Source organism: Mastigoproctus giganteus, chromosome 7 (genome assembly GCF_048544385.1).
Source record: "Mastigoproctus giganteus isolate SK-2022 chromosome 7, ASM4854438v1, whole genome shotgun sequence".
Lineage (NCBI taxonomy): Eukaryota > Metazoa > Arthropoda > Arachnida > Uropygi > Thelyphonidae > Mastigoproctus > Mastigoproctus giganteus.
The window spans coordinates 142,910,735-143,850,909 of record NC_143581.1 but is presented as its reverse complement, the minus strand read 5'-3'; the positions used below and the strand labels follow the sequence as shown (position 1 = coordinate 143,850,909).

The 940,175-nt window shown below is 38.1% G+C and overlaps 2 protein-coding genes across 2 annotated transcripts; one reads left to right on the top strand and one right to left on the bottom strand.

Annotated features, from left to right (window-relative positions):
• Positions 1–319,653: 319,653 nt before the first annotated feature.
• On the bottom strand, positions 319,654–418,556 carry ksh (transmembrane protein 167A-like protein ksh). Its single transcript, XM_090377129.1, has 4 exons — positions 418,371–418,556; positions 391,276–391,385; positions 355,783–355,817; positions 319,654–319,802 (listed from the first exon to the last, which is right to left on the bottom strand). Exons 1-4 carry the CDS (start codon positions 418,371–418,373, stop codon positions 319,732–319,734), a joined length of 219 nt encoding a protein of 72 aa, XP_090233255.1. The 5' UTR covers positions 418,374–418,556; the 3' UTR covers positions 319,654–319,731.
• A 21,273-nt stretch (positions 418,557–439,829) lies between these two features.
• LOC150083240 (leucine-rich repeat-containing protein 49-like) lies at positions 439,830–934,771 on the top strand. The gene is made up of 18 exons (XM_090377128.1): positions 439,830–439,928; positions 497,143–497,211; positions 524,980–525,061; positions 568,026–568,259; positions 583,119–583,224; positions 617,263–617,466; positions 632,323–632,389; positions 669,098–669,241; positions 684,967–685,028; positions 712,728–712,875; positions 764,659–764,742; positions 773,046–773,248; positions 806,421–806,561; positions 830,125–830,371; positions 864,862–865,044; positions 884,195–884,304; positions 890,223–890,349; positions 934,390–934,771. Exons 1-18 carry the CDS (start codon positions 439,881–439,883, stop codon positions 934,618–934,620), a joined length of 2,490 nt encoding a protein of 829 aa, XP_090233254.1. The 5' UTR covers positions 439,830–439,880; the 3' UTR covers positions 934,621–934,771.
• The last annotated feature ends 5,404 nt before the right edge of the window (positions 934,772–940,175 follow it).

Here is a 940,175-nt window from a genome sequence, read left to right as displayed (position 1 = left end):
AAATGCTTTAAAGCAAGAGGGTAGAAAACGTTGGAATTTGCTATTGAGGGATTCTGGTAGTAAATCGAGTATCCTTTTGGTAAATCTGTGGTTCAACGCAATTGATCGTGTTGGACCACAGATTTAGCATGCTCGATTTACGACCAGAATCCCTCAATATCCCTATAATTATTTCGTTCGCAATCTGTGTTGTTGGTCAGTGTTCAGTAACACGGCCAAGATCCTTCTAATGATATAGACACGTCCTTGTAGATGGAAATCTCTAGGTAAGATCGTGGACGAACACATATTCAAGAATGGTTTTAGTAATATACTCGTATATACATGTAATTTCGAATGAAAAGAATATAGGTCCCTTTATTGGAATTAATCATTAAACCATACGATTTAGTAAACTTAAGGCATTGCTTTCCAAAGTCAGACCACGATTTTGTTACTGCTCAGACCATGATAATGTTATTATAATACAGTCTGTACAAAATGCGATAGTCAGAATTCCAGCGAAGTTTGTGACTTTAATGTTTAAATTGACATCAGCATAATGAATGTTAAAGTTATTCTGACCGGGAAGATTTTATAGAAATTTATTGCTTGAAGACAAATGATTCCAACGAATTCAAAAGACCAGAAAGACTTTCTTGACAGATTTTCCATTTTAAATCTTGACTTGTGTTTCTTGTACACTATTTGTACAGTATTAATAAATTTATTACGAAAGTCTACCAGAAGGATAGGAGAAGGAAGGCCATTTGGCCTGGGTCTCATAATTTTTTGAATAGATTTTCTTAATGATTAATGCATTTGTTAAATAAAAAGTACATTCACACGGTGTCTCATATTTTGCGCCCTATTTTGTTTTCATATATTTTTATTTTAGCTCGGGGCTTCAAGATACAGCGATATGCTTCATGATCTTAGTTGCCTTGTCGAACTGTCTGTTTATCCAGTGACTGGATATAATGCAGAAACGTTTGCATCATCTTTTGGAGTTAATGTTGAGACGAAGTGTTGCTTTTCTTCGGCAAATGAAGATTCTACAGAACACTGCACAAAGGTGCTGTTCGTGATGCAATTTGCATTGAGTTTAATTGTTCTGAGGGGTTATTTTCATTTGGCAAAATTGTCGAGATGAGCTGTTGACAACGGTATTTCAAACTCACTTATGCAGCATGTTGAAGCTTTGCAAGATAAGATAATCGAAAAGGCATTATTTGAATGAAATGTGCATTTCAAATGAAAAGATAAAAAAATGAAGGGGGAATAATTGATACTCAAGAGTGTTCAACGCTTTATAAGGAACGGAAAAAAACAAAGTCTGACAGCTACTGGTCTCAAATGCGATCCGTTAACTTGTTTTATGCAGTTGTCCTTTTCGATTGAATTAATGTATTAAATCCGGTCTTTGCCTTCTCTTTCCTCTTAACAGTTCTATTGTCGATTCCCAAGGTCGCTGCATAATCGTATCGCAGTTAGGTCATTCACAAGAACTCCATTAAAGAAGTAATGTCAAATTCTTTCTTGTAAAGATAACGAGTCGTGCTGTTAAAAAAAAAAGTAATAAAAATAAAATATGCTAAAGGATTTTGACTGGTTTTTGTTTTTTCGAAGAAGAAAGTTTAAAAAGCAATTGAATTAAAAAAAAGGAGAAGATATTTCGGATGGAAACCAATTACATTTCTGCGATTGCATGAAGTAAATTGCCCAATATTTACAGATGGCAAATAATATCGTACACGAAAGAGCTTTTACCGTATATTAATGTATGATTATTTGCGTACTTTGAATCGAGACGGACTAATACAGTTTCTGTGGCCTCCTGCTCTTTTCAAAATGAAAGAAGAAAACACAAAAATGGTGATCAAATCAGGTTGGCAGTTTGTACTTAAAATGTATATTTGTCATTTTCAGTAGGAAAAACAGCTTCAAGGTTCCGCTGAGCTTCTACAGAACACTCCAACGGATGCTCTGTTTCATGTCACGTGTTTTCATGTACAGCTGTAATCGCGCACTTAATCATGATTCACTGATCAGTCCATGCGTATTGAAATATTCAAAATTTCTGCCAATGTCCCGTGGTAATTGAAATATTCAAAATTTCTGCCAATGTCCCTCACCTCATATTGAAGCAATTATTTGAAGGTTTCCGAGCTGAAGTCGTTATTTCATTGCCCCTTTCTTTGGTCAAGTCTTACATATTGTGACCTAAATTAGTAAGCTTTTATGTATGAATATTAGGCAATTCAGAAATGATAATAATGTGTTTTATATAATAAATAGATAACTGGAATGTAATCTTTCGCAAACTGCAAGGATTAGCCAGTACGTAAGAGAATGCTGTTCATGAAACTGCAAAAGTAAAGAATGGTGCTGGTATCCAAATCCACATTCCGCGTGTTCGAGTCTATATGACGCTACTAAATACGCTTGCAATGTGAACAATAATAGATGTACTGTATTTGTAAGCTTTTCTGATCTTATTATCATTCGGGAGCAGAGCCTGCCATACAGCAACAACTGAGCGTCTTCGTGATTCATTTAGTCCGAAAAAAAAAAAAAAACCAACAAAACTACGTATTGCGACAGTTGTGAAGTGAATGGCTTTTCAACAATTGACTAGATAGTTCAGAGGAAACGGTTGCAACATCGCAGTGGATGACAAGAGTTCAAAGTTATCTTGCACAGCATTATCTTGCTGCAAGATAATGATGCGCTTGCCGATGGTGACATCCTTCTGGCTGAATTTGTTTTAGTGGTGATGCAACATTCCATCTTTCCGGAGAGGTTAATAGACACAATATTCTATTATGGGAAAGCAAAAGTCCGCATACCTACGAAGAATACATTAGGGATAGTGCTTAAGTGAATGCCTTTTGTTTCTCATCAGGGCTGAAAAGTTGTACTGTCTGTCGAAAGGACAGTCACCAGTATTAATTATCTTGACAAATTACAGTCGGGATGAGGGAGGGAAATCAAAGGAACGATTGATTTGGCATATTGTTTGAACAAGAGGAGTGCAAACGATTTTGTTTTTGTGCCAAAACAACTAAAGCTATGAGACTGAAGTGCATTATGTCTGTAAACTGTATTCAATGTCGGTTTTCGTGTTTTGCTAGATGAAAACCCTGAGTTTTCATTTGGGGGTGGATAGGAAAGATTCAAATTTTGTAGAGACCAACTAACTCTAGCACGTAGTGAAAAAAGCCGGGGTTCGAGCCCGTGACCACCAGATGCGGAAAGGTCAGGGAATGACCACCGCATATCCCAGGAGCAATATAGCCTTAGTTGCTAATGCTCCTAAAAAAAAACCAAACAACGGAGTGAAAAAAGCCAAAAAAAATTCCTCTCATCTTGACAGGATTCTAACCAGGCTTTTTCCATACTATGTGGAAGGACAAAGATTGTATTACTTATTGTATTACCCGCATTGACCAAAACGTGGTTATAACTTTCCTAATCCTAATTGCTGGATCTGTCGAGGGTCTGTCACTTCTCCAACTTGATCACTCTATTGGAGATAAATGAAAAACGAAGTTACTCTTTCACCACTGCCAGCAACTATGGATATTTTAAATGAAAGGTTGGATACGTGAGGCGATTGTATTTAGAATTCAGCGCAGAATTCACTTTCCAAATTGTATGGCAAGAAAGTGAATACCATTTTGATGTCTGCAGAGCCACAAATGGAACCTGCAAAATATCGTTTTTTGACTACAGTCTGCTTGCGAAACTTTAGCTGTACAGTAAATAAAACAGAGGGTGACCAGTCTCGTAAGTCTAGGTGTGTGTACGACATGCTTTACTTTTGCTGAAGGTAAAAATCTGTTCATGGCCCCGCAACAAGAATATCCAGCTGTCTTCACTAAGTTGCAATGGAAGATTCAGACCACGCGTCACTTGAGTGGGTCAGGTAAGAGAGATCAGTTTTTTGTGTTTTTTTTCCAACCTTTGCCACTCTTTGTTGCAGGTGTTTGTAGTGATAGTTCGGCCGATATATCGCACTCATCGTATTTTGTTTCTGGTATTTGTAATTAAAAGGGTTATTAACAGAGTTGTACTTTTAATTATTCCATTAAGATATCTAAAAACGAGGACCTACGAAAGTTATATTTAATTTTCAAAATCTCAAAATTGATATTGGATTTGGTAACCTCGAAAGGGTGTACAAACAAAAATTTGTTTGGGTTTCTTTATTTGTTGCTATTCATTGTTTCATCCAAATTGATGGCAAACCCCTGTCTGGAAACGTTTACTGTAATTTTAGATCCCTTTGGATCAGTTCTTTTTTCGTTGAGTACAAGAATTTATTTATTTGTCAGGCATGGCTCGATTGGTTCCAAGTATTGACTAATGTCTTCCGGTTTGTCCAGAGTAATACAAAACTTGAAGTGAAGTGGCCGGGGTAACTGCTAACTTAAAATGCCTAAATCTTTTACTGTTTAATTTACAGTTTCTGACAAAAAAAAAAAAAAAAAAGCTAGCGGTTTCGATAAGCACATTTTGAGTTTAGTGATAAATCTTCAACTGCACAGTGGACAATCATTAATAAAGACTCGACCCTGCGGCGCTCTGAGCACACGTAAAACCTTATACCACACCACAGCTGGACTTCTTGTTCTAATTCTGGGCGCATGATTTTCGACATTCATTTTAGATTTGCCACGTGTTACAATTTTTTTTAAATGAAACGTTTTGTCCATATTCAGACATGCGAGACACGTTTGAGTATTTATTCTCTGCAAGGGTGTATTTAAAAGAAGGTATACAGTATTATGTATTTCGAAAGGCTGTGTTATGTAAATTTGCCATTGAAATAATCAGAGGTCGAGGTGTCCTACTGGAAGATGGCGCCACCTACCATATAATTGGTGCTGTAAGTGTTTGGAATATGTAACTCAGTCAACTCCTGAAGTGCTGAGGGTTTCGGAGAGCAATTACTAGCTAAAGTTGTTTTTCTCCTGCTTTTATTGCATATCGTGTGTCGAATTTCGTCCGTGTGAATGGGATTAATCCTTCCCTGCCCCTCCCATCCCGATCATTTCCAGCGCATCATTCAACCTGCGGTCGTTCGGGAGAACTCTCAAAAACCTGTTACGTCACTGTTAATGTCAAAAGTCTCCCCGCGAGTTACTTCTTTATTTTTGTATGGTCATTATGGTTTGTTACTGCTTTTCCGTGCGTTTTATTCGTTTGACGATCTCCCAGCAATCGGCAAAGTGCTCTCCACATGCATTGTACTTTAGTGCCGTGTCATCCAACAGTAAACGGCCTCGGGGAACGGGTAACCTCCCTTGAGTTGCAGGCTTTCATCCAGTGACCTCGTCCTGCGCTTGCATCGGTGCGGTGTGGTATTGTTGACGTACTTTTGAAACATCTTAACAGTCGCTGGACAACCGCTGACAACTTGCATGTAAGGTGGGAACGAAGTGAGGTTGTAAATGTCCGTGTGTGTGTGTCCCTCCGTAGCCCGAAGGGTTTCCTTCTTGGTCCTCACGTAATGGATGCGTTGCGCATTGGTTTATGGAGCTCATTGAAAGAGTCTCATTTTACGCGAATACTTCTGCTGGCGCATATAAAGCTGTTCCGATAGTGATTTAGTTCCTCTTTTATTCTAACTCCCCTTCTCCCAATTCATCCTTTGTCTGCTAGTTTTTTTTCTTGCTTCCCCCCACTCTTTTCTCGTAGGTAGGTGACGCAACCTCCGGACATAGTAAGACGCGTTACGTCATCTCTTACGAGCAGCGCTGAATGAGGCTATCAAACAAGTTGATAGCCAAGGACAAAGAACAGATTTCCAAGTCGCTGAACTAATTAATTTTCCAGTTAATGACCGTACGAAAAAGAATCCTCTTGATAAATTACTGTCATTTCAACGTCATTACCTATTCTACCAATCTGTATCGCACGTGTATCTTGGAAAAGATACTCTTCTACATGCATACTATGAATGTTGTGTCTGTTTATCTTCGAAAGCGACAAGACCTTTTTCTTTTTATTTTAACATATAATCTCGCTTAGCCACTTGTCCGTTTACCGAATGTTTCTCATTCTGAAATCTTACAGACATCGTACAGAGTCCTAACAACGTCTGATTAATCACCCTATTCACATGTCTCGTATAACCTTCCTTCAATTTATGGGGAAGCTTATGTTAACAGTTATCAACAGAACGACCATTATAGGAAGTACCGGCTCAGTTTAGTTGGTCACTGGTACCACGGGGTTCCTACAAATTTTCGTCTGGTTTATTTTTTTCCTCTTTCTTTCAGTAGACAACTCGGCCTTGGAACACTTATATTCCAAACAATACACTGTTTCATGGCCCAGTTGCGTTGATATCAGAGGGGACTTTAACTTGCGCGTGGCTTCCTTGAATTTTGAAGCACGATAGCAGAATTGTGTCTATTATGTTTATTTATGATGTACACGTGCCTTGAATGACCAGGGTTGAAGCCCATATGACCGCTAAATACGGTGCTGTTTCTTGTATTCTCTCGATCTTGTGAACTCCTCTGACCGTGTGGTCGTCCCGGAGATAAACGGAAAATTTATTTATTATTATTATTGTTTATTATTATTTTTTTCGGTTCAGCGTTAGTGTTTCAGTGCTTTTTTTGCTTATTACGAAACATTTCATTAATATGAAATCAGTTACTTTGTACGTTAAGTTTTAAACAGCTCGAGGACTAAAGCGAAAGCTTGCTTTGCTTATGCTCAACCATTTCGGTCCATATAATCGATTATATGCAGATTAGGTGATTATGAAATCGACAAGAATAAAACGAAAAAAAAAATGTCAATCAATTAATGTACATTATTATTGGAGCTTTCATAATCGACTAATTTGCATATAATCGATTATTGAAATAATCGATTATATGCAAATTAGTTTTTGCTTTCCTTTTGAGGTTTTAAATTTATCTTGCCGAATAACCAAGTGTTTCACCCAATACAACGTTACTTCTGGAAAAATTAACACAATACGAAAAGGTAACCTTTGTTTTTCTTCCCCCCCCTCTCTTAAGGCTTAGTAGTCATTTAGCTGCTAACGTCTTTTACTTCATTTTTTATTTTAGCCTTCGGAGCTCATTATTGAAACACTACATTTCATTCGAAGTGATGGTTTATTTTTCAATAAGATAGAAAATATTATGCAGCTTGTATCGCACAGTGCAATTGTGACTTACATAAAATAAATGATAGTTTTACAAGTAATAACTACAAGGATGATTTTTGATCTTTTTAAGTACTGACCTTAATTACAAGCTTAAATTAATAAGCCAAAACTCCTCTTACTCAATCACTAATTAGAGGTACCTTGTACTAATAGCATATTCACATTAAATGGCATTCTGATAATCTGCTTTTTAAACTGTCAAAAAATCTTGTCACTGGATGTCTTAATTGCGTTACCACACAGCATCATCCAGGTATCTTATACAGCAAGTGAAAACGCGAATAGTTATGTTTAATTTGCTCTGTAATTCGCAGTTGCTTCCTTTTAGGCCTAAATATAATTTTAGTACGGCTAAATATCAAACTTATCAAATTTGTTAAGCATATTTTTGTATAAATTTCATAATTACCAATCATCAAATTTATTTCGCATAACTGGTTGTGACGTCATGTAACGCGATGCGCGTGAAGAGTGAAATTTTTTTGAACAAGTACATCTTTTGTTATTTTCTCTGCACACAGCTTTATGTATTTATTGTTCTTTTAACGCATTACAGGTTACAAGAAATAGATTGTTATTAAATATTACTTTTTAATCGTTTATACAGTTTTATATCACCGTAGCTACATAATTTTCCACCTGTGAGCGAATGAATGCTCTGCGCATGTCTGTAAGACGTCCTGTATCCATTTTTTATGGAACAGGCAGAAAAATGTCACGAAGTTTAATTAAAAGTCATTGATCTCTCAAATTGTAAGGGGGATGGTGTAGCATGGGACAATTCGTTGTGGTAGCATCACAATTTAAAAGCCTACTGTCACTTAAAATCCCTTTCATTAGACTTTCTTTCTTTCTGGCTTTTTCTATAAAAAAATCAGACACAAATTTTTTTATAGACGCATTACAGTAGACGACAGATAGGAGAAAATCATGAATGCTTTTGTTTTTCAATTTAGAGTTTTCTTCTTTTTTTTCTTTTTATATAACTAAATGTGTTTGTCAGTTTACATACGCCGTCATAGCATCTGCCTATTTTCAAAGAATCATCCTTAGAACTCCTTGCTCTTGGTAATGAATTAAAAAATTATTTGATTGCACATTACTGATATGTCAGGTCGACAGTTATGTCGTGATATAATACTGTCGAAAGCAGTATTTATGTTACGACAGTTAGGTAATTGATATATGTTAATTTTCTGATTTTAGACATGCTTTACAGTCTGACAAACTTTATATACTTATATAATACGCCTCTTAAATAGAATTCATATAACTTTTACATACAAATTTGAAAATAATTCTAAATATCTGTTCTGTTACGTACATAATAATGATCAGAAAAAACAATCGTACTAAACAGGAACATACAACAGGTTGACAAAATAATGGAAACACTTTATATGAAAGTGGCAGTTTTTGTAATGGCTCTATGACGTATTCATGAAAATGAACCTTCTGTTACTTCGAAAGGATCATTGTTTTTGTTTTCAAAAACAATGATTCTTTCGAAGTAACACCACATCATACCAAACTGAACGGGGCACATTTGTTGCTGATGAAGTATTCCTTGGTTAGTGATTCTGTAGATTTGCTTATTTGCGAAACCATTTAAATTAAAATGAACCTCATTGCTTTTTATCAGTTTGTGAATGAATTTGTCATTTTCTCTAGCCAATTCTTGAAAAGCAACTGCATATCGTAAACGCTGAACTCGATCTGTTGGCTCCACTTCATACAAAATGCAACTCAGTGGTGTTCTCGGTAATCCCAAATGATACGCTCGTTTCCTGGTGGATTCTTGCTGATCTTCGACTCTCTCCCGTACTCGCTCAACGTTGTCATCAGCTCGGTTCCTTCGTGATCTTCCGTTTCGCGGAAAATCAGCTACAGACCCCTGTTTTTTGAATCGTGCAACGAGACAACAAATCAAGGATGATTCTGATAGCGATGATCTGACTTTAATGTCCTTGATAAGCTCTCTGCATTTGAATATTTGAGCGTTGGTTTCTAAAATAAAATTCGGTGATTTTGGTAGGTTGCTCAACCGTGTGTCTATTATTGAATTCCAAGGACTTCTTTATTTGCAACAGTAAAAAAAAATAATAATAAATAAAAATAAATATTATAGAAAAAAAAAGTTACAATTTTTAAAACCTCTTCGATTTTGGGCCACCCTGTATCTGTCCCAGCGACTAAGTATCCGAATCAGAGGTACAGGCTGCACACCTGGAGCGACGTATTCTAGTTTAGGGTTGGATACAGATTTTTACACCTGTATCCAACCTAAACTAGAATTAAGATGGATTCCTAGAAGTCGAATTTTTCCACAGCAGATTTAGTTCTGTTAATAGACTCTGTATCTGAAGTGAAGTATTGTCGGATCCTTTTCGATCAATTTAATATAATCATTCTGGAAATTTCTTTAGCAGAAGTTGGATTTTCTTTACTAAATCTGTTTGTGTAGTCAGAATGGCGAATTTCATTGAAATTCATTAGGAATTGTCTTTCCAAGATTTGAACTAGTGAGTGAAGGAAACGGGCCTCTAATCAGTTGCTCTTGGATTTTTCTCTTCGATTCTTGTTTGAGATAGCTGGAGTAAATGCTCTCATTGAAGGACTCATTCATAGCTGAGTGAGGCAAATTTATAGTTATTTTGATTATATATTTTTTTCTTATATAATAATTTGAGTTCCCGGGTATTCTGCTTCTGTGCAACCTGAGATTGTAGTGGGCACAGATCATACCTGAGACACGTCTTGAGTATTATTTCAGGTCTCTAAAGGGGTATCGTGCTATTGTTTTGTAAAACTTGTGATATATCTATTATAGTACTGTATTTAACTATTTTTAACTGCTTTGCTGAATCTAGCATAAATCACAGTAGGCGTTTGAATCTTTTGTACCTTATTTATGATGTTTATTTTACCTTCTTATAAGTTTATGTAGATCGAGAATGTTTGGTTGTTGTTTTTTTTGATAATCTAGTTACATATTATTCCATTTATTACCTTAAATTTAAAGGATAATTCTCCAGGATTAGGATCTTCATAGCCGAATGGCCACACACGTGTGAGTTGACCATGTTTTAACAGCCGCGTGACTGCTAAATACTGTGATGTCCATGTATTCTCTCTATCTGAAGAACTTATCGTGCTTTATGTGGTAGGCCAGGAGTATAAACAGAAACTTTATATATATTAATTACCCTTTGGGTGTGATTCGAAATGATCATTTTGCTCGTTAAATTGGTAGGCGACTTTGACAGTTTGGTCTATTTTAAAATCTGCTTAATTTGCGGTGGTAAACACCATGGGTATGTGATCCGGGATGAAAAGAGGGGATATCACAGTATTTACATCAGGATCAGTAAATATAAAATAATGGTAATCATTACTTCCGGTAGAAATGGGTATCTTTCTTTCAAGTGAGTGGATGCAAAGCAATACCCATTAATATCCCTTTTACTGATCAATGTCAATTTCAGTTCAAGCGCAGCATATTTTAAAGTGCGGCTTCTGTGGAGTTTAGAATTTGGTAGGAAAATTGAGATGTTTTGGTTCTAATTATGTCGATGTCTGGATTTCCATCAGTATTGGGTTTGTCAACCTAAGCCAAACCAACCTTCAGAACCCACGTGATTTCCACATTAAAATAACGTATCACGAAAATAAACAGCACAAGATATGAACTTTCCGATATCATACGGCTAGCAGGATGCGATGCTTTAAGTCCTTAATGTGGAGGCGTTTAAAGTCCTTCACGGCTGCATTTTTTGCGTGTTTGGTTTTGTAACGCACTGGTGTTGCAGTTTCCTCATAGCTTTAAGCACCGAATGTTTTTTTTTTTTTTTCCCGCTCAGCTCTTCCCCCTCCATCCTTTGTAGGGGCAGTGTGGGGGTGCAGTTCCGTTAATAACGGATTTCCATTCTTGTGCGCAAACCGACGCAGTTTTTATTGTTCTACAGAAACGTATAGGGTCATTTGTTCATACTAGATGGGGTGTGGTGTGGTGTTGGGGGTTATACGGCAGCAGCTGTCTAGTAACGTGCCCGAAGCCAGGCAGCTGCAATAAGCCTGCCTGATGAGTGAGACACGCGCTAACAAGCAGGTGGGAGAGCACGCGCTTGGGGAAGACTAAAAAAATTTGTCGGTTACGTTGGCAAATAGCTGAGCAAGAAACCGGTACAGATACGCATTGCATTCAGTGTCCACTGGAACTACCGACAGGTGGTCCATGGAATGGCACTTCCTCAAATCTGACCCCGGTGAGTGTGTGCGTTTTAAAACATTTGAACCGTCTCAAATTATTTATTTTGATAATCGCCATTCTCACGATTTAGAGGTATTCGTTAATTACCGGGCAGATATCTGAACTATTCATTTAAGAAAACAACGCAGAATTTAGCAGCTGTTGTGGTTAAGAAGCTAAGGAGATTGTACAGAAAGCAGGGTCGAATTTAAGGTTTTGACCCCCTCCCCTTTATGGTACTAAAATTAAGATATCATACTATTTCCCACAGAAATGGTATCATAACTTAAATCTTTTATTGAAATAAAATTATTTACCATTAGTTACGGTCGCAGGATGAAAAGTGTGACAAATTTACCTTCCTGTTTCAGCATCTTTTCTCTCGACTTGTCTTGGCATGTCTTTGGTCAAGTTGCCTATATTGCCATTTCGTAAATTCGTCCCTGCAGAGGAGAATATTTTGTTATGTTAAATATGAAATCGCAGAAGACAAACCAGACAGAATATACTGTATATCCGTTTATCTTTAATCATTAGAAGGGAAGAAAAAAAAAAAAAAACTTTTTAGGCGCGTTAGCATATATGCATAATGCGCTGATTCTCTTCACACGTCCGTCCGTGCGTCCGCATGTAACAACTCCACTTACAGTGGACGGATTTTCATTGAATTTTATATTTGTGCCTTTTAAAGAGATTTGTCGAACCTTCCCAAATTTCATTAAAATCGGACCGAAATAAATCCGAGAATTATTATTTCTTTGTCCGTCCGCCCGTCCGCATGTAATAACTCGACTCCCACTGAATGGATTTCCATGGCATTTTATATTTCGCTCTGGTATAATGATTTGTCTAGCCTTCCCAAATTTTATTAACATCAAATATAAATCTGGCAATTATTATTTATTATTATTTTATCATAACATTATAGGCTATTCATATACCGTATATTGTAGTCGAAGCACTAATATTATGTTTGCTGCCGTGTGCTGGTCGAAGGAATGACTGGGTAATGTGGCTGATACGCAAAAACAAAATGTTCTCGGCTCGCATATAAAACTATTCGCTTCTTGCTCTTTGTTTTTTGCTATAAATCGGGAATTATTACTATTAGCTAACATTCCTGAAATGTAAAGCACTGCCTACATCAATTAACTTGTTTAATCTGCAGTTCACTCATTAGAAGAACTATCGCCATCATGATCCTACTTCAGAGGTTCTGGCATATTACTGTATTGTTCATTTAAAGTAGTGCAATGTTCAGACAACTCTTTGCTGAATGATGCTCCTTATAGGAGATAAATGCCGTTGCACAATATAAACCGTACGTTTTTCAGTTTATCATAACAAAAATGTATTTCGTGCAATCATTATTACATTAATGTCTATAGTCATGACACTTTTTAAGTTTTTATATTTGCTTCGTATTTCAGACTTTAGTAATTCTTAATAGGCGAATTGGACATATTTTCAGAGCACTGTATTGTAAACTAACTAAATAGGAAGTGAAATCGGTCTGTAATCCCATCGCTAAGGCTGAATTACACTCTGAATTCATTTTATCCTTGAAATTGGAATATTCCGCCATCGTAAATTAATCAGAATGGTAAAAATATAATCATGTCGTCTTACACACTCGTTTCTGTAATGTGTAGGTACTTTTATTTTGATCTCTGCTGTCTTAAGCAGTCTTTAAATGATTTTGCCTTAATAATTAACATAAAAGGTGAAGCACCCCTTAAGTAAATAATTAATGAAATGTTATGCGATCTCTCGATAGTTAAATGCAAGTCAATGAACCATTTGACGTTAAACAATCTGAAGGTGCGTTTCTAGCAGACAAATTCCAAGTGAAAAATAGACTCCATCCCAAATAAGCATCCACTGCAAGGTGAACAGTAAATACAATGCAGGCTATGACCTCCGGTATTCGACCTGAGTTTCTGACCGATTGCATCTCGTAGTCTGGAGATGCACTGTCAACCGTAGCAATTCTTTTGTTTGCTTTATTAAATCTCACGCGACTGTTTAAGTGGTACGTGTTGTGAGGGGGTAATGCGATCTACGTTTGTAAACTTCGTGCCTCTTTCTTACCTAACAGAACCATTAAACAAAGGTCAAAATCCGTCTCCTTGCCGCTTGGAGGAGAGAGAGAGAGTCGTGGGGTTTTTATTACATAATTTCTTCGTTTAGGGGGTGTAGAACTTAGAATGGATTTGTCAAGTATGCGCTGGATGCAGGAGGACAAAGTCCAGTGCACTGCTCAGACTTTCCGTGAGGTCAACAACCGAAGTTTTCAACTGAACGAAACACATTTCTGACAGACAGACCCTTGGGTTCGATAGAGGATAAAGAGAGGATTTAAATTTCGATGGAAATTAACGTTTTAAAGACAGTTATTATCAGAACTACCACCAAATGACCTTAATGAGTTTGACTGTCGAGTCCTACTCACCGTCTGGTTCATATGTTTCCATTTATTTATTATTTTTTTTTTATCAGCTTTAAAATCGTGCATGTAAATCGATAACAGGGATCCACTTGACTTCGCTTTCTGAAATAACGAACAGTTTTCCTTATAATCATGAACAATGCTCATAATGTACTCAATATAAAATCTATCCAGTCTTCAAAAACAGACTGTGAGACTGTACAGATTATTGATTCGATAGCTGGATGCGGTGTCGGTAGTGAAGAAATTGCTCCACTCGAAATAATCGAAACGGATATATGATAATCTCTTGTCTCTTATGTGGGGCAATCTCTGGAACGTGCGTTCAACGACGCAGTGGTATTCTGTGATGAAACAGAACTCTGTAAAATGACCAGAAATGAGCGTAGTGCAGTGTGTGTTGTTTCCAGCACTTTGCTACCACGATTACCAGGAAAGCTGCTACCTAGTACCCGTACACGCCACGAGGAGGCGGGCCATAGCTATACACATACTGTCCTATCAGATAGCTAGGATGAATGCGATTCTACACTTACAGGAGGGCTTGAGGCTAAACATGTGAGTGTCAGTAATAATGCCCCGAAGGAATAGTCGCTATTGAAACTGAAAATGTCACTAATATATAAGTCAAATTTTTGTATTCTAAAAGTATTTGAGAAATGCGCTCTCCAACATTCATCTAAGCAGATGAATCGAACACATCGAGTGTTAAGAGTCACACGCTTCGGAAATCAAGATCTCGTTGCACTCTTTTCTCTTTGTGGCCAGAATGAGAAGGAAGAGTGCAAGAAGGAATAATCGCGCGGGATTTAGATATGTATAACGGTGCATGGTCCGTACATCACGTACATTATGATATCCATCGCCTTCAGCTGATGGAACTTGTTTGAAGGTTACAAGATGAAGCAGTGATTAGAGTCAAAAGACGTTAAAATAAAAAAAAATAATAATAATAATAAGTACTCAATAGGTCAACATCTTATCCTCTTTGGATAAGCGAAGGAAGAGAAACATGTGACATGTAATTAAATTTGCATGTAGCTTTGGAAGGCATATTCCTTCAACGCAGCAGTAGCGAAATCCGTTTACCAGCCGTAAATTTCCTCCTGCTGCATTGCATTTCACGGCGACGTCCATTTACGGATAAAGCTAAGTAGATGTACTAAAGTTATTTCTCTCACTTTGCATCATCCGGATAATTATCTAATCCCGAAATCGCATTATCATCCGGGCATTTTGAAGTTCCATTTCTGCACGAGAGCTGTCCGGAAGACAAGGATTTCTCGGACTAGCCATTGAGTTCGACAATTTCATTACAACAACTAAGTAGATGACCGTGAAATAATGGCCGGCCCTACAGAGGTATACGAGGTGGCCGCGTTCTTCGCTCGATACATTTCGCATAGATATGAACTGAGAGGAAAAACGCTGCTTAGAGTTCAGATCTGGTATTAATAGAGCAGTATCTCTGGTAGTATCAGATAACGGGGATCGGGCACGCACTGTGGGTGGGCATGTGTCCATTATATGAAATATAATGGACACATGTAGTGGCAAAATGCAAGGAAACAAGTTTATACGGAATGGACAATGAAGTTTGTTTTTGGCTGATGCTCTATAAGCTTGTTTCCTGGTGCCATTTTATTACTACCGGTACTAAAGCTTAAAAATTTATTTAAGAGACTACCTTCTGATGCACACGTTAAGTCCTGAACTGGGTTGTCATAGCAGTGTCTCATCTTTTAAATAAATGCCAGCTTAACCTTTTGGCGATTTCAATTTGTTTGAAAGTAATGCAATACCAGGTCACCTTTATTGAAGGCAATAAAGTGCAAATATTGTTTTCTACATACTGCATATATTTTACGTAACTAATCATATTTGCTTATAAAGGATTATTATCTTTCTTCTCCTTATGGGTTTCTCCCATCCCCGCCACGAGTACCAGATTCGTGAGGTGATTTTGTTCGGCTATTATGATTATTGATCGAGGAACTCTGACTCTGGCCTACAGGTGTTTAGTTATAATAGTAAGCATAAACTATTATTGTGCATTTCAATAAGGCCGAATAGTAAAATCGATTTTATAATGGATATATACATTTTTATATATCCATTTCGAAACTAACTTTATATATTTAATTTAAAAATAAAGTGACTCTGTACTAGACGAAATATAAAATAAACAGAATACAGAAAAGCACAGCCAAACAGATTTTTTTTTCTCGCTTTGATGCCGGGTCATATATTTGCATATTTTTATAAACTACGTGTATACAGTGAGTATAATTCTTGTGCCATAATGGATTCCTCTTACTCGACAATTCCTGGCAAGTTGCCAGCTGGACTATAAAAACATGTCATTTTAAATTAGCCTCACGTATTGGTGGCAATTAAATAGGGAAGGCTCTATGTTGTACGAACGTACATCACGAAATGATATAACACGCATATAGTATACGTTATAACATTTCAATCATGGATGTTTCCGGACAATTTTATACGAAATGACAAAAGACAAATGTCAGTATTTTGGTCTGATTGGTTAATTCTTGAAATCGAAATGGAAAGAAAAATTCTTTTTTTATACCTCTGCTCCAACTTTCATAACTTCTACAAGAATCAATATTCATTGACTACAGCCATACCATATATAATACAGAGTATGTAAGAGGGTAAAATATGTCCACTTAAATCGTAGTTATACAACAAGTTAATGCTGCCATTCTAAATTTTATTATTGATCCAACTGTGGCTGTTGAATTTTTAGAAAAGTAATTTTTACTCTCAGAATATTGCTTTGGAAATTGGTAATATATGTAACTTTTAGTAGAAATATTTTCAAACTTTAATGTGCTTTTTAAACGTTGAAATACCTTTTGATTAATCTTTCAAATTATGTGCGTTCGGAAGAAGCAATTTGCCAATTTTTGTCCATTGGGCTGTTAAATCGCACTAAAAAGTAAACAGAGGCTCAGATGGGTGGAGCTTTCAGCGTTATAATTGTAAAACCAAAGGGATTCCACAGATCATGTGGCGAATACGGAGCGTTCTACTGGCCTTGATTTCTGTTCTGCCATTCTGAAGTGAGTACATAATTAGTTCCTCCCTCGCCATTCACTCAGAGGGGCTGTTAAACAGTACTTATTAGGCTACAGCGACATATGTTTAGATAACTCGTAGAGTGGTGATTACAACACCGTATTGAAGCCAAGGTCTGGCGCAACATGCGATCCCGCTGTGAACAACATAAGTACTAGGCGATCAAAACGTACCAGTAATTATGACACCCTGATTTCTCCATCCCCTCCCCAAAATACGAATGCGTTTCCTGCGTAAGACTTTAAAATTCTACTTTCTCGCATTTCTTTGTCCAGCAATCAGACAAATGCATTGGACAAGTTCCAAGAAGTTTCGTTTAGTTCGACTGGAAGACCATTAATGTCTTTTCGCTTCTACATTCGTTTCCGAAATAACAGACATACGGGCGTCTTGGATGGCGTTTTCTTATAGTAGTCTGGGACAGTGAATAAAGTCTGTCAAACATGGTGAATAATGAATTCACCACTTCTTTTCTCGTACTGATAAATACAGAGAATCAGTAAAGCTTAACCTGGATCGAGTTCGTGTTAAATGATTGTTAGATGTTTAAATTGTAAACACGAATAAGGTGACTGATTGTCTAAATCAGGGGTCGGCAACCTGCGGCTCTTTGAGTATGTTACGGCTCTTTAACTTTTAACCCACATGAAGCAAAGTTTGAAATGGAGTAAGATGACTTAAAAATCAAGGACATTTGGAGTGCAAAACTAAAGTGTCTTAAAACTAAAATTGAGGATTTGGAGAGGCAAAAGGCAGCCCTTACAATTCTACATAAATGGATGCCGATGGGATGAGTTGAAAAAGCAAGACCAAATTGTTTCGATGCGTGATGTATCTTACCGGACACACATAAATTTGAAAATATTTGCCTTTCGACTTCTCTCAGTTTTGGTTCGACGAATTTATGCGGGCAAATGTTTTCGAACATGAACTATTTTAAAAATAAATCAGTAACCGTCTGAACAATGCCAGTCTCTCAGCATGCCTAAAGATCAAAAATCAAAATTACGGCATACTTCCCTGATGTTGATAGACTCGCTCAAGAAGTTCAGCAGCAAAAGTCACATTAATTAGCAATATTATTAATAAATAATATTTCAAAATATATATTTTTTTGATAAAACACCTTCCCACTCTATTCCATTTCTTAAAAACTCACCACTCCCCTCCCTCCCCCCAGCTTGAGCTGAAGTGCGGCTCTTCGGATTCTCTCTTTTCTTAATAAGATCAAAAATGGCCCTTCACTCAAAAAAGGTTGCCGACCCCTGGTCTAGATCCAAATTAAAATATGTTTATATTAATTTAAAATAAAAATAAAACGACAAATTGATTTTAGTTTAGATTCTGTTTGCCTTCTTACCTGTAGAGCATCGCATGCAGATCCGGGTTATAGTCTCGGATCTGCATCCATAATTTTGAACAACCGGTCAGAAGGAACACAGCCCAATGGTGGCATCCGTTGGCTACCAGTTGTACCTTTCTGAACCAGTTTTCGTTAATCTTTTGAGAACAGAAAATTTCCTTTTCTCCCCCCCCCACTGCGAATGCTTCAGGAGTCTTGAAGAAATAAATTCGAAAAATATGTATTCCAAATGGCAGAAACAAAATGGATGAGATCAGATGTTTGCAGGCATGCAAGAAACTAACAGTAATGGTGTACAATAATTGCTCCTGTCTGCATGCATACCGAGAAGAAACAAGTTAAATTTCTTTAATAATAATAAACTGTAATCTTTAAATTTATAATCCTTCTCGAACAACTAAACGATTTTGGACATGGTTAACCATGAAAGTTGAAGTCGATGATACACCTTGTAGCCTTAGGGGGAAGCTGGGAGTATGAAGTCACAATTGCGATGTCTGTCCTTTGAATATCAAGAAATATTAAAGTTAAATACCTTTGTCTTCTAATTTCCGTCCTTGGTTGCGCAGCACTGAAATGCCACAAAACCATGATGGAGCTACCACTGAAGGGGTAAAGATAAGCGCGTAATGTGTTCCCAGCCACTTTCCTTAGAATCTCCATCCGGCCATTCATCTCTCATTGTATCGCAGAGCGTATCTTGATTCGCTGGGACAAAGTGCGTGTTCCAGCAGCAGTTATCTGAGCTAGACGAGATGAAGCCGATTAACTGCAAGCCAGAGATGGGAGTAGCGGATATAATCCATGCCCGTACAAAAGTTGCCTTAGGATTTCCGCCTACACACCTACCCTAATGCATCAAACCGATCTCGACAATGTGCATGCGCAATCATGTTTGCTGAGGACAAGATAACGGTACTGTCGAGTAGTTTTTAATCAGCCCTTGCATTCCTTCGACTGCCAGAAGTATTTCTAACACAACATATGTATCCCCTCATATATATATATAAATAATAAAGTCAATCTGAACAAAAACGTTGGCAGTATTTATAAATGAAAACAACGTTGCAATCTATAAGCAGACTGCTACAGATATCAATGTATTATCCAATTAATACAAGCACTGTTTAGAAATAACACTAATATTATCTCTGTCGAGGACCGATTTCAGAGTTTCCATGGTTATTCAATTTTAAGGAAGTGGAGACGCAACCTGAGTTTTTGATTCTTTGACATCGTTGCGAAATGAGTAAAATACACGAAGGATGGTTCCAATTTTGAGTGAGTGTCGTTGATTTTCGTATTGCTTTGTGATATTGATGGTCACAAAGCTTTCTGCATTTACCCTCCTCGCTCTGTAATGGGAATCCATGTTATATTAACTTTGGCTTTGCATGGTGAGAGAAAGATTATTCCGGACACAAAATTCCCAGCTTCCAATCAGGTACATGATATGTGGACATAAAGAGTTATATTATTAGTCCGTCAATTGCTAAAAGTTAAAAACAAGAGAATAAATTACTGTAAATATAATAATAAAGAATTTCAGGTTACTAGTTAATAAGCTTGTACCTTTCCTGTGTCCATTTTCGGAGGGGGAGTAGGCAGGCAGAATGCATACACTTTTATCATTAATATCATTTTATTTCCATATCAGTTTGTTTGTTATTTGGTTTTTAGGAGCATTAGCAACTAAGGCCATATTGCTCCGGGGATATGCGGTGGTCATTCCCTGACCTTTCCACACCCTCCATATTTGGTGGGCATGGGCTCGAACCCCAGTCTAATCAAGAAGCGTGCGTTACGCACTGCTGCTCCTTCCCACCTGGCTACGGAGGCGCCTTCCAAATCAGTGGGCACCTCTGGAACAACCTTGTTCGGCTAGAAGGGTGTACATGATTCAAGTTCCAGTTGATTACATTCACTTGGAATTGCAAGAGATCAAAACAGATTGAAAATATACAACAAAGTAAAAATCAGTACATAAAATAATAAACAATAAAAACACACTGGTGAATCCAGGAAAGCTTTGCAGGGAAGTCTTTTCAAATAGCGCTTATTGTTCGTGTTTATAGAGTTCTTTCACTATATCTTGTCTATAGCTTCGAGCTGCAGAAAGATGAGGCATCAATTCCCAGGAAGTTATACATTTCGAATGTATTTGCCGGGAACACTGACCTAAGGTATTGCACATTTTGCAGACAAGATTGTAGGCAAGGTGTTGAACTGCACCGGGTTCGTTGTGAAGTCCTAGGGTTTGCAGAAACATCCCAGATGTGAGGCGAATCCATCTGGCCGCATAGAAGTTGTGCCAAGGTGTGTAGATTCCTCTCTTTGATTATGGTTTCCCAGTGTTTCATGCCCAGGTTTGCATAGAGACGCTTACTAGAGATGGTGAAAGGGTAGCCAATCTCCCCATTTAGCCATCTCGGGAGTCAATATTCACCCCAGAAATCTCTTTAGTTGAGTAGAGGAAACTCTACTTTAATAAAGTTTACTATTAGTTCAAGTAATTTCTATTACATGGGAGTGGGGTCTAAAATACTCGTTAAAAATGGTAATTTTTGATTTTTTGTATACAGTTTTAATACAGCATTAATAACTGAGTGCAAAGTTGATCATCAGCATTTTCCATCAGCTCAATGTCAATTCGGTGTACGCGATAATTCATTGCATACAGTATCAAAGATAAATGCTTTTAGCATGCATTGCTGACAACAGAACTTTTCTTTACATTGTTTCGTTATTAATATAATTTCTGGAAGGGACCATTTTATTTCGTTTTGCAGTGTGGACTGAACAAGTGGGATAGGATGATTGATGGATGCTGATGAAGGGAGAACGGGGTTTCCGACTTCTGTGTATTGATGCCCAAGCCATAATTCTTGAGGTATGTGAACATTGATGAGAGGAAAAGCATTGAGTAATTGTAATACTTGTTAGGAGTCTTGCTTGGCTTGGACTGGTGTGAGAATTTTTAAAGATCGGCGTGTGCAAGGTATCTAAGGTACCCTGAATAACTAGTGGTGTGTGCAACGAGGGTCCTGAAGATGAGTGCAGATCGTTGCGGAACTCCAGCCGAGTTCACATTGAAGTACCGGCTTTTATCAGTGCAGAGTTTAACTGTAAGATAATGGAGTAGGGTTGATAGGTAGCGGTAGTGGTTCTCAAGGAGTTTGGGTAGGGAAGGAACATTTTACAGCATCGAATGCAGATTCAATGTCGAGGGAGGTGACTGCCAGTTCTTCAGTTTTCAAAAGCTGTTAGGATTTTGTTAGTGTCAGTCAGAAGGTTGGTTACTGCTAATATATTTGGGGAGGGTTATGTGGCACCATCTGTCTAGTAAGGATGGGGCAGTATTTTTTGAGCAGCTTAAGCAGTTTATGAGTTAATTCCTTATATATCGTAATTAAATACGAAAATCCAACAATTATTAAATAACACTAAAAACATTCTTATTATATGATTATGATAATAATAGGATTGAATACTGAGGAAGACACATAAATACATCACAAGAAAGCAATAGAGAAACATTGAATATTACTAAAAATGGGTATTTTTAAAAGATAATGTGATTCTATAATTTTTAATATGCCAGTTTTAAACTGGTGGAAGCGCATAACCCTTAGGGATGACTATATTTCCGCGGGCCACTCAAGTCAATAATGGACCGCGGGTTGGACACTGATGCCTTAGCAGGCAAGGTGTTCGATCGTTCCTTGAAAGTGACCCGATAGGTTAGGTTCTTATTTTGCCATTAGCGCAAACAAATGATTGGAAATCGGTGAAGAAGATTATATATACTCGCATATTTTTATTGTTTGAATGATTATTTTTCTGTTTATCAAATTAAATATCGTTGTATTGTACACTGTAATACACTTAATTTATGTTCTGATATTTGATTCATGGACCACCATCCCACACAAAGTTGGTTCCCTAATAACTGGATACACATACTGCGTAACAAATCACAGAGCCAATTACGAGCATTTTTTTAAAACAAAATATTCTTAAACAACATTCAGAAAAGATTAAGGCGAAAATTATTATATAAAATCATTAAAAAATGTGTGAACAACTTGCTGTTGGAATACGTCTCCTTCTATCCTCCAGTGTTATATACAAATTTTTTAAAAACAATTATTTATTGAACCGACTATGGAAAATATAATCGAATTTTCTACTTATTGAATATTTTTAATATAAATAGTTAAGATCCTTTTTTATTTCATTTTTTTCAATCCATTTCCATCATAACGACAATAATTTCATTTATTTTATATTAATATTTTCCATTTGTAAATACCTTGAGCTTTATAATTTTAAAAGAAGTAGTTTTTTTAAACCAGTTCTTGATTTTAAACCTCAGATTTCATCATTGAGTTTCAAACATATAACATTTGTCAATATATTCTTGTGAATTTTATCTCGCTTCTTAACCGTTTTACAGTTTGTATTTGCATATTTATACTTCTGTATTATATTATATAACAGTTCTTTCACACATTGTTAGAAAGTAAAACTGTGATGTGTGACGTTAACATAAACAAACACAGTAGTCATCTTATATCTATGATTACTGTGATAATACGTAAAATGATTCATTAATTTAAATACATTCATTCACTGATTTTATTTTCATTGATTTCAAAGCATATGCTGAAAAGGTGGTAAATCTCACAATACCATGATGACTTAATAATAAAAAAGAGATCCACCTACGAATATCTAAGGTCTACAATCAGATGAGCTTCTTTATTTCTATTCTGTGTACTCCTGACGAAATTAGTCCGGTAAAACTTACAAAATTCATTAAGTCCTAAATATTTTATACAGAAAACCTTGAGAGGCTACTGTTCGTGGACATCTTCAGAAGTAACTACCGTGAACTGGGATTTTCATCGCAATTGCTAAAACTACTCATTTCGATATTACTTCTGGTTCCAGTTATTGGACGTCACATACTTCTGTTTGGAAAGATCCGATCTCATTGATGATACGAAGAACGGACTGAAATTTTTAACTGCGGCTGAGCAGTCTTTTCTATTCGCTGGAATAGGGATCGTTGTTCGGGTTATTCATCGCGCAAACAGACAGTTGACCTTAGAACACAAATTTATGGACACGGCAGAACACAACACCTCATCGTCTGGCTGAGTTGTCTTTCCGCTAATCCGAACAACCCCAACCTCTACGTCTTGTGTGTTCCTGGCCTTTTTTCTTTGATATTCTTTCACCCCATTACTGCACACAAATTGTGTAATAATTCTTCAAGTTGCCGCTCTGTCGATAAATTCCAAAGCAACCCACCAATCAAATCCTCTAAATGCCTGCTTGTTCAAAAGCCATCGTTTTTTATTTTGTCATTTTGACTTGCTCAGCATGTTTATTGTAAATAGACGTCGTACATCTGCTTTGTGGAGTAGCCTGGTACTTCATGGCTCGGCTGTGCTAATTTCCATATGTAGGCTTTCAGCTAACTATGCGAATCGAATTTGCCTCTTTCATCAACCGTGTTTATAAATAACTAATGAAACTTTTTCATTTGGACCACTGGTAAGTTACGATGCCATGTTTAGACGCGCTTAAAGAGGGCAAATACATTATAGCGAAAAGATGGGGGTTAAAAATATAACACACTTGTAGAGGGAAGGTTGGCGTGGACAGTGCGACGAGGCGATGACTGAGATATCACCTGTAAGCGGAGATTGCGCGTGTTTCACGAGGGACAGTCTCTAAGGAGTTATCAAGCAGGCCTACCCAGAGTAAACAAGATTAACGGCTGTTAACTCGAATCAGGACGCGGAAGACGAAAAGCAGAGTAAGAAGGCCCTCTACGCATTTGAGTTATACAGATTTCAGTTACACGGAAGCACTCTGCATCTGCACTAATTGTCCGCATTGAATTCAGAGGCTAAACTTCTGCTCTTTCAGCAATTAATTCTTAAACTAACTTTATAAAGTCATCGACATTTATGCTATATCATGAATACGAGTATTGTGCTTTGATTCGGTAGTTGGTTCGTATTGGGGTTTAGTAGCGCATGGATTACGTGGGTCATAATGCGCCAGTGATTCGGCAGTATCCTCGCAGTTAGTGGTTATAATCACCATCCTCCCCACACCCAGTGGAAAAACGTAAACTGTTTATAGATTTCGAATCCCTCCGATGACGCTAGGAATTTTTATGAAATTTTTCCTAACGCGGCTAAACTAATCGTTCTCAGGCTTGGGTGGCATGTTTTTTTCTCCCGTAAATTCGGGTTTTTCGTCCAGTAAACAGCCAAATCGATCAAAGAATACAAACGATTTAATACGATATATACTGTCGCCTCATGTCTTTATTGCATTGGCGCTTAATTCCCACAATAAAATAATTTAGGATCACAGCCAGTTGGCGATTCTTGATTTCCTGAAGAGTTTAATTTCCTGTCCGTAGCTGTTGCCACTGATGGAAGTCCTCTGCCACGGCTAATGAACAAACACAACCCTTTCGCATCCCAGAAAATGACTGCCATGAATTTTTATCCACCCAAGAAGAGCTATAGCAAATTTCTAGCGAATGGAAATAAAAGCCTCAAGTAACGCTGTGTGTGATTTGGTCTTAGGTTATAAATGAAGAACCCCATGTTTGACTCTAAGGTAACTGCCAACTGGTGTTCATCCGTCAATATTTCTGACGGTTATCGCTTTCCAATGGGTCAATAACCTACTCAATATCAACATAATCCAGCAGATCTTTGGATTATGTTGATATTGATATAGCACAGTGGTTATGATCGCTGTCCTTCGCACCGTGCGGAAAAGGCATCGGTTCGAGTCGCTAGACGGGAGAACTTTTATGAACTCCCCCCCCCCCATACAGTGATCTGGTTAATTGGTTTCGAGCGTCGGTGACATGTTTTTTCCATCCCGGAAATTTTTTCGCTAACAGTAGAACCGACCATAGGATACATACACGCACACCTGTTATCGGCGAGATATCAAACGAAAGCAGCATCTGGTGCTCAGTCGACTATGGTTCATGATAAGATTTCGCACCTTTCTTATGACTTGCTCAGAGAAAGGTAGGGATATTCCAGTTGGTCTGAATATTCACTTGCGAAGCTATTCAGTTAAGTACCGCTTGAATACCGTTAAATGTGTTGAAGAAGAGTTCCTCTGTTGGTTGCCTGTCGTCCACTGGAAGTGCTTTAAACTGGCATGCGCTTAGATTTTTCCGATTTCGGTTTTTTGTTCATATGATTCATAGATTTTGTTCATAGATTTTGCTCGAAGCAGTTAAGGTATAAATCCAAATGTGCAAAATTCCAAGCTACAGTATTAAATGTACTCTTCCAAAATTAATGCAGTAGCTCTTTTCTCAATCTCCAAAGAGACAGACATCCAGTATATAAGTGGGTGGGCGGGCGTATAAACTGCGGGTTACGTGCTTTTCCCATGACACTGTTTGGTAGCTTGAACATTTAGAAAAAAGTCGAAATAAGATACTTTCAGTTCTGTGAATTTGCAAATATCAATGTTGCGATAACCGAGAAGTTAAAAACTGAAAGATGTCTTAGATTACCATGTAGAGAGTCATTTCAATTAATGCCGAAAAACTGCATTTTTTTCATCGGAAATTGGCCATGAAATATTTAGAAATCAAAAGAAAAATGTCCACGATTTATCAAAGGCGATGGTATAAAGGCAAAAGCCTGACCAATCCTTTGCCTTCAAAACAAGAAAGTATGGACCATTTCTAGAGTTTTGGAGTTTGAACGAAATGCATAAAGGAGAAAATGAAGAAAGATAAGAGAAGGATATATCTCCTTATTGATAGCATATCAGGCTATTCACAAACCAGTCAGTAATGCTAAGATTAGTTGTTTGGCTCCTAATCTGTGGCATGACCTCTTGTTCAAGGTTCGTAACCATAACCATATATTCATGCTAACAGACTTGTAAATAGATGACTGCAGTTTTTTATAAACAGGTACCATCACGTACTGCTTAAGATATCTCATCTTTCATCTTCAGTAGAATCTTTTGTTTGTTTATTTGTTTTATCATTATGTGGAATAAAGTTTGGAACTGTACATTGAGTTTTAGACAGTGAACGAAGGTAAGGCTAAAGACTATGGACAAATAGCGAATATCGCTTTTGAAATTAATCGTCTTCTGCCCACATACAAAACTAGTGGAGAGGCCTTGCATTACCTACCCTTTCTCTAACTGCACAAGGCACGGAATGTCTCATGTCAGGACAAGGTACCGCTTGAATACCTAGCTGTATCAGCAGCACGTGGTTCATTATGAATGCTGGGAAACACCGCAGGTGAATGAATGTGGGATAACGCTAATGTTCTTAACCTGACGATGGCTAGAGTGTACTCGCAATGAAGATAAAAGAAATGCGGCTGCGGAACTTAACTACTGAAACAGATCCCGCAAATTGCCCATCACCTCACTATGCCTAGCATTAAAGCTGCAGTGATTGTCTTTAATGAAGAGAAAATAATTTTCCGATTAATTTTTTCGAGGTATTCGCTTATTTAGGAAAGAAAAAACATCCTGGAGTGTTCCTTAACACTACTGGAAAAACACCTTAGAATATGAAGAATTTCTGTAGACATTCCAAGTAAATCCAGAATTAGTCACCAGTCGTAATTAAGAGAAGTTCCGTTTTTTTTCTCTCAAATTTAAACGGTCTTATTTATGGAAGAAAGGAAGTGGTTTCGAAGATGCAGGAAAGGTCGCGGTTTCCTGAAATGACGAGGAAACAGATTTCCAGAAAATTTTTATTTATTTATTATTCGCATGTTTAGCCTTTCGATTTGACAAGATCAAGCAACTTTATTTTCAAAGATTTTGGATCATCGATTACATTTCTAAGAACTAAATTATATAATGCATGCTGTGGAAAACTTCTGTTTGAATTTTGTGCGCACGCTGAGCAACTTTCGAATACTGACTTTGCATTCATCGCTATTCACTGCAGCAGATTCGGGTGAATGGAACCCAGAAAATATTGGTCCATTGCTTCAGAATGATAACTTTGTTTTTTTGAGACGGATAATTATAATCAAAAGAAACACATCTGAAGGCATGGATCTGTACAATTTAAAACAAGCGAAGGACCTTTTAAGTTTACCTATGTAATATCGTCTGACCACCCGAGGTCTCTTCCTCGTTTCACTGGAAATTAGTGCTTTTTCTTCTTTTTTTTTTCTCAATCTACGCAGTTCCATCCTGCCTCCTCCGGTCCAGCTACAGCAATCTTAACTACAATTTACACCCCACGTGCGCTTAAATGTCTTTGCTGAAATCCAGTGGAAAAACATGGCTTTGGCTGAAGAATAGTTCACATAGAGGACGAGTAGTTTAGCATTTAATGAGATACGCGCGGTGGCATCATCTCAGGAGGAAGGAAGGGTGAGCTGTTTAATAATGTTCCATAAGAAGCTTAAAAGAGAGATTTATATGAGTTATCTCAAAGTGGTTTCTGATGTGTGTGTTATTAGAAGTAGTAAGCGTGATGGACACTGCTTCTCTTTTCTGGTAATGGTGTGACGTCATTGAAATACCAGTTGATTTTTGCATATGGCAAGTAATTGACAAGCCAACCTGATTTTATAAATATTCGCCAAAGTTGACATATTTTCAGTAGAGAGAAACTAACAAACGTGAGCGCACAACTCAAATGATTTCCTCTCTTGACAACCGCTGAGCTTCTGTGATATGTAGTGAGAGTTGAACATTCTCTACCCCAAGTTCACAATTTTTTTTTTTTTCTAAGAAAAACGCACCTTTCTGCTTGGCGAGTTAATAAGTGTGCGAGTTCTAATTGCGTTGGCGATAACAAGGACTTTATCCGTAAATTTTCGCCGATTGTGAAGGGTGTGCGATCCCATATCTGCAGAACAAACAGATTTGTAGAAAATTGCACTTTGCGCAGTAAATTCAAACTTTTAGTAAAATGATGCATTAGAACTAAATTTGTTCACAAAGGCCAAACAACCAAATACAAACAAAAAAAAAAAAAAAAACACAATACCGCGCCCAAATGGATTATTTAGGTCCATCATCTCTTCTGCTCTTCGTGGATTAGTGTTATTAGCCGAGTCCGCACCTTGGGTTCAGTGCTAGGCCCATTATTATTTTCTATATTGGTTAATGATATTGACGTTAGTATATCAGGCGTAATATCTAAGTTTTCAGATGATACAAAGGTTGGCAGGGTGACAGTAATCTATGTATCCTACTGCAACAAGATCTACAAAAATTAGGCAGTTGGCTGTGAAATGGCATTTGAAGTTTAACATTGATAAACATAAAAGTACAGCATATGATAGAAGTAATCTCAGAGTAACCTACCATCTGTGTAGTACTATTCTCAGGGTAGTGGAAAATGAAAAAGACCTGGGAATAATTGTGCAGTCGGATATGAAATTATCTGAGTATTGCACCCAGGCTGCCATGACAGCTCATCGGGTTTTGTCGATGATATACAGGAACTTTGCTAGCAGGGATTAGAAGGATGATTATCCCATTGTATAAGGCAATGCTTAGGCCGTAGCTTGAGTACTGCATACAGATCTGGAGGCCTCATTTTAGAAAGGACGTGGAGCTGCTGGAATGGGTGCAGAGAAAGAAAAAAATTTTTGAGAGGAACAAAAGGATGCTCTTGCCAAGAAAGTTATTAGTTCTACAAATTGCAGCGCCTGGAGACTAAATATATGTGATTGAGGTGTTTAAGGCTCTGAACGGATTGAGTAAACTTAGTACTGATGTAATCCTTCTTACTCAGACTACAAACATGACTATTATTGTTGTTGTGCTGGGTGTTTTTTGGCACAAGGGCCTCTTGGGCCATATTGTGCCTGTTCATGATTAACTTATGGCTGAAACTTTTATAATATACTTATCAGAGACGATTGTATATATTTATGCTTATCAAAATATTGAAACAGAGCTTCAAAATCTGCATTATTGCCAGGTATGTGTTGTAAAGTCCAATGTTCCTGAAAGTTGGATAGAGAGCAAAACCTGGATTTCCGGATACTTGAATATTGAGATCACTCTATGAGAATATGTGTGATTGATTGTTAGTTGGGATTGACAGAAGGAACATTGAGGAGGGTTCTCTCCCATAAGCAGGAACGGATGAATTATATAGGAGTGACTGATTCGGAGTTTTGCCAAAATGACTTCTTCTCGCCTGCTTCTCATGAAACTAGAAGTCCACAGTTGAGGTTCTTTTTTTAATTCGGAATAGTTTGTTATTGACTGAGTTTGCCAAAGTTCAGCCCATTGATTCATTCTGTTTTAATAATGGATCTATAATCAGTTTACGGCACTTTTAGATGGCAGAAAGATCCATTATCAGGATGTTTAGCAGCACTATCTGCACATTCATTACATGGAATGCCGACATGATCATGGATCCAACAGAATGTGACCATCCGGTTGGATGTTTGATATTAATATAATTGAGACCGGATCTGTTTCAGAATGGGATGGTGGGAAGAAGTAATAGATTGAAAGGCAGTGACTGCACTTAAGGACGCGCTTGCTTGAATTGCGGCTTAGTTATATTATCTAGGGCTAGTTTTATTGCATACAATTTTGCTGTATAGATACTGCATTCTGTAGGAAGCGGCACGGCTATTGAGAAGGTAGAGAAAATTGCTGCAGTACCTACAGCTTCATCTGTTTTTGAGCCATCAGTATAAATAAGTAGTTTCTCTGAGTTTTCTGAAGTGTGGGCTTCATGTAGTTGCTGTTTGGCAGGGAGTCTTTTCCCCATCTCAGAAAGAAATTATCACGAGGAGGTGTGGATTAATCCAGGGATGTTCAGGAGTATCATCTTCGAGGATAGGCTGAAAGTTAATATTCCAACTAGGCATCAGTTCTTGCAATATAAGACCTGCTGGACGGTTTTCATTAGATTTATTACGGTATAGCATTATATAATGAGGGTCAAACAGGTATTCCCAGCTGGGATGAGATGGATTACTTTTAATTTTTGTAACATAGCTACATAGTAAGGATTTTCGTCTGAGGCGCAGTGGGGGTTCATTTGCCTCAATATACAGGCTGTGGACTGGAGATGTTCTGAAGGCTCCCGTGGCTATCCTTAGGGCACTATGTTGAATGGTATTCAGACGTAGCAAGGAACTGTTTCTTGCAGAGTCGTAAATAGGTGATCCGTAATCTAAGCGGGACCGAATTAAAGTTTTATAAAGTTATAAGAGGGAGCGTCTATCAGCACTCCAGGAGTTAGCGGAGACAGCTATTAAGATGTTTAGTTTCTTTAGACAGGTTGTTCTAAGGTAGGCTATGTGATTGGAAAAATTAAGTTTATTGTCTAGATATAAACCCAATAAACGAAAATTCAAGAGGGAAAAGTATCGAAAAACGATACTTTTCCCTCTTGCTTCTCTCTTCCCCTTCAGTTGGTAAGAGGAATCGGGTTGTTTTTTAAATATATTTCAGGACCCGGATGTAATTTGCGTATTTTACAGAAATGAACTGCAGTCGATTTATTTTCTGCTAAGGAATATCCATTTCGTTGTAACCACGATTCTATTCTGACTATGGATAGTTGAAGTTGCCTTTCAATGGTATTTATAGTTTGTGACTGACAGGAGATAATGAGGTCATCAGCAAACGTGTATGATTCAACTGTTTTTGGTATGTCTTGTGTCATATTTGCGATTCTTATTGTGAATAATGTTGCGCTTAGGTTGGATCCTTGCGGTACACCCTCTTCTTGTTCAAATGATTTAGATAAGCTGTTCATATATATGACCTGAAACGTTCTGTGGCGCAAGGGGTTTCTACAAATATGAGGGAACGTAACTTCAAACTGAGGAGGGATGGTTGCAGGATAGATGAAAGCGAACTTTCGCTTTCAGGCAGCGGTAGTTAATTGTTGGAACAAACCCCCATCGGATGGTGTGGAAGTGGATAGTCTGAATAAATTCAAGACAGAACTAGACAACTTATTAGAGGGGATGTACAGCTGATGTTGGAAGGATTTCTTTCTTTCTTTTTTTTTTTTTTTGCTGATGTAAGAAAGCAATAATATTAAAATTAAATCTTAATTTAATATGAAAAATAATTTCAGTAGGCCCTGTATCGTTATTCACGACAAGTTTTTACGATTTTCGTCTTTAATAGAATGTGGATTAAGCATCAAGGGATCATTCCTGAGTAGGCGACTGAGTAAGGTACCCTATCACAAAGATCTTAGTATCATAAATGTCTACAGAATTTTATAATTTTGTTATGTAAAAGGCAATGTCTAAAATCCAAGGGAACATACTTTACCCTCTTGCTTCTCTCTTCCCCTTCAGTGCTTGCTATGGAAAATCGTAATTTTTATGGGAAATTTGGTTACCTGAAAGTTCAAGCCTAGAAGCAGTAGCTGATCGAGTTTTCGCGTGTTTGGCCTATATAGGAAACAAATGGAAGTTGAGCTGCGTCCATCTACTGTTGGAATTTACATGGGACTGCCGAAAACAAAATACTTCACTTCCCATAAGTAATGAAGATGCCGTTAGTGTTCGTGGTCATTTATGAACTGTCAGTGTTCAAGAACCTCTCTGCCTAGTCCTTTCAAGTTGGATTTCCATTCGGACCTATTTATATTCTTAACGCTGTCATAGCATCAGTTTTCCAGAGCCATTAGAAACGGCTGTCTGCACTATTTATAGCCGGACAATGCAGAGTGCAGCGCTATGTTAATTAGCTGTAGTGACTTCACTTGTTGAGATTAAACTTTTGCCTGTCCATGTTCCATGATGATCAATAGATGTCACTGTAATCACAGACTACCATCCGTTGCGGAGTTATGGTCGCTTCTAATATTCGGCATTTAATGACCTTTCGTACACGTAACCACCCTGTAGCACACCTAATTACAGTGTTTCGCTGATGAACAGTAAGTGTGGTTGGTCCTTTGGAACTTCTCGGCCGCGCAATAAATATCTGATCCACGCAAATGACTCCTCGTAGGATGGTCCATTTTCGGAAGGCTTGTCTGATGCTCGTGCATTCGGGATCAAGCTTGCGTTAAAGTTCAGTTCCAAGCAATATCTAGCATTTCCTCAAAAACAACTGTCGCTTCACCTGCAGTCCTTTTAAACAGACCGGTGTGCTTACAGATGCAGTTTTTAGATGAAAAGAGGAGGTTGCGGAAAGAAAGCAGTCTCCTTGAAAATCACTCCCAAATTTTTCCATTAGTTCAGCCATAAACAACGCGGTGTACCGAACGCCCATAAACTTCAAGGGTAGAATTCGAAGTTTGTCGCCTTACCTTTGTTTACTGACAGTTCGCATGCAAATAGACTTGTTTGTCCCTGTGAGAAGGAAACGAATAGTCCATTTAAATGTAGCTGCTAAGCGAGGAGTAATATTCCTAGGGCGAGTGGTTGTAAATAATGATTAGCGTCCTGGGTGATTAGATGCCCCGCGGTTTGCGATATTAAATACAGAGCAGTCTCTCTCTCTCTCCCCCTCCCTCTGTGTGGGCGAGTGCATTTTCATTTTCTCCCTAAACAGTTCACCTTCAGCGGGAATGCCTTTGTCTTAGTATCCCCGTTAACTTCAAAACGTCTCTTCCTGTGTACCTACTCGAACCATAAAAAGGATTTCGTCACTTCCGGTACTTTACAGCTCTTTATAATTAGCTCGAAACACGAAAGTGCCTACAAGACAGGAAAACGGGTTTAAGGGCAAATCCGGGAAAATCGATCTGCGGGAAACGGCGAACATCTGGCGCATCTAATTTTCTAGAGCGCTGTTTCCGGGTAGTAATAGCACACGGATATATTTTTTCTTTCTTTCTCTATTTCTTTTTAGTGTGTGTGAGGGATCAAATAATATAATTTCGTAAACTGCCTTGGGATAGCGCACAAAGTAGTTATTATTGGCCCAGCTACAGAGGGTGGAGTATGAGAGATCTTTTGGTGGTTACATACACAGAACGCTTGAAGGAGAGGTCGAAGGGCTGAGCGAATCCAGCCACTTTAGTATAACGATTTGGAAAATATAAAGAGTGAAACGTATAGTTTACTCCTTCACTTTTTTAAAGACGAACGTAGGAGTAAGCTTTTACACACTGCACATTAAATGAACGTAACTTAATCTAATTTAGCTAATGAGTGGTGTGCGTGCACATGCTCGCGCGACTAAAATTTCTTAGTCGATATGACCCGTGTACTGTTTATCGTAGTTTGTTTCCGATCTAGTATTTTAGATCTGTTTTAAATTTCGAAGATTTTTGTCTTGATTAATAAGGACTTCTCAATCCTTCGAGCTGCTCAAGGAAAACTTCAAACTTCAAATTTAGATGCTTGGGTTTCTTCTGAGTAAAACTTTATCGTTCGTGACATTTGAAGTTCACACTAACCTTGATGGATTCATTTTAAGCAAATACCTGCAACCTGATACATTTCGAAGACCTTCAGAGTCGAGCAATAGAAATTCTCCCTCCCACACGCACCCCTTTTACTGCTGCATTTAGTGAATAGTTAAAAAACCAGACTAAAGTTCTTAAAACACGAAAGCAGCATTTATTCTTTCTTTGTCGCATTTGAGTAAAATTCCCTTTGTTGACAGCCGAGAACGATGGTTTTGAAGAACACGTCTTTATTGGAAATTGTTAAGCTCTTGATGTCAACAGCGCTGTGCGACATAACGCCATCCCTGCTGGAATCACATAATATGAAATTTCTCCTGAACTGCTTTATCAGCCGATCCACAAAACTTATTCATTGAGGAATGAATAAGTTTCATGAATCGTTACTAAGTTTCAAGTTAGTATTGGTTGAAGTTAGAGAAAACGAGATGTTTGTTGATATTAGACTCGAATTTCTGCAGATTTTAATTTTTGGGAAATACGTGTAAAGAAAGGTTGTCTCAGAAAACAGAAAGGACAAAGAAGGAAGAGAAAAAGTTGGCTCAGTAAGTTTGGAGTTGTACAGTGAACGGATGCTGACTGATTGCAGCACGTGTTTGGACTGGTTTGGAAAAGAGTGGGGGAATTGCAGATCTCAATTCAGAGGAACAGTGCCCAATGGGTAGCGATATCTATAGAAAAGCCATGCAGCTGATATTGAACGCCCAGAGAGTGGAGAGAAATTGAGATTGACACAAAGTGGAGAGACTTTGTAAGAGATGCATCGTTAACCTGACTTCCATCTTTTAGATAACGTCTGGAACAGTGATGACCAACCTTTTCTTGCAACGTGCCGAATATTATATTGTAAATGTTTCACGTATTACCTGGGAGATGGAACTAAAATCCGCCCGAAGGCAAATCGTTAAAAAAACGCCTCGCCCCTTTAAGGATTCGGTTACCACTTCTCTATAAAAAAAGCTAAAAAATCCCATACAATCTTTTTTAAGGTCGGACTGTTAGAGGGGATTAATCAATTTCTCCCCTCCCCCAACTTATCCACGCATAGTGCCACCTAATGTTTTTACAATGTGAGGGATTTTATGCTAAGCGATTGAAATAAAAATAAAAAAAACACACATACACAATTAAAATGTTTGTTCATTCTTAAAGAGGAACATTTGTCGTGAGGAATCGACCATTGCTCCTGGCTACCTGCACTAAACGGCAAATTGAACTTTTATTGTCAAAAATTATAACCAAATTTTAACGCTGGTTCGTAATTTCTGACAATAAAAGTGTAATTTAAACGGTGTGTTTATCTTTATTTATTTTTCTAATCAGCTGAATGATTATGTTATTTTTCTAAATCAAAAAGCATGCCACGCATACTTAAGAGAAGTGTTGGGAGCACCATTCCAGGTGCGGGAACAATATTCCATGGTTGGGCAGATTTTAAAAAAGAGAATAAGGCCAAGAGGGAAAGAGAAAACTAGATTTGCATCATCCTTATTTTTTAAAACTGTTGATTTTTGTGTAAAATCCGAAAATATCAACACAACCACCGTACAGGTGGATGAATTTTTTTTTTTTTTTTAGTGACACAAGAGCACAGTCGATACTTTTTAAAAAGTAATCTGTTTTGAATAATTATTATTTATTTTTTGGTGCCATTAATTTGATTGATATTTGAACATTTACCTTTTCTTTGATGATCTCCTTATTGTTAATTCTGGACTTATAAAGTCCCAGTATTGCTCTTGGGCTGTACGTAGGTAAATCGCGCTGATTTAATTATTTTCACTTCTGTTATGGATTTGTTTTCTGATTAAATAAATTTACATTTTTAATTTTTTATTCTTTCAGTTTTGGAAAAAAAAAAAAAAAAACCACGTAATTTAATAAGCACTAGCGTTTAAAGTCGAAAGCAGAAACTAATTATATCAGTGAGATATTAAAGCTAGAATTGTTTTGTATCAAAGAACCCTTTTTCAAGTATTCCGTTGAAATTTCAGCGCGACAATATAACTAATGAATGCCAAGATTTCGTTAAAGTAGTGAATCTCGAGCCTTCTTCGCGCATGGAAAACAAAATGCGCATTCGAATTCACGAGACACCATCAAAGTACGCGCCCAATGACGTGTGTAACCTCAATAAAAACGAAACTGCTAATACGTTTCTATATGGCTCTCCAGAAGTTCAAACGTTATAAAAAATTCTCACTTTCTTACTCAGTTTGGTTGTCAGTAGCTGCGAAACTTTGTATACCTTTAGGGCAAACCGGCTCTTTTTTTACATTTATTTCCCTGGTTTCATTGACGCCACGGTTGCATAATTTTAATGACACTGAAAAAAGTTCTTGATGCAAGACAATACAGCACTTATTTCACTTTGATGTACTATTGCTGACTAAAATTACAGGGAAAATTGGGCAGCATTTCCTTTTACAATCTGTGAGTTCGTAGATGTTTTTTTTTTTATTTTGTTCTTTCGATCTTGAAAACCAGCGTGTAAGACTGGATGTTAGGACAGTGCTCTAGACTGTACAGCTGCTCCTGTTTATGGAGAATGATTAGAATGGCAATTTCGAGGGATCATATTCTGTATAGTTATTTTAGTCGGAGCATTTTGCAATTTGCTGACAGATGTTTTCGCCCTCGCTGATGCTCGTTAGAAAAGGTGAATATTATGGTATTGACGTAGTTTGTTTCGGTTGTTAAAAGAGCGCGCGGGGGCAATTTCGAAAATCTCTCTGATCTCTGGGTTTTGCTGGAAAGGCTTCAAATTTTCCATTACGTCACTGCTCGGTATGTCTTAAACGGGCCAAGTAATCATGGGTTTCAGGAATATCGGTGGTAGGTAGGAAGAAAAGTGAGGGGTAGGAAGGAAGGTATGGTTTCGCTGCTTAACTAATATCGTGTTTTAGTGAATTTAGTCCAGTGTGGAGATTAAATTTTAGAAATTGTCTTAACCTTTAAGACAATTTCTGTTGTTGGGTGGAACCGAAATGGGCGCAAGTGTAAGGGATTTGATATGGTATCTATCGTTAGTTAGGGTGGAGCCCGCTTCTGATCCGCCGTCTCGACTCTGGTCATATAATATTAACATTGTAGAGAGTTGGGAAATTGCTGTTATGGTAGGCGTTATGCTCGATCTGCTGGAACAGGAGATTGCGATAGTCTTCGGTTGGTTGATTGGATTTTCTTAAAGGCAACTCAGGTCACGAAGTACCATCAATAACAATAAAAAAGATTCTAAGTGATCACTTTTGTGTTATTGCTATTTAGTGTCAGCAGAAGAAAACTATTTTCTTCTTTCATTTATTTATTTATTATTTTTTTTTTTGGCACACATTGCCGATTTAGACCATATTGTGCCATTGTGTTATGTCTGTTCATAGTGGGAAAAAGTCTACTCCCTTCGCCTGAAATCGGTTAACTACAGCCACGATTGAAGAGGCTTTTAGAAATTCCTACAGTCATCGACGGGACTTGAATTTCTCCAAACGAACGACAAGTGGCGAAACCACCATACTGTCACAGAGGACAATTTTGGTACACATGTATGCCACGTAATAGTTGGTAAGGTTCATATTTTTCTTTACCATATATTCATTAGGACAAAAATAAAACAATCCAAAACAAATAATGTAAACCTGAACTTTCATTATCTAAAATAGCAAATGTACCATAAATGTGTTTGAAACATCAATTACCCTTGCGCTACTGTGATTATTTATTTATCTTATTAATTTTTTCGAAATTAACTCTATTTTCGTTTCATATCAATTAACTCTTTGCGTGCTTTGGTTCGTATTGAAGTAATTTTTACAGCTTGATTCTGGCCATTGAAGGTCTGGATTTCTTTAATATCTCGTTTGCGAAATGTGAACTCATTAGTATTCTGGAACAGCCTTTCTGAGTTACTCGCTCTTTATCAACGGAAAAATTATTGCAAATATTAACGAAAAACAGCAGATCGATGGCTTTTCCGAAGAACTTCAGAATAAAATCTCTTTCTGGCAAGACGGAAAGAGCCTGTTACGACTTGGGGAGTCTTAGGGAAACAATAAATCGTAAGCAGTTTATCAGCAGAATTATTCAGACGAAGATATTACTTGGTCCCAAGGCCTTTATTAACCCCCGGAGCGTTACTCGAAGGGAGGAAGTGGCGACCTTATTTCTAGCGATAACTATAAATTAAACGAAGAAGTGAATGGAACATTTCTTGCACCGAGACACCAACCGTTTTGTCACGGATGCCAGTTTAAGCTGCGATCTCCGGATCGTGTAACAAATTATGATTAAATGCGAAGGAAAAAGGTGGGGAAATCGACATTATGAAAGTCAAGCCTGTCTTGGTACCCACTTCTCAGTTTGATTGAGATAAGTGGTGCGCGATCTGCAGTCTGCTGACAGGGGACTTCTTTTGTGTTGTGTCAAGAGCTTTGTCATGTTCACCCATCCAGGACACGGCTCAGGTGAATTTTAGATTAATTTTTATTAACGTTGGCACCGCAGAATTCGAGGAGACACAAAGGGAATGTGGTAGTAAGTAGAAGAAATGCTTCTTGACGCGTTCTAAATTTGTAGACGGTAACCGGCAACTCCCATACTCGCCGTCCACTGAAGTGAAGCATATTCCAAAGATCTTGGGAACTGCATTCAGAATTTATTTTTAACAAGCAGGGAATGTACACTGCTGCATACTTACAAACTGCAACGAAGGGGGAAGAGGAGGAGTAAGGAAATATGAAGACTAAGGTACACCAAAGCACTATCGGTAAGCAGCATTGCTTTGAAAGCCATAAAACTGTGGGAGGCAAGTGTGTTTACACATTTTTTTGCGCTGTACTACCCGAAACTTCAACGGCACCATCACTGTGACTGTGAGGCAGACGCTCCTACCATTACGTGACAGATGTTTTGGTTTTTTTTTTTTTTTCCTTTTTTCATTCTTTAACTATTTTTTTCACGTGTCTGTGCGTATGTGTAATTTTAGGAACATCACCCCGTATCGTGGCACACCCAGACTAGATCACTACTTCCAAGGTCTACGAACTTGTTTTTCCCAGTTTCACTCGTGCTCTCGAGACCTTGAAACTGAAGATGGCACGTGTGGAAGCTGCACAAGGGAACAACTCGTGAAGCTTGTTTCCATTGTTACCTACATAGCTGTGGCAACGAAAATACGAACAGCTTTGGGCCGGGAGGAGGGAAAACATCCTCCCCCCCCAACCACATAAAGAATTTTCTAATAAGAAATTGCTCATAATCGGCAAAGGTAATTTGTTTGCAATTAGGTCAGTTAACTTATCAACTTAACTGAGTCCCCGACTCGTCTTTGACAAAAGTTCCCATCGTTTGACAAAAAATATGTCTTTACATATTTTTTTTGTTTTACCATTCTCTTTTCTGAACTGAGAAATATTCAAAAGCAATTCTCTACTAGTTCAGTACAATGTCGATCTATAATTAATCGAAAACGCATGCGTATTGCATTCTTTTCGGTATTGTCTAACTCTCATTTGTGCGATCTCCAGTTTCGCTAATGACCGAATACGATTTTTAAAATATTGTGTAGGCCTTCGCGGATTTTCTTAACCCTTTTCCCACTTAACGTTGGTGTTTCCAGAAACAATTCTTACGACACCACCGAATGTAGACCTCCCTAGGCAAGTTTAATGGACTCTGCCACTTACGTCCTGTTTGTTAGAACACCAGTCATAAGCTGCAGTTATCCAAACGTCAATACCCGTCTAACACGGGCCTGCTCTGTCCTCACTGTGCGGGTGTCTTGATCTCACAGATGTTTCTGGCTTCGGATCACTTACCAGCATCGGTCGGTTACATTCCGACAAACCTGGAAGGGTGTAGGATACGCGCAGACACATTATGGACCTCCTGCGAGTAGAAATTTGTACTTGCGGGATGGTACTCAATCTGCTGAGCGGTTCTTGACGGGTTCCTTCCGTCTCCCCTTGGGTTTGGTGAAAGTAAATTAGATGGAATGTTTAAGTATAATTCCCGTGATAGTAACAGCTTTCTCAAATTAATTAATGCGAATGAACCAATAATTTACATATCAGTGATGTAATAAACTTAGAATTTATGTTATTGAAGTATTTTACAACCAACAAAACGTCGTATCTTTTCCAGAGACTATTTAAGACCATGTGTTGTATCTAGACTCTGTACATTTGTTTGTCATTTCACGTAACTCGTGTCCACTAGCTGGATAGCTGTAAAGGGACATTTCTTTGGAAATAAACTGATATTAATAATAATAATAATTCAGCTTTACTGACATGCTCGTCTAACACACAAGACCGCTACATCACACACAGGCCACATCCATCATGTATGCGGTGGGAGAAGCAGAGGCCTCTACATTGTTTTAATGTGGTAGAGGTACGGGAAGCTCTCTTTGGAATTCATCTCTAACAGAGGCACGAAACAGAGGACAAATCAGGACATTTATCACGTACGAAAGAGGACCTTAGACAAACGTGGTCTGTCTAGATATTTTTGTGATTGACTTTGAGCTACCCAAACAAGGCATTGGGTTTGACACTTTCTGATATATTGTCCATATCCTAACGATCGAGTCATCCTCAATTAGCAATTCCCAGGGCGACTGTTTTATCATTCCGTGGTTGAGTACATCATTATGTTAGGCATAAAAAAAGGCCCAGGGCTCATCTCTTTTGTCGTCTAATGTTAATGCGTTATTCGCTTCTCATTGCAGCTTTCGTTCCCATCATGCTTTGCTGTTAGTTTCCTTCCACTACTTCGAAAGCCACAATTTTCTTAGTCTGTTGTATGCCCTTTCAAGGTCTACGAAGGCACAGGCTTAGAACCGATTTACGACTTATTATGGAGTGCGTGGGAAGAGTGCTTTAAAGGTTGGTTTTGCGAACAAGTTCAAGGATGCGATATTAGGGGTTATATTCGGAACTATCTGCAATTTTCAGCCTGAAAATTTGTAAATCAGTAATCGAAATAATCGATTATTGGCCATAATCAACTATATATAGTTCTGTTCTGTCATTATTGTTTACGATTTTAATTCTTAATCAAGTAATTTGCATATATCTATTATGAAAACACGATAATCGTTTATGGCAGATTTTATAATCGACTAATTTGCATATAATCGATTATTTAGAGAGATAACCAATGAGTAATCATTCGATTATGTTTACCATTACCGAAAATTATCCAAAGAGAAAATTACGTATTTGAATTCGATACAAAAAAGTGTAATTATTTAAATTGTTTTTATAAACGAATTTGCTCGAGTATCACATGAAACAACTGGATTGTTGTCAGATGAAAGCGATTATTTCAGGTTGCGAACTCATTCCCATTTAATTAATTCGGCGCTGTCTGTCTAGAAAAGGAAAATCCTGTCCATCAGCGATTCTTAACCAGTGTGTATCCGAAGTTTATATGTAAACTCTGAAGTTTTTTTCTAAGCAAACTTAGAAGATTGGGGTGTTTATGTCGCTCAAGTGAGAATAGAATATTGTGTGTCATGGTGGGCGAAAAAAAAGAGGGAGATAACACTCTTTATTAATCCGTGTTTTAGGATTAAAGGCTTGATTGATAAATGTGATCTAAGATGTTATTTAGCTCTAAATTCTGTCCGGTTCTTTCTGATTTTAACTTTGCACCACGCCATTATTTACTTTCTCTGTATCTTTGGGGAAAGGAACCTTAATCTAAATGACGACTTGAATTATGTGGAGGCGCCGACAAAAGACCTAATACAATTTAAAATGTTACCCGACAGATATTGAGCCTGCGCAGAAATGGTACTAGTCTTGTCACGAAGTCACGTGCCGAGTCATTAGAATCTCTTCTTACAGCTTAATGCAAATGCTGTATTTTAATTCTTACTTTCCCAGTGTTTTTTGCTTAACCTCAACCACTCCAAGACTCTACGTTCCAATTACTTTATTTTATAAAAAGAGAAGAATTTTAACGATTCGAACGGTGTTTGTTTTTAGAAAATTTGACCGAAGTTGTGTAGGGCCGGGTTAGGAATTGACGAGACCGTGGGTTAGTGCACCGTTTAATTCGCCACTCGGCGTTACTGAGGTCAGCACCAGCTGTGTTTCATGTGCCATTTTCAGTCACCAATAGGAATGGTGACTTGACTGTGGCGACAAGCTACGTGTGCCTGTTAGATTGTCTGGACATCCCAACTTCAAATTGTAAAAGTTTAACAAAGGTCTGGACGAAGAGATTGTTTTCTGTGTCGAGGCTCGGGGTGTTTCATATTCGTGGCTTCCCTCTTCATCTTTTGCAGTGCATTGATCACGCTGAGGACCACTGCTATATAATACACAAATAACAGCTATAATTTTAGAAAGTGATGGGTTTTTATTAACTGGGAGAGGGATCTATGTGATTGTTCATCATTGTGAAATAATTAATTAATTGAGACTACACGATTATATCACAAGTAGATTTAAGTAATTTATTATTGAAATGCTATAATTTGACTGATTGAAACAATGCCAACCACTTAATTCTGTCTTTTTCCCCTCCTTAGAATTGTTTGTGTTTGGCATTGAGGCGTTTCACTCTTCAAATTGTAGCATTTCAATAAAAAATTAATGAAATCAATCACGTGATATAATAGTGGAGTCTCATAATGAGCTTCTTCCTCAACTCCCTTGGGGTCGTGGCTGCCGATGCACCATAAAAAAATCAAATATCCAACCAACCTCAACTCCCTCTGGGACTCTTCGTGGACGCATTAAATAAAACCAACCATTCTAACTATCCTTTTCTTGGATCCAATAAGAGGGAGGCGAGAATGCGTTGTTTAGAGTTAGGCGGCTGTAGTCGAGTGGCCAAACGCGAGGGTATATTAGTACACATCCGCCTGTTTTTTAAAACTCGCATCACTGCTAAATACGGTGATGTTCTTGTATTCTCTCTCTCTCTCTCTCTCTCTCTCTCTCTCTCTCTCTTTTGTGAAATCTTCTGACCTTATATGTTCGTCCTGGCATATAAACAGAAATTTTAATTTTTTTTATTTTCAGGTCTAGGGATGCAGAATATTCCCTTCTAGATCCACAAAGCCCTGTTTTAGCCATAAGAAAACTGTCCGTTGTAAACCCTTGACTTATCTCTTCAGTCAGTGTTAATTACCCGATTTTTTACATGGTTTTGAAGAAGTCTCCTGTCTATTAAACTGTTAAGGAATTAGACTAGACGAACAGAGCAGCCTTGATACGACTAAAGATGTGTGCCTTTGTGTACGCACATGTGTTATCGAATGTGTTGCGGTGTCTTACACGAAACGACAATTAATGGACAGCAGCATTCGTTTCAAGGGATCTGGAGTGTTAATTTTTTATAGCTCGTGTGTGTAAGGAAAATAAATTGTCACCGAAGGCCTGTTACTACTGTGGTAGCGCCATCGGCAGCTCCTCTGGAGAGGTTGGGTTCAATTCTTGTCAACGACTGGAGGAATTTGAAATCCGAGGGTAATCATTGGAGTGATCATAATTACTCCAGTGATTAACATATTTTTCCACAAGATATTCTCCTACACCGTGTGGAAAATGCCTGGGTTCAAATCCTATCAATGGCGCGGCAAGAGGAGGCGTCTGTCAAAAAAAAAAAAAAAAAAAAAAGCTTTATACTAATTCCATAGACAAAAGTGGCTATTTTTTTTAATTTAATTAAATTTTTTTTTTTGTTGGTATCCCAGTTTGGGTACCTGTGGGTAAGAAACAGCAGTGAATCTTCAGGACATTAGTATTAGTAATGGCCGCATGGTGCAAGAAAGCCTATGGCTTATGCTGCACCAGCCAAAAAAAAAAAAAAAAAAAAAAAAATCCGAACAAAACAATGATAAAAACAAAAAAAAATAAATAAATAACTAAATAATAATAATTAATAAATAAAAAAAATAAAATAAAAAACAAAAAAAAGGAAATTAAACCTATCATCCTATGCGCTTTCCTTACCCGAAAGTACTATCCAGATGACCTTTGAATTTCCCCAAACTGTCGGCCTCTACCACCCATGAAGGCAACTTATTCCAGTAATTTATAACTCGCTGGCTAAAATAAAACTTCCTGCAGTCCAATCTAAACATTTCCCCCTCCCCCGTAACTTGAATTTATGTCCCCTAGTTCTAGCATCATTTATAATCTTGAAAATTTTGTCCTCATTCATTTTACTGATGCCTCTCAGAGCCTTAAACACCTCAATCAAATCTCCTCTAAGGTGTCTAGTTTCCAAACTCTGCAACCCACATATTCGAAGTCTTTCTTCATAAGGACGCCCTTTTGCCGATCTCACCAGGCGAGTTACCCTTCTTTGCACCCTTTCAAGAAGCTCGATGTCTTTCTTTAGGTGCGGTCTCCATACTTGAACACAGTATTCCAAGTGTGGTCTAACATAAGCCTTATATAATGGGATTATCACGTCCCTATCTCTACTTGCAAAAGTTCGATAGATCATCGATAGGACACCATGGGCCTTCCTTGCAACCTGTTTACAATGCTCAGAGAATTTCATGTCTGACCGTATCGTAACACCCAAGTCCCTTTCCACCAGTACTGGGTTTAGCTGAACTCCACCAAGTGAATAAGTTATTTTGGGATTACTGTTTCCCAGGTGTAATACCTTACACTTTGTTGGATTAAAGCATAGCTGCCATTTTTCTGACCATTCCTGAAGTCTATCTAGGTCTCTCTGAAGAAGCTCAGCTTGTCAGTGATCATTTACTACTCTACCAATTTTAACATCATCTGCAAATTTAGACATCACGCCCTCTATCCCTTCATCAATGTCGTTTATGAAAATTAAAAACAACAGTGGTCCTAATACTGATCCTTGGGGAACCCCACTTCTTACATCAACCCAATCTGAAGAATAGCCATTTATCACAACCCTCTGCCTCCTGCCCTGAAGCCATCCTTCTATCCATCTAAGGATTTTCCCAGTGATTCCAACCTGTTCCAGCTTATAAAGCAACCGCCCATGTGGGACTGAGTCAAAATCTTTGCTGAAATCTAAATAAACAATGTTGAAATGAAATTATTCCCTAAATCCAGCTCGTGAGTGGCCCTTTCGAAATAGCGAACCAGATTTGTTAAACATGATTTTCCCTTTACAAAACCATGCTGAGTATCCTTGAGAATTTCAATTCGATCCAAATGATCCTGAATTCCACCCTTGATCATTGCCTCCATGATTTTTCCTACTACTGAAGTTAGACTGACAGGTCGATAATTTCCAACTTCACTTTTAGAGCCACCCTTATGTATGGGAGATACATTTGCACTTTTCCAATCCAAGGGAATCTCCCCAGAGTCTAGTGATGCTCGCATAATTAGCCCCAATGGTTCAATGCACACGCTTGCCGCCTCCCTTAAGATTATAGGGTATATTCCATCAGCCCCAGGAGCCTTACTGGCCTGTAGGCTCGAAAGTTTTTTCATTAAATAATCTTGCGGAATTTCAATATCATTAATTACATATTTTTTAACTTCGCTTCCACAATTTCCCGTTGCCACAAAATGTTTTTCATTTGACATGGTTCAAGTAACACTGGATAAACTGGAGTATCGACTAAAATTATTAGTTGAGGCATATGATGAAGTTGTTGAGGCAAGAAGGGATGAACCCCACCTCTTCGTGGTGCAGACGGACACTAGGCAGGCTTCTCGGGTGATCCCCGTCATGGTGACTAAGTGACCAGCCAAAAAAGAAAAAAAAAAAAAACCTTTCCATTTCGCCCATCCGTTCACTCCAAAAATTTGTCTAGTTCAGCCTTAAATTTATTTTCAGCTATCAACTTCCACAACAACAGATGAAAGTCTGTTCCAGCAATCAACTGCCCGCTGGCTAAAGGCAAACTTCCACATTTCTATTTCCTGCAACGGTCCTTCCTCAATTTGAATCTATGCCCCCTGAAGTTCTTAGTCTGAGCAAGCGGAATTATGTTTAGACAGCGAGGGAGATCACCACCGATTTAATGAAACTGGGATCAGGTTCTCATACTGTCATAGCACTATTTCCCAGTGGGTGCGGGTTTCGTCCTTTTTAGGACAAAGATTGTAGTGGGTCAACTCCTGGTGGTTAGCGATACACTTAGTTGTGGCCCACCTCCCTGTGGTGCAGACGGACACTGCGCAGGCTATCCGGGTGATCCCCTTCTTGGTGACTAAGTGACCAGTAACAACAAACATGGCACAAACAATATATTATACACATTTCTGGCCGCTTTACAAAGTTTCTGTGTCATTGCAAAGTACTGGACGGAGACTAACGTTCCGGAGCCGCCGTACATGAGATACTATATCTATATGTCTTAGTCTTCCTTGAATTTTGTCAAGTTTTCTGCCTCGGCCAGCCTTGCAGACAACTTATTCCAACGTCCCACACCATCCTACCCGAAGATTAATTTCATAAGATCAAGCTTACTGTTACTCCCTAAAATTTTATGTTCTAGTTCTTATACCAGTCACCAATGATAATATTCCTCCCTGATTCATAATTTAGTAATAAACCATCAGGGCCTTATACGCCCCCCCCCCGAGAAACTGTCTACTTGCCTCTATATCCATACCACATCTTCTAAGCTGTTCTTTATGTGAATAATGTTTGGCGCCAAAAATTCCAATAAATCATAGAACACCACGTGCCCTTCTTGCTACCTGCTTACAGTGCATGTTGCACTTTATTTTTGTCATTCTCTATCGTAATCCTCATGTCTTTCTCATCCTAAACATCCTTTAATTCCTCTCCGCTTCACCTATAAACTATTCCTGGGTTTCTCTTTCTCCTAATTGTTTGCATTTGGTAGCATTAAACTTCACCTGCCGTTTTTCAGCCATACTTGAAGTCAGCCCAAATCCCTTTTGAAGCAATATAACCAGGTTCTGATCGTTAATCAGCTTCCCAACCGTCAGTGGAAGTCGACAGCTCCCTCTGTATTCCCTTATCAGTATCATTTAGGAGGATAAAAACGGAGGTCCCAGCTGATCCCCGAGGGACACCGCTTGCTACTCCACTCCACTCTGAAGGATATAGGATACCCATTTTGTCTCCTCTCCTTCAACCAACTGCTAATACACTGATGGATCTTCCCCGTTATCTCGATTTGTTCTTATACAATAACCTGACACGAGGAACCGTAAAAGAAACCTTACTAAAATCCAGATATATAACATCTGAGTTTTTATTATTTTCTTCTTTTTCCCTGTAACCAACTGCTTTATAATCTCGTCTTAGTAATTTATCAGATTCGTCAAGCAAGATCTTCCCTTCACGAAACCATGCTGAGAGATCCATTTGGGTAATTTTATCGCGTATCTAGCAGATATGCGATAAAATGACCCAAAAATGATCTTACCACCCTCGGATATCATACTCCTGGTCTATAATTGCCCATCACTTCTTTAGCCCCCTCCATTATTGATTTTGGAGATATTTCCACTTTTTCAGTCCAATTGAATAATCTCAGAATCTAATGATGATCACATTAACGGGATGTATGCCATCGGTTCCTGGAGCGTTACACATTCTTTTAGCCTCATTAATTTTCCAGATAGAGCTTTCCTGATACCCTTAGTTAGTTGGTCTTGGGCGAGGGTTTCGTGGTTTTTTTTTCGAAAACCCGTGTTTTTCGTCAATAAAGAAAACAGAGAAACTATCCCCAAAATACACTTATGTGTATGAGCTGCCGCTTGTGAACTTAACTTGTTTTTTCATTGACATTGTATGCAGTGTTGGTGGTAGATTTAAACTCACTTAAATGCTCGCGTGCACCTGAAGTTAAAACCATTCACGTCTCGGACTAGTATGTAACGGAATCACGAATTAAATTTAGTCAAAACGATTTAGTTTGAAGCTGCAGAACTTCTTTGCGTAACGGGGAGTGAGTAGATTGTGACCAGGGTTAAGCCAGTCACGCAAGACAGGAGCCTTCGTGATCCACTGTGAGATTTATTGAGAGTCTGCCTCGAAACAAATCTAGATTCCCTCTACAGCATGATATGAGAAAAATACGTCTCAAATCCCAGATGCAGCTAAGTCGATCGACAGAAATTATTAAATTTAAGCCACTTTTCAGATATTGCCAACCTTTATTGTAGTTATTGGGATATTTTTGTTGAAAGAATGGCCAACATTTAAACTCCTCGTTAAATGGGTAATCGCGAAGCTGTTCTTAGTGAAGGAAGATCAAGTTATTCCTCAGATTATTATTTCGAAGGAATCAGTTTGGGATTCTTCTAAATAGTTTCTTCTCTGGTTGAAATGATAAAGATTTCGACATTAACAGTGAATTTTAAAATATGAAATGTAAGAGCCACATAACAAATTAAATCCATTTTCCAAGAGAAGGGGAGATTGGAGATTCCCTCCTGAATCCTCTTTGTGATCTAAATGGGACTTTCAACCTCCTGATTTTCGTTTGTTCGCAGATTTAGAGAAAACATTCGTTGCCAGTAGTTTCCTCTGACGATGAAGTGAAGGCTGCTATGAAGCACGTGCTCAGTGAACGAGACGTGCAGTTTTATCTTGATGGCGTCATTTTCCACTATTGCTGATTAGTAAAGTGGACACATCGATCTGAAGAAGCACGAATTCCGATGAGCCAAATAACTACCAAGCAATGATGGGCAACAATTTGCTTGTCACTACCCAGGTGGACTGACGGTCTTGGGCGAGTGTGAAGTTTCCTTCTTCATTTCCTGCTCTCTTCTTTACAAATAGACCGCCCGTAGAGACTGTGTGCACATACATTGCACTCTAATGGAAATCCTCACGAGTTCAATTATATGAATCGATTACTCAAAGTGAGGATCCTTAAAATACCGAAGAATATCTCTCGTGTGTTTTAGAAGCCTTTTCTGTAAATTTGTATTGGTTTTCACTGTTAAATCATCATAATTTGTCTACAAAAACTAAGTGGAACTAGTTAAATAAGAAACATGATTGAAATATTTCTGAACCAAAATATCGATCGATTATTTATTAATGTCGGATTACTCACATAAAAATATTGTCATCTCATTTACTACTGTATAAATTAAAATGCAACATATCATTAAGTAAATGCGTTGTGTATGCAATAAAACATCTGTTAGGTGTGTGCAAAGCGTTAAAGGAAATAAGGCTGTGAGGCGTCTGTATATTGTGTTTGTAAATGCATGTGTCCTTCGGTCTGTTTGCTGTATGCTGGACGATTTTCATTTTAGGGGGAGAAAAATACACGAAATCCAAGCTTGGACCCTGCCTGTTAATATTTTGCGCCTTCTTGGTCTTTTTCTGGGCTCAGTGTCACCTTTGGACTTCGTTTCTTCAGTAGTTCGTGGACTGCCGACTTGAGAACGTTTGTTTAGTTTCTAAACAGTAGTCACTCAGACGTTTTCCCACATGACCTCCAACTCTCATTTTCCTCTGAAACTCTTTCCATCTATTCATCGTTTGGGATACCTATTTGGAGAAAAATTAGAGAATTAAATGTTTCACTGATATGTACTGTGGTTCGTGTTATTTTTTCTGCATTTTCCCAATAATGGTTTACCCGACAAGATGGTACATCGTTGTGAAAGAACCTGTATGGAATGATATTAAATGTTAACGCTAATTAACTCATAGAGTTATCGTAACTAATACACTTCAGTTGTAACACTGAATTAGCAAGCGAAGTTAATTTTGTTGTTTTACAAATTGGTATGGGAATTTCGGACATGTTCTTGTATTTAACTGTTTTTATTAGAGGCGTTGTTGTTGTTGTTGTTGCAGTAGTAAAGTTGTACGAGCATTAGCGACTAAGGCCATATTGCTCCTGTATACTGTCTGTAAATTTCGGGGATTCTGTGATCGATTTTCTGTTTTCTGGACGAAAAACCCGAGTTTCCGGGAGGAGAAACCACGCTACCCTCACCTGAGACCGACTAACTCAGCCACGTTGTGGAAAAGACCCATAAAAATCCCTCACGTCAATGACGGGACTCGAACTTAGTTCTTTTCCACCCGATGTGGGGAGGATGCTACCCACGAGGGCTATTGTTAGCTTTGCACAGTCCGTGCATGCTTCGTGTGTATTGGTATGTCAGACTAGTGATCGTAGTGACGAGGTACATATTTGGGGAGGGATTTTAAAAAAAGGACTACAGTGTACAGTAGCGGACAAAAAAACTGCATCTCTTGTGAACTTTGCAAATTATGTGTTTTGCGCTGCATTGTGGGTTGCAGAAATGTTCGAAATGCATTTGTTAGATGGGATGTATATCTCTGTGATTGAAATCCAATAAAAAAGACTCCACCTGATATACTTAATTGCCATAAATATCTTCCCAAAGGGTAAAATGCGTAATAAATGTAAAATCATGACAATGATTGCAATCTCCCATATGCAATGACAATGTATATGGGAGAAGAGTAATAAATATTATACAATTTAAATTAAACTGAATAGCTAAGTTTAAACAACGTAAAGTGTGTGTGTGTGTACTGTTATTGAGTAAAAATTCTACTACTTTGTTCACTTATACGCCCCCCCCTGAGAAACTGTCTACTTGCCACTATATCCATACCACATCTTCTAAGCTGTTACACCAATTTGTTACACCGTTTGTTACACCAATATATAAATATGCAGCCCATTTCGTGCTTACCAAAGCAGCGTGAAAGAGTACAATTCTCTCTCTCTCTCTCTCTCTCTCTCTCTCTCTCTCTCTCTTTTAATGTTATGCTGTTCCCACTGTGTTCTCCATAGCAACAAAGGAATGGCGCAATTTATTAACGGATCTCCTCTGGACACTCCGGAAGGTAATTGCTTAGCCAATGTGGAAACAGAAAAAAAAATCACTTCTCGCTTCTTTCTAGGACCTTGAAAAGTCTTGAGGATGACATGCGAGGGCCCCCAATCTCCTCCTCCTTCTAAATTGACGTGTCCTTCACACACGTGAGCTTGAACCAGTGTAACAAACAAGAATTTCCGTTTTCCCCTTTTCCGTCTTTCTAGGTTGTCTCCCGAGGCTGTAGCCTGAAAGATGGAAGAAGGGACAGAAACTGAGGAAGGGGAGGGGGGATCTAAAAAAAAAAAAAAAAAACTGACTCCAAACTAAGTGTAGACAAAAGAAGGAGCGAAGCATGAAATGCGTCTTAAGTAGAAAGAGAGAGATAGAGAGAGACAGAAAGAGGCGGAAGGACTCGCAAATGAAGTGATGGTAACTAGAGGCGATCTTTTATAAAGGAAGCGAGAAACTAGGATACAAGTCTGGGTGGGGAGGGGGTATATCAAAAGAAACTTCATAGCAGGCAATCTGGAAAAATACTTTAACGGGCATTTATTGAAACGTGAGACGCATCGGGATTCTGCATGACTGAACTCATATGCCAGGGTCGGTCTGTCGATAGCAATCTGAAGGAGATATAACTGCTTGTTTGATGGCTTGATTGACCCTCAAACTTCATACGGAATATCATGGTCTTCGTGCAATCCAAATAATATTTTTGTCGCACTTTCAGCTGGCACGTCTCTGGACACCTTCGCATTATTTTCAATTATTTCTTCCATGTTTTGCACCAAGTTCGCCCAGTTTTCGTTTTGTTTCGTTTCGTAATTTATATATAAATTGTTATAACAGTTGTGGTCATCGTTGACTTCCGACGAGCGTTTTTTCTATGTCCACTAACGATTTTTTTACATGTTCAAGCAATCGATTTCTTCTTTAATGTCCCGAGGGATGATGATTTTGTGAAGAAGTCCGAGCTGTAAAGAGAGTCAAATAGAATTGTCGCAGCAGCTTCTTTTATGGCGATCCAAGAAGTGTGAAAGGTTATTGAAATAGTTCACTGGAATAGTGGATGTGGCGAGTCTTTGGGACGCAAAAGAAACTTTTCACACTGAAGTTGAATTTCTACGTTCAGGATTCTCCATCTGTATTTCCTGAAATACAGATGGAGAATTATGACCAAATTGGAATAGAGAGGGGAAAAAATAAAGAAGATAACTGTTTGAATTTAGAGTGGATGGTCAGAATGGCGGGCATTTATAAATCAAAGCAATGAAATTAATGCGATTAATAAAAATTCAAATGAGAAAATAAGCTTTTATCTTAAAAATACAAATCGCCTCACGGCTGTCAACCAAGAAAGTTAATGTTAATGGAAAGCGTTAATGGAAATATTTGAGGTTGAAGCTGTTCCAGAGCCTCCATGCTAAGCATAGTGACAGTTTGTCTGTAAAGATAGTGTTTCATACGAAACCTTGGTTTGTAAACAGAAAATACCAAGCTCCTTGTTGTGTATTGTATCCCGTGTTCTGTAGCTATGGTTCAACCAATGATAGGGTAACTCTAGGGCATTCTGAGATATCGGAATTAGATAATCCAAAGAGATTAGATTATCCTCAACTGCCTAGGTTCAACTATGTCCAATTATCGGATCGAATCCTTCTATAATCTAGGATCATTGGTGGTTTGAGATTTTTTCTTTTTGTTTTATTGAAACTTATTGAATGTATGATTTTAATGTCAAACATTAAAATCATAAGTTTCAGTAAGTTTTTATAAATGAAAATAAACCACAAAGGTTAAATGAGAACTAATCACGTTGCAGTCGAAGAGGATATAATCATGAGAGAAAGTCTTGAATGTATTACCTCCGTCACACAGTTTAAGCGAGACGATCGGATCCCTGCATAGGTTGGCCTACATTTTAAACTCTTTCTTTCAGTGCTGAATTGAGATCAAGTTCACATGACATCAAGTGTAGAAGCTTTCACTTCATATTCTGGCCCAGTTTCCTTACGTCATCAATCAGCTGCATGACCCAGCTGGCTATCCTCCTGCCTTGGTTCCTTTCCTAATCTACTTCGGTAAAACAACATGCTTTTAGTGTACCACCTTATCAGCCTTATGTATTTCAGGGACGGGCCCTCTGCTATATTTATTACTACCCAGGTTGCGTGCGGTGCTCTGTCCTTTGCTGATTGCCCACCATGTCGCCCACCATTACGCAGTTGGACTTGGAAAAGGATTTATCTAAGCAGGTTTTTGGATTTGCCATTATTCAAACGAACGTGGTGTCGCCTCTGATACTGTGACCGCATCTTCGTTAATGTCTTTTTCATTTCTGTTGAGCCAGCAGTTCTTTGTCATTTTCACCCTCCTCCCCTTCAATTAAATAAAATTAGACTTGAAGGCGTTATTTCACCTTTTGTGCTGGGGAAATGCAATATGGTTGCCATTTGGGTGAAACGGTTTAGTATGGTTACTGTTTCATGTGGGGAACTTCTTACCTGAATGTTGCTGTCAGTTTTGTTGTGTTTGAATTCTCACAACTTATATTTGAGTACTCTATTTTCACATGATAGCATCTCCACTTCTAAAGTTAAAGGAAACCATTATTTGGATGTAATCTCATTACTTACATCCTCTGACCAAACTTTGCATTCCCATAAGTACTTGAAAACAGTGCGCTTATTGATGGTTAATGAAAAATTAATGGTATAGTAAGGATACAGATTGTACAGAATATACACAAAAAGTAAAGAAACGCAAGTAGATGCCGCTACGGTTCTTTTTCTGTTCGGATATCGAAAATAAGCAAACAGAAGCAGGGGTGATGGTCTTAAGTGTGTGAAGCCCATGATTAGCAATTACTGAAGAAGCCTATAATCATTTTTCTTTCACTACTGCTAACAACTTGATCGTGGTGAAAACATAATTAGGAAACCTTAAGCGACACATCACCAACGATGAGTTACGTTCTTAATTATAGGAGGATCCAAGCCCGAACGATTTTACACGGTTTGACAATTAAGTTCCAGTACTGAGTCAATTTAAAATAAACCAGATGAAAGAATGAAAAAAGTGTTTGCCGTTTTCCAAAGTAGTCGCTTTAAACAGCTATGAGGTACATTTCAACTGCAACATTTTTACCATTCACCTGACCACCACCAATTCCTTTGTTGCATTTCTTCTAGTTGTCTCCTACACCATCAAACCATCTTGCTTTCAGTGTGAATTTGATTTTGGGAAACAAGAAGCAGTGAGGGGAATAAATTTGGGATATAAGGGTTATATCCCTAAAATATATGGTTTAGCTCCATCCCATGTTTTAACAAAAGCTGTTAAGGTCTTCGCGAATTCGTTTAATCAAATGATCCAGAGTTTATGCATGGTACTCCTTATTCATTGTCTTAGCTGGTGGAACAAATTCCCTCTGAAGAATTCACTTGAGATTGAAGAAAGTGGCCAGTTTGGTTTTTAATTTTTCATATTTTTTTCTTGGAGAGCATGTGATCACCATTTCATAGTTTATCCATTTGTTTATGAATCTGTTGGAAATATCCCGACTTATCATCTGTTACGATCCAGTGTTACGCTTGAATGAGCCCTTTATACGTTTCGAGTCTCAGCAACGTTTGTTCTCAGTCTAGAAGTGCGAAACTGTCCTAGCGTAGATCTTCTGTTTGCCCAAATCTGGGCAAAGGGAACGCGAAGTTTTTCTTCCATCCTTCGAAGATTTGATCCTCGCTCCGTGTTTTTATTACTTAACAAAGTGACAGCGACTCGAACGGCCCAACTGTTTTAACGTGACTGCCCGAGAAAGACTTACGATACGCAAATGATCTTTGGGAAGCAGTCGCGTAGGACATCATTCCACGGTACATTGCGTTATGGTCTTGCTTGTTTTAATAAGTGTACAACGGACTCAGTCCTAGAACTCAATTTTCAAACCTTATATATGTACAAGTTAGAAAATCCAGACACGTCTGTGAAATGTATATGCTGTAAAGACGTTGGAGAACCCACAACTTGCCAAAGAAGAAAGGCTTTTTTTACTTAATTTCGCAAGTAATTTCTTTCGTTTAGTTTTTTTCTGTTCTGCATTTCTCTCTTTTCTTCTTTTAAAGAAAAGAAGATTACAGAATGAGATACCGAGTAAGATGCTACCAGCGTTCTTTTAAACGTAGAATATTAAATTTGATTCTCGAGTTCGAACTGTTTTTCTAATTTCTGGTTAAGGAGACCTCAAGACCAGACCGAGTGATCGTGGTTCAAGATTGCGAGACTACTAAACACGACGATGTTTTTGTATTCCCTCTATCTTGTGAACTTCTTTGACTATGTAGAGAAAATTAATTTATGTATTTATTGCGAAGGACAACTGAGCTATAGTTCCTTTCTGTTTAAGGGCTTGTGAAAATGCCTGTTGCAGTGAGAATTGCAAGTATTGGACTCGGAAAACCAATATCTGAAATCCAAAAACATAAATTTACTTTCTTTGATACGCCTGCGAAATTTCTCTTTGTCTTGGATTGGTGCTCATTTTCTTATGGAACAAATTCTACTGAAACTCGTACCATCGCTGAAAGAACCTCATTTACGGAGCATGTGCATAAAGTGGGGTTTTTATGTGTTTTAACATCGCATAATTCGCAGAACTTGGTCAGTAAAGTTTTTTTTTTTAAAAGTGACGAATGTGAGTACTTTTTTTAGCGAAGACGACAGGAAAACAGTTAATGCTTTGATTCATTGGCCATTTCAAGAACAACTGGGTTACTGTTTTTCGTTTAGCAAAGCTCCTTCTAGAAACCGCAAATACACCAGTTAACGCGCTTTCAGGACTAAAGAAAATAATATATTCACTACCTTTTTGTACGCGTCACGTGAATCAGACGCGTCTTGCTACGACTTTATACATATGACTCTTTTGGTGCGCATCTATTTAAAATAGAAACGGGGTGGGGTGGAGTTAGGGTTGGAAAGCGGATGACGATCACGTTACCGATGTTAAATATGACATACTTGCGTTTTACAGGATGATACGGAGGGAGAAGCTTCCCGTGTTCGTCATTCGATGCCTTTACCAACTATTTCCAACGAACTCTTTGTTATCTGTCAGAGAAGCGGACGTGCCATCGTACGCTGTCAGACAGCCTGTTCTCCACGTGCAGAGAAGGGGCAAAAGAATCACCTTGAAAGGCGACCCCTGTAAGGGGCCCTCACAGGGAGTTACGAGAGTGCCTCAACTGCTAAAACAGGCGATTAACCACTTCTGTGGTAGTCGTAATGAACACGAAGGTGGGAGTGAGGAGGGGATATTTTGTCCGTGTTCGTGAAAGCGATGACTTTACACTCTTTTTTGGGGGTTCCTGTAATCATGAGCACAAAGAGGGGAAAATGGGGAGGTCAGGATGTATTTGTATTCATCTGTTAGCTGCTCGTAGGTAGAAACAAATGCGGTCTTCCGAACCTGTAGACCATCTTTGGTAAGTGGGTGTCGCCTTGGACTTGATTTAATTTGTAGCGGATGGCTGGAAACACGAAAGGATTCTTTTCGGTGGCCAAAATTAGAAAGTTAATGGCCCACTGACTCATCTGGATTGCCATGTCCCAACTCTGATAAGGAAGAATTTTTTTTTTAAAACTTTGATACCTCCCCAGATGCATTCACTCAGCCTCATCCTAAGACGCTTTCAAATGACACTGATGAAAATCAGTATTAATAATAAAAACGCTATTGTATAGACTCTATAAAGTCTAAAGCAAAACCGCGCAAATGGATTCAGCCCATATATCTGCTGTACAATGAGATAATGGTCTGAGAATATGTGGTACCACTTCAGGATCGCTTACCGTATAATCGCGTTCTGGTGGGAGCATCATTTCTCGATTCCGGGGTTAAAAATGCTGATAAATAAAGACGTAATCCTTTCTCTTCAATTTCAGAACTTCAAAAAATAAAGATTGTTTTCAAGTCAAATAAGAAGTATATTTAACATGTTTGTCCGCAGAAAATCTTACATCAATAGCTTTGGGAAACAAAAATAAAAATCCCAGTAACGGCAAATTGCGTCTACTAAAGAAAAATTTTAATGTACAACAGTCATAAATACATACAACATATTTGGAGCTTTTCTTCCGAAGTTAAGTTACAAATAACTACACAATTTCACTCCATAAATTTGGTAGAAAAAGTGTGCATTTTCTCTCACCCCCTTAAACGAGCTTCCAAGTCTCCAGATGCTCACATGTTGATTGGTCTGAAAAACCCTCGAAATGATCGGTCACGGCCATGCACTTCTTTTTGCTGACGCGACACAAAACGTACTGGAGAAGCAGAAGAACTGAACTCGATTACCAAACAGATACGATTCAAAAACTTCATTAGTAGACACAAAGAAGAAATGCAATGGGTTTTTCATTCCACTCCTGCTATTGTTATCCCGCTGCCACTTATGGGAAGGAGAAGTATGGAGAGACGTAGAGAGATTCATTATTCATAATAACCTTTTTCTGCGTGGTATTTATTTTGAAATGCTGCAATTTCGATATTCGCATTGCGTGTATTTTGTCGTTCTGCTGCACACGTAGCTCTGGGGAAGAATAAGTGAGACCAAACAGCATTTATTTGCGATGTAATGATGAATACAGTTACGTTCTCTCTTTTCAGCCAGTAACTGCTGCTGCTCAGAGAAAAAAAAAGTTCGTTATACTCTTCACCAAGAGGCTTCTTTGACGAAATTATTGTTTACTGGTCTTGTTTGTTGAATGGAAAACGTAAACTTCTTATCGTGTTTTCCCCGTCTATCACAATCGAAGCCGAAACCCCCTTTTTCCTTTAGGCTTCGTACACCTCGCAGCGCTGGAAACACACTCTATCAGCAAATTGGTATTTTCGAGCATTCCAACTTTCTGTTGTGCCAGTGAAGGCTTTCGGAAGGTCCCCCTCCCCTTTTCCCTGCTTTCTGCAATCATATTCGTACATAAACGAAAGTTCGAAAACAATTGTTTTAAAGATACAGATTTCCGTTATGTGCGTTTGCACGGAACTGAATTAGCCCGAACGAATACTATTTCACACCGTTATCACTTTGATGCTGTTTATTCACTAAAATATTTTAAATATTTCGATCGATGTATTAGCTCTGATGGCGTTTCCTTGAAAATAGCGCAGGTCTGAACTCTGCCTTATAGTACAAGAGACCGCAATCCCATCTGTCAATGTCCACAAAGACTTGGCATTTCTTTTTGACCCCAACCCACGGTTCACGGTCATGTTGCAGCCATGCATATTAACACGTGAAAGGCTCTTTGGCGTGCAGAGCATTATCTCCAGCATATCACAATCAAAACATGCTTCAAATAATGTACTGCAACGTTCAAACTTACTACGATTGCGGCTGAAATTTAGGCTTCAGCTGCACCTTAAACATTTAGTCATTATTACTGACGAATGTTTCATTCTTCGCTTTTTTTTTCCTTTAGCTTTAGCCCTCGCGAGTAGCAAAGCTGTTACGAGCGCTGTTAATTTTTTAAGTTTGGAAAAGGCTTGGGTTTGATTCTAGTAAGACGAGAAGATTTTATTTTATTTCATTTTTTTTAACACCGTGGCCAAGTTCAGCGAGGTTTCCAGGGTACTCCCTCCCCAGAAACTCAGATTTTGAATAAAGCAAAGCACACACCGACCATAAAATCATGCAGTTTACGAACAAAATTTACATTGTGGCTTTAGTAGCTTTGGTGAAAAACGAAACACGCAAACAACTTTGGCTTTAACTGTCATTGCACGTTACGCGCATGATCAACCAACTCGAAACAGGACAAGCTTGGTTAAAAAAATATCGTCCTCCGTCGGACAGCGATAGTCCATGATTATGCTGGACATCACTACTCTGATTAGAGGGTACATGGCAGTTGGTTGACCGCTTCATTAAAATGAGACCATTTTAATGAAGCGGTCAACCAACTGTTAACTCATTAAAGTGGTTTAGGAGACCCTCTGGGACTGCTATAAGGCTGTCCCAGGGTATCTCCTAACCACTTATTAACCAATCAGGTGACGGGTGGCTGAGTTAGGTTGTCTCAGGTGAGGTGAGCATGGTTTTTTCTCCTGGAAACTGGGGTTTTTCGTCCAGCAAACCGAAAATCGACCTCAGAACACACGTAATTTACAGACAATATACACGGAGCAACATAGCCTTAGTCACCGATGCACCTAAAACCCAACAACCTAACAATTTCTAAATTTGACGAAAAATAAGACGAATAACGGTTTCAACAAGTTGTCTTGGCTACCATTTCTCCGGGTCATTGAAAGATCTCTCCATTGGCCTAGACTCCAACAAGTGGAGGGGTTTCTATCCATGAATACGCCAAGCAACACCATGCTTTTGAATGAAAGCCCTTCTGGGTTGGGAATGAGCTTTTTTATTATTTTTATATTTATTTTACTTTTTTATATTTCATTGGTTGGAAATATTAAAGAATATCTGACGTCTATTCTTTAGATTTCGAATTAACGGAAGTTCATGATTGGAGGAGTTTACACAATCATAAGTGCCTCTGCTGCTTGAAATACTTACATTTCACCGTGCTTACTACGAAAACGACTGCTAGTCTAGCATCTTCCTATAAGGTGTGATATAGTTTTTATTTTATGTATTTATTATTATATGTATTTTTTTTGTTTAATTGCAGTTTTGTTTTAAATCTGTGGCTCTGTTTTCGCAATAGGCATTGCAGTAAGTCTCCGTATTTACATAATACCTTCACAATACTATTTTGAACTGGGAAAAAAAATCCTAGAGCGCCATTGAAATATAGCAAAATTGCAATAAATATCAAATATACAAGATGATAACCCAGCGTAAAAGAGTTTATTCAAGCTAAATCAATTTCCAAAGGTCGATTATCGAAAACTAGAATTTCGGAATAATTAATGATTTTAACACCATCTACTTCCTACGTTAATGATGTTGGCTTATGCCCGAAACAGTAATTGCTGCCCTTCCTTGAAGTGCGGTAATTAATTACACTATCATTACTTCTTTTGATTTCGAATTCGTAAACAACCACGTACTCATTTTAGGAAAGATGTAGAGTTGCTGGAACGAGTAAAGAGAAGGGCAACAAGATTGGTGAGTGGAACAAAGGGTTGGTGTTACCAAGAAAGGCTTAAGTTGTGCAATAAGGTGATCTAATTGCGGTGTATAAGGCCTTGAATGGATTGAGCAGACTCAATGCTGATGGGATTCTTCCTCTTGCCCAGATTACAAACCTGAGGGGACATAGATTCAAATTGAGGAAAGGCAGATGTAGAATAGATGTGCGGAAATTCGCCTTTAGCCAGCGGGTGGTTAATTGCTGGAACAAACTTCCATCTGTTGTAGTGGAAGTTGATAGCTTAAATAAATTTAAGGCTGAATTAGAGAAACATTTGGAGTGGCCGGATGGGTGAAATGGGAAGGGTGTCTTTTTTTTTTTTTTTTTTTTTTTTTTGCTGCTGCTATATAAGCTTGCTTTCTTGCACATATGCCCTGCTAATGCTAATATTACACATCCTCCTCAGTGATGCATATAGCCTTCTTTCTGTTTCTGTTTTCATAAATAGCGCTGGGCAGCACGTCTCGTTTAGTTTCTTCCCGAAGAGTTCCACGGTCATTGATGATCCTCCGATCGCACTTTCTAAAAACCCTTCAACTGGACAATCGAGTCGCCCTGCGAGGTGCTGCATTGTTAAGTTGAATAAGAAAAGTCATACGTCCTCAAAGGGAGTACTTTTTGTGCATGCACAGTGAGGTATAAGTTCTCGAAGATAGTGAAACTTTTTGTGCATGAGCACTTAGTCCATTCTAATGAAAGGCAATGAAACGAGGATCAGGCGCACCTTCGTGCACGGGTTAGTGCAGTGCTCTCACACTCAGCTCAGGCATAGCGCTGTTGGTAAGGAAACTGGATTACCTAGGAGAATCAGTCAGCACTGGAAACCGTAAAAAGAGTAATTTACTTCCCTGGTGGTATTTTGTTCAGTTTACGATCGAAGTGAACATCTGTTATTGAAATTTAAAGTGCTCATTTTTCTTGCGATGTCGTCTGAAGAAAGTCGAGAGCGGAGTGGCTGTGTTGGTTGCTCTACAGTCAATCGACATTTGTCCAATCTAAAAACAAAGCTCGAATGTCACGGGAATGAACTTCATTCCTGCGATTCAGGAATTGCTTGTTTTCCTCTGTATTGGCAATTGCAGACCGTTACAGGCTGTGCTTTACTTTGACATCGTGAAAGAGCACAGGAGCTGACAATCCTTTCTGATGTGAAAGATCGGTTTTGCTTTTAAACTGATTCCTCCCGTGTATTCCAAGGGAACTCTCACCTACTTCTTCATCGCGTGACATTTTCAGTTCATCGTTTTTGGTTTTGGGCATATCGAAAATTTAGGCCATATAGCGCCATTGCGCATTATCTCTGTACAAAAGTGTATTCGCGGTCGACTTGAATATTGTTCAGATTGAAGATCCCCGCTTGAAGACGTCTTTAGAAATACAACAGTCTATGATGGGACTCGAACCAAGACCTTTCGAAACGAGTGCTAAGTGGTGAAACCACACCATCACGGAGGACACCAATAGGCGATGCGTCCTTCAATAAATTTGTACTCTTTTTCTGTTGGGTAGAAATTAATCCCCACTTCCTTCGTATAATTCTTTCAATTTCATTCATATTTTGCGCTTCATCTTCCATAAGAATGAACTTCTAATCTGGAAATTACAGAAGTTCCATCCTATCGAATATTGTCATATCTTTAAACAGTCGTTGATCTGCTCGTGTTAATTGTTCATTTCCCAAACACACACACTGAAGTTATCGACTTACACATGCAAGTCTCCAACCTTAACATGTCTTGCACAACAGAGCGAAATTCTTATATCGAAAATAAGAGTTTTCAGGCGTGCATTTTGAATTCCAAAAAACAGTTCCCCAAATTGCATCGATACAAACTTAGTTTTCTTCGGTTTTCATCACTATCCAGAGAACTGTAACTTCTGCTCGAGCCTTTTTTTCTAGTATTTATTAACTACGAACTCATAAATATCGTTGCCTACTGATATTACGAATATCGACTAATACTACGGTTAAATTCGAACCTTTTATTGAATTCTGGACAAACACACCACACTCGGCTTCATTTATGGGCAGTTCGGAAGGCTTCATTAGATAAATTAGATAGGCTAAATTAGATAAATTGAGTATCTAAATTTCATCAAATCAAAATTTAATCTTGAACAACCATCGAAGGAGAGAAGGAGGAAACTGTGCTACTTGATTTGAAATTTGAATGACCATCACAAAATGGGAAACAAATAAAACAACAATACAAAATATTTGGGCATTTGTTTTATTGAATAACTGTCGAATTCGTTCAATTATAAGTGATCATTAAATTTGTTTAATTTCTGCATTCTGTTTTTGTGTATTGCAGAGATTGTTCTTTCGATAGCGGACGCACACACGACATCAAACTCATCGGGGAAATTATTTTATACGATTGAAATGTGTAGAATAGAAGTAATGCAGTTGTCTGTCTTTCTGTGACGATCTGCAAAATATTTTTTAAAAAATAGCGAAATCGGCTGAGCGTAGTGTTCTCAATTAGCACCTCACGGGACACAAACAACGTATTTGTATTTGAATTAGTTGGCCTGTCTTATGATGTGGAACAATATAGAGCATTTTATACATGTATGTAGGCCCATCACTTTAAAATAAGGTACACGTTCTCAAGAACTTTGGGTCCGTTAATAGAACCTCTTTTCTATTGGAAAATGAAGTCGGCAGTGCGGTTTATTATTCTCTTTCGTGCCCTGCTGCGATGTTGGGTACGTTCGATCAATGATTCAAATCATGGATGCCAGAATCGGAATTCGTAAATACAGCAAGAAAAATGACACAAGTACCAGAGTTATCGATTTACGTGAATGCAAAGGTCGTTCTCTATCTTCTGATGGGCCGCGCGTTCTTGATCAAAGACATGACCAGTCGCCATTGTTCAATGAAGAAGAAATGATGAGGAGGAGACATAAAAAATCAATCATGGCTTCTCTTCAATATATCACCCACGTGGAATAGCTTCGAACTTGTTCTGTTTTGAATCTATTAAATAACTTTTTGTCTTTAAGGTTTTCAATCACTTTTAACAGTGAGCACTTCAGGATGTGCGTCTTTTTATATAAGAAAAATATTGAAAAAAGATGTAGTCCGGTTGATCTTCTCCACAAGATTACTTGAAAATAAACTCTATATCTTCAGCAAAATTTATATAGTTTTTCTTTAGTGTTAAGTTTACTCAATGACAGCAGTTCATGGAGAAATACATCTTGCTTCTCAATATCAGTAGGTTCAATTTTTTTCAAACGGATATTTGAAATTAGGAGCAGGTTATGAACCCAGATCTATGACCAATCCGTGTCTCTGAACCACTAATGCATTTAATCTCATCCTGAGGTGTGGCAGTCACGTGGTCATTTTGAATCACTCGATGAGTTCCGAACATATTTTAGTTTAAATGTTTGCCGTTAGGTGTCAAAGGACGATTTTAAGGTGAGTATTGTGTTTGAACTCGTGGGGATAATATGAACACGTTTGACAACAGGTGCTGTCTGTGTGACGTAATCTGGGTTAGCTCGGCTGTAGGTGGGTTTTGAACGCATCTTGCTTATTAGATGGAGGGTATGCAAACATCTCTGGTTTGTTTGCATACCGGCGGGAGTGCTGAGGTGTTTACCACATGAATAACAGTTTCTCTTTCAGATGGCAGAGTCACCTTAGCATTTATTTCTGTTCGTTTTCTAGCGAATTTATTTAATAACGGCATGTACACAGTTTTTAAACCATTATTAATCCTATTGCAGTTAATTTGACTCTTAATATCCATTGGATAAAAAAAAAAAAATCCTGAACATGCATTGTTTTCCATTAAAATATAATTCTGATTTTGGATATTCTATAGGACGTAAGTGAAAAGCAGTTAACTTTAATAAACTTTAATAAACTTTATGTTAATCAAATGTATATTTTTGCAGCTGAACATCTGCAGTCCTATCGGTAAGCAAACATACGAAAAGGTACTTATTTACTCTGTCTGATAGAAGAGATGAATTTAAACGCCATCCAGTCCCAGGAATGATGGGAGCCAGGTACTGATTGTTGTTAAATGTTCATGTTATTGTCCACATATTATCAAATACTCGACTTAAAATCCTTTCACTGCTACTTGACAAAAACAAAAATGTGATTAGAATCCATTGTCACTTCAAAATGACCAAAACTGCTCCAATCCGAGAAGTTCCGAGAAACATGGATCACTATCAGAATTGGTTCATAGCAATCCTTAAAATGCCCAAGCACCCCCCCACCAAAATGGAAAGCATTAGAATTATTATCGTATTTAAAATTCTAGCAAGGCTCATCTCATCTTCAAAATATCTGGGAGCATTGCGGTTGACGGATCCCACCTTCCTCTCTTTGTGATGGTTCATTAATCTTACAGTGAGAACCAGACTGCACCGGGCAGATAGATTTTTTTTCCATACCAACTCCTTCAAAGAATTCACGACCTTGGTGTTGATTATGTAAAGTTTATTTCGTCTATACGTAGACGAAAATTTCTTAATTGGGCACTGACTGCTTAATAAGAGCACAGAACACAAATACGTTATATACTGTAGTTGTTATGTGTATTTGTGTTATATATAAATATGCGTTTAGTTGTTTCTTTGTGTTTCTACTCATAAATTTATTTCTATAGTCACTGGCCTAAAAATTAGAAACCTTTATTGAATATCTATTAGGGCCACCTTTTGCCCGAATTATAGCCCTTACACATCGGGGCATGGATTCCACCAGGAGAGGGAGATCTAGCGTTCTTCCATCAGGATATTTGTCAGCAGCTGTACTGTGGTCGGTAAAGAATTGCGAAGCCGAACTACCCTTTCCAGCATATCCAAGACATTCTCAATTAGATTCAGATCTGGAGAATTAGGCGGCGAGGAATGTTCCTCGAACCATTCAGATACAATTTTTGCACGATGGATGGTTGCGTTGTTGTCTTGAAAGAATCCATCACAATCTGGATAATATGAATGAAGTATTGCAGGGCGAAGTTTGTCCGATATGACGGAAAGATATTCGTTGGATGTAACATGACTTTCTAACAATATGAGCGGACCCCAGTTCATACTAACAGAATATACCCCATGCCATGACACACGACAGTCTGGATGCATTTCTTAATGAGGTTCACGACGCACTTTCACCCTACTGTTGGTGCACAAACGTGTTAATCGAGACTCGTCAGACCACATAACCTTTTCCCTCTGTTCCGCAGTCCAGTGTTGGCGTTGTCTGCACCACTACAGTCGAACCTTTCGCTTTTTTACAGAAAGTAGTAGTTCTTTATAGAGACGTGACTACCAAATCCTAGATTCTTCAACACCCATCATAGTTTGGTTAGAATCTTTCTTTGTTTAAATTGAAAAATTTCAGTAATTTTTTGCACACTGGATCTTCTATTCTGACGCACAAGTCGCTTTAAATTCCTGTGGTCTCGTCCTTTTCGGCTTTCTACAGCATTCTTTTCTGTTAGAAGTGCGTTATCTTTTCGCCTTCCACTCATTGTATGGTTATTTTCGACACACCAGCAATTTCCTCTTTTCTCAGTTGTGGCTCCTGTTAAATAGGCTTCAGCAATAACACACCTTTCTGAAAATCGGGAAGATCACCTGTCTGCCACAGGAGAGCGTACAGTATTTATTTGATACCATGTGACAACTTAAATTTGCATCCGTACGTTTAATTATCTGTTGATGCTAGCTACAAAAGGTTTCTAATTTTTTTGGGTGTATAAGTCATTGTACTTAAATAGCCCGAAGAGCCTGGATGTTTGGGTGTGAGCTGCACCTCACATTTTCTCTCCACCAAGTGGGCCATTATTTCTGTTGTAAATCCCTAGCATCGTTTACCGTTAATCTTTATCTCTTCAGACAATAAAAGAGTTATTCTAACCAATATGTAAATTCCAACCTTTAAATAGCTTCATATGAAATCTTTATGGCACGAAAAAATCCTTATATAACACATGTTGTGACCTCGGAATTCCTTTTCGTTTGAAACTACAGAGATATTTGCCAGTTTCTCTACGATCACTATAAATTTAATGATAGTTAAGGAGCTATTTCAATATCCGTTTATTTCTTTTGAAGTAATGAGAAGGGATTTTATGGGGGAAGACACCAGTCACGATCACTCTGAGATTAGGGATATCTAGAGACACTAGCACTGCAGTTCAGCAGTAGAGACGGCGATTTTCTCTTTTGAGAAATGTCTATGATGTTGATATGAGTGGAAATAGCAACTGGATGACCAATTGTCTTTCCCTGTTCGTAAAGCATATTTAAAAATTTCATTACTTCATGTTTAAAGTCATTCCACTTAAAGAATCGTGAAAAGCCGAACTGTTGATGGCTTCAACATTACATTATTTGATTTTGGAGCAGAATCAAATCTAACGTTGAGGACTCCCTCTCCCTCCTTCTCTTTCTCTCCTCTCACGCACACGCTTCGGTCCATCCTTATCATACTTATTGTTTTTTCTTCGCGTCTTTTCTTCTGGGATTTCCACGAACACCGTTCATCTGAAATAGCGGCCATAAATCATCCACTTTCTTCTGAGCTAACGGGCAACAACCAGTTACGATTTATTCTCATTTCACTTCTAAACTTACCCAACTAACTTTCCTTCTTCATTCGCACGCCTCCTCTTGCATTCATTGGGACAGACTTCCTTCGCCTCTATTTCTTTAAAATGTGTCAGTTTCTTCTCACCTCCGTCCATTCACGTTCAGGTCTCAACGCCGGATCAAGGCTGTGTTGGGGTGTTCTTATGCTGGCAGTTCTCCCATAGTCCAAACAGCGATAGAACAATTTTCCGTGTGACTTCTCCACGTTCATCTTACTGCAGAAATATTTCATAAAAAGTAACATCAGCCATACACTCGACGGTTAGAAGTCACCTTCTCTAACAAAACATAAATGAAATCAATAAAAGGCTAAATTAAGCCGAGGTTTATTAGCTTTTCTTGATGTAGTGTGGCTACCGTTTTTGTTCTCTGCCTTAGGCTGCCTAATTCAGGGTCGCTTGCGATAAAATGAGTTAAAATTGCTTCGTAGTTAGTAGATATCTTCTGCTTTATATTAACGAAAAATCACTCTAAAATTTTAAGATGCTTTAATATATAAAAAATCTATGAAAAAGTGGAATGTTCTGCAAATAAGCCCTGTATATGTATTTTGTGTGATTGTAAGGAGTTTGGCTGACTTCAGTTGCTGCGAAATGTTTATTCCATTTCGTATAAAATGAAATAATTTGTTTTGCTGCGTAATTCATTTTCAGTTCCACAATATTTAAGATTATTCTCATCTTAAGGGCTCCACATTATGAAAGGATTTTTGACCTTTCAATGTGAAATAACCAAAAGAGATTGCAAGGATAAATAAGAGATTTCTACTTGAGCTGATTGGATCCGATTTTTGTTTAATTGGCTTTGCTAGTACGTGAACCTCCGTGAAAAAAATATAAAGAATTAAGTATTTTCAAAATTAATTTAAAAAAATGAAAAAAAAATTAAAAGTTAATTTCACTCAATCGCTTTCAATTTTAATGAAAGAAGTTAATAGAAACCTGCATTTCTTATTTTTTTCCCCCTTTTTTTGCTTGGTTAACCTATTCTTGTTCAAATATTCAAGATGAATAGATCCCACTTAAAATGAATATCTTACTTTTATTTTTTTCATTAAAAGATTTATGTTCCATCTTGGTTAACCTGGACCCCGAGAAATGCATATCATATTTTTTGATTATTTTATTTATTTGTACATTAAAGTCATGGTTTTTCTGTGGGCAGAGAAAACAGTTCTCTTTGTGGATGACGGAGTAATAATGTTTTGATATTGGTCAACTGAATACTAGGAGAAAATCTTAACACTCCCAATTGAATTCGAACACTTGATCTTTTCTCCACGTCAGCCCAGAGATCACCTGCTCCTCTGCTTCCGTTGTTTATTAAACGCAATCGCTTTCAACTCTATGAAAACACAGAAGACTACACAGAATTATTTGGTGCCGAAAAGGGAACACGAGCCAGAAAATAATTGCCGTATCATTTGGAAGGAGAGGATGATTGGCTTGGATTTTGGCGCTGGTGACGTCACATAAGGAAAGGGAGAGCAGGATGTAACCCTAATTCCTATAAGAAAACTATCCTTATACTGACAACTTTCGGCTTGCCCGCATCTTAAACGTGCAACTTCGATTTCCTCTGTAGCAAACAGGTTAAAGGAAGTGGTTCCTGCTTCGCTTTATTATAAAGAGTTGCGTTGCTGGTTTGTATCTGAAATTAATTATTTGTATCTCAAACCCTGCGTGACATGAAGGGTATTAAAGTGCCATATTCTCGTAGCCAGAACTTGATGAAGTTTCAAGGCGCAGTAGAGAATTTTCCTCAGTCTTACTGCACGATTAATTTGTTTTATGTAAACGTGCACGTATATTGGATATCTGTTATGTTTTCAGCATGTTAATGGAGTTCTCTTATGAGTTCATCTCTTTTCAGATCAGTGGGCAGGGAAAAACAGACAACAGCTGTGAGAGAACTTTTGTTAACGAGATGCTTCACGAGACACGGGGTTCATTCGAAGTCCGTGATTGGAACAGAGCCTTTTTCTCCTTTTTGCCGACAGAGTCTTTTAATGGTATTTTGTCTTGGACCTAAACCGCTCCAAACTAACCTGGAAAAGACAGATGGTTTCGACCGAAGTCATTCACTATAAAATGTATTGAATTAGGCCTTTTATTTCAGAGGTATCTGTACAGACATTCGCTCTCTGAAGAGCGAATATCTATCCAGTAATAGTGCGAGACTTTTATCGATGCTAACCCTATCGGAATTCGATGGAACAGGCTAATTACAGCCTTCCCTAGCCGACTGTTGAAAAATCGTTTACTGACCTGCCCGCTGTCATCATCAGTAAATAAAGATAAAATAAACTCCCTGGATAGCTTTGTAATCGTTAGAGGGCGCTGAATTGAAACTGTATTGGTTCTTAATGCTGAAACAGTTCAATGGATTCAACAGACGACATCTCTTGATCTTCTTGTACCAGAAAATTATACGAAAATTGGTGGTAGAAATGGATGAACCTCACTAGTTGTAACCCCTGTTTTTTCTAGTTCTTATGCCAAAAGTTCAGGAAACTGCTTTAGTTGACGTGCTTCAAAAATTTGTTTATGATCTAACTGAACGGAATGTTTTCTTTTTGAATGAAATGAGTTTAGAAAGTAAAGTTGCGACCAGATTATCTCTCCTGGGATAAAAAAAAAAGTTAGTTAAGGTACGCAGTGTGTTGCATTTCAGACGCGTTAGATTTTTTTCTTAAATAAAACGATTTTCTTCATTTTCTGTGGTTCATAGAAATGAAAAGTAAATATAGTTATCTCCTTATCAATTAATTACTAAGATTATAACTTTATAGAACGTTTAATAAAACTCAGTAAGTTTAAATTCTATAATCTTAGCCATTTAGTTTAATTACAATTGTATAGTGTTTATTACGCTATATGCACCTTTTCACAAGCGACATCACGTTCAACCTTGCATAACAATACACGCGAAGCGTGCACGGACTGTCTGAAGCTAATAAACTGCATTAAAAACTTCATTTAATTAATCAATGAATTTATTTTTTCCATATAATTTGTATGGAATGAATTCTCGCAGTGGATCGCGTGGTAAAGGCTTGGGTTCAATTCCCATCGCCGGCCAAAATTGAGAAATACTTCCGGTAGACACAGAAGGAACATTGATAAATAAAAAAAAATAAATTTTCTGTTTATACTTTGGGACGACCAGAAAATCAGAGGTCACAAGTAGAGAAAGAGAAATAATTAAAAAAAAAAAAAAAAAAAAAGAAGAAGCCATATTTGATCAACAGACGCCGATCAAGGAACGATACTGGCGCTGTTAGCAATACGCATTCTTAAATGCACTTGTTACATAGCAGTTTGTGAATTCCATGCTTTTTTTTTTCTTTTTCAGTAAGTTTTTCCTGTATCTTTAACTGTGCAGACCCCTGAAGCATTTTAAGGATTCCAAGTGGGTAAGATAAAGGACCATACTACCTTTCTTCACAATAAGTGATTGGCACTTCACTGAAAAGCATGCTGCAGTAGACCTTGGCCTCCCTTGAAAGGGCGGGAGAGTTACGGACCAAAATAACATCTAGAACAATTTGACGCAGCATCCTTGAAGCCTGGTGGCCTTTTTATCGCAATCGGTACGGAATAAACGCTATTTAAAATTATGAAACCTTCAATATGTCTTCGACACCCTTCGACCTACCCGGAGTTCCGTAACTTCAGTAAATTCTCACGAAAAAAAGCGAAAAAGTAACGGTATCACCTCCCCCCTCTCTCCAAACCAGCATGCGGATGCTCATGTATCATCTCAAGGCCACGTGACTCATTCAACTTGAGAGGTATCGCAGAGCAGACACTATTTGGGCACCTTAACTCAATGTTTACAAAATCTTACTCCACCTACACTTTACGTTCATTCAGTACTGTCTGTTAATCTTATTCACATGAGAGAGAGAGAGAGATTATCATCAAGGGAGTCGGCTACACTTATAAGCCAAAAAACCATCAATCTCTCCAGAAGACTCGAGATAATTCCCTGAGCACTAAGAAATTCAGTTAGACGCTTTTCAAGAGTAAGGCGAAGTGCGCGTGCAAATATGAAACAAGGATAGTAAAATAATGATCATTCAGAAACTTGGCCACGAAGGACTCCCTTCCCCCAATTTACTGAAGGGAAATCTTGTGGGCGGTGCCATTGCTAACAGCAGACATGCACAGTCTGCGATTCAGTTTGAATAAATGAATGCCCTGAATTTCAATAAGGTTTTTCTCCACGGTATTTAGCCAGGAGAGCATCTTAATCAGGAAACAAAATTGTGGGAATACTAGAGTAGTTCCAAGAAAGCCGTAAGATGGAATACGTACAAAAGGGTTACGCTTATTGCTTGGACTAAATCAGAACGATTTTGGTTGTCTTTTCATCAGGACTTATTATTATTAAAATCTGAACCAATAAATATGGTCTGCACCTTTTAAACGGATATTTAGCCAGGAGGGCGATCCGTCATACAGTTAATTATTTAAACTATATACAATCTTCTGAAACATATAAATCAATTTTTTTTCAAACAGTAGACGTAACAGGGTTAACTCAAGTAATTGATTGATATCGATAACAAATATTTACAGATTTAGGTAGCAGATTTAGCAGCAATTTTAGAACTTTGGTTACAAATTTAGCAGCATGAGTCGGGGAGAACCTTAACACTTTCATATCTGGGTTTCTTGTTTTTTTCCGCTTGAAGAGGAAGCCGGGTCTCAGCCTGGACAGCGTCCTGCTGTCTTGGGTGTGTCCTGACGATATTAGGTAGCAATCTGTTGTTTCCAAGGCATCACGTCTAAATTCGAGTACAATACCGATCTAGAAATGGTATTTTGCCTCCCAGTTATTCTATTTAGCCATTTAAGGATCATTACTCTAATCAATACTATAACCCGAGAAATTTGTTGAAGTGTGTTTTGGGGGGGGGGGTGATGGAGGAATATAATGGTATGGGATAAAGGCAGCATTGTACATATCGGATAATAAGCTGAGGGGTCGTGTATTGCTGCGAGCTCTTCATGTAGTAGCCACATTGCTGCATAGGCTTTTGTTCTGGTAACGTTTAGATGTTGCTGAAGTGCGAGGCCCTCATCCCACGTTAAGCCTAAGTCCTAATGCATAATCACTTTTCCCACAAGTTCCCCTGCTTTGTAGATTTCTGTGTTGTTCCTTAACCTGTTCCTGTTGTTTGTAAAGGTTATTTAAGCTGATTTAGCATGATTAAGTTCTAAATTCATTGATTCTAGTTACCTTCTAGTTGTTGTGTTTTATGATTGGCCAGTTGATTGATGGTAGCTGCTTGATTATAATTAGATGACGTTACGCATACCGTAAATATATGGCTTCGAAAAAATGGCGCCACTTCAAAGGTAAAATGCTTTTTATTGAAGAAACTGTATACAAGCATCACCTGATTATTGAAAGTAGTCGCCATCATACATACATATACACTGAGTAGACAGTAATCATGTGATACTTACCTACCTAGTAATGGGTAGGCAAGTATTCCACCATTCGCCCGGATAGTAAAGTGTAAAGTGTATTTAGGGTCATACGGCACCAGGGGTTTCCCCCATCTCCGCGTTGTTTACATTGTGATGGGTGTGCCAGTTTGCTGGAAATGCCAGAGATTTAAAAGTGTATGGATATTGTTCATATGTAGTGTCGTGTACCGTTGTTCATCTGGTCATTTAGCCGCTGGACCCCTACTGAGGCCCAACGTTGCCCCACTTTCGCCCCGTGGAGGCAGACCAGGTACACCAGTATTATAATTAATATACTCTGGCAGGTCCTGCCACCTAATTTCCTGAGATTTCAGTGGCTAGGACCTTAAAATAAAAAAAAAATAAAAAAAAATTTCCCACGTTGTATGTTGATCACATACATGTTTCCCGGTTTGAAGGGGTTGCATTTGAAAATTTAATGGCCGAGGAGAGGGCGAAATAATTTAGAGAAGTTAGAATTTTGGTGTGGGTCTTGCGCTGGCATAGAGATAGAGAGGGGAGGAGACTGAAGGCTAGGGGGGGGAATAGCTAGGAAAGACTGGGATCAATAGAGTAGACGACCCCAGCATGTGCCAGTGGGGCATGCCCATGCTCCACCAGAGAGAAAGATGTGGGATGGCAGGGGGGGAGGCAACAAGAAGGCTGTCGCCTCCCCCTCTGCCAGGGAAGGGAGGAAAGTGTGCCCGGCAAGGGAGCCGGCACAGGTCGCCATATGGCCTGGCGGCTGCATGTCTGCTTGAGTCAGGTCCTTGTTGTCCCATCCGTGTGTAGGTTCCTGTCTGTGGTTGTCACTTGGCAGCAGGACAGGTGCCTTAGTCAGGTCCGTAGTTGTGAGTATTTAGTCCAGTCTGTACTTATGTCTCTATCTGGAGTCATGGTCATTAGTTATTGGATCCTGGGTCCATTTGTTGGATCCGAGTTTGTCGAGTCCGGCTGTTTTTTTTTTTTTTTTTTTTTTTTATGCTGTTTCTTCCTGGGATGCAATCCCTTTGTGGATTGTCTTGATGGTGACTGTCCGTGCACCTTATATGGTTGTTTGCAAAGTCATATATTGTGGGCCTGAGAAACGCTATTGTGGCTGTGGGGGCGGAAGAGTATGCCTTCTGTGAAAAAGATCTTGTGCAAAGTTTGCCAGTGCTTTGTAGCTGTGCTCCTCCTCCAATAAGCGTTCCTCTTGATTCTCTGGTACATAATGTAATTCTGTAATTAGTCGGCATCGGAGGTCTTCATAAAGCTTGCAGTGGTACATTAAATGCTCCCACGTTTCCACTAAGCCACAATGACAGAGGGCAGTGTTGCTCAGTCCAAAGGTCATTAGTTTGAATCTGATGGCGCCGTTGTCAGTTAGGAGGTACGTGGCCAGCAATCCTGGGGAGAGCCAGCTTGGGTATTTTGGGTATACGGCCGAGACAGTTGGGAGGAATTTTCGCGTTATTTGCCCTTTTGTTGAGTTTTGCCACCGTGTTTGCCAGGTTTGCTGAAGATGTACAGTTAGTCTTCTTTTCTCTATTTTCGGTTCGCTGGCTACATTTAATGTGAAATTTAGGCAGGTATCCGGTATGCCTCTGGAAAGGCTGTAGAGGAGTCCACTGCGTATCACTTCCAGGTCCAAGGGGAGGGCACCCGTGAGCACCTGAAGCGCGTGTGTACTCACTGTTTTGCAAGCTCGTGAGATAGTCAGTAAGATGTACCTCTGTATGGTTTCTAGTTTTCTTTTATTAGTTGCAGTGGTTGCTTTCTTGTACCAGACACCGGAGGCATAGAGGATGACTGGCAGGAACACAGTTTTGTGAAAAAGAGCAAGGGTTTTCTTCTTTATGCCCCAGTCCTTGCGGGTGATTCTTGCAAATAGTGACGAGTAATTTCTGATTTTATTTCTGAGATAGTTAAGATGGGGAGTGAAGGATAGGTTTCTATCAAGGACAACCCCAAGAAATTTCATTTCTGTGGTCAGCTTGACGGTGGTTCCTTGTACTTTTATTTGGGGGGGGGTCTCCTGGTGTCCAGGGTTCCCCGAAGTAGGATGGAGCTTGTCTTAGTGGATGATATCTTCAGGTTATTTTCGTCAGCCCATTGTTGTAGAGTGGCGAGCGCCCGGTTTGCTGTGTTTTCCAGCTGTGCCCTGGAGTTTTCTGCCAGTGTCAGGACAAGGTCATCCGCATATGCATGGGAGGTTGCATTTCCGAGGTTGAGGTTGAGGAATCCGTCCAGGATCACGTTCCAGAGCAGTGGGCCCAGGACAGAGCCCTGTGGGCATCCTCTGTAGATGCGTCTGGTTATTGTACAGTAAGGAGCAGTGACTTTTACTGACCTGTCGCATAGGTAACTGCTGATGCAATTGTATAGATTACTTGGGAGTTTGGCCTCCCGGAGCCTGCTGAGGACGCTTGGCCACCAGAGGGTGTCAAACGCCCCGGCAAAATCAACCGCGATGGCAAGAAAGTATTTGCGGTCTGTTTCTGTTGCAGCGTTGATGATGCTGCGTAGGGCATCGGTGGTGGAGTATCCTTTTCGAAATCCAAATTGTTTGGGTGACTCTAGGCCTGCGTTTCTATAGTGCTTCTCTATCCTGTTTCGCAGGAGATGTTCAAGAAGCTTGCTGAGAACTGTCAGGAGCGCTATCGGGCGATAGGACCCTGGGAGGTCCTGCCTCTTCGTGGGATTCTTCAAGATTAGCCGGAGCGTCGCCACCCTCCAACTGCACGGGAAGTAGCCTTCTTTGAGGCATTTATTGTATAGTTTCAGTATTTCCTCCGGGATAGTGTCCACTGCTTTCTTGATGATCTCTGGCTCTAGGAGATCTTCCCCTGGGGACGTTTTGTTTCTCAGCTTGGCCGCCGCGATCTCCAACTCAATCTTGGTGAAAGGTTCCTCAATTTGCTGGGTTGTGTATATCCTGTTCTGTTGGCAGAGCAGTACTTGTTCTGGCGTAGCGGGATCAGTGTGCTCCAGAAACATAGCATCCAAAATATTGTTGACAGTTTCGTGCCACGTCTTTGTGAACCCCCCTTGCGGTTTCCTCATTGCTGGGAGTACCTCGCCTCTGGGAAGCCTATTTGTAGTCACCCGATAGACCACTCCCCAGGGGTTGTCATTTCCTGTCGTGAAAACTAGGTGCTCCCATGTACGCTGTTTTCTTTCTCTGATTTTTGCTGTGTATTGATTCCTTGCAGTACGGTATCGTTCCCGGAGCGCCTCTACTTCTGCAGTAGGCCAATCACGTCTAGCCCGCTGGAATTTTTTCCGACAGGTGTTGGCTACCTGCCTTAGTTGCTGAAGCTCAGGGTTCCACCAGGGTACCGCCCCCGGAGATGGTTTCTTTCTTTTGATAGATTTGTCCGCCGCTTCTGTGATAAGTCTCACCAGTTTTGCCTGGTGTTGGTCTGGGGTTGTCTCTTCTGTATTGAATGTGTGGGCGGCCACCCGTATGGTTTGTTGGAATTTGGGCCAGTCTGCTTTTCCTATGGCGTATCTGTGCTGTATTTGTCTGGGTGTTGTGCTTCTGGCTATTGTTCGGTTTAGTTGGAAGGTTATTGCTCTGTGGTCCGATGTTGTCCAGTTTTCCGTTACTGTCCAGGCTGTGATGTGATCAGTGACGGATCTTGTGGCAAGGGTGATATCAATTGTTGTCTCCCACATAGTACTGGAGAATGTTGGGAGGTTGTTTGGCTGGTTAAGTATATTATAGCAACTGTTTGTGAGGTACTCTTCCAGATGCTGCCCGTTCACAACGCCTCTCTGTCCTGGGGTTTCGCTATACCATGCCAGTGAGCGGCAGTTTACGTCTGCGCCTACAATTATTTTGGCGTTCGGAAATTCTGTGTGCATGGTCTGTAGGTAGTTAATTGTTGGGAGGATATCTTCCCCCGGTCGACTGTATATTGAGACAGCATAAAATTCCCCTAGTGCGGTGACTATGTGGGCACACGCAGCCCAGGGGAGGCAGTAGTTTGATAGTTTAGTCACTGTGTAATCCGGATTTCTAACTAGGATGGCTGCCCACGGGGTTTCAGCATCAGTATGCACAATCTTGTATTTCATGGGGTATCCCCTGACCTTTTTGCTGTGTGTATACGGCTCTTGCACGAGCATAATGTCGACATTTTCTTCGTTGGCCTTCGCCCGGATAAGGGCAGTCACTCACACGGCGAGGCATTGAGTCCACTAGTTCACAAAAGCGTTCCACAGGTATTTCCATCCATACTTGCTGCACCGCTGTCCAAAATTTCGTCGCATTCTTCGGTGGAGGATCCAAAGCTCGAACGGACCTTTCCACAGTATCCCAAAGATGCCCCAGAGGTTCATGTCCGGTGAATGAGGAGGCCATTCCATGGTGATAAAATTTTCGAACCGTGTTTTAGACACCACGGTTCTGTGTAGAGTCGCATTGTCCTGCTAGAAGAGTCCATTACCCTGTGGGTGCATGATGACCACGAAGAGATCCAGATGGTCTGCAAGGATGGACACGTAACCTGGACCGTTCAGAGATGCGTCTGGACGTACCAGAAGTCCCAACGTGTGCCAGTATAACAGGCCCTAGACCATTACCGACCGGTCCAATTGCCCTGAACAGTTCCTTGTTAACATGATGGGTGCATAGCTTCGTGCGGTTTCCGCCAGATACACACCCTCCCGCCCGCTCGAAATATCTGAAAACGGGACTCATCGGACCAGAAGACCCGTTTCCAATCATCCAAGGTCCAGTGCCGATGTTTTTTCGCCCGGTTGAGGCGTAGAGTCCTGTGTCGTGGTGTTAACAATGGGAATGTGGTAGGTTGGCGGCTCCATAACCTATTGCGGCCAATTATCACCTGATGGTCTCGGTGGAGACGTTTCTGGCACCTCGCTCGTCGAAGTCGGCGGTGATTTGTGCCACTGTCGATTTCTGGTTGGCTGAAACAATGCGTGACCGACGTCGACAGCCACTTTCATCCATCATCTTTCTCCGTCCACAGTGCTGTCCACGATGAGATGTTATTCCGAAAATGGAGCATTCCCGATACACTCTTGATACTGTCGAACGGGGACAGTGAAATTTCTCTGCCACCTGCGCGATAGAGTAGCCCATGCGTCGGGCACCCGCTATCAACCCGCTTTCAAAGCCGGGTAACTCACGACGTTTATTTATACTTACATCGAATTACCGTCTACGTGGATGCAGTGTACCCATATACCTGCCAAGCTGTGGGTTCTCCACTAGCGAGAGGGATGATAGCGTCGCGTTTCCCAGGAACCAGGTATCCCATGAATTCTGTCCTTTCAGTGTATAGGCCATGTATATCTGATGTATGTGTATTAAAAAGTGTAATTCGTATTTTACATTTAATTTTATGCGGTATATTTAAACACAGATACCTGATGTACACGTTTTACGAGTTAATGAGCAAATCTACTAGGAAAAAAAAAAAAAATCTTCCGCTTGCAGAAAAAAGCAAGCGGAAGATATTTTTACAGCTAACCTTCGCCCTCGCATTATTCCCATTGCCATTTTAATCCAAGATGGCGAGCGGAACGTAATGCATCCGTCTGTGGCTTTCCAGTTAGTTATTAATTGCTTCCTAAGGAAGTTCTCCATCGGATATTCATTGCTCACTCAACAATCCGTCCTTTTAACATTTGCTTTAGGAAAATTAATAGTGGTACGTTACATCAGTGCTGTTCCACCATGCTGCGTGAAACCGCAGAATCCCGCATGATTATTTGGAACACACTTCATTGGACAGATATTTATTTCGTTCTTTTTATGTTATACTGTATATATATATATGTGTATATATATATACATGCACACGCAGAGGAATTTTGTTCATTCAGATTTTTTTTTTTAGGTGCCAACAAACAAACAAAAAAAATTCGGGACCATATGTAAGTGACGAAACTATGGAAACGTGAGGACAGCTTTTGTTCGAATTGTTCGAATTGTTCGAATTGTTATAAAATGGACTTGCCAATGCGCAGTACTCGAACTAACCACCGGTGAACATTGAGAAAATATTCAAAGCTAAAACCGTAAAAGAAAATGCTATAGGTCATTACAGATGACGATAAAGAAAACTTCACGCCCTCCCGTCGACATTTTGGCGAAGGAAGGGCGTGACGATGGTTGCCCTTTTAATTAATAATGGCACGTAACATTTTGAATAAACAAAATGTTAGAATCTAGGAAAGTGAAAAACCCCATACCTGTGGGGGGGGGGGAGCTTAAACGTGACAGTCCCAAAATGAACGTGTTTTGTTTACTCGTTCCTACACGATGGTTTATGCATCTTTCTTTGTAGATAAAACGCCTACCGTGTTGGGCATTCGAACATGGAAAATTTCGTCCTCCGTTTATGATTAAAGCAAACCCAGATCATTAATAAATCTATATACCAATAAGATGCCTCCCTCCCATCCCCACCTCACATGTCTCTTCAAGTTCGTGAATTTCTGGATAACAATTTTCAAAACTGATGGATGGGACGAGGTGGTGCGATTCTGTTGACAGTTCCACCCTCGGAACATTGAATACTTTTCCGCCTCTGGAGTTTCGTTAAGGATCAAGTGTGCCAGTCGCGGTTACAGCAATTTTCACAAGCTGAAAACGGAATTGAAATTGTTGATCGTATAACACCCGATACGTTAGAGCGGTTGTTGTTTTTCACCAAAGGAAGTTGACACATCACAGCTATCCCTGTGATGTGTCAACTCCTTTGTTTATGTAAAACGTGTGTTTTCTTTGGCTTGGGGAAACAAAAAAAGACATTTTTTGGGGTTAAGAAACCATGCAGTCTTCGTCCCAGACCAACTGATGCGGTCAGGGTTTGAAAATTCCCATGAAATTCCACCCGGATAGATGAGATTCGAATCGAATCCAGGCATTTTCCGCCCTTTGTAGAAGAACAGCGATCGTAACTACTGGGTTACCCACAAAGGATATGTTAGAGTAGGTGTGGTAGAACATTGATTTTCATTAGGGCGTAGGCCATGAGGCTAATGATAATCTCTGGCGATCACACCGAGATGTCGTAGCTACCCGTAGAAACTACAAGATGGCGGCTTTCCTTCGGCGTCTGGTACGTTTTACCAAATTGAAAATACACGAAGTTACGGGCTTATGAAGTTGCACTTTTGAATACGGTCCCTCCCTGGGGGGGGCCCGTTGGTGAAAATCCGTGGTCTCTGTACTGCACTGCACTATTTATGTGCAATATCCGTTGTTTGCGTGCCTCCGGGCCCGTTGAAAAGAACGTGTTCAACGTTGCATTTAATCATGTAACACACCATTATTACGCTTAGTAGTTCGCCGTGAGCAATGAATGAGTGGAGCGTGACCGACAACTGGCACTACGTTTGTCGGAAATACACTGCTTGCGTTCGTAAACAGCGAATACACGATGGAACAATGCAGCCTCCATTGCGTTGTCATAAATGATCCGTTATTGGGTAAATTGTGAATGGAACACCAATAACGTATGGTATCGAAATGCATGACGGGAACGTGACTGCTCGACAAACAACTGCAAATTATATTTTTAATTTTACCACGCACAACCTGAGAATTTTCTTCCATCCGAGTCTAACACATTGTTGAAGCTTGTCAGATCCTCTCATTATTTTTTGGTTATTTTTATTATGCATTGGACTGCGACGAGTTCTCTTTTTCGCAACCTCTGTTTAATCTGGCTCTAAATGTTTGAATCGTATTTTATTGTACTGTTTCACGTTAAACCCCCCGCCCCCAAAATCCAAAATTACAGAAATTTTTTGAGATTGAAATGTTAATAATAGAAATTCCACACGTGAGAGATATCTAATCTCGTTAATAATAGATATCTCGCATCTCCCACGGTGTACATAACGGCAGTGTCATTGGTTTGGCAATGCAATGTGTTGTAAGTTGTCGGCGTTTTGATCGTTTTTCCTCGTTCCCAAGGGAATACAAATCTTATTTTCCTCTTTCCCCATCCCACCCCACGGCGAAGTTCCAGTAATACACTTTGAACGTCTGACACAGAGGTGTTCAACCTTTAAGTTCAGGGGCTCACATCTGGTGAGCATGGGCTTGGCACACCCAGGGTCCTGAGCTGGATATCATCATTCTTCTCTTCCGTGGTGATTTCCTTCTACTTCTCTCTTTTTCTCTCTCTCTCTCTTAGGGTAAATTAGAATTTTTTTTTTTTTTTTTATTTCTGGCTGGTGCAGCAAAAGCCTCAGGCTTCCTTGCACCATATGGCTAATGATAATAATAATAATAATAATAATAATAATAATAATAATAAGTTCGCAACACATAAATCCAATTTAAGGTGTTCCTCGATTTACGAATGGGACGCGTTTTGGAAAACGTTTCGTAAAGCGAAAATTCGTAAATCGAAAAGAGCTCTCCGAACTACTTTTAAAGTAATATATAATGGATAATTTTTTGATGCTTTGATGTAGCACTCGTTTCTTTCACTGTGATGCGTGAAAAATACAAGCAGTACTAACAAAACCATGACATTAACCAAAAAAATTAATAAATTTATTAACTTTATTGGAGCGACCACGTTATCTTGGACTATTTTGTCGAACCTGGATTGACTGGTCTACACTCGCACTCTGACCATAACTTTCAACACATTAGTTATTTATTTATTTTTTGATTTTGTTCTGCGATGCATTGATGTCATCGATGGATTTTTCAAAATGTTAATGTTTCCATATTTTCTATAATGGATCTGTCTGTGTCATCCCAGTCACTGATAATAAATCTCGTCAGGGAAAGATGTGATACGATACGGTAAAGGAAAATGAATCTTAGAGTCCAAGCTTTACAGTTGGGAAGCCACACTAGTGGAAGCTTGTTTTTCAACCTTTTAGAGCTCTCTGGTCCTAACGGTATTACCAAGGTAACACTTTCATACCTCTTGGAATGAGAGTGTTACCTTGCGTTTAACCAACCATACCAAAAGGCTTGATCGTTAAATCTCGTGCTGCGTTGCCTGCAAAGAGAAGAGTAAGACCATCTTTAACTGTCTCCAGAAACTGTGGCAGCCTTTCCTTTTAAGATAAAAGTGCACGATGGCGTTGCTTCTGATGGAGTACAATTTTGTTCATGTTGAAAACTGGATTGTTAGAGCATTAACCTTCTTCGATTATCTTCTTTAAATCTATTAAGAAGGATTTTTTTGCCGACATATTTTGCACTCAACTGTTCCTTCCTCCCATTAGCGTGACGTTATGAGCAAAGTTAAAAATACCTTCCATCTAGCCATGGTTAGTCTTGAAGGTATCGCCAGAATCTTCATTCAGTGATTGACCCTCACGTTTTTTGAAATTCTCCAGTACAGCCTCGGCTTTCACAGCGATCAACAAAAAGAAGATAAAATATCATCGATTACGGTACTGTACAAAGTTCAGGAAATCCTCCAATATGTTCCATCAAACGCTTCTTTCTTTTGTCATACGAAATGAACCAGATGTCACAATTCTTGCCACCTTCTTAATCGTGGCAAGAACCTTGAGTGGCAAGGTTCTTGCCACTTTAATTACATTGTAATATGTCCAGCGTTATTGACTTGGTGAAAAATTTCTCTAAATTAAGAACACTGAAAAAACGACCACAACATGGCGGAACAAAGCAGAGAGAAGTGCACTTCTGCGCAGAGAGAGATACGCAATCGTATAGTTTGCATTGTAGCGTGAATTTGTTTCATAATTATCATAACAGTGCAATATTATGAAATGAGTTATGACAATATAGTGTAAAATTGTTTAGTTGCGCGAAAAATTTAAATTGAAACAGTCATTTCTCTTTAAGAGTGTGTCAGGTATGTGTTAAGCGCCAAAGCAGCTAAGGCTATGAGGCACCACTATATCGTGTCTGTAACTTCGTATTACTTTTGGTCGGTTTACCTGTTTTCTGAATGAAAAACTATCACTCGGTCACGTCGTTAGAAAAGTCCATAAGAAAAAAAATTCGAAACCGGCATTTTCTACTCGATGTGGGCGAATTGTGATTATAGCTACTGCGCCAACCGCAAGGGCTTCTGTCAGTTTCATAGATGAAGAGATTAGATTTTCTGGATGTATGAGATGCGTGGAAAAATTCAATAGAGAAAAATTTAATTGTGCGAGACTTAAGATCTCGCGAAACAGAATGTGTTTAAACCTCCAAGTTTCAGAACCTATTCGCTTTGAGAGGACCACCCCAATAAGTTCCATCATTCGCCAATAGGCCTAGTAGAATGCGGTTTTTTCAACCCCAATTGGTAAAGGCTTAAATTCAAGTCCCGCGGCACAGTCTTGTGTTGCTATCCTTGCTTACCGATGTCCATTTCTGCCACGAGGGTTCGCGATCCGATTGCAAAGCGCAATCAGAATTACTAAGGCGATTAAGACAGGCTTATGTACAGATTTAATGCGCCGCTTTCCCATTGCTGTTCTCTTTGTATCCTCACTGGCTGATCTGCCTGTTATGCCTTGTGGAATTCACTGAATATAAAACTTACTCCCTGCACTTGATCTGCTGACTGCAGCCACGAATGAAGGAGCCTTTAAGAATTTCTTGTCCCCGAAACCATATCTCTCCAAATTATGATGACAGCGAACCGACCATATTAGCACGAAGGACTGTGTTACTATAACTCTGTTTTAATCTTTGCAGATTTAAGAAGCAACGATATATTGTTCTAACAAATATGAAAATTTATAGTGACAGTTATGTTCGATAAGGCTACCCTTTCTATAATATTTAGTGTCGTACTCACCCATACCATTAAAATTCTGGGTGTCATGGGAAGCAATGTACGTCTCCAATACCAATTTAAACTTGCAATTCAAATTTTAAGTACAGTATGGTCCAGAATAAAGTAGCCGAGAGAGAACAGGGCCTATCTCAGTGTACATGCATCTAGTATTGTGTGTGGATTAAAGGTTGAGAAGACAGATGCTGTTTTTTTGAAGGTGGTCGTGTAATTTCCAGGAGTACATGCGAAGGAAGGTGGTTCCCAAGAACAAAAGTAGAATGGATAAATGAGGAAGAAGAAAAGTTGGTTCTGGGAATTTAGAGATCTCTGAATAGATGTTGCCTGGTTCAGGCACATCTTCGGACTGGTTTGGAAGAAAGAGGAGGATTTACAGAAGATAATTCAGAAGAATATCCGTGGAAATATCTATAGAAATGATGTGTAACAGAAACCGATAGTCTGCGTGACAGAGGGGAATCATTAATTAAGTGAGGATCCATTAATTAACCTGATCGCTTGATTTGTATAAAGTTTAGAAGATTAAGAGAGGTTCTCAGGGAGGTGAACCACGCCAGGTGTAGAAGCAATATTCTATTATAAAGCAGATTCGAGATTTATAGAGTTAGCAGCTGTTTCGGAGGAAAGCGACTGCGAAAGAGAACTTAGCTCTTTCGATGCAGATGAAGCAATATTTGTGATATTATTATTATTCATTCATTTATATGGGGACCCATATTGGATAGGGATTGTCCAATTGCATGCCAATACTATTAGAATACGATAAATAAATGAAAGTGAATGATATATGTATGTCAAGAAAGGTTAGAAGTTATGGTTACCCGTAAGATATGTCATCTCCTCTTGTCTATAGATATGAAACGTTTCATAGTTATTTTCATAACAATGCAATTGTCGAAGAGAATTTTGCGAGAAACAAGACAGAGCTGAGTTTCAGAAGGATCGAAGTTAGCTAAGTTTTCTTTTTCTCACTGGAGATTACCTGTAGTTGAACATTTAATGAACTGGTGGTGGATATTGGAGAAGTTGTAGTTGTCTGTGCAGAGCAGGATTTGCCAAACTGAGAGGTAGAATTTTGTAAGCAAGTCTGTTATTTTGTTATGCATACTGTGTGTTAAGTGCATGAAAGTGCAATAAATATCTGGAAAGGAGATTTATATTCGTCTATCCAGCATTAAAGCTGTTAAGCAAATGTATGAAAATGAGTATCGATCAAAGCGCACCAAACAGATGATGGCCACTAGGTTCTATTAAACTGATTAGCGGATTGAAGACAGTGTTATCGACATCGAATCTGTGGGAGTGGTTTTAACAAAGTTTTGCAGTTTCCAAAGAAAGCTATTTTCCTTAAGAAAGGAACGAGAAAAGAACTTCACTCAAGATAATGGCTGGTATGCTAAATGCTTTTTTTTTATATCGGATTCAAGCGACTTATGGATTGAGATCCTGACAAAAAACAAAGGGACCTTTAAGACGAAGGGACTGCTCATGGATCCCAGCGATGCAGTGCGCAAATGAGAATTTTTCTTTAAAACATTTGGTTTTCTGATGAATGGCACGTGCAGCTGTCAGTATAGATTAACAAACAAAATTTAATTAATTAAAATTAGTAAACAATATGTTTCCTATGATTCCACAGTCCAAATAAACTTACCAAGAGGCCCTTGCACAGACTGTGCCACAATATGGCGTGTTATTTATAGCCACGGAGCCATTGATTCTCAAAGGATTTTGATCAAGCTCATTGAAGAAATGAGACGACTTTGTTCTAGGAACCCAAGTTTTAAATGACGATCTTAACAGGATCATGCAATGATATTCCATATAGGGATGTCGACCCTGAACCTAGTGAAGCAGCACTAAAGTTCTGACTACACGTACCCAACTCGGTGACATGATTAGACGTCATTAGATGCCTACTTGGTGGGAAGGGGTGTGATATCAAGGGGACGGTGTGTCGTGATCCCGTACCGAGGTCTATAGGAAGACATAATGTATGATTGTTCTATTCCAACAAGGACCATTCGAAAGATTCAAACTTAGAAGGGAAAAAAATGATTACAACCAGGCTTTGAACTTGATGGGTCTCGCCTTGGCTATATCCTAAGTTAAAAGTGAAGTGTATTGTAATCATATTAAGCTATTTCAGGCTACTTTATTCCGGGCATATGCAAAACAAATGAGCGGAGATTTTACTGTGACTGATGAGTTGGGTGAAACAAAAATCCGAGAGCGATTAATATTTAAATGAAATCAATTAGCAAATAAGTAGGGGTCTTGACGAAGAGTTTGCATGGAATGAACAGATCTCGGAGCTATGAATATTTTTAGGATGTCCTCTGTTCGAGCAGATAAAATATCTCAATGGAAGATGCATTGCCATTTAGTCTGACAAAGGAAAAAATTGTAGAGAAGTTGAGAAATATTTCTGCATTTTGATATTTCTTCTTCGAAGGTAGGTAAACATTCTCGCACCGTTCCAGGCAAAGACTTAAGTAATTTTATTGAAATTCAAAGCACGTCAGGGATGGACTGCACCAGAGAAACTGGCATAATAGTGGGTGTTTGTCACTCTGTCGTTACCTGTTAAGAGTCGTGCTCATAACTACTGCTGGCCGACTGCAATTAATCAAATTAACGCTACACACGATACAGATTCTGTGTGGCTAAGGCGAAAGGTGGGTCGTGGTGTTAATGTCTTCTGTGTTTCTAAGTGATCAAGTCTCCCTCGTGTCTTGCTCGTGAATAATTAATTACAGAAGCTGTTAATGTACGCCCCGCACTCTGCTTGTCACCTACGGGAAAGGCTTTAATTATTCGCGATGCTAGCCAGTCAACAAGGAAAATGAGTAGCACTTTGGACTGCCCATTGTCAGAGTTCCTCGTTAGAAGGTTGAAAAGCGAGCTGCTGTGCAACATTTTTTGCTTTTGTTTTCCCTTCTTGAGTTTACCCGAGGAGTATGCCGTGTACTGAATTATGATTAGTGTGACAAAATATGAATTCTTAACCAGAAAATGCATTTAGTGAGACATTTTTTGAATAGAATAACACCAATTTGCATCCTTGGAAATTCCCCAGTATTTAATAACAGGGGAGAAGTAGAAAACTAGAATATTCTGTTATGGTTCAGGATCAAATTCTGCTTTCATTCTTGAGCAAAAATTCCAATAGATTGGTGCAGGAAGTATGTGGTAAAAGAATGTTTATGTTAATTTTGAATAATCTGTATTTTTTCGCTTTTTGGGGAAACAGTGATTGATCAATTATTTTTGTGCAGCAATGTTTATGGCACTGTAAATCGTGTGCATGAGTTTTTTTTCTTTTAAGACTTATTTTTACCAGTATTTCCTCAGAAGAGTTGTCTTTTGTTATCATTCTCTTTCAGTCAGTCAATTAGTTTTTGCATCATCATTAAACTATAGTCATTCATGATAATTACAGTTTATTTATTCCTTGATGTCTTTATTTAACCTTTCATTAAATCAGTAATCTTCGTGCGTTTCACCACTAGCGTTTTCTTCTAATATATGTAGCAGTACACATAAAACACTTGGTTTTTCTTCTTAATACTTTTAATTTTCCTTCAAAAACAATACTGTTGTCGGGTTTACCTTTTGACTAGTCACCACGAGTCCTAAATATGCTCTGTTAACTGAAACTTCCAGATCCTGCTAGTTTTTAAATCCTTATAATGTCTGTAAATTATGTAAATTCTGTTGTCGGCTTGCCTAGTCTTGGGGATTGAAAGATTTGAGTTCCTGAGAAGGGAAAAGATGTAACCCTTTGCCTGAAACGGAATAAAAAGGTTATTTACGAAACAATTTCACCTCTGAATAGCCCTGTGTTTAGTTTTCTTTGCTAATGATTTCTCGTACACAGCTTTCGTTTATTTCGCTCCATCAGTGAGTGTTTTTTTTTTTTTTTAAGTATATTCTTATAAATTACATATAAAAGTCGGTGTCGCGCAATATTCTGTAAGATTCCCACGCTTTTCTTTAGTAATCTTGTCAGCTTTCTTGTCATCTATTTTTGCACCCTTTAATGACACTTTCCCATTGAAATTAATGTGTTTGTGTCATCCATGATATCTCTCTTAATCGTGTCTTACAACGCAGCTTGAATCCAACAAAGTACCTGTTGTCCTCGTGGGTAGCACAATTCGTATAGTCATCATCCTTACCACACCGGGTGGCAAAGATCTGAGTTCGAATCCTGTTAATGACGTCAGGAATGTTTACTGGCATTTTTCATAACGTAGCTGAGTTAGTCTCTGGCGAGGATAGCATTGTTTTTCGTTCAGCAAACGGAAAATCGACTATAAAACACACGCAGTTTACAGAAATACTATGGTCCAAGTTGTTAATGCTTCTAAGATCCTACAACAACCAACCAAAATACTGCTGTGGCTCCAGACTTCAAGAAATAACTTCATCCTTCCTTGAAATTGAAGCCCATACCTTTTACTTCGACCACAGAAATTTCTTTGAACAATGCTCATTTTATGGCATTGTGATCATTACTTGCTATTGCCTCTTGCGCTGTCACACACATACACACACACTCAACCCTCTTTGGTGAATTCTCGGTTTGCGATTTTCAGTGTACAACAGAAGGTATTCCAAAATCACACCCGTATGATATTCCTACAGTCATTTACCACTAGTTATCACACACCACACAGAGAGGCTTAATGTCTCTCCGATTCCGGGGACGATGTGGTCGCTTTCAGGCAGCTTTTGATAAGAAGCATAATGCTCCGCTCCTCTTCGTTCCCCCTCTTTTTCCTGGACACACTACATTTATCGTAATGAACATTTTCGTCTTCAGGCTCGTGGTAGTACCATGTCTTAGTTAGACCATGAATATGAATGTTAGTTGATCTGATAAAATTTGTTTGTTTTATTTACAAAAATCAGTGTTTTTTTTCTATGTATAGAGACAGGTTAACTTGTGTGTGCGCGCTTTTACGTTTTATTGCCCTAATACATTTCTACTGGCTACTTAAATAAGTCTTTTCGGAAGCTTATAACTGCTACCATACATTGTACCTATTTCATTGTTTTTGTCCACGCTTATGGGGTCCACGTCAGTTCGTTGAAAGACAGTTCGGCGCATGATAGTTCGCTGTATGTGACAATTTGGTTAAAGACAATTGATGACTACGTGCAACGTATGAACGAGTCGGTGTTATTACACAGAGATTAGAAATTAACAAAATCAGTGAAGTAAAAGATTTAGGGAACAAGAGAAATTTTGGCGAGTTAGAAAGGAGAAATGCAGAAATTTTAATTAAAAAACCACATTGTTTTGTCCATTTATTTCGTATAAAAGAATTCACGCCTATTCTTCTCCTAGGCAGGTTGGAAAGTGAGTCCATGCCTATTTCAGTGTGACTCCATTCGTATTGTAACACCTTCAATCTACATACGATTATTAATTTTTTTAAAATACCTTTTCGCTGAATCCTATGCTTTTCCAGAAGCATGAATTGGTTGAGAGTGAGGAAGCTTACCACCTAACCTTAATCTATCCATCGTACTAGCTACTACTAACGTCTTTCAATAAAAACTATAGCGCGGTTACTAACCCAACATCAGAACATGCGCATTATCCAGCTTCCATCCATTAATGATCTCTACTTTTGGTCTCTTGGACTCTTGGACAACTCCCCCGCCCCATGTATATTTCCTAAAAAATTCAACTTACAGAAGTGAAATTAAAGTGTGAATAAGGTTCTCGTGTATCCAAATCTTTTACGTGTTCGTGGCACTTTTTTAATAGGATCTCCTAAAAAAACATAGCATGTGTTAAAAAACGAAGGTGAGTAGTAGTACGCTCCATGAAAAATATGAAATATTAAGAACGTATCGTGATTACTAAATTCGCCATTTACATATGGCATGTTAAAAGTTTGCATTTTCCGTCTTGCTTTGCTATACACTCAATTCTCCCAAATTGTCTCGTACACCAAATTATCGGATACAGCGAATTGTCATGCAACGAATTGACGTGATCCCATGCTTATGGTATTTTGGGGTTGCATACAAGTTCACTTCGAGAGGATGCAAGAATGCTTGGAGGATGCTGAGTTTAAACCACTATTTGTATCTTTCCAATGGCTCCTCTGACTAATGCCGAATTTATGGGGGGGGGAAGCATTTGTTACAGGGCCCAAGATTCTCAAGAATCCTTTAACCAACACAGTTACTGTAAGGAGTAAAGTGTGCATGTGTTCTTTTCTTTTCAGTTTATAATATTTATGCCCACTAGGGTCCCAGCTACTTAATCCGGCATTGTGCCCAACCCTCTACAACTAGCATTTTCCCTGAATCCTCGAAGTTTCTCCTCGTCCCCCTTAACAACAGCAAAATTTTTTTACGAAATTTCTCCCTCTGATATCGACAAAGGTCCTGGCACCTCTTTTGCTCAGATGAATTCCATTTCTTTATTAAGCAAATTCGTTCCACCAATAAGGCCAGGCTCTGCGAAAAAGCAAAATTCACATCCATAAGTTTTGTAGAATTCAGTCTCGAGTTAATCGACAAGGCTCTCATCACTTAACGCCTTCTGTTGTGTCTGGACAAACTTCCAGACACGGTGGCATTGCGGCCTATCTCGCCGAGTTATTCTAGAATGACCTTATGTATTCTTTCGTTTTTGTTTTAGTTCCCACATGGATAACCATACATCATCAATTTTAGTACCATGCAGATATAGTGTATTTCTGTTCCATCCATCAAATTAATATTTCTTGGAGTTACGCGTTTAATGCGAATTGAAGACCTTTACTATATTATTGTCATACCGAATCTACAGATGATTGAGCTCTATAATTTGTAAATTAAATTTCTTTTATTAATTCGAGAAGCTTCAGGCAAGATTATGATAGCATTAAAGAGCTTAGCATTATTATCGTAGCTAAGCTCTTTGACTCAGGAAAGAGCATCATGAAGGATGGCAGTTTGATCATAAATATGAATAGAATAGTGCAATTAATGAAATCTTAAAGACTGCCAGTGTGTCTAAGAATTTAAACCTATACTGGACTAGTTGGCATCTACGCACTTCCATTGAAACAGCTATTAACACCTGTTAAGAATAAAGAAATATTTTTCTTTAGAGAACTGTCTTGTGCGTAATACAACCGGAGACAACTTGTCATGTTTGCTTTGCATTTATGCATTTGAAAAAACAGCAATCCATTTATCAAGTAAAAGAAACGTTTTTCTTCACTCAACCTCTGTTTCCTTGGATGGACGGGTTTGTTTGGTGTCTCCAAATCCATTCATTAATGTCTTAGTTAAGATGAATATTACTGTTTTGTGTCGTTCTTAAAGAGCGTTCTTAACAGGACATATTTTCTCATTTTAGTAATAATAATAATCGCAATAATCCATTTACTATTTACTATTCCTAACTTAAATTTTAGGGATGGCTAATTGGCAATTTCAAGATTGGCACGGACATATCAGATGCGGTTATACTCGTAGGATTAAATTATTCACGGAAGTTTGATTTTTAATGCTGGGTTTGCTTACTTGTTTATTCATTTTTGTGTGCCGAAGTGCGTGCAGCCTTAAATATGTTATGTTATCGTGTGCCCCACGTCCATGATTGCTGATAACTTTACTCCGTGCTCTAAGTTCCTGAAATGTAAATTTATGTGACTTCCTATCGTTTGTTAGTTGCAGCCAAAGCCTGACCTTTGGATTTAGTACGCTGCGCAAGTGTCTGCCAAATAGACTAATGAAACTGTTTATTCAAAATTTAAGTTTAATTTTTAATGTAGCTCGGGCCTGTATTTAATGAAACTTTTAAACTAAAGTATTCCAAAGCTTAAAGCTGGGCGTATTGCGGTGTTATTTGCTACCAGTTCATTTTCTAATAATGTTCAATTCGAGGTAGGAACTTACAGAGATTAATATAACAAATAAGCATTTAAATATTTCTCTTATCGTTTAGGTTTCGATTAGTTATCCCCAAGAAGGCTTACTCAGTAATTAAAAGTTTCACGCCCTAGACGTGTGCTCATCCAGTGAAATTAATATTTTATGTGAGTTTTCAGCTTATTTTGCTTTGGCTGCGATGCACTGCCATCTGTTAATATCGCGTTCTGTTGACCATAAAGGAAATTGCGATCTCTGAAACTTCAAGTTTATTTATGCTGAATTAGCCAAGCACGCAAGATAAAGTAAGACATTTGGTGGGGATTAAATTCAAGTCATAAGAGGTATTGTTAAGAAAGTGAAACAAGAGATCTTAAGAATCAATTAGTAGGGTAGCTCGAGACGTGTTACTCGTGATATAGATACAATGGCGCGTTATTTCTCTCTTTATGTTTTCGAATGTTATTCTTTGCATTCTGTATATCTGTGAGAAATGCCAATACTGTAAGTATTGACATATCTTCGGTTTTTGAAGATAGGTTCGTATTTTACAACGAGCTAATAAATCCAACCAACAGTAAATCGTTACAGTGGTTTTGAAAGAATCTTCTGAATGCAGAATATAAAAAAGCCCATTCTGTACGATAAGATAACTTTTTATGGCATATACAGATCCTCAAGTATGATGTGCTCGGCATTGGTGTCACTTGCCGCATCCGTCCTTTTTACGATTCCGAAGGTTTGGTCAAACCCTAGGGATGTTTGTCCCTGGGCGATTTTAGGTGACCTAATCCGTTAACCTCCCTAAAGACGATCAACTTACTGCTTATCAACTACTTACTGTAGCTAAGATTTCAGTCCCGCGGTATCTGCAAGAATCCGAAAGTCCCCTTGGATTGCGCGATTCCAGTTGGACAGCGAAGACGAGTTTTCTTGTCGACGCTCAGTCAATTACTTAGACTTCCCCGAAGGCTGAAGTTGATTCCGGTCACCGTCCTTCCATATTCTCCTTTCATTGTTTGCAGTGCTGCGCGATTAAAGCCATTAAAACGTTCGGGGTTAGACCCTAAGTACATAATAACTGGGCGCCGTGATGGATTTATGTCCTCTTTGTATCCATCCAGTCAGCCAGTTCATGTGTAGCGCAAAATATGCAGCGGGCGAAGTTTGTGTATTGAAAGTAGGCGTACAATTAATCACTGCACATTTCGTTACTCATACAGTCATACCACGCATTGCTTCTGGCGTTTGTATTCGATCGGGGAAACACAGAAATTGCCGTGTAATGTATTGATTGCTGGAATGAAAACAAAATCAGATGATCTCGCTGAACGGCAACTGCTGCTGCCGGTGATAATTAGCAGCGACATTAAAACTGCACCGGCCCTGATGGAGGAAATGGACCGTGACCAAGCTGTGGAGTTTCGAAATAGAAGGAAAAGCGCTCTCCTCATCTATATCATCAATATAAGTATATCAACGTATATTTATTTGCGAAGCCTCGTGTGAAATCCTACAGGGGTGGGTTTAATTATATCAGCACTTCGGGGCTTTTATACCAAAAACATATTTCTGATTTAGATCCGGTGTTAATATGCGGGGTTCTATCAACGTAGGCGATGAAGCGTCCCCACCCCGGATGCATTACCGCTAGGGGTGGAACTGAAGAGTTGCGAATTACTTTTGAACTTCATCCATAGCCATCTCAAGAAATTAAAATACTACGCACACATTTTCTACTTACCTGAGGACTTTCATCCGAAGGATTTATGGGGGTAACTTAGTCGGCACGATATATCGCCGTCTGCTACTCATTTGGGGAGGTCTACATTCGATTCTCGTCGACGAGGTTTTTCTAGTCTTCTTCAGTTGAGACCACAGTTATCCGATCCCCGAAGGGAGTAGGATATTCCTTTCCCCACGAGTTATTTCGGGATTTTTAGCCCACACAACATGGATATCGGCCTGTGAACACATATATACGCTTCTGTACACAAAATGCATGTATATATATATATATATACACGCGAGTATAAATGCGTATATATACGCTCGTACTAATGAGCGATAAACCTCAATGCCATTAGGATAATTTTAATTTTTTTTTGGGTTGTGAAAATTTAAATAAATTTACACTCTAGGGTCACAGTGTGAACTGTTCGCTTAATTAGCTACGATGGTTCCGCTAATATATCATAACAGCCTTATTAATACAATGCAACGTTGATACGTTGTATGAAAACATTTTCCGTCTTTTCTAACGAGTTTCGCCTCGAAAATGCAAGCTTACGTTGTAAATTTTTATTCCTTTTCAGTTTAAAGGTCGCAATTCACGTAACTTGAGTTTTTCAAACTCTAACGACCCGCTAAAATTAAACTGTTGTATTTGTGCGAAGAACAGCGTTTGAATTAAGTTATTCACGCACGTGATTTCTGTACACTAGAGAATTCTGTCGTTCAACTTTGTCTGAAATGGTAAAAATAAACGAAACGTTGATCACATTTAATACAATTTCCTTCTCTTGGGTTGCTCTCTGTTTTGTAACTAAATTCCTGTAACCCTTCTACCACATTCTTGGCACATGCGTCTCTCTGTTACTTCCTTCCGTAGGTGTTTACTTCTTATTATTAAAAGCGCGATTCGCGACTTACCATGTTGACGACTGTTCCCTGGCGCTATGCCACATTGCATCTCGCACTTGCAAGTGTGCTTTGCTTATGTAACACCCAGTGCAGCTCCGGGAGTATCGTCAGTTTCAACTCTTTGTACTTTCCTAGTGCAGACACCTCTATTTTTCTTTTCACTTCCGTGTTCGAGATAGGGTTGCGAAGAGTAAGAAGCATCGCATCTCCTCTCCGCACAAAGCTCGGATTGACTACTTGTATAGCAGCCACGAGGTGAATGAAAACACGGCGTTGTCGTCATTCTCAGTTCGTGGCGCCTGCAGAGAGAAAGCAATCAGCTAGCCGACACACATACACGCAGTGAGACAACAAATCGCTTGGCAAGAAGCCACGTGTGAAGTTATCTCTGCATCTTACCTGTTCGAGTACGTAAAAAGGAATGGAAGAAGCGGTTAAGAAGGCATTAAACTCCATTTCCGAAATTCAGTTCACTAAATATCGGTGGAAGATCGTCTCGCGTATTGTTAAATATACAGGTGCAATCTTGGCCATTCTTGATGATGAAGCTAGATAAAAGTCATCACCCTGAATTAAGGTCACTGGATACGTAAAAATATCTCCTTTCGAGCCCTGAATTCATTTACTTCTGAATTCTTAATTCATTTCTCTTTCTTATCAGTGCACGTCGAATTTATTTTATAAGAATTTCGTTATTGCTGAGTAATAACGAATTTTGATTTTAATTAGTAGACTTGTAATTAATGAAGGGGTTACTGTGTTTAGAATTCCTAACTTCGGTGGAGGGAGTGGGGTTTCGTCCCGCACAACACGAAAATCAGCACATAAACACACACACACACCCTTAAACGGACATGATTAACAAGGGTCCCAGAAAATACAAGTCGCGCGATATGATCCAAATAGTTGGCGAGGCACGAAAATTTCCCCACTCCCAGTTTTCGATAATGTTACAAAGAATTGCGTTATTTAATTTCAAATTACGAAGTAAATTTGCCCTCGCAGTAAAATTGTCAATCCGCTGAGTACAAAAACTTTTCATTTACGGTTAGCCGAATGATGTCTATCCTAGCCCACCCTGCTGTTCATGCTCACCTCCTCCTTAGCGATGTACTTTGTTGAGGTGTGTCCTTACGGCCTGTCGTCTCGTAGATTCTTATCTTCCATTAGTTTCAAAGTCTGAATAACCCACGCCTTTTCCGTATATCATTTATTCATTACTGCGCTGATGTTAGGTCGATGTTCAAGTTAATTGCACGTCGTACGTACGGATGAAAATAGTAGACAAGGCACCATGGGGCGCAAATTCAAGTTTGAGTTTGGAGTGGCCAAAATCTCAAAAAATAAAAAATAATAATATAAAATAAAAATAAATTAACTGTAATTTATTAACCGTAATTTATTTCCATGCCTCCACCCCATTTGCATTACTAATGTCTTTGTGTTTAGAGTTTTCATTAAAAATATTAAATATTAAAGTTAACGAATAATTATTATATTCCTATAAAAATATTATTGAACAATTTTACATTGTATTACTGATAATACAAATAATACTTATAATACGAAAATTTATATAAAACAAATGTTTAAACCCAAATAAAATTACATAACGATACTTGGTTTCGTTGCTTTGGTTGAGGTCCGGAAAACAAAAATAGGCATCGCAAATGTGGCTTTCAACATTTTCATAAATCTTATTTTTTATATATACGTATATAATGGCTGTGACCGTCTCAATATAGGCCTTCAGTTGTTTTTGATGTCATTGGTCAGTTTGTAATGTCATTAATGAATAAACAAGTATATATCATTATAGTGCGGCCCGCAATAATTTTTTATCTCCTGAATTGGCCCTCGTGCCAAAAAAGTTGCTCACCATTATGCTACAGTGGTTTCGCCATTGTCATCCTTTTGGAGTGGTCTGGATTCGAATGCGGTCGGAGATTGGAAGAATTCTTAATGGTCTCTCTTCAGTTGAAGCTGTAGTTAGCCATCTCAGGAGGAGGGAACAGAGTTATCTCTAAGTTATTCTGGGTTTTTAAACCCGTAAAACATTCACGTTGGTTCGTGAACACGCACTTGTGCAAATGTAATGCCCAAAAAACCGTATGACTTAGTTTACCAAAAAACCTTGAGTAGCCGATGTGCCAAAAATTCCTAAGAACAAGTTACCATTCTTGTTTAGCGTATGTGATAGCTGAGGCTACCTTAATGTCTGTGCAATGGTAAGCTACTAAAGTGGTAGTGTGTAAAAGTAAGGCTGCTAGTTCCTTATGTGGACTAGCAGCCTTACTGCTACCTTGTGTATTCTCCTGATTATCCTTGTTCTCTCTTCCTTTGTTCGTTATTGCCAACGCTGTACTGGCACTTCCCCTTAATTCTCTAGTGCGCTCTGAATGGAATCCTCTTACTTTACTCGCTGAGATTGGTAGTGCACTTGAAAAATTCTTCCATGTTTATTTATGAACTGTTTGCTGTTTCTATCGCGACCAAAATTGTATTATTTACAGTGAGAGAGATGGCTTGATTCCAAATCGCATATTGCTTTCTGACGTTATCTATATGCCAGTGTAAATCAGTTTATTTTTTTCTCTTTAGCTGAACTTCTGCAATTAGTGTCATTACTCAGTATTATTCGCGTAGTAATGCGCTTCTTTTAATTACTCTATTTGCCCTGGAGTCTGTCCCTCCCTTTTCTTGATTAATTCATGGGCAACACGCTTAATTTCTTTCTGTCAGACATGGGTGAAGCTTTTTACTCACCTCACAGAATTCAAGTGCAATTTGGACAATCGGGTGATGCGCCATTACGGAAATAGTCTTACCAACCTCGTTTGCCGAGTGGAAAGCCCTCGGGATGAATCCCGTAGTGGCTGGAGGAACTTTTTCGAGGGCTGCTGAGTTTGTCGATTTATCGTGTAGGCCGTAGATTTCACCCTCTGGGGAACTCTGCTTTCCTTCCCTGAAAACAGAGTGACCTTTAGGACAAATGAAATTTACAGACAATACACTGATGTGTTACGGCCTGCGCTGCAGTTGAGCTAATCTAAACCAAATAACCCAAACGGCAATTTGTGCCACATTCTTTTATAATGTCCTCTAGAGTTTCATAGTAGGGGAAGATTGCTTGAATTGGATCACCTAACTTTACAAGCAAATTACTTCCAAATCGTTGGTAGAAGACTTTGAAAATGTATCAAGTGAATCAGCATAAATAATTTTACCAAATAATAATCAATCATATGCGTAATAACCTTAGAACAACTTTAAATAAATGCATTCTAAAATTGTAGAAGTGGTCCAATGTAGGAACCTGGCTCTTTGATTGGACCAGAGGTTGAACTGTCCTAGAATCGTAAAATGCTGCTTTTTATACACAATGGAATATATAATATAGATATACATTCAACTCTTAGAAAATAGAACGCACTTTATTGTTTAATGGGCTTGCACACAAAGCAAGATTACATTTTTTTGCTCTTTCTAACTCCAGCGCATTCTTTGCGTAGCCATTTATGACATGACTTGCGTTGAATCATATTGTGTCCCTCTCTTGCTTTTCACAAATAAAGCAATAACAACTTTCATTATCATGCTGTTTTCAGTAGGCCCTCGAAGTTCTAGGACCCTGTTGGTATTTAAGTTTTTTTCCTATAGGCTTTCTCTGTTCAGCTACAAACCTGCTAAGAGCAGGGTCTTATAAAGGAGCAGAGAAACGATTCGGTTCGAAGGTATCTAGGGCAAGAGAAGCCTCACTGGTCAGTTGATTCTAGGTTAAAGGTGATATGGATTCTGGGTTGAGGTTATTTTTAATAACGTTATCAATTGACAAATTTCAAACATCAATAAATTTCCCGATTCATAATATATTAGTTTAACGTAACATATTTTCCTGGATTATGTATTTTTACGAAGTGCCAATAGTTAATTGAGTGATAACAGTTAAAGAGTATCTTTGAAAATACGTTTCCTTCTAGGCAACAAAGCACTATCTTGTATTCAGAATTCTGATGTAGACTAGTAGTACTAGTAATGGTAGTAGTAAAGTAATAGAGGCATGTGATGCAAGAAAGCAAGCGTATGAGCTTATGTAGAATCAGCAAAAAAAAAAAAAGAAAATAAATAAATAAATAAAATAAAATTACACATCCATTCCCTCTAAACGTTTGTCCAGTTCCTCCTTGAATTCATTTAAGCGATCAACTTCCACAACGACAGATAGAAGTTTGTTCCACCGATTAACCACCCTCTGGCTAAAAGCAAATTTCCGCACATCTATCATACAGCTGTCTTTCCTCAATTTGAATTTGTGTCCCCTCAGGTTCGTAATCTGAGCAAGAGGAAGAATCCCATCAGAATTCAGCGTGCTCAACCCATTCAAGGCCTTATACACCTCAATCAGATCACCTCGCAGGTGCCTACTCTCCAGCCGCTGCAATTTGCAGAACTAAAGCCACCAATCTACTTTGTACTCGTTCTAGCAACTCTACATCCTTCCTAAAATGAGGCCTCCAGACCTGTACGCAGTACTCAAGGCGTGGCCTGGCCATTGCCTTATACAAAGGCATAATCACCTTCTTTTCCCTACTACAAAAATTCCTGTATATCATTGACGATACCTCATGATCTGTTCTGGCAGCCTGTCTGCATTGCTCAGAAAACTTCATATCTGACTGCACAATCACTCCCAGGTCTTTGTTATCTTTTGATTAAAAGATAACAAGGCAATTGGCAGTAATTCGAGGAAATTCGAATTAAATTTCAAATTCGCACTACTTGCTCGATAAACACGAAACTATTATGGCAGACTACTGGTAAAAAATGCATAAAAATTTGCCATTAGATGCCAGTAAAAACATCAAAACGTTATGTTTAACTCGGTGGTCCATCCTAGACACTGGTCCAGTTCAGGCAACCTTCCCCTATATACAACGTTACTTTACATTGCCAAAGTCCTATATAATATCCGTGTAGATACACCACAGTTTATCCATAAATGTATCTACACCGATATTAGTTAATTTAAACCCGTATCATATTATGCCTTGTGCATTTAACCTTTAAATACAGTATCATTATATTTTTTATATAAAAATGAAATCCGAGTTTCTGGTAGGATTTTTCATCCAGTAAACAGGCAAATTGACCATGGAATAGAGAGTATACTGGCGCCTCATAGTTGCTTTGTCCCTTAACACACGCACAAATCTAACCTAGTAGCAGACGATTGTGGTTTATTAAATAACATTAGTAAAAACGTTTTGCCAGAAGCGAATTAAATAGATAAACAATCATCATGAAGTAGCTCGTTTTGTTACTAATATGGTTAAGAGAATTATATTATTCATCGATACTTTTATGTTTTATAAGTAATGTGCGTACTACTGAAGAATCTTGTGTAGGAAAGTGGCTTCCGTTTGAAGCGCGCATTGCGTCCCAGTAAGAGCCAGTCTTATCTGAGGGTTGAGAACGATAATACAGACTCATTTATAGTTCAATGCCGCTGAGTGGCTGTTCAGTGACCTACTTGATTCATGCATTAATGTATCTCTTACGCGGCAATAGTAGATCGATATAATGTGCGTGCATCGACTCGTTGTGCCTTCTCAGCGTGAGCTGCTACTTGTCTTTATACCGGCTGATGTCCCCACGGATGTGAAACTTAATCTTAGGAAGTCAATATTTCAAAGATCGATGCGGATCTGTTTGCTAGGACTGAACAGGGATGGGGAAAGGCTGATTTCTTCTTAGATTTTCTTTAAATCATTAACCACTTGAACATTTGTGCTGGATGTGCTCCAAGCAAAAGGGAGAGAAAAAAAAAAAAAGCACATTCGATGCAGTTGAAAGAACTACAGATTGCAGAAATATTCTGGTAAAATTACAAATTTTACTTCTCATATCTTGAGAACTTGAATTTTAGACCGCGCCTATTCACTTTTTAGCTAAGTTATAATTTTTTACCTAAAAAAAAATGGAAAATCTCTCTCTCTCATCGTACATATATATGTATAGTTCGAAAATAAACGGAAGTGGTATGTTGTAGTTCAAACTTCCTCCAACAGATGGTAGTACAGATTGTTTAGTAGGCTGACAGGTTGCAAATAACAGCCACTTTCGTTTATTAGCGTTAACATTCTGTGTCACGATTTTGCAATGGAGCAACGAACAAATATCAAATTTTGTTTTAAACTGGAAAAACGTATGAAATGTTAACTGTTTATGGTGATGAAATGCTAAGCCGTACCAGTCTGTTTGATTGGTATCGGCGGTTCAAAGACGAACGAGAGGATGTTCGCGATGACCTAAGAAGTGTGCGTCTGTCAACCTCACGAAATGAGGACAAAGTCGCAAAAGGTCGGGGAAATTGTGGCAAGCGATCGTTGTTTGATCCTCAGAATGATGGTAGATGAGTTGGCTGTGAGTAAGAAGACGTTTCGTCAAATTCTGCACGAAGATTTAGAGAAAAGGAAGATGTGTGCAAAATCGTGTGCTGTACAGACTCATAGACGAGCAGAAGTTTGTCATCATGCGAAGACTTTCTCCAAACTTATCAAGACAGTCCTAATTTTCTGACCTGTATTGCCACTGGAGATGGGTGTTGGGTATTTCAGTACGATCTAGAGACAAAGCATCAGAGTGGACGCTTCATCTCTGTTTATGCAAGTGGACTTCAAAAGGATCAAGGCGATGCTGATTATGTTTTCCTTCACACAGGATGTGATTCACAAGGAATTTGTACCTGTAGGAGAGGGAGTCAGTGCTCAGTTCTACATACTGGTGCTTCAAAAACTATAGAAACACATTTCCTGGGTGAGTCCGCAATTTCGAAAAGGCAGCTGTTTCTTGTTTCACGACAATATCTCCACCCATTCCCCACTTGTTGCGAAGACTTTTCTGACAAAACATGGAATTGTACAGATCAAGCATCCACCGTACTCTTCCGATCTAGCACCAGCGGGCTTCTTCCTATTTTTCAAGGTGAAAACTGCCCTCAAAGGAAAGATATTTCAGGACCCTGAGGGCATAAAGAACAACGCAACCGCCGAACTGAATGTCATCGCTTTGGATGCCTTCGCTGATTCTTTTCAGAAACTTTTAGAAACGTATAATATGTAAAACACAAAGTTTTCTACAAAGAAAAAACTCACAAATAATAGATGAAAATTTTACTTATTTCTAAGTAAATTTATTTATTTTTTTCTGATGACAAAGTAATGCTCCCATTCAGAGAAAAGAGTGTTCATTCCAGTGCTGACCTTTTCACGCTACTCGGGATGCATTACTTCAGGGAATTTCTTGAATAGGGATGTTGAAGTATTCCAAAAAATTTGTACTATATTTTAAATTATTTATTTAACATACAATACAGGTTATAAACCCGGTTACAATGTTTAAAATAATATAAACATAAGATACAAATCTCTTATAAAGATTGTAGAATAAAAGGAAGTACGAATTAAAATGACATTAGCGCGATATAGAGATTATAAACAACCACAAGAAACGCATCCATGCTAGAAATCGTGTTTAATTAGCAGTGCAGTTGCAAACGCAACGTATTTAATCCAGTTAGAACTCAAAAAAGGAGTACCGAGTTTGGTGCACCAAATTGAGATCTCTAAGACTGGAGTGCAATAAGATGCTTCTGTTAATTTACAAGTCTTTTATTCGACCTTCGGCGCGTAAATAGCTCAGAACTTTGCTTTCTTCATTTAGCGCAATAACCGAGGAAGGCACCTACTTCAGTGGGTTGATTGATGGAACTGCGCTGAGCTGTCGACCCTTCTGTGGCGCAATATTAAACATCACACTCAGGATCACCGGATGAAGCCAAGAAGGATGCCAAACGAGGATAAATAGACCTCCCCCGTTTAATGTAGTGTCAAAGACAACCTGAAAGCCGGTTTTCGAACAAAAAGATTCGTATTTAATACTGCGACGTGAGATGTGTGCACCAAATGATGGAATTTCTTTATTTATTAGCTAAGAGTAAGTTCTCTTGCCAGATCGTAACCGCTTTCATGACACTGACCGCAGCATGCAGCAGCCTGTTGAGGAAGTGTATTATTGGTGTCACAGCTTGCAAATAAATCTGTGCGGACGGACCCTGGGTCGTAATTAATCCTTAACTCCCTGCCCAGTGATCCGTCACTCCCCACATCCCTTTCCTTCCGCGGAAAGTGAGTACTTAGGCTATCCCCACTCCCGCAGAGGATGCATTATTACACCTCTCGTGTTCTTGCATTGATTCATTGGGTCCTTCCGAACACGATATGGTTGTTTAATTGCCTATGGCAAGCCGCATATAACAGGGCAAGAAACACAGAGTGGGGAGAAGGGATCGGGGTTAAAATCATGAGGGTGGCTATCGTGGACACCACCCGGTCTGCGTTGTCTTAATGGGCAGTAGTAAAGTAGTGATTCTTCACATGTTGCTTTCGCTGCCTGCGGTCTCTGATTGCTGCCTAATGTGTAGGCGCTGCCTTAATTCAAATAAATGCTTGCGATCCCCAAATGGATATCAACGTTAGGATTCTTGCTCCCTTAAGATGATTACGCACCCGTTATTCTTCTTTCAATCGGACATTACGCGAACTCTGCCTATTTCCTTACGAACGCAATTCTTCTTCTACTGAGAAAAGTGACAGCGTCACAATCAGAGGACTATCACGTGCCTAATCACAGCTCTGCCAATTACCACATTTACATTCAGCGGACAATTCATTAGGAACACCCCCACGCTGTAAGGAAATCGAAGTGATAGAGGCATGTACTGTAGCACGTGCTTGTCACTCGTTTACTGCTATGTATATAGACTGACGGCAAACATTTCTGGCGATCGTTTAGGATACGCTTTTGCAACAGTAAAATGGACACAGATCTGACGGACTTCGACCCCGGAGTGCTAATTGTCTTCGCTTGTAATCTCCCCCTTCCTTTGTAGCGCCAACAAGCAAATCGTTGTTAAAACGTATTCAAGAAGTTAAAACTAAATGTCCCACATCACAAAAATCAGTTACGTTTTAATTATTCCAGGAATCCAATTAGAAAATTATTTATACAAGTTTGAAAGTCCAAAAGCATCTATAAAATATTGTATATACATGTCTATATATGTTTTAAGTTAGCTTAAGGCCCTTGGAATTACGAGCTTCTAGACAGTCATATGTTTCTAAATCATTCATTCGACCCGGGCTGTAGTAGCAGAAGAGTCCATTTCAGGCCATTATTTTCTACTCCTAATCGAAGGACATGCTTTCAAAATGCTTGGAATTGGGTTCTGTGTCACACCACCATTTTCTCTATTGGAAAAAAGTCATCCGGTATGATGAATCAGTTGTAATTGTAGCATGCAGATATCAGAGCCAGAATATAGAAAAGTACTGTACGCAGCCATGGGTCTCCTTTGTTTTCAGTGTCGTGGGCAGTACCACATTTTGACATTTGACACTTGTGGACCACTTGGACGAAAGAGCCTACTTAAATATCGTAACAGAAGAGATGCATTTCATTGTGGTAACACATCTCCTTGTACTCAATTCCTCTCTCTCTCTCCATCAGCCCATTTCTGACGAGGGATTCCAGCAGGATAACGTCATATGGTCTGCATTGTTCAGATCCTCTTGAATAGGATAGTATTCGTGGCTGCTGTCCTTTCCCATCGCATGTTTTTCGATTAGAGTTCATTTTATGCCAAGATTTCTTTTGGCGAGTCGGTCTCGGTAGACGTTTGCAGGGTTTCTTACCCAGGAAAACTGAAAAACTGACCATAGAGATGCCCAGAATTCACAGACACGATAAATTTACGTCTCATGACCTTTAGCGGCTTCGGTGCCAATTCTAAATTAATCCAATTAAATCTAATGAAGTCACTTTTGTCGAAAATTCATTTTTATGAAAGCATCTGCCTCGAAAGTCATAACCCCCCCCCCCCCACACACACACACATATCCTTCCCTTAAAAAACTACATTTATGAAACCGTTGTGCAGTTGGTGCTTTTAACAAATATTTCTCTTTCTATGTGTTGACATCTTTGTATTTTTCTTTATCACCTGCTGCAAATAAGGAAATTCGTTAATTTCTCAGACGACATCGATGATTCGAATACCAACAACGACTGACCATACCACACTACTTCGCCACCAGCAGCAGCAAGCGATCCCTGCAGCACTCCTTTTTTGCTAAGTGTTTTCTTGGTATTGCTCTCCATCCACTGCCCTTGCAGCAAGCGCAGTGATTTTAATCGATGTCCGTTCACGTTATCTGGAAAAGGGTCAAAGGGAGCTGTTTTCACCCAGGGCCAAAGTTACTCGGTCTCGGGTGAGGGGGTGCCCTCTTTTATAACGTAAAGCATATTGTTCTGTCCATATATTTTTCATTGCATCTTTATACCATTAGCCAAAAAATCATCCATTAAAGAACTTTTTAACGCATCAACATTTTTTTGTCCGTAGTCCAGTTTATTGTATTAGTGTAGGAACTGAAATTAGAATCGATTATGGCATGAAGTGGTGGAAAAACACGGGAGATGGTGTGACGTCAGGACAGTAGAATAATTCGAATTTGAGGGGATTGGAAGAAATAGTAACATGGAAAGATGCCTCTACGAAAGCATTTCAAATTGGACTAATAAATAAGAAAAACTAAAATTCATTTCAAGAAGTAAATCACTATTTCTCCTAATGATTAGTTTTTCGAAAGTTTTAATTGCATTAAAACTATTAAAGAGCATGGAAAGTCAGAAACTATTATCATTTATCTTGGAAGTGAGAAGTACACTAAAATATTAACAAATTTTTAGAGATTACTTGGAGATTAATGAAAGATGAAATATATCTGCATAATGAAGGGCGAATGCAATCAGCCTAAATTCTTCAACCTATTTAATTCAAATTCTTTGCACAGCGGTTTCCAGAAAGCGTAGAAGAACAGTGAACCATTGTTCAAATTCTTTGAACGGTGGTTCACCGTTCTTCTACACTTTCTGGAAAAGGTCTAGGCCCTTGACAGGAGAAATTTTTATTTTTGGAGGCATTTTTCACAAGGTAGCCGATTACTCGGTCTCGGGTGAGTTTTTCACGCTTTTAACTCCCAGAAACTCAGATCGAAGAGTGCACGCTTTACAGACACGATATTTGATACCGCACAGCTTTAGTTGCTCTGGCTCTTAACACACACCACCACACTTTTTTTTCTAACATTCTTAAACAGTCACTATATACAATATGATAATATTGTGCCGTATATTATTTATTTGGTCTGCCTCCACAATGTATATTGTCCATTGTTTTCTCAGTGCTGTATTGGCTGCACTTGCAATGGAATTGTGAATTCCTCTTAACGACTGGGTATCTGTCTTGGAGAATAAAAATAATTTTATTACATTAAGAGAGGGTAGTTCCTCGCTTTCTTACGATATATTTAAATCTCTATATTTAAACAGCTTTTATTTAATATTTAATCTCTATATCATCATCTCCATATTTAAACAGGTCGTGTTACAGTGTCACGAACGTCTACAGTCTGGTTGTTTGGACTCTTACTTTATGTATTCTGGTTGTCCAACTAACTTATATCCGTTTTAGGTGGAGTGTTCTTCCTCATTTCATTGGATAGCATTTGATTTAAGTGAGAAAACGTAACCTTGAGAACCTAAGCAATTGCTTATGACACAAATATCCATCTATTAAGGCAATATCTCTTTGCAAACAACCCGTTTCGAAACATTAACTGTTGGAACAGATGCTTTAGAACCACCACCATTAGGAAAGCTACTCAATCATTTTCTATAGTGGGTGGTTAGAATACTAACTTTCAGAAATGAAAGCGTCCGATGGTACGTTGCCAGGAAACACCGGTGTACTATGATTCATTGCGAAGATTATTGACTAAGTAGCTGCTGGATGCTTTTAGGTCAAAAGCACCTTAGCTGGAGAAAGCATTAGTTTTAAAGCAAATTTTTTCCATGGAAAGATAGGGACTGTTATCTATTCAGTCAGTGCTGCTTATAATGCCTAAGGTAGCATTGCAGATTACGGAAACACAGGACTGTGGATTGACTCCAGTAGATTAGGAAGAGAATCACATAGTGCACTGATCTTTCACTCGAATTTACTGTTTATTAATATTAGGTTAGGGTTTATGAGTTAAATAGCAGTTTAAAACTCGAATCGGATGTCTGTTGGCCATGCCTTTTGCACAGAAATAAAAATTTTCGCACAGGTGGTAATTATTAAAGGTGGTGTTTGTCTCTGGCTGCTATTACTCTCTGTCGTATATTACTGCATGTAATTTTTAACAGTATCTGTTTGTAATTATTTCTTCATTTATGATGTTCATTAATAAGATTTTTTTTTAATTTCACGTTCATTTTAACGATTTCCCCCAATAAGCCTACAGAATACTTCTCTCTCTTTCTGCTTGTTGCCAAGTGCCCCATTGACTTATGATAATCAGCGCCATGTTAGCATAAGAAGCCTTTATGAAACAGTTTATGGTGTTGTGGCTGTCCACGCTGCCCACAGTCAGGGTCATCATCTCCATAACAGCCATCCCTTAGGCTTTCCCTACTGTCAAATTGCTGCCACGATAGCACCATCTTCCTTTTCTAAGTTCCTCTTAAAATTCATCGCCGTTTTGAGATTTAGCGTGTTTTTCAATGATTGAGTAAATTTGTCAAACACGGTGATATTCTTTTACATTAATTTGTGTCCTGATGGCCACTCCTTTTCCAAGTTACGGTAGTTATTGTGTATGTATGTTAACCTGCGAAGTTTACCATATTATGTTAATTTGTATTCATTTTCCACTGTTGCTATTATGCTCTGCAAACCACACTGGAATGCATCCCGGGGTACAGCATTTAATAACCTGTATGTGCCCGCAGGATTACAGACTGGAGCCATTTATGTAAATGCATTTGAAATTACCCGCAGACTGTTGATGTTGAAAGAGGAAATGTAATTCCACTTATTTTCCATTAAGATCCTTGTCTCTGCATTTTAATAACTGTTTTTTTGAAGTTTTAAATGTTAAGTTTCCAAATCAAATGGATTAGTTGTTACAAACAGTTCATTTTAGATATGCAACCGAGTGCGAATAAAACTTAATAAGATTTCATGAACGTACAACGCGCCTTATTATTATTATTATTATTATTATTATTATTATACGCATTATTCTGAATTTCATGTGATGTAGCAAATTTTAAAATAGTAGAGTTGTATTTCATTAACCCCCCCACTCTTAAAGAAAAAAACACGTCGTATTACTAAATCGATCATATCCAAAATTAAACAGTCATCTCTGTATCCTTTGCAAAGCGCACTAGTGTATGTTTATTAGAATTTAATCGCTTATAAAAAAAGCTAATTTCGTAAAATAATTCGTTAAGGAACAAATTGCAGGAAATCTTAATGTTTGTATTATAATAATTAAACCTTTTAAAACGTTATTTTTTCCCACATCTACTCTTGTTCTTATTTAAACAAAAAAAAATTGTTTGCTACTTTTCTAAGCAACATTTAAGATTTATTTTGGGCCCTGATTGTGGACATGCAAAAAAAAGTAAACAAATAATATATGAGGAATAAAACTGGCGGGTTCGTCTTTCAGATAACACTCACGACCAAATTATACCAGCAGTTGGCTTGAGGACATTTCATAGTCCAAATTTTATAGTCCACATTTCTATATTTTAATACTACAGCAAAAGCTCTATTAGCCACCAGGAATAAGTTATAAAATTGAGAACTAACGTGTTTTTCTGAATATTTTCTGTGGCCAACAAGATTTCATGGCAGTAGAAATCCTGCTGCCACGAAATATACACAGAAGGCCAAAGCGACCCATTCACTTATTTGTTTCTCTATGTTCTTAGTTATTTGACCAGATTGGCTTGAATGTTATTATTGCAACTCCAAAATTCATAAATTAGAAAGAGAGCTCATGAGATCACCGCTTGTGTTTTAACTGACTTCTGTATTTATAATAAATTAAAATTTATAATAAATGTGGGTGTATTGTGGTATCTTGACGTGGGTATTTTTCTTTCGAACTGTTGTGAAATAAGCTGAAAGAAGTAGAAATCAAGCCCCATTAATTCCAACTTACGAATTCTTGTTTCAATTTTTTCCAGTTTCCTTATAAAGAATTTTCATAAAATATTCTAAATTTAGTCTAAAGTAGAATCGTTTAAGTGGAAACTATTCTTTCAGTAGCGAGAATGTTTGCGATCCTCTGAGGACTATGTTTAAGTGCATTTAATTGAACATCTTACGCAGAAGTAATAATATACAAGATTTATTTATTTTCATAACCACACTTGTTAATTTCGCATTTGTATCCTATTGATTTGATCTCCAGCCTTCATGTAATGTGAAGAGATGTCTTCTTGCAGCATCACTCTCCATTGGAAACTTTGTGTTGTGCTCTCCCCATCACGTTTTGAAACCAAACAAGAATTTTTATTTAGTGTTTAAGATAGTTGAAAATACTTGGAGCTCGTACCCATTCCTTAAAGTTGTACTGCATCGCTACAAATCCTTTTGTTCGTCCCTTATGAATCCCTAGTACAACATGAAGTTTCACCAGACCCAATTGAAATCTTTGGTTATCTTTCTCTGCTGTCTGAGAATTCTGCTATCAGTTATCACAATTTGAATCAACTTGTGCTGTGTCTTGTTCAGTGGAATCTGCGGGGATGACAGTGTTAAGTGGGAGGTCAGTAGCATTATATGCAGCAGTAAATAATTTTCTTTCTCTTCTATGATTCAAACAAAATCTGTACATCTGTTTCATTCAGATCTGTTCCATACTGAACGAAATATATTCTATATATTTTCCCCTTCTGTTACTGCGAAATTTGTAGATTAATGCAATATTTTATTTCTGTCCTAAAGTCAGCTTCAAATAACACTGTAGAGAGAGAGAATTTGGGTAAACTTAGACACATATTGGGCCCGTGTTGTTTCTGTAGAAGAGTCCCCACTAAATACGGTATATTTAGCTCTTCCTTCAAACAGTGACATAATTTCAGTGCAATAGATTTTTCACGTCTGAGCATTCAGAAAGATTTTTCCCTTATTTAATTAGTAGCAGCTTAATCATTAAAACGTACACTAAAAAACTACCGAACTTGCTTTCAATGTCTCGGGATTAATTGATTACTTTTAAGGACGAAATATCCACGGGAAATAACGAACTGGTCCCCAAAAGAAGGCTCATTTGGATTGAAAAGGTCTGATTATTCGACAAAAGAGATTTAATTCTCGCATCGTATTTGTGGATCCATTTCATTTGTGGATCCATTTTTTTGAGAACTGAATATTGTGGGGATTTACGAAACCAAACACTTCTAGGTAGAATCATTGAAAGCAGATTACAGTTCCTCTCAACAACGTTGCAGATGGACATTAAACGAGAAAGTTAAAATGCATATAACATTTTTAATATAGTTCTGTAAACAAACGGTTTTAAGGGTCATTCTGGAACTTTTGGAGCACTATTCAAGGTTTTTTTGTGAATATCACAGAATCTAGATCTGAAATGCACCAGTAAGATTCAAAAACGAAAGTATATTACAAACATGGTGTTATTAGAAAATGCAAGAAAAAAAGCACACCAAGTTTCCTTTAAATATTTTGTAAATATTTCAAAATATTTCACAATTTTAATGAACTGCGATTCAATCAGTTAGTCTTCTAATGAACGCTGAACGATGTTTAGCTGAAGAACAAAATGATTGTTCTTCAGCTAAACATCGAAGTCTCTATTGTAGGCCTATAAGAAGTATTGCAATGAGCAGCAAATGTTCATGAGCCGTATTTTAGTGATACTAACTCCAAAAATCGTTAAAATCGATTGGTAACAGATTGTCAAATATTGGAGTGAACGAGCGAGTAAAAAACATGCCATTTCCCCGTTTAACGAGCTTTTGTTAATTGTTAATTCAACACTTAAGAAACCATCGACATTACCTGGGATTTCCTAATAATAATTATAATAATAATAAAAAAACGCCATCAGTTTCATCTACCAAACCATCAGTCTGGTAGATGACAGTTTTCTGCGAGAAAGAGTTTATTGAGCAAAGAGTTGTCGTGAAAAGAGAATTCCCCTCAAAATGGGAGTGTATTCTGGTAAATTTTTAGCTTCCCAGCATTCCTCGAACTATTTCCTTCACCAACGTTTATTATATTAACGGCTAATAACAGTTTCGTGGTTTACGTGTGCATTTCCAATGTTCTGACGTGCAAGCGCAATGCGGTTTCAACTTATTCGCAACGGTTTTCTAGAAAAAAATGATACAAATCGAATCTCCTCGCAGTCGCAAATTCCTGCCCACTCGACTTCTGCAGCTAACGTAGGGTATACCTTGAATTCTGTCGCTAAGATAGCAGACAGCGTTTCAATCGATCGTCGACAGTTTCCGCCATCCTTCCGCTCAAAGTTCATTGCATCCTTGTAAGAGAACGCTACTTCCTACTGACAAATGCGTGCTTCAAAACAGCCTGCTCGAAGAGTGGAAGAAGTCTGCGCTGAGTACGCTACCAGCCATTCTACTGCTGCTCGCAGATTTTAATGAAGGAAAAAAACATCGCTTCTGCCAAAAACATGAAAGGAGAAAATTACATCTTGCTCTTTTTTTCCTTGTTTTTTTCCCAGGGGAGGGATGCAGTTCTCTAATTCATATAAAGGCAGCAAAATGCGCACACAAAACAGGAAGTTTTTCTCGCAAAAAGTGAACTCACACGCGTCTAACTTTAAAGATGGAGTTGACATTCAGCGTTCAGTAATACTTGGCGCAAAAGTAATCGGCGCGCTGTTTCACGAGAAAAATATGCAGAAAGTGACAGCAACATGCATAATCATATTTATCAAGCAATTTTGTCTATTTGGTAGCAGTGAAGATCGAGAGAAGTCGCTTCGGTTCGCAGTGGCAGTCCATAGTGCATGTCGTCGAGCAATGATGGGAATAGTGGCGAATCCAGGAGGGATAAGGGGCGATAAGAGAGATCGCTCCCCCAGAGTCGAAATAAATGCTGTGTTTTATGATATTAAGTTTGGTGGTAACCGTTCGTGTATCCTGTACTCTTATATAAAACGTGGTTAAAAATTCGAGATAAAATTCAACCTACATGAGTTTAATTTTCGATTAGCTCCTCCTGGAACAAAAGGCAGGGTCTGTACCTGTATCGGAATATCATTGCACCAAAGGGTATTATGGATAATATAACCTAAGCCAATGAAGAATCGTGCGTCCCAAGTGGTTGATGTTAGGGTTGGCAAAATATGAATTGCAGGGGATTTAATTTCTAATTCACAAGGACAGTTACATTTATGAAATTATCTAAGTTCAATATACAAAGAAATTAACAATATTGCATACACGAATATCAGTAACACACAAACAGTCGAACATCCACATGTTTATTTAGGAAGAACCTTTCTTTTGCTCAATGCCAACCTGGTATTTGTACCCCTTCCCTGCTAGTTTCCAGATGATAATTGCCGAATTCTTGACCTTCTATGATACTAAATATTAAATTGTTTAGAGAGAGAGATTTTTTCCGGAGGGCTGGGGGAAGATCAAGCATATTACACTGCTCGACAAAATTAACAGAACAAAATGTTTTTCATGAATATTTAATTGTGAACAGTATTGCCGAATGCATGGTGTTTAATATAATAGGCATCCTGGCATGAAAATTCCGAGTACCCAAAATAAACCGATTTACCGCACTTTATGCAAATTTTTCTTGCCTATAAAAACATGGGTTGCAACCACATCATTTCAAACCCGGTTTTTGGCTTGCTCAGTGGGATAACCACACTTTCAGTACTCACGATGGCAAGTCACCGTCGTTCAGATGATTCTTTGAGATGATTCGGCCGGGCAGTCGCAGGCTGAGGTGGCACGTTGGCTTAATGTGTCACGCAGTGTCGCCTTGGCATTATGGAAGTTTTAGGAGACAGAATCGTTGCAAGAAGAGCTCGTCAAGGTCGCATGAGGGTTACGTCAACCAGAACAGACCGCTATCTGGCTCTAACAGCAAGATGGAACCCTACGATGTCCTGTCATTAACTGTTTCTTGAGGTTGCTGTGACCACAGGTGAAAACATTTCCAACCGGAATGTGTTAAGAAGGCTCAATTCAAGTGGACTCTACGCAAAGAAGCCAGTGGTTTGTATCCCATTAATCCCAAACCATGGCAGAGCTCGTCGAAACTGGAAACGAACATGTGTATGGGTGTTTAATGGCGCATAAGCTACACTGACTATAGTGCGCCTAACGAACATGTGACTGATTCAAGAACGTATGATTGGAGCCCTGATAAATGGGACACAGTTCTATTCCCAGAGTCCCGTTTTAGCCTACAAACAGATTCTAGCCGTCATTTCATCTGGAGACAACGACGAATGTGGTACCATCCCTCCAGCATCAGAGAAAGGGACACTTACGGTGGAGGCGGTGTTCTAGTGTGGAAATAATGATCAACAGGGCGGCAACCCTCTTCACGTTTTTGATAGGGGTATCATAACTGCGCAGAGGTACTGAGAACAGATCCTCGAACATTATATGCAACTTTTTAGGGGTGCAGTTGACCCAAATTTTCTTTTCATGCACGACAACCACCGCACATACAGCTGAAGTGGTGGAGCAATATCTTGAAACTGAAGATATCCAACGACTGCTGTGGCCAGCACAATCACCAGACTTAAATCCGATCGAGCATGTGTCGGACGCCCTTGGGCGTCGTATTGCAATGCCGACGGCTGTCTTCGATCACTTAATGAGCGAAGGTCTTCGCTCGTGGAAGAATGAGATTTGTTGCCTTGCCACAGAATATTAAAGACACCTTTATATCGAGCATGGTTCACAGCTGTCAAGGTCTGCTTAGCTGTTGGAAGGGATCATACGCCGTACTGATCTCATGTGACCATATTTTTGAGCATTTTGTATCGACATCTGTAATGTGACCTTTTTTGGTAATTCCATGTACAACCATTATAAATGTTCATTATACCTTACCGAAGTTTCTCGCTGTCTCCTCATTTCATCGTTCTTCTATGGTACACCGCCATACCAAATTTTGTTCTCCTTATCGCAAGGTGCACGAGTTACACCACGTTTTCTGCGTGTTCTGTTAATTTTGCCGAGTAGTGTATTTTCTGTAAAGACGCTGCGATGCCTTTTAAGATTATCTAGCAGTATTTTATTTCGCCAGAGTTTTCAGAAAGAAAGAATCTAATAATATAAATGCCTAGCAACAGTCAGTCATTTGTTTCCTAAGTTTTATCCTCATCGTCGCTCTAAGAGGAATTACTATTTTTGATTATTCTCACTACGGCATTTATTCATTTCATTTATATATAGCCAACAGGGGTAAAGTGTACAACAACAATTATCCATGCCTAATGTAATCCAGCCCTTAGGTACAGAGTGAGGGAACAAAAAGTAAAGAAGTACAGCAAAAATAACGTAATAAGAGTATATGTATAAAACATTAAATAGAAAGGAGGCCGAGTGATGCTTGTTTTTCATTGAAAAATAAAGCAGCTTTATTTCTGAATGAAAAACAACAGTAAACAGCTTTTCTTTTAGGTAATAATCTTTGAGAAACGGCACTCACGTTTCCACTGTACAAATGGGAAAGAAATAATTGAAGAAAAGCAGCTTTGTTAGAGAGTATCTGACTGGCAGAATTAGCTAATTTTCGGCCGCATTGATCGCATTAAAAACGCTGCTCTTGAGCGTAGGTGTTCCGAGGGTTGTAACAAAAATTAGCTCCGACCGATCGCTATCTACTGGTGCAGTCACGACTTTCTCCGAGCAACGCATCGTGCTAACGGAACGGCGCGGTTAAATCCTATTAAATTAATCGAGTGTTTTCCCTGTGGGGTCGCCCCAGTGTCCCAGAAGGCACGAAGAACACCCCCATCTAATTCATATCGCCATAAAGATTGTTTGGCAACGGAATGGGGGAATCGTATCGAGATTGGTGCCCCGATGGTGGTCTCGATAAACATTCTGCTACAGTTAAGACAAACGTCGCGGGATGCCAGGTGATTAAACAGTCGGACTAGTAGCGTGACCTATTGTCATTTCGTGCCTAGCTACAAAGGTCACAGCGAGTGTCGCTGTAGGTAACTAGGTACTAATGCCCTCGGGGAGTGGCAATCAATGGTTGCTTTCCGGAGTCACTAGGAGGCCATGATGGCAAGCAATGATCGTAGGAACACGTGCAGAAAATGCACCGTCATATTGCATTACTCCTAACTGGTTGGTCACCTTTCAAGTTATTTCGATTCTGTTGGTTCATTTGTGCCACTTCCAATGTACTTTTAATGACTTCTCCTAGTTTCGGGTGCTGTCCTTTTGCGGTACAAAATGGCCGAAATCTTGAGAAAAAGTCAGAGAGCCAAGTTATGAAAAGATCCAGTCTATGATGACAAAATGATGAAAACATTGTAAAGTTGCATTGAAAAGACTCGATGTAACTACGTTCAGGAGATTTCAATGCAACAACCAGCAATATTATTCTTCTCTTTGTCTTATTGATATTTGAACATTGGGTGGCATCTCCATCAGTTGTCTCATCGCCTTACGTAGGCCTTTCCTACACTGTTCAGGATGTGCAGCCACGTGTACCGCAGGTGCTGTCGAAAGGGCAGATAAACGAGATGTTGAGCGTAATTCAGTTATAGAACTCCCCCACTTCGCAGGAATTACTGCAAGTGTACGAGTGTTGCCAAACCATCTTAAATTGGATAGAAATATTTGCACGAAATTCTCACGTTTGTGGTTTTGAAATGCCGAACGTTCAGGTGCACGATATCACAAACAAATGTAAACACTGAGACATAAAAGACAGTTTAAGTCTTTCATTTAAAAAAAATAATTATTCTCATTTAAGGCTTCGTTTCAACAAAGGGCTTAATGTATTCTGGTCACGACACACAACTGAGTCAGTATTACCGTTCTTCAGAATTCAGTTGTTGAGAATGGCTTTAAGGGTGGGAAGGAACGAATCTAAGAGAAAATACGAAAAGCAGCATCGATTAGTTATGGAAATAGATACGAACAAAGTGACCAATTTTAAAACGAATATTTTTGCTGTAATATTAATTTAAGTAACTCGGGACGTGATCCTCAAAACGAACACACACACACCTACGACAGAATGCACACAGTTTACAGACACGATATACCAACGCCTCATAGTCTCCGTTACCTCAGTGCAAATTTAAAAACAAACTCAAACAGATCAAGAGTATAGCATAAGAATAACATAACGAGGCGGCACGTAGTCTTTACCATCCCTTTAGACGACAAAGACAGACACTACTGTCTCATAGATTTAAGATGGCACCTGTCCTAAACGATGTGCAGAAACTTAGAGGAAGGAGATTTCTGTGCTAGACGACAGACTTCGTTTCCTTGACCTCTCTCATCCCCACCAAAGAAGGTTATATTTAAGTTGGTACAGAGAGACCCCCTCTCAGAGCAGGGGAGAACCGTTACATATGAATCCGCAATTAATTTTTAGTACGAAGTTCCCTAATTTGGAGGACACAGGATCACCAGCCTTGATCCTTAAGAGGCCAGATCCGTTTGGAATGGGAAAATTTTTTCGTCTTACTGAGCGATAATGTTGGCCTACTTAGGGCGGTAGTCTATTATCTGCAAGGCTAAGGTGTCACCCATTTGGGTTGTGTAATGTATTTCTCACGAACAAAGGTTATGAATTGTTAGGATGCCTTACAAGAACAGTATTACCTATCGTTGCAGGAAAGTTCAAACACGGAGTTTTGTAATTTAATTAATAATCTGTAAATTTTTCTTTCTGACCGTACTGTTTTTCGCACTTTGGGGTCACGATTAGTGTCAAGTATTTTTTCAAAACAGTTTTTTATCTTTAAGGAAAACTCAGTGTAATTTCCAATATAATATTCCAAGTTCAAACTTCCATTTTAGTTGTTCATTGTTATTAACATCATTATACTGGTTATAAATCCACGCTTCGTGGTTCATTGTGAAACTATAATGCAATTGAAATGCACACAACGTTGACCCCCATTGGCTTCAATTACAACAAAAGATAACCACAGTAAAAGTCACAGTACGATTATTCATCTTCAAATTTACATCAGTAAATTATTAGAGCTCGGAAAGGTCCACGTTTAAAGAACCGGCTTCATTACTACACGCAGCAAAACTGACAAAACTCACAATAACAAGTATGATAGATATATTTAGTACACCTCCAATTACTATGGCCACGCGTCTGCATGCCTTGTTCACATGCAGCAGTAACGCGGAGTGTATTTGTGATCAATGATAATCGATTCTACACCAGCATGTAGAATTGATTATCCTAACAGTACTTGATTCAATAGTTGTCTGTTAAGTCTATACAAACTTAATATAATATTAATAATAATGCACGACCTTTTAATGCACGACTCGTGTGTTCAATTCCTGCTACTGCATCTCCTCTTATAGACTATTAGTGGAGTGTTTCGTGACGACTCGATTCTGTGCATTGGTCCAATACTGAATCTTTGCGTTCAAGCTGGTGGACGAGTTATAAAAGTGGTCACGTCAGGATCACGCTGTTTGGGCCACACAAGAGTGGCCTGTGTTGATTAGTGACTGGCGTCACAGACCAGCTCTCTATTCGTCAACGAAACTCGGGTTCTCTTTTGGTAAAACAAAATTAGGACACAGACAATTTTAAAGACAATGCGCCGACGCCTCACAGCCTTATTAGCTTTGATGCGTTAAAAAACAACAACAAGGAATATCAGTTCCTCCTACTGCTCCTATATGACAATCTGCTGTTGGATACGTTCGATTCAGAGATTCAGAGATTATAAATTTATCTCTGCTGGTCTTCTTCACACATCCTAGAATTATGTGGTCATCTGACTGATTATTGTTTTTATGCCAAACCAACTAAGGCTGTGAGGCGTAATGTATTGCGTGTATTATATGGTCTGTTTGCTTTCTTCGAAGGAAAAATCCTTGTCGAGACTGTATAGAAATTAATTGCCATAAAGATGATTTATCGTTATTAAGATTTGGGCTTCGAATCTTCAATTAGATCGTTCCCGGCTTTTTCATTCCATAGTGGGTTAAATATTGAATAGGAAGATAATCGCTTTATTTAAAGGTCCAATCTTTGGTTTGTGACTTTAATTAATGGCGATTAACTTTAAAGGAATCTCAAAATATTCATTCAGGTAGAACATGCGAGGAATGAAAAAAATTAAGTTTATTATAAAAATAAACTTAATTTTTTTATAGGTTGCTCAACATTCATTAGCAGAACAACCTAGAATAGGTTCTAACACGTGACTCTCAGTTATTTGCAATCTATTAGTTCTCTTAAATATATTTAACGGGTTATCCACGTGTACCACTCATATTTCTGCGCTAAATGAATTTTCTGTGTAGTGTTAACTCTCTCTACTAGAGGGCACGACGATCGCTGCAATTTTTTTCCCATCCCATCTCTGGATATTGGCGGGATACGTGCCACAGCTTATCCACACACGTCAAATATTGTCCTAACCCTTAATGACTGTATTGATTTCACTTCCTAACCGGGATTTCTTCTCCAAGTCCAGGGCTAATTTTCCCGGCAGTACACCATGTACTCAACCACTAGCATCCTACTGGTGCCTAAATGGCTCTTGCGCACGAGTTACCTACCAGTACTTACCGTACGTTATAAGTTCTGTGGCAGTAGGGCGTGTCACGTTTTCCTCCCCGATATATACCCTAGTATGACCTTCAGAGCGTGACGAAATGATAAATATGTCTTGCCATTCCTCAAGAGTGACAAACTATCCACTCTGGATATCGATAGGGACACATTCCAACCCCGTGTAGTGCCTCCCACTCTAATCGATAAACTTCTAAGAGATGATGACGACCCAATATGGGGTGTGTGTGTAAGCCAGTGCCTATTAAGTACACCAAGCTCGGCTATTCACGTGGCTATATTTGTGTGCATTGAAACTGTGCATCGTTGTCACTTTTCAAATAACATTACCTGAAATTCCGAAGTTATGTTTGTCACAAATCGTTTCATGGCTGTTTTTACAGCACTAGAACCTTACTGCGTATATTCAAGAACGGTTTTGTTGATGTATAATAGATTGAATAGCATTTTTCTGGAATCCGTGAAAGTAATAGCGTTGTATTTGTTTATAATTATAATAAAATTCTTCTCATCTTCCCAATTACTAAATTGCATGAGGGAACATTGGCGCTTTATATGATATCTCGCAAATTGCAGGAATTAAATTTTATATCAGCATAAAGTAATATCTTTCCCATTAGCGAAAGGAATATATGCTAAATCATTTACAAAATGTATAAATAAGGAACCCAATGAAGAGCCTTGTAGAATACTGGTGAAAAATGGAAACTTATTTTATTTGTCCCCAATGAAGAGTATTTTATGTCTTTGAGTCAGAATAATCAAGTAAATTACTTATTAAATGTTGTGGTCAAAAATCAAGACAATGTCTTGGTTAGTTCTCTCCTATCATGTAATGAATTGACATTCATTTATCATCTTATATTCCTTGAAAGGGTGGAATTATATGATGGATAGTAAAGATGGAATTAATTTGAACAGAGGAAGCGGAAGCGGTTTTACTTGTGTCATTGAAGTATTCAAGAGAACTGCTGATCCGGGAAGATTAGGGGAGTCATTGTAATAACGCAGGTTAGTGACATGGGGCCAAAATCATACTTGTACACCCCCGTGCGTTCATGGGTCCGACACATTATTATTTATACATAGAAAGAAACATTGAAATAAATTCGAAAACCACCAGCAGTCATACCACCGGGAAAATCGTGTTTAATCGTGTGTTAAGGTTGTAAAAAATCAAAATATACAAATTTAATTGTTCTATATATAATATAATGCCAGGATTTATTGTAAATAAATGAAATGAAATTGAACCTGTGATTAGGTCAATCAATACTGGCAATAACAGGACTAACAGAGACATCGTGCTGTCAACAGATAGGGGATTAATAATTTTATTATGGTGAGCATAGCATGCTCAGGAGGGATGGGGTGAACCTAAGGGGAGGGGAATCACGAGGAGCATGACAAATATCTCTATAGGCAACTTGAATGGGCAGCAAAGTGTGATTGCTTCATTATGGGTGGCTTCATCCTATAACTTACACTTTTTATCACCTGGAAATGGTGGACGTGGAAAGATTTATTTTTATTTTTCCATTATAGAGGATTATTATTCATTCCATGTCCGAGAAAGTATAAGGAGTTCTAATATTCTAGACATGACTCTCACCAAGGATCTAAACCGTATTCAAAATTTGATTGTGCAGAAACTACTAGAGAGTTGTGGCCACAATTTCATAAAATAGGTAGTGTCCAAAGAGACTTTTGTGATTGGGATAAAAGGGGAGGGCTTTGGTTTCAAGGGAGGTGACTGTAATATGTTGAGGTATTTCTTGGACTCAGTTAACTGGTGAGACTTCTGTTTGTTATTGGATACGAATTCATTATTACAAGTATTAAAGAAATTTATTCCAGAAACTACCAATGTATTTATTCCAGTCGAGAAGTTTTCCAAGTGGATGACCAGAGAAGTCAGGATTTAATTGAGCTAAAGGGGGAAAAAGCATGGAATAACTGCAGCTCTCGCAAGATACTTATTTATATGAGTAAAAATAAATTTTCTGTTTATACTCCGGCACGACAACCAAGTCAGTAGAGTTTACAATAAATCGTCAATACAAATATTTATCGTATTTAGTCGTCACCGGCTTGAACCCCGGTCTACTCAAGGAACGCGTGCTATGCACTCTCGCTCCTGACCACTGGGCTACGTCAGGCCTTATATGTAATACTGCTAATGGGGTAAGACAGCGAAAGTTGAGTACGAGAAATCACTAGCAACGAGAGGTAAAAATGAGGACAGAGTTCTTTTCGTTCATGAACACAAAAAGGAAGAGAAAGTGAATCAGATCCCTTGCTTGATCGAACTAGAGTCATAGAGAGTCCACCAGAAGTAGCAGACGAGTTGAATAGATACTTTGCAACTATCTTTACAGATGAAAGGCCATTCGAACCACGAGGAATCAGTGATAAGGAGTGAGACTGTTGTGAATTAAGTGATGTATCAATCTTGAAGAAGAGTGAATGGAGGAAAACTGCTGAAGTGGATGTGGATGGTTTACATCCTATTATACTGAAAAAGGCTGCGTGTGAGTGCATCATTCGGGTGAGGGTGCTAACGAGATCATCATTAGACTCCTGGACAATATCCCTGAAGTGGGGAAGCACTAACGTGTCCAATCCACAAAGGAGTTGCGAAAGACGTGATGGGCAACTATAGACCAATGAGTTTGACTTGAGTGTTGGGTAAGATCATGGCATCTCTTATTAAGGATACAGTACTAGGCCATCTCGGTATCCATAATGAATCACAGTATGGGTTCATGAAGGGGTAATCTTTTGACCAACCTAGCTAATTATTAAGACAAAGTCATAAAACATTGGGATGCAATTTTTTGATATGGTTTCCCATGAAAGGCTATTATATAAACTGGAACAAATTGGGATTAATAGCAAGGTCCTTCGTTGGGCCTGCTAAAAGATAGAAGACAGTGAAAAGTTATAAATAGACATACCTCACGGTGGACAAATGATAGCAAGTGGAGTCCTTGAGAGATCAGTTTTGGGGCCGTTTCAGTTTGTTATCTGCTTTAATGATATTGATGAAGGCATGCAGGGGAAGTTGTTAAAGTGTTTTGATTATTTAAAGGTAGGAATGGTGGCTAACGACCAGAAGCATGTCATTTGTAGCAAAATAACTTAGATCGGTTACACAAATGATCTGAAAAAAATAGCAACTGAAATTTAATGCTTCTGAATGTAGGGTTTGCACTCAGGGAACAGAAATCCAAAAGTTACTTACAGCTGGGGGGGGGGATTTTAAACCTTTCCATACTTAGTGGTTACGATTCAGTCAGGTCACACATAAAATTTTCTATGCAAGGTAAATAAGCGGCTAGGAAGGCACGGTGTTCCATCTATGATATGTAGTGCCTTCGCAAGGTGAATGTTATTGTCTGTTTGTATAAGACGATGGTGAAACTGCATTTAGAATATTCTGTTCAGGTCTGGAGGCTACACTTTGAGAAAGACAAAGAACTTCCAAAAAGGGTTCAGAGAAGGGCAACCAGATTGGTAAGGGGTACTAATCCATGTGCATATGAAGAATGGCTTAGAAATTACGCACTGCAAAGCTTGGAAACTGGACTTCTTGGTGGGGGGGGGGATCTGATATAGGTATATATCAGGTAGGAAGAAAATAACCCCCTTACATAGATCTTCAATTAATGTTTTGAAATATTGTATTCACTGTAACGCTGTTGTACTTGAAATCTGTGTTACACATTTTTGCAAAAACATCAGTCCGCTAGAATTACTGTAAAAAGGAGCCATTTTTTGGCAAACACCACAATTCGTTAATGGTCTTGAAATACTACAAGTGATCAAGATTAGCGATGGATATTTTCCTGTTTGAGATAATTGTTATTTATGAATTAATTTACGAGCTAACTTATTATTATTAATATCAGTTTATTTCAAAGAAATGTCCTTTTACAGCTATCCAGATAGAGGTCACGGGTTACATGATAATATTGAATAAATGTTACCATACTATTTGCAACTTATGTATAGAGTACTCAAATGAGTTAATAGAATACATCGCCTAGAACAGCATTTGATTACATAAATATATAATCGTAGAAACAAAAACAACAATACGTGGATAAATAATGTAGCATCACTGAAATTATATCTGCTAGAGAGGAGGAGCTGTAGGTTTTGTCCTTTCACAGCTTCTGAAAGACAATGGATAACCTATAAATATTTCGATCCTGGTAATTATTAAATTTCTGATCAAAGAAACGTGTGCAGCGAAGAGGTGATTGAGAAATCTAATTGCACTGGGGTAGAAAGAATATCGGTTTATGAATATAAACCGATATTCTTTCTCTTTTTAGGAAGGCGATCAAACTTTGTAATTCTGTGGAAAATTGTGTAGCTTGAAAACGACATTGATTGAGAAACTTTTACAAATATGTAACTGTCATCAATTAACAGTATTGTATTTCATTGCATTATAAAGCTGTGATACGATAAACATCCTTTCTTATTATAATTAACTGTATTTTATCCAATATTACTATTGGATATACTTCTACTTGAACAAGTTTTGATCTGATCGTTAAATAAAATATGGCTTATTTGATATATGCAAGCTCAATTTGCCCATCCTAATTATTCCTTTTCCTTTCTTCTGAGTTTTCATACTTCTAACTTGGCAAGTCGAGTTACAGTTTTAGATTTTAATTGCTATTGGCATTTCCTCCTCACACTTGTGCTCAATTTACTCGGTCTAGTCTTTACTCTCTCTGTCACGCGTAGTCGCACTTGGCATCAATCTCTTTTTCTCTGTAATGCTCTATTTAAGTATTCTAAAAATGTTCCATTGCTTTTATCTCTCTCTCTCTCCCCTTACCCCCTTCTTTCCCTCTTTGCATCTGTCTTTTGAATCCATTATTTCCTGTTCTTTCCAACTTATAGGCCATTCGTTTTGTTTTTTTAAAGATGTACTATCAATTGGAAAACGCTCCTTTCGTCACATCTCTACTGAGCAGATCAATGATGATAATAAATAAAACGGGCTCCGTAAGTACTGTATTGATTCTAAAATTATTCCTACACACCACTGAAAGTAAACGATTGAAGTATTCTTCACCAAATTCATCTGGTTCTTTCATCTCGTAATGTTAATGTGGTTTACGACTCCCTTTCCTTCGGTGATCTCGAATTGAATAGTATCAAAATTTCTTATCTAAAATTTAATCCATTAGATTCACACATCCCTTTCTGTTTGCATTTCAGAATATCGCTTTCTGTGTACTGTTTGTTTCAGAAGAAGCCATTTCTAAGAAATGGCTTCTTCTGGAACACGCTCATTTTTGTATTTCAGACTTGTGCAGGCATTCGGGTACGATAACTTCGTTGATGAAATTTCATGAATCTTGTCATTTCACAAGTGCCAATTGTTTTCGTTTGGATGGGCAGTCGTTTATTTTCCGTTCATTCGAGTGCAAGATGTCAAAAAAGCAAAATTCTCTCTTATTATAATTAACTTAATTAACTTACTTATAATTATAATTAACTTATATTTAACTGGATCAAAAGCAGACCTCTGCGGACCATTAAAGAGCTAAATGAAAATATATGAGCGAGACTGTTGATGAAAAAAAAAAAAAGACAGAAAACTGTTGACGTAGAGTGAAAATGGAAAACTTTAATGATGTAGATTCATAGGCTTTTCCAACCAAATGTTGCTTGAAATACCACAGTTGGTATTACTCATTTAATTTTTGCAGTGTTTCCATTAAACAGATTTCAAGAGTGTTGTGTTGAAGAATTATTTTTGCGATCAAGAGAGAGTTTAAAAATAGCTTCCCCTTATAAATGAAAAAGAGTTAAGTATTTTAAAAAAAATTAAAAGTTTTGTATTGCCTTTTGGTTGTTCTATAGGCTGTTTTTTTCTCCCTCTGTTTTCTCCTGCTACTGGCAAAGTGAGATGCAACTGAGCTGAATAGGCAAATAGAGAATTGTCAATTGATGATTTTAACCTAACAGGATTATTGGAAGCTTCTGTAACTTTCAAATGTGGCTTACTTATCCTCCCCAGTTTCAATTCTGGGAAGAAATCTTCAGAATACGCCATCTACATGAAGGGCATCGAGGAAATACCGTTAAAGATTTTCCTCCTCAAAGACTTTCCATGTCTGTAGTAAGGGGAGAGCGGATTATCAATACATAGTCCTGTTTTTTTTTGGTTAAAATGTTACCAACGCATTGGTTAAAAATGAACATTCGAAATAATACAATTCGACAAAATCATAAATTAGAATAGAGAACAAAAGCTTGAGGAAGGTTACACCACAACTAGCACATTTTTTACGTAAAAGGCATAAGCCAGCGATTAACAGAAACAAGAGTAAAATTTAATTTTCATACAATATTTAAATAAATAAACAAAATAGAAACCAATTCGACTCCCATCGTTCACTGGAGGAATTCTTAAAGGCCTCTTCAGTTGAGACTGTAGTTAGCCAATCTGAGATGGAGAGAGTAAGCTTTCCCCTGTGAATTATACTGAGTTTTTCAGTATAACTCACAGGCCAATTTGCACAATATGCAAATCTGCCGGTGAATGCACTTTTGAATAGATGCGATTAAAACCAACAACCAATGAATCGGATGAATCTAAAGGATTTGAATATAATCTAGAGAATTCTTGCAAGTTGGTAATTTGGAGCAAGGGCTTCGTCTTAAAGCTGGAGATGGAGGTAATACGAGGATGACCATTGAGATGGAGTTGCGACTTATGATGAGATGGATGATGCCAACGCGAGTTCTGTAATTGGGCTTTGAAGAACTTGAGTTTTTAAACCTAAAGTCGACAAAATTTGTAGATATTTATCAGTTTTTATTTATAGATATTTTCTTATTTATTAATTTTCTTTATTTATGGATATTTTATTATTGGATTTTTTTATGGTTACTTTATCCTATCTTATCTTTTTAAAAGATAAGACGGAATGCGAAAGATTTTTAAAAAAGTAGTACGCTGTTGTTTGCTTTCGTACTAAAGCTATGAGGCGTCACTGTATTGAGTCTGTAAATTCATTGTGTGTGTTCTTTGGTTGGTTCACATGTTTGCTGGATGAAAAACCGAAGTTTCTTAGAGGCAAAAATCGTGATCCTCCAATACAGACTAATTCGGCAACGGTGGGGGGGGGGGAGAGGAAAGCCATAAAATTCCTGCCCTTAGAGAAAGAATTTGAACAGGATTGTCTGAGTTAGAATTCAAACTTAATTTGGTTTGGAGAAAATTAGTCGTCAGATCCTCCGGTTTTGAAATAATGCTGTCATTATCTTCGATTCGTGGGGGCTGTTTATTTTCAGTTGATATTCAGTTTATGCACTTTCCTGTATTCTAATAATGAACTATTTAGTACACAAGACAATGGTTTTCTTCTTTTGTTAGGCTGTTTTTTACCTCTTGCCAAACTGAAAAGAAAGCACGCAAACTCAGTCGAACTTCTTTATGTACGAAGTACACTTAAAGCGGTCTCTTATTCGAAATAAATTTAGGAATTAACCACTATTTTGCATCAGCCGCTAGTGTCGATAATCGAGTTCTGACTGCCTGTAGAATTTTAGCCCCGTTTATTGGTGAAAGGCGGTGTTTGATATCTGCATCATAACGGTAGTAAATGTCAGCAATTCTTGTCAAGTAGATGCTGTTAAAGTGGAAGAATATACGACAAGATGTCTCGCTCATTTGCTGCATGCCTTACAAGACTCTTAATATACGGCTGTGTTTTCGGAAAGCGGCTTGTTGTTCGGAGATAACTTATATCGTCCCTTGCAGACTTCAAATTTATATATTTATAAATCAAGTCGAAGAATAATTTAGATCGCAAGTTTTTGAAGGCAAGAAAGTTCTTACTCTTAATTTATTCGCTGCTTTCGTTTAGTTTCCAAGCAAGCGCAAAAATGCTTAACCTTCTCGCATTTTATTTCTTCTTGATGTTTCTTGACTTCCAGTTGACTAACATTTGAACTCTAGTTACGAAATTCCCAATTACTTTTATAACGAGGCCTCTTTGTTTTTTTAATAATCAACGACAGATGGAAGTTTGTTCCAGCTGTCCACCACCCGCTGGCTAAAGGCAAATTTCTATTCTATAATTTTCTTTCCTCAATTTGAATTTATGCCCATTCAGTTGAGTAATCTGAGCAAGAGGAAGAATCCCATCAGCTCAATCCATTCTAGGTCTTATTCACTTCAATCAGATTACTCGCAGGTGCCTAGTCTCCAGCCGCTGCAATTTTCAGAACTTAAGCCTTTCTTCGTAAGAGGACCCCTTCGTTCCCCTCACCAATCTTATTGCCCTTCTCTGTACAAGCTCAAGCAACTCTACATCCTTCCTAAAATGAAGCCTCCAGACCTGTACGCAGTACTCAAGGCATGGCCTGACCATTGCCTTATACAAAGGGATAACACCTCCTTGTCTCTGCTGGCAAAATTCCTGTATATCATTGACAGTACTCCGCAACCTGCTCTGGCAGCCTGTCTGCATTGCTCAGAAAACTTCATATTTGACTGCAGATATGTTTATTGGGCATTCTCTGTGGATTAGTCATTCACGTTTGATCCACAGAGAAAAAGTATGCTTCTGTTTCGGACTGAGATAGTAGCTCGTTTTTCGTCCCAAAGAACATACAAATCGACCTTCAGAACACACCAATCTTCCATAATAATGTATGGAAGCAAGATGGCAACTTGTGTACTAAAAAAAGAAAACATAAAAAAATGCATCAGTTCGTGTAGCGTGTCTGTAAAGGTTCGGCGTTCTTTCTGTAACTTTTACTTCCACCTTAGAAGTGCACAGCTTTCCTTTAACACCTCTAAGGATTCCATTAACAGTAGCTGCTTTAGAATGGATTTATTGCTTTGTCCGCAATAATTCTGTTCGTTTCCACCATTTTACTTTAAGAAATCTGGCCATCATTCAGCATAATATTCCATCTCTGTCACAAGAGCTGGATTATTGCTTCGAGGCTATCAATGACATACAAGTAACGTTCCACACCACCACGCGAGACTGACGTAACAATTTACACAAGCCGAGTAACCGGAGAAATTGACTCCGTGTGAACCCTTGCGTCGTCATGGAAACAGGACGTTGGCATTATTACATGCCGCTGCTGTCGGATAAGGCGGAAAGAAACTGGTTTCCAGATATTTAGTCGATAATGTCAATTAGCCCGAGTGGCTGTGCCCACATGACTGTGATTGAATCCGGGTCTTCCTTGCAGATTTCTTTTCCAGTTGTCGCTTAATCTACCCGGTGGTATCGTTTGATTTTTATAATCTGCGAGCAGAAGCTTTGGATGATAACAAAGACATTTGAGAAGCGCTCCAAAGTGCTAACATAGCGAACGATAAGAAATGTGTTGGAATTAAAGTTACGCTATAAGTAATTCTGAAGCAGAATGAAGCGGAGGGTTGTGTAAGATGGGTTTATACGACCGCCGGCAATATTAGGCCATTAGTGGTGCTATAAGCACGTTGGTGCACTCATTATTGCGTCAGTCAAATGGTATGTTCTTAATAGATGGAATGATGTGCTAAGTATTAACGGAATTCTGGGATACCTCAAGGGGAAAAAGCCCAATTCGCAACAGATGTAATGCAGAAATATTTACAATGAATATACATAAAGACCATTTAAAATAAAAATAAAAATTGTTTATACTCCTGCACGACAACCAAGTCAGTAGAGTTTACAATAATACAAATATTTATCGTATTTAGCAGTCACGGGCTTGAACCTCGGTCCACTCTCGCTCCTGACCACTGGGCTACGTCAGGCCCATACTTCGACTTGTCTTGGGATTTCTTAATTTGGAGTAGCGGTCCTCTCAAATAATGAGAGGACCGCTCAGTAAGGGTTAAAAGTTTAAGGGACAATCGTTTAAATTCGCTTCACTTTCCGTAGACACGCACGCACCAGACAGTGGAGTGTCTCGTTTGACGTGAAAGGGTCGGGGAGGGAGGAAGCTGTATCTCTTCGGTGCTCATCACTCTCTCCTTATACTTTCTGCGTTTGCTGCACTGCCCAGAAAAGCACGTGGAGTTCGCACCTGGTTTTAATTTTCGAAATTGATTATTTCACGCTGGAATGTCACACGGGCTGGTAAAGATCGGCACAGCGACCTTCGAAGTCCTTCGTGTACAGCCAATTGTTTAATGGCGTCCAGTGACCCTGTCGTTCAATCTCAACGTTAACTGTTGAGAGTGTATAACCCTAATACTGACAATTAAAGACGAATATTTCATCAGTTATTCCTCCAGAAAGCATGCCACTTTCTTACTGTCTCAATGAAACAAAACAGCTCGAAACTTTTTCATGGATTTCAGTTGAATTACATTACATTTGATTCTCACTTAGTAGTCGGTCAGTACTAAAACGCAGCCCCTTATTTACAGTGGGAGGAAGAGGTTAATTACACCGTACGTAGTTTTATTTTTGTTTTACTCCCACAAACTTCTCTGCTAACATGGAAAAACCATTCTTCGGCGCTTGCCTCTCTCAGCATTAGGATTCTTGCTGCGTTTCCATCTATTTGCTTGTCGCATTTAATCCACTAATCCTTACAGATACCGTCCATGTATGTGAGCGGGTACTGAGGCGGCACGCTGCACCGTAACTGCCTATCGATCACCTACTCCATACCGTAGCCTCTTCATCATCCTCTCCGTTCCCTTTTCCCCGTACCTTGAGGTAAGCTTGCGGATAGTGCCGCACCCCAATCCCCCTCTAAGTTATTTGTCCCACTTGGGTCTGAAATAATTTTAGGGCCGCTCCTGCGGGAAAATCGAACCGAAATTGGAGGCTTCCATTTGGAGGAAAACGGCAGCTTCCACGGTAGGTTAGCTGTCAGGGTGGCTTACCCTTGAACTGAATAAGTTACGCATTCACTCGTACTTCATTCTCGGCCTGCCTTTTCTCATGAAACTTGCATCCACGCTAGCACTACAGAGGAGCCGTGTGCGTTCGAGCAGTGAGGTTGGGTGGGTGGTTTCTGTGAATTTACGTTCGTTCTGTCACTACGTGTCAGTAAGAGTATCCAAAGTCGTGTGAAGGTCATCGCATAATGGATATTTACACTGCCCGCGGTTATGGCAATTTACGGCAGTTCGTGTCACCTTCATTATAATCACAGCATCGTCTTTTAAGTAACTCGCTGTAGACACTCAGGGGCTCTGTCATCAAGGAAACTGAAAATCGTACCCCCACAGGTGTGCGGCGTAATGACCCCATTCTGAATACTGGGAATCAAGAAAGTGTCTTTGAAGTGCGATTCGCTCATTTTGCATCGCAGCTGCTTAATAGTGAAGACCACAGCTCCCCTCCAATCTTGATGACCTTGCAAATTTCATTAGAGGCAGTTTACACGTTCATAATTAGGCAGGTAAGAATTAACTTTCAAGGTCTGGTACTTGCAAATTGATACAACGGACTCGTTCACAGTATTAGCATGTGTACAAACGCAAAGTGCAATTCTAAAGTAAGTCCTGCCCACTTGTAGAAAATAAGAGAATATTAGGCGCTCAGCACTCTGGTCCAGTTTCGTTATGCTATGTAAATAATATACTGCGCAAGTGTTGTTTGCATCGCCGTCATTAAAATCTTAGTTGCTTCTTAACAGTGAGTTGGAAAAGTTGATTTTAAGACTGCTGAAGCAGCGATATGAGCTGTGCCATTGGAGAACAAATTTTATTAATCAAATTTCTTTTCGTGAAAGGCGAAAATACCGTTGGCATCCATCGTGATTTGGTGGTAATTTATTGTGGATGTATACGTCCAATAGCGCTGGTTAGGAAATGAATTCGCCAGTGGACAGTAAACTGAAAAGGTGACAAAATCTTGAGGACCTCACACGTCACAACAGGAAACGCAGCAGAGTGGAATTAGAATCATGAGACTAGATAAATGGGCATTGAGGATATATATGGAAGTTTGGGGTTATCATTGGTTGTTTAACCATTGAAGGTTATTTAACCATTGAAGGTTATTTAACCATACATGCCAAAAGGAATGGGGTTATCATTGGTTGTTTAACCATTGAAGGTTATTTAACCATTGAAGGTTATTTAACCATACATGCCAAAAGGAATTCATTGTGGGCTTCACGAATGCTGAATAACTTGAGAAAAGTATTTCTGAATTACATTATTGCTGTTGATGAGATTTTTAGTCCTCTACAACAAAAAGATCAAAACACTGTAAGCTATCTCATCCACTCTGGCCAAAAAATTTCAGGTCAACAGGGAAATAATTGCAGTGCACAGAATTCTAAAAGGTCACAGAGTCCCTGGACTGCACTTTCCAAACTTCACGGCCTTCCTGTCATCTTGAATCAAGTCAAAGTTTCCCCTCATAATGTCCGAGTTATGATTAATTTTTTTGATCGAAAGGGAGTGAACTTGCTTGTTCACCCACCGCTTTCCTCAGACCCGAATTCCATTCAAACTGCTATAGTTATTTTCAAGCATTAAAGTTACTCTTCTAGTAATGTAATATCCATTAAGATTAGCTTTAGGAATTGCAGTTTTCCAGTTGCTCCAAAACATATTCCAGGGACAGGTCACCCAGTGCTCTCAGCGTTTGGTCCAGCGATGTCTAAAGATGGAGGTGGGGGATACATTGAACAGAGATAGAAAGTTGCGTTCTGCTATAAGTAACAATTGCTTCAAAACAACAGAACTTAACTTGCATATCCGGTATATGTTGCGAGATTTAATCCAAAAATAAACTTGTATGTATTTTTGGATTAAATCTCGCACATGTATACCGCAAATGCACATTGCGTTTGTTTTCATTATGCAACTGATTACTGAGTCCAGTATTTGGAGAGAGAAGCAAGCTTATACAACATCAGCCAAAAATAAAAAAACTAATAATAAATTACCCACTTAACTTCCCCGCCCCTTCTGATAATTTGTTCTTCAATCGTTAATAAAAATTGTATGGGTTTAGCTTCAAATAATTCAGATCACACAGGCCCAACGTATATCATCTAAACTGCAATTCTAATTTTTGTTTGAAGGATGAAAAACTCTGGTAAAAAATCCTACCTGATTGAGACTCGATTATTTCATTCCTGTTGAAAAAGACTTCATTAAACTTTTCCTGTCATCGATAAGATTTGAACAAATTGTAGTGGCTTGTAAGACACCAACTCAACGATGAAGTAACACTTCTGAGTTCACAAAATAAGGAAAAAGTCGGAATATTCTTCTTAACAATTTAAACATCTTTAAGGTATCACCTCTACCTTGAAGCACTCTTTCTTACTTACTGTTTTATTATGAGCATTTTTATTTTCTCAAAAGTCTTCTCGTCGCCCATCTACTAGCTGTTTCATCTGTGTTTATAACCATTTCTGTTCACCAGAAGTTGATAGATTCATCCTCAAATCTCTGAAATTCCGGCCTGAAACGAAACCTGCACATTTATTATTTTTTATGGGAAAGAAATGTTCGCTTAACCCTTTTTTTTCCCCTCGTACGCGATGTTTTTTCAGAAATGCGGCCATCAAGAGCTTTCAGGTATTGTTCAAACTCTTTCTTTTTTTACTCTTTTTTTACTCTTTTTTATTCAACTTGGTCGAAAAGTAGAGGCAAGAATTGTTCGGTAACATTTATAAATAAAAGAACAAGAACTTGATTATAACACCCTTCGGCACCGGATTCCCCAACTCCGCGATATTTTCTCTGTGAGGTATACAGTACTCTCTAAAGGCCAGATTTTGTACGTTGTGTGTGTAGGGTAGGGTTATATCAGTAAGTTGTTCATCTAGTCACTTAGCCTGGGAGGGGGGTCTGTGGCACATCACCGACCCTGGTTACCGTCCATCGGGGCGGAGAGAGAGGCAGGCCAGGTAAGTAGGGAGGTTCTCTGGCGGAATTGTATATAGAGCCCCCATTGAAGTAGATTTCAAAGGGAATAGGCTTAGGATTGGAAGGTAAATGAGTAGAATATAGAGATAGATGTAGGAAGAGGTACCTACTAGGCGAAATAGCAATAAGTGATATGGGGTTTCTAGGGGTTTCCTAGGATAGGATTAAAAGAGCAAATTCATAGGGGCACAGTGCCGTGTGTATAAAAAAAAATATTAAAAGGGAGCACAAAGGCGAGAGTTTAAGGGTTGGAAGTCATAGGGACAGGGCGCCCTATATGATCGCTGCTCGGCACGTTGTCCTGTATTGGGCCCAGCACGATGCGTGAATAACACTGCAGACAACTATCTATGACAAGTGTCTCAGTGTTATTCCACGCCATTACATTATGGCGTCCGATATCTGCTGAGCCAACAAACAACTGAGTCCGGGGAAGGAAAACATCTTGTGGCAGAGACAGGCGTGGCATCAGCGGCTAATCCCACACTTGCTCAAAATCAGAGATGTTTGAGTCAGGTTCAGAAATTTATAGACTTCCTGCATCAGTACATCCTGGCTTTTGCAGATCTTGAGTTCTACGCCTGCCAATTTAGGACTCAAGACCTGCTTTCCACACTTTCCAACAGTCAAACGCTAGCACGGTTTAATTCCATGTCATGTATTCTGGCAGGACGTCAACTATGTGGATGTCTGGGTCACATGTTTAGTCACCTCCAGTGCCAGAGGGCTGGCACCAGGAGGTCACGGTTCCAACACTTACCTAAAAACAAGTGTCAGCTGGGTTCTTAGGTCAGATGTCTTGTTTAGGGGTTTAATCTCAGGAGTTTGACTTTCTGGGAAGATCCATATCGCACATTTAATAAAGTTTCAGCTAAATCCCACGTCACAAATGTAACGTCCTTCAATGTGGTGTTATTTGTAATGCGGCTCCTGGAGTTTCACCGAACTCCGCTACCCATCTATGTAGTGAAACATAATACGGTATATAAATGTAAGATTTAAATGATGGTTAATGATTATGCACTTCTTTTTTGTAAGGTAATGTGAAAAATTGAATGAATTTTGATTGAAGTGGATAGATCATACAGAAAGTGTGGAAACCAGTAAGGAAAGCTATTGAAATTAAATTGGGAAAGAGCCAACATAAAGGATAAAATACAACAGAAAATATATGCAGAAGCTTGGGGCTGAAACTTGCCTGTTTAAATTAAAAAATATATAATAAAATGAAACAAAATAAATAAAAAAGTAAAGCACTATTCATCTCTAAAGGTTCAAACAAGGTCATGGACTTTATAGTGGGTCTGCTGTTTTGTAACGTTGTACGAAGTAAGAAACTCATTCTAAGTTACTACAATACTGGAATATCTTCGAATTCGTCGGGCTTAAAATGCCGAGAAATTGGGAGAACGAGGGGTGGGAATGTAAATGAAACAAAGAATACTTCAAGACGTTGTTGTTCTTGAAAGTTTTTTTTTTTTTTTTTTTTTTTTAAGCAACGACTGCTCAAGTCATAGTGCGGCTGTTCTTTTGATGTTCCACGCTGTGTGGTTTGGTCGCGTATTATGTGTATACAAAGTGGGTACTTCACGGGAGGGTCTCCTCTTCTCTTCTCTGCCCAAGATCGGCTAATTACACCCTCGGCTGAAGAGGCCTTAAGAATTCCCCCAATCTCCTACAAAATTTGAACCTAGACGTCTCCGAACGAGACTAGTGGCAAGGCCTTTTACTGAAGATTGATACTGTATTTTGTTCAGTTTGTTCCTTGGACAAAATGTATGAACACCAAAGCCACAGTAAAATTGTTCATACACCGACCAATATAGGGAATGCTGATAGATTTAATGGAAACATATGTAGATATAAAGAAAGAGCAGATTTTCATTTCTGATAAAAACTTTTAAGTAAAGTATTGTTTTATCTTTTTCGGCTGTGAGGAATTCTGTAAAGCCAAATTTTTTTGAAAGTCCTCTAACCTGATTGGATCATTCATATATATATATATATATATATATGTGTGTGAGCCTTCAGATGAACAAATGTCATTTAGCAGGCCTGTTCAACAATTCCTTCCTTTAGATTCGTGTTACAAGATGAAGCTATTAAAGAGCGAGACTGTGCACGCGGCTACCACACACACCAAGCGCCATCCGTAACACAAAGGAACAGCAATTGACCTTGAACCTTTCCCTTGTTGTTTCCAAGTTCCAACATGCTCATTCGCTTTGTAGTCAGACAGGTTTTCATTACCTTGAGTTTTTGAAAATGTGTACCGGGTAAGGACGCTAATTAGAAGATCGTCGTTTAAGCATTAAAATGGTTGAATCAGAACTCAAAATATGGAAAAAGAAAATAGTTAGACAACTTTTAAGTGAAAATTTAGGCACGACCAAAGTGTGTGCCAAGATGGCGCCAAACATTTTGAACGAAGATCAAAGCATGAGAAGACCCCAAGTTTGTGAAGATGTTTTTAAAAATAATTAATTTGTGAGTACTGTAATTACTTGCAATGAAAGTTGACTATATCTGTGCGACCCAGAAACTAAAAGACAATCAGTGCAATGGAAGAAAAACAATTCCTCAGACCCAAAAAGCAAGAGTGTCAAAATCAAAAATGAAAACCATGCTTCTTGTTTTCTTCGATATTAAAAGAATTATTATGGCTGAATATGTCCCACCAAATCAGACTGTCAATCAAACATATTACACTGTAGTTCTGACAAGGCTGCGTGAAGAATTTGAAGGAAGAGACCTAAATTGTCGCAGGATGGTTGGATCTCCAACCATCCTTCCACAGAAGATGAAAGCTTCTGCAGGTTTGAGCAGAGCACTGGTTGACTTCTGAGAACCTTGCCTGGGATCTTCCATCCCACGGTCTCCCAGGTGTTGAAAAAGTCAAAAACTTCGGAGCATAGATTAAGGCCCTTGTGATTTTCCGCCCCATGTGCTAAGTTCTGGACAGTAGTGTAGAGAAGGTTGATGCAGAGCTGTGATTTGGAGGTGGTATAAGAGATAGACGAGCCCAATTGTTGACCCACTTTAGAAAACAGAATTCTAGGCTTGGAAGCGGCAGACCAGATTTCCTGGGATAGAGCTGAAATAATAGAGGAGGAACTTTCTAATGGTCAAGTTTCATTCCCCAAAACGTCCGCAGCGCTTTTGAGCATAGTTTCTGGATCTGTTCTTTGTGGATTAGATTTTTGTCCATTACCACACCTAAGAATTTGACTGAATGAGCGGAGGTAAGAACGTTCCCCAAAGAGAGAGAGGACTGTAGGGAGGATGCTGGATTGAGCTTTAGGATCTACTTGTGCTTTAGGAGAGAAAATTACTTATTTCGATTTTTCAGGATTCAGCTGGAGCTCAAAGAAGTTGGCGTATTTGCAGAAAGAGGACGGATACTTAGTGAGGACAGCGGAGTGCGATAGGACACCTGCAGTGGCTAGTAAGGTGATAGCGGGGTTCAGGAGGAAACAGACAATATCGTCGGCATACGCTAAAAATGCAAGTAACAGTGATTACATTTTGGAAGGTGAGGAATCTCTTGGAGAGCAACTTTCTGAAGAGCTTGAACACGTTACCGGAAAAACCGTAGTAGTCTCAAGAAGACACGTGAGAGGAGGATTAATCTGTACTGAGTCGAAGGCTATCTGCGCGACTAGCACAGTGGTATCGTCACCGTCCTCCCCCACACCGGGTAGAAAAGGCCCGGGTTCGAATCCCATCGATGACGCGAGGAACTTTAATGGGCTTTTTTCACTCCGTGGCTGAGTTAGTCGGTCTCAGACGTAGATAGCAAGGTTTTTCACCCAGAAACTGGGGTTTTTCGTCCAGCAAACAGACAAATCGACCATAGAACACACGCAGTTAACAGACATAAGACACAGCACGGCAGATGAATTTAATTATTCGGGTGGCCTAAATATAATAGTTTGAGTCGAAGGCTGCTTTGAGATCCAAGAAAACAGCATGAAGGACTAAGCTTTGTTCCCAGGCTCGAAGGGTTTGTGAGAGAAAGTTTTTGTTGTAGTAGGGTTTTAGGAGCATCAGGCCGACCGGACTAGCCAGGTGGGTAAAGTGCCTGCCTGGCAACCCAAAGGTCTCGGGTTCGAATCCTGCCTCGGGCTTGGATCAGAGCAAAATGCAAAAACTTTTGGAGGTGCATTATGGCCACAGAAGCCGATGCGCCAACAAATAACAAAAAAAAAAAAAAAAAGGAGCATCAGCGGTCAAGGCTGGCTATATTGCTCCATATATGTTATCTGTAAATTGCGTGTGTTCTGTGGTCGATTTTCTGTTTGCTGGACGAAAAACCCGAGTTTCCGGAAGAAAAAAACTTGCTACCCTCACATGAGACCGACTAACTCAGCCACGTTGTGAAAAATTCCCATAGAAGTTCTTTACGATATCGACGGGACTTGAACTCGGGTATTTTCTACCCGAAATTGGGAGGACAGCGATTCTACCAACTGTGCTACCTACGATGGCTTCGGAGTCAGTGTCTGTAGACAAGTGATTGGTGATCTTCGCGATAGTGCATAATGTCGAGGTCGCTGCGAAAGGATCTGATAGGCAAGGACCTCGAAGATGTACTTTTCTAAGCATTTGAGAAATGGGGAAGAAATTGAAATTGGCCTGGATCGGCAGTTGATTTAGGAGCTCTGCACCTTTAGAACTGGTACGACTTTGTAATTCAGCCAAACATCTAGATTTACTCTTTTTTGAAGGATTCCATTGTATAATTTTGTTAATTCTTCGCTGATGAAGTAGGAGGCGATCTTTAAACAATATGTGAGAATATAGTCGATTCCCAATGTTTCATTTCGGACATGGCACTGATGCCCTTAATTAGCTGCTCTTTGGAGATTCTGACATCAGTTTGGATGGTAGTGTCATGGCGGCTTTTGTTCCAGGGGAAGGATACCTTACACTCTCAGATTTGGTGAATCGGATAACGTGGTAGTCTTCACACCATTCGGCCACTTCCAAGAGCTGGGTTGTCTGAATGTGAAAAGCTGACCAGAAGTGCTGTTATAAATCATGAATTATTACTATTTTCTAATCCAACTGAATTGTAACTCATTGCATTGCATTTCATTTGGATTAGTTCACAGTCGACTGAACTAATTCATTTTGTTTTCTTGTAAGCATAAAATGCAATTGAATTAACACATTCAATTAGCGCTTCAAAAAAGTGCACTTTTAATTGTAATGAGGGTTATTTTCAAAGGTCTCAGATAATCATCTCAGATAAAGTTCTGTAATTCGAGAAACGAGTTTTCGCATTTGCATTAGTAAATGTTTCAAGAAAGAAAGCTTATAGAACGTCAGCAAAAAAAAAAAAAAAAAAAAAAAAGCTGGCTCTCAGCAAACTTCCGCATATCTAACCTGCAACCATCCTTCCTCAACTTGAATTTATGTGTATAGTCTCACTAATAAAAAGAATGCCATCAACATTGAGCTTACTCAATCCATTCAAGGCCTTAAAAACTTTAATCAGATCCCGTCGCAAGTGCCTAGTTTCCAGATGCTGCAATTTGCAGAATTTATGCTTTTCTTGTAAGAGCATCCTTTTGTTCCCTTCAAAAATCTGATTGTCCTTCTCTTCTCTTCACCCCCTTCCAGAAGATCTACATCTTTCCTAAAGTGAGACCTCCAGATCTGTACAATACTCAAGATGCGACCTAACCTTGGCCTTGTACAATGGGATAATCACCTCCTTATCCTTGCTAGAAAAGTTACTGTATATCATTTGACAAAACCCCCATGAGCTGTTCTGGTACCTGTCTGCGCTGCTCCGAAAACTTCATATCTGTTTTGCCCAATTACCCCCAGGTCTTTTTCATTTTCCACCACCCCGAGTGTATTCCCATACGTTTGATACATTAATCTGGAATTAATACCATCCATATGCAGTAATCTTGTATTTGTCAATGTTAAACTATTTCAACTGCCATTTCTCAGCACATCTCCCTAAATTTTTTTAGATCTTTTTGCAGTCACTCTTATTACTGCCATTAACCACCCTGCCAACCTTTTTATCAATTACAAACTAAGCCATTAAGCATGATACACATTCATCAGTATCGTTGATAAATATAGAAAACAACATTGGGCCTAGCACTGAACCCTGGAGACTCCACTAATAACATTAATCTACGAAGAGCGGTGCCCATTGATAACCACTGTCTGTCTTCTCCCATTCAACTATCCTTTTATTAATAGCAGCGACTTGCCCTTAATATCACGTTGCTCCAGTTTGTACAGCAATGTTTTATGTGAAACGGTATCAAGACTCTTTCTGAAATCCAAGTACCTTTCTATACATTACTATAATTTTCCTCCTAGTGATATTTATTCAGCCAATGGGAGAAGAGGGATGCGGGTTACATGGTAATAATACTAATGCTAGCAGTATAGTAAATAAAATGTAGTTAAGTCATCAGATGCTGAGTTTATGGGAATATCAGAATGATGAGAGGCGGGGCTTTTGATTAAGTAGCATGTAGATTCTAAACAAGCAAATATGGGTTACAGTGTAATACTGAATCGATCTGTGGTGGCAAAAACATTGGAAAAAGAAAGATGAGAGGAGTATATTACAGGACAACTGGCTGTGATGAGTTTGGAGTTTATTGGCGCATCAGCAACTGAGGCTATAATGAGGCTGTGATGAGTATAATGAACAACTATAGAGACAAACAGTGGAAATCAGAATATCTTATCATGGGGGATTTCATCTTCCCGAAAACTGGAAGAATCATCACGGAGAATGTATCTGGATTTGCTACATGACTGCTTTCTATTCCAACATGTTAGAGGATACAAAAGAAACCAATATTCATGATTTTATTATCATTTGCGATATTCGAATCTGCTGTCAAGGATAAAAGGAAGAGAAAAGGATTTTGTTTTTGCAAAAGAGTGATTATACTGGATTCATGCATTTTTTGGTCTTTTCGGTGAGATCAACTAAAATGTAAATGCTAAATGAAGTCTAAAATATATTAATGCCATATAGCAGGTAGTCGGGGAGATAAAAAAAAACATAGAGGCTGTTTTTACAAACTAAGTTATTTCAGTGATGTTCAAGGATCAAAATGAATGTCAGATGAACTGATGAGTTTAGTGACGGAGAAGAAAATTGCATGGGATAATTATAAATTGTGAGGAGATACAGAATCTTAAACTAAATATAAATTAGTCTGTAATCAAGTTACTCAGGGGGCAGGCATGCTAATGCAGATAAGGTGATGTCTTTGTCTAGAGATATCAAGAAAAATAGCAAAGAATTCTTTGCTTATGTGAATAGTGACTACAAATGAACGTGGTTCAATTCCTCCCCCACTGCAGAACTGGATCACGATCCTGTTCTAATCTGTAGGAAAAAACTGCCATGCCACTACAAACATACACAAGAAACGCCAGGGGGAAAAACTGAGAATTATCTGTCATGGTTAAAACTATGCATGTGTGGGCAAAAACTATGGATTTATCTGTGGATTTGATTTGGTGCATGGACTTTTGGAAATCTGAAAAGTCCAGGCAGAACCAGCACATTTGTATGATATTAACAATAATAATAAGTGTTTTATCATGATTGAGTTGATCTCGTGGGAGATTGCATGGTTTTTCTCTCAGAAACCGAGTTTGCATTCCCCAGAACAGGCGAACCCAACACCGAATACATGCAATTTGCAGAAATAGTATACTGACGCCTCAGTATATAACAGATACTTCAACGCGTATCCTCTAATAAGTCAACCTAATCTAGGTGCAAGATTACTTGCAAGAACAGTGTTTAATCTATAAAATGTCTGCTTTTAGTTCTGTTGCAGACATACTCTTATGATGGGGGAAAATTTGAGCAGAAATGAGAACTGAATATGTACGTGTATGGGACCATAAATTGGGTCTCTCTTACGTTAAAGGTTTGATTTCCAGAGAAATGTGCAGTTCTAGAAGCAAGTTGCTGTTGCCCCAAGTACTAATATTTATTTTTTATTCAAAATATAATATACTATTTGTTTGAACACCGCGATTTCTGTTTACTTTTAATGTCAGCTGATAATTTTGTTTTTTCGCTATAGCCCAGTTAGAGATTGGTAACTCTAATTACTTTAATAAAAAAACAAGTGACATTAATTTATAAAAATCTCGTATATAATAAATGATTTTTCTAATATACTGTATTTAATGCATTACTGTTTTGACGTCCTGTTACAACAATTGGTGTTGTAACTTTAGCAGTAGCTGAAAATTTTATCCACTGCTATTTAAGATTTGTTGAAAATATTCACACTGCATTAATTTTGGTCTTGTTCATTTTGAATACGTGTTAAAATTTCAGTATCTACTCCTTATGTGAATTTTCCCAAAGTGATTTTGCAATGATACTAAACATTATCACCCTGAATGATGAATCATAACAAAAAGAGTGTAATATTCTTTGCGGCGGACAAAACAATAGCTGTAGGTGTGTATTTAGAGGAAACTTGAACTTTCTTTTGTCATTTGTGTCCTTGAACGGAGTCAGTATCACCAACTACAATTCCACCTTCAGTTCCTTGTCGACGGCAGTCAGGTCACAGTGTGCAACTGAAAATTCTACACAAGGAGAAGAAAAAACTTCCCCTTCAGACCGACTGATTTCTTAATCCAATTATAAGAGTTCATTTTTCCTCCGTGGCGCCAATCTTATGACCTCCATACGAATTCTTTGTCCTTTGTCCGCAACTGCTTTCTTTTCTTTTCATTCCACAGCGTTTTTTTGTCTCTAAAAATATTTTATTTCGGTGGTCGAATCATCTTAAAATTAGCCTCAAGTTGTTCGGCAGGGGGACAGATTTCGGATCCATCCTTATCACTTAATTACATGGAGACAGATAGTAAGGAAATGTTTAGAAACTATCGCTACTGAAACAGAACTCCCTCACTCTACGTGAAGGTAGACTCACGTTGCAAATATCTGTGCTAAGTGCAACCTGGAATTAGTTGTTCAACAGTATGGTTGTACAAAGAAATGAGAGGATCACAGTGTAAAAATAACTGCACATTTGATATACGGATTTTAGTCATTCTTTTGAGCCAACTTACGAAATCTGACATTTTGCCCTGAAACAAATATCATGTGGGACTGAAAATACAGCAGTAAGATCCAGCTGTGTGTTGTGCAATGCAGCTTCCATTGCGGTGGTGCTGCAAAAGAGATTAATGGAGATCATTAGAGGATAAAAGATCCTTCTACTTTTCGCATATTTTATGTACAAGACATCGCACACCACATTCACAGCGGATTCGATAAAGAAATTTCTTTAGATTCAAAACGAATACAGGTTTTAGAATCTTGGATTTGACTGTCTCGGTTTAGTTAAGTAGTTGATCATGCTTCAACCGCGTAATTCATTAGAAAAGTACGTGGAATATTTTAGTAGTGGAGTTAACGTGGCTATGCTGACTGTACGTACGAGCGTTATATATAATTTAGGGGCGTAACAGGAGTGGGTTACGAAGCCACTACACATTTACAGACCAAATATGTATGATTTGTTCGGATCCGGGACACTGCTGCAATCTATAAATTAAAAAGTTGCTCTGTTCGATTATATAATTTAAGCTTTAATTTCAGCTCTAGAAAAACACGAGTAACAAAATATAATGGTCGTGAATCCTGACAGTCAGGATATTGATTAATAACCAAAAAAGACCTGCAATAACATTCGTCGTGTAAAGTTCAAGGGATGCAAGTGTAGCACTTCTGCTTAGTCATCCATTCGTGCCCCATTTCTGTATGGCGAGCACGTTCATAAGGATCGCCGATGTAAAGAACCGTGGTTACTTCATGAACTGCATTAACAGGGATAGATCGTCACCCCTTTTGCATTCTGCGATGAGTTAAAGTGTGTAAATGACTTCGCTGCTTTACAAATACTCTGGACTTCGTGGGATACATGGAGAGTATTAAGAATAATACCGGCGGTCTTGCTGTTTAAGTAGATCGTAGAACTTATTCAACTTGCTAAAGCAATTAAGAGAGATGGCCTATGATACACAGGAGGCCTTTAAGGCTCTAGCCTGTGTGACAGCGCGTCATAGTATTATGTTATTGTAATTCTGCATAGCATATCCGAAGACCTACTCAATCACTCTGCACTTGTGTGTATGTGTTGAGGGAAATGAACATAAAAACAACCTTCTCACTCACTCTGCACTGTGTGTGTGTTGCTTGATCTCTGAGAAACAGTGAGGGAAACTCTGATGTAGGAAATATTTCTCACATTTGTGAATGTCAATATGATAAAATAAACCACATTAATACTGAAATCTATATTGAAAGCGCACATTATCTATCTATGTTTTGTCCTTTCTCTCCAAAGGCTTTAAGACACGTTAATTTATAAAATCTATGAGGCGAATTACCAACGAATTATCGAATCCATATTGGTTTATCCATCACAAAAAGGAAAAGAAAAGTTCATAGTTCTGCTTAGTGTCTCCCCTCCTTATAATAAAGTAAAAAAAGTGACTTCCGCGAAAGAATTTTACATTTAAGTAAGAGATAAATAGCGATTTAATCAGTTAAAAAAACAAGGTCCTAATTTCGTAATCCATTATGAAAACAAAAATATTTAAATCATATGCAGAATCGGATTTTTATTAGACTGAAGCAAAGTTTATAAAACGTTCATAAATATTCATGAAACCGTGTTTGCCAGTATTAACACGAACTTCTTTGGCGTCACGTATCATTTTGACAATAAAGAGTTTCGCTCAATTTAATGAATGGTTTCTGTGGAAAGCAAGACGGGCTTAAAAGGTAACTGCATTTTTCGTTTATAGTCAGTCATAAAAATCAATTATTACATATATTTTCGTTAAAACTCGACAGACCAATTAATTCGGATTTATCATGTTTATTCGCGAAGTAATTCCGAGATGAATATTTTAACATGAACTATTCATCTGGAACTGCAATAAGCACCATAGAGTGGTAAATGCATTTAAATATAATTAATATCACCCAAACTAAAATAAAAAAATAACCTTGAAGTTTCAGAGTGTCCTGTAAATATATGACAAATTAAATAATTTAAAAAAATAATGGGGAAAAAATTCTAATTGTAAATAAAATGAAATTCAATCTTTAGAAAACTGCAGAGAGAATGTAGCGTTTTCTGCGGACCTTTTCACTTCAGGGGAACAGAAGAGATGACATGGGAAACGCCCTTGTATTAAAATAACTCCGCCTTGTTTCTCTGAGAATCTGCTGAGATAACAACCAGATATATATTTAGTGATTCGTGCTTCAGGAAATGGTTCTTTTTTTGCTCGGATACTGGCTAAACGTGAATACAGAGCTACTTTTTTTTCATATGAAATTAATAGAAATGAAAGAAGAAGAAGAGCATAATTTTGCGATTATTTCTTTTCAAGGGGAATCGGAATTAGTTTTTTTTCAACATTGCGAATCATTTTAAAGAGAATTGAGGGAGGCCAATCACGAAAAATGAAGGTATTAAAATGCTTAGCTTTAACAATAGATATTTCTGATCCCTTTGAGTTTCTTTTTTTTAGCAAAAAATTGTAGCCAATATTCATATACCGCACTAAAAGAAAAATAATATTTCAGCAAACTGTCTGAGCAAATGAGCTCATTTGTATCGTTCTACAATCTATCAAAAGAAAGCAAATTAATCTTGATTGGGTACGTTTTTAGGTATAGGAAGTATGCAGTAATTTTAATATGAATGCGTTGTTATTTTCTGTTATTTAAAACAAAATTTAACGAGCTGTTTTCGACTCATTTTTGTAATTCTATTTAAAGTTTCGTTTCTATTTTATCCTCTAGAGGGCACTGTGATCGGCAGTATTGCTAATAACAATGCAGCCCAACTCTGGTTTCCCCCTGTAAATGTAGCTATACCGGAAGCTTAGTTGTTATGCAGTGCAGCCACCTAAATGTTAACTGAAAGTGCTGTTGTTTTCAAGGCATTCTTGATTTCATCGGATATTTACTATAGTTAAGAGAATCCTTGTGTACGATACTCATAACTAATTTCAAATCCAAATCCATCATGTAATTTTAAGTACAAATGACTGCTTAAAATACCTGTAAAAGTTGAAAATATATGCCTTGCGTGCTGAATATATTTTTCCCATTTTAATTTGCTACTGGTTAAATTTAATTAAGGTTTTAACTTATTAGAACAATAACGCTTAGATAAACTCGGTAAACCATTACCAATACAATATACACGCAGTAACCCGAATGCTCTAAATACAGTAACGCCCTTGACATTATTGGTTAACCGTATTTGAACTGATGCGGCGAAGATTTGACTACATGCTAGTAGCATCACTGAATTTAATGGATAAACACGGACTGCCGAAACTAACAGCGAAAATGTTATGTGCAAATTTGTCGGAGGAAATTTTCTCTAGTTTAAACTGTTTGCGATATATCGTGCGTGTAAATGCATCTTATTCTGTGATTTAACTTGGTACTCATTATTTTGACAGTTTTTAACTCTAATAATAATGATTGATCCCAAATTATGTAAATTTCTTATTCTCTGAAGGTTTAATTATCATCGTGCCAGCTCTCTCTCTCTCTCTCTCTCTCTCTCTCTCTCTCTCGTTGTCCGCCATTTTTCTTTTTTTGGCATGTGCATACGAGTATGACCTTTTGAAAGATGCTCAGGACGTGGAATCAGAATAATAACACGAAAAGTAAACTGTTCTATTGAAAATGCTTTTCAAACATTCTTGGGAGAATTTTAAATTTGCTAGTTTCCCCAGCAAAGCTGCGCAAAACATTCTGCTGAAGAATATGCATTGAAAGAAGTATTCTATTTATAGCTACTGGTTTCCTCGGTGTCACACGTAGCCTTCGCCGAGTTCGTTAACTGCAAAAGAACCGACCAATAAGATCGAGCAGCGGAGGGAAGACCTTGGGAAAGCGGTAGATAGCAGTACTCTGAACTCTAGAGAAATCGTTAGGACGTCCTATATAATAGCACTCAACCTGTAGTACGCTTAACCCTGGTAGTACGAGGCGCTATTTGAGGTGATACTCAAAACAATTTACAGAGCTCGAAATAGATCCGATTATTTCCTCTCACGAGAAAGTATGTCATTAAAGGAATAAGCTGACTGCTGTTTTAGCATAATATTGATTTTTTTTTTTTTTCTAGTAAGTGATCACGTTTTTTCGTGCAAGGGAAAGTCGCATTGAATACACAAACTAAAACAGGCAGAAAAAAAATATATATATACATTGCAATTCGGTCTAGATTATAATTATGAAAATATCATTAAAAGTTGGAGGGGAACGCAAGGGTTCCTAGTCTCTCTGTTCTTGCGATTTTTTTTTTTTTTTTTTTTTGCAAAATTTTGATCGGGGGAGCCTATAAATGAATAAGAAGAATTACAAAAATGACAATTTCGAATTAATTTCTCATGACAGGTGCAGGAAACGTGCTATAAAACGTTTGTAAATAGAACTTGTAGTTCATTCATACATGTTTGCTTACATCCGGTTTGTGCTAGTGTTGTATGACAGATTATTTGGGATAATTTCTCATTAGCTTCAGTGGATAGATAGAGCTCTGGATAGTTGGCTCTGGATAGATAGAGCTTGCTCATAACGTGTGTGTGTGTGTGTGTGTGTGTGTGTGTGTGTGTGTGTGTGTGTGTGTGTGTGTGTGTGTGTGTGTGTGTGTGTGTGTGTGTGTGTGTGTGTGTGTGTAAATGGGAACGAACTAGACCTATGTTATGATAAATGATAAATTAAATGCATTGATTCCACTTAACAACGAATTTAATCCGGACCATTTGTACGTGAGAAAGATTCTCTCCATACACATGATACGCCGTATTACTTAATACGAGGGGTTTCTGAAAAGTAAGGTAACACATTTTTTCTCTCGATGATGTTTAATAACAAGAAGATGAAATTACACACCAAGAAATAAGTGAAGATGCACTACTTCTCCACAAAGTCTCCAGTTTTATTGATGCACTTGTCCCAACGATGGATCGGTTTATCAATACCAGTGCTGAAGAAGTCCGCGCCCACACGTAGTAACCAACATCGCACCACCTCATGAACTTCCTCATCCGTGGTGAAATGCTTTCCTGAAAGGTGTTTTTTCAGAGGGCCAAATAAATGAAAGTTTGAAGGCGCTAAGTCTGGGCTGTAGGGGGGGATGTGATAGAGTTTCCCAACGATTACGGCGCAACCACTCACGAGTGGTGTGGGCAGTGTGTGGAGTTGCGTTATCGTGCAATAAAATCACGCCGTTTGTCAGGAGTCCTGGTCGTTTGTGTCGAATGTTGCCTTTCAGTTTTTCCAACGTTGCACAGTAAAGCTGTGCATTGATTGTTCCTTCCTTCGGCAAGGAATCCACCAACAGAACGCTGTGGACATGACTTTTCGGACACTGGGAACTGGATTGAATTTTTTGCGCACAGGAGATTGTGGATGTTTCCAGGTCATGGAGTCTTGTTTGCTCTCCGGGGTAAAGTGATGAACCCACGTTTTGTCTGCTGTGACTATGCGAGCGAGAAAATCCTCTCCTTCGTCGCTGTATCGCAACAGGTTCTCCAGACACATCCCCATGCGTTTTGCTTTGTCCTTCTCCGACAATTGTCGGGGCACCCAGCGGCATCAAACCTTTCGAAAGCCAAGGACATCGTGAACAGTCGACTTACTCCGTTAACTATTTGTGCAATTTCACGCAGTTTCACTCGCCTGTTTTCAAGAACGATGCCCTTAATGCCCGAAATGTTGTCTTCTGTCTTGCTCGATGAAGGCCCGCCCGCCCGCCCGCCCGATGTCGATCTTCAATGTCAACATGGCCCGCTTTAAACTCATTGCACAAAAAACACACCTGCTTCTTTGTCATCACCCTTTTCACCATACACAGCAACCAGTTCACGGTGAATGCCACTTGATGAAGAAGACCTTTGCTTACAAAAAGCGAATAACTTCACGAACACCTATTTTGGACCACACTCGCACGGTAGCCGCCATTTTGCAACTGGAATCTGCCTTGAGGCGACAGTACCGCCACAATGCACTGGCGGTATTTTTGAACGTTATTCACGGGTCTATCTGTCCACCGCGTTTCATCTCATTCCCTTTCATCATTATTAAGAAAAAAAATGTGTGTACCTTACTTCAAAGGAGGGAAAGGGAAAGAAGAAGAACAAGAGGGAAAGAAAAGACTAATACCAAGGGGCATAACACTGAACAACATACCCAGTGCCCATGCTTAAGACTTCATAGTATACTCACCCTACAAGCAATTAAGAGTCATTGGGAACAAAGCAGGTAGACTACAGTGCAGTTATCACAGATAATCATACCAAAGGCCATAAATTTTGCATGTGCCATAAATTAACAGCCTTGGGCACAATAAGACCAACTAACCCTGACATTGCCTAAGCCTAAGGCACAACAAGTGAGTACAGGTAATGGTGTGTACCTATTAGATCACAACAGTAAAACATGAACCAGAAATATTGATCGTGATATGGAAGACAACAAAAATAAAATCAAGGGGCATGGTATTGAACCACACTCCCAGTGTACGTGTTCCAGGCAACACAGTGCTTTTACTATAAGTAGTTAAGTAATATAAAGACACACAAAGGCCAGTTAACCCGGTCTTTACTAAGCCTAAGGCACAACAAGAAAGTATAGGTAATGGTGAGTACCTATCCTAGATCATAATAATATTGCTTAAACAAAAGGAATGATAGTAACATCAAAAATAATAAAAATGAAGTCAAGGGGCATGGTACTGAGCTAAACTCTCAGTGCCCATGTTACAGACATCACAGTACTCTCACCATACAAGAATTTAAGTGTCATTAAAGAACTACATGTTGACCTCAGCCTAATCCTCTCAGAGTACCACTCCAATGGGCATAAACCATGGATGTACTATTATTTAACAGTGCCGGGCCCACCAAGAACAAGTACCCTGTCATTGCCTAAGCCCAAGACACATCTAGTAGATATAGGTAGTGGTAAGTAACTATCCTGGACCATAGTAGTTATGAATGAACAAAAGGAATGATGTGACAATGAAACAACAAAGATAATACTGAGGGACAAGATACAGACCCAAACTCTCAATGACCAGATCCCAGACATCACAGTATGCATACCTTGCAAACAATATGAGCCATAAGAAGAAGATGAAGAAGGAGAGGAAAAGAAAGCGAAGTGAGCAGAAGAAGGAAGAAAGAGAAAAAGGAAAGAAAGAGGAGGAAAACCACCGATGAACGTGGCCAAACTACTGCACCTGTGCCAGCACACTACGGCAAAACAATGGGTGTTGGGTCACACAAGATTATGCCCAAGAGGAAGGAAGAGAAGAGAAAGAAGATGGAACATGGAAGAGTGGGGAGAAGGAAGTAAAGAAGAAATGGACAATGCCGTATCCTGATAGAACAATACCGTCCAGACTCCAGCCTTCCCACTCTTGGAAAGGATTAAGCCCTGTGAGAGTTTTTTTTTTTTTTTTTTTTTTTTTAGGAAAGAAAACAATGCTAATGTGTGGCCTGGAGATTCCCGGGGGGGATCTTCCCCGGGGAATTGCCCGGCAACACAGAGTCTACCAATAGGACTGACAGGCCCAGTCCGCGTCCTCATAAGTTTATAAATAGAAAGTAGATCCTGGCTGCCTCCACGTGGCTAGGGATGGGAGTGGGGGGCTGGGACACAACTCTGCCCGCAGCCCCTTACTGCTAAATGCCAGGTGCCGGCTAACACACAACTCAAACACAACACTACTGCACACCTAACTCAAAATTTCATCTATTAGATGCAAAATTTTTCTTTTTTTTTTTTTTTTTTTTTTCTTCAAAATTCAAAAATTTTAAATTTAAAATTTTTTTTTTTTTTTTTTTTTTTTTTTTTTCCAAAATTCAAATTTGAACCGACTTTTTTTTTTTTTTTTTTTTTTTTCAGCCGGCAATTGGCGAAAAAGCCTAACAAACAGCGGATATAGGGGACACCCTGGAAGCCGCCATTAACTTACAAATACACTTTGTACCTTACTTCTCGGAGACCCCTCGTACATTTAAAAGAACACGCAATACGCAATTTTACGTGAGGAAATACGAATCTATATGAAATTCAAATTTTAGTTTTGCTTAAGTAAAATATTACAGATCCCACTGCCAGGCACAAAATTCTAAATTGGCTTGATGGTCACGTTTCTTGAAATCCATGTCTTAATTTCATTAACTTTAGAATTAAACTTACTCCCTGTCCTGAAGAGAGAGGATTCAGGACAAATCCAGAAATGCAGCCAGAGAACCAGTTTTAGAATTTTGTTTCTTTGTAATGGAATTTATGAAACCATAAAGTGAAATTTTACTGTCACGTGGCCTAATGGTATTTCTTCAGGTCAGTTATTAGTTATATTTCACGTAATGTCCTTAGCACAATACATTAACGTAGAATACGTTATAAAAGAACTAAATTAGTTTTCAAATAGGCCTATATAGAACGAAAATTAACTGTCATAGAACTTCAAAGTTTCTTAAAAGTTTCAATATTTCTTAAAAGATTTGGAAATTGCGTAAAGTTTCACTAATTCGCACGAATCTTTCACCAATTTGCACAGTTGTGAAATTGTTCCTCCTGTTGATGTCAAATCGTGATTAGTGCTTCCATCCATTTGTCCGTTTCTCATGCATGGGTGCTTCAGCAGGTTTGTTAAATAAGATGTCCTATGGCCTCATGGAATTACAGCTAACTCCACGATTAACTGAGCACCATCATTTCTGTCGGACTCTTAGGTGTGATCTGAACTGGTTGCACATTAAAATAGCTAGCTTTATGCTTTCTCTTGCCACGGATAGGGATGATCAAATCAGTGCACTGTGCACCTTATATATCATCGGGCTATAAGACGCAGGAGAACGTCTTATTTTTAGGAAACATTTCCCGGAAATTTTCCACGATTTCTTACCAGACTGTGTTCAAGTACCACGTGGTGCAGATCCACTACCTGCTTTCAGATAACCTCTTGCATCACTGCTTTGGTGAAACAACCAACAATTATATTTCAAATAACACATTCTAGTAGAGAGGAGAGAACACTTTGCATAATTTACGCAAGGCTGCTGGTTGACGTATCAAATCTATCTTTCATTAAATAACTATTTTAGGATGTTTTTTTATCGATACCCAATCGGGTCGAAAGGAAGGTGCGTTGTAAAGATGACCATTTGCATCACTGTTCCGCCTAACCTCCATTATTGCGGTCCTTTTGAAAATTCAAAGCTCTCACCGTATGAAAAGTATATTCAACGCAATGTACGTGGAACACCAGCTGGCTCCTTTGTCTTCTCCTTCTCTCCAATTACAGTGTGCTCTTGAGAGAAGGAGGCATGCAAATAAGGTGAAAACGGCAATTCTTTTATCCTCTGAGAGCTGAATATTTTGCTTTTTCATTTAAACAGTGCTCTTCAGTGACTTAATTTTAGTTGCATCAGAAAAGTTCGTTCACATTATGAATTTCTTTCTGTTACTGAAAAATATCCGTCAACAAGATGTCTTAGCTTCATAGACCATTTTTCTTATGTTTTCGCGTAGTTAAGAAATTCAAATATTAAAGATGTTAGAAATTAAAACACCTTAGGAAGTTAGATATCAGCGGGCAAAGGCGTTTTAGCTGTTCCCGCTTGAAATTTAAATTATCTTCTGACTCTTCATAATGGAACACGGCGAGAAAGAAAAGATTGTTTTAAATTATTCCGTAGACGTTGTCTGTCACTGTGAACACCGCACTATTACTGCTGTTTGGAAGAATGTCACGATGCTTTTTAAAAATTTTTGAAGCCACTTAAAACGTTGGGAGGAAAGAGTTCATAAGAACACGAACATTCTGAGCCTCTGAAGTAGCGAATAAGATTGTGAAAAACACATTAAAAACACGAAATCTTTTTCCAGCCGATGTAGTTAGAGCTAAATGCATATATACTCCAGAGGAGTGAAAGTTTAGCAGAAATGTGGACATATGAGTAATTAAGAGTTCTTGCCCATCGCTGAGAAAACAACTGATCTGACAGTCCATAAAAATCTACGATGAGGGTGGTCAGTGCTGAATTGGTAATGCCAAAGCCCACAATGCGGGAAAAGCTTTTGAAAACATTTAGAGCAACCAGAATCGCGGAAGAGGACAAAAATATATAAAAAAAAGCTCATTTGTGGTGAAGTCACTTTCCATAAATCCGGACGCGAACCATTGTAGTGTCAGGAACTTGACTAAAAATTATTAAATTTTTGAAGAATTTGTAAGTCTACTGAAATAAGATCCAACAGCCAGCATTCTTCCTCGCCAAGAAGCTACAAACATCTCTAACATTCAATAGTTTTGAATGGAAATATGAAAGCGTTCGAATATGAATGCTGAATTTGAGTGCTGTACATCATAATAGCAAGATGGCAATGATTCCTCAGCCTTTATAAAAATCGGCGTGTTAGATGGTTTTAATTTTATTTTCCTGTAGCTTTCGCTTGTTTCAATTTTTTCTAAGATGCTGGTGAAGCATTTTAGGAAAGTTAGCATTAGTAGAGGCATATGATGCAAGAAAGCAAGCTTATACAGCAACAGCCAAAAAAAAAAAAAAAACCCTTTTCCATATCACCTGTCCATCACCTCCAATAATTTGTTTAATTCTTCCTTGCATTTATTTAGGCTATGAACTTCCACAACAAAGGATGGAAGTCTGTTCCACCAATCAACTACCCGCTGGCTAAAGGCAAACTTCCGCACATCTATTCTACAACTGTCTTTTCTCAATTTGAATTTATGCCCCCTTAGGTTCGTAATCTAAGCAAGAGAAAGAATCCCAACAGCATTGAGCCTGCCCAAACCATTCAGGGCCTTATACACCCCAATCAGATCACCTCGCAGGTGCCTAGTCTCCAGACGCTGCAATTTGCCGAACTTAAGCCTTTCTTGGTAAGAAGACCCTTCGTTCACCTCACCAATCTTGTTGCCATTCTCTGTACTCGTTCTTTCGCTCGTACTTGCGCTGCACTTTCGAACCAATAGGCGCAATAAAAATCAAACCTCTGCACATCTGTCCTACGACCATCCTTCCTCAATTTGAATTTATGCTCCTCATGTCTCAGCGAGAGGAAGAATACCATCAATATTGAGCTTTCTCAAAACAATTCAAGGTCCGCTACGCTGCTCTACTTTTTACAGCAGTTTTTATGTGCTGAAATCCAAGTACGAATATATGATATCGTTTTTTTTCATACGGTTTCTTTGTTACTGTGTCATGATATTCAATCAGATTGGTCAGACAAGATTGCTCATTAACAAATTCATGTTATGATTGCAGTATAATTGCATTCCTGTCTAGATTGTCCTGTATTACTTCTTTAACCCGTGACTACATTATTTTCCATGGAACTGAATTTAATCCAACAGGTTTGTAATTCCTCATATCATCTTGTGATCCCCTTTGTGAATTGGGGATACGTTTGCACATCTGCAGTCCATAGAGATCTCCCCTGAATCCAAAGATGGTCTCTTAATTATGGGTAGGGTTTTTGCTTGCCTCTTTTGCTGCCTCCTTTAATATAATTGGATGGATCCCATTCACCCCAGGCGCCTTTTTATATTAAGAATCAACAATTTCTCTTCAGCTGCAAAAAAATCGTTTAGCTCCCTGTTAGATTTTGAACTTCTGGCAACTTCCTCTCTAGTGTAAGTAAGTGTAAGTGTGTGTTGTTGTCATACGGCACCAGGGGTTCCCCCCATCTCCGCGTTGCTTTCATCGTGGTGAACCAGTTCACTGGGAAATGCCAGAGATTTAAAAGTGTGTGGGAATTGTTCATGTGTTGTGTTCTGTACCGTTGTTCATCTGGTCATTTAGCCGTTGGACCCCTATTGAGGCCCAACGTTGTCCCACTTACGCCCCGTGGAGGCAGACCAGGAACCCAGTAGCTGTAGATTCACTCTGGCAGGTCTTGCCGCTTAATTTCTGGGATTTCGGCGGCTAGGACCTAAAAAATAAAAATAAAAATAAATAAATTTAATTTAAAAAAATAATAAAATAAATAAATTAATTAAAAAATAAAAAATATGTATAAAACTAAAATAAATAAATAAATAAATAAAAAATCTGCGCTATTATAGGGTTTGGTTTGCTAGGCGGAGTTTTGGGCATAAGGTAATTTTATCATATTAAGTTTTTGACGTGTGGGGCTTTCGCTATGATGAAGGTAGAGAGGGGAGGAAGACCGGAGATTGGGAGAAAAGAAATATGGGGCCAATAGAGTAGATAGCCCCAGTTTTCAGTGGGGCATGCCCATGCCCCATTAGAGTAGAAGTTTGGGGGGTGGAGGAGAGGGAACATAAAACGTTCTCCCCCCCCAAGGAAGTGGGAATAATAGGTGAAGAGGGCTAGGGTGTTCTCTTCAGATCGCCATCAGGCTGTTTGCAGCTGTGCTGCGTTTAGTCTGTTTTCTACTCTCTGTGCTGCGTTCTATTCTGTTCTGTTTTGACACACATGGGACGAGCCCCATCCTTGCTCTTCTTTTCCCTGTGATCAGCACTCTTCTTGTCCAAGTACTGGTCCCCTGTGGGTTTCAGTTTTCTGTCACATTTGGCGGCGATTTTTGTCACTCTCTATGTACGTTGCTGTAGATAGCTCTTAGTGTTTTTCTCCTGGTGAATAGGTCTTGCGCATACTGGGAGAGCGACCTATATTCATCCTCAGTGTCTAGGAAGTGGTGCTCCAGTCCTTTTGGGAGGTATCTCAACCTTGTTATTAGTAGCCCTCTGAGGTCTTCATAGTGTTGACAATCATAGACTATGTGGCTCCAGCTTTCGCTTTCCTCACATATGCAGTTGGGGTCCTCAACGAGTCCGAAGCCAAACAGCTTCTCCTTGTAGGGTCCGTGTCCGGTTAATAGTGTTGTCATATGGTACCATGGGAAGTACGAACGGTGGCTGCTTTGGGTATATTTTGCGGAGGTCTGGTAGAAATCTTTTTGTTACCTCGCCTTTTGTAGTCTCTGTCCACCTTCTCTGCCAAAGATCTAGGAGATGGGTCTGTAGCCTATCCAATTTTTTTCGTTTTTTAGGTTGCCTGCCGGGTCAGTCGTGTATCCTTGGTGGGTAGCGGCCACTCCCCTGGCCAGCAAAAACAGTAGCCCCGCCTGAACAGCCTCCAGGTCCAGAGGGAGCGCTCCAGCAAGTACCTGCAATGCTGGGGTACTTACCGTGCTGCAAGGGCGCGTTGTTGATAGCAGTATGGTCCTTTGGATCATTTCTAGTGTTCTTTTGTTGATTATCAGTGTCGGTTTTGGATACCACACCTCTGCTGCATAGGTGATTGCTGGCAGGAAGGTTGTTTTATAGTAAAGCATCAGTATTTTTTTCTTGAGTCCCCAATCTTTCCTTATGATTCTGGTTACCAGTCCGGAGTATCCTCTGATTTTTCTTCTGATGTATTTCAGATGCGGCTGGAACGTCAAGTTTTTATCTGGGATAACGCCCAGATACTTCAGTTGGCTCACAAATTTGATGGTTACATTTTTGATTTTAATTTGCGGGGTCGTCGTAGTTGTAGAGTCCCCTTTAGAAGGATCGATGAGGTCTTGTCTGACGATATTTTCAGCTGGTTCTTTGATGCCCATTGCTGCAGCCGCTGCAGTGCCTGATTTGCCAGCGTCTCCAATTGGGCCCTGGAGTCCGCCTCTACCGTCAATGTCAAGTCGTCCGCGAAGGTGTGCGCTGCCACAGAACCCAGGTCCGTCGTCAGGAATTACTTCCTCTCTAATGAACTCCTCATCTTTCTTTTACTAAGATACCAATATGAGTGTGGAGTGTAAACGATTCCAAGAAACTTAATTCCCAAAACTGCGCCAAGGCCTTTATCAAGATTTGGCAAAAGAGAAGGTTTCAAAGCTAGGGAGAAGTTAATTATTGAGTTTTAGATAAATTCAATTTCAGGATAAAGAAGGGCAGAAGAAATTTTTAATGGCTTCTCCGCTAGTGCTGATAGGATTTCCGGTTTAAGGGCATAAATGAATTAAGAAGACATCATCAGTTTTTTTTTTTTTTTTTTAAGTGGTATACGAAGAGCAGGGCTGAGAGGGAAGCATCTGTTTAGGGATTCCCCGTCTTGAAATATTTGGATAATATTGTAATTGATTTTGAAATGAAGGATAAACACAGGATCTTTGATTAAAAAGAATTGAGAAAGTTGGGAATGGAAACGAAATCAACTGATACCTAGGGAAACAGCATTAAGATCTGTCTCTTCTGATTTTAACGGTTTGGGGGAATCTTAGCATGTTATAGTAGACTTTGCACCGATATACGGTCATTGTATGTGTAGCACAGTGGGTAGAATCGCCGTTCTCCCCCCACACCAGCTGGAAAAGACCTTAGTTCAAGTCCCGTCGATGACGTAAGGAATTTTTATGAGTCTTTTCACAACGTGGCTGAGTTAGTCGATCTCAGGCGACGGTAGCATGGTTTTTCGTCCAGAAAACAGAAAGTCGACCAAAGAAAACATGCAATTTACAGAGAGTATGTGCGGAGCATATGGCCTAAGTTGCCGCAACTCCTAAAACCCCACAACAACACCCATATATGAGAATAATTCCTTTTCCCAGTCCTTAGCTCTCTTTGCCAACGATTTATTATACTCATCTTTTGCAAGTCTTACTCTGTCAGTGGTTCTTATTACATATCTGCTTAGTAATCGTATGGCACAGTGTCACGCGATAGTTTAAAAGCCTCATATTTTTTATTTTTCTCAATGAAGTCTTTCAGCTCTGTTGTCATCCATTTTGACATCTTTCTTTTGCCGTTCTTTTGAAGTGAAACGAATATGTAAATTCCTTAAACATTTCCCTTAATGCAGTAGTATCAAATCACATATTGTAATAACCCCAATTAATAGAGCCGTTCATAGTTCCTTCCTGTAATTAAAGCGCTGATCTTTCCCTTTTACTACAGAAATTTTCTTGAGTAATAGCCATTTTGTAACATGATCAGTCCACGCGGTCGGTTCCCTCGAGTGTGTATGTGCGCGCTTTCCTCCACCCATTATATTGAACATCGGTGAACTGTAGACAACTCTCCTCTAACTCGTTCAGCAGTATGGTGGAATGTTATTGTTGTTGAAGTAGGGTTTTAAGAGCATTTGCGACTAAGGCCATATTGCTCAGTGTATATTGTCTATAAATTGTGGGTGTGTGTTCTGTGGTCGATTTTCTGTTTTCTGGACGAAAAACCAGAGTTTCCGAGAGAAAAAAACCATGCTACCCATGCCAGAAACCGACTAACTCAGCCACGTTGTGAAAAAGTCTGTAAAAATTCCTGACGTCATCGACAGGATTTGAACTCAGGTCATCGTTGAATGACATTCCGCTCTCTTGTAGGATGATTATCTGTCCTCCCTCGGTCTGCCATTGGAGTATTGTCCGAAATTGGACATTTTTTATATTATTCTAGGACTTCAATAAATATTAATCAAAATCCTCTGAAAATTTAATAGTTCTTTATGCTTGTGTTGACAATTTGAGCTCTAGAATTTTTCTTAAACAATCGTTGCTAATAGTGGCAAATGATAAAAGATACATCAGCCAAAAGAGGAAATTAAAAAAAACAAATCCTACCCACATCACATTTCTTTTAATACTGAATCAAATTCCCTTAATCATTTATTCCTATAATCCCTCTTAACTTTATCAGGTCAAAATCGGAATCTCTTTTTCGTGATGTTCCGTTTCCTTCTTAAAGAGAAATTCTACCCACAGTGCAACTGGTTTACAAAATTCGCGATTAACTGTTTTGATTGCTTATTGGATTACATAGCCAACTACAGGAAGTCCTCTGTCTCACGTAATTTCCGGCCATATTGATCGACGGGTTCTTTCGAAAGAAAGCAATGTAGATTCTTTAAGCTTCTGGCATGATTTTGGGTCTCCATCACCTTTTTTGTCACTTTCTGGTATAAATCCTCAATAAAGGGGCAATTTATCCACTCTCCTGCCCCTTGCAGAGCAGCTTCTGAAGCGAAGAATAACTTCCATTTTACAGACTTCCCACGCGGAAGTTTCTCAGATTGCATTCAGTTAGGATTTCACGAGATGACTTTTTGTTCTCCTCCCAGACTTCCTACCCAAGACTCAGATCATTCCTCTCATTAACGGTGCAGCGACCCCCTTCCCCCGATTGTTATAACTCTCTCTCTCTCTCTCTGCGTGCTGCTACGCTCGCGCGCGCCTAGCAGCGAGAGGACAACACCACTAAGCCAGCGTTCGTTTACTCCAGACACGTGACAGAGAAAAGCAAACAGCGCCGAGGACTGTTAGATGTCTCGCTCGCCTAATGCCGAGCAGTTCCCTGCTCGCCGCAGCCTTACGGGTCCGAATCGATAGAACAGGTGTAATTGCGTCTGCGATCGCGTCGCGCTCGGCCCAAGAAAAACGACACTTCAGACAGCGGCGACGATCACGTAGACGCGAGAGTTGTAATTTAATCCGAGCGTATTTATGATTTCCGTGAGCTTGGAGCTCATCTCGTAGAAACGTTGGGAAGAGCCGGATGAGGAAAAGCGCTTTAAATTGCTCGGTAGGGCTGGTTACGAGAGTATTAGCGAAGAAAAAGACTTTTCTCTATTGATATTTTATAAACAAAACCACGCCAGCGAATTGCTGGGGAATAGAGAGTTCAGTTGGGCTACCGAATATGATCTCAGAGAGAGAGAGAGAGAGAGAGAGAGGCACGTGACATTATTTCTTGTCAGTTCCTTGCAGTTGGAGAATGCTGCCTTCATTCGAAAACTCCAAGGAAGTGCTGAGCACCGCGCAACGACACTTTAACCTATAAAAACCGGAAATTGAAATTCCCATTTCCTGTTATACTATTTATGACTACATCGAAAACAGCACGAAGATATATCGAATTTACTAAGTGTATAGCACTTAGTAAATGTTCGAAGCTTTTCTGTCTGTCATCTTTAGACAAATCTAATTGGATTTTTTTCTTTATGTGTATTGGTCAACTCCTTGTCTGTGGCCTCCCGGTTTTTCTGAACACATTTTCAGTAAGGATAAAATTCGATATAAAATTATAGGCTGCTGTTGTTCAGAAGTAAAGCGCATGCCTCTTTATAAATTTTCTCTCTCTCTTATCATGCCACATTTCGCATCACTGAAACAAATCTGATTTATACGTTCATACGTTAAATTTTTACTATCACATTGTGGTGGACCTTTAAGCTTAGCATTTCGGTGCGGGAGTTTTAATTTCTACGGATTCATGCATTTCTGCGGTTATATTGAGGGCTGCGCAAACTCGTTGATCAATTAACCATTCTGAAGACGGCCGAAATCATTGATTAGGGATATACAGTATTTCTCTAGGGATTTTACTCTCTTAAATAATTTCGATCTTATGCTATTGATGTAGTAGCGGGGCAGTTGGGTAGCATAAAACACGGAATTTTCAGTGATGGCCCATAGTGGAATTAAACCACAGTATTTCGTCTTTAGTCATGATGAATCCTTCAATTCGTCAACCCTTTTATTAATTACAATAATTACATTTCGATGCGAAACATGTAGGGGAGTGGTTTCGGAATGAGATAGGACTAGATTGCACGTTATCATCCTGAATATTATATTACTTCACTCAGCATTCTTGCAGGTGGCACACTGGTTATAATCGCCATCCTCCCACACCGGATAGAAAAAGCCTGAATTCGAATCTTGTCAATGACGGGAGGAATTTTTATGGGCTTTATTTTCACGACATGGCATAGTTAGTCGGTTTCAGACGAGGGTTCCGTGATTTTCTCTCCGAAACTGGCTTCTTCTTCAGCAAGCAAGCTGATCAAAAAATATACGCAATTACAGACACAATATAGTGACTCCTCATAGCCTTCAGTGCTTAGCACGCACTTCACAGCTTCATCCAGAACAGAATTCTTATATATAAGCACCTTATGTTTTCTGTCTTCGATTATCGTGATTAGTTAGTCCCCACAACAGGAATACCTTTCTCATTGACTTGAGTGAATTCATTAAATTCTCATCCTTTCGAAATCGTCTTGCCTTTCACCATCAAAATAATGAAGCACTTTGCATCGTTTCAGAATCGTCCCTGTTGATGACAGTTCCACGTTCTCTTTTTGTTTACAATTGTCATAAACTCCTTTATTGATTCTCCACTCTTCTCAAACAAATACATTTCACTGATCCCCCGTTTGAATTCTCGTGATAAATCTTATATATCACTGCCTATCCCTAATCCTCAACATTATTTGGTAGTCCTCTGTTTCGCTTCCTTCAGGTATTAAATAATCACCTCTCTGATTACACTTAACCCATCCATCTATAAGAAATTGCTTTTGATTTTGATTCTCTGAAATTTCTGATACAATGTTCGCTTTTAATTATTCCAACTTGTGTTGAGTTGCTGGCGTATATCATCCATTTTCAGCAACTGCAAAGATAAAAATCTGGAGATCGCGAGGACCACAAATTTTCGGTAATAGGGCTCTCTGGGGAAACAGGTTGCATTCGTTGTAAACAAAACACTACTGGTGCGTGAGTGAAGCCCTGACATAAAAACGACAGCTGTCAGACATCTGGGGATGACAATGGCGCCAGTGTTGCACTCTGAATCGAATTCTATCAGGTTGTATATGATAAATTTTAACACTTACAGTTTGAATTGCGTGAATTCTAATCAACTTGTACTGAAAGTGAAAGTAGGTTATCCTTTCTTTGTTGAAGAGAAGGTCGCTGGAGAACAAGAAACCAGAATGAATAGGGGCTGAATCTCTCCATAAGAACAGTAATTCCGATGTCTATATGACTGAAAAAAGTTGCGTGGACCAGACAAATGCTCCTTTTAGTTTTCACAGTTCATCAGTGAACTTTGACTTCTACTCTACAAATAGAATCAAAATTATGTAAACATTTAGATTTGTCGAATCTCAGAAAGCTTATTGAATACATGGAAATGTGTTGTATCTTATGTAAGGCGACACTTAAATGTTAGTTTACCTCTGCCGTGGTACTATGATGATAACTGTAAAATGGTCAGAAGTGAGTATAGTGCTATATTTGTGTGCTGTATAATGTGTTATTTAAAAAGCACATTCAGTAAATATCAACCAAAAAGTTTAAATAGGTAGAAATGGGATGCATGATAGAATTTACTTAGGATGTTCAAAATGTCCGCAACCAGCAAGCATACAAGAATAGAAGCATGACATAACAGTGCACATCGTAACTTGAGAATTTTGATGGTGCACTTGAATTTTTGGCCCATCGTCTGTTGAGGCCATAATGCGCCAGTTCTAATGCTAATCTAGTTTATACGTTGTTGTTGTTTTTTTTGTATTATGTTTGCACAAGTTCCTGTTAACAAATCGATATGCATGTTGCGTGGGCTGAAAAACTTGGAAAAAAGCACATGGAAAACCGCGCTCCAGTCCTCCTGAGAGTGGAACTATACGTCAGTGTGATAGAGCTCAACTCAGATGGTCTGCTCTCCCCCACATAGTGTGGTACATTCTCGAAATACAGCGTGGCAATATAATGCTCTGGTTCTGTTTGACCCTGTTTGTCCTGGGCCCATTAGTCTTGCATGGATCATGAAATTGATGACTGCAGTGGTATCCTGGAATCGCTTCTCGGCCTCATGGAAAAGATCGTATTGTAGTGGTATCCTGGAGATGATTTTGTGTATATCTTCATTGTGGGGATTATGTGAAGAAAGGCGCTTCTTTTATTATTATTAACACCAAGTGGTACACAGCTGGGCCAATAACGTTAATAGTTTGAGAGCAATATTCTGTAAAAATGCCTTGCTGAATCTCACATGTAGATGCCAGATGTAAGACGAAAATCTAAGATGTTTTTGAAAAACAACTAAAAGCTAGAAGAGATGCTACACGTCTGTGCACGATGTAGTGACTGAATTTAAAGAATAAGTAGAAAAAATTCTGGATTCCACGTATATATTTTTAAATTAGAACTAACGAGCTCTGTAGCAATTTTTTAAATTGCAGAACTAACAAACATACACTAATTCTAAAAATTAAACAATTTTAATTTTGATAATATTCATTTTTAGAAAGTTTAAAGGTCAAATTTCCATTATTGCAGGCATCACGATGGGCCCGTCAAGATGTCTGCAATAATAAATTATGACCTTATCCCGTACGATAGTCTTATGTGGCGATAATATAGCGAAAAATATAGCAGAAAGGGAAATATGTAACAGCTTTACCGTTTTACATTTCTTCCAACATGTCTAAGGATTTCGATTGTGTCTGGCATAAAGCCCTTCTATTTATACTTCCATCGTAAAGTTTGAGTTCTGATTTCTGCAATTCGGAGTTCTGTTTCCTTTTTAATCGCTCCTTACACTTGATGGTTGATGGCCCTCTGTCCTCTGATTTCTCAGGTAAATGGTGGAATTCCCTATTGTCCTGCTGTTTAACTTGTTCTTTTTTTCTCCTGTATATTAATAACTCTCTTTCACTCTTATATCCGTTAGCACAACCGATATAATCGCCATATTCCCTAAATCGGGTGGAAAAGGCATCGTGGTGCGAGGGATTTTTTATGGGCTTTTTCAGAACTTCGCTGAGTTAGGCACGGGTCTCAGGCAAGGGTTGAATGGTTTTATCTCCCAAAAGTTTGGGTTCTTCGCACGGCAAAGAGGCAAATCGACCATAGAATATACGCAGTTTACGGTCACAATATATTGACGTATCATAGTGTTAATCGCTTTCACACTTAAAAAAACACACACCTTTATATTAGGGTAATCCGAGAACAACTTCATCCACCCATGTATATTATATTATGTCAGTAAACTGTGCATGTTCTGTGGTCAGTTTTCCTATTTTATTGGTCGAAAAACCGAAGTTAACCTAGAAAATCCTATTCTGTGCTGTCCTCTTCTGAGCCCGACTAACTCAGTGGAGTGAGGAAAAAACTTCCTTTATTTCACTTTCCAGTTTCACATATCCTGCAGAACCTATGTTTGCTTTCGCAAGTAACACAATGAATAGAGTTACTTCTCTCTCATGCCCAGTCGTTAGCACAGTTGGTATAAACCTCGTTTTCCCCACACCGGGTGAAAAAGCACCCGAGTTCGAATCTCGTCAATGACGCGAAGAATTTTTATGGGCCTGTTTTGCAACGTGGCTGAGTTAGTTCATTTCAGGAGGGTAATGGCGCACTATGGCCATAGTTGTCGATGCGCCTAATAAATCCCTAAACAAACAGGAGGGTAACATAGTTTTTTCTCCCAGAAGCTCGGGTTTTTCGTTCAGCTTATAGCAAATCGACCACAGCCCACACGCAAGTTAAACACATGGTAATATGGACACATTATATATGGCACGATATGGCCTAAGTTGCTGATGCGTATAAAATTCTACAACAACCAACACCTTCATAAATAACGTTTGGATTCGAATCTTTTCAGGATGAGGAAAACTATGTGCTTTTTTTCACATTTGTACGAGTCACTCGGTCTCTGACAAAATTGTACAAACGTTACAACAAATATAGCAATTAAAACAGGTATATCACAAATTCAAAAGTTCAAGATAAATTACAAGTCAATTACAAATAATTATAACCATTACTGGATTGATAAATCTTTTATGAAACCAAAATTAAACAGATTTTTTAAAATTAAAAGGTTGAGCATGTACATAATCAACAAAATCGGTACAATACATCCGAAACAAGTATTCAAGTTCAAACAAATATTGAAGTTTAGATCACTTATTCCAGTTCGGGTTTAAAAAATCATAAAAGTAAGAACACAGACAAATTCAGGTTGTAACAAAGTATAAATACAAATGCAGCAGTTATAATAATAATAATAATAATAATAATAATAATAATGCTTCATAACACCAAAAATGAAACTCTAAGTTATTCCAGTTTGTGTAAGAGTTTTTCTTAAGGTGAACACTTTTGAGGCGAAATCCTGTAGTGCGTGGAAGTTAGTTATGTTATTTACAAGAAGATCTTCATGATCAGGCGTTAAATGTCCAGTAGTATTGAACTAAAGACTTCATAAAGAGAATAGTCGAAAATAATATGTGAAGAGTCCTCCCGAACACCACATAGGCAAAGATAGTAAAATAACTTTGAATTAAGAGATTTGTGTCCATTCAAAATGAAACTTGTAAATAGAGTAGGAACTAGCTACTTTAAAGTGGATTTACTAAAAATAGTAGCTATTGGAAAAAATCTAAACGTGTTTCTACGCTTCAAAGAAGTTGTCCGGCGAGACTGCTGTCTGTCAGTCAAGATCCGCAAGTAGCGTGTGTTTTCCAATTTTGGAGGGACAGCAGGATCAGTAGAGATACCTTCAAATTCAACAGCATGACCTCCCTTAATGAAAAAGAATAGTCCTCTAAAGACCAAAATAAATCCAATGGAAGGTAACTAGAAATAATTTGAAGTACAGGAGTGGAGACCGCGCGACAAGAACGAGTAGTGAAAAGTAAAAAAGATTTTTGGATGGAATTGGGTTTGTCTTGAACTGTGAAGAGCTGGCACAATGAAACTATGCCCCCAGCACCGTAGGTAGTAATAGGTAACGCAACAACTTCATATATTAGTCTGAGAGTTTTAGCACCAAGTCTCCACTCCTGATGACAAATCCGAATGATTGTGGAAGAGGATATGGGAAAAAAAGGAAAGTTTGCTGTCTATAATTAGTCATAAATATTTTATGGAAATTAGCAGAAGGGACAGACTTATTGTTCAGTTTTTAAGAGGAGGTCTGAAAGAGGAAAAATATCCTTTGAAGACCATTGCACACGTCTTGGATGGACCGATTTTTAATTTATTTGTTGAAGCCCAATTACGAAGTCCGGAAAGAATGCTAACAGCATTCTTTCCGAAGCATTGTTTTCAAGTTGAATGCGTAAATTGACATAAAAAATAACGCTAGATCATCAGCAAAGGCAAAAGACGAGTAACAGTCAAAATTTTGCCATTGACTGATAATCAAATTCCAAAGAAAAGATTCTAAAACCGACCCCTGGATACAACCATGGTGATCTTGTCTAGTAATGGAGTGAAGATGGATGAAACCGTAAAAATTCTGTTATGAAAGTAATCCCGAAGTGTATGAAAGAGTTTTCGGGCACTTAAGGAGTCTTAAGTGCCCTCAAACACATTGGTGCGAGGACTCTCTCTCTTACCAACGGGAATCGAAAGCTCCTTCGAAATCAACAAAAACAACTAAAGTACAGATATGGGTAGTACGCTGGACCAACCGTAGAAATTCGACCAAAGCATCCTCAGTACTGAGACCTGGATTAAAATCATATTGAGTAGAGCTATGCAATTAGTTTTGAATAAGTGAAGAGAGCTGAAAGGAAAACAAGCTTTCAAAGACCTCCAAAAAAAACAAAAAAAAAAAAAACAGAAAGTATGCGATTGGTCTATTGGAAAGGAGCCTTGAGAAAATGCATTTGTTGGGCAGGGAATTTTATCTCTTCCAGAAATATTCATGGCCTGGTTACGTGAAGGTCATTATTGCAATATTTCGAATCGTATTATTATTATTGCAATTGAGATTTCTATATAGATTTCTAGAGACTTCGTCTGCAGGCCACGAGCCCCTGCGATGCTGAAAGGTCCATGAAGCATGATGAAACTTCACGATGTGCAAAAGTAAGTTGAGTCCACCAACTGTTGACAACGGAACGAACAGTTTTCAATTTAGCAGTGGCCTTTGCTGCTTTTATAAAGGCTGTTTTTTTTTTTGTTTTTTTTTTTTGCCCTTTTTAAACACATTTCATTGGAACAGTTCTAAATTGGCATCTGTAATTCCGGTTAGATCAATTAGCTAAAAGCCATTCGCGCTTCAACAACAATTTTATTTTCCATTTTTGACTTGTATTTCTGTTTCTTGGAACACCCTTCTTCCTTTTGTATTTCCTGACGATTACAACTTTTAAAAAAAAAATAAGTCCAATGTGAAAATTTTTTTTTGGATTCTCAACCAGCTCGGTGCTCTTAAGCACTGTAGGTTGTAGGTTTTATAACCATTTCTATCTATAAAAGTGATGAACTTCTCTTAAGGGTTTGGAAGAAAGGCAACAATAACCTACTTTCTACAGTATAAAACAGATTCTGCTTTATGCTTTACAAAATTTGGTTGTGCAGTGCCTGGAACATAACCATTTTGCTTATTGATTGTGTTTTAAGGAAAAGGTTTTAATGATTGGATTTAGCAACAATGCTAGAGATTGCAGAAAATGACTTGACTAGGTTCTCCGTACATAATAAGAACGTTTCACCATTCTGTTGAATCCCAAATATATTTACAAATTATGATACAGTATTCTGTTTTCCACGAACGATTTCCGAAAATCGCTTCTGTTATCTGCGAAGGACTTGGGAGGAGAGCATCCCAAGTAATCTTCAATAAAAGCGAAGCGTACAGAAAATAGTCACGAAATGTCTCCTCTATTCACACGATTGCTGTGTAGTTGGCCAAGATAAAGCGTTTCTTTCTCACATACCGAAAACGCCCAGACCATTATTGAGCAGCTGAAAGATCCCAAAGTACTCCAGCTCCCCATGTTTACGGAAGTATAAACCAACGCGCTACCTGTTCTTCCGTTTGCGTTGCTTCACTTAAAGGCTCCGGGGAAATCATACAAGTTCAGCGACTAGACAAGAATCTCAGGAGTAGCTGCCAGGGAGATACTCGAACCAGACATCACACAAGCAAAGAAAACGTTATGTCATCTTACCGACTCGCCTTTCTTCCTTCTGGTCGATTGTCTATTGCTGTACGTCTAGTGTTTCACAAACCGTGGTATGCGTACGTTTAGAGGTGCGCGAATTGCTTCTAAAGATAAAACAAAATCAGTGCGCAAGAGCGGATTGTTTTCAACTTATATATTCCTAAATTTTAAAGCTTAATATTCGTCATTTGCCAGTTCAGAGATTACTCTAAAGTAAAGGCAGAACATACTTATATGAAGTTTATCACTTCGTTGGAATCAGCTATTTATTTTCTGTGGTGATTATTAAATAAACATTAAAACAACCGGAATTTTACCTTAGTATTTATCGTTGTATTTAAGTGTTTTACACTTTATTAATGAAATTTAATTGTAAGTTGAATCTGAAGACCAAAGAATGCAAGGAAAGCGTCAAGAAATGCTAACGTTGCAGCTCACAGAATTAATAACAACCAAGGACAGGTCAGAAGCTTTTACTCATTTAGAGAATTCATCTTTGCTGAGAAAGATGAAGACACTCAAAGGTGCAGTAGAATTAACAGGAAGATAAAAGAGCGTACGATTATTACCGACTATCGTACGAAGGGAAAAAGAAGAGTACGCAGATGTGAATAGACATATTTGAAGAAATTTTGTTCATATAAAAAAGAGGTGTGTTACTTACTGAGGGTAAAAAACAAAAAGTGTTCATATTATTTATTCTACAGCTTTCCTTTCTTCCACGTTATAGGCCTATTGGGGATGTTTCCACGTTAAATAAACCAACAGTGCACTAAGATTCAACCTTCTCTTATTAATATGCTGTTATTTAACTAGGCAGTTGTTGTCAAATACCTCGTTTATCAAAAATAATTGGTCTACTTATTTACGCTCTAATACTTGTTATATTTTTCTTTTTTTTTTTTTTTTCTTCAAGGAACGCATCTGTACTTTTAACATGGAAGTATATGGGAAATGTGCATTCACTTAAACTCATTTCGGTTAACGACTCGTTTTCGATAAACTTAACCCTGTCGCTAAGCTTCACATGTCTGTATTACTACCGTAAGAATTGGCATTTTGACTATTGTAATCGATAGACCAAGAAAGTCCCCCCACCTCTCCCTCACCATAATATGTACTGGGACGGACAAGTAGCCGGTAGAAACTCTTGTTGCTTAGATTTCGCGCTGTGGCGTGAGTATATCGTGTCTGTAAAGTGCATGCATTCCATGGCTAGTTTTCATGTTTTGCTGAAGGGAAAAAACCATACAACTGACCCTTTCCCGAGGCTTACTAACTCAGCCACAATGTGAAAAATAACTTTTGCATCTATTATTTAAAAAAAGTTTTGGTTCATCCTTTGTTAGTGTCCAGATGCTAAAAAAAAAGTTGTATGCAGTTTGTATAGCAAGGTCTTGTTAATTCCATGCTGTTGAGTGTTAAGGAGTATTACCTAATGTTTTGTATGTGCAGTGTATTTAAGTATACAGATCTTCCATTACTAAACTTCCCCTCACATCGAGTGTAACCTCTGATTCATTTATTTCAACAGCATAAGTCAAAACCGTGCATCAGCAAAAATGACATTTCAAACGCATCCCAGATAAGAGGGATCCCTTCCAATGCCCGTATCTGAGGGAACGTGTGCACGCGATGAAGAACGTTACACTGATGAGACTGCAAAGAATGAACACACACACACACTCTCTCTCTTGGAACACGAGGGTTTTCTGCGAATTCCAGCAGTCAGGAAATGGCCACGGTAGTCAATAATGCAACCAAACGCAGGAGCCAAAACACTATCCGAAAATGCGCATTTCGGGATGATGTTTTGGCTCGTGACGTCGCAGTGAACAGTCAGAAAAGGGAGACGAAATGCGTATCTTTAGTCACATCTCTTTATAAAATAATTTCCTAGCTTTTCGGGTCCCACGGATTAAAACGAAACGAGTGGATCCTTACGTCTTGGGAGGTCGCATGCCGTGATAAAGAAGGTATCGTGGCATTAAAGGTGCGAGCAACGATCTCATTAAGGCGAAAATGTCAAACGCTGTTGTGTTTATGGCTGCGGTGAAGTATTTCAGAAAAGACAATCAATTTGTTCCGTTGTTTTCATTCGGAGTCGAACAACTGTTTAGATTTGAATATCCGCATTCGTAATGGAGCACATGCTGCGAAAGCGTGTCGTGTTTACCTCCGCGTTCGATCATTCAACTAAGGTTGGCTTCGGTTATGATGCGCACGACACGCAACTCGTAATGCATTCATTTTATGGGGCGCATGTACTACCAATGCACGCACTGCGTAATTTGGAGTTGCAAAAGAATTGTACATTTCAGAGGAGAAAATAATTCCTCCGACATTCTTTTTAATGGATTTCACGAGATCCTCTGTCTCTGTCGGCGATAAATTTAATTTCTTAGGCTTTCAGAGGTGTTCCTGCGTCATCCTTGTTTGCTAGATCCACGGCCTTGACTGATTCAGATGATGGATAGCACGATTAGTATTGGGAACCGTGCAAAATTACAAAGTTGCGATCTGGGGGAAAATAACTAAAATTATTAATTTTTTTTTTACAGAATTTAAAAACATCTCTAAAGGAAGTTGCTGAAATAAGAAACTCTTATTTCAGCACCTTGCTTTTTAAAAAAAAAGTGAATTAAGTATGGTCTGTAGCACTAAAATATTGATTAACTCATTCATCACTTTCATATACTTGCTGTTCTTTGAAATCTGTTTACATCATCTTACACAACGGTGGGCAATTTTCGAGGAAATCTGTCGGAGACTATTCTTTTCTCCCAGAATATTCTCTACCCAGAATTTCACCAGTTTTAAACATGATTTTCTTCTGTGCGAATTCTCTCGTAAATTCACATCTACGAATGTAAGAAGGTTGAAATATTTATCAAAAGGAAACGATTTTTATTTATTTATTTTTTTACTGAATAGACAGTGTTACAATTATGGAATTTTATTTATTAAAAAAAACATCTTACAGGATGAGATCCTAGAAGATGGGGTGTTATAGTTTTTCCGAAATTAAAATAATTGAAATTGGACAATTAGATATTACCTCGATGTACAAAGGCCATTTTCAGTGGTAAATAAAATTAGCTCTAAAATCGTATACTGGAAGCATCCGCGACAAGGAATGCGGATTGCCTTCTTAAAATCGAGTGGTTAAAAAAATGGCAAGGTTTTGCCATCAATACTAATATTAAGTGGCTATTGCAGTCTCTCCTATGCCTTCGATCCTGCTAGAGCTCCTTAAGTTCTTGGAAGATATTTCCAAATTGTCTGCTTCTCTAGCGATCTTTCTCATATTGTCACTTTCCCTACTCGTAACCAGGCATATATCTCGATCTAGTATTTGCAACGTCCCCCTTTGAGTTTTCTGTCTTCTTTGAACAACCTGTTTTTAAATTTGGATCATGCCTGAGTCATTCTGGATTTCTCCCTCCACCACACTGAGGTCGAACCACGGCGTAATTTCTTCAGTTTCAGCCGCGCTGACTGTAAGTCCATGGTTAATTACCTATCCTGTGCCAAATGGCCTGGTTTATCTGCTGCTGTTGATTCTAATAATTACTTAGCTTACATGTATGATATAATATTAATTGCTGTGCGATTCTATGTTCCATTTATTAGCTCGCATACCGATGGTTTTAGGTAACTTGATTTCGAGTGTTAAACGCAAGACTGGGTTATATAACCGATTTATCTCGTCCAAATTTCTTGACCTCTACTCCGTTTCCTGAAGTCAGACGTTTTAAGAGGGTGTAAACAAAGCAGGATATTCCCGATCCGTTCAGGAGAATGAAAACGAACTCTTCAGAAAAGCAAATTTGAAACCCTTTCTGGCGACATGTAAGGAAGTTATATCAATCCTAGTTTTAGAAGGCACTGTTTCCTGTATCATTCCGATGACAAAGCTAATACACTAGCCACTACTTTTGAAAAGATATTTCATCCTTATTCTATTAACCTTTTTTTTTTATCTGACAGTATTGAGCTTTCATGACACGACTGCATCGTTTTTCTTCACCACTGAAGAGGTCAATAAAGCAGTCGGTCAGTTAAAAGATCGCATTACTCCAGGACCTGACTTTTATCTATCATTTTATTCAAAAATGTATTGGTCTCTTGGCTCCAGATATCACTAAGCTTTTAAAATTCTGTCTTAAAAGGGAAAAAGGGATGGTATATATATTCTTACAACGAAGGCGTCTTCGTTCACAATATTTAAAGTGGGAAAAAATGCAATCCGACCAATTGTAGACCATTCACTATTATTAATATACTTGCTAAAGTGTTTTTTTTTAATTCTCCTTCTCTACAATAACTTGAGTTCATTCATTCTGCTCTCCATAAACCTCAGTCAGCATGGTTTCAGACCTAAAAGTACCACAGAAATTCTCATACTTCGTTAAATCCAACTTCGAACGTGGCCTGCAAACTAACGTACTTTATCTAGGTCTATTTCATGCATTTGACAGGTTCAGGCTCAGATTTTGTTACATCGGCTACAACTTTATGGCGTACCCCCCCCCCCCCCCCGCTAACATTTATCGCTGATTTCTTTACTGGTTGGTTCTCCAGTGTTAATATTTATGGATGTTTCTCCTCTCCTTTCCGCGTCTTCTCTGATGCCACTCAAGGATTGCCTTCGCATTCACTTGCTCCTTTATTTTTTATAATATTCATCAATGACCTCAACCCTTTTGGTTGCATGGTTTTATCTTCCGGAAATTCGGTCCACTAAACAGGCAATTAAAGATACAGTATGTCCTTGCGTCATAACCTTAGTTTCTTTGATCCTTAACACGCACACACACCTCACTTTTCATCTCGTGGGTGTGGCACTTTTTGTGTTATTGCAGCATTATTCACTATTCTTACCTGGGTTTGAATCTCTTCAATGACGTGAGGAATTTTTATGGGCGTTTTTCACAACGTGGCTGACTTAATCGGTCTTAGGAGAGGGTAGCATGGTTATTTTCTCCCAGAAAGTCGGTTTTTCGTCCAGCAAACATCAATTCGACCACAGAACACACGCAGTTTACAGATCTAACATGTACGGTCCAATATGGTCTAAGTCGCTGATGCGCCTAAACCCTTCAACAACCAACCATTATCATTAATATATTCTGTATTATTGTGCTATACTGTACTGTTTATTTTTAGTTTTCTTCTTCACTATGTATCCTCCTTGCGCACATTGTAATTTAGGTTATTTAATAAATAAATAATGAACAACTTTTCTATCTCACGCTATATCATACATATTATGAACTAAATATCCAAGCTTAAAGGCCAACTATAGCGTCAGAAATTCTAAAAATAACGTTACATGTAATGGATTTTACATATATATATATATACAGAGAGAGATAGTATAGTAATAAAATGTTATTTAAGACGATGTAGTTATCTGTTCTGTAATTCTGACTGCTCACCAATTTCCTAAGCCTAGAATTAGGTGTTAAAATTCCCCACATCATGGAACTTCACTTACCTGACAAGGTCTTAAAATTAAGCTACCAGAGTTCATGAAGTTCAAGGAGTGAAAATAACAACGGGTGTGCATGTTTAATCAACTGCCCGAGGAACTTAATGCAATTAAGAACATTAGTTTACATTTTTCCTAGAAAACGTGCTTCAGAAAGTCATTAATGATAAATAGCAGGAGTATTTAAGAAAAAGGCACCTGACCGTGATCGATTGCTTATTACTAAGGACCTGCGTGACGAATTAACGTAGTGAATAGGTTATTTCGTCACGCAGGTCGCAATCTTTTTCGCCTTTTGCCATATAAATATTCTGGACTTATTAATTGCGTAAAACATTTCATGCAGAAATAGTTCTTTAATAAAATGAAGGTGGGCAGTATTTTATCCTGGGTATACCTAAGTGCCATACTGCTAAATAAAATAGGTACAGTGTGAATATCTCGCTCAACGACAGGGTTAGGTTCTTCGAAAACTAGTGGTTAAGCGAATTTCGCTAAAAGAATGGAAATTTCCCATATATTCTCATGTTATAATGATAGATGAGCTCCTTGAAAATGTTTAGTAAATTTTAAATATAATAGTTCTTAGAATATAATAGAGAAAGAAGTAGATTTGCCTGTTTTGCATAAAAGACATAATAATAACTGCTCAGCTACGTAACGTAATAATGGTGTTAACGTTTTTTTTTATTTTATTTTAGTAGGTCGCAGGCAATGAAGCTTCTTTGGTTGTAGGTGTAAGTGGTTGAGGTCTAAAATACGAGTCTAATATCTACGTACGTACTCTTCATCTTCTTCTGTTTGTGCCATAGCTGGTAGCATGCGTATGCTCTCTTGAATGTCTTCTTCTTTCTCAGCAAAGATAACCAGTGTAACTCCAAAATGGGTAAAATCTTCTGGCATGCCCTTGGTTGCTATTAATTTGGCACTACAATTAGCATTTCTTCGATCTTGTTTTGGATTCAATTTTATTCTTTGATTTCCAGGTTTTTCGGTAGTAAAATTTTCCAAATGTGATTTCAAGTTAGTAAATCAGCCCCTTCACCATTATCTAAGAGAGATTATTTGCAGTCGTCACTGTTTCTTTATATATCACGTGCTGGCTCTCTCCAAATCCAAGGTAATTTTGAATACAACTACATCACAATTTTCGCCAAATTCCAATGGTACTCGTATTAGATGTCTTAACTTCCTTCCACGATGCTTCGTCTTTTCACGAGCCATTTCAAAGGGACAATTGAAGAAAAACCAATAAATGAATCAAATAATCACAAAAAAAGTGAAATAGTACATAGCGCTTCTTTTATTAAATGACCCTTTGGATTGGCCAAAAACGTCGCAACGATGATTAATTTTCAAGTGTTCTTATAGCGAAATGTCATTAAGTGAACTGTCGTTATGCGAGGTATGCCGATCCTGAGAATTGTATAATTTAAATAAAATTTCTAATTTAATTTTTAAAACTTGACATTTTATCGTTTTAATTTCGATATCTTCTAAATTACAATACTTGAATATAAGGAGCAGGCACCAAGCCTGATATGTGTTTAATTATTTTATAATACTTCTCTTAAGTACTGCTACAGATTCATTCCTTGGTTTAGCTAACCTCCAAAGACTTTATCTTCTTCCCCAAAAAAGAGACAGGTCACCATGAATGGGTCATGTCCGCCATTGGAGCTTTTGTTTTAATTACGGTATCTTTACATACTCTGCAGATATTACAAATATAAAGAGCCGGCGTATATCTTGAATGTAAACTCTCATGGGAGTGGCGCAGGAGATATTGTGCCTCACATCGTGTGTAAAAAAGCTTTGGTTCAGTTTCGCTGGCTGAAATTAAAAAAAAAAACATTGCCTATTAAGAGCGAAAGACATTTTATGTGCCTTTTCACATCGTGGGCGAGTTGTTTGGCCTTGAGAAAGTGGGAAATTGCGTGGTTTATCCTCCCGAAAACACGGTTTTTCTGTTTTTCTATTCTGGTTTCTCTTCCAGAAAAACCGACGTAATTTTGTAAAGTATTACGTTTATAAATGCACTGCCGACTGTACTCAGCTCTATACACTGGAAGTGTTCATTCTCCACTAGTATGGAAAGGTCATACAGAATTTCAGTTTTTTTTCCTTTCGTTTTTGACTCAAAGCAACTATAGCTATGAGACATCAGTGAATTGTGTGCTCAGTTTGTCCGTTTTGCTGGATAAAAATCCGTGTATCTGAGGAGGATCGTCAAGCCCTTGCTTGACGGCTGATTAACTTGGTTAGTGGGAAAAATGGCCCAAAAATGCCTCCTATTTTAACGGATTCAAAACCAGGGGTTTTTTTTTCAAACCATTTCGACCATTTTTCTGTATAGTGCGGAAAGATAGCGATCGCAATCACTGTGCTGCCCACAAGGGGTTATATTTCAATGACCACTTGGTGAATTTTACCTTGACTATTGGTTTTATCAGTTATTACTGCATAAAAACAAGCATCCCAAGGATTCGCGTCATTTACCAAATATGTATAAAAAGAATCAGGGAAGATTCAGTCGCTATATATTTGTGTTCCTTTTTGTAGAAATTAACATCAATATTGATAGAACTTATTGAAAGTAACAGTTTGTTTTGTTATCCAGCAATTAATAAGTTTAGGCAAAAAAGTGTATATATTGATATATTTTCTGCTGTTTACGAATATTATCAACCGGTTCATTGTAAACAGGTCAGCTTGATGTCATATGCAGATGACATCAAGCTCCTAGGAACAATCCATCAGCGTGAGAATGGCCTCAAAGTAACCATTAACCTTAATAAAGCTCAGTTGTTGCTTGCAACATATATTTCCCAGTTTTACCAGCCCTAGATGAGAAACCAATTCCATTTATTACTTCTTATCAGAATTGGGGCATTTTTGGTTCTTAATTCAATTTTTGACAACGCATACAAGCTTGATACCTCGAGCAGTAGATAGATTTCAAAACATCTCCTCCATAACAGTGACCTCCAAAACATGTATTACATGCCATACTATCCATTAGTCAGCACTTCATAAGGCTGAGATTGGAGCTGGCGTTTCCCTTACTGAAATCAGACGAATCTTTGCTGGCTGCACGGCTGAATATCATTTAAATAACGACGCTCAAGAGTGTTACATACCTGCTACCTGGGACCTGTCACTGATGTTCTTTTTTCGACGCTCGATTTAAACCCACCACAAAAGACTCTTAGCAATCATAAAAATGCCAACTGGTATCATTAGTATCCATTATTTTTGAAAACGGTCGTTAGTTAAAGGATCTCTTTCTCCCTTTTCTGAGGACCAGCTCTGCCCTCGCCTTAAGAAACCTACGATATCAACATTTTAGGGGTACTGATAAAATATTCTCAGGAGTTTGTCAATACCATACGATTTGAACAAGACCATCAATAAGAAAAACAGATATTAAAATTGACATTGCCAGCTCTCTTCTCGTGGGACCTAAATTGACAGTACTAGATCTTCATTCAGACTCGAGACAAAAGTGCTGCGACTGAGGCATCTGTCTCAGTCTCAAGGTTGAAAGCAGTGCAAGAGTTAAGGCGTTTTATATCGTGTGATACAGTTAGATAGGGGAGGAGCGGAGTGCACTTTTGAGCACTTCAGATTAACTTGCTAGTGCGCAGAAATACCTCTTCCAGACTCTGTGTACATGAAAGTTAACAACAGCGAGCACATGCCTCATCTAATGCATCTTTTAGAACCACAGTGGCACTCGTAATTATGTCAAAGATAATTGCTCCAGAGAATAACGAGGACTGAAATCGCTCCCTCTCATCTACAACACCTGCCTAGCTTTTTAGCTATGTACTTAGCTTGGTTCATAAACATTTAATTGTCTTAGTTAATATTGTACTGATCATAGTATTGCACTGAACATCTTATCAATTTCTCATGTATTCTAGTACAGTATTTCTCTGGGGAATACAAAAACAGGTCCCCGGTCTCGTGGCTGTGAATTTTGTTGCACAATTTCTAATTCGACTTTGTATGTTGGTGTTTGCTGTTTGAGTTGTACAAATCGTTTTGTTCCGATCAATATTTTAGGTGTTTTATACTTTTGATGGAGTCAATACTGGCTGTAATGCAGGAATTTGACTAAATTCAGTTAAAATTATTTATGGCTGTTCCAGTAGATGTAACAGGATAATGAAACATTTTTAATTTAAAACTCACTCATCTTGCAAAATAACGGGACCCAAAAGAAAAAGTCCTTGACCTAGAAGAAAAAAAAAATAATAAACTATGCAGTATGCACTGAAAAGAGGAAAGCATGGAGTTATGCTAATTTATTGCCCTCACGGATGTCAATACTACTGTTTAAAAAAAAAAAAAAAAAAAAACCTCTTCCCTACTCCCATGCAACGCAAGGACATGGCCTCCTTTCAGCGCAGCTCGCGCATACAATATCACGTACAATCAATATGTCTACCTGTCTCTGCCCGTTGCACCATGACACGTGCTGAAAGTGTGCGCGCTTGGAGGGTGGAATAAGTAGGGGAACAGTTGCTCTTAGCAACCACAGATGAGCCTTTGCTCAAAGTGGAAGCCATTTTGGAAATATGTGTCTGTTACTCCCCGGGGTTTTGGAAACGGGTAGGTGTAACGAAACATTGCCAGTAACGCCCTCTGCTCGTAAATATCAAGGACAAATATTTGAAAATGCTCGCTATTAATGATCACTTTTTAATCGCATTAATGGAAAATAACGGAGGCCAGTAACACACAATCGAAGAAATATAACGCAGGTCGAGAGTAATTGAGGACTTCACAAAGTGAAGGAGTTCGATTTTAATATTAGAAATGCTATAAACATGCAGTAATAACTTCCAGTAATTTCTTGCATTATTGATCACTCTCAGCAGAGCGTAACCTTTGACTGAAGGATGCAGAGTTGACTGAAGTGCCCAACGAACTAATATTGACAACTGAAAGAGGCCAACTGTTTTGAGCAGTACAAGCATATTTTACCACAGTAATTTCAGTATAGATTCTATTAAGGAGTTATGCCATGTGCGACAAACGAAGATTATGCAAACCCTCTGAAATCAGCCAGTCTTTCCATGAATTACTAAAGAGAAAACTCAGCACCATGAAACCTAGCATTAGCAAAGTTAGTTTTTACAGTCCAATCCTATTCCGTTTATTTATCAGCAGCATGGGAATTGCTACATATCTTGCGCAGACTGCCAAAGTTTTCTCACAGTTTGTTAAATAACATCGAAGGACAAATTTTATTTCTTAGAAGAATTTGAAAATCAACCAGTTCAGAGAGCACAAATCCTCGACATAAAAATTTACAGAATAATAAAGAATCGTAAATTCAGTAGTTGATATTTACATCCTAGAAAAATTAATGTTATTCTTGGGAAAATACTGGGGGGGGGGGTATCTCGAGATTTAATTGAGGATCAGCAACTTGGGCTACAGTGAATCTGTTTTTGTTAATTTTCTATAAGGCGGATTCGAGCATGCAAGACAAGGTATAGTCATATAACTAGGTGTTACAGAGGAGGTGGTGTAAATTATTAGCTACTTTTAGGAAAAGAACAATGTATGCATTGTTTCTTCTGTTGCTTAAGGGGTCCCGGCATTCTACGTTGCTGTATATACCACATATTCTGTGAGTATACTCGAACTGTTAGGACTGTATAACAAGCCTCTTACATCCTCCATGGAGGTAAGAGTGTGTTGCGTGCGTGTCGACCTCGTAATCTGGCCGGCATAGCTACTCGTTCAGATCCTCGTATACTTGTAGTCAATGCTTTATCTTAGGTATGTCTAGGAATCTGTTGTTTGTCCATGTAAAGATTGCTGCAATATCTCTGTCTTTCTCAGTCTCACATGTGATATATTTTATAGAAGTTCGAAGTTGAATTTCCGAAAAGAATCTTTGAAGGTAATCCTATTTTTGCTGTTAGTTAGTTTCCTATTATTCTTGCATGGTTTAGTATTCAACAAAATTTGGTAAGGAAGATTATTCTTCTTAATTGGGTGGTGTATTAGGCGCTGAGATGCTTCGGGATTTTCTAAGGTTCTCGGTGATTCTGTTTAAATTATTCTTTTCTAATGAATCACAGGATGGACACCATCAAGAACCGCCTATATTGCAACCGGTTCAGCAGAGTTCCATATATATCAACGTTTTCTCCTTTTTACAGTATTTTCAGTACATTCTTTGCGTATACAACTTATTTCACCTTTCAAAGAAAGGAAACCGTGTTGATATCGAATATTTTTCTCTGATACATATATAGTGTCGACTTATCTGTACGATACAATATTGCTCTAACATACAAACTTTTTTTCCACTGCATTGAGACAAGTACTCTTATTGAAGCTTGCAATTCTTGCTATCCACTTATTTTCTCACTCTTACAAGATTCAAAACATTCAAATTAAAATAATAAAATATTCATTGAAATTAGGCGGCCCCCCCGTCCCAATCTTCACAGAATAAATTAACTCCTACTTTCAAAACATTGCATTCAACCTGTATTAATAAGATTACAGCAAATTGGCTTGAAATTTATCAGCCTAAATTTCTTGAAAAAAATTGACTTGAAATTTATCAACCAGCCTAAAAACATTGCTCCATGTTTTTGGGCTGGTTTGAAAAAGTTATTGATTCAAAGACCTCGATATTGACAGCCAAGAGTTCCAACAGGACCAAGCTTTAACATTTTCAATCCCTGCTAATTCAAGATTGTTTGAAGAAGTATTTCCTGGCCATCTTTTTACGGCTGGAGTTACATATAAATAAATCAATTTTCTGTTTATATTTCGGGACGACCATGCATAATGTCAAAGAAGTTCACAAGATATGACGAGAGAGAGAGAAACATCACCATATTTAACAGTCATGTGAACTTAAACGACAGCCAAATCGCGTGTACTTCTGTACCTCGCGAATGTCATGGAATTCATTTACGTGTAAAATTATTTCAAAAATATTAGTTTGTTTTTTAATTTTGAGATTTTAATCAATGTGTTGCTGATTTTTTAAAGTACTCTAATTTCTTCTAAAACTGCAACTTTCTAAGTTCTTGCTATTTTTTTTAACAGGAAAACTATCTTAAATGTGACGAAAACGACAAAATAAATAGGAAATGTTACTAAAGTTACGCCTCGTCACAGGGATTTTATTGACCGTCCAGCCTTTGAGCACTTAAAGTTGTAAGTACCTTATATTAAACGCGATAATGCGTATTTTTGTTTCTTCTAGTGGGGGGGGGGGTAGACAAACTGGTGTTCAGCTCGCACTGATATGTGAGAATTGGATATTTAAATTGAATGTCTTTTTTTTATTATTGAAGAAGGATTCATTTTTAATGTGCATGAGATAAAAAAAATCAGCGTTAATGGTACAACCTAGAAATTCGAAGATGGAATGGAATATGGACTTGAATATAATGGACATTGCCACATAAAAATATCTTTAAAAAAAGTGTTGCGGAAATTTTTTATCCGAGATCACGTGCAGACCAATGATGAAAGTTATTTTTCCTGCTCCTCTTTTCGCAAATATTAATTTGAAGAATAATTGATTTTAATTAATCAGAATACACAAAAAAGGTTTTGAAATATTGAAATGTAGATATCAAGCACTGAGTGAATTAAAAAATCCGTTGACTATACGTACAATAAGCAAAGAATATAATATCATGCTCAGTCCAGTATACAGTTATAGGGTGTGACAAAGTAAGGACATATTTAGTTTTTAAACTGCGCTCACTAGGCATAATGTGGTCATATCTTAAGGTGAGACATTGAAAAAGTTTTGTCTGCGGCCACAATGGAACTTCAGCCTGTTCAGATGCGCATTACAAAGTACATAGTATGTTGAGGGTCAAACGGCACCAGGAATTTCTCCCATCTCCGCGAGTGTTCGCTGTATCGAGGGACAGTACTCTGTCAAGGCCAGAGATTTAAAAGTGTGTGGATCATGTGTTATGTAGTACGTTGTGCCCATTGTTCTTCTGGCCTATTGGCCGTCGCGCCCCTGATGGGACCCGACGTTGTCCGTACTATGCCAACGAGGAGGCTGGCCAGGTGTACCTTGAAATTTATTATACTCTGGCAGGTCCCGCCGCCTAATTTCCTGGGATTTCAGTGGCTGGGTCCTATAGAAAAAAAAAAAAAAAAATGATCGCGGTGGTATAGTTGCAAAATCGCTATTACGAGATAGTATGTGGGGTTTGTTCCCCGAAATTACCATGGGGTTGTACGCTAAAATGACAAGTTCTAGAGGCCTAATGGGGCGGGCAGTAATTTTGGTGCTAATTTAAATTTGGATGCTTGGGGCTTTCGCGGTGTATAGTCAAAGAGAAGGGTAGGGAGACTGAAGGCTGGTGGGAAGAAAGAGAAGTAAGGGGCCGATAGGGTAGATGGCCCCTGCAGTCAGTGGGGCATGCCCATGCCCCACCAGAGGGAAAGGGGGATGGCAGGAGGAGGAGAAGACAGCGAGCCATCTCCCCCCCCCCACCAAGGAACAGGAGTGAAAGCAGGCTGGTCAAGGCTACCAGCCCAGATCGCCATATGGCTAGGTGGCAGCAATGTGCTGCAGTCATTTCTCTGAGCCCTTGCATGGTAGTCTTGTTGTCTTGATCAGGTTGTCAAATGCCTGTGCTGGATGAGGTTGTCTAATCGGATTGTCACGTCAGGTGGATACATCTGTCGGTAGTCATAGAGATTGTGACTTCAGTTAGACTCAGTTGTGAGGTTTAATTCCTTGGTTGTTTCACCATGGTGTCAGTTCATCATCTGGGAAGGTTTCCGTGGTTGTGTAGACTTTCTGCTGGTCTGCACGGCATGGTTGTTTACTGCAGTGGTTGAGACTGTGGGAGCGTCCTTCTCCTTGTGAAGAGGTCCTGGGCCAGCTGCGCGAATGCCTTGTATGTGTCAACTTCAGTTATGGCGAGGTCTTCTTGATTACGGAGGTTAAGCTGTGTTCTAGTAATGAACCTGCAATAGAGGTCCTCATATAGTAGGCAACTGTACATTAGGTGCTCCCACGTTTCACGTTCACCACAGAGGCAAAACAGTATATCACTCAGTCCAAATCCTTGTAGTTTGTCTCTACAATCCCGTGTCCCGTCAGCAGGTAGGTTGTGTAGAGTCCTGGTGAGAGCCACGCTGGATAATCCGGGTATACCAGCTGTATGTTGGGTAGAAATTTTCTAGTTATTGCACCTTTGCTGGAGGTCTCCCAGCGGGCCTGCCAAGTTTGTTGGAGGTAAGCGGAGAGACGGTTCCTTTCTACTTTGGGATCATTTGACAGATCTATGGTGTAGTCGAGGCATGTTGCCGTTCTGCCTTTGGTCAGTTGATAGAGTAGCCCATGCTTAACAATCTCCAGGTCCAGAGGGAGGGATCCCGTTAGGGCCTGGAGTGCGTGGGTACTTACAGTGTTACATGCTCTCGAGATGGTTATGAGTATGTGTCGCTGCGTAGTCTCCAATTTTTTCCGGTTCACTGCAGTGGTCGCCTTGCGATACCATATTCCAGCAGCATATGTAATCGCTGGCAGGAAAATAGCTTTATAGTAGAGGCTGAGGGTTTTCCTCCTCAAACCCCATTCCTTGCATGCGATTCGCGCAAAAAGTGCGGAGTATCCTCTAATTTTCTTCCGTAAGTGCACTATATGTGGTGTAAAGCTCAGTTTCTTGTCTAGTACGACTCCAAGGTGCTTTAATTCGGTGGTAAGCTTAATTGTGTTACCTTGTATCTTGATTTGAGGGGGTCGTCTGGTGTCTAGGGCTCCTTTTAATAATATAGATCTTGCCTTCGAGGATGAGATCTTCAAGTTATTGTTGTTAGCCCAGTCCTCTAGAGTTTCTGTTGCTCTGTTGGCAGTGTTCTCCAGTTGCGTCCTAGATCCCCCAGGCAGCATCAGAACCACATCATCCGCATAGGCTAGGGGAACTACGTCGCCGAGTTCCAGGTTCAAAAAGCCGTCTAGAACCAAGTTCTATAGGAGTGGACCCAGGATTGAGCCCTGTGGACATCCTATGAGTACTTCTCTTGTTACTGAACAGTATGGTGCTCTGACTGTCACGAACCTATTCGACAGGTAGGATTTGATGACTTGATACAGATTTGATGGTAGGTTGGCCTTCCGGAGTCGGGCCAGGACGCTTGGCAACCATAAAGTGTCAAAAGCCCCAGAAAAGTCTATTGTTATGACCAAAAAGTATTTCTGATCTGAGGTAGTTGCAGCATTAGTAATATTTTCCAGGACATCCAAGGTTGAGCATCCCTTCCTAAATCCATATTGTCGGGGTGACTGCAGGCCAGATGCAGTGTAGTGAATCCCTATTCTGTTTCTTAATAAGTGCTCAAAGGGCTTGCTCAGGACTGATAACAGTGCTATGGGTCTGTATGACCCCGGAAGGTCCAGTTGTTTGTTGGGACTTTTGGGAATGAGGCACAAGTTTGCAGTTTTCCAGGCCTGGGGGAACAGGCCTTCTTTGAGGCAGTGGTTGTATAAATTAAGAAGCACCTCTGGAATGGTTTCGACGGCTTTCTTGACAATCTCTGGCTCCAAAAGATCAGAACCAGGAGACTTCTTGTTTTTAATCCTCATGGCAGCTGTTTCCAGTTCAAGTTTGGTGAAAGGGTCTTCTGTTGCAGTCGTGCAGTAGGTTTCATTGTCCGCACAGAGGGTTATCTGCTCTGGGGTAGAGGGGGCAAGATGGTCTTGAAACATGGTATCCATGATGTTAATAATTGTTTCCTGCCAGGTCCGGATATAAGTACCCTGCCGTGTCTTCGTCGCTGGTATGGTCTCACCCCTGGGGAGTTTGTTTGTGGTTACTCTGTATACCACACCCCAGGGGTTATCATTTCCAGTGGTAGAAACAAGGTGTTCCCAACTGGCATCTTACGCTGGCGTATGGTTGCCGTGTACAGGTTCCTTGCATCTCGGAAGTTCTGTCTTAATGCCTCCACTTCTGCTACCGGCTGGAAGCGCCTTGCCCGCTGGAAGAGTTTCCTTCTCTTGTGCACCTCCTGCCTAAGCCTCTGTAGCTCTGGAGACCACCAGGGTACAGCCCCCGGGGTTGGGTTTTTCTTTTTAATAGAGGTGTTGGCAGCTTCAGTGATGAGACCAGCGACCGTCATCTGGTGCTGATCCGGGCTGAGTCCAATGATGTTCAGCGATTGGGCTGCTGTGGTCAGTATGGCTTGGAAGAGTGGCCAATCCGCCTTCTCTATGGCATATCTTGGCTGTGCCTGCCTCACTGCTTGGTGTCGACTAAGGGAGCGCTGGAGCTCAAACGTGATGGCCCTGTGGTCCGACGTGGTCCAGCTTTCTTGGACAGTCCACGATGTTAGGTGGCCAGCGAGAGATCTGGTAGCCAGAGAGACATCGATTGTGGCCTCCCCCAACGAACTAGAGAACGTTGCCAGATTGTTTGGCCGGTTGAGGACTGTGTACGGACTATTCGCTAAGTAGTCTTCAAGTTGTTGCCCGTTCTGTACTCCACGTCTATCCGTGGTCTCGCTGAACCACGCTGGGGACCTGCAATTCACATCCGCTCCCACGACAATTTTACTGTTTGGGAAGTCTGTCTGGAGGCTCCTCAGATATCTGGTTACTGGTAGTATATCTTCACCTGGGTGACAGTATAGCGATACCGCATAAAATTCACCCAGGGGCGTGATAATATGGCACATGCAGCCCAGGATGTGCAGTAGTCGGTTAGTTTTGTTGCTGTTATATTTGGATTCCGAATCAATATGCAGGCCCAGGGTGTTTCTCTGTTATCCTGCACTATCTTATAGGCCAGGGGGTAACCCCTGACCTCCTTGCGATATGCATATGGCTCCTGGATGAGGAATATGTCGAGATTTGCCTCGTTCGCCTTCTTTGTGAGCTGCGCCGCTACTATTTTGGACCGTTGTGCATTCAGTTGTATGAATTTTACCCTGTTGATGTTATAGGATTTAGGGCGTGTGGCCATAATCTAGTCGCATTTGGAAAGTGCTCTTTGCTTTACAGTGTGGGGGGTGGAAAACATGAATGATTATGATATTTTTATTTCTTTAATTTTATATTTTTATTTTGTTTTTATTTATTTGTTCCCTTATATGAGTTGTTGTCCACCTTATTTTAATTTCCCCACTTACACATCTGACTTTACTTTACAGGAGAATTCCAAATTCGAGGGAACTTCTTAATTATTTATAATTCCCTTCGGACAGGCTGAGTGTTCAAGAATGACAAACAACACACACACATTAATATAAACATAACATTTTATTTACACTTATATACACAATATAAAAATTATCAACTCTCAAGCACATATTATTATTATTACTCAAATGTGCCTATGTATTATCAGTTATATATGGCAATTAAATACATTAGTTTTACACTAGAAAGGTTATTTCTTTATACACAACAAACTTAATATCTTTACAAAAACTGCTATAGCTTCTTGTTCACACATGAACAATAATTACTTAAGAGGATTAGATACACCCTTTCTCCACTTTAAATCAAATTCTTACCTTATGTATTGATTTAGGAATTTCACTCTTAACTTCCGTTTTAATTAGTACCCCATTTTGTTTTGGGGAATATAATTTCACAACTTTCTTTAATCAAGACAGATAGTACATTTGACATCAATTTCTGGACTAATGCTGGTCCTAAGTGTTAGCTACATTCATAAGGCTATTTCTTTCTCTGTATTCTCTACCCTTCCCTTCCAAAATATATCATACTTATGTGTTAAACAATAACTAATAACAAATATCAAATTTCTTTCCTTTACTTTTTTACATATGTCTAATTATACATTAATCAAAACCTAAAACTATCATCTGACTTATCTCTATATTTATGTATATATTTATATCTTTGTATATCCTTCCCTTAACATCTTTCTAAACATTATACTAATCTGATATTAGAGTTGCAACAGTCCTTTATTTGTGAGGGAGAATACTATATAACTAGTCACTTACTTAATTTTACGAATCGGATTTCTCCGTTTTGGGGCCTTCAGCTCCTTGTCTGGGAATGGCATCATCGTTTACCAACTGCATTCATCTCAGAACTTCAAGTTTCTCCATGGGCTGTAGTCTACGTCTAGATAGGGCATCATTGTGTCTTTTAGGAAATTATGGGCTCGTCTTCGATACTGCTACTTAACCTTCGGTTCAGCTATTCTGGCGGACTAGGAATTACAACTTTATCTTCTCAGCTCACTTATCTGCGCCTTGCCTTTATCACTGCTTTCAGATGATGGACTAGGGTTATTTCTTTCCTTGGCCTTTATCACTACCTTCTTATGATGGGCTAGGGTTATTTTTCTCCTTACACTACTTATTCTCACGCTGGCCACTTTCACTACCTTCCTATAACGGACAGGTTTATCTCTCCATACACTTCAGTCGTTTGCATACGGGCTACTACCCTTGCCTTTAGACGACGGACAGGCTTATTCTCCTTACACTTCATTCATCTGCATACGGGCCACTACCCTTGCCTTCCGACGACGGACTGACTTATTTGCATACGGCCACTACCCTTGCCTTCCGATAACGGACTACTCGACTGTTCTCTTGTATTATGAAACTCCACTGACGTTTCTTAACTTACTGACTGCACTTACTTATCTAACCCTTCACTACTCCATCTTACCTTGTCAGATCTTTCCTAACTGGCTGACAGGACAGGACAGGACTTATCTAACCCCACACAACTTATTACTCGATTTTCACACTAACACTGTCAAAAAAACTCACGTCTGTCTTTCCTAATTCATCTCCACAAACCGCCAACAAAAGCCCAACTCTGTGTTCTTTTTAACCCATTTTCACAAAACACTAACAAAAACTCAACTCAGTAACTTTTAACTCATTCTTTCCCTAACACCGTCAAAAACTCAACTCTATGTTTTTACTAACCCATTTCCACAAACACCAACGAAATCTCAACTGTGTGTGTCTCTTGTCTCTCCCCATTCACCAACTTTTGTCATCTCAATTCAGCAACGCCCCTCATAATTCCTGGTCGCCTTTTTTCTGAGTTTACCCAATCTTCTCATTTTTGTCAACTTTCATCATTTCCTATTCGTCCTTTAAAATTTCTCAAGCTGTATATTCAGAGCTCATTTTAATAAATTTCCAAATTTTTCCCAGGCAATCCGCTACTTTGAAGTTCGCCGTCACCTTCGCCACCCCTCGTTAAACTTAGCAGATTTATTTTACATGCTCTAACAACCATGCCATCGCCGACAGTCAGACGCAAAATGTGATTGCTAGCCGGAGTAATTTGACCCGTATTTACTACCTGGCCGATATTTTAGGTGTCACCGGACAAAGGGATGTCCGACAATGTTCAGTCTACAGCCCTTTTGTTCTTTCTGGCCATAGTTATTCGCACCTGCTCGCCAGTAGTCCCTGCCACCATTCCCGTTATTATTGTTTGTTCTTTGCCACGGTGGGAACTGAAATGTGTCCCTAATTGCTAATAGCTTACCGCTCCCTTCTCTAATTCAACCTTGCCTAATTTTTAATTCTTTGTGAGTGACCTAAAATAATATTAGTGACTGATAGTGTTTACTGTCTTATTTTGCTATTTCCTAAGCTTTATTTTAAATAAATCTCACTCTTTTCTAAAATATTAACATGTAAGATTTTACATCTTACAACAGTACACTGGACATTCGCTGTCCCTAACTGAGTGCTCTGCTGGTAGTTTATGGAATTTTCAATTTACACAGGTCGGCGGCTTTTCTTTATTCGGACACGTGTTGAAGTCGTGGCCACGTTCTGCACAGTGGCCACAAGTGGGTTTGCTTGCGTTGGATTATTTGTTAAGGAGGATTCCATAAAGAAAACTTGAAGGTTTCGTCATCAGTTCCAAAACCACAATACTCCTCGCCATTCCATATAATATTGGGTTACCAATGGCGTATGATTGGCCAAGTGCGAGATATATATCGTGTTCGAAAAGGGTGTGATATCTCCAGAAAAACCTTTGTCAGAAATGCTAAGTGCTGCAGCGTTCTGTGATATCTCCAGAAAACTCCAAGTATCGATGGAATAGTTCGTAGTCCAGATCAGTTATACAGCACGTTGCAGCACTTAGCATTTCTGACAAAGTGTTAGAATAGTAGACGAGATTAAATTTTACCTATATGAGATTTGTTTTGTGAAAGAATTGTCAAAATATGAAAGATTGGAACGCATACAGTTCTATAGACAATTTTCGGAGTTAAAAAGCCAATAACCAAACATCGTAAGGAAAAGATAGTGTCCATCGATGCTCATTTTTACCTTTCAGGTAAAAACCAGGTAAGTAAACAGAACTGTCCTTATTGGACAAAAGGAGAAGGCGGAGAATGCGTTGTCCGTGAAATGTGTCCTCTTCATTCAACTAAGATAACCTTTTGGTGTTATAGTTCATGAAAGAAATCATCTTAATGGCATTGTTTAAGTTAGGCTAGCTTAAAATATTTTCTATTATTATAGTATATATTACGTTAAAAGAATATATGGTTTTTTGTCAATATGGCACACAAATATTAATATAAAATTTGTCCGTACTTTTTTTCTGCACCCTGTACATAAAAACTTTTCAATGAACAAAGATAAATAAATCATTAGTATTAATAATTGCAAATGATGTAAGGAAGCAAACAAGCTTATGCAGCATCAGCAAAAAAAAAAAAAAAAAAAAACACCACCACAAACTACATACCTCATCTATCCATCCCCTTTAATAATTCGTCTAATTCTTCCTTAAATTTATTTAAACTACCCAATTCCCACAACACCAGATGGAAGTTTGTTTCAACAATCAATCACTCGCTGTCTGAAAGCAAATTTTCGCGCATCTCTCTCTCTCCCTCTCCCTCCCTCCTCATCCATCCATTTTCAATTTAAGTTTTATGTCCCCTCCTGAGTGCTGTCCGAGAAGAGTAAGGACGCCATCAGCATCTATTAAACCATATAAATATATTTATTCAAATATTAAGTTCATCGCGTAATAATCAAGAATCCAAACGAAATAGAGTGAGGACAGGAATATGAGAATTTGCAATAAATGAAACAAGTAATGTACGTAGTGCTTTACATTTTAACTGTTTTCGATTTTTTCTTAAATTAATTGAATTGTTTTTCTTTTTTCTATGATTAGTAGAAGTAAAAAGTAAATATAGTTATCTCTTATCAATTAATTACGAAGATTATAACTTTATAGGACTAATAAATATTACAGATGGGTAATATTTATTATTCTTCTCCCATAAACTCTTTTCTCGAGAACACGTTCACGAGTCTTACGTAACAACATACGCGAAGCGAGCACGGACTGTCTAAAACTAATAACGCTGCATTAAAACTACATTTAATCTATGAATTTCTTTTTTCCATACAATTTGTACAGAAAGAAGAAGAAATAATTGCTGGATTTCGGTTTAACCGTCTGATTTTAATGAAATTTGGTTTGGCTCGACAAATATTTTAAACATGCCTAAATAAAACAACATACAGTATTATGAAAATCCTTCCACTGGGAAACCCGTGTTGCATGCTGATAGACAGACATATTATAGACAATAGGCACTTAGCATACATAATGCGAACGCATCTAAAACCCTACAAATATAATTAAAATGTAATTATCGCTAAAGCGATACAATACACAAAAGGTTAAAGAAGTAATATCGTATACCTACTTAAAACTTGCATACGTGCATCCTTCAGGTTCCATAATTTTTCACTCGACATAATACATACGTAATTCTAATTTTAAGGGATGTCAATAGAATTCGTTAGTAAATTATTAGAAATTACTGATCTTCACCGAATTTTTCGGGAAGCTAAAAGAATGCTAGTTATGCATTAATAAATATTATTTAAATCCATTTTTCGTCATTAGTATGAAAACGTTAATTTAAAATAAACGCACCTTTATTTATTGTATAATGAAATAAACAATAAAATTTATTTTAACAAAAAAAATTAAAAAATTCTAATGAAGGACGGAAGTACAGGAGAGTGTCAATGATCTAAGTGTTCTTTAAACAGTTTTCGTTAATACGAGGTGACTCCTAGCAAAAACGGAAGCTGTAATTACCTTTTAAGCGTATAGTTTCCCAAGATCTTAATCCTCAAATAACTTACAAGACGAGATTGTTGTGGAATTTACTGGCATCAGATAGCAGGTGGTTTCTAGAGACCACCTGCCATTTGTTTGAGAGTAATATATAGTATAAATTTAATTTGTGGTAAGTTGAACAAACTTATATTATAATTATGTATAACCAGAGTTGGCTCTAGTTCCGTTATCTCGGATTATCGAGCCTCTTCTGTAATATAACTAAAAAAAAAATTAGGTAGCTTTAATTAATATAACGTCTTAGAGAAAGTAACATGAAACCTTTCCCCTTTTCTAACTAAATTCTAACAAAAACATTTCTCCTTCATGAAAGGAGAAAATGCAGTATCACGGCCATTTTAACCACAAGTTAGGATAATTATTTGAAAAATATGCTTTAATATTTTTTAAATTCATTTTAATTCAGGTGATAAGATGATTCTTAAAATTCAGATGATTTTAAGCCATCCTTGAATTAGTTTATTACATTGTATTGAAGATTAACGGCCTTTCAGAAATGCGAGATTTTGCAGTTTTCAACGAATGCTTCTAAATAAACAGGAACATGGATTAGAAGAGTTTTAGCGTACAACGAGAGATTGTATGAAAGCGTTTAATTTTCTTTTGTTTCATTTATTCACGCTAAAAGAAATAGAGTGAAAACCCCTCGACTCATTATAGCTGAAAAAATTTCAGAGTTCGACATAAAGATTAGTGAAAATATCTCTTACATCAATTTGTTTGTACGTGCGATTTAAGAATGGATGTCCGCTGAATATCTTTTTGTTACCGAATGTTCAATTTAAAACAAAAATTCAATGTTGTTGCAATAAGAACAATTGTGTCTTTTGAGTTGTCACTATCGGCTAAAATAATGGCGAAAAACCTTCCTCTCACAATGTTAATGAACAGGAATGGCCTTTGTCCTCTATCTAAAACTAAACAGAGCCATCAGTCAAAATTAAAAGCTGCTCATTACTCCTATCCCGTTTCCTTTACTATTCTATTTTACAAAATGAATAATAGCGCTGTTAACGGTTGTTTGTTTCGAGCGCCCTCATGTGAGAGAAAGAAGAAACTTCGCTCGCTGCGATGGGTATGGAGGATTGTACTAGCAAAAGGCAATGGCTGCGCTACTAGGGAGGGTAGGGGGAAAGGAGAGAGAGAGAGAGACGCTGGCTGCCGCTGCGTCTAGGGTGTGTCTGGCCGGAGCAGCGAGATCGATCGAACCGCGAGGGCGAGCAACGGCTGCATGGAAAATATATATTTAGATACGGAACTTAAAAGAGAATTGCGGAAAAGGCAAGGGTAATGCCGGTAGTATAATCGTGACTTTAAAAGCTCGAGGATTGTCGAAGAGCTCTCTGAGTTCGGTGGCTCCGTAAATTTTCTTGTAAGTAGTTTTTGAAAGCGCATCAAATGGCTCTTCAAAGATGCCAAGGGACGTTCTATATGCACACGCGGTACAATTGATGCTGACACATTAAATATTTCATTGCGGGGATAGATCTTCGGACAAACGCTTTTTAGGTTGCCACATATTGATAAATGCGGCATCGGAAACTCGCAAATGCGCGCGATTAAAATTAATGGATACAAAAATCGATGGCTTGCGAACCGTTGCGTTTGAACTCTGATTGAAAATTAATTGAGAAATTCTACTGGGAAGCCGCGTGAATTATTAGCAATGTCGTCCACTGCAGATGCCGTTAAAGCGCCGCAAACACAGTTCGCACTTGTGTAGTTCTCAAAAAAAAAAAAAAGTTATCAAAGGGGTAAGGAAAGAGAAGAGGAGGTCCAAGTCGAAATGGCACTTCTCAAGCCTGATGTAGCCGAATGGTCAATGCACGTAGACGCGATTGAGTTGACTGTGGTTCTAGCTAACGTGGCTGTTAAATATGGTTAATAATTGTATTCATTGTCAAAATGATTATGCGTAAACTTATTTGACTCATATTGTAGGTGATCGAGCATAAACAGAACGTTTTTAATAAAGAAGAATGGGACGAACTTTCATTTAAAAAGAGAGCCAAGATGATAGAAATGCAGGCCTTAAATTATGAACTTTTTTTTCTCAATATATGGACGATGTTGCTGTTCATCGGGAAGAGCTCGTTAGAGATCGGAGCGGCAGGCGAAATGCACAATGTGTGATCAATGTTTTAATTAATGTTATAGTTTTTTTGAGTTTAGTACAAAACATAATTCGAAATTCAGATACACTGCCCTGTTCTGCGGGAATGTTTAATTTCTACACTTTTCAGTTAGCACTCCAGCAGTGCTCTACACCAATAATGTACAAAAAAAAAAAAAAAGAGATATTAAGAAAAGCTTAAAAATATTATATAATTTCAGTTTTTCTTTGGAAATCAATAAAGACACCTTTAATTCCGCATTCCAAAATCCCATATTTTAGTCTGTTCTCGGAGTTGTCTTTTTCTTCGCTCATCATTGAGTGGGCGAAGTCACGGAAATCTGAAGAGAGCGAGAGGTTGAGATTTCACTCTTCTGAAAAAGCATTGGAGAATATTACTTTAAAGAAGCTGAGGGATTCATCGAGAACTTTGTATTTCAGCTAATCTAATTCTATTATAATTTCCTTTAAAAATTACTGTCTTTTCAGGCACCGTATCTCAACGGAGCTGTAATTTCACGCGACTTTATTAAACATGACCAGAACGAATTATTCATAATAAAAACCCATGGCGCATTTTACCGAATAGCGTCATGAAAGAGGAAAACGGAGCAGACAATCTCTCTCTCTCGCTAGGTTGCCATCCTTAAGCTTTATCAAACAGAAGGATCATGCGTAAAACGAGGTCAAGTTCCCCCTTAAATGCGATGCATGAAGAAGAAGAGGAGGAGGAGGACAGTCTTTCTGACGCTGCCGATAAACGTTAACAATGGATGCGGGCCATATGGTCAGCGGCACGTTAGTAAAGGTTATTCATGCCGCCTAGCAGTCAGGCGTTTAACTGTCACCCTGAGACTAAGATCTCGCACATAAGAGAGAGTGAGCAAACATCCATTTGTTTTATTTCGACACTCCCGTTTCCGTTGTAACGGACGCGGACAACAAAAGCTGTTAGTTTACTCTGCACGTTCCCCTGAGCCAAATAAGGAGAGTAAATCATTGGATCTGGATAACAGCACTGATAATCTCCAGTCAAGTGGTATTCAATCGGGCGTACCAAGTGTACGATATTGTTGATTTTGATGCATCGATGCCCATTTTCGTATTGGTACGTCACCTACGATGGCAGCATCGTTCACACGAAGTTCTGTTGAGTGAAAACGAGTTTCTTCATTATCATCCTATTGCCCATTTGAACGGAGGGCCAGCCCCATGTTCAGGGTTTCTCTAACTAATTGTCTTTAAATGCTACTCAAATTTTAAAATACGTTGGTCAAAACGAAGTTCACGTCTTGAGTGAAATCGGTGAACGTTTTTATTTTCTTTTTTTTTTTTTTTTTGATAATATTACGAGCGAGTGAGTAAAGGTGACACATGTGTTTGTGCATGTAGCTTTTAGAATACCTAATTAATACAGAAATGTTAGGAGAAAATTTTTCTCAGTGAAAACAAACAGATAAGACACGCGCACATTCTATAATCATTTTGCTTTGTAACTTAAACAAACGTATTTATTTTTAAAGCTCTTAAAACAAGTATCCCATTATTCATTAATACGTAAATAGAAGGCATATTTAAATCCCTTAACTTTGTGTTTACAAATTCCCAAAGTACTTGGACTTCGGCTATAAAAATATCATCTCAAGTTTAGCATTTTTAGTTGAGGAGAAAGAGAAACAGACTTCAAAAAGAAGAACCACCATTCACATTTCCAAGACCCACAAACGTTATGTAGCAATAGTCATTAATACATTGGAGTACAACAGTAAAATTAATCCTAGTGGTCAGGCGCGCGGGTGCATAAGTACATGTGCCTTGAGTGACCGGGGTTCAAGCCCGTGACTGCTGATTACGGTGCTGTTTCTTGTATTCTGTCATCTTGTGAACTCCCCTGACCGTTTGGTCGTCCCGGAGTATAAACAGAAAATTTAATTTCTTTTTTAATCAGATTAATCCTCGACAAAGCTGAGTTAGTCGGTCGCAGGCGAAGGAAGAATATTTTTTAACCGGAAACTGGTTTTTTTTGTCCAGTAAACAGGCAAATCAACCGCAGAACATATATATTACGGACATAATATATATGGCGCAGTATGGTATAAGTCGCCGATGCGCTTAAAACCCTATTAAAACAACAAGAACAGCCTTGAAAAAAAAAAAAACATTTTTTGAAAAAAAGAGTAAAACCACATAAGAGTAACACATAAGAATAAGAGTAAAACTACTCAAGCATCTTCTGTACAAGAAGAAGAAGAAAGGCGACGGTCGTTTATAAACGGTTCAACTGGAATAACTCAGAAGTAGTTCATATATTCGCCAACATGAAAGCGTACAAACCTTGTTTTTGGGCCTTTACGTTGGCGATCATCTAGCAAGATTATCCAACAGAGCTAGTTTTTAATGATAAGTCCACCCGGGGCAGAAGGTTCAAGATGATTCACCAAGTTACTTTCAAAAATTAGTATTAGAACAGCTAAGCGATGTAAGGAAGCGAAATTTTTTTTCGTCTGTGTTAAAAAAAAAGAGAAGATTATCCAGTTCTGCTTTGATCTTGCCAAGCTCTCCATTTAGACCACCACCTTGGCAGTAAGTTATCCATTAAGATAATCTTACTGCCAAGATTATATACTCGTAATGTATAAACTAGACAGTAAGTAGATTATATAAAGACTGTTATCTTTAACATTGCTCCGAAGGAAAACTTCAATTTGGAGTTAACCTAAAATAAATAAATTAATTAATTAAACTTCATGAGATCTTCTGTTCTCCCTAAGCTTTTAAATTTGTACTCGCGGACCCCTGTCTCTCTCTCCCTTACCAGTGAGAATATAATAAAATATAATAAAATTTCTGTGTATACTCTGAAATGACCACATAAGATCATAGGAGTTCGCAAGGCAGAGGCAGATGAAAAGACAATACCGTATTCAGTAGTCACGCGAGCTTGAACCACGGTCACTCAAAGCTGGAAACTCGGACTTTTCGCGCAACAAAAAGCAAGCACACCGAAGAATATACGCAGTTAGAGGCACAATATACTGACGGCTCATAGCATTAATTGCTTTTACGGTTAACATATACACCTCACTATTGTCTTATACGCTTTGATGTTAGCCAAAAGGCCGAGATTCGATACAGACAGACCACAACCTTCTCCCTACTTGCAAAGATGCTGTAAATCATAGACAGGACATCATATGCTTTCCTCTTCACATCATTACGCCGTATCGTAAATTTCATATCTGGTTGCATCATAATCCCCAAGCCGTTTACATCCTGAACATTATTTTTAAATTCCTCTCTGCCTAGTTTATAAATAACTCCTGGATTTTGTATCCCAGATGAAAACCTTACATTTAGAAGAATTAAATTTTAGTCGCCATTTTTCAGATCTTATCTGCAACCGATTCAAACCATTTTGAAACAATGTGAACCGGTTCAGGTCGATAACTACCCTTTCTATCTTCAGATCATCAGAAAACTTTGACAGTTTCCCCTCTACACTCTTGTTAATGTTATTAAAAAAGATTAGGACAGGACGGCGCTCCAGCACTGATCCTTAAGGAACCCCACCTGCCGCACTGGTTCACCCTCAAGAATATCCATTTATGGCTCTCTTCTATCTTTTAGTCAGCCTCTGATTGAATGGGAGGACTTTTCCAGTAATCCCAACTTGTTCCAGTTAATAGCAGCCTTTCGTGCAGAGCGATATCCAAGGCTTTACTGAATTTTGAGACAAATAACATCAAAGTCGTTTTATGCGCCCAACCGTTTTATGCCTTAATCATAGTAAGTTACTAGACTGGTCAAGCAACACTTCTCATTCAGGAACCAATGCCGTAATTTATTCCTATCGAGACGTATCCTCTGTGTATCCTTAACTACAGAATTATTAATTAACAGAATTAATAATCTTACTCGCCACTGGAGTTAAACTCGTCGGCTTATAGTTGCCCTTCTCTTTTATATGTCCTCTGTGAACTAGAGAGACATTAGCACATCTCCAGACCGGGGGAGGGGTCGCGAGTCTAATGATGATCTCATTCCCAATAGGCTGATGCACTCTCATACAGCATATTTTTAGTATAAAAGGATGACTTTATCTTCAGCTTCAGGAAATTTTCTCCGATATCAGAGAAAAATCATTTTATCGCTTACATTTTCATCACTTTACTGTTTCATAAATGGTCTTCTGTTATATATATTGTCGCGAAGTATCGTTTCAGTTCGTTGGGCGTTCTATGATTCTTCTCTTTCGATAAAGTAAATGGGCTTATCTGGTTCATGCTTTCCTTTTTTTTGTTCACGTACATGTAGAACCTATTCCCATTCTTAGTTCTCTTTGCAAGCGATTTCTCGTATTCATTTTTCTCTCTTTTTTACTCACCTTTGCTTTTATTACATATATGTTAATAATACTCATTTAAATCGCTTTCTCGTGATACTCTTAATCGTGCGCCTTTGTGAACCTAACCACAAGGAATATTCAATTAAATTATTGTATCATTTCATACTGTGCAGTATTTTGCTTATTTTATTTCCCTGAAATTTCAACTGAGACTACTGACTTCCATGTATAAATGAATACTCAGATAAATCGAAAAGAACCTTAGATCAATGAGGCGGTTGCTAACCTCATATTTCCCAGTATCCCCGTGAGAATTCCATGCTTCCGAATTAACCCAACACTTTAAATTAGATTTCGTGCACTTCAATAAAAAAATGTAAATTATTTCTATACTGAACTCGGTCTCCGAAACTTGGTTCAACAATAAAAATTGTGATTTAGTAGATACTCTTTTACTTCTTATTTATCTTAGGACATTTCCTTTAAATGTCAGAGAACACTGCTGACTTATAACCTTTCAAACTGCACTTTTTATTGCTATTAATGTTTTAGTAAACAAAACATTAGCTTCGTGTGGTATAAATTTATTAGAACTATATTTATCCTGGAAACTTCTTTATTCTGAACGCACATGCACTTTGATGATTTCGCCATTTTCCTTTTACGGTGCTTAAAAAATAACGTTCCTTAAGTTATCCTTTAAAATATATTCTTTCTGCGATAAATCTACATAACCATTGTGCGTTGTAATTGTTCAGTTATTCTTAATAAAATTTGCATCGCAGATCGTAGCATTCCTCTCTAGTCTGATTTTCATTTTTGATTGTGGTTAGTCAGTTTCAGACGGTGCTGTGAGATTTTATTTCACACCACCGAAAAAATATATCATGCAGCACTTTCCCCTAGACAGGTTAACTCAGCTACAGGGTGAAAAATGCCCGTAAGTGTCTTGTCTTCTATCGAGACCGAATCCGAACTCAGGTCAGGCCTTTCTGTACGATGTGCAAGGATAGCGATTTTAACCGCACTGTTAGCCTTTGGATCCAAACAGATTTATTTAATAATATAAACGTGATATAAATAGTTATTTATTGAACAACTATAAATAGCTGATAATAACCAGATATGGATCAAAATACTTAGAAAAAGTTCCTGTAATCATCAAGAGGGTTTGAACATGGACCATCATAAGAGGTAGAAGCGCTTAGTGTTACAGTAAGCTATTTCTAATATATTTCCCAATTTTGTGTTATCTGTACCTCTCCTCAGTCGATAAAAAGAAATGTAGAAGCTAAAGAATATTAAAAACAGTTAAAATTAATGAAACGTAACACCAAACCAAATAAATATCTGAGATATAAAAAAGCGTAATAAAATAAAAACAGAATCAAAACATCTCTCGCGGCACTCACAATTTGGAAGCTTCTCCGAAGGAATTATTTACTCGCTGCTCTCGACAAATTTCCTTAAACCCTTTTAAAGCGAAAGTAAACGTTTTGCTTTCCAAGTTACATCCCTATTTTTTATCCTCCTTTTCCCACCTCTTAATCCCATTCCGCAAATCGCGAGAGAGCGCAATCATTCTGCCTCTTTGCATGGATTAAAGACACCCCTAATGCCAGTAATACAAATGCACGAAACGCACGCACGGGTACGTGTGGCTCAGAACCTCTCGCTGGTGAATCACCCCTCTGAACATCTGTCAAGGGAACGTGAACCGTGTAAATAATAACAACTCGCATATGCTACTTTAGTAAATGTGTGTTTTTGTAATTTCCGGTCTTTTCCGGAATAGAAATCTTACAACAGCGCCAGGAATTGGATTTCACACAAAACTTTATGGAATTACTGTTGGGAATATATTTTTTCCCCAATAAATTACTAAGTATTTTTGCTATTCCAACGTAATATATGTAAGGCTTCTCTAAAAGGTGCTTTATGGTTCAAATCATTGACTCTATCTCATGGGGGGGGAGAAACTCACGCGAAAAGCCACGCTATCTTCGACAAATGACACTAAGTCTGATTAATAAATCAGATTACGGCGTTTATTGTGGACACGTGCAGCTCTCCTCCTCCTTCATCTGTTTCTGTGTGAACGAATATCCAATGAAGACTCAAACTGCATAGCATTATCACATTCTGTTTATAATATGCTGTATTATGAAGGCATATTCCAAAAGCATTAGCCCGTTTACAAGGTGGTATTGAGAGAGAGAGAGCGTGCGGAAACTTTCTTGGAAGTATTACCATTAAAATGACAATGATGCAAACTTATTCTGCATCTTCCAAAAATCTTTTTACTATTTCTCTTTGTTACTTTAAAGAAGGGCATTTGAGTGTCTCTTGTAGTTATGATAAGGTGCAGAACTGACGAATACTGCACGTGTTTCCAAATGTGCATACAAAAGTTCACGCTTGCCTAGCAGGACTACTTTGAAGACGATTTATTTATTTCATAATTTCATGAAACAACACCGGGTTCGTAGTAAGAATTAATTAACCGTTTTATGTAGTATTAGCCTCACGTACACTGAGGAGTAAGGCCTCAATTTTTCCTTTAAACTTTTTGTTCCTTTAACGTGTCTTTAGTAAATTTCAAAATATGATTTGGCAAAAATAGCCTGCTTTTAAGCTCATTAACTATCGTAAATAAATTAAACTTAAACATGTTTCCTGACCCTGTGGGTTTTATTAGAGATGTGAATCTATGGCTTTAGAATTTTAATATAATTATAATTCTTAAATTATGTGAAATAATTGGATCCATTTTATTTATTATAATGTCAGTTATGGATTGCTTTGAAGTAATACTGTGCTGTACTCATTGCTAAATAAAGTAATAAGAAAGTAAGGAAGGGAGAGGAGGAAGATAAAAAGAAGAGTATAAGTGGTTTATAGATAGAAGAGATAAAAAATATACACAGAATTAGAAGAATCAGGAAAGAATATTGCCGTATAACCCACAACTCTGGTGTCTTCGTCAGGTGTCAACCACCGCCAGGATTGCAAGTAGAAACGGCAATAACTTGTCTCTATTTCTCATGCTATTAAAGGCACAGACAAGGCATTAGAAGAAAATGATATTTAGGAAAACGTTTAAATTTAGTTGAAATTTTTGGTTAAAATTAATGTAAACTGAAATAAGCAGGTATAGAAAAAAACAGGAGGGATAATTTATGTAGATGGTATGTAGTTGACACAACAGAGACCTCTAATTCATGCGGAAGGAGCACAAGAACAAGTAAAGGAATTACCATAATCAGAAAGCACGAAAATATTAAATAATTCCTCATTGTTAAATAAATATACTAAACATATTCCTTTTTTTAGATTCCTTGCCGCATGCTTTGGGTGAGCATTCACGAAGATCAAGGCATATCATTAAGAATTATATTAGTAACATCTTCAGAATTTTTTTTCTTAAAACTTGTGCTCCTGAGCTTACTCCTGTTCTGTCTCGCCTTTTTAAACTTTCTTATTCCACAGAAAATTTGAGCTTGGAAATTTGCTCATGTCCAGCCAGTTCCTAAAATAAGGGTAACGAATCCCTCCGTCTAATTATCGTCGCATTGCACTTCTACTCTTTTTAAAGTAATGGAGAAATCCACTAACCGTAAACTCCTAAATTATGTAGAAATCTTCCATTTAATGAATGGTCGCCAGTATGGATTCTGTCAGTGTCGATCCACTAGTGATATACTGGGTTATGTTACTCATCTATGGACAAATTCAATGGAAAAGTTTGGTGAAACTTAAGCAGTTGTTCTTGACATTTCAAATGCTTTTGATCGTGTTTGGCATAAAAGTCTTTTAAATAAGCTTCCATCTGGATACCCAATTACAAAAAACGATTTGCAACCGTTTTTTGTAATTGGGTATCCAGTTTTATCTCTGATCGGATCACTGCGGGTAATGGTACAAATTAGAAGACTACCTGTCTTCTAATTTCTCAACTAATTCTGGTGTCTGCAAGGTTTCTCAGACTGGAAGGTGAAATATTGCATTTCACCTTCCAGTCTGAGAAACCTTGCTCTGCACAAACAGCTTCAACTTCTAGAATATCCACTACCAATTCCTTAAATGCTGATCTCCAGGTAATTTTACAGTGAGGTAAAGATAACTTAGTTGATTTCAGTCCTAAAACTCAATCCTGTTTTTTTCACATAAAAATCTCACAAAAAAGATTCTTTTGCTCCTGTGCATGATGACACAGGATTTCAATGTCATCATGAACCTCGATGACAGGCAGATTTCTAGACAAGATCACATATCTTTATTAGGGATTACCCTGACTTTTAATCTCTCATAGCATAAGCACATCACAAATATTGCTGCCTCTTCATCTCAAAAACTGAGTTTTTATTTTCATTCTCTGCGTTACTTTCTTCCAAACAGCTGCTCACTTTGTACAAATCTCAGATCCGCCCTATCATTGAATATTGCTCCCACATATTTGAGGGTGTCCTCAAAATATCTTTCAGGAATCAAAAGATGGCAGTTAGGTTGATTAATGACCAATTTCTAACAGAGTCTCTCCAATCTCTGTCTCATAGATGTTCTGTTGCATGCGCTTTCTGTAGATACTTCCATGGGCACTGTTCTCTGAATCGGTTTCTGTGATTCCTGCTCTCTATTCCAAAGCAGTCCGAACACGCTCTGCAACCAGTCAACATCCTTTTACTGTCCAACTTCAAACTCACAGAACCAACTTTTCATCTTCTTCGTTTATTCATTCAACTGCTGTTTTCTGGAACATATTTCCTGAAAATTACAATCTACAGAAGTTCAAGTCTAAATCAGTGACTAGTTTTACATGGATGCCTGATGCAATACACGTAACGTCAACTGTGCTAGGGTTTAACACGAAAGCGAAAAGAACTAAAAATTACATAAAACAAATTATTAACACGGGAAATGGAAAACATTTTTTTTTCTTTTCATGCTACACATAGCACGAAGACAAACAATGGGTGCCACACAGCTGAAGACGAAAGCTGTTTCCTAATGATGCGTCTTCTGTAGGATTTGTCCTTTGTAAACGTACTGTAGTCGACATTCATCTCCTGTACGTTGTGGAGCATCTCCATGGGCAGGAGCCTCCACCCCACAGAGAGGGGGGGCTCTTAAGGGTTTTGAGGGAATCCTCCAATTACTCATCTCCCAAAAACTTGGAGTATTAATATCTTCTTTCATCTTCGCAACCTCCAATCCATGCATAGCACTAAGTACTGTAAGTTCTAATACCTCTCATGCTTCCGTTGTTTATAAAAAGAAAAGAAAATAAAGAGCGATGGAATTTAGCACAAACAGGTTCGATTCCATACTATGCCCACAATTTGCGGTCCTGATTTCAGTCTTCGGCTTGTGTGCTGCTTTCCGGACAAAAACTCGAGTTGCTCAGCCACGTTGGGAAAAATACTATTAAAAATGGCTCGACATTGACGGGATTCAAACCTTGGTATTTCGCCATCTACGAAATGATTACTTAATCCATGGTGGGCTAAGGCGCTGTTAGGGTAATCACAGTCGTCAAAGATAGTTTAAATTCGTCAAATATACACATAATCCAATGCCATGCCATGCCTACCATTCCTGGTCACTACTCTTCAAAGATTTTGAGAAATACATTTCGGAGTGAAGAAATTCTGTGAAACTCTTGTCACACAAATTGCTCAACTTTCGGTGTTCATAGAGTCATAAATACGACTCATCGTGTCTCTTTTACTGCCTATTTAATTTTTTTTTTTCTTTTTGCTTACCTATTAGCTAAGTATTAATTTAAGATGATTACAAACGTTGATGACATCTTCGAAATCAGAACCGAACTCCAGATGAAAAGTTTTATAATTAATATAAAAGATGAACTATTGACACAGACATCACATCCGAAACGAGTTGAAGAGTCATTCTGCGGGGAACGAGTATTATTGACACCAACCCGTGTTGTCATCTTTCATAATGATCGAATATCGTCTGTCAAGTGTGTGAGAAAGACTCGTAGTAGAGCAGCTGCGAAGTAATAAAGGAAATCTCTCACCTTCATAAAGAGAAAATAGAGTGCAATAATCCCTCAATATTCATATAAAACTTAGCTGTAGTGTCAGTTTAAACTGCACTTTCTTTTAATTAAAGTTAGTTGAAATTTGAAGCACATTTAAGTTAAGCCTGAAGGTTACTATTACATATACTGTAGAGCTCAAAGTTTAAAATACCTCGTTTACTGAGAAAAAAAAAAAAAAAAAGAAGAGAAATATTAAGCGCAGTGAAAGGCAATGAGACGAGCCATATTTCGGTGATGGTCAGCAAGTCTCAGCAGGAGAATTTCGTCTTTTTTGTTTTTATATAAGAATATAAAATTGATACAAAGTTTTGCTCATCTGCTTTGTATTTGGTGAGCAATGTTGGGAGGACAACCTTGTAGAAATTTTCGTATTGAGATGAGATAATTTTAATTCTTAACGAGACTGAATGTATTTACAATTTGTGTGTCTCTCAGTGTATCTTATGCTACTGCATAATTGTCCCAGAAGTTTGTTATCCTGAAACATTCATACGATTAAAAGCTTCTAAAAAAAGACCACGGTTCAGTGCACAGGTTTCATGCCAGAGTATTCGATAAACATTAGTTCTAGCATGAGTTATGTCTTACTGTTCTTATATCAAGAGACTAAGAAGACTAGTAAATACTGTATGTCCACAGCAACACTCTCCTCAGCTTCTTTCTGTACGGGGACCACGATGTACAGACGTAAGAACTTCGTGCATTAACAGAAAAATATTTTGTAGTTGGGGAAGAACGCAGGAGAACAGAAATCTTGCGTTATTATTCCAGTGTGATATATGAAAAGTCGTTATTTAATAAGATGACTTAGTTACGTGCTGATTATTAATACCGAATATGCTTTGCACAGAAACCTCTATGTATTTTCCGAATACTTCTTTGCTTTGACTCTTTTCTTTTAAAACGGTTATATGTCATTCAAATAGTGAGTTTTCAAACGTTTTTGATTAAAAATTTTCTAAAATGCGCATTATCTTTACTTAAATATTACAGCTACGTTGCTCAGAAATGTTTTGCAGTAATCTCAACACAAAGAACTATCTAAAATGGTGCTTTGTGTTCATATTTAAATTTTTATCAACATATCTTATAGTTAAATTTAACCGAAGATTTCATATCTCACATGTTTGTTGCTTTCAAATTTTTCTTAGCCCAACATACGAAAACGTTTTGGCAACCTCTCTGAAAGCTACATTAAATCCTTTAAAATATAGAAATCACAACCTGTTTTTATTATATTTTTAATGCCGAAAACTGGAAACGTTAATACAACGAGATATAGATATTGATATAATTTAAGATTAAAAATAAAAGCAGTGAGCATATACAGTATATGAAAAGTAAATAGAATACAAGACTTGATAAAACTATCTAGTTAAAGCAAAGTATTATTAATCACTTAAAACTTTTATCAAATGGTTATTGAACATTTTAAAATTGGCAGAAGCTTACAGGTCCAATTGATTTTCAAGCCTCGTTGCTCTGTTAAATGAACTGTAGTATAATTTATTTGTTTGGGTTTATATAACTTAAATAATTTGATATCTCTACTTATTCTTAAAGGACGGTAAAAATTTATCAGTTACAATAAGGCACACTATTTGAAGTAATCTCTGTAGATTTAATACTTTCCTTCTTAAACATTCTGTCATCCTAAATCTATAGATTTTTTTTTTTTGGTTAAACATTAACTGGTTAATGTTGTGTGTCTAAGCTTAAGTTATAACAATTGTATTATAACAAAAGCTGTTGAATTTTCTCGATGAGTTTTGTTTTCTGCTATGTTCTTACGAGTTCAAATGGCGAATTATATTTTGTTGTAGGTAACATGTCATTTTATAGATCTTGGTTAAGAAATCTGAGTTATTAAAATTCCAACAAATTCTTTGTATTAATCCTAGCTGCCTCCTAGCCTGCTTGCAGTTTTTTTAAAATGATTATTTAGGTGTCTGGTGTTCGACAGTTCGCTACCCAGAGTTGAAAGTCACGAGATCTAGCCTTCCGTTATTCTTCGAGATTTTATATATACACCTTGGCTCTTTTCTCACCTATGAGAGAGAACAGACCTTCCTTATTCATTTTTCCTAACCTCTTCCCTACCGCTATACACACTTCATTCAGATCCCTCCTTAGGCGTCTACTTGTCAAACTTTGCATTCCATATTTTCTAAGTCGTTCTTCATATGTGCGTCGGCGCCTCCGTAGCCAGGTGGGCAGGAGCAGCAGTGCGTAGCACACGCTTCTTGATTAGACCGGGGTTCGAGCTCGTCACCACCAAATACGGAGGATGCGGAAAGGTCATTCAGGGAATGACCACCGCATATCCCCGGAGCAATATGGCCTTAGTTGCTAATGCTCCTAAAAACCAAATAACAACAACATATGTGCGTCGATTTGCACTCATCACTAATGCGGTTCCCTTCTTTGCCCTCCCCCCTCAAAAGACCTATCTTTTATTGAGTGCAGTCTTCAGACCTGAATACAATATTTCAAATTCGTTCTAACCATCTCCTTGTAAAGAGGGTTCTCCTTACTGGTAAAGGTCCTATAAGTCATTGACTATGTACCTTCCTAGCCGCCTGTTTATAGTTCATAGAAAATTTCACATCAAATTGAATCATAATACCTGCCTTTTTCGTTTTGAATACTTTTAGATCTTCTTCTAGCTTATACGTTAATCCAGGATTTCTGTTCCCCATAACTTTAGCCGCCATTTTTCGGATCATATGTGCAACCGATCCAAGTCATTTTGAAGAATTATAGCCTGGCTCGAACTGTTAACCAATTCCCACCTTAAAATTATCAGCAAACGTTGAAAGCTTTTCATGAATGCTCTTGTGGGGGGAGGGGGATTTTAATGTTATTTTATTATCTTTTTTTATTTACCTTATATCTCACACAAGATTACTACCCTTATTTATATTTATTTAGATTTTTCTTAGGTGCCCTCACACCTACCAAGGCCCCACCTTTTGCCATCTGACTGCTATACTCTGTATATATCACAGAAGATTCTCAAGATCTTGAGGGTAATTTCTTGTTTTCCCTTAATCAGTTTCCAGAATTCTCTCGCAAAATTGTGGGGGAGCAAATTCTTAACTAGACAAGCAAGGCGTGTGTGTGTTACTTAGAATAACAGGACTCAAAGTGAAAACAAAACATGAAATTTATTACATACATATATACAACATAATATACAATTGAATAGTAACGAATGGGCCTGGTGTACTGGGGTCCATAGTCCAGTATTTAAATTCAGTTGTCACTATACTTATTTCATTTACTCCCGATACAATTCCGTTTCATATATTAACAATCAAATATGCTATATTCATCATTCAGCTGTGACCACACTGTTACAATATACTTGTTAACCAATCTTAAGTATCCTAAAGTCCCTACTTGTTATTAGTCGTTCAGATAAACAAACAAATCTTCATCAATTAAAACGCTATATTCAGAGTTGCTCATATAACTCAATTATCTATCATTAAAACATATTCAGAATCCTTCTTTATAAACTTTACTACCCTTCTGACACGTTATAGCTATTTGTACATCAATTTCATCTATTACTCATTCCTTCGTTTCCCTTGCATTATACATTAACCCTTTTTAACATAATAAACTCTGTTAGTATATCTACCTCAGAGACAGTTTATCTTTCACTATTCTTTCTAGTGCTATTCCCTTTTCATTAATTACCCTACTATTTCACTAACAGTCCTTCTTGTTAACTTAGTGTACTTAATATATCGCTCACCTACTTCTATCTATTTCTCTTCTTCTCCAGGGAGGTTTCAAGCTTCCATCTTAGACTCTCCAGGCTATCTTCTGAGGCTTTCCTTCATCTGCTTTCTCCTGAATCTGTTTCAGATAATTTTCCGGAACTCTTGGCTGCTTAGGTCTGGCATCCTTTCTCCTGCTTTAAATACACAACTCCTCCTTGATCACGGATCATTCAGATGTATCTTTTTCCAAGAGGTCGTTACCTTTCCTGGTTCACTTTACCGTCTTTCATAACTTTTTTGTTTATCATCCTTAGCCTTCCCGTTACCTTTCTGCTTTTAACTATTTTTCCCCTTTCTGTCTAGGGCCCTTTTTGCACTCCCTACATTTCTGCACTGCCCGACTTACTTTTTTTTCGCTCCTTCTCCACGATCACCCCTTTAGCCACACTCTCCCTCTTACTCTGACCACTTCTCTCTTCTTCTTGCCACCCTTCCCCTCACACTCACTACCAATCCCAGGAACTCACCTAAACGTCCCCTCTTTTCTATTCATCAAAAAAATTATCATAACTATTTGCGCCGTGCGCAAACCAAGCCTTGTTCTGTAATTTTCTTGTTTAATTCACAGGGTAGCACAATCCTTTCATGTCTGCCGTCGTCTCCCAGGATAGCCAATTTCTTCTATTCACATTTGCGAAAATGTTGACAACTTACCAAAAAGCTGCCACAGTGACCTGGTCTTTTTCGACCCAAACGCTAGCCCATCGGGACTTATGTCCAGATGCCGCATAGATCAGACGTTTCTTAATCACCTGCATTTTACCGGTTCATTGTTCTGTTTTCAGTAACCCTTTTCCGCTCGTTCACTAATGATCACTCCTTCCCTAGTATGGGGCGGCTGTTTTTGTTTACTGTCAGTTCACCCCTTTTTCTCTCACGGATCTACATTTATGTTAATTTCTCTTCCATTTGACTGCTATTCAGTTTGCACATCTGTAATCGCATATTTTCTAAATCTAGTATTTCTTCCATATATGCTTCTCTTAAATGTCAAAATTCCTTTCCATATCAAAGATTAAATTATTCCCAAATTACAAAATTTCCCATAACTTCTAAATATCCATTTTTGTAAGATTGCATCTTACACTGTCTCCAGTATATTTATGAAAATTAAAAATAGAAGGCTACCGAAATTCGAGCCATGGGGACTCCACTTATTGCACTGGTAAACTCTGAAGGCTGGCTATTTATGACAATCCTCCGGCCTTCGTGGGGTGCACAGTGCGTATAAGCGCCGTCCTTCCCACACCGAGTGGAAAAGGACCGAATTCGAATCTTGTCAATGACGCCCACCAATTTTTATGGGCTTTTTTTCACAATGTGGTTGAGTTAGTTAGTCGATCTTAGGCGAGGGTTGCATGGTTTTTATCCAGGAAACTCTGCTTTTGTCCAGAAAACAGGAATGAATTCATCCCCAACTGATTTAAAAGGTCCTTGTTCGAAATCCGTCGGGGAGGGAGAGAGAGAGAAGGCACGTTAAAGGTCTCTTCAGCCTAGGCTGTACTTAGCTGTGTAACAACCGTCAACATGTAAATCGTCCCCTAAATACAGCTGTATAAACACAATACACGATGAATGTTATTAACTGAAATTGCATAAGAACTGGCACACTGTGGCCTGAGTAGCTGATGTGTCAGAAATACCCATGAACAGGCGTCTCATCAAAGGTTTTACTGAGGCGTTTTAGAAGGGCCTAAGCTAGCCCATCTCAAGTGGAACTGTGCAGATTTTCCCCAAAATTCTCTCGCTCAGTGTTTTATATTTTGCAAACAGATAAACCGAGTTTAGAATACACGCAATTTACAGAGCCAGTCCACAACCCAGCATTCACCGCAGATCGCGCGCAGTATTTCTTACTACTGGTGGTGAATGAAACGCATCCATCACTGGCATGGCCTGTGATATATGCCAGGTGTAACAATTTCAGCGGTAACTCCCGAATCCAACAACAGCTTCCGTTACCAAGCCGACAAGTGGGAAAATAGCATGGCCTTAGCATTTTCCTCGCAGGTGAATATTTTATAAATGCCCCTGAGCGTGTAGAGCTTTGAAATGTTAATGGTGAACTTGTGCGACCCCACACACCAGTAAGACAGGAACAGAGGATTACACGCGACAACGCACAAATGAAATTCAATCAATAAGTCAGTAGGCACGTGCTTGCGGAGAGAAAACAATAACAGTCGAAATTCCAGGTTAGCAGAACTTCTTATAAAAAGTGTCCTTAAAATCTTCAAAAAAAAAAAAAAAAACACCTTTAATCAGTTGTTTTTCTGATTTTAGAGCAATAACATCGTCGCCATGTTTTTGGTCTTAACATTCTGTATTTAAAATGCCAAATGATATGCATTCATTTGACTCTTACTTCCGTGGCAAGGCCAGATTTACGGCCCCCAGTTGCTTTGGGGACCAAGAGCGTGGAGACCCCGTCCCAATGTGATTTTGTGCTCCGTAGGTTCTATTACTTAAATGGAATTGTAGCTGGATCGAGTACGGGTAAACTGTGTTTGACACCACATGCTGTTGTATGCAGATAATTTTTAGGTATGATTTATTCCCACGAGCAGCTACCATTCGTGAGCGTTATAGATTCCAAAGAGTAAAGATTAATTTTTCATGCTCTCTAAGATAATATCATGCTAACATAAACATCTCGAGAGAACTATCTTGACTATCATCAGCCGTATTGTTGAACTTTTTCAAACCCGATGAACTCTGTCTCCTTGGGGATTTACAAGGTGTTTGTGTGTTCGGCAATAGCTGAGCTAAAATCCCCGTTGCCTGTGATGTCCATGCGGTTTACCAAGTAGTCCTTTAGGCATCTCTTTGCCTTGCCGATGTAACTCTTATCCCATTCGTTACAGTCACTCTTGTGTCATTCCACAATTGGATATAAATAAAATAAATTTTCTCTTTTTACACTGGAACGACCACACGAGCCGAGGAGTTCCCAAGATAGGGAGAATACAAGAAACAGTACCGTATTTAGTAGTCATGCAGGCTTGAACCACGGTAACTCAAAGCACGTGTACTTATGTACACTTGTGCCTGAACACTCGGCAACGGCGAGTGTTCAGGCACAAGTACATCAAACACTCGGCTACGGTGGCCACAATATCTCCAAGCTAAGGGTATTTAACCGGCGGAAATATAGCTTCGTTTTTTTGCCTTATACCAAGACATATTTGTGCACAGTGTCTGCATTATATATCTTACTGATTTAATATTGTGGCTGTTTTCTTTTATGTTCTGGGAAAGATTTACTGTAAGAAATGTGATGCGAGATAACATCGACAAGGCAAAGAGGCCTCAACGATGGCCTAAGAGACCACGTGGACGTCATGCACAATGGGCATTTCTAGTTCAGCTATTGCTGAACACGTAGAAAGGAGACTACGTAAATCCCTGGAGGGAGGGGGTAGAAGTGTTAATCGGATACGAAAAAGACAACAATAGGCAGTGGTTGAAGGCGATGCACAGTTCGGTGCAAGAATGCATGAAGAACAGAGATCACCTATTTAATCTAATTTTGGGTTACTCGCACCGCCATTTGATAAGATATGATGGAAAGTCGCGATCGATAAGTTAGGGGAAGGGTGAGTGGTGTGTTGGTTTATGATAATATTATACATAACAATAATATGTTTATGTGTAGCGCGGGCCATATCGCATGACACTGCAAGATCGCATGATTCAATAGGCTACCACATTTAAGAAAGTTATGATTAAGAACACTGTTCATTATCGAAAGCATCCATAGTATAATTATATTTTAAGAACTTTGGTTGCGTACCGTTTTTATGTCATTTATACAGGTGTTATTTTTAGAGTTTTATTTGTACATAATTTATGCAGTCTTACTTTTAATAGGGTAAAAGTTCAGAATATTAAAAGATATCGTTAATTGCAGTTTGGTTGAGGATTACAGAAGTAATATGTACCATGCGGTCCTCTGAGGGTTTTGTGGTTTCTCCACTTATCACTCGTTGTGGGTCTGGGTTCGACTCCCGTCGATGATTAGAGAAATTTCAAAAGTACTCCAGGCTATAGTTAGCCGATCTCAGGCAAAGAGAGTAGAGTTTTCCTGATGAATTATTCCGGGTTTTCAGCGCGCGCAACAAGAAATAAGCCCGTGAGCACACACACTTGTTGAGGTATAATACATAATATGCAATATGGTCTAAGTCGCTGATGCGCCTAAACGATCAAGGAATCCCAGCAACATCCGTACCGTGTATCTTACCTTACAGTGTTTCTTTCAATAGTAATTGTTCTTATTTTGAAAAGATCATGACGAAACAGTTCTCCGAGTTAATTTTGAGACTAATTTATAAAAGTGGTATTATTAGATCAGTTTGTATGTGTGTGTCTCAATAAGAATTGAGCTCACGGCTCTATCCGAATCAGATATACTGCGTATATGAGGGGATGTTTTTATTTCGATTCATCTTATTGAAACAAGATGACCGCTACTAAAATTGTATGCACTACGGGACTCTTGTTTTTACAGTCTGATCTAAACCAGAATTATAGCAGATCGTAGACATTGTATTTAGAATATTTTGATTAGAAACTTGAGTCAGATGTTTCCCTTGACATTATTCCCCTGGATTCAGATGTTTCTCCTGGAAATGTAGCCTCCGTACACGTAAATAAGATGATCAAAATATTCTAAATTGATTTATTGAATGAAAACCACCCTTCTGTTGAATGATACACAAAGTTTATGTTTTGATATAATATGAATGAAATTAAGTCTTGAAACGAATATGGTGGGAAAACTTTCCGTTTCGGATTATACTTTTTCTCAAAAAAACCCCGTTTTATCTACTTAATGGATTTTTACCAAAAGTAGCATTTTTTTTTTTTTTTAAATTATGCGAGGGAAGAGTCATGATGTTTCACAATACTAGGGACTTTACTTCAGCCATGCCCCATTATGAAACGATCAATGAGATTCCATCCTGTGAGATTACGAATTTGTCCACCAAATTCAGATCATTATGACATTGCATTTTACTCGTGTAATATTTCGTAACGATCACATGGGAATGGCTTCCTGAAATGAGAAGGAATGTTTTATTTTATTCTCTTAGTAATAAATAAAAGTACCTTAAGTCTTTCTTCAGTAAGAAAGACATATGCCGAATTATGTGACAGTCACATGTCATGGTTTCAGTTCCAAAGTGCCATTGCAGTGTCGGAACAAACATTAGGACAACTCTGGTTAATGACGTTCTCGGGGAAAGGGAGGACGAGGTTCTGGAAATTTTAACCCTCTGTTGGCAATGTCAGTGCATGTAAAACCATTATGTGATGATCCTAGCTGTGTTATCCCAATGAAATTTCTTTGAGCTGTTCTTAACTGAGGATTAGATCAATAAAAAGCTATAAAATTAATTTTTCTCTACCCTGCACAAATGGATAGTTAGCTAGCGACATATGTTATATTTGGACTAGTAGTAGCGTTATATTGGGAATGTTTTCGTAGTTACAAGAACTAAAATGAAATGACCTCGATCATCTAGCAATGAAACTGCTTTTTTTTCTTTCTTTTGCCAAAAGTGCGGCAATAGTTACCTCACACTCAATTGCTTTTGAGTTTTTTTATTCTTCTCCGGGCATCTCAAGAAGGGTATAACAAGGACACTTGTCGCACAATCGCAAGGTCCAAGGATCTAAAAATCAAGTCAACAGATTTTTTCGTCTTTATTAAGGAAATATTTTGCTACGTGGGAAGTGAGCCTGGTGGTTAAATATTGTCCTGGGCTTAGTGGAGGCGTGCTGCACCCCTTTTGAACGTAATGCAATCCATATGTAAACAAAACATACGGATATGATCAGCTATGACGTCAATTCACTTTACTCTCTTCACTTTGCTTATTCCAAAACAGGATAACAACGAACTCATTTATACAGCATTAATAAATTAATTTAATATTAATTAAAATACATTTTTATTAATAAAGGTGTGGAACTGACTACTAAGATGTGCAATTAAAGTAGTTATATTGGGATATGTAGTACTTTCTGATTGGGTGGGAAGAGATTTTCTGCCTTGATAGAAAATGAAGGTTGCAGAACATAACAGTAATCACTTTTCTATTATTTTTTTCCCAACCAGATAATTTCTTCTGGAAGGATTTCAGTTATGTTTCGAAAGAATTATGGCTTTTTAAAAGAAATATGATGTATTCAACAACGACGGTTCTTCAAAAGTGGATAACTGCGAAATCTTCTCCCTTCCATATTTATTACAACGAAGGAACTCGAAAAAAAATATATTTTTCGATTTCCGAGAAAATAGCTAAACTCTCTTACTGATCTTCTATTTCGTAGCTGTAAACGAAATGAAAATATATTGGAAACCACGGACCTCGATTGTCAGACTTTAAATACGAATTTTTGAAGCAGATTGCAGAGAGAGAGAGATAAATTTAATAACTGTACACGTAAGGGACTTATGAAATGAACAAACCAATATCCATATTTAAGAAAATATTTTTCCATTTTTTTTCTGAACGGTATATGATTGTTACAAACAAAACTCAGTCGGCAAATGAGAGATTGTAATCGTATAGCCCTTAACCTAGACACAAGATACATGAATAATTAATAAATATATTTTATTCTTAGGTGTATCTTGAAACGTTTTCTTCCTTACTCATTTTCTTACTTCGATAATAAAATACCATAAAAATAGGATAAATGCACATACGTTTCGCATATCACGCACTTTAATAATCATTTGACAGTCAGTTATTAGTAATGATGAGAAAAAAATCATTCGCTTTCTTTTTCTGTTCCCCCAGGTAAGGAGGAAGAGAAAAACGTTTTCAGTTTATTACTCACATACCCTATTGTCCTATTAGAATCTGCTTCTCACTCACTGCAAAAGACGCCTTTCTTGATAAAAGGATTCCACTGCCATACATTTATTTTGTCGGTCGAGGGAAGTGGTCATATTTTACTCTCCTTGTCCCAGAAAATGTAAACCATATCATCTAGTGGTAAATGCTGTGGCATTTATGGTCAGATGATGGAGTTCAGTGAGAATCCTGAAACGTTAACGTCACCTGCTAATAATTTTGTGTATAAATTGAGTTTCTATTCTGTATGAGTTTAATAAAAATCTATTTTGTCTGTTCATTACTGGCAAGATGAAATTCTGTTCATTACTGGCAAGATGAAATTCTGTTCATTACTGGCAAGATGAAATTCTGTTCATTACTGATAAGAGATGCTGTTCATTACTGGTAAGATGAAAGCCAAAATTTCTGCCCATTTTATATTATTCTGCATACTGACTGATTTTTGCTCTTCGAAGAAGTAGAAAGCTGTCTCAGGTGGTAGATTGCAGTACTGCAAGCTTGAGCAGGAAGTTCATCCTAATCGTTAGACAGGTTTAAAGTACGTGCCAAGTCTGGTATGTCTTTGTTGAGAGAGGCGGGTTGTTTTCTTATTTAATTTAGGGTGGTAAATGATATATACTTAATGTTTTTACTCGGAGCAAAGTCGGCTACTTTGGATAGGTTCAGTATTTTGAGGGACGACATTATTTTTAAATTTCTTATGGAAAGTTAAGGGCGCACATTTCTGAGGTTAAGATGCAGATCTTACCAACAGCAGGAAGTTGTTAATGCCACTTTTAATGATATTATTTTCGAAAATTTTACAGTTTTCATGTCACCAATGTAAGTAAAGATATTTTGCCATTGCAGAAGAAGAGGCTGTAGCTTGCTAAAACAATGGACTAGACAGAGTTCTATCTTGGACAATGGTAATGGAGACTTGCTTTTAAAATGTTTATTATTATGAATGGTTAGTATCCTAGGATATTCTGAATTTTTCTCTCGCCTACTAATTTCGATTGTTTTACATTCAAAACATTAATTTTTCATTTTCGTATTTAACTTGTTCATCACCTGAACAATAAAGCTTTGTTAAACGGCAAAAAAAAAAACAGTTTGGTTAGTGTTAAAGATGTGCTTAATTTGGCTTTGTACTGAGGCTGTGTACTAATTTCATTATTGAAGGTTACTGAGAAGATGCATTATTTATTTATTTATTCAAATGACTTCAGTGAGTTTCACAGCTCGTAAAGGGTTGAGTTTTGTGACTTCTAAAGGTCTCGAAGGCATTGCTTTAGTATTTATAGAAGCCAAAGAAATGTAAGCCATTCTTATTTTCAGCAAAATGTTTTCGAGTACTTTGGATGCCTAAGGATACTTTAAATAATCATTTGATTATTTTGGATTTTTGCTTCATCTTGCGCAAGGTTATGAAATGTCAAATGTTATGTCTGTAGATGAACGTGTTCTGTGGTTCGACTGGCTATTTTGCTTGTGGAAAAACCATACAACCCTCACCCGCGACTAACTAAATCAGTAACAGTATTAAAAAAGCAAATAACAGTTTCTCCCGTATGGACTGCATCCGAACGCAAGCCTTTTCTACATAGTTTGGAAGAACAGCAATCATAGTCACTGTACGAGCAATGAGGATTAGTACAGAGAATTATTTTGTAAACTTAGGCCCTGAAGACTTTTCTAATATGGTTGGTTAACTATTTCTACTGTTATATTTTGTACTGCTTAGAGGACTAAATAATCAGGTCATGTACACCAAATGAAACCACCTAACATCAAATAGACTGTTTTTGTACCTCGAACAGCTGAGTCGATCGAACACTCGCAATGAGTTATTCGCATCCAAAAGTGCGAACCATATATTTGATATAATGGACATCCACAATTTGTGGAACTCCATATCTGTATATTACCACAAGGACTTCACTTTCAGCCCTCTTAATATAGAAATATTTTGTGTGAATGCGTTAAACGTGCATGTTGTCGGGTGAAAATTAGAAAAACTCAGATGTTCCACCGAAACTAATGCATGCTAACCGAAGCCTAAGAATAACGGAATTCAACACTGTTCACACAACTTATCGTGTGATATAACTTATGTTACTTTCAGTGCTCTGAACGTAACATAATAGATTACTGCATAAAAGAGGAAGAACTGCGTTGTTACACTCGTTTGAAGCTACTTTGCAGAGTAGTTTCCCAAATATCAAAAAATAGGAAAAAAATTATAATGGCCGCGAAGTAATTTGCCAAACTTGTTAGCCACTGCATGTTATCGTGATTCCATGTGACCCTGGTTCACGTTATGTTTTCCTACCACACCCTGTTTTCTCATTACATTTCACTTTTAACCTTTCTGCACGATCGGAAATCTGCGATTATTTCAGATATACTTTACGTTTTTTTTGTCAAGTCATATTCTATATTTTTTTTACCTCACATCCAATTTTATTTTCTATTCCAACAAACAAGGAGATACTGGGAAGATGTCGATTCCCAGTGTCTTCCCATTAGTGATCTCTAATGTAAATTATTCTGTTACTTTTGAAAAATTAAATTAAAAATTTCAGGCAATTTTCAAGCAACCAACGGAGAAAGAAATAAAGGACTCTAATTAATTATATTATTCTTCTCTATAACTATAGAAAAGGGAGAATACCTTAAAATATCAACAACTGTAGAGCAGCGATTAGCTACAAATAAAAAGTGTTAAGTCTTGGTCACTTTCTGTTACTATTAGTATTGACAAATTAAAGCATGAAGGAAGAGCAAAAAAATTGATATATTACACATACAAAAGGTATACTAAAAGTAACCCGTGTTGCCTTCATTCACTTCATCTACTCATTTCTTCTAAGTATTTGTCTAGTCTCCTTAAATTTAGATGACTTTCCATCTCTTTTAGATTTTGTGTGAATTTATTATTAATTACTATTACAGTTTGTTCAGTTGCTCGTTGGCTAAAGGGCATATTTCTGTATATCTTGTTCTGTATATCAAATTTTGAAATTGTCCTTTGTCGATTCGAGTTTTGCATTCTCAACTTTGGAGAATGAAAATTCCTTCAACGTTTCGTTTCCCGAACCCTATATTTAAAACTTAAATTTAAAACATAAATTCGTTCTGGGGTGTTAGTTTCTTTCTGAATGGCAAGTTACAAATCAAAAATCGTATTGAAAACTCTCTTCAACTCTATACAAAAGATTGCAGACAAGTTAATGTCCCTCACGTACAGACTCTCTACTATCAAACAGATGTCTAGTTTTCGCTGTATGCCTTTGCTATAAAGATTTCCATGGGCATTCTTCTTCAGAATGTGTCTGTAATTCCATCCCTTTCTTCTAAACCAGTCCGAATACGTGCCTCATCTCGTCGACATTATTATTATCAGTTTATTAACCACATACATTCGCAGTTCATCACCAGACTGACTTTACACTTTATTTATCCCTTCTATCCTTTGGAATAACTTTCCTTCGTACGCATTTCCTTCCTGAAAATTACAATCTTCATAAATTCAGGTCCAATGTCAACAAGTATCTTCTGTCTTTCTCAGTCTTCAGCTTATACACAGTGCTATAGTATGATAAGTTCTAATACTTTTCGCGTTTGTGGTCATCTTAGAAAAAGGAGCATACCCGTCTACGTATCGTCGGCGCACTTGAGATAACATTTTAAATAGTTGCATCATTGTCATTAATAAGCAGAAGAAACAGTAAAGTAATTAGCAATGAACTTTGAGATCCCGCTCATGACACTGCTCTTCGTGAAGAGCAATGGCCATTTATAGTTACTCTGTCTTCTGTCACTTAGCAATCCTTTAATTCACAGTAGTTATGATGTCAAAAGGTTTAATAAAGTTATAAATTTTAAATTACTTGAAAGAGTGGTGCAAAAAGTTTGCTATCAAGAATAGCAACCGTCTATGTGAGCGAGTTATTAATTTATTTCTGCATTGCAGCTTCAAAATATTGTAAAATGTTAAAGTTATATTTATTATAATAATTCAATATTATTATAATAAATATAACTTTAGAGTTTTACATTCCTGCCGTTGAACTACTGTATCGTAGTGTAACGGTAGGAATCATTAGTCTTTCTTTATATTCCAGGTACAAAGCACTTCTACACTTTTAATATATGTACGCCACATCTCTTTGATTTGATTGCAGTGCACGGCCTAAATCTATCCACTACCGTCATGCAAATATAACTCGCAAATCAATTCGTGTCTGTTCACTAACTGTGAGTCATACTTTGACAAGCAGTGCAGTCATTAAAAATGCCAGATGACGTCACAGGGGCCATACATACAAAGAAAGAGTAGACACGATCAATCGATATATATATTATTTATAATATCGGCGGTTCTGAAGGGAGGTATCGCTTATGTAGGTCATGGTAACGCGCGGTTAGCCCAGCTGTGGACGAAATTGACTAGCAAGTGCATCACCCCCACCCCATACGCACAAGTGCGCTCACTCAGCGGGCCCCAAAATAACTAGGTCGCAGACATTTATAAATACAAGGACGACATTCAGAAACAGTGGCTCACTAGAAGTGTCTGTTGTTTCTGAATGGCGTTCTCTCATGACCAGCTATGTGGGTTCGCTCGTCGATTAGGCAGGGAATCCTAAGATTTGATTATCAATAAATTCTAATCAGTTTCCAATACCTGCAGATTCTCAGATCTCGGAGAGAGAGAGAGAGAGCGTATTCTACTTAGTTTTCAGGACTTCTTAGAACCTTCCTTTGATCATATTTTGATTGTAAAATAAAATGAAATATCATAAAGGGGGAACAGAGTTGAGTAGGTTATTCCTCTCAGTTGGATATTTATTTAATTATGAAGCTGAGATAGATAATCATGTATATTCAAAGCGGAATTGGATAACCACTTTTTGGCATCATTTAGACGTTATAACTCGTAATATTATTTGAGAATGAAGATCTGCCCGTGTACTCCGTATATATAATTCCATTTGAGAGTTTCCAGTTATTGAACTATATTGCTGTAGTTAGCACACCGTCGTACATATTAAATTTAGGGTGCCACATTATAGTTTTAAAGCGTCGTGTTGAAGTAAATGCAGTTGTGCCAGTATATTGCAGTATGATAAGATATCATTTTCATATTATTAAATCATCATCTTTATAAATTGAATGCCAAAGTATGTGATGATATATTCCTAGGCCTGAAGATCAGAATCGTTCTTCAACTTTGTCATGTTTCAGAATTCGGTTTTTTCCATCTCTTTTCTTAACTGTGTTCCTTAATGTAGTCCTCCGTGATATTGTAACGAATATCATCTTTCCAATAGTTTTGAAATCATCGCGGTTCGGTTTCTTTTAGACCATTGATTCTTCTCTACGAAGACTTTCACTCGGATATTTAGTTTGGCTAAAGAGAATATGCAGAGTATCTTCTCTTATGTCCCCAAAAATAGTCTCGTATGTAATTTATGATAACACCGATACCTCAGTACATCCATGATAAATATATTGGATGGAGATGTGGATGCGCGTGCTTCTCTTATTTATTTCAGCTTTACCTTGAATAATTATGTCAACTCTTAATGTATAATTCTTCCTAATTTTTAGTAATAATAGTTTTATTGTCATTGTTTTTCTCCTCCTTAAAAGCTCAGCATATCTGCCGACTTTCCGCGAGTACAGGATTTTCCGTCTTATTATTCAGCAACTATACCTATCTGACATGATATAACCAATTTGATTTAATATGGTAATTTCTTATTTCCAGACGAATTTTGTTAGCAGACCTAATCTTTCCACTTAAAGAAAAGTGATTTTAAAAACACCGAAAATTATACGTAATTCAATATCCCCCAATGTGTTTATTGGCATTGGATTGTATTTAATTTGTGTATTTTTTGGATTGTGTAAGCGTAAATGTATGTTGAAGCATAAATGAACAATAAACCCCCCCCCCACACCATATGTGTTTTACAGTGTATGCTTGGTTGTAGCTCTCGGTTGCCGGATGCGATTGAGAGCTTGTAACAGTGGGAATGCCTGATGATTTACTGAACTTTTCCCTATTGTGTATCTCCATTCCAGAGTGTGGGTGAATGTATAAATGTATGAAAATAAAGTATCGAGCAGTGATCAAGTTCTTGCATTTGCAGGGCAAGAAAGCTGAGGAAATTGACGAAGAAATGAAAGCTGCGTACTGGCAGGATTGTCCATTCTATGACACTGTAAAAAAGTGGAAACGGGAGTTCCAGTGTGGTCGTACAAGTGTTTTTGACGAGCCAAGAGAAGGAAGGCGATCAACATCCTCAGACAGTGAGACGGTTGCAAAGGTTGAGCAGCTGGTGCTGAGTGACAGACGTGTGGCAATTCATTTAATCGCAAATGCAGTGGGAATTAGTTATGGTCTGCCCATAGAATTTTACATGACCATCGGCACATGTCTAAGGTCTCTGCACGATGGGTTCCAATATTGCTGACGCCTTTGTAGAAGCAATGTCGAATGCAATGTTCTCGCCAACTGTTGGATTTGTGCAATGCGGATGTTGAGAACTTTTTTGATCGGTTGGTGACAAATGACGAATGCTGGGAGTACCAGTATGATCCAGAGATTAAAGATATGTCAAATCAGTGGAAGCACACCTCCTCCCCACCTCATCAATGAAGTGGAATCGTGGTTTCAGGCACAAAATGCGGACTTCTATGATCAAGGCATTAAACAATTGATTCATAGATGGGAGAAATGTGTTACTATACATGGAGAGTACACAGAAAAAGATTAAAGTTGCTGTGAAGTTTCACCTTTCTAGGGCTATTATTTCTTTGTACGAACTTTTTGATACCCCCTCTTAATTATATATAATCATCGAAAATCAGAAAATGAATTAGTTATAAAAATGTGAAGAAACTAAATTACCCGAAAAAGCTAAATCTTATAGCATATTAAGCGAAAGTGATATATGTGAAGAAGATTACATTCACGCACAAAAAGTTTTCAATAAATTTAACATAAAAACATGGATAAATATTCTTATTTGTATTTAAAAACTGATGTGTTGTTATTAGCTGATATATTTGAAAATTTAAGAGATGTTTGTTTAGACGCCTATAAATTAGATCCTGCTTGGTATTATACAACTCATAGTTTATCCTGGAATGCAATATTAAAATGACAAATATTAAATTAAAGTTACTGTGATTTTACTCCCCTTCACCTTATTGTTATCCTCTGATATCGATATGTACTTAATGGTAGAAAAAGGAATTACAAGTGGAATTAATCAATGTTTCACGAGATATGCAAACGCAAGTAATAAATACCTAAAAATGATTTTAATAAAAATGAATTATCAACATTCTTAATGTACTTAGATGGATAGGCGATTATGGCGGATTTAAATAGTTAGATACAAATATAAATGTAACTCAAATACCAGACGATTATGAAATTGGATATGTTTTAGAGGTATTTTTTTCAATATCCTAAAGAATTACACGATTTACTTTTAACGCCTAAACAAATATGTAAGTATAAATAAAAAATATCCAACATTAATGATTACGTTATATAATAAAGAGAAGTACGTATTGCATTATAGAAACTTGAAATATTTAGAATTAGGACTAAAACTAACAAAAATGCATAAACTATTAGAATTCAAGCAATCTCACTGATTAACGTCATACATAGATTTTAATACAGATAAAAGAACTAAAGCTAACTTTAAGAAAAGATATATATATATATATATCTTAGTCGATAAAATTCGTACATTAGCATGGGGTCATTATCGATTTAAAATTAGATCTTTTTTATCTATCCATGAATTAAACGAATCTGAATAACCATTTAACGAGATATTTCTTTTTTTTCTAATATTGTTTTCTATTTGATAAACGTCATCTTGCTTATTATATTTTACTAACTCTTGTTCATAAAATGACATTGTATCTCTTCATTATTTAAGTCTCTTATCTTATATGTAATAGTCTCAGTCTTCAAAACTTCAGAAATAAATACTTCCTCAGTAAAGTTAGATAGATAAATATATATCAACGCGCCTTTGTATTTACTGATAACCTTATCACCAATATGAAACTTGGATTTAGATTCTGATAATTCCTTTTTGTAAAGATTATTAAATCTGTTTTTTCTTTTTCCATTTTCAGCTTTACTTGCTTCTCTAGGTTTCATTTTAATAGATCTGTGATAAGAATTATAATTTGCAACTAGTTTGTCTAATACATCTGTCTACTTCTTAGTAATATTAGCTGTAAAGTATTTCTACAATTTTGTTTTCAGAGTTCTATTAAATCGTTCCACTGGTTGGGCTTTTGTTTCTATATTCTCAGTAGTAACAATGAACGTTATATTTTTCAAAAAGCTGTCGCATTTGTTTATTTATAAATTCGTACCTCCGTCTGAATTTTTTCAGCAATTCGTTCTGCAGATACAATCTGAAAATCTTTTGATATCCTGTCACCTGTTTTCTTCTTAATAGATATAGCCCATGCGTACTAAAAAAACACATCTATGACTATTAATATATACAGTGTCGGACAAATAAACTGCATCACTTGTGAACTTTGCAAATAATGTGTTTTGCGCTGCATTGTGGGTTGCAGAAATCTTCGAAACGCATTTGTTTTGTTAGATGGGATGTATATCTCTGTGAATGAAATCCAGTAAAAAGACTCCACCTGATATACCTAATTGCCATAAATATCTTCCCAAAGGGTAAAATGCGTAATTAATGGAAATATGAGAAATCGTGCAAATGGCAATCATGACAACCAAACACATTTTATTGCATTTACGTGTGCAAACTGAAATGACAAGTTAACGTAATAGTATTATGTACTGTAAATCAGCAAAATAAATCCTCAATATTTTGGTGTTCCTCCTCGAGCTGCAATTACAGCCTTGCAATGATATGGCATCGATTTAATCAACTTCTGGATATACAGCTGCCCAATTTCGTGGTACCACACCTTTACAATGCTCTCCTACCGCTGAATCTTACTTGTTGGCTTCTTCTGAGAAATTTTAGACGACATTATGTACCAGCAATTTTTTTTTTCAAATCTAGACTGTTGCCGAGCCAGTCCACCACTGTAATGCCAGAATTTTTGAGGTATGACTGCACCTTAAGGGAGAAAAACAAGGGAAAACATTGATGTAAATATGTTTTAAGCCTTGTGGGATAAGAAAACAAACTCATCAATAAATCTAAATAACATAAAACTTACCAATTTTGCTGTGTGGCAAGGTGTTGAGTTCTGTTGAAAAATGCGGATCACCACCCAGACGTCTGTGTAGTGATCCCTAATAACGGGTTTCAGACACTCTGCCAAGATAGCAGTGTAGGTTTCTGCATTCACCGTTCCGTTAATAAACTTAATTCGTCCCACCCCTTTGTTTGTTACGCATCCCCAGACCATCTGACCGGCGGGGAACTTTACGGTCGGTGTTATGCAGTCAGGATGGTATGCCTCCGATTTTCGTCTTCTGACATATCGCTTGCCATCCGAGCCATGCAGGTTGATTTCGATTCGTCAGAAAGGATGACGGTGTCTCATTGCTCTTAGTTCCATGAAACACGTGCTTTAGCCCAAGCAAGTCGCTTCTTCCTCATTTGTGGAGTCAACAGAGGCTTCTTCTTGGGCCGATAGGCATGCATACCACATTCCGAAAGCCGTCTTTGGATAGTTGTTTCAACACCAAAGGTCATCTCAAAGTCCAGTTTTAGATCAGGAGCACTAGCATGGCGATTACGAATCGATATTTGAAACGGCATAGCCGTTTCAAATATCGATCTTGGGAAGGTGTATTCACTCTCTTGCAGGCTGATCCAGGTCTTCTCTTTATATCACCCGTTTCACGTTTTAATTTCAGCACCCGGGATACTGTTGGTTGGTGGCAGCCTATTTTATCAGCGATAGCACGTGTAGAAAGTCCTTCCTGGGACAGAGCAACAGCAATTTTTTTTTCTTGGTGTCAACTGAACACATGGAGCCATGCTTACGCCTCCGCAAAATAGGATACTGATGAGCGTGTATAACTTTCCAACGCCGTATTTATGGAAACGGCTGATGCAATACCCTGCAATTACTGTCTGATGCAATAGAAGCGTTATCTAACGCAATATCTTTGCTTTGTGACAAACACAATGACTGTAATTAAACAATATCTTATACGTTTCACTACGTTTCAAATGTTACTTTTTTTTAAGGTGATGCAGTTATTTTGTCCGCCATTGTAGTTGGTGTTATTGATAAACGATTTGTATTCTTGAATATCAACTAAGTCTGCTTGAAACTGATCATCTATATGAGTAACATACACTCTCCTTATCTTAAATTTTTTTTCACAGGTTTATGTTTTGTATATTCATCTTGCTGATGTAAAAATTCTTTTATTTCTTTTACAGGTAGATTTGTTTTTCTTTGTAATTCTAAAATACCTATATATTTTACCTACGTACTGTAATTCTAAAATTCTACATTCCTGTTACCCTTTCATTGCATTTATTCCAGTCTTTGTTTTTGTTTGCATTCAATTTTATTAGTTTTAAATATTCATTGTATTTATTACAGAAGAAATTTTATCAACTCCTAAATTGAATCGTTTGTAGCATTAATTATAGTCTTAATCATCATCTACCCAAGATACTCTTCAACAGTTGGGTTTGCATAGCATCTAAATCATTTAACAATTCTTGATCTGCTATATGATGTTGAGATGTATCTTTATTTTTACTACATTTAATATTTTTCTCGCAGCTTTCGTGAACTCCATTAATTCCTTTATCTCCTCTAGCTAATCTCTCTTTTAATTTTGTAAAACATCCTCAGTAGTTTATTTTTTATCTGTTAGAGTTCTTAAATGCATTTCTGGTGGATTAATCTTATCTTTCAACCAGCTAACTATATCACCTCCTACTAATTTTTCATTAAAATCACCAGGTGTTTGAATAAATGAATACAATACATCATAAGGTGATTTAATTCTTATTTCAAAGTTTAATATATTTCATACAGAAATAACCGCATAAAACTGAATCTGATTTGTAATTGACTTGAGTTATATATTATTTATTTATTTGAAGTTTTTAAATATTTTAAATTACTTATGGTGGAGGAAATCCAAACGAATCAAAAAATTCTACATATTTTGAGTCTTTATTGTAATAACATACCCAGTGAGTACCATTTCCTGTAATTGTATCTAGATTAACAATACCGCTTTCAATTTTATTTGTTTTGTTAAGTAAAGTAACTCTAGAGAATATACACTAACTCTATTTTTAGAGAATGTACTTCGAAAACCTTTTACGTTTTTCATGTAATTTGCTATATCAAATTGCTTAAGTTTTTTTTTTTACATCCTTCACCACGGTTGATCTCCAATAAGCGTTCCATTACCACTTAATTTATCTACAACTTGAGCAAGCCCTATACTGCCTAATACACCTAGAGTTCTCTAGCTATATCAGGTAATAGAGGCAATAAAAACTGAAGAAAGCCTCCAGTTTGTTGTAACTGAAATTTACTTAAAATAATATTACATCCTTTCGTGATTTATTAATATGATTAATTTGAGTCTGAGTTAATTGTAAATTAGCATTAGCGGGTTTAGTTTTTATCTATTCTTATTCCAACACTTTGTTTATTTTTGTATGCGCTAGCAATATTTTTTCTGTTGATAATCAGATTAATATACTTTATAAGATTGATATGTCATTTATTTAAATTAAAGTTATTTAAGATATAATTCATACAATAGTTTATGTTCGTCTTGAGTAAGTTCATTATTTTTAAAAAATATATCTAGAATTTCTACAATTTTTGATCTCTTAAATTAAGTGCTATTGCTTCCAGCTATCTTTGATGCAGTACGTATTTCTAATTTTTCGTCGAGTTCATCCATGTTTCAGTATACTAATCCTGATCCTTTATGTTCTAATGCTGTTGGTATTAAGTTAATAACCTTCTTATATTTTCTTAAATGTTCAATGTCTTGATCTATGAGATTCTTATCATCAGCAGACTTAGTCTGTCTTTTCTTTCCACCTAAGGATTTTAGTTTACCAATTAATCTTTTATTTAGTTCTTCTATTTAAGATGTTGTTACTGTTAGTATCAATTTATAGGCATCTTTATTATTTCATTAGAAGCTAATTCATTAGTTTCTAAATATTCTCTATCAATCATTTATGAGGATCGAGCTTGAGAAACTCAATGTATTCCATCGCTTTAGATTTTTATCTTCTAATCTCCTCTTTTCGACCTTCTTTGGCTTAAAATCTCTTACCACATTCTGTCAGATTCATCTGTTACCTCTATCATTCTCCCAGCTCCACTAATCACTTGGAACTCTTTGACTTCTCTCCCTTTGAAACTTGACTTCATTCCCTTTGAAACTTGACTTCTTTCCCTTTGAAACTTGACTTCTTTCCCTTTGAAACTTGACTTTCTCCAGTCCAACTTTCCTGATTGTGAGATAATTCTCCTTTGTGATTTTAATGTTCACAACTCCAGTTGGCTCCTGTTTTTTAATCACACGGACTCACCACACAGCCAACAGGCTTGATCGTTTTCTCATAAACAATCCTTCTAATTACACTGTCCAGGTGAGTTGTCCTGTAGGCACCTCAGATCACAACTTGGTGATGGTCTCTTCTCCAATGGAGCCTTCTCTCGTGGCCATTCTCAACCTCTCATTGTTTGGCATTATAAGAATGCCAAATGGGATGATCTGCTAGATATATTTTCTTTTTTTCTGTAATTATTTTGTGTTTGTACAAGTGGAAAAGTGCACTAGAATCCCCATTATCTATACTACTGAAACCTTCCTATCATCCACCTTCTTTATCTTCACCTTTTTTCCAGTACTTCACCCATCATCCCCAAGCTCCTTTTCTAATAAAAAACTTCCAAATTTTTTTAGGGACCTTATCAGGCAAGTTCAGCCAGAGACTTTATCTACGCTCTATGCCCTACCTACCACCTCCACATGGTGATGGGCGAGCAACGGTGGTTCCCACCAGGGCCCCCGCTGCTAAATGGCCGGAGGAATAACAGATCAGCACAACTCAAAACTACATTACACACTATGTGTACATTGGATTAACAACGTTTAAAAAATCAGGGTGGGGACTAGACAGTTTTTACTTCATAAAAAAAGAAAAGATAAATAATAAATACGGAAAGTCTATTCAACAGTCCAATTGAACTTTTAACCTCAGTTTGTTTTAATACTCCAGGATAAATTTTAAGTGCACTTCGCAATCTGATTTTTCAGATTTTTTTAAGACATTAACAGTCCGAATGTGTATAATTTCATATAGTTCCCGTATTATTACAAAATATTTTTCTCTAAACAGCGCTATATTTCCTGGTTAGTTCAAATAATTAAATCGATTATATAATTTTTAACAGCACTGCTTCCCACACTTTTACTTTTGGCGATCTCTTTTTGAACAAACTAAAAGCTTTGTGACTGTTCTGTTATCCTTTTTAGTGATCAGAATGAATTTAATTCCTGTTTCCTTTTACTAATTTTGTATGTTTTTAATTCATTATGTTTTGTGGTATCCCCCCCCCCCATGGCATCCTTCAGCAATTCTTCTAGTCCTTTTGTCCTTTTGTCTGAACATCCCGTTCGGATGTAGCATTAACAGAATTCCAGAAATGCATGATTCTTGAGTTTGTAAATGACCACCAAGAGTCCATTTATTCTTTTGATGTTTCTTTGATTATTTGGAAATATCCGAAGACTACTGATATGACACGTTTGTTTTTATTTTGTTTTTATTCTAAATCGAATAACGATATATTACCCAATCCGAGAGCTACATTCTCTAGTGCATCATTACTTCTAGAATTTTATATCCTACAAATCAGTGACAAAATTATTGTAAATTCCTTTCCCTGCTTTATCGTAATGTCACCAAAGATGACTGTCCACTAACCTTCTACTGTCATAATTCAGGTCTGTTGACACGTTTTATTTGCTTGTTCTGTGGGTGTCAGGTTAACATAACACGAATGAGGAAGCTCTCCCCACCGTTTAGGGGGAATAGTATCCCTCTACTTAGTCCGGAACTCAATGTGCATGCATCCGTTCTCCCCCATTTCCGCAGGAAACCAGAAACCCCAAGCATGTAATACGCTGTTCTAGAAAGTCAGGTCGGATCGGAGAATGCGATTAGGCCACTCAATGCAATTATTCTGGATGTATGTGCTGACCGAATAACCTATCAACGACAAGTCTACTTACCGGTTGAGTTATGTCCTTGAACTGCAACTGCAAATGAATATTTCGTGAAGTATTCTGTGAGTAAATCCTTTTTATCCTATTAAAAATTAAACGGAATTGAGAAGTTTAAATTAATAAAAATTCGGTGTGGTAATTACACGAAGAAAAAAAGAAGTTATTTGCATGGGTTGAACAAAGTTAACCGATTAATAATCTGGACTTTTGCTATTACCATTATGTACATGGCTGTAAAAAGTAATCCAATTTGTTGCTTCAATCTCAGCTAATCGGTGGTATATTACATTGACCGCAGGGATTATGGTTCTATAAAAAATCAGTTGAATGAATTCGAAGATTTATTAACTATCACTTTATGAGTGATCGTGTTTAAGATCGCAGTTAACACATTTAAGAAGTTACTTTGTATTAAGGATTTATTGAATGCCTGAATGAGAATATTCGATGATTTAAATCAAAGCGATAATTAGCATCCACATTGAAATTTTCTGTTCATGTGAACGACCCGACCACATTGGGTCAGGATTTACAAGAAATATGAATATTTTTGCAATTTCTCAACGAGATAATCCTGCTATCATTTTTGAAATTTCAGAACAGACACGATTGTAATCAAAATTACCACTTTTAATCTTATTTTCTTTCAGTGGCAGGCTGGAATATAAATCGATCAAAATATAGGCGAATTATTCGTTCTCTTTCTTGTTGGCTTAATAGTTAAAATTCTACTGTTTCATTTAACCGGTCATTTATGGCTCAGTCAAGCTGTTCTAGTGTTTCTTGTTAGCATTAGCATAAGTTTATGGGGTGGTTCCCCAGTTCGGTACAGAAATGCATTTAGAGCTGACCTCAGGTCTTCACTTACGGATTCTGAGCTTCTTTTCCTGAGAATTTATACATAATTACATAACACACGCATTCACATCGATCATATTATGAACCTTATATGCTCTCCTCTGTGAGAGTATAGGGCTTTGATACTTGTTACTCCCTTGGAGAGATTTGGGTTCATATCCCGTTAAGAGACTGGAAAAAATTCTTAAAGGTCTGTTCAGTCCAGGCGGCAGTTAACTGATTTCAGGTGGAGAGAGACTGTCTTTCTCCCTTGGGTAATTCTGAATAAACTATATGAAGTGACATACGATATGAATTAGCGCACTAACCAAAGTAGTCGATGCACCAAGGACACCTCCCAGCCTTAAACAACCACATCATATTGTTATGACATATGCAGGAACTTTGTATGGTTACACTAGTTTGAAAAAGTTACATCAGGTAAGTCATTGAGTTTAAAGGGCGCATTTAGATTCGCGTGCACTTAATGGTGATAATGTATTGCCTTTGTTGGACAGAAAGCAGTCTTAAGCTGTCTTCGAAATGCCCCTTTCAAAATCTAAGTCCGCCTAAAACAATTCACGAAGAGCATATCGGAAAATATAGGATTTATCAACAGAACAGCAAGATGGGAAAGTAAACAATAGTTAAAAATTAATAAAAGATGGTTAGAAATTTTAAGATCTTCGCTCAAATTATGAACAAAAACTAGAAACCAATGAAAAAACAAATATGGACGTAAGAAAATGTGAATGTCACACACACTAGGTATTCTCTAATTGCTCTACTCCACTCTAAATTCTTGATGACGGAATAAATAAAACTGTAACAATAAGGTGGGTAGGGGGGGGGGAGAGAAAGAGAGAGAGAGAGAGATTTTTAATAAGAGACAAATGAATGGAACGGAATTTGGGGAAATGATGGAGAAGAAATGTAATTAGAAATGAAAACTGCAGGGGAGAATTGGTGTGTGGAAAGTCTCAGAAGTTGCACGAAGAAAGCAAGGTGGTGTGATATGGAAGTGGCTACGAATCACCAAAAAAATGAAGGAAAGAGTAAGTGAGAAAACAGAGCTGCAGATTAACATCATGCTGTTTGAAAGGACTCGAACTTGTTCTTTCTAATATTAACAAAACGGTGTTCGTTGAAACAACCCATATTGGTTTTAACGATCATTCTTAAGTTGTATGCAACCGCCATTGATGAACTTGCTGCTTCCGACTGATGCTCGAAGCATCAATATCTCATGAGCATCTCCTTCCTTTAAAGGATCTTGACCTTTCTTTAATGACGACTCTCGTGGCCAAAGTCTTCAAAACTTTCTTTTTCTTCTTAGTGCGAGAGCCAGAACAAAAGTTCGTGTGCGAGACTTTCAATTTGAAAGCTCGAGATCAATGCAAGTATATCGAACAGGCTGCAGAAATTCTCCTCTCTTTCGGTTATTGACCTGGCGTACTGTTGGTGGAACGCCACGAAAACTGCTGCCAGCTCCCGCGCAGAACAACGAGATTCAAGGCTGCTGATGTGCAGGAAAGTCCGCGGTGGATCGATCGAGCCGAATAAGGAGCAAGGACCGCAGCATCCAGGGATGTACTGGGTCAACGACCGACGGCATCATCGACTGGCAGCTTGACTGCAGACCTCTCGGTCACGAGCTTGCAAGCGACGGCACGTGCGGCATTCTCTGGCCCATGAAATACTGTCTGTGCAAGCATTTGGATAGTTTTAGTTAATTGGTTAATGAAGCAGCATGCAGTTTCCTACTTTGTATAAGTTCCCATGGTTACACGAACTATCCGTTGTTCGTAGAAACTGCAGCATCTCTTCCACAATTTATTTTTATGCCTGCAAAACAGAGGAGGAGCGGGATGCTAATATAATTTCTCAGTTTTCGGTTCGCAAGAATGCAACAAAAATGATACACCTGTGTCGTAACAGCTCCAGCTCTCTCTCTCTCTCTCTCTCTCTCTCTCTCTCTCTCTCTCTCTCTCTCTCTCTCTCTCTCTCTTGCAACTATTATGTCACCGCATCTCTCTCTCTCTCTCTCTCTTGCACGCATTCAGCACATATAAGAAGAAACAATTTTACGTTTCTCAGAAGTAGCATTCTGCCAACCGATGGAAATGAATACAACTTTACTTAAGATTTATCCTTGCAAAAATGTACATTTAACAATGCATTTTTCTATCTTTTCACAATGTGTCTTATAGAGAAAGGTGTGAACGAGGTCAACCTCTTCCTCCTTAACAAAACAGCTGAGAATCTAGTGTTGTATGGTTTCTCGTAGTCCGGTCCTCTTCCTGTAATGTAGAACGTATCAATCCAGCTGCTCTGCGTTATGGGCTGCAGCTTTCTATATATATAACAAAGTATGCTGTTAATTATTAACCGACAGGGGCATGGTTACGCACGCAATAATCGCGTGTAATTATTAGCATCCGCCTAAGTAATTGTTATTCTCGCGAGGCGGTCAACACGCAATGCAAACATGTAACAATGCATAACAGCACAACACTGTAAAGATAACCGAAGGTATTTTTAAAAAGCGCCGGGATGATATATATCGCTTATTACGTTTGCATGCTGCAATCCTTAGAGCAACCAAGGTAGATGGAGATAATTGATGAGTTTGTTGGAGTACAGTGACCGTTAGAGAGCGCTCGTTGACAGAGCTGCTGAAATCTTGGCAATGAACCAAATCTGGTGTTCGTGTCATTGGCCTCGATGCTCGCGCTTGCTCAGGAATTCGCGATGCGGTAATTGTGGTGCATAGAGGCCGTTGCTGCTTCTCGTGACCATTTCTTTCTTTTGATTTTTCCTGCAAGAGTTTTGCACAAATCAAACATTTCTAAAATCATAAACATGTCTCAGATGCAAGATTTTATTTATGCTGTTTATTGTCAGATATTAACAGATTGCATATCAAAATATTAAATATATTGCACTTCATTCAGTTGGGCGATTTGGCTTGCATTTATTGGGGAAAGGAGTTTGGATAGATGGGGATTAGCTGGCAACGACTGAAGAAACAGACATAAGGACGGTACATGCTTTTTATGAAGAACAGCAAAAGCTTCTTTTGATGAGCGAGCAGGTTTTTTGCGTAGTTCAATACGAAAGTGACTCGAGATGCTTTGAAGCTTAAGTACTTTAAAGTCAGCCAAATACTGGAAGCTTTTTAATAGCGTGAATATTGGTTTACCTATAGCTTCGGGATAAGACAAAGTGCTCGCTTTTAATTTCGCATGTTGAATCCATTTAAAAGATTTCTTGCTACGTTACCAACGTTTGGCTTTTCACATATTTTTCGGCTACGATTTCAAAAATAGTTAATTACTTTTGATAATATGATGGTAATATTTTACCATTGTTTCGAAGCCCTAATTGCAAAAAAATGTATTCTTCTTCTGTAGTTTCGAAGCTCTAATTGCAAAAAATATATATATTCTTCTTCTGTAAGCATTTCACAAAAAAATTACGCAAAATAATGTTGAATACTATGCACAGATAAATAAAATCTAATGCAAAATTCCCTAAAGTAATAACAGATGGCGCTCGCCGATATTCCACGAAAGTGAAGTTCAGCCGCAAAGGCAAGCCATGACCCACTTCTTTATCCAATACCGTAAATTACAATGGTGTGTGTTGTCACGTTCGCTTTTGCCGTATGACTTTTATGTATAGCAGGGTAGTAACCTTTACAGGGGTTACATTCTAAACAGTCGAGAGCAAATTTCAAGACTTGTTAACGACAACGTACAAATGGAGAATATTTACGATATTAATAAAATATATCATAGAAAAGAAAGCACCGGAAATAGCAGATAAGAAACACTAGACATCGAATTCTCCTTGAAGATATTTATGGAGAATCTGAGATCTAGTATTAGTTAAGTGATTTTCTGAAGCGAAAAATTTAAGTGCACTTTCCAGTCTGCTTTTTAAGCTTTTTTTTTTTTTTAGACATTAACAGTCCGAATGTGTTCATTCGTAGTACACATTTAGAAACAAAAGTAAATACATTTTTTTAAACTGAAAGGTCCTCCTGTCTAACTTAGATGGTAACTGATAAAGAAAGCCCATTAGCTAAATAAAAATGTTTCTACAAATGATTTACAGAGAAAAGTTAGGACTAATAAACTGGTTCCCCCCCTCCCCTGTATACGCAAAGCTGTGCATCCTTTAAATCTCACCATTCAGTACGGAAAAGAGGCAGTCTCCAGTCGCCAGTTCGACATTAAGTGGGAATCCTTTCTTCTATTAGTCTCTGGGTGGTGTCGCGAAGTGGACACCTGGGAGTTACTCCCCTTACGACATCGGGGCTAGAGGGAGAGATAAAAGCGATAGAAACGCGGAGTTGGCCATTTCTTCCTCCTATCGTACCGATAACATTCATATTAGTACGTAACGTTTCCCCCAGACAGCACTCACAGACCCCAAGTTATTAATTTAAATAACACTGCTCACTTCAATTTCCTCCTCGGTTTTATTTCTTAACTGGGATGTAAAATCTGATTAAAATGATCAAATAATTTTAACTAAAATTATTGAAATAAAATTTTTTATTAAAATAATTTTGGTAGCTTAGAAAGTAGACTCCATGCAGGAGAGTTCATTGAGGTATATTAGGCTCAGAGGTGAAAGTAAAATGAACGAGGGTGAAATTTTCACTATTATAAATTATTCCAGAACTATAGACCATGAATTGGATTGCAGAAAGTTTTCTTTTAGCTAGTTGACTATTGAGTTGTCAACTATTGGAATAAGTTGCCTTCATGGTTGGTTAAGGCAGACAGCTTTGGGCAATTCGAAGCTCATTTATAAACAATACCAACATAAAGAGGAAGGAAGTAAATAGGTGTTTCTTTTTTTTACTGGTGCAGAAAAAGAAAGCTCAGCGCTTTCTTACACCATGCGGCTTAACACTAAGCTAATTTTAATGTTTGATGAAAGGCACAAAAGAGAAAAGGACTGCTTTATTGGCGCGCTACTTTAATAAAAATAAATGATTTAAACATATGTTTCCTATTCCCTGTAAAGAACTTTAAGTTCTTTACAGGAAGTAGGTTAGACGCGGAAGGCCACATTATATCTCGCAAATGGCAAAGCGGCTATAAACACCGTCTTCTCCACGCTGGGTGGTAAAGGCCCTGTTTCGAGTACTTGTCCTCAATAGTGGCCCTAGCATTGGGAACATGTTACTACTAAGTTTAAGTGGCAGAAGACAGAGGGTGGTTGTTAATGACTACTGCTTCATGGACTAATATAAGTGGGATCTATAGCGGTTCTGTGTTGGGTTCCTTACTGTTATTTTATTATTTATTAATAATATATTGATATCGGCATATCAAGTTTAAGGTCTAATTTTGGTGATGATATGAAGGTGGATGGAGCGATTAATGACCGTGATCAGGGTATGCCACTCAAACAAGAGACCCAGATGAAGTATGGCAGATAGACTGGAAAATGGCAGTAGAGGTTTAAGACATTGATAAATTCAATGTCGTACATATAGGTGGAGGTAATCCCAGAACAACGTACCAATTGCGTGGTACCACACCTAAGGTAGTGGAGTAAGAAAAAGACCTGGTGGTAATTGTACAGTCAGACGTGAAGTTGTCTGAGCAGTGCAGAGAGGTTTTACGACATGTACGTATGTATGGAGTTTCTAATGTAGGGCAGCTCGTGAACAGAGTTCAACTCCGTCTCGTTTGCGTTGAGAAGAACCAACTGTTTAAAATCAGATGTGTATAAGATGAATGTCTCTGGGCTTACCTTCGTTGTACCTGGTCATGTAAAGTACCAAAAATGGATGCTTATCGTATCGTTCATGCCACGAGGAGGTGGAGGCCATAAAGTTCACGAGGTTTTGTCAGTAATATACAAATTTCTTCCAGCAGCAGTGACAAGGAAGTGATTATTCTGTTGTATAAGGCGGTGGTTAAGCTGCATCTTGACTTCTGCATACAAATCTGGAAACCTAATTTTAGGAAGAATGTTGAAATGTGTCTCTTATCATGAAAGATCTGATTTCTGTAAATTTCAGTGTCTAGAAAACTGGACATTTGGGAGTAGGCCTAATTGAAATATCTCAGGCTTTAAATAAGTTTTGTAAACTAAATGCTGGGGGCATCTTTATTCTTTCTTGAATGATACGTACGAGGGAAGAGATTTAAATTGGAAAAAGATGGTTGCAAGACAGATTTCAGACAATTTGCTTTCAGCTAGAGAGTAACTGATTGTTGGAATAAACGTCTACCAGTGTTGGAATAAATCTGAAGTATGATTAGAAAATTATTAGAATGAATGGCATGATAAATGATTAATTTTTTATGCTGAATAAGCTTGCTTCCTTGCACCAATTTATCATTGCTAATTCGAATGCAATACTAATTTAAGATATGAATTCCTTTTCTTAAGACTCTGCGGCTTTCTTTACCTGTGGTATAAAACCTGGATGCAAATTCTACTGTAAGTGTAAAACATTTATTTATTCTACAGACTACCAACCTTTCCTCATTAATCTACGTGTTGATGGTTGGTTGGTCGATTTTTGTGCCAAGGAAAGTAAATCAATTAGGCTTAAATGTATTGTAAATTGTGCTGTAAATTGCATCCATTCTCTTGTCCTCATGATTAGAATAATTGAAAATCTAGGTTAGAATCATGTGTGGCACTGCCCAAATGATATCTTATTCTAGAATTACCGCTACCCATATGCAGCACCTTGCATTTTTCAATGTTTAAGTTCAGTTTTCACTTTTCAACCCACCTGCCTAATTTTTCTTGGTCTTGTTTCAGTAGTATGCCTCTGATTTCTTTCGTTAACTACTCTGCGAAACGCTGTATCACTTAGCTTTTGGGTCTCTCCTTTAGTTTAGTTTCGGGTGGGATGCATCGGTTCGTTACGTGTACACCACTCTAGCATTCTACGTTTGCAAAGTAGGAGGGCGCCACAGATGCAAATTGCATCACAGTCGTCCTCTGTTCGTCGATATAAAGGAATTCTAGGGCGAGCCCTATATTACAAACGAGAATGGCTGCACGAGCAGACGTCGGTGACATCAAGCGGGGAGTAATCGCGAGACACTGCTTAACAGGGGCATATGTAACAAAGACGGTGGAACTCACTAAATGTATCACAATAAACTATGTCGAAAGTTATGTCAGCGTGGGTGGAAGACATTATCGAAATGTATCAGCAGCTGACAAAGCACACTCGGTTATAGAGATGTCCAATAATTAGTCCAGATTGCTTTTTTTTGTTAGTTGTTGCGCATCGGCTTCTGTGGCCATAATGCACCTCACAAAGTTTTTCCATTTTACTCTGATCCAAGCCCAAGGCGGGATCCGAACCCGCGACCTTTGGGTTGCGTTCAGATTGCGAAGCGCAGCAGATGACCTTTGATGGATCAAGTGTATGCGTATATGTGCAACTAAATGAGGGTTATGGAAATCTCTCTTCATGAAACCGCTCAGAAGAGAGCTGCACGAAGTTGGGTGCCATGGTCGGATTGTTGTGCACAAACCGCTCATAGTACCTGTCTGCCAATACACATATGCGTTGCCAGTGGGCTCTTGCGGTTAGCACAGTGGCTACCATCACCGTCTTTCCACACATTGAGGAAAAGGCCTGGAATAGAAACCCTCAATGACTCTAGGAACTTCGCAAGGGTTTTTTTCAGGAATTAGAGGAGGGTAGCAATGTTTTTACTCTCTGAAATGTGGGCATTTTTTGTCCAGGAAAACCGAGCAGAGGCGTATAATTTACAGACAAAATTCACCACTTGGGTGTATGGGCTACTACTCGGGTAACCGTAACTTGACAATGTTTATGTTGTCCCTTCCGTAGTGTCGACATCCAGCAGGTTCTGTATAGTGGTAGTAAGTTCATTTATCTGATATGGTTTGGGATCCCTTCATTCCTATTATTAGGCAATCATCTCACTGACGCGTTGTAGCATTTCTGCCTTCTAGGATGGGTGTTTCCCAGGACGGCACCCCTTTTTAGGATGTCACCACACTTCTCAGTGCCTACATACTTTTAGAAAATCTGTTTCTACTTACACTGGCTCCACTGTGGGTGGAAAGGTATTTAGACTGGCTCCAGAATATCAGGTAGTATTCTTCTGGATTTTTCAGTATGTTAAATTTATAAGTGGTGATTCTAACAAAGCGTATTTTCAAAATCACCTCAGAGAAAAATGTCTAAGTGTGAAGCGCAGAGAACAAGGCTGCAACCTCTCGGTTCACTACAGTCGATGTACCAGCTTGGAGAGTCAAATTTGCACTCAACAAGTGTCGCTCACTTTGCTGTAAATGAGGAGGCGTTTCTTATTGTTGTAGTAGGGTTTTAGGAGCATCAGAGACTAAAGCCATATTTCTCCGTGTATATTGCCGTGTTCTGAGGTCGATTTTCTGTTTTGTTGGACGAACATCCCGATTTTCCGGAAGAAAAAACCATGCTACCCTCGCATGAGACCGACTAACTTAGCCATTTTGTGAAAAAGACCCATAAAAATTCCTCGTCATCGACGTGACAAAATCTCAGGTCTTTTCCACTCGGTGTGGGGAGGATGGTTTCATCAACTAGGGCGGCGTTTATTGGACGTTTTTCTTGAACTCGGTATTTCTCTCTGAATAGTTCGTGAACTTTGGGACTAAGTTCTACCGAACGTGGAGTACACCTACCCATAAAGTGTTTTCGATTAAAAAGAACGAACCACAAAGTTATATACTGTATATATATTTTCTGCTCGGAATGTGACAATGTGTTGCCTTTAAGACTCAAATATGCTTCTCCCCCCATATTTGGATTATCCCACGATCTCATAATATTTAAATCCAGTATTACATATGTATACACTGAGTGATCACTGAATTATGACCACCTACCTAATACTTCGTAGTTCCTCCTTTTCCCCTCAGTACAGCAGCTATCTGACGTGGCATTGATTCAACAAGATGTCGGAAGCGTTCGGGAGGTATGGCCAACCAAGCTGTGTGTAATGCGGTCGTTTGTTTGTTTGTTGTTTGTTATTTGGTTTTTAGGAGCATTAGCAACTAAGGCCATATTGCTCCGGGATATGCGGTGGTCATTCCCTTGACCTTTCCGCATCTTCCGCATTTGGTGGTGACGGGTTCGAACCGTAATGCGGTCAGCAATGCAGGTATGGAGGTTATTGGTGCATCCAGACGCCTAATATGCCTTTCCATAGTGTCCCAAAAGTGGTCTATGGGATTGATATCGGTGGGAGTTCGGAGGCCAATCGATGTGCTGGAAGTCAGAACTGTGTTCCTCAAACCATTCCTGCACATCAAGTGCCCGATGGCTCGGCGCATTGTCATCTTGGAAGACACCATCGCCATTCGGCGATGGTGTCTTCCAAGATGACAGTGTGTAACAAAAAGTGTAACGTAGCGGGGTGTACACAGTCAGCAAGCGGTTGACGATAGCAGAGACCAGTGATACGTTGCTCCACATGCACCAGGGGTCCAGGCGCCTCCGTAGCCAGGTGGGCAGGAGCGGCAGTGCGTAGCGCACGCTCCTTGATTAGACCAGGGTTCAAGCCTGTGACCACCAAATACGGAGGATGCGGAAAGGTCAGGGAATGACCACCGCATATCCCAGGAGCAATATGGCCTTAGTTGCTAATGCTCCTAAAAACCAAATAACAACAACAACCAGGGTCCAATTTCCTGCTAGTGAACCATGCCCCACACCATACAACCGCCTCCACCGGCTTACGCTTTTGATACCATGCATGATGGATCAAAAGTCTCATGTTGTTGACGCCAAATCCGTACACGACCATCCACGGTAGTAAATAACGATCATCCATGGAGTAAATAACGTGACGCATTCGACCAGCACACCTTTTTCCAGTCTTCTAACGTCCAACTTGCATGCTCTTTGCACCAGGCGAGTCTTTTACGCTGATGAACCTTGGTTAGGAGAGAATGCCATGGGGGTCGTCTGCTGGTATAGCCCATACGTGCGACACATGGTCATGGCAGATATTGTTCTGGGTTGGCCCGTGTTGTATTGGGTAGTCAACTCTTCAACAGTGCTGCGCATGTACGAGTCGTCGGACCCAGCGGTCACCTTTAACATCAACCTTTCGCTGACCTTTGCCGTCCGTCGGGTCGTTGTTTGACCATTTTGACGCCGGTCCTGGTACACTTTAACAACGGCGGCTCTCGAACACCCCACCAGTTCAGCCGTTTGGGAAATCAAGGCACCAGCTCGTCGAGCTCCCACAATCTGTCCGTTATCAAAGTTCGATAAATCCTTCCTTTTACCCATCACGCTCGGAATTTTACTACCTACTGAACCATTGACACCTTATCTATGCTACGTAGGTCGACTAACTGTGCACTCTCGTACCTCACGTGGTCAACGGGTCGCATTCAATTTTCATAGGGGTGGTCATATATATATATATGCCATGATTGCAAGGAGGAGAAAACTCCGCTGTTCTAGGGCCCTTTTTAATATGGGCTCTTCCCCCCCCCCACGCGATCAGTGGATATCAACTCAAATCTTCAGCATAACGCCCTGTGGTCCCAAATCATCGCAGCTTTTTGCGGCGACCACCAAATATCATAATTTTCACTGCTCTACAAGGATAAATCAAACAAGTCCCGATAATCCGGAACCTCGTTCTTCCGAACTTTATGAAAATGCCTTCACAAGACTCAAACCGCTCAGAAGCAAGCATGGAAAATGCCTCTGGAACTGTTCAGACGGTAGACATAACAGGCGATGTGGAAAGCCAAAAGCCCGCTCCAGTTCCAAAAAAGCACAACAAGAAGGTAGAAATCCCAAAACCTGAGCGAGAAACTAGATCTTAATCTGAATCCAAGGAACAAACTGAACAAAGGAGCCAGCAGTGCGACTGCGTGGACGCGGAGCATTCTCTGGATCCCCGCACTGCGAGTGGGCCTCGTCCTGCAACAGGTGCTCACCCTTAGGACGGCATTAGAGACCTTGTTCAAAGAGCAAACGAACAGGGTTACAACAAATCTCCGCGCCGAAATCGTCTCCTTATGGAGCAAATTGGAGACTATCCTCCTCTCTACACAATCGGAATATGACAAAGCAACTGCCTAGTTGGAGGCCTACTTGGAGGGAAGGGCAAATCAAATGCCACAGCGTGCCCCTTCCTACGCACAAGCGCTGAGGACCACACCTTACCAGACGCCGACTGCAGACTCTAGTGCACAGCCTGCCAAACGAAAAACACTCCTAAAGCAACCACATCTGGTCGTTCTACGCCCTGCGACACCGAACGAAACGCAATCCAGCGAAGAGCTCAAGACCCACCCAATCTAAGCAATGACCTCAAGACAACGAGGATAAAAGCAGTTACAAAGACTAGAAACACCGGCATACTAATAGAAACGGAGACAAAGGAAGAAGCAGAAAAGATCATCAATAACTCAAAAATTCCAGAACTAGGCCTTACCGCGACCTTGCCCAAGCGAAAAGGACCGTCCATAACAATATATGACCTGACACCAAACCAGTTGGCAGACGAGATCTACCAGAGAAATTTCTCCAACTCCCTACCTAACTCTGACGCCCAAAACCTACTCACCCCAAAGTACTCCTACAAATCTAAAGACGCTATAGTCACCAACTGGATTGTGAAACTTACCCCTGTCGCCTGGCAGGCCCTAAAAGGACAGACAAGGATCTTTGTAAACTGGAGCAGCCACCGCTTCCGCGAGCACGTGGGTGTGCTCAAATGCTTCCGTTGTTGCAGATATGGCCACACTACACATACTTGCACACAAACGGCACCAACGTGTGGTCACTGTTCTGAAAAAGGCCATTATTATAACAACTGCCCAAATAAAAGCACACAACCAGTTTGTACAAATTATAAAGGCCTAAAAATGGATTCTGTGCACTCCATAAGAGACAGCAAATGCCCAGTGTACCTTAAGGCTAAGAGTTTATACCAGGCAAAACTCGATTATGGGGACACGCCTTAAGGAGTACAACACCACTGAGGTTAAGTTCATACAAATAAACGCACAGAGGGCCAGGGCAGTGGCCGATCAGTTACGACTTAAAGCTGAAGAGGAGAACATTGACGTCTTAATTTTGAAGAACTATATACCCACATGAAAATGGTCCGGAGGTATCCTCTGAAATACAAGATCATTCAGGCGGAGGATGAGACTCCCTGGACAGCCATTGTCATCCGGAATCCAGCCATCACAGCTACTAGAATTACACACCTCTGCACTGCTTGGGCCACATGTGCCCACATTGTTACCGCCATGGGAGCCCTTTATGTTGTAGCCCTGTACTGCCATCCAGGTGAGGACATCACCTTCGCCATAAATTACCTTCACACGGTAATCAACGCCTTTCCAAACTAGAGAATAACCATTGGCGCAGACGCCAACTGCAGGTCCCCGGTGTGGCACAGTCACACACCTGATCGATCGGGCACAAGGAACGGTCAAAAACTAGAGGAGTTCCTGGCAAACGCACCAGTAACGGTATAAGGTATAAGGTATGTTCGTGTCAAACGGCATCTGGGATTTCTCCCAACTCCGCGTCTGTTTCGCTGTATCGAGGACAGTACACTGTCAAGCCAGAGACTTGAAAGTGTGTGAGCCGTGTCTGTGCAGTGTGATATGTTGTGCCCATTGTTTATCCGGCTTATTGGCCACCAGGCCCCTAGTGGGGCCTGACGTTGCCCATACCCTGCCACGTGGAGGCTAGCCGGGTGTATCCAGTATCACAACAAATTGCTCTGGTAGGTCCTGCCACCTAGTTTCCTGGGATTTCAGTGGCTAGGACCTATTTAAAAAAAAAAAAAAAAATACGCTTTTGACATTAGTGCTTAATGGGATTGCTGTTTGGAAGTCGCTGGTTGGGGTTGAACGCTAAAGAGATGTGTTAAAGGCCTAATAGGTCGGGAAAAATTTTGATGTTATTAAATTTAGACGTGAGGTTATACGCTAGATAAAAGCTAATAGTGTTTGTTGTCTTAGAGATTTACACGAACCCGGTGAAATTTAGACGTTGATTAGAATTTGGCGGCATTGTTAAGGGTGTACTCGGTCGATTTAGTGAGAGAGTGGGGACTGAAGACTGGGGGAAAACAGATAGAAGAATAGGAATGATAAAGTAGGCATCCCCAAAGAGGTCAGTGGAGACGAGCCCCACCAGGCGAAGTATGGGGGTTAGGCATAGACATGTATAGTATCTTATGTAGGACGGCATCTGAAGGCAGGGAGGAGAGGAGACAGAGACCTGTCTCCTCCCTCCCCTGCCTGGGGATGGGGTTTTAAAGGGAACCAGGTTAGAGTACCCAGTTCAGATCGCCAATGGCGTGTTGGCAGCAAAGCCGCAGAATGTCTTCGTCAGTGTGATGTCCAAGCAGTGTCGAATCCGGTATGAAGGTCAAGCTGCCCATTCCGCTCCGGAATGGGCAGCTTGACCCATTTATTTATTTCACACATTTATTTCATTCATAATCTGCATTCTCACTCTACTTGCATTTTTTTTTTTTTTTTTTTTTTTTTTTTCAGGCCAGGCGAGAATGCAGTGATAGTGTTTATGTTGTTAGTACAGTATATGTAAAGTAATGTAAGTTATTTTTAACTTTGTATTCTTTCGGCCAATTACATTTGCTCTTCCACTCATTCCCATTCACTCTCTCTCTTTCCCTCATGCTAGGTCACTCTTTCTTTCACCAAAACTGCCATTTATTCCCTTTTATCATAATTCCTAGTTCATTCAGTGCCCAGCCTATTCATTCTATCTTTCATTTTCATTCATTCATTCTTCTTTCATTCTACATTGGATCCCCTTGCTCCAGCTTACTGATATTTTTCAGCTAATGTGCTTCCCTGGCTGCCTGTACATCTCCCTCCCCTGCATGGTTACTTATTTGGTGTGGGCCCCCAGGTTCCTACACATGGCAGGGTAGTCCAAGTCATCGTCTGGGCGTGGTGGGAAACTTGAGCAATTTTACTATTGATTATTGTCTAATTGCTGGGGGGGGGGGCTGAATTGCCATTCTTTGGATTGCTCTGCGCATTTCGAATACTTTCTGTGTGAAAGATGTAAAAGCTTTATAATTTTGCTCTTCTATGATGAACAAATGTTCTTCTCCCCTGGGAAGGGGCCAATCTGTGCTATTAGCTCGTTATTAAACCTCCCACACAACCTGCGACCTTCTGCAATACGTTGTGGGAGTCAACTATAGATGTCACCATGGCATCCAGAAACATAGCCAGCAATATTACTGGGTGGTCGGTCCAAGATGCCTGGACCACCTCCGATCACCGTGCCATAACCTTTCAGCTTACCTGCTCACTAACTAGGAACCCAGTACCAAGACAAATACAACACAGATACGCTATTCAGAAAGAAAATTGGGACACCTGCCAGACTGAAATGTCAGTTGCCTTACAGGAATATAATGCCGAACTCCAGACCACTAGCAACCCGGAACTCCTTCAGCGGAAGACAACAGCCCTCATCACTCAGGACTGTGAAGCTGAAATACCTAAGAAACATCCAGCCCCGGGTGCAGTGCCATGGTGGAACCGGAACCTGCAGCACCATAGAAAGGAAACTCAGATCGGACGCAAGGGTTTTCAAAGGGTCCGAAGATCTTGGCCAGCTGCAGAAGTGGAGCGCTTACGGCAGAAGAGGCTCTACGCTCACCTGCTGCAGGTGTGGCAAGAGAGATGGACAAACTCCCATACAGGGTAGATAACCAGAAAGTTTATACCTGACGTCGGCAGGGTCTACCCTAAGTTCCCAACGTAGTTCTCACCTGGACTCCATGCGGCATACCTTCTCACCGGACATGGCGCCATCAATGCCAAACTTTTCCTTTTGGGAATTGAAGAGGACCCTACCTGTGTTTGCGGCGGTCTGGAGAGCTGGCAACATCTAATGTATGATTGCCAGCTTTATGACGACCTCCGCAACATCCTAATAACAAAGGTCCTATATTATCCTAGAGGACTGGAGCACAACATACTGGATACAAAACAAGAGTACCTGGCTTTCTCCTGCTACGCCCAAGAGCTCTTCACAAGAAGACGAGTGCTCGCTGCAGTGGAGCACAACTGAACCCTATACACGACAACCAGGAATAACAACTGAACCTACTTAATAAAGGACAAGAACTGACTTGACTAAACTGGACGGGACCTGGTCCCATGAGTGATATCCCAAATGGGAGCACCAATACCACTGAAGACCAACTGCAGCTTGCTGCTGGCCATCTTAGCTCTCAAACCATGCTCCCTTGCATGGTCCTATCTTTTCCCCTCTCCACCGACAGGCGGAGGGGACGGTATTTTCCGTCCCCTCACCACCTTGCCACTTCTCTCTTCGCTTGGTGGGGCTTGAGCCTGTCCCACTGATTATCTGGGGTCGCCTTCTCTATCGTCCCCATATTTCTGTCTTTCCCCCCAGCCTTCTGTCTCCCCCCACTCTACCTAATACGCTAGTGTACACCCCACATAACTTAAAATTTAATAATGACTAAATTTAATTGCGTTCACACTAAACTCATTTGGCCTTTCTACTCAATTTTCTTAATCCCCACGAGCGAAAATTTTTTTATTTTATTATATATATATATATATATATATATATATTTTTTTTTTTTTTTTTTTTTAGGTCCTAGCCACTGAAATCTCAGGAAATTAGGTGGCAGGACTTGCCAGAGTAAATATTTCAATACTTGTGTACCTGGTCTGCCTCCACGAGGCATAGTGTGGACAACGTTGGGCCCCAGCAGGGGTCTAGCGGCTAAATGGCCAGAAGAACAACGATACAGAACACTACACTCATACAAGATCCATACACTTTTAAATCTCTGGCCTTTACAGTGAACTGTTACACCCACAATGAAAGCAACGCGGAGATGGGGGAAACCCCTGGTGCCGTGAGACACGAACACACTATACACTATATATGCCATGAAACATCCTTTGGGAAACAAAGCTTGTGTCCATTTTAATCGGACTGGGAATCCCCCAAACTGCAGGATTTGGGGCGCAGGACCACCCCATGCAATACTGGAAACTCTCTCACATGCACCTACGATCACTGGATGGTGTGATTTCACCGTTATCTTCATTATTGGCTCATCGAAAGGACAACATCAGTACTGATGCATCTCTTTCCTCTTTCTCAGACTGCACGCTTGAGGCGGACTTAATTCAAACTGATTGATGGTCGCGGAAATTCCTTCAGCCAACGGGTAGATGATTGTTGAAACAAACTTCCATCATTATTTTTTCCTTTCCTCAGGTTCTCACACCCCACGTTTGGACGATCTGAGAGCGGGATTGCAGGCACTCACCGGTATTGCATTACTTAATTTGTGCTATATGCACATACACTGATAGTAGACACTGATAGAAATAAATTCAAGGTCGAACTAGGCAAATTATTGGAGGGAATGGACAAGTGATGGCGGAAAGTTTTGGTTTTATTTTATTATTTTCTGCTGATGCTATATAAGCTTGTTTCTTGCATCATTTTCACTATTAATACTAATTTGTTTTTGAAGAAAGCTCTCCTGCTGGACCTGTAACGTGTTCAGTTACTATAAAACAGTAAATTCCGAAACACAGCTGATAAGACATGTTCGCGACTCTTGCCATTCCACAACCGCTACAGCGAAGATGCCTGGAAACAACGGTAGGAGCAAAGAATGTTTCTTCATCCCCCACCCTGAATTTTGTAGTCCCATCAGTAAATTACCGACTGAGAAGGAAAGAAATCTAAGCTAAAGCTCGCCATTCTTGTAATTGAATCGCCATAATTGTATCAGTTAATTGTACTGCACTATCTATCCACTTTATTAGTATCATGAGCTTATAGCCTGTTGGACTGACGTTGGTCCAAATCACTGCTCCTCCGATATGCCGTCGCACGGAGTGAACATGGTATTGAAAAGTGACACAAGGTATATTAGAGGACCATAACTCCATCAACCTGTCAGTATACACAGTCTGTACACAATGGGATGATTCTGGATGTTAGGATAAGGTTTACTGGATGTCACATTTAGCCTAATTTGTTTATAAGGTTTGTACCTGCTTATGGGCTAAAATGCATTTGTCAAGTTATATGTATGTCGATTAAATGGTACTGGTTTAGGTCTTTTTTTTTTTTTATTGAGGATTGTTATCCTTGATTTATTTTCTTTGATTTTGTATATAATCTTTAATATTTGATATTTATGTTAATTTTTAAAATTTAATGAGATTACTTGCTTTGTTTACTTTGAAAACCTCAAAGTATTGTTTGATTACCTCGTGGTACAAGAGGTTAATCTTGCGTACAGTGTTAAGATACTCTCTCTCTTTTTTAACAATTTTTGGCAAGAGTCATTGGCTCGAACTTTGTTCTGCTCTTGGCGTCCTTTTCTTCTTCTGCTGCTGCTGGTTGGTTGCCCCTGGTCTACTTTCCTGTAGTGGGGGTGGACGTGTTTCTGGCTTCCTGATTCCGGGTAATCAAACGGTCAGTTCAAAACAAACATACTACACATATAATCACACAAGCAACACTCAACACACATATCTGGCCATTTCTACGGAGTCCTATATCTTCACAGTAAAACAAAGAGTTGAACGAACGTTCCAGGTGCCGCCATGCACAAATACATACATACAATAGGATGATTCTGATTCCCTCCATATGTTCACTTTTATATCAGTAGTAAGGAAAAGCGTAAATCGGGACTCATTGGGCCACCTGACTTCGCACCAATCCTGCTTAAGCATACTTCGGTTACTAACCGACGAGTCACCTTCTCCATTAAAAATTGGGGTAAGTCCATAACTCCATCTTCTGTCTGTCTACCAACAACCAACTCTACGCTGCCCACCGAGCCGAATATTCCGACTTCTTGCCTGTATTCACTGACGCTCGAAGTCGGAGTTGTCTGTTGGATCTGCTGCTATCTTTCCAGATCTTTCTATATCTGGAATGATTCCCCAAGAATGCAGCATATATACAGCTGAGTTGTATGCTATAGAGTTAGCCTTGAACCACATTAAAACCCATAGGTATCAAAGGTGCATGGTGTACACTGCAGGCTTTAACGGGGTTGAGGTATAATCCTCATCCATTTGTGACCCGGATTCAACAGACGCTACACTCTCTGTCTGAGTATTCTTTCGACATTCGTTTCTGTTGGATTTCAAACCACATTGGGATGGGAGGAAATGAACTGGCAGATGCTGCTACCAGATCATGCATTTCTGCTGAGGGCAGATGACTGTCCTATGTGTGAGAACTGTGGCACCATTTTAAGTATTCGTCGCATTTTACAGAGTGTCCACGTTTTAGACACGAACGTGATTTATATTTTACTGCCTTTAATCATCTGGCTGAGCCTTATACACTCAGTCAGATTTTATCCGACAATGACCATGTGTCTGCTGTTTTAACTATTTAAAATCGGTAAGCGTTTTCACTCGTATTTAAAATTTACCTTTTATTGTTATTTCTTTGTTGATATATGTTTTATACCTTTTATACCTATATTATTATACACGTATATCTTGACATGGTGACCTAACTAATTAGGTCACTGAATGCTTAATTTTTTATATATAACCTGGTTTTGGCGCATTATGGCCTTAGTTGCTAATACGCCAATAAAATTATTATTGTTTTTTTTTATATTATTTCTCCCTGATTGGGGATTCCACCTCGTGACTGGTATTGATACCAAGTACACAGGGTGGTTGTTGTTATGTCTAGTATTACCGTTGGTCGAGGAACTCTCTGACTATCCTACAGGTGTTCAGGATTGTGACTTTCTGGTGTTCCTTGTAGGTGTTCGCTGGAAGACCTATTGTTGCTAGGCTGCTATATAGGGTCTTTGGCATCATACCTGTGGTTGATCTGGACGATCGTTACTTGTTGCATATGCCACATCTCTTTGATCTCTTTGTACTTCCTGATTGCCCCGGTACCATTTTGGCGGTCTGGGTGCACAGTGTTCTTATTGCTTTGATCTAGCGTTTATTATAGTGATCTTAGTGCTTTCCACAAGAGACTTCTTGTTATACTGTGCAGTGACTACTGCTAACTGGTAGGCCTTACTTCCACGCAGTCCGGGGTGGGCGGCCAGGATCAGTGTAGTGTGGGACTCTCTTGGAATCGAACATTGTGTTCCAAACCATACATTACCATATAATTATATATACTTGTATTAAGTACTGTTGCAAAAGTGTCTGTATTATCATTGACCATGTCTGTGCCATCTAGAGCCAAGCTAGGCCCGAAGATATCGGACTCAGAGACGACTGCGGTCGTTGATCTTGCTGCTTCTATCACTGCGGACGGCAGCGCTGGAGGTGCAGATCCAGTAACGGCGCAAGTAGTGCTTGAACAATTGCCTGGAGATCTCCTTGAGGTATACATGGATGATGACTCCAACGATTCGGCGGCTGTTGAATCGAACCAGCGGACTGCTGTAAAACGACTCAGACCGGATTCCTCCGATGATGAGGAAAGCCCGATGGATAACTTCAAGGACTTGAAGGCGGTGCGTCATGGTCTTCATGACTTTTTGTTCAATGATTCGAACAAGGTCAATAGATCAGCCATGTGCACTATTCTAGGAATGTGGGACAAACTGGAACTTCGGGCTATCGAAGTATACGCCGAAAACCAGTCTTTAAAGGCAGCACTGAAGAGGAGTCAGCCCTCCGTCAGCGTTGCGCCTGCATCGTACGCCAGTGTCGTACAGAGCCAGACGCGCTCAACTCCTAAGAAACCCGAAGTACATGCTGTTCTTATAAAATCTGACTCTGAGACTCTTAAAACCAGTGAGGCTGTAAAGCAAGTGGTGTTACAGTCTGTAAAGCCTGCGTTAAAGAGTGTTAATGTTCGAAGAATGCGAACCATAAAGGATACTGGAGTGGTGCTGGAGGTGGACAGCACGGAAGACGCACAACGCATTCTTAACTGCGAGACGATAAGAGCCAAGGGTCTAAGGACGGAGGTCCCCAAGAAACCTGGGAAACGTCTCATTATCTACGATGTGGATGCAGAAGTCGGAAAGGAAGATTTTCTGTCAGAATTATATGAGCGTAACTTCAGTTCAAGCGGTATAACAAGAGCTCAATTCCAGAAGGATACCTTGATCAGGTCAGTGGCGAAAGTTGCCAATAAGGATACCAAAAACTAGATCATCGAGGTCTCTGCCGAGTTGCGGAACTTCCTCGTCGAGAAAGGAAGAGTATTCATGCATTGGTTGTCCTATAAAGTCCGTGACATATATTTCACGGTTAAGTGTTTTAAATGTCTTGCCTTCGGGCATATAGCAAAGAACTGTAAGTCGAAGACTGTGTGTGGTCACTGTGCGGGAGATGGCCACCTTTACAAAGAGTGCCCTAAAAAGGCTGAGAAGCCAAAATGTGTTAACTGTGCTAGGCGAGGGAAGACCTCGGACCATTCTGTTAGAAATAGAGATTGCCCTATCTACAAGAGTTACTTAGAACAAATCAAGAGTAAAGTCGTGTATGGATAGTACATCCAATACGGCTTCCAACGATGTGTTTCGAGTTATACAGATCAACGGTCAGAGATCGTACCCGGTCGCTCTACAGTTGGCAGAGCGCTCTAGGAGAGAAAAGTGTGACTGTATCCTCTTGCAGGAGCCGTACATAGCGAACGATAAAGTTCGTGGCTATCCCCTAGATTATAGGGTTGTTCAGTCTGGTCAGGGTTGTCAGGCTGCGATAATTGTCTGTAACAAAGATTTGGTGGTTACCCAGTTGCAGAACCTGTGCTCCACGCACTTTGTTTGTGCCGAGATTATTGGTTCATTTGGCAGAGTGTACTTGGTTAGTATTTACGCCCAGTATCGGGAAGAACCACACGCCTATCTCCGATATGTCGATGAGCTTTGTACTGAGTTAATGGGTAAGAAATTACTCATAGGTATCGATGCCAATGCCAAGTCGGTGAGTTGGGGTAGTACAACCTCGGACTATAGAGGGGTACTTTTTGAAGACTGTATCTTGGCTAATAGGCTCGAAATCCTAAATGTCCCTAACCAACCTTGCGCCTTCTCTACACAGCAAGGAGAGTCCAACATCGACATAACTCTTTGCACTGGTACTTTAGTTAATGAAATCACTAAGTGGTCCGTGGAGACCGATTGGTCGACTAGCGATCACAGGGTCTTACGATGCGAGATCCGTCCTTTTGAACACAGAACTGAAAATTGTAACGTGGATAGGTTTGTGGCGAGTACTGCTAACTGTAGAAGGTTTAAGTAAGTCTTAGACAGCGTAACTGCCAATGAATCATGGAGACAGCAGAGGAGTCGTAGCCTGGCGGCCCAAAGAGTTTCTTTAGTGAATAAATTGCTTCAAAGGGCTTGCAATGCATCTATGAGGAGAGGTAGGAATAGGACAACGTCTGTTCCCTGCTGATGCGGGGAGTTGAGCAGACTTAGACGCTTTGTCAACCAGACTCGCAGAAAGTTTCAGAGAGCCAGACGTTCGGGTTACTTAAACCTTGCCAGCTACCGAGAGCGTTATGCCACAGCAAAACGAAACTTTGTCAAGGAGATTCGAGACTGCAAGCGCAAGGCTTGGCAGGACTTTGTCTCCGAGAGAGGCAACTCGAACCCTTGGGGTTTGTCATACCGGTTAGTGATGGAAAAGGTTCGACTTGAACAGGTCCAGCACACAGTTCTGGGAGGGCTGAGCGAGACTCAGACCTGGAATGACACGATGCTTACGGTTCTCAGCACGCTTTTTCCCATCGACGATGTTGATGAGGAGACGGCAGACCAGATTGCTCTACGTTTAGCTAACTAGAACTACTGTAGTTCTGGTGCATCCACTGAGATGTTTTCCATGGCTGAACTCGAGCAGGCCGTGAGAAGTATGCGAAATCGTAGGCCCCTGGCACTGATAACTTTTCTGCTGAGATTCTGAAGGAATTCTTCAGACACTTTCCTGACTTATTATTGTCGCTATACAACCAGTGCCTCGAAGAGTGCACCTTTCCACAGAGTTGGAAAGAAGCCAGACTTGTCGTACTCCTGAAAGGAGACGATCGTGAGAGGACGGACCCGTCTTCTTATAGGCCGATTGCCTTGCTATTGATTGATTGTCTTGGAAAAAACGTTTGAGAGACTCATAATGAGTCGATTGAATGCAGCGTATAGAGACAAGCACCAGGAGTCCGATCGGCAGTTTGGCTTCAGACAGGGCCGTTTTGCTGAGGATGCCGTAGTGAGACTGCTCTCTCTGGTTCGTAGCTCTGAGAGCAAATACGTCCTGGCCATTTTCCTTGATTTTAAGGGAGCTTTTGACCGCCTCTGGTGGGAAAGCATCTTATGCCGATTGAGACTTGTGGACTGTCCGAGTGATATCTATCGTCTCATGCGTAGCTACTTTCAAGATCGGAGAGTGGTGGTCTATAACCGCTTCGAGAAAGTTTGTCACACGGTCTCCAGGGGAGTTCCGCAGGGCTCCATTATAGGCCCTTTTATGTGGAACTTCGTCTTGGACGAGTTATTGAACCAAGACTGGAATGGTGTGGAGATTGTAGCTTACGCGGATGATGTTGCCGTACTCGTGTGCGGTGACGCCCGATTAGAACTGGAGCAAAAAGCCAGTTGGGTGTTGGATCGGATACAGACTTGGGCCTCAGTTCACAAGTTAATGATATCGCCGACGAAGTCGCAGTGCATGATGCTGAAAGGATTTTTTAGTCCTAATAGACATCCCACAGTAGGCCTTGGTGGGCTTTCCTTGGGTTTGTGCCAGTGATAAAATATCTGGGAGTCAATCTGGATCAGAGACTGAGCTTTATTCCTCATGCGAAGTTCATAAGGGATAAAATTAAGAAGCTGTATGGGAAGCTTAGGAGAATCACCCGAGCTGACTGGGGTATCAAAGGAAGGAACTTGGACATGCTTTACAAGTGCCTCTTTGTCCCTATAATTACCTATGCCTGTGGAGCCTGGGGACTGGCTATAGACAGATGCTTAGTGAGGCGCCACTTGATGGCTGCTCAGCGGTTTGCATTGTTAAGTGTGACCAGAGCTTGCCGCACTGTCTCCACAGAAGCCCTACAGATTCTTGCAAGTGCAGAGCCAGTCGACTTGCTGATTTTGGAGAAACTCCTACGATATCGAACCAAGAACAACTTACCTTTGGAGTTGATGGGTGTCCGTTGTTGCCCCGATGCGGGAAGAGTTTACGGTAGACCCGACTTGAAGGTTGAGGGCAAGAGAATTTCGCTGGAAGTTCACCGCCTCTGGCAGGAGCGTTGGACGACGTCCTCTAAGGGCAGAGTGACGTATCAGATGATGCCTGACATCTCACGCTTAAAACAGATACGCAAGTGGCCTAAGCTTGGAGTTTTCCAGGCTATGGTGGTCACTGGACATGGACTTCGGTTGCGGCTTCATCAACTGGGCCTTGCGGACAGTGATCGCTGTCGCTGCGGGCAGATTGAGGATAGCCAGCATGTAATTTTTCAATGTCAATTATATGACGTGCCAAGGCAGAGGCTGCTTGGCCATTTAGGTGTATCCTCTCCTCATGAGATGCAGAAGCTCTTTGAAAATGAAAGTATATATAAAGTTTTTATAATGTATCTTAAAAATGTAAATATCATACGTAGTGCTCAGGGCACTACTTGAACTATTAGGTTCATTTATTCCCGCATGCTTGCGGATGTTAGTTTTATATTGCAACTGCTTGTCGTTGCTGAATTGTATATTATGTACATGGTACTTTTGATCTCAAAATTGAAATATAAACTTTTGATTTAAATTATATAGATTTTGATTGTGGTTTTGATCAAAGCAATCAGAATTCTACTCACTTAGAGTGTTGTAAAAATGGTGTAAATAAGGGTAGTAGCGACCTGCCTCCACGGGGCTAGGGATGGTAAACTTCCTGGCAGTAAGGCGAATCCTTGCGGATTGGAAGGCCAAATAGGTCGATGTAAATAGTTAAATTGCGTTGTTGAGCTTTTGCTCGGGGAACGCTTCAATGAGTGTAAATATGATGATGATGTACTTCCTGATTTTTCCCCATGGGTTTTCTGGAGGTTGCCATTGTTGGGCACCGCTATGTCAATCAGATAGGTAGCCTTTTCCTTCATGTCCACAAGGGTTATGTCCGGTCTGTTGTGCGGGATTGTCCTATCCGTTATTATGGCGCGGTCCCAGTACAGCTTGTGGGTTGGGGTCTCTCGTACTTGTAGTACGGTACACTTTCTTCGATCAACTGGTATTTCCTTGCTAGCTTCTGATGTATCATCCTGGCTGCCTGGTCGTGTCTATGAGTGTACTCAGTCTGGGTGATCACCTTGCACCCCGCGGTGATGTGTTGGATCGTTTCTGAGGCCAGGTGGCATCGTTGACATGTGTCATCGAACACTCCGGGCTCCTTGGCGATGTATTTTCTATAGTTCCTGGTGTTGATTACCTGGTCTTGGATGGCGAGCTTGGATCCTTCAGTCTCTGGGAAGAGCGCCCAGCTCGTGAGCCATGCATTGGAAGCAATTTCTAGTTTTATTATTATTATTATTATCATCATCATCTGTTGATTACAGTAAAGGAAGCCACCCCGGGACGGCAAAGTGCCAGGAGGGTGCTAAGTACATATCAGGGTACGAGATATTACGTGCAGTGGGTTACATATACTGAACACGTAGCCTCGTCCCGTAATATCATATACACATTTTATATTTAATACAGTATATACAGTATTTACACATTAATGATTTTGTACATACATTATACAAATCATGTATTTACAATTCAGTAATTCCATATATAACTTATATATTTATACAACTGTTAGGGAAGGTATATTTTACAAGTCAATAGCTTACCAAATGATTACAGTTCTTAAAGCAGAAAATTTCACTTTTACTCACAATCCTTTGGTACGTTGTCACTTTGCCGATTCATATTCGGTAAATCTATAAGAATCCTGGAAGATCTCTTTCCGGTATGTTGCATTCCCACACCAAACCAAATAAAACCGACGAGTCATCTATTTCCGAAACTAAAACTAATCCTCTGTGGACGACTGTGCTTATGCCTGCTCCCATTTATAATTCTAAGATAACTAAAATTATAAAATATAATTAATACAGTACAGTACTAATTACAATACAATGGTATACTTTTAAAATATCCTATATTTCAATTTAAAATTTAAAATTTACCAAAACACCTTAAGTACAGATTCATTCAAACTGATTTTTGATTCAGGAGGATACGTCTACAACTTTCAGAAGGGAAGATCCCTCCCCCATTTTTTTTTTAATATTTAAAAACTTCAGTCAGTTCGACTATCGGTTCCCATACACCCATATCTTCACACGGTATAACAGCTAAGCTAAACAGAGGAGTACCCTTCACAGGGGAATTCTACAATACAGCAATTTAAACGACTTTTTCATTTCATGAATAACAGGCAATCCAGATAGCACATGTGCGAAAATAAATACAGGATAATTCAGAAGCAGTCGAAGGCTAAGTTTATTAACTTTTTACTTTACGTTCAAAAGAAAATGTAGTGCTTTGCGTTGTGCCCGAATAATTCCAATTTAGTGGCCAACATGTTTTAGTTGCGGGTTTACCTAGGGTCACTTAAGTAGGGCAAATTAAAATGCGAACGTACAGGTGCGGAAAGAGCAAAATGTGTGTTTTGGTTTAAAAAAAAAAACCAGTGTATAGCATCAATGCAATATAAATTTAGGGCACATTACAGTAAAAATGCTCCCACCACGTTCTCTATATACTCGACAGTATGAAATATTCAGCCATCCCGCTTCCGCCCAAGTGCACTATTTCAATCTTTGGTGTCAATTCCGGTACACCACTGTCCACGACTGCAGTAGCAATATCCCCACCTCGCTGTTGGTTTAGGAGTTTGCGCTCCGGCTTCGCTTTCAGACTTTTGTTTCTTCGAGCTTTCTAATCATTTCATTGCCACCACGTGTGTATCATCGGACCTCTTCGCTGATTCTTGCAACCCTGGTACTTTCGAATCGCTGCTGCTGCATTGTTCCATTATGGAATTCAAACTGCATAATCAAAGCATTCTCTGGTAAGGTGAGAGGCATTGTGCTCTTAATACTACGGTATCCTTATCTGCAATATCTTATACCTGCCATATTCCATATCATTCCATCTTATGCCTTTTACCCTGGTGATAATTTTTGGAACAAATTTTTGCTTTTCTCTCACGCATCCTCCGAAGAACGTACTTGTGCAGTCTGGTTGCATCTCTTCCATTAGATCGCACTCTAGACAGTTAGGGATGCTTTAATTGTGGTCACCCGGTGTATTTTTCTGAATGAGTAAAAAAATCAGTCAGTTTTGCATGTTTCCGTAATGTAGTCCAAAAGTAAAGATGAAATATGTGATTGGTAAAAGTACATGCTTCCGACTACGTTACTATTTAATTCTGATGTGCAGTCAAAATTATGAGTGCCTACTCAAGAACATATCATATAAACAGTAGGATGCATGGCGTTTCTTTCATAGTATTTTCATCTTAAAAATGATTGCTAGCAAGTTTTCGCTGTATTCCACATCGATTTTTCTCTGCTCTAGCTTTTCTTCAGAGAATAAGCAAAGGTTACTCTGTTTATTATTCTTGCTAATATTCCGCGAAAATGAATATAAAAGAGAGTGCAGGAACCCCCCCCCCCATATACCATTGTTATGTTGAGTTAAAATAAAGAGATTTTTTCTTGGTATTTTCACACGGATTGTATCATGACGATTTTTAAACTTTAAGCGTCTGAGACAGCTTGAACACAATAGACTCCTGAGGTCATGACTAATTTCAGAAGCGTTTTAAAAACGCATACGATATATTTTCTGTCCATCTCTTCACTTTCAACTACTCTAAAAAGCACTTCACTCTTTCTCCCAGCTCTGTAGTATGGTGTTTCTTGATTTCTACCTGTTCTTATCCTTCCCATACCTTATCTTCCTTATACACTTACTTTTTGCGCCTTTTTATCATTTCACAAACTTGCTCAGTGCATGCACTCAAAATACACGTGTTTCATTACTTCAAAAGACCAAAAGATGCGTTACTCTTGGAATTTGATTTTTTATGACTGAAGCTTTCCCGGCTGTCAACGCGTGAGCAATGCGTTCTAGTGATGCTGCAGTAGGTTCTGCAAGATACGGCAGTAATGATGGCGAGTTCAACGTTCTCTGGCTTCCATTGATCGCAACGACCTGCCTGGAGACGATATGGGCTTTACGGGATTTATCAGGAGCTGCGGGAGGAGAAACGCTTCTGCTACGTTCTCCGCCGCTTCTCTCTTTCACTAGCTGAGGACTGTAAGGAGGTGTAAATGGCCTTAGATGGGGAAAATGTCACCATTCATCACGCCTTATCATGAACAATTCTTAACTGTTCAATTAACACTGCTTAAAAATCAATAAACTAGAATGCATCACGAACTACGGCAGCATTTCCAGGAAATAGAAGAATATACGTCATATTCACGTTGAGTTCTTGCTGTTTTTACCTGAGAAAATAAGCTTTTGAAGATTGGTTTCGTGTAAATTATTTAAATGTTTTCCAACAAGTTCATTTTGCGTTCGCTTGCTTTTGGTAGCGTGAGCTGTACGCCTTAGATTATGAACAAAGTAAAATGTGAATACTTGCTTGTGGGAATTTGCTCCTTCAGTCAATGGCCTCTTGAACCACGCACCGTTATGATTATAATTATTGTCCCATATAGATAAAAAGCATTGGGGAAACTAATATTTGGACATCTTAAAATATCTTTGTTCAGCACGTTGCCCACTACTGGAATAAACTGATTTCCTGGTTTGATTTTACTTAAATCTAACGATGATACCAATTGTGGTATCATCCTTAACGGGATATAGGTTGTACATGCATTTCTTTTGATGTTGCAGCAAAAGTCCAGCCTCCTTGCGTCTTTTTGTCCTTACTGATAATTAGACGCAAGGACGTTAAACAGCGAGCTTAAATATGGAATTAATAAGCTCGCTAGTTAAGAAACACCGTTGGCTACTACAATGTGGAATGACCTACATTTGAAAAACAAAAGTAAAATGTGTATTCAGAATTTTACCCGAATATCAACACCTGACAAAATTCTGTTATCACACGAACTGACGAAAAAAAGAGTTTCCAAAGGGGTTTTCTAAGTTAACCCCTTAGAAATATTTTTCTAAGAGGTTAATTAATAAAAATCGCAAGGTGACAAGTCCCAGTGTACGAAAGATACTAAGACATTTACCAATGTATTTCTGGGTGATTTGTGTAGTGTCCAGGCGTGTGTGCGATCGCATTGTCGTGTAGTAAAAATGACACCGTCCGTAAAATATCCGGTGTTCTTGTTTTTGATGGCACGTCGCAAATCAGCTTTGAGGATTCGCGCCTAATTTTTGAGCTGACTGTTTCATCTCCATACATGATATGGCTCAGCAGGAGCCCTTGTGAGTCGAAGAACCATAAGAAAATAATCTTTCTAGTTGTCTTTCGAAGTCTTAAACTTTTCCATAGTGATGAGTGATTTTTCGTTTGCTCTTGGGTTCAAAGTACGTGCATCATGTCTTATTCACAGACTCTATGCGATCCAAGTGGTCATTTCCTTCCTCTTCATACGCGTTAAGTGCTGAAGACACAACACAGACTTTTCTGTTTATCGTAGAAGCACTTTGGAACGACTTTGCTCAGCCCTTCCGGTATTCCAGTCTGTCATAGATTACGTCTAAACCAGGGGTGTTAAACACAGAAGCGCTTGTGGTGCCCACCACTAGTTTACGAAAGCTCGCAAGCTGCACGTGGAGCATCACTGAAAGGAATATATTAAATATTTTTGTATACCTCTCCTTATACAAAAATATACGATCTTATAACCAACAACATTCATGAAGGTTTTGAATTTAATTTATAACTTATATTAAGAATATCTTTGTTAAGTCTCACCGTATATTATTATTTTCATATAAGACTAATACTATTTACCTAAATGTCGACAACATTTGGAACCACACAACAAGTGTTTGATAGGAGGCCACTTTGACATGCCTGATATAAGCAGACCCATGATTGATCTTCAACTCCCTGGCCACATCAACTGTCGTACACCAATCCGCCTTGATGACGCCATCTGTCAAGGCAATGTATCCTTCTGTGACAACTGTATTAGCTTGTCTTTGGTGAAAATCATCCTCTAGGGTTTTCTTCTTTCACGGTTAATGATTCCGCATTCATATACTCGTGGGTGTAACTTACAGTTGTCGATGTACTTGTCTATATGCTGGTGAATTTATGCCGAAGAAGGATACCCTCTTACTTCTCTGTGAAATAATTAATAACACTGCACTACCTTTGACGTAGCCATCACTGTGAGCCCCATATTTTCTCTGTTGCTGCGGATTGCTATGCATGCGTGCGTGCAAGGCAAGACAACTAATGTGCTCTGTGTTATTCAATACAAGCGTTAATATGAATCCCTAAAGTTGGACCCAACTTTAGGGATTTTTTCATTACATACATAATGAATAATGTGCAGATGCCAGTGCAGGGTTCAACTGCATTTATGGGGATTGAGAATGACACATAACAAGGTGCTAAGAGAAAGAAACAAAGATGTTGGATTGAGTTGGTAAACAAATGGCAGGACAGATGGGATACCTCCGAAGCTGGATTAGTGACTAAAAAATTTATTCCTCTGGTTTCTTATTTGATGGACATAAGGACAAGTAAGTGGTTCTCTATGAGCATTTTCAGCTCTTATATTCTTAAAGGACATGGGTTTGGCTTGAGCAATACAACTTTGTTTTTGTGGAGAGGCCGAGAGTCAGAGCCATGTTTTGTTTGACTATCCACTTTATTTGGGCATCTGGACAGAACTTGAAACTACTTTGGGAATAAATTCTCCTTGTCAAGAGACCAAACTTATTGGAATTCCCTTTAATCTAAATGCGCTTCGTGTGTTCGCCAGTCAGGTGTTTGAAAGGCGAAAATTTCTGCTGACACGAATGGCTTTGGATTGGTTTAGTGCGTTGTAATAATTTCTATAAATAATAAGAATATGTATAAATATAAATGTATAGTATAAATGCTTTATGAAGATAGTGCAAAAGAGTTTAATGAAGGGAAGTGTTAAGAATTTTAAGTTCTACTTTCTTTTCTTTTTTGTAATCTCCCCCTTTTTTATTTGTTTTGCGTTGTCTCAAACTGAGACACTAAGTGTCCTACCCACTGGAACCGGCCCACCTTCCCGTGGTGTGGACGAGTACTCAGAAGCAGCTTTTCAAATGATCGCTGCGTTTGAGTAGCCAAGCGGCCAAGTGTTTTTTTTTTTCTTAATGTAATGTGTATTAGTTGTCTGACGGCACCAGGGATTTCCCTCAATTGAGCAAGTGTAAAGTGTATTTGGTGTCAAGTGGCACCAGGGGTTTCTCCCCATGTCCACGTTGCTTGCATTGTGATGGGTGTGCAAGTTTGCTGGAATGTCAGAGATTTAAAAGTGTATGGACATTGTACATGCGAGTGTTGTGCACGGTTGTTCATCTGGTCATTTAGCCGCTGGACCCCTGCTGAAGTTCAACGTTGACCCCACTTTCGCCCCGTAGAAAGTAAAGTGTGTTTAGTGTCAAACGGCACCAGGGGTTCCCCCCATCTCCGCGTAGTTTCCATTGTCATGTGATACAGCACGCTGTAAAGGCCAGAGATTTAAAACTGTGTGGATCTTGTGGTGTGTAATGTCGTGTACCGTTGTTCTGGTCTATTAGCCGCTGCGCCCCTGATGGGGCCCAACGTTGCCCACACTTAACCTTGGAGAGGTTGACCAGGTACACCAATTTTAGATTTTTACTCTGGCAGGTCCTGCCACCTAATTTCCTGAAATTTCAGTGGCTAGGATCTAAAACAAAAAAAAACTATCGTGGGAGTGAGCGCTAAAATTGGATAGGCCAAATGTTTATAAACGCGATTCAGTTTAGACGTGATTAAGTTTTAACTTTGTGTGGGGCATACGCTAGTTGTAGGTAGAGTAAAAGGGGGAGGCTGAAGATTGGGGGGTGAAAGGTAGAAATATGGGGACGATAAAGAAGGCGACCCCAATATGGTCAGTTAGGCCGGCCCAGGCCTTACCAGGAGAGAAGGGGGAAGCAAGGGAAGGGAGACGGGAGACTGTCTCCCCCTCCCCTGCCAGGGAAGGGAGTAAAAGAAAATCAGGCAAGAGTGCCCGGTTTAGATCGCCAAGGTGGCACAGGGGTAACGAAGCTAAATGGCACTTCAATATCCAGTGTAGTCACACATGGGGCAATATCCCCGTCCATGAGTGGTTGTCCAATAATGCAGTCACTGACAATGATCAAGTGTCCTGTGGGTTTATCAGGTGTCATGTCTAGTATAGCTCGATTTAGAGCATTGAATGTGCCAGGTATTGTCCATGAGGATGGTTCCTATGTTAAGGATACAGTGGCTCTGTTTCAGTTGGTTGCTTCTTGCAGAGGCTATGCCCTGCGACGGATCGTTGACGTGCACAATGTGGTTGGAAACTCATCAGTTGGAGAAGTATCTCCATCTTTGTTAGCACTATTCCAGCTGATCATAGGGACTTGGAATAGAGTTATAGTTTGGTGGCGATTCCAGGCATGTGTTCTGTCGGGTATGACGTTGGAAAGACAGTCTATTATGGTGGTAGCAGTGGTGGCGGTGGTGGATGGGTCCTGCGTCTCACAAAGAGATCCTGAGCAAATTTGGAGAAGGCACGGTATGTTTCTTCTGATTCCAGTAGGAGATATTCTTGGTTCCTCGGGATGAAGTGGATCTTGGAAATTAGTAAGTAGTGGAGATCTTCAAAGAGCGGGCAGTGGTACATGATATGCTCCCAAGATTCCTGGAGGCCGCAGGAGCAAAGTGGGTTATTTTATTATTATTATTATCTTTATTTTCTCCTAAGAGACACTCGCTTACAGCTATTAACCAGGGGGTGCACATTCATATATACAAATATTCTGTTAGGCCAAACGTGATTAGCTTCCCTCTGATGGCTCCGTGTCCCATAAGAAGGTAGGTGGTTAGTAGCCCCGGAAAGAGCCAGACTGGTGATCTCGGGAACATCTTCTGGATGTCTGGGAGAAATTTATTTGTGATGGCCCCTTTTGTCGAGGCATTCCATCGCTGTTGCTAGGCCTGCTGCAGGTGAGCAATGAGTCTGTTTTTCTGCCTAGCGATTGTTCAGTGGGTTTAGAGTGAAGTTGTGGAAGGTGATGGCTCTTCCTTTGGCCAGGTTATACAACAGGCCGCAGCGTACAGCCTCCAGGTCAAGAGGTAAAGCTCCTGCCAGGGCTTGGAGGGCGTGTGTGCTAACTGTGCCCGTAGCAAGTTTGAGACTTAGTGGAAAAGTACGTTCGATGCTGCAACCAACCACCTGGAAATGTGCGGGCGTTACTGGAACGTGCTAGCAATTCCACCATCAATCACATCATGGTTTTGCACATTATCAGTGAGTTTTCCAGGCGAATCCACAGAGCCGTAAATATGGGAGGTGCGTTGGATGCGGCGCATCAGTCACGAGGTACAAATGAAAAAAAAAACTTACTTATTGGCCATGAGGTACGAAGGTCATGTTTCCTATGCTTGTCTCGCACCGCATGTTTACATTTTAAGCCATTTATTTTTCCAGTTGATATGCATATGTGAAGTTGCGTGATGTTACATAAGGAGTAAATATGTTTGCTTATTGAAAAAAATTCAATGTACGTGCAGTGCAAAATAAAATAATATAAAATTAGCTCACCAAGCCGCCTACTTGAATGTCCTGATACAACGGCCTGCGAGAGCCGTAAGTCAGGTCTCAGAGCTCAAAACTACAAAAGAGCGAAATGTTTTGTCTGATGGGCTTCTGTGATAAAAATAAATAAAAAAAAAGTAGCTATGTGTTGGACAGAGGCTTTTTCAAGAACTTCGAGTGTTTTTCACCGTTATTATTTAAAAAAGTTTTCATTGTAAGTTCACATGAATATAAGAATAATATGAGTAGTTAGGAGTATAAAGTTTTTATAAATTAAAAAAAATCTCTTTGTTAACCGAGTTATTTTTACTTATCGAGTCGAAGTATTATGCTTTATTATACTTGCACTACTGTATTTTTCAGAGCTATCGTATATAGTCCTCTAGAAATATAATAACGGAAATCCAAAAATGGGTAAGACAGTATTCAGTAAATCGGCCTTATTATCTAAATAAATAAATAAATTATCATAATTGCACATAAAGATACGCTACAATATACCCATCGCTACGAATTGCCAGAAGTTTTACATGCATATAGTTTCTAACAATTTATTTTCTGTTATAGATAGTTTAACGTAACTTCAGGGTAAAATCATATTCCGATTTATTTCACAAATTCTAGTGTGGAAACAGAAGCATAAAATTAGAAACATGAACCATACATAGATATGATTGAATAATTTATTTGGAATATAGTGAATATAGTCCACTGTGCGGGATTGGAGGTATATTCCCTTAATGCCCTTATTTAAAAATCGGAAAAATGAACGAAGCAGAAATCATCATTGCTCCCCTTTTCGCACTGTTCGATCATCTCTTTTCCGATTTTTAAACAAGGACATACAGGGGGACAAATCTGCTATCCTTGCAAGACTGTCGAGTAACATATTCACTACATTCCGAATATAACGAATATCTCTCCCTGTGCTTTTGTTTAAAAATCGGCAAAGGGAAGCAGTGGTAATTTCCTACTTAATTCACTTTCCGATTTTTAAACGAAGTTATAGGGGAGATACTCCTATACCTCCTAATCCCCGCAAGGTTGCCTGGATACCGTATTCACTGTATTCAGAGTGCCTGATATACAGTACTTCACTCATGATGGAAAAGAATTCGTAAATGCTATTATCAAACGGGCTTTGATCAACGCAAAACCGTTAAATTATAGGATTTCGTGTATCCGCGCGGTAATAGTGCTAAATAAGTGAAAACTGTTCAGAATTCGAACACACACGCACACACACTGAGGACCTCCGGTGTCTATTCATCACCGAGCTACAGTTTATCCCTGAAGACATTTTGTACACAAAATTATTACATTTATATACAAAAGTTACAAAATATATATACAATTTTATATACATTAACATTCTCGTTATACATATATAAAATACTATATTATATATTACCCCCTGGTGCATTGCAAAAGTGTATCCCAGAATCAAGGGTGGCTCTTAGGCAAAAGCCCTTCTCCACCTAGTTGATCTGTACAGCCGTAGAACCTCTATGAAGTTTGCTTAAAAACATATGTGCTGTATTATAACACCGCCGATACAAGGCAGCTGCTTCCTGGTGCCCTTCTCTAGGCATGGGTTTACATTGTCTGTTTGTGCCGAATGCACAAGTCCCGCACCAACCATTTATTTGAAGAACTTTTACGGAGGTAGTGCAATATCGGTGGGTGCCTATCTCGCTTCCTGAACTTGGAGCGAGCGAATAATTAATAAATAAAATGAAAAGTGAATCACTAGCGGAGAAAATGCCACAAATTATCCTCAGTACCACCAAGAAACAGTAATTATTATATAAACAGATATATACAACACTTGTTTTAAATGTGCTCAGTCTCAGAATTCCTGAGAATCCGGAAAACAATATATAATTAGTTTACATACAATAGACTATGTTTAACTACAGAAATACTCTTCAAAGAAAGACCACCTCCACATTCAATTAACAGCACTATCTAGTCTTTCTGCAAGAACTTCCAAACCTGCTGATATCTTGTCAATAGCAATTGACCTAAATCACCATTGATTAACATAAATCAACACAACAACAATTGACAAAAATCAACACAATAACAATTCACGTAAATCTTCCGTTTCCACATTAATCATTTGTCTTTTTGTGAAGTCTGCACATTAAATCCACTGTAGGTTGAGAGTACAATGGACAGTTCAAAAGTACAAGAATCCGATAGAGACTGAATTGTATGTCCTCAGTTGGCGGACAGTAAACAGACGCAATATAAAAACTTATGAAAGGTGTGGAGATCATTAAACAGGTCACAGTGTCCGTACACAGACCTGTAATGTTGGTAACCACCAGACCATTATTTAAAACAACTATTGCACGTTTTGGAGGTTTTTCAAGGGAATGTATAATTCTTGCCGAGGCTGGAAAACCCATAACTTTATGGGCCCCACCTCCTACCTGCAAAGAATGGAAGGGTTCCTGTTTGCAAATAATCTCAAAAGTTATTTTAAAATGCCGATATTCTAATCTCACCCATTGCCACTCTTGAGTGCTGACCATTTATCTGAAGAACTTTTACACCCTCATATATAACATCACCCAAATTGGATTCTTATCAGCCGCTCTCTCACTGAATTTGAACCATTAACCATTATCACTCATGTTTTGTTCTACTGTACGTAAGCATTCAAGTATTCTGGACACTTAACATCCCTTACAGAATGATTATAATATCTTACAGTTGATACATTTTGGAGAATCTTCTTTATGGGACACTCTCCATAGACATGACCACCCTCCGCACAGTGTCCACAAGAAACTGCCTTATCGAAACAAGATTGGGCCAAGTGGCCATACCCAAAACAACGGAAACATTTGCTTACAATCGTGAACCTACGAAACCTGTGTGATGTGAATCCAAGATAAATTCTATCACTCTCCAGAATATACTTCATCATACGAGGAATAAATCCGATCACCCAATTAACCACTTTTGTGCCTGATCCAGAACTAAATATGAAAGTCACCTCGTCTTTAACTTCTTCCTGCGAGAATCCAAAATCTTTTAAGTTTTTAAAGAATGGATCTTCAAGTATATCTTCCTTAACATAATCACGAGGGACACCATATATTAACACTGTTGGATCTGATAACCGAGGTTTCTCCATTGTAAGTCCTATCTCTTTCAAGGCAGGAGCAGAAGAGATCCTATTAGCATCCACCGAATTTATGGTCTCCACAAGGACCCCCTTATTCCTAAGGAAACGAATACCTTTTACTTTCATCTCCTTGTGGTCACGCCTAATGACTTCAGTCACTGTCTGCTTTATGTCCTCACTCGAACTGAAGGAAGAATCCTCAGTGGGCCTGAGAATAAATAGATTCTGAGGATTAGGCGCACCTCCAGGAACTGATAAGGATCTATCCCTACTAGCACTGCCAGTCCCCTCTTTGGATCTTGATTTATTCCTGATGTCCACAGGATCAATTAACTTTAGATCCTGCCGCACTATCTCTGCATAAAACTTCTTATGAAGTTCAATCTGGCAATATAAAATTTGATATATCTGACAAGCACTCTCCTCCAGATCCCTAGCTCGTACCTTGAGGCGCTCATTGTCCACGACCAAAGCTGTTGTCAACGCCTCCAAGTCAGCCCAGAGACAAAAAATTCTATTGGACGCTGGTTTTGTTATTTTACTTGACTCTTTAGACATTATTTCTCCTAAAGCCTTTCTTATCTTAGCCAATGACACATACACTTCAGAGGCATTTCATGATTCTCCCAAGTTTAAACCATCTATAAAAGAAATCCTATGGTCCTCCCTACTACAAACAGTAATTATATTATCTCCTAAACCACTTGGGGAATCAAAACCTCCATAACTCTCACCGTTCTCGGCTGTACTTGCTTGAACTACTTTAACGAGAGACGGGTGGTTCATAGTTTCTTCATCATTCAAGGTAATAATTTTTTCCATATTTGTTTTATCAAGTTTCGGTTTGTCTTTTTCCCTTATTCTAATAGTTTTAGGGGTTTTTGATTTCCTTTTACATTTATTCCTTAATGGTGTCCGAGAAGATTCTTACTCGATAAACACTTGTCTTGTTGCAAAACCCAGAGAGGAAGAATATGCTTCAGAAGAAGATGAATATGCTTCAAATTCCTGGGACCAAGTAATATCTCTGTCTTCTTCTGACATTATGTTATTTAGAAAAGTAATATAAACAACAAAATCCAATTAATTTCCACAGTCTATTAATATATGTCTATATAGACACTTTTCCCCACCCGGGATGAAATATGCATTAGAGTTGAAGATTTCCCTAAAGCGGGTTTTCAGATCTTAGCCCCTAAAGGATGGGGGGGGGGGCACAAAATTATGCACCAAGTAAGTAATTTCACAAAGTTTCCTTTCTTCAAATATAAGATCCTCAACCCCAAAATTAAGAGAGCTATAACGACTTCAAGTTTCTTTAAAAGTAGCCCAAAACTAGCCCCATGTTAGCTTATGGGACTTTGCCAAAATGTAAATGTGAATTCTAAGTAATAAAACACTAATATGTCCACAGTATATGATCACATGTAAATATTTAATGGCTTCTCCCTAAAAATGACTAACCCAAGCCAGTAAATATCCAAGGCAACAAGGTATCGTCTACATTTTGTGTAATGTTATTTCAACGGGACAATGTAAAGTCTATGGGAATTTTCACAAGGGAAAATCCACTATGATAAGCCTATGAGACTATGGTCCAGATATGTTTCGCTATTAGAAACATTTTCAAACATCAATATCTTGTATGTCTCTTCAGCACCTGCAATAAAATTTTATCCTATGACTCACCAATGTTATCTCTATCCATGTGATATATTTAATAAACGTAACAACTCTTTAAACCACATTTATACATCAGAAAAGAGGAGCACAGTTCCATAAGCACTTCACACAACCATCACTACGCCACCTATATCCTTAAAGACAGAGAGCACCACATCCTAGAGAGTGACATCATCTACAAAGCATTCTCCAAATATGTCCAAAGTCTCTTCACAAGGAGACTGACCCTGCCGCAACCACCAAACCCACCTGAATAGACAGAAACCCGCTACCATGAAAACTACAGTGCAACAAACCCAAGAAGCAAGGGCTTGTTGCCTGGACGGAGGCATCTAACCACAGTAGGATAGGATGATGCTCTCACGAAAATCAGAGCAAACCAGATTAAGACATACCCATCCCCGGATGTGATTCAAAATCGGAGGCGACTGACCACAGAACGAAACGAAGCCCAGAGTGAACTCCACTTCCGCGACAAGTCATCATGAAATGTGACTAACTGAAACACGACTACTGAATGACCAACAGACCCGGCCAGTAAATACCACTTCCCGGACAAGAGTGATAAAAACGCGACAAACACTGGACCTGACTACCACTTGCAAGGACTTCACTCAAGACAGCGCGGACGGGTCCTGAGTCTCATGAACGACAACTGCCTGATCGGACCTCTGCGGAGGCTAGACGGTCACCATCGGACTTGACAGTGCAACTCTGCTGCAAAGCGCCTTATTGGCGTTCTAAATCGAGCTCCCTGTCTCGACCTACTTTATACCCTCCTCCCTGCCCTTCCCCCCTGCTGCCCCTCCTTTCCTTCGGTGGGGCCTGGGCAGGCCACACTGACCACCGGGGTCGTCTTCTCTGTCGTCCCCATTCTTGTCTTTTCCCCCCAGTCTTCAGTCTTCTTCCCCTACTCTATCTATACACCAGAGTATGCCCCACACGTCAAAATTGAATCTCGTAAAACGACTTTTGGTTACCAAATTCTAGCGTTTTCCCCTTTTTTATTTTATTTAATTTTTATTTTTTTAAGGTCCTAGCCATTGAAATCTCAGAAAACTAGGTGGCAGGACCTGCTAGAGTAAATAATGTCTAAACTACTGGGTACCTGGTCTGCCTCCACGGGGATGAGTGCGGGCAACTTGGGCCTCAGCAGGGGTCCAGCGGCTAAATGGCCAGAGGAACAACGATACACAACACTATACTTACAAGAACCTACCACACTTTTAAATCTCTAGCCTCCCCAGTGAACTGGTACACCCACAATGAAAGCAACGCGGAGATGGGGAAACCCAGGTGCCGTTTGACACACACACACACACTCGCGCGCGCCAGTACGAATTTTCACCCTAAAATTGATACTGAAAGTAATCTGGCAAAAACTGCTTACTCCGCTTTTTAATATAGAATCAATGTTTAAGAAAATTGTTTTGCAAGGTCTCATTTTTTTTTCGAATTACAAAAATATCATTAATATTTTATTATTAATAATGATTATAATATAATTATTATTAATAATATGGTGCAGTTATACCAGTCAAGGCTCTTTTTCTTGCTATATTATTTCAATACTCAGTCGATATCATCTTATCTTTCACTACAATGTGTTCTTATTGCCTCCTAGAAGTGGTAAATCTCGCACCTTCTGGACTTTAGAGGACATTAACCGACTACCTAGGTCAAAGACCAGACACCAAACAATTATGTGCAGTGGTGGCGCCATCTAGTTTTACAAATCGAATGTATAACGATAGCACACGATGAAATTTGAATTTCACATGAGTAAATCACACTCTTTCCTGGTAATTTGAAACCAAAGAAATAATTTACATTGTGAAGTATTATGTAAATACTGTACATGTAGGGAGCAAGAATATTTAGAAAATATTTTACGACTTATCACTTATTGATGAAAATACCATCCATTACAATCCTTTAAGCCAGTGGTTCTCAAAACTGAGTGCGAAATTCCTCTTCGGTTTTGAAACTTTTTCCCGGACTTGAAAGCGTAACCGAATTGTTTCCACGCTGTAAATTTTCTGAATTTTTAAAGATAATAATTTTCAGGGAACTGGCCATTATTCGCCAATCTCCAGATGTTGTGAAAACGGCATATCCAGACACGTGATAATTCATTTATATGAATAAGTGATGGCAGAGCCTTAACCACCAATTCTTCATCCTGGGGAAAATAAGTTTTGCGTCCCTGAGAGCTCACCCTCATGAACAAATCACTAATGAAATACAATATAAATATTGTATTTAAAAGACAATATAAATATTATTTTATTTTTCAAAACGTAATAATGTTTTCTACTGAACGCCTTAGGCGATTTTTAATTCATTTCGGTAATGTGAATTTTTTCAGTATTTGTGTTAGATGTAAAGCAACTATACGCCGATATAAAACACCAATTATCTTTATTTGTTTATATTAACCATGGCTTTTTCACTTTTAAAATATTTAGGTTAAATCAGTATATGAAGATCTCAAGATTTTGTGATCCCTTGTAAGGGATTATATTTACTAATATTAGGATATACGTAAAATACACCACATATAATATAACCAGAATCACGAAACGTTAACCATTCTCCTTTTCATTTATTTCAAAAAGTGTTTTTTAATATACATCTAAATTACTTTCTAGTGAAATCTTACTGTTACTATTTTGAAATGAAAATACAACTGTGTTCATATTTTTTTTGGAAATTTCAACTGTTAAGTTTATATGACATTAAATATAAAGTTTCTTTTATTTTTTAATAATAATGTTTTTTTTTTTTTTACTTTAAGAATATCATAAGAACTAAACGATCTTTAAAATTTAAGAATACAGGTTTTCTTAAATCTTTCTTCAGCTGGTTCTATTTCTTGAATTTAATTAAATTTTATGGCGTTTTTATGTGTATAACTTTCGTTATGTTTATTAACATTATTAAGATTATATTGTTTTACAAATTTCAAATCTATAACCTTTACAATTTTTTCTATTTTATATATATATTTTTAATTATTCACAATTTCATTATTTTTCTATTTTATATATATTTTTTTAATTATTCATAATTTCATTATTTTTCTATTTTAATATTTTTATCATTCATTTTAAATTCAATTAAAGTGAAAAACCTGTTATTCTTTTACAAACGTGATATCCACTTTCCTTAAAATATATACAGTATTTCATTTCACGAATGCTTTTATTTTGAAAACTATATTGAACTCTATTTTCTGTAAGTCTATTTTATGCAATATAAAATTAATGAACTTTTCTTTAAGTTAGCATATCCTTCAAAATTTTAGGCGTACAAATATATTTTAATTCTATAACGATTAAAATTAAATAAGCACCAATTTATTATCAATAAAACGATTCAAAAACTGATTAATTTACAGGTGATTGTATCATACTTTATCAACGAAACGATCAAAAATTTTACTAATTACTCACATTTTTTAAATAATAAAGGTGATTGTAAAATTTCAGTAATTAATCATATTTTTCTCGTATTATTGTTGACGATTTGTTGAAGAAAATTTTCAGTTTAACAACGTGTAGAAATTAAATAATTTAAAACAATTTTGTTAAAATTTTCTTTATAAATGGAATTAATAAAAAAATTAAAAGCAATTGTTCAATTTCAATCTACCCCATCTACAGTACAGTACAAATTAGAACTTAATACTCCTTATCTAATTTTAAAAAAATGAAAAATAAAAAGGGACAAAATAATTATTACTAGCTGGTAAATAATTTTGCCAGCTAGTAATCATGAAAAAAGAACATGAAAATATTAAAAATTATAATGAACAAAAATTATCATATTTATAATGACACGAAAAAGATGGAACAAAATATGATCATATAATTTTTTTTTATAAAACCCCCAAACATCTAAAGTTTTAGAACTAATGGTACTTACAGTACTACTGTGCATGGATTAAACGCTGGAAAGACCAGAAGATACTTGTTGATATTAGGCTTGAATTTCTATAGATTGTAAATTTCGGGTAATATATGTGAAGGAAGTTTATTCCACAAGACAGAAATAAGTTCGTTCAGTAAGTTTGGATATGGATAGTGAATGGATGCTGACTGGTTGTGGCACTTGTTTTCGAAACTAGTTTGGAAGAGAGTGGGAGATAAGCAGATGCTAATTCAAAAGAAAAAGAGGAGCGCCTATGGAAGTATCTATAGAAAAGGTATGCAGTAGAAACAGAACGTCTATAAGATAGAGAGTGGAAAGACTTTGTAAGAGATGGGTCATTAATTAACTTGACTGTCGTGTTTTTAATACAGTCTAGAAGCCTGACAGAGGTTTTTGGTGCATCACCCCCACATATGGGAATATTATTCCTTGGTATGTATTATGTTTGTATTTGTGTAGGGCGGCACCTGGAATGTTAGTTCATCTCCCCCAATACTTTGGGACTTTCAAAGTAAACAACGCAAGTAATCTCATTAAATTTTAAAAATTAACATAAATATCAAAAATTAAAAGTTACATACAAGATCAAAGAAATCAAAGAAAAGAAATATCAAGGATAATAATCCCCAAACTTGAAAACACTAGGCCAGTACCATTTAACCGACAAAACTCTACAAAAGCATTTTAGCCAAGAAGCAGGTACAAACCTTATAAACAGCTTAGGTTAAATGTGACATCCAGTTAGTCCTGCAGTCACAGTTAGTCAATCACCAATAAAATATTCCTTGGTAAGGCGGATTTTACTTTAGAAGAAAAGTAATGCCGAGAGCTAAAAAGAAAGCCGAGTTTTTTTTTTTTTTTTTTTTTTTTTAATGCAGAAGAAGCAATATTTGTTATGTATTTATGCCAAGAGAGATCAGAATCAGGGTGATTCCTAACAGAGAGATTCCGTTTGGAAGTCCGAGTGTCATTATATAAATGCTGATCACCTGAAAATCGGTATTTAAGGAATCGGTGGTGGATATTCGAGAAGATGAAGTTGGTTGTGCTGGGCAAGGGTTGGTAAAATTTAAGCATGTCCCATCTAAAGCTAATCTCTCTCAGCGAACTACTAATTGATACGAACCTCCCATTAATTACTCAGGCAAGAAGACTGGCGGACATATACCATATAGCAGCTGTTCGCACCAGAGAAAGGATCTTCGTATCCAGACTGGGCCCTGAGACAAGAACAGAGAGTATTAAAAGTCTCTTTTTGATGGAATATGGGTTTGAAGTGGACGTAAGGAAATTAAGAACAAAACACCCATGCTATGCCTCCTTCCTAGTGATATGCACATCTAACGCGACTAATACTGTCATGAACCATAAGAACTGGCCTCCAGGAACACTGGTTAAGCCTTTTAAAGAAAGACGCCCCTTGAGGGCGCACAGACAAAACTCACAATCTAATCCAACGTAGCAACTAATGGCTAGTTTGGAGACTGAATCAAAAACTATGCAATTGCGATATTTCCTACAAAATGTCAGAAGTTTATCTAATAAGCTCCACTCCCTCCAAACGCTTTTATCTCTCAGAGAAACTGATCTCATCTGTTTAACGGAGACCTGGCTGACAAATGAGCGACAAATTGATATACTTCTTAAAACTACCCCTTACAAAAGTATCGGAAACAGTAGAAGTATGGGAAGAGGAGGGGGCGTCCAAATATTCTTTCTAATCCAGTGGCAGGCGACTAGAGTTAAACTAAGCCAATCTAACAACTTTGAAGCTTTGTGTGTAACACTGGTGAATCGAAAAATGAAAATACAACTCTGTTTGGTTTACCTCCCTCCTCACCATTCCGAAGTTACACGGATTGAACTTCAGACCTGGTTAGTAACAAGCCTAGCCCCTGCTCAACAAACTGTTGTAGGTGGAGACTTCAATATGCCAGTCCCAAGACATGTAAAAGCTCTACAAGACTTAACGTTAACCTTGAATTCTTTAGACCTCAGGAGACATATCACACCGCCAACGAGAAAAGGTCAAGCTTTAGACCTAGTATTCCACAACTTCCCCAACTGTAATAACATACCCAACCCTTTCACATTCTCATCAGATCACTCACCTATCACCTGTACCTTCTTCATACCAACGTTATCGGGAGAGAAAATTAGAAATTACTATTCGGATACTCACTCTGATCTGATTTTTTCTCTAAAATTCCTGAAACCCGAAATAGTTATCAACCATCTCTCCACCATTAATTGGAATAATTTATATTCACTATCTGTTGAAGAGGCAATCCAGACACTAGCTGAGCAATTGAGACATGTCGCCACGATCGGAGCGTCTAAACAAGTCAGAATTACTGAGAGAACCCACCGGTGGTTCCATTCGGATATGAAAATGGCCTTTAGAAGTAAGCAGAGGGCATATAGAAAATGGTTAAAATCGAGAAGCAGTATAGACCACGAAACCTTTAAAAGAGAGAGAGCTCGTTTCCTTCGCTTCAAGAGAGGAGCACATCAACAGTATATATTATCCCAAATTACAAAAACCAGGAGAATTTTCCCAAAGCGCAACAACCATCACAAACTGGATGAAAAGCTATTTGAGGAGTGGACGCGCATATCTTTCGATCATCAAGATGCGACCACTGAAGTTTCAAACCTACCTAGTGTAAACCAGAACACTCTTTCTGCCATGGACGATATTATTAACACTAAGCAGCAGCTGATTGACGTGATAAATGGCCTGCCCAACAAAGCTACTAAGGGCCCTGACGGTATACCACTATTTATAGTTATGGTATGCTCTGTATACATTGTGGATCTTCTCTTAAACATCTTCCAGAAGATTCTAAAGACAGGCACCATACCGGAAATCTGGAAATCTTATTATGTCAAACCAGTCCCTAAAATTGGAAATTCCAAGATGCCTAAGGACTTCCGTCCAATCTCCATAGGATGCACGCTATTAAAGATATTTGAAAAACTCATACACCCAGTGATTATTCAACATTGTTTTGCTCACCGACCACCCTACCTTCACACAGTCCTGCACCATAGGTCCACGACCTCTAATCTCCTCGATACTCTCTTCAGAGCACAAAAAGCCTTGAATGACAGAGCCCAACTGGACATAATCTTCTTCGATATCAAATCTGCCTTTGATACTGTCTCCATTCCTACTCTTATAGGCATCTTAATAGAATATTTCAAAGTATCTAACCAAATTGTCAGCATTCTGAAGTCCTTACTACAGCGGAGACAATTAATTATAACGAACGGAACTCACCAGAAAACAACCTATGCAACGAGGGGTGTACCTCAAGGTGGGGTGATGTCGACAACCCTCTTTTCAATCCTACTTGAACCATTCCTCGCAAAAAATACAAATTTTAGTTCCTTCGCTGATGATCTAAAATTCTTTATCAATTCAAAAGACCCCAAACAGATACAGAAAATTAATAATGAAACCTCCAAGCAGATTCAACAGTTAATTGACTTTTTACAGCGAGCTGTACTCCGACTCAACAATCACGAAGAGGAAGGTCAAGAATGACATTCGAGTTACGGTTATTGGTGAGTCAGTCCCCAAAGTCTCATCTCATACTGACCTGGGACTAACGTGGGATGAAAACTTAAATTTCAAGGAACACTTCCTAAAGGCAAAGAAGAAGACCTATGCTGCTTTCTGGGCTATCCTCCAGGAGCTCTCAGGCTGTCACAACACCAGACTGATTGGACAATACATTAATAGATGTCTCACACCCATACCACTATATGCCTCAGAAATCTGGTCCTCTGCATCTACCTCTCGATGTAATAAATTTATATCAATGGAATATTGGATTCTGCGGTGGCTGAACCGTCTGGGAGGGAACCGCTTCACCATCTCGAAATCCATTCTCCTAGTCAACCTAGGCATGACCTGCTGGAAGCTCATTGTCCTCAAAAAAAAATCTGTCAACGCTTACCAAGCTGCTAACTCGCCATATTGATGCCCCATCAATAGGAGATATCGTTGCACTGAAAAGAGGAAGAAATAGAAGCCATCACCCACTTACGATGAAGCTATCAAACTTGGACTCCCTAAAAGGAATGTTCCCATGTAACACCATTGAGCACTTCAACACCTTCTCCATTTATCCGGTAAAGTTTGAAGTCAATAAAACCTACAGGTCAAATTATAGACAAAATCTGGACTAAATCACCAGGACTGCTGTGAAAATGGAGTAGTTTTTATTAGAAATTTGATGATATGAACAATTAAATGCAATAATGTAATGAATATAAAGAAATCTGTATGTTAGCTGCTGATTAAGAAGTCAACCTATGCATTTAACTCTTCAATTATCAAGATCCATGTTATTTCAAAGTGAATACAATTAAGCAAATGTATATATCTATTTAATAGTTATTATTATACAATAATTATACTGTAAAGATATGAAAATTTGTACAAAAGTGTATAATGAATATTTTAAAATTTCTGTACACCCTCCTAGCCCACTTGCTGTACAGGGGGTGAACCTTGTGTTAATAAACTGATAGTAAGTAAGTAAGTAAGCAAAGTTCTCAAACTGAAAAGTAGAATGCAGTGTGCTATAATCAGCAAAATTATGGATAGGATTTCCAGTCAGTGGAAGTTAAAGAAAAAAAAAACCTTGAGGAACACTAGCATTATTGGAGAAGTTAGGAGACACAGAGCCATCACCCGCAGCTAGCGGTCAGAGAGAGAAAATTAGATATCCAATTCCAAAAAAAGTACGACAATCCATAAGATCGGAGTTTGTTTAGAAGACTTTTACTTCAAGCACAGTTATTTTAGTTTTTGATGATGTGGGATTTCAGGCGCATTCAGCGACTTAGAACATATTTCACCGTACATATAATCTATTAATTGCGTGTGTTCTGAGGTTAATTTGCCTGTTTTCTAGATCAGAGGATTCGAATTCAGGTCTGTTTTCCACTCATTGTGGGAAGATGGTTATTATATTAAATATTCTGCCCTCGAGGGCGCTAAACACCATCAGAAGCCTTAGAAATGTTAAGAGCAACTCATAGAGATTCGCCAGACTTTGGATAATATTAGCAAACATATCACTAGTGGATTGACTCTGACGTAGTCCATATTAGTGATTATTCGATTAGATGGAAAGTTCGTAATTGAAGGTCATACAGAATAGATTTCTATAATGAGCACTCTCATACCATATGAATATTAAGATAGTTTATTTAGCTATTAATTAAATCACTATACATTAAGGTAACGTTTCGGGATCCTTGCCGGAACCCATCCTCAGACCATACAAAGGCTGTTGCCAGTCTCTAGCTTTCCAAATGTTTCAATTCCGACTGTGCGTCAACGTGCAATCGACATTGAGACAACAAAAATAAGGAAAAAGCAATAAAGATATTTAATTTTAATGGGAGAGAAGGTTCTTTCACTTGTTTAAATATAATATTTTTAATAAAAATGTAGAAAATTTACATATTTGAATATAATTTTAAATATATGGTTTTGAGTAGCTTAATACAGGAAAATGCTATTTATATGTAAAAAATTCGGAAGTTTTATTTTGAGTGGGGGGGATTTTTTCAAAATACATAATTTTGGATGCCGATTTGGAACCTACAATTTATATACTTTTCAATAACCTTTGCAAAAGTAAAATTACCTACCCTTGAGAATAATTTTATATATTTAAGTTAATCCGACATCAGTATATTACGATCACTGCCACTTAATGGTTCCTTTACTAAATAGTCTGCGGATAATGAAATCAAGAGCATTGGTTTCTCTTATCTACCTAATTATATAACTAACTTGCTAATGTTTAGGAAACAGTCATCCAGTAAATCTAGAAATGACCTATTACTGGGTAAGCGACCATTCATCTGGAAAGTGAAAACCCCTCCATGATAAGACATTCTCAGTTACTGGCACCCTTTATTTGTCATAATTGTTCATTATATTCATCAATCATTCGGCCTGTAGAATTCGTGTGCTTCTTAACCAAGAGCATAACTTCTCCGTCTCTATGCCCTTAGTTCTTTCTGTACGTTCACTCAGAAAATATCTTTTCTGTACATTTTCTGAGTGAATGCGTGTTTTCAGTTAATTTTTCTAAATGGAAAAAAAAAAAAATGGTGGCAATACAAGTTTGATTACATATAATGGATTGCACATAATCTTTAAAGGTGATTCGCGGTAGAAATTTCCAGTTGTAGATTTAGGATACTGTACTTGGAAAGATATATTTTATTTTGTGTTTTGACTTCAATCAATTAGAGAATGCACTAGCTCTAACAGCTGGACTGTACCAGAGAAAAATTCAAAGTCGAATTCAATGCATTTCGTGAAGCTGGCTGTCATGTACAACTTAAGTTTAAGAATTCAAGTGTGGCTGAGGTGTTATTGGCGTTATAATTTGGAGCGAAACTCCCAAACTACTTTTGGTTTCAGTTTAGTTCAATTTTCAAGGTTAGCTCTTTAGGCTAAAAGTTATCATTTCCCCTTCTTCCTTCTCTATAAGGTGATTCATCGGTTGCAACTGCCAATTTTGTTTTACAGTGTGAACTATAAAATTAGAGAACCTAATTTAATTATATACACTGAGTGATCACTACCTACCTAATACTATGTTGAGCCACCGCTCGTAGGGATAACAGCTACCATTCGCTTAGGCATTGACTCCACTAGATGCCTGGAGTCGTCCGCAGGGATCTGCAACCATGCTGCTTGCAAGGCTTTCCACGGTGTCAGAATAGATGATGGTTGCGTATTCATACGCCTCATTTCAAAACATCCCACAGGTTTTCAATTGGATTCAGTTCAGGCAAATTTGGAGACCAATCAAGATGGTGATATTTTCACTGTATTTCTCGAACGAGTTGTCCACAGTGCAGGCCCGATGACACGTCTTGGAAGTTCCCATTTCTGTCCGAAAAAAAAAAAAAAATGCAACAGGGCAGGGTGCACATGGTCTCCTAAGCGCTGCTGGCAGAAAAGTAGGGGAAGGAAGAAAGAAAGAGACATTCCCTAGAAAAGTATGTTATAATTTTAGTAAAGAGAGTAAAAGCAAAGAAAGTCTGGACAGTGGGGTTCCTTTTTTAATCCTACCCCAAAAATGGGGTCAGCAGGAACTCATACCAGGAGCACAGTTTGAACAAGATGTTGTTGTTTTAATGAGCATTAGCAACTAAGGCCACATTGCTCCGAGGATATGTGGTGGTCATTCCCTGACCTTTCCACATCCTCCGTATTTGGTGGTGACGGGCTCGAACCCCGGTCTAATCAAGAAGCGTGTGCTACGCACTGCTGCTCCTTCCCACTTGGCTACGGAGGCGCCCTGAACAAGATGTGCCTGAGTTTCAGTTCCTATAGGAAACACAGACTTATGGAGCTGTACTCCTGATATGAGTTTCTGCTGACTCCATTTTTAGGGATGGGATTAAAAATTGGACGCCACTGCCCAGACTTTCTTTGCTTTTACTTTCTGCATTGAAATTGTAACTTCTACTTTTCTAGGGGATGCTCTTTCTTTCTTTCTTCGCACCAGACTTACCAGAATTTTCTGGAAAGCCTGGGGTGAGACTCGTCCTGGACTTTAGTTCCTGGCGCGCCTCCACGTGGCTGGGGTTGGGAGGCAGGGAGAAACCGATCAGGTGTCTACTGCCCCCTGGCTGCGAAGTCGCAAGGAGCTCACTACACCTAACACAACAAACATCACACTTACAGACCTACACTTCACTTAGACGGCCAGGTTGTTAATAAGTTGTTTGGTTTTTAGGAGCATTAGCAACTAAGGCCATATTGCTCCGGGATATGCGGTGGTCATTCCCTGACCTTTCCGCATCCTCCGTATTTGGTGGTGACGAGCTCGAACCTCGGTCTAATCAAGAAGCGCGTGCTACGCACTGTTGCTCCTTCCCACCTGGCTACGGAGGCGCCTTAGACGGCCAGGTTTGGCATATGCTAAGTACAGACGATACAGCGGAATATGGAAGAACCCTGGAGACCGCAAACAAAAACCACTAACACACACGAAAAAAAAAAAGCCCTCACCAGTGAAAGGTTGTCCATATGCACCATACGGGTCCTAGTTATTGCCAGCAAAACGTGTCCCATATTAAGCAACTACCGCCACCTACCTGGATAGTGAGCACCATCACGATGGATTCGTGTTGCTTACGCCACACACGAAGACGTCCGTCAGCGTGTTGCACCAGGTATTTGGACTCATCCGATTAGGACACTCGTTTCCAGTCCTTCGGTGCCCAACCGGCGTGCTGTTGATACTGCAGCATTCGTCGTCAGCAATATATGAGTTAATTACTAAGCTTAAAAAACTATTAATTATACAACAAGTGAGAGTAACAAGGTAACAAAGGCAGTTTCAGATTTTGTGTTGGATAAGTGGATAAGTAATTACCACAGCATTACTAATAGATAATGAAAGACTAAAAGCAAAGGTAGAGGAATTGCAGACAAGAGCTGCTTTATTTGATGATTTAGTTAGAGGTCAATCATTTCTGCCTGGGATCCTGGAGAATCAACAGCAACATCATCAAACTTATGCAGATATGGTGAAACATTAAGGTTCACAGGCTTGACCCCAACATGAGGGTAATACTAAGGTATTAAAAATACTCTCAAATTGAAGAAAGGGGTTTGAAAAGTAAGAAACCACATCAAAATAACATTGTTATATTGAGAGCTCAGGATGATACTACACTGGTGTGCAAAACTTAAGGACGAACACTATTTCTAAAGAGAGTTTGCATAACTGTGGCCGTTTAGTAGAAAGCTGGTGCATATGCAAAAATTTGAATCGTGATGAGAGGTCTCACATAAACAGATAAAAGTAGCAGTTAGGTGTAAATTACCGAATCGTGAGCACGATTGTTACAGACGTTCGATTGGTTTCATACAGTGATATAGACAACGAAATGGCCAGTAGGCAACATCTGGATGGCTTTACCCGGGGTCGAAAGGAGTATTGTTTCATAATGGAAATACTTTCCCATCAATTTCTCTTGTTCATGCTGTTGGCCTGAAAGAAACTTACGATAGTATGTCCCAGATTCTTGCTGCTATACGTTACAATGACTATGGATGGAATATCTGTGGTGATTTCAAAGTGATTGGACTGCTTTGTTGGGTTGCAAGGTGGTTTCAATAAATACCGTTTCCTGTGTTTGTGGGATAGTCATGCAACAGCCAAACACTACGTTGTACAACACTGGGACAAGAGAGATGAATATATTCCCAGCAAAAGTAATGTAAAGTATGTTCCATTGGTTGATCTACAAAAGGTTTTTCTTCCCTCTTTACACATCAAGCTTGGACTAATTAAGAATTTCACTAAGGCACTGGATGAAGAAAGCAGAAGATTCGCATATTTACTGAAAATGTTTCCAAATTTATCTCATGCAAAGCTGAAGGAAGGAATTTTCATAGGTCCTCAAATAAGAAAGCTCCTAAAAGATGAAGAATTTCAAAGAAACAAGAATGATATTGAACTGGCTGCATGAAGATCTTTCAAGGCTGTGGTACACGGATTCCTCTTAAAGAGAACTGTGAGCAACTGGTGACAAACTTGCTGCAATGTTACAAGAACATGGGGTGCCGAATGTCATTTAAAATGCATTTCCTTCATTCCCATCTGGATTTCTTTACTGAAAACTTAGCAGATGTCAGTGATGAACAAGATGAGCGCTTCCACCAGGATATATCTGCAATGGAAAAATGATACCAAGATTGCTGGGACTCTACCATGATGGGAGATTACTGTTGGTTCCTTAAACAGGAAAGCAATCTGGAGTATAAAAGGAAATAATTGAGTGGGAAACATGGCTAAGTAACATATATTGTATGTAATAAATGCAACAATTTATGCTGATATCGTATAAAAACAAGGAATTTTAAAAATGCGTATATCTTTTGATGTAGACGGGCAAAAGTAAAAGATTGATATTTTCATAATCAGGACATTAATTTTGTTCAGAATAACCAACTTTCGTTCCAGATGTACGGCGAAAAAAAAATTTGTCGGGTAGTGTAATAATAATAAAAATTGAGAGCTTTAAATTTAAAGCTCAGAATTTGAGGTTATTTTCGTATTTTAATGACAAATCAGTCAGTTAACGTTTCAGTTCGTGTTTCTTTAATTCAGAAACTTCCAGTTCAGGAATGGCTGATCTATTTAAGAAAGAAAAAAAATTGCCAGCCATTTCATTTAAAGGACTATATCTACACTGTGCTGCCACTTTATTAGGTACACCTACCTAGTAGCATGTTGAGCCTCCTTTAGCCTTCAAAACAGCCTAAATTCGCCTAGGCATGGATTGAACAACATGCTGAAAACGTTGTGCAGGAATGGAGTACGATGCAGACATCAGTGTATCACGCAGTTCTTTGAGATTCAACGGAGGTGGAGGCCTGCAGCGAACAGCCCTTTCCAGCTCATCCCAAAGATGTTTAGTAACTGAGAGGGCCACTGCAGCAAAGAAAAGTCATTGTCATGTTTCTGGAACCATTCCATAGTGATTCGGGCTTTGTGCTAACGTTTTTTTTTTTTTTTTTGGTAGTTGTTGTCGCATCGGCTTCTGTGTCCATAATGCACCTCCCAAGGTTTTTGCAGTACTTTGATCCAAGCCCGAGGCGGGATTCGAACCCACGACCTTTGGGTTGCCGGGTAGGCACTTTACCCACCCGGCTAGCCCGGTCGGCGTGCTGCCGGTGCATTATCCCGCTGGAAGTAACCATCTGACTGAGGATAAACTGTCAACATGAACGGATGCACTTGGTCAGCAACGATGTTTAGGTACGATGTGGCATTTAGACATGAATATATGGGTATCAATGGACCCAACGTGTGCCAAGAAAACATTCCCCACACCATAACACTGCCCCCAACACCTTGCACAGTAGTCGTCAGACATGACGGGTCCATAGATTCATGTTGCTTTCACCAAATTCTGAGCCTTCCATCAACATGATGCACCAGGAACTTCGACTCGCCAGACCAAGCAACTGTTTTCCAATCCTTGATAGTCCAGTGCTGGTGTTGCTGTGCCTACAGGAGGTGTGCTCTCTTGTTCTTCATTGATAACAAAGGTACGCGATGTGGAAGTCGGATGTTGTAGCCCATTCACGACAAAGTGCGACTAGTGGTCCGTTGCGATATTTTGTTTTGCGCACCAAGGTTGTATTCTGACTTGATGTGCGAAATTGTGGCCTGTCTATTTGCTTGCACAATTCTAGCCATCCTCTTCTGATCTCTCTCATCAACAAGCGATTTTATTTCACAGGAGTGCCGTTGAGAGGATGTTTACTGTTCGTTGCACCATTCTCGATACACCCTTGAAACTGTGGTGCTGGAAAAGTTCAGGAGAACTGCCGTTTCAGAGATGCTTTGTCCAGCACGTCTTACACCTATTACCATGCCCCGTTCGAAGTCCGTTAGATCACTCCTTTTCCCCATTCTTGCTACGGTTTGTACGCTTAACTGATACTAGAAAGGTTGTTCTGCTGAATTTATATCCACAACTGTGGTCATGTGACTTGCAACGTTGTGGGACAAACCATTTGTGTGCCTAGCAGGGATGTACCTAATAAAGTGGCAGCACAGTGTATATCTATAATGTAAGTGGCTTAGTAGGGTGTCAATATTGTCAATTCCACTACAATATATAATTTATTTGCTATTTAAGGTGCTTCTATGTCTAATATTTCGTCAATTTTATAATGTCCAATTTCCTGTATGCTGTTTCTCAAACCTCCAAGGAACTTTACATATGGTCATTTCTTTCTTCTGTAGTGCTAAATTAACGATCTCTACAAAATTTTATGCCAAACACATAAATAAATAAATTTGTAATCAATACTTTTTATTAAACTCTTAGCTGTAGAAATTATTTCATGATCTATGGATTTTTCAGAAATATTTTTCAAAGTTTATTTTATATTTGAAAGTTCGTCATGCATAACTTTTACGGTTTTAGACCTTGATGACCAACGAGTATCTGAATGTCGCTTTAATGTCACTTGCATACAGTTTGTTAAATTTCCCACCTGGACGTGGTGGGACGTGGTGGGTCCCAACTTGGAAAAAAAATACACAATATTAGCCATAGCATTAGTTGAGGCATATGATGCAAGAAAGCAAGCTTATAGAGCAAGAGCCAAAAAAAAAAAAAAAAACCCTTCCCATTTCACCCATCCGGTCATTCCAAATGTTAGTCTAGTTCAGCCTTAAATTTATTTAAGCTATCAACTTCCAGAATAACAAATGAAAGTCTGTTCCAGCAATCAACTACCGCACATCTGTTCTACAACTGTCTTTCCTCAATTTGAATCTATGCCCCTTCAGGTTCTTAATCTGGTAATTGGAAGTATCCCATCAGCATTGAGCCTGCTCAAACCATTCAAGGCCTGGTCCACCTCAATAGGCTCACCTCGCAGGTGCCTATTCTCCAGATGCTGCAACTTAAAGAACTTACGCCTTTCTTGGTAAGAGCACCCCTTTCTTCCCCTCACCAATCTTGTTGCCCTTTGTACTCGTTCTAGCAACTCTACATCCTTCCTAAAATGGGGCTTACAGACCTGTACACAGTATGCTAGGTGTGGCCTGACCATTGCCTTGTATAACGGGATAATTACCTCCTGTCCCTTCTAGCAAAATTCCTATATATCATTGACAAGACTCCATGACCTGCCCTGGCAGCCCCTCTACACTGCTCAGCGGACTTCATATTTGACTGCACAATTACCCCCAGGTCTTTTTCACTTTCCACTACCCTGAGCGTAGTACCACACAGTTGGTACGTTTCTCTTCGGTTACTGCTACCTATATGCAATATTTGCATCTGTTAATGTTAAACTTCAGTTGCCACTTCTCAGCCCATTTTCCCAACGTATCTAGATCCTGTTGCAGTAGCATACTGTCTTCACTATCATTAACAACTCTTCCAACCTTTGTATCATCTGCAAACTTAAACATTAAGCCTGATGTACCTTTATCGATATCATTAATAAATACACAAAACAACAATGGCCCCATCACTGAGCCTTGGGGAACTCTACTAATAACATTAGTTCACATAGAGCAGTGTCCATTTATTACCACTCTCTGCTGTCTCCCACTCAATCATCCCTTTATCCATTGTAGCAACTTGCTCTTAATGCTCCAATTTGTACAGCAGTCTTCCATGTGCAACAGTATCAAGAGCTTTCCTGAAATCCAAGTATATGATATCAAAATTATTTTTTTGCATCCAATTCCTTTGTGACTACATCGTAGTATCCATTCAAATTGGTCAGACAGGACTTCCCTTCAACAAACCCATGCTGTGTCTGAATTATTACTGCAGTCTTGTCTAGGTGATCCTGCATCGCTTCTTTCACCAGTGACTACATTATTTTCCCCGGAACAGACGTTAAACTAAGAGGTCTATAATTATTTGCGTCACCCTTTGATCCCCTTAGTGCAGTGGTTTTCAACTGGGGTGCTGCAACAACATTTTTGGGGTGCCGTGTAATTTGCATTTACGGTAAGTTACTTAAAGTTATTATTATTATTTTTTTTAATTTATATATTTATTTCATTATAAAAAGGGTACAATATCCGTTGTACCGTATCTTTTTAATTTTGCGGTGATCTGTAATTGATCTTTATATAGTACCTCAATATAAAGAATAAAATTATTATATAGGTATATATTAAAAGGTCGAAAACAACTGTGTTTGCCTTAGTGATTTTGGGATACATCTGCACATCTCCAGTCCATGGGGAGCTCTCCTGAATCTAAGGATGCTCTCATAATGATGGCTAAGGGTTTGCCTACCTCCGTCGCTGCCTCCTTCAAGATAACTGGATAGATTCCATCTGCCCCAGGTGCCTTTTTTGTTTAACTTCAACAATTTCTCCTCCACTTTGCTCTCCATTATTACGAAATCATTTAGCTCCCTGTTAGAGTTTAATAAACTTCTGTCCTCACCTTCCTTACAGAATTCCTCATGTGTGAATGTAGATGCAAAAATAGTCATTCAGTTTGTCAGCTATCTGAGCAGAATCATCAACAGTCGAACTACAAACATCAAGTGGACCACTCAAGTGGACCACTCCGATTCATCCCCTTCCTTCTAGAGTTTACATAAGTAAATTCATGTCCACCCATGTCAACTGGATGCACTTCCTTCGATTTTATGTGTTTCTTAATTAACAGCATAATCCCTCCTTCCTTCCTGCCTGTCTATCCTTTCTGTACACATTGTACTCCTCAAATTCCAATTCTGCAGTGCTTATATCTGTGAGACACACTGTCTCTGATATCCCAGCAATATCTACCTTTGATGCCTTAATCAGCACTTCAAAGTCATCAAATTTATTTCCTATACTTCTAGCACTGGTGGTGCATGCACGTATACATGCACCTGTTCTTACTCTTAACGTAAACGAATTTGCATAATGGGTAATCGTGGTGATATCAAACGCTCAGTTACAACATCCAATGGAGGCAAATGAGTAGGATATGGTCGATATATAAATCCATTTGACGTGGCCATAGTTGGTATCCGTCCTTCTTTTAATGAAATATGACATGTATTACACATCATGAAAGTACTCACTTCTTGTAAATGAAATTCATATGAAGTTGTTGGAAATGGTTTTAAATCTAATTGAAACCATCAATGATCACAAACATTACAACTAAATCCAAATGGGCTTTTGTACACTAGTTTTTCAAACTCACTGTCAGCTCGTGTGGTCTGCGCAGTAGCACAGTGGTATCGTCACTGTCCTCCCCATACTGCATGGTAAAGGCCTTGGTTTGAATCCCATCTATCACGTGAGGAACTTTAGTGAGCTTTTTTCACTCCGTTGCGAGTTAGTCAGTCTCAGGCGTAGATAGCAAGGTTTTTTCCACAGAAACTGGGTTTTTTTCATCCAGCAAACAGGCAAATCGACCAGAGAACACACGCAATTTACAGACAAAATAAATATATGGGTAGATGTTATCATTTACATAATTTGTCAGCTCGTGTAGACACTATAGGGATGGAATCAGGAATCTCATTATTAGCCATTTCTAATTTCGCTTTTTTTCATGCACGATATTCCTTCATTCGTTCTGCTGGAATTTTAGTTTCCTGATAAGCATCAGGCATAGTAGAACTCTGTGGTTGAATTTCATTATGATTCGGAATAGTTTGAATTTCTAATTTCCTTTTCTTCCTTTCATGATATTCCTTCATTATTTCAGCTCGAGTTTTTTTGGGTGCAGTTTGAGAACTCCCAGCATAACAAAACACTCTTGTTGAATTTTATCTAGATTCACATTTCTGTCCAACTTCCCTTTCTTTCTTTCACGATATTCTTTCGAACGCTGGACTGTAGATTTTGGCACAGTCACTGCTCAATTGTACTTGTAGTGTCACTGCAGTTGAGTTTTATTGGGAACGTGCGTTGTACTTATTGGGTCACTACGCACAACAAGTACAACACATGCGCATCGGGTTCGTGACAATTCTAGGTAACGCTTTTTTCCAAATAACGTCAGTAAAAACGTTTTTAACGTCAAAAGGTCATTGACTCCCTAACACCCGAGTTTAAGACAGCCAGAATCCGATCCATACGGAAGACAAGAAATACCGGCGTGATAATTGAGACAGAAAATAAGGAAGACGCCAACTTGATCATAAACAATACCAAGATCCCAACACTCGGACTCACCACCGAACCTCCTAAAGAAAAAGCCCCTCTATCTTCATATTTGGCGTGGACCCGAAGCTGACTTTCTCTACCATATGTAAAGAAATCTACACGCGTAATCTACAAGACCTCCTCCACAGAGACTACACCAGTTTATTAACACCCAAGAATCAAACCAAGACTAGGAATGGCAGCTCGACCAACTGGGTGATTGGATTGGCCCCTGATGCATGGAGAATTATAACAAGGCAAGATAAGATATATTAGCTGGAGTTCCCATCACTTCAGGGAGCACATCACGGTGTCTAAGTGTTTACGGTGTTCCTGTTGGACACACGTGTGGGTGGTGTGGCCACACTACCCACACGTGTGTCCAACAGGAACCAACCTGCGGACATTGTGCCGAGAAGTGAGCACAACTACTCAAATTGCCCGAATAAAGCAAAAGAACCAGCCTTTGCAAGTGGCAAAAGCTCCCCCACACGTACTCTCTTAGAGACAAAAAAAATAATAATAAAATAAATAAATAAATTAGAGACAATAAATGCCCGGTTTGTGTTAAAGCAGGAACGCATAACAAATAAAAATAAATTATGGGAACTCTCCCTAAAAGGTACAATAACAGCTGTGCCAAATTTCCCCAATTAAATGTGCAGCAAGCAATCACTGTAGCTGGTCAAATTATAAAAAAGGCTGAAGATGCGAACCTGGACATCCTCCTGCTGCAGGAACCCTACACCTGTCTTGGCACTGTCTGGGGTTATCCACTCAAATGCAAAATTTGCATTGGTGCTGTCTGCGGTTATCCACTCAAATACAGATAGAGGGCGCGAGCCCCCCCCCCCCCCCCCCGGGCTGCAATAGTGGTCAGAAATCCTGACATAACTGTTACAAGAATATCAAATCTGTGCTCTGAATGGGCCTCCTTTGCACACATTGTCACTCCATTGGGAGAGCTATGCATAATCTGACTGTACTGCCGTCTGGGAGCAGATATTCACCCAGCCATCCAGTCCTTATACCAGATAAAAACAGAACTTGCAGAGGCCAGGATCCTCGTATCTGCAGACTTAAACTGTCGCTCGCCACTGTGGCACAGTGAGACTTTTGAACACAGAGATACCAGGAATGGGCAAAACGTGGAGGAATTCCTGGCTAACAGCAGCTTCATCGTCATAAATCGACCTAACAATCCTCCCACATTCAGTTCTACCCTCTGGGAGGCTACTTTGAATGTAACAATGGCTACCAGATCCCTTGCTGGGCATCTAAACGACTGGATGGTACAGGAAGACTGGACCTCCTCAGACCACAGGGCCATCACATCAACTTAGGCCATGATGCACCAAGTCCAAGGGTATGTAAGATCATTGAGTGATAGTGTGTATGACAGTCTATAGTTGTTTGCAGCTCTCTATCACATCCACATTGTCAGACATGATGGAGATCTGCTTGGGTGTTTGCACTTTAGTGTATGTGAGAACTACAAATGACAGATGAATGGCAGTCTGTGTTGGTTTTGTGGCTCTAAATTGCATCTGCATTGTTGGATGTGATTGAGAGCTTGAATCAGTATGATTTTTAACCTTTTTTCTTCTGTAACACTTTCCAGATATAAATATATAAGTTATATGTATCTATAATCGTTTTTTTATATATCTAACCATAAATATATACACGTTATCTGTCTATTATTACTGACCTCAGTATAAAAATTATAAATGGACGCGAGTGTGAATATATGTGCATTAAATGTGATAATTTAATGTCTGTAATCAGGTCACAAAGGAGGTTAGGCAGGCGAAGGCAGATTACGAGAAATCTTTGGCAAAAGATGCTATGAAAAACAGCAAGGATTTCTTTACTTATATAAACTCTAAAAGGAAGGGGTGGAATCTGATTGGTCCACTTGATATCGATGGTTCGACTGTTGATGATTCTGTTCAGATAGCAAAACAAACTGAATGAGTATTTTGAATCCTACATTCACACATGAGGAGTTATTAAGGTTTGAAAATGGCAGAAGGTTATCAAATTGCAGCAGGGTGCTTAATGACTTTGTAATAACTGAGAGCAAAGTGGAGGAGAAATTGTTGAAGTTAAACATAAGAAAGGCATCTGGGGTGGATGGGATCTATCTAGTTATATTAAAGGAGGTGGCAAAGCAACTAAGCAAACCCTTAGCCATAATTATGAGAGCATTCTTGGACTCAGGGGAGGTCTCCACGGACTGGAGATGTGCAAATGTATCCCCAATTCACAAAGGGGGGGGGGGGGTTGAAGGGTGACACGAGTAATTACAGACCAGTTAGTTTAACTTCTGTTCCGGGTAAAATAATGGAGTCACTGGTTAAAGACGCATTGCAGGATCATCTAGACAAGACTGCAGCAATAATTCAGACACAGCATGGGTTTGTTAAGGGAAAGTCTTGTCTGACAAATTTGATGGATATTATGGTGTAGTTACAAAGGAACTGGATGCAAAAAATAATTTTGTTATCATATATTTAGATTTCAGGAAAGTTTTTGACACTGTTGCGCATGGAAGACTATTGTACAAATTGAAGCAGAATGGTATTAAGAGTAAGTTGCTAAAATGGATAAAAGGATGGTGGAGTGGGAGAAGACAGAGGGTGGTAATTAATGGGTGCTGCTCTTCGTGGACTAATATTATTAGTGGAGTCCCACAGGGTTCGGTGTTGGGTCCTCTGTTGTTTTGTATATTTATCAATGATATTGATGAAGGTATATCAGGCTTAGTGTCAAAGTTTGCAGATGATACAAAGGTTGGCAGGGTTGTTAATGACAGTGTGCTACCGAAACAGGATCTAGATAATTTGGGCAGATGGGCTAAGAAGTGGCAACTGAAGTTTAACCTTGACAAATGCAAAGTACTGCATATGGGTAGAAGTAACCCCAGAGAAACGTACCAACTGTGTGGTGCTACACTTAAGGTGGTAGAAAATGAAATAGACCTGGGAGTAATTGTGCAGTCAGATATGAAGTTTTCTGAGCAATGCAGACAGGCAGCTAGGGCAGGTCATGGGGTTTTGTCAATGATATATAGGAATTTTGCTAGCAGCGAAAAGGAGGTGATTGTCCCTCTGTATAAGGCAATGGCCAGGCCACGCCTTGAGTACTGCGTACAGGTCTGGAGGCCTCATTTTAGGAAGGATGTAGATTTGCTTGAGCGTGTACAGAGAAGGGCAACAAGATCGGTGAGGGGAATGAAGGGATCCTTTTACCAAGAGAGGCTTAAGTTCTGCAAATTGCAGTGGCTGGGGACTAGACATCTGCGCGGTGATCTGATTGAGGTGTATAAGGCCTTGAATGGGTTGAGCACGCTGAATTCTGATGGGATCCTTCCACTTGTTCAGATTACAACCTAAGGGGGCATAAATTCAAATTAAGAAAGGACAGATGTAGAATAGATGTGCGGAAATTTGCCATTTGCCAGCGGCTGGTTAATTGCTGGAACAATCTGTCGTGGAAGTTGATAGGTTAAATAAATTTAAGGATTAACTGGACAGGCATTTGGAGGGAATGGTGTGATTTTTTTTTTTTTGTTTTTCGCTTATGCTGCATAAGCTCATACACTTTCTTTCTTGCATCACATGCTACTACTACTACTACTGTTTGTATATGTTTTTGTATACACGAGTGTCTACTGTGCTATACTGAGTTGTTGTTATTTGGTTTTTAGGAGCATTAGCAACTAAGGCCATATTGCTCCACGGATATGCGGTGGTCATTCCCTGACCTTTCCGCATCCTCCGTATTTGGTGGTCACGGGCTCGAACCCCGGTCTAATCAAGAAGCGTGTGCTACGCACTGCTGCTCCTGCCCACTTGGCTACGGAGGGGCTGCTATACCGAGACTGCATATGCGTATTTGTATGTATGTAAATGTAATTGCTTCCTATTTCGTCAGCAGAGAGCTCACCCACCTCTACAACAAAATACTCAAACAGGGACAGGCGCCTGCAAGCTGGTTGACTTATAGAGTCGTGTCAGTTCCAAACAAGGCCTCATGCAAAAACACCTGGGGACATAAGGCTAATATCAATCACCTCTCCCTTCCTGAAATACCTCGAGAAGTGCATCTATAATGACATTGCACTTGCAGTCTTTGCGCGTAGGCCAGATCATACCCATTATGCCATGCCAAATAGATCTACTATAACCGTCTACAGTCTTTATCCCAGAAAATACTTCACGCTTGCAATAACAATGAGGACCTACACACCATTTTTCTGGACATGAAATCTGCATTCGATTCAGTCCAAATCACGCTCCTCCTTTCATTACTTAATATTTTCTACGGGATATCCGGCAATACACTCAAGATTCTCAAAAGTCTTTTACTTAGGACATTGCTTCACTTCACATTTAATAACAGCAGTCAGAATCCCACAAGGTGTTTCTCTCACAGCTCTGCTATTCGCTGCAATATTCATTCTACTTATGGATCAAGTTCCAACGGTCTTGTCATATGCTGATGATACTGTGTGTTACTTGCCATGTATACACCAGGTTGTTGATCCACAAGAAAGACAAACCTTCTCAGAAACTTTAAACAACTACCTTAATACTTTCTGCCAATATGCCAATTTTTTTGGTCTTTCAGTTAATTCTCAGAAGTCAAGCTATCTCATCTTTTCTCCAAGTCGCATGACATCCGCTGATACCTTACTTCCGGAATTAACAGGAAAGGTTCTGACTCCCGCAGACAGTGTCAAGTTCCTAGGGGTAGTCCTAGACGCGAATCTCACTTTTAAACAACAAATCCAAGCCCAGCGTTCCAAAGCCTTGCTAGCCTTCTGGGGAATGAAAATAGATTTATGCAGAACTCACAATAAACAAATAATCAGGAAATACCTCGAAACGTACTTCAGTAGAGTGATCTCCTATGTCGTGGAAGTTTGGTTGGCAGCACTTCCAACCAACCTCAAGAAACTATGGGGTCTAGAATTCTGGATGCTGAAGTGGGCCAACGAGTGGTCTCATCAGATATACATGACATCCAAATCTGTACTATGCTCCAACCTGCAATACACGCCCGCAGTCCACAAAGCCCACGTGCAGAAAATAAAGGGATTCCTTCATCTGTGTTCATAAAAGCATGATCATATGAACATCTGGAACATGGTTGGTTGGCGTTTGCCAGGAAGACACCTTCGCAGTACCCCCTCTTTGTGCTGAAGGCTCCAGAGTTTCAATAGACACTTTACAAATGTGACTTTGGACAATCTCAACCACATGGTTGGGTAGGCTCCAGTGGTCTTGAGCACTCCACCACAAAATATGTCACACTCAGCACTCTCGCTGAGTGGCTTTCTACCCTTCTGGAGTTATCCCCTCCCCCTTTTCTCCTGGTGGAGCATATGCTCCACTGTCAATTTAGGGGATGCCCTCACCTACATCCCCTTACCCTTACTTTCATCCCCCATCTTCTTCCTTACACCCTGTACTGCCGCACTCTACCTTATTTTTTATTTATTTTTATTATTTTTATTATTTATTTATTTTTATTATCATTTTTATTATTTAATATATTTTTCTTTTTATTTTAATTTTATTATTTAATTTATTTCTATTTTAAATTTTTTAAATTTCATTATATTTTTTATTATTATTTTATTATTAATCAATAAATTTTAATTTTAATTTTATTATTTAATTTATTTCTATTTTAATTTTTTATTTAATTATATTTATTATTATTATTATTATTTTTATATATATATATATATGTATTTTTTTTATTTTTTTATTTTTTATTTTTTTAATTGGTCTCCGCCAGAGAATAATGGGCAGCCTGGCTACCTCCTAGTGGTGTGTGCGGGCAACGTGGGGTCCCATCAGGGATCCCGCGGCCAAATGCCAGAACACACAACAGAACCCAACACAGTGCTACACATTCAACACACTACACTTTTTCTGGCATTTACAGTGTTCTGTATTTTTTCACTGTGTACATATGGCGCAGATGTGGGAAACCACAGGTGGCGCGACCCTAACACTATGCACACTATGGACAATCTCAACTCGCTTGTCGATTGACAAGTCATATCGAGATGACATCTTGGGCTAACCCCAGAGGCTCACATCTGGGGAGTATGGGCTTGGTACACCCAGTGTCCTGAGCTGGATATCATCATTCTTCTCTTTCTTGGTGATTCCTTTCTACTTCTGATTCTCTCTCTCTCTCTCTCTCTCAGGGTAACTCGGGAATTTTTTTTGGCTGGTGCAGCATAAGCCTCAGGCTTCCTTGCACCATATGGCCAATAATAATAATAATAATATTAACTTACTGTATGTAAAGGACAAGTTTTTAAGTGCCGGTCCTAGTATGCCGATGTCATTTTATATTATGCTTAATTTGTGTTTTTTATTAAGATTAATTCCCTGTTCAGATATTTTGTCTTTAATGCTTACTTTGTAGCTGAACTTTGTTTTTTGTGATTGGTCACGTGTATAGTGATGTTTTGTAAGATTCCTCTGGTTATTTGTGCAGGGAATCACAAATGTATACCAGTTAATTTATTAAAGAATTTTATTATTATTATTATTATTATTATTATATGTGAATGAATATAGGTATGTTTGTATATGTCAAAATGTGTGTTTTGTGCTGGGTTGGGAAATGAGTCCACTTAACCTGCAAAACAAAAATTCTGTGTGCTGCTATCCAATTCAGGATACTGTTTTTGAGTGGGATAAGTGTGTGAAAATGGGGAATAACTGATAAAATTGTATAAATGTGAGTGAATATTAGATCACCTGTGTAAACCATGTGGTGACTGAACGAATGTGATTAATATGTAAAAAAAAAATGTAGTGTCTTGGTAGTTATATTTGGGTGGCACTTGTGTCCTGCTATCTGTGTGATGATAAAGTAAAAGATGATAAATATATGAGAGTGTTGTTTGTGCTATTATTCAGGCTGCCTCTAAATACATATAAAAAAAAGTGTAATTGTGTAAATGTAAGTATGACAGGTATGTAATCGAGCTGAGTGGATGTAGAACGTGTGTTGCCCTAACAGACCTCCAAATTAGACTAAAATGGGGCAATCTACAAGGAAGCCCCCTACCCTACAGACATCATATCCCTTCTTCTGAGGCATGATGTAGGATTTGCTGATACCGGCTTCAGCTGGCCAGGCCAGTGTGAGATTACTAACAGAAGCACTGCATGTCCACAGTATGAATCCCCCCCCCACATAGGGCATTCTGGCAGTATGACTGTACTCTTCTACAATCCCTGTTTACCTTCCCTGCTTCCATCACAACCATTTTGCCTGCTCGACTCACCACCACAAACCTTTTCCTGTTCTAAACAGTACCCCCTCCCACAGAGAATGAGCTCCTACCACAGGGGTGCACTTCTATCCCTTTTTCTTATTTTCAGGTGGAACATCGTCCTATCATCCACCTTTATCTTCATCAGTACCTCTTGTCCTCGTCTGTCTCCCATGCTCCCTTTTTCACTTTCAGAGGTTTTTTTTTTTTTTTTCTGGAGCCCTCCTAGGCAAGCAAGCTCAGGCATCTTCCAGGATTTGCCCCTTCCAGAGACCTTTCTATTCTCTACTATACCCAGCCTGTTTCCCCAGTGCAGTGGATGAGCCAGGAGCCCTGTGGCTAAATAGCTGGAGGAATAACAGACCAACCCAACCCAACACTACACAGACCAACATTAAAACTCACACTATCTCTGGTCTTTACAAAGTTTGTACTGCGACAAAGAGTATACAAACGTGGAGTTGGAGTGGGGACCCCAGTAACACTTGACAATCAACCAAGGCCACTGCAAGTGGGTAGGCGAGGTAAGCGTCGCTTATGGGCGGCAGTTCAAGAGGGCACCAAAAAAAGTTTTGACATGTACAAGTCAGACCACTGTTTAACGAACTTCTTTACAGTGAAATTTTCTATTTAGCGATATTTTTTGAATTCCCCTTGGTAATTACGTACATTTAAAATAGTTTTTGTAGAAGGAAGAATATTTTCATATAACGAACGGATTACGAGTGACTTAACTGGGAATGCATTGTTCACACCTCTGGCCTTCAGGCAATTAGTGCTGCTACTAAGCACGAATTAAGAGCCAAAGGGATTACGATTCTGCAACTTAATGAATCAGAAGTGAATTTGAAAACAATCAGAAAGGCAAAATTAGGTAAATTACGCATTCCCAATAATCAGCCAATCACAGAACTCGACCGGACAATCACTCCGCTCCTTGGCAGCCCGCAATGGAGATACCCATATTCTGGATGAAGCCAGAATAATATTTATGATACTAATTTTAACAAGCCAATGTATAGCAGTTAGGGGATCTTCAAAATAATCTTCATAATAATTTCACAAAATATTACTGATAAAATACTAGAAATTATTATTATATTTTTATTTTATTATTATTAGCCATATGGTGCAAGGAAGCCTGTGGCTTATGCTGCACCAGCCAAAAAAAATTCCGAGTTACCCCCAGAGAGACAGTTGTTATTTGGTTTTTAGGAGCATTAGCAACTAAGGCCATATTGCTCCAGGATATGCGGTGGTCATTCTCTGACCTTTCCGCATCCTCCGTATTTAGTGGTTACGGGCTCAAACGTCGGTCTAATCAAGAGGCGTCTGCTACGCACTGCTGCTCCTGCCCACCTGGCTACGGAAGCGCCACAAAGAAAGAAAGAAAAAAAAAAAAGTAGGAGTGAATCTCCAAGAAAGAGAAGAATGATGATATCCAGCTCGGGATCCCTGGGTGTGCCAAGCTCATACTCACCAAATGTGAGCCCCTGGGGTTAATGACTACAGAAGCTAAATATTTTGCTGTAATCACTTAAGACGAAAATAAAGATATGCATACAAGGAAACATGCTAAATCAATAGCCTTAAAAATAACATCTAATAAGTTTCTTTGTTCGATTATAATTTGGCATGATATTTTAAATAAAATTAATTCGGTAAGTAAAATGCGCCAAAAAAAAAAAAAAAAAAAAGAAAAGAAAAGATTCTGATATACACGAAGCTCTTTAATGTCTACAAAATACTGCAGAATTTTTAAAGAAAATAGAACAGAGGAAGCAGTCCCAAAAAATATGGTTATTATCATCGGCATTGAAACTTCGTTTCCAGAAGTAAGCACTGTAAGGAAAAGATTGAAAAAGGTCATTTAGGTTATGAAAGTTGAGATGATATTCAAGATCGGCAACAAAATTTCAAAATTAATTTTTTCTTTCAAATTATGGCACAACAATTTTCTCCTTAACTGAAAAGTTTATAAATGTGAAAGAACATGTAGAAACATTTAAAACTAGATGTACCCAGCATAAATATACGCCATCTTTCTGATTATGCCATAAATGGTTTAATCTAGATCCTTCAGTCTTCACCATTCTTGTTTAGCGGTGACATAATTCTACAGCAGTCACCTGTGGGATATATGCATATGCCTCTATTTGCAGGTGGTTCCCCATCTTCTCCAACAAATATTGCAGAACCTTCATTTTGGATGTAGGTGCATTATATCATCTCTTAACCATCTCACCCAATTGTTGCATTACTTCGGCTACACACCCTTGATTTGATTGTTTTTCAAGCCGTTTTGTTGTTGCTTCAGCAGAATCGAAAATATATAGTTATCCATATCCTGAGCTTATTTGGATATGGCGGTGAGACCAAATGGTAAATCTGGCCATGTATTCTAAAACAGTATGGACCATTTCCAGGTGGTGATTTAATCTCTGCACCCATTTATGCGAACGCTGAGTTGTATTGTCGTATATGTTCTCTGTAGTTATTTGCTTCACGTGTATTCCCTGTAAGCAGTTCTCATAATAGAGTAGGTGTCTCGGTCAAGTGAAACCTTTCCATCATGACAGCATTTAGTGTATTTATTCGATGTGTTTAACTCATGTCCCCAATATCTCGTATTGCAATACTTGCAGTTGTAACACATATTTCTTATGTCATGCTCTTCCACATTAATTACAGCTTGTTGAGTATTCGCATCCGGTACTTCTATTTGATTAGTCCTATGGCATTTTCTCATTTCCAATCTTGCTTCTCTTTCTTTAATATTTTCTGTCCGTTTTCATAGTCATAGAGTCCCATTTCGGTCTCTTAGTCTATTAGATCTCTCCTGTAATGTTTCATTAGCATTTCTTCTACATTTTCTCAAAATTCTTGCACACTGTTCAGCCATTTTTACACTTCTTAAAACTTAGAATGGTTTATTAAAATTGAATATAGATAAAATAAAGTTAAAATAAGCATACATCCATAGCTTTCATGCATAGGTTGCCTTTCTTCAGTCGAAAAACGTTAGTACAAAAATTAATAAAGAATGCCCAGTATGGTGGTCACGCGAGGTGAATCGTCGCCACCGTAATTAAATATTACTATAATAAAATACTCCTATATAGGCCAATACAGTTTAAACATATAAGTTCCCCCATGTTTGCATCATTTCCCGGAATATGAGTTAAATCATGAGACCTTCAGCCTAGAGACCGACTTAAAAAGTGTTTGACCGTTTGGTTGAATAAAAAGGACAATCAAACATAAAATGCCTAACCGTAAGTTGACTGTCACAGGATGAACACTGGGGGGGGGGATCTTCTCCCTGTAGCAGGAACAGATGGGTATGATGAGTGTGTCCAATTTTGAGTCTTGCCAATACCACTTCCTCTCGTCCGTTTCGTCGAAAGCCTGAGATCCACAGCTTTGGTTCTTGTTTTATCTAGTAAATTTTGCTTTTAATATTCCTTTTCCAGATCTGTGACCGGTTGATGTAACTTGCTTTGCGAATAACAAACTTATAATCAGTGTGAGAAACCTGAGGATGTTGTGGGAGAGCGGGTTGAGGATGTTTAGCATTAGCATTAGCATTAGTAGAGGCATATGATGCAAGAAAGCAAGCTTATTCAGCATCAGCCAAAAAAAAAAAAAAAAAGGAAAAAAGAAAAAACACACACCACTCCCATTTCACCCCTCCGTTCGTTCGAAATACCTGTCCAGTTGAGCCTTAAATTTGTTTAGGCTATCAGCTTCAACAACAAGTGACTGAAGTCGGTTCCACCAACCAACCACCCGCTGGCCAAAGGCAAATTTCCGCACATCTATCCGACATCCGTCCTTCCTCAATTTGAATTTATGCCCTCTGAGGTGATTATTTTTAGCAAGATGAAGAATCCCATTGGCATTGAGCATGCTCAAACCATTCAAAGCCTTATACACCTCTATCAGATCACCTCGCCGGTGCCTAGTCTCCAAACTCTGTAATTTGCAAAACTTAAGCCTTTCTTCGTAAGAGCAACCCTTTGTTCCATTCACTAATCTTGTTGCCTTCTCTGTACCCGTTCCAGCAGCTCTACATCCTTCTTGAAATGAGGCCTCCAGACCTGTATACAGTACTCAAGGTTTGGGCTGACCATTGCCTTATACAAGGGAATAATCATCTCCTTATCCCTGCTAGAAAAATTCCTGTATATCATTAACAAGACACCATGAGCTACTCTTGCAGCTCGTCTGCACTGCTCAGAGAACTTCATGTCTGCCTGCACAATTGCCCCCAGGTCCTTTTCATTCTCCACCACTGTCAGTGTAGTACCGCAGAGTTGATATGTTGCTCTGGGGTTACTGTTTCCCATATGTAGTACTTTACATTTGTCAATGTTAAACTTCATTTGCCACCTCTCAGCCCATCTGTTCAACCTTTCCAGATCCTGTTGCAGCAGCATAGCGTCAGTAGTGTCCTTAACAACCCTGCCAACCTTTGTATCATCTGCAAACTTGGACATTAAACTTGATATCCCATCATCAATATCATTCATAAACACCGAAAACAACAACGGACCCAACAATGAACCCTGAGGAACTCCACTAATAACATTAGTCCACGTTGAGCAGTGTCCATTGATTACCACTCTCTGTCTTCTGCCACTCAACCATCCCCTTATCCATATCAGCAATTTGCCTCCAATGCCACACTGCTCCAATTTGTGCAGCAGTCTTCCATGTGCAACAGTATCAAAAGCCTTTCTAAGATCCAAATATATAATATCAAAGTTATTGCCTGCATCCAGTTCTTTTGTGACTACATCATAGTATCCAATCAAATTGGTCAGGCAAGACCTGCCCTTAACAAAACCATGCTGCGTCTGAGCTATAACTGAATTCTTGTCTAGATGATCCTGCAGTGCTTCTTTAACCAGTGCCTCCATTAATTTACCTGGAACAGATGTTAAACTAACAGGTCTATAATTACTTGTGTCAGCCTTTGATCCTCCTTTGTGAATTGGGGTTACATTTGCACATCTCCAGTGTATGGGTACCTCCCCTGAGTCCAAAGAATCACTCATAATTGTGGCTAGGGGTTTGCTTACTTCCTTTGCTGCCTCCTTTAATATAACTGGATAGATCCCATCCACCCCAGGTGCCTTTTTTATGTTTATCCTCAACAATCTCTCCTCCACTTTCCTCTCAGTTATTACAAAATCATCCAGCTCACTGCCAATGTTTACTTTACCTACATCATTCTCCTTCCTGAATAACTCCTCATGCGTGAATGTAGATGCAAAATACTCGTTTAAATTGTTAGCCACCTGAGCAGGATCCTCAACTGTTGAACCATCAATATCCAGTGGACCAATCTGATTCATCCCTTTCCTTCTTGAGTTTAAATAAGTAAAGAACTCTTTTCTGTTTTTCTTTGCATCCTTTGACAAGGATTTTTCGTAGTCTGCCTTTGCCTGCCTAATCTCCTTTGTGACTTGGTTACAGACCAACTTATATCTATCATAGGCTTCCATGTCGCCCATTAATTTGTATGTATTCCATGCATTTTTCGTCTCTGCCACATGTCTCATTAGTTCATCTGACAACCATTTAGGCCTAAACCTTGAACAATATTTCTTAGTTGGTATGTAAAGCCTGGTAGCCTCCAAGATTAGTTCCTTGAATGCTTCCCATTTTGAGTTTGCTGTTGGTAACATCATCAGTTGGTCCCACTGGATAGAATTTAAATACTGTCTCAGACCATCATAGTCGACTTTACGAAAACAAAAACCCTTCCCTTTACCTCTGATGGTAGTTACCTCCTTGAGTAAATCCCACTTCAACACACTGTGATCACTGCCACCTAGTGGTTCATTTATCTGCAGATTCTTAATGCATGAAGAATCACTGCTGATAATGAGATCAAGAGTATTGCTCCCTCTTGTTGCCTCACGAACATGCTGATGTAGAAAGCAATCATCCAATAAATCCACAAAAGCCTCGCTAGTGTGTGAGTGACCAACCCACATATTCCAGTCAATATCTGGGAAAATGAAAATCCCCCATTATAAGACTCTCTGATTTACTGGCCCACTCCACTTCCCTGTACAATATCTTATTATACTCATCAGAGTCATTAGGCCTATAGCACACTCCTACTCTCAATTTTGATTTCCCTATGCTTATGTCACACCAAACTGACTCGACACTGCCCTGTCTATCGATGTCGACTGGCTTCACTTCCTTGGACTTTATGTTTCTTAACTAATAGCATAACCCCTCCTCCCCTCCTGTCCTGTCTATCCTTTCTATACACATTGTATTCCCCAAATTCCAGTTCTTCATTCCTTATATCTGTGTGACACCACGTCTCTGATATCCCAACAATATCTGCCTTTGATGTTTTGAGCAATACCTCAAATTCATTAAATATATTTACCAAACTCCTAGCATTGGTGTACACGCAAGTATACATGCACCTGTTTCTATTCTTAGCTACCCTAACACAACCCATGTGTTTACTTGTACCGCAATGACTCCCAGCAGTCTCTGAAATATCCTGCATCTTGTTTTTCAGGCTTCTGCTCATTTCAATAGAAGCAGTGCAAGAATCACTTCCACCTCTGCCAGTGGCTACTGTTAATCTATTAGTCCTTGTATCCCCCCCCAACTAGCAGTTTTCCGACCCACCTAACACTGTCTCGACAGCATCAGCAAAAATTCTTGCACCCTTTCTATTTAAGTGTATCCCATCCCTGTAGAAGCAATCTCTCCTGTTAACAAGTACAGACCAGGCTGAAAAAAATTTTACCCCTTGAGCCTTGCACAATCTTTCCAGGGCCGAATTGATCGACAAGGCTCTCATCATATATATTTCCCCAGGGGCTCACATCTGGTGAGTATAGGCTTGGCACACTCAGGGTCCTAAGCTGGATATCATCAGTCTTTTCTTTCTTGGTGATCCCCTTCTATTTCTCTCTCTGTCTGGGGTAACTGAAATTTTTTTTTAGCTAGTGCAGAAAAAGCCTCAGGCTTCCTTGCACCATAAGGCTAATAATAATAATAATAATAATACTCCCTCCTATCGTGTCTGGGCAGAATTGCAGACACTTTCAAATTCAACCCTAATTCACGGCTTTTTTTCAACAGTGACCTGTACTTGCTAAGTAATTCCGCTGGTCTCCTACTCTTAATATCATTAGTGCCAACGTGTACAACTATATCACCTTTTGTGCCCTTAAAAGATGATATCCGCTCTACAACGTCATCAACCTTTGCCCCTGGCAGACATACCCTGGTCCTATTCCACCTATCCTTTTTACAAAGCAAGTTCCCCGTTTCCCTGACAATAGAGTCACGAACAACTACTAGTTCCTGTGGGACCAGCGCATTCTGCCTAGGGGGCTGCCTCTGTGTTGCCTGATGACCAAGTGCAAGCTCTGGCGTTGATGTGGGCAGCTGAGAGCTTGATGGGCCCCTCATTTTATTTCCTTCTAGGGCATCCACCCTGTCCTTCAAGCTCTCATAAAGGCCCATAACAACGCTGAGTTGTCGCCTGATTTCCTTGCACTCCTTACATCGTGCACACACAAAGACATCCCCCTTGGCAGTATCATGTCCCTTACCCGACTGCTCCGCAAACATCAAGCAAACAGTGCATTTTAAAAGACTGTGATTCAGAGGGCAACTGCCCCCCTCAGTTCCCCCCTGAACCACAGCACTCCCATTGGCTTGAGCCTTTTGCTTTGCTGCTCTGGTCTGAGTCATGATTCCGATTTATTCAATAAAATTTCAAAACAAAATTAGTTCCTTAAGTTATATCCCAAAACAGTTATAACGCTATATTTATTATTTCGGTATCTAGTGTTTTCTACGAGTTCCCTTTATACAACTTCCGTATCACGTGTACCACTATAGTTATGTATTAATTATTTGTTACGACCAAGTCGTTATATATATATATATATATATATATATAGTTAAAAGTACAATTTAATTGACAATAAAGTTTATCAAGATTAATAGATTTACTGATTAATTGATTGACAATATTATATTATGCACTATACTACACTAAGCTTATGCTATCGTGTAAAAATGGCGGGAAATCATGAACGGTACTTCTATGGACTCGTAAGTATTGATTAGCTTCCAAATCTCGCTATCTCAATTTAGAATAAACTAAGGATCCTGACTAGGTCTATAATCTACCTATAGAAGATAATTTGATATAATAATTGGTTAATAAATCGACTAAATTTGGTTAAAAAAAAAAGACCTCTCGTTCAATTTGTAACACGTGGATTTGATACCGTTACCGATACCTACAAAATCTCTGTCTAAGTTAAACTTTAAACTAAGTATCGTAACTAGGAATATAAAGCTACTCTAGAAAATAAGTTAATATGACAATTTAAGCTAATAAATCAGAAAATAAATCAGGAAAAACTTCTCTGTTCCAAGAGCGTCGAAGAGCTCTTGGAACAGAGAGACCGCACAGACTAACCTCGTACCCAGACTCGTGGGGGGATCTTCTCCCTGTAGCAGGAACAGATGAGTATGATGAGTGTGTCCAATTTTGAGTCTTGCCAATACCACTTCCTCTCGTCCGTTTCGTCGAAAGCCTGAGATCCACAGCTTTGGTTCTTGTTTTATCTGGTAAAATTTGCTTTTAATATTCCTTTTCCAGATCTGTGACTGGTTGATGTAACTTGCTTTGCGAATAACAAACTTATAATCAGTGTGAGAAACCTGAGGATGTTGTGGGAGAGCGGGTTGAGGATGTTTAGCTGCGAGGTCTGCACTTTCATTTTCCTGAATGCCAGATTGGCCAGGGACCCAGCAAAAAACTGACTGGCCGATTGGATACACTGCAGGAAAATAGCTGAGAATGATGAATGTATTTCGATGTACGATGAGAAATTCTTCCTTACGGTAGAAACAGCACTGAGGGAGTCGGTAAAAATTATGGCAGGTGAGATAGAAAGTTCAATAATTTCGCTATACTCCAAAACATGGTGCACCTTCAGCCTGCCATGGTCTTGGGGTGTTTATTCCCCCTCTTCCAGCTGTTTTAAAATAGGAAAACGAGTTCCCGATTTTAAAACAGTGGCAAGGGTGGGATAAACATCCTAACTAACGCTAACCAAAGCAGGTTAGGCACGTGATTTTCAACGGGGCCCGTGTTCTGGAGTTTTACCAATAATTTTACTAAGCGCTAATTTGATGGCATATAATTTAGCTGTGAAGACGCTGCAGGTTAATGGTAGTGAAGCTGTAACCATAAGAGAATGAAAAACTGCAGCCGCACCAACTGTGCTGGCTGTTTTGGGTGCGTCTGTATAGAATTTACAGGCATGAGAGTTCAGAGCAGTGTGAGCTAAATGCAACTGCCTGATATTAAAAGGAGGTAAAGTATTCTTCCCCTACTCCAGAAAATGTGTATCATGAGAAGCAGAAACGTATGTCCAAGGTGGAACGGGTGCAGTTGCATCCTGAAAAACGTCGCTTAAATTAATATTCCAACTCTTAGAAAGCTCTTTAATCCTGAGTGAAGCAGGTCTATTTTTATTTGGCTTGCTCTCATAGAACAAATCCCACCGAGTATTATAAGGGTACTCCCAATTGGAGTGCAATGGAAGACTCTGGATCTTAACAGCGTAGCGGAGCAATAATGATTTCTTACGAAGATGTAATGGAGGATCATGTGCTTCGATATAAAGATTTTGGATCGGAGAAGTCCTGAAAGCCCCCAACACAGTCCTGAGAGCACTGTGTTGGATAACATTTAGACGTAAAGTAGTGGTTCTAGCAGTCATAGACTGGACAACAATAATCTAGCTGTGAACGGATTAAAGTTCTATACAGGTGCAGTAGAGTATACGATCAGCACTCAGTGACATAGCTGAGACTGATCGCAGTATATTCAGATGCTTTAGACACGTATTTCTTAAACGAGATATGTGAGGTTGGAAGTTCAGCTTGCTGTCCAAGAAATTTAACAGTACTAACAAGCAGGATTGGAATATTGTTTGTTTGTAGTTCAGGATGGGGATGGAGAGCTCGTTTCTTGCAAAAGTGAGTAACAGTGCATTTCTTTTCTGATAGTCGGTAGCCATTCCGTGAAATCCAGGACTGTATTTTGGTAATGGCAAGTTGGAGCTGCCATTTTATGGTATTCATAGTTTGAGACTGACAGGAAATGGTAAGGTCATCCGCATACATGTAAGTGTCAACAGTTTTTGGGAAGTCTCGTGTTATGCTGCTAACACGGATTGAAAATAGTGTTGGACTAAGTATCGATCCCTGCGGGACTCTTCCTTCTTGAATGTGAGATGCAGAGAGTACGTTTTTATATCGGACCTGAAAAGAATGCAATTGCAGAAAATTTTGAATTATTTTCGCCAAATGGCCTCTAAGCCCCAGATGGTAAAGGTCCATAATAATCCCATTACACCATGTAGTGTCAAATGCTTTTTCAAGATCTAGGTTGACCATGACAAAGGCATTGCGGATATGAGATTCAACTTTAATAAGCACGTACAGCATTGATCTATTCTTCCGAAAGCCATACTGATGGGAAGGAGATTCTGTGACTCCAGGATGTAAGTGAGCCTAGTATGAACCATCCTTTCAAAAATTTTACCCATGCAGCTCGTAAGAGATATTGGCCTGTAATTTTCAACACAGGAATGATCTTTTTCTGGTTTTGGTAAGGCAATAATGAAAAAAAGAAAATGATGCTAGAAAGGATATTTTTGGAGAATAACAGATTATAAAAGATTTACATAGTACTCAAATCCTCTTCAAGTAAATGCTTCTGCATCACGTAATGAACTGCATCTGGGCCTGCGGCACTATTTGAAGATCTGTTTAACGATTCTTGAAGTTTTATTAATGTGAATGGTTGGTAGTATGGGAATGAGTGGTACGTGAAAAAGTTGATTTTATATCGTTCTGCACCAGCTTTGATGTTCTGAAATGTGGACGCATAGGAGGCAGAAGCAGAGATTGTAGCAAATGATTCTGCAAGTGCATTAGAATGTAGGTATTAGTGGCAGTCAGAATCTGATTGGTGATGTAAGTATTTACATCATCAATAGGTTCTTTTTGAACATAGTCTGTCTAGAAGTATTTGAGCAGAATAGCCATCCCAGTTCGCCTTTTTAAATTTCCAAATGGATTGTTGATCAGGATTTGGAGTTATCCCTGTTTGTAGGGAACAAATAATCGGGAAGTGATCACTGTTAAAAGGATCGGTTAATAATACAGACCATGTCATGATTGGAAAGATGGATGGTGAGCAAATTGACAAGTCAATTTCAGAAGTAGATTCTGTAGGTAGGAGATCCAGAGGTTAATAAATTCAGATCATTATTATTTATAAATTCCTCAATCAACTTGCCTCTTCTGTCCATTGTAGCTGATCCCCACAATGGATGGTGTCCATTAGTCACCAAAAAGACAAATTAGAGTTTGGGGTTGGGTAATGAGGTTGTCAAGTTCTGAATGGGGAAGTGGTAGAGATGGTGGAATATAAATGGAAACAATGGTAACTGAAATATCAACTGCAATCCGAGCTACCACAGCTTCTAGGATGGTTCTTAATTGGATTGGTCTGGATGGTAATTTACAATGGCTACTCCTCCAATGGCAGGAGACTCTGAGCTCCTATCTTGTCTGTATATCATATAATTTGAGAACTTCAGCGAAACTTGAGGTGACAAGAATGTTTCCTGTAGAAAATCTATGGGATTGAATTGAGCGATTAAATCCCTTCAGAATGGCTGCTTAGTCCTCTGCAGTTCCACTGTATGACGTTAGGCATTATTTTGGTTTGGCTGAGAATAATTTATCTGACTGTTTTTTGTATGCAGGGCATTTTTTCTGGTCTTTTTTTGGGAATAAGGAGTGTCCAATATCCATAGTGTCATTGGCACGGAGTTCTAGGATAGGTTCTTCATAATTTGGTTGTATATCCACTTCCATAGTGTTGGTGGGTGATTCAGTTTTCGTACACTCTTTAGTAGGTTTAAATTTTTGTGTCATTTGAGAACGTCAGAGTAACAGTTGGGACACTAATTTGAGTGTTGGTGGCATTGCTGGTTTTAGTTTTGGAATTATCTTTTCCAGTGGTTGATAAAGTTGCTTTAACCAAATTAGCTAGTGAGACGTTGGATGGTATTGACACATCTGTTTGAATTGTAGTTGTATGAAAACTTCGGGTACGAGAAGCATAAGATGGACTAGGCATGGTCAACATTGTCTGCGTGCCTCAGGATATGACTTTGTGTTCTACTTTGAATTTTTGGATTTTTCAACCTGTCTTTCACATGATTTAGAAATAACAGGATGATTGCCTTTACGGTTGGGGCAAATGGGAACTGTGGCTGAACAATATGCTTGTGTATGATCTTTTGAACCACAAATAGGACAAATGGGGTCACCTCTGCATGCCTGCTGTGAGTGGCCATATTTCTGGCATTTAAAACAGCAAAGAGGATTCGGGATGTATGGGTGAATTCGGAAATTTAAATATCCAGCTTTTACCGAGGATGGCAAATCAGGAGTGCTAAAACTTAAAATAATGGAATGAGATTTCCATCATTTTTTGTCATTATTCTTTTAGCGCTGATTACCTTTTGATGGCTAAGTTCTTGAAATAATTCCTGCTCAGACACTGTAATTAAGTCCCATTCCATGATGATAATGCCTTTTGAAGAATTTAACGTATTGTGGGGAGTAACAGATACTGGCAACCCACTAAATATCGTTCTTTAATAGCCACTCAGAATGTTTGGAGGTGGCTGTTTCAATCAGGTGATCTTCTGATTGTGGTAATTTCACCATTTTTGGTGATCCTGCAATAGATTCCAGATGTCTTTGAATCATAAATGGTGATAACTTGCCCACAGGCTGGGAGGGCAGAGAGTATATCACCAGAAAATTAGGAATGTCTGGACACTGTGCTTCTGTTCAAAGCCTTTTTGGTTGACTAGTGTTGTTATCATGACAGGATTCTTGTCATGGGCTTGAAGACTCTAAGGGTGGAAAATTTTTAGAATCCATGATGGCTCCTTTTGGCCCTCGGGGGGGGTATATTTACCACCCAGGTTACCAGCTCCACCACGGGGAGGCAGGAACAGTGCCACGAGGTGACCAAGTGGCTGAGTTAGTAAATTAATATTTATAGAAAAAAGAAACAGAAAGGTAGTTTCTGGGCCCCTGCCTCTTCTTGCAGAGAGAAAGTGCTACTCTGATATACAAATCAAATCAAGAAAACGGTTTTTGAAATAAAAAATAGAATCTGTTTGCTTAAATGCACTTTGTAGAAATCGCTTGGCACCCGGGGCCCATTAGTCAGGCCTAATTCCTTGAGTTGGGCATTTATGAATCCATGGCTGGTGATAAGGTATGTAGTTTTAAGGGTGAGTGTGAACCAGGTCAGTGTGCCTTTAGAAAGGTGTCTTATGTCTGGAAAGAATTGCTTGGCAATCATTCCTTTGGATTCCTGGGTCCATCTGGTTTTCTAAAGTTTGTGTAGGTCCTCCCAGGGCCTCTTGTCTCCACCTTGATGCTGTGGTCTATTCTTGCGGCAATTCTTATTTGTTTCTTTTTCCTGATATAATGGGAATGGCCTTGAAAGATGTTGTATAAATCAAGTTGGATGCATCCCAATATTAACTGCAGTGCTGGAGTGCGATTTGCTCTGATAAGTTGAAGGAGGAAGAGATGCTGGATCTGATTCAGTTTTTTGAATCAGTTTCTTGAGCAGTGTAGCTAAAGAGCAGGGAAAGTTCAGTTAGAAATTTCAACTATCCCTGGAGATATAAGAGAGATAATAAGAAATAAATGACTTCTTTGAGGACTTTTTTTCGTGTAGAGGTTTTGATAGTTCACATTTTTAAATTTAGCCCAGTCACTTCTTTCAGACTGGGGAATTCTGTCCTTGTGGAAAGATCATTCTCTGCCTTTAGAATGATTATGGACAATAAATGGCAGCAATTTACAATAACATATATATATATATATATATAAATGTATTGTCATTTATTGTATTCTACATGCTAGTTGTAAAATGATCCTTATTTTAAAACCATAGCAGCTAACTTTTGACTTTCAAAAAGCTGGTGATTAGGTATTTGTAGATAGTAGGAAAACAGGTTTTTTTTTCAAAACAGTCGATACATTTTTTTAGAAATTACAGTTCAATGAGAAATACACATTTTATATTAAAATACAACCGTGCAATAGATTAACAGTACAGTATGCTTTTAAACATTATCTTATCTAATATTTTTCTATCTGTGGATTTCTGTTTTGACTCTGTTTGACATCAGCTGATGACAGCTTCAAGAAAGATACTACAACAGACTTTGCGCACCTTCAGAAATTTTTGTTGAGTCAAAGTTTTATAACAATGGCACTGCTGTTCCAGACTTGGCTGTCAAGGTCATTTTACAAACTGCATCAGAAAGAGAAGATCTAAATTCATCTTCTTTCCCCCATCAGGTTGAATATTCTCTGACACTCAACACTGCTGTGGAGAATTATTAAAATATCAAGAATAACTTGGGATAACTTGTTATATTCCATTGTTCCTTCTGCAATTGTCAGTTCCCCAATCAAGAATCACTGTTATGTCAAATTTCTCCTTTCATAACAGCATCCGATAGATTCACAAACTGACACTGATCCGTAAAATATATCTACTTCTTTACCTTCAATGATATTAAATACTGTAAACTTTTTTTTCCTTTGTGTGAAATATTCCTTTTAATTTGGTTCAAAAGCCTGTTCATTGGATGGAAAACTAGTTGTCCAAATATGGTTATATTTAAATTAAAGTTAGCATTAGCATTAGTAGAGGCATATATGATGCAAGAAAGCAAGCCTATGCAGCATCAGCCAAAAAAAAAAAAAAAAACCTCCCATTTCATCCCTTCATTCATTCCTAAATTTATTTAGGCTATTAGCTTCCACAACAAAAGATGGAAGCCTGTTCCACCAATCAACCACCCGCTGGCTAAAGGAAATTTCCGCATTTCTATTCTACAACTATCTTTCCTCAATTTGAAACTGTGCCCCCTCAGGTTCTTAGTCTGAGCAAGACGAAGAATCCCATCAGCATTCAGCTTGCTCAACCCATTCAAGGCCTTATACACCTCAATTAAGTTAAATAATATTTAACTTAATGCTTCTGATAATGCAGTTGAGCAACTTGTCTATGAATTCATGAGAGAAAACTGCTGCCCACAAAACTAAGTCCATGCTTCTTTTTTTACCAAATATATAAAACACCTTACTGTAAAGTTTTATGCTTCAACCTGTTTTGACATTCAGTATGTAACATCGAAACACTTTTCATCTCATTGGCGATTGGCAAGGCGGCCTTTACAAATTTATTAACAGGCAGTATTTTGGCTCATATTTTAAATTATCAGCAATGCCAACTAGGAGTTAAAAATTCAGAATAAAAGTTTTCATTTTTCCTTTTTTTTATATTTATTTTTTTTCTCCATGGATAACTGAACAATTACGAACAATTATTCTCAGGTGTTTATCACAGCTACATTACGAAAAGATTCACAGAACTTTTTTTTTAATTCCAGTTTTAATCCATATCAATTTTTCTTTCCCAGAAACTAGTAAAACTATTTTTTGAGAAGGGGAAAAAAAAAAAAAAAAAAATGGAGGAAAACAGTGGTTTTGCAGAAAAGACAAAGAAATTCTATGGTACTAATCCTAATATGAAGGTGAGATAGCAAAGAGAACAAATCAAGTCAAAAAGATGGATTCTCCATCATAAATCTGAAGAGTTTGAGCTATTTAAAACTTTACTTAACAAAATTTACCATTAGTAATCTAATTTAACTTAGTGCAACCTGAATATACATTTTCAACTGCACTTTTAGTTGAATGGTACTAATACAAGAAACAAAGATAAATATTAAAAACTGGAAGTTAATTGATGTATGCAGTGTAAAAAAAATTTATTCATGTGCTGGTTAGAGGAATAAATGTATTGTAACTGAAGCAATATCCATTGCTTCAGTTACAATACAGGGAATATGGATAACCAATGTGATATATATTAAAAAAATAAATAACAGTTATTTGTTATTCTATTGATTTCTATTGTTCTGATTTTAATAAAATTTGGAAAGGCTCAACAAATCATTCTAACAGAGCAAAATAGAAAATTTCTTAAAAATCCACTGGGCATCAAGTTATTATATGTAGCTATAGAGAGACAGAGAAATAATAATTGCCAGATAGTGTAGGTTATTAAAATTTTATATACGACAGCATTTTTTTTTATGTGTACAAGTATAATATGCTCTCAAAATGATCTCTGAACAAATAGTTTTATTTTGTCTATTTATTATTATCATTAGCCATATGGCACAAGGAAGCCTGAGGCTTTTGCTTCACCAGCCAAAAAAAAAAAAAAAAAAAAAAATTGTGAGTTTTCCAGAGAGAGAGAGAGAAGCAGAAGAGAAAGAGAAGGAAGAATGATGATATCTAGCTCAGGACACTGGCTGTGCCAAGCCCATACTCAGATGTGAGTCCCCTGGGGTTATTTAATTTTAAAGTCATTGTTTAGTAAAAAAAAAAAAAAAACAAAAAAAAACATAGCAGAATTTATTTGAACAAATAATGATTATTTTGAAATAACTGTTGGTGATATTCATTATAACCAAATTCCGGTACAATGAAGTGATTCACAAATTCCCATCACCCCTACAAGTTCATTTTAATGGGATTGGATTTTTAAAAGAAGCGATGCAGAAGAGGTAGTTAAACCTTTAACCACAATAATGAGCATTCTTAAATACAGGAAAAGTCCCTACAGATTGGAGATGTATTTGAGAAAAGCAGGGTTAAGTAGGTAGCTGGACATGTAAGTTAGGCCACTGTGCCAGGGGAAAATAGGAAGTTAATAGTTAACATAGTAATAAGTGCACAGTCATCTTGACAGCAGTGGAGCCATGAGGCAATTGCAGGATTTGTTAAAAAGGTAGATCATGCCTGATCAGTCTGATTAACTACTATGAAGTCTAAGGAACTGGATGCAAAGGTGATTTTGACATTATATACCATGATTTCAGTAAAGCCTTTCTTTCACACAATTGTATAAATTTGGAGTAATGAGCCATCAGAGAAAGTTACCACTATAGATAAAAGAATGGTTAAATGGCAGGAGACAGTGATTATAAATGGGCACTGCTCTTTATTCATTAATGTGATCAATGGGGTACCACAGGGGCCAGTGCCGAGCCCCTGCATTTAATATTTATTAATGATATTGATATAGGCATTTCAAGTTTGACATCAAAGTTCACTGATGACACAAAGGTGGGTACAATGGTCAATGACTATATGCTACTATAAGGTAGGTTGGTTTAATGGGGGTTTATTGGCACAAGGGCAACTAAGGCCAAATTGTACCTGTCGCATGCTATTATAAGATCTAGATAAACTAATTGGATGGGCTGAGAAGAGTAGCGATTGTGGTTTAAAATTGATACATGTAGGGGTACTGCATACAGACAGCAGTAATTCCAAAATAGCGTACCAATTACGTGGCACCACACTGATGGTGGTGGTGAACAAAAAAAGAGATCTAGGGGCAATTTTAGAATCTGACATAAAATTATATACAGGAATTTTGCCAGCAAGGACAAATAGAGGTTATTATCCCATTGCATAAAGCAGTGGTTAAACCACATCTGGAAGTGACAAGTTTTGAAACCTTCAGGAAGGGTACAGATCTGTTGGAAGTGGGTGCAGAAAACAGCAATGGATATGAGGACACAAAAGGATATTCTTATTAAGAAGACTGGGGAGGGTCTGTAAATTGTAATCCCTGGCTAGGCATCTGCATGTTGACTTAACTCAGTATATAATGCTTTAAAAAGGTTAAGTAAATGCTGATTGCTTTATTACTTTCTCAGATTACTTTATTACTTTCACTTAATCACTTTCTTTATAAGTAATTTTTAATTACTTAGTTACTTTATTACTTTCACTTAAGGGGACAAATTTAAATCAAAAAAAGGTTCGTTGCATAACAGATACAGTCAGTTCTGCTATAACGCGAATTTGCTCCAATGCAATTAATATATTAGGGAACAATGCAACTATAATACGATTTTCGCGTTGGCTCATGCGTAATTTCATCTGCGAGTAACACCCAGCACCAAGCTGAACATAGCGACCTGTGCAGCAATACATACAAGTTTACGAAGCTTAAAAAATGTCAAACATCAAATGTATGAGAGCTATAGTTCCCATTTACTGTAACTGTATTGGTTGAAGTTGTTGTCATTTTGACTGTTGAAGACTGTTGTCATTTTGTCGTCAAAACATGAAGACTGTTGTCATTTTTTGTATTCACAAAATTTTTTGTTCAAACAGAAATTTCGCGAGACGGGATAGTGTGAGTGAAGGAGCACATTTCTGGAGGTCACTACCATAAAACAATAAAAACAATTTGCAGTTCCCAGTTTATTGGACTTTTCTGTTAGTGTAGTCTAATTATAAATTGGTCTTACTGCATTTGAAATAATAGCAATAGCCGGAATTGCGTGGATTTCATGATATGGTGAGATGTGTTTCCCCTTCATAAATTTTCGGAATCTTCTCTTTTGTGCGTGCTGTGTTCGTTGTTATTGATCGCTTATCTTTTTTTTTTTTTCACTGTTTTAAATTTTACAATCCAAAAAAAAAAAAAAGTCTGTGAACAGAAATATCAATTAGTATGTATATATTACAGTAATAATTAAGCTATGTACGTAAACGTACTTAGTCTCTGACCAACACAACTAAATGGGAAATATAGCTCTCGCACATTTGAAGTTTAATGTGTTTAAATGTGAGCTCAATGTATGAGGTGATAATAGTGTGTTTCTGCTTTAAAGCAGAAACACACTACATATTCTTACCTCAGTTTATCCACTTGTGTTATACTACAAGTGTGTGTCTTGGACTGATCTCCTGCATTTCTTAACTTTTTTTATAAAAAGTATATTCGTACAGCATCCCAGACATGGGTAAGCTTCCTGGTTCCAAGAAGCCAAGCAGTGAGGGCAAAAGGAAAGCATTAAGTATAGAAGAGTAACTTGAAACAATAAAACATTTTGAAAGAAATCGGAGAACATGTGATATCTCTAGAGCAACAGGCTTAAGTGAATCCACATTGTGAGCTATCAGAGACAATGCTGCAAAAATCATAGGTACATGCATTGGTGGAACACCTTCAAGTGCCGCAAAGTCAATTAAAACAAGACCTGAAGAAATGGAAAGACTGTTAACCATATGGATTGAAGACCAAACCAAAAAAAAAAAAAAAATTGGGAGTAAGCTTTCTCACAGTGAAAGAGAAATGACTAACTATATATGAAGACCTTAGAAAGAAATCACCAAATCTTGCAGAAGTGGCTCATTTTAATGCTAGTAGTGGCTGGTTTAGTGGTTTAAACATCGCTACTCTTTTCAAAAAGTTAAGCTGTCTGTGCAAGATGAAGCTGCAAGTACAGATGAGGAAGCCGCAAAGGCATTTCCACCTGTGGTACAGAAAGTAACTGAAGGCAGCAGCTACACATTGGATCAGATTTTCAGCCTGGATGAAACAGGCCTCTACTGGAAACGTATGCTTTCAAGGACCTACATCTCTAAGGCAGAACCACATGCCTCAGATTTAAGGCTGCAAAAGACTGCTTAACTGTGATGTTCGCTGCCAACACCAGCAGAGACTTGAAATTAAACCAGTAAGTTTATCACTCTGCCAATCTGTGAGCTTTAAAAGGAATTGTGAAATCCAGGTTCGGTGTTTGCTATAGGTCTAGCAAGAAAGGTCGGATGACTGGGCAAATATTCACTGATATTTTAGTTGAAGCTTACCATGATGCTTTCAAGAATTATTGCAAGAAGAAGAACTTAGATTTTAAAATTCTAATAATTCTTGATAATGCACCAAGCCATCCTCCGACAGTTACTGAACTCTCTCTGAATATCAAATTCATCTTTTTACCTTGTGACAAGGCACAAACTGTTATAGAATTTTGGAAGAGATTTAACATCAAAGTTGCCACTGATATGATTGTAGGAAGTCTGGAATGATGATACAAAAGACTGCTTGAATCGTGTATGGTGAAAACTTATCCCTCATTTAATTTGCGATTTTGAAGGCTTTGAACCTTCAGAGCAACTAAAAGAAATCAAAGCAGAAGTTGGTTTTGAGGAAGTAGAAAATGAAGATGAAAAAGAGCTTCTAGAGTCTCACAATGAGGATCTATCTACTGAAGACTTGCAACAACTTGTTGCAGCCAGTCAAGTGGAAAGTCAAGATCAGGATGATGACGAAGTTCAGCAGGCTGCCCCACGAGAACTTAAAACAGCAGAGTTATCAGCTGCTTTAAGTGGAATTGAAAAGCACTTGCAGAGGATTGAAGATAATGATTGTAATGCTGAACATTGTAGGATAGTGCTTGGTAGCGTTTGGAACCATACAGGCAGCTTCATTTTCTACTTCGGATATGAAAGGAGGCAGGAAAAGCAACAAAAGCTAGATAGCTATTTTAAACAGGCACAAAAGAAAGAAAATCAGGACAGTGAATCACACCCTTCCACATCGGGTATAACAACATTTCGTCCTAAGAATGATAACCCTCATTCTACCTCTTTGCTATAACTCACCAGCTACAGCCTTTCACCACACCCACTTCAAACAAGCAAACTTCATATCTTGTCAAGGTAAAGTGTTATATTTACTGTAATATTTATTTATTTATTAGGAATTTAAGATGTTTAAACCCGTGTTAGCAATTTTATTTGATTTCTATCTTTTTTTAGTTTTTTTCTTACCGGACTGAACATTTTTTTTGAGTGCTCTGCCCCTATCTCTATTTTTCCCATAAGCCCTGTTGTTTTTAATGCATAAATGCGAAGATTTTTAGGAACACATGTTCCATGTTATAGCAGAACTCACTGTATATGGAAACAGAAAAATGCACTCATATTCACTGTTGGAATAAACTAAATTTCAATAAATTTAAAGAGGGTTTGGATAGATTATTGGCAGAAAGGGATAAATAAGTTAGTAATAGTGCAAGAATGCTTAGCTTTCTTGCACCATATTACAAATACTATTCATAAACTATTTCTTAATTGGTACATAAGCTGGTTGGCTGGTTGGTTTGGATATTTTACTGATGCATCAGCTTCTATGGCTATGGTGCGTTAAAACTTATGATTTATGGTTTATTTCACTGATGTCTTTTGTTATGGTTTTTATATCAAATTATAGTAGTTTATACGTTTCAGAAACTGGAAGACTTCGGATATATTAGATTTATCTGATAATATTGTTCGTAATGAAAATGTGTCCATTCCTTTTAAGGATTTAAAGGTAATCTGATGTTCTTGTGTAAAGTTAAGGCAGTCAAGTAGAATATGTTGGACTGTTTGCACTATGTGACAGTCAGCGCACTCAGATGGGGATTTGGCTCGGAGTGGGTAACATTGGTGTGTCCTATTCTTAATCTGCTCAGTATAACTTCTTGTCTGTTGGTTCTTTTACTGGTTTTCCACTGTTGTAGTAACAGTTTTATCTGTAATAATTTGCTACCAGCCTGTTCCTGTCATTTTTGTTGCCACTGTTTTTCATCACTATTTCGAATTGTAATTTTATAGTCTAGGTATGGTATTTTTATGGTATTGTTGATTGGGCTTTCTGCTTGTTTCGCTGCTTGCTCTGCCCGTTCATTGCCATCTATTCTTACATGTCCAGGAACCCAGCAGAAACTTATGTTTTGCTTTCACTTTCACTTTGCTAGTTTTGATAGAGTGTTTTGTATTTTACATACAGTCGGATGGGTATTTATGGTGTTATTGTTTAAGGCTTGCAGAGCATTGAACGAATCTGTAAATATTATACTGTTGCCGATGTTGGTTAGCCATATATGGTTCATGGCTAGTTGTATAGCCTCCAGTTCTCCCATATAAATACTGCACTCAGCTGGAAGTAGTTTGGAAATGATGGTATTCAGAAATTTAGCTACTATTCCTGCTTTGGTTTCTGTTTTTGGAACCATCTGTGTATATCAGGGTAGAATTACAATGTTGGTCCCTGTAGGCTGCGTGTAATTGTTGGAAATTTTGTGTAGGTAGGGAATCCTTGTTCCATATATGCATATGTAGATCGCATATCGTTTGAATGGTATCCCAAGGTGGATATGGAATTTTAGGAGAAATTGCTATCTGATTGAGATTTAAATTACATTGCTGGATTATGTCTCTTAAATATTTGCCTGCTGGTTTGTTAGCATTTGGATGTGCTCTATGTAAGTTTTCCAAACTTTGTTCGTGTAGGATTGTCCATGTCAGGTGGTCAGGTATTGATTTTATCTTTGCAGCGTAGTATAACAGCAAGTTTTGTCTCTGGAGTTGTAGTGATGGTTCACGAGCCTCTGCATATAGGCTCTGGACAGGTGATGTGTGCTATGCTCCTAATGCTGTTTGTAAAGTGCTGTGGTGTACTGGTTCAGGCCACCTCGGGGTACTCGGGTTGGCTGAGTTATACACGGGGGGTCCATAATCTAGTTGAGATCTTGTGAGGGCTCTGTATAATCGCAACAGAGTAACTCTATCTGCACCCCAGGTCGTTGCGGACAAGACTCTCAAAATGTTTAGTTTCTTGAGGCAGTTTGTTCTTAGTTGTTTTATATGTTCCAAAAAAGTTAGTTTTTTTTTTTATCAAGAATAAGTCCAAGAAATTTTATGGTTGACTTGATTGGGATTAACTGTCCATTAAGTTTTAATTCCAGATCTAAATGAAGGTTTCTTTTCCTACAGAAGTGCATGCCTATAGATTTTTGTGTGGAGATCGTGAAACCATTTTCCTGAGCCCAGTCACTGACCTTGTTTATTGCACCTTGTAACTGGTGTTCTATTGCTCTCATGTTTTGGGATTGGAAATAGATACTGAAATCATCTACATAAAGAGCTGTATTTATGGAGGATGGTATCTATTGGGTTATAGAGTTTATTTTTATTGCAAACAAGGTGGCACTGAGGACTGATCCCTGTGGTACTCCTTCTTCTTGTAGGAAAAACCTTTGAATGTGTAGTTTGTATTCGTACTTGGAAAGTTCGGTGCTGTAAAAAGTTCTGGATGAAAACAGGGAGATGTCCTCTTAGCTTTAAGTTATATATGTCCTGGAGAATGCCATAGTACCAAGCTGTATCGTATGCCTTTTCGATATCGAAGCATATCATGACTAAATGTTGTTTTCTAATGAAAGCATTTTGTATGTTGTTTTCTATTTTAATTAGGAGGTCCAAGGTTGATCTATGTTTCCTGAAGCTGCACTGCACTGGGTACAAAAGGTTATGGTTTTCTAGGTACCACATAAGTCTTGCATTTATAATCTTTTCCATTAACTTTCCTAGGCAGCTGGTGAGTGCTATTGGATGGTAGCTGTTCAGATTAGTAGGATCTTTGCCAGGTTTTGGGAAAGCAAGGACAATTGCATGATACCACATGTTAGGAAACTCTTGCTCCATATAAATTCCATTGTATAAAAGAAGTAGAGATTGTAATGATAGTAGTAGTAGTGGCATGTGATGCAAGAAAGCAAGTGTATGAGCTTATGCAGCATCAGCCGAAAAAAAAAAAAAAAAAAAAAAAACACACCATTCCCTCCAAATGCCTGTCCAGTTCCTCCTTAAATTTATTTAACCTATCAACTTCCACAAAGACAGATGGAAGTTTGTTCCAGCAACTAACCACCCGCCAGCTAAAGGCAAATTTCTGCACATCTATTCTACATCTGTCGTTTCTTAATTTGAATTTATGCCCCCTTAGGTTCGTAATCTGAACAAGTGGAAAGGTCCCATCAGAATTCAGCGTGCTCAACCCACTGCAATTTGCAGAACTTAAGCCCTTCTTCTTGGTAAGAGGATCCCTTCATTCCCCTCACCAATCTTGTTGCCCTTCTCTGTACACGGTCAAGCAAATCTACATCCTTCCTAAAATGAGGCCTCTAGACCGGTATGCAGTACTCAAGGCATGGCCTGACCATTGCCTTATACAGAGGGACAATCACCTCCTTTTCCTTCATAGCAAAATTTCTATATATCATTGACAAAACCCCATGACCTGCCCTGGCTCTTTTTCATTTTCTACCACCTTAAGTGTAGTACCACACAGTTGGTACTTTTCTCTGGGGTTACTTCTACCCATATGCAGTACTTTGCATTTGTCAAAGTTAAACTTTAGTTGCCACGTCTTAGCCCATCTGCCCAAATTTTCTAGATCCTGTTGCAATAGCACACTGCCATTACTGTCATTAACAACCCTGCCAACAACTGCATCATCTGCAAATTTCAACACTAAGCCTGATATACCTTCATCAATATCACTGATAAATATACAAAAAAACAACAGTTGACCCAACACCGAACCCTGTGGGACTTCACTAATAACATTAATCCACGAAGAGCAGCACCCATTGATTACCACCCTCTGTCTTCTCCCATTCAACTATCCTTTTATCCATTGTAGCAACTTACTCTTAATACCATTCTGCTCCAATTTGTACAATAGTCTTCCATGCGCAACAGTGTCAAAAGCTTTCCTGAAATCCAAATATATGATATCAAAATTAGTTTTTGCATCCAGTTAGTTTGTAACCACATCATAATATCCTATCAAATTTGTCAGACAAGACTTTCCCTTAACAAACCCATGCTGTGTCTGAATTATTGCTGCAGTCTTGTCTAGATGATCCTGCAATGCATCTTTAACCAGTGACTCCATTATTTTACCCAGAACAGAAGTTAAACTAACTGGTCTGTAATTACTCGTGTCACCCTTCGATCTCCCTTTGGGAATTGGGGATACATTTGCACATCTCCAGTCCGTGGGGACCTCCCCTGAGTCCAAGGATGTTCTCATAATTATGGCTAATGGTTTGCTTAGTTGCTTTGCCACCACCTTTAATATAACTAGATAGATCCCATCCACCCCAGGTGCCTTTCTTATGTTTAACTTCAACAATTTCTCCTCCACTTTGCTCTCAGTTATTACAAAATCATTAAGTATCCTGCTACAATTCGATAATCTTCTGCCATTTTCAAACCTTAACTCCCCATGTGTTAATGTAGATGCAAAATACTCATTTAGTTTGTCTGCTATCTGAGCAGGATCATCAACAGTCAAACCATTGATATCAAGTGGACCAATCAGATTCATCCCCTTCCTTTTAGAGTTAATATAAGTAAATAAATCCTTGCTGTTTTTCTTAGCATCCTTTGCCAAAGATTTCTCGTAATCTGCCTTCGCCAGCCTAACTTCCTTTGTGACCTGATTATAGACTAGCTTTTATCTACCATAGGCTTCAGAGTCGCTTGATAATTTATATGCATCCCATGCATTTTTCTTCTCTGTCACGAGTCTCATTAGTTCATTTGATAACCATTTAGGCCTAAACCTTGAACAATATTTCTTAATAAGTATGAAACTTTTAGTAGCTTCCACGATTAATTCCTTGAATGCTTCCCACTTAGAATTTACTGTTGGTAACATCGTCAGTTGATCCCGCTGTACAGAATTTAAAAACTGTCTGAGACCACTATACTCACCTTTACGGAAGCAAAAACCCTTTCCTTTATCCCTGATGGTAATTATATCTTTAAGTAAATCGCACATCAGTACACTGTGATCACTGCTGATAACCAGATCGAGAGTATTACCCTCTCTGGTTGCCTTCACTGAGTTTCTTTATCATTATATTATTGATCCCATCTGGACCTTCTGCACTTTGTTTTGTTTGTGACAGTGTCTTATGGAGTTCTGTTATGGTTAGTTATATTGTTCTACATATTTTGTGGAGAATTTTAAGTCTTATTTTTCTTGATGATTTTTATTTTCTGGAATTTCGGTGAATAGGATGTGGTGGCAGATATTTTGGCAAATGTTTCACCAAAGGCACTTGCTATTTCTTTTTGATAAGCGATATCCTGTCCTTGCCAATTGATAATTTGATGTACTAAATTTTGGTATCCATTGTTAATTTTTCTTATTTTATCCCAAACTGTTTTAGTATTTGTAGTTTATTTATGGTTGAGGCAAAACATATCCAGGAGGCTGTCTTGCATCCCCATCTGACATATCTTGCTCTAGCTCTCATTTTTTTAAAATGTATTAGATTGTCTGTGGTAGGAATTTTGCGAAAAATAATCCATGCTCTGTTTCTATCTCGTTTTGCTTGGGTACATTCCTCATTCCACCACGGCTTTCGGAATAGAGGAAGTTTTGTAGACGTTTTTGGTATTGATTGTTCTGCTGCTTGGCTAATTTGATTGCTTACATTATATTGTATGGTTACTGCTTGGTCAATGGTTAGTTGTCGAACTTTCTGTTGTTCGATTGCTGCTAAATTTTTGAATTTTTCCTAGTCTGCCTTGTGAAATTTCCATTTGGGTTTTCGTCTGGATTGACATAGTGTGTCTTTTGTTAAAGTGACAATAATGGGGTAGTGATCCCTGTGTAATGGATCTTCATGCACTGTCCATTCTAAAACAGGATATAATGCTGGGGGGCATAAAGTAAGATTTATCACTGAGCTGGTTCCTGTTGGAAGATGGATATACGTGTGTTTTACACTATTCAGGAGGATTAGATTTTTGGCATCTGTTACTTTTTATATTTGATGTCCTCTTTTATTAAAATCGGTATTTCCCCATAAAGGGTGATGTTCATTTAGATCCCCCATTATACAGTAAGGAGGGGGTAGTTGATCTATTAGTTCTTCTAAGTCTTCATAATTTATTTCTTGGTTCGGGGGTAAATATATTGATACTATTGTTATTAAACTACTTATTGCTATACGTCCTGCTACTACTTCAAGATTGGTTTGTAAGTGGACTGCTTTTGAGAATTAATAAGGATTGCTACTCCTCCGTGGGATACAGAATTATTTATCCTGTCTCGTCTATGTATAGTGTAGTTCTTGATTAAGATTGTATCGTCAGGTTTTAGATATGTTTCTTGTAAGCAGAAACATATCGGGTGATTTTTGAGAAATTAAATCAAGAACATCGTCAAAATTCTTATGGAAACCTCGGCAATTCCATTGAATAAAGGTACTACTCATTGTTTTGTTTTAGATGAGTTTTCTGGTTGTTTTCTCATTACTGTTTTAATTTTTTCTGTCCGTGGTTTGTCTTTTTTAGGGAAATATGGCTTTCCAGTGTCCATATCTTCCTTGGCAAATATTTCTAGAACGGGTTCTTCTTGTTGTGCTTTTCCTGCTGTGTGTCCATTTGTTCAGCACCATGGTGCATTATTATGGAGGTATCTTCTTTGGATTTTCCCTGCAGCGGTGAAGTTACTGTTGGTGGAACAGAGATAGGGGTGTTTGCTGCGTGCTCTCGTTTCTGCTGTTTTGGAGGCATAAGCCATTTGCGTGCCCAATCCGACAATGATTCATCTGGTGCAATTGTGACTTTGGTTTGCAATCCTGTTGTTTTATGGTTCTGGGTTATTTTTACTACTTGTGTTATCTGTGCATAAGTAGGTTTCCTTGTGTTGGCTGGTTGTATCGTCTTTCTAGCTTCCTGGTATGTAACTTTGTGTTCTGCTTTGTATTTTTGGATTTTCCTTTCCTGTTTCCATCTTTTGCATTCTCGAGAGTTTGTTTGTTTGTTGTTTAGGAGCATTAACAACTAAGGCCATATTGCTCCGGGATATGCGGTGGGCATTCCCTGACCTTTCCGCATCTTCCGTATTTGGTGGTGACGGGCTCGAACCCCGGTCTAATCAAGAAGCGTGTGCAATGCACTGCTGCTCCTTCCCACCTGGCTACGGAGGCGCCTGCATTCTCGAGAGTAGGCAGTATGGCTTCCACTACAGTTTGGGCATTTAAGGTGCTTGGTTTTGTGCATTCTTGATTGGTGTACTCTCGGGAACCACATTTGGCACATATTGCTATTCGTCTGTATGTTGTTTGTGAATATCCGTATTTTTGACAATTAAAGCATCGAATAGGATTTGGTATGTAGGATTTGACAAAGCAAGTTTCCTGCTTTCATGTGCTGTGGTGGACTTGGAGTGTTGAAAGTTAAAATGATATTTCTGGTCTGGATGATTATTCCTTCTTTTTTGACTGTTATTCTTTTAACATGAATGACTCCTTGGATTTATTTCTTGTAATATTTCTTCTTCTGTTATATTGAGGAGATCCCATTCAGAGATTACTCCTTTCGAGGTGTTTAAAGTATTATGGGGTGTAATTGATACCAGGATTCCGCCAAAAGTGGACGTTTTCATTAGTTGCTCTGACTGTCGCATATTGGCTGTCTCAATTAGTAGGTTGCCTGATTTTAATCTTTTTATTGCTTTTGAAGTTCCAGCTGTGTTTTCCAAACATTTTTGTATCAGGAAAGGGGATAATTTTCCTGTGGACTGTTCGCCCGTAGAATGGATGATGAGATACTTTGGAGCGGGTGTCTCATATATATCGGTTTTTTGTCTTTTGGCCATGTTTGTACTAATTTCTTCAGGGTCTTGAATTGATTGGGCCATGTTAGAGGATTTTGTGACTTTGTTGTCAGAATCCATGGTGTTTGCTCCTTTTTGCCCTGGGAGTGAGAGCTTTTCCTCCCAGGTTTCCAGCCCCACCACGTGGAGGCAGGAGCGGTGCCACCTAGTGACCAAGCAGAAAAAAGGTTAGTAAGTGATTAATATAAAGAAAGGTGACTTTCCTTTCTGTATTAGTAAGTTTTAATGTGCTATATGTTATTAATATATGCAGTAGGAGTTTAAGGAGATTGCAAAAACTTGCACAAAAATAAGCTTTTTATAATTCTCACGCTAGATAATTTGCTGAAAGGTCGCTCGAATCACTATGCTTGGTACTCGGGGACATAAGCAGAATTTGTATTATGTATTTCAAAGCCTAATATTATTGTTCTCTATTAAAGCTTATATTTTTCCTATTATGCTTATTCTTTTTGGATATTGTAAATTTTCAGCATTAGATTATGATAAAGTTGAATGCGAAGGCAGGCTAGGCTACACTTCTTTCCACTTCAAAGGTACAATATTTCAAAACTAACTTACTGTAATGTCTTATGGAAGTGCCTAATATAAAATGAAATCTATTGCAAATTTAATGATTGTTCACTCATAACCTGTGAAGTATGCCTATTGCTACTTACCAGATTTTAGAAATCAAAAGCTGGAGATTTTTAAATAGATATTCAATATTAGCCAGAATGCTCAGGAATTGCATTCACTGACTTTTCTTTGAAATTAATAGTAAGTAATGAATATCACCATGAAATACAGTGCAATAAACTGTATTTAAGTTCTTTGCTTTGTTTATTTATTTTATTATTATTTTTTTGTCTATTCAATTACATAGTGTATTGACTTTCCAAAATTACTTTACATACTGCACATTGAATAAATGAATAAAATAAAGTGAATCCATCTCGTATTCAAGAAAAATTATCATCCAGAATCTGAAGTTTAGGTTCTAAATGTAGTTTTTCCCTCTTCATTTATGGTGAAAAGACTAGTGTTCTTTATTTACATTATTATTCTTTTTTTTTTTTTTTTTTTATTAGACACAATTTGAGTGAGTGACTTTCCCTTTAGGCATAAAAATATAGAAGTGAGAACTCAGTGGAATGGGAAGGAAAATTTTATTTTATGACCAAAACAAGATACTTAGAGCCATAGCTACACAGCAAGCAGCAACATATGGGCTTTTTCTTTCACCTGAAAAGACAAATAACAATAAGAACCTCAAACTATACTGAATTTAATTTTTCATTAAAGCTGAGTAAATTTCAGTACTGCTTGCAAAGTTTGCAACTTACAGCTCAAACTTCTACAAGGCCATGGTGCAAAATACCAACCACAAAGAGAAAAACATTTATTTTTAAATAAATAATTTGCTCTGTTTAATATTTTTACTTAGGCACTTTTAAGTTATTACACATACATGAACAAATACATCTGTGAAGAGTGTTTAAAAAAATTCTAAAAATTATGTGTAGGCTAAAGTTAAACATAAAAAATTCAAGGCTATCGAAGCCTCAAGCTATGACAACTTTAGTGCATATAAGTTAGTGTACTGAAGGGGGTCTGACATTAGTGTTCTTGAATATGCTGACATATTTAGCTGTGGCTAATGCCTCCACAGCACAGAATCTGTAGTCATTATTTAGCTTAAGTAAAATTTTTTGCATTGCCTAATTGAGCTTGCATATTTTTCTATTGGCTAACTACTTTAGGCAAAAATGCCTCGACTTATAGGATCCCATGAGGCTCAGCACGTCAGTGCCAATATAGCCATAGAAAATATTAACTCTGCATTACAGCTACCAGATTAGTTATTTGCTGGATATGCCGATAATATTCTCGTTATAAGCCATACACCTATCATTGACTGCCTCTTAGCAGAATTTTAATTCATTTTATACCCTTGGGACCAACAATAGCATTAATTTTCTGAATCTGACCATTAAAAAATAAGGTGCATCACTATGCACTCTTATCTATAGAAAGCTGCACATTCTAGTCACTTTCTATACTATGATTCACACCATCCTCATCAAGCAAATTGAGAATGTTAGCTATCTTGTCTTAATTTACCAGTGGTGCCATGTTCCATAATCCCAGTAAACCTTCCTACATCAGTGATTTAAATAATGTAGCGAACCTTATTAATTGCCAGCATGGCCACTAGCCAAATACGTTTGCTCCACTTCTGTTTGGTATGGCATCAGTAACATTTCAAACACATGCGTTTACTTACACAATTATAGTATATGTAATGGTTCTGTACTTATGGAAATTTTGATGTTTGTCAACTCCTCACATATAAACCCCAATTAGATGATTCAAAAGTTTTAGTTAAGCCAAATACTGATTATAGATTGTGTGCTGCAGAGGCTTTAGCCTTAGTCAAATATAAATCAGAATCTCTAAACATACTGAGTACCAGTTCACATTATACATTTTTTAGTCTTTCATGCAGTAAATAAAAATATAACCCACACAAATTAGTTCCAAGTAAGTGTAATTATTCATGCTGGTAATTAGTATGCAATTACAAACTCAAACATACTTTTCATTTGAATTATGGTCATTCAAAGTAGCTGTAACTTCCTCAGCAAGAAGGACATCAGTGAGAATTAGAATATTATATTTTAAAACAAGCATATTCACAACTTGTCAGAAGCAAACATGTTCTCTCATGTGCATTTGCATCTGCTGGACTGGGTGCAGAGAAGAGCAACAAGATTGGTGAAGAGAACGAAAAGGTGGTCTTACAAAGAAAGGCTTCAGTTCTGCAAATTGTAGTGTCTGGAGACTAGGCACCTCTAAGATCTGACTGAGGTGCTTTAAAGCTTTGAATGGATTGAGCAAGCTCAATGCTGATGGCATTCTTTCTCTTGCACAGACTACATACAAGGGGACAAATTCAAATTGGGGGAGGATGGTTGCAGGGTAGATGTGCAGAGGTTTTCTTTCAGCCAGCAGGTGGCCTGATTGATGGAACAAACTTCCATCTGTTATTGTGGAAGTGGATGGACAGGGGTGATGATTTTTTTTTTGGTTGATGCTTTATAAACTTGTTTTCTTGCATCATATGCTGCTGCTACTACTACATTTTGAACTATTAGCATGCAAGCAATCTAGATCTAAATTAAATCATCCTGCTTAAAATTTCAAACTGTCAGGATACAGCAAACAGCTGTAATAAGTAACTTTTAAAAACTTCACCGATAACAACCAACTTGGTTCTGCCCATGCCAACAATTAAATGAAACAAGCATGTATCAGATAAAATAAATACATACAGTTTTCCAGAGCAACGAAGAAAAGGTTTTCATCGAACAATGATTACACATGGCTAATAAAATTACACAGCCTTTCATTTTCATGTGTTCTTAATTTTATTATAGCCAACATTTAACACAGTACAGAGACTACTTTCTCCATCAGCTCTATGTCACTCTATTCCACCTTGCTCTGTTACACATTGGGTAATCAATACATGATGGTTTCCAATTACGTTATGCCAGGAGAAGTTTTCAGTTTAAACAACAATTAAATCCAGTGCTATTTATTTACCAATATAAAAGATACACTTAAGTTAATAACATAAGCTTTATGTTAATAGTAATAGGGGCATGTGATGCAAGAAAGCAAGCATATGAGCTTATGTAGCATCAGCCAAAAAAAAAAAAAAATTCACACAACCATCCCTCTAAAAGTTACTCCAGTTCCTCCTTGAATTTATTTAAGCTATCAACTTCCACAACGACAGATGGAAGTTTGTTCCAGCAATTAACCACCCGCTGGCTAAAGGCAAATTTCTGCACATCTATTCTATAACTGTCTTTCCTAAATTTGAATTTATGCCCCCTTAGGTTCGTAATCTGAGTAAGTGGAAGAATCCCATCAGAATTCAGCATGCTCAACCCATTCAAGGCCTTATACAACTCAATCAGATCTCCTCGCAGGTGCCTATTCTCCAGCTGCTGCAATTTGCAGAACTTAAGCCCTTCTTCTTGGTAAGAGGATCCCTTCATTCCCCTCACCAATCTTGTTGCCCTTCTCTGTACACGGTCAAGCAAATCTACATCCTTCCTAAAATGAGGCCTCCAGACCGGTATGCAGTACTCAAGGCATGGCCTGACCATTGCCTTATACAGAGGGACAATCACCTCCTTTTCCCTGCTAGCAAAATTGCTATATATCATTGACAAAACCCCATGACCTGCTCTTGCAGCCTCTGAAAAATTCATATCTGACTGCACAATTACTCCCAGGTCTTTTTTATTTTCTACCACCTTAAGTGTAGTACCACACAGTTGGTACGTTCCTCTGGGGGTTACTTCTACCCATATGCAGTACTTTGCATTTGTCAGTGTTAAACTTCAGTTGCCACTTCTCGGCCCATCTGCCCAAATTTTCTAGATCCTGTTGCAGTAGCACACTGCTGTTACTGTCATTAACAACCCTGCCAACCTTTGTATCATCTGCAAACTTCGACACTAAGCCTGATATACCTTCATCAATATCACTGATAAATATACACAACAACAGTGGGACCAACACCAAACCCTGTGGGACTCCACTAATAACATTAGTCCACGAAGAGCAGCATCCATTGATTACTACCCTCTGTCTTCTCCCACTCAATCACCCTTTTATTCATTGTAGCAACTTACCCTAAATACCATTCTGCTCCAATCTGTACAGTAGTCTTCCATGCGCAACAGTGTCAAAATCTTTCCTGAAATCCAAGTATATGATATCAAAATTATTTTTTGCATCCAGTTCATATCTAAAATGCATTAAACACTTAAATTATTATGTAAGCTTACATATGCTAATTTAAGATTGCACATTAGGCTTACATATGCTAACTTAACATTGCACAGTAGGCTTACATATGCTAACTTGATATTGCACATTTATAACAGATATGATGCAAATGCACTAACATATGTGCTAAAGTTGAACCTGCCAATTATTTGCTTTTGTCCCTTGAAAGTAGTGTCCCTGTGCTGCCCCATATAAATTTAATGTTACAGTAAAGACCCAAAAAGTATTGATTCTTTGGAGCAAAAAGAAGTCAGATGGAACCAGACTGGATGGGTTGTATAGAGAGGGTATCCCATCTGAAGAATCCATTTTTTCTTTCAGAAATTGCCTCAATCATAACATTGTGAGATTGCATGTTATTCATTTGTTTGACCATAATTTGCATCTTTTCACATAAATGTTTCAGAATTGAAGTGGAGAAATGTCTGATTGGCAATTTGTCATAGAGGAATAAATCCTGAGAAAACAATACCTTCTTTATCAAAGAAAATTGTGAGCGTGGTCTGACCTTCCAATTTGCTCATCCTTGGAAAACTTTCGCTATTTGCTCTGCATTTTGTCTTCGGAAAGCTATAATCTTGATCTGATCATCAACAGTGCCTCTTCACAGATTACGAATCTCCAGATAAAGGAACTACTAGGTTGTTGTTGTTATTTGGTTTTTAGGAGCATTAGCAACTAAGGCCATATTGCTCCATGATATGCGGTGGTCATATTCCCTGACCTTTCTGCATCCTCTGTATTTGGTGGTGACGGGCTCGAACCCCGGTCTAATCAAGAAGCATGTGCTATGCACTGCTGCTCCTTCCCACCTGGCAACGGAGGCACCGAACTACTAGGTGGCAGTTATCGTAACATACTGATATGGGATTTATTTAAGCATAACTATTATCAAGGGTAAAGGGAAGGAAATGGATTTTGCTTTTGTAAATGTGATAAAACTGCCATGGTTTTTAAATTCTCTTCAGTGGACCAACTGCAATTTCTAAATGAGAAATGTTCAGGAAAGTAATCGTAGAAGCTACTAAGCATTTTATACCAAGAGATACTGTCAGTGTTTGCACCTAAATGGATGTCACATGAACTGATAAGACAAGTGGCAGAGAAATAAAATGCATGAGATAATTATAAATTATCAGGGGACACAGAAACCAAGGGTAAGTACAAAGTGATCTGCAATTAAGTCACTAAGGGAGTTAGGCAAACTAAGATTATGAGAGGTCTAGCTAAGAATGCAATGAAAAGTAACAAAAAAATCTTTGCTTATGTTAACTATTGAAGGCAAGATATAAACCATATTGTTCCACTATAAATGGAAGGCGTACTATTGATATACCTGTTTGGGTTGCTGACAAACTGAATAAATATTCTTATCTACATTCAAGTGAAGATTTTTTCAGAAAGGGGGATACCAAAAGTATATCAAGTTGTGACAGTTATATGATTTTGTCATAACTAAGAGAAAGTGGAAGAGAAATCGTTGAAGCTAAAAGCAAATAAGACAACGGGGGGCTTTTTGGAATCTATCTAACTATATTAATAGTAGCAGTGAAAGAGATAAGCAAACATATAGCCATCATGATCAGATTGGAGATGCAAAAATGCAACCCCCTATAAAACAAAGGGTGAAAAGGATAATTACAGAGCAATAAGCTTCACTTATAGCTCAATTGGCTACATTATTTGCATGTTCCACTGCAAATAATGTAGTCAACAGTTAAACAGTGGAGTACCACAGCTTGTGCAGGTTACTCTTTATTGTTTTCAATATTTATGAACAATATTGAAGGCATATCATACTTTATGTCTAACTTTTCTGATACAAAGTTTGGCAGGTGTTTAATGGCATGAATATCAAGGTATGCACTACTGCAAAAAGTGCCTAAAAGTATTGGGTAGACAGGCTAAGAAGTGCAGCTGCAATTTAACATTAACAAATGTGAGGTACTACATAGGGATAGCAGTAATCCCAAATTAATATGCCAATTGGATGGTACTGCACTCAAGGTGGTGGCAAATGAAAGGGACCAAGGGGTAATTTTACTTTTCAACATTAAGTTCTCTGAGCAGTGTAGACAGGCTGCTATGGTAGCTCATGGGGTTTTGTCACTGATACATACAGGAATTTTGGCAGAAGAGAAAAGGAGATGATTATCCCATTGTGTAATACAATGGTTATGTTGTAACTTGAGTATTGCATAGAAGATTGAAAGGTTAATGAGGTGCACTTTCCAAAAAGACTTCAGCTCTGCAAATTGCAGTGTACAGAAACCAGGTACCTGCAAGAATATATGACTGAAGTGTTTAGGACTTTAAAATTGTGAAACTCAAATGCTGATGCATCCTTATTGTTTTGGATGACACATATAAGGGGAAATAATTTTGAACTGAAAAACAATGGGCGTAGGACAGATGTTGAAAAATCTGTTTCTGGCAGCGTAATTGATTTTGGGAACAGACTTCCATCTGGAAATGTGAAAGTGGGTTGCTTGTATAAATTTATGGAAGAATTAGGCGAATTATTAGAGGTGCTGATTATTAGAGATGGATGATGTGATGTTTTTTTGTACCTGAAGCTTATGCTAGGAACTAGTAGTTGTTGGTGACTATAGTCAGGGAAACAAGGAACATGTTTTGTAAAATGTATAGGTGGAACAGGACCAGGGTATGTCTGCCAGGGGCAAAGGTTGATGACGTAGAGCAGATATCATCTTTTCAGGGCACAAAAGGTGATATAGTTGTACACATTGGCACTAATGATATTAAGAGTAGGAGACCGGCAGAATTACTTAACAAGTACAGGTCACTGTTGAAAATAAGCCGCGAGTCAGGGTTGAATTTGAAAGTGTCTGCAATTCTGCCCAGACACGATAGGAGGGAGTATTATTATTATTATTATTATTAGCCTTATGGTGCAAGGAAGCCTGAGGCTTTTTCTGCACTAGCTAAAAAAAAATTTCAGTTACCCCAGACAGAGAGAGAAATAGAAGGGGATCACCAAGAAAGAAAAGACTGATGATATCCAGCTTAGGACCCTGAGTGTGCCAAGCCTATACTCACCAGATGTGAGCCCCTGGGGAAATATATATGATGAGAGCCTTGTCGATCAATTCGGCCCTGGAAAGATTGTGCAAGGCTCAAGGGGTAAAATTTTTTTCAGCCTGGTCTGTACTTGTTAACAGGAGAGACTGCTTCTACAGGGATGGGATAGATTTAAATAGAAAGGGTGCAAGAATATTTGCTGATGCTATCGAAGCAGTGTTAGGTGGGTCGGAAAACTGCTAGCTTGGGGGGGGATACAAGGACTAATAGATTAACAGTAGCCACTGGCAGAGGTGAAATTCTTGCACTGCTTCTATTGCAATGAGCAGCAGCCTGGAAAACATTTGATTTGATTTTGATTTTGGTTTTATTGGCGCAAAAACAACCAAGGTTATACTGCGCCAGGAAACGATTAAAATATCATCAAAGATAAATTCTGGTAACCTTTAAAAAGGTTACCTCGTCAAATTGTTATTTATATATGTGTGTATATATTAATAGCTTGTAAAAATTTAAAAACTGCCGACACGTGGTCGTTGTCTGATAAAATCTGACTGAGTGTATAAGGCTCAGTCGGATGAGTAAAAGCGGTAAAATGTATATTGCGAACATGGGTAAAATGAACGCAATCTATTAAAATATGCTTTAGAGTTAAAACGGTGTTGCAAGACTTGCACATAGGAGGGTCATCTGCCCTCAGCAGAAAAGAATGTGTCAAATGACTGTGTCCTATGCGGAGTCGAGGAAGAACAACTTCCTCGCTCCGATTCCTGCGCAGACTAGACTGCCATGTTTCTATTACAGGCTTTATTTGATATAATTTATTTGTTCTCTGTCTGTGCCATAGTTCTTGCCATTGGGAATATATCTTGTTGCGTATTATTTGCCTGTAGTCTGTATAGGGGACTGACAGGCAACGATTATGAGTGGGTTTTGCTGATTTGGCTGCAGCGTCAGCCAAATCATTTCCCTTTATCCCATTGTGGCTAGGAATCCAGCAGAAGCGGATATCAAACTTGTATTCTTGAAGAGAATGTATCTTCTGCTGAACCCGACAAAGAACTGGATGAGAATTGTGTCTCAGAGATAATAAAGCCTATAATACACTCAAAGAGTCAGAATATATTATTGACCTTTGAATTGACAAGTTCGAATGTGATCCAAGGCTAGCTCTATAGCATACAGCTCTCCAGTGTATATGCTGGATTCAGGAGGAATCTGCTGAGATATTATAGTGTCCGGAAAGACAGCAGCAGATCCTACACATGATTCAGACTTCGAGCCGTCTGTGTAAATGGGCAGGAAGTCTGAGTGCTCAGCTTGGTGTGCAGAGTAGAGCTGCTGGTAGACAGATGATGAGGTTTCAGACTTTACCCATTTCTTAAGGGAAAAGTCGCACAGTGGGGGATGAGCAAGCCAGGGTGGAGGAATTTCTTTTCGTGTTTGTGCAACCTTGTCTACCATGATGTTAAACTCTCTGAGTAGCTCTTGGACACGAATGCCAAAAGGTCGGTTGGCAGTCTTACGGGCATTGTACAAGTTTTCCCAACGTGGCTCAAAAATGGATGTCCATGTAGGATGGTCTGGCAGGGATTTCAACTTTAAAGCATAGTTTAAAGACAACTGCTTACGTCGAAGGAATAATGATGGTTCGTTTGCTTCGACGTATAAGCTCTGGACAGGAGATGTGCGATATGCTCCAGTAGCGATACGGATGGCCTACTTCAAGCCATCGAAGGGCACTGTCTCTGGCTGAGGAGTATACCTGGGCCCCGTAGTCTAATTTGGGTCGTACAAGTGCACGGTAAAGCCGTAGTAGGTTGCATCGATCTGCTCCCCAACGCGTGGAGGAGAGAGAGCGGAGAATATCGAGTCCCCTCGTGCATTTTGTACGAAGTTGACGAATATGTTCGAGAAAGGTCAACTTTTTATCAAACACAAGTCCCAAGAATTTTGTGTCTGACACTACTGGAATAACATTTTGTCCGAGCCTTAATTCAGGTTCAGGATGAAGATTACGCTTGCGACAAAAATGTACGCAAACGGTCTTCTCCGGCGAGAACCTGAAGCCATTAGCAAGTGCCCAGGAATTAAGGCAATCAATGGCTTTCTGCAGTTGTCTTTCAATAACCCTCATGTTGCATGACTGACAAAATATGCTAAAGTCATCAACATAGAGGGCACAGTTTACAGTTGGAGGAAGTTGTTCTGTGATGGAATTGACTTTGATGGCAAAAAGCGTGACACTTAATACTGATCCTTGTGGTACTCCCTCCTCTTGGCTGAAGGAACAAGAGAGTGAGGATCCCGCACGAACTTGGAAAGATCAATTGGCTAAAAAGTTTTTAATAAAAATGGGGAGTTGCCCCCTAAGGCCAAGGCTATGCAGATCTTTTAAGATGCCAAATCTCCAAGTTGTGTCATACGCTTTCTCCATGTCAAAGAACACCGACACCAATTGTTCGCATTTTAGGAAAGCATCCCGGATGGATGCTTCCAATCTAATAAGATGGTCCAAAGTGGACTGGTTCCTTCGGAAGCCGCACTGGATGTTGGAGAGAAGGTCATTTGATTCGAGATACCATATTAAACGAGAATTAACCATTCTCTCCAGGATTTTGCACAGACAGCTAGTCAGAGCAATAGGACGATAATTGGTGGTGAACTTTTGGATCCTTTCCTGGCTTAGGAAAGGCAAGAACGATTGCCTTTCGCCAGGAGTCCGGAAACTGCCCTTCAATAAAGATTCTGTTATACAGAAGGAGCAGACAATCCATAGATTTTTGTGAAAGATGTTTAATCATTTCATAATGGATGCCATCTGGTCCAACAGCACTTGCTTTGGAAAGAGTGAGGGCTCTTTTCAGTTCCTCTATAGTGAATGCCCCGTTGTAGGGATAGAGGCCCTTGGACTTAAAATTAAGTGCTTGTTTTTTCAGTTTATGTTTCAGGACCAGGAACTCTGGGGAATACGAGGATGTTGCGGAGATGTTAGAGAATGTTTCCCCAAGAGTATTGGTTATTGCAGTTGGGTCTGCAATAGTGCATCCATTATAATCTAGGATTGAAGAAGGGTGGGATGTATATTTTCCCTTCATTTTCCGGATTTTATCCCAGACTACCTTAGAGTTAGTAGACTGGTTAATAGATGATGTAAAACGGATCCACGATTCCTTTTGACTCTGACGGTGGATGTAGCGTGCTTTGGCTCGCGCACGTTTGAAGGCTATAAGGTTGTTCGTGGTAGGATATCGGCGAAATATCCCCCACGCTTTGTTTTGAGCCTTTTTTGCTGTTGTGCCTTGTTAATTCCACCAAGGTTTGGGAAATGGTGGAAACCAGGCAGATGTTTTTGGGACAGCATTAGCAGCTGCTTGGACAATGATTTCTGTGATGTACTTTACTGCGTCATTGATAGGCTCCCGACTGACTGTACTGAGGTCAAAATTTGCCTGATGTTGGAAGGCATTCCAGTCACCCTGATCAAACTTCCACCGTGGTAACCTAAAAGGAAGACATGGATGCCCACTGTGTAACAAGATTATCATGGGGAAGTGATCACTTCCGTATGGATTCTCCTCCACCTCCCAAGTGAGTGAAGGGAGTAGAGAAGGGGAGCAGATAGAGAGATCAATGGCAAAAAAAGTACGGGTAGGCATGTGGAAGAAGGTGTTTGTTCCGGTATTTAGAATGGAAAGGTCATTGTCATTGAGCATACACTCTATGACTCGTCCCCTTCCGTTGATGTTAGCATTACCCCACAGGGTGTTATGTCCATTCATATCCCCGAGAAGTAAGTAAGTGGAAGGCAACTGCGTTACAAGATCATCAAGGTCTCCCTGGGGGATGTCAGTCCCAGGTGGCAAATAAAGAGAGCATCCCACCGAAAGGCGAATTGCAACAGCTTCCATGCTAGTTGTAATTAGCAAAGGCTGAACTGGGGTCTGATTGCCGACGAGGATAGCCACTCCTCCATGAGCAGAGCCATCCGCAATTCTATCCTTTCGAAAAATTGTGATGTTGTGCATGGTGGGATCGTCATTTGCCTTTAGATATGTCTCCTGCAAGCAAAAGCAAACTGGCTCGTGCTTTTGCAGGAGGGCCTTGATGTCATCAATATTTCGCCGGAATCCACGACAATTCCATTGTAGGAATTTAGCCATTATTTTGGCTTGGTGGGTCCATCAGGCGGCTTCCAAGGTGCTGAGGGCTTACCTTTTTCAGTTCTGGCTTTCTCCTTCCTGGGGAAGTATGGACACTGTCCAGTGCCCATTTCCTCCTCAGCAAAGAGCTCCAAAACTGTCTTCTTGTACCTCCTTCTGCTCGACATCCATTTTTTCTTGGGTACTAGGTGGTATTTCACGTTTCTTATTCTTTTCTTTTGCATTTTCTTTTGTTATTTGTGGAGCATTAGGAGGTACCGATATAGGAGTGGCAGCTGGTTGGTCCTTCTGTGCAGGTTTTTGGGAGCTTAAAAGATAATGTGCGATGGGAGTAAATGATTCTTTTGGAGGGACGGACATGTCCATCTGAGTCCCAATCGAACACCTCCCTGCTACCTTCTGGGCGTAGGTAGGTTTTTTGATGTTGAGAGGTTTCACTGCTTTCCTTGCCTCCTGGTACGATATGTTTAGCTCTGCCTTCAGCCGTTGAATTTCTTTTTCTTCTTTCCACCTCTGGCATGCTCGTGAGTAGGCTGGGTGTTCGCCTTCACAGTTAATGCAGGTGGGTTTCGTGGCTGAACATGCTGTTGTTTCGTGGTCCTTTGCACCACATCGAGCGCATGCAAGGACTCCACGGCAGACCATTTGAGAATGTCCATATTTCTGGCATTTAAAACACCGTAAAGGGTTTGGAACATATGGACGCACTGGACAGTTGATGTAGCCAGCTTTAATCTCATCAGGAGGTTTGGGAGAGTTAAAAGTCAGGATAACACTCCTGGTTTTAACAATTTTTCCATCCCTTTGCGCAGTGATTCTCTTGACGGCAATAACTCCCTGTGGTTTTAATTCGGAGCAGATTTCCTCCTCGGTGACGTCGAGAAGGTCCCACTCCGAAATGACACCTCTTGATGAATTTAGTGTTCTGTGTGGTGTCACTGTTATGGGTATTCCTCCGATCGATGTTACTCGGAGTAGATGGTCAGACTGCCTGTCATTTTTTGTTTCAATCAAGAGGTCCCCAGAATGGAGCCTCTTAACTGACTTGGGTGTACCTGCTAACCCATCCAATCCTTTTTGTATAAAAAAGGGTGACATTTTACCAATCGGTGTTTCGTTGGTGGAATGCATTATTAAGAACCTTGGGACAGGCTCTGATGGTTGTTCGGTTTGCTGCCTCTTTGTAGCAATAATGCTACCTGCCTCTCCGTCAATATTTTCAGATAGGGACCAGGTTGGGGCCCCTGAAGGAATATATTTATCAGGATTCATGAAGTTTTGAAGTGGTTCAGTGCCCAGGCTCCCCACCCACCATGGAGCCCAAAGGGATGCCCACTACGCGGCATGCAATAAAAGCGCTCAGGAGTGGAACGCCAGGGCTACCCAGACACTATACCCGCACCGCCACCAGCTTGAATCCTGTCCCTCGGACCATGAGGGTAGGGGCGTGGCATTTACACGGTTGACCCTCGCAGGTGAGCCTACTAGCCGATTGATCCTAGCCGGGCCTTCCAGGACCACCCGTCTTGTCGAAGCAGGGGCCAAAGTGGTGTATTGAAGCTGGGCCCCTCAACCACCAGGATCCCCCTTTCCGAATTTCCACGGGTCGCAGCGCACGGCAAACACACCAGATTCCATTGATGTAAGCCTGGAACCTGGGCTGTGGGCGTTGGATCCCAGTGATGCTAGTCTGGGAGTCCAGCAGCGTCACTGGGAGGTCCCCTCACCACGTACAGGTGCCACGTCGAGGGGCCTGGAAAACAAGATGCAGGATATATCAGGGACTGATGGGAGTCATTGCAGTAAATAAATTTGAAGAATTTGAGGTATTGCTCAAAAGATCAAAGGCAGATATTGTTGGGATATCAGAGACGTGGTGTCACACAGATATAAGGAATGCAGAACTGGAATTTGGGGAGTACAATGTGTACAGAAAGGATAGACAGGATAGGAAGGGAGGAGGGGTTATGCTATTAGTTAAGAAACACATAAAATCCAAGGATGTGAAGCGAGTCGACATCGCTGGACAGTGCAGTGTCAAGTCAGTTTGGTGTGATATAAGCATTGGGAGATCAAAATTGAGAGTAGGAGTGTGCAATAGGCCTAATGACTCTGATGAGTATAATAAGAAACTGTACAGGGAAATAGAGTGGGCCAGTAAATCAGAGAGTCTTATAATTGGGGGATTTTAATTTCCCAGATATTGACTGGAATTTGTGGGTTGGTCACTCACACACTAGCAAGGCTTTTGTGGATTTACTGGATGATTGTTTTCTACATCAGCATGTTCGGGAGGCAACTAGAGGGAGTAATACTCTTGATCTGATTATCACTAGTGACTCTTCATGTTTTAAGAATCTGCAGATAAAGGAACCACTAGGTGGCAGTGATCACAGTATGCTAAAGTGGGATTTACTCAAAGAGGTAACTACCATCAGGGGGTAAAGGGAAGGGTTTTTGCTTTCGTAAAGGCGACTACGATGGTCTGAGACAGTATTCAAATTCTATACAGTAGGACCAACTGATGATGTTACCAACAGCAAATTCAAAATGGGAAGCATTCAAAGAATTTCTTGATAGCTACTAGATAGGCTTTACATATCAACTAAGAAATATTGTTGAAGGTTTAGGCCTAAATGGATGTTAGATGAATTAATGAGACATATGGCAGAGAAGAAAAATGCATGGGACATACATAAATTAACATGCAACACAGAAGCCTATGATAGATATAAGCTGGTCTGTAACCAAGTTACAAAGGAGGTTAGGCAGGCGAAGGCAGATTACGAGAAATCTTTGGCAAAGGATTTAAAGAAAAACAGTAAAGAGTTCTTTACTTATGTAAACTCTAGAAGGAAGGGGATGAATCAGATTGGTCCATTTGATATTGATGGTTCAACTGTTGATGATCCTGCTCAGGTAGCTAACAAATTAAATGAATATTTTGCATCAACATTCACACAGGAGGAGTTATTCAGCGAGGGGAATGTCAGAGGTGTATTCAACTGTAGCAGTAAGCTAGATAATCTTGTAATAACTGGAAGTAAAGTGGAGGAGAAATTGTTGAAGATAAACACAAGAAAGGCACCTGGGGTGGATGGGATCTATCCAGTTATATTAAAGTAGACAGCAAAGGAAGTAAGCAAACCCTTAGCCATAATTATGAGAGCTTCCTTGGACTCAGGGGAGGTACCCATAGACTGGAGATGTGCAAATGTGACCCCAATTCACAAAGGAGGATCAAAGGCTGACACAAGTAATTATAGACCTGTGAGTTTAACTTCTGTTCCTTCTGTTTAACTTCGAAAAATTAGGAGGCACTGATTAAAGAAGCACTGCAGGATCATCTAGAGAAGACTTCAGTTATAGCTCGGACACAGCATGGGTTTGTTAAGGGAAAGTCTTGCCTGACCAATTTGATTGGATACTATGATGCAGTCACAAAAGAACTGTATACAGGGAATAACTTTGATATTATATATTTGGATCTTAGAAAGGCTTTTGATACTGTTGCACATGGAAGACTGCTGCACAAATTGGAGCAGTGTGGCTTTGGAGGCAAATTTCTGCTATGGTTAAAGGGATGGTTGAGGGGGAGAAGACAGAGACTGGTAATCAATGGATATTGCTCATCATGGACTAATGTTATTAGTGGAGTCCCTCAGGGTTCAGTGTTGGGTCCATTATTGTTTTCCGTGTTTATAAATGATACTGATGATGGTATATCAAGCTTAATGTCCAAGTTTGCAGACGATACAAAGGTTGGCAGGGTTGTTAAGGACACTACTGACACTATGCTGCTGCAATCTATCCAGTTATATTAAAGGAGGCAGCAAAGGAAGTAAGCAAACCCTTAGCCATAATTATGAGAGCTTCCTTGGACTCAGGGGAGGTACCCATAGACTGGAAATGTGCAAATGTGACCCCAATTCACAAAGGAGGATCAAAGGCTGACACAAGTAATTATAGACCTGTGAGCTTAACTTCTGTTCCAGGAAAATTAATGGAGGCACTGATTAAAGAAGCACTGCAGGATCATTTAGACAAGACTTCAGTTATAGCTCAGACACAGCATGGTTTTGTTAAGGGGAAGTCTTGCCTGACCAACTTGATTGGATACTATGATGCAGTCACAAAAGAACTGGATGCAGGGAATAACTTTGATATCATATACTTAGATCTTAGAAAGGCTTTTGATACTGTTGCACATGGAAGACTGCTGCACAAATTGGAGCAGTGTGACATTGGAGGCAAATTGCTGCTATGGATAAAGGGGTGGTTGAGGGGGAGAAGACAGAGAGTGGTAATCAATGGACACTGCTCATCGTGGACTAATGTTATTAGTGGAGTCCCTCAGGGCTCAGTGTTGGGTCCATTATTGTTTTCTGTATTTATAAATGATATTGATGATGGTATATCAAGCTTAATGTCCAAGTTTGCAGATGATACAAAGGTTGGCAGGGTTGTCAAGGACACTACTGACACTATGCTGCTGCAACAGGATCTGGAGAGGTTGAGCAGATGGGCTGAGAGGTGGCAAATGAAGTTTAACATTGACAAATGTAAAGTACTACACATGGGAAAAAGCAACCCCAGAGCAACGTATCAACTCTGTGGTACTACACTGACAGTGGTAGAGAATGAAAGGGACTTGGGGGTGGTTGTGCAGGCAGATATGAAGTTCTCTGAGCAGTGCAGACGGGCTGCAAGAGTAGCTCATGGAGTATTGTCAATGATATACAGGAATTTTTCCAGCAGGGATAAGGAGGTGATTATTCCATTGTATAAGGCAATGGTCAGGCCACACCTAGAGTACTGTATACAGGTCTGGAGGTCTCATTTCAAGAAGGATGTAGAGCTGCTGGAACGAGTACAGAGAAGGGCAACAAGATTAGTGAATGGAACAAAGGAGTGCTCTTACGAAGAAAGGCTTAAGTTTTGCAAATTACAGTGTCTGGAGACTAGGCACCAGCGAGGTGATCTGATAGAGGTGTATAAAGCCTTGAATGGTTTAAGCATGCTCAATGCTGATGGGATTCTTCCTCTAGCTCAGAAAAATCACCTGAGAGGGCATAAATTCAAATTGAGGAAAGACAGATGTAGGATAGACGTGCGGAAATTTGCCTTTAGCCAGCGCGGGTGGTTGGTTGGTGGAACAGACTGCCATCCCTTGTGGTGGAGGTTGATAGCCTAAATAAGTTTAAGGCTCAGCTGGACAGGTATTTTGAACGAACAGAGGGGTGAAGTGGAAGTGGTTTTTTTTTTTTTTTTTGGCTGATGCTGCATAAGCTTGCTTTCTTGCATCAAATGCCTCTACTAATGCTAATGCTAATGCAACAGGATCTGGGAAGGTTGAGCAGATGGGCTGAGAGGTAGTAGTAGTAGTGGTGGTGGCATGTGATGCAAGAAAGCAAGTATATGAGCTTATGCAGCATCAGCCAAAAAAAAAAAAAAAAAAAAACCCATTCCCTCCAAATGCCTGTCCAGTTCTAACTTAAATTTATTCAACCTATCAACTTCCACGACAGATGGAGGTGGCAAATGAAGTTTAACACTGACAAATGTAAAGTACTACATATGGAAAGCAGCCACTCCAGAGCAATATATCAACTGTGGTACTATACCGACAGTGGTAGAGAATGAAAAGGACCTGGGGGTAATTGTGCAGGCAGATATGAAGTTATCTGAGCAGTGCAGATGGGTTGCAAGAGTAGCTCATGGTGTCTTGTCAATGATATACAGGAATTTTTCTAGCAGGGATAAGGAGGTGATTATTCCCTTGTATAAGGCAATGGTCAGGCCACGCCTTGAGTACTGTATACAGGTCTGGAGGCCTCATTTCAAGAAGGATGTAGAGCTGCTGGAACAAGTACAGAGAAGGGCAACAAGATCAGTGAATGGAACAAAGGGTTGCTCTTACGAAGAAAGGCTTAAGTTTTGCAAATTACAGTGTCTGGAGACTAGGCACCAGCGATGTTATCTTCTAGAGGTGTATAAAGCCTTGAATGGTTTGAGCATGCTCAATGCCGATGGGATTTTTTCTTTTTCTCAAAATAATCACCTGAGAGGGCATAAATTCAGATTGAGGAAAGACAGATGTAGGATAGATGTGCGGAAATTTGCCTTTAGCCAGCGGATAGTTGGTTGGTGGAACAGACTTCCATTCCTTGTTGTGGAAGTTGATAGCCTAAATAAATTTAAGGCTCAGCTGGACAGGTATTTCGAACGAACGGAGGGGTGAAATGGAAGTGTTTTTTTTTTTTTTTTTTTTTTTGGCTGATGCTGTATAAGCTTGCTTTCTTGCATCATATGCCTCTACTAATGCTAATGCTAGAAGATTATCAAACTCCAACAGGGTGCTAAATGACTCTGTGATAACTGAAAGTAAAGTGGAAGAGAAATTGCTAAAGCTGAACATAAAACGGCACCTGGGGTAGATGAGATCTATCCAATTATATTAAGCAAGGCAACAAAGGAGGTAAGCAAACCCTCAGTCATAATTATGAGAGCATCCTTGGATTCAGGGGAAGTAACTATGGACTGGAGACGTACACATGTATCCCCAATCAAGGGGGATCAAAAGGTGACATGAGTAATTACAGACATGTTAGCTTAATGTCTGTTCCAGGGGAAAATAATAGATTTGCTGGATAAAGCATTATTGCAGGACCATCTGGACAGGAATGCAATTATACTGCCGTCACAGTATGGATTTGTTAAGGGCCAATCTTGTTTAACCAATCTGATAGGTTACTATGATGCAGTGACCAAGGAACTGGATGCAAAAAATAATTTTAATATCATATACTTGGATTTCAGTAAGACTTTGATACTCTTGCACATAAAACACTTCTATATAAACTGGAGTAATGTTGCATTAAGGTAAAGTGGCCAGATCCTTAGCATTTCAATGCAGGACATATTGGGGAGGGAATTTCTCAACCCCCAGAAACAACATATACTTTTTTTTTAAATTTTTATATATAAAAATATTCACATACAAAATATAAATTAAATATATTGACTTCTTTGAACTAAACTTATAAAATAAAATATCAAACTTCTTAAAAACACACACACACACACACACACACACACACACACACACACACACACACACACACACACACACATATATATATATATACATATTTTTTTTTTTTCCCACAAAAAGGTCATATACTGAATTTCACAATTCAGTATACGGTACCCCTAATGTTGCGCTACGTAACGAACAGAAGGTTGCTTGAAGGATGTGAACTGAGAAAAATAATTATAATTAGAAGGGAAAAAAATGCTTATTAGAGGGGTCATGCTTTTTCTGAGAAATCAAATATATTTTTCTGCTGAGTGAATTTTCCTTATTTGCTATTTCATCGTAAAATTCTTCACAAGAATTAGCAAAATTGCACTTAACTTGTAATATTGCTTTCATCATTTCTATGGTCAGTTGTGTTTTTGTTGACGTCCACAGCTTATTTACTATTGAAAAATATTTCCGTTGTACCATTGGTACCCGGAAAACATAATGCAAATGATTTGCATCATGTTTGCCATTAAGAATTGAGACTACATGTCCAATTCAGGACATTTTCCGGGACAGTTTGCAATGCGGGGCAAACAACTGAAATCTGGGACTGTCCTGCATAATCTGGAATGTATGGTAACTTTACATTAAGAGAAAGTTACTGCTATGGATAAAGGGATGGTTAAGTGGCAGATGACAGAGTGGTTATCAATGGGCACTGTACTTTGTGGACTAATATTATTAGTTGAATCCTCTAGGGTTCAGTGTGCCCACTGTTGTTTTCAGTATTTATTAATGAAGGTATATCAGGCTTAATGTTAAAGTTTGCAGATGATACAAAGTTTGAGAGGGTGATTAACGACTGTAATACAATTTAATGAGCTACTGCAACATGATCTAGAAAAATTGGGTCAATGGGTTGAGAAATAGCAGTTGAAGTTAAACATGGACAAATGCAAGGTACTGCATATGGGCAGCAGTAATCCCAGAGTAACTTATCAACTATATGGAACTATACTCAGTGTAGTGGAAAATGAAAAATATTTGGAGGTAATTGTGCAGTCAGATATGAAATTCTCTGAGCAGTGCAGCCATGCTGCCAGGACATCGCATGGGGTTTTGTCAATGATATACAGAAAATTTGCTAGCAGGGATAAGGAGGTGATTATTCCTTGGTACAATGTCATGGTAGGCTGCATCTTGAGTACTGTATACATGTATAGAAGTCTTACTTTAGGAAGGATGTAAATCTGCTGGAACAGGTGCAGAGAAGGGAAACCAGATTGGTGAAGGTAACAAAAGGGAAGGCTTCAGTTCTGCAAATTGCAGAACTGAAGCCTGAACTTTTGCCTAGGAAGGCTTCAGTTCTGCAAATTGCAGCATCTGAAGACTAGGCACCTGTGGGGTGATTCAATTGAAGTGTTTAAGGCCTTGAATGGACTGAGTAGGCTGAATGTTAATTTTAATCTTCCTCTTGCTTCCTCGTGACTACACACGAGGGGGCAAAAATTCAAGTTGAGGAAGGATGGTTGCAGGATAGATGTGCGGAAGTTTGCCTTCAGCCAGAAGGTGGTTGATTGTTGGAACATGCTTCCATGTGCTGTTGTGGAAGTGGATGGTTTTTGAATAAATTCAAGGAAGAACTAGACAAATTGTTGGAAGGTATGGATGAATGAAGTGTGCAGTTTTTTTTGGCTGATGCTATAGATGCTTGCTTCCTTTCACCATTTTCCACTACTTTTTTTTTTGTCCCCTGTGATGACGTAATCAATGAGTTTTTATTTTGCCTATATTCTCTTCAAAAGGTCAATGAAAATTCAAAATACCTATTTTTGCCTTGGTCACTGAAATGAGTCAATTTTTTTGCACTTTTATGCACACCATTTCAAGACTAATGATTAAAATTGGATGAACACCCCTAGCCACCTCCAATTAAGAATGCAACTCAGAGACATTGATTGAAGCATCTATTTTAGCAATTTAAACACAATTACCCATAAGCTGGATGTGGAATAATTTTGACATAGTCAAATGCCTGGCTAAAATTCAAATAAACTAAGTCCCACGTGAGATGTTACTCTATAAGCTGGAACATGCAGAGATCACAGGCAAGATTCTAGATTCTAAGATGGATCACAATTGGCAGAGGGTTGAGATTAATTGGATATTCTTCAGATTGCCGTGAGTTGGAAGTGGGGTCCTCCAAGGATTGGTTCTTGGACACTGTTGTTTCTGAATTCAAAAACAACATTGACAAGGGAATAGAAAGTATGATATCAAAACTTGCAGATGATGTAAAGATTGGGGGAGTAGTTAATAATTAGTGCTAAGTAGCCTGTCCATTTCCTTCAAGGTGACTTGGACAGCCTTCCGAGGATGGTTAGAAAAGTGGCAACTATGTGTTAATGCAGTGGTTTTCGACCGGGGTGATGCAACAACATTCCAGGGGTGCCATGTAATTTGGGTTTAAGTTACTTTAACTTATTTTTTTTTTTAAATTTATATATTTATTTCATTATAAAAAGGTGTACAGTATCTTTTAATTTTGTGGTGATCTATAATTGATGTTTACTGAGTACCTCTATATAAAGAATAAAATTATACACTGTATATATATATATATAAATGTATTATGAAATGTAATTTTTATAATTATATTATTGTAATAACTATATAACATATATATTTTTAATACCCCCCCCCCCCCACACACAGAATTGGATCTAACAGGCAGAAAATTGAGTAGGGGTGCCGTTATTAAAAAAATGTTGAAAACCACTGTGTTAATGCAACAAAATGCAAGGGTCTTACACTTGGTGAACAGCAACTATAAAATAACTTAGACACTTGGTGGGGTTGTATTAAAAACAAGTATAGAAAGTACAGTATCTGGAAGCTATGATACATGCAGATATAAAGTTCTCCAGACAATGTAGACAAGTGGCCCAGAAAGTCCATAGGGATCATGTTGCAAAACAATTTGTCATGCAACAGCTTGGTGCACAAGACAATTTGGTGAAAGACAATTGGTGGCTACAAAAATTTGGTGAGTATAATGATTTGGGATCTCTGGAAAAATTTAGTATGCAAGACAGAAAATGGAAACTTTTAGCATGCTATGTTGTAAATGGTGAATTTAGTGATCATGATACAGTTCTTAATCATTTATATTTTTGATGGAGCATACATTCTTTTTTTTTTTTTTTTGGAAATCTTATTAAAAGAGTACCACTGAAAAAGTTAAAGATTAAGGTACAAGAAAACCTTGTTTTCACTTTACTTTCACTTCTATAAGTTGCATTATTTTAGGAAATACAAATGGGGGAGTTGTTCCAGAGACCAAAAGTAGAGATCATTAATGGATGCCGATTGGGTAATATGCATCTTCTGACATTCGGTTTGCAACCCATGCTTAACCCATCCACAGTACTAGTAGGCTAGTACTGTGGATGGGTTAAGGATAGGTGGGTAAGTCTACCTAAAAAAGAATGCTGCCTAAAAAAAAATAAATAAATATTGTTAGCTGTATTAAATGTTACAATATGGATGGGTCATGCTTAAATAGGCATGTACTCACTTTCCAAACTGCCTATAAGAAGGATTGATATGAATCCTTTTATACAAAAAAAAAAAAGGATAAAAAAATATTTCTTCCTTTTTAAAATCTGCATTCCTCTTTTCTAAGTGTCGTCAAAATTTATCTTGTTTCCTAAACCTTGTACTTCATAGATTTTGTTAATTTCTGATCTCTGTGTGATATACTGAACTGTTGCACATACACCAATTTGTTGCAACCACCAAATGTGTTTCTCCAAATTGCCTTGTACACTGAACTGTTATGCACTGAATTATCTTGTACACTAAACTGCCATGCACCGAACTGTTGCATACAGCGAACTGTAGTGCACAAACTGTTGTGCAATGAATTGATGTGGACCCAAGCCCATGGTATCCTGTCAGTGATTTGTCAAAAACTTGCTTGCTGAGACAGAGAGATAATTGTAAAACTACACTTGGAATACAGTTCTTCTCTTTCAAGGTGATTGTCTAAAAAAGACACTGAACTTCTTGAAAGGGTTCAAGACTGGCAACCCACATGGTGAGAGCTGAAAAAGGGATTCTGTATGAGGAAAGACTTATGTGGGTTACAGTGCTTGGCAACCAGGGACCTTGGGGGGGGGGGAAGAATCTGATTGAGGTCTATAAGGCTCTGAGAGGGGATAGTAAAATGAAGGTGAAATTTTCACCGTATAAATGATTCCAGAACTTGGAGTCAAAAATTCAAATTAAGGGGAGGAGGTTTAGACTTGACTGCAGAAAGTTTTCTTTTACCTCACAAAATGTTGATTATTTGAGAGTTTCTCAAAACCTCTAAGTGCTTGGAGAAATTCAAAGATCAACTGGATAGTTACCTATGTGCAGAGGGAAGCATATAATTAGTAAATTTTCTTTTCTACTTTTTTTCAATATATTTTCGGCTAAGATAAAGAAAGCCAACACAAGAACCATGGGGAAACTTTTAGCAGTCAAAAACGTTTTCCGCAGCTTCTCCCTGCATTCTCAGTAAACAGATGGTGTGTTATCGGTAGTGGCAGTAGAAGTCGATAACGATTTTTTGATTAGTTTTTCCTTATTATTAAAAGCAGATTATCGGAGTTCATGAGTGGGCTGAAAGACTGCCTCAGGCTTGGGGTGTTTATCCCCCTTCCTGCTGTTTTAACCTGATACGAAAACGACTTCTACAGACTGTGCGTGTTATCGGTAGTTGCAGTAAGCATTTTCCTATCAGGTTAAAACAGCAGGAAGGGAGAATAAACACCCTAAGACTGCACTCATGAACTCCAATAATCTGCTTTTAATAATGAGAAAAAAACTAATCAATACATTGTTATCGACTTCTAATGCCACTACTGATAACACGCACCATCTGTTTACTGAGAATGCAGGATAAAGGATGCAGAATGCAGATTATAGATCTGCAGGATAAACACTGCAGATCTATAATCTGCAGGGAGAAGCTGCAGTATCGGGAAACATGTTTAACTGCTGAAAGTTTCCCGTATTGGCTTTCTTTACCTTCGCCATATTTTCTTTTATTTTTTATCTTTTTATATACTTTTTTTTTTTGATTTATTGGCTATTATTTTTATTCTTTTATTATTATTTTTTAGTGTTTTTTTTGGGTATCGAAGCCTGTGACTTTCTTTCACCATGCAACTGATACTAATTGTTTAGCTATCATTTCGACATTTTTCTTCAGTTGGTACAGATGAGTTTTTCCACTTTTTAAACATTTTTAACAGTTTTCACTGTTGCTCGACAGATAGAGCAAGAACAATCATGAATATTTTTTCTTCCTTAAGAAAATGATGTGCCATCCAAACTTTTGTCCTTTAGATATTGCAGATTAAAGCAAAAACTACTGTAATTTGTTACACACACACAATCACAAATAGTAAGTGCAGAGGAAAGTAACCCTAGAACAGGCCTGGGCAAACTTTTTGGCCGAAGGGCCACATTAGGAATTCAAAAAGAAGGTGGGCTGCACGTAAAATACTATTTTTAGATATATACTATTTGTTATCATGAAGAAGAAATATAACATAAAAAAAAATTATTCTCTAACAACCAAGAATTTAATGAGATGAATGGAACTGTTTTACATCTTTTAACATTTTTTTTTAATTTCGGGTCTTAATTTTGTAGTTGAGATTCTTAAAACTGCTTGTAAATGTTCATCGGTGATGCTGGATTGTAAAAATATTTTATTTAGATTCATGATGGAAAATGTTTGTTCACATATGTAGGTTGATCCAAAAATAACCAACATTTTTCGGGCAAAATCTTTAAGTTCGTTGAATTTGTCCGAATTAAGAGTTGTAAAATTTACGGATTTTCTCACAACGATGCAATTCCTTTTAAATCGGTATCACACTGCAGATCTATAATCTGAAGTTGTAGTTCACTCGGTGCACTATCAATTTCTATTGAAAATGGGTCGCGCACAATTGCCAAACTTGTCTCAGTTTTTTGGAAGTCACCAAATCTTTGTGAAAAGTCGTCATTCAAAGCGTTGATAATTTCACAATATTTTTCAAATTTATTTTCTGGAATCTTCAGCAACTTCATGGTTGGAAAGTGGTCTACCTTGTAAATCAATAAATGTCGAAGGAACAACTTGAGTTTTAATTGAAATCCATTCAAACTTTTTACCATATCATGGGTGTATAAATTTTTCCCTGTAACAAGGTGTTGAAAGTATTTAAGTGTGTCATGATGTCCAGGGTAAACGCAAAATCACAAATCCAGTTATTATCAGTCAATTCGGGAAAATCCATAATATTTTTCAGTTTTAAAAATAGAATGATGTCATCTTTAAGATCCCATACTCGCCGAAGAACTTTTCCTAAGCTAAGCCATTGAATTTGGCTAAGATAAGGAATATCTGTGTACCTGGATTCAATATCTTGAAGAAAATTAAATTGTCTGTGTTTCAGGCCCCTTGATGGTATTAAATTTACTAGTTTAATAATACAAGATGTGACATGTTCAACTTTTAACACATTTTTACATAATACTTGTTGATGTATAATACAATGAATTGTAATTAAATTATAATCAGGATAATTTTCACAAATTTTATTCTGAATTTTCTTTAACGCTTCAACATTTTTACCTGTCAAACTTGGTACTCCGTCAGTTGTTACGCTTACCATTTTGTTCCATTGTAAATAATATCTTGTTAAGCATTTTTCAACTTTTTCAAATATATCAGCTCCGTTGTTTGGTCTTTAAGAGATTCCATTGAAAGAAACTCTTCAATAATTTCAAAATTAGAGGTACATCCACGTATGAAAATTAATTACTGTGCAGTATTCTTTTGGTCGTTACTTTCGTCGAGAGCTATTGAGTACCACATTATGGATTCTAATGCTGATAATAATTGCTCATTCAAATTTGTATCGATACATTCAATTCTTCTTACTACGGTTCACCGAGATAAACTTATATTCTCAAATTTGTGTTTAATGTCAGGACATATAATTCCACAAGCTTCAGTCATACATTTTTTAATATAGTCTCCATCAGAAAAAGGCTTGTTGCTTTTTGCAATTATTTGAGAAATAACAAAACTTGTCTCTACAGTAGCTTCTTGTTTCTTAGTTAGCCATGTCAACACATTTTGTTGTCTAGATAAATTTTGAATCAATCCATCAGAAGTTTTCTTTCTCGCTTCCGGAGTTAAATTGGCACCATAATCGGAATGTTTAATAGTGAAATGTCTTTTAATACTGTACTCTTTCAACACTGACACACTCTCCCGCAGATGAGACAAAGTCATGTTATTTATGTTAGCAAAAAAATTTTGTGTTCCACTCTTCATCGAAGACAAGATGCTCTTGTTGATGAACTTTTCATTTTTTATTCATTTTTAAAAGGGCGTAAATATTATTTTAATCACTACTGGCACCAAGATGATAACCGAAGATAACGCAAGAAAACTAACAGCGGGATGACCGTCAGAGAAAACAGATTGGAACTGCGGCCGGTCAGCAGTTTGGATATTTTACTGGCGCATCAGCTTCTATGGCTATAATGCTGTTGTTATTTGGTTTTTAGGAGCATTAGCAACTAAGGCCATATTGCTCCGGGAATATACGGTGGTCATTCCCTGACCTTTCCGCATCCTCCGTATTTGGTGGTTACGGGCTCGAACCCCGGTCTAATCAAGAAGCGTGTGCACACACACTGCTGCTCCTGCCCACGGAGGCGCCAAGGCTATAATGCACCGCTATATTAGAGATCCCTACTCAAACTATACTGGGACAATGCCATAATAATGGACTAGACAATTCTGCACAGACCAAACATAACCTTCATTGACAAGAAGGAAATGACTATACACATAATTGACATAGCAGTGCCCAACACCAGCAACCTCCAGAAAACACACAAGGAAAATATCGGGAAGTACACAGCCTTAAGACAGGAAGTGAAAGAAATATGGCATATAGAAGTAATGACCATCCTGACCACAGGCATGGTGTCTCCATAAGAACCTAGCAGCAATATGCCTCCCAGAGAGCACTTATATGGAACTCTGGAAAGCTGCAGTCCTAAACACCTGTAAGATAGTCAGAGAGTTCCTTGACCAACAGTGATAATAATAGTACCCACACACAACCAATCACTCCTTACAATTGGTACTAGTTACAGGGTGGAAAAAATCCCATAAGGAGAAAAGGTCAATAATAATAATAATAATAATAATAATAATAATAGAGAGAGAGAGAGAGAGAGAGAGAGAGAGAGAGAGAGAGAGAGAGAGAGAGAGAGAGAGAGAGAAGTAGAAAGGAATCACTAAGAAAAGAAGAATGATGATATCCAGCTCAGGACCCTGGATGTGCCAAGCCCATACTCACCAGATGTGAACCCCTGGGATAATTTTTTTATGGACGTATAATTTGCATAATATTAATAAAATTAAATAATAAAAATTAAACATAAAATTGTAATATGTTATGTAATGATTACTTACATAATGCAAATATTACCTATATTTTACAATTCTATATCATGTTAGGTTTACATATATATATATATATATATATATATATATATATACCAGGGTCCAGTCACATTAATATTACCACCTATCTAATATCCAGAATATGCATCTTTCGCAGCATGCACTGTAGCCAGTCAAAGTGGGAGGGACTCAATTAGTCCATGGAAGGTCCTGAAGCCTGATGGGGCTTTTCGTTAATACCATCTTCAAAGGAGGGTGAATACGTGTGGAGGAAGTCTTTTATAGCCCGGGCACATTCCATTGCCGTATTTCAAAAGTGTGTGTGTGGGGGGAAGGGGTTGAGTAGTCGGAAAAGGGTGAAGTAGAGTGGGTGGGAAAAAATTTCCTGCCTCACCATATTACACTTATAGTTTGGGAATTTGGAAATTGTAGATTTTAAAAAAAAATTTTTTTTTTTATCCAGAGAATATTACTCTGGATCAGGGGTTGGCAAACTACAGCCCGCGGGTTAATATTGTTTTTTACATGAAAAAAAATTAAAATAAATCAAATTACGCGCTGCAATAGCCGACAGTCGAGTTGAGAATAATGACCGCAAGTGGCGCTACTGGCATCGCATATTCGCATTCCGTCGTCTACCGTAGAACAAGTGTTGCCAGCATTTCTCTCAGTTTTGCTTTAGCAGCGCACACGGTATTGTCTGTCACAGCGATATTTTTTTTTTGTCTGTCACAGCGATATTTTTTTATGCTCTGCGATATTTTTTTTTCCTTTTATTTATTACGCACCATTTCCATGTCACCTTCAAGACCAAATATGAAGAGAAAAGTGGACTTCGAATGTCATGCTTTTAAAGCTGAATGGAGTGTGAATTATTTTGTCATAGAAATAAATGACAAAGTATCATGTTTATTATGTAATGACACAATAGCTGTGCGAAGAGTACAATATACGTTGTCATTACCAAAGTAAGCATGTGGCACAATATTCAAAACTCAGAAAATCAACGGCAGCTAAAATTGGAAAGATTAAAATGTAATGCATCATCACAACACAATTTATTCATTAAAATAAAAAATGATAATGAAGCAGTAACTAAAGTAAGCTTACGAATAGCTCATTTATTAGCCAAGAAATGGAAACCATTTACCGATGATGAATTAATTAAATCATGTTTGCTTGTGGCAGCCGAAGAAATGTGTCCAGAGAAGATCTGTCAGTCTTTCGGTGAGAACAACTGTTAGAAGAGTTGAGGACATCGGGAGCCACATCAAGAGTCGATTAAAAGACAAGGCAAAAAATTTCAAGTGGTTTTCGTTGGCTCTTGATGAGTCTACAGACATTACTGATACTGCCCAATTGTTGCTGTTTATTCAAGGAGTCAATACTGAGTTTGAGATTACTGAAGAATTAGCTTTTATGAATAGTCTGCATGGAACAACTACAGGCGAAGATACCTTCAAGGAAGTCGAGAAAACGCTAACACAGTACAATTTGCAATGGAATCAGTTAAAATGTGTCCCAACTGATGATGGTAAAAATATGTGTGGAATGGGAAAGGATTAGTTGGACAAATTTTTAAGGCTTGTGAAGAAGCTAAATGTTCAAAACCTCTGGTAATTCATTGTATTATTCACCAGCAGGCTCTTTGTGGAAAACACCTCAATCTGTCATGTGTTATTAAACCAGTTGTGTCAGCGGTTAACTTTATTCGCTCTCGTGGACTTAACCATCGTCAGTTTCGTGATTTTTTTTATTAGAGATTGAAGCGAATATCCTGATTTACCCTACCATACAGCAGTTTGATGGCTCAGCAATGGAAAAGTTTTATTGAGATTTTTTGAACTCAGAGAAGCAAAAGAAATTTTTCTAAATGAGAAAAAACTGCCCACAACCACTATTATCTAACAATGAATGGCTATGGAAATTAGCATTTCCTACAGACATTGTGGGATATCTTAACAAATTTAACTTAAAATTACAGGGGAAAACAGTGCTCATATGTGAAACGTATTCTATCATAAAGTCATATCGTCAAAAGTTTGCACTGTTTGAAACACAAATCACATTAACCAAGTTTGACCATTTTCCATGCTGTAAAAAATTTCAAATATTAGCGAAATCCCCATTCACAAAAAAATTTGCGGCGGATATATTTTCTGAATTTAAACTACAGTTACAACAGCGTTTTTCGGATCTTGATGCAAGTGCAAAAGACATTTCCATATTTCAAAATCCATTTGACTGCTTCTTAATCTTGGACGTCTGACAGCGTTTATCAACTTTAGCTTTTAAAACAAATTATCCCATGAACTTGTGGTTTGGATCAAACGGAAGAAAAGGGAAAGGAAAGAAAATTTATATTTTTTTATTTATTTATTTTATTTATTTATTTTTTTTTTCCAAAAGATAGATAGACATCCCGTTTATCCGAACTATAATCGGTAAGGCGAATTATCATGGAGAAAACATTTGTGTGCCAGGATAAGAGGGAAAATCAATCCCAAGATGCCCCTGAAGTCGAGCTGTTGGATGAGACTGAGTACCCCCAGCCTACCCCAACCTCAAAGAAAAAGTATAAGAAAACGGTTGTACCCAATTCTGATCGTGAGACACGGAGTCAATCCGAACTAAAGGAATCGCAGGGAAACAACAACTCGCAAATTCTCCCAGAGAACGACCGAGCAAAGCAAGCAGAAAAAAGTAATGATGGCCCAAACAAACAGCAATCATTTGTATCCTTGGATCCTACCCTACCAGAGGGTACAGTGTTGGAACAGGTACTTGTCTTGAGGACAAAACTAGAAACTCTTATGAAAGAGCCAACCAGCCGGATTAATACTTCCCTTCGCGGCGATATTGTCGCTTTATGGAGCCAGTTAGAGACAATCCTTCTTACAGAGCATCTGGAACAGGAAAAAACTAAGGCAAAACTTGATGCCTTACTAGAAGAGAGAGATAAAACGCCACAGCGTTCTCACTCCTATTCCGATGCCTTGAGGATTCCAACACCATCAACAACAGCGGGAAAGAAACCAATCACAAAGAAACCGCTTCTACCAACGCCGAATATAGTGATAGTCTGGCCAAAGGATACAGAAGAAACCTGTACTAGTGAGGACATTAAAAACAAGATAATAGCCAACATGAAAGAGGACTTAAAGCAAACAAGAATTAAGGGAATTAGAAAGATGAGAAATGTGGGAGTGGTAATTGAAACACAGAGTGAAAAAGAAGTGCAAAGCATCATTAAGAATCCCAAGATTGAAACCCTTGGACTGAAAGCTGAGTCACCCAAAAGAAAGAGACCGTCCATAGCCATTTTTGACGTCAGTAAAGAAATCTCACCACAACACCTAGCAGAAGAAATATATCAGAGGAATTTGCGAAACACACTTCCTGACACGGAATCGCACAATCTAGTAATACCAAGATACTCTACTAAATCCAGGAATGGCGCAAGTACAAACTGGATCGTGGAGCTCTCTCCAGAAGCATGGCAGATGATAAAGAATCACGCCAGGATCTACATTGAATGGAGAAACCACCGCTTCCGGGAGCATATAGCCGTGCCCAAATGCTTTAGGTGTTGCAAATACGGCCACACCTCCCACACATGCATGCAAACCACCCCACCTGCGGTCACTGCTCTGAGAAAGGGCATGATTACAATGCTTGCCCCAACAAAGCCAAGGAGCCAGTTTGCATAAACTGCAAGTCACTGAGAATAGACTGCAACCATTCAATCAGGGATCCCTAGTGTCCAACCTACATAAAAGCCAGAAGTTTATACCAAGGACGAATCAATTATGGGGACACGTATTAAAAAGTTTAACACTACTATGATTAAGTTCTTTCAAGTAAATGCGCAGAGGGCCAGAGCAGTGGCCGACCAAATCCGTGTAAAATCGGACGAAGAAAATGCTGATATTGTCATACTCCAGGAGCCATATGTGAATGCAAAGAGTGTTAGGGGATATCCCCTGAACTACAAGATAATTCAGACGGATGTAGACACTCCCTGGGCAGCTATCCTAATCAGGAACCAACATATTACTGCTACCAGAATTACACAACTTTGTACGGCTTGGGCTGCCTGCGCCCACATTATTACAGCCTTGGGCGCCTTTTACATTGTCGCACTATATTGTAGGCCCGGAGAAGAAATCACTTTTGCAATTAATTACTTACAACACCTCCTTGATGTACTACCGAATCAAAAGATAATAATTGGTGCAGACGTAAACTGCCGCTCACCAGCCTGGTTTAGCACAACGCCGGACAGACGGGGTACCAGGAACGGCTTGAGGAACTTCTTGAGGAGTTCCTCATTGGCTCCCAGATCTCAGTCCTTAATCAGCCACACCAGCTTCCGACCTTTTGCAACACTCTTTGGGAGTCCACGATTGACGTCTCTCTTGCTACAGGAAGTATTGCACCGTTCGTAACCAACTGGAGGGTGCAAAACTCATGGACAACATCAGATCACCGTGTAATAACCTTTCAAATTACCAGAACTCTAACAAGAACATCGCCAATCAAGCAACTCCATAACAGATTTGCCATAGGTAAAGCAGACTGGGAGCTCTTCAGGAACATGTTGACTGCAACGGTAGAAAATAACCAAGAGATGCTGGACCAATGGAGTGATCCTGACTCATGCCAACGAAGGTAACAGAAATTATTACAAGTGCCAGTGCAACAGCTATAAAAAGAAAAAATCCACTGCCTGGTGCAGTTCCCTGGTGGACACCTGAGATTCAGCAACTAAGGAGAGAAGTAATTAAAAGAAGGAAAGACTTCCAAAGAGCACGGAGGACCTGGCCAGCTGCAGAAGTTGAAGTGCTTAGGCAGCACTACAGAGATGTCAGGAATCATTATACAGAAACTATCAAGAAAAGTAAAAAGAGATCATGGGAGGGCTTGGTCTCCACAACAGGAAATGCTAACCCCTGGGGGGGTTTACAAAGTCACCATCAACAAACTCCCCAGAGGCGAAGTTTTAACATCTACTCGGACACCGCAGGGTGTACTCACCACAACTTGGGAGCAATCAATGGAAAATATTCTCGGCGTTATTTTCAAGGACCCAGCTATACCAATCCAACAAGAACAGCACCAATTGTGCCAAGAAAACCAGAATTATGACACATCACAGCAGGAACCCCCTTTCTCACGGGAGGAGCTCCTAGTAGCCGTCGCAGGGATCAAACCCAAGAAATGTCCAGGCTTAGATCTGATCGAGCTGGAAATTGTTAAAAAGGTAGCTGAATATGCACCGAAGCTTCTGCTGGATCTGTTTAACTGCTGTATGGAAGCAGGAAAATACCCAACTGAATGGAAGACAGCAAATATTAAGTTAATTTTGAAGAACCCAACCAAACAGCCAGAGAATCCAGACTCGTATAGACCCATTGCACTTCTATCAGTGGTGAGTAAACTATACGAAAGATTACTGCATAAAAGAATTTCCCAGCACTATGAAGCAGCAGGACTACCGGCGGTGAACCAATATGGGTTCAAACCAGGTTCCTCCACAATAGATGCATTGAAAAACCTGCTCACTGCAGCGAGGGAATGCAGCAGGAAATACTTCCTCCTGATCTCCATTGACTTCGCCGGGGCATTTGACTCACTCTGGTGGCCAAGTGTCCTCGGTAGGCTGAGGGAGGCCAGGGTGCCAATAAATCTATTCAACACTATAAAAGATTACCTATCACAGAGAAAGGTCGAGATCAATACCCCGTACAAGAATATAGTAAAAGAGATCTACAGAGGCTGTCCGCAGGGGTCTGTGCTGGGCCCATTGCTCTGGAACATTGTCTTTGATGAGTTCTTGAGAATGGACCTAGAAGTCAAATCCCACGCTTTTGCAGATGACCTGATCCTTACAGTGGAAGCAAACTCAAGAGCTCAGCTTGAGACCCTGGCCAACCATGCCCTTCGACTGCTTCAAACTTGGGCAGCAAAGAACTTTCTCACAATATCACCTGTGAAAACCTCATCCATTCTCCTTAAAGGCTCTCTCGACCTGCGTAGACCACCCCAAATTAAAATTGATGGGAGCACGATAAAATTGGCACCACAGCTCAAATATTTAGGTATTCTCCTAGACAGCAAACTATCCTTTCAGCCACACCTTAAATACATCAGAACGAAGATCGGGAACTACTCGGCCCTGGTGGCCAGGGTCTCATGTAGAGACTGGGGCCTCAACAAGAGAACCCTGGCACTCTATTATAAGACAGTTTTCATACCAGCAATCTCATATGCTTCGGCCATATGGTACGATAAGACCACACTAGTAGTGAATAGAAGAACGCTGGATTCTACCCAGCGATCCATCCTCCGTGCCATAACCCGCACCTGCAGTACAGTGAGTACACCAGCCTTACAAGTAATAGCAGGAACGCTCCCATTAGACCTAGAAATCGTTAGAACTGGACTGCTCTATTACCTTTCCAAAGGAGTCCCAGTTACCTTCCTGAATTTTACAACTGATCCCACTAATAATAGGAAGGCAGAAAAAGAACGCTTACAGAACCACCTGCTACAGGAGTGGCAAAACAGATGGGCTGGTACCACCAAAGGAGAGATCACCCGCAAGTTTTTTCCACACACACAAACAGAGTATACCAGAAATCACCATCATGGTTCTTCCCAGGACTTCATACAACGTACTTAATAACAGGGCATGGCCCCTTCAATGCAAAGCTCACTGGCTTCAGACTCACAGACAACCCACATTGCACTTGTGGAGAAATAGAAGATTGGAACCATCTTATGTTTGACTGTCCCATATATGAAGACCTAAGATGTATTCTAATTGCAAAAGTGAGATATCTTCCAAGAGGACAAGATTTCTCCTCCTTGAAACCGAAGAGGATTATAAAGCATTGTCACGATTCGCCCAGGACCTCTTCGTGAGAAGAAGGGTACAAATTGCCATTCACTGAGAAAAAGAAGAAATGCCACTCAACCATGACGACGCAAAGACAAAACTAATCACCAACCAGCATTTCTCCTCTTTAAATGAAAGAAGATTAAAACCAAAAAACTTGATGATAGACTGCAAACACAACCTCAACAACCTGAACTGCAAAGACAGGACTTGTCCCAGGAATGACCTACAATCCTAGAAGTTGACATCTTTTTAGAAGAAGTAGAACTCAAATAGAAGACCTACCATGGACTTGACCTCATTGCAGCTCTGCTGCCAGCGCAACAGGCTATACCTGTGCTCTATTGCACGGTACTTTCTTTCCACTTCCCTGAGGAGGGAAGGAGATGGTTTCACTGTCTCTTCCCCTCCTCGCCCTCCTTTTCCTCCTAGTGGGACATGGGCCTGCCCCACTGACCACAGGGGTCACCTCCTCTATCGACCCCTTACTTCCTATTTCCTCCCCCCTAGCCTTCAGTCTCTTCCCTACTCTGTTCACTTTCACAGCGTAACCCCACATAGTCTAAATTTAAATCTCTGACCTGGGGTCACCTTCCCTATTGGCTCCATATTTCTGGCTTTCCCCCACCTGTCTTCAGTCTCCCCCCCCTACTCTGCCTAAACACTAGCGGATGTCAAAATTTAAAAAAAAAAAAAAAAAAAAAAAAATGTCAAAATTCCAAATGCATATGAAAACCCCTTTTAGTCTACCTTTCAGCGACTACTTCCCAATACTATTAAATTATTTTATTTATTTATTTTTATATTTTATTTTATTTTATTTTATTTATTTATTTTTATTTTTTTTTATTTATTTATTTTATTTTTTATTTTTTTTTTATTTTATTTATTTATTTATTATTTTTTTTTTTATAGGTCCTTGCCACTGAAATCTCAGGAAATTAGGTGGCAGGACCTGCCAGAGTGAAAATGTAAAATTACTGGGTACTTGGTCTGCCTCCCCGAGGCATAGTGTGGACAACGTTGGGCCCCAGCAGGGGTCTAGCGGCTAAATGGCCAGAAGAACAACGAAACACAACTCTACACTTACAAAATCCATACACTTTTAAATCTCTGGCCTTCCCAGTGAACTGGTACACCAACAATGAAAGCAACGCGGAGATGGGGGAAACCCCTGGTGCCGTTAGACACGAACACAGTATACACTATACTATACACTATAATCCATTTGACTGTACATTGAGGAGTGATTGATCTGCAAAATGATGATATGCTAAAGGTCAAGTTTAAAGAAATGGATCTAACCCAATTCTATAAATATCTTTCGGAAGATAAATACGGTCAATTAAAATCATATGCACAGGGATTCATATCTGTATTTGAGAGTACTTACCAAGGTGAAAAGACATTTTCAAAAATGAAATATGTAAAATCGCAATACAGATCATTATTAACGGATGACCATTTGCAAACAACTTTAATGATAGGAAGTACTAACTTCGAACTCCAGTATGATGAAATATTATCTCAGAAAAAACAATTACATTCATCGCATTAGTACAAAATTTAACCAGTTTATAATACATTTATTAATAAATGGAAATATTTTATTCATTTTTTTTTGTGTCAGCATGTGTATAAATATTATGTAAAATATCACTTCCTAATAAAAAGATTTTGAACCTGTTTTTTTTTTTTTTGTTGCTCTATGAGTAGAATTACCCATGTAAATATCTTCGAGCTTGCTACCTGGCCTGCCGAGCCTAAAAATTTTATGATCTGGCCCTTTCCAAAAAAAGTTTGCTGACCCCTGCTCTGGATGATTAAATAGGGGGATTCAAACAGAGGAGTGCCAACATGTTGATGGCATCAAAGGCAGCTTCAATATCTGGGTATGTGACAGCAGTTTGTTATTGTGGACTGATTTTGCATGGCATAGTGAATCTGCAGAAGTTTATCTGATGTTTTTTGATCTTATACAATACAGTGTTAGAATTAAGACTAAGTTTTCCATTTTAAACTATTTCTCACCTCTTTTACCAAACAAAAAAACTGATTGGTGAACTGAAGACAAGATGCAGCTGCTGTTATAATTTTTTTGAATGCCCACTGTATGAAACATTTCAACTGCAAGTGCCTTGTGCTTTAAATATATTACTCATGTAATTAATTTATGTAACAGTTAATTTACACCAACAACATCTGAACACAAAGGCGATGCATTTATTAATTATATCATAAAATCTAACTACCTTACCTAAACATTCTTTTGATTTTGGCAGATACAATTTTCATTTACCACACTTCCTTGGCCCAGATTTCACTTTTAACTAAGCAAACATGACTTCTCTCTTGTTTGAAACAACTAATAAAACTGGAAGCTCTATCAGTGAAAAATTAAAATAATTACAGCACTGTCCCACCTTCCCCTGCTTGCCTAATATAGAGAACAGGATCAGTGGAAATTGGCAATTCCTTGCAAGGACACACTTGGTAAACTGGAAAGGGAGGGGAGGTCTAAAATTTCAGTATAAGAAACGATCTATAACTATAACTACTGCTAAGAAGCCTGACACTTTATTAACACTTGTAATATGTTATTTGGCAATTTAAAAAAATATTACATTAAAGGAAAAAAAAAAAAAAAACGAATTCAATTCAAAAAAAAAAAAAAAATGCACAAAAATGCCTACCTATTCTGGCAAATTTCCAAAATATTCCAAGCAGCCTGAAAAAAAAAAAAAGAACCAACCTATAAGTGGATCTTTCAGTACTAATAATGACAAATTTCACAAATAGCATTTGACAATAAATTTCACGATACAATTGCATTTTTGTGAAATGCAATACCGACAAAAAAAAGAACTGTATTTCACATTCAAAGAAACAAATATTCAAATGCATTTTACATTATGTCCAAAAGTAATTCTGTTCCAGCTTCTCAGTGATACAGACATCTCTATACAAAATGACTCATTCTAGTTTACATATAATATACTTTACTGGTGGCCTCCATAGCTGAGTAGTGAGAAGCGGGAGTGCAGTAGCACACGCTTTTTGAGTAGACCGGGGTTCAAGCCTTTAACTGCTAAATATGGTTGATCTGTCAACCTACACTGGACCAGCATGGCAGATTATGGTCCATTTCCCTCAACATGAATTGTTGGGGAAGCTTCCATCCTGCAGTGGGTTGATAATGGCTGCAACTTACCTTTTTTTTTTTTATATATACTTTACTGGGCAGATTCAAGAATATTACAAAGATTATTCAAAATAATAACAGTAAAAGTTAAAGTTGTATTTCACAATTTCACCTACATCAAAGATTGACATACACAGTTTCCTTGAAACTATGTACAGCAGACTCTCAATTTACCGGGACACTTCAAGACTCCAAATTAAAAGGAAAAAAAAAAAAAAAAAAAAATCATATGACTAGAATACAGTAGTTATAAACGGATGTTTTACAAGTCGGAAATAAGCGACAAGAAGCGGCATTATAAGTTGTCATTGGGAGATTAGTGTATCCATTATCTTGCAACCCCGCTGCCTTCACACCCGCTGCTCAAAAAAGAAAAAAAAAGAGAGACCAAATGTTTAGTTTGTTTTAGTGTGTCGTGTCAATTGTTGTGTCTTTTTGCACCACAAAAAAGACAAATTTTGTCTCTTTATATCAAGGATGTTGAAATTTTTTTTATAGTAAAATTTTTTTTTGCTTTGTTTATAAATCGTGAAAACGATGGGTTAACGCAAAAGAGTTGCGCTTTCAGTTAAACAAAAACTTGAAATTATTCAAAAGTTTGAAAATGGTGCATCTGTTAAATCTTTAATGAACCATTATAATGTTGGTGACCAAACCATACGCAACATCGTAAAAAAATAAAGGGAAGCTATTAGATTTAAAATTGACATCGCAAAAAAGCATTGTATTGGATACGAGAGTAGCACGTGGTAAATTTTTAATTTTTTATCTATCGCTATATTTTTACATAGGTTGCTGAACATTTTTCGATACAGTAAGTCCCCAACTTACGCAACTGGGTAAATGTTTTTTTCACTATTTTTTTTAGGATTGTAAAATTTAAAAAAAATTGCACAAGTGAGGTATGGAGCAACAAGCAAAAAAATAGGAAAGAAGAGAAGATTCTTACAATTTATTTATGGTTTTTTTTTCATATGATTGATGATTTCAATGAAGGTTTCAATGATTGAAGATTTCAATAACACACATTTCACCATAATAACGTAAAAATCCACAGAATTCTAGCTATCAGTATTTTCACAAATGCAATAAGTTTACTATCCATTTATAATTAGATGCATGAAAAGAAAAGTCCAAATAACATGGAAAGTGCAATTTGTTTTTATTGTTTTATGGTAGTGACCTCCAGAAATCTGCTTTAGTAAAATGTGAGCTTGTGCGGGGTGATAATAGTGAGATTTCGCCTTAACCCTGTGAGGTTCTTTACAGAAAATTTCATTTTGACAGTTATCATGGTGCTGACTAAGAGAATAAGTGACAGCAGTACTAGTAAATCTACCAAGAAAAGGAAAGCAATCGATTTGGATTAGAAAATTAAACTAATAAGAATGTATGAAAATGGTGAAAGATTAACAAGTAACGTGCTGAATTCAGATTGGTCAATAATAATATAGCAACAATTTGTTATTAGTCATTCCTGAGTTATGTAAAACTCAACGAAGTAAGAAGTTACTTCTTAACTTACATATGTCGAGGACTTCTGTATTTTTGGATTAACCAGGAAATCGATTATGCGGGATTTGTTTTTTACCATCTATCCTGGAAAATTGAGAGTCTACTGTATGTCAGTTTTCAACGTAGTCCCCATTACATTTGATGCACTTCCTAAAATGCTGCACTAATGCTTGGATTCCTCATGAGAGGAAGTTTTGTGGTTGGTGTTGAAGCCATTTGTATACTGCCATCTTGTATACTCGCTAAGAGAGACGTAATTTCTCCTCTGATGAGGAGAAATTATGTCCCTCTTAGCGAGTTTTTTTAGTGGCAAAAAAAAAAAAAAAAAAAAGTGGAGGATGGGTAATACCTCAACCTACATCTCCTATACTTAATTCAACGTAGAGTGAGTAGAACATTATTAGCATTAGCATTAGTAGAGGCATTTGATGCAAGAAAGCAAGCTTATGCAGCATCAGCCAAAAGAAAAAAAAAAACCACTTCCACTTCACCCCTCTGTTCATTCAAAATACCTGTCCAGCTGAGCCTTAAACCTATTTAGGCTATCAACCTCCACCACAAGGGATGGGAGTCTGTTCCACCAACCAACCACCCGCTGGCTAAAGGCAAATTTCCGCACGTCTATCCTACATCTGTCTTTCCTCAATTTGAATTTATGCCCTCTCAGGTGATTTTTCTGAGCTAGAGGAAGAATCCCATCAGCATTGAGCATGCTTAAACCATTCAAGGCTTTATACACCCCTATCAGATCACCTCGCTGGTGCCTAGTCTCCAGACACTGTAATTTGCAAAACTTAAGCCTTTCTTCGTAAGAGCACCCCTTTGTTCCATTCACTAATCTTGTTGCCCTTCTCTGTACTCGTTCCAGCAGCTCTACATCCTTCTTGAAATGAAGCCTCCAGACCTGTATACAGTACTCTAGGTGTGGCCTGACCATTGCCTTATACAATGGAATAATCACCTCCTTATCCCTGCTGGAAAAATTCCTGTATATCATTGACAATACTCCATGAGCTACTCTTGCAGCCCGTCTGCACTGCTCAGAGAACTTCATATCTGCCTGCACAACCACCCCCAAGTCCCTTTCATTCTCTACCACTGTCAGTGTAGTACCACAGAGTTGATACGTTGCTCTGGGGTTGCTGTTTCCCATGTGTAGTACTTTACATTTTTCAATGTTAAACTTCATTTGCCACCTCTCAGCCCATCTGCTCAACCTTTCCAGATCCTGTTGCAGCAGCATAGTGTCAGTAGTGTCATTGACAACCCTGTCTACCTTTGTATCGTCTGCAAACTTGGACATTAAACTTAATATACCATCATCAATATCATTTATAAATACAGAAAACAATAATGGACCCAACACTGAGCCCTGAGGGACTCCACTAATAACATTAGTCCACGATGAGCAGTGTCCATTGATTACCACTCTCTGTCTTCTCCCCCTCAACCATCCCTCCTTTATCCATAGCAGCAATTTGCCTCCAATGTCACACTGCTCCAATTTGTATAGCAGTCTTCCATGTGCAACAGTATCAAAAGCCTTTCTAAGATCCAAGTATATAATATCAAAGTTATTCCCTGCATCCAGTTCTTTTGTGACTGCATCATAGTATCCAATCAAGTTGGTCAGGCAAGACTTCCCCTTGACACTATCATGCTACAGATGTGCATGTGTGCACCCGCACACAATCCCCAAAGGAGAGTAAACCTTGATGTTCTTTCGAACTGTTTGCTCTAATTGGGTAATTGGGACAGAAGCATATCATACTTGTTACTCATAACTGTTTCTCTTCTAGAACCAGATAATGTTCTAGAATCACTCCTTTGTGATCCCAGAATACAGTAAGTAACACTTTCTTGGCCAGTGCTTGGGCATGGACTTTCTCTGGCTGAGTGAGCTTGTGTAGTGAAACTCTGAACTGGCATGTTTTCTTTCTGGTGTGTAATGGTGCATGCAGGATTCATCTCTGGTCGCTGTGTGTGTGTTTTAACAAGGCATCTTCTGTATGTTCATAACGGAAGAAGCAGGGAACGCAAATTAAGTAGCCAATCCTTCAGTTCTAGCACTAAATACCAAGGAATCCATTAAGTATGCATTCTTTTGGTCGTTGCATGCACTGTTAACGTAACTTCTTCAAATAGTATGCAAGGAGTTAACAGTGCTTAGATTCAAAATTTGCAACACTAAACTTGCATGCTGTAGCAATTTCTTCAATAGTAATGTGACAGTTTCCTCAAGTGTTCAAGGGTGATTCTCCAATGCAAAATGTGCAACTTTTGAAATGTTTGCTGAACTCTCTGAAACAGAACATGATCTAGCCAAGGAGGATGTCTTTGTGTGTGTGCCAAGTGCAGAGAGTGTCTAGAAATTAGGCATCAACTCACCGTTCTACTGGGCATCTATGAGAGCTTGAGGTGTAGGGTAGATGCCCTCAGAGAAATTAATATGAGGGGCCTGTCAAGCTCTCAGCTGCCCAACTCAATGCCGAAGCTCACTCCTGGCCATCAGGCAACACAGCTGCAATCTCCAAGGCAGAATGTGCTGGTCCCAAAGGAACTAGTTATTGCTGGTGACTCTATTGTCAGGGAGACGGTGAATATATTGTGTAAAAAGGTTAGATGGAACAAGACCAGGGTATGTCTGCCAGGGCCAAAAGTTGATGACGTTGTAAAGCATATATCATCTTTTAAGGGCACAAAAGGTGATACTGTTGTATATGTTGGCACCAATGACATTAAGAGTAGGGGATCTGCAGATTTACTTAACAAGTACAGGTCAATGTTGCAAAAAAGTCGTGAGTTAGGATTAAATTTGAAAGTGTCTGGAATTCTGCCCAAATACGAGAGGAAGTACATGATGAGAGCCTTGTCAATCAATTCGGCCCTGGAGGGAATGTGCAAGGCTCAAGGGGTAGAATTTTTTTCACTGTGGTCTGTGCTTGTTAACATGAGACTCCTTCTACAAGAATGGGATACATTTAAATAGAAAGGATGCAAGAATATTTGCTGATGCTATCGAGGCAGTGTTAGGTGGGTCAGAAAACTGCTAGTTTGGGGGGATTCACAGACTAAAAGGTTAAAAGTAGCCGCAGGCAGAGGTGAAGGTGATTCTTACACAACTTCTATTAGAATAAGTAGTGACCTAGAGCGAGGGGTGCTGGGGGTTTCATGGACTGATGGCAGTCATCGTGAAACAGGTGGGTATATGGGATGTGTCAGGGTAACTAGGAATAGGTGCATGTATACCAATGCTAGAAGTATAGTAAATAAATTTGATGAATTTGAAGTGTTGGTCAAGACATCAAAGGCAGATATTTTTGGGATATCAGAGACACGGTATCACACTGATATTAGGGATGCAGAATTGGAATTTCGGGAGTACAACGTGTAGAGAAAGGATTGACAGGATAGGAAGGGAGGAAGTGTCATGCTGTTAATTAAGAAAAACAAAATCAAAAGAAGTGCATGCAGTTGATATAGATAAACAGTGCACTGTTGAGTCAGTTTGGTGTGACATAAGCACTGAGAAAGCAAAAATAAGTGTAGGAGTGTGTTATAGGCCTAATGAGTACAATGAACAATTGTACAGAGAAATAGAGTGGGCTAGTAAACCAGAATGTATTATAATGGGGGATTTTAACTTCCCAGATATTGACTGGAACTTGTGGGTTGGTCACTCACACACTAGTAAGACTTTTGTGGATTTATTGGATGATTGTTTTCTGCAGCAGCATGTTCGAGAGGCAAAAAGAGAGGGTAATACTCTTGATCTGGTTATCAGCAGTGATCATTCATGTATTAAGAATTTGCAGATAAAGGAACCACTAGGTGGCAGTGATCACAGTGTACTGATGTGGGATTTACTTAAAGATACAATTACCATCAGGGGTAAAGGAAAGGGTTTTTGCTTCCGTAAAGGTGAGTACAGTGGGATCAACTGACAATGTTACCAACAGTAAATTCTAATTGGGAAGCATTCAAGGAATTAATAGTGAAAGCTACTAAATGTTTCATACCTATTAAGAAATACTGTTCAAGGTTTAGGCCTTAATGGTTATCAAATGAAGGCAGATTAAGAGAAATCTTTGGCAAAGGATGCTAAGAAAAACAGCAAGGATTTTTTACTTATATAAACTCTAAAAGGAAGGGGATGAATCTGATTGGTCCACTTGATATCGATGGTTCAACTGTTGATGATCCTGCTCAGATAGCAAACAAACTGAATGAGTATTTTGCATCTACATTCAAACATGAGGAGTTATTAAGGTTAGAAAATGGCAGAAGGTTATCAAATTGTAGCAGGGTGCTTAATGATTTTGTAATAACTGAGAGCAAAGTGGAGGAGAAATTGTTGAAGTTAAACATAAGAAAGGCACCTGGGGTGGATGGGATCTATCCAGTTGTATTAAAGGAGGCGGCAAAGTAACTAAGCAAACCCTTAGCCATAATTATGAGAGTATCCTTGGACTCAGGGGAGGTCCCCACGGACTGGAGATGTGCAAATGTATCCCCAATTCCCAAAGGGAGATCGAAGGGTGACACGAGTAATTACAGACCAGTTAGTTTAACTTCTGTTCTGGGTAAAATAATGGAGTCACTGGTTAAAGATGCACTGCAGGATCATCTAGACAAGACTGCAGCATTAATTCAGACACAGCATGGGTTTGTTAAGGGAAAGTCTTGTCTGACAAATTTGATAGGATATTATAATGTGGTTACAAACTAACTGGATGCAAAAAATAATTTTGATATCATATATTTGGATTTCAGGAAAGCTTCTGACACTGTTGCGCATGGAAGACTATTGTACAAATTGGAGCAGAATGGTATTAAGTTGCTACAATGGATAAAAGGATGGTTGAGTGGGAGAAGACAGAGGGTGGTAATTAATGGGTGCTGCTCTTCGTGGACTAACTGTGTGGTACTACACTTAAGGTTGTAGAAAATGAAAAAGACCTGGGAGTAATTGTGCAGTCAGATATAATGAGCAATGCAAACAGTCTGCCAGGGCAGGTCATGGGGTTTTGTCAATGATATATAGGAATTTTGCTAGCAGGGAAAAGGAGGTGATTATCCCTCGATATAAGGCAATGGTCAGGCCACGCCTTGAGTACTGCATACAGGTCTGGAGGTCTCATTTTAGGAAGGATGTAGATTTGCTTGAGCGTGTACAGAGAAGGGAAACAAGATTGGTGAGGGGAATGAATGGATTCTCTTACCAAGAGAGGCTTAAGTTCTGCAAATTGCAGTGGCTGGAGACTAGGCACCTGTGCAGTGATCTGATTGAGGTGTATAAGGCATTGAATGTGTTGAGCACGCTGAATTCTGATGTGATCCTTCCACTTGTTCAGATTATGAACCTAAGGGGGCATAAATTCAAATTAAGAAAAGACAGATGTGGAGAAATTTGCCTTTAGCCAGCGGGTGGTTAATTGCTGGAACAAACTTCCATCTGTCGTTGTGGAAGTTGATAGGTTAAATAAATTTTAGGATGAACTGGACAGGCATTTGGAGGGAATGGTGTGATTTTTTTTTTTTTTTTTGGCTGATGCTGCATAAGCTTATACACTTGCTTTCTTGCATCACATGCCACTACTACTATATCAAAATTATGATTGGTCAATAAAGCTTTTAAGATAAAATGAAAGTTATAATACTTCAGGAAATAAAAATTACAAACACCTCAATTAAATCAAGAATTTTGTAATGCTAAACTGAAAAAACAAACTTCTGAATATCTAAATGCTTTTCTACCTTCTAACAAGACAATTCTACTCAATAAAACTCCTCATATATCTAAGCTATCATGGCATTTATAAGCTTTGCTTGACTATAGCTGTCACTATGAAAAGAATGTACAAGAGACTCAAAGATTACCTAACAGCAAAAATTTCTCTTCCTCTGCAAACATAACCAATTACCTAAATGTGAAAAATGCAATTTTCCCTGCAACCACAGTAACACTTCTGGTCCTGACTTGATTCACATTTTCATAGTTAAATTTTTAAGTTTATATTCAATAAATACATGAGTATAAGTCAAAAAATTATGGACATTTTCAAAATCAAAAAGTAAAGGGTCATCTTATTATACAGATCACGTCAGATTTCTACATATGGAGAAAATTATGTTAATAACTTCAAATAATTTTTTAATGTCACGGAAGAATTTTGTTTTCAGTTCTTTATGGAGTGAGCATAAAGCATAGATTATCTAGTCAATACTACTTTTTGTTGCGCAGTGTTTTGTAAAACAAATCCAGGGGGTGACAGTCTTGCATTTCTCAACTTTTATAATCCTAATCTCTACATTTGTTGTTGTATAGTAGCCAGAAATTGATATTAAAGCACCTTTGTTTTAATTGTAAGTGCAGTTGATAGTAATGGTCACTTAAAACTAGCTTTATTCTTTTATAAAAAGTGCAACCATGGCTGAAATAAATGAAAAACAAATGTCATGTGAAAGTGGCTTTAAATTGAATAAAATTACATTTTCAAAATTTTTGCACTAAAATTAAATAATTTTTTCCAATAATATGATTTTTGAAACAGTTTCAATCATATAATATTAAGTTAAGCGTAAACAGTATATCTGATTTTATAAAATACAATAATAGAACTATTCCATTCGTTCACTTTAAAAAAAAAGTTGGTTATTTTTTTTTGGATAAAACAGTTTTTCAGTAATGAAATATACACTGTCATGCAGCATCAGCTATACCCTCAAAGCACATTTTATACTATCGACATAGTCAAAGTTGACTTGAACTAAAGTATTTACAATATACATATATATTTATATATAAATTTTATAGATTTTGTTTACTGATATGGAATAAGAATATAAAACAGAATAATAGCGCAATAAAAAAATAAATAAAAATGTAAATAAAAAGTAATAAAATTAAATATAAATAAAAAATGAAATAAAGTAAAATTATCATAAACCACAGCACATACTACCCATTCAAGGATATACAGCATGGCCATGGGTTACAGACAGAGTATTTTGATGGCCAGACAATTTAGTTTTATAGATTGAATAATTCAGCACATATTAATTTCAAAAAAACTATTTTAGTAAAACTGAACTGTATGGCAGTGGCTTTGGTACTTTAACGTTCATTTAAAAATATACATGATACAAACCATGTGGATAAGCCACACGCAAGCAAAAAATCATGAGTTACTGTTTCCAGACTATCAACATACAAAAAATGAGACAGAGAATGTTAGTGCTGTTCTTATGGTATAATAGGTTACATGCATCCCCTGGGTTTTAGTAATCAGTCTAGTTAATTTTGATAAAAAGTTCGAGATTAAATTAGCTGTACAATCATCATCTTCAGCCATTGTTGATCCACTGCAAGATGATGACCTCAATACATTTCCAGGAACTGCAGTCTTGTGCTTGCTGTTGCCATTGTACACCAGCAAATTTCACAATTTTATTGATCAACCTCATCTTTGGTTCTTTTCTTGGGCAATTAGAGTCAAGCGTTATCCATTTCAAAATTTGTTTGGTCCATCTATCATCAGTTCTTCTTGATATGTGACCTGCCCATTTCCATTTTAAGCACTTTGTTCTTTCAATGATGTCACAGAACTTGGTTTGTTGGCAAATCCATGCACATGTTTTTCAGTCTCTTTTGGTTATGTTCAAAATTCGGCATTCAGCATATTAAGCTATGTATATAAATACATAGTTTGGTAAAAAAAAATCATAATAAAAATAATAAATGTTAAAACAATGCTATGTGAGGAATGATTAAAAAGAGAGAGAGAAATTAAAGGAAAACTATGAAATTTAAAAATAAGAGTATTGCTTTCTGTGCAAGGTGTTTTCAATTCACGCTACCAGAAAGATCAGCATTATTGTTGATCTTACATTAAGGTTGGCTTAGTACCATACCAAGTATATATATACAATGTATACAGTGTAATTGCAGACTTTGGAGTAGATAATTCACTAACGGTATAATACTGGGAATAAATGAGCTAACTATTCCAAAGTCTGAAGAAAGTATATACAATATACACTACTTTATATATTGTACAAAGGGTACTAGGAAAGTTTTGCAATACAGCTTTGTTTATTTAATTTTTTCAAAGTAATTTCCTCTACATTCAATACACCTCTCCATCCTCCGAAACCAATCTTTAAACCAGTTCTGCCAAGTTTCACTAGGGAGTAAAGCACACTCGTTGTCCCAAGCCCGTAGAAGGTCCTCATCACTGGAAAACCACCTCCCTTTTAGCTTCATTTTCACATGCGGGAACAGTGCAAAGTCGCAGGGAGCAAGGTCTGGACTGTAGGGAGGGTGCTCGAGAAGTTTCAGTCCTGTCGTGGTCAAATATTCGGTGCAGGCTTTGACGCGGTGAGCTGGAGCATTTTCGTGATGGAGGTACCCGGTGTCCATTCTTGACTTTGGCCGCAGGTTCTTCATAGATCCAATTACTTTAGGCAGGCATTGTTCAGTATACCACTTAGCTGCGACTGTCTTCTGCGTGTCCAAAACGACACATTCCACAATTCCACTCGATTTGAAAAATACAGCTATCATTTTCTTCTTTACAGATCGGGATTTTCTGACAATTACGGGTGTGTCGTCATCATCAAAGACCCAAAATTTGTTTTGAGCCTTGGTCGGCAGATCGTAATAGTACAGCCAAGTCTCGTCACCTGTGACGATGTTGTTCACATACCAAGATTGTCCCTTATCAAACTTTTTTAACATCTCCCGGCACCAAGTCACACGTCGTGTCATCTGCTCTTCAGTCAGTTGATGCGGCACCCAGAGAGAACAAAGTTTCCTCACGTGCAAATGATCTTGCAGAATCAAACGAATTGCTGGTGCATTTAGGCCCAAAGTATCCTCTATCTGTTGGTAGGTCACTCGCCTGTTTTCGTCAAGCATTTTCCTCACAGCAGTAACGTTTTCCTCCGTAACTGACGTTCGTGGCCTTCCCGGCCTCTCAGAATCCTCCAGAGTGAAATTTCCCCTTTGGAATTCTCTATACCACCTGAATATCGTTGTACGATGTGGACAATCATCATCTAGTGCAAGAGTCATTTCTTCTAAGCACTGGTCTATGGTTAAACCACGCACAAAATTATACCGCAAAACTGTCCTTATCTCATTTCGTGACCACGATGCCATCGGAAGCACTTGACACTCTCACTACTAATGAATAACTGAGCCCATCGACTTGGCGCGGCGGCTACTATGCACGTATGAACATGTCTCAACATGCAGCAACAAGCAGCTTCTTGTGATTCATTGTTGCGTCATATTGCAAAACTTTCCTAGTACCCTTTGTATATACTTGCCAACTATTTTTATCTTTTCAGTAGCGTGAACTGAAAAAAAAAAAAAAAAAACACTCCATGGAAAACAATACCTTTGTTTTCAAATTCTTTTTTTTTATCATTCCATAAAAACATTTTAAAATTCATTGTTATTACAATTTTTTTTTTTTTATTATACTATGCATATAAAATGGTAAATATATTTGTATCTAGGTTATATAACTAATCTCATACCTTTTACCAAAATTAATTAACTACACTAATAACCAAAAGTAGATAGTTTGAATGAATTCAGAGAATAATTAGACGAACAGCTTGAGGGAATGGGCAGGTATTATGGGAAGTGAAGGTTTGTTTGTTTGTTTGTTTGTTTTTTTGTTAGTCAGATTATTAATTATACACAGAAATGTTTCCACATTGAATTTCTAAGGAAGATCTAGTGACACACCATCACAAAGACCATCACCAGAAAAAGTTTTGCATGTTTTTATATATATACATATATAATGAAACAAAGTCTAGTACTCGCATGGCCAAATCACACCACTGATAAAACAATAGTTGAACATATAGCCTAATAGGTTTCTATATATTTCCAGTTCAACTATTGTTTTGTCAGTGGTGTGGTTTGGCCATGCGAGTACTAGGCATTCTGTTTTATTATTTTTTGCTGCTTAAGGACCACCGCTATGCAAATCTATTGCATCAGCAGTTTGATCTCAGTATCATTCTGCCATTGCGTGGATTTGTTTGGCATTCGAAATGCAGTGATTCCCTGACTATTATTAGCCTCGTGGTCCTCTGTCGAGATGGGGCATAACAGTCAGTCTATTTTATTTTATTTTTTAATTTTCAGTTTATTTGTTCATGTAATCTTGTTAGTTTACGTTTCCACCTTAGCGAGATTTCACATAATTCGGAAACGGGTACTTACTAGGGGGCGCCGCTAAATTTCTTTTAATTGGCTTAATTTCTAAATTATTTTAGGAACATTGCTTCAACACTACCCTTTTCTGCCATTGCGTGGATTTGTTTGGCATTCGAAATGCAGTGATTCCCTGACTATTATTGGCCTCGTGGTCCTCTGTCGAGATGGGGCATAACAGTCAGTCTATTTTATTTTATTTTTTAATTTTCAGTTTATTTGTTCATGTAATCTTGTTAGTTTACGTTTCCACCTTAGCGAGATTTCACATAATTCGGAAACGGGTACTTACTAGGGGGCGCCGCTAAATTTCTTTTAATTGGCTTAATTTCTAAATTATTTTAGGAACATTGCTTCAACACTACCCTTTTCTGCCATTGCGTGGATTTGTTTGGCATTCGAAATGCAGTGATTCCCTGACTATTATTGGCCTCGTGGTCCTCTGTCGAGATGGGGCATAACAGTCAGTCTATTTTATTTTATTTTTTAATTTTCAGTTTATTTGTTCATGTAATCTTGTTAGTTTACGTTTCCACCTTAGCGAGATTTCACATAATTCGGAAACGGGTACTTACTAGGGGGGGCACCGATAAATTTCTTTTAATTGGCTTAATTTCTAAATTATTTTAGGAACATTGCTTCTACACTACCCTTTTCTTTCCCCCCCATATATTTTCTGTTATTGTTATTTTATTTGGTTCAGTTCATTTTCACTCTACTGCTTTGCCATACTACTGGCATTATCCTATTTTAATTGAGGCTATACATATATAGTTAATCAAAAAGGTTCCAAATGCTAAATCCAATAATACTTATCAATATTACTGAATTTCACATTTGGAACCTTTTTAATTGAATGTTTTTCAAACTTGCGAAAATTAGCATTAGCATTAGTTGAAGCATATGATGCAAGAAAGCAAGCTTATACGGCATCAGCCAGAGGGGGGGGGGGAAATCATCATCCCATTTCGCACATCCAGTCACCCCAAATGTTTGTCTAGTTCAGCCTTAAATTTATTTAAGCTATCAACTTCCACAACAACTGATGGAAGTCTGTTCCAGCAATCAACAACCCGCTGGTTAAAGGCAAACTTTTTCCGCACATCCGTTCTACAACTGTCTTTCCTCAATTCGAATCTATGCCCTCTCAGGTTCTTAGTCTAAGCAAGCGGAAGTATCCCGTCAGCACTGAGACTGCTCAAACCATTCAAGGCCTTATACACCTCGATCGATCAACTCGCAGGTGCCTAGACTCTAGATGCTGCAACTTACAGAACTTAAGCCTTTCTTCGTAATCGCACCCATTTGTCCTCTGACCAATCTTGTTGCCCTTCTCTGTACTCGTTCTAGCAACTTTACATCCTTCCTAAAATGAGGCCTTCAGATCTGAAGGCAATACTCAAGGTGTGGCCTGACTATTACCTTATACAAAGGGTAATCACCTCCTTGTCTCTGCTAGCAAAATTCCTATATATCATTGACAAAACTCTATGACCTGCCCTGGCAGCCCGTCTGCACTGCTCAAATGAATGAGCTTATGCAGCATCAGCCAAAAAAAAAAAAAATTACAAAACAATTCCCTCTAAATGTTTGTCCAGTTCCTCCTTAAATTTATTTAACCTATCAACTTCCACAACGACAGATGGAAGTTTGTTCCAGGAATTAATCACCCACTACCTAAAGACAAATTTCCACACATCTGTTCTACATCTGTCTTTCCTCAATTTGAATTAATGCCCCCTTAGGTTCGTAATCTGAACAAGTGGAAGAATCCCATCAGAATTCAGCATGCTCAACTCATTCAATGCCTTATACACTTCAATCAGATCACCGCACAGGTGCCTAGTCTCCAGCCAGTGCAATTTGCAGAACTTAAGCCCCTCTCTTGGTAAGAGGATCCCTTTATTCCCCTCACCAATCTTGTTGCCCTTCTCTGTACACGCTCAAGCAAATCTACATCTTTTCTAAAAAGAGGCCTCCAGACCTGTATGCAATACTCAAGGCGTGGCCTGACCGTTGCCTTATACAAAGGGAAAATCACCTCCTTTTCCCTGCTAGCAAAATTCATATATATCATTGACAAAACCCCCATGACCTGCCCTGGCAGCCTGTCTGCATTGCTCAGAAAATTTCATATCTGATTGCACAATTACTCCCAGGTCTTTTTCTTTTTCTACCACCTTAAGTGTAGTACCACACAGATGGTACATTTCTCTAGGGTTACTTCTACCCATATGCAGTACTTTGCATTTGTCAGGTTAAACTTCAGTTGCCACTTCTCAGCCCATCTGCCCAAATTTTCTAGATCCTGTTGCAGTAGCACACTGCCATTACTGTCTTTAACAATCCTGCCAACCTTTGTATCATCTGCAAACTTTGACACTAAGCCTGATATACCTTCGTCAATATCATTGATAAATATACAAAACAACAGTGGACCCAACGCCGAACCCTGTGGGATTCCCCTAATAACATTAGTCCAAGAAGAGCAGCACCCACTGATTACCACCCTCTGTCTTCTCCCACTCAACCATCCTTTTATCCATTGTAGCAACTTACCCTTAATACCATTCTGCTCCAATTTGTACAGTAGCCTTCCATGTGCAACAGTGTCAAAAGCTTTCCTGAAATCCAAATGTATGATATCAAAATTATTTTTTGCATCCAGTTCCTTTGTAATCACATCATAATAACCAATCAAATTTGTCAGACAAGACTTTCCCTTAACAAACCCATGCTGTCTGAATTATTGCTGCAGTGCATCTTTAACCAGTGACTCCATTATTTTACCCGAACAGAAGTTAAACTAACTGGTCTGTAATTACTCGTGTCACTCATCAGTATTTATCAATGATACTGATGAAGGTATATCAGGTGTAATGTCCAAGTTTGGCAGGGTTGTTATGTTACTGCAACAGGATCTAGAAAATTTGGGCAGATGGGCTGAGAAGTGGCAACTGAAGTTTAACCTGACAAATGCAAAGTACTGCATATGGGTAGCAATAACCAAAGAAAAATGTATCAACCAGGTGGTAGTACACTCAGGGAACTGGAAAGTGAAAAAGACCTGGAGGTAACTGTCCAGTCAAATATGAAGTTTGCTGAGTAGCACAGATGGGCTGCCAGGGCAGGTCATCGAGTCTTGTCAATAATATATAGGAATTTTGCCAAAGGGAAAGGGAGGTGATTATCCCGTTATACAAGGCAATGGTCAGGCCACACCTTAGAGTACTATGTACAGGCTGTAGGCCTCATTTTAGGAAGGATGTAGAGTTGCTAGAACAAGTACAAAGAAGAGCAACAAGATTGGTGAGTGGAACATAGGGAATGCTCTTACCAAGAAAGGCTTAATATCTGCAAATTGCAGTACCTGGAGGGTAAGTGTAGAAGGCCTTGAATGGGTTGAGCAAGCTGAATGCTGATGGGATTCTTCCTCTTGTTCAGACTAAGAACCTGAGGAGGCACAGTTTCAAATTGAGGAAAGATAGATGTAGAATAGCTGTGCGGAAATTTGCCTTTAGTCAGGGGGTAGCTGATTGGTGGAACAGACTTCCATCTTTTGTTTTGGAAGCTGATAGACTAAATAAATTTAAGGCTGAGCTGGACAGGAATGAATGGAGGGGTGAAATGGGAGGGTTTTTTTTGGCTGATGCTGCATAAGCTTGCTTTTTTGAATCGTATGCCTCTACTAATGCTAAAGTGTAGCAAATTGGATATACATTTGCACATCTCCAGTTCATGGGGACTCTCCTGAATCCAAGGATTCTCTCATTATTATGGCTAAGGGTTTGCTAACTTCCCTCACTGCCTCCATCAATATAACTGGATAGATTCCATACACTCCAGGTGCCTTTTTAAGTTTAACATCAACAATTTCTCCTCCACTTTTATCTCAGTTATTACAAAATTACTTAGCTCCCTTTTGGAGTTTGATAAACTTCTGGCATTGACCTGCTTGAATAACTTCTCATATGTGAATATAGATGCAAAATATTCATTCAGTTTATCAGCTACTTGAGCAGGATTATCAATAGCCAAACCATCTATGTTAAGTGGACTAATCTGATTCATCTACTTCCTTCTAGAGTTTACATAAGTAAAGAACTCTTTGCTGTTTTTCTTTGCATCCTTTGCCAAAGATTTCTCGTAATCTGCCTTTGCCTGCCTAACCTCCTTTGTGACGTGATTACAGACTAGCTTATATCTGCTGTAGGCCTCTGTGTTGCCTGAAAATTTATATGCATACCATGAATTTTTCTTCTCTGCCATGAGCCTCATTAATTCATCTGACATCCATTTATGCCTGAACCTTGAACAGTATTTCTTAGTTGGTATGAAAAGTCTAGTAGCCTCTACGATTAAGTCTCTGAAGGCTTCCCATTTAGAATTCGCCGGTAACATTATTAGTTGATCCCACTGTATAGAATTTAAAAAGTGTCTGAGACCACTGTACTCACCTCTACGAAAGCAAAAACAGTTCCCTTTACCCTTGATGGAAGTTATATCGCTCCGGGGTTATGTGGCGGTCATTCCCTGACCTTTCCACATCCTCCGTATTTGGTGGTTACAGGCTTGAACCCCGGTCTAATCAAGAGGCGTGTGCTACGCACTTAATTAGACTGGGGTTCTAATCAAGCGCGCACTGCTGCTCCTGCCCACCTGGCTATGGAGGTGCTCCAGCTGGCAGTTGCAGATTGCCTTAAATTGCCATTCTTGATGGAGGTTAGCAATTTATTGCTATCCCAAATGCCAGTACACGTTCTCCTAAAAACTGTATAACTGCAACAATTATTTGGAGAATTTTGTGCCAATATTCCTATTCTTTATAATACAGAACGTACCATCTAGGTTGCCAGTACTATCTCATTTTGTGCACCCGATGAACATTGCATCTCTATGACAAGAACTGTTTTCATGCTAAGAAATACTAGTTGTTATTCTTATTGGAGGTTTTATGGTGCAATAATAACAAAGGCCATCATGCATCAAATCCACAAGGAAAAGATCATGAAGTGCAGGAGGAGATCAAAGAGATATGGCATGTGTAACAAATAACGACCATCCTAAACTCTGTGTCAACCACTGGTATGGTGCCAAAGATCCTACATATTCTGAAGCAATAGCTCTCCCAGAGAAAATATACAAGGAATTCCAGAAAATCGCAATCCTGAACACCTATGAAATAGTCAGAGAGTTCCTCGCCCATCAGTAACATCAGACATAACAATCACCCTGTGCACTTGGTACCAGTACCTGTCATGGGCTGAAACCCCGATCAAGGAGAAATAATATAATAATATTAATTTAATAATGTTTTTATTTTATAGTTAATTTTTTAATTTCCCATGCTTACGCAATGATATTTTCGCCACTGCCCCAAATAAAGTAATAAAATTTTAAGGTTTCATATCAAGAAAGACACAAACACACGCATGCACACAACACTTCTGTAAGTGTAGCAAATTAAAAATCACAGTATAAAAAAAATCTACAGTATGTAGAAAAATATTGCTATAAGCACAAGAAATTAAAAAAAAATAATTAAAATGGTAACTAATGTGGTTAAAAACTTTTTTAAATTCTTTCTGAATTACTGAAAATACAGCTAATATCTTGCAGCAGAATAAATAAGAACCTCTTAATTAATCACTCTTCTTACTCCATGCATACTGACTATGATGGTCAACACAGAGATGGGCAATTAGAGTAAGGGACATGAAAGCTTAGAATACAAGTTTTTGAAACAGCAAGTCAACTGGAGCAATCACAAGTTGGAACTGATTGGCAAGGGATGCTGCAATTCATGATACTAAAATATAATAGTCACACAATAACACAGGTTTTAATGATGCTTACTTAGAAACCATTAACCAAATTATAGATGCTTACATGAAATAGGGTAGAATAAAAATAATAATTAAAAAAATAATAATAAATAAATACTTATGAAGTTTAAGAATCTGCAATTAAAAACAAACTAGTCTTAAGCAACCAAAAATTTAATGAAGTCATTTTGCACCTATCAGTTCAACTGCACCGCTTTTACATAAAATAGGACATATTTCAGACAAACCCAAAAACATAAGAAATAAAGGAACGTAAAGCACAATTAACTCCCAATGAAGTTAATTCCCTTAATGGAAACACACACACACACACACACACACACACACACACACACACACACACACACACACACACACACACACACACACACACACACACACACACACACACACACACACACACACAAAAAAAATTTAGATTGGATTGAAAAATGAAATATATGACAATCAGAGCTTTGCCGAGGGTGAGACGAATGGGGCTCTTGCCTCAGGTTAAAAGCTGAAAGGGGGCACCAAAAGAAAAATTAAACAATTGCCAACATTGCCATCACTAACAGTAGGGTGCAATTTTTCATTCCTGCCTCAGGTATTAAAATGGCTCGGCAAAGCCCTGATGGCAATGAATCACCTTGCAGTAATCCAGTGCCAGAAATAAAAATGCACAACCTGCAAATTAAACTGAAGCACCAAAGTTCTCTTCAATAATAAAAAGACCCTAATTCTCATATGTCAGCAATCAAAAAGAAAATCACCAATAATCATTCAATTTTTAATCAAACTGACAAAACAACCATGAAATGCTGAAGAAATACTCAATAAAATTCCATGCAAAACCTGCTGGTCATTCCAGGTTTGGAAGATAAAGGAAATGAATAAGCAGGCCAGGTGCCTGTAGATTTTGTTGGAATTCCATAATGTAACAAATATGGCATATTCAGAAAAAATTATGGAAAAAATTACATTAAGCAAAATCAAAATTCCACCCATATATATTTTTCTATTTCTGCCTCCTCCCAATGGGGAGGGGGCAGAAATAGTTCAATAGTCAACAACATGATGGACTGTGGTTTAGGTACTGAAACCATTCAATATTGCTTCAATTCTGGAGAAAACACAGCATTCTTTATAGCCTCGCTGCATAAATGATGCAATAAATCAAAAATATAAAACTGATAATCTTAATGCAAGAACCCAGAGTCAAATCAGACTCAATTGCTGATCTATATTTCAATGAATTGATAACTGATTTCTATTTATTCTCAAAAATATCAACAGAACATAATGGACAATACTGCTCTCTTGTAGCGCAATACTTGTGCTACAAGTATTGTGCTGAAAGTTTCCTTTCAGCACAAGTGAATTAGTTACTTTTATGTAATTAGTTACTTTTAAGTACATGTCAACCAGTCATCAAAAAAAAAAAATTATTTGTAAGTTTAGCAAATGAATTGGAAAATATCCTTGAAAATATGCAAATCTAACATCTGAAATGTGTAAGGCTAAATTATCTGAGCCAAACAATCTGCATTTGACCGAGCAAAAGAATCATCACAAATTGAATACATAACTTGTTATGAATTGGTGGGAGAGGAAGTTCAATTGAATTAATAACCAAGTCTTATTTAAAATTATCAAGAATCTCTGAAGAAAGATTATGTGGTTAACAGTATATACAACAGCAAAAAAAACACTTCAATATCAGTGACAGCACTAAGGCAAGGCAGTACTGGGAGGGGAGCAAGGAGTACATGAGGGCCTTGCAGCAGAATATATAAGAACCTCTCAACTCAGAGGTTCCTAAAGTACTTTGATTTATGAAACATTCAAAAATTAAAACAAGTTTGCGGACCCCTTCAAAAATCAAAACAAGTTTGCAGACCCCCTTAAAAACTGCACAGGTAGCATATTGGTATGTCACCATCCCCCCCCACAACCAGGAAGAAAAGGACCAGGTTTGAATCCCATCAATGCCACAAGAGAAACTTTAATTGTCTTTTTTTTCACTCTGTGGCTGAATTAGTCGGTCTCGGGCTAGAATAGCAAGGTTCCCCGCCCCCAGAAACTGGGTTTTTTTGTCCAGCAAAAATATACAAATCGACCATAGAACACACGCAATTAACAGACATAAGACACACAGCACAGCATATGAATTTAAATGTTTGGGTGGCCTAATATAATAGTTTGGTTTGGTTTGGTTTTTTGACCCCCTTCAAAAAAGGAAAACCCAGTAAAAACACTGGGTTTTTAGAAAAGAAAATTCAAAGTTTAATGTGTGAAACAACTTAATATTAGCATTAGTAGAGACATATGATGCAAGAAAGCAAGCTTATGCAGCATCAGCCAAAAAAAAAAAAAAAAACCCTTCCACTTCACCCCTCCGTTCGTTCGAAATACCTGTCCAGCTGAGCCTTAAATTTATTTATGCTATCAACTTCCACAAGGGATGGAAGTCTGTTCCACCAACCAACTACCCGCTGACTAAAGGCAAATTTCCGCACATCTATCCTACATCTGTCTTTCCTCAATTTGAATTTATGCCCTCAGGTGATTATTCTGAGCAAGAGGCAGTATCCTATCAGTATTGAGCATGCTCAAACCATTCAAGGCTTTGTACACCTCTATCAGATCACCTCGCCGGTGCCTAGTCTCCAGACACTGTAATTTGCAAAACTTAAGCCTTTCTTCGTAAGAGCAACCCTTCGTTCCGTTCACTAACCTTGTTGTCCTTCTCTGTACTCGTTCCAGCAGCTCTACATCCTTCTTGAAATGAGACCTCCAGACCTGTATACAGTACTCATCGTGCAGCCTCACCACTGCCTTATACAAGGGAATAATCACCTCCCTATCCCTGCTAGAAAAATTCCTGTATATCATTGATAAGACACCATGAGCTACTCTTGCAGCCCATCTGCACTGCTCAGAGAACTTCATATCTGCCTGCACAATTACCCCCAGGTCCTTCTCATTCTCTACCACTGTCAGTGTAGTACCACAGAGTTAATACGTTGCTCTGGGGTTGCTGTTTCCCATATGGAGTACTTTACATTTGTCAATGTTAAACTTCATTTGCCACCTCTCAGCCCATCTGCTCAACCTTTCCAGATCCTGTTGCAGCAGCATAGCATCAGTAGTGTCCTTAACAACATCGCCAACCTTTGTATCGTCTGCAAACTTGGACATTAAGCTTGATACACCATTATGAATATTATTTATAAATACAGAAAACAACAATGGACCCAACACTGAACCCTGAGGGACTCCGCTAATAACATTAGTCCCAATTCACAAAGGAGGATCAAAGGCTGACACAAGTAATTATAGACCTGTGAGCTTAACTTCTGTTCCAGGAAAATTAATGGAGGCACTGGTTAAAGAAGAACTGCAGGATCATTTAGACAAGACTTCAGTTATAGCTCAGACACAGCATGGTTTTGTTAAGGGGAAGTCTTGCCTGACCAATTTGATTGGATACTATGATGCAGTCACAAAAGAACTGGATGCAGGGAATAGCTTTGATATTATATACTTCGATCTTAGAAAGGCTTTTAATACTGTTGCACATGGAAGATTTTAATACTTCTGCACAAATTGGAGCAGTGTGAAATTGGAGGCAAATTGCTGCTATGGATAAAGGGGTGGTTGAGGGGGAGAAGACAGAGAGTGGTAATCAATGGACACTGCTCATCGTGGACTAATGTTATTAGTGGAGTCCCTCAGGGCTCAGTGTTGGGTCCATTATTGTTTTCTGTATTTATAAATGATATTGATGATGGTATATTAAGTTTAATGTCCAAGTTTGCAGACGATACAAAGGTAGACAGGGTTATCAATGACACTACTGACACTATGCTGCTGGAATAGGATCTGGAAAGGTTGAGCAGATGGGCTGAGAGGTGGCAAATGAAGTTTAACATTGAAAAATGTAAAGTACTACACATGGGAAACAGCAACCCCAGAGCAACGTATCAACTCTGTGGAACTACACTGACAGTGGTAGAGAATGAAAGGGACTTGGGGGTGGTTGTGCAGGCAGATATGAAGTTCTCTGAGCAGTGCAGACGGGCTGCAAGAGTAGCTCATGGAGTATTGTCAATGATATACAGGAATTTTTCCAGCAGGGATAAGGAGGTGATTATTCCCTTGTATAAGGCAATGGTCAGGCCACACCTAGAGTACTGTATACAGGTCTGGAGGCCTCATTTCAAGCAGGATGTAGAGCTGCTGGTACGAGTACAGAGAAGGGCAACAAGATTAGTGAATGGAACAAAGGGGTACTCTTACGAAGAAAGGCTTAAGTTTTGCAAATTGCAGTGTCTGGAGACTAGGCACCAGCGAGGTGATCTGATAGAGGTGTATAAAGCCTTGAATGGTTTGAGCATGCTCAATGCTGATGGGATTCTTCCAGTAGCTCAGAATAATCACCTGAGAGGGCATAAATTCAAATTGAGGAAAGACAGATGTAGGATAGACGTGCGGAAATTTGCCTTTAGCCAGCGGGTGGTTGGTTGGTGGAACAGACTTCCATCCCTTGTCATGGAGGTTGATAGCCTAAATAGGTTTAAGGCTCAGCTGGGCAGATATTTTTGAACGAACAGAGGGATGAAGTGGAAGTGGTTTTTTTTTTTTTTTTTTGGCTGATGCTGCATAAGCTTGCTTTCTTGCATCAAATGCCTCTACTAATGCTAATGAGCAGTGTCCATTAATTACCACAACCATCCCTTTATCCATAGCAACAATTTGCCACCAATGCCACACTGCTCCAATTTGTGCAGCAGTCTCCATGTGCAACAGTATCAAAAGCCTTTCTAAGATACAAATATATAATATCAAAGTTATTCCCTGCATCCAATTCTTTTGTAACTACATCATAGTATCCAATCAAATTGGTCAGGCAAGACCTTCCCTTAACAAAACCATGCTGTGTCTGAGCTATAACTGAATTCTTGTCAAGATGATCCTGCAGTGCTTCTTTAACCAGTGCTTCCATTAATTATCCTGGAACAGAAGTTAAACTCACAGGACTATAATTACTTGTGTCAACCTTTGATCCTCCTTTGTGAATTGGGGTTACATTTGCACATCTCCAGTCTGTGGGTACCTCCCCTGAATCCAAGGAAGCTCTCATAATTATGGCTAACGGGTTGCTTACTTCCTTTGCTGCCTCCTTTAATATAACTGGATAGATCCCATCCACCCTAGGTGCCTTTCTTCTACATATTTTCAACAATTTCTCCTCCACTTTACTCTCAATTATAACAAAATCATCTAGCTCACTGCCAGTGTTTACTTCATCTATGGTATTCCCCTTCCTGAATAACTCCTCATGTGTGAATTTAGATGCAAAATATTGATTTAATTTGTTAGCTACCTGAGCAGGATCATGAACAGTTGAACAATCAATATCAAGTGGACCAATCTGATTCATCCCCTTCCTTCTAGAGTTTACATAAGTAAAGAACTCCTTGCTGTTTTTCTTTGCATCCCTTGCCAAAGATTTCTCATAATCTGCCTTCGCCAGCCTAACCTCCTTTGTAACTTGGTTACAGATCAACTTATATCTATCATAGGCTTCTGTGCCACATGTTAATTTATATGTATCCCATGCATTTTTCTTCTCTGCCATATGTTTCATTAGTTCATCTAACATCCATTTAGGCCTGAACCTTGAACAATATTTCTTAGTTGGTATGTAAAGCCTAGTAGCTTCCAAGATAAGTTCTTTGAATGCTTCCCATTTTGAATTTGCTGTTGGTAACATCAGCAGTTGGTCCCACTGTATAGAATTTAAATACTGTCTCAGACCATCATAGTCGCTTTTATGAAAGCAATAACCCTTCCCTTTACCCCTGATGGTAGCTACCTCCTTGAGTAAATCTCACTTTAGCACACTGTGATCACTGCCACCTAGTGGTTCCTGTATCTGCAGATTCTTAATGCATGAAGAATCACTACTGATAATCAAATCAAGATTATTGCTCCCTCTAGTTGCCTCCCGAACATGCTGATTTAGAAAACAATCATCGAATAAATCCACAAAAGCCTTGCTAGTGTGTGAGTGACCAACCCACAAATTCCAGTCAATATCTGGGAAATTAAAATCCCCCATTATAAGACTTTCTGATTTACTGGCCCACTCTATTTCCCTGTACAGTTTCTTATTATATTCATCAGAGTCATTAGGCCTATAGCACACTCCTACTCTCAATTTTGATCTCCCAATGCTTATGTCACACCAAACTGACTCGATACTGCACTGTCCCGTGATGTCAACTGGCTTCACTTCCTTGGATTTTATGTGTTTCTTAACTAATAGCTAGTATGAATCAGAGCTGTACTACTCAATATGTTCTATGTTGAAAATAATATTAGTAAAATAATAAGAGGAGTTTACCTCAATATAGTGCGTAGAACACTTCCGTATGATAACCTCCAGAAATTAAAACGGAAAAAACGAAAAATATCGACAACTTACCGCTACATTAGAGTAAAATATAGATAATTAAATAATCAATTTAACACAATTCAAATCAATTTAAAACAATTAAAAAATCAAATTGACGCAATTAAAAGAATCTAACGAAAATATTCAAAACGATTTTCCTTCCTGAAGCTGACAACGCTTTTCGACGGTATGTCGTGATCACAGGAATGAAAATTACCGAATCGGGTTAAACCTGATACTTAAATAGAGATTATTTGTCTTCGCGCATGCACGTAAAGGTCCACGCATTGGAGATCAAATATGACCGCCGAACATTAACCGAATTCTCGTGTAATTTAATTTCAACGGTTTCTGCAATTAATAGTCGCGTATAATTACGTTGAACGTTAAGTATTTTGGCCTCGTTAAATAAAAAAGTATGTTTTTCGTTAATGGCATGAAAGGCTAATTCTGACGCTGCTGAACGAGAAGCACGAACTGAGGCTTCATGTTGATTTACACGAATATTAAGAGAAAATCGGGTCGAACCTTGATAAGACGAGTCGCAATCACCGCAAGAAATGTTGTATACCAGTTCATTAATTTGTGTTGCGAACGCTGAAAGAACCGAGTGATTGTTCAGTATAGTGTGTAACTTCCGTATTGGTCTAGCTACAAAAGATAATCGATCTTTTGTAGGTGAACGAGTGATAGCTATTATACTGTAGAAGCATACCAGTGTTTTAAAGATCGATTATCTTTAATCAATTTCTTAATGCTTATAAATATTCAATGACGGATTCTGCTTTGGACTCAGAAATACAAATATTAACTAGCAGATTCTTAAACAGGGGTTATTCCATTACCACAATAAACCGAATTAGGGTACAAGCTAAGGATAGGATACAAAATACTACACCGATCAACAATAGTAATATCAAAAAATACTTTATTTCTGTCCCATATGTTGAACAGTGGCACAAACAGCTTAACAGATTCTTTAAAGATACCGAATTTAAAACTGTAGCTAGACCAATACGGAAGTTACACACTATACTGAACAATCGCTCGGTTCTTTCAGCGTTCGCAACACAAATTAATGAACTGGTATACAACATTTCTTGCGGTGATTGCGACTCGTCTTATCAAGGTTCGACCCGATTTTCTCTTAATATTCGTGTAAATCAACATGAAGCCTCAGTTCGTGCTTCTCGTTCAGCAGCGTCAGAATTAGCCTTTCATGCCATTAACGAAAAACATACTTTTTTATTTAACGAGGCCAAAATACTTAACGTTCAACGTAATTATACGCGACTATTAATTGCAGAAACTGTTGAAATTAAATTACACGAGAATTCGGTTAATGTTCGGTGGCCATATTTGATCTCCGTTGCGTGGACCTTTACGCGGCGCATGCGCGAAGACAAGTAATCTCTATTTAAGTATCAGGTTTAAATCGATTCGGTAATTTTCATTCCTGTGATCACGACATACGGTCGAAAAGCGTTGTCAGCTTCAGGAAGGAAAATCGTTTTGAATATTTTCGTTAGATTCTTTTAATTGCGTTAATTTGATTTTTTAATTGTTTTAAATTGATTATTTAATTATTTATATTTTACTCTAATGTACCGGTAAGTTGTCGATTTTTTTCGTTTTTTCCGTTTTAATTTCTGGAGGGTATCATACGGAAGTGTTCTACGCACTATATTGAGGTAAACTCGTCTTATGATTTTACTAATACTTAACTAATAGCATAACCCCTCCCTTCCTATCCTGTCTATCCTTTCTGTAGACGTTGTACTCCCCAAAATTCCAGTTCTGCATTACTTATATCTGTGTGACACCACGTCTCTGATATTCCAACAACATCCGCCTTTGATGCTTTGAGCAATACCTCATATTCATCAAATTTATTTACCAAACTCCTAGCATTGGTGTACACGCAAATATACATGCACCTGTTCTTTTTCTTAGCTACCCTAACACAACCCATGTGTTTACTTGTACCCCAATGACTCCCAGCAGTCTCTGAAATATCCTGCATCTTGTTTTCCAAGCTGCTGCTCATTCCAATAGAAGCAGTGCAAGAATCACTTTCACCTCTGCCAGTAGCTACTGTTAATCTATTAGTCCTTGTATCCCTCCAATCTAGCAGTTTACCGACCCACCTAACACTTTATTCTTATACAGATATATAATAATAACTTTATTTATCATAAATTTGCTATACATAGAAACAAATAATTTGAAATTATGTACACAATTATATATGCTAATCATATCGAACATAAGTAATGTTCTATAACAAAATTCATTGTGATTCTATCGGTATATTTTTTAAGAAAATAAACGCATATTACTTGATACCTTCTGAACGTTGCATACTGACTATGATGATCAACATACAGATCGGCAACCAGAGTAAGGGACACGAAAGGTAAAAACTGGGAAGAATTGCAGACATTTTCAACCCAAACTGGACAATTTCTCAACATTGAGAAACTGTCAAGTTAGGATTATTATGTAAATGTCAGTACTTTAGCATTAGCATTAGTAGAGGCATTTGATGCAAGAAAGCAAGCTTATGCAGCATCAGCCAAAAAAAAAAAAACCCACTTCCACTTCACCCCTCTGTTCGTTCAAAATACCTGTCCAGCTGAGCCTAAAACTTATTTAGGCTATCAACCTCCACCACAAGGGATGGAAGTCTGTTCCACCAATCAACCACCCGCTGGCTAAAGGCAAATTTCCGCACGTCTATCCTACATCTGTCTTTCCTCAATTTGAATTTATGCCCTCTCAGGTGATTATTCTGAGCTACAGGAAGAATCCCATCAGCATTGAGCATGCTTAAACCATTCAAGGCTTTATACACCTCTATCAGATCACCTCGCTGGTGCCTAGTCTCCAGACACTGTAATTTGCAAAACTTAAGCCTTTCTTCGTAAGAGCACACCTTTGTTCCATTCACTAATCTTGTTCCCCTTCTCTGTACTCGTTCCAGCAGCTCTACATCCTTCTTGAAATGAGGCCTCCAGACCTGTATACAGTACTCTACGTGTGGCCTGACCATTGCCTTATACAATGGAATAATCACCTCCTTATCCCTGCTGGAAAAATTCCTGTATATCTTTGACAATACTCCATGAGCTACTCTTGCAGCCCGTCTGCACTGCTCAGAGAACTTCATATCTGCCTGCACAACCACCCCCAAGTCCCTTTAATTCTCTACCACTGTCAGTGTAGTACCACAGAGTTGATACGTTGCTCTGGGGTTGCTGTTTCCCATGTGTAGTACTTTACATTTGTCAATGTTAAACTTCATTTGCCACCTCTCAGCCCATCTGCTCAACCTTTCCAGATCCTGTTGCAGCAGCATAGTGTCAGTAGTGTCCTTGACAACCCTGCCAACCTTTGTATCGTTTGCAAACTTGGACATTAAGCTTGATATACCATCATCAATATCATTTATAAATACAGAAAACAATAATGGACCCAACACTGAGCCCTGAGGGACTCCACTAATAACATTAGTCCACGATGAGCAGTGTCCATTGATTACCACCCTCTGTCTTTTCCCCCTCAACCACCCCTTTATCCATAGCAGCAATTTGCCTCCAATGTCACACTGCTCCAATTTGTGTAGCAGTCTTCCATGTGCAACAGTATCAAAAGCCTTTCTAAGATGCAAGTATATAATATCAAAGTTATTTCCTGCATCCAGTTCTTTTGTGACTGCATCATAGTATCCAATCAAGTTGGTCAGGCAAGACTTCCCCTTAACAAAACCATGCTGTGTCTGAGCTATAACTGACGGCTTGTCTAAATGATCCTGCAGTGCTTCTTTAACCAGTGCCTCCATTAATTTTCCTGGAACAGAAGTTAAGCTCACAGGTCTATAATTACTTGTGTCAGCCTTTGATCCTCCTTTGTGAATTGGGGTCACATTTACACATTTCCGGTCTATGGGTACCTCCCCTGAGTCCAAGGAAGCTCTCATAATTATGGCTAAGGGTTTGCTTACTTCCTTTGCTGCCTCCTTTAATTTAACTGGATAGATCCCATCCACACCGGGTGCCTTTCTTGTGTTTATCTTCAACAGTTTCTCCTCCACTTTACTCCCAGTTATTTCACGATTCTGTAGCTTACTGCTAGGGTTGAATACACGTCTGGCATTCCCCTTGCTGAATAACTCCTCATGTGTGAATGTCGATGCAAAATATTCATTTAGTTTGTTAGCTACCTGAGCAGGATCATCAACAGTTGACCCATCAATATCAAGTGGACCAATCTGATTCATCCCCTTCCTTCTAGAGTTTACATAAGTAAAGAACCCTTTGCTGTTTTTCTTTGCATCCCTTGCCAAGGATTTCTCGTAATCTGCCTTCGCCTGCCTAACCTCCTTTGTATCTTGGTTACAGACCAGCTTATATCTATCATAGGCTTCTGTGTCGCATGTTAATTTATGTATGTCCCATGCATTTTTCTTCTCTGCCATATGTCTCATTAGTTCATCTGATATCCATTTTGGCCTAAACCTTGAACAATATTTCTTAGTTGGTATGTAAAGCCTAGTAGCTTCCAAGATAAGTTCTTTGAATGCTTCCCATTTTGAATTTGCTGTTGGTAACATCATCAGTTGGTCCTACTGTATAGAATTTGAATACTGTCTCAGACCATCGTAGTCGCCTTTACGAAAGCAAAAACCCTTCCCTTTACCCCCTGATGGTAGTTACCTCTTTGAGTAAATCCCACTTCAGCATACTGTGATCACTGCCACCTAGTGGTTCCTTTATCTGCAGATTCTTAAAACATGAAGAGTCACTAGTGATAATCAGATCAAGAGTATTACTCCCTCTAGTTGCCTCCCGAACATGCTGATGTAGAAAACAATCATCCAGTAAATCCACAAAAGCCTTGCTAGTGTGTGAGTGACCAACCCACAAATTCCAGTCAATATCTGGGAAATTAAAATCCCCCATTATAAGACTCTCTGATTTACTGGCCCACTTTATTTCCCTGTACAGTTTCTTATTATACTCATCAGAGTCATTAGGCCTATTGCACACTCCTACTCTCAATTTTGATCTCCCAATGCTTATGTCACACCAAACTGACTTGACACTGCACTGTCCAGCGATGTCGACTCGCTTCACTTCCTTGGATTTTATGTGTTTCTTAACTAATAGCATAACCCCTCCTCCCTTCCTATCCTGTCTATCCTTTCTGTAGACGTACTCCCCAAATTGCAGTTCTGCATCCCTTATATCTGTGTGACACCACGTCTCTGATATCCCAACAATATCTGCCTTCGATGTTTTGAGCAATACCTCAAATTCATCAAATTTATTTACTAAACTCCTAGCATTGGTGTACACGCAAGTATACCTGCACCTGTTTCTATTCTTAGCTAGCCTAACACAACCCATGTGTTTACTTGTACCGCAATGGCTCCCAGCAGTCTCTGAAATACCATGCATCTTGTTTTTCAGGCTTCTGCTCATTCTAATAGAAGCAGTGCAAGAATCTCTTTCACCTCTGCCAGTGGCTACTGTCAATCTATTGGTCTTTGTCTTCCCCCAAGCTAGCAGTTTTCCGACCCACCTAACACTGCCTCAATAGCATCAGCAAATATTCTTACAACCTTTCTATTTAAGTGTATCCCATCCCTGTAGAAGCAATCTCTCCTGTTAACAAGTACAGTCCAGGCTGAAAAAAATTACTTATTATGCAAATCCTTATATCTACTTTAACATCATTAGTACCAACACATATAACAATATCAACTTTTGTGCCCTTAAAAGATGACAGATTCTCTACAATATCATTGACTTCAGCTCCCTAGCAGACATACCCTGGTCCTATTCCACCTATCATTTTTACCTCAAATTGGACCATGAGAAAGTTTTACAGCTGTGATGATCAAAAATGACACTCACAAAGAAGGTTGCAAACCAGCCTATGAACATGGCTCTGTAAAGAAGTGACTGTTCTGAGATGAGGAAAAAAAAAAAAAAAAAAACACTAGATAAATTAATTTTCTCTGTTAAAAAAAATTTATATTACATGGTAACCCTTGTATAACATGGTAGTTAGGTTCCTATAAAATCTCATGTAGTGTGAAACCGTGGACTAAGAACCATTACAAAAAGGGGAGGGGGGGGGGCTACATTCCAAAAGCTAACAAAAATACACCATTTTTCTGTGTCATTGGCATTGAAAACTTCATGCGGTATGCTGTTATGTTACTGTTATGTTATTTGGTTTTTAGGAGCATTAGCAACTAAGGCCATACTGCAAGGGGATATGTGGTGGTCATTCCCTGACCTTTCCGTATTCTCTGTATTTGGTGGTCACGGGCTTGAACCCCGGTCTAAACAAGAAGCGTGTGCTACACACTGCTACTCCTGCCCACCTGGCTACGGAGGCACATGTGGTGTGCATCTGTGCTCTTCAATAATTTTTTGAAATTTCCCAGCATATTTCTTGGCAGGTTCATTATCAGACGATGCACTTTACGTTTGAATTATTATGTTATGTAATGAGAAACTGCTTTTAAACTGCTCAAACCAACCCTTTACTGGCACAACAAACTCGGGGTTAACGGAAGATTCCCCATTTTATTTTAAATGGTTATAAATTTTTAGTGCCTTTAGTTTAATTACATTGCCATCTAATGGAATCCATTTTTCACTGCTATCGACAATTCAAATAGTAAGTGCTATTCCATTTTTTCAATTACTGGTGCTCAAGGACGAGCTGTCATATTTGTGGTAATGAAAGATCCTGCAGTAACAGCAGTTCTAATTTTCTGTTAATTTTTCTTTATGGTCCGGATTGTTGCTTCATTTATATTCAAACGTTTTCAATGTATGATACCTTCCCCCCCCCTTTTTTTAGATGATAAAAAATTTGTATCTTTGATTCTAGAGAAATAAAGTTTCTTTTGAGTGTCACTTTTTTACTTTCCTTAGGCATAATTTATGGCTAGAAATTAGCATTAGCATGCCATATGTGCAAGAAAACAAGCCTATATAGCATTAGCAATATAATTTTTTTTTTTTTTTCATGATTTTTAAAATTTAGCACCCTTTAAAGAATGGCACCTGCACAAGGGCCTTGCTAGTCCGTGCCTTACTCCGGCATTGCTCGCAGGTGCCTAGTCCCCAGACACTGCAATTTGCGAAACTTAAGCCTTTCTTGGTAACATCAACCCTTTGTTCGACTCACCAATCTCGTTGCCCTTCTCTGTACTTATTCCAGCAGCTCTAAAACTTTCCTAAAATGAGGCCTCCAGACCTGTTTACAAATCTGGAGGTGTGACCTGACCATTGCCTTTTACAAGGGGACAATCATCCCCCCCCCCATCCTTGCTAGAAAAATTTCTGTATATCGGTCACAAGAAACCATGAGCTACTCTTGCAGCCCTTTTACACTGCTCAGAAAACTTTATATTTGACTGCTGTTGTTGTTTGTTTGTTATTTGGTTTTTGGAGCATTAGCAACTAAGGCCATATTGCTCCGGGATATGCGGTGGTCATTCCCTGACCTTTCTGCATCCTCCGTATTTGGTGGTGACGGGCTCGAACCCCGGTCTAATCAAGAAGCGTGTGCTACGCACTGCTGCTCCTTCCCACCTGGCTACGGAGGCGGCCCATATTTGAATGCAAAATTACCCCAGGTCCTTTTCATTCTCCACTACCCTGAGTGTAATTCCAACCAGTTGATACGTTACTCTTGGGTTACTGCTACCCATATGCAGTACTTTACATTTGTCAATGTTAAATTTCAGTTGCCACCTCTCAGCCCTTCTACTCAACTTTTCCAGATCCTGTTGCAGTAGCATACCATCATTACTGTCATTAACCACCCTGCCAACCTTTGTATCATCTGAAAATTTAAACATTAATGCTGATATACCTTCATCAATATCTTTGAAAATACTGAAAACAACAATGGGCCCAACATCGAATCCTGGAGGACTCCACTAATAACATTAGTCCATGAAGAGCAGTGTCCATTGATAACCACTCTGTCTTCTCCCACTCAACCATCCTTTTATCCATTGTAGCAACTTGCCCTTAATGCCATACTGCTCCAATTTGTACAGTAGTCTTCCATGTGCCACAGTATCAAAAGCTTTCCTAAAATCCAAGTATATGATATCAAAATATCAAATATCAATGCCTAGGGCTTCCAACAAAAAAAAAAAAAAACTATATATTAGGGTCACCCAGAAAGCTATTACATATACCCATGGGGGGGGGAACCTTGCTGTCTAAGCCTGAGATGGACTAACTCAGTCACAGAGTGAAAAAAGTCCATGAAAGTTCCTCGCATCATTGACGGAATTCGACGCGAGGAACTTTCGAACCTGGGCTTTTTCCACGGGCGTAGGGTAAATAGTGAAGATATCAATGTGTTACCCAAACAGACATAAGGCCTTTCAACATCTTAAATCCTCCCTTATGATATTTGAAGATGATTCCAACATGCACAAGAGCTCTATGGTTAGGAGAAAAATGTTGGAAAGTGCTGTTGCCTATCAAGAAACCCTCCATGAAAAGAGAAAGTAACGGTGCTTGGCCAATTGATGTTTTGTGTATTTATCAATGATATTGATGAAAGTATATCAGGCCTAATGTCAAAGTTTACAGATGATACAAAAGTTGGCAGGGTTGTTAATGACAGTAAAGACAGTATGCTACTGCAACAGGATCTGGAAAAGTTAGGCAGATGGGCTGAGAGGTGGCAATTGAAGTTTGACATTAACAAATGTCAAGTACTCCATATGGGTAGCAGTACCCCAAGAGAAACATACCAACTGTGTGGTACTACGCTCAGGGAGGTGTAGAATTATAAAGACCTGGGGATAATTGTGCAGTCGGATGTGAAGTTCACTGAGCAGTGCAGACAGGCTGCCGGAGTGGGTCATCGAGTTTTGCTAGCAGAGACGGGGAAGTGATTGTCCCTTTGTATAGGACAATGGTCGGGCCACACCTTGAATGCTGTAAACAGGTCTGGGGGCCCCATTTTGGTAGGGGGTGTGGAATTGCTGGAGCGAGTACAGGGAGAGGTGGTAGGATTGGTGAGAGGAACGAAGGGGTACGCTTGGGAAGAAATGCTTAAGTTCTGCAAGTTGCAGCAGCTGGAGACTGGGCACCTGCAAGGTGATCTGGTCGAGGTGTGTAGGGCCTTGAATGGTTTGAGCGGGCTCAATGCTGATGGGATGCTTCCGCTTGCTTATATTAAGAACCTGAGGGGGCATAGATTCAAATTGAGGAAAGACAGTTGTAGAATAGATGTGCGGGCAGAAGTTTGCCTTTAGCCAGTGGGTAGTTGATTGCTGGAACAGACTTCCATCTGTTGTTGTGGAAGTTGATAGCTTAAATATATTTAAGGCTGAACTAGACAAACATTTGAAGTGACTGGATGGGTGAAATGGAAAGTTTTTTTTTTTTTTTTTGGCTGATGCTGTATAAGCTTGCTTTCTTGTATCATATGCCTCAACTAATGCTAAGTTGCTTCTTACATCATTTGCCAAAAATAATACAAATGTGGATAAGAGTGAAAAGCTCCAGTTTCATTAAAAACAATAATAAATTGAATACTCTTGTCCATGACCTGGATCCTCTGTGGGTGCTTAACAAGCACAATACATTGCCATGTGTTATTCATTTGGAGAGGTCAAGGTTTAATTCCCATCAATGACTGGAGGAATTTTTAAAGCTCTCTTCAGTAGAAGCAACGGTTACTTAATCTTAGGAAGAAGTAGGGTTCTTTTTCAACACAAAATAACTCATAGTTATTTTGTATTGGAAATAGCCATTTTGTATGCAGGCTGACTTTTGCAAACTAAGATTTAAAGCCTATAATATGACTTACTGCATATCATTACTTCTCTCTGATATTTCTTTAACACTAAGTATAAATAATTATTTGTATTTTGTAATAATTTTTTTCCATTGCAGGCTTTTGTTGCATGGCCAAAAAAAAAAAAAAATTAATAATAATAATAATAAACTAGGGGCTTCACCCCCTGCTCACTGTGCTCACTTCTTTGGATAAAAAAAAATACAGCAGGTTTCAACACTGTGTCTCTCTCTTCGAGAGCTATGAATACATAAATATGTTACATACAGAAATCAAGAATAGTACCTTATGGTAAAGCTAGATAAACAAATGCAAGCAGTTTGTTTATCTAGCTTGATGAAGCTTGTTGAACCACAGTAAAACAAACTTCTGTTAAGTATTTTAGTATTTGTTACGTATCACCACATAATCCCCATCACTAGGAGGAAAATCATTTTAACGTATAGAAAGATGGAAATAAAAATATGTAAAAATAAATATAAAAAAATAAAGAAAAAAACATAAACCTATGTGTTTCTCTCCCACACATCCAGCTGCCCTTTGAATTTCTTCAAGCTGCCAGTCTCAGCTACCTAGGTAGTTAACTAATTCCAGTGATTAAAAACTTACTGGCTAAAGTGATTAATAACTTCCTACAATCCAGTCTAAATCTCTTTCCCTTTAATTTGGATTAGTGGCTTCTGGTTCTGGAATCATAATAGTGGAAAATTCACCTTTGTTCATTCCACTATTTCTTGCCGTAGTCTTAGAAACCTCAGTGAGGTTCCCCTTTAAGGTGGCTGGTTGCCAAGCTCTGTATCACACATATCAGAAGTATTTCCTCAAAAAAGTAGCTGCATAATAGATCTCACAAAGCGGGTTGCCCATACTGGGACCATTTAAAATTTTTTTTTTTTTTTTAGGTGAGATCTCCATCTAAGTGTTAGTATGAATCTTAAATCCAGAGGATTGGCAGCTGTGTATTATATAATATAATATAAAAGTAAATTTACTGATGTTGCTATTTCAACTCAAATAAGGAAAGGAAAGTCAACAATGTAAAGATATAGGAAAGGGAAGGCAAATACTGTTATTCAATAACAATATACTTACCCTTCTTTATTTTTATCTAAAACCTTTGGCAATAATGACTTCATGTAAGCACAAGTGCAAATCAGCAATAATATTACTGTGAGAAGACTTTGAAAATTAAACAAAGCAGACTGAAAAGTAACAAACAATGAAAACAAATAAATATAAATAACTATATGAAAATACAGTAACCAAATTTATTTTCAACTATATTTTTTGTTCAACAAATATTTTTAAAAAATCTTCCCATTTACTATAGATAAAGTCTGAGAATACCGATAATCTCAAAATTTACGAAAATTCATAAAATGACATATTGAGACTGCAGAGAGTTAATTACTATCTGGTCAAATGAAAAATCACTCAATTACTTATCTTTACTCTCATAAATCATAAAATTTCAATTATTCTTATTGGATATCGCATTCACAAAAAAAAAAAAAAAAAAAAAATATTAATAATAATGCTGATAAACCAAAGAATACTTTTTTTTTCTGTCACACATATCAAAGTAAGTGAATTTGAGAGTATTTTTTGTACTGATTTCAAATATTAAATCATTTTTTTGTCCATCACCTATAGTTTTAATGTGATTTTAGTTTATACAAATATTACAATAAACGACACTAAAATACTTTTTTTGTTTAAAGAACTTAATTGTTATCTTTAACTGAACTACAATGTAGCTCCTAGTGAGTTCCTGTTGTATTTTTCCTGTGGAAAATCCCTCCTCAGCATTCAACAGGCAACATGTTTGGACTCCACTTGCCCAGGTACCTTTTTTTGCATTGTGAAAATAGTTTGATGGAAATGCCTCTTGTGTTCATCAGTCAGAGAACCTATGCTTTCTGGGAAAAAGTCTAAATTTCAATCCAAGAAACGGACATTTGGGGATATATTATATCCAATAACTTCATAGGCCTTGAAAAGCACAGATTATTTTTTGGTAATTTTTCACCTCGAAATTTCCAAAAAAAATTTCAATAACTATTTTAAGTTTGTGCCATGTAGTTCATTCAACTTCATTTAACTATTTTTCAAAATGTTCATCTTTCATCAGTTTACTGATTTGGAGTTCCATAAATATGCTGTCTTTGATTTTGTTCTCACTGACTCAAATAAATTTCTCTTTCAGGTAAGGAAAACCTGATCGACTTTAATCCAGTGCTTTGAAAAAATTTTTCATTAAACAACCAAGTTTAATATGCAATGGTGGTAACAAAACTTTATCAGGAGTAACGAATGGTTTGTTTGCACAATTTTTATTTCCTAGAATCAGTTCTTGCTTTTGTAAAGGCAATTACAGTGTTCTCAGATTTTTTAGGTTCTATACAGTGGGACCAACTGATGACGTTACCAATAGCAAATTCTAAATGAGAAACATTCAAGGAAGTAATTTTGGAAGTTACTAGACTTTTTGTTCCAACTATGAAATACTGTTCTAGGTTTAGGCGCAAATGGATGTCAGATGAACAATTAGACTCATGATAGAGGAGAAAACGTGTACAGGCGAAGTTTTTACGGCTCCAGCAAATAGAGAAGTTTTTGCTTTTTTATTGACTTAAATTGGCATATTATTTATTTTTTTTTTTTCAGTTACTTTATATTCCTAGTAACAATACTTTAGTTTAAACTGAATTTAGATAGAGATTTTGTAGATTATTACTTAGTATTGTAAGGGTACTTAGCCGCTTTATTGACTTAAGTTTTGCAAATTATAGTGTCTGGAGACTAGGCACCTGCGAGGTGATCTGATTGAGGTATATAAAGCCTTGAATGGTTTGAGCATGCTCAATGCTGATGGGATTCTTCCTCAGAATAATCGCCTGAGAGGGCATAAATTCAAATTGAGGAAAGATGGTTGTAGCTAGATGTGCGGAAGTTTGCCTTTAGCTGGCGGGTGGTTGCTTGCTGGAACAAATTTCCATCCGTTGTAGAAGTTGATAGCTTAAATAGATTCAAGGCAGAACTTGACAAACATTTGGAGTGGGTAGATGGGTGAAATAAGGATTTTTTTTTTTCTTGGCTGATGCTGTATAAGCTTGCTTTCTTGCATCATGTGCCTTTGCTAATGATTCTAATGAAAAATGTATGGGATGCATATAAATGGTCAGGCAACACAGAAGCCTATGGTAGATACAAGCTAGTCTGTAATCAAGTCACAAAGGAGGATAGGCAAGCGAAGGCAGATTATGAAAAATATTTGGCAAAGGATGCAAAGAAAAATATCAAAGACGTCTTTACTTATATATCAAAGACATCTTTACTTATATAAACTCTAAAAGGAAGGGGATGAATCAGATTGGTCCATTTGATATTAATGGTTTGACTGTAGATGATCATTCTCAGATAGCTGCCGAACTAAAGTATTTTGCATCTACATTCACACAAGAGGAGTCATTCAAGGAGGAGAGGGCCAGATGTTTATCATATTCTAAAAGGGAGTTAAATGATTTTGCAATAACTGAGAGCAAAATAAAAGAGAAACTGTTCAAGTTAAACATAAGAAAGGCACCTGGGGTAGATGGGATCTATCCAGTTATATTAAAAGATGTGACAAAGGAAGTATGCAAAACCTTAGCCATAATTATGAGAGCATCCTTGGACTAAAGGGAAGTCCCCAGGGACTGGAGATGTGCAAATGTATCTCTAATTCACAAAGGGGAATCAAAGGGTGACAAGAGTAATCACAGACCTGTTAGTTTGACTTCTATTCCAGGCTTCTGTTTCAGGTTTGACTTCTGTTAGCTTAAATGAATTCAAGACAGAACTAGACAAACATTTGAATGAATGGATCAGTGAAATGGGAAGGTTTTTTTCTTTTTTTTTTTTTGGCTGATGCTGTGCCTCTGCTAATGCTTTTCTTTGAGACCACTGTTTTTTCTACCACAGTCTTTTAACATAATGGTTCTTCTTATCCCCAATGTCCCACTGACAAATAAATTTGGTACAGCCAAGTTGTAGGCCCAGTAAAAGAGTAATCACTTTAAGGTTGCCTCATATGCAAAGAAAACTGCTCATATTTGACACTTGTCAAGAGAGGTTTCATGTTATCAGAGGTTTCTTTCATTTGTGCAGCATGTGGGTTCTGATGGTTGTGTATTTCTGTTATGGAGCAGCACTGCTTTCATGCTAGCTTTTGAGGAATCAATGAATAATTGCCATTCAGCTGGACTGTACAGGTGTACTAGTTTCCATTCGGGAAGTTAGAATTGCTGGTTAAAACAAGTAATGCAGACATAATAGGGCTTATGGAGACGTGGTGCCACCCGGAAATTGGGGATGATGAGTTTCAGTACAGCTTGTATAATGTATTTAGGAAGGATAGGGTAGATAGAAGGGGTGGTTGGGTAATGCTTCTTATTAGAAGCAGCCTGAGTGATTGTGAAGATTATGACGAAAGCCTCTACATGCAAATTGAATGGGCAAGTAAGCGTCAATGTCTTATTTTGGGTGATTTCAATCTGCCTCTAATTGATTGGAGTAAATGGGAAGGAAACTCGACATGGGGAACAAAATTTTTAAATCAACTAGATGACTGTTATTTGTACCAACAAGTCACGGAAAGTACTAGAGAAAAGAATATCCTAAACCTCATCATCACCCATGAATCAGATGACATAACAGGGCTGACAGTAGAGAAACCAGTAGCAGGAAGTGATCACAGAGTTCGACAGTGGATGATGAAGAGAGCGGTAGCAGTAGTAAAAGGCAAAGGAATGGGTTATAATTTCAGAAAAGGAAATTACGATGCCTTAAGGTACTACATGGCCTCTATTAAGTGGATAGATATCGCACAGAGAGCGAATACAATTGAATTATGGTATACCTTTAAAACATTAATCACAGAAGCCTTGAATGCGTATTTACCATTAAAAAAATACTCCACGAGGAGGGTTACAAGTTGGATGAATAGTGAAGTTGCCACACTACTTGAGCAGAAAAAGGTGGCATGGAAGGTTACAGAGCAATAAAAAGTACTGAAACCTATAACAGCTACAAGATGATCTGTAATAGGGCCACAGAAAAGGTTCGACAGGTAAAGGCAGTTTATGAGAAAGCACTAGCAAACAGAGGGGATAAGGAATTCTTCGCATATATAAATGCCAAGAAGAGCAGAACAAACCAGATCGGACCTTTACGTATGGGAAAGGGGATAGTATTAACTACACCAGCTGCCATTGCAGATGAACTCAACAGTTATTTTGCATTGATATTTACAAATGAAAAACCTTCTGTGGCAATAGGAAATTGTGGGAGCGAAGTCGAAAATATGTAATTAATGATATTGAATTTTGCAAGATTATTTAATGAAAAAACTTTCGAGCCTACAGGCCAGTAAGGCTTAAATGTACAGAAACATTTAAAAAGTATACATAACACTTAAAGAAAAGGATCACAAACAATAAAGACTTTAACTAAGTGACAAACAGCACACAACTGAGAAAACAGTCTGCTCTGCGGAAGTATTAGCATTAGAAAAGGCACATGACGCAAGAAAGCAAGCTTATATAGCATCAGCCAAAAAAAAAAAAAAAATCCCTTGTATTTCACCCATCCACTCGCTCCAAATGTTTGTCAAGTTCTGCCTTGAATCTATTTAAGCTATCAACTTCTACAACAACAGATGGAAGTTTGTTCAAGCAAGCAACCACCCGCTGGCTAAAGGCAAACTTCCGCACATCTCGCCTACAACCGTCTTTCCTCAATTTGAATTTATGCCCTCTCAGCCGATTATTCTGAGCAAGAGGAAGAATCCCATCAGCATTGAGCATGCTCAAACCATTTAAAGCTTTATACACCTCAATCAGATCACCTCACAGGTGCCTAGTCTCCAGACACTGTAATTTGCAAAACTTAAGCCTTTCTTCGTAAGAGCAACCCTTTGTTCCATTCACAAATCTTATTGCGCTTCTTTGTACTCATTCGAACAGCTCTACATCCTTCTTAAAATGAGGCGTCCAGACCTGTATACAGTACTCAAGGTGTGGTCTAACCATTGCCTTATACAAGGGGTTAATCACCTCCTTATCCCTGCTAGAAAAATTCCTGTATATCATTGACAAGACACCATGAGCTACTCTTGCAGACTGTCTGCACTGCTCAGAAAACTTCATATCTGCCTGCACAATTACCCCCAGGTCCTTTTCTTTCTTTACCACTGTCAGTGTGGTACCACAGAGTTGATACGTTACTCTGGGATTACTGCTTCCCATATGTAGTACTTTACATTTGTCAATGTTAAACTTCATTTGCCACCTGTTGTTGTTGTGGTGTTTTCTGGCGCAAGGGCTACTTAGGCCATATTGCGCCTCCCAAATTAATTGAGTTCCTTATGATAACTGCACGGTGAGCAGTTAGAAACGGCCATACATTATTTGTTTTACATAGAAAAAGAATTCAGAGAGATTTGCTTGTTTAACTATTATGCTATTCAGAGAGAGAGAGGTTGCTGTAGATCTGAAATGAAACTAAAAGACATTCGTCAGGCATTGCTGAACAAGTTATATTCAAGGAGTATATGTTTTACTGTACGTGGTTGCGAGCAGTGTACACACTGCGGAGGATTGTTTCCTGTAAGCAGATAGAGATGTGTGAGGTGAGTGTGACCTATATGAGTTCTGGCTAAGATTACTTCTTCTTTTCTATTTTTACGAAGGCTAGAAGTCCATAATTGTGGTTCAGGTTTTATTTGGAATAGCTTGTTATTTGTTTGCATTTTCCACAGAAGTGTCCATTGTTCCTTAGATGTTCTTCATATATTATGTCTATAATCAGGATATGGGACTAGGTCATTTGTTGAGGATACTTAGCAACACTGTCTGCACATTTGTTTCCTGGAATACCACTGTGGCCAGGGATCCATGAAAAGATAAGTTTTCTGATGCTCATGAAGATACATCAGCTTATGTTTTATGAGCTTTAATAAAGGATTTTTAGGTGGGGAAGTCCTTTTCAAAGCTAAAAGAGCACTCTGTGAATCAGTATATATTATACTTTTATTTACTGACATTAACGAGATGTTTCCAGAGCAAGCTTAATGGCATGGAGCTCAGCAGTATAACTGCTGCATTCGGTTGGAAGTGAAATAGAAACAGTTGTATTAGGGAAAATAGCAGCTGCACCCACTCGATTGTCAGACTTTGTACCATCAGTATAGATCTTGGTAAAGTGTGGGTACTTTTGTTGAGTGAGCAAAATGTAGTTGTGGATGTTAATATTTGCTATAGACCCTTTACCCCATTGCTCAAAGTATTCATCAGAAGAAAGTCCACAGGGGATCTGGATCTTTTGTTTCTCTGATGATATTATCAAGCTGAATATTCCAGCTTTTTGTTAGATTCTGCAGTTTGATACCAGAAGGTGAATTGTTCTAGGTTTATTTGCATAATGGGTTTTCAGTTGAGGATTATGCAACAATGGCCAAACCGAATGAGAAGGCAGGCTTTTAATTTTAGCTGAGTGGTTCATCAGCAACATCTTTCTTCTGATGCTAAGTGGAGGTTCGTGAGCCTCAACATAAAGACTTTGAACTGGTGATGTTCTATATGCACCTAGGGCTATCCTAAGAGAAGAATGTTGGATGGGTGCAAGACAGCCAAGGTGCTCTCCCTAGCTGAGTCATAAACAGGTGCTCCATAGTCTAGCCGAGATCTAATCAGAGATTTATATAAGTGAGCAAGGTATAACGATCTGCACCCCAGTATGTACTGGAGATGACCCAGAGTATATTCATTTTCTGTGTGCAAGTGGTTCTCAGATACTTGATGTGCTCCTGGAAGTTTAACTTCTTATCAAAAATTAGCCCTAGGAGGCGAATACAATTGTGAATACTCACAATTGGTAGTGGATGATCGGCCAAGTGCAACTCAGGTTCAGGATGCATTGTGCACTTGGTGCAGAAATGTATAGCTGTAGATTTGTGGCTTGACAGTTTGTATCCATTTTGCGCCATCCATAATTCAATGTTATTAATGGATATTTATAGATGCCTCTCAATATAGTTCATATTCTGGGAATGGCAGGATATGGTAAGATCATCTGCATACAGATACGAGTCAACAGTATTTGGAATGCTGTTTGTGATGTTTATTCATATTGCAAACAGTGGCACTAAGAACAGAGCCTTGTGAGACGACTCCTTGAATGTACGTTTGAGATAAACCTGCCGGTACCTCACTTGGAAAGATCTGTGCCAAAGGAAGCTTTGAATAAAATATGGTAAATGGCCTCTCATATGAATAGAATGGAGATCTCTTAGGATACTGTAGCACCATGTAGTATCAAAGGCCTTCTCTATATCAAGGCATATCATGACGAGATGTTGATTTCTGATGAATGCATTTCTTATGTTGGATTTGGCTTTGGTCATGAGGTCTAGGGAAGATCTATTCTTCCCAAAGCCAAACTGATTATTACTGATTATGTTTTCGGATTCAAGGTACCAGGTGAGTTGATGGTGAACCATTTTTTCCGAAGTCTTACTCAGGCAGCTGGTTAGAGAAATTGGTCTATAGTTGTTAGGAATTGAATGGTCTTTCCCAGGTTTAGGTATGGCTATTACATAAGAATGTCACCAGGAAGTAGGGAATGTATGTTCTGAGAATATTCTATTGTAAAAATTTAGCAATGAAATTAGTGATTTCTGATTGAGGTTTGAATCATTATATTGTAGATTCCAACAGGGCAGGAGAGCTATTTCTTGAGATATATATATATAGATTCTTTCAGTTCAGATATTGTGAGTGGTTGGTTATAGGTAAAAGGACGTAGTTTTGAAGTTTAGTTTCTTTTTCTCAGCTTCAGCTTTAATTTTTTGAAAAGATGGTTGATATGCAGTTGAGGCGGACAATTCACAGAACACTGTTCCTAGGGCATTGGCAATTTCATCAGCAGATGAGATCTCCTTCCCATTCCAATTAATAATAGGAGAAGACAACTTATGATATTTACCATTTAGTTCCTTTATTTTTTCCCAGATTATTCGGGTATCAGTACCTTTGTTGATTGAGGAGGCAAATTTTATCCCGGGTCTTTTTTCGGCTTCCGCTGGATATAATGAACTTTGGCTCTCAGTCTCTTGGAGTTAATAAGATTGGCAGTGATGGGATGCTTGCGGAAGGCGTTCCATGCTGTTTTTTTTTCTCTCTTCGCTTTGTTACAATCACCATTCCACCAGTGATTGGTATGCCGATGGTTTCTTATTTGAGATTGTGGGATGGTGGCTTTTGCAACTGTTAGTATCTGCATTGTGATATGATTGGTGACAGTGTCAATAGCAGAAGACTATGATGTCATCATCATCAAAAGATACATGACTGATAAATTTCGTCCAGTTTGCTTTGGAAAATTTCCATTTTGTTTTTGTTTCAGTTTGTTTGGAATGGGTGGTTTGAATACTACAGTTCAGCGGATAGTGGCCACTATTTAGAGGATTATCATGTACTGCCCACTCTATAGTTAGGAAGAGGATCGGAGAGCAAATTGAGAGATCTATTGCATTGGTTGACCCAGTAGGAAAATGGATATATGTCCGTAAGCCAGTATTCAATAGTGTCAAATTCTCACAGTTAAGTAACATTTCAATGCGTTCACCACATCCGTCTGAGACCAGAGATCCCCATAATGGATGATGCCCATTAAAATCTCCTAGTAAATAAATATGAGTTGGTAATTGAGAAATTAGATTTAGCAGTTGCTGAATTGTACATGATTGATTCAGCAGAAGATAAATTGAGGCCAGTGTCAGTGTGATACCGATTACTATACAGGTAGCAACAGCTTCTAATGGTGTTTTCAATGGAATGTGCCTGGAGGGGACTCGTGATTCCACTAGTACAGCTACTTCTCCATGGGGGCTTTTAGTTTCAGATCGATCTTTTCTGAAGATAGTATTGTTTTTGACTGAAAAGGATATTTTTGTTGTTAGATTTGTTTCTTGCAAGCATATAGCAGCAGGATTGTAACAGTGAATTATTTCGTAGATATCATCAATATTGCTGCGAAAACCTCTGCAATTCCATTGTACGATTTGTTCCATTATTTGGTTTTCTGAGTGGAAGAGGAGTCTGCTTTTTGTGAGTGGCTTGTTTATATCTGTCGGGTTTTGATTTTTCTTTTTTTGAAAAATTTGGGCATCTTAAGTCATTGCCTTCTTCCATATCATCATCTGCATGTATCTCAAGCAGATCTTCTGAGTTGGTGGTATCATCTGTGTTCATGCTTGAGGGGCGAGATTGCTTCACCTCAACTGGATCTAAATTTTAAAAATTTTCCGCTACTTGACAAAGGGGAAGTCTCTGGGATGGAACTGTCAGTGGCGTATTACTGCATTGATCGACTGCCTTTGATGGATTTTGGACTGAGAGGACTGATCGAGCTCAGTTTGAGATTGATGTATCTGGAGGGATGGAAACTTCTGTTTGAAATGCTACTGACTGGTGACTAAGTAGCAGAGGCATAAGTGTATTTTGGATTACTTAATCTTACTTGTTTTCTTGCCTCTTGGTAGGAAACTTTATTTTTAACTTTATACTTTTGTATTTCTCCCCCAACTTCCAGAGGTCGCAGTCTTTGGAGTATGTTGGATGGCTGCCCTTGCAATTTGGACACTGTGGGGTTAGTGCCTTACATTCTGTTTGTGTGTGAGTTTTACACCCACAGTTTGCACATGTTGCGTCTCCATGGCATGCTGTCTGGGAATGGCCGAATTTCTGGCATTTAAAACATCTTAGGAGGTTCGGAATATATGGCCGAACGTGACAGTTTAAATATCCTGCCTTGACTGAAGCTGGTACGTTTGGAGAACTGAAAGTTAAAATTATACTACAGGTAGGAACTAAACTGCCATCTTTTCGGATCATGATCCTCTTTGCCTGAGTGATTTTTTTGTTCTTTAAGTTCCTGGGCTATTTCATCTTAAGGAACATTCAATAGATCCCATTCAGTGATCACTCCCTTTGAAGAATTGAAGGTGGTATGTGGTGCAATTTGAACTGGGATTCCATTCAAGGATGTCAGACTTAATAATAGTTCAGAGTATCGAGAATTGGTGGTCTCTATTAATAAATCTCCAGATTGGAGACGTTTCACCATTTTTGGTGAACCTGCAGCATGTTCAAGGCATCTCTGAATGATAAAGGGAGAGAGCATGCCCACAGGTTGTGTTGACAGAGAATGTATTATCAGGAATGCTAGTAATTCCTGTCTGCCAGTGTCTTTCTTCATTCTCTTTGAGATAGAGAAGTCATGGTCAGTGTCGTGTGTGTCATTTGGTTGAGAGCTCTTCGGCTCTAAGTGTGGAAAATCACGTGTTTCCATCTCTGCTCCTTTTAGCCCCAGGGGTTGTCTTATCCCCCAGGTTACTGGCCCCCACCATGTGGAGGCAGGAGTGGTGCCACCAGTGAACAAATGGTTGTTGAAGTAAGTAAGTAAAGGGTTAGTAATGAATATATAGAATAAAAAAGAAAGGTAGATTTTCTCTCTCGGATCTTACTTTTGTCCTTTAAAGTACAGAACCACTTCAAATAAACAAAAGAACAGGTGACACTAGAAAAGAAACAAAACTATAACACTTTGGGATAGCACTATAAATTCGCAGGAAAAAAATCACCTGTCACTATCGCTTGGCACTCGGGAGCCACTTGCCACCTCTCAGCCCATCCGCTCAACTTTTCTAGAACCTGTTGCAGCAGTACACTGTCATTAGTGTCATTAACAACCCTGCCAACCTTCGCATCGTCCGCAAACTTGGACATTAAGCCTGATATACCATCATCAATATCATTTATAAATACAGAAAACAACAATGGACCCAACACTGAACTCTGAAGGACTCCACTAATAACATTAGTCCACGAAGAGCAGTGTCCATTGATTACCACTCTGTTTTCTCCCACTCAATCATCCCTTTATCCATAGCAGCAATTTGCCTCCAATGCCACACTGCTCCAATTTGTGCAGCAATCTTGCATGTGCAACAGTATCAAAGGTTTTTCTAAGATCCAAATATATGATATCAAAGTTATTCTTTGCATCCAGTTCCTTTGTGACTACATCATAGTATCCAATCAAATTAGTCAGACAAGACTCCCCCTTAACAAACCCATCCTGTGTCCGAGCTATAACTGAAGTCTTGTCTAGATGATCCTGCAATGCTTCTTTAACCAGTGCCTCTATTAATTTCCCTGGAACAGAAGTTAAACTAACAGGTCTGTAATTACCTGTGTCTCCCTTTGATCCTCCTTTGTGGATTGGGGTCACATTTGCACATCTCCAGTCCATGGGCACGTCCCCTGAGTCCAGGGAAGCTCTCATAATTATGGTTAAGGGTTTGCTTACTTCCTTTGCCACCTCCTTTAATATAACTGGATAGATTCCATCCACCCCAGGTACCTTTCTTGTGTTTATCTTCAACAATTTCTCCTCCACTTTACTCTCAGTTATTATAAGATTATCTAGCTTACTGCCAGAGTTGAATACACCTCTGGCATTCCCCTCCCTGAATAATTACTAATGTGTGAATGTCGATGCAAAATATTCATTTAGTTTGTTAGCTAGATGAGCAGGATCATCAACAGTTGAACCATCGATATCAAGTGGCCCAATCTGATTCATCCCCTTCCTTCTAGAGTTTACATAAGTAAAGAACTCTTTGCTGTTTTCCTTTGCATCCTTTGCCAAAGATTTCTCGTAATCTGCCTTCGCCTGCCTAACCTCCTTTGTAACTTGGTTACAGACCAGCTTATATCTATCATAGGGTTCTGTGTCACATGTTAATTTAACATGTATCCCATGCATTTTTCTTCTTTGCCACATGTCTCATTAGTTCATCTGACATCCATTTAGGTCTAAATCTTGAACAATATTTCTTTGTTGTTATGAAAAGCCTAGTAGCTTCCAAGATTAATTCTTTGAATGCTTCCCATTTTGAATTTGGTGTTGGTAACATCATCAGTTGGTTCCACCGTATAGAATTTAAATACTGTCTCAGACCACAGTAGTCACCTTTACGAAAGCAAAAACCCTTCCCTTTACCCTTGATGGTAGTTACCTCTTTGAGTAAATCCCACTTCAGCACACTGTGATTACTGCCACCTAGTGGTTCCTTTATCTGCAGATTCTTGACGCATGAAGAATCATTACTGATAATCCAGTCAATATCCGGGAAATTAAAATCCCCCATTATAAGACACTAATTTATTGGCCCACTATTTCTCTGCACAACTGCTCATACTCATCAGATTCATCAGGCCTATAACTTACACATACTCTTCTTTTTTTCTTTCCCAGTGCTTATGTCACACCAATCAGACTCAACACTGCATCGTGCACCAACATCAATTGGATGCACTTCCTATGATTTTATGCATTCCTTAACTAACAGCATAACCCCTCCTCCGTTCCTGTCTATCCTTTCTGTACACATTGTACTCCCCAAATTCCAATTCTGCACTGCTTATATCTGTATGACACCACGTCTCTGATATCCCAACAATATCTGCCTTTGATGTCTTGACTAGCACTTCAAGCTCATCAAATTTATTACCTATACTACTATCATTATTACCTATACTCCTATCATTTATCCTAACACAGCCGATGTATTTATTTGTTCCACTATGACTTCCAACAGTCCTGGAAATCTCCATTGCCTTGCTTTCCGTGTTGCTGCTCATTCCAATAGACGCAGTGTAAGAATCCCTTTTGCCTCTACCTGCGGCCACTGTTAACCTTTTAGTCTGTGTATCACCCCCCCCCAAGATAGTAGTTTTCCAACCCACCTAACACTGTGTCGATAGTGTCAGCAAATATCCTTGCTCCCTTTCTATTTAAGTGTGCCCCATCCCTGTAGAAGCAGCCTCTCCTGTAAACAAGCACAGACCAGGCTGAAAAAAATTCTATATAAAAAAAGTCTTAATATGATTGGATAGATCCCATCCACCCCAGGTGCCTTTTTTTTTTTTTTATGTTCAGCTTCAACAATTCCTCTTCCACTATTCTTTCAGTTATCACAGAGTCATTTGGGCCCCCATATGATAAACTTCTGACGTTCCCTCCCCTAAAGAATTCCTCATGTGTAAATGTATATGCAAAATGCCTATTCACTTTGTCAATTAAGCAGCAAAGACGTCTATGCTACTACTAACAGTAGAAGAAAGGGACTGAATCACATTGGGCCACTTGATACCGATGGGTTAACTTTTGATGACACTGCTCAGGTTACCGACAGTCTAATGCAGTGGTTCCCAACCCGTGTTCCCCAGCACATTGACGTGCCACGAGATGAGGAAAAACACCGAGTTCAGCGGCAATTACTATTTAGGTGTGTCGCAAATATGGGTATTTTAACTCTAAGTGTGACTTGACTGACAAAAGAAAGGGACCCACTCTAATGGAATCTTAAGTATCTGTAGAAAAAACCTGCAGACAGAAACATAACATCCATGAGACAGAGAGTGTCTCATGGATGTTGTTTCTGTAAGAGATGGGTCATTAATTAACCTAACTGCCCTCTTTTGAATGGAATCTAGACACCTGGGGGTTAACAGGCAGTACCCCAAATGTGGGAATAATATTCCATGGTAGGGTGGATTTGAGAATTCTAAAGAGTGGGTAGCTGTTTAAAAAAAAAGTAATGCTGAGAGCACAAGAGAAAATCCAGTTTTTTTGATACAGAGGAAGCAATATTTGTAAACTGCTTGTGCCAAGAGAGATTATAAGTCAGGGTAATCCTTAATAGAGATGTGGCTTGTCTCAAAATCTGAGTGGAATCAAAGAAAAGCATAGGAGCTGAAGAATCCCTTTAGCATTAGTATAGGCATAAGATCCAAGAAAGCAAGCTTATATGGTGTTTTTCCTAAACTCACAGCACACTTGAAAAGGGTCACAACACATCAATGTGCCAGGGCACATAGGTTAAGGAACCACTCCATTAGACTGTCAGCAACCTGAGCAGTGTCATCAAAAGTTAACCCATCGGTATCAAGTGGCCCAATTGTTGTTGTTGTTATTTGGTTTTTAGGAGCATTAGCAACTAAGGCCATATTGCTCTGGGAATATGCGGTGGTCATTCTCTGACCTTTCCGCATCCTCCGTATTTGGTGGTGACGGGCTCGGACCCCGGTCTAATCAAGAAGCGTGTGAAGTGGCCCAATGTGATTCAAACCATTCCTCCTACTGTTAACATAAGCTTAGAAGTCTTTGCTGCTTAATTGATAAAGTGAATTGGTATTTTCAATCTACATTCTCACAAGAGGAATTCTTTAGAGGAGGGGATGCCAGAAGTTTAACAAACTATAATGGGGGCTAAATAAATATGTGATAATTCAAAGTATAAGTGGGGGGGTGGAAACCTTCCTATTTCACAAGCCCACTCACTCCAAAATTTTGTCTAGTTCTGCCTTGAATTTATTTAAGCTGTCAACTTCCACGACAGATGGAAGCTTGTTCCAGCAATCAACTGCTGTGTGGTTGATTGCAGGAACATGATGGCTAAATGCAAATTTCAGCACATCTATTCTACAACTACCTTTCCTCAGTTCCAATTTATGCTCCCTCAGATGTATAATCTCACTAAGAAGAAGAATCCTATCAGCATTGAGCTTGATCAAACCATTCAAAGTCTTATACACCTCAATCAGATCACCTTACAGGTGCCTAGTCTCCAGAAACTGCAAATTGGCAAACTTAAGCCTTTATTGGTAAGAGAAACCATTTCTTCCACTCACCAATCTCTTTGCACTCTTCTGTACACATTCCAGCAGCTCTACATCCTTCCTAAAATGAGGCCCCCAAACCTGTACTCAAGGTGCCTTATACAAGGGGATAATTAATACCTCTTTATGGCTGCTAGCAAAATTCCTGCATGCTGTTAACAATGTCCTATGAGTGACTCTTGCGGCCAGTCTGCACTGCTCAGAAAATTTCATATCTGACTGCACAATTACTCCCAGTTCTTTTTCATTCTTCACTTCACTGATCGTAGTACTGCATGCTTGGTACGTTATTCTGGGGTATTGCATATGCAACCCATATGCAGTACTTTACATTTGTCCATGTTATACTTCAATTGGCACTTCTCTGCCCATCTGCTCAACTTATCTAGATGATATGATCTAGCCATGAGGAATGTCTGTGTTTTTTAAGTGCAGAGAATCTGAAGAAATTAGGTGCCCACTCAGTGTTCTGATGGGAGTCTATGAGAGCTTGAAGAGTCAGGTAGATGCCCTTGAAGGAATTAAAATGGGGGCCCATCAAGCTCTCAGTTGCCCAACTCAATGCTACAGCTCTCTTGTGCACCAGGCAACACAGCAGCAATCTTCAGGGCAGAATGCACTGGTCCCATAAGAGCTAGTTATTGTTGGTGACTCAATTGTCAGGGAAAAGGGAAATATATTGTGCAAAAAGGATAGGTGAAATAGGACCAGGTTATGTCTGCCAGGGACAAAAGTTGATAAAGTTGTAGAGCAGATATAATCTTTTAAGAGCACAAAAGGTGATATCATTGTACATGTTGGCACTAATGACATTAAATGTAGGAGACGTGAATTTACTTAGCAAGCACAGGTCAATGTGAAAAAAAGTCGCAAGTTAGAGATAAATTTAAAAGTTTCTGCAATTCTGCTCACACACGATAGGAGGGAGTATATGATGAGAGCCTTATCAATCAATTCTGCCCTGGAGAAATTATATCGGGATGAAATAAACTTAAACACTTGCTTCTACAGGTATGGGAAAAACTTAAATAGAAAGGTTGCAAGAATATTTGCTGATGCTATCAGCCCAATGTTAGGTGGGTCTGAAAACTGCTAGCTTGGGGGTGGAGTCAAAGACTAATAGTAGCCACAGGAGGTGGAAATGATTCTTGCACTGCTTCTATTGAAATGAGCAGCAGCCCGGAAAGTAAGTTACTGGGGATTTCAGGAACTGCTCGGAGTCATGAAACAAGTAAATGCATGGGCTGTGTTAGAGTAACTAAGAGTAAGAACAGGTGCATGTATACTTGTATGTACACCAATTCAAGGATTATAGTAAATAAACTTGATGAATTTGAAGTGCTGGTTAAGACATCCAGAGCGGATATTGTTGAGATATCAGAGACGTGGTGTCACTCAGATATAAGTAATGCAGAATTGGAATTTGGAGAGTACAATGTGTACAGGAAGGATAGACAGGACAGGAAGGGAGGAGGGGTTATGCTGTTAGTTAAGAAACACACAAAATCTAAGGAAGTGCATCCAATTGATGTTGGTGGACAATGCAATGTTGAGTCTGTTTGGTGTGACATAAGCACTGGAAAAGGAAAAAATGAGAGGTGTGTTATAGGCCTAATGAATCTGATGAGTATAATGAGCAATTTTGCAGAGAAATAGAATGGACCAGTAAATCAGGGTGTCTTATAAAGGGGGATTTTAATTTCCCAGAGATAGACTGGAATTTGTGGGTTGGTCACTCACACACTAGCAAGGCTTTTGTGGATTTATTGGATGATTGTTTTCAGGAGGCAACTAGATCTGATTATTAGTAGTGATTCTTCATTCATTAAGAATCTGCAGATAAAGGACCCACTAGGTGGCAGTGATCACAGTGTGCTGAAGTGGGATTTACTCAAAGAGGTAACTACCATCAAGGGTAAAGGGAAGGGTTTTTGCTTTCGTAAAGGTGACTAAAGTGGTCTGAGACAGTATTTAAATTCTATTCGGTGGGACCAACTGAAGATGTTACCAACAGCAAATTCAAAATGGGAAACGTTCAAGGAAGTAATTTTGGACGTTACTATGCCTCTTGTTCCAACTAAGAAATATTGTTCTAAGTATAGGCCTAAATGGATGTCAGATGAACTAATGAGACTCGTGGGACAGAATAAAAATGCATGGGATGCACAAATTATCAGGCGACACAGAAGCCTACGGTGGATACAAGCTAGTCTGCAATCAAATCACAAAGGAGATTAAGGTAAGCAAAGGCTGATTATGAGAAATATTTCGCAAAGGATGCAAAGAAAAACAGCACAGACTTCTTTACTTATATAAATTCAAAAAGGCAGGGGATGAATCAGATTGGTCCACTTGATATCAATAGTTTGACTGTAGATGATCATTCTCAGATAGCTGCCATACTAAATGAGTATTTTGCATCTATATTCACACATGAGGAGTTATTCAAGGACAAGATTGCCAGATATTTATCAAACTGTAACAGAGAGTTAAATGATTTTGTAATAACTGAGAGCAAAGTACAGGAGAAATTGTTGAAGTTAAACATAGGAAAGACACCTGGAGTAGGTTGGATCTATCCAGTTACATTAAAGGAGGTGGCAAAGGAAGTAAGCAAAGCTTTAGCCATAATTATGAGAGCATCCTTAGACTCGAGGGAATTCCTGAAGGACTAGAGATGTGCAAATGTATCCCCAATCCCAAAGGGGATCAAAGGGTGACACGAGTAATTATAGACTATAAATATTTATACTTTTTTTTTTCTGTTCCAGGGAAAATAATGGAGTCACTGATGAAAGAAGCATTGCAGGATCATCTAAACAAGGCAGCAGCAATAATTCAGACACAGTATGGGTTTGTTAAGGGCAAGTCTTGTCTGACCAATTTGATTTTGACATCATTTGATTTAGATTTCAGCAAAGCTTTTGATTATGTTGCACATGGAAGACTACTGTACAAATTGCAGCAGTATGGCATTAAGGGCAAGTTGCTACAATGGATAAAAGGATGGTTGAGTCAGAGAAGTTAGAGTGGTAATCAATGGATATTGCTCTACATGGACTAATGTTATTAGTGGTGTCCTCCAGGGTTCAGTGTTGGGTCCACTGTTGTTTTGTATATTTATCAATGATATTGATGAAGGTATATCAGGCTTAGTGTCGAAGTTTGCAGATGATACAAAGGTTGGCGGGGTTGTTAATAACAGTATGCTGCTGCAACACGATCTGGAAAAGTTGGGCAGATGGGCCGTGAAGTGGCAAATGAAGTTTAATATTGGAAAATGCAAAGTACTGCATATGGGTGGCAAAAACCCCATACAAATGTATTAATTGAGTGATGTTACACTCAGAGTAGTGGAGAATGAAAGAGATCTGGGGGTAATTGTGCAGTCTGATATGAATTTTTCTGAGCAGTGCAGACAGGTTGCCAGAGTAGGTAATGAGGTCTTGTAAATGATATACAGGAATTTTGCAAACAGGGAAAAGGAGGTGATTATCCCCTTGTATAAGGCAATGGTCAGGCCACACCTTGAGTACTGTATACAGATCTGTAAGCCTTATTTTAGGAAGGATGTAGAGTTGCTAGAACACGTACAAACCAGGGCAACAAGACTGGCGAAGGGAAGAAAGGGGTGCTCTTACGAAGAAAGGCTTAAGTTATGCATATTGCAGCTTCTGGAGAGTAGGCACCTGTGAGGCGATATGATTGAGGTGCATAAGGTCTTGAATGGATTGAGCAGGCTGATGAGATTCTTCCAATTGCAGACAGTAAAGGTTCCCTGAACAAACTTCCATCTGTTGTTGTGGAAGTTGATAGCATAAATAAATTCAGGCAGAACTATACAAACATTTGGAACGAATGAATCGTTGAAATGGGAAGGGTTTCTTTTCTTTCTTTTTTTGCTGATGCTGTATGAAGCTTGCTTTCTTGCATCATATGCCTCTACTAATCCTAAAATTCACCGCAGATCCTGTTGCAGTAGCATACTGTTATTATCATTAACAACTTTGCCACGCATCATATCATCTGTTAACTTGGACATTTATCATGATATACCTTCATCAATATCATTGATAAATACAAAAAACAACAATGGACCCAACATTGAACCTCGGGGTACTCTATTACTAACCTTATTAAACAAAGAGCAGCATCATAATATCCAATTAAATTGCTCAGACAATAAATGCACTTAAAAACCCATACTGCATCTTGTCTAGATGATCCTACAGTCCCTCTTTAACCAGGACTCCATGATTTTCCCTGGAACAGAAGTTAAACTAACAGATCTGTAATTACTCATGTCGCCCTTTGATCCCCTCTTGTGAACTGGGGATACATTAGGACATCTCCAGTCTGTGAGTACCTTCTCTGAGTTCAAGGATGCTCTCATAAACATGGCTAAAGGAGGCTCTTTTGCTGCCTCCTTTAATATAACTGGATAGATCCCATCTACCCTGGGTATCTTTCTTATGTATAACTTCAACAATTTCTCCTCCACTTTGCTCTCGGATATTACAAAATCCTTTAGCTCCCTGTTACAGTTCGATAACCTTCTGGCATTATCTTCCCTGCACTCCTCATATGTGAATGTGGATACAATATACTCATTCAGTTTGTCAGCTACCTGAGCAGGATCATCAACAGTCGAACAGAAGAAAGGCTTAAGTAATAGTAGTAGTGGCATGTGATGCCAGAAAGCAAGCGTATGAGCTCATGCAACATCAGCCAAAAAAAAAAAAAAAAATTACAAAACAATCCCCTCTAAATATTTGTCCAGGTCCTCCTTAAATTTATTTAACCTATCAACTTCCACAATGACAGATGGAAGTTTGTTCCAGCAATTAACCACCCGCTGGCTAAAGGCAAATTTCTGCACATCTATTTTATAACTGTCTTTCCTAAATTTGAATTTATGCCCCCTTAGGTTCGTAATCTGAGTAAGTGGAAGAATCCCATCAGAATTCAGCATGCTCAACCCATTCAAGGCCTTATACAACTCAATCAGATCTCCTCGCAGGTGCCTATTCTCCAGCTGCTGCAATTTGCAGAACTTAAGCCTCTCCTGGTATGAGGATCCCTTCATTCCCCTCACCAATCTTGTTGCCCTTCTCTGTACACGCTCAGGCAAATCTACATCCTTCCTAAAATGAGGCCTCCAGACCTGCACGCAGTACTCAAGGCATGGCCTGACCATTGCCTTATACAGAGGGACAATCACCTCCTTTTCCCTGCTAACAAAATTCCTATATATCATTGACAAAACCCCCATGACCTGCTCTTGCAGCCTCTGAAAACTTCATATCTGACTGCACAATTACTCCCAGGCCTTTTTCATTTTCTACCACCTTAAGTGTAGTACCACACAGTTGGTACTTTTCTCTGGGGTTACTTCTACCCATATGCAGTACTTTGCATTTTTCAATGTTAAACTTCAGTTGCCACTTCCCAGCCCATCTGCCCAAATTTTCTAGATCCTGTTGCAGTAACACACTGCCATTACTGTCATTAACAACCCTGCCAACCTCTGTATCATCTGCAAACTTCAATACTAAGCCTGATATACCTTCATCAATATCATTGATAAATATACAAAACAACAGTGGATCCAACACCGAACCCTGTGGGACTCCACTAATAACATTAGTCCACGAAGAGCAGCACCCACTGATTACCACCCTCTTGTCTTCTCCCATTCAACCATCCTTTTATTCATTGTAGCAACCTACCCTTAATACCATTCTGCTTCAATTTGTACAGTAGTCTTCCATGCGCAACAGTGTCAAAAGCTTTCCTGAAATCCAACTATATGATATCAAAGTTCGGCAAATTGCAGTGTCTCTAGACTAGGCACCTGCAAGGTGATCTGATCAAGGTGTATAAGACCTTGAATGGTTTGATTAAGCTCAATGCTAATGGAATTCTTTCTCTTGCTCAGAATACTCACCTTACGGGACAAATTCAAATCAAGGAAAGATAATTGTATAATAAATGTCCAGAAATTTGCCTTTAGCCAGTGGATGGTTGATAGTTGGAAGAAACTTCCATCTGTTGTAGTGAATGTCAACAACTTAAATAAGTTCAAGACAGAACTAGACAAGCATTAGCATTAGTAGAGGCATATGATGCAAGAAAGCAAGCTTATACAGCATCAGCCAAAAAATTAAAAAAAAAAAAAAAAAAACCTCTTCCCATTTCACCCATCCATTCACTCCAAAGTGTGTATAGTTCTGCCTTTAATTTATTTAAGCTGTCAACTTCAACGACAGATGGAAGTTTGTTCTGGCATTAGCATTAGTAGAGGCATTTGATGCAAGAAAGCAAGCTTATGCAGCATCAGCCAGAAAAAAAAAAAAAAACCCACTTCCACTTCACCCCTCTGTTCGTTCAAAATACCTGTCCAGCTGAGCCTTAAACTTATTTAGGCTATCAACCTCCACCACAAGGGATGGCAGTCTGTTCCACCAACCAACCACCCGCTGGCTAAAGGCAAATTTCCGCACGTCTATCCTACATCTGTCTTTCCTCAATTTGAATTTATGCCCTCTCAGGTGATTTTTCTGAGTTAGAGGAAGAATCCCATCAGCATTGAGCATGCTTAACCATTCAAGGCTTTATACACCTCTATCAGATCACCTCGCTGGTGCCTAGTCTCCAGACACTGTAATTTGCAAAACTTAAGCCTTTCTTCGTAAGAGCACCCCTTTGTTCCATTCACTAATCTTGTTGCCCTTCTCTGTACTCGTTCCAGCAGCTCTACATCCTTCTTGAAATGAGGCCTCCAGACCTGTATACAGTACTCTAGGTGTGGCCTGACCATTGCCTTATACAATGGAATAATCACATCCTTATCCCTGCTGGAAAAATTCCTGTATATCATTGACAATACTCCATGAGCTACTCTTGCAGCCCGTCTGCACTGCTCAGAGAACTTCATATCTGCCTGCACAATCACCCCCAAGTCCCTTTCATTCTCTACCACTGTCAGTGTAGTACCACAGAGTTGATACGTTGCTCTGGGGTTGCTTTTTCCCATGTGTAGTACTTTACATTTGTCAATGTTAAACTTCATTTGCCACCTCTCAGCTCATCTGCTCAACCTTTCCAGATCCTGTTGCAGCAGCATAGTGTCAGTAGTGTCCTTGACAACCCTGCCAACCTTTGTATCATCTGCAAACTTGGACATTAAGCTTGATATACCATCATCAATATCATTTATAAATACAGAAAACAATAATGGACCCAACACTGAGCCCTGAGGGACTCCACTAATAACATTAGTCCACGATGAGCAGTGTCCATTGATTACCACTCTCTGTCTTCTTCCCCTCAACCACCCCTTTATCCATAGCAGCAATTTGCCTCCAATGTCACACTGCTCCAATTTGTGTAGCAGTCTTCCATGTGCAACAGTATCAAAAGCCTTTCTAAGATCCAAGTATATAATATCAAAGTTATTCCCTGCATCCAGTTCTTTTGTGACTGCATCATAGTATCCAATCAAGTTGGTCAGGCAAGACTTCCCCTTAACAAAACCATGCTGTGTCTGAGCTATAACTGAAGTCTTGTCCAAATGATCCTGCAGTGCTTCTTTAACCAGTGCCTCCATTAATTTTCCTGGAACTGAAGTTAAGCTCACAGGTCTATAATTACTTGTGTCAGCCTTTGATCATCCTTTGTGAATTGGGGTCACATTTGCACATTTCCAGTCTATGGGTACCTCCCCTGAGTCCAAGGAAGCTCTCATAATTATGGCTAAGGGTTTGCTTACTTCCTTTGCTGCCTCCTTTAATATAACTGGATAGATCCCATCCACCCCGGGTGCCTTTCTTGTGTTTATCTTCAACAGTTTCTCCTCCACTTTACTCCCAGTTATTTCAAGATTCTGTAGCTTACTGCTAGAGTTGAATACACCTCTGGCATTCCCCTTGCTGAATAACTCCTCACGTGTGAATGTCGATGCAAAATATTCATTTAGTTTGTTCGCTACCTGAGCAGGATCATCAACAGTTGACCCATCAATATCAAGTGGACCAATCCGATTCATCCCCTTCCTTCTAGAGTTTACATAAGTAAAGAACTCTTTGCTGTTTTTCTTTGCATCCCTTGCCAAGGATTTCTCGTAATCTGCCTTCGCCTGCCTAACCTCCTTTGTAACTTTGTAACAAGAATTTGAAGTGAACAGATGGGTGAAATAGGAAGGGTTTTTTTTATTTTTTTATTTGGCCTATGCTATATAAGCTCGCTTTTATGCATCATACACATCTACTAATGCTAAATGCGGGTTGGTTGTTTTATAGCACATCAGAGACAAAGAATAACTGATTTCTGTTCTCTTAAAAATGTTTTAAACTTATGTTCTTGTTAATGCTCCAGCACCACTATATCAGAAGTGTTCACAATTAATTACTCTAACAATGAATACAATCTTTAAATCATATTTAGCAGTTACACCAGTTTAAACCACATTCCTCTCAAATATGTGTGTATTAGTGCACTGTCATGCTTGACTAATACTTTATAAAAACCACTGCACTATCGAGGATTACTTGCCCAACAGTCTCAACTGAAAGTTAACATGTTTGCTACCATAATGGCAAATTTGTGTCAAACGAATAGCAATTTTTGTCTTGAATGCAACTGTAAATGAGCACAATAAAAGGAAATGCACATGAAATGAACAACTGTTTGAACCATGGACAATTTGCATTATGGCTGGGATTTTGTGTGGCATCAATTTTACTGCCTAGAGAGCATGACATAAGCTATATACTTAATTCACAGTTTCATATGTTCTTTGCATATGTTGAAGTTATTTCATCTAATTCAGTATTTCCCACAACAAGAATGGGTACAATTTTTTGAAGACTATGCTCTGTGAATTTTAATCCTTTAATTTGTGAAAAACAAAAGATCATCCTTAAGTTTGTGTCCACTGATAAAATTTTTTTTAAAAAATGTTTTCCTATAAAATTTTCCTCCAAAGGGTTGTTAAAATGGATCCATGGCCTGAGAAATCAGGACTGAAAAGGAACAGAGATGGACAGTATGTTGAAGTTGATGACATTGAATTAGGTTTTTATAATGTCATATGATATTGAAATAGAATTATTTTCACCCACTGGCTAAATCCATTTACTAAAAAGCAGTGCCTACTTGATCCAATACACACAGAAAGGACCCTCACAAATATAAGCAGCAGCGAACGTGTTAAGAATGCTGGTAAGCGATAATCCACTTGGGGCATCAAAAAAAGTGAGTTATGGAAAATATACTGATCATATATTAAGGATTCCCTGGGCCAAACCAGGCACATTGCTAAGGGGAGATATAAATATGATATAGCCCATAAACCTTTCACAAGTGATGTAATAAGTCGTCCTGTAAAACACAACCTAACTTCTATAATTACCCCTCTCTTACAAACACAACAGTACCTAGTGTATTTTTACATAATACATTAGTTACTGCAGTGATGAGTAAAAAATCAAGCAAGAATTATGTATTTTTGTTATGTTGTGGGGATTTCATATACGACTGCATAACATCTCAAACAGTAAAAATCTTTATATATTTACTAATCACTCTGCCAATGTACTGATACGTGAGTTAATTGTGCGGTGCCACAATTTTTTTTTTTTTTTTTTACTGTATATTCTAAAATATTTAATAATCACAATAACAGCCAAAAGCCTTACATTTGTGATTTACAATTTAGGTTAAAAATGAAAATGCAAATGAAATGAATATACAATTTAGAGAAGTAGCCAGACAAAATCACATTTATTATTATTATTATTAGCTATATGGTGCAAGGAAGCCTGAGGCTTATGCTGCACCAGCCAAAAAAAAATTCCCAAGTTACCCTAAGAGAGAGAGAGAGAGAGACAAGGGAATCACCAAGAAAGACAAGAACGATGATATCCAGCTCAGAACCCTGGGTGTGCAAAGCCCATACTCACCAGATGTGAGCCCCTGGGGTTATAAATGCCTTCTGGACAGAGAGAGACGGAACATGATTGGTTACGGATATTACTGGCAGATATTAAAGGCTAAGAGAGAACAAGGTGGGGAAAAAAAAAGACTTTGGACAGTCTGTCCCCGACATACGTAAGAGATACATTCCGGGACTTCTTGTAAATATTCAAGACTATATCTGCAAAAAAGGCCTCTAAGGTTGTAGTTATACTTACCACAAGTTTAGACAAATACACCAACCATTTAAATAAACTGATTTAATGATAAAATAATACAATAAAAACTGTAAAATAATTTACCAAAAACTGATTTACTTTAAAACAAATAAAAATGAATTGATAAATTTAAAATACATTAAAAATTATAAATTTTTATAATTTATAAAAATTTATAATTTTTATAAGTTTTTGGTAAACTATTTTACAGTTTTTATTGTATTATTTCAGTATACTATTCAGTATTATTTTATCATTAAATCAGTTTATTTAAACGGTTGGTGTATTTGTCTAAACTTGTGGTATTCAAGGCTATATCCCTGATGTGCCAAAATTACAAGAACCACATAATATCCTCAAAACAATGAAGAAAAATAGTTAAAAAGTTACAAGAGACGCTGTCACACCATATGACATGCAAATGAAGTGTGCACTAAATGCGCAAAATGGTAGAATGTGAATTCAAACTTTATCACAATAACCCAACATAAGCATTTCCACTAGAAGAGGCATATGATGCAAGAAAGCAACCCTATATAGCATAAGCCAAAAAAAAAAAAAAAAAAGTCCTTCCTGTTTTACCCATCCATTGACTCCAAAAGTTTGTCTAGTTCAGCCTTGAATTTATTTAAGCTGTCCACTTCTCCAATGACAGAATGAAGTTTGTTCCAGCAATCGCCCACTGGCTAAAGGCAAATTTCCACACATCTGTTCTATAACTGTCTTTCCTCAATTTCAATTTATGCTCCCTCAGGTGCAGAATCTGAGCAAAAAGAAGAATCCCATCAGCATTGAGCTTGCTCAAACCATTCAAGGCCTTATACACCTCAGTCAGATCATCTTGCAAGTGCCTCATCTCCAAACTTAGCAACTTGCACAACTTAAGCCTTTCTTGGTTACAGCAACCCTTTTTTCCACTCACTAATCTTACTGCCCTTCTCTGTACTCATTCCAGCAGCTCTACATCTTTCCTAAAATGAGGCCTTCAGACCTGTATACAGTACTCAAGGTGTGGCCTGACCATTGCCTTATACAAGAGGCTAATCACCTCCTTATCACTGCTAGAAAAATTCCTATATATGTTACATGTGTAACAAATATTACATACAAAATACAAACAAAAGCTACAACTCCAGTCTCAAACAAAACTGAACTGACTCTACAATCCAGAAAGAATGACTGTGATTATGATTATTAGTAGCCATAAGGTGCAAGGAAGCCTGAGGCTTATGCTACACCATCCAAAAAAAAAAAAAAAAAAAAAAATTCTGTGTTACCCTGAGAGACAGAGTCAGAAATAGAAGTGAATCACCAAGAAAGCAAAAAAGAGAAGAATGATGATGTCCAGCTCAGGACCCCAGGTTTGCCAAGCCGATACTCTGGTGAGTATCGGCTTGGCAGAGCCCCTGGGGTAGTGATGACAAAGGTTAAAGTGTAATCCTCCGAAGAAATTGTCTGTATAATATTTTATCAAAAAAAATTACGTAACTACTACTACTACTGCGGCTAACGTTAAGTCGGAGACTAACTGTATTTACAAGCTGGTACCCACCCCCGGCCCGATCGATCGTTGCGAGTAGAAGTGATTAACAGGCACAGCCACTCCTACTCGGAGAATAAACATCTTCCCTTGGGAACTCGTTTTCCGATTGTAAAAGAGCGGAAACGGGGGGGAAATTGCTGATGTTGTTGTTATTTGGTTTTTAGGAGCATTAGCAATTAAGGCCATATTGCTCCGGGGATATGCGTTGGTCATTTCCTGACCTTTCCGCATCCTCCGCATTTGGTGGTCACGGGCTCGAACCCCGGTCTGATCAAGAGCGTGTGCTACGCACTGCTGCTCCTGTCCACCTGGCTACGGAGGCGCCGGTGTGGGGGGGGGGTTCACTTTAAGTAAAAAGCAACAGGTGGGTGAGGTAGGCCTGCCTGTCATTGCTACTCGCAACGATCGATCAGAAGGTATACCGGATTGTAAAGACTAACCAGGACTCTTCCTCCCTTCTACCAGATGTCTGGTAACTGTACTTAAGTCACTTTTGTTTATTGGGCGAAAATATATTTTAGCAACTGACAACAGCAAACCAAATATATTTATTACTTAAATGTACAATATTTCATAAAATTCAGTTATATTTTCAAAAGTAAGGAATGGTACTACGGGTCATTACAATGACAACTTCCTTTATCTGACTTAAACGCTACCTACCATGGTACACAATCACCAAACTAACATAGAAGCAGTAAAATCAACGCTCCACAACCATGGCAAACACCAGATTTGTCAACTCACCCTATCACATACGCCACAGATTAATAATAAAAAATATACTTCTCTGTGACATACGCCAACAGGATTGCCAGTTCGTACTGTACACTGACATCAAACAATAGTATAAAAAAAAAAAAAAATGACCAGAAAGTTTAGAGATTTTCGAAAATGTTAAAAAAAAAAAAATATATATATATATATTTATTTTTGCAAGTAAACAAAGAAACGTATCTTTTCCCACTGTTTTGTATTGTAGTGACATGTAGATTTATTAGGTGGGTAATTTAAACGTATCCTTATTAGAGTGCTTAATTAATTTAAACCGACACTACCAATCTATAATGTCTATTACTTCACTGTTTTTTACATTAAAACACTATTTCACAACTAAGTCTAATAATGCAACGTTGCAACTAATTGATTTTTCATATGGCGAAAATTCATGATAGCAAAGATAAGCAACGGAATTCAGTTCTGCAGTTTCCTGCTCATTCTTTTGAATTTGAAGTTGACTTCTGTAAGATAGCATTGATCCAATTCGCGGCACAACTTCTTTTGGCAATTTATATGAATAGCACCATTTTTTTTTTTTTTTTTTTTCTCTCTTCAAAACAAATTTGACACACAAAATACACTGCTCAACAGAATTAACAGAACAAAATGTTTTTTACGAATATTTTATTGTGAACAGTGTCGCCAAAGTCGAATATTTGATATAATAGCGATTCTAGCATGCGAATTCAAAGTATCCAAGAGAAATCGCTCTACAACCTTACAGAACCGTACACTGTGCAAATTTCTCATGCCTAAAATCACGAATTGCGACCCGCAACACTTCATTCCCACTTTTTTTTTTTTGGCTTGCTCAGTAGGATACTCCCATCTCCAGTACTCAGGATGGCAAGTCTTCGTCGTTTAGATGATTCTTTGAGATGACGGGCCGTTGGACGACTTGAAACTGGCAGGCAGAGGTAGCACGTTGGCTTAATGTTTCACTGAGACACAGTGAAATACTGAGTCGTCTCGGCACTACGGAAGCAGTTTCTGGAAACAGGAATCATTACAAGAAGAGCTGGCCAAGGTCACCCGAGGGCTTCGTCAACAAGAACAGACCGCTATCTGCCTCTAATGGCCAGACGGAACCTACAATGTCTTTCTCCATCTTTGTTTCTGTTCTGTGGTGGCCCCAAGACTCTCGTCCAAATCCACCTATTATTATTATTATTATTATTAGCTATATGGTGCAAGGAAGCCTGAGGTTTATGCTGCACCAGCCAAAAAAAATTTTCTGAATTACCCCGAGGGAGAGAGAGAAGCAGAAGGGGAATCACCAAGAAAGAGAAGAATGATGATATCCAGCTGAGGACCCTAGGTGTGCCAAGCCCATAATCACCAGATATGAGCCTCTGGGGTATTATAGTCAAATATGTACTCTTTGAATATTACAGGTGCCCTGAACATTAAAATCAGGCCACCTCACCACCAGGAAGCAGTCACACATGGGCAACTGCTACCTGGTGCCCGTCCCAGGCACGTTTTTCAACCTGGGTCTACTGAAGCTCTTATTGTGTGAATTGGCACTAATCCCGCACACATCTTAAGTAGTGCTACACAGGTGAGTGCCAGCAAAAAAATAAATACATATAATAAAATGAAATAAATAAAAATAATAATAAAAGAAATAATAATAACAAATTAAAATAAAATAAAAATAATAATTAAAGAAACAAAAAAATTTCAGTTAAATTTCTTCCCATATAGCCAAAGTAAGCCAGGGAAAAAAATAAATAAATACATACACAAACAACCTGCCATTCCATTTATGGAAAAACACATTGCAATCCTGCGCCAAGTATTCAATACTAATTATCCTGGTGCCAGCATTCCGCTTTCTAGCAATTCACTAGATTGCCAGCGGGAAAAAAAAAAAAAAAAAAAAAATATATATATATATATATATATACTGATGCTCAAAGATGTGCATCTAGAATGTGCAAAAATTTCTAGATGTGCATCATCTAGAAATTTCACATTTCTAACCCTTTTTTGCGATAGTATGTTACATTAATGATTAGCATCACGAATAGAAATATAAACAAAAGATATTTATTAATAGTTAAGGAAAAGCTAAGTAATATTTGACAAGTGCTCTCAAAATATTCCAAAATGAGCATTTGCAACCTGTATACAACAGTTTTGGTAAACACGACATTTGTATCTGAAATGTTATCAGAATTTGCTTCAGTTTATCATTTTAAATGGAAAACAAAATGAAACGTTCACCAGGTACAAACTAAAATTTAGTTGAACTGCCTCTGGCCCTGATGACAGCAACAGCACACCATCGAGACATTAACAAGACCAATTGCTGAAGATAATCATCTGATAGTTTGTGGTTCCAAACACCAATTATGACTTCCACGAAGGGTCTTTGGTTTCTTTCTAGCAACTGCAGATCCCACACGATGCCAACAGTTCTCTATAGGATTCAGGTCCGGCCCGGCTGTTTCCTGGCCAGCTAACAATTGTAATGGACCATTTCTCCGACCATTTTTTCACCTGTAACAAATGTAAACCCGGGGGCTCACATCTGGTGAGTATGGGCTTGGCACACCCAGGGTCCTGAGCTGGATATCATCATTCTTCTCTTTCTTGGTGATTCCCTTCTAATTTTGACACACACACACACTCTCTCTCTCTCTCAGGGTTACTCGGGAACTTCTTTTTTTTTTTTTCCTGGTGCAGCATAAGCCTCAGGCTTCCTTGCATTATATGGATATTAATAATAATAATAATAATAATAATAATAATAAACACATTACTGACGAATCTCTAATGCAGAAACGAAGCTAAAGTAACCATAGAAATGCCTACCTATACTTTTCGCCCGATGACAAGGAGCGTCCAGAAAGATGCATTAACTTGCAGGTTGAAAAAGTCTCTAATGGTTGGCAGCATTTGCCTTCCAATATAGTCAGGTATCTATTGGCATTTACGGAACATTTTATAAACTGCAGGTGACCTACTCCGCAATACGAAATGCAGTCCCATATCTTTTGGCTGGTAGGGAATTTCACTGTAGACAGCATACAGTTTGGAAGGTATTCTTCCCGACGTCTACGGCATATAGTTTGTCTCCCATTAGAGCCATGCAGGTTGAATTTCTTCTCATTCAAGAAAATAACTGAGTTCCACTGCTCGGGGGTCCATTTGATATGCTTCTTAAACCAAATTAATCGGGCCGTTTTCATTTTTTTGTGTGAGGAGGGCTTCTTCTTAGGACGACGGACTACAAGTCCATTTTTTAAGAGGCGTCTTCTGACTGTTACTGCACTTGCTATCACCCCTGTATGTTCTTCCCATTCTCTTTTCGACTCAGTCGAAGAAGCTTTACGATTTTTTAGGAATAAGCGCTTCAAAATGTGGTCCTGTTTTGGCGTAGAGACTCGTTTGCGTCCGATTCCTTTTTTCCTATCAACAGAACCAGTATTCTTGAGTTTGGAAAGAAATCTACTCACTGTCGACTGATTACAAGACACTCTATAAGCAATATGATGGAAAGAACATCCTTCCTCACGTAAAGCAACAATAGCACTCTTTCTTCGTGGCATCAACTGCACATAACTCGCCATCCTGACACAAGCAAAATATGGCTGAAACTCTTGCAGAGCGTGCTTATGTAGCTGAAAGTAACAGCTGAGGCAATATTACGTCATCACCTACGCGTGTCAATCTTATCTGATGCAATCTGTAAGAAATATTGCCATGTACGTACGTTATTCGGACGACAATTACAATTTTAAGGGGTAATCACTTTCTTTGAACACCAGTGTACACACACACACACATAGAAATATACTGTATAAAAAATAAGTAAATAGCAATAAAAAATTAATTAAATAAAATAAATATCCTCCCCTCCCCAAGGTCAAATTAAGCGAGGAAGAAAAAAAAAGTGTACAGCATTTATGAACTGTAAGCAACAGAAAAGAGAGCTCTCCTCTTCTTAAAAACTAATCTTGCAAAATTTTTCAAATTCTGAAAGACTTCTTTATTATCTAAACATACGTACTCTTGTCCTCTGACAAGGTGTGGCACAACATATATTAACTCCCTGTTGTAGTCCTCATATACGGCGCAATAAAATAAAATATGATCCCACGATTCCGGCAGTGTGCACGTACAATTAGGATGAGTTTCTAACCAAAAATAAAACAACTTTTGATTGTGTTTATTTAATTATATTTAATTACCCATGCCTCGTAATTAAATATGATGTTTCCATATTTGGATAAAACGATTTCTTATTTTTGACATTGTGATTAAACAGCACATTAGGAATAAATAAACTGATTACTTTTCCCTTTAAACTCTGCGCACAACGATATGCCACGGCTCTACTAATCGACTTCTGGCTCACATCTGGGGAGTATGGGCTTGGCAAACCTAGCCCATACTCCCCAGAAGAATGATGATATCTAGCCTGAGCTGGATATCATCATTCTTCTCTTTCTTGGTGATTCCCTTCTACTTCTATCTTTCTTTGTCTGTCTGTCTCTCTCTCTCTCAGGGTAATGCGGAAATTTTTTTTTGTTTTGTTTGGCTGGTGCAGCATAAGCCTCAGACTATCTTGCACCATATTGTTAATAATAATAATAATAATCACCTCCTTTTCTTTTTTAACATCATCCATACAAGTAACATTTATCCCCAAAAGCTTATTCTTACCCTTTTTCTGAAGAAATAACAAAACGCTTTATAAATAGCATATAAATCTAAAGGCAATACTCCTCCAATTACCAGTAAAGCATTTGTTGAAACGGTCTTGCAGTCTCTTATAAAAGCGAACATTATTACTCTATGTAGGGATAATAACTTTTGTCTAAAGTTAACAATATTTATACACTTAAACCATACAGATACAACGTTGCTACGATTAGGAGAAATACCGCCTTATAATATAAACTCAAGACCCTTTTCCAAAGTCCCCAATCAGTTTTTGTTACTCTAATAATTACTAATATAATTTTTTTGATCTTATTACTTACATAATCAAGATGCGGGAAAAATGACAATTTGTCATCTAGCAAAATTTCTAAGTATTTAACTTCAGATCTCAAAGGTATTTGCTTTCCATTAATTATTAATTTCAATTGCTTTCCATAATCTAACTGGCCTTTCAGCAACATCCTACCACTGTTACTATCTACTCATTGAACTCTCCTACCACCGTTACTATCTGAGATCTTAAGTTTATTTACACCTGCCTACATACTCAGATCTTTTACTACAACTCCCATCGTCTGCTTTAACACTAACCTGGATTAACCTTCAGTACACATTACTAAATCATCTGCATACACAACCAACTTACAATGCGAAATTTCTTTCTCAGGCCACTGATTTAACACCAAATTCCAAAACACCGGACCGAGCACTGATCGCGAACAGCTTCTATTAATAGATCTATCAAATTTCAAATGTGAATATACTTGAACTCTCCTACCACTTAAATAACTTCTTAATGTTTGATACAATATTTGATGTCAATTTATTTTTCTTAATGAGCATAAAATGCACGTGTACCACATCTTGTCAAATGCGCCTTCGAAATCTACAAATAATGCCAACACATACTTAGTTGTTGATTGTCAACTCATTAATGTATTTATAGCATCTTCGGTTGAAAGACCTATTCTAAATCCAAACTGACCTATAAACTCCATTTTAGACTTAATAAACACATGTTCTAACCTTAAAAGTAACAACTTTTAATCTAATGGGAGATTTTAATTTCCCAGATATTGACTTGAATTTGGGGGCTGGTCACTCACACACTAGCAAGACTTTTGTGGATTTATTGGATGATTGTTTTCTACATCAGCATGTTCAGGAGGCAACTAGAGGGAAGAATACTCTTCATTTGATTATCAGCAGTGATTCTTCATGCATTAAGAATCTGCAGATAAATGAACCACTAGGTGGCAGTGCTCACAGTGTGCTGAAGTGGGATTTACTCAAAGAGGTAACTACCATTAGGGGTAAAGGGAAAGGTTATTCCTTTCGTAAAGGCGACTACGATGGACTCAGACAGTATTTAAATTCTATACAGTGGGACCAACTGATGATGTTACCAACAGCAAATTCAAAATGGGAAGCATTCAAAGAACTTATCTTAAACGCTACTAGGTTTTACATACCAACCAAGAAATATTGTTCAAGGTTTAGGCCTAAATGGATGTCAGATGAACTGATGAGGCATATGGCAGAGAAGAAACATTAGCATTAGCATTTAGCATTAGTAGAGGCATTTGATGCAAGAAAGCAAGCTTATGCAGCATCAGCCAAAAAAAAAAAAAAAAAAACCCCACCTCCACTTCACCCCTCTGTTCGTTCAAAATACCTGTCCAGCTGAGCCTTAAAATTATTTAGGCTATCAACCTCCACCACAAGGGATGGAAGTCTGTTCCACCAACCAACCACCGGCTGGATAAAGGCAAATTTCCGCACGTCTATCCTACATCTGTCTTTCCTCAATTTGAATTTATGCCCTCTCAAATGATTATTCTGAGCTAGAGGAAGAATCCCATCAGCATTGAGCATGCTCAACCCATTTAAGGCTTTATACACCTCTATCAGATCACCTCGCCGGTGCCAATCTCCCAGACACTGTAATTTGCAGAACTTAAGTCTTTCTTCTTAAGAGCAACCCTTTGTTCCATTCACTAATATTTTTGACCTTCTCTGTACTCGTCCCAGCAGCTCTACATCCGTCTTGAAATAAGGCCTCCAGATCTGTATACAGTACTCAAGGTGTGGCCTGACCATTGCCTCATACAATGGAATAATCACCTCCTTGACCCTGCTGGAAAAATTCCTGTATATCATTGACAATACTCCATGAGCTACTCTTGCAGCCCGTCTGCACTGCTCAGAGAACTTCATATCTGCCTGCACAACCACCCCCAAGTCCCTTTCATTCTCTACCACTGTCAGTGTAGTACCACAGAGTTGATACGTTGCTCTGGGGTTGCTTTTTCCCATGTGTAGTACTTTACATTTGTCAATGTTAAACTTCATTTGCCACCTCTCAGCCCATGTGCTCAACCTTTCCAGATCCTGTTGCAGCAGCATAGTGTCAGTAGTGTCCTTGACAACCCTGCCAACCTTTGTATCGTCTGCAAACTTGGACATTAAGCTTGATATACCATCATCACTATCATTTATAAATACAGAAAACAATAATGGACCGAACACTGAGCCCTGAGGGACTCCACTAATAACATTAGTCCACGGTGGAGCAGTGTCCATTGATTACCACTCTCTGTCTTCTCCCCCTCAACCACCCCTTTATCCATAGCAGCAATTTGACTCCAATGTCACACTGCTACAATTTGTGTAGCAGTCTTCCATGTGCAACAGTATCAAAAGCCTTTCTAAGATCCAAGTATATAATATCAAAGTTATTCCCTGCATCCAGTTCTTTTGTGACTGCATCATAGTATCCAATCAAGTTGGCCAGGAAAGACTTCCCCTTAACAAAACCATGCAGTGTCTGAGCTATAGCTGAAGTCTTGTCTAAATGATCCTGCAGTGCTTCTTTAACCAGTGCCTCCATTAATTTTCCTGGAACAGAAGTTAAGCTCACAGATCTATAATTACTTGTGTCAGCCTTTGATCCTCCTTTGTGAATTGGGGTCACATTTACACATTTCCAGTCTATGGGTACCTCCCCTGAGTCCAAGGAAGCTCTCATAATTATGGCTAAGGGTTTGCTTACTTCCTTTGCTGCCTCCTTCAATATAACTGGATAGATCCCATCCACACCGGGTGCCTTTCTTGTGTTTATCTTCAACAGTTTCTCCTCCACTTTACTCCCAGTTATTTCAAGATTCTATAGCTTACTGCTAGGGTTGAATACACCTCTGGTATTCCCCTTGCTGAATAACTCCTCATGTGTGAAGGTCGATGCAAAATATTCATTTAGTTTGTTAGCTACCTGAGCAGGATCATCAACAGTTGACCCATCAATAACAAGTGGACCAATCTGATTCATCCCCTTCCTTCTAGAGTTTACATAAGTAAAGAACTCTTTGCTGTTTTTCTTTGCATCCCTTGCGAAGGATTTCTCGTAATCTGCCTTCGCCTGCCTAACCTCCTTTGTAACTTGGTTGCATATCAACTTGTATCTATCATAGGCTTCTGTGTCATGTGTTAATTTGTAAGTATCACATGCATTTTTCTTCACTGCCATATGCCTCATTAGTTCATCTGACATCCATTTTGGCCTAAACCTTGAACAATATTTCTTAGTTGGTATGTAAAGCCTAGTAGCTTCCAAGATAAGTTCTTTGAATGCTTCCTATTTTGAATTTGCTGTTGGTAACATCATCAGTTGGTCCTGCTGTATAGAATTTAAATACTGTCTCAGTCCATCGTAGTCGCCTTTACGGAAGCAATAACCCTTCCCTTTACCCCTAATGGTAGTTACCTCTTTGAGTAAATCACACTTCAGCATACTGTGATCACTGCCACCTAGTGGTTCATTTATCTGCAGATTCTTAATGCATGAAGAATCACTGCTGATAATCAAATCAACAGTATTACTCCCTCTAGTTGCCTCCCGAACATGCTGATGTAGAAAACAATCATCCAATAAATCCACAAAAGCCCTGCTAGTGTGTGAGTAACCAGCCCCCAAATTCCAGTCAATATCTGGGAAATTAAAATCTCCCATTATAAGACTCTGATTTACTGGCCCACTCTATTTCCCTGTACAGTTCCTTATTATACTCATCAGAGTCATTAGGCCTATAGCACACTCCTACTCTCAATTTTGATCTCCCAATGCTTATATCACACCAAACTGACTCAACACTGCACTGTCCAGCAATGTCCACTGGCTTCACTTGCTTGGATTTTATGTATTTCTTAACTAATAGCATAACCCCTTCTCCCTTCCTATCCTGTCTATCCTTTCTGTAGACGTTGTACTCCCCAAATTGCAGTTCTGCATCCCTTATATCTGTGTGACACCACGTCTCTGATATCCCAACAATATCTGCCTTTGATGTTTTGAGCAATACCTCAAATTCATCAAATTTATTTACTAAACTCCTAGCATTGGTGTACACGAAAGTATACCTGCACCTGTTTCTATTCTTAGCTACCCTAACACAACCCATGTGTTTACTTGTACCGCAATGGCTCCCAGCAGCCTCTGAAATACTATGCATGTTGTTTTTCAGGCTTCTGCTCATTCTAATAGAAGCAGTGCAAGAAGCTCTTTCACCTCTGCCAGTGGCTACTGTCAATCTATTGGTCTTTGTCTTCCCCCAAGCTAGCAGTTTTCCGACCCACCTAACACTGCCTCGATAGCATCAGCAAATATTCTTGCACCCTTTCTATTTAAGTGTATCCCTTCCCTGTAAGCAATCTCTCCTGTTAACAAGTACAGTCCAGTCTGAAAAAAATTCTACCCCTTGAGCCTTGCACAATCTTTCCAGGGCCGAATTGATCGACAAGGCTCTCATCATATATTCCCTCGTATCGTGTCTGGGCAGAATTGCAGACACTTTCAAATTCAACCACAATTCTCGGCTTTTGTTCAACAGTGACCTGTACTTGTTAAGTAATTCTGCCGGTCTCCTACTCTTAATATTATTAGTGCCAACGTGTACAACTATATCACCTTTTGTGCCCTTAAAAGTTGATATTCGCTCTACAACGTCATCAACCTTTGCCCCTGGCAGACATACCCTGGTCCTGTTCCACCTATCTTTTTTACAAAGCATGTTCCCCGTTTCCCTGACAATAGAGTCACCAACAACTACTAGTTCCTACGGGACCAGCGCATTCTGCCTTGGGGGTTTTGTCTGTGTCACGCGATGCCCAAGTGCAAGCTCTGGGGTTGATGTGGGCAGCTGAGAGCTTGATGGGCCCTTCAATTTAGATTCTTCGAGGGCATCCACCGTGTCCTTCAAGCTCTCATATAGGCCCACAAGAACGCCGAGTTGCTGCCTGACATCGATACACTCCTTGCATCGCGCACCCACAAAGACATCCCCCTTGGCAGTATCATGTCCCGTATCCGATTGCTCTGCAAACATCAAGCAAACAGTGCATTTTATAAGGCTGTGAGTCAGAGGACAACTGCCCCCCTCAGTTCTGCTCTGAGCAACAACACTTCCATTAGCTTGAGCCTTTTGCTTTGTTGCTCTGGTCTGAGTCATGATTCTATTAATTTATTAATTAATTATAATTAATTATGTTATGTTATTAATTATGTTAAATATAATTAAGTTAAATATAATTAATTATATTACGTTTGTAATCTAAGTCGTTATATGTATTTATTTAAAAGTACAATTTAACTGCTAACGAAATCTAGTACGGTATATAACTATCGTATCACAAAGACGGGAAAGTTACGAACGGTAGCAGAGTTGAAAACACGTGGATACCCTTACCGATACTTTTATGAAATTACAAGGCCGAGTAAAGAATAAATACACCAAATTTATCACAAAATCACAAAATAATGTTATACTACTAAATTTAAATCGAAAGTTTAAGAAAAACAATAATTTCAAATCAATAAATAAGAAAAATCCACTTAGCGGCTTTGAACAGGACCGTCTCCTAGTAGCCTCGCCAGCAGCAGCAATGATGCATGCATGGGATACATACAAATTAACACATGACACAGAAGCCTATGATAGATACAAGTTGATCTGTAACCAAGTTACAAAGGAGGTTAGGCAGGCGAAGGCAGATAACGAGAAATCTTTGGCAAGGGATGCAAAGAAAAACAGCAAAGAGTTCTTTACTTTCTTGCCTGACCAATTTGATTGGATACTATGATGCAGTCACAAAGGAACTGGATGCAGGGAATAACTTTGATATTATATGCTTGGATCTTAGAAAGGCTTTTGATACTGTTGCACATGGAAGACTGCTGCAAAAGTTGGAGCAGTGTGGCATTGGAGGCAAATTGCTGCTGTGGATAAAGGGGTGGCTGAGGGGGAGAAGACAGAGAGTGGTAATCAATGGACACTGCTCGTCATGGACTAATGTTATTAGTGGAGTCCCTCAGGGCTGCGTGTTGGGTCCATTATTGTTTTCTGTATTCATAAATGATATTGATGAAGGTATATCAAGCTTAATGTCGAAGTTTGCAGACGATACAAAGGTAGGCAGGGTTGTCAAGGACACTACTGACACTATGCTGCTGCTGCAACAGGATCTGGAAAGGTTGAGCAGATGGGCTGAGAAGTGGCAAATGAAGTTTAACATTGACAAATGTAAAGTACTACACATGGGAAAAAGCAACCCCAGAGCAACGTATCAACTCTGCGGTACTACACTGACAGTGGTAGAGAATGAAAGTGATCTGGGGGTGGTTGGGCAGGCAAATATGAAGTTCTCTGGACAGGTCACACGGGATGCAAGAGCAGCTCATGGTGTATTGTCAATGATATATAGGAATTTTTCTAGCAGGGATAAGGAGGTGATTATTCCCTTGTATAAAGAAATGGTCAGGCCGCACCTAGAGTACTGTACAGGTTTGGAGGCCTCATTTCAAGAAGGTTGTAGAGCTGCTGGAACGAGTACAGTGAAGGGAACAAGATTAGTGAATGGAACAAAGGGGTGCTCTTATGAAGAAAGGCTTAAGTTTTGCAAATTACAGTGTCTGCAGACTAGGCACCAGCGAGGTGATCTGATAGAGATGTATAAAGCCTTGAATGGTTTGAGCATGCTCAATGCTGATGGGATTCTTCCTCTCGCTCAGAATAATCACCTGAGAGGGCGTAAATTCAAATTGAGGAAAGATAGATGCAGGATAGACGTGCGGAAATTTGCCTTTAGCCAGCGGGTGGTTGGTTGGTGGAACAGACTTCCATCCCTTGTGGTGGAGGTTGATAGCTTAAATAAGTTTAAGGCTCAGCTGGACAGGTATTTTGAACGAACAGAGGGGTGAAGTGAAAGTGGTTTTGTTTTTTTGGCTGATGCTGCATAAGCTTTCTTTCTTGTATCAAATGCCTCTACTAATGCTAATGCTAATGATAATGCTAACTTCTCAAAGTTGTCAAATTCATATGTATGAATTTGACAGCTTTGGAATACATCCATCCTTTTGCAAACGTTTTTTACATCCATCCTTTTGCAAACGGAATAACACGAAATAACAAGAACACAGAATAATCCAGCAGAGCAACACGATAATTTCGCATTTCCCGCTAAAATCAGAAGCGAATTTGCATCCAATAAAAAAATCAGAGACACAAAATGGGGTAAATTACGCATTCCCAATAATCTGCCAATCGCAGAACTCTACCGGACGATCACTCCGTTCTTCGGCCACGCCCGCAACGGAGATCCCCACGTTTTGGATTTCAGCCAGAATAATATATATGATACTAATTTTTTTAAGGCAATGTATAGCGTTCAGGGGATGTTCAAAAAATTTATATGAAAATGGGAATGGCGACTTCCTGAAACAATTTTTAATTTGATTCAGTTATGGCAGAACATATTCGTCGTAATCACAAATCCGAATCGAAAAATTATCGTGCAAAAAATATCAAAAAAAAAATGAAATTATCAAAATAATTTCACAAAATATTACAGATAAAATACCAGAAACTACTAGCTAGTCATTTATAATATTTTGCTATGCTTTTGCTAAGATCACTGAAGATGAAAATAAAAATATGGATACAAAGAATCATGCTAAATCAATAATCTTAAAAATAACGTGTTATAAGTTTCTTTGTTCAATTATAATTTGGCATAATATTTTAAATAAAATTTATCCGATAAGTAAAATGCTCAAAAAAAAAAAAAAAAAAAAGGATTCTGATATACACTGCCCTACTATTAATATCCGGATAGCTTTATACAAAATAAAAAGGTTTTATTGTGTCATTCAATATTTTGTGCTGAAACCTTTTGCTTTTATGACGGCCTTTAATCTTGGCGGCAACCAGCTTTTTATAAAAGTCACGTCAGGTGATATGTGCCTCCACTCGGCCTTTAAATCAAGGAAACATAAATTTGTATAATTTTCCTTTTATTTTATTATTGTACGGTTATTTAGAATTTAAAGTTTATTTTCAGAATGATTTTGCTATTTTTATTTATTGTTTCATTATATTATATGTGAGATATGTTGTAATTCTTTTGTTTTTCAATAAATTAATAATAATTATTTACGCCATATATTATTTTTTTTGGGGCGGCAAATTAGATTTCGCTTACTGACGGCACATAGTGTCGGAGCGACCCAGACTAACAAGTATAATCTTTAGAAGGGCAACTTTCCAGAAACACTTGTTATACATAACTACCAATATCTCAGGATATTGGTAGTTATACATTCATTTTAGTTATCCATTTATTTTCTATCATATCATATACATGCCTGGAGTTGTATTTTCATTTAATTTAGAAGTAAACATTAATAACTCTTGAGTAGTGAACAATTGTATGTCACTATTTCCTACACAACTAAAATTATCAATCCTAATTTTCCTTTGTTCCTCAGTATCATCATCCATGTTATCATACACAATCAACTCATCTGTAATAGTTCTAATCAGCTCATCTGTAAGAGTTCTAATCAGCTCATCTGTAACAGTTCTAATAGTTGAAAGCCAATCACAAGTTTCTATATTATCTGAATTAACCGTATTAATAACAGTCGTAACGGGAGAGTATATGAACGAAATGCTTCTCAGTACACGCGTTTGCCTTGAGCATTGCCTGCAGGGGATAGAAAAAATCGTATATAGTTTTTCTGCTGTTAGTTTATTTTTCTTTCAATAGACAGCGATAGTTGTAATTTCTGAATTTAAGTTTGAATATTTGGTCAGGGGTTTCAACTAGCGTTGGTGCTATTAGCGATCAGAGACGTTACCTCGTGCCTATGCGGGTTCCCCCGATAGATTTGGGTTAGATATAGTCAATGCCCCAACAACTAACAAAAAAAAAAAAAAAAAAAAGAGAGTAGCTCATGGCGTCTTGACAATGATATACAGAAATTTTTCTAGCAGTGATAAGGAAGTGATTATCCCATTGTATAAGGCAATGGTCAGCCCACACTGTATACAGGTCAGAAGGCCTCATTCTAAGAAGGATGTAGCACTGTTGGAATGAGTACAGAGAAGGGCAACAAGATTTTTGAATGGAGCAAAGGGCTGCTCTTACGAAGAAAGGCTTAAGTTTTCCAAATTACAGTGTCTGGAGACTAGGCACCTGCTAGTTGATCTGATTGAGGTGTAAATAGCCTTGAATGGTTTAGACATGCTCAATGGTGATGGGATTCTTCCTCTTGCTCAGAATAATTGCCCGAGAGGGCAGAAATTCAAATTGAGGAAAGACAGATATAGGAGAGATGTGAGGAAGTTTGCCTTTAGCCAGTGGGCAGTTGGTTGGTGGAACAGAATCTCATCTATTCTAGAAGTAGATAGTTTAAATAGATTCAAGGCAGAACTTGACAAACATTTGCAGCGAGTGGATGGGTGAAATACAAGGGACTTTTTTTTTTGACTGATGCTGTATAAGCTTGCTTTCTTGCATTATGTGCCTTTGCTAATGCTAAGGTTGCTCGCAGATGTGCCACTGGGCAACTTAATTGGCATTAGCATATGATGCAAGAAAGAAAGCTTATGCAGCATCAGCCAAAAAAAAAAAAAAAAACACTTCCACTTCATCCCTCTGTTCGTTCGAAATACCTGTCCAGCTGAGGCTTAAATTTATTTAGACAGTCAACTTCTAAAATGACAGGTGGAAGTTTGTTCCACCAACCAACTACCTGCTGGCTAAAGGCAAGCTTTTGTACATCTATCCTATAACCGTCTTTCCTCAATTTGAATTTATGCCCACCAGGCGATTATTCTGAGGAAGAATCCCATCGGCATTGTGCATGCTCAATCCATTTAAGGCTTTATACACATCTATCAGATCACCTCGCCGGTGCCCAGCTCTCAGACACTGTAATTTGCAGAACTTAAGTCTTTCTTCGTAAGAGCAACCCTTTGTTCCATTCACTAACCTTTTTGACCTTCTCTGTACTCGTTCCAGCAGCTCTACATCCGTCTTGAAATAAGGCCTCCAGATCTGTATACAGTACTCAAGGTGTGGCCTTACCATTGCCTTATAAAAGGGAATAATCATCTCCTTATCCCTGCTAGAAAAATTCCTGTATATCATTGACAAGACACCATATCTACTCTTGCAGTTCGTCTGCACTGCTCTGAGAACTTCATATCTGCCTGCACAATTACCCCAAGTCCTTTTCATTCTCTACCACTGTCAGTGTAGTACCACAGAGTTGATACGTTGCTCTGGTGTTGCTCTTTCCCATAGGTAATACTTTACATTTGTCAATGTTAAACTTCGTTTGCCACCTCTCAGCCCATCTGCTCAACCTTTCCAGATCCTGTTGCAGCAGCATAGCATCACTAGTGTCTTTAACAACCCTTCAATCTTTGTATCGTCTGCAAACTTGGACTTTAAGCTTGATATACCATCATTAATATTATTTATAAATACAGAAAACAATAATGGACCCAACACTGAACCCTGAGGGACTCCACTAATAACATTAGTCCACGATGAGCAGTGTCCATTGATTACCACTCTGTGTCTTCTCCTCCTCAACTACCCCTTTATCCATAGCAGCAATTTGCCTCCAATGCCACACTGCTCCAATTTGTGCAGCAGTCTTCCATGTGCAACAGTATCAAAAGCCGTTCTAAGATCCAAGTATATAATATCAAAGTTCTTCCCTGCATCCAGTTCTTTTGTGACTGCGTTATAGTATCCAATCAAATTCGCTAGTCAAGACTCTCCCTTAACAAACCCATCCCCTGTCCGACCTATAACTGAAGTCTTGTCTAGATGATCCTGCAGTGCTTCTTTAACCAGTGCCTCCATTAATTATCCTTGAACTGAAGTTAAACGCACAGGTCTCTAATTACTTGTGTCAGCCTTTGATCCTCCTTTGTGAATTGGGGTCACATTTGCACATCTCCAACCTTTGGGTACCTCCCCTGAGTCCAAGGAAGCCCTAATAATTATGGCTAAGGGTTTGCTTACTTCCTTTGCTGCCTCCTTTAATATAACTGGATAGATCCCATCCACCCCAGGTGCCTTTCTTGTGTTTATCTTCAACAATTTCTCCTCCACTTTACTCTCAGTTATTACAAGAGTATCTAGCTTACTGCCAGAATTGAATGCACCTCTGGCATTCCCCTTCCTGATAACTGCCCGTGTGTGAATCTCAATTAAAAATATTCATTTTGTTTGGTAGCTACCTGAGCTGGAACCTCAACAGTTGAATCATCCACATAAGTAAACAACTCTTGCTGTTTTTCTTTGCATCCTTTGCCAAAGATTTCTCGTAATCTGCCTTCGCCTGCCTAACTTCCTTTGTAACTTGGGTACAGACAGCTTCTATCTGTCAATGGCTTCTGTGTCATATGTTAATTTTTATGTATCCCATGCATTTTTCATCTCTGTCACATGTCTAATTAGTTCATCTGATATCCATTTAGGCCTAAATGTTGAACAATATTTCTTTGTTGGTATGAAAAGCCTAGTAGCTTCCATGGTTAATTCTTTCAAAGCTTTCCATTTTGAATTTGCAGTTGGTAACATCATCAGTGTGTTCCATCGTATAGAATTTAAATACTGACTCAGACCACCGTAGTCACCTTTTCGATAGCAAAAACCCTTCCCTTTACTCTTGATGGTAGTTACCTCTTAGAGTAAATCCCATTTCCGCACACTGTGCTCACTGTCACCTAGTCGTTCCTTTATCCGAAGATTCTTTATGCATGAAGAATCACTACTGATAATCAGATCAAGAGTATTACCTCCTCTATTTGCCTCCCGAATATGCTTCTGTAGAAAACAATCATCCAATAAATCCACAAAAGCCTTTCTAGTGTGTGAGCGACCAACCCACAAATTCCAGTCAATCTCTGGGAAATTAAAATTCTCCATTATAAGACTCTGATTTGGTGGCCCACTCCATTTCTCTGTACAATTGCTCATTGTACTCATTAGGCCTATAACACACACCTACTCTCTTTTTTTCTTTCCCAGTGCTTATGTTCCACAAAAGAAATACAACATTGCATTGTCCACCACCATCCATTGGATGCACTTCCTTAGAGTTTATGTGTTTCTTAACTAACAGTATAACCCCTCTTCCCTTCCTATCCTGTCTATCCCTTCTGTATACATTGTGCTCCCCAAATTCCAGTTCTGCACTGCATATGTCTGTTTGACACCATGTCTCTTATATCCCAACAATATCTGCCTTTGATGTCTTGACTAGCACTTCAAGCTTATCGAATTTGTGAACTATACTCCTAGCATTGGTGTCCATAGAAGCATACATGCACCTGTTTTTACTCTTAGTTACCCTAATACAGCCCATGTATTTGCTTGTTTCACTATGAATCTCAGCAGTTTTGAAATTCCCATTGCTTTTCTTTCCAGGATGCTGCTCAATTGCATTTCAATATAAGTAGTAGAAGAATCAATTTTATCTCTGCCAGCGGCCACTGTCTTTGAACGAATATTAAGATAAAAATTACTGTTTTACGCTTGGTTTGGGAATTTTATTCCACCGGGGGTGGTACTCACTACAGGTTGTCACTCTACAGGCACTGCTCACTGAGGCCCACCAAGCAGACAGAAAATACTTCCTGATGATTACAATTGATTTCGCGGGAGCGTTCGACACCCTTTGGTGGCCGAGCGTCCTCCGCAGACTCAGGCAAGCAAATGTACCAGACAATTTGTTCAATATCATGAAAAGCTACCTCTCAAATAGGGTAATCACAGTAAATGCACCTTATCAGAAACTCACAAGACGGATACACCGTGGCTGCCCCCAGGGCTCGGTCCTGGGGCCGACCTTATGGAACATGGTGATGGACGAATTTCTATGCCTTGACCTTGGGGAGGTTCGTTCACAAGCCTTTGCTGATGATCTCATCCTGATGGTGACTGCAAATTCCAGGGCCCAGCTTGAGACATTGGCAAACCATGCACTCCAAATCCTCCAGGACTGGGCAAAAACACACTGCTTGACCATATCACCATCAAAAACAAACTCTCTGCTTCTTAAAGGAACTCTCTGTATTACAAGACCACCACAGATTAAAATTGGAAACAAGACCATAAAGTTGTCAGAGCAACTGAAATATCTTGGCATAGTACTAGATAGAAAACTCTCCTTCCAAGCTCATCTCAAATACATCAGAACCAAAGTGAGAAACTATACTGCCATGGTTGCTAGGATTTCCCGTCGGGACTGGGGTCTCAGCAAGCGAACCCTCTCATTGTACTACAAGGCTATCTTCATCCCTGTGATTACGTATGCAGCCGGAATTTGGTTTGGCAAGGCTACGACTGCAGTAAACAGACGAATCCTGGATTCCACTCAACGCACGGTCCTGCTCTCCATCTCTCGTGCCTGCTGCACTGTGAGTACTCACGCCCTCCAGGTCCTGGTGGGGGCCCTCCCCCTCGACCTGGAGGTGGTGAGAAATGGAATGTTGTATCATCTGTCTAAGGGCGTGTCTCAGACCTGCTTGGGATTCGAGCTGAATCTTACCAACAACCAAAAATTTGAGAAGAGGAGACTTCAAGCACACCTGCAGTGGGTGTGGCAGGACCGCTGGACAAATTCAACCAAGGGGGAAATCACCAGGAGATTCATCCCAGATGTTAGCAGAATCTATCCAAAATCCCCATTATGGTTTTCTCCAGGCTTGTATGCCACGTATTTGCTTACTGGCCATGGTTCAATAAAGGCAAAACTAACAACCTTTGGCCTAGAAGAGGACTCAACATGCGCCTGTGGAGGAATTGAGGACTGGGATCACCTCATGCACGAGTGCCCCCTCTACGATGACCTCCGCTGCCAGCTTATCACAAAGTTGACTTATATACCAAAAGGCAAAGAAAACCACTTACTGGATACTAAGGAAGAGTATCAAGCTCTCACCAACTATGCACAGCAGCTTTTCTTGAGGAGAAGACAACTAATTGCAGCAACATGACAACCCTCTACTAAATGAACCCAGGGACCCTGATGGTACTGGAACCAGGCAGCTAAACTTAACCAGCATTACCATCATTGGTGTGAACTACTATACATTCTCCAAAATGTCACCCACCAAAGATAACTACCAAATAACTACCTTTGAATAGAGACAACCCACAAATTAAGACAATCTAAGAAAGACAAAAGGTTCTTATTCTTCTGGACTTGTCTCTCATGGATGTGACCAATAAGACAATCTCCTAGATAAAGACTGACGATGCCACCGGCATGCCATTGGATGTCAACTTCTTTTCTTGGCCAACTAGCATTCCGAACCATGTACCCTAACTTGGTTCACTTTAATACCCCCTCCCCTGGTAGGGAGAGGGAGGGGACGGGTTTCTGTCTCCTCCCCCTCCCTGCTACACCCTTTTTTTTTTCTCCTGGTGGGGCCAGTCTCCACTGACCTTTCTGGGGTTGCCTTCCCTATCATCCCCATATTTCTATCTGTCCCCCCCTTCCTGTCTTCACCCCTACTCTAACTAAATATGCATTTTATTCTATTTTATTTTTATTTTATTATAAAAAATTTTTTCTTTTTTTTTTTTTTATTTATTTATTATTACTATTACTTTTTATTTTTTTATTTTTTTTTATTTATTTATTATTTTTTTTTTATTTTTATTTTTTTTATTTTTATTTTTATTTATTTATTTTTTTTTATTTTTAATTTATTTTATTTTATTTATTTTTTTTATTTATTTATTTATTTTTTTAATTTTTTTTTATTTTATTTTTTTATTTTATATTTTTTTTATTTTATATTTTTTTATTTTATTTTTATTTTTTTTTATTTATTTTTATTTTTTTATTTATTTATTTATTTATTTATTTTTTTTTTTATTTATTTATTTTTTTCTTATTATTTATTTATTATTTTTTTTTTTATTTATTTATTATTATTATTATTATTTTTTTTTTTTTAAGGCCCTTGCCACTGAAATCTTAGGAAATTAGGTGGCAGGGCCGGCCAGAGTAATTACTTCTAATGCGATCCCTCTATGCCTGACCTGCCTCCTCGGGGTTAAGTGTGGGCAACGGGGAGTCCCACTAGGGGCCCAACGGCTAAAAGGTCAGAGGAACAACACAACATGACACTACACAACATAAACATGTACCTTACACTTTTTAAAATCTCTGGCCTTCACAGTGTTCTGTGTTTCACAAACAGAGTACACAACACGGAGATGGGGGAAACCCCTTGGGCCGTTAGACAATGAACACTTTACACTTTTACACTTTACAGGTTGTCACTGAGGCCCAACGTTGCCCCAATTTCCCCTCCACGCGGCGAAATTGGGGCAACATTGGGCCTCACTAGGGGTCCAGCGGCTAAATGAACAGTTGAACAACGGTACACGACACTACACATGTACAATATCCATACACTTTTGAATCTCTGGCATTTCCAGTAAACTGGCAAACCCATCACAACGGAAGCAACGAGGAGATGGGGGAAATCTTTGGTGCCGCTTGACACTAAACACGCTTTACACTTTACAGTTTGACTCCCTGTATTCAACACTTGTTGGTAAAATTTCCGGAATCCCCACACCGGGTGGAAAAGACCTAAGTTCGAGTTCCGTCGATGAAGTGAGGAATTGTTATTGGCTTTTTTCGTAATGTGTTTGAGTTAGTCTGTTTCTGGCGAAGTGTATGGTTTTTTTCCCGGAATGTCGGATATTTCGTTCCAGCAAATAGAAAATTGACTATAGAATACATGTAATTTACAGACAGTGTGGTCTGAACAATATGGCCTTCGCTCCTAAAATGCTCTCAAGACCCTATTGAACCGGTTTATTAACTACTTTTCTGTAACACATGATGTTTCTTCAATTAGTCCAAACGCCTCATTTATGAAATAACAATAATTTTTGCATTGTTTGTGTCTTTTGTGCACTAGAGGGAGGTAGTGTACTGCAGCACATATGCCGGTTAGTTAGTGGTCACTTCTGCTTGTTCTGTATTTTGATATTAGTGTGTGTTCAGTACTGTTAGTAGGGAAAGTAGAAATTATTTTAATGTTTAGTTTGTAGTTGTACAGTTATTTTAGTTGCGTTATTGTGGGAATTGCGGTTTTAATGAATGGAGTTAGATGAACCTAATTTGTAGACCGCGCGATTTTTGTGCATTATTTACCATAAGTACTTAGTAATCACTTGGATGAATTATTTCTTAACAAATCAGTTAACCATATATTTTTTTTAAGTGTTGTGCTCATGCCCTTATAATGCATATTGTATCATTTAATCTTGCTTTACTAGTCCCAACCACGGTTGATCAATTTGCAATGGAATGACAAGTATTACATGTAAATATCGATGTATGCTAGAAAAAATCATGAAAAAGCTTCCAAGAATGCTAGAGAAGTAAGTGTCAAAAAATAAACATTACTTAAATCGAAATGTTTATATTGAAAAGTGCCAGTCTGCACCTTTCAAGCTATATTATTCGTTTCATTCATAGCCATGTTTTTTTTAACCTAGTCGTGTCATGCCCTGCATATAGAATATCGTTGTCATGACTACTTCATTTAGATTAGATATATGTAACAACGTTGAAATATGTACTTGATAACTTGTAGTAATGATATTCTATTTTTAGTTTTTTTTTATTTTTATTTTATGAGATAAATGTTAACTTATCTTAGTGCACCCAAAGATGGCACTATCTTTAGAACCTCTTGTGGCAACAGTAGCTCTTGGCTCGAATGTTATTTTTCAGTGGTGTTACTTTGTGTGGTAGCGAGTTATCAAATAACGCTATCGCCACATTGATTCACATTTCTATTCAATTAAAGCATATTTCAGAATTCCATGGTGTTTCAAAAGGATGGGTTGGTCATGTCATATTATTGTCAAAAGCCGTTGATTCCTTGGCAGATTATACAGTATATTTATTGAACATAATCACAATTGTAAGAGCTGTGTAAGGGAAAAAAATGGGTGTGGGGAACAGCTATTTAACAGAGAACTTTTGAGAATCAAAGAAAATAATACATCAAAGTATATGTGCGAGTAGTGTACATGTGAAATTGATGGTAATACTAACTATAAAAATTAATTTTATTATTTTTTACATAATAGCACTAATAACTTGTTTGCAATATACAATAATTGTAATAATGCAGTACGGTATTAGTTACAATTTCAGTATTTGCATTATAATCCATTTATAATAATTCAGATATAAAACTGATGAAAAATTGTTCCACTACACAAACTTGACGCCGCCAGCCAAAATGAAGTAAAGTAAAGTAAATGATCTTACGAAGTCTCTTCTGATTTTCACAGTTTATACAAAGTGAACAACATAAATTAGTGCAAACAGCAACACATACAAGACCAATAAGAAGGTACAAAAATTGGTTAAAGTGTACAAGTGGGTACTCCTTCCAACTGATCATTGCAAGTAGCAGTGACTGATATGCCTAATCTGTTATGGTTAGTCTTTGGGTGTTTATCTCCTACTTGTTGCTGTTTTAAAATCAGGAAAAAGAGTTCCTGATTTTAAAACAGCAACTGGGGCTGAGGGATAAACACACTAACTAAGACTAACCATAGCGAGCTGGCATGTTGATCACTGCCACTTGCAACAATCAGTTGAAATGGATACCCGTTTGTAAACATTAGCCGAAGAATGAACTATAATCCCAAAATAGTGAGTCTCCAGCAAAAAATATTTTTCTGCTATTGTTTTTGATATTGCTATTGTTCAAATATGAATTAGGTTTAAAGGGTGTCTTACCGACATTTAAAAATTCATTTTATAATTCTGGTTTTTTGAAGAAATAAAATCTTTAGGTCTTGGAGTAGTGATATGTCTCAGTGGCTCTGTTATATTATTACTGTCACATATTAACCACACAACAGCAGTTTTTTTTCCCCATCAGGAGAAGTCAATGATTACACTTGATAAAATACAATTATGAATCAAGAGATGTTAAGTCTATATTGAAAGTGAAGTAGTCAAATTTAAAAAATGACAAGTTACATTAACAAATTATCTTATGTATTTACTGTTACATTTGAGGCATGTTCATTTTTATTTCCTAAAATTAATTGAATTTTTTATTTTGTGATTAATAAAGCAAAAGTATATAGCTGACTTATTACCAATTAATTTCTAATTGGCTAAATAATAATTTGATAATAGAGAGCTGTAAAGTGCTTGATAATTCCTATATTCAAATTATGTTATGAAATCAACAGGGATTACCTTTATTTTTGATATAGGATATATTTTTTTTTTTCAACCAACTCTCCTAGTCCGATGCATTAACAATTATTTGTAAAGGCAATATAAAATTTATGAAAAATGCTAAACATATTCCCCACTGTCAGAACAATAGTGGTCCAAACCCCCGTAGTCTCAATATTGAGTGCTCAACCCAACTCTGGTCTACAACCACCAAACCTCTGCAGGCAAGGAAGACATTATGTCAATCGACATTAAAATTAAATGGTTTAAAAAGTTTAGCTGCATATGGAGCAATTATTCTCTTCATTCTTAAGTTGGACTAAAATTTTTCAAAATTACATGTTCACAGGAATCTGAGGAATCTTAACAGTTCACAGGAACCTTAAATTTTGATGTTGATTGATGTAATGTTTTCCTTGCTGGCAGAGGTATGGTAGTTGTAGACTAGAGTTGGGTTGAGTGCCCAATATTGAGACTGTGCAGGTTGGATCACTATTCTTCTAACAGTGGGGAAGATGTTTAACATTTTTCATAAATTTTATCTCTTTTACAAATAATTGTTAATGTGTTGGACTAGGAGAGTTGGTTGAAAAAGAAGCATCCTATATCAAAAAGGTAATCCCTGTTGATTTCATAATAATAAAATATAAAAGTACTGATTGTTTTCACTTCACTTAATATATCACTCAGTTGTAATAATCATGCATTTTGTAATACAGTGGACCCCCGCTTTATGATCAAATCACTTTACGATAGACTCTCCATTCACTATATGATATGTAGTAAGCGGCAGTTATTGTGATCTCATTTGCAAATTAAATTTTAATTCTGATAAGTGAAAATAGGAGGAATAAAACTAAAGATATAAAGCACAAATTAACGTTTTATTACCTTGCCAATTAACAAAATTGATATGTAAAAATCGGAAGAATGTTTTCCACAGGTTAGCAAAATAATAATAAATTTACGCTTATGTACAAAGCTTAATTACTGTTGTGATATGTACATGCTAATTGATATTTCTGTTCACTGATTTTTTTTGTTGTAAAATTTAAAACAGTAAAAAAGATAAGCAATTGATAATGAAGAACATTGGACGCACAAATTGCAGAGTAATAAGTTTAAGAAAATTTAAAAAGGAATGAAGAGAAGATTCTGAAAATTTGTTTTTCATATGATTGCAGAGGAAGGGAAAACATGTTTCACCATAATAACGTAAAATCCCACAGGATTCCAGCTATTAGTATTATCGCAAATGCAATAAGATCGAGTTTACTACCTGTTTATAATTAGATTGCACTAACAGAAAAACACAAACTTGGAACTGCAAATTGTTTTATTATTATTATTAGCCATATGGTGCAAGGAAGCCTGAGGTTTATGTTGTGCCAGCCAAAAAAAAAATTTCTGAATTACCCTGAGAGAGAGAGAGAGAGAGAGAGAGAGAGAGAGAGAGAGAGAGAACAAGAGTCAGAAGTAGAATGGAATCACCAAGAAAAAGAATGATGATATCCAGCTCAGGACCCTGGGTGTGCCAAGCCCATGCTCACCAGATGTGAGCCCCTGGGGTTTTTGTTTTAAGGTCGCGACCTCCAGAAATATCACAAAGGCATTCAAAATTGATTCTTATAACCGAACATGTGAAAGTGTAGTGCATAGATTTCTGAAATTTTATTCTATAAAGTGGCTGATTCTATTAACCAGTGACCATGTTAAGAGGCACTTATTTCACTTTACAATGGGATGGGCTTATGATTGCCGAGGACATGTGGTCCCTCCTCTCAACCAATAGTAGCCTTTGTAAATGTGTTGGCCGTATGTTTTGTTTTGCATCCTTTAGTTGAAGTGATTTTTTGTTGTGCTTTAATCAATATACGTCAATACCTCGCTTAGTATTTAAGTCGAAAATTTACTGTACATATTAAAACTGATTCAGTAGCTTAGATACTTACTCTACATATATGCTGTATTGTAATAGCCTAGGTACGTATACATATATGCTGTGGTGCCAACTCTATTGTCTCACATGTGCCAATAGCTCCCCTCAGGCAGTCAGCAGCAACGTGCAACTGTTCAGTATTTCTAATTCCATCCTGACGAGACAATGTTGATAGCTTTTCAAACTTAATTTCACAATTTATTTTTTATCACTTTAAATACAATTGAAAATATATCTGCTTCTTGGTTAGAATTCACCGCCAACACATGCATTCTGTTTGGCAGTATGTTTTGCCCCATTTAGCAAATGACTTCACTGGTTTTGGTCGCAAGTTCAAACAATTGCAGAGGGCATTGTGAAGATCGGAAAAGACTTGGGATTCGAAACTTTGGACACTGCCAATGTACGTGACTGCACTGATTCACATGCAAATGACTTAGATGATGTAACTCTCCTTGAAATTGATGAGCAAACTGCATATGAAGAAGAGAAAAACAATTCTGAAGTGGCACCAAAAGAATTTTCAACAGAAGAATTGGAGAAAGTTTTTCAGGGGGTGGGGTTGATAAGGTCCATGAGGCGATTATGACTGGAGATCCGAATGTTGGACGTAGCATCAAGATATGACAAATTTTGCAAGATGAGATTCGATGCTACAAAGACTTGTATGCCGACAAAAAGAAGAGATTACTTCACTTTTTTTTTTTTTTTCATCTCTCACAATTGTTACCTTTTCGTTAATATTTTTTATTTCAAATCCTTTTAAATGGCTATTAAGCTCAAATTGTTTATGCATTTATTATAATCTGTTTCTCTGGTATGCATTTAGTTAAAACCCATTATAATTATACCTCAATCCAATGGTTTAACATAACACGGAACAGTTTCAGTACCAATTATCAGTGCTATGTGGGGTATTGCTGTATTAGTTTTAATCTATTTTTTAACCCGACATGTACAATTTTCATTATAAAAATCACATTTTAGAGAGATAAATAATTTAGTTACATAGCAAAAATTTCAACTTCTGAGGCCTTGCAATGAATTACCAAAAAACCATGTGTTATTGGGTTCGCATTACAATATTTTCTTGATATGATGCTGTTTCTGGAACAGATTAATATCGTAAAGCTGGGATCTGCTATACTTCATTATCAACGGTGCATGAAATGCTAAGTTTTTCTGGCTCTGTGATTTAATAAATTAAACAATTGTAGTATGCTGTCAATTCTGTTGTATTGCAATTTACATATTTCTTTCTGGAATTTAGTAACAATTGAAATATATGTATTTAAACTTTCAGTTGTGATTAATATAATAAGCTAACAGTAATAATTTATGCTTTAGGAAATTGATAACAAAAAACTAGCAAAAAAGCAGTGACTTTTGTGTCAAACCAAGAACATTTGTTCTGTTTATCATCCATATTGCCAATTCATTTCTAAAATCAGTCCATAGCAACAAACATATCCAGTGCTTCTTGTACAATATATAGTATTTGTACAGCTATGTGATATGTTTAAAAAATTGGGATGGCATGACAAGTCTTTCAAAATATACCAAATATAAAATTTTATGAAAATCTATCCATTGGGATTAAAGTTATTACATATGAAATGAAGGTAGTAGTAGTAATGGCAAATGATGCAAGAAAGCAAGCTTGTATAGCTTCAGCAAAAGAAAAAGAAAGAATACCCTACAGAGTTCACTCATCTATTACCCCCTCTCCAAGAATTTGTGCGGTCCTTCCTTAAATTTATTCAACCCTTCGACTTCCACAACAGATAGAAGCCTGTTCTAACAATAAACCACCTGCTGGCTGATGGCAAACTTCAGCACATCTATCCTGCAACCATCTTTACTCAACTTGAATTTATGCCCCCTCACGTGTGCAGTCTCAGCAACTGAAAGAATGGTGTTAACATTCATATTACTCAATCCATTTAAGGCTTTAAACACCTCAGTCAGATTTCTCACAGGTGCCTAGTCTTAGGACAACACTTTGCAGAAATGAAGCCTTTCTAGGTAATAGCACCCTTTTGTTTCCTTCACCAGTCTGGTTGCCTTTCTGCACCCATTCCAGCAGATTTACATCTTTTGTAAAGTGAGCCTGCCACACTTGTATATTACTCAAGGTATGGCCTAACGATACAAAGTGATTATCCCTTTATACAAAGGGATAATAACTTTCTTATCCCTGCTAGCAAAGTTTCTATATCTTGAGAAAACCCCAAGAGCTGTTCTGGAGGCATGTCTGCACTTCTCAGACTTTGACTGCACAATTACCCCCTGGTCTTATTCATTTTCTGCTATCCTTACTGTAGTACCATGTAGTTGAAAAGTTATTTGGGGATTTACTGTTATGCATATACAGTACCTTGTATTTATCAATGTTAAACTTCAGCTGCCATTTCTGAGACCATTCACCCAATTTTCCTAGATCTTGTTACAGTAGCTCACTCTGATTACTGTTAACTACCCTGCCAACCTCTGTATCATGCAGACTTGGACATTAAGCCTGTTATACCTTCAATAGGCCTCCGTAGCTGAGTGGTCAGTAGTGGGAGTGCAGTAGCACATGCTCTTCGACCGGTGTTCAAGCCCCCGACTGATAAATACGGTCAATCTGCCAGCGTGGCAGATTATGGTCCATTTCCCTCCGCATGAATTGTTGAGGAGGCTTCCATCCTGTAGTGGGTTGATAATGGCTGCAGTTTACCTTTTTTTTTTTTTTTTTTTTTTTAAACCTTCAACAGTATCATTGATAAATATTGAAAACAACAATGGCCCAGCACTGAATCCTGGGAAACTCCACTAATGACATTAGTCCACGAAGAGCAGTGCCCATTGATAACTACTATGTTTTCTTCCACTTAACCACCCCTTTATCCATATCAGTATCTCTCCCTCAATGTCACATTGCTCCAGTTTGTACAGCATTCTTTTATGTGCAACAGTATCGACAGCTTTTCCGAAATCCAAGTATATGCTGTCAAAATTATTTTTTGCATTTTTTTTTGGTCTCTGCATCATAGTAACCTATCAGATTGGTTGGATAAGACTGCTTCTTAACAAATCCATATTGTGATTGCAGTTTAATTGCATGCCTGTCCAGATGGCCCTGCAGTACATCTTTAACCATTGATTCCATTATTTTTTCTGGAACCTATGTTAAGCTGATAGGTCTGTAGTTACTTACGTTGTCTTTGCATTTGCGATGTGATGGTGAAGACAATAGCATAACTGCCAACTCTCCAGGATTTATGGCAGAGAATGTCTTAATTACTTTATTTGACCTTTCTGTCTCACTATTGTAATATTTTTGCTGGAAAGAGATTTTGCAATTTTTTTTATTTTCACAAATTAATAATAAAACTGTGGGAATTTAGATTTTTTAAATATTGTGAATTTCTGCTTATTTTTATTAATAAATTGGCTGTCAGGTAATCTGAATGGTAATCTAAATTTGTAAAATAGAAAATTTCAATAATAGTTCTCTTTAAAGTGTGATATTTCATCAGACTTGTGTGGTGCTAAACTAATTAACAATGTGTTTTTGTTAAATGACAAAGTAATACAGTGTAAAATTTCAGAAGGCATACCAAGATTTTACACATATTACGAAATCAGAAAAAAGGTAGTACAATTGGCTTGTGTAGTGTATGTAGATGTAGTACTATTAGTAGTGACAATTGATGCAAATAAGCAAGCTTATACAGCATCAGTAAAAAAAAAAAATAATAAAATAATAATAATAAATCCCATACATACTGAAAATTCATTAAAGTCTGGCTATCGAGTGAGTGCCCAACTTGTAGAGTCCTGTCAATATCTGGACAGTCTAAGTCCTGCATTATAAGACATTCTAATTTACTACTCCACTCTATAAGTTTGTGTAGTTTATCATATTCATTACAATTATTAGGCCTGTAACCCATTCTCCTACTCATTTTTGTTTTCCTGTTCTTTTTATTGCACCATACTGACTCGGCATTGTAACAAGTCACATAAGTCCACTGGATAAGGATCGGTGAAAAAATTATTTTGGGAAAATAAAGAACAAAAATAAAATTATTTATCCTTATATTTAATGCTTACGAAATATCATAAGACAGGCATCAAAAGCTGATTGTAGGTATAAATGGTAATGCTTATGTTGCATCTTGGAATAGTTGTAACGGAGAGGAAAACTGTAAATTCAGCTGTAGCTATAGTATAGTTTTGGTTTAGACAAACATCAGTTAGTTAGCTGATGTTTGATATTCAACGACTTTCCAATTTGTTGCAGAATATTAAGGATAGGATGGTACACAAACGTTCCTTGAGGTTGTCACACACATTCTCTCAGATATGCCAGACAAGCTGTACTTGCTACTTGGGAGTCTAAAACACTGATGGAACTGATATTTGGGTGACATTCAAGTCAAGTGGACCTAATTTCGGCGAATCTGGATGGTCTGTGACAGCCAAATCCTCTTCTGCACTTTCACGATGGTGGGACTGTTAGTAATCCTGGGTATAACCTCCATGCACAAGCACACTGTGGGCGACCACTCAGGTGTGAACTAACATAAGCAGTGGTTGAAGCGTGGTGCTCACCACATGGAGGAATGCCGTCCCTCTGTGTTACCAGGCAATACTAGGTGGTAGATGACTCATCAACCAGTGCAATACCACCACTTTGCTTGTTGGAGGCTTGAAGTGGTGGAACCCATGTTTAGTCTCCAGAGCTAAGTTCCGGTCAACCCTTCCCCATCTCTTCCATAATGTATCCATTGATTACCACTCTGTTATCTCCCACTCAACCATCCTTTTATCCATTGTAGCAACTTACCCTTAATGCCATACTTCTCCAGTTTGTACAGCAGTCTTCCATGTGCAACAGTATCAAAAGCTTTCCTGAAATCCAAGTATATGATAACCAAATTATTTTTGGCATTCAGTTCCTTTGTAACCACATCATAATAACCAATCAAATTGGTTAGACAAGACCTCCCTTTAACAAACCCACGCTATGTCTTAACTATTACTGCAGTCTTGTCTAGATGATCCTGCAATGCTCCTTTAACCACTGATTCTATTATTTTCTCCAGAACACAGGTTAAACTAACAGATCTATAGTTACCTGTGTCACCTTTTGATGAACCCCATTTTTGAATTGGTGATACATATGCACACCTCCAGTCCATGAGGACCTCCCTTGAGTCCAAGGAAGCTCTCATAATTATGGCTAAGAGTTTGCTTATTTCCTTTGCTGCCTCCTGTAATATAACTGGATAGATCCTGTCCACCCAAGGTGCCTTTTTTATGTTTAATTTCAACAATTTCTCCTCCACTTTGCTCTCAGTTATTACAAAATCACCTAGCTCCATGTTAAAGTTTGATAAACTTCTGGCACTCCCCTCATTGAATAACATCCTCGTGTAGATGCAAAATACTCATTCAGTTTATTAGCTACCTGAGCATGATCATCAATATTCAATTCATCAGTGTTGAGTGGGCCAATCTGATTCATCCCTTTCCTTCTCGAGTTTATATAAGTAAAGAACTCTGCTGTTTTTCTTTGCATCCTCTGCCAAGGATTTCTTGTAATAGGATTTCTTGTAGGCAGTGATAGGTGGGTTAGAAAACTGTTAGCTCAGGTGGATGTATGATTAGTCTATGTATGACAAGTCTCTCATACACAGACTAATAGTTTAACAGCAGCCACAGACAGAGGTGAAAGTAATTCTTGCACTGTTTCTATTGGAACTTGCAGTAGCTTGAAAGCAAGATGCCAGGGATTGCAAGGCCTGCTGGTGACCCTTTTGGTAAAAACCAAATGGGTTGTGTTATTGTAATAACTAAGAGTAATAACAGGTTCATGTATTTTTACATGTACACTAATTTCAGGGGTGTAGTGAATAAATTTTATGAGCTTGAAGTTCTGGTAAAGTTGTCAAATGCAGACTTAGGGATATCAGAAATGTGGTGTCACTTAGACATAAGACATGCAAAATTTGAATTTGGGGTGTACAGTGTGTTCAGAATTGAGAAGAGGGATTATGTCCTTAGTAAGAAGAAAATAAAAGCTGAGACTGTGCATCCAGTTGACATGGGTGACCAGTACAATGTTCATTCGTTTTGGTGACATAAAAGCACTGGGAAAACAAAAATGACAGTAGGAGTGTATCATAGGTCTAATGATTGCGAAGTATATAATTAACAGCTGTACAGACAGATAGTGTGGGCCAGTAAATCAGATTGGGGGATTTTTACTCTTCTTTTCTTATAATGGGGAATTTTTACTTTCCAGATATTGAACTTGAAGTTGGCCACTCACACAGTAGTAAGACTTTTATGGTTTTATTGCATGATTGTTTTCTACACCAGCACATTAGAGAGGCAATGAGAGGAAGCAGTACTCTCGATCTGATTATGAACAGCAACCCTTCATGCATTAAGAACCTGATGATAAAAGATCCACAGGGTAGCAGTGATCACAGTGTATTGAAGTGGCATTTACTTAAAGATGTAACTACTATACTGGACAAAGGGAAGGGTTTTATTTTTGGTAAAAGTGACTATATAGCCTCAAACAGTCTTTAAATTCTGTGCACGAGACTAACAGTTACTGATGATGTTACCAAATGAAAATTCTAAATGGGAAGCATTCAAGGAAATAATCACAGAAGCACCTAGGGTTTGTATGCCAACTAACATATGCTGCTGAAGGTTTAGACCTAAATGGATGCCAGATGAACTGATGACACTTATGGCAGGGAATTAAAATGTATTGGATGCTTATAAATTATCAGGCAATACACAAGCCTATATTAGGTATAAGCTAGTTCGCAATATTCACAATTGAGGTTAGGCAAGCTAAGGCAGAGTGAGTCTCAAGTAAAGAATGCAAAGTCTTACTTATGTAAACACTAGAAGGAAGGGGATGAATCATTGGTCCACTAGATATAAATATTTTTAACTGTGGATCCTGCTGAGGTTGCTGACAAACTGAATTGTTATTTTGCATCTCTACATTTTGAGGAATTTTTTTAGGAATGGAGATCCCAGAAGTTTATGAAATTCTAATGACTTAGATCAGTGGTGTGCAAACTATGGGGTGCGACCCCCAGAGGTGTCACAGCAATTTGTTTTCAAAACTGTAGGTGTAAAGACCTTACTACTCGAACGAAGTCTGAGATATGAATGAACCCTATTGCCACACGTGAAACCACCCTAAAAAATAGGATGGTTTCACATGGGTGGCTTTCTTACTTATTCTTTTGGGTAATACGCCTTAATTTACTCACTAGGTATGGACACACAGAAAGCAGCTGACTAGTGTGACTTCTCAGTATGTATTAATACTTCTCAGTACTACTCAATTGCTGAACCGTAATCCCTTTAGCTCTTAATTCATGCTTCCTACAGCAAAAATTTCTGAAATTGCCTAAAGGCTGGAGGTGCGAATATGCAGTGGCAGTAAATAACAAGTCTGTTGCACGCAAGCTTTATTCTGCTTTGTAATTCGGTGCTTTCATGTCAACTTGGATGTGTTTTTATTCTTCTGCTACTTTTTATATTATAATTGATTTTAAGAAGAAATAAATATATTTTTATAAATTTTACCATGAACAATTGGGTAATCAGAACAAAACTGCCAAGGAGTGACAACAATAATGTTGCTACAGATACTTCAGAAGCTGAAAGGGTAAGAAATGTATCGTGAAAATTTATTTCAAGTGTAGTGCAACGACCAATTTTTGGTAAGAACCATCATATTCCAAATGAAAAAGAATGAAAAAAGAATAGAAAATGTTAAGAAGAATTTATGAAGTATGGCTTTACTTACAGTGCAGTATTGTTGATGATGAGCAATGTCCTTTGTAATATGCATAATATGTTACGAAAAAACTGGCTTACGAAAGCATGAAACCTGTTAAGTGGAAAATGACACTTACATATGAAACATCTAGAGATAATGAATCCTTTTCAGAAGACATGCCAATGCCATACAAAGTCTGAATTCTTTCATGAAGAAACATGACAGTTCCTTGTAAAGCTTTAAGAGCATCGTTGGAAGTTTCATATTTAATAGGAAAAAAATTGAAATCATAAACTATTGCTGAATCTCATTTTCTCCCTGCTGCTATAAAAATGGTTTCAATTATGAATGGAGGAAAGTGCAGCAACGATTTAAATACCATTCCTCTATCCAGAGACAGCCTCGCAGCATATTACTGTTATCGCAGAACTTAAAATTCAGTTTATAAAATCGATTGAGAGAAAGTCCAATTTTTATAATATACTTAAATGAATTCACAGATATTTAAATCCTTGCTAAACTTATTGTATGTGTGAGATACTGCTACGAGGGAGATATTTTGGAGAATTTTCTATTTTGCAAAGCTTTAGGAGGAAGAATGATGGGCAAGAAGATTTTTGATGTTATAAATATTTTCTTCCAAACAAATAATCTAATGTAGAACAACTGCTTTGCAATTTGTACAGATGGTGCAACTGCATTAATAGGATAAAATAAAGGTTTAAAAGGCAAAGTAAAGCAAATTGCTCCAAATATAGTTTTCAATCATTGAATTATACAGTACATAGGGAAGCATTAGTAGTAAAGGAAATGCAAACTGATTTTCACAAAGTTTTGAAAGATGCGGTAAGTATAATCAACTTTATTAAAAAGTAGAAGCTTAATAGCAGACTTTTCACATGCTTTGTAATGAAATGGGATGAAACACTTCTTTTATATAAGAAAGTGATTTTACAGTGGTAAAGTGTTGCAACGTCTTTTTGACCTCAAACATGAAGCTTTATTGTTTTTATCAGATAAAAATCAGAACCTTTCTCAATTGTTTACAAATCAAAAATGGCTTGGAAAACTTAGTTCCCTTGCTTGATATATTTGAAAAACTTAAATGATTTAAATTTAAGTCTTCAAGGACAGGGAACAAATATATTAATACTCAGTGATAAAAAAGAAATTTTCAAAGGGAAACTTAATCTTTAGAAAACTGAATGTGAGTGTTATAATACTGAAATGTTCCCATGCTTTTCTGATTTTATTATAATATTGACATTTTACAATTTAGGGATATCATTGCCATCCACTTAACAATGCTAATTAAGAATTTTTCCAAATGATTTAATATCTCCAGAAAAAAAGTTGTATTGAATTCGTGATCCCTTTACTTTTGAAATTTCTTCATGTCTCGAAATTACCATTGAGCAAAATAAAGATCTTATTCACCTGTAGTCTGACGAAGCATTATTGCTCTTTTCAAGACTACATGGGAAAAATTTTGGCTTTCTCTTCGAGATGAGTATCCAGAATTATCAAAAATGTCGATATAAACGTTGCTACCTTTTGGGTCTACATATTTATGTGAGGTTGGTTTCTAAAAATTAATAGCTATAAAAACAAAGCAGCATTCCAGACTTGATCCAGAAGATGACATGAGATTAGTAATTTCAAACATTGTGCCAAATATTATTGGTTATCCAGGCTCGTCCTTCTCATTAATTGTTTTGATTTATAATTGTTCATTTTTTATTGTTTTGTAATCTTAATTGAAAAATAAAAATTTGATTTGTTGTTTTTGCTGTATTCAATTAAAACATTAAATAATTATCTTAATGTGTAACTTAAAAAGGAAACAATTTTTTTATTCCTTTTTCAGTACTCGAATAAAATTTTCTACTACATAATTTATAAAATGCCATTTTTCTTCTCTAAATATCTGGTCATCCTATCTTGGGATTTACATTGAGGGGTCACGTCAATTGTATATTTAATGAAGGGGGTTGTGAGCGAAATAACTGCGCACCACTGACCTAGATGATTTTGTGATAAATGAGAGGAAAGTGAAAGAGAAATTGTTGAAGCCAAACATTAAAAAGGCTATAGGGGTGGATGAAATCTATCCAATTATATTAAGAGAGGCAGCTGAGAAGGTATGCAAATCTTTAACCATAATTATGAGCATCTGTGTGTTCAGGGAAGGTACCCATGGACTGGGGATGTGCAAATGTGTTCTGAATTCATATAGGTGACACGAGTAATTAATTACCTTTTATCTTGACTTCAGTTCCAATGAAAATGATGGAGTCACTTGATAAATAAGTCTTGTGTAACCATTTAGTAAGAAATGCAGTTACAGTGTAGTTGTAGCATGGATTTGTTAACAGGCAGTATTGTCTAACTGATCTGATTTTATACTTCGTTACTGCACCATGGTATCCAATCTGATTGTGGATACTATTGGATACACAAGCAACAAAGGAATTTGCTGAAAAAAATAATTTTGACAAAACGTTATAATTTTTCTAGATCTTGTTGCAGCACCATACCTCTTGCTCAGAGTATGATGCTACAAGATTTTGAAGAATTAGCCAGATGGGCTGGGAAATGGCACTTAAAGTTTAACATTTACAAATGTGTGGTACTGTATGCTTATCGGTAGCCGTAATTTCCAGTTTACATACTGTATAGTACCACAATCAGGATAGTGGGAGAATGAAAAAAAAAAAAAAAAAAAACACGCTTTTCTACCTGAACTTTGAGTACTGCAGACAGACTGCTAGGATAGCTCATGGGGTTTTGTCAATACTATACAGGAATTTTGTCAGCAGGGATAAGGAGGTGATTATGCCATTGTATAAGGCAGTGGTTTGGCCACATATTGAGTATTGCATATGGATCTGAAAGGCTGTGGATATGTGGGAGCTAGCGCAAAGAAGAGAAATGAGATTAGTGAGGAAAACAATAGGTTACTTTTGGCAGAAAATTTCTGTAATTTGCACCACATGGAGGAACGCCGCCCCTCTATGTTACCAGGCAGTACTAGGTGGTAGATGACTCTCATCAACCGATGAAATACCACCACTTTGCTTATTGGAGGCTTGAAGTGGTGGAACCCATGTTTAGTTTCTAGAGCTAAGTTCCGGCCAACCCTTCCCTATCTCTTCCATCATGCAGTATGATTGATGATTTTTGAGGTTATGGTGAATGTCGTGGGGAGATCCAATATTCCTTACATTTCGAGGGTACAGCTCTAAAACGGTGTTCGCAGGCCGGCCGCTAGATAGTACACTGGACCAAACCTATTGGTAACTCTCTAGGAGGCTTCCGGATCATCTAGTGTATAATCTTGCTACCTCTACTCTGCCAGATAGTGACTGGAGGGAGTCTGAGTAGTGTGTATGCGGGGAGCATTGTCGAGGCCACGTTATGTCAAGGATCTGGGTATATTCTTACCACATGTACGCTATATCCAAAAATTTCATTACTTCATACAGCATGTCCCACCCACTTTTTCTTACTATTGAATACACCATGAATTGTCAAAATAATAGAGCAAGCTTATCTGCGAAAAGATCTAAACCTCCCAAGGACTTCCTAATTCATTTCACAAATATACGTGGTCTCAATTCCAATCTCAACAATGTCCATTTCCACTTGCAGTCTTCCAAACCCCATGTACTTTTTCTGACTGAATCTCAGTTATCAGTTGATTCAACTACTGCTCATCTTAGATGTCCAAATTATTTGCTGTATGATTCCTTTCGCCTCAAAGGTGGTACTTGTGCATATGTCCGTTCTGATATTCCCTGTCAGAGACTTGGCAATTTAGAATCTCCTCTCTTTGATCTTCTCTGGCTTAAAATCTCTCTACCTCATTGTGTAAAATTCATCTGTTGTCTCTACCGTTCTCCCAACTCCACTAATCACTTGGAGCTCTTTGACTTTCCTCTCTTTGCAACTTGACTTTCTCCAGTCCAACTTTCCTAACAGTGAGGTAATTTTCCTTGGTGATTTTAACGTTCACAACTCCAGCTGGCTTCCGTTTTCTAGTCACACCGACCCAGCAGGTCGAGATGCTGAGGCTTTTGCAATTACTAATGACCTAGCACAGATTGTTCATTTACCTACAAGAATACCGGACAATCCTAATCATACAGCCAATACGCTTGATCTTTTTCTCACAAACAACCCTTCTAAGTACAAGGTTGAAGTGAGAGGTCCTTTAGGCACTTCAGATCACAACTTGGTGATTGTCTCTTCTCCAATGGAACCTTTATCTCATGGCTATTCCCAACCTCGTATTGTTTGGCATTACAAGAATGCAAAATGGGATGACCTGTGAGACTTCTTTTCTTCTTTTCCTTGGTCTGATTACTGTTTAAAACTTCTGATGTCAACGTTTGCTCAGATCGTGTCAGTGAAATTATTCTTGCAGGAATGGAATCCTTTATCCCACACTCCACTTTAAAATCTCGTCCTTTATCTAAACCTTGGTTTTCCAATAAATGTGCTAAGGCTGTCCAAGAGAAGAATGTTGCATATCGTAATTGGCTTGTTTCTAATTCTTCAGTTTCATTTTCTGCCTACACCAAAGCTCGCAACAATTGTAAAGCGGTTATTAATCAGTCCAAACTAGAGTTTGAACAGGCTAAGAGTAGAAAACTTGCTTCTTGCCCTAATGGTAGCCAAGCATTCTGGTCTCTTGCCAAAGCTATTGGCCGCAACTTTTGCACATCTCTGCTCCCACCTCTGTCCAAACCAGATAGTTCTGTTGTCACTTCAGCCAAGGATAAAGCTGACCTACTAGCATCCCATTTTTCTTCCAACTCGTGTATTAATGATCTTGGTAAAACACCACCAACCATTCCCAACATGCTCCATTCAATGCCTCCTGTGGTCTTCCGTCAAAAGGATATCAGAAGGATTTTGACGAATCTTGATGCTAAGAAAGCTCCAGGTCCCGATGGTATTTCTCCACTTGTTCTCAAAACCTGTGCTCCTGAACTTACTCCTATTCTTTGCCGCCTTTTTTCACTTTCTTATTCCAAAGGTGTTTTTCCTTCTGTTTGGAAATTTGCTCATATCCAGCCAGTTCTTAAAAAGGGTGACAAATCCCTCCCATCCAATTATCGTCCCATTGCAATTACTTCTACTCATTTCTAAAGTAATGAAGAAATCAATTAACCACCAACTCTTAAACTACCTAGAAACCTTCCGTCTCATCAACGATCGCCAGTATGGATTCCGTCAGTATCGATCCACTGGTGATATTCTGGCTTATGTTACCCATTTATGGACTAATTCAATGGAAAGGTTCGGTGAAACACAAGTAGTTGCTCTTGACATCTCAAAGGCTTTTGATCGTGTTTGGCATAAAGGTCTTCTAAACAAGCTTCCATCTTATGGTTTGCCAACTGTTTTTAGTAATTGGTTATCCAGTTTTCTCTCTGATCGCTCACTGAGGGTAATGGTAGATGGCTCTCTGTCTTCTAACTTCTCCACTAATGCCGGTGTCCCCCAAGGTTCAGTTCTTTCCCCCACTCTTTTCCTCTTGTATATCAATGACCTTCTTCCATTGACTGGAAATCCTATCCATAGTTTTGCCGATGATAGCACATTGCATTCAACTTTCCATTCTGAGAAACCTTGTCCAGCTCAATCAGCTTCAAGTTCTCGAAAATCTGCTGCCAATTCCTTAAATGCCGATCTTCAGGTAATTCTGAGGTGGGGCAAAGACAACTTAGTTGATTTCAACCCTTCTAAAACTCAATCTTGTCTTATATCTCGCAAAAAGGATTCTTCTGCTCCTATGCTTATCTTTAGTGACACTCCGATTTCTAGGCAAAATGATATCTCTTTTGGGGATTACCCTGACTTCTAATCTTTCTTGGCACAAGCATGTTACAAATATTGCTTCCTCTGCATCTAAAAAACTTGGTTTTCTCTTTCGCTCTCGGCGGTACTTTTCTTCCAAACAGCTGCTCACTCTGTATAAATCGCAAATCCGCCCTGCCATGGAATATTGTTCCCACATCTGGGGTGGTGCCCCCAAAACCTCTCTCAGGCTTCTTGATTCCATTCAGAAGAGGGCAGTTAGGTTAATTAATGATTCATCTCTAACAGAGTCTCTCCGCTCGCTTTCTCATAGATGCACTGTTTCTGCTGCATGCCTCTTCTACAGATACTTCCATGGGCACTGTTCTTCTGAATTGGCTTCTATAATTCCCGCTCTCTCTTTCAAAACAGTCCGAACACGTGCCGCCACCAGCCAACATCCATTTACTGTCCAACTACAAACCCACAGAACCAACTTTTCATCTTCCTCATTTATTCATTCAACTGCCGTTTTCTGGAACAACCTTCCTTCATACGTATTTCCTGAAAATTACAATCTACAGAAGTTCAAGTCCAATATCAACAAATATCTTCTTTCATCTTCTGAACCTCCAACCGAAGCACGGTACTAAGTACTATAGGTTCTAATACCCCTCGTGTTTGGGGTTCTCATAAAAAAAAAAAAAAAAACTGATTTTTTTTGGATCGTGTTCATGTAATTTAGAGCAGTGTTTCTCAACCTTTTTTGTTTGTGTACCCCCAAAGAACCACATTCTTATTTTTTTACCCCATACATGTATTTCTACTATATTTTACTACAGCACAAAACATGCGTAGGTTAGGCGCCTCCATAGCCAGGTGGGAAGGAGCAGCAGTGCGTAGCACACGCTTCTTGATTAGACCGGGGTTCGAGCCCGTCACCACCAAATACGGAGGATGCGGAAAGGTCAGGGAATGACCACCACATATCCTGGAGCAATATGGCCTTAGTTGCTAATGCTCCTAAAATCCAAATAACAAACAAACATGCTTAAGTTAAAAATTGGATAAATCATCAATTCTGATGAATCTTCACTTAGCTTAATAATGGCAATAGTGTAATTACTACAGAATATGTTAAGTAAAAAATGTTTCAGTTCCAAAATATTTTTGTTTCTTGTTAATCTCTTGCATGCACCCCTGGGGAGCTCACGCGTACCCCCAGGGGTATGCATACCGCCGGCTGAATAATGCTGATTTAGAGGATTGAAATAAGTTTTGAATTCTCCTATTTTTTTTTTTAATTTTTCATGAGTATATAGCATTGTATAAAATAATTTTTATCACTGTTCAGAGCTTGTTTGTATGGTTTACTATATGATTATAGAGTTCATTGAAATTTTTATGCTGTATGTTAAAGTATAAAATATGACACTTTCAAAAAAAATAATCTATGATGTAGGAGCCAGAAAGGTTGACAAGCAGAGTTCATAAAAATTTCTTTGCTATAACATGCAGAAATTAATGAACTAGCTTTCCAGGCTTTCATTAGAGATGATATCTTTAACTTGCCTTTTGAGCTCCAAAACAACTGCAATTGAAACTTGTTTGTTTACTCCATAGTGTTTCTATAAAATAACATTATGTCAATTACATAATAAATACTTTCCAATTTTCTTATTTCAGTAGAGCATGTTTGTTATAAATAGTAATGATTTATATATGCTTAGGCTATTTGTTGTTGTGTGTATATTTTTTTGTCATATCGTGGCTGAAATTTTTGAATAATTATTATTATTAGCTACGTGGTGCAAGGAAGCCTGAGACTTATGCTGCACCAGCCAAAAAAAAAAAAAAAAAAAATTGAGTTACCCTGAGAGAGAAAGAGAGAGAGAGAGAGAGAGAGAGAGGGGGGGGGGAATCATCAACACCAAGAAAGAGAAGAATGATGATATCCAGCTCAGAACCCTGGGTGTGCCAAGCCCATACTCACCAGATGTGAGCCTCTGGGGTATTTCACGTTAAAATCAGACTATATTAATGGGTGATCTTGTCTGATCATTTCGTTTGGATGCTGTGATGCAATGACAAAGGAACTGCATGCAAAAAAATAATTTTAATATGATATACTTGGATTTCAGAAAACTGTTTGATGCTGTTGCACATGAAAGACCTGTTCAAATTGGAACAGTGTGGGAAAGTTGCTGCTACTGGATAAAAGGGAAAGTTTGAGTGGGAGAAAATAGTGGTTATCAATGGACCTTATTTTTTGGCTAATGTTGTTAGTGGAATCTCAGAGGATTTGGTGCTGGGCCCACTGTTTCCTGAATTTATTAATGATATTGATGAGGAGGGTATATCGGGCTTAATATTTAAGTTTATAGATGATACAAAGGTTGGCAGGGGTAATGATAGTAATTACGGTATGCTGTCGCAACAAGGCCTAGAGAAATGGCACTTGAACTTTTAACATTGACAAATGCAGATTACTGCGGTAGCAGTAATCCCAGAATAACATACCGGTTGTGTGGTATTACGCTCAGGATAGTGGAAAATGAAAAAAGACCTGGAGGTAATTGTGCAGTTGGATATGATGTTCTCTGTACAATGCAGACAGGCTGCCAGTACAGCTCAGAGTTTTGTCAATGATATATAGAAACTTTGCTAGCTGGGAGGAGGTGATTATCCCATTGTATAGGGCAATGGTCAGGCCACATTTTGAGTACTATATACAGGTCTGGAGGCCTCATTTTAGGACGTTTGTAGAGCTGCTGGAATGAGTATGGAGTGACGGTGAGGGCATGGAGATTGGTGAGGGGAACAAAGGGTTTCTTTTACTAAAAATGGCTTTAGTTCTGTAGATAGCAGTGTCTGGAGACTAGGCACCTGTAAGATGATCTGATTGAGGTGTTGAAGGCTTTGAATGGCTTGAGCAAACTCAATGCTGGTGGGATTCTTCGTCCTACTCAGACTATGCTTATGAGGAAGCATAAATTTAATTCGAGGAAGAATCATTGTAGAATAGATGCATGGAAGTTTGCCTTTAGCCATTGGGTGGTTGATTGATGGAACAAGCTTCCATTTGTTGTGCAGAAGTGGATAGTTTGAATAAATTCAAGGAAGAGTTAGACAAACTATTGGAGGGGATGGACAGGTGAAATGGAATTTTTTTTTTTGTTTGGCTGATGCTGTTTGAGCTTGCTTTCTTGCATCATTTGCTACTATTAATCCTATTACAGTTTATGATGTCTACATTTAAAACTTGAATAATCAGCTGGTTTTTTTTTTTTTTTTTTTCTCAGTGGTAAAGTTGTTTCCTATCTCTAGAAATGTTATTACTGTTATTGCTCACTCTAGAAATGTTATTGCTGTACTTCTGAGACGTACAGAAAGAGATTTTTTTTGGGGAAGAAGTGGGAGACACCTCTAGCATGAGGAGGCTTGACACAACTGCACTCATATAGGTAACTGCTCTATACAGCTAAGCACATATACTGAAGAATAAATATCTCTTGCAATCATTGTTTTCATTTTATCTTTTCTTCAAATAAAATCAGTGTACTTTCATTTCAGAAGTATACTGATGACATTTTTAGACTAAACTGATGAGAATATCTTTCCCATTGAGAAAAAGCAGTTCATTAGGCAAAATTGGATTTAGAAATTGTCAGATCTTTTTGGTAATACATGTACGCAGTTAAATTTTAACATTTACAGCTTGAACAAAAAATGGTTCAGATAAATATCCTAAAACCTAAAACCACAATGCATTATATGATATATCACATTATTCATCATACAACCCCAGTGGTTCTTATCTGTGGTGAGTATGGGCTTGGCACACCCAGGGTCCTGAGCTGGATATCATCATTCTTCTCTTCCTTGGTGATTTCCCTTCTACTTCTCTCTCTCTCTCTCTCTCTCTCTCTCTCTCTCTCTCGCGCTCTCTCTCTCTCTCTCAGGGTAATTCAGAAAATTTTTTTTTTTTGGCTGGTGCAGCATAAGCCTCAGGCTTCCTTGCACCATATAGCTATTAATAATAATAATAATGTGATATATCATATATTCTTGATGTATGTATATCAGATAAGTACCATTTCCAATGGATTGACTATGTATGCAACATTGATAAATCCGAAGTGGAGGAAAGATTTGGTAGCTGTTCCCAACTGGTCGGTGGATTTTTGGCTGTTGTAAAGGGATAAGTATTTAAATAGTTTTACCGTATTCTTCATTAAATAACATATGCCATTGTGTTTTACAAAGATATTAAATAGGTATAGTGGCGTTGCGTTAGCTTCTTATTTTGAATTAAACTAATGATTTTTGTAAGTTGACTCCCGGTGTTGGTGCCAGTATTGTAATTAATAAGAAATAGTGTAATGTATATATCTCGAACTGATAGCATAAGGTATAATGTAAAACTAGATAACGTAATACGAAGCAGTGTACTGTATTAGGAATCTGCTAGCTTAGTATAGTATTATCAATTAAAAATATTTATTAATCTTATTAAATTCCATTGTTAATTAAACTGTATTTGGACGGAAATCATGACCCAGACTTGAGCTGTAAAGCAAAGATGACAAACTAGCGAGAGTTCTGTGACTCGGGGGAAAACGAAGGAGGCGATTCTCCAATGCATCAGTCTCAAAAAATGTGCGAAATGTGAAATGTTTGCTTAAATTTTCAAAACAGGACATGATCTAGCCAAGGAAGATGTCTTTGTGTGTGCTAGATGCCTAGAGTGTCAAGAAATTAGGTGCCAGCTCAGAGTTCTGATGGGAATCTATGAGAGCTTGAGGTGTAGGGTAAATGCCCTTTAAATTAATATGAAGGGCCCATCAAGCTCTCATCAAGCTAGCTCAACGGCAGAGCTGACTCCTGTGTATCAGGCAGTGCAGAGGCAATCTTTAAGGCAGCATGCACTGGTCCCAAAGGAACTAGTTTTTGTTGGTGGTTCTATTGTCAGGGAGATGGGGAATATACTGTGCAATAAGAATAGGTGGAACAGTACCAGAGTATGTCTGCAAAAGTTGATGACATTGTAGAACAGATATCATCTTTTAAGGGCACAAAAGTATAGTATAGGTGATATTGTTGTGCACGTTGAAACTAATGACATTAAGAGTAAGCGATCTGCAGATTTACTCAACAAGTACAGGTCAATGTTGAAAAAAAGTCGCGAGTTAGGGTTGAATGTGACAATGTCTGCAATTCTGCCCAGACTCGATAGGAGAGTGTATATGATGAGAACCTTGTCGATCAATTAGGCACTGGGATTGTGCATGGCTCAAGGGAGTAGAATTTTTTTCAGCCTGGTTTGTGCTTGTTGACAGTAGACTATTTCTAAAGGGATGGGATATATTTAAATAGAAAGGGTGCAAGAATTTGCTGATGCTATTGAGGCAGTGTTAGGTGGATTGGAAAACTGATAGCTTGGGGGGGGGGATACACAAACTAAGAGATTAACTGGCTGCAGGCAGAGGCAAAAGTAATTCTTGCACTGCTTCTATTAGAATGAGTGGCAGCATGGAAAGCAATGCAGTGGAGATTTCCAGGACTGTTGGGAGTCATAGTGGAACAAATAAATACTTGAGCTGTGTTAGGGTAACTAAGAGTAGAAACAGGTGCATTTATACTTGCCTTGTACACCAATACTAGGAGTATAGTTAAAAAAAATTGTTGAGCTTGAAGTGCTAGTCAAGATATCAAATGCAGATATTGTTGGGATATCAGAAACTTGGTGTCACACAAACATAAGCAGTGCAAAATTGGAATTTGGGGAGTACACTGTGTACAGAAAGGATAGACAGGAGAAGGGAGGAGGGGTTATGCTGTTAGTTAAGGAACACATAAAATATAAGGAAGTGCATCCAATTGATGTTGGTGGACAATACAATGCTGAGTCTGTTTGGTGTGACATAAGCATTGGGAAAGGAAAAATGAGAGTAGGTGTGTGTTATAGGCCTAATGAATCTGATGAGTATAATGAGCAATTGTGCAGAGAAATTGAGTGGGCCAGTAAATCAGAATGTCTTATCTGGGATTTTAACTTTCCAGATACTGACTGGAACTTGTGGGTTGGTCACTTGTACACTAGCAAGACTTTTGTGGATTTATTGGATGACTTTTCTACAGCAACATGTTCAAGAGGCAACCAGAGGGAGTAATACTCTTGATCTGATTATCAGCAATGATTATTCAAGCATTAAGAATTTGCAGATAAAGGAACCACTGGGTGACAGTAATCACAATGTACTGATGTGGAAATTACTTAAAGATGTAACTACCATCAAAGCTAAAGGGTAGGGCTTTTGCTTTCGTAAAGGTGACTACGGGGTTCTCAGACAGTTTTAAATTCTGTACAGTGGATCACCTGATAATGCTACCAATGTTGAATGCTAAATGGGAAGCCTTCAGGGATTTAATTTTTGAGGCTACTAGGCTTTTCATTTCAACTAAGAAATACTGTTCGAGGTTCATGCCTAAATGGATGTCAGATGAATTAATGAGGCTCGTGGCAGAGAAGAAAAAGATATGGGATGCATATAAAGTATCAGGTGACAGAGAAGCATATGGCAGATATAAACTAGTCTGTGATCAAGTCACAAAGGAGGTTAGGCAGGTGAAGGCAGATTACGAGAAATCCTTGGCAAAGGATGCAAATAAAAACAGCAAAGTGTTCTTATTTATGTAAACTCTAGAAGGAAAGGGATGAATCAGATTGGACCACTCAACACTGATGGGTTGAATATTGATGATCATGCTCAGGTAGCTAATAAACTGAATGAGTATTTTGTATCTACAGGAGGAGTTATTCAATGAGGGGAGTGCCAGAAGTTTATCAAACTTTAACATGGAGCTACGTGATTTTGTAATAACTTAGAGCAAAGTGGAGGAGAAATTGAACTTAAACATTAAAAAACCACCTGAGGTGGATGGGATCTATCCAGTTATATTAAATGAGACAGCAAAGGAAGTAAGTAAACCCTTAGCCATAATTATGAGGGCTTCCATGGACTCAAGGGAGGTCCCCATGGACTGTAGGTGTGCAAATGTATCACCAATTCACAAAGGGGGGTTCAAAAGGTAACACAGGTAACTATAGACTTGTTAATTTAACTTGTGTTCTGGGGAAAATAATGGAATCACTGGTTGAAGAAGCATTGCAGGATCATCTAGACAAGAGGGCTTGTCTGACCAATTTGATTGGATATTATGATATGATCACAAAGGAACTGAATGTCAATAATTTTGATATCATATATTTGGATTTTAGGAAAGCTTTTGATACTATTGCACATGGAAGACCGCTGTACAAATTGGAGAGGTATGGCATTAAGGGTAAGTTACTACAATGGATAAAGGGATGGTTGAGTGGGAGACGACAGAGAGTGGTGGTCAATGGACACTGCTCTTTATGGACAAATGTTATTTGTGGAATTCCCCAGGGTTCGGTGCTGGGCCCATTGTTTTTTTTGTGTATCAATATCAGTGATATTGATGAAGGTATATCAGGATTAATGTCCAAGTTTGCAGATGATACAAAGGCAGGGTTGTTAACGGCAGTAAAGACAGTGTGCTACTCCAACTGGATCTAGATACATTGAGCAAACGGCTGAAAAAGGCATCTGAAGTTTAACATTTACAAATGCAAAATGCTGCATATGGGTAGCAGTAACCGAAGAGAAACATACCAACTGTGTGCTACTACACTCAGGGAAGTGGAAAGTGAAAAAGACCTGGGGGTAATTGTGCAGTCAAATAAGAAGTCCTCTGAGCAGTGCAGAGAGGCTGCCAGGGCAGATCACAGAGTCTTGTTAATGATATATAGGAATTTTGATAGCAGGGACAGGGATGTTGATTATCCTGTTATACAAGGCAATGGTCAGACCACACCTAGAGTACTGTGTACTGGTCTGTAGGCCTCATTTTAGGAAAGATGTAGAGTTGCTAGAGCGAGTACAAAGAGGGGCAACAAGATTGGTGGGGGGAACAAAGGAGTGCTTTTACCAAGAAAGGTTTAAGTTTTGCAAATTGCAGCTCCTGGAGAGTAGGCACTGCAAGTTGATCTGATTGAGATGCAGAAAGCCTTGAATGGGTTGAGCAAGCTGAATGCTGATGGGATTCTTCCTCTTGCTCAGATTAAGAACCTGACGGGGCACAGATTCAAATTGTGGAAAGACAGTTGTGGAATAGATGTGCGTAAATTGGCCTTTAGCCAGCGGTAGTTGATTGGTGGAACAGACATCCATCTTTTGTTGTGGAAGTTGATAGCCTAAATAAATTTAAGGCTGAGCTCGACAGGCATTTGGAATGAATGGAGGAGTGAAATGGGAAGGTTTTTTTTTTTTTTGTCTGATGTGAACTTTCTTGCATGTGCCTGTACTGCTAATACTAACGTTAATGATTTTTTTACCAATAGATGGATGTTAGGTACCCTACTATGACCCAGAAACAGAACAGATGAGCAAATGATGGAAACATACATCTTCACCAATCTGCAAAAAAGCCAAGTTTCAATAGTCTGCAACAAGGTCATGTCAGTCTTCTGGGGCTCTAAAGGTATCCTTATGTATTACTTCCCAAAAGGAACAGGAACACTGGAGAATAATACACAAACCTCCAGATAAAGTTAAGATAGGTTTTCAAATTGAAGGGATGTGGGAAGCTATCCAAAGGTGTATACCTCCTTGCCAACAATGCTGATGCTCACAAAGCTGTTCTCACAGTGGACTTTGCAGTCAGGTGTTTGAAAATCTGCAGTACCCACCTTATTCTCCCAACGTCTCAACTTCTTCCTCTTTCCTCACGTGAAGAAACTATTATGGGACCATAGATTATGATTTCAGACTGATAAAAATTCTATTAATGAAGTGAAAGGCTGGTCTTCAACACAAAGTGAGTTACACTCAAGAGGCCTAAAAGAGCTTATCCAGGGATGGGAAAAATGTGCAGTTCTAGAAGAGAAAGAAAGAAATAAAATATTGCCAAGCACACTAACTGAAACATTTTTAGTGAGGGTAAATACTGACTACCCCTCACAATATTCACACAATGTTTAAATTTCATTATTTTCAAAACATGCGATAAAAGAAAAAAGCAAATGTTCAGTCAAAACAGATTTCTGCTAAACTGGTGTATCAAGTTAAAACTTGATTTGCATGGGCTCAAAAGATGTAGCCTTCTTCACCAACTTTAGACACTATTACGTTTTAAAAAATTTTAAGAATTGTCAATTAATCATTTACTAAACTTTCTGATCAAATCGCGCGTGCGTGCACACACACACACGAATTGAGAGCCTAAAAAAACAAAACAAAACATTACGTACATTAAAATAACTAAGGGAAACTACTGTGTACACAGACTAAATAGTAATATATATAACGATTAACAACAGTTGAAAATAAATATATAATTCTTATTGCTGTATACTGCCAATCACAATTTTCCAAGGGTGGTATCAAATACCAAAAAAAAGTAAAAGGAACTGGATCCTCTGTTTCTGTAATCACACACACACACACACACGAATTGAGAGCCTAAAAAAAAAAAAAAAACATTACGTACATTAAAATAACTAAGGGAAACTACTGTGTACACAGACTAAATAGTAATATATATAACGATTAACAACAGTTGAAAATAAATATATAATTCTTATTGCTGTATACTGCCAATCACAGTTTTCCAAAGGGGGTATCAAATACCAAAAAAAGTAAAAGGAACTGGATCCTCTGTTTCTGTAATCAGTGATATAACTATGATTTTTAACCTAGGGTCAAATACCTGAAATGCATCTTTGCTTTTCATAATTTTTATTAAATTAATTAATTAAATTGTTAAATCATGATTTAAATAAAAATTAATGTTATTTGTGTTAATATTATGTGTTAATTAAATGATGAATTAAAATATTAAACTGTTAGCAACAACATCATTTGCTGAATAGTGCAAGAAAGATAGGAAAAAAAAAAACAGCCTATGTGTTTCCCTCCTAGGTAAACACATAGGTTGTTTTTTACAAATTTGGTTTGCCTTTTACATTTTCCTAACCCACTGGCCTCAAATATCTACGGTTTTTTCATGCCTGCTAGTTTTTATGCAAATTGACTTTTCAACCTTACAGGTCACTATTTTATTTGATGGAACGGCAAAGGTTATTGGCATTTTGTCCATATTAGCACTCTGTCCTATTTCGATAATTTTCTTCTGTGTGCACTTGATGGCATATTTGGGAAAAGAAATAATTGTTTCTTCATATTCAGGGGCCACTTTTTGAGCCAACTTTGTTCAAGTCTTCATGGAAAGCCTGTTTCTCTTCATAAAAAGGTAGCACCGAGATGGTACACTTTTGAAGTCTAAGATACCGTATGTTATGGCAAATTTCTGGGCTTCTATTTGTATCATCTTAGTAGATATTGCTATTCCATTTTTATGGTGGTTTAAAACCCATTCCAAAATAACTGCTTTGACTGCCAGCCACTGTGCCTCTTTACCTCATAGGCATCTTTTCGCCTTGTTTATTGAAGTTAAAATATCTTTTTGTTGACCCCAAATTCTAATCATTTTTTCGGTTGGTGGGAGCCTGAAATGATGTGAAGCTGCTCTATTGCATTGTATCTCTGCGTAAGCTACGACAAGCAACTTATAGCCTGCTGTATAAGAAATCCTGTTGTGTTTATTTAACTCAGCCATTATCTGTGAATAAAAAAATAAGATTTCCACTTTCTTCAAAATAAAGTTACAATATAAAACACTTATATATAACAATTACTACTTACAGTATTGATACTGTTAACAGAACAAAAATCAAAACATGCAAATAGCAATGTAACTATTTCACACTATGGTAACATGTACAGAAGATAAGTAACCCTCTTACACTACCTTTAAAGAGTCCATGTCACTCACCTTATACTTGTTAACAGTGTTAATGAAAACTCCAAAATTAAAAAACAACTCTCAGTACTTGATGTATAAGACACAGCTTGATTTTTGGACTAATTATGGGGTAAAAAAATGCATCTTATATGCCTGAAAATACAGTATGTATTTTTATGCATAGGTAACGAAATAAATGGAACTTTCAGCCACGATAACACATATGTATATAGTAGTTACTTTGTGCAGCAAAAAATAATTACTTATTTTTTGCTGCACCATTTACAAACTTTGTTTTTTTACTGCCAAATCAATCACTCTTTTCAGCAAAAGTAGTTGAGTTGGACAGCATTCAGTTCGTTGATTCATCATTCAGTTTGTTGATTTTCACATATCATTTAATTTTGTTAATTAGTAAGGTAATAAAAGTGTAAATTGGTGCTTTGTCTATTTTTAAGTCTGTGGTTAATATTTCTCCAATTTTCGCTTATTAGAATTTCTGCTTAATATAATCAAAATTCAATTCACAAACATGACCACAATAACCAGCGCTTACTGTAATTATTTTATGGCACCAGCATAAAAAAAAAAAATAAATGCTGGCTCGTTCGGTTACTGACGTTTCAAATTATTGACATTCAGATTTTCAATGCTCTACTATATTTAGGTCATTGTTATTCTAGAGTGTTTCAATAAATTTGCCCCTTGTGTCTATTGTGGGCAACCTCTTACTGGATGGTGGCCATTGAAATTGCCAAAAAGATAGATTGGAGATGGGAGTTGCATAATAAGATTATCAAGTTCTGTATTGAGGAATGGTTGAGAAGGTGGAATATATATGGGAACTAAGGTAATTGAAATATGAGTTGCCATGGCTTCTAGAGCAGTTTGTAACTGAACCAACAATTAGTAATGCTGGCCAAAGCAAAGTTTACTGCAATCCAGTCTACACTTCTTTTCCCTTCATTTGAATTTATCCTTCCTGATTCTAGCATTGTTTAATACCATTTAAAATTTTTCCTTTGTTCATTCCACTATCCTCTCTTAGAGTATCATATACTTTAGCTACTAAGCCCCCCCCCTAAGGTTATCAAACTCTGTAGCAAATTTTCTCATTGTTTGGTCATCCTTTTGCAATCTCATTAGGTAAGCTGCCTGCCTCCTGCCCTTTGATCTTTTCAACAAGCTTTGTGTGTTTTTTTTTTTTTTTTTTTTTTAGGTGTGACTTCCATATCTGGCTGCAGTTTTTCAGGTGAAGTTTCACAGTTGCCTTATATAATGGAATTATAATATCCTTATATCAACAAGCTTCACAAGTTCACAATTTCAGCTATTTGAAAATCCCCAAAACCTATCCAATTTATTCCAAGGGAGCAGTGCCCTCTATCCTTTCATCACTGTCACTTAAGAAAATGAGAAACTTGGATCTGATATGGGCTGCACAGTCTGATAACTAAACATCTAAGAGGAGATCTAATTGAGATAATAAATTGCTGAAGGGGTTTAGTAAAATGTCTGTTCTTGTACAGAAGACAAAAACTAGGTAGAACAAACGACACTTTTGCCACCGCCTATGGCTAGAGTCACTCAACATAGTAAACAATCCAAAGGCATTAAATCGCCAGAAAGGCATACGTCTACATCCCATCCTAGAGACAACCGTTTTAATGCTGGATGATCAGTGGTGTAGAAAGCAGCGCACGTCCGTGCAACAACAATAACGCATGATTAACGTGCCTCACTCAGCTCGTTGTATTTAATTTTGTCAGTTGACGAAGAGACACGCGTCTCGAAAGCTACTGATTTTAAACTGGATTATAACTTACGTGTATGTTATTATAGGTGGAACAAATATAAAATCTCAGATAATAACAGGAGACTGGATGTCTTGAAATTTACTTATGGGAAGTGGCTTATCAAATACTAGATTAAACTGCCTCCCAATGAGCCAGAAAGTTCGGCTAAATTCAAAACGGAATTGTATGGTTCTTGTGGGAATGGGAAAAGCACGACTATTATCTTTCGTTTTATTTTATATTATTCACTGATTTATGTGGTGGTTTTTTTTTTTTTTTTTTTTACTAATGCAAAAAAATCCACTTTAAAAGAGCCTTACTAATACAAATAATTGCCTCCTGCTAATGTAGTATCTTGCCTGATAAACCTATTTATGCCCCTACCTACAGTAGAACCCCGTTAACTGGACTTGATGGGACCGCATTCAGTCCGGATTAACCGGAAGCTATCTTTAACATACCAATTTTTATTTAAAGTCACTAAATGACAAAATTTTAACTAAATCGGTTTCTGTATTAAATTAATAAAACAATATTTTAAAGTAAAAATTATAAAAAGTAAAAGAACACGGTAAGTAAACAAAATAATGTAGCAATAAAGTTTTAAGATAGAACATCATATTACACAAAATATATATATATATATTATAACTTTTTTATTGTTATAAAATATATATATATATATTATAACACAAAACAAAACTAATTTTGAGAAGTTTACTTGAAATAGTCAATGTTTTTTTGCTTTAATTTTGAAACTCACTTTCAAAATTAATGGGTGTACGTGTGGACAATTGCCAGCTGCAGCTGTCAACTGAATAGGCCAGCACTTGAGATTACCCTATGATTATCTGCGACCATACCATATGATCCGGTCGGATTTTTGGAGGTCACAGTCATAAAACAATAAAAACAGTTAGCAGTCCCCTGTTTATGAGACTTTTCTGATGCAATCTATTATAAATGGATAGTAAACACGATCTTATTGAGTTTGGGATAATACAGACAGCTGGAATTCTGTGGGTTTTTACATTATTATGGTGAAATGTGTTTCTCCTTACATGAAATCATCAATCATATCAAAAAATTAAATAAATTTTCAGAACCTTCTCTTCATTCCTATTTTTTAAGTTTCGTAACTTGTTACTTCGTTCTCACTTGCACGTATTGTGTTAGTTGCAATTTGTGTGTGCAGTGTTCTTTGTTGTTGATTGCTTATCTTTTTTATTGTTTTAAATTTTAAACCCCCTCGCAAATGTCAGTGAATAGAAAATGTTTTTTTTCGATAGTTAGAATTTTTCCCCTGACTGAAAATCCAGTCCGGATCATTGGGGTACGGATTAACGGAGTTTTACTGTATTATGAAACTGTGCTTATAGCATATATTTAAATGCACTTCTAACCTATTACATTAGTATTAGCATTAGTAGAGGCATACGATGCAAGAAAGCAAGCTTATGCAGCATCAGCCAAACCTCCCCCATTTCACCCCACCATTCGTTCCTAATGCCTGTCCAGCTCAGCCTTAAATTTAATTAGGCTATCAACTTCCACAACAAAAGGTGGAAGTCTATTCCACTAATCAACCCCCCCACCAGCTAAAGGCAAACATCCACACATCCATTATATCACTGTCTTTCCTCAATTTGAATCTATGCTCCCTCAGATTCTTAATCTGAGCAAGAGAAAGAATCCCATCAGCATTCAGCTTGCTCAACCCATTCAAGGCCTTATACACCTCAGTCAGAACACCTATTCTCCAGGTGCTGCAATTTGCAGAAATTAAGCCTTTTCTTGGTAAGAGCACCCCTTTGTTCCCCTCACCAATATTGTTGTCCTTCTTTGTACTTGTTCTAGCAACTCTACATCCATCCTAAAATGAGGCCTCCAGACCTGTACACAGTACTCTAGGTATGGCCTCACCATTGCTTTGTCCATAAGGTATGTTCGTGTCAGACGGCACCTGGGATTTCTCCCATCTCCGCGTGTGTTTCGCTGTATCGAGGACAGTACACTGTCAAGCCAGAGACTTGAAAGTGTGTGGGCTGTGTCTGTTTTTTTTTTTTTTTTTTGGTAGTTGTTGGCGCATCGGCTTCTGTGGCCATAATGCACCTCCCAAGGTTTTTGCAGTACTTTGAGCCAAGCCCGAGGCGAGATTCAAACCCGCGACCTTTGGGTTGCTAGGCAGATACTTTAACCACCCGGCTAGCCCGGTCGGCTGGCCGTGTCTGTGCAGTGTGATATGTTGTGCCCATTGTTTATCCGGCTTATGGGCCGCCAGGCCTCTAGTGGGCCCCGACGTGGCCTATACACTGCCACGTGGTGGCTAACAGGGTGTATCCAGTATCACAACAAATTGCTCTGGAAGGTCCTGCCACCTAGTTTCCTGGGATTAAACCTATTAAAAAAAAAAAAAAAATTGCGTTTGACATTAATGCTTAATGGGATTGCTGTTAGGAAATTGCTCGTTGGGGTTGAATGCTAAAGAGATGTGTTAAAGGCCAAATAGGTTCGGCAAAATTTTGATGTTATTAAATTTAGACATGTGAGGCTATACACTGGATAAAAGCTAATAGTGTTAGTTGTCTTAGAGATTTACACAAAACCGGTAGAATTAGACGTTGATTATAATTTGGCGGCATTGTTAAGGATGTACTCGGTCAATTTAGCGAGGGGAGGAGACTGAAGACTGGGGGAAAACAGATAGAAGAACAGGGACGATAGAGTAGGCATCCCCAAAGAGGTCAGTGGAGATGAGCCCCACCAGGCGAAGTATGGGGGGGGTAGGCAGGGAGGAGAGGAGACAGAGATCCGTCTCCTCCCTCCCATGCCTGGGGATGGGGGTTTTAAAGGGAACCAGGTTAGAGTACCCAGTTCAGATCGCCAATGGCATGTTGGCAGCAAAGCTGCAGAATGTCTTCCTCGGTGTCATGTCCAAGCAGTGTCAAATCTGGTATGAAGGTCAAGCTGCCCATCCCACTCCGGGGGTGGAATATGTTAGCTGGTAGTGGGGAACCCAACAGGCGAGGGAGTGAGAGAGACACACACATTTACTTCATTCATAATCTGCATTCTCACTCTACTTGCATTCTTTTTTTAATTTTTTTTATTTATTTATTTTTAAATATTTTTTTCTTATTTTATAATTTTTTTTTCCCCAAGATATATATATATATATATATATATATATATATATATATATATATTTTTTTTTTTTTTTTCGCTGAACTCATTCATCTTTTTCTCACACACCAGGAGGGTATACAATGTAGTGTAAATTTAAATACTAATTAAAACTAGGGTTAGTGTGTACTTAACTGTAGCATTTATGGTTTGCGTTCTTTTTCTTACACGCTTATACTTTTATTCATGCTTGCCGGGATAATCACCTCCCTGTTCCTGCTAGCAAAATTCCTATATATCATTAACAAGACTCCATGACCTTCCCAGGCAGCCCATCTGCACTGTTCAGCAAACTTCATATTTGAGTGCACAATTACCCCCAGGTCTTTTTTACTTTCCACTTCTCTGAGCATAGTACCACTTCTCGGCTCATTTGCCCAACTTATCTAGATCCAGTTGGAGTAGTATATTGTCTTTACTATCGTTAATAATCTTGCAAACCTTTGTATCATCTGCAAACCTGGACATTAATCCTGATATACCTTAATTAATATCATCGATGAATACACAAAACAACAATGGGTCCAGCACTGAACCCTGGGGAACTCCACTAATAACTTTGTCCATGAAGAGCAGTGTCCATTAATTACCACTCTGTTGTCTCCCACTCAACTGTCCCTTTATCCATTGTAGTAATTTTCCCTTAATGCCATGCCTCTCCAATTTGTACAATAGTCTTCCATGTGCAACAGTATCAAAAGCTTTCCTGAAATCCAAGTATATGATATCACAATTATTTTTGACATTCAGTTCCTTTGTGACCACATCACAGTATCCAATCAACTTGGTCAGACAACACCTCCCTTTAACAAATCTTTGCTGTCTTGACTATTACTGCAGTCTTGTCTAGATGATCCTGCAATGCTTCTCTGACCAGTGCTCCATTATTTTCCCCAGAACACAAGTTAAATTAACAGGTCTATAGTTACCTGTGTCACCTTTTGAACCCTCTTTGTGAATTGGTGATACATTTGCACACTGCCAGTCCATGGGTACCTCCCTGGAATCCAAGGAAGCTCTCATAATTATGGCTAAGGGTTTGCTGACTTCCTTTGCTGCCTCATTTAATATAACTGGATAGATCCCATCTACCCCAGGTGCCTTCCTTATGTTTAACTTCAATAATTTCTTATCCACTTTGCTCTCAGTTATTACAAAATCACTTAGCTCCCTGTTAGAGTTTGATAAACTTCTGGAATTCCCCCATTGTGAATGTAGATGCAAAATACTCATTCAGTTTATCAGCTACCTGAGCATGATCATCAATAGACAACGCATCTATGTTTAGTGGTCCAATCTGATTCATCCCTTTCCTTCTAGAGTTTAAGTAAAGAACTCTTTGCTGTTTTTATTTGCATCCTTTGGCAAAGATTTCTCGTAATCTGCTTTCACCTGCCTAACCTCCTTTGTGACTTGATTACAGATATGCTTATATCTGCCATAGACTTCTGTGTTGACTGATAATTTGTATGCATCCCATACATTTTTCTTCTCTACCACCAGCCTCGTTAGTTCATCTGACATCCATTTATGCCTGAACCTTGAACAGTATTTCTTAGTTGGAATGAAAACCCTAGTAGCCTCCAAGATTAAGTCCCTGAACACTTCCCATTTAGAATTCAATGTTGGTAACATAATCAGTTGATCCAACTGTACAGAATTTAAAAATTGTCTGAGACCCCGGTAGTCACTTTTTGAAAGCAAAAGCCCTTCCCTTTAGTCTTGATAGTAGTTACATTAGCATTAGTAGAGGCATGATGCAAAAAAGCAAGCTTATGCAGCATCAGCCAGAAAAAAAAAAAAAAACTTCCACTTCACCCCTCTGTTCGTTCGAAATACCTGTCCAGCTGAGCCTTAAATTTATTTAGGCAATCAACTTCCACAACAAGGGATGGAAGTCTGTTCCACCAACCAACTACCCGCTGGCTAAAGGCAAATTTTCGTACATCTATCCTACATCTGTCTTTCCTCAATTTGAATTTATGCCCTCTCAGGTGATTATTCTGAGCAAGAGTCAGGATCCCATCAGCATTGAGCATGCTCAAACCATTCAAAGCTTTATACACCTCTATCAGATCAACTCGCCGGTGCCTAGTCTAAAGACACTGTAATTTGCAAAACTTAAGCCTTTCTTCATAAGAGCAACCCTTTGTTCCATTCACTAATCTTGTTGCCCTTTTATGTACTCGTTCCAGCAGCTCTACATCCTTCTTGAAATGAGACTTCCAGACCTGTATACAGTACTCAAGGTTTGGGCTGACCATTGCCTTATACAAGGGAATAATCATCTCCTTATCCCTGCTTGAAAAATTCCCATATATCATTGAGAAGACACCATGAGCTACTCTTGCAGCCCGTCTGCACTGCTCAGAGAACTTCATATTTGCCTGCACAATTACCCCCAGGTCCTTTTCATTCTCTACCACTGTCAGTGTAGTACCACAGAGTTGATACGTTGCTCTGAGGTTGCTGTTTCCCATATGTAGTACTTTACATTTGTCAGTGTTAAACTTCATTTACCACCTCTCAGCCCATCTGCTCAACCTTTCCAGATCCTATTCCAGCAGCATAGCGTCAGTAGTGTCCTTGACAACCCTGCCAACTTTTGTATCGTCTGCAAACTTGGACATTAAGCTTGATTTACCATCATCAATATTATTTATAAATACAGAAAACAATAATGGACCCAACACTGAACCCTGAGGGACTCCACTGATAACATTAGGTCACAATGTCCATTGATTACCACTCTGTCTTCTCCCCCTCAACCACCTCTTTATCCATAGCAACAATTTGCCTCCAATGCCACACTGCTCCAATTTGTGCAGCAGTCTTCCATGTGCAACAGTATCAAAAGCTTTTCTAAGATCCAAGTATATAATATCAAAGTTATTCCCTGCATCCAGTTCTTTTGAGACTGCATCATAGTATCCAATCAAATTGGTCAGGCTAGGCTTCCCCTTAGCAAAACCATGCTGTGTCTGAGCTATAACTGAAGTCTTGTCTAGATGATCCTGCAGTGCTTCTTTAACCAGTGCCTCCATTAATTTTCCTGGAACAGAAGTTAAACTCACAGGTCTTTAAATACTTGTGTCAGCCTTTGAAGCTCTCATAATTATGGCTAAGGGTTTTCTTACTTCCTTTGCTGCATCCTTTAATATAACTGGATAGATCTCATCCACCCCAGGTGCCTTTCTTGTGTTTATCTTCAACAATTTCTCCTCCACTTTACTCTCAGTTATTACAAGATTATCTAGCTTACTGCCAGTGTTGAATACACCTCTGGCATGCCGACTGGGCTAGCCAGGTGGGTAAAGTGCATGCCTGGCAACCGAAAGGTCGCGGGTTCGAATCCCGTCTCGTGCTTGGATCAAAGTACTGCAAAAAAAAACCTTGGGAGGTGCATTGTGGCCACAGAAGCCGATGCACCAACAAATACAAAAAAAAAAAAAAAAAAACTCTGGCATTCCCCTTGCTGAATAACTCCTCATGTGTGAATGTCATTGCAAAATATTCATTTACTTTGTTAGCTACCTGAGCAGGAGCCGACCGGGCTAGCCAGGTGGGTAAAATGCCTGGCTAGCAACCCAAAGGTTGTGGGTTCGAATCCTGCCTCGGGCTTGGATCAAAGTACTGCAAAACCCTTGGGAGGTGCATTATGGCCACAGAAGCCGTTGCGCCAACAACTACCAAATAAAAATAAAAAAAAACCTGAGCAGGATCATCAACAGTTGAACCATCGTTATCAAGTGGACCAATCTGATTCATCCCCTTCCTTCTAGAGTTTACATAAGTAAAGAACTCTTTGCTGTTTTTCTTTGCATCCCTTGAGAAGGATTTCTTGTAATCTGCCTTTGCCTGCCTAACCTCCTTTGTAACTTGGTTACAGATCAATTTATATCTATCATAGGCTTCTGTGTCACGTGTTAATTTATGTGTATCCCAAGCATTTTTATTCTCTGCCATATGTTTCATTAGTTCATCTGACATCCGTTTAGACCTAAACCTTGAAAAATATTTCTTAGATGGTATGTAAACCTATTAGCTTCCAAGATAAGTTCTTTGAATGGTTTCCATTTTGAATTTGCTGTTGATAACATCATCAGTTGGTCCCACTGTATAGAATTTAAATACTGCCTCAGACCATCGTAGTCGCCTTTACGAAAGCAAAAACCCTTCCCTTTACCCCCCTGATGGTAGTTACCTCTTTGAGTAAATCCCTCTTCAGCATACTGTGATCACTGCCATCTAGTGGTTCCTTTATCTGCAGATTCTTAAAGCATGAAGAATCACTAGTGATAATCAGATCAAGAGTATTACTCCCTCTAGTTGCCTCCCGAACATGCTGATGTAGAAAACAATCATCCAATAAATCCACAAAAGCCTTGCTAGTGTGTGAGTGACCATCCCACAAATTCCAGTCAATATCTGGGAAATTAAAATCCCCCATTATAAGACTCTCTGATGTACTGGCCCACTCTATTTCCCTGTACAGTTTCTTATTATACTCATCAGAGTTATTAGGCCTATAGCACACTCCTCTCAAATTTGATCTCCCAATGCTTATGTCACACCAAACTGACTCGACACTGCACTGTCCAACAATGTCGACTGGCTTCACTTCTTGGATTTTATGTGTTTCTTAACTAATAGCATAACCCCTCCTCCCTTCCTATCCTGTCTATCCTTTCTGTACACATTGTACTCCCCAAATTCTAGTTCTGCATTCCTTATATCTGTGTGACACCATGTATCTGATATCCCAACAATATCCGCCTTTGATGCTTTTTGCAATACCTCAAATTCATCAAATTTATATACCAAAGTCGTAGCATTGGTGTACATGCAATTATGCATGCACCTGTTCTCTTTCTTAGCTACCCTAACACAACCCATGTGTTTACTTGTACCGCAATGACTTCCAGCAGTCTCTGAAATATCCTGTATCTTGTTTTCCAGGCTTTTGCTCATTCCAATAGAAGCAGTGCAAGAATCACTTTCACCTCTGCTAGTGGCTATTGTTAATCTATTAGTCCTTGTATCCCCCCCAAGCTAGCAGTTTTTCGACCCACCTAACACTGCCTCGATAGCATTAGCAAACATTCTTGCACCCTTTCTATTTAAGTGTATCCCATTCCTGTAGAGGCAGTCCGTTCTGTTAACAAGTACAGACCAGGCTAAAAAAAGTTCTAACCCTTGAGCCTTGCACAATCTTTCCAGGGCCAAATTGATCGACAAGGCTCTCATCATATACTCCCTCCTATCGTGTCTGAGCAGAATTGCAGACACTTTCCAATTCAACCCTAATTCACGGCTTTTTTTCAACAGTGATCTGTACTTGTTGAGTAATTCTGCCGGTCTCCTACTCTTAATATCATTAGTGCCAATGTGTACAACTATATCACCTTTTGTGCCCTTAAAGGATGATATCTGCTCTACAACATCATCAACCTTTGCCCCCGGTAGACATACCCTGGTCCTGTTCCACCTATCCTTTTTACAAAGCATGTTCCCCATTTCCCTGACAATAGTCACCAACAACTACTAGTTCCTGTGGGATCAGCTGATTCTGCCTTGGGGGTTGCTGCTGTGTTGCGTGTCTGTGTCTGAGACCCCTGTAGTCACCTTTTCGAAAGCAAAAGCCCTTCCCTTTAGTCTTGATGGTAGGTACATCTTTAAGTAATTACCATATCAGTACATTGTGATCACTGTTACCAAGTGGGTCCTTTATTCGAAAATTCTTACTTCATGAATAATTACTGCTGATAATCAGTTCAAGAGTATTACTCCCTCTGATTGCCTCTTGAACATGCTACTGTAGAAAACAGACAGTCATCCAGTAAATCCACAAAAGTCTTCCTAGTGTGCAAGTGACCAACCCACAAGTTTCAGTATATATCTGGAAAGATAAAATCCCCCATTATACGACATTCTAATTTACTGGCCTATTCTATTTCTCTGTACAGTTGCTCATTATACTCATCAGATTCATTAGGCCTACAACACACACCTACTCTCATTTTTCCTTTCCCAGTGCTTATGTCATACCAAACAGACTCAACATTTCATTGTTCACCAACATCAATTGGATGCACTTCCTTAGATTTTGTGTTTCTTAACTAACAATATAACCCCTTCTCTCTACCTGTCCTGTCTATCCTTTCTGTACACATTTACTTCCCAAATTCCAATTCTGCACTCCTTATATCTGTGTGAGACCATGTCTCTGATATCCCAACAATATCTGCCTTTGATATCTTGACTAGCACTTCAAGTTCATCAAATTTATTAATTATACTCCTAGCATTGGTGTTACATGCAAGTATACATGCACCTGTTTCTACTATCAGTTACCCTAACACAATTCATGTATTTATTTGTTCCACTGTTCCGGAGTGAATGGGATCTATCCAGTTATATTAAAGTAGGCAGCAAAGGAATAAGCAAACCCTTAGCTATAATTATAAGAGCTTCTTTGGACTCAGGCGAGGTACTCATGGATTGGAGATGTGCAAATGTGACCCCAATTCACAAAGAAGGAGCAAAGAGCGACATAATTAATTATAGACCTGTTAGTTTAACTTCTGTTCCAGGAAAATTAATGGAGGCACTGGTTAAAGAAGCACTGCAGGATCATCTAGACAAGACTCCAGTTATAGCTCGGACACACCATGGTTTTGTTAAGGGAAAGTCTTGCCTGACCAATTAGCCTCTACTAATGCTAATGTTTTCTGACCATCCCAGAAGTCTATCTAGGTCATTCTGAAGAAGCTCTGCTTGGCGGCGATCCCCTTGCAGACTGATCTTTATGTCATCTGCAAGTTTAGACCTCATGCCCTCCATCCCTTTATAGATGTCATTTAAGATAATCAAAAACAACAGTGGTCCCAATACTGATCCTTGGGGAACGCCACTACTTACATTAACCCAATCTGAGGAATAACCATTTATCACAACCCTCTGCCTGGTCCCCTCAAGCCATTGTGCTATCCATCTAAGGATTTTCCTTATGATTCCAGCCTGCTCCAACTTATAAAGTAACCACTCATGTGGGGCTGAAATCCAAATGCCGAAATTATTCCCTAAATCCAGCTCACGAGTGACTGGTTCAAAATGGCTAACCAGATTTTGATGAATGTGATTTTCCATTTACAAAAACCATGATGTGTATCCTACAGAATTCCACTTCCATCTAAATGAACCTGAATTCCACCCTTGATCAATGCCTCCATTATTTTCCCTACTACTGAAGTTAGACTGGCCGGTCGGTACACACCTAGAACCGCCTTTTCTGTTCTATGTTAGATGGAATTTATACCAATCCAACGGAATCTCTCCTGTCTCATAACTAGCCTTAATGGTTCAATGCACTCACTTGCTGCCTCCTTTAAGATTATAGGTTATATGCCATCAACCACAGGAGCCTTACTCGCCTGTAGGCGCAAAAGTTCTCATTAAATAATCATTTGAAATTTCAACATCATTAATTACATTTTTTTCAACTTCACTTCCATCATATCTCATTGACACAAAGGGTTTTTTATGTAAATATCGATGCAAAGTAACTATTGAGTTCATCTGCAACTTCTGCTATGTTATCTAATATATCCATGTCAATTACATAAGGGTTCAATCTGATTTGCCATTATGTTCTTTGCATTTATATATGTGAAGAATTCCTTAACTGCACTCTTTGCTGCTTTATTCTTTATCCCCACTCTGCTCTCTGCCAGACTCAGTAAAGATACTATAGTGAGAATTATACTTCGCTTAATAAAACGTCTTTCTACTTCAGAAAATGATGAACATAAGTTTGAGCATGCTCAGTGCTGATGGGATTCTTCCTCTTGCTCAGAATAATCACCTGAGAGGGCATAAATTCAAATTGAGGAAAAATAGATGTTTGTTTGTTTTTTTTATTTGGTTTTTAGGAGCATTAGCAACTAAGGCCATATTGCTCCAGAGATATATGGTGGTTATTCCCTGACCTTTCCGCAACCTCTGTATTTGGTGGTCATGAGCTCGAAGCCTGGTCTAATGAAGAAGCGTGTGCTACGCACTGGTGCTCCTGCCCACCTGGCTACAGAAGCGCCTGGATAAATATGCGGAAGTTTGCCTTTAGCCCGCAGGTAGTTTGTTGGTGGAACAGACTTCCTTCCTTTTGTTGTGAAAGTTGATAGGCCAAATAAATTTAAGGCTGGACAGGTATTTGAAATGAACGGAGGGATGAAATGGGAGCGTGTTTTTTTTTTTTTTTTTTTTGGCTGATGCTGCTTAAGCTTCCTTTCTGGCATCATATGCCTATGCTAATGCTATGACTCCTAGAAATCTCCATTACATTGCTTTCCATGCTGCTGCTCATTTTAATCACCTCTGCCTGCGGCCGCTTTTAATTGTTTAGTCTATGTATTCCCCCCCCTCCCAAGCTATCAGCCCCGAGTGCCAAGCGTTTCTAGTGATGAGGCGATATCTCTGCGATTATAAAGCGATTTCTAAAGTGATAGTGATACATATTTATAGAGTTTAAAGAAAATTCTCTATTGTACATATATATATATATATAGTTGCTGAAAAGTACCAGCACAAAGAATCCTAAGAAAGGAAAGACACCTTTCTTTTATTTATTTTCTAGTTCTACTAACTACTAATCAACTTCCGCTTGGTCACTAGGTGGTACCGCTCCTGCCTCCCCGTGGCAGGGCCGGAAACCTGGGAGGAAAAGCTCTCACTCCCAGGGCTAAAAGGAGCAAACATGAATGATCCAAATATCACAACCACAGATCCCAAAGATCCGTCTCCTTTGAGTCGGAAAAATGAGGATAATGAGACAAACGTTACCAAAAGACAAAAAAAGGACATAACATCGCTTCATGCACCTACCTTTCTAGTCCTTCATTCAACATCAGAACAGCCATTGGGAAAACTGTCGCCATTTGTAATCCAAAAATGCCTAGAAAGTGTAGCTGGAACACCAAAAAATGTCAAGAGACTGAAATCAGGCGACATTTTAGTCGAGACAGCCAGTGCCAAACATGCAGAAAGACTTCTTCAGATGAGAACTTTTGGAGGGATCCCAGTAGCAGTCTCTCCCCATAACAGCCTAAATACATCAAAAGGGGTAATTTCTGAATGGGACCTTATTAGTGTCTCAGAAGAAGAAATTAAAAATGAGCTAGAAGATCAAGGTGTCATTGCTGTGAGAAGGATTAATGTAACTAGAGATGGTATACTTACTCCAACTAGAAATTTGATACTGACCTTTAACGCTCCCAAACCACCTACATCGGTAAAGGCCGGATATCTAAATTGTAACATCAGACCATACATTCCGAATCCTCTCCGCTGCTTTAAATGCCAAAAGTATGGTCATTCACAAATGGCATGCCGTGGAGTTCATATCTGTTCCAACTGTGGATCTCAAGATCATACCAATCAGAACTGTCCAGCCGAGCAACCGAAATGTCCAAATTGTAAGGGGGATCATTCCGCCTATTCTAAGAACTGCGAATTCTGGAAAAGAGAAAAGCAGATTCAATGATATAAAGTAGAACACTCAGTCACATACCAAGAAGCTAAGAGAACTGTACTCCCGACTATTTTAAACAGACCTTCCTATGCACAGGTCATAAAGAATCGGCGTACAATAGAGACGCAAACAGATTTCACGATTTCCCCAAAGAAGTCTATTTCGGATTGGGCACGAGGTCTACTTATCACATCGCAGCCAAAACAAAAAGAGAAAGTCACAAACACACCACTATCTGTACCTCCAAATGCAAAACACTCAGAAACAAAAGCCACAGAAAAACGTAATATCATAAGCTAGAAGCCAACGGAACAAATGGATACAGAATTGACCAATCAAGCAGAGGAATCAGTACTAGAGATTTTTGCGGAAGAAGAGATGGATACCGGCAAACCATATTTTCCAAAGGAAAAACATAAACTTGAAAAGCTTAAAACAACAGCTAAGAAACAGTCTGACACTTTCTCCAAAACCAAATAATGGGGATTATAATCCAATGGAACTGCAGAGGTTTCCGCAATAATATACATGATATATATGATCTGATTGCACAGCATACCCCGCTGTGTCTTTGCCTGCAAGAAACATATCTCAGACCTCAAGACTCTCCCACAGTAAAGAACTATATCACATACCGTAAAGACAGAGTAACAGGTGGCACGACCCATGGTGGTGTGGCAATTTTGGTAAATTCACATATTCCTTCCCAAGTTCTTCCACTAAACACAATCCTTGAGGCGGTTGCAGTACGCATAGCCATTAAATCTCTCATAACCATTATAACAATTTACGTTCCCCCAAACCAAGAATTACAACAACAAGACCTGGAAGATATATTAACTCAATTACCTCCACCCTTCTGTACACTGGGAGACCTCAATGGACACAGTCCTATGTGGGGAAACACAGCCGTAGACCGGAGAGGAAAACAGATCGAAAAATGGATAGAACAGAATGACTTAACCCTGTTGAATGATGGCACACATACATACACGCATCTTCCATCGGGAAACAGCACAGCTATCGACCTATCATTATGCTCCAACATTATTTCCAATACTTGATTGGTCTGTACACAGAGATCCTCTCAGCAGCGATCACTATCCAATAATCATTTCCATGATATCAGGAACCACATGTCAGTCACGTAGAAATCCCAAATGGAAAGTAAATGAAGCGGATTGGGAAAAGTATAAATCCATTGTAAAATTAGATGCAGATATTATCAAGCAAAAACCGTTAGATGCAGCCGTACAATATGTAACAAATAAACTAATCCAAGCTGCTGAGCAGGCTATTCCAAAAACATCATCACACCTTCCAACACATCCAAAACCATGGTGGAATGAAGAATGTTCACACGCTAAAAGAGAGAGAAATAAAACCTGGAATAACTTCCGAAGATGTCCCACTACAGAGAACCTAGTATTATTCAAAAAGGCACGAGCGCGAGCCAGGTATGTTAGAAGAGCCAGTAGCAAAGCATCCTGGATAAAATTTGCATCCACTTTAACTAGTTCCACACCATCTCAAACTGTCTGGAATAAAATCAGCAAAATGAATGGCAGATACCAGATTAATCCACCTCCAATCCTAAACTGGAATGGACAAATCACCGCACAGCCTTCAGAAATAGCCAATGCACTGGGCGAAACCTTTGCCAAAATATCAGCAACCACATCATATACTCCTAATTTTCAAATATACAAGGCAAGAATAGAAAAACACAAACTGAATTTTTCCACAAGAAATGACGAACACTACAACCTTCCGTTAACTTTCCATGAATTAAGAACAGCTCTGTCGCAGACAAAGCAAAGCGCTGTAGGACCAGACCAAATTCACTACATGATGATAAAGGAACTTGACCACCAATCCCAAATGGCATTACTTGAACTGTTCAACAAAATCTTTCTAGAAAACCAGTTTCCAGATAGTTGGCATCATGCAATAATTCTGGCTTTCCCAAAACCGGGAAAGGATCTTTCTAATCCACGCAACTACCGTCCAATTGCTTTAACAAGTTGCCTAGGCAAAGTTATGGAAAAAATCATCAACGCTCGTTTAATGTGGTATTTGAACAGTAATAATCTTCTCGACTCGGCACAGCATGGTTTCAGGAAAAATCGCTCAACACTAGACCTACTTATAAAATTAGAAAACAGTATACGGAATGCCTTCATCTGAAAGGAACATCACGTCATGATCTGCTTTGATATAGAAAAAGCTTACGATACGGCATGGCGTTATGGAATCCTTCAAAACCTATACCTCCTTGGTTTACGTGGACATCTTCCTAAATATATCCAAAATTTCTTGCAACACAGGACATTCCAAGTTAGGCTGCAACAATCCTTTCAAAGGTTTTCATCCAAGAAGGAGTGCCTTAAGGATCTGTGCTTAGCACGACCCTGTTCGCTATTAAAATAAATACAATAACCGAGCAAATTCCAAGAATCGTTGACGCAGCTTTATACGTTGACGATTTCAGCATTTCATATCACTCTCAGAATATGCGAAGTATAGAACGGCAGCTACAAGGAACAGTAAACAAAATAAGCAAATGGGCTCAAACAAATGGCTTCCGGATTTCCACACAAAAAACTGCGTGTATACACTTCTGTAGAAAACGAAACCTACACCCTGATCCTGAATTGAAACTTGACGGACATATTATCCCAGTAGCACCAAGCATAAGATTCTTAGGACTTCTTTTGGATGAGAAACTAACATTCCTTGATCACATTAAACAACTCAGGCTTTCTTGCTTAAAGAAATTAAACATTCTCAAAGTTCTTTCCGCAACAACTTGGGGAGCAGATCGACGTACACTTCTCAAACTTTATCGATCTATAGTTCGTGCCAAACTAGATTATGGAGCAGCTGTTTACGACTCGGCTAAACCAAGTGCTTTGAGATGGTTAGACCCCATACACCACAGTGCACTCCGTATAGCACTCGGCGCTTTTCGAACTTCACCTATACCAAGCCTTTATGCAGAAGCCCATGTACCTTCATTGGAGCTTAGACGACAGAACTTGTTATTGCACTATGCCATCAAGATAAAATCTATCAGTGATCATCCAAATAGAGATTTTCTGTTTTCATATAACTGGGAAAACATATACCAAGCCCATCCACGGATGAATCGACCTGCCAACATCCGTCTGAAAGATTTACTACTAAGCCGAGAGCTTGATTATGACAACGTAGCTACTGCAATTACACAGACCATTCCACCATGGTGCATAGTTCAACCCATATATGATAAGCATTTTCAAACCTGGGGGAAAAACACTCTATCCAGAAAAAACTACCAGCAGTTATATGCAGCATACAAAGAACAATATCCACATCATACTTTCATATATACAGATGGGTCTAAATCAGAGACTTGTGTAGCCGCTGCAATTCATTTTGAGGATCGTACCTTCATCCAACAACTCCCAAAAGAATGCAGTATTTTTACTGCTGAATTACAAGCCATTTCAATGGCTATAAACCAAATCAAACATAAACAGATAGCAAACAGCATTATTTTCACGGACTCGCTTAGCTCTGTTACTGCCTTGCAGAACGCAAATACCAAAGGACACCCAATCCTACAACATATCCAAATTTCAGTATCAAAGGTATTACAAACAAATCACAATATCAGAATCTGCTGGATCCCAGGCCACACAGGAATAACTGGAAACGAAAGAGCAGACAAAGCAGCAAAAGAAGCTTCCACATCTGATTATGCCTTTCATACAATGCCATATACAGATTACAAGTCCTTGATCCACCAAAGCAGTATAAAACAATGGGAAAAACACTGGCTAGATCAGACTAGCAACAAACTTCGCCTAATAAAAGAAACACTTCGACCATGGCCTACTAGCTTCCGATCGAATAGACAGGAAGAAGTGATCCTCGCTCGATTGCGAATCGGGCATACACATATTACTCACTGTTATCTACTCAGAGGTGAAGACCCCCCCTCAATGCCAAAACTGTCAAGTTCCGCTAACTATACAACACTTCATGGTGAACTGTCCAAAATTTCATAGAGAACGTCAAAGAGCCTTTCAATCAATAATGAATAAACAAAACAATCTAATGCTTAAAACAATTTTAGATGACCGGCCAAATATAACCAAAGTTTTCTTCTTCCTTAAGTTAACTGGATACTTTCAAAACATATAAAATTAATAGTACACCTTCTATAGAGAAACTACACAAATATATATAGCAAAGTCTTGGATCTGCCATAAACCACAAGTAAAGTAAAAAAAATGCTGATATAAAAAACTCTCCTACCTAGGCTAGGCGCATTATAGCCTAAGCTGCTCTTGCGCCAATAGCTTGCAAATAACAACAACAACAACAACTCCCAAGCTATCAGTTTTCCGACCTTCCTAACACTGCCACGATAGCATCAGCAAATATTCTTGCACCCTTTCCATTTAAATGTACCCCATCCCTGCAGAAGCAGTCTCTACTGTCAACAAGCAAACACCAGGCTGAAAAAAATTTTACCCCTTGAGCCTTGCACAATCTCTCCAGGGCTTAATTGATCACAAGGCTCTCATTGTATTCTCCTACCGTGTCTTGGCAGAATTGCACACTTTCACGTTTGACCCTTACTCGCAACTTTTTTTCGACATTGACCTGTACTTGTTGAGTAAATCTGCAGACCTCTTAGTTCCAACGTGCACAACAATATCATTTTTTGTGCCCTTAAAAGATGATATCTGCTCTACAACGTCATCAACTTTTTCTCCTTGCAGACATACCCTGGTCCTGTCCCACCTATTCTTCTTGCATAGTATATTCCGTCTCCCTAACAATAGAATCACCAACAATAACTAGTTCCTTTGAGACCAGTGCATTCTGCATTGGAGATTGCCTTTATGTTGTGTGATGCACAGAGTGAGCTATGCTGTTGAGCTTTGCAGCTGAGAGCTTGTGGGTCCCTCATTAATTTCTTCGAGGGCATTTACCCTACACCTCATGCTCTCATAGATGCCCATCAGAACGCCGAGTTGGCATGTAATTTCTTTTCACTCTAGGCATTTAGCACACACAAAGACATCCTTCTTGTGTAGATCATATTCCATTTTATAAAGTTCAGCAAACATTTCACATTTCGCGAGACTGTGATGCATTGGAGAATCGCCCACTTCTTTTCTCTCCCGAGTCACAGCACTCTCGTTAGTCTGTGATCTTTGCTTCTCAAATCTAGTATGGGTCATGATTTCCATTTAAATACAAGCTAATTAACAATGAAATTTAATAAGATTAATAATATTTTTGATTAATTGATAATACTATAATAAGCTAACAGATTCCTAATTGAGTGCTTCGTATTAAGCAATCTAGTTTTGCTTTATACCTTACGCTATCAATTTGAGATATATATACATTACGCTATTTCTTGTCGACTACAATATGGCGGCTAGTTCACCAATTAACATTTGGTGCCTACGTGGGCAGGAGCAGCAGTGCGTAGCACATGCTTCTTGATTAGAGTGGGGTTCGAGCCCATGACCACCAAATAAGGAGTATGCGGAAAGGTCAGGGAATGGCCACCGCATATCCCCGGAGCAATATGGCCTTAGTTGCTAATGCTCCTAAAAACCAAATAACAGCATAACAACAATTAACACTCTCTCTCTCTCTCTCTCTCTCTCTCTCTCTCTCTCAAGCTCCTTCAGTTGCTCAGAATGCATTTTCTTGTGGAGGTTTTGAGGGAGGTTTTAACAATCTCAGAAACCATTGGGCTGACACCTTAGACATGTGCGGGAACTCATCGATTATGATACAGATAGATATGGCTAACATTTAGTTTGTTTGCTATAAAATTTATAGTCAACATCTGTCTTCAGTGACTAATTATTCTGCTTTAGCTACCACCAGGTTGTGTGGCTGATATGGGTCTCCATGTACACTGCTTTGCCCACACCTGAGCTGCCTTTCCAATTTTTCAGTTTCATGTAACGTATAATCCTCCCCATATACAGTCTTCATCTCATCATAGGTTTGTCTTCATTTTTTGCTTTGCAAATGAGTAAATTTTGTAATGGATCTCTAGCATACCAAATCTCTCGCTGTATACACATCTCTAGTTCAGTATCTGATGGCTCTAGAAAAACAAATATACATTAATTTATCAGACTTGGTAGTGTATATATGTTCATAATATCATATCCTCATAGCAAATATTTCTAGGGTTGGTTAAATAATTTTTAACCAACCTCTTGTAAATTTTTGGAATAGTAATAGTATTCACCATATATAATGCAAGGAAGCCACAGGCTTTCACTGCACTGGCAGCCGACCGGGTTAGCCGAGTGGGTAAAGTGCCTGCCTGGCAACCCAAAGGTCGCGGGTTCGATTCCCGCCTCGGGCTTGGATCAAAGTACTGCAAAAACCTTGGGAGGTGCAATATGGCCACAGAAGCCGATGCGCCAACAACTACCAAATCAATCAATCAATCAATCTGCACTGGCAAAAAAAAAAAACAAAACAAAACCCAAACAAGTATCATTCTTCTCTTTTTTGGTGATCTCTCTCTCTCTCTCTCTCTCTCTCTCTCTCTCAATTCAACCCCACCAAGTGTATAATTTATTTCTGAGTTGCTATTCCCCAAGTGTAAGTCCTTGCATTTAGCAGAATTAAAACATAGCCACTTCTCTGAACATCTTTGAAATCTGTTCAAGTCACTCCAAAGGACTGCTGCTTGACACTGATCATTAATGACTCTGACAATCTTTTATGTTATCTGCAAATTTTGACATTGTGCCTTCTATCCCTTTATCGACGTCATTTATGAAAATGAGAAACAACAGTGGTCCAAGAACCTTGCCAGTAATCCCAACATATTCAGGCTTATACAGTAACCTCTCACGAGCGACCGAGTCAAATGCTTTGCCAAAATCCAAATAAAATGTCAAAATTATTCCCTAAATCCAGCTCATGAATAACCGCGTCAAAATAGCCTACTAAGTTAGTTAAGCATGATTTACTTTTAATAAAGCCATGTTGTGTGTCCAGAATGCAATATCCATCCATCTAAATGTTCCCTGGATTGCACTCTTAATCACTGCTTCTAAGATTTTTCCTACCACACTCTTAGAATCTGTTTTATGTATTGGCGATACTTTGCACTTCTACAATCCAAAGGAATTTCCCCTGAATCCAAAGATGCTTTCATAATTAATCTCAGTGGTTCATTACACACCCCCTTGTTCTCTCTTTCAAAACTATAGGGTATAGCCATCAATTCTGGAAACCTTGTCTTTATGCTCCAATGGTTTTCTAATAAACAATCATCTGTAATTACAACATTGCCAATTTCATATGGCTCAGCCTCACTCACACAGCCTCTTCTCTGCATAAAGTGTCTTTCGTCATTAAGATAGATACAAAGTACTTGTTCAATTTATCTGCAACATCAACTGGATTGTCTAAGGGGTCATCTAAGTCTTTCCCATACCCAGTGCACAAGGGTCCTATCTGATTTGCTTTTATTTCCTTGTATTAGTATTAGCAATGGCCACATGGTGCAAGGAAGCCTTTGGCTTATGCTGCACCAGCCAAAAAATATAAAAGTATAAAATAAAATAACAAAAAAATTAAATAAAATGATAAGAATAAAAATTAATTAATAATAAAAATAAAATAATAATAATAATAACATTAAAAAAATAATAATTAATAAGAAAAAAGGAAATGGACAACCTGTTCATGTCCCTCCTCCCATAGGTTGACCTTTGAATTTCCCTAAACTGTCAGCCTTTACCACCCATATAGGCAGTTTATTCCAGTAATTTACAACTCACTGGCTAAAATAAAACTTCCTGCAATCCAGTCTAAACATCTCCCCTTGTAACTTGAAATTATGGATCCTTGTTCTAGAATCATTTATAACCATGAAAATTTTGTCCTCACTCATTTTACTTATGCCTCTCAGAGCTTAAACAAATCAATCAAGTCTCCTCTAAGGTGCCTAGTTTCCAAGCTCTGCAACCTACATATTCGAAGTCTTTCCTCGTATAGACGCCCTTTTGCTGATCTCACCAGGTGAGTTACCTGTCTTTGGACCCTTTCAAGAAGCACAATGTCTTTGTTTATATAATGGGATTATAACGTCTTTATCTCTACTAGCAATTGTTCGATAAACCATCGATAGGACACCATGGTGCAACCAGTCTACAATGTTCGGAGAACTTCATATATGACCTTATCATAATACCCAAGTCCTTTTCCTCCACTACCGGCTTTAGTTCAGCTCTGCCAAGTGTATAAGTTATTATGGGTTTACTGTTCCCCTGGTGTAATACTTTACACTTTGCTTGATTAAAGCATAGCTGCCATTTTCTGACCATCCCTGAAGTCTATCTTGGTCATTCTGAAGACGCTCTGTTTGGCAGTGATCATTAATTACTCTATTAATAGAGTAATTAATGATCATAATCTGCAAATTTAGACATCACGCTCTCTCTCTCTCTTCATCAATGTCATTTATGAAAATCAAAAACAACAGTGATCCTAATACTGATCCTTGGGGAACCCCACTTCTTACATCAACCCAATAATAACCATTTATCAAAACCTTCTGCCTCCTGCCCCGAAGCCATCCAGCTATCCATCTAAGGATTTTCCCTGTGATTCTAACATGTTCCAGTTTATAAAGTAACCACTCATGTTGGACAGAGTCAAATGGTTTGCTGAAATTCAAATAAACAAAGTAACCACTCATGTTGGACAGAGTCAAATGGTTTGCTGAAATTCAAATAAACAATGTCGAAATTGTTCCCTAAGTCCAGCTCTTGAGTGATCCTCTCAAAATATCTAACCAGATTAGTTAAACATGATTTTCCCTTTACAAAACCATGCTGAGTATCATTCAGAATTCAATTTCTTTCTAAGTGATCCTGAATCATAGTGACCCTTGATCATAGTCTCCATGATTTTCCCTACTACTGAAGTTAGACTGAACAGCCAGTAATTTCCCACTTCACTCTTAGAACCTCCCTTTTGTATTGGAGATACATTGGCACTTTTTTCAATTCAACGGAATCATTCCCAAGTCGAGCGATGTGGTCATATTTAGCCTCAGTGGTTCAATGCACTCACATGCTGCTTCCCTTAAGATTTTAGGGTATATGCCATCAACCCCAGGAGCCTTACTGGCCTGCAGGCTTGAAAGTTTCTTCATTAAATAAACATGTGAAATTTCAACATCATTAATTACATATTTTTCAACTTCACTCCCATAATTTCTCATTGGCCGAAAGGGTTTTTCTTCTGTAAATCAATGCAAAATAACTGAGTTCATCTGCAACTTCAACTGGGGTATCTAATACTATCCCACGTCCATTACATAAGGGTCCGATCTGGTTGTCCGTCTCTTCTTTGTATTTATATACGTGAAGAATTGCTTTTTGCTCTCTTTGCCAGTGATTTCTCATCTGCCTTTGCCTGTTGAAACTTTTCTGTGGCTCTATTACAGATCATCTTGTAGCTGTTATAGGCTTCAGTACTTTTTATTCCTCTGTAACTTTTCCATGCCGTCTTTTTCTGCTCAAGTAATCTGACAACTTCATTATTCATCCAAATTGGTATCCTCCTCATGGAATATTTTTTTGATGGTATATACTCATTGAAGGCTTCTGTGATTAATGTTTTAAAGGTATACCGTAATTCACTTATTCGCTTTCTGTGAGACATCTACCCAGTTAATAGAGGCCATGTATCATTTTAAGCCATTGTAATTTCCTCTCCTGAAATTATAACCCATTCCTTTGCCTTTTACTACTGCTACCTCTCTCTCTCTTCATCGTCCACCGAAGAACTCTGTGATCACTTCCTGCTACTGGTTTGTGTACTGTCAGCCCTATTATGTCATCTGGTTCATTGGGTGATGATGAGGTCTAGAGTATTCTTTCCCTAGTACTCTTCCTGACATGTTGATAAAAATAAACTAGTTGATTTAAAAATTTTAACCCTCATGTGGTGTTTCCTGCCCATTTGCTCCAATCAATTAGAGGCAAATTAAAATCACCCATAATAAGACATTGATGCTTACGTGCCCATTCCATTTGTATGTAGAGGCTTTCATCATAATCTTCACAATCATCTAGTCTGTAGATTACTCTCTCATTTTTTTTTTTTTTTTTTTTTTTTGTTAGTTGTTGGTGCATCGTCTTCTGTGGCCATAATGCACCTCCCAAAGTTTTTGCATTTTACTCTGATCCAAGCCCCGAGGTGGGATTCGAACCCGCGACCTTTGGGTTGCCAGGCAGGCACTTTATCCACCTGGCTAGCCCGGTCGGCCTCACTCGCATTATACCTTTGCTTTCAAGTATCTCACACCATACAGATTCTATACTAGCATGCAAAACATCTGAATCCGGGAAAGCTTCCATCGCTCTCAGACTGCTTTTGATAAAAAGCATGGCCTCACCACCAACCCTTTTATCTTCCCTATCCTTCCTAAATACTTTATACATACCATACTGAAACTCATTATTCCCATGATCTCCATGTGGTACCACATTTCTGTAAGCCATATTATGTCAGTGCTACTTGTTCTAACCAGCAGTTCGAATTCACTCATTTTATTGACGACATTTCTGACATTACTGTATAAACAATTAAGACTTAGTGTTCTTGTATAGTTAACTACTCTGACAAACCCCTTAAAGTTATTTAAGCTTGCTACCCTGGCATTAGCTACCCGCTCATTTGAAACGTTTTGGTCCTCAGAACATCTTGCTAATATGTTTGTTACAAACAAGAACTCTTGAGGTATGTGCAAGCGTTAATTTGAACATTATTATCAGATAAACATGTATTTACATTACCCTGTCCCCCTAAAATAGCAGTTTGCCTGAACTTTATTGATAATACTGGCAAAAACTCTAGCACTACCTTTGTTTAAATGTATCCTGTCACTACAAAACAGATTCCTTCTAACTACAAGTGTGGGCCAAGTTGATAGAAATTTCCCCCAAATGCCTTGTAGAGTTCTTCAATTCTTGAGTTAATCCACAAGGCTTTTCAGCATATAATCCCTCCTTTCCTGCCTGGGCAGAATTTCAGACACAGACATTGTGACCCCACTCAGCATGGTCCTATATTTGTCTAATGATCAGATTGTATATGCTTAATGTCATTAGTCCCCACATGAATAATAATAATATTCTCTTTACCCCCCTCCCTTAAAATCGGACAGTCTTCCCTTGACGTCATTAATAGTTGCTCCCAGCAGCCATACCCTGGTTCTAGTCCTCCTATCCTTATTACAAAAAATATTTCTAAACATATTCACACATACATGAAAAATTCCTTGTCACCATTCTTTGCTTTCTTAGCCAGTGTTTTCTCATATGCAGTCTTGACCTCCCTGACCTTATTTGTGGTTCTATTACAGATCAACTTGTACATGTTGTAGGCTTCAGTACTTTTCATTGATCTATCTGTAACTGTCCATGCTACCTTTTTCTGCTCTATTTGACCAGCCAGTTCTGCATCGTCCATTTACCCCAGGGGCTCACATCTGGTGAGTATGGGCTTGGCAAACCCAGGGTCCTGAGCTGGATATCATCATTCTTCTCTTTCTTGCTTTCTTGGTGATTCCCTTCTACTTCTCTCTCTCTCTCTCTCTCTCAGGGTAACGTGGGAAATTTTGTTTTTTGGCTGGTGCAGGATAAGCCTCAGGCTTCCTTGCACCATATGGCTAATAATAATAATAATAATAATTTCAGCTTCCTTCTGTAATATTTTCTTAAATGTATGTTTGTGTTCATGACTTCTGTGAATTTTGTTTTAAAAGTATTCCATAATTAAAATATATTCACCCTCACTTGGAAATCTGCCCAGTTCACAGATGCCATATAGCACTTTAAACTGTCAAAGTCCCCTCTGCTGAAGTTAATGCCCCATGCCTTTACTTTTAACTACTGCAACATCTTTCTTCGTCATCCAGCTTACGATTGCATGATTACTTCCCAATAATGGTTCCTGTACTTTAAGCTCAGTGATGTTATCTGAATCTTTAGTTATGATGAGGTCAAGAATATTCTCACCCCTAGTACTTTCTCTAATATGCTGGTACAAATAATAATCATCTAGTTTATTTAAAAATGATTTTCCTCATTGTGAGTTTCCTTCCCACTTAAGGGAAAAGGAAATTCAGCATGCAAACACATGAAATGCTCATTGCAGCTTATGGAGATGTACTGTGACCAAAAAAAAAAAAAGAAGAAAACTTGTTTTTTTTTAAGTGGGTTCAAAGTCTTTGCGAGGAAAGTTGCAGTTTCTGTTTAACATCCTGAAACATTCAGTTGGTTCAGTGACTTATTATTATTAGCTGTAGGCTTATTCTGCATCTGCCAAAAAAAAAAAAAAAAATTCTGAGAGAGAGAGAGAGAGAGAGAGAGAGAGAGAGAGAGAGAGAGAGAGAGTAGAAAGGAATCACCAAGAAAGAGAAGAATGATGATATCCAGCTCAGGACCCTGGGTGTGCCAAGCCCATACTCACCAGATGTGAGTCCCTGAGGCAAATTTACCTTTTATATCATTCATTTGGTTAAATGACTTGCCATATAAGTTAGTGAAGAGATGCCTCCTCAGCAGAAATTGCTTAGGAGGTAGCTGTTTTATTTGAGTTGATTCAAATCCTCAGCCATTTTGACTGAGGATTTGGGCATGAGGTGATCGAGTACTAAATTTGTTTTACTCATTCTCACTTGAGATCAAAGCATATTGCCCTCATTCTTTTGAGATGTTTGGAAAAACTGTGTTGAATTCTGCAATTTTAACCAAATTTGCAAAAGGTGAAAAGCCTTGGGTGTATGGATATGACCCAGACCCCAAAGTTCAAAGCTGTTAATAAAAAAAAAGTCATTGCCAACGTCAAAACAGGTGCAGTAGTCAAAATCATATGTGAATGTCATGCTGATTACATTTTTTGACACTGAGGGGCCCCTGATCAGAGCAGGGGACCCCAAAATCACTGTTTCAAAAACTTATTGCTGTGTTTTATTAATATTTTTTAAGTCACTGTTTCAAAAACTCATTGCTGTGTTTCATTAATATTTTTTAAGTGATTTTTATCGGAAACTGAACTTTCTGCTTCCAAGGTCAATGAAATTTACTTGAAGATTAATTTGAAAATGACATTTTTTTTCAAAAATGGTTTTACCGATTTAGATGAAATTTTATATTTAGTTTGTATGCCATATAATTTGTTTGTTTTGTTGTCACAATAAAATGAAATTTAAAATGTTCTTTATTAGTTTTTTCTTTAGATGGGGTCCCCAAATTCCATTTTGTCTTGGGCCCCATGAAGGTATAGATGAGGTCCCCAAATTATATTTTGCCTTGGGCCCTGTGAAGGTATAGATGGGGCCACAAATTCCATTTTGCCTTGGGGCCCCAATGTATGTATAACGTGCCACTGTATGTAACAGTATTTTTCTGTAATGTGTATGGAAAATGCAGCCAAATTTGAAGGGTTAAAAGTAAACAGTTTTTAAATAGAAGTATTATTTCCATATGCCACTTGGCTGTTCAGTTCGACAAAATATTCACAGTTCGACTTACTTTTGCTAGAGAGACCATATGCCAGTTGGTGAGAAGCCATTAAGCTTTTGAATCAGTAGTCTTGATGGTCTCAGATTTTTAAATTTATAGTGGATTTGCCTGTTTTGATGATACTATACAATTTAACCTTTTTGCAAGTATGCATGCAAATTTGTTTTCAAGCTTATATCAACACAGCACCAACAAATGATATCTGTATATGTACAGATTCTTTTGAAACTACAGAGACATGTTGCCATTTATCAGCTGTGTTTACAAGTGATAATAGCTGGTTATATATATACACACACAATAGTTGTGAAAATCTGCATAAGAGAATGTGGCCCGTTTAACAAGCTTATGGACAGTGTGGGCTTGAACTTGAAGAAATTCAGTGGAATTTTTTATCCAAGACTTGTTGAAACTGAATTGCATAATACAAATGTAGAGGGTATTACCACAAAGAAAAAATTAAGTAATGATATATTAAAATCAAATTTAATAAAATTTTGATTTTGATTTTAATTTTATTTTTGGCAATAATGGCTATAATGTCCAGCTGTTAAGTCAAAATAGGAAAATATGTTTGAAAGCATTTATGTGCATAGTTTTTCAGTATTTACAAACTTCCAAATTCCCCAGAAAAATTTAATAATTTAAGCATTCTGTTATGTCTCTGTAACTTAAGTTCATTTTATCAGTGCAAATAGTTTAGTAATATAATAAAGAAGAAATAGTACTTTCCTCTACGGGAGCAATTCTTGGCATTATGGTAACGTATGCTTTAAAACATTTTTCTTAAAATGTTCTGTGAATCATATCATATCATAGCAATGACGTGAAATATTAAATTTCAATTTCAGCCCGATATTCAGCTATCAGGACTTAGTCTCGTGATATCTCAAGCAAAAGTAGCTGAAAAAGCAAAACAGGTAAGCTTTCTTGAGTATTCTGCTTAAGACGTGTATGAAAAGCTGCATTTTTCTTTAAAGTCCTTTTAAGGTAAATATCATCCTTATTAGAAAAGACATGTAAAAGTTTCGCAAAATGGTGTGATACTTTTTTTTTTCTTATATTATCCTTGACATTGGAACCTGTAGTATTCAAGTGTCATGTATGGATTAGGCAGACAAAAAATTGGTGACATTAGACTTCAATTTTCATATTTTTTGGGTAATGCATTAGAAGGAAGGTGCTTTCAAAGAAAAGAAATAGAAGGAATGAACGGAAAAAAATTGACTTAAGTGTCTTTTTGTGATTTTTCTTAATGATTGTTGTTACCATAACCATCAAAAATCAATAGTTCTCATCACCTAAAAATCTGATTTGGCTTCCAGTAGTTTAGAGCTTAATCTTGCAGAAGCATAGAGCCTAAACGCTGAATTCAAATGTTGTCAGACATCATCTTTGGAAGAAATGGTGCAAATTTTTGAAAAAAGAAAAAAAGTGCACTAGAGGGATTCTTATTTTGGAAGCCACACTATCAGTGCCATTCTGTTATAACATGTCTTTATAGTAGTGTTTCCCAGTAGCAGCTATGTTACAAAAATTTCAGAAAAAAATTAAACTAGTATATCTGCTTAAGAATAATAAATGGCAGAAATCTTATTGGAGAATGAAGCTAAAAAATTTTAGAAAAATTAAAAGTTTCTCTTTCTAACAACACAGTTTGTAGATTATTCGAGAATTGTCACTCCTATGCAAGCAAACAGGTATTAAAAAAAAAAAAAAAAGTCCTGGTTTATTCTGTGGTATGACCACAAGTCAGAGGAGTTTACTATAAATCACAAATACAATTGTTAATTGTATTTAGCAGTCACCAAGCTTGAACCATGTTCCACTCAAAGAATGTGCTACTGCACTCTCACTCCTGACTACATTATTCATATATATTTCATGTTTGCATTGAAAATAGATGAATCTATTGAAATCATTAGTGTAAGAGGTATTTTGTTTGGGAATATAAAATATTAAATGAGTTTTCTTTGTAACTGAATTTCTGTTACAAAGAATTATCCAAAAGGACCCATTGTACTGTGAACGAGTTTCCTGGTGCTGTTAAGCTGGAAAACCCATTTGTCCTTATTACATTTCTGATTTATACTTAATCTTGATTTCTAATGTCTTAAAGAAATTTTGAGAAATGTTTTTCGTTGAAACTATCAGAATGATTAATCACATTAAACACAGACAAAAAAAAATAATTACAATAATAATTGTTTTTTGATGTGACATAATGCAATCTAATGGTTGTTTGGTTGGTTGTTTTGTTGTTTATTGGCGCATTGTGCAATCTAATCAACACATGTTGTTTGTTGTAGCAGCGTGTGGTAGTTATTAAAAAAAGGAATAGGTGTGTGAATTATATGAAATAAATTTAAGTTTTACATTAGATGAATCCAAATTTTGTAATTATTTATCTGATGACATATGGCTATGAAAAGTTTCTTTTGGTCTAATTTAATCTATATTTTAAGCATATTGAATACATAGAAATGCAAAGTGAAAATGAAAATATCCTTTTAACTGATAAACATGATTGCTTTAAAAGAAAAAATATATTGTTAGTGGAAAAGATATGTGGCACAATATAATTTTAAAATGTTCTATTTTATATGTAAAACAGATTTTAATAGAGAAATGTATTAAATTATTTTAGTCATTAACCTTTTTAACTGAAAAATTTCAATACTATTTTCAGATATAAATAAAATCATTATGGGTAAGAGGCCCACATGCCCATGTGTCTAAAAGAGGAATATAGTTTGAATTTGAAAGAAGTGTTTAGGACTGAATAATCAGATACAAATTTCCAATTTTTACAAAACTGGTAATAGAAATTCTATATCCATTTTCAAGATATGTACATTTCAAAAATTGAAAATCATGTTTAATGCCGTGAATATCATCTTTCATTATCCCCATCTTTATTTATGTGAAAGCAATAACAAATATTTCACATGGAACTTTTATGACGTAGTAGATGTGTACTTAACAGTGGAAGAGAAAAGGAAAGTAAACTTGACTTATAAACAAGCAAGTAATTTGAAATTTCATAGCAGTGTCAGCACGTCAGTTCCCATATTAGTCTTAACACAAATACTGTAGTTACAAAGATGGTTTTGTGGCACTTGACATGTGTTTATGTTTAATTGTTCTGTGAAAACTGTAAAGCAAAGAAAATTCAGAAATTGCAGTAAAAGTTTGACTATAATTATGAAGCTTAAAAAAATTTTTAGATTTTTAATCATTAATTAAATGGTAATGCAGGAATCATTATTTTAGAGTAGCACTTGTCAGGTTTTGTTTAGCTACCACTGGGCTAATTATAAATTAAAAAACCGTATAAAATGGCAAAACCTTTTTAAATTCAAATTTATGTCATAAAAATATAATTATGTAAAATGGGCTATAAACAGTGCAGAATATACTAACACTGACACGAAGAGTGTTCTACTATATGAATCATACCAAATACTCAGTGTCAACGTGTTTGTTACTTGAGTTTAAAGATCCATGACAGCTGCCTGGTTGCCATATGACCTAATAGGATGCATTTGGTTTAAACTGATACAATGGATGACACCTACAATTCTGTATACTTTGTTGAATTACACAATATGGTTTTAATTTATATTGAGGTTCATAAGAATTCCATTGCTGATTTCATTGATATTAGTATTAATAGTCACAAATGATGCAGGATAGCAAGCGTATGCAACAGCAGCCAAGAAAACCTACTCACTTCACAACAGTAGTGTGTTGGAACAAAGCAAATTTTTGCACATCTGTCTTACAGCCATCTGTTTTCAATTTAAGTTTGTTACCCTGTGTGTGTTGTCCAAAAAGAGTAAGAATACCATCAAGTTTACTCAATCCATTTAAAGCCTTACCCTTCAATGATGTCTTCTTGCACTGTGAATGCCTGCCTAGTTTCCAAGCTTTGTAATTTGCAGAGCCAAAGGCTTTTGTAAGGTACCCCTTTGTGTTCTTGACTAATCTGGTTAATCTTCTTATCCTTCTTAAAATGAGGCTTCCAGACCTGTATGTGATACTTAAGATGCAGCCTAATCATAGCCTTATATAGCGGGATAATTGTCTTTTCCCTCTGGTAAAAGTTTCCATATATCATTGACAGAATCCCCATGAGTTGTTCTACCAGCCTGTGTGCATTACCCAGGGAACTTCATGTTGGACTGAACAATTATCCCTAGGTCTTGTTCGTTCTCCCCCACCTTGAGTGTATAGTGTGTTTAGGGTCTAACGGCAACAGGGTTCCCTCATCTCTGCGTAGTTTACATTGTTGTGTGATACAGTACACTGTACAGGCCAGAAATTTAAATGTGTTGTATGGATTTTGTGGTGTGTAGTGTCGTGTACCATTGTTCTTTTGGCCATTTAGGGACCCTGGTTGGGACCCACCAGGGCCGCTGGGACCCTGGTGGGTCCCAACGTTGCCCACATTAAGCCCCGTGGAGGCAGACCAGGTACACCAGTAATTTGATTTACTCTGGCAGGCCCTGCCACATAATTTTCTGAGATTTCAGTGGCTAGGGCCTATAAAAAAAATTGAGGAGATAATGCTAGAATTGGAAAAACCTGGTGAACGTGGTTTAATTTTGTCAAATTTAAATTTGGACGTGTGGGATGTGTGCTAGCGTACAGACAGAGTAGGGGAAAGAGACTGAAGGCTGGGGGGAAAGGTCAGAAGTATAGAGACGAAAGAGAAGATGACCCCAATGATTTCCAGTGGGCATGCCTATTCCCCACCAGGAGAAAGTGGGGAAAGGAAGGAGACAACAGATTGTCCCCTCTCCTCTCCCCACCAGGATAGGGAAAGAAAGCGGGTGAGGCTAGGTGCCCTACCCAGATCGTCAACTGGCGAGGTGGCAGCTTAGCTGCATTCAAAGTCTTGGTTGGAGATTGTCTGTTTCGGTGATTTCCTTGTCTTACCTTGAGTGTGTGGTACCATCTAATTAGTATGTTATTCTGGGATTACTACTGCCTGTATGCAGTAGTAATCCCAGAATAACATACTAATTGGGTAACAGTACCTTTCATTTATGAATGTTAATCCTCACTTGCCACTTCTCAATTCATCTGCTTAACTTTACTAGGACTTGCTGTTGTAGCCTACACTTGATTCCTTTCATTAACCACTCAAAGTTAATGTGCCAGAATATATCTAACTCAAAGTATGTTCTGCCACAAGTACCAAAATGCGATCTGAGGTACATAGCCTGTTGTGAGACAGTTATTAACACCTGAAAGATATGATTCCCATTTACTGTTGCTAGTTTTTTAATTACTTCAACCTCAATGAGGTTATAGTTGGGCATTTGTTTTTGTTGGTTCTGTAAATGGCAAATTTCAATTCTTCTGATGTGAGGGAGGGTTTTGTCACATCAATTTTGGTAGTTAGAATTTTTTTGCACAGATTTCTTTCTGTTCTTCTGTCAGGGACTGTTTATCTGTGAGGAAGTGTGCATCCAGGATGTTTTCTACAGTGTCCTTCCATTTGTGGAGTTGGGGACCCATCTGGTATTGTAGCAGTTTACATGATTCACCTTGAGTTCACCTCAAGCTTGTTTGTTACAATCCGGTAGACCACATCTCAGGGGTCAACATCTGTAAATGTTGACCCCTGAGATGATTCCCTACCAAGGCACACCAAAATTCCTTAATTTTGAGTCTAATCAGCAATCTGAACAACAATTATCAGTCGATTTTAGGACATTTGGAATAGAAATTTCACTAATTAATGATTTGCTTTTTTAGTAAGATATATGTTGTGATATGTATTTTGCATCTTAAATTATGATGCTATATTATATGTATTATGATGATTTGTTTTTTTTTAATAAGATATTTTAATTTTTTTTTAATAAGATACGTTGTGATATTTATTTTGGATCTTAAATTATGATGCTATATTTTATGTACTATGATGTCATGTTTTATCTTATTATATTTCAGTATGATGATTTTTAATATTGACTCTTCAATCAATTTGCTCAGATTTACTAACAGTTCTCTATGCTCCTCAGCGTAGGCACCTATACTTGGTTAGGGGACCTCCCAGTGATGCTGCTATACCTCCAGATTAGGATCACTGGAATTGAACACCCACAGCCTAGATTCCAGGCTAACACCATAGGAACCTGGCATGCTTTCCATGCACTGCAGCCCATGGAAACTTGGAAAGGAGTATCCTGGTTGAGGGGGACCAGCTTCAACATGCCACAATGGCCCCTGCTTCGACAAGTTGTGTGGTCCTGGATGGCTTGGTCAGGCTCACTCAGCTAGTGGATTTGCCTGCAAGGGTCAACCATGCTAATGCCATGCCCCTACCCTCCAAGCGACAGGATTCAGGCTGGCTGCAGTGCAGTTATAGTGTCTGAGTAGCTCTGGTGTTCCACTCCTGAGTACATTTATTGCTTGCCAGGTAGTGAGCATTCCATTTGGGCTTTGTTGGTGGGTAGGAAGCTCAGGCACTGAGCCAAAACAATTGTGAATCCAGATACTTCAAATTCCCCTTCTGAAACCCCAACAAGGGCCCTACCAAAAAATTATATCACTGAAACTGAAAATGCTACCTCAGCTAAAAGACCCAGAACTGAAGATACATCAGGCCCAACACCTCATTACCTGATTGTACATTCTAAAAGTGAAAAACCAATAGGAAAAATGTCATCCTTCTTCATCCATAAGGATTTAGAAAGGCTAGCAGGCTCATCTCATCCAAATTGGTTAAACAACTTAATTCTGCCAACATTCTTGTTGAGACAAAAACCGATAGGCACTCCAAACAGCTTTTCCAAGCAACATCTGTTTGGGGAATACCAATTGTAGTAACCTCCCACAAGACATCGAACTGCAGATCCCATTCTGAGACATCATCTTAAAATGGGATCTGCTCGAAGTGTCTGAGGAAGAAATATGTTGAGAACTAAAAAGCGAAAGAGTGATAGTAGCAAAGTGAATGCCCGTATGTAGAAGTGGAAATTTAGTCCCAAGTAGAAACCTCATATTTCCTTTTAATATGCCAGTATCCCCAACGAGATTAAAGCTGGTTATCTAAACTGCACAGACATCCATATGTTCCAAACTCATTAAGGGGCTTATTAACTCATTAAGTACCAGAAGTAGGGACATTCACAAATGGCCTGCTGTGGTGCCCTTGCATGTGCAAAATGTGGTGCAAAAGATTGTGAGATAACATCATGTAAAGCTGTAAAACCTACCTGCATTAACACCCAGAGAGCCAGTGTTGAGGCGGTGGTGGTGGGGAGGCACCTGCATGGAGTCTTACACGGCCCTCACCTGCCAGTCGCTTCTCCCCCCCCCCCAAGGCTTTAATCGCTTCTTCAGGAAGAAGTCAGAGTCACTTCTACCACCCTTGTCATTCCCAACAACTGGAAAGACTCAAATAGATGTTTTCGTTAGTTCCTCAGTTTTAGACCAAGCCAGGGTACTAGAAACTTTTCAGTTACCATAAAGCTCTCTATTTGAGATACTACACTAATGACCATTCGTGACTACGGACCCTTCATCCTGAGTGATCGGCACTCAGTAGTTGACCAGTTTATTTACTTATTTTACTCACATTTTACTTATTTTTTTTTTTATATACAGGTCGACCATCACTAATCCGGCAGCGTTGGGACTTGTGGGGTGCAGGATTAGTGAGCTTGCTGGATCACCGGTAGTTATTTTAACATATACAGTTTACCCAACAGCTAACCACCTCATCCTTCCCCTACCTTTAACACATTGACTGCCAAGCTAGTTTAAGAAAAAAATTCACCAGGGGCCAAAAAATATTTAGCAAATAATTTGATTAGTAATTCTAAAATAAATATTGTAATGTCAGTGTTGTCGTTTTTTTCACGTAAAATATAAAAAAAAAAAAAAAATGGTTTTTTTTATGTTGCATATATGTGGCCGACATGGCCCAGTAGGTTAAATCTTGAGAAGCTGTATCGGCCACATACGCGTGATGCTATTACGGCATACATATGAAGGTAGTTTGTGATTAGTTTATTGCATGCATGGCGAATGCTGCAATAAAACTAATTGCGATAAAATGTCACAATAAGTTTATCAGTATTGTTAGAGATTTTGTGAAAACAAGTTTGTCTGCCCGCTATATATATATATATATATATATATCCATCATATTGTGTTGTGTTTTTCTGCAAGTTTGTACAAGTGTTGTTAAAAAAAAATCTAAAAAGAAAAATACTAAAATAAGAGGAACTGAGAGAAATTGCCGGAATTTACAATTAAGCAGAGTTAAAATTCTCAGACACACTGCTGTTGGGTTTTTTCAGAAGTTCAACTTTATCTGTTATGGACAATGTTCGGTGTTTGTGCTTTACACCTTGAGAGGCACTTCCTTTATGCATTGGAACCATGGCAGGGGCTAAATGTGAGCAGGTTATAATAATAAATCCAGAAAAACAAGTGGGAATGGCTTGCCAGTGTTTGAGTTCGTGCCAACAGCTGATGCAACCAATGCCACCAAAACAGTAACAGCAGATCGATGCGCCGACCAGGGAAATTTCAAATTACGTTTGTGGAAATTATGTCCAAATTAGCGGTGGAACCGGATTACTGGTGGCTGGATTAGAGATGGTCGACCTGTACTTGAATAATAAATTTAAGCTTAATACACTGTGTTAATATACTAAATTTGTTGTTCTTATTCCAAAAACTTTACTATTAAAGTAACAATATCAGGGAAAAAATAATTTTTAAAGTACTTTTCGTGTCCATTTAAGTTTCAATTTTTCCTGATAGGAAAGAATGAGTACCAGAACCAATTTTTTTTTTTTACAAAAAAAAGAACTAAGTACAACAAACAGCTGTACAGAGAAATAGTGGGCCGGTAAATCAGAATGTCTTATAATGGGGGATTTTACTTTCCCAGATATTGACTGGAACGTATGTATTGGTCTCTCTCACACTAGCAAGGCTTTTGGGGATTTATTGGATGATTGTTTTCTACAGCAGCATGTTTGAGAGGCAACCAGAGGGAGTAATACTCTGGATCTCATTATCAGCAGCAGGGGTAAAGGAAAGGTGACTACAGAGGTCTGAGACAATTTTTAAATTCTGTACAGTGGGACCAACTGATATCACCAACAGAAAATTCTGAATGGGAAGCATTCAAGTAAGTAATCTTGGAAGCTACCAGGCTTTTTGTTCTAACTAAGAAATACAGTTCAAGTTTTAGGCCTAAATGGATGTCATATGAACTAATGAGACTCGAGGTAGGAAAGAAAAATGCATGGGATACGTATAAATTATCAGCCGACCCAGAAGATTATGGTAGATTTCAGATAGTCTGTAATCAAGTCACAAAGGAAGTTAGGCAAGCGAAGGCAGATTACAAGGAATCTTTGGCAAAGGATGCAAAGAGAACAACAAAGACTTCTTTACTTATGTAAACTCTAGAAGGAAGGAGATGAATCAAATTGATCCACTTGGTATCAGTGTTTTGACTGTTGATAATCCTTGTCATGGAGCTGACAAACCAAATGAGTATTTTGCATTTACATTCACACAGGAGGAATTATTTAGGAAAGGATAAGCTAGACGTTTATCAAACTAACTGGGAGCTAAAATTCCCTGTCAGAGACTTAGTAATTTGGAATCTCCTCTTTTCAATCCACTCTAGCTTAAAATCCCTTTACCTCATTCTGTCAAATTATCTGTTGTCTCTACCATCCTCCCAACTCCACTAATCACTTGGAACTCTGACTTCCTCTCTTTGCAACTTGACTTTCTCCAGTCCAACTTTTGTAACAGTGAGGTATTTTCCTTGGCGATTTTAATGTTCACAACTCCAGCTGGCTTCCGTTTTCTAGTCACACAGACCCAGCTGGTCAAGATGCTCAGGCTTTTGCAATTACTGATGATCTCGCAGAGATTGTTCATTTATCTACCAGAATACTGGACAGTCCTAACCATACAGCCAACGTGCTTGATCTTTTTCTCACAAACAACCCTTCTAAGTACACGTTTGAAGTGAGTGGTCCTTTAGGCACATCATATCACAACTTGATGATTGTCTCTTCTCCAGTGGACAGCAATGAGGAAAATATTCAAGTGACTCAGTAACACTGCAGCCTCATGTTGTTTGGCATTACAAGAATGAAAATGGATGACCTGTGAGATTTCTTTTCCTTGGTCAGATTACTGTTTCAAAACTTCTGATGTCAACATTTGCTCAAATCATGTCAAGGAATTATTCTTGTAGCAATGGAATCCTTTATTTCACACTCCACTTTAAAATATCGTCCTTTATGTAAACCATGGTTTTCCAATAAATGTCCTAAGGCTGTTCAAGAGAAGAACGTTGCATATTGTAATTGGCTTGTTTCCAAACCTTCAGTTTCATTTTCTGCCTACACCAAAGCTTGCAACAATTGTAAAACAGCTATTAATGAGTCCAAACTAGATTTTGAACACCCTAAGAGTAGAAAACTTGCTTCTTGCCCTAATGGTAGCTGAGCATTCTGGTCTCTTGCCAAAACTATTGGCTGCAACTTTTGCCCATCTCTGCTCCCACCTCCGTCAAAACCAGATGGTTCTATTGTTACTTTAGCCAAGGATAAAGCTGACCTGCTAGTATCCCATTTTTCTTCCAAATAATGTCTTAATGATCTTGGTAAAACACCTTCCACCATTCCCAATGCATTTCATTCAAATGCCTCCTGTGGTTTTCCGTCAAAAGGATGTCAGAAGGATTTTGACAAATCACGATGCTAAGTAAGCTCCAGGTCCTGATGGTATTTCTCCGCTTGTTCTCAAAACATGTGCTCCTGAACTTACTCTTCATCTTTGCCGCTTTTTTTCAATTTCTTATTCCAAAAATGTTTTTCCTTCTGCTTGGAAATTTGCTCATATCCAGCTATTTCCTAAAAAAAAGGGTGGATAAATCCCTCCCATCCAATTAATGTCCCATTGCAATTAGTTTTACTCTTTCTAAAGTAATGGAGAAATCAATACTGCCAACTCTTAAACTATCTAGAAACCTTCCTTCTGATCAACGATCGCCAATATGGATTCCATCAGTGTTGATCCACTGGTGATATTTTGTCTTATGTTACCCATTTATGGACAAATTCAATGGAAAAGTTTGGTGAAACACAAGCAGTTGCTCTTGACATCTCAAAGGCTTTCAGTCGTGTTTGGCATAAAGATTTTCTAAACAAGCTTCCATCTTATGGGTTGCCATCTGTTTTTTGCAATTAGTTAGCCAGTTTTCTGATGGTTGATGGCTCTCCGTTGTCCAACTTTTCCACAAATGCTGGTTTCTCCCAAGGTTCAGTTCTTTCTTCCGCTCTTTTCCTCTTGTGTAATAATGACCTTCCATTGACTGGAAATCCTACCCATAGTTTTGTTGATGATAGAACATTGCATTCCACTTTCCACTTTGAGAAACCTTGCCTTGCGCAATCAGCTTCAACTTCTCGAATGTCTGCTACCAATTCCTTAAATTCTGATCTCCAGGTAATTCTTCAGTGGGACGAAGACAACTTGGTTGATTTCAATACAGGTGACCCCCGCTTAATGCTGATAATTCATTCCGGAAAAACAAAGCGCTAAGTGAATCCAAGCTAAGCAAGCGCCACATTCCCATAATGTAACATTTGTATTTGTGAGTTGCTGTCGGTGCCATAGGATATTTCCTAATCAATAATAAATGGTAGTGAAAAGATGCACAAATGTCAGTCAAAATATTTAATATTCAAATATTTGTACATATAAAATATTCTGCATTACATACGTATATAATTATGTGGTAACTACTTACATATCAAAATTAAACTTAAAATTCCAATTAAAATCATGAATTTAATTGATCTAAACTGATTTTAATTGATTTAATTTAAATGACGAATTTAATCATAAAAAATGTGTTGATTTTGGGTTGTACTTTGTCCCCCTTCCTGGTAAACTAAAACGGGTTTTAATTTAAAATCCCCCGCAGCATTACCACCCAACAGTAAAGTCAACCGATCCTTCGCCGCTTTGAAACCTGCCATGTTTTTTCTTCTTTCAATATGAAACTTCTTTTAGGCATTCATTTCCACAAAAGTCCAGCTTCATCTATGTTAAAAACTTGTTGAGAAGTATAACACATAATACCCCTCTTCAATAATTTTAACAGGTTATTTTTTGAAAGTTTCGGCTCCTTGATCTGCACTTGCGACTTCTCCCTGGATTTTAAATCTATTCAACCAGCCCTTACTAGTTTTAAATGGTTCCGCATTTTTTTTTTTTTTTTAGGCGAGTTTTCTTCAGATCATCATATAAGCTAATCTCTCTTTCTTTTCTTTTCTTTTATTTATTTATTTTTATAATATTTAACTTAACTGAATTGAGCACTGGATATTTTCTTCAGCAAAATTAGTTAGTCTCTCCATTTCGATCCTAATAGCCGGCCCAGTCCTAGTTGCTTGCAGTGGAACAGCTGTTTTTCCTGCTGCTAAAATTCTTTTTTTTTATAATTGTTCTTACAGTTAAACTTGCCATTCCTAAATTATGGCACACATCCACTTGTCTTTGACCGGAATCGATTCGCTTCAAAACGTCTAATTTACTTTTCAAATTAAGTCTTTTTCTTATATTTATAGTCTTCATAATGCATCCAGACATTCTTGCTTTTTCATTCTTATCTGCCATTATTAATTATTCGAAAATGTAACTGTGTTGGTTGCATTAATTACGATACAATGTTCAAGTAAACTGTCCGTTACGCACGATGTCTAATACCTTATTGAGTGATGACTTTGGATAAATGCATATAACGCAAATATTATAAGCAATATACTTGATCATTTTTTTAAAATATTGATCTTTGAACTACGTAACAAATCACTGTACTGCAATTAAATTAGCGTGCGAGAAATTTTCACTGAGCATGGGAAACGTTTTAATGCCTCTTCAAATAGGCCTCTGAGGTTGGGTATATTCATACTGTGATTGAGTGTTTTGCACCAACCTTGCGTAGAAATAGAAATAAAATAAAAACACCAAGGAAACTAAACATTCGATAACTGTATTAATAATAAATCAAAATAACCGGCGTTTACAATAACTGTATTAATAATACATCAAAATAACCCGCGTATACAACAAATTTAACTTCACAAATAAATTATTGAAATCTGCCACATTACAATCAATAAAATGCATAAAGTATACTAAATAAAAGCGATAAAAACCGTAGCTTTCAAAGGCTCAGCCTTCTTCTTCAGCGGTAATCCTTGTTCTGCAGTACAACTTTAAATATCAGCAGGCTAACAGTACTCCTCACGTGTTTTCATTCTCGTGTGCTTCGTTCTCTCGCGTTGCACCGGGAGTGGCTCGAGCGGAAGTCACACGAAACCGTTCATCTCTTCTGAGGATAGAAGTCTCAAAGATGGGATGAATCCGCGTACCTCTATCCCTATTAATGTTAAATGTAGAACAAATCCGTAAACTCTCAAGCCACTTACGGTCCCAGAACTTATGCGCCCGATCGGTGATGATAGCATCGTCCGGGGAGATCTGGTGTTGCTTCTCCCAAAAATGCTCGGCCACGGCGGACTTGCCATATTCCGCATTTCTTATTGCCTTAGTGTGTTCCCCCAGACGATCTTTAAGACGGCGTTTTGTTTCCCCTATATAACATTCCCCACAATCCGGGCATCTAATGCTATATACGACCCCACTAGTGTTCTCTTTCTGAATGGGGTCTTTAACCTGAGACACGATTGTGCGCAGTCTCCGCCCTGGAAGCTGCACACAACGCATCCGGTACTTTCTTAGTATTCTAGCTATATGATCAGTCAAACCCGGGTAGTAGGGTATGTATGCAGTGGCTATTGGTGTAAACGGCTCGCCTCTCCTCTGACTTCCTTTAACATATTTCTCTATAATCCTCTTGGGGTAACCACATTTTACAAGATCCGTCGTGACCCGTTCATACTCTAACTTTCTATCATCGGAGGTACTGCAATGCGAATTCGCTCTGTCGACTAAAGCTCTTATCACACTGTTCCTATGATGGTTGGTTTGGGCTGAGCTGTAATGCGAATACTGCCCTTTACACATGGACTTCCTATATACCCTAGTCTTCAGTTGTCGACCTCCTCTACAGACCAACACATCTAGGAACGGCAAAACTCCTCCTTCTTCTACCTCCGATGTAAATTGTATGAATGGGGAGAAGACATTTAGGCTGTTCAACACCTGCTCTTCACTCCCCTTTCGAATAATAGAAAACGTATCATCCACATACCTTTTCCAGGGGCGCATAGGGAGAACGCTAGCAGTAAATATTCTGGCCTCGAGCTCCTCCATAGCTAAATTAGCTATAATTTATTAGCTATAGTTTATTGGAAGATCAGATGACTTATAAAGTTATTCAGAAAAGTCCACTTCTTAGTTTGGAACGCCAAGTGAACGGTATGGTACAAGGTTGGCTTAAGACTAACAAAATTTCTAAGGAACAAAATTTCTAAAGCGTTCTCCCTATGCGCCCCTGGAAAAGGTATGTGGATGATACGTTTTCTATTATTCGAAAGGGGAGTGAAGAGCAGGTGTTGAACAGCCTAAATGTCTTCTCCCCATTCATACAATTTACATCGGAGGTAGAAGAAGGAGGAGTTTTGCCGTTCCTAGATGTGTTGGTCTGTAGAGGAGGTCGACAACTGAAGACTAGGGTATATAGGAAGTCCATGTGTAAAGGGCAGTATTCGCATTACAGCTCAGCCCAAACCAACCATCATAGGAACAGTGTGATAAGAGCTTTAGTCGACAGAGCGAATTCGCATTGCAGTACCTCCGATGATAGAAAGTTAGAGTATGAACGGGTCACGACGGATCTTGTAAAATGTGGTTACCCCAAGAGGATTATAGAGAAATATGTTAAAGGAAGTCAGAGGAGAGGCGAGCCGTTTACACCAATAGCCACTGCATACATACCCTACTACCCGGGTTTGACTGATCATATAGCTAGAATACTAAGAAAGTACCGGATGCGTTGTGTGCAGCTTCCAGGGCGGAGACTGCGCACAATCGTGTCTCAGGTTAAAGACCCCATTCAGAAAGAGAACACTAGTGGGGTCGTATATAGCATTAGATGCCCGGATTGTGGGGAATGTTATATAGGGGAAACAAAACGCCGTCTTAAAGATCGTCTGGGGGAACACACTAAGGCAATAAGAAATGCGGAATATGGCAAGTCCGCCGTGGCCGAGCATTTTTGGGAGAAGCAACACCAGATCTCCCCGGACGATGCTATCATCACCGATCGGGCGCATAAGTTCTGGGACCGTAAGTGGCTTGAGAGTTTACGGATTTGTTCTACATTTAACATTAATAGGGATAGAGGTACGCGGATTCATCCCATCTTTGAGACTTCTATCCTCAGAAGAGATGAACGGTTTCGTGTGACTTCCGCTCGAGCCACTCCCGGTGCAACGCGAGAGAACGAAGCACACGAGAATGAAAACACGTGAGGAGTACTGTTAGCCTGCTGATATTTAAAGTTGTACTGCAGAACAAGGATTACCGCTGAAGAAGAAGGCTGAGCCTTTGAAAGCTACGGTTTTTATCGCTTTTATTTAGTATACTTTATGCATTTTATTGATTGTAATGTGGCAGATTTCAATAATTTATTTGTGAAGTTAAATTTGTTGTATACGCGGGTTATTTTGATGTATTATTAATACAGTTATTGTAAACGCCGGTTATTTTGATTTATTATTAATACAGTTATCGAATGTTTAGTTTCCTTGGTGTTTTTATTTTATTTCTATTTCTACGCAAGGTTGGTGCAAAACACTCAATCACAGTACGTTTTAATGCCGTTTTGCTATTCATTTTCAATCTATCGACTCCATCAAATGAAACGTTAAATATGCCAAAAATGCATCTGTGAAAGAGTGCTATAGTGATTTGTGACAGCATTATAATCAGATACGGGTTATAATATAAGAGCAGTGTAAAGCGAACCATGTTATAACGAGGGCCTGCTGTACTTCAAAAACTCAGTCCTGTCTTATATCTCGCAAAAAGGATTCTTCTGCTCCTATGCTTATCTTTGTTGACACTATGATTTCTAGGCAAGATGATATATCTCTTTTGGGGATTACCGTGACTTTTGATCTCTCTTGGCACAAGCACATTACAAATATTGCTTCCCCTGCATCTGAAAAACTTGGTTTTCTCTTTTGTTCTCGGCATTATTTTTGTTTCAAACAGCTGTTCGCTCTATACAAATCGCAAATCTGCCCTACCATGGGATATTGTTCTCACATCTGAGGTAGTGCTCCTAAAACTTCTCTCAGACTTCTAGATTCCATTCAGAAGAGGGCAGTTAGGTAAACTAACGACTCATCTCTTACAATCTCTCTACTCTCTGTCTCATAGACGTACTGTTCTGCTGCATACCTTTTCTACAGATATTTCCATGGGCACTGTTCTTCTGAATTGGCTTATAATTCTCATCCTCTCCTTCAAAACAATCCTAACATATGCCTCCACCAGCCAACATCCATTTATAGTCCAACTTTAAACTCACAGAACCAACTTTTCATTTTCCTCATTTATTCATTCAACTGCCGTTTTCTGGAACAACCTCAAACACATGCACTTTACTAAGTACTATAAGTTCTAATACCTGTTGTGTTTGGGGTTTTCATTAAAAAAAAAAAAAATATATATATATATATATATATATATATATATATATATCTGATAATTAAAATAAATATGATATTTAAAATAAAAAACAATTATACAGGGGATAATCCCCTGTATAATTTAGTAAATTATACAGGGGATTATCGACTACCTTTTTGTCTTATTATCTCTACTTTCCCTTCCCTGTTTGTTTATTTTATGTTATTTTGCGTTTCGTTTCGCTCTGCATTTTTGCCGTACTACTGGCTGATGTTTTTTATTTTAAACATCATATTTATTTTAATTATCAGATATAATTAGGCTTCATGTGGAGGATGTGCATTTGCTGCCTCTAATGATAGCTTCATATCCATATTTATTTATTTTTATTACTTTTGCCTAACTTTTGCATCACATTAGATATATATATATATATATATATATTGTAATAACTGAAAGCAAAGTGGAGGAGCAATTGTTGAAATTAAACAAGAAAGGCATATTGGGTGGATGGTGGATTAAAGGTGGGTGCCTCCTTTAATATAACTGGGATCTACCCAGTTATATTAAAGGAGGCAGCAAACCAATAAGTAAACCTTTTGTCATTATTTTTAGAGCATCGCTGGATTCAGAGGAGGACCCTATGGACTGGAGATGTGTAAATGTATCCTCAATTCACAAAGGGGGATCAAATGTTTACATGAGTAATAACAGACATGTTTGTTTAATTTCTGTTCCTGGGAAAATAATGGTGTTGCTGGTTAAAGTACTATTGCAGGATTATCTAGACAAGACTGCAGTTATAGTTTAGACAGAGCATGGGTTTGTTAAAGAAGTCTTGTCTGATCACTTTATTTGGATGCTGTTATGTGGTCACAAAGGAACTGGATGCAAAAAAATTATTTTGATATCATTAACTTGGATTTTCTGAAAGCTTTTGATACTGTTGCACATGGATGACTACTGTACAAATTGGAGCAGTATGGCATTAAGGAGAAGTTGCTGCTATGGATAAAGGGATGGTTGAGTGGGAGAAGACAGAGTGATAATCAGTTCATTGACTAATGTTAATTAGTGGAGGCCCCTAGGGTTCGGTGTTGTCCCAATTTTTTTCTGTATTTATCAGTGACATTGATGAAGGTATATAAGGGTTACTGTCCAAGTTTGCAGACGATATGATAGTTGACAGGATTGGTAATGATGACTGTACACTACTGCAAAGGGATCTAGTAAAGTTGAGCTGAGAGGTGGCAACTGAAGTTTAACATTGACAAATGGAAATTACTGCATGTTGGTAGCAGTAATCCCAGAGTAATGTACCAAATGTGTGGCACAACACTCAGGATAGTTGAGAATGAAAAAGACCTTGTGATATTTGTGTAGTCAGATATGAAGTTTTCTGAGCAGTGCAGACAGGCTGCAAGAATAGCTTAAAGGAGGCTTGAATGATATACAGAAATTTTGCGAGCAGGAATAAGGAGTTGATATGTCCCCTTGTATAATGAAATGGTCAGGGCATACTTTGAGTACTGAATGCAGGTTTAGAGGCCTCATTTTAGGCAGGATGAAGAGCTGCTGGAATGAGTACAGAGAAGGGCAATGAGATTGGTGAGAGGAAAAAATGGTTGCTCTTACCAAGGAAGTTCTAGAAATTGCAGTGCCTGGAGATTAGGCACCTGCAATTTCTAGAACAAACCATTCCAGGTCCTATACACCTCAATCAGATAACCTGCTAGGTTATCTGATTGAGATGTATAGGACCTGGAATGATTTGATCAAACTCAGTGCTCATGGGATTCTTTTACTTGCTTCGATTACACACTTAAATGGGCATACAATCGAATTGGTCCGAAGAAACTTATCTTTAAACCCATGCTGTGTCTAAATTATTACTACAGTCTTGTCTAGATGATCCTGCAATGCTTTTTTAACCAATGACTCCATTATTTTCACCGCAAACAGTTAAACGAAGAGGTTTGTTCTAACAATCAACCAACCGCTGGCTAAATGCAAATTTCCGCACATCTATTCTGCAACTGTCTTTCCTCAGTTTGAATTTATTGGAGCAGTATGGCATTAAGGGCAGGTTGCTGCAATGGATAAAAGGAAGACAGAGTGCTAATCAGTGGACGCTGCTCTTTGTGGGCTTGTTATTAGTGGAGTCCCCCAGGGATCTGTCTTGGGCCCATTATTGTTTTGTATTGGTAGTGTTTATTAATGATATTGATGGAGGTATATCAGGCTTAATGTTGAAGTTTGCTGATGATACAAAGGTTGGATGGATAGTTAATGACAATAAAGACAGTATACTACTGCAACAGGATCTAGAAAAGTTTGGCAGATGGGCGGAGAAGTGGCAACTGAAGTTTAACTTTGACAAATGCAAAGTGCTGCACATGGGGAGCTTTAACCCCAGAGTAACACACTAACTGTGTGGTACTGAACTCAGACTAGTGGAGAATGAAAAGAACCTGGGGGTAACTGTGCAGTGGGATATGAAGTTTTCTGAACAGTGCAGACAGGCTTCCAGAGCTGGTCATGGGATCTTGTCAATGGTATATAGGAATTTTTCTAGCAGGGATAAGGAAGGATGTAGAGTTGCTAGAATGAGTACAGTGAATGGCAACAAGACTTGAGAGAAACAGATGTGCTCCTACCAAGAAAGGCTTAAGTTCTTCAAATTGCAGCTTCTGGAACTTTGGATGATTTGAGCAGGCTCAGTGCTGATGGGATTCTTCCTCTTGCTCAGATTACCAGCCTGAAGGGGCATAAACTCAAATTGAGGAAATGCAGTTGTAGAATAGATGTGCAGAAATTTGCCTTTAGTCAGTGGGTAATTGATTGATGAAATAAACTTCCATCCGTAGCTGTGGAAGTTTGATAGCTTAAATAAATTTAAGGAAGAACTGAATGGGTGAAATGGAAAGCTTTTTTTTTTTTTTTTTTTTTTTTATGAAAACCCCGAACATGAGAGGCATTAGAACTTAAGTATTTAGTACCATGCTTGGGTTGGAGGTTGAGAAGATGAAAGAAGATATTTGTTTACATTAGACTTGAACTTCTGTAAACTGTAATTTTCAGGAAATAAGCAGGAAGGAAGGTTGTTCCAGAAAACGGCAGTTGAATGAATAAACGAGGAAGATGAAAAGTTTGTTCTGTGAATTTGAAGTTGCACAGTAAATGGATGTTGGCTGGTGGTGGCAATGAGACAGCGAGTGGAGAGACTCTGTTAGAGAGGAGTCATTAATTAATCAAACTGCCCTCTTCTGAATGGAATCTAGAAGCCACAGAGAGGTTTTGGGTGCACCGCCCTAGATGTGGAAACAATATTCCATGGTAGAGCGGATTTGCGATTTGTACAGAGTAAACAGCTGTTTGGAAGAAAGTAACGCCGAGAGTGAAAGAGAAAACCAATTTTTTTAGGTGCAGAGGAAGCAGTATTTGTAATGTGCTTATGCCAAGAGAGATTAGAAGTCAGGGTAATCCCCAAAAGAGATATATCATTTTGCCTAGAAATCAGAGTGTCATCAAAGATAATCATAGGAGCAGAAGAATCATTTTTGCGAGATATAAGACAAGACTGAGTTTTAGAAGGATTGAAATCAACTAAGTTGTCTTTGCCCCACTGGAGAATTACCTGAAGATTGGCATTTAAGGAATTGGTAGCAGATTTTCAAGCAGTTGAAGATGATTGAGCAGGGCAAAGTTTCTCAAAACGGAAAGTGGAATGCAATGTGCTATCATCGGCAAAACTATGGATAGGATTTCCAGTCAATGGAAGAAGGTCATTAATATACAGGAGGAAAAGAGTGGAGGAAAGAACTGAACCTTGGGGGACACCAGCATTAGTGGAGAAGTTAGAAGACAGAGAGCCAGCCACCATCATCCTCAGTGAGCAATCAGAGAGAAAACTGGATAACCAATTACTAAAAACAGTTGGCAAACCATAAGATGGAAGCTTGTTTAGAAGACCTTTATGCCAAACACGATCGAAAGCCTTTGAGATGTCAAGAGCAACTGCTTGTGTTTCACCGAACTTTCCCATTGACTTTGTCCATAAATGGGTAACATAAGCCAGAATATCACCAGTGGATCGACATTGATGGAATTCATACTGGCGATCATTGATCAGACTTAAGGTTTCTAGGTAGTTTTAAGAGTTGGCAGTTAATTGATTTCCCCATTACCTTAAAAAAGTGGAATTAATTGCAATGGGACGATAAATGGATGGGAGGGATTTGTCACCCTTTTTAGGAACTGGCTGGATATGAGCAAATTTCCAAGAAGAAGGAAAAACACCTTAGGAATAAGAAAGTGGAAAAAGGCGACAAAGAACAGGAGTAAGTTCAGGAGCACAGGTTTGGAGAACAAGTGGAGAAATATCATCAGGACCTGGAGCTTTCTTAGCATCAAGATTCATTAAAATTCTTCTGGCATTCTTTCGACGGCTGACCACAGGAGGCATTGAATGGAGCATGTTGGGAATGGTTGGTGGTGTTTTACCAAGATCATTAATACATGAGTTGGAAGAAAAATGGGATGCTAGTAGGTCAGCTTTATCCTTGGCTGAAGTGACAACAGAACCATCTGGTTTTGACAGAGGTGGGAGCATAGATGGGCAGCCAATAGCAAGAGACCAGAATGCTCGACTGCCATTAGGTCAAGAAGCAAGTTTTCTACTCTTAGCCTGTTTAAAATCTAGTTTGAACTGATTAATAACTGCTTTACAATTGTTGCAAGCTTTGGTGTAGGCAGAAAATGAAACTGAAGAATTGGAAACAAGCCAATTATGATATGCGACATTCTTCTCTTGAACAGCCTTTGCACATTTATTGGAAAAGCAAGGTTTAGATAAAGGACGAGATTTTAAAGTGGAGTGTGGAATAAAGGATTCCATTCCTACAAGAATAATTTCACTGACATGATCTGTGCAAACATTGACATCAGAAGTTTTGAAATAGTAATCCAACCAAGGAAAAGAAGAAAATGAAACTGAAGAATTGGAAACAAGCCAATTATGATATGCGACGTTCTTCTCTTGAACAGCCTTTGCACATTTATTGGAAAAGCAAGGTTTAGATAAAGGACGAGATTTTAAGGTGGAGTGTGGAATAAAGGATTCCATTCCTACAAGAATAATTTCACTGACATGATCTGTGCAAACATTGACATCAGAAGTTTTGAAACAGTAATCCAACCAAGGAAAAGAAGAAAAGAAATCTTGCTGGTCATCCCATTTTGCATTCTTGTAATGCAAAACAATACGAGGTTGGAAATAGCCATGAGATAAGGGCTCCATTGGAGAAGAGACAATCACCAAGTTGTGATCTGAGGTGCCTAAAGGACCACTCACTTTGACCGTGTACTCAGAAGGGTTGTTTGTGAAAAAAAGATCAAGCGTGTTTGTTCCCTGTATGGTTAGGATTGTCCTGGTTTGTAGGTAAATGAACAATCTGTGCTAGGTCATTAGTAATTGCAAAAGCCTCAGCATCTCGACCTGCTGGGTTGGTTTGACTAGAAAACGGAAGCCAGCTGGAGTTGTGAACATTAAAATCACCAAGTAAAATTTCCTCACTGTTAGGAAGGTTGGACTGGAGAAAATCAAGTTGCAAAGAGAGGAAGTTGAGAGCTCCAAGTGATTAGTGGAGTTGGGAGAATGGTAGAGACAACAAATGAATTTGACACAATGAGGTAGAGATTTTAAGCCAGAGAAGATCCATATTACCAATTCTCTGACAGGGAATATCAGAGCGTACCTATGCACAAGTACCACCTTTGAGGCAAAAGGAATCATACAGTTGATGCTGTAGGCTTGCTTTCTTGCATCATATGCCTGTACTAATGCTAATTGCAAATCAAACCGCAGTTGGAAAAATTTTAGGGAAAACATTTGCAAAAATTTTTGCAATAACATTCATCACCCCCCCCCCCCCCCCCGGAGTTATTGGCCCTGAAAGAGAAAAACTGAGAAACCTACATTAAGCTTTTCTTCAAAAAGGCTTGAAACAAGCCCTTTCTTAACACTGTTTCTTACATGGGCAAGTGATGTGGGGCCAGATAACATCCCTTATGAAATGGTAAAACACCTCTCCCCACAATATAAGGATCACTTTTAATTTTATTTAATAGAATCTTTCTTAACAAAGAATTTCTGGATTCCTGGTGAAAAGCAATTGTTCTTGCCTTTCCAAAGCTTTGAAAAGATCCCAGAAATCCAAGTACCATCAGTTCTGCTTTAATGCGGTATGTGTGTTCCTTAAGATCTCGCATTATGTTATTTTGTGCTTTAAAAACAATAGGGCTTATGGGGAAAAACAAGGATAGGGGCACAGCACTCAAAAACAATGTTCAGTTTGGTTACTAAAACAGTAAAAGAAGTTAGAAAGCCAAGAAAATTGCTAACGCAGGTTTAGACATCTTAAATTTCTAATAAATAAATAAATATTACAGTAAATATAGCACTGTATCTTGACAAGATACCTTGTATTGGTCCGAGACTATGTACGCTTACAGTACATAGCTTAATTAATACTGTGATATTTGCATACTAATTGATATTTCTGTTCACTGAATTTTTGATTTATTATTTTTTTTTTTTGGACTGTAAAATTTAAAACACTAAAAAAAGATAAGCAATCAATAACAGTGAACCCGCCACGCACAAATTGCACAAGTGAAGTATGGAGAAAGAATTTTACATACAAAATAGGAATGAAGAGAAGATTCCGCAAATTTATTTAGTTTTTTTATATGATGAAGATTTCATGGAAGGGGAAACACATTTCACCATAATAACGTAAAAACCCACAGCATTCCAGCTATCGGTATTATTGCAAATGCAATAAGATCGAATTTACAAAATCCATTTATAATTAGATTGCACTAACAGAAAAGTCCAATAAACCGGGAACTGTAAATTGTTTTTACTGTTTTATGTAGTGACCTCCAGAAATGTGCTCCTCTGCTCACGCTGTCCCACTTCATGAAATTGCTGTTCAAACAGAAAAATGTGAGCTCCTGAAAACATGAGTTGGCCTACAATATCACCTGTTATCTTGTGAATACATTGAACGAAAACAGTGTGTCTCTGACCAATACAACTACAGTAAATGGGAAATATAGCTGTCACACATTTGACATTTTTTAAGCTCCATAACCTTGTTTGTATTGCTATGCTGGTCACTGTTCAGCTTGGTACCAGGTTTTGCGTTCACCTGGTGTTACTCACAGATGAAATCGTGCATGAGCCAACAAAAAATCACGTTATACTCACATTTTTCCCTAATACATCAGTTGCGTTGAAGCAAATTCGCATTGTTAAAATGCTCATTAATAAAGCAAAACTGACTGTAACTACCTTCCAGTTACTCTGACAAGCTATTTTTGCAAGGTACTGGAAAGAATGGTTAATACTTGCCTTATATGGTAATTTGAAACAAATATGGTCTGCTTTCCAGGACACAGTGCAACTTCTGAAGAAACAGATCTACTTTGGGCCATTTAATCTGACTTGAAACATACATTTGTGATGATTTTATTAAATCTGAGCATTTGGTAGCTGTTTTCTTTGATATTGAAAGAGTGCATGATTAAAGCCTGGCAATTTGGAATATTACAATATCACAAGACCTCTAACTTCTGTCTTGGTGGCAACTTTCCTCTTTTTTTAAAAAAACTTTCTTTCGATTACCAATTTCATGTCCATTTAGGATGTTCTCTCTCTCTCTCTCTCTCTCTCTCTCTCTCTCTCTCTCTCTCTCTCTCTCAAGTGTGTTGCCAGGAGGAGAGAGAGAGTCCCTCAAGGATTTGTTCTAAGCGTCATACTTTTTGCAATCAAAATAAACAAATAATCAGAATTTTGCAATAAAAAAAATATCGCAAAACTGCTTCCACCCATGGTAAACAATGCCTTCTACTTTGATGATTTTACCATATTTTGTCATTGAGGCATTGAAAGGCAACTGCAGAAATCCATTGATCACCTTACATTTTGGTAAATGGGTTTAGATTTTCATCACAGAAGACCATTTGTGTAGAATTTTGTTGCAAACATAATCTTCATGCTGACCAAGATAAACTATGTACTATCACGTTAAGGCTTGGGCAAAAGAACAACCTAGTGGTAGCAGAAGTCAAATTCCTTGGACTTATTTTCAACAATAAGCTGACATTTCTACAACATATTTGTCAGCATAGGACAAGGTATGTTAAAGGGCTTAACATCCTTCATGCCCTTTTGTCAACTTCGTGGGGTGCAAATCGCTGTACCCTTCTTCATCACTACTAAGCCCTTGTCCATTCCAAACTCGATTACAGGTCTCAGGTTTATGATTCTGCTATAGATAGTGTTCTCCGGTGGTTAGATACAGGCTATCTGGACAGCCACTGGAGCATTTCACACATCTGTCCAAATCCTCTACATTGAAGCAAATGAACCATCTCTATCGCTTTGATGTAAGTGGTTGTCCTTACAGTACATCTTTAAATTGAAATCCCTGCTATGATCATTCCACGTGGGCATCAATTTTCGAGCTATGATGGGAAATCTCTACAACACTGGTTGGACTGCCAACAGACCTTTTAGTATTCGAATCCAAGGGCTGTTAAATGAACTGAATTACTCAGTCACCAATGCAGTTCCTTCCACCTTGGCATGCTAATCTTCCAACTTTTGACATCTCACTCAAAATCTGGGAGAGGGCTACCACCTCACCAGCTGTCTCCCAGCAACTCCTTGTATCACATTGAGCACAGTATTTTGACTTCCTGCCACTGTATACAGGTGGCTTGAAGTCAGAATCTTGTGAAATTTGCTCTTGTCTTTCCACACAAAACTATCCAACATTTTACAAGAAACTAGCATATATACTGGCACAGTTGCACACAAAAATAGCCCTTGATGACATTAAAAATAGCAATTACCAAAGGTATATGATATATAGTGACCTCTTCAAGCATGTTGCGTGTCTGTTATTGGTGAGGTATAACCCTCATCTGGTCCTCTCCTTTCCTGGATCTGGAATTATCTTTTTTCTCTCCTGGAGGCAGATTTTGACATCCAATTCTGCTGGATCCCAAGCCGCATTGGGATTGGGGAAAATGAATTAGCTGATGCTGCCACCAAATCAGTCATTTCCCTGGATTAATGCCTGTCAGGCCCCCCCATACAGACTACAGGCAAATAATATGCACCAAACTATATCTCCAATGGCAAGATTCTTGACATGGACAGGCCTCAAATAAAATACATCAGATTAAGCCTGTAATCATTCACTGACAGCCCAGTCTATGCAGGATCTGAAGAAAGGAAGTTGTTCATGCTCAGCTCCGCACAGTCATCTTATACATTCCTTTTTGCTGAGGGCAGATGACCCACCGATGTGTAAAGTGTTTAACATTATTTTAACTGTTTGTAATGTTTTTATAGTATGTCCTGTTTTTAGAGAAGCATGATACCAATTTTTTTATCACTTTTAATAATCTGGCTGAACCATTTACACTCAGTCAGATTATAGTAACAGAAACAGTATGTTTGATGTTTTTAACTTTCTACACTTGATTAATTTATACACATATATTTAAATTTATATTTTTTTATTTTGTTATTTAACTTTAATTTATGCTTTAGTACATCATATATCTTCTTGATGTGGTAGCTTATTTATAGGCTGCTAGAAATATTTAGTATTTCCTTTATTTTTACTTGGCTCATTATGGCATCACATGCCAATGTACAATTAAACACAAGATCAATCCAGTTCTCTGTGAATTCATAATTTATATTGTCATAGGCCCAAAGAAAGCATATCAGTTGGCCAGTACCATCATTGGTTGACACATCTATTCCATACATATTAAAATCAATGAACACAAGTTTTTCGTTTTCACTTAGTGAGAAAACCCTGGATTTTTTCCACAGCAATGTTCAGAACATTTTATTTGTTGTCGATATATGTATAAAAATTGTTCTGGATAAATGTTCTGAATAGAAATCCATAAGTGTAAATGCAACTTTATGAAAGTAAAGGTTGCTGACCTTGAGGCCGCCATCTGTATTTTATCAAGCAATCCAGACTCATCTGTGTGGCCTTGTCTATTTATATGTAACTGTGGCATATACATTTGTCCAGAACAGTTCTGTACATATGTAAATGCTCAATAAAATATAAGTGTAAATACTGTACACCATAATTAGCTCATAAAAGTAAACTACAATCATAGTGTAAAGGCATTGATTTAATTGTGTCTCATATTGTGACTACCTTCACGATATGAGATACAATTAATCAATGCCTATACACTACGATTGAATTTTAATTTTATGAGCTAACTATGGTGTTTTTACACCGATATTTTTTAGTATATTTAAGCTCATATCATTATGCCTTGCACATTTATGTTTTACTATAGTAAATGCTCAATATACGTTTGTCAAGAATAAAATCCACAAACATTCTTTTGAACTTTTTTTGTTGTTTTTTAGGTCCCTAAATCCATCCCTGAAATGGGTCCCACATGTTATGTTACACCCTGTAGAATCCTTATAAGTTAATGTGTTTAATGCCTTCCTATTGAACAGAATTCTGTTTTGGAATAGAAAATTCACTAAATAGGTCATAAATTTGGTATCATTATCAAAGTCATTACAAAAAAAATATGAATAAATAAAAAGGTTTTTAATGCAACTTTTATTTATTAATATTTCAAATTATGAACCACAAATTATGTTAGCCCTAGCAGTGGTAAAGCACTTCATTTAACATTATATTTTAAAACTAACATTATGTGAATTTATGAGGTGAGTGTATAATAAACACTGCAGACATTTTGGTTGCAGTTGCAATTATCTCTACTGCAGTTGGAATGATCTGCTCATGGTTAATTAGATTCACTATATTTTAATTCATTGATCCTGCCCGAAATTCAAATCTCTGTTTTTAAAGTGGCAACAATGATAAAAAAAAAATTAAAAAGGCAAAACTTACATTTTGCTTTTTTAATGACCACTCAATCAGAAATGACACAAATCTACTTTATCTTACAACAAGCTTATTTAAAATGATGTAGCTTGTTGTCACTTGATAGTAGTGAGAACAAGTTAATTCAGTAACTAGGCAATAGAGTATGAGAATTAAAAAAAAAAAAAATCAGATTATACAGATCAGATGCAGTTAAATTTATCATTTTTAGCTTTTCTACATGCCACTGCTATCTGTTTTGCATGGCTGTTTCTAACAAAAAAAAAAGTGAAAAAAAAAAAAAATCTCCACAGTTATATTACTGACTGTTTTTAAAATAGTTAGTACTATGTAATTAACTAAAACAACAAAAAAATAATAATTTTAGAACACTTTTGAAATGGTTTGCATTTTATAATGATAAATTACCTATTGTGTTATGTGACCTTTGTGAATTAACTAATTATGATTATCACTCTTAATTTGGAAGAAAGGTTCTGGGATACTGTTCAAGCATATTCTGATGGGGAGGTGTAAAATATTTTACATAACTAGAGTTTTAGAAATTGGTAGGTATGCCTATATGGTTTTCTGGTTACTTCTGGAATAATATGTGCTGTCCTCTCTATAGCCTCTTTTTAAGGCTGTAGAGGAGAAAAATAAATAACCTGCATAGATTATTCAACAAATAAGCAAAAATATATCTTTATGCCTTATTATTGTGTCTTTAAAATTAAAACAGAAAATGGGCAATTTCTTGGGCAAACAAAACAATGTTGTTTTTTATTTGTAACATTAGAAATAAAATCTGATATAATACCAGAAAAAAGAGTGGCAAGAAAAGGATACGCTTATCCAAACCTACCGATTTTGAAATCCACAGTATTTCAAACCTGTATCACATATCGGTATGTGATGTTTGATTATGATTATAATTGTGAAAACGGATAATCCTCTACTTTTTACTGGCCATTGTTCTGTTGTGTTATTTTAAAAAAGAATATAACATTTTATTATATAACTGTTGCATTTTTAAAATTAGAATTTCATTTTATGTAGCAAACATCTAATAAAAGTTCTACTACAAAGCAGCAACAGCAGAGAACATCACCAAGGAGAAGACCTCTTCAAACAAGAGCAGGTAAAACTTAATCTTATTCTTGTTATATAGTTTTCATACCAGCTAGCTTTTCTGGTTTTCCTTTAAAATTTTTAGAAATTGTCATTTAGAGTTTTTTATTTATATTTTTATATTATTAAAATTTATTATTATTAGTTTATATTTTAAAAATAACCATGTGCATTCTAGTATTAATATCAGCTTAAAACCACTGTTAGGTGGCTGTGGCTTTGCTAATATTTAGTGTAAAGAATAACATACATAATCCACTAAGATCATGTGCTTGGTATATACTGTGGTTTTGGTTTATTTTGTCTGTTAGACAGTAGCAGAAATCCATGTTTTCTTCTCTTCATAGTTGTCTAGTTTTACTGAATTGTTTAGGTTAATTCTTCCAAGTCTTTAGCTCTTTGGTGGTACTAGCTCCATCTGTAACAAAGACAGTAATGCAGTAAACATTCTTTTCAATTTTTGGGTGAAAAAATGTTTTTTTAAATTCTGCTTGGAACATGCAAAATTTCATAATTTCTTAATAGATGGCAATATGCATTGTATGTAATTTTAATAAAAATTGGTATTTAAAAAAATAAAATTTTTTTACACCTTTTAATTTAAAAAAAAATGCAAGATAAATAATTTGCGTTGTATCAAAAAAATGTTATTTATCTATACCTTAAAATAATTTTCCTCCTAGCGATATTTATTTGAGCCAATGGGAGAAGAGGGCGAGGCAATTACGTGGCTACAAATGTCAATTAATTATTGACAACTACCTCCATAACGTTCACCAACCTCGTGCACATCATTCTCTGTCTAACATTTGATGTTCCATGTTCCATTGTAACGTTTTTTGTATATTAATGAATATTGTATATTTGTAAATACTGTGGTTTAGTATTTTATAAATATTTTAAATATTTGTATAGTTTTTAAATATTTCAGTTAAATATTTTAGTCCTTTTTCGGATGCAACAATATTCCTCATGTATTATGGAATCTGAAGCAAACGGCCTTTTCCTAAGTGATCTATGTAAACGCAGGTAAATAATTATATAGTGATATTGGCTGAAGTCCAGTATAGTATACACTGGCAGGTACTTCGATGAAAGTGAGGAAGACAGTGATAATTGACAGTTGAAGGCACCTCCCTTTTCTGATTATTTTGTGTTGTCGGGGAGGGGGTCCCTTAGCTTAGGTAGGGTGTTTATCCCTCCATCCCTCTGTCTTAAAATGGGAAAAAGAGTTCTAGATTTAAAAAGTGGAAATGTGGGGGAAAACACCCAAGGCATATCAACCTAGGAGGACAGTGGGCAGGGAAAGCAGTGGCATCTGCCAATGCTTTGTTCCTGTCCGTTTGTCGAAATATTGGAGTCACAGCTTGTCAATCACTGCTTTCCCACTATTTTGCTTGCTGCCACGTTGGAGGGTGTACACTGTTCTGGAGTTTACCATGATATTTATTCAACCTTGAGAATTAAGCGCACTACAAATGGACAGGTAAATAATTACATAGGTCATTTCCTGGTTAGATATCAACCAGTGCATTTTGACAAGTGTGTCTTTTATGTAGAAAAGATTTGACTTACTTCGTATACCTCTACATTTTACGTAGAAAAGTGTGCGTGGGGGTGGGCAAGCAGGGTGTGAAGCCCCCTATTGGACATTATAAAAGTATATGTATGAAGCTGTTAGCCTTTTTAAGTTTAAAAAACTTAATTGCACAAAACAATTGCAAATGTGCTCATGCCATATATTTCTGCTTATTATGTGTATAAACAGTCTTAAAATTAATAAATATATACAGTTTGACCTCTTTTTAACAAACTTACATATAGTGAACTTTTCTACATAGCTAACTTTTTTGATTTTCCGTTTGGTCATTACATTGCCAATAGTTTCCGCATAAAGAAGAAAATTTCTATATAACGAACTGATTTCGAGATACGTGGGTATGCATTGTTAGCACGTGTGGCCTTTAGGCAATAGAGCTGATGCTGTAGAAAGCACAATTTAAGAGCTAAAAGGATTAAGAATTAATCACTTTAGCTTTTAATAGCTAAAGGGTTTAATTCTTAAGAGCATTCCACAATTTAGTGTTGCCTCTGAAGCATTTACTTTACCGAGAAGTCACTTTGGTCAAATGCTATCTATGTGTCTATTGGTCATTGGCGAAGATTAAGGAATAATTTCCGACACAGACAATTGGCTCTGGTCAACCTGTTTTCTATTGTAAGCACCCTATTAGAGAATTAGGAGAGAGTAATTTTCCTTTATCCCGAAAATTCTTCTGTTTTGCAGAAATGAGTCATCCACACTTTCACTAAATTTCACCTATCACTGTATGGTAGGTACAAGTTGTCCTTAAATCAGTTTTGTTTTAGCTACTGTGCAAGTAATATTACAATGTCTAAGAGGAAATCCTTGAGTGTAGTGAAAAAAAATGGAAGTGCTTAATAGTAAAGATCGTGGTATTAAAAAAAAAAAAAGAAATTGCTTTAAAATTTATTTTTTTTCTGAAACCATTCTGAAAAACCCTGATTCTCAAACTGTTTGAGGAAATGGGACCTAGTCGGAAACATGCGAAATTACGCCTGTATGAAGATGTAGATGAAGCTGTTTTTAAGTGGGTGAAATTGATTCGAGACCACAACATGCCAATATCAGGGCTATTAATAAAAGAAAAGGCTATAGAGTACGCATCTTTTCTCGGGCATAAAACTTTCCAAGCCAGTTCTGGTTGGCTGGACAAATTGGAAGAGTGCCATGGCTTACTCGAAGTTATTTCTGATGAAAGTGGGGTTGTAATTGAAGAAGACTGTGCCCATTGGAAAGAAACAGTTTTGAAAAAATTAGGGAGAACTAAGAGCCCAAAGACATACTCAACATTGATAAAACAGGTCTAATTTTTAAATGTTTGCTGAACAAGGCACTGACTTTTTAATGTGAGAAATGTGTAGGTGGTAAAAATAGTAAGGAGAGAACTACAGTCTAGGTGCAAATCTGGCTGGTAATGAAAAACTGAATCTTTTGATAATAGGCAAAAGTAAACAATCCCGATGTTTCAAAGGAGTAAAGTTGTTAGAGTTGGACCACAACTACAACAAAAAAGCTTGGATAGAAGGTATAAGGTACGTTTGTGTCAGATGACACCTGGGATTTCTCCCATCTCCGCATGTGTTTGCTGTATTGAGGACAGTACACTGTCAAGCCAGAGACTTGAAAGTGTGTGGGCTGTGCAGTGTGCCCATTGTTTGTCCGGCTTATTGGCCGCCAGGCCCCTAGTGAGGCCCGGCGTTGTCCATACCTCGCCACGTGGAGGCTAGCTGGTTGTGTCCAGTATCACAACTAGTTGCTCTGGCAGGTCTTGTCACCTAGTTTCCTGGGATTTCAGTGGCTAGGACCTAAAAAAAATTTTTTTTTTCATGCGTTTGACATTAACGCTTAATAAGGTTGCAGTTAAGAAATTGCTGGTTGGAGTTGAACACTAGAGGTGTTAAAAGGCCTAATAGGCTGGGCAAAAATTTTAATGTTATTAAATTTAGACATGTGGGGCTATACGCTAGATTAAAGATAATAGTGGGAGGGAGGGAGGGAGGGAAGGAGGGGAGGCTGAAAACTGTGGGGTAGAAGGGGTCGATAGAAGAGATGACCCCTGCTAGGCAGTGTGTCATGCCCATGCCACACCAGAGGGAAGTTTGGATGGCAGGTAGGGGAGGTGACAAAAAGTTACCTCCCCTGCCAGGAATAGGGGTTGGAAGCAGGCTGGGCTCATCTGTAGTCCTGGTCTTTGTTCCAATTTCTTAGTTGTCCTTTTCTTGTGATGCTGGTCAGTTTGTCACATCCATGTGTTTGGTCAAGTATAAATTTTTTTCTGTTTATACTCCGGCACGACAACCAAGTCAGTAGATATTTGTAGATGATGCAGCTTAGTCAAGTGTTGCAGAACAGCCAGGGTGTTGTTGGCAGCAGTTTCAATCTGCACCCTAGATTTTCCAGCTATGAGCAAGGTGAGATCATTCAAAAAGACCTGTGCTCAGACATCCCCCAGATCCATGGCTAGAAATTCATCCAGCACGTAGTTCCAGAGGAGAGGTCTAAGCACAAAGCCCTGCAGGCAACCCCTATGTATTTGTTGTTCAAGTTTGGCAAAGGGTGTCTTAACGACAACTCTTCTATTTGAGAGGTAGCTTTTGATGCAAGAAATAGGTTTTGGGGCAGTTCCGCTGTCCTCAGCCGTGCGAGGACACTCGGCCACCAAAGGGTGTAGAACGCCCCCGCAAAATTGATTAAGATAAGCAGCAAATATTTGCTCTGACAATTTTGAACTGCCAGAGCAAAGTTTTCTAGTGCATCAGTTGTGCTTCTTTGTGCCCCGAAACCATATTGGTTTGGTGCTGGAAGTTGTACCAAGTTTTAATACTTCTCTGTTCTTTCTCAAAAGAGTTGCTCAGAGACCTTGCTCAATACTGAGAGCAAGGCAGTGGGTCGATATGACTCCGGTAGGTGCGATGGATTGTCTGGGGTTTTTGATTAGAATCTTAATAACATCTTTTTTCCAATCTGTTGGGAATTGCCTTGTTGCCAAACTGTGATTATAGAGGTTTAGTAAAAGGTCTGGAGCAAACTTGACTACTTTTTTTTTGCAATCTCAGGTTCAATCATGTCTTCTGCAAGCATTTTCCTATTTCTCAGTTTGCTGATAGATAGGTGCAAGTCCGGCATTATGAAGGGTGCTTTGTGGCCGGCAGTGCCGTACTCATCATTGTTGCTGCAGAGTTTTTCCTGTTCGGGAGTATTTTGGTTTTTTGAGGGAGCGAATGTGGCATCCAAAATGGTGCCGACCGTGTCTCTCCAGTTGATGGTCATATGTCCTTGAGGTGTCCTCACCGAGGTAGCAACCTCACCCTGTGGTATCATATTCATTGTAATCTGGTACATGATGCCCTATGGATCCTGGTTTCCCACCGAGAAGACAAGATGCTCCCAGGACAGATTCTTACACTGCCTGATCATTGCAGTGTAGGTGTTTCTTGTCTCCTGGTATTGTTGCTTAAGCGCTTCAACATCCTGAGGGGGTCCTGTACACCTTACTTGGTGGAAGGTTTGTCTTCTCCTTTGCACTTGGTTGCGTAGAGCATCTAGCTCCCTTGACCACCATGGCACCTCTCCCGGTTTCGGGTTTTTCTTTTTTATGGCTTGATTGGCCGCATTTATAACCTCTTTGGTCACTGCATGCTGGTGAGCGTCAGGATTTTTTGTCCAAGTGCTTTGAACTGATCCCATCTGGCATGATCCATTGCGAACTTGTGCTGCTTGAAGTTGGGTATCAGTGGCTGCTGCAGAGCTTGCAGAATGGTGAAGGTAATTGCACGGTGGTCTGATGTGGTCCATTCCTCATGAACCACCCAGTCCGTGATGTAATTGGCGAGTGACCTGATAGCTAATGTCACATCCAGTGTTTCCTCCCAGAGGATGGAGGCAAAAGTTGGTAAGTTGTTGGGGTGATTCAGGACAATCACAACATGAAACCAAAGATGGGACTTTGTCCCAAAGGAAGGCACAGACAGGATGTCTCTGCTCCTGAAGGAACAAATGGCCCACTCCACCAATGAAAACTCCAGCAATGGACCAGAGTACAGAATCTTGTTTTCCCCACGGAATACTGGACTATCTCTGGACTATTGACTCTTGGATAGGACTCCCCAGTCCCCCCCCCCCCAATGGACAAGACCTGGACATGGATCACTATGGTGGCCCTGATATAGAGAAGGCCTGTTGGTGACTCTTAATCCGCTCTCCCTTCAGCAGATCTTTCCTTTCAACTCCCCCCCTGTGGGAGAAGAGGGTTCCCTCTTCTCTCTTCCAAATTTTCACTCTGGTAGGGCATGCGCCACTGGAAAAAAAAAAAAAAAAATGGGGGTCACCTTTGCTATCGACCCCCTCCTTCCTACTTCAGCCCCCCAGTCTTCAATCTCCCTTCCCAATATTTTCTCTTAACAGCGTTCATCCCACATGTCCAAACTTAAATTACAACAAAATTTTGTCTGACCTTTTAGGCTCCTAGAACTCATCCTTTCAGCGTACAACCCCCACACAGCGTTCTTTAACCAAATCTTACGTAAATCAACCGAAATCACTTCAACCATTTTTTTATTTATTTTTTTATTTTTAGTTCCTTGCCACTGAAATCCCAGGAAAGTAGATGGCAGGACCTGCCAGAGCATCACTTACTGGTAACACCTTGCTAGCCTCCACGTGGCGGGGTATGGGCAACGTCGGTTCCCAATAGGGGCCTGGCGGCCAATAAGCCAGAGGAACAATGGGCACATCATCTTACACAATCCACGACCCACACACTTTCAAATCTCTGGCTTGACAGTGTTCTGTTTCCGATACAATGTGCATACACAGAGATGGGAGAAACCCCAGGTGCTGTTTGACCAATATACCTTATACTATTAGTCCACTGGCATTGATGTATTCTTCCAAGCGTGCTCCATTTCTGGACCCCCTGTGCTCCTGGGTGTGGATGAACAAAAGGGGGAATGACAGTTTATATCGGCTGAGATGAGTACTTTGTCTGTTGGGAGCTTGGTTAGCGCTTGGTTGAGGTACTGGGTTGCTGGTATTATGTCCTCTACCAGAGGCAATACAATGTGGTGAGTGACTTTGGTGATTGTAAGGTCTGGATTCCACACAATGATGACTGCCCAGGGGGTTACACCATTTGCTTGTACAATTTTGTAGCTAGGGATATCCCTGGACTTTATTTGCAAATGTGTAGGGTTCCTGAATTAGTAGAATATCACAGTTTTCTTCTTCTGCCTTTTTTGTGATTTGGCCTGTGACTGCACATGTTCTTTGGGCATTTGTTTGCGTAAATTTTAGGCACTTGTTATATCTTTTATTCAGAGTTCCCCTAATTAATTCTTTCCTGGCGGATTCTCTTGGCTTTCAGGTAAGTGGGACAGTTTCTCTCGCGAAGGGAGTGTGTATGCAGCATCTTCAGGTCCCTGCAGTTCACACAAACTGGGTCTTTATCCTTGTTTGGGCAGGAGTCAAACTGTGTCCCTTCTCCCCTGCAGTGGCCACAGGTCGCAGTTGGGGAAAACGTATGTGTTGTATGCCCAAGTCAGCAACAGCAGAAGCACTTTGGGACCACTCCATGCTCCCTGTATCGATGTGCTCCCCAGTTTATGTATATTCAGGGTGCCTCGTTATGATTCTCCAGGTGTCCGGGGTTAGTTCAATCACCCAATTTATGGCGCTTCCGTTCCTGCTTTTTGTCTGATATTTTGGCTCTACCGCTGTAGCTGGGTCAACCTCTGGTAGGTCTTGTTGCAGGTTTCGTCTGTAAATCTCCTCTATAATGGTGGTTGATGTACAGGACACCACGGTGGAAAGACCGTTCTGCCTTGGTGGTTGAGCTACCAATCCAAGGGTGGGTATTTTGGCATTTTCTAAGATGCGTTTAGCATCATCGCTAGTCACAGTTTCAATTATCACTCCCGTGTTTCGGATTTTCCGGGGGGATTTTATTCTTGTGCTCTTTTGGTCTTCCGTGATAGAGTCCATTACAGCTTTCTTTAACATCCTCACTTGATTTGTGTGTCTGGTGTGCTGGGCCTGAGCACCACTAAGTGTGGTTTGGGGAGTAACGTCTTTCTCGGTGGCGGTTTGTCTCTGCTGTCTAGCCGGGAGGCATTTGTCTTCAATGCTTCAGAATAGGTTGGGGAACGTTGTGCCATTTAATTTTCCCCGCCTTGAAGGAACGCTTCCAATTTAGCATTAGCCTTTTTAGACTTGATATGAGACTTGAGGAGAATAGTTTCGATCTTAGTCCATAGGGACACAGTATCTGTTCATAGCCATGTAGTAATTCGGTTGTTCTGTTCCTTCAGCAAGTTTTCAAGCTCAGTTCTGAGAAACAGGATTTGTTCTGGGACTGGTCCAGCAGGGTGGGATCAAGGGGTCAAACTTCTTCCACTGGCTTTGTCATTTGGCTTTGTAGTCAAGGTTGGTCTTGTTGGAGTCAGTCTGACATCTGGTCTCTCGTTCAGTCTTTGGCACCACCTGTTTCTTGTTTCTTTTCTTTGATGAGGCCAGTGGTTTCTGATCATCTCCAGCTTCTTTGGGGTCATCATTATTGATCGTCTCAGTCACTTGTCTGGCACAGTCCTCTGTTTGAACAGTTTCGGATTTCCGAGATGTTTGGATTAATGGGATTCTATTGTTATATTCTTGGGGCATAGAACGAAGGTGTTTGGTACCTGACACAAGTTCATGTGGTTAATAACTCCTGAGTTATGCCCAGATTAAGTTTTGGGCTATCCCACATATAGAGATTAACATCAGGCATATGGCAGAGAAGAAAAATGCATGGGATACATACAAATTAACACATGACACAGAAGCCTATGATAGATACAAGTTGATATGCAACCAAGTTACAAAGGAGGTTAGGCAGGCGAAGGCAGATTACGAGAAATCCTTGGCAAGGGATGCAAAGAAAAACAGCAAAGAGTTCTTTACTTATGTAAACTCTAGAAGGAAGGGGATGAATCAGATTGGTCCACTTGATATTGATGGGTCAAGTGTTGATGATCCTGCTCAGGTAGCTAACAAACTAAATGAATATTTTGCATCGACATTCACACATGAGGAGTTATTCAGCGAGGGGAATGCCAGAGGTGTATTCAACTCTAGCAGTAAGCTACAGAATCTTGAAATAACTGGGAGTAAAGTGGAGGAGAAACTGTTGAAGATAAACACAAGAAAGGCACCCGGGGTGGATGGGATCTATCCAGTTTTATTAAAGGAGGCAGCAAAGGAAGTAAGCAAACCCTTAGCCATAATTATGAGAGCTTCCTTGGACTCAGGGGAGGTACCCATAGACTGGAAATGTGCAAATGTGACCCCAATTCACAAAGGAGGATCAAAGGCTGACACAAGTAATTATAGACCTGTGAGCTTAACTTCTGTTCCAGGAAAATTAATGGAGGCACTGGTTAAAGAAGCACTGCAGGATCATTTAGACAAGACTTCAGTTATAGCTCAGACACAGCATGGTTTTGTTAAGGGGAAGTCTTGCCTGACCAACTTGATTGGATACTATGATGCAGTCACAAAAGAACTGGATGCAGGGAATAACTTTGATATTATATACTTGGATCTTAGAAAGGCTTTTGATACTGCTGCACATGGAAGACTGCTACACATATTGGAGCAGTGTGACATTGGAGGCAAATTGCTGCTATGGATAAAGGGGTGGTTGTGGGGGAGAAGACAGAGTGGTAATCAATGGACACTGCTCATCGTGGACTGATGTTATTAGTGGAGTCCCTCAGGGCTCAGTGTTGGGTCCATTATTGTTTTCTGTATTTATAAATGATATTGATGATGGTATATCGGGCTTAATGTCCAAGTTTGCAGACGATACAAAGGTTGGCAGGGTTGTCAAGGACACTACTGACACTATGCTGCTGCAACAGGATCTGGAAAGGTTGAGCAGATGGGCTGAGAGGTGGCAAATGAAGTTTAACATTGATAAATGTAAAGTACTACACATGGGAAACAGCAACCCCAGAGCAACGTATCAACTCTGTGGTACTACACTGACAGTGGTAGAGAATGAAAGGGACTTGGGGGTGGTTGTGCAGGCAGATATGAAGTTCTCTGAGCAGTGCAGACGGGCTGCAAGAGTAGCTCATGGAGTATTGTCAATGATATACAGGAATTTTTCCAGCAGGGATAAGGAGGTGATTATTCCATTGTATAAGGCGATGGTCAGGCCACACCTAGAGTACTGTATACAGGTCTGGAGACCTCATTTCAAGAAGGATGTAGAGCTGCTGGAACGAGTACAGAGAAGGGCAACAAGATTAGTGAATGGAACAAAGGGGTGCTCTTACGAAGAAAGGCTTAAGTTTTGCAAATTACAGTGTCTGGAGACTAGGCACCAGCGAGGTGATCTGATAGAGGTGTATAAAGCCTTGAATGGTTTAAGCATGCTCAATGCTGATGGGATTCTTCCTCTAGCTCAGAAAAATCACCTGAGAGGGCATAAATTCAAATTGAGGAAAGACAGATGTAGGATAGACGTGCGGAAATTTGCCTTTAGCCAGCGGGTGGTTGGTTTGTGGAACAGACTTCCATCCCTTGTGGTGGAGGTTGATAGCCTAAATAAGTTTAAGGCTCAGCTGGACAGGTATTTTGAATGAACAGAGGGGTGAAGTGGAAGTGGGTTTTTTTTTTTTTTTTTTTTTGGCTGATGCTGCATAAGCTTGCTTTCTTGCATCAAATGCCTCTACTAATGCTAATGCTAATCAGTAATCACAATCAGTCGAATAAACTACAATTTAAACCAGTGTCATAATCTGATCACAGAAATACCATGTGGTCGATAATGAACCACGCTTGGATGCTTGCAGCTTTCATTCAACTTGTCCAGAAATTTTTCCGAGTAGTTCCTTAAATAGAAGGACCTTCCTCGTTTTGATGGTATATATTGATCGATCGAGTATCTGATTATTTGCTTTCTAAATTTTTCCCCAAAAAACCCTTGATTTTCCCTTTTCGTCCGCGCTACGTGTCCGTTGCGACCTTGTGACACGAATGTATTTCCAATTGTGGTATGTACTCCATGTTACAGTCAACTGGCAATTAGAATATTGTCCTGTATCTATATACAGTTAGCATCAGCAATAATTAACACTTTTTAGCACCAAACTGTCAATATTAAATGACTTTATGCTCTCCCTCTCAGTACCAATCCAAGATGGTGGCCAATATGGCGTTGCTGTTGTTTCCAGTGCAACTGATTGGGAATGCGAGAAATGAGCACAACAAGAGCCTCTATACTATACATAAATAGCATTTCCATGCATATGAACAATAAGAGATTATGGGAGTGATGGAATGAAACTGTTTAAAGTATTAGGGCTTCCCAAGTGCTTGGTCCACTCTAATGAAAATCACATATAGCTATACATAACAGTACATATACGCTAACATGTTACTATACAGCTTTGCATATGAAAACTTAAAAACATCCATAGTTCTTAAAATAATCGTCTAAATCTCATGAAAAAGTCACTAAGTCCAGTTTACTTTTCTCTGTCGTTTGAGACCCTTGTGGATTCAGAATTTCATGATTTCACTATTAAACAGCGCTTTTATAATGGAGCTCACAAAAAACATGACTGCTGTGTGTTGAAGGTATACCATACTATCGCTTGGATGACAAGTGAAATTTTTGAACAGTGGATATTAAAATTCGATAGAAAGATTATGAAAGAAAACAGAAAAATCACTTTGATTGTTAACACCTGCCCACCTTTACTCGGTAATTTCAAAACTTACAAGTATGATGCTTGTTTTCTTCCCTCTGAATGCCTCGTCTAAACTGCAGCCAATGGACCAAGGCATTATCAAGAATTTGAAAATGCACTACCGAAGGCGCATACTGAAAAAATTGTACTGAGAATAGAAACTAATCAACCTACAGATTCTGTTATAGATTTGTGGATGTGCATATCAGAGTTGGCAAAAGTGTGGAGACGAGATGTGATGGAAACAATGATTAAGAATTGTTTCCCAAAATCAGGTTTTGATAAAACACCAATTAACAGCGATGAGAGGGGTGAACTATTACAAGACATTGAGCAATCTTGGGACGAATTCCAAGCAGGAGGTTTGATCAGTGGAGAAATTGTTCTTGAAGAATTTTTGAGTTGATAACAATGTCATAGTAGCAGAATATCCCAGTGACTCGAACATTTTGGAGAGTATCCAAAGAACTAGTGAGGATATTGACGATGAGTTATATTAAATTGAGGGCAATTAGCACTTGAAACTTTGTGTTGAGGCCTTCAGTGTGAAGAAAATCTAACAGAAAATATATTCGAGTGCTTAAACAAATGTGAACATTTTTATGAATGATGTACTGTACAACAAAAAATAACCCAAATATTTTACGACATAATTCTTAAGTGTACTAATATATTGTATGTATCATGTAAGTAGTCATTTCTTAATATGTGTATATTAATAAATTGATGGTTTTAAAATGTTAGAAAATTTTTTTCATTTCCACTTATTTCTGATTTATTTCCCATATTTTTCTATATTTTTGAGTTGAATTACAGTATTTTTCATTGTTGAAAGAGTCATATTTCTTTATACGAAATTTCTGTATAACAAATTTTTTTAAGTGAACGATTGATTTTGTTATACGGAGGTCTGACCCTATATCAGATAATATTATTCACATTATATATTGTGAAATAAATTTGAAATAAATTTTTTTCAAAATTTATTTCAAATTTAGACTGTAGATATTTGCAAAACTCAGGAGAGTAAAAGCAACTATCCTTCACCTAGAAACAAACACACAATTCCAGGCTTAGTAGTAGCATTGGAAACAGTCAGGTTCCATGCTAATAATAGTAACAAAAATGGAAGCAGCACCTGATCAGTTTTCACATGCTGTTACTCTGGGAAAACCATAAGGATCACTTCAATAACCATACAAAGTAAAAACTTTTCTCTATTTAGATAGGTAGAGAAAACTTTGGATTTTTATTTTCAACCAATAATTAATAAGCAGTTGATATTTTTAAGCAGAACTTGCCAGGTCCAGTGCTACAACTGCAAGGGGAGAAGGTTAATATTGGCAAAAAATATTGACTTTGCATCTTACCTGAAGAGTTATTTTGTATATCTTTTTTCTTCAGATGTGTTGAACAGTAGGTGACACCTGTGAAATAAAAAAATCATTTCTTAAGTGGAGAAACCATTACTTACCTTAAATTTTATTTAAGTAGGACATTTTGGTGATATTTATAATTTGGTTTTAAAAATGCATTTTTCTACATGAAAATATAAATTTGATTTATTAGTAATGATGATAAATTTTAACAAATTTTTGAGTCAGTCTTACTGTCTCTGAATTAAAATGGTGACATTTTTGGTTTCCTTATTTGAAGTGGACTTGTCATATCATAGCCTTAGTTGATCATGTGTCAAAGAAACTAAAATCCTGCATTCACACACTTATTTGAATTCTGTCATTGGGTTACTGTAAATAGATTTGATATTTTACATTAGACCAGAGTTTTACACAAACCGCAGCCTGTGGGCTACTCTGGCTTTGCATTAATATGGCTGTGAGACACAACAGTTGTCTCAACCATTTTAGTTTGACATGTCTTGGGATCTACCTGCTATTTCACATTCTCTCTGTTCATTTCAGCTCTGTGAAATGGTACAATTTGTAGATGCTTCTCACTTCATTATACCATACAGACATTTCAAGTAGATGCCTGGGGAATCCAAATGTGATTCTACTCTGCAGTTAAAGTGAAACTTTCTAATAGATACTGGTTTATGGAAGGCCCTTTTTTAGTTTCCTTTACTGTATTACAATGGGAAATTGTGGGAGCGAAGTTAAAAAATATGTAATTAATGATATTGAAATTTCGCAAGATTATTTAATGAAAAACCTTTCGAGCCTACAGACCAGTAAGGCTCCTGGAGTTGATGGAATATACCCTATAATCTTAAGAGAGGCGGCAAGCGAGTGCATTGAACCATTGAGGCTAATTATGCGAGCATCACTAGACTCTGGGGAGATTCCCTTGGATTGGAAAAGTGCAAATGTATCTCCCATACATAAAGGTGGCTCTAAAAGTGAAGTTGGAAATTATCGACCTGTCAGTCTGACTTCAGTAGTAGGGCAAATCATGGAGGCAATGATCAAGGGTGGAATTCAGGATCATTTGGATTGAATTGAAATTCTCAAGGATACTCAGCATGGTTTTGTAAAGGGAAAATCATGTTTAACAAATCTGGTTCGTTATTTCGAAAGGGTCACTCACGAGCTGGATTTAGGGAATAATTTCGACATTGTTTATTTAGATTTTAGCAAAGCTTTTGACTCAGTCCCACATGAGCGGTTGCTTTATAAGCTGGAACAGGTTGGAATCACTGTGAAAATCCTTAGATGGATAGAAGGATGGCTTCAGGGCAGGAGGCAGAGGGTTGTGATAAATGGCTATTCCTCAGATTGGGTTGATGTAAGAAGTGGGGTTCCCCAAGGATCAGTATTAGGACCACTGTTGTTTTTAATTTTCATAAACGACATTGATGAAGGGATAGAGGGCGTGATGTCTAAATGCAGATGATGTTAAAATTGGTAGAGTAGTTAATGATCACTGTCAAGCTGAGCTTCTTCAGAGAGACCTAGATAGACTTCAGGAATGGTCAGAAAAATGGCAGCTGTGCTTTAATCCAACAAAGTGTAAGGTATTACACCTGGGAAACAGTAATCCCAAAATAACTTATTCACTTGGTGGAGTTCAACTAAACCCAGTACTGGAGGAAAGGGACTTGGGTGTTACGATACGGTCAGACATGAAATTCTCTGAGCATTGTAAACAGGTTGCAAGGAAGGCCCATGGTGTCCTATCGATGATCTATCGAACTTTTGCAAGTAGAGATAGAGATGTGATAATCCCATTATATAAGGCTTATGTTAGACCACACTTGGAATACTGTGTTCAAGTATGGAGACCGCACCTAAAGAAAGATATCGAGCTTCTTGAAAGGGTGCAAAGAAGGGTAACTCGCCTGGTGAGATCGGCAAAAGGGCGTCCTTATGAAGAAAGACTTCGAATATGTGGGTTGCAGAGTTTGGAAACTAGACACCTTAGAGGAGATTTGATTGAGGTGTTTAAGGCTCTGAGAGGAATCAGTAAAATGAATGAGGACGACATTTTCAAGATCATAAATGATGCTAGAACTAGAGGACATAAATTCAAGTTACGGGGGGAAATGTTTAGATTGGACTGCAGGAAGTTTTATTTTAGCCAGCGAGTTACAAATTACTGGAATAAGTTACCTTCATGGGTGGTAGAGGCCGACAGTTTGGGGAAATTCAAAGGTCATCTGGATAGTACTTTCGGGTAAGGGAAGCGCATAGGATGATAGGTTTAATTTCCTTTTTTTTTAAAATGAATTATTATTATTTATTTATTTATTTATTTATTATTTATTTATTTTTTATTTTATTTTATTTTTTGGCTGGTGCAGCATAAGCCATAGGCTTTCTTGCACCATGCGGCCGTTACTAATTCTAGAAGAGGAACTATGAGAGTTTTGAAAAATGCAGTAATGCAAATATATAATAAACATATTTTGAATTATAAGGCAAAAAACTCAAAGGAAAAATTTTAAAATTTATAAAAAAAAATTTGTATGCTTATCTAAATACTTGAATTATGGTTGTATTGATGTAAACTTTTACTTTGGAAAAATTTTTTAATTAGTAATGGACTATGACAATGGTAACACCTTTGTCATAGTCCTTGTAAGGTCCCTTAGTAATAATATACAGGGTGATTCTAAATTATTATCGGAGTTTCCGTGGCCAATATTTTCAAACCAGAATCAACAAAATAAAACTGCTTACGGAATATGAAAGTAACTGAAAACGTTTTACTACCTATAGAATCAATACTGCAGAATGCTAAACAACTTCAACATGCATGCCTTTCGTGGCACGTAAGATGTCCAAGCGATTTTAGTATTAGTAGAGGCATTTGATGCAAGAAAGCAGGCTTATGCAGCATCAGCCAAAAAAAAAAAAACCCACTTCCACTTCACCCCTCTGTTCGCTCAAAATACCTGTCCAGCTGAGCCTTAAACTTATTTAGGCTATCAACCTCCACCACAAGGGATGGAAGTCTGTTCCACCAACCAACCACCCGCTGGCTCAAGGCAAATTTCCGCACGTCTATCCTACATCTGTCTTTCCTCAATTTGAATTTATGCCCTTTTCTGAGCTACAGGAAGAATCCCATCAGCATTGAGCATGCTTAAACCATTCAAGGCTTTATACACCTCTATCAGATCACCTCGCTGGTGCCTAGTCTCCAGACACTGTAATTTGCAAAACTTAAGCCTTTCTTCGTAAGAGCACCCCTTTGTTCCATTCACTAATCTTGTTGCCCTTCTCTGTACTCGTTCCAGCAGCTCTACATCCTTCTTGAAATGAGGTCTCCAGACCTGTATACAGTACTCTAGGTGTGGCCTGACCATCGCCTTATACAATGGAATAATCACCTCCTTATCCCTGCTGGAAAAATTCCTGTATATCATTGACAATACTCCATGAGCTACTCTTGCAGCCCGTCTGCACTGCTCAGAGAACTTCATATCTGCCTGCACAACCACCCCCAAGTCCCTTTCATTCTCTACCACTGTCAGTGTAGTACCACGGAGTTGATACTTTGCTCTGGGGTTGCTGTTTCCCATGTGTAGTACTTTACATTAGTCAATGTTAAACTTCCTTTGCCACCTCTCAGCCCATCTGCTCACCCTTTCCAGATCCTGTTGCAGCAGCGTAGTGTCCTTGACAACCCTGCCAACCTTTGTATCGTCTGCAAACTTGGACATTAAGCTTGATATACCATCATCAATATCATTTATAAATACCGAAAACAATAATGGACCCAACACTGAGCCCTGAGGGACTCCTCTAATAACATTAGTCCACGATGAGCAGTGTCCATTGATTACCACTCTGTCTTCTCCCCCTCTATCCATAGCAGCAATTTGCCTCCAATGTCACACTGCTCCAATTTGTGTAGCAGTCTTCCATGTGCAACAGTATCAAAAGCCTTTCTAAGATCCAAGTATATAATATCAAAGTTATTCCGTGCATCCAGTTCTTTTGTGACTGCATCATAGTATCCAATCAAGTTGGTCAGGCAAGACTTCCCCTTAACAAAACCATGCTGTGTCGAGCTATAACTGAAGTCTTGTCTAAATGATCCTGCAGTGCTTCTTTAACCAGTGCCCCCATTAATTTTCCTGGAACAGAAGTTAAGCTCACAGGTCTATAATTACTTGTGTCAGCCTTTGATCCTCCTTTGTGAATTGGAGTCACATTTGCACATTTCCAGTCTATGGGTACCTCCCCTGAGTCCAAGGAAGCTCTCATGATTATGGCTAAGGGTTTGCTTACTTCCTTTGCTGCCTCCTTTAATATAACTGGATAGATCCCATCCACCCGGGTGGCTTTCTTGTGTTTATCTTCAACAGTTTCTCCTCCACTTTACTCCCAGTTATTTCAAGATTCTGTAGCTTACTGCTAGAGTTGAATACACCTCTGGCATTCCCCTTGCTGAATAACTCCTCATGTGTGAATGTCGATGCAAATTATTCATTTAGTTTGTTAGCTACCTGAGTAGGATCATCAACAGTTGACCCATCAATATCAAGTGGACCAATCTGATTCATCCCCTTCCTTCTAGAGTTTACATAAGTAAAGAACTCTTTGCTGTTTTTCTTTGCATCCCTTGCCAAGGATTTCTCATAATCTGCCTTCGCCTGCCTAACCTCCTTTGTAACTTGGTTGCATATCAACTTGTATCTATCATAGGCTTCTGTGTCATGTGTTAATTTGTAAGTATCCCATGCATTTTTCTTCTCTGCCATATGCCTCATTAGTTCATCTGATATCCATTTTGGCCTAAACCTTGAACAATATTTCTTAGTTGGTATGTAAAGCCTAGTAGCTTCCAAGATAAGTTCTTTGAATGCTTCCCATTTTGAATTTGCTGTTGGTAACATCATCAGTTGGTCCCACTGTATAGAATTTAAATACTGTCTCAGTCCATCGTAGTCGCCTTTACGGAAGCAATAACCCTTCCCTTTACCCCTAATGGTAGTTACCTCTTTGAGTAAATCCCACTTCAGCACACTGTGATCACTGCCACAGTGGTTCATTTATCTGCAGATTCTTAATGCATGAAGAATCACTGCTGATAATCAAATCAAGAGTATTACTCCCTCTAGTTGCCTCCCGAACATGCTGATGTAGAAAACAATCATCCAATAAATCCACAAAAGTCCTGCTAGTGTGTGAGTAACCAGCCCCCAAATTCCAGTCAATATCTGGGAAATTAAAATCTCCCATTATAAGACTCTCTGATTTACTGGCCCACTCTATTTCCCTGTACAGTTCCTTATTATACTCATCAGAGTCATTAGGCCTATAACACACTCCTACTCTCAATTTTGATCTCCCAATGCTTATGTCACACCAAACTGACTCAACACTGCACTGTCCGGCGATGTCGACTGGCTTCCCTTCCTTGGATTTTATGTGTTTCTTAACTAATAGCATAACACCTCCCCCCTTCCTATCCTGTCTATCCTTTCTGTAGACGTTGTACTCCCAAAATTGCAGTTCTGCATCCCTTATATCTGTGTGACACCACGTCTCTGATATCCCAACAATATCTGCCTTTGATGTTTTGAGCAATACCATGATAGTGAGGTCATCAGCGAATGCTATGATTTTCATTTTTTCAAAACTGTTACTGAGCCAGTTAAAGGACATTTGTCATTTGTCAAACTCCTCTTCAACTCAGCCTCCTAGGCTTTTGCCCATATGCTGATTTGTCACAATGTTGCAACTAAAACAAATCCTTTCTAGGTCAATTATTAAATTACAACATATAACCCTAGTTGGCTTTGACTAATAACAAAAACAATATTGAACAGCATGATCTTTAGCCTCACAGTGTAGACGGCATCTCCATCCCCACCACAAGGAGTTAGGTCGCCCTATCCAGGAAATCACTGTCTAGACACTCGCCAGCTAAAGGACATTCCATTTATTTACACACACAATTTTATGTACATTCTCATGATATATTTATACAATTTATATTCAAGATTATATACAGTTTTATACACATTATCATATATATCCATTCTACATAATAGTAATCAAGGTACTGTGTGTGTGTGTGTGTGTGTGTGTGTGTGTGTGTGTGTGTGTGTGTGTGTGTGTGTGTGTGTGTGTGTGTGTGTGTGTTCGTTCTTGTAGTGGGATGGCTCCTAGGTGTTAGCCCATCTCCCCCTTTGTACTCTGTTATGGTGCAGAAACTCTGCATAATGGGCCTAAAAAAAAGTGTAAGTGTATGTGTGTAAATATTAATGTGTGTTGTTTTGTTTGAGTCAGGCCACTTTGCCACCAGGGTGCAGCCAACACATGGGCAGCTGCTGCTTGGTTCCGATCCCTAGCACTGGGCCTCAGTCAACTATTATCCTGTACCAGTGCAATTACCACTGAAAATCTCGCACCCACCAGAGGTAGTGCAATATTGGCAGGTGCCTGCAATCCTGCTTCCAGGTTGCCCATACCTGAGAGACAGCAAAAAAAAAAAAAAAAAATAGTAGTTATATATACATTTATATATCAAGAAAGAAGTCAGTCCCAGTAGTCTTCTTCGTTCTGTGCCAGCATAAGTCTTAAACTCTTCTTCAGGTGGTTCTCTTCTAGTTGTTGAAGACTTCTAATTATTCTCTTTTTCCCGAAAATCCTAAACTAGATCTTTTGTGTGATTTGAAATTGCAATGACAGTCCTTAGGTAAGCAAATGGAGTATTTTCACTTTCAAAAGTTCATGTTGTGAAAAACGCATCTCATTAAGTTCATGTAGTTTTCAAGTGTATATATGTTGTAGATCATATCTATATGGTCACAAATCTAGATGTCACTTAAGACCACACAAGGTCACTAGTACAACTGTATAAGTTTCAGAAGAAGTTATGCTTGTAAACTATGTTTCCATCCAGTTCCTTAGTTTTTAATTTCACGTTTCGCACCCCAGAAGTAATCAACATTCTTTAGAGGATCCTGTTAACACCTGAGGGTCCCTGTATATCCTTCCATTAGAGTTCTATCCAAGCATCTGATCTGCAACTTCCAGCCAGCTGAGAAACTAATCAGATATTCTTAGTATATGTTTCTTTAATAATTCACCTGTACATCCTACATCTAATTTATTCAAGGGTGAAAGGATCTTATTTCTAGTCTTCTTTTAAAAACAGTCACCAAAAATGTCTGTAAAGCATTAAAATTCCTACTGCTTTCGACCAAGGGACTTTTGTTATCCTCTGTCAGATCCGGTACACTGCTAAACAAGTCTAGATGTGCCTGAAGATACTGTGGGTAGTCAAAAAAAAAAAAAAAAACATGAGACCAAGTTTCCACACCCCCACAAGTGCAATAAGGGTCTGGCTCAAGTCCACATTCATGTAACTTGGCTTGGCTCTGAGGGAGCCATGTCCTGTTAATAAGTATGTTGTATTCATCGAAAGAGCAAACCAAGGATTTATTTCCTTAGCGGCAGTAAAGTCTACTTTGGTTATAAATTACCTCATAACTATTTCATGTTTGCTGGCATTCCACCGATCCTGCCACATAGATGTCAGATGTTCCCACAATCTTTTCTTCTCTTGTTTGATTCACTGGATCAGATATTATTCCCATTAGATCCGAAGCCAAACCTTTCCTAAGCCAACCTGTCATCCCCTTGAATACAATATACAAATCCAGGGGAATGGTTCCTGCTAAGACTTGTAATGTGTTGGTTGATACAGTTCTAGGGGAATTTAAAATAGATAATAGCATGGATCTTTGAAGAGAAATAAGTTTCATTTTCATTTTAACCATTATCACTCTATGATATCAAATGGTTGCCGCATATGAGACTGTTGGCAGAAATATTGTTTTATAATGTAAAAACAAGATCCATTTACTAAGTCCCCATTCTTTCCTTGATATTCTTATTATTGAGGCAGTAAAATTCCTGATTTTATCTTTAAGTTTACATACACGTGGCAGAAAGCTTAATTTATCATCAATTAGGATGCCTAAATATTTGTTTTGGGATATATATATACAGGATTTGAGAGTTGTATATTGTATTAACCTCCTAAGATCTTGTCTATCAAGATCTTAGGAGGTTGGTTATAGTTAAAATGAGCTTTTGAAGGTCATAAAGTTGGTCTTTATTGGTGATATTTTTAGTTTAAGTTTGGTCCATACAAATAGATCATTTAATATAATTTGCATTTTATCCTCTAACGGCCTTCAATAGCAATTACTAAGTTGTTGGCATAAGCGATTTTAATAGCCTCCTCATGGTACTTGGTTATCCACTGATCTAAGACTGTGTTCCAGAGGAGAGGCCCCAGTACAGACCCCTGAGGGCATCTTTTGGAAACAGCAGCTGAATACACTAGGTGTTTTGCACAGATTCTAATGAATCTGTCCTGGAAGTAGGACCTGATGACTCTATAAGTATAGTTGTCACATCTTCCCAAGCTCAGTGACCCAAGGGCACTCTCCCACCATACACTGTCAAAAGCCCCCTCAAAGTCAACAAACACTGCCAACATGCACTTAGCTTGGGAGTTTTCCACATAGTTCTTGAGAGTGGCAATGGCATCTTCTGTTGAAGAACCTTTTTTAAACCTGAACTGATTAACTGAACATAGATGGTTATCCTGTAATGTTTTTTGTATTCTTTGAGAGAGGAGCCTTTCAAAAAGTTTCCTCACATTTGCCAATAGGGAGATTGGTGTGTATGCCCTGGGATTTAGATGCCGACTTCCCAGGCTTATGTAAAACTTTAAGTAGGGCAATCTTCCACAGTCTTGGAAAGACTTCTTCAATGTAACACTTGTTCATGAGATTGAGGAGGATATTAGGAAATAAGTCATAAAATTTGACTATCTTGTTTTCTATCAGATCCATCTTCGGACATTTTTTACTGTTTACTTTCAAAACAGCTATTCCTAGTTCAACGAGAGAAAAGGATTGACGTCACATGTTCCAATGTATTGTTGATTGTCTCTCCTAATTTCTGCTTGTTTGGGAGAATCATCCTATGGATTGTCTTGAAGAAAAAGCTTATTTACAATAGTATCAATAGTAGAGTACCAGTCCGTGGTTTCTTGTCCACTATAACAGTGTTATATGTCTTCGGAGATTAACTTGTTCCTGGAAATCTTGTATACTAGACCCCACAGTTCTGTGTTTCCTGTGTTACGAACAAAATTATGCAACATTCAATTTTGGCATCTGCGACGGCTTTATGTAGATTTTTCCTTAGATCACTGTATTGTTGTTTCAGTCTCTGGACATCAGTGTCTGCCAGGTGCCTGTTTCGTTGGTAAGTTTTCCTAGCATTCATGGTTTGTTTCTTAATGCAGTAAGTTCTGAAGTCCACCAGGGGACATATGGGTGTCTGGATTGTTTACGTTTAGCAGAGTAGCTCATAGCAAGGAATAAGTGTGACTGTATGTAGTTTGAGTATTCTATGGCAGATAAGAAATTTAAAGTAGAAGCCACCTCAGGAAGAAAGAGAAAATTGAGAAAATTCTTAAACTTTTCCCATTCAATTTTTTCCACGGAATATCTCAAGTTCACTTGATTCCTGCACAAACAAAATTGAAGGGGAAAAAAAAAAAAATCCTCCAGCAAAGTTGTGGGGGAGAGGGAAGGTGTACAGTTCTAATTGTAAATTATGCCTAAATTCCTCATAAAGAGGACAATCATAAAAAACGTGTTCCCATATTTCACGTAATCTACGTATATAAAACCTAAGTCACATAGCATATTTAAGTGAGCCATGCCCTGTGATTATATGAGGCTTCCATGCAAGGAAAGAACCATTTATTATGTTTATTTCTAATATTAATACATACATCAGGAATAAAAAACCTAGTTACAGCACCAGTCACACTGGTGCTCCAATGTTCCTGTCAACTTTAATAAAATATTTTTTTCATCTCTCTTCCAATCAATCAATCAATCAATCAATCGTAATATCATTCGTAATTCCCATGATTCTAACTTGTCTGCCCTTCCTTAAAAAGTAACTAAAAGCTCTATATACAATATACAAATCCAAGGGCAGTGCCTCAGCAAGCACCTGAAGGGCATTAGTCGATACTGTCTTACACACTCTGAGTTAATAACATAATATGCTGTAACGAATTCAGCTTATTTCTAAACTTGACATTGCTTACACACTTAAACCAGACAGAGGCAGTGTTAAGCTACAATGGGTAAAAAAATAGCCTTATAGTAAAGACTGAGGACCCTTTTACCGAGCCCCCAGTCTTTCCTAGCAATATGGACTATAGAGGCTGTGTATTTCTTTACTTTACCACTTAAGTATTCCAAGTGGGATGTAAAAAATAAATTGTCATCCAACAAAATCCCTAAGTATTTTACCCGAGACAGCAAAGGTATCTATTTACTATTAATATTTAATCAGGGTGGTCTCCTGTAGTCCAGTTTACCTTTCAATAACATCATTACAGTCTTATTAGAAGGAATTCTGAGTTTATTATTCATAGTCCAATTCATTAGGCTACCAACTACCCCTTCGAGTTTATCTTCAATTATTTGTCTGGAATTCCCCTGCACACACACACAAAGCACCAGGTCGTCCGCATGTGCAACCTTGTGACAGTCCACACAGTCTTGTTCTAATCAAGTGTTAAGGACCAGATTCCAAAAAATCAGTCCGAAAACTGAACTCTGTGGGCACTTTCGGTTAATTCCTCTCTCAAATTTCAAATCTTGAAAACTAACTATAATTCTTCTATCTGATAAGTAATTGCTGATTGTCCTAAACATCAAATCAGGACAATTCAAAGCTCTCAAAGATTTCAAAGCACTGGGATACCAAACCGTATCAAAACCCCCTTCAAAATCTATGAAGAGGGCTAGGACATACTTAAAATTAGAACAAGTAGCAAAATCAACAAGATCATGAATTGCATCCTCTGTGGAACATTTCTTTTTAAATCCGTATTGACAGGGAAAATCCAATTTCCTTGAACAAAATAAAGTTTCAAGTCTTATAAGCAATAACTGTTCAAAAATCTTCCTAGGTTTGCAAGCAATGATATAGGCCTATAACCTCACGGATCAGTTAATGGTTCTTGGTTTATGAAGCAGCTTCAAAAGGGCTGTCTTCCAAGACCTTGGGAATATACCGTGAAGGAAACATTTATTAAACATATTTAACATTATCTCAAGAAACAACTCAACAAATTTAACAATACTATTATTTTCAGAACCAGATGTTTTGTTTACATTTAACTTAGAACATATCATCCTAAGTTCAGTAATACTAAATAAATGAAATTATTCAACTGAATAATTCAATATCATGACAGCCAATATAATTTATATTCTCTTCTCTAACCTTATTCTGCATAACTGTGTCCTCACTAACACAGTCAACCAGAAACTATCTGTCAGTTATTGTTGTGATAGTGGAAAGCCAATCAAAAGATTCCTTATTGTCAGAAACAACTGCACTAATTAAATTATTAATATTCAGTTTGTTTTTTGTAAGTTTAAAAAGAAGTCCCCGGGGTTCATTATTCCCAACTGTGTAAACCAAATTCTTACAAGCTTCAAACTTATGATTATAAAATAGCTTTATGGTACTGCTATTTCTTAATCTTGTATAACTCTTTATAAACCAATGCTTCAGAAAGACTCCATCCTCTGTGTCTTTGATACCTTTTCCTCAGATCAAATACTTCTTTTCTTAGGGCTGTCAACTTAGTAGATTACCAAGGTACCTTATGTGTTAACTCTCTTTTTCTTAGTAGCAAAATGTAAAGCATTATAAAGTGCTGTCTGTACATAAAAACATATTCAACCGCATTTAATGCAGATAACCCTTGTGTAACAATATCTGAAAAACTGTTTGACAAGCTAAACCCAAATTTTCTCCAGCTGATCCTTTTATAATTAAATCTAACATTGTCTTGCACTACAGGTTCATTTAAAGTTCCATCTACCACACTTAAGCTAAACACAATTGATCTGTGATCACTATTAGTGTCCCCTCGACGTGGGCACCTGTACATGGTGAGGGGACCTCCCAGTGATGCTGCTGGTTTTCCAGATTAGCATCACTGGGATCTTATGCCCATACCTTGGTTCCAGGGTTACATCGTTGGAATCCAGCGTGTGCAGCTATGCACCGTGACCCATGGAATTTGGAAGGAGGATCCTGGTGGTTGAGGGGCCCAGCCTTAATAATACACTACTTTGGCCCCTGCTTCGACAAGATGGGTGGTCCCGGACTGGCCCGACTGGGATCTTGGCGGGTAGTTCTTACTGCTGGGGTCAACTGCATTTCAATAAGTCTCCCTCCCTTTGGTCCTGGGACGGGATCAAGGCTTATTGGAAATGTGGGTAATGTGCTCCTAAGCAAACTTGGCATCCCATTCGTGTACGCAGTACTTGCTAGTTCACGAGTGGGCATCCCCTCGTAGGGCTCCGAGGTGGGTGAGGTACTTAGGGAATCGGAAATTTTTTATCTTACTCATATGAGTAATTTAAATTTTATTTCTTCTGGGGCCCTAACAAGGCCCCTACCTAATCGAGACGATAACACAGACAACACCTCTGTCAAAAGAGCCAGAACTGAGGATAAAACATCATCTGTAACACCGCTTTTCCTCATTCTCCATTCGACCGGAGAGCAGTCAATTGGAAAGATGTCACCCTTCTTCATCCAGAAAGGATTAGCAGGGTTGGTAGGATCACCTAAATCTGTAAAACGACTGCGTTCTGGTGACCTTTTGGTCGAAGGTACAACTATGAAACAGGCGAAAAAAATCCTGAAAGCCACATCAATAAGTGGAATACCTATCACCGTAACCCCCCACAAAACTTTGAACTCTTCACGAGGTGTCATTTCAGAGTGGGACCTTCTTCATGTCTCTGAAGAAGAGATCTGCTCTGAATTGAAAGAACAAGGAGTGACGGCTGTCAAAAGAATATCGATGCGAAAGGATGGGAATCTTGTCCCTACCCAAGTTCTCATCCTAACATTTAACACCCCACGGCCTCCAAGTTCCATCAAGGAAGGATACATAAACTGCCCAGTGAGGATTTATATTCCAAACCCACTGAGTTGTTTTAAATGCCAAAAATGTGGCCACTCACAAACGGTTTGTCGTGGTAACCCTACCTGTGCTTGATGTTGTGTGAAAGATCATGAGAGCAGGAATGTTCAGCTTCCAAACTTAACTGTATAAATTGCCAAGGAGAGCACCCTGCCTACTCCAGAGCATGCCAGCGGTGGAAGCATGAAAAAGAGATCCAAAAACTAAAAACAGAGCTGAATATCTCCTACCCAGAGGCTAGAAAACACAAGGACTTCCTAATTCATTTCACAAATATGTGGTCTCAATTCTAATCTCAACGATGTCCATTTCCACTTGCAGTCTGCCAAACCCCATGTACTTTTTCTGACAGAATCACAGTTATCGGTTGATTCAACTACTGCTCATCTCAGATGCCCAAATTATTCGCTGTACGATTCCTTTCGCCTCAAAGGCGGTACTTATGCATATGTCCGTTCTGATATTCCCTGTCAGAGACTTGGCAATTTGGAATCTCCTCTCTTTGATCTTCTCTGGCTTAAAATCTCTCTACCTTATTGTGTCAAATTCATCTGTTGTCTCTACCGTTCTCCCAACTCCACTAATCACTTCAAGCTTTTTGACTTCCTCTCGTTGCAGCTTGACTTTCTCCAGTCCAACTTTCCTAACAGTGAGGTAATTTTCCTTAGTGATTTTAATGTTCGCAACTCCAGCTGGCTTCCGTTTTCTAGTCACACCAACCCAGCAGGTCGAGATGCTGAGGCTTTTGCAATTACTAATGACCTAGCACAGATTGTTCATTTACCTACAAGAATACCAGACAATCCTAATCATACAGCCAATATGCTTGATCTTTTTCTCACAAACAACTCTTTTAAGTACACACGGTCGAAGTGAGAGGTCTTTTAGGCACTTCAGATCACAACTTGGCGATTGTCTCTTCTCCAATGGAACCTTTATCTCATGGCTATTCCCAACCTCTTGTTGTTTGGCATTACAAGAATGCAAAATGGGATGATCTGCGAGACTTCTTTTCTTCTTTTCCTTGGTCGGATTACTGTTTCAAAAGTTCTGATGTCAAAGTTTGCTCAGATCGTGTCAGTGAAATTATTCTTGCAAGAATAGAATCCTTTATCCCACACTCCACTTTAAAATCTCATCCTTTATCTTTCCAATAAATGTGCTAAGGCTGTTCAAGAGAAGAATGTTACATATCGTAATTTGCTTGTTTCTTATTCTCTAGTTTCATTTTGCTTCTTGTCCTAATGTCCTAAACTTGCTTCTTGTCCTAATGGTAGCCGAGCATTCTGGTCTCTTGCCAAAGCTATTGGCCGCAACTTTTGCCCATCTCTGCTCCCACCTCTGTCCAAACCAGATGGTTCTGCTGTCACTTCAGCCAAGGATAAAGCTGACCTGCTAGCATCCCATTTTTCTTCCAGCTCATGTATTAATGATCTTGGTAAAACACCTCCCACCATTCCCAACACGCTCCATTCAATGCCTCCTGTGGTCTTCCGTCAAAAGGATATCAGAAGAATTTTGATGAATCTTGATGCTAAGAAAGCTCCAGGTCCTGATGGTATTTCTCCACTTGTTCTCAAAACCTGTGCTCCTGAACTTACTCCTATTCTTTGCCACCTTTTTTCACTTTCTTATTCCAAAGGTGTTTTTCCTTCTGCTTGGAAATTTGCTCATATCCAGCCAGTTCCTGAAAAGGGTGACAAATCCCTCCCATCCAATTATCGTCCCATTGCAATTACTTCTACTCTTTCTAAAGTAATGGAGAAATCAATTAACTGCCAACTCTTAAACTACCCAGAAACCCTCCGTCTTATCAACCATCACCAGTATGGATTCCATCAGTGTCGATCCACTGGTGATATTCTGGCTTATGTTACCCATTTATGGAATAATTCAATGGAAAGGTTCGGTGAAACACAAGTAGTTGCTCTTGACATCTCAAAGGCTTTCGATCGTGTTTGGCATAAAGGTCTTCTAAACAAGCTTCCATCTTATGGTTTGCCAACTGTTTTTAGTAATTGGTTATCCAGTTTTCTCTCTGATCACTCATTGAGGGTGATGGTAGATGGCTCTCTGTCTTCTAACTTCTCCACTAATGCCGGTGTCCCCCAAGGTTCAGTTCTTTCCCCCACTCTTTTCCTTTTGTATATCAATGACCTTCTTCCATTGACTGGAAATCCTATCCATAGTTTTGCCGATGATAGCACATTGCATTCAACTTTCCATTTTGAGAGACCTTGTCCTGCTCAATCAGCTTCAACTTCTCAAAAATCTGCTACCAATTCCTTAAATGCCGATCTTCAGGTAATTCTCCAATGGGGACAACTTAGTTGATTTCAACCCTTCTAAAACTGTCTTGTCTTATATCTCGCAAAAAGGATTCTTCTGCTCCTATGCTTATCTTTAGTGACACTCCAATTTCTAGGCAAAAGGATATATCTCTTTTGGGGATTACCCTGACTTCTAATATCTCTTAGCACAAGCGCATTACAAATATTGCTTCCTCTGCATCTGAAAAACTTGGTTTTCTCTTTTGCTCTCGGCGTTACTTTTCTTCCGAACAGCTGCTCACTCGCTATAAATCGCAAATCTGCCCTGCCATGGAATATTGTTCCCACCTCTGGGGTGGTGCCCCCAAAACCTCTCTCAGACTTCTTGATTCCATTCAGAAGAGGGCAGTTAGGTTAATTAATGATTCATCTCTAACAGAGTCTCTCCACTCGCTGTCTCATAGACTCACTGTTTCTGCTGCATGCCTCTTCTACAGATACTTCCATGGGCACTGTTCTTCTGAATTATCTTCTATAATTCCCGCTCTCTCTTTCAAAACAGTCTGAACACGTGCTGCCACCAGCCAACATCCATTTACTGTCCAACTTTTCATCTTCCTCATTTATTCATTCAACTGCTGTTTTATGGAACAACCTTACGTATTTCCTGAAAATTACAATTTACAGAAGTTCAAGTCCAATCTCAACAAATATCTTCTTTTGTCTTCTCAACTTCCAACCCAAGCACAGTACTAAGTACTATAGGTTCTAATACCTCTCGTGTTTGGAGTTCACATAAAAAAAAAAAAAAAATACATCCAATAAATAGCAGGAAGCCTTCATATGCCCAGAAGGTTTCTGCGAAGTGAACTATCAGTGCGCAAACTGAGATGACTGTACCACCAAGAGAGTCATTCACTCCGATTGCATGCTATTTATTGAGTTCACAAAAGCTGACCAAAAAAACAGTCAGCTGCCACTCCTATATCTGTACTTCCTAGTGCTCCACCACTACCAAAACCAAGTAGTAAAGAACCACCAGTAATAATAGAAACAATGGATGTAGAGGACAAGGAGGTACTGGATGAATCAGTCTTGGAACTCTTTGCGGAGGAAAAAATGGACACAGGACAGCATCCATTCTTCCCCAAAAAAAGATAAAACCAAGACTGACAAAAGTAAGCCCTCAGCACCTCAGTAGCTGCCTGATGGACCCACCAAGCCAAAATAATGGCTAAATTCCTACAATGGAATTGTCGTGGATTCCGGCGAAATACTGATGACATCAAGGCCCTCCTGCAAAAGCATGAGCCAGTTTGCTTTTGCTTGCAGGAGACTTATCTAAAGGCAAATGATGATCCCACCATGCACAACATCACAATTTTTTGTGAGGATAGAATTGCGGATGGTCCTGCTTGTCTAGGAGTGGCTATCCTTGTGGCCAACCAGACCCCAGTTCAGCGCTTGCTAGTTACAACCAGCATAGAGGCTGTTTCAATTCGCCTTACAGTGGCATTTTTATTAACCGTCTGCTCTATTTATTTGCCACCTGGGACCGACATCTCCCAGGAAGACCTTGATGATCTTGTAATGCAGTTGCCTCCCCTTTCTTACTTCTCGGGGATTTTAATGGACATAACACTGTGGGGTAGTGCTAGCATCAATAGAAGGGGGCGAGTCATTGAGCATATGCTAAATAGCAATGATATTTCCCTTCTAAATATTGGAACAAACACCTTCTACATGCCTACCCGTACGTTTTCTGCCATTGATATCTCTCTATCTGCTCCCCTTCTCTACTCCCTTCACTCACTTGGGAAGTGGAAGAGAACCTATATGGAAGTGATCACTTCCCTGTGATAACCTTGTTACACATAGTGGGAGACCATGTCTTCCTTTTAGGTTACCATGGTGGAAGAGTGATCAGGCTGACTGGACTGCCTTCCAACATCAGGCAAATTTTGACCTCAGTACCGTCAGTCAGGAGCCTATCAGTGATGCAGTAACGTACATCACAGAAAATATTGTCCAAGCAGCTGCAAATGCCATCCCAAAAACATCTGCCCAGTTTCCACCATTTCCTAAACCATGGTGGAATTCACAATGCACAGCAGCAAAAAAGGCTCAAAACAAAGTGTGGGGGATATTCTGCCGATATCCTACCACGACCAACCTTTAAACGCGCACGAGCCAAAGCATGCTACATCCGCTGTCAGAGTCAAAAGGAATCGTGGATCCGTTTTACTTCATCAATTACTCAGTCCACTAGTATTATATCCCAGACCACTAAGTTGGTCTGGGATAAAATCGGAAAATGAAGGGAAAATATACATCCCACACTTCTTCAATCCTAGATTATAATGGATGCACTATTGCAGATCCAACTGCAATAGCCAATTCTCTTGGGGAAACGTTCTCTAACATCTTCGTATTTCCCAGAGTTCCTGGTCCTGAAATATAAAATCGAAAAACAGGCACTTAATTTTAAGTCTAAGAGCGTTTATCCCTACAATGGGTCATCCGCTATACAGGAACTGAAAAGAGCTCTCATTCTTTCCAAAGCAAGTGCTGTGGACCAGATGCCATCCATTATGAAATGATTAAGCATCTTTCACCAAAATCTATGGATCATCTGCTCCTTCTATATAACAGAATCTTTATTGAAGGGCAGTTTCTGGTGCAAGGCAATCGTTCTTGCCTTTACTAAGCCAGGAAAGGATCCAAAAGTCACTACTAATTATCATCCTATTGCTCTGACTAGCTGTCTATGCAAAATCCTGGAGAGAATGGTTAATTTTCTTTTAATATGGTATTTAGAATCAACTGATCTTCTCTCCAACATCCAGTGTGGCTTCCGAAGGAACTGGTCCACTCTGGACCATCTTATTAGACTGGAAACATCCATTCGGGATGCTTTCCTAAAACATGAACATTTGGTGTCTGTATTCTTTGACATGGAGAAAGCGTATGACACAACTTGGAGATTTGGTATCTTAAAAGATTTGCATAGCCTTGGTCTTAGAGGGCATCTCCCCATTTTTATTAAAAACCTTTTAGCCAATCGATCTTTCCAAGTTCGTGTGGGATCCTCACTCTCTTGTTCCTTCAGCCAAGAGGAGGGAGTACCACAAGGATCAGTATTAAGTGTCACGCTTTTCGCCATCAAAGTAAATTCCATCACAGAACAACTTCCAACTGTAAACAGTGCCCTCTATGTTGATGACTTTAGCATATTTTGTCAGTCATGCAACGAGGGTTATTAAAAGACAACTGCAAAAAGCCACTGATCACCTATATTTGTGGGCACTGTCTAATGGATTCAGGTTCTTGCCGCAGATGTATGATCCAGACTAGATTACGGGTTCCTTATACAATTTGGCCAGAGACAAGGTACTTCGATGGCTGGATCCTGTCCATCATCAGGTTCTCTGCATCGCTGTTGGAGCATGTCGAACATCTCCTGTCCAGAGCTTATATATCGAAGCAAACGAACCACCATTATCGCTCCGACGCAAGTAGTTGTCTCTAAAGTATGCTTTAAAACTGAAATCCCTGCCAGACCATCCTACGTGGCCATTCATTTTTGAGCTACAATGGGGAAATTTGTACAACACCCATAAGACTGCCAATTGTCCTTTTGGTATTCTTCTCCAAAAAGCTATTCAAAGAACTTAAGATCAAGGGAGACAAGGTTGCCCAAACACCAAAGCAACCCCTTCCACCCTGGCATGTTCATGTTCCAACATGTGACTTGTCCCTTAGAAATTGGGGAAAGTCGGACACTCCATCATCTGTCTACCTGCAGCTTTATTCAGCACACCGAGCTGAACATTCTGACTTCACGCCAGTTTACACAGACGGCTCAAAGTCGGAATCATATGTGGGATCTGCTGCTGTCTTTACAGACACCACTACATCGGAGCAGATTCTCTCTGAATGCAGCATATTTACTGCACGCTATAGAGTTAGCCTTGGATCACATTAGTAAATGCCAATAGGAACGGTTCATTTTGTATTCCGATTCTCTCAGCGTGTTACAGGCTTTAATAACTGTGAGATATAATTCTCATCCAATTCTGTCTTGCATTCAGCAGAAGATTCACTTTCTACATGAACTGTAAATATGATATCCGCTTCTGCTGGATTCCCAGCCACATTGGGATTAGGGGAAATGATTTGGCTGACACCGCAGCCAAATCAGCAATTCCCAATAATAATCGCTGCCTGTCAGTCCCCTATACAGACTACAGGCAAATAATACACCAAAAGATATACTCCCAATGGCAGGATTCGTGGAATAGACAGACTATGAATAAATTATATCGTATAAAGACTGTAATTGAACCGCGGCAGTCTAGTCTGCGCGGGAATCGTAAGGAGGAAGTTGTTCTTTCCCGGACCCGCATAGGGCATAGTCATTTGACTCGTTCGTATTTGCTGAGGGCTGATGATCCTCCTATCTGTAAGTCCTGTGACACAATTTTATCAATCAGACACATTTTAATTGACTGTCCAGTTTTTAGCAATATACGTTTTACCACTTTTAACCATCTGACTGAGCCGTATACACTCAGTCAGATTTTATCTGACTGAGTGTATCAGACAATGATCATGTCTGATATTTTTAGCTTTTTGAAATCAGTAAACCTTTTTACTCATATTTAAAAAATGTACCTTGTTATTGTTACTTGTTTATTGATATTGTCTTTTACAGTTTATACTTGTTTTTATACCTTGACTTAGTGACCTAATTCATTAGACCACTGAAAGTTTTACTTTTTTATTACCAGGTTTTGGCGCATTATAGCCTTAGTTGCTAATGTGCCAATAAAACCCAACCAACCATTAGTGTGCTCTGTATATACGTCCCAGCGCAGATCCTTCTATTCAACTGTTGAGTTACTGTTGTTAAATCACTGTTGAACTTCCGTTGGTGTTATCGAAAGTATATGGCTTATTAGGTAGATTTAACACATTTAAATTATGGCACAATAAAAACTCCTCTAATTGTACACCTCTGCTATGAACATAATTACTATGCCACAATCTAGATTTAGTGTTCAAATCCAAAGCTATAATCAAGTTACTGCCAGCAACAAAAGCCATCAGTTTTTCTAAATACTGAATAGAAGGATCAAAATTCACTGCAGGGGGGCGATAAAGAGAGACAAGATAAAATTATACTACCATAGAATTAATATGAATACATGCAGCATACTGCGTACATAAACTAAAATGATTGTTACATTTAATTTATTATTAAAAATAACTATAGCTGTCATTGTTTTAATGTAATCTTTAGCAGATACAGGAAAACCTGCAATCCTAAAGGAATCTGCAAAAGTTCCTACATATGGTTCTTGAAGACACAAAATATCATACCCTTTCTCTATCATAACAACCTTAGCCTCATCCATAACACTTCTTGATCTCTGCCCATTTAATTGCATGATCTGTATTAACCCCCCATTAATTAACTCTGCTACATTATTATTAGTAGAACTATTATTCATTACAGATGTGCGTACTGGCAGTATCTAAAGCTCTAATATACTTGGGACATTTAGTCTCTTATAGAATGTTCAGTTTTTATCCCTCCTTTTACAATTAACGCATTTAGGAGGTTGATCTTTGAGCTGGCAATCTTTAAAAATATGTCCTCCTTGTGTACAATTAACAGATGAATGCCCATAACCAAGACATTTAAAACATTTATTTACAACAATAAAGTTTCTGAACTTATGAGAATTATAGCCAATAAAAATTCTATCAGATTCAAATAAAGACTTATGCATCTGTGAAGTTAAGCCTATAAACCAATTAGTTAACCGTGATTTTAAGCCAATATTAAATCTGAAAGAAACACCTTTTTTACTTCCTTCTCAGTAAAACCACAGTCTTTTAAATTTTTACAGTACAAATCCTCCAAAATTTCTTCCTTGGTAACTTCCTTAGGTACATCATAAATCAGAACTGTTGGATTGGCTAACTTGACATTATTATACTTTAACCCTTTTCCTAGCAAATTCTCAGAACCAGCTAATTGATTCAAATCCTCCACTGTATCAGTTTCAATTAACATCCCCCTGTTGCAAATCAATCTCAAATTCCAAATTCTTTTATATCCCTAAAATCCTATATTAGAATATTTACCACCACTTCTTTAACTTCCTGTCTTGTATTGTATGTGGTTTCATTCTCCGCTCTTGATATCAAGGTGTTGCCTGTCTTAGGTTTTAATTCCCTGGCCTTAAGAGCAGTCCTGTTATTTTCACCTTTGGTATAATCTACCCCCACATACCGATTATTTGTCACCTCCTGTGTTCTTACAGACTTAACTTTGTTAGCCTAAGATGTTTGATGTTCACCCAACCCAGGCATAATAGGTTATCGTCTAACAAGATCATCAAATAAATTAACTCTCATCTGTAGTTCGTCTATTCTTGCCTTCAAAAGCTTGTTATCAATTAATAAAGCTGTGGAGACAATTTCCATATCAACCCACTTAAACAGAATAAAATTAGAAGCCGATTTAGTTACCTTGTTGTCATCATTAGTGGTATAATCCACCACTATTTTCTTCAATTTTGAAATTAACTCATAAATGGTGGTAGTATCACTGTACTCGCATCTCTGTTCATGGATATTAGCAAGCAACAATAAGATCACTTACTCGCACATTTGTTCCTGTACTTTTCCTACTATTGTCACCAAAAAAGCTGTCTACATCAAGATTCAGAAGGTCCACTTGAACCTCTGAAACATCTGAGGATGTCGCTCTGAAAATAACTGTAAGTCCTGAATACCTTCTCTGATTTCTTCAATTTGAATTTCCTGGTCAGTTACCTCAACTTGTCTGTCTGCTGATGCCTGCACATCAACTTCCCCAGTACTAATAGCAATCTAGAACTTGCAATCATACTGGTGGTAGCAGCTATTCCACTAGAAACACTTACCTTCAAACTCTATCATTTTAGAAGTTTATTGTCAGGAATTTTTTTACCAACCTCTGTATGCATCCTAAATTCCTAAATTACTTGAGTTAAAAAATTCTTGGTTTTTGAAATAAGTCTTTTATTAGCATGCAATTATTTCAACCTCCGAAGATCTGAAAAAGGTTTGAGTTTTGTAATTGTATGTCAAATTAAGTAAATAAATAAATCCTAGGAACTGTAGATGGCAGGGGGAAAACATCAATCTCGTTTTCATTCCCCCCTCACTAATTTTTCCTTTTATTATCCATACCTCAGAAATCCAGGTGAAATATGAAGTAACCAGTTCATTCAAATACACTCCAGAGATAGAATCTGTGAAAATTCTATCACTACCAATTCAAGTAAATTTCACCTTCTGTCAAATTAGAATTCAGGCTCAGCTTAAAGCTGCACCTGCAATGAATAACAATATCCATCTAATATGGCAGCCACTACACTGCACTAGTGCACTGTTAACATACTGTAATTCCAACACATTTTAAATAATGAAAATATTAGTATTAAACTCAACTAACTGAAACAATTAATTCAGAATGGTTTAAGAATACACACAACTAATTAAAAACCAAAAAAAAGGCAATAATACAGTCAATATTTGGCAGAGCTAGGACACACTTCTTCACTCTACCTAGCCTTTTTCTTCCACCTCTTGAAGGGCACAACTTAACGTTTGTTAATGATACTCAAGGATATTCCATTTTCTATTTATTTGTACACACAATTATTACACACACATATATATATATATATATATATATATATACACAATACTTCCAAAAAGATATATATACAATTTTATATACGTTAACATTCTCGTTACACATATATAAGACATATTATATTTGACCTCCTGGTGCATTACGTACGTGTATCCCAGAGTCAAGGGTGGCTCCTAGGCAAAAACTCATCTCCACCTAGTTCATCTGTTCGAGATGGGCTTTTGCCTAGGGCAGACAGAACAGGAGGGAAGGGGGAGGTTATGCTCTTAGCTAAAAAGCATATAAAATCTAAGGCAGTGCATCCAGTGGACATGGGTGGCCAATGCAATGTTCAGTCAATTTGGTGTGACATATGCACTGGGAAAACAAAAATGAGTATAGGAGTGCGTTATAGGCCTAATACTGTGATGGGGTGGCCTTCGTAGCCGAGTGGTCAGGAGCGGGAGTGCAGTAGCATGCTCTTTGAGTAGACCGGGGTTCAAGCCCCTGACTGATAAATATGGTCAATCTGCTAACCCGCACTGGACCAGCTTGGCAGATTATGGTCAATTTCCCTCATTGTTGAGGAGGCTTCCATCCTGCAGTGGGTTGATAATGGCTGCAGTGTTACTGTGATGGGTATAATGAACAACTGTACAGACTTTAAGTGGGCCAGTAAATCAGAATGTTTAGTCATGGAACCCATGTTTATTCTCTAGAGCTAAGTTCCGGACAACCCTTCCCTATCTCTTCCATCATGCAGTATGATTGATGACTTTTGAGGTTATGATGAACATCGTGGCTAGATCCAATATTCCTTACATTTTGAGGGTACAGCTCTAAAACGGTGTTTGCAGGCCAGCCGCTAGTTAGTACACCAGACCGAACCTATTGGTAACTCCCTAGGGGGCTTCCGGATCAGCTAGCGTATAATCTTGCTACCTCTACTCTGCCAGATAGTGACTGGAGGGAGTCCGAGTAGTGTGTATGTGGGAAGCATTGCCGAGGCCACGTTATGTCAAGGATCTGGGTATATTCTTACCACATGTACGCCATATCCAAAAATTTCATTACTTCATACAGTATGTCCCACCCAATTTTTCTTACTATTGAATACACCATGAATTGTCAAACTAATAGAGCAAGCTTATCTGCGAAAAGATCTAAACCTTCCATGCACCTCCTAATTCATTTCACAAATATATGTGGTCTCAATTCTAATCTCAATGATATCCATTTCCACTTGCAGTCTGCCAAACCCCATGCACTTTTTCTGACAGAATCTCAGTTATCGGTTGAATCAACTACTGCTCATCTCAGATGCCCAAATTATTCGCTGTATGATTCCTTTCGCTTCAAAGGTGGTACTTGTGCATATGTCCGTTCTGATATTCCCTGTCAGAGACTTGGCAATTTGGAATCTCCTCTCTTTGATCTTCTCTGGCTTAAAATCTCTCTACCTCATTGTGTAAAATTCATCTGTTGTCTCTACCGTTCTCCCAACACCACTAATCACTTCGAGCTCTTTGACTTCCTCTCGTTGCAGCTTGACTTTCTCCAGTCCAACTTTCCTAACAGTGAGGTAATTTTCCTTGGTGATTTTAATTTTCACAACTCCAGCTGGCTTCCGTTCACACCAACCCAGCTGGTAGAGATGCTGAGGCTTTTGCAATTACTAATGACCTTGCACAGATTGTTCATTTGACTACAAGAATACCGAACAATGCTAATCATACAGCCAATACGCTTGATCTTTTTCTCACAAACAACCCTTCTAAGTACACGGGTGAAGTGAGAAGTCCTTTAGGCAATTCAGATCACAACTTGGTGATTGTCTCTTCTCCAATGGAGCCTTTATCTCATGGCTGTTCCCAACCTCGTGTTGTTTGGCATTACAAGAATGCAAAATGGGATGACCTGCAAGACGTCTTTTCTTCTTTTCCTTGGTCGGATTACTGTTTCAATACTTCTGATGTCAACGTTTACTCAGATCATGTCAGTGAAATTATTCTTGCAGGAATGGAATCCTTTATCCCACACTCCACTTTAAAATCTCGTCCTTTATCTAAACCTTGGTTTTCCAAGAAATGTGCTAAGTCTGTTCAAGAGAAGAACGTTGCATATCGTAATTGGCTTGTTTCTAATTCTACAGTTTCATTTTCTGCCTACATGAAAGCTCGCAACAATTGTAAAGCAGTCATTAATCAGGTTAAACTAGATTTTGACCAGGCTAAGAGTAGAAAACTTGCTTCTGGCCCTAATGGTAGCCAAGCATTCTGGTATCTTGCCAAAGTTATTGGCCGCAACTTTTGCCCATCTCTGCTCCCACCTCTGTCCAAACCAGATGGTTCTGTTGTCACTTCAGCCAAGGATAAAGCTGACCTGTTAGCATACCATGCTGAACTCATGCATTAATGATCTTTTTTATTATTGTTATTATTATTATTATTATTAATAGCCATATGGTGCAAGGAAGCCTGAGGCTTATGCTGCACCAGGAAAAAAAAAAAAAAAAGTTCCCGAGTTACCCTGAGAGAGAGAGAGAGAGAGAGAGAGAGACAGAGAGAGAGAGAGACAGAGAGAGAGAGAGAGAGAGAGTCAAAAGAAGAAGGGAATCACCAAGAAAGAGAAGAATGATGATATCCAGCTCAGGACCCTGGGTGTGCCAAGCCCATACTCACCAGATGTGAGCCCCTTGGTAAAACACCTCCCAACATGCTCCATTCTCCGCCTCCTGTGGTCTTCCGTCAAAAGGATGTCAGAAGGATTTTGACGAATCTTGATGCTAAGAAAGTTCCAGGTCCCGATGGTATTTCTCCACTTGTTCTCAAAACCTATGCTCCTGAACTTACTCCTATTCTTTGCTGCCTTTTTTCACTTTCTTATTCCAAAGGTGTTTTTCCTTCTGCTTGAAAATTTGTTCATATTCAGCCAGTTCCTAAAAAGGGTGACAAAACCCTCACATCCAATTATCGTCCCATTGCAATTACTTCTACTCTTTCTAAAATAATGGAGAAATTGATTAACCGCCAACTCTTAAACTACCTAGAAACAATCCATCTGATCAACGATCGCCAGTATGGATTCCGTAGTGTCGATCCACTGGTTCATTTGACTACAAGAAGCTTATGTTACCTATTTATGGACTAATTCAATGGAAAGGTTCGGTGAAACACAAGTAGTTGCTCTTGACATCTCAAAGGCTTCCGATTGTATTTGGCATAAAGGTGTTCTAAACACGCTTCCATCTTATGGTTTGCCAACTGTTTTTTTGTAATTTGTTATCCAGTTTTCTCTCTGATCGCTCAATGAGGGTGATGGTAAATGGATCTCTGTCTTCTAACTTCTCCACTAATGCCGGTGTCCCCCCAAGGTTCAGTTCTTTTCCTCTTGTATATTAATGATCTTCTTCCATTAACTGGAAATCCTGTCCATAGTTTTGCTGATGAAAGCACATTGAATTCTACTTTTCATTTTGAGAAACCTTGCCCTGCACAATCAGCTTCAACGTCTCGAAAATCTGCTACCAATTCCTTAAATGCCGATCTTCAGGTAATGCTCCAGTACGACAAAGAAACTTAGTTGATTTCAACCCTTCTAAAACTCAGTCTTGTATTATATCTTGCAAAAAGAATTCTTCTGCTCCTATGCTTATCTTTAGTGACTCTCTGATTTCTAGGCAAAATGATATATCTCTTTTGGGGATTACCCTGACTTCTAATCTTGCTTGCCATGATCACATTACAAATATTGCTTCCTCTGCATCTAAAAAAACTTGGTTTTCTCTTTCGGTTTCGGCCTTACTTTCTTCCAAACAGCTGTTCCCTCTGTACAAATCGCAAATATGCCCTGCCATGGAATATTGTTCCCACATCTGGGGTGGTGCCCCCAAAACTTCTCTCAGGCTTCTTGATTCCATTCAGAAGAGGGCAGTTAGGTTAATTAATGATTCATCTCTAAAAGAGTCTCTCCACTCACTGTCTCATAGACGTTCTGTTTCTGCTGCATGCCTCTTCAACAGATACTTCCATGGGCACTGTTCTTCTGAATTGGCTTCTATAATTCCCGCTCTCTCTTTCAAAACAATCCGAACACATGCCGTCACCAGCCAACGTCCATTTATTGTCCAACATCAAACTCACAGAACCAACTTTTCATCTTCCTCGTTTATTCATTCAACTGCCGTTTTCTGGAACAACCTTCCTTCATATGTATTTCCTGAAAATTACAGTCTACAGAAGTTCATTGTCAACAAATATCCTCTTTCGTCTTCTCAACCTCCAACCCAAGCACGGTACTAAGTACTATAGGTTCTAATACCTCTCGTGTTTGCCGTTTACATTAAAAAAAAATAATAATAAAAAAATAAAAAATAATGGGGGACTTGAACTTTCCAGATATTGACTGTACCTTGTGGTTTGGTCACTCATACAGTGGCAAGACCTTTGTGGATTTATTGGATGATTTCTTCTTACTCAAGCATGTTAGAGAGAGAGAGAGAGAGAGAGAGAGAGAGAGAGAGAGAACAATACGCTTTATCTAATTATCGGCAATGACTCTTCATGCATGTCTGTAAATGAAAGACTCACTGGTGGCAGTGGTCACGGTCTATTGACATGGGATTTATTTAAAGCTGTAACTCCTCTCAAAGGTAAGGGCTTTTGCTTCTAATTGTGACAGCACTTTCAGACAGTTAAATTGTATGCAGTGAACCAACTAATGAAGATACAAATAGTGAATTCTAAATGGAAGCATTCAGGAATGTTATTGTAGCAGCTACTATGCTTGGTCATTCATTCAACTAGCTAAGAGACACTTCAAGGCATAGACCTAATGTATACCAGATGAATGGACGAGGCTCATGGCAGCAAAGAAAAATGCATGCAATGCTTATCAATTTCAATAAATTATCATCTTGCCTACATAGATGCCTACAGTACATATAAACTAGTCCAGAACCAAGTAACAAAGGAGTTAGACAAGATAAGAAAGATTTGAGAAGTCTCTGACAGAGACTTATTTACTTATGTAAATTGTAGAAGGAAGGAAGGAAGGGGTTGAGTCACATTCAAATGTTGGTCCAATAGATATGAATGGATTAACTGTTGATGATCCTGCTCAGGTTTGAGACAAACTGAGTGGCTATTTTGATTCACATTTGAGGAATTTATTAGAGATGGGGATAGCAGAATTGAGCCAAATTTTGGTGGGGTGCTGAATGATTTTGTGATATTGAGAGGTAATTAGAGGAGAAATTGTTTAAGCTGAATGTGAAAAAAAGGCATCTTGGGTGAATGGGATCTACCCAGTTATATTAAAGAAGGCTGCAAACCAGAACTGCAACCATTCTAACAGATCTGTTGGAACAGATGCAGAGAAGAGCAACAAGATAGGTTGAGGGCAGCAAAAGGCTGCTCTTACCAGGAAAGGCTTCAATTCTGAGAACTGCTGTCTGGAGGCTAGGCACTTGTAAGGAGATTTTATTGAGATGTTTAAGGCTTTAAATGGATTGAGTAAGCTCAATGTGATGGAATCCTTCCTCTTTCTCAGATGGTCTTGGCACAGTATAGCCTTAGTTGCTAATGCACCAATAAAATCCAAACCAATCCAATCCAATGTTTCTCAGACATGAGAGGGCATAAAGGTGGCAGTTTTGGGTGTGTGGAAATTTGCCTTCAGCCAGAGGGCAGTCAGATGTTGGAACAAACACCCATCTGGTGTTTCAGAGGTGGATATTTTGAATAAATTCACTGGATAGGTGAAATGGGAAGCATTGGCTTTTTTTTTTTCCCCTTACGTTTTTGGCTGATGCATAAACTTGCTTTCTGACTTTTGCGATTGTCACCACTACTGCTAATAATAATATTATATCTTTCTATATTAGCTAGAAGTGACTTTTTCAACAAATATGTCTTCACGCACATGTCCCCCCATGTGTATTTATGTACTCTGTAATTTTTCCTGAATGTAACGTAGAAATTATAGGTGTGTCATTGCCTTTGTAGTAGTAGTAGTAGTGGCATGTGATGCAAGAAAGCAAGTGTATGAGCTTATGCAGCATCAGCCAAGAAAAAAAAAAAGAATTTCACACAACCATTCCCTCTAAATGTTTGTCCAGTTTCTCCTTAATCTTATTTAACCTATCAACTTCCACGACAAATGGAAGTTTGTTCCAGCAATTAACCATCTTCTGGCTAAAGGCAAATTTCCACACATCTGCTCTACGTCTGTCTTTCCTTAATTTGAATTTATGTCCCCTTAGATTTGTAATCTGAACAAGTGGAAGAATCCCATCAGAATTCAGTGTGCTCAACCCATTCAATGCCTTATACACCTCAATCAGATCACCGCACAGGTGCCTAGTCTCCAGCCCCTGCAATTTGCAGAACTTAAGCCTCTCTTGGTAAAAGGATCCCTTTATTCCCCTCACCAATCTTGTTGCTCTTCTCTATACATGCTCAAGCAAATCTACATCCTTCCTAAAATGAGGCCTCCAGGCCTGACCATTGCCTTATACAGAGGGACAACCACCTCCTTTTCCCTGCTAGCAAAATTCCTATGTATCATTGACAAAATTATCAGTGATATCAGTGTCACCACGAAAACAAACCTTTTAAATGCAAGACACATCTATGCATCTCCAGAATATAAGGGGTGCCTCAGTAGCCAGGTGGTCAGGAGCAGCAGTGCGTAGCACACGCTTCTTGATTAGACCGGGATTCAAGCCCGTGAACACCAAATAAGGAGGATACGGAAAGGTCAGGGAATGACCACCGCATATCCCCGGAACAATATGGCCTTAGTTGCTAATGCTCCTAAAAACCAAATAACAAACAAATAGAATATAAGGTTTGTTTGGTGAACCTCACAGGTGTTTTATTAACAGAGTATGTAGAGCTATAATTTCTCCAGCTCCACACGCTTTGTTATAAATTGCAGCTCCTTATACTCTGTGTTAAAACAGTTGCTAAGTTCTATTAAAATTTTTATTATATTGGAATTGATATCAATGAAAAAGAAGAATGAATTTTGATATCTACCCCACGCTGAAGGCTTTTATTTCTCATGATGTATATTCACTGGTAATTGATGCAGTCAGTTATGCTAAATATTTCCTAACCTCATCCATTGCACGTTTTTTTTTTCTTTTCCTTTTTTTTTTTTTTTGCTATTCTGTTTTTGTGATTAGTTGTTTAAATAAAATTATTAACTTACAGATGATTTAAAAAATGCCCAGGGTAGCTTTCACCGTCACCAGTCCCCATCTCCATCTAGGGCTCATACGAGAACATCATCTAGTCCTGGTTCTGTTTCTGGATCAGTTACAGAAGGATCAGGAAGGACAAGATCAGAAGAGGGAGGAGTATCACCAACCATTACATATGGTAGAATGCAATGGACATCAGGACGCAAGCCATCTGGAAGATCCAGGCATGGAGATTCTCAGTCAGGTATACTTATTCCATTTTATAATTCATATATCACAAAACACAAATTCTTCAAGCATATTCCTTTTCATACTGTTGTAATTTGCATTAGCAATACTAGAGGCATATGATGGAAGAAAGCAAGCTTATACAGCATTAGCCAAAAAAAAAAAAAAAAAAACCTTCCCATTTCACCCATCCATTCATTCCAAAAGTTTGTTCTGTCCTTCCTTGAATTTATTAAAGCTATGAACTCCACAACAATAGATGGAAGTTAGTTCCAACAATCAACCACCTTCTGGTTAAAGGAAAATTTCCACATATCTATTCTACAACTGTCTTTCCTCAGTTTGAATTTATGTTCCCTCAGGTGTGCAGTCTGAACAAGTGGAAGAATCCCATCAGCATTGAGCTTGCTCAAAGCCTTATACACCTGAATCACATCACCAGGCAGGTGTTTAGTCTCCAGACACTGCAGTTTGCAGAACTTAAGCCTTTCTTGGTAAGAGCAACCCTGAGATACACTCATCAAACTTGTTGCCTTTCTCTGTACTCATTTCAGCAGCTCTACATCCTTCCTAAAATGAGGCCTTCAGACCTGTATGCAGTACTCAAGGTGTGGCCTTGAGTACTGCCTTATACAAAGGGATAATCACCTCCTTATCCCTGCTGGCAAAATTCCCGTATTTCATTGAAAAGTTCCCATGATCTGCTCTAGAGCTTGTCTGCACTGCTCAGAAAACTTCATATCTGACTGCACAATTACCTCCAGTTCTTTTTCATTCCCTGCTACCCTGGGTTTAGTACCTGACAGTTGGTATGTTACTCCTGGGTTACTGCTACCCATATGCAGTACTTTGCATTTGTCAACGTGAAACTTCATTTGCCACCTCTCAGCTCACTGCTCAGAAGTGTACTGTCATTAACAACCCTACCAACCTTCATATCATCTACAAACTTGGACATTAAGCCTGATATACCTACTTTCATGTGTAATGCCACACAACAAATTATTTTCTAAATAACAATCGTTTGGATAAAATCAAAATTCATTTTAGTTTAAAAGCTAAACATGGCCACCGTAGCTGATTGGTTAAGTGCAAAGGTGCATAAAGTATGCTTGCTTTGAGTGATCTTGGTTCAAGTATTTTTGAGTATTAAATACTGTGCTGTTTCATGTATTTTTTATTTTACTGGATATAGAACTTGTGTACATCAGAAATAAAATTTAAAACTATGGTTTGCCAAGGAAAGAAAGACAGACCTGTAAGCAAAATTATTGGAAACAGTTGTCTAACCTGTTTAAGTCAACCTATAGTTTTCACCTATTGGTTGTTAATTTAAACCATCTTCAAATTCAGTATGTGTGGGGCATCGTTTAATCTTTAACCTATAGTTGCAAGTGTTGTAGTTTATTGATTTATATCATTGTGTAATAATTTTATTAAATATTGATGTAGTTGATATCCACATTAATGAACAGAAACCTTGTTAAATGACTGAAGTCTGTCAGTGCAGTTTCTGAATCATCACTTTTATTGTATACCTAATTTCTTCTCTGATAGCATTTCCATCTTGTAATGGCATGTGGTTTGCATATCTCAAGTGATCTCCCAATTAAAAGAAATCAAGGGATAGGGACTAGATAGAGATCCTCATCCTCTGGGTTGAGGTTAGCATATTTAGTACCATGGTGGACACTTGTATCCTCTACCCACCATTTTCCTCACACATGCACTCTGTAATACTTTGATATATTTTTTTGTGTCACAGTCATGTGTCTTCTGGTATTTAAGGTAGTTTTTTTCTTTGATATGCTGTTACTGCAGCGTAAGTCAGCACTGATGATAATTTACACTAGTGTAAGGGCATTATTTCTTCAATTTCAGTATTCAATTGTCTTTTCAAGGGTTTAGTGCCAAACAACGTTAACTACCAAATCATTTTGTAGTTGATGTTTTTGTAATTAACCAAAAAAAAAATCATTTGACATTTTATTGGTTTACCAGAAATGTATTTACAGCCTAAGCTAACTTGTAAAGTACTACAGAGGTCCAGTTCTATGACATGATATGCATTGTTATTTGTTTATAAATCAACAGGGATTACCTTTATTTTAGATATAGGAAGCTTCTTTTCCAACTCCTCTGGTCCAACTCACTAATAATTCTTGAGGATGGCGATATCTATTTTGTAAAGCAGGTGGGACATCTTCCCCACTGTCAGAACCGTAGTGTTCAGACCGTGCGGTCTCAACAATGAGCGCTCATGACTGCTGTCTGCAAACACCATACTTCTGGCAGCATGGAAACCATTACTTGGAATTGCATAAAATTAGATTTTGAGGTCTAAACTGTTTAATAAATATGGACTGATTATTTCTTTCGGTCCTCTAGCTGGACTTTAGAGTTTAATTTAGGGGTCTAATAAAATTGGATATGGGGGGGGGAATTATTCTTTACATTCCTTAAGTCGGACTAGAACTTTTCAGGCGTCATGTTCACAGGAACGGAGCAACTCACAATTAATCCGAAACTTTTGTCTTATGTTGTAGTGTTTGTTCTTCACGCATGCGTATAAGTGACCAATCGTCAGACAATAGGAATGGCCTGCGGACATTGATTGAAGTTTCATGTAGTTTCATCTCTAATGTTTCTGCAATAAGTAGTTTGTGATAGTTGTGTTGAATATTTATAATTTTTGTTTCATGAAAGCTGAATGAATGTCGTTCATTTATTGCGTGGAACGAAAGTTCTGATGCATTTGAACGACCCGCTCGCATAGAAGCTTTGTGTTGTTTTGCTCGAAGATGTGCCACTCCCATGGTAGATCCCACATAGACAGCGTCGCAATTTTTGCATGGGATGCTGTATACGAGGTCATGCTGTGATTGGAATGTGGCGTTTGAAGGTCGATTTCTGAAGAATGTGTATAATTTGTTCATGGGTTTTGCTATGATTTTCATGTCTGTTCCCTTGCATATTTGATTAAGTTTATTGTACCAGTACTCGACATATGGAATTGTGATGAAATGTATTTTGGTCTTGTCAGATTTTTGTGCAATGTTTGTTGCGAGGTTGTTGTTATTTATTTTATCATGGGCTATTGTTTTGACTTTGTTTACATAGGTTGGCGGATAACCCCTATTTGAGAATCTTGTAGTTAATTCATTTATTTCAGTGGTTAGAGAAGTTTAGGTGGAAGAATATTTAAAGGCGTTAAGAAATTGGTTCAGCATGACCGATTTTTTTGTATGGTTGGGGATAACTGTGGAAATGCAAAAGCATCCCCTTATTAGTGGGTTTTTTATATATGCTGAAATTTAGTTTTTGTCCTAATCTGTGTATGGTAAAATTAAGGAAGTTTATGGAGTGGGTTTCTGCCTAAATTTCAGCATATATAGAAAACCCACTAATAAGGGGATGCTTTTGCATTTCCACAGTTATCCCCAACCATACAAAAAATCGGTCATGCTGAACCAATTTCTTAACGCCTTTAAATATTCTTCCACCCAAACTTCTCTAACCACTGAAATAAATGAATTAACTACAAGATTCTCAAATAGGGGTTACCCGCTAACCTATATAAACAAAGTCAAAACAATAGCCCGTGATAAAATAAATAACAACAACCTCGCAACAAACATTGCACAAAAATCTGACAAGACCAAAATACATTTCATCACAATTCCATATGTCGAGTACTGGTACAATAAACTTAATCAAATATGCAAGGGAACCGACATGAAAATCATAGCAAAACCCAGGAAGAAATTATACACATTCTTCAGAAATCGACCTTCAAACACCACATTCCAATCACAGCATGACCTCGTATACAGCATCCCATGCAAAAATTGCGACGCTGTCTATGTGGGATCTACCATGGGAGTGGCACAGCTTCGAGCAAAACAACACGAAGCTTCTGTGCGAGCGGGTCATTCAAATGCATCAGAACTTTCGTTCCACGCAATAAATGAACGACATTCATTCAGCTTTCATGAAACAAAAATTATAAATATTCAACACAACTATCACAAACTATTTATTGCAGAAACCTTAGATGAAATGAAACTTCAATCAACTACATGAAACTTCAATCAATATCCGTAGGCCATTCGTATTGTCCGACGATTGGTCACGTATACGCATGCGTGAAGAACAAACACTACAACATAAGACAAAAGTTTCGGATTAATTGTGAGTTGCTCCGTTCCTGTGAACATGATGCCCGAAAAGTTCTAGTCCGACTTAAGGAATGTAGAGAATAATCCCCCCCCATATCCAATTTTATTAGACCCCTAAATTAAACTCTAAAGTCCATCTATAGGACCGAAAGAAATAATCGGTCCATATTTATTAAACAGTTTAGACCTCAAAATCTAATTTTATGCCAATCCAAGTAATGGTTTCCATGCTGCCAGAAGTATTGTGTTTGTAGACAGCAGTCATGAGCACTCATTGTTGAGACCGCACGGTCCGAACACTACGGTTCTGACAGTGGGGAAGATGTCCCACCTGCTTTACAAAATAGATATCGCCATCCTCAAGAATTATTAGTGAGTTGGACCAGGAGAGTTGGAAAAGAAGCTTCCTATATCTAATTCTGACAGTGGGGAAGATGTCCCACCTGCTTTACAAAATAGATATCGCCATCCTCAAGAATTATTAGTGAGTTGGATCAGGAGAGTTGGAAAAGAAGCTTCCTATATCTAAAATAAAGGTAATCCCTGTTGATTTATAATATAATAGAATATAGGAATTATTGAGCATTTAATAGCTTTCAATTATCAAATTGTTATTTGTATGAAGTAAAACTAAAGTTACTGCAAAAAGAAAATGCAATTTTGTAGTTAACATTGCTTGACCTTAAACCCCTGATTTATGAGCAACAGCATTTGCTGGTGTCCATTTGCAAAATGCCACTAACTGCACACAGAAATTTTGGAGTAATAATACCTGTATTGTTTTTTATATACTGTATATATAATTTTATGTCAATGAACCTTGTAACAATGGTTGAATGCAAAATTCACTGTAGAAAATTCAGGTATCATGCCAGTCCAATGGAGTTATTGGTGTCTATTCTTACAAAAAGCTGTGCCGAACATGTGCAGCTGTTCAAAATTTTCATAATAGCTATACCCTTTAAGTGTAAGCAACAATATTTTGACATTCCCCAGACCAAAAATGGAAAAAAATCATTGTGGCAACAAAGATGTTAAACATGGTGCTGGCAATTTCATTCTTCCCTTCTGAATCGGCTCTTTAAGCCTCATTACTGGAATATTATAAATGCAAGTTCAGCTAAGGCCTTGGGAAAAACAGATTTAGAACTTAAAATATTAGAAACATGTACAGAGTAGGGCATAAATTCAATGTAACAAATTTAAATATAGATCAGCATTATTTCTGGACATTAACGACCAGGAGGAGATATTGTAAAAGTGGAAGAAAACATTTTATTGTAGATGGTGTTTTATTTTTTGATATTGTATGAAAGTGATATAAATAGACATGACCTGAGTACACATTTTGTGGTGTTATGAAATGTTTTACTTGTAGGGTGTAAGTTAGAACCAAAAATTGCAGTGTTTTGCAGTTAAGCCTGGCATTGTTGGGACTTAGTCCTTGCTGTATGGCTGATAGTAATGTACTGAGGTCTTTAGGTAATATAAATAGTGACCATACACTATAATTACCACCACTGCAATTTTTAACTTGAGGTTTAAAATTTCATTCATGAGCCAAATGATATAATTACTTAGCCCACAATCAAGAATTATAAATGCAGTGAAGTTGATAGTGATTTTCTGCATTGCATCATGAGCTTTAATTTATTTTAGAAAAAAATGAAAACATAATAAGGGAAAAACTTGCTTTTCAAGTTTATATTGACGTAGTTTGAAATACAGTGGAGCTTCGATAATTAGGACTGGGGGTAGTTCGGACTTCCGATTTGCGATTTTTGAAATTTATCAAAAATACTGTTCTGGAGACTAAAAAAAAGTTTTAGTAAGTTTAAAAAAAAAAAAAAAACAGGCCTTGCCATTCTGTAACTGTTAGGTAACTAAATATGGATTAAGCATTCTGCTAAAAGAATAAATATTATGTGAATAAGTTCATATCGTGAATAAGTTTACACGAAACCCTGTAGCATCAATATCATTTTCCATCCACACTCTTGCATCACCTTCATCTCAATCTTCAAATCCAGGGATTGACTGAAACAAGTTGATCATCTCATTCAGTATTTGTCCCTCATCTCCTTCAGTTCGATTCTGCTCATCTCCTATGGGTTCTTCTGCAGTAGGCCACAGTTTTTTCCAAGCATTTTTTAAATTCTGTGCAGTGAGTGATTCCACGCATCAGCTAACATTTAGAAGCTGTCCTTGAGACTGAGCTTTTTCAAAAAAGCTACGATGCTTTTTGCTAAAAGTAAATGATGCAAGACTTGTTTTTTGTAGATTCTCTTCAACTTTTCAACGACTCCCTGGTCCATCGGTTGGAGGAGTGCCGCAACATTCGATGGAAGAAACATGACCTCGAATCTGCCATCTATTTTGTTAATGCTTCCACCAAAGGATGTAATAGCACATTGTCTAGGATAAGCAATAACTTGCCCATTTTGCCTTCTCATTCACAATACTTCCTGAAATTCAGAATAAAATTGTTGGTTAACCATAACAGATTACAAAGTGTTGAATAAAAAATTAGTACTGTTCAGTTAGTTGTATGTATATTAAGCTATTTGATAGTATATAATAGAGCTGTGGTACTCAATACGTTCTACGTTGATATCAATATTTGTAGAAGAATAAGAGAAATTTACGGTAATATATGTAGAACACCTCCGTATGATGTTGAGGTAAATTTCCCTTATTCTTCTACAAATATTAATTAAGCTATGTACATAAGTGTAAATTTATTTTTATTTTGTTAACCTGTGGATTATATTCTTCTGATTTTCACGTATCATTTAATTTTGTTAATTGGTAAGGTAATAAAAGTGTAAGTTTGTGCTTTATATCTTCATTTTATTAACCTATGGATAATATTCCTCCAATTTTTGCTTATTAGAATTGCTGTTTAGTAGAATCAAAATTCAATTCGCAAATATGATCACAATAACCGGCATTTACTGTAATTATTTTATGGCACCAGCATAAATAAAATAAAAAAATGTGCGTTCGGATTTTTGATGCTCTACTGTACCGGCGTTTCATTCTATATTAGCTGTATCAGTGTTTGATTGACATTCAGAAATGGCACATCATCAGATATGGCAAACTGAATGAGAGTGACTACATCAGATATGGCAAAATGAATGGGAGCAAGAGACCAAAGGTGCTACTACCAAAATGTTTTTTTCCGCAGGTGGCTATGGTTAGCCCAAAATCACCTAAGTGGTATGCTCCAGGACTTTATACCAAATTTCTGTTGACAGGGCATGGATCTCTTAAAGCTAGATTGCACTCATTTTTTGGACTCGCCGATGACCCCCCCCCCCCCACTGTACCTGTGGCAAAAGTGAGGATTGGGCACATGTTCTGTATGACTGTAATCTATGAAAATCAACGTAGACAGTTAATCACAGAAATTGGACCCATTCCTAAGGGCCAAGAACACCAATTCATCATGGAAGAGGTCTTTTACAAGGCCTTCAAGTATGCTCAAACCATTTTTGAAATCCGGCGAACCTTGCAGAGATAGTCTCTTCAACTCTTAGACCAAATATATAACCAGCCCATTTCCCTCCCCATGCCCAGTGAATGACAAGATGTCTACATGACTTAACATACCTAAATTGACTCAGAAATTACCTGGACTTGACCAGAGTTGATGCCCTGCCCCTGAGGGCTCCTTTGGCTCATTGCCAGTGGACCATAGAGATAGGAAAATAACCAAATGTGACTGATGAGAATAAAAGCAGGCTAGTACTGCCCTCATCACAGCATACATCTAATCAAAACAGACTGAGTTCCCAAACGTGACAACACTCACGGAAATTACTTTAAAGAGACTGGTATAGACATGCAGCCAGGGTTACCTGTCAGCTGGAAAAAACTAGTATGCCACAGGTTTCTGAAGTATGCCCGTATGAATGAGAACTGGAGTGAATGTAAAGGCGAGAGTATGAAAGGAAATGCTAGGAAGTGTGAGTGAATGATAATTTATGCCTCTGGGTCTTCACTATGTGAGTGCTGAAAGAGAATGTGGAAATTGAGTAAAATTAGTGAATGACTGTGGAGTCTATGAATATAAGGGTGTAAAAGTGTGTGCTTGGATGAGGGAATGAATGCGAGAAATAGTGTTTGAATGTATGAATGTTGAAAAGAGAATGTAAAAGTATGACAGGAAGTTTGTTTAAAGGACAAAAAAAAAAAAATTTTGCGTTAATATAAATTTTTTTTTTTTTTTTGCTTATTTTTATGTCATTTAAATTGTATGAGCTTTCTTTAAATTATTTGCTTGTTTAAATTGTTGCTTTGTCTTTAAAGCAATGGTTAAACAAGCGCTAAATTATTTTAAAAGCAATAATTGGACAGGCGGGATTTTGACAGCTTGGTGTCAGTTTTGCTTGTTTAATAAGTCACCCCTCTCTGGTGTGAATGAGAATGATGGATGAATGAGGTGGAAAAAAGTATAAAGAAAAGTGTAAAATGTAAAAACTATAAAATGTTGCCTTGAAATGTAGGAAAAGAAAACTATAAAATGTTGCCTTGAAATGTAGGAAAAGAAAACTATAAAATGTAAAAGAGAAAAGAAAAAAAAAAGGAAAAAAAAATTTGTATGTGAGCAAATGATATAAATTGCATGTTCTATTCCAGCCTATCCACCAGATGGATAGGTGGCCATGGGAACCTTATGGGCCATAAGGTCATCCATGCTGTTGGCTGCTCCTAGCTGGCATGCTGTTCCAGGTGGGACACAAGCACAGCTGAGCTCAGCTGCTGCCATTTGGCGTTCCTAGCCATGCTCCCTTGTGTGGTCTTTTGCCTCCACTCCCCAGGTGGGAGTGGGAGGTTACCTCTGGTCTCCCCCTCTTTCCGCTCTGGTGGGGCAAGCCTGCTCCACTGATTTGAAGATTATCTTCTCTATGGACCCCATATGTTTTTTCCCCCCTAGCCTTCAGTTCCCCCCACTCTAACTTACAACTACTAGCGCTTGAATCATTGTTAAATTGTTAGAGCCCTACACCCAAAAACTTAATGACATCAAATCGCATAATTAGTACTCCTTTTTGGCCGACCCCTATCTATAGCGGTTTTTTTTTTAAAGGTCCTAGCCAATGAAATCTCAGGAAATTAAGTGGCAGGACCTGCCAGAGTAAATAACTATAATACTCGTGTACCTGGTCTGCCTGTACGGGACGGAGTGTGCTTAATGTTGGGTCCCATTAGGGGCCCAGCGGCCAAATGACCAGAGGAACAATGGTACACGAAACTACACATATACAAGATCCGTACACTTTTAAACCTCTGGCATTGACAATGTTCTGTTTCACACCTACAATGTATACTATGTGGAGATGGGGGAAACCCCTGGTGCCGTCTGACACTAAACACACTTCTATACTTTGTTTGATCGGCTTTGGGGAACTAAGGCAAAGTTTCTCATCATTGTGTGTATCAGAATAATCTAGAAGTAATTTCTAGATTATTCTGATTATTTTCTTCTTTGTCATTGTTTTTGTAAAATTTTCCAGAAGTGCTGGATATTTGAGAATTCAAGATTTATTTACATTTTTTTTTAAATGAAAGTTTCTCAGAAGTAAAAATGAGTAAAATTAAAAAATAATGAGGTCTAGACTTATCTGAGATTGTTTACAACTGGTTCACAGTTTCTTTCGTGACTTTCTCTCTAGCTAGAGAGTGAAAATACCTTTTTTAATCCTAGCAATATCTAACATTAGAAAATACTTGTCTCACTGACTGGTTTTTATATTTATTAACATCTCCTGTCAATTAGATTATGTAACTTTTGAGTTCTTTATACTAGTTATTCCTGTGATAATCAGTAGCAAGAATATCTTTGTTTTCCTTGGGAATGGATATTTTTACTATACAGCAGGTTCACAAATATTGAAAGCAGTAATGAATTTTTTTTTTAATGAAAAAAAAGTGTTATTAGAGACATTGTTTTGCTCATGGTGGTAGATGTTTAAGTGCTTTGGTATCAGAAATGTTGAGTATTGTAGAGTATCTCTTTAGTCCACTGGTAAAAATTTTCTGACTACTGTTTTTACAAAGGTTTTTAGATTATTACATTCATTAGAGTTCATTTTGAATGCAGAATATTCCTTTGGGTGGCTGGTCAAAATTGATATGTTATACATTCCTGTTTTTGTATGTGTTTCACATCTAGAAGCCATTGTAGCTGTCAAATGACCTCTAACTTCATTAATGGAAAGTAACAGTTAAAAGTATGAAAGTTCTCATGGTTCTTTATGCCAGTTATTCAGTCTTCAGTCTCATCTGCTTGGTTTGTAGTTTAACATACGTTAAACAGTCCGTGAGTATACACCAATGAGGCAAAACAATACAACCACCTATCTAATATGATGTTCGTCCTCCATGTGCAGCCAAAACAGCTCTTACCTGGTGAGGCCAGGACGCTATAAGATTTCTAAATGTGTCTTGTATCTGGTACCAACACGTAACCAGCAGATCTTTTAACTCCTGTAAGGTCCGTGGTTGAGATGCTACAGATCGGAGTTGCTGTTCCAACACAAACACAGATTCTCGATGGGATTGATGTCTGGGGAATCTGGAAGCCAGGGCAATACCTGCAAGTCTTCCTCATGTTCTGCGAACCAGTCTTGAACAGTCCGGGTGGTGTGGCATGGCACATTATCCTGCTGAAAGATGGCACTGCCAGAGGGGAAGACCATTGCCATGAAAGTGTGTACCTGGTCAGCAATGATGTTTAGGTAGGTGGTAGACGTCAGTGCCCGGCACATGGATGACTGGACCCAGGGTATCCCAGCAGAACATCACCCAAAGCATGACACGACTGGCACCGGCTTGTTTTCGTCCCACTGTGTATCCAGGTGCTAACACTTCCCGGGTAAATGATGCATACATACCCGGCCGTCCACGTGGTGCAACAGGAAATGTTATTCATCGGACCACACAACCTTTTTCCAATCACTCAAGGTCTAGTTTTGATGCTCGCATGCCCATTGTAGGCACTGTTGCCGATGAACCGTGGTTAGCATGGGCACTCGGAGTAACCTGCAGCTATGCAGCCCCATTTTCAGCAGGGTCCGATGTACTGTGTTGTGACACATTACTTCCATCACCAGCATTCCAATTACCGGCCAGTTGCGCCACAGTTGCCCTTCTGTTGCCACATACCTTCTGGGAGAGTCTTTGCTCACCTCAAGCATCGATGAGCTGTGGTTATCCAATACCTTGCCGGTGGTTTGTCGGTTTTCCCTCCTCGCACCACTTTTGGTAGGTACTAACCATGTCTGACCATGAGCACCCCCATCAGCCGTACCATTTCGGATATGCTCTGATCCAGTTGTCTGGCCATTACAATTTGGTCTTTGTCAAACTCGCTTAAGCCCGCTGCCTTTTCCATCTGAAGAACAAGAGTAACACTGATTAACAGAGCTCAGTATCAGGTGGTTTTTATACCATGTCCTGACTGGCGCATGCAACGTAGTTCACCTGCAGTTGCTTCGATGTGCTTAACGACTCGCTGGTCATAACGTTTTGGCTCATCAGTGTACAAGCAACAATAGAGTTTTGTACAGTAATGTGAGTTGTTTTGGCACTAGATATCACCAAGCTGTTGAAATAGCTTAGATCTGAAGAAGGCAGATTGAAAAATGTCATGTGCATAGTTGCAAAACACACTTCAGTATGCCTTGCAGTGTTTTTAAAATATGCTTGTTTTGCTCGTGCAAAGAATTATGCAGTGTGCCAGCAAATGAGACATGCTCTCTCTCTCTCTCTCTCTCTCTCTCTCTCTCTCTCTCTCTCTCTCTCTCTCTCTCTCTCTCTCTCTCTCTCTCTACTATACTTCTTCATTTCAAGCACAATAATAGATAAAAGAAAAAAAACCACATAAAATGAATACTAAAATTCACTTTATGTGAATTTTAGTAGAAGGTAAAAGCTGGAAAGTAAAAGCACGGTCGTACCAAATACATTGTGTGCAGCTTCCGACCTAGAAGCTGCACGCGGTGATGGCGGCAGTTAAAAACTCTGTTGTGGGAGTTGACAACAGTGGGGTTGTCTACAAAATTCAGTGTTCGGATTGTGGGGGATATTACGTAGGTGAGACTAAGTGCAGATTACACGATAGATTGGGGGAACATAGCAGGGCGCTTAGATTGGCTAATGTTTCTGGGTCGACATGGTGGAACATGCCTGGGAAACCGGGCATGTGATAACAGCCGAAGGAGCTGTAATTACAGATAAGATGGAGAGTTTCTGGAACCGGAAGTGGCTGGAGAGCCTAAGGATTTGTTCCTTGGGTGATCATAGCCGGAATAGGGATAAGGGTTGTAGGATTAATGTAATGTTTGAGACCATCATCCTGAATAGGGATGAGTGTTTTAAGGTCGTACAGCCCCGAGCCACTTCCGGTGCTGATGTACAGGAAACGGAGCATGCACAGGTACGATAGTATGCCCTAGGTCTTCTGGGAAGGCTTAGTACTATATAATGAATTGTTGATGCAGCACTACTTGTGTTGAGAAGGGCAGCAGATGCCGTTGAAAGCTTCAGTTTTACAATAGTACGGGTTTAACGCTTTTAATGTATAATACTTTTATTATTTTTATATTTTTAATATATTCATATGATTTATTGTATTTTAAATTATATTATATTTTACAGTCGATTTTATGTATTTTATTTATTTTATTTGTAATTTAATTTTATGTTTATAAAGTTATAATTGGTCAGAGTTGGCGGCATCAGTTATGGAGGGATTTAGAGATTCTAAGTGGAAATTCATTGTACATCATTTAAATTGGAACTGAGACCACATATATTTGTGAAATGACTGAGGAAGATTTTTTGAAATTTAGATCCTTTCTCATATTAGTTTGTTTTATTAGTTTGACTATTCACGAGGCATATGGTAGATAAAATAAAAGTGGAGGGATGTGAGCATGTTGTGTGAATTAAAGTTTTGAATATGGTGTACACTCAGCAAGGGTATATTCAGCTCCTTGACATAATGTGGTCTTGACAATGCCTCACACATGCACACTACTGAGACTTCTGGTTATTAGCTGGCAGAGTAGAGGCAGCAAGATTATACACCAGCTAATCCAGATGCTTCTTAGAGATTTGGTTTTTTTTAGGAGCATTAGCAACTAAGGCCATATTACTCCGGGATATGCGGTGGTCATTCCCTGACCTTTCCGCATCCTCTGTATTTGGTGGTGACGGGCTCAAACCCCAGTCTAATCAAGAAGCATGTGCTACGCACTGCTGCTCCTTCCCACCTGACTACGGAGGCGCCCCCCAGAGAGTTACCAGTAGGTTTGGTCCTATTGGTAATTCTTTCTCTCTCTCTCTCTCTGTAGTAGCTGTAAATATCCGGTAGCTGGCCTGGCAAAACCGTTTTAGAGCTGTACCCTTGAAATATAAGAAGTATTGGGTCCATGATGCCCATTATAACTTCAAAAGACATCATTTATACTATACAGTGGAGGGTTGGATGTAGCTAGAGATTTTTTGTCTGATGACCCTGGGTTTTTACCACTTCCAGCTTCTAATAAGCAAAGTGGTTGTGTTGTACCTGTGATGGAATTTGTCTACTACCTCATATTGCCTGTGATGCAGAAGGGCAGCATTTCTTTGTGCAATGTGGATGCCACACCTTCACTGTTGTCATGTTGTTTCACACCTGGGTGGTCACCTACAGTATACTAGGTGCAGTGTTTCATGCCTTGCTTATGGGAGTATACCCAACCGAGCTGGATAATAAACTGCTACATATTAAATCTGAACCTTAGCAATGGATGTTGAACTTAAAAAAAGACAAAGTAGTTTCTCTTGCCAGAATACATATGGAATACACCAGTCTGTCTCATTTCCACCTACCAGAGAAGGCCCTCTTGAATGCCCTAACTGCCAATGATTTGTCAATGATTATATGCTGCACTTTAAACTTTACAGTGCAATATTTTTTTTTTACCTTATCTAATCATTGACTACCCACTATGTTCTAAAGAGCTCAGGTTGCTCACAGTCTATGGACCCCACAATATATATAGTGTTGTGTGTGTGGGTGTGCCTCTCTGAAGAGTTCCTGTTTATGACTTGTTTTTGTTGTGTTATTAACTGTCAACATCTTGACATTGTAACTGGAAATTGAAATTTACTTTGTCTTTTTCATATACCTTATTGTAATAATTATTGTTTTTCCCATAATCCTGTTTTCTATAGGTGTTGTAGTGTTGCTAACCATGGTTTTTCCATATGTGTTACTTTTCAGAAACATATCTCCTGTAGTTGGTGGGAGATTGTTGTATTAACTTAAGTAAGTTAAACACACACAATAAAACTTCTTAATGATTGGTATTGTTTCTGGATTCCATATTGAAGGCTATCATCAGGTGAGATTTAGTGGTAGGGTTGAATACTGACTTTGGAGAATTTAACTTAGTGTAATAGATTTTTACACAATAAATTTCATATAATAATGATAAGTTCATGTGGTTTTATTAGCGTTATTCACATTAATTTATCCATCCTGTTCATAAATTATAACGATTAAAATTAACAAATGAAATTGATTATATGATTATTCAGTATCTTTAAATCACCATGCTTATTTTACCTTGTCAATAAGTGCTGAATCTATGTATCTGATTCCATCATTTTGTTGTTTATCACCATGCTTATTTTTTCAGGTAAAGGCTCCAAGCTGATAATTAAAAAAACTGATAATGGTAAGCTTTATGTTAAAAGAACTACAGAAGAACGTGCTAGTGATCCAGAAAGACTGGTATTGGATAGGTAAGAAAATCCTCATATGTTAGGTTTTACTTTCAACTTTGAGCTTTACTGCCACCTTTGAGGATGCTGAACTTTAACCAAAAACTCTTGGGATGCAGTCAAATTAAGAACCACTAACTCAATAAATCAAAAGCACATTGACTACATACACTGTGAGAAGTAGCAGTTTTCAAAGCAGAACCCAATCCTCCTAAAGTGATCTTGATTAAGGTGTACAGATCTGGATTCATGTTAATATCATTTCAAGTTATTGCATATAAGAACACAAACAATCAGTTTTGAATGCTAAAATCACTACATCACATATTTGACTGTAAATCTTCATTAACAGGAAGCTATATATGACAATTCCATTAGAAAGATTCTTATTAGTAAGCAAAGATCAGTTGTCTATTTAAGCATAACTTATTCATTAGAATAGTTAGTATTCTGATTTACAAACATGTAACCAGCATTCCCATATGCTGTAATAGGACTATCTACATGGTGGTCTATTTTTTCCTTTATTTTGAAAATATTAAGATAATGGTTTCCTTCTCTTTAAGAAAAGGCAGTGAATCTTGTCCAAAACGCTTTGTGAAGATGACTTACTAAATATTGGATATAATTTTTCAGTTGATTCCACATGACATCTAATAAATAACTTGTTACCAGAAGCAAATCATTAAATTTTTATAATTTTGGTATGTAACATTAAAAAATATTAAATTAATTAATTTAATAAGATATTATCTAATTCAGTGGTTCCCAGACTACTGACATCTAAGGACCTGCTCAAAAAAAAAAAAAAAAAAAGTTTGCACACTTGACCACTATATATAACATATGCATATATATATAAATATATATAACATATGCATAGTGTTTTGTTTTTTTTATGAAAACCCCAAACACGAGAGGTATTAGAACCTATAGTACTTAGTACCGTGCTTGGGTTGGAGGTTGAGAAAACGAAAGAAGATGTTTGTTGACTTTAGACTTGAACTCCTGTAGACTATAATTTTCTGGAAATACATATGAAGGAAGGCTGTTCCAGAAAACGGAAGTTGAATGAATAAACGAGGAAGATGAAAAGTTGGTTCTGTGAGTTTGACATTGGACAGTAAATGGATTTTGGCTGGTGGCGGCACGGGTTTAGACTGTTTTGAAAGAGAGAGCGGGAATTATAGAAGCCAATTCAGAAGAACAGTGCCCATGAAAGTATCTATAGAAAAGGCATGCAGCAGAAACAGTAAGTCTATGAGACAGCGAGTGGAGAGACTCTGTTAGAGAGGATTCATTAATTAACCTAACTGCCCTCTTCTGAATGGAATCTAGAAGCCTGAGAGAGATTTTGGGGGCACTGCCCAAGATGTGAGAATAATATTCCATCGTAGGGTGGATTTGCAATTTGTATAGGGTGAACAGCTGTTTGGAAGAAAAGTAACGCCAAGAGTGAAAGAGAAAACCAAGTTTTTTTAGATGCAGAGGAAGTAGTATTTGTAATGTGCTTGTGCCAAGAGAGATTAGAAGTCAGATTAATCCCCAAAAGAGATATATCATTTTGCCTAGAAATCAGAGTGTCACCAAAGATAAGCATAGGAGCAGAAGAATCCTTTTTGTGAGATATAAGACAAGACTGAGTTTTAGAAGGATTGAAATCAACTAAATTGTCTTTGCCAACTGGAGATCGGCATTTAAGCATTTATGGTAGTGGATATTCGAGAAGTTGAAGCTGATTGAGCAGGACAAGGTTTCTCAAAATGGAAAGTGGAATGCAATGTGCTATCATCAGCAAAACTATGGATAGGATTTCCAGTCAATGGAAGAAGGTCATTAATATATAAGAGGAAAAGAACTGAACCTTGGGGGGACACCAGCATTAGTGGAGAAGTTAAAGACAGAGAGCCATCTACCATCACCCACAGTGAGCGATCAGAGAGAAAACTGGATAACCAATTACAAAAAACAGTTGGCAAACAAAAAGATGGTAGCTTGTTTAGAAGACCTTCATGCCAAACACGATTGAAAGTCTTTGAGATGTCAAGAGCAACTGCTTGTGTTTCACCGAACTTTCCCATTGAATTTGTCCATAAATAAGCCAGAATATCACCAGTGGATTTACACTGACGGAATCCAAACTGGCAATCATTGATCAGACAGAAGGTTTCTAGGTAGTTTAAGAGTTGTTGGTTAATTGATTTCTCCGTTACTTTTGAAAGAGTAGAAGTAATTGCAATGGAATGATAATTGGATGGGAGGATTTGTCACCCTTTTTAGGAACTGGCTGGATATGAGCAAATTTCCAAGCTGAAGGAAAAACACCTTTGGGATAAGAAAGTGAAAAAAGGCAACAAAGAACAGCAATAAGTTTAGGAGCACAGGTTTTGAGAACAAGTGGAGAAATACCATCAGGACCTGGAGCTTTTTTAGCATCAAGATTCTTCAAAATCTTTCTAGCATCCTTGACAATACATTGGACCCCCACTTTACAATTGGTTCACTGTACAATCAAATCATGTTACGATGGAGTCACCATAGTAAAGTACCATTCACTATACGATGTGTAGTAAGCGTCTGTCATTGTGATCACGTTTGTGAACTGAATTTTAATTCTATTAAACAGCAATTCTAATTAGTGAAAATAGGAGGCTTATGATCCACATGCTATAAAAGTAAAGATAAAAATAAATTTTCTGTTTATACTCCGCAACAACCAAACGGTCAGAGGAGTACACAAAACAGACACTCGGGTCACTCAGCACACGTGTACTTATGCACCCGCACGCCTGACCATTTAGCTACAGCGGCCTACTATATTAAGTACAAATTTACCTTTTATTACCTTAAGAATTAAAAAAATTAAATGATACGTGAAAATTGGAAGAATATACATGATAATAGAAATAATTAATACATACTGTAATACGTATAATATGAAATGTAACTAGTTGACATTTCTGTTCACTGTGGCGCCTCCGTAGCCAGGTGGGCAGGAGTGGTAGTGCGTAGCACATGCTTCTTGATTAGATCGGGGTTCGAGCCCGTGACTACCAAATACGGAGGATGCGGAAAGGTCAGGGAATGACCGCCGCATATCCCCGGAGCAATATGGTCTTAGTTGCTAATGCTCCTAAAAACCAAATAACAACAATTTCTGTTCACCGTGGGTGGGAGTTAAAATTTAAAACAGTAAAAAGATAAGCACTCAATAACAAAGAGCACGGCACATACAAATTGCAAGTAACACAATATGCGCAAGTGAGAATGGAGTAACAAGTTACGAAGCTTTAAAAATAGGAATGAAGAGAAAATTCTGAAAATTAATTTTTTTATATGATTGAATTTTCCATGGAAGTGTAAACACATTTCACCATAATAACCCACAGAATTCCAGCTGTCGGTATTATCGCAAATTCAATAAGATTGAGTTTACTATCCATTTATGATTTATCGTATAACAGAAAAGCCCAATAAACAGGTGGCTGTTAATTGTTTTATGTTTGTGACCTCCAGAAATCTGACCGACCACACGGTACGGTGGCAGACAATCGTAGGGTAATCTCCAAAGCTGTGGTCTGCTGCCCCAATTAAAAAGGAATGTTGTCCCAATTAAGCGAAGTAAACCATGGCTAATTTCTTGATTGGGTTCTGTTTTTTAAGATTTGCCCAAAATAAACAGCTGCCCCGATTAACCGGTGGCCCAAATAACCGGAATCCACTGTACCACTATTATTAACTGTTTAGGCAATTAAAATAAGACCAAAATAGCAGAGCAATTAGGTGCCTCCGTAGCCAGGTGGGGAGCAGCAGCAGCAATGCGTAGCACACACTTCTTGATTAGACCGAGGTTCGAGCCCGTCACCACCAAATACGGAGGATGCGGAAAGGTCAAGGGAATGACCACCGCACATTCTCAGAGCAATATGGCCTTAGTTGCTAATGCTCCTAAAAACCAAATAACAAACAAACAACAAGCAGAGCACTCTACTGACGTGCTGTGTGAGCATGCGTTCTTATGGGAATGGTACATGCAGCGATTGTAATGGACCGATTAATGGTAAGCATAATATAAAAATAATCCAGCTGAATGCACAGTTTTCAAAAGCTCTAGCAGCTGAGCTGAGAATAGCATGCAATTGTGAACAGATTGATATGGCATGCATTCAGGAACTTTATGAAATTGATGGAAAACTTATGGGGGTTCTCTTTGGATACAAAAATTGTCATATAATGAAAGTAAGCAGTGGGCTGCAATCGTTTTCAATCATAACTTAGAGGTGACTGTACTGCATTTGTTTCATAATTCTCATGCTATATGTGTTTCTGTTGAACCTGAGGATGTAAAATTTTACTTAGTGTTGTTATACTTCCACCATGGTGCTGAAATTGAACCTGTCTTTGATTACATAGTATATGTTAGAATATATGAAAGGACAAAGAATAATTTTCTGTTTAGACTCTAATTCCAAAACTATTCATGGTAGAGCAGGAACAATGATAACAGAGGAAGTTTACTGGAGGAAACAATCAATCGAAATAATCTTGTAATCCATAATCAATATTGATATCACTATCAACTATAAGATGGTCCGAGCTCATTATGAGCTGGAATGTTGAGCCTGACTGGTCTCCAGTGATCATAGCATGATCAGGTTTGAGATTACAGAAACGATTACGCTCCAAACTGGGTATATGCAGGGCCAGTTGCAATGATTCTCTGACATATTGCTAACTTCATCACAATTATTACATAATTCTGATGAAGAATTATGTAAACAGACAGCTGCAATGTCAGCCCATATGTTAAATGGTTTGAGTAACCCTGCAGCAGTTCAGCTGCTGCAGGGTTGGTTATATAATGCCTCTGCAGTTGCAATGAGGCATTGTAAAACTAAACATATGCCTATTAGGTAGTGCACTCCACAGTTGGCGCCTCCATAACCAGGTGGGCAGGAGCAGCAGTGTGTGCACACGCTTCTTGATTAGACCGGGGTTCGAGCCTGTAACCACCAAATACGGAGGATGTGGAAAGGTCAGGGAATGACCACCGCATATCCCTGGAACAATATGGCCTTAGTTGCTAATGCTCCTAAAAACCGAATAACAAAAACTCAACAGTTGACGACACTACACAAAGAAACCAACAGAGCAAGGAAGATATGCCAAAGAAGCAAACTTTGGGCGGAAGAACATCAAATACATTTAAGGAATGGATATCAACCGCCTGGAAGAAGATACATGTGCATGATCACAAAGGAAAATTTTAATGCAAGGAAAGAACTTGTAAAGATATGTGGGAACAGTAATCCTTGGGCTTAATTTACAAATATGTACTAATAAAATTAAATACCCAGCAAAAGATATCACCTGTCACATTTAGGTTATTGATGGTACTTCTTGAATTTAGAAATAGAGCATAGATTTGATTTTAGATCATTTGGTGAATGGCCTAAATGCAAATGGGGGATCCTGATGATGCTCAAAATGAGTAATTGGAAATGAAACTGCTCAATGAAAGTTTCAGGGGGCAGTGAGAAGAGTGCAGCTTCCAGATGAACAAGTTAGATATCGCAGTACAAAGAATCAAGAACAATAAATGCCTGGGAATGGACCTCATTGAGGGGGAGGTCATAAAATGGAATCTGAAGCTGATAGTAGACCACCTGCTAAGTGTTTTTAATGCTTGCCTTAGAGATGGAGTATTTCCACCAGCATGGAAAGAAGCACTTTTAAAACTTCTGCTAAAATCGCCATTGACACCAAAATACAGGGCAGATTCATATCATCCTATTATATTGTTGCATGGAGTATTGAAAGTTTATGAAAGATTACTGGCAGAGAATTATGGAGTGCATTAGAGGAAACGGTGATTAGTCTGAAAAACAGTATGGGTTTACAGCAGGGAGAGAGGCTGATGACTCATTGGGAACGTTGGTGGAATCTGTACAGCAATGCAGATCAAAATACTGTCTGGGTATCATTATAGGTTTCCCTGGGTCATTTGATAGCATTGACTGGCACAGCATTCTTATGATATTATGTCAGGCAAAATGCACACCACAGATCTACTCCTTTATAAGAGATTACTTCTGTGATAGAATTATTACAGTCAAATCAGCATGCGTGAGTATTACCAGGAAATTTGTATGTGGCTGCGAAGAGGGGTCAGTCCTTGGGCCATTACTGGGGAATTTAGTCCTAAATGATTTGTTAAAACTTGACAGTAACGCCATTATGATTGCATATCCAGATATGACTTAATTTTGCTGGTGGAAGGTGATTCGAGGTGCCAATGAGAGGAGCGATCATACTTCATCTTATCGGAGCTGAGTAATTGGTATAAATTGCATAGGCTTGTAGTCAGCAGAAAAGAGGAATGAACTGTGTTGTTAAAAGGACACCTGTCTATTATGAGAAATCCACAATGTCGAATAGATGGAATCAGTCTGCAGTTCGTGAAGACAATCAAATACCTAGGGGTTAAGATTGACAGGCAGTTATGGTTTGTCTTGCACATCAGTTACATTGCTGAGAAGATTTGTAAATTTTTTGGTAGGATTGGACGTGTAACCAAGAAAGAGTGAAGGATATAAGGCAAGTTATCGAATCTATTTTATAACTACGAGGGTGGTTCAATAAAGAATCGCCCTGACCTAGCTGCAGAGGTGCTAGCCTGTTGATTCTTGGCACAGGTTTTAGTCCTTCTCTACATAGCCACCGTTCAGATTTACATCTTTTCCCATCGAACAAATCATTTAACAAATCATTCAGTTGCTAATGCTCTCACCACTTCTACAAAAACGGATACCGTTTTTGTAGAAGTGGTGAGATTTGTCTTTGAACTATGACTCTGTTGCAGAAATGAGTGTCTTGTCGTCAGGGAAGTGGGTCCCCCAAAGAAATGATTTCGGGCGAGGAAACAAGAAGTCCGATGGTGCAAGATCGGGTGAGTAGGCTGGATGGGGCAGTATTTCATATCCACAACAGCTTGTGTTGTTGCAATTTCAGAAGTGTGAACTGGGGCATTGTCTTGAAGCATTCTCACACCTTTGGGCATCATGCCACACCTACACGTTTTGATTTTCTCCCATAATTTTGTAAGTTGGCATAATTGGCACCTGTAATTGTTCTTCCTTTTAGCAGGTAATCAGTCATTATTCCGCCTTTCTCATCCCAAAACACTGTCAGCAAGACCTTTCTTGTTGACGCTTGGACCCTTGCCTTCTTTGGGAGGGGGGACAATGATGTCACCATTCCATGGACTACTTTTTACTTTCAGGGTTGAAATGGTGTATCTAACTTTCATCCTGAGTGATTAGACGAGAGAAAGTCTTCCTCATTTTTTTGGCACAGGGCTAACAACCCTTGTGATTTCTGTTGTCGATCAGCCTTCTGGAAACAAGTCAATAATCAGAGAATCCATCTTACACTCAATTTCCAAAAATGGAGTTGGTCATGAAGGACTATTTCACCAGAGCCCACACTAATCCTCACCTCCTGGGACAATTCACGCACAGATATCCGGCGAAAGGCGCAATATAGCCGAAGTTAATCTTGCGCCATTAAACCCCAAACAGCAACAACATATCCAGCGATCTTCCATGATTAACGACTCCACTTTTCTGATCGTGCTGTCATCAATGGTTGAATGGGAACGACCAGGAATGGGCTCAGATTCTACCGATGTCCGACCACACCTAAACTGTATATGCCAGTGCTTCACAATGCCATAAGATGGGTCTTCATCCTTATATACAGCAGTCATCTCCTTGTGGATTTCTTTAGGAGATTTCCCCTTCAAGAACAGATACCAGATTACAGCTCTAGCTTTAACTTTGTCCATGATGCTACTCCGTCACACGTTCAGCTCTGTAAGAGAAAACCAAATTAAGATACAGGGCTGAAATTTTACATCTTTAGTACAAGATATATATGATGCTACACACAAAATATCATGACTGATATGTGGAAGTAGGTGAGGGCAATTCTTTATTGAACCACCTTCGTATATCTTCTTGCCATTTGCAAGCTGTGCGCATATCTGTCTAGATTATGTGTTGCAAAAGTCAAACATTAAGAAGGTATTTGCAATTCAGTAGGCCTCTGTCAAATGAGGCCTTGCAGATGGTAACAGGATGGCTGCCACTGGATTTGGTCCTAGTATTTAAGTCAATATGCTTCTATTTGTAGTATAGACAGCTGTACGGGCAGATATCAGTTGATGTTGATGGTGATTATAATGAGAGAAAACAATTGTGTGCTTTTCTTGTTGACCAGTGGCAAGAAGATGGAACAATTGCACCAAGGGTTTAATAACCAAAACATTTCTTCCAAGCATTCAACAGTTTGGGAAGAGTATGCCAAGTTGGTTTCAACCAAACCTCTATTCAACATTTCTGATTACAGGACATGGGTCCTTCTTTGGAAAATTAAATGAATTAATTATTTAAGCATGATCATGGTGTACTTGTGGAGAACAAGACTGGGCACATCTTCTGTATAGGTGCCAAGAGTACGATCTATGAGAGGAATTGATTGATTGAGTGCCCAACATATAAGCACTGATTTCCTAATGTGAAACCCTTCTACTGAAGACAATGACAGACTTTTGGACTTTTCAAAATTTTGCATTTCAGGTTTTCAAGATAAGACTAGTCCTACTACAAATGGAGCAAAAACAATGCTGATGAAATGACTTAAGTAAAAAATGTGGTTGGGTGGATGGGCTGAATAGTCCACTGGATGTTGGAACAGAGAATTTTTCAGTCAGGATAAGCATTGGGATATGTGGTACTGTTCCAATTAATGGTGGGTAGCTTACCCTGTGAAAATACACAAATATAGCTATGCTCACAGCAAAACAGCATTCTTGTGTGAGAACAGTATGAAATAAGATGGTCCCTGCATTTCCATATGCTGCACTGGATATTTTCATAGTACATTCCAGTTTTTCATGACTGGAATGGATACAATGTTTTTTTCAGCTGCGGCAAGCAAAACAAAAGAAGCGTTTTACACTTATGTAAAATACTATGTATTGGACTGCTTTGTGCAATAACCTTCAGTATGAGGCAACTACTTCGCTGTATCCTTGTGGAGGTGAAACCACCCTCTTTAAATAGGAAGTGGCTATTTCTTCTTAAAGATTCCTTGCTGCATGAGTTGATCTCCAGCTACATCATATTGAAATTCAAATTCCAAGGAGTGACCAGTTGCTACAACACAGTATCCTAAAATTAGTTGCTTCATTTGGCAATTTAGATTACTGCAAAGTGGTTCTTTGTGTCGTGAACGACAGTTGTGCTATGCAGTTCCTGGTACTGTAGGCACGAGCCTTTGTCAGCTGGTAGACAATCATTAATGATTGAAGAGGGCTATTATGAAAAGCCAGTTCATCCCTAGTTAGCCCACATTTCACCACTTAGTGTCTTTCAAATCAGAGTATTTAAGAAAGACAGGTACAGTCATGAATTCGATCATAAACAATTTATAAATAGGGGAGCGATATCTTATATAAAACGAACCGAATTCGCTTATGCATGATTCGCCTTTGTGTTTCCAAGAAATGGCAGTCGAACGCAGAATCACCCCAACCGAATGCAACACGATAGGAATGAAGAGAAGATTCTGAAAATGTATTTGTTTTTTATATCAGTGAAGGGTGAACGCATTTCACCATATTATTATGGTGAACGCATTTCACCCTAATAACGTAAAAAAACAACGCAATTCCAGCAATTGGTATAATCGCAAATGCAATTAGATAGAGTTTACTACCAGTTTATAACAGATTCCACTAGCAGAAACGCAACTGGAAATTGTTTTTATTGTTTTATGGTAGTAACCCCTAGAAATGTGCTTTAGTAAAATGTGAGGTGTTAATAGTGTATCTCTGCCTTTACGGTGTTGTTTATTCAGTTGCTACACACATGCAGCTTTGTTTATGTGTATCAAGCATGCCTCCTCATTTTGTAATTGTTCTTTATTCCCTAAAAATGAGTAAAATACTTAAAAGGTGTGAAAAGGAAGCGTCCTGGTGAAGACACTGCAGATTCAGAAAGAAAAAGAAAAGCAATATCGATAAACAGAGGCAGACTGGGTCAAAAATTCTTACCCGGGAAAATTTGTAGTGGCCTCATACTATGGTTTATGGCCAAAATCACGCCGGCCTCCTGCCCTCTGGGGTTTCCCCGTTAAGGCTTATGGCCAGTCTGCCTCTGTCGACAGAGAAAAAATATGAAATTGTGAAACGCTTTGAGCAAAATGAAAGACCATGTGCTACAGACCTAAATGAGACAATGCCGAGGATTACAAAGAATGCAGAGATAATAAAAACAACTTTCATAGCAGGAACAACTCAAAGTGTAATTAAAATCCATTAGATTAAGACACAAAGAATTGGAAGAGATGCAACGGCTGTCATCTGTTTGGATAGAAAATCAAATAAAAAACAAGTTTGCTTACGAGAGAAGCAAAAGCATTAGCAATATTTTATTATGTAATAGTCGTAATAAAATACTTACGTATTTTATTATGACTATTTATTGTGTTTGGTAATGTTTTGGTTACAAATGTGTGTTCAAACTTGGGTGGTCTGCACCTAACCCTATTTTTCCCGTAGGGCCTGTTGTTTATGTTGCATGATTTTGCATTGCACGAGGGTTTCTAGGAACACAACTATCGTTCTATACGAGGACTGACTGTACTTCACTTAGTGGTCTTTCAAGTCTGAGTATTTGATGAGGATAGGTGCTTTGGGGTGTATTTGACGAGGATAGGTGCTTTGGGGGTGTATTTGATGAGGATAGGTGCATTTCATCACTGATTGGTCTTTTAAGTTGGTGTACTCCATGAGGCCATTGGAATAATGAAGCCAATGCCTAACTAAGTATTATTTCAAGGGTTATGAAGATGACGCACTTGCAGTAGATCTGTGCTCATCTTCTGACTGAAGTTTACTGATTACAACGCTTCCACAATCTGACAGCAATTTACTGGTGAGAATACTTTTAATAGTGTGGAATTCAGCTTTCCAGATTATAGTTCATTTATTAAAATGAGTTTCCCAGACTGGACATTACATTCTGATCGTATGCACTGATTGCAATTTCACACTAGCTACTTTTCATGGCAGGAACTCCAAATTCACGTTACATGAACTGCAGTGCTTCATTGCCTTATAATGGAATGGATACACGAAGTGAAGAACTTCAGTATTTTGTAATGGAGTGGATACATGAAGTGCAGAACTTCAGTATTTTGTAATGGAGTGAAAATTAGTGCTGTAAGGCTATAATTATTTATACAGTATTGCGAATAGTTGCGGGGATGCCAGGAAAGCTGGCTGGGACTGCCTAGTACAATAAATAAATAACACTTTTTTTTTTTTTTTTTTTACAAAGCAGAAGAGAAATTTTTGAAACTTAAATAAACAAGATGCCTGGAGTGAATCCAATCTATCTGGTTATTTTAAGGGAAGCCGCAAAGGAAGTAAGTAAAACCTTAGCCATAATTACAACAGCACCTTTAGATTCAGGGGCAGTTTCTATGGACTGGAGATCTATGAATGTATTTACAGTTCACAAAGGAGAATAAAAAGGTAACATGAGTAATTACAGACCTATTAGCTTAACTTCTGTCCTGGTGAAAATAATGGAGTTGCTGGTAAAAGAAGCAATGCAGGACCATCTAGACATGAGTGCAGTTATACTTCAGTCATAGCATAGGTTTTTTAAGGGGAAATTTTGGCTGACCAATTTGATTGGATACTATGATGTGGTTGCAGAGGAACTGGTTACAAAAAATACTTCTTATATCATATACTTTGATTTCAGGAAAGCTTTTGATACTGTTGCACATATAAGACTGCCTATACAAATTGGAGCAGTGTGGCGTTAAGGAAAAGTTGCTGCTGTGGATTAAGGGATGGTCGAGTGAGAGAAGACAGAATGGTAATCAGTGGACACTGCTCTTCATGGACTAATGTTATTAATTGAGTCCCTCAGGGTTCAGTGTTGGGCCCATTATTGTTTTCTGTATTTATCAATGATATTGATGAAGGCATATCAGGCTTAATGTTCAATTTAGCAGATGATGCAAAGGTTGTCAACGTAGTTAATGACAGTAATAATGATATGCTACTGCAACAGGATCTTGAAAAGTCAGGCAGATGGACTGAGAAATGGCAATTGAAGTTTAGCATTCACAAATGCCAAGTATGCGGATAGCAATACTGTATATGGGTAGCAATAACCCCAGAGGTAATGTATAAACTGTGTGGTACTACACTCAGGGTATTGGAAAATGAAAAAGACTTGGAGGTAATTGTGCAGTTAGATATGAAATTCTCTGAACATTTCAGACAGTCTTCCAGGACAGCTCATGAAGGTTTTTCAATGATGTACAGGAATTTTGCTAGAAAGGATAAGGAGGTGATTATCCCATTGTACAAAGCAATGTTCTGAGCAGTTTTCTTGCCTGGCGTCACCTGTGGAGCCAGTGCATGGTTTACCCACAGGGCCATAGTCAGAAATAGGAACAAATTAGAGACAATTCAGAGAACAATTTTTCTCATAATCACCAGAGCATGTTGCACTGTGAACACATCGGCACTGCAGGTGCTCACCTACTTTACTTGGAAATAGCCAAAAGAGGCTTATACTACAGATTTAAGAAGGGCATACCCACAGAATTTCTGGGTATAGCCCTCGACACAGCCAACACCATCAAGGCTGAAAGAAAGATAATAGCCACAAAGCTCCATGAGCTATGGCAAACAAATTGCGAGCAGGAAACCAGAGATCTGGTTACCAAAATGTTTCTGCCACAGGTGGTCCAAAGCCACCAAAGTGGTTTGCCCTTGGACTTATAACAACATTTATACTGACAAGTCACGGCTCCCTAAAGACAAAATTAACCTCCTTAGGGCTGACTGATAACCCAAACTGTGGCAAAAGTGGGCACACAGTCTCTGTGAATGTGTAATTTATGATATACCGAGAACCCAACTAATAGCAGAAATTGGCCCCCTACCCAGGGAACAAGAACATTGATTATAATAGAAGAAAATAAGTATAAACCTTTCACAAGCTTCATACAAAAAATATTTGAAATGCTGCATAGAAACATCCAGAGATGAGCCTTACAGCCCCCACAGCAAAAACAACAATCCATAGCCCAAGTGCCCATGTCTCACCATGCCCAGACGATGATTTTAAGCTGACAGGTTAGCTGTAACAGGTCCCTGACAGATACCCAAATAGGACTAAACCGGATTGACTAGCCCCCCCCCCATTTACCTTGTCCCTAGTGGGTGACCTGAGGTTCCCCCACTAAAAAAAATTAATATGTAGGGGATGGAGATATACAGGTAGCCAGGGAATTAGCTTAGCTGAAAAATATTAGCAAGGGGATGCAATGTAGAATGAATGGAAGGAAAGGATGAAAGACTGAGTGAATGAGCTGGTCACAATGGTAGAGTGAAATAGGAATGTGGTAAAAGGGAATGAATGTTAGTTTTGGTGAGAAAGAGAGAGAGAGAGAGAGAGAGAGAGACCCAGCAAGGGAGCAAGAGATAGTGAATAAATGTTATGGTAAATGGAAGTGAGTGAGGGAATGAATGAAATTGGCTGCAAGAATACATAGTTAACAATATATTTATTAGAAATACTAACACAATCTAAATTATATACTAACAATAACAACAATACACAATGCATCCCCCTCCTCTGGCTTGCAAGATCTGCACATTAACAGGAAAGTATTAGTAAGTTGAAGTGCCCGGGGTGAGCAGTGCATTAAGAAAGAACTGAGTAAATGAGACAAATGCCAGCAGAATAAATGAGAGAGAGTGAGTGGGAAAGGGTGCAAACTACATATTGATTGATATAAATATTTACTAACCGTTAGTCTTTAGCCACTTAGTTTTAAGTATTAGGTATTTAGTATAGTAAGTACACTACACACCATTGCATTCTCCCCCCCCCCCCCCCCCAGTGTGAGAAAGAAGATGGATGAGTTGGGGAAAAATATATATATAACCTAATAGAAAATGTAAGAAAAAAGCAGAACAGTAACCTAATAGATTGTCTGAAAAAAGCACAACAACAGTATAAAATGTAAGAAAACATTATAAAACCAGAATGAGAGCAGAGAGTGAACAAGGATTGAGTGATTAAAATGACCTGCCTTTCCACCCACTTCCCCCAGATGGATGATGAGCAGATGGCCATAGTGGGTTCCCCTGCCTATCCAAGAAGATACCATTCCGTTGCTAGTTGGCCAGCATGGTGTGAGACTCTGATATTGGCCAACAGGGCTTGCCCATTGGCCAGTGTGGGATAGAGCACCAACACAGGCGCTCCAATATTGAAATTCTTTCCTTATTATCCTTTATTCCTACCACCTGGGTTGGTTCTCTCCCATCCCCCTTCTCCAACTCCACTGTCAACTCCAACCCCCAGGCAGAATGAGCATTTACCCAGGGGACACTCTTCTGTTCCCCCTTTCAACTAGGCGGATGCCTTTACTATTGTCCCCCCCATCTTTCTCTCTACCACCTTAACTCCTTCACACTTACTGTCTTCCCACTATCATTTTCAATCTTGTATTTTTTTTTTTTTTTTTTTTTTACTGTGCTGTCCCTGTCGAGATGAACCCTGTGGTAGCTTTTGCTACCACGGGGTTGGCCCGCCAGTGCTTTCATACTCCCTACTGCCTGGCCTGTCTCCTTGTGATGCTGGATAGTAAACTAGAGGTTTTTGTGTGAAAATACAGGTCCCTAGGCTAAGAGGTCAGAGGAACAACACAACCCCCCCACACCACACGAACACTCAAACTTACATAAACCTGGCCTCTTTGCAGAGTTTTGTATTCATCACATTGCCTGATGCGGAGTTGGAGGGAACCTCTGGAGCTGCTTTATAATTAACACTGTACTGTACAAAGCAAGGTTGGGCTGCATCTTGAGTATTGCATACTCTGGTGGCTTCATTTAGGATGGATGTAGATCTTGAACATGTGCATAGAAGGGCAGTGAGATTGGTGAAAGGGTAGTTTTACCAGGGAAAGCTTCGTTTGCAAATTGCAGCATCTAGAGACTAGGCACCTGCCATGGGATCTGATTGAGATGTTTAAAGTCTCTTGAATGGATTGAGCAAGCTCAATGTTGATGGCATACTTTCTCCTTCTGAGACCACACACACCTGAGGGGCCATAAATTCAGGATAGATGTACGGAGATTTGCATGCAGCCAGTGGGTGGTTGATTGTTGGAACGAACTTCCATCTGTCGTTGTGGAAGTAGGTAGTTTGAATAAATTCAAGGGAGAACTAGACAAATTATTAGAGAGAATGGGCAGGTGATGTGGGTGTTTTTATTTTTGCTAATGCTTTATAAGCTTGTTTTCTTGCACCATGTACCACTGAATAATAATGATAATGTGCAGTATCTTGTATTTATCAACGTTAAACCTCAATTGCCACTTCCCAGCCCATCTGCCTAAATTTTCTAGGTTATCCTTGTTTATCCTCGATTGTTGTCATTAACCCCCCTCCCCTGGCCAACCTTTGTTATCATCTGCAAATTTATACAATAAGATTGATGTCTTCATCAGCATCATTAATAAATGTTAAAAACTTGTTTGGGGCCCACCACTAAACCCTACTGCTGCCAATCAATCATTCTTTTCTCCATAGCAGTAACTTCCCATTAATGTCACACTACTACAGATTGTACAGCAGTCTTTCAGTTTCAAAAGCTGTACTGAAATTTGAATTTACACATTTGAGAATGGGATGTCAGTATTGTGTTACATCCAATTCCTTTGTTATTGCATCATAGTTGCTAATCAGATTGGTCAGGCTTGATCTCCACTTATAAATTTCACATTCATCTATATTTGTGAGTGAATTCAGTGTAACATAATTTTTGGAATATTGAGAATAACGTTTCGATATCCTGAACATTCCAAAAATTTGTAAATAATGGTTGAAAAGATAAAGTAAGGATTTATAGCTAAAACCAACATGGGCTGAGCTGTAAATCAGAACAAAACTCAAAATTTTATCAAAAATTTATTCCATGTACATAAACTAACATGAAAACAAGCAAAAAAACAAATAAAATGTTTACATTTTTATTTTTTTACATTTATAGACAAAATTTAAGCTTTACTGCTAATAGCCCAGGGTTCAAACGGTTAATTTTATGAGCCTTTAATTTTACAACCCTCATATATTTACAGTTTAAGAATAACTGCCTGTATCTGTTGTGGCACAACACTTATATATGTAATGGTACATCACCTGTAGTACCATTTGATGTTTATATGTATCAGATACAGTGAATATGTTAATAAATCCATGCTATAGGTCAATCTCAGTTTTATTAGGAAACTCTATTGTGAGAGAAACAGGAAATATTTTTTGTAATAAGGATAGGTGGACTAGAACCAGGGTATGTCTGCTGGGGGTAACTATTAATGATGTCACCAACAGACTCTGATTTTAAGGGGGTAAAGGGAATATTATTATTCATGACATTAAGCATACACGATCTGACGATTTGTTAGACAAGTACAGGACCATGCTGAGGAAATGTTGCAAGTTAGGTCACAATGTCTATGTGTCTGCAATTCTGCCCAGGCATGATAGGAGGGATTATATGCTGAAAGCTTTCTGGATTAACTCAAGGCTTGAAGGACTCTGAAAGGCTTTTGGGGGGAAATTTCTATCAGCTTGGCCCATTTTGTAGAGACGGGATACATTTAAACAAAGGTGGTGCAAGAGTTTTTGCCAGTATTATTGAGGATACCTTAAAGGTTCAGGGAAACTGCTAGTTTGGGGGAGGGGGGACAAGGATAATATAGATATGCATTTATATGATAGTATTGGTCAAATTAACGCTTGCATATACCTCAAGAGTATTTGTTTGTTACCGCAACAGATCTTGTTAGCAAGATGTTCTGAGGGCAGAAGTGTTTCAAATGAGTAGGTAGCAAATGCCAAGGAAGCGAGCTTAAATAACTTTAAGGGGTGTCAGGGTAGTTAACTATACAATAACACTAAGTCTTAATTGTTTATACAGTAATGTCAGAAGCGTCGTCAATAAAATGAGTGAATTTGAACTGCTGGTTAGGACAAGGAACGCTGATATAATAGGGCTTACAGAAACGTGATGCCACCGGGAGATAGGGGATGATGAGTTTCAGTATGGTATGTAAAAGGTATTTAGGAAGGATAGGGAAGATAGAATGGGTGTTGGGTCATGCTTATCAAAAGCAGCCTGAGCTCGAAAAAAGCTTTCCCGGATTCAGACGTTTCGCATGCTAGTATTAGAATATGTATGGTGTGAGATAGTTGGAAGCAAAGGTATAATGAGAGTGGGAGTAATCTACAGGCCAGGTGATTGAAGATTATGATGAGAGCCTCTACATGCAAATGGAATGGGCAGGTAAGTCTGGATGTCTTATTATGGGTGAGTTTAATTTGCCTCTAATTGAGTGGAGAAAATGGGAAGGAAACTCCACATGGGGGACAAAATTTTTAAATCAACTAGATGATTGCTATTTGTATCAGCATGTCAGGGAAAAGAATACTCTAGACCTCTCATCTATTATGTCATCTGGTTCATCATTTGCCGACCGGGCTAGCCGAGTGGGTGAAGTACCTGCCCGGCAACCCAAAGGTCGCGGGTTCGATTCCCGCCTCGGGCTTGGATCAAAGTACTGCAAAAACCTTGGGAGGTGCAATATGGCCACAGAAGCCGATGCGCCAACAACTACCAAATCAAAAAAAAAAAAAAAAAAAAAGTTCATCATCATCCATGAACCAGATGACATAATAGGGCTGACAGTACAGGAACCAGTAGCAGGAAGTGATCACAGAGTTCTATGGTGGACGATGAAGAGAGAGGTAGCAGTAGATAAAGGCAAAGGAATGGGTTATAATTTTAGGAGAGGAAATTAAAGCAGCTTAATATACTACATAGCCTCTATTAACTGGGTAGATATCTCACAGAGAGCGAATACAGTTGAATTATGGTATACCTTTCAAACATTAATCACAGACGCCTTGAATGTTTATATACCATTAAAAATACTCCGTGAGGAGGAATCCAAGTTGGATGAATAATGAAGTTATCAGATTACTTCAGCAGAAAAAGACGGCATGGAAAAGTTACAGAGCAATAAAAAGTACTGAAGCCTATAACAGCTACAAATTGAACTGTAATAATGCCACTGAAATAGTAAGACTGGCAAAGAGGGGTTCGAGCCCGTCACCACCAAATACGGAGGATGCGGAAAGGTCTGGGAATGACCACCGCATATCCCGGAGCAATATGGCCTTAGTTGCTAATGCTCCTAAAAAACCAAAAAACAACAACAGCTGGCAAAGAGAGCAAAGAGGGGGATAAGGAATTCGTCACATATATAAATGCAAAGAAGAGGAAGACAAACCAGATCGGACCTTATGTAATGGACATAGGATAGTATTAGCTAGCTGATGTTGCAGATGAACTCAACAATTACTTTGCATTGATATTTACAGAAGAAAGACCCTTTATGTCAATGAGAAATTATGGGAATGAAGTTTTAAAAAAATGTAATTAATGTTGAAATTTCACATGTTTATTTAATGAAAAAACTTTCGAGCCTACAGGCCAGTAAGGCTCCTTGTGGTGATGGCATTTACCCTTTAACCTTAAGGGAGGTGGCAAGTGAGTGCATCGAACCATTTAAGCTAATTATGAGAGCATCACTGGACTCGGGAGTGATTCCGTTGGATTGGAAAAGTGCCAACGTATTTCCAATACATAAGGGAGGTTCTAAGAGTGAAGTGGGAAATTACAGGCCGGTTAGACTAACTTCAGTAGTAGGGAAAATCACGGAGACTGATCAAGGGTGGAATTCAGGATCACTTAGATAGAAATGGAATTCTGAATGATACTCAGCACTTTTTTGTAAACGGAAAATGATTGCATTACTAGAGGCACATGATGCAAGAAAGCAAGCTTATGCAGCATCAGCCAAAAAAAAAAACCTCTTCCATTTCACCCCTCCATTTGATCCAAATACCTGTCCAGCTCATGGTGTACTTATAAACAGCAGAGAAGGCATAATTCAAATAGCAGAAGACTACTATAGAGAATTATACAAGGAGCGAGGGAATGAGGAATGATACCAGCAGTGGGGAAGATCGATTGCAAAGTAGCAACACATACAACATACCCGATATTCTTCCTGATGAGGTAGAACATGCATTGAAGAAAATGAAGAATCGGAAAGCCCCGGGGGAAGATGAAGTTACTGTAGAGTTGTTAAAATTGGGAGGAAGAGACATAACACAAATACTGGCAAGGCTCTTCACAAAGTGCATTAGAAAAGGTGCGATGCCTAAGCAGTGGAATAATGCAATCATAGTTTTGCTGCATAAGAAAGGAGATAAATCAGAAATTGGAAATTATAGACCAATTAGCTTGTTATCCCATATCTACAAGTTGTTCACAAGGGTCATTACTAACAGATTAGAAAGAATACTTGATGAGAATCAACCGAAAGAGCAAGCTGGCTTTAGGACAGGATTCTCAACTATGGATCACCTTCACGTAATATCACAGCTAATGGAGAAAGCAAATGAATATAAAACACCATTATGCCTGGCATTTGTGGATTATGAAAAGGCATTTGACTCCATACAGCATAAGGCAATGTTTCGGGCACTGGAAAGACAAGGCATAGATACTCCATATATTATGATTTTGAAGAAAATATATGAGAGTGCTACATCCTTTATTAGACTAGACAAAGACAGTAGCAAATTTAAAATCGAGAAAGGAGTTCGACAAGGAGACACAATATCTCCGAAGCTGTTTACTGCTGCCCTTGAGGAAGCTTTCAGAAGATTAGACTGGTCGCAGAAAGGAGTCAATGTGAACGGAGAGTACCTAAACCATTTACGATTTGCAGATGACATTGTGGTCATAAGCCACGATCCCAAAGAATTAGAGGAAAATCTTAATCAGTTATGCACAGTTAGTAAGGATTTTGGACTAAAGATGAATATGGCTAAAACAAAAGTAATGATGAACAAGTATGCCACGGAAAGGGAAATAATGATTGAAGGAGCAGTAATTGAAAAGGTGGAGTCATATACTTATCTGGGACAAGTTATTAGCTGTAATAATGATAAATGGCTGGAAGTCAAGAGAAGAATAAATTTTGGATGGATAGCATTCAGGAAATATAGTCACATACTGAAGAGCAATATCCCAGTTTGTCTGAAATGTAAAATAATGAATCAATGTATACTCCCCACCATGACTTATGGAAGTGAAACTTGGGCACTCACCAAAAGAATGGAAGAGAAGCTAAGAACTACACAGCGAAGAATGGAACGAATTATATTGGGAATCAGACTGTTAGATAAGAAAAGAAACACATGGATTAGGCAGCAAACTCAAGTAAAGGACATTCTTATCAAAACTAAAGAACTAAAATGGTCTTGGGCAGGACACATAGCTCGAAGACATGATGACAGATGGACTAAGAAAATAACAGAATGGTACCCAAGAGGAGCTAGAAGAAAACCTGGAAGACAAAGGCGGAGATGGATAGATGAAATTCATGAGTTTTTGAGTAGTAAATGGATGACCAGTGCTCAAAACAGAAGGAACTGGAAAGTTGCTGGAGAGGCCTTCATCCTGCAGTGGATTGAAAATGGCTGATGATGATGATGATGATGACCTGTCCAGCTCAGCCTTAAATTTATTTAGGCTATCAACTTCCACAACAGAGGATGGAAGTCTGTTCAACCAACTGCCCACTGACTAAAGGCAAACTTCCACACATCTATCCTACATCTGTCTTTCCTCAATTTGAATATATGCCCTCTCAGGTGATTATTCTGAGCAAAGAAGAAGAATCCCATCAACATCGAGTACGTTCAAACCATTCAATGCTTTATACACCTCAAACAGATCACCTTGCAGGTGCCTAGTCTCCAGACATTGTAATTTGCAAAACTTAAGCCTTTCTTCGTAAGAGCAACCCTTTGTTCCATTCACTAATCTTGTTGCCCTTCTCTGTACTCGTTCCAACGTCTCTACATCCTTCTTAAAATGAGGCCTCCAGTCTCTATACAGTACTCAAGGTGTGGCCTGACCATTGCCTTATAAAGAGGTAAAGGTAAAGTGCAGCCATTATCAACCCACTGCAGGATGGAAGCCTCCTCAACAATTCATGCTGAGGGAAATGGACCATAATCTGCCACACTGGTCCAGTGCGGGTTGGCAGATCGACGGTATTCAGCAGTCAGGGGCTTGAACCCCGGTCTACTCAAAGAGTGTGTGCTATTGCACTCCCGCTCCTGACCACTTGGCTACGGAGGCCGTCATTGCCTTATACAAGGGGATAATCACCTCCTTATCCCTTCTAGAAAAATTCCTGTATATCATTGACAAGACACCATGAGCTACTCTTGTAGACCATCTGCACTGCTAAGAAAACTTCATATTTGCTTGCACAATTATCCCCAGGTCCTTTTCACTTTCTACAATTGTCAGTGTAGTACTACACAGTTGATACATTAGTCTTGGGTTACTAATTTCCATATGCAGTGCATTTGTCAATGTTAAACTGCAGTTGCCACCTCTCAGCCCATCTGCTCAACTTTTCTAGATCCTGTTGCAGCAGCGTACTGTCATTAGTGTCCTTAACAACCCTGCCAACCCTCGTTATTGATCAACTTGAATTTGGTGCTACCCTAACTGTATGTTATCCTAGGCTTACAGCTACCCAAATGGTCTGTTATCCTGGTATTGCTACCGAAATGCAGTTCCATGCATTTATCAATGCTGTATTTAAATTGTAACTTTTCAGCTTATCCAAGTTGTTTATCTGAACTATGTTGAATTAGCATATCCTTATTAATATCTCTTCCAGCTTCCTTTCAGTTATCATTCAACTCCCAATCATATTAGATATACTTCTGATGTACACATCTCCAAAAATTTCTTTATATGTGAGAGCAAATGCAAAATCTTTACATCCTGTAGATGTCTGATGCATCTGCAAATCATATCAGATGGATCAATATGATTCTTATCTTTCCTTCTAGTGTTAACATAAGGAATTCTTTGATACTTTTATTTGCATATAACACGATGATGTGCTTTTGTATGTCTAATCCCCTGAGTAGTTGATTACAGTCTAAGTTCTACTTATTTGGAGTTCTGTGTTACCAAACAATATTTATAATCATCTCATGCATTTCTCTCTCTACCAAGTATACTCATCACTTCATTTTAAAGCCTTTTTAGTCTAAACCTTGAACAACACCTCTTTATAAATATAAATAGAGACACATCAGTGAAGATCAGCATGTTTGAATCATTCATTTTCAGGGCATCCAGAGTATGCAATATTAGCATTAGCAAGGGCACATGATGTAAGAAAGCAAGCTTATATAGCATCAGCCAAAAAAAAAAAAAAAAAAACACCCCTTATTTCACCCATCCCCCTTGCTCCAAATGTTTGTCAAGTTCTGCCTTGGATCTATTTAAGCTATCAACTTCTTCAACGACAGATGGAAGTTTGTTCTACCAATCAACCACCGGCTGGCTAAAGGCAAACTTCTGCACATCTATCCTACAACCGTCTTTCCTCAATTTGAATTTATGCCCTCTCAGCCAATTATTCTGAGCAAGAGGAAGAATCCCATCAGCATTGAGCATGATCAAATCATTCAAAACCAAGCATGATCAAACCATTATACACCTCAATCAGATCACCTTCCTGATTGAGACAGACACTGTAATTTGCAGAACTTTCTTCGTAAAAGCAACCCTTTGTTCTGTTCACTAATCTTGTTGCCCTTCTCTGTACTCGTTCCAACAGCTCTACATCCTTCTTAAAATGAGGCCTCCAGACAAGTATACAGTACTCAAGGTGTGGCCTGACCATTGCCTTATACAAGGGGATAATCACCACCTTATCCTTGCTAGAAAAATTCCTGTATGTCGTTGATAAGATGCCATGAGCTACTCTTGCAGCCCATCTGCACTGGTCAGAGAACTTCATATCCTCCTGCACAATTACCGCTAGGTCTTTTTCATTCTCTACCACTGTCAGTGCAGTACCACAGAGTTGATACGTTGCTCTGTGGTTACTGTTTCCCATATGTAGTAGTTTACATTTGTCAATGTTAAACTTCATTTGCCACCTCTCAGCTCATCTGCTCAACTTTTCTAGATCCAGTTGCAGCAATGTACTGTCATTAACAACCCTGCCAACCTTCGTATCGTCTGCAAACGTGGACATTAAGCCTGATATACCATCATCAATATCATTTATAAATACAGAAAACAACAATGGACCCAACACTGAACCCTGAGGGACTCCACTAATAACATTAGTCCACGAAGAGCAGTGTCCATTGATTACTACCCTCTGTCTTCTCCCACTCAACCATCTCTTTATCCATAGCAGCAATTTGTGTCCAATGCCACACTGCTCCAGTTTGTGCAGCAGTCTTCCCTGTGCAACAGTATCAAAGGCCTTTCTAAGATCCAAATATATGATATCAAAGTTATTCTTTGCATCCAGTTATTTTGTGACTACATCATAGTACCCAATCAAATTAGTCAGACAAGACTTCCCCTTAACAAACCAATGCTGTGTCTGAGCTATAATTGAAGTTTTCTCTAGATGATCCTGCAATGCTTCTTTAACCAGTGCATCCATTAATTTCCCTGGAACAGAAGTTAAACTAAAAGGTATGCATTTACCTGTGTCTCCCTTTGATTGGGGTCACATTTGCACATCTCCAGTCTATGGGTACCTCCCCTGAGTCCAGAGAAGCTATCATAATTATGGTTAAGGGTTTGCTTACTTCCTTTGCTGCCTCCTTTAGTCTAACTGGATAGATTCCATCCACCCCAGTTGCCTTTCTTATGTTTATCTTATCTTCAACAATTTCTCCTCCACTTTACTCTCGTTATTACAAGATTCTCTAGCTTACTGCCGGAGTTGAATACACCTCTGTCATTCCCCTCCCTGAATAACATCTCATGTGTAAATGTAGATGCACAATATTCATTTAGTTAGTTAGCTACCTGAGCAGGATCATCAACAGTTGAACCATTGATATCAAGTGGACCAATCTGATTCATCCCCTTCCTTCTAGAGTTTACATAAGTAAAGAAATCTTTGCTGTTTTTCTTTACATCCTTTGCTAAAGATTTCTCGTAATCTGCCTTCACCTGCCTAACCTCCTTTGTAACTTGGTTACAGACCAGCTTATATCTATCATAGGCTTCTGTGTCACATGTTAATTTATATGTATCTCATGTATGCAAATGCATGGGATACATATGTATCAATGCATGGGATACATATATTTATATGTATCCATACATATATACATATATTTATATATATTTAAGCCTAAATCTTGAACAATATTTCTTTGTTTGTATGAAAAGCCTTGTAGCTTCCAAGATTAATTCTTTGAATGCTTTCCATTTTTAATTTTCTGTTGTTAACATCATCAGTTGGTGCCACTGTATACAATTTAAATACAGTCTCAGACCATCGTAGTCGCCTTTACGAAAGAAATAACCCTTCCCTTTACCCCCGATGGGTGGTTACTTCTTTGAGTAAATCCCACTTCAGCACACTGTGATCACTGCCACCTAGTGGCACCTCCGTAGCCAGGTGGGAAGGAGCAGCACTGCGTAGCACACGCTTCTTGATTAGACCGGGGTTCAAGCCTGTCACCACCAAATACGGAGGATGCGGAAAGGTCAAGGAATGACCACCGCATATCCCGGAGCAATACGGCCTTAGTTGCTAATGCTCCTAAAAACTGAATAACAAACAAAGAAACAAACAAGCCACCTAGTGGCTGATTTATCTGCAGATTCTTGATGCATGAAGAATCACTACTGATAATCATATCAAGAGTATTACTCCCTCTAGTTGCCTCTCGGAAATGCTGATTAGAAAACAATCATCCAATAAATCCACAAAAGCCATGCTAATGTGTGAGTGACCTACCCACAAATTCCAGTCAATCTCGGGGAAAATAAAATCTCCTATTATAAGACACTCTGATTTACTGGCCCACTCTGTTTCTCTGCACAATTTCTCATTATACTCATCAGATTCATTTGGCCTATAGCACACACCTACTGTCATTTTTCCTTTCCTAGTGCTTATGTCACACCAAACAGACTCGACATTGCATTGTTCACCAACATCAGTTGGATGCACTTCCTTAGATTTTGTATTTCTTAACTAACAACATAACCCCTCCTCCTTTTCTGTACACGGTATACTCCCTCAATTCCAGTTCTGCACTGCTTATGTCTGTGTGACATAAGTGTTTCTGATATCCCAACAGTATCTGCCTTTTGATGTCTTGACTAGCACTTCAAGCTCATCGAATTTGTTAACTATACTCCTAGCACTGGTTTACATGCAAGTATACATGCACCTGTTTCTACTCTTAGTTACCCTATGTATTTATTTGTTAAATACACAGCCCATGTATTTACTTGTTCCACTGTGACTCCCAGAAGTCCTGGAAATCCCCATTGCCTTGTTTTCCAGGCTGCTGCTCAATTGAATTTCAATAGCAGTAGTGCAAGGGTCACTTTTACCTCTGCCAGTGGCTACTGTTAATCTATTAGTCCGTGTATCCCCGCAAGCTAGCAGTTTTTCAACCCATCTAACTCTGCCTCGATAGCATCAGCAAATATTCTTGCACCCTTTCTATTTAAGTGTGTCCCATCCCTGTATAAGCAGTCTCTCCTGTTAACAAGCACAGGCCAGGCTGAGAAAAATTCTACCCCTTGAGCCTTGCACAATCTCTCCAGGGCCGAATTGATCGACAAGGCTCTCATATACTCCCTCCTATCGTGTCTGGGCAGAATTTCAGACACTTTCAAATTGAACTGTAACTCACAGCTTTTTTTGAGAATTGAGTTAAGTAATTCTGCCAGTCTCCTACTCTTAATATAATTAGTGCCAGCGTGTACAACAATATCACCCTTTGTGCCCTTAAAATATGATATCTGCTCTACAACGTCATCAATCTGCGCCCCTGGCAGGCATGTCCTGTTCCATCTGTCCTTTTTGCACAATATGTTCCCCGTTTCTCTGACAATAGAGTCACCTACAACTAGTTCCCCTGGGACCAGCACATTCTGCCTTGGGGTTTGCTGCTGTTTTGCTTGATGCTCAAGTGCAAGCCCTGGCATTGATGTGGGCAGCTGAGAGTTTGATGGGTCCCTCAGTTTAAATCCTTCAAGGGCATCCACTCTGTCCTTCAAGCTCTGATATAAGAGCATACGAATGCTGAGTTGGGGCCTGATTTCCTCGCACTCCTTACATCGCGTACACACAAAGACTTTCCCCTTGGCAATATCATATCCCATTCCTCATTGCTTCAGAAACATCAAACAGTGCATTTCAATAGACTGTGATTCAGAGGACAATTGCCCATCTCAGTTCTCCTCTGAGCCACAGCACTTCCATTCGTTTGAGCCTTTTGCTTGCTGCTCTGGTCTGAGTCATTCTATTCAAGTTCAATAAAATTCCAATACAAAATATATCCCAATGCAGTTATAACACTATACAGGGTGTCTCAAGAATATTGGTACAAACGTTTAGGGGAGGTAGGTAACATCTAAAGGAATGTGAATTGCATAGGAACCCATAACCGGAAACGTCACTGTAAGTCTGTACACAGCGCTGTTCATCAGTTCGCGTGGAATGAGTAAACCAGAAAATTTCTGGTTTACTCATTCAAGCAGTACTCACCGCACGAAGAGCATGCATCGATATACAAACTGTGAGCTGGCAGACGTGCACCTAGTGTATGGATTAGCAGAGGGCCCACACAGTGTTTGCCCCATGCGGCACAACAGTGCTTCGCAATAAATGTGTGGACAGGTATGGTCACTGCCGGCCGGTGACTGCTTTGTCAGCCCATACCTGTTACCATCCCGCATGAACTCAGCTAAATATTGGATCTTTCTTGGACAAGTTCTACTAGGGTTACTTGACGATGTTCCAGCAAATGTGAGACGCAACATTTGATTTCAACATGATGGGGTGCCTGCTCATTATGGAAGGTGTGTTCGTGACCATTTGAACAGGCGTTTTGGGCGTCGATGGATTGGCTGTAGTGGACCCATTGCCTGGCCCCCACGCTCATCTGATTTATCGACCCTTGATTTCTTTCTGTAGGAGGCCCTCAAATCTATCGTGTATGAATTGCCTGTGGATATGGAAATGGATCTCGTGGCGAGACTCGTCTGCACTGCTGCTGCTGTCAAAGAAACTCCAGGTGTGTTTGACCGTGTCTGCCAATCCATGCTGCGTCAGTGTCACACATGCATCGCGTCTCATGGTGAAACCTTTGAGCATCTGTTGTAACATCATGAAATGCATCCATCTTGTACTCCATTATTAATATTATGCAAATAAAAGTTTGCCACTAATTACTGTCTTGTGTCATTTCTGCTTCTTGTGCCTTTGCTACTACTTTCCTGTGACGTTCCTGGTTATGGGTTCCTATTCAATTCACATTCCTTTAGATGTTACCTACCTCCCCTAAACGTTTGTACCTATATTTTCTAGACACCCTGTATACACACACACACACACACACACACACACACACACACACACACACACACACACACACACACGTACGTATTTCGGGATTGAATGTTATCTCCGAGTTACGTTGTATGACTTTCTTATCCCCTGTCAACTTATATGTATTAATTTTTGATGTTACGTTTGTAAAAACTAGGTTGCTGTTTTATTTAGTTAAAGTACAATTCAATTGACAATGAAATTTAATAAGATTTTAAATTTTACTGATTAATTGATACTACTATGCTTGCTATCTCGTTTTCCGTTAGACCTTACTCTATCTATTTCGGTGCACATGTTGTATCATATAACAATGGCAGCAAGTTATAAACAGTTAATCTATGGACATGAGGTATTATTTACTTTCCAAATATAATTGGATAGATTCCATTCAGCCCCAGATGCTTTATTTACTTTTAGCTTCAGCTCTTCCACTTTATTCTGAGTTATCACAAAATCATTTAGCTTCCAATTATAACTTGGTTTCCTTTGATATTCCTATCCTTAAAAACATTGTATGTCAAAACAAAAGAGCCAGCCTTGCTATTGAAGTGGTTAATGAATTATAATGAACAAAGGATATATAACAGAAGATCTAAATAGTTTATATTAGATGAAAACCTCTTTAAACAAAGGTCTTTTTCTAAGGCTCAGCTTCCTGGTCCAGCTGGAATACTAAACAACTGGCATACCAATACTAGAATACTAAATTAGTCTACAATTGAAAACTTATTTCCTGTGATTGAATAGGACATGTTTCACAACTGCAAATTATGAAAGAAAATCTTATTACTACTGTGAACAGTTTACCCAACAAATCCATGGTTTCCCCAGATAAATTTCCCCATCTTCATCTTGCAGATAAGTAGTTTTTAAAAAGAAAATGTTAAATTCGTTCTCTCTATCATTGATAACCTTCTGAACCTTTTCTGGAAGATTCTGAGAAGAAGAGTACAGTCAGTCCTCGTATAGCACGATAGTTGTGTTTCTAGAAACCCTCGTGCAATGCAAAATCGTGCAATATAAACAACAAGCCCTATGGGGAAAAATAGGGTTAGGTGCCGATCACCCAAGATTGAACTCACATTTGTAACCAAAACATTACCAAACACAATAAATAATCGTAATAAAATACGTAAGTATTTTATTATGACTATTACGTAATAAAATATTGCTAATGCTTTTGCTTTTATCATAAGCAAACTTGTTTTTTGTTTGATTTTCTATCCAAACAGTTGACAGCCGTTGCATCTCTTCCAATTCTTTGTGCCTTAAACTAATGGATTTTAATTACACTTTGAGTTGTTACTGCTATGAAAGTTGTTTTTATTTTCTCTGCATTCTTTGTAATTCTCGGCGTTGCCTCATTTAGGTCTATAGCACGTGCACTACATGGTCTTTTATTTTGCTCAAAGCGTTTCACAACTATTGACAGTGGCGGACTGGCCATAAGCCTTACCGTGGAAACCCCGTTGGGCCTGAGGCCGGTGTGATTTTGGCCATAAACCATAGTATGAGGCCACTATAAATTTTCCTGGGTAAGAATTTTTGACCCAGTCCGCCTCTTTTTATCGATATTGCTTTTCTTTTTTCTTTCTGAATCTGCAGTGTCTTCACCAGGACGCTTTTTTTTTTTTCACACCTTTTAAGTATTTTACTCATTTTTAGGGAATAAAGCACAATTACAAAATGAGGAGGCACGCTTGATACACATAAACAAAGCTGCACGCGTGTAGCAACTGAATAAACAACACCGTAAAGGCAGAGATACACATTTTACTAAAGCACATTTCTGGGGGTTACTACCATAAAACAATAAAAACAATTTCCAGTTACGTTTCTGCTAGTGGAATCTGTTATAAACTGATAGTAAACTTGATCTAATTGCATTTGCGATTATACCGATAGCTGGAATTGTGTTGGTTTTTACGTTATTACGGTGAAATGTGTTTCCCCTTGACTGATATAAAACACATAAATACATTTTCGGAAACTTCTCTTCATTCCTATCGTGTTGCGTTCAGTTGGGGTGATTCCGCATTCGACTGCCGTTTCTTGTAAACACAAAGGCAAATCGTGCATCGTAACATTTCGGTTCGTGTTATATAAGATATCGTTCCCTATTTATAAATCGTGTATGATCGAATTCGTGTAATGTAAACACGTGTTGTACAAGGACTGACTGTACTTCCTACCTGTGTTAGGAAGAACTCTACCCCATGGTAGAAAGTCTCTAAAGTCAAAAATCCTAAACAGTTGTATGACTTTGGACAGAAGTTGGACTCTTTTCAAGTTATTTGGAAAGGTCATCCTTCCAATCCTTTCCCAGCACTGCTTTGGTCATCAGCTATCCTACCACTGCCACCACCCTGTTATATAAGGAATCCACTTCCATTAATTTATTGGATATCATTTTCAGGGTCCAACAAGCTCTCAGTGAAAGAGTCTGTATAGGTATTGCTTTTCATGATATTAAACTGCTCTTCATAATATCTCTATGTCGTTAGTAGTGGATACCTTGAGATGATATTTTCATATTCAAGGAAACCTACAAATCTTCAATACCATCCAAGTGCCCAAGTATTAATGGTTCAACATTCCAACTTAAAGATCAGTTACACCTAACTTGGAGAATCTCACATGGAGAAATTTTGACAGCCCTGTTTTTTTTGCAGCAACATTTTTTGCAAGTCTTTCTTGGTTTATTTTCCATATTTCAAACATATTCAAATGATCTAAAGTTATTTTCAATATCTAATCAAGGTTCATCTGTCTCACAGATCGATAGATTTGATGGGTATATACTTGCTGTGATTATGCCCTATCCAAAAATTTTATTGATTTATACATGACCCCCCCCCCACACTTTTACGTTATCTACTGAATAATAATAATACTGAATAATACAGATAAGTTCTGTTAGTCAAACTAATAGAACTTAATCAAAAAAAGATCTAAACCTCCCAAAACTTCCTTATTTATGTCACCTCAGTTCCTGTTTTAATGTCAATCATTAAGATTGGAACTGAGACCATGATTCAATTATTATCAGTCACCTCAACCATTATCTTTGCAGTTTTCCTAAGTATTTTATCTCTGATTACTTGTGCTTCAAAGGTGGTACTTGTACATATGTCTTCTCTGATATTTCTTGTTAGAGGCTTAATAATTTGGAATATCTCCTTTTTGATCTCCTCTTGCTTAAAATGTCTCTACCCCATTCCTCTTTCAAGTTCATCTGTTGCTTTTATTGCACTCACAACTTTACTGATCAATCAGAACTGCTTGACTTCCTTTCTCTGAAACTCAGCATTTTCCAGTCTAACTATCCTAACAATAAGATAATTTTTCTTAATGATTTTACTGATCATAACTCCAGCTGGCTTCAGTTTTCTAGTTACATGGAGCCATCTGGTTAAGGAGCTGAGGCTGCTTTTTCGAATATTAATGACCTCATACAGCTTATGAGGTCATTATATATTCAAATATTAATATTATTTCATTTACCTACTGAGATACCATGCATTCCTAACCACACATTCAGTACCCTTGATCTTTTCCTCACCAACAACCCTTCAAAGTGTGCAGTCAGTGTTAGTGGTCCTCTAGGCAACTGAGATCACAACTTGGTAATGTTCTCTTTCTAATGGATCCTTTCTGTCATGGCCATTTTCAACTTCATGTTGTTTGGCATTACAAGAATGCAAAATGGATGATCTCTGTGATTTCTTTTCCTATTTTATTTATTTGTATTACTGATCTAAATCTTCTAATACTACTGTTTGCTCGGACCATGTCAATGAAATTATTCTTATAGGGATGAAATCCTTTATTTCACACTCCACCCTAAAATTTCATTCTTTATCAAAACCTTGGTTTTACACTAAATGTGTAGAGGCTTTTCAAGATAAGAATGTAGTTTATTTTACTTGCCTTCTCTCCAAATCACCAGCTTCATTTTCTTATTCCACTAAAGCTTGCATAAATTGTTAAACAGGCATTAATCAATTCAGTTTATTTTGACAGGCTAAGAATAGAACACTTTGTCTCATCCAGATGAAAGTTAAGCGGACTAGTCTCTTGTCAAGCTGTTGACCTCACAATGTTTGTTGGCGTATATTCTCAGTACTGTTACTACCTGATGTTTTTTTTTTGCACCCTCAAAACAGACTCAAGTTACTAGCATCCTACTTTTCTTCTACTTCTTGTTTGGGTGATCTTGGTAAATCAACTCCTACACCATACCCAAGACAAGCCACTCAAAGTATCCGATGGTCTTCTGATAAATGATTTTAGAATAATTTTGAACAACTTGATGCCAAAAAACTCTATGGCATTTCTCCACTTGTTAAAACCTGTACTCCTATTCTGTGTCACCTCTCTACACTTTCTTATTCACTGGTGTTTTTCATTCTCCTTGGAAATTTGCTTCCTAAAAAGAGGATGAGAAATATCTGCCGTCGAATTATCTCCCTATTGCACCTCTACTATTTCCAAAGTAATACAGAAATCCATCAACTGATAACTAAAATTACCTTAACCTATCTAGTCAGTGATTGCCAGTATGGATTCCCTCATTGTCAATCCAGTGGTAATATATTGCCTTATGTTACTGATCTCTGGCCAAATGTGATGGAAAAATTTGGTGAAACTCAGTTGCTCTTGACATTTCTAAGGCCTTTGATTGTGTTTGGCATGAAGTTCTTCTAAACAAGTTCTTCTCTCATCTTATGGATTGCTAATTTTTTTTTTTTTGAAATATTGTGGATATCCAATTTTCTCTCTGACTGCTAACTTGCAGTTAGTAGTAAATGGTTTTCTGTCTTCTCACTTCTCCAATAATGCTGATGTTCCCCAAGGTTCAGTTTTTTTCTCCCAGTCTTTTCCTCTTTTGTATTAATGACCTTCCACTGAGTGGAATCCTATCCATAATTTTGCTGATGATAGTGCTTTACCTTTCATCTTCCAGTTTGAGAAACTTAGCTCTGCACAAACAGTTTCAACTTCTTGAATATCCACCACCAGTTTCTTAATTGCTGATTTCTAGATAATTATTTTCTAGTGGGGCAAAAAAAAAAGAACTTAACGTCAGTCCTTCTAAAACTCCATCCTGTCTTATTTCTTGCAAAAAAAGTCTATGCTCATCTTCAAAGGCACTCAGATTTTTAAACAAATTACACATTTCTATCAGGGACTACCCTGGCGTCCAGTTGCTCTCTTGACATAAGCACATCACACATGCATCGCACATCACACATGCATCGCACATCACAAGAAATCTTTTTCTTTTTTGCTCATTACTTTTCTTCTAAATAACTACTCACTCTGTACAAAATTTCAAATCCATCCTACCGTGCAATATTGTTCTCACAATTGAGGCAATGCTCTCAGTGCTTCTCTCAAGCTTTTAGACTATTCAAAATACACAAGTCAGTTAATTAATGTCCTGCTTCTTATAAAATCTCTCACCTCTGTCTCACAGATGTTTAGTCTTTGCTACATGTCTTTTGTAGAGATAATTCCTTAGACATCATTCTTCTAAATTGACAAACTCACAGAACCAGCCTTCCCTCATTTATCCCTTCTGCTTCAGTTCTTTAGAAAAAAAGAACAAAAGTAGAAAGGATAAAGAAATTAGTCTTCAGAATTTTGTCTAATGTCGACGGTTATCTTCTGTCTACTCAACCTTCTAACAACCAACAGTACTAAGTACTATAGGTTCTAACACCTTTTGTGTTGGAGTTTTCATAAAAAGCAAAAAATCATCGGTTGATCTTTTAGTATTTTAAGAAATATCTTCTTTCCATTCCATTATGCATGTTTTCAGTTTGGACATCACTTCCTGATTTGTACCTCAAAGTATTTTTAGCCTAGGATACTAGTTCTCTATTGGTTTAATAATGATATGAGATATTATGATTCTTCAGTAACTTGTGACAGGCACCATTGTTTCCCCCAGTGTCAACAATATAGTTTGCAGAGGCTTAAAAGACAGGAAAACAAAGTATAGAAGTCATTCATTTGGAAGTTTACCTTCCCCTTGGATTATAACTATGTTAGAGATTAGTTTCTTGCTGCTTTCTAAATGTAATGAATAATTGCCAGATTTTCAGTATTAATTATATATAACTAATAATTATATTTTCTAATAAACTGTTGTTAATGCTTGCTATCTGTTAATTAACTGTTAAATTATTGCTTTAATCATGCTTATTGCATATTTACTATATGCCACATAAATTTACTCTATAAATGTTATCTTCTGTGTAAATTGTCTTTTATCAAACCCTTGGTTAGCTGAAATGTATTCATCCTCCTGTTTAATGGCTGTGTCAGGATTTTGATTATATTTTAGTAATAATAATTAACTTTTTTTTTTCTACTTTTAATAGGTATGGCTTATCAACTTGTCCATTAGTAGAAGGAGAAGATCAGTTACGGCTTATAAACTACCAACATAACCAGATATTGAAAATAGAGAATGTAACCTGTTTTCCATTTTTAATATTTCTTGATCTCTCTGACAATTGCATTGAGGTTATTAACGGACTAGAGATGTTAACTTCTCTTAGAGTATTACTTTTAGGTAGAAATAGGTAAGTTGATAAGTTTTTGAGTCAGTATAAGTGCTTATATGTGACTAATTAAGTTTTTTTCATGTCTTTTTCATGAATAATCATGAATCATTAATTTGCAATACCTGCTTAATTGCCAGGAGATGTGTTTAGACCATTAAGTTGGTTAGTTCGACAGACAATTTCAAACATTGCAGTAAGTTGCACAGCATAAAAGTGAATGATAACGCAAGAAGTGCTGTCCATAGAGCAGTGCTTCAATTTCCTGACATTCTCAAGGCAATCATCGAGCATCGTAATTATTCTCCTCAGCTCTTTCTTCAATTTGAATAAAATCTGCATTAATTGGAAGTGCATGCCATCATACATTTTCATCTGCTGGTAAGGGAATCATGCATCAGAGTTTAAAGTCACCAAGGATCACTCATGCTCTTGCTTGGAGGTAATGCTTCAGGAGATTTTAAATTGAAGCCTATGCTTATCTATCACTGGATGACTCCCAAGCATGAAAGGATATTCTAAGGAGCACCAGCCTGTCATCTTAAAGTCCAACAAAAAAAGCTTGACTGACAAGAGACATTTACTTTCCAACAGTGTTTTGTCTCTAGTTTTTGTCCAGTAGTGTAGCATTATTGCAAGAAAAATGACTTGGAGGCCAAAGCATAGTTGGTGCCTGACAATCATAGCAGTAACCCCAGAATAACATATCAACTGTGTGATACTACACTTAGGGTGGTAGAGAATGAAAAGGACCTAGGGGTAATTGTGCAGTCAGATATGAAGTTCACTGAGCAGTGCAGATGGGTGCCAGGGCAGGTCATAGTCTTGTCAATGATATATAGGAATTTTGCTAGCAGGGGCAGGGAGGTGATTATCCCGTTGTATAAGGCAATGGTCGGGCCACACCTATAATACTATGTATAGGTCTGGAGGCCTCATTTTAGGAAGGATGTAGAGTTGCTAGAATGAGTGTAAAGAAGGGAAACAAGATTATTGATGGGAACAAAGAGCTGCTCTTACAAAGAAAGGCTTAAGATTTGCAAATTACAGTGTCTGGTGACTAGGTAGATCAAGATCACATGCAAGGTGATCTGATTGATGTGTATAAGGCCTGAAATGGTTTGAGAAAGCTTAATGATGTTGGGATTCTTCCTCTTTACCAGATTAATTGCCTGAGGGGACAAATTCAAATTGAGGAATGACAGTTGTAGAATATATGTGTGCAAATTTGCCTTCAGCCAGCATGTGGTTGATTGCTGGAACAAACTTCCGTCTGTCGTTGCAGAAGTTGACAGCTTAAATAAATTTATGGCATGACTAGGTAGCACATGCAAGGTGATCTGATTGAGGTGTATAAGGCCTTGAATGATTTGAGGAAGCTTAATGCTGTTGGGATTCTTCCTCTTTCCCAGATGAATTGCCTGAGGGGACAAATTCAAATCGAGGAAAGACAGTTGTAGAATATATGTGTGAAAATTTGCCTTTAGCACCTGTCACAAGTGCCAGCATGTGGTTGATTGCTGGAATAAATTTATGGCAGAACTTGACAAATATTTGGAACAAATGGATGGGTGAAATGGGAAGGTGTTTTTTTTTCTTTCTTCTTTTTGGATGATGCTATATAAGCTTGCTTTCTTGCATCATATGCCTTTACTAATGCTAATCCCACTGGCCTCCCTGAGAATATAGATGACCTATAATCTTTACTTCATGTAGAATTAGTTTGTTCCTTCCACCAAACAACATCACTGATTCAACCAACAGAACAGAACATCATTTCAAATTTTAAGCTGACTCTGCTATCTGTGATGCATCTTTGTGGAACTGATTGAAGAGACCAGTGATAAAGATAAGCAGCTAGTCAGGGATTAGCGGAAGTCTCTTTTGGCATTATGAAGAGCATAATGCCAAAAGAAATATTGTGCAGCTTGTAAGAAATCAACTTCAGGGGATTTTGAAGAGAACAAAGCAGCAGTTGCCACTGACATTGTCAAGATTGCTACCCAATTGGGAATGACATTGACATTAACAACATGTAGGAGCAACTCCAGTTTCACTAGACAAACCTTATTAACAGAGCTGGTAGAGCTGGAGCAGTAGCATTCTGCTGAGGATGGCAGTGACTCCACAGATGATATGATGATGTAACTGATATAAACCTTACAACAGGAGTTTTCACAGAAGATTTCAATAAGATCATAGATGCTCTAGATCTCTTTACTGAAAATGGTGATGCAGATTTTGATTGTGGGATTGCAGTGAAGAGACAGTTGTTGGTATGCTGTCCCACTACAAAGGTGAAAGAGCTTCAAGCTTGCCAGTCAACCCTTGAAGCTGTTTTTCAAGGGGGGGGGATGTGCTACGCTCTGACTCATCTTTGCTCCAGTAACTCCATTCTTCTTTCTCAGAACTTAACAGTGTTAATTTTATCAAATGTAAATTTTCTGTAAAATTATCCTGTATAGCACCAGTTCAGTTAATGCTCCTTTTTTCCAGGAATGCAGCTCCAGTGTTAAACAAGGTATGCATGTAGTTTTCACTTCATCCAAAATATACATAAACATGTTTTCCAGTTAAAATCAAATTTGTGTCCTGATTATTTTGCACTTAAAATCTCTTGTTTCTAATTTTTAGCTCCTAATTGTGGTTGATTGCTATTGTCATTCAAATTGGATTTTTTAATTTCATTTGTATTAAATCTGAATGCATTTCTAACTGTTTACTGTTAGTTTTTCCATAACCTTGTGGGGGTCTTTGAGATACCTTGCATAATGTTGGTGATTTTGTGCTCTATTTCTGATTGCCCCACTCATCACTGGATTGAAACACATATTTGTGTACCATCTGTCAAAGGCAGTGTAAATGTCTGTATTATTATTGTCAGCTTTTCGTGTTTAACTGTAAAAACCAAAGCACTGTCACAATATTAGATGCCTGTTACTGGCATCTTTTGTAAATGGGAATGGCCTAGAAGGAAGAGATGCTTTTGTTTCCCTGGTATCTGTTAAATGCCAAAAAAACTAAAAAATTAGTCTCATAATTCAGTATATTGAAATGAAAACAAGAATACTATATAACCAGTTAGCAAATGTAGGCAAATAGGCCTGTAGTACTGGATTCCATGATGATAAATAAGTACTGTACTGTTCTGTTTGATCCAGAAAGTTTAATAAACGATAAATGACATGTAGCTTTTGGGGTTAAATGGACCCCTTCATCGGCAATTCTAGCAGGATAAAAACGTTAGAGACAAAATTTTTAACGAATACAGAGTTGTGCGTGCATGAGATTAAACACTTAATTACTAGGTTGCTGCTCATTGTTGTTGCATGGACATGTGTGGATTTGCTGCCAGCATTTATCTTGAAACTGATAACAGGTTTCAACTATCTTGAAACCCGTTTCCAGTTTCAAGATAGTTGCCTCTAAGATGTAGCCTTGTGCCATTGCAGTGATTCATAGTTCTTGAATTGCACGAGATGTTAAATGACTCTAACCAGAGGTGGTGGCGAAAGTGTCTGGATTGGTCAATCACTTCGTAATCACGCTTGGAGTTAAGGTCTTATGGGTCGACCTGTAGTGTTCCGCGATTGCGAACTGGTCAAGGCAGATTGACCTGTCGTGCTCTGCTAGGCGGTCTAGAAGGTGTCTCGAGCTCTCCCCTATGTAGCAGCTACCACAGTCTTTGCAAGTTATGCGGTATACCACCTTGCTGCACAAAAGTGGGCGACCAGGGTCTTCGTGTTAGAAACCAGAAAATGCAATCTTCTACTAGGTAGCTGCATGCATTTTATGCAGTATTCCCGGAGGATTTTTGAAATCTGGCTCGACATGCCTGGATAGTAGGCATATTGTCATGCGTTGATTGACGGTCTCAGGTGGATCGTAAGCTCCTGTGCTTGCAATAAGCACTTGTCTAAAATGTGGCTTGGATAACCACAATTGACCAGGTCTGTTCTCATTTTGGAAATCTCGGTGTGTCTAGTTTCATCTTAGCTGGAATGGCTCCAAGCATGGGAGAATAGGGTGCAGGCGGTGCTGTTGAGATGGCTAGGGGCGTGGCCTGATCTGTAGTTAGTAAACTGCCCGCACCACATTAGCTTACGGTATACTGAGGTTTCCAGGTGTGGGCCCACACGTTTTATGACGACATCTAAGAATGGAAGAGACCCGTCAACTTCCAATTTTAAAGTGAACTGGATGAACACTGACAACGAAACCATGTGGGATGACAGTGAATATGTCATTGACGTATCTGCACCGTGATATAATGGGCACTGGCGAGTCCAGGAATATATGTTCTTCCAATTCCTCCATGGGTGCTCCCATTAGTTCTGTCGTGGCCAACATTGTTTGATTACAGTCATTTTGTTTGTTACAAAACAAAGGTATTGTGTCAGATTACGCATCTACTGCATCAGACAGTAATTGCAAGGTATTGCATCAACCATTTCTATAAATACGGCGTTGGAAGGGTATACACACTCATTAGTATCCTGTTTTGCGAAGGCGTAAGTATGGCTCCATATGTTCAGTTGACACCAAGAAAAAAATTGTAGCTGTTGCTGTGTCCCAAGAAGGGCTTTCTACGCATACTATTGCTGATAAAGTAGGCTGCCACCAGTCAACTGTATCCTGAGTGCTGAAATTAAAGCGTTGAAACCGGTGATGTGAAGAGAAGACCCAGATCAGGCCATAAAAGAGTTACTACGCCTTCCCAAGATTGATATTTGAAAAGGCTATGCCTTCGTAATCGCCATGCTAGTGCTCCTGATCTAAAACTAGACTTTGAGATGGCCTCTGGTGTTGTCCAAAGATGGCTTTCGGAATGTGGCCCATGCATATCTGCCCAAGAAGAAGCCTTTGTTGACCCAACAAATGAGGAAGAAGCGATTTGCTTGGGCTAAAACGCATGTTTCATGGACAAAAGAGCAATGGGACACTTATCTTTTTTGACAAATCGAAATTCAACCTGCATGGCTTGGATGGGATGTGATATGTCAGAAGACAAATCGGAGGCATACCATCCTGACTGTAAAGTTTCCCGCCATTTATATGGTCTGGGGATGCATAACAAGCAAAGGGGTGGGGCGAATTAAGTTCATTTACGGAACAGTGAATGTAGAAACCTACAACGCTATCTTGGAGGAGTGCCTGAAACCCGTTATTAGGGATCACCACACAGACATCCAAATCTGCACTTTTCAACAGGACTTGGCACTTTTCTACGCAGCTAAATTGGTAAGTTTTATGCTATTTAGATTTAATGATGAAATTGTCTTCTTTTCTCATAAGGCTTAAAACATACTTACACCAATATTTTCCCTCATTTTTCTCCCTTAAGGTGCAGTCAAATCTCAGAAATGCTGGCATTACAGTGTTGGACTGGCCTGGCAACAGTCCACATTTGAACTCTATCGAAAATTGTTGGTACATAATGTTGTCTAAAATTGCTCAGAAGAAGCCAACAATATGATTCAGCTGCAGGAGATTATTGTAAGGGTGTGGTACCACGAAATTGGGCCGCATATCCAGAAGTTATTAACTCTATGCCAGATAGTTGCAAGGCTGTAATTGCAACTCGAGGAGGAACAACAAAATATTGAGGATTTATTTTGCTGATTTACAGTACATGATATGTTAAGAGTACGTAGTACGTATTACGTTAACTTGTCATTTCAGTTTGTACACGTAAATGCTATAAAATGTCATGTTTGGTTGTCACGATTGCTATTCGCATGATTTCTTATATTTCCATTAATTACGCGTTTTACCCTTTGGGATGATATTTATGGCAATTATCTATATCAGATGGAGTCTTTTTATTGGATTTCATTCGCATAGGTATATATCCCATCTAACAAATGCATTTTAAACATTTCTGCAACCACAATGCAGCTCAAAACACATTACAGTAAACCCCCGCTATTCACGGTTTTGCGTATTTGCGATCGCCGATTTAATATAAAATGAAACCTAAAAAATGTGAATTTTAAAGCGCCGTGAATATTTTCCGCCATAAAAAACATGGGTGTGGCTAAAATTATCTTTTTTGTTCAAAACAGCACTCGGTGGGTGGGGGGAGAGGGGTGACAAAATCACGAGCGTGGATGTTTCTCGCTAATCCTTGTTCAGTATGTGTTATGCGCTTGTTATGGAAGGTTTCGTCATTTGCTTTTAATTTATATTCTTATAAATAGAATAAATTTATAAATTGATATGCTTACAAAAATGATAAATCTACCGTTTTGCAGTGTAAAACAGACTTTTTCGAGTGTGTTAATGGAAGAAAAGTGACTTTATTGTGGACAAGTTCTTTCTAACCCCTACAAAAATATGGCTACGAATAACAAGAGAAATGTGAAAATATAAAAGAAGGTGATGACATTAGCGAATAAAATTGAGTTATTAGATAAAATTTCTAATGGTGAAAGTGTCTCCTCACTGGCAAAGCATTATAAAATCAATGAGTCAACGGTACGATCAATCAATCAAAAAATCGGAAGAAAAAATTCGGCGTAGTGTCCGTGAAAACGTGCTAATTGCTTCAAAAATTTGCTCTGTAACTCGTGATGTTAAATTTAAAAAAATGGAAAAAGCTTTAAATCTGTGGATAGAAGACCGAACTCAATAAAATTCCGTTAAGTTCACTCATTATTCGCGAAAAGGCAAAACTACTTTATCAACACTTTAGCGAAACTGGTGATAGCACTGGCGGGATAAGTTTTTTTGCTAGCAAAAGCGCTGGTTTGAAAGATTTGTTTGAAATTTCTAATAAATATTACATTTAATATTAAATTGTTTCTTATTTTCATTTCGATGCCATATGCTTGCATTTCACTATGTACTGTCTATGTACATAGTCATATTATGAAGGTACATATAATACATACATAGACAAAATTTTAGACTAGTTTTTCTTATATATTTATTACTATGGGAGCCATAACTCAGTATTCGCATTTTCGGTATTCACGACATTTCTCAGGAACGTAACCCCCCGCGAATAGCGGGGGTTTACTGTATTTGCAAAATTCACAAGAGATGCAATTTTTTTGTCTGCCACTGTAGAATAGGCCAGTAAATCAGAATGTCTTATAATTGGGGATTTTAACTTTAATTTTAGCCTCTGCTAATGATAACGTTCTATAAAACATCCAGTTACCATTGATTGCACTTTGCTGTAGAGGTTCTTTTTAATGAGGTTTTTAACTTTTATGCTTAACGTCCACTTTCTCTGTTGCTATTGAGGATGATGTGGGACTCGAGAAACACTAGTGTTTCTCGAGTCCCACATCATCCTCAATAGCAACGTCATCCTCATCAGTGTTTCTCTCTTAAGCTTTCAATCGTTCCATTATATTTTAAAACTGAAGTTACAAAAAAAACCAAAAAAAAACTATAACTAATTTGAGAAGTTTTTATGATGTGCAATTTGTTTGACAGTACTGTTTGTTAACATTATGAGCAACCAGAGAGTGACCTACTTCATGCTATGCAATAATGTATAGCTTTGATTGGCATCAGTTTATATGGCATTTTGGGAAGTTTTTTGAAGCTGTTTAGGAAGACGTGTATTATATTATTTTATTTTATTTTTTTCTCTTCTCCCTTAAGGCCATAAAATTTTTTTGTGATTACCTTTTTTCTGATTACACTAATCAAATTTTCAAAAAAGGTTCTGTTCATCTGCATTTGTTCATATTTCTTAATTTAGGTATGCTGATTAATTCTAAGTGGGAACTTAATTTTTACATAAATGAAAGAAAAGTAAAAATGCAGTATGCCGTGTCAGATTTTTTAACGATGTTTACCTTCTGAACAGAATAAAATATTAATCTTTGTTTCAAGTAAATAACAAGCTAAAAAATTCACAATTTGAAAAGTTGAGACCTTCAGATTAATAATAATAAAAATTCCTTAAAGATGTACATTTAAACATCTTTGTGTTTTGTGGTCAGTGTGATCATCATAAGCCAAGAATCAGATATAGTCACCTGTCATAGTTTCATCTCACCTTCCTTGGTTGCTCTTCTCCACCGACTGCATGTCCTGGTTGAATCTTTCTTCACAGTCATCACTAACATTTCGTATAGTTGATCGTAAAAAAAAAAAAATTCGGGTGAGAGTGCAGTGTCACATCTGCTTAGCTTGTGAACCAATAAATATGCTGCCTTTCCTTTTTGTCATATAATTTTGGAAAAATAGACTGTAATATGTTATCTTAAAAATCCAATGCTTTAAAAAACTGTTTGACAGTCCAAGCTTGATATGGATTCCCTATTTTCTTAGAACCAAGGAATTGCTTACTATGTTATGTGTGCCAGGCTGCAACTAAATCTTGGCAGACTTCTGCCGGGGTGCTGATCTGTTGTCTTGCTGTGCTAGAGTCAGAGAAAGCAAGAGAACATGTTGAAACCACCTTGCAAAGAAGGAATACAAGCATCTTGAAGGTCCCCCACAGACATCCTACTTGTGCTGGTCATACTTGATCTCTAACCCATGCTTCGCATTTCTATAGTATTTTTTAATATGAACAGAATGCATAACAGGAATTAGTGTATATACATTCCCATTGTAATGCAGTACATCTTTCAAATGTTTACTTCAACTGTCTATGAAAATATGCTGCTCTTTTACTTTTATGAATAAGCTGGTATTAGTCACGACCCATTTCTGGATCCGTGATTAATACCAATTCCTTCATAAAGACTAATCAAATCAAAATAATAGTACAAGGATTCTTCAAGAGTGTAAAAGTGCATAAGTAATGGTTCCTTCCCCCAGTTTTGCTAAGACCTAAGTCCTTCACTAAATTATATAATCCTTGCCAATTAGATAGTAGTGTTTTTTTATATATATATATATATACTTATTACGGTTCTTACTTTTGTTTTTAATCTGCTTTTGAAAAATATGTATGTGGTTATTGTCTATCTGCATGCCTTTGTTTCGATTAATATTGCTGGTTATGCCGATAATGAAGAATTCTTTGTATAATCTGCATTTTTTGTAGTTCGAGTGTTATTAAAATCCCATTGGTAGCCTTGCACCTAACAAAAAAAAAAAAAAAAAAAAAGGTGTGGAAAGTTAGATCCAGTTTTGCTACTTGACCCTGTGCTATGTAATATTTATATTCTTTAATTCTTTTGAATAATTTTCCACCAGTTTGTCCAATATATGATTTTTGGTAATCTTTGTATTGTAAATTGTATACTAGGTGTTTAATCGAAAGAACCTTCATCAAGGGGATTTTTACCATATTTTTAATGGTGTAAGTTCTTGTAAATCTGGTGTACAACCCATGTATTTTGGCCACGCTTTTAATCTGTTTGCTAATATGAGGATAGTAATTACTCTTTCTTTTTCTGGTTCTTTGTTAAATGCCTGCATGTTGAGATATTTCTCTTTTGTTGTTTTTATTGTTTTCATTATGAGTTTTTGTAGGTATCTGTCGCTAAATATTTGAGAAATTCTGTTTATGTCTGTATTGAGTGCTTGGTCTTTACATAGTCTGTAAGCTCTAAGAATGAAACTTTTAAGAATGCCTATATTTGTGTTCATGGGGTGATCAGAATTAAACTTTATAATAGCTCCTGTGTCTGTTGGTTTTCTGTATATTTCTGTTAAGCAAGAGTTATATGCTTCTTTAACAAGAGATCTAGGAATAGTACGCCATTGTCTTTCTCTATAAATTATTCATTTTCAGAGAACACAAGCATGCATGCATGCACACACACTCACAAGGAGACAAAATTGATAAAGGATTGCTGTAGGACAGACATGCAAAATTTTGTTTTGAGAAAATAATTGAGAATTAGAATAAATTTCCATCTAGTGTTGTAGAAATGGTTAGTTTGAATAAATTTAAGGAAGCATTAAACAAAATAAACTGGCCAACAAAATAAAATTTTTTATACCTCTGCAGCAAAAGTTGCAGAACTTTTCTTTTGAAAAAAGACAACACTTGCGTAGTATTTTTCAATTTTATGACTATAATATAAGGGCATATCTAGGTGGGGGGGAGGTTGCTGAGTTTGAGCAACCACCCTTCATTTCATTCAAATTTCTTCCCAAAGTGATTTTAATGAAAAAAAAAAAGATAATTTTCTCTGGGTCCAAACAGGTTCCAGTCCACCCCTTCAAAACTAAACTCCTGGGTTTATTAACTGCTAAAATGTGCTAAAATTAAAAATTAACTGCTATAATGTGACCACCTGAAATGCAGAAAATTTCCAGGATTCAACAAGGATCAGGTCCTGTGACTTGCCAGATTTCCGGATTTTGACTACCACTTCTTTTAGTGTCTAATAATTTCCCGTTTCTAATACCAGTTTTGCAAGCTTCTCTTGTCCTTGAACTGAATTACCTACTATTTGACTATAAGTATTGCACATTATCTATGCTGATGTGCTAAAATAAATCCTCAAACAAACAGTTAGGTTTAAGTATACCAAGTGCACTCTGTTTTGTTGTAATTTCTCTGGGTTGTGGAACATAGAGGAAAAAAAAAAATTTATTAGCCTTAGTTGAGGCATACGATGCAAGAAAGCAAGCCTATGCAGAATCAACTATTCACTCCAAATGCTTAAATTTATTTAAGCTATCAGCTTCCACAACAAGAGATGGAAGACTGTTCCAGCAATCAACTACCTGCTGGCTAAAGGCATATTTCCGCACATCTATTCTACAACTGTCTTTCCTCAATTTGAATCTATGCCCCCTCAGGTTCTTAATCCGAGCAAGAGAAAAAAATCACATCAGCATTGAGCTTTCTCAACCTGTTCAAGGCCTTATACACCTCAGGCTCTGCAATTTGCAAAACTTATGCCTTTCTTGGTAAGAGCACTACTTTGTTCCCCTCACCAATCTTGTTTCCCTTCTTTGTACTCGTTCTAGCAACTCTACATCCTTCCTAAAATGAGGCCTCCAAACCTGTACACAATGCTCCACGTGTGGCCTGACCATTGCCGTGTACAGCAGTATAATCACCTCCCTGTCCCTGCTAGCAAAATTCCTATTAACATTGAAAAGAATCCATGACCTGCCCTGGCAGCCTATCTGCACTGCTCAGCAAACTTCATATTTGACTGCACAATTACCTCCATGTCTTTTTCACTCTCCACTTCCCTGAGTGTAGTACCTACCACACGATTGGTACGTTTCCTTGGGTTACTGCTGCCCATATGCAGTACTTTGCATTTGTCAATATAAAACTTCAGTTGCTGCTTCTCAGCTCATCTACCCAAGTTTTCCAGATCCCGTTGCAGCAACATACTGTTATTAAAAACCCTGTCAACCTTTGTATCATATGCAAACTTTGATATTAAGCTTATTGATGATAGATATACCTTCATCAATATCATTGATGAATACACAAAACAACAATGGGCCCAGTACTGAACCCTGTTTTTGAATGTATTTAAGTAACACAACTATTTAATACTTGTATCACATGCTACAGTGTTTTTAATGAGAGGCCAACAGCCTTTCTTACAATATGAGCTAACTTAATTTACAAGTAATTGCATATTTCAAATAAAATATGTTATATGTAGATTCATTATAATTTTTTATTATATAAAATCCATTGATAAGTAGGTAAATAAAAATTTGGAGTATACTTAAACTAAATCAGGAAAGTAAATAATGAAATGTCCTGCATTGTCATTCTCTAGAAAATTCTATTTTTATTTCTGGGCTCCACAGTTGACCATTTGTCAAGCCTCTTTTTAAACTGTGATTGATAAGGTTCTACACTGGAAATTAGCAATCCAAAGTAAATATTTATTACATTTTTTTAAATTCTTTTTTTCATAATATTTTCTCTTAAATAAGATTTAACATATTCACATAGAAAATTAATTTAAAAATAGTCATACTTTTAGAATTGTTTTAACTCCCCCCCACCAAATACTTCAGGCAAGAAGCAGCAATTAAATTGTTCTTAATTGCTTCTTATGGTTGTAACTAATAACACCTGATATTTTGCCTTAGCTGTTGCTGGCATATATCATAATTCTCGTGAAATTGAGCATTTCGTACTTTCCACTTCCTTCCTCCTCTAAAGATCTGTTAAATGTTCTAATTTCTAAATGTTGGTAGATATGTATTATGTACTTAATTTCTATTGTGTAATAGCCCTATACAAAGGGTACTAGGAAAGTTTTGCAATATGACGCAACAATGAATCACAGGAAGCTGCTTGTTGCTGCATGTTGAGACATGTTCATACGTGCATAGTAGCTGCCGCGCCAAGTTGATGGGCTCAGTTATTCATTAGTAGTGAGAGTGTAAAGTGCTTGCGATGGCATCATGGTCACGAAATGAGATAAGGACAGTTTTGCGGTATAAATTCGTGCGTGGTTTAACCATAGACCAGTGCTTAGAAGAAATGACTCTTGCACTAGATGATGATTGTCCACATCGTACAACGATATTCAGGTGGTATAGAGAATTCCAAAGGGGAAATTTCACTCTGGAGGATTCTGAGAGGCCGGGAAGGCCACGAACGTCAGTTACGGAGGAAAACGTTACTGCTGTGAGCAAAATGCTTGACGAAAACAGGCGAGTGACCTACCAACAGATAGAGGATACTTTGGGCCTAAATGCACCAGCAATTCGTTCGATTCTGCAAGATCATTTGCACGTGAAGAAACTTTGTTCTCTCTGGGTGCCGCATCAACTGACTGAAGAGCAGATGACACGACGTGTGACTTGGTGCCGGGAGATGTTAAAAAAGTTTGATAAGGGACAATCTCGGTATGTGAACAGCATCGTGACAGGTGACGAGACTTGGCTGTACTATTACGATCTGCCGACCAAGGCTCAAAACAAAGTTTGGGTCTTTGATGATGACGACACACCCGTAATTGTCAGAAAATCCCAATCTGTAAAGAAGAAAATGATAGCTGTATTTTTCAAATCGAGTGGAATTGTGGAATGTGTCGTTTTGGACACGCAGAAGACAGTCACAGCTAAGTGGTATACTGAACAATGCCTGCCTAAAGTCATTGGATCTATGAAGAACCTGCGGCCAAAGTCAAGAATGGACACCTGGTACCTCCATCACGAAAATGCTCCAGCTCACCACGCCAAAGCCTGCACCGAATATTTGACCACGACAGGACTGAAACTTCTCGAGCACCCTCCCTACAGTCCAGACCCTGCTCCCTGCGACTTTGCACTGTTCCAGCATGTGAAAATGAAGCTAAAAGGGAGGCGGTTTTCCAGTGATGAGGACCTTCTACGGGCTTGGGACAACGAGTGTGCTTTACTCCCTAGTGAAACTTGGCAGAACTGGTTTAAAGATTGGTTTCGGAGGATGGAGAGGTGTATTGAATGTAGAGGAAATTACTTTGAAAAAATTAAATAAACAAAGCTGTATTGCAAAACTTTCCTAGTACCCTTTGTATAATATCAGTGTAAATACGCCGTAGTTTACCCATAAATTTAACTACATAAATTGTAAAGGCATCTTTTGATTTTATCTCATGTTGTGGCTACCTTCACAACGAGATACCAGGTATTGCACTACTTCGAATAAATAATACTTCTCTAGTAGAGGAGATTACTGTTATTTATTCTCAGTGAGCACTACCACCATCACCTAGATGTGTTTTGGAGCTTCTAGGCTCACTCATCAGTGAGTGGGCAGGTACCCTGATAATGTAGATATGCCATCACGGTCGCGAAGTTAATTCCACAATATGAGAGATGCCAAATGGTGAAGATAATGATAATATTTTGAAGACTAAATACACAAGGCATAACGTGTTATGGGTGAAATTAACTATATAATATTGGTGTAAATGCACCATAAATTTAACTAAAATTATTAAAAAATTAATTGAAAAAACTATTTAAAAATCAAACAATACCGTTACACTACTTATGTAGTTAAATTTATGGGTAAACTATGGTGTATTTACACCAATATTATATAGTTAATTTCACCCATAACATGTTATGCCTTGTGCATTTAGTCTTCAAAATATTATCATTATCTTCACGATTGAGCATCTCTCATATTGTGGAATTAATTTGCAACCTTGATGGCATGTCTGCATTATCAGGGTACCTGCCTGCCCACCGATGAGTTAGCCAACAAACTCCGAAACGCGTCTGGGTGGGGATGCTCACTGAGAATAAATAACAGTAGTCTCCTCTACTAGAGAAGCGTTATTTATTCAAAGTAGTACAATACCTGGTATCTTGTGAAGGTAGCCACAATATGAGATAAAATCAAACGATGCCGTTACACTACTTATGTAGTTAAATTTAGGGGTAAGGTATAGTGTATTTACACCGATATTATATAGTTAATTTCACCCATAACATATGCCTTGTGCATTTTGTCTTCAAATGCACTTATATAGTTAAATTTATAGGTGAAGTATGGTGTATTTACACTGATATTATATAGTTAATTTCACCCATAACATATGCCTTGTGCATTTAGTCTTCAAAAAAGTAATTAGTCCTATATACCATTTAATAAACTAACTTCAGCTGTTTGAAGTCATCTTATTAAATAGGTTTACTCAATGTTTTGATGTTATGCATGATGTTTTTTACATCATCTCAGAGGAATGTTGTTATCATGTTGGAGTTTCCTATTATGAGAAGACATTCACATATATGGTTGTGTGCTGGTTCTTTTATGTTCAGAAATGTGAATGTATTCACATGCCTACTTTATCACTTACATCTTTTAGAAGTTGCCCACTTTTCATTATTCTGATTTTTAACCATGGGGACACAAGGTTATTAATACATTAATACATCTTTATTTTTCTTTTCTGTGGTGGGCATTTATTTAATTTACATTGTATTTTTGAGTACCATTTGTTAATGGTGATTATTTTTATCCAATAGAATTAGACAGATAACAGGACTTGACTCTTTAGTTCACTTAGATGTTCTGGATTTGAGTGGCAACCAGGTAATTTGTTTATTTTAAACTAAAATAAATTTTAGTGTTAACTAAATGAAATTGTGTAAATTATTTATTTAGTTTTATTCCTTAATATAAATTGCTCTGTTCTAACACAATTTACTATGTAATAAAATCCTACCAAGAAGTCTATCTTAGCTTGGAAGCAATTGGCAGTTCATATCTTCTCTCTACAGAAATAATTATTATCATTGGCATATACACAATGGACTTTTTAGCATGAACTACCACAGTTGCTGACCAGGAACATAAGCTTGTACTTTGAGGTGACCTTACTCTCTCTCACAGTATCAGCGATCTGTGGTATAGGTTAAGAATGTATTATAGTCTCAAATGTATTTTATCAACTACAACTAGAAAAGAAATACCTGTAAAGACAGTTTTTATAAAAGTAGCAAACAGGGAAACAGCTCAACAGGCCAATTTCACAAATTCAGACCACAAGATACTTTTTGGGCTTGCATTCATTACATAACTAGCAAACGTGGCAGCATTTTGTATGTCTGAACATTTCAGAGCACATAACACGAAGAATATTATCAAGGTAATGCTGTTATTTGCATTTTCATGGAATGCACTGGCCAATGCATCTTGATAATGTAGCTTTTTTTATATTTTGTGTTAGATGCCCTTCATTGCTTCTGAAGCATTGTCTAAACAGTATTCAATTTCAAAATTTTTGAAGTCATAGTGGAATGCTGGTCTCATTAAAGCTTTGAAAAACAATCATCCCAATCCAAAAATCAGCAATCCTATTTGGAATTCACAACCAGAATGAAAATTTTTCAATTGCTCAAAGAAAATGCCTCAAGTTCTTATATGAATTGACTCAAGAAAAGGGAACCTATTTACTTCAAAACCATCCTCTCATATGTCATTATGTAGCAGCCTGAAGATTAAATCTTCCATAAGGATGGAAATTTCATTTTGCTTTTGAGTTAAAAAAATATTGTGTTATTTAATATTCAATTTATATATCTCTTTAATGAACCATTCAAGATTTATGTATCCCATGTGTGTGAATGGTTCCAGTACAGAGTAATCCCTATGGCTAAGAAACTTTTTCCATTTAGTTCTTCAGGCTTATAGACTGATGTTCAGGGAGAGGAATTATTCTTGCCGTAGTTTTAAACTGCCAGAAACATGCATGATGGCTGACTTAACCAAGCAAATATTTACAGATGGACTTAGCTATAGTTGCACAATAAAAAATCACATTACAGTAATTTACCCACTAAATTCTTACTACCCGGAATACTGTCACCTTTATGTAATTTTCCTTGATCTCACTGCAGCAATCCTATTTGGAATTCACAACTTGATCTCACTGCAGCAATCCTATTTGGAATTCACTTTCATTGAATACAAATTCCATCTCTTATTGTGCTCTATTGAGAGACTAGAGGGGAACAGGTATCCTGTGTGTTATCAGACACTCAGCCTAAAACACTGATGGATCCAATCTCTCTCTATTACAGAAGATTTAGGAGAAGTCCGGTTGGCCTGCCTCCCTAAAATCCACTCATGCACACCTTCTCGATGGTAAGCCCTGTTACGTCACTTAGGTGGCAATGAACGTGTAGAGTGGTTCTCTTCAAGATGCCTGGTCAGCATGAAGAGGAAAAGACCAACCCCTCCAGCAATATGAAAGCACGACGAAACAAATGGCCCTCAGTCCCCAGCAGCTTTCACTCTCCCTCTTACGGCAGCGAGAGGATTAGAGTGGAAGCAGAGGGTGCTAAGAATCTCTGGGTACGACCAGGCTGCCATGCACGGAAACTGAACTTGGCCTGTTATAACGTAAGAACACTCATCGGTGAAGACAGGATATTAGAGCTGGAAAAGGAATTAGAAAATGTGAATTGGAATATCATCGGTTTGGCTGAAACAAGAAGAAATGAATCACTTATAAGTTTATCAAGTGGAAATCTGCTGTACACCAATGGAAACAGTGAAAGGAGTGAGGGTGGAATTGGGTTTCTGGTCCATAAAGATTTTAAAAACAACATTTTGGAATTCAAAAGTACATCACCAAGAGTGTCAAGACTAATACTAAAGATTTCTAAGAGATACAAGCTAAAGATTATAATGATTTATGCACCAACATCGAGCCATGATGATGAAGAGGTTGAAGAAATGTACACTGAAATTGAGAGTCTTCTAGATGAGCAGAAAACCCACTACACTATTATTATGGGAGACTTCAATGCTAAGGTTGGAAAAAGACAAAACAGCACAGAAAGGAGAACTATAGGAAATTTTGGAATTGGTGAAAGAAATGAAAGAGGTGAAAGACTTGTGGAATTTGCAGAATCTCAAGGACTGTCAGTAATGAACACTTTTTTCAAGAAAAGGGTGAACAGAAAGTGGACATGGAAGAGTCCAAATGGATTAACTACTAATGAAATCGACTTCATCCTCACTAATAGAAGATATATTGTGAATGATGTCACCGTCCTAAATAAGGTAAATGTTGGAAGTGATCACAGAATGGTAAGATGTACACTTGATATAGATGTAGGAAAGGAAAGGAAAAAACTGACTCGAGTAAATAATACAAAGGTCTTTGAGATAACAGAAGAGGAGAAAAAGCAGTATGTACTGGAACTTAAGAACAAGTATGAGCTTCTGCAGACTGCTGAGGACCAAGATATCAACGAGGAATATTACAACTTTTTGAAAGTGATAAAGCCCAAGAAACCTATAGGGAAAAAGAAATCCAAAGAAGAAAAAATTAGTCAAGAAACACTTGTCATGATGAACCGAAGACGACAAATGAAAAGCAAGAAAAACACTGACAGGGAGAAAATTGAGTATACTGAGTTATGCAAAGCCATTAGAAAGAGACTCAGAGAGGACATAAGAAGATTTAACACAAGAAAAGTAGAACAAGCATTAAGGGAAAACAAAGGATTTAAATCAGCAGCCATGAGCAGTAATACAGAAAGACAAATGATACTGAAACTGAAGAATAGCGATGGTGTACTTATAAACAGCAGAGAAGGCATAATTCAAATAGCAGAAGACTACTATAGAGAATTATACAAGGAGCAGGGGAATGATGCCAGCAATGGGGAAGATGGATTGCAAAGTAGCAACACATACGACATACCCAATATTCTTCCTGATGAGGTAGAACATGCATTGAAGAAAATAAAGAATCAGAAAGCCCCGGGGGAAGATGAAGTTACTGTAGAGTTGTTAAAATTGGGAGGAAGAGACATAACACAAAAACTGGCAAGGCTCTTCACAAAGTGCATTAGAAAAGGTGTGACGCCTAAGCAGTGGAATAATGCAATCATAGTTTTGCTGCATAAGAAAGGAGATAAATCAGAAATTGGAAATTATAGACCAATTAGCTTGTTATCCCACATCTACAAGTTGTTCACAAGGGTCATTACTAACAGATTAGAAAGAATACTGGATGAGAATCAACCGAAAGAGCAAGCTGGCTTTAGGACAGGATTCTCAACTATGGATCACCTTCATGTAATATCACAGCTAATGGAGAAAGCAAATGAATATAAAACACCATTATGCCTGGCATTTGTGGATTATGAAAAGGCATTTGACTCCATACAGCATAAGGCAATGTTTCGGGCACTGGAAAGACAAGGCATTGATACCCCATATATTATGATTTTGAAGAAAATATACGAGAGTGCTACCTCCTTTATTAGACTAGACAAAGACAGTTGGAAATTTAAAATTGAGAAAGGAGTTCGACAAGGAGACACAATATCTCCTAAGCTGTTTACTGCTGCCCTTGAGGAAGCTTTCAGAAGATTAGACTGGTCGCAGAAAGGAGTCAATGTGAACGGAGAGTACCTAAACCATTTGCGATTTGCAGATGACATTGTGGTCATAAGCCATGATCCCAAAGAATTAGAGGAAAATCTTAATCAGTTATGCACAGCTAGTAAGGATTTTGGACTAAAGATGAATATGGCTAAAACAAAAGTAATGATGAACAAGTATGCCACAGAAAGAGACATAATGATTGAAGGAGCAGTAATTGAAAAGGTGGAGTCATATACTTATCTGGGACAAGTTATTAGCTGTAATAATGATAAATGGCTGGAAGTCAAGAGAAGAATAAATTTTGGATGAATAGTATTCAGGAAATATAGTCACATACTGAAGAGCAATATCCCAGTTTGTCTGAAACGTAAAATAATGGACCAATGTATACTCCCCACCATGACTTATGGAAGTGAAACTTGGGCACTCACCAAAAGAATGGAAGAGAAGCTGAGAACCACACAGCGAAGAATGGAACGAATCATATTGGGAATCAGACTGTTAGATAAGAAGAGAAACACATGGATTAGGCAACAAACTCAAGTAAAGGACATTCTTATCAAAACTAAAGAACTAAAATGGTCTTGGGCAGGACACATAGCTCGAAGACATGATGACAGATGGACTAAGAAAATAACAGAATGGTATCCAAGAGGAGCTAGAAGAAAACCTGGAAGACAAAGGCGGAGATGGATAGATGAAATTCATGAGTTTGTGGGTAGTAAATGGATGTCCAGTGCTCAAAACAGAAGCAACTGGAAAGTTGCTGGAGAGGCCTTCATCCTGCAGTGGATTGAAAATGGCTGATGATGATGATGATTGAGAGACTATTAATATACCTCTGTATATTGCATTTCTAGAATAAATTTTCGAAATTGTAAACTCCACTTTTAAGCAACTAATTACACTGAAATAAGAAACTTTACTTAGGGATGATCAATAGTTATAAGGCAGTGAGGGATCTGCAAGGTGGATCCCTCCCTGCCTTATTTTTTACATCGTTTGTTACATTCTTTAATGAAACTGCTATTTTATGTTGCCTGTGTGGGCAGCATAGTGACTGAAAAAAAAATTATTTTTGTGGGTTTAGAGTATAATGTTCTTCAAGATCACATTTCTAATTGTTAATAAACTATAAAAATTTACTTGGGGGGAAAAACAATAGTCAGCTCAACCCACTCCTTACTCTGTACACATCTTGCCTTCTCTCTCATGTATTAGCATTTAGCATTAACATTAGTAGAGGCATATGATGCAAGAAAGCAAGCTTATGCAGCATCAGCTGAAAAAAAAAAAAAAAAAAAAAAAAACCACCTTCCACTTCACCCCTCCGTTCGTTCGAAATACCTGTCCAGCTGAGCCTTAAATTTATTTAGGCTATCATCTTCCACAACAAGGGATGGAAGTCTGTTCCACCAACCAACTACCCGCTGGCTAAAGGTTAATTTCCGCACATCTATCCTACATCTGTCTTTCCTCAATTTGAATTTATGCCCTCTCAGGCGATTATTCTGAGCAAGAGGCAGTAACCCATCAGCTTTGAGCATGCTAAAACCATTCAAGGCTTTATACACCTCTATCAGATCACCTCGCCGGTGCCTAGTCTCCAGACACTGTAATTTGCAAAACTTAAGCCTTTCTTCGTAAGAGCAGCCCTTCGTTCCATTCACTAACCTTGTTGCCCTTCTCTGTACTTGTTCCAGCAGCTCTACATCCTTCTTGAAATGAGGCCTCCAGACCTGTATACAGTACTCAAGGTGCGGCCTCACCATTGCCTTATACAAGGGAATAATCACATTCCTATAACTGCTAGAAAAATTCCTGTATATCATTGATAAGACACCATGAGCTACCCTTGCAGCCCGTCTGCACTGCTCAGAGAACTTCATATCTGCCTGCACAATTACCCCCAGGTCCTTTTCATTCTCTACCACTGTCAGTGCAGTACCACAGAGTTGATACGTTGCTCTAGTGTTGCTGTTTCCCATATGTAGTACTTTACATTTGTCAATGTTAAACTTCATTTGCCACCTTTCAGCCCATCTGCTCAACCTTTCCAGATCCTGTTGCAGCAGCATAGCATCAGTAGCGTCCTTAACAATCCTGCCAACCTTTGTATCGTCTGCAAACTTGGACATTAAGCTTGATATACCATCATCAATATTATTTATAAATACAGAAAACAACAATGGACCCAACACTGAACCCTGAGGGACTCCACTAATAACATTAGTCCACGAGAGCAGTGTCCATTAATTACCACACTGTCTTCTGCCACTCAACCATCCCTTTATCCATAGCATCAATTTGCCACCAATGCTACACTGCTCCAAATTGTGCAGCAGTCTTCCATGTGCAACAATATCAAAGCCTTTCTAAGATCCAAATATATAATATCAAAGTTAATCCCTGCATCCAATTCTTATGTGACTACATCATAGTATCCAATCAAATTGGTCAGGCAAGACCTTCCCTTAACAAAACCATGCTGTGTCTGAGCTATAACTGAATTCTTGTTAAGATGATCCTGCAGTGCTTCCATTAATTTTCCTGGAACAGAAGTTAAACTCACTGGTCTATAATTTCTTGTGTCAGCCTTTGATTCTCCTTTGTGAATTGAGGTTACATTTGCACATCTCCAGTCTGTGGGTACCCCCCCCCCCCGAGTCCAAGGAAGCTCTTATAATTATGGCTAATGGATTGCTTACTTCCTTTGCTGCCTCCTTTAATATAACTGGATAGATCCCGTCCACCCCAGGTGCCTTTCTTGTATTTATCTTCAACACTTTCTCCTCCACTTTACTCTCAATTATTACAAGATCATCTAGCTCACTGCCAGTGTTTACTTCATCTATGGCATTCCCCTTCCTGAATAACTAACTCCTCATGTGTGAATGTAGATGCAAAACATTGATTTAGTTTGTTAGCTACCTGAGCAGGATCACGAACAGTTGAACCATCGATATCAAGTGGACCGATCTGATTCATCCCCTTCCTTCTAGAGTTTACATAAGTAAAGAACTCCTTTCTGTTTTTCTTTGTATCCCTTGCCAAAGATTATTCGTAATCTGCCTTCGCCTGCCTAACTTCCTTTGTAACTTGGTTACAGATCAACTTATATCTATCATAGGCTTCTGTGTCACGTGTTAATTTATATGTATCCCAAGCATTTTTCTTCTCTGCCATATGTCTCGTTAGTTCATCTGACATCCATTTAGGCCTGAACCTTAAACAATATTTCTTAGTTGGTATGTAAAGCCTAGTAGCCTCCAAGATAAGTTCTTTGAATGCTTCCCATTTTGAGTTTCCTGTTGGTAACATCATCAGTTGGTCCCACTGTATAGAATTTAAATACTGACTCAGACCATCGTAGTCGCCTTTACGAAAGCAATAACCCTTCCCTTTACCCCTGATGGTAGTTACCTCCTTGAATAAATCCCACTTCAGCACACTGTGATCACTGCCACCTAGTGGGTCCTGTATCTGCAGATTCTTAATGCATGAAGAATCACTACTGATAATAAAATCAAGAGTATTGCTCCCTCTAGTTGCCTCCCGAACATGCTGATTTAGAAAACAATCATCCAATAAATCCACAAAAGCCTTGCTAGTGTGTGAGTGACCAACCCACAAATTCCAGTCAATATCTGGGAAATTAAAATCCCCCATTATAAGACTCTCGGATTTACTGGCTCACTCTATTTCCCTGTACAGTTTCTTATTATACTCATCAGAGTCATTAGGCCTATAGCACACTCCTACTCTCAATTTTGATCTCCCAATGCTTATGTCACACCAAACTGATTCAACACTGCACTGTCCAGCGATGTTGACTGGCTTCACTTCCTTGGATTTTGTGTTTCTTAACTAATAGCATAACCCTTCCTCCCTTCCTATCCTGTCTATCCTTTCTGTAAACATTGTACTCCCCAAATTCCAGTTCTGCATTACTTATATCTGTGTGACACCACGTCTCTGATATCCCAACAATATCCGCCTGTGATGCTTTGAGCAATACCTCAAATTCATCAAATTTATTTACCAAACTCCTAGCATTGGTGTACATGCACCTGTTCTTTTTCTTAGCTATCCTAACACAACCCATGTGTTTACTTGTACCCCAATGACTCCCAGCAGTCTCTGAAATATCCTGCATCTTATTTTCCAAGCTGCTGCTCATTCCAATAGAAGCAATGCAAGAATCACTTTCACCTCTGCCAGTGGCTACTGTTAATCTATTAGTCCTTGTATCCCCCCCAATCTAGCAGTTTTCCGATCCACCTAACACTGCCTCGATAGCATCAGCAAACATTCTTGCACCCTTTCTATTTAAGTGTATCCCATCCCTGTAATTTATAATGTAATTATAATGTTTAGTTGCCCATGTAATTTATAATGTTTAGTTTCCAATTGTTTTTTTCCTCCTTAGTATAAACTTAATGTAATGTAAACTGTAAATAAGCAAAGCCAACAGTTTATTTCTCTTGGAACTTAGATACTGCAGTTTTATCTTTCTTATACATGCACCTGTTCTTTTTCTTAGCTAGCTTCTCACTTTCTTAAAGTGAGAACTGATTTTCAGTTGTTTAATTTTACTAGCCGGGTGGGTCAAGTGCCTGCTTAGCAACCCAAAGGTTGTGGGTTCAAATCCCACCTCGGGCTTGGATCAAAGTACTGCAAAAACCTTGGGAAGTGCATTATACACAGAAGCTGATGCACCAACAACTACCAAATAAAAAAAAATAATAATAAATAAAAAAAAGTTGTTTAATTTGCTTTTCTTTCACCTTGTAACCGGAAATTACATCTTCAAATTTCCTTGCCACAGAAATTGCATCTTCAAATTTCCTTGCCACAGACTGCTATAATTCCACATTAGGATTGTTTTCAGAACGATTTTCATAGCTTAATTTATCATATGAAAGTACTTTGCCAGTTAGAACTCTGTGGTGCAGATTCTTCATCTGAATCATTTGTATTAATTTTATTAATACAAGTGATTTATAAAAGAAATAAAGTGTATTTAAAAGAAGTGTATAAAAACTCTGAAGATATTTTTAACAATTTTAAATTATTGAAAATATTTTAATAATTGAGAGTAATTAAGGCTGCATTGAAATTTATAAATTCTCAAAAGTACAAAGTACAACTGATTAAACAGTCATGTGATCTGATGTGAGCTGTCACATACTGCCGTGTATATGATAGATTAAGTGATAATGAGTTATTGTAACAATGAACAATGGGGTGATGAACAGGAAATTGAAATCTCATTTTCTTTGAGAGTTTGCATGCATATGTACACTTCTTTGGTTTTACCATGAATGCTACTAAATTTAACTGTTCCATTTTCACATGTCTTCAAGTTTCCATACCCTCCTATGTCAGCCATTTAATACCTTTTTCCCCTTCTTTCAAATTCCTGAGAGTTGGCTGGATTCAGCACATTAACCAACTTGTACTGTAAGTACTTGAAACAGTAGTGGCAAACCAATGGCATGAGTGGCATAAATAGAAAAATATATAGGTAAGTATCCACTCATAAATAGATCATCTGCCAAAACTATAAAGGAAATTATCCATTTTATTCTTATATGTGTAAACAATGGAAAAACTGAAGGGAAAAAAAGGTACACAATATAAAATGGAAAATGAGGTGTGATAACAAAAAGTGTCACCAGCCATTACCAAAACCTACCCTTCAAAAAAAAAAAAAAGTGCTTCACCTCTTTAAACAGATTTTTCTGTCCCACGCACTGTATCCAGTTGGGCCAGATCCGTTCTCACAACATCCAAACAGAAGGAAATATAGGAAACTGTAATCACGCCAAGTAGCACAGCAGTATGATACCACCTAAAGTCCCACCCTTTAAATGTAGAAAACCAGCGAGACTGCTAAGGCAAAGAAATGCACAAATAATCAACACAGAACTTGAACAATCTGAACTAGAGGAACCCACATTTGAAAACAATATTAATAAACAATATTTTGTGAAGAAATAAAAATGATTAGCAAAAGTTCATGTAGTGGAGTTGTAACTGCTTCAGAAGCAATCTGGATGATACCATTTAATTAATAAACCCAATCCAGCAGGCAGTTATCTATGAGAAATTCAGCTACCTCCATGAATCCCCACAAAAATCTGAAACTTCACTATATTTGGATGGGATTAGAATGACTCTCAAGGCAAGGTTGCAATATTGGTATTCAGTACTTTATCAGCCAGATGTAATCCTTTGAAGACACCAGTAGAAGCTATTGCAGTACAATTAGTGATTGGAATGACTATAATTTAAGTACATATATCACATCCCCCACTCCCCAACCAGAACTCCATAGCGACTTTGATTTTATTTCTCAACTATTTTCACTTTTGTACCTTCTGGCAGATTTTAATGGGCATGATCTGCTATATAGCTCCTAGTATACCAATTGACATAGTAAGTTAATTGAGTTAGTTTTAGATGTGCACCAACTTACTCTATTTAATACAGGCACCTACAAATATATTCATTTCTCAACTGGAACATCATCTGTAATTGACTTATTCACACAATATTACTGTATTCAATAATGGAATGGCTTAAGTATATTCAGATCTTAGGTATATACAGGACACAATTTCCTGATAAGGCCGAATGATGCAAACAAAATAAAATAATTCTGTAAAATTTCCAGAGCGAGAGAGTGAGAGAGTGCTGTGCATTGATCCTTGGTAATGAAATCAGTCTCGGAGAAAACGACTAAGGTTTCAGATCTGTATAAACAGAGGCAAATCAGCAAATTTAATAGATTATTAGAGGAGACTGATTACGCATGACCATGTTAATACTAATTTTATTTGTAATCTCAGTAGAAAGTGGCTAACTAAGGAACAGGAGGGGGGGTTTTAAGCTTGGGTACCAAGTTTGCTCTGATGCGCAACAAAACCTCCCATCGCGGAAATAGCGATGTGCATTGAGAGAGCCATTTATAAGTTACTAGCGATTCAGGCTGATGAAGTACGCATTAGAACTATCCTGAGCCAGGCCAAGTCGGCTCCCTCCAACCTTAGTACTAGTCATAAAATGGCTTTGAGGGAACTTAAACAAGATGACGAAATCATAGTCTTGCCCACGGACAAGGGTAGAGCTACAGTTATTTTAGACAAGGAACAATATTTTAGTAAAGCCTTGGAACTATTGCAAGATACCACTACATATAAAGTCACCCGTAGAAATCCGTTGTTTAGTTTGGAGCAACAAGTGAATAACCTTATACAGCATTGGCGCAAGTCAGGATGGATATCCAAGGAGGTATATTGGTCATTACATGCTGCTGGATGCCACTTACCCAGATTCTACAGGCTCCCCAAGATACATAAAGTGGGCATACCACTCAGGCCTATTGTATCATTTGTAAATAGTCCCACATACGCTCTATCAAGGTACCTAGCACCCTGGGTCAATATATTCCCATTATACCTCGGCACAAGCCAGCCAACACAAGGATAGTGTTGTGAAGGCTTTAATACATAGGGTGTAGTCCCACTGTAGCACCTCCGAGAATAAAGATAATGAAATTATTTGCGTCATGGCAGATCTCAAGAAATGCGGCTACCCCCAGAGGGTGTTGGACAGGTTTATTAGAGGAGCAGAGTCCACCCGTAATGAGCCGTTCACCCCTGTGAGCACTGCATACATTCCCTACTATCCGGGCTTTTCAGACCACATTGCACGAATAATTCGGGGGTGTCAGATACGCTGTGTGCAACTCCCCGGGGTGGAGGTTGCACACAGTGATATCTCGTGTCAAAGACCCCATAATGAAAGAAGCCAACAGTGGGGGTGGTATACGAAATTAAATGCCCGAATTGTGGGAGCTGTTATGTGGGTGAGACGGGGCGACAACTGAAAGACCGTCTGGGGGAGCATATGAATGCAATAAAGTCCGCAAGTTACGGGAAGTCTGCCGTGGCAGAACACTTCTGGGAGAAGCAACATCAAATATCCCCGGAGGATGCTGTCATCCCGGATCATGCACAGGGTTTCTGGGACCATAAATGACTTGAGAGTTTACGTATTGGGGCGGCTAGCAATACCATTAATAGAGATGGGTGTATGCTTACATCCCCTCTTTGAAGCTGTTGTTCTTGGAACAGATGAATGCTTTCAGCTGGCATGCTCCCGAACCATTTCTGGTTCCAGTGTGCAAATGGGAAATTCCAACCATATTCCTAAGGAATCATGTGACGAGTGCCGTGGATCTGCTATTTAAGGATGTGCTGCACAGCAGAAGTATGCTGTTGAGAAAGTAGACCGCTGTCCCCGAAAGCTACAATTGTTACAGTATTTTAGTATATTATTTTATTGTTTTTATCATCATATTTTATTGTAAATTAAAACCACATCAGTTTTAGCTTATTTCCATTTTTATTCTATGTACTTGTAATTTTATTTTATTGTAAATAAAGTGTTTTAGTTGCAGTATTGAAATTTGTTTATTTAAATACCAGCTGGTGTGAAGTCTAATTCCTCAATATTGAGATGTAGCATCTGTCCAATCGAGCTTGGTAATCGGCTTCTTGATGCTGTATTTGCTGATATCCAGGTGTAGGACTTTTCTTCTGGGTACTGGTGTCTAAATGCATCGACCAGTTCATTATTGTTTACAAGGCCTGCAGTTGTTTCTTACGGGTACTGGTGTCTAAATGCATCAACCAGTTCATTGTTGTTTACAGGGCCTGCAGGTTGTTGATTAACATTGTGTGATGCTCAGTGCATCGTGCTGTGTCCATTTCTGGGTTAAGAGTGCAGTTGAAATCACCAACAAGAATTATGTGTTCTTGATCTATTGCAGTGATATGGCTCTGTATGAAGTTGGTTATTTGAATAGAAAGTTGGTCCTGCTGTGGGATATAAATGTTAAAGATCTGCAGGGTTCCCTTTTGGGGTGTATCCAGGGTGGCATAAATTGCATTGCCAGTGATCTCTGCTATCACATTGAGTTTACAGGCAGACTTACGATGAATGCCGATACTCACTCCTGTTCCATGACGTTGTTGGGTTGGAGAATGAGGGAATACATATGACCAGTCTGCCCATTTCAAAGATAGCCTTGTGACTGCTTTAATATTTGTTTCTTGCAGGAGGAGTAGATCAGCATGATGTCGTTCGACCTGGTCAAGGGCCAGTTTATTGTGCAATGCAGAGGAGCATTCTCTTGCATTAAGTGACAACATGCTAAACGTCCTCATTATCTACAGGAATAATGGTAAAGGTTTTGCAGATTTTGAGTGCAGTTAGCATCCTGATTGATGGTATTATTGTTCCAGCCCGTTAATCAAGTAGTACAGACGCTTAGATCTATTCACGTCTGCCCTGCCCTTTTTTTCCTTTTAGTTTAGAATGCAGTTCTTTAAGTTGTGAGATGAGCTCTGATATGTTAGTGATGAACTTCAGAGCTGTCACCAGCTTCTGTGGAGAGCCGCGGACTTCCATTTGAAAGGAACGTAGTTTTTCCACAGTTAAAGGGCCTTTAGTGAAGGGAAAGTTGCTTTTCCCGTCCTCGTCCTCTGAAGCATCTGAATAATGGGAACCACGGTTGTTCTCTTCTTCTGCCTCCAGAAATTAAAATTCTTCTTCATTTGAGTCGTGCCTCGTTTCTACCTGCTTATTTATTTCCATACTTGATGGCATGATGGGCTTATTTAGGATCTGACCATTTGACTTCTGTTGCGTTCTGTACTTCTTTTTGTTGATCCTGTTGTTTTTGTTAGCGGTTGGCTCTTTTCCTATCAGCATGTGTGTTGTCTTTTGATGTTTTGTTACTTTGGATATTGACTGCCTTGGGGGTTGATTCTGAGAAAAACCTCTTGTGTCTGTTGGTGGGCCTTCTGAAGAGAATGTGTTCTGGTCTTCTGTGGTTGTTGAATTTTCTTTTCTGAAGAGTTTGGTGTGCGAAGCATCTCACACTGTTTGATAGTTTCTTCAGTATCCCCATTTTCTCCAACAGTCAGCTCACTCTGTGCATCTGGCCTGGCCCTGGTTAGCGCCTGAATTTCGTTATTACTTTCAGAAGGGCTGGAGATATGCAGGCAGTTTTTCCTGATGTGGCCCTCTTCATGGCAGAAGAAATATTGTGAGGAAATGGAGGTATAAAACGTGTAAATGTAAAAATGCCGTTTAATTCGGCATTGATGAGTTTAGGGATGTTGTTTGCTGCGTTGCTGGCGAAGTGCATAAGTGCTTGCCTTTGAAAGCTTTTTATATGCAAAAATTCCAGTTTTGTAGTTGCTGCAGATAGTGTGTGTGTGTATTTTCCCGGTTATGGATCCATATTTGGATAAAGTTCCTCTGAGGAATCGATGAGGAATTTCAGGTGGGACGTTTGATATTGTAACTTTCATTGGTGCTAAGGCAAATGGTGGCATTTCCAGGTGAGGAAGATCAATGTCTATTCCATTTTGCAGGATAGTTTGCACCCACAAGGGATGGCTAAAATACACCTGCACAGTTCCAGCCACATGGGAGGCGTGAGTAATAATTTTCGGTGGTACTTTCTCAGCAATTGCTGTAAGGTACTGCTGTAAAGGGGTGTTTTCCTTGGTGGCAGAGATTACTATTCCATTTTCCTGGGAAGTAATAGCGGTTGCTTCATTTGTAGGGGTGGTGTTTGACTGCGTATGTACTGTTGTTGGTCGCTAGAGAGGATTTGCACTGGTGTCAAGCATAATCCATTAGATACGGCATTAGCATAAGTATTAACTGTTACTGACCTTGTGGACCTTGAGGTATTCACCTGTTGTCACAGGGTGTGGCTTTCGGTGTCTTGGTCACTGCTGGTAGTAGCTGTAGATTCTGCTGTTGCTGTGGTTGTTTGACCTTCGCTGGCCATAGCTGGAGGCAATTGATGGGGTGGGTGGGGTGGAATAAGCCATTACTGGAATATCCAGCCTTCCATGGCTGAAGTTGAAAAATTAAAATCTAACCTAACTCAAACTCCACTAAAGCCACACACACACAAAAGTATTACTACTTGAAAGCTCTTCCGAAGAGGAATCGAACAAGATAAGTCTTGACTGGGGTTCTCGCAGACAAACGTTGAAAAGGGGCAGAAAGGCAGGAGCTCAAAAGCACATGTCTGATGCACCTATACAAATTATTAAATTACTACAATTGAATTTTTCAGAACAGCACTTAACCAAACCCTTGGGATTGCCCACTGTTAGCCTTCCCAAAACCTTGAAATGACCACTCTGATCATGCAGTTACCAACCAATTTCCTTACCAAGTTGCCTAGGTAAAACCCTTGAATGAATGGTAACTGTCATCTCATATAGAATGACAGTTACAATTAAGCAATGATCAGTTTAGGTTTCATAAAAACAAATCTGCCCTAGATCTTATGGTCAAAGCAGGCAATAATGCACATAATGCATGCATCAAATGAGCAAATAGATAAACAGAAGTCAGAAGTGATACAACTTAGTGCTTTGGAATGCTCCATTATCTGATATGCCGTGACCAGAGGTTCCCAAACTTTCTCGGTTCATGGTGCCCTTAGTGTCCCAGTAATTTTTTTATGGCACCCCTAGGCCAAAAGAAATATGACATTCCATTTATTAAGTAGTTAGGTCCAAACAATGTAATAAGTAATGTTGAAACTATGATAATGTTGCAACTGTGAGCTACCTCGAACTGGTAGTTCACGTGGTGTCCAACAGATGTGGAGTATCGTTATGTTTCTCTTGAACATTTTAAATATCCTGCGGCACCCCAGGGCATCACGGTGCACATTTTGGGAACCTCTGTCTTAGATCTTCATGACAAAATTCCACTCTTTATGCAGAACTTTTTACAGCAATGAAACTTTTGGGAGGTTGCACTTTAGCACTGACCCTGTGGCACTCCACAGGGATTGGTGCTCAGTACAACTCTTTTCCCTCTGAATTAATGATGAAGACAAAAAAATACTCGCTTCCATCCTACCATATCTCTTCTTGGATCACTTATCTTCAGATACATCATCCACTTATCTTAATTGTAAGAATATGCCTTACAGTTAGTTATCACTGAACTAACTTTATTGGACAAAACAAAATGGTTACTGCCTGTATGAACAAAAAACAATTGCAGCACTTGTGTAGAAAATGTCAGCTGCATCCAGACCCTGAATTACACCTTGATCACCAAAATATAACTATGGTCAAGCACATTTGCTTCATGGGATTGATTCTTAACAAAAGGCTTATTTTCCAGCAATCTATGAAAAGAAACAATTTTCTTGACAATTTGTGTTGTGACATGGGAAGCAGAAAGTACAACAGATTAACTACATAGTAAGTATTTACTCTGTCTATAAATATTTAGTAAGAAAAGTAATGAGAAAGTACCAAGAGTGTGCCAGAATCAAACAGAACATGGTTATCTGATGGTTTTGTTAAATCTTAGTGAGTTTATTTTTAATTTTGTCAAGAGTGGATGACAGAACATTTTGTTGCATTGTGAGGCCCGTATCGCACTTGTGAGTCAATTTAAATTATATTTTGTTATCTCCCTCTTCTTCATGCATCCATTAGCTTTGAGATTTTGAATATAATTCAAAGAGATTACTATAGTAATACAGCTTTTTAATATTTATATACTTCCAATTAGGAATCCCTTTTAAGATAAGTAATCCACTGGGCAAGCATAAATGTTTGTGTGAGAGATAGGTTCCGCAGAGGTTGGGACTACTTCAGTTATTTGAAGTCTATGGCTAGATGGGAAGCAAACTCTGATTCCATATTTTATCAGCATAGTTTAAAAGTAACACTAGACTGGATACTGGAGAGGTTCTGAGGGTTCCTAAGACAGTTCTTAATGTACTGTTATATGTACAGAATGAAGTTTTTTTTATTACACTCCATCTAGTATTTATATACTGGATTACCATAATCTATGTGGGATCTAATTAGAGATAGAACAGATGCAGTAATGTAGCCTTGTTACCCAAGAATGTGCCAGAATCCAACAGAACACAATTTTTTGATCACGGTGCAAAATATCGTATGAAATCAAGATTGACAACCTGGAAACTACTCCTCCAAGACTGCAAAAGAGACATTCTGATTAAAATGGCAAAATATATAGACTGAACACCCATTCAAATAAACTAATACCGATCAAAAAACTTCCATCCTTGGGGCATTCCAAATCTTGCCAAAGTAGACACGGAGAAGTTATAATAACCAGAGAGTTATTCTTTCCAATATTGTGCAGTCCAGCAAGACTGTACAATATTGGAAGGAGTAACACAACATTTTCCACTCTATCTGACAAATATGGTTTTATTACTTATTCATATCATTGAGACAATGCAAATTTATTTGAGCTGGCCTTGCTAATATGCCAAAATTGCATAAAATATAATCTGGCATGAACAATATGGCCACTTTGTGCTAATAATACCAATACCAGTGAACAGTTTATACTTAAAAAAGAAAAGGAGGGGGAAGGACTTTTTTAATGTGTCCGCACACGCTCACACACGGTTATATAAGCTATCTATAATTGCTATCTTTTTGGATTTATGATGTTGGGATCTCTAATTTTTTACTTTATTTGAACCCCCTTTTTTCTCACGCCATCATAGTATTATCGTAGTGGCAAATGATTCAAGAAAGCAAGCATAGTTAATGACAGTGAGAAGTACAGTGGATCCCCACTTTATGATATTAATCCATTCCAGAGACATTCATATCGTGAAAATATCATAATATGAACCCAATAACACATTATTTTTGGTAATTTGTTCCAAGCTTTCGGAAGTTGAAATTTTCAATATATAACTAAGCTATTTTTATAATGGAAATTGTACATATTGATTTAAAAAAATTGATTCAAACTAATAAAAGCTAATAATAAAACAAATTAAAGCACAACACAAAAAAATTGCTTCAACTCAAGGATCCAAAAAAAAAAACACGTGGCAAACACATTTACAAACACTGCTATTTGACTGAGAGGAAGGACCTCATGGTCCAGTATGCCACTTTATAGAATCAAATTTTAAGAAACTAATTCAAATCATTAAAATGCACTGCACTCATAGTTATCATATGTTCGGTTATAAGAATCAATTTTGAACACCTTTGTGATATTTTTCTAAAGCACATTTCTGCAGGTCACTATCATAAAACAGTTAAAACAATTTCCCGTTTCCGGCTTATTGGGCTTTTCTGTTAGTGAATCTATTATAAATGGGTAATAAGCTCAATCTGCAATAATACATAGCTGGAATTCAGTGGGTTTTTACATTATTATGATGAAAAACCCAAGATAAATAAATTTCCCCTTCATTTATCTCTTCAATCATATAAAAAAAACAAATTTTCAGAATCTTCTCTTTATTCCTATTTTTTAAGCTTCATAAACATATTCAGTATCTCATTTGCACATATTGTGTTAGTTCCAATTTGTGTGTGCTGTATTCTTTGTTATTGATTGTTTATCTTTTTTATTGTTTTTATTTTACAACCCAAAAATATGTCAATGAACAGAATTATCAGTTAGTTTGTATGTAAATATTACAGTATTAATTAAGCTATGTACAGAAGCGTAAATTTATTTTTATTTTACTTACCTGTAAAAAATATTCTTTCGATTTTTGTGTATCATTTAATTTTGTTAATTGGTAACGTAATAAAGTGTAAATTTGTGTTTTATATCATTACTTTTAAAGCCTGTCGATACCTCCAATTTGAATGGTATTTTATTATGGAAAGAGTCCACGTATAGTGAACTAATTGTAAAGTGGGGATCCACTGTATGTTATAGGTGGGAACATAGGCATTATGTTAGCATCCCAACCCACTACCATGTAACATACATTGAAATTGGAATTTTACTTTAAATAAATAGTAAAGAAAAAAAAAAAAAAAAAAGAAAAGAACAATAGAAGAAAATATGAAAGGACAATGAGACATTAAGCTGAATATTGGGTGATTGCAAAGTATATCCATCCACATGCTTCCATCATATTACAAACATTGATATATGTAATTCAAGAATGTTAGCAAAGTAGCAAGCTGGATATGCAGCAAATACAAAGAAAACCAGCCGTAACTATAATGGTGGGGGAAACTAAATTTATAATAAGGGGGTGCTAAAAGAATGCATTTTTTTAACAAATGATTTAGAAGATAAGCTAGTTAACATGAATTTCGCCATGTCCCCTTGGCATTTCTCTTCTAAATTATTTTAGCATTGTATTCTTTCTACACCCTTATTCTTGATATAATTCCCATCTCCCTTTCTCTTTTTGCTATAGTTATGGTACTAGTTTTCTTTGTATTTGCTTCTTACCTGGCTCGCCATTCTGGTATTTGTTTTTAATTTACATATTTCATTTTGTGTTATTCTGGCAACATGTAGTTGGATATGTTTTGCAGCCATCAGTGTTTGTCTGACTATCCCTTTTATATTTTCTTTCCTTTTTTCTTTTTTTTTTTCATTTAAAATAAAATTTTATTTTTTAACATATTACATGCTAGTAATGCACTGGCCATTCTGCCACTGGTATCATGATTTCATATTTTTATTGTTCTTATTTAACTTTGCTCCTAGGTTGATTGTTTGGAATTCCTTTTATAGATGTCCTTAGCATAAGGGCAATGATGCCCTTATGCTAAAGACATTTAGCTCATTGCATAAGGGCTGTATTACTTAACTGTGCTGCATTGACACACTAATTAGTTTATTTGTCAGTTCATTGATTTCTTTAACATTTAAAATGCACTGATTTTATGGCTGTTATTGCCTTGTCGCCTTCCAGTGAAATGGGGTTTAATGGGCCATCCCACCTTTGTAGTAGGTTTTTCACTCACATTTTAATGATATTTCTAGTAATTAGGCTGTGGTGGCATTTATGTTAATTGGCTTTCTTTCTAAATCATTTTAAGAAAGTATTTCTTCTAAAATATCCTTTTCTCAGTTTAACTAGCCCCCTAACCCCTTCTTTATTGATGTAGTTATGGAACTTGTTTTCTGTGTGTTCACTTTTTACCTTTATTGCCATTCTTCTAACTAGTTCTTAATTTACATTTTTCAATTTGTGTTTTTTATATATATATTTGTTATTTTTTTTTAGGAGAATTAGCAACTAAGGCCATATTGCTCGGGGATATGCGGTGGTCATTCCTTGACCTTACCGCATCCTCCGTATTTGGTGGTGATAGGCTCGAACCCCAGTATAATCAAGAATACTCCCCCTTTTCCTTTTCGTTTAATTTTTGTAGTTGTAAATATATATACAGTAGACTCTCGATTTCCCGGGTTAGATGGTTAAAAAAAAAAAAAAAAAAAAAATTCCCGGATAATTGATTTCCCGGTTAATCCAAAAATACAGTAAGTCCCTGACATATGTAAGAGAAACATTCCAGGACTTCTTACATAAGTCGAATTTTACCTAACTCGGGAATGACTAATAAAATATTGCTACTATATCCCTGATATGCCAAAATTACAAAAAACACATAATATCCTCACAAGAATGAAGAAAAATAGATATATATTTTTAATTAGTTCAATTAAAAACTTTATCTGGCGACAGTGGTGAAGTAGCCAGAGAAAAGAAAACATGCATAAGAAAAGAAAACATAGAAGGAAGAAAAAAACGCATGTTATTGTACTGTAAAAATTGATGTGTATTTCATAGCCAGGGATATACTTTGGTTATTATAGTTTAGTTGACCTTTTTGATGCCGATCACTTCACTGCTTCTCGTATTCTGTCTTTCTTCTTTATTGTGTTCACCGTTGCACTGACAAATCTGCATTCCGCACAATACTCGTTAATGTTTGGCCATTTTCATACATCCTTATTATTTTAATTTTCTCGTCCAACATGATTGCTTTCCTTTTCTTGATAGATTTACTATACCACTGTCACTTATTCTCTTAGTTGGCACCATAATAACAGTCAAAGTTAAATTTTCTGAAAAGTATTTCACAGGGTTAAGGCAAAAATTCACTATTATCATCACATGCGAGCTCACATTTTACTAAAGCACGTTTCTGGTGGTCACTGCCATAAAATAATAAAAACAATTTGCACTTTCTGGGTTATTAGGCTTTTCTGTTACTGCAATTCATTATAAATGGGTAGTAAACTCATCTTATTTCATTTGCAATAATACCGATAGCTGGAATTCTGTTGGTTTTTATGTTATTATGATGAAATATATGTCCCCTTCACCTGAACTCTTCAGTCATGTAAAATAAATATAAATAATGTAATGTAAGTCTGAAGCTATGTAAGTCAGGGACTTACTATATCGAAAAATGTTCAGCAACCTATGTAAAAAGTATACCGATAGATAAAAACGAAAAACTTACTATGCAATATGCGAGTAGTGTGTATTGGATACACATTTATTTTTTACCATATCGATTTTAATTCTAATAGCTTTCTCTTCATTTTTTACAATGTTGCGTGTGGTTTGGTCACCAACATTATAATGGTTCATTAGAGATTAAACGGATGCACGGTTTTCAAACTTTTGAATAATTTCAAATTTTCGTTTAATTGAAATCACAAGCCTTGTGTTGGACCATCATTTTTGGAGATTTCTAAACAAAAAAAAAAAAAAAAAAAGTTACCATAAAAAAAATTCCGACATTCCTAACATAAATAACGTAACAAAATTGAGGCAGAACACAACAATCAATGCAATGCACTAAAACAAACTAAACATTTGGTCTCTTTTTTTTTTTTTTTTTCTCCGAGTGGTAGGTGTGCAGACAGTGCAGGGGGTTGCAAGATAAAAGGCACACTAATATCCTAATTAGAATTAGTAGAGGCATATGAGGCAAGAAAGCAAGCTTATGCAGCATCAGCCAAAAAAAAAAAAAAAAACTTGCTCCCATTTCACCCTTCCGTTCGTTCGAAATACAGTCCAGCTGAACCTTAAATTTATTTAGGCTATCAACTTCCACAACAAGGGATGGGAGTCTGTTCCACCAACCAACTACCCACTGGCTAAAGGCAATATTTCTGCACATCTATCCTACATCTGTCTTTCCTCAATTTGAATTTATGCCCTCTCAGGTGATCATTCTGAGCAAGAGGAAGAATCCCATCGGCATTGAGCATGCTCAAACCATTCAAGGCTTTATACACCTCTATCAGATCACCTCGCCGGTGCCTAGTCTCCAGACACTGTAATTTGCAAAACTTAAACCTTTCTTCATAAGAGCAACCCTTTGTTCCATTCACTAATCTTGTTGCCCTTCTCTGTACTTGTTCCAGCAGCTCTACATCCTTCTTGAAATGAGGCCTCCAGACCTGTATACAGTATTCAAGGTGTGGCCTGACCATTGACTTATACAAGGGAATAATCACCTCCTTATCCCTGCTAGAAAAATTCCTGTATATCATTGACAAGACAACATGAGCTACTCTTGCAGCCCGTCTGCACTACTCAGAGAACTTCATATCTGCCTGCACATTTACCCCCAGGTGCTTTTCATTCTCTACCACTGTCAGTGTAATACCACAGAGTTGATACGTTGCTCTGGGGTTACTGTTTCCCATATGTATTACTTTACATTTGTCAATGTTAAACTTCATTTGCCACCTCTCAGCCCATCTGCTCAACCTGTCTAGATCCTATTGCAGCAGCATAGCATCAGTAGTGTCCTTAACAACCCTGCCAACCTTTGTATTGTCTGCAAACTTGCACATTAAGCTTGATATACCATCATCAATATCATTTATAAATACAGAAAACAATAATGGGCCCAACACTGAACCCTGAGGGACTCCACTAATAACATTAGTCCACGACGAGCATTGTCCATTGATTACCACTCTCTGTCTTCTCCTCCTCAACCATCCCTTTATCCATAGCAGCAATTTGCCTCCAATGCCACACTGCTCCAATTTGTTCTGCAGTCTTCCATGTGCAACAGTATCAAACCTTCTTTCTAAGATCCAAATATATGATATCAAAGTTCTACTCTGCATCCAGTTCCTTTGTGACCACATCGTAGTACCCAATCAAATTGGTCCGGCAACACCTTCCCTTAACAAAACCATGCTGTGTCCAAGCTATAACTGAAGTCTTGTCTAGATGATTCTGCAGTGCTTCTTTAACCAGTGCCTCCATTAATTTTCCTGGAACAGAAGTTAAACTCTCAGGTCTATAATTACTTGTCAGCCTTTGATCCTCCTTTGTGAATTGGGGTCACATTTTCACATCTCCAGTTCATGGGTACCTCCCCTGAGTCCAAAGAAGCTCTCATAATTATGGCTAAGTGTTTGCTTACTTCCTTTGCTGCCTCCTTTAGTATAACTGGATAGATCCCGTCCATCCCGGGTGCCTTTTTTAAAGGTTTACCTTCAACAATTTCTCCTCCACTTTCCTCTCAGTTATTATAAAACCATCTAGCACACTGCCAGAGGTGAGCACCTCTGGCATTCCCCTCCCTGAATAACTCCTCATGGGTGAATGTAGATACAAAATAGTCATTCAGTTTGGTTACAGACCAACTTATATCTATCATAGGCTTCCATGTCACCCATTAATTTATATGTATCCGATGCATTTTTCTTCTCTGCCATATGTTTCATTAGTTCATCTGACATCTATTTAGGCCTAAACCTTGAACAATATTTCTTAGTTGGTATGTAAAGCCTAGTAGCTTCCAAGATAAATTCTTTGAATGTTTCCCGTTTTGAATTTGCTGTTTGTAACATCATCAGTTGGTCCCACCATATAGAATTTAAATACTGTCTCAGACCACTGTAGTCGCATTTACGAAAGCAAAAACTCTTTCCTTTATCCCCGATAGTAGTTACCTCTTTGAGTAAATCCCACTTCAGCACACTGTAATCACTGCCACCTAGTGGTTCCTTTATCTGCAGATTCTTAATGCATGAAGAATCACTACTGATAATCAGATCAAGAGTATTACTCCCTCTAGTTGCCTCCCGAACATAGGCGCCTCCGTAGCCAGGTGGGAAGGAGCAGCAGTGCATAGCACACGCTTCTTGATTAGACCGGGGTTCAAGCCCGTCACCACCAAATACGGAGGATGCGGAAAGGTCAGGGAATGACCACCGCATATCCCGGAGCAATATGGCCTTAGTTGCTAATGTTCCTAAAAAAAAAACTAAACAAACAAACCTCCCGAACATGCTGATTAGAAAACAATCATCCAATAAATCGACAAAAGCCTTACTAGTGTGTGAGTGACCATACAACAAATTCCAGTCAGTATCTGGGAAATTAAAATCCCCCCATTATAAGACACTCTGATTTACTGGCCCACTCTGTTTCCTTGGTCTTGGTGCATTATAGTCTTAGTTGCTAATGCGCCAATAAAAACCAAACCAACTCTATTTCCCTGTACAGTTTCTTATTATACTCATCAGAGTCATTAGGCCTATAGCACACTCCTACTTGCAATTTTGATCTCCCAATGCTTATGTCACACCAAAATGACTTGACACTGCACTGTCTAGCCATATTTACTGGCTGTACTTCTGGATTTTGTGTTTCATAACTAATAGCATAACCCCTCCTATCCTATCTATCTTTCCTGTGCACATTGTACTCCCCAAATTCCAGTTCTACATTCCTTATATCTGTGCAACACCACGTCTCGGATATCCGAACAATGTCTGCCTTTGATGCTCTGAGCAATACCTCAAATTCATAAAATTTATTTACCAAACTCCTACATTTAAGTATACATGCACTTGTTCCTATTCTTAGCTACCTTAACACAACCCATGTGTTTACTTGTACTGCAATGACTCCCAGTAGTCTCTGAAATACCCTACATCTTGATTTTCAGGCTGCTGCTCATTCCAATAGAAGCAGTGCAAGAATCACTTTCACCTCTGCTATTTGCTACTGTTAATCTATTAGTCCTTGTATCTTCCCCCCCCCCCAAAAAGCTAGCAGTTTTCCAACCCTCCTAACACTGCCTCGATAGCATCAGCAAATATTCTTGTACCCTTTATATTTAAGTGTATCCCATCCCTGTAGAAAGTCTCTCCTGTTAACAAGTACAGGCCAGGCTGAAAAAATTCTACACCTTTGGCCTTGTACAATCTTTCCAGGGCCAAATTGATTGCTAAGGCTCTTATCATATACTCCCTCCTGTCGTGTCTGGGCAGAATTGCAGACACTTTCAATTTCAACCCTAATTCATGGCTTTTTTTCAACAGTGACCTGTACTTGTTATGTAATTCTGCTGGTCCCCTACTCTTAATATCATTAGTGCCAACGTGTACAACAATATCACCTTTTGTGCCCTTAAAAGATTATATCCGCTCTACAACGACATCAACTTTTGCCCCTAGCAGACATACCCTGGTCCTAATGATGTATTATAATGTCGCTTTTTGTAACTTACTTACGACTTGCAAAACATCTGTTTATACCTATTCTAGTTATTACTTGAATTTTATGATTTCTGGTTCATTTTTTTTTTTCTCCAATTTGGAGTCTTGATGTGTCCCGGTTAATCTGCTTCCTGGTAAATCAAGAGTCTGCTATAATATATACATAGCAGCTGGTTATAAAATAAGTTTCCCTATTCAGGGGACCCTAGTGTCAAAAGCGTTCGATGTAGTGCTGTAGAAATTAGTGGGTATGTCATTTAGAGTATGGGGAAGTGATTTTAAAATAAAAAAATTAAATTTTCTGTTTATACTCCGACATGACAACGAAGTCAGTAGAGTTTACAATAAATCGTCAATACAAATATTTAGTAGTCACAGGCTTGAACCCCGGCCTACTCAAGGAACGTGTGCTATGCACTCTTTCTCATGACCACTCTGCTACGTCAGGCCTGTTTTTTTTTTTTTTTTGTAGAAATAAAAAAATTAGTTCAAATTTCCACCATCATGGTAGAAATTTGCACTGTAAACATGAGATGGAGTACTTAACTTAGGATTATATTTTAATATCAGAACTAGAAACCTACAGACATTGTTCTATGTGCTTTCCTTCATTTGAGATGACATTCTGAAAATGGAGGACTGCCTGCGACAGAGTTTTGCATAGCATCTCATTGGGGATGTTGACTAGATGCTGTTTAATGTATGCTTTCAAATTGACAAGTCTGTGTATGCTGCCACAGTAAACTCTGTCTTTCAGTTATCCCCATAGCCAGAAAGAATTATAACCTGTAGTACGAAATGACGTCTTTATTAAACATTTTCACATGTGGAACTACCTTTGGATTTATTCTACTTTATCAACAATTGATTCATTTATTTTTTCAGAAATGAACTCCTGGCTTAGTGTCATGAAGGGTTTGAAAAGGTAGGGTACCTGTGTGAACCTTACAATAAAGATCATATTTACTTATTGTCTTCTAACTAGTTAAATAATGCATTATGAAAAGCTTAATAAAGACACCATTTTGGACTACAGGTTATAATTCTTAAAGGCATACGATGCAAGAAAGCAAGCTTATGCAGCATCAGCCAAAAAAAAAAAAAAAAAACACTCCCATTTCACTCCTCCATTTGTTCCAAATGCCTGTCCAGTTCAGCCTTAAATTTATTTAGGCTACCAACTTCCACAACAAAAGATGAAGGTCTGTTCCACTAATCAACCACATGCTGGCTAAAGGCAAATTTCCACAATCTATTCTATTCTAGTGCTAGACGTTTATCAAACTCCTGTCAGAGTTTGATAAACGTCTAGCACTCACCTCATGTGTGAATGTAGATGCAAAATGCTCATTCAGTTTATCATCTACCTGACTATGATCATCAATAGTCAACCCATCTATGATAAGTGGTCCAATCTGATTCTTCTAAAGTTTACATAAGTAAAGAATTCTTTGCTGTTTTTCTTTGCATCCTTTGCCAAAGATTTCTCAATCTTCAGGAGAATTTTAACATTTGTTATCTTACAGTTGGTGGGGAAAACCCCTATCTCCCATGTGAGAATTGTATAACTGAAGGAGGATTTCTGCGTCAACCGTCCACATTTTCTGTAATACCTTGACATCAATTTTGTTAATGCCCGGGCATTTTCCTACCTTTATTATTTGTATGACCATGTTAATTTCTGTTTTGGCAAAGTGATCTTCACAGTTTTGTTTGAATTGGAGTTTCCTGAGTCATGTCATCATTGGCTAGAATGGAGTCAAGAATGACTCCAGTGGAATCTTTTAGCATTAGCAGAGAAATATGGTGCAAGAAAGCAAGCTTATGCAGCATCAGCCAAAAAAAAAAAAAAAAACCCCACTCCCATTTCACCCCTCCATTCGTTCGAAATACCTGTCAACTTCCACAACAAGGGATGGGAGTCTGTTCCACCAACCAACTACGCGCTGGCTAAAGGCAAATTTCTGCACATCTATCCTACATCTGTCTTTTCTCAATTTGAATTTATGCCAGGTGATTATTCCGAGAAAGAGGAAGAATCCCATCGGAATTGAGCATACTCAAACCATTCAAGGCTTTATACACCTCTGTCAGATCACCTCGCCGCTGCCTAGTCTCCAGACACTGTAATTTGCAAAACTTAAACCTTTATTCATAAGAGCAACCCTTTGTTTCATTCACTAATCTTGTTGCCCTTCTCTGTACTTGTTCCAGCAGCTCTACATCCTTCTTGAAATGAGGCCTCTAGACCTGTATACAGTACTCAAGGTGTGGCCTGACCATTGCCTTATACAATGGAATAATCACCTACTTATCCCTGCTAGAAAAATTCCTGTATATCATTCACAAGACACCATGAGCTACTCTTGCAGCCCGTCTGCACTGCTCAGAGAACTTCATATCTGCCTGCACATTTACCCCCAGGTGCTTTTCATTCTCTACCACCGTCAGTGTAATAATTACACCGACGGTGTAATACCACAGACTTGATACATTGCTCTGGGGTTACTGTTTCCCATATGTATTACTTTACATTTGTCAATGTTAAACTTCATTTGCCACCTCTCAGCCCATCTGCTCAACCTTTCCAGATCCTGTTGCAGAAGCGTAGTGTCCTTAACAACCCTGCCACCCTTTGTATCATCTGCAAACTTGGACATCAAGCTTGATATACCATCATCAATATCATTTATAAATACAGAAAACAATAATGGACCCAACACTGAACCCTGAGGGATTCCACTAATAACATTAGTCCACGATGAGCATTGTCCATTGATTACCACTCTTGTCTTCTCCTCCTCAACCATCCCTTTATCCATAGCAGCAATTTGTCTCCAGTGCCACACTGCTCCAATTTGTGCAGCAGTCTTCCTTGTGCAACAGTATCAAAAGCCTTTCTAAGATCCAAATATATAATATCAGAGTTATTCCCTGCATCCAGTTCTTTTGTGACTGCACCATAGTATCCAATCAAATTGGTCTGGCAGTCCTTTCCGTTAACACAACCATGCTGTGTCCGAGCTATAATTTAAGTCTTGTCTAGGTGATCCTGCAGTGCTTCTTTAACCAGTGCCTCCATTAATTTTCCTGGAACTGAAGTTAAACTCACAGGTCTATAATTACTTGTGTCAGCATTTGATCCTCCTTTGTGAATTGGGGTCACATTTGCACATCTCCAGTCTATGGGTACCTTCCCTGAGTCCAAAGGAGCTCTCATAATTATGGCTAAGGGTTTGCCTACTTCTTTGCTGCCTCCTTTAATATAACTGGATAGATACCATCCACCCCGGGTGCCTTTTTTATGTTTATTCTCAACAATTTCTTCTCCACTTTCCTCTCAGTTATTACAAAATCATCTAGCTCACTGCCAGAGTTTACTTCTCCTCTGGCATTCCCCTTCCTGAATAACTCCTCATGTGTGAATGTAGATGCAAAATACTCATTTAGTTTGTTAGCCACCTGAGCAGGATCCTCAACTGTTGAACCATCAATATCCAGTGGACCAATCTGATTCATCTCTTTCCTTCTAGTGTTTACATAGGTAAAGAACTCTTTTCTGTTTTTCTTTTCATCTTTTGCCAACGATTTCTCATAATCTGCCTTTGCCTGCCTAATCTCCTTTGTGACTTGGTTACAGACCAGCTTATATCTATCATAGGCTTCCATGTCACTCATTAATTTATATGTAACCCATGCATTTTTCTTCTCTGCCATGTGTCTCATTAGTTCATCTGACCTCCATTTAGGCCTAAACCTTGAACAATATTTCTTTGTTGGTATGTAAACCCACATTACTGTCAGATCCTGTTGGTGTCCTCACTGTTAAAAAAATTTCTCCTTGGTGTATAGAAAGGACATCAGGAGTGGGGGGGGGGAGTTATGCACTTGGTTAAGAAGCACATTTAATATAAGGCAGTGTACACAGTTGATGTGGGTGGCCAGTCCAGTGTTGAGTCTTTTGTGTGATGTAAGTATTGGAAAAACAAAACTGAGAATAGGAGTATGTTTTAGGCTAAATGACTGTGACTGGTATAATGAACAACTATACAAACATGGAAAATGGGCTGGCAAATCAAAATTTATTATAAGGGGAAAGTGACTTTCCAGATATGACTAGAATTAGTGGGTTGGTCACTCACACATTACCAAGACTTTTCTGGATGGATGGATGAAGGTTTTTAAAGGAATCCCAATACTGTAAAGTTGTTCACATGAATATTCCCACTGTTATACCATGTAGAGACACTTGATATTGTGCCGACCGGGCTAACCGGGTGGGTAAAGTGCCTGCCTGGTGACCCAAAGGTCGCTGGTTCGAATCCCACCTCGGTCTTGGATTAGAGTAGTGAAAAAACCTTGGGAGGTTCAGTATGGTCACAGAAGCCGATGCGCAAACAACTAACAAAAAAAAAAAAAAAAAAAAAAAAAACCTTGATATTGTCGAATAAGAAGCTTTTTTCTTTAGGACTATAAGAGGAGAGTGATGCAAGAAAAGCAAGCTTATATAGCATCCACACATACACACACACTTACTTTTCATATCACCTGTCCATCCCATCCAATATGCGCATTATAGCCTTAGTTGCTAATGCACCAATAAAACCCAACAACCAACATTCCATCCAATAGTTTGTGTAATTCTTCCTTAAATTTATTCAAACTACCCATTCCCACAAAACCAGATGTCAGTTTGCCCTTGCACTTAACTACCTGCCAGCTGAAGATAAATTTCTGCATTTCTGTCTTTCAGCCATCATTCCTTAGTTTAAATTTATGCATCCTTCTGTGTGGTCTGAGCAAGAGGAAAGATACCATCAGCATTGAGCTTACCCAATGCATTCAGAGCCTTAAATAGCTGAGGTATCTAGTCTCCAACTGCTGCAGTTTGCAGAACAGAAGCATTTCCTAATAAGACCACCCCTTTGTTTCCCTCACTAATCTCCTGTTCTTCTCTGCACCCATTTCAACTGATGGTGAAGGAATAAATGGAAAGAGAGAGAAGTTAGTACAGTTATTTTCCTGTTGAATAGATGCTGGCTAGTTGATACTTGTGTTTAGACGGAGTAGAAAGAACAGGGTACTTCCTCAGATATTTATTTTAAAGTTCTTACAAAATGGTCTTACGTAGTACAGGAAAACTTACTAGAACACATGCAGTTTAAACTTAAGGACTTTAATAACTCATGTTCAGCAAATGTATAATTCAAAACAGTGCTGTTAATGAGTGCTTTTATATGTGCCAAGACATCATTTGCATTCATTATCATCACATCAAGACTTTGATTTCTTACTGAAAGACAAATTCAAAAATTTTGTGATGTGTGACATTGCAACACTAATTATCTGTTACTCAACTAGATTGGTGTCATTGGTTTGGAGCATTTGATCACTTAAAAGATTGAACTATGCACTTTTCCTGTATGTAAGAAACAAATCATTAACAACTAGGTTATGCTTGTAGTGGTGTTATTTGCAGCCTATACATCAAGCTAACTTTATACATTACCAGTGAATGAAAATTAAATTAAACAATTAAGTATTAAAAAAATTTATGTAATAATGAGTGCCAATACTCACCACGTGTAGTGGGCTATAGGAAAGTAGAAACCTTAATTTCCCACATGTTTATAATACCTTTTTTTTTTTCTATTTTTAATTGCAGAATATGATCATACATTTGTTCTGTGTAATTTTGAAACAGTGTGTAATCATTTGATAGGGAAGTGCATTTTTATGCTAAAGGTATAATTGCACAGCAGAGCAGTCTTAAGGTAGTTGTCAGTCTAGTAGCATCAGAGGGGCTAGTTTTTCCACTCGTGTAGATTTCTGTCTGGCATTAATGTTAAAACCAGTTAAATACAATGAGTTATAGAAAAGTAGAAACTTTTAATTCTCCTTGTAAACATAATAGTTCAAGAGGTGAAAATTAAAGAAACAGACAGTAAAAAATATTGGAAGTAGTAGTAGTAGTAGTAGCAGTGGCATGTGATGCAAGAAAGCAAATGTATGAGCTTATGCAGCATCAGCCAAAAAAAAAAAAAAAAATCACGCCATTCCCTTCAAATGCCTGTCCAGTTCCTCCTTAAATTTATTCAAGCTATCAACTTCCACAACGACAGATGGAAGTTTGTTCCAGCAATTAACCACCCGCTGGCTAAAGGCAAATTTCCGCACATCTATTCTACACCTGTCTTTTCTTAATTTGAATTTATGCCCCCTTAGGTTCGTAATCTGAACAAGTGGAAGGATCCCATCAGAATTCAGCGTGCTCAATCCATTCAAGGCCTTATATACCTCAATCAGATCACCGTGCAGGTGCCTAGTCTTCAGCCACTGCAATTTGCAGAACTTAAGCCTCTCTTGGTAAGAGGATCCCTTCATTCCCCTCACCAATCTTGTTGCCCTTCTCTGTACCCGCTCAAGTAAATCTACATCCTTCCTAAAATGAGGTCTCCAGACCTGTACGCAGTACTCAAGGCGTGGCCTGACCATTGCCTTATACAGAGGGATAATCACCTCCTTTTTCCTGCTAGCAAAATTCCTATATATCGTTGACAAAACCCCATGACCTGCCCTGGTAGCCTGTCTGCATTGCTCAGAGAACTTCATATCTGACTGCACAATTACTCCCAGGTCTTTTTCATTTTCTACCACCTTAAGTGTAGTACCACACAGTTGGTACGTTTCTCTGGGGTTATTTCTACCCATATGCAGTACTTTGCATTTGTCAAGGTTAAACTTCAGTTGCCACTTCCTAGCCCATCTGCCCAAATTATCTAGATCCTGTTGCAGTAGCAGACTGCCATTACTGTCATTAACAACACTGCCAACCTTTGTATCATCTGCAAACTTCGACATTAAGCCTGATATACCTTCATCAATATCATTGATAAATATACAAAACAACAGTGGACCTAACACCGAACCTTGTGGGACTCCACTAATAACATTAGTCCAAGAAGAGCAGCACCCATTGATTACCACCCTCTGTCTTCTCGCACTTAACCATCCTTTTATCCATTGTAGCAACTTACCCTTAATACCATTCTGCTCCAACTTGTACAATAGTCTTCCATGCGCAACAGTGTCAAAAGCTTTTCTGAAATCCAAATATATGATATCAAAATTGATTTTTGCATCCAGTTCCTTTGTAACCACATCATAATATCCTATCAAATTTGTCAGATAAGACTTTCCCTTAACAAACCCATGCTGTGTCTGAATTATTGCTGCAGTCTTGTCTAGATGATCCTGTAGTCTTGTCTAGAAGTAGAGGGAAATAGAGCATACACACATTAGGGAACCAAACACATCTGGAGCTGGGCTGATATTGTGTGTTTGGGATACATTATTTAAATTTAATTGCATCATCATGTGATTCTATCACATTTTAAAATTAATAATTTTACTTAGCAGTGAACTTGCATACAATTTTGTTTCCAGTTAGGGAATAGTGTAACAGAAATTCATTTCATGTTAAAAACAGCTTTCAGAGAAAATACTACATGTCATTCATTGACTTTCTGATGGTTTATAAAAGTTCAGTGCTAATGGGTGAAACTTCTGTACCTTTTTAAATATAGTCTAACTTTTATTTGAGCCGTTTTGGAAGTAAATAATTATTGTTTACTTGGAATTATAGGCTCAAAGAAACTGTCATGTATTGTGTAACTTTGACTTTTGCTTTCCACTTCAACATACTAGTTTTGGTGTCAGTGTGCTAGCTAACACGGCGCCTTTGTAGCCAGGTGGGCAGGAGCAGCAGTGCATAGCACACACTTCTTGATCAGACTGGGGTTTGAGCCCGTGACCACCAGATGCGGAAAGGTCAGGAAATGACCACCGCATGTTCCCCGAGCAATATGGCCTTAGTTGCTAATGCTCCTAAAAACTAAATAATAACAACAACAACAGCTAGCTAACACATCCCTTATGCTAGTTTCACTTTTAGCAGTGTATTGTAAATATGTTGCTGAAATTTGCATGATGGTTGTATTAGCTGATGTATGTTAGAGAAATTTGATACTCTTTGTTTTATGTTTTTTTGTGCAAAATGTATTTTGTCTTGATTATGTAGTATTTATCTTGATGATCATATGTGAAGATCATACTTACCATAATTTGACTCATAGAACAATGTTCATTATGAATTTGTCTCACATGGATAATAGAGCTTAAACAGTAGGTTCAGAGAATTGGCCCTTATATCATGACTGCCTTTGCACACTGTACTTTCCATTCAAGAATTTTTTCTGATGTACTCAATCACTCTAGTATCCCATCTGCCATATCACCAGATTTAGCTTTCTGCAAATTTTGTTTTCCAGCCTAAAGTCTCCTGAAATGTCACAGATTTGCAATAAAGAAGGAATGAATTTTTTTCAGTTTGTGAGACAAATCATTAGCGATTTCAAAAGAGGCCTCTTCTGGAAGTTTTAGAAGCATGGCGATTGATATATATATATATATATATATATATATATATATATATATATATATATATATATATATATATATATATATATATATACAGTTTGTTTGTTTGTTATTTGGTTTTTAGGAGCATTAGCAACTAAGGCCATATTGCTCTGTGAATATGCGGTGGTCATTCCTGACCTTTCCGCATCCTCCGTGTTTGGTGGTGACGGGCTCGAACCCCGGTCTAATCAAGAAGCGTGTGCTACGCACTGCTGCTCCTTCCCACCTGCCTATGGAGGCGCCTGATATATATACAGTGTTAAGGAGACTGCTCCAAAGGAGATTCATCCAAATAACTGTTGTGTCATCATTTCCCAAATATTAGTTCAACCCTCAAACTGTTTGATCTCATCTCGTATACATAGCTTGTATAAAAGCTAGTCAGATTGGTGTTATTAAGCATATAATACACTCCTATCTTCAAAATGAGGGTAGCTGTGTGTTATGAATATAACAAGCAACTGTATTCTCATAAACAGTGAGCTAGTAAATCGGAATGTCTTATAATAGGGGATTTTAAATTTTCAATATTGACTGGAACTTCAGTTGGTTACTTGTATAGTAGCAGAGATTTTCTGGGTTTATTTTGATGTCTGTTTTCTCCACCAGCAAATTAGAGAGGCAGTGGGAGGAAACAGTACTCTTGATCCGGTTATGAACAGTGGCCCTTCATATATTAATATGAAGAATCTACAGATAAAAGATCGACTAGGTGGCAGTGATCACAAAGTATTGATGTGGGATTTACTTAAAGATGTACTGTCAAAGACAAGGAAAAGGGCTTTTGCTTTCAAATAGGTGACTACAGCAGTCTCCAGTCTCAGACAGTTTATAAATTCTGTGCATTAGGACTGATGAAGGTATTAACAGCAAATTCTAAATGGGGAGCATTCAGGGATGTCAGATGAACTGATGGGACTTGTGGCAGTGAAGAAAAATGCATGAGATGCATATAAATTATCAGATGATACAGATGACTACAGTAGATATAAACTATTCTCCAGTTAAGTCACAAAGGAGTTTAGGCAAGCTAAGGCAGATTATGAGAAGGCTTTGGCAAAGAATGCAAAGAAAAGCTGCAATGACTTTTTTACTTGTGTAAACTGTAGAAAGAAGGGGTTAAATTACACTGTTCTAGTAAATATGAAAAGATTAACTGTTAATGATCCTGCTCAGGTTGAGGGAAAATAATGAGTATTTTGCATCTACATTCACACGAGGAATTTTTTAGTGATAAGGGTGCCATAAGTGAATCAAATTCTGGTGGGGAGTTGAATGATTTTGTGATAACTTAGTGCAAAGTGGAGGCCAAATTCTTGAAGCTAATAATAAGAAAGGCACCTGGGGATCCATTATGTTAAAGGAGGCAGCAAAAGAGGTAACCAAACCTCTAGCCATGATTATGAGACCATACCAGGATTCAGGGGATATTCCTATGGACTGAAGATTGGTCAGTGTATGGACATTGGCCAATCATGAGTAATTACAGACCAATTAGCTTGACATCTGTTCCAGGGAAAATAATGGAGTCATTAATTAAAGAAGTAATGCAGGCTTATCTAGACAGGAATGCAATTACGGTCTAGTCACAGCATAGATTTGTTAAGGGGTGATCTTGTAAACTGTTATATGGTCAGATGAAATGGGAAGTGTTAGCTTTTTTTTTTCCTTCTGTTTTTTTTGGCTAATGCTGTATATGCTTGCTTTCATGCATTAGTTGCCACTATCAATAAAAAAATATCTGGTAGTTTGCGGTTGGCAATCAAAATACTAAGTGCATGGAGGCACTTAGTATTTTGATTGCCAACCAGACACAATCAGTCATGTTGCTTAAAGACTTGTATGTGTTAAAATGTTTGCAACTGAATTTATTATTTTTTGAGTTAAAGCAATTTCTCCAGAAAGGATGGCTGTAGCTTTGAGCTTTGATACTATGTAGGTGTTAACAAAATAATGAGCTGAAATATAATACTATTATAGTATTAGTTTTCCATTCCTTGAAAACTTAAACCCGCAAAGAAGCATATCATTTCATTGATTTTTGTTGTTTTCCTTCTCTTGTTATTCTTTTTCTACATGGATGGACTTTATTTTAGATTTTTCAAGTTTATTTTCTGTCTGCTGAGTGTTGACAATAATACTTATGTTTTACTTCTGACCTCCAAAAAAAGGACATCATGGTTTTAATATAAGATCATATGAAACGGGTAAAAAAAATGAAAAGTAAAGTTCCTATAAACATATGTCTCGAAAGTCTGTTTCTGAGATTTTAAACATTATTGTACATGTATACTGTGAAATGAGTGCATTTGCTGTTTGTGTAACATCCTTTATGTGCTTACAAGTAGAACATTTACACAAGCTGACAACTTTCTGTAAGTTCTGGTAGGAGATACTTTTACAGCATGAAATATTTAATTTTAAACATTTGCAGTTTGTCGAAATCTCCCTGTCTCAGTATTTATTCAATAGTTTCAGCATACATGTTTCTTTAAGTCATCTCCAATCATAACAGCACTGATTTGGTACTCCTGAGTTGGAAATTTTTTGGCATATCTGTGAACAGAAGCTATGGAATTCTGATGACCTCATAAATTTAAATTATATCAGTTAACTCAGAAAAAGTCAACAAATTTATATTGTCTCCCCTAATATCAATTTAACAAATGCTGTCCTATAAATGAGGCACTCAATGTGGAATCTGTAGGCTCAATAATAGATAGTGACATCTCTAGTATGTACTTTGCCATACTGTTTACTCACAACTGAGAATTGATATGATTCATGTTGTAGAACAATACTATTGATATCAGTGTTGACTTGTGATTTGCACTGTTAAATTTTAAGACATAAATATGAACATTAAAATGTTTTGTAATTCATGATTATTGTTTAATATATATTGTTTGAAGGTACTTTTTTTGCTGTAGAATGGAATGTGCTCCTACATTTGATATGTTCAATTTTGAAACTGTGTGTGTGTGTGTGTGTGTGTATTCTCTGTAAACCACCTGTGTATGTATATTTATATCATTTCAGATTGTTGAAATATGCAATATTAATCAGCTACAAGAATTGAGAGTTCTCAACTTATCATGCAACAATTTAACCAACGTTAAGAATCTCAAAGGATTAGACTGGCTACTGGAATTAAATTTAAATAGGAACAGCATAGCAACTCTAGTAAGTTTAATAAAATGTTTCTTTTGCATTTATAACTTTAATTTTCCTTCTGCTTCAGAGTCAAAAGTGTCTTTTCCATTATTTATTGTTATTATTATTAGCCATATGGTGCTAGGAAGCCTGAGGCTTATGTGGCACCAGCCAAAAACAATTCCCAAGTTACTCTGAGAGAGAGAGAGCGAGAAGTAGAAAGGAATCACCAAGAAAGAGAAGAATTAAGATATCCAGCTCAGGACCCTGGGTGTGCCAAGCCCATATTCACAAGGTGTGAGCCCCTGGGGTGATCAGTACAGAAATTAAAAATTGCCAGGTGATTCAAAATTCATGCAACCCAAAATGAAAGAAACAGTTTCTCTCATTTGGTAACTGTAGGCAGTTCTTACAAAATATTGTCAGTGGCAGTACTGTATACCTCCACATGGAGGACAGTGGTTGTTGACTACACTTGCATGAATTCATTGATACCGCTGTGTCTGTGAATATGTTGTGAAGCCATCATGACATATACCCTGTCTTAATCTATATTTATTGTTGAACAGTAGTTGATTGTCAAAGCAGAATTTTTAGCAAAATATCTTGATTCTCCAGTACCAAATAAATCAACAATTTAAGGATTAGTAACCCATTATTGTGAAAGTAACTTTATAAAAAAAAAAAAAAAAAATCCTGGATGTCCTAAATTTTAAATGAGGAAAAACTTTAAGATCAGTTTATTGATATTGTCCAGAAGATAATTAGAAGACATGCATCACAATTAGCTAGCTTATTCAAAATACACAAAATTGTTAAAAAGTTAGGTTTCCATCCCTTTTGTATTCATTTAATGCATGAATTAGAAAACTTGATAACAAAAAAAATATTGCATTTTTTCAGCTGACCTTGCACCTTTATTGATTCAAAGGAGTTGGCATTTTGGACTGGTTTTTTTCCCCAATGAAGAAGCTTATTTCTGTTTGATTGGTTGCATTAGTAGTCAGAACAGCAGGATATAGAGTAATAAAATATCCCTCATGTTTTTCATGAAATGCCATTATATCCTCAAAAAATTGGAGTGTGATGGGCTGTTTCATATTGCCAAGTGATTGGACCTCTTCTTCAGGGCACAATTGGCAGAAGCATATGCCAGGATTTAATACACCAGTTTATTGCACTACTCAATAGCAACAAATCTTATTCTTTGATTCTGAAAGACAGGGCAGCTTGTCATGCATTGAGTTAAACAGTGACAATGCAGATTTTTTTATGATCTTATTCCAAAAAATTTCTGGATGCCAAGATTCTCAAGTTTAATATTAATAGATAATTATTTGTGGGATGTGGTGAAAGGCTAAGTGTATAAAAATATCCTCTACACATTGAAGGAAATGAAAACCAATATACAGAATGAAATTGTGAACATAGAGGATCAAACTTTACAAAGTGTAATCAGATACGACCGAAAGAATCTGGGCATATATTCAAGACGGTAAACATTTTCAACATTTATCATTTTTTTTTATTATTATTTATCATCATCATCAGTTATTATAATTACTTTATTGCATAATCTGATTGTGAAAGAAGTAATAAATTTTAATTGTGCAAATTTTGAATCACCCTGAACATGTTAGCATTAGTAATATTTTGTGAATATTCATGATTTACACAAATTTCAAGCTTACATTTGATCCACAAGCAGTACCCCTATATGAAGTACACCAAAATCCTTTTGATTTAAAAACTAAAAATGTATGTCAGAGTTGACATTGTTATGTAAGAATTGGCAATAAGATAATGACAAATGTAATACAATAAAAAATAAACAAATTATGCCAAGCCATTTTTGGTATTTTAACAGTACTTACAGCAGTACCCATTATGAGGAGATATTCAGCCACATTTGTTTAAAAAGAAAAAAAAAAATGTACTTCAGACCTTGTCTCTCTGTTGAAGTATTAGGAAACGTTCTAAACATGCATATATTCAAGATGTTTGGACAGCAGGACTTATGAACACATCTTTGACTCAGTATTTCTGACAGGTAAAAGTCTGCAACGGTATCTTCCTTGAAGCAGTTATAATCAGTTTGTATGTTACACACAGTTCAGAGAATTCCACTGAGAGAAAAATCCTGTTTGAAAGTGTGCTAGTAAACAATCCTGTGGCTTTATTCTGATATAAAATGCATGTTGTTTTCAAAATTTTATTTCAAGTCTAAAGGCTAGATTTTAAAAAACATCTTGCTTTCCATCTGCTCTTTCCAAAAATATTCTGCTTTCTTTTTTGTTCTTTCCAGAAAAAGCTCCTGTTTTCTTTGTGTTTCTCCCCAAAAATCTCCTGCCTTATCTATATCCAATCTCCAACTTTTTAAAAGTCAAAAGTTGGCAGCTATGCTGTTGCCAATACATTTTATGGATATGGAAGGAGATCATGTTTCTGTTTGAACTTATGTAAGCTGAATTACAAAGATTGCAGTGAATCAAACAGACCACATTGTTGTAATTGTTAAAAATTTTGGCACTGTCTGAGGATTTTGGTGGAAAATATTAATTTGTACACCAATGAGAACATAATCTTCTATTACTGTTTTCAAAAGTGTTTGATGACTGAAAACTAACACGAAATGTGTGACAAACTTATTGTTTGTCACACATTTCATGTTAGTTGAAGGGCTTGTGTAATGGTGAATTAATTGTTGGGATAACTCCTATTTAGATACAAAATAGTCTGTTGAAAAGTGACATCTGACTTTGGACTAGTTGCTAAATTAATACCACTTGACTTGTAACTTATTATTTTGCTTAGAAATTGTATTGCATTCATTTCTGATATTTATGACGATAGGGTTCCTTTATTTTTAAGCTGTGGGGGTAAAGGATGTGGTAGCTCTCTGAGTGCTAAAATTCATAATTTTTAAACTTGCAGGTTTTTAAATTCAAAATATTTGCAGTCCAAGGTTTACTGCACTTGCATCAGTCCTTTAGTCAGCCGACTTTAAAATAAATTTGTATTGCCAATAATTTGGATAAAATGTCAATAGATGCCTATAATACACAAGAATGCAGAATTGAAGCCCTAATAAATATAGAAAGCAGCAATGATTCAGCACTGAACAATGGGGAATTCTGTTAATAACATTAGTCTAGAAAAGTAGTGCCAATTACTGAGGGGGGAGCAAATGGATGCTCTTACCAGGAAAGATTTCATATCTCAAATTGCAGCATCTCTAGAGACTAGGCACATGCAGGGAGATATAATTGAGGTGTTTAATGCTTTGGATTGATTAAATTAACTGAATGCTGATGGAATCCTTCTTCTTGCTTAAACTATGTACATGAGGTGGCATAAATTCAAAATTGAGGAAAGATGGGCGGGAGAGATGCATGGGAACCTGCCTTCAGCCAGTGGGAAATTAATTGTTGGAATGAACTCCCATCTGGTGTTGTAGAAGTAGTGAATAGTTTGAAGAAATTCAAGGAAGAGCTAGATAGACTGTTTGTGGAGATGGAAAGGTGATGTTGGAAGGCTGTATGCAATAATTGTTGTAAATAAATTTATATATTAGCCTTACAACACTATGCAATCAGTGCAGAATGTACAATCTTTATTTTCTTATTTAATAGTATAGCCTCTTCTGAATTAGAATACACTATATTCTAATTCAGAATATAGTGTATCAGAGAGAGTAATACTCTTGATCTGGTTATCAGCAGTGATTTTGTAATAACTGAGAGCAAAGTGGAGAAGAAATTGTTGAAGTTAAACATAAGAAAAGCACCTGGGGTGGATGGGATCTATCCAGTTATATTAAAGGAGGCGGCAAAGCAACTAAGCAAACCCTTAGCCATAATTATGAGAGCATCCTTGGACTCAGGGGAGGTTCCCACGGAATGGAGATGTGCAAATGTATCCCCAATTCACAAAGGGGGATTGAAGGGTGACATGAGTAATTACAGACCAGTTAGTTTAACTTCTATTCTGGGTAAAATAATGGAGTCACTGGTTAAAGATGCATTGCAGGATCATCTAGACAAGACTGCAGCAACAATTCAGACACAGCATGGGTTTGTTAAGGGAAAGTCTTGTCTGACAAATTTGATAGGATATTATGATGTGGTTACAAAGGAACTGGATGCAAAAAATAATTTTGATATCATATTTGGATTTCAGGAAAGCTATTGACACTGTTGCGCATGGAAGACTATTGTACAAATTGGAGAAGAATGGTATTAAGGGTAAGTTGCTACAATGGATAAAAGGATGTTTAAGTGGGAGAAGACAGAGGGTGGTAATCAATGGGTGCTGCTCTTCGTGGACTAATGTTATTAGTGGAGTCCCACAGGTTTCGTTGTTGGGTCCACTGTTGTTTTGTATATTTATCAATGATATTGATGGAGGTATATCAGGCTTAATGTCGAAGTTTGCAGATGATACAGTCAGTCCTCGTATAACACTTGTTTACACTACACGAATTCGATCATACACGATTTATAAATAGAGGGACGATATCTTATATAACACGAACCGAATTCGCTTATGCACGATTGGTGTTTGTGTTTACAAGAAATAGCAGTCGGACCGGAATCACCCCAACTGAACACAACACGATAGGAATGAAGAGAAGATTCTGAAAATGTATTTGTTTTTATATCAGTGAAGGGGAAACACATTTCACCATAATAACGTAAAAACCAACACAATTCCAGCTATCGGTATAATCGCAAATGCAATTAGATAGGCTTTATAACAGATTCCACTAGAAGAAACGCAACTGGAAATTGTTTTTATTGTTTATGGTAGTAATCCCTAGAAATGTGCTTTAGTAAAATGTGTGAGGTGTTCATAGTGTGTCTCTGCCTTTACGGTGTTGTTTATTCAGTTGCTACACGTGTGCAGCTTCGTTTATGCGTATCATGCGTGCCTCCTCGTTTTGTAATTGCTTTATTCCCTAAAAATGAGTAAAATACTTAAAAGGTGTGAAAAAAAAAAGCGTCCTGGTGAAGGCACTGCAGATTCAGAAAGAAAAAAGAAAAGCAATATCGATAAACAGAGGCGGACTGGGTCAAAAATTCTTACCTGGGAAAATTTATAGTGGCCTCATACTATGGTTTATGGCCAAAATCACACCAGCCCCAGGCCCACCGGGGTTTCCCCGGTAAGGCTTATGGCCAGTCCGCCTCTGTCGATAGAGAAAAAATATGAAATTGTGAAACGCTCTGAGCGAAATGAAAGACATGTGATATTGCACATGCTACAGACCAAAATGAGGCAACGTCGAGAATTACAAAAGGATGCAGAGAAAATAAAAACAACTTTAATAGCAGTAACAACTCAAATTGTAATTAAAATCCATTAGTTTAAGGCACAAAGAATTGGAAGAGATGGAACGGCTGTCATCTGTTTGGATAGAAAATCAAACGAAAAACAAGTTTGCTTATGATAGAAGCAAAAGCATTAGCAATATTTTATTACGTAACAGTCGTAATAAAATAAGGAAGTATTTTATTACGATTACGTAAGTATTTTCTTACGATTATTTATTTTGTTTGGTAATGTTTTGGTTACAAATCTGTGTTAAATTTTGGGTGGCTGGCACCTAACCCTATTTTTCCCATAGGCCCTGTTGTTTGTATTGCACGAGGGTTTCTAGTAACACAACTATCATGCTATACGAGGACTGACTGTACAAAGGTTGGCAGGGTTGTTAATGCCAGTAATGGCAGTGTGCTACTGCAACAGGATCTAGATAATTTGGGCGGATGGGCCAAGAAGTGGCAACTGAAGTTTAACCTTGACAAATGCAAAATACTGAATATGGGTAGAAGTAACCCCAGAGAAACGTGCCAGCTGTGTGGTACTACACTTAAGGTGGTAGAAAATGAAAAATACCTGGGAGTAATTGTGCAGTCAGATATGAAATTTTCTGAGCAGTGCAGACAGGTGCCAGGGCAAGTCATGAGGTTTTGTCAATGATATGTAGGAATTTTGCTAGCAGGGAAAAGGAGGTGATTGTCCCTCTGTATAAGGCAATGGTCAGGCCACGCCTTGAATACTGCGTACAGGTCTGGAGACCTCATTTTTTAGGAAGGATGTAGATTTACTTGAGCGGGTACAGAGAAGGGCAACAAGATTGGTGAGGGGAATGAAGGGATCCTCTTACCAAGAGAGGCTTAAGTTCTGTAAATTGCAGTGGCTGGAGACTAGGCACCTGTGTGGTGATCTGATTGAGGTGTATAAGGCCTTGGATGTGTTGAGCACACTGAATTCTGATGGGATCCTTCCACTTGTTCAGATTACGAACCTAACGGGGCATAAATTCAAATTAAGAAAAGACAGATGTAGAATAGATGTGCGGAAATTTGCCTTTAGCCAGCGGGTGGTTAATTGCTGGAACAAACTTCCATCTGTCGTTGTGGAAGTTGACAGGTTAAATAAATTTAAGGAGGAACTGGACAGGCATTTGGAGGGAATCGTGTGATTTTTTTTTTTTTTTTTTTTTGGCTGATGCTGCATAAGCTCATACACTTGCTTTCTTGCATCACATGCCACTACTACTATTACTATTACTAAAAAAAAATGAGTTTAGAGAATACATTAGTTACATTGATCTTCATTTTAAGGAAAGTACTCTGATGTTTAAATGCTAAGTAATGACTACATTTTTATAGTCGAGATTAGTGCAAGTTTACCTTAATGCTTATATTGCTGTTATCATAGTTTTCTGAATTTCTCTAACGTGTCACTCACAGTCATCTCATAAAATCTGGGAGTTTGTTTCCCCAAAAATTGATTGCATACTACATTTTAAAACTAGTCCAAGCATCTCTTTCAGTTTGGTTCTCAGATCCTCTAAGACAATGTCTATCAGCAGCTTGTAGATTTGAGGTACAAAAAAAATATCTGCTTTGATTTTTTTTGTATATACGCAATGGAAATTTTGTGAAAACATGCTCAGTACAATTTCTGAGCTACAAAAAAAATAAATAAATAATAATAAAAAAAAAAAAAAAAATCTGTTTTGATTTTTTTATATGTAAGCAAATGAAATTTAGTGAAAACATACTCAGAACAATTTCTGATGTACAAAAAAAATATCTGGTTTTTTTTTTTTTTTTTTTTATGTAAGCAATGGAAATTCAGTGTTTAGTAAAAACATACTCAGAACAATTTCTTTCTTTATTCAGGCTTTAATGAACCGTTTCTTTAAACCTAGCTTTATGTGCAGAGGAGGTAACTACTTTTTTTTAAGCTACTAGTGGCTCATCTTTAATATTTTTTGAACTTAGTGTAATAGTGTTTTGGTGGCCATGCTTTCTTTCCCATGTCACTTTTTGCTCAACTGAGAAAAATACTTTATCTTCATGACTTCAAAATAAAGCATCAGTCTCTTGAATTGGATTCTCCTATGTCTTCCAGGGGCTTAGAGGGGAACAGGTATCCTGTGTGTGTTTTCATACACTCAACCTAAAACACTGATGGATCCAATATCTCTCTATTACAGAAGATTTAGGAGAATTCCGGTTGGCCTGCCTCCCTAAAATCCACTCATGCATACCTTCTCGATGGTAAGCCCTGTTATGTTACTTAGGCGGCAACGAACATTTAGAGTGGTTCTCTTCAAGACGCCTGGTCAGCGTGAAGAGAAAAAGACCAAACCCTCCAGCATATGACAGCACGACAAAAAAAAATGGCCCTCAGTCCCCAGCAGCTTTCACTCTCCCTCTTACGGAAGCGAGAGGATCAGAGTGGAAGCAGAGGGTGCTAAGAATCTCTGGGTACGACCAGGCTGCCATGCATGGAAAGTGAACTTGGCCTGTTATAACGTACGATCACTCATTGGTGAAGACAGGATATTAGGGCTGGAAAAGGAATTAGAAAATGTGAATTGGAATATCATCGGTTTGGCTGAAACAAGAAGAAGAAATGAATCACTTATAAGTTTATCAAGTGGAAATCTGGTGTACACCAATGGAAACAGTGAAAGGAGTGAAGGTGGAGTTGGGTTTCTGGTCCATAAAAATTTTAAAAACATTTCGGAATTCAAAAGTACATCACCAAGGGTGTCAAGACTAATACTCAAGATTTCTAAGAGGTACAAGCTAAAGATTATAATGATTTATGCACCAACATCGAGCTATGATGATGAAGAGGTTGAAGAAATGTACACCGAAATTAAGTCTTCTAGATGAGCAGAAAACCCACTACACTATTATTATGGGCGACTTCAATGCTAAGGTTTGAAAAAGGCAAAACAGCGCAGAAAGAGGAACTATAAGAAATTTTGGAATTGGTGAAAGAAATAAAAGAGGTGAAAGACTTGTGGAATTTGCAGAATCTCAAGGACTGTCAGTAATGAACACTTTTTTCAAGAAAAGGGTGAACAGAAAGTGGACATGGAAGAGTCCAAATGGATTAACTACTAATGAAATCGACTTCATCCTCACTAACAGAAGATATATTGTGAATGATGTTACTGTCCTGAATAAGGTAAATGTTGGAAGTGATCACAGAATGGTAAGATGTACACTTGATATAGATGTAGGAAAGGAAAAAACTGACTCGAGGAAATAATACAAAGGTCTTTGAGATAACAGAGGAGGAGAAAAAGCAGTAAGTACTGGAACTTAAGAACAAGTTTGAGCTTCTGCAGACTGCTCAGGACCAAGATGTCGACGAGGAATATTCCAACTTTCTGAAAGTGATAAAGCCCAAGAAACCTATAGGGAAACAGAAATCCAAAGAAGAAAATATTAGTCAAGAAACAGTTGTCATGATGAACCGAAGACGACAAATGAAGAACAAGAAAAACACTGACAGGGAGAAAACTGAGTATACTGAGTTATGAAAAGCCATTAGAAAGAGACTCAGAGAGGACATAAGAAGATTTAACACAAGAAAAGTAGAACAAGCATTAAGGGAAAACAAAGAATTTAAATCAGCAGCCATGAGCAGTAATACAGAAAGACAAATGATACTGAAACTGAAGAATAGCGATGGTGTACTTATAAATAGCAGAGAAGGCATAATTCAAATAGCAGAAGACTACTATAGAGAATTATGCAAGGAGCGAGGGAATGATACCAGCAGTGGGGAAGATGGATTGCAAAGTAGCAACACATACGACATACTCGATATTCTTCCTGATGAGGTAGAACATGCATTGAAGAAAATGAAGAATCGGAAAGCCCCTTGGGAAGATGAAGTTACTGTAGAGTTGTTAAAATTGGGAGGAAGAGACATAACACAAACACTGGCAAGGCTCTTCACAAAGTGCATTAGAAAAGGTGTGACGCCCAAGCAGTGGAATAATGCAATCATAGTTTTGCTGCATAAGAAAGGAGATAAATCAGAAATTGGAAATTATAGACCAATTAGCTTGTTATCCCACATCTACAAGTTGTTCACAAGGGTCATTACTAACAGATTAGAAAGAATACTTGATGAGAATCAACCGAAAGAGCAAGCTGGCTTTAGGACAGGATTCTCAACTATTGATCACCTTCACGTAATATCACAGCTAATGGAGAAAGCAAATGAATATAAAACACCATTATGCCTGGCATTTGTGGATTATGAAAAGGCATTTGACTCCATTCAGCATAAGGCAATGTTTTGGCCACTAGAAAGACAAGGCATAGATACCCCATATATTATGATTTTGAAGAAAATATATGAGAGTGCTACCTCCTTTATTAGACTAGACAAAGACAGTAGCAAATTTAAAATCGAGAAAGGTGTTCGACAAGGAGACACAATATTTCCGAAGATGTTTACTGCTGCCCTTGAGGAAGCTTTCAGAAGATTAGACTGGTCGCAGAAAGGAGTCAATGTGAACGGAGAGTACCTAAACCATTTACGATTTGCAAATGATATTGTGGTTATAAGCCACGATCCCGAAGAATTAGAGGAAAATCTTAATCAGTTATGCACAGTTAGTAAGGATTTTGGACTAAAGATGAATATGGCTAAAACAAAAGTAATGATGAACAAGTATGCCACAGAAAGGGAAATAATGATTGAAGGAGCAGTAATTGAAAAGGTGGAGTCATATACTTATTTGGGACAAGTTATTAGCTGTAATAATGATAAATGGCTGGAAGTCAAGAGAAGAATAAATTTTGGATGAATAGCATTCAGGAAATATAGTCACATACTGAAAAGCAATATCCCAGTTTGTCTGAAACGTAAAATAATGAATCAATGTATACTCCCCACCATGACTTATGGAAGTGAAACTTGGGCACTCACCAAAAGAATGGAAGAGAAGCTGAGAACTACACAGCGAAGAATGGAACGAATTATATTGGGAATCAGACTGTTAGATAAGAAGAGAAACACATGGATTAGGCAGCAAACTCAAGTAAAGGACATTCTTATCAAAACTAAAGAACTAAAATGGTCTTGGGCAGGACACAAATGATCCCAATAGCTCGAAGACATGATGACAGATGGATTAAGAAAATAACAGAATGGTACCCAAGAGGAGCTATAAGAAAACCTGGAAGACAAAGGCGGAGATGGATAGATGAAATTCATGAGTTTTTGGGTAGTAAATGGATGGCCAGTGCTCAAAACAGAGAAGGAACTGGAAAGTTGCTGGAGAGGCCTTCATCCTGCAGTGGATTGAAAATGGCTGATGATGATGATGTCTTCCAGTTGGAAAAATGTTTGGATTGTGCAGGTCTTAAAGGTAAAAGTTTTGTGAAAAAAAAATTACTTTTTGACTCTAAACTCATTATGAATATTATTATTATTATCATCTTTATTTTCTCCTAAGAGACACCCGCTTAAGGCTATTAACCAGGGGGTGCACTTTCGTATATACAAATATAAGTTATATACATAATTATCCATTTATAATTTCTACATATCATTGTCTTAATAAATTATACAAATTATACATTGTCTAATTAATTATATTATACATATCATTGCCTTATTTTTACATGACAGACAGATAGGAAGAGAGCACAAGCATAATTTGCGATTTTACAAGGAATTAGAGAATGTGCACATCTACAGCACTATTTACAGCGAGATAACAGAAAGACAAGACGTCCAATATAAACAGGAGCACTGTCGGGACTGTTTTTGCTCCACACTGGTGCTTAGTAAAAACAGTCCCCACCAGTTCATTCTTCATTTCCTGCATTCTCTTTTGTTTTCATCTGTGAGCTTCACTCAACATTTATAGATGGAGTAATGCATTCCGAAACATTTCGGTCCTGTACCTCTTCTCTGTGCAAAACTTTTCTGGGTCTGCTTGAAGATTGTTGTAGACCTTAATGGTTTTAGAAAGAAAAAATTGCTGAAGGCTTTCCAGCTGCATGAGTGCGCTACTGATTGGAGGGGATGGAGTTCTATTCGCCAACCTTTGTGTCATGCGGGGCCGAGTCAGCAGGTAGTCAGTTTTCAACAAGTCAAGTCTCCCAGTCAGCAGTTTTGCAAGCGTGAAAATGTTCTTGTTGACAACTATGTGAGACCAAGGCGTGACATCCTAGCTGGCATATAAAACAGCCCTTGAGATTGTAAATGGCTGCATAGTGATCCTGTTTAACCATCTCAGCATCCAGTACTCTAAACCCAGGAAAGCCTTGATGGCAGCATCTGGGGCAGAAGACCAAATCTGAGATGCGTAGAGAGGGATGGGGATGACGCATCTTAAAATATATTGTTTAACAAGGTCAGGGTTCCTGATGCCTACCAGTTCTTGTCTGGAGGTCCATAGCGCTGCATAAGTTTTCTTCTTTACATGTCCGAAATGGGGTGTGAAGTTTAGGTTTTCATCCCATTTCAGACCAAGATCAATGTGTCCTGACTTTTTTGACCACACTGCCATTTAAGTGTATTGATATGTGGTTTTTTATTACCTTGTTATATATGTTGGTGAAAACCAACATATATACTAAGAGGTCATACTGTAAATAAGACTAGACTAGGCACTTAGTATTTACTAAGTACAATTCTTGAGAGATACAGGCAGAAAGGTTAGAGCTGATTTTGGGAACAGAAAAATTGGAAATGATCCCACGACAATGCTGCTTTTATTCATCATCATCATCATCATCAGCCATTTTCAATCCACTGCAGGATGAAGGCCTCTCCAGCAACTTTCCAGTTCTTTCTGTTTTGAGCACTGGCCATCCATTTACTACTCAAAAACTCATGAATTTCATCTATCCATCTCCGCCTTTGTCTTCCAGGTTTTCTTCTAGCTCCTCTTGGGTACCATTCTGTTATTTTCTTAGTCCATCTGTCATCATGTCTTCGAGCTATGTGTCCTGCCCAAGACCATTTAATTCTTTAGTTTTGATAAGAATGTCCTTTACTTGAGTTTGCTGCCTAATCCATGTGTTTCTCTTCTTATCTAACAGTCTGATTCCCAATATAATTCGTTCCATTCTTCGCTGTGTAGTTCTTAGCTTCTCTTCCATTCTTTTGGTGAGTGCCCAAGTTTCACTTCCATAAGTCATGGTGGGGAGTATACATTGATTCATTATTTTACGTTTCAGACAAACTGGGATATTGCTCTTCAGTATGTGACTATATTTCCTGAATGCTATCCATCCAAAATTTATTCTTCTCTTGACTTCCAGCCATTTATCATTATTCCAGCTAATAACTTGTCCCAGATAAGTATATGACTCCACCTTTTCAATTACTGCTCCTTCAATCATTATTTCCCTTTCCGTGGCATACTTGTTCATCATTACTTTTGTTTTAGCCATATTCATCTTTAGTCCAAAATCCTTACTAACTGTGCATAACTGATTAAGATTTTCCTCTAATTCTTTGGGATCGTGGCTTATGACCACAATGTCATCTGCAAATCGTAAATGGTTTAGGTACTCTCCGTTCACATTGACTCCTTTCTGCGACCAGTCTAATCTTCTGAAAGCTTCCTCAAGGGTAGCAGTAAACAGCTTCGGAGATATTGTGTCTCCTTGTCGAACTCCTTTCTCGATTTTAAATTTGCTACTGTCTTTGTCTAGTCTAATAAAGGATGTAGCACTCTCATATATTTTCTTCAAAATCATAATATATGGAGTATCTATGCCTTGTCTTTCCAGTGCCTGAAACATTGCCTTATGCTGTATAGAGTCAAATGCTTTTCATAATCTACAAATGCCAGGCATAATGGTGTTTTATATTCATTTGCTTTCTCCATTAGCTGTGATATTACGAAGGTGATCCATAGTTGAGAATCCTGTCCTAAAGCCAGCTTGCTCTTTCGGTTGATTCTCATCAAGTATTCTTTCTAATCTGTTAGTAATGACCCTTGTGAAGAACTTGTAGATATGGGATAACAAGCTAATTGGTCTATAATTTCCAATTTCTGATTTATCTCCTTTCTTATGCAGCAAAACTATGATTGCATTATTCCACTGCTTAGGCATCACACCTTTTCTAATGCACTTTGTGAAGAGCCTTGCCAGTTTTTGTGTTATGTCTCTTCCTCCCAATTTTAACAACTCTACAGTAACTTCATCTTCCCCCAGGGCTTTCCGATTCTTCATTTTCTTCAATGCATGTTCTACCTCATCAGGAAGAATATCGGGTATGTCGTATGTGTTGCTACTTTGCAATCCATCTTCCCCACTGCTGGTATCATTCCCTCGCTCCTTGTATAATTCTCTATAGTAGTCTTCTGCTATTTGAATTATGCCTTCTCTGCTATTTATAAGTACACCATTGCTATTCTTCAGTTTCAGTATCATTTGTCTTTCTGTATTACTGCTCATGGCTGCTGATTTAAATCCTTTGTTTTCCCTTAATGCTTGTTCTACTTTTCTTGTGTTAAATCTTCTTATGTCCTCTCTGAGTCTCTTTCTAATGGCTTTGCATAACTCTGTATACTCAATTTTCTCCCTGTCAGTGTTTTTCGTGCTCTTCATTTGTCGTCTTTGGTTCATCATGACTAGTGTTTCTTGACTAATTTTTTCTTCTTTGGATTTCTGTTTCCCTATAGGTTTCTTGGGCTTGATCACTTTCAGAAAGTTGTAATATTTCTCGTCGATATCTTGGTCCTGAGCAGTCTGCAGAAGCTCAAACTTGTTCTTAAGTTCCAGTACATACTGCTTTTTCTCCTCCTCTGTTATTTCAAAGACCTTTGTATTATTTACTCGAGTCAGTTTTTTTCCTTTCCTTTCCTACATCTATGTCAAGTGTACATCTTACCATTCTGTGATCACTTCCAACATTTACCTTATTCAGGACGGTAACATCATTCACAATATATCTTCTGTTAGTGAGGATGAAGTCGATTTCATTAGTTGTTAATCCATTTGGACTCTTCCATGTCCACTTTCTGTTCACCCTTTTCTTGAAAAAAGTGTTCATTACTGACATTCCTTGAGATTCTGCAAATTCCACAAGTCTTTCACCTCTTTTATTTCTTTCACCAATTCCAAAATTTCCTATAGTTCCTCTTTCTGCGCTGTTTTGCCTTTTTCCAACCTTAGCATTGAAGTCCCCCATAATAATAGTGTAGTGGGTTTTCTGCTCATCTAGAAGACTCTCAATTTCAGTGTACATCTCTTCAACCTCTTCATCATCATGGCTCGATGTTGGTGCATAAATCATTATAATCTTTAGCTTGTACCTCTTAGAAATCTTGAGTATTAGTCTTGACACCCTTGGTGATGTACTTTTGAATTCCAAAATGTTGTTTTTAAAATCTTTATGGACCAGAAACCCAACTCCACCTTCACTCCTTTCACTGTTTCCATTAGTGTACAGGAGATTTCCACTTGATAAACTTATAAGTGATTCATTTCTTCTTCTTGTTTCAGCCAAACCAATGATATTCCAATTCACATTTTCTAATTCCTTTTCCAGCTCTAATATCCTGTCTTCACCGATGAGTGATCGTACGATAAATCAAGCCAGGTTCAATTTCCGTGCATGGCAGCCTGGTCGTACCCAGAGATTCTTAGCACCCTCTTCTTCCACTCTGATCCTCTCGCTGCCGTAAGAGGGAGAGTGAAAGCTGCTGGGGACTGAGGGCCATTTGTATTGTTGTGCTCTCATTGCTGGAGGGTTTGGTCTTTTCCTCTTCACGCTGACCAAGCGTCTTGAAGAGAACCACTCTACACGTTCGTTGCCACCTAAGTGACGTAACAGGGCTTACCATCGAGAAGGTGTGCATGAGTGGATTTTAGGGAGGCAGGCCAACCGGACTTCTCCTAAATCTTCTGTAATAGAGAGATATTGGATCCATCAGTGTTTTAGGCTGAGTGTCTGATAACACACAGGATACCTGTTCCCCTCTAACCCCTGCTTTTATTATACAATAGTAATTTCTGAATTCCTTTCCAAACACAATGTAACTATCTTACTACACTTTCCTATATTTAACTGACCTTGCCAAAGAGCTTAATGATTTCTGGTGAAGCAGAAGTTATGGCAGGTATTAAATACACAATGAAGAAACTTTCAAAAACGACTTCAGAGGACATTATTAGCGTAATTGTGTTATCAGTGGGAAAATGTTTAACTAGCTGAGGTCATTAGTTTTTAAAATTCTATGTGTAATTATCTGTAAATTTTATATTTGTTTAAATAAAAATTTTTCCATGTGATACTGCTTTTTGATGCCTGATGTTGATCCTGGCTTATATTTCATTAAAAAAGAATTATATTTGAAGAAATATATTTGAAAAATGGTAGTAATCTTGGCTTGATGTTTATAAACTTTTCATATAAAGTTGGTTTCTGCCATTCATTAATGTTTTTTTTCTTTTTAGACAGAAGTAGAGGTGCTGCCTCGTTTACAGAGACTATTTTTGAGCCAAAATTCTATTGAGAAGTATGTGTTATTAATCATTTGAGTATTACTTTTATCATAAAAAAAGTTTGAAATTTGAATTGTTTTCAGTATTAATGTTTTTTTTTTTTTTTAATTAGGATTTTATTTTTGTGTTCAGCAGTGCTTAATACACAACCCTACATTTTTTAAACTGCTATTATTTGTTTTAAGCTGTTTCTACTATTTACATGGCATATTGGCCTTTTTATTATGATTGTAAACTTTAATACCTCTGTTTGGATCATACTGCACTTTCTCAAAGCATACAGACTTGGTATTTCTTTTATGATTAGTAATCTGATATTTTTACACTCCTTTCTCCTTTTTTTTTTTTTTTTTTTATAATCACTTTAAAATTGGATCATTTAATCCATTAGCATTTGCTATATATATATTTTTTAATCTCTAAGTTCTTACAGAGTTCTGTCTGACTTGAAGAATTATAAGTTAGTGGTAATTTGTGAATTCTATATTTAGAGAAATACTTCCCTTTCTCCTCATCCTGAACAAGATGCACTTTGTAATAGGCAAATATGGAGTTTGTGCAGTATCCCCATCCCTGTGTGGGGCAATTTTCATTAATTTGTAGTGATATTAGTATTAGTAACGGCCGCATGGTGCAAGAAAGCCCACGGCTTATGCTGCACCAGCCAAAAAAAAAAAAAAAAAAAATCCGAACAAAACAATGATAAAAACAAAAAAAAAAATAATAATAATAAATAAATAACTAAATAATAATAATTAATAAATAAAAAAATAAAATAAAAAGGAAATTAAACCTATCATCCTATGTGCTTCCCTTACCCGAAAGTACTATCCAGATGACCTTTGAATTTCCCCAAACTGTCGGCCTCTACCACCCATGAAGGCAACTTATTCCAGTAATTTATAACTCGCTGGCTAAAATAGAACTTCCTGCAATCCAATCTAAACATTTCCCCCCGTAACTTGAATTTATGTCCCCAAACTATATATAACACTACTTTGAACCATAGTTTCTCACTCCCACTAATTCTTATGATCACACCTTTTCTGTTGATAATAGTGGGGTTTCGAACTATAAATGTTCCTGCACTTTGCAGGCCTATGAATAAAATCATATGCCCGACAGTGCAGGAACCATTAGCAGGGTGAGTTTTAAGGTGAATGACGAGGGAAGAAGTAACAGTTAATGGCAGAAGAATGGATTTTAATTTCAGGAAAGGAGATTGACAGTTTAAGGTGTTATATGGTCTCTGTCATCAATTGGAGATACACACAGATTGCAAATAGACTAGAATTATTGTCTACGTTTTAAAGCTATAGTCATAGAAGTCTTGAATGCATATATATATCATTAAGAAAATACAACAAGAGGAGGATTCTGAGATGGGTGAATTGAACAGGCACTTTTCATCAGTGTTTACACATTGCAAAGTGCCTGTGAAGCTGAAAAGCATAAAATGGGCAATACTGAAATTTCAGATTATTTATTAGAAAAAACTTTCAAGCCTAAAAGTGGGTGTTGATAACATATACTCAGTAATTTTGAGGGAGGTGGAAAGAGAGTCCATTAAACCATTCAGGCTAATTATGAGATCATCACTGGACTCAGAAGAGATTCCCTTGGATTGGGGAAGTGCCAGAGTTTCTCCAATATATAAAGGCAGTCTAATCAATCTGACTCTAGATATAGGCAGAATTGTGGAGGCATTGAACAAGAGTGCAATACAGGACCATTTAGGTAGAAATGGAATTATGTAGGAAATGCAACAAAATATGTTGAGGGATGATCGTGTTTAACTAACTTGGTTAGCTGTTTGGCAGAATCACTTGAGTTGCATGTAGAAGACAATTTTGACATTGTTTACTTGGATTTCGGCAAAGCATTTGACTCAGTCTTGTATGACAGCTTACTGTATAAACTGGAACATGTTCAAATCATAGAAAAAAATCCTAATATATCCTTAGATGATCACACAATGGTTGTTACGGTGCAATATGGCCTGAGCAGCCCTTGCGCAAAAAATAACAACAACAACAACAACAACACAATGGTTGCAAGGATTGGGCTAAAGTAAGAAAAATAAGTGAGATTCCCTGAGGATTGGTACTTGGACCACTGTTGTTTTTGATTTACTTAAATGACATTGCCAAAGGGATAAAGGGCATGATGTCAAAATTTGCAGGTAATGTCAAGATCAATAGATTAGTTAATGATCGGTGCCAAGCAGAGCTTATTCAGTATGACTTGGACTTCAGAGATGGTTGGAAAACTGGCAGCAATTTTCATGTATCAAAATGCAAGGTCTTATGCTTGGGAATAGCATCCCCAGAATAACTTGTGCACTTGAGAGGGTTGAACTTCTAGGCAGCAAGGAAGGCCGATGGTGTCCCATTGATGATTTATCGAATGTTTGCTTGTAGAGATAGGAAGGTTATAATCCCACTATATAAAGTAATTTTAAGACTGCTTGAAATACTTTGTTCAAGTATGGAGGCCACACGTAAAAAAATAACTTCTTGAAAGGGTTTAAAGAGTACCTGCTGAGATGAGCAAATGGGCATCCACACAAGGCTTAAGCTATATAGGCTAAAAAGTTGGAAACTAAGCACCTAAGAATAGATTTGATTTAGTTGTATAAGGCTGTGAGAGGTGAAATCTTTATTGTTATAAAATGATTTCAAAACTAGTGGCCATATATTCATATATATAGTAAGAGGGTTAGACCAGATCACTGTCTCCCCCCCCCCCTCTTCAGTCAGCTAGTTATTAACAGTGGAATAAGTTGTCTTCATGGGTGGCTGAGGAGAAATTCAAAGGTCAACTGGGTAGACATCGCTGTGAAGAGAGTTAATTAGGTAGTTTATTTTATTATTATTTTTTTAATTAATTTGTTCTGGCTGGTGTAGCAAAAGCCTACGGTTTCCTTGAACCATGACTGATACTAATACTGTTCCACATTTGTGAATATGGACGAATGCCAGTTTTTCTGAAGCACAAGAATACCTCAGAAACAAAAGACTTACTGCTTTCTCAAAAACATCTATCTCAGGGGTTTTTAATGACTGGAAAGAAAGCAGTTCTTTCAAATCTCAAAGATGTAAATGTGGCAGAAAAACAATATTCAACAGCAAAGCTGTCATACTTTAAAGAGGACTGTGCGGAAAAATAGGACATCCAGTGTGCAGCAAATAATATATGAATTCAGAACTGCCCTATTTCAACCCATACTGTGCACAGGGAATTGAAGAAATTGGATAGTATTGGCAGTTGCCTGCCTATTTGGAAGCAATTTGTTTCAGACAAAACAGAAAAATCCACTTCCAGTGGCCCCAGGTGCCAAGTGTTCTGTGGCCAAGCGATTCTAGTGCGTCTCTGAAAACATTTTCTAAAAAGAGCATTTAAGCAAACAGTTTCTATTTTTAGTTTCAAGCACCATTTTCTTGATTTCTATATCAGAGTAGCTCTCTCACTACAAGAAGTAGGCAGAAGCCCAGAAAGGAAAACCACCTGAGTTAGTAAGTACTAACTTACTAACTCAGCCACTTGGTCACCTCGTGGCACTGCTCCTGCCTCCCTGTGGTGGGGTTGGAAACCTCGGTGGTTAAGCAAACCCCCAAGGACAAAAGGAGCAAAATATGGATTACAACAACTTTCCACCGATTCGGACAGCAAATCCAAATTCAGTGGATTTGCACAAACCCGATGATGATGATGCAACCAACAGAAAGAGACTGAAGATGGATGCTTCCAGAGTAGAACGTCCAAGTTTTCTGATCTTGCATTCTTTAACAAATCAGGCTTTAGGCAATCTATCGGCATATCTCATACAGAAGTGCCTGGAAAGTGTAGCAGGTACCCCGAAAATGGCGAGATGTCTAAAATCTGGCGGCTTACTGGTTGAGACCACCAGCTCCAAACACTCTGATTCCCTTCTTAAACTCACCACGTTCAGTGGAACTCCAGTCAAGGTATCCCCACGTGCTACATTCAATACCTCCAAAGGTGTCATCTCAGAATGGGACCTAATGAATGTCTCAGAGGAGGAAATTGTAAATGAATTACGAGATCAGAAGGTCACACAAGCAAGAAGAATTATGCTGAAGAAAGATGGCAAATTTATCCTAACTCGCAGCATAATACTGACATTTAGTTGACCAAACCTACCTTCATCACTGAAAGCCTGGTATCTGAACTTCCGCATTCACCTGTATACAGGTAGCCCTCGATTTATGTCGGGGTTAGGTTACTGGTGGGACTGGCACAAATGAAACCCTTTAAATAATCTCTATTGACGATAGCATGCTGACTCATGATCGGCAGCAAACGTGTTAAACGATTTTGTAATAACTGAGAGCAAAGTGGAGGAGAAATTGTTGAAGTTAAACATAAGAAAGGCACTTGGGGTAGATGGGATCTATCCAATTATATTAAAGGAGGTGGCAAAGGAAGTAAGCAAACCCTTAGCCATAATTATGACAGAATCCTTGGACTCAGGGGGAAGTCCCCACAGACTGGAGATGTGCAAATGTATCTCCAGTTCACAAAGGGGGATCAAAGGGTGACACAAATAATTATAGACCACTTAGTTTAACTTCTGTTCTGAGGAAAATAATGGAGTCACTGGTTAAAGAGGTGATACAGGATCATCTAGACAAGACAGCAGTAATAATTCAGACACAGCATGGGTTTGTCAAGGGGAAGTTTTGTCTGACAAATTTGATTGGATACTATGATGTGGTCACAAAGGAACTGGATGCATAAAATAATTTTGATATCATATACTTGGATTTCAGGAAAAACTTTTGATACTGTTGCACATGGAAGGCTACTGTACAAATTGGAGCAGTACGGCATTAAGGGCAAGTTGCTACAATGGATAAAAGTATGGCTGAGTGGTAATCAATGAGTACTGCTCTATGTGGACTAATGTCATTAGTTGTGTCCCTCAGGGTTCAGTGTTGGGCCCATTATTGTTTTGTGTACAGGAACTCCCTGACTTACGTAAGGGTTGCCTTCTACAGAATGCTACGTAAGTCAGAATTTCTCCCATGCTTGTGCAGCACTCGCAACTGTGCTCGCTGAATTGATTGAATCAAAAAAATTTTTGACGAACATGTAAATAGAATTATTTATTGTATTTATTCAAGTTTTTATCTTATGCGCAGGAAAAATTACAAAAGCGTGCAATTTGAAAAAATTTCAAAATTATAAAATTACAAAAAAAGAGAGGACACAGGTGTAAAGTCACGAAGTTTTACCTCAAGCATCATTGCCAGAATCGACGTCTTCAGCTGATAAGTATGCCACTGTGGAGATTGAGGACTGTGGAGATTTAGAAGGGGTTGGCCGCTCAACCGTATGAAAGAACATATTAATGGTTGACTGGATGGTGACTTTTTTCTTTTCATCGTAGATTTCTTTGTAGAAAGCAAGCATATCATTCACCCCTCTGTTAACTTTTAAGAATCATTCGCTGTCAGGATCCATCTTCTCAAACCTTGCCATTGCTAATGCAATTTCACGAAATGCCATTGCCATCTCTCTGGTGATGAAGCGTCTCGGCTCCTCATTTGGTTCATCTTGAGCTTCGTTAGCATTTTCTTCTTTTACTATCGCTGTCTGCAAGTCAATAAGTTCTTTGTTAGATAATTCCTTCTCTTCTTCCTCTAACTCCTCCACATCTTTGGCATCAACTGCTAACTGAAGTAGCTCTGCAACCTTTACAATCTTACCTGTAACTTCTTCATATGATTCATCTTTTTCAAAGCCTTTTATGTGTCGTGAGCATATTTTCTTCCATGTGCCATTTAAACAACTTTTAGTAATTTCCTCATTAATGTTTAAGATGGCATGGTAAATATTGTAAGATTTCCAAAAAGTCTCATAACATAAAATTTTTCTCATCGTCTAATGCAGACAATGCCTGAGCCAAAGTTGTACGTAAATAGTATGCTTTTCAATTCAGAATAACACCCTGATCCATAGGTTGGATCAGTGAAGTCTTGTTTGGTAGAAATATGATTCTCGCATTCGAATTGAAATCTTCTAGATGTCTAGGATGTCCTGGAACATCATCTAACAGAAGCAAAATCTTGAAAGGAACGCCGTTGTCTTTACAATATTTTTAAACCTCATGAATCTAGCAGCATTTAAACCAATCCTCAAAGAGAAATATTGTTATCCATGCTCTGGTTTTATCGGAAATGCACGGGTAGGGTGGCTTTATTAATGCACGAGGATTTCCAGAATGGTATGGTAAGCAGCAGCCATTATCAATCCACTGCAGGATGGAAGCCTCCTTAAACAATTCATGTTGAGGGGAAATGGACCATAATCTGCCACACTGGTCCAGTGTGGGTTGGCAGATCGATATTTAGCAGTCGGGGGCTTGAACCCCAGTCTACTCAAAGAGTGTGTACTACTGCACTCCCACTCAGCTATGAAGGCCTAATTTTTTTCTAGGAAGCTCAAATAACAAGCAGTGGTTTTAATCTATAATCTCTCGCTGCATTAGACCCCCCCCTATCTTTTGACACTGTGAAACCTGGCATTGTATTATGGAAATGTATGTTCGATCCGACGTTTTTTTTTCTAATACAGAGCAGTCTTGTCAACGTTAAAAATTTGCTGCATTGAATAGCTGCCTTCATCAATAATTTTTTTTCCCAACACTTAACAAAACTTCCCTGCAGCTGCTAATCAGCACTGGTGACTTCACTGGATATTTTAATGTTGCAGAAACCAACGCGATGCTTGAACCAATTAAACCACCCATTGCTTGCAATGAATTTGGCTTGGGGTTTGTCGTACTTATCCTTAATTTCTTTATAAATACTTGTTGCTTTTGCTTGAATGGTCATTAGTCTCAGGGGCACTCTCTTCTGAATCTGATTTTCCATCAATATTATTAACAGCTGTTCCATCTTCGATATAGCACCTGAACACTGTCTTGTGATCACTGTTGATCTTAAGTGCGTTGATCATTTGACATGTTCTTTTATGGGGAGATTGTCCTTTAAAATAGTATTCACTGTTGAAGCAGCGAGACCTAATTCCTTTGCAATAGATGACAAACTTTGTCCTGCTGCATACTTCTTAATCATTTTCATCTTCATTTCTGAATCAATTTTGTTTTGTTTCCTGGCATTACCACCTCTTGCACTTTTTGTTGGTCGCTTTCCCTTCATCATTGTAATACGTAAATAGGAATGAAGAGAAGTTTCTGAAAATTTGTTTTTTATATGATTGAAGATTTCAGTGAAGGGGAACACATTTCACCATAATAAGGTAAAAAGCCGCACAATTGCAGTTATCGGTATTATCACAAATGCAATAAGATCAAGTTTACTAGGACTTTCCTATTTTGTTTTTTGGTAGTGACCTCCAGAAATGTGTTTTTGAAAAATATCACAAAGGCATTCAAAATTGATCCTTATAACAGAACATATGATAACGATGAAAGGGTAGTGCAATTCCATTATAAAAATGACCTTTTAGAGAGATAAATAGCTTAGTAATATAGAGAAATTTTTAACTTCCAAGGACTTGGAATGAATTACAAAAAAAAATGTTATTGGGTTCATATTACTATATTTTCATGATAACTCCATTTATTCCTACGGGATGCAAAATATGTTTCCCCAATTTTTTTAAGTTTCCGCTGGCCAGAAAAATATTACGTAAAGTCGAATTTCCTTAAGTTGAGTATTACGTAAGTCGGAGAGTCATTGTATTTATTGATGAAGGTATATCAAGCTTAATGTCAAAGTTTGCAGATGATAAAAAGGTTGGCAGGGTTGTTAACAGTAATGACAGTATACTGCTGTAACAGGATCTGGAAAAGTTGGGTAGATGGGCTGAGAAGTGGCAACGGAAGTTGAACGTTGACAAATGCAGAGTACTGCATATGGGTAGCAGTAATCCCAGAGAAATGTACCAAGTATGTGAAGTTACACTCAGGGTAGTGGAGAATGAAAGAGACCTGGGGGTAATTGTGCAATGCAGACAGGCTGCCAGAGTAGGTAATGGCTGCTTGTCAATGATATACAGGAATTTTGCAAACAGGGATAAGGAGATGATTATCCCCTTGTATAAGGCAATGGTCAAGCCACACCTTGAGTACTGTATACAGGTCTGGAGGCCTCTTTTAAAGAAGGATGTAGAGTTGCTAGAATTAGTACAGAGAAGGGCAACAAGACTGGTGAAGGATTGCTCTTACAAAGAAAGGCTTAAGATCTGCAAATTGCAGCTTCTGAGACTAGGCACCTGCGAGGCAATCTGATTGAGGTGTATAAGGCCTTGAATGGATTGAGTAGGCTCAATGCTGATGGGATTCTTACTATTGCTCAAATTACAAACCTGAAGGGACATAGATTCAAACTGAGGAAAGACAATTGTAGAATAGATGTGTGGAAGTTTGACTTTAGCTAGCAGTTAGTTGATTGTTGGAACAAACTTCCATCTGTTGTTGCTGAAGTTGATAGCTTAAATAAATTCAAGGCAGAACTGGACAAACATTTGGAATGAATGGATCAGTGAAATGGGAAGAGGAATTTTTTTTTGGCTGATGCTGTATAAGCTTTCTTTCTTGCATCATGTGCCTTTACTAATGCTAAAAAAGTGCAGTTGGCCCAGACGTCACATTGACACGATCAGGCACCTTAATAAGGTGGCCTGATCATGTCATAATGATATTGCTAGTTTTGCTTATCCTATATTGCGGTGAAGTATTTTTTTTTTTTTTTTTTTCATTATTACTTGTAATATTTGATATTATTGGCCTTTTTCCGCTATCATTCAGTGACGCTCCGTAAACCTCTCCAATCGTACATTCAAAAAAATGGCAATATATTTTTTCTGCTTAAGAATATCAAGTTCCCTGTTGTGTGTTGGTAGTGTACCACCCTTTCTTTTTGAAAGGACATTGGTTAAACCAATCTTTATTACATATTTTAATGACTGAATTAGAAAATTTACTGAGACTATATAACAGAATTTTCCACGAAAATGTATTTCCAGACACATGGTACCGTGCAGTAGTACTTGCTTTCTCTAAACCTGACAGAGACTTAATTCTTTGTCACAGACGGTATTCCTTCTCTCAATTCCTTGTCGCAGAAGGTATTCCATAGTCTTGCTTAAGACAAATAATAGGGCTATGGAACATTACAGGTAGGTGCTATTCCTTCTTCGAATTTTTTAGGATTAGGCGTATGCTGGCTGTTCTCCAATCAGTTGGGAACCATCCCAGGCGGAGGCAGTGGTTGATTAGTTCCAGGGCACATTCAATTGTTATTTTTATGATTTCTGGCTCCAAAAGGTTCAGACTTGGTGTCATCTTGTTTCTAATTTTCTGAGCTGCATGGTTGAGGTATAGTTCTGTTCGATCTGAACGACATGTTGTTGGTTCATTCTGTGGTGTCGTGGTTGTGGAGATGACCCACCTCCGGGGAATTTATTTGTAGTGATCCGGTAGTCAATCCCCTAGGGTTCATTGTTTCCAACAATAGTGACAAGGTACTCCCATGACTTTTTCTTTCTCTATCTGATCGTTGAGGTATATCAATTCCTTGTTTCTCTGTAGCACTGTTTAAGGCCTCCAATCTCAGCTGCTGGCCAGGATCTGCGTGCACGCTGGAAGGCACGGCATTTTGCATTCATTTCTTGTTGGAGGTTTTCCAGCTCTTGGTTCAACCACAGACTTGGGATGGCAGCATTTGTGATGATCTTTGTTATTGTTAGTTGATGACAGTCTGGGCTTGGAGTGCTTGGGTGCTGGCGATTAGATTTTCCCCAAAGAGGGGCCAGTCTGCTTTTGCCAGAGAGTATCTTTGCATTTGTTGCCTAGGAATGATTGTGCGGTCTAGAGATCTTACCATTTGGAATGTGATTGTGCGGTGGTCTGATGTTGACCAGTTGTCTTGTTACAGTCCAGTTGGAGATAAGCCTTATTAGTGATCTGGTTACGAAGGTGACATTGATGGTAGCTTGCCAAAGGGTGCTGGAGAAGGTGGGTAGGTTATTTGCTTGGTTTAGAATTTCGCAAGGACTGTTTGCAAGATATTACTACAGGTAAAAAAAAGAAAAGTAAAGTGCAGCCATTATCAACCCACTGCAGGATGGAAGCCTCCTCAACAATTCATGCTGAGGGAAATGGACCATAATCTGCCACGCTGGTCCAGTACAGGTTGGCAGATCGACCGTATTCAGCAGTCAAGGGCTTGAACCCCGGTCTACTCAATAGGCGCCTCCGTAGCCAGGTGGGAAGGAGCAGCAGTGCATAGCACACGCTTCTTGATTAGACACGGGGTCGAGCCCGTCACCACCAAATACGGCGGATGTGGAAAGGTCAGGGAATGACCACCGCATATCCCAGAGCAATATGGCCTTAGTTGCTAATGCTCCTAAAAACCAAATAACAAACAACAAACAAACCGTGGTCTACTCAAAGAGCGTGTGCTATCGCACTCCCACTCCTGCCCACTCGGCTACAGAGGAAGTAGTTACTACAGGTATTGCCCGTTAATTGAGCCACGACGTTCTTGAGTTTCACTGAATCAGCTGTGTGAACAGCATTTCACATCAGCACTGATGAGTGTTCTAGCATTCTGAAGCTCGGTGGATAGGGTTTGTCGGTAGGCTATGGCTGGATGAATGTCGTCTCCAGGTGATGAATTCACCCACAGGTCTTATCATATGTGCACAGGCTGCCCAGGGGAGGCAGAGATGGGAGATTATGGTAACTGTGAATTCTGGGTTACGCACCAGGATTGCAGCCCTGGGGGTGTCATCCTGGCATTGCACAATTTTATAGGTGTTTGGGTATCCTCTCACTCCCTTGGCATGAGTGTAGGGTTCTTGTAGCAGAAATATATCTATATTTTCTTTGTCTGCTTGGAGGTGTAGTTGGCTTGCAGTTGCAATTGCTCTTTGTGCACATTGCTTTGTGTCAATGTTAGCTTGTAGGAAGCTAACTCTGTTGTTATTATATTGTTTACGGTAGGTACCCATAATTGATTCTGTACTGCTGGAAGCTCTTTGTTTATAAGTAGACTGGGCATTTATTAAATCTGGTGGAGTGTAAGTGTTGCATGCTATGCTCTTTACAGTTTACGCAGATTGCCTCTTCTGATTTGTTTGGGCATGTATTAAATTCATGGCACTTTTGTGCGCAGTGGCCACAAGTTGGTATTTTTTGTTCACAGGTGTGCATGGTGTAGCCGAAGTGGCAACACCAGAAACATTTGGGCACAGCCACGTATTCCTTGAAGCAGTGGCTGCCCCAGTTTATGAAGACTGTTCTGTCGTTGTATGGCCAGCCAGGCTTTTGGGGCCAGTTCTACCAACCAGTTGGTTGCAGTGCCTATTTGGGATTTAGTCAGGTGTTTTAGTTTTATGGGAGTCCCTGAGTCATCATTCAGGAATGTCATCTGTAGGTTTCTTTGGTAGAGTTTGTCTCTAATCGTTGAATTATCCAGATCTTTGCCAACATCAAATATATTCCAATCGATGGGCTGTTTTCCTTTGGGTCTCCGCTACCAGCGCCAGTGTTGGAATTTTGGCATTTTTTAGGATTTGTGTGGCATCATCCTCTGTTTCTATCTCAATGATGAGCCCTGTGTTTCTGGTTTTTCTTATTGACTTTATTTTTGTGGTTTTCAGGTCATCTGTAAGGTCACTGTGTCCTTTATCTGTTCACTTGTTTGTGTGGCCTCTGTGAATGCTGGCTCTAGCAGGACCAAGTGGGGTTTTGGGAGGAGAGACCTCTTTTTGTTATTGTTGTGGCTTGGGATTTTGTTTGTTTGTTTGGATTCCTCAGCGTTTCAGCATATGTAGGGGCACACTGTGGCATTTGTTTGCCCCTACACTCCATGTATGCCTCTAGTTTTGCTTCATTTCTTTCCAATTTGGAGTGAATGGAAAGCAGTATGGTTTCCAGCGTGGTCCATAGACCAGCAATGTCCCCACGGAGGGCTGCTGTGATCCTATTGGAGGTTTCCTTGAGTTCTCATATTGAAGATGAAGCTTCATGACTTGTTCTTGAATTGTTCCTTCGGGGAAGGTTGGATCAATAGTCGGTGTCACTGTTGTTTTCCTCGCCATTTTCTGGCTGAGTATGTTGGTTGTCTTCAGGCTCACTTTGCGATCTAGTATCCATTTTGGGTTTGGGGACTACCCTTTTTTTTATTCTTTTTCTTTGAGGCGGGTGTCTGTCTAGTCTCTTCAGTTTCATCCAATATCTCTACTATCGGCTGGCAGTCAGACATTGTGCTTGTGTTGGGCACACAGTCATACTTGTGTTTCCATATTGGATTTTGTGGAATTTCCTTTGGAATTTTCCATATCAAGTTACTTGTCCAATTTTCAGTTAAATGGGATGATTCCAGATTATCAGGAGGTGGAGTAAACCGTTTGAAATCTGTGCCAATTTGAAGACGAATGTTGGTAACCACAAGTTCATGGGTTGATTTAGTGCAGAATAGTCCTGCAAAGGATTGGGCTGATCTGCTCAGAAACACTAGGTGGGGACCCATAGATCAGCAGGGCAAATGTCTTTTGGGGTCGAGAAAAACTGGTGATACTATTTTGGTGGTCACATGCACAGCAGCAGAGTTGGTCCTTCTCCATGGAAAGTCTATGGCAGGGTGGGGAAATCTCAAAATATATATTTCTTGAACAAATTCGGCAGTTAATGGCAAAATTTGATGGAGCACCCTTTCAGCTCGGTTTTCACTAGTTGGGGGCACCTCTCCAGTCAAGGTGTCAGGTGGAAATGCGGCTGCCCCATTATATCGGCAGCCTCTCTACAGCTCCGTTGTCAGCCACATGGTGACCGTGCAGTCTGGCAACAAAGAATATAGATAACGCTTCAACCCGACAGAATTCCCAAGAAAAAGCAAAGTTTCTCACCATCGAGATCCTCAGTTCTTTATCTTCTTGTGTGAACACTTTTCATGGGTTTGATAGCACTTAAAATACATATTTATGGCCAGAAATCACTGAGTTGAAAAATACACGACTGGGTAGTAAGGCAGCCATATTACAATTTTTTTTCCTGCCTAACCAGAAAAGTGTAAAGTGTAGGATCAAATGGCATCCATCTCCAAGTAGCTTACATTGTGTGGGTGAACCAGTTGACTGGAAAAGCCAGAGATTTAAAAGTGTGTGGACTTTGTATATGTGTGATGCGATGTACTGTTGTTCTTCTGGTCCTTTAGCTTCCATAGCCCTGCTGAGGACTGACGTTGCCCAACTTTTGTCCCATGAAGGCAGACCAGATACACCAGTTTAAAAAAACATATATGATTGTGAGAGGGAAGGCCGAAAATAATGGGGCAAAATTAATTTAGATTGTTGACTTTTGAATATGGTGCTGAAAGGGGAAGGCAACTCCAGATTACAGTGGGGCATGCTCATGACCCACCAGAGGGGAAAAGAAGGGGTGGTGGGAAGGGGGAACAGTCATCTCTTCCCCCCATGCCAGGGTGTAGAAGAAAGTAGGCACAGGCAAGGGAGCTGGCCCAGATTGCCAATAGGGCGTAGATGCAGAGTGGCCACAGCTCGGGCACCGAGGCACCAGGGCTACCTCACCCATGATTCCTTGGAGTCATGGCTGGGGCAGATTTTTCCGTCTAGGTTTTGATTTAAGTCTGTCAGAGATTTGTGCAAGTCCTGCTTGGTCGATGTTCAATAGGATGGGGTTCAACCACCATCAGAGTGGACTCCATCCATAGTCGGCATGCAGGTGATCAGAAAATTCAGCCAGATTGTGGGTTTTGGTTTGATTGCTGTCCATGCAGGTCGTACAGTATTATATGTTGGATCGTTGTTTGACTGTTTTGATGCCAGTCTTGGTACACTTTAACTACAGCGGCTCTCAAACACCCCACCAGTTCAGCTGTTTGGGAAATTGAGGCACCAGCTCGTCGAGCACCCACACTCTGTCCTTAATCAAAGTCCAATAAGTCCTTCCTTTTACCCATCACGCTCGGAATTTTACTACCTACTGAACTACCAACACCTTATCTATGCTACGTCGGTCGACTGTGCACTCTCGTACCTCATGTGTCAATGAGGTTGCATTCAGTTTTCATAGGGGTGGTCATAATTCAGGGATCACTCAGTGTATATATTCTCTCCTGTTTTGTTAACACCCTCCATGACTCGGGGTCCAGTCCGACCACCCAGTTTGTTGAGTTGCCGTTCCTGCTCTTGATTTGGTGTTTGGACATTATTAAGCTCGCATGGTCTCTGTCGGGTATGTCTTGTTGGAGGTTTCTTGTTTATATCCTCACTGATGAGTGGGGGGGATCAGGTCCAGGTCTATGCCAAATACAACAATTGAGGGGCCTTTTTCTCTAGGCAGCTCAGCTGATAGTCCAAGCATCGGAATCTTGACATTGTTGATGATCAGGTTGGTGTCATCTTTTGTTTCCGTTTCGATTCTTAACCAGTGTTGCATCTTTTCCTAATCTTGGCCACTTGCTTTAAATTCTTGCATTAGGGAGTTTCTTCTTGACTTTCTTCTTGACCTCTTCGCTAGTTTTAAGAGTGTCAGTAGCAGTGGTTTGGGAAGCAGTGTCTTTCTAGGTACAGGATTGGTATTCGTGGCCATTGTTGTCATAGACTGGTTTCTCGGTGCTTCAGAAAATGTCTACGCATGCTGTGGCATTTGAGGTGCCCCACATTCCATATTGGTTTGTAATCATGTGGTAACTCTATCAAGGTGTACATCATGTTAGATTGTCTCCATCTTGTGGAAGATTGTGACGATCTGAGTCTGGATGACACTCTGTTTGGATTTTCCTTGAAAATAATTTCCAGCGCATTTTTGAGGAAAAGAATCTTCTCATATATAGTACCCTCTGGAAGAGCAGGGTCACAAAAACGACGGTTTCATCCTGCTGCTTGTCCTCGTTGAGGTCTTTCTGTGATGTGACGATATTTGGATGTTCCCTAGCCTCAGCCTGGGAATGTGTTTCCCGCTTCGACTTAGTGATCGGCTGCTTGCAGCTTTTCCACTTGGTGAGTTGGAGTCCAGAATGGGGGTCCTCTGCCTTGCTCTGAGTGTCCACAATAACAGGGTCTTCCTTCTGGCCTGACAGGTCCTTGTGTTTTTCCGTTCTTGCTTCCATCTGCAAGTATTACGGATAACCGGGACAGTTTGGATTATCGGGTGTATGATAGGATAGTGTGATAGGACACTGAAAATGCTGTCAAATGATGCCCACCACAAGTCCGTGGCTAAATTTGAAGGTACAGAATTGGTGTTGGAAATTTTGGGCTATCCCCCACTGTCAGCTGTGGGGGGGGGGAAGTCCTATGTATGAAAATGCTCCTAGAGAGATGGATTTCCCCAGTGGTTTTCATGGGTGCTAAACACACCGGTGAAGACAATTTTCTACCAGGTGCAATAATTAGAAAGTTCATCCACTTCCATGGAATGTCTATGGATATGGGGGGGGAATACACTGAGCACATGATACATTAAGTTCCACAGCAATAGGAATACACTGAACACATGGTACATTAAGTTCCACAGCAATAGGAGAACACTAATTAGGCGATCCTCCCAAGTCAAGAATCAGATTTCCTACTTGTTATCACCTATGGAGCCAGTGCGTGGTTCACCTGCTTGACCATAGTAAGAAGGAATAAATTAGAATCGATACAAAGAACAATACTTTTCACCATTACCAGAGCACGTCACACTGGGAGCATACCTGCACTACAGTTGCTGGCCTGAACTCTCCCACTTTACCTGGAAGTAGCCAAAAGAGGCTTGTATTATAGACTTAGAGGGCATACCCACAATTTCTGGGGTAGCCCTTGATACAGCCACCATCTTCAATGCTGAAAGAAAAAGAATAGCCACAAAGCTCCATGAGCTATGGTCAACAACATGGGAGTAGGAAACCAGAGATCTATTTACCAAAAGTTTTCTGTCAGAGGTGGCAATAGTCAACCCAAAGCCACCTAAGTGGTATGCCACTGGACTTTTTACAACATTCATATTGACAGGTCACAGTTCCCTAAAGGCAAAACTAACCTCCTTAGGGCTGACTGATGACCCAAATTGCACCTGTGGCGAGAGTGAAGACTGGGCACACATTCTATATGAATGTATAATTTATGACATCCCAGAACACAGCTAATAGCATAATTGGCTTTCTTCCCAGGGAAGAACATCTATTCATTATAGGAGAGGAAAATTATAAAGCATTTACAACCTTCAATGCAGGAAGTATTCGAAATGTGCAGAACTATCCAAAGAATGGTAATTCAGCCTTCAGCAATTAAAAATATCAATAATCAATAGTTAAAATCTCCCACGACTCCCAGACAATGACCTAATAACTGTCAGGACAACAGTATTCTCTGCCCAGACATGACAAAACCAGATTGACCTGGGTACCTCCCAGGACTACCCTGCCATGTGTAGGAACCTGGGGCCCCACACCAAATAAGTAACTATGTGGGGGAGGGAGATGTACAGGCAGCCAGGGAAGCAGATTAGCTGAAAAATATTAGTAAGCTGGTAACAAGGGGATGCAGTGTAGAATGAAAGACAGAACGAATAGGCTGGTCTCTAAATGAAGAGTGAATTAGGAATTATGGTAAAAGAGAATAAATGTCAGTTTTGGTGAGAGAAAGATGGAACCAGCACAAGGGAAAGAGAGTGTTATGGTGAATGGGAATGAGTGGAAGAGCAAATATAATTGGCTGAAAGAATACAAAGCTATTAATAACTTACACTACTTTATATATACTAACAAACATTTACTAACAACACAAACACTATCACTGATTTCTCCTCTGGCCTACAAAAAAATTTGCAGCTAAGCCTGCACCACAGCTGGAGAAGAATAGTAAGTTGAGGTACCCAGAGATTATAGTGCAGAAAGCAAGAGTCGAATAAATGAAATGAAAGCCAGATGAATGAATGAATGAGAGTGTAAATGTGTGAGAAAAAGAACATAAACCGTAAATGTTAAAGTTAAGGTCACACTAACCCTAGTTTTAATCTTTTATATTTCTTATTTAGCTTAATTATTAAGCATTAGTATTTATATTACATTACACACCATTGCATCTTTCCCTGGTGTGTGAGAAAGATGAATGAATGAGTGAAAAAAAAAAAAAAAAAAAATATATATATATATATATATATATATATATATAACCTAACAGGGGGGAAAATAATTATAAACAATAAGAAAAAAAAAAGTATAAAAATAATGCAAGTAGAGTGAGAATGCAGATTATGAATGAAGTAAATGTCTCTCTCCCACCCCCCTTGCATGGTGGGTTCCCCTCTGCCAGCAAACATATACCACCCCCCAGAGCAGGATGGGCAGTTTGACCTTCCTACCGGATTCAACAAGACATGAACTTGACAACCATCACTGACGAAGACATAATGTAGCTTTGTTACGAGCACGCCATTTGGCAATCTGAACTAGGTACTTTAACCTGGTTCCTGTTAAAACTCCATCCCCAGGCAGGGGAAGGAGAAGATGGGTCTCTGTCTCCTCCACTCCCTATCTCACCTATACTTTGCCTGGTGGGCTCGTCCCCACTGACCTCTTTGGGGATGCCTAATCTATCGTCCCCATCCTTCTACCTGTTTCCCTCCAGGCCCCCCCCACACACACTCTAACTAAACCGACTGAGTACGCCCCTAACAGTGCCACCAAATTCTAATCAGTGTCAAAAAATTCAACTGGTTTCTCGTAAACCTCTTTTGGCCTTTCCAAATTCTAGTGTTAACCCACTTTTTTATTTTTTATTTTTTTTTATTTATAGGCCTTACTACTGAAATCCTTGGAAAATAGGTGGCGGGATCTGCTAGAGTACTTAAATAATCTACTGGGTACCTGAACTGCCTCCTCGTGGCAAAGTGTGGGCAACAGTGGGGCCCAATGACTAAATGGTCAGAGAAACAAGAGAACATAACGCTACACAACAAACCACTCCCCACAAATTTTTAAATCTCTGGCCTCCACAGAGTTCTGTGTCACTTACAAAGAATACAATACGGAGATGGGGGAACGCCTGGTGCCGCCAGACAACTAACACACTTTACAGTTTACTCTAGCACTCTCCATTGCCTCATTGTAAGCGACATGGTGACCTCTCTCACAACAAAGGAAATAGATAAAGAACATACAAATCTGATCATATATCCCTAGAAAGTTAGAAATGTCTTGCCCTATGAGTCCACTGTAGGTAATTCTTTAACTGGAATCAAGAATTTTTAACTGAGATAGTTTAAACACTTGTATTAAGACAAAAGTCATGGACCGATAAACAATATGTCCGTACAGTAAGGCATATTGGCTCTCTTGCCCAACCTGTAAAGTATGTTTAGGATCAAACAGCTCCAGGGGTTTCTCCTGTCTCCATGTAGTTTACATTGTGAGTGAACCAATTGATTGGAAAAGCTAGAGATTTAAAAGTGTGCAGACTTTGTATATGTGTGATGCTTTGTACCATTGTTCATCTGGTCCTTTAGCCACCAGACCTCTACTGGGGCCCAACATTGCCCCACATTTGCCCTGTGGAGGCAGACCAGGTACCCGGCAGTATTTAGTTCACTCTGGCAGGTCCTGCCAACTAATTTCCTGAGATTTCAGTGGCTAGGACCTAAAAAAAAAAAAATTATTATGATCATGTATGGGTCGCGGGAAGTGCTAGGAGAAGTCCAAAATGTTTGGCAAAATTTATTTAGATTGGTGACTTTAGATTGTGTGGGGCATGTTCGTGTTGCTGTCAGATAGAGTGGGGAGAGAAGGCTGAAGACTGGGGGGGGGGAGATAGATAGAAATATGGAGCTGAATGGAAAGGTAACTCCAATTTACAGTTGGGCATGCCCATGCCACCACCAGAGAGAAGAGATGGGGTGGCAGGGAGGGGAGGGGACAGCAGGCTATCCTCCCACCAGGAAGTGGTGAAACAGTGAGCCAGACAGTTCAATTGCAAAACTTTAATTGGTTTGCTAAAGTTATGATTTATTTTGCGATTAAATGTAATTAGTACGAGACTTGGTCACAAATATACTCAGGACAGCCACTGTCACAGTAGGAATGATCTGCTTTCTTGCGTATTTTGCAGTTGGGACAAGTTGCAGGGGAAGCCTTGTCAGGACAAGACTCAATCTGGTGCCCCTGATTGCCACAGTGCCCACAGGTATATCCAGATTGATGGCAATTACGTACAGAATGCCTGTAACCAAGGCATTTAAAGCATCAAGATGCCATAATGAAGTTCTTAACTCCGTGTGATGCATGTTCAATATATACATAATTACCAGTATTTAATAGAATTTTCCTAATGTTGGCAGGGGTTTTCAATGACCCAGTGAAAGTTATTCTTAATTTTAGACTTAATTCTAAATCTAACCTTGACACATTTTTTGATTTCATCATCGTTATACTGTAATCGGCAAGGTTCTTATCATATAAATCCTCAAGACGATCATTATCAGTGATCTCTTTATAAATGTCATATATTATAAGAGTGGGATTCAATTTCTTAGGAAGATCCACATTTGAATTGTGATCCTTAAACTTTACTATACTTTTTTAGTTTCTCAAGATCATTATTTACAATTACCTCAATTACAATACCTCTATCTCGAACCTTATTGATTTTATCTTAATTCTCTTCAACTGTGATTTAAACTTCTTTGTCACCATTTGTTTTATCTCTTCACTTGTTTTGATTTCACTTTTATCATTAGCACACACTAATACCGCGTGTCTGGTTTGTGTCCCGGAGGGGATTGCATTCACATTAACCTGTTTGCCTACACCAGAAGCAGCTACACCTGCATAGCTAGCTGCTGAAATTTGAGCAGGCAATGTTTTACATGCAATTTCAGTTTTTAGCTTTCCATTCTTGATGATTAGTTCAAGTAACATGTGTTCCATGGAATTCCATACCTTGCCAACCTCAGCAATCATGGAAGGGGTAACTTGAGTCCCATTCTTAAGAAAGTCAATTAAACTATTCTTCAGAGCAAAAACGTAATCAAGAACAGCAGAGGCATCTAAATGGACAGTCTCATTATTCTGACCATTATCAGTTACGTTTGTCCTTGCTTGGATCATTGCAGGTGAGGGAAAATGTTGCCCTAAAATACCAACAATATTGATAGAAGGGTCTTGGAAATCTGCCAGTTCTGGAGCAAAGGTCAAATCCCCTGACATGGAAGATGAACAGTTTTCATTAGACACATTTGATCACTGCCACCTAATGGTTCCTTTATCTGCAGATTCTTAAAGCATGAAGTCACTACTGATAATCAAATCAAGAGTATTACTCCCTCTAGTTGCCTCCCGAACATGCTGATGTAGAAAACAATCATGCAATAAATCCACAAAAGCCTTGCTAATGTGTGAGTGACCAACCCACAAATTCCAGTCAATATCTGGGAAATTAAAATCTCCCATTATAAGACTCTAATTTCTGACCCACTGTTTCTCTGTACAGTTTCTTATTATAATCATCAGAGTCATTAGTCCTATAGCACACTCCTACTCTCAATTTTGATCTCCCAATGCTTATGTCACACCAAACTGATTTGACACTGTACTGTCCAGCGATGTCGACTGGCTTCACTTCCTTTTATTTTATATGTTTCTTAACTAATAGCATAACCCCTCCTCCCTTCCTATCCTGTCTATCGTAGACATTGTACTCCCCAAATTCCAGTTCTGCATTCCTTATATCTGTGTGACACCACATCTCTGATATCCCAACAATATCTGCCTTTGATGCTTTGAGCAATACCTCAAATCCATCAAATCTATTTACCAAACTCGTAGCATTGGTGTACACGCAAGTATGCATGCACCTGTTCCTACTCTTAGCTACATTAACACAACCCATGTGTTTACTTATACTGCAATGACTCCCAGCAGTCTCTGAAATATCCTGCATCTTGTTTTCCAGGCTTCTGCTCATTCCAATAGAAGCAGTGCAAGAATCACTTTCACCTCTGCCAGTGGCTACTGTTAATCTATTAGTCCTTGTATCCCCCCCCAAGCTAGCAGTTTTCTGACCCACCTAACACTGCCTTGATAGCATCAGCAAATATTCTTGCATCCTTTCTATTTAAGTGTATCCCATCCCTGTAGAAGCATTCTCTCCTGTTAACAAGTACAGACCAGGCTGAAAAAAATTCTACCCCTTGAACCTTGCACAATCTTTCCAGGGCCGAATTGATCGACAAGGCTCTCATCATATACTCCCTCCTATCGTGTCTGGGCAGAATTGCAGACACTTTCAAATTCAACCCTAATTCACGGGTTTTTTTCAACAGTGACCTGTACTTGTTAAGTAATTCTGCCGGTCTCCTACTAACATAAGGTATGTTTGTGTCAGACGGCACCTGAGATTTCTCCCATCTCTGCGTGTGTTTGCTGTATCGAGGACAGTACATTGTCAAGCCAGAGACTTGAATGTGTATGGGCCATGTCTGTGCAGTGTGATGTGTTGTGCCCATTGTTTGTCTGGCTTATTGGCTGCCAGGCCCCTAGTGGGACCGAAAGTTGCACATACTTCTCCACATGGAGGCTAGCCGGGTGTGTCCAGTATCACAACATGTTGCTCTGGCAGGTCCTGCCACCTAGTTTCTTGGGATTTCAGTGGTAGGACCTGGAAAAAAAAAAAATCACGTGTTTGACGTTAAAGGGATTGCTGTTTGGAAATTACTGGTTGGAATTGAATGCTAGAGAGATGTGTTAAAAGGCCTAATAGCTCGGGCAAAATTTTGATGTTATTAAATTTAGACATTAGGCTGTATGCTAGATGAAAGATAATAGTGTTAGTTGTCCCCTATTCAGACCACAGAAAAAAAAAAGGGGGGGGGGGAACTAGAATTTGGCCGAAAGAGATTTACATGAAAGCAGTAGAATTTAGATGTTGATTAGAATTTGGCTGCATTGTTAAGGGGTATACTCGGTCGGTTTAGTGAGAGAGGGGGAGACTGAAGACTGGGTGAGAAAACAGATAGTGGAATAGGGATAGCAGAGTAGGCATCCCCAAAGAGGTCAGTGGGGACGAGCCCCACCAGACAAAGTATGGGGGGAGACAGGTCTCTGTCTCCCCCCATATCTGCCTGGGGATGGGGTTTTAAAGGGAACTGGATTAGAGTATCCAATTCAGATCGCCAAATGCCTTGTCGTCAGCAAAGCCACAGTATGTCTTTGTCGGTGATGTTTGTCATGGCCATGTAGTGTCGAATCCGGTAAGAAGGTCAAGCTGCCCATCCTGCTGTAGGGATGGAATATATTAGCTGGCAGCAGGAACCTACCAGGCGAAGGGGTGAGAGAGAGAGAGAGAGAGAGAGAGAGTTACATTTACTTTATTCATAATCTGTATTCCTACTCTTCTTGCATTCATTTTTTTTAATACTTTTTTTCTTATATTTTATAATTTTTTTTTCCAAGTTTTATATATATATATATATATATATATATATATATATATATATATGCAATGATGTGTAATGTAAATTTAAATACTAATTAAAACTAGGGTTAGTGTGTACGTAAACTGTAGCATTTATGGTTTGTGTTCTTTTTCTCACACACTTTCACTTTCATTCATTCTTCTATCTTTCATTTCATTTATTTGACTCTTGCTTTCTGCACTGTCTGCACTCTGGGCACCTCAACTGATTGCAATTCTTCAGTTGTGGTGCAGGCTTAGCCACAAATATTTTTACAGGCCAGGGGAGAATGCAGTGTTTGTGCTGTTAGTAAATGTTTGCTAGTATATATAAAGTAATGTAAGTTATTCCCAATCTCGGCCAACCACATTTGCTCTTCCACTCATTCCCATTCACTCTCTCTTTCACTCATGCTAGGTCACTCTTTCTTTCACCAAAACTGCCATTTATTCCCTTTTACCATAATTCCTAGTTCACTCAGTGCCCAACCTATTCATTGTCTTTCATTCTCGTTCATTCTTTCTACATTGCATCCACTTGCTACCAGCTTACTGATATTTTTCAGCTAATATGCTTCCCTGGCTGCCTGTACATCTCCCTCCCCTACGTGGGGAGGGAGATGTACAGGCAGGAGATGAACCTGGGGGTCCCTCCCCTACGTGGGGAGGGACCCCCAGGTTCCTACACATGGCAGGGTAGTTAGTCCTGGGGAGTTTTGTAATGTCAGGTTTCTGTCAGGCTGCAGAATATTGCTATCCTGGCAGTTTTTAAGTAATTGTCTGGGTGTGGTGGGAAGCTTGGGCAATTTTAACTATTGATTATTGTTTAATTGCTGGAGGGCTGAATTGCTATTCTTTGGATTGTTCTGCGCATTTCGAATACTTTCTGTGTGAAAGATGTAAAGGCTTTATAATTTTCTTCTTCAGTGATGAACAGATGTTTTTCTCCCCTGAGAAGGGGTGCAATCTGTGCTATTAGCTCTGTTCTGGGGATGTCATATATTATACATTTATATAGAATGTGTGCCCAGTCTTCACTCTCGCCACAGGTGCAGTTTGGTTCATCAGTCAGCCGTAAGGAGGTTAGTTTCTCCTTTAGGGAGCTGTGTCCTGTCAATATAAATGTTATAAAAAGTCCAGGGACATACCACAAGTGGCTTCGGGCTAACCATTGACACCTGTGGCAGAAACTGTTTGGTAACCAGACCTCTGGTTTCCTGCTCCCACTTTGTTTGCCATAGCTCATGGAGTTTTGTGGCTATTCTTTCTTTCAGTATTGAAGGTGTTGATTGTATCAAGAACTATCCCCAGAAATTCTGTGGGTATGCCCTTTTTAAATCTATAATATAAGCCTCTTTTGGCTACTTCCAGGTAACATGGGAGAGCTCCGGCCATCAACTGTAGTGCAGATGTGCTTACTGTGTGACATTGATACAAAGGACAAAGTATTGTCCTTTGCATCAATTCTAATTTATTCCTATTTCTTACTATGGTCGAGCAGGTGAACCACATGCACCAGCTCCATAGGTGATAACAGGTAGGAAATTGCAAGGAATATGATTGCCAGGGTCTTTCTTTTGAGCCCCCAGTCTGCTCGACTGATCCTGGCAATCATACCTGCATAATTTCTCACTTTCTTTGCCAAGTAGATCAAATGTGGTTAAAAAGTTAATTTTGAATCAAAGACTTCAAGATATTGTAGTTCTGTTACCATTTTTATAGTGGTTGTGTTAAATTTGATTTGTGGATGTCTTATGTCCAAATTGCCTTTTAGAAGTATTTGGTTTTTTCAGGCGATATTTTGAGCATGTGCATTTGTGCCCACTCCTGCTACAAGAGGGTGGCATTTGATCTTTGCTCTACAACCACTCGCGTGTTACCTTTTACAAGGAAAATCATGTCATCTGCAAAAGCTAGGCTTTCCACGGGGCCCAGATCCAAGGCCAGAAATTCGTCCAGAACAATGTTCCAGAAGGAAGAGCCAAGGATTGAACCCTGTGGGCAGCCTTTATTCACATGGTGTGTCAATTCCTGGAACCTTATGCATGCTGAGACACTTCTGTCTGTAAGGTAGCTGTTTATTACCTTATAGAGGTTTTGTGGGGCATTTGCCTGGCGGAGTCTCCTAAGGACACTAGGCCACCAGAGTGAGTCAAATGCCCCAGCAAAGTCAATGGAGATCGCCAGCATATATTTCTCCTCTGTGTTTTTAACTATTGTCAGTAGGTGGTGCATGGCATCCTCCATAGAATTGCCCTGCTTAAAACCATACCGATTGTTGGAATGTAAATTTGCTTCTGTGTAATATTGAACTAATCTGGTTTATATTAGTCTTTCATATATTTTCCCTAGTACAGGGAGTAGGGCTGTTGGTCTATATTATTTGGGATCATTAGAGAATTTTTCAGGGTTTTTGAGAATTAATCTGAACACTGCTTTTTTCCATATTTTTGGGAATATACCTTCTGTCTTACAGTTATTATATAGTGCTATTAACTTGTCTGGTGCTATTTCTGTTAATTTTTTGATAATCTCAACCTCTTAGAGATTGAGATTATCAAGATATTGAGATTGTTTTTGGTTATATATAGTGCTATTTTTAAGGCTTGTATTGGCATTATCATATTCAGCATTTTCTTTTATAATCTAGCTGGGTGGGGGATTGATTCCCAGTTTCAGTCTGAATGATACTGTCTAGGATGTTATTTACAGAATCCACCCAACACAGGTTTGGGGTTCCATCTGGTTTGACAGTAGTTTCTAAGACCTTTGGCAGCTTGTTGGCCACAATTCTGTAGACAACTCCCCGAGGGTTATTGTTTCCAGTAGTTCCCACCAAGTGCCTTCAGCATTCCTCTTTCTTGTCTCTTATGAGGGTTGTATACTGATTCCTGAGAGTTCTATAAGAATACCACCAATGAACTGCACCAGGGAACTGCCTGCTTCCTTGGTTTTTTCTGTGGGATAGACAGGGTTGCTGTTTTTGTTAAAATGTTTGTAATAGTCAGTGCTTGCTCATTCGGGCTACAGTTGCCTGATCTAGACCACTCATTTTCCTGTTTTTGCAGCTCAGCTGCTGTTTGTTCTGCGAAAATCTGCCAGTTTGCCTTTTTAAGATTATACCTTTTGATATCCAACAGGGAGTGTTGAGTTGTTTGTAATTGCCTTTTTAGTTTGCAGGAAATGGCTCTGTGATCTGATGTGGTCAAGGCTGGCTGGACACACCAGTCTGTAATTTTATAGGCTATTGAATTGGTGGCAAGAGTAACATCAATGTCACTCTTCCACATGGTACTGCTAAAAATTGGGAGGTTATTTGGTTGGTTTAGCACTTGAAAGGGTGAGGTGGCTATATAGTCTGAAAGTATCTGGCCGCTGTATGTGTGTGCCTGCTCTGTCTTCCGCACGGCTATGCCATAAGGCTGACCGGCAGTTGACATCAGTGCACACTATGATATTTGCAGTAGGTAGCAAGTGTGTGACTACTTGTAGGTATTCAATAGTTGGATTTATATATTCACCTGGTCTGGAATATAGTGAAATAATGTAAAACTGTCCTAGAGCACTGGTGATATGGGCACACATTCCCACTGGGGAGCAGAGGTGACTCAGCATTTTTAACTACTATTGCAGTAGAAGGGACACCTGAGGTGTATTCTATTATTTTATAGCCTCTTGGGTATCCTTGAACCCTACCCATTTGTGTGTGTGTGTGTGTGGCTCCTGAAGTACCAAGATATCTATATCATTTTGCTGTTGCCATATCGTATTGCCTATCATGTTGCCATATCGTATTGCCTATCATGTTGCCATAATAGGCACCTGTAATTGTTCTACCTTTCGGCAGGTAATCAGTCATTATTACTCCTTTCTCATCCCAAAACACTGTCAGCAAGACCTTTCCCGCTGACACTTTGACCATTGCCTTCTTGTTGGGGGGGGGGGGGGGCATGATGTCACCATTCCAGGATTTATAAGAATACCACCAATGAACTGCCTGCTTCCTTGGTGTCACCATTCCAGGATTGCTTTTTTACTTTCTGGGTCGAAATGGTGTATCCAACTTTCATCCTGAGTGATTTGACGAGAGAAAAAGTCTTCCTCATTTTTTTGGCTCAGGGCTAACAACTCTTGTGATTTCTGTTGTCGATCAGCGTTCTGGAAACCAGTCAATAATCCTGGAATCCATCTTGCACTCTATTTCCGTAAATTGAGTTGGTCATGAAGGACTGCTTCAACAGAGCCCACAATAATCTTCACCTCCTCGGACAATTCACTCACAGATATCCAGCGATCTTCCTTGATTAACGACTCCACTTTTTTGATCATGCTGTAATCAGTGGCTGAATGGGGACGACCAGGAATGGTCTCAGATTCTACCGATGTCCGACCACACCTAAACTGTCTATGCAAGTGTTTCACAAATGCCATAGGATTGGGCTTCATCCTTATATACAGCAATCTTCTCGTGAATTTCTTTAGGAGACTTCCCCTTCAAGAAGAGATACAGGATTACAACTCTGGCTTCGACGTTGTCCATAATGCTACTTCGTCAAACGTTCAGCTCTGTAAGAGAAAAACAAATTAAGATGGCTGAAATTGTACACCTTTAGTACAGAGATATGTATGAGGCTACACACACAAAATATCATGACTCTGTGATATTTGGAAATAGGTGAGTGCGATTCTTTATTGAACCACCCTCGTAACAAACCAGATGAAACTGAAGAGAAATCAAAACTTTGTGGCAAATGAACATAGGAATGGATGTGCAATGCATTTTATGGAGCAGTAAAAAAATAAAGAATTCATTTATGATTTACTTTTATAGTTAAAAATAATGAAAGATCCAGATTGAAAATTAATGCTATTCTTTGGAAATATTGAAATTTGTGCTCATTTAATTTTAATGAGTATTTAAATTTTTTTTAATGTTTTTTTTTTTTTTTTTAATTTTTGATTGCTAAGATACACCAGGATTCGTGCTAGATGGTTTTATAAATTAATTTGCTAACTGCTGACTTTTCTGAACCCACATTGGGATTCTATTTTAAAGTCTGACTAGAAAAATTTTTCAGGATTTGTTTATTAATCCCTATTTTAATAAAAAAGTTTTCCATTTACTTCATATTTATCAAATTTCAAGTTTTATTATAAATCCTTACAGTGTTATAATAACATATAATTTAAGAATTAAATAAGGTATGTGATGTCTTTAGCTCAACATATTATTTAAACCAAGTTTACCTATTCCACAGGTTTGAAGACATGTCTTGTGTGATGAATGTTTCAACACTTTCTGAGTTAACATTGGAGGGTTGTCCTATAACCCAGCGTTCAAATTATCGTTATCTTATTCTCTTTCGGCTCTCCAGTCTTAGATTCTTGGATATGAGACGTGTTTTGGTAATATTTTAATTGTTTTTAACCACATTAGTATTAGAAAGGACACATGATGCAAAAAAAGCAAGCTTATATAGCATCAGCCAAACACACACGCACGCAGGCACACACACCCTTCTCATTTTACCCATCCACTCACTCTAAATGTTTGTCTAGTTCTGGCTTCAATCTGTTTAAACTATTAACTTCTAAGACAGATGGAAGTTTGTTCCAGCAATCAACCACCCGCTGACTAAAGGCAAACTTCCGCACATCTATCCCACAACTGTCTTTCCTCAATTTGAATTTATGCCCTCTCAGCCAATTTTTCTGAACAAGAGGAAGAATCCCATCAACATTGAGCATGCTCAAACCATTCAAGGCTTTATATACCTCGATCAGATCACCTCACAGGTGCCTAGTCTCCAGACACTGTAATTTGCAAAACTTAAGCCTTTCTTCGTAAGAGCAACCCTTTGTTCCATTCACTAATCTTGTTGCCCTTCTCTGTACTCGTTCCAACAGCTCTCATACTTCTTAAAATGAGGCCTCTAGACCTGTATACAGTACCCAAGGTGTGGCCTGACCATTGCCTTATACAAGGGGATAATTACCTCCTTATCCCTGCTAGAAAAATTCCTGTATATCATTGACAAGACACCATGAGCTACTCTTGCAGACCATCTGCACTGCTCAGAAAACTTCATATCTGCCTGCACAATTACCCCTAGGTCCTTTTCACTCTCTACCACTGTGAGTGTAGTACCACACAGTTGATGCATTACTCTGGGGTTATTACTTTCCATATGCAGTATTTTGCAGTTGTCAATGTTAAACTTCAGTTGCCAACTCTCAGCCCATCTGCTAACTTTTCTAGATCCTCTTTGTAGACGTCTCCGTGGGCAGGAGCAGCAGTGCACAGCACACACTTCTTGATTAGACCTGGGTTCGAGCCCGTGCCCACCAAATACAGAGGATGCGGAAAGGTCAGGAAATGACCACCGCATATCCCCGGAGCAATATGGCCTTTGTTGCTAATACACCTAAAAACCAAATAATAACAATAACCGACCTTTGTATTGTCTGCAAACTTGGACATTAAGCCTGGTATACCATCATGAATATCATTAATGAATACAGAAAACAACAATGGACCCAACACCGGACCCTGGGGGATTCCATTAATAACATTAGTCCACGAAGAGCAGTGTCCATTGATTACCACTCTCTCTTCTCCAACTCAACCATCCCTTTATCCATAGCATCAATTTGCCATGGTTATATTTGAATGATATTTTGTTTGCTGCTTCAGTGACGTTTCGCATTCTTCATTTTTCATTTTACTTTCACTAAAGTAGTTCAATATTTATCTTTTTTTAAAATTTGTTTTCCCTTTTTTAATCTTGGTTCATTGTGACATGTTTAGTTTGACCTTTAACATTTCTTAGAACTCTTTGAAGCCTAATATAGCATCACATTTTGTTAGCTTTTAACAATATAATACTTAAAGAAACAAGCAATTTACTTATTTTTCAATAAAATATAAGGTAAAATATAAGCTAAAATGTTATACACTATCAAAGGCTGTCAATCAAAAAACATCTTTATTTATAAAGAAGCCAAATATTCAAGAAATGTATAAGATTTTGCAAAAATAGTGTAACATTTAGAGTACAGTGTATATTTTTACTTAGAAAAGTTCTGAATATTTAAATATTCCAATATGAATTTTAAAAAATCCTGAATGGATATTTATTGTAGAAAATACAGTAAGTGCCGGTTATAGTGATCATGTTTGCAAATTGAATTTTGATTCTAATAAACGGTTATTCTAATAAGCAAAAATTGTCAAATTCACAGGCTATAAAAATAAAGCACATAAAAATTAAATAAAAAGACAATTTTACGCTTTATTACCAAAAATTTATTACTAATTAAATGATGTGTGAAAATCGGAAGAAGATTATCCACAGGTTAGCAAAATAAAAATAAATTTATACTTACGTACATAGCTTAATTAATATACATATTAATTAAACATAACACTTTGTAATATGATTATAATTTTTAATAGTCACTTATTTTAGCTTACTTTAAATTATCACTACAAAATTTATTTATAGATTTTTCAATATTGTATAATAGTCTGTATTCACAATCACTTGCACCAGTTTTTGAGTGCTCCCCTCAGGACAGCTATTGCTTCATGAGTTTGCCGTTTTTTAATTGGAATTCGTTTGGGTTGATCTCATTTTCCTCCTCCTTGGTGAAATTATCAGTAGCAGACTGGGCAGTTTCTTCTTCTGTTAAAGCTGTAGTAACTACCTGCTTATAACAGATTGTACAAACAAAAAGGCCCAATAAACTGAATGCTTATTTTTTTTATTGTTTTATGGCTGTGGCCTCCAGAAATGTGCTTTAGAAAAATATCACAGAGGCATTCAAAACATTTTTATAACCGAAGATGTGATTCCAATAAATGATGAAAGTGTAGTGCATTTTATTAATTTGAATTGGTTCTTTGAAATTAGATTCTCTAAAGTGGCCGATTCTAATAACCAGTGATCACTATAATTGGCGCTTACTGTAGTAATGTTATAATTTAGGTCAATAAATGTATGAGCATTTCTTTTCAGCACCATATGTTCTCTGTCATGTGGCAAGTTCATGATATCCAAAATTCAATCTCTCTCTCTCTCTCTCTCTCTCTCTCTCTCTCTCTCTCTCTCTCTCTCTCTCGTACCCATTTTAACAAATCTCTCACTCCCCCACAGTAGATTTCAAATTCAATATTTCTTTCTTTTTCTTAATAATAATTCTAGTGTGATAAACTGCAAATGTAGATAAAATGTTGTGGTTTCTAATAAAAAGATATCGAGGAGATTCCCTTTGCCACTGTAATCAGGTTCAATCTTTCTGAATTACCTCCAAAATTTCACACTGTTAGCATTCATATTTGTGTTGGTGTTCTAATGGAATTAAAATTTAACACCACTTAAATTGATTAGAACAGTTCATATGTTATCTTGTAAAATTTCCTTTTTATCAAGCAGTCATGAATCAATGTAATTTGAATTATCAGCTTCCTTTTAAGTTAAAATAAAATCCTTTAAATCAGACTCAGTTGCCTTTTTGCCAAATGTGGTTCCATTTCCAAAATGATTTGTTGTAAATAAAAAATGTTTAACTTTGCCATTATGAATTCCTGAATCCTATAAAAATCTTGCTTTTTTTTTTTTTTTTTTTTTTTTGTTTAGCCACAAGTTAGACGTAATCATACTATTGGAATCATTGTTCCATCTGCTGGGAATTGAATTATCCAATTAATGTCTGTATTCTTAACTTTATTCTGTTGTTGCATGAAAATATAATGAATATTCCAACTAGGAAAATATACCTAAACTTTGATCCTATTTCCTTTCCTTGTCAGTGAATAATCCAAATTGAGGTTATGAATTTGACTAAACCTATTACATTTGTTAACTTGTGGTTACTCTATCTCACCTACTTGCAAAACTTGCTTTTATTTTAAACCTTGGTGTACTGCACATAATGTTTCTGTCTTTTCTCCCAGATACTATTGTTAGTTGTTGTTAAACTCTGTTCATACTGTTAGGCTAGCATGTATGTGAACAGCAATAATGCATTTCAAATACAGGAAACTGGAAGTTTGCTTTTTGAAATCAAGGCAAGCCACATAGATTTATGATTAACAACAAACAGTTAACCATTAAATTAATTCTTCTTTCAGCATTTTCTCTTCATAAACATACAGAAATATATGCTAAACATCATAACAGTTCATATGCTTCATTTACAGATTTCTGACAAGAAGCATCAAGGTGATTGACATATAAACTCCTACTGCCACAAGAATGAACACGAAGTCACCACCAGACATAGTCTATTTAAGAAGCAGGGGTATTACTGAACTAAAGAAAAACAGTGAATAGAGATAATATATTTATATTATGGACCAAGCTTGAAAGGGGATCAGAATCAATTCTATACATTTATATGTTTATTTTTAATTACCTGGAACAAGGAGTCTATGCGATGATTCATTATGATAGATGTTATACTGTTTATATCACATAGTAGATTAAGTAATCAAAATGATATAATTTTAAGGAGTTGAACCAAACACTTAAACTGTTTATGGCTACCTTTTGGGAACTCACTGTTTTCCCACATTTAGGCCTCTGGGGGATAGAACATTGTTTGAGGAGGGGTACTTCAAATTTTCAATTAATTATTTACCATACAATGTATTCTAATTATACTATACTCAGTGGTGGGATTCAGCCGGTTCGGTAGAACCGATACCTAATTTTTTGTTGAGTTCAGCGAACCGGTTGTTAAAATTGCACTTGTGATCAGGGTTCTCTCTGAGGTGGGTGCCTGGGCAGCCACCCAATGTGGAAATCACAAATTTACATTCCTTACTCTTTTTTAACGTTAATCTACGCAACAGTGTATTCCAAGTGCCCATAGTAATGTTCATTCCGTCCATAGGTGAAAAAAATTAGACAGAACTATGCTTGTAATATTTATTTATTCATTTCATAAACCTCATCATACCTTTGATGAAGTACTACATTTTTATTCCCTCGCGTTTGTAACTTAAGTAAACAAATATATAACGTAGGGAGAAAAAGTGCCAGACAACCAGGGGGGATGACACACTGTCATTTGTTTCAGCTTTGTGTTACGCCTAAATTCACACGAGATATTATGAGTGCGTTGGTGTTTCCTGATCAATAAAAACAATAGGAAGCTAGGACACAACGAACCAAGAGAAATATAGAAAATAAGAAACCAAAATCAGAATTGGCCTTGGATGGTACAAAACAGTCACAAGCACAACCACTCCAACTTGAAGAAAGCAGCACATCAATTATTGAAATAAAAAAACAATAACAACTCCAAAATTGAAAATAATCTTCCTGAATGCTGGACAGTGCAACAAGATAACAATTTTAAAGAAAAATATGACGGACTGGTAATTTTTAACAAAAAGTTAGGTTGTGAGTATTGTGCAAAATATGACTTTATAAAAGAGAAAAGTGTTCATGTGTCAAAAGAATGGAAAAGAATGGCATCAGGGAAAAATAAAGAGGTACACCAGGCTTCTCTAAGGAAAAATATGAAAGAACATTTTTCATCAAAAGCTCATAACATTTGTAAAGCGAACTTAAAACAATGTGAGCAGGAGTCAATAACAAAAGTAATAGATACAATGAGTGAAAAATATTTAAGTGCTACTTGTCGAGTGTTTAATACAGTTTACAGGCTGGCAAAAAGATGTAAACCGTTTTCAGACATAGAAGATGAGATAGAAGTGCAAATTAAAAATGAATTAGATATGGGAATAGGAACACATTCTCGTAAAACTGCTGTGAAAGTAGTTGATTTCATTGCAAAGGAAATTAAAAAAGAAATATTTAATAAAATTATTGAAAATAATCTGAAAATATGTTTGATTATTGACGAAGCTTCAACGATATCCTGCAAACTAGTTATTATACTTTTCTTAAAAGTTGAGGATTCAGTTACATCACCAACAATTTTCGTTGAACTAGTTGAATTGGAAAAACAAGATGCAGAGACAATATGTTCTTCAGTTATGGAAAGTTTAAATGATGTTGGGCTTACTAAGAACTACTTAGAAAAAAATTTAATAGGATTTTGCTCCGATGGTGCCAGCGTTATGCTTGAGAGAAAATCTGGAGTGAGCACTAGGATTGCAAAAGAGTTTCCAAACATAATAATATGGCACTGTTTAAATCATCGCCTCCATCTTGTTTTAGATGATTCGATAAAGGAAATAAAGCAAGTAAATCCTTTTAAAATATTTATTGATAAGATATGTACTATTTTTCATCAATCCAATAAGAACCAAATTGAACTTTCCAAAATATCCGAACAACTTGGAATTTAAATTATAAAAATTAGTAGAGTTTTGGGACCAAGATGGGCTGACTGTAGTTTAAGGTCAACCCTAGCTGTGGTGCGCTTATCCATCACTATTTTTATTCAAATAAAAAAGTACTTAGGTATGGCTGCCCGTCTTGAAAATATATTTTATAACTGATTTGGCATTGATGATTGATATTTTAAACGAAATTTCTCTTCTTTCAAATGCACTGCAAGCAAGAAACATGGGCATACTAAAGGCTGAAAAACTCGTGATAAGATCTATTAAAGCATTTCAAATGCTCGGAAAGGAAAAGGGTCCATTCGAAAAAAAAAACCTGATGAATTAATTACTTCAGAAACCTTCAAAAATATAAAATTTGTATAAAATCATCGATTTTTCAGGAAAGACTTTTAGAAAACATCGTAACGAATTTGAAAAAAAGACATGGATTGTGGACATTTAAAAGCAAGTTGTAGCCAATTTCAAGTTGGAATAAATTACAATTTCTCAATTTTTTGGAAACAGATTACTGGAATATTGAAGAAGTACTGGTTCCATGGAAAGCAGCTGAAGAACAATTGCTCGTATTTATTGACATTTTTAATTACCAAATTGATTTTAATGATTATCGAGATTTCGTCGAAAACGTTTTAAAAAATTCCCAGAATTATGCAATTCCTGAAAGTGTTCAAAGAGCTAAAAATATTGTCAGAACATTTACTGTAAGTTCAGCAGAAGCGGAAAGGGGTTTTTCAAAGATGAACATATGTTCAGAGAAGAGAAGTCGCCTAACTGTTTCTAATAAATCAAACACAATGACTATTAGTTTAATCGGCCTACCTCTAAAGGAATGGGATCCTACTCCTACTGTGAAAAGATGGTTAAGGATAAATCACTCAGTCGATGATGCTCGGATAAAAGCGAAATGCAAGTGAGGACACCAATCAAGAAACAATAACAGTTTCATTGTTTTTTGTCAGGTATTATTTAATATTTTTTCATTAATATTTTAAAACTTTCTTAGAAAATAATCTAGTTTTGTGGACCTTTTTTATCTTTCTTATTTAAGTATTAACTGCATGAAATAATAAATTACCTTTCCATATATAGTTTTTTTATACCTAGAACGGTCATTAGTCATTAGGGCAGCGAACCGGTTGTTAAATTATTTGAATCCCACCACTGACTATACTCCTTTACATGTCCAACTGTCATATAATTATTACACTTTTGTTTATAATTTAATTAACTCATTAATTGATAAAGAGTTTATGAAAATCTCTAGAGTTACTTTCTGAATTAGTTGGAAGTGCTTACCTGTTAACATGATCTGTGTGTGTGTGTGTGTGTGTGTGTGTGTGTGTGTGTGTGTGTGTGTGTGTGTGTGTGTGTGTGTGTGTGTGTGTGTGTGTGTGTGTGTGTGTGTGTGTGTGCAGTCTCTTGGTCCGGTTGGGGAAGACTGGACTGGTCGGAGTTAGCCTGGCTGCACCTAGTCAGCTCCATCCTATATAAACAGTCAGCTATATAAAAAGTCAAGTGCATGGCAAATCTTACAGATTTTGGATACAGAGATATATTACGGAGGGAGATTCAGATGGTTCTGAGTTTGGGTGGGGACTGGTTTTTGAGATTATATATCTGGATATTTCTAAAATTTTTAATCTGTTATAGATTATTAGATTGGCATATGATGTATTTAATAATTGTTGTATAATTATTAAAATTAAATTAAATTAAATTACAATGTTCATATAAAATTGTTATGATTATTACAATAATGATGATGATACTTATTATTATTTGTTGATTAATTACTTATTAAATTTAAGTTAAGGTTTTTAAAATTAAATTTTAAATCTTGCCTGGGACTCCCTGGATTTTCTTTTTCTTATTAAGATGTTTGGGATCATATTTTTTCTGAGAATGTCTTCAGGATATCTGTCTAGTATTGCTTGTGATAAGCACTGTAGAAGTCAACTCATTGCTTCTGAAACTTTATGACATAGTCTTCTTCTTTGTGGGTTCTTGTCTAGTAGGATGAATCTGTTGTTAGAACTATTGTGATGGAGAATCCCATGTGTCTCTGCAGGAAAGGGTGTGTACAACTGTTTTGGACATTTTTTGATCCTGGAATGTTGAATGTATTGCTTATGTTCTTGTATCCTTTTGTGAAGTCTTCCATATGTTTATCCAGTACAGGTTGAGTTGCATGAGCATTGGATAAGGTACACAGGACCTCTAGGGTGGCGCATTAAAACCTTAGTTGCTAATGCGCCAATAAAACCCAACCAACCAACCTCTAAGGTTAGATAGTTGATGTTGGTTCATGGACAGTTTTTGTTTCAGAGATTGAGTTCCTTCATAGGATGTGGGGATGTTGTGATGCTGCTAATTCCTAGGAAGTGTGGAATAATGACGTTGGTCTTAGGTGTTTCTTCTTTCTTCTGTGGAGGTCTAGAACTTTTGTTAGTTTTTTTGATGATGATGATGATCATCATCACAGCCATTTTCAATCCACTGCAGGATGAAGGCCTCTTCAGCAACTTTCTAGTTCCTTCTGTTTTGAGCACTGGCCATCCATTTACTACCCAAAAACTCATGAATTTCATCTATCCATCTCCGCCTTTGTCTTCCAGGTTTTCTTCTAGCTCCTCTTGGGTACCATTCTGATATTTTCTTAATCCATCTGTCATCATGTCTTCGAGCTATTGGGATCATTTGTGTCCTGCCCAAGACCATTTTAGTTCTTTAGTTTTGATAAGAATGTCCTTTACTTGAGTTTGCTGCCTAATCCATGTGTTTCTCTTCTTATCTAACAGTCTGATTGCCAATATAATTCGTTCCATTCTTCGCTGTGTAGTTCTCAGCTTCTCTTCCATTCTTTTGGTGAGTGCCCAAGTTTCACTTCCATAAGTCATGGTGGGGAGTATACATTGATTCATTATTTTACGTTTCAGACAAACTGGGATATTGCTTTTCAGTATGTGACTATATTTCCTGAATGCTATGCATCCAAAATTTATTCTTCTCTTGACTTCTAGCCATTTATCATTATTACAGCTAATAACTTGTCCCATATAAGTATATGACTCCACCTTTTCAATTACTGCTTCTTCAATCATTATTTCCCTTTCTGTGGCATACTTGTTCATCATTACTTTTGTTTTAGCCATATTCATCTTTAGTCCAAAATCCTTACTAACCGTTCATAACTGATTAAGATTTTCCTCTAATTCTTTGGGATCGTGGCTTATGACCACAATGTTGTCTGCAAATCGTTAAGGTACTCTCCATTCACATTGACTCCTTTCTTCCACCAGTCTAATCTTCTGAAAGCTTCCTCAAGGGCAGCAGTAAACAGCTTCGGAGATATTGTGTCTCCTTGCCGAACTCCTTTCTCGATTTTAAATTTGCTACTGTCTTTGTCTAGTCTAATAAAGGAGGTAGCACTCTCATATATTTTCTTCAAAATCATAATATATCTATGCCTTGTCTTTCCAGTACCCGAAACATTGCCTTATGCTGTATGAAGTCAAATGCCTTTTCATAATCCACAAATGCCAGGCATAATGATGTTTTATATTCATTTGCTTTCTCCATTAGCTGTGATATTACGTGAAGGTGATCCATAGTTGAGAATCCTGTCCTAAAGCCAGCTTGCTCTTTCGGTTGATTCTCATCAAGTATTCTTTCTAATCTGTTAGTAATGACCCTTGTGAACAACTTGTAGATATGGGATAACAAGCTAATTGGTCCATAATTTCCAATTTCTGATTTATCTCCTTTCTTATGCAGCAAAACTATGATTGCATTATTCCACCTTAGGCGTCACACCTTTTCTAATGCACTTTGTGAAGAGCCTTGCCAGTTTTTGTGTTATGTCTCTTCCTCCGAATTTTAACAACTCTACAGTAACTTCATCTTCCCCCGGGGCTTTCTGATCTTTCATTTTCTTCAATGCATGTTCTACCTCATTAGAAAGAATATCAGGTATGTCGTATGTGTTGCTACTTTGCAATCCATCTTCCCCACTGCTGGCATCATTCCCCTGCTCCTTGTATAATTCTCTATAGTAGTCTTCTGCTATTTGAATTATGCCTTCTCTGCTGTTTATAAGTACACCATCGCTATTCTTCAGTTTCAGTATCATTTGTCTTTCTGTATTACTGCTCATGGCTGCTGATTTAAATCCTTTGTTTTCCCTTAATGCTTGTTCTACTTTTCTTGTGTTAAATATTCTTGTCTTATTGCATAACTCAGTATACTCAATTTTCTCTCTGTCAGTGTTTTTCTTGCTTTTCATTTGTTGTCTTCGGTTCATCATGACAAGTGTTTCTTGACTAATTTTTTCTTCTTTGGATTTCTTTTTCCCTATAGGTTTCTTGGGCTTTTATCACTTTCAGAAAGTTGTAATATTCCTCGTCGATATCTTGTTCCTGAGCAGTCTGCAGAAGCTCAAACTTGTTATTAAGTTCCAGTACATACTGCTTTTTCTCCTCTTGTGTTATCTCAAAAACCTTTGTATTATTTACTCGAGTCAGTTTTTTCCTTTCCTTTCCTACATCTATATCAAGTGTACATCTTTGAAATCCCCCATAATAATAGTGTAGTGGGTTTTCTGCTCATCTAGAAGACTCTCAGGCGCCTCCGTAACCAGGTGGGAAGGAGCAGCAGTGCGTAGCACACGCTTCTTGATTAGACCGGGGTTCGAGCCCGTCACCACCAAATACGGAGGATGCGGAAAGGTCAGTGAATGACCACCGCATATCCCGGAGCAATATGGCCTTAGTTTCTAATGCTCCTAAAAAAAAAAAAAAACCAAAGAAGACTCTCAATTTCGGTGTACATTTCTTCAACCTCTTAGAAATCTTGAATATTAGTCTTGACACCCTTGGTGATGTACTTTTGAATTCCAAAATGTTGTTTTTAAAATCTTTATGGACCAGAAACCCAACTCCACCTTCGCTCCTTTCACTGTTTCCATTGTTGTACAGCAGAATTTCCACTTCTTCTTGTTTCAGCCAAACTGATGATATTCCAATTCACATTTTCTAATTCCTTTTCCAGCTCTAATATCCTGACTTCACCGATGAGTGATCTTATGTTATAACATGCCAAGTTCAGTTTCCGTGCATGTCTGCCCGGTCGTACCCAGAGATTCTTAGCACCCTCTGCTTCCACTCTGATTCTTTCGCTGCCGTAAGAGGGAGAGTGAAAGCTGCTGGGGACTGAGGGCCATTTTTTTTTTTTTGTCGTGCTGTCATATGCTGGAGGGTTTGGTCTTTTCCTCTTCACGCTGACTAGGCATCTTGAAAAGAACTGCTCTAAACGTTCGTTGCCACCTAAGTGACGTAACAGAGCTTACCATCGAGAAGGTGTGTATGAGTGGATTTAGGGAGGCAGGCCAACCGGACTTCTCCTAAATCTTCTGTAATAGAGAGATATTGGATCCATCAGTGTTTTAGGCTGTGTCTGATAACACACAGGATACCTGTTCCCCTCTAAGCCCCTTTTCATGGAGGATATTGGCTCTTTAAAGTTATTACTTTTATGGTTGAGATTTCCTGTTTCAGTAATTCCAGTTGGCTGCAAACCTTTAGGGAACTGTTAACGTAGGTTCTGACGATGGCTATTTTGGTGGAGAAATTATTTGATGACTCGTCATTTAGGATGCCTCCTGTGTCTTTGGGTTTCCTATATACTGTCATCTGTAGGTTGTCATCCTGGATATCTTCATCTCAAGAAACTGAGATGAAGATATCCAGGAATGGGAGTTGTCCGTTTTCTTCTGTTTCTACCTTAAATTTGATTTTGTGGTGAAAGCTGTTGAGCTTTTGGTTGAAGTTTCTGAGTTGGTTTTTTCCTTGATTCCAAATGAAGAGGATGTTGCATTCTGAAACAGACCTTTGGTTTTTATGGGTTGCTGATTTAGAAAATTTCCTTTTGAATGGCCTATAAATGTTTCTGCCAGAAAGTGAGATAGTGAGTTCCCTATACTGAGGCCTGAGTCTGGATGTAGACGCATCCATTGTAAGTGAAGTAGATTGTCCTGCCAAAAGGTTGATTAGATCTAAGATGCATGATGATGTTATGTGCTTGGTGATACCAATATTTATGTTCCTGTCTTAATTTTCCTATGTGAGGGATTTGGTATCTTGCAATGCGATGATGGTGTACATAGATTCTACATCAAAGAATATAAAGAAGTTTTGAGCTTCTATGGTTAGTTGTTGGAGTCTTGGATGGCCTCTGCTGAGTGGGCACTTCTGTGTAGTATGTCCCTGAGGAGCTTTGTTAACCAGATAGAGATTTGTTTTCCTGAATGGTATCTTCTGTTAATAATGGGTCTGATGGGGAATCCTGGTTTGTGGACTTCAATATTTGTGAAGATTGAGGGAGCTCTGAGTTGTCGGAGCTGAGTCTATCAAACAGGTCTTGGTCAATCTTTTGTTCCAGGAGATAGGTGAGTTTTTTTCTTTATCTTTGTTTTCACTGGTCCTGTGGGGTCCTTGTTGATGGGTTTGTAGGTTTCTTGGTGTTCACAAATTTTCTGGTGGTAGTCCTCTTAAGATATTTGCAGCATTGCCTTTGTCTGCTTTTGCTATGTGAATGGAGGTGGCTTCTTTTAGAGTTTTGATTGCAGCTGCTTCCTGCCTTGGGATTTTGGGTCTTCTGGTATTCAAATTGCTTGAGGGTGTTGATAGTGGTGATATTGATGTGGTCTCTCGCTTCCTGGATAGGTATTTTCTTGAGGCTGTCATGGAGTAATGCTAAAAAGGTTGAGGTTCGAATTGAGATGGGGTTGGTCTAAAATTGAGGCCATTTTCCAAGAGGTTTTGTTCAGAGTTTGAAAGGATTCTGTTGCTTAAATTAATCAGTTAAAGTTTGAATGTGTTGGGTGTTGGAAAAGCATTTTGTTGTCTTCTCTTGGGTTCTGTGGGAGAGGTTGTGAGGTTGGCAGTTATGTAGGCAGGTTGTTGGTGGAATTGAATAAGAGATATAATTTTTTGAGGGTAAATTATTTTGGTTTTTATAAGTTTAATTTGTTGATGTAATTTTGTGCTTCTGTGATTTTGTTTAGTTTAAGATATTATTGAGCCTAGCTATGTAGGGTTTATAATCAGTTAACAGAGAGCATCATCATCAATAAAACTCTAAACAATAGTTCCACAGAAAAAAGAAGACAAACCTGAGACCAGCCTCATTATTCCATACATCCCAAGAATTAGCAGCATCATAACAAAAACCCACAACATCTGTAGGCACCTCCGTAGCCAGTTGGGAAGGAGCAGCAGTGCATAGCACATGCTTCTTGATTAGACCGGGGTTCAAGCCCGTCACCACCAAATATGGAGGATGCGGAAAGGTCAGGGAATGACCACCGCATATCTCGGAGCAATATGGCCTTAGTTGCTAATGCTCCTAAAAAAAACCACAACATCTGCACATTCTGTGTAGGAACCCAATCTTTGAAACAAGATTGGGTTCCTACACATTCTACATGAACATGTAACCCTAGAGGCCTTGTGTATTTTATACGGTGCTCACATATCATTGAAGAAACATATAGAAGACTCAACAAAAGAATATCAAAATATAAGCAAGATGCTTAACCCAGCAGAATCAATAAGTCTAAAACGGCTGCACACGATATTTCCTGCAGAAGCACATGGGATTTCTCTAACACCATACTTCTAACAACAGATTCGTCCTACTCCAGAACAACCTTCAACGAAGCCTACTTCATAAAATATTTCAGATGCTCCACAGTCAGCAAGAAGCAAGGGGTTAACTTCCATGATGCCTTTTCACTGACTGTAAAATCATCTAATAAGTCGGTCCTTGAGGATGTCACAGACATTCTCGCATATATGCCAACAAGCTGTACTGGCTACCCGGGAGTTTAAAACACTGATGGAACTGATATTCGAGTGACATTCAAGTCAAGTAGACCCAATTTTGACGAAGTCCGGACGGTCTGTGACAGCCAAATCCTCTGCTTGCACCTTCACGATGGTGGAACTGTTAGTAATCCTGGGTATAACCTCCATTCACAAGCACACTGTGGGTGACCACCAAGGTATGAACCAATGCAAGCAGGGGTCGAAGTGTGGTGCCCACACCACATGGAAGAATGTCACCCCCTCTGTGTTAACAGGCAATACTAGGTGGTAGATAACTCTTATCAACCGGTTCAATGCTACCACTTTGCTTATTGGAGGCTTGAAGTGGTGGAACCCATGTTTAGTCTCCAGAGCTAAGTTCCGATCAACCCTTCCTCATCTCTTCCATCATGCAGTATGACTAATGACTTTTGAGGAGTTATGATGAACATCATGGCAAGATCCAATCTTCCTTACATTTCGAGGGTACAGTCTAAAACAGTGTTCGCAGGCCGGCCGGCTGCTAGTTAGTACACTGGACCGAACCTATTGGTAACTCTTTAGGAGGCTTCCGGATCAGCTAGTGTATATTCTTGCTACCTTTACTCTGCAAGATATTGACTGGAAGGAGTTCGAGTAGTGTGTGTATGTGGGGGGGGGCATTGTCGAGGCCACATTATGTCAAGGATCTGGGTATATTCTTACCATGTGTACGCCATATCCAAAAATTTCGTTACTTCATACAGCATGTCCCCCCCCCCCACACACACACACTTTTTCTTACTATTGAATAAACCATGAATAGTCAAACTAATAGAGTATGCTTATCTGCAAAAATATCTAAAGCTCCCAAACACTTGATAGTTATTTCCAAATATAGATGGTCTAAATTCTAATCTCGACAATGTCCATTTCCACTTGCAGTCTGCCAAACCCCATGTACGTTTTCTGACAGAATCTCAATTATCGGTTAATTCAATTGCTGCTCATCCCAGCTGCCCAAATTATTCACTATATGATTCCTTTCACCTCAAAGGTACTTGTGCATATGTCCGTTCCAATATTCCTTGTCAGAGAATTGGTAATTTGGAATCTCCACTCTTCGATCTTCTCTGGCCTAAAATCTCTCTACCTCATTGTGTCAAATTCATCTGTTCTCTCTACCGTTCTCCCAACTTCACTAATCACTTGGAGCTGTTTGATTTCCTCTATTTGCAACTTGACTTTCTCCAGTCCAACTTTACTAACAGTGAGGTAATTTTTCCTTGGTGATTTTAATGTTCACAACTCCAGCGGGCTTCCGTTTTCTAGTCACACCGACCCAGCTGGTCAAGATGCTGAGGCGTTTGCAATTTCTAATGACCTTGCACAGATTTTTCATTTACCTACAAGAATACTGGACAATCCTAACCATACAGCCAACACGCTTGATCTTTTTCTCACAAAGAACCCTTCTATGTACATGGTCGAAGTTACTGGTCATTTAGGCACCTCAGATCACAACTTGGTGATTCTCTTCTCCAATGGAGCCTTTATCTCATGGCTATTCACAACCTCGTATTGTTTGGCATTACAAGAATGCAAAATGGGATGACCTATGAGATTTCTTTCCCTTGGTCAGATTACTGTTTCAAAACTTCTGATTTCAACGTTTGCTCAGATCGTGTCGGTGAAATTATTCTTGTAGGAATGGAATCCTTTATTCCACACTCCACTTTAAAATCTCGTCCTTTATCTAAACCTTAGTTTTCCAATAAATGTGCTAAGGCTGTTCAAGAGGAGTGACAAAATCGCGAGCGTGGATGTTTCTTGCTAATCCTTGTTCAGTATGTGTTATGCACTTATCATGGAACGTTTTGTCATTTGCTTTTAATTTATATGCTTATAAATTTATAAATTGTGATATGCTTACAAAAGTGATAAATCTACCATTTTGCAGTGTAAAACAGACTTTTTCGAGTGTGTTAACGGAAGAAAGTGACTTTATTGTGGACAAGTTCTTTCTAACCCATACAAAAGTATGGCTACGAATAACAAGGGAAATGTGAAAAGATCAGAGAAGGTGATGACATTAGCGGATAAATTTGAGTTATCAGACAAAAATTTCTAATGGTGAAAATGTCTCCTCAGTGGCAAAACATTATGAAATCAATGAGTCAACAGTACGATCAAACAAAAAATCGGAAGAAAAAATTCAGCGTAGTGTGTCCGTGGAAACGCGCTAATTTCTTCAAAAATTTGCTCTGTAACTCATGATGTTAAATTAGGAAAAGTGCAAAAGGCTTTAAATCTGTGGAAGAAGGCCGAACTCAAAATAAAATTCCCTTAAGTTCGCTCATCATTCGTGAAAAGGCAAAACTCCTTTATCAACACTTTCGCGAAACTGGTCATATCACTGGCGGGATAAGTTTTTTGGTTAGCAAAGGCGCTGGTTTGAAAGATTAGTTTGAAATTTCTAATAAATATTACATTTAATATTAAATTGTTTCTTATTTTCATTTCGATGCCATATGCTTGCATTTCTAATGGTCATATTATGAAGGTACATATAATACATACATAGACAAAATTTTAGACTAGTTTTTCTTATATATTTCATACTTTGGAACGGAACCCCTTTATTACTATGGGAGCCATAACTCAGTATTCGCGTTTTCAGTATTCACGGCATTTCTTAGGAACGTAACCCCTGCGAATAGCGGAGGTTTACTGTACTTCATATGTCGATCTAATAATCCATAACCGATTAAAAAGTTTAGAAATATCCAGAAAACTGGTCCCACCCAACCTCAGAACCATCCTAATCTCCCTCCATAATACACTCAGTGATCACTGAATTATGACAATCTACCTAATACTTCATAGGTCCTAATTTTGCTCCCACTACAGTAGCTATCTAATGTGACATTGATTTAACAACATGTCGGAAGCATTCGGGAGGTATAGCCTACCAAGCTATGTGTAATGCGTCAACAATGCAGGTATGGAGGTGATTGGTGTATCCAGACAAGTGATATGCCTTTCCATAGTGTCCTACAAGTATTCTGTGGGACTGATGTTGGGGGGGGGAGTTCAGAGGTCAGTTGATATGCTGGAAGTCAGAACTGTGTTCCTCAAACCATTCCTGCACAACAATTGCCCATGTCTCGGCGTATTGTCATCTTGGAAAACACAATCAGCATGCAGGAAAAGGTCAGTCGATATGCTGTAAGTCAGAACTGTGTTCCTCAAACCATTCCTGCACAACAATTGCCCATGTCTCGGCGTATTGTCATCTTGGAAAACACAATCAGCATGCAGGAAAAGTTGTAACATAGTGGGGTGTACACAGTCAGCAAGCAGTTGACGGTAGTGGAGACCATTGATATGTTGTCCCACATGCACCAGGGGTCCAAGTTCCTGCCATTGAAACATGCCACACACCATACAGCTGCCTCCACCAGTTTGCACTTTTGATACCATGCATGATGGATCAAGAACCTCATGTTGTCGATGAACATCCACAGTGTGGAGTAAATAACGTGACTCATCTGACCAGCACACCTTCTTCCAGTCTTCTAACCTCCAACTTGTATGCTCTTTGCACCAGGCGAGTCTTTTATGCCAATGAACCTTGGTTAGGAGAGGATGCCGTAGGGGTCGTCTGCTGCTATAGCCCATATGTGCAAGCATGTGCTGCATGGTCATGTTGTTCCGGGTTGGCCCATGTTGTATTGTGTAGTCAACTTTTCAATAGTGCTGCACCTGTACGAGTCGTCGGACCCAGCGCTCACCCGTAACATCGACCTTTTGCTGACCTTTGCAGTTTTGGAAACCGGTTGTTGTTTGACCATTTTGACGCTAGTCCTGGTACACTTGAACTATGGCAGCTTTCGAACAACCCACCAGTTCAGCCATTTGGGAAATCGAGGCACCAGCTTGTCAAACTCCCACAATCTGTCCTTTATCAAATTCCGATAAATCCTTCCTTTAACCCATCACACTCAGAATTTTACTATCTACTGAACCACTAACACCTTATCTATGCTACATAGGTCGACTAAATATGCACTCTCATACCTCACGTGGTCACCGGGTCGCATTGTTTTCAGAGGGGTAGTCATAATTCAGTGATCACTCAGTGTATATCTCCGTACCCAGAATCTGCCAGGTTTGCCAAGCACTTGCCTTTTTTATAGGTTAGATTTCACATGGTGAATCCAAGCCAACTCCAACCAGTCCAATCTTCCCCAACCAGACCATGCCTGGATCATGTAACAGGTAAGCCCTTCCAACTAATTTAATTATTAACATATAAAACTCTAGGAGTTTTCATAAATTCTTTATTAATTAATGAGTTAATTATATAAGCAAAAGTGTAATAATTATATGACAATTTTATATATAAAGGAGTATAGTATAATTAGAATACATTGTATGGTAAAATAGCAAATATCATTGTCAAATTGAAAACTTGTAGTGCTACTCCTCAAACGATTTTCTATCGCCCATAGGCCTGAAGATGGGAAAAGATGAGTTCCCCAAACGTAGCCATAAATAGTTTGTATTTGGCACTGAGATGGTTCAATTCCTTAAAATTGTATCATATCAATAATAAATTATTTAACTTACCATGTGATCTAACTTACAAGTGTAGTGTCTATCGGTTCATTAATATAAAAATCAAAGTGCCCTAATCATCACATCATCCCTTTATTTTTAAAATAGGCTGCATCTGTTGTTGATCTTCAGTTCATTTTATCTCTCCCCTCCCTCTACTTCCTATTGATATCTGCCAAACTAGAAATGCTGGGGCTGCTAGTAGCTCCAAATCCGGTCTCCCCTTCCGGGATTGTGGTTAGGTTAGAGGTTTAGTCAAGCTCCTTTTCTCAACCCCTAACCTAATCCCAACTATAAGTCTCCTTCCCTTCTGTCATAGCATCTCCCTTAAACATTTTTTTCCCCCCTAGAACCCCAGGGTCCTGGATGGTAGTCCAGTAAAAAGCTTCAGAGAATAGCATTTCCAGCCCAACTCAATATGCCAAGGAACAGGATAGGCGTTAGCCAATTTTTAAGAGGCCATATACAACATAATGCTTAACACATCTTGCTGTCCATGCAGAGATGCTACAACACAAGATGACATTGGTGGAGTTTAGGGGAACTGCCAGGACCCACTTAGACAGTAAGTGCATGCTCCACATGTGCCTGTCCGTCGAATAGTGGCCAAGGTGATCCATTCAGTCTTATCCATTTGCTACATTACTCAGAGGTTACTGCTAGACTTACTTCATTCACAAAAGTCTCACTTTTACAAAATGGCCATTTTTCAGGAATTTATTGCAGATACAAAATAAAACTATTACATTTCTGTATGTGTTTTATGGAGTTAAAATTGACAATATATGAACATGAAGAAACTGTGAGTGATGCACATCTTTATTTGAATTGTGATATCAACAAACACCATTAATTGCCAATATGTTATTAATCAGGGGGTGATGGTGTGGTGTGCCTCTTTGAGTTATAAGGTATTGGCCATTATTATTTTATTTATTATTTTTTTTTCTTTCAAAAATTAAAATTGCCAGGCAGTTTTTATTTTATACAGAATGCCACTGTGATGATTTGAGTGTTCCAACCACACTTTTCAGAAACTGACAGTGCAGATGAGATGATGGAGAAATATCTCATATAGGAAAGTGAGCATGAATCTCTTATGCAAAATCTTTCCAGCCTGGCTCATTTCTTGCTTTGGAGATATGCTATGTCCACCCAATTTTCCAATCTTAGGGCCCTTAATTTGCAGATACCTCAAGAGCTGAGCTGCTGACACCACTCTGACCAACTTTGAAGAGTGGCCAATTAAACAACCCTTGGTTTCCTGTCCTACAGCAATCCTTCAGCCCACCTTAGGACCTTGCCTATAATCCTATGCCCCAGCTTATGCCAAAAATCTATGATAAAGTCTAAGTATATAATGACAAAATTGTTTCTTCTATCCACTCCAGGGTGATCATTCAAGGTATTTTTGAATATGTATATTTATAAAGAAATTGCTAGGATAAATAAAGTTATGACATTTATATCAATGTGTTCAAGAGGGTATTGCACATTGAGCACACTCTTTACATAATACAAATTTTCAATATTGCGATTTACTGCATTCAGAATTGGAATAAAACCCGAAAATGTGTAAAATTATGAGTTAGGTCTATGTTTTTCAGTAGAGAATTGAAGAATTGTTTACCATCAGAATATGCCTGTTATTTCTGACAGACCTAGCATTTTCCACTCCTGCTTCTCAGTACATAATTTTTAACCTGTCTGTTCATTTCATCATGGAATGATGAAATAGAGAGAATGAGTTAGAATCCTTTGTATGTGATATCACACTAAGTAGTCTAAAGTTCTTATATTTGATTGCTCTGCTTTGATACTCTACTGGAATTATAATAATAGTCATAACCAGGGTCCCCTCTAATTTTTAATGGCCGGTGCAAAATTTCAAGTTGTGTAATTTTTTTCCCAGTGCCAGAAACTTGTGTGTGGAAAATTGTAAACCCGAAATTATTTTTTGTTAATATAGTCATTCGCATAACTACTGTTGTATTTGGATGTTTTAACAGAAAATATGAGCATCACCAACAGATATTACTCGAAAATCTCCAAATACAGTGCTAACAGTCTTGAGTAGCAGTAATGCACACAGCCAAGTTGGCCTTCTCACGGCCTATTTTGTGTAGTCAATTTTGCATTTTTCAGTGGACAACCATGTTTGTCTTATTATTATCATATTTTTTTTGGAATTTAATTTTTTTTATGCACAGTTCAATTTCCTGTGTGCACTGATTTCAAAACCTGTGTCCTGGTGAATGCAAGAACAGCTTAGAGGGAACATTGGCCCTAACAACTTGGATTAGCTGCAGCCCTTGGGTAACAAATATGGACACAAATTGTACATTACAATATTAAGCCTGTATACTGCCACAATATTAATTAAAACATTAAGCCTGTATGCTGTATGGTTGACCTCAGCCACCCAGAATATAAACAAATATTTATTTATTTATCTTCTTATTCTTCTTTTATTCACTTATAAGTATTTGCATTTCTGCCATCAGGTTCCTGTATTTCTTTCTCTTTTTTTTTTTTTTTTTAATAGTAATCACAAACACTGAAGATTATTGGAAAACCTATAGTACTCTAATATAGTGTGTAGGTTCAAGATAATATTTTCACTGTTAATATTACGATACAATATACACTCATGAGCCAAAACATTATGATAACCCCTATCTCCATGAGTGGACACATCCCACAGCACCTAGGAATGAGTAACATCACCAACCAATAGAGCATATATAGTGATGGCATGGGTAGTGCCTTTCATTTCTTGAATATTGAAGCCCTGTGCATGGGGAAAGGGTAGGACTTGATAGATTTTGAATAGGAAACGATTTTTGGTGCTAGGAAAACAGGGGCCAGCATCTCAGCAATCACATACATTGCCAGATGTTCAGGGACCTCTGTAGTGAAGCGTGATGAGAATGCTCTGAAGAGTAATACACAGCTATGCAACATTTCCAAACAGGGGAACCACTACTGGTTGACTGTTGGCACATTCTGTACGAGACAGCAGAAGGCTCACAGTCCCTCAAATAATGCCAAGTTCCAAGTACACCATCCAGCGGATACTCTTGCTGGTAGGTGCCTACAGAGTAGGTGACTTGTTCATGTGCCCATGTTGATGAGCACATGAACACAAAGTGAGTTACCATCATTAACACCTCTGCCTGCAGTGGGCATGGGAGTACTGTTCTTGGATATTGGATGACTAGAAAAGAGTTACTTGGTTTGATGAATCAGGGTTCCGTCATGTGAATAGGTGGGTGCATATTTGATGGTTATCAGATAAACACCTGTAACCAGATTATGGTTAGATGAAAACAGACCAGTGGTAGTGGTATCATAGTTTGGGGATGTTTTCATGGAATAATTGGGTTCCCTCATCCCTGTTGAACATGCCCTCACCACCGGATCCTACTTCATCGTTGTTTTGGACAAGTTTTGCCCTACCTGGTTAACTTGTATCCAGATAGCACAGTACTCTTTCAACAAGACAACACCCTATACCACACATGGAGCCCACATTATGCAGAAATGGTTCAAGGATCATGTCTAAGCATTTTTTGTGCTCCTCTGGCTGCCAAATTCTCCCAACATCAATCCCATTGAATATTTGTGGCATGAAGTGGAACAGAGCATTTGCCAGTCCACACCGGTGCCTTTATGCAGGAATCATTCAAGGATCATGTATATACATTTTGTTGCTCTTCTGGCTGCCAAGTTCTCCTGACATCAATCACATCAAACATTTGTGGCATGAAGTGGAACAGATCATTTGGCAGTCCACACCTCGCTCCATTGTTGAACTCAACAACCTCCTTACGTCCGACTGGTCCGGGATACCTGAGGATACTCTCCATGGTGTTGTGGGGTTGATGCCACACCTGATGCAAGCAGTTATCATGACAAAAGGCCTTTCCCAAAAATTTGGCCATTCCAAAATGTCTGTAGAGGTTTTGCCACTTACACTGCTTGTAGTCCACCTGAGCATATTCATGCAGACTAAAGCAGAGCAACATAAATGCCCAAACTGCAGTGGCCCACACACTGCTTACCCCAGAGATTGGCCCCTCTGGGAAAAAAAAAAAAAATAAAAAAATTAACAGCTTAGAGGCAAACAAAACCTCATGTACCGAGAAGCCAAAAAAATTGGTATAGGCTCAATATTACCCCAGGGGCTTGGCACACCCAGGGTCCTGAGCTGGATATCATCATTCTTCTCTTTCTTGGTGATTTGATTCCCTACTACTTCTCTCTCTCTCTCTCTCTCTCTCTCTCTCTCTCTCTCTCTCTCTCTCTCTCTCTCTCTCTCTCTCTCTCTCTCTCATGGTGACTCAGAAATTTTTTTTTTTTTTTTTGGCTGGTGCATCATAAGCCTCAGGCTTCCTTGCACCATATGGATAATAATAATAATAAAAAAGATCTGTGAACGTCACTTCATGACCTCTTGTTTTACTCCCATATAACCAGATTTTTACAGAAAGTAGTTTCCCTGATACTTGGATGCCTTGCACATCATAATATTATTAAAACCTGCCAAAGGCTCAAAATTCATGTCGTTATCTGTCTATTGTCCTTATGTATGGGAAAATTAGTGTGTGTGTGTGTGTGGGGGGGGGGGGAGATAGCTTCTTTTCGCCCTCTTGTCTTCACCAAATGCAATCTTATCAGCTTATAATAAGGTGGATTTCATACTGCTAAATGAACTTTAGACATTTTGATTCAGACAATCAATAGGTCTAAAGAACCCAGATTCATAATGCATTCATATATGAGAGGAACACTTAATTATAGATATTGGGTTTTAGATGATGAGAAAGCTTTTGACGCAGCCTTGCATTATGTAATTATGTGCAATCTATACACATCAGGTCTAAGGGGTCATCTCCCAAATTTATACAGAACTTTCTGAAACAGCATTCCCCCCCCCCTTTCCAGGTATGCATTCAGTCCTTCCTTTCTTATAACTTTATCTGAGAAGAAGAAGGTTATTCTGTGTAACTCAGTTTAAGTGCCACCCTCTTTATTATAAAAATTAACTCAGACGGTTCAACCACTGTTTTTACTGCTTTAATCATGAATGACTAGCATGTCTTTTGACTCTGAAAACATGAGAATGATTTAGAGACAACTTCAAGGAACTCTTAACAGGATTACAACTTGGGCTGCAGAAAATAGTTTTCGCATAATGACTGTAAAATCAGTTGCATTTCATTTCTACGTAAGACGATCTCCATCCTGATTCAGTTTTAAATCTGGGTTACCACATCATACCTGTTGTCTGTTGTCCAATTTCTTGGCTTAACCTTAGAAAGCAAAAAAAAAAAAAAAATTGTCATTTCACCCATACGTTCGCTCCAAAACTTTCTCCATTTCTTTGAATTTATTTAAGCTATCAACTTCCATAACGACAGATGGAAGTTTGTTCCACTAATCAATCACCTGCTGGCTAAAGGCAAATTTCTGCACATCTATTCTACAACTGTCTTCCCTCAATTTGAATTTATGCCCTGTCAGGTGTGTAATCTAAGCAAGAAGAAGAATTCCATCAGCTTGCTCAAACCATTCAAGGCCTTATACACCTCGATCAGACCACATCGCAGATGCCTAATCTCCAGATGCTGCAATTTGCAGAATTTTAGCTCTTTCTTGGAAAGAGCAACCCTTTGTTCCCCTCACCAATATCGTTGCTCTTCTCTGTGCTAGTTCCAGCAGCTTACATCCTTCATAAATGATGCCTCCAGACCTGTATGCAGTATTCAAGGTGTGGCCTGACTATTGCCTTATACAAGGGGATAATCACCTCCTTAACCCTGCTAGCAAAATTCCTGTATATCATTGAAAAAATCCCATAAGCTGCTCTAGCAGCCTGTCTGCACTGCGCAGAAAACTTCATACTCACTGCACAATTACTTCTATGTCTTTTTCATTTTCCACTAATCTGCATGTAATACCGTACAGTCGGTACATTTCTCTGGGGTTGCTGATACCCATATGCAGCACTTTGCATTTGTCAGTGTTTAACTTCAGTTACCATATCTCAGCCCATCTGCCTAACTTTTCTAGATCCTGTTGCAGTAGCATACTGTTATTAACAACCCTGCCAACCTCCATATTATCTGCAAACTTGGACATTAGCCTGATATACCTTCATCAATATCAGGGATAAATATAGAAAATAACAATGGGGCCCAACACAGAACCCTAGGAGGTTCCACTAAAAACATTAGTCCACAAAGAGCAGTGTCCATTGATTACCACTCTGTCTTCTCTCGCTCAACCATCATTTTATCTAAAGCAGAAACTTGCCTTTAATGCCATACTGCTACAATTTCTACAGTAGCCTTCCATGTGCAACAGTATCAAAAGCTTTCATGAAATCCAAGTGTATGATATCAAAATTTTTTTTTTTTTATGCATCCAGTTCCTTTGTGACCACATCATAGTGTCCAATCAAATGGGTCAGACAAGACTTCCCCTTAACAAACCCATGCTGTATTATTACTGCAGTCTTGTCTAGATGACTGACATGCTTCTTTATCCACTGACCCCATTATTTTCACTGGAACAGAAGTTAAACTAACAGGTCTGTAATTACTTGTGTCACCTTTCGATTCCCGTTTGTGAATTTGGAATATATTTGCAAATCTCCAGTCCATGGGAACCTCCCTGGAGTTCAAGGATGCTCTCATAGTTATGGTTGAAGAATTGCTTTCTTCCTTTGCTGTCCCCATTAATATAATTGGTTTGATAAATTTAAGGAGGAACTGGACAAATATTGAGAGGGGATTTTTTTTTTTTTTTTTTGGCTTCTGCTGCATAAGCTCATATGCTTGCTTTTTTGCATCACATGCCACTACTACTAGTACTACCACCACCACCACCACCACTACTACCCCAGGTGTCTGTCTTATGTTTAACTTCAACAATTTCTCCTTCACTTTGCTCTCAGTTATTTCAAAATAATTTAGCTCCCTGCTGGAGTTTAATAAGCTTCTATCCTCCACTTCTCTACAGAATTCTTCGTAATGTTGTTGCAAAATACTCATTCATAATTACTTGATAATTGGCAGCTAGATCTTTCTAAAATAGCCATCACTAATTCCACTGTTTCTCCATATGCTTTCCTAGCCTGCCACCATTTGATATCTCTCCCTCAGTAATGGGGGAACTGCTCTTTCTCAGCAGAATAGAAGACAGCTTCATTGATCACTAACTGCAAAATATGAATTTGAATTCAGATATACACAGCTCCAAAACTTGACCATCCATACATTTTCATATCTTGAGTCCAACATCCCCTCGGACTGTAGATGTATAAATATATACCCAATTCACAAATGGGAATAAAAGGGTGGGTGACACGAGTAATTACAGACCTGTTAGTTCAACTTTTGTTCCAGGGAAAATAATGGAGTCACTGGTTAAAAAAGCATTGTAGGATCATATAGACAAGACTGCAGTTATAGTTCAGATACAGTATGAGTTTGTTAAGAGGAAGTCTTGTCTGATCTATTTGATTAGATACTACAATGAGGTCACAAAGGAACTGGATGCAAAAAATAATTTTGATATCATACACTTGGATTTCAGAAAAGCTTTAGATACTGTTCCACATGGAAGACTACTGTAGAAATTTGAGCAGTATGACATTAAGGGCAAGTTGCTGCTATGGATACAGGGATGGTCTAATAGGAGAAGACAGAGTGGTAATTAGTGGACACTGCTCTTCGTGGAATAATGTTATTAGTGGAGGTCCCTAGGGTTCCGTGTTGGGCCCGTTGTTGTTTTCTATAATTATCAGTGATATTCATGAAGTTGTATCAGGGTTAATGTTCAAGTTTGCAGATGATACGGAGGTTGGCACCGTTGTTAACGATAATAATGACAGTACACTTCTGCAAAATATTTTTTTTTTTTTTTTTTTTTTTGTTAGTTGTTGGCGCATCGGCTTCTGTGGCCATATTGCACCCCCCACCCCCAAGGTTTTTGCATTTTCTACTCTGATCTAAGCCCAAGGCGGGTTTCAAACCCATGACCTTTGGGTTGCCAGACAGGTACTTTACCCACCCGGCTAGCCCGGCCAGCAACAGGATCTATAAAAGTTGGTCAGATGGGCTAAGAGGTGGCAACTGAAGTTTAATGTTCACAAATGCAAAGTATGAGTATCAGTAACCCCAAAGTAACATACCAGCTGTACGGTATTACATGCAGAGTAGTGGAAAATGAAAAGGACCTGGAGGTGATTGTACAGTGAATATGAAGTTTTCTGCGCAGTGCAGACAGCCTGCCAGAGCAGCTCATGGGGTTTTGCCAGTGACATAGAGGAATTTTGCTAGCAGGGATAAGGTTATTATTCCCGTGTATAAGGTAGTGGTCAGGCCACAACTTGAGTACTGCATACGCATCTTTTAGTTGTCATTTATGAAGGATGTAGAGCTGCTAGAATGAGTATAGAGAAAACAACAAGATTGGTGAAGAGAACAAGGGATTTGTCTTACCAAGAAAGATGTACCGCAAATGCAGTGTCTGTAGACCATGCACCTGTGAGGTGATTTGATTGATGTGTATAAGGTTTTGAATGGTTTGAGCAAGTTCACTGCTGATGGGGTTCTTCCTCTTACTCAGATTACACACCCTATGGGGCATAAATTCAAATTGAAGTAAGACAATTGTTGAATAGATGTGTCGAAATGTGCCTTTAGCCAGCAGGTGGTTGATTGTTGGAATAAACTTCTGTCAGTCATTGTGGAAGTTGTTAGCTTAAATAAATTCAAGGGTGAACTGGAGAAACTTTTGGGGCAAATGAATGGGTGAAATGGGAAGAGTTTTTTTTTTTTTTTTGTGGCTGATTCTGTTTAAGCTCCTTGCATCATATGCCCGTCTTAATTGTAATGCTAAAATGTCTAGCTAAATTTAAAAATAAAGTGATGAATGTTAAAATGACTATAAAGCTATTTATAGAATACAGTTTAATATGCTAATTTGTTAAATAAAGTGGCAAAATTCTATAAATAGCTTTATAGTCATTTTAACATTCATCAGTTTATTTTTAAATTTAGCTAGACATTTTAGCATAACACAAGGAACCCCATAGAGATCAGTATTGAGTGCCGAACACTGCCATTAAAATAAACACTATATTAAAACACATTCCAAACTCAATAAAACACATCTTTGTATGCAGGTGATTTTTATTATTTCCTTCTAGTTTTAAAATATATGAACAACTGAGCATCCTTGCAAGGAACAATAAGCAAAGCTACTAAATAGGCACTTTTACTGACTCTGATTACTAATTTCTGAATGTCACACAAAAGACTGCAAGTACACATTTCTGTTAAAATGAAACCTTCCTCCTGACTTGGAACAACAGAATTCTAGTGGTGTCATATTTGAAGGAAACTGACTCTCTTGGAACACATTAAGCAACTTGAAAGTTTTGTTAGAAACAATGTTGTGGAGAAGATCAGTATACTGTAACCTGATTATTCCCCTAAGATTACATGTGGATTATTGTGTCCCATTATGTTCCTTAGCAAAATGTAATTCTTTAAAATGGTTAGTTCCTGTACACCACAGTTCATTACACTTAACATTTAGGAGCATTCTGAGCATCACCAGTAGAAAGCCTTTTTGTGAAAGCTCATGAAACTCCACTGCAGACTAGAAGACAATAATTACTACTTTATTATGTCTAGTTAAAAATACATACCAGGATATCTAGCTTGAGAACCTTTATATATATTTTTGGAAACTTTTGATACTGTAGCACTTCGAAGACTACTGTACAAATTGGAGCAGTATGGCATTAAGGGCAAGTTGCTACAATGGATAAAAGGATGGTTGAGTGGGAGAAGACAGAGGGTGGTAATCAATGGGTGCTGCACATAATGGCTTTTTAAGCAGCAACCACTGTCCAGTAAAGATATTTCTAACAGAAAAAAACCTTGCCAATGAGAAAGAACACCGAAGTGGAAGCTAGGCAGAACAAATCAGGAAAACTAAAAACAACTAGCCGTACTAGAAAAGCAATAAATTGAATGCTTCTATTGATTGAGAAACAAGCTACTCAAAGCTGCAGAATTAATAATACCAAAAATATCCACAAAATTGCCCACACACTTGAAATTGTAATGGGAATCATGCCATCAAATGAAGCAGAAGAAAACCAAAGCATGGAATAATTCCTGAAAATACCTTACAACAGACAATCCAATTAAATACAAAAGTGTAAGTTGAAATGCCAGGTGCTTTACAGAGAAGAAGAAGAAAGATTCTTGGATTTCTTTCACTTCTCAGAAATACTACATAATATAAAAATATGCATAATTACCAGAAACAGATAGCCATACAGTCTGGAACAAATTAAACAAGAAAAATGACAGAAATCAGAGTTCTCACTGTTATTTATTAAATGGGATGATATGGTATAGCTGACCTGAAGGACATAGCGAGCATTCTTGGGTAAAACTTTTGTAAAGATGTCTAATAGTGCACCATACACATTAACATTTTCACTCATTTCAACCCTAGTGAAATTTTGTAAACTTCATGGGTAGAATTTTCCCCAGCATGGTCTGTGCTTATTAATAGTAGAAGGTATTTTTACAGGGAGGTGACACCATTAAATAGAAAGGTTGTAAGAAAATTTGCTGATGCTATTGATACAGTGTTAGGTACCTGGGAAAACTGCTGGATTGTGGGCTAATTGTTTAATGGCAGCTACAAGCAATGTTGAAATTAATTCTGGTGCTGTTTCTATTGAGACATGTAAAAACATGAAAAGAAAGCTGTGTGGGATAACAAGGCCTGCAGGTGATTTTCATGGGACATAAATATATGGACTGTGTAGAGGTTACTAAGAGCAAAAAGAGGCATGTGTGCCTGCGTGTATATTATAGGGATATTGTGGTGCCACACAGATATAGGGGATGAAGAACTTGAATGTGGTGAGTATAAAGTGTACAGAAAAAAACAGATTGGAGTGGGGGGAGGTGCACCCAGTGTTGATGCTGGTGGTTGCTGTAATGTTGAGTCAGTTTTGATGTTGGCATAAAGACTAGGAAGACAAAAATGAGAGTATATGTATGCTATAGGCAAAATTATTGCGATGGCTAATGAACTATATAGACAACTAGAGGGGACCAGTAAATCAGAACGTTTATAATCAGGGGATTTTAAAGGTTGGTCACTGACACAGAATTATAACTTTTTTTGGATGAATTGGATCACCGTTTTCTACACCAGCATGTTGGAGATGCTAAAACAGAAAGCAGCACTCTTTATCTGATTATCAGCAGTGACTCTTCATGCATTAAGAATCTCTAGACAAGAAATCACTATGTGACAGCCGACCGGGCTAGCCGAGTGGGTAAAGTACCTGCCCAGCAACCCAAAGGTCGCGGGTTCGATTCCCGCCTCGGGCTTGGATCAAAGTACTGCAAAAACCTTGGGAGGTGCAATATGGCCACAGAAGCCGATGTGCCAACAACTACCAAATCAAAAAAAAAAAAAAACTGTGACAGTAATCAGTGTGGAATTTACTTAAAGATATAACTATGTCCAAGGTAAAGGTATTTTACTTTTGTAAAGGGTGACTACAATGGTCATAGACTGTTTTTAAATTTTTTTCAGAGGACTCAACACATGAAGTTACCAGATGCAGATTCTGAATGGAAGCACTCAGTGAAGCTACTTGGCTTTCTGTAACTAAGAGATATTGTTCAAAGTTCAGGTATAAATGAGTGTTATATAAACTGATGAGATTAATGTCAGAGAAGAAAAATTCTTGGAATGATTATAAATTATCACAGTACACTAACACTTTCATTAAGCTTAAGCTATTCTTCATCAGACCACCAAAGGTTAGACAAGTTAAAGCAGTTTTATGAGAAGTCTTTGGCTAAGAATGTGAAGACAGACAGAAAGGGATGGACCCATCCCAAAACTGGAGTCCATGCTGCAGCATCAAATAACGCAATGACATCCTCCATAACAGACATCCATGGTACCACATGAGGTAGTTATAGTTGGTGATTTAATTGTCAGGGAAGTGGGAAATATATTGTATGAAAAGGACAAGTGAAATATGACCAGGGTTTGTCTTTAAGAACATGAGTGATATTGTTTGTACACATTGGTAATAATGATATTAAGAGTAGGAGATGTGAGGAGTTAATTAACAAGTGAAGTGCAATGTTGAAAAAAAAAGTTGCAAGTTAAGATTGAAATTGAAAGGGTCTGCAGTTCTGTCTAGATGTGATAGGAAGGAATACATGATGAGAGCCTTGTCAATCAATTCGTCCCAGGCCAGACTGTGCAAGGCTCATAACCTGGACCCTTAACTAAGAACTGGAGGATGCAGGATGGCCCATCTTTGCCATGAGGCTAGATCGATCTCATGTAATCTTTTTTGTTTATTTTATTTAAGTTGATCTGGGTGGGGTGGCTGTTTTATTGTTCAAATAACTCATTAACCAACTAGATCATTGGTCATGTGAGAATTACAGACGAAAATTGCCATATATGAGTGAGAGCCCGAGCAGTGACAAAGATGTGAGCTCACTCAAATGAAATTAAATTAAATGAACCGAACCCTTAACTAAGAACAAGAGGGTGCATGGTGGCCTGCCCTCTGGTGGTCATGGAGCCATTATTCCTGACAGAGAGTGATTACGCATGACATCTTGTGTATGAAGAGGAACCAAGTGGTTTTCTCTAAGAAATTAGTGTGGGAGTTCCTTTCTCACTGATGTGAGCTTCCTTCAATTAGTGTCAAACCTCACAGAAGTTTCTTTGTCAATAAAACTGAATTGTGATTTTATCCAGGACATTCTATATGATTTGTTTTGCGATTGATTTTTGTAATGATTACCTGTTGGTGATAGTGTGACACATAGATTGATTGGAATTACTCTGACAATATAGAGTCATGTATGTTTGTTAATGGTATAAGGCAACCTTTTTCCCAACCTTTTTTGCACCAGGGCACACTTGGAAAATTATAATTTTTGTACAGCACACAGAGATAAACTGGGGCAGATTTTGGGGTGTCTATAAGGACTTTGCGAAAAAATTTATTACATTTCCATTATACAGGGTATTTATAAATGGTAGGAACACTTTCAGTGATTTATTGCACAAAGACTAGGACAGATATCAGTGTCATATACATACCTTGTGAAAGAAAAAATGTCAGTCTTTTTTACGTTACATCACTTCACAATGATTCAATGTGGGAACCACATGTGACACAAAATGTCCACACGGTAATCAAACTCTTGACATACCCTGTCCAGTATATCCTGTGTGACCATGGTGGTAGCTTTTTCAATTCTCTGCTTTAGTTCCTTAATGTCACATGGCAAAGGTGGTACATGATCCTTTATGTAGCCCTGCAAGGAGAAATCACACAGAGTTAAGTCCGGTGATCTCAATGGCCATTTCAAGAAACATTTGTCCCTTTCTCCAGCACGTCTGATCCAGTGCTTGTTTAGCTCGGTGTTAAGGTAGCCCCAAACATCATTATGGAAGTGGGGAGCGGCCCTGCCTTGCTGGTAAATAATCATCACTATCTTCCTGAACTTGAGGCATCAACCATTGCTGCAGCATGTGAAAGTAGGATTGCCCAGTTACAGTGGTAGAGGTACGACAGGTAACACCAACTGGCAGTGAATGATAGAACTACACGCCTCGGCAGTAACAACTGGGAAACTCATGTTTTCTCTTTCACATGGTATAAATAAGTAAATGGTATCTCTCTTACACCATGTGCAATAAATTATTGAAAGTGTTCCTGCCATTTATAGACACCCTGTATTATATATAATTATGATAAAAAAAAGTAAAATATAAATACTATGGAAGATATTAAATATTTAATACTAAATTTATACAAAACTTCAAAATAAAATCTTTTCAAATCTTTTTAATGAGAAACTTGAGCTTGCTTCTGTAAACATGATATTTTTATATCAGGTTTTATTCTTGAAATAACTAAGCTAAATCCTGATCTAGACGTTTTAATGATGATCTCTTTGAATTCATGATAGTCACCATTGAGAGAAACTTTGTTCGCAGAAATAGGTGGTGGCAAAGGGAAGAAGAGTGTTAATTGCTTTTTCTCAAATTGAAGAAAACTCCTTTCTCACCATTAACCAAAATTCAGATAACTGGATTTCTTTAAATTGTACTTGAAGGGTGCAATCATTTCTTAAATTCAACAGCTGTTCTTTTTCTTTCATTGATAAATGTAATACTGGAATTTCTAGGGATTATGCAGTTAATGCATAATTTCTAGGGATAATTGGATTTCAAATCCATTCAAATTTTTTTACATCAAGTATTTCACAATAGTGAAGTTTTTCCTCAACAAAAACACAAACGTTGCTCTACTAATCCCAGTAATTCTTCTTTAGGATTTAAATTATAACACTGATTAAACATAATTAGTGATCCATATTTAACATAATTTTTTCTTTGAATCCATAAACCTTGTCTGGATACGTTAGTATGTTTTCAGAGTGATCCTTGCAATTTTCAATTTAGCTCCTTCAGGTGCTCAAAAATATCAGTTAAGTAATCTTAGTTGCCAATAACTATCCGTCATTAAATCTGCAAAGTAAGAATTATTCACAAAAAAAATTTAACTCTTCTCTTAGCTCATAAACTCTTGATAAAACTCTTCCTTTGGACAGCCTTTGAATAGTAGAGTGATATTCCGATCCCATTTCTTCACACAAAGCTGAAAACAGACGTGACTTTAACGGCTCTGATTTTATTAAATTCACTATCTTGATAACATCATGTAATGTGGAATTCAAATCCACAGGAAAACTTTTAGATACGAGAGCTTCTCTGTGAAAAAAAAACGGTATATTACTTAAATTTCTGAGTTTTCATAACAAACTCCTGATGTAAAACCTTTAACTCTTCTGGTCACTGCAGCTGCACCATCAAGCTTAAGCAGTCTTTCCATTATATCTTATTTGGGTCAAATACCACTTTGAATATTTCATCCCCAGTAGTGTGATTTGGCAGTTCTTTGCAGAACAAATAATGTTCTTTCAAACCTCTTCTTTCCTCTTCAATGATTCTGACTAGTGCACAGCTACTAACGTCTATAGATTCATTAATTTGCAATGAAAATTTTTTAGATTCGATAATTCTCTTATTTAATTTTGTTTCTATGTCATCTGATATGTCTTTAGTGTGGCTACTAATAGTGTTATTCGAAAGCAGCACTTTTACAATTTCTGTTGCTTCTTTTGCCCTAGTCATAGTGTTAACAATTTCAATGCATGCTGGTAAAGTAAGTGATTCTGAAATTGTATGAGGCATTTTGGATTTAGCTACCAATTTGGTAACCTTATAACTAGCCTTTTGAGCTCAATTTGATACTGTTGTAATCGAATTCATAAAAAAACTTTGCTTCCTGTTTTGCATTTGAAGACTTAAAAAAATTCAAATATTTTTCTGCACATGATGGATGTTTCGTGGTAAGGTGCCAGTGTCGTTTACTTGGTACCATTGCTTCATTTGATAACTCTTCTAGGCAAAAAAGATATATGGGTCAAGGAAGAGAAGACTTATTGGAACATACAAATCCATATTTGAAATATTCCTCATTATATTGCCTTTATCTTTTTTTTTTAATTGCTTTGTTTGTCCCATGAATCCGATGACTTTCTAGCTTTCTACAAAAAGTTTTCCATTATGGGTGGAAAATAAATATCTACAAAAATTAAATTTGGTTAAATATAAAGTACTTAATGAAGCAATTTAATAATTATATTTTCAATAATTATTTGTTTTTATATATAAACATTGATTTGTATTTTTAAAAGTAAGCAATAAATAGTTATACCTATATCTTTTCAGTAGAAAAATGCGAAAGGTGGTCCAGAATAATTCGAAAAAACCAATAGGCAAAACAAAAAACAAATCGCAGCTCAAGTAAGTAAAATCTCGTTTTTTTTTTTTTTTTTTTTTTTTCGCTTTTAAGCGGCGATATAGAAATTGATTTTCATGTGAAAAATGGATTTTTATCAAAAATAAGAGAAAAAAACATTATCATGTATATTTAAAGTGTTTGCCAATTTTCTAATTATTTTTAAATTATAGAAATTTTTTTTTCATAAGAAATGATTTAATCGGTTTTTGCCTTGCATTAAAAATATATTTTTCAAATTTAAGTTTAAAAAAAAAAAAAAGAAAGAAAGAAAGAAAACGTGATTTTTATACTTCCAACAAAGGTCAAACTGGAGTGCTTATAAACTAAATTCAGTGGCTGGTGGTAATCACATTCAGCTATACCGGTTAGCAATGCCACAGTTCATTCTAATTAGGCTCATATCTTTTCATTTAATAAAATTTCGAACATTGTACAAATTGGATTTGATTTTTTATAACTATGAAAATTTTATAAAATTAAACCTCTCGCGGCACATCAGTAATATTTCTGCAACACACTGGTTGGTAAGGTCTAGTATAACGTGTATTATCGTAGGATACTAATAGAGAGTTGAGACATCTCTCTCTCCTCATGGTGGGGGGATGATGGCCCATCCCTGCCATGAGGCTAAATGGTCACTCTCAAGTAAATCTCTTTATTTTTACGTTACATTTAAAGTTGACCTGGTGAGGGTTTACTTGTATTGTTTGATTTGTTCTAATAATTAACTAACTACATTTTTTGAGTTATGTTAGAAACGAGAATTATTCATATATGGGCAAGAGCCAAGGGGATGACATAGGTACATGTCAACTTAGCATTAGCAAAGGCACATGATGCAAGAAAGCAAGCTTATATAGCATCAGACAAAAAAAAAAAAAAAAAAACCCTTATTTCTCCCATCCACTCGCTCCAGATGTTTGTTAAGTTCTGCCTTGAATGTATTAAGCTATCAACGTCTACAACGACATATGGAAGTTTGTTCCAGCAATGAACCGCCTGCTGGCTAAAGGCAAACTTCCGCACATCTATCCTACAACCGTTTTCCTCAGTTTGAATTTATGCACTCTCAGGCAATTATTCTGAGCAAGAGGAAGAATCCCATCTGCATTGAACATTCTCAAATCATTCAAGGCTTTATACACCTCAATTAGATCACCTCTCAGGTGCCTAGTCTCCAGACTGTAATTTGCAAAACTTAAGCCTTTCTTCATAAGAGCAACCCTTTGTTCCATTCACTGATCTTGTTGCCCTTCTCTACTCATTCCAACAGCTCTACATCCTTCTTAAAATGAGTCCTCCAGACTTGTATACAGTACTCAAGGTATGGCCTGACCATTGCCTTATATAAGGGGATAATCGCCTCCTTATCCCTGCTAGAAAAATTCCTGTATATCATTGACACGACACCATGAGCTACTCTTGCAGACTGTCTGCACTGCTCAGAAAACTTCATATCTGCCTGCACAATTACCCCATGTCCTTTTCATTCTCTTCCACTGTCAGTGTGGTACCACAGAGTTGATACGTTACTCTGGGATTACTGCTTCCAGTATGTAGTACTTTACATTTGTCAATGTTAAACTTCATTTTCCACCTCTCAGCCCATCTGCTCAACTTTTCTAGATCCTGTTGCAGCACCAGTGTGTACTGTCATTAGTGTCATTAACAACCCTGCCAACGTTTGTATCGTCTGCAAACTTGGACATCAAGCCTGATATACCATCATCAATATCATTTATAAATACAGAAAACAACAATGGAGCCAACACTGAACCCTGAGGGGCTCCACTACCACGAAGAGCAGTGTCCATTGATTACCACTCTGTCTTCTCCCACTGAACCATCCCTTCATCGATAGCAGCGATTTGCCTCCAATGCCACACTGCTCCAATTTGTGCAGCAGTCTTCCATGTGCAACAGTATCAAAGGCTTTTCTAAAATCCAAATATATGATATCAAAGTTATTCTTTGCATCCAGTTCCTTTGTGACTACATCATAGTATCCAGACAAATTTGATTGTTCAAGATTTAGTCCTAAATGGATGTCAGATGAACTAATTAGACATGTGACAGAGAAGAAAAATGCAAGGGATACATATAAATGAACATGTGACAGAAGCCTATGATAGATATAAGCTGGTTTGTAACCAAGTTACAAAGGAGGTTAGGCAGGCGAAGGCAGATTATGAGAAACCCATGCTGTGTCCAAGCTATAACTGAAGTCTTGTCTAGATGATCCTGCAGTGCTTCTTTAACCAGTGCCTCCATTAATTTCCCTGGAACAGAAGAAAAACTAACAGGTCTGTAATTACTCGTGTCTCCCTTTGATCCTCCTTTGTGAATTAGGGTCACATTTTCACATCTCCAGTCCATGGGTACCACCCTTGAGTCCAGGGAAGTTCTCATAATTATGACTAAGGGTTTGCTTACTTCCTTTGCCCCTCCCTTAATATAACCGGATAGATTCCAGCCACCCCAGGTGCCTTTCTTGTGTTTATCTTCAACAATTTCTCCTCCACTTTACTCTCAGTTATTACAAGATTATCTAGCCTACTGCCAGAGTTGAATACACCTCTGGCATTCCCACTCCCGAATAAATCCTCGTATGTGAATGTAGATGCAAAATACTCATTTAATTTGTAATCCACCTGAGCAGGAACATCAACAGTTGAACCATCGATATGAAGTGGACCAATCTGATTTCCTTCTAGAGTTTACATAAGTAAAGAATTCTTTGCATCCTTTGCCAAAGATTTCTTGTAATCTGGCTTCGCCTGTGTAACCTCCTTTATAATTTGGTTACAGACCAGCTTATATCTATCATAGGCTTCTGTGTCACATGTTAATTTATATGTTTCCCTTGCATTTTTCTTCTCTGTCACATGTCTAATTAGTTCATCTGACATCCATTTAGGACTAAATCTTGAACAATATTTCTTTGTTGGTATGAAAAGCCTAGTAGCTTCCAAGATTAATTCTTTGAATGCTTCCCATTTTGAATTTTCTGTTGGTAACATCATCAGTTGGTTCCACTGTATAGAATTTAAATACTGTCTCAGACCACCGTAGTCACCTTTATGAAAGCAAAAACCCTTCCCTTTATACCCTTGATGAAAGTTACCTCTTTGAGTAAATCCCACTTCAGCACACTGTGATCACTGCCACCTAGTGGTTCCTTTACCTGCAGATTCTTAATGCATGAAGAATCACTACTGATAATCAGATCAAGAGTATTACTTCCTCTAGTTGCCTCCCGAACATGCTGCTCTAGAAAACAATCATCCAATAAATCCCCAAAAGCCTTGCTAGTGTGTGAGTGACTAACCCACAAATTCCAGTCAATATCCGGGAAATTAAAATCCCCCATTATAAGACGCTCTATTTTACTGGTCCACTCTATTTCTCTGCACAATTGCTCATTATACTTATTAGATTCATTAGGCCTATAACACATGCACCTACTCTCATTTTTCCTTTTCCAGTGCTTATGTCACACCAAACAGATTCACATTGCATTGTCCACCGACATCAATTTGATGCACTTCCTTAGATTTCATGTGTTTCTTAATCAACAGCATAACCCCTCCTCCCTTCCTGTCCTGTCTATCCTTTCTGTACACCTTGTACTTTCCAAATTCCAACTCTGCACTGCTTATATCTGTGTGATACCATGTCTCTGATATCCCAACAATATCTGCCTTTGATGTCTCAACTAGCACTTCAAGCTAATCGAATTTATTAACTATACTCCTAGCATTGGTGTACATGCACCTGTTTCTACTCTTAGTTACCTTAACATACTCCATGTATTTACTTGTTCCACGATGACTTCCAGCAGTCCTGGAAATTCCCATTGCCTTGCTCTCCAGGCTGCTACTCAATTGCATTTCAATAGAAGTAGTGCAAGAATCGCTTTTACCTCTGCCAGCGGCTACTGTTAATCTATTAGTCCATGTATCCCTCCCAAGATAGCAGTTTTCTGACTCGCCTAACTCTGCCTTGATAGCATCAGCAAATATTCTTGCACCCTTTCTATTTAAGTATATCCCACCCCTGTAGTAGCAGTCTCTCCTGTTAACAAGCACAGACCAGGCTAAGAAAAATTCCACCCCTCGAGCCTTGCACAATCCCTCCAGGGCAGAATTGATCGACAAGGCTCTCATCATATACTCCCTCCTATCATATGTGGGCAGAATTGCAGATACTTTCAAATTCAACTGTAACTCATGGCTTTTTTTCAGCATTGTCTTGTACTTGTTATGTAAATCTGCCATTCTCCTACTCTTAATATCATTAGTGCCAATGTGTACAAAAATATTACCCTTTGTGCCCTTAAAGGAGATATCTGCCCTACAACATCATCAACCTTTGCCCCTGGCAGACATACCCTGGTCCTGTTCCATCTATCCTTTTTGCACAGTATGTTCACCGTTTCCCTGACAATAGTCACCTACAACAACTAGTTCCTTTGGGAACAGTGCATTCTGCCTTGGGGGTTGCCACTGTGTTGTGTGATGTTCAAGTGCAAGCTCTGGCATTGATGTGGGCAGCTGAGAGCTTGATGGGGCCTCTCAATTTAAATCCTTCATGGGCATCCACCCTGTCCTTCAAGCTCTCATATAAGCCCATAACAATGCCGAGTTGGTGCCTGATTTCCTCGCACTCCTTATATTGCGCACACACAGACATTCCCCTTGGCAATATCATGTCCTGTTCTTGATTGCTCCACAAACATCAAACAAGCAGTGCATTTCAATAGACTGTGATTCAGAGGACAACCGTAACCCTCAATTCTCACGTGAGCCACAGCACTTCCACTAGTTTGAGCCTTTTGCTTTGCTGCTCTGGTCTGAGTCATGATTTCTATTCAAGTTCAATAAAATTCCAATACAAAATATAACCCTAAATATCCCAATGCAGTTATAACACTATATATATATGTATTCCGGTATCGAATATTATCTCCAAGTTATGTTACACGACTTTCTTATCCCTTGTCAACTTATATGTATTAATTTATGATGTTACATTTGTAATAACTAGGTCGCTATATTTATTTACTGAAAAAAGTACAATTCAATTGACAATGAAATTTAATAAGATTAATAAATTTTACTGATTAATTGATTCTGCTATACTCGCTATCTAGTTTTCCGTTAAACCTTATGCTAGCACATGTATCATATAACAGTGGCGGCAAGTTACGAACGGTTAATCTACGGACACGAGGTATTATTTACTTCCCAAATCGCGGTATCTAAATTCAAAATAAACTATGAAGCTTGACTAGGTCTATAAGCTACTTATAGAAAATAATTTAATCTAACAATTAAGTCAATAAAGCAGCTAAGTATAATTAAAAACGTTTCGTTCGCAGGAGCTGCAAAACCTGTCCACACGTGGATATGATACCCTTACTAAGTAATAACCTACAAAATCTCTATCTGAATTCAATTTAAACTAAAGTATTGTTACTGGGAATATAAAGCAACTCTAAAAAATAAATTAATATGCCAATTTTAAGTCAATAAAAAAAGCAAAACCTTCTCTATTTGCCGGAGCTGTAAAAACTTCTCCTGTTCACATGTACTCTCGCACCCACCCTCCAACTTAAACATAACCCTAAAGGTATCCTCAGTGATACAGGCAAAAATCCTTGCATCATCACCTTTGTCTAAATGAATATCTCTACAAAATAGATTCCTTCTACCTATAAGTGTGGGCCACGCTGATAAAAATTTCTCTCCAAGGCATTTCAGAGGCCTCAAAAGTCTTGAGTTAATACACAAGGCTTTCAGCATATAATCCCTTCTGTCATGTCTGGGCAGAATTGTAAACACATACATATTCTGACCTAACTCGTGGAATTTTTTTCAGCATGGTCCTATTTGTCCAAAATATTGTCAATTGTGTTTGTTTAATATCATTAGCCCCCACATGAATAATAATGCTCTCCTTTCCTTCCCTTAAAATTTGACAATCTGCCGTTAACATCATCAGTTGTTCTTCCAGCAAACACATCCTGGTTCTGCGTGTATTTACTGGTATTTGTAATTCTTTATTACAAAAAATATTATTACCTGTTTTCCTGACACTGGTCTCCCATTAAAAGTAAATCTCCTTCTGCCAGAGCAGTATGCACCTGCTAAGAGATGCACCTACCGATTCTACCTGAATCGGTAGGTGCATCTCTTAGTAGGTCATGAGATACTTCAATCCGTTATGATCCCCCAGTTAAATTTTTTCTAAAGAAGCATCCGTTTCTTCATTGACTCAAATTCTTCTAGTAATGCACCAAGTTTTAATTTGAGATCGGTACACTCCTTACATCAGGTGCAAAGAAAAGAATCGTCAATTGATCCTGGTTTGTCTACCTACCTTAGAATACATACCACAAGCTATAGAAGCAACAAACTCATGACACTGGAAATTCTCACAATCATTTCCATCTGAGTCATTATGTCCTTGGATGATCTATTAAAGGTGGATCTTGTATTGGAGGCTTGAAGTGGTGGAACCCATGTTTAGTCTCTAGAGCTAAGTTCCGGCCAACCCTTCCCTATCTCTTCCATCATGCAGTATGATTGATGATTTTTGAGGTTATGATGAATGTCGTGGCGAGATCCAATATTCCTTACATTTCGAGGGTACAGCTCTAAAACGGTGTTCACAGGCCGGCCGCTAGTTAGTACACCGGACTGAACCTATTGGTAACTCTCTAGGAAGCTTCCGGATCAGCTAGTGTATAATCTTGCTACCTCTACTCTGCCAGATAGTGACTGGAGGGAGTCCGAGTAGTGTGTATGCGGGGAGCATTGTCGAGGCCACGTTATGTCAAGGATCTGGGTATATTCTTACCACATGTACGCCATATCCAAAAATATCATTACTTCATACAGCATGTCCCACCCACTTTTTCTTACTATTGAATACACCATGAATTGTCAAAATAATAGAGCAAGCTTATCTGCGAAAAGATCTAAACCTCCCAAGGACTTCCTAATTCATTTCACAAATATACGTGGTCTCAATTCTAATCTCAACGATGTCCATTTCCACTTGCAGTCTTACAAACCCTATGTACTTTTTCTGACTGAATCTCAGTTATCAGTTGATTGAACTACTGCTCATCTCAGATGTCCAAATTATTTGCTGTATGATTCCTTTCGCCTCAAAGGTGGTACTTGTGCATATGTCCGTTCTGATATTCCCTGTCAGAGACTTGGCAATTTGGAATCTCTCTTTGATCTTCTCTGGCTTAAAATCTCTCTACCTCATTGTGTAAAATTCATCTGTTGTCTCTACCGTTCTCCCAACTCCACTAATCACTTGGAGCTCTTTGACTTCCTCTCTTTGCAACTTGACTTTCTCCAGTCCAACTTTCCTAACAGTGAGGTAATTTTCCTTGGTGATTTTAACGTTCACAACTCCAGCTGGCTTCCGTTTTCTAGTCACACCGACCCAGCAGGTCGAGATGCTGAGGCTTTTGCAATTACTAATGACCTAGCACAGATTGTTCATTTACCTACAAGAATACCGGACAATCCTAATCATACAGCCAGTACGCTTGATCTTTTTCTCGCAAACAGCCCTTCTAAGTACAAGGTTGAAGTGAGAGGTCCTTTAGGCACTTCAGATCACAACTTGGTGATTGTCTCTTCTCCAATGGAACCTTTATCTCATGCCTATTCCCAATCTCGTATTGTTTGGCATTACAAGAATGCAAAATGGGATGACCTGCGAGACTTCTTTTCCTTGGTCTGATTACTGTTTCAAAACTTCTGATGTCAACGTTTGCTCGGATCGTGTCAGTGAAATTATTCTTGCAGGAATGGAATCCTTTATCCCACACTCCACTTTAAAATCTCGTCCTTTATCTAAACCTTGGTTTTCAAATAAATGTGCTAAGGCTGTCCAAGAGAAGAACGTTGCATATCGTAATTGGCTTGTTTCTAATTCTTCAGTTTCATTTTCTGCCTACACCAAAGCTCGCAACAATTGTAAAGCAGTTATTAATCAGTCCAAACTAGAGTTTGAACAGGCTAAGAGTAGAAAACTTGATTCTTGCCCTAATGGTAGCCGAGCATTCTGGTCTCTTGCCAAAGCTATTGGCTGCAACTTTTGCCCATCTCTTCTCCCACCTCTGTCCAAACCAGATGGTTCTGTTGTCACTTCAGCCAAGGATAAAGCTGACCTGCTAGCATCCCATTTTTCTTCGAGCTCATGTATTAATGATCTTGGTAAAACATCCCCCACCATTCCTAACACGCTCCATTCAATGCCTCCTGTGGTCTTCCGTCAAAAGGATATCAGAAGGATTTTGATGAATCTTGATGCTAAGAAAGCTCCAGGTCCTGATGGTATTCCTCCACTTGTTCTCAAAACCTGTGCTCCTGAACTTACTCCTATTCTTTGCCGCCTTTTTTCACTTTCTTATTCCAAAGGTGTTTTTCCTTCTGCTTGGAAATTTGCTCATATCCAGCCAGTTCCTAAAAAGGGTGACAAATCCCTCCCATCCAATTATCGTCCCATTGCAATTACTTCTACTCTTTCTAAAGTAATGGAGAAATCAATTAACCGCCAACTCTTAAACTACCTAGAAACCTTCCGTCTGATCAACGATCGCCAGTATGGATTCCGTCAGTGTCGATCCACTGGTGATATTCTGGCTTATGTTACCCATTTATGGACTAATTCAATGGAAAGGTTCGGTGAAACACAAGTAGTTGCTCTTGACATCTCAAAGGCTTTTGATCGTGTTTGGCATAAAGGTCTTCTAAACAAGCTTCCATCTTATGGTTTGCCAACTGTTTTTAGTAATTGATTATCCAGTTTTCTCTCTGATCGCCCACTGCGGGTGATGGTAGATGGCTCTCTGTCTTCTAACTTCTCCACTAATGCCGGTGTCCCCCAAGGTTCAGTTCTTTCCCCCACTCTTTTCCTCTTGTATATCAATGACCTTCTTCCATTGACTGGAAATCCTCTCCATAGTTTTGCCGATGATAACACATTGCATTCAACTTTCCATTTTGAGAAACCTTGTCCAGCTCAATCAGCTTCAAGTTCTCGAAAATCTGCTGCCAATTCCTTAAATGCCGATCTTCAGGTAATTCTCGAGTGGGGCAAAGACAACTTAGTTGATTTCAACCCTTCTAATACTCAATCTTGTCTTATGTCTCGCAAAAAGGATTCTTCTGCTCCTATGCTTATCTTTAGTGACACTCCGATTTCTAGGCAAAATGATATATCTCTTTTGGGGATTACCCTGACTTCTAATCTCTCTTGGCACAAGCACATTACAAATATTGCTTCCTCTGCATCTAAAAAACTTGGTTTTCTCTTTCGCTCTCGGCGTTACTTTTCTCCCAAACAGCTGCTCACTCTGTATAAATCGCAAATCCGCCCTGCCATGGAATATTGTTCCCACATCTGGGGTGGTGCCCCCAAAACCTCTCTCAGGCTTCTTGATTCCATTCAGAAGAGGGCAGTTAGGTTAATTAATGATTCATCTCTAACAGAGTCTCCACTCGCTTTCTCATAGACGCACTGTTTCTGCTGCATGCCTCTTCTACAGATACTTCCATGGGCACTGTTCTTCTGAATTGGCTTCTATAATTCCCACTCTCTCTTTCAAAACAGTCCGAACACGTGCCGCCACCAGCCAACATCCATTTACTGTCCAACTTCAAACCCACAGAACCAACTTTTCATCTTCCTCATTTATTCATTCAACTGCCGTTTTCTGGAACAACCTTCCTTCATACGTATTTCCTGAAAATTACAATCTACAGAAGTTCAAGTCCAATATCAACAAATATCTTTTTTCGTCTTCTCAACCTCCAACCCAAGCACGGTACTAAGTACTATAGGTTATAATACCTCTCGTGTTTGGGGTTCTCATAAAAAAAAAAAAAAAAAAAAAAAATTGTAACAACTATTATTTAAATATTATTTGAATTTAAGAAGGATTACAAAATTTAAAAAGTGTTACAGAAATTAAACTATTTCCAAAACTTTATCAACTAGTGAAGTTAAAATTAAGCTACCGAAGTTACTGGAAAGAATTTAACTTAGCAGAAATACTTTAGAAAGGTTAAGAATCAAATTTACAAAATATTGTATAAATTAATTTCACAAATTACTGAAATAGAATTTACAAAATTATTGAAATGAGATTTAAAAATTACAGAAATTAAATTTAAACAAATTTTAAACAAAAAATTTGTCTACTAGATATCTGATCATAATACCCTTCAGTTAATTTGCTGGATCCAGCTTAAAACAAAACACTGCTCTCTTTGACTGTCTACAGTAGAATTGCACACATACATTATTGTCCTATATCGTAACACGTAGCATGACAGGCCCCAAATTTTAACTGTAATATTTGAAAAACAAAAAGTGTTCAGTATTTTGAATTGTGCTTTGAGTGTCCTAATGCTTTTACCGGTAGATTAGAGTGCTTGATAATTTAATTTTTTCATGTTTTAATTGAAAATTTTTCAAGTGCTACTTTTAGTTAAAGTTTAAAAGCTGGTGCCTGACAGGCACCAAATTTTCACTTTAATATTGGAAAAAAGTATTTTGATTGTTCAAATTGTACTTGGGGTGTACTAAAGCTTGAACACTTACAAGTAGAGTACTTGTTTTTAATTTTATTTCTTTGTGTTTTTTAATAATTGAAAATTTTGCAATTGCTATGTTTTTTGACATCTAAAAATACTCATTAGTTTCAATGAAAAAAAAGTTTATTAATTATACTTAAATTTTCTATACAATATCGGTGTAGATACACCATAGATAACTCTTAAGAAACTACGATGGTAGTGTGGGAGGTAATTTTCTCTGTATCTCATATTGTGCTCTTCCTTCACAATGAATTGTCATGGTAATGCACTACCTCAAATTAGTAACACTTCACTAATAGAGTTGTTGTTGTTGTTAAATTTGCTGGTGCATCAGCAGCTTACGCTATAATGCACTGATTACTGTCTAATATCTTCTTCGTTTGTCTTACGAGTGATATGACTCATATATTGTGATATTTATTTATCAATTTTAGAAAGAGAAAAATGTCATCCATATCCTCACGATCTCCTAGAACACGCTGTAATGATAACTGGCTGAAGTTATGGCTGAGAGAAGAAAGCAGTTTTCCGTTCTTTCAGATATAACAGGCATTCCAGGATAATGTTTTACTGTTAATGAGCATAAGCAGTTACTGCATTGTGGAGGATCATCGTTTGTTAGTAGGTAGCTATGAGTGAGGAATGTATGACCAATGCGTAATCTGGCCAGGATGGTTTCTTCCTTTCTGTTTCGTCTCAGACTGGATTGCCATTGCTTGGGTTCTCTTTTGATTTCAAGAAGTTTATTATTTGCTTGATCTTGCCACATGCGTGTCCACTCTTGTTTATACATCTGTTTGATAATGGATTTATGGTCAATATAAGGAGTCCTGAAATTAGATGGTATCACATTTGTAGCACATTTAGCAGCTAAATCTGCCTGCTCGTTTCCTGGTATTCCAACGTGTCCAGGGATCCAACAAAATATTACTTGCTGTCCATGTCCGTGAAGTTCTAGTAGCTGTGCCCAAATGTTTTGTACCAGCGGATGACTAGGGAAGAATTTACACTGTAGAGCATTAACAGCACTTAACGAGTCCGTATATATGATGGATTTGGTATACAAGTCTTCTTTGATATTCTCTAGGGCTAGAACAATACCGTATAATTCTGAGGTATAAGTACTGCATTCAGACGGAAGCTGTCTGGAGATGGTGACATTTGGTAATACTACAGCGGTACCAATTTTGGATCCATCTGTATATATTTGAATGGAAGTGCTAAACTCAGAGGAGTGGGTCATATGAATTTGCCTAACGTTGGAATCTGGAAGGTTATTCTTTCCCCATTGCTGAAAGTGTATTATCAATATGTATTGGGGGCATTTGCCATGGCTGGGTTTCCATGCTAGTATCCTGAAGTATGTTAGTGAAATTCAGATCCCAGCTTGTGATAAGAGTTTGAAGCCTAATTCCAGATGGTTTATTGAGCCGGGGTTTACTTTCATAAAGTTTACTCCATTTGGGCATAAAGAGATATTGCCATATGGGATGATGTGGAAGACTGCTGATTTTGGCTGCATAATTTAGTAACAGAACTTGTTGAAGATGTAGCGGTGGCTCATGGGCTTCGGTATATAAACTTAAGATTGGTGAAGTACGAAAAGCCCCCAGTGCAACTCGTAGGGCACTACGATGTACAGGATCGAGCCATTTAAGTGCACTCAGTCTGACCGAGTCATATGCAGGAGACCCATAGTCTAACCTGGATCTAATCAGCAATCGATATAGCTGTAGCAATCTCTGCCCCATGACATGGAAGAAATTACTCTCAGAAGATTTAGTTTTCTAAGACAACTTGTATGGATATGTTTTATGTGCTCCAGGAAGTTTAATTTTTTATCAAAAATTACACCAAGGAATCTAATACTAGGCTGGAAAGTAATACGATGAGAATCTAACCGTAGGTCTGGATCAGGATGTAAAGAACGTTTGCAACAGAAGTGTGCGGCAGTTGTTTTTGGTTTAGAAAGTCGATATCCGTTGTTTTTGGCCCAAGAGACTATTTTGTTAATGGTAACTTGTAGTTGTCTTTCAATTAGTCGCATATTTTGAGAGTGACATGAGATGGCAAGATCGTCAGCATATAGGTATGCGTCAACTGTATTAGGTATACACTTGGTTATGGCATCAATCCTAATGGCAAAGGGTGTGGCGCTCAACACTGAACCTTGGGGAACTCCCTCTTCTTGTACATATGCTCGAGACAACGATGAATGGAATCAGACTTGAAATGATCTATTGCCTAGAAAGTTTTTAATGAATATCGGCAGATGACCCTGAAGTCCACATTTATGTAAGTCCTGAAGAATCCCATATCGCTAAGTTGTATCGAAGGCTTTCTCTATGTCAACGCATATCGTGACTAGGTGCTCGTTTCTGAGGAAAGCATTCCGGATATTTGTTTCTGCTGTGATAATGAGATCAAGTGTAGATCTTCTTCTGCGGAAGCCATGCCGGTTTGGACTTAGAATGTTTTCCGTTTCTAGAAACCATGTCAATCTAGCGTTAACTATTTTTTCTAATGTTTTTCCTAGACAACTAGTTAGAGAAATAGGGCGGTAGTTTCTGGGATCTGTCTGGTCTTTTCCTAGTTTCAGGAAACCTAGCACATAAGAATGGCACCAGCTAGCAGGGTAATACTCCTCTAGAAAAATTCTGTTATACAGTTGTAATAGGGCAGTTAATGAATCCTCACTTAAATGACAGATCATGGTGTAAAAAATTCCATCGGGGCCTGGAGCACTATTCTTTAATCGGGAAAGTGCACTGCGAAATTCAATCATGGTCAGAGGTAGGTTATACGAATATGGGACGGCAGTATTAAACTTTAGTTGGTATTTTTCTGTCTGGGATTTTACCAATTTAAATGCTGGTTCATATGTGGCTGGTTCTTATCAAAACTAAAGAACTAAAATGGTCTTGGGCAGGACACATAGCTAGAAGACATGATGGCAGATGGACTAAGAAAATAACAGAATGGTACCCAAGAGGAGCTAGAAGAAAACCTGGAAGACAAAGGCGGAGATGGATAGATGAAATTCATGAGTTTTTGAGTAGTAAATGGATGGCCAGTGCTCAAAACAGAAGGAACTGGAAAGTTGCTGGAGAGGCCTTCATCCTGCAGTGGATTGAAAATGGCTGACGATGATCATATGTGGCAACAGCTGAAATTGTTTCAAATGAAGTACCTAAGATATTGGCAATCTCTAGAGGTTCAGAAATTTCCTTCCCTCTTACAAGTAGAATAGGAGAAGTTGTTTGCGAGTATTTGCCATTAATTCATTTGATTTTTTTTTTTTCCATATTTTAGAAGTATCTGTGGATCTGTTTATGGTGGAAGCGAAACGTGCCCATGCTTCTTTTTTACTCTCTCGTCTTATATGACGAGCTTTAGCTCTGGCTCTCTTAAACTGTAGGAGGTTGGCTGTGGTTGGATATTTTCGAAACAGATTCCAGTACTTATTCCTTTCTTTTTTAGCATTGTTGCATGCTTCATTCCACCACATTTTTGGATGAAGCTGGATTTTGGATGAAGATTTTGGAATAGCAGCCTCCGATGCTTTCATTATTTTTCGTGTAGTATACCTGACTGCAGAATCGATTGTGAGGGTTGTCATGACGGCAGTATCTATTCGAGCTATTTCCTGGTATTTTGTCCAGTTAGCCTTTTCAAATTTCCAGGTTGTCCTAATTTCTCTCTGGGGAGGAGAACTTGAGCTGAAAGTACAGATGATAGGAAAGTGATCGCAACCACAAGGGTTATCAGTAACAGTCCAGTCTATGATAGGAAATATTGCTGGGGAGCATATTGAAAGATCAATAGCTGAACTTGAACCAGATGGAGAGTGTATGTATGTGTGATCACCAGTGTTTAGAATAGTTAGATTATGTTTATCTAAAAATTTTTCTATTATCTGTCCTCTAGAGTCAAGATGTTGGGAACCCCATAGGGGGTGATGACCATTCCAATCACCCATAATACAAAAGGGAACAGGTATTTGCTTTACTATATCATCTAAATCATCGAGGCTGTATGCATGGTTTGGCGATAGATACAACGAAACTAATGTTACTGTTATACCAATGGTGACACGAACTGCAACCGCCTCTAAAGATGTTTGCATGGGGATAGGTCTACAGGGAACTACAGAGTTCACTATGACTGCTACTCCTCCATGAGCTGAATTAGAGGAACTTCTGTCTTTTCTATATATAGTATAATGCTTAATTGTCATAGATACTGTATTCGTGAGATTGGTTTCTTGAATGCATACTGCAACAGGCTTATATTTACTTAATAGATCGTAAAAGTCATCTACGTTAGCACGGAGCCCATGGCAATTTCACTGAATAACTGTACTCATTGTTTGGTTTTAACTGGTGTCTGCTAACATCCGTGAAGTAGTCTGCTTATGCCTGTCTATTTTCCCCTTTTCCTTCTTTGAGAAAACTGATCTGCCTGTGTCGATGTCATCTTCTGGATGAATTTCAAGAATTGTATCGCCTTCGCCTGCTTTTTCATCGATCTCCATGGTATCAGATCTGAGTTTGTATTTATCACTTCTTTCAGAGCTCTTGACTTGTTCTTTCTGTTGCTGTTTGGGATTCTTATCTGGAGGTACTGTTTCTTGAGTTACATATTTGGAGGGGGAGAGTTCCTTTGATGAAGAAAGTACTGATTTAGCCCAACCAGATATAGAGATATTTGGAGGGACTGAGCAGTCAGTTTGAGTTGATACTGAGCGTAGTTGTTGAGTAATTTACGCATACGTAGATGATTTAACAGGAGTTGTAAATTGTTTTTTTGCCTCTTGATATGACACCTTATGCTCTATTTTATATTTCTGAATATTCTTCTCTCGTTTCCATCCTCTAATTCTCGCAGTCCTTAGAGAAGGCAGAATGATTTCCATGGCAGTTAGGACAGTTTTGAGTTTCCTTGTTACAATCGGTATGTGTGTGTGTTCTTTAGAACCACAAGCTGCACAAGTGACTACACCTCTGCATACAGTTCGCAAATGACCAAATTTTTGGCACTTGAAGCACCGTACCGGATTGGGAATGTATGGTCGAACATGACATCTGAGGTATCCAGCCTTTATAGTTGTGGGGAGAATTGGTGTTTTAAAAGTCAGTATAACTGTCTGAGTAGGGACAAGCTCTCCATCTCTTTTGATCAAAATTCTTTTGGCGTGGATTACATTTTGGTTGTTTAATTCCTGGACAAGTTCATCTTTCAATACATTTAGGAGATCCCATTCTGATATTACCCCTTTAGAGGAGTTCAAGGTGGCATGTGGGATAACCTTTGTGAGAATTCCACCAAAGGTAGAAATTTTCAGGAGTCTCTCTGCATGTCTATGTTCATTCATCCCTACTAATAAATCTCCAGATCTTGTGCATTTAGTTATTTTTAAATATTATCACTTAAATTTTCAGAAAAATTGTGGGAAAACAAGAAACACCAATTAATCTAAGACATTTAAGCATTTAAATTTGTGGGAGCATTAATTGCCCAATATGCCAGCATTACTCAAACAACAAATTAAGCCAATATTTATGAAAAACATTTTGAAATTAGTATATTTCAAATACAAAAAAATAATAATCAAATGATAATAAGTAAATTTCTGTTAATTTTGTCTTAGTATGTAATGAATATGTATGTAATGAGACTAGGCACCTGCGAGGTGAGCTGATTGAGGTATATAAGGCCTTGAATGGTTTTAGCATGCTCAGTGCTGATGGGATCTTCCTCTTGCTCAGATTACAAACCTGAGGGGGCATAAACTCAAATTGAGGAAAGGCAGTTGTAGAATAGATGGGTGGAAATTTGCTTTTAGCCAGCAGGTAGTTAATTGCTGAAACAAACGTCCATCTGTTGTTGTAGAAGTTGATAGCTTCTATTCATAGATAGAATAGCTTCTATTCATAAATAAATTCAAGGAAGAACCGGAAAAACTTTTGGAGCAAATGGATGGGTGAAATGTCAAGGTGTTTTTTTTTTTTTTTTTTTAGGCTGATGCTGCACAAGCTTGTGTCCTTCCATCATATGCTTCTACTAATCCTAATGTTATAAACATGAAATAGTAATATTGTGTCACGTGAAACAAAATCACATTACTAGCATGATTTCATATTTGTAATATTTGTTTTATTTTCGTAACATTTCTGAATATCATAAACTATTTGTTTATAATAGTGACATGAAAACACTGTGAATAGCTGATTTATTGTTCGTGACCACAAATTCTACTTGTGTTTTCCTTTTTTTCCACAATAATACCCATGCAAGTGGTGAACTTTCAGAAGTTTTTATATAGCGAAAAATGTGCCAGTGTGGTGAAAAGCAGTGTTTCACTATATAATGAACTGTAGTTGGCTCGACACAGTGGAGTAGCATAAATATTGTGTAGTCTCACAGCCCCCCCCCCCCAGCTTACACAAAGTGAACAACAGTATAAACAGACAAAAAAAAAAAAAAAAAAAAAAAGAGTAACACATACATGACAAAGGACACAATTATGAAGGTACAAAAAATAACAATTACTACTAATTCATAACCAATGAGTCACCAGGATTGAATATTTTGCTCAGGGCTTGTTAGGTGACATGATACTAGTGCTAGGTTAGTGACAACTTGGTGTTTTCAAGATGTCTGTTTTTTCAATTACTGGATTCATTGGAAAAATACTTTTACCAGGAGAGTATATAATATAAAGAAGTTCAGGAACCTGTGATTAGATTAACACTCTGTGTTTATATTTGAATTGCATTATATTGGTAATTAGATCTTAAAATTCATTAGGATGAAGAAAAACGAAGTGCTCATTTGCTAATGAAAAAAGAAGAAATCAAAAGACAAGAAGGCATCAGACTGGCAAAGATAAAGGTAACTTACTTTCATTTGTTCATTTCTAATACTGCCTGCCAGATTTCAAGTAGGCATTTAGGTATCTGAAAAAAGATTTCTTAGCTAAATCTTACTTTTATCAGCATTGCCCACTCTTCATCACATTTTACTGCCATGGAGTCTTTATGCCCCAAGTTGGAAATATACACAGAACCTTTGTATCAATTATTTGGTGCAAATATTGTAACTTGTACTATGGTGTGTGGTAGGGGAATTCTAATGTTTTAATTGTGGTGAATAGGTACAAAGGGTACTAGGAAAGTTTTGCAATATGATGCAACAATGAATCACAGGAAGCTGCTTGTTGCTGCATGTTGAGACATGTTCATACGTGCATAGTAGCCGCCGCGCCAAGTCGATGGGCTCAGTTATTCATTAGTAGTGAGAGTGTAAAGTGCTTGCGATGGCATCGTGGTCACGAAATGAGATAAGGACAGTTTTGCGGTATAATTTCGTGTGTGGTTTAACCATAGACCAGTGCTTAGAAGAAATGACTCTTGCACTAGATGATGATTGTCCACATCGTACAACGATATTCAGGTGGTATAGAGAATTCCAAGGGGGAAATTTCACTCTGGAGGATTCTGAGAGGCCGGGAAGGCCACGAACGTCAGTTACGGAGGAAAACGTTACTGCTGTGAGCAAAATGCTTGACGAAAACAGGCGAGTGACCTACCAACAGATAGAGGATACTTTGGGCCTAAATGCACCAGCAATTCGTTCGATTCTGCAAGATCATTTGCACGTGAAGAAACTTTGTTCTCTCTGGGTGCCGCATCAACTGACTGAAGAGCAGATGACACGACGTGTGACTTGGTGCCGGGAGATGTTAAAAACGTTTGATAAGGGACAATCTCGGTATGTGAACAACATCGTGACAGGTGACGAGACTTGGCTGTACTATTACGATCTGCCGACCAAGGCTCAAAACAAAGTTTGGGTCTTTGATGATGACGACACACCCGTAATTGTCAGAAAATCCCGATCTGTAAAGAAGAAAATGATAGCTGTATTTTTCAAATCGAGTGGAATTGTGGAACATGTCGTTTTGGACACGCAGAAGACAGTCACAGCTAAGTGGTATACTGAACAATGCCTGCCTAAAATCATTGGATCTATGAAGAACCTGCAGCCAAAGTCAAGAATGGACACCTGGTACCTCCATCACGATAATGCTGCAGCTCACCGCGCCAAAGCCTGCACCGAATATTTGACCACGACAGGACTGAAACTTCTCGAGCACCCTCCCTACAGTCCAGACCTTGCTCCCTGTGACTTTGCACTGTTCCCGCATGTGAAAATGAAGCTAAAAGGGAGGCGGTTTTCCAGTGATGAGGACCTTCTACGGGCTTGGGAAAACGAGTGTGCTTTACTCCCTAGTGAAACTTGGCAGAACTGGTTTAGAGATTGGTTTCGGAGGATGGAGAGGTGTATTGAATGTAGAGGAAATTACTTTGAAAAAATTAAATAAACAAAGCTCTATTGCAAAACTTTCCTAGTACCCTTTGTATCTAGAAATTTTGAATAATGTAGGTTGGCATTAATAAATAATTTTATTATCTATTATAATTAAATTATAACTTTAGAGTCATAATGGTACAGCATAATACATATAGTGTAAACTCAATAGCGTAATACATATAACAAACTCGATATTGTAATATATGTATTTAATAATGTGAACTTAATAACGTAATTCATATTATTGCTGCATAACCAGGCATAGTTTTATTGCATTTCATTATATTAGTTTAGTGTAGTATTCTCAATTAAATTGAATTTGAATGGAAATCAGCCTCAGACCAAAACAGCAAAGCAAAGGGGACTCAAAGTAGCAGGGGTACTGTTACTTAGGGAGAACTGAGGAGGGGGGGCAATTGTTCTCTGAATCATGGCCTTATGAAATTTACTACTTGTCTGATGTTTTATATCTGTCTGGAATGAGACAAGGTATACCAAGAGGGTGTGTGTGTGTGTGTTCGATGTAAAGAGTGTGAGGATATTAGGCATGAACTTGATGTTCTGATGGATGTTTATAAGTGTTTGAACAATAGGGTGGATGTCCTCGAAGGAATTAAATTGAGGGATCCATCAAGCTCTCAGTTGCAATACCAGAGCTTGCACATCAGGTGACACAGCAACAACCCCTAAGCAGAATGCACTGGTCCCACAGGATGTCTATTATCAGTGACTATATACCTGTGCATACTTATATACAGATGCATGCATACTGGTAGGGTAGATTTTCTGTATTGTCAAGAAAATGGAAAATATATTTTGCCAAAAAGATAGGTGGTAGAGGACCAGGTTAGGTCTGCCAGGAGCAAATGATGATGTTATAGAGCATCATCAAATGATGCTCTACAACATCATGTAGTTCTGCTCAGACAGGTAAGAGGGAGTACATGATGATAGCCTTGTCAATCAATTCAGCCCATAGAGAGAATGTGCAAGGCTTGTGGTAGATTTTCTCAACGTTGTCTGTGCTTGTGTTATTTGGAAAGTGCTCTTTAGCTAAGTGGTCAGGAGTGCAGTAGCACATGCTCTCTGAGTAGACTGGGGTTCAAGCCCCTGACTGCTAAATACAATTGATTTGCCAACATAGCAGATTATGGTTTCTTTCCCTCCCCAGGAATCGTTGAGGAGGCTTCCATCCTGCAGTGGATTGATAATGGCTGTAGTTTACTTTTTTATTTTATATTTTACTAAAGAATAATGTTATAAATCATACTGATGCAAGCTCTCAATCACATCCAACAACACGGACTCGATTTGGAGCCACAATACCAGCATAGAAGGTCATTCGTGGTTCTGACATACATCAAAGTGCAAATGCTCAAGCAGAAGCTTTCCATGACTTTTGACAACATGGACATGACCAGAAAGCTGCAAACAAGCATTGACTGTTATACATATTATCACTGAATTATCTTACTTACCCAAGAATCAAGTACCCAGGAAAGAGTTATTAATCATGTCTGCAAGCCAGTTTCCAGAGAAAGTTCTAAAGATTATCAATACACACAGTGGCAATGTAAACAAACATTCACGCAGTTCATACACTTGTGAGGAACACACAAACATTCTCATACTCCTAAACTTGAATCATTCATTCCATGAAATATACACAATTGTACATTAATAATAAACATGGATATCAGGATATTTCTTTTAAAAAATGTCAAAATCTAACTTATATATTCTCACTTGTTTGGGAACATTCTAACAGCCTAGTTTCACTAGTGTTAGTCTATGTCAATACGTGTCACAATCAGGAAAGCATACTGGTCTAAGTAAGGGGGGGGGTCACTTTTTGGGTAGTGTCATAGCATGGTTGCTTCTACTGGTCCCAAAAACGTATTGAGCAAACTCAGAAAAGACCATATAATGAGTTTCATCAGATATGAGTAGTTGCTCATCTCTGTGGGGATGGGTTATTGGGGCAGTCATAAAGAACATGGGCCTCTGCAGGTACATTTAGGATCCTAGATGAGACCCATTTGCCATACTGGGCACACGGTTTGGTTCCTTGAACACAACTTTGTGTTTGAGTAACCATACCTTATTAGTTCGAAAAAATGTGGTGTAGAGTCCTGGGCTACAGAATGGCAGGAACCACATAGTGATCTAATACAAAAAAGACAGTGATAGTTTTGATTGTCAAGTAGCACCAGGGGTACCCCCCCCCTAACTCTGTGTACAAAGAGGACAGAAAGGACAGGGAGCGCATTTATAGTTATTAATGTATAATAACTATAAATGTAAAACTTATGTAAATGCTCCTGGTTAAGAAACACATTAAAATCTAAGGCAGGCATCCAGTTTACATGGGTAGTCAGTGCAGTGTTGAGTCATTTTGGCGTGGTATAAGGACTCAGAAAACAAATGAGAGTAGGAGTGTATTTATAGGCCTAATGATGACAGTGATAAGTATAAAAAACAAATGTACAAAGAAAAAGAGTGGGTCAGTAAATCAGGATGTCTTATAATGGGGAGTTTTAACTGGAACTTGTAGGTTGGTCGCTCACAGACTAGCAAGACTTTTGTGGATTTATTCAATGACGACTGTTGAATAAATCCACACAGCATATTAGAGATGTTACTAAGGCAACAAGAAAGAGCAATACTCTTCATCTGATTATCAGCAGTGATTCTTCATGCACTAAGAATCTGCAAATAAAAGAACCATTAGATGGCGGTAATCACAGTGTATTTATGTGGGATTAACTTAGATTTAACTGCCTTTAAGGGTAAAGGGAAGTGTTTTTGTTTTCATAAAGGAGACTACAGTGGCTTCAACCAGTTTTTAAATCCTGTACAGTGGAACCAACCACTAATGTTACCAAAACAAATCGTAAATGGGAAGCATTCAGGGAAGTAATCATAGAAGCTACTAGGCTTTTCATACCAACTGAGAAATACTGTTCAAGGCTTAGATGCCTAAATGGATGTTGGATGAACTAATGAGACATGTGGCTGAGAAGAAAATGCATGGGGTGCATATAAATTATCAGGTTATACAGAAACCTATAGTAGATATAAACAAGCCTGCAATCAAATCACAAAGAAGATTAAGCAAGCCATGGCAGATTATGAGAAATCTTTTGCAAAAGATGCCAAGGAAAAACAGAAAAGACTTCTTTACTTATGTAAACACTAAAAGGAAGGGGATGAATCACATTGGTCCACTTGATATCAATGGTTTAACCATTGATGATCCTTCTGAAGTTGCTGTCAAACTGAATAGGTATTTTGCATCTATATTCATACATGGAATTCTTTATGGAAATGGATGTCAGAAGTTTATCAAATCTAACAGGGAGCTCAATAATTTTGGAATAATGAAGAGGAAATTGGAAGAGAAATTGTTGGAATTAAACTTAAAACAGCACCTGAGGTGGATGGGATCTATCCAGTTATATTGAGGAAAGCAACAAAGGAAATAAGCAAACTGTTAGCCATAATTATAAGAACCTTTACATTCAGAGGAGGATGTGGCAAATGTATCCCTAAAGGGTGACACGAGTAATTGCAGATCTGTTAGTTTAACTTATGTTCCAGGGAAAATAATGGAATCACTGCTTAAAGAAGTGATGCTGGACCATCTAGATAGGAGTATAGTTATACTTCAGTTACAGCATGGGTTTGTTAAGGAGAGATCTTGTCTGAACAATGTAATTAGATGCTGTAACAAAGGAACTGGATGCAAAAAATAACTCTGATATCGTATACTTAGATTTCAGGAAAGATATTGATATTGTTGCATGTATAAGGCGAAGTTTTTACAGCTCCAGCAAATAGAGAAATTTTTGCTTTTTTATTGACTTAAATTGGCATATTAATTTATTTTTTAGAGTTGCTTTATATTCCTAGTAACAATACTTTAGTTTAAATTGAATTTAGATAGAGATTTTGTAGGTTATTACTTAGTATCGGTAAGGGTATCAAATCCACGTGTGGACAGGTTTTGCAGCTCCCGCAAAAAAAATTTTTTAATTATACTTAGCCACTTTATTGAGGCAACCCCTAAGGCAGAATGCACTGGTCCTAAAGGAACTAGTTGTTGTAGGTGATTACTGTCAGAGAAACGGGGAACATATTGTGCAAAAAGGACAGATGGAAAAGGACCAGGGTATGTCTGCCAGGGGCAAAGGTTCATGACATTGTAGGGCAGATATCATCCTTTAAGGGCACAAAGGGTGATATTGTTCTACACATTGGCACTAATGATATTAAGAGTAGAGGACCGGCAGAATTACTTAACAAGTACAAGACGATGCTGAAAAAAATGCCATGAGTTAGGGTTGAATTTGAAAGTGTCTGCAATTCTGCCCAGACACAATAGATGGGAGTATATGATGAGAGCCTTGTCGATCAATTCTGCCCTGGAGAGATTGTGCAAGGCTCGAGGGGTAGAATTTTTCTCAGCCTGGTCTGTGCTTGTTAACAGGAGAGACTGCTTCTACAGGGATAGGATACACTTAAATAGAAAGGGTGCAAGAATATTTGCTGATGCTATCAAGGCAGAGTTAGGTGGGCTGGAAAACTGCTAGCTTGGGAGGGGGATAAACGGACTAATAGATTAACAGTAGTCGCTGGCAGAGGTAAAAGTGATTCTTGCACTACTTCTATTGAAATGCAATGAGTAGCAGCCTGGAAAGCAAGGCAGTGGGAATTTCCAGGACTACTGGCAGTCATAGTGGAACAAGTAAATAGATGGGTGTGTTAGGATAACTAAGAGTAGAAGCAGGTGCATGAATACTTGCATGTACACCAAGGCTAGGAGTATAGTTAATAAATTCAATGAGCTTGAAATACTAGTCAAGACATGAAAGGCAAATATAGTTGGGATATCAGAGACATGGTGTCACACAGACATAAGCTGTGCAGAACTGGAATTTTTGGAGTACAATGTGTACAGAAAGGATAGACAGGACAAGAAGGGAGGAGGGGGGTTACATACATACAGTTGGTTCACTTCTTGCTGTTAGTTAAGAAACACATAAAATCTAAGGAAGTGCATCCAATTGATGTTGGTGGACAATGCAATGTTGAGTCTGTTTGGTGTGACATAAGCACTGGGAAGCTGTATGTTATAGGACTAATGAATCTGATGAGTATAATGAGCAATTGTGCAGAGAAATAGTGGCCCAGTAAATTAGTGTCTTATAATGGGGGATTTTAATTTCCCGAATATTGACGAATTTGTGGGTTGGTCACTCACACTAGCAAGGCTATTGTCTATTTATTGGATGATTGTTTTCTAGAGCAGCATGTTCGGGTGGCAACTAGAGGGAGTAACACTCTTGATCTGATTATCAGTAGTGATTCTTCATGCATTAAGAATCTGCAGATAAAGGAACCACTATGTGGCAGTGATCACAGTGTGCTGAAGTGGGATTTACTCAAAGAGGTAACTACCATCAAGGGTAAAGGGAAGGGTTTTTGCTTTCGTAAAGGTGACTACAGTGGTCCAAGACAGTATTTAAATTCTATATGGTGTAACCAACTGATGATGTTACCAACAGCAAATTCAAAATGTGAATCATTCAAAGAATTAATCTTGGAAGCTAGTGGGCTTTTCATACCAAAAAAGAAAAATCATTCAAGATTTAGGCCTAAATGGATGTCAGACGAACTGATTAGACATGTGGCAGAGAAGAAAAATGCTCTCTCCTCTAAGATGCTACTAAAGAAAACAGTTATCCAATAAATCCAGAAAAATTTCAGCTGCTATGTGAGTATCTTTGAATATCTTTGAAAAAGTCCCCCATTATATGATATTCCAGTCTACTAGCCCACTATACCTATATTTGTAATTGTTCATTATACTCATCACAGTCATTTGGCCTATAATAGACTCCTACTCTCATTTAATTTTCACAGGGCTTATATCACACCAAACTGACTTAACATTGCACCAACCAACCACACATCATCTTGCTACACTCTTTAATTCTATGTGCTTCTTAACCAAGAGCATTTCTCCTTGCCCTCATCCTGTCCTTCCTATACACTTTGTTCTCACCATATTCAAATTCTGCATCATCTCTGTCTGATTGGCACTATGTCACCAATATCCCTCTGCCTTTGATGGCATAACGAGAACTTCAAATTCATCAAATTTGTTTACTGAAAATATCATTCAAGCAAGTGTGCATACACTTGTTCTTGTTTTTATTAACCCATGTATTTTGTTTATCTCATGAAGACTCCCAGCAGACCTTGTAATTTCTGACACCTCACTTTTCAGACTTCTGTATATTCCAACAGAAGTGGTGTAGGCATCACTTTTTCACATTTGTTTCCAGCTGCTGTTAATATATTAGTATATGTATCAACTCCAGGCTAATGCTGTTCTGACCCACCTAGCACTGCCTTGTAGTTTCATCAAATATTCTTGCACCTTCCTGTATGTGTGTGTGTCATCAGTTTTAGCCCCTGGCAGACATAGGACAGGTGGTCCTATACCCCTGTCCTTTTTACACATATTTCCTATTTACCTGACAACAGAGTCACCAACAGTTGCTACCTACTCTGAGACTAGAGATCTCTACTGTTCAGGATTGTCTTGTTGTCTGTTGCTTGAGCATGGGCTCTAGTGCTGAGCTGGGCAGCTGAGTATTTGGTTTTTCTATGGGCTAACAGTTAATCAACCTCCATAGGCCATAATATTTACACATTTTTTGGTCACATTCTGTTTCTTGCAATCGCAAAGGGGGTCCATGTTTCATTAGGATATTCTACATATAATCTTATTTATGCATTTAATTTTTTTATAGGAAGCTCGTGAAAAGGCCATTGCAAATTCCCGTCTTCTTTGGGAAGGAAGAGTGTCTGATGGATGTGATCAGTCTGCAGCTGCTACTAGTGATCAGGTAGAACAAGTCCTTCCTACTGCAAACATTCCACTTCAGCTTCTGGCTGCCCATTCTAGATTTCACTCTGTAAGCGAGGAAGAGGAAGACGAAATTTGTCCATACTGGTAAATACTACAAATACTACTTACAAGTGCATTTATTTGACTGGTTACGTGCTCTGTCTCTCTGCCCCACATCCGGTGTTCAACACCGGAGGTATGGCGAAGAGACAGAGTACTACAACGACACATGGAAGTTTGTTCCAACAATCAACCACCTGCTGGCTAAAGGCAAATTTCCACACATCTGTTCTACAACTGTCTTTCCTCAATTTAAATTTATGTCATCTTGGGTGATTAATCTGGGCAAGAGGAAGAATCCCATCAGCATTGAGCTTGCTCAAACCATTCAAGACTTTATACACCTCAATCAGATCGCCTCGCAGGTGCCTAGTCTCCAGACACTGTAATTTGCAAAACTTAAGCCTTTCTTTGTAAGAGCCTCTGATTTACAAAGTTTATTATTCTTCGCTCCTTCTAAATAAAGCAGTAAGCTTCGTACTAAGAAAGGAAGGATGCTTTTCTTTTGTATATATATATAACTTCTGTAACACACTTATTTCTTATCACTTGATCACTGGTGGCAAGTGCAGAAAGGCATAGAGGCTGTAGCAGGTACTCCAAAAATAGTCAAATGACTTTGCTCAGGAGATCTTATAGAAGCATCTAATCCCAATCATTCTAGGCAGCTCCTGAAGCAAACAACCTTTGGAGGCCTTCCCAATTCTGTAACCCCACACAGAACATTAAACACCTCAAAAGAGGTCATTTTAGAATAGGATCTCCTTAATGTTCCCAAGGAAGAAATTGCTGAAGAACTTAAGCTACAATGTATCATCAGTGCCGAAAGAATAATGACCAAACAGGATGGTGTGCTTACACAAGAAACATTATCCTTACCTTCAATACTCCGAATCTCCCAGCAACAGTTAAAGCTGGCTACCTTTCTGTAAGGTCCAATCATACATTTCAAATCCATTAGGTGCTTTAAAGGTCAAAAGTATGGTTATTCTCAAACAGCATGTCAAGGTAAAGCCATTTGTCCCCTGTGTGGCTCATCACACCACTCCCAAACTGAATGTAGAATAGCAACACTAAAGTGTCCCAACTGCCAGGGTGCTCATTCTGCATATTCTAGGATGTGCAAATCATGGAAAATGGAGGAAAAAAAAAAAAATGACTGAAGTACAGGGTATAGAAAAATTTATGCCAACCGGGCTAGCCGAGTAGGTAAAGTACCTCCCCGGCAACCCAAAGGTCGTGGGTTCGATTCCCGCCTCGGGCTTGGATCAAAGTACTGCAAAAAAAACCTTGTGAGGTGCAATATGGCCACAGAAGCTGATGCGCCAACAACTACCAAATCAAAAAAAAAAAAGAAAAATTTATCGTACCAAGAAGCATAGAAACAGATATGAAACGTGATGCATTCCAAATCATATTCCAATGCAGTCAAAAACGCTAAAGAGTTTTCAACACAGACTTACATTACAGTTCCCCTTTAATTATTTCTTACTCAATGGGCTAGATCCATCCTCACTGATGATGAGACACTGACAGCAATAAAGACCAAAAGTACGTCAAATTCTACTAATACAAAGCCATCAAAGCCACAACAAGACAACACTTCAAACTCAGGAATGCTAACAAAGGAGACAGATGCACACCTTACGCAAAAAAAATCCATCTGATTGAACTATGGAAATTGATGAGAAGTCAGATAATGAAGATGCACTTCTGCTAAATACTAGTTATGTTAACAATCCATGTGTTGGAAAAGATTTTGCAACTCCGGCAAATGCTAAGTTTTTATTTATATTTAGCCGTTTTATTGACTTAATTGTTACATTAAATTATTTTCTGTAAGTAGCTTTATAGGCCTAGTCAAGCACCTTGGTTTATTTTGAATTTAGATAGTGATTTTGAAAGTTAATACTTAGTGTCTGTAGATTTTACTGTATGTAACTTGCCACAATTATTATATTATACAGAATAGTGTAACGTATATCACGAACTTGATAGTGTAAGAATTAACGTAAAACTATATAGTGTAATACGTAACACTGTATTAGAAATCTGTTGGCTTAGTATAGTATTATCAATTAATCAATTAAAAATGTATTAATCTTATTAAATTTCATTGTTAATTAAATTGTACTTAAAAGGAATCATGACCCAGGCTAGAGCAGCAAAGCAACGAGCACAAATTAGCAGTAGTACTGTGGCTCGGGGGGGGGGGGGGGGGGGAGGGAGAACCAAAGGGGTGATTCTCCAGTGCATCACAGTCTTAAAAAAATGTGTGAAATGTTTGCAGACCTGTCTAGATCCATGATCTAGCCAAGGAGGATGTCTTTGTGCGTGCGTGCGTGCGTGCGCGCGCGCTAGGTGCAGAGACTGTGAAGAAATTAGGCCGCAACTCAGCGTTCTGGTGGGCATTTATAGGAGTTTGAGGTGTAGGGTAAATTTTTTGGATTTATTGGAGGATTGTATTCTATAGCAACATGTTTGAGGGACAACCAGAGGGAGTAATTCTCTTGATGTGATTTATCAGCAGTGATTATTCATGCATTAAGAATTTGCATATAAAGGAGCCACTAGGTAACAGTGATCACAGTGTACTGATGTGGGATTTACTTAAAGATGTAACTACCATCAAGGGTAAAGAGAAGTGTTTTTGTTTTCGTAAAGGTGACTAAGTGGTCTCAGACAGTTTTTTTAAATTCTGTATAGTGGGATCAACTGAGGATGAAACAGTGACTTCTAAATGAGAAGTCTTCAAGGAATTAATCTTGGAAGTTACTAGTCTTTTCATACCAACTAAGAAATACTGTTCAAGATATTGACCTAAATGGATGTCAGAAGAACTAATGAGGCTCATGGCAGAGAAAAAAATTGTGGGATGCATATAAATTATCAGGTGACACAGAAGCTTATGGCAGATATAAGCTAGTCTGTAATCAAGTCACAAAGGAGGTTTCTTGATTAGACCGGGGTTTGGCGTCTGCGTAGCCAGGTGGGAAGGAGCAGCAGTGTGTAGCACACGCTTCTTGATTAGACCGGGGTTCGAGCCCGTCACCACCAAATACGGAGGATGCGGAAAGGTCATGGAATGACCACCGCATATCCCGGAGCAATATGGCCTTAGTTGTTAATGCTCCTAAAAACCAAACAACAAACAACATAGACCGGGGTTCAAGCCCGTCACCAACCGATACGGAGGATGCTGAAAGGTCAGGGAATGACCACCGCATATTCCCAGAGCAATATAGCCTTAGTTGCTAATGCTCCTAAAAACCAAATAACAACAACATAACAACAAAGTAGGTTTTGCAGGTGAAGGTGGATTATGGGAAATTCTTGGCAAAGGAGGCAAAGAAAAACAACAAAGACTTCTTTACTTGTGTGAATTCTAGAAGGACGGGATGAAACAGATTGGTCCACTTGATGTTGGTGGTTTGACTGATGATGGTCCTGCCCAGATAGCTGAAAAACTGAAGGAGTATTTTGCATCTATATTTGCACATGAGGAATTCTGCAAGGAAGAGGAGGAGGACAGAAGTTTACTAAACTCTAACAAGGAGCTAAATGATTTTGTAATAATGGAAAGTAAAGTGGAGGAGAAATTGTTGCAGTTAAACCTAAAAAAGGCAACTGTGGCAGATGGAATATATCCAGTTATATTGAAGGAGGCAGCAAGGGAAGTTAGCAAACCCTTAGCCACAGTTAATCTCAGAGCACCCTTAGATTCAGGGGAGGACCCCATGGACTGGAGATGTTCAAATGTATCCCCAATTCACAAAGGGGGTTCAGAGGATGACGCAAATAATTATAGATTGTTAGTTTAACTTCTGTTCCAGGAAAAATAATGGAGTCACTGGTTAAAGAAGTGATGCAGGATCACCTAGACAAGACTCCAGTAATAGTTCAGACACATCATGGGTTTGTTAAGGGGAAGTCTTGTCTGACCAATTTGATTGGATACTACGATGTGATCACAAAGGAACTGGATGCAAAAAGTAATTTTGATATCATATACTTGGATTTCAGGAAAGCTTATGATACTGTTGCACATGGAAGACTGCTTTGCAAATTGGAGTGGTATGGCATTAAGGGCAAGTTGCTGTATGGCATTAAGGGCAGTGCAGGTGAGCTGCCAGAGCAGGTCATGGAGTGTTGTCAATGATATGTAGGAATTTTGCTAGCAGTGACAAGGAGGTGATTATTCCCTTGTATAAGGCAATAGTCAGGCCACAACTTGGGTACTGCGCACAGGTCGGGAGGCCTCATTTTAAGGAAGAGGTAGAGTTGGTAGAATGAGTACAGAGAAGGCAACAAGATTGGTCAGAGGAACAAAGTAGTTTTCTTACCAGGAGAAGCTTAAGTTCTGTAATTTGCAACATTTGTATTTCTAAAATTTCACTCTGTAAGCAAGGAAGAAGATGAAATCAGGTACCTGTAGGTGATCTGATTGAGGTGTATAAGGCCTTGAATGGTTTGAGCAGGCTAAGTGCTGATGGGATACTTCCACTTGCTCTGATTAAGAATCTGAGAGGACATAGATTCAAATTGTGTAAAGACAGTTGTAGAATAGATGTGCAAAGTTTGCCTTTAGCCAGCAGGTAGTTGATTAGTGGAACAGACCTCCATCTGTTATTGTGGAAGTTGATAACTTAAATAAATTTAAGGATGAACTAGACAAACATTTGGAGTGACGAGATGGGTGAAATGGGAACGGTTTTTTTTTTTTTTTTTTTGGCTGATGCATTCTTAATGCATCAGCCAAAAAAAAAGCTGATGCATATGATGAAAGAAAGCTTGCTTTCTTTCATCATATGCATCAACTAATGCTAATGACGGGATGTATATTACTCGTCCAGTTTTTCCAAAATGAGAAAAATATAAACATGATCAAGGGAAAACAAGGCCGACCGGGCTAGCCGAGTGGGTAAAGTACCTGCCCGGCAACCCAAAGGTCGCGGGTTCGATTCCCGCCTCGGGCTTGGATAAAAGTACTGCAAAAACCTTGGGAGGTGCAATATGGCCACAGAAGCCGATGCGCCAACAACTACCAAATCAAAAAAAAAAAAAAAAAAAAGGGAAAACAAAACGATCAGACCAATCCACCTAACCTAAATCCAAGTAATGTAGAAAATCGTGCAATGGAATTGTAGAGGCCTACGAAGCAATCTTGATGAATTAAAATATTTAAATCACCAGCACGATCCTGCGAGCATTTGTCTACGGGAAACATATTTATCATCAAATTATACTCCACACTTCTCGGGATACACACTATTGGATATGACATATGTTCTGAATCTGCAGCAAGAGGAGGAGTAGCAATTTTATTTTGCAATAACATACCATCCAAATCTATCCAGCTTTGCACCGCTCTAGAAGCAGTAGCCGTTTGTATTGTTGTTAGCATTACTCTCACTCTTGTCTCTTTTATGTTCCACCAAACGTTTCATGTTCCACTGCAGAACTTGATAATTTACTAAATCAGCTACCCCATCCTGTGTGCTTTCTAGGGAATCTCAATGCTCATCATCCTTTGTTGGGTTTCCCAAACATAGATCATAGAGGGAGAATGATCAAACCATACTTGATAACCATCATTTAACATTGCTTAACACCGGTATACATACGTATATCCACCTACCTACAGGATCAAGCTCTGACCTGTCCATATGTTCCTTGTCCATTTATCCTAGCCTTGAGTGAATGATATTAACTGACCTTTACAACAGTGATCACTTTCCTATAATTTGCAAAATACAGATAGATACAAACTATGCCTCCAACCAATGAATTATGTGGAATTTTCACTGAGCAAACTGGAAAAAATTTTCTAATACAATCCAATTTGATAGCCACTTGATCCTTACTGCATCTGTTAATAATGCCTATAGTAGAGAGGCGCCTCCATAGCCAGGTGGGAAGGAGCAGCAGTGCATAGCACACGCTTCTTGATTAGACCGGGGTTCGAGCCCATCACCACCAAATACAGAGGATGCGGAAAGGTTAAGGAATGACCACCGCATATCCCGGAGGAATATGGCCTTAGTTGCTAATGCTCCTAAAAAAAAACCAACCAACCAACCTATAGTAGAAGAACTACTTAGAGCTGCTGCTAGTACAATACCAAAATCAAATATTACCAAACGAAGATATAATGGCTGGTGGACAAGGGTTGCTTTCTTGCCATAAGAAAACAAAGTGAAGCTTGGAACATTTTTCACTGAAATGCTACAAAGGAGAACCTTATAAACTATATTAGGTCCTTGCTCTCATCAACTGGAGTTCTTGAGTGTTTTTATTATAGTGTTGATTTAGGTTTCGTTACAAAAAAAGAAAAAGGTTTCTTTATTTTTCATCATATTATTTCGTTAGGAAATAATAGAAAACTTTTCCTTATATTTCATGACCTAACCGTAAATGTTAGGTTAGGAAATAATAGGAAAAGAAAGAAAGATTCTTTATATATGTATATATAGTGAATAGCTATTGAGGTGTTGATTGATGTTATGATACCAGTGTCTTTAAAGATAAAAGTACAGTAATAAAAAATTAAAATTTTGTTTTATGCACTAGTCCACCCATGATTGTAAAGAAAGAAAAGGTTAGATTACCCCCCTCCATTTTGGGAGGCTTCAAGTGGAGGTAACCTGACCTTTTTTCACCATTAGGGCATATTGAACAAGAAAATAAAAATACAGTCATAAAAAAATTTATTTTTTATGACTGTATTTCTAAATATGACCGTGATTCTAAAGAAAAAGTTAGGTTACCCCCTCCACTTCGGGAGGGTTTCAAGCTCCCGTGGGATTCAAGTGGAGGTAACCTGATCTTTTTTTTTACCATTATGGAAAGCATTCATTAGGGCAAGTTACCATTACTGTAAACCAATGTTATCACGTGTTGTGTTCATGCACCAATCATCACATCATTTGCTACACCTACCTGTCAGTCAATATATTGTTCTCAACTTCTGCTCTAGACTGATAACACTAACCATCTGTTTACCAAGCAAGCAGTGCTATAGTGCCGTATCGGGAAATTAATTTTCCGCATAAGTTATCTGACGTTTCTTGTTGTTCTGGTGTTGCCTTTCTTTACCTTTGCCAACTCTCTGGATTTACAATGGCGTCTTTTTTTTTTTTTTTTTTTTTTTTTTTTTTTTAACTCAGTGTGACCATTCTCTGTCTTACAATCATAATATAGTTGATGACAGTTTAAAGAGTTTTTCTGTTTTTGTCTATCTTTTTCTTCTCATAGAAAAAGAAATAGTAAAACTATGGTAAAAGAGGATTTTTTTATTTATTTATTTTGGAAATATCTGCTTGCTTTTGTTAACAAATTTGCCATCAGGTGTGCCATAGTGGTCTGTATGGCAAAATAGAAACATGCCATTTATGCAGTCATTTCAATTCTCCAATGTGAAAATACTTAATATCTTTCAGTAAAATGATCAAGAAATATGATGTAAAATTTCAGAAGTCTTATATACAAGATTTTCCCTCTTTTTGTAAAATCTGAAAAGTGATAATGTGTTTGCCTTGTATACTGTATGTAGATGTGATTTTTAAATTTGCCTGTGTAAATGTGTAAACATAATCATACATTTGCAAACAAATATAAACACGGCATTGCATAGAAATAAATGCAAAAATAGATGTTGCCTTTTGTGGTGATGATGTCATACATGCTGAAAGTTTAGATGCATCTTTTATCATGAAACTTAATCTTCCTCTGAGTTGTGCTGATCATGCAGGCACCTGAATTCTGAAATATGTTTTCTGATAGAAAAATAGCAAAAAAAAAAAATAAGATGTGGAAGAATAAAAACAACAGGCATTATGAATTTGGATAGATAGGGAAAGAAGTAATAGTGATGGCTCTGAAAAACTGACTGCTTTCAATTGCTGCAGATGTCAGTAATCAAGGTGATTCCAAGCTTTGTCCTATTGTTGGTGACTTTTTTGTAATAAAGAAAATTGTCCGATTGAAAGAAGCTTGCCCTTAGTGCCATCATTGGACTCTACAGGGTACAATATTGGATATCTTCGAAACCAGTGTTTCTCAACTGCTGGTCCATGGAATGGGCACTGGTTAGTGGCCTATTACTTGCTAGTCCAGTACTTTAAAGCAGAACAAAGGAAAGCCTTACAGCCCTCTTCCCATTTCTTGCTGTTTGACTGTGGCATTTTCAAACCCCTAACCCTTCTCTTCCCCACCCTTGACGAATTTTGGCGTACATGTATTCAGGTAGGTTTCCTCACCCCTTTTTTTTTACCCTCCTCAACCCCACACATACATAACAAATACAGTATAAATGCAAATAAATAAAAGAAAATTTTCAGAAGAAAATACAATTCTTTCAAAATAAAAGAGAAATAAAAATCCTTACAAAACAATAAATTAACCCCCATTTTCATCGTAAGTCCGATGACTTGTCAACGGGTACCTGATTGACGTTAAATTCTGTCAATTTTATTAACAATTACATAAAAAAAAATATTTAATTCTTTATTTACCTTTCATTTTTAATTTTTAATGTAGTTTTCTAAATTTTACCAGTTCTCTGTGGAATATTTATAACCTTTACCAGTCCACCACTGATTTCCCATTGAGAAACACTGTTCTAAACAACTTGAAAGCATGTGGGATTCCTTTAAAAATCTGTCTGGCACTTGGTGTTGATAAAGGATATTAAAAGAGGAGTTGAGCACTTATCTTATTAATTTGTGTGCTGAAAAGGAATCTACATTGCTTGTAAAAGTGCATAATTACTTGGTGGATATTTAAAAAGGAAAGATCGATTTAAACAGTTTCAACTGATGCATGCTACTGGGTTTTACTGACTTATGTTCAAATCCAGTTCATGATCCAAAATAAGTTTTGGTAGAGGACAAACTCCCTCAAGGAAAACAACTGCTGAATTACAAACTTTTGCTGAAAGCAAATTCTAAACAGGCCAAGCAAGCCAATATTTTTAGACATGCCATCCTCGCGTCTGCAGAAAGTCTGTTCGTGTTTCTCACTTTTGGCTTGAATTGCTTGTTTCTTTTAAATATTATGCGAACATTTGAAAATCTGAACATAGCTCTTCACTCCATCGTACTTCATGTACTCAGGTCATTATTCCTAGATGTGTTGAAGAATGTTATGTGCAGGTTTATTATACTACCGTTTCTTAAATCTTCCATTTTAAAGTTGGAAGTTGATTACCATAACAGACTAAACCAGAAGGATAATTCTGACTTATTCATAGACCAACGTTGCGGAAAATCAGAAACAAGAAGAGAAGATTCTGTAAGGAAGTATTTTATGGCTGCATGTGATACATGATGCACAAGTTTCTCTGATGTTCCTTTAGCTGCTGAGGTAGCACGAATATCATCAATTGGCATCAACGTTGGCATCAATTTTTATGGTCACATTTCCAGTGTTTCTTTGTGTCATTAAAGATGAAGAAATACTTGAAGCAGTATATGTTTCACAGCATCGGTTTTGCCAGTTTCGGTGTGTGAGAACTAACCAGCTGCTATGATGAAAGAAGAAAGAATTAATATACAGTAGTCGTTGGTCAGGTAACAAACAAGTGCACAGGGAAGCAATTGAAATATAACAAATTATCCCAAGTCACATTTGTGTTTTAATAATTTCTTATAGCAATGCTGAGTGTGAGAAAATATTCAGCCAGGTATGAAAACAAAAATTGATTTCAAATCTCTTTCTGGTAAAGCTTTGGAATTGCTCCTGATGGCCAAGATGGCTCTCAAGCATGGCCATTTTTATGAACAAAATAAAAGTTTTGATTCAACGTTTCTGAAGAGGGCAAAGTACAACAGCAAGCTAATTTTTAAAAGCAATACTGTACTGTTAAGCGCACGTGTCTCTGTATTTTATTGTAAAATATGTATTTTGCCAATGGAATTTAATTTCTATTGCAGTGGACTTAAAATCCTCCTTTTTCAAAAAAAAAAAATCATACTTTTCCTCTTGCTTAATATCCAGTTTTTTGAAAGTCAGAAGTTATCAGCTATGAAAGTGATTCCAGGCTTTCATTGGAGGTGGTGGGGGGGGGGGGTAAATCATAAAATTTAAAGAAGCTTCAGTGCCAGCAATGGGAGGTTATCCTTCAGGGAACAACATTGGACATAATAAAACAGGCCTACGTGCTCTGGATTCATAATGCGAAAATTTATTTTTATTTTGTTACACAGAGCATATCGTAGTTTATTTTGTTACACAGAGCATATCGTAGTTTTAATGCTCTGTGTAACAAAATAAAAATAAATTTTCGCAACATTGGACATCTTCTGAACAATCCGAAAGCATTTAGAATTCCTTTTAAAAACTGTATGGCACTTTTGCTGGTAATGCACCTGCTATGGTAGGCCTGAAATGCAGTATGCAGGGAAGGGGCATTATTGAGGCCATGTTATGTCGAGGATCTGGGTATATTCTTACCTTGTGTACTCCATATCCAAAAATTTCATTACTTCATACAGCATGTTCCTCCCCCCCCCCCACACTCTTTCTTACTACACCATGAATTATCAAACTAATAGAGCAAGGTTATCTGCAAAAAGATCTAAACCTCCCAAACACTTCCTAATTCATTTCACAAATATACTTGGGCTCAATTCTAATCTCGACGATGTCCATTTTCACTTGCAGTCTTCCAAATCCCATGTACTTTTTCTGACAGAATCTCAGTTATCGGTTGATTCGACCACTGCTCATCTCAGTTGCCCAAATTATTTGCTGTATGATTCCTTTTGCCTCAAAGGTGGTACTTGTGCATATGTATGTCTGTTCCGATATTCCCTATCAGAGACTTGGTAATTTGAAATCTCCTCTTTTTGATCTTCTCTGGCTTAAAATCTCTCTACATCATTCTGTCAAATTCATCTGTTGTCTCTACCATTCTCCCAACTCCATTAATCACTTGGAGCTCTTTGACTTCCTCTTTGTGACTTGACTTTCTCCAGTCCAACTTTCCTAACAGTGAGGTAATTTTCCTTGGTGATTTTAATGTTCAAAACTCCAGCTGGCTTCTGTTTTCCAGTCACATCGACCCAGCTGGTCAAGATGCTGAAGCTTTTGCAATTACTAATGACCTTACACAGATTATCCATAGTTCCAGATTGTTCATTTACCTACAAGAATACTGGACAATCCTAGCCATACAGTCAACATGCTTGATCTTTTTCTCACAAAGAACCCTTCTAAGTACACAGTCAAAGTGAGTGGTCTTTTAGATACCTCAGATCACAACTTGGTGATTGTCTCATCTCCAATGGAGCCTTTATTTCATGGCTATTTCTCAACTTCATGTTGTTTGGCATTACAAGAATGCAAAATGGGATGGCCTGCGAGATTTCTTTTCTTCTTTTCCTTGGTTGGATTCCTGTTTCAAAACTTCTGATGTCAATGTTTGCTCAGATCGTGTCAGTGAAATTATTCTTGTAGGAATGGAATCCTTTATTCCCCATTCCACTTTAAAATCTCGTCCCTTATCTAAACCTTGGTTTTCCAATAAATGTGCGAAGGCTGTTCAAGAGAAGAATGTTGCATATCATAATTGGCTTGTTTCCAATTCTTTCATTTTCTGCCTACACCAAATGCAACAATTGTAAAGCAGTCATTAATCAGTGCAAACTAGATTTTGAACAGGCTAAGAGTAGAAAACTTGCTTCTTGGCCTAATGGTAGCCGAGCATTCTGGTCTCTTGCCAAACTATTGGTTGCAACTTTTGCCCATCTCTGCTCCCACCTCTGTCAAAACCAGATGGTTCTGTTGTTACTTCAGCTAAGGATAAAGCTGACCTGCTAGCATCCCATTTTTCTTCCAACTCATATATTAATGATCTTGGTAAAACACCTCCCACCATTCCCAACACGCTCCATTCAATGTCTCCTGTGGTCTTCTGTCAAAAGGATGTCAGAAGGATTTTTGCGAATCTTGATGCTAAAAAAAGTCCACTTGTTCTCAAAGCCTGTGCTCCTGAACTTACTCCTGTTTTTTGCCACCTTTTTTCACTTTCTAATTCCAAAGGTTTTTCCTTCTGCTTGGAAATTTGCTGATATCCAGCCAGTTCCTGAAAAGAGTGACAAATCCCTCCCATCCAATTATCATCCATTGCACTTATTTCTACTGTTTCTAACGTAATGGAAAAATCAATTAACAGCCAATTCTTAAACTACCTAGAAACCTTCTGTCTGATCAATGATCGCAGTATGGATTCCTTCAGTGTCGATCCACTGGTGATATTCTGGCTTATGTTATCCATTTATGAACGAATTCAATGGAAAAGTTGGGTGAAACACAAGCAGTTGTTCTTGATATCTCAAATGCTTTCGATCATGTTTGGCATAAAGGTTTTCTAAACACGCTTCCATCTTATGGTTTGCCAACTATTTTTTGTAATTGGTTATCCAGTTTTCTCTCTGATCTCTCACTGAGGGTGATGGTAGATGGCTCTCTGTCTTCTAACTTCTAGACTAATGCTGATGTCCCCCAAGGTTCAGTTCTTTCCCCCATTCTTTTTCCTCTTGTATATTAATGACCTTCTTCCATTGACTGGAAATCCTATTCATAGTTTTGCCGATGATACACATTGTATTCCACTTTCCATTTTGAAAAACCTTGCCCTGCTCAATCAGCTTCAACTTCTCAAATATCCTTTACCAATTCCTTAAATGCCGGTCTCCCTCTAATTCTCCAGTGAGGCAAAGACAATTTAGTTGATTTCGATCCTTCTAAAACTCAATCTTGTCTTATATCTCACAAAAAGGATTCTTCTGCTCCTGTGCTTATCTTTGGTGACACTCCGATTTCTAGGGAAAATGATACATCTCTTTTGGGATTACGCTTTCTTCTAATCTCTCTTGGCACAAGCACATCACAAATATTGCTTCCTCTGCATTTAAAAAACTTAGTTTTCTCTTTCTCTCTCAGCGTTACTTTTCTTCGAAACAGCTGTTCACTCTATACAAATCACAAATCTGCCCTACCATGGAATATTGTTCCCATCTGGGGCGGTGTCCCCAAAACCTCTCTCAGGCTTCTAGATTCCATTCAGAAGAGGGCAGTTGGTTAATTAATGACTCATCTCTAACACAGTCTCTCCACTCTCTGTCTCATAGACATACTGTTTCTGCTGCATGCCTTTTCTACAGATACTTCCATGGGCACTGTTCTTCTGAATTGGCTTCTATAATTCCCGCCGTCTTTTTCAGTACAGTCCGAACACATGTAGCCCCCAGCCAACATCCGTTTACTGTCCAACTTCAAACTCACAGAACCAACTTTTGATCTTCCTCGTTTATTCATTCAACTGCCGTTTTCTGGAACAACCTTCCTTCATACGTATTTCCTATAAATTATAGTCTACAGAAGTTCAAGTCTAATGTCAACGAATATCTTCTTTCATCTTCTCAGCCTCTAACCCAAGTGCGGTACTAAGTACTACTAATACCTCTTGTGTTTTGGGTTTTCATAAAAAAAAAAAATAATAAAAAAAAAAAAAAATAAATAATATTAATAAGAAAAAAGGAAATAGACAACCTATGTCTTTTTCTCCTCCCATAGGTAATTATCCAGCTGACTTTTGAATTTCTCCAAACTGTCAGCCTCTACCACACATGTAGGTAACTTATTCCAGTAATTTATGACTCACTGGCTAAAATAAAACTTCTTGCAATCCAGTCTGAATATCTCAACCGTAACTTGAAATTATGGCCTCTAGTTCTAGAATCATTTATAACCATGAAAATTTCGTCCTCATTCATTTTACTAATGCCTCTCAGAGCCTTAAACACCTCAATGAAGTCTCCTCTGCTTGGCGGTGATCATTAACTACTCTACTAATCTTTACATCATCTTCAAATTTAGACATCGTGCCCTCTATCCCTTCATCAATGTCATTTATGAAAATCAAAAACAACAGTGGTCCTAATACTGATTCTTTGGGAACTCCACTTCTTACATCAACCCAATCTGAGGAATAACTATTTATTACAACCCTCTGCCTCCTGTCCTAAAGTCATCCAGCTATCCATATAAGGATTTTCCTTGTGATTCCAATCTTATCCAGCTTATAAAGTAACTGCTGGATACCCCATAATTGTAAGTCTGAGTCAAATGCTTGAAATCCAAATAAACAGTGTCGAAATTATATCCTAAGTCCAGCTGTTGAGTGATCCTGTCAAAACAGCTAACCAGATTAGTTAAACATGATTTTCCCATTTCAAAACCATGCTGAGCATCCTTCAGAATTCCATTTCTATCTAAATGAACCTGAATTCCACCCTTGATCATTGTCTCCATGATTTTCCCTACTACAGAATTTAGACTGACCGGCTGGCAATTTCTCACTTCACTGTTAGAACCACCATTATGTATTGGAGATACATTGGCATTTTTCCAGTCCAACAGAATCACTCCGGAGTCCAGTGATTCTCCTATAATTAGCTTCAATGGTTCATTGCACTCACTTGCTGCCTCCCTGAAGATTATAGTTATAGGGTATATGCCATCAACACCAGGAGCCTTACTGGCCTGTAGGCTAAGTTTTTTTCATTAAATAAACATGGGAAATTTCAACATCATTAATTTTTTTTCAACTTCTCCCCCATAATTTCTCATTTACACAAAGGGTTTTCTTCTGTAAATGTTGATGCAAAGTAACTGTTCAGTTCATCTGCAACTTCAGCTGGTGTATCTAATACTATCCCACACCCATTACATAAGGGTCCGATCTGGTTTGTCCTTTTCTACTTTGCATTCATATATATGAAGAATTCCTTATCCCCACTCTTTGCCGACTTCTCATAATCTGCCTTTGTCAGCCTAAGCCTGTTAGATCCGATTTTCTCTCTCTCTCTCTCTCTCTCTCTCTCTCTCTCTCTCTCTCTCTCTCTCTCTCTCTCTCTCTCTCTCTCTCTCTCTCTCTCTCTATATATATATATATATATATATATATATATATATATACAAAGGGTACTAGGAAAGTTTTGCAATATGATGCAACAATGAATCACAGGAAGCTGCTTGTTGCTGCATGTTGAGACATGTTCATACGTGCATAGTAGCCGCCGCGCCAAGTCGATGGGCTCAGTTATTCATTAGTAGTGAGAGTGTAAAGTGCTTGCGATGGCATCGTGGTCACGAAATGAGATAAGGACAGTTTTGCGGTATAATTTCGTGCGTGGTTTAACCATAGACCAGTGCTTAGAAGAAATGACTCTTGCACTAGATGATGATTGTCCACATCGTACAACGATATTCAGGTGGTATAGAGAATTCCAAAGGGGAAATTTCACTCTGGAAGATTCTGAGAGGCCAGGAAGGCTACGAACATCAGTTACGGAGGAAAACGTTACTGCTGTGAGGAAAATGCTTGACGAAAACAGGTGAGTGACCTACCAACAGATAGAGGATACTTTGGGCCTAAATGCACCAGCAATTCGTTCGATTCTGCAAAATCATTTGCATGTGAAGAAACTTTTCTCTCTGGGTGCCGCATCAACTGACTGAAGAGCAGATGACACGACGTGTAACTTGGTGCCGGGAGATGTTAAAAAAGTTTGATAAGGGACAATCTCGGTATGTGAACAATATCGTGACAGGTGACGAGACTTGGCTGTACTATTACAATCTGCCGACCAAGGCTCAAAACAAAGTTTGGGTCTTTGATGATGACGACACACCCGTAATTGTCAGAAAATCCCGATCTGTAAAGAAGAAAATGATAGCTGTATTTTTCAAATCGAGTGGAATTGTGGAATGTGTCGTTTTGGACACACAGAAGACAGTCACAGCTAAGTGGTATACTGAACAATGCCTGCCTAAAGTCATTGGATCTATGAAGAACCTGCGGCCAAAGTCAAGAATGGACACCTGGCACCTCCATCCCGATAATGCTCCAGCTCACCACGCCAAAGCCTGCACCGAATATTTGACCACGACAGGACTGAAACTTCTCGAGCACCCTCCCTACAGTCCAGACCTTGCTCCCTGCAACTTTGCACTGTTCCCGCATGTGAAAATGAAGCTAAAAGGGAGGCGGTTTTCCAGTGATGAGGACCTTCTACGGGCTTGGGACAACGAGTGTGCTTTACTCCCTAGTGAAACTTGGCAGAACTGGTTTAAAGATTGGTTTCGGAGGATGGAGAGGTGTATTGAATGTAGAGGAAATTACTTTGAAAAAATTAAATAAACAAAGCTGTATTGCAAAACTTTCCTAGTACCCTTTGTATATGTGTGTGTGTAATATTAAAAAATGTATAGTGGTACCAAGTAAACATCAATTATATATTACCACAAAATTAAAAAGATACTGTACACCTTTTTATAATGAAATAAACATATAATTTAAAAAATAATAATAAGTTTAAGTAACTTAAACCCAAATTACATGGCACCCCTATAATGTTGTTGCAGCACCCTGGTTGAAAACCACTGGCCTAACCTTTTCTGTGGCACTGTTACAGATCAATTTGTAGTAGTTGTAGGCTTCAGTACTTTTTATTGTTCTGTAACTTTTCCACGCCGTCTTTTTCTGTTCAAGTAATCTGGCAACTTCATTATTCATCCAACTTGGAATCGTCCTCGTGGAGTATTTTTTTAATGTTATATAAAAATTCAATGCTTCTGTGATTAATGTTTTAAAGGTATACCACAATTAAATTCTATTTGTTCTCTGTGAGATATCTACCCAGTTAATAAAGGCCATGTAGCTAGAATTAGATAATATTCAGCCAAGTTAGGAAAACAAAAAGCTAGGTTCAGATTTCTTTCTGGTGATGATTTGAAAATGCTCCTGATGGTAAGGACTTTGTTATTATGGACAGAGCTTTGATTCGTCATTTCTGAAGGGGAGAAAAAGTCTGCAACAGTATCTTTCTTGAAGTGCAGAATCAGTGGATGTTTAAGAGAAAATCTGAACAGAAATCCATGGAAAAAAATGCTAGATAAGCTAATGTTGAAAGCATACCATATGATTGACGAATCATATTAGTATGTTTAATATGAAATGCATATGTATTTAGTGAACTTTAGTTTCTTGTACCATACCATGTGGACTTTACAGAAACATCTTTTTGCAAAAAAAAAAAAAAAAACCATGTGTTTTGTCTCAAAATGCTTCCCCCCCCCATGTTTACGATTGTCTTTTCTTCAGTTTTTTGAAAGTGAAAATCAGGCAGCTATGGAAAAGTACTGGATGAAAAAAGAATTTTGACATTTATTTTTGAAACTTTAACATGATACTCTTCATGCTACTTTCAAAACCTGTGCTGCATTGAATGAGAATTACCAGTTTCATTCAATAAACTAGAATTGTGTCACAGAATAGCCATTTCCAAGCAGAAAATTGCCTATAAACGTACCCTGAACAAGGATTATGGCTAAGGAATTTCTTTGGATATGTCAGTTCCTTACATTTGATTCTCGATAACAAACTTAATTTTGTGAAACACTGTGAATATCCAAACTCTCCACTAAATAAGATGAATATACTTAGTGATCTCAGCCGTGACATTGACTGTCAATAGGTGCAGTTTATTTACGAATACATAGCTGACAACTCTTCAGATTTAGAAAAGAAACTTCATTTTTTTAAAATAATTTTCAGTTTCCTTTGCTGTATTGTTTGCTACAGATGGCAGTAATCAAAAATTTCAAGTGAGAAAATGCCCCTGTTATGGTAGGCCTAATAAGTGAAATAGCAAGAGTTACTTAAAAAAAAAAAAAGAGATTGAGCTGGTGATAATATGATGTCCACGTCATATGATTAATTTGTATTCTGAACAGACTGCTGCATGTATTCTTTGTAAAGGGATAATATTTAGCGGACATTTGCAGAACTAGAAAGAAGTGCAAAAATGAAAAGCATTAAAATAGTATTAATTAATGAATGCTGTTATAGTGAAGAGGTTTTGAAGCAGGTTTGTACATGGTTAGGCAAAGTTTGGTTGTACTGGTTAGCCTAGTTTAAATACAGGGTGGCCACAAAGTCCGGTTACCCCAATTTGAAATTGTCAATTACAAATCAATTGACATTCCTACAACATAAGATTTATGTCATAAGAATGTGACATCAGATTTATTTATAGCAGTATAAATAAAGAAATGTAAAACAACAGGTTAATAATATGATGGATCAACATGATCCCTGTCGTTTTCATAACAAACTATAATTGTCTGCCAAGTTCTATGTTATATCATTCGGGGAGTGCAGAATTCGAAAGCAAATCTTACAGCTTCTATGAGCTGTAATATTATAATGTTGTTGTACAACAACAACAGGGGTGACCCACAGCCAATCCAGTGTCTTGCTAGCACCTGATTGAGATATTTGTATACTGCAATGGCATAATGTGCTGGCAAGCAAATGTATTGAATCCAGCATTCATCTTTAATTCTGAAGTTATTCAAGATTGGTACAAACCATTTCCATAAAATGTCTGGGTATTGGCCATAATAAACCAAACCATCAAAAAAGAAAGATCTGAACAATCATTTGCTGGCCCATATTATGATATGGGGAGGTTGTGTTCTAATTCCTCTTACAAGTGAGGGTTTTCCTTTGCCCAAAACACCACATTATTTTTGTGACTGACAACTCCAATATATGGCACATTCATCACTAAAAATGACTTTACTTTGCTTTAGAATTTTATTGAAAGGTTGCTGTAATCTGGAGCAGGCATCCTTACTCCAAATTAAATCAGTCAGATAATTCTTGATCAAACATAGAACGATATTGATGCAATTTTAAATCAATTTTCATATGTTTTTCAGTTGTCAACCAGGAGATTCCAATTTTATGCATTGATTTCATTGATGATCTCACAATAGATTCCTCAATTTATTTGCATTGTTCCAGTCTTTTTGAAGTTCTGCCCCTACTTGGTTTATTCTTTACACTGCTAAAGAGTTTCTTCCTCCACTGAAAAAGTGTTTATTTTGGTGGAGCATCTCGTTGAAATTCCCCTGGAAATTATCTCTCACCCCTGTCACTGTCTTTTTAGTTCTTCCCCTGTAAGGCACTCAACAACTGACAAAAACACATTCTTCAATAGTGCCATTATTTTTGGTCAGCTATTGTTAAATCTGAAAATATAAAATATCCAGTGCAAAACAAAATAAAAATATTTAATCTTAGGTGAATATGTATAGTATATTTGATATTGGTTAATTATAGATATATATATATATATATATATGGATAATAGGACTTTGTGGCCATCCTGTATATTAAAAGCATGGTGGCAACTTCTGACAAGGCTGTGTTAAGAAGTTAAAAATGGTGAAAAAAGTCATAAGCACATGTCAAAGTTTGCAAATTTAAAAATGCAACAAACAGTCACGAGTGGGTGGCACTGACTCGAGTCCATATTCAATTAATGATCAAAAAGTTATACAAAAGACAAATTAATGAGTTTCTCAAGGAAATGAACTTTTTTGATCACAAACTTCTGGTGTAAGCGATCAATAATATTTCAACAAGTTGATGACTCTAGGCAGCTTAACCATACTTATGCAGAAAGGCTACTCATGTTCCTTTCTTCTCTCTTGAATAAACACTTTACATCTTCGTTTTAAATGTTATGCCAACATTTGAAAATCTGAACGTACTTCTTTCACAGATGTGATTTTTTTTTTTTTTTTTTTTTTTTTGCATCAGCATTAGTAGTGATATGTAATGCAAGAAAGCAAGCTTATACAGCATCAGCCAAAAAATACCACACTTCCCATTCAGCTATCCATTCACTCCAAACATTTGTAAAGTTCTTCCTTGAATTTATTTAAGCTATCAACTTCCACTACGACAGATGGATGAACTTGCTGTCTAAAGGCAAATTTCGGCACATCTGTTCTGAAACTGTCTTTCCTCGATTTGAATTTATGCCACTGTAAACTGAGCATAATGAAGAATCCCATCAGTATTAAGCTTGCTCAAACTATTCAAGGCCTTATACACCTCAATCAGATCACCTCACAGATGCATAGTCTCCAGATGCTGCAATTTGCAGAACTTAAGCATTTCTTGGTAAAAGCACCCCCTTTGTTCACTTTATCAGTCTTATTGCCCTTCTCTGTACTTGTTCTGGCAGTTCTGCATCCTTAATAAAATGAAGCTTTGTTTGCAGATCTGTATGCATTACTCAAGGTGTGGCCTGGCCATTGCCTTATACAAAGGGATAATCACCTCTTTATCCCTGCTAGCAAAGTACCTGTACATCATTGACAAAACCCTATGACCTGCTCTGGCGGCCTGTTTCTGCTTTGAAAACTTCATATCTGATTACACAATTACACCCAGGTCCTTTTCATTCTCCACTACCCTGATTGTAGTACTGCACAGTTTGTACATTACACTGGGGTTACGGCTACACATATGCAGTACTTTGCATTTGTCAATGTTAAACTTTAGTTGTTACCTCTCAGTCCATCTGTCCAATTTTTCCAGATCCTGTTGCAGCAGCTTACCATCATTACTGTCATTAACAACCCTGCCAACATTTGTATGATCTGAAAACCTGGACATTAATCCTTCATCAATATCATTGATAAATATAGAAAACAACAATGGGGCCCAACACCAAACCCTAAGATACTCCACTAATAACATTAGTTCATGACAAGCAGTGTCCATTGATGTAATACTGCTCTCTGTCTTCTCCCACTCAACCATCCTTTTATCCATAGCAACAACTTTCCCTTAATGCCATATTGCTCCAATTTGTGTACAGTAGCATTTTATGTGCAACTGTATCAAAAACTTTTCTGAAATCTAAGTATATGATATAAAAATTATTTTTTGCATCCATTTCCTTTCTGACCATGTCATAGTATCCAATCAAATTTTGTCAGGCAAGATTTCTCCTTAACAAAACTTTGAAAGTGCACAGCACGTACATACAACCTCTCATTTACACTGCCAGAGTTACATCAAACTCTATACAACAAGGCACAGTGCAACAGAACCTGATGGAATTCATTACATAATTATTTCTGAACTAGCTGAACAAGCTCTCAAGACACTGTAATTGTACTTATTGAACTTGCTTTTCCACTCAAATGGTGCCATGCTTACATTCTTCAGAACTACCAGTCCTGTTTTGACTAGCTTCATGAGCAAGGCAATGAAACTGATCAGTGCTCGTTGATCCGATTCCTAATACACCATGACCTGCTCAATCCCATGCAATGTGCTTTTTATAAAGGTAGATCCACCTTTGATTTGCTTGGTCAGTCAGGAATAAACATTCACGATCCTTTTGTACAAAAAAAACATGTTACGATATTGCATGGAGAAATGTCATATTGCAGGACCTATATGATCTAGGGCTGCAGAGCAATAAACAATGGCTTCCACTGCTCATCTCAAAAGCCCATTGAGTACGGTTTTATAGGAAATGCAATCTACATCGAGACCCAGAACTTGCACTGGACAATCAAGTAATCCCTATAGTTTCTAGCACCTGCTTCCAAGATTTTACTTTGTAAAATTACTTTCCTGGAGCATATAAAAACCTCCAGATAGCATGCCTGAAAAAACTAAAAATCTTAAAAGTTTTATATGCCACAACATGGGGAGTCAACCAATTTACACTGCTGCATCTGTACCATGAGCTAATAAGTTCAAAACTAGATGTCTTTCAAGTCTATAGCTCTGGTAGACCTGGAACCTTACAATGGCTTGATCTTATACATCTCAGTGGCCTTCGCCTTGCACTCAAGGCACATTGTGCATTGTCAATCCTGGCGCCTCCGTAGCCAGGTGGGAAGGAGCAGCAGTGCGTAGCATACGCTTCTTGATTAGACCCGGGTTCGAGCCCGTCACCACCAAATACGGAGGATGCGGAAAGGTCAGTGAATGACCACCGCATATCCCGGAGCAATATGGCCTTAGTTGCTAATGCTCCTAAAAACCAAATAACAATAACAAGCATTGTCAATCCAGAGCCTCTGCTGAAGTCAGTGATCCTTATTTACATTTACCTAAATTATTTTAGTTAACTATGCACGAAACTCAAAGAACAACTAAATCATCCAACTTGGAAATTACTTTTCTCCCCAAAATGGAAAAATCTTTACAGAACCTATCTATCAATCAACAGGGATATGCCTTCAGTCTACATTCACTAATTAGCAACTTGATTTCTGTCAATTACAACCTACTGTTCCTTCTGCAATCCCTCTCTGTATGTTCCATGTGCCCCTCAACTTGGGCACCTGTACATAGTGAAGGGACCTCCCATTGCTGCTGCTGGTCCTCCACATTAGCATCACTGGGATCCAGTGCCTACAGCCTAGGTTCCAGGCTGACATCGTAGGAATTCTGCATGTTTGCCTTATGCTGAAATTTATGGAAACTCAGAAAGGGGGACACTGATGGTTAAGGGGGGGGGGGGCAGCTTCAACATGGCATTTTGGCCTCTGCTTCGAGAAGATAGGTGGTTTTGGGATGGCTCACCCAGGATCAATCAGCTAGTGGGTTTCCCTGCAAGGATCTGCCATGTTGTGGTGGGTGGGGATATATGGGGGAATTCAAGTCATAGTTACCCCCACACACACAAGACACTGAATTCATCCCATTATGTCATCTCAGAATGGGATCTCCTTGAAGTGTCCAAAGAGGAAATCTGTTCTGAAAATTAGAACATCGAGGAGTGACAGCTGCAAATCGAATATTCATGCATAAGGATGGGAATCATCTGGACCTTGAATTCACCAGCATCTCCTAATGAGATCAAAGCAGGCTATGTTAATTGTCTGGTGTGTCCATATGTTTCTAATCCTTTAGAGTGCTCTAAGTGCCAGAACTATGGACTCTCGCAAATGGCCAGTCATGGAGCCTTAGCGTGCACTTGATGTACTGCAAAGGACCAAGAAATTACATCATGTTCAGCCACTAAACCCACTTGCAATAATGCTAAGGTGAGCACCCTGCTTACTTAAGAGAATGCCATAGGTGGAAAGAAGCAAAAGAAATTTAAAGACTTAAGGCACAACTGAATATGTCATATCAAGAGGCAAGAACAGCAGTGAAACCCTTGAATACAAATCTACCTACGCTCAGAAGGTAGTTGGGAGATGTTCCATCAGAACCCAAACAGAAATGACTATCCCACTAAAAGAACCATTCACTTCAGTTGTGCATTAACTCACAAAAATCTGCACAAAAAGATCAATGATGCTGCCACTCCCATTTCATTACCCCCTAATGCTCCACTAGTAACAAAAGAAATTAGCATTAGTAGAGGCATATGATGCAAGAAAGCAAGCTTATTCAGCATCAGCCAAAAAAAAAAAAAAAAAATACAACCACTACTCCCATTTCACCCCTCCGTTCGTTCGAAATACCTGTCCAGCTGAGCCTTAAATTTGTTTAGGCTATCAACTTCAACAACAAGTGATGGAAGTCTATTCCACAAACCAACTGCCCGCTGGCTAAAGGCAAATTTCCGCACATCTCTCCGACATCCGTCTTCCTCAATTTGAATTTATGCCCTCTCGGGTGATTATTCTGAGCAAGAGTAAGAATCCCATCGGCATTGAGCATGCTCAAGCCATTCAAAGCCTTATACACCTCTATCTTATACACCTTATACACCTTTATAGCCTAAATAAGTTTAAGGCTCAGCTGGACAGGTATTTTGAACGAACAGAGGGGTGAAGTGGAAGTGTTTTTTTTTTTTTTTTTTTTTGGCTGATGCTGCATAAGCTTGCTTTCTTGCATCAAATGCCTCTACTAATGCTAATGCTATCAGATCACCTCAGCGATGCCTAGTCTCCAGACTCTGTAATTTGCAAAACTTAAGCCTTTCTTCGTAAGAGCAACCCTTTGTTCCATTCACTAATCTTGTTGCCCTTCTCTGTACTCGTTCCAGCAGCTCTAAATTGCTAGACAAAAGAATAAAAAATATATATCTCTCCCCCTAGTTCTCAAGCAAAAAAAAATGGATGTCAAGTTATAGGAGGAATCAGATGATTCACTCTTGGAACTCTTTACCAAGGAAGAAATGGACACAGGACAGTGTCTATACGTCACTAAAAAGGAAAAATCCAAAACTGAGTAAAGTAAGCCCTCAGCACTTTGAAAGCTGACTGATTGATCCATCAAACCAAAATAATGCCTAAATTCCTGTGATGGAATTGTCAGGGATTCTGGTGAAATACCGATGAATCAAGGCTCTCATGCAAAAGCATGAACCAGTTTGCCTTCGCTTGAAGGCAAATTTGAAGGCAAATGAAACCCTTTCATAATACTGGTATCATATGTAAGGACAGAACTGGTGATGGACCTGCCCATGGAAGAGTTGCAATCTTTGTGGGCAACCAGATCCAGTCTTAACCTGTGCTGTTTACCTGCAACATAGAAGTGGTATCAATCTGCCTTATGGTAGAGTTAACAGTGTGTTTGATTTGTTTGCTACCTGGGACTGACATCTCCCAGACAGACCTTGATGATCTCATTGTACAGTTGCCCATCCCTGTCTTACTGCCGGGCAATTTCAGTGGCGTATACTACCCCACATGGTAGTGTGTACTTCACTGAAACTACCATGTGGGGTATTGCTGACATTAATGGAAGTGCTAACTCAGTCACTAAGGTGGCTGAGTTAGCACTGGTAGGGTAAGTAGTTGATTCAGTAGAGTAAGTTCATCACGAAATTAAATTATACTAAGATACGGAAATGACATCACTTCCTAAATGTGACACTAACTCAGTCACTAATATTGATTCGGTAGATAAGCAGCAGGTAGTAATATTATGCAAGAATAAAAGCTTTAAAGCCACCAAAGAAGCCTCTTGTGTTGAAAAGGTAAGAGTTCAAAAACATGAAGAATGAAAAAAATGCAGACTTTAATAAAATCTGCTTCTCAGGATTTTGATCAACATCAACTTTCTAAGTAGTATAAGTAAGTAAATTTTGATCAAACCATTTAAAAATTTAAACGGTTTTGATTCAAGAATGCAACAATAAAGCAATCACGTCAACTAACAACTTCTTGCAGTAGCTTTTGGTTATGACGTCACACTAGTCTACGAATGGATTTCACTAACTGCTGAATTTTAAAAATACCTATAAAAATATTTCGAAGATGACTAAAACTCCAGCTGAGCGAAATCAAGAAAAGTATGCAAGAATAAAGGCTTCAAAGCCATCGAATAAGCTTCCCATGTCAACAAAAGAACGAGTTCACAAACATAGAGAACAAAAAAAATGCAGAGTTTAATAAAATCTGCTCGAGATTCTGATCAACATCAATCTTCTACATCAATTTCTCCTCAAGAAGCTGGACCGCCAACATCACATAAATATATTCAAGAACTTCCTGTAGATTTCAATCCAGATGATTTGAGTTCAAATGAATACCTGAGGATTTTTAATTGATTCTTGAACCGTCTAGACAGAGTATACATCAGTAACCAGCTTCGTTTGCATCGTCCAAAAGAAACAAAATCATATTTCAGCTCCCTCAGCCTATGCAAGAATAAAAGCTTCAAAGCCACCAAAGAAGCCTCCTATATTGACAAAAGAACAAGTTCAAAAACATAGAGAACAAAAAAAAAAATGCAGAGTTTAATAAAATCTGCTTCTCAAGATTTTGATCAACATCAGTGTTCTACATCGACTTCCCATCAAGAAGCTGGACTCTCAACATCATGAAATGATATTCAAGAACTTCCTGAAGATTTTGATCCAGAAGATTTGAGTTCAAATGAATTACCTGAGGATTTTCAATGATTCCTGAACCGGCTAGACAGAGTATACTGTAACAACCAACTTTGATTGCATCATCCAGAAAGAAACAAAATCATATTTAAGCTCAGTTGCCTATTGTAGACATTCCACATATTTCAACAGTAATCAAGCATGAAAATATTTACAAGAACCTTGAACATGACCGTAACTCAAAAGAATTTTTTGAACAACAATCTCAAAAGAGATGTTGTTCAAAAGAATTTGAACAACAGTCTCTGAAACATATATTTGGAGCTATTTGTGATATCTGCAATCGATTATGGTATGAAAATGATGTAAAATTGTGCACTCCAGGAAGTTACCCGTTACTTCTATAATGTCCAACTGCAGACGTAATGACTATGAAGGCTTGTTATACTTGTAAAGCTTGAAATCAAAAATGATTCCATTCTAAAATTTTTGAAGAGCAATGGTTTGATTTATCCTGCTATTCCACCTCATCTGTCTAGATTGGATTTAGTGACCATGTGACTCATTCCTCCTCATATACCATTCGTGCAAATTAGAAGACTAAGACATGGTTTCAGCCAATACAAAATTTTGGGCCAAATTATAAATTTTCCTGTAAATGTTAATTCGATGGTCAATCATTTGGCTCAGAGAATAGGTGATAATTATTGAGTTAACGTTCATATTTAATGGTCTTGATTTGTAAATGAGATGTAAGGGTTTGATTAAAGTATCTACTTACAACTGCTTCGTATCATCTGTGTGATATCGAGATTAATGAAGCATTCTTCAACGAAAACATGGAACACGATGATACTCTTACACGTGATGAAACGAATGAAGCTATACCTATTGAAGAAAGTTTTTAGTCACTCAACAACAAACTCTTGTGGAGTGATGACAAATATTTATCAATAGCTCCTGGTGAACGAAATGTTCCACAAAGTTTTCTTTAATTGACGAATATGGCGAAGAATTGTCCTTTCCTAGCATTTACCTTGGTAAGTATCGATAGTTTACAGATAATTTAAAAGTTACACCGTTTATGATGGCATCGGATGAACTTCGTCATTCAGATCAGCTTGGAGCGATGCCGTATCATCTTTATATGGTCATGAAAATAATGAGAATAACAACTCGAGATTTATTAACAGTTGCTTTTAAATACATCGGATTGGATTTAGTGACCAAAATTTAGTGATTTAGTGACTAAGCTCACCAAAGAACAAATCCAATCTCGAGAATATGTCAATAACTGCATTGAAAACAATTTGGTGTTTTTGAAATTGATTCCTAATTTAACTAATTACTGGACACAGCATAAAAGAGATCTGTTTGCATTGATCAGACAATTGTGTAAACTTATGTTCTTATATTTGATTGCAAGTGAAATTGGTTGGCCTAAATTGCTAAAAATTTTATACAAATAAAAACACGATGGTTTGGATAACCCTAACGACCAAGCAGAAGCTCTTCATTTTATGGAAAAGGCGACATTAGTTAATGAAGATGCGGTCAAGTGTGAGATTCATTTTGATAAACTTGTGGATTGTATTTTAACTTTACTTCAGTCTAAGCATGTCAGTCCACTTCTACAATATTACATTGTCAACTGTTGTAAACTGATCAAATTTCAACATTGTGATAGTCCACATGCTCACATCCTTTTGTGGCTTAATTAATGCTCCTAAAGGTGCTATGGGAAACAGAATGAATGCACCGATAGATATGATAAATGAGCCCGTCTCCATTTCTACTGCAAAGGCCTTTGGTAATATCAAACTCATAAACATACTTTTACTTGTTACAAAAGGACCAAGCTACCGACAAACAGGTTTGTCGTTTTGAAGCTCCATTTATGCCATCACGATCTACAATGATTTTAATTCCCATGCCAAAAGCAGACACTTGGCAAGTCAAATATAATGCTGAATACAAGAAATTGTGGAAGGATCTAGAGGACAGCGAATATACTATCATCTATCACTTCTTTAAAAAAAAAAATCTCATTCATTCGGAATCATATTATATTGATTTATTTCGAGCTGGTATTACTCAGCCTAAAGTCTTTCTGAAATGAGCACCTCATCAAAAATGACATAACCCCTTCAATCCTTTTGCATTTAGCATTTTAAAGTCTACCATGGGCATTCAGTTCATCACAGAAGTATATTCTTGTGTGCTTATTATTATTACTTATTATTATTAGCCATATGGTGTAAGGAAGCCTGAGGCTTATGTTGCACCAGCCAAAAAAAAAAAAAATTCCCCAAGTTACCCTGAGAGAGAGAAGTAGAAAGGAATCATCAAGAAAGAGAAGAGTGATGATATCCAGCTCAGGACCCTAGGTTTGCCAAGCCCATACACACCAAATGTGAGCCCTGTGTCATTGAATACGTAAATAAGACCGATTGCAGGATGAGCAATCTACAATGTAAAATTATTTAAAATATGAACAAGTATCCTGAGTTTGACATCATTGAAATCAGCAGAGATGAAGATTGACATGCTCATCTCTGCAGAAATTACTAGTCAAGAGACTGCTTGGTATTTGCTTTGTCAACCGATATTTGTCCGAGAGTTCAGTTGTTGTAACTTATATCCCTACCGTGTGGCCTTTTGAGCGGCAGCATAATAGAAAATTGAACGGAAAAATGGAACGAGAAAACATGGATGACGATTCTACCAACATTTGGAAATAGAATTGGTTTAATAAGTACAAGAAAAGACCTCCAGATGCTATGGGAAACAGAAACTAGAAAATGTTACTTTGGCGGACTTTGTTGCCAATTATACTTACACCAGATGTCGATATCCAAAAATACTTCAATATCGAAACTACGATATGGCCAATGACTTGAATGAATATAAGAGAGATGGTTACTCTTTGTTTCACTTTTTGAAGTCAAGAAGAGGAAATACTTCCTGAAATGAAATTTCTTGCTTTGTATGATGAACATGAACAAGTTTAAAATGTCATAAAAATTATGAATCTGATTTAGATATTCACAGAACTATGGAGATCTGTCTTGAATATACCATACTGACATAGAAGCCGATGCAGCTGTCGTTGGAGATATACAAAACTTTGCAGTGCTGATTCGTGAAGACTAATCCATTTAAAGATTTCTACAAACACCCGCACAGTGAAATGAACAGCAACCCTCGACTAGCAACTTTAAATCAGCTTAGTGCAATAGCAAAGAAACGAGGAAATTTAATGCCAGACGATCAGTTTTGGGATTTAATGCAAAAAGATAATTTAAAACAGGAAGGAATTTTATTGCATGTCATTTATACTTTACTTCGACCTAATTGTCAACCTATCCAAATATTCCTTACTGGCCCTACTGGCTGTGGCTAGACATTTGTGATTCTATTATTGATGGAAATTTATAATCATTTTACTAGCACCAATAATTTCTGTAATGCTTATGTAACTTGTGCTTCTATTGGAAAAGCTGCTGTAGCTATTGTACTACCATACACACCACATTGAAAATTTTGATGCTGAAAAATTTACCTCTGTGTTATGAAGTTGCTCAACAATATCATAATCTTTTTGAATATGTACTTGTTTTAATTATCAATGGAGTTATTATGATTGGAGCTGAACTTTTATTTGAGGTAGATGTTTGCCTGTGACAAATTACAGGCCATGTAGATCATAATTTTGGTGGGTTAGACATTTTTTGATTGGTCATTTGCAACAGCTGCTCCCTGTACAAGCAATGCCTATTTATAAACAGATTAAGCAACGCATCACAGGCCCAATCTTTGGTATGGGTTACATTACAAATATTAACAAACTCAAAGAAGTGAGGAGACAGTCCAATTGAGAATTCTCGAGAGCATTGACTAAAATCAGAAACTATGTTCAGTTAACCGACGATAAACAGGAACTTATCGATCAAGATTTGTGAGCAAAGAAGAAGCGAACAATTTGTGTTCTGATGGTGTTCGTTTATATTTGAAAAATGAATCTCTGAGCGATTATAACAATTCTGTGTTAAATTAGTCTTCGGATACTGTTATGTCGATTGCTCATGTCCAACAAAAACTTCATAAAATGGCAGTATTAGACACAGGTGGATTACCATATCAACTTCCTTTACTTATTGGTAAACCGTACTTGTTAACCACTAATATTGACATGTCCGATGGTCTGGCTAACAGAGCTTTAGGAAAATTGGCATGTATTGAATATGACAAAGAGACTAATTATATTAAAAGTCTTTGGTTGGAATTTCCAGAATCACCTGGTGTGGATTGACTTGCTAGAATGGAGACTTGTCGGTTTGCTATGGCTAGAAGTGTTTTGTTGAATAACAACAGAATTATCTTGTCTAAATGAAATCATTTTCCACTAATACCGGCTTGCGTTATTACCATCCATAAATCTCAGGGAGGTACTTTCGATTCCGTAGTTTATGAACAACAACCAGTTTATGTTGCATTATCTTGAGTTACCAATATCAACGATCTATACATTATTCCTGCAAATGTAGAAAATAAATTTTATCATGCACTGAGAAACACTATATCCACTCTTGCACTTCAAACTGAAATGACCAGGTTGTCGAGTAATCCTCTATTTACCATGCAAGATACTTTATATAAATTCATCAGTAAACGACAAGATCTTTCCATTCTAACGTGGCGCCTCCGTCGCCAGGTGGGCAGGAGCAGCAGTGCATAGCACACGCTTCTTGATTAGACCGGGGTTTGAGCCCATGAGCCACCAAATGTGGAGGATTCGGAAAGGTCAGGGAATGACCACCGCATATCCCCGGAGCAATTGGCCTTAGTTGCTAATGCTCCTAAAAACCACATAACAACCATTCTAACGTTAAATTGTCAAATTTTACGTGCTCACAGTGACAATCTCACTGATGCAGTCAAAATAATCCAGTTTATTCCTGCTTTCTGAAATGTGGCTAAATAACAAAGAAGAAGTAAGCATATCTAACTTTGATTGTGTTGTTCAATTCAAATGAGAAGATCAACAAGCTGGCAGTGTAGTAGTTTATCATAAGAGAGAATATCATACTCGTGTTTGTTACTTCTCATATGGAAGTGATTTATCGACAAACTGTTGGCAAATCTGTGAGTGTTAGACATGTTGGAGACATTTGTGCTGCTGAATACCTTCTTCCTGATGGTCAAACAATTTTGTCGGTAGTCATTTACATTTCACCTAACCAAAAGTTCAAACACATCATTGAATTCAACCATTTCATTTTACTTCCTTACACAATTGAAGGAGCTGCACTGCTACAACAATTTTCTAACAAAAAATTCAACCAAATACCAATGATAAATTAGTGGAGATTTCAACATTTTTCAGTTTTGCAGATACTCAATACAAACCTTTGACTGATTTCTTAGAAAATAAATATGGGCTAATGTTAAATACTTCTAGATCTGTATGGGCTACTAATCATGGAACTATAATTGACCCTGTGTTTCAAAGACATTTACACTCTTTACAATATCGAGTGTATGTATTATATTTTAGCATCACAAACCCATTGTAAGTAAATTGCCTATTGAACATGTATTGCAACCTCATATTCATGAAACTGTCAAAAAAAAATAAATACTTTAAAATGTTAAACGTGTTTTGATTCTTTTCATACTAAACCCCTTTAACCTCGTTCCAAACCAAGGATGTTTTCACATAAAATTAAACATCTTTTATGTATAGGGTACACACGCTGTTTTTTTTTTTTTTTTTTTTTTTTTCATATGTCTACCCATACATTCACTGTTATTGATTTTTCTTATATGTTCCTATTCACTTCTTCACTCATTGGGGAGGTGGAAAAGAACCTATATGGAAGTGATCACTTCCCCATGATAACCTGCTTAAATAATGGGGACCCATGTCTTCCTTTTAGGCTATCTTGGTGGAAAATTGATCAGGGTGACTGGAATGCCTTTCAACATCTGGCAAACTTTGATTCCACTAGAGTCAGTTAGGTGCCTCTCAATTATGTATCAGCTTACATCACAGAAACTCTTGTTCGTGCAGCTGCAGTTACAATTCCGTAAACATCTTGATAGAATGCATAGCAACAAAAAAGGCTCAAAACAAAGCTGGGGGGGATATTCTGATAATATCCTACTATGGCCAATCTCTTAGCCTTTAACATGTATACACCAAAGTTTGCTATATTTGCTTCATTTTTGGGATTTTTGTCCCAGACAGCCCTAAGGCTGTCTGGGAAAAAATCCCGAAAATGAAGGGAAAATATACATTGAACACTTCATTGGGCCTGGAATATAATGGATTTGTTACTGTAGACCCAACGCCAATAGCCAATGCCCTTGCTGTGTCCTTTTCTACCATCACTTCAAAATCTTACTCCTCACAGTTCCTGGTCCTTAAAGAGAATGAAAAGCAGCCTATCAACTTCAGATCTTCGCATTCTCCTCTCTATAATGGGCCTTTTGCTATAGAAGAGTTTGATTACTGTCTACCACCTGCTATTGCTTGGTAACACAGAGGGGTGTCATTCCTCAATGTGGTATGTGGATGCCACACCTTGACCTCTGTTTCTGTTGGCTCACATCTGAGTGGTCACCTGGCATACTGTGTGTCATATTTCAGGTCTTCAACACAAGGTCTATAACCAGAGTTACTAACAGACCCACCATTATGAAGGTTCAAACACTAGAATATAAACACTAGAGAATTTAATCTCATAATTAGAAATAGGGTCTAATTGGAATAGTGATTATTGATTAGTCATTAAACACCATACCAATCTTTATGTCATCAGCAAATGTAGACATTAAATTTTATATGCTCTCATAAATATCATTAATAAATATTAAAACAGCGAGGAGGGCCTAGTACCAACCCTAGTGGGGGAGAACTTCACTAATAACATTAGTACCAAAAGAGAAGTGCCCACCGATAACTACAGTCTTCCTTCTGCCATTCAATCATATCTCTATCCATAGCAATAACTTGTACCTAATTACACACTGCTCCAATTTTTTTATCATTTATTCATATGGAACAGTATCAAAAAAAAAAAAGGAAAAAAAAGTGTACTAAAATCGAGGTAATGATGTCGATATCATCCGGATCCTTTGTGATTGTCTCATAATATCTAATCAGATCAGTCAGGTAAGGTCTTCCCTTAACAAATTCATTCTGTGATTGCTTTCTAAATGTTTCCTCTCAAGATGATCCTGCATTACTTTTTTAACCACTGACTTGTTTATTTTTACTGCAAAAGTCAAGCTTACAGATTTGTAATAACTTATAATTATCCAAATCAAGGGCAAGTTATTTGTAATAACTTGCCCTTGATTTGGATTTAAGTTTTTCTTGAAATGTAATTCTCCAAATATCACTGCAATTCCAGTTCTGGAATTGTGTTGTAAAAAGTTAAATATTGAAAAATTGTAATGTAGTGTATAGTGTAGTTCAGTCCTGTGATGAATATTTTTGCTTACCTAACAATTTTTTTTTCTTCTTCTAGTGATGGTTCGGGGATTCCTTGTGAATTCTGTGATGGATTAGTTATGTGTTCTTCTAGCAGAAAGAAAAGCAGTGGTCCAAGATCTCGTAAGGGAAAAGCAAAGTCTTCAAAGAAAAGTAGAGATACTCCAAGATCATCAAGGTTTTGTTTAAAATATAAAATATTTTTCTATAAAATATAATTTGCACTGAACTAAAAGGTCTAGACAATCCATACGTAGAACAGAGTTGATTCCACAACCTTCTATTATAAGTCAAAACATATTTTCCAAAAGGAACACTGTTATAAAAAAAAAAAGGGCTAAATTCCTTACCCATGGTTTTTTATTCCTGACCACTCTTAATTATTTTCATTAAAAAAAAAAAAAAAAAATTTAAGATCTGTAACAAATCCTTTGGTTACAATTAGCTTTCAGATAAAATTTTACAGGATAATCAAGAAAAGGCACTAGTTTGTATTGCCTATATTTTTTAACTTACAATGTTACAGTTAGACACTAAATTCACAACTGCTCATTGAATTTCCTACTACTGGTGTAGCAGAAAATTTGTAGAGGCATTATGTGATAGTGTAGTGCTGTTGAGATGCATTACAATTTAAGTCAGATTTGAGTGCACAGAATGTTTGGGCAGATCAGAAAGTGTTAACAGCTTGCTTTAAAAAGTTGGAGCAACTGAAACCAGATATGGCAGTGATCACAGTGTGCTGAAGTGGGATTTACTCAAAGAGGTAACTACCATTAGGGGTAAAGGGAAGGGTTATTGCTTCCGTAAAGGCGACTACGATGGACTGAGACAGTATTTAAATTCTATACAGTGGGACCAACTGATGATGTTACCAACAGCAAATTCAAAATGGGAAGCATTCAAAGAACTTATCTTGGAAGCTACTAGGCTTTACATACCAACTAAGAAATATTGTTCAAGGTTTAGGCCAAAATGGATGTCAGATGAACTAATGAGGCATATGGCAGAGAAGCAAAATGCATGGGATACTTACAAATTAACACATGACACAGAAGCCTATGATAGATACAAGTTGACATGCAACCAAGTTACAAAGGAGGTTAGGCAGGCGAAGGCAGATTACGAGAAATCCTTGGCAAGGGATGCAAAGAAAAACAGCAAAGAGTTCTTTACTTATGCAAACTCTAGAAGGAAGGGGATGAATCAGATTGGTCCACTTGATATTGATGGGTCAACTGTTGATGATCCTGCTCAGGTAGCTAACAAACTAAATGAATATTTTGCATCGACATTCACACATGAGTTATTCAGCGAGGGGAATGCCAGAGGTGTATTCAACTCTAGCAGTAAGCTACAGAATCTTGAAATAACTGAGAGTAAGGTGGAGGAGAGGTTGTTGAAGATAAACACAAGAAAGGCACCCGGGGTGGATGGGATCTATCCAGTTATATTAAAGGAGGCAGCAAAGAAGTAAGCAAACCCTTAGCCATAATTATGAGAGCCTCCTTGGACTCAGGGGAGGTACCCATAGACTGGAAATGTGCAAATGTGACCCCAATTCACAAAGGAGGATCAAAGGCTGACACAAGTAATTATAGACCTGTGAGCTTAACTTCTGTTCCAGGAAAATTAATAGAGGCACTGGTTAAAGAAGCACTGCAGGATCATTTAGACAAGACTTCAGTTATAGCTCGGACACAGCATGGTTTTGTTAAGGGGAAGTCTTGCCTGACCAATTTGATTGGATACTATGATGCAGTCACAGAAGAACTGGATGCAGGGAATAGCTTTGATATTATATACTTGGATCTTAGAAAGGCTTTTGATAAGACTGCTACACAAATTGGAGCAATGTGACATTGGAGGCAAATTGCTGCTATGGATAAAGGAGTGGTTGAGGGGGAGAAGACAGAGTGGTAATCAATGGACACTGCTCATCGTGGACTAATGTTATTAGTGGAGTCCCTCAGGGCTCAGTGTTGGGTCCATTTTTGTTTTCTGTATTTATAAATGATATTGATGATGGTATATAAAGTTTAATGTCCAAGTTTGCAGACGATACAAAGGTAGGCAGGGTTGTCAAGGACACTACTGACACTATGCTGCTGCAACAGGATCTGGAAAGGTTGAGCAAATGGGCTGAGAGGTGGCAAATGAAGTTTAACATTGACAAATGTAAAGTACTACACATGGGAAACAGCAAACACAGAGCAATGTATCAACTCTGTGGTACTACACTGACAGTGGTAGAGAATGAAAGGGACTTGGGGGTGGTTGTGCAGGCAGATATGAAGAAATATTCTCTGAGCAGTGCAGACGGGTGCAAGAGTAGCTCATGGAGTATTGTCAATGATATACAGGAATTTTTCCAGCAGGGATAAGGAGGTGATTATTCCCTTGTATAAGGCAATGGTCAGGCCACACCTAGAGTACTGTATACAGGTCTGGAGGCCTCATTTCAAGAAGGATGTAGAGCTGCTGGAACGAGTACAGAGAAGGGCAACGAGATTAGTGAATGGAACAAAGGGGTGCTCTCACGAAGAAAGGCTTAAGTTTTGCAAATTAGTGTCTGGAGAGGCACCAGCGAGGTGATCTGATAGAGGTGTATAAAGCCTTGAATGGTTTGAGCATGCTCAATGCTGATGGGATTCTTCCTCTAGCTCAGAATAATCACCTGAGAGGGCATAAATTCAAATTGAGGAAAGACAGATGTAGGATAGACGTGCGGCAATTTGCCTTTAGCCAGCGGGTGGTTGGTTGGTGGAACAGACTTCCATCCCTTGTCGTGGAGGTTGATAGCCTAAATAGGTTTAAGGCTCAGCTGGACAGGTATTTTGAACGAACAGAGGGGTGAAGTGGAAGTGGGGTTTTTTTTTTTTTTTTTGGCTGATGCTGCATAAGCTTGCTTTCTTGCATCAAAAGCGTCTACTAATGCTAATGCTATGACAATAACATGAGAATTGTTGAAAAAAAAATAATGTGCAAATGCCTGCAAAAATTGAGATATACAGGAAACAATTATTTATAATCTATGAAAATCTGTAAAATGGCTTTTTTGTGGGCTTGGAGGGGGGGGCAGTTTAAAGCAATTCAAACAGAATAATCCACATTTTAAAGCATTGAAAGCTGAAATTGCAGCTATTGTAAAGAACATACAGAAGTTATGCAAAAAATAATGGTAGTCTATTTAAGTAACAATGAAAGAATCAATATAATTTTTTTTTTATCATGGAATAGATCAAGGTTCTGAATATTCTATGGGCTAACATACTATGTCAGCCCATAGTATATCCAGAACTGCAGTATAACAAAATGCCTTGATAGGTGGACCAGGGTGTCTTCCAGGAGCAAAGGTTGATGATATCATCTTTTACGGACACAAAAGGTGATATTGTTGTACATGTTCACAATAATGATATTAAGAGTTGGAGACTGGCAGAATTATTTAACAAGTACAGGTAAATGTTGAAAAAAAGCCATGAGTTAGGGTTGAATTTGAAAGTGTTTGCAATTCTGCCCAGACTGTCATGTATGGATAGAGGGGAGTATGTGATGTGAGCCTTGTCGATCAGTTTGTCCCTGGAGAGATTGTGCAAGTTTCAAGGGGTAGAATTTTTCTCAGCCTGGGGTGTGCTTAATAACAGAGGAGACTGCTTCTACAGGAATGGGATACACTTAAACACAAAGGGTGCAAGAATATTTGCTGATGCTATCGAGGCAATGTTAGGTGGGTGGGAAAACTGCCAGCTTGGTGGAATACACGGACTAATAGATTAACGGTAGCCACTGGTAGAGGTGAAAGTGATTCTTGTACTGCTTCTATTGGAATGAGCAGCAGCCTGGAAAACAAGGTGCAAGGGATTCCAGAGACTGCTGGGAGTCATTGCGGAACAAGTAAATACATTGGCTGTGTTAGGGTAGCTAAGAACAGGTGCATGTATACTTGCCACGTACACCAATGCTAGGAGTTTGGTAAATAAATTTTATGAATTTGAGGTGTTGGTCAAAACATCAAAAGCAAATATTGTTGGGATATCAGAAACGTGGTGTCACACAGATATTAGGAATGCAGAACTGGAATTTGGAGAGTACAATGTATATAGGAAGGGAGGAGGGGTTACGCTTATTTGTTAAGAAACACAAAATTCAAAGAAGTACAGCCAGTAAATATGATTTGTTTTTATTTTGTTATTTGGTTTTTAGGAGCATTAGCAACTAAGGCCATATTGCTCCAGGGATATGCGTTGGTCATTCCCTGACATTTCTGCATCCTCAATATTTGGTAGTCATGGGCTCGAACCCCGGTCTAATCAAGAAGCGTAGGCTACGCACTGCTGCTCCTACCCACCTGGCCAGTAAATATGGCTGGACAGTGCAGTATCGACTCAGTTTGGTGTGACATAAGCACTGGAAAAGCAAAATTTGAGAGTAGGAGTGTTTTATAGGCTTAATGACTCTGATGAGTTTAATAAACAACTGTACAGAGAAACAGTGGACCAGTAAATCAGTGTCTTATAATGGGAGATTTTAATTTCCCAAATATTGACTGGAATTTGTGGCTTGGTCACTCACACACTAGCAAGGCTTTTGTGGATTTATTGGATGATTGTTTTCTACAGCAGCATGTTAGGGAGGCAAATAGAGGGAGTAATACTCTTGATCTGATTATCAGTAGCGATTCTTCTTGCATTAAGAAACTGCAGATGAAGGAACACTAGGTGGCAGTAAATCACAGTGTGCTTGAAGTGGGATTTACTCAGAGAGGTAACTATCATCAGCGCTAAAGGGAAGGGTTTTTGCTTTCGTAAAAGTGACTACGGTGGTCTGAGACAGTATTTAAATTCTATACAGTGGGACCAACTGATGATGTTACCATCAGCAAATTCAAAATGGGAAGCATTCAAAAAAATTAATCTTGGAAGCTGTTATGCTTTTCATACCAACTAAGAAATATTATTCAAGGTTTAGGCCTAAATGGATATCAGATGAACTAATGAGATATGTGGCAGAGAAGAAAAATGCATGGGATACATATAAATTAACAGTTGACAGGGAAGCCTATGATAGATATAAGCTGGTCTCTAACCAAGTTACAAAGGAGGTTAGGCAGGGGAAGGCAGGTTACGAGAAATCTTTGGCAAAGGATGCAAAGAAAAACAGCAAAGAGTTCTTTAGTTATGTAAACTCTAGAAGGAAGAGGATGAATCAGATTGGTCCACTTGATATCGATGGTTCAACTATTGAGAATCCTGCTCAGATAGCTAACAAACTAAATGAGTATTTTGCATCTACATTCACACACAAGGAGTTATTCAGGGAGGGGAATGACAGAAGTCGATTAAACTCTACCAGTGAGCTAGATGATTTTGTAATAACTGAGAGCAAAGTGGAGGAGAAATTGTTGAAGATAAACATAAGAAAGACATATGGGGTGCATGGGATCCATCCAGTTATATTAAAGGAGGCAGCAAAGAAGTAAGCAAACCCTTAGCCATAATTATGAGAGCTTCCATGGACTCAGGGGAGGTATCCATAGACTGAACATATGCAAATGTGACCCCAATTCACAAAGGAGGAGGAGGATCAAAGGGCGACACAAGTAATTACAGACCTGTTAGTTTAACTCCTGTTACAGGGAAATGAATGGAGGCACTGGTTAAAGAAGCACTGCAGGATTATCTAGACAATACTACAGTTATAGCTTGACACTTCATGGGTTTGTTAAGGGAAAGTCTTCTCTGACCAATTTGATTGAATACTATGATTTGGTCACAAAGGAACTGGATGAAAAGAATAATTTTGATTTCATATATTTGCATCTTAGAAAGGCTTTTGATACTATTATACAAGGAAGACTACTGCACAAATTGGAGCAGCGTGGCAATGGAGGCAAATTGCTGCTGTGGATAAAGGGATGGTTGAGTGGGAGAAGACAGAGAGTGGTAATCAATGGACACTGCTCTTCATGGACTAATGTTATTAGTGGAGTACCCCAGGGTTCAGTGTTGAGTCCATTGTTGTTTTCTGTATTAATGTTATTGATGATGGTATATCAGGCTTAATGTCCAAGTTTGCAGACGACTCGAAGGTCAGCAGGGTTGTTAATAACACTAATGACAATACCCTGCTGCTGCAATAGGATCTAGAACAGTTGAGCAGATGGGCTGAGAGATAGCAAATGAATTTTAACATTGACAAATGTAAAGTACTGCATATGGTAAGCAGTAACCCCAGAGTAATGTATCAACTGTGTGGTACACTGACAGTGGTAGAGAATGAAAAGGACCTGGGGGTAATTATGCAGGCAGATATGAAGTTTTCTGAGCAGTGCAGACGGTCTGCAAGAGTAGCTCATGGTGCCTTGTCAATGATATACAGGAATATTTCTAGTAAGGATATGGAGATGATTATCCCCTTGTATAAGGCAATGGTCAGGCCACACCTTGAGTGCTATATAGAAGTCTGGAGGCCTCATTTTAAGAAGAATGTAAAGCTGCTGGAACGAGTACAGAGAAGGACAACAAGATTAGTGAATGGAACAAAGGGTTGCTCTTACGAAGGAAGGCTTAACTTTTGAAAATTACTGTGTCTGGAGACTAGGCACCTACAAGGTAATTTTATTGAGGTGTATAACGCCTTGAATGGTATGAGCATGCTGAATGCTGTTGGAATTCTTCCTCTTGCTCAGAATAATTACCTGAGAGGACATAAATTCAAATTGAGGAAAGACAGATGTAGGATCGATGTGCGGAAATATGCCTTTAGCCAGTGGGTGGTTGGTTGGTGGAACAGACTTCCATCCCTTGTTGTGGAAGTTGATAGCCTAAATAAGTTTAAGGCTCAGCTGGGCAGGTATTTTGAACGAACAGAGGGGTGAAGTGGAAGTGGGTTTTTTTTTTTCTTTTTTTGGCTGATGCTGCATAAGCTTGCTTTCTTGCATCAAATGCCTCTACTAATGCTAAAGAAGACAGAGAGTGGTTATCAATGGGCACTGATATTTGTGGATTAATGTTATCAGTGGAGTTCCCAATAGTTCATTGCTGGGTCCATTGTTATTTTCAGTATTTATTTTTTTGATATTTTTTTAATTTGTTTATTTGCTTTTATTTATTTATTTATATTTTTTTGTTGTTTTTGTTATTTTGCTATTTGTTATTTTCAGTATATATACAGAGCCAGGGGCTCATATCTGGTGAGTATGGGCTTGGCACACCCAGGGTCCTGAGCTAGATATCATCATTCTTCTTTTTCTTGGTGATTCCCTTCTTCTCTCTCTCTCTCTCTCTCTGGGTAATTCAGAAAATTTTTTTTGGCTGGTGCAGCATAAGCCTCAGGCTTTCTTGAACAATATGGCTAATAATAGAGTGATTCTAAATTATTTTCGGGGTTTCCGTGGCCTATAATTTTCTAATCAGAAACAACAAAATAAAATTGCTTATGTAATATGAAATTGCAACTCAAAAAGGTTTATTACCTATAAAATCAATAGTGCAGAATGCTAAACAACTTCAACATGTGCGCCTTTTGTGGCACTTAAGATGTCCAAGCGATATTCAGTTCCCCTCCAAGTGTTCTCCAGCATTTGTGGTGTAACTGTTTCAATCGCAACAACAATTCTGAGCTTCAATTCATCGAGAGAGGTCACAGGGTCTTGTACACAATGTCCTTCACGTATCCCCACAGGAAGAAATCAAGTGGCGTAAGATCGGGTGAGCATGGAATCGGTCCACCAAGCCCAACCCAGTGCCCAGGAAAATGCATGTCAAGAAATTCTCAGACAATAAGAGCCGGGGTTCGAGTCCATCACCACCAAATACGGAGGATGCGGAAAGGTCAGGGAATGACCACCGCATATTCCCGGAGCAATATGGCCTTAGTTGCTAATGCTCCTAAAAACCAAATAACAACAACAATAAGAGCGCAATGAGGCGGTGCACCATCTTGCTGGAACACCATATTTGGCTGATGAATTTCCAACTGGGGTAACAGATGCAGCTGTAGCATGTCAAGACAGGTCACCGCTCTCACTGTTTTTCTGCAAAGAAGGGCCCCAGCCATTGACCTTTGGACTATCTCTTTTGAATTCTCAAATGGCATGAGGGTTTTCTGATCCTCATATTCTGCAGTTATGGCGATTTACCCTCTCTGATACATAAAACATTGCTTCATCACTAAATCTCCATCTTCAAAGGTAATTTTCATCAACTTCAACGTTTGACGAAATGTCTTGGACAAATCAGAAATGGCAGGGTTTATCGTTTGGCTTTAAAGCCTGCAGTGTACCTAAATGCAAAGAAGCTTGTCTAGTTGATTTTTGTGGGCTTTGAGAAAACGCTTCGTGGAATCGATCAACATCTTCCTGCGAAGTGCTTGGTCTTCCTGACCTTTTCAGTGCAAAACACTACCAGTCTCTTGAAATTGCTTAAACCAACATCGGATAGCATTAACTGAAGGTGGATCTTTTCCATATTGAGCTCTGTGATAACGGACTTTGTTTTGAAAAACCAAAGTATGCACATTGCCTTCTCTTGAACAGTCGGCATTTTGAAGTAATGCCATCAATATCTCCCAGACATCAATGCTACAAGTACAGTGTTGCCAAATAAAACTTTTTGAGTTACACTTTCATATTCTGTAAGCAGTTTTATTTTGTTGTTTCCAGTTTGAAAATTATAGGCCATGGAAACCCCAACAGTAATTAGAATCACCCTGTATATTGAGGAAGTTATAATGCTAAATATCAAAGTTTGCAGACGATACAAAGGTTGGTAGTCTGGTTAATGACATTAATGACAGTATGCTACTGCAACAGGATTTAGAAAGGTTAGGCAGGTGGGCTGAGAAGCTGTAATTTAAGTGTAACATTTATAAATGCAAAGTACTCCATATAGGTAGCAGCAACTCCAGAGTAACTTACCAACTGTGTAGTACCACACTCAAGGTAGTGGAAAACGAAAAAGACCTGGGGATAATTGTGCAGTCAGATATGAAATTTTTTGAGCACTGCTGACATGCCAGAACAGGTTATGAGGTTTTGTCAATGATATACAGAAACTTTGCTAGTAGAGATAAGGAGGTGATTATTGCTTTGTACAAGGCCATTGTTAGGCCACATCTTGAGAATGTATACAGGCCTGGAGGCCTCGGTTCCAGCAGATCTATATCTTCTAGGAAGGATGTAGATCTGCTGGAACTGAGATGCTCTTACTTAGAAACCATTTAGCAGTGGCAAATGATTGAAAAAAAAAAACAAACATAAACAGCATCAGCCAAACAAAACAAAAAAAACTAAAAATAAACGCCATTATGGCACCTCTCATTTAACCTATTCATTCCCTCCAATAGTTTGTCTAGTTCTTCCTTGAATTTATTGAAGCTATAAACTTTTATTTTATTTTTTTTTTTGGCTGATGCTGCATAAGCTCATACGCTTTCTTTGTACTACTACCAGATGGAAGTTTGTTCCAGCACCCAAGCACCCACTGATGAAAGGAAAACATCTGCAAATCTATTTTGCAACCATCCTTCCTCAGTTTGAATTTGTGCCCCTTCATGTTTGGTCTGAGCAGGAGGAATCCCCCTTGGCATTAAGCTTGCTCAATCCATTTACAGCCTTAAACACCTCAATCAGATGTCCTCTCAGGTACCTACTCTCCAGACTGCAATTTTCAGAACTGAAGAATTTCTTGGTAAGAACACTTCTTTGTTCCCATCCCCAATCTCGTGGCCCTTCTCTGTACTTATGTCAGCAGCTCTACATCCATCCTAAAATGAGGCCTCCAGGCCTGCGTGTACTCAAGATATGGGCTGGCCATTACAATGGGATAATCACCTTCTTATCCCTGGCCTTCCAGATTAATATCACTGGGATCCAATACCCATTCCTTGGTTCCAGGATTACATCACTGGAATCCACTGTGTGCAGCCGTGCACCGTGATTCTTGGAAACTTGGAAATCTTGAGGGGCCCAGCCTTAATACGACACTTCGGCCCCTGCTTTGACAAGATGGGAAGTCCTGGACCAGCCCAACTGGGATCAATTGGCAGGTGGTTCTTACTGCTATGGTCAACTGCATTCCAATAAGTCTCCCTCCCTATGGTCCTGGGATGGGATCAAGGCTTATTGGAAACATGGGTATGATGCTCCTTAGCAAACTTGGTGTCACATTCGTGTACGCAGCACCTACTAGTTCACAAGTGAGCGTTCCCTCATAGAGCTCCATGGTGGGTGAGGTACTTAAGGAATCTGAAATTTTTCTTTTACTCCTATGAGTAATTTAAATCTCTCTCCTTTTTCTGGGCCCCCAAAAAGACCCCTACCTAATCAAAATGACAACAATGAAAACACCTCAGCAAAAAGAGCCAGAACTGAGAACACACCACCATTAGCGACACTGCTCTTCCTCATTCTCCATTCTACTGGAGAATGGAGAATGAGGAAGTTCTGGCGTTCTAGCGACCTTTTGGTTGAAGCTTCAAGCACAAAACAAGCCGGAAAAAAAATCCTGAACTCTACATACATGGGGGGAATACCTCTCACTGTAACCCCCCCACAAACTCTGAATTCTTCATGAGGTGTCATATCAGAGTGGGACCTTCTTCATGTATCAGAAGAAGAGATCTGCCATGAATTGAAAGACCAAAGAGTGACAGCTGTCAAGAGAATATTGATACGAAAGGATGGGAATCTCATCCCTACCTGAGTTCTCATCCTAACATTCAACACCCCACGGCCTCCAAGTTCCATCAAGGCAGGCTACTTAAACTGCCCAGTGAGAATTTACATTCCAAACCCACAGATGTTTTAGAGGCCAATAATATGGCCATTCACAAACAGCTTGTCCTGCATGTGCTCGATGTGGTGCTAAAGACCACGAGAGGAAGGAATGTTCAGCTTCCAAACCGATCTGTTTAAATTGCCAAGGACAGCACCCTCCTACTCTAGAGCATGCCAGTGGTGGAAGGATGAAAAAGGTATCCAAAAATTAAAAACAGAGCTGAATAAATCCTACCCAAAGGCCAGGAAACATATCCAACCAATAAATAATGGGAACCTTCATACGCCCAGAAGGTTTCTACGAAGTGCACTTTCGGTACACAAACTGAGATGACTATACCACCACAAGAGTCTTTCACTCCGAATTCTCATTATTGCATTCACAAAAGCCTACCCAAAAAACACAGTCAGCTTCCACTCCGATATCTATACCTCCTAGTGTCCACTACTACCAAAACCAAAAAGATCAGAAGAGGCACCCATAATACTAGAAACAAGATGTAGAAGATAAGGGAGTACCATACAAATCAGTCTTGGAACTCTTTGCGGAGGAGGAAATGGACACAGGACAGCATCTATACTTCCCCAAAAAAGATAAATCCAAGGCTGACAAAAGTAAGCCCTCAGAAGCTGCCCGATGGACCTAACAAGCCAAAATAATGGCTAAATTCCTACAGTGAATTGTTGTGGAATCTGACGAAATACTGACATCAACGCCCTCCTGCAAAAGCAAAAGCCAGTTTTCTTTTGCTAGCAGGAGACTTACCTAAAGGCAAATGATGACCCCACCATGCATAACATCACAATTTTTCCTAAAAATAGAATTATGGGTGGTCCTGCTCGTGGAGGAATGGCTATTGTTGTGTGAAACCAGACCCCGGTTCAGCCTGTGCTACTTACAGTCAGCATAGGCTGCTGCAATTCTCCTTACGGTGATTTTTTGTTCACCATCTGCTCTATATATTTTCCACCTGGGACTGGCATCTCCCAGGAAGACCTTGATGATCTTGTAACACAGTTTCCTCCCCCTTTCTTATTTCTTGGGGATTTTAATGGACATAACACCCTGTGGGGTAGTGCTACCAACAATGGAAGGGGATATGATCATAGAGCATATGCTAAATGACAATGACATCTCCCTTCTAAATGTGGGAACAAACACCTTCCACACGAATACCCACACATTTTCTGCCATCGATCTTTCTATCTACTTCCCTTCTCTACTCCATTCACTCACTTGGGAAGTGGAGAAGAACCCATATGGAAGTGATCACTTCCATATGATAACATCTTACATATTGGAAGACCATGTCTTCCTTATAGTTTACCACGGTGGAAGATTGATCAGGCTGACTGGAATGCCTTCCAATGTCTGGCAGAGTTTGACATCACTTGTCAGTCAGTCAGTCAGGAGTACATCACAGAACATATCGTCCAAGCAGCTGAAAATGCCATTCCAAAAACATCTGCTTGATTTCCACCTTTTCTCAAACCAGGGTGGAATTCACAATGCACAGCAGCAAAAAAGGCTCAAAACAAAGCCTGGGGATATTCCCACGATATCCTACCACAGCCAACGTTATAGCCTTTAAACACGCATGAGCCAAAACACACTACATCTGCTGTCAGAGTCAAAAAGAATCATGGATCTGTTTTACATCGTCAGTTACTCATTCCACTAGTACGAAATTGGTCTGGGATATAAAATCTGGAAAATGAAAGGGAAATATACATCCCACACTTCTTCGATCCTATATTATAATGGATGCACTATTCCAAATCCAACTACAATAGCCAGTTCTCTTGGGGGGAAACATTCTCTAACATCTCTGCAGTATCATCGTATTCCCCAGAGTTTCTAGTCTTGAAACATGAAATCGAAAAACAGGCACTTTATTTCACATCTAAGGGACTTTATCCCTGCAACGGACCATTCACTATACAGGAACTGAAAAGAGCTCTCATCCTTTCCAGGGCAATTGCTGTTGGACCAGATGGCATCCATTATGAAATGATTAAGCATCTTTTACCAAAATCTATGGATCACCTTCTCCTTCTGTATAACAGAATCTTTATTGAAGAACAATTTCTGGGTGCCTGGCGCAAGTCAATCATTCTTGCCTTTGCCAAGCCAGGAAAGGATCCTAAAATCTGTACTAATTATCATCCTATTGCTCTGACCAGCTGTCTGTGTAAAATCCTAGAGAGAATGGTTTCGTTTAATAAGGTATTTAGAATCAAATGACCCTCTCTCCAACATCCATTGCAGCTGCCAAAGGAACCGGTCCACTCTGGACCATCTTATTAGATTGGAGACATCCATCTAGGATTCTTTCCTAAAACATGAACATTTGGTGTCTGTATTCTTTGACATGGAGAAAGCGTATAACACAAATTGATGATTTGGCATCCTAAAAGATTTGCATAGCCTTGGTCTTAGAGGGCATCTCCCCATTTTTATTAAAAACTCTTTAGACGATCAGTTTTTCCAAGTTCCTGTGGGATCCTCACACTCTTATCCCTTTTACCAGAGAGGAGGGAGACCACAAGGATCCTTATTAATTGTCACGCTTTTTCGCCATCAAAGTAAATTCCATCACTGAACAACTTCCTTCAACTATAAACAGTGCCCTCTTTATTGATGACTTTAGCATATTTTGTCAGTCATGCAACATGAGAATTATTGAAAGACAACTGAAAAAAGCCCATTGATTGCCTTAATTCCTGGGCACTGGCTAATGGATTCAGGTTCTTGCCACAGAAGACCATTTGCATACACTTCTGTTGTAAGTGTAATCTTCATCCTGAACCTGAATTAAGGCTTGGACAAAATGCTATTCCAGTAGCGGCAGACACAAAATTCTTGGGACTCATATTTGATAAAAAGTTTACTTTTCTGGATCACATTCATCAACTCTGTACAAAGTGCACAAGCAGCTTGAATATTCTCTGCTCTCTCTCTCTCTCCCCCCTCCCCTTTACATCTTGGGGTGCAACCGATACATCCTACTATGCATTTACCATGCACTTGTACGATCCAGACTACATTATGGGTCCCTGGTGTACAATTGAGCCAGGGACAGTCTATTTTGATGGCTGGATGCTGTCCATCACCAGGCTCTACGTATCACTACTGGAGCATATCAAACATCTCCTGTCCAGAGCCTATATGTCGAAGCAAATGGCTACACCTGATCATGTACCAAAACACTGTGTTTCTATACAAACCCATGTTGATGGAGGTAGCATTAAAGAATAATAATAATATTGTAGGGGAAAGAAAAAAAATAGTAAAAATAAAACCTCCAGAAACATGAGTAAGGCAGCCCCAACGCAGTGTGTATATTTAAGTAAAACTGTTGAATTAAGTTAAGGTGAAAAAAAAAAAAGTGTAACAGGCAGCAGCATAGAAATGGAAGTAATACAAGGTAGGGGAGGGAACAGGTAGTAAAAAAAGAGAGGCGAAGATAGCGAGAATGAGAAAAGAAGGAATGTCCGAATCGCCCTTGCATTGCACTAATAGTTCAGCGGACGAAAAAAGAAGAATAGAAAGTAGAAAGACGTAAAGAGAAGGAAAAGATTTACTAGGCAAGCTAGGTGCGTAAGTACCCAACCTCTTATAGAGGGCCTTAGCTGTGAAGGTGTTAGTAGAAGAGGAAAACTAATGCCGCTGGCCGGTGATATATTTTTTTGTTAATGTCAGATGTAGAAAATATAGCGAAAAAACAAGTGAAAAGAAGAATAAGAAGAAAAATTAAGAAGAAGAATAAAATTAAATACCTTTAAAATTATGTAGCATCAATTAGTAAAATGCATAATAAACATGATTAATAAATAGAATATAAACAGGGAGAGCTATGACGATGAAGTTGCTTAGTAAAAAAAACAATGCAAACCCTCTATAGTTAAAAGTGAGGAAAAAGGTCCGATTAAAAATAATAAAATAAGAATGAAAATGGAAATACAAATGAAAGTAACTTAAAAAGTGAAAAGGCATGAGCATCGTTCAGAATAAAGTCATATAATGTGATCACTTTCAAAGTGGTGGAAATACCACCATTTAAATATACAATTGTACAATTATCATGTTAACCCTAATCAAAATGAGACATAGTGAATCCGAATTTTTATTTAATGAAGTTAGAAAGATTTTTAATAATACAATTTATAAAATTAATTTGAATATCACTGACACGTAATTTTGTGTAAAGGTCATTTAAAGCTTTGACAAAAAGTGCTTGATTGCTGCTAAGATATGCAAGATGTATAATTTGTGTATGAAATTAAACAACTACATTTACGATGGCATTAGTACCTATAGACAATCTATAGGAGTTCCCATGGGCTCACAAATTTCCAGTATAGTTTCTAACTTATTTCTTTACTACTACGAAGATCTTTATACTCATTAGAATTCAGACCTTAACTACTTTGCCTTTAGATATGTTGATGACATACTTGATTTTAAATAATCATTTTAGAAATATTGCAAAATTTATATATCCTACTGAACTTACCTTAAATAAGGAAAATAATGCTAACCAACACGCATACTTTCTCAATTTAACGATTTAAATATTACTTTAAATAGTTCCCCTTTTCACCATACCTTGAAAGTATTTGATAAAAGAAGTCAATTTAATTTCAACATTATTTATTTAACAAATTGGAATTCTAATATTTCTATTAGAGTTATACGTCTTGCATATTTTAGCAGCAGTCAAACACTTTATGTCAAAGCTTTAAACAGCCTTTACACAAAATTACGTGTCAATGATATATTCCAATTAATTTTATAAATTGTATTATTAAAAATCTTTCTAACTTCATTAAACAAAAATTCGGATTCACTATGTCTCATTTTGATTAGGGTTAACATGATAATTGTACAGTTATAATTGTATATTTAAATGGTGGTGTTTCCACCACTTTGAAAGTGATCACATCATATGACTTCTATTCTGAACGATGCTTATGCCTTTTCACTTTCTAAGTTACTTTCATTTTTATTTCCATTCTTATTTTATTATTTTTAATTATTTTTAATCGGACCTTTTTCCTCACTTTTAACTATAGAGGGCTTCCATTGTTTTTTCTACCAAGCAATTTCACCGTCGTCATAGCTCTTCCTGTTTGTATTCTATTTATTAATCATGTTAATTATGCATTTTACTAATTGATGCTACATAATTTTAAAGGTATTTAATTTTATTCTTCTTCTTAATTTTTCTTCTTATTCTTCTTTTCACTTGTTTTTTCGCTATATTTTCTATCTGACATTAACAAAAAAATATATCACAGGCCAGCGGTATTAGTTTTCCTCTTCTACTAACACCTTCACAGCCAAGGCCCTCTCTAAGAGGTTGGGTACTTACGCACCTAGCTTGCCTAGTATCTTTAAAATCTTTTCCATCTCTTTACATCTTTCTACTTTCTATTCTTCTTTTTCTGTCCGTTGAACTATTAGTGCAATGCGAGGGAAATTCGGACATTCCTTCTTTTCTCATTCTCGCTATCTTTGCCTCTCTTTTTTTACTACCTTTTCCCTTCCCTACCTTGTATTACTTCCCATTTCTATGCTGCTGCCTGTTACACTTTTCTTTTTTTTTTTTTTTTTCATCATAACTTAATTCAACAGTTTTACTTAAATATACACACTGCATTGGGGGGTACCTTACTTATTATTCTTTAATGCTACCTCCACCAACATGGGTTTGTATAGAAACAGTGTTTCGGTATATGATCAGGTGTACTCCCCCTGATGAAATACCTGATCTATCTACCAATTTATTTTCATTTTTATTTCTATTTTATCACTATTTTTTAATATTCATTAATTTCCACTTCCTTCTAGCCTTTGTAAATATGATTTGGCTTGTTGATTCAGCCATTAATTCCACTTAATTTATTAGGTTCTTAACATTCTTTTTCTCTTATCTTCTTCCATTAGGCCTGGCATGTTGTTGTTGATAACTTTCCCATCTTACTATATCTTTTGTTAATTATTTCTAATTCTTATTTTACAGTTGCATCCTGTTCTCTAGCTTTGCACATTCAGGTACATCTGTTTTCTTATCTCTTATTTTCTTCTTACCTTTTATATATACTATATATATATATTTATATATATATATATATATATATTTATATATATATATATATATATATTTATTTATATAAATATATTTATTTATTTAATACATATACTGCTTTTTAGCATTATATGATTTGTGACAAGATAACATTTTTTTTTTTTTAAAACTGTTATAATTATCTCCTGGCACATAATAGCCTTAGATGCTAATGTGCCATTAAAACTAAAACAGGCACCTCTGTAGCCAGGTGGGAAGGAGCAGCAGTGCGTAGCACACGCTTCTTGAATAGACCGGGGTTCAAGCCCGTCACCACCAAATACGGAGGATGCGGAAAGATCAGGGAATGACCACCGCATATCCCGGAGCAATATGGCCTTAGTTGCTAATGCTCCTAAAAACCAAATAACAAACAAACAAACGAACCATATCCCTGCTAACAAAATTCCTGTACATCATTGACAAAACCCCATGAACAGTCCTGCCAGCCTGTCTGCCTGCATTCCTCAGACAACTTCATATCTGACTGCAGAATTACCCTCAGATCTTTTTTATTTTTCACTACCTTGAGTGTGGTACTACACAGTTGGTAAGTTACTCTGGGATTACTGCTACCCATATATGGTACAGCAATACCCCACATAGCACTGATAATTAGTACCGAAACTGTTCCGTGTTATGTGAAACTGTGCTGATTGAGGTATAATGGGTTTTAATTGAATGCATACCAGAGAAAGTCTATAAGCAAATTATAATAAATTTATAAACAATTTGCGCTTGATAGCCAATTAAAAGGATTTGAAATAAAAAATATTGCGAAAATTTTATTAATGAAAAGGTAACATCATGAGAGATGAGAAAAAAGCTTTATTATTTATTTAGGTATTTCAATAACAAAGTCTAGTGAAGTCGTCTCTTCTTTTTCTCAGCATACAAGTCTTTGTAGCTTTGAATCCTGTCTTGATGCTATGTTCAACATCTGGATCTCCATTCATACTTGCCTTGCAGGCCATGTCAACCCCCGAAAAACTTTCTTCAATTCTTCTGTTGCAAATTCTTTTGGTGCGACTTCAGAATTGTTTTCCTCTTCTTCATATGCAGTTTGCCATCAATTTCAAGGAGAGCTGCATCATCTAAGGCATTTTCACGTGAGTCAATGCAGTCATGTACATTGGCCGTGTCCAAAGTTTCGAATCCCAACTTTTTTCCAATCTTCACAATGTCTTTGGCAGTTGTCTTAATTTGCAATTCAAAACCAGTGAAATCATTTGCTAAATGGGGCAAAACATGCTGCCAAACTGAACGCATGCTGTTGGCAGTGATTTCTAGCCAATGTGCAGATATATTTTTGATCGTATTTAAAGGGGTAAAAATAAGTGATGAAATTATGAAAATCTTGAGCTATCGTATTAAAGGGGTAAAAAATAAATTGTGAAATGAAAAGCTATCACATCAGAATGGAATTAAGAATACTGAACACAGTTGTGCGTTGCTGCTGACTGCCTGAGGGGAGCTATTGGCAAATGTGCATGTGAGACAATAGAGTTGGCACCGCAGCATATATGTATGCATACCTAAACTATGAAATTGCAGCATATATGTAGAGTACGTGTCTTGGCTATTGAATGAGTCTTAAACTTAATTGAAAACCATGTTATAGTGAAATCCTTGCTCTTTGAAGCTGTGTTAAGCGAGGTATTGCTGTACTTTGCATTTATCAATGTTAAACTTCAATTGCCATTTCAGCAGCCATCTACCTAACTTTTGTAAACACTGTTGCAGTACCATACTGTCATTAGGTAATTAACCACCCTGCCAACCTTTTTATCATCTGGAAACTTAGACATTAAGTCTAATATGCCTTCATCAATATCATTGATAAATATTGAAAACAGTGTGCCCAACACAGAGGACTGAACCTGAAGGACTCCACTAATAATATTAGTCCACTAAGAGCAATATCCATTGATTACCATTCTCTGTCTTCTCCCACTCATCCATCCCTTTATCCATAGAAACAACTTGCTCTAAATGGCACACTGATTCAGTTTCTACAGCAGCTTTTTATATGCAACAGTATCAAAAGTTTTTCCGAAATCCAAGTATATGATATCAAAATTATTTTTTTGCATCCAGTTCCTGTGTGACATCACAGTATCAAATCAAATTGGTCAGACAAGATTTGCAGTTAACAAATTCATGCTGTGTCTGAAGTATAACTGCAGGCTTGTTTAGATGATCCTGCATTACTTCTTTTATTGGTGACTCCATTATTTTCTCTGCAACAGAATTTTAACTAACAGGTCTGTAATTATTGAGGCTACATTCACACATATCCAGTCTGCAAGGACATCGCCCGAATTCAAGGATACTCTCTTAATTATGGCTAAGGGTTTCCTGAGCAGTATCATCAACAGTCAATCTATCAATATCAAGTGGACCAATTTGATTCCTCCCCCTCCTAGTTTTTACATAAGTAAAGAAATCTTTACTGTTTTTCTTTGGATCCTTCGCCAAAGATTTCTTATCTGTCTTTGCTTGCTGACCTTTGTGGCTTGATTACAGACTGGTTTAAAGGTAACCCTCGTATAACACTTAGTTAAGTTCCTATAAAATCTCTTGTAGTGCGAAACAATGTTATACAGGACTAAGAACCAGTGCAAAAAGGGAAGGTTACGTTCCAAGAGCTAACAAAAATACACTATTTCGTTAACAAAACTGACAAAAATACACCATTCTAAATTTTGTGTATCTTCTACTGCTCTCTTTAAAAAATCATTAATCTGGGTTCGTTTGCTTTTGCTTGATAAATCTTTGTAATTTCATCATATGGAACTAAGCATTTTTAAAGCTCCCATTTGAACTTTGGGCTCCTTTCAGTTGAAGAATCTGAATTCAAAAAATAAGATTCTAATTGCTCGGCAAACTTTGTGCCTTTCCACATACTTTTTAGTGTAAAATTTGGAAGTTTGGAATTTTTATCTGCGGTAGCATTCTCTGAATTGATTTGATTTGCCTCTGATGTGATTTCCACCAAACCTGCTTTGCCAGCTTCTTTTTCTACCAGTAATTCTTGAATGTGTTCAGTAATCATATCTTTTTTTTTTAGGAGCGTCAGCAATTAAGGCTATGTTGCTCTTTATGTATTCAAATTGCATGTATTCTGAGGTCAATTTTCTATTTTTCTGGATGAAAAAGCCAAGTTTCCAGGATGAAAAACCATGCTAACTTTGCCTTAGACTGATTAACTCAGCCACGTTGTGAAAAAGTTCCTCCCATCATCAATGGGATTCGAACTTAAGTCTTTTCCACTCGGTGTGGGGATGTTGGCTATTCTATCAACTGTGCCACCCATGAGGGCTTTAGTAGTCATATCATCAAAACCTTCCCCTCTTACTGACTTAGCAAGTTCTACTATTGCAAGGATTCCGTTTTCTGTTGGTTCGACCATATTTCCTCAATGAACTGATTCTGGCCATACATTTTTCCAACTCACATTTGATGTTGACAGTTTTACTTCTTTGAGCAATAAAGCTATGATTCTGATACAGCCCATAATTAGAAAATGTTTCCATGTCTCCATCACTTCAATTCGGAATCAATTTTTTTTCCAAAAGCCATTGTAATGATCTTCTGATGTAATGAGTTTCAAAGATAGATATAATGCCCTGATCTAATTAAAGAAGATGTACTAGGTGGTAGGAATATTACTTCATTTGACATTTGGATGACTTAAATCTTTTGAATTACTTGGCACATTATCCAATAGTAATAAAACTTTGAAATCTAGGTTTTTTTCACAAGTTCAAAAAGCAGTGTGCATAGATAACCACTTTGTCTTCTCCCAGTCAGCCATCTCTTTATTTCTAGCGATAACATTTGCTTAATGCCATACTGCTTCAATTTATACAGCAGTCTTTTATGTGCAGCTGTATCTAAACCTTTCCTTAAATCCAAGTATATGATATCAGAATTATTTGTTGCCTCCCATCCCCTTGTCTCTGAATCATAGTATCCAATAAAATTGATCAGATAAGATCTCCCCTTAACTAACCCATGCCATGCCATGTATGAAGTATAGTTGCATTCCTGACTAGATGGACCTGCATCACTTCTTTAACCAATGACTTCATCATTTTCTCTGGAATAGAAGTTAACAGGTCTGTAATTACTCATGTTACCCTATGATCCTCCCCCTTGTAAAACAAAGATACATTTGCACATGGCCATCCCAAAATAACCTCTATTAATGCAATGATGCTCTTATAATTACGGGTAAGGTTTTGCTTACCTCCTTTGCTGCTTCCCTTAATATAATTGGATTGGTCTGATCCACCACAAGGGTCCTTTATATGTTTAATTTAAACTTCAAATGGTTCTTTTGTCGCCATTATGCGAGAATAATTCCTAACGCGTGAATCTACATTTAAAATACAGTAAACCCTCGCTATTCTCGGGGGTTGCATTCCTGAGAAATGCCACGAATACTGAGTTATGGCACCCATAGTAATAAAGGGGTTCCGTTCCAAAGTATGAAATATATAAGAAAAACTAGTCTAATTATTGTCTATTTTGTCTATTTATGTATTATATGTACCTTCATAATATGACTATGTACATAGACAGTACAAAGTGAAATGCAAGCATATAGCATCGAAATGAAAATAAGAAACAATTTAATATTAAATGTAATATTTATTAGAAATTTCAAACAAATCTTTCAAACCAGCTCCTTTGCTAGCTAAAAAACATCCTGCCAGTGCTATCACCAGTTTCGCTAAAGTGTTGATAAAGGAGTTTTGCCTTTTCATGAATGAAGTGAACTTAACAGAATTTTATTATGAGTTCCGTCTTCTATCCACAGATTTAAAGCTTTTTCCATTTTTTCTAATTTAACATCACGAGTTACAGACCAAATTTTTGAAGCAATTAGCACGTTTTCACGGACACTACGGCGGATTTTTTCTTTCGATTTTTTGATTGATCGTACCGTTGACTCATTGATTTTATAATGTTTTGCCACTGACAAGACACTTTCACCATTAGAAATTTTGTCTAATAACTCAATTTTATTCGCTAATGTCATCACCTTCTTTTTGTACGGGTTAGAAAGAACTTGTCCACAATAAAGTCACTTTCTTCCGTTAACACACTCGAAAAAGTCTATTTTACACTGCAAAACGGTAGATTTATCACTTTTGTAAGCATATCAGTTTATAAATTGATAAATTTATTCAATTTATAAACATAAATTAAAAGCAAACGACGAAACCTTCCATGGCAAGCGCATAACACATACTGAACAAGGTTAGAGAGAAACATCCATGCTTGCGATTTTGCCACCCCTCTCCCCCCATCCACTGAGCGCTGTTTTGACCGGAAAAGGTGATTTTAGCCACGCCCATGTTTTTTTATTGCGGAAAATGTTCATGGTGCTTTAAAATTCACATTTTTTTTTAAGTTTCATTTTATATTAAATCAGCGACCACGAATACAGATATCGCGAATAGCGGGGGTTTACTGTGTACATATTCAGCCTGTCAGCAATCTGAGTTGGATCATCAACATTTAAATAGAAACAACAACGTTAAGTGGAACAATGTGATAAAATCCTCTTCCTTCTGCTGTTAATATAAGTAAAGATGGTCTTCTATGCTTTTCTTGGCATTTTTTTCTAGAAACCTAGCATAATCTGCTTTAGCTTGCCTAATCTTCTTTGTGACTGGATTGTATACAAGTTTATATCTACCATAGGCTTCTGTATCACCTGATAATTTATATGCATCCTATAAATTATTCTAATCTGCTACAAATCTCATTAGTTCATCTGACATCCATTTAAATCTAATCCTTGAATTGTATTTCTTAATTGGTATGAAGAGCCTAGTAGCTTCTGTGATTACTTCCTTGAATGCTTCTCATTTACAGTTTTCTGATGGTGTCATCATCAGTTGGCCTCACTATATAGAATTTTCCACTTCTCTTTTTTTTTTTTAGCTTACAAGTGAGTGGTGTGCAAAAGTCACCATGTCTGCTCATTTAGAAATTTGTTGTCCCAGCCTGTTTAAATTTTGACATGCTACCCATTGCTTCATGAATTGATATATTTCTTTTTCACAAAATAATTTAGCTGTTGTGATGGAACTGTTCTTTTGATTTTATCATCCGAGTTGTGAATTGTTCCTTTAAAGGTTTTTTCTTCACTGTAGAGGTGTAGCCAGTTCAGAGTTTTAATGTATTATTCAGAGTGAATGTTGGCATTGGGTTTTTAAAATTGAACAGCAAAAGACAACACATGTCAAAGAAAATGGTTACCATAACTTTTCCTTGAGAAATCTGAGGTTGACCTTTTTTTTTTTTTTAATCAAAAAATATTATTTGGTACACGGAATAAAATGAATTTAAGTAAAGTATGTACAAAATCATTTTACAAAGAGCAAATGAAATTAAGCAGGTCCTTATTATAGGCTGGCATATTAAAATGGCTTATATGTATACATGCCCATTTCCCCCAAAAAAGGTAAGAACTGGCTCTGTCTTGTTCATTTAAAGTGAACAACACTGTGACATTTAATCCAGAAAATCAACTGAGCATGAATCATAGGTTTGCATAGATCAAGAATTTATTTTTTGATTTATTCAGAATTGAATACTGTGATTTACATGTGCTTGAGACTTAGCATGCTGCATAAGATAGAGGATTCTATCCCCTCAGCATAACACACTAGAGGGAAACTTTGACATATAAATAAAGTAAAGGGAACTTAACTTAGTATAAGATATAAAATAAGTTTTATATATACCCAATATATATTCAGTAGTCTTGCGTGTTGAGTAATTTAGCATAGTGCTTTTAATTGCAATTCCAGCAAGAAAACTTCTAGAAGCCCTGCTCCATTGGAACTTGAAGTTGCTGATTCAAGATTAACCTACCTTGCAGAGGTTGATGAAGGAACCCTTCAGTTATATGGACTAGGGGCAGTTACTGCAGCTCTTGACCATTCTTGGCATCCACAGACTGTTTCTAATATAAATACAGTGGGCTTCCATTATGCTCTCTTTGATCAGATTGCCCCTCATCTAGGAAAACTTAAGATTCAGTTTTCCAATATTACAGTGAGTATTAAGAATTGTTTGGGAGTCTTAATAAATGTTTTGTTTTTTGTGTTTTTCTTTTCAAATTTTACACACACATCTCAATAAAATGGCTCCTGAGTACATTATGGGAATTCTCTATTTTAATAAATAAATTTCCATTTATTCTTCAGATGGCCAGTTCCAGAAGACTTTACATGTTCGTTATGATTGCATATGTTTAATTGAGAGCAGTCAGATTTTCAATACCACAGTTTACAATAGGTTGTGCATTTTTATTGGCCGTATACAGGCTCGAACTGGTACCCTCCTCCTTACTTGTGTGCATGAACACTAGTTCACACCAACAAGGAGGGTGCATTAATTATTACATTAGTTATTACTACATTGCTATGAAGATCATGGTATTTAACTTCTCAGAAAAGAGCATAGTTGTAGATTTATATGTCAGATAATGTACGTTCATTTAATTATCTTTCTCTTCAACGCTGTTTAGCACAATCTGCAGCATCTAGATTTCATGTACCTTCTCTCTTTAAAGTTTTTTATGGTCTCAAACAAGCACAAGTTTAATAGCACAGAATCTAACCCGGGGATCTCCAAAACAAAATACATTGGACCCCATTTTAAATGATACATGAAAATCGGAAGAATATTTTCCAGTTAACAAAATAAAAATAAATTTTTATTTTGTTAACTGTTTTATTATTACATTATAACTAATGTACCCTCCTTGTTGGCATGAACTAGTGTTCGTGCACACAAGTAAGGAGGAGGGTACCAGTTCGAGCCTGTTACACTTACATACATAGCTTAATTAATACGTACTGTAATGTGATATTTCTGTTCACTGACTTTTTTTTTTTTTTTTGGTTCTAAAATTTAAAACAGTAAAAATGAGATAAACGATTAATAACAAAGAACACGGCATGCACAAGTTGCAACAAACACGTTACACACAAGTGAGATACAGAGTAATGAGTTTCTGAAAATTTATTTGTTTTTTATATGATTGAATATTTCGTGGAAGGGGACACACATTTCACCATAATAATGTTTATTATGGTGAAAATAAATTCTAGAATTCCACAGAATTCCAGCTACCGGTACTATCGCAAATGCATTTATAATTGATTACACTAATAGAAAATACCAGTAAACTGGAAACTGCAAACTGTTTTATGGTAGTGACCTCCAGAAATGTGCTTTAGAACAATATCACAAAGGCGATAATGACTAGCAAGTCAACAGCAGGGATTCACAAAAAGGAATAGAAATGTTGGAAATTACATCTAACATAATAGCAGGGTATTCCAGCACTAAAGCTCAAAAATTCCGTGTTATGTGAGATTTCTCGCAATTCTCAAACCTTGTTAGAGTAAAATCGTATTATATAAGTACCATGTTATGTAAGGATTGCTGCAGTTTATCAATCATATTAGATGGAAATGTACCAGTACCACGTTATACAGAGGTTGCCTGTATTTAACATTTTGTATTGGTGAAAGCAACATTTGATAATCACATTTGCAAATTCTTTCTCATTATGACTTAATTGCTGTATATTAAGTGCTCCAAATATAGTGAGTAAGTTACCTACACAGGAGATATATCCCTCCGCCACATCCTTGTTTAAAAATTGAAAAAGTGAGTGAAGCTGGAAATTATCTTTTTTGCCTTTATGGGATGAGAGGTACAGGAAGAGAAGCAGCACGGGTATTGGAGGTTGAAGGGCGAGGCTCAGTCTGAACTTCACTTGAAAGTTTCTGGTTTATCTTTGGAAATATGTCCTGTTTCATATACTTTGGTTTTTCTTTAATGAAAACCTCTTGTATTTTATACATCCACATTATATGCTGCTTGTTGATGAAGCTCTTTTGCTCCATTCCCTGAATCAGTTCCTCAGTCAGGCTGATGCCGCCTATCTATAGACACTTTCTCTTCTCTTTTCAGTGCACTGTCATCATCACTCTCATCTGATTTGTTTTTATCAGCATTCATTACCATATCTACAATTTCAATATCGGTGAGTTGGAGCACAATTGGAGCATCACCATCAATGTTTATACATTCTTGTACCCTTCATCAAGTGACTTGGCTACTTCGCATGACAAACCTTTTGCATATTCCAATAAATTCTTCACTATTTCTTCCTCACCAGACATATGAAAACCACAAAAATCTGGTTCATCATCACAATCAAGAAATAAGTTAGATGGCCATATTACTCTATTTGCAAAAAAATTGTGAAGAACATTTTTGAGTTTTTGTTTTTGGGGAGCTGCTGTAGAATTTATATCAGGCTGCCATGCATGGAAACTGAACTTGGCCTGTTACAACGTAAGCTCACTCATCGGTGAAGACAGGATATTAGAGCTGGAAAAGGAATTAAAAAATGTGAATTGGAATATCATCGATTTGGCTGAAACAAGAAGAAGAAATGAATCACTTATAAGTTTATCAAGTGGAAATCTGCTGTACACCAATGGAAACAGTGAAAGAAGTGAAGATGGAGTTGGGTTTCTGGTCCATAAAGATTTAAAAAACATTTTGGAATTCAAAATTACATCACCAAGGGTATCAAGACTAATACTCAAGATTTCTAAAAGGTACAAGCTAAAGGTCATAATGATTTATGCATCAGCATCGAGCCATGATGATGAAGAGGTTGAAGAAATGTACCCCGAAATTGAGATTCTTCTAGATGAGCAGAAAACCCACTACACTAGTATTATGGGGGACTTCAATGCTAAGGTTGGAAAAAGACAAAACAGCACAGAAAGAGGAACTGTAAGAAATTTTGGAATTGGTGAAAGAAATGAAAGAGGCAAAAGACTTGTGAAATTTGCAGAATCTCAAGGACTATCAGTAATGAACACTTTTTTCAAAAAAAAGGATGAACAGAAAGTGGACATGGAAGAGTCCAAATGGATTAACAACTAATGAAATCGACTTCATCCTCACTAACAGAAGATATATTGTGAATGATGTTACCGTCCTGAATAAGGTAAATGTTGGAAGTGATCACAGAATGGTAAGATGTACACTTGATATAGATGTAGGAAAGGAAAGGAAAAATCTGACTTGAGTAAATAATACAAAGGCCTTTGAGATAACAGAAGAGGGAAAAAAAGCAGTATGTACTGGAAAAGAACAAGTTTGAGCTTCTGCAGACTGCTCAGGACCAGGGTATCGACGAGGAATATTACAACTTTCTGAAAGCGATAAAGCCCAAGAAACCTATAGGGAAAAAGAAATCCAAAGAAGAAAAAATTAGTCAAGAAACACTTGTTATGATGAACCGAAGGCGAAAAATGAAGAGCAAGATAAACACTGACAAAGAAAAAATTGAGTATACTGAGTTATGCAAAGCCATTAGAAAGAGACTCAGAGAGGGCATAAGAAGATTTAACACAAGAAAAGTAGAACAAGCATTAAGGGAAAACAAACGATTTAAATCAGCAGCCATGAGCAGTAATACAGAAAGACAAATGATATTGAAACTGAAGAATAGCGATGGTGTACTTATAAACAGCAGAGAAGGCATAATTCAAATAGCAGAAGATTACTATAGAGAATTATACAAGGAGCAAAGGAATGATGCCAGCAGTGGGGAAGATGGATTGCAAATTAGCAACACATACGATATACCCGATATTCTTCCTGATGAGGTAGAACATGCATTGAAGAAAATGAAGAATCGGAAAGCCCCTTGGGAAGATGAAGTTACTGTAGAGTTGTTAAAATTGGGAGGAAGAGACATAACACAAAAACTGGCAAGGCTCTTCACAAAGTGCAGTAGAAAAGTTGTAACGCCTAAGCAATGGAATAATGCAATCATAGTTTTGCTGCATAAGAAAAGAGATAAATCAGAAATTGGAAATTATAGGCCAATTAGCTTGTTATCCCACATCTACAAGTTGTTCACAAGGGATCATTACTAACAGATTAGAAAGAATACTTGATGTGAATCAACCGAAAGAGCAAGCTGGCTTTAGGACAGGATTCTCAACTATGGATCACCTTCACGTAATATCACAGCTAATGGAGAAAGCAAATGAATATAAAATACCATTATGCCTGGCATTTGTGGATTATGAAAAGGCATTTGACTCCATACAGCATAGGGCAATGTTTCGGGCACCTGAAAGACAAGGCATAGATACCCCACATATTATGATTTTGAAGAAAATATATGAGAATGCTACCTCCTTTATTAGACTAGACAAAGACAGTAGGAAATTTAAAATTGAGAAAGGAGTTCGACAAGGAGACAATATCTCCGAAGCTGTTTACTGCTGCCCTTGAGGAAGCTTTCAGAAGATTAGACTGGTCGCAGAAAGGAGTCAATGTGAATGGAGAGTACCTAACAGATTTGCTGACAATATTGTGGTCATAAGCCACGATTCCAAAGAATTAGAGGAAAATCTTAATCAGTGATGCACGGTTAGTAAGGATTTTGGACTAAAGATGAATATGGCTAAAACAAAAGTAATGATGAACAAGTATGCCACAGAAAGGGAAATAATAATTGAAGAAGCAGTAATTGAAAAGGTGGAGTCATACTTATCTGGGACAAGTTATTAGCTGTAATAATGATAAATGGCTGGAAGTCAAGAGAAGAATAAGTTTTGGATGGATAACATTCAGGAAATATAGTCACATACTGAAGAGCAATATCCCAGTTTGTCTGAAGCATAAAATAATGAACCAATGTATACTCCCCACCATGACTTATGGAAGTGAAACTTGGGCACTTACCAAAAGAATGGAAGAGAAGCTGAGAACTACACAGCGAAGAATGGAACAAATTATATTGGGAATCAGACTGTTAGATAAGAAGAGAAACACATGGATTAGGCAGCAAACTCAAGTAAAGAACATTCTTATCAAAACTAAAGAACTAAAATGGTCTTGGGCAGGACACATAACTCAAAGAGGAGCTAGAAGAAAACCTGGAAGACAAAGGTGGAGATGGATAGATGAAATTCATGAGTTTTTGGGTAGTAAATGGATGGCCAGTGCTCAAAACAGAAGGAACTAGAAAGTTGCTGGAGAGGCCTTCATCCTGCAGTGGATTGAAAATGGCTGATGATGTAGAATTTATAAAATGCAGTTTTGAATCATTTCAAATTTAAATGCAATTTATAAAATGGTGTGTGTGTGGGTGGGAGAGAAAAAAAGCTAAGTTTTATCATTTTTTCAAAACAGAAGTTTGTGATGTGGGAAGCGCGCGCGCACACACACACACACACACACACACACACACACACACACACACACACACACACACACACACACACAGCAAACAAATAATTTCTTGTATTCTATCGAAACTCAAATTCTTTCCAGAAATTATCTTTTGAAGTTAAAACTTTAAAAATGTACAACTTAAAATGTATTATTTATATATAGATATTACTAATTAATATTAACTAGCTGTACCAATTGCGAAAATTTCGCAATTGATAGAGTTTTTTTCTAGTTGTCCTAAAGAAATGTAGTCCGTGTTTTGTCGTGAGCAGGTAAGCCAGTACTTGTCGAATCCTTTCTTATTTCTGTAAAATGAAACTATTCTTTCTTTTAAGGTAGGCAGCGCTAGTAGAGAAAATTGGCCCATTCTATAAAATAAAACTATTCGGAATTTTTATATTTTTCCATGTTTTTGCACACCCAGGAAGAAATATCTTCCTGGGTGTGCAAAATCATGCACAATGGCTACAACTAGCTGTACCTGTTGCGAAAATTTTGCAATTGGTAGCAGAGTTTCTCTAGCTATCCAAAAGAAATGTAGTACCCATGTGGTATCAATATATATGTAAATGTATTCAAGATTGCTCTTTCAAAACGACCTGAATACATTTGCAGAAATATGAAAAGGCGTGTTTCTCCTTTGGAGCAAGGTACATTCAACACGACCAGTCAGAGTAGCATTTTGACTGTGACATACTTCTAAATCCTTAAATTACTTACCTTAAATAACCTCAAAACAAAAAAAACAAATAATCTTGAAGTTGATAACGATAAAATGATGAGTTCTGAACATATTAAAAATAACGAATGGCAATGAGTGTATGAGCTTGCCTGCACAACGTGGGGACATATAGTGAGGTTTGATGGAATCCTAATGATTAGTTCTTTCTTTTAAGGTAGACAGCGTTAGTAGATAATTTCACAATTAGTAGCAGAATTTTATTATTATATATATATATATATATATATATATATATATATATATATATATATTTTTTTTTTTTTTTTTGGAACAAAGGGCACAGTTGTGCAAATATGCAAATTTTTAATCAGAAAATAAAGCCTTATCAACTTAGACAACTGTTTGTTTAACATTAACATCTTCCTGTGGCTCCATCTATGATGTGAATGTTGAACTATTCTTGTTTGTAGTACAAAACTAAAGGGTTGTCAAGTCAATGTTCTGTAAAGTAAAAGTATTCGGAATTTTAAATTTTAACAACTTAGCATTAATGTTAGTTGAGGCATATGATGCAAAAAAGCAAACTTAAATAGCATCAGCCAAAAAAAAAAAATTTCCAATTTCACCCATCTGGTTACTCCAAATGTTTGTCTAGTTCAGCCTTAAATTTATTTAATCTATGAACTTTGTTCGCACCTCGGAAGGAATATATTCAATTTGAAACAACTTCTAGCCCGATCGGTTAAGCATATCGTTCACACTGATGGAGTAAAGAAAATGGCTTCAGTGTTAAATATATAGATAATTATGTTTAAATGGATCAACCTAATCAGAAGTGAGAACAGCATTACATATTATTTCCTAAAGAATTGTGGGTAAAAGAACAGTTACTAGTAAATCATGAATTTATTTTCATTATGTGCATTCATGCATGAAATCTAATTAAAAAGTTTTAATACTTTATTTGTTATGGAATATGTGGTGGAGGTAGAGATCAAGATTATGAGCAAGCATCAGGGAGTGTGGGGGGGGGATCACATTATTGGTGCTGCTTTGCACTCCACCAAACTAGTAATGAGTAGAATTAATGTTAAGGTCCTAAATTAGTAGCAAGAAGGCAAGTGACTGAGCTTGGTAATGATGTCAATGGATTATATGAAGACTGCATGTGAAAAATAGAGAAGCAAGCAGTCAGATGATTCACTAACTTTCAGGAAATACTAGATATTAATTTCTTAGGTAGTGAATACAGATTTAAGATGGATAAAATTAAAAATCAGTGCAGCTTATGAATAAAAGCTGACACAATTTATGCGGAAAAATAAATAAGTCAAAAATTATTTTTATTTAAATTCATTTCAGTTCACTGTACTTTGGTTACCATATCACAGACTGAAGAAGTGTAAACAGTACTTCATCAATGCTATTTTGGGCTTAATTAACCTTTTCTGCAATCAATTCTGATTTATGGAACATGAATCATCAGTACCAGAGCAGAATCTTGTCATAGCTGCATGCTCCAAAGATGCATGCTCTTATAATTATGTCTAAAGGTTTACTTACCTCTTTTAATATATTTGAATTGATTCTATCACCCCCAAGTACCTTGTTTACTTTTAGCCTCAATGGTAATAAACTAATATAATCTCCCTTTATAGCAATAATCCAATGGCTCTACAACTGCATTTGCACTATGAATTAGCATTAGTTGAGACATATGATGCAAGAAAGCAAGCTTATATAGCATCAGCACAAATAAAAAAAAATAATAAATAAAAAAACCCCTTCCCATTTCACTCATCCAGTCACTACAAAGGTTTGTCTAGTTCAACCTTAAATTTATTTAAGCTGTCAACTTCTGCAACAAAAGATGGAAGTCTGTTCCAGCAATCAATTACCCGCTGGCTAAAGGCAAACTTCCAAACATCTATTCTACAACTGTCTTTCCTCAGTTTGAATCTGTGCCCCTCTCGGGTTCTTAATCTGAGCAAGTGGAATCCCATCACCATTAAGCCTGCTCAAACCATTCAAGGCCTTTACACCTCAATCAGATCACCTTGCAGGTGCCTAGTCTCCAGATGCTGCAAGTTGCAGCATCTGGAGACTAGGCCATCTTAAGCCTCTCTTGGTAAGACCACCCCTTTGTTCCTCTCACCAATCTTGTTGCCATTCTCTGTACTCGTTCTAGCAACTCTACATCCTTTCTAAAATGAGACCTCCAAAACTGTATGCCGTACTTACGGTGTGGCCTGACCATTGCTTTATACGAAGGGATAATCACCTCCTTATCTCTGCTAGCAAAATTCCGATATATCATTGACAAAACCCCATGACCTACCCTGGCAGCCTATCTGCATTGCTCAGAAACCTTCATATCTGACTGCACAATTACTCCCAGGTCTTTATCATTTTCTACCACCTTAAGTGTAGTACCACACAGTTGGTACTTTTCTCTGGGGTTACTTCTACCCATATGCAGTGCTTTGCATTTGTCAATGTTAAACTTCAGTTGCCACTTCTCAGCCCATCTGCCCAAATTTTCTAGATCCTGTTGCAGTAGCACACTGCCATTACTGTCATTAACAACTCTGCCATCCTTTGTATCATCTGCAAACTTCGACACTAAGCCTGATATACCTTCATCAATATCATTGATAAATAAACAAAACAACAGTGGACCCAATACCGAATCCTGTGGGACTCCACTAATAACATTAGTCCACGAAGAGCAGCACCCATTGATTACCACCCTCTGACTTCTCCCCTTCAACCATCCTTTTATCCGTTGTAGCAACTTACCCTTAATACCGTTTTGTTCCAGTTTGTACAGTAGTCCTCCATGTGCAACAGTGTCAAAGCTTTCCTGAAATCCAAGTATATGATATCAGAATTATTTTTGCATCCAGTTCCTTTGTAACCACATCATAATATCCAATCAAATTTTTCAAACAAGACTTTCCCTTAACAAACCCAAGCTGTGTCTGAATTATTGCTGCAGTCTTGTCTAGATGATCCTGCAATGCATCTTTAACCAGTGACTCCATTATTTTACCCAGAACAGAAGTTAAACTAACTGGTCTGTAATTACTCGTGTCACTCTTCGATCCCCATTTGTGAATTGCATTAGCAAAGGCGCATGATGCAAGAAAGCGAGCTTATATAGCATCAGCCAAAAAAAAAAAAAAAAAAAAAACCCTTATTTCACCGATCCACTCGCTCCAAATGTTTGTCAAGTACTACCTTGAATCTATTTAAGCTATCAACTTCTACAACGACAGATGGAAGTTTGTTCCAGCAATCAACCACCCGCTGGCTAAAGGCAAACTTCCGCACATCTATCCTACAACCGTCTTTCCTCAATTTGAATTTATGCTCTCTCAGGCGATTATTCTGAACAAGAGCAAGAATCCTATCCGCATTGAGCATGCTCAAACCATTCAAGGCTTTATACACCTCAATCAGATCACCTTGCAGTTGCATAGTCTCCAGACACTGTAATTTGCAAAATTTAGGCATTTCTTCGTAAGAGTAACCCTTTGTTCCATTCACTAATCTTGTTGCCCCTCTCTCTACTTGTTCCAACAGCTCTACATCCTTCATAAAATGAGGCCTCCAGACCTGTATACAGTACTCAAGGTGTGGCCTGACCATTGCCTTATACAAGGGGATAATCACCTCCTTATCCCTGCTAGAAAAATTCCTGTATATCATTGACAAGACACCATGAGCTACTCATGCAGACTGTCTGCACTGCTGAGAAAACTTCATATCTGCCTGCACAATAACCCCAGGTCCTTTACATTCTCTACCACTGTTAGTGTGGTACCACAGAGTTGATACATTACTCTGGGATTACTGCTTCCCACATGTAGTACTTTACATTTGTCAATGTTAAACTTCATTTGCTACCTCTCAGCCCATCTGCTCAACTTTTCTAGATCCTGTTGCAGCAGTGTACTGTCATTAGTGTCATTAACAACCCTGCCAACCTTCGTATCGTCTGCAAACTTGGACATTAAGCCTGATATACCATCATCAATATAATTTATAAATACAGAAAACAACGATGGACCCAACACTGAACCCTGAGGGACTCCACTAATAACATTAGTCCACGGAGAGCAGTGTCCATTGATTACCACTCTGTCTTCTCCTATTCAACCATCCCTTTATCCATAGCAGCAATTTGCCTCCAGTGCCATACTGCTCCAATTTGTGATGCAATCTTCCATGTGGAACAGTATCAAAGGCTTTTCTAAGATCCAAATATATGATATCAAAGTTATTCTTTGCATCCAGTTCCTTTGTGACTACATCATAGTATCCAGTCGAATTAGTCAGTCAGACAACACTTCCCCTTAACAAACCTATGTCGTGTCCGAGCTGTAACTGAAGTCATCTTAGATGATCCTGCAATGCTTCTTTAACCAGTGCCTCCATTGATTTCCCTGGAACAGAAGTTAAACTAACAGGTCTGTAATTACCTGTCTCCCTTTAATCCTCCTTTGTGGATTGAGGTCACATTTGCGCATCTCAAGGGTTGCTCTTACAAAGAAAGATCTAAGTTTTGCAAATTACAGTGTCTGGAGACTAGGCACCGGCGAGGTGATCTGATAGAGGTGTACAAAGCCTTGAATGGTTTGAGCATGCTCAATGCTGATGGGATACTGCTTCTTGCTCAGAATAATCACCTGAGGGCATAAATTCAAATCGAGGAAAGACAGATGTAGGATAGATGTGCGGAAATTTGCCTTTAGCCAGCGGGTAGTTGGTTGGTGGAACAGACTTCCATCCCTTGCTGTGGAAGTTGATAGCTTAAATAAATTTAAGGCTCAGCTGTACAGGTATTTCAAACTAACGGAGGGGGTGATGTGGAAGTGGTTTTTTTTTTTTTTTTTTCTCTTGGCTGATGGTGCATCACTTGCTTTCCTGCATCATATGCCTCTACTAATGCTAATGCTAACCCACACACAGACCTGCTCTCATTTTTCCTTTTCCAGTGCTTATGTTACACCAAACAAACTCAACATTCCATTGTTCACCCACATCAATTGGATGCACTTCCTTAAATTTTGTGTTTCTTAACTAACAGCATAACCCCTCCTCCCTTCCTGTCCTGTCTATTCTTTCTGTGCACATTGTACTCCCCAATTTCCAGTTCTTCACTGCTTATGTCTGGTGACACCATGTCTCTGATATCCCAACAGTATCTGCCTTTGATGTCTCGACTAGCACTTCAAGCTCATCGAATTTATTAACTATACTCCTAGCATTGGTGTACATGTACCTGTTTCTACTCTTAGTTACCCTAACACAGCCCATGTATTTACTTGTTCCACTATGCATGATGCATTCTTGATGCATGAAGAATCACTACTGATAATCAGATCAAGAGTATTACTCCCTCTAGTTGCCTCTCAAACATGCTGCCATAGAAAACAATCATCCAATAAATCTACAAAAGCCTTGCCAGTGTGTGAGTGACCAACCCACAAATTCCAGTCAATATGACTCCCAGCAGTCCTGGAAATTCCCATTGCCTTGCCTTTCAGGCTGCTGCTCAATTGCATTTCCATAGAAGTAGTGCAAGAATTACTTTTACCTCTGCCAACCGCTACTGTTAATCTATTAGTCTGTGTTAATCTATCAGTTTTCCCCCCACCTAACTTTGCCTCGGAAAACTGATAGATTGGGGAGGTTCACAGACTAAAAGATTAATGGTAGCAGCAGTAAGAGGCAGAAGTGATTGTTGCACTGCTTCTATTGAAATGAGCAGCAGCCTAGAGAGCAAGTCATTGGGGACTTCAAGAGCTGCTGGGAGTCATCGTGAAATAAATGAATACATGGGCCATGTCAGGGTAACTAAGATTAAGAACAGGTGCATGTACACCAGTGCTAGAAATATAGCAAATCAATCTAATGAATTTTTAAGCGCTGTTCAAGACATCATATGGAGATATTGTTGGGATATCACACACATGGTGTCACACAGATATAAGCAGTGCTGTTGTTATTTGGTTTTTAGGAGCATTAGCAACTAAGGCCATATTGCTCCAGGAATATGCGGTGGTCATTCCCTGACCTTTCCGCATCCTCCGTATTTGATGGTGATGGGCTCGAACCCCGGTCTAATCAAGAAGCGTGTGCTACGCACCGCTGCTCCTTCCCACCTGGCTATGGAGGCGCCTTATAAGCAGTGCAGAATTGGAATTTGGTGTGTGCAGAAAGGATAGGCAGGGTAGGAAGGGAGGAGGGGTTATGCTGTTAAAGAAACACATGAAATCTAAGGAAGTGCATCCAGGTGTAGAGTGCAATATTGAGTCAGTTTGGTGTGAAATAAGCACTGGGAGAGCAAAATTGAGAGTAGGAGTGTGTTATAGGCCTAATGATTCTGATAAGTATAATGAACAACTGTACAGAGAAGTATAGTGGGCCAAGTAAATCAGATTGTCTTAAATTGGAGGATTTTAACTTCCCAGATATTGACTGGAACTTTGGATTGATCACTCACCCAATAAATCCACAAAAGCCTTGCTATTGTGTGAGTGATCAATCCAAAGTTCCAGTCAATATCTGGGAAGTTAAAATTCTTCAGCAGCATGTTTGACAGGCAACTAGAGGGAGTAATTCACTTGATATGATTATCAGTAGTGATTCTTCATGCATTAAGAATCTGCAAATAAAGGAACCAGTAATTGGCAGTTATCACAGTGTACTGATGTGGGATTTACTTAAAGATGCAACTACCATCAAGGGTACAGGGAAGGATTTTTGTTTTCGTAAAGGTTACTACAAAGGTCTCAGACAGTTTTTAAATTCTATAGAGTGGGATCAACTGATGATGTTACCTGCAGTGAATTCTAAATGGGAAGCCTTCAGGGACTTAATCTTGGAGGCTACTAGGCTTTTCATACCAACAAAGAAATACTGTTCAAGGTTCAGGCCTAAATGGATGTCGGATAAATTAATGAGGCTCATGGCAGAGAAGAAAAATGCATGGGATACACATAAATTATCAGGTGACACAGAAGCCTATGACAGATATAACCTAGTCTGTAATCAAGTCATAAAGGAGTTAGGCAAGCGAAGGCGGATTACGAGAAATCTTTGGCAAAGGACGCAAAGAAAAACAACCAAGAGTTCTTTACTCATGTAAACTCTAGAAGGAAAGGGATGAATCAGATTGGTCCACTTAACATAGATGGTTCGACTATTGATGATCTGCTCAGGTAGCTGATAAACTGAATGAGTATTTTGCATCTACATTCTTAGATGCAAAATACTTATTCAAGGTGGAGAATGCTAGAAGTTTATCAAACTCTAACAGGGAGCTTAGTGATTTTGTTAAAACTGAGAGCAAAATGGAGGAGAAATTGTTAAAGTTGAACATAAAAAATTCACCTGGGGCAGATGGAATCTATCCAGTCATAATGAAAGAGGCAGAAAAATAAGTAAGCAAACCATTAGCCTAATTATGAGAGCATCCTTGAGTCAGGAGAGGTCCCTGTGGACTGGAGATGTGCAAATGTATCCCCAATTCACAAAGGGGATTCAAAGGGTGACACAAATAATTATAGAACTGTTAGTTTAACTTGTGTTCCTGGAAAAATAATGGAGTCACTGGTTAAAGAGGTTATACAGAATCAACTAGACGAGACAGCAGTAATAGTTCAGACACAGCATGGGTTTGTTAAGGGGAAGTCTTGTCTGACCAATTTAATTGAATGCTATGATGTGGTCACAAAGGAACTGGATGCAAAAAATAATTTTGATATCATATACTTGGATTTCAGTAAAGCTTTTGATACTGTTGCAAATGGAAGACTGCTGTACAAATTGGAGTGGTATGGCATTAAGGGCAAGTTACTGCAATGGATAAAGGAATGGTTGAGAGGGAGACGGCCAAGAGTGGTAATAAATGGACACTACTCTACGTGGACTGATGTTATTAGTGGAGTCCCCCAGGGTTCGGTGATGGGGCCCATTGTTGTTTTGCGTATTTATCAGTGATATCGATGGGCTGCCAGAGCAGGTACATCATTACTGCATACAGTTTTGGAGGCCTGATTTTAGGAAGGATATAGAGTTGCTAGAATGAGTACAGAGAAGAGCAAACAAGGTTGGTGAGAGGAAGAAAGTGGTGTGCTTTCGAAGAAAGGCTTAAGTTCTGGAAGTTGTAGCATTTGGAGACTAGGCATGTGTAAGGTGACCAGATTAAGAACCTGAGGAGGCATAGATTCAAATTGAGGAAAGTCAGTTGTAGAATAGATCTGTGGATGTTTATGCCATTAGCCAGAAGGTAATTGAATGCTGGTACAGACTTCCATTTGTTTTTGTTGAAGTTGACAGTTTAAATAAATGTAAGGCTAAACTAGACAAACATTTGGAGTCACCGGATGGGTGAGATGGGAGGGGTTTTTTTTTTTTTTTTTTTGGCTGATACTGTATAAGCTTGCTTTCTTGCATCATATGCCTCAACTAATGCTAATTCCTCATTTGTGAATGTAAATGCAAAATACTCATTCAGTTTGTCGGCTACCTGAGCAGAATCATCAACAATCCAATTATTGATATCAAGTGAACCAATCTAATTAATCTCCTTCCTTCTAGAGTTTACATAAGTAAAGAAGTCTTTACTGTTTGCCACCAGTCTCATTAATTCATCTGATATCCATTTAAGCCTAAACCTTGAACAGTATTTCTTAGTTTATATGAAAAGCCTAATAGCTTCCTAGATTAATTCTTTGAATGCTTCCCATTTAGAATTTGCTGTTGGCAACATCATCAGTTTGTCCCATTGTATAGAATTTAAAAACTATCTGAGACCACTCTAGTCACTTTTACGAAACAAAAACCTTTTACCTCTGACATAGTTTCATCTTTGAGTAATTTAAATGATATTCACAAATTATTTGAACATTGGGAAACTGTCATAAGGTGTGAAGGAGACTAGGTTGAAAGTTTTTAATCTAATTTATGTTATACAATAAATTCATTTTAAATTAACTGTTTTTGTGTTCATTACTTTTGGGATAACTGCCTTAGTAACTCACCCTTAATAGCACAATGCTCTGAATTATGCAACAGTCATTCATGTGGGGTAGTAGGAAATCATGACTGAAAGCTAAGTAAAATTATGTCAGAGTTGTTCCTTTTTTGCGGTTCTTTTCTACCAGCCTCATAGTAGTTAATCATATTAGTTAGATATGATCACTCCTTAGTAGAGCCATTCTATTATTTCCATATATCTTACCTAATCAAATGATCATGTATTGCATTGCATCCTTAACTGAGAACTACATTATCTTCCCTAGCACAGAAGTGGCTATGCTGCAGTCAGTCATTTGGTCATTTGACGTCTGTGCCAGGGAAGCTTATGTAGTCCTTTATTTTCATTTTGCCCTTTGAAGCTATCTTTGTGAATAGGAGGAACATTTTAACATCTTACATCTGTAAGGAGTTCACTGGAATCCAAGGATGTTCTCATTATAATAACTAAAGGTTTGCTTTCATTTCTTGTTGCTTCCTTCAGTTTAAAATTTAGAGGTGGTAGATGACTTTCATCAACCGGTGAAATACCACCACTTTGCTTATTGGAGGCTTGAAGTGGTGAAACCCATGTTTAGTCTCTAGAGCAAAGTTTCCGGCATCCCCCCTCCCCCCATACTTCTCCTTCAACCCATGCATGGTACTAAGTACTATAGGTTTTGATACCTTTCGTGTTTGGGGTTTTTTCATAAAAAAAAAAAAAAAAAAAAAAAAATTGGATATATTCATCAACTCCTGGTGCATTTTTCACTTTTAATTGTAATAACTTTGATTCTAGTTGCTTCTCAGTTACCATAAAATCATTTAACTCCCTATTAGTATTAGTTTGACCACTGCTCTAGCTAATACTATTAAACTTTTAGCCTGTGAACATGGATGTAAAATATTTATTTAGCTTATCAGCATCAATTCTGGAGAATCAAAATCGTTACAAGTAGAGTATATGGTTAATTCTTTTCCTTTTACTGCTAACACAAGCAACAAATTCCCTTCTACTGTTTTTTGGCATACCTAATTCCCTGAGTAACTTTATTACAGTCTAATTTATATATTTTCTATAGGATCATAGTGCCTCCGTAGCCAGGTGGCAGGAGTGGTAGTGTGTAGCACACACTTCTTAATTAGACCGGGAATGAGCCTGTGACCACCAAATACGGAGGATGCGGAAAGGTCAGGGAATGACCACTGCATATCCCCAGAGCAATATAGCCTTAGTTGCTAATGCTCCTAAAAACCAAATAACAAACTATAGGATCATGGTCCACTGATAATTTGATGTCATCAACTCTTTTGTCATCCATTTTGGTCTGTACTCAGGTACCTTTTTGTTGGAAAAAGCTTAGTAGCACCCAAAATAAACAAGAAAGCATTTAGCCTTCCTAAAAATAGTTTGAATAATGTCTAAGAAACCTTGTGATTTTCCCTGTGAAAATGGAAACCTTCCTGTTTCCTTTTACAGTGGATACTTCCTTAACCAAATCCCACTTCAATACTCTGATCACTGCTTGCCATTGGTTTCTGATGCTAGATATTAACAATCTTCAAAGTTATTTGAAGATTGTTAATATCTAGCATCTGTAGATGCTGATATAAAAAGCAGTCATCCAGCAAATCCAGAAATGCCCAACTACAAGATGAGTGACAAGCCTACAAATTCCAGTCGGTCTCTGGAGATTAAAGTTCCCCATAATAAGTCATTCTGATCTGCTGGGCCACTCAAGTTGAGTGGCCCAGCAGATCTCCTCAAAAAAGCTCCTCAAACTTTGAGTTAAGCTACTAGACTTTCAGCTTGATGGCTCTCCTATCATGCCTTGATAGAAATACAAACACAAATACATTGTGATCCAACTTGCAGCATTTTCTCCGTATGCTCCTATATTTAGCTTGTCGAATTTCTTGGCTGCTTTTGGGAAAATTACAAAAAGTGCAATCAATTTAGGCCCTTTTCTCTTGCTGAAACAAGAAGAGCAAAAAAATTGGATCACTGTTTTCCACATTCCTGTTTGTCCTTACTTAACAATTTCTCTACTGATTTGGGTAAGTTTGTTAATGACACAGTTTATTTTTATGTACGTAACAGTGTAAATTCAAAAATTGCATCGTATGTAACAATAAATAGTTGGAGTTTTTCATCCACAAAAATCCCTCTTGCCTTTAGTGCCTCGGTGCAAATATTTTTTAAAATAATTCTTATATTTATGTAACTAATTTATGTGAAGACACGTAAGCAGGGGTCGAGGTGTGGCGCCCACACCACATGAAGGAATGCCGCCCCTTTATGTTATTAGGCAATATTAGGTGGTAGATGACTCTCATCAACCGGCGCAATACCACCACTTTGCTTATTGGAGGCTTGAAATGGTGGAACCCATGTTTAGTTTCTAGAGCTAAGTTCTGGTCAACCCTTCCCTGTATCTTCCATCATGCAGTATGATTGATGACTTTTGAGGTTATGATGAACATCATGACGAAATCCAATATTCCTTACATTTCGAGGGTACAGCTCTAAAACTGTATTCGCAGGCCGGCCGCTACTTAGTACACCGGACCGAACCTATTGGTAACTCTCTAGGAGGCTTCCGGATCAGCTAGTGTATAATCTTGCTACCTCTACTCTGCCAGATAGTGACTGGAGGGAGTCCGAGTATTGTGTATGCGGGGAGCATTGTCTAGACCACGTTATTTCAAGGATCTGGGCATATTCTTAACATGTGTACGCCATAGCCAAAAATTTCATTACTTCAAACAGCATGTTCCACCCACTTTTTCTTACTGTTGAATACAAAAAGAATCATCAAACTAATAGAGCAAGCTTATCAGAAAAAGATCTAAATCTCCCAAGCACTTCCTAATTTATTTCACAAATATACGTGGTCTCAATTCTAATCTCAACGATGTCCATTTCCACTTGCAGTCTGCCAAACCCCATGTACTTTTTCTGACAGAATCTCAGTTATCGGTTGATTCAACTACTGCTCATCTCAGATGCCAAAATTATTCGCTGTATGATTCCTATCGCCTCAAAGGTGGTAATTGTGCATGTGTCCGTTCTGATATTCCGTGTCAGAGACTTGGCAATTTGGAATCTCCTCTCTTTGATCTTCTCTGGCTTAAAATCTCTGTACCTCATTCTGTCAAATTTATCTGTTGTCTTTACCTTTCTCCAGTCCAACTTTCCTAAGAGTGAGGTAATTTTCTTTGGTGATTTTAACATTCATAACTCCAGCTGGCTTCCGTTTTCTAGTCACACCGACCCAGCTGGTAGAGATGCTGAGGCTTTTGCAATTACTAATGACCTTGCATAGATTGTTCATTTACCTACAAGAATACCAGACAATCCTAATCATACAGCCAACACACTTGATCTTTTTCTCACAAACAACCCTTCTAAGTACACGGTCGAAGTGAGAAGTCCTTTAGGCACTTCAGATCACAACTTGATGATTGTCTCTTCTCCAATGGAGCCTTTATCTCATGACTATTCCCAACCTCGTGTTGTTTGGCATTTCAAGAATGCAAAATGGGATGACCTGTGAGATTTCTTTTCTTCTTTTCCTTGGTTGGATTACTGTTTCAAAACTTCTGATGACAACGTTTGCTCAGATCATGTCAGTGAAATTATTCTTGCAGGAATGGAATCCTTTATCCCACACTCCACTTTAAAATCTCGTCCTTTATCTAAACCTTAGTTTTCCAATAAATGTGCTAAGGCTGTTCAAGAGAAGTATGTTGCATATCGTAATTGGCTTGTTTCATTTTCTGCCTACACCAAAGCTCGCAACAATTGTAAAGCAGTTATTAATCAGTCCAAACTAGAATTTGAACAGGGTTAGAGTAGAAAACTTGCTTCTTGCCCTAAAGGTAGCCGAGCATTCTGGTCTCTTGCCAAAGCTATTGGCTGCAACTTTTGCCCATCTTTGCTCCAACCTCTGTCCAAACCAGATGGTTCTGTTGTCACTTCAGCCAAGGATAAAGCTGACCTGCTAGCATCCCATTTTTCTTCCAACTCATGTATTAATAATCTTGGTAAAACACCTCCCACCATTCCCAACACGCTCCATTCAATGCCTCCTGTGGTCTCCCGTCAAAAAGATGTCAGAAGGATTTTGACGAAACTTGATGATAAGAAAGCTCAAGGTCCTGATGGCATTTCTCCACTTGTTCTTAAAACCTGTGCTCCTGAACTTACTCCTATTCTTTGCCACCTTTTTCACTTTCTTATTCCAAAGGTCCAGTTCCTAAAAAATGGTGACAAATCCCCCCCCATCCAATTATCATCCCATTGCAATTACTTCTACTTTTTCTAAAGTAATGAAGAAATCAATTGACTGCAAACTCTTAAGCTACATAGAAACCTTCTGTCTGATCAACGATTGTCAGTATGGATTCTGTCAGTGTCGATCCACTGGTGAAATTCTGGCTTATGTTACTCATTTATGGACTAATTCAATTGAAAGGTTCGGTGAAACACAAGTAGTTGCTCTTGACATCTCGAAGGCTTTCGATCGTGTTTGGCACAAAGGTCTTCTAAACAAGCTTCCATCTCATGGTCTGCCAACTGTTTTTAGTAATTGATTATCCGGTTTTCTCTCTGATCGCTCACTGATAGTGATGGTAGATGGCTCTCTGTTTTCTAACTTCTCCACTAATGCCGGTGTCCCCCAAGGTTCAGTTCTTTCCCCCACTCTTTTCTTCTTGTATATTAATGACCTTCTTCCATTGACTGGAAATCCTATCCATAGTTTTGCCGATGATAGCACATTGCATTCCACTTTCCGTTTTGAGAAACTTTGCCCTGCTCAATCATCTTCAACTGCTTGAAAATCTGCTACCAATTCCTTAAATGCCAATCTTCAGGTAATTCTCCAGTGGGGCAAAGACAACCTAGTTGATTTCAACCCTTCTAAAACTCAGTCATGTCTTATATCTCGCAAAAAGGATTCTTCTGCTCGTATGCTTATCTTTAGTGACACTCCGATTTCCAGACAAAATGATATATCTCTTTTGGGGATTACCCTGACTTCTAATCTCTCTTGGCACAAGCACATTAGAAATATTGCTTCGTCTACATCTAAAAAACTTGGTTTTCTCTTTGCTCTCGGTATTACTTTTCTTCGAAACAGCTGCTCACTCTGTATAAATCGCAAATCCGCCCTGCCATGGAATATTGTTCCCACATCTGGGGTGGTGCCCCCAAAACCTCTCTCAGGCTTCTTGACTCCATTCAGAAGAGGCAGGTAGGTTAATTAATGATTCATCTCTAACAGAGTCTCTCCACGCGCTGTCTCATAGACGTACTGTTTCTGCTGCATGCCTCTTCTACAGATGCTTCCATGGGCACTGTTCTTCTGAATTGGCTTCTATAATTCCTAATCTCTCTCTTTAAAAACAGTCCGAACACGTGCCGCCACCAGCCAACATCCATTTTCTGTCCAACTTCAAACTCACAGAACCAACTTTTCATCTTCTTCGTTTATTCATTCAACTGCCGTTTTCTGGAACAACCTTTCTTCATACGTATTTCCTGAAATTTGCAGTCTACAGAAGTTCAAGTCCAATGTCAACAAATGTCTTCTTTCGTCTTCTCAGCCTCCAACCCAAGCATGGCACTAAGTACTATAGGTTCTAATACCTCTCATGTTTGGGGTTTACATAAAAAAAAAAACAAACTAATCATATTTGTAAATAAAGGAATATTATTATTGCTATTATTATTTGTTCAGCAAATCAATATATATAATTAATGTTGTTAGTTCTTAAATGAATAATAATGCTCTCTGCTTACCTCTTCTTAAACTTGACAACATATTAGTAACATTGGTAACATCATCTGTTTTACCAAGGCGAAACTATAAATTCCACCCATTTCCCTTGCTTCCACAAGGTGGCTTCCACATGATTTGTAACAACCGTACCAAATGAGCCATCCCCCCCATGGATGGCTCATGATGGAACGGGTGGTATGGTAGTTTTGCCACTACAGTTTTAGCTTCTGGAAGACATACTAGGTTTAGAGCCCACTTACCACTGATACAAAAAAAAAAAAAAAAAAAAACGTTGACCCTCTTGTTTCTGACAATAGTGCCCCAATAAAACTAGGTATTTTTGTGCCAGAGCAGTCTGCACTTGATCATCCTCTTGGAGACCTGAATCCGGAGTGCATCATCTGCCTGGCCACTAGATTATAAAATCCCAAAATGTCAATTTTGTGTCTAGGGCATCAACTCATTTCTTCAGTGAACTGGTTTCTTCTTGCAGAAAGATTAATTTTAGATCAGTATACTACTCCTACTCTCATTTGACACAGGAGAGAGCCATGTGTTGAACTATGATTATTTATTAGATTGACTTTAGAATACTTGCAGCAAGTTGTGTGAGCAATGAACTCATGACACATAGGGGAGTCACTAGCATCCATTCTTGTCTGAATCATGATATCCTGTGATGGAGCATTCAAAGTGGATTCTGTAGTAACCATTATAAAGTTAAAAAATAAACTTTACAAAATATTTCATTAATTAAATTTTAAAATAATACATTACAGAAATTAAGCAGATGAAAGATTATGCTACTATTTAAACTAAACCCTCTAGCTGGAATTCCTGAAAGTCACACCTTCTGGCACATGTGAGTCCTCCATGATACCATGGAAATGTTTGGAATGAGGGCAATAATGTTTAAAATTGGGTAATACTTCTTAATGTATTCATTATCTTGACAGTACAGTGGATATAAAAAATTATATATATTAATTTTTAAATAATTATAAATTAATTAATAGTTATTATTTTAATGTATTTTTTATAAATTAACATTAAACCAGGATAATGAATACATCGTACTGATTGAAAATCATCACAATAGCTAATAGATATTTTCATAAGATATAAATGCACACAGAGATATCACATGTATCATTTAACCGTATACACGGTTGTTAAAATTAAAGTATCCGTATGTAGAGGGCTCTGGAGCGAGTGCTAAGGCTCGTACTGAAGAGAAATTTGGACAATAGGTACAATAAAGAATGCACTCGCCATTTATTGGGAAAAAAAATTAGTTACAAAATTTGTCACTGTATGGCGTGTAACTATATTAGTTAGGATTATGCAAATAACTTACTTTATTTACATAATTGTAAGTTATTGCCACAGCACCACTACTCAGCTCTACTGTTCTGTATAAAAGCAAAGCAGTCTCTTCAAAATCATACAGTAGATGTTTGCCTGCACTATAGTAGCAATGCCAACAAATTTGAAGGAAAAGGCACTATTAGTGAAGCTGTACTGTCAGAACAGCAACAATGCAGCTGCAACTATCAAAGAAATCTGGCGTCAGAAGTGCATAAGGCACATAGTGGACCTATGACTGTTTGTGCTGTCTGCTAAATGATTGTGAAAGTTGAAGCGACAGTACATCTTGGTGTTCAACCAGGTAGAGGTTGAAAACGAGTGGACTCCTCTCGTGTTGAAGTTGTGGCTATGGCTGTCATGGATTTATCAAGTCAATCTCCATGTGGTAGTGCAAGTATGCCAGCTGATTCTCGGGAAGTGGATATGCCATATTCCACTGTAAGGCTAGTAATGCGTCAGGTGTTGCAGTACTATCCTTACAAGATGCACATGCTAAAGCAGCTGGTGATGCAGATATTCATTTCACATACGCACTTCAGTTTCTGGCACGAATGACAGTGGATATCACTTGGCCATGGAACATCTTTTGGAGTGATGAAGCCCACTTCTGCTTAAATGGACATGTGAATATGCACAACTGTCGCATTTGGACAAAAGAAAACCATCAAGTTATCCAAGAGGTCCCATTGCATTCTTCAAAAGTGACAGTGTGGTGTGGATTTACGGCCACATACATGATTGAGCCATATTTTTTTGATCAGGTAACATCGACTGGACCCCGCACCTGTTCTGTCACTGGACAGTGATATTATGAAATGTTGGCAAATTTTGCAATACCAGAGCTGCAACAACGTGGGTGCTTTCAGGATACCATATTCATGCAAGATAGTGCGCCACCCAAATCCACCATTGTGTCCGAAGATTGCTAAGCAACATTTTACAGACGAATGGGTCATCAGCCATTGTTTCCACCACATCTTGGTCACCCCGATCACCAGACATCACCCCATGCGACTTTTTGGTTGTGGAGTTTTTTGAAGAACCAAGTGTATCGGGAAAGATGTCAAACTCTTGCAGATCTGAAGGACAGCATTAGACATCATGTGCTGGCTATTCCAGTTGACATGTTACATTCTGCTGTAGAAAATGTTTTTTGAATGGAAACTGTTGTTGACCAAAATGGAGGACACATTGAACAATTGTAGTGCTGTTCAAGTGATTTTCATTGCCACAGTGCCATATGTGACAAATTTTGTAACTAATTTTTTTTCCCAAATAAATGGCGAGTGCTTTCTTTATTTTACCTGTTGTCCAAATTTCTCTTCAGTGTGAGCCTTAGAACTCGCTACAGAGCCCTCTACATAGGGATATTTTAATTTTAACAACCCTGTATATGGCAAAAATATATTTTTAATAACTTGATCTTTTTTAATCGAAGAATTTGAGAGCCAGATTTGCTTTTGCCACTTTCCCATGTTTCATTGAATTTTTGCAATCAGATCAGATCACAAATAAAAGTCAACAATAAATCTCAGATGAAATGAATAATATTGTACACTGATGTAAGAATAAAGGTTTACTATTTTATTTTTTAGTATTGTGGATAATAATGACAACCAAATGCAAAACTGAAGTGCTGGTGTTTTCAGAAGTTTTGTGTCATATCAGTGGCCTATTGTGACTGCTGTGTTTGGCATGCCAAATTGTGCTAGCCTAACACTAGCACAAGAAGATTATAAAAATTAAAATAAAAATTCCACTTGCACATTAAGCTGCAAAGAATGTAAAATCCATAACAACAGTGAAACAACAGTTGTCCAAAAACTCATAATCCAAATTGCAATTATCCACCAGCAAATTATAATCTATCTAACACACTTCAAACAGAAACCCTGACATTTAAGATATGAAATCAAAGCCAAAAATAAATTTATATTAGATATCTACACTCTTGTAGAAATAGAGGAGCATAGATGTCTACTATTAATTGATTTATAATTCTCTGACCTGTGATGTTCATTTTTATTACAAACATGTGACATTCTCAACAAATGCTATAGCTGATTGTTACATGAACAAGCACTTAGGCGTATACAGAACACATATCTGGTTTTTCTACATACTTCTCAAATTCCAACAAAATCAGGGCTGCAGATTGAAAGTCAAAACCATACTGAAGGAATATTAAAATTCATACTTATATGATTTCGATGGTAAATTTAAATTTTCCAAGGTGGGTTTTTTTTTTTTTTTTTTTTTTTCCATTTTGTACATAGCAATGCAGTCATTGCTAAGTTAAAGAATTTAAACTTACAAAATACAAAAAGGAAAATATCTTACAAGAATTAACTTTACAAAACTTCTGAAATTAAATTTATATAGGCAGAGCACAGAAATTAAGTAAATTAATCTGATACTAAGTGTTAACACAAACCTGGCACAGTCCACAGCCAACAAAAAATAAATCTGTTCTTTGCATCTGCTGGCATACTAAAATATTTTAAATGGATTTTGTCTAAATAAACTGAATATATTATCTTCTCAATTGTAATCTGAGCTGCTAATTGATACACCATAGTTCACCTTATGTTGAGCAGGGTGTATCAGTCCTTAATAAATACAGATCGTTATGTCCCATTTAGATTATCATACCAAACCTTATGGTCCATTTAGATTATAGCACCTGCAACTCTACCATGGAGGCACCTTGTGATGGTGGTGTAAAAAAAAAAAAAAAAACTTTAGGTTAGTCCTAGAAGTTTTCAGAGAATCACCATTCAAAAGCTTATTTTTATACACAGGTAACCCTTGTATAACACAGTAGTTCCATTTCTGCAAAACCGTTTTATACGGGGCTAAGAACCAGTAAAAAAAGGGAGGTTACATTCCCAAAAGCTAACAAAAATATGCCTTTTTTTTTTTTTTTTAATAACTATCTGAAACTTAATTTTTACAGTAGTAATAACTAAATATTTTAACTTTATTTTATTATAGTAGTAACTTAAATAGCAATAACTGAACAAATGCTTACCTTACAAACTGTGATACTTATATGTGAGATAATGTATGTTCATTTAAAATTCTTCCTCTTCATCGCTGCTAAGCATAATGTCTTCTGCAGCATCTATATTTCATGTACCTTGTGCTCTCTCTAAAAGTCGCGAACTGCACTCTTTGAAGTCACAGTTATTTTTTTGGTGTTCAACAAGCACAAGTTCAATAGCACAGAACCAAACCCAGGGATCTCCCAACAAAATACAGTGGACCCCCGCTTTAAATGATACGTGAAAATCGGAAGAATATTTTCCAGTTAGCAAAATAAAAATAAATTTATGCTTACATACATAGCTTAATTAATACGTACTGTAATACGTACATACTAATTGGTATTTCTGTTCACTGACTTTTTTTTTTTTGGTTGTAAAATTTAAAACAGTAAAAATGATAGGCAATTAATAACAAAGAACAGGGCAAGCACAAGTTTCAAGTGAGATACAGAGTAATGAGTTTCTGAAAATTTATGTTTTTTATATGATTGAATATTTCATGGAGGGGGAAACACATTTATTTCACCATAATAATGTGAAAACCCACAGAATTCCAGCAATCGGTACTAATAGCAAATGCAAGATGATCGAGTTTACTACCCGTTTATAATTAGCATTAGCAAGGACACATGATGCAAGAAAACAAGCTTATATAGCATCAAAAAAAAAACACCCCCTTCTCATTTCACCCATCCACTTGCTCCAAATGTTTGTCTAGTTCTGCCTTGAATCTGTTTAAGCTATCAACTTCTACAATGACAGATGGAGGTTTGTTCCAGCAATCAACCACCCGCTGGCTAAAGGCAAACTACTGCACATCTATCCTACAACTGTCTTTCTTCAATTTGAATTTATGCCCTGTCAGGCAATTATTCTGAGCAAGAGGAAGAATCCCATCAGCATTGAGCATGCTCAAACCATTCAAGGCTTTATAGACCTTAATCAGATCACCTCACAGGTGCCTAGTCACCAGACACTGTAATTTTCAAAACTTATGCCTTTCATCATAAGAGCGACCCTTTGTTCCATTCAATAATCTTGTTGCCTTTCTCTGTACTCGTTCCAACAGCTCTACATCCTTAATAATTGATTACACTAACAGAAAAGACCAATAAACTGGAAACTGAAAATTATTTTTATTGTTTTATGGTAGTGACCTCCAGAAATGTGTGTGCTTTAGAAAATTACCATGAAGCCGATAACAACTAGCAAGTCAACAGCAGGAATTCACAAAAAGGAATGGAAACGTTGAAAATTACATCTAACATAATAGCAAGGTTTTCCCAGCACAGAAGCTCAAAAATACAGTTATGCGAGATTTCCAGAATCCCCGTTAGTGTGAAACCTTGTTGTAGAAGTACCATGTTGTGTGAGGATTGCTGCAATTTTTTATTATTATTATTAGCCATATGGTACAAGGAAGCCTGAGGCTTATGCTGCACCAGCCAAAAAAAAAATTCCCACGTTACCCTGAGAGAAAGAGAGTAGAAGGGAATCACCAAGAAAGAGAAGAATGATGATATCCAGCTCAGGACCCTGGGTTTGCCAAGCCCATACTCACCAGATGTGAGCCCCTGGGGTAATCAATTGTGTTAGAACAAAACTATGTTGTAGAAGTACCATGTTATATAGGGGTTGCCTGTACATGCAAAGGAAAAGTGGTTTATTGGGAAAGTTTCCTTGATCACTCTACCAAATCTTAATATCTAATAACTGCATGCAGAATATCTACTAATCAAGTCTCATTTTCTTCAGGTATACACTTATGACTGAAAAAAGATACATCAGTAGGTGTTAACTGTGGCTTTCTCCATCTCCACTCTAAATGCAGTGCATACACAGCTGGAAGTTGTGTATGCAGTGCATTTAGTACTGAACCATATCAGCAATCTGCCTAATTTATTATGAGACCATATTTTTATTGCCTCTAGGTGGCCGGCCGGGCTAGCCGAGTGGGTAAAGTACCTACCCGGCAACCCAAAGGTCACGGGTTCGATTCCCGCCTCGGGCTTGGATCAAAGTACTGCAAAAACCTTGGGAGGTGCAATATGGTCACAGAAGCCGATGCGCCAACAACTACCAAATCAAAATCAAAAAAAAAAAGCCTCTAGGTGCAGTAACTGCTGCACAAAATAAATCCCCTCCTTCTCATCCCACCATGCAACAAATAAGATCCTCGTTAACTTTCTTCAAAGAAAATGATTGGATAGTTTGGTTCAGTGGTATTCTAAAACATACTGGATTTCAAAAAATGAATGCATATCAAGTTGCAAAGCAACTGTTGAACACTGATGTAACCCCCTTTCATGTCTTATAAATTTATTTTAATAATTTAATAATTTAATGATTCTTTTAGATGGATGCAAATGTGACTGGCCAAACAAATAATTGATTTTACAAGCCCATCTGAAAATAAAGCATTTATCACGTGCATGGAATTCTACTTTTGGGTTAGTTACATTCACTGATATGAACAGATTGGCCATTTTCAGGTACATGCCCATTTCCAACCTTGACTCAAAGCATTTCATACATCTCTTCCTGGTTAAAGGAACTGATCTCCTTATATGTTCTTTTTGCTTGATACAACAAAGCACATTCTTATAGTTATATTCATTATTGAACTATTTGAAACTGCGACTTTCTGCACCAGACCAGTATCACACAACCCTCTAGGATTGTATCACCTTATAGAAAGTGATAAATAGTTAGGTTTACAGAAACAATACCCCACAGAAACAATACCTCTGTATATATAAACTATGCTAAATATTAGATTGTAGTTTTTGTCTTAATCTGTTTTTTTATTGTATTTATCATCAAAGAGGAATTGGGTTTTTGGAGGTGGGATTTCAGAATTGAGCTTGCAGCCTTCCCATAGGTATACAGAATATAAACTGATAATTAGATGTTGATCCAATTTTTCCTTCTGAAGTGAGGACTGATGCTTTGACATCTAGAACACTGTCGTTTATTATACTGTATACAGTGGTTTGTGTCTTTACAGTCCCACCTGAAAATTATTTGTTTCATATTAATAACCAGTTAAAAGTTACCAGCTTAATCACTTCCAAAAATATTGAAGTTTTACTTCATTATATTTGGAAATGATTTAATAAAAATGGCAGAATATACTTATGTGCACATGCATTAGTTTGAATGTTGTTCTTTTTCAAGTTTTAAGAACTTTTTATTTTTTTATTAAAACATATTTTTAATTTTTTTTTTTTTTTTGCAAATACTTGTAAAACCCCTCTCTGTTGTGCTTTTTGGTCAGCCAGTCAATAAATAAAAATCCCCAGAGAGTGTGACAGTTGAAGCCACTGCATGTACTTCAGTCAGATGCTACAAAGCCAGAATGCAACTACCAGAGGTGCTGCCATCTGTCATAAAGCCTGTGCACTTCAGTAATTGCAATAAGTATGCACAAGATGCCATTTAACACATGCGTTTTATATGTATTTTTTTTTTTTATAAAACTTGATTTATAATTTTTTTTTTGTTCAAATGATTACAGAAAACAGAATTTCTCAGTTTTCAATGGAAGAAACCAAATAAAACAGTGGATTGAAGAGATACCAGAGTATAATATTGCTGAAAATAGCTTATAATTCACTAAAAAGGCCTCTGTGGTCAGGAAATCTATCCATAATTGATTCTGCCAACTCTGACCAATTATAACTTTAAACATAGATAAAATTAAATTACAAATAAAATAAATAAATAAAATACATAAAATCGACTGTAAAATATAATTTAAAATACAATAAATCATGAATTGTTGAGAAAGGCGGCAGATGCTGCCGAAAGCTTCAGTTTTAGAGTAGTACAGGTTTAATGCATAATATTTTTATATATTTTAATATATTCATATAATTGTATTTTAAATTTTATTATATTTTACAGTCAATTTTATGTATTTTATTTGTAATTTAATTTTATCTGTTTAAAGTTATAATTGGTCAGAGTTGGAGACATCAGTTATGGAAAATAGGCTGGACTTTTCTGACACTATGGGCCACACACTGTGCTTCAAAAATAAATAATTGCATTTAATAAGTATTTCAATTCAGTATGAAAATGTCAAGCATTGGTATATTGAAAGCAGAAGCTTAAAAAACAAAAACCTTTTTTCATGAAGAGAAATAGATGATGGGTTTGTTACGCTCTGTGCCATCGTATGTGTTGCTATTGAGGGGGCCCCACTAGTGACAGGTTAAAAAGTATTTACAACAATATCACCACTGCTGCCATAAAGTATTATCAAATGGAGTGCCTCACCAGGTGGAAATTCCTAGATCACATTCATAAGCTTCCATGATAGTATAATGGATTTGTCACTTGCAACTTTCAGAATTTGAACACCCTCATTTGGGTTGGACTTGGTTCATATCCCATCTGAAAATGGAGAAATTTTTAAATGCCTTTTCAATGAGGCTTTAGTTATCTGATCTGATGTGGAAGGAATAAGGAATAGGGGTACCCTATTCCTTCCACATGAGATCAGATTCCACATTCCTTCCATTTTTTTATAATAATAATACTTTTATTTTAGCCAGTGAGTTATAAATTACTGGAATAAGTTACCTACATGGGCGGTAGAGACTGACAATTTGGGGAAATTCAAAGGTCAGCTGGATAGTTACCTACAGGAGGAGGGAAAGTATAGATTGTCTATTTTCTTTTCTTTTTTTTTTTTTTTTTTTGGATGGTTCAGCATAAGCCATATCTTCCTTGCACCATGTGGCCATTTCTAATACTATTACAGTCGAAGCTCTTTATAGCGATCCTCTTTTTAACATCCTGTGTCGTTAGGGGCTGGCCAATTTATCATTAAATTAATGCTATTTTATGAGCAATTGATATAACACCATTCTGATATAATGACTATTTAGGGGATTATTATATAGAGCTTTGACTGTATTCCACAAAATAATTGATAGAATTCTATCAAATATGCATTTTTCTTGATATTTGAGATTTTATTGTTGTACTTTGACTTTTGAACACCAGTGTCCATCATTCGTACATTTTCTTAATTATTTTTTCTTATATTTTAATTTTTCTGTTATAGTTATATTTTTCTGTAGCTTGAAGCATTCACTCTAAAACTGCATGGAATTTCATTAAGTAATGTAATTAATATTTCAGTCCAGAGGTTTCAGAAGTAAATGCCAAAGTGTGGTATCAAATTTTGGTAGAGTGGGCATGAAAATATACAAGATTCCATGACCCACTAAGCATATTGAAATTCACACACGCATTATAAATCTGATTGTGTGATGCCTTAAAAAAGAGTAAAGCATCACACAATCAGATTTATAATGTGTGTGTGAATTTGATGATAAATTTATATCATCACCGCAGATGGAGGAAAATAAAATATTTATGAACAATCAATATAGTTAAAAAAGATAATAAAATTTTTAACATTGCAAAAGAGTCCAGAGTGCCTTCATATATTTTAAGTTTATATTTATTTTAGTGTTTCATGATGCAGCTTAAAACTTCATTACATCTGTTTCTGACATCTCTGCCTGGTTTTTATTTTGCTTGATATGGTATGCATGAGCACTGCAGGATATTTTGCAAGGTGGTGCATGTGGGAATAAATTTTTTATTCACCAAATTTTCAAATATATGCAATATCTTAATTAAGTCATTACATACACAGCCGAGCCAACTTTTCATGTAGAATTTTTTTTCGTAAAATTTGTATTATTTTAATGTTTAAATAAATTAATGAAAATATTAAAAATTGTGTATTACTTTGAAATCCAAAGGTGGTGCACTTGCACCACCATGCTGCCAGTGCCCATGATGGCATGTGTAGATCATAATTTTATTTAGTACTGGCAAAAACAGATGGATGGTTTGAATGAGAAAGAGAATCTGTTTTACCTGAAATCTCATATTGTTTTTGTTTATATTTTTTATTTGTTTATATTTAGCCTATGCTAAATATAAACAATTTTTGTTTATATTTAGCATAATATCAAAGAAAAAGGACAGTTCCTTTGTTACTCTAGTGCAGTGTAGCAGTAGCCTCAGTTTTGTATGTAGATGTGAGCAAAGTAGGTTTGCTACAAATGCATCATTCCCTGTGAGTTTGTAGTTTACAGACTTAAATGTACACTACAATATGAGGTTTTACAACATGGTGCCTACTTACCCAAGGCACCTCCGTAGCCAGGTGGGAAGGAGCAGTGCGTAGCACACTCTTCTTGATTAGACCGGGGTTCGAGCCCTTCACCACCAAATAGGGAGGATGTGGAAAGGTCAGGGAATGATCCCTGCATATCCCCAGAGCAATATGGCCTTAGTTGCTAATGCTCCTAAAAACCAAATAACAAACAAACAAACCTACTTACCCAATTACAATATCCCAGGCAGGATTTAAATCATGGTTTGGGTAATACAATACATTTTAAATAAATACCAAGATATTTCTATTGGCAGTGCTTTTTATTTAAAGTGCATAGTGATCGATCTGCCTCCACAATATGAGTTGAGGCATTCATGACAAACCTAGTTTGCTAACTTAAAAATAAAACAGGTTATTGCCTTAACCTGTACAATAACAACCTGTTGGTCAATTCACAATAGTACATCTGGTAACCAATCAACAGGAGCTAGTTTGGCTGTTGGTTGCTGATAACTGAAAAATAGGAGTAGCAGCAAAAATAGTTTTTAATATTCAAAGTTGAAATAAATGATGGAAATATGATATTGCCTTTGCATCATCCACATTTAAGTTATGGATAAACTAAAGTAATTATTTTGCCATTTTACAGAAAGTTTGGATATTTTACATTTATTCCCTCTTATTTTTGAATGATTGTTACAGTTGGAATCTTGATTTTTCAAGATTCCAACTATATTAGGACTTCAGATTTTATATTACAATAATTTTAAATTCTTGCTCTGTTTTACTTAGTAACTAAAATTAGAAAATTTCATTATTGTTTCATTTTGACATACCTATGCCCATACGTATACTTATCACCTAAATAGCATCAATTTAACCTTTATAAAATGTGATTAATTTATACATTTTTGTTTTATATATTAATTTATATTTTACATCATTTTTATTCAAACACTTTGATTTTAATAACAAAAATATACATTAGTACAGCCCATTCTGCTGTAACGTGCAATGTACATTCCAAAACAATGCCACGTAGTAGAAATGTGCACTAATGCCATGCACATTTTCCTATAACAGTCAGGGATAGTGTAAAAGTTATCAGTTGTCGATACTTAACCATTTTCAAAATGTAAACAGTGTATATTCTGCAGTGATTGGTAAATAACATAGGTTATTTGCCAATGCCATGATTTGTAACCTATGTTATGTTATAGCATTAGTAAATAATATACGTTATTTTCCAGTGCTGTAATGATTATATTTTGATTACCCCAATTTCTAATCTCCCTTGGCCCCTTGGCATAAAAACATCAAAAATAAAAACATAGGTTATTACAAATTAAACCTCAAAGGTTATTAAATAAAAGTTTATTGAAATGAAACATTCACAACAAGCATTATTGTTTAATTTTTGATGGTTAATTTTTTGGTCAGAGAAAAGGCAATAATCTTCCTGTATTTTTTTTTTTTTTTTTTTTTTTTTTTTGGATTGAGTATAAAATCAATGACCTAGCTTGCCTTCTCTCTCTCTCAAAATAAATTATTACATAATTAATTTTCATGCTTGCATTGACAGACAAGATGTCAAATAAATATGCATGCAATGCAAGATAGTGCAAATATCAGGGTGAGCTGTATTTGTAAAACAAATTCAATACATTAATATATTATACAATACATTAATAAATTAAAACAAATACATTAGTATTTGTGATATTTGTAAAACAGTTAACCAATCCAAACTCAATTTTAAACAGAGTAAGAGTAGAAAACTTGCTTCTCCCACCTTTCTTTCAAACTGATGGTTCTATTGCATCTACAGATAAAGATAAAGCCTACTTTATCTTGCAAAACTTGTAAATAGTCTCAATTTCTTGAATATCCACCACCACCAATTCCTTAAATGACAATCTCCAGGTAATTCTCCAGTGAGGTGAAGAAAACTTAGCTTCAATCCTTCTAAAATTCAGCCTTGTCTTATTTCTCTCACACAAATGAGTCTATTACTCCCGTGCTCATCTTTGATAATACTCAGATTTTGAGGTAAGATCATATTTTGATTACCCCAATTTCTAATCTCCCTTGGCCCCTTGGCATAAAAACATCAAAAATAAAAACATCCTTTGCATCAAGAAAACCCTTTACTTTTTTTTTTTCTAAACAGCTAGTTATGTACAAATCTCAAATCCATCCTACCATAAAATATAGTTGCTGCATCTGGAGTGATAGCCCCAAAATGTTTCTCAGGCTTCTGCTCTCCATTCAGAAGATGGCAGTCAGTTTAATTAATGGCTCATCTCTTGCAAAGTCTTTCCACTCACTGCCTCATAGACATTCAGTTTCTACTGTGTCTTTACTGTAGATACTTCCAGTAGGTGCTGTTCTTCTGAACTGCCATGTATAATTCTCCCAGTCTCTCTTCCAAAACCAATCTGAACATGTGCGTAAACCAGTCACTATCCATTCTATCTCTGACTCCAAACTCACAGAACATAGATTTTCTCTGAAAAATAAATTGCCTTTGAATTTTCAAAAGCTTTGAGCTTCAACTACCCATGAAGTTTAATTATTCAGGTAATCAACAAATTTACTGGAAGACTTCCTATAATTGAGTCTAAACCTTCCCTGCTCCATAATTTAAAATTATTGCCCTTAGTTCCAGAGTAATGTAAGTTTGTTGCATCGTTTTGTGTCATTCAATTTATTTTCCAAAAATCTAGATATTGTAAATTCTAATAAAACTTATTTATGTATGTAATAAATTATCCATCATTATTCCATTCCATGCACCGTGGGATTCTTAAATCTGCTTAAATTGAGTTGGGGGGAGGGGGTTGGAAGGATTGTGATTCAGAAAATATTTGGAACTGCTACTCTATTACTATATCCATTTAATTTGTGTTCTGATAAGTGTGTCATTGTATTGTACCTGCTGCTGATAAATTTAGTGCCATGCTAATTTTATTTAAATGCCCTTTACATTATCTAAAAATATAGTGTTGTTATTAGATTTTTTTATTATAGTATTATTTATTATTATTATTATTAGCTTGTGCAAGGAAGCCTGAGGCTTTTGCTGCACCAGCCAATAACATTTGTGTTTTGCAGTTGGATAAATTTAATTTAACATAAGAGTATTCAAAAAAACTGTACACAGACACTTGGAAAACAATGTAATTTTTGTATATTTATTATAGTCATTGATATTGGAATGCACCAATCTTCAAATCCTTCCTCAACTGAATGCTCTTGGACAGATCTCAGGTCTTCAAATGCTGACAGTACAAGAAGGAGGTAATCCTATCACACAGCTGACACTTTGGAAATCATATGCTATATACAGATTAGGACCTTCTTTAATATATATTAATGGCAATGCAGTAAGTGTAAATTAATATTTCTCCTCTGTCTGATGATGAATGTAATCCTTATAGATGATAAATTGTTAGTGGCAAATAAAATATAAATAAACCTTTCAGGTTTTTATTATATTTTTAAAAGTAAATTAATAATTACTTGCTATATGTATACATAAAACATGTATTCATTGCTACTGTGGGCGCCTCCGTAGCCAGGTGGGAAGGACAGCAGTGCGTAGCATACGCTTCTTGATTAGACTGGGGTTCGAGCCCGTCACCACCAAATATGGAGGATGTTGAAAGGTCAGGGAATGACCACCGCATATCCCGGAGCAATATGGCCTTAGTTGCTAATGCTCCTAAAAACCAAATAACAATAACAACAACATTAACATTGCTACTGTTTTTTTTTTTTTTTTTTTTTTTTTATTATTTCATGTTAACCAGTAATCCAAGGAAATGTTACTGTTATAAGGGAAAGGCAACCATGAAATGATGGAAAATTTTTTATGATTGGTGCACATTGAAGAAATTTATTTCATTCAACACGTTTTACCTTGAAAAGTAGTACAGTTTAATCCATGATGCTGTCACTGTTTCTCTTCTTAAATACCCCCATCCCTCATGAATTTCCATGACACTCTCTTTAATGTCATCAATGCAGGAAAATTAATTTCAGAGAATAACTCTTATAGAAAATGCATTGTGAGCTGGTGCATCTTCATCATGAGAAATTCATTCAGTTTATCAGAGATTTTTTTTTTTTTTTAATTCCAGATGAGTGATTTTGATGTGGCTAAATTTAAGCCTTGAGTAATTACATGTAAATTTAGCCATCTGTCTGAATGCTCTAGATTTATTTGCCTTAAAATATTTTTGCAGATCTTATGAGTTGTCAAACAATAAATCTGGACGTTGAACCATAAACTTGATTCAGAATGCAGATTGTCTTACTAGAAAATTTTCCAGAATCCACACAAATTTTGTTATTAATTTTTTGTTTTGAAAAGTGGTCATTTGTTTTTATGACATAAATAAAAAACATTTACCATGTTTCCCAGAGCAGTGGAAAAATTCAGTTCACGAATTTTGCTAATACAATTAAATCTCACAAATAAAAATATTTCCATGTTTTTGGACATCTTCCCTTATTAATAGTAAGTCTTAATAGTATGGTAAGCCTGGAAGTGGTAAGCCTTGTAATCTTAATGAGTCTTAATGGTAAGTCTTATATGAAAAAATAGTTCTCATGAAAAATTCAACACAGCAAATTATTTTCTGAGTTCATGTATGCATAAGATGTATTGATTTACAAAGGGAAAAAAACTGTTAAAATTATGAATGGGTAACATAGAAACTAATAAATACCTAATCTGCTTAAATAAGTCATGCTCACAACTCATTACGCCGCCTCCGTAGCCAGGTGGGAAGGAGCAGCAGTGCGTAGCACACGCTTCTTGATTAGACCGGGGTTCGAGCCCGTCACCACCAAATACGGAGGATACGGAAAGGTCAGGAATGACCACCGCATATCCCGGAGCAATATGGCCTTAGTTGCTAATGCTCCTAAAAAAAAAACCAAATAACAATAATAACAACTCATTACCCAGAACACTCTTTCAAATGCACCCCTCATATTTATAGTATTTTTAATAGACTCCCCAGTTCCAGCAGCTCTACACCCTTCCTTAAATAACACCTCTAGACTTGTATACTTTACGGATCTGGAGCCTCATTTTACACAAAAGTGGCGTGACCATTGCTTTATACAATGGAGTAACATCTCCTTATCCCCACAAGCAAAATTCCTGTATCTCAGAAAAAACGCCGTGTGCTGTCCTGTCAGCCTGTCTGCACTACTCAGAGAACTTCATATCTGACTGCACAATTAGCCTTAGGTCTTTTTCATTTTCCACTACCCTGAATGAGTACCTTACTCTGGGATTACTGCTGCCCATGTGCAGTACTTTGCATTTAACAATGTTAAACTTCAACTGCGATTTCGTAGCCAAACCGCATAATTTTTATAGATCTTGTTGCAGTAGCTTATCATCATTACTGTCATTAACCATCCTGCCAACCTTTTTATCATTTGCGAAGTTAGACATTAATCCTGCTACCTTCATCAATATCATTAACAAATACCGAAAATAATGGACACAGCACCAAAACCTGGGGGACTCCACCAATAACATTATTCCATGATGGGCAGTGTCCATTAATAACAACTTTGTCTTCTACTCAACCATCCATGTCATCTTTATCCATGTCAGTAACTTGCCATTAATGCCACACTACTCCAATTTGTACAGCAATCTAATATGTGCAACAGTATCAAAAGCTTTCCTGTAAACCAAGTATATGATATCAAAATTATTTTTTGAATCCAGTTGTTACTGCATCATGGTATCCAATCAAATTGATCAGACAAAAGTGCCCTTTGACAAACCCATGCTGTGACTGAAGTATAACTACACTCCTGTCTAGATAGACCCACATTACTTCTTTAACCAGTGATTCCATTATTTTCACTGGAGCAAAAGCTCAGCTAATAGGTCTATAATTAATCATGTCACTCTTTGTGCCTCCCTTTGTGAATTGGGGATACATTCTCAAATCTCCAGTCCAACCAGACTACCCCTGAATCCAAGGATGCACACTCATAGCTAATGGACTTTTTATCTACTTTGCTGCCTCCCTTAATATAATTGGATAGATCCCATCCACCCAGGTGCCTTTGTTACATTTAACTTCCACTTTTTTCTCAGTTATTACAAAGTCATTTAGCTCCCTGGTAGAAGTTGATACATTTCTGGCATCAACTCCCTTAGAGAATTGCTCAAATGTGAATGTAGATACAAAGTACTTGTTCAGCTTGTCGGCAATCTATCAGCAATGAACCATCGATATCAAGTAGACCTATGTGATGCTTCCCCTTCCTTAAGTGTTTACATTAGAAAAGAAGTCTTTGCTATTTTTCTTTTGCCAGACATTTCTCATAATCTGTCTTAGTTGCCTAACATCCTTTGTGACTTGATTGCTTACTAGTTTATATGTACCATAGGCCTCTGTATCACTTGATAATTTATATGCATCCAATGCATTTTTCTTTTCTGCCACCAGTCTCATTAGTTCATCTGACATCCATTTAAGCCTAATCCTTGAACAGTACTTCTTAGTTGGTATGAAAAGCCTAGTAGCATCCATGATTATTTCCTTGAATGCTTCCCATTTTGAATTTGCTGATAGTAACATCAGTTTGTCCTTTTGTATAGAATTTAAAAACTGTCTGAAACCACTGTAATTGCCTTTATGAAAACAAAAACCTTTCTCTTTACCCCTGATGATGGTTACGTCTTTAAGTAAACCCCCACATCAATACACTGCCACCTAGTGTTTCTTTTATCTCTGGATTCTGAATGCATGAATAATCACTACTGATAATCAAATTAAGAGTATTACTCTCTCTTGTTGCCTCTCTAACATGCTGCTGTAGAAAACAGTCATCCAAGAAATCCACAAAAGCCTCGCTAGTATGTTAGTGACCAATCCACAAATTCCAGTTAACATCTGGAAAGTTAAAATCACCCATTATGAGACAGTCTAATTTGCTGGCCCACCACATTTCCCTATATAGCTGTTTGGCATACTCATCACAGTCATTAAACTTATAACACACTCTTACTCTTAATTTTGCTTTCCCATTGCTTATTCTCTCATCCATTTTACCAAGAGGAGGGAGAGCCACAAGGATCAGTATTAAGTGTCACGCTTTTCACCATCAAAGTAAATTCCATCACAGAACAACTTCCTCCAACTGTAAATAGCGCCGTCTATGTTGATGACTTTAGCATATTTTCTCAGTCATGCAACATGAAGGTTATTGACAACTGCAACAAGCCATTAATTGCCTTAATTCCTGGGCACTTGCTAATGGATTCAGGTTCTGGCCACTGAAGACTGTTTGCATACACTTTTGCCATAATCTTCATCCTGAACCTGAATTGAAGCTTGGACAAAATGCTATTCCAGTAGTGTCAGGCGCAACATTCTTGGAACCCGTATTTGATAAAAAGAAATTAGCATTAGCAAAGGCACATGATGCAAGAAAGCAAGCTTATATAGCATCAGCCAAAAAAAAAAAAAAAAAAAAAAACCACTCGCTTCAAATATTTGTCAAGTTCTGCCTTGGATCTATTTAAGCTGTCAACTTCTACAACGAAGATGGAAGTTTGTTCCAGCAATCAACCACCTGCTGTCTAAAGGCAAACTTCTGCACATCTTTCCTCAATTTGAATTTATGCCCTCTCAGGCAATTATTCTGAGCAAGAGGAAGAATCCCATCAGCATTGAGCATGCTCCAACCATTCAAGGCTTTATACACCTCAATCAGATCACCTCGCAGGTGCCTAGTCTCCACACACTGTAATTTGCAAAACTTAAGCCTTTCTTCGTAAGAGCAACCCTTTGTTCCATTCACTAATCTTGTTGCCCTTCTCTGTACTCATTCCAACAGCTCTACATCCTTCTTAAAATAAGGCCTCCAGACTATACAGCATTCAAGGTGTGGCTTGACCATTGCCTTATACAAGAGGATAATCACCTCCTTATTTATCCCTGCTAGAAAAATTCTTGTATATCATTGACAAGACACCATGAGCTACTCTTGCAGACCGTCTGCACTACTCAGAAAACTTCATATCTGCCTGCACAATTACCCCCAGGTCCTTTTCATTTTTTACCACTGTCAGTGTGGTACCGAGGGTGGCGCTGCAATCGCGGAAGTGTACGGACGCATCTGCACGAAGCTCCACGTGATGTAAACGGCGGACGACGATATTGTGTGATCTTCGATTTAGTCAAGTATTACAACATGGATTTTTCAGGTTTGAAGAGTATCACAGATGAAGGTAAGTAAATTAAGTCGGGCAAGAATAGTTTTTGTGATTGTATTTGCCTATTTTTGCTCTTTTGAGAGTGTTTTTGCTCACCGCGATCGGTACAGCTTCAGCGGTAACCACTGATTTGAGTACATCTCAAAAGTCCAAAAATTTTGAATATATTATACTTCAAACAGCTTGTGATAAGGTTATTTTGTATGGAAAAATATAATGCTACTGACAGAATTAACTTATATTTTGTTTATAAGATAGTATTCTTTGTCTACAGGCATTTCCCGCCAAAACTGTAAAATCGCGATTTCTGAATTCTAGTGGGCCTACATTGGAAATAAGTACCTCAAACCACTACTTAAAACATTAGAAATTGACTTATTGCTACAAAAGTGAATTTAATGCAGAAATTATGGCTGAAAAATCAAATAATGACAAAATTCTGGACAATGACTTAAGACTCCTCTGAAAATGAAGCTAGAGTGCTCAGGAAGAAAACCCCTGTTAATGAGGAAAATGGTAATGAACTGGATAGCTGGCCTCCTGGCCTCCTCAGTATTAAGAAGAGCAGGAAAGGAAAAAAATCAAGAAACTATAGAAATTCTGGAAATGCAACAAAAGACAGAAGAAGAAGAACTAAAACTAGACTACCTAACAAATTTGACTGACCCTATCAAACAGGCAAAGGAAACAAGAGTGTATCTAGAAGAATATATGCACAAGCAAACCAACAGGATTATTTCTGCAATTAGGCTGCAGATAGTGAACTGTTGGTTACCGCTTGCCCAGCATCTGATTGAATTAAACACAGAGAACCAAGTGTTAAAATCAAAATTAGAGGTTACAGCTGTGGAGAAGAACAACTATAAAACAATGAACACATTAACCTATGCCCAATGTGCAAAGGTTAATGGCAAACAGGACATAACTAAAGCAAAACAAATAGCTACTAAGCAACCTAATATAAACAAGGAAAGCAACATTATTATTCTGAAAGCAAAAAGTGACTCTACCCATAAAACCAGTGAGGCAGTTAAGGACACAGTGGTAACATGTCTTGGAAACTACTGTCAAACACGATGGAACCCCAACCCTGTGTTGGGTGGATTCTGTAAATAACATCCTAGACAGTATCATTCAGACTGAAACTGGGAATCATTTCCCCACCCAGCTAGACATTATAAAAGAAAACACTGAATATGACAATGCCGATATTGAACCTCTGTTCACTATACAAAACTTAGAAATAGCACTATCTAAAACCAAAAACAATAAATGCCCAGATTTTGACCTCTTAGAGGTTGAGATTATCAAAAAATTAGCGGAAATAGCACCAGATCAATTAATAGCACTATATAATAACTGTATGACAGAAGATATATTCCCAAAAATATGGAAACAAGCTGTGTTAACATTAATTCTCAAAAACCCTGAAAAACTCCCTACTGATCCCAAATCACAGACCAATAGCCCTACTCCGTGTACTAGGGAAAATATATGAAAGACTAATATATGGCAGATTAACTCAATATCACACAGAAGCAGGTTTGCATTCCAACAATCAATACGGTTTTAAGGAGGGAAATTCTACGGAGGATGCCATGGACCACCTACTGACAAGGCCCCGAGTGCCAAGCGATCTTTATAGTGCGTTTTCTAGCGTTTTTCCTAGAGTGAGTACTAGTGCTTTCATAAACCCTCCACCGCTCGCAACGTCACTGCTGACCGCTCGCAACGTTACTGCTCCCCTCGCTGAGCAACGTCACTGCTTCAACGCTAGCAACGTTACTGCTAACCCCGCTTGCAACGTTACTGCCATCGCTAGCAACGTACTGCTCTCTTCTTCTGCTGATCGCTTGGTCACTGGTTGGCACTGCTCCTGCCTCCACGTGGCGGGGTCGGTAACCTGGGAGAAGGAATTCCCTCTTCCAGGGCTGAAAGGAGCAACGATGGATTGTAATGAATATCCATCTCTGGAGCCCACAGGTGGCAAAGTTGTTAACTCTGTCTCAGAACACGAGTCCAATCGTCCGAAGAGACTTCGGACGGAAAAACAGATTTCAGATATGCCAGCATTTCTTATAATGCACTCATTGTCCACACAACCTGTCGGCAAGCTATCGCCTTTTCTGATACAGAAATGTTTAGAATCGGTTGTTGGATCCCCTAAAATGGTGAAGCGTCTCCAATCAGGAGACCTTTTAATTGAAACCTCAAAAACATCTCATTCGGAAAAATTGTTAAATTTAACAACATTCAACAATATTCCAGTGTCAGTTACGCCCCATAACACCCTGAACTCGTCTAAAGGTGTTATCAGTGAATGGGACCTATTAACTGTTTCTGAAGAAGAAATAGTACAAGAGCTTAGCGAACAAAAGGTGACACATGCACGGAGAATAATGACCAAAAAAGATGGCAACCTACTACCAACTAGGTCTATTATTTTGACGTTCAGCACTCCGAATCTTCCATCTTCTGTCAAAGCAGGTTATTTAAACTGCAAGATTAGACCTTACATCCCGAATCCCATTCGCTGTTTTAAGTGCCAGAAGTACGGCCATGCACAGGCTGCATGCAGAGGCGATGCTGTGTGTCCTATTTGTGGCTCTAAGGAGCATTCCCAAGGAGAGTGTACAGTTTCCACTCCTACTTGCCCAAACTGTAAAGGAAGCCACCCTGCATTTTCTAAAGCATGTGACCTCTGGAAAACAGGAAAAAAAATCCAGAAATATAAAGTGGAGCATAAAGTTACATATCCTGAAGCAAGAAAGCAAGTGCTATTAACCATGCCTAGCAGATCATACGCATCAGTGACCAGAAGTAGCCGCTCAATTGCAACACAAACAGATGTCTCCATAGAACCAAGCAGTTCTTTTTCCACCTGGGCCAAAACTGCACTGCTAACATCCAAAAAGAAACTTACAGTCAATGAGACCAACAATACACCAATTAGTATCCCAACTGATGCTATCTCATCATTGCCCGAAACAGCAAAATCAGCAAATGTTGAAGACCAAGAAAAAGGGAAACAATGCAATAGGAAAATGGAAATTGATATTCAACCAGAGGATGAAGAGTCAGTTTTAGAATTATATGCTAATGATACCATAGAAACAGGACGCCCAACCTTTTCAAAGAATGAAAAATCAAAACAAAGCAGACTGAAACCTTCTCAGAAAAAACAGTCAGATCAATAGTGACAATCAAATCCAAACAATGAATAAATTCATACAATGGAATTGTAGAGGATTACGTAGTAATTTTGATGACCTGAGTGATTTACTTTTTCAAACAAATGCAGTAGGTGTATGCTTACAGGAAACATTTCTATCACCAAAAGTCTCTCTCAGATTCAAAAATTACACCATGTTTAGACGAGACAGAGATTCTGATGGTCCTGCCCGTGGGGGCGTAGCTGTTCTTGTAAAATCTACTATACCATCAAGACATCTCCAGCTACAAACTTCCTTAGAAGTTGTTGCAGTTCGGATGGCATTGGGAATATCATTAACGCTTGCATCCATTTATATCTCGCCCAATTATCCTTGCTCCCTGGCTGAACTTGACAATCTAATTGCACAACTGCCACCTCCTGTCTGCTTATTCGGTGATTTCAACGGCCACCATCCATTGTGGGGATCTTCCACCATGGATAGGAGAGGCCAATTAATTGAATCATTCCTGGATAACCATAACCTGACTCTGCTGAATTCTGGCTCTCCGACTTATATACAACTACCTACAGGTACTACCTCAGCCATAGACTTGTCCATCTGTTCAGCATCTCTTTTTGCAAGCATGAAATGGTTAGTGTTGAATGACCCATTCCATAGTGACCATTTTCCTATTATCAGTTCAATTGAAACCCAGGCTGTGTCATGTCCAAAAGGCCGTACTTCTTGGAATTTTTATAAAGCAGACTGGGTAAACTACTCAGCTTGTGTCCTTCTCGACACTCAATATGTTCAACATCAACATATTGATGACATAACTGACCACATTACCAGCCAAATCCTATATGCAGCAGAAATTTCCATCCCAAAATCAGACCAATGCAAACATGTACACAAAAACCAGTGGTGGAATACGGATTGCTCTAAAGCAAAAGTAGAAAAAAACCGTGCTTGGAACCGGTTCCGCAAATGCCCAACTACTGCCAACCTAATTTTATACAAAAAACTCAGAGCCAAAGCAAGGCAAATTAGGAAGAAAGCAAAACGTGACTTCTGGATAAGCTTTGCATCAACTATTAACAAAAATACTGACACTCGAATTATATGGAAAAAAATACAAGCTCTCAATGGAAAATTTCCTCCTCAGCAGTCCCCGATAATACAATGGAATGGGCAGGACCTATCCTCTTCTACTAACATTGCAAATGCTTTAGCAGAATCTTTCTATAACATTTCCGCCTCCTCCTCTTATGTCACCTCCTTTCAACGCATTAAATCTGTTGAGGAACGTCATAAATTTAATTTTTCAACTAGACTCTCACTTCCGTATAATCAACCCTTTTCTATAGCTGAACTCAAAGAATCCTTGAGCAAATCTCCAAATAGTGCAGCAGGACCAGACGGCATTCACTACAGTATGCTGAAGAATCTATGTGAAGCTGATCTCTACATACTATTACTCTTTTACAACCGGATCTTCTCAGAAAATACATATCCTCTCTCATGGCGTCATTCCTACATTTGTGCTATTCTAAAACCAAGTAAAGATCCTTCCATAGTTGAGAATTACAGACCAATATCCTTGACAAGCTGTTTGGGCAAAATCTTTGAAAGGATGGTGCATAAGAGGCTCATGTGGGTGCTAGACTCCCAAAACGTTCTTTCCGATCACCAATATGGCTTCCGTAAAAACAGATCTACCCTAGATTTACTACTCAAAATTGAATCTAACATACGTAACGCTTTTGTCATGAGACAACATCTGGTGATGGTGAACCTAGATATTCAGAAAGCATTTGATACCACTTGGCGTCATGGTATTATTAAAGATATACATCAGTTGGGGCTGAGAGGCTACCTTCCACAATTCATCCAGAACTTTTTAAGATTACGCACCTTTCAAGTCCGATACCAAAACATGCTATCAGCAACTCACATTCAAGAAGAGGGTGTTCCTCAGGGTTCCATACTGAGTGCTACCCTATTTGCTATTCGGGTCAACCACATATTGGAAGAACTTCCAAAATCCATACAAATATACATGTATGCAGATGACCTCACCATATCCTGCCAATCACAAAGTATGAATACTGTTGAAAGACAGTTACAAATTGCTCTTTCCAGAATAGAATCGTGGACCTTACGTAATGGATACCGCCTAGCTGAGCAGAAATCCACCACTACTCATTTTTGCAAATTACGGTCACTGCATCCCGATCCTGAGCTAAAGATCAATAACATTTCAATTCCTCTTGTTGACACTGTCCGTGTTCTTGGTCTCGTACTGGATAAGAAACTGAACTTTAAAGCACATGTAGCTTATCTTAGAACTATCTGCTTGAAAAAGTTGAATATTCTCCGGTGTGTGTCATCTATGTCATGGGGTGCTGATCGACATACCTTGATCCATCTTTATCGAGCCCTCATCAGATCCCGCTTAGACTATGGCTCTCCAGTGTATGACTCTGCGAGAAGAACTACTTTAGAGCAATTAAACACGATCCAGCACAGTGCGCTGAGAGTTTCTCTAGGAGCTTTCAGAACCTCCCCTGTTCAGAGCCTTTATATCGAAGCTCATGAGCCACCTTTACATCTTCGGAGGAAAACATTACTTTTGATGTTTGCCGCAAAAATTCGCAGTTTGCCCTCCCACCCTAGTTGGAAATATCTGTATAATACCGAATGGGAGTCATTTTACAACAGTAAGCCAAATGAAAACCGACCTGCTGCACTTAGACTTAAAGAACTCACTCAAGCATGGAATATAGACATCAGCAATATATTTCAGGACATGACACTTCCTGATCCACCTTGGACAAATATTTCTGTTAATTACGACGATTATTTTCAACAATGGGGTAAGAACACCTTGTCGCCCTCCAATATTGCACAATTACATGAAACTCACTCTTCTAACTCAGAGGCCTGCAAAATATATACAGATGGATCAAAAACTGAGACCCAAGTAGGTGCTGCAGCAGTCTTCCCTTCAGTCACCATTTCTGTTTCATTACCAATAGAATGCAGTATCTTTACTGCTGAACTTTATGCTATTAATTTAGCTCTCGATCGGATAACTGAATTTTTAATTACGACCACTTTAATATACACCGACTCACTCAGTGCTGTCACTGCTATAATAAGTGGTAACAACTCTTCTCACCCTGTAATAAAACAGATTCGTTCTAAGCTACTTGCCTGTAAGGAATTGAAACAAACTGTGACATTCTGCTGGATCCCAGGACATTCTGGAATAGCTGGCAATGAAAGAGCGGATCATGCAGCCAAACAACCAGAAACCACCATTACGCAGAAATTTCAAGTTCCATATACAGATTACAAGCACATTATCTGTAAAGCATGTTATAACAGTTGGTCATTAATCTGGAAAGGTTATCCAGGAAATAAACTCTACCAAATAAAACCGGAACCAAAGCTATGGCAATCCAGCTTCAGCAAAAACAGGCGAGATGAAATAATTTTAGGAAGGCTAAGGATTGGGCATACGCACCTCACTCACCTATATCTATTAACTAATGACAGCGCTCCACAATGTACATTCTGTCAAGTACAACTGACAATTCGCCATTTATTAGTGGACTGTCCCCACTTTCAAAATATCCGCTTAAACACCTTTAAATCAATAGCTAATACACAGTCATCAATAAATTTATTACAGATTCTGGTGATGATTCTAATGAAAAAGAACTATTTATTTTCCTAAATCGTATAGGAATATATCATAAAATATAGTTATATCCACTATTAGAAAGACACAATATGGCCCTAGCAGCCTATGTGTCGTTAAACACAACAACAACAACAACCTACTGACAACAGTTAAAACACAGAGGAGAAATATATGCTGGCAATCTCCATTGACTTTGCTGGGGCATTTGACTCATTCTGGTGGCCTAGTGCCCTTAGGAGACTTCGCCAGACAAATGCCCCACAAAACCTCTATAAGGTAATAAACAGCTACCTTACAGACAGAAGTGTCTCAGTATGCATAAGGTTCCAGGAATTGACATGCCCTGTGAATAAAGGCTGCCCGCAGGGTTCAATCCTTGGCCCTTTCTTTTGGAATATTGTTCTGGACAAATTTCTGGCCTTGGATCTTGGCCCTGTGGAAAGCCTGGCCTTTGCAGATGACATGATTTTCCTTGTAAAAGGTAACTCACGAGTGGTTGTAGAGCAAAGATCAAATGCTGCCCTCTTGCAGCTGCAGGAGTGGGCACAAATGCACATGCTCAAAATATCACCTGAAAAAACCAAACAAATACTTCTAAAAGGCGATTTGGACATAAGAAGACTTCCACAAATCAAAATTAACACAACCACTATAAAAATGGTAACAGAACTAAAATATCTTGGAGTGGTCTTTGATTCAAAATTAACTTTTTACCCCCATTTGATCTACTTGGCGAAGAAAGTGAGAAATTATGCAGGTATGATTGCCAGGCTCAGTCAAGCAGACTGGGGACTCAAAAGGAAGACCCTGGCAATCATATACCATGCAATGTTCCTACCTGTTATCACCTATGGAGCCGGTGTGTGGTTCATCTGCTCGGCCATAGTAAGAAATAGGAATAAATTAGAATCGATACAAAGGACAATACTACTCACTGTTACCAGAGCATTTCGCACAGTAAGCACACCTGCACTACATTGCTGGCCGGAACTCTCCCACTTTACCTGGAAGTAGCCAAAAGGGGCTTATATTATAGATTTAAAAAGGGCATACCCACAGAATTTCTGGGGATAGCCCTTGATACAACCAACACCTTCAATGATGAAAGAAAAAGAATAGCCACAAAGCTCCATGAGCTATGGCAAACAAAGTGGGAGCAGGAAACCAGAGGTCTGGTTTCTGCAATGGGTGTCAATGATTAGCCCAAAGCCACCTAAGTGGTATGCCCCTGGACTTTTTACATTTATATTAATAGGTCACGGCTCCCTAAAGGCGAACTTAACCTCATTAGGCTTGACCGATGACCCAAACTGCACCTGTGGCAAAAGTGAAGACTGGGCACACATTCTATATGAATGTATAATATATGACATCCCATATAATATATGACAGTGCTATTAGCTCTGTTCTCATATAATATATGAGAACAGAGCTAATAGCACAGATTGGTCCCCTTCCCAGGGGAGAAGAACATCTGTTCATCATAGAAGAGCAAAATTATAAAGCCTTTACACAGAAAGTATTCGAAATGCGCAGAGCAATCCAAAGAATGGCAATTCAGTCCCCCCAGCAATTAAACAATAATCAACAATAAAATTGCCCAAGTTTCCCACCATGCCCAGACGATGACTTAAAAACTGTTAGGATAGCAGTATTCTGTGCCCTGACAGAAACCTGACATAACAAAACTCCCCAGGACTACCCTGCCATGTGTAGGAACCTGGGACCCCACACCAAGTAAGTAACCATGTAGGGGAGGGAGATGTACAGACAGCCAGGGAAGCAGATTAACTGAAAAATATCAGTAAGCTAGTAGCAAAGGGATGCAATGTAGAATGAAAGAAGAATGAATGAATGAGAATGAAAGAAGAATGAATGAATGAATGAGAATGAAAGATAGAATGAATAAGTTGGGCACTGAGTGAACTAGGAATTATGGTAAAAGGGAATAAATGGCAGTTTTGGTGAAAGAAAGAGTGAAAAGCATGAGGGAAAGAGAGTGAATGGGAATAAGTGGAAGAGCAAATGTAATTGGCCGAAAGAATACAAAGTTAAAAATAACTTATATTACTTTATATATACTGCACTAACAAACATTTACTAACCACATAAACACTATCACTGCATTCCCCTGGCTTGCAAAAAAAAAAAAAAAAAAACTTGTGGCTAGACCTGCACCCCAACTGAAGAATAACAGTAAGTTGAAGTGCCCAGAGAGAGTGCATTGCAGAAGTAAGAGTCAAGTAAATGAAATGAAAGCTAGAAGAATGAATGAAAGTGTAAGTGTGTGAGAAAAAGAACACAAACCATAAATGCTACAGTTCAGTACACACTAACCCTAGTTTTAATTAGTATTTAAATTTAGACTACACATCATTGCATCCCCTCCTGGTGTGTGAAAAAAAGATGAATGAATTGAGTAAAAAAAAAAAATATATATATATATATATATATATATATATTTTTTTTTTTATTTTTAATATATATATATATATATATAAAAAAACTTGAAAAAAGAATTATAAAATAAGAAAAAAGTATTAAAAATAATAATAATAAATAAATTTTAAAAAAATAATAATAATAAAAAAAAGAAAAGAATTCAAGTAGAGTGAGAATGCAGATTATGAATGGAGTAAATGTGTCTCCCCCCACCCCCTCACCTGGTGGGTTCCACACTGCCAGCTAACATATCCCACCCCTGTAGCAGGATGGGCAGCTTGACCTTCATACCAGATTTGACACTGCTTGGACATGACACCGACGAAGACATTCTGCGGCTTTGCTGCCAACATGCCATTGGCGATCTGAACTTTGTACTCTAACCTGGTTCCCTTTAAAACCCCATCCCAGGGGAGGGAGGAGATGGATCTCTGTCTCCTCTCCTCCCTGCCTCCCCCGTACTTTGCCTGGTGGGGCTCATCTCCACTGATCTCTTTGGGGATGCCTACTCTATCATCCCTATTCTTCTATCTGTTTTCCCCCCAGTCTTCAGTCCCCCCTCTCTCACTAAATCGACAGAGTACATCCCTTAACAATGCCCCCAAATTCTAATCAATGTCTAAATTCTACCAGTTTCGTGTAAATCTCTAAGACAACTAACACTATTAGCTTTTACCTAGCGTATCGATCCACATGTCTAAATTTAATAACATCAAAATTTTGCTCGACCTATTAGGCCTTTAACACATCTCTTTAGCATTCAACTCCAACCAGCGATTTCCTAACAGCAATCCCATTAAGCATTAATGTCAAACGCATATTTTTTTTTTTTTTTTTTTTTTTTTTACCTATCCACTGAAATCCCAGGAAACTAGGCGGCAGGACCTGCCAGAGCAATTTGTTGTGATACTGGATACACCCAGCTAGCATCCACATGGAAAGATATGGGCAACGTCGGGCACCCCTAGGGGCGTTGCGGCCAATAAGCCGGAGAAACAATGGGCACAACATATCACACTGCACAGACACGGCCCACACACTTTCAAGTTTCTGGCTTGACAGTGTACTGTCCTCGATACAGTGAAACACACGCTGAGATGGGGGAAATCTCAGGTGCCGTCTGACATGAACGTACCTTATACCTTGTCAGTGTGGTACCACAGAGTTGATACGTTACTCTGGGATTACTGCTTCCCATATGTAGTACTTTACATTTTTCAATGTTAAACTTCATTTGCCACCTCGAAGCCCATCTGCTCAACTTTTCTAGATCCTGTTGCAGCAGTGTACTGTTATTAGTGTCATTAACAACCCTGCCAGCCTTCGTATCATCTGCAAACTTGGACATTAAGCCTGATATACCATCATCAGTATCATTTATAAATACAGAAAACAACAATAGACCCAACACTGAACCCTGAGGAATTTCACTAATAACATTAGTCCACAAAGAGCAGTGTCCATTGATTACCACTCTCTGTCTTCTCCCACTCAACCATCCCTTTATCCATAGCAGCAATTTGCCTCCGATGCCATACTACTCCAATTTGTGCAGCAGTCTTCCATGTATCAAAGGCTTTTCTAAGATTCAAATATATGATATCAAAGTTATTCTTTGCATCCAGTTCCTTTGTGACTACATCATAGTATCCAATCAAATTAGTCAGACAAGACTTCCCCTTAACAAACCCATGATGTGTCCGAGCTGTAACTGAAATCTTGTCTAGATGATCCTGCAGTGCTTCTTTAACCAGTGCCTCCATTAATTTCCCTGGAACAGAAGTTGAACTAACAGTTCTGTAATTACCTGTGTCTCCCTTTGATCCTCCTTTGTGGATTGGGGGTCACATTTGCACATCTCCAGTCTATGGGTACCTCCCCTGAGTCCAGGGAAGCTCTCATAATTATGACCGAGGGTTTGCTTACTTCCTTTGCTGCCTTCTTTAATATAACTGGATAGATTTCATCCACCCCAGGTGCCTTTCTTGTGGTTATCTTCAACAATTTCTCCTCCACTTTACTCTCAGTTATTACAAGATTATCTAGCTTACTGCCAGAGTTGAATACACCTCTGGCATTCCCCTCCCTGAATAACTCCTCATGTGTGAATGTAGATGCAAAATATTCATTTAGTTTGTTAGCTACCTGAGCAGGATCATCAACAGTTGAACCATCAATATCAAGTGGACCAATCTGATTCATCCCCTTCCTTCTAGAGTTTACATAAGTAAAGAACTCTGCTGATTTTCTTTGCATCCTTTGCCAAACATTTCTTGTAATCTGCCTTCGCCTGCCTAACTTCCTTTGTGACTTGATTACAGACTAGCTTTTATCTGGCATATGCTTCTGTGTCACATTTTAATTTATATGTATCCCATGCATTTTTCTTCTCTGTCGCATGTCTAATTAATTCATCTGACATCCATTTAGGCCTATATCTTGAACAATATTTCTTTAAAAAGAATACAATGATATAAACCAGTAAAATGTATTTAATAGATAACACAATAAAATGCAATAGAAGCTTTCGAGTTAGTTGTGTCTCTTTATCAACTAATTTTACTAAATTTTGAATACAACGGATATAGCCGTGCGTGCAGTGAGGCGCATTATTCATTCAAGCTGGTTTCCTATTGTTTTCCACGGACGTGTGCTGTTTTACTTCACCACTTGTTGAGTTGTAAAATGGTTGTCTCTAGGACGGGGTGCAATCTTATGCCTTTGTAGCGGTTTATGGCCTTTGGATTGTTCAATATGCCGTGTGACTCTAGCCACTGTGGAGAAAGTGTCGTGAGTGGTCTTCTGTTTCGCAGTCACGTTTGGGATTGAGATCGTGGTGGGTGGCCCAAAAATCCTCCGCGACTGCGGACTGGTCCATCTCAGCAAGGCGGATTGCTCTCTCATGCTCCGCAAGGCGATCTTGAAGACATCTTGATGTCTCGCCGATCTGGCAGCTGTCACAGTCTCTGCAGGTGATGTGGTTTGTTTGTTATTTGGTTTTTAGGACCATTAGCAACTAAGGCCATATTGCTCTGGGATATGCGGTGGTCATTCCCTGACCTTTCCGTATTTGGTGGTGACGGGCTCGAACCTCGGTGTAATCAAGAAGCGTGTGCTACGCACTGCTGCTCCTTCCCACCTGGCTACGGAGATGCCTAGGTGATGCGGCATATTACATTGCTGCCTAAGAGAGGTGTAACAGGGGTCTTCACACTGGAGATAAGAGAACGTAGGTTTCTGCCGGGTTACTGTACGCATTTGATGTAGTAATCTCTGAGGATTCTTGAGATCCATCCTGGCACGCTTGGATAGTATGGAATGTAGGTGGTTGGTGTATTTTCCTGGTTCCGGGGATCTTGGGTTAATGTGTAGTTTGTAAATTGTCCACACCACATAGGTTTATGGTATACCGAAGTCTCTAGACATGGGCCTACGCGCTGCACTAAGACATCCAAGGAACAGGAGTGACTCATTGACTTCTAACTCTAGGGTAAACCGGATGAAATTAGATAGGGAATTGAGGTGTTCTAGTAATGCTGTTTCAGAGACACATGGGATTACAGTGAAAATATTGTCAACGTATCTGTGCCATGTTGTAATAGGCACAGGTAGGTTCAGGTGTATGACTGGGGGGCCATGCACCCAGTCATCTCAACAGCACTGCCCCCAATCTATTCTCCAGGGCTTGGAGCCATTCCAGCACTGATGCAATTAGACGCAGCGAGATCTCTCGTGTGAAGGCAGACCTAACCAAATGTGGCTATCCAACCCACGTGGTAGACAGGTGCCTATTACAAGCACAGGAACTCGCAGCCCACCCAAGACCCCCGAACCAGCACAATCCCTGTGAAAGCAGTCTCTCCTGTTAACAAGCACAGACCAGGCTGAGAAAAATTCTACCCCTTGAGCCTTGCACAATCTCTCCAGGGCCGAATTGATCGACAAGGCTCATCTTATACTCCCTCCTATTGTATCTGAGCAGAAATTGCAGACACTTTCAAATTCAACCCTAACTCACGGCTTTTTTTCAGAATTGTCTTGTACTTGTTAAGTAATCCTGCCGTCTCCTACCCTTAATATCATTAGTGCCAACATATACAGCAATATCACACTTGTGCCCTTAAAGGATGATATCTGCCCTACAATGTCATCAACCTTTGCCCCTGGCAGACATACCCTGGTCCTGTTCCATCTATCCTTTTTGCACAATCTGTTCCCCGTTTCCCTGACAGTAGAGTCACCTACAACAACTAGTTCCTTTGGGACCAGTGCATTTCGCCTTGGGGGTTGCCTCTGTGTTGTGTGATGTTAAAATGCAAGCTGTGGCATTGATGTGTGCAGCTGAGAGCTTGAAATGAAATTTAATAAGATTAATAAATTTTACTGATTAATTGATACTACTACTATACTCGCTATCTAGTTTTCTGTTAAACCTTTCGCTAGCACATGTATCGTATAACAATGGCGGCAAGTACGAACTGTTAATCTAAGGACACGAGGTATTATTTTCTTTCCAAATTACGCTATCTAAATTCAAAAGAAACCACAGAACTTGACTAGGTCTATAAGCTACTTAGAAAATAATTTAATCTTACAATTAAGTCAATAAAGCGGCTAAGTATAATTAAAAATTGTTTGCGGAAGCTGTAAAACCTGTCTACACGTGGATTTGATACCCTTACCAATACTAAGTAATAACCTCGAAATATCTATCTAAATTCAATTTAAACTAAAGTATTGTTACTAGGAATATAAAGCAACTCTAAAAAATAAATTAATATGCCAATTTAAGTCAATAAAAAAGCAAAAACTTCCCTATCTGCTGGAACCGTAAAAACCTCGCCTGTTCACATGTACTCTCGCACCCACTCATTATGGCCCATTTAGGCAATTGTATTGGAATTTTAAAATTTATGTTGTTTAATACACTTAATTTTAAATAATATGAATGTCCTATTTTTGTTCTGCAGGTAACAACTTTGGAAAGACTGAAAGCTGAGGATATCTTTGGAGGGCTTGGACAGATTGCAGCAACCCTACTGCCAAAATACAGACTGTCTTCCCTGCTCAACAGTCCTAGGTATATTTAAGTTTTTATATACTAATGTATACACTCCCTCTTAAAAGTTTGGAATCGCAATGTTTGACAATGGTATTTATAAATTTTTTTGACATTAGCTGTGACAATGTAAGGTTTAATATAAAAAACAACACACTACAAAGTATTTAAGATTTTTATTAAGCAATTAAAAATTTTACAGCAAAAATTAATTAATATTAATAACTAATTCTTAATCAAAATATCCTCGAAGAGATTTTATCACTGCCTTACACAGACATGGCATTCTGGTGATTAATTTTATAATAGTCTAACATTATTTTATAATTGAGTAACATTATTCAAAGTGATCTGTGAGGTTTGTTTTCTTTAAATTTTGTGAAGATGGGCAGACTTCAGGCATCACAGACAAGTCCAGAGGATATTGCATTATGTTCAAGGCTGTTTTTATAGTATTCTTTTCTTAAAATTCCTTCAATGTCACCCACTCCAGAAAAACAGAAGCAACCTCAGATTTAATCATGATGGAACGACCACCATTCTTGACTGTGGGCACTAAACAATGTGATACCATTTTTTCTTCAGTTAATCATCTCACATGAACTCTCTGCTTGGATTCAAAAATTTTAGATTTGGATTCAACTATCCACAGTACATTTTTTCACTCTTCAATTGTTCAATGTTGGTGGCAGTTAGCCCAAGCCAACCTTTCTGGTTTTGATGAGGGTTTTTGGATCACTATGTGACCATGAAATCCTTTATTGAAGACGAAATTTTACAGTGGATGTAGAAGCAGAAGTTCGTCTGTTTCTATTGAACTCAGCTTGTATATTTCAGTTGCAGTAAGTTGTCGATTGTGTTTAGAAATCAGTGTTTTGATCTTATCTTGTCCTGGTCGTGAGACTAATGAGACTGGCAGTTTACCTTTAAACTGCCAGTTTCGTTGAATTGTCAAATAGTTTATACTCCTTTAAATGAAATACCTAGTTTTTTCCAGTATTTCTCATAGGATAACTTTCTTTATACGTGGTTAGATAGCACTTCATTTTTTCTACAGTCAGTTCCTTATTTCTTGTCATGTTTATCAGGAAACACATAAAATGTACACTAAACATTTTTTTCTGAATGACAGGTATTCAATTTAATAAGTTACAGCTCTTATTCCTCAATTTATATTATTGAAAAACACTCTAAAATCATCTACAATGTCCTGCTGCATCCAGGAGTCTTCTACACCTTTCTGGAATTATTCTAGAAATTTCTTAAATATTATTTAAGTTTTTTTGATTTTTTTATATAACAGAAAATATTTTAATAAAAATTGATAAACAAGTTGGTCCTATCTATTTTAATAAACAAATTGGTCCTATCTATTTTAATAAAAATTTTGAAAATTAACAGAAATGAAATGTGATTCCAAAATTTTAGGTAGGAGTATATGTATAAGAAGGGATCAAATGGAACAGACTTTTAGAAGTACCAATCCTGAGAGACAAAGATTTGAAAGCACTTACAGCATTCAGACAAGGGTAAGGAAAACAGGATTTTATGCCATGCATAAAATTCAGTTTGTTGCTATGTGAAAACAGTATGTCTTGTTTCCTGGACATCACTGTCTAGCCTATGAGTGCCAAGCATTTTCTAATGATCAGATGATTTCTCTGGATCTAAAGATAATTTTTGTAGATTATTACATATTATTAGGGTTTAAAGCAAATTCTCTCTACTAGCACACAATATATATATATACACAGTCAGTCCTCATACAGCACAATAGTTGTGTTCCTAGAAAGCCTCGTGCAATATAAACAACAGGACCTATGGGAAAAATAGGGTTAGGTACCGGCCACCCAAGATTGAACACACATTTGTAACCAAAACATTACCAAACACAATAAATAATCGTAATAAAATACGTAAGTATTTTATTGCGACTATTACGTAATAAAATATTGCTAATGCTTTTGCTTCTATCGTAAGCAAACTTGTTTTTTGTTTGATTTTCTATCCAAACAGATGACAGCCGTTCCATCTCTTCCAAATCTTTGTGTCTTAATCTAATGGATTTTAATTACACTTTGAGTTGTTCCTGCTATGAAAGTTGTTTTTATTTTCTCTGCATGCTTTCTAATTCTCGGCGTTGCCTCATTTAGGTCTGTAGCACATGCAATATCACATGGTCTTTCATTTCACTCAAAGCGTTTCACAATTTCATATTTTTTTTTTTTATCAACAGAGGCGGACTGGCCATAAGCATTACCAGGGAAACCCAGGTGGGCCGGAGGCCGGTGTGATTTTGGCCATAAACCATAGTATGAGGCCACTATAAATTTTCCCAGGTAAGAATTTTTGACCCAATTCGCTTCTGTTTATCGATATTGCTTTTCTTTTTCTCTCCGAATCTGCAGTGTCTTCACCAGGACACTTACTTTTCACGCCTTTTAAGTATTTTACTCATTTTTAGGGAATAAAGCACAATTACAAAATGAGGAGGCACACTTGATACACAAACAAAGCTGCGCGCATGTAGCAACTGAATAAACAACACCATAAAGGCAGAGATACACTATTAACACCTCACATTTTACTAAAGCACATTTCTGGGTGTTACTACCATAAAACAATAAAAACAATTTCCAGTTTCGTTTCTGCTAGTGGAATCTGTTATAAACTGGTAGTAAACTTGATCTAATTGCATTTGCGATTATACCAATAGCTGGAATTGTGTTGGTTTTTACGTTATTATGGTGAAATGTGTTTCCCTTTCACTGATATAAAAAACATAAATACATTTTCAGAATATTCTCTTCATTCCTATTATGTTGCATTCGATTGGGGTGATTCTGTGTTCGACTGCCATTTCTTGTAAACACAAAGGCGAATCATGCATAAGCGAATTCGGTTTGTGTTATATAAGATATCGTTCCCCTATTTATAAATCGTGTATGATCGAATTCGTGTAGTGTAAACACGTGTTATACGAGGACTGACTGTATATTTATATACTGTAAATTTCTGTTATAATGCTACTGCTTATAGCACACCCCACTTTTAATGCTATTTTCTTCTGCCTCCTTGGTCACTCCTGTGAAGTACCATGCCCATGCATATTTTAATGGCTATTCCATTTCTATATAAATGCATTCTTGCTTATATAGTATCCAATATATCCCTCCTTCCTCTTGATTTTTGGCTTTAGGAATGAAATGATAATGAGACTAACTTCTAAGAATTGTTAATTGTAAGTTTTGTTAATATTCAGGTGACATTTAGTTCACATTTAACTCAAACCTTTGAAGGTAGACGTGCTGCTCTTTGCAACTCAGTGTCTAGCTGTTCATTATTGCATTCTAGTGCTCTTTCAGAGTTTCTTTTTTTTTTTTTAAATTCAGTGCTAGGGGTTTTTGCCCCATACTCACTTTGCCTGCCAACCCCCACGCACACGTTTCTACATAAAACGTAGAGGTATGATGGAGTAGGTCAAATCTTTTCTATGTAAAAGACAGACCTGTCGAAATGCACTTATCAATATCTAATGAGGAAATTACCTATGTAATTATTTACCTGCACATTTGTAGTGGCATAATTGCCCCACTCACTTGTACCACATGACTCACATCCCTTTTTCTCATTGGCTACCCCACCATGTGGCATTCTCAAGGTGGAATAAATATCACTATGTAATTATTTACCTGCATTTTCATAGGTCACTTTGGAAAAGACCTTTTGCTTCAGGTTCCATAATACATGAGGAATATTGTTGCATCCAAAAGAGTGCCGACCGGGCTAGCCAGGTGGGTAAGGTGCCTGCCTAGCAACCCAAAGGTCGCGGGTTCGAATCCCACCTCGGGCTTGGATCAAAGTACTGCAAAAACCTTGGGAGGTGCACTATGGCCACAGAAGCCCATGTGCCAACTACCAAAAAGAAAAAAAAAAAAAAAAAAAGCATCCAAAAGAGCAAGACTAAAATATTTACAAAATACTAAACTACTGTATTTACAAATATACCAACTATATTGGGTCCCTTTATCAGCTGACATTACAATTAAACATCAAATGATGCCGGCCGTGGTCACGTATTCGACAGTGAAGCACATGCATGAGGTTGGTGAATGTTGTGGAGGCAGTTGTCTTTCAATGGAAGACAACAATGTAATTATTTACCTGTGCATTGGTAGTGATGTAATTGCCCCACCCTCTTCTCCCATTGGCTTGAATAAATATCACTAGGAGGAAAACTTTTCTAATGTACAGACAGATTACTTATCCATTTTCCTTGCTGCTACAATAAGTGAAAGTGTCTGCAATTTTGCCCAGACACGATAGGAGGGGGTATATGATTGAGAGCTTTGTCAATCAATTCGGCCCTGGAGGCTCACGGGGTAGAATTTTTTTTCAGCGTGGTTTGTGCTTTCTAACAGGAGAGACTGCTTCTACAGGGATGGGATACACTTAAACAGAAAGGGTGCAAGAATATTTGCTGATACTATTGAGGCAGTGTTAGGTGGGTGGGAAAACTGCTAGTTTGGGGGGAATCACAGACTAAAAGATTAACGGTAGCCACAGGCGAAGCGAAAGTGATTCATGCACTGCTTCTATTGTAATGAGCAGTAGCCTAGAGAGCAAGTTTCTGGGGATTTCAAGAGCTGCTGGGAGTCATCATGGAACAAGTAAATACATGGGCTGTGTTAGAGTAACTAAGAGTAAGAACAAGTGTATGTATGTATACTTGTATGTACACTAATGCTAGAAGTATAGCAAATAAAATTGATGAATTTGAAGTGCTGATGAAGACATCGAAGGCAGATACTGTTGGTATATCAGAGACATGATGTCACACAGATATAAGCAGTGCAGAATTGGAATTTGGAGAGTACAAGGTGTACAGAAAGGACAGACAGAGTAGGAAGGGTAGGTGTCCATTTCCTTTTCTCTTAATTTTTATTTATTTATTTTTTAATTTTCTTCTTATTATTATTAATTTGTTTTTATTCTTATTATTTTATTTTATGTATTTTTTGTTTTATTTTATATTATTTATTATTTTATTTTATTTATTTATTTATTTATTTTTTTTTGGCTGGTGCAGCATAAGCCATAGGCTTCCTTGCACCATGTGGCCATTACTAATACTAATAATTATTATATGAGAACACTTTAAAGAGGTTGGAGTATTGTAAGAATTTTTATAGTTTTGAGTAAAATCACACAAGATGCATTCAAAGAGGGTGTCTATAAAAATAAAAAATAAAATCCTAGATAATCTAATAGTATTGTATACATAATTGTAAACTGCAGCCATTGTCAACCCACTGCAGGATGGAAGCCTCCTCAACAATTCATGCTGAGGGAAATGGACCATAATCTGCCACACTGGTCCAGTGCGGGTTGGTAGATTGACCGTATTTAGTAGTCAGGGGCGTGAACCCCAGTCTACTCAAGGAGCATGTGCTACTGCACTCCCGCTCCTAACCACTAGGCTACGGAGGCCTTGATATATAATTACCATTCATAGACTGCTCCAAAATGAAGGAACCAATTAAAAGCATAAAGCAGATGCCCCTTTATACTTTTAACATATTATTTTTAAGAGTTTTCCATGTGCAGTTAGAATTTAATTGATATCTTTCCTTTTATTGTATCTCTGGTTCAAGCAAAATAAGGAAAAAATTGGAATCTACAACAATTACTCATCTAAATCCTTTTATAATTTCTCTAACTGAATTATGCTGGTGTAAATTTAATAGTTTCTTTACTTTTTTTTTTTTATATCCATTTTGGGGAACATAATCATATCTGCAGTATAAAGAATTGGGTTATCAAGGTTGCACAGTATTATTAAATTCAAACTCTTAAAATAATTAAATAAATTTTTGCTTTCACTTAATATTGTTCGATTTTTAAATTCAATACATAATTTTATTTTTTTATTTATAAAGGGTAAAACAATTTTTTCTGAAGGAAAAGGGGTACTCTCCCAATAGCCTTCAGAGACAACCAGAAAGTCAAGTAGCATCTGATGTTGTAATGAAAGCCTCTTTAACATACAGTCCTCATCATTCTGAGGTAAGGCATTTAGAGTAGTGAATCTTAGTTATTGAAATACTTAACTTAGTTAATGCATTACCAAACTTTATTTTGAACAGCCTAAGGGTAAGAAACTTGCTTCTTGTCCACATGGTAATTGAGTATTATGTTCCCTGGCCAAAACTATTATCCAATTTTGGTCCATCAAATCCCCACTTGTGTTACAGCCAGATAGTCTTATTGCATCCTCAGCTAAAGACAAAGCCAACTTATCAGCATCCTATTTTTCTTGTAACCCTTATGTTGATGATCTTGGTAAACCTCCTATCATATCCAGTATACTCCATTCTGTGCCTCCTTGGTCTTTCAGCAGAAGGATGTTAAAAGATTTCTGAACAGTCTGGATGCTAAGTAAGTGCTGGGTCCTGATGTCATCTGCTGTCATCTCCATTTGTTTTCAAAACCTGTGCTCCTGAGTTTATGCTTGTTCTGGGTCTTGTTTCTCTGGACATTTCTAAGGCTTGTGACCTTGTTTGGCATTAAGGTCTTCTTGTAAATAAGGTCCCATCTTATGGTGTGTCAACTGTTTTTTGCAATTGGGAATCCAGTTTTCTCTCTCTCTCTAAACACTCACTTCAGATGATGGCAGATGGCACCCTGCATTCTAACTTCTCAACTAATGTTGGTGAGCCGCAAGGTTCAGTTCTTTCTCACAATATCATTTCCTCTTGTATATTAATGACCTACTTTTACTGACTTAGAATCCTATTCATAGTTTTGCTGATGATGATATACACCTTCCAGTTTTATAAATGTCTTACACAAGCAGCCTCAACATCTCGAATAACCACCACCAATTCCTGAATTGCTGATATCTAGTTAATTCTCCAGTGGAGGGGTGATGAAATCTTCCCAAAGCTCAGTCCTGTTTAATTCTTGCAAAAAAAACAGTCTATTGCTGCTATGCTTCTCTTTGAAGCATAACAACAATTTTTTTTCTAGACAAGATCACATATCACCGTTAGAGATTATCTGACTTCTAATTTCCCTTGACATGAGGACATCACTGATATTCCTTCTCTTGCATTAAAAACTGTATTTTTGTTTTTTACGTGCGGTAGTATTTTTCTTTTAAACAACTGCTCACTATGCTCAAATCTGTTCTACCATGGAATATTGTTCAAACATCTGAAGTAGTGCCCCATAAAATCTCTCAAGCTTCTTTACTCCCCATTTCTTTCAAAAGGGGACATTTTCAGATTGACTCATCCCTTACGAAGTTCCTCCACTTTGTCTCATAGACACTGTTTCTGCTACATTCCATTTCTTTTATGTACAGGGTTGTTAAAATTAAAGAGTCCCTATGTAGAGGGCTCTGGAGCAAGTTCTAAGGCTTGTACTGAAGAGAAATTTGGACAACAGGTACAATCAGGAATGCGTTTGCCATTTATTGGGAAAAAAATTAGTTGCAAAATTTGTTACTATATGGCGTTGTGGCAAATACAAATCACTTGAACAGCACTACAATTTTTCAATGTGTCCTTCATTTTGGTCAACAACAGTTTCCATTTGAAGAACAGCATTTTCTACAGCAGAACCATAACATGTCAACTGGAATAGCCAGCACATGATGTCTAATCCTTCAGATCTGCCAGAGTTTGACATCTTTCCCGATACACCTGGTTCTTCAAAAAACCCCACAACCAAAAAGTCGCATGGGATGATGTCTGGTGATCGGGGTGGTCAAGATGTCTGGAAACAATGGCTGATGGCCTGTTCGTCTGTAAAGTGTTGCCTTAGAAATCTTTGGACACAGCGGTGGGTGTGGGGTGGCACACCATCTTGCATGAATATGGTATCCTGAAGGCATCCACATTGTTGCAGTTCTGGTATTGCAAAATTTGCCAACATTTCATAATATCACTGTCCAGTGACAGAACAGGTGCGGGGTCCAGTTGGTGTTACCGGTTCAAAAAAATATGACCCAATCATGAATGTGGCCATAAATCCACACCACACTGTCACTTTTGGAGAATGCAACGGGATCTCTTGGATAACTTGAGGTTTTTCTGTTGACCAAATGCAACAGTTGTGCATATTCACTTGTCCATTTAAGTAGAAGTGGGCTTCATCACTCCAAAGGATGTTCCATGGCCAAGTGATATCCACTGTCATTCATGCCAGAAACTGGAAGTGCGTATGTGAAATGAATATCTGCATCACCAGCTGCTGTAGCATGTGCATCTTGTAAGGATAGTACCGCAACACCTGATGCATTACTAGCCTTACAGTGGAATACGGCATGTCCACTTCAAGAGAAACAGCTGGCACACTTGTGCTACCACATGGAGATTGACTTGATAAATCCATGACAACCATAGCCACATCTTCAGCATGAGAGGAGTCCACTCGTTTTCGACCTCTACCTGGTTGTACATCAAGACTTCAAATTTCGCTATCATTTTGCAGACAGCACAAACAGTCATAGGTCCACGCCTTATGCGCTTCTAACGCCGGAATTCTCTGATAGTTGCAGATGCATTGTTGCTGTTCTGATAGTACAGCTTCATTAATAGTGCTTTTTCCTGCACAGTGTTGTTGGCATTGCTACTGTAGTACAGGCAAACATCTACTGTATAAATTTGAAAAGACTGCTTTGCTTTTATTCAGTACAGTAGAGCTCAGTAATGGTGCTATGGCAAAAATTTCCTATTATGCAAATAACTTACGTTATTTGCATAATCATACTGATATTGCACCTTTTTTTTTATACAAAATTTGAAAACAATAAGGAACTGATGGATATACCCAATCTCCGTACATTACAGTAAACAAAATTTTGAATATCATAATTTATGTAATGAATTGGAGGGTTGTGATGGGCAAATTTTAAATAAATCAGAACGAATCGAGAAATGTTATGTTTCAAATTCGATTAATAAAACATGGACTAACTGACTATGTCTACTTATTTATTAGCGCTTTACAGATAAATATATAAGAAAAAAAAGAACTGTTGTTACTTTGAGACAATAAAAAAAATTAATAAATAAAACAGATGATATTATGTAATATTTTTTCTTGGCAGCATTTCTCCTGGTATTTCTGTTTGAATGCAGTTTGACACTTTTGTTCCATATTGCACATTTTACATAAATTCATAAATGTTTGAAATTAAAATTTCAGTATCCATGATTAAAACTTCTGTATTCCAAGTTTTCTTTACAGCACCACGAATTCTTGTTTTCCACAGCAACAGCAATTCCAATAATTGCCTAAAGGCCAGAGGTGCGAGCAATGCGTACCCAGTTGAGTGACATCTGTACTTCCCCTGGGGGATTAACACAAGAAGCGATGCTGCTGTCCACACGCTGTTATTGTACATACTCCCATTAACTTACATGGACACCTGTTGCGCATGCTCTCCATGTAACCCAAACCACAACTAAATATAAATTTTGAACCGAACTCCATAAATTAACATTAAACTACAGGCAGCCCTTGATTTATGTCAGGATTTGGTTCCTGGGAGGACAGGCGCAAATGGAACCCTTTATATAGTGGAGTTAATTGGAAATCACAGGGTTAGGTTCCGGGCACCAAAATTTTTATTAAAAATTTTACCTACCACTTTGCATCGATTGTTTTATTTTATTAGCATTCTTCATAATTGTAGTAATAGTCTGTGGAGGCATATCCATAGCTCCACAATATTCGGAGGATAGAATCTGGCTTTCACCAGATTCCATCCTCCGAATATTGCACTAGGATTCAGTGAACTTCTTTTACCAGACATGGCGTTTCTTTATTCTATTAAATTAAAAACTTTATAACACAATTGGCAAAAACTACACACAGATATAACTATTATTTTTATTTAATTTATTAATAGCACAATTAATAAAAAATGCTAGCGTAATGAATTTCCAACGTGTAAATAGCGTAAACTATGACCATCTGAATGGTTCACCACATGGACCGTTACTACCCGCATCCACGAGTGGTTACTTTGAGGGCGGGAATCTTTCTTGTCTCTGATATGGATGTGCTAATTGCTGATTGCCTCAGATTGTCCTAAATCACGTGAACAGTGGACAGCACAGTATGATGCCGATAAATTTTGTCTGATAATTTGAAACTTTCAATTTATAAAAAATTTGCAAAAAAATAAATAAAAATGGCATTGTGGTTAGTGATCGGTGCAAATTGCGAATCGGTGCAAATCAGACCAGCGCAAAATGAGGGCTACCTGTATTTTGTAGTTACAAAAATATACCTATGTAAATCTAAGCAGATGCCATTACAGAATTTTTATTGCGAACCCCCTGGAACCACCGATTGGGAACTGCTGCAAACTGATGTTGAAATTGAAGGCAAGAATGTAAATAGCTGTATCATACCTGACCACTACTTCACCATATAATTCCACGTAAGCAGTAATTGTTCACATTCAAACTGTTCAAATAAAACTTTGTTTAGTAAGGTACTGAAAGGTTCAGCTATTAGTGTTGAATCAACAATTATTTTTGAGAGGATCCTGTCAGGTCCCTTGTGAGCACTGCAGGGAAGCTGGAGTTGTAATCTGTACCATACCCTAGCAATGGTGGCAGCTCCATTTGTAGCAAAGATGGTGGTGGGACATCTTGTATGTGCCAATTTTCTCTTTAATTTTTTAAAAACACTTTAGGCTTTTTTAAAACATGCAGTGTGTGTTTATTTCTTTTATTTGAAAATATAATTTGTTAATATTATTATTAAAAAATATTATGAATTTTACTAAAAAATTGAAAAATTCAGCTTTAGTTTAGAAAAAAACATATTAAACATAAAACAGAAATATTGGTCCCTTAGTCTATTCCATTTTCCAATTTAAATTTGAAGCTATGTGTGCTACTGAGTAGCGACCAGTTTTAATAACAGGTTTTTTTGTTTTTTGTTACCTTTATGCTACGAAAATAATAAATCTTTCAAAAACACATACCATCCGTCTTACTAGGGTAAAATGGTAGGTGTTTATTAATCTAGTGGAAAAAGAAAAAGAAGTAACTTGAAACAAATACAGCATCACCATTGATCAGGCAAAATCTATATAGTTGAAAAAATTGTGGCAGAGAAACTGATAGGGTCTTGTACCCACTTCTATATGAAAACCATAAGAAAATCACTTTGGAAACTATTCCAGTAAAAGTGCAACCGTCTGTATTTAGGAAGGTAGAAAAGATTTCAAATTTTTAATCATTAATTAACAGTTAATGTGGGAAAAATTGTCAAGGGGCACCTGTGAGGTGACTTTCCATCACTTTTGAGTTAAGAAAGGAAATGAGATGTAAAATTACTTATATGGTAAGACCCATTGTTTAAATGTGCTGAATCTGTACGATGTATATTATATTTAGTGATGCTTATTATCTTATTAATTGCACGTTATTACATTGTAAGTTTACAGTCACATTTTGGCATATAATTTGGTTGCACAAGTTAATCTGCCCTAAAACTTGTGTAGTGTAGGAAAGTTCATCTGAGGAACCAGTACTCGATAGATTTTTTTTTTTTTTCTCCCACGTTTGAGTTATAATCCTTCCCAAACTGGTGAAGCACAAAGTTGTATAACCATTTTTGAAAAATATATGATAATAATACAAATAGAGTGCATATGTTGTAGATTTTGTTTAACACATCAAATAGCTTATAAGTGTTTCAAAAGGTAGGTAATCTGATGGATAAATTGATGTTGAAGTAGATTCCCCAATATCCTTATGTTCATGGACAAGGAGGATAATTTTAGAATGACAGAGGCTGTGATCAGAACATTGTTTTTCAGACAGATTTGAAGATTGACTAGATTTTGATGGGTTAAGGGATAAATCGAATGAATGATGGTATGAAAATTAGTGTTGTAGATGAGGTCTTCTGTGATGACAGTAGATTAAATTGAATGAGAGGTGGGAAATATTTTAACATTACCTGCATAAGAAATTAGTGTTCATGTTATAATAAGAAAGGTTGGAGGAGAGCAGTGAAAATGCTGCTAGAAGCATGCCTTATTGAGGGATATCGGTAGAACATGTGGCATGGTAGGACATGTTCTCAAAATTTTGTAGACTAGCACTCTCACTTTCAAGAGGTTAGCAAAAAAATTTGTAAGGGTTTCAGTGATAATGTAAAAATTTATGCAAAGGTTGAGACAAAATCAAATGCAGAAATTTTATCAGTATATATTATGGTTTTTTTTTTTTAATTAAGAGCATTTTGAATAAATAAATTGGTTGTAAGCAAGTTATGGTGGACCTGCATTTAATTCCATAGTGAATTTGGTAATTTTTTAATGAGAATAGTTGTTTAATAATCATAAGATGGATACATTCAAGAAGTTTTAGGAAAAGGATAAGATTGAGATCAGCTTTAATGTCTTTATTGTTTGAAGAGTGCCCATTTAGAGGGGTAAAATTTATTAGTAATAGCTTGACTGAAAAATAATGTCATACGGTGAAGGAAGTCCTAGGCTTTTCCTGCACCAGTCAAAAGAAAAAAAAATTCATTCATTCATTAAAAATAATAATAGTAATAAATTAATAAAATAAACTGCCTATTTGATTCCCTCCTCACATAGGTTTCTGTCTGGCTGATCACTAAATTTCACCAAACTGTGAGTCTTAGTCATGGAGGTAACTTATTCTCAACTATCTAAAAGTAAACTTTCTGCATTCCAGTCTAAAAGTCAGGAATCATTTATAACAGTGAAAATTTCATCCTTATTCATTTTACTTTCACCTCTCAGAGCCCTTTTACACCTCACTCAAGTCTCTAAGGTAACCAGTTTCCAAGTTCCATAGTCTACATATTCAAAGTTTTTCTTCATATGGACACTCTTTTATTCATCTCATGGGCAAGCTGCCCGTCTTTGGATCCTTTGAAGAAGCTTGTTGTTTTTTCTTAGGTGTGGTTTCCATAATTGAACAAATGGTCCAAGTGTGGCCTTACAGTTGCCTTATACAATGGTGATTATAATAAAGCAAGAAGGTCAAGAAGTGTTTATATAAATAAACACTTGAAATTTTGGTAATGGGGAGAGGTATAGTATCCAAACCAGCAGTGCCTTTTAACGGAAGTATTTTGATCACAACTTTCATCATATCTTTAAATATGTAGATCATGATTAGCTTGTTAATTGACAACATGTTTTCATTTTTATTAAAATGTGTAATGTGTCACAACCAAATATTTAATGCACCCCCAAAGTTGGTTATAACAGAATTTTATTGTATACAGATAATAGAAGTGTTTAATTGGAACTTTTTTCCTTCTGCAGACCACTAGGCTGTCCATATAGAATCAATGCATTATTCACCATAAGCCATAAATTTGCTGATAGAAACCATCTGTCATCTGATTAGAGAATGTTGTCTTTAAACAGCTGTTACAACTATGCCTTGAGTTTTAAATTAAATAAGTCCAAACCTTATCACTGAAGGGACCAGAGTGACTCCAAAGAAAAGACTGGAACACAGTGATACAATTTTGTATTTAAGTAGTCTGGGGCCTTATGGCACACATTTTCAGAGACCCTAAAAATAAAGTCGTGGGAAGCCCAATGATACCCCAACTATTTAACCTTAATGGTTCAGTGTATGCCACTTCCTTCAAAATTACTGGGTATATGCTGTCAGCTCAAGGAGCCTTACTTGCTTTTAGGCCCAGAGTTTTTCCAATAAACAGTCTTCTGTAATTTCAGTATCACTCATAATCTAGGAAATTAACTCATACACCGACCATTGAACAAAATTTACTGTAACTAAAATTTTTACAAATAGTATAAAAATATAAAACAAATTATTTACAATAAACTAATGACTGTACATTACGGAATACTAAAAACTGTAATAAAAGATCGTTTACAATAAAATAAGCTAAAATATAAAATTAAAAGCTCCAGGTTTTTAGCGCTTTTAATTTTATATTTTAGCTTATTTTATTGTAAACGATCTTTTATTACAGTTTTTAGTATTCCGTAATGTACAGTCATTAGTTTATTGTAAATAATTTGTTTTATATTTTTATACTATTTATAAAAATTTTAGTTACAGTAAATTTTGTTCAATGGTCGGTGTATGAGTATAATTTCCTAGATATGAGTTTTCCCGACCTCAGAGGCCTCTTTCAGGATAGTATCACTCATTTCATATTGCTCAGCCTGTCCTTACTACAAAGGGTCTTTCATCTTTAAAGAATATTGTGAAGTGCCCATTCAATTCATCAGCAACAGAAGCCAGGTTATCTAAGACTTTCCTATACTCATTACGCAAGGGTCCAGTATAATTTGTTCTTTTCTTCTTTGTATTCACATACATGAAAAACTTCTTGTTCCCATTCTTTGCCTCCCTTAGCCAGTGAATTAGCTTTACAGAAGGAAAGAATTAAATTAATAATATTATAAAAATTAAGTTTACAATATATATACAGGGTGATTCACCACCAGTGTGACAAACTTGCAGGAGGTGTAGGGGGCACAAAGACGAATTGGAATCACATAGCATTGCAGGGTCCGGAATGCCTTCGTCATGCGGGAGGTCGCGTAAACAAAGAAGCAAAGAAAAAGACAGAAACAGCAACTCATTAGTGTAACAGAAATCATTTTAATGACAAGTTTTACATTGGCAAAAAGCCATGCTACAGAAGGTGTTCGAAAGTTTGACCAGAAGCAGTCACACAGGCTTCACAGCGCCACTGCATAGAATCCCTAACGTTCTGGAAGATTCCTGGCTTGTCTCGAACTGGCAGCTACAGAGATGCGAGCGATGAGGTCTTCAACTGAATCAACGGGGGGTCTCATACACCAATGTCTTCATTTGACCCCAGCAGAAGAAGTCCAGGCATGATAGGTCTGGCGATCTAGCAGGCCAATAAACCGGATCACAACGACCTATCCAATGCTGTCCAAATGTAACATTTAGGTGTTGGCGGACGTCATTGGTGTAATGTGGGGGAGCCCCATCATGCTGGAACCACATGGAGCGGCGCAACGACTGAGGAACATGTGCTTCTTCAATAAGTTCGGGCAGGACTTGCTGTAGAAAGATCAAGTATGCCCTACCGTCCAGACGAGGGGGCAGAAGGTACGGTCCAATGAGGTGGTCTCCAACAATGCCGGCCCAAACATTGACAGAGAAATGGCGTTGAGTTAAACGTGTTCGCGTACCATGGGGATTCTCCAAAGCCCACAAATTGGTGTTATGTTGATTGAAGGTTCCCTCTCTTGTGAAACTTGCCTCATCCGTGAACAATACGGACGCAGCAAATGCGCTGTCTGCCGCACTCTGTTGAAGAAACCAAGTAGCAAAAGTCGTCTGGAGTGGATAATCTGCAGGCTCCAATGATTGGACGTGTTGCAGATGGTATGAACTCATTTGGTTTGTTGACAGTGTCCTCCATACAGTGGATTGGGAAATACCAATCGTTGGCCTATCGCTCGAATACTCGTATTGCCTTTTGCAGGCATACTCGGATTGCCTTCTGCAAGACGTAGGACATTCTCATTGTCTGGCGTCCTCTTCATTTGCTCTCAATTCATGGTACCTCTCATGAAACAACCAGTCTCACGTAACCTTCTGTGCACACGTGCAAAAATCGTATGAAGAGGAGCACGCCTGTGCAGGAATCGTTCTTGGTACAAGCGCAGAGCGGCATGCCCATTACAGTCCGCAGCTCCATACGCGAGGTGCATGTCGGCCAGTTCAACGTTTGAATACTCGTCCATCCTACTGCCTCGGGAACTGGTTCGCAAATGCTGACTTCCAGCGGGATCACTGTTCATGCGACTTCCCATTCAACGTCCTCTACCGCATGACGAAGGCATTTCAGACCCTGCAATGCTATGTGATTGCAGAGGTGAAGACAGGATATTAGAGCTGGAAAAGGAATTAGAAAATGTGAATTGGAATATCATCGGTTTGGCTGAAACAAGAAGAAGAAATGAATCACTTATAAGTCTATCAAGTGGAAATCTGCTGTACACCAATGGAAACAGTGAAAGGAGTGAAGGTGGAGTTGGGTTTCTGGTCCATAAAGATTTAAAAAACAACATTTTGGAATTCAAAAGTACATCACCAAGGGTGTCAAGACTAATACTCAAGATTTCTAAGAGGTACAAGCTAAAGATTATAATGATTTATGCACCAACATCGAGCCATGATGATGAAGAGGTTGAAGAAATGTACACTGAAATTGAGAGTCTTCTAGATGAGCAGAAAACCCACTACACTATTATTATGGGGGACTTCAATGCTAAGGTTGGAAAAAGGCAAAACAGCGCAGAAAGAGGAACTATAGGAAATTTTGGAATTGGTGAAAGAAATAAAAGAGGTGAAAGACTTGTGGAATTTGCAGAATCTCAAGGACTGTCAGTAATGAACACTTTTTTCAAGAAAAGGGTGAACAGAAAGTGGACATGGAAGAGTCCAAATGGATTAACAACTAATGAAATCGACTTCATCCTCACTAACAGAAGATATATTGTGAATGATGTTACCGTCCTGAATAAGGTAAATGTTGGAAGTGATCACAGAATGGTAAGGTGTACACTTGCTATAGATGTAGGAAAGGAAAGGAAAAAACTGACTCGAGTAAATAATACAAAGGTCTTTGAAATAACAGAGGAGGAGAAAAAGCAGTATGTACTGGAACTTAAGAACAAGTTTGAGCTTCTGCAGACTGCTGAGGACCAAGATATCGATGAGGAATATTACAACTTTCTGAAAGTGATAAAGCCCAAGAAACCTATAGGGAAACAGAAATCCAAAGAAGAAAAAATTAGTCAAGAAACACTTGTCATGATGAACCAAAGACGACAAATGAAGAGCAAGAAAAACACTGACAGGGAGAAAATTGAGTATACTGAGTTATGCAAAGCCATCAGAGAGGACATAAGAAGATTTAACACAAGAAAAGTAGAACAAGCATTAAGGGAAAACAAAGGATTTAAATCAGCAGCCATGAGCAGTAATACAGAAAGACAAATGATACTGAAACTGAAGAATAGCAATGGTGTACTTATAAACAGCAGAGAAGGCATAATTCAAATAGCAGAAGACTACTATAGAGAATTATACAAGGAGCGAGGGAATGATACCAGCAGTGGGGAACATGTATTGCAAAGTAGCAACACATACGACATACCCGATATTCTTCCTGATGAGGTAGAACATGCATTGAAGAAAATGAAGAATCGGAAAGCCCCGGGGGAAGATGAAGTTACTGTAGAGTTGTTAAAATCGGGAGGAAGAGACATAACACAAAAACTGGCAAGGCTCTTCACAAAGTGCATTAGAAAAGGTGTGATGCCTAAGCAGTGGAATAATGCAATCATAGTTTTGCTGCATAAGAAAGGAGATAAATCAGAAATTGGAAATTATAGACCAATTAGCTTGTTATCCCATATCTACAAGTTGTTCACAAGGGTCATTACTAACAGATTAGAAAGAATACTTGATGAGAATCAACCGAAAGAGCAAGCTGGCTTTAGGACAGGATTCTCAACTATGGATCACCTTCACGTAATATCACAGCTAATGGAGAAAGCAAATGAATATAAAACACCATTATGCCTGGCATTTGTGGATTATGAAAAGGCATTTGACTCCATACAGCATAAGGCAATGTTTCGGGCACTGGAAAGACAAGGCATAGATACTCCATATATTATGATTTTGAAGAAAATATATGAGAGTGCTACCTCCTTTATTAGACTAGACAAAGACAGTAGCAAATTTAAAATCGAGAAAGGAGTTCGACAAGGAGACACAATATCTCCGAAGCTGTTTACTGCTGCCCTTGAGGAAGCTTTCAGAAGATTAGACTGGTCGCAGAAAGGAGTCAATGTGAACGGATAGTACCTAAACCATTTACGATTTGCAGATGACATTGTGGTCATAAACTCTAGCAGTAAGCTAGAGAATCTTGTAATAACTGAGAGCAAAGTGGAGGAGAAATTGTTGAAGATAAACACAAGAAAGGCACCTGGGGTGGATGGGATCTATCCAGTTATATTAAAGGAGGTAAGCAAACCCTTAGCCATAATTATGAGAGCTTCCTTGGACTCAGGGGAGGTACCCATTGACTGGAGATGTGCAAATGTGACCCCAATTCACAAAGGGGGATCAAAGGCTGACACAAGTAATTATAGACCTGTGAGTTTAACTTCTGTTCCCGGAAAATTAATGGAGGCACTGGTGAAAGAAGCACTGCAGGATCATCTAGACAAGACTTCAGTTATAGCTAGGACACAGCATGGTTTTGTTAAGGGGAAGTCTTGCCTGACCAATTTGATTGGATACTATGATGCAGTCACAAAAGAACTGGATGCAGGGAATAACTTTGATATTATATACTTGGATCTTAGAAAGGCTTTTGATACTGTTGCACATGGAAGACTGCTGCACAAATTGAAGCAGTGTGGCATTGGAGGCAAGTTGCTGCTATGGATAAAGGGGTGGTTGAGGGGGAGAAGACAGAGAGTGGTAATCAATGGACACTGCTCATCGTGGACTAATGTTATTAGTGGAGTCCCTCAGGGTTCAGTATTGGGGCCTTTATTGTTTTCTGTATTTATAAATGATATTGATGATGGTATATCAGGCTTAATGTCCAAGTTTGCAGACGATACGAAGGTTGGCAGGGTTGTCAAGGACACTACTGACACTATGCTGCTGCAACAGGATTTGGAAAGGTTGAGCAGATGGGCTTCGAGGTGGCAAATGAAGTTTAACATTGACAAATGTAAAGTACTACATATGGGAAACAGCAACCCCAGAGCAACGTATCAACTCTGTGGTACTACACTGACAGTGGTAGAGAATGAAAGGGACCTGGGGGTAGTGGTGCAGGCAGATATGAAGTTCTCTGAGCAGTGCAGACGAGCTGCAAGAGTAGCTCATGGTGTATTGTCAATGATATATAGGAATTTTTCTAGCAGGGATAAGGAGGTGATTATTCCCTTGTATAAGGCAATGGTCAGGCCACACCTAGAGTACTGTATACAGGCCTGGAGGCCTCATTTCAGGAAGGATGTAGAGCTGCTGGAACGAGTACAGAGAAGGGCAACTAGATTGGTGAATGGGACAAAGGGGTTCTCTTACGAAGAAAGGCTTAAGTTTTGCAAATTACAGTGTCTGGAAACTAGGCACCAGCGGGGTGATCTGATAGAGGTGTACAAAGCCTTGAATGGTTTGAGCATGCTCAATGCTGATGGGATTCTTCCTCTAGCTCAGAAAAATCACCTGAGAGGGCATAAATTCAAATTGAGGAAAGACAGATGTAGGATAGATGTGCGGAAATTTGCCTTTAGCCAGCGGGTGGTTGGTGGGTGGAACAGACTTCCATCCCTTGTCGTGGAAGTTGATAGCCTAAATAAGTTTAAGGCTCAGCTGGACAGGTATTTCGAACGAACAGAGGGGTGAAGTGGAAGTGGTTATTTTTATTTATTTATGTTACTTAATTTTTTTTTTTTTTTTTTGGCTGATGCTGCATAAGCTTGCTTTCTTGCATCAAATGCCTCTGCTAATGCTAATGCTAATAAGCCACGATCCCAAAGAATTAGAGGAAAATCTTAATCAGTTATGCACAGTTAGTAAGGATTTTGGACTAAAGATGAATATGGCTAAAACAAAAGTAATGATGAACAAGTATGCCACGGAAAGGGAAATAATGATTGAAGGAGCAGTAATTGAAAAGGTGGAGTCATATACTTATCTGGGACAAGTTATTAGCTGTAATAATGATAAATGGCTGGAAGTCAAGAGAAGAATAAATTTTGGATGGATAGCATTCAGGAAATATAGCCACATACTGAAGAGCAATATCCCAGTTTGTCTGAAACGTAAAATAATGAATCAATGTATACTCCCCACCATGACTGATGGAAGTGAAACTTGGGCACTCACCAAAAGAATGGAAGAGAAGCTAAGAACTACACAGCGAAGAATGGAACGAATTATATTGGGAATCAGACTGTTAGATAAGAAGAGAAACACATGGATTAGGCAGCAAACTCAAGTAAAGGACATTCTTATCAAAACTAAAGAACTAAAATGGTCTTGGGCAGGACACATAGCTCGAAGACATGATGACAGATGGACTAAGAAAATAACAGAATGGTACCCAAGAGGGGCTAGAAGAAAACCTGGAAGACAAAGGCGGAGATGGATAGATGAAATTCATGAGTTTTTGAGTAGTAAATGGATGGCCAGTGCTCAAAACAGAAGGAACTGGAAAGTTGCTGGAGAGGCCTTCATCCTGCAGTGGATTAAAAAGGCTGATGATGATGAATGCTATGTGATTCCGATTCATCTTTTATGCCCCCCCTACACCTCCTGAAAGTTTGTTGCACTGGTAGTGAATCACCCTGTTTATTGGGTGATTGAATTCTTTATCCAAACCACTAATCCTTCAGCCTTTAATCTACCTTTGTATAGAGCAAAGAGAAAAATATCTTCTCTCTGTGACTGTCAACTCAATAAGCATTTTTGAATTTTTGAATTTTTCCTAAAGTATACCAATTAATGGATTGTATGTTAATTTTTCAATTTTTAATTAAAAAAATGAAAGGTTAAAAAAATTCTGTGTTTTTACAGCTTTTATTTTCAGAAAAACAAAGTTGTTAATTCTGCTGAAAATAAAAAAAAAATGTTATAAGCATAAAATATAAAGATGAAACTATTAGTCTCTTCCATTTTCCAATTTAAAAAACTATTAAATGTTTAAAATTTTAAATCTACACATGCACTTATATTTCTGTGGTTTATATGTATAGTTTTAATTTATTTTTAAAAAATATATAATTAGATACTACACTGGTGTGCAAAACTTAAGGACCAGTCAGATTTCCACCTGTAGCTTCTCATAGGAGTGGCCTGGATATGGGAAAAGCATACCAAAGGAACCTCATGAGGTACAGAAATTATGAAGGAAACAACGCCGACACAACAACGGAAACAAAATGGTACAGAGGGACTTTATTCAAAAATGGCAACATAGCACTGGGTGCCATGATACAGATGCATCACTGCAAAAGATGAAACAAAGGGAAGATGTGGTCTTTGGTAGGAGATATGGCCATCCCTAATGTCGATGCAGGCTTCGCACCGCCTGTCCATACTTAGAACAATGTTGTTGATAAGTTCTTGTGGTAACATCATCCATTCCTCTGTCAGTGCCATCTTCATCTGGTGAACATTTTCTGGTGGGTGTGGACTTCCTGCTAGGCATCTCCCCAGAGCCTCCCATGTGTGTTTTATGGGGATTTAGATCGGTGGAATGGGCAGGCCAATCCATACAAACAATGTCCTCACTTTCCAAAAGCATATCAACAGCTGCAGTGCAATGGGGTGTGGTGTTATCATCTATAAACACGAACTCAGGGCCAATGGCACCTTGGAACAGATGCACATGGGGAAGGATTACCTCAGTACAGCTTTACCTCAGTACTAGCATGCACCGGTTACAGTATCGCCTTCCAGTATCTGGAGTTGTGTACATCCATCCAAGATAATGCCTCCCCAGACGACAACACCTCGACTGCCATATCAATCCCTTTCAGAAATGTTTGTGGGGTGATACCATGTGCCAACCTCTTGCCAGATTAGCTGACGTCCAGAATCACTGCTGAAACAGAATCTGCTCTCAACAGTAAAGAGTACCTTACCCCATTGCACTGCTGTCCAGTCCTTGTGTTTGATGCACCACTGTAAATGGTGTCTCTGATGGGCAGGTGTTAAAGGGACACAGTATATTGGCTGTCAGGCAAACAGTCCACCTTTGTGGAGTCGCCTGGCCACAGTAAACTGCAATTTCCTGCATTCAGTGCAGCTGGTTTGCAGTGCATCGCACTGTCTGGTGTCGGTCGCTCTTGACCTGTAGGAGTGTATAGCGGTCATTGTTGGGCATTGTTTTTCATGGATGACCACCACTGGTCTTTCAAACAGCTGTACCTGTCGTTCTGAAGGCTGACCACAAACATGAGACGATGCTATGGGTGATACCGAACTCTGCAGCCACACTCCTCGCACTTCAACCTTCCTTGAGCTTCCCAATTATTCGACCCTGGGTAAAGTCATCCAGATGTTGTCTACTGGCCATTTCGTTGTCTGTAACATTGTATGAAACCAATCGAACATCTGTAACAATTGTGCTCACCATTGGGGAAACACGAATGTGCTCACCATTGGGTAATTTGCACGTGAGCCCTCTCATCACGATTCAAATTTTTGCATGTGCACCAGCTTTCTACTGAACAGCCACAGGCTGTTTCGTTATTTTGTGGTAACCTTTAGAAATAGTGTTGGTCCTTAAGTTTTGCACACCAGTATATTATTCACTTCCATTTTTAGATATTTTCAAAATTTATTTCAAATTTGACATGCCATGAAGCATGCGACATTTGAATATTACACATGTTGTGACATAATAACAAATCTTTCAGAAATACCTCTTGGAAGACCATTAAACCATTGATGTATATAGGTTATATGGGAGAGTTCTATAAATAATTCCGGCCCCAGGTGCCAAGCGTTCCGTGGCCAAGCGATTTCAGTATGTTTATACAAGTGAACTATCTAAAGAGCTTTTGCCAATATATATTCTGTTTATTTCTGAATAGCATTTTCTTCATTTCATTTTATATTTCAGTAGCTCTTTCATTCTACAAGTAGTAGGCAAAGGCCCAGAAAGGAAAGACACCTTTCTGTTTCTTTTTCCTTTAGTACTAACTCAACTAACAGCCGCTTGGTCACCTCGTGGCACTGCTCCTGCCTCCCCGTGGCAGGGCCGGTAACCTGGGAGGTAAAGAACAACCCCCAAATAAAAATACTTATTCACCATTAGAGCCTTCGAGCTCCAGAACAGAAAATTACAATGACCATGACACAAATCACGATTTAGGTAATAACACCAAAAGACTGAAAACTGACAGGATGGAGCAACCCTGCCCATCGTTTCTAATTTTCCACTCCCTCTCTAGTCAACCTATGAGTAAACTGTCTCCCTTTGTGATTCAGAAACATCTAGAAGGTATTGCAGGATCTCCTAAGACTGTTAACATACTGCAATCAGGAGACCTATTAGTGGAAACTAATAACCACAGACATTCGGAGAAACTTTTACAACTTAGTAATTTTGCTGGTATCCTAGTAAAAATATCTCCTCACGCAACTCTAAATTCATCTAAGGGTGTGATATCCAGTTGGGGTCTTCTAAATGTCAGTGAGGAAGAAATAACCCAAGAGCTGCAGGGACAAAATGTCATTGAAGTAAAGCGCATAATGACTAAAAAAGACAATCAACTTACACCTACCAGAAACATTATTCTCACGTTCAATACCCCTGACTTACCCACCTCTGTAAAATCAGGTTATTTACTATGCAGCATTCGCCCATATATTCCCAATCCTTTACGATGTTACAAATGCCAAAAGTATGGCCATTCACAAACTGTCCAGTCTGAATAGTCGGAAGGAGTTCCAGTCTGCCCCAATTGTGGGTCCTCAGAACACAATCAAAGTGACTGTTCGGTTACAAAAATGACATGCGCTAACTGCAAAGGTGACCACCCTGCATATTCCAAAACTTGTGAAAAATGGAAAACAGAGAAAAAAAATAGTAAAATACAAGGTTGAGAATAAAGTCAGCTACCAAGAAGCAAGAAAACAAGTTACACCTACTATAAACAAAAATTTAACCTATGCTAATGCAGTAAAAAAATATGAAACAGTTTCCACTCAAACAGATGTCACCGTTTCCACTAATAAATCAATTTCTGATTGGGCTAGAACTGTCCTCTCTGAGCAACAACCAAGTGTACGTAAACAACAACCCAAAGTCTCAGACCAGGCAAATAATACTCCTCTGACAATACCAGCAGCATCTCCTCCTCCAATGAGTACTAATACATCCAATATTACAAACTCAAATGCAATGAAAAATACCCAGGACACAACCATGGATACAGATAGCACATCTATACAGGGAGATCCAATTTTAGAAATTCATGCTGAAGAAGAAGAAATGGACACTGGTCGGCCAGTTTTCTCCAAAAAAGATAAATCAAAATTAGAACGTCATAAGCCAGTCACCTTCAAAAAAGCAGTCAGATACAGCTCCATCAGCTAAACACAAATAATGCCTTGTATTTTGCAATGCAACTGCAGTGGCTTTCGTTGCAACACAGACTATATCCATGATCTGATTAATCGGTATTCGCCAGTTGCTCTTTGTCTCCAAGAAACTTACTTAACTTCACAAATTTCTCCTTCGATAAAGAACTATTGCCTTTATCGAAGAGATCGTAATACAGCAAATGCTGCCCATTGTGGTGTTGCAATTCTGATAGATTCAAAGATCCCAACAAAGCGTATCCCACTTCAAACTGAAATAGAAGCTGTTGCTGTTCGTATAACGCTCCATATTTCATTAACACTTGTGTCAATCTACTTGCAGCCAAACCATACATACTGTTTAAAAGAACTTGAAGACCTCATCATACAGATACCTCCACCTTTCTGTATTTTAGGGGATTTTAATGGTCAATTTAGTAGCACCCACTATGGGGCGCTACTAAATTAGATAGACGAGGTCAACTCATTGAAAGCCTTTTAGAGGCACTAAACGTAGCCATACTGAATACTGGCATGCACACTCACATTCAGCTCCCAACTGGACATACTTCAGCAATAGATCTTTCCATTTGTTCTCCAGTACTGATCCCGACCATAGAGTGGTATGTTATAAACGATCCTATGGGCAGTGATTACTTCCCAATCGTATGCAACGTATTGATAGCACAGACTCCTTTAACTAAACCCTGCAGGAAATGGAAATTTACAAGAGCAAACTGGGCAAAATTTCAGTCATCAATCTCTTTCGATGAGAAAAAAATCCGTCTCCACCGTATTGATGATGTGACAGATTACATCATGTCGCATCTCTTAAATGTGGCTAAAGATACAATACCATTATCAAATCCATCGGGCCATAAGCACTATAATTATTGGTGGAATGAGGAATGCACCAAAGCAAAAAAGGCAAAAAATAAAGCGTGGAATTTGTTTCGGCAATATCCAATCACAGCCAATCTGATAAATTATAAGAAAGAAAGGGAAAAAGCATGTTTCATACAGAGGCAAGCCAAAAAAGAATCCTGGACCCGTTTTGCATCAACAATTAACAGAAACACTGACAGCAAATTAATTTGGAAAAAATTAGACAGCTTTCTGGTAAGTTTCCAACCATACCTTCTCCAGTCCTCTCCTGGAATGAGTGAGATTTATCTAGTCCTTCGGATATAGCTAATGCTTTGGGCAATACTTTTGCTGAGATCTCAGCAACATCAGCTTATACTACATCTTTCCAACGAATTAAAAACAGTCGAGAACAGTATTCTATTAACTTCCAAACTGCCCTCATTCTACCATATAACAAACCTCTACAATATTCTGAACTACTGCATGCCATTAAAACAGCTCGTAATGGTGCCGCCGGACCAGATGGCATCTATTATGTCATGCTACAACATCTTGATGACAAAGCTTTGCGCCGCCTCCTGGTTTTTTACAACTGTATTTTTTTAGAAAAAATTTATCCAGCTTCTTGGCACCACTCTATTGTTTTGGCATTCCTGAAGCCTGGAAAAGATCCAACCAATCCCCATAACTATAGACCAATATCTCTGTCCAGCTGCCTCAGCAAAATCCTTGAAAAAATTGTCCACAGTAGACTCGTCTGGATCATAGAGTCACAACATCTAATGAGCAATAGTCAGCATGGCTTTCGACAAAACAGATCATGCTTAGATCTCATGATCAAGGCTGAATTTTCCATTCGCAATGCTTTCGTTAAACACGAGCATCTGGTAATGGTTTCTATAGATATACAGAAGGCTTTTGACACCACCTGGCGACATGGCATACTTAGTGATCTTTATTCTCTCGGTCTACGGGCAATCTTCCCATATTTGTTCGGAACATTTTATACACTAGATCGTTTCAAGTAAAATACCAAAACGACCTCTCTACAACTTTCATTCAGGAAGAAGGTGTTCCTCAGGGATCTGTACTGAGTGCCACTCTCTTTGCTCTTAGAATCGATTCCATCACTAAACAGCTTCCAAACACAGTTGAATCATATCTTTACTCAGATGACCTTTCCATTTCCTGTCATTCCCAAAGCATGAGATCTATTGAAAGGCAGCTTCGGATATTACTGAATAAAATACAACAAAAAAAAATGGGCGAACCTTAACGGCTATCGGCTCTCGCAACAGAAAACAGTTACTATCCATTTTTGTAGACAACGCAAACTCCATCTGGATCCTGAACTTCAAATTTCCAACGTCTCCATCCCAGTCACTACTAACATCAGATTTCTAGGATTAATCCTTGACAACAAATTAAATTTATTAGACCATATTGAAAATTTACGTACTTCCTGTTTAAAAAAGTTAAATATACTCAGAACTTTATCCGCCCTAACATGAGGTGCAGATTGCACCTCCTTACTTCAGTTATACAGGGCATTAATCCGATCCCGTATCGATTATGGTGCGCCTGTCTATGATTCTGCCAGAGCAAGTGCTTTGCGCTGGCTTGATCCAGTTCAGCACAGCGCCTTGAGGACTGCACTTGGGGCTTTCAGAACATCACCAGCACATAGCCTCTACATTGATGCACATGAGCCCCCCCCCCCTTTAACTCTACGTAAGAAAACACTGCTACTGAAGTATACTGTTAAAATACAAAGTTGTGCCTCGCATTCAATTCAGTCATACTTATTCAATACACCATTAGAAAACCTCTACAGAATTAAGCCTAGCATAGTAAAACCAGCTGGTCTTCGCCTTCTTGAACTGATGCAGGTTTGGAATGTTCCCATTCATTCTGTACAAGAAGTAGTAACATGCACTCAACCACCATGGACTCGTACTCCTCTACCCACCTGTGACACTTACCTTTGCCAGTGGGGAAAAAATGTTCTTCAAGCATCAAATGTGAAACAACTTCATGCAATTTGCATTCACAGATATTTTGACTTTTCTCCAATTTATACAGATGGCTCTAAATCTAACTCAAATGTTGGAGCAGCGGCAGTGTTCCTAAATACCACTATTTCAGCATCGCTTCCACCTGAATTCAGTATCTTCTCAGCAGAATTATATGCAATTAAACTAGCCTTAGAAAATCTCTGTTCTGACTGCTCATTAAAATTTGTTATTTACACTGACTCCCTCAGCTCAATTATGGCATTATCTAACTCCACAGATAAAGTTCATCCTTTTCTAAATGAAATTAGAAGATTATTACTGCAGATTGAAGAGCGCCACCAACTGATCACCTTCTGCTGGATTCCGGCACATTCTGGAATTTCTGGTAATGAACTGGCCGATAAAGCTGCAAAAAATCCATCTACCTTAGATTTCACCAACATACCTGTTCCAGCATCAGACTATCCACAAATCATTCGTGGTGCATGCCTAACAGAATGGACAGCACTCTGGCACTCTCAAACAAATAACAAACTTTTTCAGTTTAAACAGGATCCTATAATTTGGCATTCCAGTGTCCATTCATCAAGACGAGAAGAAGCACTTCTTTCAAGATCAAGAATAGGCCATACACATTTGACTCATCTTCATTTATTCACAGGAGATGATCCACCACAGTGTCCACATTGTTCTCTAAATTTGACTGTGAAACACATTCTCATTGAATGCCCACACACTATAATCAAGACAGAAATACAACCCTACTATCTTTGGTTAACCTTCGGAAACCAATAACCCTAGCGAATGTCATAGGTGACAATGCAAATATTCCTGAATTTTTTAACTTGCTGAAGAAAATTGGAGTTTTTACTCATTTCTGATTTCTGCCTTTTTTTACATGACAAGAAATTCTCATATTTTATTACAATAAAGGAATAGACGCATTATTGCCAAAGCAGCTTATGCGCCAGAAAACCCCCACAACAACATATAAATAATTCCAAGCTGTATAGCATCGGTACCAGTCAGTTACCACTCCAACACTGCTACAATTTAAAATTAAAACGAACATGGTGGTGGTGATGGTGGTACATACCCTGATAAGCCTTCTTGCACTGTAACTCTAGAGAAAAGAGAAAAAATAATTCAAAACCATACCAAGTAAAATTGCCTATGTTTAGGAAGGAACAGAAAATTGGAAAAAATTTTGTCTTTTGACCAAGAGTTAACATGGGCTCATTATATTTGAAAGGGATGTGACAGGGTTAATTTGGTTTTAAATCTTTTTAAGCGCCTTAGTGCCACTTCAGGAATCAGTGTTAATAATAAGACCACGTGCATACATTTATCATTGAACTCATGATACTTATTACTTACACTGAGTGATCACTAAATTATGACTACCTACCTAAAACTGTGTTGGGCCACCATTTACACAAATCACAGCCGCTATTTGCCTAGGCACTGACTTCACTAAATGTCTGAAGACATCCATAGGGATCTCCACCCATGCTGCCTTTAAGGTTTTCCACAAAGTCAGAATAGAAGACATTTGCATATCTATATGCCAGATTGCATATGGATATTCAAAAGTCTCACTTCCTGTTCAGAAACATCCCACAGGTGTTCAATTAGATTGAGGTCAGGCAAATTGGTCCTTGAGGTTTTCACAGACATTCTCTCGGATATGCCAGAGAATCTGTCCTTGCTACCTGGGAGTCTAACACGCCGATGGAACTGATATTCAGGTGACATCAAGACAAGTGGACCCAATTTCGGTAAAGTCTGGACGGTCTGTGACAGCCAAATCTTTTGCTTGCACCTTCACGATGGTGGGACTGTTACTACTCCCGGCTATAACCACCATGCACAAGCACACTGTGGGTGACCACCCAGGTGTGAACCAACGTAAGCCGGGATTGAGGTGTGGCACCCACACCACATGGAGGAATACCACTCCTCTGCGTTACCAGGCAATACTAGGTGGTACATCACTCTCATCAACCAGTGCAATACCATTACTTTGCTTATTGGAGGCTTCAAGTGGTGGAACCCATGTTTAGTCTCCAGAGCTAAGTTCCGGTCAACCCTTCCTCATCTCTTCCATCATGCAGTATGACTGATGACGTTTGAGGTTATGATGGACATCATGGCGAGATCCAGTCTTCCTTACATTTTGAGGGTACAGCTCTAAAAGGTGTTCACAGGCCGCCCGCTAGTTAGTACACCAGACCGAACCTATTGGTATCTCTTTAGGAGGCTTCTGGATCAGCTAGTGTATAATCTTTCTACCTCTACTCTGCCAGACAATGACTGGAGGGAGTACGAGTAGTGTGTATGCGGGGGGCATTGTTGAGGCCACATTATGTCAAAGATCTGGGTATATTCTAACCATCTATACACCATATCCAAAAAATTTCATTACTTCATACAGCATTCCCTCCCCCACTTTTTCTTACTATTGAATACACCATGAATTGTCAAACTAGAGTAAGCTTATCTGCAAAAAGAACTAAACCTCCCAAACACTTCCTAGTTCATTTCACAAATATACGTGGTCTCAGTTATTCGCTGTATGATTCCTAATTATTCGCTGTATGATTCCTTTCGCCTCAAAGGTGGTACTTGTGCATATGTCCGTTTCAGTATTACCTGAAATAGACTTGGAAATTTGGAATCTCCTCTTTTTGATCTTCTCTGGCTTAAAATCCCTCTACCTCATTTGTCAAATTCATCTGCTCTGTCTACCATTCTCCCAACTCCACTAATCACTTGGAACACTTTTTTACTTGCTCTCTTTGCAACTTGACTTTCTCAAGTCCAAATTTCCTAACAGTGAGGTAATTTTCCTTGGTGATTTTAATGTTCACAACTCCAGCTGGCTTCCGTTTTCTAGTCACACCAACCCAGCTGGTCGAGATGCTGAGGCTTTTCCAATTACTAATGTCCTAGCACAGATTGTTCATTTATCTACATGAATACCGGACAATCCTAATCATACATCCAATACGCTTGATCTTTTTCTCACAAACAACCCTTCTAAGTACACGGTCAAAGTGAGAGGTCTTTAGGCACTTCAGATCACAACTTGGTGATTGTCTCTTCTCCAATGGAACCTTTATCTCATGGCTATTCCAAAACTCATGTTGTTTGGCATTACAAGAATGCAAAATGGGATGACCTGCAAGACTTCTTTTCCTTGGTCAGATTACTGTTTCAAAACTTCTGATGTCAACGTTTGCTCAGATCGTGTCAGTGAAATTATTCTTGCAGGAATGGAATCCTTTATCCCACACTCCACTTTAAAATCTCGTCCTTTATCTAAACCTTGGTTTTCCAATAAATGTGCCAAGGTTGTTCAAGAGAAGAATGTTGCATATCGTAATTGGCTTGTTTCCAATTCTTCAGTTTCATTTTCTGCCTACACCAAAGCTAGCAACAATTGTAAAGCAGTTATTAATCAGTCCAAACTAGATTTTGAACAGGCTAAGAGTAGAAAACTTGCTTCTTGCCCTAATGGTAGCTGAACTTTCTTTTCTCTTGCCAAAGCTATTGGCCGCAGTTTTGCTCATCTCTGCTCCCACCTCTGTCAAAACCAGATGGGTCTGTTGTCACTTCAGCCAGGTATAAAGCTCACCTGCCAGCATCCCATTTTTCTTCACAGGAAGCTCCATTCAGTGCTTCCTGTGATCTTCTGCCAAAAGTACAAATTTGTATGTCAGAAGGATTTTGACAAATCTTGATGCTAAGAAAGCTCCAGGTCCTGATGGTATTTCTCCAGTTGTTCTCAAAGCCTGTGCTCCTGAACTTACTCCTGCTCTTTGCCACCCTTTTTTCACTTTCTTATTCCAAATATATATTTTTCCTTCTGCTTGGAAATTTGGTCATATCCAGCCAGTTCCTAAAAATTGTGACAAATCCTTCCCATCCATTTATTGTCCCATTGCAATTACTTCTACTCTTTTTAAAGTAATGGAGAAATCAATTAACCGCCAACTCTTAAACTATCTAGAAACCTTCGGTCTGATCAACGATCTCAGTATGGATTCCGTCAGTGTCGATCCACTGGTGATATTCTGGCTTATGTTACCCATTTAAGGACAAATTCAGTGGAAAAGTTTGGTGAAACCCAAGCAGTTGCACTTGATATCTCAAAGGCTTTCGATCATGTTTGGCATAAAGGTCTTCTAAACAAGCTTACATCTCATTGGTTATCCAGTTTTCTCTCTGATCGCTCACTGAGGGTGACGGTAGATGGCTCTCTGTCTTCTAACTTCTCCACTAATGCCGGTGTCCCCCAAGGTTCAGTTCTTTCCCCCACTCTTTTCCTCTTGTATATCAATGACCTTCTTCCATTGACTGGAAATCCTATCCATAGTTTTGCCGATGATAGCACATTGCATTCCACTTTCCATTTTGAGAAACCTTGCCTTGCTAAATCAGCTTCAAGTTCTCAAATATCCGCTAACAATTTCTCAAATGCTGATCTTCAGGTAATTCTCCATTGGGGCAAAGACAACTTAGTTGATTTCAATCCTTCTAAAACTCAGTCTTGTCTTATATCTCGCAAAAATGATTCTTCTACTCCTATGCTTATCTTTGGTGACACTTAGATTTCTAGGCAAAATGATATATATCTCTTTTGGGGATTACCCTGACTTCTAATTTCTCTTGGCACAAGCATATTACAAATATTGCTTCCTCTGCATCTAAAAAACTTGGTTTTCTCTTTCGCTCTCAGCGTTACTTTTCTTCCAAACAGCTGCTCAATCTGTACAAATTGCAAATCCGCCCTACCATGGAATATTGTTCTCACATCTGGGGCAGTGTCCCCAATACATCTCTCAGGCTTCTAGTTTCAGTTCAGAAGAGGGCAGTTAAGTTAATTAATGACTCATTTCTAACAGAATATCTCCACTCGCTGTCTCATAGACGTACTGTTTCTGCTGCGTGCCTTTTCTACAGATACTCCCATGGGCGCTGTTCTTCTGAATTGGCTTCTATAATTCCCGCCGTCTTTTTCAGTACAGTCCGAACATGTGCTGCCACCAGCCAACATCCATTTACTGTCCAACTTCAAACTCACAGAACCAACTTTTCATCTTCCTCATTTATTCATTCAACTGCTGTTTTCTGGAATAACCTTCCTTCATACGTATTTCCCGAAAATTAGTCTACAGAAGTTAGAGTCTAATGTCAACAAATATCTTATCTCATCTTCTCAATTTCCAACCCAAGCATGATACTAAGTACTATAGGTTCTAATACCTCTCGCGTTTAAGGTTTTCATAAAAAAAAAATAATAAAAAATTTGGAGGCCAATCAAGATGGGTGATATCTTGAGGAATAGAAATGAGAATGCAGTGGCACATTATTGTGTTGGAAGATACTGTTTTTGTCTAGAAAAAATGCAACATGACAGGGTGTACATGGTCTCCTGAGAGCTACCTGTAGACCTCTCACCTATGAAATGGTGGTCCATTTGCACCAGGGATCCTAGTTCTTTCCAGCAAAACATGCCCCATATTAAGCAACTAAGACCACCTGCATGGGCAGTGGGCTCCATGCATAATGGGTCCATGGACTTTTTTGCTTACACCAGTGGCGTGCAAACTTATTTCGCTCCCGACCCCCTTTATTAAATATAAAATTTATGTGATCCCTCCCCCATGTAAATACAGAGGTGGGATGACCAGATTTTGAGAGAAAAAATAACATTTTATAAATTATAGAGTAGACAATTTTATTCGAGTACCGAGAAAGGAATAAAACATTTTTCTTTTTAATTTACACATTAAAATAATTGTTTAATTGAATACAGTAAAAACAATTAAAAACAAATCAAATTCTTATTCTTCAATTAAAATTACATACCAATAAAAAATGAACAATTACAAAACAAAACAATAAAAAAATGAATAATAGCAAAACAATAAAAAAAATGAATAATAGCAAAACAATAAAAAAATTAACAATTACAAAACAAAACAATTAATGAGAAGGATGAGCCTGAATAACCGATAATTTGGTCCATATTTAGCTCAATATTTGAAATTGCTAATATCATGTCATCTTCTGGATCAAGTCTGGAACGCTGTCTTGTTTTCATAGCTGTTAATTTTGAGAAACCAACTTCACATAAATATGTAGACCAGAAAGGTAGCAATGTTTGTATCGCCATTTCTGATAATTCTGGATACTCATCTCGAAGAGAAAGCCAAAATTTTTTGCAAGTTGTAATGTTGAAACAAGCACGTAATGCTTCATCACACGACAGGTCGATATGATCTTCCTTTTGCTCAATGGTAATTTCGGGGCACGAAGAAATATCAAAAGCAGTGGGATCCAATACAACTTTTTTTTCTGGAGAAACATGAAATCGTTTGGAAAAATTCTTAATTAGTATTGTCAGGTGGGTGGCAATGATATCTCTAAATTGTAAAATGTCAATATTACTGCTATTAACAAAATCAGAAAAACATGGGAACATTTCAGTTTTATTATGCCCAAATTCAGTTTTCCAAAGATTGAGCTTCTTTTTGAAAGCTTCTATTTTATCACTGAGTATTAATATATTTGTTCCCTGTCCTTGAAGATTTAAATTTAAATCATTAAGTTTTTCAAATATATCAACAAGGTAACTAAGTTTTCCAAGCCATTTTTGATTTGTAAACAATTGGTCGAGGCTCTGATTTGTATCTGATAAAAACAATAAAACTTCATGTTTGAGGTCAAAAAGACGTCGCAACACTTGACCACTGGAAAACTACCTCATTTTTGTATATAAAAGAAGCGTTTCATAAGCGGATCCCATTTCATTACAAAGTATAGTGAAAAGTCTACTATTTAAGCTTCTACTTTTAATAAAGTTGTTCACACTTACCGCATGTTTCAAAACTTAGTACAAATCAGTTTGCATTTCCTTCGCTACTAATGCTTCTCTATGTATAATGCAATGATTAAAAACTGTATTTGGAGCACCTTCCTTTACTTTGCACTTTAAACCTTTATTTTCTCCTATTAATGCAGCCGCACCATCGGTACAATTCGCAACACAGTTCTTCCACGTCAGATTATTTGTTTGAAAGAAAATATTTATAACATCAAAAATATTCTCGCCCGTCATTCTTCCTTCCAAAGCTTTGCAAAATAGAAAATCCTCCAAAATATCTCCCTCATAGCAGTATATCTGACATATACGATTAGTTGAGCAAGGTTGGAAATATCTGTGGATTCATCTAACTGCATTGCAAAAATTGGACTTTCTCTCAATCGATTTAATAAATTGAATTTTATGTTGTCCACGATAACTGCAATATGCCGCGAGACTGTCTCTGGATAGAGGGATGGTTTTTAAATCATTGATATACTTTTTTCCATGCATAATTGAAATAATTTTTATTGCAGCAGGGAGAATAAGGGATTCAGCAATAGTATGTGATTTCAATTTTTTTTCCCATTAAATACGAACTTCTAACAATGCTCTTAAAGCTTTACAAGGAACTGCTAACCTTTCTGACCTTGTATGGTGTTGGCATGGCTTTTGAAAAAGGATTCAGTTTTTTAATTAGCTCTGGGTGTTTTGTATGCAAGTGTCTTTTTAATGTAACAGGTTTCATGCTTTCGTTAGCCAGTTTTTCATAGCATATTATGCACAAAGGACGTTGCTCATCATCAGCAACACTGTAGGTGAAGCCATACTTCATAAATTCCTCTTGATATTTTTTATTCTTTTTCGTTCCTTTTGATTTGGAATATGATGACTCTCTACCAGAAATTGGTGGTTGCACTTCACTTGAAATAACGTTAGTGTCCAAATTTTCACATGATATAATATTTCTTACCTTATTATCGTCTGAAGTACCTGTAGCAATATTATTGTTGTCACTCCTCGGCCTTTTTGTTCTGATTACCCAGTTATCCATGGTAAAATATGTATTTTTTTCTTCATAAAAACAATGATAATAATAATGAAGTGTGCAATAGGAAAAAGTAGCAGAAGAATGCACATCCAAGTATGAAAGCACCAAATTATGAAACAGAATAAAGCCTACGTGCAACACACTTGCTATATATATTTACTGCTACCGCATATTCGCACCTCTGGCCTTTAGGCAATTTGAGAATTTGTGCTGTAGCATAGCAAGCACGAATTAAGAGCTAAAGGGATTAATTGAATAGTACTTCTCAGTACTACTCGTTGCTGAGTTATACTGAGAAGCTGCATCAGTCAGCCACCTTTTTTGTCCATGGTCAGCGAGCAAATTAAGGCAAATTGCAGAAGCAGTAGGGTTCATTCGTACCTCAGACTTAGTTCCAGTAGTAAGATTTCTACACATACAGTATTGAAAAAGTAATTTTAACAACAGGTTTAATAACAACAATAGCTTCTATATGCACAAAAAAAATAAATTTATTTTAAAATCTCCGCGACCCCCTCTAGGGATCACGCCCCACAGTTTGCGCGCCACTGGCTTACACCACACACCCAGAAGCATCCGTTAACATGTTTCACAGGTATTTGGACTCATCCAACCAACATACTCATTTCTATTCCTCAATGGCCAACCAGCATGTTGACAACACAGCATTCGCCATTCACAATGATCAGTGGTGAGGAGAGGAGTGTCTCTTATGTCATCTGCTATTGAACCCCATACGTTTGATTGTGCAGTCAGTAGCTCTGCGCCCCTATGTACCACTAATAGGCAAAATAAAATTGCTGCCCTAAATGTTGAATACTGTGATAAACATTAACCATTTTTTTTTTTTTTTTTGAAAACTGTCAAAAAAATTTGTGGCATCCTCCTGAACTGCACTCTTTGCTCATCCTGAACATCCACCTTGTGTAATCCTTTGCATTTCTGTCGGGTTTAAGGAAGTGGTTTGAGACCATTCTTTGTACACCTTAGCCACAGTGAGCCATGAGCAACTGACAAGACATGTCATTTCCAATCAGGAAGCATCTGATGCCTGAGCTCCCACAATCATGCTATTTTGAAGCTCCATAATATCTTTACTATGTCCTATAACTGCTATTTATTACTTTGACTTGCATAGCCAGATGCCAGTTACCACTGCTCTAAGGCGCCTCTGTAGCCAGGTGGGAAGGAGCACCAGTGCGTAGCACATGCTCCTTGATTAGACCGGGGTTCGAGCCCGTCACCACCAAATACGGAGGATGCGGAAAGGTCAGAGAATGACCACCGCATATCCCGGAGCAATATGGCCTTAGTTGCTAATGCTCCTAAAAACCAAATAACAAACAAACAAACCACTGCTCTAGTGTACAAAGCTGGTCAGCTTTTTATACTGTGAGCTATGTGGCATAGTCCATTATAGATGGGGTGGTCATAATTCAGCGATCACTGAGTTTATATAACTGATTATTAAATTTGTCTTAAATTTTTTTAATCTCTTTAGTGCCTTTTCAGGAATTTGTGTTATTAATCAGAATGCATGCATATAATTGTCAGTGAACTGGCATACTCAAACTATAACTGAAATGTTAATTTGCTATATTTAACCCCAGGGGCTCACATCTGGTGAGTATGGACTTGGCACACCCAGGGTGTTGAGCTGGATATCATCATTCTTCTCTTTTTCTTGGTGATTCCCTTCTATTTTTGACTCACTCACTCACTCACTCAGGGGTAACTCGGAAATTTTTTTTTGGATGATGCAGCAAAAGTCTCAGGCTTCCTTGCACCATTTGATTAATTATAATAATAATACTCTGAACTTGTCTTTTTGGAAGTTTTGTTTGCTCACAGTAGTTTTTTAAGCTAATTTTAACACTATTTCCACAAAGAATTAAGCTCATTTGGGATTTCTTATAGAAGGAATATTTGATAGTGGTTTAAGTTTTCTGTAAATATTTACAGTTAAATAAGTTAACTTTTTTTCTTTTTTTTTTTAATTATGCATCATGTTTACTAGTTTAAGTTCTATTAATGCATCCAGTGACTGAAAAGACTTGGAAGATCTTATTAAGTCTACCTCCATTAACCATTTGAGCAGTGAGTTTTCTGCTAGCAGTGAACTCTGAAGTTTAATTTTGTATGTTTTAAAATCTTTTAAAGTAAAGACTTCAGACATAAATGCTCTCAAATATTAATCTGTTTGTATTTTAACTTAACTGCTCAACATTAGAAAATGAAATTTCTGTCAAAAATTAAATTAAAATAAAAAAATCACTAAAAAAATTCATAAAAAATCAGAAAAAAAATTTGTAAAAATACCTCATAACTCTCTTTGATACTGTAATATCCTCTACATCTATTTACTTATCACTTCATTCAGTTTCATCAACTTCTGATTTAAATTCCACTAAATTTCTTAAATTTTTGTCTCAAACTGAATAATCGCGTGCCTGACAAATCCAATCTCCTCTGATTTTCAAAGCTATGTTCGAAAATCAATTAAATGTGTCCACTATTAGTTGGAAATACAGAAAAGAGATAGCAAGAATATACAGAATAGTGCTGAAAGGATTAAAGATAAGAACAATAAGATGAAGGTGAGTGGATAAGCTAAAACTCTCTCTGGGAAAAACAAATAACTGCAAGTTGGCAGAAATCTCACTGACTTCATGTTCAAGGCCAATCCTTTCACAGAAGGAAATTTAAGAGTTTTCACAGATGGGATTTGATTTCTTGTTTAATTTTATATAACAGGTTTTTTCTATTTCTTTTCATTTCTTTTCTTTTTTTTTTTTTTTGTTTATGGTTTTCGTGTTTCATGTCAGTTCCCTTCTGATTTTTTATATAAGCATGTTGTGTGTGGTTTTATGCCCTTAATGGATCGTGAAATAAAAATTTTTATTCAAGTATCATGGTTAAAATTTTGTCTGAGGTAGTCTACGAGATTTCAGTTATTTCTTTCTGGAAATTTATTTCTTTTTAAAAAGCAGATTTGTTTTACATTTCATGTCTAGCCGATCTCAAAACAGAAATTTTGCTTACTCATTAGGTGATTTAACATGTTTATTAGCTGATAGCAATTATCCATAGTTAATGCTTTTTTGTTATGAAGTAAAATATATTCTGAAGTATGTATGTGTACACACATCTTTGGGCAAATATTCAACTAGATTAGCAAAACGGTGACAAGTTTTTAAGTACAGACAGTCTCCTATTTATGTTGGGGAGATACGATCTTATGAACAAAAATGCATGTTAAAATGACAAAATCACCATCGTAATGTTTTTCCTATTAATGTATTATAAAGTGAAGTGCATTCCCATCGTCAGAATTTTGGATTCACCGACTTAATTGAAGCTTCACTTAACTACTCGTTAAAAATAAAAATACATACTGTATTAGTCATATAAAATTATCCACATTTTAAGAAGTCAAGGATAGAAATCTCAAAGGAATTTTTCTTCTTCTCTTAATACATTTCATTACTGCAGTGCAAAAGATTACATAATCTTCGCTGAACATGTCTTTGTCCCGTGTTTGAGCAATTTTAAATGAAAATGGCTGTTTTACTTGTAGTACTGGCTGTGTTTTTTCTTCTTTTCATTCTTACCCTTTGTTGCTTCAACATGATCATATCCTTGATGGTTGGCTCAGCATCGTGTGATTTCATCATCTCAACCACATTAGTTTTGATAAAGTAGACATAAACAATCTCATTTGCCACTTCCACAAACAACAACTAAACAACATGAATGCACACTGCGGCCATACATTCTGTTATATATCATTCATTATAGCCTGGGTGACTTCTTCCCTTGATTCAGCATTATCTGTGGGATTCTTAATATTGTATTTCCTCCAGAACTTTCAAAGGGCCCCCCATCTACTAGTGGACTATGCAGCAACTGATTGCTGCATAGTGCTATAAAGCAGAACCATTGTTGTGAACAAAACTTTCACTTGACATTCTACAATAGTGGTGTCTAACAGACAATTCAAGAGAGAAAAATCCTGATTGCTAATGTTAGAAAGACTACTGTACTGATAAACAATCCTATCCCTACATTTTAATATAATTTCAAGACCAAAGTGTGGATTTTAAAAAACCATGCTTTCTTCTCCACAAAACCTCTGTTACAGACATTCTCTCAGATATGCCAGACAAGCTGTACTTGCTACCTGAGAGTCTAAAACGCTGATGGAACTGATATTCGGGTGACACTCAAGTCAAGTGGACCCAATTTCGGCGAAGTCCGGACAGTCTGTGACAGCCAAATCCTCTGCTTGCACTTTCAAGATGGTGGGACTGTTAGTAATCCTGGGTATAACCTCCATGCACAAGTACATGGTGGGTGACCACCCAGGTGTGACCCAACGTAAGCAGGGGTCAAGGTGTGGCGCCCACACCACATGGAGCAACGCCACCCCTCTATGTTACCAGGCAATACTAGGTGGTAGATGACTCCCATCAACCGGTACAATACCACCACTTTGCTTATTAGAGGCTTGAAGTGGTGAAACCCATGTTTAGTCTCTAGAACTAAGTTCTGGTCAACCCTTCCCTATCTCTTCCATTATGCAGTATGATTAATGACTTTTGAGGTTATGATGAACATTGTGGCGAGATCCAATATTCCTTACATTTCGAGGGTACAGCTCTAAAACGGTGTTCGCAGGCCGGCTGCTAGTTAGCACACTGGACCGAACCTATTGGTAACTCTCTAGGAGGCTTCCGGATTAGCTAGTGTATAATCTTGCTACCTCTACTCTGCCAGATAGTGACTGGAGGGAGTCCGAGTAGTGTGTATGCGGGGAGCATTGTCGAGGCCACGTTATGTCCAGGATCTGGGTATATTCTTGGCATGTGTACACCATATCCAAAAATTTCATTACTTCATACAGCATGTCCCACCCACTATTTCTTACTATTGAATACACCATGAATTGTCAAACTAATAGAGCAAGCTTATCTGCGAAAAGATCTAAACCTCCCAAGCACTTCCTAATTTATTTCACAAATATACGTGGTCTCAGTTCTAATCTCAACGATGTCCATTTCCACTTGCAGTCTGCCAAATCCCATGTACTTTTTCTGACAGAATCTCAGTTATCAGTTGATTCAACTACTGCTCATCTCAGATGCACAAATTATTTGCTGTGTAATTGCTTTCGCCCCAAAGGTGGTACTTGTGCATATGTCCGTTCAGATATTCCCTGTGAGAGACTTGGCAATTTGGAATCTCCTCTCTTTGATCTTCTCTAGCTTAAAATCTCTCTACCTCATTGTGTCAGATTCATCTATTGTCTCTACCATTCTCCCAACTCCACTAATCACTTGGAGCTCTTTTACTTCCTCTCTTTGCAACTTGACTTTCTCCAGTCCAACTTTCCTAACAGTGAGGTAATGTTCACAACTCTAGCTGGCTTCCGTTTTCTAGTCACACCGACCCAGCTGGTTGAGATGCTGAGGCTTTTGCAATTACTAATGACCTAGCACAGATTGTTCATTTACCTACAAGAATACCAGACAATCCTAATCATACATCCAATATCCTTGATCTTTTTCTTACAAACAACCCTTCTAAGTACACGGTCGAAGTGAGAGGACCTTTAGGCACTTCAGATCACAACTTGGTGATTGTCTCTTCTCCAATGGAACCTTTATCTAATGGCTATTCCCAACCTCGTGTTGTTTGGCATTACAAGAATGCAAAATCCGATGACCTGCAAGACGTCTTTTCTTCTTTTCCTTGTCAGATTACTGTTTCAAAACTTCTAATGTCAATGTTTCCTCAGATCGTGTGAGTGAAATTATTCTTGCAGGAATGGAATCCTTTATCCCACACTCCACTTTAAAATCTTGTTCTTTATCTAAACCTTGGTTTTCCAATAAATGTGCTAAGGCTGTTCAAGAGACGAATGGTGCATATCGTAACTGGCTTGTTTCCAATTCTTCAGTTTCATTTTCTGCGTACACCAAAGCTCGCAACAATTGTAAAGCAGTTATTAATCAGTCCAAACTACAGTTTGAACAGGCTAAGAGTAGAAAACTTGCTTCTTGCCCTAATGGTAGCCGAGCATTCTGGTCTCTTGCCAAAGCTATTGGCTGCAATTTTGCCCATCTCTGCTCCCACCTCTGTCCAAACCAGATGGTTCTGTTGTAACTTCAGCCAAGGATAAAGCTGACCTGCTAGCATTCCATTTTTCTTCCAACTCATGTATTAATGATCTCGGTAAAACATCTCCCAACACGCTCCATTCAATGCCTCTTGTGGTCTTCTGTCAAAAGGATGTCAGAAGGATTTTGACGAATCTTGATGCTAAGAAAGCTCAAGGTCCGATGGTATTTCTCACTTGTTCTCAAAACCTGTGCTCCTGAACTTACTCCTATTCTTTCCGCCTTTTTTCACTTTCTTATTCCAAAGGTGTTTTTCCTTCTGCTTGGAAATTTGCTCATATCCAGCCAGTTCCTAAAAAGGGTGACAAATCCCTCCCATCCAATTATCGTCCCATGGCAATTATTTCTACTCTTTCTAAAGTAATGGAGAAATTAATTAACCGCCAACTCTTAAACTACCTAGAAACCTTCCATCTGATCAATGATCGCCAGTATGGATTCCGTCAGTGTCGATCCACTGGTGATATTCTGGCTTATGTTACCCATTTATGGACTAATTCAATGGAAAAGTTCGGTGAAACACAAGTAGTTGCTCTTGACATCTCAAAGGCTTTTGATCGTGCTTGGCATAAAGGTCTTCTAAACAAGCTTCCATCTTATGGTTTGCCAACTGTTTTCAGTAATTGATTATCCAGTTTTTTCTCTGATCGCTCACTGAGGGTGATGGTAGATGACTGTCTGTCTTCTAACTTCTCCATTAATGCCAGTGTCCCCCCAGGTTCAGTTCTTTCCTCCACTCTTTTCCTTTTGTATATTAATGACCTTCTTCCATTGACTGGAAATCCTATCCACAGTTTTGCCGATGACAGCACATTGCATTCCACTTTTCATTTTGAGAAACCTTGTCCTGCTCAATCAGCTTCAACTTCTCGAAAATCTGCTACCAATTTCTTAAATGCCGATCTTCAGGTAATTCTCCAGTAGGGCAAAGAAAACTTAGTTGATTTGAACCCTTCTAAAACTCAGTCTTGTCTTATATCTCGCAAAAAGGACTCTTCTGCTGCTATGCTTTTCTTTATTGACACTTCAATTTTGAGGCAAAATGATATAACTCTTTTGGGGATTACCCCAACTTCTAATCTCTCTTGGCACAAGCACATTACAAATATTGCTTCCTCTGCATCTAAAAAACTTGGTTTTCTCTTTCACTCTCAGCGTTACTTTTCTTCCAAACAGCTGCTCACTCAGTATAAATTGCAAATCCGCTCTACCATGGAATATTGTTCCCACAACTGGGGGTGGTGCCCCCAAAACCTCCCTCAGGCTTCTTGATTCCATTCAGAAGAGCGCAGTTATGTTAATTAATGATTCATCTTTAACAGAGTCTCTCCACTTCCTGTCTCATAGATGTACTGTTTCTGCTGCATGCCTCTTCTACAGATACTTCCATGGGCACTGTCCTTCTGAATTGGCTTCTATAATTCCCACTCTCTCTCTTTCAAAACAGTCCAAACACGTGCCGCCACCAGCCAACATCCATTTACTGTCCAACTTCAAACTGACAGAACCAACTTTTCATCTTCCTTGTTTATTCATTCAACTGCTGTTTTCTGGAATAACCTTCCTTATGTATTTCCTGAAAATTACAGTCTGCAGAAGTTCAAGTCCAATGTCAACAAATATCTTCTTTCATCTTCTCAACCTCCAATCCAATCCAAGCACGGTACAAAGTACTATAGGTTCTAATACCTCTCGTGTTTGGGGTTTACATAAAAAAACTACCGTGAGCCTATACAGATTCAGCATACAGCCACTCCCTGACTTATGCAATGGTTGCGTTCCACAGAACTCTACGTAAGTCAGAATTTCCCTAAATGCTTATGCAGCACTCACAACTATGCATGCTGGATTTGATTGAAGCAAAAAAGCAAAAAATAATTCTATTTTCATGTTCAACGAACATATAGAAAATTATTTATTCAATTTTTTTTATATCATGCGCAGGAAAAATTACAAAAGCATACAAGATTGCAAAAATTTCAAAATTATAAAATTACAAAAAGAGAGGAGGCAGGCATAACATCAGCAAGTTTTACATTTCGAGCATTGTTGCCAGAATTAACTCTCCAGCTGATAAGCACGCCACTGCGGTAGTTGAGGGCTGTGGAGATTTAGAAGGGTTTTTTCCGCAACACATCACAAAATTTCTTTTAGGCGCGCACTGTCCTTTAAAAGAGTATTCACTGTTGAAGCAGCAAAACTTTATTCCATGCAATAGATGACAAACTTTGTCCTGCTTCGTACTACTTAATTAATCATCTTCATTTCTAAATCAATTTTGTTTAATTTCTTAGCACTGCCAACAGTGCTAAGAAATTAAACTTCCCTTCACCATTGTAATAAGTAAATAGGAATGAAGAGAAGATTCTGAAAATTTATTTATATTTTTTATATGATTGAAGATTTCAGTGATGGGAACTCATTTTACTATAATACCGTAACATAAAAATGTTTTACATTTTCACAGAATTCCAATTATCGGTATTATCACAAATGCAATAAGATCGAGTTTACTACCTATTTATAATAGATTGCGCTAACAGAAAAGCCCAATAAACCAGAAAGTGCAAATTGTTTTTATGGTAATGACCTCCAGAAATGTGTTTTAGAAAAATATCACAAAGGCATTTCAAAAATTGATTCTTATAACAGAACATATGATAACAATGAAAGTGTAGTGCAATTTCCATTATAAAAATGACCTTTTAGAGAGATAAACAGCTTAGTTATATAGCGAAAATTTCAACTTCCGAGGTCTTGGAACGAATTACCAAAACAAAAAGTGTGCTATTGGGTTTATATTACAATATTTTCACGATACCTCCATTTATTCCTACAGGATGTAAAATACGTTTCCACGATTTTTTTAAGTTTGCACCCGCCGGCATTTGAATTTCCGTAAGTCAAGTATTACATAAGCCGGCGAGTGCCTGTACTTACAAAGGAAAACGTTAAATTCCTCTGACTTTCTGTGCTATCCTGAATATAAACTGAGGTAATTTTACAAAATCAAAGAAATGATTATACTCGAATATGCTCCCTGAAGTTTGCTGTAGAAGTTTTTTTGCATATTCAAGAATTTCAGTTTTCGTTAATACAGCAGACACAGCAACATAATTTCCACATTCGAAAAAAAAATTAATAAAACTTTGCGTACCTGTTCCATTGTAATACTTATAGAAGTATTACAATGGACTTACAGAAGTCCATATCTAAAAATAACATGTATTAATATTCTTTTAGCCAGCAAGTCATTGTCAACTTTAACTATTTGTCCTCTCAGGTAGTTGAGGATGACAGTTTTAATAAATTCAAGGGTCAATTGGATACTTATCTGTATGAGGAGAGCAACATAAAATTTGTGTTTTCTTTTCTACTTGGTTGAGTTTTTTTGTTTTGTTTTGTTTTTTTTTTTTTTTCCAGTGCAGCAAAAGCCTGTGCACTATATGGTTAATACTATTACTATAACATGTTATTTTTAGTTATGGATTTCAATAAGAAGTGAGCTAAATGAGTAGATAATAGGTTCTACAATTGATAATCTCACTTCAGCATGCTTTGGGTGATCAGCACTAGGTGTAAAAACTACCATACAGCAAAGAGACCTGATGATATGATTTGATATGGTTGTTAAAGAACAGAGAAGGGGGTGAAATGATTTGAAAATCTTGTGGTGGGGGCTGCAATTTATAGTTCCGTCTTTGTGCTTGACAATCTTAGAATGCTACATGTAAGATATTGTATATATATTCAGATTATTATTTTAATGGAACCAGGTCATATGTGTATTGTATATACACAACATGCAAGTCATGAGCTGGTTTGCTGGCTGAAAAATCCAGAATAACTCATAAGGGAAGAAATTCCACACGAATTATTCTCAAGTCTTCTCACTTGAAGACGACTCTAGAAATTCCTTCAATTACCAACAAAAATCAAGTGCAGACTTCTAATGAGTGGCAGATAGCAATATACCATGTGACTAAGCTGCCACAGAGAAAAAAGTAAAAGAAAAAGTACTCTAAGGGTGAAATTAAATTAACATGTTACCTGGAATATTTACAAAAATAATTAGCAAAGGAATTTGAAAGCTGTAAAATATAGCTGTTCACTAGTTCATATGAATTCTTTGCTTCCAGGCTCTGTTTATTATAATTGTAGTAATAAATAACATTTTATTATTATATCTATTACACTGTAATTTTTATGATTTTTGCTTCCCATTCATTAATTTTTCATTCTGCATATGCAGAAGAAATTTCATTTCTGGAATTATATCAATTATAATGTGCAATGCCCTTTAAAATGCAGGTACCTGGACAGTGTCAGATTAAGGCCTGGGCTAGCAGGGCCATTGCCTGGGGTGCCAAAAACAAAACAATGAGGCAAAAAAAAAAAAAAATATATATATATATATATATATATATATGAGAGAGATAATCTTTATTGCTACTCATGGCCATAAAGCCAGGGGTTTTGCAGCCACCCGATACTTCCAGGATACTCGAACAATTATTTAAAAAAAAAAAAAAAGTAATTTACAAATGAAAACATATTTTAATACAAAGGAGAGAACACTTCACAAGATTTAGGTCTGGTCGAGCTGGCTTCACATCGAGATAAGAGCACCAGCTCAATCATTGCTGATTAGTCCTGCTAGTCATTTTTTTTCGGTATGTCCATTCAGCGGCGAATTTGTTCAGGTCGGTGTCAAGTGCCTGGGTTTGCATATATATATGTCCTTAATAAATGGGTACAAAAATATCTTGGTCTGTCCCTAGATGACTGCCTCTGTACCTCCCTTCTTCACTGGCCCTGTCTCTGGGTGCCTCAGATCAAAACTCTGAGAAGCTCTGTCCCATTGTCATTTTCAGCTTCATCGATTTGGCATTACTAGAATACAGAATGAGCTGGTCTGAACTATTTCGTTTCCCTGATTGGGCTACTGTTTTAAATCTTATAATTCCAGTATTTTCTAAGAACACATCACTGAAATTATTCTTGAGAATAAAATCCTTTCTTTCTCAGTACACCCATGATTTTACAAAAAATATGCTGCACTTGTTCGGAATAAGAATATAGTATATTGCAATTGACTTGTATCCAGCTCTTCAGCTTCATTTTCTACTTACACTACAGTTTGCAACAGTTGTAAATAAACAAGTTATTAATAAATCAAAACTTTATTTCAATAAAAAGGTTAAGAATAGGAAATTTGCTTCTTATACAAATCTGAAAAATTTTCCAAACCAAGATTTATTAAAGTTGGTACAACCAACTTTCATGCAGTTATGAGACCAATAGATCTTCATTGGCTTGTAATCATAACTTTTCAGTCTTGATTATTGAAAGTAAATGGAAGAATGATTTTCAGAAGAAAAAAAAAAAAAAAAAAAGATTTTTAATAATTGTACATCATTGTATAGTGCTGATACTCCATACAATGAGATTCTAAAGCTGAAGTTGTTCTTCAGTTTTAGTATCTCATTCTTTATTCTTTGATATCAATTTTATGCAGCAACTGAACCAAGGCATTATTCATAACCTCAAAAGAACATATAAATCCAAGACAGATATTGTACTTGATCCTTGGTGTAGGAGGGGAACAATTTCCATCCAGAGAGATCTGAAGATGTTATTTGTGATGTTACCTTGCACAGACAGACATGATAGGAGGAAGTACATGTTGAGAGGCATGTCAATCAATTCAACCTGGAGAGCTTGTGCAAAGCACATGGGGTAGAATATTTTCAGTGTGGTCTGTGCTTGTTAATAGAAGAGACTGCTTCTACAGGGACAAGATACACATAAATAGAAAAGGTGCAAGAATATTTGCTTATGCTATTAAGGCAGCGTTAGTTAGATTGGAAAACTGCAAGCTTGAGGGATATACATACTAATCTATTAATAATAGCCACAGGCAGAAGCGAAAGTGATTCTTGCAGCACTGCTATTTGAACGTGCAGCAGTCCAGTAAGCAAGGTACTAGGGATTTCATGGACAGCTGTGGGTTATCTTGGAACAAGGAAATAAGTGGGCTGTGTTAGAGTAACTAAGAGTAAGAACAGGTTCAAGTAAACCAATGCTAAGAGCATAGTAAATAAATTTGATGAATTTTAAGCGTTGGTCAAGTCATCAAATGCAGACATTGTGGGGCTTTCAGAGGCTTGGTGTCACTCAGATATGAGTGATACAGAATTTGAATATGGGGAGTACAATATATACAGAAAAAATAGGAAGGAGGGGTTATGCTGTTAGTTAAGAAGCACATGAAATCCATGGGTGACCAGTGCAACGTTGAGTCAGTTTGGTGTTGACATAAGCACTTGAAGAACAAAAATGAGAGTAGGAGTGTATTATAGGTGGAATGTACTCATTCTAGTTGGGCCAGTAAATCAGAATATCTTATAATGGGGGATTTTAACTTTCCAGGTATTGGCTGGAACTTGTGGGTTGATTATTCGCACACTAGCAAGAATTTATGGATTTATTGGATGACTCTTTTCTACAACAGTATGTTAGAGAGGCAACAAGAGAGAGAGAGAGCTACACTCTTAATCTAATTATCAGCAGTGATTCTGTGGCAGAGAAGAAAAATACATGGGAGCTTATAAATTATCAGATGATACAGAAGCATATGGTAAATATAAATGAGTTTGGTTTGTAATCATGTCACAAAGGTTAGGCATGCTAAGGCTGATTATGAGAAACCTCTGGCAAAGAATGCCAAGAAAAACAGCAAAGCCTTCTTTATTTTTATTAACAGTAGAAGAAAGAGATTGTCCACTTGATGTCATTGGTTTAGCTGTTGATCATCATTCTCAGGGTGCTGACACACTAAATAGATATTTGCATCCACATTCACACATATGGAGTTTTTTAAGGAGTGGTATGACAGAAGTTCACCCAACTCTAACAGGGAGCTAAATGATTTTGTGATAACTGAGAGGAAAGTGGAAAAAAAATTGTTGAAGCTGAACATAAAGAAATTGCATGGGGTGGATGAAAACTATCCAGTTATATTAAGGAAGATAACAAAGGAGGTAAGCAAACCCTTAGCCATAATTATGGGAGCATCTTCGGATTCAGGGGAGGAGGTCCCTATGGACTGGAGATGAGCAATTTATCCCCAGTTCACAAAGGGGAATTAGAAGGTGATATGAATAATTACAGACCCATTAGATTAACCACTGTTCCAGGAAAAATAATGGAGTTAATGAAGTAATGCAGGATCATATAGACAAGCCTGCAGTTATACTTAAGACACAGTGTGGATTTGTTAAGGGCAAATCTTGTCTGACCAGTTTGATTGGATACTGTGATGTTGTCACACATGAACTGGATCCAAAAATTAATTTTGATATCATATACTTGGATTTCAGAAAAGCTTTTGATACTGTTGCACATAAGACTACTGTACAAATTGGAGCAGTGTTGCATTAAGGCCAAGTTGCTGCTATAGATAAAGGAATGGTCAAGTGGAAGAAGACAGAGTGTAATCAATGGACACTGATTGCTCTTCATTGGCTAATGTTATTAGTGGAGTCCCCCAGGGTTTTGGTGTTTGGCCCATTATTATTTTTTTCTATATTTATCAATTATAGTGATGATTTGATGCCCACATTTGCAGATGAAACAAAGGTTGGCTGGATAGTTGATGACAGTATGCTACTGCAACAGGATCTAGAAAAATAGGCAGATAGGCTGAGAAATGGCAATTGAAGTTTAACTTTAACAAATTCAAAGTACTGCATATGAGTAGCAGTAATCCCAGATTAACATACCAACTGTGTTGGTACTGCACTCAGAGTGGTGTAAAATTAAAAACACCTAGGTTAGTTGTGCAATTGGATATGAATTTAACCCCATGAGTATGGGCTTGGCAAACCTGAGCTGTCCTGAGCTGGATATCATCATTCTTCTCTTTCTTGGTGATTTCCTTCTACTTCTCTCTCTCTCTCTCAGGGTGACTCAGAATTTTTTTTTTTTTTTTTTTTTTTGACTGGTGCAGCATAAGCCTCAGGCTTCCATGCACCATATGGCTCATAATAATAATAATAATAATAAAGCTCTCTGAGCAGTGCTGGCAGCACAGCTCATGGGGTTTTGTCAGTGATTGGAAGTTTCATAGCAGGATAAGGATGTGAATATCCCATTTTACAAGGTAGTGGTTAGGCTGCATCTGGATTACTACATACTGGTGTGCGCCTCCGTAGCCAGGTGGGAAGGAGCAGCAGTGCGTAGCACATGCTTCTTGATTAGACCGGGGTTCGAGCCCGTCACCACCAAATACGGAGTATGCGGAAAGGTCAAGGAATGACCACCGCATATCCCGGAGCAATATGGCCTTAGTTGCTAATGCTCCTAAAAACCAAATAACAAATAACAACAACATACTGGTTTGGAGGCTTCATTTTAGGAAAAATATTTACACTGCTGGAACAGGTGCAGAGAAAGACTTCATTTTTGCAAATTGCATCATCTGCCTGATCACATGTTTCAAAAAATATTCCTAAGAATAAAAAACATATTCAAAAACGACACCTCAAATTTGGGTGATAAGCCAGACTTTAATGAATGAGAATTACTTAAAGTTTAGTCTTTCATTTTAAAATACTGAAGGTATTTCTCAATCATAACCATTCCATGCTTAAATAGTAAATAGTTTTAGACCAATAGAGATGGGGATAAAATACTCCTTGGTACATGATGATGAGTTAATATAATTTTGTCCCTTGTTATCTGACATGAAGTTTATTACGAATGATCCAGGATCATACAAGAACTATAACTGACATAATCACCTAGATTAATTTCACAATGGATTACAGTTAACTTAAATTTTTATCTTTCCCTGAAGACCTGAATTCACATGTACATCACATATGTCTTAGGTTATTGTTGATTTATTTAAGGACATAAGTTTTATTAATATTCTCAATTGTGTGCTTTGCAGTTCACACTGCCAAGTTACAAGATTGCAGCAAAAGCCATGTTGGAAAGGAGTCTTAATTGTGTAAATGAAACCATGAAGAAACGTCTAGTCTTTCAACATGTTTGGCCGTCCATCTTCTTGGATGTAGTCAGAGAATCCCTCCATGATTGTATTAACCTAGACAAACATATGAAAGAGTCATTTCACAATGTGGCAAAGAATTATAAGTCTTTAAAAGATTCTGAAAAATAATATTTCACAATAACAGTGTGATATGTAATTCTTCCAGATGTGCTTTGGGAGGTTTTGTTTCACAGTAATACAATGTTCTTGTAAGAGTATTCCAAAGATATCCACTGCTATGTAAAAATAATTACTGAATATGGACCAAACATTGTACAAGAAGGAATCAAAAATTGTCTATGCATTTAGTAATCAAAAATTGAAAGACTTATGTGCTCATTACTTATACCTCTATGAACAAGGGAAATCAATTGCACAAGTTAAAAAAATTTCTAGCTTTGTAGTTCAGTTACTTCTACATAAGGAAGACACTGTCCAATATAATGCTCAGTGTGTTTATTGTGGTATATATATATGAAGTTAAATGTACCTTGTACAAAATACCTTTTTGTACATATATACATACATTTTTGTGATTAATTTTGATTTTTAAATGCCTCATTTCCATATTTGTACAATAATATATTCACTTCTCCTTTCTTATTCCATCCTATACTTTTTTTTTTTTATATTATTCATGACTACATATATATTTCATGTAGGCAATATTTTGTAAATAGAACTGTACAGTAGGTTTTTAGATAATGAATATTCATGATCATTCCTGTTAATTTTTATTTAGATGTTATTACACATGACATCCTACTGAATTTTATGAAAATAAATATTTATTGATTTCCATTTTAATAACTTGAACAAAAAAAAAATTATTTAATACTTGACCTTGAGATCCAGCTTTCTGATTACCATTTAAACCAGCACTCTGCTTATTCTTAGTTCGTGCTATTTTTGTTTTCATAGAATTTTTTGTTGCAGTAAATATTTGACTAAACTTGATATATGATCATATCTTTGAATAAATTTTGTTTATTCTTGCTGTAATAACCATATGATCAGAAGTTTTCTTTATATTTAAAAATATAATTTTTGAATTATTATATTATTGTGCAAAAAATTACTACCTTTACTATACCAAGGTATTAGCTGTGTTATCTGATTATCCAGTGCCTTCTAGGTACAAACGATTTTCATTAAACCAAGAGACACTAATATGAACTTCAGGTTTCTCTGCTCTTACTGTGTGACATAAAAAGACAGTTGAATTTCTTGCCGGGATCAGATTACAATTGCAGCCCATTTGACAATAAAGCAAGTAATCAATTATCAGAACATTTTGCTTGAAACACTTAATTATCATGAAAAGAAGCCAAAGGCATATGTTATGCATATTACATTTACCTGTTGAGATTCATTATTCCCCTTAGATCTGTTTCACATTTAATATTTTGAAATGTTGAGTACAAGGGATGATCAAAAATGTTTATACTTTATTAGTAAAAGACTTCATAGATGTGCTTTTAACTTGGTCCTCTTGAATTGAAATGTACTTTGTCCATTTATGCTCCACTGCTTAATCCCATTGGAAAATAAAAAATCTTTCTTCGCCCTTCAGCCACAACAAGAATCATCCTGGCCTTATGAAATTTTCTGTCCTTGAAATGTTTTATGTAAAAATTTAATACATTTAGACTAAATTTAACAAATCAAATGGATGGTTAAGTGGTTTGAATCCCACAGTTATGATGACAGCTATTTCAAATGCAGATGTTTAGGTATAAGTAATATAAAACTGTTTCAATAAAAAGCATGATGTGTTTGCAACTTTTCGTGTATTTTTCCCTTTGTTGCTTGAAAAGTTTTCCCTTTGGCATAACAGATACACATGATGATAGCTTCTTATTATACATGATCAGGCATAACACGTTTATTGTTCCAAACCATGAATAATAATAGCTGCTCACTGGCTTAAAAGTATGAAATTTCTTTGGACCTGAAATACCGAGTGTTTCAAAATCATGCTTTAGTTTCATTACAAGACCAAAAGAATGACTTAATTTTACCTAGTAATAAATCAGGATAAGAAGACCTGAATTTATACAGAACTGTCCTAAAAGTTCAATAAAGTTAATAAATTCTAATTAATTGCTATTTTATTCATCTGTCATTATTTGAGGCTCATTCATCTAGCAAACACCTTTCCCATTTTGAAAATATTGCATATTCACACAAAGTTGTGCAACACTTTAACTTAGTATGTCACTTAATATATCTTGTAATGTAGTGGTTCTTAACCTCAATGTAGTGGACCTCTAATATCCTTTACATCTTGGATTTTATTAAAATACTATAGTAGAAATTGCATTAATGCAAGATATGCCTCCCAAATTCCAGGACTGACTTTGTTTTTTTATCGGTAGCTATTCATGTAACTTATTTTATGTATATGTGAAGCAGACTCAGTTCCCTATTTCCATTGCACAGTCTTCTTGCCTCCTTGAATGTTCATTCCTGTCAGAGCACATACAGTACATTTTTAACAGTGTGTTTTGCCACCTCATTTTGGTCAGTATTGATGTGCTGATCTGTAAACTTTACTTAATGACAAATCTTCATTACTTCTATTATTGCCGTATGAAAGCTGACCTTTCAGTATGACCCTTCAACAAAGTGATGGGGGGGAGCAGAACAGCATCTCCTTCCTCAAAAAATAGTTCTTGCTCAGAAGTCAAAAATGGAAACCCTGTCGATTACTTTTTTTTGTGCAAAAGGGATTCTGCATAAGATGTTTGTCTCTGCAAGTGTAATTAAGAACTTAATCAAGAATTCTACTAAGTGTTCTACAACACTTATTCATGAATATTCATTGCTCCCACCCTGAAATGTGAGAATGTTTTCCCACATCTCAGGGTGGCTCTTGGTTCCTCTTATGTGATGACATGCAATTATTTGTCTATGCACATGTGTGTTTGTTTATCCAACTTGGTCAAAAGACCAAGTTAGATAAACAATTTGGATTCCCGGTGACATTGGCAACATTACCTTAATGCAGAAGAACACTGCTGTAAATAAGAAAATGCCATGTTTATATGTACTGTCCATGATTTTTTTTTTTTTTTTTTTATCCTGGAACTTTTGGGACAGAGGTATTATTGTGGGAGCATATATGTGAACAAATACTGACCAATGAGATATCTATTATTTAAAAATTAGTAAAATTGGCCTTCTGTTTTTTTTTTTTTGTATATATAAATTCAGTTTACTGATCTGCAATCAATGCAGTGACCACCACTAACCTGTCATAGACCACAGGTTAAGAAGTACAGCCTTGATATGTATCTGAATACACTACTTGTGGAGTCTTGCCAAACAGAAGTTTTTTTTTTTGACATGCACACACACACACACACACACACACACATATATATAAAAAGGCACCATTAGTCCAATGATAATATCTGGTATATACTTTACAAAAGTTAATCTAAAAGTAATTAAAACTGCAAGCCACTATATAAATTGTTTCCAAATCAAAATAGAATCTCCTTTATAAACCAGATTCACATAACTAGTGAGACTGATTTAGTCTTAAAGTTTGGAACTTCTTATTATTTGAATTATTTACTAAATATGATAAGCGAACATAAAATAAATATATCTGATATGATCCTTGTGTAAAATGTTACATAGATATATCTATGATCTTAAAAGTTAAGAAAACAAGTACTTTTCCTGTATTGGAATAAATTTGTATTTTACTGTCTAATAAATATATGCAAAATCTTACCTTTTTGTGGTATGGTCCTGTATTACTTCTTCAGTATCTCTTTTCTGCTTCCATTTATAAATTAAAGACTGAACAAAAAAGTTAGTTTTTAAGTGATGAACAAGAAGCTGCAGTGAGATGCTGAACAAGTAGTTGAAAATTATACCATAAAAAAAAATAATGTTAGTGAAGTTTGATGATAGTATGGAAGCAGTTTTCCTGAAACGAGTCACCACATTTCAAATTACTAATTAGTAATTTGAAACCTGGTTATTTAATACTGAGTTAATTTTGTGAAAATCAGAAATAGCGTAATTTTGTTTCTTGGCAAATTATGCCTTTTGAATTTTTTTTTTTTTTTTTTTTTTTTTTAGTTTTCAAATTTGATTTTAACTTGCTTCATTTTACTTTTTATATAATTACTTTTGGCTTTAAATAATCTCAATTTCTTAATGATGGCATTAAAATGTAACAGTCTTACAGGAATTTAATATTACTTGATTGCATTATAGTTATTACATAAACTATCAAAAAATTATTTGAGAATCACTGTTATTGTGTACTGTGCTAAATATAAGGACAAGTGTGTAATGCATTTGTATGGTTGCAAAAAGGGCTGTACTGTCTGAAGCTTAAATTTTTATAAATATTCGAAAATATCCGCTTGCTGCTTAACACTTATGTCATTCTAATGCAGTTTGTGCCACCCAAAATGTCTTTTTTTTTTTTTTTTTTTTTGTGCTGTAGCTGTAGTTTCAATTTTAGTGTTGATATAGATACGAATAACTTTTGTAACATGATTTTGTTTCCATTTTTTCATGGAAATTCTTCAAAATTTATTTCAAAATATGCCCAGTGTAAAATCAAGTATGAAGAAGGCACACTTACTGCTATAATCAAGACTTGTACAGTAGCTACATTTATGGTTGATAGTATGCAATATTACACATTCATAGACTTCGTCACTGACTGCAATTTGAGGTTGATTGTGATTCTTGTGGTGACAGAGTTCTTTCATTCGATTCCAGTTTTCAGAAGTTTATAACACAGCTGCTAATAGATCCTCAAAATTTTATTGTCCAGTCAAATACATATTGAAAAAGGAGTATGTAACAAAATGCTTATCAAAAAACATCTCATTACAATTGGACTCTGCAATCTGAAGTGGTCACAAAGTTTGTAATTTGTTTCAAATTTTAGGAATGCAACCACTAGCTAAATTTCTTTTTGAAATTTTATCATATCAAATATACTAAAACATAGCAGACTGGATTTTTATAATTTATACTGAATGCAGTAACAATGCATTTTGAAAAAACAATCCATTATGAATAATGCACACTTCGAAGAATTACTCAGTAGTAAGTCAAAAATTGTACTTTATGTACAGAAGTCTATGATTTTGTGATGTTTAAAATTGTATCAGTGTGATAAAGTCTATGATTTTGTAATGTTTATAAAAACTTTTAAATAATAAAAATATTTTAAAACTTAATGGTTGTTTGTGATTAATCATCCAGTTTTAAACAGATTAAAATTTTTTTTTTCCCTTTCCATAAAACTGGATTTTGTTTAAAATAAATTAATTAAAAAATAAATTGCTTTATTACCAATCAAGTAAAGGACATTACTGGCTATATATTTACAAAAAATATGATAGCAGTTATCTATTTCATTAATAACACTTGTTTAAAAAAAATATGATCCTGAAACAGTATTCCTTTAACCTGATAGGGAACATCAGGAGTGCTGTTGACACCCTCTATAAAAACATTTGTAGTAATAAAAACAACACCTCACTTCATTGTTTACAGAGTGTTTTGCAAACACAAATGTTTAAAACCTCTTTGGAAAACATTTTGCCGATGCTGTTTTTCATGTAAAGTTATTTTTCTGAACTAAATACGACTTAAAATGAATATATTTCTTTTAATTTAACATAGCAATTAACACTAAGAAA

Excerpts from the sequence above, each read along its gene's own strand:
- ksh (XM_090377129.1), bottom strand. Across the intron at positions 355,818-391,275 it reads TTAGATAAAAATAAAGAAGG|GCTGCTTGGAATATTTTGGA; the intron begins GTAAGTATATTG and ends TTTTTTTTTCAG. Across the intron at positions 319,803-355,782 it reads TTGGAAATTTGCCAGAATAG|GTGAAAGAAAAAGCCCATAT; the intron begins GTAGGCATTTTT and ends TTGTCTTTTCAG.
- LOC150083240 (XM_090377128.1), top strand. The coding sequence starts at position 439,881 with ATGTATGCTAGAAAAAATCATGAAAAAGCTTCCAAGAATGCTAGAGAA. Across the intron at positions 806,562-830,124 it reads GATACTCCAAGATCATCAAG|CAAGAAAACTTCTAGAAGCC; the intron begins GTTTTGTTTAAA and ends TTGCAATTCCAG. Across the intron at positions 884,305-890,222 it reads TCCCTGCTCAACAGTCCTAG|GGTAAAACAATTTTTTCTGA; the intron begins GTATATTTAAGT and ends TTATTTATAAAG.